Below are 1,153,433 nucleotides of genomic sequence, written 5' to 3'. Positions count from 1 at the left end.
TTCCTGAATTATCCATGATAATTGTTAGTATTATCTGATTATTAAGCTCTCATATCAGACTAAATGCCTTTTAAATATTAACTCATTATATTCTCAAAAATATTCTGGGAGAAGGGTACTGCTATTAATCTTATTTTACATATATGGAAATTGATGTAGGTTACATTAGATTATGTGCCCCTGTTAGGGGGAAAAGGCGGTCCCAAAGCAAATTCCATACAGGCTTTGTGGACTCCACCCCCACCCCAGGTCAAAGCCAAAGACACTGGGAACTCCAAATCCCATCACCACCAAAGGGAAGGTGGCTGGGACCTGAGGGTGGGGTTAAGCAGCCAGGTGGATACAAAAGGCAGACACGTGGGCTTTGGGGGTCTCTCCATTTTGGGCTCTTGGCCAGCAGCAGCGTCCGGTCAGCTCTGAGAGTGACTTTGGGGTTTCCAGGTCGTCGGATCGGGTAGGACGCATTAAAGACTTTATTTCCCTATTTTCTCCCTGAGTTGTACATTTTCCTTATTTCCTTTCCTCTTGTAAATAAACCTTTTATTAACCCTTTTGTGTGTGTCTGTAGTAGAGTATTCATAAGTCCCTTTAAAGCGCGCGGGTGAGGACCCACAGCCAGGAACCCGTTTAATATCGGGGTTGCTCTATAACACCCCAACTCATAGAGCTGGTGAATAGTACCATCAAAGTTTTACTCCAGGCACTACTGCACTTTTGACTCTACACTTTCTGCTGAGAATCATCTGTCTGAGGAGTCACACTGACTCATTCATTAGACCAATCCAAAGTTACCAGTGCCTCCTTTGCCAAATATCTCTCCATAACTTAAATTTTCTGTTTCAAGATTTCAAACTGTTTAATACTCATTGCTTACAAAAGTATGAATGTCTTACTTTCTCATTATAAGAAATGTCTTCTTGTCTTCATCAAGAGCACTGATGAAACAATTGTTAAGATCACCAACAGTCAGATTACTACAGGGAAAAACAACTGCAGAAAATTCATAAGTATACCATTGTAACCATACACATAGCGACCTTCCTTGATGGACTGTTTTTTGCATTTGTAAGTAGAAGAAACCTGACACATGGGCAGCATCTTTTCCATCTTTCCTGACTATGCTGTACCAAGGGCAACTTAATGTAACTCTTCTTTCTGTCAAGCAAAGATGACCTTGCTATTTCAACATACAGGATGTCAAACTAATCAGAAATTTTACTTTTTGCTATACATTAATAGTAGGAAATATGTCAGTGTAAGCTCCAAAAATGGTTGGATTGGTTAGATGGTGCTATCAAGGCCCCATTAATCACCACTAGGATACTGGGAAGACATCTTCCATAGTCATTCTCCCTTTGTCTTTATGTCACGGCTGTGGCATTTTCTTCCTGACATTCTTTCTGTGTCTGAATTCTACAACAAAACTGCTTTGAAAAAATGTTTATTGCTAGAAGTAGTTCATGATCATCAACAGTGAGCCAAATTTTAGTTTGAAAGGAAGTTGGTAACACTTCCAAAAGTGGAGTAACAAGTGCCTACCCTTTCAGAATAATGTCTTAGCATTTGTACTGGGGACAAATTGATGCTGCCCCATGCAGCCTCTCTTCTGCAGAAGACACTGGACACAGTGCTTTTCCTCAACTCATAACATTTACTTATTCTCATGCTATTTGAACCTGCTTTTATCTTCTTAGCACAGCTTTTTCAACATTTCTACCAAGTCCTGAAAATATGTCTCTTAGTTTTTAATTGGGTACAGCCCTATTTTGCTTTGTTAAGGAGTTAGAAAGAGGTATAAACAACTTCCTGGTGGCTCCCTAAGTAGTTTCTAGGCTTTTCACCCAAATGCTTTGACCCTGAATCCTCCCTTGAGTAAACGTATGCTGTTCTTGACCTATCAGTTGAAATACGGAACCATTATCAGTCTTCTCAGAGTTTAAGGATTCCATGAATCTTCATTTAGCCCATGAGGATGCAATTGTGATTCTCAGATAAATAAGAATATCTGGTAATTTAAGGGTAGAGACAAGTCATGAAAGTTCCTGTTCTTCCCAAAGGAAGTCCAAGCCTTCTGCTTGTATTTCAGAAAGAGAGATAGCATACTTTGGAGACACAGAAACACATCAAGAGGGTTGTGAAGCTGACACTTTAAAGAACTAGCCCATAGGTTTCAATATTGCCCCACTTTTTCCCTGTGGGCATTCAGCAGCAAATTACCTGTGATTAAGCATTGTACTCAGATATTTGACTGCAAAGAGACTCTACAAAGCAAGGTCCCCAGATGCCAGGAACTGCTTCAGGGAAAATTGTCTTTGATATGTATATAATATGGCAGGGTGAGAGAAATAAAATGGAAGTTCCATTCCATATTAACATATTGCAACAATAAAAAGAAATGAGTTTTGGAAAGCCCAGAGGGAGGGCAGGAGGGAGGGAGGAAGGAAGGCTGTCAGGAAGGAATACTGTGGTTGGTGGTATCAACTGGAAGGAGAAAAGGTAACTGCAATGGAATGGAAACACATTCCCCTTACTGAGGCAGAGTTGTTGGGTCTTAAGAGAAAAAGAGATGTGAACTTAAAATCATCCAAAGCCATTCCCCAGATATCTGAACTGTCCGAATTCTAGTACTTCTGCCCAGGATGCCAAAAGTACAGCCCTTGGTGACTGCAAGGAGAGGAAATGGAAAGCATTTTTCCCAGTAAGGATGTCTCAATGGACAGACTTTCCACATAGGTAGCAAGTTTATACTAACAGGCTCCCCCTCACTCATTCATTCAATAAGCATTTAAGAGTTTCTAATATATGTGAAGCTCTGTGCTAACTGAAGATCCAATCATGAAATGAGAGGGGACCTACCCTGTCCTCAAGGATCTTATCCTTCATTAGGAGACTAACACATACACACACACACAAAAGAATATAATTACTTTAAGGAGTATGGAAGACCATGAATTTATGATAAAGTGGTACTGAAAAGACTTTAAATATGATTAGAAAGTTGCCTAGTCCTTGAGAAATCTAATTGCATTTTATCCAAAGAGACTAACATGGACCAAAGTACAGAAAGAAGAGGGAATATGGCCCATCTGAGCACATATAAAGAAGAGTAAAATTCAGAGTTATGGGAGAAGAGATATTAGACAAAGCTTTTGACAGCATGAAGGAAGCGGTTTGTTTCTTATTCAACTATTTAGGTCATAGTGTTTTATACTAACAATTTTAATGTGAACTCTGTGATTAAAATAAATAAAATTTAAAATCTTATGTTGTGTTTTAGATGGTTAATAAGGGTATGAGGATGATTACCCCACTCACTAGTGTTTTATGGAACGAGTTAGCAGTACAATGAATAAGAATTTAATGATGTTATACTAGAGAAATAATAGGTTACCTGAAGTGTTTTCTCAAGCACACACCCTTTAATTCCTTTAAAATTATTTTACCCAGATACTTTTCAAATTTATACAGTAGAAGAAAGCATGATTTTCCACCTAACCCCTCAAGATTTTGTTCCATTTTAATCTCTGCTGAAGTATTCTAAACCCTAGACCTCCTTTCATTTCATTCATATACTTCAGTGTATAACTTTAAAAATGTAATTTTAAAATTACAATGGCCTTTTCACTTCTAAAACATTAAATAATTCACTCTCATCATTGTATATGCCATATCTAAAATTCCCTGAGTGTCTCAAAAATATCCTTTTTATCATCAATTTATATGAATCAGAATTAAACAATATATACAACAATTTTCTCAACATCATTGTTTTATTGACTATTTATCTTGTAGAATGGCTTACATTTGGGTATACCTAAACTGGGGGTGGGCATATTATTTAGATTTAAATTTTTATTTTCCATTTTTCCTGGAAATGGGAGTTACCTCTGGTGGCTTAATTAGAAGTAGAGTCAATTTATTTTGTGGTAATAATACTCCATGGGTGCTGTTGCTTCTTGGGACAAACACAACTGGTCCTTTCACATAAGAGACACTGAACTGATGATTCCTTTTCTGGGTGATGATGACTGACCCTCATTGTAAGGTTCCCTCAGCAACCTTCTACCTAATAGTCTATTTCACTGGCAATACCTGTCTCAAACATTTCACTGTGGATTGCAAATTTATGATTTTCTGTTTCTTCATTTATTAACTGACATTCTTCTGCATAAAAAAGAATTCTCACCAGCTAGAGTTATTTGCTTGCCCTAAACTATTGCTGCTACAGTAAAGGTATGATGATGCTTAATTACTTCCTTTCAACTGCTGATTATCAGAATAAAAAGTTAGTAACAACTTTTTAAAAACTGGGTCACTTCATATTGTTCAGAGAGAAAATAATTATTTTAATACTATCTAACCATGGAAATTTGGTTTTGATTATAGTCTCTTCCTAAACTTAACACTCCTAAAGGTAAAATTTATATCTGTTAATCTTACATAAGATCATATTTAGTAGAGTAGCATAGAAATAAAGTCTGAATAAAACCCTAAATCATTTTACAGATATAATTTTGTCACTAACTCCTAATTACCAGTTTGTTCATTCTCTCCCACTCTAGAGCTTTTATATTGACATGATTCTATGGACTCCAGTCCCAACTCCTGTTCATAAGAGTTTAGAGGATAAGAAAGCCAGAAAATATGCTGTTCCTTTCTTTTTCTCAATTGTAGGAATTGTGAGAAAATGTAAATTTTTATAATATATGTATGGGAATTCATAGCACGTGCTCCTTATTCAAAGAATTCGCATTGCTAATTTGTGACTCTAATCTAAATAACATAAAGATTGCCATACTATAGGAAGAAGGCATTTGGGTGGTTTCAGAGAGTGATTTGGGGACCATGCCTTAATTATATGCCTTCCAAATAGAATCATTAATAATTGGCATTCCTGAGTTCCATTTCCATTTCCCACAAAAAAAAAAGGTCTACAAAAAATAAAAAAATCTAATTTGAAAAGAAAGATCATAAATTTCTCCTCCAAAAGATAAGCAAATTCATCTAGGTACAAAATAGCTACAACTATTTTTTTAATCCTGAATATTAATGTGTTGTGAAAAAAGCAAGAACTCTACCAGCAGATGGATCATCAGCGAGGGGATTAAAACAGTCCTCAAAAGGCTCTCCAAAGAGCCATTAAAAATTGTCAAGGAATCAGAAAATTCCATAGTAAATGACCCAAATGACTGTGAGGGATGAAAAATAAGGAAGTTGAAATAGCAAAATAATAACATAATAGCTTTCTTGAGAGAATTCCGAAACACTTTCCAAACATTAATCCAATAATTTTTGTCATTAGTCTACACAGCACTAAGGGGGCCTTTTATGTTATTTCTCCCTGAGCACTTGGGGAACTAAGGTTTAGAAAGACAAAGATGGTGTGACTTTAATAGGCTTACTCTTGATGTAGCAAAAGTCAATGGTAGCAGCGAATTCTGACAGCAAAAGCAATGTCATTTTCCATTAGGTGGCACTGGTTCAAAATTAATTTGATATGTTAGTAAATAGTCCTAATACAAAATATTATCAATAGCTATCTAAAACCTGGGGAATTCATTAATTCAGAAACAAGAATACCTTAAATGAAAATCTGGAGACACTATATATTCCACATTTGTAAAAAATAATTTTTAAAATAGAAAGATAAAGAACTCCATCCACACATAATATTTTTGTTGTCGAGTTGTATTTCATTCTATTCTAAAATGGTGCTTAGGAAAACAGCTCATTAAAACAGACAACATAATTCTAAGTGAAAAGTAACTGACTAATAATGGAGAACAAACCAGGTAACTAAGACTAAATTTCAGGATAGAATCACAGCCTTCTGGTAATGAATTCACAGCTTCTTTGACACAAACTCAGTTTAATATAAACAGCAAAGCATCCGAGACTCACAAACCGCTGCTGATGGAAGTAAACCAGGTAAAGAACTCTGCAGGGGAGAACAATATAAACCAGCAGTAACAGGGGGGAAATTCAGTTTGTAGTAGAAATTGTAGCAATACCAAGAGCATCATACAACAGAAAGAACAATTGCACGGTTCGGGGGAAAAAGAGCATGTCTCCTACGGTTTATAAGGTTTGTAAAGAACAGTAGCAGGATGAAAAAAAAAAAAAACCTATGTTCTTTTAAATCTTATTCCTAAGAGATAAATACCATTATTCTTAAAGGGGAATATTATTCTGATAAGTAAGATTAATGAATACCATGAACCATAGACTGAAATAGTTGACTGTGTGACTTCTTTGTGAAATTGTGTGTGTGAAGTCAGCTGCTGTGTGAGTGTGCATGTGGGTGCGTGGGGGGGTCAGATACATTAAAGTTGGGGGTGGGGAGATGTAAAAGACCAGTGATGAAGCTGATTATTCAACAGTCATATTCTGTTAGTACCGTAAGACAACAAGAGAGATGGGGTAGCCGCCTCAAAAAAAAATCAAAAAGGAGAGAAAAGACATTTCTGAAATAAATGAATGAATATATTCTTAAAAAGGAAAGAAATCACCATGGGTAAATTTCAAGAATTGTTGGGCTTCATCTCATTCATTTATTGTTGGGTATTGTTCTAATTTTGAATTTCACAGTGGAATTGCATCATAACCTTTGTAAGGCTAGGACCTCTGAGTGTCCCTATCTTGGCTTTGAAGTTTTGTCTGAAATAAGATTTCCCTTAACAGGGAAATATAGCACCAAACACAGGAGATCATTTTGTGATTCTGACATCCCCAATGCAGGAACATTGTGTGTGTGGTCATGGATTATACTCAATAGAAAGAATACAACTTAAAGAGGTCTTTGGGGAAGAGGGTTCATTCCAATGAATTGGGATTCATTTTATTTTACCACTTTGCAGGGTGGGGATGGAGGTGTCAATGTGGGAAATTATGCCTGGGAATCAAGAGTTTCTTCTTTCTAATTTTGCAGAACTTGCAGTAGCTTCATTTTACAAGAAAACATAGGTTCCAATTGGTACCAAACTGCCTGACTCAGCCACATACTAATATTTATCATATTGGGTAGATGGGAGAATTAAAGGAGATGAAAAGAAATGATACATATTCCAGTCCTAAAATGATGCCTAGGTCCTAATAAGAACTCAGTGTTTCTGGGTAATTTTAAGTCATTTCATCCTACCCTGATACAGTTGATCAGTCTATGAGACACCATTCCAGAAATTTTAGACTGATGTCCTTTTAGTTAGAAAGAGAGCAATAGTTAACATTCTCCCTGATCTTAGAAAATGGTTTTAGCTTTTCAGAGTAAAGAAACAGACGGATCTTTTCTGGATACTCAGTCTTGCACAGGTCTCCCAGGCGCTCTTCTATAAGTACCCTGTCCTCCTCTGCCAACACCTGTTTTCTTAGAAGACTGCCCTGGGCACTGAGAAGCAAATGCAATGCCTGGAGGTTAGTTCTATTGTTTTCAGGCTCTGACCTCCCTCAGGCAAACAGTTGTAAAAATACAAAATTGTAGAGAACAACCTTATTGAGAACAACCTCTTAAACTCTGAGGTGCAAGTTATGCTCCAGAATTAGGTTGAATAAACTAACTCAGGTATGGCTTCTTCCCTTTTCAATCCTGCTGCCCTATTTCCATAATGGTTTCTGTGGAGAAATCAAATGAAATGCACCCAAGCCATGGTTCTGGATCTGCTTCGAGTAGCATGTGATCTCATACAGTCATTTGAAATTAACTTGAGGGAAAAAATGACAGGAGAAATCAGAGTAGAGAATATATACTCCAACTTGGGAAAAGCAAAGATTAGAGAGTCATCTGTTATCTCAACTCTGTCTTCCACTTCTGCTTAATATAGTGAATTACTTTTTCTTGCAAATGTCACATAATGTGAGGTTGGAAATTACACAGATGGAAAGGAAATACAAAGATCTGTCCTAAAAAGAGGTCTGAGAGTCAGGTCAAAGAAACACGTCCAAATAAAATGTTTAATGATGGGATCTGACACAAGAACAAAAAAACCTGAAGACTACCGTCCTGTAAATCACATAGCCTGAGATTACAGAAGGAAGAAACAATAATTTGGTAAAGGTGAACGGGAGGTGATCTGCAAGAAAATTGAATTGGGTGAGTTAAAGGGCTTTTAAATATTTCTTATCCTGGGTTGGTATGCATACATGAATTGGATTTAAAGAACTATCTCCCCAGAATGGCACAGAGCCAGATATTTATCATGATCACTTAAGCTAGCGAGGCACTCTATCATACTCTATTGTGTTCCTGGTTTAGAATATAGATGATTGCTCCAGAATCTTTCTTTTTTCTGCATAGAAGAACTGGGGGGATAGGGGGTGAGAGGATTCACCAGAGACAAAGTGAGGAGCAGAACAGGCAGATCTACTGAAACACACTGTTGAGGGCAGCAGCAGGAGAGACAGGAAAGGTCTGTTGCACCATGTGGGTCAGCTCCCTGGCTGGGGATTGAACTCAGGCCATAGTAGTGGGTGGTAGCACTGAGATTTAACCCCTAGGCCACCAGGGAGGCCCTGCTCTGAATCTTTATCTTCAATTGCATGTGAAAGGTGTGAGGACAGATTTATAGGGAGAGAGGATTAGTTATAGGTTACCCTCAATGGGTGATTCTGGGTATCAGTGAGCTGCATGGACTGAAGCAGGGAGCAGAACATCACCATCTATCTTCCTCTTAAATATCTTAAGGTAGGAAGATTCCTAGGCAATGGAAGTTATCTCAAGATTCTATTGTCATTGGTCAGGTCCAGGGTGTTTGTGGTATTGAGAAGTCAGAGAAGTAGTTAAGTTCTAGGTAGGGGAGATTAAACTGGTTACCAGACAATTCTTAAGTTGCTTAATGGGTAGACTAGTGATGCTGACTTTATGAATGTTAAGAGGCCAATGCAGTATCTTCCAAACATTTTTGACAACTGCCTATAGTAATAAATATATATGGATCATGACAACCTAAACACACAGACACATACATAACTATAACCAAATGCTTCACAAAACTAATAATGGTTTTTATTTTGTATATACAATCTGATGTTTTTAGTTTTATTCTCTTTTATTAAAAAATAATGGTCATGGTCCATTAACTTGATACTATGAGCCAGTCATAATTTTAGAAATATTGCTTTATCACCCAGATGATAAATTCCATCTGGGCATTGTTGATTTTAGGGACGGATTGGTGGTTGACAGATAGATGCAGAAGCCAAGGGTATTGGATAGAATCTTCCCAAATTGAGACACAAGCAGTAAATCAGAGGCTGAGATAAGGTGGTGTCTGAGATTAAGGATAATACAACAGGCTTGGGGACCCTCTTGGATGCAGCATTTGTGGATATGGCATTTTTTTTTTTTTAAGAAAACCTCCTTTATCATGTTTGCCTCTCTTAGCCTTCTTGAGTCCCTTATCCTAAAAATATCTTTCATCATATCCCACACTACTTCTGAAGTATTTCAGGTCTTTTTTAATATATTCTAGGTATTATAGTATAGTAGAAGGTATAAAATGGAAGGGTGGGTACAGATAAGAATGGGATAAAGATAGAAGTACAATGTGTCAGCTCAGATATGGGAAGGGAAATTTTTTACAAAGATACATTTTTGAAAAGCTATCTTTTTTCCTCCACTAGAAATTCTTACTAATCATTTCAGCATGTTTTGAAAGGTCTCTCATGTGATAAAATAATGTATAGTAAAGAGTTATTATAACTACTGATCAGAAAAATGAAATCAAGTAATCACTTGGTTCTCACTGTCTAGGAATCAGTTTGAAAATCTGATCTAACTTATCTCTTGTTTTGATGACAGCCAAATCAATTAATGCACTTTTATCATTAATGACAGGACACAATATGTTTTTTTTTTAAATTATCTTTGGGGTCTTTACTCTCCATACAATGACATATTACAGCAAGCTGACCTTATGGCCTTTTGCATTAATGATTTAAAATCAAAGATCCATTAATTCATATATCTGTGTGTCTGGAATCGTATTGTTTTAAAAGGTGGAGAGTGAGAAAATCTGTCAATAAAATCATTGGACCTTTCCAGACTGATATGATTTATATGGAATCATTGCAATTCTATTTAGAGCACTGTGATCTCAGTGGCTGGGTATGGGAAGGTTGAATTATTCATGTTTCTCTCATCAATACACACACATGACACACGTGCATGCACACACACACATTGAAGTTCTTCATTTTTAGGTTGCTTGCATGGATTTCTGAGTCTGGTTCTTTTGGAGTGATTCAGAGTCCATCAGTAACAAGTGCATTCTCGGTACATGGATACCAACAGAGGCTTAAAAATAGGAGCCATGTGCACAGAGCTTCTTGTGCCAACCAACAGATTCCATCTGCACCTGCTACATATGGATTGACAGGAGAGGGGCCAAGTATACGTTGGTGTGAAGCAGCTTGCTGCTTCTGTTTTGAGAAAAGCTCATCATTGTACAAGTCCTGAACAAATTAGCCTTCCAATCACAATGCAAGGATATTGAAATAGGGTGAAAAACCTAGATGGTATCAGGCAGTTCTTGCCAAATTAGTAGAGGACTAAAGAGGAAAAGAAAATCATTTGAAGATTGATAATTAGTAAGATAGAAAGATGTGAGGGTATGTTCAGATATGTGACAAAAAACTTGTTGCCATCAGTTGGAATATAGCAAAATTGCTAGGGTCAAAAGGATACAAAATATCACAGTGCTGTAAGCCATTTTTTGGTTAGAGACAAAAGAATTTCAATCAAGATCTTAGAGTCAAGAGCTTAAGAGAAGTTCAGGTACATCTCCAGATCTAGAATTCATCCGAATTCACTGAGCTAAGGAGTCAAGAATCTAAGGGAAAATACAGATCAAATGCACAGTAAGACTTTAGTTATTACAAAATGATACAAAAGAGCTCTGTGAAATATAAAGCCTCACACAGAATCTGTGTCTAGTTATTTTACTATCTGAACAAAGAACACTATCATCCTTTTATAACTATACTACCTTAGGCTAAAGGGACAACCTACACATTGGCCAGGTGTACAACACAGCTCAGCAAATTTGTAAGTCAAAGAGGCTGTGAGGACAAGGCTTGTATTTTCATACCTTCCTGTAGTTCCTGAACAAATGACAAGATTTTGTCTTTTTGCAAAGGAAGGGGGGTGGGCAATAGCTGATTAGGATGATACCCTCTTCAATTTATTTATTTCACTATCACTACCATATGAAAGCTTTTACATCCTATCCCTTAAGCCTGAATTTTTATCTGAGGAGAACATATGTTCCTCAGGACACAGCCACTGGGATATAACTCCTTGCATAGCTATTCTACTCATTCAGTCATCAGCAACAATGACATGAAAATGAGTGAGCAGCCACTATGTGCCAGGCATTGTGTTAGGCAACGATTCCTGGCTTTTCAGACTCACATACTGGAAAGGGAAGCCAGAAGGGAAAATAAGGAAATTGTTATAGGGTGTGGTATTGAAACAGAAGTGTACTTTGGGAGCGCATGGGAGGGACAGCAAGTCTAGACTGGTGATCAGGAATAATTCTCTTGGGAAAAAGAAAAAGTGACTCTATTTAAAAGCCCACATTATTCCGCTACACTCTGCTGGAAAGAACAGATGAACAGGTGAAAGTAAAAAGCTTCTGAAAGAACAAAGAGGACAGTCCTCAGCACGCATTCATGGGCATGCAAGCACATTGACAGGATGAGTGAGGCTTAGGAATATGTGATTTTCTAGTTTGGGGTGGAATGTATAAGGTTTCAGTGGGTTTCTCCCTCTCTCTCCCACTTTCTCCCTTACTTCTTTCTTTCTCCTCTCTCTCCAATCCCAATGGGATTAGTAAGAAAACTATGAAGAGATACAGTTATAATGAAGCTCCTATAAATTTTTTGGTATCAGATCTACAGCATTCTTTATCTTTTCTATCCCGGAGAATATCTAACCATTTAGAAGCTGGAACATTGCTTACTCTAATACACAACATATACTGTCATTCTTTCCCTCAAGATGGAGTATTTTGTAGAATATCAATACTCACAATTAATTGTTAAGATATATTGTGTTTAATAGGTGCCAGGCACTAATTGTCTTACATACATTATCTATTTTAATTCCAACAACACTGTACATGGGTCCTATCAATGCCTATTTTACAGAGAATCACAGCGTATTACACAGCTTTTCAAAGCCACTCATTGGCAGTGATGTTTAAGCCCAGACCTCTACGACTCTTGAGTCCGAGATTTTAAACAGCCTATTATCATCCCATGTAGTATTATCATTTTATTATTGGGTAAGTTGTCATTTCATCTCTCCATAACTCACTTTGGAAGGCTATAAAGTTTTTATATTCAAAAATACTAATTAAAAACACTGGCATTTCCCAATATCTTTTGTATATTTTCTCTTGGGAAAGTTGCTAATATTGTAAAGAAAAAAAAAAAACTCTTTTGTCTGAACTAGAAGGGATACATACTGTGGCCTTAGTTATTAATTAAATGTTTTAAAACATTATTTATCAGTGTGCTTTTTCACTGTCAAAATGCCTCAAGGCTCTGCACAGCAGGTCCTCCACAGCTTTCGGGGAAGAGCTGCCAAGAGTCTGTGCCCAGTGTTCAGGGCTATATTTGTTCATTCTATTACAATGTATACTGTGCTTCTCTTAGTGGTTGCACTTTAATCTATGTAGCAAATCATGCAAAAACATAGAGATATTACAAGGCAGTAGATAACAAAGAAATTGAGATTATGCAAATTAGAAATTTTTCTAATGTTCCTTAAAAAACAAAATACACGCATTCCTTTTTACTAAAAGCTGGACAAAGGAAAGTTGCACAAATGCCATTTCCTAACATCTGCACTTTCTTAGGGATTCAAGGTGACAGTTATACATAAGCAGCAAGAATATGATGATATCAGTAGCTACTAGCATGTGGACATTATCTTTGAGGTTGTACATATTCCAATAACTGCTTTAGAGAATTCTCAAAGTGCCAATACTTTCATTCAATTTAATCCTTTGTGTTGTTAGTAGTAAGCTGGGGAAATGTTGCTGGTCAGCTTGTAAAATTATCAACTAATGTATTATTAATGGAGTTTAACAGAAATATGGCATATTCAGCCCCATCATTCATGTAGCTATGTCAACAAAGAGAAGAGAATCCGGCTTCTGCTCATATGTCAATCCAACTAATAAGGAATGGAAAAACCTGAATTAAACAATTTGCAACCTGTCAAAACTTAGTAAGATCAAGCATTTAGACCAAACTGAAAGTTTTGGGGGGAATTGATTATTATAACATTTTTTAATAACTGAAAATTGAAACACAAAAGAAAAAAGAAACTCCTTTCTTGATAGGGGATTCTGAATTAGAAGCATTCCATTAACAGAACTTCCAGTGAAGGTATACTAGAGAATGATATAATTCCTATAAGCATGTAACTTATGGACATATTCTTATTTCCTACAGTCTATTAAAAAGAAATAAAGTCCTGGATAAATATTGGCTAGGATAAAAATTAAAGGCTGACTGGTCAAACAAAAATCCCACAAAGATAATACAACTGATTAAACACTTGGAACTTGACTGAAAATATGGAGATTTCCACATTACAGTTGAAGAAAGTCAAGATTCTTGACCCTATCATGTAAAAAAAGTTTTGTGTAGGAAGCCCAGCCCAAACTACAGAGAGTGCTGGGTTTGGGGGAGGAGTAAGGAAACTAAGGTGGCTAGAAAATATAGGAATCACCCAAGTGTCTTCTCTACAGTATTGTGGCTGGTGCTTTCATTTTATCATTCCCTATCTCCTTCTTGAAGGTCAAAAGTGGGAATGGGATTAACAGACACTATGAATTGTAGAGCATGAAATTTACAGGACATCTCAAATGCCCCACCAGTAACAGAACACAAACATTCCTCCATAAGTTAAAATCTACCAGGTTATGCACTGCTGGTGGGAGTGCAAACTGGTCCAACCACTATGGAAAGCTGTGTGGAGATTCCTCAACCTGCTAAAGATGGAACTTCCATATGATCCAGCAATTCCACTCCTAGGTATTTACCCAAATGACACAGAAACATTAATTCAAAAGGGCACCTGCACCCCTATGTTTATAGCAGCACTATTTATAATTGCTAAACTTTGGGAACAACACAAATGGCCAAAAATAGATGACTGGATCAAGAATATACACAATAGAGCCTCCCTGGAGCAGTGGTTGAGCGCTGGACTGCGAAGCTGCCTGCAGCATCTGCAGCGCCATTTTGATCCCCAGCCACCAGCGAGGGTCCCACATGGCACGCAGACCTCTCCTGCCGCACCCGCTGCTCCCCTCAGCAGTGTACTTTGTTCTTTCTGCCTGTTCTGCTCCCCACTGTGGCTCTGGTAGATTCTCTCACCCTCCCGTGCTTCTGACTGTACCCAGTGCTTGTATTTATTTATTTAAATAAATAAATCTTAAAAAAAAAAGAGTTTGTATCTTTAAAAAAAAAGAATATACACAACACACAATGGAATATTACTCAACAATCAAAAAAGATAAAATCATGCAATTTGCAGCAACATGGATGGAACTGGAAGGGATCATGTTCAGTGAAATAAGCCAGAAAGAAAAAGAAAAATACTGGATGGTCTCACTCATAGCAGGAATCTAGAAAACCTAAATAGGGGACCAGGAAAAAGAATAATTATAAGAAAGAAAAAAATCAAAATCAACAAACAACTATAAACCAGAGACACACTAGGGGGGTAGGGAAAGGAGGGATTGGGGTCAAAATAAGGGGCTGCAATTGTATGGGGAATATAAAAAGAAAAAAGAAAAAAAAAACTATCAGGTTAAACATTTTTCAGATTGTTTTCACATAGCTTATGTGATTTTCCCATCTCCAACACAGCTAAGATGAAGATCACTAGGTACTAACATGACCAAGAAGACTGAGAAGTATAACTTTACAAAAGGATTCCTCATGTACTAATATTAAAAGTTTGTCCAACTTTTCTCTCTGAGCATAAACAATCTAAATTTAACCTTTCTTCTTTCCTCACTAACATTATTTTCTTGTTAGAAGAAAATCCCATTTCTAATAGGCCCTTCTAGTGGAAAATATGGGTTCACAATGTGAAAGACCGCACTTAACATATATAGTAAGTGTAACATTCTTAAGAGACATTTCCCACACAAGTTGGTCTCTGTCAACAGGCCACAGAAAACAACATAGTGTTAATTAAGTTTAAAAATTCTCTTTCCATTTTAAGACTAATTAACATATAGCACTTTCATCAGGTTTACTGAAAATTTATACCAGGGAATTCGTTTCAAGGAACATTGCTTCATGACATAGAAAAGTCCTCCCCTCTATAACTCCTCAAAAGCAATAAACAATTTAATTAGTTGTTATCTCATACAAGAAACTTTGAAAGCTTAACTCCTATCACTTGTATTCAATAGTATCAAGGGCTTGTATTTTAGTTGTTTTTAATCCACCCCCAAAATTAGCCATTATGCTGTAGGCTTTACCATGATTGCACCCACTATAGTGTTGAGCATTGACTTATTATTATTGAGTATTGAGTGTTTATTGAGTTAAGGTATCTCAGGAGAAGCATTCAGTTAAAATAGGAAACTTCTTCACAATTTCATGATAGAAATGACCCTGGGCTGGATCAAGATGAAAGCAATGGAGGTGGTCAAATGTACTTGAATTTGAGATATACTTACATGGTAGAAGTAGTAAGTTTCACTATATATAGTATGTTAAGAAGAAGTCAGTAATGACTGTAAGGTCATTGGCATAGGTGACTGGAAAGATGATGTTAGAGAACTGAAAAAGTCTGAAGAAGACTGTGGGGAGTTAAGACATGGGGAAAGAGGCTGGGAGAATACTGATTTTATGATGTCTCTGGCCAGTATCTAAATGGACATGTTGGAAATCTGATTTTGAGAACTGCCCATGTATAGGTGGAATTTAAAGCCATTAAGAGGTGATATAATAGCTAGTTGCTGTGGATCAAGAGTAGTGAAGAATAAATGGAGACAGAAATTATAAAAATCTGGCATAAAGTGTATTACAAATAGAGCATTAGATGGAGGCAATTTTAGGACCAATTTGTCAATTAATTAACAAAATAAATCATATTATGCTGATGAACATGATTAAATAGATTGGGGAAAGTTGATATTGCAAGAGAAGGACAGGAGAATTGAGTCAGTCAATGAGTGGAAATGGCAGTGGGAGCCTTAACCCTACATAGAAGAATTGCTAGTTAATCCTCATTAAAAAATGAGTATATTCTATAATATTTGCATTATGGTATAGGTAAGTACAGTTAAGGGAACTTGCGCTAAATCTCTTCTCATTGCTTCCATCTTTTTATTGAAAATCATCAATTAAGATATAGGTAAAGGAAGAAATATGAGGGCAGTTGAGAAATCATGAAACCATTTTCCAGAAATCAGGAGAGAAAGTAACGGGAAAACATCACAGAATTTGATGGACAGAATTAAGGGATTATTTGAGGTCATAATTTGATGTGAGACCAGTTCAGCATGATAGGATGTCTTTGTCTAGCTGCACTAGATGTGCAGAATGTGAACAATGAAGGAGATGGTTTTAGCCATGACTGGTGTATTGAAGAGAGTATACAGTAAGGCAAGAGGAGGGTGAAAGAATTAGGGACAAAGAATGAAGTCTACTCATCCATTATGAAACATAGGACATATAGGAAAAGCGTAAGTTCTAGAGTGCTTGAGATAAATTGAGAAGATGAAGGGATGGATAAGATCAACAGATTTGGGGTTTTGCATAGGGTTGAAGGATTATTTCATCTGAGATATCAGAAGGAAAATAGGAGTTTGCAATCAGAAAGTGAGATAACTAAATATGAGATTATGGAGGGATTACATTTGTTTTAATGACAAAGCTAGGACATAGATGAGAGAATTTCTGAAGTAAGGAAGAAGATAATTCCATTGAAGAAGAGATTATTATGGAAGAAGAAGTATTAACATAAGATATTTAAATGATCAAGAAATAACAGTACAGTAGTAATGAAAGGTCTAGAAAGGGAGACAGTGATTTTGGACATAAATCTTCAGGGAATAATAGGCAACAGCTTCTGAGTATTTTCAATGAACCAGGCACTAATCTATAATAATATTGACTCCTCTAAGTCACATAAAACTGCTATTGTTATCATGATTTTTCAAACTAAAAAATTGGGGTACAAACCTAATTAATTGAAAGTCACAGAGTGAATAAGTTGAACTTGTATTTGACCTCAAGCTGTCTAGATCACTAATTATATTCTAAACCACTCTGCTATGCTTCATAGCACAAGTGAGGAATAACTCATGTGTTGTTAGACTGCAAAAGCAGTGGTAGCTGGTGGAGTATTTGATTACATGAATATGAAACTGGGTATATTTAGCACTATGGGAAGAAGATCTGTGTTAGTGAAGAGCAAACAATCAACTCATGTCTAGTTCTTGCATGGAAAATTCAAAGGGGTCTCCCTGGTGGCTCAAGGGGTTAAGACACAACCTATGAAGCTATCCGCAGCCACTGCAGCTTGAATTGAATCCCCGGTCAGGGAGCTACCCACATGGTGCAGCAGAGCTCTCCTGTCTTGCCCGCTGCTCCCCTCAGCAGTGTATTTCAGTCAATGTGCCTGTTCTGGTCTCCACTCTTGTCTCTGGTGAATTCTCTCACTCCCCCACTCCTCTGGCCTGTACCCCAGTTCTTGTATGCATAAATAGATAAATCTTTAAAAAAAAAAAAGAAAATTCAAATTCAAAGGAGAGAAAGGACCTAAAGGAGTAAAAACAGAAAAGGTTAAATTGTTCAAATGTCCTCCCAGAGTTTTTCAGGCAGTTATGGATAAGTGTTTCTTATCCATAAAATAATGTGCATAAGTTCTAAGAGAACGAATGTCAGGTTGACATAGAGTATACATATAGGCCTGCCAATCAAGAGACTCCAGAAATAATATAAAGAGTTAGAGGAGTATCACTTGTCAATGAGAATGGTCCACAGAAGGAATGGTCCATGAGCTGGCAGGGGAGGTGAACACTGACTAATCCACAAAAGTACAATAGGAGAGAAATCATCTTGTTAGAGACACACAGAGAGTAAAGGTGGCAGGCAAGTCAAAACTTTCCTACCCCAGATCCTCTTGTCTTTTGTTCCTCTCTCCCACACTGTTGCCAGGACACAGAAACCACAGAATGCGAGGCGGGGAAGAAATGCACCACATTCCTACCAGAGTGCAGGCTTCCCACTTGCAGCGCACTTGAGCTTTGAATGAAAACTGAAGTGTTGTTTATTCCATAGGAATGCACATTCAAACTTCTGAAGTAACCTAGAGTGACTCTAAAATGTGTTATCTAAAAGTAATTACAGAAGACCTGAATGACTCAAACTTTCAATGAAGGTCAGCAAAGAACTTCCTTTACTGAAATTCAAAAAAGACAGGGAGAAGAAATAAAAAAGATTCTACATGACCACACCCCTGAAGTGTTGCTGCTTCTGCATACCAGTTACAAGTCTCTTTGCCCCCTACTATCTATTTTCCAACCAGTAACCAGAGGGAGATTTAAAACAGAAAACATGGACTTCCCCCGGTGTTGCAGGGGTTAAAGTCTCAGCACTGTCAAGCTATCACCAACCACTGCGGCAAGAGTTCGATCCCCAGCCGGGACACTAAACACATGGCACAGCAGACCTCTCCTGTCTCGTCTACTGGCCCCCTCAGCAGTGTATTTCAGGAGATCTGCCTGTTCTGCTCCCCACACTGTCTCTGGTGAATCCTCTCACCCCCTGCACCTCTGGCCTACACCCTAGTTCTTGTATGCACAAATAAATAAAATTAAATCTTTAAAAAACAAAACAAAACAGAAAGCACACCACAATAAACTTTAATCCAGTACTGGCATTTCATTGCCCTTAGGAATTCCTTTCTGAGGCCTACAAGGCCATGCATTATTTCTCCCTTACCTATGTCTCTGATCTCATCTTGTACCACCCCTCTATTGCTTTTCTAGAACTAGCTAAGTTACTTGCACATGTAGGACATTGTCCTTGCTATTTCCATCTAACTGTGATGCTCTCTCCCAGATCCTCATACAGCTGGTCTTCCATACCATTTGGTCTCTGTCAAGACAACTTTCCAGACCGGCTTTTTCTGACCATTCAAGTTAAAGAAACTGTCAGTGCTAGTTATTCATTCTCAGATCTTCCTTATAGTACAAATACTCTTTGGAATTATCTTATTGTATTATCTCTTGCATCCACCCATATCAAACTACCATAAAAAAAATCTGTAAATCAAGGGACACTTTTATTTTGATTACTATTGCATCCCCAGGATTACAATTTTTTCCTGGAACCCAGTAAAAGCTTCAGAAATATTGTCTGGGCCTCCCTGGTAGCGTAGAAGGTTAAGTGCAATGCTGTGAAGCTGTCTGCAGCCTCTGCAGTGCTGGTTCGAACCCCGCTGGCCTCAGAGCAACCCACATGGCGAGCGGACCTCTCCTGTCACATCTGCTGCTCTCCTCAGCAGTGTATTTCAGTCATTCTGTCTCTTCTGTTCCCCGCTTTGTCTCTGGTGAATCATCTCACCCTCCCGCACATCTAGCCTGTACCCCGGTTCTTGTATAAATAAATCTTAAGAAAAACACATTAAAAAAAAGACCTATTAAGTCATTTAAAAAAAAAAAGAAATATTATCTAATTATGTCAAATATGTGACATTGTATTTAGTGATTATTATAATGGAAAGTTCTTTATTAGAACAGAAAACTTCCCACAGTGGCAATTTAGAAGTCATGAGAACCTGAATTTCAGTAAGGAAAGGAAATGAAGGGAAATTTGATATAAAGGAAATTGAACAGAAATCACACTTTTTGACATGACTAGTGGCATTTACATATATCAGAGTTCAACCAGAGAAACAAAATGATTATGAATAATAGGACAAACAATTTATTGTAAGAATTAGACCTTCTATAATTGAGGGAGAAGTAGAAGAATAAATGTCTGAAAGGATGAATTGAGAAATCAGATGAGTCCTTAACCAAGTGAATAGGATATCTCAGTGAGTTAGGGCTCAATTTACTTGTAACAGAAACTCAAGAAAATAACCTCAAACAAATATATTTATTGTAAAAGATACGTAAGCATCTCTGAAATAAATGTAGGAAAAGTTGGGTCACAAGAGCTAGAAAGACCTCTGACCATCTCATCTGTTTCCCTGTATCTTCAGTTCTTCTCCAAAAGAGCTGCTTCTATTTCTTTCTAGTATTGGAAACTTGCCCAGAGTTTGCCACGCATACATAGGTAAGCCACATGAAAAAGGAACAGGGTACTCTTTGCTCTGTCTTCCTCTCCCCCTCCAGCTTCAAATTCTCAGAGAAGAACCTCTGATTTACCAAGGTTACCTAGACACCAACCACTATGCTAAGCAACTGTGGCACTTGAGGGTGCCCAATATATAAAATAGATGCTGGGAACCATGGCTATTCTCATGTACAAAAAAAAAAAAAAAGAGAGAAAAATGTGTCATGTCTAAAAAGATATGACAATACATATTAATTGCAAATGTTGGTACAACTATTGTATCCATCGGATAACAGTTATATGCTTGATTAAATAATGTTAATGACACTATTGTAGCTTTTTTCAGCCAAATAAATAAGAATCAGGATCTCACATTTTGTGCTTCTCCCCTGTAGATGACAATAGTAAATATTTATAATTAAAGGACAATAACTTAACTGGGCTCCAAAGTAATGTAACTATACCTGAGATTCAAAAATGGAACAGAGGGTTGAGCAGAGTTGCAGTTTAATCACAGGTGAGCTTTTGGTTCAGAAAAAGACCCGGGCCTGAAGTTTCTGAAGAGTAAAAAGTACCTGAAAATGCCTTAGGTTAGGATGGAGATCAGATTAACTGCTTAAAACCAGTGGCTAGGAAGGAGTTCCCTTGGTCTAGAAACATCTGCATTCCTTCCCAGGGAGAAGGAAGGAAAGTCAGAAATACACCGATGACAGAATCTAATAAAATGCACCTGTTGGCCTGAAGACTGCTGATACAAGCATGCTTCTAAACTGGTGGCCCAATGGGAGGCAAGTCAAAGCAATAAATAGGGGGGAGAGTTAAGGAGAGAGAATATTGAAAGAGAATTAAGAGCGTTTCCTATTTCAATGGGATTAAAACCTAAATTACATGAGCCATGATTTAGTGCAGAGAAGAAGATAAAAATAATAGAACAGAGGTATAAGGTCTTTTTAAGTATTGAGAATAAAACAAAGAAATGAATGCAAGTATAATATTAAAAACAGCAACACAAAAATCTGAAATCTAAAAAGTGAAAATAAAAAAAAAAGAATTGATCAATGTACATATTAGTGTTTTATTACTGAGTAACAGATTACCACAACGTCATGGCTAATTACAAACTACATTCCTTATCTCAAGTTTCTGTGGATCAGAATATCAGGCACAGCTTATCTGTGTCCGCTGCTCAGGCTTCCCATTTATAATCAAATCCAGGCTTGTGGTCTCATCTGAGGTTGAGAAGCCTCTGCAAAGATCATATGGTTGTTGGCAAGTTCATTTCCTGTGGCTATCGAAATCATGGCAACATGCTTCAAGGTGATGAGAAGAACAGCTCTGTGACTCTTATCTCTGAACTCTCAACCCTCTTAAAAATAGCACCCCTATATATGCACCCTCATGTTCATGGAATCATTATTTACAAAAACCAAGAGTTGTAAAGAACCTAAGTGCCCATCAACAGATGATTAGATAAAGACGATGCGGTATATACCCACAATAGGATACTACTCCGCTATTAAAAAGATGAAGTTTTGCCATTTTCAACAACAGGAATGGATCTAACCGGTATTGTGCTTAGTGAAATAAGTCAGATGGAGAGGACAAACACCATATGATTTCACTCATATGTGGTACATAAACAAAACCAACAAATGATCTAAATAAAACAAATATAAACTTTTAGAGTATAAGACCAAATTACTAGTTGCCAGAAGCAAAGGGGAAAAGAGAACTATGTAAAAATGTAAACTGTATCAAGTGGAGAGTGAAGGTGCATTAAATTTTTAGTGATGCACATCTGAAAACAGATGTTGAGTTATACTGATGTGCACCTGAAACCTATATAATTTTATTAACCAATGTTACTTTAACAAAGAAGATTTAAAATAAAAAAAAAAAACAAGGTAAATTAAAATGACTCTATTTAAAACAGGCTCAGCTGGGATAAACTCCCTCTTGTTACCCTATTGTTACCTTAAAGTCAATGGGTTGGAGACTTTGAAAACATGTACAAAATCTCTTCAATTCTGCCACTTATCTTGAGAACAATATTCCATCACCTTTGCCATATCTCATAAAATAGAAGAAAGCTTTAGGTCCCACCTACATTCAAGAGGAGATGCTTATACAAGGACATGAGTCATGGAAGGGTATCTTAGAACTCTATCATAATGTAAATAGACACATGGAAATTCTGACTATAAAATGATAGTTATTGTGGGGGATGAAAAATATCTAAAAATTATGGGATGAAATCTAGCACAGAAAAAGGGGCAGACTGATAAAGAGAACACAATTGTTCTAAAGTCTTCAACAGAATGTATCATAGAGTCACAAAGGTATCTAAACAACAACAAAATGAAAGAGCATCTTAAGAACCATGTTGGATAGAGGAGCTACAACATGAGAATTTGGGACTTTTTTAACAAAATGATGAAGACACAAAATTTGAAGAATTTAATAGGAGAGAACTCTTCCAAACTGAAAAAAAAGTAGACATTAGTCTACAAATTCAAAGTTTGCTGAGAAGATAAATGAAAATTAACCTGTACTAAGGATAAAGGAACAATCTCACAAACTATAAGAGAAAAAAGAAAGATTTTGAAGAAAAGAGATTGATAGAATATGTCTCATCAACAGGAATCAAGTGACATTGTTAAAATGTTGAAGAACAATTATTGCCAATGTCAAATTTTAAAGATAGGTAATCAAAAACTGCAGATATCCAACACAAGAAGAGTTTAAGCTACAGAGTCATGCTGAAAGTGTTGGAGTGGCATTTGCAAAACTTTTCAGGAAATGGCACTTGGGGATAAACAAAGCTACAAGCAACTGGGAACACGTGCTCACCTAAGACCCACAGTGCCATTTTTAGGACTCAGAGATCAATATTTGGCCACCCAAAGAGGTGAGGAACACCAATTTGCAAATGCTAAAGTCTACGCACAATTGAAGAAAATTGTGCCCCAAAGAAAGGGTAAGTTACTAAAAACAACAGTGTGAAGATGAATTAAATAAAAAGGTGTCTCAAATGTAAATAACTAGAATTTTGAAATTAAACATTTTATTATGTATTTTTAATTGTAATCCTGTTACTCTAGGTAAAAATAACATTTCCATGTGTGTATGGATATACACACATAGAATTGGATGCAATCTTCAAAGAAGTCAAGATGTGTTAGATATTTGCAGTGTATCTGGAAAGAGAAGAGAGAAACAGTGAATATATTTAGGCTTTGTTAGAAATGTTTATATACAATCATGCATGTAAAAACAATTAAGGAAACCTTCTCCAAAAATGGAAATTAAATACAAATCATGCAAACCAGCAGAGAAACTCAAAAGGAACTTTAAAATATATCACCCTAAAGAAGGAAAAAAGCAAAGAAAATAATACCAAGAAGAAATCACAAAATAAAACAGAAATAAGTCTAAATATGTTAATATTTACAATAAATATGAATGTATTTTAAAAAAGGAAAGTCTAAAAATCAGCAAAACACTATCATTGAGATGAAAATTGACTCTGAAATTCAAATAAGGATAAGTAGGGAAAGTTAAATGTCAATAATTAGCACTACTACTATCCCCCAAAAATATGATTTAAAGCCAAACACTGTCACAGCAATAAAAATGGATAAGATACACAAGAAAAAAGGAAACCATCCAGTTGTAATCATCATGTGTAAAAACAGAGCCACTAAATGTCTACTTAAAAAACTGACTGAATAAGAAGAAACTGACAAGAATATACTTATAAATGAGAGACATAATGTTCTAATATCAGAATCTGATAAAGCCTATTAAAAAACAAGAGCTTCACAATGAGACATATTTACATCATACATTCCTTAATATAATACAGAGATGAACACAAGATCAGTTCTGTGACATTCTAGTCCCAAAAGTATACTCACATAAATGTCAGACAGATCTCAAATTAAGGTCAAAACAATTGCCCATGATTCTTCAAAATTAACTACCTATAGTCTGGAAAAAAAAATTTACAAACCATATACTTAACAAGTGACTTAAACAGAGAATATATAAAGAACTTCTGAAGCTCAACGATAAGGAAACAAACAACTTCTCCCCCAGCAAAATGGGAAATAGTTGAATTTACATGTCCTCAAAGAACATAAATGGATGGCAAAGAAGAACATAAAAAATGCTCAAAATCATTAACCATTGACAAAATGCATATTAAGAATTTAATACTAAGCACTTACGTTATGATTAAATCACAAATAATTGTTTTAGAGAGAACTGAGGAAGGAGAGAACTGCTTGTTGATAAATATTTACATAGATAGAGTATAAAATCATGAATGAGAGATATACACTTACTTTTCAGATAACTATTACTATGGCATTAAAAGGAAGGGGCAGGGAGGGATACTCAGAGAATTTAAATGATCTTGTATTTTTTTCATTATCTAAAAAATCCTGAAAAAATCTGGTTAAATGTTGAGATTTGTTAAGGTTGGATGACAGGCAGGATTATTTTACAATAGACATTTTTCAAAGAAAGACCACAAGAACTTGGATTTGTAAGTCCCTAGTACTTGTTATCTTCCATATTTGAAGTCAATCTAACCTTTGAGTCAGAGATATAAAGTTAATTCTCGCAAGCCTCTCAGTACATAAGATCACTGGAAAGAAGGAAAATATTTAATTTCAAATCATGTTTATATTTTTACAGTTTTAGTATATCTTCCAAAAGTTGTGTTATGTTTCACAATGTCCATAATTGATATATATAGAGTGTGTGTGTGTGTTTGTGTGTGTGTGTGTCCCTCTCTCCAATGGGGGATGTAATAAATTAATAGGGTGGCTGTCAAACATTTGGAGACTGCTGCTCTGGACAGTGATTCTCAGCTTTAGAATATATATGTACCACCCCCCAGAAGAATGTTTAATGCACTGTAGCTCCATGGACTCCAGGCCCTATGTTTCAACTCAGGCACTTTGTCGTTAAGCCCTGAATATATACATTTTTAAGAAGCAGCCCAGGTTTCAAAAGGCTGTATTTGGAAAACAACAGCTCTAGAACAATATTCTCATAAACAAGTATCAGAAGTAAGAAAGTGGCAGCTTAATTTCCTTAAATTTCTGCAGTAGAGGAAGCCTTATACTTTCTATATGATTTCAGTGACAGAACGTCACATTAGGCCAACCTATTTTCCATTTCCACTGACAGCAAAAGAAAAGGATACGGCTTTTAAGATAATTTCAGACAAAGAGATTTTCTTTTCTTTTTTTTTAATCCATTGAGATGAAATACTGAGTGGAACTTCCTATTCTACATGTTCTTTTCAACTATGCCCCGTGGTCAGAAGGCATAAGGATATTCTCTCTACTCCCTCAGCATGGCAGACCATGGTGAAATTATCTCCACTGATCAGCACAACAGTTTTTTGGGTTTTTTGTTTTGTTTTTAAATATTTATTTATTTATACAAGCACTGGGTACAGTCGGAAGCGCGGGAGAATGAGAGAATTCACCAGAACCAGAGCAGGGAACAGAACAGGCGGACTGATGAAATACACTGCTGAGGGGAGCAGCGGGCACAGCAGGAGAGGTCTGTTGTGCCATGTGGGACCCTCCCTGGCAGCCTGGGATCGAACTGGCACTGCGGAGGCTGCGGGCAGCTCTTCGCAGCCCAGCACTCAATCGCTGCACCACCAGGGGAGGCCCAGCATAACAGTTTTATGAGATACTTATCCTCATGTCATTTTACAGGTGGAAAACAGAGGAAAAATGTAGCAAGAGACAAAACAAGAACATGATTCTTAGTTGACCAGATCGCAAAGGCTTTACATTGCTCCATGTTGCCAAGCCCTTTTTTTCCACAGGGAGGAACAAGTGTGAGCACTGCAGTTCCATTACCCCCATGCAGCGTGAGAATTCTTTGGAAACCCAGAATTCCTGCAGAAAGGACTTCAATATTCTGGGTATGATTTACAACTAGTTACTTTAAAAATTCTTCAGTAAACCCATGAGCAGTACCTTTTGAATTCCAAATAAAATTAGGTTTATAGGGAATTCAGCACCAAGATTTGGGGACATGATTTTTCTCTGTATCCTCACATAAGCCTGCCTTAAGTCAACTGGGTTGCTGACCGTGGTATTTTTAGGGATCAGTCTGCTCTGTGGGGTAACCCATTCATGTACTTCTCAGTTTTCACAAGGGACCTCTGAGAGAACTTCATCCTAGGCTTATGGGCCTCTAATTATCATTATATGGGAATTCTGAAAACAAGAGATGTATTTATCACTAGGCATTATGGAGTTCTTAATCAGATAAGGTTTTAAAGCATTTACATATGCCTCACTATACAAAGTACTTGGCCAAATACTGAAGGATCATAATAAACAATCCATGATTTTAGATATCAGTCAGGATACAAAATCCCTAAATTCTTGATCTGCTTTCACCTACAGCTTTTCTTACTGAAGACAGTAATTTGGAGGGAGAATGTTGAATAAATGTAGCTTAGATTATTATAATTTGTGTCATCATTTAAAAAAATACAACATTGGTAAAATTCACTGACTTGTATCTGATATGACATTCAGATACAAAGAGAAAAATCACATGTTAAAAGTGAGCCTGAGAAGGAAAAATATATTTATGTATATGAAAACACACATGTATATTAATACAGATACATGATATACTAAACATAATATAAATCAAATTATATGTATGTTACATATATGTAACAAAGTACTCCCTCTGTTAGTATTTTGTTCTGTTATAAGAACTGGACTAAAAGTAGTTATTGCTGATTGCATATATAAATGGGATCATTTTAGGATTCATGTTAAAAATGAGTATTTTCCTGTCTTGAATAAGCTATGTCATGGGGGTTTGCCACATTATTATATTTTTTAAAAACATATTTCTCTGAACAAAGTATTTTAAAGACCTGCCCATCCAAAAAAGCAATTTCTAAGGAGTCAAATTAAATGAAAGAACTCTTTGGGAGAAACATGGAGTGTTCAACTTAGGTTTATCATCACATGCTCTCAAAGCTGTGGAATACAGCTATAGAACTTATAGGTAATAATGTTCCTTTTTTTTTTGAATTTTTATTTAATTTTTGTTGTTTTTTAAAATATTTTATTATATATAATTCTTACATCATGTTTTCATTTTTGCACAATGTATGCACTTTCATTTTGGTTATATTCCCCATACAATTGCACCCCCCTTATTTTGACCCCAATCCCTCCTCTCCCCCACTGTCCCCGTAGTGTGTCTCTGGTTTATAGTTGCTTGTTGATTTTGATTTTTTTCTTTATTATAGTTAGTCTTTTTCCCGGTCCCTTATTTAGGTTTTCTAAATTCCTGCTATGAGTGAGGTCATCAGTGTTTTTCTTTTTCTTTCTGCCTTATTTTGCTAAGCATGATCCCTTTCAGCTCCATTCATGCTGCTGCAAAATGCATGAGTTTATCTTTTTGATTGCTGAGTAATATTCCATTGTGTATATATACCACATAACTAAAGATAGAGCTTCCATATGATCCAGCAATTCCACTCCTAGGTATTTACCCAAATGACAGAGAAACATTAATTCAAAAGGGCACCTGCACCCCTATGATTATAGCAGCACTATTTACAATAGCTAAGCTATGGAAACAATCCAAATGCCCAAAAATAGACTGGATCAAGAAGATGTGGTAATATTGTTCTTAATCAAACAAGTGAAAAGTTGTCTGCCCAGAGATAGAATATGACTACATAATTTCATGGTCTTTGAGGGGAGAAAATCTCGTCTTCTCTATCAAGCATACGTGTATTTTTTTTAAATGTCATATACATGAAAAAAAAACACAAACAGTATTCTTTTTTTAAAAATTTAACTTCTTCTGTGTCCCTTTTACTGAATTTCATGATATTATAACAGGCTGTTTTGGATTTGATCATTGGGAGAGAAGTTTCTACTGGCAAAGAAATATAGAGTTTCAGAGCTAGGTCATTATGCTTTGTTTAAGCTTAGTTTTAAATATGAGCTTACTGGAGGAAAATGAATTTATTTTATCTAAAATATGCATTTCATGTGCCAGAAAAGAAAGTAAAGACAGAAAAAAAGTTAAAATGTATTGTACCTGAAAAAAATTACATCCATATATAGTTTGATTCTACTACATATATTTTCTAATGAATTACTTATTTTAAAAAAGCATTGATAGTTTATTAAGACTAAGGCAGGATAGGCAAAGATCAACACAGCATTTTTTTTTTTAGTTTATAAATATGAACTCAGTAATCCAGCCGGTTACCTGGTTATCTGTTAGGTTATCTGTAATAATATATATTTTATAACCAGATATAGAGAAATGCCTCTTTGCATTTATTTTCACTGGCTATGTCTATCTTCCCCACAGATTCATTTTCTTCTTTGCATGTAATAGTCACATCACACATATCACTTACAAGAGTGATATGTTAAAAAGTGTATGAATAATATTGTTTGTTAAATAAAAAAATAAATTTACTTAATATAAAAGAAAAGGAAATCAAATTTGTTGGGATATTTAAAACAGAATTGTATAAAATAAACCCAGCAGATCAATTACCATTGGAAGTATCTACATTTGAAATAAAAACGGAAAAACATGTATAATATCCAGTTAACTATTCCAGAAGATACTTGCAGTGATCATTTTGCAAGTACTTTGGTGAGGTAACATGGTTTTTCCTTGCTAGTTTTATAACCATGTAAATCACTAACAGTAGAAAATTCCATTTGGAAATTCCAGCTTGGTTCTTTGGGCTCATAGATTATCTATATCTATACCTATAGCTAATATCCTATATATGGACTATTTATATAATACCCTAGATGTCAAAATAGTGTTATTCAAAAACAGTATTATTAAATGTGGTTATCAATTTTGTCCAGATAAATGCATATTTAAAACAAAGTATTAAATTGTTAAATCATAACTTGAAAATATTAATCTTCTACCACAAACTTGAAAAGAAGTCTTAAATAGTGATGCCACATTCATTTATATTGTGACAAATGGATGCATAATATTATTGAAGATGGATGGAAATTTTATGACACTCTTCATGTAAATAAAAACTTCCAATTTCTCAGTGTCATGGATGTGAACATGTGGAATCGTAAAAAATTCAACAACCTTTTAGAAGTTTATGAGAAAGAAAGTAGTTACCAATTCTTTCTTATACTCTCATCATGTTTTATACAAAATGTTGAATGTTTTATGTAAGCACCCAATATCAACTGAGTATTTACCCAAGGACCACACATAATAATTATATACCATTTTGTAGATGTAAAAGCAGAGATTCAAGGATGTAATATGAATAACCCAAGGCAAGTAGAAGATCAGAGATTGACTCAATAGTTGTACCTTAAGCTTCCCAAGCAAAGGCATGGTTGATGAATGCTTTCTTCTGAAATAACTAGAAAAGCAGTAAAATATGACAAATGGAAAAGCAGAAGACTGAGCACTTTAGATGATATAATGTATGGAAACACCAGCAAGGTTTTCAGTTATGAGTGCAGAAATCCATGTCAAATATAAAAGCACAACATATTTTTGTATCCACTGAAATTGCTTGCACAGCTCCGGTTTAAACTTGGAGCATCAAGCAGTAGAAGGCATCAAGGATGTCTCTGTCAATGTGAAGTTAAAATCAAAGTAAACATTATTATTGATAATACCTATCAAATCAGATTGATTTTTTTTTAAATTAGTTTAGGGTTGATACATGAAGACAAATAGCATTTAAAATTTGTGCAGTGGTGTGGGTTCCTCATAGAGAAGTAAACAAAAGTAACATTTTTTAATTATATTCTCTGAAAACTTCTTTCTTTGTATTTACTCCTCCAGATACCTAATGAATGCTTACATGTTCCTACTAGGTTTTATTTGATATACTTTGCAGGAAATGGAAGTAAAAACTGAAAAGAACATCCAGGAAAAAGAAGAACTAGAGGAGACACCAATGTCTACAATTTCCTGTATTATTAACCCTAATGAATGCAGATGCTACAGAGATAAAGTTTACTATAATGTACAAGAAAATATAATAAAAAAGTATTTTTTCTAGCTTTTGGCTTTTATGATTATACAACTTGGTATTTTTGGATTCTTATTTCCCATTGACACATCTAATTTAATATGAAAATTTAATGTCGTGTATAGTATTCTTACTGAGCTTGTGCCCTAATTTCCTGATGAAGAAACATTATTAAAATTGGCAGACCTGATTCTACTCAATAGAATTTCCCAAATTCATGAATTTACAACTATTAAAAAGCAAAGGACTTTGGGAGTATGTATTTCCTTGCTTACTAGCAAACTAGATAATTAACACATGACTATAATAATCAGAGGGCATTTACAAGAAAAAACAGTTCCATCTTGCCCATTAACACTTACTAGTTATGAGTGTACATTAGTTCCATTAGAAAAATAATTGTGGTCAATAATTGCTTATTACTATTTTGAGAGAAGGATCTCAGTGGGAGAAACTACCAATTTACATACAGTTGTTGAAGGATGAATAGGGAAATAAGATGGGGACTAGGGAAATGTAGGTAAACACAGTCCCCCCAAAAGGTAAGATTTAAATAGTCCATATAATACAGCAGTTAAAAACACTCATGTATCAAGGGGATATTTTATAACATATTAGAATTTAGTAAAGACATCATCTAGGTGTAGGAAAAGATAACTTGAAAAACTTTATTGCTTTTAGAATCTGAAGTTCATTCTAGAATCAGTATTCATGGAACACTACTACCATCACTACTATTATGATCATTATTACTACTACCTCTAATATAATGGCATTAGAACAGCTTTACATTGAACTTTTACATTGAGCAAGCAGAATCTTAAGGTCCAACTGCAAATACTTTTTTGTGTCCCACTATTTCCATCTCAAGTACATTCTATAGAGATTGTTCTTTTCCTATCTCCATGCAAAACTCACAGAAACTCCCATGGTATTACTGAATACTCTAAAATGATAAAAGTAATTTTGAATTTTGTATTTGTATGTTTTAATTTTCAATTGACTTTGACTTAAGCACTATGATGATCTCAGCTCATGAATCGCTGAACTGGGTGGCTTGATAGGAAATGATGTGCCAAGTTATTATTGCTAATAACTCTGTTTACAGTTTCATGGGTCTCTACTTTATGACTTCATTATAACTTCTTTTAAAATATCTATATTAAATTTACCTTTGCAAAGGCACAGAACTGTCTCACTTGTGTTGATTTTTATTTACCTGAATTGTACCTATCTAAAATGATCAGACAGGCTTAACAGCATGCTAGACACTATAGAAAATATTTAATCTTTAAAATAAAAGAAACTACCTGATCTGAAAACCATGGTAGAGAAAGATGAAAAACAAAACAAAGTTTTAATAACTTGTGGGGCAATATTAATCAGTAAACCCAAAGCTGCATAAATTCAAAGAAATCTACTTGCAAGTATGAAAACCAAAGGTGAAGAGAAAATCATAAAAGCATCCAGAAAAATATTATTATAAGAAAAATTATAACTCTCATAGGAAACTTCTCATCAGAATTAATGGAGCCCAAAAGATAATAAAATTTTATCTTTAAACTATTGCAAGGAAAAACTGAAGTTACTAGGGGGGAGGGAAGGTAGAGTGAGAAGTAGCGGGGAGGGGACCCAATGGCTTAGAGTGAAGGACTAATGGTGCTTCAATGGTGGGTGTGGTGTGGTAACACACATGTGAGGAGGTATGAACCCATTCCCCAAAATCACATACAATGTTATAAAGTAATGTTACCTCAATAAGAAAACACATATATTGCAAGTAAACCAGATTTCTATATCCAGTGAAAATATTTTTCAAAGATGTACAAGAAATAAAGACAGTTTCCATTGAACAAAAGCTTAGTGAATGTGTTTACTGGAGATGTATGTTATAAGAAACACTGCAGAAAGGAATATAATGGTATAATATGAAAATCTGTATTTATAACAAGAAATGAATAACATGAAATGATAAATATGTATGTGCATGTAAAAAAATCCATTTCTTTTTTTTTTCAAAAGGGATAAGTTACTATTTGAAGCAAAAAAATATGATTACTGTAACACAATGGATGAGGGTAAATGGAATATATATTATTATTACTGTGTATTTACATTTATAGTAACTGGTATAAGCATCCTAATATACTTAATAAGTTAAGAATGCATATTGCAATGCTAGAGCAATCATAAGCTTAAAGTTAAAAAAGGAAAAAATAGAATGTTAAAAAATATTCAGTGAAAAAGCAGAGGAAAAAATAGAAGAGATAGCAAACAAATCAAAGGACTGTCTTTTTAAAGTTATATTTAATGAGGTAATGTTGATTTACACCCCAGCGTGTATGTGTGTGTATACATATATATATATGTATATGTAATGTATATATATATATATATATATATATATATATATCTTAGGGATATAGCTTTACACCTCGACAATTGCACGTTATTTCACCACACCCACCACCAGAGCTCCTGTAATTCTCCATTAGACCCCTTTCCCTTTGACTTCCATCCTATCACATCCCCCTTCTGGTAGCTTCCAACCATACTAATAATTATATTAAATGTAAATGAATTGCACAATTCAAATACCCTCAATTTAAATTTCTCAGGGATTTTTAAACTGGATAAAAAAGCAACTGTATATTTTTCCATGATACACACACACACACACACACACACACACACTTATGTGTATATGCATATGTCTGTAGTTAAGTCTTTGCTTAATGACATCAATAGGTTCTCAGCAATTGTGACTTTAAGCTAAAGGTGAATAACCACACCAAGTTCTCTAAAGAGGTTACAAAGTTCAATGAGGATCAGCATTTTTTCTCTCTCATCAATGTTGTAGCAAGACTGCATTATTTGATGGCCCGCTGTACTTTACTCAACACTTACATATACCTGTGATGTATGGAGTACTCTGTAATGCATTTCTATCTCAAAAAAAGACATAATAAAATTATCACTTGGGGAACTTAAAAAGCAGCTGGGGGTTAGATAAGGGGAAGATACTATTTAGAAACACATGTAGCAATTAAACCAATCATATTTTTCTTAAATGCAAGATACTAAGTCATTTTCGAAATTCCTAATGACAAATAATATTGAACATATTTTCTTATGCTTTTTTTTGCCATCTGTATATCTTTTTTGGTGAGGCGTCTGTTTAGATATTTGCCCATTTTTTAATTGGGTAGTTTGCTTTTTTATTGTTGAATTTTATGAGTTCTTTGTAACAATTGTTTTAATTTTAATAATATATTGGTTTGTACTGGAGAAACTCACAGTAATCATAGTATTGGGGCACAGGAGGAAATTCCCACACCCCATCTGGGTTCTTCTGAAGCTAGAAAGACTGACAAATTTTTATCAGACAGATTATTAGGAGAAAAAGTTAAAATTTAATAACATGGTTATACATTCTAAAGAAAACTTGAAAGGACTGAGTGTATCTATCCAGTGTTAGTTTATCTGTCCAGTGATAGATAGACTAGGTCTATCTATCCAGGGAGAGGGGGAACCTCGTCTTGACTCTCAGGTAGAGAGGAAAAGTTCATTGATAAACCTACACCTGGATGATTACTACCCGCCCCCAAACTACAGTCTTCTAGATCATAAAAGGGAGAGCAGTGATTGCTCCGTCAATTAGGATGAAAGGCAAAGGCAAAACTTCCCTTAGACTCTAGGTTTTCATTGCTCTTAATTTAAAATAATCTACATCTTTAAAGTGATGACAATTCTGTAGTATCCAACATCCTGACTGATCTTTATTTCAAATCAAGGTGACACCACATATTCAAAGAGACCCACTCTGGGCATATTGAGAAAAGCCTATCTAATCCTTTGGGGGAGACCACCCCCATAATCATGATCACTTCTGAATTATATGTTGTTTTTTTCCAGTATTAACTGTTTAATGTGGCGCATTTACCACCAAAATCCTTTCTGTTATTCTTGTGTATATACTACTAATCATTTCATTGCTAATGACCAATTATGAAGCACCAAACAAACTCCCTGGCTTCTTTCAATAATTTGTCACTTCTCCACTGAGGATATACTACTAAGCCTATTTACTCTTTGGCCTCTATTGGTTTGGCTGAGCCAGCACTCAGGTATTGCTTGCTTCGAGCCAAACAGTCCTCAAAGAAAAGCAGAGTTGAATTATGGCTGTGTCTGCTCGTAGCAGTCGCAGGAGGGTTTTTTTTTTTTCCCTAGGAAAAAAACTGAAGAAAGAGAAAGGTTTACAAATGGAGTAGGAAGTTATTCACTGAGTAACACTTCAACCACACATAATCCATATTTTGATGATTTCATATTTTACAAGCCCCCAAATAATACTTTAAAGTGCTTCACTTTTTATCCACATCCTCATAAATCACTCTTGCTTCAAACTGCTTAAAGTGAAAGGGGAAAACAGCAGTCATTTTTCTGAAACTTTGCCTCTTTTTCTGGCCTGTGGGAGACTGTGGTAACTTTCCTAGGCGGCACAAGATGTAAGAGGCAGTTCTTAGTAGTTGTTAAAAGGCAAAGTTGTTAGTAGTCTAGGCTTCCAGTCAGATTGCCTGGACTCTTAGAAGTTGTGTGACACTTGAGAAGAGTAGCCAGGAGAAAATTACTTAACCTTCTTATATATCAGTTCTCTCTCCTCTAAAATGGAAATAATAAAGCATCTACTTCACAGAACTGATATGGGGCTTAAATTCCTTAACACTTTGTCATCCGAAGAGAACACTTAACTCAGTGTCACAAAAAAAAAAAAAAAAAAAAAAAAACACAGTAATGTATTATGTATTCTTATCCTGAGGTAAGGATGGTTTATGCTGGTTGGGCACAGATACCTTGAGTAAAGCAAACTGCTGAACCAAATAAGACATGTGGAGGGGGGATAATAACAATACAAAACACAACAACAACAACAACAAACAGACAATTATAAACCAGAGACATCCTGCAGGGGAGGAGGAGGGAGAGGGATCAGAGGGAGGGAGGGAGGAGCACAGAGGACTTTGGTGATGGTGCACGGGATCATTGGTGAAGGAAATTCTGTGGGGACTAAACCTGAGTATGGGAGGGGGCAAACATTATTTAAAAATGAACAATGATATAATATATATATATATACAAATAAAAAGAAAATGTAAAATTAAATAAAAATGAAAGAAAATGCTTATAAAAGCACCTGATACATATATAAAAAAGAATATTTGAGAAATGTTTAATTGAGGATGGCTTAGTCACAGAGGCAGGAGTTAGTAACATCAGCCTTGAAAGTGTGGTTTGTGTTGTAGAAATGGATTATGGCAGAGTCAGCTTTGAATGTGTACTCAGTGGAGTCAGCCCATCACTGATTGGCAAACTTAGAAGACAGGAGGCTGCCACTAGTTGATTGGCTTTCAGAGACATGATAAATGAGACAAATTGTCATTTATTGATTAAACAAGTTAAAATCTGTCGATTTTTTCCTAACAAGTTTGAAGAATTGTTTTTAGTTTAGATGTTATGTACATAAGTACTTAAGCACTTAATGAACATTATCTCTATGTGAGAATTTTAACTTGATTTGATTAACAATCAATAGTTGGGAATAAAATTTCTTTAGCGCCCATCTTTACTTCCAGGAAACAAATTTCTAAGTGTATAGGTAAAGTGTGAAGAATTTAGGAGCCAGATTTACAGCTTCCTTTATCATTCTAGTAAGTGTAATAATCCTATACATTGATAAGACTGTTGTTTTTCAAACCTAAGAGCACATCTACACAAATGAATGTGCAGTAAAGAGATGGAATAGTGTTCTGATTAAGCTGTATTATGGACTAGAAAATGTGATATTATTTATGTAATACCCTTTATGTACATGTATGAAGAGAATGGAAAGTCACTTTCTCTTTGCAGAATCTTCATACACAATGTGGTCATTCTAATCTCATCCAAAGGAAATAATCTATGAAGCAGAACCCAATGTAACTCTATAAAGCTACTACAGAGCATATAATTTGGCCAAAGGTATTTTCTGTTTTAATATGTACAATATATTTTATGTATTTAATATTTAATTGTATTATCATTATTTAGCATCTAATGTTTACTGTAAACTTCATTCTATAAATCAGGTGAAAACTGAGGCTTTCTTTCTCTCTTTTTGTTTATAATTTTGCAAGAACAATATATATAACCCTTTGTGATTTACAAATGGGAGAACCAGGCAGAGGGGAGTTTATTAAATTTTTATTATAGTTCAAGTTCCTTATAGCTCTTTGAGTACTGTTTTTTCTTGTTGCCGTTCTTTAGACAAATTTATTGAAATGCAATCTATGCATCCATTGTAATAGTTTATATCAGTTATCCTATTACCACTAAAATGTCCGTGGATTTTGCCATTGATTAAATAGCAATCTATTAATTTTCAATACTAAGAATATTAAAGTCATATGGCTTGAGTTGATCTCTAACAAATTACAAAAATATTAACTGAATACAGAATTTTGATGTCTTACTATTGGGAGGAAACAAATGTATTTCATTTTTGTCTTTGGAAGAACAGTCCTTGAAGATTTTTTTAAAACAAAAAAAAAGAGGGGCTTCCATATTGTTACACAATAATATATGTGTAAAATTACAATTTCACATCACAAGTTGTTAGTGGTCCAAAAATAATTCAACAAAATCTTTTACACTTGGGCCTCCCCTGGTGGCGCAGTGGTTGAGTGCTGGGCTGCGAAGCTGCCCGCAGCCTCTGCAGCTCAGGTTCAATCCCGGGCCACCCGTGAGGGTCCCACATGGTGTGCAGACCTCTCCTGCCGCGCCCGCTCCTACCCTCAGCAGTGTATTTCGTTGGTCTGCCAGTCTGCCTGTTCTGTTCCCCACTCTGGCTCTGGTGAATTCTCTCACCCTCCCGCACTTCTGACTGTACCCAGTGCTTGTATAAATAAATAAATAAATCTTTAAAAAAAAAAAAAAAAAAAAAAAAAAAAAAAAACAAAAATAATTCAACAAGATTAAGAGAGAAATATCTTGACTCTGCAATATAAAGCAAATCTAAATAATTTCCCTATTAACATACGTGTATGTGGTGAGTGATAATGAATGTCTAAGGTGATGAAACATAACTATGATGCAGTGAGGTGTTGTCAAGATTTTTTTTTTTAATTTCCAATTAGTGTTTGGAGAGCTTTCACTACAATGTCATCAGCTACAGGCCTGTGTGAAGGCATTTTCACTGCTGACGAAACCAGGAAAATATCATGTCTTTCCAAGACTTACAGAAAGTGAGAAATGTAATGCTGCATGTAGACTTTTTCAGGATGGTAAATGACATTTTAAAAAATTAACTTTTGTTCCATTGACTTTGCATTAACTTTTACATATCATCACTGTTGCTCATCAACATAGTGGTACTTAATGAGAGAAAATATATATTTTCTGTTCTAAACGGAAAATGTTTGTTGTCATTATATTTAGATTTTACTGATTGTATTGATTATATTAGCTTGTTTAATGTGGAGACAATTTGAGGAGTTGATATTTAATAGGTCAAAAGAATTTCTTTGATTTCACAAGTTAGATATCACATATGTCTCTATAGTTCAAAAGCTTGACTAGATAATAATGGTGATCTAGATAATATGGTGTTCCAGACCACAAATGAGACAGCTAGAAAGAAAAATAAAAGCAAAATGTCTCTTATTTATCAAGGGAAAATGACATAACTATGTATATAACCGGTTTTCCCCTTTATCCAACAAAATTAAGTACATATAAATTATCTTGAAGGAAACCCAACAACTTGGGAAATAATTTATTTCAATTTAATTCAGTAATAAAATTAGCAAACTTCAAACTGCAGTAAGGCATTGAACTTCACTTCATCTAAATATCTGAATTCTTCCTTTTAACTCTATTTTAATCCACATTCCCTCTGTTACAATAGTCAACTAAATGCTGAATACCTAGACACAATTTATTATTTTTAAAAAATAAAATGATTTAATGATCAAATTGAAAATGTTTACCAAAAAATAGGGATATTATTAGAATTTTAAATCTAATTTTAAAGACTACAATCAAGCTTTTCATCCAATAAGTATTTACAATTGCTGAAACATGCTTAGCAATGAGCTGCATGTGGTACAACCCCTCATTTCTCAGAATTAATAGAGTAAAAATGAACATAAACAAATGAAATAATTCTGCAATAATGCAAGGCAATTTACCTTTAGTCACCAAAATGAAAGGTATATAACTTAAAAACTATCATTTTTTTAAGCAGGTTAGAAAGGCAACAAGATATAACAGGAAGGAAAGTGAAGGGGATCAAATCACCGTTTTCTGTCTAACCTTTCAAGAACTCAATTTTTTCTCATGTACAGCACAGAGGTGCATTTACACAGTTTTTGAGATTCCTTTCAGCTTGAAAAAATGATCAATTGGAGCTGGGAGAATTGGAGAAGCTGTGTACAGGAGTTGAGATTTCAGCTGAGTCATGAAAGTTGGGAAAGATTTGATCGGGTAGAAGGAATAATAGTAAATTGGATCTGAACAAAACCTGGAAAGCAAAGCTAAAGATACCACGGTCAGGACATGGTGACAAGCTGGACTAGAAGGAGAATGAAGGGGGACTGACAGAAAAGTAAGAATCGGGATGAAATTAAAGGCTGTGCTAAGGGTCTGAACGTAGTGCCTAAATGATGCAGCAAAGCGACAACATACCGATCTCATTCATGTTAATCACATGTAATGGGCTGGTTAAAGAGAGGAAGACCTAAATAAGAGACCAGGAAAAAGAATAACTATAATAAAAAAATCAAAATCAACAAGCAACTATAAACCAGAGACACACTACAGGGGGGTTGGGGGGAGAGGAGGGATTGGGGTCAAAATAAGGGGGGGTGCAATTGTACGGGGGATATAACCAAGATGAAAATGCATGCATTGTGCAAAAATGAAAAATGGCGTGAGAAATACATAAAAAACAAACAAACAAACAAACAAACAAACAAATAAATAAAATGGCAAAGAGAGGAAAACCAGGAGATAAATAAAAGGGCAACTGGTTTTGTCTGGCTATAAAGACCTGGGCTGGAGTGAAATGAAAATGAACAGGAAGCACTAACATCACAAAATATTTAAGAAAGTTTATGTAGGGACTAGTAACAGGAGGAGCTGAAAAAGAAGAATGAGCCAAAAATGCCTTCAAGGTTTTTTTGTTTGTTTGTTTTTAATTTTAGGTGCAAGAAGCAAGGACAATGGAACTGAGGAAACAGGAAATCTTAGCATGGGGAGATAGGTGTAGAGTGGGGGTATCATCTAAATATCATGAATCTTCACTTAGCTAACAATCTTTGTCCCTGCACTATGCATCGTTCTAAGAAGTAACTTGGAAAAAGTTGTGCTCCTTAAGTGGCAGTTATGGAAATTCTGAGGCATCTTAGCAGGGGCACAATGCCAAGCAAGGAGTTGTGCTATCTTTAGCAAATTTCTGCTTACACATTGAAAAGAGGTCCTAATATTTTTCCTTGAACCACAAGAAGAGGTATTTTCCCAGTATAAAAGTGCTTCTGGCAATAATTACACTGGTAAAGTTCATTAATTTGAATCATTCTTTGATGAGCATTTTTACTATAAAAAAAGAAAATCAAAACTTGGCTTATAGTTAACTACTTACTCTATATAGCATCTATTTTGTTAAGTTAAAATAAATCTACATAATTAAGTTTACTGGCAACTTGTGCCATTATATTTTGTCAAAACCAAGAGGTGACATGCAATTAAACTTACTTGGCTTTGTAACTTTCCCTGTTAAAATGGGTCTTTTAAACATGTCACTGGCAACTCTTCTCAAAAGCAGGATTTTGCTAGTGTAGAAGCAAATGCATATTTGGGAAAATATATTTTGTTAGCACAGAATCTTTTTACTTTGTCTTAATGAGACTCAGTCAATGTTTACCAGGTAGAATTTATTCATTATATGAGCAAGCATACAATTATGTTCTCTACTTGTAACACTTAAATGGTCCCCTTACCTGAGGAGGCTTCTGACTTAGGTCTTATCAGCATAAATGAACTACATCTTAACACTTGTAATAAAGCTATTATTTCAAATTCATATGGATACCCAAAAGTATAAAAAGAACAGCAAGATTTCTGTAAGGAAGTAAATGTTCTCTGTCAGAACACACTCAACTAAATAGAATAGGTCTTATGACCTAACAGGTCTTATTTAAACACAACACCTAAGCACAATTCTAACACACAGTGGATGCTTGACATTTAATTTGTGAATTGAGAAGTTTTAGGATTTATTTGTTTGGTATTGCTCTCTTTTCATATCCAGGACCAATCAGTAAGTACACAGTAATTAGTTGCCAAAGGAAAAATTAAGTGAATGAGGGAATGAACAGCTTTTCCTTAGAGGTTAAAATGAGTGCCTTAGTTCAAGAGGATGATTCTAATGGCAGGAATTTACGTGTTTTTTTTTTTTTTCTTTCAGATAGTATGACTCTTGTTAATTGCTATTTCCATCTATATGAGATGGTGTTTGAACGTAAAATTTAATGTCAACCTTGGAATCAAAGCATCCCTTCAATTTGCCATTCCAAAATTCTTTTCATATTGGTAGAGGATTTTAAAGGTAGCACACTATAGTTAATTCACATTTTCCTTTGATTTAGGTATTATTACTAAATATTTACAAAATGGCTAAAATTAGCATGTAGGGCAAATATTCCCCACTGTCAACCCCCATATCTCCTTATCTCCTACATGCAAAATAATTTCAACCTACAAAAGTTGAGGCCCCAGCAAGTCTTAACTAGTTTATTCAGGATCCTAGAATAAGCTCCCCCAAAAAACTAATAAGAACACAGAAAATGCTTAGGATGGTGGAGAGAGTAGAATTCAATGTGTACTAATTGCAGAAGGGACTATTACTTCCAAAGGGAAATTGAGAAAATACCCATTGAAACTCCACAACTTAATAGCTGAGTTGCTTAAGAATGATTTCCATTCACTAGCCTACCAGACAATGATTTAAATGAACAAACTTATTTTGGAAGGAGAGTCATATCCAGGGCTAGGACTATATGACAGAGCAGATAGAAGATTTTAAAGGTGGCACACTACAGTTTGTTCATATTTTTCTTCTGGTACAAATATTTAAGTACTATTACATTGTGGAAGGAAGAAATGTAAGGAGCTGAAAAAGACACACCTCTAGAGGCATAATAACAACAACGACAAAAAAAAAAATCTTTCAAAATTGAGGCTTTCTCTTAGGGACTAGAAAAGACAATCCATTGGTGTGTAAAATACTATACCAGCACTTCTATTTACACTTTTTATATAGAATGTAAGAATAACTATTGTTAATATGTTAATACTTTTATGACACATCTCAAAACTGATGCCCATATGTGATTAACCTTTTATCACATACCATATGCCAAGAAGCCCAACATTTGTTAACTTCAGCATATTATGATTTACTACATTGTAAAATGATTTATGGTTACATTATCTTCTATAAAGGATGTTCACAATTATTTGACATAAGACAGAGAGTGTTTGTTAAAATTTTTTCTACTAAATTTATGTACACAGTTTACCTTGAGGTAAAGTATAAGAATTATAAAAATTAAGGGTTATTTATGTTTATCTAAATTTATGTATTCGCACACATCTTTCCTCATCAATCCAATCTCTCAGTTTATCAACATCCACCTATTTATTTATCTATTTATCTATCTACTTACTTATGAAGGAGTGTTTTGAAAAATGCATGGGGCCTCCTTGGTGGCACAGCGGGTTGAACACAATCCTGTGAGGCTGTTTGCAGCCTCCGTGGTGCTGGTTTGATTCCTGGCCGGCCAGGGAGATACCCACATGGTGCGGCAGACCACTCCCGTCTCGCCTGCTGCTACCCTCAGCAGTGTATTTCAGTCCTTCTGCCTGTTCTGCTCTCCACTCTGTCTCTGGTGGAATCTCTTACCCTCCCATGCCTCTGGCCTGTACCCCAGTGCTTGCATAACTAAATAAATCTTTAAAGAAATAAAATGCATAAATGAGGTACTCAATTTTTTTGAGGACTTTTGATGTAAAAAGCAAGCAGCATGAGTTTGTTTGCCTTCTAACATCGTGGTATCAGTTTAAACAATACATGAGCCTATTTTCTTTACTTGGATGTTAACAGCATACACTGTCAAAAGGTGTGGTTTTTTTTAAGATTTATTTATTTTTATACATACAGAGCTGGGGAACAGGTCAGAGATGTCGGGGGTGAGAGGATCCACTAGAGATAGAGTGGGGAACAGAACAGGCAGATTGACTGAAACACACTGCTGAGGGGAGCAGTGGGCGAGACAGGAGAGGTCCACCTCGCCATGTGGGTTTCTCCCTGGCTGGCCGGGGATCGAACTCATGCTGCAGAGACTGTAGATTGCTTCATAGTGTGGTGCATAATCCCCTACCAAGGAGGCCCAAAAGGTGTGATTTTGATAGTAAGTAATGTCCATCTCTAGGAGAGGTAAAAGCAAAGGACCCAGAAGCTACATGCTGCGTGTGGATTGAGAAAAATGGCATCTTCCTACCATCCACATGAATAAGATGGTGAACTTTTCTGTTCTGGATTATTGTGTTGGTGGCAGATAAAGTTAGATATGTTATTTCATCTATTCCATTCCATAACCAAAAAGCACTTATTTGCTAAGCCCTGAAATGTGAAAATGAAGACAATATGTCCTTACAATGTGTTTGTGGTCAATGAAGTTAACTCATCAAAGTAAAATTAGTGTATAATATCAAAGTATGCATATTGCTTTAAAACCAAAATTAAAAGGTTAAAAATGGTAATTTTCATCATGTCATTTCTTTTATAAGAAAAAATACATATATACATACAAAATGTGCTGTTTTTACTTGCAAACAGAAGCCTGAAATCTCATTTCTTTATTCAGAAACAAGCATTAAATATCAAAAAAGCAAATCGTACAAATATATAAAATACTTAAGTCTGTATAAAACAATCATATTTGAAGCCTCCCCGGTGGCGCAGCAGTTGAACGCTGGGTTGCAAGGTTGCCCGCAGCCTCTGCAGCGCTGGTTCGATCCCCGGCCACTGGGCGAGGGTCCCACATGGGGCGCAGACCTCTCCTGCCACCCATTGCTCCCCTCAGCAGTGTATTTCATTGGTCTGCCTGTTCTATTCCCAGCTCTGGTGAATTCTCTCACCCTCCCGCACTTCTGACTGTACCCAGGCTTGTATAAATAAATAAATAAATCTTTTTTTTTTGTATAAAATATTATATAGTAAAATAGCAGAAATACTTTTTTTTTCTATTGAGATAATGTTAGCACCAAAATACTCATAGTCTTCCATCATAGCTCATTCTGCTCCCTCCCCAAATTGTTTTCTCCCTTCACCCTTCCACCATTTCTTGCAGCCTCAGTTCTGTAGCCAGATTTCTAAGGTTTGTTGTTGGTTTGACTTTATTAGACAATTTGTTTTCTGTCTTTAGATTGCATATATAAGTGAAACCATTTAATATTAGCCTTTCTCCTTCTGACTTATTTCACTTAGTATAATCCCTTCGACTTCATCAATGTTGTCACAAATGGCATATATGTGTATATGTTTATATTTATATACTTATATTTACACATCATATCTTCCCTAATGCACTCATCTGCCTTTGGGCACTTAGATTGTTACCATAGATGGGCTATTGCAAAATGCAGCTCTATATTCACACCAACAGTGTGTAAGGGTTCCTTTTGCTCCCCAAGCTCGCCATCACTTGTTGTTTCTGGTCCTTTTGATATGGGCTGTTTTCACAGGCGTGAGGTTTTGTTGTTTGGATTTGCACTTCCCTGACCATAAGTGTTGATGAGCATTTTTTCATATACCTGTTAGCTATCTGTAGGTCTTCACTGGAGAAGTGCCTATTCAGCATTTCTGTTCGTTATTTGATTGTTTTCTTTTTGTTGAGTTGTATGAGTTCTTTGTAGATCTTGGATATCAGCCCCTTGTCAGATGTATACTGTGCAAATATTTTCTCCCATTCAGAAGGATGTTATTTTGTTTCAGTGAATTTCCTTTGCTTTGCAGAAGCTTTTTACTCTGATATAGTCCCAATTGTTTATATTCTTTTTTGTTTTTCTTGCTGTTAGAGATGAATCCACAAAGACATCGTGGAAGCCTCTGATATGGAGTGTTTTGTCTAATTTTTTCTAGTATTTTATGGAGAAACACATTTTTAAACTCAAAGTTTGAGAACTTTAAACATCCGCTCATTAAAAACAATCATTGCCTATGTTTACTATTATAAAAACACAGTGAAATCTCCACATGCATTTTAATATATATTTGGCCCTCAAACCAATAAAGTACATTTGTCCATAAATCACGCTTTCCCTACTTTCATTTCCTAAAGAAAATGAAACAACCATGCTTTTACCTTTAGTTGAGGAAAAAAAAAACCTCAAATTTAATGTTGCATCTATTGTTATTGTGTAATAAAATGTATTTATAATGGATCCCTAAAAGATATTAATCAAATCTAAAACATTTTAAAATCATTTCTTTGTCATACACTGAAAAAACTAGGGACTATTTTAAATAGTCATAAGGAATTATAAGAGCTATTTCAGGTGTATGAATAAAAGGAAAAGGAAAAGAGATGGAGAAGAGAAAGGAAGGAAGGCAGAAAGGAGGGAGAGAAGTGGATAGGGAGGAGAGAGGGGGACCATGGTGGCAGGGAGGGAAGAAGAAGGGAGAGGGAGAAAAAGTACTATAAATCAAATCACTAAAATCTCTGCACTATAATGTGTTAGGAAGTGATAATGGAATCAAGCACTTATTAAACACTTTCTAAAAACCAAGCTCTGAAATACAGACTTTCACCTAAAGTAGTAGTGAATAAAATTAGTGGCTCCATTCTTATGTCAGATATAGACAAATGTTTTCCATAAAGAGACATATGGTAAATATTTCAGGTTGACAGGCCATACAGTATGGCCCGGCTATCAGCTCTGCCATTGTTGTTGTTTGAAAACAGCCACAAACAATATATAAACAAGTAAGAGTGACCGTGATCTAATAAGTTTGTTTTTGATGATATGATGAACATACACATAAAAATCCTCAACAAATCTTAGCAAACTGAGTTCAGCCATACTTTAAAAGGATCATACATCATGGCCAAGTGTGATTTATTCCAGGAAAGCAAGGATGGTTCAGCTGAATCAAACAATATAATTTACCCTATCATAAAAAATAACATTCATGAAATCATATCAATAGATGCAGAGAGAGCATTTGACAACTATGTATAATAAAAATTCTTTTAAAAAATGGGGGTATAAGGAAAATACCTCAACATAACAAAAGCCATATATAGCAACCCACACTAACATAATACTCAGTGGTTAAAAAAAAAAATGAAAGCTTTTTCTTTGAAATCAGAAGGATATCAACTTTCACCATTATATTTTAACATATTGTTGAAAGTCCTAGCACGAGCAATTAGGCAGGAGAAAAATATGAAAGGAATCCAAATTAGAAAATAAGAAATAAAATTATCACTATTACAGATGACACAATAATATATAGAAAGCACTAAATACCCCATCAAAATCTATTAGAAACAGTATCAATAGAGTACAGTGGAAGGCTACAAAATCAATATACAGCAATCTGAGGTGTTTCTATATGCAAACCACAAACTAGAAGAGGAGGAAATCAAGAAAACAATCCCATTTATAATTGCATCAGAAGAATTAGGTACCTATAGATAAACTTAACAAAGAAAATGAAAGATATGCACAATGAAAAACAGAGGGCACTGTTAAAAGAAACACAGGACACAAAGAAATGGAGAGATATTCCTTGATCATGGGTTAAAAGAATTGCCATTGTTAAGATGTCCACCTTACTCAAAGCAATACACAGATTCAGTGCAATCTCTATCAAAATTTCAAGGACATTCTTCAAAGAAATAGAACAAACACTACCGCAATTTATATAAAACCACAAAAGATCCTGAATAGCAAAAGCAATTCCTGACAAAAGAGAAGAAAGGAAGTATCATGTTGTTCCTAGACTACAAAGGTATAGTAATCAAGACAGTATGGTGTTGGAATAAAAAAAAAAAAGACACATGAATCAGTGTCATAGAATCAAGAACCCAGAAATAAATCCACATTTTGAAGGGCAGTTAATTTATGGCAAAGGAGCTGAGTATAACAATGAAGAAAGGAAAGTCTCTTCAACAAATGGTATCAGAGAAATTTGATAGCCACATGCAAAAGAATGAAACTAGATGACTATCTGACATAAAATTTAGAATTGATTAAACACAAGGATGTAAGACCTGAACTATAAAACACATGAAAGAAAATTTAGGTAAAAGACACTCTACAACATTGGCTTTAGGGATGTCTTTGAAAAATTAACTCCAAAAGTAAGGAAACAAAAGCAAAAGAAAATAAATAGCAAAACACTACATGATATGCACATCAAAGACATCTTTACAGACACATCACCCAAAGCAGTGATAGTGAAGGCAAAGATAAACAGCTGGGACTACATCAAATTAAAGAGCTTCTGCACAGCAAAAGAGACAATAACAAAAACAAAGAGAAACCCCACCAACTGGGAGAACATTTTTGCACACAACACTAATGATAAAGGACTGATTACAAAAATCTGCAAAGAGCTGATGAGACTCAACAAAAACAAACAAAATAATCCAGTCAAAAAATGAGCAGAAGAGCTAAAAAGAAACTTCTCTGAAGAGGAAATGCAAATGGCCAACAGGCAAATGAAAAAATGTTCAACATCACTGTAATAGGGAAATGCAAATCAAAACTACCATGAGATACCATCTTACACCAGTGAGAATGGCACATATTAAAAAAAATAGCAACAACAAATGTTGGCGAGGTTGTGGAGAAAAAGGAAATCTCCTGCCCTGTTGGTGGGAGTGCAAACTGGTCCAACCACTATGGAGAGCTGTGTGGAGATTTCTTGACCTACTAAATATAGAGCTTCCATATGATCCAGCAATTCCACTCCTAGGTATTTACCCAAAGGACACAGAAACATCAATTCCAAAGAGCACCTGCACCCCTATGTTTATAGCAGCACTATTTACAATAGCTAAGCTTTGGAAACAACCCAAATGCCCAAAAATAGATGACTGGATCAAGAAGATGTGGTCCATATACACCATGGAATATTACTCAGCATTCAAAAAAGATAAACACATGCAATTTGCAGCAACATGGATGGAGCTGGAAGGGATCATGCTCAGCGAAATAAGCCAGAAAGAAAAAGAAAAATACCAGATGGTCTCACTCATAGCAGGAATCTAGAAAACTTATACAAGGGACCAGGAAAAATAATAACTATAAGAAAGAAAATATCAAAATCAACAAATAACTATGAACAAGAGACACTCTATGGGGGTTGGGGGCGGGGAAAGGAGGGCTTGGGATAAAAATAAGGGGGTTGTAATTGTATGGGGAATATAAAAATAAAATTTAAATTAAAAAAGAAAATAAATGGGCTTTCATCAAATTAAAAATCTCGGGCAAAGCAAAAGACATTATCATGAAAACAAACAACAACAACAAAAAAAAAACCTACTGAATGAGAAAAGAAATAAATCTGACAAAGGGCTAATATCCAATATAAATCAATGACAATAAAACAAATAACAAATAACTATACAAAACACACAACTCAATAAAAGAATAAATAGACATACAGATGGCCAATAGGCACATGGTAAAATGCTCACTATTACTTGTCATCAGGAAAATACAAATCAAAACTACAATGAGATTACCACACCTTGCCCCTATCAAAAATACCAGAAACAAATGTTAGTGATGATGTAGAGCAAAAGAAACCCTCCCTACACTGCTTGTGGAAATGTAAGCTGGTCCAACCCTTATGGAAAATTGTATGGAGGTTTCTAAAAATATTAAGAATAAATGTACGTTATGATCCAGCAATTCCACTCCTAGGTATCTATCTAAATAACACAAAAAATACTAGTTCAAAGGATACACACTCATATATTCACTGCAGCACTATTTATAATAGCTAAGTTTTGGAAGCAACCCAAGTACTCAATGACAGATGAATGGGTTAAGAAGATCTGGTATATATACAGGATGGAATACTCCTCAGTTATAAAGAGAGAGGAAAGCTTGCCACTTGTGACAAAATGGATAAATCTGAAGAAGATTACACTAAGTGAAATAAGTCTGAAGGAGAAAGACAAATACCGGATGATTCCACTTAGATGTGGAATAAAGAGAAGCAAAGCAGACACAGTAAACCAAAGAAACCCTACAAGACTGACTGCTGAATCTAGGGACTAGAGAGGAGGGTAGAGGATGGAGAGCAATGGAGGGAGGGAATGCAGTGGACAATGCTGGAGGACTATAATTGCTTTGGTGGTGAGTGAGGTTCAATACCTCTAAAGAGGAGTGTGTCTATACCCTCTGGTAATACGGATTGTAAACTAAGGTTATCGCAATACGAAATAATAGCTTTAAAAAATTATTGATGGTTTTGGAATTTGTATTTCTCACATTACATAATAGTCTCCTTTTGATATTTTTTCCCAACCATATAATAACATAAAAACCAATTAGGTGGCAGATCACAGATACAGGCGTTGGGATGGACTGGATCTCAAGAAGGCAGTTGCTGCCTTTTTTTCTGTGTTGGATTGACTATGGTTATGAAGACATTTTTAAATGGTCCTTTTAGATGAGACTATCCTTCCAGAAGTTTTTTAGCATAAGGTATTGAGGCGCTCTATCAGAGGGAATTTCTCCCTGGTAAAGAAGGTGGGACAAACAAGCTTTGTTAAAGGGTGGAGAGAGAATTCTGATTCAACGTGGTATTTGTTCACACAGCTTTGTCTCATGGGTCAACATCCATGGACTTTTATTTGAATTCTCAGGAAGAGTTTAAGTTTAAAAAGAGTTCTCGTTCTCCCTTCCAAAACCTTTATAAGACATCCAAGTAGAAGCAGCTCTGTTCTGCCTAAGAGTATTACAAAAAAATAGTAAGATCAGATTTGCTGCCATATGCCACAAAATACCTCTAAGTTTTGACAATTTAAGAAAGCTGAGCCAGCAAAGCCTAAAGTGGGTAGGGTGCAAAGCAAGAGTGAAGACAGCAGAAATGAAACAAGGAATGAAAGGAAAGAACCTGCTTACTGTCACATGTGACAGAGATGACTGCAGACACACAGGACATGAGGACTCCTGAAAGAGCTGGCCCTCCCTGGTGAGCAAAGTGGGAGGCACAGGTATTGCCAGGACACTAAACAGCAAGAAGCAGCAAAATATGGTCATTATTATCAAAACATTCCCATCTTAACCCAAACTTGCCTAAGGAAGCTTGGGACTTCCCATTAATCTTTACAAGAATCATGTGAGAAGATGTTCTTATTCCTTTTTGGTTTTCATCAAATCTCACAGAGGAAATGGCAACAGGTCTGAAGGGAATACATCCTATCCTCACTTTCTTGTCCTTGAGTCTACTTGGTATCATTTTTGCATGGATTTTTTATGTATGAAACTGGATGTATCAGCTCCAAGAATATGCTTGTGATTTTCTTTTAACTAGTTAACAACCCAAATGCCCAAAAATAGATGACTGGATCAAGAAGATGTGGTACATATATACCATGGAATATTACTCAGCATTCAAAAAAGATAAACACATGCAATTTGCAGCAACATGGATGGCGCTGGAAGGGATCATGCTCAGCGAAATAAGCCAAAAAGAAAAAGAAAAATACCGGATGGTCTCACTCATAGCAGGAATCTAGAAAACTTAAATAAGGGACCAGGAAAATGAATAACTATAAGAAAGTGAAAATCAAAATCAACAAAAAACTATGAACCAGAGACACTTTTAGGGGGGCAGGGGCGAGAGGGGAGGGATTGGGGTCAGAATGGGGGGGCTGCAATTGTATGGGGAATATAACAATAAAATTTATAAAATAAATAAATAAATAAATAAATAAATAAATCTTTAAAAAAAATAAAAAAAAATGAATGAATATTTGAAATCCTAATTTATGGGGGGGATATTTTAAGGTTCATTTCCATCTTCATATCAAATTTTTTCAAAGTATGAGTTGGAACTGAGTACTTACAACTCAATACCATATCAACTAAAAAAGTGCTTATAAAAACAAAAGTAATGGCATGTTAAAATTGCTATTTGGAGGCCCTCCCTGGTGGTGCAAGGAGTTAAGCACAGCACTATGAAGCAATCCGCAGCCTCTGCAGCACAGATTTGAGCCCCAGCCAGCCAGGGAGCTACCCACATGGCACAGCAGGCTCTCCTGTCTTGCCCACTGCTCCCCTCAGCACTGTATTTCAGTCAATCTACCTGTTCTGCTCCCTACTCTGCCTCTGGTGAATCCTCTGACCACCCCCAACCTCCTCCCACCTCTGGCCTACACCCCAGCTTTTGTGTGCATAAATAAATAAATCTTTAAAAAAATAAAGTTCCTATTTGGAATTCCTCCCCTCATTGGATCATCTTCTTACATTATCTAGTAGTAGAGAATTCAACATTGCCATTTTGAAGCTGACACTCACGAGTAGCTTTCGTGAACACAGCAAGAGAAAATATATATCTTTTAAGTATTAAAACTATGGAAATAAATGTGTCATGGTTTTTCAGTGCCGTGAATATATACATATGTATAGTGTCTGTGTGTGTGTATGTGTGTGTGTGTGTATTCCTTCGACCTAGCAGTTTTTAACTGAGCTTCAGTCATAGGCCACAGGCAGAGTTTTCTCCTAGAGGTATGATAAGACGTTCCTAGAGTGCCTGTCATGGATCAAAATCCTCATTTCTTTCCAGCTTACAGCAATCTTCACCATTGTTGCTATTGTTGCAGTGATGGCAGCTTTGTTCATCCCACTTGATTCTTAGCTTTCTCCATCTGAACTCAAATTTCTAGATTCCCACAAAGTCAAATGAACAAGGAAATTCTTGAAGGGTAAAATAATGCAGGTTTATAGCAAATCCACTTTGTCTATGAAAGAGAGCATTCATGTACCTAGAGTCTCGTCTGCTAACCATTAAGATTGATCGGTGTTTTCTTTTGACCAAGACCCACTGTGATGCCCTCAAACTCTCTGAAATTGTGGTTAACACATACAATCATGGGATTACAAAACACTTCATCCATAACAAATTTTCAATCAAAAAACACCTAACTTATTAAGTTGCATCTCCAGCTGACTTTGTATTCCATTTTCTTCCTGCATTCAGCTGGAAGCATTCACAAATAGCAAAGTATAATACTTCCCATGTTACGTGTTGCCAGGCAATCAGGGCAGAAATAATTAACATGGAAAGTGGACTGCCAGTATCCTGCTGAATGGCTCTGGAAAGAGTTCAAATATGACAAACATTCTTAGCTGTCCCTTCTGGGACACGTGCTCTGAAATAACAGTTTGAAAGGACAACTGCCAACTCCAGTTTCAAACAGTTTGACAGCACTACAGAAATTCATTCTAAAATATGACTCAGTTTTTATTTAAAGGAGAATTCATCTATGCACACTATGCCTTTCTGTGCCCATTCCTAAAGGAGTCCTTTCTGCTCTCCCGCCGCTTCTGTTAAAGTCCAACTGCCTAATGAAGCTAATCCTGAGTACTAGGTCTTTCTATAAATGCAGAATTCATACTGAATTCAAAGGAAGACCTGGGTCTGTGATGAGCTTTATGTCAGGCAGGCCAAGGAGATCATAGATTTCTTTTTAATGCCTGATCCCACTTTCTACCTAACTCTGTGCAAATAAAAACCAAGTTGTAAGTCAATTCAATAAACACCTTCCCACAGAGACATGCTCAACCAGAAGTACCTAACGTGGGGAGCAATGCAGCAGATATCTAAATACATTCTAAGAACACTAGCTGAATTTACTGCAATTCAGGTCAATGAAGTTTTGTTGAGTATCTGTGAGGTGCATACAAGGTCCCATGTTAAGTGCTGGAAACTATTACAAGGAGGCAGCCCAAACTCTCAGGTAATCTGGTGGAAATGACAGAGGTGGAAATGACAGAGATGGAAATGAAATGTTTTTATTTTTTTTTCAGTGCAATTTGGCAAATACTAAAATAGAAATCTAGATCGAATGCATCTGGCAGAGAGATCAGGCACTCCTGAGCTGATTTAATTTTACTGATGTAGTGCTGGAAGAGATGATGGTGACTACTGGTACACTCACTGCTAGGATAGAACATCAGTGATAAATTTTCCAAACCCTGTTTAAATGCTTCAGTTTAGAAAACCTAGATTCAAATTCGTGGTTCATTCATTCAATGTTTTTTGAGATGAGCTATGCATGGAACACTGGGGCATTATCAGAGTCAAGCCCCCTGACTTCATGGATAGAACTATTTTAGTGCAAGGTACACATATTTTGTAGTGAAAAGCTTGTTTGTTGGAGACTAGGCAAGAATGTGTACTGCTTTCCCTGGCCCCATTCTCATTGTGCAGTTAGGCACACCCGCTACTTCTTTAGGACTCAATTCCTTACCATGGCATGACAGAGTTGATAATTTCATCTCTAAGGTTCCCTCCAACACTAAAGGATGTTATAATTTCTAGGGCCAGAGAGAACTAGGTGATTTATGAAGAAATATGATCATTTGGGAAATCACTGAACCCTTCTAAGAACTTGGGGTCCAAAACATAAAATTTAAAATCCTAACTCCACTCACTACTGGCAGAGTGACCTTGGAGAATTTATAATTTCTCTGAGTCTTAGTATCCCTTGTAAAATGACAATGATAACAGACAGGTTTTCCGGGACAGCTTTTTTTTTTTAAAGATAATATATGTAAAAAAACAATTAGCACAGTGCAGTAGCTTCCACATAGCTATAAAATGCTGCCATTTGCCCTTGTATTTCTTTCCCCCAGACTAAGATAGCTCTCTTTGAAATTTGACATTAAGGGCCTCCCTGGTGATGCAGCGGTTGAGCGCTGGGTTGTGAAGCTGCCTGCAGCCTCTGCAGCGCTGGTTCGATCCTCGGCTGTTCCCCGGCCACCAGAGGAGGGTCCCACATGGCGCGCAGACCTCTCCTGTCGCCCCCTGCTCCCCTCAGCAGTGTACTTGGGTCCTTCTGCCTGCTCTGCTCCCTGCTCTGGCTTGGTGAGTTCTCTCACCCTCCCGCGTTTCTGACTATATCCAGTGCTTGTATAAATAAATAAATAAATCTTTTTTTAAAAAAAAAAGAAATTTGACATTAAATTTACAGAACACTGCTATTTATTGAATGCTTATCTATTTGCCAGGCATTGTGCTAGATGATGAGAACACACCAGAAAACAAAAGTCAATCAGCTTCTGCCCTCATAAGGTTGGGCAATTTCTCTCCAGCTGCTTACCTTTTCTAAGGTAAAGCTCCTGTGGTTCTGACCTGCTCCCTCTGGGGTGTTCTAGTTCTTGGACTCTGAACAGTATCCTCAGTGATCCTTCGTCATCTGCAGAAGCTGATTTGACTGTCTCCTACAACAGCTCTTCTGTAGAAGAGTCAGAAAGGTCAAAGATCCTAAACCCTCTTGGAAAAATGATCATATCAACCCCTGTTTATGCTATCACAGATAAAACTTGGCTAGTTTTTGCAACCAGATAATTTAAAATTAAACCCAATTGGATAAGAGTTCTCACTTTGAAAACCTCTATTTGAATGTATCTTTATATTTTTTTTTTGTGAAGACTGGTAACTAAAAGAGCTTTGCCTCCTAAGAAATTGAAAAAATGATATTTCTATCCAAGTACTTCTAATTTTCAAGTCCTTCCAGAGGTTCACATCACTTCTTTAGTGTGTATTTTTAAAGATTCCTTGTCCAAAGTTCCATTCCCTTAATTAGTTTCCAAACAAAAAAAATATTGGAGTCACCTTTATCTTTCTCAAATCAGGTATTTTCAGTCATACTATTTCTAATTTCCTGAAAGATTCTAGTGAAAGTACTTGTCCTGATGGACTTTCTCAAGCTATTTCCAATTACTGAATGTATTTTTTTTTCTCCCAGGACTTAATAATTAAGAGTTTCTATTTATTGCTATAGATAAGGTTGAGTCTCTTTTCCTGCTGTAGAATCTCAATTTTTTTTTTCCTGGCTATCTAAAATCAATGAATAATTTCCCTCAAATGACATGTTTCATTTTGTTTTATTGCTTATTCTATATATCTTTGTTGGATATGGTAGTGACCATTGGAGTCATTTTCTTCAGGTAATACTGTTCCCGTTGCTTGTGGATTAATAGACAGAGTTACTTCCTCATGTCCCTGTGGTCCAGACAATCAGTGAGCTGCACTGGTCAATGAGCCTTGATGAAGAGTGATCTGTAAATTCTCTTATCACCATGGTAACTGGTATACTCCATAGACAGTGCCAGATCTTGGTACATTGGGGAAAGTCTGAGGACACATTACTATGAGGTCCTTCTACATTAACCTTGTTGTTTGGTTCCCAATCTTTGGGGATACTATACCACCAATTACCAACCCATAAAACTGTACATATCTATAGTTGTACATCTTATCTGCAATGACATAAGAAAATTTAGCCAATGTCTGACTGAAGTCAATGCAGGTAATACCCAAAGTTATTATTTTAATAATCCTCTACAAAAGGAAAGGATGTAGTTTAGCTGATTTGGTCTTTAAAGCCCAAAGCTGTGTCTTAGTGTTCTCTCTTTTTTTCTAAGGTTTCACAGAACATTGACTTAATTTATATCAGCGTTTTCAGTTTCTGGTTTAATCTTGACATAAGACAGGCTTTCTTGATTTGATTTAAAGCTTTCTTTCTCTATTTTCTCTGAACTAATCAATACAGTTAGCTCATTTTCCAATTTTGTATAGAGAAACTGGTTTTCCATGTCACTTTCCATGTCAGTGGATATCTTTGTGTGATATGACCCAATTACATTTCTACTAAAACAATCTTAGCTATTAGAATTCTCCTTTCCAGGCTTTTAGAATCACAATCATTTGCAAAAGAATTTGGTGGGTTAATTGCTGGTTATTGGTTCGTTGTTGGAATATCTGCACATAAAGTTTATATGGGGGAGGGCATTTGCTTGCTTTTAATTAACTAATCCAATAAAGTTCCATGCCTCCAATCCATTGTTTCTCAAATGATTAGCAGTCTCCTAAAACCATATCTGTTTCTGAGACAGTGACCTAATCCAGACTCTTTCTTAAAGAGCATATCTCTGCTGGATGATAAACACCCCACAGGTCTTGGGAGCTCACATTTTGAATGCATGATAATGTAGGAAGTGATACACCTAGCCAAGACTAATGGCTTATCTCCTCTAAACCATAGATGGGCATTGGCAGGTTTTCAGCTTTCCACTCAACATTTTTGCAATTTAAGGCAGACTCTCAGCATCCATTTGAACATACTTTTTGCAGTTTACTTTATCAAATGCAGTGCCGTGTGATTTCATATCACAGCCAAACAAAGGGAATAATGGACTTTTGCATTATTATTAGCCACAAGCACAACTCAATTATTCTGGAACATCATCAACCTATGGCAGATCCACAGATTACGTTAACAGTGCCAAATGGGTTGGTCCCTAATCTCAAATTTAGTCACCATCACAGTTATTTTTTCTATGGGTCTGGGGATATAGTTCATGAATGCTAAAGGCATTGATTCTCTTGATATTCCCTATTCTTGGTCACTCTTGCCATCAAGTCACTATGACAGTGATGAGCCTCTGGCATTCTCTGTGGGAAAGTGCTTTTCTGCGATATTTTTACCATGTGTTCCCCAAAGATTAAAAAAAAAAACCTGCAATATTCTAATGGTACTAAACAACACACCCTGTCATCACGCCTCATTCCAATGCTGCCAATGTATGCCTCACAGTTTACTGACAACTAAGGACTAAGGCCCTGTGTCCAGAGGGGGAGAAAACCACTATCTCATGTACATCTTTCCAGTTTCTGACCACTCCTCCCAAAGCTTTTGCACAAAAAACATCTGTTTAAACATTCTTATTGACCCCGTCAGTATCAATGAACTGAGCGGATAGTACTTTCATGTTATCGGGTCATCCTGCTTAAATTAATTGAGAGCACTCTTTTGCAAAAAGAAATGCTAAAAAGCATGGTAGAAGGGAAATCAATCTACCTATCCTTTCTTTTTTTTTCTCAAACAGGAGGAAACAACTCTCTTCCAAAAATAGCTAAGTGACAGTAATGCTTGTGTCTGCTCCCAAGATAAGGGTCACAGCTGGGCCCATTATAAAGACACCTTTTATAACAGAATCACTGTGTAGTGCAGGTTTGTTTCCTTACTCCTAATAAATCCTGGCTTTTAAATTGTAGGAATTTATCCAGCAGAAGAAAACTGCACTCATGTCTTATTTGCCCAGGAGTGAATCACCTTCAATAGAGTCTAAATTCGATAATTTTGTATGATGGACACGAGTGTTTTATGAGTGGGTCCTGAAAATCAGGATCTAATTTGGAAACATTGGTAAGGACCTTGCAAATGACTGTTGTGTTACTAAGCACACATTTATATACTTTAAAGCAATCTCAATTACAAAGGATAACATATGTAGGAGAAAAGTGATAACTAGCAAAATCATAAATACCAAGGCTTAAATCTTTCAGTATTACATTAGATATATAAAAAAGTGAGTTTTCCAAAATAGGGTTGTAGAGATTTCTATGAAATATATCTTAGTGAAGAGTCTCAACATCAGAGCGTCTACTGACATTGAAACACTTGTTTTCTGAACAGTCCTGGAATGCTTTTAGATTTGTTTTCTTCAAGGGGAATTCCTTTGCTCTCTGATCAATATGTAAATTAAGGATAGCCAAACTAAGTGACAACCTAATCAGACTCAGTGGAAAAAAACAATAGGGACAAGAAGACACTCTAGTGAAGTTTGGCATGGAATCTAGACCATTTCTACCTTTTTCAGGGTGCATCTTTCTTTTAAAAAGACAAAAAGATTGTGTAGATACAAATAAATACATCTGTAGGCTAATTTCAGGTCTGCTACTAACCCAGTAGGTATCTTCCTACATGACAACCAGGGGCTCTGTACCAATTCCTCCCACACCTACTTGTAACTTCTAATTTAAATTCTTTCTTACTTCCTTCTTTCCACAGGAGACACTCCCTAAAAAGCAATTTGCATAATTCATTCATTAACACCTGTAATGCCGAATTCACATTGTATTCTTGTTTTTACAAGATATTTGGGGAAAATGTTAAAAATGGTAATTAGAATTATTTATAGCTAAACTATAACTTAGTCCATTATTCTCTTAATCTCAAATTTGAACTCCTTCATTTGTCCATGAACAATTCCAGATATTGATAAATTCAGAATCCCATATTTACCTTGTCCAGAAAATGCAAAAAAAAAAAAAGCAACTAAAACAGTTTACTAGTAAGTGTTGGTTTCTGCTGCTAAGTTAAAGCTTCAGCAGTCCTTTAACATAGTAATAACAAGTCAATGATTATCTTCCAAATATTTCTAAGGAGCTGAAAAGGGTGAGGACTATGTTGATGTACTTCCTAATCTGCACATTTCACAGATTTTAAGTAGTTATTGTAGCTATTGCATGTTTAAATAAATACAGAGAAGGGATGTATTCCAGGAATACAGTTATTTGATTTCACTATAAAGTAAGACTCAGATACTGTTTTTTCTATCTCAAAGTTAAGCCTCTTAGAAAATAGTTAAGAATAATGAAATGGTTCAGATGGCAGGATGAATTTTCAAGAAATAAGTGAATCTACCATAAATATTCATAATCATGTTAGCTTCACTTTTTAAACAATTTCCAAGATGTTAGCTTGCTACAGTATAACTGCTGGTCAAATCAGAGGCATAAAGGTTAGGTTATGCTTCCTTCATTAATGATTTGGCTCAATGCACACAGCAGTATAATGTATTTTATGAGTGAGGGAAATGATATTGGTTTGAGAGGTCTCATGTAACAGTCATATCCTGTCCAAATATAATTTTGAAAACAATCAGAGCCATTATGGCTCATACAGAAAGAAAGATAAAGACAGATAGCTGTATATGGGTTTTTAATAAGTAATTCACCCTGGGTCTTGAAACATCAGATTGCCAAGTAATGTTATTAATGTATAAGCATGTTGGTAAAATCATGTATTCTTTCCATTGGTTGGCTTTAGATATGTTTCCAATGCAAATATTGTGTAAATGATTTGAATCCAAGTTATGCAAATCAAGAAAGTAATTCATCTTTCAAGAATTTTACTTGATTATTTCACATGCCAAGGAGCATTTTCCTGGCAAGTCTACTGACTATTTATATCTAACATTTTCTACTGTTAAAATTATGCATCTTTTGCTGAATATTGGCTATTGTTTAACATATTGATCACCTCTATCTTTGAGGTTAGTATCTTAGGAACTTCTTGAGTTTTCCATAATGAAAATGTGTGGTGAGGGACTATTAATATGATAGAATTGACTTTTTTGGGGGGGCGGGGCTGGGGGTGTTCACATAGGAGAACCTACAGCAAAGATAAAAATAAAATGTCTTATATCCAGAAGGCTTGACCATCAATCATATTCTCGGAGTGGGGGATTTCAGAGACACTCTTTCCATCTGTCTGCTCTCTTTGCCTCATGTTCCCTAAGATGAGGGTCTCTGGAATACAGATTTTTCTCATCTTAATACCAACACTTCCACTTGAAACCTTGATAACATGGTAATTCTCATATGTAGCACATACTTGACCAGCAATTTTGAGAATCACCTTCAAACACAGAACTATTGAGATTAATTCTCTACGTTATTTGTATACTTTTGTCTTCCTGATGAAAATGCAAACACCTTTGAGGACATTTCTGTGTCATATTCATCTTCAATACTTTGCTTCCACCCTTTCTTCACTTAACATGGGCTTTTGTATGTAACTAGTAATCAGAATAAGTCAACATATACTGAGTACCTACTATGTATCAGGTACTGTTTTAAGGACCATATATTTCTCTGAACCCTTACAACCACCTATTGAGGTAAGTATTGTTATTACACCCATTCTACAGATGGAGATAGTGAGGCAATTAAGGCAGAGTCCTACAATTCATATATGATAGAGCCATGATTTGAAAGTCTGAGTTCAGTAGCTTTACCACTAGTCAGTAAATACAACCACAGTCACTGAAGTCTAAATATTAAGTACATAAAAATAATAGTAGCAAAAATTAGTTACCTGCCTGGAACTGTTATAGACATCTTTCTAATGCTTTGGAGAAATAGTATTACTTAGGGCCTCCCTGGTGGCGCAAGGGGTTAAGATGCAACCTATGAAGCTAGCGGCAGCCACTGCAGCTTGAGTTTGATCCCGGGCCAGGGAGCAACCCACATGGCTGACTCTCCCACTGCTCCTCTCAGCAGTGTACTTTAATCTGCCTATTGTGTTCCCCACTCTGTTTCTGGTGAATCCTCTCACCCCCCCGACACTTTTGGCCTGTACCCCATTTCTTGTATGCATAAATAAATAAATCTTTAAAAAAAGAAATAGTATTACATAGTAGTTATGAGTTTTTATCAGCTGTGGGAATACCTGGGTTCAGATCACAACTCTAGCTCTCACTGAAACTATGACCTTAGTTAGTGCTAATGCTATCCTATTTTGCAGATGTGGACAATGAGAAATCAAAGAGTTTAGTAACCATGATACAATCAAAATTGAAAGCTTATATCATAATCCAAGCAGGATTATCAGCCTAGAGCTGAACCACTATCTTAACGAAGAACTCCCAAGTTCTGAAGGTAGCAAATGCCAATTTTTGGAAGGTTCCTGTTTTACTGAGCAGAAATCTCACCTATGGCTTCTTCAAATTAATCATAGTTCTACTCTATTAGGAGAAGGTCAGGTTTTATGTATTGGAAATGAAAATCCTAGAATCCTCAGTCTAGCTTGTTTGCTAGATTCTATGTTTTTGTGAAAAAATATAACAAAATTAACATTTTCTACTTCATGATCCTTTAAGTATTTGATGCCTGGCGCAAATATGTTGCCTTTTCTAGGATAAACACTCTTCCTTCAACCACACTACCTAACTCATTTAGGGGTCTGACTTCTCCCATGTATTCTATAATTATTTGCTATTTACTAACCCTTGAATGATATCTCATTGTGTTTTTCTGGCACCAAAGTTCTCTAACCTGAGTACTCTGGCCTCTGGCTACTGGGCTCTCACCATGTTTAGCAACAGATAGTATCTGTCTCTTATTTGCTATGTTCTTGATTAGGGTCTAAGAACAAAAAAAATTTGTGTGGGGAAGAAAGCAGGAACTTTCATATTACTTGTTAGTACCATGGGACATCATGTTTGTGTGTGTGTGTGTGCGCATGTGTGCATGTGTGTGTGTGAGCTGGCTATATATATATAGGTAATTCTGCATGTTAACACATACATATAAGTACAATATGAATATATGACTGCAGGATGACTTTCTATTCCACAATATTTTTCTCATATATATACATATGTATGTGTATGCATGTACATATATGTCAACATCAAGAATGAAGAGATATATATATATATATATGTCAACATCAATAATCTTATTGACTATGCCACGACAGTGAACTATAATTTTCTACTATTACTTAAAATCACTCTTTTCCTCTCTTTCTTCCTGGTATCATCCATGCTGTCTCTTTACCAACAATCACAGCATCATTTCTATTTCTACTCAATTCTTCAGCCAGTTTCTCTGTGGATTTTATTCCCTAAAGTTTCCCCATGATTAATTTTCAACTTACTGTATCCACTTACCATCAATCAGTCATGTCATATGAAATCCATTATTATAAATTCATTCTTGGCCTTTGAAGGCTTCTAATTTTCAAGAGTAACTTACTAAAATGTAAGTTTTTAGGCAAGAGGAAATACCTTAAAAATCATACCAGTTGTGTTCAACCACTATGGAGAGCTGTGTGGAGATTTCTTGACCTATTAAAGATAGAGCTTCCATATGATCCAGCAATTCCACTCCTAGGTATTTACCCAAAGGACACAGAAACATTAATTCCAAAGGTCACCTGCATCCCTATGTTTATAGCAGCACTGTTTACAATAGCTAAGTTATGGAAACAACCCAGATGTCCAAAAATAGATGACTGGATCAAGAAGATGTGGTACATATACACAATGGAATATTACTCAGCAATCAAAAAAGATAAACACATGTAGTTTGCAGCAACATGGATGGAGCTAGAAGGGATCATGCTTAGCGAAATAAGTCAGAAAGAAAAAGAAAAATTCCGGATGGTCTCACTCATAGCAGGAATTTAGAAAAACCTAAATAAGGTACCGGGAAAAAGATTAATTAATACAAAGTAAAAATCAAAATCAACAAGCAACTATACACCAGAGACACACTACAGGGGTGGGGAGGGACAGGGAGAGGAAGAACTAGGGTCAAAATAAGGGGGGTGCAATTGTATGGGGAATATAACCAAAATGATAATGCATACATTGTGCAAAAATGAACAATGATGTAAGAATTTTAGAAAATAAAATATTAATTAAAAAATCATACCAGTTGTGAATGAGGCCATAAAATAAGGTAAGAAAAGAGTTTATATGACTAATTCACACCTCTGTTAATGGTTCTATTATCCATCTTAAAACACTTAAAAAAATAACCCCCAAAATTTGAAAGATAACCTACTTTCACTGCATAGGCAACAAACTCCTAAAATTAAAATAGAATGAATTTAACAGAAGATCGCCATCTCTTGACATAGTTATTAAAATTCTAAGACCTAATTCCCAAGGACAGAATTAGGTTTTAATGTATAGGCAAAAATATGGGATTTACTCCAGACTAGGAGGCACAAGCAATAGCAACATTATTTAAAAGTAGGTGAAGTTTAGTCTTCCCTTTGGGAACAGAATGAGCACATAGTTTATATATATTACATGGGCATATTTAAGACAAGGCTTAAAATTTGCAGCCATTCACTGTGCCACAGTGAGATAGAGATATGAAACCACACAGCTGAGTTGTGAATGCATACAGAGCATTCATGTACTGTGTGCGATTGCTTTTTTGGATTTTGTTTTGCTTTGCTTTTTGTTTGCTTTTACAGAGCTTTCAATAGTGGATTATATGGTCCAAGAGAGGAGAAAATATCCACCCCAACATGTTATTTGTACTAGCAAAATTCTCTCTTGAGAATAAAATTTCAAATTTGCTCACAGCCCACAGAGAATTTCGAGTTTTGAAAACTTGATAAAGGAGAATGGGGGGGGGTAAAAAAAAAGGAGTAAAGTTACAACAATTTTTAGTTCAATCATTAAAAAATATTAATACATAAAATAGCAGGCATAGAGCCTCACTCACACAATGTTTATCCACTCATTCAGTCAACAAAGATTTATTGATTGCTTACATTGTGCCAAGTTACTATATATACAAATCCATACTGCAATATGCAAGCGCCACCAAAGAGGAACAATCTTTCTTTAAAGTGCAACTCAAAGGACACCTCTCCTGGAAAGCCTTACTGACACTTCTTACTGACACTTATACAAAAGATACTTCAGATTTCTTCTAGAGTCCATATATCTCTGTCTATATCTAAGTTTAGTAAGACATAGATACCATAAGCTTTGACCTACCTTATCTCTGTGCACTAAATAGCACTTTGATTACTGACTATTCATTTTTGAGTCATTAGGCCTTCCATCTTATCATACATTAAAAGAGCAATAGGAGAAATCTACTTATTTTATCTAAGAATTGAAAATCTATGGAAAAATTTCTAAGGAATTATTGACACAAAATATCAAAGCAACAATTTGTGTTGATTTTTTCCCCTCTAATCAATCTCTTAGGGAAACTCAATCACTTCAGCCTATGCAGCTTATCGATGCCATAAAGCTGGTCCTAGATCATACCTCTTCTGTCAGAGACATATGCTCCAAAGGAAATGGGTTCTGACATGAATGGAGGAGAAAGAGACAATTTGAGTTTAAGTAGCACATTGCCTGAAAGAGATGACAAATAATTGAAAAGAGGAGAAACTCAAACAGCTATCTAACTTACATTTCTCCTGGAGGTATTTCCTTCATTAAGTAAATGTGTTTAATATATATGATCTTAAAAGTGTTGACAAAAGAGTAAGCATGCCCACAGTAATCTCATTCTACTCATGTGTTCAGGATATCCACAAAATGCAGAGATCAACTATTTGCAAATGTCCATTATAAAGCTGTTCCTACAGAGCCTGGCCAAGCATGGCTGACTTGGAGTTATGAATTTACTGAACTTTTCAGATCTTACTGCATTAAATTTTTCATGAAGCCTAACAGTCCATTATAGAATGCTATAATTTCTTCTGTTCTTTAATTTTCTGGATCTGTCCTAACATTATAATATATATGTAACATATATACTCTCCATTTATAACAGACTTACTAAGAAAAATTGGCTCTTAGGTTTTTTGGTTTTTTTTTTTTTTTTCCTTTTTAAAGATTTATTTATTTATTTATACAAGCACTGGGTACAGTGAGAAGCGTGGGAGGCTGAAAGAATTCACCAGAGCCAGAGCAGGGAGCAGAACAGGCAGAAGGACCGAAGTACACTGCTGAGGGGAGCAGCGGGCGGCAGGAGAGGTCTGCGAGCCTTGTTGGACCCTTGCTAGGTGGCCAGGGATCAACCGGTGCTGCAGAGGCTGCAGGCAACTTCTCAGCCCAGCGCTCAACCACTGCGCCACCAGGGGAGGCCCTGGCTCTGTTTTTTAACCAACATTTCCTAACAACAACAACAAAAAAAACATTCAAGATGCATTAAGGAATTCTAGAACTTTTTAAAGGATTGCAAATGTCTTGCAATCACTGATATTCATGTAACACTAGTGCTACAAGCATAAAGTAAAAATGTGCAATGAAGATTTTTATCTTAAGCTTCAAATATCATTGAGAATTACTCATGCTACAAAGTAAAACTCTTATACTTATAGCTGCCTAAACAGAAGTTCAAGGATGGAATCTATGGTCTTGGGAAGGAATGGACTTGAATTTGGCCTATTATAAAACCCTTTTGAAATGGTTCTCATGAAGTAATGCTTCCTCCTTGTATCATTTCTTGCTTATTTTCCCAATTAATTCCTTCCCCATATCACTGAACAATCCCTCTCTCTTTCTCTTTCTCTCTGTCTCTCTCTCTCTCTCTCTCTCTCTCACACACACACACACACACCTCACACACACATTCACAGACATCACTCACATTCACTCACACAGGTTTATTCAGCTTGATATCTTGTTCTGTGAACAAATGAAGTGTTGCTTTTTAGTATGGTTTACCATAGAAGAGAGCAAAAAAGCAGTTATTATTTAGACATTTAGATAAATAGCATTCATGGGAACTCCATTGTAGGACAAAGAGTGGGGCCATGCTTAGAATATTGAATGGTATTTATGGTAACTCACCTGCCTAGACTACAAAGTATGGAACCTTGGAATTTGAAGGTACCATTAATATCATCAAATTCAGCTTCTCATTTAACGATAGTGAAGCTGAGGTCCATAGAGGTCATAGAACACAACTAAGGTGACAATATTTCATTATAGATTGTAGAGAGATTCGAATTCTGCCAGATTCCTTTAGCATAGGATTAATGACATGCCCTTGAGTCATCTCTTATGTCTCAGCCCAAGAAGAAGTATCTCTTTGGATTCTCAGCATTATTAGATTTATTCTTTGGATTGGGTTAATATATCTTCCAAACTGTAGTTTCTGGAGCAAGAAATCCCAAAATCACTGCAATGACATCACCACTAAGTAATGTACATTGAATTCTACTTAGCTGAATTTGGATTTAGATTTTTGGGAAAATGCAGGAAGAATGATCAGTTGGGGTATAATCAGCATATCCCAGAGTTTGTGTAGGAAAAAGTTCATTGAGAGTATATTGTTGTCAGTATTGTACAGCCTTTACAATTACTAAAAATCTTACTGACAAAAGCACAGTTTGTAATCTCTTATACCTTCCACTTTGATTAAGAGGAAGGCCACATGAATGTTTTAAAGATAGTATAATTTTATAAAGAAAACAAAATGAACACATCAATTGGAAAAGAATTCCAACTCTGCCTATTTTGGATCATTCTAAAAATCAAGATGTTTAACCATCTAGACTTTTATATACTACCTTATTTGCAGCTACATCATATTTGTATAATATTCCAAAGAAGAATATTTCTAGACAAGTATAATAGCAGCACCAAAAAACATACATTTTAATTAAGACTTGTTCTTCACATACTAAAGACATTGCTGACTGCAATAATCAGACAGCTTCTTACCTTTGTATTCATTCTGCAAGGTCTTTCCAAAGAAGCAATTCAAAACACACAACATGGAACATTTAAATGCAAGTTGCAAAATACTCAAATTTATTTGCTTAAATTGTATAATATGGACCATATTTAGAAAATTTTGCACCCTCCTTTCAGGAGCACATGAGAAACCAGTTCATTTTGGCAGGAGGTTATGGTGGAGGCAGTGCAGATTACATTCATGACAAACTTGAACCTTGCAAGAAATGAGAGATTTCAGCAATCTTAGGCAACATCCATAAATCTTGTGCAAAATTCAGCAAGTAAAGACAGGTTAGGAACTATGCTATTTTTTCATTCTAAAAAGAAAGTCGTAGCTATTTAAGTAACAACTACACGATACAAATGACCTTCTAAACATACAGCGTCAATCACATGAGGACAGTTATTTCAGTGTATATGTCCCTTATCTCTGCATATCTGGATATGCCAGGAAAAAAATTAAGTCACTGGACATAAATTTTGTAAACACAACTGTCACTGTATTTTAATTCTATGCTACATAAATATTGTTACAATAAATGCATGTTTTGATTAACTCAATGAAATATACTATTTATTTTAATAATACTGGCTATGTGTTTATTCCTATCAATAAGATATTTTTAAACAAAATGATGCTTTACATTTATAATTAAAATTAATAAAAATTCTTTTATTTTACTAATTTTGTGGAGATTTAGTCCATTTATTGCATTTTTTTATTTTTAAAGATTTATTTATTTATTTATTTATTTATTTATTTATACAAGCACTGGGTACAGTCAGAAGTGTGGGAGGGTGAGAGAATTCACCAGGGCCAGAGCAGGGAACAGAACAGGCAGACTGACGAAATACACTGCTGAGGGGAGCAGCGGGTGTGGCAGGAGAGGTCTGCTCCCCATGTGGGACCCTCGCAGGCGACAGGGGATCGAACCAGCGCTGCAGAGGCTGTGGGCAGCTTCACAGTCCAGCGCTCAACTGCTGCACCACCAGGGGAGGCCCTATTGCATTTTTTTAAGCAGAAGAGGCTGGGGGGGGCGGGTTGCAAGTTTTGGGGGCTACATTAAATGAGAGCATATGCCTGTTGGCCATTTGCATTTCCTCTTAGGAGAAGTTTCTTTTTAGCTCTTCTGCCCATTTATTGACTGGGTTATTTATTTTTTTGTTGAGACTTGTCAGCTCTTTGTAAAGATTTTGTGATCAGTCCTTTATCATTAGTATTGTATGTGAAAATTTTCTCCAATCAGTGGAGTATCTCTTTGTTTTGGTTAATGTATCTTTTGCTATACAGGTTCAGTGAAATAAACCAGGAAGTAAAAGAAAAATACCGGATGGTCTTACTTATAGCAGGAATGTAGAGGATCCAAATAAGGGATCAGGAAAAAAAAAACTAATTATAATAAAGTAAAAATCAAAATCAACAGGCAACTATAAACCAGAGACATACTTCAGGGGGGGAGAAGGGAGTAGGATCAAAGCAAGGGTGGGAAGAGCACAAGGGACCATGATGATAGTTCACAGGTGAATGGGTGGTGGGAATTTTATGGGGTCTATAACAAAGATGAAAATTCATACACTGTACAAAAATGGAAAATGATGTAAAAAATATAAAATTAAAAAAAATGACAGCATATCTAAACTCCTCTGCTTCTGTCTACTCCTGGCCTCTTCACCACTACTCAATCAATCCTAAGAAAGGACAAGTTATAACTAGGGTAAATCTTGACAAAATCTCTAAGAGCATACCCCAGTTCCACATCAGCCTGAAAGTTCCCATAGACCTTTGGGAGGTTAAGTCAGTTTCAAGACCCATTTTAATTACAACACATTTGGGAATCTGTCTCCTCTGCAAGAAAACCTTGAGCTCATGATTGTTCTCTACCCAGTGGGGATTTTTTTTTTCTTCAGAAACAGAAGGATCTTCTCTAATATTTCTGAAAGTTGCTCTCTGAAGTCCTGTGAAGAGGAACAACTTGTAAATTAGAGTCTTTTCATTCCATCATGCCACATGACATAGAGATAAACTGGCATCTTTGTGTTACTTTTTCATTTTAACCTTTTGCTCAGGATAAAAAAGAGAATATTCCTAATTTTTCTGTTTGATAATAGTCATCCAGTGTCCTAGCAGGGCAGCCATGAAACCACTTTGCAGATGAAAAAATTGAGTACAAGGGAGGTTCAATGCATTGGTTAAGGTCCACAAACTGTTAAAATATTAGAGTCAGAACTTGAACTCAATGTAAGAGAGATTTGTATTATATACATTCACTTACTTGTGATATGTTTATATTCTGAAACTCATAGAACTTCAGTCAACTGTAATTCTCATGACCTTAATTTTATGCATGCATTTTAAAAAGGAGAAATACTGAGTAAATACTCATAGTGTACACTGGTTTAACAATAGAAATGTAATGGAATTTAGTGCTGGGACCTCCCAGACCTGCTAGCAAGGAATTATATTGCAGTAAACACAAGATTTATTTTGGGACAGTTGGCACATGGTGTTAGTGAGAACAAATATATAGGTTTGTTTTCTTACTTGGTCCAGTTGATGCAATTCAGGGGAAAGGCATGTTACAGAGCTATAAGATCATCTCTGTGAGTCAGTTTAAAAATGTGACCACAGAGGAACTGCAGTGAGACAATACGGTTAGCACAGTGGGGAAGGGGACAAAGGCTGACCATCTTATGGATCAAATTTTTGTTTTCAATATCCTCTTGTTTTCTCTAGAAGTTTACTGATTACTTCAGTCTGCAATATTGTAATAACAGTACCACATGAATTGAACCACAAAGATTTCTAATCCTTGAATCCCAAGTTCAGGATTGACAGTATTCCACCAAATTCAGACTAAGTCTTTTCTCAATGAACAAGAATCAGAATTCCAAAAGTGAAATGAATCATGCTTTATAGCTTGCTTTCACGCATGTTCCTTGAAAACACACATTAATTTGACAATATTATAGATAAAAATATTTCTGATCATGCCAAATTAATGCCAGAAAATTTGGAAAGAAGAAACTGTTGCTAATTCTTGACCTAATATTAATTTTAGTTTCTCAGATGAATTATGATAGTTCATTTATTTCATTATACTCTTTAATTATCTCATTCCAATTTTGCTCTGATCCATATTTAATTACATATTTCTGACAAACTGTTCTGTACTGAGTTTGAAAGAATGTCAAAGGTAATATGGAAAACTGAGTCCACATTCTTGCATTCATATAGCAACCAGAAAGATCAGGAAAATAGAATTCTGGACATTGGGATTATAGGTAACTTTCCAGGTTTATGACTTATTTCTGGTCCTTCTGCAGGGAACTCTTTCTTAAATCTAGTAATTCCTATACTCTTAGTTATATAATTCTTCTTGCTGTGGGACATCAAGCAATCTCAAATCTTTTCATCACCCACCTGGTATGAACATAGAGGCTTCCTGCTATCTAGAATTAGAAACCAATTTCTAAAATCTGAGCATCTTCTGAATATGTCACTGTGCTTTGTAGAAATCTGTGCTGAGCTTAACTGTACCTGCAGGAAAACTTCTCTTTGTAACTGATATCCTTGACACCACAATCAAATGTCTAAATCCTTTATGCTTTGGGGATGACTGCACTATCCAGAGAAAACCCCAGATACTGTCTTTACAAGAATTACCTTAGACTAATCAACTAGTAGTATCAAGTGGAATCAGAGAAAAAAAGCAAATTTTTTTTTAATATCTACCACGTTATTCAGTACTCCCAAGAAATCGGTATAGTCCTTTATTATCTAAATAAACAATTTATTGCCTTGCCTAACAGTACATTATGACCTTATCATTTAGCTCCATTTCTCAAATGCAGAATTCATATAAAAATACCTTCTGAGTTAAGAATATTTGCTTCCCCCTCCCAAAAAGAAAAAAAAAGAAAAAAGAAATGTTGCTTTTGGTTAGTATATAAACTTGCTTATTCATGAAAGCCATATTGTCTTTAAAAGCATCATGGTAACATTTCCCAATTTCTGTTTTAGAATAATGTTTGTTTTTTCCCCCTTTGACACCTCAGTACCATGGCTTTATGACACAACAGGGTATGCTTGGGTGGTGTGTTAATATCACAGTTTGAATGCAGTAAGCCATGAATTCAAAGGAAAGAACCTACAAAGGACCAAAAAGCGTATTACTGGTTGAATAAAGCACCATCCTGAAGTGGTAATTCAAGTTTTATTTTGTCACTTTATTAATGATACTCATTATATTATAGGGATTTATATTACATAAAAGGAATCATATACCCCCAACTGTATATGGATAATGCTGTAATTCCATCAAGGCATTCCAGCAATGCTGTAAACTACCTGAGCAAAGCCTGAATAGCTTGTTTATTAGCATCAGAATCCAGAATGGAATAATAGCTCTGATTTTATATACATTGGGGATACATTATATACCACAATATATATTTACATCAGCCAGGTATACTAAATGAACACAATTAAAGTGAAACTGTGCAATGAAATAATCAATCATAGCCTTATAAAGAGAATTAGCACACATCCCTTTGGAGTTCTAAATCCCTTCTCATTTCTGTCCATCAAAGAATCAGAAATACCAGAAAGAAAAAAAGGGAAAAAAAGTGCTCTGCCCAAATAAGAGAAGAGGAATTCTTTCCCTTTCCCCAAATTTGCAATCTAAATGGCTTCTAGAGTTTACAACTTTCTGTGTCACTTGGAGAGAACACCCAGGAGTGTGCTGGGTCCATGTATGCTTGCTATGCTACACAGGAAAAGGGACTCAGCAGTGTGTCTCCACTCCTTCTGGGGACCAAGTGGATTTTAATACTTTTCCCATAAAAATCTGAGACCCAACTAGTTTGAAAAGTAAATCACAAGACACATTAACAAGGATTGAGAAATAACAGCAAAGAATTCTTTTAGTGTGGTCAAAGCCTATGTTAATGCATGAAAGTGCAGGCTAACATTTACTGAAGACATACACAAAGTCCCACACTGAGATAAGTGCTCTAGATGTCTCATCTGACTTAAGTTTACAACTCTAAGTAGGCACCCTTGTTAACACAGGTTAGCAGAAAAAATACTACAGCTCACAGTGGTTAAATATGTTTACTAGGATCCCAATGCTTATACATATCAGAATCTGGTTTTCCAAGTCAGACTGACTCCAGAATCACTGCACACACCAGATCCACAACATAATTCCTAAGAATTGTGCTTCCTCCGCTCCTCCAGAGTTAGGATCTACACTAAGAAGGCTGCAGAGCACTTTCAAATCCTATCTTGTAAGCATCTCCCCCTCATACTAAAACGGAAGGAAAATTCACATGATGACATTTTACCTTGTTCCAAGTTCCCAGATTGTTGGTTCTGTGCAGAAGTTATCCCCTAGCCTCACAAAACTGAAAGCCAACTATCTCTCTAGAAGTGTTTGAGGGGAAAGGATGAGTCCTCTGACTGGGAAAACAGGGCAGAAGATTTGGAGGATTTGGAGATTTGGAGAAGCAAAATGCAGGGAGAGAAGCCCAGGATCTGTGATGAAATTTGCGAATGTCTCAAGATTAAATAAGAAGAAATACACAGAGTTACATCCAAACACAGAATGGGTTTTAAGAGAGATATACCTTAATTTAAACCAACTTTAGTAGACACTAGTAATGTTGTTTAAGACTATTATTTAATTACTCCAAATCTGTTTTCTCATAGGTAAACATTAACTATTTCACATTTTTTTACTGCTATCATACAGTATAGGCAATATGAAATAATCTGTGTTTCTGGCATGCTGATACAGGCAATTCACTTCATAGTACAAGTGGAGAAAGGTAGATATCATAGGGGTGCATTTTAAGATCTTTTTTTGGTTCTACAAAAAAATATGAGTTATTTCAGCTACATTTTAGTGCAGATGGCAAAAGTTCCTGTAGACAATGTATAGGGTCTGACAGTACTAAATTTGATTTGGTGCTCCTCACCTATGGTACAGAGTGTTAATCCTGACATTCTCTTGGTCTTGACCTTGAGGCATCCAGCTGTCAAGTAACAGTAATCTGGACAGTGGGTTTTCTGCTGCCTATCACATGGGAAAAAAAGACAAGCTCAGAAGAAAAGAAGTCACAGAAAAAGCTGCCAGTCAACATGGTAAGCAAGCAAGCTACATTTTTTTTTTACAGCAGATTATCTACATATATGTTGTCCAATGGAAATATAATGTGATTCATAAATGTGAAGCCCATATAAATTTAAAACTTGTGGTGGCCTCATTGAGGAAAAGAAACAAATAAAAAATAATTTCTTAATAGTACATTTCCATATATAATCAATATAAGAAAGTATGAATGTGATATTTCATAATATTTTTGTAGTATATCCTTGAATTCAATTACACTCACATATTTTAATTCAGACTAGCCATATTGTAAATGCTCAATAGCCACAGTGGCTAGAAGTTACACTTACTGCTTTCCAGCCTTGAATATGATGTAGTTGTGGTGGCAGCCTCATCTTAGCTTGGGTCATGAGGCACCAGCACTCTCACCCACTTACTGGTTTTAAAATCAGTATTACCAAGCATCATAGAACCAGCATTACAAGGACACAGTGACCCCTGAGGCCAGGGGAAGGAGGCTGATAGTCATTCAGAAAGAAACCCTTATGTAAGGTGAATCTCAAAGTAAAAATTTAGATTCAAAGTCCACATAAGTAATTCCTATTAGGAGATTCTCCTTTTAAAACTCTGCTATGTATAAGAGATGGGGAAATCTGAGTTTTATTTAGGTTAAATCAAGATACATTTCTACTGACTGCCAATTTATTTAGCGTAATAAAAAATGTAATTACATAGGACCCCTTAATGCCAGTCACTGTTACACACATCTCACTTAAAATATTATTTAACGAGAATTTTGTAGATGATGAAACCAAGGTACAGAAAGTTCTAGGAACTCACCCAAGGTTTGGTAACTAGGGAGAGGTAATTGTGGAAACTGAACCAAGGCAGTCTGGCTCCCAACCAGGGCTTTATTCCTGTAGTGCCTTAGTTAATGTCCAATCCCCTAATTAATGGCAGTGATGACAACCACAGCAGCAAAGTATGTTGTCTGTGTGGTAGAGAATGGGAACTTTGGTGGTGGGAAACTGTGGTGATGCCACCTGAGGAGAAATCCTCTACTGTGAAAAAAAATAAACAAGGGTGTTTAAAAACTAAAAAACAAAACAAAACATGAAATAAATAAAAAAAAATCAGATCTCTTGATCTCCATCAAATTGGGGTTCCACTATGTGTATTAATTGAAACAAAACTTTAGACCCTTTACTGCATCTGCACTTTTAAAAGCCGCTCATTCCATTTAAACAGAATGGGCTTCCTAAATTTCTCTGCATATATTCAAGAAGAACACAGCTGTTACATTTGGAAGAATCTTGGCAGCTAATGGACAATTCCAAAAAGAAAAAAAAAAAATTGGCTGAGGTGAAACGCCTTTTGTTTCCTTCCCTCTTTCACTTCAGTCTTTTTTATTGCCTTTCATTCCTTTTCTATATTCATGTTACATGGCTTTAAATTTTTGGTAAGACAATTCCAAAGGCATAAAGACTTCAGAAATATCCTAGTCAAAATTTTAGGAGTCTCCAAAATTAGACTGGAGAGTAGACTGGGGAATAAATGCGAGAGGGCTCTTCCCCTCCAGGTTGGACAATGAAGTCCAGAGACATTCAGATGCTTATCAGCCTAGGATTTACCACATGCCCCAAATATTCACCAATACAAAGGTCAGGGGGAGGGTTGATAATTGACTAAAGATGAAACAGCCCCTTTTCACCTATGCATTTTACTTTCAGAATTCCTAGAGTCTATTAGTGCTGCCTCTCCTCTTCAAAGTTACTCAACGGGACTCAGAAAGTGGAAGTAGAATGGTCTTTAAAAATCAGACATATCTGGTTTGAATCACTCTTATTAATATTGTCTTTACATACCTCACTGAAATACTCTGAGACTTGCTATGTATTTGATACATATGTACAAAAACTCCTATTTCTTGGTTACTCACTGCAAAAATCATATGTATATGAAATGCCTAGCACAGTGCCTAGCAAATAATAGCTACTTTTAAAATGATAACCATTAATGAAATTTAAAGACAGGGAAGTGAAAGACCCTTCTTGCAATGGATTCTTTTAGTCCAGGACTAGAATTTTTTAGATGCAGCATCCAGGTACTACAGTACAGGTACCAACAGACCAGAACATGATCTGGCCTTGGGAATAGCTGCCTGGAGCATAGTGTCTGAAGAGTGATGCTGTCTTTAGAAATGCAATGGTATGGCCTTCCAGATGAAAGTAGGAAATAAAACAAAAAGGAAACAGAAAACTATAATTCAGAGTCAGTAAATAAAGTGAAGGGGCCTCCCTGGTGGTGCAGCAAGTTGAGTGCAGCGCTGTGAAGCTGTCTGCAGCCTCTGCAGCCTGGGTTTGATTCCTGTCCAGCCAAGGAGATACCCACATGGCGCGGCAGACCTCTCCTGTCTTGCCTGCTGCTCCCCTCAGCAGTGTTTTCTGTCGTCTGCCTGTTCTGCGCCCCGCTCTGTCTCCAGTGAATCCTCTCACCCTCCCGTGCCTCTGGCCTGCACCCCAGCTCTTGCATAAATAAATAAAACTTAAAAAAATGATTTAAACAAAAATAAAATGGAGAGTTACTTTTACTCCCCATATGCTTCTCCTCCATTCTAAGACCAGCTTCCTTATTGTAAGGACCTAAAGTAAGTTTTCTGAGGATACAGAAGACATTCTGTCCTGCAGCCCCTTTCCACTGCACAGCTACACAGCCAAGCAAGCATCTCTCTTTCCAGGTCTTTGTGCCCATAAATTATGTCCAGTTCTTTTTCAGAGCCACTGAATCACAGTGGAAGTGGATGGCCAGCACAGGCCTGCCACCACACATTCCTCTGCTGAATGAGAGTAGCAGAGCGCTAGGGGCCACCACCCTGCTTGAGTAAAAGTTAGAGCAATTCCCTGCCCTTTGCTGCTTCCATGAGTCTCAGGAAGAGAGTGGTCATTGAGAGAATTGGGCATCCTCCACCAAGCTGGGCGGATGTGGGGGTCCCAGGCTACATAACTCACTTTTCTAGACAAATTGCAGGAGTCCAGATGCTCAACTTAGGGAGAAGAATTAAGCTCTACATCTTTTTCCAAATAGAATAGTTCATCTCTCCTTTTTTTTTTTTTAAAGATTTATTTATTTATTTATACAAGCACTGGGTACAGTCAGAAGTGTGGGAGGGTGAGAGAATTCACCAGAGCCAGAGCGGGAGCAGAACAGGCAGACTGATGAAGTACACTGCTGAGGAGAGCAGCGGGCATGGCAGGAAAGGTATGCGCGCCATGTGGGACCCTTGCCGGGGCGGCTGGGGATCAATCTGGTGCTGCAGAGGCTGCGGGCAGCTTTGCAGCCCAGCACTCAACCTCTGTGCCACCAGGGAGGCCCTTTGTTCATCTTTTAATATCCTGCATTAATAGATAGACACATCAGCAAATGCACACAAGATATCCACACAGGCCTCTTTGGTAAAGAGATCTGCAGATGAAATCCTGAGAACTAAAGAGACATAATTTGATTTCATCTGAAAATTCCAGAGCGAGGTTATATACTGCAGTTGATTTTTCCCTTGCTTCTTTGTTCCCTATATTCTACAATGTCAATAATAAAACCCCTTAATATAAAGCAGAGTAAAGATATTAAATTTTTAAAACACTTTGCTCACTCAACAAACACTGATTAAGGGCCATCTATATAGATCAAGAATAAAAATAAAACATTGGTATTTTCTGCAAGTTTACTGTCTATTGGTGGAGGCAGATGTCTCTATAAACACATCTTAAAACTTTTTATTGAAGTAACATTGCAGTACAAGATTATTTAAGATCTGGTGTTTATCACTGAAATCAACATGGGTGTATACTACATTCAGTTCAGTGCTAAAAGTCCAAATCTATACTTCACAAAAAATAAATAAAATAAGCAATCACGATTTTATTTATACATATATATATATATATATATATATATATATATGCTCTAATGAAGGCACCTGCAAGTAGCAGTAGGTTACATTGTTTAGGGAGCGCATGAGCTCTAGAAAATATCACAATATATAAGGTGTATATAATGAAAAAAGTGTCAACAATAAAAAAAAAATCCATTTTCAGTGGATGGCTTCCCACTTCATCAAGAAAAGCAAAGACCATCAAAGGTAATTACCATCAACTTTTCACCCCCCACACAAACTCACCGCTAGAGTTACACACCCTATGAGCCCCCCTTCCACCTCGGAGGAGGAGGTGTCCCTCCACAGTTGTGACTATAGTCCTGACTTCTGCAGCAGATTCTTCTTGCCTCGTCAATACACATTTAGACCAGTTATTCTTACCCTCTTCTCTACTCCAATCTCATTTCCAGCACATCCTCACAACTCATAAAAATATTCAAAATTCTCATTTGATGAAAGTGCTCCCTTGGCATCATATACTCCTTTTTCCATCAAAATACTCCAAAGGTTAAGATGCCCTGCTGAAGCCCATAGCTCCTGACTGTGAATTACTTTCTATCTTCACCACTGGACTGAACATCCTCTTACCAAGTTCACTAACAATGAATTGCCAAGTGCAATGGACACTTCCTAATCAGTATCTCACAACATCTCTGCTGCATTTGCCACTGTCCAGTCTCCTCCTCTTGGAATTCTCTTCTCTACTCTCTGAATATCTGTGGCTTTAAAACTGTTGGGGTCTCCTTTTGTTCCTCTGATAGAGTCCTCTCACTTTTCCTTCCTGGGCTCCTCCGTCTGCCAATTAATTGTCCCCCAGGATTTTGGCTGTGCTTCTAGCTGCCTATGCTCTGCCTGTTCCTGAATGTTTTCTAAATTTCAGATTTCCAGTTGCATCTGTGAGCTACACAACACCTTTCAACAACTACTTTTATTTTCTGACTAAATTAGCTCCAGAGTCAGTTTCTGTTGCTAGGAACTGAGAATGGAGATCTGGCTTAACAGCAAAGTCTGGTAAAAAAACAAAAGCCAGGAATGCAGTTGTGTATAAGCTCAATATGAGTAAACAAGAACAAGGAAACAAAATAATAAGCACCTCAGTAGACAAACAGTGTTTGGATCAAGTAATATGATAATCCCAACAACTCTGCAGTCACGGTGCTGTGTCCAACTCAGGTGTTCACTTGTGTGTTCTCTCTCTCTCTCTCTCTCTCTCTCTCTCTCTCTCTCTCTCTCTCTCTCTCGCTTGCTCACTCTCTCGCTCTCTCTCTACCCCCTCCTCTCATATGCACAGAAAGAGAAACATTCATTGAACAATATTTATTGGACTCCACATGAAGAATCATACATAGCAAAGAGTAGAAAAATAAAAGTTGAGTAAGATCGCTGACCTTTAGAAATTTTCTCTAGTGGGATAGTGTTGGAGACCCCTAAGGTGTGAGGTGCTGAGACAAGGAGAATTTCAAGGTCATGACTGGAAGTCTGGTCAACATGGGCTGGAAGACTGGCCCATGTCAGGACCACAATGTCCTTTCTTGTGACAGCAAAGCCAAGCCTAAGAAACAGGCAAGATTGGAAAGAGAACAGAATATACCTGATAATGCAGAACATTGGTGGTGAACCTGTGCCCAGACAAGGCTAAATGTTAAGAGAATAATTCATTGTCTAGTAACTAACAAGGAGGGGAGGGGGACAGTTTGTAGCAATAAAAAAATGAGTTGCACTGGGCACTTGGGATGCTTGAGCTCCGGATAAAAAGCCTTGTGTTCCCTGGGTCCCACTTCTTTTAAACTCTTATTTTGTGTCTTTCAGTTCTTTATTTCCAGGTTCTTTGGGGTCCCTCTCCTCAACCCTGTTTTGCCGGAGCTAGTCTCCGGCTGGAAAGTGCTATCAAGTAAGTGTAAAAGAGGAGCTGGCAACACAAAGGAAGTGTGCCAAAGCCACCTTGAGAAACAATGGCAACATTTGAGCTGGGAATCCAATAATGCATAAGATTTCACAGGAAGGTATTTACCCAAAGACAACAGAAACATTAATTCCAAAGAGCACCTGCACCCCTATGTTTATAGCAGCACAATTTACAATAGCTAAGCTTTGGAAACAACCCAGATGCCCAAAAATAGATGACTGGATCAAGAAGATGGGGTCCATATACACCATGGAATATTACTCAGCATTCAAAAAAGATAAACACATGCAATTTGCAGCAACATGGATGGAGCTGGAAGGGATCATGCTCAGCAAAATAAGCCAGAAAGAAAAAGAAAAATACTGGATGGTCTCACTCATAGCAGGAATCTAGAAAACCTAAATAAGGGACCAGGAAAAAGAATAACTATAAGAAAGAAAAAAATCAAAATCAACAAAAAACTATGAACCAGAGACACACTTTAGAGGGGGGCGGGGAAAGGAAGGATTGGGGTCAAAATCAGGGGGTTGCAATTGTATGGGGAATATAAAAATGAAAAAAAAAAGATTTCACAGGAAGAAGAATGGAAAAGCATTCCTTCTGGACATGAAAAACAGCATTCAGAGGATATGGAGATGGCAGATATGTCTAGAGTATAAAGTAAAAGGAGCAAGAGTGAAGAGGTGCCTCATAAACTGAGATGAAAATGAAGATAAAGGGTGGATGCGGCCTGCTTGAGAAGGAACAGACTGTAAGCCAAGCCCTAAGCCCTCACAATCTACACTCACATGGTCAAAAAGCCCTCCCTTAGAGAGATGAAATAAAGGAAATGGGCTTGCTTTATCCTGAAAAGATGCATAGGAAAACCAAGATGTTGCCACAAAATTGAAGCGTGAATTTTTGAAAATGTCTGTACACAGTCTTGTAGTTGTCAATCATAGCCGAGCCCTTATGAAAGCAATTATTTAATTTTATTTGGTCAACCAATAGTTCCCTCAGTAGACACTGTAATCCTATCTCTTGAAGAGTCAATTCAACATCTTAGCAGATAATGCTGCTTTGACCTCTACAGGCAAATGTCAAGGAACTAGTAGGCCTCATTTTTCTTTTGCTGAATTTCCAAAATTATTTACATGCAGCTTCATTCTTATTTTTGCATTTTGACCAAGTCTTTTTACTTTGCTCTTACTTTCCTCCCATGTCAATATGGATCATATGCAACTAAATAACATCTTCCTGCAATAGCTTCTCCTTCCTCTAAATGGAATAGTGGTCAGGGGATAGTTTCCATTTTATATAGATCACTCAATGGTTTCCATAGAGAATAGATCCAAGAATATTTAGGAAACAGTTAAGAGGCCTTCATAGTGGTTCAGGTGGAATAGTGAAAATATGAAATATAAAAATGGTAGTAGTATGGGGGATTAAAAAGTTTCAATAAATAATTAGGAGATAAGCTCAGCATGGTGATTAATATGATTACCCATTATAAGAAGCATATGTTGTCATTGCCACTAATACTGAAGGGCTTTACGGACACCACTAATGCTACTTATCCCAGATACCACTCCCTTGTGCAAGATGAATTCTTCAGTCTTTGCTTCCTGTGTCACTAATTTCAGATTCAAAGTCCTGGACATATAACTGGCTATATGTCATATACCCACTTTTAAACTTCTCGGGAAACTGTTGCAGGAAGACATGTATTTGGTCTTTCAGCTTCAGGTTGGAGAGAAACTACCTTAACATTGAAATCAGAATCAATCCTGGAGGGAAGATTAAATGTGACTTTTTTCATCCATGGAATTTTAACATAAAGGCATTTTTTTAAATCAATTCCTATTAAACGTGTCAATCTTTTACCCCAATTTTAACCTTTTAATCTTTATATACCTTAACTATGTTAGCTATTTATTATTTATTTTATTTATTAGACTTAGTTATTGTACTTAAACAATATTTTAGTTATCACCCCAAGCTTTACACCAGTCATAGGTTAAATTAAATTGCCAATCTCAACATAAGCCTCTGGCAAAACTGTATAGGGCACGGACAAGAACAAATATCTGCTAAATAAAGATACAAACCTTCAAGATTGAAGTTATAAACTTAACTCCTACTGAGAGAACTATTCAATGTTCTGTAAAAACACTTAGCTATGCTATCACCAGTTGTCTATTTTCTTTTATTTCCAACCAAGTATCCAGAACTCCCCTGACATAGTATCGAACACTAAAATCCATGTTGACTATATTTGTTTGATTTACCAGGATGGTAGAACAGAAAGAGAGAGAGAGAGAGAGAGAGAGAGAGAGAGAGAGAGAAATTTTAGCATGGTATTTTTTCATTCTAGGAAATCAAGGATGGAAAATAATAATGGAAAAAATGGGGAAATATCTCTTGGAGTGAATGGTAAATAGGACTAACCCCACAGTAGCTATTTAGAACACCAAACACTGAAGGAAATTAGACAATCCATCCAAAGATAAGCAAAAAAGCTCTATGATCTGAGGGTCTACTACTCTACCTATTGACCTAAGCTTCCATAAAAGAGATTGTCTCAAATATGAAGCGTGATTAAAAGTCCTGGAGCAAAATGTTCACTGGAAATAATTTGCCCCAAACTTTGTGCTTTGAAAACCAACAGGTGTCAACTAATTCATCACTTCAGAAGGGAACCCAGAACTGCTGGCAAAAGGCCCTATACCTTTAGAATCACAATTTGTCCCAACCGGGGTCCCCTGCAGCTTCAGAACTGGCACACCAGGTGATGGCTCTGTAGCAAAAGGCTTGTCGAACTGCATTTTTTTTTTCAGCAGTTAAATCTGAGCTGTAACATTTGGCAGGTTTCCTTGCTAACATTTGGCAATAATTGTTTATCAAATGCTAACAAGGAATGCTGCCAAATGTAACAGCTCTGACTGAACCATCTAAAATATAATATTGAGGCAAAAGTCTACAGACATGTGCTCAATCCTTTCTGACTAATCCTAGAAATAGGATCCTGTGTCCTTGGTCACGAGACTTGCTGCACACAGTGAGGATATATACAAGGGACCAGATTCTCTTTCCTCTGGACTGTGTATTAGTCCCCTTAATTTCTAAAGGAGGAAGGGTGAAGAAATGTCTGATAAACATAGAGATGGAAATTCACTACAGACTAGAGACCACATACATTATAACTTCATCAACCTGGACGCAAATTTGTGGAAGACCAAGTAGCATCACATTGCTCCCCCTATCTGGTCCTTGTTACATCCTCGGAAGGCCTCATACTTTGGTCCAATTCTTTAAGCTCTCTCTGCTGTGTAGAGATCACCTTCCCTGTTTTTGCTAATTTTTGCAAGTTCTAGCTCATGTTCCACCTTTTAGGAAGCCTCCTCTGTGCTTCCTCCACCTCCTGTAGGAAAATATTTAATCTGTGCATCACTCTTTTCCTGCATTCTTAGGTTACTTTGTTTTAGACTCTGATTGATTGTCTGAAGCCTTATGTGGCCCAAGATACTATTCCTTATTCCCAGAATGTTCTGCAGTCTGAGTATCTTAAATTGTATCTTCCCCAGTCAGCCTACCAGCCCTTTGAGGGCGGGACTGACTACTTCACTCTCAGAAGACTCCTAACATGGAGCTGTGTAAATTGTGTACAAAATGTCTTTGTGGGGCCTCCCTGGTGGCACAGGCTGTTGAGCACAGCGCTGTGAAGCTGTCCGCAGCCTCTGCGGTGGCGGTTCAATCCCCGCCGGCCATGGAGCAACCCACATGGAACAGTAGACTCCTCCTATCTGCTCTCCTGAGCAGTGTATTTCGTCAGTCTGTCTGTTCTGTTCCCTGCTCTGTCTCTGGTGAATCCTCTCACCCTCCCGCACATCTGGCCTATATCTGGTTCTGGTATAAATAAATTTTTAAAAAAAATGTCTTTCTGGTCAGTCTTCTAATACAAGTTATAACACCAATGCTTTTCAGGTGCTTGGAAGTACTTATTGAAACCTTACATCTGATATGCTATCTCTAACAAATGCTTAGCCACTCATCAAAATAGATCTTTTTAGAAACTTTCCCAGGTAATTTTAGCTGGCGTTAGCTAAATTTGGGAAGCTAGGTATATTTGAAAGGAATCAAACTGCTTTTCTTCAGAAACATTTTGTGATTCAAACTTTTAAACAGCCAGTGATATTTTATTGCTGTTTCACTAGACCCTTAGGGTACAAAAATTGAAAAGATACTATCCTATTTTTCACATACCCTCAAAAAAAATAATGTTTGACAATATCAAAATATTGTTTTAGTAACAAAGAAATTAGTTTTGAAGTAGAAATAATTCTTCTTTCATGTTTAAAAGAAAAAAAATATTAATATCTTCCCTAAAGACTTTTGAGACTGTTTCCCATTTTGTACACAATCACATCAAATATACAGACATGTCATACCTACTATTACAAACTAAAGGACTTAGAAATGAACCCTAAGGACTATAACTAAGAGGACTTAGAAATGACATAGATTGGTTAGAAGAAATAAAATCCAGATTCATTTTTTCTGCAGCTATCTGGCAACAAAACTGCCAAGTGCAAAATTTTGGTATCGTGGGGAAAGTTTCTAGACTCCAAGCACTCTGTTTTGCCACTTAATAGCAAGAATAATTAGATAATTTTATTAGATTCTTAAATATCTGGATCCCTCATATATAAAATGAGGCTAAAAATGCCTGCTCTGACTTATGTCAAAGGCCTTTGCCAGATTCTCTCTCAAATTCTACATGTAAGACCAATGAATTGCTTTATTAGGTAATTAAGACAATAGGAGTTACACAGAGTTAAGAGTCAACTAAGGACATACAACATGTGTTTTTAATTTTAGGTTTTTAAAAAAAAATGTAATTCTGTTTCAGTCTTACATTATGCCCAGGAATAAGCTGTTTCCTCTCATCTACATAATGGAAACACAGAATTTTTCTCGTAACAGTTCAAAAATTTGTTGAACATGGGTCACCCAGAGCTACCAGCTACGTGGATAACTGCCCTATGATTTCCTCAACCTTACTCTCATTAGGAACACCTAATATAGAAATGGAAACCAAGCAGAAAAGTGAACATTCAAACAAAGGTTTTCAGCCCAATAAAGCATCTAACTTGGGCAAGAGTGTTTGGATCAGTGCCAACAGAGACTGATTCATAAACTTGTCAAGGTTTGGGCCTTCTCAACAGGCTGTGTAGGAAAAAAAAAAATATTACTATCAAGACTACACGTTCCTGGGGCCTGCCTGGTGGCACAAGAGGTTAAGGTGCAGGGGCCTTCCCTGGTGGTGCAGCGGTTGAGCTCTGGGTTGCGAGGCTGCCTGCAGCCTCTGCAGTGCCAGTTCCATCCCTGGCCACCGGTGAGGGTCCCACCAAAAAAAAAAAAAAAGGTTAAGGTGCAGCCTATGAAGCAGCATGAATTCGATCCCCGGCAAGGGAGCAACCCACATGGCGCAGCAACCTCTCCTGATTTGCCCACTGCTCCACTCAGCAGTGTACTTTGGTCAACCTGCCTGTTCTGTCCCCCACTCTCTCTCTGGTGAATCCTCTTACCCTCTACACATTGGCCTGTGCCCCAGTTCTTATATGCATAAATAAATAAATCTTAAAAAAAAAAAAAGGACTACACTTTCCTCCTAATTCTATCAAGTCAGCTGCAGCATCCCCTTTTGGCTGAGGAGAGTGGAGTTTGTATTAGCCAAAAGACACTTGGACACTTGGAAATTTGCCTTTTTGCTCTTTAAAAAGAGGCCATCACAGCTCACACTGTCTCTGCTCAGAAGAGTGCCTCCTCATTATTTTTTCAACAGATGTCTTACTGAAGCATATTTTACTATTTATGTTAGCCTCCTGTAAAACATCTGAGAAAATTCAGAATAACAATGAAAAATGATTGTGTTCACAAAATCAAGTAAATCCAATAATATTTCTGACAGAATTGATTATAATAATGTCAAACGCCCCTCTCCACTCTTTGAAAGTTATTTCAAACATAAAGATAATGAAGTATGTTGCCTGTCACTTGTAAATTGTGTGCTGAAAGTCTAAAGAGATAATTTAAAGATTTCCAGGTAGAACAACATACTTGTTTTATTTTATTTGTCAAGGAAATATATTAGTTAGGAACTTTCTGCTGTAGAAGCTAGAAACCCCAAGAGGGGATCAGACATTTAAATTACAATATGAAATTTCCATATGGGTCACAACTGCTGAATTATAGAAGCTTCTCTATGCATTATAGGGGGGGTGGGGAGAGACAGATATTTCTGTAACATGTTCAGAAAATTTATATTTTTTTTCTTGTTACGATGGTATAGCATAGTGGTTAATACTAAGATGAATATTTAGCATTAAAATACCTGGGATCAGATTTCCAATTCCATCACTCACTACCTGTAAGACTTGAGAAAGTCGCTTAACCTCTTAGAGCTTCCATTTTCTTTTTTGAAAAAAAAAAAAAACACAAATAATGACCTCATTGGTCTACAAAGTGAATAAAATGTACATATGTAAATCACCATTTTGATAAGGAACACATACTAACACATAATAAGACAGTCAATATTACCATTATTATTGAACAACTGTTCACTATAATTGCTATTAAATATAGTCATCTAAACATACTCCTTCAACTCTTTCTTCTGCTTATCTCCATTCTGTCATTTCAATCTCATAATTACATATTATTTCTCACAGTCTATAGCCCTTCCACACTGACTGGTTCCTCACTAAACTTTGCATACCAATGAATTTCCTTATTCTCTCGTTTCCCCACTGTAAACTCCATGTGAATATGTCATGATCATCACTGGCCCCTGAGAACCCAGCACAGATCTGTCACAAAGTAAGGGCTCAGGGCCTCCCTGGTGGTGCAAGGGGTTAAGCACTATGAAACTATCCACAGCCTCTCCAACACGAGTTCGATCCCCAGTCAGCCAGGGAGCTACCCACATGTTGCAGCAGACCTCTCCTGTCTTGCCTGCTGCTCTCCTCAGCAGTTCTGCTCCCCACTCTGTCTCTGGTGAATCCTCTCACCCCGCCCCCCGCCCCCCTGGCCTATACCCAGTTCTTTTATGCATAAGTAGATAAATCTTAAAAAAAAAAAAGTAAGGGTTCAATATATGGCAGTTAAATAAATAAATAAATTCACCATTATGCTTTTTACAGATGAGGAAACTAAAATGCTGAATACTTCAGCAATTGCTTAAAATGAAAGTCATTTCAAAAGTGGAGGAGCTAAGACTGGAACACTAGTCTTCATTATCAGAACTCACTCATTTCCCTGCACCTGGCTGGCTTGTTGAGCCTAGAGCTGTATGTAGTAGAGCTCTAGAAACAACTCATACTTTTCCCTCACCATTTTTCAAAGTACAAAGTCCTTCTACAATATTCTTAATAGAATACAAAAGGGGACAACTTGTAAATCTTAGCTAGTGGAGTCCTTTTGAACACCAACCACTGGCATCAAGCAATGAGGCAATTATGGCTGCTGGAAATCCAAAGGCCCAACCTGCATGCTACCAGTGTTTCCATTTCCAGTGAATTTACCACCAGGGACAATAAAAAGAAAGTAGTGAAATGGTAAAGTAAGCTTCTGATGGTTAAATATCACAATAACAGATTTTGGCAGCTTAATATTTGTTGGGTGGGGCAGGAAGGGAATGTTCCTAGGAAACAATAGGAGACAGCTGGTAGTAAAGCCAATTTATACTTATATATTTTGCTGTCATCAAAAAAGACATTGCCTTGATCTAAGAAGACATTTTATTGCTGAGTTCTTTTAGATACATCAAATTAGATCTTCATTTTAGCAGTTTTATCTCTGGATAATAATAATAAAAATAATAATATAGATTTTATAGTGCTAAAATATGCTTCTCTCTGTTAGCACACACAGATTATCTTGTTTGATACAATGTCTTCACTGAAGTGGAGGGAATTATTATTTTCCCTATTTTCCAGTGAAGTCATTAAGACATAAGTAGGAGACAAGATCAACAGACTAAGCCTGAGCCAAGACTGAGGCCCCTTCCTGACTCACATCAGAGTGCTCTTTTTCTAGTCAAGCCAAGTCACATGTGTACAGGTAGATTTGGTGGCTCCATTTACATTTTTGACTTGGTTCTAAGATATTTCTAATACGTGAAATGTTTGGTGTTCATCACAAAGGAAGGAAACGGGCTATAATGCTAATCCTGTACTAGTTCTTTTTTTCTGCAGTAAATTCCACAGTTAATATCAGTAGACAAGCCACTTAATATGCTTGTAGCAGCAGGAAGGGACAAAGCTGGTTCTCTATGATTCTAGCAGACTGGGTAAAGGAGAGTCCTGGAGCCCTCAGTGGGTTTTTCTGGCACATTGCAGGCAGGGGTGCCGGAGGGCCAGAAAGCTAGCAGGCCTCCCAACCCCCAGCAAGTCTTCACTCTCTCTGGGCTCTCTGACATTCTCTCGTGGCCTTTGCTGCTCTGCTCCTTTCACTCTGCTCTGGTTTCTGCTCTGCTGGCATCCTGAGATGCCGCCCTTGTAAGCCAGGTCTCTCAGCCCAGGTGTATCCACCTAAAAATGCCCACACCCTATGTCCACCCTCAGGCATGCATTCAGGACCACAAGGATCCATCATCAATCCTAATGGTGGGAAGGCAGAAAAGCCTGATACATTACTTACCCTAAAATCCTCTTTGTGTGTATTTGGGAGTTTCAATTTTTCTCATTTTTAATAAAATTCTATAGATTTTTTTTAACAGAAAAACACAACACTGAGAATACTTCTGGGTGAGTCTCTAAATCTGATTAACACCCTGTAGGGTAAGGAAAAATGTCAGGCTTTTCTGCCCTCCCGCCATCAGGATAGATGATGGATCCCTGTGGTCCTGAATGCATGCCTGATGGCGGGCACCTGGAGTAGGGTGTGGGCATAGGTAGATGGGATTCACCTGGGCTAAGACTGGGCTTTTAAGGGCGGCATCACAGGGATGCCAGCAGAAGCTGAGAAAGAAGCAAGAGCAACAGAAGCTGAGAGAAGGCCGGAGAACCCAGAGTGAAGACCTGCTGGGGGCTGGGAGGCCTGCCAGCCTACCGGCCCCACAGCACCCCTTCCTGCCGTGTACCTGGTAATCCCAATAAAAACCTGCAAAACCACTGGGCTCCAGAATGCCTCCTTTTCCCCATCTGCTAGATTAGATAACCTGCACTGTGTCATTCCTGCTCCTTACACACCCCCAAATGAATACTTAAGAATTAACTCATAGCCCAGTATTAATCATATTTACCTTTTTCAGAATCAGAATGTCAACACCACTCAAGCTGCTGATGTGTGGGGTCTACTGTGAAATTGCAATGGACCCAGGCAGTACTGATTAGTATGACCTGCTATTTATTAGGCAACCACAGCATTTTTACATTGACCAGAATAATTCTAAAGAAAGAAATTTTCTGGTCCTTTGCTACTTAAACATAGGAGGGGAACTATCTGGTTTCTGAGAATATTTATAATTCACAGTCAAAAAGACAACATGTTATACTTGTGAATTTTAAAATACCAATATGCAACGCCTGTGAAGTATAGTAAATAGCTCACTTTATAACAAAGCAGAGCTTTAGTTGAACCTCTTTGTTTCAAAAATAGAAGACCACAAACTAATGCAATCCTTCCCTTTACTACTAATACTCTTCTAAGCATTATATGGGGAAACAAGATTAAGGTTAAAATTCCTGGCCTAAAAGAAGTTGCAGTGTCACGAAGGAGCAAACATTGACACACAGAGTGTACTCAGCACGTATGCTGAAGGGAAGATCATTGTGATGAAAATGTCGAGGAGGATTTTGTCTGCACATCACCACCAAGTCATCCAAACATGGGTGCTTAGTATTTCAAGGTACATTTGTTAATCAGCCTTACCTTTCCTGCAGCCTAGAAAACCCATTAAGGGAACCAGCGAAACCCAGTGGGAAGGTCCTGGGTCTTAGGGCTTGACAGCTGGGGTTTAAATCCTGGACTTTCCACATTACAGACTGAGGAATATTGAGCAAGTTATTGGGTAGCCACTGTTTGCTCAGTTTCTGCATATTGACAGAAACAATTGTTGCAAAGTTACCTACAGTAAGTAATACAGTATCTGATATATGCAATGCATAGGTGGCCACAAGATGTAAATCTGCCTATTCTTTTGTATCACATTGTATTTTTGTAACCCCAAATACTTTGCACCCTTTGCTTTTAATTGCCTGACCCTGAAGTAAAGTGAAAGGAAAAGAATGCTATCAGGAATCCACAAAAGTTAAGTGGCAATTTTAACCCAAGGATGAAGTTCTAATTAGAATAATTTGCAGATATGAGTGTAGGTCATTCTCTGGAGATGGTCAATTATTTCAAAGATCTTCCTTTGCAGAAGGACAGAACCCCACCAGAAAACAAATTCCCTTTCATGTTGTTCTTAGCCAAGAGCAGATGTCTGGCAATATGAAAACAAAGTGGTTATTTTCACAAATGAGATCTTTCTTTCTGCAGGCAGCCTTGCAAAGCTGACTCTGGCTCCTATCTGAGGTTTAAAGAGCACTATCTATATAGTTTTGTTGTTGTTGTTGTTGTTGTCGTTGTTTTGCAATATTTCATTGCATTAAGAGGTACTATGACCTCCTTAAGTGCATGGAGCATCTTCTTCAGTGTGCATATGTAAAAGCTGGGAACTCATTGCTCCTGAACAACAGGGTTCCTGACTCTACTCCTTTGAGAAGTCCAATTAGGCTCTGATTATTTGCATTCAGGTGATTTCTTTTTATTTCTCAACACCCCACCTTTTTATTTAAGCCTTTTAGCCTTATTCTTCCAGTGTAAAACATACATGGAGTTTACTAGGCTATTTTCCCCTTCCTAGTGTTTTATATTAGTGTTTATTTGGAAAAGATACCAGTTTAGCTCTATCGACTTGCTCCATGTAGTACGGAAGGGTTGTTTTTCCTAACATTGATTACGTAGTAACTGAAAGTACTTTTTTCAGTATGTATTATTTAATATGGGCTTTCTCATTGCATTCCAGACCCCCTTACCTATTGCCTGCAATGGGAAAAGCCCCTCAAAGGTAAGAGCCTGCACTCACATCTTGTCTTTCAAACAAGCTTAACTATCAGCTTCCCATTCAGATACTAACTATGACTGTGGGCAGATACAACACAAGTTCCTTTTTTCTCTTTTCCTCCTTGGATCCAGTCTTTGGCAAAGCTTATATTGTTTAGAGAAGCAAAATCACTGTGGAAGGACGCAAGGAGCTCCTATTAAATGTTCTCCATAAAAGCATCCAGATAATTTAGACCAAAAAACTAAGTAAACCAGGGCTAAAATCAGACTTTTACACTCCCTTCATGTTGAATTTCAGTTCAGAGCCCCTCAGTTCACAAATCTGGACTAACAAGTACCTCATCCATTACATTTCTCAAGCCAATCCGAACTCCCCAATCTCCCACTGACTTTTTTCCCTATTTCTTAATGCGAATTAAGAAAATTTTTAGATTTTTCAGTACTCTCTGGGTTTCATCTTTAGAAGTTTGAAAATCAGAACAGTTTAAGAAGTTGGCTCTGAAGGTAGAGTTAATATGCCTAAGAAGATTTTACCCCTTGCCAGAAGTCTCTTCCCTAGATTGCACAGAATGTTTACTTCATTTGTATACTGCTGACAGCCCAACCTTCACTCATTAATTCATTCAACAAATAATATTAAAAGCTTAACATATACCTTATCTTATGTGAGGCACTTTTATTCCTTCACAGGCTAAATTTGACGTAACTAGTCTGTCTTTTAAAAATACAAATACTAGATACCTAGCAGGGATGTACACATTTCCAGCCATTTAAACACTGATGTGAATTAATGCACTCAGGACCCCTTCTACTATCTTCAGTTTCCATGAGTGAATGATACTGATTCAAAATGAGGGTACAGAAAAGGGTGGTGAGTTAGAAACAAGTAGGTAGGAAACTTAAAGACTTAACTTAGGACTTAAAGAAATTATTAGAGTGTGGAATGAAGGTGTAGGAGGACAAAGAGATAGGAGAAAGTTACCAAAAAAAGCAAGTAAAAGAGCAAAAGAATGCCAAAGACAAATTGTCTAATTCTTCCCTTCCCCCACCCCCAACCAATAGCATATGTCCCTCTGTTTTTAGCAATTAGATTATAGGCTGGTACTTTTAGGGACATAACTGAGTTCCTTGGATCTAGCCTAGTAACCTGGCCATGGTTTAATTCATTCATCAGATGCTGACTGTGAGTTAATGTGTGCTTTTAATGAGAAAAAAAAATCTTCCCAGCCCAAATGAATATACATGCTATATTTTGAAATCAAATCCACTTATCAGCTAGAGAATTTTTGAAGGACAATTAACAGTCACATGTTCACCTCTTTACTTACTAGGCTTGTGAGTGTATCAAAACAAGGTCTTATATCAAGAGCAGAAAGAACAATTCATTCATGTTACTCAGGGGTTTCAGTACAGATCATAAACCTAAATTCACACATAAGAAAGAATCAGTCAGGCCAATCTGTGAAGCACAGACATGCAAATTTCTTCTTACTACTGTTTTGTGAATATTTACTTAACTAGTAGAGCTATAATTTGTAAGCTTTACCTTAAACACTAAGATATCATAAAGGATACATTCCAAAGAAGTTACCAAATCATTTGCAGAATTCGAGAAGTAGTGGTTACAGGACTCTTGGGAACTCTCACCCTCATCAAGGACCTAAAATGGTCAAGTTTTTGAAAAATGGAAGATGACATGTGGGGGGAATTTTCCCTGGAGACAGCCATCATTGTGCTGTGAGTGGAGGGGGGTAGAGACATCCCACTCAACCCATGCTTAAAGAGAGGCGTGAAAAATGTGTGCCACCTGGAGTTTTGGAGGCACAGCTGACCATTTTCTGACACACTACTGAGAAATTAAAGGAGATAAGTTTTTCTCTCCATCTGAGAGAAATTAAAGGAGATAAGTTCTTCTCTCCATCTGAGATGACAAGCTGTAACTGAGATCAGTGTGGACTACAAGAGCCAGCCTGCAGCCTATGAAAATGTGACTTAGAAATACTGTCTGGAATAGCAAGTAACTGGTTAGCTCCATAAGAAGCTGATGAGAAAACAGGTAGAGAAGAATGCATCATTTAAGTCCCAAATTAGCCACACCTTGAGAAATGTGTGAGACTCTCCTACTGAAGTTCACTCAGGCAAGTGTGGGATGAGTCCATGAGAGCCCATGAGAAGAAGCAGATTTAAACCCCTAATATCAGCTTATAGCAATCAGCCAATCAAGATCTTTGTGGCATATTTACTACTTTCTTTCAAGAACTTCAACTCTGATAGGACCAACTATAATAACTAGAGAGGAGTAAGGAGCTAAGAAAAAGAGGTATCAAAGTGCAGGACAAGTGAATGAACTTAGAAGCTTGATTATTACATGGAGCCCTAAGCATTTCTAATTATTCAATGGGGACTGTGATTGTGACTTAAAGTGACTGGAGGGTTTTTTATTACCTAAGAGTGAATAGGAAATCTTTGGACTGCAAGAGTTTTTATCCAGGGTCAGAGGAAGAACTTCTCCCCACTAAATACATTTTATTACAATAGTGGGAGACAAAATAAAGTTGCTTTTGATTACATCCCATGAGTCCTTCTCATTGAACATAACAGTTCTACTTACTTTTTAAGACAGAGGGAATTGCTTAAGGGAATACATGATGATTCTTCTCAATAACGTACAAACAGACTCTAATTCATAAATTTGCTAATGGTTCTTTCCTGCTAGACATTAACAGAGAAAAAAAATCTCTGTTTGGTCATTACCTTTAATTTAGATATAGCCTTAGAGTTACAAGCAACATCTTGAGGATAAGCAAATGGCTTTAGACTTTATTAAAACCAATGAAACACTCTTGAAGCAGTGCCCTTTAAAATGAATACTGGAAATATATAAGACATGTAGTTATTTCAAATTTTTCAACTCTGGTTTCCCCTTTTCCAGCTTATCTGCATGATCTACCTCTTTCTCCCCCTCAGCAGAAGATACAAATCCCCATGAGACAGATTCAAAACTAGCAGCCCTTGGAATCTGCTTTGTATTCTCTGATATTCACCTCTACCCCACTGTATACCCAAAAACTTACTAAAAAATATTTTAAATATTTATTTATTTATGCATACAAGAACAGGGGTACAGGCCAGAAGTGTGAGGTTAAGAGGAGTCACCAGAGACTGAGCAGGGGATAGAACAGGTAGATCGACTGAAATACACAGCTGAGGGGAGCAGCGTGCGAGTCAAGAGAGGTCTTCTGCACCATGTGAGTCACCTCCCTGGCTGGGGATCGAACTTGTGCTACAGTGGCTGCTGATAGCTTTATAATGCTGCGTCTTAGCCCCCTGCTCCACCAGGGAGGAACACAAAACACATTTGTAAACAAGTATAGTTCATGGTCTAGGCCATGAAACTAAGATGAGTAGAACTTGCCTTCCCAGGACTACCAGTTTAGGAATGGAATTGGGTATTTAAACATATAACTCAGTAGCAGGAAAGAAATGTGGTGGAAGCACAGAGAGAGAGGTAGTTAACTCCATTTGGAGAGGTCAAGGATGTCATCCCAGAGGAGGTGACAATTTGAATCTTGACAGGTGAAGATGAGTCCCTCAGGCAAAGAATAAGCAGGATGGCACTTTAGGCATTGTGTACATGGGGGATAGTGAGAAACAGTAAGGGTTTTCTGTGAATGGGAGAAAATTTAGAAGGTGATGACAGGAGATGAGTCTGGGACAAGGATCAGATAAGATGACCTATGCCGTACATACTGAGTAAGATCCCCCAGCCTACAAGTGAAAAGGAACCACTAGATAATTTTCAAGCTACTAGATCCTAGATTGGATGAGAATAAAGGGGAATAAATTTATGACTACTTTTCACACGTGGACAACAATCTGGTCTTTCTCTTGTTCTTCCTGAACTAATGCACTTGATATCAAAATATCAATATTTTAGTGAGTCCATATTGCCCTCCAGCTCAAGTCAAACTCAGAATTCTGGTTTCTGACTAAAATGTAAAAAAAAGATAATTAGATTATTATGTATTGTATCTTTAGAAGGATACATTTTAAAAGGTAAACACTGTTATTTTCATGATTCTGAAACAAAGTACAGAATCAGAAGTGTAAAAATATGGACAACTTCTTAAATGGATGAAAATTTGTTAAAAACATTTGAGAGTTAAGTCATATACTTTTCTACTGTGTCCCTTTCAATCTTCTGTCTCTCCATCCCGCCTGATATTTAGGTATAGCTCCTTGTACTGTGCTATTTTGTCTGTGTCAATTCTTGTCAATAAAGTCAAGATTATAGTCTATTCTGGATTTATAATTTTATAATTAATCCACACACTGCTTCTTCTACAGTCCCCTTTAGAAATTAAAGACAATATTTAAGAATTCTTTCATGAAACTACTAAGAGATCACCAAAGAAAACATTACAGAAGTTTGAGTTTTACATAACAATGCTAAGAGTTACAAAGTGGATTAAAGACCTGGATATAAGACAGAAAACCATTTAAAAATGCAAGAAAACATACTCAAAACACTCTTCAAATATTTGGGAATAAATCTAACAAAAGAGGTAAAGGACCTATACAAAGAAAACTATAAAACACTGTTAAAAGAAATAGAAGAAGACACAAAGAAATGGAAAGACATCCCCTGCTCATGGATTGGAAGAATAAACATTATTAAAATGGCCATCCTTCCAAAAGCAATATACAGATTCAATGCTATTCCAATCAAAATCTCAATGGCATTCTTCAAAGAAATAGAACAATTATTGATGAAATTCATATAGAATCACCAAAAACCCCGAATAGCCAAAGCTCTACTGAAAAAAAAAGAAGGAAATGGAGGCATCACACTCCCAGACTTCAAACTATACTACAAAGCCATAATCATCAAAACTGCATGGTATTGGAAAAAGAACAGACATACAGACCAATGGAATCGAATAGAAAATCCAGAAATAAACCCACAGATTTATGGTCAACTAATCTTTGACAAAGGAGCAAAGACTATGCATTGGCGCAAAGAAAGTTTGTTCAATAAATGGTGCTGGGAAAACTGGGTCGCTACATGCAAAAGAATGAAGCTTGACCACTACCTCACACCATACACAAAAATCAACTCAAAATGGATTAAAGAACTAGACATAAGACCTGAAACCATAAAGTACATAGAAGGAAATATAGGCGAAACACTACGGGATTTGCACATCAAAGACATCTTTACAGACACATCACCCAAAGCAGTGATAGTGAAGACAAAGATAAACAGCTGGGACTACATCAAATTAAAGAGCTTCTGCACAGCAAAAGAGACAATAACAAAAACAAAGAGAAACCCCACCAACTGGGAGAACATTTTTGCACCCAACACTAATGATAAAGGACTGATCACAAAAATCTGCAAAGAGCTGATGAGACTCAGCAACAACAAAGAAAATAATCCCATCAAAAATGGTCAGAAGAGCTAAAAAGAAACTTCTCTGAAGAGGAAATGCAAATGGCCAACAGGCATATGAAAAAATGTTCAACATCACTTGTAATCAGGGAAATGCAAATCAAAACTACCATGAGATACCATCTCACACCAGTGAGAATGGCACATATTAAAAAAACTAGCAACAACAAATGTTGGCGAGGGTGTGGAGAAAAAGGAACTCTTCTGCACTGTTGGTGGGAGTGCAAACTGGTCCAACCACTATGGAGAGCTGTGTGGAGATTTCTGGACCTACTAAATATAGAGCTTCCATATGATCCAGCAATTCCACTCCTAGGTATTTACCCAAAGGACACATTAACATCAATTCCAAAGAGCACCTGCACCCCTATGTTTATAGCAGCACTGTTTACAATAGCTAAGCTTTGGAAACAGCCCAAATGCCCAAAAATAGATGACTGGATCAAGAAGATGTGGTACATATATACCATGGAATATTACTCAGCATTCAAAAAAGATAAACACATGCAATTTGCAGCAACATGGATGGCGCTGGAAGGGATCATGCTCAGCGAAATAAGCCAAAAAGAAAAAAGAAAAATACCGGATGGTCTCACTCATAGCAGGAATCTAGAAAACTTAAATAAGGGACCAGGAAAATGAATATAAGAAAGTGAAAATCAAAATCAACAAAAAACTATGAACCAGAGACACTTTTTGGGGGGGTGGGGGCGGGAGGGGAAGGATTGGGGTCAGAATGGGGCATTTGCAATTGTATGGGGGAATATAAAAATAAAATTTAATATTAAAAAAAAAAACAAACACTCTTCAACACTGGCTTCAGAGATGTTTTGGGGACTTCACTGGCAAGGGAAACAAAAGCAAAAATAAACAAATAGGACTACATCAAACTAAAAAGCTTCTATACAGCAAAATAAATTGCCAATAAATGAATAAAAAGGCACCCAACCAAATGGGAGAATATTTTCATACACCACACATCCAACAAGGTGTTAATATCCAGTATCTATAAAGAGTTCCTACAACTAAACAAAAAGAAAATGAATAACCCAATCAAAAAGAGGGCATAAAACTTAAATCAACACTTCTCCAAAGAAGACATCCAGATGGCCAAGAGACACATGAAAAAAATGTTCGTCATATCTTATCATGAGGAAATGCAAATCAAAGCCACAATGGAGTTACCATCTCACACCTTTGAGAATGTGCTCATATCAAAAAGAAGAGAAACAGTAAGAGTTGGCAGGGGTGTGTAGTAAAAGAAACCCTCATACACAGGGTATGGGAAAGTAGACTATTCCATCTCTATGGCAAAAAGTATGGGTGGTACTCAGAATATTAAAAATATATTTACCATATGACCCAGCAATTCTACTCCTAGGTAGCTACCTGAAGGATGTAAAAGCACTAGTTCAAAGGGATATATGCACTCCTATGTTCATTGTAGCATTATTTATAATAGCCAAGTTATGGAAACAACCTAAATACCCAAGGGCAGGTAAGTGGATTCAGAAGTTGAGGTGTATATATACACAATGGACTACTGCTTAGCTATAAAAACAATGAACTCTTGCCATGTATGACAATATGAATGAACTAGAGGTGACAGTGCTAAGGGAATTAAAGCAGAAGGACAAATACCAGGTGAATTCTCTCATGTGGAATATAAAAAAATCAAAGCAAAGGAACAGATAAATTTGACCAAAATAAACCCTAAAAATCTGACTGTAGAACTGAAGGAGAAGAAGGAGAAGGAGAGTGTGGAGTAGGGAGCAAAAAGAAGAGGGAACTAGGGGCCTCCCTGGTGGCACAAGGTGTTAGGACACAGCCTATGAAGCTCCCTGCAGCCTCTGCAGCACGGGTTAGATCTCCGGCCAGGGAGCTACCTACATGGCACAGCAGACCTCTCCTCACTTGCCCACTGCTCCCCTCAGCAGTGTATTTCAGTCAGTCTGCCTGTTCTGTCAATCTTTCTTTGGTGAATCCTCTCAGCCCCGACACCTCTGGCCTGTACCCCAGTTCTTGTATGCATAAATAAATAAATCTTTAAAAAAAAGAAGAGGGAACTCAATGGACTCTGGGGAGGATATGGGTTGGACTCTGGGGAGGATATGGTGATAGATGTTACAGTGTGGTAACATCATGAAGGTTATGAACCTCTACCTCTAAATAACATACAATGCTATAAACCAATGATACCTTAATAAAAATAATTTTTAAGAAATAATGTTTATAATTAAATTAAGAAAAAGTTAAAGCATATTTTATTAATTATTTAGTGAAGAAATAATGTTTATTAGGCTGAAAATATGACACCTAAAAGATATTTAATTCCATGATCCAACAGATTCTTTTCAACAATAATGCATTATGTAAAAATTTTGGCCACACAATTTATGTGAATAAAAGCAGAATAGTTTTACCCCATTTTATTTTTAGTTCATAACATTTTTTTATTATAGGTTATTCTCCCAGGATAGAACTTTGTTTCCACTTGTAGACAGACCATTGATTTTTGTAATTATTTGTTGAATCCCTCTCCTTCAAAGAGTACAGGCAATGTGAAGCCAGAAGTAAAATATCTTTCATTCATCCCTAGATCAGAGCCCAGTGCAAAATAAGTGCTCAATAAAAATCTGTTGAATATAGAGAAACCAAACAAAATGTCAGACAAAGACAAACCCTGGAAGCTGACCACTCATCTGAGGCATCTGCAGGGAAGGAGGAGGTGTGAAAAGAGGAGGGGTAAGAGAACATTGGACTATGACTAAGACTAGCAGGCGGGGGATGTGATGAGGTTGGGAGCAAAGAGGAGAGGGGGTCAGATAGAGGATTATTGGGGCTTTGTAGGTTACAACTGAAGAGGTGTAAAGAAATCTACATTCCTAAGACATACACTGTGATTTAAATCAACATTATCTCAATAAACATAACTTTAAAATAATATCAAAATTATTTTTAAAGTATAATATATAACACTTCCATCCCTGTTCCTATCTACTATACAGTAAGCACCTTCATTAGTTTCTTATGTATATTTTCAATGCTTCTTTATGCATATATAACAAATGTGAATAAGTTACTACTTCTTCCATTTATTAAATATAAGGTAGCATACACTATATATTTTTATTTAATATAACATGGAACATTTTCATATTAGTTACACAAAGAGTTTCCTTGTTCTTTTCTAGAACTGCATAGTATTCCATCATGTAGATGCACCAGAATTTACATAACCAGCCTCCTATAGATGAACTCCAGGTTGCTTCCAATCTTCTATTTCACAAAAAGTTTCATTGAATGTTCATTATTTATATATAATTACTCATATAATTCAGTAATAGTTATTCATATATACTATCAATGCATTATTGAAAGTGAGATCACTGGGTTGAAAGATAGATGCATTTGTAATTTTTTATGTTTAATATATTTTATTTCATATAATTCTTATACCATTTTTTTATTTTTGCACAATGTATGCATTTTCATTTTGGTTATATTCCCCATACAATTGCACCCCCCTTATTTTGACCCTAATCCTTCCACTCCTCTCCCCCCACCCCACCATAGTGTGTCTCTAGTTTACCAGATGGTCTCACTCATAACAGGAATTTAGAAAACCTAAATAAGGGACCAGGAAAAAGACTAATTATAATAAAGAAAAAATCAAAATCAACAAGTAACTATAAACCAGAGACATTTGTAATTTTTATAGATAGCATCAAATTCCCATCCAAATTATCTCTTGGTTCTCCTCTTGTCATGAGCCAATGATTTTCTTTCTCTTTTGCTGATTTCTTTCTATAGCCCAACCTCTAAATACTGGCATGCCTAATGACTCAACCGTCAAAATTCTTTTCTTCCTGAATCTCACCTATCCCTAATTGATCATTCAAGCTTATGGATTTGAGGGCCATCTGTACATTGACAACTTTCAAGTTTAATAATCTAGCCAGGACTTTCCTCCTGAATTCTTGACTCATGTATCCAATAGTCTAATGAATACCTCAGAACAGCATAAAATAAATATTTCAAATAAAATGTGTCCAAAATCAATATCTGATTTTCCTTCCACTCTCAGATTTTCCACTAATCATGAAGTGGCAATGCCATTATTTCAATGCATAAGCAAAATCCCTATGATAATTCTAATGTCACTCAGAGAAAAGGCCAAATCCTTTCAATGGCTTGTAAAGTTCCAAGATGGGTGCCACCCATCCTCCTTGATCTCTGACAGGTGATCACCTATTCTTCCTCTCCCTTACTTTGCTCCTACCTCACTGGCCTTTTTTCTGTTCCACTAATGCAACCTCTTCACTTACTGTTTTCTATCTCTTCAAATTCTACTTCCCTGGCCCTTTCCTTCTATATGATGGTCAGATGAGTTACTCCATTAATTTCTGAAGCTCTCTGTCCAAATATCATCTGAGACTTTGAGACAGCGCTCTATAGAAAGTTATTCTCATCCCACCACTCTTTCCTAGTTCCTTTAAATTATTTCATATTTCTTCTTAGTATCTATCACATACATACAAGATAACATATTTTATTGTACAATGATTTCCCTATGTAAGCAACATAATAGAATAAGAGGAGATTTTGCTTTCTCCAATGTAGTATATTTCAAATCTGGAACATCACCTGCCATCACTAGATATGTGTGGGATGAATATAATATTTTTGGAATTCAATTCCCACACAAACTTGCAAAGTAATGAATAGTGACCCCATTCCACATATGAAGAGAATAAAACTTAGTGAAATCAAATAATTTGTCAAAAATCACTATAGTGGCAGCAATTGAATTTTAAACTAGACCTAGTGAATCCAAAGCTAAAAGAAAGGGGGAAAATGTTACCAAGAAGTGCATTTCAACATTGTCTGTGGCAGGGAAAAATGTAGGCAATGTATTCTACAATTAGGGAGTGTTGAAATAAATAACATTAATTTGATTAAATATATGGTTCCACTGAAATAAGTATTATAATGACTATCTGGCAATTAAGGAAAATCTTCTGATACATAGCTAAAATTTGCACCAATATAAAGGTTACAAACAAGAAATTAAAATTATTACAAAGCTTGACTAGAAAGATGATAAATGGGCCTCCCTGGTAGTGCAAGGGGTTAAGTCTCAGCACTATGAAACTATCTGCAGCCACTGCAGCAGTAGTTCTGATCCCTGGTCCCTAGCCAGGGAGCTAACCCACATGTTCTGCTCCTCTCTCTGTCTCTGATAAAAATTCTCTTACCCCCAAACCTCTGGCCTATACCCCAGCTCTTGTATGCATAAATAAATAAAATAAATCTTTTTTTTAAAAGATTATAAATTTATTTCTCCTTTTTATTTGATTTTGGTGATTATAAAGTTGTTCATGTTGCAACTGCTTATAAATATGTTAGGATAACATTCTTCTTTATGATAATAATCAATCTTTAACTTTTTCAAAAAGATAAATGTTTAAATAACAATGTAAACATAACCACATCACTTCATAGCATATATTGTTAACAGAAAACGTTCAGTAAATATTAGAACCTTAAAATAAGTGGTCACACATGATCGAAATTTTCAATAAATTGCCACGATATTATGTAAAACTTCCTTTCATATCAAAAATAGATTTTTTTGGCATTCATATTCTCATTTAAAGTATCCCTAATTCTGAAAAAAAAAAAGATAAACTCATGCCATTTGCAGCAACATGGATGGAGCTGGGAGGGATGATGCTCAGTGAAATAAGTCAGAGGGAAAAAGAAACTATGGGGTGGTTTCACTTATAGGAAGAATATAGGGAAACCAAAAAGGGATCAAGGGAAAAAATAATAACAAAAAATTGGTAGGCAACTATAAATCAGAGACATTCTGAGGGGCAGAGGGAGAGAGAAAGGTCAGAACAGGGGAGGGGAGAGCACAGGAGACTATCACAATGGTGCACGGGTGAACTGGTGGTGGGAATTCTATGGGGACTGCACCTGAGAGGAGAAAGCAAACACTGTACAAAAATGAACAATGATGTAAAATATATAAATGAATAAATTATATTATAAAAATGTATCTTTAATTTGGCAATGTTTTCTTCATCGTTTAAAACAATCCACCATAAAAGACAATACTTCCAAGGACATAAAATGGAGCTACAGTTGCTATTTAACTTAATAATCTAAAGTTTTCAAAACTAATATGAAATATCTAGTTATGGGGAAATTAATGATGTTATCTGTTGTAAATTCACAATTTTGTATGTATATCTCTTATTCATATTGTGGTTAAAATATAGCAGAGTGCAGACAGTGATAACAAAACAGATATTATCTGACATAAGTATATATTTGTCAGACAAATGTGCTATCTTACTCTGTACTCTATGAAATAAGGGATAAACTACTGAGATATTTAATCCAATCAGCAAATGTTTTTCAGAGTTATTAATCTCTGGTAGAGAATCAAAAAATTTAAATATTTAAAACAAGCTTGAAATCAATATGCCTTATAGGAACCAAAATGAATCCGATAAAGTTGAGTATAGTGTCATTTTTACAGACTTAGTTTTTGAAAGAGCATGCGTGCAATAAACACATAAACCATAGACAAAATTGATTCTAATCAAAAACTACCACACTTTGTTTCCTTATTCTGTGTCTCTAATGGTGGAAAATAATTGTGGTCATAGAAGGTTACAGGGCTTATGTAATAACTACGGTTAAAGACTAGCTGAGCACCACTGCTTCATGAAACATCCAGTATAAATGAGGTCCTAGAGAATATTTTGAAAGCTTTTTCTTTTACTTAAGCTCACAATATTCTCCCATCTTACTTGCTTAGAGGGGTCAAAACAGGGTGGGTGGTGAGCACAAGGGACTATGATGATAGTTCGTGGGTGATGTGGTGGTGTGAGATTTATGGGGACTACCCCTGAAGGGAGAAATTAAGTATTGTATTTTTTAAAAAAAAGCAAACAATGTAAGAAAATAAAAAAGTTTAATCAATAAAAAAGAAAGAAATGGCCATGTTCAAATTAAAAGAAAGTCTTTGTCTAAATTACTTTTTTAAAATCAGCTTGTATTTTTTTTAATTACAGCACATCTCATTTTATACTAGCCACAATTAAAATGTGAAGCAATCACATGTGATTAGCAGCTACCCTAGCGGATAGCACAGCTTTAACAAATACTAAAACAGTAGAGTATTGGCACATGAATAAACAGAGATATGAATGGAATAACAACAAAAGTACAAAAAAAGATGAATATAACCTATATTTCATAATATATTATATCAAATCCAGTTAGATAAGATGAATTTTTTAATAAATAGTACTATAACAAACAGATAAGTATCAAAAGACAAAATTTGACTTTTACCAGGTGAACTCTAATGAATCAAAGATGCAAAAGTAAACTCGTGAAATTATTAGAAGAAAACATGAGCAAAATTTCTTCTTTTTTTCAAAGATTTATTTATTTATTTATGCAAGCACTGGTACAGTCATAAGCGCGGGAGGGTGAGAATTCACCAGAGCCAAAGCGGGGAACAGAACAGGCAGACTGACAGAATACAATGCTGAGGGGAGCAGCGGGAGCGGCAGGAGAGGTCTGTCGCACCATGTGGGACACTTGCTGGCATCCAGGGATTGAACCAGCACTGCAGAAGCTGCGGGCAGCTTCCCAGCCCAGCGCTCAACCGCTGTGCCACCAAGGGAGGCCAATGGGCAAAATTTCTTTATAAGTTTGGAGGAATAAGTTCTAATTCAAGCTCAAATCCAGAAGCCAAGAAAAATATAAATATTACACTACATTATAAAACAAAACACCAGAAATAAATGAATAAATAAAGGGTACACTGGGGGGAGGGAATACATAAACTGATATCAGAAACAAAGAAATATGGAGATATGGAGAAGAAAAGGAACAAAAATGTAACAAAAAATTAGGTGAAGGATGTGACTAAACAGTACTTATAACAGTAATACAAGCAGGAAAATTTCTTTCCTCTCATGTCCTCTCATACTGACAAAAATGCAAAAGTACTATAATATATTCTGTTGTCAAAGTTATGGAAAAATAGGCACTCTCAATAAACTGGCAGGAATATAAAGTGGTATGTAGCTGCCAGGTCATTTGGCAATATCCACCAAAATCACTAACTGTACTCTTTAACCTGCCCTGAGAACTGATTCAGATACCCTTTCATATGAACAAATTGGCAAATATACTAGGATATCATTGCAGCATTGCTTGTAATAGCAAAAAGTTGGGTACAGGCCAAGAGTCCTTCAATAGAAAACTGTTTAACATAAACTATGGCACATATACACAACAGCATGTTATACAACTACTAAAAAAGCAAACAAACAAAAAGGATGACAGTCTTTGTATACAGACATGGAAAGAACTTAAAACATATTTTAAGGGAAAAAATGAATGTGCAGAACACACACATATACACAAACATATATACATATGTTTACATATATGTTTTCTCTGAATAAGTAAAGGAGGGCTAGAATATTTGTTTTTATTCACATATATTTGCATAAAGAAACAGTGGAAGGTAGGTAGGAAAAAAATGGACTAAACGAGGAAGGGGTCATGATTTTTATTTCAAATTCTGTGAATGTATTAACTATTCATTAAAAAGATAACAAGATGTCAAATATACATGTGTTTATAAATATCTGTGTGAACGTGTGAATGTTTATGTGCACACTTTTTTTTTTTGAGATTGTAGGGAAATGGTCATCATTTTTGGCAATCATGAAACTTCTGTTCTAAGCCTGGCTCCTCTGCAGTTAGTTATATTACACTGCCTCTAAATTTTATTTTTGATCCCATTAAAATGAATATTATATTTCTTGGCATTGTTTTACAATGATGTGTGGAGATTTCTGGACCTACTAAACATAGAGCTTCCATATGATCCAGCAATTCCACTCCTAGGTATTTAGCCAAAGGACACAGAAACATCAATTCCAAAGAGCTCCTGCACCCCTATGTTTATAGCAGCACTGTTTACAATAGCTAAGCTTTGGAAACAGCCCAAATGCCCAAAAATAGATGACTGGATCAAGAAGATGTGGTACATATATACCATGGAATATTACTCAGCATTCAAAAAAGATAAACACATGCAATTTGCAGCAACATGGATGGCGCTGGAAGGGATCATGCTCAGCGAAATAAGCCAAAAAGAAAAAGAAAAATACCGGATGGTCTCACTCATAGCAGGAATCTAGAAAACTTAAATAAGGGACCAGGAAAATGAATATAAGAAAGTGAAAATCAAAATCAACAAAAAACTATGAACCAGAGACACTTTTTGGGGGGTGGGGGGTGGGAGGGGATGGATTGGGGTCAGAATGGGGCGTTTGCAATTGTATGGGGGAATATAAAAATAAAATTTATTATTTAAAAAAAATAATAATAAAATAAAATAAAATTTTAGGTGAATTCTATCAAGATAAGTTTAGAAAACTTGAAATAAAAAAATTTGAAATAAAGAAAAAAATGATGTCTTAAAGCAGGTGGAGGATATTTGAAAGAGTTGGTATCAACAGTGGGAGAGAGAGTTGAAAAAGTAGAAAAGTATACTTCCCCAAAATATTAAGAATCCAACCCAGGCGGGTAATTGTGAATATTCCCTGTTGTGGGACTTATTCTGTCTTGGAAAAACTACATAAATTTATTCATCTATTGTTGACTTGCTAGTTAGAGACAAGGGAACTATAACAGGTGAAGGAAGTATAGGATTTGATTAGTGATTATTTGAATCCTAAATTTAATGGTGGGGGCCAGGGGGAGTAGACAATGAGAGTCAAAGGAAGAAGTGGTAAAGAAGAAAGATGTGGGCTAATGATCACTGAGTGAAAGAGGTAAAGGTAAAGGTTAGTATAATGAAAACGGTATGGAAATTTTTCATTAATAATGAGATTTCCATTCCCCAAATTTCTATATTTCTTCATTTCATACTTCAAAGTCAGACTTAGTTTTGCTAGCTCAGAGTATCTTATTGATCAGATTTCCTCAGTTCAAATCCTAGTTCCACACTTTCTACTATACTGTGGCACTGGAAAGCAACTTAAATTTTTATGGGCTGGTTACTTCATCAGTAAAAAAAGAGCAAATTGTTATACCACCTGCACAAGCTTACCTTCTTTATTACTTTGAATCAAAGACGAACAAACAATTGAAATTACAAAATGTTTTCTTATTGGTTGTAAGACAAAATCTCATGACAGAGATGGTATGTGAAAAATATACATCTTGGATTTGATTCTTATTGAGTTAGTTTGTTCATTCACCATGGAATCTAAATTGATATTTTTAAGGCCAGATTAAAGATTTACTATAATAAAATTAAAGTCCCTTAATGTTCATTGCCAACCCACTGTCCTCCCAGAAATAACTCTAAAACAGTGTAACATATCAGCCAGACTGTATTTATACTAAACGGAAGAGCAAGGTACTTCCATGGTTTCTTTAGACAGTACTTATTGATAAATATTTCTAGTAGAACAATTACCAATTATATTGTGCCTTACTTTATACTTACTTATAGTTTATTTTGCCTATTTATGACCTTTCATTTATGACACTGCAGAAATTTAGGGATAATGATGTTATTACTTCCAAATCAAAAGATTGTTTCTCATGGAAGAAAAGAACAATCCTATTTTCTGATCCTGTTATTTTCTGCTAGAAGTAAACTGGGAGAAATTGCTAATCTTCTCAAACCTCAGTTTTCTAATTTATAAAGTGGGTATAATGGTACTATTTAATAGAAGTGTTGTAAGGAGTAAATGACATTTTTGTCTATTTAGCACTTAAACACATTAATCTTGAATGCTCGTCCCTAACCATCTACATTGCTTTCTGTCCTGGCATCCCAAACCATGCTGAGTTAAATAACAAGGGAATATTTAGAAAATCAGTCCTTAGCTCTACTAAGGTTATTCTCCTTGTCCCACCCTGCCCCCTATGTTATTTAGCTGCTTTCTCTTTTTTCAATATTCCAATAAAAACAGTATTTTTCTCTTTAGTTTATGATTGATTATCCCAGAAAGGGCCAGTAATGCTCCTTATGAATAATGCTACATATTGAATTGAGAACAAAATAGCTGAAAACAGTCTGAAGCAGTGCTGGTTGGCACACAAATCAATTATAGATCATCATTTAACAGAAACAAAAACACAGACATTCACTAGAAAACCAATTCTGCCCTCACCCTCTTCCTGAAAAAAAAAGAAATATATGTATATATTATATATATATTTATTTATAAAAATGTTAGTCTATCCCACTGACTTGTAGAAAGAAAAACTTTATAATATCAACATGGCCATAATTTTGAGTCAGAAAAGGGTAGTTCCTATGGTATGTAACCACAATAGTTATCTACAGTGACACAGAAATCAGATTTTCTGCACAATAAAGTACTGTTTTGTATAAAATATAGATTTAAGAGAATAGTGAGAATTTTTGGCATATGCATCAACAAAGACTGCAAAAATGTGAGGGGAACAGCCCTCTCATCAATACCTCTCATCTCTGTGCACCTCTTTGCACTGTGACATAGCAAAGGTAACATCAGTTTCTTTACCTTCTTATATTTGCATCATCCTTATGACACACCTTGTTCAATAAAATGTGATGGGGATTATGTTATGGAATTTCCTATGCCTCAAAAGACTTTCCAGCATCTATTGCTAACCTCCCACCCTTGGAAACCAAATAACACCATATAAAGAAGCCTGAACTAGCCTTCTTGACAAATAGAGGCTACACAGAGATATAAGGGGGTTCCCTATAAATAGCCAAACATGAGTGAGGCCATCTTTGATCATTAAGTCTGCTATGCCCGTTATTACTGCAATCCTCTCAGTAACTTCAAATGAGACTCACAGAAAAGCCACTCCGTTGATAATGGAGCTGAAATTTCTCATCAAGAAAAGCAGGAGGAGGGCCTCCCTGGTGGCACAAGGGGTTAAGGACCGCACTATGAAGCAATCCACAGCCTCTGCAGCACGAGTTTGATCCCCGGCTGGCCAGAGAGACACCCACATGGCAAAGCAGACCTCTCCTATCTCGCCCACTGCTCCCGTCAGCAGTGTATTTCAGTCAGTCTGCCTGTTTTGCTCCCCACTCTGTCTCTGGTGAATATTCTCACCCCCGCATCTTTGGTTTGTACCCCAGCTCTTGTATACATAAATAAATAAGTAGTTTTTAAAAAAAGAAAAGAAAAGCAGGAGCAAATAAAATGATTGTTTTGAGTTAATAAGGTTTTTTCGGCTTGTTTTTTTTTTTCCTTTCCTGGGTTGGGAGAAGTAGTACAGTATATTAGTTCTCAACAAAATTCTTCAAATGGTTAATAATAAACATTCAATATATGTTATTAGAAATTGCGAACAGAGAGTCCAAAGAAAACCAAGCTACACAAAAATGAGCTAGCTTCTTTTCTTCTGATTCATCACCCATAACTTCTTTTACACCTTTTACTTCTGCTGCAGCATACTTTGAATTCCCTTTTTCAGAGTGGTGATTGCACTGGAGTATTTTCTAGTTTCTAACAGTTCCATGTTCTTGTCATCACTTCATTTTTTTTTTTTTCAGATCCTACTTCTGAAGATGTTTCTTCAGAAACAAGATGCAAAGAAGTCCAAAAATGTTGCATAAATATCTGGCTTCATTAAGTTCCAGTCTATATTTTTACTTTCATTTGTGAAAGCAATGAAATCTAAATTAAAGAAAATACTTTTGACTCCTTTAATCCTAAATACCTACTTTGCCAGGAGGGATTAAAATGCTGAAGCCACTGTCGGAAAATCCATGGTCCTTTTCTCTAAAATTGGTTTTCCTCTAATAAACTTTACATTAGGAGGATTTTGGGGTTTTGTTTGAATAAATATACTTTCTTTAAAAGGATTTCTTTATTTATTTATACAAGAACTGGGGTACAGGCCAGATGCTTGGGAGGGTGAGAGCGGGGATCAGAACAGGCAGACTGATGAAATACAGTGCTGAGGGGAGCAGCGGGCATGGCAGGAGAGGTCTGCTGCACCATGTGGGATCCTTGCTGGTCGGCTGGGATTGAACAGCCGCTGCAGAGGCTGTGGACAGCTTCACAGTGCTGTGCTCAACTGCCTGCGCCACCAGGGCAGGCCCTGAATATATTTTATATGGAGCTCCAGGTAATTGATGTTGCTTCATTTCCTTGTTGAAATAAAAATGGAAATTAAACAACCATACATTTTCACCTGTATCATTGTCCCATACATGTATCATTTGGCAACTTGCTAACCAGACAGACAGTTGGAAAAGTAGTCTTTATACTTATTGTTTAAGAGCTTGTTTCTCAGTGGTATGCAAATTTATCACCAAGACGGAATCATTAGCATAGACCCAAAGCAGTGGCCACAACTTCCCCAAGGCACTACATTTGGAGTGATTTGTTACACAGCAACAGATTAACTGATGTATGCATCAAGGAATCAGCATATTGCAGAGAAAAGAACACTGCAAAGGAAGAAGGTAACCTTAGCTCAAGTCTTGGTTATAGTACAGATTAACCATGTGAAAATGGATGAACAGCTTAACCTCTACAGACTAAATTTTTTCTTCTTGTGCAGTGATTTCACTGGACAATCTTTCAAGTCATCTCAGCTATTATGCTTCTAAGTTACCATGGCTGAAAATTGTAAATCCAAATTAACTGAAGTACTGGTTTCAGAATACTGCTCCTGACTAGAAAGCACAGATTCTCACCTGCTAAAGAGAGATGACATCTGTTATCTCTCTGAGAACAATAATCTTTTAAAATGTCTAAAAGAAGCTGTTATTTTTGGAGACAGCTTCCTTTTACAAGCTGAATAAATACAGTATGATCTGGTGAATAGTACTGACCTGTATGTACAAATCTAACACTAAAGATGAACTTATAACACATTTTAAATTTTTCCCAATTTCAGAGCAAAATTATTTCTAAAACTTCGTAGCCATGGGAAAATATCTTAATGAGCAATCTGCAGAAGTTTAGATATATTTGGCTGAAAATGCTGCACCGGGCCTCCCCTGGTGGCACAGTGGTTGAGCGCTGGGCTGGGAAGCTGCCCGCAGCCTCTACAGCACCGGTTGGATCCCCAGCCACTGGCGAGTGTCCCACATGGCACAGCAGACCTCTCCTGCCGTGCCCGCTGCTCCTCTCAGCAGTGTATTTCATCAGTCTGCCTGTTCTGTTCCCCACTTTGGTTCTGGTGAATTCTCTCACCCTCCCACGCTTCTGACTGTATCCAGTGCTTGTATAAATAAATAAATCTTTGAAAACGCTGCACCAAGTTTTCAGTATTCCCATTTCCTAATATTCTCATGTCACTTTAGGTAGCAAGGGCTACAAATTCTTTGTGTATTCAAAAAATATATTGTGTATTATCCCAAATATGAGGCAACTATAGACATATTGTATCTACTGATTTTATAAGCTGACCAAGTGTTAATCAAATGTTTTGATTGTAAATATTTCTCAAGGAATTAGCTCCTAGAAAGCTACAAAGTAGGGCATCAACGAGAATGTCCTTTATCTGGAGTCAGATATCCATAGATGAATGCATCTATTAGCTGTGTGACCCTGAACAAACCATTAACCTCTCTGAGCTGAAGTTTTTTGCTGTATAAAAAAAGTGATGATGATACCTGACCCGACTATTTCACAGGATATTGTAAGGATCAGATCAGAGGATTCAATGGAAAGGTTTTTACAAACATTCTACTGCCAATATCCAAACTAGTGCAATACATGAAAATCAGCTATACGCCCTTAAAGCTGTAAGTTTGGGAGGGAAATAATTAATTCCAGAAGTAGATCTTGTGTTTTTCTTTTGTTTGACCATGTTTTTCTACAATTAATATTTTCCCATTTCACTTTTACTCTCTGTATCATGTTTTCAGCAACTCAAAAACAAAAAAAAAATCTAAGAGTACCCAATGAATATGAAGGACAGTTAATCAAGATCTGCCCCCTGGTCTCAGGAGCACACATGTTAATGGCAGAGTTACATAAGCTGCAAGTCATTTTCTGGCAATGAAAAACAATAATAAAGCATGGTCAAATGCTAAGGGAATAAATAAGAGGAACTGTTATCTTTTCTGAGGGTAGAAGACACACTACAGCTACCTTTCAAAGGAAGGGGCATTTGAGTTTTATCTTGAAAGAGGAAAAGACTTTTATTAGGCAGACAAGGGGCATTTGAGGCAAATCCCAAGATACCAGCACATGCTAAGACTACAATTAATAATGATAAAAATCAAAATAAGAAGAGCTAACATCTACCAAGCATTTGCTATGCGCGAAGGAAGGAATCTGAACTCTATTTTAAAGGAAAGGGAAAGTAGTTTCTCATAACTATTTGGGGTATTTTTACATACTAGATTTTCAACTACTGATTTTCTTATTTATATAACCTTTTGGCAAATTAATGCCTCTAACTGGCATCTCAGTGCCATAGTGCCCTCCAATGGAAATTTACCCCAAGGCAATGTATTTAGCAGTGTTTAAAATGCACCCTTTAGTTCAATGCAAGAGAGAAAACAATTAATGATTAATGATTAACAGACAGAAATTGTAATAATTTAACAATAATACATTTTAAGAGTTGAGTCTCTTTATTTATAAGGTGTTTAATCTAAAAAAATGCAAATAAAGTGCTAGCTACCGGAACCATTAACAATTTAACTTGCTTCTTCTCTGACACCAGTGAAAGCTATTATTTATCACACTAAGTATATATTATAATCTTCTGTTGATAGTAAAAGATCAAAGATTACCTTGCATCAAACAGAATTATGATGCCATAACATTTTATCTTGTTACAGCTGATATCAATCACTAGGTGACAGTGAGCTACACAGCAGATTTTTCAGTCAATATCCCTGACATGCTCAAACATCTGAAATACAGCAACCAACTTCCATGTGCTTTGGTTGTGAAAGTGAAAAGAGTAGCATAAACAATTATGAGACTGCTAACAACATACATGTTGATAAATATCACTTTGTTTCTAAGCATCTGCCTAGTATTTTTACCCAGAACCTCATCAAAGGAGAGAAAAGTGAGTCAATAAAAAAGACAGTGGAACATTGTTTTAAATGGAGAAGTAAGAGTGGTAACATCTCCCATCACAAGATTAGGGCAAAGCCCCTCCTGGTGTAAACTCTCTGGAGACACATATATTCCCACTCTTTCATCAGAGAGCTATTCAAGGCCCTGACTGAAGTCACAAATCTCCCAGGCAAATCCTCTTTCTCAGGAAGGGTCACAGCCTCTTTCCTGTGTCTATTTTGAGTTATATCATGTGTTGGGCTCAATGGGTAATCTGGGCCAACTTTCCCCCTTCTTCTGGTTGCATAACTGCAAGGACTTTTTCCTCCCTTCTCATTATATTTGTGGCTTTTCTTTTTAGAGAAAGACAGAGCATAGCCCTTACATTTTGCAAAGTTCAATACGCGCTCAACATTACCAAACACGTAAGCTATAGAAAGGAAAATATTTCAGTTGTAAAATCATGTGTTCATCTTCATGTGTATATTTCAGTGTGCTGATTTCATGTCAAAAAGTCAGGGCCATATTCTTTCCTTTGTCATACCTGCTTCTTAATATTTCTTTAAATTGAATAATAATAAAAGAGCCTCATAATAAATACAAAACTTTAACCTCTTTAAGCTCTAACTGGATAGTAAAGAACTTAACATTTAGAAATTGCTACATTATTTACATTAAACACAACAGTTGTCTACTGTGTGAATCAAAGAATCATTTGCTTGAAAATTTTCTTTTTTCTTCTCGTGTCAAGATGGTTATACACTATATCATAAAGAACACAGAAGCAAAACCTTCCCAAACTTTCAAAATTATTGCATAGGGACATTCATTTTTATGCAAACTATATGCATATTCATATAAAACAGTTTGAAAAATGTATCCAGATATAATTAGCATGTTTATGAATCTATTTGCTCTGCTATTAAGTAACAAATGTGTAGTAACCATGGCAACTGCAACATCACAGGCACAAGTTCTATTTTTGTAACAATATGAGTACCTTTCTTAAAGCAACATTCATGCTCAAACTACATTTTAAAAACACTAAATGAGTTTTCTAAATATTTCATTTCTCGTTATAAAGGCCACATTTTACATTTTGGGTTTATTTTATTTTTTATTTTTTTTTAAATTTTTATTTAATTATACAAGCACTGGCTACAGTCAGAAGCTTGGGAGGGTGAGAGAATTCACCAGAGCCAAAGCGGGGAACAGAACAGGCAGACTGACCGAGATACACTGCTGAGGGGAGCAGCGGGCAGCAGGAGAGGTCTGTGCGCCATGTGGGACCCTTGCCCAGTGGCTGGGGATCGAACCAGTGCTGCAGAGGCTGCGGGCAGCTTCGCAACCCAGTGCTCAACCACTGCACTACTGGGGAGGCCCTTTTTTGGATTTATTTTAAATTAAAAACTTTATTTTTTATTGTGTGGAATGTGTGTGTGTGTGCATGTGTGTGTGTGCTTGCCACAAGTAATATTTATGTGCAAAGGGAAAACTATGGAATATTAGGGATATGTTATACAAACACACGTGGTTAAAAGGTTAACTTTTTAGAATTCTATTTCACTTGAAAAAAGAATGTATTTTTTTTCTAATTTTTTAATTAAAACAGTCATACATGGTTTTCCCATTTTATTTTTAAGTAGTAACATTTTTCTTCATATTTAAATTAAGGAGGTGTTTTGGTTAATATTTTTGTTAAAAGAAATTAACTAAACTATTAATTATTTTCATCATCCAAGTGTCATCATTTCTGGACATGTTACCCTGGGCATCAGATATAATTTCATTTTCCACCACTGTAAGATGAAAATAATAAAACCAACATTATAGTACTATATAGGACTGTAAAAATGCCAGTATAATCTACTTTCATTTTTTTTAATAGCAATACTACATTCAGGTGAATTTTTATATGAAAATTAAATCTAGTTTGATTTGAAATAAACCTGAAATTAAATGTTACAAATAATACAGATGCTATAAATATCTGATTTCTGTATTTTCTCTAAAGATGGCAGAGGCAAATAAAATGGGTGATAAGATTGGAAGAAGGACTCTTGTAAAAACAACTTTAAAAAAATGTTTTTCATAAAGATGATGCTGGAAGCAAAGAAAGTCCTACCCTGCTCCTTCCAAAGCTAAAGTGAAAGTAAAAGCCTTTATATAATTGATGCATAACATTATATTTGTTTGTTCCCCAGGCCTCTTTGTTATTGGGGCTATTGTCTTAGTGCCCAGGGTTCCTGCTGGTCAAGCCAAAATGTCGAGTCAGGCAGAGAACCTCTCACCAGGGCAAAAGACCTGGTATGAGGAACATACTGGGAAATGAGTAGCCACTGAAAACAACAGGCAGACATTATGGCCAGATTAACAAAATCAGCTAGAATACCTTACTTATAAAGATGAGCAGAAAGTTAGGTAAGAATAGGGATTGGAGATAGTGTGCTCTGATTAATGGGAACTAATTAATGAGACGTGATAACACACATGATAATGTGTGCACCCCCCCACAAATGTACATTCTTCCACGTACCTGCCCATCTTCTCTGAATCTTGTTCTAAATAAATGACAATGCCCATATATCGGAGCTGTATTTTTTAGATGTAAGCCCCTCTTGGCCTCTCTCTCACTTGGGCTTTGATTATTTTTTCCTTTAACCCACAAGGCTCCCAATACTGCTGCCCTGAAAGGTGACACATACTAATTTCAGGTCTAAAACATGATGAGTCAATAGGTCTATATATTGCAAAATGAACATCATGATACATCTAGTTAACTTTCATATTCATACGTTCAGTTACAAAAAATTTTACCCTTGTGAGGAGAACTTTTAAGATCTATTCTCTTAGCAACTTTAAAAAGTATACAATATGGTGCTATTAACTACAGCCACCACACTGTATATTGCATTCCAAAGATTTTTCTTGTAACTGAAAGTTGTGCTTTTTCAACCCCTTCACCCATTTTGCACACCTCCCACCCCCTGCAGCTCACAACTACCAACTTGTTCTCTGCTTCTATGAGTTCCATTATTGTTGGGATTTTTTTTTTTTTTTTACATTTCACAAGTAACTGAGATCACATGGTATTTGTTTTTCTCTGACTTAATTTCAATTAGCATAATGCCCTCAATGTTTTTTGCAAATGACAAGGTTTCTTTTTTTAATAAATGAATACATTTTTAATAAATGAAATATATGAATATATCACATTTTCTTTACCTACTCATCTATCAATGGACATTTTGGTTGTTTCCATATTTTGGATACTGTAAATAATGCTGCAATGACTATGGGGGTACAGGTATCTTTTCAAGTGGTATTGTCATTTTCTTCAGATAAATACCCAGAAGTGAATTTGCAGGATCATATGTCATTTCCAATTTAAAGTTTTTGAGAAACCTCCAAATTGTTTTCCTAAGTGGTTTCAACAATTCACATTCCCAGCAATATAGCACAAAGGTCCTCTTTACTTTCCCACCACACTTGTTCTTTCTTGTCTATATAATAATAGACCTTCTAATTCACCCTTCATTTTATTATTTTTTTTCATTCCCCCTTCATTATAAAAACAGATTTGGGAAAGAAAAGAAAGAACTCAAAAGAAACTAAGAGACGTAGATAAGTTTGGCCATTTAGCAACATTTTCTGAAAAGTGAAGTAACTGGAAGAGAATTTCTCTGCACAGACTCTCATGGAACTAGGTTTTAGAAGGCTTTGAGAGGAGTGGCTCAAATCAGAGCTGAAACAATAAATACAGTCCAGCTGGAAAGTTCTAACTCATCCTGATATAGGGAAGGAACTTATTCAAACTGGAAAGTAAAAAGTTATAGCAATCCCTCAAGATAGGCCCCTGATGCCAAACATGGGCTGGCAAGCAATAGGAAAACCCAGAAAAGATAGAGGAGTCTGTAAATCAGTAACTGTCCTCATCTACCTAAATGTTACCTAAAATTTTCAGTCTCATTCCAGCACTCCTGTTCCCCTGACTCAGTTCCATTTTCTTTATCTTATTTATCATTTTGGAACATGCTATATAATTTACTTATTTATCATACCTGTCTGTCTCCACTGACTGGAATGTAAACTCTAGAGATTCACTGCTGTGTGTTCAGTGCCAGTCAGACTCTCAGAAAATATTTATTGAAAGAGTAAAGATTTACCCTAGTACATGGCACACAGCGCACAATAAAGATTCTTTGTTATCACTGCTATACTTTTGATTTTATTCATTTTTTTCTCAAATTAGCATCTACTTGAAGCTAAAGATAATGAGAATAATGAAGATCTTCTTTGTCCTCCTTAGGAAGAAGAAATCTAATTTTGGTTAAATCAATCACTAAAAAAAAGAATCTAAACATAAATACTACCTTAATTTTCCAAAAGACTGTAATCTATGGCAGAATGGCTACAAACAAATCCATTAAATTATTTAGTCAACCAATTTCGTTGTGAAGTCAAACAATTATATTCAATTATCCAAATCTAATGATTATCTGCTAAGATGAGTCTCCGCTTTTACCTACTTGTGTGAATTTCACAAACATATTTATCTCTTTATGTTTTGCTCTTTATTCATAAAAAATAAATAACTGGAATTTCAGTCTATCCACTTCATTGTATGAAAAACCTAGGGTTGAGTTGCTTACTCTAGAGTAGGCACACATTTTAACTGATTTGTTATCATTTAGAAATTTAGGGAGGAAATTAATGATGATGGTAAGTGTGATTAAGTCTAATTAATCTCAGCCAATGCAGCAGACATAAATTCTCTCTAGTCAAAGTCAACATTTGTCAGGCTGACCTACCTTGTCTTCTTTTCTGTGTATTTCAGAGGCATAGAAATAAGAACAATTTGTTGAGCAATAATAAAGTCAGTGATGTACTAAACAGGACCGACGAGCTTCCTAATGATGGGAGATACTGACTGTGAAAACAAGGGGGAAGGAGCACTGACTGTATTTTACAGAGAACTAGAAAATCACCAGGTAGGGTATACTTCCAGCAGTTGGTGACAAAAGATCAGTGAAATAAAATACCAGTGGTATTTTAGTAGACTCCTTATAGGAAATTTAGAAAGAAAATTTCTACTCTAGCTTTTAGTAGACTATCTGGTTGTTTACAGAGTCTTGTTTCAGTTGTCTCAACAGAGCTGGGCACTGGCTAGAAACTACACATCATGATGCCTGAAAAGGATTCTGTTTAATTATGCTGTATAGCAGCGCTAACGAAAATACTTCAAATGCATCATGTCTCTACTTACTGTTTATTCATTCCTTCTGGAGAAAATATGTTGTTTCAGTTAAATTACAAAATAATAGTATAGATTGTAGGCAATTAGCAGCTTCAAAAATAATATTAACCAATGAACAATTTAAATGTAAAGGACCTTACAGGAAAATAGAAAAATAATCTTTAAGTCTTTCTCTTGCTGTGGTGAAAGCTGTTCTCCAAAATTTCTATCACCAATAGAATCATAGGTAGGCCCATCTACCCTCTATTTCCTTCTCCCTTGTCTTAGGATGTGGCTTCATAATATCTTCTATCCATCAGAATGTGAACAGAAGTTATTTCCATGTATAAGTTATGCTTCCTCTAAGATGGCAGATAAAGTATCCCCAAAACAGCCTTCTAGGATTTTCCCACTCCCCATGGGTAGGAACGATGAACTTAGCATGGTCCTCAAGTGACATTAATTAATTTATTCAATAAATGCAAAGTGTGTGCTTCACATGCCCTAGGTAGTACCTGGGACTAATAATTATAAAACTGGATTTGTTGATCAAAATATTATTTCAATAAAGTAAATAATGCCATCCAAAAATGTGCCTTTAATGAAATATTTAATGACGTAAATAATGAATGTGATATAATTTAAATTGAAAAAAAAAAGTAAGGCACAAAATGTCTCTGGATCTGGAGTGTAAGTGTAAGTTTGTCTGATGTTCAAAAAGTTGAATAGACTCTTTCAACACCTGCTCCAACCTTCTATTGCTGTGGAGGTTCTAAATCTAAAAATGATCTATTCTACATCTCCTTGTGGAGCTGCAAGTGTGATTTGGAGTTCTCTTTTATTTTAAAGGAATTTCTGAGGCGAGAGAGGGAGAGTATGAGACACCGTATTAGGTTGCTGGTGTGGACAGGGCAGGAGCAGGGAGATGTAGAGCCCCAAGCGTGAGGAAAGCTTCCTGATTTTGCAGTTTCCTGATGGTGGCAGACACAGCAGCCCTCATGGTTCTACTGTGGTTTCAAGATATTCCTGAAAATTCAGATTTGAGGTTGTTTCCTCAACCACCCAAAATTTCTATAATGGAAACAAGTGTCAGCAAGGGTGCGGAGACAAAGAAACCCTCATCCATTGCTGGTGGGTATGTAGTCTGGACCAGTCCCTATGCAAAACAGTATGAAGGTTTCTCAAAATTTTGAAAATAGAATTACCATATGATCCAGTAATCCCACTTCTTGGCATTTATCCAAAGAATGCACTCCTACATTCATTGCATTATTTACAATAGACAAGTTTGGAAACAACCTAAGTATCGAACAACAGATCAGTGGATTGAGAAGATGTGTACATACACACAATGGAATACTATTCAGCTAAAAAAAAAAAAAAAAAAAATAGGCTCCTGCCATTTGCAATGACCTGCATGCAATTGGAGAGGATTAAGCTAAGTGAAATAAGCCAGAGACAGAAAGACAAATACTGGATGATTTCACTCATGTGTAGAATACAGAGATACAAAACAAATGAACTGAAGGAATTAAATGAAAAAGTTTAAAAGTGACTGCAGAATTCACTTCTGCAGTGGGGGTAGAGTGAGGACAAAGTCGGGAGGGAACCCAATGGTATATACCATAAAAAGATATGGATGCTTCAGGGTGGTACAGTGAGGTGATGCATATCTGAGGAGGTGTAAGCCTATTTCTCTGAATCATACACAGTGATGTCAACCAATGTCACCTCAAATAAATTAATTTTTTAAAAAAGGGATAAAGTATACTGGTAAAAATGTGAAAAATTCACAGCCACTAAAATGTTTTTTTCTTCAATACAAATAAAATGTAATTTAGATTTCTTGTAATACAACAAACATTTACTGTCAGTCTTAAATTTGGAGGTAATTTCATCAATATTATTTGCTTTTTAAAACATACTGACTAAAGAACTTTTTCTAATTATATAATCTACTTATATTCACTAGTAAAGTATTTTGTGCTTAAACAAGCCAAAATGTATGTGTGTGGGAGGTGTGGGTGGGTGTACACTGTTATTTGTGAATTCCTAGATTAAAGATTTCTTAAAATAATTTCTGAATTTAATCCATAAATTCTTGACAATTATTATTATGCTCATTCTATAAGGAAGGCTTATTCTCCTTATGTATTTTAACTTCAAATTTAATGTTCTAGTTGCTTCTGAAATTATTCTTCAACTACAGACTAGTTTTATGCCACTACTTAGATAATAAAGAATCACTGCATTGTAATTTCTCTGAAAATGCTGTTGCATAAATTTTTACAGTGACAACATTAATTACACCCCAAAACATGTGACTAAACGCTTTTATGGCCCTTAAGAAAAAAAAAATTAGTTCAAATTATAAACTCTGAAAACTAGGGCCAACATAGGCCCCAGAAGAACCAAATCCATTTAACACTCTATTTTTCTCTTCTTTTTATCAAAAGATTTTTTCTTTAACAAAATTTATCTTGATTTTTTCTAAAATCATTACAATTCAGAAACCTTTCAAAACCTATATTTACATATTATATGTGCATAGAGATTTTGCAATAAAATTTATTTTGATTAAACAGACATTTGTTATGCCTAGATCATGTATATGTCAGTCTAGAGTGACTCTACCACGGTTTGCCTATGAAGTCAATATGAATTAAAAATTTCCTGGTTTGCCAAGCACTGTCACAGACTCCCCAACTAATATATGACCACATCTCCCTACTGGAAATTGGCAGGGCATCCATAAACTAAAATAACAATCATGATAATAATAATGATCAACTCCTTTTTAATAGAAAAAAACAGCTTTGAATTACCTCTATTTCTTACCATAGGCTTAAAAAATACTACTATATTAGGAGAAAATGTTACTGTTCATGACATTAAATTAAAATACCACATTAGGGCCTCCCTGGTGGTGCAGCGGTTGAGCGCTGGGTTGCGAAGCTGCCCACAGCCTCTGCAGCGCCGGATCGATCCCTGGCTGCCAGGCAAGGGTCCCACATGGCGCGCAGACCTCTCCTGCCGCCCGCTGCTGCCCTCAGCAGTGTACTTCGGTCCTTCTGCCTGCTCTGCTCCCTGCTCTGGCTCTGGTGAATTCTCTTACCCTCCCACGCTTCTGACTGTACCCAGTGCTTGTATAAATAAATAAAATAAATATTAAAAATAAAATAAATAAAACAAAATAAAATACTACATTATTAGAGTTGCATCTATCCCATGTACATATATTATAATAATTCTGTCATTTGTTTAATCATCAAATATGTACTAATGTCTATACTCTGAGCTTATCACAGTGCCTTGGACAAGTTGCACAACTGTGAAGAATATAGATACAGACATGGAGCTGCAGGCCAGAGGGTGAGAAAAACAATAAACACATAACAAGGAAACAAATCTACTGGTAAGCTCAGAAAATGCAGACAAGATGTTGTGATAAAAAGTAACAGGTCAGGATGTACTTAGCTACAGTGGCTATGAAGGGATCTCAGGAGAGATTGCATCCCAGCAGAGACCTATGCACAGGAGCCAACCATGCAAATATGGGAGGGAACCCCCAAAGGGAATTGACCTGTTGAAGATCTTCAAGGAAGAATGAGGTAGATCGAAGTGTTTGAAGAAATAAAATGTTATATCATAAAATTATAACAACATATATATAGTTATATACGTTTATATACATACATATAATACGAAATATCAAGTTAAGATAGAATTGACCTATGGTATAAAATTTCCCTCAATTCCAAAATGCTAAACTTGCATGAAAGAAGCAATTTCCCTTCTTTGTCTACATGCTTATAGAATAGGCTGGATAATATTGTAGCTAAAAGAAAAAACAAAAATAAAATCTCAGTATTCAATTTCTCATTCAAGCTACACGTCTTTTGGGTGTGGGGGGTGTCTGCTAGGGGTTGTGGGGTGACTGCGAGTCTGTTCTTTTCCCTGACTCCAGGGTCCAGGTAAACAGAGATGTTTTCCAGGCCGAAAGTGTAGTGCATTGCACTCTGGCTCTTAGAACATGAATGGGGCAGAACACCCAGCACTTTGTTCACATTTCCTTGACCCACACAGCTAACATGGCGACAATGAACAACATGTGCCCTGAAGAATAGGATATGTTTGGTACCAACATTAAATAAGACTAAATAATAAAAGAGGAAGGGAGAGAGAGATTGATTCTGATCATTGGAAGATCGTGCTTCAGAATAAAATACAGGATTTTTCCTTATAAGGAGAAATGCATAGCTCTGAAATAGGAAGAATAAAAATTCTCAATAAAACAGTCTCCAATCCTACACTGCACTTTCTCTAAGGGTGGATATTCTAATTTAGTTGTGGATTAGTTAATTTTGCTTCATTTTTTTCTTTCTTCCTAAACTCTAATAAAGCTTCAACGATCAGCAAATAAAGATTAATATCGCCTAGATACCACTGCCTTTCTTATTTACTTTCAATCTACTTCTATTATATTCTTTTGCTATAAACTTTATCATAATGTTTGTGACATGTTTTTAGGGGTTAATTTTAGCCCATTATATATTTTTTAATTTTATTTTTGCATAGAAGAACTGGGGTATAGACCAGCGATGCGGCGGTAGGAGAGGGTGAGCAGATTCACCAGAGACAGAGTGGGGAGCAGACCAGGCAGATCTACTGAAATACACTGCTGAGGAGAGCAGCAGGAGAGACAGGAGAGGTCTGCTGTTCCATGTGTGGGTTAGCTCCCTGCTGGGGATTGAACTCAGGCCACAGGGATGATAGCACTGAGACTTAACCCTAGGCCACCAGGGAAGCCCCAGCCAAATTCATTAAACATATTTGTTAATACAGTTGCACAAATATTTTGCAACTTATAAGTACCTACTTTCAACCCAGTTTTATTTCTAATTTAGTTGTGGATTAGCTAATTTTACTTCATTTTTATTCTTTCTTCCTTTCCTATTCCATTTGCTCCAAAAAGTATGGCTCAGAAAAAGAGAAGATGGCCGCTGCTTGCTCAGGAATGTTTGTGTCCTTTACTGCTCAGCCTGGACCTGCTGTACCCAGAACTGGCCACCCTGCTCTGCTGGGAGGAGCAGGTTCCCCAGGCAGCTCCCAGGTCAGCTATCCTTGGCTGTGAGTCACTTTCTGTGCCCCCCATCACTGCATTTTTGCCTATTCTTTGCACATCTCAAATATGAGACTACTTTTTTGACAGAAATATCTTGAATGTATATACAAATGTGTGTATGTATGCTTATATAATCCATGTCATTATAACTCACTTCACATATTCTAAACTCATTTAGAATATAATGCAGCATCTATTATTATTTCTTTTGCTATAGTAGAAATTTAAAAGGTTTGTTAAAGTTCATTGAATTGTGACAATCTTTTTTTCTAAAATGAAAATGCATTTTCATGATTACATACGCTATTGTTTGTTAGAGAAAAATTAAGAAACACATTTATAATCCATCCTACTGCCCAGTTTTAATCACAGTACATCAATTAACATATGTAAACATCTAGACAATTTTCTATAAAAATATGCATTTTTAAAATAAAGATAGTGTTCTAGTGTTCATACTGTTCTATCACCTTTTTTTACAATTTAAAAATACATCGCATGTGTAATTCAGGGCACTGAGATTGCTCAATAATATGTGACAAGTTTCACCCTGAGTTGCCAGTATTATCTCTTCTTTGTCTCCTCTTCAAGTAAAAACTTCCAATACTGACCACTGATGAATGAATTCCAAAAAAAGAACATTGCAGCACAAGAGCACAGAGGTGTCCCGATTCCTATAAGATAATGCATCCACATAAATCTTAATTTATTCATACTGTGTCTAAAGGATCATAGAAATCAACAGAGAAAAAGTAAGACCACTCATTAACCCAGGTTTGCAGCATAACTAGGATACAAGAAACACTACAAATTTCAAATTCTAATATAAATGTGTAAATAAATGCTCAAAGCCAAGAGTGCCAGTTCCTAAGTCTGCCTCCATACAGACTGCATAAATGAAAACAAAAAAGGAACAAGAGTGTATAGGTGTGGAACACAGATAAAATAACCTCAGAACGAGAATTTCCACCATTGAGCTGAAGAAATACAAAAACTAGTCTGAGATCTGGTTTATTTGAGTACCACTCACTGGGAAACCAAAACGAAAGTGATAAAGTGCATAAGACCAGAAATTATACTCTGGGGAAAGCAACACTCCTGCAAAGAAAAGGCCAGTTAGCAAACTGCCCTCTTGGAAGCTTGGGAGTGACAGAAAGGAATGAAGAAATGAAAGTAACAAAGTCTATATAAAAAAAAAATCACAAAGTCTTAAGCTGCAATCTTCTACCTCCCCAAATCTAATCAACTAAAGAAAATAATGTCACCATATTAAAAGGAAGTGCTCTGGAACTAAAAAACCTAATAAGTTACCCAAAACCATTGTCTGCATAAAGCATATCTCTGGTCAAAGAAAATCAAACATGTTGAAATTTTAAAAAATAATAATATGAAGTGACATTCATACAAACTAGAAGGTAAGAGAATATGCGCATCAAAATATTTCAGCTTATATTCTCCCCAGTAACGCTACAACAAAAGTAAAATGACACTGAATTAAATGTCCTTACACAAGAATTTAAAGATTCTTTTTAAAGAAAATTTAAATTGTTCTTTATAAACTTCGACAGAAATGGACACAAAAAAATTATATCCAGTGAGAATTGACAAACTCAAAAACAAATGGCATTTTGAAAAAGATAAAAATCATCTTAAAAATAAAGACTTGGGCCTCCCCTGGTGGTGCAGGCGGTTGAGCGCCGCACTGTGAAGCTGTCTGCAGCTTCTGCAGCGCGGGGTTCGATCCTGGCCGGCCTGGCGAGGGTCCCACATAGAGCGGCAGACCTCTCCTGTCTCTCCCGCTGCTCCCCTCAGCAGTGTATTTCGTCAGTCTGCCTGTTCTGTTCCCCACTCTGTCTCTGGTGAATCCTCTCATCCTTCCGCACATCTGGCCTGTACCCCAATTCTTGTATAAATAAATAAATATTTTTTTATTATAAATTTTATTTTTATAGTCCCCATACAATTGCGACCCCCTTATTTTGACCCCAATCCCTCTCCTCCCTGCACCCAATCCTCATAGAGTGTCTCTGGTTCATAGTTGTTTGTTGATTTTGATATTTTCTTTCTTACAGTTATTCATTTTCCTGGTCCCTTGTTTAAGTTTTCTAGATTGCTGCTAGAGACCATCCGGTATTTTTCTTTTTCTTTCTGGCTTATTTCACTAAGCATGATCGCTTCCAGCGCCATCCATGTTGCTGCAAATTGTATGTGTTTATCTTTTTTGAATGCTGAGTAATATTCCATGGTGTAGAAATCTTTAAAAAATATATAAATAAAGACTAAATTACAAGCTGCTCAAGAATGGATTCACCAGGGCCTCCCCTGGTGGCGCAACGGGGTTAAGCGCTGGGCTGTGAAGCTGTCAGCAGGCTCTGCAGCACCGGTTCCATACCCAGCCGCAGGTGAGGGGCCCACATGGTGCACAGACCTCTCGTACTGCTCCCCTCAGCAGTGTGCTTGGTCAGTCTGCCTGTTCTGTTCCCTGCTCTGGCTCTGGTGAATTCTCTCACCCTCCTGCGCTTCTGACTGTACCCAGTGCTTGCATAAATAAATAAATAAACAAACAAACAAATAAATAAATCTTAAAAAAAAAAGAATGGATTCAACAGCAAAGCCAGATAATCTGGTTCAAATAAATGATACTGAATAAACCATAGAACAAAGTTAAAAAAATAAAATAAAGCAGAAAAAGTGAGAGAAAATGTGATTGATATGGAAAATAGACATAAAATATCAACAGAAATAATATGATCTCTTATGCTAAGTAAAGTAAGTGAGGAGAAACACAAATACACGATGTTGTCACTGATACGTGAACTATAGGGTAACAGAGCAGATAAAACCAAGCCAATAATAAACCTGGAAATCTGTGCGTAGAACTGAGTCTACCAGAGGGAGAGCGGCTACAGGAGAACACAGTGGACTCTAAGGAGAGCACTTGTCTTAGTGATATGTGTGGTGTGGTAACAATACCTGAAGGATGTGACCCTATATCTCTAAATCAGGTAACCTGTTGTAAACCAAAGTTACCATGATTAAAAAAAATTAAGAAAAAATAGAAACAATTTGATCTCCTGGAAAAATAAAAAGAAAAATGAAATATTATTAGTATATGAAGTTGCATTCAAAGAAAAACATTCTATAAATAAAAAAGGACAAATTCCCATTTTAAAAAGAACTTACTATGTACCTGTGAAAACTGATAAAATTCTAATAAAACTAGTCTGTTTTAGACTTCTGACTCTAAGGTTGAAGAAAATCTTGCTGGGCCTAGGAAACACACACAGAGATACATACACATTCTTGCTTAATGTCACCATATTAAAAGGAAGTACTCTGGAACTAAAAAACCTAATAAGTTACCCAAAACCATTGTCTGCATAAAGCGTATCTCTGGGCAAAGAAAATCAAACATGTTTAAATTTTAAAAAATAATAATATCAAGTGACATTCATATAAACTAGAAGGAAAACAGAATTTTTGCTAATCAAAATATTTCAGCTTATATTCTCCCCAGTAAAGCTACAGCAAAGTAAAATGACACTGAATTAAATGTCTTTACACAAGAGTTTATGGATTCTTTTCAAAGAAAATTTAAATTGTACATTGTAAACTTCAACAGAAATGGACACAAAAAAATTAAAAATCAAATCTAAATAGAAAGAGAAACTGACAAGCAAAGAAAGGAAATGTTTACAATATATTAATAGTTGATGAACCAAGGAAGCATGTTTATGGGTGTTCACTGAGTTGTTTTTTTCAGATTCTCTATTGGCATAAATTTTTAAATAAAGGAGGAAAATCATCACTAGTAAAAAAAAAATGAACAGTGTTTATGTAAATAACATCCTAATTTCATACATATGTCATTATTTTAAAGATTGTTTGATATTCTTTGTAAGGACTATTGCACCATTTTTTAAACCATTATATCTCTTATTTGGCATTGAGAATTTTTTTTTTTATTTTTGCAAATCTTTAAATTTTGAACATGGGTTGAATTTTTTTTATAAAAAACAAAAAATAGGAGCAAAATGTAAAGACTGACAAGAAATATACCGGCTTTCAAAACAATTCCAGAGGAGATTGGTCTAAAAATAATTTTTAATAATGTCAACATGAATGAAATAGTTATGATCATCTCAACAAATGAATGATATTGGGCCTCCCTGGTGGCACAGCAGGTTGAGCGCAGCACTGTGAAGCTGTCCACAGCCTCTGCAGCATGGGTTAAATTCCCAGCTGGCCAGGGAGACACCCACATGGCTTGGCAGACCTCTCCTGCCTTGCCTGCTGCTCCCCTCAGCAGTTTCTTTGGTATGTCTGCCTGTTCTGCTCCCCGCTCTGTCTCTGGTGAATTCTCTCACCCTTCCATGCCTCTGACCTATACCCCAGTTCTTGTATAAATAAATAAAATCTTAAAAAAAAAGAATGACATTTGTTGTGTAAATTTCATAGATGATTTTTAAAGTAAGAAAAAGAACAAAACTATTAGATAAAAAGAAAAACTTTATAGTTATATCCCCCAAAAAACAAAACATGGTAGCGTTATGGATATATTTCAAAGATACCATGCCTTCCTCTCAGTTTTGTGTTGTTTTGTTTTTTTGATATACAAGTAGTCCAGTGTGATTTGCAGATTGATCGATTCATCCAACATTCATTGAAAATCTGCCAAACCATGGAAAGCAAAGATTTAAAAAAAAAATCATTATCCCTTCTTAAAATAGCTTACGCATTTTTAGGGGACAAGTATGTACCTATTGACTATAATGGAGGATAAACAGGCATATAACTCGAGTCTATAATATAGGTAATGCAGGTATGTATACAATAGCAATAAAATAGTTAAGCAAAGTATGACATGCACTTAATAGCAGCAGAAAAAGTGCAGTGCGACATGACAGAGGACAGAGAGATTGTATCAGCCTTTTCAGAGGATGTTCAAGAACAGTGACAGTAGTTTCAAAGATGAGATGATACATGGGACAGGTCTAAAGTTAGAGAAAAGCTTTCTTGGAATATTAAGGGAAAGATCATAAAGTCTGGGAAAAAAAATAAAACAAAGTTCAGAAATTACTGGATGAATGACAGAAAATTCATTAAAAAAATATTTATTGTGTACCCAGCATAATGAGCCTTGACTGAGATGCTGAAGATTTTGAAGTTTGTCCTTAGAAATAAGGAGTGCTAACAGCTTTGAAGCAGCATGCCACTTAATGTGACAGTTGCATAGGTGAACGCACAGCAGATGAGGACCTGGTCTCAGTTCAACTTCAGACATCATAACCTCATATCCTGCCTTGATTTTGTAAACCTGGTATGTCCAACTGGTTTATCTCTTTTACCTGTTGAACACCTTCAGTTGTGATCAAAAGTCTTTAATTTTCTCTTATTTTTTACAATTATCCCTACCAGGCACCCCAGGGTTCTCCAGAGTAATCATATGGCTAACACACTATAGCAATGACAGAAGTATCCGCCCAAAACTATATATCACACTAAAATATCAGCAAATGCTGAAGAAAGGAATCAGTTGTTTTTTAAACATGCAGATGTTTGGTATAGCAGAAATTATTCATAGAGACTGAGAAATGGCTCCGTTGCTTATTTTTTCCCTCTGAATGTTTGGATATAAAATCAGCCCCAAAGGTTTCTCCAGTCTCCTAAAACGTTCTTGATAAGCCTGGCAAAGATATTTACTTTGCCTGATGCTTCTTTGTCCCCCTGGCTCACAGGGATAATGCTAGTGGAGTACATCAATAATCATGACTTTATTGGAAGCAAATGTGATTTTCCAGGTCTTCTGGAAAGTGTTGTACATTTAGTTGTTATGTTTACATGATTTCAATTTAGTTTCAAATTGAAACCAACCTTTGAATGAATCTCCTTTGGTTGAATTGCTTTTAGTTTAGGCCTCATTTGATTTAGGCAGAAAAAGAAAAAAATCATGCACAGAAAGACAGAACCAGATTTCCCACACAGAAAACTCAAAATGTTGCTCTCATTTCTCCTGAAAATAAGTGATAAGGTGTAACAAACACTGGATGGGTTCTAGTCTCAATTCTGTCACATTAATTTGTTCATTCACCAAATCATTCAATAAATATTTATTATTGTTCTAGGTATTAGAAAGAGAAAAATGACAGCAACCTTGGGAAGAAAATCTAACTTATTTGGACTCAGCCTTCTCAAAAAACTCAAAACATGTTTGACTATGCAGTTATAAACTCAAAATGATGTGAGGAATTAAGTAAGGAATGTGTAGAGCAAGGATGGATGAGAGTGTGGTAATGGTGATGGAATGCAGTGTACTAAACAATCTATGGTACAGCCAAAGGTATTTAATTTTTTTTTCCCCAGATAAAATAGATGTAGGGAAACTTATATTGTGGGCCCTATTTGGAGAACTTCCAATTTCCTATCCTTAAACTACATGGATTTCTAGCACTACCTCTGATACCCCCATCCATTTCATATTTTTATTTATTTATTTTTAAAAAGATTTATTTAATTATTTATTTATTTTATTATTTATTAATTTATACAAGCACTGGGTACAGTCAGAAGTGCGGGAGGGTGAGATAATTCACCAGGGCCAGAGCAGGGAGCAGAGCTGGCAGAAGGACCGAAGTACACTGCTGAGGGGAGCAGCGGGCGGCAGGAGAGGTCTGCACACCATGTGGCACCCTCCTCTGGTGGCTAGGGAGCAGCCGGGGATCGAACCAGTGCTGCAGAGGCTGCGGGCAGCTTCACAACCCAGCGCTCAACTGCTGCACCACCGGGGAGGCCCCATTTCATATTTTTTAAATGAATGAGTGAAACCTATTTCTCTGAGTCATGTACACTGATATGGACCAATGTTTCCTCACATCCTCAAATAAATAAATAATAAAAATAAAACAAGATGAATTTTAAAAAATTAAAAATAAATAAACTGAATGGGGAATGTATGCACAATGATTCTCCTTTCCTAGAGCTTAACTTTTATGTGGTTTTCTAGATGTCCCTAGTAAATTCAAATTTTGGCATGAATACCTTCTTATGAGAATACCTCATGAATACCTTCTTTTATAGCAATGGAAGCAAACTTGGGAAAAAGCATGAAAGTGTAAAGGAAAAGGCACTGAAGGCATTGAATACACTCTTGGCTTTGCAAAACACTAGAAATTTTGCTTTAGGTTAAAACTACCCTTGCACGTCTGCACTTACCTAAACCCAGAAGTGTCTTTTTAGTTAAAATCCTTGACTTAAATCAATGATTTAGGTTTGGTTCTAAAAAAAATCCATTTGCAGTGTATAAATTGCTAAGTATAGTCTGGGACATGGTAAGTGTTCAGCAAATAAGACTTGTGAGTAGCGATACAGCATTGTTTATAAAAACCTCATAAACCTCATAAACCTCATAAAATTTCAACTTGGTTGAAATTAGGGTCCACTTTATACTAAAAGGGTAACCTTGAGCAAGACATTTGGTGGCCAAAAGTCTCAGTTCCCTCAAAGAACTTCTTATGGAATTACTGTAAGATGCAATGGAATGAGATATATCACACAGTCAACACAGTACTTGGCACTTACCAAGAACGAAAGAAAACACTAGTCATTTTGTCAGCATTCATGAAACCACTGCCTATTTTTTTGAAAGTTGCTATAGAAAATATCACAGGAGCACATTATTGAATATATTATGAAATCAATCTAACAGTTGCAAGCCTCATATCACTTATAAAAATTATTATACAGTGGATGGTTCACAAAGAGTTAATTCAACACTTTATCTTTCACAAGCCTAGTGAAAACTAAATGGTGAAAGGCTCAATATCGAACTTATTTTTTTTTTTCAGATGGAAAATCTACATCTATGGTTCAAACACATTTTACACATCAGTGAAAGTTCCAATCAATATTTCTGAAACTTGTTGGCGGTCATAGATTTTCTTTATAGTTGGAAAATTGTATCCAGTTAAATTGTGAAATGTTTAAACAAGGTGACAGAAGTTGTGCTTGTATAAAAGCAAATGATAACATCTTAAAACTTTGTCACTAGCCAAAGTTCCTAATCTTTTATCTTATCTGAATCTAGGGAAATGACTGTGGTTATTGTTAAGTCCTGTATGTGCGTGTTTAGCATTGACATTCTATTCATTTCCTTGAAATCAAAAATTGACATTATATTTTTCTGTGTGCCAACACAAAATTCTTATGAGTTATTTTAGTCAATAAACATGTCTCATACTACCAGTGATTTTGTATACACCTATTCAAAATATAAAATTCTGTATTTGCAACTTGTACTTTTATTATTTCCTCTTGTTTTTTAATGCTTGGTTAAGACAAGGCAAGATGGTATTTTATTTCTTTGAGAGATTTTTTATGATGACACTAAGGGGCTACTCATTTCCACTCACAGCCACACAAATCATTTCCATGTCTCAAAGCCTTTTCTTAACTGAATAGCATCTCTTCAACATGCTATTTACCTGAACCTTAAAACTAAACACTGACAGTGAAAATAATCCTTCAACTTTAAAAAAGAAAATCTTGGAGATGACATAATTCCAAGATAAGACTTCATCTCACCATGGATTTTATTTAACTATTATCCTGAGATGCTGCTTCTCAAAGAAGAAAGCATTTCTCCTTTGGCAATATACTAAGCAACTCACTTCACTTCCATTATATAAATCATAAATAAACAGAAATAAAAGAGATTAATGAGCACCAGTACAACTGAGTGACAGTCATTAACTACAGTTTTGCTTTATTAAAAAACATCTCTGACTTTTGTTCCATTAAGACTATATCCTAATTATCTCAGTTTCAATCTGCCATTAATAACATTATTTTCTTGGAAATAGTACTGATGGATAAGTTTTAAATTGTATTTTCACAAGTAAGCCAGAGTACAATCAAGAAAGGGGGCTCCCATATACAGTTACTGGGGATACATGTGAAATGATCACACTTCCTAAATGGTCTTGCAAATCAGACTTGGGCCAAATGCAGTACTCCATTATAAAGCACAGGGGAAAAATTGAATGTTGGAGTTCAAATTCATATAATAATTAGAAGGGACATTTATTTCAAAATGTGGAAGACTTGACAGTAAGAAAATGACAGAAATTCAGCTCCACAGTGAATTATAAATGTCAAATTACTGGTATGCATGTAAAAAAGTATGTAGCTATTAGAAACCAGACTCTGCATTCATGTGTAGTGCTTCTGCCTTTATCAGCTTCTTAGATTCCTCTAAGGTGTTCTGTCATTCACTGTCAAATTTCCAGTGGAAGATTATAAGACATATGTCAGATCAGTGTTCAAAGCTTTCCAGGTACTGGACACACCAATGCAGTCCCACATTTTACCCAATATTAAGGATATTAAACGGAAAAAGCTGCTCAGTTATTAGAAGTCAGTTATAGAGTGTACTCTAGCATGCGATATCATCTACTCTGAGGAATGCAAAGTGCAGGGGAGGGGAAGCATCATGATTTTATATTGTATGTGGACTCATGATGCTGTCAGAGTGTCAGCAGGATGAACAATGAAAAGGATGTTAACTAAATTTTGATGTGCAAGAACATGTGTTTAATTTGCAAGATGCTTTGTTTAATTAAAAGGTAAATACCATTTACAATTCCTCTTGCAGACAAATTTAGAGCAGCAACAACACCTACAGAGTGTTCAAATTGCCAGCAGAATTTCTTGGATGCATTTGATCAATTAAACGGGTACACATTTGGGGAAAAATAATTATTTTTTCCATTTGTTTTCAAATAGAAATGGCTTTATTTTCTATAAACATATTATTCCAAGAGTTCAGTGCCTAACTAAATGTGGATTTAAATATATAAAACTATGTTATTATATACCTAGTGCAGAGCAAATAAACCTGAAGGCTGAAAGTATCTCTCGTCATTCAATCCAAACCTCAAATGAGATTTTTTTTTTCCTTTTGCCCTCCTTTTTCTCCCTCCCTTCTGCCCTTCCTTCCTTCCACTTTCTGTCTTTCTACAGAAGGTTGGCTCCAAAAGCAGTGTGGTTCGCAAAGACCTTTTTCAGCCCTCCAGAAAGATAACCTTAGTCACATCACTTGGGAGCTCCAACATAATTGTTCCATAAGCTCACTCAGATCTTAAAGCAGAGCAAAAAGATCTCAGGTCTCATGTTTTCCTTTATTTAAGATTTCTACTTTGTTCAGTGATCATGGAGGGGGAATATGCTATTGCTTCTTCAGCTGGCCTGCGGGCAGAAAAAGTTGAAGGAGATTCAGATTTCCTTTCTTATAACTTCTCATTTCAGTAACACAGGCAATGGAGATAACACTTCAACCACTTTCCTGCAATGCCAAATTCTGTGTAGTTGTAGTCTGGATTCAGTTACACTTGCAGGCAGATCACTGACTCTCCTGTATATCCAAGCTAATCATTTCCTTGGTTGATATCTACATCTGACATCCAGGCAACATGAAAAGAAAACTGTGCAAGGGATGCTCAAACAATGCACAACACCATGACTTGGATCTGGGTAGCCCCCACTGTGGAACACTCATCCAATAATTTATTTTAGCCATCCCTACCTAGCATGTGACATATAGAAGGCCAAAATCTGAAACTATTATATTATGCTGTATTATAACTATTATACTATTTCTTTAATGGAACTCAGAACAAAAATCAGATTAAAGTGGCAGGAAAGAACATAAAAGAAACTTCAGAAAGTAAAAGTACTTTCTCCCCTTTTGTTATCAGACAGAAATCCCACCATCTCCACTCCTCCCTGCTTCAATTAAATAAAAGTTCCAGTGAGTATATCTGCCAAAAGGGAACTGTGTTTTTTTACTAAGTCAAATATAGTAAAACCCTGTAGAAAACTGCCCCTCGCTAGTGGTAAATGCGGGTCTAAGAAAACTGGCCATTAATCCTCATGGTTCTTACCCTGACAGGTTAAAAATTCTTGTGGGAGATATAGTGGAGACAGAATTTTAGAAAGTTACTGTATCCTAATAGTTTTGGGTTTTTTTGTTTTGTTTTGTTTTCAATGTCCAGTAAATGTTTTGCTTCGAATAGCCAGTTCTATTTTCTGAAAAATATTGTTTTGATGAATCTCATAATAATGAAACCCAGGATTTTACAGGATTGAACATTTTATACCTTCCTCCACAATTACCCCAAGGTGGTGGAGTTAGGAAGAGGGAGCTACTGTACGTCTTATTCTAAAAAAGGGAAAGTTAATAAAATCATTTTAAAAATCATAATAAACACTGAGGCTTCTGCCTTAAACTTTCAAGCTAGTGTGCTCCTGCTCCTTTGATTCATCTTCTCAGACAATCTTATAGACATATGAAAACACATCATTAAAAAAAAATCTCTTTGATTCATTTCCTCCTTGATCTCTTTATTATTTCTTTATCCCAGCTCCTACACAAGTCTACATTTTCTCACCGTTTAACCCCAAATTCATAGAAAGACTACGGGAAAGTCAGATATGTAGAGATTAGCTGAGAGGGTCCTACTTAGCTGATTACGGTTTGCTATGCCCATTTTATCAATTTCCCATCAATGATTTCATTACTTGGCACTAAAGGCTCCCACAAATTTCTTCAGTAGGAAATGTTTAAGAATATCAGAATATTTTTGTCTGTCTTGCACAAGATAACACACTAAAGTTATTTATTTAAGGAAAAATGTCTTTATGAAATATCTTTATAATGATTAAGATCGGCATTTGATTTGCCCACCACTTGTTTCAACAAATTTAGGCCTTTTACTGGATTGTTTTATTTTTCCCTTTGTCAAATTCCTAATGCCTAGGACAGTTGCCAAATTCATGGCAATAACTAATTGTCGAATGAGTGATTGAATCACTGACAATCAGAAAAGAAGGAACACGATGCTGTGGGAATGCCCTAGACTTAAGAGTTTGAATGCAGAAAACGTGGGCTCCAATTCTCATTATCCCCCGAATGAGATCCGTGACCCTGAGAATTCTATATTACCTACTAGGACATCAAGTTATTCATCAATAAAATGAAAGGATTAGACTACATAATTTCAAAAAGCCCCTGAAGTCTAAAAAATCTGTGAAAGCGTTTATAGTACAAATTCACACAGACAAGCAAGCTTCATTATGTAACATAATAGTTTCAAACTGTTATTGACACTAAGGGTTTTAATGAGAGGTGGGAGGGAGAATATTCCCAACTTGACATTAACAATCATATTCAACTAAATTAAACCTTTGGAAGAATCACAGATTCCCCAACAAGATAGGAGGCATGTGACCAAATAATTTCCACACAAATGACTGAGAAAGCAGAGACATAGGGGCTGCAGTCCAATAAGTGACCTAAGGCAGTTCATCTGGCTTTTTCTGCTGGTTTTTAGCCCTACTGAAAATGGAGGAACCCTAAGTCCATTTTATGAAGCACATTCCGTACCTGAGCTAAGTTTACAACACAGAGTAAATCAGTTCTACCCAATACACTTCAGTGCATTGTAAGTGTATGTTAAAATGTGGTTGTCAGTCAAAATCCCTTTGCCAATTAATACTGTATATATATTTTTGCCATTAATTTGGTCACTCCAGAGGTGTATTTTGACATTTTTACTGTAACCATTCACAGAGCAAAAAGGAAATACATGAATGGAGATGAAAATCACCAAAACCTTGTGTTAAACTCCTTTGTGAACAAAAGAAAGCAGAAATGTAATGTGGAATGACTTTCCTGGGGTAGGGTAGGATAGGTCTTTGGGGGGTGGAGAAGACTAAAATTGTACTGACACAGGCCTTTCAGATATCTTTTAACTGCTTTAACTGCATTTCAAGTAAAGCTGATGTAGTTATTTTACTCTTTTGCCATTTTTATGTCATTTAATTCACCACTGAGAATACACTTTTTCTACATTTGTAGACTTTCAGTATAAAAAGGTATTCACAATTAAGGTGAAAGAAAGTTTCTTTGCTGAGAAATATGGAATCTGAGCTGTTAATAATTTCCTGTTTAGCATTTCAAGAAAAAACAAGGAACTTTCTGTGTTTAGACAGTGAGTTAAGGAGAATGGCTAAGAGTTGAAATTACGTCATTTAGTTCTCCATGCAGTGTTAAGGCCTGACAATGCGTTCTTTCAGTTTTCTCGTCTGTGAAATGGGGATAGGGAACTGATACACAAGCATTTTTTAGAACAAATGCTTCCATTTTAGAAAATATTTTCTTTCCAGAAAAAGTATCTTCAAATTTTTCTACGAAAGACTAAAACTCATCTAAAATATTAGTTTATTATTAGTCTGGATTAAATACAATAAGCCTGACTTCTCGAGTTCTCTTTTACAACCTACTTTCAGAACTTTGCTCTTCTGCTTACCAGTTGTTGTCACCTTGGTCAAGCCTTTCTAAACCTAACTTTCTTGTGTGCAAAATGAGAAACTAGTAACTAATATAGTAATTTATTCATAGGACTGCATAAAGAATTAAAATGAGATAGGCACAGCATGTGGCAGTGATAAACACTCAACAAGTCTTAGTTTTTATTATTATAGTTGTGGTTTTTATCTTCAGAGGAGTTCTAACTCTCTATCAATGGTTCAGATTTCCTAGGTTGGTGGATATAAAAGAGAGCTATCAGATCCCACTCCACATCACACTCCTTGCCTTCCTCATTAGCAAGTCAAACATTCTGTCATCCACCTGAAAATACCTAATAAGAAAACAGACACCATTTTAAAAGATACTCTTCTCAATGTTGCCTACTATAAACTAATCCCAGGGAGAGTCAAAATCCTTTGGTTTCTTTCCCCAGGAGAGTGTGTGAAGAAAGGAGAAGCAAGCAATATTTCCACCTGTATTTATTATTTACCTAGTTTTATTTTTTTTTAAAAAATTAAACTACGTTCCTCCAAAGACAGTAAAAACACAGATATTACTGAAAGTCACAATAATAACATATGTCCATCTCTAACTCAACGTCGTCTGAAAAGAAACACCACGACTGCCACTAACCTTGACCTAAGCAGAGAAAAACCTGCCACCCAATGCATATAACCTATTTCAAGATTAAACTAATTTCAAAACGCCATGCAGAACTAAATCAGGAATTGTCTAAATAAACAAAACAATCCTTGTCCCTATTCTCTAGTAAGGAATGGGAGGTGGGGCACACTCCCCCCACCCCAATACACACCCCCCATATAATCATCTCTCTTCCTTCTTGATATAAGGATGAAAACTTTCCTTCCCATGCCAGGACTTCCACCTGCAAGTAGGACTCACGTCCAGGTATAGGAGAAAGGAGTAAACTAAAGGAAATCTTTCTTCTTCCCTTCCCTTTCTAATTCACAGAAGTATTGCTGTTGCCTCCAATCTGAAATATTAGTAAACATTGCCTCCAACAGCTAATGAAATGCTTCCAGAAGCATGCACATCAGTAACCCTCTTCCGGACTGGTAAGTGTGTTTGGTTGAGTGAATGAGTGTTTGTTTGTGTGTGTGTGTGTGTGTGTGTGTGGTTTGATCTCAATGCTTGCAAAACGTGCTTTCAAAAACAACCACGATTTCTTTTTGGGGGGCTGGGGGGGTCGGGTAGGGAGAACCCCTTTGTCTCCACCAGACCTCAGCCCAAAGGGTCAGAGAGGGGCGTGGGAGAGGCTGTACTCACACTTACCTTGAGCAGGAGACGAGGAGAGAGGAGATTTTGGCGCTTGTTACGTTTTGTTTTGTTTTCTGTTTCTTTTAACGAGCCCCCAGCACCTGGGGGCGCGGAGGGTCGAGGTGGCCGCGCCCCGGGGGCGGAGGGAGCCGGGAGGGGGGCGCGCCTGCCGCGTCTGGCCAGCAGGGGGCTCCTGCGCTCTGCCTGGAGCTGCGCTCTCCTCTTGGCGGGCTCCGCCGGCGCAGCCCCGGACCAGAGAGGGCGGGGTATCTGGAGAGGGAAGGTCCAGGAAGGGGAGGACTCGAGAGAGACCAACAGGGTGAGCCACACGGTGGGTTTCCCCAAAAGCCCGCGGAGCCTTCCAGGAGCTGCCTTAGACATGACAGATCCTGGCGGAGTCAAGCGTTTCCAGGCACCGGGTCCGAGTCTCTGCGTCCCTCGGGTTCCCAGTCCCGCGGTGCCGTCTCCGGCCTCCCACCAGGGTCGCCCGTGGCCCTGGACAGCCTTCCCCGCGAGGGCGTTGGGGTGCAAGCCGGGGTCTCCGGTCCGGACCCCTTGGGCAGCGGGAGAGCGCGTGCGCGCGGCCGGGCGTGCAGGGCGGGCAGCGCCTCCGGTGCCCTCGCCCCGCCGTACCTCGCGCTTCTGGGGCTGCAGAGCGCAGGCCGACTTGGCCAGTAGAGGCCACGGCTTGTCTCTCGTTGTCCTGGGTGAACACACCTTTGCTTGTGCGTCCTTTTCTCAGTCTGAGAGCCGGGCCAGAGGGAGCTTTGCGCACCCCCCCACTCTCTCTCCCGGACGAGGCCCGAGTCCGAGCCAGCGCTGCGGGCTCCAGCGGCTGAAACTACGGTCCATGTGGCCACACCGGTGCCTCCGCTCCCCTCCGGGGCGCCTGGAGACGGGGAGCCGCGCCGGGCCTGCCTCCGCGACGGCGCACTGGGCCGGGCGGCTCTGCTCGTCACTTCGCGGAGGAGTTTGGTCCCGAGGACCCCGGCGAGAGCTGACCTCTGGCGGTGCCCGAGACCCTCTCCGAGCAGCGCGAGCGCTGGGACCAGCCTTCAGCAGGCCTCGCTCTAGATGAGGGAAATGCTCTGTCGTTCTGAGGGGTCCCTCAGACCTAAGGACTTTTGATCTGCAGTAGCAGGGATGGCCTTGAATTTGTACAGTTACTGCCCCCGCGACACCCTCTGCCCAAATCCCTCCACATCCATACACTGCTCTCCACCACCGCTGCCACCACTCCCACTCAATTTGCATTTGAAAACCTCTGGAAACAAGCGCTTTCAGAATGGACCTACACACACACTCACACACACACACACACTCACACACTCACACAGACCCAGACGGCCTGCCAAGTGGAAATTGAGGAGAGGCATAGGATCCATAGGAATAAAATGGTCTGGCTTTTGACCCCCAAGTAACCCAGGATTGCGCATAACAGAACATTGCAAGGTTCCTGGAACCCTGTTCGGATCTTTTAGAAACAGGACAATAATAGTGATAACAAGAGGTAGAGAATTGTGTTTTTCAGGGCACTTTCAGGCAATTTGCTGGGTCTTGTATGGAGAGAACTGAAAAAAAAATGTTCAGATACACAATTCAAATGACACTATCTCTTTTCTAGATGCTCATTAAAAGCAACTCTCGATAGACATTTGAATCAAAAGAGTTGAAATTTTCTAACTCAAAAAGCAATGTACTTCTAAACATATAATCGTGTGTAAGTATATTATATATGTCCTATATAATTTTGAAAAGGGGGTGAATTTCTTTGCTTTAAAAATGTCCACTCAAAAACAACAAAACCAGCAACTAGAAATGTTAGCTGCAGGCTGGCTAGCTACAAGGAGTGGTACAATAGTCCAAAGCCTCTCTGCTTGAAGCAAGGGTGCTGGTCAACTAAGAGGCAAAGATCTTAATTCATACACGAGGTATCCTTTTGAAATTTAACAGATAGTTTTAAAAAATGTAATCAAAGACGGTTAGAGATTCAGGGTGTTGCTGGTTGGTTAGTTTTGTAATTAGTATTATTCAAAATGGGAAATAGTTATCCCCAGTTCCTATTCCATGCTTCTCTTCTGAAGGCATGGGAGACAGCATCAGTGATTAAGGGTAAAAATGCCAATAAAACCCTGAGTCAGTCTTGCCAATCACTATCCTTGACTTATGTCTTTTGTTGGAATTTTAGAATAGCTCTATGATAGCAAAATGCATTTCTGGTTTCTCATTACTTCAACACAATATGAAAATAATACTTTTAACATTTGACTAGGTAAAATTCTAATTGATTGGAATAAGAATTGATGATACTTTGCATAATAAGATGCTATTGCTCAATGATTTGTATATTTAAATAACAGGGAAATACTGTTGCAGGTTTCTTTACAACTCAGTGGGAGTAACCATTCCATTGATTTCCAAAATATAAAAGAATCTTCCCATAAACCTGCTTCCTTTTCCAATACTGTGGGAAAGTTGATGTAATTTAATGTCTATTCTGTCAACATTAAATTTATTTCATCTTGGCATAGTGCCAGTGCCTTGTTTGGAAAAGTTGACTGTAGGGACGGATGGTGGTTGAAATAATGTTTCATCTGATAATCAAGAAAAAATAGTGCAGTTGTCCCCATCGGATAATCAGTAGGGAGAACCTGAAAGAGTTTGATATGAATACATTTCATTTAGTTTCACCCATGATTATTTCTTCATTATGGATAAATCACATTTCCAATTCTGTTGCATTCACTTTTGAGTTATGTTCTGCAAGATCTTGTAGAAAAAGAATAAGGGATGATGAGAAAACTATACTAAGTGCATCAAGCTTACTTCCTGTGTGACAACTAGGTGTATGATCTAGTTCACTCAGCAAAATTCTGAGAAGGAAAACTGATAACACCTATCTTTAAATCTCATTTCTTTCTGAGTTGACTAGCTATCTCTAAATAAATAGTTTAAGCTATAATGTAAACAAACTTAAAGTTAAAAAGACGACTCTACTTAAATATTGGAAGAGACTGAATAACGTGACTACCATAAATTTCCTGAGGTCTTGGCCAAAATCCGTCTGCACTTTCAGCCTAACCTGCAGGGGGCAATAGCTTGACACGAATCAAAACAAAGGCTGCTGAGCTGTTAGACTAGGATTTCTGACTATGACCCTGGAATGTTGTGTAGGTTGGAAAGAGTGCTTAATTAATGTATATTGAAACAAAAGATCAGGTAAATTGTTTGATTTGTCTTCAAGGTATATTTTTAGACTAATCTAATTCATAATTGTTAAGATTTCTTAAGAGATTGTCAAAGTTTCAGGAGATATATTCAGCTCTCTCAAGAATGATCCTAAACACTGATTGTTTACTATGAATATATGAAATTTATGATCAGTTCCAAAAGCAGCAAACTTAAAATGAGCACAGTTTTCAATGTTCAAATGGAAGACAAAAATCAGAGAAAATGTGGAATATGGAATATAGATATAAAAGAATGTCACATATCTAGATAATAAGCTCTCTACATTGATTTTTTAATATTAAAACGACAAATAGATGGGGGACAGTTGCCCTATTGTTTGCAACATATTTCCTGTCCACATGTAAAACATTATCTTTGAAAAACTGACTTTTATTTAAATATTATAGTTGGCAATTACTAAGTGGTCTCTTTTACTCCCATGGGTTTGTTTTTTTTTTATTACAGATGAAATAGAATTTATTAGCTATTGATAACCTGCTCGCTCCCTCCCTCTCCCCACACCCCATGTATCTCCACTCCCTCCTCAATCCCTATTCCTCCCCCATCAACTGATCAGGAAAAACTGGAAGCAGACCAAAACTGGTTTTTGGCTGGAGGGAATAATTGTAGAATTAAAAAAGAAAACGATCCCCATCTCCTCACTGCAATCACATTTAACGTTCATTATGTCAATTTTCAGTGATGCAAAATGTCTTGCCCAAGAGGCATCCTGATTCAAGAAGTCAAAAGGCTACCTGGCATTAAACAACCTCCAGTCAATCCTGGTGGGATTAACTGGACTGAGTTTCTATATACTGCACATGCTATGGATCTACTTTGATCACTGTAAGGGGGAAAAAATGATAATCAATTTTTTTTTTTTTTTAGAATTGCTGCACAGGAGTACTCTGTTTCATTCATATGACAGAGTTTAATCTTGATCAAAACCTTTTTAAAACAACCTTTTCCTTTCCCTATGGTACGGCTATGGTATCTATTTTTGCTTTTCTTTTAGGAAAGAAGATGGGGCTTGCTTACACCCGGAAAGAAAATTTTATTCTCCAACACCCCCCCTCCCATTCTACTAAACCGTTTTAGTCGACATATGTTTGTTATCAGAGAGAGGTGCTGTGAACACACAGCCATTTTCTTAGCAGCTTTTTGACTGTATGTTACCATAGTCCCACAAGGCATTGGTCCCTTCCCATTGGGAAGTCATGAATAAGAGACTATGAAGCTTGCACGTCAGATCTTCCTCAATTAATCCACCATTAGCATGTTTGGGATCCACTACTGGATGGTTAACAGCAGCTTTTGTAACTGTATGCCGACCATACCCAATTATGCTCTGCTAAAAATGAACTCTTTGCAGACCAACCCTCTCGGGCTGTCAGTGTTTTCCGTTTTCCTATTTTAACGTTTGTGTATAGTGGCAGGCGACAGATGGTGTAGATCAGATCGATTTGATTGCATTAGATGATTTTTTTCCCCTTCCCCACTCCTTTCTGGAAGCTCGCATCAGCTGAAGGCTATCGCCTGGGACTCCTTGGAAGCGTGAGCAAGCCGCCACCACGCGAAGGCACTGGGGCACAGCCAGCGTGAGGCACCGAGGTCCCTTCCCAGGGCTTGTTAACACTGTAACCCAGCACTCCGAGGGAAGCAGTTCCGACTGCCCACAGCCTATCTCACCCCTCATCTGATGACTCCCTGGCTTCTACACACAGTTGGAGTTCCGCTTGAAACCTGGATTTAGAGGGTAAGCACTTCAATCGAGATGGATTTGTGGCAGTTACTTTGCTATACCAAAAGACAAATCTCAGCAAACGTAAAGGATGTAGGATGTGTGGAAGAGGGAGACTATGTTTACATTGATAAATGTGTTTCTTTTTGTCTGAAAATGAGAGTATTATTCAGTAAAGATGTGTATAGTGTTTTTCCATTGATTGTAAGAGTCGACTACCACCCTCCTCCCGATTTTTCCCTCTCCTTGGTGTTTCCCCCTTTCTACTTGAGAGGGAAAGAGAGCAGGAGAGGGAGGGAGTCAAGGGGGAGGGGGGAGAGAAGCATTTCTGCTTTAGCTTAATTGGCTTATTTCCTCAAACCGATTGCTTTGTCGCGTTTCTTTATGTATATTTGGTTGCAAATTACTAAGCATTTGACTGGGATGGGTGTCGGAGTGTGGGGAACAGGGTAGGAAAGTAGTGGGGACTAGCAGTCAGTGCGGTGGCCTTAAGAGATCAAAAGGTGCTGAAAGCCCCCCCTACCCCCCGCCCGCAAAACACACCTTTAGTTATTGGGGCGCGAGAGAAATGTAGATTCTAATAAACATGGCTTGCAGGAGTCGATGAACAAAGGTACTTAATGCGGACCTAAGCCTCCGTTGATATTGCTCCGCTGGCAGTATCTAAATATTCAAAAGCAAAGTGTAAGTTGATCAACAAACGCCTTGATGGTATTGGGCTTTTTGCCTTTTCTGTTTTTGTGTGGAGGGTGGAGAAGGGGGGAGGGTGGATGGGTGGGGGAAATCCGACAGCTTAAGGAGGTTTGAATTGAATATGCACCCAGCGGCAGTGGTCTCGTAGGAAATGGTGTTCTCGTAAGTCAGGCTGCCCCGCTGAAGCACGAGAGAGCTTTGGTTAGAGCTCAGAGCGTCAGTTTTGCTGCGAGTGCTGCCGGCAGTCGGCCCGGGCTGAGCTGTCCACTCGTCCAGGTGCTGAAGCTGGTGGAACATTTGGTAGGTAGGAAAAGAGCTGGCATTGGCTACTTGGATAGAAAGAAAGCATATCCATTGCGTTGTTCTAGTTGCTTAAAGCGTAAGTCTGTGTGGGTCAATGTGTATGTGGTGTGTGTGTGTGTGTGTGTGTGTGTGTGTTATTTGAATTGTGAGGAAGCAAAACTAAAGGAGATCACTCGAAAAGCATGGAAAAGCTGTGTGGGTATTTGTTCTGTGGGTGTGAATCTGATATACTGTGTATTGTTGTATTGTTGTGTATGTGTGTGTTTGTGTGTGTGACTAGATGTCTTTCTAATCCTTTTTTAATTCAAAAGGAACGTTCCATTTGCTAAATCAAAATCTATCTGTATGATGTGTTTCTTCTTTTCCTTATAATGTTAGTTGAGATTTAAATGGAAGAGTTCAGGAGCAAATGTACACTTTGCTCATAGACTATTGCATTACTTTCCCTAAGGGCTTTTGTTTCTAGGAGTTCAAGCTGAAGAGAACCTGTCAGCTTTCTGTGTGTGTGTGTGTGTGTGTGTGTCTGTGTGTGTCTGTGTGTGTGCAGCAGCACCAGAGAAAAGCTCCACTTTATAGCTATGTTAGGTAATGGCAGAAAATAGTGCTTATTAATTTGTTTAATTGGCATCTGTCTTTTTGTGAAAGGTGTACTTAAGAGTCATCTGAAAATACTGTAAAATAGGCTAGTAATTGGGCAATGCTGCCTTTCTTTGGAGTTATTTTTGGCAACAGACATTATATATTAAGCAACTGTTCATAAAGCCTAGAATCCCTGTTGATTTTTCTGTTTGTAAGTAACATGTCAGGAAACTGATGACTTGGTGTGTCTGAAGAAGTGATTTTTTTTTTTAAGTAAGAAGAGCAAGCACATGATAAGTGCTTTAAATTGCAACCAGGTCAGTTAGAGATGAGTTGTGGTAGTGGGAGAGATTCTGTTATATAATTACTCCTTGATGAAGAGCTATTTGCACTTACATAATTTGAGGAATCATAATGTCTATTGCCATGTTTCCATATTCCCTGCCTGTTCCACTCACATGGATGTACTTCCATGTATTTGAGAGTAAAAAGAAAAGCAAATTGTTAACTTTCTAATGGAACTGCAACATGTCTTGGGTAGTGACGTTGCACTTGTCCATTTTATTTAGTGAACAATAAACCCCTATTATCAGAATATTCACTTCAGGGTCTTAAGACAAAGCTTTTCCAGTAAGAGCCATATTGATCATCAAAGAATCAGAGATTCTCTTTCTGAAAGCCAAATTACAGTCACTTTGCAAATGAGTTTTTATTGTTTTTTCTCTTAAAATATATTTTATAAAGACAGAGCTTCAGAGGTATATCTTTAAACGTGTTCACAACTGCACAGCAATGCATTTATGCTGTATGTTTAAAAGGTGGGCAATAGAATTATATTTGGTGGTACTGCAAAATGATGCCTAAATCATAAAAACTCTACAGCTTGTCAACTCAGGGAGTTCTGATACTATGGAAAATGACTTTAATTATTTTGTGCTTTGAAGTTTTTTTTTCCTTTAAAAATCATTGTGTTGTATAGCTCTAAGGCCTTCAAAGGAGAGATGCCTATTTTTGTAGATCTATAAGTATTTGATTTCAAGTAGTAAATTGAATGAGTGTTTATTTTCTGTGATCTTGGGCATTTCCAAACACACTGCTGAATATTTCACCCATGCATGACCCTATCTTTATTTGAGCCTCACTTCTTCTTATAGCCGTCTAGGCAAATACATTTGTAATATTTGTGTGCTTAACTATGCATGTCTTTTACAGGGCTCTCTCGCTGCCACGACACTCACTCAAAGCACCCAGAGTGGACTGGCTGAGATAAGAGAGTGAACGAAGCAAAGCAAGTACAGAGGAAGGCACTGGGAGAGCACCAGGTAAACTAAAGGTTACTTGTCACGCCCACCCTGTGCCCCAAAAGCCTTGCCACATCTTCCTTCCTCTCTGGGAAAAACATTCTTCTCCTTCTGTGTTAAGTGCTTGGTTTTATGATTTGTCTTTCAGAATTGGAAATAGAGCAGCCATTTGGATTTGGGCAGGAAGCAGCGGAGCACAGCTTTGGAACCTTCTTTAGGGAAATCGAGTTATGGATTTATGGTCCCGGTCAAGCTCAGCCCAGCCCCAGCCAGGGGCGGGCTCAGCAGCAAGAGTTCTGGTGGCGGCAGCAGCAGGAGCAGCAGCAGCGGTAGCGGTAGCAGCAGCAGCTTGGTCCTCTGACTCTCTTCGGTGACGGGTATTCTTGGGTGGATAATACGGATTACGTTGTTATTGCTTAAGAATACGCGTAGTCGAGGAGAGTACCAGCGGCAGGCGGCAGCGGCCGCCCCTCCCAGCCCACCAACTGGCCTCTAAACGCCTGTGGTTGCCAAGGTAGCACTTTTTTTTTTTATCTTTCCTTTTCCTGGGTGTTTTCGCTTTGGGTAGCGTGTTAGGTGATTGCAAGAAATCCCACTAGAAAGGTTCTGTGCGCCGTACCTCTGATGACCGGGGCTGTGGAATGGGTGCGCGCAGAGGGGCGGGTGGGGTTTGGGGGTGGGGGCTGGCGAGGCAGAAGGAAGGGGCGGGGAAAAGAAAGGGGTCTGTTCGGGGGATCCTGCGGTGAGTTTCGGCATCCCGGGCCTGCAAGTGTCTCCGGGGTGGGTGCGGCGAGAGCACAGAGGCGGACCGGGAGCGCCTCTAAAGTTGGGAATGATTGAAAAGCCTTGAGCAGTTTGGCGGCGTCGCGAGTGAGGAGCTGGAGCTCAGCAGAGGGTCGCTGGGGGGTTGCCTCCGCAGAAAGGGCGTGTCCGTGGGCGAAGGTGCCCCCGCAAAGCTGCAGAAGCTCGTGACTTCGCGAATCCCGGGTCGGGGCGGTGCCGGAGCCCCACCCCCGGCCGTGCCGCTCTCTGCAGCCAGACGTGGCGGCCGGGGCTGGGGAGGGGGTGAGGGACGGGGGATGGGGTCCCCGCGGACCTTCCAGATTGCAAGTGTGGCTGGTCCCTCAGGAACCCATATTTTCTTTTCGGATTCTCCGCGAAGGGGAGGAGAAACAGGATGGGGACTGGATTGGTTGCGGTGTGACACAGAACTGGAACCTTCCTGAAAGTGGTTGGGGCAGGCAGTGACTGTTCGGCCGTCCAGTTTGTTTGGGACACCTCTTCAGCGCTGTCTTCCCTGCCTCTGCCTTTAGGACGAGTCTCAAACACCAACAAACCCAAGGCACGTACCCCTTCTCAGGTCTGCTGCTAAGGGGCGAGCGGAGGAGCGAGCCCCTCCCTCCGTCTACTTCTAGTTTTTGTTTATTTCGAGTATTAATGGACGATTAAAAAATGACGGATTTGATCCCCTCCTAGCGAAGAGCATGCAACCACCTGCCGACTGCCTCGAGCATCCCCGCACAACTGAGGACAACCGGATGTGGTAGGAGTTCAGAACCCCAAGGTGGAGATTGGGGGAGCAGATCCACTGTAGAAGATGCGGGCCAAGTCTTGAGCTCTCTCAGCTCTTGCGGGCGGCGGACCACGCAGCTCTGCAACTTCCCTCTCCCGCTTGCAAGACGCCAGGGCACGCCCGGTGGTGGCGCTTCAAAGGTGGGAGGAGAAAAATGCTGTGAACAAGACCGTACCAGACGCCCAGAAGGTTCTACTAGGCTTGGCAAGAACCTCCTGGAACACTAATACCCGGTTTCCTCCCAGCTTGGTGGTGGTTGTTCCCGGGGCTGCAAAGACTGAATTCCTACGTCGAAACTGCGGGAAGAAGGAAAAAAAAATAGAAACCTGAGACGTAATCCCTCGTGGTGCTCCCAAACCAGCTCTAAATTGATCTAAGCCCCAGACACCTTCTCCCTTGGAGGACCCATTGGGTTCTTGCACTCATGAGCACCTCTGAGCCCTGGAGATGCTGAGAGCCGTGCTGGAGGAGGCAGGCACACCCTCAAGCTTGCCCTTCTAGAGTCTCGCCTTTGCCCAATACTTTGGATGCCTAGTGAGGGGTACACAATGCTCCTTCTTTCCCCATCTCTTTCCATCACACCGCTTCTGAGCCCACAATTACTCTAGGGTCTCTACATGCACCGCTTTTGCTCTCAGGGATGGTTTTTGACCAGGAAAAAAGAAAGGCACCTTTCTCAGAAACTCCCAGAGCCTGAGCGAGTCCATTTTAAGGATGAGTTGAAGTAGAAAAAGCAAACACAGATGCTATCTTTGCACGCAACATTCTATCACTAACAAGAGAAGATGTAACTACTGTTCTTTCCTTCATTGTACCATGAATTACCCTCTCTCTCTCTCTAGGGATCCAGCAGTTGGTGATTAAGGGCTTTTAAATATTGCTCTTGTTATGTATTTAACAAAATGCAATATGTCTATTGGTGGCATTGTTTAATTGGGGAATTAGGCAAGTAGGGAGAAGCTATGTAATCTAGTAACCAGGTGGTCTTTGGGAAGTTGACTTCAGTGCTGGTTGGCTTAACAAGTAGATAAGGTTTGAAAAGCAGAGAAAAGGGAGCTGAGGCCTGGTGATAGAGTTTGTGAGAAAGGAAATGTAATACATCTGTGGTTTTTTGAGAAGGGGGAAGAACTTTTGAAAATAAGCTATCTCAGTTTTTTTGCCACTGATACTTCAGCTTATGATTGCAAGTGCTTCATAATGAATAATATTTTCTAGAGTGGAATAATTGTAAATCCTGGTGATGAAATCTAAAGAAAACCTCTACTCATCTCATGATCAACAAGAAGTACTTTTATTTTCTTGGTTCAAGTGGTTTAAATACTTAGCTCTTTGCTTTCTTTCCTACGCAGAATTCTTTTCTTATAAAAGTTTCCATTAGGTGTCAGTCTGACTGAGCTAGTTTCTATCTAAATTTGAAAAGAAAAAAAAGTGTGTGTGGGGGGGTGTAGTTTACCAGATTAATTCTTTTTATATATGAAGGAAAAATACCCAAAAGTTTATGAAATTTAATTTGCCATAATTAGTTATTATTATTTTTATAAGACAACTTTTTTCACCTCAGAAAATAGATTTTTAAATTACGTGACGACTAGTCAGTTTTTGCTTTGCCCTGTCAGTGTCCATAGACAATATTAAAGAAGTGTAAAGCGATTGTGATTTTCATGCTAGATTCAAGTGGTACTAAGGATTCATAATAGATGGGTTGTTTTTCAGTTAATGTCCAAATAGTAGAAGGGTATTCATTCTTTTTATAAAATTGTTTTGCTTTATGCAGGTGATAGAATTTCTACCTGAGAATAGCATAATGAGACAGCTTGGATTATTCATTTGAGAGTAATAGTAAAGCTCAAGGAGGAAAAGGGAGAAAACTTATGAAAAATGCTTTGGTTATGTCAGGCTTGCCTAAATACTAAATTTTTATGAATATGACTTATGGTTTGTAGGTGGAAGATTTCAAGTTTCCCTTAGAAATTTATGTCTGTGAACTTTTAAATTTATACTGTAATATTCATTAATAGATATAAGAAATATCTTGGTTGATGGCTTACTACTGAGTCTCTCAGGTAAGGATTTTGATGTAAATTATGTTTTGCAAAGAGCTTATTGATTTTATCTTTGTGTTTGTGCATATTTTTGTTATGATATTTTTGCTTGAATAGAATTGCAAGGGATGATGGTATCCAAGGTTAAAGATCCACTGAGGATTATGACAACTTCTATGTGAATACAGAAAAAAAAAATTACTGGACTGATAACTGTGACTAAGTACACTTTTTAATAAATGATCTTATCCTGGATCTTTCCCCAAGTCTACTGTTATCCTTAAAATGGAATGGTTCTTGATGTCACAGCTGTGCTAATCTAGAACCAGAACAGAACTGTCAGTCAATGTCCAGGCAAAGGATGAACTAACATTTTGATAGATGGAAATACCATAACCATGTTATATTTTTCTTGTTACATTCTACATTAGTAATGGCAAATTTTCCAGTATAAAAATAGACAGGTTGTATAGGTTGAAATTATAAGTATATTGGGAGTATCTTGTGCTTTTTTGTAAGACAGAGAAGGACCAAGGTCATAGAAAATAGTGTAAGACTCAGGCGATTATTCACCAACTTTTCAATACTGTACATTTTCAGCTATCACTATATCGCAGAAATGGCAAAGTGATGTTCTTACAATTTCTGAGAGTCATCTGCATATTAAACTTACTATGTCAAAGACTGAATAGATTTTAAACAATTTTATAGTACAATTTATTTTAAAGTGTTTTGAGAATTTTTTCCCTTGACACAGGTTAAATCATGACTTACAACTCTTCAATTTTGATCTACAAAACATTTTGCTTGAGTGTATATTGCAAACTCTTTAATAAGAAGATATAGTTCATCCAAAAAATATGCTAGCAAAGAGATAGGAAATTTTGTTTCTTGAAATGTGCTTAATAGCTGGTGATTAGCTGAGTTTGTTGGATGCAGCGTAGCAATAGAACTAGTATGTCTCTGGTATGTGACTACCTAAATCTCTTTTAGTTCTGAGTGCTGTTATATTCTGGTTAATAATAACAACAGCTATGTAAGACAATCTGATTTCCAAAATCAACAAAAAGTATTGTATTATCTATACAATTGTGAAGACATGTTATTTGCTGTTTGTGAAAATACCCTTTGGAACTAAATAATAATTTACATTATTTAAAAATTTACACATGCCACATCTAAATGAACCCAAAGTTTAAATTAAGATTAAAGTATTAACTTAAAAATATTGAAAGGATTTTAAATAAGGCTTATGACATTATTTTATTAGCTTCTAGTCAATATCCAATCTCAATTGAATTTCAAACTAAACACACTTATATTGTTGTAATCTATTTACTTAGACTGTGTTCCTGGTTAAAATGTCATTTATATCAAAGCACACTTTTTTAAGTTGACAAATTATATTACAATAGTGGTATAATTGCATAACTTGAAAGTAGTGTCTATTTTTAAACTTGAAAAAAATGTGTGTTCTTAAGAGATGGTGTTTCTAAAAATTCTTTTCTAACAACGATATAATAATTAGAAGGTTGATATTTCTTACAATATTTTAAAAATTTATATCTACTACACACATGAAAATTAATTTTTTGAGGTCTATTTTTATTTCCATGTGCAAGTGTAGCCAATCTCAAGAATTGGTTCAAACAAGTGCCAAGATAAACTAAAGTTACCAATAAAAGATAGTTTATAATTATTCCATTAATTTTTAAAATCCAAAAAGAATGAATTAATATCATACCTAATATTCTATCAGAAACATATATACAAAGAAAATTGTTTTTCCTTTATAATGGAAATATATTAAGATAGGACATAAATATTCTGGATTATTTTATGTATAACACAGGGAAATTAAAATTTTAGGATCATTGCTTAATGGGTCCAGATTCATGCAAAATTTGTTTTCATAACTATTTTAAACATACTTTGACAATGTTTACAAAGATGAAAATTAGGAAATTAAAGTGGTTATAGGGAAAAACCACAGATCTCATGTTTTCCATCATTGTAATGATACTTAAGCAAAAGAGTGTATCTTAGGGTGGGAAGAACTTTGTAATAAAAGCCAGAAAATCTGACCTCGTGAATTACAGGCTCTGTTGAAATATCACTTGCCACACAGCTTACCTGACCCTCAGCTGTCTCATTTACAATAAGGTGGCTGGATTTAAATTCTCTGAAGGTCCTTCTCCCTGTTTAAGAGCTATTTATTTATTTATATTATATAGAGATATATTCCTATCCTGTAAAGATGGTACGCAAATTGAAACCAGCACTAAGGAAGTAAATTTCAAACAAGAAATCTTTCGAAGGTGCCAATATATTTTGTCTTAACACGAAATTGTTCTTTAAGGTTTTTACTTAAATTTTCAAAACATGTAAACATCTCTCTCCCTTCTTCATCTTTGGTTTTAATTTGAAGTTTTAGTTGAAAGAAAATTCCCAAAGTATGACTAGCAGAGTCACCCTAATATTTTATTGTGGAAATGCATGTGTGTATGTGTCTCTGTATGTGTAATGTACATGGGGCAGCCCCAAACCAGGGATCGACTTCAAAAACACTTCAACCTAATAAGACCAAACCACAGCCAACTCTTTTCAAAGACACTGTAATATTGTAGTAGATAAAGAATAAACCATGGGCCTTTAAAAAGTATATAGTCCATGTGTAAATGTTTGTGCTATTCAATTTAATTCCAGTTTTTAGAGGAGTTGGGAATTACTGTTTATGTAATATTCTGTTAAAAAAAATAGTATTTATCCAGGATATTTAATTCGAAAATGGCATAGAAATGGTGTAGCTTTTGAAAATAGCCTATCTAGTGTCGGGCACATGACAGGTGCTCAGAAATATTTATCAACTTATTGAAAAAAGTGATATCCTCTCAAGTCACATGCTAATACAGAATGTTACATTTTTTCCCACAATTACTGTCCTTTAAAAAGCAGCTGTTATATAAATAATTGTTGAGTTGCATTTATTTAAATTAAATCTAGTTTAATATCAATTCTAATGGTCAAATTTGTTTACTTATTATTTTCTATGGTTCTCAGATAGAACTCCTAAATAACTGAAAAATCTATGAGAATAATTCTTTTAAGCTGCATTCTTTCTGAAACTACAAGTAATTGTTCAATCTGGAATCATTTCATTCCATGTGGATTTTTGATGAAAAAATGCTACCTAGTGTATTTTACTTAATATTAAATGTGTAAATACTTGTAAAATCTCATAAATGTTTAAACAAATAATCAATGGAAGTGCATTTTATCCAGTGTAACGATTACTATGTAGATACATTTTCATAGCTAAGGAGCTGTGAAATTTGTTTCAGTTCTAACAAAGCATTTTAAATTATAAGCAAAATTAAATTATTAATTTTATTTGAAGTTGTAATGCTCCTGCATTTCCTAGGTATAGTAAATATAAGTTGACCTTAACCACACACAGGAAAAAAAAAATACACCTATTCTCTAAAAGTTAAAATAATATGTTTTAGCGCTATCCTGATAATTTATATTATGTTTCACCCACAATTTAATAATGGATATGACCCAATATATCCACTTAAAACTCTAAGAGTAGTTTCAATAAAAATTCTTTAAAACTTTCAAAACCAAATTATTTCAAACAGATTTCTGGTGTTAAAAGTATGAGTTTTGGAAGCTGTTTACTTGCACTTTGTGAAAATAACCCATTTTTTTCCTGTTGCTGGAGTGGTACAGCTTTGAGAATGTTTCAGACTACATATTAGGACAGAGGGAAAATATGAGGCTTTTTTTTTTAACCACAAAGATTTTTGTCATTTAAGCTTGTTATATTAAAACTCAGAGTTGATGTTTAATTTTTGAGATCATGTCACATTTAGATTCAATGATTTGTGCAGATAACAATTGGATTCTACAAGAGACAATGAGCAAAGATAGCAAGCATCACTATTAGGGATGTAAAGTGTAAAAAGGATTCTGTGTTTTTTGATGACATGTTAAAAAACAATAATGAAATTATTGGTGACTATTTTACTGGTCGACCTGTTAACCAGTACCAATATACCTTGAAAAATATACCAATTTTAGGAAGGTTTAGTAGAGGTTTTCATCTGTATATGGTACTAATTGTAATGGGAAATTGCCAGTATTTATTTTACAATGTATATCTATATAAAATGGATAGTAGCATTCTTTAGTAGAAATTCTTTCATATTATTCATAAGTTCTTACCTTTATTCAGTTAGAAAGTCTAACTCTGGTATAGAACTGTGGAGCGATTGAAATAAAATGTCAGGGCAAAATGGGCATGGCTTATATGTAGAAAAGAAAGGCATGAAGTCTGGATGTTTTGCAAGTCAAAGGAAAGATCATCATTCAGAAAAGACAGGCTTTTGGAAAATTAAGCTTAAGGAGGATATGGCTTTAAAATGACAGTTTTATACATTTTTCTTTTGTAAAAGATATATTCTATATTTGAAAATTGTGCTTTAGAATTAAAGTAGCCTCGAGAAATTGTGTTTGTAATATTTCCCAATATAAAATCGATACTTTTGTCTGAGAGTTTAAAATTTCCCTATTTACTGTGATTTGTTTAGATTTTAGAGAAGTCTATTTGTTAATTAACCTTGGTAAACACATAGAAAATTAACATACTTGTTCTTCTCTAGTTTGGCCTTTGAATCCAAAAACACAGCATTTCCACTTGATCATTTGCTTTTTTTTTTGATGGAATTATTTTCCAGTCTGTTTTCTATATCATTATGACATTTCACGTGTTTTATATAAGCCTATACTAAATTAATATGATATTTATTTGTTTTGATGCTTTTCTATCTCAGACTCCGTTGTTTGGTATATGGTTCAACTTCTCTGTTTTGTTTGTGAAATCTTCACAACACAAAAAAATCAAAGTAGTGTTGCCACGGACACTCGGATATTGATATTTGGAACCCATTTTCTATATCATCTTTCACTGTTTTCTTTCTAATATACCACCTTGAAATTTCAGTGTCAAAGTTTTACTTGCAGCTTTACTCTTCTTGATGTCTGACAATAGTCCTTATATTCTTCTTACTATTCGGTGATTCATCTAATTTAAACTTTTTCAAATTCAAATATTGTACAGATAGCTGGGAATGTAACAATGGATGCTAAAGGTCTATGTACTTATGCTTTTTTCAAAATCTAGGAAAATTTTATAAGCAAAATTAATATTAATGTGGAAAATAAATACAAAAATAATTAAAGGAATAGCTTAACCTTTTACCCGTTTCCAATATTTCAGTAAAACAAGAAAGTTTTAATATCAATGAAATCAACCCAATTGAATAAGTTTCCATTGGAATAGCATATATTTATCATGTAATATATATACAATGAAACATTAAAAATGAGATTAGTGATATACAACCAATGATGTCTACACTATTAAATCACATTTTAACAGAGAAATTATCATTTTATTTTTGTTTTTAATTCAGTTGTAAGTATCCAAAGCTATCTTGCTGAATAAAGGAAGACAGGTTAGCTCTCAATTAGAGAAGAATCCAAATAAAATTCTCAATTTTACTAAACCCTTGTGCATTTCTGTTGTGCTTTTTATGCAAATTGCCTGGTGGAAGGCCACTGACACATCTGGATTGCCAGTAATACTAACCACTCAGGAGACCCAGAGGTGATTTCTCATTTTGTGGTAACCAAACTTATCGATCAAAGAAACATTCTTCTTTTACTTGAAAGACTACTATTCCCAAATCAGACCTCTAATACAGCAGGGAGAGTTCACTAAAAAACTGCAACTGTCATTGTTTTAAAATGAAAATGATACCATTTTGACCATTTTGTTCCCATCACTTTACCTTTTTTAATTTGTAATTTATATAAAATGTACATACAGTTATACTTTATAAGTCTAAACCATCATTGTAAATAAATATGTCCTTTATTTTCCTCAATTATTAAAAACAAAATGTAGAGAAAATTCTAAGAGGGATTTAGAAGGAGAGGGGAAGGAGAGAGAGAGAGAGAGAGAGAGAGAGAGAGAGAGAGAGAGAGAGAGAGAGATTACCATCTGATCTATTTTTGGTGCTCAGTTGAAGGTAACAGTGGCAAAACTGACTCTGAGAACCATGCCTAAAATAATCATTTTGTCCAAGGAACAATGTTTTATGAATTCACACAATTTGATCAAGAACAGAAGGCTTTAAAATTTGTAAAGGATAGATTTTAATCCTCAAATCAGCTAATTAAGCTTCTTCTGTACAACATACAGTTTTAAGTTAACAGTAATTAATATAGCCAGCTTGGAACCTCAGGAAGCTAAAGCCAGCAAGTGCTCTTTGGTTCACTCGAGAGGATGCGGTTTGATTGCTGGCGCCAGTAAACAGGTTGGGAATTGTCAACATTGTAATTAGCAGCAAGTTTCTGGATTCTCAGCCTGCCAGACTAGTGGGCTGATGCTTGGAGCAGTTGCCCCAGGGGGGAGAGGGAAAAACAAAGGAAGGGAATTTGAGCAACCTTGCAATGCTCTGCCAGCATATGCCACTGGACCAATGTTTTTCTTGGCAAAGGTCTATTTTAAGACATCTAGCAGTGGTTTCCACAAAATATGAAACTCACCATAGCAACCAAAATGGCAAGCGTCTCTAGGAACCTTTCCTTGATTGGATATCAGGTCAAACTGTGTTCAGTGCTCCATTTCCTTATGTACAGTATGCTCTCTATTCTGCACATTGTGATTTTAACACTATGATTAAAAGGGTTAAAATTTGTTTTGGCAGCAGTCCTAAAATACTCTGCTGAAAAACGGCAAAGAATAAGGTTATGCAAACCTTATTAACCCTTCATGTAGTACAAATAGAAAGGAAATGTCAACTTTAATACCATCAAGAATGCAATCTTCAGTACTTACACGTTGATTTGTATGTAGTTTTCTTAATTTAAAGCCATGTGATCTTTGTGAAGAAGGTTGTCATGGATTTAAAACCCAAACAATATTTGCAGGTCTTCCAACACTAAGGGAGAATTCATAAAGTTTTTGAGAAATTTGTAGCCCAACTGATTCGCTTTTGGAGCCTACTCAATAAAAGTTTGTATATGTGTAAGTGTGTGTGTGTGTTTGCATGTATGTCTGTGTAATATTTCACTGGTCTTATAGTGGAATATGATCTGAAATAAATAACACATACACTCTGAGTAGTTACAGGAAAAACACTAAATCTACCTACCTTGTAGCAAAAGCACAACAAACAAACTGTTTGGCTTTTTCCTTAAAGCAGCTCTTCAGCAAATTAATTTTACCTTCCAGTCCAAAAAGGTCAAGGTGGTTCAGTATTGCTAAAATGCACATATTAATTTCTTCCAAATAAATGCTTGGAATCACATCAGGGATATTTTTACTGTCACTCTCTAACACTGCCAAATAGGAGAAAACTTTAGAGATAAACAAGGATGCAGAGAGACAAAATAACTTTCTTTACTGTAAAAAAAAAAAAAGTCTTCAAATGGATCGATGTGCTATATTAAGCAATTGCCATGTGACAATTTCTGCAGGTGGATTATCAAAAATTCCCCAGAAATGGCTGTGTAGATCTGGCACCCAGGTGTCTGGTGTTGCATTTAGCAGACTCTTTTGTAGAGAGGATTACTCATATTTGTTGGAGAGACTACAGTTCTCTAATCCTCCTTCACAACAGAATCCGTGTTGGAGTGAACCAGCAACACGATTCTTATCCACTCTCCTCTACACTCTGAGGAATTCTCCACAATTATTTATTATTTTCAGCGGAATTAGATGCCTACAGGTGGTCCCATAATGTGCCTCCAGGCATACAACCTGCTGTAAATTTTTAGGTTACATTAACTCAGCAGTATGGTGTCTTCTAACAACACTTCATTCATTTTTTGAGAAAAGAAAGAAGGAAGCAGAAAGGCCGTCTTGTCTTTTAAGCATCACTACAGTTCATTCTTGACCTGTTCTTTCGCTCAATTTGGTGAAAAATATTTGGTGGGAGCTTTGTTAACTGGTATGTCCGCATAGGCTGTGCCTCCTCATGGAGTCATCTGAGAGGGTCCCAGACAACAACTTCAGGGACTGGTGTATTGGGTGTCTGTTAAAAACAGATGCAGACCAATAAGACTTTTCCTTTCATTTTTCTTTTCTTTATCTCTTCAATATTTTATTTATTTTTTAAAGATTTATTTATTTATTTATATAAGCATTGGGTACAGTCAGAAGTGCAGGAGGGTGAGAGGATACACCACAGACAGAGCAGGGAACAGAACAGGCAGAGTGATGAAATACACTGCTGAGGGGAGCAGCGGGCGTGGCAGGAGAGGTCTGCACACCATGTGGGACCCTTGCCAGGGGCTGGGGATCGAGGCTGCAGGCAGCTTTGCAGCCCAGCGCTCAATCACTGTACCACCAAGGGAGGCCCTCTTCAATATTTTAAAGCCATTTATTGACTTCTGTTATTAAAGTGTTTAGTCTTTACTCTTTAAAATTTTTTTCAATTGTTTTAGAAAAAAATTAGTTCATCTTCATCGAGACATTTGAGTTTATATCATGTCATTGCAATGTCTCCCTTGCAACACATTATGTACACCCCCCCCCCCCAACCTGGGGCTTTTAGATTACGAATCAGTGGGAGAAGGAGGGACTTTTTGAGTAACTTTCATTGGATTTCATACTTATTCTTTATTATAATGATGAAGTTGTCACTGAATGTATGTAGTATTTTCTTCTGTACATTTTATGGGACAATTTTCAGAATTGATAAAAAATAAAGCTAATGTCTGAGTTAATGTACCTTTGGAGTAGAGAGCAGATTAACATTTTAGGGACAATACACAGGTCTGTTTAAGCCCCAGACGTCCTAGTTCTAGTTTATCAAGCTACTTCTTACTTCCTAAACAGAACAGAATCTGACTCCCAACATTCTAATCTACTAAACCAATAACTTATACTACATCTAACAATGATGGTGTGCTTATTTTAAATATATTTTACACATAAAAAAGTCAAGTGTACATTATTATAAACAAGAAAATGTTTCTTTTAATGTGAAAACACATTTCTATTGCAATGCCTATAGCGTAGACCTGGGCAAAATTGGTAACCTGAGGCTAATATGATACTTAACAAGTTATTACCTTAATGCAAGAATATTTAATCCATCTCACCTTTTTTTTTTTTTTTAGCAACTGAACAATATGGTGAGAGCTCGCTGCTTGTATATTCAAAAGTGTTAAGACATCTTTCAGAATGAGTCAGTAAATACCTATTATACCTACCTAATTAATAAAGTATGTATTCAGTTCTGGCAACATTTACTAAGCATCTACTACATTCCTGGCATTCAGCTAAATCCTGGGGTGATTAAAATTTTTACACAATATAGACATCTCACAGTACAGGCTGTTTTGAGCTCAGTAGGGGATTCAAAATATAAAGCAACATCTTCCTTCCAAAGAGTTTATTTCTGGGTTATGGTTAATATATCAAATATTAACTTATATAAATGCAATTTTTGCTTCAAGTCATTATGATTATCTCTAGTCATCAGAAAACACCCATTATAGATATAACAGTAATAAAAATGTTTTCTAGGAATAGATTTACTCCTTTTTTTCCTCTTAGAGTACAGATAGTCTTTCAGAATTGAAGAGACCAAGGAAGAATCTGATAGGAAAAGGATAAAGTACATGTTTTTTCACCTCAAAGCAATAGCTATTCTACTACCATTTTAAGTTATTATAACACCATTTATTATTACACATCATTATTTTAAGAAAAATAGTTAATGGTTTTCAGAAAATTTATTTGAGTAACTGTAAAATGATAGTGAATACATATAATTCCCAAATCCATTAATAATATTAGGTTCCAGAATCAATAAATGTCTTATTAAGCCACATCACTCTGGATTGTAAGACCAAAAATAGTACTTTGATCCATAAATGTTGGCTTTTGTATTTAACACAAAAATAATTGCAAATCATCTTTGATTTAATGTTAAGTAACCAACTAACAATGTAACTATGGCTTTTGTCAGTCTAAGGTCTTATTTTTATTGATAAGACAGTACTTGCTAACGTCAAAGTGTAAATTTAATCACATACATGATAGGATAACAGAAAATATAATAAAAGATTAATGATATTTCTTAGTAAAACTAAAACTTTTATGAATTTGCAAAATGAAATGATACTGGCTTGAGTATCGAAAAGTTACCTAGTGGATAATATATATAACATTAAAAAGTAAACTATGGAAAATTTTATTTTATAGCCTTACTGCATGTTTTGTAATCTTATAATTTTATACCCTTAATGCATGAATGTTTTCTTAAAATATTATATTTTATATCAGCTTCACTATTAGATAAAATAATAGAATTTTCCATCTCTAAACTATGCCTTCTGATAAACATAGCACTGTAAGTCAATTTATGATATGATATTATTTCTTTTTCATGGCAGAGATGAGCAATACTGTCTAGACTTAAAGTTAAGAGAGAGACTCCATGGTGGAACAATTTATGCCCACCCAATCTAGCTGGAATGATTGACAAGAGATATGTAAGAAATCCAAAATAATTATTTGTGGGGGGTAGTCCTTTATTTTGACAGAATTTTAAGATTAAACACTTCAGATTAACCAGAAAAGAAAAATGAAATTGTTTTGTTAGGCCTGTATTTTGATGGATTCAATTGTTAAGTCAAATAGATACTTATTTAGAGGTTAGTACTTCAAATCGCAAACAAAATAATTTTGACTGTAGAAAAGATTGCAAAGTAAGTACAAAGTAGCTTATATTTGATGGAGAAGCTTTTACAAGGGAGAAAAGACACTTAAAATTCAAGAAATGTCAAAAAGACTTACTTTTCTTTTGCACTTTTACTTTATTTTTATTCACTTTATTTCACTTTATTTTTATTTTATTTCTTACATTGTGTAGTGAATTCATAGGTGATCGATCATATTATGGTTGATAAATGAAAACAGTGAACTAGAAGAAAAAGAAATCATGAAAGTGGACATACATATGAAAAATAATTAAATACCTAGAAATAAATATCACCAAGGGGATGAAAGAACTTTAAAAAAATTTATAAAGGAAGTTAGTTAAGAAAACTCATGAAAATCACACACAAGACCTATTCCAGTCTCTTTCAAATGAGTTACATAGTTTTTTTGGTTTCCACATCTTTTGTGACTTATTGTGAGTCTCTTGCTGATAAGCTCATGATGAGTTTATGCTTAATATAAATTAGTATGTTGATAGCTTGAAAAATTATCAGATGTAAGCTTATTAATTATCAACAATAAAAATTAATGGTTCAACATCTCACACTAAAATGCTCGAAGTATTGTGAAAAATTGATTTAGTTACATCTTAACCATGCTTTTTGCAGATTGCTGCCTTAAGCTACTAATCTGCCTATAAAAGCGGATCATGAAGAGAATTTTTAAAAAGTTTTTTAAAAATATTTATTTATTTATGCATATAAGAACAGGGGTACAGGCCAGAGGTATGGGGGGTGAGAGGACTCTCCAGAGACAGAGTAGGGAACAGAACAGGCAGATGAACTGAAATATACTGTTGAGGGGAGCAGCGGGCAAGACAGTAGAGGTCTGCTGGGCCATGTGAGTAACTCCCTGACCAGGGCTTGAGCTTGTGCTGCAGTGGCTGCAGATAACTTCATAGGTTGTGTCTTAACCTCTTGTGCCATCAGGGAGGCTCCTTGAAGGGAATTTTTAAATAATAACTCACTAAAAATGCATTATTTTATAATTTTTGAACTCTTAAGTTTTTTATTTTAATTTTTTAAAGATGTATTTAATTATACATACAAGAACTGGGTACAGGTGAGAGGTGCAGGAGGTGAGAGGATTACCAGACACAGAGTGGGGAGCAGAACAGGCAGACTGACTGAAATACACTGCTGACAGGAGCAGTGTGCAAGATAGGAAATGTCTGCTGTGCCTTGTGGGTCAGCAACCTGGGAGAGTGGGAATCGAACTCCTGCTGCAGAGGCTGAGGATAGCTTCACAGTGCTGTGCTTAACCCCTTGCACCACCAGGGAGGCCCTCTAATTAATTTAAGTTTTAAAGTTTGTAGTAAATAAAATTTCATATTTAATTTATGTGTTAAATTACTATTAAAAAATGCTTGCTGGGTTACATTAGGAACTATCACTTAGATTTTTACTTATAATAGGAAATGACTCAATTATAATTACATTATAACTATACACTGATAAAGCAATTATTAAGACTAACTTTAAAATATTAATAATATTTAGATACTGATTTCTGGCATAGGAGTTCACAGCTTCTTGAATCCTGAATCACTTTTCCTCTAATACTTAAAAAAATCTATGAATACAATCAAAAATATTTCAATAGCTAAATTAATGGCTACACATCAAAGCTAAGTCATAAAAAGGACCATCACATGATAACCTTTATTTTATATATCAAAACATAGCCAATTATCAGGTGATACCATACTTTAGCTTAATGCTGAAATAATTATAAAATTTAAAGTTATCATTTAGATCCTTTTAAAATTAGAATGTTTTTCCTAAAAGCAACTTTAGGTCAAATTTGTTATTTTGTTCTGATTTATTAAGGTTTATCCAAGTTCATTAAAGTTTCCTTACTTTTTTAAAAAATATTTTTAACTGAGGTAATATTGGGGTACCCGCATCACCAACTCCCCCATATTCCACCACCACAGTCCATTGTGCTTCCTTTCCTCTTTATTCTTCCTCCTTCCCTACCCCCTCCCCACTTTGGTGCTTCAGTTCTGTAGTCAGCTCTCAAGGGTTAGTTTTTCGGCTGTCTTTAATCTATTAATTTATTTTCTTTATATTCCACATATTAGTGATACCATCCGGTATTTATCTTTCTCATTCTGATTCATTTCCCTTCACATTGTCCTTTCAAGTTCCATCCATGAGTTTGTTTATTTTTTTTAAACATTTATTTATTTATACGTACAAGACCTGGGGTTTGGGCAAGAGGTGTGGGGAATGAGAGGATTTGCCAGAGACAGAGTGGGGAACAGAACAGGCAGATCTACTAAAATACACTGCCAAGGGGAGCAGGGGGTGAGGCAGGAGAGGTCTGTTGTGCCATGTGGGTTGGCTCCGTGGCCAGAGATAGAACTCAGGTCGCTGTGGCTGGAGATAGCTTGATAGTGCTGTGTTTTTAGCCCCTGTGCCTCCAAGGAGGCCCCTGTTTCTTTAATCTTTAAAAAGAAATCCCACATATTGCTCAGGCATGTCTTATATATTAGTTAACTTTTTTAGATATATTAAAAATGTAAAATATTTCAAATAAACTTACTTGGTAATTATATTGGTTTATTTGGGGAAAAAAAGGGTCTATTGTGTCAAGGAAGTCACTACTTACTTTCAAACAAGAGACTAAAATCCAGTTTGATTTAACAGATTCTGAAATGGTTTCCCAAAATAATATTTGGTAGTGGTGATAATTGTTTTCATTAACTTTACATGTTGTTTATCTATGGAGAAAAGTACTTTTGGTAAAAATCTGCTTATTGAAAATTGTTTTAGAAGAATTAGCTTCATTTCTGTATTTTTCCATATTTTGGTGGGGAGGATTTTATGTGCATTTTTCTGTTTACTAATATAGAACTACACTAATTAAAATAATAAAGTTTATATTTAGAAAAGGCATTTTCTTTTTTTATTTTATATATTTTTTACATCATTTTTCATTTTTGCACAATGTATGCATTTTCATCTTGGTTATAGTCCCGATACAATTCCCACCCCCCTTGTTTTGATCCTACTCAAAGTACAACACCCATTTATGATTAAGGTCCTTGAAATTCTCAGGATACAAGGAACATACCTCAACATCATAAAGGGCATCTATGGCATTTTCTTTTTTTTTTTTAATTTTGCTATGCACTTAATTTGTTATGTGACTAGAGCCCTCAAGCTGTATTTAACTAGCGCCCTAAGGCTGTATTTGGGAAATAAAAACATTAATCTTTAATATTTAAGTTGCTTTAGTAACATATTTTTCAGAATTATTTACATGTCATTAAGAATTATACATTCATGTCTGTCTATCTGATTTAATTGATTTGTGAGGATTATTGTGTTTCTAATCTGTTTTTACTATGGTTCATATGATTTTCCCTGGGGTAGCTAATTTTAACCAAAAAAAAAATAATGTCAATATAAATTTCTTGGCACAGCAAATTTAAAATTTTATCTACAAATAGAGGTAGATAGGAGTACTCCTAGGTAGTGTTTAATATGGTCTCATTTTCTCTAAATTTCATGCTCACTTATCACCTTCATCTCTTTTTGCAAGTGGCCACTTTGTCATGTTTTAACTGTAGGAGGATGAAAAACTCTAAAAGTGCCCACCATCAGCATAAAGTGAGGCATTTTGAGTTCCACTGTGCAAAATGAAAGTATAATATTCACTGCAAAGCAGACTTAGAGTTCTATTATCCTGTCATTTATACTTAAAGGCACTTCGATTTCAGGACTAGGTTAAACAAAGGAAATTTGGAATGTCTGTCTCTTTAAAATTTTGCAAAATTGGGATCTTAGCACTTGAAGACCACTGACTGTCTTTAGCCATGGTCCAGACAATACATGGATGGAGGATAATTCGTAATATAATAACTGTAAGTGTTGAGATATCTGAGCATAATAAAGGAAGTTGATTTTGTGATTTCACATACATCACAGTCAGCAAGGGAATGAGTTAGCACACTGCAACTGATTTCCCATTTCTGGAAAACTGTGTAATTCTGCTTCTGGCCCTGAATTTAGGATTTCCTATTTAAATCAAAACTAGGCTTATGCTGTCCTAAAAGGTCAGGAACAAAATAGGTTGTGATTATAGGAGCAGTGGCAATGTGCTCACTCCTAAATCCTACAGTACTCCTGGGTGTTGATTTGATCTATACAGAACCTCACAGGGTAGAATATCTCCACTCAATCCTCAGGCCTGATGAATTCTAGGTTTATGTAGAGAAAGAAAGACTTTATCTTTGAATTGATGATAGAATTGTTTTCAGAGTTTAGTGCTGGAAGAGATGTAAGTGGTCATTTGCTACAATCCCTCTTATTTTAAAGATGAGAAACTGAGATTTAGAGATATAACAATTTCCACTCTTTAATACAATGGTGTTTTCTCCAGTAAAAGTCCTGCTCCTAATAATAACTCCAGAGTCACAGATCACAACCACTTCAGCAGGTTTGATATACTAAATATTTATCAACATCATCACTATTATTATATTATAAACATATTTCTTCTTCGCATACATGTTATCCTAATGTTTTCATTTTTTTATTCAATCACTAAACAATCTTATGAAACCTATTTAATTTAAGCTATTTAAATGCATTTATTTGAATAAAATATTGTTCAAACATAACATGATAAACAAACATTGTATTTGTTTCTCCTTTATGAAATACAGAGACTGGAAGGACAACTCTGTGTCCAGTTATTACTGCTAATATTTATGTTAACCTTAAAAATAGCTGATTTTCACATTCAGCACATTTTCTCATTGGCATTCACTTGATAGCACAATCTCCTCCTTTTCTGTGTAAATCTGATGAAGAAGTTGCTCCTGCTGTCATTTTGCACACAAAACTCCCATTCCATTTAGACAACATCGTAGTTACACAAGGACCTCAGGGCTGAACATTGAAAGTACCTAACCATTACTGAATATTGAATCATTTCTCTCCACATAAAATTGCAAAAATGGTCTCAGAGTCAATTTCCAAGCTACCTTGGCTGAGTAGGACTAATTACTTCTAAACTAAGTGCAGTCACGATTTGCCAAAGTGATGCTAGATTCTTCCTCTGTCAACTGAGCTCTGCCCACCCAGTGATTTTTTCTTACTGTAGAATGTTGTAAGATTACTCATGCTTGTAGTAGTAATGGTTAACTATAAAAATAATGCTAATTACAAATCATCATAATATTAATAGGTACACTTTATTTGAATGCCTACCATGTGGCAGGCATTGTATACAGTTCTCTTACCTTTTTTATTTACTTCTGAAAACAATCTTATGTGTCAGATATTTTATTGATATTTTAAAAATAAGAAAACTGAGTTTCACAGGGATTGTCAGTACCTAAACTCACACAGCTGATAAGTGCAAGAACCTAAGACTGTATTAAAACCTTTGTTTGGTTCTTGCCACTACTCTGACATTCATTAGCCTTCTTAAAACAACCAGTGAATCTGAGCGATACGATGCCAGAGATGAACATCAGCCTGGGAACTGCTAAATTCGGGTTCTATTCCGCTTTCTGCCACTAGCTGTAATGTCACCTTAACCAGCACGTAGCATCTTATTTCTTTCAGCTGCAGAATCAGGTGATAGAAGTAGCTTTAGTCTTGTGTGACATTATGTAATCCAGAGAAATTTGTTATTTTTTGTTTTGAGAAGGAAAAGAGAAAATGTTATTCATGGTAATAATGCCATTGGACAATATTTCTCTAGTATTTTGCAGATTCTCATCTGACTTCATGGCTTCAACCACAGAACAAAGTCCTTGTTGATATAAAAAGAAGTCCATATTCAGATCAGATCATTGAAACAGAGAAAAATACATGGATCAGACTCTTACAAAGTTTCAATTTAGTATTCTGCCTTTATTATGCTTCATATGTAAAAAAAATAAATGGATGATGGGTATATAGTACAAGCATCAAGGATATTTACAGTATGTGTGATAAAGCATGAAAATCTATCTCCTTCAGAAAGCATAATATTGTATATATTCATATGAAACAACTTAGATTGTATCAAGAGCACTATACTTAAATACATTTACATATTATTCATGTAAATATATTGACAATAATAGGAGCTCAAGCTGTGGAATTGCAACAGATAAGTGAATGACCCTTTACAATAGAATATAAATTAATTATAGCACACAAGCAATGTTAAGACATATATATATATATATATATATACACTCTTGGAAATCTGTGTTTTTGAAATGTTAAAGTTCCTCATGTATTTCTCATAGCTATGCATCTATATCACATACACAGTTTCTCAAACATATTGTATTTTTCTTAGAACATCAAACACCATTATGTCCTATGTCAATTTCGTAATATTTTGAAAGAACAAAATATGGTATAGCAAGCTGACATATTTTCCTTCGTTGAAATATTCTTTTGTGTGTAAACTCTTTACAGATTTTTCTCACCATTTTCTCTTTCTCTAAAGTTGATAAAAATGTAAATGATACGATGTGAAAAGAATTATTTCTTTCAGCAGTTATTATTGCTCTCGTATTACTATTTTATCAATAATGATAAAAATCCCAAGTTTTTATATGAAAAGTAATAATAAATAGTTCCACATAATTTTAAGCACATATTAAGTATATATTCTTGAAACATATGATTCTTTCAAGCACAAAAAATACATCACTTAAGATGATTTGGGATTGGTAGGAATTTTAGCCCCAAAGATGTATAGTTTAGTTTGATTTCATTCACTATGTGTTCAACATTTATTTATTGAAACCCTAGTATATGGCAGGTACTATGCAAAACACTGGGTGTATATTGCTTATAAATACAGAAAACTCACCTGATTTTCAGCAAGATGGACTGATAAACAATTAAACCTATAATGATGAAAAATAATTTCAAATTAAGAAAATTTCCATAGAGAAAATAATACCTTGAGGAGATAGAGATTCACTGGGGAAACTAGTTAGATAAGGCGGAATAAGGGTCATTTTGAGATCCTGAAAGACAGCAACAAAACCAATGCCTGATGGAGAGTATTCTAAGCCAAGATAATACCAAGTACAGAGACTCTGAGACATAGCAGAATATTTTAGGAGTGTATTATCTGCTTTATCCTTCAGTTTCACTAATTATCATGATTCTTAGGAACACCAACTTTCTGAACAATCTTGTGCTAGGCATTTTTGAAAAGTTGTAGTAATTTGGGCAAATAAAGAAATTACTCCTTTGAAACTGCTTTATGATTGGGGGTGGATTAAGTACTTAATATTTAAAATATTCTTTACTGATATTATTTATTTGGACACTGATCTCTCAGATCTATGACCACTTTATGGATTTTCTGTTATAATAATCTGAGAAAATTTTATGTGTTTTTATATACAAAATTTCATTGTGATAATTTCTAGTCCTTTAAGTGGTAAATTTAAGGAAATTTATTTCCTCTTATTCATAATCAGTGCATTTGATTTCCAAAATATATACCATATTTGGGGAAGATAGAACATCACAAAAAATTCTCAAAGACATCTAAATATATTTTCATGTGAATCATCCTTTCAGAAAAAAAAAATGGACTACCTCAAAGTATAACTGAAGTGTCCTGCCATCTCTATTGATTATACTTGGGTGCTAGTTAGAAAGTATTTTATCTTGCTTTGAAATATTTATATCATACCACCAAAAATTGAATTAAATAATATTTTATAGATCTATTACAGATTGTATTTATGAAAGTGAATTTGAATAAATTTTCATTAAAATTATTGATTTATAAAATGATATACTATTGATATATGAAAATGATATAACGTCTATATGACACCAAAAAAAAATGAAAAGTAAGAAAAATTTTAATTAAATTGGTTTGTGTGTATAACATAAGGACTTGCCTTTTCTTATGACATCTGAAGTTATTTAGGTCCAATTGTTCTCAAATGACTGGTACAAAGTGACAAGAGTTCAATATGAAGTTGAATCACTTCACTAGCTTTGTATTTCTCTACTAGATATAATGTACCAGATTTAAAATAAACTAAGACTAGTATGTTTTATGAAACTTGAGGCTAGTATTTGAAGCAGGTACTGAAGCATGGTGACCTGGGATATGCAGCCTGGGGACTTTAGCAACAAGCTTTTGCTCAGTTCCTGGTATGCAACTTAGTCCCTGATATCAATCTTAGACCATATACCTCCATGAGGCAGGATGGACCTGGAGGGTCCCATGACTACTGACCCTTCACTCATCCTTGGTATGCAACTATATGATTTACCTCTCAGTATGCAGCCAAGGCATATTTGACCATGTATAGCTGCCAATGCAAACCAACCTGGAACCTTGTAGAAACTGACTGTGTATATAAGCCCCTGACTTCCTACAGACTGGGCTCAGCCTTGGAATATAAATCCGCTGAGTTAGCACCGATGCATTAAACCTGCTTCTTGTTAGCCCTGGTGTCCAGGTTTCCTTTGTGCCATATAACAGTACCATTGAGTCTTTAGATTATTTCTAAGTCTCATTTAAATGCTATTATAAAACATAGAAATCATTTAAATGTCATGTTTCAATCAATCAATTTTGAAATAAATTAACAGATTAATAGGGAGTTAACACATTTCTTGTGAGATAAAAGTAACAGAATCCAAATGCACTTTGAAGAAGGTAAATTGTAGAGCATTCTATTTTGTAAAAGTTAGAGGTATCAAGAATCTCAGTAAACTCATAAAATAAGATATGTGATAATAGTCTAACCTGGAGGCTGCAGCTTGAAAGTCAAAGTTAACTTATGGTCCCATTCTAAAGGCTATATAAAATAAAGTTTTATTCAAAGACTGAATAGATACAAGGTAAAAATCATGAACATCTTTTCCATTTTTACATAGTATTAAGAAAGACGGGGGGCCTCCCCGGTGGCGCAGCAGTTGAGCACTGGGTTGTGAAGCTGCCCGCAGCCTCTGCAGCACCGGTTCGATCCCCAGCTGCTCCCCGGCCACCAGAGGAGGGTCCCACATGGTGCACAGACCTCTCCTGCCACCCGCTGCTCTCCTCAGCAGTGTACTTCGGTCCTTCTGCCTACTCTGCTCCCCGCTCTGGCTCTGGTGAATTCTCTCACCCTCCCGCGCTTCTGACTGTACCCTGTGCTTGTATAAATAAATAAATAAATCTTTGGGAAAAATAAATAAATAAGTAAATGAAAGATTATACCTTAAAAAAAAAGAAAGATGGGATAATAAATTCAGAAACATTTTGCACATTTATTATACAGATGTGGCAAATTTAAAAGTATGTTCTAATTTCACGTATGGTTTGCTTGTTGAGATTTTTTTTAAGATTTATTTATTTAGGATTACAAGAACTGGTGTACAGGCCACAGGTTTGGGAGGGAGAGGATCCACCAGAGACGGAGCAGGGAACAGAACAGGCAGATAGATAGACCTAGGTACACTGCTGAGGGGAGCAGCTGGCAAGGCAGGAGAAGTCTGCTGAGCCATGTGGGTAGCTCCCAAGCCAGGGATCGAACTCACATTTCACAGCACTGCGCTCAACCCCTTGTGCCATCAGGGAGGCCCTCCTTGTTGAGGATTTAAGCCATGTAGAAATATCTCCACTTATACAACAAATGTTGTCACTGAATGTGCTTCAGCAAATCTTATGTGAAAGATAAACTCATAAAGCAGCTGTTTATGTGCCATTCATCAAGAGGACATAAAGATGCATTCTACCTGGCTGAGTTAGGGAGTTTCTATGCTTTTTTATTTCCTTATGAATACTTTACTTTTCCCATTATATTTTACCATAATTATTGGTTCATCTACCTTCTTCTTCCTCATTAAGAGTTCCCTGAGTACACAGTGGTCCTTTCAATATTATCTCTCTCTCTCTCTCTCTCTCTTTTTTTCCTGAATCCCTGGTAGGCACTGAAATGAAAGGATAAATGAAGGAGTGAGAAGAATGGAAAATGTAACCAAGAAAATATCAAGATCAACTAAGCATGAAACAGGAGTTGGTTAGAGGAACACAAACTTTTTAAGTACTCCCTGCCCCCCCCCCTTTACATAACCAAGGAGAGTGTAGAATGATACTTTAAGAAATGATACTTCTTTGGTGCTTCAAAACTCATTAAAGAGTTGGTAGTGTGATATTTTGATTTCTAGCAAATATATGTAATTGGTCATGCAGATGACCAAAATATGTTTTTCATACTTATCTGATCTTTACCCATAGTTCCTGTCTCACAGCACCCTTTGGAATTTCTGAAGTATTGAGGATGTTAAAGAGTGTCTTGTTATGTTAATGAGGTTAACTTTTGGAGAATGCCTAAGGCTGGGGGCTGGTTGTCAAGGAAACCAACGGGAACAGAGGGTGGAACTTTGAGTCCCATTCCCTGATTTCCCCAGAGGGGAGAGGAACTGAGTTCACTTCTAGTGGCCAATGAGTTAATTGTGCTATGTAATGAAACCTCCATAAAAGCCCAGTAGGAAGGGTCTTCAGAGAACTTCTAGGGGATTCACACATGAAGATTTGTGGGAGAAGGACACCTTGAGAGAGTGCAAAGAAGCTCCTTGCCATCTCCCCATATCTTGTCCTACCCTCCCCCTCCATTTGGCTATTTGAATTCTTTTTAAAAATGATCTAGTTGTTACAGGGCAGGGAGAGGGGCAGTCCAGACCCCACAAACCTGCCTGCTCTAAATAAGTTCTGCCATCCACCACATCAACACAAAACATATGAGACTTTAATGAAAAATAACTTTAATACAATTAGGAAACAACAGGAAAGGCAAAGAATATAGTTTCTAAATCAAGCACCCAAAGTTACCCATCCCTTCATGGGTAAAAGTCCACCCAAACGGGATTGGCCCAGAGCAAGGCCCCAAAGCCTGCCACAAGTTTAAAGTACCTTCCAGAGTAAACCCACAAAAAAGGGTCAGAAACATCCAGACAAGTCTGGAAGGAAAAGAGCAAAATCAAAATCAAGACAAAAACCGCCATTGTCACCTCCCCAGAGGTCTGTATCAACCAGCCCACGACCAAAAGGCAAGCGCACTTTCTTCACGTGTCTCTCGGCTCCATGTGCCTCCTCCAGGTCTCCTTCTGGCTCTCCATGCTGCTTTCTTCCTTCCTCAATTTCCTCTGCAGCTTCTTCTCTGCTCAGCTCCACCTTCCTTTTGGGTGGGGCAGGAAACCTGGAACCTCTCCCTTTCCTGGGGACCACCCTGTTACATAGTGAGTAAACAGGTTTCCTGTATTCTGTGTGCCATTCTAACAAATTAATGGAACCTGAGGAAGATTTATCATATCTCTGACTTACAACGAATTGGTTAGATGCAAAAATAGTGATCTGGGTTTGCCTGAGACTTGCCACCAGCATCTGAAATCTTGGCAAAACCTCCTTTTACCTGTGGAATCTGATGCTGCATATTGTTTGATAGTATCAGAATTGAGTTTAATTTTAGGACATCCTGCTGGTGTCTGAGAATTGCTTATTGGTGTGTGGACACCTGTCCACATATCTCCCATCAAGATTAGGTCACAGATCACACCAAAAATGCAACCAGGGAGGCAGACAAAGGAGATTAATAAGCTAAGATTTCTATCAGATAAGTCTATATTCACTATAGGCTACACAATATCATTTCCTCACAGCTTTACACTTGTCTCATATTTGCATCTTCATGGTATCATTATGATATGACTCCATTTCCATTGATTGATTCTCATAGCTCTGTTGGGCTGCCTCATTGTTCTGCAGAAATTTAATTTCATATGCTTTCTTATTTTAATAACTGTCCTTCAAGGAACAAAGACAGTCTGTAAGTAAGGATGCTGTTTCCACTAAAATGTCATCTTACCAGTAGAGAAGAGTAAAAATAGAAACAATTTTGGATAACTAACACTGTAAGAGTAGCCATCTGCTTCTCAGAAAGATATGAATGTGTTTTCTTGTTTCTTTTCTTAAACTGATCCAAAAGATATCGTCCCTAAAATCTAAGATTATGATATTCTCCAAATAAAATTTCTGATATTTTATGACCAGATAAATAACTTGCAAACACCTTGGATGAACTTTAAATAACCCATCAAATATTGTTGATGGATATTACATTGAAAGATCTAGCAGCCATCTGGAGACACGTTGGACGATCAAGCTACCATTTTCCAGACTGAGAAAGCAATCAAAATGAGGAAAATGGGAAGAGTACCACACCAGATGGTATTCCAGCTGAACTATACAAGTGTGGGTACACAGCAAATAGTGAATACTTTCACTACTTGTTCAAAACCATATGGACACAGAAAGATGGATGCAGATATTGAGAGACACCTATTTCATAAGAAAAAAAAGAGGAAGTTGCTGATTTAAATTTTGCCAAATTCTGTTACCTAAAATAATTTTACTTTGGGAAATTATAACAATGTCCTAGAATGTCAAAAAGTATCATTTGTGAGATAGTAGTATAACAATAATTCAGAGAGTGTGTTTAAATAATAGAGTCAATTTCAAATGAATTTATTTTTGCAGGTCGTATTTAATAAATATAATTCAAATTCTAAATAGCTGGTCTTCTAACAGCTTTTTTTTTTTTTAAACTTGCTTTCTTCCACTGAAATTTTCAGAAGTAACTAAGACCTCAAATAGTGTAAAGTTGCGGGATTTACAACATAAAGAAATAATAGATAATATCTAAATTTAGTGTTTGCATTTTTATTAATGTTTTAGATTACACATACTTAGGCCTATTATTAAGAAAAAAATATTCTAATAGGACTCTATAGAAAGTCATTAGGGGTAATAAGGGCCTATGTAAATTACAGTAGATGATTTATCTACTACTTATAACAAAATGTCTTGATCAACTTAGTAAAAGCAAAGAAGTATTTTATCAAATGGCTTTATCTCTGTAATATAATTGTGTACCCAGTACAACTATTGGAAAGCTCAGCCAAAACAACAGAACTCTTAAGTATAAAATAAATGTATGCATAAAGAAAAGCTATAGGAACATGTTTTGCTTTTTCCTTATCTATGTTTTTCCTGCTAAAAATTTGATTATGAAGCTGCTTGGAATGCTTACTCTAAATGCTACATAAATAGAGATAACTCCAGTGATAATTGAACCAATGAAACTGTTTAAACCCATGCTGACTTTTGCAGAATATTTTAGATGCTTTTCTATACTTTATCGCATCTACATTGGTGTAGAATACAAGCTACAGTAAACAGATAGGAGACTTCTAGATGTAATTTGAGAGATAGTATCTAAGAAACATGAATAAATGGTGGTTCAAATTCTATGCTAGCAATTGAAGCCCCGTGTTTAAGTTTGCAGGGAAGAGAGAAGTCAAAAATGTTTTCTTTCACAAATACATTGTTAACATTTCTTAAAAACCATCTCCTTTAAGTGAAGTGTAAGCAAAAATTTCAAACTCCTCAGTCTTAAAACTAATTGATTTTTAAGCTGAGACTACCTCAATTTTAATGAAATTATTATATCCAAAATGTTAGTAGCATTTTTGATGAGCTTAGTTTAAATGGATTATTTTATTTAATTCTCAAAAGCACCTGGGGATATATGCATTACCACTTTTCTGTTTTATGATTAGAAAATGGATACAGGTTAAGAAATTTGCACAAGAGAAAACATTAGCAATGTCAGAGCAGGGTTTTAAATAACACAGTATGACTGAAGCAGCCTTTTTGAACTTTATACATATGCTATGCTGCTTCCCTTAGAATAATCTACCCAAGTCATTCTGGTGCTCATTATTTTTAAAAATGAAGAAAACTAAGAACATTTAAAAGGAATCATTTCTGTACTTGGCAACTAACATTAATATTTAGTTGCTTCTAGAAAAATTTGATACAGCTGACTTTTCCCCCTAAGGATTTGGTACAAATTACTATGTCAAGAATCCTTGATATATGTAAATCACTTTATAAATTATATGAAAATTAACTTTGGTGTTTACTTTTAAACTGATCAATACACCCTTAATGTATTTTACCTTCACTTGTAGTCTTTATAGGAGAAATACTGATAACTCATACAAAAGATCTGGAAAACTTACTTCAACCATCAGAGTCAGTTGAAGTCATGAAAATTAATCAAAATAGTGGCAATCATGAATATGTAAAAATTATAATCACTTAGTCAAATATTAACTATTCTCTTTCACCTAAAAAACTGAATTCTTACTATGAATAAAAAATACAGATTCAAATTAGATTCAGTGAAATTAATATTTTTGTGTTAATGAGATATTATTACACTGATGAATTGACAAATAAGCTACAACTATTTAAGAATATACTATTTTTCATTTATGAAATCTATGAGTTGAAAGTTAACAAAGAAGAAGCCACTTTTGTGTAATATCTAAATACTTTGTGTGGCATTTTCAGAGACCTGATACACTTTACTTCTCATCTTGTTACTGTGTCATTGACATATGTACAGTTGTCATTAAAGTGAACAATTAGAGCACAGGTATTAGACCTGATTCCTGCCTCATAACATGGCCAATTAATTTTCAACATACAAAGCTGCATAATGGATGTGTACTGGGCTTTTTTACTCTCCTCTCTTTTTCAAAGTTTGTATTGTGCATAGAAAAATATTTCCAAAGAATTCCATAAAGGAGAAAATTCTGCATGTTAAAAGTTTAATGTACCATTTCAATTTCCTTAACTTACAAAAACCAAAACTGCTTCTTCCCTGAGCAGATTTTTTCCTCCACTCCTCCATTATTAGGTTTATATAATTAGCCTGTTTGTGACATAAATAATATACTCTAAATTATTCTTGACACCTATTTCCTTTCATGATTAACAAATAAATGTCTTTGTGATGCTTGACTGCTCTGTCAGATGGTATATAAATGCTAAATATTTGTTGTTTACACTACTTATAAAGAGTATGAATACACACAGCCAACATCTGCTGGCTTCATGTAGATATACTTTGAAAAACTCTAAAATATATATGCACATTTTGAAGGATTTCTCAATTTTTCATAATTACATACTTCCACTTCCAGTAATTCAAGTTCAATAACTATTTCAGATGTTTGGTTTTTTAAAAAAAAACAGTTCCTCCATTCTGCTATAATTTTGATTTAAAATAAATGACCAGTTACCTCTAATGAGATAATTTATTTTTTCAAAACAAAAAAAGAATACAGCATTTGGGTATTTTTAAACAAACCAGTAATTTTTAAATTATATATCTATTATTCAGAGTCTTAAAAATTGGTGGTAAGAACTCTTGAGATCTGCACTCTTCACAAATTTATAAACATCCAATCCAATGTAGTTGACCAGAGGAACAGCATTATACAGCAGATTGCTAGAACTTATTTGTTTTATGTAACTGAAATTTTATACTTTATACCCCTTGATTTGTAACTCCTCATTTCTCCCTATCTCTTGGCAACCATCAGTCTTGTCTCTGCTTCTTTGAATTTGACTATTTTAGATAACTCATGTAAGTAAAATCATGTGGTAAATACTTGTCCTGTGACAGACTTTTTCTTTTCTTTTTCTTTTTTGTACTGAGGTAACACTGGATTACAGCACTGTATGTGATTCAGTGACATAGAATCACACCTCCTCCGATGCATGTCACATACCACACCCACCCCAAGACAGCCAGAGTGCCCCACCATAGCCCACTGTAACCTTCCCCACTCTCTCTCCCTCTCTCCCCCTCCTGCTCCAATGGCCTCAATTCTATATTTCTAGAATTTGTTATTTGTTTGGTTTTATCTGACCCTTTGTTTTATTTACCTATTGATATATCCACATTTGAATAAAACCATCTGGCATTTGCCTTTTTCCTGACTTGTTTCACTTAGCACAGTCTCCTTCTATTCCATTCATGTGACAAATTGCAAAATCAGGGCCTCCCTGGTGTCACAGGGTTTAAGGACACAGCACTATGAAGCTATCACTAGCCACTGCACCATGGGTTTGATCCTGGCCAGGGAGCTGACCCATATGGCACAGCAGACCTCTCCTGTTTCGCTGGCTGCTCCCCTCAGCAGTATATTTTAGTAGATCTGCCTGTTTTGCTCCCCGCTACGGAGTTTCTTTTTTGGAAATTAAATCCTTGTCAGAGTGTACATTTGCAAATATTTCCTTCCATTCCATAGGCTACCTGTTCACTCTGTTGATTATTTTTCACCAATGATTCCTTACACACACACACCCCTCTGTTAGGATTAACAAATTTAGTAAAGTTCAGAATACAAAATCAACATATAGAAATCAAATTCATTTCAATACCCTGGTATTGAAGTGTCTGCAAAATGTACCGTCCAATTTGCAGTAGTATCAAAATGAATAAAATACTTAGGATAAACTTAACTAAGGAGAAGGAGATAAAAAGAAATGTATACTGAAAACTAGAAAGTGGGCCTCCCCTGGTGGCGCAGGCGGTTGAGCACCGCACTGTGAAGCTGTCTGCAGCCTCTGTAGCACTGGTTCGATCTCGGCCGGCCAGCGAGGGTCCCACATGGCACGGCAGACCTCTCCTGTCATGCCTGCTGCTCCCCTCAGCAGTGGATTTCATCAGTGTGCCTGTTCTGTTCCACACTCTGTCTCTGGTGAATCCTCTTACCCTCCCGTGCATCTGGCCTGTACCCTGGTTCTTTTATAAAATAAATAAATCTTTAAAAAAAAAAACAAAAACTAGAAAGCACTGGTGAAAGAAATTAGGACTATAACCACACACAAATGAAAAAAAAATCCTGTTTTCATGAATTGGAAAATTTCATATTTTTAACATGTTTGTATGACCCAAAGTGTTATACTTATCAAAATCCCAATGGCATTTTTAGAAAAATAGATTTAAAGAATTATGAAATTCCTATGGCACCACAATGGATCCCAAATAGCCAGAACAGTTTTGAAAAGGATTAACAAAGCTGGCATCATACTTCCTGATTTAAAAATATCTTACAAAGCTACAGTTTAGGTCACTGGCATTTTAAAACAGTGTAGTCTGGTATGAAGATATTTGTAGAGACCAAGGGAATCGAAGTGAGACCTCAGAAATAAACACACACACATAGTAAACTAGTCTTCAACAAGGTCTAAGAGTGCAAAATATGAAAAGACTATTCTCTTTGATAATGGTGTTGGAAAACTTGATATCTATATGCATAAGAATGAAACTGGACCTTATCTTACACAAAGCACTTTAAAAATAAACTCAAAATAAAACACTTAAATGTAAGACCTGTAATAAAAATCCTAGAAGAAAACATAGAGGAAAATCTTCATGTCATTGGTCTTGGGATTGATTTCATAGATATGGTACCACAGGCAATAAAAGCAAAAACAGACAAATGGAATCACATCAAACTATATGCATTTTCTTAGTGTGTGTGTGTTCCACTTGCATATATTCTCAAAAAACATATTTTACCCTAGGGTTAGAAAGCACTAGTTTTGTATATATGCTTAAAGTTTGACAAGAATGTGATATAATATAAATCAAATTATATTCTCAAAGTGCATGACCTATGTTGCTGGGATTGGGAAATAGATTTTTAGTTATCCTAAAATCAAATAAAATAGTTGCCTTTTTTTAATGTTTTTTTTATATTTTTTTTAAGATTAATTTTTATTTATTTATTTATTTATTTATACAAGCACTGGGTACAGTCAGAAGCGTGGGAGGGTGAGAGAATTCACCAGAGCCAGAGCGGGGAGCAGAGCAGGCAGAAGGACCGAAGTACACTGCTGAGGGGAGCAGCGGGCGGCAGGAGAGGTCTGCGTGCCATGTGGGACCCTCCTCCGATGGCCGGGGAGTAGCCGGGGATCGAACCGGCGCCGCAGAGGCCGCGGGCAGCTTCGCAACCCAGCGCTCAACCGCTGCGCCAGCGGGGAGGCCCTAAAATAGTTGCCTTTTAATGAATTTGGAACCATTAACTTCAAATGTAAAATGTATAGTATGTGCTTTTTTTTTTTTTTTTTTTACAAAAATCCCGCTCTCTTTTTTTTTTTTTTTAAAGATTTGTTTATATAAGCACTGGGTACAGTCAGGAGCACGGGAGGGTGAGAGAATTCACCAGAGCCAGAGTGGGGAACAGAACAGGCAGACTGACAAAATACACTGCTGAGGGGAGCAGTAGGCGAGACTGGAGAGGTCTGTCGCGCCATGTGGGACCCTCTCAGGCGGCTGGGGATCGAACTGGCACTGCAGAGGCCCACGGGCAGCCTTGCAGCCCAGTGCTCAACTGCTACGCAACCAGGGGAGGCCCTAGAGTATGTGATATTAATAATTGGCAACCTATTTATAATAACTTGATCACTTTTCCTAGTGACATAATTCAAGTATTTTCCTTCGGAGCATATATAGAGTATTTAGGCATGTGCAAATATAAATAAAATATACAATATTATTATATTGGAATAAAAAGTACATTTCCTGAGAATTTTTAGTGTAATGGTGCCAAAATAGAAATAATTATAAATTTGTGATGGTTCAATAAGCTTTTTATTTTCTTTTACTGAAGAATTAAGAAATCTGGCAAAAATACGAAGTTTTATTAGATTAGGTCTTTTAGTCGAGAAAATCTTGCTAAGGGGATTATAGTTATGACTTTTATTGCAAGAATAATTTATGATATAAACTCCTTCAGAAAATTTTATCTAGATCTTGTAATATCACTTCAGTTTTCAGTTGAAAGTTAATGTTTATCATGTAAGTTTAGCTCTTAATCCTACAAATATTTGGGGCTTCTGGTTTACTCAGTAAAGCTTTAAGAAACTCTGGGGGCAGTTTTAAGGCCAGGAATGGAATATGCTTCATTCATTTCCATGGTTCATGCTTCAGTTCTCAAGTTTTGGATTGTTTAATGTGTTTCCCATCCTATGTCACTTATGAAATTGTCACAGAGGCAAAGTGTAATCTTGGGTATGCTCAGTTGCTATTAACACCTACCGGTGCATTCTGTCATTCATTCACAAGTACTCAACTGAGAGTCATTTCTCTGTTCTAGGGATTTTGAAAACACCAGCATACATAGTTCATGCCCACATGAGGGCTTTGATGTGGACAATAAATATAAGAACAGAGATATAACTCACCTGAAAATCTAAATTAGAATAAGAAGATAGAATGCAAATATTAGGGAGTGTCATATAATTTCTGAGCCAACAACTGATAAAAATGAGAAACTAAACCATTTGACTTTCTGGGGGACAGGCATTCCAGAAGGTAAAACAGCAAAGGCCTTGAGATGATAACATGCTGGTGTGTTCAAGGATTTGATTCAATAGGTACTTTAGGGTTTTTTAAAAAAAAATATTTATTTATTTATGCATACAAGAACTAGGGTACAGGCCAGAAGTGCAGCAGTGGTGGTGGTGGGGGCAAGTGAAAGGATTCACCAGAGACAGGGTGGGGGACAGAACAGGCAGACTGACTGAAATACACTGCTGAGGGGAGCAGCAGGCAAGACAGGAGAGGTCTGCTGTGCCATGTGGGTAGCTCCCTGGCTGGGGATCAAACTCGTGCTACAGAGGCCATGGACAGCTTCACCGTGTTGTGCTCAACCCCTTGCACCACCAGGGAGGCCCAAGTACTTTATGTTTTCAATCCCATGTCTTGGTATTTGCCGACTCCTTTACCTGAAATTGTTTTTTCCTGCTTCTTTAGACCTTCTTTAGTTCACACTTAAGACAGCATTGTCTCTACCACACACTCACCAAGTCCTCAGCTTGCACACATTTCCAACCATGTTTCAAATATTGGCATCTTCTGATATTCTATCTGTCTTCTCTACTAGACTATTTGTGCCTTAAATGTGGAGACTTTCTCTAATGAGTTTTGGTTGTCCCAGGGCCTTGTACTGTACTCAGGATGTTATAGCACTCAATAAAAAAGATAACAATATTTGGTCATAAAGTAATTTCATGTAACCTGTTTTCCTTCCCTAGGGTTATAATTGGAAAATCTTGATTTAAGTCACATCCTCAGGCAAAAACAAATAACTAGGCTCATTTTTTTTGAAGTGTCATTATGGAATATTTCCAAACTTAAAAATCAGCATTTTTTCTGGGAATCTTTTTGGTAAGAATTCTGAAAGGGACCTAGACAAAATTCAGTAAACCATTGTAAATAAAGCATATTAAAGATTATTTGCCTTTGTATCAGAAGATAGCAAATTACACTAAAAGACATACACATAAAAACTTTATTTATTTATTTAATAAAGGAGTAAATGAGCAGATATATTTATTTTTTATGATTTATTTTATTTATGCATGCAAGAACTGGGGTGCAGGCCAGAGGTTTGGGGAGGGTGAGAGGATTCACTGGAGACAGAGTGGGGAACAGAACAGACATATTTACTGAAATACACTGCTGAGGGGAGCAGTGGGCAAATCAGGAGAGGTCTGCTGTGCCATGTGGGTATCTTACTGGCTGGGGATCGAACTTTTGCTGCAGTGGCTGCAGATAGCTTCATAGGTTGCATCTTAACCCCTTGTGCCACCAAGGAGGCCCATAAATACTTTAAAGGAGAAGGAAAAAAATAGAGCCATTCTTGATTGAATTAGATTCCTGTTCTGTAAGATTTCCATAATGAAAGCAGTTTTAAAACTAAGAGAATTCACTTGAATCTGGTGTTTTTATTATTAAATATTACATTAAAATATGTAAAAGCATTCAGTAACATAAGTTATTATTTCTCTTATCTGCATAAACACAGATAAAATTGCATGTACAGCTGCATATTATATGCCTCTCTCAAGAAGATCTTTTATTTACATTTCTGAAAAGTTTGAAACATTATTGGGCTTTCCTAAATGTCTTATTTCCTCTGAATCTGGAAACTTCTGGTTGGATCATTTTGACAAAGCACTGCCTGGTAGGCCTAGTGTCAAACCCAATCATATGCCCATTGAACAAATGATCTCTGTATTTCTTGGATTTGGTGCAAGTCTATTCTCCATTGTAGTTGCTCTTTTCTTATTTGGCAGTGCACTGTCAGCTTTCAAGCCATTGCACGCTGATGCCTTGTGTATATTGAATGCAGCTGCCTCTCATCTTTTTCTTCCTTCTAGGACCATGTCCACCTCACCTCACCATGTGAATTTTCCTCTATATGGTTCTCTTTGTCAGAAAGTAAGTGAAGGGCCTCCCTGGTGGCATGAGGGGTTAAACACAGGACTGTGAAGCCATCCACTGCCTCTGCAGCCTCTGCAGCACGAGTTCGATCCCCGGCCAGCCAGAGAGCTACTCATATGGCGCAATAGACTTTTCCTGTCTCGCCCGCTGCTCCCTTCAGCAATGCATTTCAGTCAGTCTGCCTGTTCTGTTCCCCATTCTGTCTCTGGTGAATCCTCTCACCTTCCACACCTCTGGTCTGTACCCCAGTTCTTGTATGCATAAATAAATAAATATTTTAAAAAATTAAGTGAATATTCACTCTTCTAAGCACTTTGATATACATTGGAGATATTCATTAATGAAAAAATTATCATCTAATCTTTCAAAAAACTTAAGTTCTAATGATAAAGACACCAGTGTTTAGGCAAATACATGAGTGTATAACCTCAACTCATTGGGAGAGATATTGGTAAGTCTGTGTGGAGTGCTGGGCAGACACAAGGAAAGATGCTCCACCCTCCTTGGAAAGGTTTCCTGGAGAAATTACCACTTGAGCTGAATCTAGAACAAATGCAGAAATTTGGCATAAAGATCATTTAAGGATGAAAGAAAGGACATATGCAAAAATATAGCAGATTGAAAAGTAATGTGTAATGAATAATGTAAAAGTAATGAATAATCAAAGGACCATATGATCAGAAAGAGAAATCTTCAAGTGTAGAGGGAGAGGAGTATATCTGGAAGGAACCTTATTTGTAACAATGTTTTGTTTAAATCTCTGTTAATCCCATAATCTGCATACACAGATTTTCAATGAATATTTTTTGTCAACGAAATGAAGATCCAATTTGCTTTTGAACAAATTTGAAGCCATCCATTGTTGAAAACAAGCAAATCAGTGTTAAAGGGTGCACAGAAAGTGTAATGAACTTGTTACTTTCAATTTTCAAAATCTGAAGTTTTCAGCTATATAAACATAGAAATACTGGTACAGTGTCAGACTAATTTAGTTGAGAAGTTCTTTCATCAGAAATTAACCACTTTTGTTTTTGATTCTCTAAATGCCTCGCTCCATTGAAGACAGTTGCATTCTTTTTAAACACTCTAAGAAAGGTGCTTCTTTCTAACAGAAGCAAAGTTGTTAGAGAACAACAGCATTGGTGTTCAGCAATTGTCTAGACTCACATACTAGCTAAGTGGTTCCCTCTACATTGCAAAAATTGATAAGAAAATAATTCAATTTTTTAAAGATTTATTTATTGATGCATAGAAGAGCTAGGGTGTAGGCTACTGGTGAAAGGATTCACCAGAGACAGAGTGGGGAGCAGAACAGATGGATCTACTGAAATACACTGCTGAGAGGAGCAGGAGGCGAGACAGGAGAGGTGTGCTGTGCTATGTGGGTTACCTCCCCGGCTGGGTATGGAACTTATGCATTGCAGTGGCTGACAATAGCTTCATAGTACTGAGACAACCCCTTGCACCACCAGAGAGGCCCCATAATTCAAATTTAAACTTCAAAAATGGTACCTTTTTAAATGTTCTTTTAAATTTTGGGAACAGTTTGTGAACAATCAAATGTTAAATCCACAAATGATAAGAATATAATATAAGTGATGACTCTCACATTTCCAAACTCTTCCTAGGTATAGATAACTTCCTGTTATCTACTTATCAAAATTCTTAAATCTCAGTCTTAAGGACTGCTGAACGAGAACGAAAAGTCCTGAATCAGTTGGTTTCCTTTTGGAGCTACCCTTGTTCATACTTCCATTAGGCTAAATATCCTAAAATTGACTTAATTGCATTACCTAAAGGCAAGTTTGCAGTATGTGAAAGTGGTTTGGAAAAAATGAAGTGCTCTAATATTAGCAGGGCTGCTGAAAGATGAGTGACACATCAAAGAAATTTGAGCTGGTTTTTCCATGATAATTTAAGGGACTCAAATTCCTCCTAAATCAAATCATTTCTCTAATATATATTCTGGTCTAAGATTCAGCAAAGCTTTAAGAATAGGAATTCAGTGTTTTATTTATTAGCCAACACAAGCAATTAAACTGTAATATCATTTTTTTCCTCAAGTGAAAACTTCCTTCACATTTCTTTAGAACTATAAAGATTTAGAATAACTGAAATATGATAACTACCAGACCATTTGAATGATATTGTCATCAGCAGCATTATCATCATCACCAGATAGAAAAAAAAAAAAAAACAAAACTAGGAAACAAATAATTGCCAAACATGATGAGCTGCTTCTACATTTGATCTTATCCTCATCACATAGTTCCTGGTTCCATGCTGCTTCCGTGCTAACTGTAGAGTTGATTTGCCTTTGACCAGTAGCCCACAGCTCAAATCTTTTGTTTCTTTATGGTTGAACTGGTGTGCATCCACATAATAAAATCTGAGATTTTTCTATTTGCATCATTTCTTAGGAGTCATAGCATCCTCCATGACTCCCTAGAAATCTCTCTCTCTCACCCGTACTGTAGAAGAGGTGATTTTGCTTTGTGTTGCATCACGTGATGTGTTATTCAAAATAAGTTTCCTATAAACTCTTCAAATTTCCAGGCCAGTCTTTTAGGGTTACAATTGCCAACAGGGGGATTAGACAGGTACAGTAAATGTGTGAAATGGGTCTGCTGGGGGCTGAGCTCAACTGGAAAGAACAAGAACTGCGTAGAGGGAACAGCTGCTATATATTTCTAGCCAATTGTTGCCACATGAGAACGTGGGCCTAGTATTGTCAGCATGTCCAAATTTTCAAGAGAAGCTGGAAACTCAGAAATTCATGTAAAAAAAAATACCCTGGTATTTAAAGACTACTTTAAATTTTTAAAAATAATACACAGGATACAACCCATTTGTGGACAAAATTTAGTCCACTGGCAGCTAACTTACAGTCCCTGCTACCCATATATAATTACAACTTTGTTCATTTTATCCACTGATTAATTCATAATTCTCATGTTGCAGCATTGATCCAAATGTTTCTGGGGGTAGTCTCAGTAATCAGGATCAACTCATTTCTATTGCTGTCAGCTTTTTGCCAGTACTGCTGAGTTTTCATGATAAAGAATAATTTGCCCTACCTACTTTGGCTGTGGAGACAAGTTTTAACTTTTTTTTGAAATCCCAATTTCATGGCAATATTCTGATAGAAGCTTGATTGTATAAATGACTCTTGAAACACTTATCCCAGGATATAATAAGTTAGGTACAGTTCATTGCAATCTTACTTGCCAACATGAAGAAAAATAAACATTTATTGAGAAAGTGAACATGTCAGCTATCTTAACCCAGCATTTTTCAAATTTCGTTCTGTGGAACCTAAACAATTTAAAGTTCCTTAGAAGCCACATTATGAAGGAAATTGAGGTGGGATTTTATTTAAAAACAAAAATTGGAGAATATTTGTTCATTATATTATAGAATAAAAAAGTTTGATCTGGAAGAATCTTATCTAAGATCATAGGATTTCTATGTATATAATAGTGTTTCAGAGGATCCAGGAGCCACTTGATAAGCTAATTGTATCTGCAAATAACATTTTTCTTTCTTTTTTTTTTAAGATTTATTTATTTATCCATACAAGAACCGGGGAACAGGCCAGATTTGAGAGAGGGTGAGAGGATTCGCCAGAATCAGAGTGGGAAACAGAACAGGCAGATGAACCAAAATACACTGCTGAAGGGAGCAGCGGGTGCAGCAGGAGAGGTCTGCTGCGCCATGTGAGACCCTTGCTGGCTGGCCGGAATCAAACCTGTGCTGCAGAGGCTGCGGACAGCTTCACAGTGCTTCACTCAACCGCCTGCACCACCAGGGGAGGCCCAATTTTCTATTACTTTTATCGTATTCTCAAAGGAGTGTGATCAATGTATGATATTTAGAATAAATTGGTGTGTTTAAAAGTATAGAGTCTGAGGTAAAGCTACTAAGTGGGACTAATTGGGAGTAATTGCAAACTAGTTAAGTCTCAGTTTTCTGATCTGTACAGTAACAATAAAATAGCATCTACCACATTATATTGTAGTGAGGTCCCAATAATAGAAGAAACAGAAAGAAGACAACACAATGCCTTACATGTAGTAAGTGCTCCCTAAGTGTTTATTGCCATTGTTGTCCCTGTTATTATTATTCAGCAAATTAAAGCACATGCATGAAAAACCACAGGGTTGTTATACTGTTGTGTTTATAAACAAAGGCAGAGTAAATGTTTCTTCTTGGATGAGTACTGTAGATTCCCAGAAGACATGACGTTTGATCTGGATCTTGGAGTTGAGTAAGAGTCTTATCCAGGGAAGAGGTGGTAGAAGATCTGTCCAAAGTGAGAACAGAAACAGTATGGAGAAGATAGAGTCTTCATAGGGATTGGAGAGCTCAGTGAGTGGTGAAAATGTTGATGTGAGTTAGTCAGTAGGGGGAAGCTGGATAACATCCTTTCATGAGCTGGGAGACAATCTGTTCAAGGTAGTTTTCCAAACTAGAATTTAGCAATATAACTAATAGTATAAAACTGGTGTATGAGACTAACAGGCAATTAATTGTGCTGAGTTTCATTTCAGGAGTAGTAATGTAAAGTATTTCCTTCTGATTGGGAGGCTAAGTATACATTAGGGGCAAAAAGAAATAAAATATGGCACCATCCTGATTCTTTAGTAAATGAAACTCCAAATACAGACATATTGTCTGAAAATGGAATGATTTGCCTAAATATTTGGGGGCCAGTTAACATGTCCTCACTTTTAAAATACAAATAGAAATAATAAGAAGATCATAATTCTTTGGGAGAAAAAGCAGCTGTATTTTGTATTTCTGTTTTTAGGTTTCTTTTCTCCAATGCACTGATGCACGTATCTTTCAATGACAAGCAAGTAGCTATTTAGAAACTCATTCTAATAACAATCAGTACGTTGCACTTGGAGAATTAGACTCATATGTACTATACCTTTCTGACTCAAATATTTTCATTATTCTTCCTAATCAGGTGGACTTTTTGTATAATAAATATTCAGCTTTCAATTATGCATAATACAGTGCTGTTACAATGTTTCCTTGAATGCTTTGAGAGAAAGCCACTAAAATCTAATAAGGATTGCCTTTGAATAGCATTGTTTTATTGTTGCAAAAATTGTAATAGAACGGCAAGTGTTTCTTCACAAAAATCAGAGCGGATGTCCTCAAGGCAGTGGACACATAACAGTGTTTTACAATTTTAATTAGATAATGTCTTATAAAGTCCAGAAACAACAACCAAGATTCTTTTTTTGTTAACTCACAAGAGAATCTGACACTTCTGAATTACTGAGCAATCATTGATCAAGAACTAGCATGGCTTCTTAAATCCTGTAATAGCTAGCAGGAAGTATAGCTATAGGCTATAGAGTTAGGGATTTAAAAATGTCAAGCAACACTAATAATTCATGCATCCAGGGGCCATAAAGCCAGCAGCATGTCAATAATAATGGCAAGCTTCTTGGAAAACAGATAAAATTAACATGCTAGTGTTTTAAGTTAAGAGAATATTACAGAACTTTGGTAAAGAAATCATTTTTTCCTGGTATATGAAGTTGCAGATTTGTGTTCTATGTGTTGCTGCTCCTTTTTAAGCCTCCTAGACCTCTATCCCAAATACAGGGCTATGCATACTGTCAGTTGACAAAGGACCTGACATGCGTAATAGCAAAATGTGTAGGCAATAAAGTGAACTGCATAAAATAAATATCAATACCAGAACAAGTCAAGTGTGCTGGCGGATACAGGATATTTCACATATAGGAACCATTTAAGAAAACAGATGACAGAAAAATGAAGGATACCTTCAGAAAGCCTACTCTTTTGTTAAAATAAAATTTGCTGAGATTTGTTATTGTTATTTTTATTATTTCAAGATAGTCTGTTTTGGAAGCATTCTTAGAAGCAAGGTTTCAATCCACTGTTTAAAAAGCTACTGGGCTCTTCAGAAACTGTCTTTTTTTTTTTTTTTTTTTCATCATCTTTACTTTTGAAAGAAGCTTTAAGGAAACAGCTGCATTTGAAGAGGAAAGGAGTACCGGACACAAGAGAAAAGGGAAATTGTGTTTTATTGAGCTATTTTTTTTTTATTACCACTCTGGGAAACAAAAAAGTGACTACAGCTATCAAATAAGTCTCCCTCAAAAAAAATCTTTAGATCAATCTTTAATGAGAAAGGAAAAAGAAAAAAAGATGTGCGTTCAGGTCTTGTTTTATGCACAGAATTCTATATCTTTTGCTAACTCATCAATATGCTCATGGTTCTTAAATTTAGTATTTGAATTAAATGCCCAAGAGCCTTGAATGACATTCACCCACCCATTAAAGATATATAGATCAATTACATGGCATTGATGAAATCCTTGATATGATTTGTGACCCTTTAACTAACGACATTTCCTCTAAAGTGACAAAATCACAACAAAACATAAAAAAGAGTGCCTCATTACAAAGGAACCTGCCATACATTATTTAAATCCTTCCCTCTGAGAGAGCAAGAGCTAGGATGCATACTGAGCAACTGCTACTCAACATGAAATGATTCTTTTTCAAGGTACTCAGAGTACTGATTTCTGACTGGTCATTATGAGAAAAACAAATACCATCTGCAAATAATAATTAGAATGTAATACTATTTAAGCTTCTGAAATGGGCATAAAATATGTATATAGAGGCGCTGAAGCTAATAAAAATATAATGTAGATTGCTTTAAAGCATTTCACATTTATATTGCTCAACCATTAATAAAATGAAACAATGTTAAATCCACTTTCTTAAGTCCTATTGAAAAATCTCTCAGTCGAATCAAGAATGGTTCAGCTCACTTGAAGTTACAGCCTAGTTTAGGAAAATTGCATTTTACTGCTCTTCTATTGATTTTTAACAAATTTAAAACTGTCACTATCTGCTGATTCTGCTTATCTTTGAATTTAAAACGTCCATTGTATTTACATAGCATTGAAGAATTCCTGTTTCAATGTATTGTATTTTTAATGCTGCTCTCTTTTTGTGGTTTACATAGCTAGCTTGCTACCAAGAAGACACTTTGCTGTCACCCCTTTGTATCACACGATTAAATCTTATATTTTTCATTAATCAGCAATGGCCTTCTGATTAAGAAATAGAACCATTTCTGATTTCCTTCCTCTTCTTCTCCCTTTGAAAAATGATCAGTATTTCAATTGTTTTGTGTTTCTAGTTTTTAATAAAATTCCTACATAGTATTACCGATGAATCAGTACTTTAAAGTTATTTTCAAACAAATACTATGTTATCTTTAAATTAGCCCAAGCAAAGATTTCAAAATACCCATTTCTTACTTAGCTTACTGGTGAAAATCCTACCCAGAGATAAATATATTATTCAGTTCCTGCTATCCATAAAACCATGTATATAAAATACACATAAAATTCAAATCACAAGGCATTTGTTGAATGCCAGTCCCATCAATTATGCTTTATATCCCTATGATTTTGCAAATGATTTATTCAGAAGATGAGCTTGGGGAATGCTTAAATATCTTGGTAAACAATTAATGTGCATCAATCAATATAAAAACCAGATTTTTCCCTAACTCCTGTTGAATGTGATTCTTTTCCTAAAATAGGAAAAGCTATAGATTCAGTTGCTAAGCATCCATAAAAAATGTAATAGCCACATTGATAACAGTCACATCACTATGGCAAAAGTGAAATTTGCATTCTACATGCAAATTCTTCATGATTGCAGCTCTCAGCAGTGCAACTGTAGGGGCCTATCAATAATTTTACTGTAATCACAAAAATATATAGTATATAGTTATTACTTAGGCATGTATAAAAAATTCTACTTTCCAGGGACAGATTTAACTAAAACCATAGAATTCTACATAGTGTTTGAATTTACTTCACTCTGAAAATATGCTAATTTTATTAAGACAAATTTATTATCATTGGGTGTTACACTGATAAGTACATTTTGTTTGTTTGCGCTATATTGTTTTTATCATGCACTCTTCTGGGCCATGCTACAATCTTGAATTTTTGACTTAGTTATCAGTTAAGGAGGAAACAGCAATGCAGGGGAAAGAAATCAGGGTTTGTTAAATACCTATCACTTATTCATTCATTCAATACTCTTTTCAACTTGTTCTTATTATGCAGAGAACCTACGATGATAGTGCTGGTGCTGAGTAAACTTCATACACATTAACTCAATGCAATTCATGCATCATCATTTTCCATACCTACATTTATTCATTGAAAAAGTGCTGCAGTAAAAGCATTAGCTGTGGATTTTACTATATGCAAAAATCATCTCATAGCACCATTGTTCTTCCACAAACCTCTCTTCCTGGGACAAAATGGTGTATTCATGCTTATTTCCAAGCTCTTCTGGTCTTAAAACCATTCTTCCATTCTGGTGGTTACCAGGGTGGTGGCAATATAGCAAAATATTGTAATTTTACGTACTAAGGCAAAGACCCTTTAACACCACTGAGATTTGGCTTTGTAATATCTGAAATGAAACCAATAAACTTTTGGCTTTCATACATTACATTTTCAAGTTCTCTATGTCAGTATTGTTTGTGAAAAGGCACTTAAGTGTACACTGAAATCATCTTCTCTGGAAAACAACTTACTTTTATAAGTCTATTTGGAGAGCTATAAAGTTCTGATTCTGTATGATTTCATAATTATTTCTTAATTTTAACTTTCACACCTTCTGAATTTAAAGAAACTCAACTTATTTATTGTTCTACACTTGCCTTAAAAGAAATATCAGAAATTTCACTTTCTATTCAGCCACATGCCTCAATTGTTCACTATAATTATACAAACCAAGTTATCAAGTATATTCCAATTTGTCACCCATGAATATTTTAGTATATAGGCAACCATCTGAGAGTATTTTTGTGCTTATCAGACACATCAGTGGGTAAATGTGCTCTTTTCCCCTATCATCAGAGGCTGACTATTTTTTTTAAGTTTTGTGATTATAAAAATAATTTCATCTAATTTTCTACAATCTAGAGAATGTGTAAAAGTGTAAAGCAAGTTAAAGAACAGACTGGCCATCTCCTTGGTTGTATCATCTTCTTATACATTTTAAATATAGTAGAAAGATACAGGCATAGGTACAAAAATAGATTTGTACATACATATAAACATGGCTGCTCATGAATTTGTGTAATCCTTTTTTAAAAATTGTTTTTTAATTGTCAGCTCTTATTTACTTAAAGTGTTTCTCCTGTTATGAGCAATCTTGTAAGTGATTTTACTTATTTGTGATATCTTTACCTCATATACCATATAGTTTTTCTATTTAGTTTCATTTTAGTGGGTGGGTTTAAGTCATTCCCATATTTTAATATTATAGATATCACTAAGTGCCTTTCAATATAACTTAATTAGTATTCTAGTTTTCTTTATGATAGATACCCATAAATGGAATTTATTGCCTCAACTGATTTATCTATTTTAAAGTTCCCGATGCATTTTTCCAAATAGATTTTTAGAGATTATCAATTTGTTCCCACTATTCTTGTTCTACATGCTGATCCTGCTCTCTTTGTATCATTTTTGTGTCCCAATTACAGTAAAATGCTACTATTTTGATAGCTGGGAAGTGATGTAACTTGTACATATATGTGATCTTTAACTATGTACTCTCTATTACCTATGGAAGCCAGTCTGCATTCACGTTATGGACTCAGCAGACAATGTGGTCCCAAAAGTTCTCAGGCTTGACTAGAATTTCTCACTAATAAAGGTACAAGTAGACTTCCAGAGAAAGCTCAAGGCTAGATACCGCTGGGAACTTTTTATACAACACATTTGTGCACTCAACTTCTACACAAATTGATTGTGTTGAAGTAGAGAGGAAAAAACCTCCCAAACCCATAGAAGAGGCTAGCACCCTCTCCTTTAAAAACATGATGATACCTTTAAAATATGGACTTCATATTAAAATATACTCATAAATTTATAGATAAAGATTCTCTAGTAGGCAAGCAGAGACATAATATAATCTAATCCATTCATGCTATAGGAGTAATTTTTGGAGATGTGATAGTTATAATTATCTTCTAAAATGGTAGTCAATCAAAAATAGTTTTCTGAGTAGTTGTTGAATGAATTGAAGTGACTCTCATGATTGTGTTTTTAAAAAGCTTCATCTGTAACTGCCTATGTATAGATACTAGCAAGAATGTATAAATAGTATCACTAATGATCAGATCAGAAATAAGGAAATTATTTTGACGTTTCCACTTTCTAATGTTTCTAATATATGCACTTATTAGCCCATATATTGGGGTATTAACATCAGTTAATTAAATGGGTGAATGGAGCTAATTTATGGAATTAAATTTTGTTATTTAAACTGATATCACCTTAATGAAAGATAATTTAGATTAATTCCTTATGATGCCAAAATAAATTTACCCAAATTCATTACTGAATTACAGAGAAAGCCTTAGAACTATGAAGCTTACAGAAAAGGAAGTATTATTTTATAGTTAACTGATAGTTCAAACCAAAAATCTCAAAAATATTAGTAAAGTCTGTACATCAGTTAGAAACTATGTTCAGTTAGTACTTGGTAAGAGACTGTTACAAGAAGAATCAGAGCTCAGAAATTATATCATTTCATATCAACTCAAAATTGTAACATGACTTAATAGAAAATGTTGGTCGATAGTGTCCTGAAAATAAGTGTATTTAGCATATAAATGTATTCATGAATGAAAGTTTTTTTTGTGTGTAGATACCTGGAAATGTTTTCTCTAGACAGACTTCCATAGTTACACACAAAGAAACAGAAAGACATTCCCTCCATATCTACCAGTGCATAGAATTTGTCTATTATACTGAAAAAATCTGAGATGAGCAATGATTTCCAGATAATAAGTGAGATAGCACTAACCCACTTTATTTCTCTAAATTCTATAGAATGAGTGTGCATTTCCTATGTGCCTAATAAATTGTCATCATTTTTATTATGTATCCATTCAATGTCTTCAATAAAAAGAGATATATCGATACATTTAATGTTATATATACAATTATTAAGGATCACCAAAACTTTGTACGTACATTAGTAATAGTTGGTAAATAGTTTCATGTTCTCTACATTTCTAAATAATGAGAGAATTGATCCATCCTGTCCTACAGAGATGAGGGAATTCCCATTGTTTATTTGTTGGAAGCACAAAACAAAAGGGGCAGTCAAGGGATATATATGTTGACACCAGCAGTTCCTGAAAAGCTTCTATAAAGTTGGTATAAAGTATGATAAACTTTAAATGCATTTCAATAAGTTCCTCAGAAAAGATTTGATTTTGAACAGTCTTCTCTAAGTCATTTTAAGTACAAGAGCTGCCATTAAGAAGTCTGAGACAAATAGTTACAGACTGGGTATTTTTCTGTAATTGTGATCCTATTTCACTCTGGTTTTAAGGTCTCAAAAGCTCAAAGGGTGTTCTGATATTTGATCTCAATCTCCAACAGATGACACAAGCCCTCATGAGTACATGTTGCAATGAGACTATCTTAAAAATTGAAGTGATTATAATGGAAGTATGAACAGGATAATGTGTCAGGAAATATACAAAGGATTATTAATAAATCACAATGAACATAAGAATTCATTTGCTTTAAGTGTCCCAGGTTACACACATCATAATGATGACATACAACTTCTTTTGGACTTCACTTTTGTTTTTAAAAGCTTTTGAAAGAAATACAATTGACCTAATCTATCATGGAAAGACAGACTCCTGATCCTTTCCCTTTAGAAAACAAGTCACACTTTTTTTTTTTTAATTTTCCGCTATTGGACACTATTTCCAAAGTTTAAGGGCTATAGAACAAGTGGAATAGCTTTCATTTTATAGTTGTGTCAACACTACCCAATCATGGTTGTAGAGCTGGTTATTCTTTAACTTCTCTTACACTCTTGGGGCCCTCTGCCCTCTAAGACATAAAAAGAGAAAATGAAGTTGCATTGTAGTAGAAGAGATTAAAGCTACATATAACAATTTCTAGACAGGAAGAATTGTTAAATTTTGAACACACTAAAGGGAAGCTGATAAATCAATCTCTCTGTCTCTGCTCAATCACCCCTCTCCCTTTTCTGCTTCCCTCCCTCTTTTTCCTCCCTCATACCTCTCTAATCCCTTTAAAGAATTTCTTTCTAAAGTTAAACTGTTTGGCAGGCTTCATTCTGTTTTAGAAATTGTCATTATCGCCAACTTAGATGAGAAACATTAGTTATACTTGAAACTAAAAAGGAAAAAGAAATGACACTTAAGATAAAATAAATCAAGCTACAATAGGTCTATCACATTACTCTTTTCCTCTAACCATTAATAATTACCTCACATAATAAGAATTTCTCAGAAATTCCATTTGCTACTATGAGTGCAAAATGTCTGGTTTAAAATTTCAGGAAAAAGGACGAATCTAAGTCACTATGAGCAGATTCACATTTGCTAATTGCATTTACTTGAGACATAAAACTCACACACATCGTCATCATTGAGGACATTGAAAGCAATCTATTTCTACGTCAATAGGAAGCTGAGATAGGAAATGTGTTTAGCAGAAGTATCTCCTGTTAAAATTTAAGTTCAGGAAAACAACAAACAAAAAGGAAAATGTAGTCTTTTTAGTGTTAACATTTCACATCAAACACAGAGCTTCCCAACCAGTGCGCTGATACACCCTGATGTGTGCAAATGGATTTCTGTGTGCCAGGAAAGAGATGCCTACAGTGCTCAGGACTTTTGGGTTGGGCCTGGGGCCCAGACCTTCCCTACCTTTCAGTCTCTGCTGGAAGAAACCTTCTTCTTCTTCTTCTTCTTCCTTTTTTTTTTTTTTACCCCAGTGTGCTACACAAATACTATTTTTCAATGAGTGCCATGATGTGGAAAAATTTAAGAAACCCCGCTGTGCAATATACTTGGTGGATGGTATTATTGGTGATGGTGTTAGGAATGATTCTAATTACAATGATAAATACATAATATTCTTTTTTGAATCTACCAGTTTTTCAAATATATTTGAATTCTTTAAATGCAATTGTCTTTAAAGGATCCCAGGAAAATGTGAACAATGTAAAGAAACCATTAGACACGGTTGCATTTACTGAGAGGTGATTAATAAAAGACTTCCTCACTCTGACCAATAAAATTTAAAAATGATATTTACTTTGATGACCTGGCTTTCTAATTTCATAGATCAATCCCTCCACTCCATGGACATTTAGACTTCTGCTCATAAAGACCATTTTCTCCAGGTTTTTTTTTTTTGCAACAATAAATGAAATTTTAGTACCCAAATGTAAGGTAGTTAATTTGCTTTTCTTAGGTCTCTTATTTATGTAAAAGTCTATGTTTCTTAATTCTCATTTAGTGATCAGTATGTTTCTTCCTGTCTTTGGAAATAAGCCCACAGATATCACCATGACATCCTTGACTTTTGTTGTAAATTCTTCTATTTTCCAAAGTAGCCACATCCAAAAATGATTTTACTGGAAAACAAAACAAACACACAAAAAAACCCACACGTGCTTATTATTTGTTTTCAGTTTTTGTATGTACAGAGTCCTATTTCTAAATTGAACTTATTTTAACGTACTCTTTTCTTACCTTTAGATTTACCTTAACAGATGTTGTCTTTAAAATAATGTCATTTTTATATTCCCCATACAATTGCAATCCCCTTATTTTTTTTTATAAATTTTATTGTTATATTCCCCATACAATTGCAGCCCCCCCATTCTGACCCCAATCCCTCCCCTCCCGCCCCCGCCCCCCTAAAAGTGTCTCTGGTTCATAGTTTTTTGTTGATTTTGATTTTCACTTTCTTATAGTTATTCATTTTCCTGGTCCCTTATTTAAGTTTTCTAGATTCCTGCTATGAGTGAGACCATCCGGTATTTTTCTTTTTCCTTTTGGCTTATTTCGCTGAGCATGATCCCTTCCAGCACCATCCATGTTGCTGCAAATTGCATGTGTTTATCTTTTTTGAATGCTGAGTAATATTCCATGGTATATATGTACCACATCTTCTTGATCCAGTCATCTATTTTTGGGCATTTGGGTTGTTTCCAAAGCTTAGCTATTGTAAACAGTGCTGCTATAAACATAGGGGTGCAGGTGTTCTTTGGAATTGATGTTTCTGTGTCCTTTGGGTAAATACCTAGGAGTGGAATTGCTGAGACAAAAATAAATAAATATCATCTTCTCTAAGAAGGGTTCTTTGAACCTAAGAGAAAATTTATTCCTTCCATCTTCTGTGATACCACTCTAACTCTGCAATTCTGTACTTTTAACTGATATGTTTTCCTCTCTTGCAAGCTTCTTGAGGGCAAGGATATAGATACATTTTAATTTAAAAAATATAGCACACACTATAGTACTATAGTAGGCACTATTCAAAGCACTGCATAACTATTCAATCATTTAATCCCTATGACAGCCTCATGGCATCTCTTACTACCCCCATTTTTAGCTGGGGAGACCAAAGTGCAGAGTATTAAGTAACCTATTATTCATTTCTGTTTTAGTGGTAGCTAAAAAAAAAATAAAATAAAATAATGTCATTGCGAAAGTGTAGCAAATTGATTGTGTTTGTGTGTGTGTGTGCATGAGTGTGTACACCATAATCTGTTTTCTAAAATGGGAATAGTATTATAGTAAAATGAAATATCAAGAAATATTAGCCTGGACTACCAAATAGGATTCAAAAATAGTAGTAGTAGTAGTAGTAGTAGTAGTAGTAGTAGAAAATATTTCAGGTCTATCATTTTAACTCATAGACATTTCATAGAAACTTTAGATGTGCTAAAGAAGTTGACAGTATTTAAAAACAATTCCTTGTTATTTTATTTACAAGTCAGCTTAGCCAATTCAAATCTCTATTTCTTAGCATTCTATGAATTGCAGACAAATCAGAGTAATTTTAATATATATTTATTTCCAAACATAATAATCAATTTTGTATCTCACTTAATCTTTTGGCTTGTGACATCAGAACTGTTTACCCCATTTCACTATCATGCCTCAACTTGAAGTATTTATAAGATTATTGAAGTGAGCAGAAAAATCTTATGTTCAAGAGATAAATATAAGAAATTAAAATGATAGGGCCTTTAATGGTCCAAGATTCGGTACTAGAATTAGAATGAATTACTCATTCAGGATATAAATGAATCTCCTAAGGGAAGAAGAAATGCCTGATATTATGAACCCATATCTTCAGAGGACATAGAAACTCTTTTGGAATTTTAAGTCACATCAAAAAATGTGGATACTTATTTTTTAACAGGAATACATAGATAGTTCTAGTGGAAAAGATAATAATGGTTCTTTGGGGAAGATCATTTTCAATTGGAAGAACCAAGAACATTTGAAAATAGCTCTTAACTGGAAAGTTCTAGAGATAAGCATGATGAAATGTGACAAGTTAGCTGGAAGAAGGTGGAGATTATGTGTATTATGAAATTGCTATATCCCCCAAATCTAGAACTATATTTGGAACATGTTAAATATTCAATAAATAGTTGTTAAATGAATAAATAAACTTGGGCATTAGAGCAGTATTTCCCTTCAATCCTTGGAAATTGCTCATAAGGTTCACAATTTGACTATACTTGGACTAATTGTTTGTCCCCTAACTCCTATCTGCATTCAGGCACATATCAGGTGAATCACCTGTATCTATACAGGTACAAACTGTGACATCCACTAAAATCAGAATATCACACTTTGTGAAAGGGAATGAATTCAGAGTCACATAGCTCAGTTCCCGAGTGAGTAGACATCTAGTCTACAGATATTAACTACCACTTATAAGATCTTTCCTACACAGGCATAAACACAACACTCAATTGGAGCAATTGCTATCTTTAAAAAAATAAAGATTCTCAATCTTTCTTTGGAAATCTGACTCTAGAAATCTTTATTTTGAAATCAGATTTGAGATAATTTTTATGAATAAGCAAGTGTGTGAAATGCTTTGCAAATGTATATACTATCTCCATTTTCAGACAGGTTGATTAGAAACTTCTATGAATTCACTTACCAGCCAAAATTTTGGAACAAATGGACTATAATAGTCAACTCCATTTATTCAATCATGCAGTATATTCAACAATATTTAATCGACACTATATGAGGAGCACGTGGGGGAAAGAAATGTAAAGATAGGATTTGTCGAGCCTCCCTGGTGGCACTTGGAGTTTAGTCTCAGCACTATGAAGCTATCAGCAGCCACTGTAGCATGAGTTTGATCCCTGGCCTGCTGACCCACATGGCGCAGCAGACCTCTCCTGTCTGACCTGCTGCTCCCTTCACCAGTATATTTCAGTAGATCTGCCTGTTCTGCTCCCCACTCTGTCTCTGGTGAATCCTCTCACCTCCCCACAACTCTGGCTATACCCCAGATCTTGTATGCATAAATAATAAATAAATCTTTAAAAAAAAGATGAGATTTGTCATATACTCCTAGAACTAATTCTAAGTGAAATAATATCAGAATATAAATTCATTATGGAGTGAAGGGCAAGCGCTGAGGAATTCTGAGCATGAATGTGATAACCAGATTTACATGTTGGAAAGATCACTCCAGGAGTGAAATCAGAGTGGGGAGGTGACATTTCACTTATGTCAAATAAGTAGTATGAAGATTATTTCTATAGTCCAACCAAGAGGGATGAGAACACGCATCAGGACGAAAGCAATCCAAATAGAGAGTATTACACAGGATTGTTTTTATCCAATTTTAGCAAACAAACAAACAAAAAAACTTAAATAATCACATTGAAAGCCATATTTGTTTAAAAAATAAATCAGTAAGTATCAAATATTGATAAATTATAGAACTGACTTTCCCCCAAATAATAAATGACTTACATGTTTGTGGTTATGTTGGAGATGATACAAAGATGATGCAATTAATATGACACAAACCTTGTGCTCAGGCATCCACTTTAGCAAGAAAATCACAATTATTCAGAGATGATGATAATCTTAAAAGAAGGGCTATTATGTTACTATTAAAAAGTACCATCACATTAAAGAGAGGGATGCATTAATGTTTTAGAGAATATTTATGTAACAACATAATGAATAAATAATGCTTTCACAAACTGACACTTCTTGTCATCTTACATAAACTATGGAATTGTTTTATACATTTATTTGCAGTCCATTCTCTTTGAAAAGGAGTGATGGATATCAGGGTGATATAACTGGTCACAATAGACAGACATTCAACTCCAACAGTAAAATTAAATCTACGAAAAACATAGAAGACTTTCCAGAATATTATTTACAAAACTCACCATGTTAAGAACCAAATTCTATTTAAAATTGCTTTTCCATATTACTCTATTGAGGCTTCCTACTTAATGAGATGTCTGGCAGGGAAGATTTGGGGAACATTTATCCAAAATGCCAGAACTGCTTTCCATTTTGCAAAAACGCTAGCAAGAAGCTTTGAAAGTGGCAACACATTTTCGAGACATCATTGTCAAATTTCCCCTAAAGGAATGCTGAGAATAGACAGTAAGAGAGCTGTGAATCAGATTGTTGATGCTGGGTGTATGCTACTGAGTTCCTATAAACATGTTCTTAACTTTCAAGTCACTGTTCCATTTTAGTATTGAATTCCACTTATCAAATTATTTTTCACAAATGTTTGATATCATGTGACCCTTCATTCCATCATACTCCTAGATAATTTGTATATAAGGAGTAAACCAATTTAAAGATTAGCCAATCCAACACAAAAGTTAATGAATTTGCTAGGCAACACTGAGTGCATTCCAAATTGAAGTAAAAATAAGAGTGTCTGTAAGATTGAACTATCCTCTGGGGTAAGTCATCTCTCAATGCCTCTGATTATCCCTATGAAAGATCTGACCACATTATATTGGTGTGAATTTACTTGTACATATACACCATCTGCTTTTCTTTCTAGAGCATGCAGTTGGAGTGGACCAAATTTGCCTTACTTACCTTTGTATCTAAAAAAAAAAAAAAAAAATCCTCGCACAAAGTTTGTCTCTCAATAATTGTATGATGGAGGGCTGATTGCCTACCTAAAAGAATTAATGAGATTCTTTCTGTTTTTCTGTATATCAGTTATTCAGTTTTTGGACTAGCTTCCTAAGATTTGATTTGAAATTCTTTAATCTGTGAACTGAAAATCATGATATGAAAGTACTGTATTGGATTATTTTCATTCTATAAAATGTATCAATATATTAGAGTGTTCTTAAATTCATGAATTTTTAATAGATAATCTTTATCTGTGCACTTGCTTACTCCCAGAATACTTCTCAAACAGGAAGAAAAAAATTACTGGCACTAAACTTGAAAACTGTCATGGAAAAAAAATAGAAACTTGGGGCCTCCCTGGTGGCACAAGGTGTTAAGGTGCAGTACTATGAAGCTGTCCACAGCCACTGCAGCACGAGTTCAATCCCCGGCCAGGGAGGTGACCCACATGGCACAGCAGACCTCTCCTGCATTGACCACTGCTCCCCTCAGCAGTGTGTATTAATCAATCTGCCTGTTCTGTCCCCCATTCTGTCTCTGGCAAATCCTCTCACCCCAAAACGCTGGCCTGTACCCCAGTTCCTGTATGCATAAATAAATAAATCTTTAAAAAATGATTTCAAATCTTAAAAAAAAATAGAAACGTATGTGAAGGTAAGAAGAAACAGATTCTGAGACTTCCAGAAACAATGTAATTACTCAGTAATCTCTTCCCAGTATTCATTTATTTGTTCAACTGAATTGTCTTCCAATGTTCTCTGAAGGGTAATTAAATAAATACTTAGCATTCTCATAATAATAATAAAAAATGGTATTCTGCCACTCAGAGAAAATAAACACTCTAACAAGGGAAAGACTACTAAAGAAAAGAATTGTCATGCCAGATCTACGGGGAGAATGAGCATAAAGAAGCAAATAACATAATTAACTAAGATGTCAGAATGTAAATCAGTGGAAAACATAATTGCACTTTAATCTATAAATAAGACAATGGCCCATGAGAATTTGTACTCTTTCCTCATGGTCTCTGTTATCTTCTATACTGAAAATAGTGCCATATATAATGTTGTCATTTGTATATGAAGATGGTGCTTTGACCCTTCAGTAACAAATACACAAAATTGTTTTGTTTTGGAATAGGAAGGTTTGGCAATAAATTCATTCACACTCCCTCATGTGGTCCCCTTGTGAGCAATGGTGTACATTGGCAAGTTGAAGTTACAGCTGCAGTCAGTAAGCAAGCCTAGAACAAAATCAAATCAAACAAAAATCCAGTGAGTGAAAAAATCAATCAGATTCTAATTAGTACATGGGGGAGATTGAGTGCCCTAACCTGACATATTAGCATCAAGTTCTGAGCAACTATCTATTTGGTGTCAAATAAAGCACCTAAATTTATCCAGTTTTTAAAATGAAGTGGAGTGCAATATTTTGATGAATTTCAAAAACCTCAGTTCCTCCTTACTGTATGGACCTCTCAATATGCATTAAAAATAGACTGCCAGGCACCACTTAACACTATAACTGTGAGAAAATAGTAAGGGGCATTTGGTATGATTCAACCTTTTTTAGTGGCACAACACAACTTAAGTAATATTTTGAGTGATATGCTTCTATGGGCCAGCCTGATAACTGGCAGATGAGTTTGATGTCCCCATAAAATAAATAAGTTGAGTAGGGACATTAAATTGTTTGACTGAATGTCTCTGGTGAGATGTTGTGAGAGTATGTATTTGAATGATGAAAACATGATCCAACACAAGATTTGCAGCCAGACATGAAGATTATTGACTCAGAAACTACCCTATGCCAGATGCCATAAGAATTCCCTATAGTGTGCTTGATCTTAACAATAGAGCTGTGTGGTAGTTACTAATTTCATCCTCTTGGTAAGAAGCTAGGGGTAAAAAAATAAACTTGTTAAGGCCAAAGATGGTAAAAGCTTCACAGTTTGTCCAACTCTTTTGTACATGATCTTTTTTATTTAAAATAAAGATAATAGGGCCTCCCTGGGGGCCTAGGGGTTATGGCTCAGCACTATCAACACTATGGCCTGAATTCAATCCCTGAGCTTGTAGCTGACCCACATGGTGTAGCAATCCTTTCCTGTCTTACCCGCTGCTCCCCTTAGCAGTGTATTTTTGCATTTTGTGTGTGTGTGTGTGTGTGTGTGTGTGTGTGTGAGTCTTAAAGAATTTGCTAGACTAGCAGAAATCTTGGGTGGTTATAGCATTCCAGTGATTCTAATGTCTTAAGAGATGGTTATAACCCAGAAACTAAACATCTGTTAAGCTACAAATAACGGCATTTCTTTCATTAATTTACCCAAGACTTTTAAAAATGCCACTATCACATTGGCTTATCAAGATCCCTATAAACACAGATAACCCAATATCCATGTTATTAAACCACATTCTCCACTCCCAATCCAAGCAATTCTGAATTACCGTGCTCTATGAGGTTTTTCTGGTCAGACAAATTTGGGACTATTTTATTTACAGATTATATGATAACACAGAAAAAGTAAAGCAACACACAATACACATATATACTTACAAGCAAACTTTCAATCATTGAGAATCAAGTATGTAAATGAATCACAGTGAAATATTAATTTCAAAAACATGCTTAGAAGTTTGGATTAAAGTTATCTGTATTCCCATGACTGGCTATGAATTCTCTAACTTATCATGTTGTATTGTCGATGTCTTTCTCCTCAGCCAGAGCATGCAAAGATTCCTGGACTCAATTCCAATGTTAGTGCATGGAAGCTTCTCTATATCAAAAATCAATTTCCGTCCCCACTTCTGACTCTGGTTACAAGATCTAGAGAAGACCCAGGCAATTCCTGTGCTTCTGACCAATTGGCTACAAATCGGAGGTCCTCATGACACCCTCTTCAAATTTAGGTGCCTGTCCCAAATCTAGGTTGCAACCTGTGCTTCTGACTGGTCATAAATCAGATGTCCCCATGTCCCTCTCCTCTGGTTTAATTAATCTGCTAGAATGGCACATATAAGTCAGGAAACCAGTTAATGCACTAGATCATGATTTATTACAAAGGATATAACTTAGGAACAACAAAAACCAGAGGAAGAGATGCATTAGGCAAGGGAAAAGATGTAGTTTCCATGCCTTCTCCAAAGGTGCCATTCTCTCCCAAATCTTCACATGTTCACCAACCTGGAAGTTTTTTGAAGTCCTTCGATTTGGGCTGTTGTGAAATTTCATTACCTATAGGCATGACTGATTAACTTGCTCATTGCTCATACTGTTTTTTTTTTTTAAAGATTTATTTTTATTTATTTATGCAAGCACTGGGTACAGTCAGAAGCACGGGAGGGTGAGAGATTTCACCAGAGCCAGAGCAGGGAACAGAACAGGCAGACTGATGAAATACACTGCTGAGGGGAGCAGCAGGCGCGGCTGGAGAGGTCTGCGCACCATGTGGGACCCTCGCCAGCTGCCGGGGATTGAACTGGCATTGCAGAGGCTGTGGACAGCTTTGCAGCCCAGCTCTCAACCGCTGCACCATCGGGGAGGCCCATGGCCACATTATTAATTGAACTAAACCTCTAGTCCATTGATCTTCCCTAGAAGTCATGGGAGTAGAACTGGAAATTTCAATCCTCTAATCACACGGTTGGTTTCCCTCTCAACCAATGTCCATTCTGAGGTGCTTCCCCCAAAGTTACATCATAAAATACCCAAGGACACAGATATCATTCTTAATGCTTAGGAAATTCAAGACTTTTGAGAGTTGTGAGCCAGGAACTATGAACGAAGAACAAATATATATGAGAAATACATTTTATTCATCTGAATGACTAAGTATATATATTTCCTATAAATCACAGTATCTTACAGATTAGGAACCTTGTAAGGTCAGTGACTGCCCTTTTCTCCATGGCCCCAGTTTATAAACACTGATTTCTAGTTGAATAAATAAATTAAAAATATAAATAAGATATCAAATTACCTAATGATAACATAGGTTATAATCAATGTTTGGATACTTGAATGGATCTGTTCTCTTTCTACATGCCTTGAAAATACATCTTTAGTTCATCTAGGGAAAAATTTTACAGAAGAAAGTTTTATTTAATCATGTATAGATGAAATAGAATTATTACTCAAAAGCAACAGGAGCTACCTATAGTGCCCATGACAGAAGTTGAAAGGAATGGGCTTTCCTTGAATTCTAAGCAATTGTTGCATGCTGGTCCCTGGACAATAACATAAAGCTGGTGAAGTTTGTATTTGAGATGACCTTCACCCTCTGTATTTTAAACTTTTTTCACCTTTGGCTTCTGTTCCCAAGCATCCAGAGTCTTTGGGATGTGCTCTGACTGTCAAGATTCTGATGTTGTCAAAAGAGCATAAGCTTTGCCTCCACTCAAACTAGGTATCTGGATTGAGAGCAAGTTAAATCTCTGACATGGAGTCTCCTCAGCGTAATTTTAGAATAATAATCCCTTTAAGAGAAACACTGCAGGCCTATATGAAAGTATGCAAGTGAAAATTCTTTGTAAACTATAAAACACTGAACAGATATTTGATTTTATTTAAAAGACCATTACTATTGCTGAACTGCTAACGTCCTCTCTGTTCTGAATTATCAGTGACCTAAATAATTTCTCTCTCCGCTATCCAAACATCCAACAACCATCACAGTTGTTGGGACAGAAAACAAAACCTGATATTGCTTAAATGTATTTACTTTAAGCTGAAATGTCTTATAAACACAAAGCTACCTTAGTTTGTTGATAGTTTTAAAGAAGCGGTTATGAACCTACTTTCTCTGGAGGCTGCTGGAGACAAATCCTTCTTTTGTCTACCTGTTTATGCCTATCCTAAGAAACACAGGGCCAGAAAGATGGCATCCCAGAAAGAAAAGATGATGCATCTAAATTTTAAAGGATGGTCATTTAATTTCCTGAAATTGGCTTGTCTGAAAGCTTAATTAAAAGAAACTAAGACACTAAAATAGTTTTGCATCAAATATGTAGAATAGTGGTACTTGACTACTAAATGACTTATGTTTCCATAGTGATTGTTAAAATTATATTTATAAAAGAAACCAAGTGTAACCATTTTAGTAATTCTGGAAAGGCATACTCTAAGAGGTAAAATTAAAATTAGGGAAAATGAGACCATTTATAATGGGTCGTTATGACTCTGAATAACGATGATTATTGGTTCTGCTTAATAAAACTGTCATCTAACACAAAATATATATTAAGCTAAATTACATTACATTATCATTCTATCATGCTACAGAATTCAATGCAAAGCTTAAAAAAATAATTCCACAAGAAAATAGACTCAATATCAACCTTCTCTTCCTATTTCCAAATAATTTTAATTAATAAAGAAACCTATACAAAGAATAAGATTGTGCTGAAAAATGTTGCTGTTTACTAGCACACATGACCAGACATTTATTATTTATACATTTTTAATACATGCTCTAGCTTTTATAGCATCATTGGTGAAGTCAGGATCAGCCTTTCTCAAACTCTTTTCTCTTTATTCAGCTTTGCTGCTTAATTCCAAGCTTTTCTTTCTTGCCAGTCTCCACTGCTCTTTCCTCTGATTAAATCACTAGCAGAATCTTTAATTTACTTATCTACCATCACTACATTACCAAATATGATTGCACTTAGGCAGTATTTTTCGTAAGAGTGCTTTTTGTGGGGCCTCCCTGGTGGCTCAAGGGGTTAAGATGCAGCACTATGAGGCTGTCCACAGCCACTGCAGTAGAAGTTTGGTCCCCAGCCAAGGAGGGGACCCACATGGTGCAGCAGACCTCTCCTGTCTTGCCCGCTGCTCCCCTCAGCAGTGTATTTCATTCAATCCACCTGTTCTGTTCCCCACTCTATAGCTGATGAAGCCTCTCACCCACCACACCTCTGACTTACACCCCAGTTCTTGTATGCATAAATAAATAAATATTTTTTTAAAAAAGAGTGAATTTTGTGCTCCCTAAATCAAAATCACTTATGTTGTGAAAATACAGACTTAAAGATTTTCCCTATAATCTACAAAATATGAAAATCTGTGGGCCTATGAATCTATATGGTAATATTCTCTTGAGGTATTAATATCTCTTGGTTGAGAATCTTCATACTCGAAATACTGACAATAAGTAAATATGACTTATTACTGCTAAGATATACTATTGCTAAGTTTAGCACTTGATTGGTTTGCTTTTAATCCATTACTGAAAACATTGAGAATAAATGATTTGCTTGACTATTTAGTAGGTAGTAGGATTACTAAGATAATGAGACGTATTTTCATGAATCATATAGACTCATTATAAGAGTTTTCTCTCCGGAGTTATTATCCTAATATGATAGTATTAGTTTTTGAAGCCTTGGTATAAAATCCTGAATTCCCTACTCCCACAAGCATAAGCCAAAAGATGACTGAAAATAAAATAAAATAATAGTTATTGAAATAAAGCAATAATTGAAAGTATATAAAGTAGATGAGACAGATGAAGAAAAAATTAGTAAACTGGAAGATTTAAGCATACAAAATTCAGCACAGAAAGGAAAAGGAAAAAAAGGAATTTAAAAGACTTGAAGAAAAATACCAAGAAACTTTGACATATACATGATAAAATTCCAGTAAGAAATAATGAGCTCATGGTTGAGAGGAAATATTTGAAACAATAGCTGAAAAAATTTTCTTAAACTGAAACAATGGGGCTTCAGATTGAAAAGTCAGATCTAAAAAATGAGACAAATTATATATAGTCAAATTGTAGTGAGCATACAGAATATGAGGTCCAGAAAGAAATTCTTGGAATTAAAAGGAGATAAAGGAAAGAAGAAAAAAGTGTTTTTTTAAAAAAAGGTCAACAAAATATATTACTAAATCTAATTTCTGGGTAGAAATGATAATAATTTTATAAACACAATTTCTTATTATTTAAATAAAAAACTAGAACTAATTATGGATAATGCAAAACTTTTCCACAAAAGATTTATAAAAATAGATTCCCAACAGGCAATTTTATAGTTTGAATCAATTTGGGGAGCTATCAAGAGGCACTTGAATTAAAATGAACTGCAATCAAAACCAGTTTATTTTCCCTTATATCATCAATTTAATAGCACCTTAAGCTCTATGATATAAAATGAGATTTTATTTTTACCAGTTTCTCTTAAAAAGAGTGTTTGTTTTAAGCAGTAGTATTAATATTATGCAATTTTGAACATGAAAAGTATGTCAAACAGTTAATTGGTGAATGATCAGCTCTTTCCAAGGAATGAAATCCCATCTTCGAAAAATATTTTAGTTATCAGCTTGTGGTTTTTCAGGTTACAAACTCCAGCAGCTAATAGTGCAGTATTGACAAAGAGAAATGGTCATATGTAGCAGAAACAAAGCAACTCATTTATTATATAATTTAGATTTCCTATGGATTTGGATTGCTGTGCTGCAACTATATCATTCTCATTTTTATGATTTAGCTTTCTTTCTTTTTATTTTTGTGCTTCATAATATTGGGCTTTCCCCTGAATTAAAAAGAAAAAAAAAATCTTTGAGTATCACAGTGGTAAACTTAGGGAGGTAAATTCTTTTGCACCTCTCCAGCAGATGCTAGCTCTGTTTATAAGGGTATCCAACAAGGCAAATAAATGAATATGAACTTTCATTTTTAATGAGATACTCACAGAATGAACTCAGCTCAGTATTTAACAACAAAAAAAGATTTTTGTCAGTGGCATCAGTACATTGTTAATCTTATCAAACATTTGATCTGTTTACTTCATCAGAGAAAAATGGCTATTCAATTCAAAAAACAAATCAATTGAACCATTTTGGTGTGGAATGTTTTTGTGGGGGAATTTGAAAATAAATTACTGATTGATTAAAGGTTGTTTTTTGCTAATTGCTATAGAAATACAATTTTTAGGGTTTTTTTCTAGATTTTTTTTCTTATTCCATTTCCATGTAATTAAGAAAATGATCCCCTTATTTCTTTCTCCACAATTAATGGGTGCATTTTTCTTCAGACTCTAGTCTTACGTGGCTGATAAGCAACTCTCATTATGCCACATGGCTTCCATCCCTGAGTGCAGCTTGTAATTATGAAACACGAAGTTAGGCGTGTCCCTTTTATCTCATGCAGCAGCATTTGAGGATTTTTCCCCCTGAACAATTAAAAAGCTAGAAATACACTAAAAGTGCCAACACAATTAAAAGAAAAGCTGTGAAAAAGCAAAACACATTAAATGTTCAAAAACAGAAACAAGGGAAAATCTGTTTTAAATAAGGCAACATAAAACTGATGAAAACAGGTCGATAAAGATATTGAAACCATACTGAATACTTTTTGCAGTAATCCAAACACACTAAGTACTCTAATATATCCAGGCTCATCTGCAGTAAAGGAAAAAAAAAAAGATGAGAAATTGTGGGAAATTTAAATGTACTATAGTTATATGTTGAAGTAAGGACTAAATGGAAAAAAGAATATAAGAGAAATGTTAGAAATTTAGAGAGCATGAAGAAATAGTTTGGAAAAGAGAACAGGTAAAGGGAGGGAATGGTGATGAAAAAGACATTGTTAAGTTATTAATTATTTGTTTTGGCATTGTATCAATTCATCAATCCTCTGTATTCCCAGTTAAATAATAGGCATAATTCTTTAAAAGCTATTTTCTTCAGATTTGAAGTAATGGTATTTACAATGTAACCACCTCCTATTAAATCTCATATTTGTATAGCATATGTTCTAATGTGAGCCTAACTAATAGCAAGATCTGCTATATTTTTATTTTATTTTATTTTAAATTTTTGGTATTTTTTCAAAAGGTTTATTTATTTATGCATATAAGAACTGGGGTACAGGCCAGAGGTGTGGGGGTGAGAGGATTCACCAGAGACAGAATGGGGAACAGAACAGGCAGATTGACTGAAATACACTGCTGAGGGGAGTAGCTGCAAGTCAGGAGAGGTCTGCTGTGCCATATGGGTAGCTCCCAGGCTGGGGATCAAACTCATGCTGCAGTGGCTGCAGATGGCTTCATAGGTTGCGTCTTAACCCCTTGTACCACCAGGGAGGCCCTATTTGTATTTTAAAAATGACAATTTAAGACACTGTAATTAACTATATTATTTATCCATATTCGCTTGCAGGAAGTTAACAATCTGCTGTACCATAATATAGGGAGCTTAAAAAGAATGCTAAATCCATTAATCTGAAGAATTCTGCAAAACTTAAAATTTTATCACCTGTTGAGTGTCTGCTGGAACCCAGACACTTTACATTTCTTTATCATTTATTCTCACATTAAGAAAAAAGGGGAAAAGAGGCTTACTTTTAAGTACTATGGCTTTAAATTAAAATAAGGAAGATTTTATTATAACATGAACACTTCATCTTTATTAAAAAAAATAGCTAGTCATTTATTGTAGTTGAATTTAGGATGGTCCCTTCAAGAAACAGGATTTTGAATATGTGTACATGTTTGAATCAATTTTACCCTGATAATTCTGCATGTTCTTGAATGCTTTTATTAGATTATGGATTTTATGTAAGACTATGGTCAAATGTGTAAAAGCCCATCAGTGTTACACCCTGATTCATTAGTCTCACTGACAGTATAGCATTTTGTCAAATTGCAACCCTCAAATATATTTATTATTTTTTAAGATGATCTTTCTTTGTAATAATTCTGTAGTAAATTTTAACAACCACAGTTTCAATTTCTGACTTGCAGTATTTTTTATTATTATGTAGAAAATTCACTATTCAGAATAAGGATTTAGTTGGACTCAGTGGATGGTTGTGCAGGTTGCTCACTGCACAACCCTAGAGGAGCCATTCATGTTGTAGATTTTGCACATTTAAGTACTTATTACAACCAATTTCTGGCAGATGGCAGTAGAGAGCCTTGTTCTAATAATTTTTGGTTATTATGATAAATTACCTACAGATGGACATAAAATGTCTTGAGGAATGGCACCTTTTCCAAATTTCACAAACATGTCATATGAATTAGTAACTGGTAACCCTATTAGGCTGATCCTCTAGAGTCTGGAAAATATTGCAAAAATGTTCACATGTTCAATGAAAATAATTTGAGTAATGAGATATTTAACAACAATAACTAAAGTTTACTGAGTTCTTAAGTATAATAATGTATGTAATATGTAGGCATTTCATTGTGACCAATTATTAAGTAAGTCCACTGAATGAAAACAATAGTCTTAATTAAGTGTAATCTGAAAGCTTTAATAATAAAGCAAATTAATACTTTGAAGATATTTTATACCCATTTTGGCCATTGTATTAATGAACACCCTGGTTAAATGTAAACTTCATCTTTAATTCTAATTTTGATCATAGTGAATGTCTAAAGTCATCAAATGCTGATTGTTATTAGCAGGATAGAGGTTTACATAATCCAGGGACTATTGTAAGAAAATCGAGGTCTTGGTCTCCCTGGTGGCACAGCAGATTGAGTGCAGTGCTGTGAACCTGTCTGCAGCCTCTGCAGCAAGGGTTTGATTCCCAGCTGGCCAGGGAGATACCCACATGGCATGGCAGACCTCTCCTGTCTCTCCTGCTGCTCCCCTCAGCAGTGCTTTCTGTCCTTCTGCCTATTTTGCTCCCCGCTCTGTCTCTGGCCTGTACCCCAGTCCCTGTATAAATACATAAATCTTTAAAAAAAAGAAAAGAAAAACTTTATGGTGGTAAACTCCCCATACAACTAAAACTCTTAATATATTGAGAGGGTCTCCCTGGTGACACAGGGGTTGGTTAAAGTTTCAGCTCTATCAAGCTGTCACCAGACACTGATGCGTGAGTTGGATTCCTGGCCAGGCAGCTAACCCACATGGCACAGCAGACCTCTCCAGCCTTGCCTGCTGCTCCCCTGAGAAGTGTATTTCAGTAGATCTGCCTGTTCTCTCCACTCTGTCTCCGGTGAATCCTCTTACCCCTGCACCTCTGACCTATACACCAGTTTTTGTATGCATAAGTAAATAAAAATAAATATTTAAAAATAAAAATTAATATACTGAGAAATAGATGATTTTGCTAGTAATCAAGTTGGCCAAAGGCTGAGACTGGAACCTTGATCAAGAGTGGGGTAGGATGGACTGAAAGCCACCTGGCTGAAACTCACCTGGAAGGCGAGCTGGGGTCAGCTTCAAACTGAAGAGAACATCTGAAAGGAGTCTTACAAATAAGTGGAAGTCTTAAAAATACATTTTTCCAGTAGGACAAGAGAAGAGGTTAGATCAACAGAGGATGTGGTATGAACAATTACTACACATCCTGACATTCCTAAATATCTTATTCTTAAACCTATGGATACCTCAATTGCACTCTCAAAACTCCCTCTGTGTTAGCATTCACTACTTGATATTGAGATATATTTTATGGCTGCTTCTCCCGTAGACTATTATGTTTTCCAGAGTAGAAGCAATTTCCCTTTGCTTCCTTCCCCAACACCTATTGCAGAGCTTGGTATATTAATTTTGAATTAGAGCTCTGGTATTGTCTCTTTTATGTCACCACCCATAATTCTCTCTTCTTAATACTTGGCATTGCTCTTGTAAAATACTTACCAATTAGTGTTCCATTGTTTTTTAAGGTTTATTTATTTATGCATACAAGAACTGGGGTACAGGCCAGATGCACGGGAGGGTGAGAGGATTCACCAGAGACAGAGCAGGGAACAGAGCAGGCAGACTGACGAAATATACTGCTGAGGGGAGCAGCGGGCGAGACAGGAGAGGTCTGCCCCGCCATGTGGGGTTCTTGTCTGCTGGCCAGAATTGAACCCACGCTGCAGAGGATGCTGACACCTTCACCGAGCTGTGCTCAACTGCCTGCGCCACCAGGGGAGGCCCTAGTGTTCCATTATTAATGTGTTCTCTTCCTAATTAGGCTGCAAATTCCTTCAGGGCAGAGATTAGATCCTATTCATCTTTAGATTACCAGTGTCTTGCCGGGCACATAGTAGGATTCCTCTGTGTGTGTGTGTGTGTGTGTGTGTGTGTGTGATAAAATGAACTAAACATTGATTACTTAAATATTACTGGAAATAGACCTACTACAGATTAAGTTGAGAGGAGCACAGTTGGACAACATGTAAGGTTGTAAAAAATAAGGTGAAATCCATTGTTGTGATCAACTAATTAAAAAAGAGGAGCCTAGAATAAGTCCTATGTTTAGTGTGATGATAATATTCACCTGATAAGCTATACTAGACTAATAAGTTGGGAGATAATTATAAGTTGAGACATCTATGGAATATCCAGATACATAGTGGAGCAGGATATATACAACTGGAACTTCCTACATTGGGAAAAAGAGAGAGGTTTATCCATAAGGGAAGACAATAGAGAATAATAATAATAAGTAAAACACTTCACTTTCTAAGTGCTGGTGTTGTTTTCATTGCCTTACATATGTTATCCCACTTAATAATGACATAAACTCTGCAAGAGTGGTGTGATCATTCCCATTTTAATAAATTAGAAACCAAGACACTATTCTGTTAAATAGTTACTTCAGGTCACACAGTTCCCTGGCCAAACTGAATCCACACCCAGTCTGCTCCTGAATACACAATAATTTTAGAGACCCAGACTTCTGATTCTTTCTTTCCCATCTATGAGCTGTGGGGATTTTGGTTATGTTACCTACCCATTCTCTGCCTCAGTTTCTTCATTTGCAAAACGAGGACAGTAATATTTCCTATCTTAAAACAGTGCTTGATGTATAGTAGCATTCAAGCAGTTTTAAGTCATTATTTTTTATTAGCCTATCAATGACTGTTGAAGCCACAGAGGAAAAGGAAATTGCCTGGGTGATTGTGGGGAATAAGAAAATCAGAAGATCCTTCCAGACTTGACCTGGGTGTGTGAGTGCTACACTCATCCACAGAGGGCGCTGTTTGACTCTAAAAGGATGAAGCGGAAGGAGGGTTGCCAAATCAGAAGCCTGGTGGAGCAGCCAAATGTAAGAGCTGTGTAAGGGACTGGGCAAAGAAAAATGAAAATATTTAGCATTGACGTAGGAGGTAGAGTTTGGAGAAGTTCCGTCAGCAGGTGGTAGAGGCTTTCTAGGATACCTGCTACCTGGAGGCTTGGCCAGAAGATAGCTCTTAAGCAGAGTCATCTTACAAGAGCTGAATTTGGAGTGGATATTCAAGATAGTAGGAAGGAACAAGAATGAACCAACATCTCAGAACCAAGGGAGGAAAAAGATGTTATGAGGAGTTGGGAGATTTGTGTGAAGCCACATTTTCTCCAGCATCCCACTTCAGTTAATCCCTGCAGCAGTTTCATAGGGTAGGTGTTCCATTTTACCCACTTTTTTTTTTTTAATAAAAGTAGGCAACAAGAATCACCAATATCTAGGGTCACACAGCTAGTGAGCCCCAGTTGGGATTTGAACCCAAGCTATGTGGCTCCAGAGGCCATACTGACAGCCACCTATTACACAGTTTTTATTCCTTCTGCTTCCCTTTTCCAGGTTCTTACTTTATTGCATTCCTTCTCTGTTTCTGAAGAGAGAGAACCTGTTTAGATAACTTTTCCTCTACCCCTCCATGCCCAACAAACCTGAGTAGAGAAAGACAAGCACATGTTTTGGTTTTAAGGAATTTCCCTTTCAAATGTGTGTCTATATTCTCAACCCTCCCCTTCCCCTATGGGGCAGGGGGGTGGGGTATGGGGGGTTTGGGGTGGGGGTGTATGTCAGGTTTTTTTATAACCAGAAAATATTTTTCTACTTTTACTTCTATATTGACTGTCTTGAATCAGAGTTAGTTCAGAGAAGGGAAGGATGTAACAAGAGGAACTATTAAGTGAAAAAAAGGTGAATATTTCAAAACTAGAAAATGAATCACTGGGTTACCCATGAAGGTATTAAAAGTCAATTCAGGGGCCTCCCTGGTGGCGCAAGGGGTTAAGCACCACACTATGAAGCAATCCACAGCCTCTGCAGCACGAGTTTGATCCCCAGCTGGCCAGGGAGCTACCCACATGGCACAGCAGACCTCTCCTGTCTTGCCCGCTGCTCCCCTCAGCAGTGTATTTCAGTCAGTCTGCCTGTTCTGTTCCCCACTCTGTCTCTGGTGAATCCTCTCACCCCCCACACCTCTGGCCTGTAGCCCAGTTCTTGTATGCATAAATAAATACATCTTAAAAAAAATAAAAATAAAAGTCAATTCCTTTCTAAAACAAGAAAGGTTAGTCAAGCTAACCAGTTGACTATTGGTATTATCTAAAATGTAAATCCAAATACCCAAATATGTGTTATATCTGTGTTTCAATGAGAGAGCAAGACAAAATAATGAGAATTCTAAAAACTCAAAAGTGATTGTCATTTATACCCTTTCCCTCTTACATCTTAATTAAAGGATTCCAAACCCATAAATGAGCTTGAAGGTCTTACCAGGGTCCCAGTGATTCCAAAGATAATCAACGTTGCTAATGATCACATAAGATGTATTTAAGATCAATAAATTCTAGATTTGAAATAGCCTGATATGGAATCACTCTGTGTGAATTAAAAGTGCAATTATAAACAAACTAAACATAATTGAATATTAATGTTGGTTAAATGAATGGATAAGTACATGCATAGAATAAAACACTCAGGCATAATAAATATGATGGTTTGCTTTCTGGTCCTGTTCCATATGCTTTCTGAATAGTCTGATCTCAGATAATTACATATAGTTTTTAAAAGTCTAATTTTCTATTAGAGTGTTCTTTTTTCTATGTGTATTTTCCATTAACTGTAGATCATTTAAGTATCAAATTCTGATGCATAGAGACAGTGAAAGGATTTGTTTGGGTCGATTTGATTGTTGAGGTAAATATAGTGTGAGAAAATTAATCTTAAACTAAATTCAAAATTCAGGTTTTCCCAGCCTACACTTACTCTCTAGCTCAAAAGTTTTTAACTTTGGGTGTACTTTGAATTGCTTATGGAAGGTTTAAAAATATCATTTACTGAAGCCCGCCCTGACAGTTAAAAATCAGAACCTCTGAAGGAGGAACATCAGTGTTTCTCAAAATCTTCCCAGTGATTCCAGTGTGTATCCGAGGCTGAGAACCACTATTGAGTCCTATTATTAACTTTGACCCTAAGGGGATTCTATTGCTTCTGTGGCATATTAGACTGGCAGGGATGAAGAGATGGTGGGTAAAAGCTACTTCATTAATTTATTCACTACCATGATGACAAGTATACTGAGATTTTACACTAAAGTAAAAGTCTTGGGTTCAGAAAAACAAATAACACAAAGCTCTAGTCCTCAAGAATTTAAATTCTATTATGAGGGTGAAAAGATGAGGGGTGTACATCTTAAAAGATACAGAATTTAAAAATAGGGTAATGCTTTGTAAGAAAGTAGTGGATATAGAGTCCAAATATATAATTATTTTGACATTTAAATCAAATTTAAAATGGGACACTACTGAAAAATGAGAATCCCAAGGAAAACGCAGATTTGAGGCAAATTGACACAATTTGTAATCTTGAGACAGCTGGTGAGGAGGGTGGGATGGAAAGTCAGACCTAAGTCCAATATTCACAGGTGGTTTTCTAAAATTATCATGGTCCTGCTACCCAAAGAATTGGAAAATATATGGGGAGAGATGCTTTTGACCTGTTGGTTTGAGATGCTGCTGGGATATCAGTTTGACATATAGCAGGTAACATGGAGTGAGAGAGAGCAATTTGAGGGAAGCCTCCCAGAAATTAAAGTAGGTGGAGACAAGAGCTACCTTAAGAGAAGGTTAGCAAATGAAAGGAAGGAAACTGATCCTAGGAAATACCTGCATCCCAGGATAAAAAGGACAGATGAAATCAGAAAGATTGTTAGAGTTAATAGAAGTTAAAGAGAAATCAGTTTTAAAATGGACATAACCAATAATATATAAAAAAAGATTCAGTATTATTTTGAGAAAAGGCCACAAATTTCCTAACTAAAGAGTCTTGCTATCTTTAACAGAAAAAGTTGGGTACAAGAAGCCAAACTGAAAGTGACTGAAGATCAAATCTATAGTGAACAGCAAGGCAGTGGATACTGAACAGTCTTAGAAAAAATCATGATCCTATATTTCTGAATGTATGGAGTGCTGTAAACCTACATTACTTTATTTTTTAAAAATTATACAAAAGAGAAGAAACATACTCTTTAAAAGAAAAAAGAATAAATTTTCCTTGTCTCATATATATTATATATATAATATATATATGGCTATAACATTTTTTAGGGGTAAAAATAAATTTAAAAGAAAAAATAAATTTTCCTTGACCTATATATATAATATATATAGGTCAAGGAAAATTTATTTTCCTTATATATATATATTTATTTTCCATATATATATATATATATATATATGGCTATAACATTTTTTAGGGGTAAACATAAATTAAATTGCTTCTTTGCAAAAGTTTGTGGAAAGGAGGGACAATAAGTGAAAAGCAGAAAAGCCAAAGGGGGTGCTCATTACTGATTAAGTGTCCTTTGAGAACTGCGATCTTCACACCACTCTTTTCTGTAAAAGACTCCTCAGGTAAAACCAATTAGAATAGGTTGATTAATATTGAACTTCATTTGGATAGGCTATTAATGGTAAGATACAGTGATAAGGCTGATGCTCTAGTTTATTTGAATATTGTGACCAAGTAATGAAAACAAAAATAAATTTAAACATTCCACACATTTCAAATATAAAAATTTATTTTTATTTTATTTATTTTTTAACTTTAAGACTTTATGTTTTGTATACATTTTTACATCATTTTTCATTTTTGCACAATGTATCCATTTTCATCATGGTTATAGTCCCCATAGATTCCTCAACCTCCTAAAGATGGAACTTCCATATGATCTGGCAAGTCCACTCCTAGATATTCACCCAAAGGACGCAAAAACATTAATTCAAAAGGGCACCTGCACCCCTATGCTTATAGCAGCACTATTTACAATAGCTAACCTATGGAAACAATCCAAATGCCCAAACATACATGACTGGATCAAGAAGATGTGCTACATATACACAATTGAATATTAATCAGCAATCAAAAAAGATAAACTCATGCAATTTGCAGCAACATGGATGGAGCTGGAAGGGATCATGGATGGAGTTGGAAGTCAAATACAAACATTTATAAACACAATACCTAGTAAAATGCAAGAAAATGTAAATTTATATTATGTGACTATTAAACACATTTTAACATAAATAACTCATAGATCAGGTAATAAAAGTGAAGTATTATTAAAATAAATGAAATACAAGGAAAATGAATGAAAAACATTTACTTAAAACAATTTTAAATAAAATATTTTTGGTTTTATAAATTTGTGGCCTTAAGAGGCAACCTTCATCCAATTGTAATATTTCTAAGTACTCAATAAGCTCTTTTCACATTTACATGGTTGGGGAAATGTGGCAGAAGTTGTAAGCCAGTTGTACACATTTTCCTCTGATTCCTTCACCTTCAACTATTCTTAATGCTTCATAATTTAAAAACTTATTACTCTTTTTCATTTCAGGAGCTGCAGTTTTTAAAAATTGACTTAGAGCTGTAGGGTCTCTTTCTCTTTTGTTCAGACATTTCCTATTTGTCTTTACCATCTTAAATTTCATTTTGTGCCTTCAGAGACTTCTACACACAGCTACCTTTCTCACCTTCAATACTGTCTTACACAGCACAGTGTAGGATTATTCTTGCAATTCAAGCTTACAACAACACAATGTATTTGCTTACTATGTTAGTAGGTGTTCTCCTTAGAATTACAGACCATGTTTTTGTTTGAACATTTGTAAACTGAACAACTAAACTGTAGATTTTAACTTTATGGTGTAAAAAATGCACAATAAAAATAAAACAATATTATACAAACAAAATTACCAGTACCTTAGCATATCACATTGATATTATATAGTTGCATGCTGAAGTACCAACAGTCTGTATTAAATTCAATATGTTAAACTGCAATACTAAAAATAGCATAGTTCTTATGTCTTAAATAATGGCATTTGTAGTATGTGGACTTTCCTAAGTGAGACACTCTATGCACAGTGGCTCAAATTTACATAATGCTCTGTAATGTAATGTAATTTAACTATGATCCTATTGTAAAGTAATACAATTGCTAAGATTATAATGTTGCTTATTAAGGGAAACAATTCTCCTGCCATTTAATATTTTGTTCTTTACATTAGGCTGAGATGTCAGATGGTTATGGGAAAGTATACTAATGTAATTCAGTAATTGTGCTTTTATTGTTTGAATTGTTTATGAGTTTTTTTAGAAATTATCATTTAATATAAAGTATTGTTCTTTACTTGGAGAAAAGTATCTGTCCAATTATTTTGCATTTATAATACTTACATTCAACGTATGTGAGTGTAATGATTTATCTGTAAAAGCAATTCTACTTCAAGTGTCAATTTTAAGGATTTAATATCATGCTCTCTACAGGAAAGCACTAAAAAATTAAGATTACCTATTGCAATTTAACTTTCAGTGTTTTAAATTTTATTTATTTCCTGTTTCTAATTTAATTTATTTTCTGACATCTATCTCCTCACCTACCTACCTACCTACCTACCTACCTATCTACTACACATATGCACACATATATACATAGACGAGTTCTTACCCTCTACTTCTGCTTGGAAGCTTCATTCTGCCTGTAATAACCTAGATTTTCCTTTCCAGTTTTCCAAATTGCACCTATTCTTCAATATACTGTGCAAGTCCTGCTTCTTCTGTAAATCTTCCCCACCTGATCACCATGATCACAAGGCATGAATGAAATTCTCTCTCCGTCCTGTGAATATCTTTAGATTTTAATGTCTGCATCACTAATTTTTTTTATATTTAAGATTTATTTATTTATTTATACAAACACTGGTTACACAGTCGGAAGCGCGGGAAGGTGAGAGAATTCACCAGAGCCAGAGCAGGGAACAGAACAGGCAGACTGACGAAATACACTGCTGAGGGGAGCAGTGGGCGCGGCAGGAGAGGTCTGTCGAGCCATGTGGGACCCTCGCTGGTGGCTGGGGATCAAATTGGTGCTGCAGAGGCTGTGGGCAGCTTCACAGCCCAGTGCTCAACCACTGCACCACCAGGGGAGGCCCTGTATCACTAATTTTTAAAATACCTTTCTCACAGTTCTCAAAATGTCATTATTACTTAATTATTTTGATTTAGCTTTTAAAAAAATCAATCAGGTAAATTGCAAAATTATTGAAAGCAGGATGCTTTCTGAGTAAATCTTTATCAATTTCATCTCCAATTGCCTTTTGCAAAAATTAGCAAATATAGCATATATAACAAAACCTACATTGCCATCTTTCACTTTATATGAGAAATTGAGGTCTTCAATATATTTATGATTACAGTGTTAAATAGATTGGCCTCTGGCACTGGAGTTTTGGTGGAGGGTGAGTGTGAAACTGTTTCCCAAAGTTATATAGACATGTAAACAACTGACAAATTACTAATTATAATATTTGATAAAAATGTTTCTCTTACAAAAAAAATCAAGAATAATGTTAAGTATATACTCCTAATTCTCCTATGAGACAATTGTGTGTGTGTACAGACCACAGTAATAGTAAAATATAGCAAGTTAATTCTCATTAGCTTATTACAAGTTTTCAAAATTCATTTTCTTATACTGTGTCTTGAATGATAATAACTTGGGAAGGTGAGTGATTGCCATTATAGTCCCTGTTTATTTAGGCGGGTTATAATGTGACTGTAAAGATTTAATCATAATTACTTAATTAGTTAAGAGGGCACCACACTTAGAATCTAGGAACTTTCTAATCTAAGGCCTCTCAAATATCTGTAGTGAAAGATTAGTTTCTTACCTATGCCAAATATGTCACTAACAATTATTTTTAACATAATAGATCATAAGTGAATTGCTAGAAAAATGAATAGAAGGGTTAAAAAACACAAATCTAATTTTTAATTTTAATATTAACATTCATAAAATGACTCTAGCAAGTAGCTATAAGAATTCCAAAGTTATCCTCAGTATGCTTATCATTTTGGATGGGTAGCACATAGCACATGGAATGCCTCCAATCTCTGGACCACACTTTGAGCTTTGTCTGTGTCAATCATGACATATCCCTTCTAAGAGAATCATCCTCATCCAGAGCATCTGCCATGTAAGTGGCCATATTTACTCACAAGTGATCTCTGCCTGCCACCATTTACAGTTGATTGAACTGGGACCAAAAGGATAAGCTGGCCAGAAATCTATGAACTGTGTCCATGCTTGAAAAGATTAGTTGGACCTATCAGTATTTTTGTCTCTGGGTTTAGATATAAAAAGTGAATAAAATGTTTCCTATAATAGTCCAAGATTTTATATATGCTTAAAATCTGAGCTAGCGTAAACTCTGAGTAAGCTATGAAAGTTGGATTGAGGCAGAAAAGGAAGTGGGAAATGTGAAATGTAGCAGTCATATTAATAGTGGATCACTGAAGATTCAAAAACTGCTGATACTGAAGTATAAAAAGCTGTCATAACTCTAGAACTACCTTCCAACTGCGATATCCCTTAGCCTTAGGCATGAAACAGCATTTTCTTTGAATGTAGCAGCATTTTCTTTGAATGTCTTAAGATATAGATCCCACACTTATTGTAGCATACATATATATCCTAGCTAGCATAAATGGGTCTCTGAATTATTCAAGAAGTTTAGCTTATCTAAGAGGTAGTCAAGGGCTTCCCCCATTATATCAAATAAACTTATTTCAGAAGCAATAAATGATGTATTTGAAAGACACATTGTTAGGATCCACACCTCTAATTGATTTTCAGTCTGTGATGACATTATAAGTCAAACTGGGTTGGTCTGTTGGAACTATCTGTTTGCTATCAAATATTTATCTCTTAACTACGCATGTACTTTTCTATTTCTTTGACCTGCATACTCCCAGAAAAGATTGATTACATTTTCCATAGTTAATTATAGGCTAATTTTGCTGAAGATGGGAATCCTTATAATGTATAACAAATTTCCTTAATAATGTATTAGTCACCACAACTCACCTGCCCTTTACATGTCCTCAAATATGCAGGGCTCTTTAGATCCAGACCACGGTCTAGTGGACCAGACATGTGCTTTTCATTTGCACTAATCCAAACACATAATATCTGTTAGTGGTTTCTGGAATCACCCCAAAAATCAAAGGTGCAGGTTTGCGATTGAGTGTAGGGTGATTCTCAAAACATGTTTTATTACCCTGAAGCATGCTTTTTTTTTTAATAAAAATGCTCAGATTATTTTCAACCCCTTAACTATATTAAAATAGCATACATTTTTTGCAATGAAGAAATATCTTTTAGTATAAAAATGAAACATAACTTTTACGATATGCTACAGTAAATTGTAAATGTTAAATTACAGCTAAATTAAATGGTTTTTGACAGAGGTTAACAATATGGGGTCTTAGATTAAAACAAGCTCCATGTAATCTTATTGAACCAGTAGGTCAGAGAAATAAGAGAAAATGTGTTTGAGTCATAGGAGAGAAGGGATATTGAATGGATCTGTGAAATACTTCATGTTGTAATATCAGCTGGTTGATAGCAGCGATTCTCAGAAGGGTTCCAATATTATGCCTTTTAAAAGCTGGAGATTAGTGCAACCATGGTGAACAGCACAGCCACACTCTGGCATAAAAAAGGGTCAGGGCTGGCAAAATGTGGCAGGTGTCAAAATAAAAGGTTAGGCTCTGTGCCTGGGGACCCATCTGTCAGATAAATATATGATAAGGCAATTAATGTATTTATTTATATTGTTCATGACAAACCACGTATTCTATGAAAATAGTCAATTTAAGCATCCTCCATTGTTCTTAAGCAATTATAATTAATATAAAGATAAAATGTTCAAGATAAAAAGCAAGGTATAACAATGAAATGTTTATGTTCTATAAATAAATAAAGGCTTTTGGAATTATAGGGTTCAACACTGAAGGAAAAACTATTAGGTATAACATCCTGACAATTAGAGGCTTATTTAGGACCTAAAAAATAAATGTTTATGTTTATTAGGGTAACATTCCTTCTAAGTTCAACATACTTTATATTCATTAGACTAGATTTCATAATCTCATAATAAAATGAAGATGGGAAAATTATGAGAAAATGGAAAATTAGAAATCCAAGATATGTGTCTTGCATTTTCTTTAAATGTTTTGTTCACAACCTTGTCATTATTAGAGCTTTCATTTTCACTTTCTGACTAATCCTGACTCTGCTTTAATTTATTTATTATTTATTTAGTTTTCTCACCACTTCTGTTTTACAATCTGTTTAAACAAGTGCATGTTTAGATTTAATATTCGTCAGTAATACTTATTTAGTTTATGATAAATTATCATAAATTTTTAAAATGTCATTTCACTGGTCAGTAAAAATCAAGAATTTTGAGAAAAGTAAGATTGCTACTGCCCAAAGATTTATGCAAAATTTGACTCATTTTTTCTGAATAAAATAATGTTAAAGCTCTCAGTTAGCACATATTTAATAAGTAAAAATCAAACCTTATAATATCAAAATTTCAAGAGAAACAGAATTTTAGTTTGCACTGCAATATACTGTATAGAGGGAAAGTCAAGTTTTTTATACTTGTAGGGGGAAAATCCAGAATGACTATGTTATTGCCAAGTTGTACACTGTGTCTGCTAAGTGATGAAATTGAACAAGTCAAGTCTTTGGAATAGAATCATTTGACCTTGGACAAGACAGAGATACTGTGTTCATTACATCTATTTTCTTTACCTTGAAGCAGCATTTATGCCATCATTGGACATTCCGTTTATTAGAAGGATACTGGTTAAACTTTAAGTCAGATTTTTCTTCTCTGATTTCCCTTTCAGTCCTGAATATTGTTATAGTCTTAAACACCCTTTTACTGGTCATATTAAACTTGTACTTTCTAAAGTAAAACAGCAATGGTAGAGTTGGATTTTAGGAATGAAAAGTAATTAAAGACACAAAATACAAACTTTGTTATATGTCTCATTTAATGGTCTGATACATGGTTTACAAATTGTGCTTGAAGCTAATTATAATAAACACTTTTAAATCGAATTCACTCACAGCTTCCTTTCCTAATTCAGACTTCCATGTTGCTCCATGTTGTTCTTCATTTGAACCTCCATCTTCTAAATTAACTGTTTCCTATCTGTTTTCACTTGCCTGGATATACTTGAAACTTCATCAGGCAAAAAAAATCAACCAACTTATTCACCATTCTGTACAATTCTCCAAAACTCTAGGATATTCTACTTAGTAAAAATAATAATCTCAACAGAAAATCCAGATGTCACTGAATTTTACAACAGAGACAGAAAAATAATACATCAAACAGAAGGTAAGATTTTTGTTTCCACTTCTTGAGAATGAGATAAGCCATTATAGGTTAGCGTTTATTAAAGCATATATTCTATCTTTACATGGGAAGAAAATATCAAATTGGACTCATTTTATAATAAAAAATAAAAACAATCCAGTGGTGGGTGTGGGGTGGCAACATACATTTGACAAGATGTGAACATGTACTCCTAAAATATATGTAAACCATTACCTCAATTAAAAAAAATCAACTTAACTTTTATTTTTATTTTTTCCTACAGACAATATTTTTCTACAGTACATGAGGAAAAATTTTCTGGGTATCCACTGCAAAACAGCAATTTGGAGAAATTATAAAAAATTCTGATCAGTTGTAAAACTCATTTCTTTTGGCACACTGCAAACATGCACTGATCTATCATCACAGGTATGCTCACTCTTAATATAAATTCACACCAGTTTGCACATTTGTTTTCTTTATTTTCTTAATTCTAAAGCTTAACCCATATAAGATTATTTGGGAAATAAAATATTTTCTCATTTTTCATCCTTTTTAAAAAAATATTTCTTAAAAGATTTTATTTATTTTTGCATAGAAGAACTAGGGTGTAGGCCAGAGGTGGGGGGGTGAGAGGATTCACCAGAGAGATATGGGGAACAGAACAGGCAGATCTACCGAAATGCACTGCTAAGGGGAGCAACAGGCGAGACAGGAGATGTCTGCTGGGCCATGTGGGTTAGCTCTCTGGTTGGGGATTGAACTCAGGCCACAGTGGTGACAGAGCTGAGAAACATAATCCTTAGGCTACCAGAGAGGTCCTCATTTGTCATTCTTTTAATCCGTGGTGATGACAATGTTGATGAGGATCTGAATTATTTTAACAAAAGATGAAAATTCTTGCTATGAAATATGATACATGAGAATAGCTGTGAAAAATGCTATCACTCAAAAGTTCTGTTTATAAATCTTTTAGATGTGCTTCCATAAGACATCAAGTGATGTTTTTAGAAGCATGAACGTGTTATCCATTATCAAGGCATCATCTATATACCCCTATTTCAGACCCTTAATATTAATACTTCCTTTAGTTTATGTTTATTTATTTTTCAAATGATCAACCATTCATACAATCCAAGGTAAGTATTCACTATTCCCAATTACAGATGAAGAAACGTTGGTTCAGAGAAATGAAGTTTATCTAATTTGTGAATACATCTTATTTTAGTAATTAGTGTTATATCCATCTACTTGCTCTAAAACCAGGAATGCCAGAATGATGAAGAACCAAAAGAGTACAAGTGTGAAAATTGTGCGAAAAGGTAAGGAGAAAACCATGAAGACAAAAAAACAAAAAAACAAGGAAGCCAACATTCTGAAACAACAAAGGGATTTGTTGGGAGCAAAAGTATAAAGATTTTTAAGAAGAAAAGGGCAGGGAAATATAAATCGGATTCAAGGCTAGCAAAAATCATGAAAACTCAAAAATATGAACAGAAAAAATAAAGGAAATGATGATGGAAGAATCATAGTTTTTCTTGTATCTAATACATGATTATTTGCATAATGCAGAGAGTATATTTCCTGCAGTAGTTTCCAAAATTGAATATAGTAGCATTTATATTTCTGAGATAAAAATGTTGCTCATATTCATGATTTTTGTGATTTGCCAGAAAATAGTTTATTGTGTCAGAAGGCATTCTTACATGATACTTTAACAGAAGGACTTTGTAGCCAACCAGGAGCTCAAATCCTGGCTCTCCTCCATCCTTTTATGTTTGTCATCCTGGCAGTGGAATGACAGAGTCACCTCCTACTGGCTCATGATAGCTGATTCTACACATCTCTTCCCAATGTCATATTCAGTGATATCACACTGGTAGTTTGAAAATAGCCAAATTCAGATTATTTACACCCCCCAAATTGGCAAACACTATAAATCAGGGTTTTATTCTTAATGTACCAGCTTGCCAGCACATCACTGGACCTTGGGCAAATTCCTTTACCTTTCCGAGCTTTATTGTAGTGTTTTAAAATTTTCATCTGAAAAGAAAAAATAGATATGACAGGTCCTCATAGGATTCTGCAGACCTTTCAGTGGATGATAAATTTCACATGAAGCCTGGTACCAAGTAACTATCAATAACGGTAGCACTGTAGTAATTTAATCCATCCTATTACACAGAACATCGAACAATTTTCCTTTTCTAACACACTAGAAAGCATTTCAATTAGTTCATCAAAATTCTAGGGGAAGAGGATTTGTAAAAATCACTGTACTGAATTTACAGATGAAATGGTTTCTCCTATGTATTATTAGATTTTTGTAAAAAAGACAGTTACTAATACTTATGTAGTAAATGTCTTTCTGTATGATTAGTTTAGAAAAACTTCTGTTTCTTACAGAGAGTATCTCACATATATAGAAGCTCAAGAGCATCTTTTGGGGTTTTAATCTACCACACCCTGAATTAGATTTAATCCATGACTTCAATTCTTCAGAACTTCTTGATAAGTTAATACAAGGATTGATACTGGCTCTGCATCCCGCATCATTAGCTGTCACTGAAGATTCTGAGCCAGAGTCCACTATGTCTATCAAAATAACAAGTAGCTTGTTGTTTTGAAACCTTGAAACTTTAAGGGTAGGCATTGCAGGAAATAAGGAATTTAAGAAAAAATTAAATAGCCTAGAGATAACCCTTCTTAGCTGCCTAGCTAAGAAGATAGTCTCGCAGGTAGTCTTTAATATGGATGACTTACTCTTAAAATCCTTGTTTCCTTTTTTTGGGTTTGTAATATAATTATTTATAATATTCTAAAATGTGCAATGCATATACATTTTCTACTATAGCTCACAAAGTAATGAAGATCATTTTATTGTTAAAATATTTTTAGAATTTCATTTAAGTATTTTTGTAGTATGAAAAGTAACTACTAAAGGTGAATTGAATTGTAACTCTCATTATTACTTCAATGACTTGGTGGCAAATTATTTACAATGTTGCTTCAAGTAATTCCTCCTATCCCTGTGTGTACACACCTTAGTCATATGACTTTGCTACTCCTGTTATCAAATGCTAAAGTTTATTTTTCTACCTCTTCTGCCTGAGTTTTGTTAAGTGGCTTGATTTAGTGCATTAGCAAACATGCTGAAAGCTGAGGTTTGACAAATACTTGTACGTTAGGGCTAGTAGATTAGCTGCCCTGCAACCAGAATGTGCAGAAGCTTGAGAGAGTGAGCCTCCTGGAGAATGACAGACCACATGGAGTGGAGGTGGCCACACCAGCTGAGGCCCCTGGACCAAAAGCCTGCCAAACAGTAGGCCTATGAATGACATCATTCCATACAATCAACCTCTGATGACCTGCTAACTGGACAACCGACCTCCCACAGAATCATAAGCAAAAATAGAATAGTTGCTGTTTTAAGCCAGGGATCATTGATTTATAGCTCACAGGCCAATTTCTGACCACGTAGTTTAGAAAATAAAGTTTATTGGAACACAGCCAAACTCATTCATTTATTTAGTGTCCATGACTGCTTTCATATTATAATAGCAGAACTGAATAGTGACAACAGAGACTGTAGGGTTTGTAATGTTTAAAATGTTTATTATCTTCCCCTTTACAGAAAAAATCTGATGATCCCTATTTTTAAGTCACTAAGTTTTAGAATGGTTTGTTAAATAGCAATAGAAAATTGGCACTTTTTTTTGAAGGAATATGCCTGATTTTTTACTAAACTGATAGAGTCCTGTGATAATGCCCCATACATTTTTTGGGGGGTCCATCATCTATCTCCTTTATGACAAAAGCAATACCTTTCAGTTTGTATTTCTAAAGTACAGTTATGGAGATTACTAGTTGTGCTCTAATATCTGTTCTTCCCTTTTTCTGTAGTAATAAGATTGGAGCTGGGAATTTTGTCACTTAGTCAGAGATTACATTTATGAACCTCATTCCCAGGTAGTGGAAACCATGGGAATAGGTGTTCAGGTTTGGATTATGAATGGAAATCATGTATTGTACTTTCTCTGTGCTTTCATTCTAACTTACCAGAGCCTGTAGCAACCTGATCTGTTATGCAGACAAGTAGAATGTTCTAGACAATAGAGGAATATGCATTAAAAGGAGCCTTTGTCATTTAAAAACCACGTGGAGCAGAGCCACCCTCCACCCCCAACTTGGAACACTCATCTTGGACTATTAACATGTGAGAAATATATCTGAATTTTCCTTAAGCCACTGAGTGGATGTCTTTTCTTCTCTCTCTCTCTCTCTCTCTCTCTCTCTCTCTCTCTCTCTCTCTCTTTCTCTCTCTCTTTTCCAGCAGGCCATTCCTATGCAGCATACCCTAACACCAAAATGATTTCATTGGTAAAACATTACATTTTGCATCAAAAACATCAGAGTACTTTGATAAACTTTGCCCCGGTTTTCTGAATTGGCCAGAGGCTAGTCACTTATAGTAACTGGAATTTTGTTTCCCTAGATAAAAATACACAACTCTGGATAGATAAGCAGGAGTTTTGAACATTGACTTTTCTAATTCATACATCTACCAAGTAAGAAGGCACAGTAGCTGATGATTACCCTAGGTGTGTGTCATTTAAGCCCCCAAAATGCTTATATGCCAATATAGTGGGAAATAATCCAGGTGAGTTTTTGGCACTTGCATGGATAGAGATCTTTTTCCTTGAAAAGACACATATATTCCATTTTGAGGCAAGATAAGAAAAATGGAGAAGAGGATTTTAATTTCATTCTGAATACACACTCAATGATAGTAACCATTAAGTCTCAAAGTTTATTGCGCCTAAGGGAACTTGTTAAGCATGTAAATTTGAGTTCTTTGTATTCCTGTCCTCAGACTCCTAGGATTATATTTCTATAGGACTAAGGTAGGTCGTATCATCCCCATGGTTAAATATTACGTGAAGTGTTTCTAAGGGGATGATATTTCTTTCATTTTTTCAGTTTTTTAAATTAATTAATTAAATTCTTTTTCTCACATTGTTGTAGTCCCCATAGTCTTCATGCCACCATATCACCCATGAACCATCACCATGTTCTCTTGTGCTCATCCCTCTCCTGTTTTGAAACCCCACCCTCTTCTTCCTTTTATGGTCAGCTTTATGGTCAGCTTGCTAGTTTTGACTGTTATTGACCTTTTGTTTTATTTCTCTATACTCCACACATAAGTGAGACCATCCAGTATTTATCTTTTTTTTCTTCTAATTTCTGCTAGCATAATCCCTTCCAGCTCCATCCATGTTGCCACAAATGGCATGACTTTGTCTTTTTTTGATCACTGAATAATATTTCATTGTGTAAATATACCACAACTTTTTGATCCATTGAACTATTTTGGGGTACTTGGGTTGTTTCCATATCCTGGCTATTGTAGTGCTGCAACAAACATAGGAGTACAGGTTTCCTTTCAAATTAATGTTTTTGTGCCCTTTGGGTAGATTGCTAAGACTGGAATCTCTGGATCATATGGTAGATTCATATTTAGTTTTCTGAGGAGCCTCCACACAGCTTTCCATAGTGGCTGAATCGGTTCACATTCCCACCAGAAAGTAAGAGGGTTCCTTTATCTCCGTATCCTTGCCAGCATTTGTTGATTTGTTGTTCTTGTTTTTTTTTTTTTTTTTTTTTAATGTGGGCCATTCTCACTTGAGTGAAGTTACCACCTTGACCTGCATTTCTCTGATAATTAGAGATGTTGAACATTTTTTATATGCCTGTTGGCTATTTGCATTTATTCTGCTCATTTTTGATTGGGTTGTTTGTTTTCTTTTTTTTTTTTATTTTTATATTCCCCCATACAATTGCAAATGCCCCATTCTGACCCCAATCCCTCCCCTCCCAGCCCCCACCCCCCAAAAAGTGTCTCTGGTTCATAGTTTTTTGTTGATTTTGATTTTCACTTTCTTAAGTTATTCATTTTCCTGGTCCCTTATTTAAGTTTTCTAGATTCCTGCTATGAGTGAGACCATCCGGTATTTTTCTTTTTCTTTTTGGCTTATTTCGCTGAGCATGATCCCTTCCAGCGCCATCCATGTTGCTGCAAATTGCATGTGTTTATCTTTTTTGAATGCTGAGTAATATTCCATGGTGTATATGTACCACATCTTCTTGATCCAGTCATCTATTTTTGGGCATTTGGTTTGTTTCCAAAGCTTAGCTATTGTAAATAGTGCTGCTATAAACATAGGGGTGCAGGTTCTCTTTGGAATTAATGTTTCTGTGTCCTTTGGGTAAATATCTAGGAGTGGAATTGCTGGATCATATGGAAGCTCTATGTTTAGTAGGTCCAGAAATCTCCACACAGCTCTCCATAGTGGTTGGACCAGTTTGCACTCCCACCAACAGTGTAAAAGAGTTCCTTTTTCTCCACAACCTCGCCAACATTTGTTGTTGCTAGTTTTTTTTAATATGTGCCATTCTCACTGGTGTAAGATGGTATCTCATGGTAGTTTTGATTTGCATTTCCCTGATTACAAGTGATGTTGAACATTTTTTCATATGTCTGTTGGCCATTTGCATTTCCTCTTCAGAGAAGTTTCTTTTTAGCTCTTCTGCCCATTTGTTTGTTTTCTTTTTGTTGAGTTGTGTAAGCTCTTTGTAGATCTTTGATATCAGTCCCTTATCCATCTTATGTTATGCAAATATTTTCAGACATCTATTCAGTAGGATCTCTTCATTTTGATTATTGTCTCTTTTGCTCCGCAGAAGACTTTTAGTTTGATGTAGGCATAGCTATTTATCTTCTCCTTGTTTTCCTTGTTTCTAGAGAAGAATCCTCAAAGATGTTTCCGAGGCTTATGTCATGGAGTTTTTGCCGATGTTTTCTTCTATATATTTTATGGTGTCAAGTCTTACATTCATGTCTTTCATCCATTTTGAATTGATTTTTGTATATGGTGAGAGATAGTAGTCTAGTTTCATTCTTTTGCATGTTGCAGTCCAGTTTTCCCATCACCATATTTCTTTAAGACTAAGGTAGGTCCTCTCATCCTGTAGTTAAATATTACCCAACATGATTCTAAGGGGATGATATTTCTTTGGGACTAAGGCAGATCCTATCATCCCTATAGTTAATATTACCTGAAGTGATTCTAAGATAGGAGGTTAGTGACACTTGAGAAACCACAGCCACCATAGAAGTTAAATTCTCATATTAGAATTCAGTTCTAAGAATTGTAGACATCGAGATGGAGTGCATACATTATTGAGAAAGAGTTAAATCAATGTTTCCAGTTGAAAATCTTTTAGATTTTCAAAAACTTTTTACAAACAATTTTCAATCTAATAAGGAAAACTTCCAAACACAACAGTAGAATGAAATTGGCCCATTTTGCCTATGAATTTCTTACTCAGCATTCAGTGTCCACTTTACTTAATTGTATTTTTCACTGACATAACATTGGCTTACAGCACTGTATGTGACTTAGGAACATAGGTTTACAACTCTTCAGATGTGTGTTATTCACATCACACTCACCCCTAATCTGTGTTCACTTTATTTCTTTTAATTCAGGTAACATTGGTATACAGCATGTGAGTCAAAGGCACAGGTTCACAGCTCCTCAGATGCATGTCATTACACCACACCCTTCCCAAGTCACCCTCAGCCTCCACCATTGACCATTGTTTTCTCCTCATTTCTTTCTTGTAGCCTCAATTCCATATTCAGATTTCTAGGGTAAAAGAGAATGACACCCTTCTGAAAGAGAGAAAAGGAAATATATTTGCATGTCATACATCTAAAAAGGGCTGATATCCAAAATATATCGAACTCAACAACTCAACACCTACAACATCAGGTTGTTTTCTACAACCTGATCAAAAACATGTCCACTTTAAAAGTCACATTCTTTGAAAGTTTTATCGGGTGTTTATAACACATAGAGTTTACTTATTTAATGGTATATCTTCCTAGCTGACCAAAATTTTCTGTAAGGAAAGAAACTGTCTCTGATTGCTCACTAAAGTGCTGTCAGAGCTTATTAGGATACTACGAAGATGCCAATGTTTAACTAGTGTTTGCTGGAGAAATGAATCTCTGAATGAAAATTTCTAGTTGCTTTTAACAATATAAATAATGGACATAAACAGTAAGGAGACCAGGTGGAAACAGTCTAGAGGATGTAGTTATATCAAACAAATAATAATTTAAGCAATATAGACCCAATATAGGTGTATTCACAAGATAGTGTTGAATCATATCTCCTTGAAGGTATTTTTGTTTGAAGGAAGGAAGAAAAATTGGTGTATATATATACAATATATACATATATATACACACAATACACACACACACATATATATATATATATATATATATATATACACCTATATATATATATGTGTGCATATATATATATTAGAGCAGAGTCAAGGAGTGGAGACAAAAACCCTTACTCAGATAAAAACCTGAGAATAGACTTACTAGATCATGGAATATTTTTCAGTCATTTAAGATGTCTCCTTATGAGTTTCAATAGAGGCTGCACTTAGTTTACATTCCCATTAACAGTAAATGGAAGTTCCTTTCTTTATCCTTTAGCTATACCCTCACCAAAACTTACTTGTTTCCAGACTTTCTGATATGTCATTCTTGGTAGTGTGCCACAGAGGGGTGCCCAGACACCCTTAAAATTTGCATGCTCTAGAAGGATTCTGCCACTCATGTACACAAAGACAAATCTGACTCTTATTGTGAAAGATCTTTTTTTTTATTATTTAAATTTTATTTTTATATTTCCCATACAATTACAACCCCCTAATTTGACCCAACCCCTCCTTTCCCCACCCCCTATCCCTCATAGAGTGTCTCTGGTTCATAGTTGTTTGTTGATTTTGATATTTTCTTTCTTATATTTATTTTTTTATAACAAATTTTATTTTTATATTCCCCATACAATTGCAACCCCCTTATTTTGACCCCAATCCCTTCCCTCCCGCCCTCTACCCCAGATCTTTAATAGAATTAGTGTGCATAGAGAGAGTAAAAAGTTTCTAATAAGAGCTTCCCAATAAAACACCCAAAATTATCCATCCCCTTGTGGGCAAATGCCCAGCAAAACAGGGTTGGCTCGACATAGGGCTGCTGAGGTCTGAAAGCTTGCCACAAATCTAAGGCACCTTCTGGCAGGGAAACATAGGCAAAAGGTTCTGAAGCAGATCCCAGAAAGCAGGGAAAAAAGGAGCAAAATCAAATTACAAATCAAGATAACAGCTGCCATTTGTCAGCCTCCCCATGTGTCTCTCAGGCACATGTCTTTCAAGTGTCTCTATGTGTCTCTTCTTCATGTGTCTCCTTCCATGTCTCCCTCCTAACAATATGAGGGTGCAAGTCAAGTGCAGAAGTAAGAGCATGCTGTTTCTTTCTTTCTCTCTCTCCCTTTTATGTTCACCTGCCTTCCAAGTTCTGTAATGTCACCTGGTTGCTCAACTCTGTCCCCAAGAACCTAAAGGTTAGTCCAAGGTGCTGCATGTAAGTGGGGGCTGGGAACATGATGCCTCTCCCTTTTTTAGAGGTGCCTCTGTAATATCCCCACAGGTGTGAGGTGATAGCTCATTGTGGTTTTGATTTACATTTCCCTAATAAATGAGTATTTTTTTCATGTACCTGTTGGCCATATGTATGTCTTCTTTGGAGGAGTGTCTATTCATATCTTTGTCCACATTTTTTAAGATATGAGTTTTTTAATTTAAATCATTGTGGAGAAATTACATTTACTGTCTAATCCTATGTTCCTCAGGTATAACCACCATAGGGTACCTCCACGAAATCAACCATAGTCTGTCACCTTAGCCCATTTTTTGTAAATATTTTATTTTATATATTTTCTATATCATTTTTCATTTTTGCACAATGTATGCATTTACATCTTCCTTATAGTCCCCATACAATTCCCACCCTCTCTATTATTGCTCTAATCCCTCTACCTCCTCCTGATAATGTGTCTCTGGTTTATAGTTGCTTGTTGATTTTGATTTTTACTTTATTATAATTAGTGTTTTTCTTGGTCCCTCAGTTAGGTTTTCTAAATTCCTGCTATGAGTGAGACCATCTGTATTTTTCTTTTTCTTTCTGGCTAATTTTGCTGAGCATGATCCCTTTCAGCTCCATCCATGTTGCCGCAAATTGCGTGAGTTTATCTTTTTTGATTGCTGAGTAATACTCCATTGTGTATATGTACCACATCATTTTTTGATTGAGTTCTTTGTTTTTTGTTATTGAGTTGTATGAGTCTTTATATATTTGGATATTAACCCCTTCTTGGAATAAAGTTGTGCAAATATCTTCTCTCAGTCAGAAGTTGTCTTCTTTTTTTCATAAATAAAGCAAACTAAGTAGCAATACACAACCAAAATAACTCTCAGTATTTGAGAAAAATATGGTGGTTACCAGAGGGAAAGGGAAAGGAGGGTGGGAAGAAAGGGTAGAGAGGTTCAATTTGATAATATGAATGATATTAGAACTTTGGTGGTGGGTGGAGTGAGGTATAGACACATATCAGGTATGAAACTCTACTCTCAAAACATATATGATAATAATTCAATAAAATTTTACTTTCTAAATAAATACATAAGTGAATTTAAAAAGTCTTACTCAGACTAGTCTTTTTAAATGAACTATTTGATATTTTAATTATTTTATAACTGTTGTTTTATTCTTCAATGCTATTGATGAAATTGAGCATGGGAGCTTGGAAGAAATGGAACAGGTGTTCAGATTTCCCAGCTATCAGAGAAGTGATTGTTTCAGATATTAGAATCCAAAGTTGAGCAAATAAATGTACAACTCACATGTGGAATTTGAAATAGTCAAACTCATAGGAGTAGAACAGAATAGTAGTTGCCAGAGCTCCGGAAGTGGGAAAAAAGGGGTAATGTTGATCAAGGAATTTAAACTTTCAATTATAATTCAATAAGGTATCATGACTATACTTGATAACATTGTATTGTACACTTGAAATTTGCTGATAGAACAAATCTTAGGTATTCTCATTATTAAAAACCATCACCATGTGAGATAATAGATGGCTTAGGTAGCTTCATTGTAGTAATGTGTATCAAATCATCATACTGTACACCTTACATATATACTATTTTTATTTGTCAATTATATCTCAATTTGGCAAAAAAGTGCAACTGATTTAAAATACAAACCATCTCTCCATGATTATATTTCTGACAGATTTGGTTAAAATTTAAGTAAAATTTTTGTATGTTTTAAAATTTTGGTTTTAGGATCTGTATCACAAAAAATGAAAGGGAAAAAATCAAGGACATTAATATATTAGAGGAAAGAGCTTATTGAAATGGTACAAATGTAGGTCAAAAGTTTGAGATTCAATTCTAACAAGCAGGCAGCCAGCACATGAACTGGGAAAAGTCACTTAGTTTCTTCTCTACCTGGACCTCATTAGTAAAATTAGGAGGCAGGATGAAATAATTTATAAGGATGCTATTAGCTTTAAAATTTTTATGAGTGTAGAGCCTTTAAAAACGTGGTGTCTTCAGCAGAAAACACCACTGTAATTTTTTTTTTCAATATACCTTTTATCTATAATGGAAGCAAGTTAAAAATAATAGGCCTAATGTTTACAAATCCATTAAATATTTACTGTTATTCTCTTGATGACCATTTGGATTCATGCATGGCATATATAAATCATCAATATTTTCAAAATTCAAAAATGCAGAAGAAGGAACTGCAGAGCTTCTGTGATGGCTGTGAGCTAAAGTATGATATACTCTTTTGTTTGTGTAAGTGTTTTTATGTTTAACATTTGACAGCAAACCTAAGAATCTATGTACAATATTATATATACATGCTAAGTGCTTATTTTACTGTAATTTTCCTCTTGAATTGCAAATTTTGTAATGCAAATAGCTTTTCTAGGGTAACCTCTTTATTTTTCAAATGTTAATGTACAGGTAAAACCAACAAACAGAACCTCTCCAAACCATGTAGTATGCAAAGAAGAGATATGTATAAAGACATTTGTTTAGACATAAATAATGTCATAATACCATTTTATAATTCTATACATTTTTCTTGTTTTACTTATATCAGTGTCCCTCCTAGTGTTTTCAAATTTTTTTCATAAAAAAGTATCACCTATTGGCATTATCATACATTATCATCATGCTGCTATATTTCTTATAATCTAGTCATAGAAGGTTATCTGCACTAGATGTTGCACAGGAAATATCTGTTGGCTGATTAATCTTTCCAGTGCTACTTCCAACACCTTCTTCCCATCCTGAATATGACAAATACTGCCAGTTACCTACTTTAAAAGAGTCCCAGCCCCAGTTTTGCAAATGGATATATGATGCAATTGTGGTCAATAAGAAACATTTTAGGAAGATATTTCCTTACTTTTCAAACAAAAGGAAGAGATGTCTCTTCATCGAAATGTTGAATCATCTTGTGAGAAGCTGCTTGAAGCTCTGTATCCATTTTTTTAAGATTGGAGAGAGCACTAGATTGCAATGGATGGCAGAAAAAAAAGAGGCAAAATGAATCTGGGATTTTATGAAATTTCTGAGCATCTGAATTAACCAACTCCATACCACTCTACCTCTATAAAAGAATTGTTGACATGTGACTTAAGTTTTCCTATTGTTTTTAGCCACTTTTAGTTGGGTCTTCTGTTTCTTGCAGCTGAAATTGATAGACTTGAATCTTCTTTTTTCTCCAGTCTCCACATATAAAGTTAATCTAGCCTTCTTATAGAATTTACCAAGTCTGAAATCTTAGATAACAGTAAAAAATAACATACTAATATTGTTTCCTTGGAGTAAGAAGCTATTCGCAGGTATAAGCTCTACCTTCATCATCTAATAATAATTACAATAGCTTAAAATTTTGAGTGTTGATGAGTGAAGGCATTGTGTTATAAATTTCACATATATTTAATTTTTATAACAAAACTCTGAATTGAGGAATAGCATTGTGTCTATTTTTAAAATGCAGGAAATGTGGCAGTAACATGCCAAGATCCCATGGCTAAGTAAATAAACTCAAAGTCTCTTTGGAATCATTTAATAATCATCAGGTTATGGGATGAATGTGTATTCAAGATACAGGCTGTATATGGACTTTGGGTGGTATGCAGCAGTAAAATTAACAGACTAACACATCATTTTGGTGTCCTCTAAGCTTATCACTTACAGCTCTATGCATATATAGCATATGATAATTCAGAGAATATTTAAGTGGTATCTCTCTAGTAATGTTGGTATTTATAAGACATTTTTACATGTTTTTTAGGAGTTTCAAAACTGTCATCACACGATGGAACACAAGTAAAACATGCCAAATTTTCCTACACATACTTTATATACAGCCCTTCTACACAGAATCAGAAGTTAACATTTAAAAATTATTATTTCCTTGACTTTGAGAATCAAGGGGGACCAGAATAGTAAATTTTGATCTTTTCTGAATAGACCAGAATTCAAGAACTATAGTATATAAATCTTGGCAATGAAACTGTTAATCTCATTTCTCTAAGTAATTCAATCAGTACTAATGGTATACCTTGATGTAGTTAATAAACATGATTTAAAAACTAATTTTACATATTTTATTATACTATATATAAAAATTTTGAAATAGAAAAATAATTATCAGTAAATTATTTGATGCATAAAAACCATGAAGCATGATTATGAAGCAGTTCAGAGGCTTACAGCCAGCTCAGGAGGTAGAATATTATTTACACCCCAGAGGCTAGAGCTATAATTTCCTTGTTCACCCCAAAAAGTAACCAGTGTCCTAAATGTTGGATTTATTGTACCTTTGCATTTCAAATATTCTATCATAATTGTTTCATAAATTTATATCATAAATTTATATGAAGCACTTGAAGTTTATAAAATGGCATAATGACCTATCTGGTATGCAATTTGCTTTTCACTCAAGGCTACGTTTCTTAGATTTATCATGCTGTTGCAGATATCTATAAATTTTTTTCATGGATACATAATATTCTGTGAAATGATTATGCATTATTTATTCACAAAGTCACCTATCAACAGATAACTTGACTTTGCCCCAGCTTTTTAAATTGCTATTAAAAATATGTTAATTGTGTGTTCAAATTATTTCCATTTTTCATTTTCTGTTAAATGTATCAACAGTTGAAAGAGGTGAATGGAAAATCTCTCACTATCATTGGGGATTTGTTACTTTGCTGTTGTTTCAACCAGTTTTGCCTGTATATTTTGCTAGATGCATACAACATATGAGTTATTAAACATTTATTCTGCATGAATTTTTCATCATTATATATTTAGCCACTTTATTACTAATTGTGATGTTTTGTTCAGTAAGTTTATTTTATGTGTATTTAATAGAATTATAGTCGATTTACAAAAATATTTGACTCCTATATTTTTTTTACATTTCTTTCCACTTTTTCGTGTACTTAGATTTCAGTGGTATCCATTTAGAAGAACAAATCTATAAATGTCTTTTTTTAGCAGATGTTTACTTCGTATCTAAAATAAGCTTCCCTAGAAAATAGACTTTGAGACAAAAACTTCTATGCTACAGCTTTCTTGAATCCCAATACCAGAGAAATTCTAGTGGAGGAAAAACTGAAGCTTAATAAAGCATATATATTCCTGAGCTGGTCACAGTTATTTTTGTTTGTTTGTTTTTTGTTTACCTAGAGTTAATTGTTATAGGAAATCTCCAGAAGGGTTATATGAAATTATTGTAACTTGGAGTGCTCCATTGCGGGGAAGAAAAGACAAACAATTTATTTGTTGGTGCTTTTTGTTCTCTTATGTTTTAATGGTTGTAGTCTGCCCCAAGCAGCATTAACTCCAAAATTTCTGGGTTGTGATTAGCTGGCTTCTGCAGGTATATGCTGGGGAAGAAAGAGCTGCCAAGTGCCGATGACGGCCAATGGGCAGATGCAGAGTCTTCAGGTCCATCAGGGTGTGGGGTGGAAGTTCACACGGTTGTGGCGGGAGTGTTGGCAGTATCAGTACCAGTGGCAGTGACCAGGACTTCACAACAGTGGAAGGTGTGTCTGCTACATTCTCCCTCCACACCATCACCAGAGAGACAAGTATCTGCGATTGGAGATGCAAGTGCTTTCAAGCAGAACTCACATGACACACAAACTGAGCCCAGTACAGTCCCTCTCTGAATCGCTTGGATCAGCTTGCACTCAACTTCAAGTGCATACAAGTGCCCATTCTTTTTCTCCAAGAGCTGAGATGCCAGTGCGCTCATTTTAGGAGGTAGTGAGTAGGAAACAGTACAACCTAAAAAAGTTTTAGCAAGTAATAGAGTCCTCTATTACTACAGGTGGTCCAGCACTATAATTATAGGATTTTATAGGATTTGAGGAATAAAAAGTGAAGGGGGGAGAGAGAGAGAGAGAGAGAGAGAGAGAGAGAGAGAGAGAGAGAGAGAGAGAGAGAGAGAGAGGATGGCATTATGATAGGTTTAGAATATTTAAAACTTATAAGGATTATATCATCTCTATAATTTTTTTTCTTATTTTCACCTCCTTCCCACTAACCAGATGTCATTTTTTTTTTGCTTATTATGGAATTGATCTTTTTAATATCTACCCCTTCATGAATACTTTTAGGATGAAAAATACATTTTTAATCTCTCCTAGTTGCAGTAAGAATGGATTCGCTGTGTAATTTCTAAAATTAATTTCACTTAGAAGTGGCCCATCATGCAGCAAAATGCCAGATAACTACATTTCTCCAATTTCTACTTGAAACTCTCAGGGGTCTGTGAAATTAAAGCACCACAAAAATTATAAAAACAAAACAGAAAGCTCACTGCTCTAGACCTTATATAGCATATATGTTCAATACAAAAATAATTTGAAATGTAAACTAAAAATGTTTGTTAGGTACAACTTGATGGACTAGAACTCAAATATTGGGAGAGAGAAAAATAGACATTTTGGAAAGGGAATGATAATAAACTATGACAAGATGATATTTTACACATACACAGAAATCTAAACATTTGGGAGGAACAGAAGGAAGAGAGAAACGAGTAAGAGGCAAAAAAGTAAAATTATTGGGGGAATTTGTAAAGATTTCATATGATACTCTCTGGGTAAATATTACAGGACATCTGTAAAGGCAAGGCAGTGTTAGAGAGTCTTCAACTACCTGGACTGTCTCTCAAAGCAGAGTATCTAAAAACATACTATTTCTCTTACAGTATAATAAATGTATACCCCGATGAATCTCAGGAAAACAATAAAAGTTAGAATTAATTTTTGTCAATGTGGGAAAAACTATTGGTGATACAAAAGTGACCGGACACAGAAAATGAGTGGTCATGGGAGTCACATGTCACTTCTGTGTTTGCCAGTTTTCTGCCTGCTTCTCTGGTACCTTGTTTCCTTTCCCAGCCAAGGAGAGACTCTGAGGGCAACATTCTGGGAGATAGGCCTGTTGAAATCCATTTATAGATTGTGGGATGAAATATGTTCTCAGACTGTATACTATGTAGTTGAAAAAGATTAGAAAGTCAAGATCCCAAGGTAAGCCTGTGAGCAAGCAAAGCAATTTCTTAGCACCTTCACCTGAGAATGATGGTCTGAGATGCTGAAACTGGGACCAAAGGAACAGACCAGGAACTAGTGCCTGAGCCAGAGCATTTTGAACTAAAAGAATTTCTGTCAGCCCTACTGGTAGCAGCCAGTCAGCCATGATTTTTTTTTTTTAGGACATTATACTCATCCCCTATTGCCAAAAAAGGTCATTTCTTTAATGATTTTATCACATTCATTGGCTATTTCGATGTCCTCGTTTGTGAACTGTTTTTCAAGTTAGTTACCTAATTGTTTACTGGACTGTATATTTTCATTGATTTGAAAATGCTCTATTCTAGTTAAAATATTTATCATATATATCAGAAAAAATAAAAGTTTAGGTAAAAATCTATGTGATACATATATACATACATATATATATAAAGATAAAAATAAAGATGATATGCTATTCAGTTTGTGCGACTGTGTCTTGATTTTTATTCTATTAGTAGTTTTTGATCAGGAGATATACTTAATTCTAATGTAGTAAAACTTATATTTTAATACAATTATCCATATTGTCATTTTCTTTTATATAAATGAGTTCTGTGTCCTTATTAATAAATCTTTACCTCTGTTAACAAAAACAAAATTATTTTTTCTTAATAGTTACTAGTTACTGTTTTACCTTAATATTTTGATCTACAATCCTTCTGAAATTTTCTTTTCTGTATGACATGATGTAGTTGTTGCATTTCTATACATGAACAACAAAACATCTGAAAAAGAAAGCAATCCTATTTTATAAATGCAGCCAAAAATTAAAATATTTAGGAATATAATTAAGGAGGTGAAAGATGTCTACTCTAAAAACTATGAAATTTAGATGAAAGAAATTGAAAAAGATGCAAACATATCCTGTGTCATAGATTGAACAATTGCTATTGTTAAAATGTCCATACAATTCAAAGTCATCTATCAATTCAATGAAATCTCCATCAAAATCCAATTACGTTTTTCACAGTTAGAAAAAAAAAAATCTTAAATTTGTTGGGAGTCACAAAAAAGCCCAAATAGATAATGTAATCCAGAAAAAAGAACAGAATCATAGGCATCATTCTTCCTGATTTCAAGCTATACTGCAAAGTTATAAAAATAAGAATAGTATAGTAATGGCATAAAAAGAAAAACATAGACCAGTGGAACAGAATTGAGAGCCTGATAGTAGTCTTTTATATATACAGTCAACTGATATAAGACAAGATACAAAGTATATTCAATGGGGAAAGGACAGTCTCTTCAATAATGGTGTTAAGAAAATTGGATAACCCCATACAGGAGAATGAGACTGAACCCAAACTTATAATACTCACAAAAGTTAACTCAAAATGGTTTCAAGACTTATATATAGGGCCTCCCTGGTAGCGCAAGGGTTAAGACGCAACCTATGAAGCAATCCACAGCCACTGCAGCAGGAGTTCGAGTCCCTGCCAGCCAGGGAGCAACCAACATGGCACAGCAGACCTCTCCTGACTCACCTACTGCTCCCCTCAGCAGTGTATTCAGTCAGTCTGCCTGTTCTGTTCCCCATTCTGTCTCCGGTGGATCCTCTCATCTCCCACACCTCTGGCCTGTACCCCAGCTCTTGTATGCATAAATAAATAAATCTTGAAAAAAAAAAGACTTACACATAATCCATACACAAGTGAAGTGATCCGGTATTTGTCTTTCCTGTGGACTTAAAGAATTGGGACTCTAATACTTTCCAAATGAGAAATGGGTGTACAAATATTTTCTCCCATTCAGTATGGAGTCTTTGTGTTTTAGTGACAATTTATTTTGCTGTTTCACTTTTTAGTTTGATGTAGTTCTGATTGTTTATATCCTTTTTTAATTTTCATTTCTGTTGGAGACAGATGCACAGATATCTCTGAAGCCTAACAAGTGCAGTGTTTTGCCTGTTTTATCCCATGTATTTTATGGATTCAGGTCTTACATCCAAATATTTTAACCATTTTGAGTTGATTTTTGTGTGTGGTGTGAGATGGTGATCTAGTTTCATTCTTTACATGTGGCTTATCACTTTCTCCAACACAATTTATTGAAGAGACTTTTCTTTCTCTAGTGTATATTCCTGGTTCCTTTGTCATACATGGCTATCCATATGAGAAAGGGTAGATATGATGCTTTTATTTTTATTTTTACTAGTTAAGCACAATTTATCTTTACTGATTCAAAGAAACAGACAAAGCAAATATTTACACATGAGACCTAAAACTATAAAACTTCTGGAAGAACGCATAGGGAAAATTCTCCTTGACATTGATCATGGCAAATATTTTTTGGATATGACAGCAGAGAAAGCAAAAAAAAGTAAATATTAATAAATAGGACTATATTAAAGCAAATGCTTCTGCCAGTAAAAGAAATAAACATTAAATTGAAAAGGTAATCTGCTGAATGGGATAAGATATTTACAACTGTATATCCTATAGGAAGTTAATATCAAAAATATTTATAGGACTCACATAGCTCATTAGGAAAAAAAATAGGCAATTCAATTTTAAAAATGGGTAGCACTAAATAGACTTACAAAAAGATGAGGTATTCCTCATCCATAGTCATCAGAGAAATGCAAATCAAAATCACAATGAGGGATCATCTTGTATCTGTTAGAATGGCAGTGAACAAAAAGATAACAAATGTGGGCAAGGAAGTAGAGAAAGTGGAACTCTTGTGCACTGTTGGTGGGAGTGTAAATTGGTACAGCTACCATGGAAAACATGGAGGTTTCTCAAAAAAATTTAAATTAATTACCATATGTTCTAGCAATTCTAGGAATGAAATCAGTATATGAAGATATATCTGCATTCCATGTTTATCACAGCATTATTCACAACAACAAGGATATGGAAGCAACCTAAGTGTCCACCAATGAATGAATGGCTAACTAAATGTGATACATGTACTGCATTTACACACACACACACACACACACACACACACACACACACTGGAATATCATTCAGCTATAAGGAAGAAAAAAATATTTCCATTTGTTATAACATGGGTAGCATTATGCTAAGTGAAATAAGCCAGACAGAGAAAAACAAACACTGTGTGATATCACTTATATGTGAAATATAAAAAAAGTCAAACACACAGAAACAGAGAATATAGTGGTGGGTTACCAGAAGGTGGAGAAAATTGGGGGAAACTGGTCAAAGGGTATAAAAGTCTAGTTACAAGAGGCATAAGTTCTGAGTGTCTTATATACAGCATGATGATTACGTTAAGAATACTGTATTATATTCTTGAAAGTTGCTAAGGGGTAGATCTTAAATGCTCTCAAAACAGACACACACACACACAGACACACACACACACAGCTGTTTATGTGACATGATGGAGGTCTTAGATATGGTGGTGAACATTTTCCAATATATAACTATCAAATCAACCCATAAAGTATACCTTAAACTTGCACCATATTATATGTCAGCTATAGCTCAAAAAAACTAGGGAAAAGTATCATATTTCAATATAGATGTTTACTGGCATCAGTACCTCTTACTCCCCAAGATCCTGCAGTGTTCTCTGTCATATGCATGGTGACCACATCAGTGTGGGTGTATTTCTGGATTCTCAACTGTATCTTTGGTTTGTTTGTTATTTTGCCAGACACACTGTCTTACTTACTGTGAATAACTATAATTGGGCAGAAGTTCTTAGACTTCATTCTTCTATAATATTGTATAGAATGTTTGCATTTTTATATAAATTTTAGAATTAGCAATTTGCATCAGAAAAATAATCTTTTGAGATTGTGATTGTGAACACTTTGAATCAATAGATCAAAGAGAATGGCAATCTTTTACACCACTCCCAATTCATAAGCATATCTTTGTATTTATTTAGCCTTTAATTTCACTGAATGAAGTTTTGCAGTTTTCAGGACACAGAGTATGCACATATTTTGTTTGGTTTCTTTTTTAGATACTTCATGTTTGATTGTTATTGCAAGTTATCTTTCATATTTTAATTTTATATTTCCCATTGCTGGTATATAGCTATACAATAAACTTGGATATATTGACTATATGTTTAGTGATCTTGTTAAATTTAATAATTTATACATTTTAATAATATGTTTTTGGATATACTATATATGCAATCATAGAGCTTAAAAATGATGAGCTTTACTTCTTCCTTAATATCCTTGTATCTTTCATTTCTTTTTTCATGTCTTTTCAAGACTATCTTGTTCCAGTCCCAATCTCTGAGGAATGTTTTCAGCAATTTACTGTGATTATCTTTGTAGATGCTTTGCTAGAATTTCCTATCTTGAACAGACAACTATATATGTTCCTGGCTTACTACAAGATTTTTTTCATGACAAGTATTTATCTATTGATACAATTTTGTTTTTTTTTCCTTTTTCATTCATTTGAACATATTGATTTAATTTTGATTGCTAAATAATTACAATTCATGAAATAAAATGGACTCATTTTAGTATATTGTAATAGGTGGTTTGATAGAGAATTATTTCATCTGTGTTCAAAAAGAGACAAGGTAATTTTAAGTTTTTATAATATTATGGCCAGATTTTGGCAACGAGATTATGTAAGTTTCCTAAAACGATTGTAACATGTTTTCCCAGGTTTTTTTTGGTGTTTTTTTTTTTTTTTTTTTTACATTCCTGGAAGTACTTGGGTAGAATTGGTGCTCTTTCTTATTTCTTAAGAAAAGCTGCTGATAAAGTCATCTTGACAGTATGTTTCCTTGTACAATATTTTGCATAGTGGACTCAATTTTTTTAAAAAATAAAACTATTCAAATTTTACCTCTGACAACTTTGACACGTTGTGTTTTTCAAAATATTTGTTAATTTCATCTAAGTTGTCAAACATTAAAGTCATTCAAATTGTTGTTCACTATCTTTTTAACATCAGTAGGACCTATAATGATTTCTTCATTTTTGTTCCTGTTATTGGTAAGTTGATTTTCTTTCTCATTTATATCTATCTATTTATTTATTTATTTATTCATTCATTCATTTTATTTAGTTTTTAAATATTTATTTATTTACACGTACAAGAACTAGGGTATAGGCCAGAAGTGAGGGGGATGACAGGATATACCAGAGACAGAGTAGGGAGCAGAATAGGCAGACTGAATGAAAAGCACTGCTGAAGGGAGCAGGGAGCGAGATAAAAGAGGTCTGCTGGCCCATGAGCTGCGGATTGCTTCATAGTGCTGTGCTTAACCCCTTGCGACACCAGAGAGGCCCTCTTTGTTTTTTAAACTTGATTAGCTCTGGGGGTTATCAGTTTTATTACTCAGGGAAAACAACTTTGTGCTTTTATAAAGATTTATGTATTTTATTTACTTATGCATAAAAGAACTGGGGTTTAGGCCAGATGAGTATGGAGGTGGGGAGAGTGAGAGGATTCACCAGAGACAGAGTGGGGAGCAGAACAGGTGGATCTACTGAAATACACTGCTGAGACAGGAAAGGTCTGCTGTGCCATGTGGGTTAGCTGCCTGGCTGGGGATTGAACTCACTGGCAGCAGTGATATCTCTGGCAGTGATTGATATCACTGGCAGCAGTGATATCTCTGAGACATAACTCCTAGGCCACCAGAGAGGCCCCTAACTTTGTTTTTGGTTGAAAGTTATGTTTATTATGTGTTTGCTTTCTGTTTCATTTGTTTACGCTTTTATCTTTATTTCACTCAATTTACTTGTTTTTTTAATTTAAGTGGTGTTCTTTTTTCTAGCTAGTTAAGATGGAGACTTAAATATTATCAGTCCTTTTTCTTTACTAATAAAAGAGTTTAAAGCTATAAATTATCTAAGTGAGCATTGCTCACAGTATTTATGACATCATTTGGTTCATAAGATTTTCTAATTTATGTTGTGATTTTATTTCTCAATCATGCATTATTGAAAAGTATAAACTTTCTAATCATCCATGTTGTTATGTTATAGTTTAATTCAACAGTGCCCAGGAGCCTTCAATTATTTGAAGCTATTTACTTTTGGTGCATATTTACTATGCATTTAAATAAAATGTTCAACTATTCAATTTATGCAAATAAGTAATTTTAGATTTGTTCAGATCAGTATCTTAGTATATTTTTGACTTTTTGTTTTATCAGCTATAAATAAGCTCATTTTCTTTTTAATTTCATTTCTCTTTTTCACTTCTGCCACCTTTTTTCTTCTCTCTCTCTTTCCCTACCTAAGATCCTCACAGGATCAATGGTAATATATACACTATGATATGTGTGTACAGAATTTTATAATTATATTTTCTACTATTAGCTTGATCTTTAATCATTATGAAATTTTTACTTTTTTTCTAGAAATTCTTCTTATCTTAAAATTTACTTTGTCTTATATTAATACAATATCCAGCTTTCTTTTGAATAGTGTTTTTAATGATACATCTTTTGATATCCTTTACAATCATGCTCTGTGTCCATATGTTTAAGTGTACTTCTACTAAGCAGCAGAGTTAGGTTTAATTTTTTAACCTTTTAGTCAGAATATTAAATATCTTTATACTTAATGTAGTTGCAGATTGGGATTGACAGGTATTATCATACTGTTTGTTTTCTATGTAACACATATGTTTATGTCCTTCCTTACCTTCTCTAGGATCAATTTTTTTAGTATTTTATTTCCCCGGTTTGTGTTAGTTATACATTCATGTTCTTCCTTTGTGATTGCCACAGTTATTAAAAGATGTATGCTTAACTGTAAATTATTACTTTTTCATTGCTGAGACAATGCAAGGATCTTGGAATGATTTGATTCATCCTGCTTTTTCCCTTTGGCATTATTTTTCCCTCCTTTTTATTGAGGCATAATTAACAAAACTGTAACATATTTAAAGTGTATTACATGATGATTGATATAGACATGTGTACATATGAAAGGATTCCGCTTATCAAGTTGACTAATGTGTCATTATTAGGGTTCATTTCATTCTACATACATTGTGTTACCTAATATCAATATTCATTTATATTTAATCACAGACTTACCCTTTCCTTTCTTAATTTCCCCCCTCTGAGATTATTTTGCTTCTGTTTAAATTTTTTAGTTTTTTTTTTTTTAACCCTGCTAACAGAAATCTACCTGCTAACAGAAAATTTTCTGTGTTTATTTGTCAAAAAAAAAAAAAAACAACTCTAACTTTTGGAGGACATTTTCGTTACCTATATGATTCCTTCTAGCACTTCTGATATTTCATTGTCTTCTGGCTTTATTGTTTCTTTTAAGAATGCACTATAAATTCTATTCCATTTATAAGCAATATTTCTATTATCATGACTGCTTTTATAATTATTGTATTTAGTGACAGGCACATTTACCTTGGTGTGCCTGGGTGTGGTTTTGATTGTCTATGTTCTTTCCAGGTTTGGCAAACCTTCTGAACTCTATAATGGATTTCTTCCATCATTTTTTAAAAATTTGTCACCATTATATATTCAAATACAGCTGCTTCTGCATTATTCCTCTGCTCTTTTTATGGGACTCAGTTACACATAAATGAGATCTTTTCACTATGTCATACATTTCTCTTATGCTTTTCTGGATTTTCACTTTTATTGTGATTTGCTTTGCATGATTTCATTAACTCATTTTGCAGTTCATTATCCTCTATTCTGTTTGCATCTAATCTGACATTAGACCTCCTTCGAAGTTCTCAATCTATTTTATTTTCTGTTCTAAAATTTTCATTTATTTACTATATTAATCATGTTTACTTAAAAAATTATCCATTACTTTTAATATATTTATTAGGTTTCTCTATGCGGGTCTTAAACGTGTTGGTTTTTTTTTTAGGGCTTGCAGTCTCGTATTTTCACATGCCCAATAACTTCTAATCAAATGTCATTCATACATTTTTGAAATTTTTGAGTCACGATATGATATAATCTACCTGCAGAGAAGGCTCGTATTTTCTTTTGCCAGGCAGAGAGCACTTAATTTAATTATGGAGTGGGCTGAGTGAAGATGGGTTGCAGCTGTAGGATTATTCCTACTGCTGCTCTCTGCTTCCATCAGTATCTCCATCTACTCTTCCAATCAGAGCTTAGTTTATAAACTTGGATTGCTTTCCCTGGTAAATACTGAAATGTTATTTTTGTCTACTCACTTTGACAAGAATGCCAACATTGACAGTCTGTTTCTCACAAACAATTTAGCTTCTTAGATTTCACCTGTGTAGCTTCAGAAATTGGCAAATACGTTGTGAGGAAAACTTGCCACACCAACGTCAATTTTCTACCCCTCCCTTCCTTAGAATCTTAGCCCCAAATTTGGAATGTTATTCTCAAATCTCTGCATTTTTCCCCTGGGAGTCTACAAAAACTCTCTTGTTTTCTCTATGCTTGAGTTCATTCTGCATGAGGAAAATCTGGATTTTCCTATTCTTATTCTGAGCCCAGAGCTTGTATTTGTATGGGCAAATACCTTCATGAAAAAAAAAAAAAGAATATCAGTCTATGATCAGTCTATGAACTTGCTGTTCTTCCTGCTCTCTGTACAATATCTTGTGTCTCTTCTAATCCAGTTTGCATCTGAGCTTTCCCTATGCCTTTAGATAGAAGTTGGCGATTAAAATAAATCAAAAAGTAGATGGACAAAGTTTATAAAAGTTTTAATGAGAAGGTAGATTAATAGATAAATATTTAAGAATTTGCAGAATTGATTATGAAAAATGCAAGTAAAAATATTTAATGAGAAAATAGATTTAATAGACAAACATTATGTATTTGCTAAAGAGATAAAAAAGTTTAGGGAAAATAAAATCAGATAATAGATTAGAGAAGAAAACATGTATGGGTGTTGAGTATTTTTTTTTTTAAGATTTATTTTATTCATTCATACAAGCACTGGGTACAGTCAGAAGCGCGAGGGTGAGAGAATTCACCAGAGCCAGAGAGGGGAGCAGAACAGGCAGACTGATGAAATACACTGCTGAGGGGAGCAGCGGGGGGCAGGAGAGGTCTGCGTGCCATGTGGGACCCTCCCCGGCAGGCAGCTGGGGATCAAACTGGCACTGCAGAGGCTGCGGGCAGCTTTACAACCCAATGCTCAACTGCTGAGCCACCGGGGAGGCACGGTGTTGAGTATTAAAGGGTTTTGGACCCTCAAAACCTGCCACTTTGGGGAACTGATTTATTGTTTCAGTTAATTTCTAGTCATATATTTAGGGTTGTCTATCATATTATCATTTCATTTGCAAGTAGTGATAGTTTTATTTCTTTTTCCCAACTGGGATGCCTTTTATACTTTTCTCTGGTCTAATTGCTCTAGCTAGGACTTCTAATAACATGTTGAATATTAGTGTTGCATGTGTCATCTTTGTCTCGGACCACATATTAGAGGAAAGGCATTAAGTTTTTCATTATTTCACCATTGAGAAAGATTCTAGCTTTGGATTTGTCACATATGGTGTGCATAACATTTAGGTGTATTTCATTTGTCTCCATTTTTGGGAGTGTTTTTTAATCATAAATGGGTATTGATTTTTATATTTCTTTTTGTTGATGTGTTGGATAACGTTGATTGATTTTTGGATGTTGAACCATCCTTGTGTCCCTGGAATGAATCCCACTCGGCCGTGGTGAATTATCTTATGGATACATTGTTGGATTCTGATAGCTAAAATTTTATTGAGGATTTTTACATCAGTATTCATTAGAGAGATTGGCCTGTAGTTTTCTTTTTGTGTGTTGTCCTTGTTCGGTTTTGGTATTAGTGTAATGTTGGCTTCATAGAATGTGTTTGGTATTATCCCTTCCTTCTCAATTTTTTGGAAGAGTTTGTGAAGGATAGGCACAAATTCGTTTCTGAATGTTTGGTAGAATTCATTTGTAAATCCATCAGGTCCTGGGCTTTTGTTTTTGGGGAGGTTTTTGATTACCATTTCAATTTCGCTGCTTGTAATTGGCACACAATGGAATATTACTCAGCCATCAAAAAAGATAAACACATGCAGTTTGCAGCAACATGGATGGAGCGGGAAGGGATCATGCTCAGCAAAATAAGTCAGAAAGAAAAAGAAAAATACCGGATGGTCTCACTCATAGCAGGAATTTAGAAAAACCTAAATAAGAGACCAGGAAAAAGACTAATCAATGCAAAGTAATAAACAAAATCAATAAGCAACTATAAACCAGAGACACATTGGGAGGGGGTATTAGGGAAGGGTGGGGAGAGTAAGAACTAGAGTCAAAATAAGGGGGGGATGCAATTGTATGGGGAATATAATCAAAATGAAAATGTATACATTGTACAAAGATGAAAAATGATGTAAGAATTATATAAAATAAAATATTAAAAAAATAAATGGGCATTGAATTTTATCAAATTTTTTATGTATCTATTGGTAAGATTATATGATTTTTATCTTTCATTTTGGTGATGTGATCAGTTACAATGATTGATTTTTAGATATGTACCATGTATACATCTCTGGAATAAATCCTATTTACTCCTTGGTTATGACATGTGATGCACTCTTGAATTAACTTTGATAAGATTTTGTTGAGGAGTTTTGCATCTATGTTCATTAGGGAAATTGGTCTGTAGTTTTCTGTTTTTGTAATATCTTTGTCTGGTTTTGGTATCAGAGTAATTTTGCCCTCATAAAACGTGCTTGGAAACAGTACCTCCAAGCACATTTTTTTGAAGTTTGAGAATTATAGGTACTAGTATGTCTTTGAGGCTTTGTAGAACTCACTAGTGAAATCATCTGGTCCAGGACTTTTGCTTTTTGGGATATTTGAACATATTTTTGACGAACCAACCACTTTTTCATAATTAGTCTTAACACAAATCACTAATATTTAAACAATAAACTCAATTATATGTATCTGGTCAGATATAAGGAACTTCATAAGATAGTCAAAGTAAAGTGAAGTCTTTTAAAAAAAAAAAGGTGCAAAACAGTGGAAATAACACCAACTTTCAGCTTTGACAGAGTAGTATAGGCATGAGTTCAATCATCATGACATGAGACCAAGCAAATAACTAATTTCTTTGAAATTCAGTTATCCTCTCTAATAAGATTATGAAGCTTAAATAAATGAGGAAAATCATCTGGCATATAACATGTGCTACCAAAGTACTGATTTCCTTCTCTGTTTTTGGTGATTCATATTTTCACCATTTTCTTAAATGGATTCTGTTATTATTGCAAATTTATATAATAACTTCACAGAAAAGACTCAGGCCAGCCCCTATTAAATAATTAATAATTAAGGTACTGTACCTGTATCAGGTACTCTGCCAAGCACTGTACTAGGTGATGGTATACATCCATGATTATTAATCTTTCTTTATATCTGTGGTTATATTCTCTCTTTCATACATAATGAAAAGAGCTTGCATCTTCTTTTTATTTACTTGTGTTTTCTGCAATTTATCTCTTTTAATGGTCTTTTGGAGAGCCAGCATTTACATTTATTTATATTCTACTGCTTTATCTCATTTTAAATTATTAATCTATAATTTTATCTTTATTAATTCTTCCAAGCTTTTCTCATACTTATTTTAAAGAATTATTTCTAGCTGCTTCCCTTGAATGATTAATTCATTTATTTTTGTTCTTTCTTGTTTAATATGAAACCATTTAAGCATTAAATTTTCTTCTGAATATAAGTTTGGCAGCATCCTACCAGTTCTAAACCTTCTGTAATTATAGATTTGATTTCATCTTTTATCTGAGTTGAGAATTTTTCTTTTAGACTGCTCAGACTCCTGGGTACTCTGGCACCCTAATATATGTTAGGACCTACTAATATTTTAATATCTTTTAGCTAAGCACATGGTCACAAATATGAAAACTACTACTCCCTAATCTCTTTGTTAGCTGGGTGTTGTCATGTGTAATTTAGTTCCATGAGAAGATGTGAACGGGAATGATGGAATGATGATTTGATGCAACTCTTACTCTGAAAATGAAAGAACGTGTTTCCCTCTTCTCAATGCCTGAAATGCAGACAGAAAGCAGAGAGGTGCTGGAACAGTTATCTTGGACTGCAGAGTGGAAGCAACATGTTGAAGTGTGTGGAATAAGCAAATAGAAAATTCCTGTGTCTCTGACATCAAAGAGCTGAATTACCTACTCTGCTGTTTTGGAGAGAATTGTTTGTGGGAGGAAAATAAACTTCTGTGTCATTTAAGAACTGTTATTTTGAGATTTTTGCACCAGCAACTGCAATTATATCATAAATAATATAGTTACTAAATGAATGATCAAGTTTTGTAAACATTTCATGTATTTTATTAGCTTTCAAAGTGTATTAGAATGTGCATGTCTGTCTATATTTATACTTTCTTATTTTTCAATCAACCCAATAGATCATATTATTTTCCTCATTATGCTCAGTAACATACTACACCTATAGGATATTAATAGATTAATCTCAAAATAAAAAAAAATGACCTATATGTTCTATTTCCTGTCTTTATTATTGGGGTTAATAGCAGGCTCTGGACCAGATTGAACCCAAACATTCCCAATATTCAAGCTGCATGAACTTGAACATTATCTCACTTTCCCTGTTCCAAGTCAATTAATAGGGATATACGAAAGTAGTACCTACCTCATAGGATTGTTAGAAGAATGGCAAGAGCAACAAATGTTGAAGATTTCCCAAAGAGAGTAAGCATTTATTTTTTTCTAAACATAGCTAGATATTGACACATTGCATAGAAAGAATTCTGAGAAGTAATGAAGTAATGAAATCTGCTAAATACTGCTTATCTTTGCTCGCATTTTCAAAATATTCTTTAGTGTGAGATATTTTAATCACAGACAGTTGGGTGGAAATGTGCCACAAAAATTGTTCTTGGAAATATTAAACTAGGTTATTTGGATCTACTACATATTGGAAATTCTTCACCTTACACAAGGTATATGAATATAATGTGGGAGGTCTGTGATTCTCTTGAAGTGGATGAGTTTTATGTGTAGATGCATATGTGCATACTTGGGGAAAAATATTCATGGAATTTTTCTTATTCTCAAAGCTGTATATGTTATTATGCTTAACTGAAACATTGGGGAATAAAAACAGTATGTCCTCTGTTTTATCGTTCTTTTCTCATCTTGTTGACCAAAAGTTCATCCTCTCTATCATCATTAAGCTTTTGGAGTATCAATGGATTTTCATTCTTTTTATATAATTTTCCACTTATTTACAATATTTTCGTATTTTAAGTTATTCCCTTACCATTTCATACAAACCCTGTCTAATGGAATTCAGTTTTCTAAAAAAAAAAAAAAGGTATCTTGTGTATTTTTTCATGCTAATTTTCTGATAATTCCTTTGGATGCTGCAGCAATTCATTTTCAGGAATAAAAGTCTTACACCAGCTCATCCTGACGTTGTTTGCTTTTCACTGTTTTGTGTTGTTATTTCATATATTCAGGGTTGGCCTTTTTACATTTCTTTTTCTCATTCATAAATAACACAATCTCTAACCCTATTTCAAGTGAATCTAGACAATGAGTAAACTTTCTCATTCTGGCATATTTTCCAGCAGTGACTTTTGAATAATCATTTCTAATATAAAGCAGATGGAGATATGTGTGTGTGTATATACCTCTATATCTCTCTATATATACATCTATATATAAAGAAGATGCATATATATGTGTATGTATGTGAGTATATATATATATATATATATATATATATATATTGTCCATACATGTCACAATTCCTATCAGATGTTGCTTATGCCTTCCTCATTTTTGAGAAAATCTTTATATGCCCATGACAGATACTTCAAAAAATGCAAATACCCTCCTATTGAAATAGCTCAGCTTATTAGGCTGACATTGCTTTGAGACACATGTTGGACGATGACATTAAAAGAAAGAAAAATTCAGACAATACACCTCATGAATATAGATACAAAAGTCTGTAACAGGTAATAGTCACCAGCATCTTTCTTTTACCTGCCCCAACACCTTTTCAACTGTACATTATTTTTATTGTCTCTACAATATCATGTATCTCTTGCTTTTCATCTTTTCAGTTATTGTCCTATTTCAGACTCAATACTTATCATCTGAATTTGAGTATGAAAAGCCTTTCAATTGTTTCATAGGCTTATTTACTATAATTAGTATCTCCTATGCCCAAATTTTCAAATGTCCATGATTTTAGTCAATCGGGTTTCTTAGACTTTTGTGCCAGTATACATACTACGCTCAGTTTAAGGCAATTCCATAATCTTGGTCCATCTACTATTAATGCTTTTTATACCATTCCCTCCACATGACTCTCAGCATATTAAAATCCTCTTTCTTTTTCCTCAGTTTAATCTCTCTACTTTTTATGCACTCATGCTATTTGTTTTTAACACTTATCATATTCCTTCTTTTTTTATTGTGGCCTGTGTCTCAGATATTAATTTTTTTAATTTATATATATTTTACTTCATTGTGCATTTTTTGTACAATATATGCTTTCTCCTCTCAGGTGTAGTCCCCATAAAATTCCCACCACCAGTTCACCCATGAACCATCACCATAGTCCCTTGTGCTCTTCCCTCCCCTGTTTTGATCCCTCTCCCTCACCCTTCCCTGCAGAATGTCTCTGATTCATAGTTGCCTGTTAATTTTGTTTTTTATTTATTATTTTTAACTGATCCCTTATTTGGTTCTGCTATATTCATGCTATAACTGAAACCATCCCTCTTATATCAACTGATGATAACATTTGCTATATGTTAACATATATTTGGGACATCAGATCTTATTTTCTTTCCATGTTACCTAGCTTTGTAATAAGAGGGGCCTCCCTGATGGTGCAGGGGTTAAAGTCTCAGTGCTATCAAGCTATTACCAGCCATTGCATCCAGTTTGTTCCTGGGCCACGGAACTGACCCAGGTGACACAGCAGACCTCTCCTGTCTCCCCGCTGCTCCCCTCAACAGTGTATTTCAGTAGATCTGCCTGTTCTGCTCCTCACTCTGTCTCTGGTAAATCCTCTCCTCCCCTGCACATCTGGCTTACACCCCATTCTTATTTGCATAAATAAATAAATAAAAACAAATCTTAAAACTTAAGCTGTCTAGTGATTCTGTCTTCTACTTACTATACAATATATATTGTACATACATAGAATCTAGATTAATACATACTTGTTAATGATGGCAGCATTGATTTAGTGGTTGATTGGAATAAAACCTGAAATGCCAGCCTCTCCCAGATGCAAGCATCATTTGGAAAAATCTGAATATATTTCTCTGCTTCTATTTAGCAACATCTTTTAAGCTGAAATTAAATCACACATGTCAAAATGGGTGGATTTTTTGCATCCCTAGTTCTGTAATTTTCTTGTCCAATGAATAATAAAAGTATTTTCACACTTTTGGTTAATTCATGGATACCCTTACTTACATTCCCATTCATCTTTGATCTTCTCCTTGCCCAACTGCAGGCTTTTGCCAGCATTGCTTCTCCTATACAGAGAAAAAAAAAATCTCTTTAATGTATACAATCACATATTGATTTTGGATATTTAAGGACTCTTTTTTTTCATCTAATACATATTTTCCTTGGGATACTGAAATCTCACTCAACCATGAGAATTATAATTTCTTTTACTCTTTTTTTTAAAAAAAATATTTATTTATACATACAAGAGCTGGGGAACAGGCCAGAGTTGCGGGGAGTGAGAGGATTCACCAGAGACAGAGTGGGGAACAAACAGGCACACTGACTGAAATACACTGCTGAGGGGAGCCGCGGGCGAGACAGGAGAGAGCTGCTTCACCATGATGTGGGTTTCTTTCTGGCTGGCCAGGGATTGAACTCACGCTGCAGAGGCTGTGGATTGCTTCATAGAGCAGTGCTCAACCCCTTGTGGCACCAGGGAGGCCCTATAACTTATTTTTCTACTTATTGTAAAGTATAAACAACAATAACCCAAATATATACCTATTTATATTCACAGAGGCAAATTATTTAACATAATTTCTTATGCTGCCTAGAAATTCCTATTTTCAGTTTGATTGAATATAGCTTAAAAATATTCCTCCATATCATTACTATCTAGAGACTTACACTTTTTTTATTGCTCAAGTACACATTTAAAAGATATATAGTTAAGAGATATTATTGAGATCAAAGTATTTGACACCAAAAAAAATGTTTTCAGTATTTTAGATGTCAGATATTATTTTAACACTGGAATTGGAAATGTTGAGTCCAAATGTTATAAGTCACAAATTTACTTCATAAAAATCACCAAAATGGTTACTTCTGGCTGTGTCTAATTTATAAGGTAGAGAAATTAGCTATAACTTTCATAAGATTCAAACAAAGCAGCATGCTGAGATTCATAATTAGTGTGTGCATTTGAATTTAGCATTAATTTAAAAATATTTATTGAACACCTACTATGTGCCAAACATTATACAGTAGAATATAAGTGTTTTCTTAGGAAAAGATACCAACTACTTCAGTTTAATTTTAAAGAGAATAGTTCAGTGGGAAAATGTAATCAATAATTTGTCTTTCAACCTCAGAACAATTAAGTTGTCCCTGTTTCCAAATACCCAATTGGAAAATTTCCAACGTTCCTACTTTTCTATTGTATTATGAATAATGTTTCTAGCTCTCTAATTTTGCTGCTAATCAAACACTAAAAAGAGATCTTTATACTTTCAGATATGTTTTGAAAAAAGGTCCTCCCAACATATGCACAAGGGAATTATAAGTTCATTAGTATACAGTTTTTCAAATCTTAAATTCATAGCTCATTATGTTACGTTAGAGACAAAAATACAATTTTACACTTATACTGCAGTACTAAGAATTAGAATTAACATCTGATTATGAGTTTTAATTTTTAAAATTAATCTAATGTTATCTCTAATTTAAATAAAAAACTACTTGTGCCATTTTATCACAAACAATACTTAAAATATAAATTAGATTCATTTTCAAGTATAGTGCTTTTCAAAAATATGTAGTTACTTCCAGAATTTAAAAGTTCCATATTTTATAGTATAGATGATAATGTAGACCCAAAAATAAATGCAGATTTTTCATTTTAGAAACATTTGCTAAGCTTCTTTTTGACTCATTTTTAATTCAGTTCAAGTTTGTGGCTACATATTTCAATGGGAAATGGATGGCCTGTAATCCAGTGATACAATATACTACTCCAATTCACAGATGCAGATATCACATCAATTCTGCCCATAGGAAATGACTTGTTGTTATTATATATGTGTATACATATACATGCACAATATAATTGCTGAAAAAGTTAATATAAACAAAATCTTTCCAGGATGCCAAAGGTTATGCTTGCAAAAACTATACATCTCTTTATTTTAGATTTCATGGAACAGTCCAGGAAGATGATCAAAGTTGTGTGATCAAAGAATTGAAATTTTGATCAAGAAGATATGATAGTCCTTCTCATTTGTTATCACCATATTGAATATTTCACTAAACTGTAAATGAAAAGTACTTTTTTCATTTAATGTAGCCATGTTACATTTCAGTTTTTAAAAATCTCTTATAAATACTAGAGAAAGCTGCTAACAATTCTATCAGTAAGATTTTTCAAAATTTTGTCAAATCTCTACCTCTTAACTTTATCCTGGGTATTTTTATAAAATCTATATGTGTAAAATATGGCCTAATCATGTAATTTCCTTGTTATTGCCTTTGGATAATTTTATGAAAATTTTCTTCACCCATCCATTCTGATAAAACACCAAATCCTTATGTCCCCCTCTAAGATGGCAGCTTCCCTCTTGCTGCTGTGCCTCTGAGCCTGCCCCACCTCATTTAGAATGTCTATTTTGTTCTTCTATGCCTAGGTCATTCAAACTCTTTCTTTCCTTCCAGTTCCTGGTACCCATGTGGTTTTCATCATTCTTGAATGACTCAAGCAGGTCCAAATTTCACCCTTGCCTGAATTACTGCAATAATTGGAAATTATACCTTGAAAGTCTGCATGTGATGATGCAGGCAACCCCCAGTAAATGAATGTGCTCCAAAAGTTCATTTACAAGTCACTTATTAAAAGTTGGAAATTCTTTCACCCACGAAAATGCTAAATATAATTAATTTTCCATGTTACATTTTGAATCACCTAATATATAGCTGAAACATACTATTATTAAAATATAGTTTCCAAAAATTCCAGCTTAAAAACTGGAAGTCAATATATGAGATATCAAAAATAGCCGATTCATAGAATTGGAGTGCAATGGTAGTTGTCAGGGCATGTGGAAAGTGGGGAGTAAGAATTACTAATCAATGAGCATGTAATTTCAGTTAAGTGAGATGAGTAAGTTCAGAAATGATCAGATGAGCTGTATGACATTGCGCATATATTCCACAATACTGTCTTGAACACTTAAAAATTTAAGGGAGAAGATATCAGTTTAAGTAAAATAAATTAAAATTAATTTAAAATAAAATTTAAAAAAATCTGGAAGTCAAAAATGCATCACTGCATCATCTAGCCTTTGCACCTCCTTGGCAAACATTGTAGTGCCAGCTATTCAGTAGACATGTTTTCTGGTTATTCACTACTTCAAAACTAAGCACCCCAAAACTTACGGAGTTGAAACCACTGTTTCATGCCCTTACACGTTTGCAGTCTGGGTTGGGCTTAGCTTCTGGTGGTCCTATGGCTTGCTAGTGACTTTTGTAGGTAAATTCAGTAGTTAAGTCAGCTATGGGCAGTAAGAAGGTAGAGAAGACTAGGTTTCTTACTCTTTCTAAGTATTTCCAAGTCTTCTCTTGATGCTTCTTCAAATGGGCTTTCTAAGAGCATATCGGGGCTTCTAGTCTGGAGGCTTAAGGCTCCTGTGAGTGCAAAAGTAGAAGCTGACAGATGTTTTAAGTAATGGCACAGTGTCACTTTAGACATATTATTTTAGTTAAGTACATCATTCCTCTGGCCCAGACTCAAGGAGAGAGGCCCGCACGAGGGAATGAATCCCAAGAGACTGATTCATTGAAGGGTCACTAATGGAATAGACTACCACGTGGCTTATTGTGTTGACTGTTATAATATAAAACACTATATTCTCATCTCTAATACTAGGTGGAAAATGAATTCAGCAATTTAGCATTTTGGCAATGCAAAATTCAAGTAAATGGAAAATGAATATGTACAGAGAGTGACTTGGTTATTTTATTGACAAAGTTCCACTTCACTACCACTAAAGCAGTTTTCACCCGAATTCCTCATTTATAATGTTAAATACATTTGTGAAATATTAAGTCTTCTAAAATAATATACCAAAATATTTGAATAAATTTGAAATACACTTTTTCTTTCCCTCCCCAAATTTTGATTTGAAATTGATTTCAATTTCATAATTTACAGTGTTCTCAGAAGTCACTGTATCAACATCTTATAGAAAAAATGACTAATCAAAATATCCTAAATAATGAGTTTGCCAGGTTAATATTTAATGACAGCACAATTGCTTATTTTAACCACAATGCAAATATTAGTGGTAACAGCTTATAATGAGTAACTTCAGAGTAAAGTGGGCACCTGATGCCCTCTCTTCAAATTCTACCCTCTCAGTTTCTTCATGGGAGAGGAAAGTATGCTGGTTAACATATTTTGATTGCAAAAACTAGATACTGACTTAGGTAATCTAGTAATGTTAGGTAGTCAGGATGAAGATAGAAGACTGAAGACAGATCTGGGATGACGAACTTATTACCTATCAGAAAGTTGTCAACCACTATTTTCTTTTCAAACTTGCTTTCATAAATTGTCAATTTCAAACTCTGCCCATTACTTTTTCTATATTTTGGCTTCACGGAGTTATATATCTGACTTTGATTTTCATGTGGGGTACTTAGTGACATTTGAGACAGGGTATTTCTTAATTGTGCAATTGTTTTACACACACAATATTGATACCCATTGGGTCTCAGATACAAAATGCCCAGAGCACACACTAGTCATTACTAAAGTCAAAAATAAACACAACACTTTGCCAAACTCCCCTAGAGGGCGATATGTTTCCTCCCCACATTCAGGGAAGTACTGTATAGGGTAACATGAATTTTCTGCCTCTTCTCTGGCTAACAAATGGCTGGTTGTCATAGTAGCAGGCAGGAGTTATTCACAATTATCAGTTGTGATAATATCATATTTATTCAACTAGAAAAAAAAAGTAAATTTGCGGGTCTCCCTGGTGGCACAAGGGGTTGAGCACAGCACTCTAAAACAATCCACAGCCTCTGCAGAACAAGTTCAATCCCTGGCCAACCAGGGGGCAACCCACATGATGCAGCAGACCTCTTCTGTCTCACCTGCTGCTCCCCTAGCAGCGTGTTTTGGTCAGTCTGTCTGTTCTGTTTCCCACTCTCTCTGGTGAATTCTCTCACCCCTAAAACCTCTGGCCTGTACCCTAGCTCTTTTATGCATAAATAAATAAATCTTTTAAAAAAAGCAAATTCACCATGATCTTAATAAATCACCCAATATAATTTGTACATGAAGCACATGAAAAGATGCTCAATGCCATTATTTATTGGAGAAATACAAATCAAAACCCCAATAGGATATCACTGCACAATCATTAGATGACCACAGGTTAAAAAAAAGGGGACAATAACAAGTATTGGTGAGGTGTGGAAAAATTGAAGCCTTCACATAGAGTTGGTAAGAATTTAAACATTTAAAATGGTATGATGCTTTGAGGAAAACAGGGTAGCATTTCTAGAAGGGTTGAAGATAAGTGTTACAATATGACCTAGCAATTCTACTCCTAAGCATAAACCCAAGAGAAATGGAAATATATTTCTATCAGCTAAAGTAAGGGTAAATAGAATATGCTATAGCCATATAATGGAACGCTATTCAGACATAAGGAGGAATTAATACTAATGCCTGCTACAACATGAATGAAATTTGAAAATACAAGTTAAAAAAAATCAGACACAAAGGGCAATATATGACTTTATATGACTCCATTTATATGAAAGCTCTAGGGGTTCCCAAAGAAGGTGGGACAAATAGATGAAATGCATGAGATATTTTGGAGCAATTACACTATTCTGCATCATATTAATAATGGATATATGACATAATACACTTGTTAAAACCTATAGACCTTCAAAGCACAAGTAGTAAATGTTAATGTATACAGATTAAGATGAAGTCATTTAGGAAATCAAAACAATCCCATGAGGGAATGCACACCACAGTAATGTAATCTGTGTTACAAATGGATGAAATGACCTCACAAAAGAAATTGGGGAAAAGCAAGCCTGCTCTCCAATGGGATGATATTTAGAAATGAAACATTTGAGAGGTAATTAAGGTAATTAGATTTAGATCAGGATAGTTCCCTCTATTGGGATTTAGTGTTTTATAAGAAGAAACAAGAAGAAGAAATCAGAACTTTCTCTCTCTCTCTCTCTCTCTCTCTCTCTCTCTCTCTCTCTCTCTCTCTCTCTCTCTCTCTCTCTCTCTGCAGGGAAATGGTCTTCTGAAGGCCAGGAAAAGAACTTTTACTGAGGATCTGAATAAACCATCATCTTGATCTTGGACTTTTAAATCTCTAGAACTAGGAAAAATAAATTCCTATTGTTTAAATTATCCAGTCTATGGTATTTTGTTAAAGAAGTTGGAGCTGACTAATGCATACACATGCACATACAAACACATGTCAAAGTGACACAGGCACCAAATGAAAGAGTTCCAATGTACAACACTGAAACAACTAGAGCAACAAAATAAATAAGGTAGTATTGAATTATAACCAAAAGTATAAAATAAGTATCTATGAGTCTGTATGTCATAAATGATTGAATAATTAAACTGGAGGGAATAAAAAAAAGTTTCCATGCAAAATCATTTCAAATAATTTATATAAATTCTTGTCCTCAAGTAGGGAGAACATAAATCCCCATTCTCTGTTCCTTCTACTTATCTAAACAACCTGTTTCAAAGCGTAGATCAAACCCTACTTCTTTTATGTAGTTCTTCACTTGTTCACTCCTCTCCACAATCAATCATCTTTCTCTTTTCTAAACACTAAATAGGGGCTTCTCATAGTGACTTCCTTCTGAAAAAAAGTTATGCAAAAATGTGGAAAAATAACTTTAGATGGAGAAAATTGATAAATGCTATTTCAGGTAATTGATTAAAATTAATATCAAAAGGGATGTCATGTTTAATATATGTTGCTATGATTCAATGAGAATGGCATTTTATCTCTGTGTCTTCCCCAAAATCTTTAACCTATTATATCATAAGACAAACATCAAATAAACCCAAATTAAAGGACATTCAACATAACACCTCACCAGTAATCAAAACTGTTGAGATCATCAAAAACAAGAACAATTTGAGAAAATGGCAGCACAAAGAGGAATCTAAGGAGACATTCCCAACTAAAGGTAATAAGATATACTGGATGTCATCCCAAAACAATTTTTTAAAAAATTAGGAAAACTTGATGAATCAAAGTAAATATGAACTTTGTTTAGTACTATTGGTTCATTAATTCGATGTACATAGAATAGTAATGAAAAAATGTTAACAAATGGGAACTCTATTATCTTTGCAACTTCTGTAAATATAAAACAATATTAAAATAAAACATTTACAAGAAATAGAGACAAGGGACTCTGTAATGCCACGACTAGTCTAGATCTTTGATAGAGCACTATATGTTCTGTAATTTTTTAAATTCAAATTCTTGCCCAGATAGAATACCTTTGATAACTGTAGCTTCAGGAGAAGACCAACTTATTTTTTGTCTGACTCAGTTGTTACACACACTTGCCAAGATCCTCAAAACAGTGAAACTTAGTGCACAGTCTTTCTTAGGAACTCATAGTCTTCTGCTAAAAACCTGTATATTCAGAGACCTTTGCTCAGTGGATGCTGTACTCACTTTTCTTATTTTTAAATTCCTCCTTATTTCCCACTCAGGGTTGAGGACCAACTCTCTTTCTCATTGCACCTCACAAAACATAAGATATTCACTATCCTTGCCTCTTTTCTCTCAAAATATGAATTTACATCTCAAAAAGCACTTATTTGTCTGAAAAGCCTACCACCAAGATGTCAATATAATCAATCTTTATTTATTGGGCAGAGGATAAAAGAATAACTCCTTAGAAACAGGATATTACTCCTTCTCAGGGACCAGCTGAAAGGGGGGAGGAGTTACATTCAAAAAGGAATGAGTCACATTCCCTAACAATATACAAAATATTTCTTCTAAAGCTATAACCAACATATGAACAAACAGCAATCTCCTATTTCTCCACCACCAGTTCTAAAGATACATAATAAAATTTTAATCCTGAGAATACCTGAAACTTTATATAAAATACTAAGGTTAAGAAAACAATAAGGGGTCTCCCCGGTGACGCAGTGGATTGAGCGCAGTGTTGTGAAGCTGTCCGCTACCTCTGCAGTGCTGGTTGGATTCCCAGCAGGCCAGGGAGAGACCCACTTGGTGCTGCAGACCTCTCCCGTCTCACCCACTGCTCCCCTCAAAAGTGTTTTCCATCTGTCTGCCTGTTCTGCTCCCTGTTCTGTTTCTGGTGAATTTTCTCACCCTCCCATGCCTCTGGCCTGTACCCCAGTTCTTGTATGATAAATAAATCTTAAAAAAATACAATAAGGTCAAATATTATTACAGGTAATGTATGACAATAGGAACCCAAATAAGCGTTAGACAATTAGGTATTATTTGATTATACAGTGTATGATGCAGAATACGATGACCTTACACGTAACCTGCTAAGTACACTGAGTATTGGGTCAGTAGAATACATAATAGTATTTTAATAAAATGACATGTATTTGGTTTTTCCTTTCCTCATTTTCTGGCCTTTCTTCTATTCATTCAGTTGTTAAAGCAGGATAAAAATAAAAGTATTCAAAAGTTAGCCTTTTCACTTCAAAAGCTGAGTTTCGTTTTCAAGATGGTGGTAGAGGAGGCTCCTTGCCTTGTTCCCAAGAGAACAATCTAACCAATTTACTGGAGAGACACTACACCATGAGTCCCATGGTTGAATATGAGACTGAAATACCATTTTCACTTCAGAGACCAACACAGGTTGTGCCCAGGGTACAAGGAGAAGATTTATGCTTCCTTGGAGAGGAGCTGGGAGATATGACTAGACTTGTTGGCCTGGAGTCACTGATATATATATATATATATATATATATATATATATATATATCACACACATATATCACACACACATATATATATATATCACACACACACACACATATACACACACACACATACCCACTATAGTAGCACTCAAATATATAAAGTAAAGGTTAACAGACCTAAGAAAGATATTGACAGACATACAATAATACTAGGAGAATTTTACACCCCACTTACCACAATGAACAGATAAATGCAAACAGAAGACCACCAAGGAAATCATGAGTTTAATAGTTATTTACAGAATATTCTACCCCAAAACACCAGAATATGAATTCCTTTCAAGTGCTCACATAACATTCTCAAAAACATGTTGGTTTTTGGTGAACAAAACAATTGTTCACCATGTTGGTGAACAAAACAATTCTCAATAAATTGAGAAATACGGAAATCATATCAAGCATCTTTTCAGATCATAATGGAATAAAACTAGAAATCAACCAAAAGAAGAAAAGGGATAAATCATATACATGTCCAACTGTTATGGAATAACTACTGGTTAATGAGGAAATCAAAATATAACTTGAGATGAATAAAAATGAAGACATGACTTATCAGAACATAAGGGATACAATAAAAGCAGTACTTACAGGAACATATATAGGCTTATCTCTGGAAACATGAAATATCATAAGTATGGAATTTAAGCTTACATGTAGAAGAACTAGGAAGAGAATAGAAAACATATAGATCAGAATATGGAAAGAAATCATAAAATTATAACAGAAATTAATGAAATAAAGAACAAAATACATCTTCCAAAAGATCAACAAAATCAGGATCTGGTTATTTGAATAGATTAACAAATAAATCTTTTTTTTTTAAGATTTATTTATTTATTTATTTATTTATTTATTTATTTATTTATACAAGCACTGGGCACAGTCAGAAGCGGGGGAGCGTGAGAGACTTCACCAGAGCCAGAGCAGGGAGAAGAAAAGGCAGAAGGACTGAAGTACACTGCTGAGGGGAGCAGCAGGCAGCAGGAGAGGTCTGCGTGCCATGTGGGACCCTCGCCTGGTAGCCGGGATTGAACCGGCGCTGCAGAGGCTGCGGGCAGCTTCGCAACCCAGCGCTCAACCGCTGAGCCACCAGGGAGGTCCTAACAAATCTTTAGCCACAGAGAGGAGGGGAAAACACAAATAAAACTAAAACAACAGATACTACAGAAATACAAAGGATATAAGAGAGTATTAGCATCAATTACAAGAATAGCCAAGAAGAAATGGGCATATTCTTAGAAGCACACAACGATTTAGCACTAAATGAGGAAGAAAATGCAAACCTGGACAGACCCATCATGAGTAAGAAAATTAGTGCAGCAATCAAAAGTCCCCAGGATCTTCAAGTGACTTCTACCAAACTTTCAAAGAATTAATACCTATCCTTACCAAGCCCTCCAATAAAACTGAAGGGATAAAACAAACAAACACATTTTATGCAGCAACAGTAACCTGATTCCAAAACCAGATAACAATATCACAAAGATAGAAAAGCTACAGATCAGTATTTCAGATAAACAGATGCAAACATTCTTAACAAAATAACAACAAACCGAATCCAACAATACATTAAAAAATCATACACCAGCATCAAGTGGGATGTATTCCAGGGATGCAAGGATGACTCAACATTCTCGAATCATTAAGTGTGATATGCCATATCAACAAAAGGAGTGACAAAAATCATATGATCATAATCAATCAATGCAGTAAAAGAATTTTACAAGATTCATTACCCCTTTATGAAAAAAATCCTCAATAAAATGGGTATAAGATTCAATGGTGAAAAATTAAAAGCTTTTCTTGTAAGATCAGGAATAAGACAAGAATGCCTACTTTCACCACTACTATTCAATATAATGTTGGAAATCTAGTAAGAGCAATTGAATAAGAAAAGGATAGGAAAGATATCCAAATTAGAAAGTAAGTAAATTTGCAGATGACAGGACAATATACATTAAAAAATCCTGAAGACCCCAGCAAATCACCAATAGAAATGATAAATGAATACAGTAGTCAGGCTATCAAATTTATATATACAAATCCATTGCATTTTTATATGTAAATAGTGAATTAGCAGAAAGAAATCAGGAAAACTATCCCATTTAGAATTGCATCAAAAGAACTAAATACTTTGAATAAATTTAACCAAAGAAGTAAAAGACCTATACACCAAATCTAAAATATGTTATTGAACAAAATAGAACACACAGAGGTATAGAAAGGTATGCTATGCTCATACTAATGGGTTGAAATAATTAGCACACTAAAATGGCAATATTACCTAAATCAAACTACAAATTCAATACAATCCCTATCAAAATCCCAAAAGCATTCTTCACAGAAGTAGAACAAAAACATTTAATTTTATTTGTAATTACAAATGACCCTTGAAAATAAAAACACTTGTGAGAATAAAAGAATAAAAAAATGGAGGCATCATGTCCCCCAACTTCAAACTATACTATTAAGTGATAATAATTAAAACTATTATATTTGAGTAAAAACAGACACACATCTGTAAATCTTTTTAATGTGCTATAATGATTCAGGAAGTCACATGCTCCAAGTTCTTCTGTACAATCAAAAAAGACTGGAAGCTTTGACATCAGAGTCCCAGAGTGACTAAGGATCAGAGAGGCTCTTTGTCAATGCACATAGCATATCTAGAATGAGCAAGATATAAACCTTTATGGCATTAAGTCTTTAAAATTTCTGGGGGAATTGTTATAGGCATAACCTTGTCTATACAAACTAATGTGGTATAAAACAATTAAAATTTAGGATAATATGGATCTACTACTACTTTTTATATTAACTAAAACAAAATCAGATTACAAGCAATTTACTAAAATAATTACAATTGTGTAAAACAAGTGTATAAGTTCACATAGATGAAAATACTGATGATAGAATTATGCGTATTATATATTTTTCCTTTTGTTTTATACTTCTCTTATTCATATATTCAGAAAAAAAATAAAATGTGAATAAAAAAGGATCATGTGTCTCTGAAATGCTTGCTAGGAAAAAACCAGTCCACTGTATACAGTCTTAGGTACTATAATAGGAGATACAGTAATTTTTTTCTTTCAAATTAAATCCAAGATTTTCAGGGGTACACACTTTTGAATTTCCATGACTTTGTAATTTTATTGGAATATCAGTCAAAACCAATCCAAGTCTAATAATTTGTTACATGTTTTCAAAGGTAAAAAAAAAGAAATATGCAAATCAATTACTGAATCATTCCACTCAAAATTGTGCCTGGTGTCACAGACTGAATCAAACAAGAATTGAAATACAATAGCACATAAACACAACTCTACTTCGTTTTAAGGCATTGTTAAAGTTTGAGTTGAAATCACAAGCATAATTTTTCTGATGGCAAACTTAATATATTGTGGTAGAATCTCAGGCTAGATCTTTAGGTATTTATATACCATGATCAAGTCATAGAATATTGGGATTTGAAGAGGTAGTGGGTAACTTTGTTTAAGAAAATAAGCTGTGGGTTTGGGAATATCTGGATTCAGCCTGAAACTTTCATATCTCTGGTGGGGTGATTCTAATTGCTACTTAACTTCAAGAAGACCCACTCCGTTTTACTAGAAAACAAGCATAATAATATCTCCTGCCATTGATTTAAGTATTGAATGAGAAAATGTACATAATATACTTAATGCAGTGTCTGGCATAAAGTTATCTATCAATAAATGGTAGCTATTTTTTATTACTCACCATGTAGTTTTACTCATGGGAAAAATCATAAGTCTACTCTAACTCATACTATATTTGAATATACTTGAAAAATAGCATGAAATATACCATGTGCCTCAAAAATATGAAGCACATATACACATATATCAGGATTCTCAGAATGTATCTCAGAATTCTCAGAATGTATTCTACAAGTTTTCATCTCACCTATGTCTGGTATGTTCTATCCACCTTTCTTCCATCCACCTTTCTTCATCCACATTTCTCACTGGCTATAAACATTCATTGTACCCTTCATGGCTTCGGAGAGATAGTAGAGCCAGTGAGGGAAGGCAGTGAGAAAAGATGGGCACTAGAATGATAAGTTGTCAGTAGGTAATGTTTCTAGGGTGAGGAAGCAGGCGAGATTGTGGGGTGAGAAGCAGGATATGACTCCATGGGATGTGCTTAATTTTGACTTTAGAGGAAACTGGGGAATGAGAAAATAAGGAGAGAATGGAGACAGAGGAACCCAAGATGTTAGCAGGATAGTGAAATTTATCCTCCCACCTATAACAGGCTTACTGACTTTGGTATTATATCTATAACTGGATAATTGGATACAAAACAATGTCACAGATGAGAAAAATCTAATGATGTAGATTATTGGGAGAAATATCTTAGCGAAGAAATGAGTTGAATGATTTGAAGGACTAAATTTTTAGGTACAGAGGGAAAATGGATAAGAATCCAGATGAGGGCACTAGCAACAGACAATAAAGACTGAGATAAAAGGAGACTGGCTTGCATTTGGGGTGATGAGGATACTACCCTAACTTTGTCCTTATTCATCTTTCTATTCTCCTCTAGAATTGTCCACACGGTGGAAAATGAGAACAACAGGAATAGCTCTTTTATGACAAATGGGCCTGACCACAAAGAAACGAGCTTGAGAGCACTGACACAGTTCATAAAGGCTACAAACCACTATCTTCAGCCAGTAAAGCCACCCAACTGTGCCTGACTCAAACTGATGACCTTGAGGTGAAAGGTTCTATTATCACATTTCTGATCACCAAGCTTTCCATGTTTTCTAAACTCTTTTCTTACTATTCTACAGTGTGTTTATTTTCTTGGCTATAAAGTCGTCTTCAGATTTGCAATGATATTTACCACTATATTGCAGAGTATTTTAACTGATGTTAGTTCAAATCAATTCTGGAAAAACTTTCCAGCCAAGGGAATTGCTTGCTAGCTGGTTGACATTGGAGGTCAAATACTCCAGGGTATGGGTCTCAAATCACTTAATTCTTCACAGCAAATTAGAAATGGGACTCCAGCTGGTGCTAAAGAATAAGACAGACTTGCTGTATAAGGACAAGCTGCTGCTTGGATTTTGAATCTTTATACTCCTAAAATTAAAAATATGAGACTCAATTTCCCTCCCCGAATCTCATTCTTTCAGAGTAAAAGCTTTCTTAACAACAGCAAAAATCTGGCCACCTGATTTCAATACATAAATCTTGCCAAGGTATAAAAATAAAATATGATTTAAAACAGCAACCTGTAATCTCCTGTTGACGACCAGCTGTGCCTCCTATTAGTATTAATGGAAGTTACACAGGCATAATAAGAAGGAGGGGAAAATGCCACCTTATGCTTTTTGCACACCTTAACATTTTTACAGCAAGTCTGATTACAAGGGTTTACTTGAGCAGCAATTAAACACTGATTGATTACTAAGTACAATTTGTATTCCAAGCAACATGCAAATGGCAACAAAATTCTCAGACTGGGAATGGAATAAATTCTTCTCACATAAGATAAAGAATCATATTTTTAAAACAACACGTTTCCTTCTATGGCAAAAAGAAGTTCCACCTAAGTTTTTTTTTTTTAAATAGTATATTATTACACAACGAATATAAGCCTTTATTCATTTTAGGAATAATAAGTGGCATTCTTCAAACTGTACTTCCCACTTCACCTTTAGACTATAGCTGTCTATCCATGATGACAAACCATATGGGTGAAAAGCATAATATTCAGTCACAAATATACTGATTTTGGCTATAGTAACAACTATAAACAATATTTTTTCATCAGATTTTGGCACTGCAGAAATAATGTCTACATTTAAACTGAAAGCGAAGTGAAAGTTTGATTTATCAAGAATCTATCATGATTCTTGGTGTAAGCAATCCAGCAGAGAATACTCATGATATAGAAGGAGGAGGTGACAATACACATCTAAACAAATACAGATACAATGTCAGTATGTATGTAGTGAAGTCAAAGTTTCATGAGAAAGAGATGGATGTTGAATGTGTTTATGCATGTTGTGGGGAAAATGATAGAGAGAATTCAGAGCTTTGCATTTGTAGCTCCATATTAGGAATATCCTAATAATGTCAAATGGACATTTGCACTGTATCATGTGGCTATTAATTCAAGAACAAAGAATGGAAACAGCTCCGAAGCTGGCATGTTGGAGAAATACCCGGAAGTGGGTATATTGATGTGAGCTGGAAGAGAATGGATGGAAGAAGATTGAAGACATGGGGTTGTTCAGACAATGTCAGGCTATGCAGACTTTTCTGAGGAATGTGAGTTTTACTTTAATTTTAATGAGAAGCCATTAATAGCTTTGGATGAGGAGAGTGTAATGACTGAAATGTTTTTCACCATCAACCTAGTTGCTATCTATCTATCTATCTATCTATCCATCCATCTATCTATCTATCTAGGGATGTATAATAAATATGATTTACCTTGGAATCTGCATTTTCTTGAACAAATTACTGATATATTACTGTTTTTTGATATATTACTGTTTTCACTTAAAAGAGAAACTGTAGTCAATAACCTCATAGTCAAATGTGTTTAAAAATAAAAACCAGAAAATTGTCACCATTTAAGGTATTGTTATCATGTATGATGTGGAAAGTTGGAAGAACTGCAGAGAAAGGACTTCGATGTTGATAAAGCAAAACATTAAAACATACTACTTGAGAGCATGTGTCCAGCAGCTTGCCTTTTTTTTTTTTTGGCAGGAATACATGGTTGTTTATTTCTTTGTGTTAATTTCTAGGTATAAAGACTTCATATCTTCCCTAGTAGGCCATGCTAATGTTTTGTCACTTTGACTGAGGTTGTTTTTCTTATATCCAATTAAACTCTCTCATAATTTATTAAATCCATTTCCTGATCTGATGTCAAAATAGAAAACAACTGCTCATCATTCTTCTAAAAAAGCCTATTTAAATACAATAATTTATTCATACTTAGCTAGCATTATCTTCTCTAGGATAAATGTTCTCAAATTCTTTAACCTTTCTCTATTTTTATCACTCTGGCCAATTTTTTCTTATTCTCAGAATAATCTATTTTAAAATCTGAATTTCTTTTTGTATCAATGTGTCATACAAGTTGGTTGGAAACTTATACATCAGGAATTTAGCTTAATTCAAATAATGGGAGAAAGATTTTACAGTAGTTAACTCATGATATTTATGTGAAATGTGTGATAGAGATCATGGCCTAGGCATGGTTTTATTATATGTCAACCAAATATATATATATATATATATATATATATATATATATATATATACACACTTAGGATACTTAGGATATGGCTGGTATTTATAACATACCTGTAGTCACAGGTATAATTTACATATGTACATATTTATTAAAGCACAGTAAAGTCCTTTTATAAATATCATCATTAAGCAAACATCGGGATTATTAAAGGTCAAAGATATAGAATAAAACAAGATGATAGATGATAGATAGATAGATAAGTAGAATGAAAAAGAAAGAGACAGATTCTCCAGGGGCACATAGGTCTCATCACTCTTTCAAGGCAGAATAGTTAGAAGGTACATTGATAGAAGGATTCTTGGGAAACAATCCAGGATCTGCCACTAACAATCTTGTGAAGATATACAGTTAACCTACTAACCTTGTTTTCCTTAGTTTGTGATAATATAAAGCCTAATGCAGTGCTTAGCTAAGTAAGAACTTTAAAAATATTCTCAACAAAAAAAGCTAACAATGCACTTCATAAATTATAGTGCATTTTATTTTATTTATTTATTTATTTATTTTTTGTGGGACCCTAGCCGGCGGCCAGGGAACGAACCGGCGCTGCAGAGGCTGTGGGCAGCCTCACAGCCCAGCACTCAACCGCTGCGCCACCAGGGTAGGCCCTGCAGTGCATTTTAAACAAACACCCCAAATATCTAGAATTCTTTGAGCAACTGCCACAGAAAGTTATCAGAGATTTCAATAAAATGTATCAGCATCAACTTCTCTATCTCCAAATTCTGATTATTGTGATGATTAAATCATAAATGATGTGTAATATCCTAGGCATACAATAGATGATCGATAAAGTCAGGTATTTTTATTAGCACTAAGTAAAATTAATGATTAAGCATGCATGGTTCGACAGAGAACGCAACCCAGCAATCGATGGTAGTTAAGGCTAGTACAGATGGGAAGGTGGCTCTGTCCATATACTCTAGTCATTCATTATCCAGCAACAACAAGTGTGGGCCAGAAAAATCTTTCCCTAGAACAATGGTGGATGCCAAGATCCTAACCGCTCAATACAATCTCTCAGAAAGAAACATTTGGTGGCCTTTAAATAGAAAGTATGATGCCAAAAGAATGCTTTTGGTTCCACGTTTTTTAATCTCCAAATTGCAAATACTTATGTTGAAAAATATCTCTTGTCTGAAAGATGTATTATATTATTTAGGGGGCCAAAGTCAGTCCTGAAATATATTAATGTTATATCTTAATGGTGGTGCTGAGGGGGACAAAAAAATCATAAAGCCCTTAAGAAACAAACTTTTGTGTGTGTGTGACACAGATGGTTGGAATAAATTATGGGACTCAATAAAAAGCAGTTCAATTTACTTAGTTTTAAAATCCAATTGGACATTTATCAAAGATCACATTGTGAAATGCATTTGTGCTACTTGGAAGAGTTATGCTAATCAGCATCCCCCACCCACTCACCACTCAAAAAAAAAAAAAAAAAGGAAAAGAAGAAGAAAAATACTAAAAGAAATTTCAATTGAAATCTAAGACAAGATAGTGAATTTGTGGTTTCAGTAATAATGCATCCTATAAATTAAAAAAAGTATACTGAGTGGTAGCATACATATACACAGACAGGCAAATGGGCAGACACAAATTTCACAGTGGTAAAAAACATGTAATGTGTTAGTTCTAAATAATTTAGGAATGAATGGTTATTCTGTCTAAGATATAAACTATCAAATAATCTTTTTCATATACTCTGCAAATAATATGCAACTATGAAAACTTAATTTCATAATGTTTTTAATAGATGAAGAAGACATTGCTCCGAAAACTTGAAAAGACAAAAACTAATGAAACCTAATGTGTTTAAGACATGAAATAAGGAAATGGAAGATGTTTTCACAATTATTGAAAATACTTACATATTTTATGTAGATGATTATATTTATCAAATATTGCCAAGTGAGTTGCTAACATCAGAATGAGAATAGGAAACATGTTTCAGAGTAAGCTGCTAGCTTAGATTTTTCTGATTGACATACATGACAAACTCCCATTTTTAAACATAAAAAGATGTGTGGGGTGTGTGCTATTGGGAAAGACACAAACATGCTGATTTTTAATCCATTTGTTCATTCAATCAAGATGAATTTGAGCATACCTACTTATATCCAGACAATATATAAACTGAGGGATTCAAAGATTAATAGGACATAGTCCTCTGGTGGGGAGACAGATTCCAGAATGTGTAGCATTCAGTAGAGCAAGCTGGTATAAAATAATGAAAAAATGATAAGAGAGTTTAATGTACTAGCTGTTTCATGCATTTAGCCAAAATTTTTCTCGAGCATGTGCAATGTGCTAGGCACTGGCTCTGATACTGGGGACACAGAAGTGAACAAAACCACCTTGTGGAAAACACACTTCAGTAGGGAAAGGTAGATGATTAAAAAACACATAACTAAAACAGAATGTCAGCTTCTATTAAGTGTTATGAGGAAAAATAAAGCAGGGAAGGGGGAAAGTGAATGGAAGAAGTGGGAGCTTTGATTTTAAACATGGTGATCAGAGGCTTTACCTAAAAGCTGTTCTTTATGCAACTGCTTGATGCTATATCTGATGGAAAATCTTTGCAGACAGAAGTCATAGTAAGGGGAAAAATCTGCATGGATGGAGTCAGCAGGAACAAGGACAGGAGTTAGGATAAGAGAGGAAGAAGCAGCTACAATAGATCACATTAGCCCTGTAGGCTACAGTAAGAACAGTTTTCTACTGAGTAAAATGGGAAGACATGATGGGTTCTTTAGATTAAATAAAAAATACATTCAAACAATTATATAATAGGATATTATTTAATTATTCAGATTAATTTGTCTCATTAGATAATACTTAAGTAGTTCGCAGTATCTGTTAATTTCTATAACAAAAGTTTTTCTTCTCAAAAGTCACCCCAGAGTTTTATGCCTAAGACTGATATAAATATGCATATTTGCCAATTTCTGTTAAAAAATTACATCCAAGAATATGATATTAATAATTATTTTTATAGAATGGCCTGTAGAACATTATGGGAAATTTGGTATTTAATTTTTCATGTATAATGCCTCACATAAAATTACAGAGTTCCTGCCATATGCTAATCACTGTGCTAGGTAATGAGTTTCTTACATACATATACATTCAAATATATAAAAGGTGTGTGCTGTGTATTTGCTATAATGCAATGGGATTTTTAGAATAACTTTTATAACTTTTACTCTTTCCTGTAATTATCTAATTTGTTTACATTTCTCATCAAATGTATATTTAATCCCTACTTATATGTTCTTTAATATTGTCAATATATTTCCCTATTGTTAATAACCTCATTTCTAAAGACTGCATGAAATTGAATCATATCAATTCAATGGTGTTATTAATCAGACCTTTTATATAGGGTATTTATGTTGCCTTTTTATTTTTACTTAAATAACATTGTAATGAATTGTAACATTGTAAAATATTTTTTAGGTAAAGTTTGCATATGAGCACAATTGTTTCCTCAAGGTAAAACGATCAGAAATGGCGCTATTGGAACCAAGAACCTACATACACATGTGCAATTTGCTCAGTATTTGATGAAATGTTCTACCTATACACTGTAACACGTTTTTACTCATTTTAGAATCTGATGAAACTGTAAATTTTTGTATAACTTGATCAGTCTTTAAACTTTTTTGGCCAGTCTGACTGGGAAAAATTTTAGCATTTTTTGATTACTAGTCAATTTACCTTTTTTATTAACCACTTGTAATTCCTTTTGTGAGGAATTACTCTTTATCTATCCAGGTATTACCAGAAATCTTTTCTCCTTGGCTTTCTATACTTTCCGTGATATTTAGAGAGAGAACAGCTAAATATTTATGTCCCTACTAGTACTGCCTTAGGCATGGAGGCTAGCAGATTAACACCCATTAAAAAGCACCAAGGGCCTCACAGTCTAGTGGAGAAGGCAGTCATAGAAACAAAACAAAGAACAAGAGCAGGATTCCTTCATTACTCAGATGATTAAAATGATCCTACAGTTTATGATGGAAAACAGAAAGATAGCCACTAATTGAGAGACAGAAATCCTGGGTTGTAGGTTTCTATTTCTAGACTGATTTAAAAGGTAGAGTTCTGCTTCCTAAGTGTAACAGAAGGCTAAGTAACAATTGATAGGTGGTAGGAAATTCACTCTTCAGGTTTCCTTTGCCAATGAAGAGTCCCACCCAGGCTGGCATGTGGAAGAAATAACCACGCACATCCACAGAAATCACTTGCTGTGGTTGATTTTCACACATTTATCCAAGTGAGTATATGAATATGCAATTACACATACATTGCAATCAGAGTGATACTTCAAAATACATATTTGATCATATCTTTCCTCTGCTTTAAAAAACTTCCATGGCTTCTCATTTTTTACAGGATAACATCTAAAATCCTAAAGTAAGACTAGAGCACTGCATGGCATGCTTATCTCTTTGACTTAATACTGGATTACTTTTCACCTAGCTACCTGAATTCCAGGCAGCTCGAAAGAGCTTCCTTTCCTTTTTATCAGGAGACCCAGCCTTTGCACATTTTACTTCCTTGCTTAGAATGCATTTAATCTCTTCCTTTTTGCCTCCTTAACATCTATTGATTGTCCTTCAGATCTTAGCAACAAGGTCATTTCCTCAAGGAGTCCTTCACTGATTTTCTAGTTCACTCTTGCTCTTAAAGCCTTCTATTTTTCCTTGCTGTCATCATTCATAGTAAATGTAATTTTATGATTATTTGACAAATGTTCATTTCCCTAATTCACCTGCAAGCTGCATGAACAAAGTTTACTTCTATTTTGCTCACTATGATATCTTTGGTGTTTTATCACTAGTATATATCAGGCATAGAGCCGTTTATGATATTAATAAATGACTGAAAAAACATAGGAGTATCTCAGACCATTGAAGTTAATGCTGGGACATTATTATATGAGCTAATTTTTAATGTCCAGATATGATATATATTCTATCAGGTAAATAATACATTTGGGCCTTTGTATCTTCTGGTTCTGCATCTGTGGATTCAACCAACTATGAGGCAAAATTACTACTTAGTTAGGCTTACAATGATTGGGAGTATACTAGAAATGTACAATATTCTTTCTTGTCACATTCCTTAAACAATATAGTATAAACAACTATTTATATGACATCTACATTGGATTAAGTATTATGGGTAATTGAGAGATTATTTCAAGTGCATAGGAGGATATGGCTAGTATATATGCAAAGACTACACCATTGTATATAAGAGACTTCAGTATCCAAGGGCTTGGGTATTCTGGGGGCCCTGGAACAAATACCCGTCTGATATAAAGGGATGAACTGAACAGTGGTGATAACACAGATTGGGTCTCCTGGGAAGTAGATCCTGAGAAAGAAATGTACATATGGTAAATTGACCGACCGATTGGGAAATATTTAGATAAGGACTGGTGGGAATGAGGGATGAAGCAGGATGGAGAGAGAAAAAGGTAAACTCCATTGTAATCGTGACAAGATGATCTCTGAGGGACCTATGATGTTGGGATGGCCCCTCAAAAAGGACAAGGCAAATAGCTTGAAATGAGGCAAGCCCAAGAGCTTTATAGTTCCACATCAGTCAGTCCTTGGCTGTCCTCTACTGAGGTCAAGGTATCTCTTCAGCCAGGGGCAGTTTCAGATAGGGACTTAGCAGAGAGCTGTTATTCACCAACACTTCCAGTAGCTGTGAGAATGAGACCCTCAGTCTTCAACTAGTTGGTGGATAGGGGGGCTCTGGGATGCACATCACAATGTTCCCTGACCAAAAGGAAGTTTTTGTCCCAACTCCAAAGATAAATGCACTTGAAACTTTGAAAAGGCAAAATCTCAGCAAGAAAACAAAGAGGCAGCTTTTAATGCCAGCTGCTGGAATTACGGTAATTTTGATGATGAGAGAGAAGCAACAAGCCCAAGCAAAAGGATTCAAGGTAATGAGGGAAATTCAAAGAATATTTATTCTAGAGGATATTTTTTCCCCATGCAGTTAGATAACTCTATAAACCTGCTACACACACTACATTTTACCTAAAATCAGTGATAATCATACCCAATTGTTTTTCCAGAACATAGCACTGGAGAATATATTTCTATTTTTCATATTTAACTAATATTACAAGGCATTTTGCAATTCACAAAATATTATCTTATGCATTTTGACATGCACATTTTAACTGTTTGTGGGGTAAGTAATTGTCAGGCTTTTCTGCCCTTCCACCATGAGGATTGATGATGGATCCCTGAGGTCCTGAATGCATGCCTAATGGAGGGCACTGAGTGGGGTGTGGGTATGCGTAGGTGGGTACACCTGGGCTAAGACTGGGCTTATAAGGGTGGTGTCACGGGTATGCCAGCAGAGTGCAAGAGAAACCAGAGGATAACAAGTGAGAGAGCACGATGGAAGAACCAGCAGAAGAGAGAAGGAGACCATGAGAGAACACTGGAGAGCCAGGACAGAGTGAAGATTCCTTGGGGGCTGGGCAGCCTGCCAGACTCCCCCCTCCACCCCTCCAGGCCTGTCTGCCCTGTGCCTGGTAAAATCCCAATAAAACCCTGAATGAAAAAGCCACGTGGGGCTCCAGGACTCTCCTTTACCCGTCTGCTCCAAAAATAGAGATCCTGTACTGTGTCTTCCTGCCCCTACACTGTTACAGTAACTCCATTCATGCCATGATAGTGTGCTTTTGAGTTTTGAGCTAGTGGCTTAAAGCTTGTAGTGATAAGAACAATATATGCATGAGTGTATATATGTATATATACATACACATAATTATTTTATAGGTTTTAACTATAGTTTTATAGTTTTATAAAGTTATAGTTTTATAGCTTTATAGTTTCATAGTATCATAGTTTTATAGTTTTATAATTTTACTTTGCACTTTGAATTGACCCCTTTGTTTAAAAAATATATGTAAGGGCAGGACAGTTAGGCCACAGGGCAGGTTTTCTATGATCCCAGCAGACAGGGTAAGGGAGGAGTCAGAGTCCTGGAGCCCTGAGTGGCTTTTTTGCAGGCTTTTATTTGGATTTACCAGGTACATGACAGGCAGGGGTGCTGGGGGGCGGGGAGGCTAGCAGGCCTCCCAGCCCCCAGCAAGTCTTCACTATGGGCTCTCTGGCCTTCTCTCACATTCTCTCTGCTCTTATGGCTCTGCTTCTCTCTTGGCTTCTCTGCTCCCTGCTTCTTTCTCGGCTTCTGCTGGCGTCCCCGTGATGCCACCCTTAAAAGCCCAGTCTTAGCCCAGGTGAATCCCATCTACCTATGCCCACACCCTACTCCAGGTCCCCGCCATCAGGCATGCATTCGGGACCACAGGGTTCCGTCATCTATCCTGATGGCGGGAGGGCAGAAAAGCCTGATACTTTCACCTTACCCTACAATATATATTTACATTGAGATATCACTAGTATTCACTACAGGACCTGAAAACAAGAGCATTCAATAAATATTGAATAAATTTTTGAGAGATTTGTGGTTTCTGTGTTTTCTATCGTTTTGTAGTACTATGTAATATATATGCTTATATGTAGCACACACATATATGTGAGTGCTTACATAGGATCCGTGGCATATGCAGTTGAATAAATTGTATCAAGGTTATTCCATAAAATATGAACTGATGCATATATTTATTATGGACACAACAAATTTTTATTCACTTTGGAGAGGAGTTAAATCGACCTTAGAAATTCAGATGGGGGAAAATAAATTTCATGATTAATCAAAGCTTCTGACTTTTGGGGGAGAAAATCACCTTTCAAGATGAAATAAATTGCTTAATGCTAGACTAAAGGGGGAAATAAGGGCATATGGAAATCTGAATTTTTATTGTTTCTAAATATGTGGTACTAAAATCAAAGGTGATACATAAGTCTTCCTTCTAACTATAATAATAATAATATTCATCCATGTAATGTAAACTGTTAGGTTGAGCGGCATTTTGGAAAATTTGTACATTAGATGAGCTATCTCTCTAAAGCCTACAAAAAATTAATGTGGAACACCTGATATTTGACTGTGCTTCCAGATGGAGGTACAGCTTGACAAATGCCATCATAATTTACAACTTTTAAAAAGTGTGGTGTGAATGCATTTGCAGTAAGCGTTAAACAGCTTGGTTTATTTACAGGTACAACCATGTATAACGTGGAATTTCAATGGATTTAATGTATTATTAGATTCAATCACTGATCACAGAGTATAGGTGTGGCATGTGAGCAATGTGATTAGATGATTTAATTAAATACCTCAGAACAGGAGACATCTGTTTGCTGAGTTTGGGGGGGATGGTAAAATGAATTTTATATTTGATTATTGAGTGTCAGTGAAGTAGCTCTTACCTTTGGAAAGACAGAATATTTGGGATTAAACCTCTATGGTGGTTTAGGAGAATAATCATCACAGAAAATACATATATATATACATATATCATATTATTTATATTATGCATATATATATTTCTGTTCTTCTAAATATGCGTGTATATGCATGTATGTGTAACACCATCAAGAGGATACAGATGACTTTGGAGGCAGGTAAGTGAAGTATGTTTGTAGGGAGATTGAGGAACATACATAAAAAAGAAAGTAGTAATCTCTACATATTTTCACTAGAAAGCCATTTATAGGTATTGTGGTTTACTTTGCAGGAATCAGTAGAATATTAAGAAGAACACATGGTTATGTAAAAGTAAAATTTCTAAAATGAACTGATTAGTAAATAAACTAACTTCAGGATTCACTGTGATCTTTCAGTCTCATGTTTCAGTCCTGGGCTAGGGACTGAGTATCCAGTAGACAACCAAGTCACAAACTGGCCTGCTTATAGTGCAGCTTATGTTCTATATGGAAGACAGATAACAAAGAAGTCACACTTAAAGAAATGTGGAAATAGAATTTAAGAAAGCTATATAAAAAACAGAATGTTAAGAGAGAGGTGTGTCTAATTTTGTTGTTGGTGGAAATAGACCATAGAAGTCTTTAGACCTAAAGAATAGGTAGAATGGGAAGAGGCCCCAAGATGAAGGACTTGTACACAGAGAGAAAAGTGGTTAGAGGATGGGAAGATTTCTTTTGTGGCTGGAACCTAAAGGGTTTTGGCAAGAGGGGCTCTAGGTGAGGCTGGAAAAGAGGTATAACGCCTTATTCAGAGGTCACTAAAGAGTTTGCATTTTATTCTCACTACAATGGGAGTCATTGAAGGATTTATATATGTGTGATTATATACATATTATTATAGATAGTAATATAGTATATATAGCATATACTATAGTATATCTAGTATATCTAGTATATATTATATTCCACATATATAGTATGCATATTACTATCATGCATATTACTATATACATACTATATATATGTTCCACACATATATTACATATATATTATATATATTATTACTATAGTAATAATATTCATCCATGTAATGTAAACTATCAGGTTGAGATGGATTTTGGAAAATTTGTATATTATTAGATGAGCTGTCTAAAGCCCACAAAAAATTAATGTGGAACACCTGATATTTGACTGTGCTTCCAGATGGAGGTACAGCTTATATATATATATTATATATAGTATATATATACAGTGTATATATATATATATATATATAGAGAGAGAGAGAGAGAGAGAGAGAGGAACCAATTAAAAATTTTTAACACACATTCTAGACAGGAGGGGGTAAGAATACTAGTAGGTTGGATCTTGGTGGATGCAGGAAAGATAGAAAAATGAAGAAAGACTATGAGCTCTATTTAGGAGGGTGAGTCCTGAGAGTTTGGGGATGGATAAAATGTGGAATTGAGAAAGGAGAAGTCAAGGATGATTCCAAAGATCCTATGCAAATTTACAGTTTTCCCTAATAATGTTCTCTGATCTAAGAAAAATGTCTTCAGCCCCTAGTAATTTCCAGGTTCTGGAAGGTAATCTGATTTTTTTTTTCCTTTTCAGAAAAGTCTCAATCACTTAAGATAGAATTCACTCCCTACCGCCCCTCCCCCCTACTGCCTTATTCAGTCCTATTTATTCCTCAGTCTTTGGCATACTGAACAATGCTCAATAAGTATTTGTGGAGGGCAATAATGCATGAACTAAAGAAAAGGTGACAATAAAGAGGAAATACTTCATCCCAATGTGCTAACAATCTAGCCAAGATAATTATAAGTGTGATAAAAGCCTTAACAGAAGTAAGCAGAAAGTGTTATGGGATAGGAGAAGTCAAGGCATCTATTAACTGGGGGGGGGGGGGGGGGGGTTTGAAAGAAGGGAGTTCGGGGGCACAGATACACTCAAAGGTGAGGTAAATATTTTCTGGAATGGTTCCCCTTTCTCCAACAAGCTCTAGAATAAACACTCTCCAAAAGCACTTCCTATTGTGGCATAATTATTTTAAAAATATAGTCATTAGGACGGATTTGCCCAGCAAAAATGTAACCTGGAATTAGTACAACCTACAGCACTTGCAACTTCCCGCTTCTGCCAGTAGAAATTCTTGCAGGTCCCTCCTCCTGCTGCCCTCCCCTTGTCCGGGTCTCCGAGGATTGTCAACCCCTAAAAGCCCAGAGCCTTGCATTGTGCTGGCAGCCCTAACCCTGCCGTCTATTTGTTGGATGAATACAAGAACATTTACTACCTCATCCCTGAGCAACGCACTTGCCCATAAGACAATGTTTCTGCACCTCGCGGGGTTGAGGCAGAAGCAAAGAAAGGACTCATTTGCTTCTTAGAGAGCGACTGTTTTTACCTGTCATCCTGTGCATCTCCCTTCTGGCCCGCGCCCACCTAGTTCGGCCTCCCCCCGCTATAGAGCAAAGGCCAGGGCTTGGAGCGAGCGCTCGCGCGCGCCCTTCCTTCCTCTGGCAGAAGGAACACAAGCCGCAGATTGCAAGGCGAGCAGGGCGCCCCGAGGTCGGGCTCCATTTCCTGCAGCGGGCGCAGGGCCGGGCCGGGGGGTACCGGGCCGAGCGCGCAGCCCCGCCCCGGGGTGTGGCCTCCGGAGCCCGCCCCGCCCCACGCCGCCGGCCCCGGCTCGCGGGTGGCACTCGCGCTCGGGCGAGCCTGCACTTCAGTCTCTGGCTGGAGCCCGAGGACGCGCGGAGAGTGTGTGTGCAGGCGGCTGCAGACTGCGGGCGCGGCCATGGCCCCTGTGCTGAGCAAGGACGCGGCGGACATCGAGGTACCGAGTGCGCGCCGGCTCCCCTGGGGCGGGAGGGGGCCCAGCTGGTGGGGGTCAAGGAGGCCCCCGAGGCCGCGGCGCGGACCCGGAGAGAGTGCGGGACTCGGGAAACTTTGGCTCCGCGGGAGGGTCTGCGGGGAGTCCGAGGAGCGGGGAGCTAGAGCCCCGGGCAGGAGTCCCGGGTCAGGAGGGTGTGCACTTTGGGTCGGGACCTGGCTGTTTACTTCTGGGGGAGATTGAGGACTTGTCTTGTCAGGTTCTGGACTGCAGTGACTGAAGAAGTAGCAGACTTGGAGAGAGGGGGACTCTGGAGGATAGGAGCCCCCCAACTCCACCACACCCCACATAAGCCCACTCCACCCCACAACTCCCTCCCCCAACCCCCGCCCCTGCCTGGTGAGTTTCTGGACACCTGTCTGCTGTGCCTGCCTCCTAGGAGCGGAATCCTGAATATTTGCAAAGGTGCGGTATGGAAATACAAATCCGAGCGCCAGCTTTTGCAATCCGTGTTTATCTTATGAAATAATTGAACATAGGGAAAAATGAAACTAAGTATTGAGAACGTGAACTCTGCAGTGACATCGGAAAACATAAACTGTTTTCTTTGCTTGCAACATTTTTAGATTCCCTCTAGTAAAATTGTCATCTTCCTGTGAATAAGACCCTACCTGAAGTGATATGGCCATTTCCTTTTGGAGTTATCCTTGGGACTTTTATGTCGGAGATAAGAATGACTTAATTGGCCATTGATTTTTGGCAACGGAGCCCAGTGTCAGCACTTCTGAGCTAAGATAAACTGCTTTGTAGTTTTTGGTTTCGTTTGAGCTCTTTTTTTTTTTTTTTTTTGAGACTCCTACTCTGGCAGAGTGTGTATATGCACATGCTTGTATATTTTCTTCAGAGCTAACAAAATTTTCCTTCCTTCAGCCCTTTCTGTGTCTGAAGTAAGTTTATAACCACCTGTTTGCAGAATAGTTGTTTTTGCCACATTTTGACTCTGTCAGCTATTGAAGGTACTTTGTGTTTGTTCGGGGGATGGTCATAGTGTTTTCTCCATACTGCATGCATTGGTTTAAAAAATCCGTTTTACCAGCAAGCGCCAAAGTATATTATGTGGGCATCTGTAGCTAATTTACTTGTGGTTCTCTTGTGGATTAGTTGATACTGTCATATTCACCAGTATAATGTATTTAACCCACTATATATTCATGTGTGTACAGGGGCAGATATATGTGATATCAAACTCCTTTTTGGTTCTGATGATATTGCCTTAACCAAAAGCTGAAAAACAAACAAACAAACAACAACAACAACAACAACAACAAAAACACACACACACAAAAAATTCTAAGACAAATACCCAATTTGTTAGTGTCTTCAGGCAATACTGATTTCAGGGATAAGAGTTTGGGTGAGTGACTTTTGAATTTTGAATTTCAAAATAGTATGTTATCTGTTTCACTGATTTCTTTCTCTGTAACTCTGTTGCTATTGTCTTTGAATCTGCTCCATACAACTTTACATTAAGGAAAAAGATGCCAGTGAAACTTACTTTCCTACTTGTTTCAGCCAAGACTCCTGAAGAAGTCTAAGCCCTCACACTTACTCAACTCAATCTAACTTTAGTCTCTGTGACCAGTGTGCCTGATATTACTTATAATCTAGAATACTGTTTTAATGGTATTCAAACTTTTCCAGCATTTTATGTATGTAGCTCATATATGCAACACACTTTAATCAATAACATTTTTCATCACACACAGTACCTTACTTTTCCCCTCAAAGTAATACCCATGATTCATGAGCTAGACTACCATGAAAAAGCATGAAATTAATCATTAAAATATAATGCAGTGAGAAAAAATACATTAAGCCTAGAGCAACATATTCAAGCATAGATGTCTCAGTTGATCCTCTTGACTTACTAAGGTTCATTTTTGTTTGAATAATCAGAATGAATTATGAAAGCTCAGTTTTCTATCAAATTTGAATGCAGACTCAGTTTTCTTTCAAATTTGAATGCAGATTTGCTTTCCTTGAATAAATTCATTAAAACTGTTGTCCAGAGATCATGACCACTGCCTTAGTCTCAAATTCATGGAGAGACAAGTAATTAAAAAAAAATATTGGCATGAAACAGTGTACACACATTCACTTGATAAATTGTGAAAAGAACAGAAGGTGATGGTGACAACCCACTATAATAGTGATTTAATATTCCCTATATGCTACTTACAGAACCTCAGGTTTCCATGAAGCAGCTAAGAAATATCTTTGTTTCTGAAGAAAAAAGTTATTAAGGTATACAAAGTTGCTTTGTGTGCTGGCTCCATCATTTCTCATATCAATCCCAATATCATATCAAGGTTTGAAAGGTTGGGAGCATCAGAAGGTCACCAAACTCCAAAGCTGGGATATCCTTGAGCTGTAAGAAAAGTGTAGCAAGGATGCATTACTAGTTAATTGATATTAGGGAATAAAATTGAACTCATCTCCAAACAAAATGTTATTATTGCAGTAATGGTAGAAATTGCATGAGGAGTCAGGTTTTTCCCCCACAAATATTAATGTAGTTTACAGCAGGGCATGGAGGGTTAACTTCCTGGGGGTACAGGGGTGTGTCAAGCTCCACCCCTTTTGGCTGTGCCATCTTAGGCTAGTTTTATAGCTTTCCTGAGTCATACTTGCATAACCCATTAAGTAAGGAAAATATAATAACATTACAAGTTGACACACTTTTTTTTTTCCCTTAAGAAAAAGGACAAAGGTGTTAAAAGCAGCGATTTAGAAAAAAATCAGGAACATCACTGTTAGCATAATTAGTATTCTGAAGTTCTCTAATAGAGCTATGTACTCTAAAGTTATTTTACTTTGTGGTTTACTTTCTGGATACAGCTGTATTTTCTTAAGGGTGACTTTTGAATACAAACTCTTTAGGAAGTTTTCAAAGAAGGTGAATACGGAAGAAGGTAACCGTCAGACATGGACCACTTTCCCTGACCTTAGCCTTACCTTCACAGACCTTCATTTAGTTTGAATTGATTGATAACTGGTATAAAAGCAAGTAGGATTGGGCCTCCCCTGGTGGCACAGGGGTTGAGCACTTCCCCTGCTGGTGCAGTGGTTGAGCGCTGGGTTGGGAAGCTGCCCGCAGCCTCTGCAGCGCAGGTTCGTTCCCCAGTCACTGGTGAGGGTCCCCCCCCCCACACACACACAAAAAAAAAGTAGGATTGTTGGAGGAGTTCAGTTTTGTTCACTGTCTTGCTCCCTCTGCTGACATAGATAATTGAGAATGGACTATGAAGTTATAGCTAAAGGAAAAGATTTGTAGCTTAAAAGAGCTTCACTACTAGTACTTTTGGTAAATATTTACAGCCACGCTAAATTTCTATCTACCACTACTATTGGACCCATATCACATGTCAATGTCCGCCTTTGAATTACCGGTTAATAAAAATTAAAGGGTTACAAACTAATTTCAATTTTATCTTGAATAAAAAAGAGGTTTTCAGTCCATTGCCCACAAAACAACATTGTGTTTTGAGAAATACTGATGCTTCATCTGAGAAGAAAATTGAGAATTTTCTGTTTATTAAGAAGATAATAAAATGATGGACTTGGTCTATGGAAATTACTTGCAGGAGGTGAATTTTAAGTAGTACTTTGGAAAAAGAAAAGACATGGGTTCTGAGTTAGTAGAGATGGCAGAAATACTTCAAAATACTCTTTATCATAATTGCTTTTCCCCTGGGGGAGGTTGGAGGGTCATGAATCCAAAGGGGAAAATAAGGAGGATTCAACTTTGTAGATATCATATTATTTATTTGCTTATTTAAATTTATTTATTTATTTTACTGTGTGATTAATAACAGTCTTCTCTTGTCTCCTTTCTTTAAAAAATGATTTTCTTAAAGATTTATTTACTTATATAAGAACTGGGGTACAGGCCAGATGTGTGGGAGGGTGAGAGGATTCACCAGAGACAGAGCAGGGGAACAGAACAGGCAGACTGACTGAATAACACTGCTGAGGGAAGCAGCGGGAGAGACAGGAGAGGTCTGCTTGCCATGTGGCCATGTGGCCATGTGGGTTGCTTCGAGGCTGGTGGGGATAGAACCAGCACTGCAGAGGCTGTGAACAGCCTCACATTGCTGTGCTCAACCACCTGTGCCACCAGGGAGGCCCTCTTGTCTCCTTTCTTTTATTGATTGGGCACCAGAGATTCATGGAAATGTGCTTTTGACTTGCTAAAGCTTATAAAAGCTTTTTATTTTTTAGCTTTAAACTGGTTTTGTGAGAGGAGTTGTTAAACATATCCTTGTCCTCCCTACTTTAAAGCTGTTCTGTGGACTAAGTTTACTTTAAAATACTTCTTCTTTCTAAGAAATTTAACTGGCAGTAGAAATGTGTCTAATTATGTGATTTGGAGAGTCACTTCATTCCAGGGATAGCAGGAATATGATACCTAAAGACATACTTTTAAGGTACTACACATTTTTATAGTTAAGCATGGTGATAAATATTTCAGTACAGTTGTTTAAAAAATTGTATCTCTTGCCCATGAATTCAGATAACTCATTTTAGTAGTTTAATTAAAAACTCTGAGATTAATGACTAATGATGAGTCTATTACATTTAGATTGGGTCTGCTTAATCTTAATCATAGCAGATAGTATTACTGATTGCTTAATTGTAAAAATGTACTAGAATTCAATAGCCTCCTTTTTTACAATGTGGAAGAAAAATTCAGTTTTGGAAAGCTGAATATTACCACTAAGGAACTAATAAAAATGCCAAGAAAAATCTAAGGTCAAAATGATTAGATAATTGGATAATCTTTAAGGAATCATACCAAACTCTATATAAATAGGCAGCAACACAAAAGCTGCAAAACAGACATTCTGATGAGATAAATATGTCTGGTCACTGTGGGAGAATTCTAATAATTAGCATAAACTTAAGTTACAAAACTGGAAACACTGAAAGACAATGAAACTGAAAAAGATTGTCATAAATATTATGACAAAGAAAATATGATAAGAGATTTGATGCAGCACATGCTTCAATGCAGCTAAAGAGGAAAGTGAATTGTAGGATTGGCTAATTATTTTTCTGCTTCTTCACTACATGGACACAATGACAAATATGTAGCAAAATCCTTTCATCCTTAAAACTATAAAGAAAATTCTAAGTCACTTAATCTGCTTAATTAAAATATTTAATAAGGCATTCTAAGATTATAAATTTATCTGTAATCAGGATTTTGATTTTTAGATATGATGTGTTTACCTTCTGGACTTCATTTGCTCCTAATCCTCTGTATCAAGACAGAAGGTGGTTTTTGGCCTCAAATATCAATAGTGTGGGTGTTCACAGATATCCTGGAGCCAATTATACTACTGAGATAACTCTTAATAGGATTATGCCTTTCCTGTGGTTTATAATTATTATTGCTTCCATTGCTTTTAATTAAAATGTAACACTAGTAGATATGAAACATCTGCATTTGCTCAACATATAACTTTTCCTTTAGAATGTGTATCATAGTTATTTTTTTATTGATGTTAAGAACTAATTGCTTTTGTATAAAGTTGTTTTGTATGTCACAAAATCAAGTTTTATTTCATAGTAATAAAAAAAATTGTATTAAAACAGACCTGGGTTTCAATCCTGGCTCTGTTATTTTTTATTTATGTGACTGTGGTCAAGTTCTTTCCTGAGCTGTCAGTTTTTCCTCTGTAATTTGCATTTAATCTTAATTGCTTCATGCAATAGCTGTAAGCATTAATTGGAATCATGTACACACAATGCTTCTGACAGCCTGTTACATAAAATATATGCTTTTTAAATGGTAGTACTTACTTTAAACATTAGTATTGCATATATCATGTATGTTATGTAAATGTCATTTGGCTAGAATTTAGTTCAATTCCAAGAATTAATTAATGGTATCGAATTCTTATAAGTGAGGGAGGAGAGAGAGTTTATGAAGTTAAAAGAATTATGAGGGAGGTTCATTGTAGATTCAAAAATGTTATAGATATTGTATGAGAAAGCTATTATATTCTATTTATCTGTACCACTGATGAGATGGGTGGGTTTCAGAAATTTAAGTCAAATTAAAAGGACCCACTTTATTTTGCTTTTCTCTCTTATAAAAATGTTTTTTAAAAATCTCATACCAGCTAAGCAAGAAAAGCCCTAATAATATCCACTGTATTACCAACCCTCTTGGGTGAGCTGCAGGAGATTCAAAGGAAGAATGTGGCATAGGCTTTGTCTACACAGGATTATCTATATTTAGGACACAGGGCAATAAGATTCAGTTCCAGGCTGAACCTGCCAGTGGATGGATTCTTTGATGTTTAAGTATTTTTGAGATTAGATTAGGGCTAATGCATTGGTGAAAATTATTTCTTGGCATTGTTGATGATATTTTGAAGGGATTTAGTGTTATTTTATGAAAGGAAATCCTTATACAATTGTTGAAAAAAGAAAACAAAACTCAAATATCTCTTTTATAGAGTGGTTTAAACTTACATTTCTCTCAGCAAACCTATTAGCTTTAAAGAAAGTTTTTCCTGGATCTCTAAGCATCACTGCACATACTGTATTTGTTCATAAATATTTTAACCTTCTATGAATAAGGGCATAGAAATCAACCTGATTTGTGCTAGGAGAAGGTAAAAGGGTGCCCTTTCTAAGAGACAGGTCAGATAATAAACTTTTTATACTGGGTTATCATAATTTTACTTCGAGTATTTCAGCTTGGTTGTGTAATAGCATTCATGCTGTTCTCTACCTCTATCATAATAATTAAAGAGACAATCTGCATCCACACCTCCCAGGTGCTTGGAAATTGATATTATGAGTACTTATGAATGTCCCCTTGAGGCACTCATGGCTGGGCCACTTGGAAGAAAAATCTCTTCGTCAATAATGAAGCCCTGAGGGCTACTTCTCAGGGGAACCACACAAAATTATATGTCAACTCCAGACTTGATTTATCTGATGGTGCTCATGGAGATCTCATACATTTCACTCCTCCCCCCATATTTTATTATGCACTACTCTCTTTTTATACCCCCTATTTTACTTTCCCCCAAAACTTTATCCCCCAATTTTCAACTTATTTTACCCCAGGAATGACTCATCTAAGTTCATCTTTTGTTTAATCTGTGTGAAGTCTTTTGAGTGATATTTATAATTGACTATAGTAACATGTTAAAACTTTAAAATTGTTAGATTGTCTGGTGTAATGGCCATGAGAAAATCTTCAACAAAACAATAGAAGAGAGTGCTATACATTTATTAATATACATTTTAATTTGCTATTAAAATAAACATACTGTGATAGGGGACAGGCCTGGGACTGTTTTTGCTCTACATGTTGAATCCCTAGATTTCTGACTTTGTGGAAATCCTTCTACCACTGTGAAGGTTTTTTTTTTTTTTTTTTGATTCCTTAGTGAATATGCTATTGATCAGGCTTTTAAGGATGGTTTGTAATAGAATATGGTAATGGTGAAATTGTTTGGAAATGGGACCTGCTGAGTGATCATGTTAAGGAAATACAGAAATGGTGTTGTCATAGCTACTCCATTTTACATGCTAGATATGAGAAAGTGTGCCATTTATACCAACTATATGGATTTCATACACTTACTCACCTTTTTATTTTTTTTAATTTTTTATGCTTGTTTATAACTGATGAGTGTGAGCTAAATCTAGTCTCTTTTGAGCACACAGAAAACATGCTGTCCTTCTATATGTGACTGGAGTTCTGTGAGTGTGATCTTAATTAATAAATTCATATTCTGTGTCTATTGGAGAATGCAGTCTTTAATTATTACAGTAATTAATATCAGAGATTCCAAAAAGGAGATGGTACTACATCAGTTTCTCCAATGTGTTTGTTGATTGACTGTCAGTGGAAACTGTCAGTGGAAACCAGAATACAAATGATAGCATCCTTAGCCTCACTAATGATCATATTACTGTTCTCTGACTTCTTACACCAAGGTGATGGCAAAGTATTGGTGACTTTCAGATACTCAATCATATTCTTTCAGATACTGGGAAGTGCTGGGGTAAGAAGTTTGAAATCCTTCATAATTCAAAGAAGGAGTTCAGTTCCCTTCATAATCCCCTAGGATTTAAGCCATGGTGACTTTCACAGAAAAATATTCTTTTTTTATGGGTTAATTTTCATTAACTTTTTTTCATTCTTCTGATTTATTTTTTTTCATGATCATTATAAATAGGGATAGCATTATACATAGGCACGACACTAAAAATAGACATGCTGATTTGATTTTGTGCATGAGTTTCCCCCCCCACTTAAATAAATTTAAGCATATATAATTTTATATTTGTTCGCTTCTCATATGGCACTGTATTCTCACTAACTTTTTGAATAGTTGAAAGCACGCGATTCCGTGGAAGGATAGATAAAGTTTATTCAGCTGTCCCTTTATTATCAGACATTTACCTTGATTTTAGTAGTAGTTATTAAGAATAAGACTTCAACTTTTTTTTACTTAAAATATTTTGTTCTAAATACCTCTCAAATAAGAGATAGCAATAAGTAGAAATATTTTATTGTAAGAAAATTAGATGCTCATAAATCATTACATGATATATAAATTACAACAAAAGTAATGCTATTTTGGAAACATCATCCACTAAAATTAACCTCACATTAATTCACAAATAGCAGTAAACTAAACACAATCCATTATTCTATTTATTGATAATACATAATGGATCATTAATATTCATTTTAATTTTAACGATGTATAGCATAGATTAGTGGTTGAGAGCATCGCCTCTGGAACTAGAATGCTGATATTTTTAGCTTGGTCAAATAACTTTTAACCTTTTATTCTGTGTTAGCATTTCTTCACCTATAGAATATAATCTAAGGGACTTTAAAATATTAGGGAAAGATGTGCAGTAGGAATATGGGTGTGCTGCTAGGATTGGTGGCCTAATTAAGATCTAAGAATTGTTGCAAGTGGAAGAGTATGAGAGGTGGAGATCGGAGTGATGTGTTTCAAACAAAATTTCTGGAGCTGGTACAATAATTAAAATAACAAGATCAAGACTGTGATCAAGGTTTATATGGCTGAGGCGGTAGGGAAGAAAAAGAAGTTAGTGATGGTGAAATGGTTGAGGAAGAGGCAGGTTTTAAGTGATCCAAGTGGCTGTCATAAGCAGAAATGGGGAGTGAAGGACAGAATTCAATGTTAGATTCTCACTGAATTTGGGCAGGGGTGGTGTGGTGACCAAACAGTTGAAAGAAGACTGGAGCACAGAGTAGTATGAAGTAGTATTAAGTGGTCAAACACAGAGGAAAGAGAATATGAAAATATAGGAAAAAGATTGCTACATGACTCCAGAGGCAGTGGTTAGAGTGATGCATCTACAAGCCAAGGAAGCCAAGCATTGCATCAAATACCAGCACCCTTGAAGAGGTAGGAAGGAATCCCCTCTCCAAGTTTCAGAGGGAGTGGCCTGGTTAACACCTTTCTTTCAGACATCCACTCTACAGAACTGTGAGACATTACATTCCTGTTGTTTTTACCTACCTAGTTTGTGCTGCTTTTTTTTTATGGCAGCCCTAGCAAATGAATGCAGATTTTAGTATAAATTGCAAAGAAGTTGGGCTTTTTGTGGAAGGAAGGGAGGGTTGGAAGGAAGATCCAGATTTGGAAATCTGGATAGAGAGAGTAAGGCTATCTAACACTTGTAAGAATTAAATTAGTAGCTTAAGGCAGTAATTAGGACAAAATACTGAAATAATTTTTAAAGAGTCTTAAATAAGTTATTATAGTCCTACTTCTATTTTTTGACATTGTGAAAGTTAAGCTTAGTTCCCTATATATAAAATAAAGCTCATGTTTCTTTTCCTGTCTACCTCATAGTGTTATTATTTGTAACAAGTGATTAAGACAAGTGCAGATGTAAGTTGGTATTGTCATAAAGTTGTTTAATATATACATACAGTCTTTTTTATGAGGGAAAAGAAATTTATTAAATATGTCAAAGAATTGAGTACTAACTTTAAAAATCCACACTGAAATATATATATATATATATATATATATATATATATATATATATGTATATATATTCCAGAGCTAAAGTTACCAACAAAATATATTGTACTTTCACTCAATTTTATAAGTGATTGTTAAATACTATATCCTAGGCACTATATGAAGTACTGTTGGAACTTACTAGAAAGATAAATGTATCTCCTAAATGAGCTTATGATAACAGAATGGACAATGAGTCAAATTCACACAGAAAGTGATTCTAAATCAAGACAGAAAGTGAGAATATTCGGGGGCCCTTCCCTGGTGGTCTAGGGGTTAAGTCTCAGCCCTATCACTTCTGCATCTTGAGATTGCTCCCCTACCAGGGAATTAACCCACATATGGCACAGCAGACCTCTTCTGTTTCGCCTGCTGTTCCCCCTAGTGGTGTATTTCAGTAGATCTGCCTGTTCTGCTCCCCACTCTGTCTCTGGGGATCCTTTCACCCTCCACTTGGGGCTAATGATTCACAATAATAACATCAGAATTAAAGTATTGTTATAGTCTCCTCCACTTTCACTCCAATCTCCCATAATTCAGGATCCAAAACATCATTTTTGGTATCTCTTTCCTGGGACAGGTGAGGAGAGCTGTCCTGGCTAAATGTCCAGGTGAGATATAGGACAGGTGGTAAGTACAGGAACTGGCAAATTTAGAGTTAAGAGTCATGAATGTGGGGCTGTATACGCACAGCATTTTCTTTTTCTGCTGCCTTGCTAAAAACTTATGTCCATCCTTACAAAGATGTATCAGTTTCAGAAATAGTGAAACCAAGGGCATAGGAATGTAACTAGTTTGATTAAAGTCAGGAATGAATTGGAAACTAAAAACAATGAATATGAGCCCAGTTTTACATTGCTGTTTTTTCAGACATTAAAATACATGACATGAAAAATGAGCAATCAAAGAAGTACAGAAGTGGGGAGTCTTTAAAGTGTTACGTCATTGGGCCTCCGTGGTGACACAGGGGGTTAAGCACTATGAAGCAATTTGCAGCCTCTGCAGCACGAGTTCAATTCCTTGCCAGGGAGCTGAACACATGGCATGGCAGACCTCTCCTGCCTCGCCCGCTGTTCCCCTCAGCAGTGTATTTCAGTTAGTCTGCCTGTTCTGTTCCCCACTCTGTCTCTGTGAATCCTCCCGCCCCCCACATCTCTGACCTGTACCCTACCTCTTGTATGCATAAATAAATAAATCTTAAAAAAAAAAGTGTTACTTCATTACCCCACACTGTATGCAGTCACAACATTTCTCAATAAGATGTTATATGTTCGATTCTTCAAGGAGTCCTTCAGTTGTTTAAATGAAGCAAGGTATGAATGGCTTGTTAATCCATGAGCCAGATGGCTGCAGTGGAGGGAGCTGATGAGATATCATCACTCACTTCTCAACATGGTGTCAACCGACCAGCTTTGCCCTTTGCCAGACTTCTTTGACCTTTGACAGGACAGATTCTTTATTTGTTGGGGAAATTAGGAAAAAGAAATAGGTAACATGGACTGCAAGACTGGAATTCATTTTGGGATTCAATGTATTCTTTTTGTTTTCTTTTCCTTTAGTTTTTATACATTTAGACACATGTTATAAAATTTTGATTCTCTGGTCACCCTTGACAAAAGGACTTTTTTTTTCTTGCATTCTATTTTACAGCAATAATGATGCCATTGTCAAGACAATCAGGTCATATTTGAGGATTAAAGAAAAATGTAATTACAAAGGTTTGCTCTACAGATATATTAGTTTAACCTTTGCCCTTTTGGCATCTTTAGTACTGTACACTTTTAAATCAATTATGCGATAATGACAAATACCATGGGTACATATTGTGTAATTACAAATTACATTACAATGTTCAAAACAAAGTAATTTGTCTAGTTCTCAGTAAATCAGAAAATGAAATAAATCCAAAATATGTAATTAGTTTTTCAATGTTAAAATAGTATACCTCCATAACAACTTATGGCTTAAAAATAACATTTGGCTTTGATAACTTATACTGAGTCAACTTTTCTGGGGGAATTAAATTATATTGGCCATCAATGTAAATTTTCATGTTATTATTCAAACTCAGCAGTGCCTTTTACTAGCCAAGGGAAATACTTTGGATTGATGTGGAACTTAACGTTCCTTCCATTATTATTAAGATCTTGTCTTGCAATGTTATCATTGCCTTCCTGTCCAGTGAGTCATGTGGAATAATTTCTGAATTATCCCATTGCATTCATGCAAGCTATAAATGTAGTTTAATTTTTATCAGTTTAGTGAATGCATAAAATAAAATTTAAAAATATATATCAAGAAGAGCTGCTAAGAAAAAGCAGTGATGTGCTTTACCATTCTTCCCAGTGATTTGCTGGTAAACAACTGATTTGACGGTTTGGGAAGGAGGCTACCAGATGTTTGTAGTGTTTGCTGATTACCATGGAGCAAACATCCTAGATCGCAGATTCTAAACCCTACAAATTTGGAGTTGCCAAGATGTTAACCATCAGCTTTCCAGTATCCACTGGAGCTGGGTTCAGCACACCCATACTCTCCCGTCTTACCCTAGTTCTTTTTCTATAGGCAAACACTTTCAGTTGTATCTGTTTTTAACTTGTTTACTATACATCTATCAAATTTAGAAATGTTTTCTTTTTGTTTTTGACCTTTGGCCTAGCAGTTTTGAACAAATTTAGTTTTTTAAAAGACAACGCAAAAATTTAATTAAATTTTAAAGACACTAGATATTGGCCTCTGTGTGTTTCTCTAGTGTCCTTTAACCTAATTTAAATGACCAAATAATGGGTTGAAAGTGAAAAATGATGCTTTGTAAGATAGTGCCAAAACAAGTTTTCTAAGGAATAATTTTAAAAGATATTGATTGTAAACATAATGCCATGTTAATAATAAAATTGATAACCAGAAGGCATTTCTATAAACTTGCTCTTGTTAGATATTATTATGCTAGGGTAATATGTTTCATGATTTTGATTATGGTAGAAGTTCTGCTCTGAAACTGATCTGTGAATTTTGAGAAATAGCACACACACATTTTAGAAGTTACACAGTGCTTCCTTCATTTTTGGTTTTAGGAAGGGTAAGCTTGGAGAAATAGCACAAACACATTTTAGAAGTTAACCAGTACTTCCTCCATTTCTATTTTCAGGAAGGTTAAGTTTCATTTTAATTAAAACTTTTCTTGACTTTTCCAATAAAAATATGTATTTTATAACAAGTTTTAGAATTGAGGAAATCTGACATATTGCATTCTTTGTGATGTTATTAAACAAATTGTATCTAGCTCTTTAATTTCACTTCTTAATAAGTGCTACAAGAGATTCATTAATCATTTGGCCTTTGCTTCCTTACATCTTAACAAGTGTGTAAATAGCACAAGTGTTGCTCACAATCAATCCTGTTATGTAATTATATGGTAGCCTTGTTAATTTCCATCACAGAGTGTGCTCTGTTAAGTCAAATTATTTTCTATACCAGCAAAATAACTTTAATTATAGCCTGATATTTATCATCCTTGAGAAAAATGTGTGAATAATGTATTTGAATAAGTTTAAGAAAGACTTAGAGAAAGTACATGCACCTATACAGTGTTGGAAAGTGCCCTTTATCAAACACCTGGAAGTTATTCCAGTTACTTAGATTGGAAAGGAGAATTATAGCTGATTGTTTCCTAGTGGCTTAAGAAAAAAATTAAAGGGTAAATAGTTCTGTTTATTATGCTCCTTTTATAAAATATTCTGTGAATAAGATAATAAAGAAATCTCACTAGAGGCTGAATGCAACTAATTTGATGAAATTATTACTCATTACACAGCAATGCAATTCTGCTTAAAATTTATTTTTAATGTGAATCTGTAAAATGACAGCTAGAATATAAGAAACTTTGTATTGAAAGTGATGGCGATAATTTACCCATCTGAGATGAAGACTATTTCAAGGGCAGTGGAAAACTTTTAATGCTTAAAGAATTATTCTAAGTGTAGGGATCATATAATCTTTCTGTAGACATAAAAGAATTCGAGCTTTATCCAATAAATCTAAAACACTAAACCTATTTCCTTCCCTGCTCCCCTCTGGTCATATTTTATTTTATTATTTATGTCTATCTATCTATCTATCTATCTATCTATCTATCTATCTATCTATTTAACGGAGTACTATTGTTTTGCATCCTTGTCAATTTTTTGGCAGTATAGGACTTCTGCCCTCAGGTTTGGTCACTGTAGTTCTCCCACCACCAAAGTGCCCACAATCCTCTACCATAGTCCATTCTGCTCTCCCTCCCCTTACCTCTCTTCTCATCACTCCCCCTACCTCTCTTCTCATCACTCCCCCTTTGCCTTACCCTCTCTTCCTGGATGCCCAGATCTATCTCAGTTTTCAAGGGTTGATTTCGACCCTTTGTTTGGTTTCTCTATATTCCATCTATATGTGAAACCATCTGGCATTTATCTTTCTCCTTCTGCCTTATTTCACTTGGCTTAATCTCTTTCAGCTCCATCCATGTTGCTGCAAATGGTATGAGTTTATCTTTTCTGATCGCTGAATAGTATTTCATTGTGTATGTGTACCACATCGTCTTGATCCACTCATCTGTTTTACTGATTCTTGTTCTTGTTCTTTCTTTATGGCTTCTTTATCAGAAATGGTCTCAGATGCAATACTGAAGTTAAAAATATTTGGTAGCCTCTTTATAGTAAAATTTTGTATGGATAGTTATATGTGAGATCAGGAGACTTGACTCTAATTTTGACTGTCTTAACCTGGGTTGTGTGTTTGCCTTACTAACTTGGTCTATAATGCAGGTCCTTAGAGGCTCTAAAATTCTATGGAGGTGTAATGCAATTCATCGTGATCCTCCTTTCTACTATGACCTATGCAAGGCGCTGCAGATACTGAGACATTATAGTCAGTCATACTCAATAAGCTTAGAGTCTAGTGGGGCATACAGACACATAAGCAGACCATTTTAGGCAGTGTGGATTTCATTTGGAATATGTGATCTAATAATGTATGTAAATTTTTTTTATAAATTGAAAGTGTTAACATATAATTTCTATTATAATGAAAGTAGTGTTACTTGGCATTTCTGAGTTGTAAACTGTATTTTTGGTACCAGAGCATCTGTGATTTCTTCATAATTAAGGAAAAATCTTAGCTTTTCTGATAAGATGTCTGGACTTAATTCAAGCTCAACAATTGAAAGGCACTGGAAACATGCTACATTTCACTGTCATTTTTTTTTTTAGCCTATGTCATTTGTAAGATGACACCAATATTCACATGATGTGCCAAAAAGAATTGAGAGCATTTTTCTTAAGCTAGTTCTCTACCCCAACTTTTATTTTCTGTGGTTACCAATCCCTTTGAATCACAAGTTTTTGACATGGATGTACATTCATTTTTCTGTTTCTGTGCAGCCTCTATCCATTTTCATCAAATCTTGGTAGAGCTTCCTTACTGATATTTGAAAGATTTGCCTCTTTTCATTTAAACCAGTAGCATATAGCCTGTGTGTACCCAACAGTTCATTTGATGCTGGGGCTAAAAGGTAGATGATAGATTTTTAAGTCTGACTCAGTAAAACTGATTCCATTATTTACAAGGAACTTACAACAATCTTTGAGTTACATGTGCTGAAAATACGTAAGAAATTAAAATTATTGCTGGACATGGACAATGCACAGAGTAGTGATTAACAGTGTTGACTCTGAAGCTCCTATATGTGGGTTAGAATCTTTGTCACTTGCTGAGTAAGTTACTCAGCCTTCTCATGACTGTGTTTCATTGCTGTAACTGGCAACAGTAATGCTAATGCCATCATTAGTTGTGCTTGAAAAACACTTAAAAAGGTGCCTGTAAGCCTTCACTCAATATCAGCTATTAGAAACAGTTATCCAATGCAAAAACATTAGAAAATGTTAAATCTTTTTTTTTAATAAGAGACATTATAAAATTTTGAGAAAAAGGAACTAAACTGTATTCTCGTTTGAGTCAGAGTATATTCTAAGAGGTGGTGTACCTTGGGAGCCCAGAAATATTATCTACCACAGCTTGGAAGGAGAGATTCCCACTTCCTTGGGAATGTGCATTGAAAGAAGAGAGTTGTGTGCAGTGGATGGTTATGGAAGGTTTCCAGAAAATAGTTTACAAAAGAACATTAGGTAAATTTTTTATTCACATCATGTCATACTGTAAAAAATTCATGTCAGTTAAAATGGAGAAACCTATTAGCAGTCAATCAATGGAGATTAAAATGAGTAATTTTTTTCTGTGCTGGCACAACAGAATTTCCATTGATCATTTTTTGAAATGAGTAATTTTTGGTTTAGGATTTTTGACATCTTGATGGATTTCAAGAAAAATGCTAACTTATGCTGATGTGATTTCCCATTTGTCTTTTAAGTACATAAGCCAAATGCTTTTATTTTGATGTTTATATATACTCTGACTCTGAATATTTTTCCTTCTTGATTCTGCTAACAGAGCTTCCCACACCTAGTTGGTGACCAGAATCCCCTTGGGCACTATAAAAATGAGATTATGAGGCATATTTTAGAAAAAAAAGTAATGCAAGTGGCTTAAACAAGACAGTAATTTATTTCTTCCTCATGTAAGGAAGTCCAGAATATGTAGTACTGAGATTGCAGTACACTGTTCTTTCCAATGGGTCTCTATCTTTCCACTCAATGTCCTCAAATCTGCCTCATTATTCAAGTTAGAATGTAGAGCCTCAAAAGGAAGTCTCTTTGATGAGACTTCCCCAAAGACCACACTTCTTTTTTTTTTTAAAAAGATTTATTTATTTATGCATACAAGAACTGGTGCTATAGGCCAGAGGTGTCAGGGGTGAGAGGATTCACCAGAGACAGAGTGGGCAACAGAACAGGCAGATTTACTGAAGTACACTGCTAAGGGGAGCAACGGGCAAGGCAGGAGAGGTCTGTTGTGCCATGTGGGTCACCACCCTGGCCAGGGATTGAACACATGCTGCAGTGGCTGCAGATAGCTACATAGGTTGCATATTAACCCCTTGTGTCGCTAGGGGTGGCCCCAAAGACCACACTTCTAAGTATATATTATTGCCTGGCACTTAGTTGAATATAAAAATAAGTGGAGTAATCACTTCACTACCACTTGAGAACCTTCCTATATATATATATATATATATATATATATATATATACACACACACAAATATATATCTATATATTTGTTTTTTTCAAGATGCTTTGCACTGTTAAGCTGTATGGGAGATAGTCGCCATTAAAATATGGTATTTTCTCTACTTCAACTTTTTTAAAAGATTTATTTATTTGTGCATACAATAACTGGGGTGTAGGTCAGAGGTGCTGGGGTGAGAGATTCACCAGAGATAGAGTGGGGAACAGAACAGGAGGATACTTTACTGAAATACACTACTGAGGGGAGCAGTGGGCAAGACAGGAGAGGTCTGCTGTGCCCCATGGGTCAGCTCCCTGGGATTGAACTCTTGCTATAGTGGCTGGCAGTAGCTTGATAGCGCTGTGTCTTTAACCCCTGCACCACCAGGGAGGCACTCATTCCACTTTTTAAAGGGGAGTGATAGGGAATGGATTTACATCGTGTTTCAAGAATCCTCAAGACCATTCCTTAGGCTCATTGATTCACTGGACATATTCACAAAATTCAAAATGTATTATCTTCATGGCTGTAGTTACTATAGTGAAAGATAGATTAAAGTCAATGAAGAGAAAAGTCACAGAGGTGAAAATCTGGAGAAAACTAGGTATGAGCTTCCATATGTCTTTTCAAGTGCCATTATGTGGGGCTTGCTTTAATTCCTCCAATGATATGAACATTTATGAAGGATTGCTAGCCAGGATGCTCCCTCAAGTCTTAGTGTTCAGGATTTTGGTTGGGCATTAGTCATATAGGTATACAGTACTGTGTTACTGACTTCAGTTACTCGAGTTCTTGACCACAAGAAAAGACCAGGTGTTCATCATGAATCATATTGTTAGCTTAAGCTCTATTCAAACTGGTATAACAAGGCCAAGGGTGTACAAAAACACCCTTCTCATACAGGGCACTGGTGGATAAGTATGAGTCACATGATACTTTTGGAAATAGTTTTATTTTTTTGGGGAGGAGGGGAATTTATAGGATTTGAGCAAATTAGCCTTCCTAAATTGACCCCTTCCTACATACATTTCCACTTGAAACAACAAAAACAAGAGAATATATGAAACACTGGATTTTAAGATACTGTCTATTAGATAATTATAGGGTAAGGTAAAAGTATCAGGCTTTTCTGCCCTCCTGCCATTAGGACAGATGACGGAACCCTGCGGTCCTGAATGCATGCCTGATGGCAGGCACCTGGAGTAGGGTGTGGGCATAGGTAGATGGGATTCACTTGGGCTAAGACTGGGCTTTTTAAGGGTGGTGTCATGGGGACACCAGCAGAAGCAGAGAAGCAGAGAGAACCGCGAGGAGAGCGAAAGAGAAGCAGAACCATGAACCAGAAGCAGAGAAGAAGCACCACAAGAGAAGCAGAGAGAACGCCAGAGAGCCCAGAAAGAGTGAAGACTTGCTGGGGGCTGGGAGGCCTGCCATCCTCCCGCCGCCCCCACCACCACCCCTGCCTGCTGTGTACCTGGTAAATCACAATAAAAGCCTGCAAAAGCCTCCAAGGGCTCTAGGACTCCTCCTTTACCTGGTCTGCTGGATCAGAAAACCTGCTCAGTGTCCTCCTGCTTACAATAATGAATAGTGAATGATCCCTAAGTGATGAAAAACTAACAAGGATACCTCAATATATTCGCAGCTCAGTGTCATGAGTTTATAAGCCTCAGTTCAAGAAATGGGAACCCACACAAAGCCTGGCAGAGCCCCTCAGATGAGGAGATAAAACTGAGAGGCTGAGTAGAACATAGCAGCTAGAGTTTATAGAACAGACTAAAAGAATAGAGAACTGCTCAGAGAGAAACCAAGATATCTGCAGAGGGTATCCTGTGAGTATTCCACATTCAGCTCCTGAATGTGAGAAAAACAACCCAAGACTGGGTAAAGAACAATCTGAGAGAAGTAGAAGGAACAGTACCTGGCATTCACACTGATCTGGGAATAGTGCCTGCTCCCACTATCATGGAAAACTTCCATGATTCACAGAACATTGGGCACTCAGAAGATTTTTTGGAAATCAGTCTTAGACCAAATGCTGCTCAATTCCTACCTCAGAGTATGAAAAGCAAGCCCTTAAAGGATAACAGTACTTACATGTATCTTGACTTTGTCTTAGAACAAAATTCAAGAATATGTATAGGTATACAGAAACATCCTATACCCAGTAAGGTAAAATTCATGATAACTAGCATTCAGTGAAAGATTACTCAGTCTGAAAAGAGGTGGGAAAATATAACCAGAATGAGAATAAAAATCATTGAATAGGGACAAACTCAAAGCTGATGCTAAATTAGTAAAGGACATTAAAAATTCTTATAACTATATTCTATATATTCAAAAATTTAAGCAGAGACATAGAAGATTGACTGAAAACCAAATTGAACTTACAGAAATGGTACTAGATTGTTTAAGATGAAAGATACACTGGATGGGATTAAAAACATTAAAAATTATAGAAGAAAACATAATGAACCTGATGACATAGCAATGCTAACTAACCAGATGAAACAAGGAAAAAAAGTATCAGTGAGCTGTAGGGCAATTTCAAGTGGTCTTATACATCTTTAAATGGAATCTTCCAAGAAGGGAAGAGGTGGAGCAGTGGGAAGACCAAAAAGCAATTGAAACATATATTCTGGGTCCCAGAAGCCCAATGAAGCTCAAGCAGAAGAAATATGAAGAAAACTATACCAAAGCATATTATAATAAAATTGTTCAAAACCAGAGAAAATCTCCATCTGCCAAACGATAAAAAGGCACTGGAGGTACAGGAGAACAAAGATAAGGTAACTGTAAACATTTAGGAGCAATATACTTGAGAAGACAGCTTAATAATATTTTTGAAGTACTGGAAGAAAAAGCTCTCAACCTAGGATTCTATACCCTCAGAAGTTTTTTGTTCAAAAACCAGTGAAAAGTTTTTGTTCTTACACAAGCCGAAAGAATTTATCAGCTGTCAGGTCTGCACAGTAAGAATTATTACAGAAAGTCCTGTCCTTTAGACACGACAATGATACCAGGTGAAAATATGGATTTACACAAGGGAATACAAACTACAAAACTGGTCACTGAGTGACTGTATGGCTTTTGCTTATTTAAATTTCATTAACAGGTAATTGACTGTTGAAGTAAAAATTATACAGTGTAGGGTTTATAACATATGAAAGTGAAATACAACATGGATAAATCTTGAAAACATTGTGGATAGTGAAAGAAATAAATTACAAAAGACATTATACTGTGTGATTTATTGTATGATATGTTTGCAACAGGCAAATCCATAACAAAGAAACAAAAAATAACCAGTTAAAAATGGCAAAGTACCCAAATAGACATTTCTCAGGAGACTACATAAAAATGGCCAACAGATATATGAAAATATGTTTAGCATCTTTAATCATTAATGAGATGCAAATCAAAACCATGATATATCAACTCACATTTATTAGGATGGCCATCCTCAAAAAAAGTAAAAGATAACTGCTGGAAAAAGGGGAAATCTTGTACATTATTCGTAGGAATTATAGAAAATAGTAAGGGGTACCTCAAAAATTAAAAAAAATATATATTAAAAAATATGACTAGCAATCCCACTTCTATCCATAGGATAGAAGCAAATATTAGCATTTTCATGTTAATTGCAGCACTATTTGTGGTGGCCAAGTGTCCATTCTGGATGAATGGATAAATGAATATGACACTATGGAAGAAAATGGAGGACATTTTGTTAAGACCCAGAAAGACAAATATGTATTATTTCACTTGTATATGGAATCTGAAGAGGTCAAAATCATAGAAGAAAAAGTGGAATGATGATTTCCAGGGAATACATGGTGGGGAAATTCACAGATGTTGGTCAAAGTATAAAGCTTCATATGCAGGGTGAAAAGCTCTGGAGATATAATATATTCATGGTGACTATAGTTGCTACTGTTTTATACTTGAAATGCCTGAGAAGAGATCTTAAATGTTCTTCCCATGCACACACAAAAAAAGTATATGAGATGCTGGATATATTAATTAGCTTTTTTGTGGTAATCATTTCATGATGTATATGTATATCAAAACATCATGTATACCTTAAATATATACAGTTTTTATTTATCAATTATACCTCAGTAAGGAAGGCTGGGAAAAAATAGACAAATCTATAGAGTCAAAAAGTAGATTAATGTTAGTCTAAAGCTGGGGATTTGGGAGAAATGGGAAATGCTAATGGGTATAGATTTTTTTTAGGGAGAATTGATGAAATGTTCTAAAGTTGATTAGGATGATGGTTGCATGACTGAATATACTAAAAGCCATCAAATTGTGCACTTTAAATGGGTAAATTTTGTATAGGCAGGTTATACCTCAATAAAGCTATTATAAAAATTAGTTTACTTGAAAAAAAGTCCCTACATATGAAAAAAGGCTAACTGTGTGATACGAATAACAAAATGAATAACACATGTTCATCATCAGAGACTTGATGGGAACATTTCTGATTGTGATAGGAGCAAAATTTATTTGCACTGATTGACTTATTTGTGTTGCTGAATACTTCTTCCTTAAATTGGCCATATGCATGCATTTCTCTGTGAAGTATTCATGCCCTGTCCTTATTTATCTAATAGCATTTTCTTATTTTTGTGAGCTTTATATATATATATATATATGAGATTAACGCTTTGTCATTTATTTGATAAAGTTGATAGCTACTGATTAACTGTGTGCTTACAATACGATTGCTGAATTAGTATGGAAAATACAATTTCAATATCTAAAGTTTATTCTGACTCTAATGTACTAAGATCTAATAGTCCCAAAGAAGAGTAAGGAGTTAATTTATTGATTGCTGGGAGGAAACCAGTTTAGGTTAAGTAGTGTTTGTTTATAACCAAGACTAGTAGAAGAGGCATCAAGTCTTTATATTTTATTTAGGCTTAAATTTAAGTAATTTAAAGTGAGATATTTATGACCCAGAGTTGTAATTGTTAGGCCATGTTCATTAAAAAATTGAAATATCTAGATCTGACTTCATACTGCATAGTTTCCACTAGCTAAACCTACTTTTAAGATGGAGACCATTTTCTACAGGCATTATTTAAAAACATAATATATCACTTATGAATTAAGAGAAGAAAAGTGACAAGTAGCAATTATATATATGAATTTTGTATTTTTTGAAAATATTTGTTTAATACATAAAATTATATCTTTTTAATAGAATGACCTTATTTCAGGCAATATTGACATGTTCTTTAAAAATTTCCCATGATACTGTCTTTCTCCATAACAGTAAATATCATTTTATTTATTTATTTATTTTTTTAATTTTCTAGAGGCATGTCTTATTTATTTATTTATTTATTATTTGTTTGTTTGTTTGGTTTATACATGCACTGGGTACAGTCAGAAGCGCGGGAGGGTGAGAGAATCACCAGAGCCAGAGCGGGGAGCAGAGCAGGCAGAAGGACCGAAGTACACTGCTGAGGGGAGCAGCGGGCGGCAGGAGAGGGCTGCGCGCCATGTGGGACCCTCCTCAGGTGGCCGGGGAGCAGCCGGGGATCGAACCGGCGCCGCAGAGGCCGCGGGCAGCTTCGCAACCCAGCGCTCAACCGCTGCGCCACCGGGGAGGCCTAAATATCATTTTAAACATGATTTTTATAGTTACAGTTGACCCTTGAACAACCTGGGCTTGACTAAATCGGGTGTGTTCTGTGTGGTAAGGCCATAGATACAACAGGGGTTTGAATTGCACGGGTCCACTTGTGGATTGTTTTCAACTCCATTTCCTCCTCTTCAGCCACTCAATGTGAAGATGATGAGAATGAGGACTTTTATAATGGTCCTTTTATGAATTTCTTAATAATATTTTCTTTTCACTGGCTTATTTTATTGTATGGATACAATATGTAATGCATATACAAAATATGTGTTTTGTTCAACTGTTTAAATTACTGGTATGACTGATGGTCAACAGCCAGCTATTAGCAGTTATGTTTTGGGGAGTCAAAGTTATACTCAAACTTTCATGGAGTTGGAAACCCTGATTCCTACATTGTTCAAAGTTCACTGTATGTATTACCCTACTGTAGGCATATAATAGTTTAATTTTTCCTGTCATTGATTTAGGTGCCTTCCAGCTATTTATTATTGTACATAAATCATATTTTATGTTAAGATTTCTTAAAGGATCTCCTTTTTAATGATTACAATAGAAACATCAAAGAAAAATAAAGGAAAAAAAACACATCCTTCAAATCTGACTTTTCCAACACTCATCTTCTGGGCTCACATAGCAGTATGCATAACTCTGTGTACATACTGAAACAATGCTTTTATTTTTCACATATATTTCCTCTAGTAGTGTGCAACTTCTTTTCTTGTTGGAACCATGTCTTTTCATATGTTGAAAGTGAGTTGTGTAAGTAAAATGCAAAAATTTGACCCTAGCGTATGTTAAGAACAGATAACAAGAAATATGTTTTTTCTTGTCAGAATTTGTTGCTGATGTTATGTTACCACAGATTGCAAAGTTCAGTTCAACGTGTTTCATTGCAGCTTCAGCAAGAGAGTTGCATGATTAAACCTTGAACGAAAGTAAGGAAACACTAACCTCCCTTTTTGGATTAGTTAATGATTATATGGCCTGAAATCTTTGTAACTGCTGACAAGTACTGAATGGTGTTCCATTTGTCCTCTGCAGTAGAGTGAACACTAAAAAGAAAACAGAATTTTGTTTCACCAGCATGAAAGTGCTATTCTCACTAGAAGTTTCTTGCTGTTTTGCTAAATAATTTTTCTCATTAACAATTTTCTTTGTTGTGTACTTTCACTAATGAAATGTAATACTTCATTTTGAGGACAGGAGGATGTATAAAATCTGTTCTTGCTTTTAAGGGTTTTACTACCAGTTTGATGGAGAAGACATACATATCAATAATTACTGATATCAAAACCTATTGTGTCAATGAATGACAGTAGCAGTAGGTTTTCTAGAAGTACATGGGTATAATTTAGCATGCAGGGATGGTTCTTCCTATCCTTTGGAGGAAATGTTTCTAGTTAGAATTTAAAGAAAAGTTAGCACTAAAATTGATATGACATGACTATATCCTAGATATACACGCAGTGATGAGGCAGAAGTGTGGAAGTTGGACTGACTAAACAACAAATAGGTAGGAGTAGAGATAGGTTGGAATAATAGACAGGTACCAGATTGAATAGTAAGATGATGCTTTTTATTAGTATTATCCTTATAAAGGAGAGTCATTTAAAGATGTGTGTCTGAAAGAGAGAGCGAGCAAGCGAGAGAAAGAGAAAGCTGGCACACCCATTTATATGTAGGTTCATATGTATGCATGAGTGATATTTGTCATATAAGAGAGAAGTTCAAACTTAAGGTGACTAATTCAATTAGGAGAGCACTAATTCAATATTAAGTTTCAAGCATACTGCAGTAAGGATCTGCAGTAGTTTGGAGAAAAAGGAAATACAAAAGATAGGCCAAATGTGACTAATGGTGACTAACTTTGTAAGGGTTTAAAGGAAAAAAAAAATAGTGGGAATGGCTACAATATGAAGTCTGAATTTTACTGGAGAAGTGGTGGTATTATTGATAGAAGTCTTGTGGAATTAAAAGTTGGGGGGAATAAGGTAATGCATCGTTTTTTGATGTGAAGAAATCAAAACAATGATGGGACATGCAAGTGGGGTATTAAGCATCTAGTGAAGTGGAAGACTGTAGATCAAAGCAGAAATCTGAGGGTTTGGAAAAACAGATATAAAAGTCAGCTGCAGAAAAGTCATCAGTGGAGGGGCAGGCTGCAGTCATTTAGTCAAAAGAGGAAATGAAATTCTCAACAGTAAAGATAGTGTATAGAAAAAAAAGTGTTCATGTCATTATGTTAAGGGAACCAAAGCAGATGAGTTTCTGCATAATAGGACACATCAACTGTGGTGAATACTACATAAAATTCAAGGAGAGTTTGAAAAGGTTGACTCATAACAGAATAAATTTTTTTCAAATGTTGCATTTTCCTGATTTTGAATATTCCAATCCTCCAGCTCATAGACTCCCTGCACAGCAGTGTTATTCTTCTTAAGAGAAAAATTGTCTTAAGACAATTCTTTCAATTAATAAAATTCCAAAATTGGTAAGTCAGTGTTTGTCATTTTAGTTCTTATTCTTAATATTCAGCTGGTAGCTTATGTATGTTTCCATTAACTGTTAACCACATAGATGAAGAGCAACTAGTCAATCTTTGACTTATTACAATTTCATGAACCTGAAAATTTTGCTACTTGCTCAGTGTATTCAATTTTTTAAAAATCTGATCTAAATAACCTTTGGTTTTGATTCCATTTCCCCTCAAGTTTTTTTTTTTCCAGCTTTTTTTTTTTTTTTTTCCTTTGTTGGCCAGGATTACGTTATTTTTAGCATGCTGTGTGCACTTAGCCTCTCTTGAACTGAAATGACCCTTGGATTTTTAAACACCACTGTTTGGTAAATGATTGCATCTTACACACAAATGTTAATAGATTAAGGGTAAATCATAGTTTCTTTCATATTACTTAAAAAAGGTCTTTAAGTTCAAGTTTGCTTTGAGGCCAAATTCTGTTAACCAGATTTTGATATAAAATGACTATTTTTCTGATATGAAAAAAGCATAAATTCTACAATATAAACTTTCTTAATTATCCAGTGAGCTGGTGAACTTTTTCGCAATGTAATAATCTTCATTAATTCTCTCCCTTCATAATTTTTGTTGAAGCCTGAACCTGGCTAAAGAAAAAAGTGCATTAAAAGAGATTAGAAAAATGTGAGAGTCTGTGAGCAGGACTTGTTACCATGGGTTTTCAAGGTTGTTTTTATCTCACATATGGGCCTGGGATATGAAAATCTCTTCTCTTCTGCTCAACCCAACAGAAGACTGAGTATATTAATTCTGACTTTTCCAAGACATGTTAAGACAGGCAACTTTGTAAATTTCTAAGATACTTAAACTCACCCTACACTATGACTAATGATAAACATGTAGAAAGGTGGGATAATTAACTAAGACTGGGGCTTATGAACTTGAGGCTGTGACTTTTAAGCAAGTAAATACTGAAAATATCAGTACTCCATTGATCAGCATTTGTTAGATTGTTGCCTGGGCCAAGCATTAAATACTTACCAAAGCATTAATCAATAATTAATTCTGTTGTATTGAGTTAAAAAATGGCAGCACAGTACAGTGTTTTATTAAAACAAGGTATTTATACCCAACTACAAAAAAAAAATGAGAAAAGCATGGTGTTTATTGTTTCCAATACCTGATAAAATGCAAAGTAGAAGACAACTTTCAGAGGATTCAGGATAAGGCAGCAAAGACTAAGTTTTAGAATAATTTAAATAAAACAAAATTTAATTCATTTGTTCAGCCTGTCTACCTAAGCTGTCAGTGTAGGTGTTAGCATTTTAATGGCATAGCCTTATAGTAAGTGATGCCTAGTGCTGAAGAGAGAACATTTGTAATTTAAAATGCAAAGGGTGAAGGAAGCTTAATGGTGCATTATGTTTGGATAATCAATATCGTGATAGAAAGCAGCCACATTTTAGAAAGAGGAGATGTAGGCTAAGTAGCTTCCTGCATTGAAATTCAAGTTCTTAAAAAAAAATAATGCACTTCCAATAGTTTTGGACTAACACTTCGTGCTTTTATTTGTGTATGAGGGCCTGTGATTATAGTCAATATAGGCTACCGTTTGTGCTTTCTGTGGTACAGAGATGCTCAGATACAGAATTTTAGTTTGTTATGTTGTGGCATTCCAAACCCTTTCCAGAATAGTATTGACAAGCAATACAGTGACAACACGTAATTCTGATTTGATCTCATATTTGCTTGACTTTGTATCATATTCTATCATTTCTTAAACTAGATAAAATTAGTGCCGTAAATGTTATCAAATTCTATTTTTCTTCCTCAGGATTCACCAGTGTACATTTTTATTGTCTTACTGAAACTGATTGGGAAAGCCAAAGGTCAATTTTTGGCATGAGGAAAAAAATCTCCCTCTATAAGTAATTTGCCCTATATCTGAAAGGGTTAACAGGCCTCTTAAAGTGCTCAATTTATCCAGAGAAGGGACCCGGTGACCCTGTAAGGACCCAGCTTTGGTCATTTCTTAGGAAGAATGCAATTTAGAACTCTCTTGTATTATTCTGCCAGCTGCTTAGTTATTGATGATATTGACTTTTAGTTTTGAAAAGTCTTGCTTTGGAAAATTGTTTTTAACAGCTTTCAACCACTCATGTCCTGTATTTTTATTTTATATCACTTTTCATTTGGGATATTATTAAGTCAAATCCTTGGTAACCATTCTCCACAATCCAATTTATTTTTACCCAAGATCCATTGAATTCTACTCACTGCCTTTTTGCAAAAGGTTAACCCAATATTTCATGTTATGTTATACTTTCTACTTACGCTATGTAAAAGAAAAGTTACTGTGATAAGCAGCCAATAAATTGCATTCAGAAATTTTATTCTCAAAAGTTATATTACTATGCCGACATAGATAAACATAATCATTTGTCACAATATGGATTGTGGAAGTAAAAACTAAAATAAAAACAGCCATTTTTCTTGTACGTTACTCAGTTTTTTGGCTTTTTTTCTTTAAATATTGGCCACAGTAGATACTTTGAAAAATGTCATCTGTTTATTTTTCAGTCTGAATTAACATATGAATTAATAATGGTTTAAGTTGAATAACTAGAAAGCAAAAAACTGCATTTATTTTATAAGAAAATGTTTTCATTTTTTGGTATAAAATGGTATTATATATATTTTCTAATATTGACTCTTGTTAATGACTTGCTTTGACATTAGTTCCTCTTAAAGAATAAACCTTTTAAAACTTAACTTTATTGTGTGTTTGTTGTCTTGAAGACACAGATATCTAAGTTGATCTATTGAAGAAATACCATGTGTTATATATAAAAATGACTAAAAATAAACCTCATTTGTATTGGCCTAATAGAAAAAGTCCCAGTAATGTTTATTTGAGTGAATACACTATGCCAGTGAAATACACTGAATGTAGAATTTAGTGGTTATTTATTTTTGAGATGCAATTCATATAGCCCACAGTTCACCCATATAAAATATAGAATTTAAATGCTTTTTGTCTATTCATGGAATTGTGTCATCATCATCACAATCAATTTTCATCACTCTCAAAAGAAACAATATACACTTTCACAGTCACTTTCCATTTCCCCTAATCTACTTTCTGTCTCTATAGATTTGCCCATTGTGGATATTTATGTAAATAAGGTCATGCATTGTGTTATTTGGTAACTGGCTTCTCTTAGTTAATGTGATGTTTACTGTGTTCATCTATGTTGTATGCGAATTTCCCAAATTTGTTTCTGTTATAACTTATTCTATTCAGTTGTGATTGGAAACTACCCTGCATGGTTTGATTTTGATCTTTTTAAATTCATTGAGGCTTGCTCTGTGGCCAAGCATCAAGTGTATGAAAAACACCCTAGAAAGAGTTTTCTGTACACTTGAGAAGAATTTGTTTTCTGCTTTGTTGGTAGAGTATTCTAGTGTAACTCTTTTTTTTTTTTTTTTTTAATAGAGGCATGCTTTATTTATTTGTTTGCTGGTTGGTTGGTATGTTTGGTTTATACATGCACTGGGTACAGTCAGAAGCGCGGGAGGGTGAGAGAATTCACCAGAGCCAGAGCGGGAGGCAGAGCAGGCAGAAGGACCTAAGTACACTGCTGAGGGGAACAGCGGGCGGCAGGAGAGGTCTGCGCGCCATGTGGGACCCTCCTCTGGTGGCCGGGGAGCAGCCGGGGATCGAACCGGCGCTGCAGAGTCTGCAGGCAGCTTCGCAACCCAGCGCTCAACCGCTGCGCCACCGGGGAGGCCCCTAGTGTAACTCTTTTAATGTAAGCTGAGGTAACTAATTGAGGAGGCATGTCACATTTCTGGAATACTTTTACTTTGTTGTTGGTTCATTCAGTTTATTTCTTATTTTATGTTATTTCCTAAAAATAATTTGGTCCTTTTCACTTTTTCCATATTAATGTTTGTTTTGTCAGCATTTTCCCATGCTGGATTCCTTTTTTTCTAAACAAATACAGGATTTTCTCACTTATTTTCCTTCAACACCATTTTGGTAATTTTGGATCATTTTTCCAATTTGTTTAGATCACATGTAATCTTGTTTTTCTCTCATGTATAATAAGGGTATACACTCCTAGTTAAATCATTCTTTGCTGCCACTGTGCGTAATCTTAAAATAACAATTTGAATATTTTTAATGTCAATCTATGTTTATATATTGTTTTTGTACTGTTTTTAGAGTATCCTGGCTTTAAATCCTCAAACACAAACTCATGCAACTCTGCGTTCCACTTCGGCCAAGAAAATAGACAAGAAACATTGGAAAAGGAATCCTGATAAGAACTGCTTTGTAAGTACCACTAACTTATGATTTCATGCTGAAGAATATCTTATTCCACACATTGTAAGATAAGATTTTTCATGTACTTAAAAATACAACTAAATATGCATAATGTGTAGCTGTATTTTTCTTATTTTAAATATTTTATACTTGAATAATCTCAAAAGTGTGCCTGATTTTACTGCTTTGAATATCTATGGAAGTAGTTAAAATTATATAAAATTAGTGCAGGGCCTCCCCGGTGGTGCAGCGGTTGAGCGCTGGGTTGCGAAGCTGCCCGCAGCCTCTGCAGCGCTGGTTTGATCCCCAGCCCCTGGCTTGGGTTCCTGGCTGTTCTGTTCCCCGCTCTGGCTCTGGTGAATTCTCTCACCCTCCCATGCTTCTGACTGTCCCCAGTGCTTGTATAAACAAACAAACAAATAAATAAATAAATCTTAAAAAAATTATATAAAATTAGTTCAGAGGCAAAATTGCTCTTTTTAAACATGTATGAAATTTCTCTTAAAATTATTTTATATGATGACATAGTTTTGTGACAGAAGAGTTTCCATATTACAGATATAATACAACTGAAGAAGGGATTATACAGACTGCTTGCAGATATATTTTTTTGGAACATATGAACAGTTAGATGTGCATCTGATATTTTCAGATATGTGGGAACAAAACACTGTATCTCTGAGATTGTTGCTTGTTAGAACCTTATTTATCCAGGCTTATGTGGTCACTGCAGAGCTTTGACTGTGAGGCCATGGATGGGGATTAGGTGTAACCTTTAAGATAATATTCAAATTACTGTTTTAAGGGGATATAAATCTTTAGATTTGGAAAGTAATTTCCTTTATACCTGATTTTCCAACATTAATCGCCCCCAAATTACTTTATTAGTAAATTAATAATATTAGCTTGTTCATACTAGCTCTTTTGGTTCTTTGGGTATGCTGTGTACTGTTATGTATAATTTCAGTTTTTTAAAATATGTATATATATATACACACTTAAGATATCTATATATATACTTAAGATATATATATACACACATATATCTGATTTTTTTGTCACTGGCTATCTACAGCAGAGATTTTTGAGTGAAAAATGAAATAGAAAGACACAATATGAATTGAGATGCTCGTTCAACCACCTAATTACAGACCTGGATTTGGAATTTAGTTTTCCTTGTTCCAATTCTGTGGGCTTTGCTTTCTACCATGACCTTTCTAATAGATGTCTCTGGAAGGACAGTAATATTGTCCAAATTAGATCAAGGAAGAGATCCTATATGATGAAATGAACAATTGAATGGCACTAAAGGAAGAATCTTGTAATTTTCAAATTTAAAAAGCTCTTGAAGATTCTCAAGTCTAAATCTCTCATTTTAAAAGTTTGAGAACTATCTTCCAAATAAATTTTCTAAGATTTCATTCACACATTTTTAAATTATTGACATACAGTGTTTTATATGGTAGTTGTTGTTGATATTATTACTTTATGAAATAAACATTTTTATTCCATAATCTTATCCTATAATTGAGGATGTTATTTTACCTTTTTTTTTTTTTTTTGGTATTGAAATGGATGCAGTGTAATACGCTTTCCCCATTCAGTAAATATTGTCACAAATTCCTAGAAAAGCAATTTTACATTCTCTTTAACAACATTCTAACAATTAGTACTTTGTTGTTTGCCATAACAAAATACTGTAGACTTAGGGTGGTCTGAAGAACAGGGATTTGTTTTCTTTCTTTTGTTGGTTATTCTTCATATTCTCACTCCTAAATATCAGAATGCCCAAAACTATTCAGATCTCTTTCTCTTTCCTCACTTGAACCTCTATGGAAAAATGACTCCTGCATATTTATGTTTTGCCCTGACCACTTCTTTAAATGCTGCACCTCTATAACCAGGCATCTTCACTTAGATGTTTAACAGGAATCTCCAACTTAACTTGTTCCAAGTCCAAATTATATGTTACCTCCAAAATGTGTTCATCTGTCTTTTCACTTCAGAGAAAAATATTAGTCCTACATTTCATATTTTATCTCACCTTTTGTATCTAATAAGAGGAGGGGTGGGAGTAGTCCTCAAATGTATCCAGAATCAGTTATTCTTCATTACCTCCACCACTACCAACCTTTCTAAGCCATCACCATCGCCTGTCATTTGGATTATTTCAATTGCCTTAAAGCAGGTTTCCATACTTATACTCATTTCCTGGTAGTCTCTTCTTAGTAATATAGCTAAAGAATAATTTTAAATTTCCTGTGCTCAGATTTTTCTGTGGTTTTCCAGCTCACTTGGAGTTTGCACAATTTCTGTTATACAATTGTCACCTCAGCAAGACCTTCTGTAGCCGCTCTATTTAAAACTCCACCCTGTTCTCCAGCTACCTCTCCTTAGACTTCCTTGCTTAATTTTTCTTCATAGCACTTATCATTGATATGTTCTGTTTTTCATGCATTGATTTGTTTATTGTCAATCTTTTTTTCTCCATGGGATATAGTCTAGGAATGCAGGTTTTTTTTTTTTTAAATCATGTTTCATAAGCTGTGTCTCCAGCATATAATTGGTGTCACTGAGTATGTTGAATGAATGCTTGAGTGAATAAGACCCTTCTTTTACATTTTCTTTAAATACTAGACATAAAAATAGCATTTTTTTTGTTTATTTAGTGTTACACAGTTCCCTTGCAATGCTTTTATTTCTATTCAGAGGGTGCAAAATACCTTGCATATTGTATTTGATTTTGACCATGATGCAAAGGTCACACAGATTTGTTGTCACATAAATTTGCTTCCCCCTTTTATTGATTATAAATTGCTATGCTGAAAATATAAAAAGATTTATATAAGCTCATAACAATTACTTGGGGTTATAGCCAGATCTGGATTTCTGATCATCTGGATCCACTGTGTCCTTATGGGTTCATCTCCTGGCCTCCTTAGAAAAGATAAATAAGATTATGAGAGAATAGAGACATCAGAGTTAAGGAAAATGTTGATTATAATGGTTGTCAGATTTGTAACTAGTAATCTTACATTATTTCTGAAGACAAAGTGTTACATTTTCAGCCAATTTTTTTATAAAGGTTTTATTGATTGATTGACTTTTTAACTATTTTGCTTTGACTTCAGAAATTTATGTATTTACTTGATTCAGATAAACGGTGCCTTAAACTCATTGCATTATCTGTATCTGGGATGTGGACTGTGGTTTTTTTTGAAGCCCCAGAGAAAAAGATTTTCATGAACCACTGTGTAGTTCTTGCTCCCTATTGAACTTCTTTCATTCTTTCCTCTTTGGTCCTTGACACGTTATATTTCAGGTAAGGTATTGAATGATACTCAAAGATGAATAAAATCTGCAAGATAAACCATTTGATATGTCTATTAAAATTCAAATTTGGTGTAACTAAATGAATTATAGGCTTTTTAGAAAATAAGTATCTGTTTGACCTATAGAAGTGCCCTAAGAATGGTAAAATGGTAATTCTGAATTTTTTTACCCAGAAATTCCTTCCCTTGGCAGTTTAATGCCATTCTATTACTAATTGGAAATTCTGAATTCAGTAGGGGATTTAAACTGGCAAATGTGTTTATACTGGTTAATGAAGCACGAAGCAGTTATTTCCAGTATCTTTTAGGCAGGTGTTCCATAACTGCTGTTTATTTTTTCCATTTTTGAAAATGTTGAAATGTCCTAATTACATAAATATTTTACACTCATTTTCCATTAGTCATTTTTGAGGACCAGAAAATGTTACAAATCAGGAAATTTAACCAGAGTGAAAATAAAAAGCAGAGGCAATTAAACACAGCCAATTATTAGACATATTTGTAAGAATTTCTGCTAGGAAGTGAAAGAAATATGACTTGGGAGTTGACTTTATAGGTGTATGTAATTGTTTATAGGATAAGTTCAGAGAATAAGGCCTTCATTTGGGGGTCTTTTGAGTTTCGTGTGCTTGTCGCCATCCTATTCAGTTATAGAAGTTGCAGCTGTGTAAAGGAATCAGGAATGGTCATGAAGAGTTTCGTATCATCAGAACATATGGGGGTAATTTAAAGCTTGGTGGTAAAATTACCCAGCAAGAGCAGGCAGAGTGTAAAATGAGTGAAAGAGGTGAGGGGCACAAAAGATGCAGTAATCAAACACAAAAATCTCTGAAATGTGTATATAGGGAAACACATTTTTCCTTTTGCTTCAGGCTCCAATTTAGCTCGCATTAGCACTGGACACAGCATGGTAAGGTTCGGAAGAGATGAGAATTTAGTTGAATAGCACTATAAGGAGAGAGGTAAGAACTATAAGAGCACATAGCAAGAGAGTTCTATAAAGAAGGAGAGGCCAAAATGTTTTATATTTCCTTTACTATATGACTTATTGTCTTCCAAATGTGTGTTTTTTTTTTTTTTTGTACTTTGGAAATTATCATTATAGTTTTCCTTTTATACTGGATCTATTTTACCTTCTCAAGTTTACATGATTATTAAGGAATAAAATCCATGTAGTAATAGTTTTCACTCAATCTCTTTCAGAAAGAGAATTTGGATTTACAACATTAATGATTTTCAACCATTTTCCATCCAATATGTTCTCAAATAAGGTCTGGTGGGGCTAGGGATAGAGGGCATAGTAAGTTTCTATTTGAAGTAGGAGTGACTATAGAAAAGAGGGTGAGGACAGGCAAGACCATTGGGACTCCATGCTGGAAAGCTGGGATGGTGCTTGCTGGACCCTGTGAGCCAGTGCCTCCTGGCATTTTGTGCCATAGGCCTTTTACTTACTCTGCGATTGGCCCTGAAACCACCTGTCAATCAAAGAGGTTCCACCAGCCAGATTTAATACTTAGGAATGTTCCCCATGAACCTTTAAATTTATTGATTACCAAACTACAGCAGTGACTCAGATGGTTTTGCATGGCATAGGTGACCCCAGATCTGCTGGCTGGCTAACTGGTTGGGCTTTCCTGTTTATTATATTAATTTCCCACTAATTTGATGGCACATGATGTATTGCTGGAACTTTTGAGTCATTAACCTGCTATAGCTTACTGTTTATATTTTCAGAACAATTGTCCTACTGTATGTATTAAGAACATTTTAATCAATTAGAAAAAACTGTTTTTTAAATAAGTATTTTAAAATTATCTTATTGGAGAGTCTTCCATACTTCTAACAAATGTTAAAAGTTATCACTATATGACTTCTGCTAGGTGTATGTGTGTTAGGACAGATATCAACTTGAAGAAACTATTTAGCTCTTCTAAGGAAGTGCAGATTTAAATATTCAGCAGAGGGAAAAGTTTACAGAGGTAAAAATATAATGTGAAATATGACTACCTGAAAATTGTCCTGTCAGAGTGTAAAATCGTAAGTAGAAATATAAATGTTTTAAGAACAGAATCTAAAATCTGGCCTTGTGGTCATTTAGCCATATGTATTTTTTTTAAAGATTTATTTATTGATTATTTATACAAGCACTAGGTACAGTCAGAAGCACGGGAGGGAGAGAGAATTCACCAGAGCCAGAGTGGGGATAAAAACAGGCAGATGAAATACACTGCTGAGGGGAGCAGCAGGCGGCAGGAGAGGTCTGTCGTGCCATGTGGGACCCTCGCTCTGCGTCTGGGGACCGAACCGGTGCTGCAGAGGCTGCGGGCAGCTTCATAACCCAGTGCTCAACCGCTGTGCCACCATTGAGGCCCATTTAGCCATATGTATTTCTTGTAATTTTACAGTTCATTATTCTGACCCATAGTCATTATTCTGACCCATAGTCATTATCTATTTTAGCATAATAAAAATCTGCTTATGAAAAGGCATTTTTGATTGCTTTAAGCTCTAGTTATGGATTCCAAAAGGAAAATTTGACCAATCTTAACTTCTTTTAGAATACAAGTTATATTCTGAACCAGTAATTAAAATATGAAATCATTGATTAGTTTCCATTATTTATATATAACATATGAATTCTAGGGAGTATCTCTTCAATATTTGGGCACTAATCCAATAACTGGAACTATTACTTTCCGTAGCAGTGAATCCTGTTAAAGAATTAATGTATTAGTATATCTGAAGAGATGTGGTCCCATGATTTTTAATCATATACAGCATTGTAAACCAGTGCTACTGCCATTAAGATACCATATAAAAGAATTAAAGCAATGTTTCATACTTTTCAATATTTATACACTACTGCAGATAATTTTTCCTACCTAATTTTGAGTCATATATATGTATAGTATATATTTCCTTGAAATTTGAGTTGTGCAAGTTCATTAATTACCAGATATAAATGGAAGACCTAATATGTGTCAGCCATTGTGCTAAATTGCAGAGAAAGGAACAAAAGTTTTTCTTGCCTAATGACTTATAGTCATTGGCATTAAACTCAGTTATGGGTTATCCGTACAACCAACCATCCAGTTACAGCTGAAGTATGTCACCTGCTCTCAGGATTCAAGGTTAACCTTCTTGAGCAAACAGAATTTAAGTTGAAACTACAGATGAAAGAGGGAAAGAAAAAGAAGAGGGATCCCATCAGAATGGAAAACACATGCTGGAAAGACTTAAGATGTAGATAAATGTTGAACTTAAAGTACTAAAGCATCTTTCATACTGCATAGCTGAAGTATAGAGTGTGAGGGGAAAGTACTGAGAATGAGTTGGAAGAGGTCAGCAGAAAGTAGTGTAAACAATAACAGTGATGAGGAGGATAGAATAATAATTGCACTTATTTATACGTTCTGTCCTTTCGTTATTTCATTGAGAGAAATGCATGTGATCTCATCAGTAAGTCACATCTTACATCCTTTGTTACATCTGCACTTTAGAGTTTTGCCATATATTATCTTCCTCTTTGAAAGTATGTGTTTTCTTGGTGTCTCATTTCACACATAGAATAATATTGTCAGAGATTTATTCTCCAGGCAGAAATATGTAATAAAATGTTAATTGAGTAAAAAGAAGAAAAGTGTTAACTCTTGATTTCCTGAGGCTGTTGCAAGAAAGCTTTGCTTTAATTATTTATTTGAGACTGATCACAACTTACTCCATATCCATATGACATACAAATTAAACTCGTTTGTAATTGTCAGCCATCAGCCTGTTTTTATTTTGCTTTCCTTTAGTTTAAAATTTTTTAATTATAGGTAAGCAGTGCCTCTGTTTTTTTTTCTTCTTAGCCAACTGTATTAATTTTTTATATATATTATTTTTTAAAAAGATTTATTTATTTATTTATCTATTTATTTATTTATTTATTTATTTATTTATGCAAGCACTGGGTACAGTCAGAAGTGTGGGAGGGTGAGAGAATTCACCAGAGCCAGAGCAGGGAGCAGAGCAGGCAGAAGGACCGAAGTACACTGCTGAGGGGAGCAGCGGGCGGCAGGAGAGGTCTGCGCGCCATGTGGGACCCTCCTCCGGTGGCCGGGGAGCAGCCGGGGTTCGAACCAGCACTGCAGAGGCTGTGGGCAGCTTCGCAACCCAGCGCTCCACTGCTGTGCCACCGGGGAGGCCCAAATTTATTAATTTGAAAGGAGGATAGTTGTCTGTTCTGTGTTTGGTCAATTTGAATTCAACTGGGAAAAACTTGTATGTTGTATTTCAGTTATCTTTATTAGCAAAAGAGAGAAAGCTTCCCCTTTAAAGTTAATTTTCTTATCTAAAGTTGGGTTTTTATGGAAGAAAACTGGAGGCAGAAGAGTATGTTAGTGGATGGGGTGGGGGACATCCTAGGACCACCCCAAACCTGCCTGTACTAAATGGATTCTGCCATCTGCTACATAAAGACAAAACATACTCCAGTACATAAGACCTTCATTAAAAAGAACTGTAATACAATAAGTGTACAACCAAAAGAAGAGAAAAAATGCAGTTAAAATAGTTCCCAATTAAATGCCCATTATTACCCATCCCCTCTTGGGAAAATGCCCAGCCAGTTTGGCCCAAAGCAGGGTCACCGATCCCTAAAAGCTTGCCTTAAGTCTAAAGCACCTTCTGGCAGTAGGGGACAGGCAAATCTACAAAGAAAAGAGTAATATGAAAATCCAAGTCAAGATAAAGGCTGCCAGTGTCATTCTCCCATGGGTCTCTCACCCATATCTTTGTCCTTTCAAGTGTGTCTGTTCATGCCCCCCAAGTCCCTGGTACAAGTCCAAGGCTGAGAAGCAAGCACAGCTTCTTTATATGTCTCTGTTCCATGTGCCTCCTCCAGGTTTTCTTGCCATGTTCCCCTTTCTTTATCTAGTCTTTTTCAATTTCTTACTGCTCAGCCCTACCCTTCCTGGGTGGGGCAGGGAACCTGAACCTCCCTTTCTCGGGTTTTCACATTGTTACAGTGTGATTGGTTAAGAGTGAGCTCCCTAGATAAGCTAATTGGGTTCAGTTATTGATTCTGCCACTTACTAGCTGTATAACCTTGAGTAAATTCTTTAATCTCTTCCTATTTCCATTTCCTCTTTTGTTAAATGAAAATAATGATAGCAAATACTGGATACAGTTGTTTTTAGGATTAACAGAGTCAATACTGTACTTAAAACAGTACCTGGCATGCATGTGCATGCACACTCACACACACACACACAAACATTCATGTTTGCATATATCTTACTCTACAGTGTTATTGAGTGTCAATATACCATTGATGGGTTCGTGTTCACAGGTGTGTTTCTCTTACATATGTAAGTCCATCATGATAGTGGATATGAAACTTGGTGAATAAATTGGAAAGAACATGGAGAGGTAAAGAACAGGAAAATGCTAAGGACAGTAATACAATAGAAAGCATTCCTTGTTTTTCCCAGGGATTTCCTGGCAGCAAATTATGTGTGTGTGTGTGTGTGTGTGTGTGTGTGTGTGTGTGAGCGAGACATGATAGAAACAGAGAGAGAAGCAGAGACACAATATTTCTGCAGCCTAATATTTACATAGAGTTGGATGAATTATCTTCCTGTGACTTTTTTTGGCCACAGTGTCCCTTATCCAAAATACTTCAATATTATGCTGTTGTCCTGCCCTGTCCATCAATATCTACAGTTCTGTGTTGTCATGGGGTCTCCACTCTGACTTATGTTCTCTTGTGTGAAGCCCCTGAAGTGTACTATGTGCTAAAATGTAGTGTGCCCTGCTCAGAGTGGTTCAAGAGTGAAATATTTCCTCTTAGTGTTTGACAAGGAAATTCTCCTTTGTAGAAATTGTTCATATAGTTTACATATTATCACAAGACAGTTGAGAAGGGATCCAGAAAATCTGGAACCAAACTGATTTGATTTGTTTATACAGAAATATTTTGGATAGTCATATATATTAAACTGAAATTGTATGATGCTTTGTAGGTCAATAAGTACTATACAATAAAGCAGATGTGTGTTAAGACGATGGCTATACAAACAGAATATATATATTTTAAAAGATATTAATGAAACATATTACTGTATTTACAAATAAGAAATATATTTGCATATGGGGAAATAGAATGCTTTGAACAAAAGAAATCAGCCAAATTGTCTGTAGAGCCTAATGGTATATTTTACCTTTGCAAAACATTTATTTGGTGCTCATAGCAAATAAATATTCTAGTTTTGCTGTTTTTGGAATGGGCATACAATGGCAGCTGTCTTTCTAATCTCTCCCCTATTCAAACGCTAATCGGTGGAACCCACGTAGAATGCTAGACTCCTGAATAGGTAGACAATGGCAGCAGAGTTTTTAATCACAGTCCTATTCAACCACTAATCGGAGTGATGATTAAGGGACATTAGAGGGAGCACTTTGACATCTGATCCTTTGAACTGACGTCTGTGCAGGCTGCACTCCACAGAGCTCACTTGGCCAGACTGATTTCCTTAAATAAAGTGCCATGATTTCCAGTATAGGAAATATTACATTAGAGTCTATTGAAATGATTAGGAATTGAGAAGCGTTTCTTTTAATGGGGATTTGGTGTATTCTGTGTACTCCCCAAACTGAGAACATTAATACTGCATGCATTACTCTTGAGTATCAGGGATCACAGAAAAGGAATGTGCAAAAGATCGGCCTGGAAAAGATCCACCATGCACTTAAAATTGAATATTAGCAGATACATGGAACTCTGCTCCCACAGTTCTCCATTATGGGAGTTTATTAATTTAAGAATATTTGGATTTTCATGTAATCCAATTAAAATCGCCATATCCCAACTGCATTTAATTGCTTTCTTAAATCAGGGTATTTTTAGTTCAACCATTCTTTTGTGTTATACTTAAAAATTGTATTATGCTCTATCTGCATGGGCATGCTTTGATTCAATCATCTTTGACAAAATACAGAGTGGAATCTTTCCTTTATTTTCTCTTTCAGGAGTTCTAATATTTATGCAGATTTTATTAACCTGCTCCCCTATTTCATGTGATCGTTCTTGAAAATGTTAACATCTATTCAACAATTGCAGATTGAATCAGTGGTTAAAATTTCAACATCAACATTTGAAAACGTAACTTCAAATATCTCTGCAGCTGCATCTCTTTCCATTATCTTCTATCCATATAGTGTTTATAATGTATGTAAAGGAGAGAAAATCACTTTTCCCTTCTACCCTCTTATGTTAATTAAATAAGGCCTGTGAATTAAGCTGGAAAATATATTAGTGGAAGAAAAGTCATAGTTATTTTGTTTGATATTAACACTTTATTTTTTATGTTCATAGAGACGTTCTCAGAAAAGTCTTGAAGACCAATGTATATAATCTGGCTCTTATATACTATTTTAACAAAGTACATGAAATTGTGGAGAAGTGACAAAACAAAAGAAAATGGGTTTGAGTTTCTAGAGGTAGTTAATTTGGGAAGGTAAATACATGGGAAAAGCTAATGGAAAAAGAAGCTTAGTTTGTTATGCTTCTTGTTATGAACTTTTTGTCTTAGAGATAAGGGTTGCTTTTCTCCTGTTAAAGGAGAGGGAAAGGTAACACCTTTACAAAGGGGAAATTATGTCTGGCTTTTAGGCAGGTGGTGGGGAGGGGGATGTGGTAGGGGCAAAGAGCTCTTTTTTTGTTTGCTTCTTCTGAATTGCCTCTCAGCTCAAAATAATCTTTATGCTTAGGTGGAATATTTGGGGGTGACATATTCTTTTTTTTAAAGATTTATTTATTTATACATACAAGTGTTATAGAGCAGCCCCGATATTAAACGGGTTCCTGGCTGTGGGTCCTCAGCAGGGCGCTTAAAAGGGACTTATGAATACTCCACTACAGACACACACAAAAGGTTAATAAAAGGTTTATTTACAAGGGAAAAGGAAATAAGGAAAATGTACAACTCAGGGAGAAAATAGGGAAATAAAGTCTTTAATGCGTCCTACCCGATCCGCCTACTTGGAAACCCAAAGTCACTCTCAGAGCTGGCCGGACACTGCGAGCTGGCGGAGAGCCAAAATGGGGATCCTCCAAAGCCCATGTGTCTGCCTTTTATATCCACCTGGCTGCTTAACCCCACCCTCAGGTCCCAGCTCCTTCCCTTTGGTGGTGATGGGATTTGGCGTTCCCAGTGTCTTTGGCTTTGACCTGGGGTGGGGGTGGAGTCCAAAAAGCCTGTATGGAATTAGCTTTGGGACATCCTTTTCCCCCTAACACAAGGACTGGAATACAGGCCAGCGATGCGGGGGTGGTGGTGAGAGGATTCACCAGAGACAGAGTGGGGAACAGAACAGGCAGATTGACCGAAGTACACTGCTGAGGGGAGCAGCGGGTGAGTCAGGAGAGGTCTGATGTACCATGTGGGTTGCTTCCTGGCCGGCTGAAGCTGCCCATTGCATCATAGTGTGGTGCTTAACCCCTTGTGCCACCAGGGAGGCCCCTGGGGGTGGCATATTCTGATTCCTTTTGTGTATAACCTCTTATGATTGAGTGTTCTGTATTTATGTATTTTTGTGATAGGATTCTTTTCTATGAGACAAATATTTATCATATAGTTTGAGATAAATCTGAGTATGATACATACTTTTAAGGGTAGATGCTCCTCAAATACACAGCTATACAGGTGTGGACCCTTGAAACTGTATTTGTACCACTTGCTGCTGATCCCAATTTTGGCAACTTGAGTCTTAGTGGGAAAACTTGCCTAAGCCAGGCAAATCAGACTCCCTGAGAAATCTGTTATGTGGGATTCTACTTCATTTGGACTGTTTGAAACAAATAAAGCTTGGGTACTGTGAGGTAGCTATTATCTACTTACCATGTATATTAAAAAAAAAAAAACTGAAAAAAAAAACATTCTGAAGAGAGAGAAGATATAGGTAGAAATACGCCAAAAAAAAAAAAAAAAAAAAAAAAAGAAAGAAAGAAAAGAAAGCAAAGCAAAGCAAAGAAAAAAGAAACAAACCCCAAAATCAAAACCAAAATCAAAACCAAAACAAAACAAACAAACAAAAAACCAACAAAACTGCCCTGGGGTGCTCATGCCTGTGCATAGGGAAGATTTTTGCAACTTTATGTTGATCGAGATGCTTTTGTAATCAATTAGACTTGTATTTTTTTTTGTCTTAAGCTATTAAATCAAGTTTTAGTTATACACAATTTAAAAATCCTAAGGAGCACAGTGGTTATATCAAGTACTAATGACAAAAAGTACTATTTTGCTTTTAGGGAATATGTTAAATTTAAGTAGGAAATGAAAGAGAATAAGAATATTGAAGTTTTATTGTATGAGGCAGTAGGGTGTAATGTAATCAGCTCCACTTAGAGACAGACTGCCTGAGTGCAAATCTTGTCTTCATTCACTAACTTGACCTTGGGTGTGAATGTTGACCTGTATCAGCTAGCTCAGATTCTTTCAGTGAAAAATGGTAATACTATTCATTGTAACAATCTAATTATATTATTTTGAGGGTTAAATGAAATAATTTTGAAAGTATACAAAATTTGACACAGAGTAAAAAACGCTCACTAAATGGAGTCATTTTATATTTAGGTGAGTATGGGAAATATCTCATGGTTCAGATGATAAAGCTTTCTTTAAAGAATTTGGTCTTTTTTAGTAATAAATAGCAGATATTGCAAATTTACTAAAATGATATTACATTTATTTATCCTAAGTGTCACTTTACCAAATGCCATATACTTTTTTTTAATGTTTTTTTTTTTTTTAATAGAGGCATGTTTTATTTATTTATTTATTTGTTTGTTTGTTTTGTTTATACATGCACTGGGTATAGTCAGAAGCGCGGGAGGGTGAGAGAATTCACCAGAGCCAGAGCTGGGAGCAGAGCAGGCAGAAGGACCTAAGTACACTGCTGAGGGGAGCAGCGGGCGGCAGGAGAGGTCTGCGCGCCATGTGGGACCCTCCTCTGGTGGCTGGGGAGCAGCCGGGGATCGAGCCGGCGCCGCAGAGGCTGCGGGCAGCTTCGCAACCCAGCGCTCAACCGCTGCGCCACCGGGAGGCCCAATGCCATATACTTTTAATTTTAGTAGTTGGTATACAAAGCCAGGTTGATTTATCCATATGACTTTTATAATTAAATGGATTCTTTATCATAAACTTTCTCTGTTTTTTTATTCTATAAGAGATAATACTTAAATAAAGCTATCAACCCTGTAAAATATAAATCAACAAGTAATTTATTCAAATCATCCCTCCACAGCATTGTCTATGAAAATTTGAGAGTGCTGTTGTTTTCCTTGTACATATTTGAAATAACTGTTCTATCATATTTAGATACTTGCCATTTTGGGGGTTTAACAATGTTAATAAAAGGAAAAGGCCAACAGATCCAGGAATGCGATCAAAGGTCTGAATGTGGAATGTTCGTAGTATGTTTGGCAGGACAAGTATATTTAGATAACTTGGATTTGTGGAAGGATCCATGTCTGAAAAAAATAAAATAAAAGGAAGAGTGTGGAAGATTAGATTCATATTATGATAAATTACATTATAGGAATTTCATGTCTTTTTCAGGGCTATAAAACTCATAATTTTGACTAGAATACTACTATCATAAAAACAATATTTTAAAATAATGAGTAATCTTTAGAATATGAATTTGAATCCACTTGTTAGTTAGGGATCTCCATAAAGGTGGAAACTTTGGGACTTAGCAATACTTCAGGCACTGTAAAGATAATTTAGGAATGTGGTCAGTACATTGTTGGTAGGAAAATGATAAAAAATTAATTAAAATGTCATTCAGCCTTCATTGACCATATACTGAGAACCATTGCTACGTGCCCACACTGTTACTTGAGAAGCAGATAGTGAAATGAAGCATTGACATATGTTGTCACACAATTGCCCATTGTTCCCCCAGCTTCATCCCAACCCAGAAACAGGCTAAAAGAACTTACCAGGCTTAAAAAATTTGGATATATATTGGAAAAGTTATTTGCTATGCTAGTTTTAGGCATTGCCAATTGTATTAAGCATTATGAAGTTGAACATCTTGCCCTTTGAAAGGTTCTTTTGAACATTCTTACTTACCTTGCTTGTAATGACATTACTCCTTTTTACTGCTTGTATCCTACACTTTCTTGGTGAAAAGTTCATGGTATACTATCTCTAGCTGTGAAACAATGTTTTCTTTGTAGTGAATGACAAATAGCACCTTTCTTTCAATCTTTGGGGTGGGAAATATTATGAATCAACTGAGCAATTATTGAATCTCCCAGGGATAAGAATGAGCAGAAATGAGGAGATGGTGGCATTTCAGTCTTTATTTTACTCATGTAACTAACTGGGATTCAACTTGATGATAACAATGTGAAGAGCAAAGATTAATGTAAAAACAGTTAATTTTCTAAAATAAATTCTTGAATAGCTGAATTCTAAAACATGAGAAAACTCTAGAAATTGGATAATGGTGGATGCTGTGTGTTTATTAAATAAATAGCTGAATATAGAACAATCAGTTTTTGCTAGAAGAGAATGGAATGGATTCCCTAAGAAAGATGATATATGACTTGAATCTTGAAGATGCAGCAGGACCTCAACAGAGTAGGAAAGAGAGAGCAATAAGAGGCATAATAGGAAGAAGGGCAACATATGCAGCTGCACAGATATATAAAAAGAGGTGCCATATTTTCACTGAACAACATACAGCATGATGTTAGGATAGACAGAGTAGTAGTAATGTTCATGAAAGTCTTTAAATGTAAGGTGTGGGCCTCCCCTGGTGGCCCCCGGCCACCGGCAAGTGTTCCACATGGTGCGACAGACCTCTCCTGCCGTTTCCGCTGCTACCCTCAGCAGTGTATTTCATCAGTCTGCCTGTTCTGTTCCCTGCTCTGGCTCTGGTGAATTCTCTCACCACCCCCCCCACCCTGTGCTTCTGACTGTACCCAGTGCTTGTATAAATAAATAATCTTAAAAAAATAAATAAATGTAAGGTGCAATCTCCTTAATAGCAGAAACTAACACCTATTTAACTTTCATAATAATTTAGTCACGTAAACACAATACCCATTCCTAAAAGACAGAGGGAAGAGAGGACTAGAGTTGTTAAATTTGTTATTCAAGTTGTGCAGATAGAAGGTAAAATAGTAACATCTGAGGATAGAATTGGATATTTGCAAGTTCTATCACACTTAAAAATATATGAAATACATGTAAATATATATATTTTACTAAACATTTTATTTTACTAAACATTTTATTTTACTAAACATTTTATTAAATGTTTGGGAAATTTTGGGTTAATCTGAAATAAAGCACAAAGTTGCTTCTTTTAGTAATTTTTCTTTAGTTGATGTTTTTATTATCAGGCAAGTTTTATGGATTTATCCAAAATTCAAATTAAGTTTTCCAAAGGAATTAATTTTCAACAGAATGATCAAAATGTACACAGGAGCTTTATGTCTGATAGAAAAATGTAAGAATTAGTTATGTAAAAAGAAGTAACTGTATAAATAGATCTTGGAGCAACATTGTTACTATATTGTGAAATATGGCAATATGTTAAGGAAAAATAGAAGTTTTTTTTTTTTTTTTTTTTTTTTTGTGGGACCCGGGGAATGAACTGGCGCTGCAGAGGCTGCAGGCAGCCTCCCAGCCCAGCGCTCATCCACTGCGCCACCAGGGGAGGCCCAAAAATAGAAGTATTTTTAATTATATAAATAATAACAGAGATCACCATCTAGAAAATTACTAATGAAAGATCAGTAAAATTCAGTAACATCAAAACTAAATTTGAAATGTTGAGAGGGTAATGTTGAACAAACTTTTTTTTTTTTTTTCCTGCTGAGACTTACGTTTAGCTTGCATTTAATCTTTTAACTGTAACTTTCTGTTTGTTAACACAATGTTGGCATTAGGTAAGAACCTAGACAGAGGATATGTTCGAAGAAATCCTTTGAAAATAGTCATGAATGTAACATCAAGATAGCAATTCCAGTTTGCATTTATAGAATGTCTTCCTCTAAGGAGCTCAAAACACTTGACATTCATCTTACCACGTTGGCGAAATATTTCTATGGTAGGTATTATTGTTCTGTCATTTGCCTCAGGAAAAAATACATAAAAACTGTCAGCAGTTTTTTTTCTAACAGATACCTATACTTAAAAAAAAAAAAAAAAAGGCAACCAAATAAGTCTCAGTAAATGGTAACTTTATCCATTTAATTCCTCTGGCCTAGAACATTGGATCCTTGATCATTTTTTCTTATACATCAGACCCATTCTGATAAATTGTTTCTATCTTCAAAATATATACAGACTAAGAAAACTCATCACCTTCTCCACTTCCAAGGAGCGTCATTTATGTTGTGAATTGTGTGAGTGTTTTTTTCCCCTAGAATATCAGTATCACACTTGTCTTTCCTTACTTATCCCTCCTTGCTTGGACATGTGTTTGGCTCAGGCAAGACCATAATAAGGCCCCCATGCCATAAGTCAAACTATTTATAAGTTATAGGGCAAGACAAAATAATGCTAATTAAATTATGTTCTGCCATCCAACTTAACAAATCCATAGTGACAAAATTGAAAAGTATGGTTTTTATACATGTCTATTCTATTAGTAGGCTGGTAGAACTTGGATGAGCAATAAAATAAAAACATATACATAGTTTACAAATCATCATTTATATCATGTACTTTGTTTTTCTTGCCTTCACTTCAGCAGAATCAGATTATGTTGTGATACTCAAGGTTGCCATAAAATTTGTGTTCAAGTGATAATAATGTTTTCAAGGACCAAAATATAAATGTAATTTAATGAAAACACATTTAAGTATTGTTATTAAAATATTAAAAAGGTAAATATTTAAAATTTATAAAACAATGTTTTTAAACATTTAAAATTCATTTTTCATCTAAAATATCTGTATATTTAGGCAAGGTGTCTGTTAAGACCTTTGACATATTTTAATCAGATTGTTGAGCTTTAAGAGTTCTTTATATTTGGATAATAACCCTGTATCAGACTTGTCTTTGGCAAATATTTCCTCCCACTTTCTAGTACATCTTGCTTTCTTACATTGTCATTCACAGAGCAGAGGTTTTTAATTGAATAAAACCCAGCTTATCAATTATTTCTTTCATGAGCATGCCATTGATGTTTCTAAAAGTTACTGCCATACCCCAGCTTCTCTAGGTTTTTTTCCTGTGTGATCTTCTACTAGCTTCATTATTTTGTATTTGGTGTTTAAGTCTGTGATCCATTTTGAGTTAATTTTTGTGGAGGGTGTATTGATATGAGTCTCGATTATTTTTTTTTCTCTGTGGTTTTCCAGTTTTTTCAGCACGATTGGTTCCAGCACAGTTAATTTGCTCCATTGCATTTGCTCCTCTGTCAATGATTAGTTGGCAGTATTTATGTTTCTTACCCTTATACATACTTAAGATTTGGACATTTTATAAAATTGTGAGATCCTTGAGAGCATACTTTTGTAATTTAATTTCAGGTTAAAGTTTCACAAACAGAATAACCTAGCTGATGAGAACACCACTAATTTTACTGATTGCTGGTTTTCCAGTCATTACAAATTGAGGAATTGTTTATTGCAGTACTTTCCAGTCTTTTTCTTCAATCTCTTTTGTTTTTGCACAACACTCACATACAGATTTTAATAATACTTGAATGCTACACTGAGTTATCAGGGAGGATTTAAAGGAGCATATATGGGGCTTGGTGGATGAGTTAATTTCATCTCTTTACATCATTTAAATACAATATACAAAAATATTTAGGCATACTTAAATATTTAACAAATACTTATTATATATACCAACTATCAATATATAATATGTGATATAAAAGTTGAATACAGAAGGGAGACATTAAGTTTTCTTAATTTATCAAAAAATTTCCAAATTGAGTATTTTCTAAAAAAAATTGTTAAGATCAGGAAATTAGTGGAAAGACTATGTAAGTACTGTTCAAATGCTGTAGATTCTGAAAATGTATATAATTGAGTCAGGAATTTTTATCACTATAGGAAATGTTGTCACTTTCTATCCATCAGTATCTGCTGTAAATCTCCAGCCTATTGTTAGAAGGCCAGGTAAGAAGCTCCATTTTAGAAGTCATGCTGAGGGACCAAGTTTCTGCAGGACTGATTTGTGTGTTTTGCCTTGGCATCTTCCATTGAACCAAGTCTTTGACTTCAAAGATTGTAGCAAGGTGCTTATAGAAAATAAATGTGCATTTTATATAGCATTTTGGGAATATTTCTTGAGGAATTCTTTCAGTTTTAAGTAAGGATATTTCCTCTGTATGTCCATGCAACTACATAGAACCTCTCCTATTATAACATCAGAGAATATTTGAGGTTTTTGAAGATAGAAATTGTCTTTTAGTCATCTTTACTCCACCTTGTTTTTTGTAACGTCTTACAGCTAGCTCAACAATTTAATGAATAATAAAAAAGGAAGGAGTCTCATGTATGCCAGTTTTAAATATATGTCGGTGTTGGTTTAAATTATTTTCTGTACTTGTTTATATTACACTTATTTTAAAAGCTGCAGTTTTAGGCAGAGACAATCAGGGCATTGCTTGACTAAAAACGCTGTTGCTTCTTGATCTGCTGTATGTAGTTTTCTTAATTACATCTATCGTAATTTGGCATTTTTTAAGAAAGAAACTTTGAAAGAGTGTTTTTTATCATATTATAATATCTTGAATTTTTTTTTTTTAATTTAAAGCTAGTGTTGGGCCTCCCCTGGTGGCACAGTGGTTGAGCGCTGGGCTGCGAGGCTGCCCACAGCCTCTGCAGCGCAGGTTCGTTCCCGGGATGCCGGAGAGGATTCCCACAAAAAAAAGCTAGTGTAAAAATAAAAGCAATGCACTTGTATGGTACAGGTAAAATTTCTGGGTATTCTTACAATAAATTTAAATTAAAAAATAAATAATGTAATTGACTCAAAATTCTCATTTGAAATCTACCTCTTAATGCTATAACACACATAAAATTTATGGTTAACTTTAGATAAACATTTACTGTCTATATATTGTGGAAAGAACAAAACCAGATAATTGGAGAAAGAAGGGCAACAAAGACACAAAAAATTAGAATAATACAATTGTAGTGATGGAAATATGATAATTTCACATTATGTGAGTTAATGAATACATAGTAATCACTAAGTCATGAATTTTATGTCTCAATATTTTATATTCTTTCAAATAAATGTGTTTCAAATATCCAAAGGAATATGTTGATATATTTACAAATGTTGCCCTAGAACAACCAAAAGCATGGAGCATATACAAGCTTGAGTAAACCTGTGGTGAGAAGAATTAAATGCATTTCATGTGGTTCAGTGAACAAGCTTACTCAGCTTGTTAAAGCTGTTTATTTTTCTTTTCCTTTCAAATCCAAATAATAGGCAGGCAAATTGTTCCCCCCACCAACCATTGTAAGTAATCTTATACTGTTTGATTTTCAGAGCTCCTAGTGGCAAGGCTGTGGAAGAAGCTGACATGTACAGTACACATTTTTCCCATCTACCTCTATATACATACAAATATATAGCCTAAGTTTGTTACTTCAAAATTCAATTGACATATATATTACAAGCAGGAGCATTCACAGAGGTCAACAACTAAATTGTCTGCCTTTACTCAAAAATGCCTCGAAAACACTGCCCGATCTTTGGAAATGCTAAGTTCTCATTTCTCTTTTACTCCTGAGCCCACCAACCTGCCACGTCTGGTTGTCACCTCCTCTACATCAGTTGAAATCACACTTTTCAGGGTCACAAATGGTGTCTGTTTCCCAATCCAGGGAACATCTTTTCAGCTTTTTTTTTTTCCCCTTCCTGTAGCTCTCTATATAACTTAATTATCTCCATCAATCTATTAAGTTTTCTCTCTTCCTCTCTCTCTCTCTCATCTATCTAATCTATCAATCACTTCTTTATCATGCTTCTAGAGACATTAATTACAAAATAAAACAATATTTTCACAGAAAACAATTTTACTTATCTCCACTTAAGCAGCTTTACATTTGACTTAAGACCCAAAATCAGTCTCAGATAATTTAAGTATGACCGTTAATTCCAATCTTGCCCTTCAGGTCTCAGCCAAGCCATTATATCTTCTGTGTCTTCTTCTCTTGCACTCTGCTCCCCATTTCCCTGAACCTATCTCTAACGTAGCCCACCCTCCTTTTTATGCTTCCTTTCTTTCATCTCCTTCACTTAACCAACCATACTCCTTTGAGGACTTTTGATGTGCATTTGCATTCCAAATCCTTACAGCAAAAGACAAATTTTTTTCTTCATGGGGGACTCATTCTAGACAGGGGAGACAAATAGCAAGTAAGTAAATATATTAAACTATTTTAAACTATTATTTACACTGTTTTAAATTTGTCTTTTTATAATATGTCCCTTTACCTATTAAGTGCCTAGTGCTTTATGAGCGTTTAAAAATATTGAATCTATGGGCCTCCCCGGTGGCGCAGCGGTTGAGCGCTGGGTTGCGAAGCTGCACGCGGCCTCTGCGGCGCCGGTTCGATCCCCGGCTGCTCCCCGGCCACCAGAGGAGGGTCCCACATGGCGCGCAGACCTCTCCTGCCGCCCGCTGCTCCCCTCAGCAGTGTACTTCGGTCCTTCTGCCTGCTCTGCTCCCCGCTCTGGTTCTGGTGAATTCTCTCACCCTCCCGCGCTTCTGACTGTACCCAGTGCATGTATAAACAAAACAAACAAAACAAACAAATAAAGAAAGAAAGAAAACATGCCTCTAAAAAAAAAAAAAATAAATAAATAAAAATATTGAATCTAGAATCTGACTCTTCCACTAATTGGTTAGTGTTCTTCCAGATTAACCTAGTATCCATTCCTATATTAATTATTAGACATTAGATTATTGCATATGCCCATGACTATTATTTGTGTATAATTCCCTTCTGTGTGTTGGTTTCCGTTATAGATATTTGTTTATTGTTTTAGAAAAATTATTAATGTCTAAATTTGTATATATATAATTTTATTACTAATGTCTGTATATTTAGTTTTATTACTAATGTTTTCTTTCATACTTTAGACTAGAAATATTTGAACATCTCCCTATAATTTTTTTCTAGCAATAAATAAGATTTTAAAATATGTATCATAAAATATTTAGAATTTCTATTGTCTCCAATAGTCATGAAAATCAAAATCTAACTCATCTAATATACCAAAGAGAAATAGGGAGTGAGGGAGATTAATCTGGTACTAATTGTGGAACATATCTTTGCTATTGATATCCTTGTGTTTGCAGAGCAAGGACTCACTCCTAGTACTGCTTTGTAAAAGGGTAGTCTAGACAAAGAAAACTACCACAGAGAATATTTTCTTTCAAGCCATTTATGTTTTAGTTTAAAAAGAGTATTTCTTAGAGTAATTTATCAGTTAGGGTAATAAGCAAACAGATATAAAACTGAAGAATAAAGATAAAAACAAATTGCTTGTTATTTTGAAAAACAAAGAAATACATGATCCAAAAGGGGGAAATGATTAAAAATAATGAGTACATTTCATTTGGCAAGGTGAAAATATGTGGGTTTTATGGGTGAAATAAATACTATAAGGGCCGATTATGAGCAAAAATAACCTCAAGGAAGGGTTTATAGAGAACACTCTTTCACATATGTCTCATCACCAGATATTTGAAGTATTGGGTGACCAATTCTCTCAGTTTTCCCAAGAGTGAAGGCATAACCAAGTCATGAGTGTTTCAGTGCTAAAACCAGGAAAGTCTGCAGCAAAGCAGTGTGAGTTAGCTGTGTATTAGCCAGTTATTTTTAACCAGAGAAGTTGGGGACAACAGAGAGAACTGAATGTGTGGTTCATCAGTAAAAAGAATTCCATAGGGAATTCTCCTTACTGCAGGTCCATTGAACAGAATAAGGGGATGAAAACCCTTTGATCACATGTGAAGTTAAGTACTTAAAGTAGTCTGGAATGTTGAATATACTTAAATTTAGAAGAAAGTTGTAGCAAATGTGTACACCTAATAAGGGGGCAGAAAGTGGGGGATTAGAGAGACCATGGTTAGAGAAAATTACTGCTAATTTTAAAGTTTCAGTAAATGGCTATGTTTGATTTAAAAACCAACTGATTTCATGTTTTTAAATATTTTATGCTGAATCTATCAAGGGCACAAAATCCTGTGCTCATAAATAATAATTATTGAAATAGTTGATCAGATAAACTAACTTAAAATACTTGGAAAGTATTTTTATAGGAAATTATTTTTATTCATTTTTATTATTTGTTTAATTAGATTTATTTATTTATTTTTAATTGAGGTAATATTTGGAACCCCTCATCAGGTATTACCATCATAGTGCACCCCCACCAGTCATCTATATTCCACCACCACAGTCCATTGTGCTTCTATCCGTCTTTGTTCTTACTCCTCCTCTAACCCCTTCTCCCCTAGTGCTTCCCATCCCTACACCCTAGACCCTAGAAGTTCTTTCCAAATAAAAAAAAATTATGAGTACGGGCCTCCCTGGTGGCACAGGCGGTTGAACACAGCACTGCAAAGTTGTCCGCAGCCTCTGCAGTGTGGGTTTGATTCCGGCCAGCCGCAGAGATACCCACGTTGGGAGGCAGACTTCGGTCTTACCCGCTGCTCCCCTCAGCAGTGTATTTCAGTCAGTCTGCCTGTTATGTTCCCAGCTCTGTCTCTGGTGAATCCTCTCACCCTCCTGCACATCGGACCTGTACACTGGTTCTTGTATAAATAAATAATTAAAATATATATATATGAGTATGAAGAAACAGTGAAAAATTAAATAGAAATAAAGTAGAAATTAATAAAGCAGATAAATCAAACATCAAGTGGAGAATATTAGAAATCTATGGAACATAGATTATGTTGAATCAAAATTCAGAATACTGCTACATAATATTTATCAAATACATTCTGCATTTGGGATAGTCGATTTCAGGTATGTATTCATTAAGCATATATTATGACTAGTATTAAAAATGTTTTGACAGTAGGGTACTTTTCATAATTCTTAATTGAAATACTAGACAGTAATGTCTAGTTTTCCTTCCCAAAGGTCTATATTTTTAGGTAGCTTAATTTTTTTAAACCAAAGTTTATTTTGGTAAACAAATCAGTCTTATCACTAGATTAAATTTAATTATTGGTTTTAGAAATATAGTTTGAATTTCAAATGTCTGAACTGCAAGGTCAAGATTCTCTTGTAAAATTTTTACTACAACTAATGTTAGGGGAGGATTTGTTAAATAGCAAAATGAAATTACTGTCTTTGCACACTCTAGAAACAGAAGAAAGGAAACAATTGCCTCATGAAATTAACTTTTTTTAAAAAAAATTATGCATATAAGAGCTGGGGTATAGGCCAGAGGTGGGGGTTGAGAGGATTCACCAGCGACAGAGTGGGGAACAGAATAGGCAGACTGACTGAAATACACTGCAGAGGGGAGCAGCAGGCAAGACAGGAGAGGTCTGCTGTGCCATGTGGGTCACCGCCCTGGCTGGCTGGGGATTGAACTTGTGCTGCAGTAGTAGTGGATTGCTTCATAATGCTGACTTTTAATCCCTTGCGCCACCGGGGAGGCCCATAACTTTAAAATAATCTCCATTTATTAAACAAAAACAAAAACAAAACACTTTCAGATTGCTAAGCCTATCAATTTTCCATAATCTCTTAATGATTAGTTATAGGACATTAAAAAGAAAAAAAAATCCGTTATTTTTGTAGGACAAAATAATTACTTGAAAATTTAGTGGACTGAGCAAAAAAAAAATTGTAATTAGATAACCAAGAAGTCACATAAGATAGACACAATTTGCTATAAGATTCATGTTTAAATAACCTACAGTTTTCAATCATTTCCTATAGATTATCCTCCTATCTGACTTACTTTTGTATCATTATTTAATCACTTAAGAGTAACAGGAATAAAAGAGAATAAAAATCAAAATTCCTATAAGTAGTGTAACAACAGCATATTGCTTGGATTCCAGAATGTGTATTGTTAGGATCAACCCTTCGGTATTCAGGCTGTGTGGTCAGAAGATCAAATCCAGTGCTTGCTATAGAGATCCTTCTTGTCAGGGGAAGATATACTGGTGAGGGAAGTCCTTCAGGGGAAATGATTTTTTGGAATCCTCATCTTCACTTAGATGGGAAGGGCATGTTTTTAAATATTTTATGCTGCATCTGTCATGTTCACAGAATCCTATATTCATAAGTGGTCTCCATTTTCTATTACAGTCTTTGTATGTAGTTCTAAGTTCCCACTATCCATGTCATTTCTTCCAAGTAGTCCAGTCTCTCATCTTCAACAAATTTTTACCTAGAAGCTTTACCTGACTTCCATTGTCTTTTAGTATTTCTTTCAAACACACTCTAGAACTTTATTATTTTGTTGAATAAGTTTGCTCAGTTTCTATTTTCCATGTTCTGGCTTCTTGTGAAAGTATTGTTATCCTTCCTTGAAGATGCAAAATTTTACACAGTATATTCTTTAGTGCTTTCTGAAATTGTTCTTTCATTCTTCTGAAGTTTTTTTTTTTTTTAAAGATTTATTTATTTATTTACAAAAGCACTGGGAACAGTAAGAAGCGCGGGAGGGTGAGAGGACCCACCAGAGCCAGAGCAGGAAACAGAACAGCAGACTGATGAAATACACTGCTGAGGGGAGCAGCGGGCATAGCAGGAGAGGTCTGAGCACCATGTGGGACCCTTGCTGGCAGCTGGGGATCGAACCAGCACTGCAGACCAGCTTTGCAGCCCAGCACTCAACTGCTGCGCCACCAGTCGAGGCCCTCTTCTGAAGTATTTTGAAGACTGGTTTGGTTGTAGCTACATAAAATTGGTTGTGTTTTGGTCTAAAAAGTAAACTTTCGTTTCTGAACGTTGGGTAGAATTCATTTGTAAATCCACCAAAAACTCCACAGAAAACTAATTCAACTAATCAATCAGTTCAGTAAAGTGGCAGGATACAAAATCAACACGTAAAAGTCAGTAGCCTTCCTATACACAAACAATAAATCTGAAGAAGAAGAAATCAAAAAAGCCATCCCTTTTTATTATCGAAACAAAAAAAAAATCAAATCAAATACTTGGGAATAAATCTAACAAAAGAGGTAAAGGACCTATACAAAGAAAAGTATAAAACACTGTTAAAAGAAATAGAAGACACAAAGAAATGGAAAGACATCCCCTGATCATGGATTGGAAGAATAAACATTATTAAAATGGCCATCCTACCAAAAGCAATATACAGATTCAATACTATTCCAATAAAAATTTCAATGTCATTCTTCAAAGAAATAGAACAATTATTGATGAAATTCATATGGAATCACCAAAAACCCCGAATAGCCAAAGCTCTCCTGAAAAAAAAAAAAGAAGGGAATGGAGGCATCACACTCCCAGACTTCAAACTATACTACAAAGCCATAATCATCAAAACTGCATGTATTGGAACAAGAACAGACACACAGACCAATGGAATCAAATAGAATATCCAGAAATAAACCCACAAATTTATGGTCAATTAATCTTTGACAAAGGAGCAAAGAATATGCATTGGATGGAGCAAAGAAAATTTGTTCAATAAATGGTGCTGGGAAAACTGGGTCACTACATGCATATGAATGAAGCTTGACTACTACCTAACACCATGCACAAAAACCAACGCAAACTGGATTAAAGAACTAGACATAAGACCTGAAACCATAAAATACATAGAAGGAAATATAGGCGAAACATTACATGATATGCACATCAAAGACATCTTTACAGACACATCACCCAAAGCAGTGATAGTGAAGGCAAAGATAAACAGCTGGGACTACATCAAATTAAAGAGCTTCTGCACAGCAAAAGAGACTATAACAAAAACAAAGAGAAACCCCACCGACTGGGAGAACATTTTTGCACACAACACTAATGATAAAGGACTGATCACAAAAATCTACAAAGAGCTGATGAGACTCAACAACAACAAAGAACATAATCCAGTTAAAAAATGGGCAGAAGAGCTAAAAAGAAACTTCTCTGAAGAGGAATTGCAAATGGCCAACAGGCATATGAAAAAATGTTCAGCATCACTTGTAGTCAGGGAAATGCAAATCAAAACTACAATGAGATACCATCTTACACCAGTGAGAATGGCACATATTAAAAAAAAAAAAAAACTAGCAACAACAAATGTTGGCGAGGTTGTGGAGAAAAAGGAACTCTTCTGCACTGTTGGTGGGAGTGCAAACTGGTCCAACCACTATGGAGAGCTGTGTGGAGATTTCTGGACCTACTAAACATAGAGCTTCCATATGATCCAGCAATTCCACTCCTAGGTATTTACCCAAAGGACACAGAAACATCCATTCCAAAGAGCACCTGCATCCCTATGTTTATAGCAGCACTATTTATAATAGCTAAGCTTTGGAAACAAACCAAATGCCCAAAAATAGATGACTGGATCAAGAAGATGTGGTACATATACACCATGGAATATTACTCAGCATTCAAAAAATATAAATACATGCAATTTACAGCAACATGGATGACGCTGGAAGGGATCATGCTCAGTGAAATAAGCCAGAAAGAAAAAGAAAAATACTGGATGGTCTCACTCATAGCAAGAATCTAGAAAACTTAAATAAGGGACCAGGAAAAAGAATAACTGTAAGAAAGAAAATATCAAAATCAACAAATAACTATGAACCAGACACTCTATGGGTGGTGGGGGGTGGGGAAAGGAGGGCTTGGGGTCAAAATAAAGGGGTTGTAATTGTATGGGGAATATAAAAATAAAATTTAAATAAAATAAAAAAATTGAGGTAAGGAATACCTCAACATCACATTAACATAATTAAAATGCCAATGACAATTATCTACCAAATAATGATAGCAGCAAATGAAAAAAAAATAAAAAGTAACCTTCCTTGTAACCTTAGCCACCAGGCTAATTCTCAACATTTAGACTTTCCTTTTATAGTTCCTTTTCTAGAAGTCTCTGCTATAAGCCCAAATGTAAACCTAGAGTTTTCCTGTCTTTATTTAAAACTTATTGTTTATATATTTCCTGTAATTTGTTTTAAAATCCCATTTTCCTTACGTTAATATAAGACCTCCAAATTCTTTTTGAATTGGTTAATCTTCTCATAAAATTTCTGCCTTTTCTCCAAGTTTACCTGGGACCAAACATTGCAATTGTAAATGTCTTTTCATCTTGATTACTTCTCATTTATTATTTCATTTTGGTTGTATTTTTTTGGAAAAGTAAATAGATTTTCCTCTGTGTACACTAGCTATTTTAAAGATAATTTAATAAAGCAAAACAATAGTAGAGAGTAGAAGAATTCTCTTTGTTCAATATTCAGTCTTAGACAAGTCACTTAAAAATTGTGTGTTATCTGAGGACTGTTTGTCAACTTTCTAACAATAGTGTTAATCTGTACATAATCAAAGATGATTTATAAAAAAATTTTGAGAAAAAAACTATTGAATAAACTGTGGCTGTTCACTTATATAATTTTAATAGATGAATAACCATTTTCATTTGACTAATGCTCTAGTTATATACTCTAAGTCCTATGTAGTGTAATTCATATCACACTTGAATAGTTAAGAAATACGCCTTGAGATTGCACTTAGCAACTCAATAAAGGTTGGTGCTAATCATATGTGCCCGAATTTGGCAGCTGAGTTGTCACTATTCTTGTCAGAGTGATTCACACAGTTCAGAAACTTAAGTATGACAATGATTTGGATCAAGATTTTTAATGTGCACATAATGCACATCATAGAAATTCCTGAAGTTGATTTATGTGTAAATCAGTCATTACTTAATGCAACAGCTATTGTAAAGTAAACAGATATTGAGCACTTACTGTAGACCAAGCACTGGTTATGTCCCTTTCATATATAAGTGGAGCAATGTTGAGTTTAGTGAAGCAGAGCGATCCATCAGCAGAGAACTACAATACTGGAGAAATAACCTGACCAACAGGTATCCAAGTGCTAGGAAGCAATTTTATGGAATTATTAACCCAGAATGAGGTTACCAGGGTCAGGGAGTCTGCCCAGAAGTAATGTCAAACTAAAGACTGCCACTGTGGGGTTTGGGTATTGGTAACCAGTTAGTTCTTACTAATAAGTTGGCAAAGTACTTCTGGAGGAACTGGTTATATCTGACTTTTTCTTGCTAAAGTAGCTTCTAATGCGTCCATTTTCTAATTTATAATGAAGGAAACAACTCTTCCACATGCCAGAATACTTTAATTTCTGTGAATATAATTTTCTGTCTACATTTCTGTGGTTAAGCTACACAGGGTATCAAATGACCTCTGGAAAAATGTTCTTTATTTAACCTGAGAAACCAACATCACTGGGAAAGGAAATACATTGAAAGTTAATATTCACATTACTATGTGAATATTAGGTCAGTTGAATTTGAGTAAGATAAATAGAAATTATACAATTTCACAATGAAAATGACCTTTCAGAAAATGTAGGCATTCAATGCCCATTGCTACATCTCCAATTTTACAATTGGAATATGTTAATATAATGGTTATTATAAGGGATTGCATGTATTATGCTGTGTGTTCCATTTTAAAGATGGGGAACTGAGACTTAGAAAAATACTAACTGATATTAGGGAAGTTATTTATATTCTCTAGTGCTGTTTCCTCAGTTATAAAATGAGAATGATACATATATTGATATAAAATTATAACTGGCATTAATATACTAGTGTGCAATAATAATAATAATAGTAATAATAACAATTATATTGTTAACAAATGTGACACCCTCTGTCTGGGACCTAATAAGTACTACATATGCTATAGTAACACTTCTCGGGTATTGTTATTACAGCTAAGAGAAAACAATGAAAATTAAAATAGAATATTTGTCAGAAATGGCCTAATTTCTACATGTTTTCCAGTTCATTCCTTTTGTTTTCTTTAGCTATCATATAGCTGCACTTCTTGAGTTATTCAAATATGCAAATTTCAACAGCTCACTTTCTGGTTTATAAACTTGTTTGCCTGAATTAAGCATAAATACACACACACACAAAATTCAGATTCATAATGTTGTACAGTTCAGAAAGCTTTCACATTTATCAGGGCCCAACTTTTTTTTTGTTGCTACTGGCTCTGTTAACTACTGTAGAAATTATAAAAGTAGGTATGGTCTGGTTTGATATTTGTGGAATTCTTAGGGTAAGGATTAAATATGTAATTTTAGCACAGGGTCAGAACATTATGTAAAATAGATAAATAGATGGATATCTGAAAAATACTAAATAATGGAGACCCAAATGTCTTTGCATATTTAAATTATAATTACTCTTTGAATATTTAAATTAAAAATTATAATTCAAGAACTTCTTTCTTGAATTTTCATGATAGTAAATACCTCTCACATGTTTCACCCTAATTTAACCTTGACTTTATATGGCATCTCTACACCTAGGTGTTTAAATGAAAGGGATAATGAGGGAGGTGATATATTTCACTAACTTAGAAATACAGAGGATCCTAACCTGACTTCATTACCAGCAATACTTTCCACTACTTTGTTTGAATAAGAATATTAAATAAAGGGTGCTAGAAATGACATGTGTGTATGTATCCAAGGATTAGACAAATGATAATTTGTTTCAAAATTATAACTTGTTAGAGACTTATTAAATTAAAAAATCTAAATTAAAACATCCACTTACATATTTTTTATATTACTATAGGTGTGACTAGTCCATCATCAAATATTATTTCTTATAGCATAATTGCTTTGTCAATTGATAAAATAGTAGTGTGCTTAACTTAGAAAAGGTGGTAAAGAAAGTTCTATTCCACTCTGTTTTCTATAAATGTACTGATTTATTTTATTCCATAGACAATTTCAGAACAAAAGAAGGCCATGAATTTTTGTTTTCATTAGCAAATTGGCAAGGAATCACAAGACATATCATGTTCTAAAAAAGGATGTGCATTTAAGATATCATCATTGATTTGATTTTTAATACATCATTTTAGAATAGCAGATGGTAGAGTTGTAGTTATAAGCAATGAAATACAAAAAATCACCTAGCTTGATGGTATATAGTAGACAATTTGCATGATTAAATTAAGTTGGAAATAATAGAGGACTTAATTCTATAGATGACTTTATTGGTAGTCTTATTTTCCCTATGATCTTATGTATTTTTTAATCTCTCATGATTGCAAAGCATCCCTCATATTATTCCTCTCATATTCAGTCTCTCTAGTATTCTGAGGCTGATTTCTTAGATTTAAAACCAAATTCTGGTGTGAAAATCCATTTATGTTAAATAATTCATATGAAATAAAAGGACTATTGAATCAAAGCACAAAATAGTTCATTAAGAAGCATTATAGAAGTGAATAATTTCCTAATAAAGAGTTTTAGACTTCCTTTTCATAACTAAGAATTTAGTTAAGCATATCTTAATTTACTTCCTTAATTAATACCTACTTTGGAAGTTCAGTAACAGAGAACATTGGAAATTTAACCTGCATTTGTAAGAGAGGTGCAAAAATATTCTATACCATTTGTAATCGTGCATGACTTTAATCAGATATTTGGAGGCCTATTTCAATTGCCTGCAGTGTGAGCTATTCAAACTCAAAATATTCTGTAAGATTCCCTTATAACTTGAGAACAAGATGACTCATTTCCCTGAGACAGCTCAGATTATGCAATTTTAGCTGTGGAGAATGAGCTGTCCATGACTCTTTATCACCATTCTCTGCTGAAAGCATTTGATCTTTTCTTCCTTTCCATTGCTTGTGTTTGTTTATCTAATTTGGATTATTAGCATGCCATAATGGTCTATAATTTTTTCCCTCAGTCATTTACTTCTCAAGCAGGAAATTTTCTTAGAGCTCCTGAGGACAACGACAACATGTGACATTTTCTTTCTGTAAAAGGAAAAGTCACACAATTAAAAGTTTGGAAGACTCAGTGTCTTTAGGAACAGGTTTATTCAAATATTGCTGCAGAATATTTGTGCATTTTTTTTCTGTAATTACACATAAAAGGACATACATATATTGGTGATAAATGTCAAGCATGACAACTCTTCGTCAAGTTTGTTTCAATTTGTAATATAACTACTATAGTGCTTTGACAATTATGAAAGATAATTCAGTTCTTTTTTTTTTTTTTTTTTGTGGCATGTTAGAAAGTGACCCAGTACCAAATAAGTAAAGTGCAAATCTAGGCTCAGTTTCTGCTGAGGACACTCTAAACTCGTTACTTAACCTTCATGCCTCCATTTCCTGATCTGAAAATATGAAAATGTAGTAAGGGCTTTCTTAGAGGATTGTTGTAGGGTTTGAAAAAAATTAAGGTTCATAAAATCTTTAGAACATGGTATAGAGGGAGGGTTCTGTAATCATTAGCTATTCAAGGATTTTTCATAGTGTGAAGAATTTTAGGAAATACACAGACAGAGCAGAGAAAAATACAATCATTTGAAAAATTGACTCTGAAATAAGAGTTATTAGCATTATGATGTGTGTTGTTTTAGTGTTTTTCTATGCATCTATGTTTTTATTAAAAAAATGGGATTATAGCACACATTTTAGTTTATAAGCTCAATTTGTCCACTTAATAGGCAAGCTTTAGAAAATTTGCTTATTGCTTATAATCATATATTACGCCACATGTTATCTAAAAGTCTTTAGTATCACCATGAAATTATAATTTATATATCCAGTACCCTAGTGGTGAGCATGAAGTTTCCATCCAGATTTTTTTATTAGTTTCTTTTTTCTTTTTTTTTTAATTTTGTACTTTTTTTACATCATTTTTCAGTTTTGCACAATGTGTGCATTTTCAACTTGATTGTAGTCCCCATATAATTCCCACCCCCCTTGTTTTGATCCTATGCCCTCCTTTTCCCCCCACCCACCCCATAGTGTGTCTCTGGCTTATAGCTGCCTGTTGATTTTGATTTTTACTTTATTATAATTAGGTTTTTTCCTGGTCCCTTATTTAGGTTTTCAAAATTCCTGCTATGAGTAAGACCATCCAGTATTTTTCTTTTTCTTTAGCTTAGATTTGGAAACAACCCAAATACCCAAAATAGATGACTGGATCAAGAAGATGTGGTACATATACACCATGGAATATTACTCAGCGATCAAAACAGATAAACTCATGCAATTTGTAGCAACATGGATGGAGCTGGAAGGGATCATGCTCAGCGAAATAAGCCAGAAAGAAAAAGAAAATACCGGATGGTCTCACTCATACAGATTTTTTTTTTAAGGCTACTATCAAAAGTACCTCAATTAGCATTGTTATAATTGGCATATTATAATATATAGCTACATATTTGAGATTATTACCTGGGGATATATAAGAAATTTCCTTCCCATAATGAATTATTAGTTATTAGTCAAATCAAACTGAAATTGACCTCATTTGAAATGTTTGGAAACATATGATATAATTTTATAATACACGGAAAGTGCTCTCAATCTTTGTTATTTTCCTCTGAAAACACTGATCTTAATTTGAGTCTCTCCAAAACAAGCATAGCACTAAAACTGCATACCAATAGTGACATATGAGGGAATGCTACTTGCCATTAGTTATACAAAACAGCTTTTCTTTTATAATGATGACAAAGTAACACTGAATTGAATCTAATTAAGCATAATTGTATAAATTAGTCACTTTACATAGTCATAGATTTGCATTGGTATATTTAAAATAAGCAATTTAAATATGCATTATGCACATACATTTCTTATGTTTATATAATAATTGTGTTTGATATTTACATATTGCATGAACATAAAAGAAAACTTCATTTAATATATCTGCTATTCTAATACCCTAAAATAGATTTGTGCATTAGAACCAAACTTTGTATCTTCTCTTAGTGACATGTTTCACATCTTCTTAAAGATGAACTGTTTTGATTCATTGTATTTAATTTACTCAATATTATTTTAGGAAAATAGTGACATTGTTAATAAAGTACATAAACATAAATAATATGTTCATATTACTAAATAGAAAGACTGTTGCAGTTTTCCATTCTAGTAAATATTTTAAAAAGATTTTAAATGCTGTTTTCATCTGTTTCTCTTATTATATCTTTTTAATGGATTTTGCCACCTACCAATTTAAAGCAATCTGTGCTTTGTTTTTTTTTTTTTTTTTTTTTTTTAGAATTTTTTTTTTTATAGAGGCATGTTTTTTTTTATTTATTTGTTTGTTTGTTTTATACAAGCACTGGGTACAGTCAGAAGCGCGGGAGGGTGAGAGAATTCACCAGAGCCAGAGCGGGGTGCAGAGCAGGCAGAAGGACCGAAGTACACTGCTGAGGGGAGCAGCGGGCGGCAGGAGAGGTCTGCGCGCCATGTGGGACCCTCCTCTGGTGGCCGGGGAGCAGCCGGGGATCGAACTGGCGCTGCAGAGGCCGCGGGCAGCTTTGCAACCCAGCGCTCAACCGCTGCGCCACCGGGGAGGCCCAAGCAATCTGTGCTTTGTATTGAGACAGTCCATCCTTTTATATTTAGATTGTTAGTTGACATACATGAATATATATAATTTTTGATTCTGAGAATCTTTGTCTTTTATTAGGAAAGTATAACCATTTTACATTTCTTTTTAATTAGTATATTTGGACTTGCATTCAAAATGCTATATTATTCCTCATCTGATCCCTACCATATATTTTTTTTTTTATTTTTGATAAAATTATTTTTATTTTTGCTAAAATTCTCATTATTCCCCTCTAAGTAAATCATTCTATATTTTGATTCCTTAAGTGTGATATTAACATTTTAACATATTTGAATTCTATCACAATAAATTTCAGTTAATAGTTTCTATTAAGCTCTTTAATTTAATCTGATCAATTTAGTCTGCTTTTATTTCCTGCCTGGTATTCCCTTCTACTATTTCATTGGAATATGTTTTGAAATCTATTTTATTATTAGGTATGATGAAACTTCTTTTTAAATAATAATTGTAAATATTTTCATTATATTGCATAGTTATAGTGAGAACAATTTATTGCCAATTGCTTAAGTTTTTACACTTTTATTCCTCATAGTCTCATTTTTTATGACATCTTTGTACTTAAGAAAAAATAGGGCCTCCTGGGTGGTGCAGCTGTTGAGTGCTGGGCAGCAAAGCTGCCTGCAGCCTCTGCAGCGCCGGTTCTATCCCCGGTGGCTAGCGAGGGTCCCACATGGCACGCAGACCTCTCCTGCCTCGCCCACTGCTCTCCTCAGCAGTGTACTTTGTCAGTCTGCCTGTTCTGCTTCCTGCTCTGACTCTGGTGAATTCTCTCACCATCCCGCACTTCTGACTGTACCCAGTGCTTGTATGAATAAATAAATAAAAGAAAAAGAAAAGAAAAGGAAAAAAAAATAAAAATCCACTTGCAAAACAGCAAAAAAAAAAATAAATAAATAAAATAAAATAAATGGGCCTCCCCGGTTGCGCAGTGGTTGAGCACTGGGTTGCGAAACTGCCCGCAGCCTCTGCAGCGCCGGTTCGATCCCCGGCTGCTCCCCGGCCACCTGAGGAGGGTCCCACATGGCGCTCAGACCTCTCCTGCCTCCTGCTGCTCCCCTCAGGAGTGTACTTACTCAGTCTGCCTGTTCTGCTCTCTGCTCTGTCTCTGGTGAATTCTCTCACCCTCCCGTGCTTCTGACTGTACCCAGTGCTTATATAAATAAATAAATAAATCTTAAAAAAAATGGAGGGAGTTGTTTGCATAATTAATGATATTTTTGTAAATATTGAAGTTTTAGTTTTTAGTAGTCACTGCATTCTACAAGTATTTTGTTGTTCATTGGAGGGAAATAGTTCATTTTGAGGAGAAATGCAAAATCAGTGTCAAATATGTTGTGACATAGCCCACATATGTCAGTGAGCTGGAAATATCAGACCTATTCTTAAGTGAGAGATCATCAATGTAAGTTAGATTTGAGGGTAAATAGCTAACAGTGATGCTGGATAAGCCATTCTCCTCCCCCCTTTGATATTCTTATTTAATTTCACCAATTAAAAGATAGTCTATTCCTTCTGTTTATAGAGATCTGTTTTTCTTGATGAATACATGTAGTATAGGAACACATAATGAACTATTATTTTGAGAAATTAAAAAATAAGGAAGTGATAATGGTTAGAAAAGAGAGCAGCATGTATGAGATGGTATTTTTTTTTAATACAATGATTGTAATAACTATATTCCTCTAGAGGCTTCATGTTGCAATTAGAAAAAATTCCAAACTCCTGATTTAAAAAGATTCTGTGGGATCTGGACATGTATTCCTTTCCTATTTTGCATTCTACCATATTGTGCTTTACTTACCATACTTTAGGTACACTGTCTTTATACTTGCCTTGGAGTTAGCCAACTTCATAGGTAGTTCAAGTTCATAAGGATGTTTGCAATTCTTTTTCCTATCTTGACCTTAGAAATAACTTCCCTGTCTATTTTATTTATTCTATACCCTTATATACCTCACTTTCTAATATCTTCCTTTTCCTAAAGTATTTAGCATTATCTGAAATGATAAGTGTTAAGATGTTGCTGTATGAAGTATAGATCTTTTATATTTTAAGGATATTTTAAATATTTGTTTGTGTATCTTTCCTCTCAATTAAATATAAGCTTTAGGAGGACGAAGAGCAAGAATATTTAGCATAAACTCTAAAAGTACTATTAATTCATTTTTCTAGTAAATCCATGCAAATGAAATTCATACACATGATTTATGCATGCAAATATTATGAAATATCTATTTGAACATATTGCCCACTCAACTAGAGAACACCTAACTTATTAATGAAAAAAAGTGACTATTGTGTAGTCTAGGTATTACAGTAGGTATAAATGAAGTCAGCTTGGTTGTAGACTCTGAAAAGTTTTTATTTATTTATTTATTTATTTATTTATTTATTTATTTATTTATTTATTTTTAAAGATTTATTTAACTCCCCTTTGCCACCAGGGAGGCCCAGCTCTGATAAGTTTTTAAAATATCACTTACAGCTTGGCCTGGGAAATAAAAATTATGTAGCCAATATCATATTCTTCTTTTGGGATTTTCAGAAAGCTCTATAAACAGTGGATTTGGGGCCAGATAATGGATTAATCATAATCACCATGGAATGACACTTGGCTATTTTTTAATCTATTTTGTCTTTAATGAAATTGTTTTTTAATTTATATGTGATCAGACTATGATGAAGGAAAATTATGAAAAAAATCTGCTGAATATATTGAAGGGAAACATTGTTATGAGAGAAAATAGTTTGTGCCTACAAATCAATGTATTCTAGTGAATCAGTGTCATTTTAATTCTTATGAATATTAGAATGGGGGAGGGTCCTAAGGAGGTAATTATTGCTATAGTGAGAAGTCATAAAGCGATATTTTATTGATTATGTTCAACAGTGGTTCAATGTGTAGGACAAGTTGTCCAGTTTTGAGTTTCATTAATAAGAAGAGAATTTGAGAACCTAAAGTATAGATAAGATTCCTGAGACAAGCACATGTATAAATTGAGAGTTAAAAACAAATTGGAATGATGAAGCAAGGATTCTTCAGGCTGGAGACTAGAAAAGTGGGAAGTTAATAACAGTCTTTAAGGATGAAGGGTTCTTACAAAAGAAAGATGACTAGCTCTTTTCCATTTGCAGTGAGTACAGAACAAGAGGATGGGATTTAACAAATATTTATTGAACATCTTCACTGAGTGCAGAACAAGAGGATGGAAGTATAAGAGTTTTAGATGAGAACTAAAGAATATGCTAAGAGTGAAGATGTTAATTCCCTGAGAGGTTGTGCATTTTGGTTTTTGAAAGTCTTTTAAACAATGTAGATTTTCTCTTCATAACTATAGCAATAGAGAGTAGTGTCAATTCAATTCAGGGAACATTTATTGTCTTCTTAAGGCTCCCTGAAGGTCAGTTACCTCAGCAAGGTCAGCTCCCTCAAGGTCATTGAATAGAATGCTACATCTTTGTAAAACTGGTCAACAAGCTATTTAAGATAATAATAATAAATATAATTGTGTTAATTATGGTAAGAATAACAGTGAAATGATAAAAATGTTTTGATAGTATCATTTAGTAGGTAATCATTATGAAATTCCTATATGAATTATAGGAAACATTAAATATTGGGAAATTTTAAATAAATATATGAAGATATCTTTGATATAAATATATAATATGCAAGTGACTGGTGCGCAGACCTCTCCTGCCGCCCGCTGCTCCCTCAGCAGTGTTCTTTGGTCCTTCTGCCTGCTCTGCTCCCCGCTCTGGCTCTGGTGAATCCTCTCACCCTCCCGCGCTTCTGACTGTACCCAGTGCTTGTATGAATAAACAATAAATAAATAAATCTTTAAAAAAATAATATGCAAGTGAGAAAAATTATCTTGAATTGCAGTGTAGTATGATTTTTCTTGTAAAAGGTCAATTGAAAAATTAAGTTCTAGAGTTTTTTTCTTCTTTGTGATTTTACCATAGTCATTGACGATTTAATTTTACTCTATGCTTATTGTTCTATTAATGATTGCAGCCAACATTTAATTATTTTAACAAGGATAGCAAGATAGCTGCCCACTTCATTAAGTTACAATATTAAATGCATTTAATAGAAATATTGCTTTATGTAATACTAATGGTCATTTAAAATAAAATAAAGATATGCCTATCATTTTCCACTTTGAAGCAAGTCTGTTTTTAAGAATTGTATCAGTAAATGTGGTACTTATCAAAAGAGCTACTGCATATGAAGATGTTCTGGGCATTTATCCCACAAGGGAAAATGTCTATGAAGTTTTTTCCTTTGTTTAATTTTAATAGTAATGCAAATTTTGTATTCTAAATATATTTTTTTATATTTATATTTATATTGAATACCTAGGCACTGTTTAATGCCCTGGGAATACAATAGTGAACAAAATAGGAAAATTCCTTCCCTTATGGGTAATCACACACAATTTTGATCAAATTAACAACCAATAAAATAAGTAAGAAAATATTTAGTATGAGTTCTTCATTTTGACATTAAAATATTTGAATTGCTTTTCTTGTGGAACAAAGTATTTCCCTCCTGTGGTATTCCTTTTGGTAAGTACTAGGATGCTGGTTCAAGATCCTATCAGTATCAGGAAATTGGTTTAAATTAAGAAGTATTCATTCACATATTAATTTCAGCAACAGACATGATTGTTGCTCTTTCTTTAGCTTTCGCAGTCTTGGAGATAGCACATACTCCAGTGGGATAGAAGTCATCAGTTTCTTTTTTCACTGCTAACTAAATACGTCCAAAGAATCAGTAATAAAAGATTTCCAGAATCAAGTTAAAGAGACAGAGCAGTACAGTATTTCCAAGCTGTGCTGATGGAAATTTTGATAAGTATGTTTTTTGATGACAAGTTAAGCCACTTGTGGTCTATGATGGGATGAAAGGGTTGCTAACCTTTGGGTCACTATTCTCTTGTCTGTGTGATAATTTCATAAAAGGACCAGTTTAGAGAATTACGATGACTGATAATGTCATTAATTTAAAAACTGATACTGTAATTTTCATCATGTGTAAATTATCTGAGCTTTGCAATCTACATAATCATCTCTCTTCATTCAATTTTCAAATTTCATTTTTTGTTGCAGCATTTTGGTCATGTCCCATAAATATGCTATTTTTCTTATTTTTTAAATGAATCATGCTCAAATTTCTAAGTATATTAAAGTAGATCAGATTTGCACCTCCCTGTATGGAGAGAGCAATGAAATTAAGTTTATTTATCCTATTTTACTTTTTAACCTCTAGTAGGACATCATTTTTCCTTCATGAAGAGAAATTTTTGGACTAAAATTTTATCCAAGCAATGTATCGCAGAGAAAACTATACTTCTATCTGTTCATTAAAATTATATGAAAATACAATTATTGGTATTTCACACTTTAAAAAATATGAACATTGACAGTTTTACCACTGAAACCCATCAAGAAAAAAGAAGCAAACTCTTGGAAACAAGCTGCAATTTGAGAATGAGATTACATAACCTCTGGAGTATTCAGAAAGGGACATGACCCAGATGCAAGCAAGTCCTTTTGTAGTCTAACTTTCATGGATTTAGCAGTTTTGTGCATCTGACTCCATTCATTTTTTTTCTAAGTAATATAATACTTGTTTCATAATGAAAAAATAGAGAAAAACATCAACTAGTCCATTGACATTTTCCCTGATTATTTTAGCTTTAATATTTGGAAACAAACACCTCAAAAATATTAGAGTGCAATAGCACATGGTAAAAATAAGAAAAAAAATAAGAAAAATTGATGTGCACTTGGGCCATTCCCAGGCGGCATGTCTGATCTGGTGGTTTTGACTAGCATTTCTTTAATAGTAAATGAAGTTGAGCAATAATTTCAGGGCTTAGACATAAATAAATAAGGGATTTTCCTTTTCCTTTCTACTCTCTTGTTATGAATTATTTTAAACTGGTAATTTTAAAAAAAATCAGTACTTTTTTTCTAAGTTATGTATGTTAAGGCTATATTTTTTTTTTGTCTGAAAATCCATTTAGCTCATCTCATAGATTTTTGACATTTCCTGTTATTCTTAATATTAAAAACAACCAACTTACAAAGGAATTGTGTGGCAGAACCAACCCTAAACAAGTTCAAGAGGAACAGTTGAGTATATGTTTGTTTATAACATAAGTGATAAAAATGTTACAGGAGATGAATGGGCAGTACTTACAAGAGAAAACACAAATAGTTCAGAAACATGGTAAGGTGCTCAACCTCATCAGGAGTCAGGCAATTATAAAATGGTCTCCCCGTCTCTGGCAAACATGTAGGAGATGAATAATATCTACTTTTAGCAAAGTTTCAGGTAACACTGCTAAACACATTTATACACTGCTAAAGCATTGTGAATTGGTATAGACTTCTGTTGAAATATCTAATTTATATTAAAATAAAAAAAGATCTTAACATTTCCACTATGAAAGCATTACCCAAAGTAAGAAAAATCACCATCCTGCTCATATAATTGTTCATATTATGTGAATATTCATAACAATAAAATGGTAGGATCAAAACTACATTTGTCATTAATAAAATAGTTAAAGAAAGTATGTAATTTGGAATGTGTTTTTTGGAATTTTAGATATATATTTATTCATTTGGTGAGAAGTCCACATGTGAAAAAGAACTTTGTGAAAAAAGAATTTTGCTGGCCTTTTAAAAAGATGAATTCCATTGAAAAACAACTGTGAGTGCACACAGTCACATACACAAGAAACCACAACATCACAATATAAACATCACAACATCACAACATAAAATAGCACATAAAGTATATTTGTGTGAACATGGAAAACTATAGAGTTTGTAATTGACTGGCACAATGGAATAGTATAAGATATTAGGTTGAAGGTAAGAGATTATTAATATTTACTAAATTAAAAAAATATCTATTTTTCCAATTTAATAGGGCTTGTATTGTTTTGATTGAATCTTATAAAATGACATTTAAAATTATATATATATATAAAGCATAGAAATACTAATCTATGTATAATTAAAAAAATAAGTATTGTAATAAAAGCTTGATGTGTTTATAACTAAATCATTTTAATGGAAGTTATGGAAGATATTTATGTATTTGTAGGAGTTTTGACAAATTGCTTTAACCACAGAGGAAATAGAAGCCTGGTTTTTAAGGCTACAAAGTTTTCAGATATTGGCTCATGAAAATTGGCTGAAATTGCTGATTTTAGCTCCTACACTCTGTTTGGGGTCAACACTGGTTCTGTTCATTTGATGTGACTGCAGATTTTATATTGTTAAATTCAGTCACACTACTTATGTCCATTATGTAACAGTTACTTAATACAACTTTTTTCAATGCAGATTTCATAGAAAGTGTGCAATATTGGGTAACATGGAAAATGTGAATTTACTGATTATAGTTGATGGACAGAATTTCAAACTGTTTTCTTAAAACTAACTTTCTGGAATAATGAAAATCCACACTTGTAAATTATGACCACTGGAAAAAAAGGGAGGAAACATATTTTTCTTCAAATCTTCTGAAATTAGAATAATTTTATAAGAGAAAATCCTATATTAATAGATGATGAATAACTTGATATTTGTTTTAAGCACAGATACTGTGTTTCATATGCCACTGGTGTGGAAATCAAAAGTACATGTATCTCAGAATTTGTACTCAGATTTGTATCTCTAGAGGTTTACTATCTATGTTGCATTTTTACCTAATCAATATTTTAAAAAATTATAACATATTCAGGTGTTTTGTTCCTTAGGAAGGAAGATTTATGAACACTGAAATTGTATCTTCTATATTGATCTTCTTATTGATAAAATTTTAGAATCAATTGCCACTTATTCTGGGGAATATGAATTATTTAATCTATTCCAAACTTTTGAAATAACTGTCTGGTGTTTTAGAAACCAGAAACAAAAATTATAATAGGAGTTTAGACTATAATATATTGCTGCAAGGATAATTATTAAGGGAAAACACAGCTGACATTTTCAGATTTATGCACACAATCAGAGATGGAGTCCAAGGACTGTGACATAATTATCTTCATGCTAACAATTTTTGTAAATCTCTTGACAGAATTTTAGCTAATTTTAAAATGCCTTCTGAAGATTAGCACTTAAAATTGTTGGGGAAAATAGCACAATTTATTAGCAAGGGTATAATTGTAAACCTTCTAAATACTCATTGTGAATATCATTTAGACAGTAACTCCTGCTTTAGCAGCTGGTATATAAGACACCAGTTTATGGAATCTTGAAACAACAGCGAGTGGAATCTAATTAAAGAGGATTACATGCCAAAGAAAAATTATTAAAAACAGACTAATAGACAATTGTTATGAATTTAGAAGTCTCTGCCAACTTCTCTTTTTGATACAAATTTATGTTAGTAACTGTCAAGTAACAGCCTTTATTTCTTCAAAACCAAAAGGATGTTAGAAGGCTTTTTTATCTTTTGTGACTTAAAAATGATTGCTTTCCTGAATTTTAACTTAACACAAAACTTAAATGGTTCAATTAATCTTTTCTCACATATTTAAAGCACATGTGTTTTTAAGGATAAATGAGTAGAAAGATTATACAGGGTTTTTTGGTTTGTTTGATATGTATCTTGTATCAAGTAGTCTGTATATCTTTGCATAGGGAAATCTGAGACATTTGTCTTTTATAAACAAAAATCAATGTACCAATTTAGGTACTGCTTATGGGGGCTTAAACAGAATGGCTTTGCATGTGTTTCTTTCTAATGTGTATTTAAAAGTTTATGATTCATAATGATTGTTAAATTTCAGTGCCCTGAATACTAAAATCCTTTCTCATGTTTGAATTGACTCACTTTGCTGTTTTGTTTTATTTCAAACAAGAGAATTGAGGTAACTTAAAATGACACATAATCAACTTTTAATTATTGTTTTTAAATGGAATTTTTCAAATAGGTAGCTCTTCCCTGTGCTAGAGAAAGACACTGTTCACATCTGTGAGTGGTACCTAGTGTCTAATTTGACATCCTGCACAAACTGTATCATATTGCCACGATTCATCATGCATTGCATTATACAGCTGTATGGTCTAAGTGAATTTACATTGGTAGATTTTGACCAAATCAAACATTGAAAATTGATTGTTACACATTAAGAATAATGTGTTTCTATGTAATTAATAAAATCATGAAAAACACAATGGATTGGTAAATGAAATATTTCTTTAATATTCTTAAATGGGTAATATTCCTTAAAATACTTCCCCATATGAAAACGTAACTATGTGAAATTATCTTGGAGATGCAGAAAAGTACTACTGATGTCAAGAGTAGTGATGCAGAAATTATTTGACTTTCCCTCTCTTAATCTCTGGTCCCAAAGTTTCCCTCAATGCTTAGATGGCTCCCGTTCTAGGATTGCCTGCTGATTCAAAAAGAAACTCCCTAGGATTGTTTTAAACTTAAGGTCTCCAGATTACATCTTTTTAATTTAAAGTTTGAAGATCCTGTAGGATAACTGTGTACCTGTGTGTTCTACTGGTGGTAATTGATTTACTAATTGGTCTATGCTGAGTACTAATTGGTCAATGCTGATGTCACTAAACTTTCTGTAGAATTCACAAATATATCACACCTAAAGATTTGTCTTTTGGAAAAGATCTGATCCTTCTCAGAATAAAGTTTTCCTTTTGGCCTCACTTAGCACAACAGGATTAAATATGTACACTAGAAAGACATTTCTAGGAACATGAAATTGCCTCATTCATTAGAAAAATCATAGAAAGGAATCTCTACCAGCGAGCTTACCTATGTTTTAACTGTGATCTGCACCCACTCAGGTGCTAAGGAAATATTTAAATGTACTCACATAAACTCAGGAGAAAAACAGAATGATCAAAGCTTCCATTCTTTCTGCCCAACTCCTACTGCATCATTGAACCTAGGAAGATATGTTTGGCCAGAAATTTTTTATCTCTCAGGAAAAAAAATATACACTTTTTTTTTTATATCTCCCTACTATGTAGTATTAGTGTCATAGACTGAACTGGAATGAACTAGGAATTTGAAGCAAAGTTTTGAGGAGATGATAGAAACCCATATTTTTTAAATATTATTTCAACTTGTACTTTTCTTATTCTTACCAGGTAGAGTCTATAAATGTCATCAGTTTGTGCCATTTTTCAGACTTTTTGTTTGCTTTTCCCCAATTATTTTAAACAATTTGTTAATATTTATTTGGATTTTTTTTCTTATTATATGTGACTTGCAAATTTCCTTTTGATTATTTTTTTTTTTTAGAACGGGGAAAAACATGTGATAGTAATTAATGGGTATACAAGGAAAAATTAAATATAGAGTTTGGGAAATTCAATTAGTAGAACAAATATTGCTTGGTTCTACTCTACCAAAATGTCCATCAGGAGGGTTTCCTTCTAGACCCACAGGAAAAGATGAATTATAAAGCTTTACAAAGACAGTGACTAAGACAGATAACATCACTGAGAACAATTGCTTTGTGGAATATAAAAATATGCAGTCTTTTTTTGAAGTAAAGCTTTCAAAAATATTTTGACTTCTTTTGATTAGAATTTCTGCTCACTAACACTTTATTTTTATTTGCCACTTTGAGTTTTCTAAAAGTTAAATTTCACTAAAATTGTTATCATGGTACTTTGGTCTATGTAAAAATTTCAAGTAATAAAGGAGTCCATTTACACTCATTTGGTATATTTGTTTCCATTAATTTGGCTAATATGAGACAGAATATGAAAATAAGACTTTTATCATGAAATGATAAAAATAACTTTGTTAGTTTGCAAGACTGAAGAACTAAGTTTAAGTGGAGATGCTTTCATCAAGTTAGAGCTACAATGGAAGGTCTTTTGGAGAAGACATCTAGCTGCCTTCATTTACTTGATTTTGCCCTTTCAATTGAAGCCAGCATCTAATTCTCCTGTGATGAAGTATATATGAATGTTTCTGGAACATCCATTCATAAAACCTTCAGTAGTTAACTACTATGTGAAATACAATAGTAAGGAAAGGGAAAAAAAAATAACAAACACACAAAAAAAGCAAGACAAAACAAACCACTTGCCTGCATGGGACTTTCAGTTAGTATTTCTTAAATGTTGCAACAATGTAATACAATGTTAAATATAATACTAATTATAAAGAAAACAGGGTAAGGTGGCAGAGAGTGAGACTAGGTTCATTTTTAGAGACAGTGCTTTGAGTTATTTCTAAAGTGAAATATAAATATAAATAAAGATTGAAAGAGATGAGCAAACACACTGTGTGGATATTTGGGGGAAGAACCATTCAGGCAGAGGAACAAACACAGACTCTTAAGGGAAAGAGCACTTTGTGCAGAAGCATCAGCAAGGAGACTGTGACCGGAACATAGTGTAGGAAACCTGGTAAGAAATGAAGTTGATCAGATTACAAAGTTTGAAGGTGAGCAGACTTCCCTGGTTGAAATACTAGATTTCCATTACCTAAATTGCTTTTTCAAAGCCTTTCTCTACTCAACATGAAGTGAATAAGTAAATAATAATGACTTCCAAAAACCTGAATATTGAGGTTTATAGAGTGATTTGAGATTGGCTGTGCCTAGGACATATTTCTACACAATATTTGTTGAAATAATGATAGTAGTTTTCATTTGGTTATTGTGTAACCTTGAGAGACTCAATCAAAACATAACAATATATTTAGTGAAAAACTGTTTGGTAATTTTGAATAAGAAATTAAAATTAAAAAATGTAAAAAGTGAATACTTAATCTTGAATTTTGTTGCTATTCCTCAGCTATAAGAACTAATGATCAGTAGGTAGGATTCTGCAGAATTAATTTTAGTTTTATTTATCATGAAAAGTACAAAAATATCGCTTCATTCTTCTCATTAATGAGGTTGAAATTCAAAATATTTCTTTTTTTTAAAGATTTTATTTATTTATGCAAGCACTGGATATAGTAAGAAGTGGGGGAGGGTGAGAGAATTCACTAGAGCCAGAGCGGGGAACAGAACTGGCAGACTGACGAAATACACTGCTGAGGGGAGTAGCAGGGGTGGCAGGAGAAGTCTGCGTGCCTTGTGGGACCCTCTCCTGGGGCCGGGAATCGAACCAGCACTGCAGAGGCTGTGGGCAGCTTCTCAGTCCAGCGCTCAACCGCTGTGCCACCAGGGGAGGCCCTGAAATTCAAAATATTTCAAAGTAAAATAACTAAAGACATCATTTGACTTAGACTATGAACCTGGAAATGAGATTTATTCTATTTAAGAAGGTGTAGTAATATTTGAATAATGTATTCTTTTTTAGAATATATCTTCTCTTGCATGATCTTACTTAATTTATCCCTACAACTCTTCAAAAGTGGAAATTATTACTTTTATCACATTCATCAATATCTTCATTTTGTGAAGGGATATTTGTAGCTTGACATGTAAGCATTTTCCTAAGAACAGATATTTAAGTTGCAAAGCTGGCATTTAAAACAGATTTCCTGTTTCTGCCTCTCCTTATATGTTATATTGCATTTTAGTGTGACTCATGTAAGATTGTACTAGACAGGCCCTGATTGTAAGCTGGCCATCATTAGTTAAATAACATTAGTTAAATATCATTATGTCTTAATGTTCCCTGAAAGGATTAGAACAGTTAAGACATACCAAAGGGAAAAGCAATTATCTATTGAATTATGAATCTGTTGATTAGAACTGGAAATCATAATATTGGTATTAAAATGTTCATCTGGAATTATAAAAAATCTGAATATAGTCAATATTTCTTGATTGGTAGAGAACTAGTGGAACTAGTTTTGAGACTTTTTGTTGAGTACCAAAATTAAAATATAACATTTTATTTGACGAATAAGTTCACCTGTATTGGCTCATTCCTCAGAGGTACCAAATCTCTAGGAATTTTCTAGCTAAGAAAAACTTATGCACTGGTGTTACTCTATCCCCGATTTTCCTTACTGCCTGAAGAAAACCATTGAATTAATCAATGTTAAATTGCCATAGAATTTCAGTAGTATAATTCTGAATTTGCTATGTTACTGAAATTCTTTAGATTTCAAAATGTGAATTTGTAATTGTCTCCATAGGACTTGTAGCCCTATTGGTAATCATTCCCTAAGGGTCTTTGAAAATTTTGTATGCTGCAGGCTTCCAACCATCTGAGATTTGAAATGATCATTAATACATGACTAATAAATGACAATGATTCTCCCACTAGACATGGGACATACTTGCCTGATAGCAATTACCTTATTAAACTGAAATTATAATTTTTGAAAATGAAGAGAACTTATTTTAAACCTTGGTATCCCCAGTGACTAGCATACTACCTGGCACCTATTACATTGTAAATAAATATTGAATGAATGAATGGCTTTCATTTCTAATTTGGTAGCAAGATTACTTGCATAATATTTTTTATTTTTTTATTTTTATTTTTTTTCCTTTTTATAGAGGCATGTTTTATTTATTTATTTATTTATTTATTTGTTCGTTTGTTTTGTTTATACATGCACTGGGTACAGTCAGAAGCACGGGAGGGTGAGAGAATTCACCAGAGCCAGAGCGGGGAGCAGAGCAGGCAGAAGGCCCGAGGTACACTGCTGAGGGGAGCAGCGGGCGGCAGGAGAGGTCTGCGCGCCATGTGGGACCCTCCTCCGGTGGCCGGGGAGCAGCCGGGGATCGAACCGGCGCTGCAGAGGCTGCGGGCAGCTTCGCAACCCAGCGCTCAACCGCTGCGCCACCGGGGAGGCCCAATATTTTTTTTTTTTTTTATTTTAACTTGAATGCTTGAACTTGAATGTCATTATTGAAAAACAGTAGAAATTTGTCAACTATTGAACCTCTTGTTTCTCAGGTAACTAGATAACTATATTTGTAGCTTTCATTTCTATGTCATCTAGGCCTTTTGCAAAATTATGTTTCCTGATATTAAAATTTGGTGACCATAGAAGTTGGGGAAAATATGAGTTTCAGGTGACCCACTGACTCACTGAAATTGTGTATAGACTATTGTGTGTGTGTGTATATATATATATATATATATATATATATATATGCGGATGTATTTTGTGAGTGTTTAATTTTCTAAGGGTAAAGGACCATGATTTTCATTATATTGTCATTGGGATCTTATAAGCAAATAATTAAAATTGTCCTCCCCCTTTATTATTTTTCTTATCTTCCACCATTTATTGAAAACCTTCTATTTGTTTAATATACTTAGAAGAAACTGAATTAAGTAATCTGCCCAAGAACACTTACCTAGTAAAAAATAACACTGAGGTCTGAGGCTTTAGGCAATTCTACTTCTTTAGCCTTTTTTTTTTTATCTGAAAAATGTGAATTCATTTCAAAGTCATACTCTTGTCAAAGAAGTTATAAACTTATAGACATCTCTGCTCCAGGAGAATCAATACCTCTCCTTTTTCTATATTTTCTCTAGATTTTGATCAAGTTGGAATCTTGTCTTATGTACCTTTATATGCCTGGTGCACAGTAGGATGCTTAACATAGAGTTGATTTTTGTTTTTTTTCCCCTGAGTCAAAACTGGATTATCTTGAGCTTTTGTTATTTATTCTGATATTTAAATTCTAGTAACTATGCCATTATGTCTCTGTAACCTTAGTAGTATAGAACTGAGTTTCTTCATTTATCATAATTAATTTACTAATTTATTAAGTGCAGGTTAGTATTTAAATTTCATATCTAATCTATTCATTTCTAGTTATTGTGATTATCTCATAAAGGAAAAAACAGTCCTGTAGTAATATCATTTTATTTAATAGTATAATCTGCCAACTTTTCTTCTTTCTAGCTCTGTGCAGCATATGAATTGTACAGTAGATTTTGCACTTTTATTGTTTGGTATACTTTAAGCATAGATATCTTAGTGATATTTAAATTTCTAAGCATTTGGATATCTCCTCATGTGCTATTTTTGCTCTCACATTGCTGTTCATATTCTTCTCATTTGTTTGATTAACTTTTATACAGCCCTTAAAACAGATGAGATATAAAACACTATAAAATCTATCACAGTTGAAACTCTAGACCTTCCCTCAACCCATGGGGATTCATTTGGCAGGACGCCACCAATACCAGTTCTTTTTGATGCTTAGTTTCTAGTTTCTACTTTAATTGCTGCCAAAATCTGAGCGCTTGGGAATTTAATTGCTCATTATATTTGTCACGGTGGTGTCACAGACCCAAATAAAGACTGTTGCATGCAAAATATTTATGGGTATTAATTTGGCCTAAACATGCATATGTTGGATTACTTATTTCCGTACATTGTAAAGTATAGCATGTCTAGACAGAAATAAGACAGAATGCTGCAAGAATTCTGCCCTGTTTGCCTGTGAACTATTATTATCCTCCAGTCTAGTGTCTAAATTTACCAATATCTGGAGGAAGACTTAGAAGTTTATTAGTTACTTTATTCAATTTACTCTTTTGAAACAACCTCTGAGGGATTTGAGTAGCTCTGGTGCCAAACTGCTTGGGTTCAAACCCTTGCTTTATCTCCTTAGTTATATGACGTTGGACGAGATTTCTTGTTCCCCTTAGTCCCGTGTCCTCATTTGTTAAATGTGGATACGTATGATTGCTATACAGAAGAAATGAGAAAAGGTCTAGAAAAGTCCCTAATAGGGAGAGTAAGCCTTTGATGGTAGCTGTTTTCTATATAATTCATCCTTGCATCTCCCAACAACATAAAGTTTACCATGGTTGCTTAAGTGGATTTCGAGTTTCCTACCAATTATTTAGCGATAACATTTGCCTGTTGTAGCAAGTGGTCAGCAACTACATTTACTGCCTTTATGTCCTTCTGTTTTTACTCTATGTTCCAACTTGCTTGTTTGGTGGTGTCTAGGATAACAGGCTTGCTTCTAATTCCAGTGCTTTATTAGTAAGCATTTTTCTTTTTTCTTTTTTTTTCTTTTCTTTTGCTTTAATTAATGTGAATAGTTTGTTCATTATTTTCTTTCTGTATCCCTATCACTTTCTTTTATTCCTTGTTCCCTTTCTACTCTCCTACAAAATAGATGCATCACCTTGTTTCTGTTTTGATGGTTGTGGCTTTTATGACTGCTGTCTTGATCAAAGGAAATAATAGGTGCTTGACAATTAGGAAGTAGAAATCATCAGCATGAACAAGGTAATTTTTTTTAAGAATTGTTTCAATGTCCTGGAAAATAAGAATCCTATGTCTTTTGCCTGAAATTGTTCAGGGATAGTTAACTAATATGTAACATTCCCTAGAATGAAGGGCAGGTAAAGGCATTTGTTACTTTAAATAAATTTATAATATTTCTCTGATTTATACTCATGTGAACTGGGCTGAGGACAGCCTTTGATAGGAGGACATTGGCTCCATTTTATTTACAATTGTCTCTAATACTGGGGAAATATTATTGATGGTGAGCCTCTTGGCCAGTGAATCTCTGTTGCTTAATTTTATTTATGAAGAAGATGAGCAGATAAAGATGCTGTTTGCTTGAGATGTTTATCCCATTATATAAAGGACTAATATATAAAGGACTAATGTTTGTTAGAATTAGAATTTAACTCATATATCTTTTATATTTTCATTTAGTGTTCTTAAATGCATAAAATAAATCTATTTGAATTCTATTTTAGGGCACAGAAATATTTTTGATTCAGGTAAAAGTTAGACCATTTGAATGTGTACAGGGATCACTTATTTTCTTTATTATTGTATTGGACACTATAAGCCATGAGCAGAATCAGATGGTAAAACTTGGAACATTCTATCATTTTCTGCTAGTCAACTTAATACTCATTTTGGTCCTCTTTCTACCTCATGGAAAAATACTTAATTCTGTACACTTCCAGATGAAGTCCCTCTATAGTTCAGGCTTCTCATCATTAAAATGAATAAATACCTTTAGAGGATTCTCTCTCAGCTGAGAAATTTGCCTGTCCTCCATTTCTGGATTCACAGTGAGCTCTGTGGGGCTATTTCAATTTTTTCTGTCTAATTTTTTTTCAGGTTTTTACTTACAAGAAGGAGCGAAAGAGAATGCTTATCTCTAACTGAATAAACTAGTCAAGTAGTCTACAAATACCATTGTTTATGCTAGGCTTAGGTCTTCAAGAACTCAAAATTCAGTCATCTTCTTTTCTTTATCTTCTTTAATGTCTTTTATGAACTTGTTCCTCTGTAAAAGTGGAGACAATGATAAAAGTATAAAATTGCAGTATGGTTGATATAGAGTAAGAAGGTGATGAGGGATTTCAGAACTGAAAGAAAAAAAAAAAACTGGCAGCTTTTTTATTGTTTTCTCTATGCTGTTAATCTACCACACAGAAAAGGAGGCAGATACACTTTATTGTTATAGTAACACCTGGACACATTTGAAAATCTTTATATAATTTAAAAAAATATAAATTTGAGAAAGTAAAATTTCCTCAAGAGTTTGTTTTTAAAATGTGGACCACACCTGAACTTTGATGTGAAATGACTCTTAAAAATTCTGGGAAATTAACATTTCTGGAAGGGCTTATAAGTTATAGGGAATGATAAAAGCTTATTTTTAAATTTTATTTGGTTATATTTTATCATGCAGTTTTCCCCAAAGGATATCAAGCTTGGACACTGGGATAACTGTAGGTTTTAGTGGACTCCATCTGTGTTTGCTTTTGATTCCAAGATACTGTGACACAGAGTGGTAGCAGATTGCCTGAAATGTTTGCTTTCTGTGGCTTTCTTTTGCCATGGGCATAGTGCACTAGTTTAGGGACTAACTTTAAATGACTTACCTGGATCATAAAATTCTCTCAATAATAGTGGTACAATTATCAGGCCCTTGCATTGATTTTAATGATCAAATCACACATTTCCTATAGCATGGTGACTTTTAAAGCAATAGTTTTTAAGTAAAGAGTTTCAGATATAATGTTATTTGGTTTTGTTATTCTCTGTTGGTAAATACAAAGTTTCTAAGATTTTCTTAAAGCCAGTCAAACCAGGCAAAATATATTATCAGGATACAATTAGTTCTATTAAATGACTCTATTTAGTAAAGTATATATTTATGTACATATGTACATGTACACAAATTTGGGGATTTATTAAAAATATGCCCATAGCAAAGAATTATTTGTTCACACATTTTTATAAAGTATCTGTGGTGAAGCATCAAATTTAAAATAGATGTTGTTTTCCATATCAAGACTCAGGGATGTTTGAAAAAAAATAGGTTATGAAATCATCTTCCACTTGAAGATTTAATGTAAGATTCTACTTAAATTAAATGTAAGACTCTTAGCAATGATTTGTCTAAATTGGTGGAGTTAGGTTTATTGGCTAATCTACTGCAGAGAAGGTAAGGAAATTGTAGGATCATAGGGGGGAAAAACCAAAGATTGTTTTCCATTAATCATTAATTTGGGGAAATAAAATGAATGAAAGATAGAATCAGAAACATAGAATCAGAAAATTTGAGACGTCTATAGATAGTAGTACTAACATTCTTTGAATACATTTTATGAGAACAATTTGAGTTATATAGGAATTGATTTCAATGAATAATCCCAGTGTATATTTATTTTTTTCTACCTGAAGAATTTTTAACCTTTTAACTCTTTTTTCTATTTATTCTACGTATTATACATCTATTTATTCCTGTTCTGTGTATATAATAGTATTGGCAAGTAAACAAACCAAACCCAAAGAAAGCTGACTATATAAATAACAGCAAATGGATGCTGGGGACGATTATATAATCTTAAAAGTTGTTTTGTAAATTATATTTACAATCTTGGGAAGATACTAGTCATATATTATTAAGTTTAAATATCTAATATTTAAAATAACCCATTTCAAATACCCTACACCTACCTATTAGTTGTTTTTGGGTATTTTCAGGTATTTATTCATCCCAAGGATGAATTATTTCAGTAGTAGTTGTTAGTAGTAGGCTATATGATAGGTTGAATATAGCAAATGAATGAAACTGATTTTATTTCTTAGCTTTATTTTCTCTTATTATTTTGCATATATCCTTATGCCTCTGTTTTGATATGCAAAAGTAAGCAAACTAATAACTGGAAACATAATTTTTGTATATTTGAAATATGAAAATGTTTATGATCTCATTGGCAAATATCAGAATAGGTAAAATTCTTATTTAAGTACAGATTTAATGGAAAAAAATTAAATATTGAGAAAGTCAAATCCTATTTGCTATGAAATTTCTCTTAGGCTAACATTTATATTGTTGTATTGCATTTCACAAAAATAACATATTCACTGTAGAAGATACATATTTTTGAAACACTTTAAAAATATCATATATTTATTAAACAAATAAAGTCAAAATCAAATGTGAAAGAACAAAAAGAAATGTAAACTCATAACTGAAACTTCAGATAATATTGAACAGTATAGGTAAAAAGAGGAACCCTTATTTAGTCAACAGTTGAGATAAACTGAATTACTATTCATTTCTAGTCTTTTATGACTTTGCTTTTTTCCATAATTGTAATCATATATTTAATTTTGTACTGTCCCTTGAAAAAATGATGTCTTCATATATCAACAATGACTTATTAAAAGTCTATTCACTTATCCTTGAAAATTTAGCATTTTTCACTTTATTTTGCTGTCATGAAAATTTTAAACTTCTTTACATGCATTTTAAATATGCATTTTATTTTTTTTAAATAATAAATTTTATTTTTATATTCCCCATACAATTGCAACCCCCCCCATTCTGACCCCAATCCCTCCCCTCCTGCCCCCCACTCCCCAAAAACTGTCTCTGGTTCATAGTTTTTTGTTGATTTTGATTTTCACTTTCTTATAGTTATTCATTTTCCTGGTCCCTTATTTAAGTTATCTAGATTCCTGCTATGAGTGAGACCATCCGGTATTTTTCTTTTTCTTTCTGGCTTATTTCGCTGAGCATGATCCCTTCCAGAGCCATCCATGTTGCTGCAAATTGCATGTGTTTATCTTTTTTGAATGCTGAGTAATATTCCATGGTATATATGTACCACATCTTCTTGATCCAGTCATCTATTTTTGGGCATTTGGGCTGTTTCCAAAGCTTAGCTAGAGTGCAAACTGGTCCAACCACTATGGAGAGCTGTGTGGAGATTTCTGGACCTAGTAAACATAGAGCTTCCATATGATCCAGCAATTCCACTCCTAGGTGTTTACCCAAAGGACACAGAAACATCAATTCCAAAGAACACCTGCACCCCTATGTTTATAGCAGCACTATTTACAATAGCTAAGCTTTAAAATTAAAATGCATTTTAATTTTAAATGCCCCAGAGCCGGAATGGGGGATCATACATGTCTTTTGTGGAAAGAACAATGTAAGCCAGTATAAACTCAATAAAATATATTTAAAATAATGAATTTTAACTATCATGATAAGCAATTGCATTATGATTTCTTAACCAGAATTTCAAAATTATTCTAAAAACTTCTTACTCCTGGATAATCATATATGGAAAAGAAAATGTCTTAAATATTAAATTCCATAAATTTTCACAAAATAAATAGTGCTCTAGAATACCCTCCTGTGTGCATCTTTTATTCACTATTCATGAAATTCCAACATCATGATTATTTTTGCCTTTTTTTAAAAAGATTATTTATTTTTATACAAGAACCGGGGTACAGGCCAGATGCACGGGAGGTTGAGAGGATTCACCGGAGACAGAGCGAGCAACAGAACCGGCAGACTGAAGACATACACTGCTGAAGGGAGCAGCGGGCGAGATAAGAGAGGTCCGCTGTGCCATATGGGATTGTCGCGGGTCGGAGGGATCGAACCCGCACTGCAGAGGCTGCGGACAGCTTCACAGAGCGGTGCTCAACCGCCTGCGCCACCAGGGGAGGCCCTATTTTTGCCTATTTTTAACAATGTTTTGGTTATAATTCATGGATATTATAGTTCATTCTTTTAAAGCGTGTATTTCAGTAATTTTTGATGTATTTACAGTTGGGCATTGATTGCCACTAATTCCAGAACACTTTTATTTCCCCATTAGAAAAACCCCATCCCTAATAGCAGTCATTACCAAATCCCTAATCCCTACAGCTCCTGAAAACCTACAAATTTTTCTGTACGTTCACATAAAGAAAATAAATCAGTGCAACCTTTTTTATCTTTGCTTAGTCAGTATGATGTTTTTAAGGATCATCTATGTAGTACCATGTCCCAGAACTTCCCCTTTTATTGCTGAGTAATACTCTTTTATAGGTGTGTATCAGGTTTATCTGTTTATCATTTAATTGATTTTTGGGTTTCTCTTTTTCCTTTATGCATAATGCTGTTAAAAGCATTTGTACATAAATTTTTATGCATATATTTCATTTTTATACATTTTTAGATTCATAACTAGGGGTGTAATTACTGCCTTATATGTTAATTATATGTTTAACATTTTATTATTTTTAAAAATATGTATTTATATTTTACATTGTGGTTCATTTTTGTATAGTGTTTGATTTGTCCCCTCAGGTGTAATCCCATGTTTAACATTTTAAAGAGCTGTCAACCAGTGTACTTCCATCAGTCTGCCTAATCTGTTCCCCACTGTGTCTCTGGTGAATCCTCCCACCCCTCTGTACCTCTGGCCTGTACCCCAGCTTGTATGCATAAATAAATAAATATTTAAAAAAAATTAAAGAGCTGTCAAACTATTTTCCAGAGTGACTATCCCATTTTACATTCCCTCTGGCATTGTATGAGGGTTTATATTAATCCACATTTTTGCCAACTCTTATTATTTATTATTATTGTAAGTATAGCTATCTTAATGGGTGTAGGAGGTATTTCAGTCTGGCTTTGATTTACTTTATTGTAATGACTAATGTTTTTAAATATCTTTCCTTCAGTATCTGAGACAAATATAACCTTACTGACCATTTTAAGATATTCTGTGAGAATTGTATAGTCAAAACATTTGTTCATTTAGAAACTTTAGTTGTCTTTCATTAATAAATTTTAATATATTTTTGATGTTCTAGATGCAAGTCCTTTATTAGATATATAATTTACTAATATTTTCTCCTATTGCATGGGTTCTAATGGTGTTCTTTGAAGACCAAAGATTTGCATTTTATAACTCCAGTTAATCTACTTTTTATCATTTATGCTTTTGGTGTTATATCTTAGCAATCTTTGCTTAATCCAAGTACATGGAAACTTTCATTTTCTTCTAAGCATTTTAAACATTTCAGTTCTTACATTTAAGTCTGTGATCCATTTTAAATTAATGTTATAGATTATACAAGACAAGTGTCTGACTTTAGCTTTTGGCCTAAAGTCATCCAATTGTTCCCACACCATTGGTTAAAAAAGCTATCCTTTCCTGCACTGGGTAGTCTTGGCATCCTTGTTGAAATAAATTTTAACATAAACATAAGGATTTATTTTCAGAGCTTCAATTCTATTCCATTGTGTTATTCTTCCATTTTAATGCCAGCACCACATTTTTTTGATTACTGTAGTTTTGTATTAAGTTTTGAAATCAGGAAATCTGGGTCCTTCAAATTTGCTCTTCTGTGTTTTAAATTGATTTGACAATTCTGACTCACTTCATTTTCATATAATTTTAGAATCAGGTTGTCAAAATCTGCAAAATATGTCAGCTCATATTTTGACAGGCATTACATTGGATCTTTAGATCAACTGAGGGGACAGTAGTACCACGTTAACAATATTAAGCCTTCTAATTCATGGACATGGGATGTCTTTCCTGTTATTTAGAATTTCAATTTTTCATGATGCTTTGTTATTTTCATTGCACAAGCCTCATGATTCTTCTGTTAAATTTATTCAGAAGCATTTTATTTTTATGCTCTTATAAATGGAATTGTTATTTTCATTTGGGCTGTACTTGTTAGCTTTGCCTATTTTTGAGCTCCATGTAAGTGCAACAGTATTTTTATGTGCTCTTTTGTGTGTCAGCTTTTTCAATGCTATGTCTGTTAGATGCACACATGTTACTACATGTAGCTGTAGTTTCTTGATTCTCATTGAGCTGCAGTTTTTCAAAATGTCAGTATATCACAATTCATACGTTCTATCTTGTACATTTGGCTTGTTTCTAATTTTGGCTATTTTGAATTATATTACTATTAATATTTTTGTATGTGACTTAAGATAAATGAACATCTGCATTTATTTAGAGTGTATGTCTAAAAATAAATATTCAGCTTATAAAGGTATTGTTAATCAACAAATTAGCATGTTGAACATCATTTTGCCTCTGTTCTATTTGGATGGTCATTCTCACATAGTGCTAACATAAATCTTTTGCTCCTTTTCCATCGCCTATGTTTTTCATATTTAGCTATGGAATTACTGATATAATTAAAATAGCATCAGACTAACACCAATACAGGAATTTTAGCAGTTGACTAGAATAAATCTAGAAACAGAGTCTTCTGTGATTTACTTTATGGAAAAGATGACTCAGAATTGCAGTGGGGGAAATAATGGTCTTTTCAATAAATAGTACTTATGTATTGATTACCTATATGATGTAATTTCCTATCTCTCATCATGTATAAATATCAATCACTGATAGATTGCCCAACTAAATATGAAAATAAAATAATAAATCTTCATAAAGAAATAGGAAGATTTATTTATAACCTTAAGGAAATCAAAGATTTCTTAAAAGGCACCAAAAAAAACACTAAACATAAATTTAAGCAATAATAAATTGGGCCTCGTAAAATAGAAATGCTCTTCATGAAAAGACACTACTAAAAAGTGAAAAGACACGGAGCAGGAGATAATATTTGCAATGTACAGATCCAAAAAGAAGTTTTATTCAGAATTCAAATTACTTAAATACACTTTGGTAATTTTCAAAATAAAAAATATAACTGTATTAAAGAGAACATTTCATCTTCTTTAATTTGTCTTATTGACTGCTTTAATTTGACTGACTGAAAAAAATTACTTCTTAAAATAGTTGTATGTATACCAATAGATTTAAATCAATTAATTTTATAAAAGGAAATTATTAATCTAAAATCTGCATTTTTCTAAAATCCAGAATGATTGCATAAAATTTGAAAATGAAAAAATACATTAATATTTAAAAACTTATCGTTTAGATTTTTGTTCGTGAAAGTAACTTAAACATTAATTCCAGTTATCCTGTTAACCTAATTACCACTAAATTGTCATGAAAACTAACTTGATAAAAGATTAATATGGACATGCTTTTCTAGTCTAAGATTTAATTTAAAACATTGTGATCTTAAATTTTTTAGAGTCATATACAGTTAAGTTAGTTTTACATAGAAAAATATAGTTAAAATTATAGTAAAAAAACTCTTCCCTTAAAAAAGAATCTCTTCAAAAGTTCAATTCAGTCTGCTAAAAACTTAATATAATTTACTCAATTTTAAGAATTGGGCATATATTGTCACATATTCATATAATTGTTCTACTTGATAAAGAACTGTCTTTTAAATGTTTTCTTATAAATTTGTGATTCCAAAATTTTAGAAACTTTATTATTACATTATACCTGGGATTTATCTCTTAATCTCAGTATAAACTTTGTAGTGATCTCAAATTTACTGTCTTTTGAATTTAAAACGGCTTTGATATACTTGAGATAATTTTATAGAAGTAGTTTCTAACCCTTCAGATCTCTGGAAGTTGTACTACTTTTACATAATATTCAATTCTTCCATTTATATCTTGAAAAATTGATAAATAGACATCTGTTACTACTATATCACAAGGTGTTTATATTTTGTTACTGTTGAATTTACCCTGTCAATTTTAATGAATCCTACCCAATTAAATTGGTGTACATATTTTTCATTAGTCCATAATCAATACCGTTATTTCTACTTTTACATAAGTGCATGGATATAATTTTATCTCAGGATGTTGGAGGACTAATGCATTTTTTTTTAAATATGTTGCAGAATTGCGAGAAGCTAGAGAATAATTTTGATGACATCAAGCACACAACTCTTGGTGAGCGAGGAGCTCTCAGAGAAGCAATGAGGTAAGTCTGGGTCACCATAGCAACAGTCACAGATGTGGTAAAGAAAAAGTCATTCTTCATTATTGGGGGAACAAATGAGTTCATTGCCACCATTCAGCTCTGTTCTCTAAGGTATTAATTTGTCAGTGGAGAGACTTCCCTTGAGGCTGTACTTTGGTTTTGAAGCTGCATAAATGTTAAGCCTCAGTGCACAGTAAAAAATGTAAATGTTTAATTTGTTACTTAAAATGCTTAAGGGGTGTCTTGTTTTATATTTATACTAAACCGTGTGATTGAATGGAAATATTGTTCATCTAAATTCTGCCTGTATGTATACATATAAAAAGCAGTACAATGATGGTTTAACAAAGTAGTATTTCCTCCTAATTAATATTTAATTAAAAAAGAGGTACTTAAAATTTCATATTCTATTAGATTTTATAGGATTATATCATAGCATTTTTAATATGATTTACATTTTTGCCTACTATAAAGCATATAGATTAACTTTTGTGAAATACAGCCAGATGTAAGTATGGTGTTTTTGTGGGTTTTTTTTTACTTTTAAACACTGCTATTTCTAAATATTTCTCTGAAGCTTCCCCAAACTTGACGTCTTTTTAATAACTTCTAGGAAGCAGTCTTCAAATACATCAGATCAGAATCAAGAAAGTCTTTTTACTAGACATTAAAAATGTGTGAGGAATAAAACAACTAATCCTTATAACGGAACGAGAAAACAGCAAATGTTAATAATTTTAAAAGTTCTGGGCTTGAATCTTTGAGTGGAAAAATTTCCAGTATCTTTGTACAGAAAACTCTATCTTTTTTTAGCCTTTGAAACTAACAGTAGTTTTTAAAGTATGTTTTCTTCTATCAATGATCATTTTTTTAACAATCTTAAATCAAGATAAAAATATTTAAAATAAGAGAAAGGAAAGCTTGTGAGATTTCCAGGAAGGCTAGTTTAGATACAATTGTTATTGCTAGCACACAGTTACCATATACTTTAGTTTAGAAGCTGCTCGCATTTAGTAACCTCCCTTTTACCATGCAAGCAGCAGGGGAAAGTAATTAAATTTAATAGAAGCTGCCCTCATTTTGAAGCCACTTCTATTTAAAACCACAGGGGGAGGTAATTAAATTTAATGGAAACAGTAGCTTCTACACAAAGATACATGGTACTTCTACATAGATGATTATGATGTCACAAAAAGAGGAATAATATATTACTAGTTCTGAGAAATTACCAGCTGGAGCAAGTGAGCCTATTTTATTGTTAATGTCTCTACTAATAAAAAAGAGAGGGAAAAATAAAACTGAGTACACAATAGAGAATTTGTATCTATATAAAATGTAATCAGACATTCTCAGAAAGGTAAAGTTATTGAAAATAGTAGTAAATTAAAAACAAGGTATAAAATGTTATGAAAAAAGCCGGTGCAGAAATTATGAATGAATTCCTGTTTTTCAAAAGAGTCTCGATCCTCTATCTGAAACTACCATAGTTATACATTGAACATATCATTTTTTGTTCATGCTCATTATAATTTTGAATATATTAAGCATGTCCTCCAGTATTTATTTAGAAAACTACAGCTATTCTCTGAATTTATCTATTCAGCTTCAAGTGAACACATAGACACATAAGAAAACAAAGAGAATGCCAGCTCTGAAGCTTTGAATAAAAGAACTGAAGGCCCAAACATAGAAAGAATTGCAAAGGGGCAGCTTGAATGAAAATGGATTCGAGTGAGGGAAATTTAATGAATAAGGAAAAGACATGTAATTAGTATAGAAAATGTGTCATTATGAAAAAACAAATTGAATTATGGGAGAACTACATCTGAAGAGATTATTATATTCTGCCAAATTTTGTAATACTTGCCATTTAGAAAATACTAGGATAATTCTCCTTTTATCTACATAAAAAAGTGGAGAAAAACAACTTTTTGAAAAGTAGAGATGAACTAATGAAGAAAACAAGTATTACCTGGTTGGAGTAACCTCTTAAATTCCCATGCTGATATAAAGCAGCAGTCTATATGATTTAAATCAGCATATAATCATATGTCTGTATAGTGTACTTTGTTTATATAGGTTGAATATATTACACACACATGCATATGCATATTATTTGTAATTCACTAAACATAGTTTAGATTCACTAAACACAGTTAAATAAGTATAATTAAAAACTTTCAACAATTAGTTTAATGTAGGTGTGGCACTTTTTAATTTTGATTTTTACCTTTAGAAATTGCAGCAGAGGCTCATCTTTTTACATGTGTGTTATGGAAGTGAAGGAAAAGTTACAATGCCACGTGACTGAAAGAATTAGAGGGGAATACATGAAAGGAGAAAAGTAAATGCTGTGATTAATCTTTGCCTTACATGAGGGATGTCTGGATGAGAGAAAACCATGGAGAGGATCAGAAATTTGATCTAGCCTTGAGAGATGGCTGGTTTTGTAGGTAGAGGAACAGCATCTAACACAGACATGGAGGCCGGCAGGTGCAAGATATATTTTGGGGGCAGTAAGTGGTGTAAAGCAAACATTTTCAAGCTTTTTAATATGTATATTTTCACAGAAAACTCACAGAGGCAAAAATTTTCCCTCAGTAACATGTTTCCTCATATACCAAGAATCCTGGGGTGGATATGGAATGGTACGTGGTTGACGAGCATGGTGGGAACAATTCAGATCCTCAGAGTGAGAGATGGGATACTGGGAGAAAAGTGTGGATAATTTACCAGAAAACATCAATTAGCATAGGTGCCGGCTTCTTGAGAATGGCTGGAAATGTGTTTGTTGCAGTATTTTAGAGGCCAGTTATGTACAGTCTCCCTTGTCATGATAAAATATTTAAATTTTTGGAGGGAGTCATTGTGGTTTTTATGGAAGGGAGTGACAGGATTAAATATAAAATCTTTGAAGATGATTTTGCAGCTCCGTAGAATTCTTGCAGGGCAGGAAGATTATATCCAAGAGGAAGGGATGCAGGGTATAATCATTCATTTAATTAATAAAATGATTGAGCTTTTGCAGCATACCAGGTGATGAAGTTACAGATAGGAATATTGCACAGTCCTTACCCTCAAGAGCTATCAGCATAGTAGGAGAGATAGGTACAAAAATCAAACTCTTGATATGAAAACTCTGAGCCCCAGTATTGAGTCCTCTTTTACCTGGTTCCCAAAACTTTGTGTTCACTTCCTCTGGGTTCATGGACAAAGCAGAGCTTGGCCCTGGGCACATCTTCTTCTCTCATTTGATTTACATGCAGCAACTTTCTCGTGGCTCCAGGAGTCCGCAGTGATGCTCAAGTCCTGAGCACATCCAGCCTGGAGAAGCTGGCACAAAAGAAGAGTGATTGACATTTGATGATTGACATTTGGTGGCAGCTATAGTTGGGGCTTTTCACCAACTTGGGTTTACCTTCTTGTTTACTAAGTTTCTTCTATTTCTATGAACTTAGAACAAATAAAAAAAGAGGATTCTGCCCTTGCTCCACTCTGTTGCTTTATCCAGGGTCTCTTCGTGGTCAGTCTTATAGTAATGCTGTCTTGAACATGTTCTTTCAGGATCCCTGCTCCTAAATCATTTTAGCCCCCAGTCTGTGCTTCCTCCTGATCCCAGATGTGAGAGCCTTGTAGCTGGCTGTGTAAATAGAGCAAGGAGCTACAACCTACTCTGGAATGTGCTGGTTAATAAAGCAGGTATTTAATTAGGTTATAGTTAAGTTCCCAGAATTGGAAAAAAAGAATTTAATTTTGTTTTGGTAGCACAGTGGAGGGCATTGTGGAGGAAGGAGAGAACTAGAGATCTGTAGATCTTTATCTAAGATAAAGATAGATGTGGGTGGGGGGTGGGGGGTGGGGGTGCCTCCCTGGCGGCACAAGGGGTTGAGCACAGCACTGTGAAGCTATCCTCGGCTTTGAGCGCGAGTTTGGTTCCTGGCCAGGGAGGTGACCCATGTGGCTCAGCAGACCTCTCCTGTCTTGCACGATGCTCCTCTCAGCATTGTGTTTCAATCAGTCTGCCTGTTCTGCTCCCCACTCTGTCCCTGGTGATTCTCTCACCCCCTCTACACTTCTGGCCTGTGCCCCAGTTCTTGTATGTATAAATAAATACATCTTTAACAAAAGATAAAGATAGACGGTATAGAGGTCACAGAGGTGAGTGTGTTTGAGAAATTTAGAAATATTTAGAACATATACCTGATGACACTTTGTGACTTAATAGCCTAAAAAAAATCATAAACCTTACTTAATGTGTGCTGCTCTGTTTTAAACATTTTAAAAGTTTTCTTCTTCTTATATTATAAAATCTAACTTATTTGTGTGCCCCTCTAAATAGCAAGTGCCACTGGGCAGGAGGGTTGCTATTTGCACTCTTTTGTATTACTAGTTTTACCATAGTATTAGTGTATAAATGTTTGATCTATTTGTTGAATTATTGATAAAGACAAAGGTAAGGAGATTTATCAAGGGCAAGTCAAATGTTGTTATTTGAGTATTTAGAGAGATAATAAGTCCTCTGTTACTTTGTCAATAGGTTCTTGGGAACTGCCACTTAAGCAAAATGACATATAACAGAACCAATTTTACCATAGCAATTAGGGTGTAAACAAGAGTTATTTCCTACAGTGCATTTATGGTCACATAAGTACCCTAAACTTTTGACTAAAGATTTGAAACATTTCTGATGTTAGACAATAAATTACATTAGGTCATTTTTTCATTTACATGCAGTTTATAGTTGTGGGTGGCAAGAGCCTAACCTGGCAGCTTGGTGTACAAGCCTGGAACCAACCCTGGACAGGACCCCTACTGTCACAGGGTGCACTCACACACCCACACAGAGTGGGACACTTGAGACACACCAGTGAACCTAACGTGCAGATCTTTGGCATGTGTGAGGAATCCAGAGTACCTGGAGAAAACCCACACAGGTGCAAATTCCACATGACAGTAGTCCTAGCTGGGAAGCAAATTTTATTTTCTCATCAATGTTACAATGAAATAACATTGAGAAATGACATTATTCAAGAATGCTGTGCATTAGCTGAGATAAGGAGAGACAAAAAATAAGTATACTAAGGAGGAAGATTTGGGTTTTCAACTGAATCTGAGATAGCTATGGCAATTTCTTGTATATATTTGCAATAGACAGATGGAAAATGCAATTTTACAAGTTAGGAAAAAGACTGGGGGTTGATGTGTACATGTGGAACTTGTTAGCATTTTTACTTGTAGCCATAGGAGGTTCATGTGATTTCCAAGAATAGTGCATGGAATCAGAAAGGAGGAGAGTCTAGTTAGATATCTAAGAAATTATTGGACTTATGGAAATGTATGTCAGAGCGAAACGTATTTTGGGATTTCAGATTTTTAACTAGCATCCCACAGAGTAAGTTGGGGCTGTAATATGCTGTGCCTGAGAAGAAAAGGGTAGGTGGCATTCCTGCTAGTGTTCTGAGGCTCACAGAGGCATCTGCTGCCCAGTTCAGTGTTTCCCAGTAGAATGTTCTGCAATGATATAAATGTTTGCTATCTGCTGTTCACTATGACAGGCATGGGCTATATGTGCCTATTGAACACTTGAATTGTGGCTAATGTAACTGAAGACCTGAAAATTTAATTTTATTTAATATTTATTAATTTAAATGTAAATAGTTACTTGCAGTTAGTGGCTATGGTTTGGACAGCATCATTCTAGAGAGCGGTGTGTTTGAGTTGCTAACTTGACGTTCATTGAACTCACTGATGAAATTCGAACCTCAATGAAGAGGCAAGGGTGAGGCTAAATAAACCATGTTGATGCACATTACCTGTATACATCACACACACACATATTTTTCCTCAAAAAGTGTAGATTAAAAGGTTAATTTATAGCATAGTAATGGATGTTAAACTAAAATTGACAGGTATGACTTGATGTTGAGGAGACAGTGATTTTTATTCTCCAAAGTCATGACCTTGTATAGAACTCCCCTCCAATAATGTGGGTACTATAGGAATCAATAAGAGGATTTAGTATTGTGAATCACAGATGGAAATTCATGAGTTTTTCTGTAGGTGATCTACAACAAGTTAGTGGTTGTAATTGATAATAGAGCCTATCAAATTATAATATTATAAAATACTTTAAATCATCCAAGAATGTTGAATCATTCAGCAAATGATAAGTCTGTTGTTTTGCTGCTTTGAAAAGGGAAATCACTTTATAGTCTCACTACACATGTTAAAAGAAATTTCATATATCTTAAAGGACAGAATGAAATAAATGAAACACAATTTAATAGATTATGGACACGACTGTCCCTTTGAAGTTTGGATGGGGAAAAGGATGATGTCCAAAAAAGTATTTGGAGAAATCTCTATGCTTTAACTGTATTAAAATGACTTCTTTTCATAGGAAAAAGTCATAAAATTAAAAGACAGCAGTGCATGATATTGCTGTGTGTGTATAACAGATTCAAAGAGAGTAGGAACTCAACAGATAATTGTCAGAGTTGATTCAGTAACCCTTGAAAATATTCAATTTTAATGGCAAATATAATATAAATTACATAAAAAATACTAATTTCTTGCTTACTGATGTTACCGCAAGTCAGTGGGGAGGATATTTCTGAGTGCTAGAGAAGACATAGAAAGTCATTTTCACATCTTCAGTTCAAGAGAAGGTGGAAATTATAGCTGCATTAAGGAAAGGAGTATATCAATAAGAACTAAGAGTCTAAAAACAAACACCATTTTTTGCATTAATTTAAGTTCTTGAAATGTATCATTTAGAATAAATAGACATCATGGAAAATAGAAATCTGCTCAAATATGGAATATAATAATAAGCAAATTGACTAGAATCTAATTGTGTATTGTTAAGAGAACAACTAAGGATATGAAGCTTACATATATATTTATATTACACATATGTTTACATAAATATATTTGTTATGTCTTAAATTCTCTCTGGACACTAAAATGATCTTTACTAGAGTGTCTTTAGTGACACAGGAATTCTTATAATGGTGAATGAAAATTACCAGGAAACAAAATTATGTAAAAAAACAAAACAAAAAGATGAGATGTAGCAAAATGGCTACTACATCTTTATGATGCTTACATATACTTTTCTAAGACATAATTTTCTGCTCTAAATGTTTTGTAATGTGGTCATATTATGAATTATCAGAAAAATAGTGAGGTAAGAAATGGCAAAAATGAAAAGGTGAAATATGATTGAATCCTGGGATGTGATAAAATTCAGATATACTCCAACTGGTAAATTAATCTTTTTTCAACTTTTTCCACAATAGGATTTAAAACCTCATAGAATTGATATGAAGAACAGAATAATATAGAAGAGAATACTTGTAATTATCAAAGATTAATAAGACAAAGGTATAGAGTACTCTAATTTTGTGTACATTATTTTCCTTCAGTGTGCATAGAGCTTATTTAAAGAATGCACATTTGTCATACATAATAGATTGGAATGGAAAATTTTTGTGTGGTCTTAGAATGTAGAATGACAGTGGGAATATTCCTTTCCAACTTATACAGAATCCATTTTAGTTCCATGGGTGTATGGAAATCTTGTACAGGGTTTCTGAAAATAATGCCAGAAGAAAAACTTCTTAAGGGCAGAAAAAAAATGCATCATCTCTAGGTTAAATCTCTTTCTTAGAATGGTAATTGTGAATTTAGAAGTAAAATTTTCAACTTGTTTTCCTGATATTTTCTCATCTCTGCCAATTCAACATTCTTATCATGTCAACTTGATTTGCTTTCTGCATTATACTCTGCATGTCTTAACTCCTCTATAAAACTCTAACATGTATAGGAAAAAAAGTAGCACCTTTTCTAACACTGTCTCTGCCCACTTCCCAGTTGCTGAGGTGGTTGTGGGCCATGAATAGTAGAAATGTGAAATTGGCGTGTATTTAGGGTTAAATAACTAGAGAAAAGGTAGTTTTAAATTCTGAAAAGAAAAGGTACATGTAGAATATAGTTTATTAAGTAGAAGAAGTAAAAATACTATATGAAGCTTTTCATAGTGATTTACTCCACAAAATATAGATTGGTTAGATTTACAGATATAACTCTGTGAAACTATAAATTCTATTTCTGGAATAAAAACATTGTCAATACGTGTTTGCACTTTATTTGCAAAGCCAAGCCTATTTAATGAGAGATGTTACATTTAGATTACTATTTTAGAGATGATCTCCCAGCACATAATATCTGAATTCTATTCTTTTTTTGTTTGAGTTTGTCACGTGTTAGGAATTCTGTCACTAGATGGTGATGTTGAGTTGTATGATTTATGTTTCTGTCTTTTTTTTCTGGTGTGTGTAATACACACCATTTGTAGGTGTACCATTAATCCCACCATTAATACAGAATTAACAATTAAATATAACTATGTAAATTTGGAAAAGTGTTAAGACATGACACATTCTATATACTATTTAAGTAAAATTGCTAAAAGTGTTTTAATGTGCTTGTTTATTTTAGACTCATAGGCTTTGAGAAGTAGAGAAGGAATATAAATACCAATCAAAACTTTTTGTTGAAAGACGGAAGTCTGAAGAGAGAGTCAGAGAGACTTAAAAGAGGCAATTTTTAGATTTTTCCTTCCAGATTTATTAATATAAAAAATACATCTTTAATTTCACTTTGTTAATATTCAGTATTACAGGGGCTGTTTGCCATCTGATAGAAGGGTTGTATTATCCCTGGTATGTAGATATTGTTTTAGCTGTTTGTTTTTAATTGTATTAATCTTGCATCCCTTGCCAAGCATGATGGTTAGAGTGCGCTGATGTTTCTTTAACTGGTACTTCTACAATAACTAGAGTAAAAGACTGTCTCTATGAGTAATTTTGTTCATCTGAATTATACTTGAAGATAAGAATATTGTAATTATCCCACTTAATCTTATTCTTTTAGATAAATGTGTATGCATACATTATATATATATATATATACACACACACACATGCACACACATATTCTCTCTCTCTCTCTCTCTCCCCCCTCCCCAAGTCAAGGAAATCTTGCAGTGTGACAGAATTTGGAAATTCCTTTATTTATATATCCTTTAGGATTACAAATTTTTATGTACAAGGAGGTTCAGTGGAATTCTTTTATAACAGCAAAAAATGGAGAGAAGTCAATATAAATAATTATCACTAATGAGTAATTTAGAACATGAATATATGATTATAAGAAAATTTGAGCAGCACTTAAGAATTAAAAATAAATAAGAAATTATTAACAAAATACTTCTAGATAAGTCAGGTTTTTTAATAGCATGAAAAATCAATGCAAATTTTTTAAAAACCTGAATTTTTTTGTAATATCATTGACTATAAGTAATTTAACATTTATATTTTTGCTTTAAAATTTTTCAAACATATATATATTACTTTTTAATCAAAAATACTGTGTGTATATGTATGTTTTTTAACTACATAAGAATTTTGATGTGTGAAATTGCATTTACAGGTAATGTTAGTTAGCTGTCTACATTAATGAAATTTGTGATACTATCAATGATATTTCTCCACATTTTTCACTAAATGGACCAGAAGAGAGTACTCTGAGCCCAATTAGCAGTTTACAAGAGTATTCTCTTTTCTATGCAAAGAAAAACATCTTGTTTTTATTTTTTCTGCTGTAGAAAGGTACAGATTTCATCATGCCCACAGCAGATTCCCGGATTGGGTTTATACCGCCTAATACCTGGGTTGAGCAACCAAACTTATTGTCTTTAGATTTTGTGAAATCGGAAGACGAAAACATGGCTTTGTTTTTTCTAGATAATGATGATGCAATTACTCTAATAAACACCATTGGAATGCAGCTTGGAAAAGTAGGTTTGACTTTAGGAAACTGATTTAGTATGTACAAATGTATGTAATTTTTCCATTATATTCAATGTAATTTTGTTATATAATATTAACATGTATGTACATATTTACATATACATATGTACAGATAGATGTACACATACATGCAAGCATACAACATGAACACTCACACCCACATTTGGGACTATCTGTGTATATATAAGGTACATTACTTTATTCCTTCCAAAGGTCAGTGAAAGCAAAGTTTGAACCTCAGATTCAGATGGGTCAAAAATAATTTATTTTATTTCATCATTCCTGGGGAATAGAAGAAAAGTTCTGTATTAATGCTCACTAATGTTTAATAACAAATATATGCTTAGAATTAATCCTTCTGGATTAATTATATATTTGGTAGCAATTAGCATAATGAATGTAGAGCTCAGTTGATTTAGTCATTTTCACTACTTTGAACACTAAACTTGAATGTGGAATATATTGATTATATACTTATCAATTTTAAATTTTCTGAAACAAGCACAGATAAAATCAGTTATTGTGTAATTCAATTATATATTTATAAAAGATGCTCTCATATTCTTTGATGTAAACATTTGTTCATTCAACTTGGTGTCTACTATGTCTTAGACAATGTTTATTTGAAAACAGTATTTGCAGAAAACATGAAATTAATATTATAAATATACTGTTGTGAAATTTTGATAAAATTAAGATCACAAAACCAGAATGGAAAATATTAATGGTTGTTATATAGGATTTTTCTACTCAAGATAATAATATTAGCAACAGCATAAAAATAACTTAAGCTAGGTAAGAAAAAAACATACCTTCCCCAAGTAGCAAAAGATTGTGTATCAAAGTCTTAGAAAGGATACAGCTTTTGTTTGCTACTCGAGAAAAGTGCGGAGCTACGTCTTACTCTAGAATACTTATCATGTTAGATACAGACTTTGAATGAGCAGCTAATAGCTAAAATTATTTAGGAGATAAAAATTGGTACTGTGAGGATTAGCTTTAATTTTAAGTATCCATAATTGAAGTGCCACATTATGATTTTAATGTTATGATAATCTTGTTAACAAGCTGTTGTGTATATACTATCATATTTTAATGTAGTTGCAAAGCTTAAGTAAACCATAAAGTAAATTGCTTTTGAATCAAGCCTTTACAAGTGGAAAATTAGTGGTTTACATGTTTTGAATACGTATTTTCTAATTATATTTGCTATTTTATACAACTTAAGAAGAATAATAGAATTGGTTTATAGATTAATATATTGTTGTTTATAAGAAAATTGGTCTTTTTTGTTAATGCCTTTTCTAATTAATTTAGATTTATTCCCCATATAAAATAATATAAAAGCTACCCCACCCATGTACAGTCTTCTCTTCTGGAAGATATATGTTGCAGTGTAGTTATGTTATTTTCATTTTTCATATATCAGTGAATTAAATTTAACAGGAATACTAGGCTTTACCTAATATTTCTATAGGGGTCTCCCTGGTGGTGCAGGTGGTTGAGCGCAGCGCTGTGAGGCTATCTGCAACCTCTTCTGTGCTGGTTCGATCTCCACCGGCCATGGAGATATACACATGGTGAGGCAGACCTCTCCTGTCTCGCCCACTGCTCCCCTCAGCAGTGTATTTCAGTCAGTCTGCCTGTTCTGCTCCCCACTCTCTCTCTTGTGAATCCTCTCACCCCACACACCTCTGGCCTGTACCCCGGTTCTTGTATAAATAAATAATTCTTTAAAAAAAATCTATAGGATATTATGATATATACTAAATCCCATCCACTGGGAGGGAGTTTTTTGTGTTTATTTATTTTTTTTTTTTTTGAGAAAAGCATCCCCATCTGAAAATTGTTGAAAATAGCTAATAAGTCAGATTTATTTTTCTGAACTTGTTTTATTTCACAAAGTATGGTTATTTGATAGCCTCAGTAGAGGTAAACAAACATTTTACATAAGAGAACATATAGTAAATATCCTAAACTTTCTGGCTCACATAATCTGTTGCAGTTATTTTATTGGGTTGATGAAAAGCTGCCATATAGCCAGTAGGTGCACTAATTGATGTGACTGTATTGGTGTGGCTGTGTCCTAATAAAATTTTATTTATAGAAATAGTTGACCTCCTGGATTTGTCTTGTAGGTTATATACTGACCTCTGGTTAATAGCAGACTTGACTTGAGTCAATTAAAATGCATTTCAAAGAACTATTTGATAAAGTTATTATGAATTAGTGACTGTCTCAGATCAATTGATACTAAAAAATACTCTGAAGCCTTTCCTATTATGTTAATACACATGACTTTGGAACATTTACTGAGGTGTCATGTATCCCAAAGTCTGGACTAGTCCTTGAAATTGAGTAAGTTAATTCCCTGTATTTGTTGATTCAAGTAAACACACATATTTAAAACTAAATCACCCAGTGCAATTTCAAAATTATCTATGTGCAGCCAAAATGAGGTATCATATCAATACCATCAAATCAACTGCTATTAGTTTATGTTCCTGGTTTATAGTAAAAGTGTGGACTGCCCACTGACGAACCACTGCTTTATGAAACAGTGTGGTATTACTCTTCAGTTTGACAGTAGTTTACCACAGTGTGGTACTTATGAAAACGTAAGTAAAGTATTGTATTATTTTAGTTCATCACTTATTCTTATAAATGATACAGATTCATGGCATCTACTAAGGTGCATATATGATATCTGATATTGGAAAATACTGATTGTGATGAAGCCTATGGTCCATTATTTAACTCCTTTATAAGTTTTGTACCATGGGATGATTGAGGGAATTGCCTACATTTAAAAAAAAAATGACCAATCTATATTTATTTAGCAAGTCAGACTTTAATGATTTTCTTCTAATCCAGAAAGAATTTGGTTGTTTTAGGATTAAATGAGATGTCATAATGGATACTGTGAACTCTACGTCACAAAAGACACCAACAACAAAACCTTCCTACTATCTTCCTAGTTAATTTTACACGTTTATTTTCTTTTAGACTTATTTAAGGTCCTTTACTTTAGGAAAGAGAAGAACTAAAATAAGTCATTTTTTTAGAGATCTTTTTTAACATCAACTTCAGCAAGTTTTGGTGGAAACGGGTGTTTGTTATTGGACCACAGAAGTAATACTTTTAGTTGATATCTGACTTATGTTTACAAACCAATTATCTTGGCAGTATCTTTATCTTTCAGGAGAGTTGAGAGTAATCTTTTTTTTTTTTTTTAAGATAGAGAAGAAAAATGATTTACAATAAGGTTAAATTACTTACTGGTATTATATTTGTCATTGTCATATTTTCCCTTCATATTTCATTTCTCCTTCATCCCTTTAGATGTTGTTTATAATTTTATATTCTGTGAGGGAATATTGCTTGAGACATTTCTCACCCAGAGGTAAGAATTGTGTTGAAATTTAAACAGTTCGGATGCAAAAGCTGTTTAGGGAATCAGATTTTTTCCTTTTAATAGTGAATAAAGAATAAGAAAAGATTTTCACTGTAAAGGAAAAAATTACTCGTTTTGACACATAATTATAGCTAAATGATTGCATATGAATAAAATATATTAAATAATTTAAAAAAACATTGCATAGCCTGTTTGAGCCAGTCCATCACCATTAATTGAAGCCTGAGAATTATTCCTATAGTTGGGCCATTCTATTAAAATGAAAGTCTGCTGTTGTTTGGTATAAATATAAGCCTTGTCCCATAATTCATATTTATTCAGGATTATTCTGCTCATCTAAAGTTTTTATGGAATCGATTATTCCATCAAAATACATGCTGGTTTTTATGGGTAATGACACATAAATTTTCCACACTTATTTCTATACATGATACAATTATTCTGGAAAGATATCTCGACTATATTAATACTAAAAATTACCATTTATAAGCTATAATTATAGGAAGAAACTAAGATTTTTAGACATTTCTAAATAATTCCATGCCTCTGATTATTCTTTTTGTGCTTATATATAACAACAAATACAATACAAATTTGATGAAAAATAGAAATAGACTGTTTAAACAAATTGCTCAATAATACATTTAGGACTATGAATAAATCTCCATAAAATAAGTATTATATAAGCATTATATATATTTGCACATATGTATTCTATATCCTCATAAGTATGTAATATTGTAGATCAATTGTACCTCACTAGAACCAGGCTGTTGTACTACTGTTAGACTGCTAATTTTTCAAAATGTACTTTGGAAAAAGCAGCCTCAGCATTTGAAAACAAATAAACATGAACAACAAAGGATACACACACACAGCCATGCAAACACAAACGCATTCCTTGTAACATAATCCAAATGTCTTTGAACATCTTGTCACATTCCACATCTTTAGTACTATAGAAAGTGATTGTAGTTATCATGTATGTAGATATCATGTGTACCAAGACTTCATCACTATAAAGGGATGATTCCGTTGTGTTGGCTTTTACAATTTAAGTTCATACTTAGTGATGTTCAGCTCTTGATTGATGTTATTGAAATAGTATGATCAGTTTTTTTTAAATTATTTCTTTAAGTTTGTGTGCTTAGGTTCTTCATCTTTGAATGATAATTAAGTGGTGACATTAGGGTTTATAAATGCTAGCAGCTGCTAAGAATTACATTGTGTTGATGTATACTTTGAAATTCAATCTGCAATTTGGATATTGTAATTTAGGAAAAGTTATATATATTTGCACATGTTTATATAGCATAACAAAATTCCAAAAGTTTGTATGTATTTGGGTGTAATTAAAAATACTGATTGAAAGTGTAATTTATTGAATTTTATATGAAGTTATATTTTATATGCAAGAGTCTTAGATCTCATCTCTAGGGTTTTTAGGGCTTTGTTATTACTTTAAGTTATATATTGTTTTGAGCAGCTTTTATAGGTAAGCACTAATAAAATTTAAAAGGGTAATGCTAGTAAAATAGACATTATATAAGGCCACAGAAAACACAATAGCATTTAAAATTTGTGGAGATAACTAGTGTTTCTACACACTCTTTATTTACTTTTTTTTAAAAGATTTATTTATTTATTTATACAAGCACTGGGTACAATCAGAAGCGTGGGAGGGTGAGAGAATTCACCAGAGCCAGAGTGGGGAACAGAGCAGGCAGACTGAAGAAGCACACTGCTGAGGGGAGCAGCGGACAGCAGGAGAGGTCTGTGTGCCAGGTGGGACCCTCACCCAGCTGCCGGGGATCGAACCAGTGCTGCAGAGATTGTGGACAGCTTTGCAATCCCTGCGCCACCAGGGAGGCCCTATTTACTTATTTTTTTATCAATTAATTTATTTTCTTACATCATTATTAATTTCAGACATTATTTGATTTCTCCCATCACATGTTGTCCCCGTAGCTCTCCCACCACCATAGCATCCTTGGTCCACCTCCTCCATCTCTTATATAAACTCTTATACATGGGTTCATTCTTTCAAATATTTTTTTTGAGTTCTTAAATACACAAGCACAAGTAAGCACTGGAATAAAATCATGAGCAAATTTTCATGCTCTTTAACCTCAGAATCTAATTGATGGAATATAGGCATTAATAAAATAACTGTAGATGTATATAGAATTATAACCAAGGTATTTCTCTAAAGAAGAGGAAATGTTGCTAAGTTCTACTAAATTACAGCATGATTTGACAAGGAATATTCCCCAAGTGTCTTAATTGAGCTGAGATTTGAAGAAAAGCTAGGAGGCTGTAGACTCAAAGAAGAGGGCAAATCATAAAGAAGTGATTTTTGTGGTGCAGAGTTCTCTAGGAATGTAGAGCCTGAAAGGAAGCTTAACTAACCTAGATCTCATTACCACTAATGTATCTTGTGGTTGAGTATAAATTTACTTTTAGTAGCTCAGTATTAGTTTAGTCAAAACTGGAGTTATTTTTGACTCTTTATTCCTTGTATACTCTGCATTTTATGATTGTATCATTTTACTCATCTTTTAAAAAAATATATTTATTTTGCATAGAACTGGGGTGTAGGCCAGAGGTGGTGGTGGTGATGGGGTGGTGGCATGGCAGGGGGGAGGTGAGAGGATTCACCAGAAACAGAATGGTGAGCAAAACAGGCAGATTTACTAAATCACACTGCTAAGGGGATCAGTGGGTGAGACAAGAGAGGTCTGCTGCACCATATATGGGTTAGCTCCCTGGCTGGGGATTGAACTTAGTCTGTAGTGATGATGGTACTGAGACTAAACCCTTAGGTCACCAGGGAGGCCCTCTTGACTCATCTTTAAAAATATATCCAGAATGTTTAAATTAGGTAATTCTGGTGCTTGGAATCATCTTGGGCAGGAAATGAGTGAAAAAGAGTCTCTGTGTAAGCCAGACTCCAGAGCAATTATATGAGAAGTGGTTGTTGTATGGATGTATTCCTGTAGGAAGATTCCCAGGTGACTGCAATGTAGCTAAGTTTGAGGGCTATACTTCCATTTGATCTCCATAAAGCCTGTTTTCTTTGAAGAAGCCAGAATGATCTTATTAATTTATCAAATCTGCTTAAAGCCCTTTTTAGTGACTTACCACTGAAAGTAAAAGAAAATATTCTTATAAAGCCAAATATAATACAGATTCCCTCCACTATCTCACTGACCTTGCGTTTAATGACTCACTTTCTCTCTACAATGGTCCAAACATTTAGAAATTAAAGAAAAGATTCAAATTAGCCATGAATCAGAGAAGAAATCACAAAGGAAGCTTTAGAAATATTTCAAACTGAATAATACTACAAATTTATCAGATGCAGTTAAAAGCAAAATTTAGAGGACATTTTACAGTCACTTTGGAACAATTTCACAATTTGTTATAAAACTATACTCCCCTTATTATAATGGATCAACATTATTGATATATAAATTATTATTTTAAATAATAAAAATATTTTAAAAAGGGGTCTCCCTGATCAGATCAGGAACATGGTAAGGATGTCCACTCTCAACAGTGTGTTTTATATTGAAATTCTAGCTGATGTAGTAAGATAAGAAAAATAAATAAAAGATATGCTGCTAGGGAAGGAAGAAGTAAAACTGTTTTTCTTATATAACATGATTATCTAATTTGAAAAAAAAAAACTAGAACTAATTGCCGCGGACCAGCACAGCAGTGAGCGATGAGGTCGTCTCAGGGTTGAGAGACTGCGCAGGGTGGTCAGGGATTCGGTTAAGGAAATGACAAACAGACACACTTCAAGAGTGAAAATCTGAGTGTAATTTTATTTGAGTTGGTGACCAGTATTTATATGTTTTCTAAAAGCATAGGAATGGCGAACGTCAGTGAAGAAATCAGCTTGCTTATAGGTTTAGCTTATCATTGACAGGGCAGTGATTTACATCTGGACCCAGGCGCATTCCTAAGTAGTTAGGCTATTAATTTTTCTTTTTGTTTTATATGATTACTTTTTGTTTTAACTACTCACTATTACTATTAATTAACAAGGGTGAATTTTACTTTTCACAATGTAATATTTTTATCATTTAGATTAATACAAACTAGGCTAAGTATACAACAGAGAAATTATTAAGCTAGCAGTTCTATTAATACACAGAGTTTAGTAACGTTTCATTTGAATCAGCCTAGTTATTAGATTTCGTATGTTCTTTTTTAATCGGCAAACCAATGACCTTTTAAACAGAGAAAGAGAAAAGATTTTAGAGAGACAGTTGTATTAGAATAAAGTTTGTGGGTCTAAAGAAGGTGAGATAAGTTTCCGAGCGGACAGCATTCCTGTAGTGGCTTCTGGTGGTCGTTATCTTTCAACAGGCTTCCGTCTTATCTATGTCTTCAGGCGGTTTTTTGCTGTTCTCCTCCTGCGCACTGGTTGCCCAGCCGGACCTAGGGATTCCTAGATCACTGCAGGAGGAGGTGCAGCAAGTCAGGGGGTTTTGCTGTTCTCCGCCTGCGTGCTGGTTGCCCAGCCAGACCTAGGGACCGTGGCGCAAGCCATTAGCCCTAAGGGTCACTGCAGGGGGAGGTGCAGCAACTAATAAGCAATTATATCAAGGTTACTGGATGCAAGATTAATATAAAAATGTCAATTGTTTCCTTAAACCAGCAGTGAACAATTGTAATTTTATTTATTTTTTTAATAAATTTTATTGTTATATTCCCCATACAATTGCAGCCCCCCCATTATGACCCCAGTCCCTCCCCTCCCGCCCCCGCCCCCCTAAAAGTGTCTCTGGTTCATAGTTTTTTGTTGATTTTGATTTTCACTTTCTTATATTCATTTTCCTGGTCCCTTATTTAAGTTTTCTAGATTCCTGCTATGAGTGAGACCATCCGGTATTTTTCTTTTTCTTTTTGGCTTATTTCGCTGAGCATGATCCCTTCCAGCGCCATCCATGTTGCTGCAAATTGCATGTGTTTATCTTTTTTGAATTCTGAGTAATATTCCATGGTATATATGTACCACATCTTCTTGATCCAGTCATCTATTTTTGGGCATTTGGGTTGTTTCCAAAGCTTAGCTATTGTAAACAGTGCTGCTATAAACATAGGGGTGCAGGTGTTCTTTGGAATTGATGTTTCTGTGTCCTTTGGGTAAATACCTAGGAGTGGATTTGCTGGGTCATATGGAAGCTCTATGTTTAGTAGGTCCAGAAATCTCCACACAGCTTTCTACAGTGGTTGGACCAGTTTGCACTCCCACCAACAGTGCAGAAGAGTTCCTTTTTCTCCACACCCTCACCAACATTTGTTGTTGCTAGTTTTTTTAATATGTGCCATTCTCACTGGTGTAAGATGGTATCTCATGGTAGTTTTGATTTGCATTTCCCTGATGACAAGTGATGTTGAACATTTTTTCATATGCCTGTTGGCCATTTGCATTTCCTCTTCAGAGAAGTTTCTTTTTAGCTCTTCTGCCCATTTTTTGACTGGATTATTTTCTTTGTTGTTGTTGAGTCTCATCAGCTCTTTGCAGATTTTTGTGATCAGTCCTTTATCATTAGTGTTGGGTGCAAAAATGTTCTCCCAGTTGGTGGGGTTTCTCTTTGTTTTTGTTATTGTCTCTTTTGCTATGCAAAAGCTCTTTAATTTGGTGTAGTCCCAGGTATTTATCTTTGCCTTCACTATCACTGCTTTGGGTGATGTGTCTGTAAAGATGTCTTTGATGTGCAAATCACGTAGTGTTTTGCCTATATTTCCTTCTATATATTTTATGGTTTCAGGTCTCATGTCTAGTTCTTTAATCCATTTTGAGTTGATTTTTGTGTATGGTGTGAGGTAGTGGTCAAGCTTCATTCTTTTGCATGTAGCGACCCAGTTTTCCCAGCACCATTTATTGCACAAACTTTCTTTGCTCCAATGCATATTCTTTGCTCCTTTGTCAAAGATTAGTTGACCATAAATCTGTGGGTTTATTTCTGGATTTTCTATTTGATTCCATTGGTCTGTATGTCTGTTCTTGTTCCAATACCATGCAGTTTTGATGATTATGGCTTTGTAGTATAGTTTGAAGTCTGGGAGTGTGATGCCTCCATTCCCTTCTTTTTTTTTCAGGAGAGCTTTGGCTATTCGGGGTTTTTTGTGATTCCATATGAATTTCATCAATAATTGTTCTATTTCTTTGAAGAATGACATTGAAATTTTGATTGGAATAGCATTGAATCTGTATATTGCTTTTGGAAGGATGGCCATTTTAATAATGTTTATTCTTCCAATCCATGAGCAGGGGATGTCTCTCCATTTCTTTGTGTCTTCTTCTATTTCTTTTAACAGTGTTTTATAGTTTTCTTTGTATAGGTCCTTTACCTCTTTTGTTAGATTTATTCCCAAATATTTGATTTTTTTTGTTTCAATAACAAAAGGGATGGTCTTTTTGATTTCTTCTTCTTCAGATTTATTGTTTGTGTATAGGAAGGCTACTGACTTTTGCGTGTTGATTTTGTATCCTGCCACTTTACTGAACTGATTGATGAGTTGAATTAGCTTTTCTGTGGAGTTTTTGGGGTTCTCTATGTATAATATCATATCGTCTGCAAACAGTGATAGTTTGACTTCTTATTTTCCTATTTGGATTCCTTGGATGTCTTTCTCTTGTCTTATTGCCCTGGCTAGGACTTCCAGTATTATATTGAAAAGCAGTGGTGAGAGTGGACATCCTTGTCTTGTTCCAGATCTTAATGGAATTGCTTTCAGCTTTTCACCATTGAGAATGATACTGGCTGTTGGCTTGTCATAGATGGCCTTTATGATGTTGAGGTATGTTCCTGTATCCCAAGAATTTCAAGGGCTTTTATCATGAATGGGTGTTGCACTTTGTCGAAAGTTTCTCAGCATCTATTAATATTATCATATGGTTTTTATATTTCTTTTTGTTGATGTGTTGGATAACGTTGATTGATTTTCGGATGTTAAACCATCCTTGTGTCCCTGGATTGAATCCTACTTGGTCGTGGTGAATTATCTTATGGATACATTGTTGGATTCTGATAGCTAAAATTTTATTGAGGATTTTTGCATCAGTGTTCATTAAGGAGATTGGCCTGTAGTTTTCCTTTTTTGTGTTGTCCTTGTTCGGTTTTGGTATTAGTGTAATGTTGGCTTCATAAAACGTGTTTGGTATTGTCCCTTCCTTCTCAATTTTTTGGAAGAGTTTGTGAAGGATAGGCACTAATTCGTCTCTGAATGTTTGGTAGAATTCATTTGTAAATCCATCAGGTCCTGGGCTTTTGTTTTTGGGGAGGTTTTTGATTACCATTTCAATTTCACTAATTGTAATTGGTCTGTTTAGGTGTTCTATTTCTTCTTTATCTAGCTTTGGGTGATTGTAGAGTTGTAGGAATTTGTCCATCTCCTCTAGATTGTTAAACTTGTTTCCATATAACTGTTCATAGTAGTTACTGATTATTCTTTTGATTTCTGCTGTGTCCGTTGTGATTTCTCCTCTTTCATTGATGATCCTGTTTATTTGTGCTTTCTCCCTTTTTTCCTTTGTGAGCCTGGCTAGGGGTTTGTCTATTTTATTGATTTTTTCAAAGAACCAGCTCTTGGTTTCATTGATCTTGGATTGTTTTTTTAGTTTCAATTTCATTTATTTCTGCTTTGGTTTTTATTATTTCTTTCCTTCTACTGGTTTTGGGGTTTTTTTGTTGTTCTTTTTCTAGATCTTTGAGCTTCGAGATTAGGTTGTTTCTTTGCGTTCTTTCTTGTTTCTTGATGTGAGCTTCTATTGCTATATATTTTCCTCTTATTACTGCTTTTGCTGCATCCCATACATTTAGGATATTGGTGTCCTCCTTGTCGTTCAATTCAAAAAATTTTTTAATTTCTTCTTTGATCTCCTCATTAGTCCAATGGTCTTCCAGTAGTGTGGCTTTTAATCTCCATGAGGTAGGAAAGTTCCTTGCCTTCTTTTTATGGTTTATTTCTAGTTTGATGCCTTCATGGTCAGAAAAGATGGTTGATATGATTTCAATCTTGGTGTATCTGTTGATGTTTGTCTTGTGCCCCAGTATGTGATCAATCCTGGAGAATGATCCGTGTGCGCTTGAGAAAAATGTGTACTCCGTTTTTTTGGGGTTTAGTGTTCTATAGATGTCTGTTAAGCCCAATTGCTCTAGGTCCTTATTTAGAGCTTTGGTTTCTTTACTTATTTTTTGTCTTGTTGATCTATCCATTGTTGATAGTGGTGTGTTGAAGTCTCCCACTACGTATGTGTTTTCTCTGATGTCTGTTTTCAGAGAGGACAACAGTTGTCTGATATATTTTGGTGCTCCTTCGTTTGGTGAGTATATGTTAATGAGTGTTATTTCTTCTTGAAGTATTGTCCCCTTGATCATAATGTAGTGACCATTGGGGTCTCTTTTTATCTTTTTGAGTTTGAAATCTGTTTTATCTGATATAAGTATAGCTGTTCCTGCTTTCTTTTTTGGTCCATTTGCTTGTAGGATTGTTTTCCATCCTTTAACTTTGAGCCTATTTTTATCTTTTGTAGCTAAATGTGTTTCCTGGAGACAGCAAAAGGTTGGGTTTTGTTTCTTAATCCAGGCTGCAACTCTGTGTCTTTTTATTGAAGAGTTTAGTCCATTTACATTTAGAGTTAATATTGATATGTTAACATCTGTATTTGCCATTGTGTTTGTCTTTCCTTTGATTTTATTTATTTATTCTTTTAATAACTTTTTTTTTTTGGCCTTCTTTCATTGTTATTCGTCCCTCTGAGGTTCTGGCTTTAGGACTCCTTGTAGTATTTTTTGGAGTGGGGGTTTAGTTGCAATGAAATTCCGGAGTTTCTGTTTGTCTGGGAAGGTCCATATTCTTTCTTCAAAGAGGAAGGAGAGCTTTGCGGGATAGAGTATTCTTGGTTGGCATCTGTTTTCTTGGAGTCTGTTGACTATGTCCCTCCACTCTCTCCTTGCCCGTAGTGTTTCTTCGGAGAAGTCTGTTGTCAGCCTGATTGGTTTTCCTTTGAATGTTATCTGTTTCTTCCCTCTTGCCAGCTTCATTATTTTTTCCTTGCCCTGGATTCTTGGGAGCTTTACTATTATGTGTCTTGCTGTATTTTTCCTTTCCTCGTGGAAGTTTGGTGTTCTTCTTGCTTCTTGTATATCAATTTTCAGCTCCTTCTTCACATTTGGGAAGTTCTCTTCAATTATCTCTTTGAATATTTTCTCTGTTCCTACATCTCTCTCCTCTCCTTCTGGTATTCCTATAACTCTTATATTTCCTTTCCTCATGGAGTCAGATAGTTCCCGAAGTCTTTCTTCGTTCTTTTTCCTTCGTACTTCTCTTTCCTTTTCTGTTTTGGTTCTTTTTATTTCTGTGTCTTCAAGATTACTTATTCGTTCTTCCATTTCATCTATTCTGCTTTCATTGCTTTTCCCAGAATTCTTTAGTTCTTCCACTAATTCTTTGATCTCCTGCATTTCTTTTACTTCCCTCTTTAGGGACTCAATTTCTTTCTTCTGACCATTGTTTTCCCTCTCTAGGGACTCAATTGCATTCTTCTGATCGTTGATTATTTTTCCCTTATCATTGTTTTCCTTTATGACTTCTGTCAGTTTTTTAATCACGGCAATTTTAAATTCTCTTTCTGGAAGGCTCAGAAATTCTTCCAAGTTATTGTCGTTGCAATCTGGGGGCTGGTTTTCTTTTTGTGGTGTGCTTTTTCTCTGGAGAGTTGCTAGGTTGCGTGTGGTTCTTCTCCTCCCTACTGTCTGTTTTCTAATTTGCTGTATGCGTTGGGACACTGTGTTGTTGGGACTGGCCGGCATCTTGGGTGGGCTTCTCTGCTCCCCTCTGGTTCCTCCAGGAGTCATCTGTCAGTTTCAAGCAGTCTTTACTGGAGAAAGGTCCCTGTTCTAAAATGCCGATGTGGGTACACACTCCCCTGTGCGCCTGGTCTGCCCCGGCGGTGGGTTCCTGCTCCCCCTCTGGGCTTGGACTGCAGGCCAGAGGGGTTCTGGCGTGGGCGAACTTCCCCCGCTCACCTCTGGCTCCTGAGGAAGCCTTCTGCAAGTAGTCTTTACTGAAGAAATGTCCCTATTCTAAAATGGTGATGTGGGACACACTCCCTGCGCGTCTGGTCTCAGGCACACTCTCTTGCGCGCCTGGTCTGCCCCGGCTGTGGGTGCTCGCTCTCCCTGTGGGCCAGACTACTTGTTCGGAAGGGGCCCGGTGTGGTCTAACTCCCCAGCTGGCCACTAGCTCCTTCAGGAGCCTCTTCTGGCTTCAAGTCTCTAGGTGGCGCCAGAGATCTCTCCTAGAGCCCTTGGGGAGCTGATTTTCCACCCCGTGGGACAGGGAGCAGAGCGGGGATGGTAGGGTACACCTCAACGGCTTTGGGGTGCTGTGTCTGCCTTGTGCCCCACCGTCGTGGGGAACCCACGCCCCTAATTTCGTGCCCCGGGTCTCAGTTCCAAAGCCCTCAGTTCCAGGACGCGAGCTGTAGCCCAGATCAGTGGCGCGGGAATGGCGCCTTTTGAATCCCGCTTCCCTGCCTGGGCGCCTGGTTCCTGCTCACTCAGGGAGGGCCTCCGCGGTCTCCCCGCAAGCCTAGGTCGCAAGCGTGGGGACCTGGGCAGCTGAGATCCGATCCGGATCAGCGCGCAGCTTTCCGCGCAAGCTTACTGGATGGCCGGGGCTGTGTGCTGGTGCTGGTCTCCTCCTGGGGGGCGGGGCTCTCTTTAATGGCGCCTGGAGCTCACCTCCACAGCGGATCCTGCAGGGTTCTCCACAGCTCCCGTTCACGGGGTGTGGTGGCTGAATTAGTTCCTTTCCACTCACAGTCCCACTTGCTGCGTCCGTTTTTCTTGTTGGCCGTTTTGGTTTGTTGTTTCCCTCCTCTCTGCCGGTGGGAGAGTGCCGCCTCTGTGGTCGGGGGAGGGGAGCAGGGTTCTGCGCTTCCCTCCCTTCTGGTCCTCTTTTATGGCAACTTTCTTCTTTGGGCAGTTTGCTGGAGTCGTCCGTTTATCTTCCGTGTCCCAGTTCTCACTGGGACCTGCCGCTTTTCCTCCCTATTAACTTTTTTTAATGGGAGATCTTACTCGCAGCGTCTCCTCGCCGCCATGTTGCTCCGCCCCTCTTCCAACAATTGTAATTTTAAATTAAAGAAACATTACAATTCACATTAGCATCCAAAAACTGAAATACTTATAAATGTAATGAAATATAGATTTATGTGAGGAAAACTGCAAAACTCTAATGAAAGAAATTAAAGAAAAACTAAATAAATGAGAAGATATTCCATGTTTCTGGATAGGGAGTCTTAATTATAAGAAGTCCGTTCTTCTCAACTTGATCTTTAAATTCAACACAATATAATCAAAATCTCAGTGAATTATTTTGTGGACAATAAGAATCTGATTCTAAAGTTTTTATGGACAGGTGAAAGGCCCAGATTAGTCAATGCAACTTTGAAGGAGAAGATGGAAGTTAGGGAACTGACACTACCGGACTTCAAGACATACCATAACGCTATGATAATCAAGATGGTAGGTGTGGTTTGACTACAGAATAGACAAATATGTCAATGGGATAGAATAGAGAGACTAGAACTAGACCTGCAGAAATATAGTCAACAGATTTTTGACAGAGGAACAAAGGCAGTATTAAGGAGAAAGGATAATCTTTTCAACAAATGGTGCTCGGACAACTGGACATATACATGCAAAAAAATTGAAACTAATCATAGACTGTACACCTTTCACAAAAATTAACTCAAAATCAATAAATCACAGACCTAAGTATAAAATGCAAAATTAGATGATACTATAAGAGAAAACCTAGATGATCTTGGGTTAACAATGACTTTAGATCCGACCCCAAAGCGTGATCCATGAAAGGAAGATTTATCACCTGGACCTCTTTAAAATTACAATCTACTGCTCTGTAAATGGCACTGCCAACAGAATGAGGATACAAACCACGTATTTGGGAAAAGTTTTTTCAAAAGATATGCCTGATATTAGACTGTTATGCAAAATATACATGAACACTTAAAACTCAGTGATAAGAAAAGAAACAAACCAATTGAAAAATGGGCAAAAGATATGAACGGACATACAACTCACCAAAGAAAAGATCCACATAGATGGAAAGTAAGTATGTGAGAAGATGCTCACTATCTTATGTCATTAGGGAATTGCAAATTTAAACAAGATACCACTATTCACTCTTAGAATGGGAAAAACCCAGAACACTGACAATACCAGATGCTGGCAAGGTTGTGGAACTAATGGAACTCTCATTCATTGCTGATGAGACTGTGAAGTAGTATAGCTGCTTTGGAAGACAGTTTGCTGGCTTCTTACAAAAGTAAACATATTTTTACCATGTCTAGCAATCATGCTAGTTGATGTATGCTGAAATGAATTAAAAGCCTATGGCCACACAAAGATCTGCACATGTATGTTTATCGTAGCTTTTTTTTAAGATTTATTTTTATTTATACAAGAACTGGGGTACAGGTCAGAGGCCCGGGAGTGTGACAGAATTCACCAGAGACAGAGGGGGGAGCCGAACAGACAGACGTACTGAGGACACTGCCCAGGGTAGCAGTTGGTGAGGCAGGAGAGGTCTGCCATGCCATGTGGGTTTCTCCTTGGCCGGCCAGGAATTGAACCCACGCTGAAGAGGCTGCGGACAGTTTCATAGTGTCGCACTCAACCCGCTGTGCCACCAGGGAGGCCCTGTTGTCGTCGCTTTTTTCATAATTGCATGCGTTGAAAGCAACCAAAATGTCCTTCAGTTGATGGGTGAATAAATAAATTGTGGTATCTTCAGACAATGTAATATTATCCAATGATAAAAAGAAAGGAGCTATTAGGCCAAACAAGGGCATGGGGAAAACTTAAATGCATATTATTGAATGAAAGAAGTCAATCTGAAAAGGCTCATGTTCTACAAAGCAGAATTATAGATCAGTAAAAAGATCAAGGGTTGTCAATTCAGTACAGTCTGATACTATACTGATAGTTACAAGTCACATACTTTTGTCAAAACTCATAGAATATAAAACACCAAGAGTCACCTGTAATGTAAAGTATGGATTTTTGGGTGATAATGTTGATTCTTCGGTTATAAAAAATGACCCATTTTCGTATGGGATGTTGATGTTGTCAGAGGCTGTGAGTATGTGATAGAAGGGGCTATGGAATATCTCTGTACTTTTCATTAAATATTTCTATCAGAAATCGCTGTAAAATATAAAGTCTGTAAAATACATTTTTAAATGGTCAAAATATTTGAATAAAAGATATCACGAAAGATGTTACACACATATCAAATGCAAATATAAGTGTATTCAACATTGCTACTCATCAAATTACAGTGATGTACAAATTTAAACAACTTATACAAACTTGAATGATTTATATTAAACAAACTGACAAAACCAAATTTTTGTGAGGATGGGTAACAACTGCAGCTCTGACATTCTTGATGGAAGTCTCTATTTTGTCATTGATGTCTAATTCATTTCCATTAGTCCACAAAATAACATCTGCACGATTTTAATCTTTCAGAAGCTGATATTTGTCTTAGTGTATTCTTGGTGAATGTTTCATGTTGGCTTAAAAGGAGTGTTTATTAGACAGTTGCTGGATATGGTATCTTATAAATAGTCCTTCCTATTAGAAGTGATTGATTGTGCTTTGTAGATCTTCAATATCCAAATTGATTTTTATTTAAATATTTACTTATTAAGAAATCATTCAAATCTTCAAATATAATTTCAGATTTGTGATTTTCTTCTTTCAGTTCTCATTTCACCCCCATCATTTACCTGTTTGATTTGTAGAATCTTCTACCCTCACTCTTTAATCTCCCTCACACCACTATAATTTTGCATATTTCCAGCAGAGAATGATATAGATAGATAGATAGATAGATAGATAGATAGATAGATGCCATATATATATATATATATATATATATATATATATATCCTCTTAATTTCCCAATTATAATGCCCTTTCTCCCACATCCACAACCACTAAAAGTTTTGATAATTTTTCCTCTGTGCATCTTTGGAATGTTCTCTTGGGCACTTTGGAGTATGTAATTTCCCTGGGGTTGTTAGATCTCTGATGCCCCAAAATAGTCCCATTTTGTGACTTTTTCTAGTTTTTGGCAACAGGAGCATAGATTAGCCTCCTATACCAACTACATTCTTCTTAAAATTTGAAATTCCCTTCTGTCTACTATAACCCAGGTGTTTGGTAGTCCAAGTTAAGTACTAATTGAATTTAAGCAATTTCATATCATTATAAGTTTAAAGGAAAACAAATCTTATTTTTAAAAGTTGTTAGTTTTATTAATTCAAGCAAAATATTTGACTTTTCCCCCCTATTCTCTCTAAAATGTAGACTTATAGGAAACTTTCATCTCTGGCCCTCTTCTCACTCTGTATTCATGACTTTGCTGACCTCATTTACTTCTTATGCTTTTATTCACAGTCTCAATTATTAGTGTCTCCTAAATATTATCTGAGACATCACTCTCTTGAACCCCAAACCCATCCTTTTAAGTGCTTATTTGACCTTTGAATATTATTAAAGAAACACAAATTCAACTGGTCAAAACAAAAATATATTTGCTTTAGCTTTTAGTTGGTTTGCTACATTGCTAGGGTTCTAGTATTCTGTCACAAAGCTTGACTGTCATTTGTAGTTGACTCCTTAATCTCTGTTATCGTTATTTTTCAAAATATTTTTCCATTTTATATTTCATTTGAATGAATCAAAATAGAATGCGGTCATGCATGTTTTAATGAAATATTTTATAAAGTGTCAAATTAGTATTTATCTTTTTTCAAAATAAAATAGTATATGTTCCGTTTACTTCACATTTAATTGAAATAATTCCTGTCCAATTTCTAACCAGGCTTGACCTTGTTTAGCTCCCAAGAGGTGAGAGGAGGTGAGAGGAGGTGAGATGAGGTGTGTTCGGAGTCTTATGGTATCATTTATTGTGGAATATAGGGAAATCAAACAAAGGGTCAGATAAAGCTAAATTAAGAGCAAACTGAAGAAAGCTGATTTTAGAACTGATGGCTACCTGAAAGGACAGAGGGGCAGAGAAAGCAAAGTAAGGAGGGAGCACAATGGACTGTGGTGATTTGGTGGAGGGCATAGTATGGTAACAACACCTGAAAGTGGGCCTCCTGTACTTCCCATACACAAACAGTGTTGTAAGCCAATGTTATCCCAATAAAATAAAATAATAAAATCAAAGTAAATTTGTAAAAAATAAAATGATTCACTACTCAAATAAGAATTAGTTATTCATTGGTCAAGTTAAACATGAGCAATTAAGAGTCACTAGATATTGTCAACTCAGTTCAATGCTCAGAAGTGTAGGTTTATAAATCCTAAGAGACAATGCTAAGTTAGATTTAATTGAGCTTTTTATGTGACCACTTAAGCAGTTACCTTTCCTAAAGTGTCTGTTTTTACAAGTAGAATATGCAACCTGTTATCTTCCAATTTCTTTAATTCCCTCTTCTTTCCTCAGGAGAGAATTCTGTATCATTGAGTATGCTACACCTGGGTGAACATAATCAAATGACTTAGACTTTGGTGTAGGAAGATAAATAATTCTGAGATACAGTTAGGATAGATATTGTCAAAGTTACATTGTAGGATGTGTCTAATTAAAATGTTATAGATACAATTACATTTTTTCTTATCAAATTTGTGGAACATGTTAAAATTATCGCAATCTCACAAAGAGTATATAGACATCATAACATAGGATATAATTTACAAAATTGAATATAGTTCCTTTTTATTTTTTGCCTAGTATGCTATATTTTCACAAGTGCATCATTCCTGGAAAAAAAATCTATTTTTTTATGTGAAATAAAATCTTTTGATATCCTTATATTCTGCTCCTCACTAAATGTCAGTAGTACTTAAGGAACTGGTATAATTTATGTAAACCTCCAAATTGAGTGTTATATTCATTATGTAAACTTTTTTCCCCTCAAAGATGTCTGCATTAAATGGAATAAGGGTTAAGAAAAGTATCATTTAACATATCTACCATTTGTTTTTCTCTAAATTAAATGTGATAAGACTTTCATTATTTACTAGAAATGAAATTTACCGTGTATCACAATTATTCATAAGATACTCCAACTTAGAATCCATTTAAATGAATTGTATTACTTTAGTGACAAAATAGCTTAATTTCAGGTTATTTTCACTTTAAAGATGATCTTAACGTGTAATCCAGGGATAGTTAGGGGGAAAAGTTACCAAATATTTTCTAAAGATCACTTTTATTTCACCCATAATGACATTAGTACTTTCATTAAAATTATTTATTTTTGACAAATTAACCTTGAACACATGATATAATCATGCTAGTCTCCTGATATAAATTTCAAGCCTACTTTGTATAGTGGGAGACACCAGTTTTAGCCATTTTTAATTTAATTAATTAAAAATTACCAAGAACTTTGAAATCCTTGAGTAGTAAGATATTTGCTGTTAATCATTTTAGAAAACTGGAAAAGACATTTGTTTCAGATTACTCGCATTTTTCTATTTTTGTGTAGTGCCACTTCATATATATTTGGCTGTAAGTATGTGTGGCCATATTTCCATTGTCAAAGAGTACAATCATGTTATTAGAATAAATTGCCATTACATGTAGTTCTAAAATACCTTTTCTATTAATTTTCTAGTAATACCTTTTAAATTTTTGTCATACATTTTTTAATCCTGAATACAAAATAATAATAATTCAGAAACCCTTGTGTTGTATATAAAGGAAGAGCATGAAACAAGATTATTATAGTAACTCAGTGATATATTATAAAGAGGAGTATTTCCTGTAGGGTAGTCCAATTACAAAATAGTAAAACAGGAACAAAACACAATAAAGTGTTTTTTCTATTTGTTTCAGTAAGTTTAGCACAGCAGGAACTGTGGCATTTCTCCTGGCTGGTGCATCAGATCTGCAGTTTGAAATGTAACTGCAAATGGGAGTTATTTTAAAGACATCATATATAAGCTAATAACCTTAACCATATAAATGAGATAATTATATAGCATTTAATATATTTAATTTGCTTTTATTGTAATAATTTCATACCTTTGGTTTGAGAAAATAATGTATTCATTTGAAAAGATTAATAAACTTGTATGTTGAAGACATGTAGAAGCTAAACTTCAAGTCATTTAAACACTGTTTTTGCCTGTATTAATTTTTTTTTCAGATATCTGTTTACTTCACTATGTTTTGATTAGACAGTCCAGTTTAGTTTATGGAAAATATGTAACTAGTGGCATAAATTAGAAAATGCTAACAAACATAAAGAAAAAAATATATAAATATTCAATAGAATTTTTGAAAAATAACTGGAAAACTTATCAGGGGCCTTCCTTGGACTACAGCACAAGAGTGAAAATATACTCATTATGTGTATTTGTGGAAATTTAAAATATACATTCATTTAATGGTAACATGTCTGGGTTTCAGAATGACCAGCCCAAATAAGAAGGATAAGCACGAGAGTTGGCAAATTCACACTAAAGAAAATAAGACCCCCAAATCAGGGTTCCTTCGAGTCTTGAGAATAGTATAGTCAGGGGTGTTGGTAACCGAAATATCTGAGGAATATATCTGGCACACTCAAAGGACAAAGGATCCTTGACTAGTGGATACTGCCTCTGACTCTGGTTCCTTGTATTTCCTAAACAAATCTGAAGTTCTCACTGGAGAAGGAATGGACTGGCGCCTGTGTGAGAACAGGACTCGTGATTCCTGGTTTAGCATGGGGGCATTGAAAAGTGTGCAAATGTGGAGCCTGTAATGAGTCAGACAAACTTTTAGTCTGGCCTCTGACATCTTGGCAGTTCTTATTCAGGCAGAAGAAAGATTTGTCTTAATTAAGGCTTATGTTCATATGTTCATAATTAAATAGTTTAAAAAACCTGAAAGAATTCACTAAGAACCAACTGTCAGAATTGTGCTGTATCCAACTACAAATTTATCTGGAAGGCGTTTTACTGCCAAGCTTTTGGAATATGTAGTCTGAACAGCGTGACTCCATGTCTTTACCTCCCAGTCGTACCTCAACCCACTGCAATCTGGCTTCTTTACATCATTTATTCTATTAGTGCCCTTTAGAAAGTAAAAACTCAGTTGACTTAATGATGTATTTTGACTTGACTAATTTTGTTATTTATCATTTATATCCTGTTTACTTCTAGAAGAAATTAAGGGAATTTTTAAAATTAAGGTAACGTGAAGATAAGATACTACTTCTCAATGAATATAATAAATAATATCACCTATTATCAGTACTGTAAACAAAAATAGGAGTGAAAAATTATCAATGATTAAAAAAACATATAGGTAGTCAATATTTGTTGTACATGGTTTAAAACAGTGAGACAGAGGAAGAAAATCATGATGTCTTTCAGAATATAGGAGAAAAGGAAAATGAAATACAAAAGACTGGCCATTTTCTCTGTCTTTAGATATTGCATGCTTTGCTTCCTCTATTCACTTCTTTCAAAATTACGATTTCAGGGTGTACCTCCCTTGACTGCTATTTAAAAGTAATCCAACTTACATTCTCATTTCTTTTCTTTCATGATTTATATTTTTCCTAAAATCTTTTAACTAGCTAGTATACGATTAATCTTACTTGTTTATCTGAGTACATCTCTCAATGGAAGTTCTGTGAGGGCAGGAGGTTTTTTATGTTTGTTCACTACATCTCCAGTGTACAGATCTGCTTAGAGAACATGGCAAATGTTTAGTTTTGCTGAATGACTTGATGAATTTAATTACATTTGCCACATAAATCCAAAGATACAGGCAGCGATGGATTGTAGTGTAGAGAATACTGGACCTACTGATGTACAGAGATAAAATTAAGATGTGGAAATGAGTGTAATATGAGACAAAGAAGAGACAACAGAGGAATCTTGAAGATCTTCAATATTTAATGATTATTTGGGAAAAGAATAGGAAAAACAAAAACAAAGGAGACAGGTAAATGGCTAAATAGATAAAGGGAAAATAATGTTTTGAAAGTGAGAAAATAATATTTTATGATGGAGAGGTTAGCCAACTTTTTTTGAATGCTTCTGAAAGGTCAAATAAAAGGAGAGCTGAGAAAAGTATTTTGCGGATTGAGTGGCATGGACCAGTTAGTTCGTTCTGTGAGCTATATCTATGGAGAAATAGGAACAGAAACTATGATGAACTCGGTGGTGGACCAAATTGATAAATTAATGGACTGAAAGGAAATAAGGGACAGTTGGTGTAGACCACAAACTTTTTAGGACTTTATTGGCTATGCAAATGAAGAAGAAGGTGTAGGATTCAGGGAAGAATTCTAATAGATCAGAAATAATTACATGGTAATAGGGGAGTTCCCAAAAATAAGATGTAAAAATTAAAGAGAAGGTAGAAGATGGAATGCATTTATATTTGTGGGGATGCCCCTTTATGAGAATCAGAAACCTCAGCATGCTATGGGGTAGAAGAAAAGACTATGGTTGTTCGAGACTGGTTTAGAGAGGTAGTGTAGCACTCTTATGGAATACACCTTATTAAAAGATTTTATTTTGCCGCAAAAATAGAAAGGAAGGATACCTGCCGAGGATAAAGGGCTAGAACAGGAATGTTTTGAATATCAGAAGGAAAGAAACATTTTAAATCAATTCTCTGGAAAATGGAGGAATGGACGGTTGACCAGTGAAATATGTTCTATTGTTGTGGAGTCCTGGGAACACAGTTAATCTGTAACACTGGCTATGTGTGGTGCCAGCTCTGCATATATGTCTGATTTTTTTTGTGGCCATGATTGTTGTCATTCAGAATAGGAATTTTCTAAGAAAGGCATCATGGAAATATTGAATAACAATGATTTAGGTATCTTCATAAAAGTTTATTTTGAAATGATTATAAATGAAGTTTAAGCCAAGTGAACACATGGAGGATCTAGGTTGATAAATAAGTATTAGAGGAATCAATAATAATAATAATTTTAATTTTTTGCTGCCTTACCATATGCTGAGAACTCTAAAAATATGTTTATTCAATTATTCTGACAGTCCTATGCATGTAGGTATGATTAGTACTTAAATTTAAGGTGTTATTATTCTTACATTAATTTTACTCTTAAAAATGTCTGTGATTATGCTAATGATATATAGCAAATCTGGGATCTGACCATTTGAAAGATCAGTTCTGGTATCTTCATTTAATCACTTGGCAGCACAGAGTATACCAGGGGTGTTGAGCAACCTGGAGACTGTACTAATGGGGAAGAAAGAAGAGCAAGCAAAGCAGGAGGCTAGAGGGTTCACACTGGAAGAGTAGGTTGCTTGAATTAGTAAATTCAGAAGAAATGCACTTTTAAGGTGACAATACAATTCTAGTCTGGACATATGAACTTCTATTTTTACTTGCTCTCCTCCAATGGAACAATCAACGCTACAGGTATAAAATACTTCAGTAGCACTTGCTGAGGATTATGTTTTTCATGTATCATTTTTGAAACAGGAGTTTTGATAAGTCATTGAGAGACCCTAGTAATTTTTTATGGATTTTTTAAGAAATTGGATTAAAGTATTCTTAGTGAAAACCCCATGGGAGGGTGTCTTGAGGTAACAATCTCAAGAAATGGGTCAGACTGGGATAAAGAGCAAAAATCACAGAGTAGCAACACTGTTTATTTCATGTTATGATGGGTCACATAGTTTGTACTTCACCTTTGTGATTTCTGGTAAGTAGCAGGGATTTTTGGAAGGTGATTTTTATTTTTGTCAGAGAGAACTTGTTCATGCAGTATACATTTGCTTCTAGAAATTGCTAACCCATACTTAATGACTTCCTTGAAAATCTAATAACTGATCACACAAAGCAGGTCCACATTAGATTGCAAGGCAACACCAATTGTGTTTCTGAACAAGTACTGTGGCTACTCAACTTCATGGGAACTTGTTATTCTTAGTTGATGTCATGTGACATTGTGTAGAACCTCTGTGACATTTTATGAGTGAGGAAAGGTATACCAATTTCGTAAGGAACGTGAGATCCCAGGCTCACCTTGATATGAGAACAGGTGGCATGTTTGAGGACTCTGTAAAAGGTAGTGTGGATGTGGCTTGGTAGAAGAAGATGAGTTATGAGATCTTTTAGGAAAACTGTTGACATGGAAAGGAATGTGAATTTTATTTAACTATAATAAGCATGTGCAAACTTGTAATCTCTACCGTTGTTTTATAGATAGAAAATTAAGATTCAGAAGTCTTCAATAATTTGCAGATGGGAACTCTCTTAAGTGACAGAACTGGGACTTACAATCTTGTCAGCCTGACACCAAAGTCTGTTCTTTTTCTAATTACCACCTGTTAGTTCCTGGTATATAGTAGATAACTTAGCAAAGATTTTGGAATATATATGGACTGCATGGTTTGTACATGAAAAATTAATCACTGAAGCAAATACATCTTAAGCTCTTTAAAGGTGTTATTTAATAAATTGTTGTAGTAGCATAAATCTTTATTGCAGTGTTTTTAAATACTGTGGATGGATTGTCATGTTGTTCGATAATAACAACCTCGTGAAGTTAGTACTATTATTATACCCATTTTGTATTTGAAGAGAATTAAGTTTAAATGAGTCAAGAAACTTGCCCATGGCCATATACTAAGTAACCAGTGAATCATAATAGTGAAAACAATTTCACTACATACTTGATTGCCACAGAGAAATCTGTTAAACTGTGATTTATTAGCCTACTTTGTAGTTAGCCTATGTGTTATTAGATAGTGGTAAAAATAAAATAAAGTAAACATACCCTCTAATTCACATACTCAGTGATATTTTCCAAGACAATTGGAGTCTCTATTTAGAGATCTTAATGGGGAGAAAAATTCTGAAGAAGCAGATGACAGAGAAGAGGATCCTACAATAATTATACATCAGAACTATGTCCTTATTAGAATTATGACCAAATAAATATTTTAGGACTGTGTATTAAATTATTGAATAAATATTGAATATCTAAGTGCCAGGTTAAAGGATTGGTGGTTTGGAGCTAAGGAGGATCAATAAATTTCTGTCTGAAACTTAACTCTTCCTCTGAACTTGTGGAAAACTAGTAGACCCTGAAAGTTAGTTGTTTTGGTTGACAGGAGTCTATGATATTCCAAATAAAAGTCTTTCTAGTAACTTGTTAACCTTGCATATATAAGCAAGATAGTATTCATCAGAAGGTTATCATAAATCTTAAGATGCAAATAGGACTTGATTATTTCAAAACCAAAATTAGATTACCAAAAAATCAATGATTTCATTATGGAAGATTCATCTTTTTTAATCTAAAAAGTGACAAATATTGCCAGTCTCCTGATGCTTGGTTTAGCATAGACACACAAATGTTAGCTAATTTAATCAATATGCCCAGTCCATATCAGCCTGGCTAGTGTCATAAAGATGGGTAGAAAAGATAAATTGGAGAAGCTAGGCTCTGCCTCCAGCTTGAAAAGCCATTCAGAACTGGGATGCATGGCATTTAAAATATACACCTGTAAGTCAGGATTTCTTATGATGTCACCCAGTGATGCACTTCTATTTTTGTGCGTTCTCTCTTCAACATTTGTTGCTGAAAAAGAACATGTGGAAATGTAAGCGACTATCCTTTCGGCCAAATGTTCAACTTTTCCTTCTGTGACTTTGCAGGTAGTAGACTGTAGGTGTAACAGATCTTCCTTCTTAAATGAATTTCCTTAAGCAAAATTATTTGTAAAAATATGTCTGGTACCTTTTTTTTTTAATCTCTAAGGGTTGCCTCGCTGTCAACTGCGTGCATGGTTTTCATTGAAGCATGTATTTATATGCACACATATATATGTATATATACTTTGTGTGGCTTCTAATAGCATAGTAATAATTTCAGAGGAAGAAAGAGAAAGCAGCAAGATGAATGTATTGCATTTTTTACTTTCTTCTTGCAGTTTTTAAAAAAATAAGAAAACTCTGTTGCTAAATGTAAACTAGTAATTTCATCATTACTTGATATTCATTTGTACTACTACCATCAACAGATAATGGACAATGAACACAGAGATCTCTTTTCATAAGACATGTAGTTTTTCCAAGGGGTATTGCTATGCTATGTGTATTTAGATAGAAGCTTTTCCCTGTATAATCAGCTGGCTGCTTCCCATTTTACTGCCTAACATTCCTTCTCTAAGGTAGTATAATACTGTTACCAAGGGAACAGCTTATGACCGATACTTACAGTAGTGCCACAAATTAATTTCACAGTTATCAGGATATAGGGTGATAACAGTAACGTGAGCTACTGTGAAATTACCATTGTTCCCATGGAGTTACAGTATAATTATTACTTTTGTGGTAACTAAGAAAATAATTTGCATCATTACTGCTGGATTTTTGTTATTTTTCTCTGTTTCTCTGTCTCACCCTCCTTCTCTCTGTCTCTCCCTCTTCCCTTCCACTGTTTCCCTCATTGTTGGTTTAGAATCCCCTGACACCTTTTTCACAAATAATGATATCAAATAATTTTATATTGATATTAAGAAAGGGCTTAGTGAAATGGTCAAAGACATCACATACATAATTAGAATCCCCCGACACCTTTTTCACAAATAACGATATCAAATAATTTTATATTGATATTAAGAAAGGGCTTAGTGAAATGGTCAAAGACATCACATACATAATTAATGCATAATTATAATATATGATTGCAACATATATAAATATATCCATAATTATGATGTTAACTTACATCAAAAATACATATGTACTAAAACATGTATTTTCTAGTGTATTGAAATAATATATTCAATATGCAGTAAATGTGGAATGTTAAATTTGCAATCATTTTCATAGAAAATTAAATCCATACATAGAATAGAGGGATTTATTTAATGTGATCAAAAGAACTGAAGATAGGTGAATGATATCTCACTTACTCATTTGACTTGAAACAACAAAATAGCTACCTTAATTCTCAAAAATTCCACCTATAAAAGGGGGGTACAATAATATCTACTTAATAGAATTAATATATATGTTAAATGAGATGTGTGAAAATAAATTTTAAATTACCCAGTACAAATATTGATTTAAGATGTTACCATCATGCTATGTCTTAATGGGACTTAATGTTCTTGTTTGTATGAGAAGATTTATAGGGAGACTTCAAAATAGCAACAGTAAATGGAAGGATTTATTTTTTTTGCATTTTTCTTAGAATAAGTAATAGTATAGTGAATGGATAAATGATGATGAATACATAGTAAGTTCCCTCCACTTGGTGAATATCTTTTTAAAAAGGATATGTAATTATAAACTTTGCTCCACTGTATTTTTCTGCTATTCATTTTGAAGTTATCCAGACTGTTAACTTATAAAAAAAGTCTTTATCTAAGTTTTGTGCTTATGTCTTTAATCATCACTACTTTCTTGTATTGTTTTAATGACATTTATGGGTAGTGTGAGATTATAGAGCTTTAGTTTCATCATTGGTAAAGTGGATATGCTGTTCCTGAAATGCTACGAGAACTAATTGAGAAAATAAGTACATAAAATAATTGGCACAAGGAAGGTCTGGTGCAGACGAAAGAGTTCAGTAACAGTTTTTCTCTTTATTCTCTTTGGGAACTGAGCAAGAACATATTGTTAAAATGATGTCAGAGAATCTATGATTAAGGTCTTACAGAATAGTCCTCCCTTATCTCTAATGGGCATACAGCAATTGATAATTGAAATATTTTACTCAATAGTACATTATGTCAATGCATAACAAAGGTTAGTAGAGGAGGGTTTTTTCTTCTTTTTTCTTTAGAGCTATTATGACACATGAATCCATTCCCTTGCTTTTTTTAATTATTAATTTTTTGAAATTGGTTTCTGAAACCCAAAATATTATGACTGTTGTGCTTTTCTTTTTCAGTTACTAACTCTATTTTGTATCTTTACTTCTTGTCGCTGTATCCCCCAAATTAAAATAACAAAGAACGATCTAGTAAAATATTGGTGTAGTTGAACACATTTAAATGCCCTTTTAGGGCCTCCATGGTGGTGTAAGACACAACCCATGAAGCTATCTGCAACCACTGCAGCATGAGTTTGATCCCTGGCCAGGGAGCTACCCACATGGTACAACAGACTTCTCCTGTCTTGCCCACTGCTCCCCTCAGCAGTGTATTTTAGTCAGTCTGCCTGTTCTGCTCCCCACTCTGTCTCTGGTGAATCCTCTCACCCCTCACACCTCTGGCCTGTACCCCAGATCTTGTATGTATAAATAAAAATAAATCTTTAAAAAATAAAATAAATGCACTTTCATTTATGGAATAGCTTTAGACAAGTCAATAAAAAGTATCTGTTTTCCTCTTGTCCAGAAATGTGAGATAAAATTTTGGTTGAATTAGCTTAATCTATTACTATCATTTAAGTACTCTTTTTCTCAGAAGAATGTGGATTTTGATGTAGTAAAAGAACTGTACCTGAGACCAACTGATTCATGAGCATACCATGATGTAGTTATTAGCTTTAAACAGTTTCTGTGTAAGCTTTTTGCATTATGGCAAATGCAAATTTCTCACTCCTTCAAAAATGTTTAGCACAGCTATACTATAAATACACACTAGACCATAAAACTTGTTATAGTACTGCTAATGTTACAGTCACAAAAGCAGATTATTATGTTTTCCAAGTTAAATAGAGATTTCAATGGTTTCGGTTTTGTAAAAGATGTTTTTCCTTCCTGAATAATAAAGTGAATCTAGTATTCCTTAACTGGGAGAGTGAATGTTATTACCTCTCAGGGGGCATTTGGAAATGTGAGAATGTGTTTCTGGTGGTCACCATGATAGGTGGGTGCTTGGCATTTGATAGAAGATCAGAGAGACCAGAGATCCCATCTACAGAGAGTTGTTTTTTGGCAAATGGGAATGATGTCTCTTGAGAAACTGGGTATCACTGATCTTTTGTATTGTAGGTAATCAGTATTTACTTATATATTAAACTCTTGTTCAGATATACTTTGGATGAAACAAGTATACCTATTTTCTGATTGCATAGATAACAATAAAGAAGTTATAAGTTCAATGGGGTAAGTTTTCTATAAAATGCAATAATTTAATATATAACTGGGAACCTATTTTTTATTATTTATTTATTTATGCATACAACAACTGGGGTACAGGCCAGAGGTGTGGGGGGTAGTGAGAGGATTCAGTGGGGAACAGAGACAGAGTGGGGAACAGAACAGGCAGATTGAGGGAAGTACACTGCTGAGGGGAACAGCGGGCAAGACAGGAGAGGTCTGCTGCATCATGTGGGTTGCTTCCTGGCTGGCTGGGCATTGAGCTCATGCTGCAGTGGCTGCAGCATGCTATGAAGCAGATAGCTTCATAGGTTGCGTCTTAACCCTTGCACCACCAGGTAGGCCCAAACCTGTTTTGATTATAGTTCATACTAAAGCAAAGGACATATTACCATGCAATAATTGTAGGTAGTCATGCCTATAAACGTTTTTTTTTCTGATTAAATATTTTGCACTCAACAGAATGTATGCTGCAGTAATTCTGCATTTTCTAATGTTAGTGACCTAACATGAGCACAGTCTCTTGAAGAATTCCGGAGAAGAGTGGAGAAACAAATGATATCCCAATGATAGGAGAACACAGAAAATAATAACACTTTTTACTTTCCCAGCATATGTTGTTATCCATATTTTTCAGAAAAATGGAGTGTATTCAGGCAATTTCTCTGAAACAAATGTCAAAAAATAAGAGAACCATATAAATCATATTATTCAAGAATATTCTGTCCCTACATGGAAACACTGTATGAGAGCCTTTTCCTTTTGATGTGTCGATATTCTAGAAAATCAGCCCTATCCAGGCTCCCCGTTGCAGAAGCCTCACTGGCCTTGTGCCATCCTTTTAAACATAATTAATAAAGAAATTTCAGATACTAAAATACTAACATTATTGCTCTCCCTATGCAAGAAGCATAAGGAACTTCCAGCAGCAAATTTTATGTTTAAAAAGAGTTTAATCCTAATATCAGCTGGACCTATGAGTAGTGTCTATTTTGAGCCGAGACCAACTTTGAGAGAGAATTTGTTATTTTTCTCTATCACTAGAAAGAGTTCATTTTCACAGATTGTTAGTTAAAAGTGCAGAAATCACTGCAGATTTCCTAAAGGAGGTGGAGGAAACATTTACAATGTAGGTTCCAACATCCTGTTACTGCGGATCCTTGGCTGACCTGTCTGTTCTCCAAAGATGCTGCCTCTGTCCAGCACATAGCCTCCCATGCTGTCAAGTGAGGTTCTACCCTGCTCTTTCACTTGATTTTCTCCTTTGAAAATCTCCTTTGAAAAATTGAAGGGCCCCTCCCTTAGTTTTGACATGCATCCATTTCCAAGTCTAACAGAGATATAAAGAAGTATATAAACTAATCATTTTATGTTAAATCTTTCTTGCTGATGAGTAGCTGAGATCATCTATGCTCATAGTGTGTTGATTTGGGAAAAGGAGTCAAATAATTTGGGGACATGGATTCCTTTGTCTGAGAAGACATTTTTATGTTATACTTAATTTTGTTATTCACATATTCTTTTCTGAAGAAATGAGATAAAAGGAACTCAGACTAGCATGAAATCCCAAGGACTAAGAAAGAAGTGTGGGAGGTGAGAAAAAAATATAGAAGAATATAAAATTTTGCTTAACATGTTTAACAGAGAAAATATGACTTATTTTCTTGGGGAAAAAAGTCTGAAATTCATATTCATAAACTATTTTCCCCAAAGTTAAACTATGAGGATTGCCACACTGGGTTTTATATCCTAGTGATCAATACTAAGCATGTGAATAATAGCTTATCATTTAGTGTGACAAAAGAAAGAACTGCTGTTTAATGATGGATCTCCCAGTATAGTCAGAAGCTATTTAAATCAGATCTTAGGAAGTCATTGCAGAGGGAGTCTCAGTTCATATGATACAGGTATATTAGCTTCTGAAGTATAGCATATAGATAGCACTTTCACAGCCTTGATACTGAATAGTTAGCAGATTAATTGTAATGTCTCAAAACAAGACTGTTATTTGAAACTTTGCCAGATTACTATGAATTTGTTATGGAGTGAAAGTACTAACATATCCCTCCAATGAAGGTCATTTCTTGTGCTGATTTAAGAGAATCAAAATCAAACCATAGGGCTTTGTGTTCAACTTGAGAAAAGAGCTTGAGATTTTGCCTTTGCACTGTGCCTCAGCCCTGGATGAGAATCCAGGGCAGTTGTGTTTTTGTCCTTTGCTACCTGATTATTCTTGGGAAAATCATGTTATATTCTATACACTTGTGTATTACATAATATTTTTTTCCTTGCTTGATAACACTGTACAAGTAATTTTGTTGCATGAAAAAACATCTTTAAACTTAGTGACCTACTGTAGTGATTTATTCTTTCTTGGGTTTAGGTAGATAGTTCTGTGGTCTTGCTTAGTCTCACTCATATGGTTGCAGTCATATGGGAGAACACTCATCTGGTGCTGCAGTGATCAACATGGTCTTACATGGCTGGCAGTTGGGGTTGGCTCATAACTGTGATGTGTTTGTTCTTCCCCATATGACCTCTCATCCTCCAGGGGGGATTCTGCTTCCTTACCAAATAGCCTCCATCTTCATCTTACAGTATAGCAGTTGGATCCTAAAAAGCAAGAATGAAAGCTGACAGGCCTCTAAATCCTGGGATTAGAACTACAGAATCACTTCTACAGTCATTTTCTTGGTAACTAGAAGTCATAAAAATCAAGATTCAAAGATAAAAGAAACAATAATATCTCTAATGGAACAAATGGCATGTACATGCAGAGATTGGAGGGATTCTTGTTATTGTCTGAAGAAAATCTACCATGTATTACATTGCATTGCAATTATTATTACAACCTATCATTGCCTATTTCCCCAATATAGTTTAATTTCCCTAGGGGGAAATTATTATTGACCATTGTCTCTGAGATATGTGCAAGTAGGTAACCAGTGATGGTCAGTGGTAGAATGGACTCTGTGCAGATGCCATTGGGAATGATAATATCAGTGTTCATACACATTGTTCTTTTAGTGCTTACATACAAATAACTTCTGTTTTCAAAAAGAACATTTTGGGAACTATTAACTCTACTTTTAAAAGTATTCTTATTACCATAGCTTTATTTAGCTGAACTTCTATTTGTTCAGAATTTCCCTTAAGACTTAGCATTTTTTTTTAAGTGGGGGACATCATAAAAATTGTAGAAGGATCATTATTTCAAATTTTGTGTCTTAGATTTGCAGTCTTAGCCAAGAATTGTTCTGTAAAGTGTTTACTATTTCTCTGCCCGAGGGTAAGTTGAATCTAGTAAATAGACCTCTTTCTTTTTCTTCATGTATTACAGAGTAGCAGGGCAACCTTGCCATGGAAGACTGCACTATTCTAAATGAAGACTAGAAATGCAGGTTGACAATTTAAACCAGCAGTTATGATAAAGCATCTTGAAACTTCTTTCTTTCAAAATGTTGTCATTATGATCTATTTCACTATTTAGGATGAAATGCTCACTTGTTTCATTTTACTCTAGATATAAGAGCAATTATGGCTTATTAAGTTATGCTTTCAAATATTTTCACTGCCTATATGAAGTATCCCACTGGGAAATCTGTGAAATGAGAAAGGGAGGTTTTATTTTCTTTCTGAATCCAGGTATTATTTGTATGCATATATAACTTGAAATTTTTAACAGTATTTTCTGTAATTGAACAAAATGTTCAATTTTCTCATTACTATTGTATGGAGAATACAAGGTGGCATGAATATTTTAAGGACTGCTCTGAAGTTCACAGTGACCTGTGAATTTTCTCCCCAAAGCCAGGGAAGTAAAGCAGAAAATATGAAGCTGTGATTAAGTAGTCTAAGTTAGGTACTTCTATGCAAAAAGATAACAATTTATACAATTTTCTCCCTCAGTAGTTATGCTAGCACTAGCTTTATATTTCTTTCCAAATTTTTGCAGGTATATGCTATAATTTAACCTAAACCTTTGCAATTTTTTTTGCTATTTTTAAATTCAAACAAAATAAGTGATAACTGTTTGTTGCCAAGATAGTGTAAATTAACTTCTTGGCCTCAGAATGTGTGAATTAGTAGTATCCCTCAGAAATCACACTCTTCAGTCTGTACAGAGTGGTATTCTTTAGGTGTAAACTTCAGGTTTCTATTTTAACTTTCATTCAGAGAGCAACTAATAAAATGACTAATACTAATATCTTCTCAGGTAGGGCCCTTATCCAGTATGTGAGCACACTTCCAGAATAAGGAGGATGAATATTTAATGGATGCTACTTTGGCTTAAAATAAGATAATCTCTGACAGATGGTGGGTTTAAATGAGAACATTGCAGTAATTCAGAGTGGACTGAGCACATTTTATCTTTATGCTTTATAAAAAAATTCATTTACAAGGGTGATGTCTAGTGTGTAGAAATGAAGGCTAATTACAAGTCACAAATGTACATATTTTCATATATCACCCTATTTTTTTTTACATTTGTACGTTAAGAGAAGGAATGGATTTACATAGAAATATCATTAATTTTAGACACACACTGTGAAATTTGTTAGAATTGGTAAAGAAATGGTTACTAAAAGACACGTAAATGGAGACGAGGATTCTTTAAAAATGTTTTCCTTTGTTCCTCTTAGAATAAGACTGAAATGCCATTTTACTTCTACATTTGCTTTAAATTGAGTATTTGGGTAGAAATGTTGTCTTCTTTTTTTTTATTATTTTAATTTGACTGAGGCATATTGTTGACCTAAAATTTAAAGGCCAAATTGGGCACATTATTTCAGTCAGGAGGCAGTGACCTATAAGGAAAGGTCATCTTTCCCTTTCAACAAGCATAAAGATCTATTAATAAACACGGGGGTGTCTGATGTGCTTGAAACTCGATGCATATTTACGTTCTCTCCATGTTTAGGGAATTGCTATAAAAACATATGGCATGAGAGACTGTTGATGGATGGGTGTCATTGCCCAAATGAAAGCTTTGAATCACAAATGTGTGTGCAAGTAGTTATTTTCTTCCATTTGTAAAATACTACTCTGAATAAATATTCAAATTGAATAATATGCATAGCATAAAACAATGGCCTAAACTACTTCATGTGATGCTAGTAGAAGAAATGGACCTTTCTTATATTCAGTAAAGCCTCTTAAAATATAGTATGTGTTATCAAAATGACCAACAAAATATGCATAACCTTTAAATCAAATGTTATATGGACTTTATAACTTTGAAGCTTGTGGGGAAGACGAGTCTCTATGACTTCTACTGCTTTATACATTTTTTTCTTTCACAAACTGAAGTGACTTAGTTATAGTCACATTTAATGATATTACTAAATAAGATGTAAATCTAATAACACAATTAATAAATGCATTTGTGTTTACTAAAATCAGAACACCATGAAATTATAAACTATCATCTTTTACAAATAGCTTTTTGCCTCTCTTTTAAGCATAGTCATATATTATTTTCTGACATTAAAGTTACCAAAAAAGAAATTATTTTCCCAGTTTCTGTTGTTAAAATGCCTGTGAATATACATTTTCATGTATTGATTACCTTTGTTGGTATGTACTAATGCTACAGAAGATGGAGCCATTAAGAAATTTTAACATACTAATAATCATGCCACTTTGGGTGACATGCATGCTTCTAGTCAGGCTGATAGTTAGAATTCCTCACATGTTTTTCACTGAAGTAGTTGGGATGGACAACTGTGGTATGGAACATTGACCATCTATGAGAGAGAGAGCTTATCCCTAGTGGTTTTGTGAGGAGTAGGAAATATTCTAGTGTCTCTGACCTTCCTTAGTGAATTCATAGCCTGTTGTATTAGATGATAAACACCCACTGTATGCTTCATTTCTTGAAGACAGTGGCTTTATCTTGTAAAACTGTGTATGTTTTGATTTTCCTTAAAACACTTACAAACTTAAATGTGTTCTCTTGTTCTGTGTATCCTTCTCCTCTAAAGAGATACTTTGTAATTTTCCTAGAACTTTTTGCCAGGGAGACTTGGTTGACTAATCTATGTCTTTTCTTTCTACTCTTATTATGAAGAACTGAGAAATTGGTTTTATTTACACACAAATAGTAATTAAAAGAGACAAAAACAAAAAGCATAGCATGTGACTAGGGAAACATTACTGCTTGGAGAGAGAATGGTCACAGGGAATTGAGAGGTCCATAGTTTTGGTTTTATTTAGTATTCCTCCTATATTGAACATGTGAAATCTTTGGGAATAGAAATTCAAATGAGATCAAGTATTGCACATATCAGATTGGTTATAACAAATAGGTATATATCATATACCTTATCTGGTTATACCTTAAGGTATATATCATATACCTTAATGTGACTCCTGTCTCTTGCAAACCAATACTACTATTACTAACAAAAATTATGAGAGACTAATATTAGTTCTACTCCTTAAGCACAATATATTTGTTTCTATTCTTAACATGCTTCTCTTGAGATACCATTTGTTTGTCATGGGAAACGTGATTTTGTTAGAAGTATGAGCAATTGTAGGGAAAATCTGATGTTTCCTATTATGACAATATGGGATCGGGCTTGGGATTTATGGGAAAGTAATGATCTTAAGAGAGGTCTGAGGGGCCTCCCCAGTGGCACAGCGGTTGAGTGCTGGGCTGCGAAGCTGCCGGTAGCCTCTGCAGCTCCCGTTTGATCCCTGGCCACCGGCAAGGGTCCCACATGGGGCGTAGACCTCTCCTGCCGCCCGATGCTCCCCTCAGCAGTATATTTTGTCGGCCTGCCTGTTCTGTTCCCTGCTCTGGCTCTGGTGAATTCTCTTGCCCTCCCGAGCTTCTGACTGTACCCAGTGCTTGTATAAATAAATAAATAAATATTTTTAAAAAAAGAGAGGTATGACATTAAATGGAACAAGTTGTCATTTGAATCCACTTATGTGTCTCCCCAAACGTTATGACTCCCAGTAAATGAAGCTTTCTTATTGTTGTCTGAAAGTCAAGTGTGCAGAGTTTCCCTCATTTGTAAACATCATCTCTGGGGTAACAACTCTTCTTCTGACCTCCCTCACCCTACCCTCCATAAAGAAAGCACATCTGATCTCTTATATAAAAATATTGTTTTTAAGAAGGATGATCAATGAATGGTCACATAAAGCTGGGACATGAAATTCCTTCTATTGTGAAAGAATCATGGCATTTATTGTCCCAACTATTCAAAGAAGTAGTTTTTTCAAATTCATGGTTTTTTTTTTTAATTCTGTTTTATGTCTGCAACTCTGCAACCTTTATTCTATAGGAATGATGAAGAGAATGTTTGAGATGGGTAATGCAACATCTATACAATTTAACATTTTGTGTTTCTCTCCCAACCCACATTTACCCTTCACTCTTAGAATTCTCCAATGTGTGCCACATTACTGCTAGTTTCTGTAGGATGGTAGCTTCACTAAGTTGAGTTATATTTTGTTTTGTTTTTTAGTCACAAGGAAACATGGCAACACCCTGATGGTACTGCCAGTTGATGTACAGGGAATATTTTTTCAGCATTCATTCATTCATTCAAATGCAGAAAAGAAGTTTGGCTATTTAATACTATTTTCCATAGTAGGAAAGAAACATAGTTTACTTTATAAATGATTTAAGACACCTGATTAGTGAGTATATGTACAATAGTAGCTATGATTTTGTGACCTTTTCTGCTTTTCTGAATGGTCCTTTTCCTCCACTGATCTTGCCTTTGTTTTTCATTTGTTTTTTGTTTGAAGTTTTAAATGTAAGTAGGCAATTAAATAGGGCTGGAAGAAAAGTATCTATCTTCAGAGTTGTCTTCAGCACGTGGTAATTCCCAAAGCAGATTCTCTACCTGAAGACAGCCAAGAGCTCACTGTTGTAGGCTTCCATTTCCCAGGAAAGGGGCAGCTGCTGGGAATGCAGACCTCTGGTAGAATATGTGCCATGCAAAGTGCAGTGACTATAGATCCCTTGTGTAGTTAACTGCAGCAGACATCTGGTACCACAGAAGGAAAATGAGATAATAGTTTGAAAGAAAGTTTAAATAAGATGACCTATAAAAAAGTAAGGATTACAGAAGCAGAATTTTGAGTACAAGTCCCATAGGAATCAAGCAGTATAAACAATCCCACCTATTTAGACTTTTATTGCTTGAAATGTGTTAATTGTGTTTTTATTAGTATGATGGGATGAGGAAGAGAAAAATTAGAAAATATTGACTGAAAAAGGAGAGGTGATATCTATACACAGTGGAATACTACCCAGGTATGAAAAATGGTGAAACCTTGCCATTGTCAAAAACATATGTTGAACTGGAGGGCTTATGCTATGCAACATAAATCAAGAGGTAAAAGACAAATATTAAAAGATTTTGCTCATATGTGGGATAAAAAGAAACAAGACAAAGGATCAGATGAAATGAAACCAAAACAAATCCTAGAAATCTGACTCCAGGAGGGTGGAGAGTAGGGGCACAATGGTTGAAGATTATGGGTACTGATGGTGGGTGTGGCGTGATATTGTCCATAAGAAGTAAACCAATGCCCCTAATCATATACAGTTTAACCCACTTTTATCTCAATAAAATAATACAATTAATAAAATTAAATAATGTTTGTAAAATTGTAAGCATTTGAAAAGTGAGTAATATTCAGCAAATATAGAGGTCATTAACCATATTAAGAGGTGTTATTATTGGCATAGAAAAATGAGAGTTGATGCCTTAAAAGCACTGATGTGATTTTTAGGCTTTATTTATATGAGAAGCAAGTAATTTTTGTCATTATGATGTTGTTCAGAATTTCTTTGAACCATGTGAGAAATGTTACAAATGCTCATGGGGACTAACTTGTGATGCGATACAAGTGTTTGTTACAAATCTTTCTCTTTCAGAATTTGTAGGGTGTTTTCCTGCTTTAGCCAAGACTCCAACTGTAAAAGACATGCTTAGTGATGTCAAAGGGATGGCTCCATGTAAATAAAAAATGCATGATATATGTTATTCAGTAAGTGCTAAAATGTTTTTATGTAGACATATAAGGATAGATGAACAAATTAAAACATTTGCAGTAGTGCCTTGGAAATAGCAAAGCTTTTACCCTAAATATGAAATAATTATATATTTCCAATATTATGAAAAACCTCTTGTCTTAAAAATCGTAATTTTTATTAACACACATTTAAAAACACTGTTAATAGTTTTTATTTTTGTTTTTATTTATTTACCATTAAATGCAGCCACAATATATATAAAATGTGGCTACAGTATACAGTAATTTCATTTAATGGATCGAAATAGAAGTCTAATGGAGATACAGGTGGAGGTTTAGCTATACCAGCGCAGCTAGGACTGCTATGTCATGAATAATACAGCTTGTTTTCCAGTTTCTGTGACTGTGCTCCAAGCAGATTGGACCATTAGCTGCTGTGAGAGACGGGTGGTCATGCTGCCGTCATTGTCATTCTGGACACTATTATGCTTCTAGAATAATGCTTTTTATTTCTTCATTCTGATATTATGTTGATGGTATAATCATGCAGCCCCATTTTCTTTACCTTTTTTCTATTCTTAAAGATTTGTGATACTGTTTTTACCTGGATAGCATCAGGTATCTTTAGTTTTATTAACATGTCAGTGAAATTATTCTGAAAACTGAGCAACCGATTTTTTAAAGCTGACGATAGAGATCCGTGCAATACAATTTATAGTAATTCTTCATTTGCAATTTGACAAGTTGTATGTTTCCATCTGGCTTCTTTTCAGTTAAAAGACAGGACAGAATGAGGTTTTGTGGAGTACTACTTGCTTGGTAGAACTTAGAATATACCACCTTCTGAGCTGACAGCTGTTGCAGTATGTTCAAGAAGTATCCATGATTTCTTCCCTGTGGCGTCACCAGGTGCTACAATGCCTAGAGGAGTTAAATGTGGCACTAACTTTTACAGATGTCTCCATTGTTATCCACATGTAAGAAATCTCTTGATTAAAACTTTGGGCAAACAGCAAATCAGTAATTAAACTCAGCAATATGTTATTGTGAATCAATTCTGTTTTACTTTTTTTTTTTCCTTTGGTCATAAAGTTTAAACAAAAATAGAAAACTTTACTGAACTGTGACTTTATTTCCTTTAGAAATACAATGCCAAAGTTATTATTACATCGTTTAATTGTTTACTACCTTCTAAATTCACTCCATTCATAATTTAATTTCAACTAAGCATCCCTTTAGAGATTTTTTTTAACAATTCTGCTTAATTAAAAAAGAAAAAGCATGAGGGTGATTATAAAAGTTCTGTGTAATAAAGGAACACTGTTTATCCTCTATTCTAAGATATCACTGATTAAAAATCTGCCTTTTTGGGACAAGAATACTACTGCATTAAGTGTAATTATATAATATAACTTATTTTAAGAAGCTTTATTGAATTAAAATGTAGAAATTAAGTTATGTAAATAGCCATTATATATCAGGCACTTAATAAATATTAAATATATATATAATCATTGTCTCTAATCATATTGATAACTGTGCAAGGAAGGTAATACTAGCCTTGATTTACAAGTTATAAATTTATAGTTTATTCTGGAGATGAAGTAATAAATCAGGACCCTATAACTAGTAACAGAACTGGTTTTGATTGTTCAGCTTCCAAAATCTATATTCTTTCCAGAGTACCAAGTGTACACATAAAAATGAAAGTAAATTGCACTCTCAAGCCAAGGAGAAAATAAGGCAGAAAAATAAGATGTAGCCAGGAGTGATAGTAGGGTACAAAATGCATGCAAGGACTTCTTATATACTTGATAAATATGAGCCATAAATTCGTCTATAAGTACTTTAGCAGCTAATACAAAAAGGAAAACAGAACCCATTACAAACATGAATCACTGGATCCACAGAGAAAAATAAACCAGCTGCTGATAAAAGCTCAATATTTTCTGGTACAATAGAAATTCCTACTGTGGACATTCAGAAGAAAAGTTCTGTCTAAGTAGGTACTTTGTTTTATACTATTGCTGGCACTAGTACAACAGCAGTAGCACTATTTCATAGTAATATTTATTGTGGTCAACTGTAAATTTCACACAATATTGAATTTACTCAATTACACAATCTTCTTTATTTGAGTGTCATTTTCCCCTATGCTTCCTTCCAATCTGAGTCATTGCAGTTTTTATATCTTTTAGATATGTATATGCAAGTAAGGACCATGCTTTGGATACAATTTATAAAGCTATAATTGGAAAATATACTCAAAATTTTGGATCCATTGCCAACATGTAATCAGTTATACCCTGTCCTTTTTGATTCAAAAATGCTGACATCATGTCATCAAAATCATTGTGTTATTCAAAACCTAAAAATATTCTCTTAAATACAGTATTTTTTCCTAAGGCAGCTTTCAGTAGAGCTAGTAATTTTATTTTAATTTTTTGACAAATTTGAAATAATTTCTGTATTTATGGTCATATTCCTGGCAAGAGTATTTTTAAAGCACGGTTTTCTGAAACTTAAGATATAAAAAGAATTGTCATAAGGTGGCAGTGTGTTTCAATGATAACCATCAGTATGGAAAGAAAGCTTGCTGTACCTAGTGGCTCTTTAGTCAATGTGGAGCTGTGCATAAAAATTCACCATACCTAAAGTTTTTTGAGGAAAATTGAGCAGCTATTTCTTATGGGATATGTGGAAGCCGATATAAAATACTACTTTTTATTTTTATTTTTGCTAGCTCAAAGATCATTAGGGAATAGTTTTGTTAAATATTCATTGTACATAAAGGGTAACTTTTCCTTCATTCTGTCTATTCTTATGTACTATGACATAGCAGTGAAAAGAAATGCCTCCTGTGATGATCATTGAGGTTTTAGTAATAAGTAATAAGAAAATTTACATGTGTTAAGGAATATATTTTAGGTTATAGTCATTTTGAATGTTAAGTGTAATAATTGCATATTGGTGGCATCAGATTCAGGAGTTTTGGGACATGGCTTAATAAACAGCATTAGTTTGTGGAGAAGTGATAGAAAGAATTTAAGCTTTTTAATGAAATGGGCCTAGTATAATTTCTAATTAAAATATTTGTATTTATTTTTAGTATTTTATGTTATGACTTTGAGAGAAAAATTTGAGGTTTGTCATATTCATTTCTCACATTATTATGTGATATATAATCCTTCTTAAACATGCAGCCAAGTTATAACAAGAAGAAACCAAAACCTTGTCTTGCTTATCAGACTTAATATACAATGTTTAAGAAAATGTTATTCCCTACCAATATTATAAGTTTGAAGAAGGGTTTCTAAGATCTAGAGGACATAGCCTCTGTTCTTAAATGTCTTTCTGTTTGGCTAGAAAAATAAAACTGGAAAAGAATTGGAAGACCCATGTTCTAGCTTCAATTCTGCCAATAGCTAGCTTTGCTGTCTTGAATAAATGTGTACAGTTCTGTGCTCTCATTTTCAGATTTAACTTGAAAATATGTAAGGTTCCTTCTGGCACTTCTACCCTAAGAATATTTTGTACTGTGAATTTGCAAATACTAAGCACTAAATTGCATGTTAGTGAGTGAATGCACTCTAGATGTTCAGTGAGAGAAGAAATTAGTATAAGTTTGGGTAGTTGGAATATCTTTGATTCTGCCATCAAGGAACAGATTTAAAGTTGCTTAAAAGCAAAAGGAAAATTACTTACATGACTGAATAATTTTTTATGTATTGTAAGTGAAAATGTAGTCATACGTTAAAAAGCCTTATTTTTAAATTTAATTATTATTAATGTTTTAAAAAATCTGAGTGTAAAAAATTGATCATATTGAATTTTCATTACCAGCTAGTAGGTGGCAAATAATGAGTATCCAGAGAAAAAAAAAGACATGAAAATAAATAATTATTAATTGTAGTTATTCGTAGCTTATTCATTGTAAATAGTATCCACACTTTAATGTGGTATTTTAGATCATTTCAATTAAAGTATGTAATGTCTGTCAAATGTTGAATATTGCTTGGATTAAAATTTGCATGTGTAGTTTTCCCAGCCTTTATTAGTTCTTAAGAAGAAACACTAAAATTTGTCTTACTAAAATAGTGATAGCCAAGTCTTAAGGGCATTCTAATAATCTTGAAGAAATTTGTACTAAGTATACACTAAAATATATTCCCCTTAGAAGATGTCACCCTGGTTTTGTCTTGTTGTTGAACCTCACATTTATATCATAAAGTAAGGACTGATTGGGACCAATGGAGAGAGATTCTTTCATTTTCTACCTTTAACATGGAGAATGACACCTGTGTTAATGAGGAAGCAGAATGTCAGTTTTAGTTTACACTCTGGAACATAGAAGACTCTTATTCTTATTTTTTTCTCCTTTTTCTCCATACACAAATATTTAAAATCATACAGAAACTATACAGGAATCCCACAAGAATGAATTTGTAGGACTTTGCTTGAAAGATAACCCTAAGAGTAAGGACTTGCTAGTTAGACTAACCCTGGTAGCAGTGTCTATAACTACCCCCAGTGTTAATGACCTCTTGGAACATACTAAATAATTAACATTTGTGATAAGAGCATAAACATGAACAAATACTGGCATAATTTTAGGACCCCAACACAATCATGAAGGTTTAACTTCTATGAATAAGTAACAGAATATAAACAGAGATAAGATAAGGGAAAGAGGTAAGATAGATTTCATAGAATGCAAGAACAATTAAATAAATCCCACATTGGAGGCACTAATGAGTTGAATTAGGGCTAAATAAAATAAAACCGGTGATAAGAAATTTCATCAGATTTTAAAAATGCAGACCAAAATGATAACATTTAAAATGAATGAATCAGAATAATATTAAAGACAAAATGATTGCCCAATGTATCATTTCAGTGATTCACTCAGAACATATTTTTATCCTAGCTATGCTAGTTATCATATGTTTCTTTGGGAATGTAGCAAATGACAAAGCAAATATTGTACCTGTTCTCTCAGCTGTCATCTTGCTTAGGAGATACATTATAAACATGAGGACATAGGAATATATCATGTTATAAATGATAAATACTCTCATTGAAAACAAAGTAGAGTTAAGGGAATAGAGAATGGCAGGAATAGATACGCCTTAAAGGGAAAGGAAAATAAGTAGAATTGAGATGATATTCAAAGATATAATAGAAGAATATTTTCTTTACTTACATGTGTAGCTTAAAAGTAATTTCTCTTCCTGTCTTACTATTGTCTAGTCAAATTATTATACTACAATAATTAAAAAAAAAAACTTAACCAATATCTAGGCCAAAGAAACAAATAGGTTACCAAGAACAAGGGAAAAATATCAGTTGGCTTCAGATATCTGTTGTTCAATTCTGTATGACAAAATACAATGGAGAAATTCTATCTACAGAATTTGAACAGAAAAATATATTTTGACTTGAAAGTTTTATATAGAACCAAGATTTTTGATGTGGTAGTGATAGAAACATATCTTTAACCATCCAAGTGTTCAGAATATATAGTATTTATCCAACTTTTCAAGAAAATATTAATGGAAAATATATTCCAACTAAATGAAAACATTGGGAAATCAAGAGTGAAGTTCAAAAATAAGTTTTGTACAAGTGAATGCAACAGAGAAATATTCCTGAAGAATAGATTATAAGGCAAGTTTCTCAGTGTAACATTGACAATGCATGTAAATCTCCATACTATAATAATGAATAATGAGTGATTGTGGAGTAGAGGAGTAGAGAAATTAAGGAAAGTAAATATGCAACAAATTCCTTACATTGAAGTTAAAATATACAATTTCACTCTTAGCTGTCCACGAGAAAAAATCTTGGCATATGCTTTTAAAATAAACACAAAGAATGCAACTAGAAATTTTAAAAGCAGAATATGTGCATTATAAAACACTGGGAATATAAAAAAATGTTATGCATTAATTAATACTGCCAAAATATTTGTAATGGTAAAATTATTCAGAATTAGAATGATTCATAGAAACCCAATTGTAATATGCAATGTGGGGCCTCCCCAGTGGCGCAGTGGTTGAGAGCTGGGTTGCGAAGCTGCCAGCAGCCTCTGCGATGCTGGTTCAGTCCCCGGCTGCTCCCTGGCCACTGGAGGAGGGTCCCGCATGGTGCGCAGACCTCTCCTGCCGCCCGCTGCTCCCTTCAGCAGTGTATTTTGGTCCTTCTGCCTGCTCTGCTCCTCTCTCTGGTGCTGGTGAATTCTCTCACCCTCCCGTGCTTCTGACTGTACCCAGTGCTTGTATGTATGTATGTATGTATGTATGTATGTATAAATAAATAAATAAATAGATCTTTAAAAAAAAATGCAATGTGGTACTACCCATAATGATAGCAGTATGCAATTCGGCAAACATTATCAAATAAGGAGTAAAAAAAGGTAACTCAGTCTAAAAATTGATTTAGTATACAGACAAGGGAATTATTTACCTATAACAAAACAAAGAGATAAAAATAAATGATGTAATTTCAGTATATTAAGAATGAGGAGGAGAATCTATCCATTGATACAAGAAAAATGTTAGTGATAGCCTTATAGAAGGCTAGACTATTATAATTTTGAAATCTATTAACAGTGTTTTAAGAAAATATAAATTAATTAGCCAATAATTATGAATTAGATGAATTCAGTGAATTAGAAAGTGTCAGCAGATGTAATATTACAAGAATTAGGAAGAGGAAAATTGAGAGACAAAGAAAAAGAGAAAACAATCTAATCCCAGATCAGATTGCTGCAATAATACACTGTTTTATAAGTGAGCTTTACCAATGTTTGTAATGATTATTATATTTAATAGATATATTATATCTTTTATTTAATTAATATTGGTTGACTTCATTTCCAGAAGTGCAGGATTCCCTTCTTTAGGCAATTCCTCTCTTCCCCACTCAAAAGTCTACCATATTGTCCTCCTCCTTTGTTGTGATCCCTCTTCTTCTCCCAACCCCTCCCATTCTTGTTGCTCCTATTCCACAGTCACCTTTCAAGGGTTAGTTTTTTTTTTTTTTTTTTTTTAAAGATTTATTTATTTATTTATACAAGCACTGGGTACAGTCAGAAGCGCGGGAGGGTGAGAGAATTCACCAGAGCCAGAACAGGGAGCAGAACAGGCAGACTGACGAAGTACACTGCTGAGGGGATCAGCGGGTGCAGCAGGAGAGGTCTCTGCACCATGTGGGACCCTCGTACAGCAGCTGGGGATCGAACCAGCGCTGCAGAGGCTGCGGACAGCTTCGCAACCCAGTGCTCAACCACTGAGCCACCGGGGAGGCCCTCAAGGGTTAGTTTTTTAGTGGTTTTATCTGACCCTTTGTTTTATTTTCCTATATTCAGCCATATATTATTAATCCCCTGTTATTTAATGTGGTCTAGAATATGGGAAAACATGAGGTGCTTTATAATTCATTTAAAAAAACTAGATACTCCAACTGACAAAGATAATGATGAAATATAATTGCAATTGAACCTATTTATGTTAATATAAAAGTGTACATAAAACTTGCACATCATATCCAGCAGTGTATTAAAAGAATAGAGGTGATATTGAAATTGTTTAAAAATGGTATAGTATAAGCATTCATTTCACATGTGTTAGTGGTATTTAATAAGTTGAAGGTAAATATAATGTTTGCATATTTTTCAATTTTGTTTCTTGTGGAATAGTTAATATATTATGGACACTTGAGAATACTAGTATTATATTTTAACAGCTAAGAAATATCTCTAAGCTTGTCTTTGACTTTCAGATGTTTCCGACAAAATATTTTTGAGAAATAGTTTCACGATCCCACACTTTAAAAATGTTAAATAACAAAAATGTTATTTTTAAGGTATAGAAAACTACTAGAGCTTAGCAAAACTACTATTGCTGTTCTATTGCTTTAGAAATTTTTGCATAATTGTATCCAACTATTGTGGTCTTTGACAATGAAAGTTGAGTACTTCATTTCTTCCAAAAAGTCCTTTCCCTTCCTGTAGAATACTGCCAGTTGATGAATAATCAAAAGTATAGCAATTTCTACATAATCTGTAAGAATCTAACTATAGAAAGACACCCCTGTCATCTTTCAACCTTTTTTAGGCTAGTTAAGATTTCTATACATAGGAATGGGAGCTTTCTAAGACAAGGAGCATTAATATGAAGAGTCTCTTGAAGCCTAATTTCAAACTGGCATAACATTTGCTATAACTCTTGACCAAAACAGTTCACATCAGCTTAAATTCATGGAGAATGGAAATATCTACTCTTTGATAACAGGAGTAGCAAAGTAACATAGTGAAGGGTATGTGAGGGGAAAAGGTAAAGAAAAAGGTCCATTTTTCTTACCAATATATTACAGACATCGTAATACTTTTATACTTTATACATACTTCTGATCTCATTTATACATGTCTCTGCCCAAACAAAATATGGTCACTCTCAATCTAGAACCACCAGAAATCTCATCCAGTTATACCATCATTTAAACACTGGGGTCCCATAAATGATATTGTTCTGATATGATTCCTCAGATGTGGCTCTAAAAAGGGAAATTGGTCCATAGTAATTCTGAAATCATTCTTGAAAATATTTCCAAGCACTCAACTGCACAAGACCTTGATTAGGTCTTGGTTCTTTTCCCCAAGAGCAAATTTTCAGTTAATTGTTCCCATGGCTCCCTTCTGGAATCTTTGATCTGCCCTCAGGAGTGGTTTTCATAGTGAATTCTGTCTTTCTTTGGTTATTTCTGGAGAAATCGTCCATTTTGGTAACTGGGTTGTTTTCTTAGACTCTTTCTTTCCTATAGAAATTTGGAGGATAAGAGTATGCTTTCAAGTTTGAATCATTTAAGTCTACTTTATTATAGGTTGTTAGCTGTTTCATGTATAAACTTACTGTAAAACTTTGTTGACTTTATGTGAGGTTATAGTCTATTCTTTGCTACAAAATCCAGACTGAAATTGTAAGAAATGTTGTCTTTGTAAACATAAACACCACTGTTTTTAGTTTCATGTCTGTGAGAACTAAAAATTTCTACAAGCTCCCATGCCCCATTTTTCTGCCCCAGTTCACATCACTTAATTCTTTTGTAGCTTTTAGCAAAGTATCTTACAGCCCCAGGCTTAGTTGTATCTTAGCCCTTGGGTATCATTTTACTTTGAAAATCTTTTGTAAAATGGGAAGGTTGGAGATGAGAAACAATTTTATTTTCCGTCTTAGTGATCCTTAGTTTCTCTGTTTTCCCTCTAAAATCAGCTTGTGAATTAACAAGTGCTTCTTTGACTCTTTTCTGCTCAGCATTCCTTATTTACAGAAAACCAACTGACTTTCTTAATATATCACCTGAAAAATCATTTTGCCAATGTCAAATTCTTTAGATACAGTACTTTGCTTTAAATATATTACAGGCAACAGTTTTATATTTGTTACTATGTAACATAGGTCACCATTTTTTTTCAAGCACCCATAATAACTTCATTATCCCCCCCCCTCTTTAGAAATAACTTAATTGCCATTTTTAAAACTTTTGTAACAATTACCACTCTTGGCCCACCACTTCATTATAGAGCCAGTGACCCATATTTTTAGGATTTTGTTATGATAGTACTATATGTTTAGGTGTGATATTCTACTAATTAGTTATTGTCACATAAAAAATCACTGATTTAGAACAATGTACATTTATTACTGCTCACCAAACTATGGGTCAGATGTATAATCTTAGAGATCTGCACTAAGTTTGATTGATTGAAGCCAGTTTTCTCCCCATGTCAGTACCTCTACAATAGTAAGGCTGGCTGACCTTTCTCCTACTCATGTCCAGGCACAACTGAGAGGTGTCAACTGTTGTGTAGAGGGAATTTAGAATTCCTCAGGGTATGTGTATGATATTGACTTCCACAGATGGTTGTCTTTCACAGCTGGCTCTGAATCCTCTGAGCTTGCTTCTGAATTGCTCACATGTCCTGCCTTAGTTTAATGGCCAGTAAATGCAGTGGTCTTGAGGTTGTTTAATAGCCTGTGTGAGGTTGTATCCCATAAATATGTATTAAAAACACGCTTCAGAAGACACTTGTCTGACATAAGTTAACTGCTGAAGCAATAAAGCATAAACTTCAAAAACATTAATTTCCCATTGACTGTGTAAAGAAACTCCTACAAGTTTTAGAGAATGACATAGACTTGAAACAAAAAGTAAGCAATCTCATCATTTAGGAGTTAATAGAACATTTAAATCTTTGATTGAATATAGAAAGCGGAAGACTTCCTTTACACTTTTAAACTTTAGAAGATAATTATCTTAATGTTGTGGGACTGGGGAATATCTTTATATAAATATTTAAAGGAAATTATCTTGGTAGTCATAGGTAGAGAGGATTGGAAGAAGCAGATGTGTCCAACACATGAAAAGATTATTCAATATAGAAATTATTCACGATGTTCTTAAGTCATAGCATCTCATTGATTGATTCATTGATTGATTCAACAAACATTTGTTGAATATATAAACTGTTGGTCATTACTAAAGAGTGGAAGCTACAATATGAATTAGAATTACTTTCAAAGAATTTTGAGTCTACAAGAAAGAAATAGGTCATTAATCTATAAAATATATCAAAAAATATGAGAAGCTATTGACAAGTCAGCTTTATAAGCTAAAATAAAGTATTCTTAGGAAAAACAATATTATCCCTAGATTTTTATAATTTTTGTTAAGTATAAGTTAATTATTAATAGAAATAGCTTTAACTTTTAACATGAAATAGGATAACTTAAAATCTGACAGATAAATTTGTATAAAGTGATCAAGTTAAAAATTTTGCCTTGTAAGTGAAAGATAAATGCTGAAAGTATGCACTATTACATATGTAATGCCGTCTTTGTATTAAACCAATCCCCGATTTAGATGATTATAATCTGAATCAAGATCTTTTAAATGTTTTGGAATTGTATTAGAGTTCCAGATAACTCATTGACATTATTTAAAAATTCTTTATTAGGGAAGTTTAGTCACTTTGCCTTATATAATATTTTAATTTTATCATGCAAGAGTATTAAATGTATAAGTGTAGAAAAATACCAATAACTAGGAATTCTCTTTTAATTTATCTCTTCCTTGTTTTTCTCCATTTTTTCTGTATTATTCCTTTTTCATGGTCACTTTCTGTTTGTATTCAATGCTTCTTTAGTTCCTTTTCTTTTTTATTGTGTTCCTTTCCCCAATATTTCTTAACTTTTCTAGTTTCCTATTCTCCATTTCCCTTTGTCTCATGCTTTCCTTATACCGCAAATGTTGCTTTAAGAAGCATTATCTTATTAATTTTTTAATATAATGATATCTTACTTTATGTTCCTTCTAAATTAATAAAATATGTAGTAGCTATTAGTACTAACCATTATGAACTGAGTGAGAAAAAAGTAAAATCCTTTAGGATGTTTTCACACACAATAAATGCATCCTAATTAAGTTGGTATGAGATTTACTTTCAGAGAAAAATAAGATTCATAATAGATATTTGGATGAATATTGAGAATCTTAATATCATATTTGGATTTTTTATCCTCATGTCAATTTCCCTGGCATAAATCACAGTAATCAAATTAATAAATTATAATATTTTAAAATATGCATTACCTTTTAACATGATGCATTCTGCTGCTATGAAAATACCTTTTAATTAAAAGGCAAGATTATACAAGTCAGTTCAATAGTTTTGAGTTCCTACTATGTGTGAGAAACTAGGCTAAGGAGAAAAACAATATTATGTATATGATAGTTAAGATCTTTTTTTTTTCTTTCTTGATTGAAGAGTTGAAAGAAGGAATAAGTCAGTTTTCAAGAGAAGAATTGGAAAGATAGATTGGATCTGCTTTTGCCAGGAAGGAGAAGGGTGAAGGAAATGATAAAAGGACAAAAGAGGAAGGAAATGCAAAGATAATTTAAGGGGTTTTTATTTTGTAGTTTGAAAAATATTGGTTGTGTGCAGGGGCAGTGAGTGGAAGATAAGTTAGACTGTAGCTCATTAATTTTGCCATTTAACATTTATCAAACCTCTCTTTTAGCTGGTCACTGTGCTAGAGTGCTGTGAAAGGAATAAAACTTTGTCCTGCTCTGAAAGGATTTTACTGATTCATAGGAGAGACAGTTGTGTAAATCAATATATAGTGTGTTACACATAATATAAACAAAATATAGGTTTTTACTTGTCTTCTAAGAGAAGTATGGTAGTGTTAGTTTGCATAAATGCAATTTTCTGATATTATGTATTTTTGATTTTATTCTTCCTTTTTGTATAATGTATACTTTCTCTTCTCAGGTGTAGTCACTGTAAAATTCCCACCACCAATTCACCCGCGCACTATCACCATAGTCCCTTGCGCTCTTTCCTCCCTGTTTTGATCCCTCTCACTTCCCCTCCAATGCAGAATGTCTCTGATTTACAGATGCCTATTTTGTTTTTTAATTTATTATAATTTTTCCTGATCCTTTATTTGGTTCCCTACGTTCCTCCTATAAGTGAAACCATCACTGAGCATAATCTGTTCTGGCTTCATCCATGTTGTTGGGAATGGCATGAGTTTTTTTTTTTTTGATTGCTAAGTAATATTCCATTGTGTATATGTACTACGTCTTCTTGATCCAGTCATCTATTTTTGGGCTTTTGAGTTGTTTCCATAGCTTAGTAAATAGTGCTGCAATAAACTTATGGATACCTGTATCCTTTTGAATTAAAGTTTTTATGTCCTTTGGGTAGATTCCTAGGAGTGAAATTGCTGGGTCATTTTTAGTAGTTTGAGGAACCTTCACACAACTTTCCACAGTGGTTGGATGAGTTTGCACTCCCACCAGCAGTGTAGGAGAATTCCTTTTTCCTCACACCCTCACCAACATTTGTTATTTCTTATTTTATTAATGTGCACCATTCTCACTGGTGTAAGGTGGTATCTTTCCTTTTCTTTTTTTGTTCTTTTTATATCTGTATCTTTGACAGTACCTATTCAGTCTTCCATTTCTCCTATTCTATTCTTATACCTGTTTCCAGAATTCTTGCTTTCCTTCACTAATATCCTCCAGTGCCTTTACTTTCTCCTTTATGGATTCCTTCTTATTCCTCACTTCATTCATTATCTTCTTAACTCTTTCTGCATTTTCTATTAACTTTTTAATTGTTTTCATTATGGAATTTTTGAATTCTTTATCTTATTAGGTAGAAATATTCTTCTGTGTCCATTCTCAAGGTTGACTTTCTTTCTGTGACATATTATTCCCAGAAGGTCCTGCTTGATCATTTGTATTTTTCTTTCTTCCCATTATTAGCTTTCAACTTTGTTCTGTTCACAGTGCCCCTATACTGCTGGTGTTGGTGGGCATGACATCTGATTTCTCTAGCTAAGGCGTAGATGTATCTGCCTAGTGCCTGTGCCACTGTGGCTGGTGGGTTGAGGTATAAATGAGGGCTCTTGTGATTTCCTACTCTCTTTAGCTGTCCCCCTGCTCTAGGCAGGTTGTAGTTGCTGTCGCTCTTACCAGGGTATGAGGAAAATTTCTTCCCAGAACTCTTATAGCTCCCAGTAAGCTAGTCATTGCTATTTTTTTTTTTTTTTTGTCTAGTCCCCTTGGGAGTGCCGGAGGGCTGAGTACAATAGTCTTTCCAGGGCCCAGTAGCTCCTTTGTAATATATTGAGGGAGGATTAAAAAAAAAAAAAAGAGCAAAAGGGTGTGGATTGAACTGCAGCTGTGGGTGTGGGAGTATCTGCACTCTTTTTGGGCCTATGAGGTAGTTGGGCAGGGATTGGGACTCCTGAGGCCTCCTTCCTCCTGAGGGTTGTGGTACCTAGAGGCCTCTGTTGTAGGGACCAGCCCTATGAGGCTCCCCCTGATGTCCTTCTAGCTGGTAAGTGTGACTAGTTAAATGGCCCTGCAGGTGTCCAGGAGAGGGAAGAGTAGGGAAGCCCTACAACAAAGGGGCTTGTACAATGTGCCGTGTGCCTGTGCTGAGGTCCTGTTTGCCCACCTGTCTTTGTCCGGACCTCTCAGATGTCTCAGGCTTCTCAAGGGCTCGTGATCACCAAGCCTTTTCTCTTCTGCTAGATGATTTAGGCCAACTTTGTGGGTGGGGTAGGGGAGAAGGGTTCTGATGATTTTCTCTCTTCCCTTTCCCTGTTCCAATTTTCCTCTGTCTGGGCCAATCGCTGGTGTGGCCAAGTTTGTCTAACATGTACAGGTCTTGCCATGGACTCTTGGTTATTTCTCCTTATCAGTTGATTTTATGGGAGAACTAATCCTAGGCATCTTTTCGCTGCCATATTGATAACATCATGGTTATGTATCTTGATGGCAAGAAGAGGAAGGAAATAACCAGATGTAGTTGTGAAATAAGCAGCCTTGTAGAAAATTTTATTTGGGTTACCTAAAATAAATGTGCATATCATTAAAAGCCAAATGGGCAATGAGACTGAAAACCAGGATTTTAGCAATCTTCAAAAGCATGAACTGGATACAGAGAGAGAGGATAACAGGAATAAAAAAGATCTAATCTAATTTGTAGTCAAGATCTTGGACTTTCAGTGTTTAAGAAAGTTCATCAAACATTTCAGAAAAGCAACTCAGCAAATGTTCATGACTATGGAATTTAGTCATGCTGACTTATAACCTAGACAGTCAATGAGCAGAATATAGCCATAGATAGCCCTGAAGAATATGACCAAAGACAGACCTTATTCCAGTGAGTTGTTGATTGGGTAGATATGAACACCAGCAAACAGAATGCGAGTGAATTCATAAGTGTGTTTTGTATAGCTGCTTGTATTCTAGCAATTCATGAACATTATTTTCCTCATGATTGTATGGTAAGTATTGATATTGTTTCATTTCCAAGATGGAAAAGAGAAAGATTAGGTGGCTTATCCAAGTCCCACAGATTCCAAGTATCAGTGATAGAATAATAAACTGTTGCTTTCTGCCATATTCAGCATTCTTTGATTATTCTGTGATTGATAGATTTTCCAGAGATGAGCTTCCTGGGCAGGAGCCTAAAATAGAATGGTGTAGATAGAAATAAATAAGGGTTTCTGTCTGTAATGTAGGCTGAGGAGTTCAGTTCCTTACACGTAAAAAAAAAAAAATGAATTAAGTAGGTTTTTTTTAAAGATTTATTTATTTATTTATACAAGAACTGGGGTACAGGCCAGATGCATGGGAGGGTGAGAGGACCCACCAAATACAGAGTGGGGAACAGAACAGGCAGACTGATGAAATACACTGCTGAGGGGAGCAGCAGGCACAATAGGAGAGGTCTGCCGCGCCATGTGGGACCCTAGCTGGCCGGGATCGAACCAGCGCAGAAGAGGCTGCGGACAGTCTCACAGCCATGTGCTCAACTGCCTGCGCCACCAGGGGAGGCCCTTAAGTAGTTTTCTTAAGGATAATATAATATTTAGTCAAACTGACAAGAAAGACAGGTGGAGAAATTTGAAATCATTTTGTATTTTCATCTCTTCAAGTGGGTTGCAAATATTTTGCCATCTTTATTGCTGTGGGTTAGATTGTTTTTGAGTTTTTCACATGGGTTTTAAAATAAAGATTCATACACTATTAAAGAAATTTTGGGCAAAGTCTCACTATTATGTTTAAACTATGTTCCATTTATTGAAAAATGCATTTCTCTTGTATAAATAAAATATTCACAATGGCATACTACTCAGCAATCAAAAATATAAGCTCATGCCATTTGCAGCAATATGGATAATGTTGGAAGGGCTTATGTTAAGTGAAATAAGCCAGAAGGAGAAAGATAAATACAGGTGGAATCACTTACATGTGCAATAGAGTAAAACCAAACAAAAACTCAGACAAAACTCACTTTTAAATTAACCCTTGAAAACTGACCAGATCATCAACTTTTAAAGGGAAGATGCTGAGGGAGAAGGGTGAAAATAGGTAGATGGAGGGAGCACAATGAACTCTAATGGAGGACTGTGGTTATTGCTCTGCAGAGGGAAATCCTATACTGTGAAAACACTAGCAAGGTATTCAATAAATATAAATAAATTTTAAAAAAATAGAGAAGACAGATCAAAAGGTAGGAGTTACCAACTTTAAAGTCAAGCTAACTTTAACTAATTTTCTGTGTGCCGTTTATTAGTTTATCAATTAAAATAAGTCATTTTATTATTCACATAAATAAAATATCCAAAGTTTAAAATTTTCTGATTGTTTGTTGACTTTTTCCAAAACTGAAAACTCAGTGTGCTTCTTATTTTTTATTTCAACTCTTAACTTTGGAGAGACAGGTGATGGGGTCATCAGTTCTGATTCTTTTGTTAGAAGGGACTTTAGAAACCACCCATCATGCACCCATTTCTTTGGGATAAGAAAACCAAAAACTTATGAGGTTAAATGACTACTTAAGGGTTAAATAATTGGTGGATAACAAAATGGAAGCCAGAAGGCACTCTTTGTCAGTGTTCTTTCAATTCAGAGGGTCAATAATGATTAGAGTCTCAAATTTATCTTGCCCTGGGAGCTTATTTTTAGGTATATTTGCCTCATGACGGAGTCACTTTGTGATAGGTGATGTCTATAAATGAGATAATCAATCAGGGCAGGTGTTCCTTTTTCTCGGGCAGTGTGTACTATGGGAATTCAGTTAGAGCAGACAAAAGAAATGGTTAGTGCCAAGCTGCATTTTTGGGCATTCATTGGTAAGGCTATGTGGAAAATGATGATCATTTTTTTCCTAAAGATATTACACAATTTACATCCCCTTGGAATCCACAGTGAAACTTTGTAAATATTATAAATATTTCCCCTGGAAGCAGATGTATTAAGATGCCTGTTTTTCAAGTTAGCTGCATCATAAATACTTTATATACTGTATTTAATACTGAATTATAGCTTTCTAAATTACTTTCAAATATATTAGAAGGGGAAAGCCTTAGCAAGGCAAAACTATTCCTGTTTGTAGTAATGGGAAGTAAATTACCTTGCAAATTTTTTTTTTAATTTTCCCAAGATAGGAATAAAACAAAATCTCAAAAACCAAGCAAGCGCATAGCCCTCTTTGATTATTATTATTAATTTATTTATTCAAGGAGCATTTGTAGAACACCTGGTATTGCTGGCTGCTGGAAGTTCCAAAGTAAATCAGCAGTCTCCCCGCTTTCATCAGCTGTGCTCGCTGTCACTAACTTTTCCAGGAACCAGGGTCACAACCTTTACCTGCTGACCCCTTTGCATTTGTGTATCTGATTCTTTTGTGTCCTCTTTTCCTGTTTTGTTCTAGATAACTCCTGCTCATCCCTGAGAAATGAGGAAGCCACCCCTCACCCTCTGATTCCACTGCTCTGTACTATCATAATTTATCTCAGCCTACAGTGCAGTGTTTGTTTAACCTTAAGCTACAGAAAGGAATTTCTGTTTTACTAATCATAGTTTTCCCAGTCTCCAATTAGTATTTATTGAATGCATGAATGTCCTCCTGGGATTTATTAGTTATGGGGCGATACACTTAGTTTCTTCAAAATAGTATCCTATAAAAAATAATTGGAGGATAGTGTGGAAAATGTAGTAATCCAAAAGAAGTAAATGAATAATCTTTAGGTAGGAGAGAAGGTAGTTGAAGCAGGCTTCTTAGAAGAAGATGATACCTATACTGTGGAATGAAGGATGCCTGGGTATTTATCAGATGAGCAGTATGACTGAGAAGTCATGCATTTTGTATTGAGGTGAAAGAAAGAGCAAAGTCAGGAAAATGGCAATAATACGGCATGTTTAACTAAAAATACTGCTCTTGTATTAGCATTACCAAAATCAAATACTGTACTGTCGTCTTATATATAGAACTTTAACAGTACCTCTTCAATAAAAAAGGATTTATGCACCACTATGCAGGGAGAACAGACTAATATCTTCCTAGCTTGCAAAGCAATTTCCTCTCAGTGGGATTGTTCTGAAAAGTTCACCTTAAAAAAATATCAAGAAGGGAGCAGGTGGAACATTTCACAGCTTGAATGGAAAGGAAATACATACAAAAGTTTATTCTTTGAAATTATTTTTGAAGTAAGTTCCTTATGCTGTTTAATTAAAGTAGAAAAGTTAGGTGTCCTATGAAATGCATCTGTATACTTGAAAAATATCCATTTTTGATGCAGGAACTACAAGAGGCAAAAAGTTATACCCATACCTCTCTGAGAGCTTCCTTCAACAAAGAGGGGGGTTCATTTGTCCCTCTTCCTACTCGAACTACCCCAGGCTCCAGCACCTCTTTTCACTTGTGATAGGTAAAATTGTCTACACTACCAGCTCAAACACAGTCTTGGTCACTGAGACAGTCCCATCAAAACTATGAATAATGAACTAAAAAAAGAGGTCATATGGAGAAGCCAAAGAGCCGTTGCCAATTCCCAGCTGGTGTGACTCATCTTGCTAGTAGGTTATCCATGGCGACCTGGTTGCTTTTGCCTTTGTGATGCGGTAGCTGCTTTCATCATAAACCTTTTGGATACACATTGCTCTTTTGTCTCATGTATTTTATCCTTGTGGTTGTATAATTTCTCATGGTTGCACTTTTTTTTTATTTAAAATGTACCATTTCATATATGTATTCCACAAACTCCCTTGAATTGGTTTGGAAAAGTAAAATATCTTGAATATACTTTCTAGTTATCATTTATTGAGTAGCTACTATGAGTATGACATTGTTATTGGTGCTCCTTGTGGTTATTTCATCTTCTGAGTAACCTCTGCAGTAGTCCTTATTTTACAGTCTCACCATAATGCTGTGCTTCCAGTGAATATTGAAAAACAATGCTCACTTACTCCGTTATATTCTCCATTGATCCTGATAATAATACAAACAATTTACAACAATGATTTGCATTATTGAGCACTTATTGTATGGCAGGCACTGTTGTAAATGTTTTACATGTATTAATTTATTTCATCCTTGCTCTAATGGTATGATGTCTAGCCTATAATTACCAACTTAGACAAGGAAACTGGGACACAAATAATATAAATAGCTTTTCCCAGATCACAAAGCTAATAGTTGATAGAACTGGATTTAAATCTAGGAGCTATCAAACTATATTGTTTCTGGCAATATTGTGTTGTTATGGATACATAATGGCTGGTATATAGATAAAGGGAGCGAGATCAATAGAAAGAGAAGATCTGTTAGTAGTCTAAGCAAATCTAAAAGTAGTTGGGTGGAAAGCTCTAGGCCACTTTTAGGAGACAGTGACAAATAATTTTAGTTTATCATGTTCCATTTCTTCAAGCCCTATATTAATTCACCTGTTCACAGAACACACCTATATACAAGTGCACACACAACACACATATCCATGTACCTGAAAGAAACCCACTCTGTGTCTCAGCTTTATACAGAAGATGGAAAAGTCCACAAATGGGGGTACTTCTACTCTGTGGGCAGTTATATACACTGCATCTCTTGTTTTTCCATTGTGAGACCCTACCATCATCATAGGATATGTGTTTATTTGTCTGACTTTTCCACTGTGAGTTTCTTAAATGTAGAACCCATGACTTACTCATCTTGTCATATCTAACACCTAGTAAAAATCCTCACTAAATAGTAAGTGCTCTGTAAATATTTGCTGCTAAGACAGCATGAAGAAAGGAAAGAAGGAACAGACAAGGGAGTAATATGTTAAGATTTCACAGGCACAAACACATTTAAGTTCTATTACCTTCACTCAAATTCTTCATTCAACTTTCTTAAATTAATGGTGCATGTGACATACTGTGACAGCATTGTCAGTGTTATAATGTATTTCATTAACAGCAAGGTTGGTAGAATTTTCCATTTTCACAAAAAATATGTTTAATTTACCCTTAGATTTTTTAATTTTCCTTTTTTTTTTAGAATTTAAATCATATTAAACTGATTTTATGCAAGCTAATTTTGATGACTATGTCCAAGGTATTTCTGAACATTGTGTCCTTTGGCTAATAGTTTAAAAAATCTTCTGATAATAATCAGAATTTCATCACATTAGTTCATTTTCTAAGCAGTGCCGTTTGTCTGAAACCTTGGTCCACCTTAAGAGATGGATTAAATTAAGATTATAGACTTAAATTTTTATTTTTTCTCCAGTCTTCATTAATTTCCCAAAATTTCTGCATATTCTTGAATACAACATCAGCACTGACTCATAAGTTTTAAACTGCTCAGGACTGAAATAGTATCTAAGTCACTTTGTAAAAAACCTGGTGGGAAGTGAATAGTAGCCTGCACAACTTTAATGGGAACAATTTTTGTTCTTTTTTTGGTCATAATATATAAATGGTCCAGATTTATATAGTGACAATTGTTTTAGACTGGAATATGATTACAAATGTTGAATAACCATTTTTAATCTATTATGACATATTTGTGATAGCTCTGCAGATTGTTTCTAATTGCTGTGATTTTATTTGTCTGCTATTTACACAGGAAAGATTGATCTTATAGGTAATTTACATACAAGAATATGCTTTGTAAAGAACAGCATGATAGACAATTATTATATTGCTGGGCACCTTGTAAAGTAAATGAGAAGTTTTGTTAGATTGCTTTTTAAACCAGCAATCTATAATAATGACTAGAACATGAACAGTTTTAATATGGGACATCAAAAACATTCTCAAGTTGTTAGGAGCTCCTGGTTATCATGAAAATTACTGCAAAAATAAAATGATGATACCAGAGACTGGGCTTTGGAGCAAGTTAGACCTAGACAAATGTCCTGAATCTGGCTTTCACAAACTGTGGTAAGCCCTGACTTTACAACTATCATTATGTTTTATTTGTTGAGGCATCATTGGTTTGCAGTACTGTATGTGATACAGGGGAATGGGCTCACACCTCCTCAGCACAATGTCAAAACAATATACCAATCACCAAAACACTTGTAGTCCTTTACCATTGCCCATGAGCCTCCACTTCCCACCCCCAGCCTCTTGTCCACTAGTTGCCTCAATTTTTGTCATCATATTTCTAGAGTTTGTTTTGGTTTAGCATTGTCTGTTACTTTCTTTTACTTGTATTCCACATTTGAGTGTAATTATATGGTATTTGTCGTTTCTTTTTTGAACTTATTTCACTTAGCATTATCCCCTCCTGCTGCATCCATGTCCTAAATAGCAAGTTTTATTATTATTATAATTATTATTATTATCATCATTGATGAGTAGTATTCTATTTTTTTTTTTAGAGGCATGCTTTATTTATTTGTTTGCTGGTTTGTTTGTTTGTTTTGTTTATACATGCACTGGGTACAGTCAGAAGCGCGGGAGGGTGAGAGAATTCACCAGAGCCAGAGCGGGGAGCAGAGCAGGCAGAAGGACCGAAGTGCACTGCTGAGGGGAGCAGCGGGCGGCAGGAGAGGTCTGCGCGCCATGTGGGACCCTCCTCTGGTGGCCGGGGAGCAGCCGGGGATCGAACCGGCGCCGCAGAGGCCGCAGGCAGCTTCGCAACCCAGTGCTCAACCGCTGCGCCACCAGGGAGGCCCAGATGAGTAGTGTTCTATTAAGTGTATATATACCACATTTTTCTAATTCACTCATCTGTCTTTGGGTGCTTAAGTTTTTTACATAACTTGGATTTTATAAATAGTGCTACAATGAACATAGGAGTCCATATATCCCTTCAATTTTGTGTGTTTATATTCTTTGGATAGATACATAGGAGTGGAATTTCCTATGGTAGATCTATTTTTAATACTTTTAGAAACTTCCATAATGTTTTCCATAAGGACTGGACCAGTCTACATTCCCATCAGCGGGGTACAAGCATTCCTTTTCATCCACACCCTTGCTAACACCTGTTGCTTGTGCTTGTCTTGACATAGATCATCCTCATGGGAATGAGGTGGTATCTCATTGTGGTTTTGAGTTCCAGTTCTCTGATGACAGGTGCTGTTAGTATTTAAGAATAAAGTAGACATGGCAGAGAAAACTGGTAAGCACTGAGCCTAAGGAGGTTTTTATTACCTTTTATTATGCTCAACAGGATCACAAAATAGGCAATAAAATCTTTGATTTCTAAACAAGAAAAGGAAATTTCATCGGTATCTTTATCTTTAAAATGTGAATAAGTTTTTATACAGTTTTTATTAAGATATAGTGAGTTAATAGTTATATCTACTCCATTAAATGATTGGGAAGATAAAATGAGTTATGTGTAAAACCCACAGAATAATGTAAACATGTAGTAACCTCTACATGATTATTTATTAAGTAACTTGAAGAATATACAAATATTTTTCATTATAGGCACATGTATCTTATTTACATAAGTTTAAAGAGCAATTATTAAAAATATTTTTTCCAATTATAAAAGCAGTATCTGGAATATTCTCAAAATTCCAACCGATATTTTCTTCCCATTTAAAATTAATCTCTTTTTAAGGCCAACATCAGAGACAAAGGAAGCCAACCATTTTTTCACTGCAGGTAGAAATAGAAGAGAGACCAGAACACTTAATCAGCTATTACACTCCGTTGCTATAAATGCTTGGTAATGGAAACCATAGGGTGTTCTGGGTAAAGACAGTGGGGACAACCAAGTCACTCCAGAATTAAAAGTGGCTTTTCATGCAGGTGAGAACATGTTACAAGAGACAGAAGTTGAAGATGGCCTGACCTGCACTTGGAAATACAAGCAGACTTCTTGTCCTGGGGCAGGTGTTACAGCTGAAGGCATAGCAATGGAGAAGTCAGGAGCCAGTCTCAAAGAACATCTTGTGCCAATATTCTTTCCTTATGCAGGAAAATATGATGACCAGATATGTTTTTAAAAACATTACCAGGGGCCTCCCTGGTGGAGCAAGGGGTTAAGACGCAACCTATGAAGCTGTCCGCAGCCTCTGCAGCACAAGTTCCATCCCCTGCCAGCCATGGAGCAACCCATATGGCACAGCAGACCTCTCCTGCCTCCCCACTGTTCCCCTCAGCAGTGTACTTCAGTCTGCCTGTTCTGTTCCCCACTGTGTCTCTGGTGAATCCTCTCACCTCCCACACCTCTGGACTGTACCCCAGCTCTTCTGTGCATAAATAAATAAATCTTAAAAAAAAAAACAAACAAAAAGAACATTACCAGGATTGTGTTAGACACTTTAAAACTGGAAAACAACAACAACAACAACAACAACAACAACATCATGCTGAATCCATTTTTCTTTTATTTAGGGTAATCAATAGAGATTTAGTCAAATTAAAGACATGGATTATTAAATTTACTATAAATGAGTGGGAAGGGTTTAATGTTTACTTTAAAAAAAGGAGAGTGTGTCATTTTTATGGAGTAAAACTTATAAATTAACTTGTATAAAGTCTACACATGAAATTCAGTAGTTGCAGCAGGACAAAAATCCACATCTGTCTATTGCTCTCCACGTAGATTCCTTCAGTAAAAATACTCTTTTTTTGTGCTATACTCAAAAGTTCATTAGGAATAAATTTCCATCTCATTAAGTTTGGGGGAAAAGTGATTCCTCGACTGTTTTTAGAAGAAGAGTAACTATAGTAACTTATTTTGGAAAATAAGATATAATATGGACTTTTTCTTAAATTGAATTAATAATTTGTATGTCATTATCTGAATAAATGTTTTCCTGTATCTCAACAATTTTCCTCTTAATTAAATCATGATGGCTTATAACATTTGAAAATTGATATATATGTATGTGTACATGTAAATGTATATACATATATACATACATACTTTAAAATATTTTTTTCAGCCCCTAAAATAATCACTGTTTCACATAGAAGATGAAAGTGAAGCAAAAATCACTTTTATTTGAAATATTTTAACTCACTGCCTTCAAGTAATTTTTCATTAAATCCTCCCCTTTCCAGCAAAGGACATAGAACAAAGTGACATTTTAATAAATAATTTTAAGTTGAATTATTCCACTGTGGTATAATATCTAAATGGTAAAATTTTGAATAAATTTGTTTTAAGTTCTATTATTGTTAAATGTGATCTTATAATCTTAAGGCCAAACACTTTCTTCCACTGTTGTCTTTAACTTAATTAATGAGTCCCTTGGTCACTTGTGCTGTCACTCACTCTTATCTCTTTGGCCAGACCTAACCCTTTGTTATGTTAGTATTGTGAACCATCAACTTCACAAAACCATTCCATTGTGACCATCTATCAAAACCCTTAACTGGACCCTTTCTTAAACTTTTAGAGTCTAAATGGAGATTAAAAATAGAACTAGAAGCATCATGGGTTTGTTTTTGCCTTGTCAATTCATAGGACCAATGCAAAAAAAAAATGCATAGGATATAGTGATTTTTGTTGTCAGTCAACATCTGCCTTTATATTTTAAATTATGTGTTATTCTTGGCTATAGCAAAAAAATTCAAACAATATACCATTTATTGCATGTTGTGAATCATGTATACCAATCTTGTATACTGTGCTAAACCTGAATTCATATAGTCAGAGGAGGTTTACATATTTAGACTTTTTTTCATAATCAACATGTCCTATAAATCTAGGAATTATAATAAATAACCTATTTATTTAGGTTGGACTTTATTTAGGTCAGGTTGGGCTATTTGAGTTTGTTTCTCTTTTACATCTTTATTAAAAACCAGATGAAAATCTGTTTACCAACATTACTGTTATGTTATTTTTGAAATTAACTGCAAATGTCATAAAATATATAGCCTTTTAAGTTTTTAAATTTGCAGAAAAGTTTACTTTTAGAGTATCCATGACTAATATGTATAGTTTTGTTATTCTTTCTAATGGGGCTTCATTAAAATAAACATACAACAAGCATTTCAAATTTTAAATCAATAACTTCCATAGTTTATGGATATACACAAAAAATAATGTCTTTTTTTTTTCTCAGAAGCCTGGAAGGATTCTCAATATATATCAAAGAGTTTTGACACTATGGGGGAAATAGTCCAGTGAAATAAGATTATCGAGTAGTAGGAAAACTGTAATATAAACTGTCAGTACTGTCACCTGGACCCTCTAAAGTCTGTAAAGGATCAGAAGTATATTGAGCATCATGTAACAGCTGTCTAGAAAGTGAGGGGGACCACAATTGTCATAAGCAACAATATCCTGGTTTGAAAAAATATATATATGATTTGTTGTAATTAAAATGTACTGTGTAAATTGGGCTTTGGAAAATAACCATTTACTAACTAAATATGTAATTGTCCTTTATTATGGATAGATATATTCATAGATTTATACCTATTTATGTGTGTGTGTATATATATATATGTAATTAATACTTAACTGGTATGTAAAATATAGCTATTTCCTTAATTTTGGACAGTTACCTAAGGAAAGCCATAGTGGTATATATAGCTAGTATAATTTGTCAGTGGAAAGTGATACTCTACCTTGGAGGGTAAGAAATATGTTGTTGCCATGTCATCAGGCATTTCCAGCTGAAATGGAAAGGAAGAAATATGCCTAAAATGGGCATTGAACATACAGAAGTGGTAAGAAATAATGTGTAGAGCAGGAAGGATGCCTCTTTCATTACATGGATTTTCATACTTATGAATTGCATCCACACATATTCATCATATGCATCAGAAGGGCCACTTTCAGTTGGGCATAGTCATTTTCAGAAGCACAAATTTCATAGTAGATTATGTAGTCTTGAATTTATCTGATTTTCCATCCCACAATTAGCATGAAGAAATAACCAGAAGCCTCAAGGAAAAAGGTTTCTGTATAAATAACATTTGATTACTGATGAGATTGACATGTTGTGTTTTACTGATTTGATACTTGTAGAAGTACAGTGACTAATGAAGAATTTTCTATAAACATGTGTGAGCAATTATATCTGTGTGCCAACTATGAGCTTATGTATTGCAAACCCAAGATGAATTACAGCCTTTGCCCTGGACAAACCACAGTCTTTTTTTCTTTCTTTTTTTTTTTTTTTGTCTTCAGTGGATACACTAGGAATTCTAGTGTCTTTTCTCTTCATTCCTTTTATTCATTCATTCATTCCATATTATTGGGAAGCTGAAAAGTACATGATGCAGTGGTAGCTGCTGTGTACATTACAGAGAACTACATTTGCATTCAGAACTTGCTTTCAGTATTGAGTCAGTATAGTCATCTCCACGTGGTCAGATCCTACGTGTCCTTCTGTCTTCATCATAAATAGCTCTGTTTTTCCTGAAAGATAAATTAAATTAAATTCCAAATTTTATTATAATTCCAAAAGGGAAGAAATTCCTTTCTTCTTAAATTCCAAAAGGAAAGAAAATGAACACTCAAATAATATATTTATGCTTTCAGATGTCCACTATGTTTAATGTATATAAGTAACCATAAAACGTAACTATTTCATTGCCCCTTCCACTTTAAAGAAGAACAAGCAAAACTTTTAGAGTATTTTGAGGATAATTTAAAAAAGGTCTGCTAAGTAACTAAAGAAGTACACATTACTTAGTGTAAGTATGTAGTCTTAAAAATTCAAATAGCAAACCTCTAAATTACAAATTGTTATCTCCCTTTACATATAATAAAACTGATACCCAGAGCAGTTAAATAATTTGCCTACAGTCCTAAAACCTAGAAAGTGAAGTCAAGAATTAAATATGGGCAATCAAGTCCTGAAATTTTCTCTTTCAATCTTATACGGTACTTTCTGAGTTAATTCACTAAAAGGTTTTGCACAAGCAAGCATCTTTGAACACTTAATATCAGCATACACATTTTTCTGGAAGCATTTACATATCTATCTAGCTATCTATCTAATATTGATATACTATATATAATTATATTTGTATATGTTGACTATATTCAGTATAGACAGATCTTATAAGGAACTCTATCCTAGACATATCACTTATCACTGTCTTGTTACTGTAAGACAGGAAAATGTGTCTTCCTCTTGAATCAAGGCATCTTCCTCAATCCCTCTAAGGATTCTCAATCTCCACCATTTTAAAGGTGGATAAAGAATGGCTTCTAAGGAAGTGGTGCCAACAAGGCCATCCCTCCAGGATATAAAGCAGTTTTATCTATGGTGTCTGTTTTTTTTTTTTTTTTTTGTGATTTAAGTGCACCTCTATTGTAGCTTCAAATGACAGGAATCAAATGAAATGAGAGGTTTTAGGATCTAGATGTGTAGTAGACAGAATGTTAATAAATACTTTTACTTATTCTGTATTTTTGCTGTAATTTTCTATGTTACTGATATATAAAATCCTTGTGAATTATGATATTTAATTACTCCTAATTATAATATAATGTGGTCTTATTCCATTTTAACTGTTCATATTTTAAGTCATGATATTAAATGCTTTAACTTTGAATGAGGAATTGGCAGGGGGGCACTGTTTCTTCACTGCTGTAGCCTATACTGGTCTTTCTCCCTATAATTCTCAGCATAATTATCAGGACCAGTGGCTCATAAACATATATATTTTTTGATATTTTGGTATTGCTATTGAAATATTATTATTTAGTGTTTCTATATCTAATATCTTGAAACCCCAGCAGATTCTGAAAAGCTTTCTGTTTTTCAGACTGAAATGACTCACTGTACTTCCTGTAGTCAGACCTGGCACTCTCTTCATACCTTACAAGTCTGTCTTATATGTCCATAATGTGCATTTATTTTCTCCCAATGAATCTTTCTCCAGTAATTAAAGTACACTGATTCCTTCTTGTTCTACCTATGTACTACAAAAATGTTTTTCAAAGCCTCTTCTGTAAGAAAGAATCCAAGTTTCAAGGGAGGAGTTTTAAGATGCCCATAACTTAAGTGTAGTAAAATAGGAAAACATGTTTGTTTAAAAATTTTGAGAAGGGCCTCCCCGGTGGCGCAGCGGTTGAGCGCTGGGTTACGAAGCTGCTCGCGGCCTCTGCAGCGCCGGTTCGATCCTCGGCTGCTCCCCGGCCACCTGAGGAGGGTCCCACATGGCGCGCAGACCTCTCCTGCCGCCCGCTGCTCCCCTCAGCAGTGTACTTGGTCCTTCTGCCTGCTCTGCTCCCTGCTCTGGCTCTGGTGAGTTCTCTCACCCTCCCGCGCTTCTGACTGTACCCAGTGCATGTGTAAACAGAACAAACAAAACAAATAAATAAAGAAATAAACATGCCTCTATTAAAAAAAAAAAAATTAAAAAAAAAAAATTTTGAGAAGGTGACATGTACTAACATTTTGGGAAATGTTTTTTTTTTTACCTGCAGGACAAGATGTATGTAAGTTTGTGGCTTGTTATGATTTTAAAGTTTTTGCAGCAAATTTAATTACAAAAAAGAATATGCTAATAAAAATAGCATATTCCCATGGATGTGGCTATATCAAAATTCTTTAAAATTATAATAAAATCAGTTTCCTAATTGTAGTAATTAGTGTCTCATTGAATACTAAGCTTGTATAAGTCTTTGAAATTTTGTGATACTGTTAAACCCTAGTGTTTTCATCTTGACTTGAGAAGCCTTTTGAGGAGACAATCAAGACTACCTTAAACTAAACTACTTTTTACCTTAAACTAAAATTGGCCTCCAAAAGAGAGGACACGTAGGTTTTTCTAACTGTGACTTCTTCACTGCTTTTATCTCAGGCTCTAAATTACTGTGGTAAGGAGGCACTAATATTTCTGAGAGATGAGGTCAGTAGAACATGACATTTTAAAATTCTAACCTGTCTTCAGACAAGAATGGGATAGTCCTGGGTGTAAGATGGTAAATGTGTCCTAGCAGTTTCTTCAGCTCTTGGGGCCACTGGTTCATTATCCTTCTAGAATATTGCTAGTGCCTCAATACTCTCATCCATGTGGTGGAGGTAAAAGTAAACCAATATGACCTCAATTAAACAACACCAAAAAAAATTAATCCACGTTAATTTTTCAGAATGTGTTATATATGATGAGCAAAATAATTACTAAATTTAACTTAAGGCTCTTCATTTAATTTAAAATATTCAAAATGTGTAAAATGCATATTTTTAGCCATTAGTATCTGAGAAAACCAATTATTCTTTGACAGAGACATGAAAAACTTTTAGAAATGTTTTTAGGTGTATTTTATTCCTAGACTTATTATTATCATCATCCAACAAAATATTTTGAACATCAGTGTGTGGATTGTGTACTGTTCTAAATTTCGCTTCTTTTTATTACTTTGAAGCATCAACTGAGGAATGGAAAAATCTACTAGCTAAATAACTCTTTAAAAACTATATTTTGTTATCAACCTCTAAATTTATGTACATATTAAAAAATTGAATCCTAAACATCCTTGTATGTTTAAAGGAAGAATAATATATAACATTAAATATTGAGTTATTCTGGGCCTCCCCTGGTGGCGCAGCGGTTGAGCACTGGGCTGCAAAGCTGCCCACAGCCTCTGCAGCACCAGTTCTATCCCCAGCTGCCAGGGAGAGTCCCACATGGTGCGAAGACCTCTCCTGCTGAGCCTATTGCTCCCCTCAGCAGTGTACTTCATCAGTTTGCCTGTTCTGTTCCCCGCTCTGGCTCTGGTGAATTCTCACCCTCCTGTGCATCTGATTGTATCCAATGCTTTTATAAATAAATAAATAAATCTTTAAAAAAAATTGAGTTATTCTCAGCAATGTCCCTATAGCTTTCCAGCCCAGTAGAATATGCAAGCTAGTCAAGATGCATATCAGGGATATTCAAAGTTAGTTGTAAATACCCCTAAGAACCTGTGGTGAACTCAGAGAAGCAGTTAGAAAGTATATGGTTCGAAAGGCTGTTAATGGAATATTGAGATAAGGGGAGATAATTATTGGAAGCTAAGGATGGCTCTTGACTGTTTAATGTATCAGAACATCACATTAGTTCTGTCATGTTTCTAGAATAGCAGTCATCTTTCATGGGGTCCTTGTATTATGACAAAAGCTGGGTACAGGGGATATGAGCTTTGGAAGTCTGACACATGTATGATTTGTGTCCTCCATTTCTTGATTCACAGTTCTTTCATTCAGTCTGATACTTATTTCTGACCATTTTCAGTGGATAGACTGCTTACTTGGGGAAGGATATTAGACTGTGTGTCTACACTTGTGGTTATAGGGTTGCAGAGTTGAATCTTGTACCCACCTGCTATCTCTCAATTATACCTTCCAAAAGGTACTGAACATCAGAGTTCTAATGAAATGCAGCATCTACATTGGGAAAATATTTTAATTTCTTAATGTAAATATTAACTTGCCCAATTTGATCATACATAGACAAATATATAGACTATATGTAGCCTAGTGAAACAGGGCTGACTTGACTGAATTAAAATCTAGAAAAAAACAAAAAACAAAACTAATGACAATACAACGTGAGGATTTAAGGATTTTAAGTAGACTTGTATGATTTATTTAATTGAGAAAGAAATTGTTATTTAAACTTATGAGTTAATGTAAGTAAATAATTAGGAATTAAAAAAGAAAGCACTGTTGATCTTGCTGGCTTCTAAGGAAAATAGAGGGAAAAAAGAGATGTTAAAAAAGATAAACTCATGTTTTACAAAGTTCTTTAATAAACATAGGTTGCAATTCCAACCATTGTGGATGCCTAACAAATAAAACAGTTGGCATCTATTCTCAGTTGTGTGAGGAATGAAATGTTGCTTATTTCATTGCTCAGTATAATATGTATCAATATTTGGTGTCATGTAATGGAGTAAAAAGTTCTCACTCATATTTGGGGAGAGGGGAATCATAACACTCTTCCCATTGAGAAAGACCTTGGAGAAATATGTCTTTATTCATTTTTGTCTTTTAAGTAGTGGCAATAAAGTTTTCATAATTTTTATGGTCATGTTGAATCATATGGGATTAGCATTATGAAGGATTCTATATTTTACTTTTAATGAAATCCATTGTTATCTTCTCTATTAAATATGGAAATGAAGAGTTTATCACTAGTGAAAAATCTAAGATGTTTCATTGCTTTAAAATAATCTAATATATTTTTCTTAGTATAAATGTAATTATTTAGGGATTAAAAGTATTACATAACTGTTTATCTGAATTAACTTTTACCTCTTACAATGCATTAAAAAATAAAACTGCTTTATAACAGAGTAACTTTGAAACATAAAAGGGAATTAAATGACTGAAGATAAAAACAAGTGTAATTTAGTGTTACTCCTAAGGAAAAATTTATGTAGAACTGTTGTTTACAATAATTGTTGACATATTCCCCTAAGTACTGTGTCTGTGATTTTTCATGGTATCAATCATTTAAAGCAATTTAGGTAATAACATTCTGACATGCATTTCTTCTATTTTATTTACACCATTTGCCTACATCATTGTAATGCAGTACCTTTCTGATTTGGTACAGTAAATGTACTCTGTAATATCTATTATGGCATGGTCAAAGGATAATTTATTGTCAAATAGAAAAATAGGTCAACACTAATGTCACTTGATGATCAACCCCCCCCCAAGTTTAATAAAACATCTCACCAGTATGCATTCCAGTGCAGTGGTTGATATTTTATTAGGACTACCTGGCTATAGCAGTAGTGTAATTACTGAGCTGTCAGAGTGATAAGTGGGATTAATGGCAGCCTGATGCACTTTAGTCTGCAGAGCGCTTAGAGAATTGCAAGATGGTATTATTATCAGAGTCTGCCCATTCTGGCATATTCATGGCACCGAAGGAAAAAAAATGCTACAATTCAGGTTTGCATTGCCCTGCCTCATTAACATCTGACATTTCCAACAGCTGTTATTTGTGAACTAGCTCAATAATAAAAGGGGAATTATTTGGTAAAGAGGCTTAATAACCACAACTAAAAATCCTTACATTGTCAGTGCTGTTAAGTGAATATGTTTACGTTGAATTTAAGATTTCTCTGGAAGATTAGAAAAATACACTGTGCATTACTTTGGTTCATTCATACCTGCTGACATTATAACTATATTTTAATAGCCTTATTAGTCAAGTTGGGTATAAAGGAAAATGAAAAACAGAAAACTGTGTCTTCACTAGGAATAACCAGAATCTATATGATGTACATATATATACACATATATAAGTATATGTATATCTATACAGGTATATAATATATTCTTTTACTTGTGTGGAATGGCAGATATTTAAAAACTGTTGAATTTTTTTAATAAACAGAAGATATTTAAGATGGTATGTTATTTGCTAAATTTTTAGCTGTTTTATTGCAACACACTAGAAAACCATTTAAAATCACTGTTACTTATCAATACATTTATCCACGTGAAGGTAACCCATATAAGTATCACTTCATTTCAACATGAAAGACCAAATAGACCATGCATAATGTTCTTTTTGCATTATTGTGTAATGTACGCTACTGATCATACTTTCAAGAAATTCTTTTTTTAACTCAGTGACAGTGTTTTAGTGGGAAAAAAATCATACGTATGAGAAGATAGGAATTCAACTAAATGATAGATGTGAATCTAACAATGGCATTTAGAGAAATGATAGAGGAGAGGTTTAATGACTACATTGCATAGAGGACAATTGATTATGAAAAGCCTTCGGTACTCATTGTGTAAAATTTAATTTAGAGAGAAGGCTAAGGGCACAAACCAGAGAAAAGAGATCAGATTTAAAAACAAGATATTAATTAGGTACTGAGAAATTGGTTCAGACAATGAAGAGGACTCTCCTGCTCACGTAAGAATGACAAGGAGACTGGTATTGTTTTCTTGAAGGAAATGATCCGAGATGGAAGTGGATAGAAAATGAGCTAGCTAGTCACCTTTGTTATTGAGCAATGTAAAATTCATTCTTAGTGAGGTTCTCAGAAAATTCTGGTCTGACAAATGTGACAGTGGTGTATCTTTAAGTTTTAGATCTCTAGCTTAATTTTTTTTTTCTACTCACTATTTCACTTTATGCCAGACCAGTTTCCATTAGCTAAGCTACCTTGTCATTTTCTTTTCTCTCCAGACCTAGTCACATACAAGTTCTAATATGGGATCATTGTCTTCAGTGGCCCTGCACTCCAAATCCTACTCTTCTTCACTTACCTTATGCCCACTCACTTTCCAATGTTTCCGGTAGATCCTCCTTATGTGTTCTTCCTTTCTACCTCCATGAGTACGGTTCCTCTTACTATGTTTCTGTGCATGCTCTTTTTTATTTTTTTTAAGATTTATTTATTTATTTATACAAGCACTGGGTACAGTCAGAAGCGTGGGAGGGTGAGAGAACTCACCAGAGCCAGAGCAGGGAGCAGAGCAGGCAGAAGGACCAAAGTACACTGCTGAGGGGAGCAGCAGGCAGCAGGAGAGGTCTGCGCGCCATGTGGGACCCTCCTCTGGTGGCTGAGAGCAGCCAGGGATTGAACCGGCCCTGTAGAGGCTGCGGGCAGCTTTGCAACCCAGCGCTCAACTGCTGCGCCACCGGAAGGCCCTTACACAAATTCACATTGGCCACATTGTAGTTGCCTTTTGTATGTCTCTACTTCCTCAAAATTGCTAAGATCACAAGAACAGGACCAAGGTAGTTTGTTCATTAATTTTATATTTTTATATCCCAGATTCTGCCCTGGAACAGAGGCTCATTTAATATTTAAGTAAATGAATAAATGAACAAAATTACATAAGCTAATATTAAAATTCAAGACCATTCCAACCAGTGGTTTCATTCCTGAAATATTAATTATAGATTTTCTCTGTGTCGATCTACCCATGTATATCAGAATCACCTCAAAGACTTTTCACACAAATATAGATCACCAGGCCCAAACTCCCACTTGTGAGAGGCTTCTCTGTAAAAAATGTGACACTTATGAAACTTCTGGGTGATTCTTAGGCACACTGAAATTTGAACACATGTGATTAGTGTCCCCAGAGAAGCAGATTCTGGGAAGAGGTTAGTATGAAGGAAATTTATTAGATTAACATCTATACAAGAGTGAAAGAATCAGGAATGCACAGACATAGCCACAGTAAAAGTTGAAGTAGATTACTACAAGCTTGTTCCACAAATGGGGGCAAAGGGACTGGACCTCTGACCCCCCTCAGTGACCTGTAATTGGATGTAGGCTGTGACAGGAAAGAGGGCATGACCTTGGTTGAGACTGTTCTCTTAAGCTGAGGGCAATGCAGCCGGGAGAATGAGAGCTTCAGTTCTGAAGGGGAGTGGATATGGGCTTTGAATGAAGAATCTACCACAAGGTTCAATCGCTGTGTTTGTGGTATGTGGGTTGAAAACCATCAGAAAATTGCAGGAAACATGGATGATTGGAAGGAAGGCAGAAGGGAAGTGCAGAGAAGGCAGTGGGAGTGCAGAAAAGGAAACTATAGTTGGTCAAATGAGAGGCTAACATTAGCATTTGTAAAATATTTGTGGTCTACAAGGCATACAAACTTTCTTTTTGATAAAGAATGTATTCTTTTCTTTTCTTCTATTATTTTTACATCATTTTTCATTTTTGCACAAAGCATTGTCGGTATAGTGAGGGATCAGAATAAGTCAATGAATGATGTATCTTAAATAGGTCTTACTAGACGCTACCTCTCAATGGGTATATGGTATAGAATATATGGAATAGTTTCTTAGTGACTTTATAGTTTCATTAACCTAATTAATTTTTTCCTAGATGTCTGAAATGTGCAGATGCACCCTGTCAGAAGAGCTGTCCAACAAATCTAGATATCAAATCCTTCATCACCAGTATTGCAAATAAGGTAAATTCAGACTCAACTTTGCAAATGAAAGTTAAAAACCGCATATGATTTTGATCTCTAGCTGTTATGATCTGTCATTAAAGTATAAAGCTTATCTTAACAAATTGAACTAAAATGTTAAGAATATGATTTCTGTAGACATGTGAAAATGTGGCACATTTTATTAATTAGCCTCTTCCAAGTTGTGATGTGATTGTTGTAAAAATGGGCATTCATTGTGTATTGTCTTAAAAATTAGTTGCTATTTGACTTAATGATTTATTTTCAGACAAAGCATTCACTAGATTCACTCTAGGTTAAGCTTGCTAAGTGCTTATAGATAGGAAATGTCATTGATTATCAAAACACAAAAAACGTGGAATAATTGTTTTAAAATATACTTTGGTATTAAGTCTGGCACAGTAAGACCACATGAAGTTAATGGTCTTTTCTATTAAAATTCAGTTAATTTATTTAATATTTGGAATAATTCTTAGAAACTAAAAGAGTTGTGATAAAAATATCTAAGAAAGGGGTTTTATGGGCATGAGTAGAACAAACAATTTTGATCTTTAAGGTTTTTTAAATCAATGTAAGGTTAAGTCCACTTTTTATTCACTAAGTAGATGGTTGATTGAGTGAATGATTAATTAATTCTCTCTTTTGTTTGTTTAAGAAACATTGTGCGCTCTTAGTCTTATCTTTTAACAACTGAGCAAAAGCTGAATGAAGTTTTCCCATAAGGATACATTTTTTTTTTTCCTCAAGATTTAACACCTATGTTCTAAAATACTGAAAGGCTCCCATAAGAGCCCCTTCACAATCTTTTTATGTATAATAATTATTATTTCTTGGAAATGAAAATGCTAACTGGAAAAGAAATAGGCACCCCTATGTTCATCACAGCATTATTTGTAATAGCAAAGACATGGTAGCATATTCATCTGTGATTGCATAAGTCAATAAAGACAAATGTGTACACACACACACATGCACACACACAATGGAGTATTATTCTGCCATAAAAAAGAATGAAATCTCAGCATTGGTGGCAACAGGGATGGACCTTGAGGGCAATATGCTCAGTGAAATAAGTCAGAAAGATAAAAACAAATGCCTTATGATCTCATTTATGTGTGGAAACTATCAAACTAAAATAAAAAATAAAAATAATTCATACATACATTGAATAAATTGATGGTTGGCAGATATAGGGTCAGAGGATGGACCAGATGAATAAAGGGAATCAAATGGTACATTATCTAGTTATTAAATAAATAAGTAATAGGGATATAATATACAGTATGACTATAGTTAATGATACTCTATTGTGTATTTTTAAATTGCTAAGTGAATAAATTTTAAAAGTTCTCATCACCAGAAACAAATATTTTAAGCATATATAGTTATGGATGTTAATTAAACTTTTTATAGTTATCATTTTGTAATATATACATATATTGAATCATTGTATTACACACTTGAAACTAATATTATGTGTTAATTATATCTCATCAAAAGATTATTTTTCAACATTATCTAAAAATAGTTAAGGAGAAAAATGACAAATTTCTATAGCTTTAAGATTTCAAAAGAATTATATGTTATTGCTTAGGTATAGTTAATGGTTTAATCTGTATGGCATATTTATTAAGATTTAAAATCTAGATTGAAATTTTTAGATCCACCCACTTATAGTGAACCCAGGGAAAATTACATACCTCTTTAGTTTACAAGGAACAATAATATCTATCTTACAAGTTTGTGCTATAAACTTAATAATACTTACATGTGAAAATCTGCAGTATAGTAGTTATTCAACAAATTTTTTCTCAATGTGGAATTATTAATTACCCAAAATGTACATTATGGTAAATATTGCACAGATGATTGCTGTTTATGTAGCTATTGTTATTTAATGAACAACTGTCTGTGAAGCACATTGCCAGATACTAGCTAAAAAAGGATTCTTGCCTTTCATAGCTCATAATCTATGAGGAAAAATGGAAAAATTTAACAAAAGGAACCATACATATCCTAATTCAACACAGTGAGTTCTGCAATCTAGTAGATGTATTCAGTATGTGAAAAGCCAAGAATGTTGGCATGTTTATGAAAGGTTTGGAGAAGTGTAACAAATTCAGTGTGGCTAGATTGTAGCCCTGATTTTTGAAAAATGAGTCATGTGAAAGAGGCAAGGCAATTAGATTTGGATTAGGCTGTGAAAATATTTGAATGCCATCCTCAATATTTGAGACTTAATCCTATAGGTAGTAGGAAATCATTCATGCTTTTTATTTATTATGTAATTAAGATGTATTCCAGGAAGGGATCTTTTATTAACATCATAATACCCCAAATATTCATCTTCAGAGGATCTTTCTGTGTGAAAATCAATAACTGATGTGAAAGCAGATGTAAAATCTTGTTTGTTTAATAATGACCTTATGAGAAAAGAAGTGAAGTAAAAGTTTGAACTAGGAAGTTTATTGACTAAAATTGTATCCAAGATAGCACTTCTGACTTCAAGCATGAGACAAAGTTAGGATTATGGCAGAGCATCTTAGAGTACACCAGCTACATAATTCTAAGCAAATAAGTGCTGGCTAAATATTCCAAAATTTAATTGTGTCTTTGTAGTTCTGATTAATGTACATTCTGTTCATATGAGATCTATAAAAATTTATAGGAAATATCCAAAAGGGACTAGTGGTATTTTGGGAAGTTTATAAAATGTCTAAACAAGATCATCAGATACCTTTCTATTTTGGGAAATATTTCCCTTTTTTTTTTTTTTGTTCATCTTCTTTATAACTCAGGAAGCATTGCACTTAGTTATGTCTTTAAACAGATTTCCATAAGAAGATATGATATTTGGAGATTTAATTGAAATTGTAATCTTTTGCCAGGCATTTAAGGAGCTCAATTGTTAGTAGTGTTTTATTGAAGCATCACCACAGCAATCATAAAAGGTCAGAGATTTTTGTTCTAAAGACTGCAGCTTTTTAGATATTTACCAGCTGTGTACAATGTAGGCTGTCCAACATTGCTCTGCCAGTGGACCTCGACTCAGGAGGGGAGTTCTTTCCAGGTTGAAAGGGTAATTGAATCGCCAGACTCAATGAGCCTTGGGTCTCTTTGAGAAAAGGATGTCACTTGTGTTGTATTGTGTTAGTTTCTGTGATTCAGTGGAGTTTAGGCCAATACCTCCATTCTTTATTTTCTTACAAACTGGATTACAGCGCTAGTTTCCAAAGGTACACTCAATTCTATTGTACCTCCTCAGTTAGTTTTCCTCTGTTTAGTTTGTGCAGGCTGTTGTTTGTAATTGTATCTCTCAATTGGAAGCACATGTTTTAGAGTCATCAAACTGTGAATGCTGGGTTATATTTCTTGATAGTTTTCCTTTGAAAAAACACTATTTTATATAACAATCCATGTGTTCATTCTATAAATGTAAGGAAAAGATAACTAAAAAATGTTTCTTCATTTCATAAAGCTTTATTTTATACAAGAGATTCTTTCTTCAGATGTTTACATTATATTGTAAAGCATTGGTTTTCCATTAATTTTCGTTTTAAATAAAATCGGTACTCACATTTACTGGCCTTTTATATTTACACAAATAAGCTTTTATAATATACATTAGCAAAAATTGACAAAATGACTCAAAGTAAAGTTTCTTCCTTATAATAGATCTCCATTAAAATGTATCAGAAGCAGGAGGATCAACAGAATTTAACTAGCAGAATTTATTGATAAATTCTATTGACAATAATATTTGTATTTTGAAAAGTTATTTTGATATATGGGAATGAGTGTATGTTTGTGCATGAGCATAAGTGTAGATGTGATGCAAAAGCGTAACAAAGTAAAAATGCAAGGAGTAGATTTAGTCTATCTTCTTCTTGTGGTTGCTTTTCAATTTTAATGATTATCAGTTAAAATATTGCTAATTTTAAGAATAATTTTCTAAAAGCATAGCTCTAATTGCATTATACCCTTTCTCAAAGAACTTCCAGTGGCTCTCTAGTGCCTAGAAACTAATGTCTAAATACATTACAATGTAAACTTCTTGGAATTTCTCACACTAATATAAGAGAGAAGTAAGTATATAAAAAATTGCGAGGAAACCCAGTGATTTTAAAATATATAATTATTTGAGATACATAAAACAAAAAGATCATATGCAAGGCTCATTCCTTCACCTATTGCTAGATAATGATTGTGAACACCTCTATATATTCCAAGATGACTGACTGAACCTTGCCTATCAGCTATAAAGTAGACTAAAGAATACAAAGCTTTTAAAAACACTATCCTATTAGACTTCTATGGAGTAAACAAATCATTATCCTGCAAAGTTGAACATGCTGTTTGGTTTAAGTAAATAGTTTCGAAGTGTATGTCAGTTTTCTTTAGATGAGCTGACAATTTTTGAGTAATGTGAAAAAATCTTTTTCAAAAACAGAGTGTATTCTAAATTTTACAATTGATCTCTGAGTCTGTGTCTGTTGGGATACAAATATGAATGGGTCTTGCATAGTATGGTAAGGTGATATAAATTTTAATTACCTCCTTCCCCATCTGTAGATTAATATTTTCTGTATTCCATCCACTTAAAATTTGATGCAGGAGTGTTAATATTTTATTGTTCAATATTGGATGAAATTTTTACATTCATATTTTTGTCAATTTCCTCATTCTTCTTTTCTTAGCATGTTGGAATTTCGATGTGGATGCAGTTTATTTTTTTCTAGGAATATTGTAATAAATTTTCATTCAGTGAGGGTATGTTGGCAAGCTCTTAGCTTCTGAAAATGTTTTTGTTTTTATTTCTTAACTTTTGAAAATAAATTTCACCCCATATAGATTTCGTGATTGGCATTTACTTTTTTTCACCCCCTTTGGCTTATGAAAGATCATTTCAGTGTTTTTTTGTCATGCATTGCTGCTATTTGAAATTTAGCAGAAATCTAAGTATTTATTGCCCATTTAAAGATATGTATCTTTGAAAGAGAGCTGTCTTAAAGATGTTTTTATCAATGATTCTTACTTTTACAATGATTTATCTCAGTCTGACTACTTTTTACTTACCTTATTTAATTTTCATTGGATTATTTAATCAATGGATTGATGTCTTTCTTTGTTTTGGGGAAATTTTCATGATTTCTCTATTCTCTTTATGGAACTCGTATTCAATGTACTTTGAGCCTTCTTATTTTATTCTTCATGACTTTTAACATATTTTTCATGCCTTCCATTTTTGGAGGTTTACATTCTGGTCAACTTCCTCCCATTCTATTTTCAGGTTTATTAATAACTTATTTACCACTTTCAAATATATTAAAATGGCCCCCGAGGTTTTGAGCTATAATTTTATCTCTGATTTCTAGAAGTTCTTTTTCGTACAGTTTAAAATCATTGCCAGCTTTTTTTTAAGTCTCCATGCCTATCTGTCATTTCTTGAAGGATATTAAAACACTTTTTTTTTTTTTTTACTCTGAGACTTGCACTATCCAACGTTTTTGTTAATTTGATTACACTGTTTCTACATAGCGTATAATTTCCTTGTATGTTTAAACTTTCTGTTGATGTTCTGGTTACTCATTTTCTTTGAATCTTCCTCTGTGGAAATTCTGTGAGGACTGCAGAGTTTACATACATATTTTACTTTCCATGGGGTTTACATTCGTCATGCTCTCAGAGGACCTGTGAATGGAAACCTTTGTTCACCTGGTTTGGCAAACATCTTTAAAATGATTCCACTTATTTCTCTGACTGACTGCTTGGTCATTTTCAGTCCTTGGTCATGACAATTCATGATGAAAGAATATTTTAACTATAGCTTTAACTTTTAAATCGGAAGAATCATAGCAGATGAATTTTTCTCAGTAAACATAGAGAAACACAATAAATACTTAAGATCAATAAATCTATTAAGATCTAATAGGTAGTCTAGATTTATTGAAACCTATATTTTTATTAACAAGTACTGGAATGGTGTTTGTATGGGGGGAAAAACAGTTTTGAAAAAATAAGACAAACAGATTTGTCACATCAGATACTGAAGGTCTATAAAGATATAGATAATAAACTAATATGATGTTGGTACATGAATATATATTTCTGGAACATATGAAAATGTAAAATGAACAAAGTAAATATGAGAACATAATGTATAAAGAAGAGGACATTTGAATTAATTGGGAAATAATGGGTTTATTTATAAAGTATTCTGATATAATTTTGTCTGTACTTTTAGAACACTTCATCAGGCCATTAGTTTACCCGGGCTAAACTTTGAAAAGCAAATAGAAACATCAAAGGATAATTTGAAAACTCTTTATTCTGTGAGAACAAATTTTACTACATATATTTTAAAATGTACTTTTTAAAAACCTAACCAAACTTGAAACCAAGTGAAAATTTTTATGCATGTTTTAGACTAAGTGGGACTTCTCTGATAATCAGAGTTACTAACAATTTAACTGAGAACAACAAACCAGTAAATGCATGGACAAAGTTTACTAACTGCAGAAAAGGTACTGCAAATGACTAATAATTATTTTAAAGACACATCCTCTCATATTAGAGATATGTAAATCAAAAGATGGTATACCAGTTTTTTCTCATTAGATAGTTGAGGTTAAAAATTAGTTCAGTTGGGCTTCCCTGGTGGTGCAAGGGGTTAAGATGCAACCTATGAAGCTTTCCGCAGCCACTGAAGCATGAATTCGATCCCCAGCCAGGGAGCTACCCACATGGCACAGCAGACCTCTCCTGACTAACCTGCTGTTCTGTTCCCCACTCTGTCTCTGGTGAATCCTCTCACCCCCCCGAAACCTCTGGCCTGTACCCCAGTTCTTCTATACATAAATAAATAAATCTTTTTTTTAAAGATTTATTTATTTATTTTTACAAGCACTGGTACAGTCAGAAGTGTGGGAGGGTGAGAGAATTCACCAGAGCCAGAGATGGGAACAGAACAGGCAGACTGATGAAGTACACTGCTGAGGGGAGCAGCGGGCGGCAGGAGAGAGAGATCTGCGTGCCATGCAGGACCTTCACCCGGAGGCCGGGGATCGAACCTGCACTGCAGATGCTGTGGGCAGCTTCGCAACCTAGCGCTCAACCGCTGCGCCGCCAGGGAGGCCCAAATAAATAAATCTTTTTAAAAATTAGTTCAATAACCTCTGAGAATAGTCAACAGAAAGCAAAGTAAGAATTCTTATACAATGGAAATGTATTTGAAAATTGTAAAAATATATTCTGTTGTACCAGCAATGCCTTATTTTGTGCTCTTCTGAAATAAAAGTACCACTGAAAGTTAACCACAGACCTGAGGTTTCCAGGAAAGGAGCAGGTGTGAGAGGGGAAAGGGAGAAGTGGGGCAGGAGGAACACAATGGACCAGAGTGGAGGATTGTGAGTGCTTTGGTGGTGGGAGAAATATGGTGACCACACCTGAGGGAAGAAATCCTATAAAGGGAAGAAATCCTAGTAAAATAAAAGTGCCACCAATAATATGTCTAATAATATTTATTGTCCAATAGTATTTATTATAACATATGTCCAATAATATGTATTGTAACAACTGTAGTATTGTTTGAGATAAAAATTATAATGCCTATAGAAAAATTACTAAATCTCTTAGGCTATAATTATATTATGGAACATTATAAGACATCTCTTAAAATGCATTGTAATATTTATTGATCTAGATGCTGTATGCCTTTTAAAAAGTAAACTGCTTACTAATATGAATAGCATGATATTATCTTTAGGAAAAATTCCAATTCTTACATCAGCCAAATAATGGCATAGAAGGACATAATTTAAACTCTTTTTCCTCTCTTGATTGGGGTTAAGAGATAGTAAAGAGAGGTTATTGACATTTTCCTTGTATTTGCATATTATTTTACTTCTATGAATATTTATATTTGTAATAAAAATAGCAAGTTAAAATTCAATAGTAAAATAACATAGCTGAGAGTTACCAACAAACATTTGCTATGCCTATCCTAAGGTTTTGTTGTAGAGTGAAAGATCCTGGCTTTTTCTGCTATATGACTAATAGTTCCAAATCTGTTTGTTAAGTAATATATTTCTCCACATTCTGAAACACCACCTTTATCATATACAGATTCCCATATTTATTTATGTCTATTTTCAAACCCTCTGTACTGTCTATCTGCTTTTGACAAGATCAGGTGTTTTAATCATTATGTTCTGCAATATCTCTTAACATTGATTAAAATATCACACTGATAACATGTTCATTTTCTAAATGCCCTGGGTTTTCTCTACATATAAAACTAGTTTTATGAAATGAAATAAAACTCTACAAAGTAATTATTGAACATTGTTTTCAGACTATAATATATGTTAATTTAAAATTATTAATGCAAATGTATTCCCAACTTGCCTTATTCATTTATCAGTTGATATAACAGTAACTGAATTTTCCAGTATTCACCCTTTAATTTTAGTATATAACTTCCTATTGTTGAATCTGGCAAATGTTGTGATACTACATTTGCTAATGTTAAAGATAAAGATAAGGTACATCTTCTTTATGTATCATGCTGAAAAAAAAGATATTACACTCTTTATTGAATCACTTAAACTAATAAAATTGCATTGTTTTGGTTTTATAATATATGTAGATGGACTTTTGAAAGGTTCATTTAATTAGTTTTAATCATAGTCAATACAATTCATAATGGTAACTACTTTTCTTTATTTTACTCAAATATTGAACATGTGATTTTGAAAAACCTCTAACTCAAAACATTATTAGTCAAGCCTTTAAAAATATAAACAATGTAAAATCTAAAATTTTTGTAAGTATGACTGAGAAAATATTTTATTATATATCTTGAACCAATTTTATATGTAACAATACCACATTGTTCTGTGTATATATGAACACATTTTTTAAACATTAGCCTTTGTAAATATTTTTTAAAATTTATTTTTAAAATGGAATAATAATAATACGAAATATAAATACGTGTACGTGAACTGTACTGTATTTTTGCTCCTTCTTCTGGAACATTGGAAACTGGTGGCCAGACCTAGTCTGGCATTGTTACGCCAAACTCCACAAGGATAGTGATGCTGTGGATGGGTTAATGGGCACTGCCCCATCAACTGCCTGCTGCTGGTCTCTTCCCCTACTATGTGCATCTTAACCTATAATGCAGGGCATCGTCTGTGCATGAGGTAGGGGTTCACACAGATTCTAAAGCTGTGTGTGGGCCAAAAGGCATTCTCAGTTGCTGCTCCCATGTGGCCTGGGATGTCCCTATGACTTCCTTCCTTACTTGCTGTTCTGGATAAGAAGCAGGAGTGTACAGGGTCACCAGCCTCCTACAGCCATGTGCTGCCTGGAGAGCACTGTCCTGGATTTCACTGTTCACCTTTGTTTGCTGGGGCCATACTTGGTTCTGAAGGGGTGCTCAGAGGGTCACCAATAGCCTTGCAGGCAGGCCTGTTCTTTCCTGAGACCAGCTGTTCACTTTCCTTTACAGAGTCCTCCCTCAGCCTTTACTCAGTTCTGGAAGGGAGTGGGGGGCATGGGTTACTAGCCTCCAACAGCCTTGCAGCCAGGCCCACACTTTCCTGGGACAAGCTCCTGATATTTTTTTGTTTGAATAGAAGAAAATAGCAGTGTGTAATTGTAGTCTAGCTCTGATTGCATAAATAATGAAATTCTGTTTTTATTAAATAATTTTATCAAAAATAATCATTAACTAACACTAAGTTTATTGTTTTAATTTTGTTGGAATAAGATTAGTTGGGGGATTATTTAAGTTTTTTTTTTCACTTTCAGCTATTGTTTATCTTCATGTTTCTTAGTAACACACTAAAATGAAAAGATTTTACCTCTGTATATTTCTTATGAAATGTTTCATACTTTTTATTATTTCTCTAGATAAAGTGAATTTTAAAATTTTCCAAAAGAGAGTCACATATTTATTTTAATTAGATTGTGAAAACTGTGAAGCACTTTATGTATGCTTAATTTTATAGAAATGTTTATTTTTCATACTAAAACAAAAGGTTATCAATTTGGTTTCTACTATTAAATTATGCTATCTCTTTATTGGTAAGGAGTATAGTTTAAACTTATTCTCTGAAATCAAGAAGATTAAAAAAACAAAAGCTCTCAGAAGGATTTTTCTGTTTGAAAATATATATTAACAAATAGAGTGATAAAAAGGGTTGATGAAAAGAAAGAGCATTATAGCATTATGCTTCCAGTTGGAAAATGACTAAAATACTATTGACTGAATAAAATGACTGAATGCATTATTCTTTTTGGAAAGAAATGTTATTTGAACAATAATATTAAGTATGGGAAGGATGGATTTTGTCATAAATGAAAATTTTATTCTATTCAATAGAACAATCTAGAGACAGTACTCATTCTTTATGCATATTTGTGCTTTCCAAAATGCCTCTCATTTAGTAGCTAGCCAATACATACTTGATGATTAGTGATTTGAAGATGTGCACATATTACACTTAATTGTCTTAACTAACTCACAGACATATTATAGGTTCTCATCTGTTAAGTAGAAAAATATGGATAGGATTTTGAAAATAAAAGAAGAAAGTGACATTTTTTACATTTCTCTAAGCTGTAAAAACAATTATGTCTCTGTTTTACATGCTTCCATGACTTCTATTTTTTATGAGTTAGTAGATTAGTGATAGTTTTTTGTTCCATACTTTTTTTCTTTCTTGCTGTCTTTCTAATTCTACCTCCTGACAGGTTCCTAAGCATTTTTCTTTAGTAAATATTTAAAACTTAGACTCCTAGAATTAATATTTTAAGAAAACTTTTTTCAGGAAATAAAAGTTTATGGGGGAAGGAATGAGGACTCAGATTTACTTAATCTGATCTGTGCTGCTTAATGCACTAGGCATCTTATCTCTGACATGTTTAATTAGAAATTTCTTAATGTAAATATGACTAATTAAAAAGGAAATTTGAGCTGCATTTTTTCAAGAGAAACTGAGAAACTAAGAGATATTACATCTTCCCCCATTTATATGGTCTAAGCAGGATTCAAATCCAGGAGTATGGCTTCAAAGCCTGTGTCGGTATGTTTGTGTCTGTGTGTGTTGTATTGTGTTCCTGTGTGCACACATGTGTGTATGTTGTCTCATTTATTGTCTCGTGGTCAGATAATTTCATTTTCTACAAATGATTATGTATTTCTTCACACATTAAGTTTAAATTGGATTAAATGAACAGGTCTGAAAATCTAGTGATATTATATACAGCTTCTAAAGCTCAGTATATCTAAATATAAGGAGTGGATATTTTGCAATAAGACCACCCAAACCTATTCTGAATGTGAGTACTATGAGGGCAGGAATTTTGTATGCTTTGTTCATATTTCCTCAGTTTCCTGTGCCAAATGTGTGAAGACTCATCTGTTGGATTGGAGAGATGCTGACAGCCTGATAGTGTTCCTTATGCCTGTATTTTCTGCCTGTGCTACTAGAGACATTTCTATTCAATGAATGTACATTAGGACACTCACCATTAGATAGCTCAGTCCAGAAATGTAAGTCATGTTAATTTGCACTTCTCACACATGCAAACTTACTGAAGTTTGGTCCAAGTATTTTGTAAATGCAACAGATTGGAGTTTATCTTGAAAAGATGCTTCCATCTGTGAAAACTGTCATTGGAAGAAAGAAGAACACTTTAAAATAAATCCACCAGCTGTATTGATAATGTAGTGATATGAAGGCCTGAATTTGATAGGACTATTTGTTAAATTAGTTATACCATATGACAGGATAGCTCACTTGTGAGTTTTTCATGTTTCTGGATAATGACTTTCAAAAATAACTAAATTGTAGAAGAATGACACTAATGCAGATTCAAGCTATAATTTTAAAGTAAAAAAGCAAAGAATAAAAAAATTATCACAAATTTAACTTACATAAATGTCACATGTTGTTCCTTAGAATATTCTTTGAAAATCCCAATGAGTAATAAAAATTCAATACTTCGAAAATATGAGTAAAGAAATAGTCTAGAGAATATTCAATGTTTAAGTTTTTTTGTTGATATAAAAACAACAAACGTCTCAAAATCATTTTGTTTTCAGGTTTTTGAAGGAGTAACACTCCTCATGCTTTGTATATAACATAAATCTGCACACAAGATCAGATAATTTATTTTTTATTCTTCCTAATGTAGCCCTGTACATTTTTCTTCACACGATAAATGATGAAAATACTGTGACTGATTGAATAACATGAAGAAGCCAGTTGAAGTGGTTGTGTATTTTCTAGAAGGAGACTGCTGGGGTATCTTTAAAGTACCCTTCTAAATTTAAATTTTATAGCCTTTACTTTTGGAAAGGTTGAAGAGCTCACAGGATAGGATTCCAACCTCTTATTTAGAAGAAGGTCTCAAGAAATCTTCCCACTTGCTATGAGAGAAAAAATTGATATTGATCTCGATGTTCTCTATGGGAAGAGTTAAAGGGGTGTCCATTTCTAATAGGTTTCTGAATGTCTTTGGTTTTGAGTACACAGCTTCTTGCACATGAAGTTATCTGTCACTTTTTCACAGTTGTTTGTGAGAGGTGGATTGCAAAAGTACCTTCTCAATCATTGATTTTTTATTGGCTCAGTCCATTTTCAAAACCATGTTGCAGTATTCTGTGATACATGGTGATGCTTTCCTTTTTAAAGACACCTTCCCCATGTTCCCTATTACTCTTCTCTTTTTCTCCTGAGAATCTCCATGCCATCTATATAATGATATTCCTATTAAGTCCTGTGGAACTTACTCTTCCATTAAAAACTTTCAGTTACCTACTAAATCCTTAGGTTGTCAGTGAAGATTCTCCATAATTTGGTCGAAGTGCATTTTTCACCTGTATCTTCTAATCTAAATGAACTATTATAGCCAAATTGCCAAATCATTATGCCAAAACTTATTTGAAACTCTTTTGAATATATTTACTCATATCAATCCAGAATGTCTTACGTGTCTTGCTCACATCTCAGTCCTGTCACCTATAGTCATTTTGACTGCCACTAAAGATGAGTCTGAAAGCCTGTCTAGTAGCTGTCTAGAGTAATGTCTTACTCTGATGCCAAGCATACTTATGTTAGGGAGCATATATTCCCTTAAAAAAGTTCTATAATCTTTGTTATTTAAGAAATATCCAGTAATTATTATTTTTATATCCTTCTACATTTTATTTTGTTGCTAAGAGTTACAGCTTGTGAGAATGTTGAATTTCTAGATGGTTTTAGTCTGTGATATGCTATGAAAGATCAGGCCCTTAATGTGACAGCTATAGCAAATCATGTGCCATTAGTGTAATTTTTAATATTTTATTTATTGCATTTTTTCCCAGGTGATATTTGACTCTTTTTGGGTTGTTATTTTATGTGCAACCTGAAACTCAGTTGGGGACTCATGAAACAATTGATATTTTTTTTGGAATGATCCTTAGGTTCTCAAATATCCTTAGAAATGACCTGCAGTTACATTTCCCCCCACAACAGTGTTTTCATATAAAAGGATACTTCTAATTGTCCAATAGAATTTTTTTAGTCAGTGAGTCAGTCAACTTGTTGATTAATCATGTCAAATGTTCCCAAATTGGTTCATGAGGTGTCAGGTTAAAGGAGGAAAGGCTACAGAGAATGAGATTTTCTCCAGGTGATTGACTACTTAGTTGTAGGTTTTGATTGAGGGGAACTAAGGATGTTTAAGTATATGTCAATTACTTTTAAGATAGTAATTAGATACCATGACCGTTATTAAAGTAAAATCTTTAAAACCAGAACATAGATCTGTACATATTTACTATTATGTGAAAATATTTAAAATATAAGTACAGACTATCATATATATATATATATATATATATATATATATATATATACTATTTTATTTTCTAGGTTAAAGAATCACTGGTTGCCCTTGCTATTTTCATATTAGGTTTAGACTGAAAATTTAAACTTTTAATTAATATTAAATAGCAGAGACAACCAAACATATATTTGTGTATAGTAGAGGTGCAAATTATTTCTGTCCAGGGCCTCCCCAGTGGTGCACCGGTTGAGCATTGGGCTGCCAAGCTGCCCCCAGCCTCTGCAGCGCCGGTTCCATCCCCAGCTACTGGCGAGGGTCCCACATGATGCGACAGACCTCTCTTGCCATGCCCGCTGCTCCCCTCAGCAGTGTACTTCTTCATTCTGCCTGTTCTGTTACCCACTCTGGCTCTGGTGAATTCTCTCACCCTCCTGCACTTCTGACTGTACCCAGTGCTTGTATAAATAAATAAACAAATCTTTAAAAAAAAATTTCTGTCCAGTAGAAAATACAACTCTGAAATTCATGTTTTATTATCCTACAGGTCATTGCCCAGATGTATCTAATTTAGCAATCATATTCAAATATTCCTTTATTATATTGCCTATATAATTCCCTATCTCACAAAAGTTCCCTAAAAATTAATTATATCGAGATATAATTCCTATATCATACAATTTGCCACTATAAAGATGTACAGTTCTATTATGTTTAGTATATTTGCACATTTGCAAGCAATACCATAATCAAATTGAAGGTAATTTTATCTTTGCTGAATGAAACCCTATACCATTTGCAGTCATTTTTCATTTCTTCTCAGAACCCCAGCTATAGGCAACCACCAGATCTGCTTCTGCCTCTTAGATTTGCTTATTTTGAACATTTCCTATAAATGGAATCATAACTTGTAGTGATTTTGAGAAAGACTTTTTTCACTTAGTATAATGTTTTCAATATTCAACCAAATTGCAGCATCTATCATTACTTCATTACTTTCCATTGCTAAATATTTTCCAGTTATATGGATATACCACATTTTATTTAGCTTTTCATAGGTTATTGGGTTTTTAGGTTGTTTCTACATTTTATCTGTTATGAATAATACTGCTATGAACATTGGTGTACAAAGGTTTTCATGCACATGTAGTCAGTATTTGTGGGTGTACAATAAAGAGTAGAATTGTGAAGTCATATGGTTACTCTATTTTTAACCTTATAAGGAACTGCCAAGCTATTTTTTCAAAACAGTTGTACATTTCCATTTCCATCAATAGTATTATGAGGGTTTCCAATTTCCAAAGATCCTTGCCAACAGTTTTCATTATGTCTTTTTGACTGCATGTTGCCCTCTAAGTCAGTGAGAAGTGGTATCTCATTTTCATTTTGACTAGCTTTTCTCTGATGACTAATGACATTGATCATCATCTCTTGTGCTTATTGGCCATTTGTATATTTTTGAATATGGTTTATACTAATCACTTTACCAAATTTAAATTGGTTTTTATTTTGATTTAGTGAGTCTTTTGCTTGCAAAATGTTACACTAAAACCTCCAGTACTGAGACAAAAAGAAATACATCCGTGTATTGTTCCTGATCTTCGGGAGAAAGCATGCAGTTTTCAGCGTAACATAACATATTAACTGTGCGTTTTCATACAGTCCCTTTAATCAATGTGAATAGGTTGCTTTCTTTTTGTTGTTGGTTGTGAGTTTCTATGAAGATAAACATTTGATTTTGTCATGCTTTTTCTGTGTCTTTAGACAATTGTGTGACTTTATTCTATTGAAGAGTGCATTATATTAATTGACTTTTTAGTTGATAAACCAACTTTGCATTCTTGCATAAATCCCTCTTATAACAATCTTGGAAATATTTGTGGATTGATATAAAATATTTAATCATTTTGTTGACTTCCCTGTTTAAACCTTGTCAGCCTCAAATACCCTTTGAGTCAGCTTTCCTGTCTTCATGATTCTTTTCTTATTAATGAAACAAATGAAATCTTTGACACATGCTCCTTTGGTATATGTAATTCAGTCCTGTGTTAACTTTTGTAATTATACTTTGACTTGTTAGTGCTTTTTTTATTGTCCCCTATTAACAATACTAACAAAGTAATAGGACCAAATTTGGGGGAAAAACAGTTCTTAAGCTTTTGAGTTAAGAGAAGAAAACTTTTACCTATAATAAATTTTCATTGGACTGATAGAAAGAGCAAAACTAAAGAAATTAAACAAACAAGAATCATCTAATAAGATATAAAGCATAATGAATATCATGGGGTAGAGATATGTCCTGTTTACAGTGAAAAGAGCTCTGGAGTGTTTTAATCAAATAGGTACTTTGAGTGAAAAACATTACTATTACTAGATTTTATAATATCTAGAGTAATAAACAGTATATGCTTTAGTATTAGACAGATTATTCCTTATTCCTTTGAACACATGTTCAGACATTTACATTGAATCCTGGCTCTACTTTGTGTATGCTTCATCATCCTTTGACTAGTTGCTTATCTGGTATATCTCAGTTTCCTTATTTATAATCTGAAAGTGATAATACATCGCTACTCAATCTACAGATAATATGTACTGAAAAGTCACAATGAACTAATGAGATGCAATGAATAAGACAAATTCTGTTAAGCCAGTGTGCATGTTAACACTATGCATTAAGATCTATTCTTATTTTATTTATTTCCTTTAAAAATAATTTTTATTGGGTTACTAATGGTTTACATCATTGTTTGCATTATAATAGTGTAGGATTCCCCCCCTTCGGGTGTTGGTCTTCTCTTTTTTTAAGATTTTATTTATACACCAGCTGGGATGTAGGCCAGAGGTGCAAGGGGTGAGAGGATTCACCAGAGACCGAGTGGGGAGTAGAACAGGCAGACAGACCAAAGACACTGCAAAGGGGACCAACCGGCGAGACAGGAGAGGTCTGCTGTGCCATGTGGGTATCTCCCTGTCTGGCCAGGAATCAAACCAGCACTGCAGAGGCTGCAGACAGCTTCACAGTGCTGTGTTCAATCCACTGTGCCACCAGGAAAGCCCCAGGTGGTGTTCTTGTAGTACACCCACCACCAAAGAGCCCACAGCCCACCACCTCGGACCCTTGTGCTCCTGTCTTTGTTCTTGTTCCTAAATGTTTTGTTCATTTGTGTAATGTCAATTGTATTCTTTTGAAATAAATTCTGGTATTCTGATCACACTCTTAATTGTTTCATCTATTTTACTGGTGTTTCTTCAAATTTTCATGTAAAGTCTTTTTGCTGCTAACTCCAATTTCTTTTTTTTTTAAATAATAGATTTTATTTTTATATTCCCCATACAATTGCAACCCCCCCATTTTGACCACAATCCCTCCCCTCCCATCCCCCACCCCCCAAAAAGTGTCTCTGGTTCATAGTCTTTTGTTGATTTTGATTTTCACTTTCTTATAGTTATTCATTTTCCTGTTCCCTTATTTAAGTTTTCTAGATTCCTGCTATGAGTGAGACCATCCGGTATTTTTCTTTTTCTTTCTGGCTTATTTTGCTGAGCATGATCCCTTCCAGCGCCATCCATGTTGCTGCAAATTGCATGTGTTTATCTTTTTTGAATGCTGAGTAATATTCCATGGTGTATATGTACCACATCTTCTTGATCCAGTCATCTATTTTTGGGCATTTGGGCTGTTTCCAAAGCTTAGCTATTGTAAATAGTGCTGCTATAAACATAGGGGTGCAGGTGTTCTTTGGAATTGATGTTTCTGTGTCCTTTAGGTAAATACCTAGGAGTGGAATTGCTGGATCATATGGAAGCTCTATGTTTACTAGGTCCAGAAATCTCCACACAGCTCTCCATAGTGATTGGACCAGTTTGCACTCCCACCAGCAGTGCAGGAGAGTTCCTTTTTCTCCACACCCTCGCCAACATTTGTTGTTGCTAGTTTTTTTAATATGTGCCATTCTCACTGGTGTAAGATGGTGTCTCATGGTAGTTTTGATTTGCATTTCCCTGATTACAAGTGATGTTGAACATTTTTTCATATGCCTGTTGGCCATTTGCATTTCCTCTTCAGAGAAGTTTCTTTTTAGCTCTTCTGCCCATTTATTGACTGGATTATTTTCTTTGTTGTTGTTGAGTCCCATCAGCTCTTTGCAGATTTTTGTGATCAGTCCTTTATCATTAGTGTTGTGTGCAAATATGTTCTCCCAGTTGGTGGGGTTTCTCTTAGTTTTTGTTATTGTCTCTTTTGCTGTGCAGAAGCTCTTTAATTTGATGTAGTCCCAGCTGTTTATCTTTGCCTTCACTATCACTGCTTTGGGTGATGTGTCTGTAAAGATGTCTTTGATGTGAATATCACGTAGTGTTTCGCCTATATTTCCTTCTATGTATTTTATGGTTTCAGGTCTTATGTCTACTTCTTTAATCCATTTTGAGTTGATTTTTGTGTATGGTGTGAGGTAGTGGCCAAGCTTCATTCTTTTGCATGAAGCGACCCAGTTTTCCCAGCACCATTTATTGAACAAACTTTCTTTGCTCCAATGCATAGTCTTTGCTCCTTTGTCAAAGATTAGTTGACCATAAATCTGTGGGTTTATTTCTGGATTTTCTATTCGATTCCATTGGTCTGTGTGTCTGTTCTTGTTCCAATACCATGCAGTTTTGATGATTATGGCTTTGTAGTAGAGTTTGAAGTCTGGGAGTGTGATGCCTCCATTCCCTTCTTTTTTTTTCAGGGCTAACTCCAATTTCTGGATCATCGGTGGGTCCGCTTCATTTTCTTTTTTCTCTGATTACTAAGCTTTTAATTCAGTCTCTTTTTCATGCCTACGAATTTTTGAGTGCTGTACAACTTATATGAGCTGATTGATGACAAAAATTAAGTAAAGATTTGACAAAATGTCAAGAATGTTTTAGTGTCAAAAATAGCATGGAATATTATGTTGTTTATTACCATCAGTATTCCTTAGTCCATAGGAATTTGTCTTTATCATTTAGATTAGTCAAGTAAGAAATGTGCTTTTATCTTTTTTTTAAGGCTTCAAAAGTATTTGTAAGAAAACTCAAGGGAAGACTAGATGCAATAAGTTCATATTGTTAAGCACAAGTTATCATCTCTATTAACATTTTTATTTCATATTTTAAAAACTTTATTTCATTTAGAAGCCATCTGTATATTCTTAAAAGAACACAGACCCAATTTTATTAATTACATCAATTTAATTCAGCTTGAATGAAGCATTTACTTTCTTCAAAATGCTATTCCAAACACCATGTAAATACAGACTAAAAAACTAACAATACCAAACAGCGATCATGGCCCCCTAATAATGCAATTTATCATCTAGTGGGGATGGGCTTTTATGAATGTATACAGATGGCCATTCATAATTTGTCTAGACTCTCAGTGTGTTTATTTTATATTAAGTTTTCTACATTTTGTTCCAGAAAAAAAGTCAGGAAGTATGGTTCATGTACATATCATCACTCTATTAAAATCATTATCACAATCTGTCTAAAAGGAAAAGTAAATTTTTCTCAGCTAATTACTTTTGTCATTCATTTCATGCATTTAATTTTTCAAGGATTTATTAAATGATAGATATTTCACAATGGAATGAACCTTGGAGGTAATTTAATCAAGCTTCCTTGGCTTAAATATTCAGAACATTTTAAATGTGAAGTAGATGTCCAGTGTAGACATGGGAAAATCAGGCAAAATTGTTTGGAATACAAGTCTAATTAAATGTTGAGCTCTTTTATGCAATAGCATCTGCAGGCTCTGCCTTAGCTTCTGCAGGTCTCCTGCAGAAGGAGGAGGGTGACCTAACTGACACTGAAAGTGCTTCCATCTGCAGGGAGAATGGAACTTCTTACTATCCAACCTGGGCCGAGAGACCCTTAAAGGAGACTCTCTTTGTTAAGAGATGTAGCTCAAAACTCTGCATTGCAAATACAAATAAAAATTGGGATGTGCTCACAACAAGCTTACACACACACACACACATATTTGTCAGGAGAGTACACACACACACGTACACAAATGCTCACACATCTATGCACTTCCGAGTATATGTATTAATATATTCCTTTGTTAATTCCAATGTAACAAGGAATCAATATTTCTTCTCTAGCCAGGGGGAGTCCTAAATTTTGCCTTTTACATAAATATGATGAAAACTGAGAGGGAGAGAGGGAGAAGCACAGGGGACTGTGGTGATGGTGCCCGGGTGCATTGGTGAGGGAAATTCTATGGGGACTACACCTGAAGAGGGGTGGGGGAGGAGCAAACATTGTTTAAAAATGAACAATGATGTAAAAAAATTAAAAAAATATATTGAATTCAAAAAAAGTAATTAACACAAGGAACAGAGAAATGAAAAATTAGAGATGAAAACACTATGTGCTGAAATTATGCAATGGAAATTTCTATCTAGATTTGAAGTATCATAAAGCAGGTTAGGACTCTTTCATAAATAATCACTTAATATGTATAGGCAATGAAACTATAGGAGGTGCACAAATATACAAGATATAGCTTTTCCTTCTGAAAATATTTTTTAGGGCAATTTTGTATTTACAGAAAAATGTTACAACGGTACAGTAAGTTTCCATTACCCCTGCATGTAGTCTCCCCTATTATTAACAACTTGGTATGGCAAATTTATTTTAATGAATGAAATGTTATTTAAGCATTATCATCTCCTAGTCTGTAATGGTACCCAGTTTTTTCAGAGTTCCCTAGTTATAACTTACTGTCCCTTTTGCTAATCTGGGATCCTATCTAAATACCATATTACATTTAGTTATCATCTGTCCTTAGTTTACTTTTGACTATAACAGTTTCTCAAAGTTATCCTTATTTTTTATATACTTCACACCATTTTGGAAATATTTTAGATCCAATTCTTAGTTTTAATTGGAGAAAAAAAAGTCCCTGAAATATTCAATTAATTCATTATTTAGTAAATTTATCCACAAGTTAGGGTCCAAAACCCTTGATAAAATGAATAGGATTCTAAGCTATTCTGTAATATCCAGGTATGTGGAAGAGATTGGTGAGATGAACTTATTAAGGTTTGGTCCAGGGGTGCCTATATAATGACTTTCATCTGTATCTTTGATTAATAGTTATTATTGAAGAATGATTATTAAAAAAGAATATAATAATGTTTAGTGTCCTTGGGCAAGTTAGATAAAATGAGAGAGAGAGAGTTTTGACTGCTTTTAATTTAGTAAAATGGTAGATGACCTGAGTATATATATATTTTTAAGTTTAAAAATTTAGGGTTTAACACATTCCAGCAATGCTACCAAAGTTCCTGTTAAAAATGGAAGGAGTTTATGGTGGAATGTACTTAGATATTATGTGAAAGAACACTGAGTATAGAACATTTATATTTGAAAGCTTAATTTTTTAAATATGATTAATTGGGCCCCTCTGGTGGTGCAAGGGGTTAAGCACTGCACTGTGGGGCTATCTGCAGCCTCTGCAGCATGAGTTCAATCCACAGCCAGCCAGGGAGCAACCCACATGGCGAGGCAGACCTCTCCTGACTCATCAGCTGCTCCCCTCAGCAGTGTATTTCAGTCAGTCTGCCTGTTCTGTTCCCCACTCTGTCTCTGGTGAGTCCTCTCACCCCCTGCATCTCTGGCCTGTACCCAGGCTCTTGTATGCATAAATAAATAAATATTTAAAAAATTTGATTGTTTAATTATTGACACACTGTATATTAAATGTTCATATAAATCAGGCTCTTTGCTAATTATTAGTTGATGGTAATGGTAAATAGTATTGTAACTTCTATATCTTATCCAATATCTGCATCTTGCTCTTAAATCCAGTTACCTAGTATAACAAAATATATCCTAAATGAAACATTACAATGTTATGTAATAAACATTTCACTTTATTTTACTTTTGCAGAACTATTATGGAGCTGCTAAAATGATTTTTTCTGACAACCCACTTGGTCTGACTTGTGGAATGGTGTGTCCAACTTCTGATCTTTGTGTGGGTGGATGCAATTTACATGCCACTGAAGAAGGACCGATTAATATTGGTGGACTACAGCAGTTTGCTACTGAGGTATGCGGGATGAATTATTGTTTCCTTCATCTCCTAAATCACAAAAATCTTAAAATAATTTTAATTTTTGGTTTTTGTTGATATGCAATATTTTTAGTGTGATACACAACTAAAGTGTATTTTGTGCCATAAACAGTATTTTTACTCAACAACTTTGCAAAAAAGTGAAATTTTGTAAAACCATATTTAAGCTTAATTGTAATCCCAGAACGTTATTAAAATACTCTGACTGAATGTTACATAAATTACAGGATCTGCAAGTAAAATTTATTCTTTAACTTTACTTTGGAGTATGAAAAAGGGACCCCATTTTGAAAGGATATCTTGCTTAACTGCTTCTTTTCCCTGAAACTTTCTTTAATCTTTAGAGATTGAAATAATATAGCAGTATTATTTTGTAATAGTCTTTGAGTAATAGAGGTTAGAGAATTTTCAAAAGCCCTGAAATTGAATAATATCTTTTAATGTTTGACTGGGAACCTATAGGTTAGAAACAGGTGTGCTATTGTAAAAACTTTAATGAAATAAAATGAACTCATTTTTTCACTATTTATTCCATAAATTTGGGTCATGGCTTTCTCTTTTATCAAGTCATTTTGTAAATGACTTTGATTCTCTGAGACATCTTATGCTCTCTGGGGTTTCCTGTTTGGAGTAAACTACCAGATCCATTCCCATGTATCACATAAATGACCAACTTATATGGAGTGTACAGTGTGGTTTTGTGATCCTTGGGGTCCAGTTGGTTAGAAGGTCAAATTAAATGCCTGTCAACAGCAGATTTTTAGTTAATGTCTTCCCTATCTGGTTTTGTCAACTTAAACACAACACATTCTTTCCTTTTAGGACCCTTCCCATAATATCCCTCAAGCTTAAGTCTCACTTTGCTTTAAGTAATAAATCAGGGTTATTCCCTTCCTGCTTTCTGACAGGTTAATTCTAAGGAAGGGCTCTTGGGAATGAGAAAATAGAAACAATTTGATGTTGTGGGTTGTTGCAATAAATTCCTGGATTTAATTTCTTTTCTTACCAAATTCGAAATTGCATTAGGCTTACATGACTGGTTTTAGGTATGATTTTTAGAACCTGTGAAAATCCTTAGTTGATGGAGAATATTCACTTGAATTCTTCTAGGGGACCCATTGCCTCTTCATTAAACCAGATGAGCTTGCAAAGATGTAGAAAATGAAGGTCACACAATATGTATATAAACTAGTATTGCATTGCAAGATAAAATGAGTTAAAATAATATTGTTACTTTGGCAGTGACCTGGATGAGAGAGGAAGAGAAAGCGAGGAAAGAGATACCATCTTTCTGAAAACTCTCACTTGGCTCTCACCACTCCTTCCCAAATCAAAATCTATTAATTTAAGATATAGCATAGATTAGTATGGCATTAAATGCATTTTGGTAGACTAGAAATATATCTTCTTAATCCATTCTAATTATAATTTGTATAACTCTGGCTTTATATAGATGTCTGTTGAAGCCTGAATAAAAATCTTCCAGTAAAACTGTGTAGAAGAGGTTTCCATTCATTTTGTTTAAGTTGGTCATGCACGGTATGCAATTTTAGAAAAGCCTATATTTCCAAATCCATGCATGGTTTACTGAAATTTGTACAACTGTCAAAGTTGTTTGTTGGTAAATGAAACACAAACTGCAGATTAATTGACTACCAGAGAAAAGCCTATGTATAAAGTGCAAAATAAAATACTTCTTTCAAAGTACTGCACTATTGATGAGTATTTAAGTTGAAGTGGAACATGATGCAAATAATTCTATGTTTTGATTGTTTGATAAAACAATGATTGATTTTTGACCTTTAAAGAAATACAAATCTATTTTTCAAACAAATTAAGCAAAGGTTAGGACAACAGACTAAAATAGTATGATATTTTTCAAAATTGTTTTCCCTATAATTTATTTTTAAAATATCAACTATGTAGTCTGCCATTATTGAATAAATTTTTACCTTATATTTTTTCATTTGAAAATGACCATATGATTTGGAGGCACTTTGATAGGAAAGGAAAAATCACACAAAGGATAGCCTGAAGTAGAATCAGGAGACCAGCAGCTTTTTTTTTTTTTTTGTCCTGTGTTGTCATTATTATTCAATCCTTTGCTATCCCCACATCTGCAGTGACCTTGCTTCAGACACTTTTGTATGCCTGTGGGACAAACAAGCGAGGGGGTGATTCTGACTCTCTCTAGAAGGCAGTTCCATTACATGTAACAATATTGCTTCAATAAAATAACTTGAAATAATCGTTGGTTGTGGATTTTCTTATCAATCTCATGAGGGCTTTAAAATTTCTCTGCAAAAATGTAGCTCTTGAAAATTTTATTTTGAAATATTGCTTATTTAATTGAACTTTTAAAAAAATCATATATTCATTACATTTAATACACCAGTGAGATTCTCATTGCCTCACAAATTTAACCATTAATTGTGGAAAAGCTCTCTTCTACTGATTTGAAGAGTTATGGAAGTAGTTTAAACAGTTTAATATCAAAATGCCAAGGTTCCAAAATTTGACTTCCAATGTTAAAATGAATGAGGTTCAGAAGTTTGGCACAAAGTTGCTACTAAATCTTAAAAAAATAATTAAATATTTAAATTAGTATCTCAAAATAGTATTTTGTTTTTCACATTGAACATTCCATGAGCTTATTTTAGTACCTATTAAATATATATTTAGGGCCTCCCCGGTGGCGCAGCGGTTGAGCGCTGGGTTGCGAAGCTGCCCGCGGCCTCTGCGGCGCCGGTTCGATCCCCAGCTGCTCCCCGGCCACCAAAGGAGGGTCCCACATGGCGCGCAGACCTCTCCTGCCGCCCGCTGCTCCCCTCAGCAGTGTACTTCTGTCCTGCCTGCTCTGCTCCCCGCTCTGGCTCTGGTGAATTCTCTCACCCTCCGGCGCTTCTGACTATACCCAGTGCATGTATAAACAAAACAAACAAACAAATAAATAAATAAATAAAACATGCCTCTATTAAAAAAATAAATAAATAAATAAATAAATATATATTTAGTTTGCCATGTACTTCTTTGCACTGTAAATTTAGTTTAATTTTATACTTTCAATTAAGAATGGAACTAGCAAGGAAATTCCAGACTAAACCAGCTGACTCACTAAGAATAGAATCATGCTTCAAAGTTTTCTTTATGAGTATCTCACAATAGTATTTTTAAATTACCTCTATTTAACATTATCCAGTCCCACCATCATATACTGTTTATATGTCATCACATTACTATTTGCATTTATTTTTGTAATTTATTGAGAGCAGACATAGTTAAATTCAATTTTATCAGTACTTATAACAAAAATACATTAATACAGTTCAAATAGCAAGGTATAATGAGACTACATTAGGGAACACTTCATAATTACTTAAATTACATCAGTATTTATGTTTTGCTTCAATCCTACAAAAAGCAGCTGCAAAGATTTTGTATGAAAGAAGGAACATACTTATTCAAGTTAGTCTGTGATTATTTTAATAAGATAAATATTTATACCATATCTTCACCTTGGACATGGAGGTCAGTAAAACCATTCAAGTTTTGTTCTCTATGAGCATATTTGGGGACAATGTAGAAATAATGCATCCTAATAAATAATGGAGTACTGTATACATTCTTTCAAATAATGTATTTGTATGATACAAATCACTATCAAATAGAAAAGTGGAATCAAAGAAAAAGTCTAAGTGCAGGCTCCAAATTAAAATAACTTAAAACAGTGCCTAAACTGAAATGTAAAATGGAATATATTTTAACTATGTGTTATGTTGAGTGATTTTTAAGTAAGGTAATCAAATGATAGATTTACTTTGAAGAGTGAAGGGGAGCATTATTAACAATTAGTCCCTTGTAACAGGCACAAAACAGGACTATCCTGGGCAAACTGGCTTATATGAATCCCTAGTATAATAAGATCACAGGAGGTAAGGCTTCAGTTAATCAAACAAATATTAATTGAATATTGATTAGACCTATGGACTGTTGTAGACTGATTCTAAGCTACAGGACCTAGAAACATTAGTTTCTGAGGAAATAATAAAAACCAACATGTGAAATTTTGTAGAAAACTTAAAACATGCATTTGCATGAATATTTGTGGATTGATAATCCAATCTTTATTAGTTTTAATCACTTGGTTTTAGAGGTGATTAAACCATATTACAAAGGAAATGACCAGATTGGGGGGTGTTGGTAAAGTTATAATAATCTGACTGTACTTACATACTATTTCATTTTAAAATATTTATTAGCATCCCTGGAGATATACAAAGTTGGTAATGTTTTTCCCATTTGGACTTAAGGAAATTAAAGATTGAAGTGATCAAAAATGCTTAGTTGTCATTAAATAAATTCATTTTGCCCTGAACACTGTTATATACTTTAGTTAAAATTTGATGAATGTTCTTAAGTGCCCTTGAGGTAACTATTATCATGTCTATTTTATGTATGAGTAATAGGAGAGCTTATGAAATAGTTAACTTCCACAGCTCATGTCTAGTAAGCACAGATCTTGATTATGCAAGTATTCAAGAACTTACCAGCACAGGGCTTCCCTGGTGGTGCAGCGGGTTGAGCACCGCGCTGTGAAGCTGACCGCAGCCTCTACAGCACGGGTTCAATTCCCGACCGGCCAGGGAGAAACCCACATGGCACGGCAGACCTCTCCTGCCTTGCCTGCTGCTCCCCTCGGCAGTGTCTTCTGTCTGTCTGCCTGTTCTGCTCCCCACTCTGTCTCTGGTGAATTCTCTCACCCTCCTATGCCTCTGACTGTACCCCAGTTCTTGTATAAATAAATAAATCTTAAAAAAAAAGTTACCAGTACAAACATATTAAATCGAGTTTTCTGTCTCCAACTACATAGTTATTCTTGCTATGGAAGGATTATTGTATAGTTAGCATCTCCGTTTTCTAGAGCCTGAGATGAAAACCTTTAAGTTTCTTCTATGAAAAAGTAAGGAGTGCCTCCCTGGTGGTGCAAGGGGTTAAGATGCAATGTATGAAGTTATCCACAGCCACTGTAGGTAGCATGGGTTTGATCCCTCGCCAGGGAGGTAACCCACAGGGTACAGCAGACCTCTCCTGACTCACCTGCTGATCCCCTCAGCAGTGTATTTCAGTTGATCCGCCTGTTCTGTTCCCCACTCTGTCTCTGGAGAATCCTCTCACTCCCTCACACCTCTGGCCTATACCCCAGTTTTGTATGCATAAATAAATAAATCTTAAAAAAAGATAGCATGTCTGATACTAATTCCCTATAAAAAAAAAAGAAAGAAAAATTAAGGAATCTTCTACTATACAGTTTAAATGCAGGAACTTTGAAGGAAACCATGGAATGAGAATTCCTGAAACTTAAGCTTCTACCTAAAGGTTTACATATATTTCTACTGCCTAAATGTGATTTTGTGATACTTTGTTTATGAGTTGTCTATAAATTGTTGATCAAACCTAGCACATTTTTGATGTTTGGCAAACTGGCTATTGAGATCATTTTTATTTGGTTCTTCTACCTGATCCAAACTAAGGTAAGTTGCTATGGTAATGTGTAGTAACCTATATGTATGTCAAATACCTTTTATAAATCATTGATGAATAGAATATGCATTGGAGAATAGTCGTTAGATGAATTATTCCTCGTATTTGCCTTATTGTGCCATCTTTAATAAGATTTCTCTATACTCCTGCTATTTAAAACAATTTTATGAATAGTGTTGATACAAAAAACTATTTTTTCTGGGAGAATATATACATATGTTATATGTATATATATTATATATAATATAAATTATATATATATAATAAAATCAGTAGTTTGTACACTGGTTGAAAAGTTGCTGTAAGGATACAAACGCTCCTTATATCTGTTATGGCTGAATTTGCTTTTCCTTTTTACCTTAATGCATTGGTTAATAGAAAGGAATAGTGTCTAGTTCACTGTCTGGCATTTTTCTCCCAAAATCTCTAAAAATCTATTAAATTAAAAATTACAATAAAAATGTAGGAATGAATGGTCAGTTCATTTTCATCACAATATTATAGTTTGTTTTAAAGCTATATGTTAAAATCTAGAGCTTTGATAGATAAAAATAAGTTTCAGAGATTTAGGATAACTTTGAAATTTACCAAAATTATATGGTTGTTAAGATTATTTACTATTTTTTTCTGAATTAATCTTTTTTAAGTCAAAATATATACACTGTTTGCACACCCTACAGATTGGAATGATGGACTTTCATTGCTTTGAATCAATTATGTTTGATGAATAGTGGTTTAAAGTAGTGTAGACAGTGATCCTATATCTTCATGAGTCACTTGTAAGAGGCATGACACTATGAGTTAAAATTTAAACCACTTATTTTTGCTCCAAAGTACAATGATAGATGAACTATAATAATCACATAGTAAAAATTAATAGTTGCACTAAAAAGAAAGATAAATACCTTTTGAGACTAGAAGTGGCTTAGAAATATCCCACAATAGACAGGGGACTCAGACCACTGTCTGCTAGACTCTACATTAACAGTCATGGACTGCCGTGGAGTTTGAGTGCTGTGGGGTAATAAATACAAAAAGCATGTACCATGGGGGATCAGTGACTTACTTGCCCCTGGTAGAGTCTTAAAAAATAAAAAAGCCAAAACCTTGAAGCAAATATTATATAGGTCTGGAACTCATATCAAGTTGTTGAAGAAGCAGTGTTTTGGGTGCTTCTGTAATATTTCTAAATATACTTGATAACTAGAACTCTAAGCTTCTAATGAGAGACTTGGTTCTACATGCAGGATGGAAAGAGGGGTGATTCTTGATGAAGATCACCACATAGTTGGTATTGGAAGTAAGAGGATATAGGTAATGAAAGAAAAATTTTATTCAGAGTAAGTTCAATGAATTCCAAACTTTATTACAAAAGCTAGGGCTACCAATGATAATTAAAAGTCTCAACACATACATGACTTTAACTTAACAAAACACAAATAATGCCATCATCAGGACTTTAAAATAAATAGGTTTAAAATAATGTCCACACAAAGATAAAATTAAGAAGACACAACAGTGAATTTGTGAAGAAAAAAGTTAGTGGACTTAGTATATTCACTGAAGTGAATATACTAATAAAAAGCTCAATTTTAAACAGAATATATTTAGTGCACTGAAAAAAAAAGATATGAGAAATTAAACCAGAGAGCTATAAAGAAATGAAAAGTATAAGAGAGAATTAACAAACTGACTCCAAGGTACATATACCTGTGCAAGGAGTTCCTGAAGCAGAGAGATAAGAGTGATTGGTTTTCTAGATTCCTGCTATGAGTGAGACCATCCGGTATTTTTCTTTTTCTTTTTGGCTTATTTCGCTGAGCATGATCCCTTCCAGCACCATCCATGTTGCAGCAAATTGCATGTGTTTATCTTTTTTGAATGCTGAGTAATATTCCATGGTATATATGTACCACATCTTCTTGATCCAGTCATCTATTTTTGGGCATTTGGGTTGTTTCCAAAGCTTAGCTATTGTAAACAGTGCTGCTATAAACATAGGTGTGCAGGTGTTCTTTGGAATTGATGTTTCTGTGTCCTTTGGGTAAATACCTAGGAGTGGAATTGCTGGGTCATATGGAAGCTCTATGTTTAGTAGGTCCAGAAATCTCCACACAGCTTTCCACAGTGGTTGGACCAGTTTGCACTCCCACCAACAGTGCAGAAGAGTTCCTTTTTCTCCACACCCTCGCCAACATTTGTTGTTGCTAGTTTTTTTAATATGTGCCATTCTCACTGGTGTAAGATGGTATCTCATGGTAGTTTTGATTTGCATTTCCCTGATGACAAGTGATGTTGAACATTTTTTCATATGCCTGTTGGCCATTTGCATTTCCTCTTCAGGAATCTAGAAAACTTAAATAAGGGACCAGGAAAATGAATAACTATAAGAAAGTGAAAATCAAAATCAACAAAAAACTATGAACCAGAGACACTTTTAGGGGGGTGGGGGTGGGAGGGGAGGGATTGGGGTCAGAATGGGGGGCTGCAATTGTATGGGGAATATAACAATAAAATTTATAAAAAAAAAAAAAGTAATTAAATCAGAGGGATCAGCAGGCTCAGTTGTCTGGTGCCTGGGTCACAGGTCAAGGGAGAGCTAGGCTTGCTCTGTGATTGTGGCATCATTGTGGTAGGATTCTCTGGAAGAAAAGTAGACTGTCCGAAGTTTCTTTAAGAGGTCTGAAAAGTAGTCAGTAGGTTACGGGCCTTATTCTTGTGCTAGTAAATCAAATATTTCCATGTGGGAATAGGACTTCTGGACTCTGTCTCACAAGCTACTGCCCATTTTGGACTACAAAAAAAAACTGCTCAATCCAAGTCAGAATAAAATTAGACATGTATCCCTCAAAAAAAAAAAAAAAGAGTGATTGGTGATTGTCATAATGCGATTATAGTGAAGAATTTTCCAAAAGAAAGGTGTAAGTCCTTCACCTTGACACATGGTTGTAATATTGTGAAAAATTGAGGATCACAAATGAATCAGAGCTCTCAGAAAAAAATAAAAGAGATTATTTCAAAATCAAATGACAATTAGAATGACCCCAGACTTCTCATAAGCATCAATAGATGTCGCAAGTCAAGAACACAGTATTTTTAAAAGACTAAAGAACTTTATTTCTCCGATAACAGTGAGGTCATTAATAAAGGTATTTCAGCATTTTAACTCTCAAGTGGGTTACTTCTTACTTGTTGCCCTGCTGAGTTATCTTTTAGCATGAATGAAGGAAATCTGGAACAGTAAAGATATGCAAGATATAGTAATGAGCAAAGGAATCAAAATGTGAGTATAAGTAATTAAATATTCACTGTAAAATAATAATAAAAGCTCATTTCTTGGGCTTATAATATAGGTAAAGGTAAACTATATAGAATCTGACAAGGAAGTTGTTTGAGGTGGAGTTGGGGCTGTGCAGGTGGGTAGGCATACTAAAGGCATTTAATGTTAGGAGAAGCTACACATGTAAAACTTGGGTATGTATTTTTAAAAATATAATACATTTGTGTTAAAAATTGAAAGACGTTTGCAAAAATTATGGAAATAGAATTTGTAACCTCCATGCAGTCATTGGAGCAGAGAGGTGGCTGCAGAGTAAACTTAATCCAGTGAGACAGGAAAGGAACAGCAGCAAGAAAAAAAGCATGAGAGAGAAGCATACAAAAAGCATGGTCAACTGGAACTACAAAATAGATAGTAAAAAGATGTCTAAATATATAATTAATCATGATAAAATATATTTCATGAAGTTGCATATTAGAACATAAGTAACTCCTCTATGAATTAATAATAAATACTCCAGACATGTTGCAACTAAGAGAAGCAAATTTGTAGAATATTTACAAATAAGATGGTTGATAAAAGATGCAAATACTAAGAAATGCAAATACTTAAGAAAGTTAGTGATATTAATTGTAACAAAAGTAGAATTTTAGGGAAAGGTAGTAATGCAAATAAAGAGAAAAGTAAGAAATGAATAAAGTTGTAATGTTCATAGACATATATATTACAACATTGTCCATTTAAAATTATTACAGGTTTATTTGAGTTATTTTTATTGAAATGATTTAATAAATCTATAAATATTCCTGTATTCACCTAATACAGAGTTAGGCAGCCTTTTCATTGAACATTTATCAAAATTAACCATGTACTAGTTTAGAAACAGTGGTCTATAGATATATCAATATTAATATACATATCTATCTATACTATAATTTTTCTTGCAGTGCATCTAAATTAGAAATCAAACATTTAAATATTGTATAAATGAAAACAATAGCAGCAACAAATTCATAGTTGAAAATTAAAAGGCACATTTATAATTAACTTATGGGTTAAAGTGGTCATCACAATAGAAATTACAAAACTTTAGACCAGAATGATGACAGCTTCCATTGACAATCTATGAGATGCAGCCATTTTTTACATGAAATATGGTGATGCGTCATGGGCGAAAGGTGGCAGGTTGTTAAAAAAAAAAGAAATTTAATTAGTAAAAAAAAATGTATTGTGTTAAGTGAGCATAATGGAAAAGCAAAAGATTATAAGCAGCTTTTATCAACTCAAGGAGATCAAAGAGAGTAAGTGAAAGGTGGCAGTTAATTTTAAAAATGTAAAATTGATATTAAAATAATAGGAAAATGATGAAATAAACTATAAAAAACTAAGATAATGATGATCCATGAAACTAAAAGCTGACTCTTTGGAAATAGTTTGACAGATGATTTTCTGGCATATTACATAACAACTAGTACATTCCAATTATTACTACCTTTTAAATATTGCACTTTTATTATCTTATTATTTTGCAATAAGTAGCATTTGCTTCATAGTTAATCATTACTACTGATTCTGGAAAAATCATATTAACACAGTACAGTCATCTTAAGCTTGTAGGACGGGGAAAATCTCTCTAGTCCTCCATGGCTCCATCACTCTCAGATGTCTCCATGTTCTCATTTGTCCCCAGTAAACTGTGGCTCGGATTGCTTGGCCCCTGGCAGCTTAAGCTCCAGATGCAGTATTGAGTACGTGTCTGAGTAACTAACTAGGTATAGGCAGTGTCTGTGCACTAAGGATATAGTGATGAACAAGATAGGAATGGTACTAGCCCTCAGGGAGCATATTGCCTAGTAAGAGTGAAAGACAATTAAGCAAGCAAATTACAATAAAGTGCTGAGAGGGGATACTGAGACAGTTCTGTCGCTAGGAAACCTAATAGACAGCTTCCTAGGGGGAGAAGTTGAGAAAGTGAAATTTAAACTGGATCTTGAAAGGTGTTAATCTGTGCAGCAAAGTCAGGAGTGGGCGAGTAGTCAAGGCAGAGAACATAACAAGAAGGATTCCTAAGGCAAAGGATTTCTTGTAGAGGTTGGTTTGGACATGCATTGGATTTTGGATTAGTACAGTTGCTCATTACCAAAATATAGACAGCTATGTTTTCAAATTGTATTTGGTTAATTTAAATCATTTAAATTCCTTTCAGCCTCAAATCCCAAATATAGTACAATCAAACTAAAATTAGGAATTCTAATGTAAGAATAATAACTTGGTTCTGTTGTCTGTAATGTAAGCAAGCACAACCAACTTTGAAGATTGTTAGGACTGGAGATGCAAATATTAAGCACCTAGGACAGCGTCTTATAAAGAGAAAATGTTAATTCCAGGAGGTTATCATTGATTCACTCAGTCTTCACAATACATTGCTGAAGTAATTATTACTGTCTTAATTTTAGAGCTGACATTTAGAGAGGTAAAGTCTTCTCCAAATAACACATGTCATCATTTTAAAATTTGACTCAGGTGTTACCCTTCTGGGTAAGTTTTCTTTCTCATGGTTTCTATGAGCACTATGTGTAAAAATGAAAGCTACAAATGGCAGATTGCCTTTTAATATTTTTAATATTTTTGTATATTTAAGATATATGACTACTCTCTTATCCATTTACTGCCTTACTCATATAGGTTTCTGGTGCATAGCGGGCACATAAAGTTATTTATTTGACTAAAGTGGAAATTGGATGTAACAAAATATTCTCATCTAAAATTACCATGCCAGAGTTGTCGCACAGTGATGTCTGTTTTAATGATAAGAAAATAATAAGGCACAATCTTTAAGAATTACAAATGTGTTAATAATTTTGATAGCTGAAAATGTGCCATCGTATGGAGTTTTCCTTATTGCTAATACATTGGAAACACATTCTCCACTTTTGGTGTCCCTTCTTTAATTGTTGTGAAGAAAACTGTCAGGTAGCCCAAGGATATTTCTTTCAAAGAATGAGGGCAGTGAATAGGATGTCCTCAGTATTTTCTTTGACTTCTTTTACAAAAGGAAGCAGGTTACAAAGAAAATTACATAGAAGCATCTTTCAAAAGGCATGTAATTTGAGGTAACTTACTTTTGGATGCACAAATAGCACTCTTTCTCCATTCAAGCTTTCAAAATGTAACCAGACTATCATACTGTTAATTAAGTAATTCAAAGAAACTGAAACTAGCAAAATGGAAACCAATGTAGTATTTTTATTAAGATTTCTCATACACCTACAGTCACAAGTAATAACTTTTTAAGAAATTACCAGAAATTATGTTTTAGTTTATAATGAAATTAAGTTAAATGCTTGCAAAAAAAATGGAGGATGTACACACAATGAATGAACCACCCTTTAGAATTCAGCCTTTAATTAATGTAGATATTTTGAAATTTCCAAGACTGTTTTTTCATTTTGTAATTTCCGTGTAAAATATTTTGCTATTACTTGGTTAATGAAAACAAGAGTAATTGAGCAAAAATCATGGCTACAAGACATTTGTGTTTGTTTTTATTATGTGCCAATTTAGAATGTAAGAAAGATTAAAATGAAAAAGGGTTACCTTCATACTAGAATTGGCAAATATGTGTGCATTGGCCATGCGTCATTGTTTTACAATTAGAGAGCACTATATAATGATTAGAAAATTATACTGTCTCTGTCTCCAGAATGTGAGGAGGCTTGGAAGAAAATCACATGCCCCCTCTCTGTGTCTCAATCATTCCATTTAAAAAAAAAATCACAATAATCTCTCCCTTGTCTCATAATAATATGAAACTTATGTAAGAATTGCCAGTAACGTCAATTTGGAGTGATGAAAGAAATTCACATTTCAGATAAGTGAAAGATCAGAAATCACAGAATTATTACACAAGGAAATCTATTTTAAAATTATCCTCAAGTAGAATATGCACATAAATATAACCCTTTTTCCATATCACTGAGGAAGACTGTTTCCTTGCTCACTGTTCCTCAATTGATGGACTATCCCTGGAGTTCAGAAATTTTGAAATTCATCAAAATCTTGTTGAATGCCTAGTATGTGGAAGAATTTTCCTCTCTTCTTGGATTACAGATGGGAGAACCCTCATATTAGTTCATGATCTCTAGGGAAAGTGCCTATTGTAGACTACTAGTAAGTGGACAAAATTATGTAAAGCACCAAGCCAAGTGCCTTGCAGATAGCCAGTGCTTAGTAACTCATATCTAAACATAATTTCAATGGAAGTAAACTTCGTAATAAGGTCCCAACCAGATCCTTTAGTGCGATAAGGCCTTGTTTGTGGTTTTCTATATATTATATATTACTAATGAAAAATAAAATGATCTTAAAATAGTTGAAGGAAACATTTTATCTATTTACTCAAAATAAAAATAAAATAATTAAAATTATTTATTGATAGATTTTATTAACTTATTTCATTTGCATAGTTGCAATATGAAATTGATATTATTAATCCCACTTTATAGTTTGAGGAAACTGAGGCATAGGCAGATTAAGGACTTAATTGATAATCATGTATCATGAGAATGATAGAGGTGAAGATTGAATATCAAACAGTCTAATATTTACAGTGTCTAAAAACTAAAGTAACCCTTGTTTTTGTATGAATGAAACAAGACAAATACTTCATAATTCCTGTTTTATTGGGTTATTACAGCTTATCTTCACAATATAATATAAAGTTTTCGGCCTGCAGAATTCTTAACTACTATATCAGATATCAGAAATAAATAATTCTTTGAGAGTATCATATGTATATATACCACATCTTCTTGATCCAGTCCAGATACAACTATGGGGAAGGAGAGGAGGGATTAGGATCAAAATAAGGGGGGTGGGAATTGTATGGGAAATATAACAAAAATGAAAATGCACACGTTGGGCAAAAATGAAAAATGATGTAAGAATTATATAAAATTAAAAAAGAGTATCATATGCTTCCTGTGTCTATAATTTGTTACAATGCAATGTTAATTTATAAATGCTGGTTGATTTTAACTTGGGAAACTTTAGTTTTTAATTAGTTTGTAAAGCAAACAAAGAGTACTTAACTGAATAAGAAATTAGCATTTATTTAATCCCTAAGTGAAATTCGCTTTCTCTCCCCCATCACGTTAAATGCCTGTTTTAAATATCAACTTGTGAAAAAAATCTTACTCTGAAAAGATATATCTCAAATACTTCCATATTAATGGATTCAATAAAATAGTTTATTAGTTTACAATTAGATTGGTTTCCCTTCAGATTGCTTAGAATAATAAAAGGTAAAATTTGTGCTGATTCAAAATTAATATAGGAGAAAATCTATTATACATCTGTAATTTGTAAATTCCAAAATTGTCCTGGAATCAGAAATGGTTATAATTCAAACCGTTCATTAATTATATATTCATCTCCTTCTATAGAAAAACACTAGAACTTCCTTTTTCTCCACATCCTCGCCAACATTTGTTGTTGCTACTTTTTTTAATATGTGCCATTCTCACTGGTGTAAGATGGTGTCTCATTGTAGTTTTGATTTGCATTTCCCTGATTACAAGTGATGTTGAACATTTTTTCATATGCCTGTTGACCATTTGCATTTCCTCTTTGGAGAAGTTTCTTTTTAGCTCTTCTGCCCATTTTTTGACTGGATTATTTTCTTTGTTTTTGTGAGTCTCATCAGCTCTTTGTAGGTTTTTGTTATCAGTCCTTTATCATTAGTGTTGTGTGCAAAAATTTTCTCCCAGTTGGTGGGGTTTCTCTTTGTTTTGGTTATTGCCTCTTTTGGGAGTGCAAACTGGTCCAACCAATATGGAAAGCTGTGTGGAGATTTCTCAACCTACTAAAGATAGAGCTTCCATATAATCCAGCAATTCCACTCCTAGGTATTTACCCAAAAGGCACAGAAATGTTAATTCCAAAGAGCACTTGCACCCCTATGTTTATAACAGCACTATTTATAATAGCTAAGCTTTGGAAACAACCCAAATGCCCAAAAATAGATGACTAGATCAAGAAGATGTGGTATACATATGCACAATGGAATATTACTCATCAATTACTCATGCAATTTGCAGCAACATGGGTGGAGCTGGAAGGGATCATGCTCAGCGAAATAAGCCAGAAAGAAAAAGAAAAATACCGGATGGTCTCACTCATAGCAGGAATCTGGAAAACCTAAATAAGGGACCAGGAAAAAGAATAACCATAAGAAAGAAAAATCAAAATCAACAAACAACTATGTACCAGAGACACACTATGGGGGGGGTGGGGAAAAGAGGGATGGGGGTCAAAATAAGAGGGTTGCAAATGAATGGGGAATATAAAAATAAAAAAAACACTAGAACTTAAAAAAAAAATCAAAGATGGTGTGTGCCCTTAAAGCTCTCCTGACCCAAGGGAAGAAAAACACAGATAAATCAGGAAAATATGATTAAGCATTAGGAGAAAAATTACAAAATGCTATAGGAACATTTATGAGTACCATTTAGCTCAGTCTAAGTTGGGCCTTTTAACAGTTTCTGACAATCCCTTCTTTTAACCTTCAAATTATATCATTTATCTCCCTTAAATATTTTGAATGGTAGACTGTATTAAGTGGAATAAATCAAGATTGTGGGAGGATTTCAAGAAAACATCAAATTTGTATTAAATACAAATAAGTTCTTAAATATTATAGTTTATCCTAAATATGAATTTACTCATCAGCTACTTCTATTGCTAGTCAAGTTTTTATAATAGGATAGTAGTAAGAGGATTGATTTATTTTCTCTCTCTAAATTTTGAAGTTGCAATTTTATATTTATAGATTGATAATTTTAAATCTTGTAGATTGGCCTTTTTAAATCTAGTGGATTGGCCTTTTTATTTTTTTAAATGTTACCAATGTACCCTGCTTTGAAGTCTAATATTTCTGATACTGACATATATATACAAATTTTCTTGTGGCTCATATTTATGTAATATCACTTTTTCCATAGTATAACTTTACTTTTACACCTTTCTTCATATGTTTAAGGTGTATGCATATATAAAACAATTTTGGCACTCTAATTAGAGTTCTAACCCACTTAAATTTAATGTAATTACTCATATGTATTTATATTCATCATGTTGCTATTTGTTTTCTCATTTCTACCCCAAATATTCATATTACTTTTCTCTCACTTATTTCTTTTGTATCAATAACACTCCTGGGTATCTACCTAAAGAATGCAGAAACAATAATTTGAAGAAAAATGTGCATTTCTATGTCCATAGTAGCGCTAATGAATAACTATAAGAAAGTGAAAATCAAAATCAACAAAAAACTATGAACCAGAGACACTTTTTGGGGGGTGGGGGGCGGGAGGGGAGGGATTGTGGTCAGAATGGGGGGTTGCAATTGTATGGGGAATATAAAAATAAAATTTATTATTAAAAAAAAAAGAATAGCCATGCTGTAGAAACAACCTAAGTGCCCAATGGCCATTAAGTGGAAGAAGAAGATGTGGCATATAAACATACTGGAACACTGCTCAGCTATAAGAAAGATGAACTTTTGCAATTTACAATAACATGGGTATAACTGGAGGAGTTTATGCTAAGCAAAATAAGGCAGAAGGAGAAAGACAAACACCAGATGGTTTAACTTATATGTGGAATATAGAGAAACAAAACAAAGGGTCAGACAAAACCAAACCAAAACAACGCTAGGAATATGACTGTAAAATTGAATACCAGAGGAGGAGGGGTTAGGAAAGCACAGAGAGGAGGGTACCAAAATGAACTGTAGTGGAGGACTCTGGGTGCCTTGGTAGTAGGTGTGGTGTGGTAACATACCTATGAAGTGGTATGAACTTGTACCTCTAAATCATAAGCAATCTTGTAAGCCAGTGTTACTTGAATAAAATGAGAAGAACAGGATGAAACATGTTAAAGTTACCAAATTTAAAAAGCAGTGTTACATTACTAATATTAAAGAGTGAGATAATGAATTTGAGTAGTTTTTCAAAAATATGCATAAGGAAGTTAATGTTAGTTTAAAAATTTTAACCTGGCAATTGATTTCTCCATAGGTGTTTAAAGCGATGAATATCCCACAAATCAGAAATCCGTCTCTGCCACCCCCGGAGAAAATGACTGAAGCCTATTCTGCAAAGATTGCTCTTTTTGGGGCTGGCCCTGCAAGTATAAGTTGTGCTTCCTTTTTGGCTCGATTGGGCTACTCTGACATCACCATATTTGAAAAACAAGAATATGCTGGTGGTTTAAGGTATGCCTGGTTTCATGTTTCATACTGATTTCATATGTTTATAGTGTAAAAAAATGAGGGAGAAAACAATTACAAATATTGTTGATGCATAATCGTATATGAACTCTAGTCTCACAGATGGTATTTTAAATGTTCTTTTACCAAATGCTCAAAATTTAATTTCATTATTTTATATTTGCAGTTGGATTTAGCAATTTTCACTTAAAAATTTCTGTCGAGTACTTTGCGTTTAACAGAAATCTCAGTAAGATATTTAATGAATAGCAGAACCAATGATGTGAAAACTTACTTCATCCCTCTGAGTCTTGATTAGTGGAGATATATCCAAAAATTATGGAAATTAGAGATAGTGAAACATGGTTCCATAGGATATTAGATGACTCTGCTCACTTATTTTCAGTTTACAATCTCAATATTTCATTTGATTACAGTTATGTCAGAGCCTACTAAAAATGTTCCATTTTAATATACACATTTGAAGTTTTTATCATATAAGCATCTTATTAATTTTTGATATTAATCTGAATCATTTTTGTAAATCAGGTTTCAGTCACATAGGATTTTATTTCCTGGAATATTCATACATTGCAATGGAAAATATTCACTTTGTGTCAGACACTTTCAGATATTCATATAAAATTTAGAAAATGAATGAGATTTGCTGTATTTAAAATCAAGGAATTCTATTGTGGACTTGTTCTACTTGAGTATAAAGAAATATAAAAAAATGTATTATAAGTAGTAAGTGGATATTTCTTTAAACATTTGATACAAAAAATGAAAACAATTATGAGTGGTAAGTTAATAGTATCATTGTTATTTCCCCTAAATTTGTCATTTTTAAGAAAAATGATAGATTTTTCTTAAATCTTAAGTGTTATATGAAAGATAATGCCTTGGCATTTCTATTGTTGTAGTTAGTATTAAAATCTTGATAGCTAATGAACTACTCTTTAAGTCACAATTGTATCGCATTTAATAGCCCCAGAGGATAAGTTTAATCAAGCTGTAACTGAAAGTTTTGCTTATTTAAGTTTTATACCACCTGTAAATATGTGTCACATATTTACCACCTGTAAATATGTGTCAAAAATCATAACGACTAATAAAATCCCCACTGAGATGGCTATAAAGCATAACTGAGAAAAAAATAGCCTGATTGTTAAGAAATTGTCATTATTTTTATGTATTGACTTTTTAACCACTCTGAGTTTTAAGGGATAACATACTTTATAAATTTTATTTCTTTGAAAGTAAAATACCTAATGTGTTAGCTTGCTGGAATGATTTAGATTTTTTTTTAATTGCACTTTACCATAGTTTTATAAATTAGGAAAAACATAATTTATTAGTAACATGTATGTAAGCATTATACACTTACATGCATTAACAAATACCTGAGCTAATTTAAAAATTATAAACTTAATTGCTGTGTGCCCAGTAGACTCTGAAAAATCTTTTTGCCCCTTAATTGAATTTTTACAAAGATCTTAAATCGTTGTTTGTAAATTATTCTGCATTGGCTGATTTGGTAGAAGATTATGATGGCTGTTAGCATTTCTATTTTTTTTTAGTACAGTCTTTAATGGGGCTTTCTACTATTTGGTATGTTTTCTTAAAGATTTACTCAAATAGTTCAAATTCTGAGTAGACATTTCTAAGTTATATATATTGGCATTAAAATTGTGTTTATATATAATTCTTGAACATTTTGTAATGGAAGTTTCCCTTGGATTAATGACCAAACATGTATGATTTTTTAAAAATTATCTTTTATTCATTTTATTTCCTTTGCCTTTGATCCTTTTGTTTTATTGGGTACAACATGAAATATCTAATCAGTTTCATTTGGATCATCCCTTGGTAGAGGCATTATGTGTCACTGTTACAGGATTATAAAAACTGACACTGAAATTTAGCTAGAATTACAATCACAACACTTTCCTGTTAATTTATTTTCTCACTTACAGATGCCTCTCATTCTCTTGTATCTTCAAAGTGGCTAAAAAGATTAAATTAGCTTTGTATTTGAAATCAATTGCTTAAAGAGGTGATGTCAAGTTTTATCTTTCCTTCTTCTTCGCACCCAAACAGATTGTTTTATCCCTGGTGTATTAGTATCACAACCACTTTTTAAAAACCTCTAGAGTTGGTGAAAGATATACAGGATTTAATCCCTATTGTATTAAACACAATCAATTGATTAGTTTTGATTCTGCAACAAATTTATAAAATAATCAGTAACTTTGCTTTCCTCCAACTGTATCTTGTTTTAAGTCATGAGTTTAAAAGGGATTAATATATACAAATGATGATATTTTAGTTATGTAGGCTAGTCTGGGAAATGGCATCCTTTGCATTAACTATTTCAAAGGTTATAATGATTTCATTATCCCTATTGTATTTAATATTGATTAAAAATGAAGAGAAATGATATCTAGTTAATATACTTAAAGCAATAGAAAAAATTTGGGGAAAATTTGTGATACAATACAAATTTAAAGCATGTGCTGTATTATAATAACCAGAAGCAAAACTGTTAAAATATGAGATTTGTGTTTTTTTTTTAAATACCTATTTAAACAACATCCATTTTTTTCATTCCATGAATCAAGGAGTCATTTTTGACTCTAAGTCTTATTATTTAAGAAATAGCTTTCATAAGGTTAGGATTGCCATAGTGATTCCTCTGATAGATCTGAGTGAAGTTAGTTAAAAACCACTGGAAAGAATTCACTATTCTAGTTGTCATTTGAGAACATTCATGATTCTTAGGTATACATCAAAATATCAATATTATCAGGAGTTTTGAGGAAGTGAATTTTAACCCACATGGATGATTTCAAAGGGTTCGAGACTTAAGTAGAGAAAGTAACCATAGATGTGGTGGAAATGAACTAGAATGATAAGTAGACCCCGAATGATTTCAAAGGAATGGCTGCCCCTTAATTGAATTTTCGTGATGAAACTTGAACAGGTGAAGAGTTACTTGTTGTCATGAACAAAGGAAGTAGATTCTTGAGATGGAATCTATTCCAGGTGAGGATGCTGTGAACATTATGGGAACAAATGGTGACAAAAAATTTAGAATATTACATAAACTTATTTGTTAAAGCAGAAGGGTTTGAAAGGATTAACTCCAATTTTGAAAGAAGTTCTTTTGTGCGCAGAATATCACCAAACTGCATCACATGCAACAGAGAAATCTTTCATGAAAGGTAGCTTCAGTTGATGCAGCAAACTTCATTGTCTTATGTTAAGAAATTGCTGGGCCTTCCTGGTGGCACAAGGGTTTAAGACACAGCACTATGAAGCTATGCACGGCCACTCCAGCATGAGTTCAATCCCTGGCCCGGGAGGTGACCCACATGGTGCAGCATACCTCTCCTGACTTGCCCACTGCTCCCCTCAGCAGTGCATTTCAGTCTATCTGCCTGTTCTGTTCCCCACTCTGTCTCTCGTGAATCCTCTCACCCTCCCACACCTCTGGCCTGTACCCCAGTTCTTGTAGGCATAAATAAATAAATCTTAAAAAAAAAAAGAAATTGCCACTGCCACTTGTAGAGTAAGTGATTTAAACAGGCTTTTTACAACACTAGCCTCTGTGGATATCACCTGTGGCCTTGATGGTGTTAATGTAGAAGGTGCATGGGTGTGGGACACACATGCCTGATTATGGACACCTGTAACATAGGTGTGCAGGCATGTGTAAGTGTGCACACCTGAGCATAGAAGTCAGTGCTGTAAGGGCAGCATCACTCAGAGATTGATGGTTGCTAGAGGACTGCTACAAGAGGGCAAGTGGTGTGATGATAGAAAAGGTGAGACCACAAGACAATGCAGAGAGTGCCCAGGGAAAGATTTAAGATTTGTGGGGGGCTGGGAGGCTCAGTTGCCTGCCTGCTTGCCAGCCTACTGTTCTGAAACCATCCCAGGCTGGGTTGGTTCACCATCGGTTCAGGCAATTTAAAAGAGAAACTTGGAGCCCTTGGCATCATCCCCACAACTTTTTTAATAGTATGCAGGGGAAACAGGCCAGCAGGGAGACAGCAACTTGGGCACTTCTGGGAATCTCTATACACTCTTTCCTCTGAGATTTCTCTCACAGCCATCGCTCCTCCTCTGGTAACCAGTCTCTGCAGGTTTCCATCTTAGAGCGTTGCAGCCCTTATAGCCTCAGCCTACAGGCTCTGGTGTGCCCATTTACGCATGTCCATGCCATACTCCAGGTGTCACCAATCAGGCATGATGCTCCGAACCCCCACTCCCAAGTGTCTCCTGCATTAGCACAATCAAGGCCACAGGTGATAGGCATAGAGGTCAGCAGTATAAAAGCCAGACAAATCATCATTTACCCTTCCCCCACTGCTGGCCATGCCTACTTCCTCGCATGCCAGCCTCCCTGTGTGGTGTTCCTGTGTACCTGGTTCCCTGAGAAAGCATTAAAGCCTGTAAAATACACTGGGGGTTCAGGGACTCTCCTTTATCTGTTTGCTCCAATTGCTAGTGAACCTACCTTGTGCTTGCTGACACACCACCACCCCAATCTTCAGCAACCACCATCCTGATCAATTAGAAATCATCAACATTGAGGCAAGAGCCTCCACCAGGAAAATTATTGACTCCCTGAAGACTCAGCTGATGATTATCATTTTTTAAATATAAGGTATTTTTGAATTACAGAATTAATGTTTTAGGCAAATTGGTATTGCTTACTTAATAGACTACAGTATGGTATAAACATAATGATTATGTTCAATGTAAAAACAAAATATTAATGTGACTCTATTGTGATACTTGCTTTATTTTGGTTGTCTGAAGCTCAAACTGTAATATCTTGAGATGTGCCTATACATTTTATTCTTTTAAAAGTGCAGACAATGAACACTGATAACAAATAGGATTACTTTTTAATGGCTATTTCCTTTTGGGATAGTTATCGATTTCTTAGAAAAAGACTGGTTTACTATAAAAATATCTATAGATCACATGGAATTGTTCTATAATATAGTCAGCATGGCGATGTAAGTTTAGTTTTTAATTTTAACAGAATACATATGTATGCATATGTTTGCACATATATATTTCTGTATTAAATATACATCTAATTTCTTTAAAGATTTCAGCAATTATTTTTGGAATTCATTGATTGATTAGTAGATAAATCAACTAAATAATGAGCTTAAAATACTGGAATTATTTTAACCTAGTGTCTATAATATTTGTTTTCCATTGTCATGTTTATTTTGCTTCAATTTGTACTATTTCTACTGTAGCCTATGTAATATTTTATGCATATTAAAATTTTGATATCTTGACATGTAATTTGAAAATACCCTTTGAACAGATTCTTATTCCCTTAATACTGATCAATAAAGACTTGTTATATTGTTTTAAATGGGTGAATTTTTCAGAAATGCTTCTTTTTCTTCATTTTTTAGTGCTTCTGAAATTCCTCAGTTCCGGCTGCCATATGATGTAGTGAATTTTGAGATTGAGCTTATGAAGGACCTTGGTGTTAAGGTAAATGAATAACACAAGTATTATATGTGCATTTGCTCAAAGAGAAAGAAGTAAGGTCTGCACTAAAAATTAACAGCAAAATGTCACACATTTTAGGAAATAACAATTAAAAGCTACACCAGGCAGAAGCAAAAAGATGCTTCGCTTTGCTTAGGGCATTTGTCTGTCTACTGTCTTAATGCCACTAGCCTGGAAAAGGGCAATCAATAGTTCTCATCTGGCACGCCTGCATGTGATTAATTGTCTGTAAGAAACAAATTCCTAAATTGCTTTAGGGGTTCAGTGCAGCTAATAGAAGGATTTGGTTTCTTTAATCACGTTTTTTCCATGCAAGTTGTGTGCACCCTGAAACATTTGTATTTCACAATTTGGAACACAGTTTCTTACAGAGGCTTATTTTATTTATGATATGCATGGTGTCAGTAGTGTTAATGAGATAATCCTTTCTCAGCATAGGCAGTAAATCAGTGAGGAAGAAATCAACAGCTTTGTATTTGTCATTGTTTTGCTAAATATATATATATATATATATATATATATTATGTTGTTAATTTAAAGATGGTCATAAGATTGGTACATTGTACTTCCAGATTATAGTTTTAGATATTTTTTTACTTTTCTGTTAATTAACAGGATTATAATCTGGCTTTTGAACACATTGCTGTTTTTGTTTGAAGTGTGTTTTCTGTAATAGATCTAATCAATAGGTTGACAAAAATCTGTGGTTTACATACTACATGGAGATGATGTTTTGAAAAGTGATTATTTATGGCTCTTCCATTTATAAATAAAAATTAAAATAATAAAAAGGAAAACACTGAAAACATTTTTGTGCTTTTACACATCTCATTTGATAGTGGTTGTGTGTGAAACATTTGCACATAACCACTAAACAAAATGTTTTATAATGAGTATGTAGTACATATGTTCACAACTTTATGAATCCTTAGCATTCCAAAATAGTATAAAATAAACCATGTAGTTGTGACATTTGCTATATAAAATATATTCTGAAAAGGTCTTTAAATGTCTTTTATTTTGAATACAAGTTCATCCATAAATCTCATTAAATAAGGAAATGATTATTGAGATTTCAAACTAATATGTTAGGTATTACTACCAATTGAAAATGAATCAGAATTAATTTGAGGTACTTCTGAATTTATCTTATAACTAATTGCAAAATTGCATTTAATTTTTTACAGCACTAGTTATATTGCACAAACTCATCAATTCAGCAACTCAGTTGTAGTCATGTACTGCATGTCAGAAAATATACATTTTAGCTAAAATCATGTCATGTTCTAATTGTACAGAAAGATAAACTTGACAAAGTCAATTAATAGCCCTAGCCATGGTCAGTATCTGCGGAAAGGTGAATGTATTTTGTTAACATATGTGTAAAATACAAACATAAATGCATAAAATAACTAGAATAATAAAAGTCTTAGAGCCTAGGTTGCCTTTGGGAAAGTATAGGAATGATTTATCATCATTTTATATAGGCTTATCAATTTATAATATAAAAAATGAAAACTTAAGCTAAAGCTAAAACTTCATTTTTTAGAAGGGATCAGAAAATAAAAAGACCAAACTTGCAGGCAAACTATAAATCAGAGAGGGATCAAAACAGGGGAGAGAAGAACACAAGAGTGCTCTTGGAATGTCTTGGAGGTGATGATTTTATGGGGATTACACCTGAGAGGAGATAGCAAACTTGTACAAAAATGAACGATGATGTAAAATATATATATAAATAAATTAAAAAAAAACTATAAGTTTTTGCATGTGAAGGAGGAAAAAATTTAAAGTTGCTTTCTAACCAATAAATTGTATGTACAATTCTGAGAGTGCATTGAGCTTTTCAGTGCTACGGACTGGCAACCATTGATAAAATACTTGCTGCTTTTATGACTTAACAGTTTTAACCTTAGAGAATATATTTTTTTAAAAAGTGCCCTACCCTTGTTTCTTCCTTTCCTCATCACCAGTTTCTTCCTATACCCTGCCTTCTGTTTGTACCTTTCAAGTAATGCTATTTTAAAGTCACCAGTAATTTCCTGGCAATAAAATGGATTTTCTATGGTTTCATGCTGTTTGACTCCTGTGCAATGAGATATAGTCTCATATGTTTTGATATTTGTGTGGTATTTGGTATTTATTTTGTATTTGTTTGCTTGTATATAATAGGTATATATATATCCATGCATATGTATACACCTGTGTGTATGTACATATATATTTTAGCTTTCATGCCTCTTCTATTTTCTTTTTTTCTTTTTCATTTCTAGATGTTTTATTTGGTTTTAAAAATAACTAGCCTTTAAAAACATTTTCCTTGATTAAGTTTTTTCCACCTTTTCAATTTTTCCTCTCTAATAGGTTTGTTCCATTTATTTAGCAAATAATTATAGAGAATTTACTTTTGCCAAGTAGTATGATTAAGACTAGTCTAGAACTGTCCTTCTTTTGAAATCCAGTTCTCTATTCTTAGTATTTTAATGAGCACATTTATCATCTAGATAACATAAACCCATCATTTCCCAAACTGAATTTAATTCATCATATTCACTCTCTATGTCCTTAACTAAATTTCTTTTTGAATAATTTCAATGTTTTCATATTTAATAGCCAATAATTTACTCTTAATTTTAAGATAAATTTTTCAAGTTAAATATTATGTCAGAAGCAGATAATGAGTTTATCTCCTTCTCATTTGTACTATTGACATATACTTATTTCTTCCACTATTTTAATTGGCTGCAATCTTTAGTAATGTTTTACACAGTACTAATACATGACAACTTTTCATGTGTAAGAAAGAGGCCCTAAGAGATAAAATTTTAAATCATTTTGAAAAATCACTCTTCTCTAAATCTAGAAAACTAAAATTTTATTTTTTTTCAATTGAGAAAGGTATAACATTTTAAATGCCCATTTTAGAAAACTAATATTGAATTGCATTAATCTTTGCATTTTTGAAATAAATCCATTTTTGTATATTTTATCATATTTTTTCTATTTAGAATTAGTTTTGCTAGTTTTCTTTAAATTTTTCTTGTGCATTCAATTATTCATTCAATATTGAATTCACTTATGCATTTAATATTAAAACTGGAAATTCAGTAGTAAATTACTGTTGCTATTTTTATAATTTCAAATCTGCTTAAAATCTATTTTGTTTTTTCTTGTGTATTTGTTTGTTAGATATGTGTTTAGTAATAAAATTATACTAACCTTATAAAAATAAGCTTCCAAGTTATTCATTATGTTATTGACAGGAATGCTGTCTTGAGGCTTATCCTTTTACTGAATTTGAAAATTTTATTCTTTTGACCTTAAAGGCATTTTTTTGAGAAACAGAAAATTCACCTTAAAAATATGTATATTTAATGGTTATTGGTCTTTCTACCTATTTTATTAATTTGGCCAATATATATTTTCCTAGAAAAATGTGAGAAGTTTGAATTAATTAATGTGGATATAAACATTTTACCCTACAATAAAAGTATATTATCTGTGCCTGGATTTTTTTTCTATTTCTAAAACTTACACATTGTTGTTTTTCACCTTTTTTTCTTGATCAGACTAGGTATGATTTCTCTAGAAGAAACTGCTCTCAGAGATTTATAAATCTCGATTCACTAATTGCTGATTAATTAATTCTTCCTCTCACACTGCTATCCTTTTACTATTTGTTACTCCTTTTCAAGCTCTTGAGTTACATAGTTTATTTTTTTTTCTCTAGGTTGAATAATGAAACCATTTAAACTTATGTATTTCTCTAAATCATTATTAGTATCCTTATGTTTTAGTATTTAATATTTTTCTGAGTAATTATATTGACAGTTTTAATTTTTCCTTTCACACAAAAAATAGTTTAGGGTAGTGTTTTTATTGGGTTCTGTGTTTTTGCAGTATATTCATATTTTTCTTATTTTCTTTATCATATATATATATAATTTTTAATTTATAAAGTATATTCTCATGTGATTTCACATCAAAAGATTAATTCTAGTTTAATGAAATTTATTCATTAGAAGTAGTAGTCTTAACTTTTATATATTTGTAAAATCTGATGGTCTGTAGCAAAATTTCCAATATAGACCACCACAAATTGTGGACTTTACTGAAATCCCTTGTGATATTTTTATCCATTGATACTACTAATGTTTTAGAAAAAATACTGTTTTGTTTGTTATACTGTCCAGAATTTAGGTGGACTTGAATATTTTTGTTTCAACATTTTTCTAAGATTTCTGTGACAGAATTTTCTAATTCAAATGCTATTTCTTTTAGATAATTTGTGGTAAAAGCCTTTCAGTGAATGAAATGACTCTTGGCACTCTGCAAGAAGAAGGGTACAAAGCTGCTTTCATTGGAATAGGTGAGTGGCTTACCTTCAATATTTTTCTGTATGTATATATATATATATATATATTATTTCTACACAGTGGCTAGAAGAATAACTGCCTTCAGAGATCTTTATGGTCAAAACTATAACTATTCAGGCAATAGCAGACAGAAATAAATAGCCAAAGCAAATTTCCTGTATTATTACTAATTAGACTGCCTTACCTCTATTAAAGAGTCATTATCTTTTAATCTCACTATACGATCGTCACAAGTAAACATCTCTAAACGGTAAAATGTTTACAGTTGTGCCATGGAAGTTCTGAATTTGGCCTTAGGGATGGTCAAAATTGAGCAGAAATAATGGAATTGGCTCGTTTTCTTGATCTATTCATTTTTGCAAAATTTCCTCAAATCTTTTCATATATTACTGTGTTTTAAAAAGGTTTATTGATGGTTCTTGAAGTCATATGTATAAATACTAATGTACTTGATGTACCTTGTGGGCTCACAAGTATTCTAAGGAGATTGAGTTTTCCAACATTCTCTTGCTTCTGTTTATTGCTTAGAGAGACCAAAGAGAATAAACAGTGTGTTCATTCTCTCTTACAATTATACTACAGACAATATGGCATACAAAAGGAATAAGTCCATCCTCATGTCCTTTAGTTTGTCTTATACTGTTCATGCTCTTGAATATGAATATCTAAGCAATAAATTTAACACAGAGATAAAAGCTTTTCATCTCCTTAGGAGATACACATTGGATAACATTTATCTTGGGATCATTTCTAATAACATTTCTGGAGTGAAATCATTGGAAATGCTTACCCTACTAACCTTCTCTTATCAGGGTGATGTATGTTCTCTTTTTAGATAATTGCTATCAAGTCTAAGAACATCACCTTTATTTTATATTTATTTTTAATTGTATTATTTTTCATTGAGACAATGGTTTACAATTCTGTATATGATTAGGGCATAGTTTCACTCTTCTTTAGATGTTAGTGCCACACCATACCTGCCAACCCCCCCACATTCTCTACCATAGTCCATTTGACTCCTCTCCATTTATCCCCTGACCTCACCTTCCCAGCTGATAACTTCTATTCTGTAGTCAGATTTCTAGGTTTTTTTTTCTTTTTTAGTTTTGACTGTTTTTGTCTTTTTTTTTTCTTTATATTCTACATTGAGTGAAATTATCTGGTATCTTTCTCTTTCTGACTTATTCAACTTAGAGTAATTCCCTACAGTTCCATCCATGTGATTGCAAATTGCAAGATTTAATTTTTTTTTAAGATTTATTTATTTATTTATACAAGCACTGGGTACAGTCTGAAGCACGGGAGGGTGATAGAATTCACCAGAGTCAGAGCGGAGAGCAGAACAGGCAGGTTGATGAAACACACTGCTGAGGGGAGCAGCAGGTGGCAGGAAAAGTCTGAGTGCCATATGGGACCCTCACCGGGTGGCCGGGGATCGAACCGGCACTGCAGAGGCTGACAGGCAGTTTCGCAACCCAGCACTCAACTGCTGTGCCACTGGGGAGGCCCACAGGACTTTATTTCTTAAAATAGCTTAGTGGCTGTGTGTTGTGCATATAGAACACATCTTCTTTATATGCTTTTACTGTCTTTGGGCACTTAAGTTCTTTCTATAATTTGACTATTATAAATAGTGCTGCAATAAACAAAGAAGTGCCACTCCTATATTTTAGACTAAAAACTGTTAAAAGGGAAATACATTTTCTCTGTGTTCTAACTCCTAAATGTCTACATTGAACCTCCTTTCTTTCAGACACTTGAGTGTGATTGTCATCATTATTTCTCTATATTATCTTTATCTAAGAAAATCATCTGGTATAGATCAAGAATAGTAAAGAGAAAAGACTTCAAATTTTCCCTAAATTCCATTTTTCAGGCAACACACCTGACTTTGATTTTACTTTTCAACCTTATATTTGTATGAATTTTAAATAAAGAAATAAGGCAAGTATCTTTCACATATATTTAATGAAAACCAATAGTGTTGGATCACTGAGTTGCTGTTACTCTTAATGAGAATACATTTTCAAAAACTGTTAAAAAAAAATTGGAAAATTTAGTCAGATGATAGATCTAAAATATCGGTGACCCAAATAACAATTTGAAATTTATCATTGGGGCCACTGTTTATAAAAGATTTGTTTTCCATTAATACAGTAATATGCTAATATAGTTTTATGTATCTTTATGAATTTAGTCTACAAAGAATCTCTGTACTGCAGATATAGGGGCCCAGTAAATAACCAACATTGAAATATCTCCAAATTAATTGTGTAAGAAGCAAATTATAACAAAATTTTGCAATAGTTAATTGATGATTTTTTTTTTTTACTCAGTGATTTTAGTCATAGATATCCTTCATCTGCCAAAATCAATGATTCAGGTTTTTCCCTTTTTACTTTATTCCATTAAATCCCCTTCAGTTATTTGATAATGCTACATTTGTTCACAATACTCCATTTGACTCTGCACTGAGGTGTGAATACAGCATTTAAAATGTGGAGTCCTTTCATATTTATGTTGCTGTGCATTTTCATGCTGAGAAGTGAATCTTTTGACATTTTGGTGTAGTGATGTGTGGAATGCAGTTATGTTCTATTTCAGTATTTTGTATGAAATATATACGAGAGTTTTATACTGTCAAGAAGAAAATAAAGCTTCCCTCTGTAGAAGACAAGTAGCCTTTTCTTCCAGGAAATGTTTATTTGACACTCTTGATTGCCGAGTTGGGAATGCATGACCTTTGTTTTACCATAAAACTGCCTGTTCCTTGGACAGTCTGAGCTCCTTACATGCTTTTATTCTTATATTGCAATTAAACTTCACTCAGTTTATCTACTTTTCTGCATTCACTTTGGAGGGAGGAATAAATTTTAGATGGGAATTCTGTGTTACTTAGAATATAGGTTTGATCTCTTGAAGAAAGGAAAATAATAGATGGTTAAAACAGATAAATATTTAGTTCTCTCTCATCTAATAGTGTGAACCATCCTTAATCCTGACTTCTCTCTTTGGTCTATATATGGTCACTTTGACCATATCCATGCTAAAATAAAAATGGAAAGCAGGAAAAGGAAATTCTTTCTATTAAGTTTAGGGTCTACAAATTGCACATAAGTAGACTAGTTGTCACATAAACATAACTAGCAGCGAAGGATGCTGTAAAATATAATGTTTGCCTGTGGATATATGCTCTGGTGAAGAGCTATTAGAATAACTAAAGAGGGTGATAGATTTATAGAAAGAACACAAATAATGGTCTCTGCCACCAGTGTGCATCATCAGTATTATTTGACAATGTGAATTTCTCATTGAGAGAAATCAGTAATGCAGCTAATAGCAAAGAAGATACACTTAGAACAAAGTACTTACGTGTTGGTTACATAGGTCACTTAATGAAATTGGAGTATTTTCTCTTTCTGTAGTTTGAAGTACTATATTTTAAATATTCTTTCTTGATAAATACTATTCCTCTCTATATTAGCCTATCTAAGAAAAAATGACTTTATTAACTCTGACTTAACTGCATTAACAATGGTGTGTTCTCATATGTCCTGATTTTTAATATTGGGTGATGTTCCTGGTGAAAAGTAACTCACTTTTAGGTTCTTCCCTAGTTTTAACATTGCATATTGAAGAAATTACCTATATATAACTTGTCTCTTTACTAATGAGAGGTTTAGTTTCTTCAGGACAAAAAGAAAATTGAGGTGAAGATCTTTTTCTTATTCAAACCAGATTGATTTGTCTTTGATATAATTGGGATTTAAAATTTTATTAAATTTATCAGTTATTTACCAATCTATGTTAACTTAGGGGGATATGTTTTCATACCTTCATAAGTGCACATGTATCACTCATCATCCACCAAAGCTCTTATATGTATAAACATATACATACTTATTTTTTGAAAAGCTGTTTTTATTTTGAACAAAACAAAAACAACTTAGCCTCCTTGATAAAGATTTAGCAATTGTCTCTCAGCCTTCTCTGGGCTATCTCTATGACAGACGAGATATAATGAAAACAATCGATGTCCTCCTCAACTCAGACCAAGAACCAGTCCTCAGAATTGCCGAGAAGCACAAAAACCCCTGAGCGCTTGAGGCTGTGAATATGTATGGGGAATCAATAATCTTTATTGTGATTTTTTCATTTCTGAAAGTTGGAATTGCTCATCAGAAAACTGTCAGAAGCTCTGGCCAGTGTCAAATGTGAAATGTGGGAAGCAGCTGTAGAATTCTCATATCCTCGTCGTCCAAGCTAATGAATTGGGTTTACTCAAAAGATGTGTATGCATTCAAACAATTAGGTCCAATGTCTAGCTCCTTTTTATTGCAGTGTTTTTTCATCATTACATCACAACCTATGGGCTCTTGATACTATTCAAGAAAGAACTACAGTACTAAGTTTTACAGCAACCTTATTCTGTATGGATTACAAATACCTATATTGTTTTTATGAAATTGATTTTGCTGTGTTTTTCCAGTTTATTTGATTATTTATATTCCACATATAAGTGAGACTGTTCCATATCTGTCTTTGACTTTCTGACTTATTTCATTTTACATAATCATCTCAGGTTCTATCCATGTTGCTGAAAAGACACAAATTCATCTTTTTTAATAGCTGAGTAGTATTCCATTGAATATATAATACAGATTTCTTTATCCATCCATCAGTGGGCATTTTGGTTGAGTCCGTGCCTTGGTTATTTTCAATGATGTTGCTCTGAATGCTGGAGTTCATAAATCTTTTTGTATTAGTGTTTACATATTCTTCAGTTAAATACTTAGAAGTGGTATTACTGTATCATATGACATCTCCATTTTTAGATTTTTAAGGAATTTCCATAGCATTTTTTATAGTGGCTACCACAGATTACATTCCCGTCAAGAGTGGAGGATGAGTGTTCCACTTTTCTCCACTTTCTAAGCTATTTTTGTTGTTTACATCTTTTTTATATAGGTTACTCTCACTCTAGTGAGGTAATAGTTCATTGTGGTTTTGATTTGTACTCTTTCATAATAAAGGGATGTTCAGCTTTTTTTCATACTCTGTGTAGGCCATCTGAATGTCTTCTTTGAAGAAATGTCTTTGTCTTTTGCCCATTTTTATTGGGTGGATTTTTTTTTTTTTTTGAGTGGTGTGGAGACTTTATATATTTTGGAAATTAATCTCTTGTCAGACAGGTGATATTCAAATATCATAGGTAGTGATGGTGATATTGGTAATAGTGATATTGGAAATAGTAGAAGTAATGCCTAAATTATTCCATTTTCAATTGTTAATACAATCTATCCCATTAACTATTGTTTTTAAGATTTATTCATTTTTAGGAGAGTTCCTTTTTTGCTGCATCCTCACCAACATTTGTTGATGCTTGTTTTTTTGATATGTGCCATTCTTACTAGTGTAAGGTGGTATCTCAGTGTCCTTTTGATTTGCATTTCCCTAATGATAAGGGATGTTGAACTTTGTTTCAAAGGCCTGTCAGTCATTTGCATTTCCTCTTTGGAGAAATGTCTTTTGAGTTCTTCTGCCCATTTCTTTACTGATTGTTTATATTGTTTTTGTTGAGCCCTGTGAGTTCTTTGTACATCATTGTGATCACTCCCTTATCCATTGGATGGAGTGCAAAGATTTTTTTCCAATCAGTGGGGTGACTCTCTGTTTTAATGTTTCTTTTGCTGTGCAGAAGCTTTTCAGTTTGATGTAATCCCAGGTGTTTATCTTTGCCTTCACTCTCACTGCTCATGGTGCATTTTTATACAAGAATTGGGGTACAGGCCAGAGATGCGGGAGGTGAGAGGATTCACCAGAGACAGAATGGGGAACAGAACAGGCAGACAAAACGAAGTACACTGCTTAGGGGAGCAGCGGGCGAGACAGGAGAGGTCTGTCCCGCCATGTGGGTTTCTCCCTGGCTGGCTGGGAATCAAACTCATGCTACAGTGGCTGTGGATTGCTTCATGGGTTGCATCTTAATCCCTGCACCACCAGGGAGGCCCCTATCCCATTAACTCTTAAAATGATCCTGGAGTAGTTATTAACTTTATTTTATGGATAAGGAAATTAATATCTAAGAAAGTTAAAGCCAATTAATGACAATAAGATTTTTAATTTTAAAGAGAACCTAGGAATAGTTGAACAAATGTAAGCATCCATACTTCAAGATAAAATGCTATAATAGACACACTGTCTGAAGCCAGCAAGTAAGCTGATGTCACCTGCTCACTTTGAGGCATCCAACTTAAGGCTCTTGAACACAGGATCTCATACTATGTACAAATTAGACTTGATATTTAATGTCCCTTTTCTTGTTACTAACATTTTTTCAGTTACCATCAAAAATAGTTTGTTTTTTTTTAATATGATGATTCCCAAATATTATAACAGCTGAAGAAGAGATAATTATAATTAAGAAAATCTATTGAGGGATTGTGTTATTAAAATTGCTGCATTGCGGTCTTTAGTTAACTCTCTTGTGCCTTCTTAGTCAGAATTCTTCCTGTAAAAGTTATTCTTAATTAGTTTTTTAATCAGGAGATTCTATATAGTACACAATTTTGTTATTTTGTTTATTTAGAAGAAAATATGCTAAGGCTTTTAGACTTCTTTGCTTCTGTCCACATGCAAACATTGACGTTGTTTAGGTATTATATACATTTCTGAACAGGTTATTTTAAAATAATAAACTTGACTTAATTGCTAGAAAAAAAGGGCATGACTATTTTGCCAATCCAGCTTTTAAAAATTTGTAATATTGTCTGTTCTAGTGTCACTTGTACATACTTGGGTATAATTGTGAGTTGGCTCCCAAATATTCAGAAATGAGGGAAATAGAATTCCAACTGAGAGTTCATTAAATCATCACTTAATGAGTTCAAGCAAAGCCCCCAGAAGAATATAGAATTGATGTAGGGCAATTATCCTTTGATATTATTAACACATGTATAAAAAGTGCATCTTAATCTGCAGAAGCAGCTACTAGGCATTGGTCATCTTTGCAAGTATAGAAAGGGAGAAAATAGACTCTGAGGATAGATTGCACTATCTCTTCAAAAGAACCTCTATCAATGAATCTGGGTTCTTTGAGTCCGTATTAAAATATACAGGTCAGTCCAGCCTTAGACTTCTAAATCTTTTTCTGATTCCAAACTTACCAGACTGACACTAACTCATCAACAGTCTCGTTATATTAGGAGACCACGCTAATCATCTTAATGATGAGTGATTCTGGTGCCTACAATGGTTTTCTCTGTTGTCCATGATCATTCTCTCTTAGCAATATGATTGTCTAATATGAAGATTGCTTTATATGACCTAATATTTCTTCAAAACAAGGTTTAAATGTCACTATATTCAGAATAAGTTATATTTTCTTAGTATGACTTTTAGTGGGATCACATATTTGTCCAAAAATATGCAGATAGCCTTCAATATACCTCTTGTAGACCTCTCCCAATCACCAGATTTCTAGGTATTCATCATAAGTAACCTGTACTCTCCCATAATTATACCATGGCTTGTACTTTTTCTTTACTGCCTGCCTATGCTTAGTCCATAGTTCTTATGTGTGACTTCCAACATCAGACCTTTATACTTATCCTGCTGAACTAATGATATTCTGTGTTCACACATAACAAAATATGTTATACATCACTGGAGGACTGAATACAGTTTTCCTTTTCTTATTTTTGGTGGTGTGCTTATAATCATGTCCCCTTGCCACACAGAAAAATACACTATTTAAAAACCTATGAGAATAAGTATTATTTCTTTAAATTGCTGTATTCTACAATCAACACATTTTTGTTACATAGTGTAACAATAAATTTTTTTTACAGTAAAATAATTGGAGAATAAAAAGAAAAGGCAAAGGAAGAAATATAAATCAATGTAAGAACTCCTTGAGTTTGAAACTATACTTAACCATTTAAACTTAAAAAATTCATGAATATTTAAAAGTATCCTTTTATGTCTTGTTTTGAATGAATGAATTGCATGTGCATGTTTATGCTTCTGATAGCCCATTCAAAGGCAATGGATTTCAAGTTCTGATGTTATGTTAGTGTTGTATCACTACATCAAGTGTCATACTGTTGAGCATTAGCGTTTTTAAAGATTTATTTATTTTTATACAAGAATCGGGGTACAGGCCAGAGATGCAGGGGGTGAGAGGACTCACCAGAGACAGAGCAGGGAACAGAACAGGCAGACGGACCGAAGTACACTGCTCAAGGGAGCAGCAGGCAAGACAGGAGAGGTCTGTCCCGCCATGTGGGTTTCTCCCTGACGGGATGGGAATCAAACTTGTGCTGCAGTGGCTGTGGATTGCTTCATAGGTTGCATCTTAACCCCTGCGCCACCAGGGAGGCCCTAGAAATTTTTTTAGCATGTTTGTAAAGATAGTTTTAATTACCTTGAGGGTATTTAATAAGTTTTATGTTGATTATGGATTTTCTGTTGATAGAATTCCTATAATAATTTAGATGTTCAATAACTATTGGATTATTTAATTAATTAAAATACATCTATTCATTTTATATCACAACTTACAAGAAAGAAATTTATTTAGTCAAGTAGGTTATTTTAAAACATTCTATAGTCTGTTCTTATTTAAAAAACATTGTAAAATACAATCTTATGTGAAAATATTGAGCATTTTTGTCAACTTTGCATGGAAACAATGATTGTCTTCTAAGACAACCACTTCCTTTTTCACTGTCTATAAATAACACATGTACTTCATGGAATGATTATATATTTCATTTACAGTAGTTGTCTAAATTAAAGGGGAAAAAACTCCTTTTCACCCTTATCTTTGTTTAAACACTATATTTTGAGTAATTCCCAATTCCTTAATTATCTCTTTTAAAGTAATTGAAAAGAAAGTTGGAAAATTATTGGAAGAATCAATATATTTTTCAACATCAGCTTGTGGTTATCAGTTACAGTTTTATGGGTCAGAGTTATCATTTGAATCTGGAAGGGAATGTCATGAATATATACTATGGGAATCATGACGAATTGTTTTTTAAAGTAGTAATCATCCTATACGACTATATTGCCTTCTAGAAGTAGAATGTCGATAGTTAAGGATAAACTTTAAGGTAGTTAAAATTAGAAATTACTGAATTAGTAGATACTGCTATAGAAGAATTAAGGAGAACCATATAACTTCCTCTCCCTACTCCTCCATTCAATGAAGTTGAATCTGGAATCACAACTTCATTGAATACATATGTATAATACATCAGTGATTTCCAATTAGTGCTAGGAGGATGCTATTAAATAGCTTTTTCACACTGCAAACCACGCAATTCTGCTTATCTTACCTTTTGCAAATGACTACTGTGTAAAATTTAGTAAAATTAAGAAGCCCATACAAGGAAAGATGAATTAATAAGAGAGGTGTAAAAAATGACTGGGAAATGACAGAAGTTAATGCATGTTAGAGGAAATAGGTATATTTCTACATATATTTTAGATTTCATGTTTAAACAGGTTAAACTCTGCCATTTATATCAACTCACTTTTGATATAAGTTTTTATCAAATCCGTTCTTTTTTTAATAGAGGCATGTTTTATTTATTTATTTATTTGCTTGTTTTGGTTTATACAAGCACTGGGTACAGTCAGAAGCGCGGGAGGGTGAGAGAATTCACCAGAGCCAGAGCGGGGAGCAGAGCAGGCAGAAGGACTGAAGTGCCCTGCTGAGGGGAGCAGCGGGCGGCGGGAGAGCTCTGCGCGCCATGTGGGACCCTCCTCTGGTGGCCGGGGAGCAGCCGGGGATCGAACCGGCGCCGCAGAGGCCGCGGGCAGCTTCGCAACCCAGCGCTCAACTGCTGCGCCACCAGGGAGGCCCAAAATCAGTTTTTTTTTTTTTTCCAGACTGCATTTGCATTGCTTAAAGAGCATTTACCACTACCATGTTTTAAATCCCCTAAAACTCTACAGTGTGACTTAGATCTGCTTAAGTGAATAAATAAAAATCAGTAGGCAGAGAATCTAGTTTGATTACTTTACTTTCTCAATTTCTTACTCATTAATTTGTAATATTATTTAAGTTACATAACGGATTAATATATGAAAAAATAATTCTGTGATAATAACCAATTTTTATTGATCATAACAAATAACAAATAACATGACCCTCTAAAGTACACCATTAAGAGCAGTCACAATGGACATTAAAAAAAAAGATTTTTTAACAGAATTTTTGTTTATTTACTTTTTTCTGTTCAAATATATAAGAAATCTTGATGCCTGTTATCATCTCCTGATTACCCATGCAGTGCCACCTGGTGTGCAGATGGAAAGCTCATTGCACATCAGAAGCTGTGTTCACACCTGCCCTACCCCCCACATACAAACTTAGATGGCAGAAAGTTAACAGATGTTCACTTTGCTTGTGTACTGATATAAATTGTGCATCCAACTCTTCATTCACTAGTGCAATTTGGAAAAGATATTGATATTTGGGTTAATCAAAGGATTATGTGACAATACCAACTTTAGAACAGGAAAGTCATGTTTAATTGGAAAATCACTACTTTAACTTTTTTTAATGTACATCACAGTTTCATTTGTTGAGTCTTATTAGCTATATCTCACTGATAAAATTATCAGCCTATATGTATCAGACAGACAAATGTACGAGAATTATATGTTTTAAAATTGGTGGCCTTTTAGTATATCTGTGGTTAAATTTCCTTTTACTGGACAAAAATTCTCTTTTTTTTGCATTTTTATAAAGATCAGATCATAATCAGATGCTCTCCCTCTGTTCTTCGCCTTTGGTGATCACTTTTTAAATTATATCATTGGGGCCTCCCTGGTGGTACAAGGGGTTAAGACACAAACTATGAAACTGCCCACAGCCACTGCAGCACAAGTTCAATCCCCAGCCAGGGAGCTACCCACATAGTGCAGCAGACCTCTCCTGACTCACCTGCTGCTCCCCTCAGCAGTGTATTTCAATAGATCTGCCTGTTCTGCTCCCCACTCTGTGTCTGGTGAATCCTTTCACCCCCGCACCTCTGGCCTATACCCCAGTTCTAGTATGCATAAATAAATCATTAAAAAATTTATATTATTGAACTTCTACCATATGTCTAGCAGTATGTTGGGGATTATAGATTGCAGAGAAAATTAGAACTCTATAATTTATTTAGAAAAGCAATAAAACTACTTAATACAATCAATAAATACTAAAATTTTTGTATATATCAATGTAATAAATGTGGTACCTTAAATATATTTGAATATTGGGTAAATTATTTCCACAAATCACTTTGTCACCATGTAATTTTGGATTGATATTATTGATAGCCTTCGTTTCACACAAGCATAAATTGTATACAGATTGCTAAGTAATTTTCTTGGTACTAGAACCTGGATTTGAAACCAAAGTCCTACTCTTAACTGAACCTCTGTGTTGACCCTGCCATAATAATGATGTTTTAAAATTTTATGACTATCCTTAAATTTAATTGTAATTCACTCTTAATAATTATGTTTAGTTCTTACTTATTTCATGTTTACATGGGTTAGACTCTAGCTATTCTCACTCCCTCCCCACCCCAGTAACTTGTAATCACCATTCTACTTACTTTTTCTCTCTGTGAATTCCGCTATTCTAGATACCAGCATATAATACAGTGTTTGTTCTTTTATTTAACTTATTTCACTGAGTATAATGTTATTATGGTTCATACATGTTATAGCTTATATTAGAATTCCATTTACTTTTAAGGTGATATTTTATCACTTTATTATACACATTTTTTATCCTTATATCTGTCAATGGACACTTGGATTGCTTCTCACCTTTTGGCAACTCAGAATAATGATGCTATAAACATGTATGTATAAATATCTCTTCAACTCCCTGGTTTTATTTTTTTGTCATATACCCTGAAGGTAATTGCTGAATCATACAGTAATTAAATTTTTGAGGAACTATCTTACTGTTTTCAATAGCAGTTGTGCCACTTTACATTCCCACCAACATTAATGAAATGTTCCAATTTTTCCATATCCTTTGCAACACTTGTTATTGTCTATCTTCTTGTAATAACTATTCTAATAGTTGTGAGATGGGATACAATGAGTTTTAATACTTTTATTTGCATCCTGTCTTTTACCAACTTGCAGTGATAACACAGGGATAATAAATATTAATATATATAGGTTAATTGCAGAATTAATCAATATGACAGATTAATAGGACCTCTCTCAGTAAAAGTGAAATTACGTTGATCATGTGTGATATTATGAAGACTTTAATTGGGGATGTGCCAGAAAGGTGAAGAGAGAGGACCAGATTCATCTGGAAGACCAGTTTATAAGTGGTAGATTATAGAGAATATTGAAAGACATAAATTAACTTAAGTATCTTCTATTTGATCTAACTAGTAAAAGACAGTGTTCAGTGAGGAGCCGGCAAAATTTGCTATAATAAATAATTAGTATATATGTTAGGTTTTGTGGGTTAAATGGTTCTTGTTTAACCTGTCAATTTTCTGCTCCTATGATACAAAAGCAGCCATAAGGATAGAATATATATAAACAAATATGCATGGCTTTGTGCCATTAAAACTGTACTCAAGATGAAAAGTCAGAATTGAGTAGCACAGTGTGGACCATGGAATTACTTTACATAACTGCTTGTATTTTATAATAGTTTTTAGACCAGAGGAGCCTTTAACTGCAAGTCTGTATACAATATAAATCAAGTTAACATTTTTGTCTAATATGACCTACCTAACTTGTTTTGAGAACATGGACCTGTTCATAGAATATTTTTAAGAACACCAATGTTTAGGTATATCCAGCACTGGTTATTTTGCACTAGCACATTAATATACTTAAATGTAGTTATCTGAAAAGTGTACTCAATTTTTTTCTTCCTGATACTTTGCCGATATTAATATGTAAATTATTATTAATATAGGTAAACCTATTTTTGTTTACTTCTCAGGTGTAATGTTTTATTCTTTTAAAGTAATCACTAAGTACATGCTTGATTCCATTATCAAGGAAAAAAACCAAAAAACTCATCTGTGACTTTAAATCTGGAAAGTAAACTGGGTTTTATTTTGAAAAATCCTTAAATTTTTATGCAAGCATATCCACCTTCTCAATTTAAAACACAAATATTGTTTGTTATATAGGCTTATTGAAGTCCGTAGAAAATGTGTTACTGATTAATGAATAAGAAATATATTCAACTGAGTACTGAATAGAAAAAAAAAATGTGGATAGTGAATGAAATTCATGAATTTTCTTCATTTGACAGGTAAAGAGGTCAGGTAGAAATCCATTCTTCTGTAACAAGTGGTTGAGCAAACCATATTTTATTTCAACATTTGACCGACTGTAAAAAATAAATTAAAAATTGATTGATTCAATTTTTGTTCTTTCTGACTTAAAAAGATTGAAATTACCATTTTGATACTTATAAAATTAAAAAAAAACCCACAAAGCTAGAATGCTAATTAAGATTAATAATAAAAAATACTGCTATCATTTTGAGAAGGTTGTGATCACTTATATTAATTAGTATAATAATATTTGAAGTATAGATTTAAGTTATTTTCTAAAGATTATGACTGATAAAGTCAAATAAATTGTTGGAGTTCTGTATGTGTTTGTATGTTTTCCTCTGCTGTTGAATCAATCATTCCTTTAATGGTTGATTAATGTAAAACTCCAGGGAAAGTTGAATTGTTGTGTGTCTTTTTTCTTCCTTCTGCAATTTTGGGAGTATAGGAATGGACAAATTTTCCCCTCTTCTCTTTTTATTTTTGACTTGTCTAACAATTAAATTGACATAAGACAGATTAACAGGAGAACATAAAATTTAATTACACATGTACAAGTACCCAATAGGATGAGACTCAAGGGCAAGTTAGATAATTGAAACTTATCTGCCATCCCATGCTAAGGAAGGGTGTAAGGGCCTGGGATTTCAAAAGGAGATGAGAGCAATTTACAGGACAATAAGAACAGCAGGTACTTCTTAGCTGTTTGGATTGCCTTGCAGATACATCATTACAATAAAATGTTATCTGGAACTAGTTCTTTTCTGGCCCAGGCTTCCTATCCAAATTCTTTTAGGTATTTAAGGAAGAAGTAAAATTTTGTCTTGAAATTGCTGGATCTTGATTATCTTCAGCTCAAAACAATCCACATGTCAAAAGTGGCACATTTTGGGATGACCATTTCTGCTCCCCTTTAGTTGACCAGAATTTCTGATAGGAAAATTCTGGTTTATGAGAAAATATGGCTACCAGAGAAAATGGAATAAATCTGTAATGATTGAGCCAACTGTGAGGTTTTCTTCTAGAGTACTACAGATTGAAATGTATTAGGCCCTAAAGTGGAGCCAAGTTCTTGACAACTGTTTTTCGTAGAGTGTGGTGGACAACTGTGGGCACTTTGGCAGTGGGTAAACTATGGTGACCACACTGGAGGGGAGAAATCCTATACTGTAAATAAATAAACAAGGTTGTTTTAAAAATAATTGTTCTCTCCCCGCCCCCAGCCCCATGTAGGTATGAACTGTGTTTGTGTGCAAGGTAGACACGTATCGCATATATACACACAAGAGTAGAAATTGAGAATTTGAGGTGGGTTGAGAAATTGAGCAACAGGTGTAAGACAAAGATATCTTCAGTGCGCCTTTTGATCAATTAAATGGACTGTGGTGATAATTTACCAGCATGGTAAGAAAGGAAGATTATGAGTTCTGATCTGTCATGTTGGAGATTCCTTGTGATACCTGATAGAAAGAGCCAGTTAACATTTGGGTGAACCTGATTAGATCTGGAATTCAGCTGAAAGGTGTGAGCAGGAGAGGTAAATTTGGTATCAGTTGCTGTTTGCAGTAACAGAAAACTCATGAGTCTTCATGGTTATCAAGTTCAGTCAATATCACATCATTCATAGTTGTAGGGGTAATAGAAATAATAGAAGTAACCTTTCACTAAAGCCATCATATGGTAGAATGATATTATGTTTTATAAGAGATATATAGTTGGTCATTCAGATGACCAAAATATATTTCTCATATGTAGTTGGTGTTCATCCATGCATCCTGGCATCTTTGTCTATGGAGCCAATAAACAACAGTTCTTTTCCTTCTAAGTTTGCTTCTTCATTAGAACATTGTTCCTGGCTTGCTATATTTTCTATTTTATCAAAACATAGTATTATAATAGCAATTTGGAAATTCTTCTAATTTATAAATATGAATAGAAAGGTCTCTAAAATAAACTTGTTTTCAACCTTGAATAATGTGCATCACTAGTGTCTTATAAGAAAGTATGCATTAGGAACACATCACTGATTTCTAAAGTTTCAATAATGTAGAAAAAATAAACATGTGGTCTTAATTTACAGTTGTAGTTTGATTGGTACAAAAGTAAAAGGGATGGGCAGGATGGGGAGAGAATATTTTATTTATTTATTTTTTAATTTTATTTATTATATATTTCTTACATCATTTTTCATTTTTGCACAATGTATGCATTTTCATTTTGGTTATATTCCCCATATAATTGTACCCCCCTTATTTTGACCCCAATCCCTCCTCTCCTCCACTTCCCCCTGTAGTGTGTCTCTGGTTTATAGTTGCTTGTTGTTTTTGACTTTTTCTTTATTATAGTTATTCTTTTTCCTGGTCACTTATTTAGGTTTTCTAAACTCCTGCTATGAATGAGACCACCCGATATTTTTCTTTATCTTTCTGGCTTATTTTGATGAGCATGATCCCTTTCAGCACCATCCATGTTGCAAATTGCATGAGTAGTTGTTGAGTAATATTCCATGGTGTATATGTACCACATCTTCTTGATCCACTCATCTATTTTTGGGCATTTGGGTTGTTTCCAAAGCTTAGCTATTGTAAACAGTGCTGCTGTAAACATAGGGGTGCAGGTGCTCTTTGGAATTGATGTTTCTGTGTCCTTTGGGTAAATACCTAGGCATGGAATTGCTGTATCATATGGAAGCTCTATGTTTAGTAGGTCCAGAAATCTCCACACAGCTCTCCATAATGGTTAGACCAGTTTGCACTTCCACCAGCAATGCAGGAGAGTTCCTTTCTCTCCACATCCTCACCAACATCGGTTTTTGCTAGTTTTTTTTTAGTATGTTCCATTCTCACTCGTGTAAAATGGTATCTCATTGTAGTTTTGATTTGCATTTCCTTGATTACAAGTGATGTTGAACATTTTTCATATACCTATTAACCACTTGCATTTCCTCTTTGGAGAAGGTTTTTTTTTAGTTCTTCTGCCCATTTTTTTCACTGGATTATTTTCTTTGTTTTTGTTGTCTCATCAGCTCTTTGTAGCTTTTAGTGATCAGTCCTTTATCATAGTGTTGTGTGTAAAAATTTTCTCCAAGTTGGTGGGGTTGGGAGAGAACATTTTAGACAATTCTTTGATCTCATGCTTTCAGTTTATCCGTTTAACAAAAAGAATTTTTAGTAATGAATTGCATTACAAGTTGACTTACTACTCTATATACAAAGTATGTTAAGTCACATAAACATTTTTTAAAGCATTGGTAATTTTTATTAGGCTAAATTCTTTCTCCTTCAGCCTTATAATTTTTAGAATCTGGTAACAATATCTATTACTTAGTATTGCCATTCATTAAATTTTTAAATTTTAAAATTATGCTGATTATATATCCACAGAAAAGAATGACTTCTCAAACCTACTTTAAGTCCACCTACCTTTCAGATGAAAAGTTATATACATTTTTCTTATAAATTAGCTCTTATTGAGAGCATACTTTTTATTTCTAATAGGATAATGAAGGGATTCTGGGACTTGTGGGATTTCTTACCATGTCCCTAATCACTCTGCCCCCCAGTTAAATGAGTGGCAGGACATGGAACAGTTAAACTGTCTTGCTGGTCACAGATGTGAGTTTTCCTTAAACTGGTTACAATGAACATGAACTAAAATCCTGAGCCAAGACTTTTTGGAGATCGTAAATGTATATTAATCAGCCTAGTGAATGTTTCGTGATTACTCTATAAAGACTATTTTGAATTGCTGCTGCTTTTTAGGGTCCTGAATCTAAGTTGTGGGAGGTGCCTTTGTGGAGTCTTTTAAAAGAACATTAAAAGCTCTATCAGTAATTTGATAAAGTTGAGAAAAGTAAAAAAAAGAAAAAAAATATTCTAGAAAGCACACTTGGTGTTTTTAAGAGTTTTTCTTTTCTAATGCAAATAAATTACACTTGTTTGAATGACTCTCATATTGTAAATGTCAAATTTGACATTAGGCATCAATACCTATATGCTTTGCCAATTTTTTTTGAATGTCTACTATGCATTAGGGGCTTTGCACACATGAACTCATCAAATCTCATTCAAACAACACTGCAATTCTAGGTAGTAGGTGTTAGTTTCATCAGTTTTAATTGGAAGAAACTATGCCTGGTAGGTATAAGTGGCTTGTCTCTGGCCACCGAGATGCTCAAGAACAAAACCAGAAATCTAATCTGTGGTTTTCTCATAATTCTATCACCCTCCATACAATAACCACAGGGAAGTAAATGTGTGTTGTTTGCTTAAGGGAGGCAAAGATGTGAGATTGTTTTTACTGTTTTACTAGAGAGAAATCTGAACACATTCTATGACAAGGTAAAAAAGTAAATGGAAAACAAAAAACGTGAAATGATATTTAAAGCGATGAAGAACAAAAAGAGACTAAAAAAGCATAACACATATATTAATGTTTGAAAGTTGTTAGGATACGTGTTCCTTATTGCTAGGGAAATATGGTGAAAATGTTTGGAAGTTTAGAAGAAATCAAAGTTTGGAAGAATTCAAAGGTGAACATGTCAGACAGGGGAGTTCACTTTCCTTGGAGTGTAGAGAAAGATAAAGAGAAAACCTTAAATTTACCTTTAAGAGCACTAACAAGAGAAAATGTTAAGTGGGGAGAAAAAATTGCACAGCAAAGTAGAGAGATATAGACAAATAACATTAAATTGCTACTTAACTGATTTTATATTTATGGTAGGTTTTAATACCAGTTTACTTTTATAGGATAGAAGGGAAGCAAAGCATTTTTTTATAACAGAGGGAACTAGCAGATATCATACCTTTATTGGAGATTAGTTTTATTGTTTATTTGTAATTAAAAAAAGTGATAGCTCTTGAAATTCACACAATGAAATTAGTGATTATTTATTAAATGAATATTGTAGACAAATACAAAAGTATTTTCCCTTCAAGCATATATAAGTAAAACCAGCACACAAAGCTGGTTTGAGCCAGTTCCAATCAACTATACAATATATTCAGGTTGTAATTAATTACTTTGAAAAGGAGTTAATCCTATCAGGTCATTAAGTAACCCCCTTAGTAAATTATTATGACAGACATACTATTTGCAAAAATACAATATATTATTTGTCTTAGCAACCACTTGCATTTTCCTTAAGTATAGTGATGAGTTCTGCTACGGTTATAGTACAGAATGTTTTGATGAGAAAAAATGTGGGGTGTTTTATATGTTAAAAATTGAATATAAATTCATCCATAAGCATATAATACTATGTTACTAGAGTTTTACAAACTGGGTTTATATGAAAATCAGATGATCATATGAAGAATATATAGTACTCATGTACAGTTATTAGGAATGGAAGAAATGAAGGTGAATGAAAATAGATAAAACCGCAAAATAAATAGATATATAAACTGCAGTGATGGAAACCTAATTTAGCAGTCATTCAAAAACTTGAATTCTTATACTGTCTATATTCCACTTTTAAGTAATCTAGGTCAACTAAAGCATTACATGACTGAAAAAAAATGAGTTGAAAAAGTCTTATTTTCAAATTTGAGGAATGAGATGATTCATTTTGAGCTGTGTTTAGGCTAAAACTTCAGTGAAAGGAAAAACAAGATGTGATTTTTGCCAAAGACTTACTTTGTCATATGTTAATGAATAGTAGTTCAATATACATGGTGTAGAAAATGCTGTAACTATTCAGAGCAATACATATAACCAAAGAATTTCTGTCACTAAATATGTGGAACAGGTACCACCCATACATCCATGCACAAACTATAATCTGTTATATAAATATGGTCATTGGGTTCCCCCAGATCTCCAGAGTAGCACATTTACCATGAGTTGTCCTAGAAATAAAAACCTCTGGTTCTTTAAGATTCCTCATCTAGCCATTAGCAGGTTTTAAAATCATAGTCATAAAGCAGGAAATGTTAAAAGAAAGAGATCCAGATTAAACAGAGCTGAATTTAACCCTAACTCTGTCTCTTACTAACTATATGTCCTTAAGTAAGTTATTTAACCACTCACTGTTTAGGTTTCCTCATCTTGGAAATGGAGATGATAATTAGTCTTATGGCGGTCATGCTGATGATTAAGTTAATTTAGCACAGTGCTTAGTATCAAGGGTTCAGTGGTTATTATTGCAGCTTTCATTAAAATTGTGCATTTATCTTAGAAAATCTTTGTGAGTAGATAATAAATGTAAAACATTTTAAAATAGAAGACTCAAAAAAGGCAAAAAACTTAAAATTTGAGAAATTGATTGCACTTCATCAAAATGAGAAACTGTGCTATTAAATATAATAGCACTCAATGATTGAGAGAAAAAAATACTATATAATATATATGATATGTGTGTATATATATATTAGAAAGTTTTTACATTCATCTATTGAATGGATCAAAATGTCACATAGACACTCAATGGAATACTACTCAGCAACAAATAATAAACCACTATTATAGCCTAAACTTGTACTGAACACATCCAGCAACATGGATGAATCTTCCTAGATATTGTGTTGAGTAAAATAAGTCATAGGAACTGATTGTTTAGGATTCAGTAATGGGGAAAACATTTTTCTTGACCACATGAAAATTAAAATCTCACTGGATGCAAACTAACATAAGTGTAACACAGTGTGATAATGTGTGCAGTAATTGAAAGATGCCCAGATTGTTTTGGGAGCCCAATTGGAGGTGCCCAGTGTTATCCATAGCCCTGAAGAATTTAAGTGTGAAGAGTGTGTCTTGAGATGTGGGAAGATAGAAACAGAGGACTTACTAGAGTTAGTGGCATTGTTACTGAGTTAAAAGGATGATTAGGAGTTGGAAGTAGAAGGAAAGGAGAGTGGAGTTCTTCTAGCACAGGAGTAGTTCTGTGAACTAATCTGTAGTGTGTGAATTACTGATTGCTGGGTCTTTGGGATTGAGAGGTAGATAAAAAGGAAATCATGGAAGGTCGACTTGGGATGAAAAGGAAATTGGGCTGTTACTGTATTGAATATGAAAAAAATGATTGAAAGGTTTTAAGCAGCATAGACTGTCTGGGTAAGGGTATGAATTTGAGAGTAGGAAGGCTGGGCATGAAGAAATCAGCTGGGCAGCTATTGTACAATGCAAGTAACAGATGACTAGAGCTTGAACTTGGACAAAGTATGAATTAAATAATGAAATGAATATTTAGGCTTAAATGCTTAGGCCTTTTCCTTATAATTTAGAACTAGGGGTGTTCTTATAAGAGTAGGAAATAAATGACCACTTAGTATTAGCTATTTTTTTTAAGATTTATTTATTTATTTATACATGCACTGGGTACAGTCAGAAGCTCGGGAGGGTGAGAGGATTCACCAGAGCCAGAGTGGGGAGCAGAACAGGCAGAAGGACCGAAGTACACTGCTGAGGGGAGCAGTGGGTGGCAGGAGAGGTCTGCACGCCATGTGGGACTCTCTTCCTGTGGCCGGGGAGCAGCCGGGGATCGAACTGGTGCCGCAGAGGCTGCGGGCAGCTTCGCAACCCAGCGCTCAACTGCTGCGCCACTGGGGAGGCCCAGTATTAGCTACTATAATTATATAGTCTTTTACTCTAAAATACCTGTAGTTTAAGGTTTTCAATATTATATTAATCTCTATCTACATAGGATAAAACCCAACATTACCATTAAAGTCAAACTCATCATGTCCTACTGAATAAAGCTTTATTATATCAGTATTGGCATTATTGAAATAATGTTCTTTGATCTGCATTTGTTGATTACATAAGATTATTCTTGTAATTAGTTTCAAAGCATTTTCTTATATTTTTTCTCCTTGACTATTAAAGCTCATTCAGGAAATTTATATTTAGATATGTAGAGAAAGATTAATTTATAAACCTAAAAATAAATGTAACAAGTAATGAGGTACTTAATAGAGCATTAACAAGAATTGAATTCTGGTATCACCAAATAAAATGTTTTCTTGATCTTGTTTTTGTGGTTTATTTGACACGAACTTCAGGCACTATCTGTAGAATAAAACTGATAGAATCATATTGATAACAACATACCGCTGAAAACTTGATTTACTTTAGGTGAGTTTTCATAAGTATATTTCAACCATTAATTGGCTTAAATTTTTTCAAAATTTTCATTTTATTTATTTTTTTTTTAATAGAGGCATGTTTTATTTATTTATTTATTTTGTTTGTTTTGTTTATACATGCACTGGGTACAGTCAGAAGCGCGGGAGGGTGAGAGAATTCACCAGAGCCAGAGCGGGGAGCAGAGCAGGCAGAAGGACCGAAGTACACTGCTGAGGGGAGCAGCGGGCGGCAGGAGAGGTCTGCTTGCCATGTGGGACCCTCCTCCTGTGGCTGGGGAGCAGCCGGGGATTGAACCGGCGCCGCAGAAGCCGCGGGCAGCTTCGCAACCCAGCGCTCAACCGCTGCGCCACTGGGGAGGCCCCAAAATTTTCATTTTAAATTCAAAAGTTTAAACTGTATTTGTTTTAACAGTGTTTCAGGAATAATTCTAATTAGCCTTTTTTTTAGTTACATAATCTAGATAATGATCTCCAAAAAGAATTTGAGAAACAACTAGTTCTTTTTTTTTTTTTCTTTAAAGGGGCATGTATTTTTATTTATTTATTTATTTGTTTGTTTGTACATGCACTGGGTACAGTCAGAAGCGAGGGAGGGTGAGAGAATTCACCAGAGCCAGAGCGGGGAGCAGAGCAGGCAGAAGGACCGAAGTACACTGCTGAGGGGAGCAGCGGGCGGCAGGAGAGGTCTGCGCGCCATGTTGGACCCTCCTCTGGTGGCCGGGGAGAAGCTGGGGATCGAACCGGCCCCGCAGAGGCCACGGGCAGCTTCGCAACCCAGCGCTCAACTGCTGCGCCACCAGGGAGGCCCAACAACTAGTTCTTAATGCTCCACTTTATTGTATAATAAATATATTTCTGATTAGAATACATTATTGATATTGATACATTATTGATAATTAGAATTCATTATTGATATTGATGTCCACTATTTTGGTAGGAAACTATCTTTAATCAGATGTATCTTTGACTGATAAAAGATAGATGGCTGTTCACTTATATATAATCTGTTAAAAATAAAGCCAGTCTCCTAGTTGGTAATGGCAACAGCATATGATGGCAATAGGATTGATCGATAGGAACCCCAACGCTGTTGAAAAATAGTTTTTTCATATTACATTTGCTCATATAAAATAATTATAACTTTAAAAGTCACTAGAGTGAGACAACTCATAAGTAGGAGTCATATGTTAGAATTTAGAAATTTTATTTAAAATACAAATTTTAATGCTCTATAGAATTTTCATTAAATATCAACAGAAATCCATAGCTCATTTTGTTTTATGTCTTGTTTGTGGCATGTTAATTGAACACTGAAGGTGTTAAAGAATGCATTTGTACAATAGACTTGATAAATTACCATTGAACTTGAAATCAAGCTCAAGTTCATTTTTGGAATATATACCAAAGAAATTAAAAATCACACTTGCAAGTAAATTCTCCAGTTCTATTCAGTGTTTTGAAAAGAAAACAGAAAAAGTCCCAGGTATTAAAGTAAGATACAGAACTCATATTTTAAATAACCTTGTTTAAGCTGGGACTACATCAAATTAAAGAGCTTTTGCACAGCGAAAGAGACAATAACAAAAACAAAGAGAAACCCCTCCAACTGGGAGAACATTTTTGCACCCAACACTAATGATAAAGGACTGATCACAAAAATCTGCAAAGAGCTGATCAGACTCAACAACAGCAAAGAAAATAATCCAGTCAAAAAATGGGCAGAAGAGCTAAAAAGAAACTTCTCTGAAGAGGAAATGCAAATGGCCCACAGACATATGAAAAAATGTTCAACATCACTTGTCATCAGGGAAATGCAAATCAAAACTACCATGAGATACCATCTTACACCAGTGAGAATGGCACATATTAAAAAAACTAGCAACAACAAATGTTGGCGAGGGTGTGGAGAAAAAGGAACTCTTCTGCACTGTTGGTGGGAGTGCAAACTGGTCCAACCACTGTGGAGAGCTGTGTGGAGATTTCTGGACCTACTAAACATAGAGCTTCCATATGATCCAGCAATTCCACTCCTAGGTATTTACCCAAAGGACACAGAAACATCAATTCCAAAGAACACCTGCACCCCTATGTTTATAGCCGCACTGTTTACAATAGCTAAGCTTTGGAAACAACCCAAATGCCCAAAAATAGATGACTGGATCAAGAAGATGTGGTACATATATACCATGGAATATTACTCAGCATTCAAAAAAGATAAACACATGCAATTTGCAGCAACATGGATGGCGCTGGAAGGGATCATGCTCAGCGAAATAAGCCAAAAAGAAAAAGAAAAATACCGGATGGTCTCACTCATAGCAGGAATCTAGAAAACGTAAATAAGGGACCAGGAAAATGAATAACTATAAGAAAGTGAAAATCAAAATCAACAAAAATCTATGAACCAGAGACACTTTTAAGGGGGCCGGAGGGGAGGGATTGGGGTCAGAATAGGGGGGCTGCAATTGTATGGGGAATATAACAATAACATTTATAAAAAAAAATAAATAAAACCTAAGTTGATCCCCAAAAAATAAATAAATAAATAAATAAATAAATAACCTTGTTTATATAGTTATAGTTCAGTAAAACCTCCATTTGATAATATAAGACTCTTGATGTTAGGGCTATCTGGCCACAACATCTGTCACCCCATTGATCACCAGGGTTGATTACTGATCTGGCTGGGTAGGCAGGTGTGCCCTTCCTCCTTCACAGCTCCATGTGAGTCCCTCTTGAAGCTGTGTGCAGGCTTGGTGACTTGGAAGAGGACAGCCTCCCCCAGAAGACACAGACCTCTCTCAAGTTAAGAGTTTATGAGTATACCATCTTACACCAGTGAGAATGGCACATATTAAAAAAAAACTAGGCAACAACAAATGTTGGCAAGGATGTGAAGAAAAAGGAACTCTCCTGCATTGCTGGTGGGAGTGCAAACTGGTCCAACCACTATGGAGAGCTGTGCAGAGATTTCTTGACCTACTAAACATAGAGCTTCCATATGATCCAGCAATTCCACTCCTAGGTATTTACCCAAAGGACACAGAAACATCAATTCCAAAGAGCACCTGCACCCCTATGTTTATAGCAGCACTATTTACAATAGCTAAGCTTTGGAAGCAACCCAAATGCCCAAAAATAGATGACTGGATCAAGAAGATGTGGTACATATACACCATGGAATATTACTCAGCATTCAAAAAAGATAAACATGTGCAATTTGCAGCAACATGGGTGGCGCTGAAAGGGATCATGCTCAGTGAAATAAGCCAGAAAGAAAAAGAAAAATACCGGATGGTCTCACTCATAGCAGGAATCTAGAAAACTTAAATAAGGGACCAGGAAAATGAATAACTATAAGAAAGTGAAAATCAAAATCAACAAACAACTATGAACCAGAGACACTCTATGGGTGGTGGGAGGCGAGGAGGGGAGGAATTGGGGTCAAAATAAGGGGATTGCAATTGTATGGGGAATATAAAAATAAAATTTATTTAAAAAAAAAGAGTTTATGAGTAGATGCACTTCCCTGCTAGAGCCTCCAAACTAGCTCTCAAGGAAACATTAGACTGAATATAAGCATATCTTTCTATCCTATCCAAAGTTGCCACTAACATGAGAACAACAAGATTTTTCAAATGCCCAAATTCCAAAAGAAAACAAAAATATTAGAGAAAATGACAATAGAACTTCAGAAGCAGAAACAGTTTGCTATGTGAAGTTGGAACAAGCTGACTCTAGAAAAGTGAATCCTGAATTGACCTGAGAAGTATCATGGTGTTCACTAATGAATCTACTTAAAGTCTCAAGATTAGTAATCACAAGTAACTGTGTCAGTAGGGGTGAAGGAAGAGTCTGTTATAAGTACTGTTATATTTGTATCTGTTATATTTGCCAGAGTCTGTTAATAAGTACCTAGATATCTTAATTCTCTTGTCCAGCTTGAACATTGCATTTGTTCAATAAGGAGAGCATACCCAGTTCCTTGACTGAGGACAGGAGGCAGAAGGGTACTATAGTTAAAAGAAGGGCATAAGTGAATGTCTGTAGGATACATGTTAAGAAACATTCTCCTGTTGCTGTGCTCCCAGAATGACTACTTTGTAGGTAGAATATGAGAGTTGAACATGCCTGTAGGTGGCATAAGATGTGTTCCACTTGGTGGAAAATAGTACCTTTAGACTTATAAGAAAAATGGAAATATGGTAAATTTAGAGCTCAAGAGATGTTGTTATTTTGAAAAGTACTTGCAATCATCTAATTCTTACAAAATAAATAATGGTACTCTCTAACATTTATTTTTTATTTAAAATTAAAGAATATGTGTCCTTATTTTGAGTTTGCCAGCTATGATATCCCTGCTTTCAGCTCTATTTTCCCCAAGTGGTGAAAGCTAGTTGACTGAAATGGTACTTAAAAGTCAGTATTTCTATTAATCCACCCATAACACAAAATAACAAAAGTCTATTCAAATTTACATTGAATATATATGCACACATATGTGTGTACATATATATGTATATAGTCAATGTAAATATACACATGTGTATATGTATATCCGATGTAAATATATGCATATATGTGCAAGTGTATGTATGTATATGTACACAGATATACACATACATATGTGTGTATATACACACACACACATATATATATATATATATATATATATATATATATATATATTTGAGTTTTTGTTTCCTTGGGTAGGGGATGATGCCAGAGCTTTTCATTTGGATCATGTGTGCATGTATGAGCTAATAGAAGCTTATTTCATTGCTTCTATTATAAAAAGACTACTTTTAAGTGTTTTAAGTTATATTAAGTCCCAAACGATTTATTTTTCTTGTCCAAACTGAATCATAGAAACAACTTGGAGAAAAAAAAAAACAACTATAAACCTCCTTGGAGTTTGCCTCTATCACTTTGCAGCTGAGGTGCCTGGATGTTTTAGCAGCAACATTCAAAGTAACTCACCAGAAAACCTTCTGAGAGCTGAAACAGCAGTCACAAATGTGTCTCGCTCTGTTTGAGGCTTAAAAGACTGCTGGAGCTGAGCTTCAGAGAGACCATGTCTTAGCCTCTAAGGGAAAATAGTTATGTACTGTTTTCTGAAAAAGTTGTGCAGTAGTTTTCAATATCAGGCTCACGATACTTCATTGTGAGATCATATCAGGTTTTGTTTATTTGCAGAAAGTCTCACTATAAAATTAATTATCTAGATTTTTCTTAGGAGATGCAGGCGTCTAAGTGTATTTGTGCATATTCAAGTAGATCATGATAGAAAAAAATCTTCCTTTTATGGTAGTTCATGTTTGAATTTGATAGATTTAGGTCCAAGGTATTTTGTTATTGCTTCCTATTTAACTGTATGTTTTTATTTCATTTTATAAAAGACAGTTCTGATAAATAGGAAAATATGTTCATCAAATCACTTTTTCTAAATATGTGTTTTTGCTGTTCATGTCAAATCACAAGTAGATTAGAGAGATGTTTAATATATCTAATATAATATTAAAAGCAATGGGGGAATATGAAGTTATTTTATTCTAAGTCTCTAGATTTTTAAAAAATTAAAAGCCAATATAAAGAAATCTTATATCTTTTGTAAAAAGTCAGTGACCATGGCCTATTATTTGGCCAATAATTTTACACATTGATTAGCAAAAATTTCTTAAAGAATTTTGTGATAAGGGGCTTCCCCAGTGGCGCAGCAGTTGAGTGCTGGGTTGCGAGGCTGCCCGCAGCCTCTGCAACACCGCCAATTCGATCCCTGGCCGCCAGGTGAGGGTCCCACATGGCACGCAGACCTCTCCTGCCGCTGGCTGCTCCCCTCAGCAGTGTACCTCAGTCCTTCTGCCTGCTCTGCTCTCTGCTCTCGCTCTGGTGAATTCTCTCACCCTCCCGTGCTTCTGACTGTACCCAGTGCTTGTATAAATAAATAAAAAAATTAAAAAAAAAGGACAATGTCTTTTTTAAAAAAAAAGAATTTTGTGATAGGAAAATAGTTTTTTTCTTCTGATGAGTTGGTAAACTTTCTTTAGATATTGATATCTATATAATTTGTAATGCTTTCATTTGTGTCCATTGCCACAAAGGTTGGAGTTAATTTTAGTATTTAATCATTGTAACTATTCAACAACAAATAATCTCAAATACATTATGGAAATGTATAGTAATATAGCTACAAATTTAGGAATGGTTTCTTTATTCTTATAAATTATGAGATCATTGGATTAATTGAGAAAAGATGTGGGTTGTAAAGTATACGTGACACCTTGACTCGTCTCTGTTCACAGGTATGGAGATCCCACACTCAATATTGAATGTTAGTCTCAGACTTAGAAAATGTTTTGATTTCACTCTGCAGCCACTTTAAAGTCCATAACTATAATATAACTAAAGGATTATTATAGCATGAAGATAGCACCTTATTCTTACCCTAAGTTATATGCATATATAAATAAAAATACAATTTTAGTATTTCCATTCATTTAAAGTCTAATAAAAAAGTATTTCAGACTCTTTCCTGTAAAGAGATTAAAGAAGAAGACAGGGAAATAAAAGGGAATATTGATCTTATGAAAATATAAAGATAAGGAAATATGAGGTTACAAATAATAGTTTAAAATATCTCCTAAAGACAGCTTTTACCCATTTCCATTATTTTATTCAATGTGTTTGTCATGTTTTTTGCAATTAGTATTGGTCCAGGCATTGCACATTGACATTCAATGATTAGTTCAGATATACTCTCTCTCTAGAGAAGCTTATAAGTTTTTAAGAAAAAGTAATTACTATACTAAAGTTTAAAAAGAACCAGAGAAGATACTAGTGACTGTTTAGAGGGTTGAGACTTTTATTTGCTTAGATGGAAGTTCTGTAAACAGAGGGGCTGAAGCAAGTCCTTTACTGGAAGATAACATGGTGTTTGCCATAATCAGAGACTTGACAGAAGAGAATGAATTTGAAAACTGACAAATAGCGCGTGGTGTATTCCATGCTGAAGGGTGAGGAGGTAAATGGCAGTATATAGGGCATGAGAATTGGGGATGAATAAATTGTTAATGGGGTTAAGACCTTTCTGGAGTTTGGTTTATCCTAGTGCATGAGAGACGCATCTGAATTTTGGTGTTGATTTCATCAGGGCTCAGCATATAAATATTTTAGTGGTCTTCCATTCTGCCCTCAAATTAATTTTCTTTCAGACCTAAATGAAATCATGGTAACATACTTTTCATGTAGCTATTCTTATTGACTTTGAATCTCTCAGCTCTTGATCTGGAAAATGATCTGAAAATTTAACTAATTTTCTTCTTACATTTACTTGGAAGGAGGCCATATCACTATGTATAGCTTTTATCACCTTATCTTAATGAGAGAGGGTTTATGAATAATCACTAATGGTATTAATTCATGATAAAATGAAATATTTATAAAACATTTTTTATGTTTAATTGCTGATCAGTCTCTAGTTCATTAACTCATTATGAAATCAGATTTTTAAGTTGATTGTTGCCTTTGAGTTTTTATTTTTCAAGATTTGTTAGTCAAAGAGGATGAATAACATGGGGCTAAGGTTTTTGAAGAGAAAATGAAAGTGATTGCTGAAATTCTTTTTTGAATTATCTGTATTGTTGGGCTATTTTTAAGGCAGTAAAGAAATGCTGTTACATCAGTTGTCTTTTCTTTAGGTCATAAAGATGTTACTGGGTGTCTCTGGTGACTCATGATCCATAAGATCATCTTTGCTATCTTGTATTACAAGTTGATCCATTTTCTTTAGTATATTTCCTCAGAGACAGAGAAAAATTGAGAAAGATTTTACAGTTGTCTCTAACTTTATTCCAGTTTCTTTAGTAGACTTAAAAATTGCTGTAGGTAGACAAATTGCCCTTCATTGTCTTCTGAAATGATTTAAATAGCTTAAGTTAGTTTTTTAAAAATTATATTCCTTCATCTACATTCCAGAAATTAGATGTGTTAGATATATTCATACACCCTCCACCTTACATTATGAATTTATATTTTTGTGGACCTAATTTTAAATGGATATCATGACTGCTTATTTACCATTTTTGGTCTACAATTAACTGAGAATCAAACAATTTGGAATTCAAAAAATATGCCATTTAGGATTTTTTGCTGTAAAATCTACTACACCATAGGAGGTTTCACATTTCTAAAATGCAAGCAGTAAGTGCTGTGGGGTCAGGGACTAAGTAGTGAATGAAAGTCAGAACTCAAAATGAAGTGCCTTTTCTGTTTAACACTGGGCACTGATAGAAACTGATAATGTTTGATTAATGAACGGCAGCCTTGCAGCGGGTGAAAACATCTGCAAGAAGTGATTTATTATTTCAAAGGTATTGAAAGCTTGCGGTATCTTGCAGATTTAAGTATGTGTGCCTGAATAAAATAAATGAGATGCAACATGTGAAAAATGAAAACACATTACTTGTAAAGGATGTGTCACAAGCAGGGTATTTTTGTTCAAGTACACTTTGTCATGGGGACTTTTAATGCTGTTCTGAATACAAATCATTTAACTGGTTCATAAAATCGCCTCAGTTGGAATTCTTGCATCTATCATCCAAGACATAAATGAGGGTTAAACTTAATGTGGTGTAACATCCCCTAAATGTTCAAATTTTGCATCATATACAACTATTAAAATTGCACATATGTTTTATGTATAAAGATGAATAAACTGTAGATACTTAAAACAACAGCCCCAAATAGAAGCAAGGTTTGAAAGGCTTTTGAGGTCTTAATTGAATGCTCATCAATTACTCAAAGATAAGGATTTGCACTGCAGCTATTATAGCTAGACATTTGAATAATCTATCGTTTTATGATTGAACAATTTTTAGTTAGGTGACATGTGTTAAGATAAATAATAGAATGCAATGAAGGGAATGGTATCATTTTTAGTACTGCTGTTGAACTTCCTTGTGTGTATTGTGTGTGTATACATACCTTTAATCATTTACTATTGCTTAGATAAAAATTGTATAGTTTGTGTAAATATAGTTACCTTATATTCACATATACTAGTTAATTTTTATAGAAAATAAGATTTTCTGTAAAAAAATTCTTTCAAGTTAATAGTTACTTGACAGTATTCTTAATGGGATATACACAATGCAAGAAACAAAACTGGAATAATCCATAGGAGAATTATACCATCAGAAGTACTATTTCATTATTTTGTGGTTTGTGAAATGTATTTGTGTTTCAGTCACCACTGGAAAGCACTTGTACAGAGTTAGCTATTGTAACTCTGAGGAATGTACTTTTCAGAACAAAAGGATTTAAAACAACAACATAATCACCATTTTAAGCAAACTAAATTCTGTGAATGAAAAAGTATTAAAAATATATCATGGAACTTTATAATTGCAAATGTAATTCTTAATAAATCAGAAACTAAATTGGAGCAAGGATTTTGCAACCCTTTTGACCATGGTAGCCTTAGCAATGAGCGTAAACAAAATCCTTATTAAATGTCTTGTTAAATTAGTGAATAAATGGAGGGATTGGTAAAGAAAATATTATGCACACTAATATTGCTGGGGTGCTGAAGAACCTGCTTCATGCCAGGCTGTGGTCTGAGTCTGGTAATATAAATGGTGGAGAGAAAAGATATCATCTCTGCTCTCAACTACCTCCCAGGCAGGTGGGCAAGATGCTTAATATATCACAAATCCCATAGTGAAATATTTTGAAAAGTGATATAAAGAAGTTGAGACCATAGGCTGTGGGTACCTCTCCTTAGTTGAGGAGCCAGAGGATTATCCCAAACAAGCTGGGAGAGAACAAAGAAAGGAGGCTAGTGGCAGGAGAGATAGCTGAGTTGCAAAGTGAATTGATCATATTTGTATTTAAAAAAGAAAAAAAACAACAAACACCATTCTGGAAGTTGTGTGGAGGGAAAAATAAGGGTGGAAATACCATTCATGAGATTTATGCAATAAGAGCATGAGATGTTGACATTGATTCTTCTCTTCTTGGGAATACACATTCTGCTTGTTACAGTCTCTTGGTCTTTATATCTCTTTTTTTCTCTTCTCTAAGAGTGGTCATGGCCTAAAATTGAAGGCTCTATCATCATTACTTTTCGGTAACCCTCCTACTGCTCCTCATTATATTTAATCTTGATTTACTTATTAAGTATTAACTACCAGTTAAATTAAACACAGTGTACTTGTCTGGCAATCAAGACAGTTCCAACAAGATTTTCTTATATTTTCAAAAATTTGACTTGTCAAAAATGTTACTACCCTTGGTATCTTAGCAAACAGCGTTACATCATTAATTACATTGTGAACAGATTTAAACATATTATTTCCAGCCTCAGATTCATTCCAAGAAATATTGGATCTTAAGTAATCATAACTTGAGGAATACTTTCCTCACTTTTTTTGCTATCTTATAAATGTTTTTAAGAGGAAATAGGCATGATCATCTTGAGAGCTCCTTATGTAGCTGAAAATCTTCATTAAATTGACTTCTCTAGGCTGAATGATTACAGTTCCAATTAATTAAAGACTAAAAATTGCTTCCTCAATTAAATTGAAATATGTAGGCAAACATATGAAAATATAAACCTCCTAGATTTAGGAGTTTTCTTAGAACTCCTTGCTAAGATGTCAAATATTAATATAGCCTAACATCGTTAACATCAAAGAACATATAGAGATAAGTTCTTCTTCCTAATTATGTAGATATAACATATGTAAAACAAAATTAAGATCCAGGGCATACTTTGTAGGAATCTAATAAGAGTTCTGTATAAATATAGGACACTGACCTGGATATCTCTATTTAAACTGAATCTGCAAACCTGGACAAGTCACACCCTTCCTATGTCTCAAACATTGCTGACATAATGATAAAAATAAATAGCACATGTGAGAGTGTTGCTAATTTTGCATCACTTTATAACCCTTATAAATAGTAATTGTTGGAACTAAAATTCATTCTCAGTTTTTATCTCCCTTAAAATCGAGCACAGCGAGCACAGCGTCATGTCCATACAAATATTAGCAAACTCTATGTCTTTATATGAGACCATCGGGAAAATTGAACACCAGTTAGCCATGACTGGTGTTATGCTTTCAACTTCCCTCTTTGGGACATATTTTGAAGCTAACTAAGCGGGCAGAAGGTAGCATGTAGCTGTTTATACAACTAGACATTATTATCAGTATTGAAAGATACTCATAATGGATGAAATTTACACATTCAGTAGAATTTCTGTCCTAAATAAGAACCTAGGGTAACAAAATAACTATAATTTAGGTTATAAGAAAAATATGAGTGAAATAAATACTTATAAATAGATAACTATATTATTTCTAGGTAGACAGCTTAAAAAGTGATCTGGCAGTGAATATTAAATGACTATTAAATAGCTATTGAAATAGTATTTATCATCCTTTACGTATACACACATGTGAAGCTCTTACATCACAATAATTTCAACTACATTATATTGAGGTTTAAAGAGACAAGTCAAAGTAGATGATATCCCCATAGAACAATGCAATATTATACATGCATGCACATGAAAGTTTATTTTATCTGGTAGATGTATGGCTGTCCCTTCCTTTTTGGAGTGTCCCATTTCCTTGTAGGATTATTTCCCAGCCATTTACTTTGAACCTACATTTGTCTTTGAAACTAATATAGGTCTCTTGGGTACACAGAATGCTGTTTGTTTTTTTTTTAATTTAGAGTGATTATTTTGATATATGGATATGAGTATATTTGTTATTGCCATTGTGTCTTTAGTTTTCTGCTTATATCTATTTCTTTTGTATTTATTTATTTTGGATTTTCTTTTCCTTGGTTTAGCTAGGAATGCTCCTTTCAACATTTTTTGTAAGGGGATTCTGGTGTCTGTGTTTGCAAACTCCTTTAGGTTTTGTTCAAACAATGTTGAATGCTCAAAAACTCAAGAGAAAGTGTTTCTGGACCATTCATTCTTCATGAAGCTAACAGAAAAAACTTGAGTCAATCAGGAAAATGTTGGAAACTAGGCCAAAAGTATTAGTGAACACTGCATATATATGGCTTAAGGTTTATGTCTAAAACATATGTGGGGGTATGTGTGACAGAACAGAATGTGAATGATACATGCTGACATAATGCCAAAATGATAAAAATGACATAAATGAAGAGGATAATTGGGAAAGAATGTAGAGCCAACATTCACTGCTGTTTTAAAGTTTATCAGTCACATAGAAGTGTTGAACAGAGTAATGGACAAACAGAAGAATGGAAATAAATCTGACTGAAAATGAGTTTTGGGGAATGGATGTGGGGTGGAGAAATCTTACCATATTTCCATATTAGGCAACTATAGGTGCTGCCTAAGAGAGGAAATTGAGAGTATTATGTTAAACTTGTAAAAAAAAAAATGAAGCCATCTACCCAATTAGTATTTTTTTTAAGTAATAGACCAAGTGGCAAAATATGTAAAAGCCTGAAAAAAATAATGTAAGTTGAATGACAGATAACCAGTTATGTTGACCATATCATAAAACACACGCAACAAATATAAAAGCAAATTATTGAGATTACCTTTGAAATCAAGACCCAGTTCAACTCTGCACTTAATAGATAATTTCAAACCAAGTGATTTAGAAAGTGATTTCAAAGGATGGTAAATACTGCCTGGTATAAACACAAGCAAAAATAAAGCAGCTATCATAATGTTAATAACATGGAAGGTAAAATTCAAAAGCAATTAAACAAAAAAAAAAAAAAAGAAAGTACTTTATGTTACCACCTGGATAAAATCACAGTAGATATAAACTAGTGATGAAAATATATACAGTGATAGTCAGGAATTTCCCTTGTCATAACTCTAGGTGCTTTTCAAAACAGGCAGCATAAACATGGGTACCTTGCTAATAGGGAACTTAATGTACCACTCTCAGTTCAGCCAGATGATATTATAAAATGATATGTACTTAATAATTAATTTCTAAAATATGAACAAAACTCTATATCTTGAAATTGAGAATATGTTTACATTTAAAGCACCTGAAAAATATTTTTAAATGAGCATGAAATAAGCCATGATGGAAATCTCAATATATGTTCAAATATAAAATTAGTATTGATCAAATTATAATAATATATTTGTATTGATTATCTGATCGTAGTAGGGATATAAAAATCACAATCAAAATAACCCTTCAAATGGAAATTATAGAGAAAGAAATTTCCTTTAAACTTCTTTTGGGTCAGAGAGGAAATACAAAGTGAAAAAAAGTGGGGAGAGAAAAGGGGGACTAAAACTTGCTATGTAAATCCTGTAGAGCCCCCCCCCCCCAATTAAAGTCTCACTGTTCTCAAACTATTGCCAGCCACTGCAGCATGAGTTTGATCCCTGGCCAGGGAGCTAGTCTACAAGGCTCAGCAGATCTCACCTGTCTGACCCATTGATCCCCTCAGCAGTGTATTTCAGTAGATCCACCTGTTATGCTCCCCACTCTGTCTCTGGTGAATCCTCTTACCCCCCACACCTCTGGCCTATACCCCAGTTCTTATATGCATATGTAAATAAAAATAAATCATTTAAATAAATAAATAAATCTGGTGGAATACAATTAAATCAAGGATAATTGTAAAATTGTGACCTTCAACACCTTTAACAACAAAAAAGAAAGATTAATAGAAATATTTAAATTTCTGACTCAGGAAGTTAGGTTTAAAATAATTTTTTATATTGAGGAAAAAAGGAAAAAAATAGTAAAGACAAACTCAAAAATTAATAAATTAGAAAAAAACAAAAGGGACTTGAAACTTCCACAAAAACAATATATCCGAAATTTGGGGTTCAAAATTAATAGACTGAGATGAATTGCTTTTATTGTATATTCTAACAATAACTCAATATAGGGTTTAGTGGAAGGAAATACCATATTTTTGAGCACAGCAAAGCTAAAATATGTTGGAATAAATCTAACATATCATTAAGTCTCTCAGTTAAAATAATATAGAATTAGTGCATGAAAAGAGGTATCAACAGAACAGATTAGAAAAATCCAGAAATAGACACAAATATATACGGGAATTTAGTGCATGTCAAAGGTGGCATTCCAAAGCAGTTTGGAAAAATAAATTATTCATTACAGGATTTTGATATAGCTGGTACATCTTCTGCATTAAAGTTGGATCCATGTTTCACACCCTGCAACAAGATGAAACATATATTTCACAGAAAAAGAAATAAAAATGACCCTTAAAGAGGTGAAAAGTTAATAAACTTCATTCATAATAAAAGAAATGTAAATTAACAGTCCACTTAAGAACCATTTTATCTATCATACTGGCAGATTGTGGATGAAGCGGTGAGGAAACAGACACTCTTGTACAGTGCTTATGTAAAAATCATCAATTCCACTTCTGGGAAATTATTTTATACATATGAAATGGTGTGTCTACTAGCTTATTAACTGCAGTACTGTTTGTAGTAGCAAAGTAATGAAAACAGCCTAAATGTCCATCAGGAGAGACTAGCTAATAACCAATACATAAAATGTGTTTCATACTATAGACTACTAGGAAGCTTTAAAAAATATTGAAGATTTTTATTTACTTATTTACTAGCATCTTGATATGGATCAGTAAAATGAAAAAAGTTGGTGTGAAACAGTCTGTGTTCTCTTTTTCTTTTTTTAAGATTCATTTGTTTATGCATGCAAAAACAGGCCAGAGGTGCAGGGGGTGAGAGGATTCACCAGAGACAGCGTGGGGAGCAGATCTACAGAAATACACTGCTGAGGGGAGCAGCAGGTGAGACAGGAGAAGTCTGTTGTGCCATTTGGGTTAGCTCCCTGGCTGGCTGGGATTGAACTTGTGCTGCAGAGGGTGCAGATAGCTTCATAGGGCTGTGGTTAACCCCTTGTACCACCAGGGAGGCCCAGTCTGTGCCCTCAGTTTGCAAAAATTTAGTGAAACTATGAATATATACTTGTATATGCATAAAAAATTCATATATACACACAAAGCTATCCAAAAAATTTAAACCAGGAGACAGTGGTAAACGAGATGATTCATGTCTTTACTATCTAATCATTGAATAGATAAATGAAATTACATATTTAAAATGTAGTTTAAAAACTTATTCCATTTAAAACATGAAAGTTTTACTTGTACCTCTACAATCTGATGTATATACACAAATATTTGCAACTTGTCAAACCTTGATAAATAAGAGTATAATACAATGGGGAAGAATTTTTAAATGACCTTCTGATAGTCATATGAATTTACCGTTTTACTATTATTTCTTAGAGATAAACGAACTAAAGATTTTCCAGTCCAATTTCTTCATTTTGAGACAGAGAGGATCAGTAACTACACAATATGTATGTTTGCTTTTGTTCTCAGTAGTAGTCTTTGTAGAAAGCCATGAAGCACACTCCCGTTAATGATGAGTCATAGTAAAAATAGGAAATGAGCTGTTGCCCATCTTTGGGAACTGGAAAAAAATCTGTAATAGCAGTTAACGTCCTCCTTCTTTTGTTGTCACCAATCTTTTATGTCTGGCCTCTTTGTTTTTCCCACCACCTTCCTCTCCTTTGCTCTACATCTTTATATGTGCTTATCATACATGTCTTCAACTGGAGTTTCAGATCTATACATTCAAGAGGTTTTGAACAAATTTCCCATTGCAGGGCCTCCCCTGGTGGCGCAGCGGTTGAACACTGGACTGCGAAGCTGCCTGCAGCCTCTGCAGCGCCGGTTCGATCCCTGGCCACCGATGGGGTCCCACATGGTGTGCAGACCTCTCCTGCTGCCCGCTGCTCCCCTCAGCAGTGTATTTTGTCATCTGCTTGTTCTGTTCCCTGCTCTGGATCTGGTGAATTCTCTCACCCTCCCATACTTCTGACTGTACCCAGTGCTCATATAAATAAATAAATAAATAAACCTTAAAAAAAAATTCCCATTGCACATAGTATCTGGTTGCATTGGTCAGAGGTGAGATCTGGATTAGACATCTTCTGCCATCCAGTAAGTTATGTCCAAAGGATAAGTGCAAGTGCAGGCTGAGCCACTGCCATGTGCCTTAAACATTCCATTCATATGCAGCCTAGCAGACATGCCTTTTATCTAAAAAAAGCAGAGATGCTAAAATTTACTTTAGGAAAGTGAAGTATAGGGCTCATGATAAGCATCATATACTAAAAGACCCACTCTTGAGATCTGTCTTTTTAAGAGAGTTGATACCTTAAAGTCATAGCAGGCAAAAACAAAATTTTCAAACTAATTTTCAGATCTTAGAATCTAAAGCAATAGAGTGAGGTATAAGTCACACTTGTGTGCTATCACCATATTGGTCTCTGTTACTTTTCAAAAAAATGAAGTAGCAGGTTTTGAAAATACAGGGAAGCTCTAACTTCTCATCTTCCATGGAACCACTTACAATATTAGGCCATGATTAGCTCATGCAGCCAGTAAAATTACAGGCTCAGCTAATCTAACTAAAAATAAATATGTGAATAAAAATACTTCTGTAAGAGGCTGAAAGCAATACTAAAAAGTCTTAAATGTGAGTGTTGGAAATGCCCATGTTTCTGCTTAGATGTTTCTTTCTAAAAACAAATCAAATAATTTGTACTTTTAAAGCCTGTGAGTCACTGACTTCACTCATATGTTGAAATATTTTGATGACTTCTCAGTTATTTATGTAGACTAGTTAAAGAGGTAGATTCTCTGATATCTGATGACCCTTGGGTAGCTCTTGTTTTGATAGTTAACTCCTTATATGTGATGTTTTAGTACACTTTCTGCCCCTGTGTTCCAATTAGGTTCAGGAGAAAATGAACCGGTTTTCACATGACTGTTGACCTTATAAGTGTCACTCAGAAATCGCATTGACTTGTACAGGAATGTGATGCATCATCTCATAATGCCTACATGTGTTTGAGATCTAATTTGGTCATTTTTAAAAATGGATCTTAAGCCTCTTGTGGCTTCTTAAATTAACAATGAGATCATTGGAATCAATGCCATAGCTGAAAATCTTATTTCTTTATTTACCTACCAATTATATGAAATTAAATATGCACTCTTACACCACTGAAATTCAAAAGCTCAGTTTCACAAGCTATTCATAAGACTATTGTCTTGTTTTTAATGAGACCATTGATTATTTGATATAGTACATCACTTTAATGATCATTAGGGAGATTTTTTTAAACCTTCAGAAAATACAAATGCTTCTTTTTTTAAATTTTTAAAAATGTACAATGCTTACAATTTCTCTTTTCCAAAATGTATATAATAGGTTAAAAAAAAAGGCAGTATGTCAGGATGCAACCAAATATACATGCGCTAAATGACAGTACTAAGTAAAAAATAGCAATTTTATATAGTGCCTGAACCATATTTTGGTGGCTAACTGATGGTGATATAACATTATTTTTACTTCAGTACACACAGACATTTATTTTACAATGACATCATTTGTAGGGGACAAGGAATAGGCATTTACTAATTGTTATATACCAGTCATATATAATGTATTTTTAAGTCATTATAGCAATCCTAAGAAGAGACAGTCTTATTCCTATTTTATAAATGGGGAGACTAAAATTAAATTATTCAAAAACTTTGTCACAGAATTATTAATTGTTAAATATTAAAGGGTGCCGATCACAGTCCAATGTCCAAATTCATTCTGCCTTACCACTGACAAGTAAAGCAGACTAGCCTTGCTTTACTACACTGGTGATTGACTAACATAATCCAGGAACTGTTCTCTGGAGAAAAATGTGTTGTTAAACCTAAAAATGTATATATTAAATCTGTTATATATCATCTCCCAATATGGAGGTTATCCCACGCATGATATGAGGAGCTTTATGCTTAACTCTTGATTTTTCTTTGCACTTAGTGGTTATCATCATGATGAAATACTTGGTAAGCTTGCAGGTGGCCTTCTATTTGAGAACAGCTTCTCTCAGATGACTTAGCAATCTGTCACAAGTACCACACATATAAAATATCCTTGTCTGTCTTTGTGTCATATGTGATAGTATTCTCTATGAAAGCAATATGAGAGCATAGCTTAAAGTGATTTAGCAGTGTGCACCTTTATGTTCTCCCTTCTTTAAATCCTGATGTGCTGGACTGGGGCTCAGGAAAAGAATGTGCATTTATCCAAGTGATTCTTAACTGTAACTCTGTGCTTTTCCTATGAAAACCACTGTTCTAGACTGTAAGGCCCAAAGAGACAGCAAGTATCCCTTTTCCAGGTAACAGCATTGATAGAATGAACACCAAGAGCTCATAAAGCAAGTTCAGAGATATAATGCTGATCACTAACAAAACATTATATTGGGAGTACATTTCAAAGTCAGGAATCTTTCAAAGCCACTTACTTTCTCTGTTCTGCATTCCATGTTCACAGAATGATCCCTATCATATATTTTCACAGATTCCATCAATGAGATTAGTATTTCCTTGAGATATTAGATTATGGAAAAAATTTTATTTGTGTACTGAAGCAATGAAAAAATTAATCAATAAACAGTAAGCATCACTCTTCTGAAAATAGCCTTTGGTTATCTCAGGTAAAACCCTTTAGCTTTGCCTTGTACTCTGGGTACTTTCCAAATTCAGGAGAGTGTAGTGTCAGAAGGAAAGATTTTTCTTGTACCCTTTCAGGATTATGAGTAAGAGCTGGCAAAGTAAGCTGATAAAAGACAGGTTAACAGGAGAAAAAGGTTGTTTTTTTGTTTGTTTGTTTGTTTGTTTGTTTTTCTAAATCTATGGGAAACAACTGAAGAAGTAGCTAGCTCCAAAAATAAATAGAAGCTTATATGCCTAAACTAATAGTGGAAAAGGAAAGGTGGGGAAAACAAAAACAAAAACAAAACAAAACAAAACAAAAATCCAAAGCATTTATGGAGAAGTAAATTGATTTCATGGGGGATAGAAATGAGTTTTTAGGAAAATAAACTGGAGATACACAAGTTTGTTATAATATTTGTTTATGCAGGTGTGAATGGTGTTTCTCACCTTATGCCTATGAACTTCCTCTAAGGGGGAATTTATGGTAGTTTACTCTCTGTTTTCTTCTTAGGAATAAAAGCCACCCCAAAGAGGGAATTTATGGCAGCCTCATTTCCCAGAAGTGTCTGCTTTTAGTCAGATAAGGAAAGCTCTAAGATTTCTTTCTGTATGAACTGAATCTCAAATGTCTTCAGCTTAAAATGATCTTTTTTTTTTTTTACCAACTTTGGGGTTCTGAGTGGGTCCTCACAGTGTGAATGGTGCACCTGGCATTCGGTAACATGGCAGGCTCTCCATTCATGCCCGTGGGATTTCTTACTGACTTAGAATGGGTTTGTCAAGGCATTTCAGAAGATAGACAATATCCTCACAAAAAGGAGTTCTAATGAATGGTGAGAATTAGAAAAGTTTACTTTTCATAGAAATCAAAGAATTCTCTCTTTACCGGGAGGGTCATTGAAGACTTGTGAGTTGAAAAATAAAATTTGCAAAGAAGTACACATTTATCTGAGCAGAGAAATGGTTGGGTTTGATGAAGCAAAACATTGTTGTTGATAATGATAATAATATTGATTAAATGATAATATAACTTTTCTGTATCACTTATCTATGTCCTCTTTCATATAAAATAATTAATGTAAATAATCCTAGAAATATTACTCTCGGCCACCAAGACTTGGTGGTTTTTTAAATCCATATTTCATTTGTAGAGAACATGAAATCAGAAGGTTAAGAGACATGCCTGATAGAGCTCATGTAGCTATGGGGGATGTGATTCAGCCCAGTCTGCATGTTTCTAAAACATGCCAGGAGTGAGGGATAGCGACCTAGAGAAGAGTGGGACCAATGGAAATGGAATGACAAATGGAAAGAAAGATGAAAAGAATCAATATTATGTTTTAATTGATATCATTATTTTTATATCATTTATATATATAATATTGATATTATTAGTTTGATGATTGGCTTCACAACTTAGTACTAGACACTTCTCCAAAGAGATAGATGGGTGGTACATGAAAAACACATACAGGTACATGAAAAAAAATTGTCATTTATCATTAGGAAATCACAAATAAGAACCACAATGAAATACTGTCTCACATCTGTGAGAATAGCCCATATCATAAAAATAGCACGTGTTAGCAAGGATGTGGAGAAAAAGTAACCCTTGCACACTATCCAATGACAGATGAGTAGATTAAGAATATGTATATACCCAATGGAATACTGCTCAACAATGAAAAAAAAAGATGAACTCTTGGCATTTGCAACAAAATGAATGGAACTGGAGGAGATTATGCTGAGTAAATTAAGTCAGGAGGAGAAAGATAAAAAACAGATGGTTTCACTGATGTAGAATATGAAGATACAAAACAAAGGGATACACAATTATAAATTCTTGAAATCTTACAGAATTGAGGTTAAGGGGTGAGGAGAGCAAAAAGAGAAAGGGGTTGAATGAACTATGGTGGAGGACTTTGAGTGCCTTGGGTGTGGTGACATACACTGAAGAGGTATGAGCCCATATCTCTGATTAATATATAGTGTTGTAAACCAGTGTTACCTCAATAATAAAAAAATAAAGATACAAAAATACTTGGAATGAGGAGATGGGAATAAAGCCAAAAATGATTCCAAAGAAGCTTGACTTGGGCCTCCCCTGGTGGCTCAGTGGTTGAGCGCTGGGCTGCGAAGCTGCCTGCAGTCTCTGCAGTGCCAATTCGATCCCCGGCCACCGGCGAGGGTCCCACATGGCGCAACAGACCTCTCCTTCCGAGCCCACCACTCCCCTCAGCGGTGTATTTTGTGGGTCTGCCTGTTCTGTTCCCTGCTCTGGCTCTGGTGAATTCTCTCACCCTCCCGCGCTTCTGACTGTATTCAGTGCTTGTATAAATAAATAAATAAATATTTTAAAAAAAAAAAGAAGAAGAAGCTTGACTTACTGAATGTTTGACAGAAATTGTGGGTCAGAGAGAACAACTTCAGTGTTGGGCATACTGAGTTTATAGTAATAATGTTATAGGACAGGGAGAGGGGCTGCCCAAACCCCGCAACCCTGCCTATTCTATGTAGGGTTTTGCCATCCGCCGCATCAACACAAAACATATGAGACTTTAATGGGAAGGAACTTTAATAAAACTAGGAAACAATCAGGTAAGGCAAAGAGTCTAGTTTCTAAATGAAGCACCCAAAGTTACCCATCCCCTCATGGGTAAAACTCCATCCATATGGGATCGGCCCAGAACAAGGCCCCAAAGCCTGCCACAAGTCTAAAGCATCTTTTAGTGGGGACCCTCAGAAAAGGGTCAGAAACAACCAGACAAACCCGGAAGGAAAAGAGCAAAATCAACATCAAGATAAAAGCTGCCATTGTCACCTCCCCACGGGTCTCACCCACATCTGTGTCACCCCGTCCACGACCAAAAGACAAGCACAGTTTTTTCATGTGTCTCTAGGCTCCATGTGCCTCCTCCAGGTCTCCTGGCTCCATCCTGCTCCTTCCTTCCTCAGTCTCTTCTGCAGCTTCTCCTCTTCCTGCTCAGCTACACCCTCCCTTGGGTGGGGCAGGGAACCTCCCCCTTTCCTGGGGACCACCCTGTTACAATAACAGTATCTTTCCATTTATCTTTTGACTACATTCTGTTTGTATAAAATAGACTCTGAAGAGGGGGGTTCCATGGTGGCACAAGGGGTTAAGTCTCAGCACTATGAAGCAATCAGCAGCCACTGCAGCATGAGTTTGATCCCTGGCCAGGGAGCTACCCACATGGCACAGCAGACATCTCTTGTCTTGCTCGCTGCTCTCCTCAGCAGAGTATTTCAGTCAATCCACTTGTTCTGTTCCCTACTCTGTCTCTGGTGAAAACTCTCACCACCACGCTCCCTCTTAGCCTACACCACAGCTCTTATATGCATAAATAAATAAATCTTTTAAAAAATAAAATAGACCCTGAGGATGTTCAAGTTTAACACATTCCCTGCCCTTGAGGAATTCCAGGCTATGTGATTAAGAAAAATACATCTATATATTTAAGAGCTGGATAATTATTTCAAGCCAATTTGTAAGCACATCCCCACTTGAATAGGAACACTGGTTATCTTAAACTAAGGTTGCCTGTTGTTTCTGACTCACATTCCCAAGGAGGAGGAGCTGAAGAACTATAAGTAATATAAGTAACATAGCCCCCTTCCACCCTAATAGCCGAATCCTGTCTTTGCCTCCCCCAAGGAACCTAGCACTAACTGTTCCAGGGCAACCCCAATGTGAAATGGTTTGGCTAGAATGTGGGTCCTCACCTGCATGCTTAAAGGGACCTGTAATGAGACTCAACTGCAGGCCATACACACGAAGTTAATAAAGGGATTATTTACAAAAAGGGGAAATAAAGGAATAAGCCAGGGAGAAAGAGAGCTAAATTGGTAAAGGCATCTTACAAATTCTGCTGAGCTGGGACCCCAATAGCACTCTAAAGGCTGGTAAAAACCCAGCCACCCTGAGGCCCACATGTCTGGTTACATACCAAGCCTGGCTACTTATCTCTACCCTCAGTTCCCAGCAACCCTCCCTTCCTGGCAATGACATTATGGGATTTGCCTTGGGGTGGGGGTGGAGTCCATAAAACCTGAGTTTGTGGAATTCATTCAGGACATCCTCTCCCCCAAACATTACCACAGAGCAAACTAAAGTTTTAGGAAGCAGGATCAGGCCTTTTGAGAAGGGCATTTCCAGCTCCTAAACTAGGAAGGGAAGTGTGGGCTCCAGGTGGATACACAGTTTTGCCTCTGGGAAATGCCTGCCCCTGTGGAGCTAAAGAATTGTAAGTGCTTCTTCTTCTGAAGTTCAGGGGTTTCTGAAGTCTGTAACCAGAGCTCTGTGTAATCTTGGCCCAGAGGCCCTGCTTTAGCCCTCTCTTTGGAGGCATCTCTCTCTACAACATCTCTTCTGGTGCTTTGTGACTCTTCATTTTTTTTTTTTTGAACACTCCATGTAAGTAAACAGAGCATGGACTGAACATTTTCTTTCTCCCTGGTTATTTGCATTTTAAGCCCTTTATCTCTAGCTAGATATTGAAAGGCTTTGTCTCCAGTTAAAGGAATTTCAGGCAATTGCAACTAGATGGAGGAGATTAGATTTGGTCCTGAGGGGCTTCTCTTTGTCCCTAAAAGTCCTGCTCTTGACCACTAAACTATACCCAGACATAGACTTTTTTTTCTTACACTGTTCTGTAAGCCTTGTTGAAGCTCACATGCCCATTTTGGCTGCCAGTGTTAAATATTGTAAAATGCTCATTGACTACTTTTTCAAATAGTGCTTCTCTGACTAACTTTCTGTTTTATTCTTGAAAATTCATAGACAGCTGTTGGTGTCTTTCATATCAGCTACCAGCTTATGCATGTTCTCTTATTTTCTTCTGCTTCATGGATGAATTCTTATTGCCATCAGTAATGATCTCTTTGACATTATCTCAGCAAGAGTTAACCTTTCACTTGTTTTTATTTTATTGGTTATATTTTACTACCATTATTTCATATCAGGTTTTTTTTTTTTCAAATCTGTTTTTTTATATCTGCTTTGCTGGTATGTGTGTGTGCATGATAAGTTGATAAGAAAAGCCACTGTATCTGTTTTTATTTTGAGCTTTCCAGACATACCAATTTTAACATGTTTTGTCAGTGTTCCATAAAATTAATTTCGTTTTTGTGAATTCATGGTTCACATGTTGATTTAATTGGTTTTCCTAGCATTCAGATATTTCCCATGATTTACCAAAATGACTGGGCCTCCCTGATGGCGCAGCGAGTTGAGCGCAGTGCTGGGAAATCGTCCGCAGCCTCTGCAGCACTGGTTCCATTCCCAGCCAGCCAGGGAGCAACCCACATGGTGAAACAGACCTCTCCTGTCTTGCCCACTGCTCCCTTCAGCAGTGTACATCCATCCTTCTGCCTGTTTTGCTCCCTGCTCTGTTTCTGGTGAATTCTTTCACCCTTCCTCACCTCTGGCTTGTACCCCAGTGCTTGTATAAATAAATAAATCTTAACAAAAAAATTTACCAAAATCACTATCCAGCAATCTTTCTTTTAAGCACAAGCCACTTTGTTAAAGGAGTGCATAATGACCCCCTCCTCCAGTTGAACCACATCTTTGAGTTTAATTTCTTTTCTGTGAACTCCTCCACATGCAAATATTAATGAAAATGCATGCCTTTTCTCCTATTTATCTTTGTTATTTTAATTCAGTTATCAGAAACTGAACCTAAGAGGGTAGAGCAATGGTTTTTCCTTCTCAGCATCTCAATAGTGTGTTTGGCTATTGTTTTTTCACACTCCTATCTAATATGTGAGTGAGTGATGGCTTGGTTTGGTTAACATGGAGCAGACTGTTTCTATGTCCAACTGCCCTCTCTAGGCCTACATTTTAAAATGTCATGGTGCCAGTCAATGGGTTGGTCACAGTTTTGGCTACTTTTCCTTGGCATATTAGCCCTGCCCCAAATCCAGGCTTTCAGGTGAAACCTGATTCCAGAGCCTCACTTTTAACCCTCTGTACTTATAAGTTCCTTAACATTGCTTATTTTTATATTTTTGTCTCATTTTCTGGTTCAGTATGATCTTTATCTTATATTCAACACTAAGTGTTTTCATAGTTTTGTGTTTTTTTTTTTTAAGATTTATTTATTTATTTATTTATTTATTTGTGCAAGCACTGGGTACAGTCAGAAGTGCAAGAGGGTGAGAGAATTCACCAGAGCCAGAGGGGAGAACTTAGCAGGCAGACTGACGAAGTACACTGCTGAGGGGAGCAGCAGGCAACAGGAGAGGTCTGCACACCATGTGGGACTCTCACCCAGTGGCCAGGGATCGAACCGGTGCTGCAGAGGCTGTGGGCAGCTTTGCAACCCAGTGCTCAACCATTGCGCCTCCAGGGAGGCCCTGTTTTCATAGTTTTTTATTTAACTTACTATATTGGTATAGCTCATCTTGACCCAAAATTTTTATCAACTTGTTTGGCATCTCATTTAGATTTACCTTTCATATTTCTCAAACATATTTGTTTTTTTTTGGACACTTTTAATAAAAAAGCATGTAAGTGGCAAAGAAATAAAAGAAGGCTGTATGGCTTAAGCAAATTTGATAGGGTTAAAAAAGCATGTCCACCTTGTTGTGTTAAAATTACTTGTATTTTTGAAACCTGAAAAAATGCCAGAGACATTTTCTTAAACATAATCTTGTCTAAAAATCTTAGACTTTGAAGACCAAACTAGGATTTATCAGCAATTTGAAAAATATTGACTTCTCTGAAAGAATTTTGTATATTACACATCATGAAAAACATAGGTCATCATTAAACTTAGTTGCCTAGTTGATGTAAATGGAAGTAATGACAAGTATGTGGTTATTTAAATTCTGGGACCATCATTCTAACTAATAACGGTGAAGAACCTTCTCAAAAAGGAACACACAATCTAATGTCTGAATGAGTTGAACTTGTGAAAGTCACAAGTAGGATAGGATGGGGGCCATTATTTGCCTTAGCAACATTCCATTGATAAATATCAATGATAAATAGCAATGGGCATTTATGAGTAATATTTTAAGAGACTAATTTTTTACCTGTTGTGTGTCTTAAAATATTTTATAAATTTCACTCATGTCCATCTTTTGAACAAGTTTGGCAGTAGATCTGTATATCTGTAAAGTATGACTAATTATCTCTACATGCATTTATCATTAAATAAACCTCACAGGAGACAGCAAGATTGTTTACTTAAGCAGTATAATACTGGGGATGGTAGATAGCTCTAGAACACAGGATTACATTGCCAGAATGGCACTATTTATTAAGCTATGATAACGCTAATGTTCCTTTTTGATGTATAGCATGAGCTACTTCAGCTGAACTTGTAGAGAGCCTTAAGGATGTTTCATTGAACATTTAGTATGGCAGCCAGCCAGAATACATTTAGCCTAAGCCCAGATGACGGGCTGGTAATGAGGTAGTGATTGATGACCACAGCTTCCTTATGAAAACCTGCTTGATATGCTGGGGGGGAAATGCATTGCCAGCTCTTTTCATTTCACTCCCTGTTATATTAGTTATTTTTACTGTGGAAGAAGTTACATGGGCATGTGCTTATATACTCTTGACATTACTTTTAGGTTACAATCAAGTGTCAGTATGGAATTTTACAAGTCTAACCCTGTGGCTATGTTTATGTGCAGCTCAAATCTCAAATTCAAAGGAGTCTTTAAAATAATTAAAAATATAACTAACTTTTCCATAAAATACTCTAAAATTCTTATCTTAACATATTTTTAATTTCAAGCTTTCTCTGACTGTTTTTATCCTTCTACTGTATTATTAAATCTCCCTACCAACATATCTATCATTACCACACCTTTAAAAAAGACATTTGTCTAAAATTGAAAAATACATTTCAACAAAATTCCATTTTTAATTCTTCTTTCATTTTAGTGGTGCATTTGTGTCCTCTTTTCCTGAACAAAACAGAAAAATTATTTGTATCTATATTAATACATAAAACTCCTTTGAACTTCATTCTGAAGAGTGTGTTCCTTAGAAGCACCTTTATTTTTTGTCTTTGTGTCTCTCTTTATTGCTTTATGCATTTGCTCTCTTAGTCTTTGTCAACATAAATCATTTTTCAGATTGGTTTCATATGAGCACTTATGATTGCAAAATGCCACTTGGTAGAATGACCACTTTGGTTGCCTACTGACCTGGGACAAGGTGGAGCAAGGCCCAAGATTGACATTTCACCCTTAATAAATCTTGCTTGTTGAAATGCCAGCAACAAATAGAGTTTGCTGGGATTGACAAGAGAAAATAAACAGTGCTTTGAGCTGGCTTGATTGTGGCTGGCTGGGATTTCATTTTGCTGATTAGAAGCGACTTTGTGCCTTTGTGCTTTGTAGCATTTACTCCTTCGGGCTTGAAGTGACCAATGGAATGCCCAAAACTCCTAATTCCTAAACTCCTGATTCCAATCCTATCATTGGGGCAGCTCAGGCAATGTCAGTTTGAAGTGACTGGGAAATCCTTTTGGGATCCTCATAACTCACATTAGGTGTGGTATCAGCAAAATGAGAATTGGTAAGCTGCTTTCAGAGATGCTACATACTTTCTCTTTTGTTGTTTCAACTACCTCCATTTCTTCAATTATTTAAGTTATTAGATAACCTGGAATGAAACACTTGGAGACAACAGGAGTGTTAGTGTCCCATTGAGGTTTGGCTTATCTCAGGAAGCTTTTGATAATTCTGCCTATTGACAGGCTTTGTAAAGGGCAGGAAGTTGCACTGCCAGTGTAATTCTTTACTTTGCTTCCCATCAAAATATAGAAGCAAAATCAGTGTAGTACTAAAGTGAAAGAAGTATGCCTTCCTGTTATAGAACTCATCTTTTATTAATAAGTTGCTTACCACTATTACCACCAAACCATACTTTCTTAGTGGAGATAAAGAAAGTTGTTATTTACTAGAAAAAGTTTCTGGTAGCAAAAACTTGACCTGAAATGAATTATTTACAAGTTTAGAAGAAAGACTTGCTAAGTCAGTGCTACAGCTGAGAAATAAGCCAACACTTTCTCCAAAACAGCTTGAAGCTGACAAAACACTAAGCTCCGAGGTCCTAGAGAAGCAGCAGTTCAGGGTCTTGTTAGCTTCGAGCTGCAGGAGAGACAATCCTGGCAGAATGCTCAGAGGAAGGGATGAGCCCCCAAGAGGAAGATGTGAAGGGAGCTAGAAATAGAATGACTGAGAAATCATGGAAAAATAGAGCAACACTAAATTAGACACGTAAAACATGGTGAGGCGTATAAATATTTGAAGGAACTTAGGAAGTAAATAAGACAAAACAAACAAAAGTAAATGATTAAGGAGAGAAAATGGGAGTGACATAAAACAAACTATATAGAAAATGTAGAGTAAAATGTTAAAAAATGTTAAGTATAAGAATGTTACATCTGTATTTATATAGTGATTTATAGCATATTTGTATTACTTCATGTAGTTCTCATAGCTTTAGGATATAGAATTTATTATCTCCATTTTACAGGTGAATGGTAAAATTAAAAATATTGGCAAATATTATAATGTTCTCTTGATCCTAAGTTCTAAAACCTATTCAGAATTTGCTGAATATATGTATCCAAGATAATGATTGCTAACATTTTACATAGATTTTTGTCCTGCAAGGTGAGGGAGGGCCACTTTTAAATAGGATTATCAGAAACAGTCTGAAGAGAGTCATTTGAGTAATTGAATTATGTGAGGGTGGCAGTCATGCTGGCTTTTACTGCATTTGATAAAATATGGCTGTTTCAAACTAAATAGGTCAGTGTGAGGTGATAGTGGAGAGGCAGGATGTACCTAAAAAACTAATGACTGTGAGCAGCCTTCAATGAATGATGCCCTGTAAATGCTCCAGTTACCTGACCCCTGGGGTGGGACAGCTCTGAGGCAAGTGTCCTACTTTGGCTCCCAGAACTCCTAGCAGGACTGAACTGATTATTCATAGTGTTAACTTGCTTGAAAACATCCTTTGTTTGTTTTCTTCCCTGTTGTCCTCATTCCTCAACTGGTGGTTCCTAGATTTATCTTTTAAGTAAACTGTTAGTAATTGATTTTTTTGCCTTAGGCTCTGCTTCTGGGAGAACCCAAACTAAGAGAGTAAGTGCTAAGAAGTTACCAGATCCAGTTTATGATTTGGAGGTCAGTCTTTTACCACTAGATTATTAATGAGATAAGAGGGAAATAGAAAATCAAATGGATCAGTAATTTTCTTTTCTTAAGTATTAAGATAACCATTAACTTTAAAATAGTGATAATAAAATCTGATGTGCATGACTTTACTAAGTGCCAGGCGTTCTTCTAATCTGGTTACGCATGTTAAGTGAGAAGAGCTATGTCTATATCCCCATCATTGTGATTCTCATTTGGATATTTATCACAGGTCCTTTTGTAAGAGGGTGGTCCCCAGGAAAAGGGGAGGTTCTGGGTTCCCTGCCATACCCTTGAGAGGGTGGAGATGAGAGAGGGAAGAAGAGCTGGAGAGGAGACTGGAGAAGGGAGGAAGCAGGGTGGAGAGCCAGAAGGAGACCTGGAGGAGGCACAAGGAGCAGAGAGACATGTGAAGAAGCTGCATTTGCTTCTTAGCCTTGGAAGGGTTGAAACAGATGTGGATGAGAGACCCATGGGGAGATTAACAATGGCAGCTTTTGTCTTGACTTTGATTTTGCTCTTTTCCTCCCAGACTTTGTCTGGCTGTTTCCGCCCCTTTCCTATGGGTCCCCCCAGAAGGTGCTTTAGACTTGTGGCAGGCTTTTAGGCCTTACTTTGGGCCAACCCTGTTTGGCTGGACATTTGCCCATGAAGGGATGGGTAACTTTGGGTGCTTGATATGGAAACTATATTCTTCCCTTTTCTTTGTTGCTCACTGATTGTATTAAAATTCCATTCCATGAAAGTTTTTTTTTTTTTGATGTGGTAGATATCAGAACCTATTTAGAACAGGCAGGTTTGGGGGTTCTGGGGTGCCCCTCAGTGTCCTGTAACACTTTAGTTAGCATGTAGAGGCTAAATTTGAATCCAGATGTCTAGTTTCATAGTCTGAGCGCATAAATCACTATGCTATCTTCCATAGACAGTATCTGAGCCAAAAAATCACACAGCCATACTTTCATATTTACTTGGTCTATTTGCATATAATGAGATGATAGTCCTGAATTTTTCTTCTTCTAAACATTTTTTCTTTTGCATATATAAGTCATTTTGTAGGTCTAAGTAGGATTTGGCTGGCATTTCACAAATCATGGTCCTTATCTCATAGAAATTATAAAGAGGTATTATTATCATTATTGTTATTATTGGCAAGATTTCTAAGTGGTACTGGATTTCCTATAATTAACTGTTATTTGATACAATTGTTTTAGAATATTGTGATGTGCTTGATTGCAGGACCTAAAACATTTCAAAACATATATGATGCCAAGACATTTTCTCTTATTGCTAGCTGATTTCCAAATGACAATTTAACCATTATTATCTGAGAAATTTCCTTTTTGGCATACATAGTAAGAGAATCTCTGTGCTTAGTGGGTGATAGCTAGGGATGGCTTATGTGGCACTCAAATTTTTATTTGCTTAAAAATCAAGATACAGGAGCGAGTAGTAAGTATACATGGGGAATATGCAAAAGGAGAATGTAGAAATAGATTTTTACAGAAAATTTCTGCCTGCGTATTAGAAAGTCAGGGCACAGGATGGGTCAGCCCAGGAAGTAAGTGCATATGAAAGTTTGGTACATGACAGTTTTGAAAACTCTTCCTGTTCCTTTCCTTGCACCTCCAAGCAGTTTACATATCCTGAAGAGTTTACTTCTAAATATCTCTGAAATGGGCTCTTTTCTTTTCATTCCTTAATACAGGCACTTGAGTTTTCACTAACAGATAGTTACAACTCAGATTGCAAGCCAGTCTTTCTCAGAATTGCATCCAAATTCTTAGCATGACTCATGAGGTCCTTATAATTTCTTCTTCTTGAACCTATCAGTATGATAATGATAATCATAATACATTTTATTTGTACATATTATACATTACATATATATATATAAAATATACTATTATAATGTTATTAGTAGTGTAATGTCAAGTGAAAATTTTGATCGCGTTTAACAACCCCCGCAACTCAGCTTACCCAGGATGAAAATATGTTCGAGGATACAATACTTTGAGAGAATGGTGTGTTATTGAGAACAGGAATTTTCCAGAAAAGGCAAGGTAGGGAATGACAAAGTTGCTTCCTTTTGGCAGATAACAAAAACTGGTAAGCTAGGTGCACCCAAAAGCAATGTTTTTACTAGAAATGCAAAAGGGTGCCTCATTATTTGGTACCCAGAAACCTTAGAAATTGAACAACAGGAGGGTAACTTGTGGAAAATACATGAAATAATGGGAGTTGCCACAGGCTATCTACCTTAGAACTTGGTGCGATGAGGCAAGCAGTAGCAGCTCACTTACTTACAAGAGATAATTGAGGACTGTTTTTTGAAATGATTATATTTATTAAATTATTGTTGTTCATGTTTATATATAAAAATGTCATTAATCCTTAAAGACAGTGTGTTGTAAATTACAGTTATGTAGGTATTGATTCCAAATCCTAGACCTGCCATCTAGTTAAGATGTTTCATCTTGGAAAGCTATTTCTCCCTTTGTAAACTCAAATTCCCCCTTAAATAAACAGGAAAGAATATTTTACTGAAATGCTGTGTAATTGAGTTCAGGTCACCTGGAAAATACCTGGAACACAATATGTATTTCAAAAACTATTGTTCCTCTCTAATTTCTTCTATTTCTATTTTTCATTTTGACAATTGTCTAGCTGATACAAAAGGAAGACCTGCTAAGACTTGGGTATTTCCATCTATACAATTCAGGCAAATACCAACAAGTGATATCAATTCAACATTGTTTTACAAGACTGTGGGTTGTGCTTGGGAATATATATACTAAATTTCAAATCTATATACTGAAGTGGAAATATAAGAAAGAATACAAACCCATTTTCAATGAGGCCAGGCTTTGGGGAGGAGCATGGAAATCTGCTTGTTTCCTTTCCTGTTACTTGGAGTAAAACCTGTTGTAGACATTGAAAATGCTCTCTCTTATATTAAACTGAGATTAAAATCATCTTAAACTAAAGTATTTGAACTTGCTGGATATTTGCATGCATTTCTCCATCACTTTACTAATTCTTTGCTCATTTAAGTTATGTTAGTATCATTGACATTTAAAAATAATTACAACTTTGACTAGAGCTCAAAATATTTTTCTCATTTATTTGTTTCAACAAACATTAAGGAAGCCTGACAAAGGCAAGAGACTCTGGACTAGGCACAATGTGAAGTATTAATTTGCCCATTCAATGAACATACTCTGATACATGCGTACATACACATGCACACACACACATATGTCCTACTATGTCAGGTTTCAGACAGAATGACAAAGAAAAAATGATTACTCTCAGACCTCACTGTGCCCATGGCTAGAAGGTACTGAAGTCAGGGGGACACATTTTTCTATTCATTGATTTTTTTTTTAAATTACCCAAAGAGGGCAATGATTCATTTGTGTTAAAGGATTAATTATTGCCACAGCCCATGTGAACTCCCTTCTCCATTTTCTCAATTACTTCAACATGTCACAATCATTGTGCATAGTTGAAAAACTTCAAAATCGAGAGTGATCATTTTATTTCTGTATCAGTTTCCCAGGGTTATCAAGACAAAGTATTACATACTGAGTGGTTTAAACAACTGATGTTTTAATGGCTAGAAGTCTGAGCTCAATGTGGCATCAGGGCTAGTTTCTTCTTAACCTCTCTCCTTAACTAGTAGATAACTGTCTTCTTCTCTTGCCTTCATGTGTCTTTCTAATGTCCGTGTCTGTTTCTTCATTTCTATTTGTAAGGCTGTTGGTCATGATGGGTTAGGGCTCATGCTAATGATCTTAACATCGTTTTAACTTCATTATCTCTTCAACTATACCAATTCCAAATGCAGTCACATTCTGAAGTACTGGGGTTAGCACTTCAACATATGAATTTTGGGGGTACATTTCAGCCCAAGGGATTATCTTCCTATATATCACCTACAGTTAGTCTGTCAGCAATTTATGTTCTTGGTTCTCTTTTATGTCTGCTATTTTTCTAATCCAGATACTTAAAAACAGCAGTATTTTCTCTTCAATACAGCCTCTTTAGGTCAGAATTTCTTCTTTCATAGCATCCTTCCAACAAGAATTGTCTTCCTTAATGGTGCTTCTCATTATCGTATAGCCTTGACCTGAATCCCCTCATTAAAATGCTTGTATTGCCTATGACTGAAATTATGAGGACTTAGTAATAACTGAACATATACTTCCCTATTCCTGTTATTCCTCAATGAATGATCTTCATGCTAGACTAGACATTCTTTTCACTTTCCAAAACAGATTGCCTTAACAGCTTACTCAAGTATACTTGGCAGGTGAAGTATAAGCCTGGTTTGTTCACTATAAATTTACTCTCCCCACACCCACTTTTTTATACGGTACTCTTTGAAAGAATAACTGTAAGAGGGTCACACTTAAGGAGTGGAGAATTTTCCTTCACTTCCTACATAAATTATTTGGAACTATTTTACATGGACATCTGTCTATTCTGCCATTTTATTAATATTGATTAATAAGTATTAATAAGTTATGTAAGTTTGAACTTGTGGATATTTATCTCATACTTTGGGTTAAAATCTAATTTTACTTTATTTTGTTAAAATCATTCCATATGTGGCCATCAGGATTTCTTTGGGTTGACTTCATCAATATACCCACCTCTGTACATTTGCAACTGTGTGCATGTGTCAGCACTTAGTTTTTTTGTACAAAAAGTTGCTCAAAGTATATCTTGTGGATGGTTTGCACCAGCCCAAGAATCAGCCATTTCACCAAGGACCCCTGATTCCTTTTATTGGATAGTGCTGCTACAAACCAACTGGAGCTAAATGTGCTCATTGACTCTGTGGTATTGTTGTTTTTTGTACCTTTTAGCTGATAGAAATATATGGGTATACTCAACTGTGTGTGTATATATATATATAAATGTGTGTGTATATATATATATATATATATATATCTCCATGTAAAATCCTCTGTATATATACTAAGCTAAATGTGAGTATATACTGTTGTGTCCAAAACCACCTGGATCATTCTAGCATCCTTTTCTTGTACATCCATAAATTCAAATTTGAATAATGAGAAATTTAAATCATCTCCTTTCTATTTACTTAATTGTTCAATTCCAGTATAAGTGTATAGTAGTATTCAAATTATTAGCTTATATCTATATCCTAACCCATTATATTTAAAATAATATGCATCAGGTATTTATCATATGTCTGTTACCCAAATAACATAGAAGAATAAATTAATAGTAGGTCTTCAGTGTTTATGCTATTGATGGTTTTCTTTTTGTGTTTTTCAAATTTTTTATTGAGGGATTTCTAAAGCAATATTTATATATTCAAATTTAAGTTTCTTTTGCTATCCCAAACACATTACAGCCTCTTGCAGTGCTACCACAGTCATCATTATGAATTCCAGTAGATTTATACTGTATCTGTATAACCATGACTATTATTAGATAGTTGAGTTTGAAGTAAATATGATAGGTCTCTTAATGAGATGAAAAAATGAATTATCCAATTGTTGTAGAAAGTCATAATACATTTGCAAATAGGAAGCTGTTTTTCAATTAAAAACTAAGAACCAGGAAATTTGAAATAAAATTATTAAATAAGCACAGAAATATGAAGTACGAAGATGGGAACACCTATTGAGACAGTGAATAATGGAAATCATGCAATCATCAACAGTATAAAAGGAAATTATGGATTTCTAACCTAATAGGTGAAATTGTAAGTTATTTGAAGTTAAAGTGGAATTAGGATTGACCAAATAGTTTAACTGATTTTAAGAGGGTAATATGCAAATATTTCTCAATAACTCATAAGGAGCGGTTAAGAAGTCTAAATGAATTCAAAGATTTTATGGCAACACTGAGACATTTTTTACATCCTATGTGCCCCTTGAGATAGTGAGGTAGCCAAATCTCCCTAGAATCTTTATGATATGGGCTAATAATAATAATAATATATGGGCTATAGTTTTTGTGTTTTAATTTTTTTTCATTTGTACTAGGGGATTTTGCCAAACTATAAAATAAAATTGAAAAGAATGGGTAAAATGATTATCATAACCTTCTTCTCTTTTGTATTTAGAGACAGGCTTGTTAATCACAGATGTTTGAATTTGATTTAATGTCCCCAAACCTATTTTTCAACATCAGAAAGAGCTATCAAACAATATAGACACAAATACCACTGGCAACCATTTAAAAAGCTTTAAGCCCAGAAAATAATGCTACTATATTAAAAATATCTATTCAAAAAGTTACCTCCAGATTTCCTAGAAACAGTGAAATTAGAGAGAGAGAGAGAGTGTGTGTGTGTGTATGAATTCCAGTAGATTTATACTGGAAATATACACACACACACACACACACACATATCACAAAAATACATATGACAAAAATACAAAAGATACTGTTGGATATAAAGGAAATCATCCTGCACTCCTCAGGGTTCTTCTAGGCTCTCAAATAATCAAACATGCATCAGACTGATAAGATAAAAAGTCATATAGAACTTTTATAACATGCATATGTCCTGGATACATCGGAAAGACCAGCGTGACTCAGTAACTTGCTCAAGTGGTTTCAGTTGCCTTTGGATAAAGCTTAGCTAAGAAGAGGGTGACTGGAAAAGAAGGGGAAAATCAGTTAGGATGTTCTCTTGGGCAAAGGTATTCAGCTTTTTCCCAGGAAGAGATAGGGGATTAGGTCGTTCCAGTATAGACCCTTATAGGGAGAAGTTTAGATATAAACATTAAAAGTAACCTTCCCCCAGCCTTCAGAGCCCCTTCCACAAAACAAGCTTCTTGGCAAGGCATGTTTTGGGGTGGCAGAGTTTTGCTCCCCTACTGTCAAGAGTAAGACAGAATATTAAAATATTTCAAAGGGATAAGGGATTTTTGTTGGATGTTGGTACTAGTCAGTATTATATAAAAATATATGATACTGGACAAAAACAAGGAATACACAGACTGTAAACTGTTAAGAGGAAAAATCTATGTGCCCTTTCCATGCCCCCTCATGTGCACAAGTACAAAGTAATCAAACTCTGTGTTTTCGAAGATTTGCAGTCAGTGAGAAGTTCAGTGAATAAAGAGAGTTGATGAGGAGCAGGGGAGAAGATTCCCAATCAAACTTGAAGCCAGGCATCCCCTCTGGGGCCACTGTTCCACAAAACAGGCAGGGCCCAAGGGAGTGGCCATCACCCAAGAGCACAAATAACAGAAGGAATCCAGGGCAGCCTCCCAGCTGGAAACACAAGGAAGGGATTGTCAGGACCCACAGAGCTGGGAGAGAAGGAGAGGACCAGAATTCAAAATGCATTTCCCAGGCTGAGTCTACCTCTCTTTCTCCCCCTCCCCCCATTACTCCCTCCCTCCCCAAGAAGCAGTTGACTCTGTTTTTTAAAGTTTATGCCCTTGGTTCCAGCTGTCCTATTCAGGAAGTCAGCAGGCAGAGCAGTGAGAAGCATGGATCTTACAGTTCCTCTAGCTGCCTTCACTCAGGAGTCACATGGAGAGAGGGGTGGTGCTGAAGACTCTTAGCAAAACATGAGAGTGAATCCCTGCAGTAATACATTTAAAAGAAAGAAAATTATTCTTTCAAGATATCCTTGTGACTCTCTGAGCAATAATATATGAAATGCACTTGACTCAGATTTCATGGAAAGTTATCAAGTTGTTATATTTGTATACTACCAAATGCTAAAGACAATGGAATGAAACCAAATCTGTATCTTATCCTTCCAACAAGCATATCCATTTTGATCAAAAATCAGTAGTTGTCAGCTCAATGTACATAAGATGCTTCAATGTAACTTGGCACAGAGTATCTAAAGTACAAATAATTTTATTAGGCATCACTACCAGTTGTAAGGGAAATGAAAATATGTTATGATTACCCAATTGGTTTGACACCAATTGGTTACATTTGTATAGAACATTAGATTTTATAAATTGCCAATCTGTTTGAAATATAATAAAACTTTGTTGAAGTATATGAGCCTTATAACAACCCATTGATGTGATAAAATTATCTGGTAATAATCTGGAGTATATCACATGCCAAATATAAACAAACACAATTAAAAATAATGAAAATAAAAACCATCTTCATTGAGTTTACTTACTATCATTAAAGAATTGAGACACAAAGCTAGATTCAGTGGTGTTTCCAGTCCATTTTAATTTTTTCTGTGTCGTAGTGCCTTCTGATTTGTGATTCTTATATTTATAATATCACCGTGCTTAGAAATATATGTTCAGTAGAATATTCAGATTGTTTGTATGAATAATTGAGTGGACAATAGGTAAGTAGGCAGTATTTCTGCATGTCCCTATGGTCTTTGAATAGTAATCCTATCTTGTCTCTAAAAGATAATATTTGAATAAGAATATTCTTCACTTAGAATAATTTTCAATCTCATTATCCTAAAATTACATTTGAATCCCTAAATTTACATAAAAAATGATGATTCATTCATATATCACATTGTTTCTGATGCTTAGAAGAAATTAAAAAATGAGCAAATAAAAATTAAGTTTACTATCTTTTCATTGGACAAATATTTGTTGAATACCTACCATGTATTCAACAGAAAGAATACAGAGAACATCTAAGCAGGAACTTATCTGAGAGAATGTAGAGACAAAAACATAATAAATTAATTAGAGTGTATGTATTATAATAATAAAAAAAGGGCAACAGAGAGTAGGAACCTGTTATTTCATTTTGGGGGAAGGAATGTCATTGGTCTGTAAATAAGTGGAGTTGATATTATTTGCTTCGTAAAGACAAAGAAAGAGATGGTCAGTCAAAGGGTTGGGAGGGGCATTCCAATCAAAGAGAATCAATAATTCATAGCGTTGTGAGAGGAAATGTGGTGTTCAGGGCACTAAGTGATGAAATTCAAGTTGGTCTATCGGAAGTGAAGTATAGTTGTTAGCAGAAGAGAACCATGAAACAAGAGTCCAAATAATAAAGGTCTTTATATTCAATGCTAAGATGTTAATTAAGCACAGGAGATATGATGGGGATCAGTGATATGGTAAATCTGCCATTTCAGAAAAACTTTCTTGCAGTATGGTGGGAAATGCAGCAAAGGTAGGCTAGAAGCAGGAAGATCAGTTTGGGAAGTTATATTTGTCATCCAGGATAGAAATGATAACGACCTGAACTATGGTAGTGAGGTTTATCTTTCTCTAAATATGTGTTAACTTGGGTTGTAGATATCAAATCTGATGAAATAGTATTGCAGAGTTTAACAGTCTAAGCTAGTTATTTGAGGCATAAATTAAAAAAAGATAGAAATGCCTAGGTTTTTAAAAGCATGTGATCTTTATCATTATCTGTTGAGAGACACTGAGAATGTTTCCATATCTTGGACTATTGTGACTAGTGTCACAGTGAATATTGAAGTGTAGGTAGTAGGTATCTCTTCATGATACAATATTGGTTCCTTTGGATATATATGCAGGAGTGGGATTGCTGGATTATACAGTAGTTCTATTTTGTACTTTTTGAGGAACTTCTATACTAGTTTCCATAGTGGTCCTATCAATGTACATGGTCACTAGCCGTATACAGGTATTCCTAAAGAAAACTTATTATTGGTGAAGGAAACTCTATGGGGGCTATACCTGAGGGGCTGAGGATAAGCAAATATTGTTTAAAAATAAACAATGATGTGAAATTATAAAAATTAATATAAAAATAAAGTAAATAAAAGTAAAGGAATAAAATTTAATATTAGAATAAGGTTAGAAAATAAATGAATAAAGAAAGAAAAAAATTAGAAAAAGAAACTTCAACTGCACACACAATGGAATATTATTCTGTTGTAAATAAAGAAAAATGGAAGGAAGGAATTCTGCCATTTGTAACAACAGGATTTACCTAATGAACATTGTACTAAGTAAAATAAGCTAGCCACAGAAAGACAAATCCTGTACGATCTTAATTATATAGAGAATCTAATAAAGTTGAGCTCATAGAACCAAAGCATAGGAAGGTAGTTATCAGGTACTAAGGGAGGAAAGGGGAAGACATTGATCAAAGAGCACACATTTTTAGTTGTAAAATGAATAATTTTCTGGTGTCCTAATGTACATCATGTAATTAGTATTGTATTGCATTTTATACTTGAAATCTGCTAAGGAAATACATGAAACATTTTTACTATATGCAGAAAAATGTGAGATAATGGATGTGCCAATTTAATAATTTCACAACATATACATATATTAAATCATATTGTACACCTTAACGATATACAATTTTTATTTGTCAATTATTATATCCAATTAATGATAGGGAAAATCAAGTAGTTCAATGATTGCTTTAAAAAATCTGGCATAGAATAAATAAGACAGCAATTATAGGTAGTTCTGATGATAGAAAGAGCATGGGTGTTTCAGTTTTGAGATGTTGGGGACTTGTTTTAAAAAGGAACTTATAAAATTCATAGATAGATATGAAGTTAATTAGAGTGTAGCATATTAAAATAATGTAAAGGTAGAGTACATAGTAGGGATCTTTATCTCAATTTGGGGAAAGGAGTGTCACTAGCCTGTAAATCTTCCTAGAGGAGTTAATGTATTGAATTTAATACAAGGTAAGAGATGGCCAGGCAAAGAAGAGGTTTTGTCATGGAAAAATGTTGATTTTGACATTAACTAGACTTACTCACAAGAATTCAAAATTTTGTAGGCCTCACTTTCTTCAATTCTGAAATGGGGCAGTGAGATTTGATGATTTCCAAGGTCTCTTCCACCGATAACGTTAAATAATCTGGAATATTCACATTTAAACATGATTTAAATACATATATTTAATGTATATTGAGACTATATAATATATAATACTTGATATATATATTATATGTGATACATAATAGCTAATAGATACACAATATATAATATATAATATATATTTTCTAGGTATGTATATTGAAAAGTACATTTTGCTGAGGTGGTGGAACATATACTTTTGATTTATTTTGGTGGCACAGTAATGACGCATTCATGATTGATGAAAATGGGGTGACCTGACAATTAAGTGACTGGGCTAAACTGTAGTGTGGTCACTGAATGAGGCTGCCGTTTTAGAGGCATCAAGCCCCTTCTTTTGCTAGTCACGCTCAAAGTACTTTTTATCCCATTTATTCCTGTTTTCTAGGAAGTTTCTGTGTTGGGTTTTACTCTGTCAAACTTACGGGGAAACCATCATATCTTAACTCCTTAACATCTTACTGAAATCTTGATGATAATTCCTTCGTAAATAAAATCTCCTAGAGTTATCTTAATATGAGTGTAAAATCTGTTTCTTGTGGGTACTCCATTTGATACACCTTATTATAAGAGTATTTTTTAAATTTAAATCATATTAAGGATGTGGTTCATTTTAAAATGTGTGTTAAGATTTAAATCACTGGGCCTCCCCGGTGGCGCAGCGGTTGAGCACTGGGTTGCGAAGCTGCCCGTGGCCTCTGCGGTGCCGGTTCGATCCCTGGCTGCTCCCCGGCCACCAGAAGAGGGTCCCACATGGTGCACAGATCTCTCCTGCCGCCCGCTGCTCCCCTCAGCAGTGTACTTGGTCCTTCTGCTTGCTCTGCTCCCCGCTCTGGCTCTGGTGAATTCTCTCACCCTCCCGCGCTTCTGACTGTACCCAGTGCATGCATAAACAAAACAAACAAACAAATAAATAAATAAAACATGCCTACATGCCTCTATAAAAAAAAAAATTAAATCACTATATTTCAATACCATAGGTGGAACTGTGTAAGCACTGTGTACAATTTCCATATATCAGTTATTTGAATATCAACTTCAGGAGAGATACTGCTGGGTTACAAGGACAGTTAAAGAAAATGATGTTCTATTAATAAAAATTCAAAGACCAATTATAATATTAAATATATACACAAAGGGAAATAATTAAGTGTAATTGCCACTTTGAAGCTACCCATTATTATTAATTCCGTGCCGCTATTCTCTGTCCAAGGAATCTAATTCCATTCTCTTTTCTATAGTTGTGCTCTACTCATTATTGGTATTTATTGATGTGTAACAATACCCATCCTTATTATGTATTTATCATATTTCTGCATCATGTCCTTTGTGCATAGAAATTATAAATTAGAATCCATTCATTACATGTTTTATATTCACATTTTAGCTCTTTCCAATTGTACTGTTAAATATATATTGTATATATAATATTTAATTAACATTAATTTATAACATAGAAATATATGTTATATATGGTTAATAAATATATATTATGCATACATAATTAAATATATATTAAATACATGAACAGATTTGGAGACATACTGGGTGATCAGGCATGGAAGCAGGTGTTTTGCAAAATCTCACTGGCACATATGAGCACATCCCCCTCCGCTTACACGTCTCCTTCCCCACTCACCCACTCCACCACTCCCTCCAGCATCATGGTTTCTCTCCTCCTCCAACAACTCATCCCTCTATGCTGTGAAAAACTATGATCAAGTTTATCTTACGTTACTCAATGAGAAATGGTATGTAATCCAAATTTTAATACATAGACTCTAAAAGGTACCTAACTTTTGTGATTGAAACTATGTAATAATTTATGTAAAACAGGTGATGAGCATTGTGTTAATAGAGGAGGAATAATGATGAATTTATTATAGATTGTAGTGACATGCTCACTCTTGCCTAATCATTTTCAGAAGGTATGATTCATTTCTATGAATACACTGAACAAAGAGTTTGTCCTCTTGAATTTATCAAGATATTGTCAGAGTGCACCCTGGGTAATTCTTGAGCTGGGTGAGTAATCAAAACAACATCTGATGGGTTAGCAAAGGAAAAACGATCACTTTAATAATATACATATGGAGAATTCATCTGGTTGTAAATTCTAAAGAATCATGGAGTAGGCCGGGAATAATTTTCACATGTTTAGGACCTAGGGTATTAAGGAGGGAGAGGAAATAACTTCACATGACAGACAGGAAGGATGGGATAATATCACCTTTCTCTGAGAGAGAAGATAAAATTCGTAGATGGAAGGAACATGCTTACTGACAAACCTTCAACTGGATAAGACCCTTCATATTATAATCTTTTCAATATATTTTTCCATTAAGGAGGGGCTAAGGACATGGACAGAAGCTTCTTGTGTTCAGATCTCCAGTGCTATCAACCCAAGACAATATACATTTTTAAGTAATGCAGAGACTCCAGAGACTCAAAATGATCATGAGTATCCTCTGACTCTCATACCAAGAGATATTTTGTCAATTATTGACAACAAATAAATGTTTTGATTGCATAAATATTATTGATTCTGAAGGGCCTTTGCCTGAATTTGACCAATTAATTCCTCACAAATTTTGAAAAACTGATAGTAGTTTCAAGAAAGGCATTTTTATTGTAGATATACAATAGGAGAGAGATAGCAACTGCCCTAGCCCACACTTTTGGTGGATAACTGTGTGAGTCCTGGTTTTATGGGCGTGGTTCCCAGGATGGTGTTATTGGGAACAGCATCATAGCATGTTTTAGGCTGGGCTACACTAGGGCATGTGCAGACAGATTACACACTTCTTCGTGCATCATATATCTCATTAATATCTTAAGTCTCCACCAGAGGTGTGCATTTTAGCATGCTAGTGAGTCCTAGGTGGCTTCTATCTCAGCTTCTGTCCTCTCTTGTCTGTGCAGCCTCATCAGGTTCTGGAGTCATTGTCAGAAAGCAGGAAACCTCTGTAGGGTAAAGGGTCTGTTTCTTATTGGTGATTCATGAATTCCTATCAGCCTGGGGACTCAATAATAGGAAGGTTACACAAGCAAGGTCTAAGTCCAAGGGGTCCTATCACACAAATATACTTACCATGTAATAGTGTATAGTGTATGATTTAAACACACACTATTTTTTTTTTTTTGGCCCAGAAAAAAATAGTGCCTATCATATCAAGATTATTTAATAAATATTTTCTGAAGGGAGAAAATTATCTAGGGAGGGGTTAAAGAAGAGAGGAAGGAAAGGAAGCAGGAGGGAGGTAAAGTGTTAGCCTCATTGGACTTCAATTCCTTTTTATTCTAACATTTTGCCTTTAAGAGTAGCAATGAAAATCTAATACATAAGTTTCACTAGATTACTCAATACTCTATTAGTAAGAAAATGTCAAAATTAAATACACTGTTCTTAATGGAAAAACATGTAGTGTTGTCTTGGTCTTGATTGTCTCTGTATTTCAGATAAGTCAATGCTCAGAGAGGAAAAGCTTGTGGCATGGGGTGGATGAGGAAGTAGAAGTAACAAACCCTTAATTGCTGTGACTCAATTTGTCATGGGGTTTGGGAGATATTTTTTATATAATCATTAAAGCAAAAATTAAAGATATATTAAATCAAAATTAAAGATATAATTTGCTGCTTAATAAATGATATATATTTTATAACTTCATTAAGGATGCTACTTCCTTAATTCTTGTGGTCCATGGGATTTCCAGTGAGGTGCATATTAACTGCGAAGATAATAATGTTTCTATATGTTAATAATTTTAAATGAAAAACACTTGAGCTATTTTCCAGCCACATGGGATGAATCATTTACATCCTTAAAGGCTTATTTTACCATTAACCCCTTCATTTGAGTACAGTGGAGAGCCATATGTAAAGTATTAATTCTTTCTATATTAGTGCTAATAGCAAGTATTTTAGACCCACTGGTGTGAGAGGATTAAAAGCCACAACATTAGGCATGCACCAACATTTCTGAGATTAATCCTTGTTAGAGCAACCTAGAGGGAACATGTAACTTGATTTTCTGTTTATTGATCAGATGCTTCTTTTATCATGTGAAATGAAACTTCACAGATACATTATGTTTCATTAATATGCTGAGTTTTATAAATGCAGCACAATATCCAGTTGGTCTGTTTTAACATCACATGGGATAAATGCAAACTATAAAGAGAGATCTGTGAGAATAACCCTAAATATTTGGCATTATGGCCCAGTTAATAGATGAGTCATTCATGCTTTTTCTAGTCATAGCTGATGCTTGAAAGTCATGCTCTGGGAACATTTACTTCTGTTTGTTAGGAGTGACAAAAAATCAACATATTCTGAGATTTTGTTGTATGTTTTGAAAACAGGAAAAGGCTACTATTACTGTCTTTTCATTTCTATGTTACTCCTACTCCTACCCCATCCCATTCCACCTTGATGCCATGTTAGCATAGAAAATATTTCCTGGCCTCTCATCCTTATATTCACTTTAATTTGACTAGATCCCAGGGGCAACATTCAAATATTGATTAACCAGTGGAGCATAAGCACAGACCAATCAGGAGGTATGTCAGCTCTAAATGACTTGGTGGTGAACTGCTTGATTGTTCAGTTAAAACTTATCCTGTCATGGTAGTCAGTTTATTCCTAAATTGTCTGGAGTCTGAAACCACCTTGTAAAATAGCAGTCAATGGATTTTTAGTGAGCTATCCTAGAAGGAGGTTAGGAGGCAGTGGGAGATAAGAAAGGTGGAGGCCATTTATATTAGGCAGCTGTATCTGCTGTTTCTTGTGCATGTTTTTTGAGTTATTAGAGGGACTAACGTAGTCAATATTTTCCCTTTTTGATAAAGCTGCTCTGTATTTTCCTATTTAACGATAATTATAAAACATGTACAAACATCAAACATAAATACAGATCTTAGTTGTGTACCTACAGTTGTGAACATACAGGCATTGATACTTAAGATATACACATATACAAACATATGCCTAGTCTGTTGTCAGGTAAGACACAAGTTGTGTCTCCAAAGTGTTTTTTATATAACACATACATATATATGTATATAGGCATTTAGAATAGTAGACATACCTATGTTAGGTAATATATTATTTGGTTTTCTGATCAGCCATGGTCTTATTTTGCTCTGAATTCCATTGTCTCTCCCTTTTTCCTGATGTCTTGTCAATCAACACCAGGTCTATACCCTGAATCTTATGATATTCTATATGGTTTTGGATGTCTTCTGCTTGTATTACACCTGAATTACACACTGCAATTATTGTTATCATTCTCCTTATAACTTAACTGGTGATGATATGGAATAAGTTTTGTTTGATATATTGAAAAAATACTTTCTAGTAGTTACAGAATTTTCAAATTGCAATGGCATGGATCATCCCTGTAACCCCCTAGAAAACCTTATATTTACCCATTACTACTTTTTACAAAACCTTATTTTTATCTTTATAGAAAAATACGGATATATCTTTATTTGTGTGTAATTGCATGGTAGTATATATGTACGCACACACACATATATATATGCATATATATATATATATGTAAGCATAGGTATATCTGCAGATAGAGGTATAAAAGTAAAACTTAAATCGGTAATGTCTTGTAATCACATGAAAGTCCACTTACATAATAAAACCTCCTAACTTTAGCAGTGTGTCTGGATATATGCATTTTGGAAACAGCTAATCATGATTTTAGTAAATAATAAATTTTAATTGCTTAAAAAATAAAACTTTTCACATGAGGTTTAGCATAAAACCATAATCTTTAAAAGGGAATTTGAGGTAGAAAAAATGATTCCCCTTTAAATCATGTGGAAATAAACAACTATGGAATCTGTTTCTGTATTCAATTGATCATATAGCCACAAGGCCAGTTTTGTTCTTTAACCCATTGTGCACACATTTTTCAGTATTTAGTTCTGTCAATAGAAGACCCTGGAAACAGTGAGGGTAATGAGGAGGAATGATAGTTTAGATGTATTCTTTCCTGGAATGCCAGTTGAATTAAATCTTTCATTCCCACTGCAGACATACAAATCTATAATCTCTTTTCAAGATGAATCCAGAATCAGGAGTCTGCATTCTTTTATTCTTGGTCTGGAGATTAAAATTGATCACAGGCCACACAAGGGAGTCAGCTGTAGTATCACAGCTCAATGTGGTTAACGAGGACAGCGCTTGCCTTCTGTTCTCCTTAACCGTGCACTTACAGGTTACAAATATTATTGATTCCAGGGGTCATCTGAGGCTGTGGAGGGGTTGTGAGACTTGACAATATTTTGTTGTTTTCAAGGGATAAGAGCTATGAGTCCTAATAGCATCTAGGACAGGTATAGTTAAAATTTGACAAATGAAGATTTATACATTTTTGAACTGGTAAAATCCTTCATGTAGAAATAATGAATGAAAATTTGATAGTTGATTTAACATAGGTCAAATTACTTGCAGTAAAAGAAGGAAAATAATGCTTTAATTATTACCCTTTCATCAAAGTGAATTAATGATAGGTTTCTCATTGTAGATTTGTGTTTTAAATAAATGAGTAGCGCTTAGAAGATCCTTTTATAAGACATTATTTAAATTTAAGTAGGCATAGTTTATCTAAAATCATTTGAAAGTGTAGTGTAGGTGGGATGATATGTGAAATAATAATTACCTACTAATCTTTAAGTCATGCTTTTTTTTTTCTTTCCTGTGAATAAGACTACTGTATTAATATTTAGAAAATTTAAAGCATCACAGATCATTTTAGGCTAAATTGTCAAGTCTATATTGTCTCCTTTTCCCCCAACATAAAGAATATATGCTCTCATATATATCTATATATAATGCATATAAATGTTGAAAGAAACTATTTAAGAGTTTTTATTGGATTAAATCTGGCTTTTGCATTTATCATATATGAACATTTAAAAGAACATCTGTTACTGCCTTGAGCCTCAGTTTACTTATCTTTATTTGGTCATAAAGATACTTTGTCCATATGCTTGTTTTGGGGGCTAAATTGACAGAAAATATTTTAATGAAACATTCTACAAATATAAACTCTTAAATATTTACTATTTCTGAGCTTATATGCATAAAACCTTATTTAAGACAGTTGATGGTGAAGAGATTTTCTGAACTACCTTCTATTTTTCTTTCTTTTATTTTTTTTAATAAATATCTGATTTTTTTTCAAAGTTTTATTTATTTATAGAAGAACTGGGGTGAATGGCAAAGTTATGGGTGGGTGAGAGAATTCCCCAGACACAGAGCAGGGAACAGAACAGGGAGACAGATGGAAAACATTGCTGAGGGGAGACAGGTGAGACAGGAGAGGTCTGCCGCGCCATGTGAGTATCTCCCTGGCTGACCGGGAATTGATCCTGCACTGCAGAGGCTGAGGACAGCTTTACAGTGCTGCACTCAACCCGCTGTGCCACCAGGGAGGCCCTATTTTTCTTTATAATTTATAGAATGCATTGACTAGATAGCCAGTTGGGGGAGGGTTGTAAAAGAGTCAATTATGGCTGGAATTTAAAACTGATTAGACGATTAGATTGTTGATATTGGCTTTATATGGATGATGTTATAAAAAGTATAACTTCAGTAGTTTACCTGTAGAATATGGCATTCAAATATTTTGAAAATATTTACAATGATGAGAAATAGCCCTAAAGCTATATCAGAACTGATCTTCAGAAACTGAAAAAAAAAATGTCAAAGCATTGAAGAATTTAGAGTATAACTCATTATTAATGTTAACTTAAAATTTTTGAGTTTTTTCATTGATACTTTCAAAATATATGCTGTATATGTTAGAGTGGTTCAAGTGCTTTTTAGTATAATTTAACTTGAATGTGTGTGTCCTATATAATTCATAGGAATACTTCAGGAAAATAATTTCCAAAGAACAACCCAGAAACTCAAATTGATTTCTCTGATTAAATGTATCATCCACCTTTACTGTAGTTTCCTTACCAGCTAGTAACAAAAGAGAAGATTTTCACCTATATAATGGCATCCAGTTATTATGAAAATAATTTCAGTTATTATTGATTAAATTTATCATCTCTAAATAGTGCTTCTTGATTCAAGAGACCTTGAAGGAGTCTCCAGAATTTCATTTTGCCTGAGAGGAAGCTAAGGCATAAGCAGTTAGAGTAATTTGCTACATGTCACACAGGTGGTAGGTGGCAAACCTAGGTGTCACACCTGAAGAGGTGAGGAGAAAATCCCTCCTCCCCCTTTGGATTCTTTTCAGGCTAGTGGAGCAATCAAATTAGCATTAGAGAAATTAGCAGAAGAAAAGAGAAAATTTTATTACATATATATGGAGAGTCCACATGGATGTAGATTATAAAACCAAAAGAGCAAAATGTGTGGGTGTGTCTATAATTTTTTCTGAGCTAAGGAAAACTTGATTGATCTTGGCTCCAAATGAAATGCAGACCAATGTGATTAGATGTTTTGTGAAGGCCTGTTCTGAACGTCTTGGGTGGGCTTGTATTTCACCATCTTGGCCATGAATTTCTTCTGAGTAGGAGTCTTTATATGGTTTTGCTTTTAGTGGTCAGAAAATTTGTTGCATTGTGAAGCACACATGAATGTGCCCTTCTGCGGGATTTCAAAACCCAGTGAAGGCAGAACTCCCTAGTTCAAAGCTTCAGTTGAAGTATTTTTTTAAAACTGTAAAAGAAGCCCTTGTGAAGGTTGTTTTCAATTGAACTAATACTAACTAAGCTAAGTTTCCTTCATTTTGTATTGTCCACCTCAATGCCATGATTGACTCTTCTGAAGGAAACACTCTAGTATAACTGTGTTCTCCATGAATCCTGAGTCCTGGGATGGCATGTGATAGAATCTTCCTCTGTTCAAATCTTTCTTTGCACACCTTGCCTGGCATTACCACTAAAATACCCTGTACTGTTTGTATGAGGGCAGATTTTATCCCATTTAGTTTATTGATTTGCCTTATTTAAATTGATTGTCATAGTTACAATACATGTATTTGTATTTTGTTGCTTTTGTTCTGTTGTATATTTTCTATCAGTGAATATCTTTTGGTAATAGTATTTCTGTATTAATTATAGTCAGTAATCTTGTACTATACTTATAACTGAACAAGACATTTCCCAGGTGTCACTTATGTGTGGAATATAGAGAAACCCAACCAAGAATCAGATAAAGACAAATCAATAACAAAGTCTAGAAATTTAACTAAAGAATTAAGGCTACACTTCTGACCACTCCTCAGTCTCTATTTGGGCTCCTCCTCCTTTGTTAGTATATTCTTATAAGGCTCCAATCTTGGGTTGCTTTTTTGTTCAATGTAAACACTCATGGTAGTCATAGTTTATTGGTTTATTACATGTCTCCTAGTACTGTCTCTTCATTGATAGCTTTCAAGTCTGATTGTCTAGACAGATTTCTCTCATGAACTTCAGACTTTAATTTTTATCTGTTTATTTCCTAGAGGGCATCTTCTTGAAAGCCCCCACACTCCATTAAATATGTCCAAAATGGGGCAACATTATTTCCCTAGAATCTGTTCCTAGTCAATCACACCATCTTTGAGGAAATCACCATTCAGAGTGTTCAGACTCAGACTTGACTTTTCTTTTCCCTCTATTACCTACACCACCAGGTACCAAATCCTATGACATTAACTCCTAAATATCTTAAGAATATGTTTTTATTATCCTTTATCCCCACTGTCAAAATCTTAGTTTGAGTCCCTTTTTTTATCTATTAAAGTTACTATAAAGGAGAAGAGAATGAAAATGTGCCTCTAGGGATTCCAGAGGCAATGTTTCAAATGCCATATACAGAATTTCTTTGAAGTATTAAAATTGTATTCAAATTTGCATCTCATTCTTCAAGATATCCATATTTGTCTTAATGTAAACTCCATAATTTACTTATCTTTGACTAAAATTGTTGCCCCAGGAGAGTAAGCTATATTTCAGCTGAGGCTATGGACACTCCCTGCTATGCCATGTTAGTAAGGTTACTAGTAATCCTGGTTGAGAAGTACAAGTTAGGTGATCCTTTCTTATCAGGATTTGTGCAGCATCCCTTCACATGATCTACTTCCTTCGTTCTCACTGCCTGCAAATCAGTTCTACGACACTGCTTCAATTCCTTCTTGTTAATATACAAAGCTGATTATATCATTTCCCTGCAGTGTCTCCTCAGTGTAAAATCCAAACTTCTTGGTGTAACTCACATGGTCATTTGTGGTCTGAAACTTGCCTATCTGTCAAATTTAAATGTTTTCACGCCCCTGTCTTCTTCTGCCTGCTCCCTTGACAAAAACAGCCGAGATGAACATTTTCTTCTTTTTTTTTTTTAAGATAGATTTATTTATGCATACAAGAGCTGGGGTACAAGTCAGAGATATGGGGTGTGAGAGGATTCACTAGAGACAGTGGGGAACAGAACAGGCAGATTGACCAAAGTACATTGCTGAGGGGAGCAGCGGGCAAGTCAGTGGGCGAGTCAGGAGGGTATGCTGAGCCATGTGGGTTGCTCCCTGGCCAGCCGGGGATCGATCTCATGCTGCAGAGGCTGTGGATTGCTTCATAGTGCAGTGCTTAATGCCTTGAGCCACCAGGGAGGCCCCTACTTTTTTTTTTTTAACCATTGTACCTGCTATTCATTCCTTCTCTTTCTGTACCACTACAAACAGTTATATTTCAAGACTCAGCTTAAATATCATTAAGGCCCAGGCTGTCTCCAGTACCAGACAGGAGTGCTTTGCATGTGCTTCTGTGCACTTAAACCTCTCTGTCATAGCACTTGTTTCAGTTTTTGATTACATGTTCTTCTCTCACTAGACTTAACTGTATTTATCTATGTATCTCTAGCACCTTTTGTTAGCTAGCACATAGCTGGCACTCAAATATTAATGAATAAGTAGTTAAACAAATGAAATCTCTAAGATTTGAGGAATATAGGGGAACCAATCAAGGGATCAGGGAAAAATAATAACAATAAAAAACACAACAAAACAAAATAAAAAGACAACTATAAATCAGAGACATTCTGCAGGGGAAGAGGAGGGATCAAAACGAGGGCAGGAAGAACACAAAGGACAATGGTGATGGTGCATGGGTGAATTGGCGATGGAAATTCTATGTGGAATGCACCTGAGAAAAGAAAGCAAATGTTAAAAAATGAACAATGATGCAAAATATATATAAATTATTAAAAAAGATTTCTAACTGATCTTAATTATAATTAAAAATCACAGCTGGTATCCAGATCTAAAAGCTGAATATGATGGACTGTATTTTGTTTGGCTTTTTATGTAACAAAAGTTCTGATGTAGATAAGTAATGAATATACATTGAATTTCCAAAATTTTATATAGTTAATTACCAGTATGTAAGGAAATTTTAATTGACACTATATTTTACAAAGTATACGTAGTTTGTTTTTATTTGGCATTCCATATTATAATTGTGTTGAATGTCCAAGAAGAACAATAGCAAGACTGTTATTAGTGTGAAAATAATAGAATTTTAAAAGTTTAAAATATATAAACACTGATTCATTTTCTAGCATTTGCCATATAGGGCTGGTCACTCTGCTAAACAATCATTTTAATATTGGAATATATTATCTCAATTAATCTTCATTCAAGGCACATATTATAGATGAGAACATAGATACATAAAATTTAAGTAACTGTGGTTATGCAAGATTGCACAACTAATATATATTTGAATATGATAAGAAAATATTTTTTTTTAATGTCAAAACCATTGCTTCTCCTTACACATGGCCTAATATTCTCACAATTCTTGTATAAACTATTTTTTTCTGTGGGTATATTGATGTCAGATGTGGATAATTACATTGTATTTTGACATGACCACACTATGCATTTAAAATGTCATTTGGATAAGTAGTACAATGTAATTGATTTAATCTTAGAGTTGATAAATATGATTCTTTGGCTGTTTTTGAGTCACTGGCTTCTTGGAGACTATAATGAAAGATATGGATTTTTCTGCATATGCACACAAATAAAATACATATACTTTCAAAAGATACACTGTCTTGATAGTCTTGGATTTCTTGACAAAACCAGGCAAGGTTCAGAACTCTATTTTCTGTTGTTCTACTCACTTTGAGGTTGAACAAAATGAGTTTTATGATGTCAGACACATGTTTCTGGAATATTTGACCATATCTACTCACCAAGAATCTCTTTCTTTGAGCCTTTTAGTCTATTCTCACAAGAAATTGTGAAATATATACATAATGAAATGTTACTTAGTGATTAAAAAGGATGAAATAGTACCTTTGGAACAAAATGGATGAGGTTGGGATGATTATGCTAAGTGAAATTGTTCAGAAAGTGGAAAACCATTATTAGATGGTTTCACTTCCCTACACAATAACCAAAAAACCCTGAAATGCACAGCAAATACAATTCTTAGATTTGGTGAAAAATATACTGGTTATCAGAGGGAACTAGGGAACGCAGTAGGGGACAGGACAAAGAAAGAGATAGGACACTAGATGGTGCAGGGTGAATAAAACATGTGCACAGATGTAGGAATAAAAAGGTAACCCCAAAGTTGGGCCTCCCTGGTGGTGCAAGGCGTTAAGCGCTGCACTATGAAGCAATCTGCAGCCTCTATAGCACGAGTTCAATCCCCAGCTGGCCAGGGAGCAACCTACATGGCGCAGCAGACCTCTCCTGTCTTGCCTACTGCTCCCCTCAGCAGTGTATTTCAGTCAGCCTGCCTGTTCTGTTCCTCATTTTGTCTCTGGTGAATCCTCTCCCCACCCCCCGCCACATGTCTGGCCTGAACCCCAACTCTTGTATGCATAAATGGATAATTTTTTTAAAAATATGTGACCCCAAACTTATATAGACATGTAAATGATAGACAAATCTAATAACAAAAAAGAGAAAGAATGCTGATTAGAATGTTATTATCTTGCAGAATTTTCATGAGTCTTATGTAGGAACATGTCAGTAATGCTAAATACAGGCTAAATATATTTAAGCATGGAACTAATTTAATATTTTGTACATAATTCTGGGCCTCCTAGGCGGCTCAGCGGGTTGAACACAGCACTGTGGAGCTGTCCACAGCCTCTGCAGCAAGGGGTTCGATTCCTGGCCGGCCGGGGAGATAGCCCCATGGCACCGCAGAACTCTGCTGTCTTGTCCACTGCTCCCCTCAGCAGTGCTTTCGGTCTGTCTGCCTGTTCTGCTCCCCGCTCTGTCTCTGGTGAATCTTCTCACCCTCCCCATGCCTCTGGCCTGTACCCCAGCTCTTGTATAAGTAAATCTTTAAAAAAATTATTTTGTACATAATTCTTATAAAAATCTATTGAGATAATTTTTTTCTTATAAAATGTATAAAATGACAGTGGTAATTTAGAGTATGAAAATTTGCCAGAAATTTATCATTTGAGCTTAAGAGAAAAATGCATAATTAAAATGAAATGACAGAGTTGTGAATATTGTCACAAGATAAAAGAGTAAAATGGTAGTATGACAATATGACAATATCTGTGATTGTGAATTGTGCTTTCTACTTATAAAATTAAGTTGTTTCAACAATATAGAGCTATATTACGCTTATTTGTCTATGTAACATTTCTATAAGGAAAAACATGTTTGTGTCATTTTAAAGATAAGGAAATTGAGGTTTAAAGTTTGAGTTGGGCATTAATTTATCATCAACAGCTAGTAAATCAGGAGCTCATTAGAAGTCGTTCGATTCTGAACCAAACAGCTCTTCTCTCTTTCACAGGATGACTTAGATGAAAAAAAAAAGTTCCAGTAGCAGAGCCACTAAGACAATTTGTAATTAAAGCCTGCCACTTGTTCTTCAGGCTGTCATTGTTTCCTTTTGCAGAGCTATGAAGGCCAGAACAAATTCATTCATTCTGAATAAAAAATTCTTAACTTTCATATCAATTTTAACCCATGACCCTAACTTTTGCATTATGTTTCATTTCATTTTATCCCAAAACTGTTTGGCATTAAAGGAAATGGCTTACTAGATTTTCTAATTGGATTTTGTGCTAAAAATTATCACAAAACGTTTTTTATGTGCAACATACCTTAGCTTCGACCTAGAATTGTAAAATTCACTAGAACAATTACAAATAAAAAGGTTACCAATGACTGTATTTAAAAATTTAGCAGAATGAAAAATATAGAAGTACTATTTTAAAAAATACCTTGGAGAAGTAACTAAAACATTACAATGAATGTGTGGTACATTTACTGGTGATTAACACATTAGTAATACTTTCCAGATTACATTTTTAAAGGGGTCTTCTCCCTTCTACAGAATGTGTGTTTATGGTGGCAGCTTTAATGCTATTTCCTGCTGTGCAGTTCAATAGAGTATGTTTTTAGGTGGTTGGTTGAGGGTTTTTTTCCTTATGTATGTCGATGGAGATAAGTGTTTTAATTACTTTTTTAATGTCTGTGCTTTTGTATTTTTCTCCTCTCTTCCCTTTTATTTCCTGCTGTTGAGATTACTGCCTCATCTCCACAGCAGGTGGCTGTTGCAAATTTGTTTTCTTTGTAAGCCTGGTAGATTTATTTTGTAATATAACTGTTCCTTTTTAGTATTTTATTATTAATGATTTCTTTACTTTGGAATATAGTATACTTACATAGTTCTAAGTAGTAATTTCCTAACACCATCTAAGAATTCCAATCATTAAGAAAAAAACATGTGCCTGAGGCATATTGTTTGAGTTTCTACCCTTATTTCAGGATGTGAGGATTAAAATTTAAGGAAATTGTTTTATAGCAGAAGCCAAATGAGAATGAGGAAAAAAAGAAAGCAGGGAAATAAACTAAATAAAAGAGATAAAGTACACTTTAATAAATAACACCAAAAATCAAAGGGAAAGGCAGAATTTGGTGACAGAAATAGGAAATTACATTAATAAATCTTTTCTAGCTTGGAGATTCTTAACGAGATCTTATGTTTATATTAAAATTAAATTTTAATTATTCAAATAACTTCTGCTAATTATAAGAAAATTGGATGTTATAAAAGTATAAAGAAAAATACTTCCTTGTTTTTTGTCCAAGATATTGTTTTGGTTGTTTCATATGTCCCTTGCTATAGAAAGGAAAATAGATAATATGGATCTTTCATATAGCGATTTGTCAGAAAAGTAAGAACAACAGTTAAGGATATTTGTCTTTTTTAATTCTTGGACTTTTTATCAAAATAAACTCTTTATTTTTCCAAAATATAAACGTTAAAATTATGATAGCAAAAATACACAGTGAACAATATGCTCATTTTATTATATGAAATTGCTGGGTATTTTAGTGCAGGTTAAAAAAATCCTCTACAAGAATTCAGACTACTTTGATTTAGTTTATTTTATATGTGTAGCGCTTGTGAATACATTTCTCTATTCATATGCTTATACTGTTTCTCACCCATACACCTTCTAAATTGGAGACTGATATTAAGCTATAACATGATGCTCTATGACTTGATCTCATGATATGATAGAATTCTTGCACATTTTCTACACAAAGTCGTGAAATTGAACTGAAATATATTAGAAATTTTTAGGCATTACACCTTTAGTTATTGTTCAATGTTTTTTAAATTATAGGTGTTTTTTTTTTTGTAAATTCAGTATGAAAAGAAGATTTTAGTTCAGCATCTCTCAATTTTTGAAATTTTATAAGTGCTCAGTACACCTCTTTGTCACATGTTTCTGTAGTGAACAATACTTTGTGTAATGGGAAAAAACATAATCTGAGATGGTGACTCCATTCATAACCTTTTTTTAAAATCCTCATTTTGTTATGCTCTAACCAATTGTGTGATACACACAATTAATGTATGTGGTCACATAGAGAGAGAGCCTAGACAGCAGTTATATGAAACAGATGTTAAATGGGGATTTGAAAAATCAATGAAATGAATGCTGTTTTGATGCACGGTGATCTGATTTCATATGTGTTATATTGAATCACTCCATTCTTTCTGAATTCAGTCTGAACACCGAGAACTAAACGTATTTACAGTGGGGCATCAGGGAAAAGATGGAGAGTTTTATTGAGAAAAGAATCACAATAGGGCATTATTGATCTGTTCTCTTTCTCATCAATATATAGATCATAGAATGATAACCCATATGGCACTGTTGTCCCTTGGAAATAAGATATAAATCCTTTGAGTCACATAAGTGATCTTTAAGTGACAGATGAGAGAAACTTTATAATCTATTGTGGAATTGAGGGATGTTTTCGTCCTCGAAAGGAATATTTTACTTCCATATTGTAATCTCAACTGTTCGAGCTTGATATAAGAATAGTTTGCTATATACATATATATATATATATATATATGTGTGCACTTATATCCATGATGCATATATTTTAAGTCTACATTTACATATATTTTTTATTGCCATGATACTATATTACGGCATTTTGTAAGTTTCAGGTGTGTATCACAGCACATCTTATATATACCCATTTAAATGGTCTCTTATGACTAATTGCTATATTTTATGTTTGGGGAAGTATTTACTATGACTCTTTTTTCATGTTAGTTTTTATTTTCATGGTGTCTATTTTACCCAGAGCAGTAATAGTGACTTATATTTGAATGTTATTTTAGATTTACCATGTTTTTTTATGTGCACTTTGCTACTTAATTTTCAGAACAACCCAGTACATCAAGAATGGTTATTGTCACTCTAAAATCAAGCCAAAGTATTAGGTTATTTTACCCAAATACAGCAAGGAAGAATAACACTAGAACCCAATTATCCAGTCTCCTAGGTCTTGGTACTTTTAAGACATTATGTTACTCTTCACTACTCTAATTTGAATGTCAGATGAAACAGAGTCTAAATCAGGCCACTTATATGTTCTTGAAGCATATGTGGTTTGAGACCTCTGTAGTCTGTAGAATGATTAAAGTTAAATAAATTCCTTTCTCTGGCCACTAAAGTTAAATAAATTCCTTTCATTCTAGCCATTCTATCCAACACTGAGCACTTAAATATATAAACATTTATTTTGTATATCATGAATGAGATGAACTTTTAATTTATCTCTGTCCAAATGTATCATTTTGTGAAATTAGAGGTCTTTATGAGAGGAGCGGAAATAAAACATTTATTTCACATCCATGCAAAGAGTTTTACTTGTATTCACTTTATTCTTCTAACATGGCTGCTGCTTCACAGAGTGAATAACTTACTTGTCCATGGTCATAGTATCTAGAAAGTGCGAGAACTAGAATTTCATTGCAGAAAGTCTGACTTAAGAGCTTTTATTCTTATTCAATATACTGTTAACAAAAAAATATGAAAATAAGGCAGGTGATATTGATATTTTTAAAATATGTACTGAACAAAATTAAATAAAAATGGTAGTTACATGGGGACATTTCTTTTCCAACTCCCTGGGTGAAAAGCTGCAGTAGGTAGTAGGTATCCCTTGGTCATAGTTTATTTAATGAACCCATGTTAATCCGTGTATTTTAATGCTCTTTGTCATAGAGCACCATTCCCCAAATCAGTGTTAGAAAATGGGAATTGAGATCATATACTGTGTTTTCTTCTTTAAGAGTGAAGTGAAATTCCATATGCTAAAGTAAAAAGATAACTTCCAGCCCTTGACATTAGCTAAATTTTACTGTTTTTAGCTGTAGCCTTGAAATGAGTGACATCATCAGAAGAACTTTGCTACTAAAATCTTCTCATTGATAAATGAAATTAGAAAACTTGTATACCTCTAGAGAGTGTTCGGAATAGTAGACTGCTGTGTTTTCTCTTTTTGACCAATATTGATGTTTAAGAGAAACGCAAGATTAGTGGTAAGCACAAATAAGTTTATTTCAGAATAGCAAAGAATATAATTCAGGGAGCACAGTTTCAGCTTAGAATTTAACATGTGCCCTTATAAGGGACACAAGTTGGGGACTTCTTAGAAAGATGAAAAAGATGCATGAGTTCATGAAGGATGAGGTAATGGATAAATTCATGGGGAGATGAAGAATTAATAAGATAAATATAGTCATGTGGAGGGATCACAAAGTAAAAATAGATAAAAGTTCTCTTTATCAGTCCTTTCAAATAGGTTATTCTTACTCTTAGTGACTTCTTGGAATGTTAGCTGTTTGGTTCAGTCTGAGGGTTACAGCCGGTTTAAAGAGGATAGTAAAGTGGCTTTTAATATTGCTTCTGTGATACCACTTTACACACCAGGAATCGAAGGCATTCGTTCCTAAACATTCTTCTGTGTCTTCTCCACTTTGGTGGGATTTGTGAGACTCTCTCCAAAGAGAGTTCTATCTGATCACTCTTTTTCCCTTGATGGCTCAGCTGCCATTCAAGTGGATGCCTTCAAGAAGGAGAGGCTTCACACAAATTCTTGCTCAATCATTTAACATTGAGTAAGTGACCCCGTGAAATAACACAGACAGACATAAAATCTGAGGAATTCTAAAATATATCCTCCCATAGATATGAAATCTCAACCTTAAAAGCTTTTTCCTCCTCTTTTATTACTACATGGCAACTTGAAACAGAATATTTAATATCTTGTTAATGTTAATTGAAGTTGTACCGAACTTAATATGAGCAGAAACAATTTACTATATGTACTGCTATTATTTATTTGGTAGTTGGTCCAGAGGGAGGTTCTTTGGAAACAAGCAGAGATACATATTTCAAAGAATATCAAATATTGAAAAACAACCAGCAGATACCCAAGGGAGATGCTCTTAAGAAGGAAAACATTTCAGAAAGGAATTATGCTAGAGAAAATTATCACAAAACAAAAATGCAGCCTAAAGAAGAAGGCCTTCTTTTCTCTACCATAAGATTAGAACCAGGTCATAGATCCATTCTGACTTGTGTGCCCATCTGTAGCTTTACATTGAAACTTAATCCATATGTTGAATGATTAATTTAGGTATCCCTTGTCATGTAGCATAACTTTTTAACAGAACTTGTTACATGAAAAATGCAGCATTTTCAATTTAAAGTGTAGACTATACAGTCAGAATATTCAGGTTAAAAATTGGCTCTTCTTGTTACTTGTTCTGTGACTTTCAGCAGCTATTAATCTTTTTTTTTTTATTTTTATTTATACAACAGCCAGGGCACAGGCAAGATGTGCGGGAGGGTGACAGGATTCACCAGAGACAGAGTGGGGGAACAGAACAAGAAGACTGACGAAATACACTGCTGAGGGGAGCAGCGGGCGAGACAGGAGAGGTCTGCTCACCATGTGGGTTGCTCCAAGGCCAGCAGGGATCGAATCGGCACTGCAGAGGCTGTGTATAGCTTCATAGCACTGTGCTCAACAGTCTGTGCCACCAGGGAGGCCCAGCAGCTATTAACCTTAATGTGACTCAGTTTCCTCATATCTAAAATGTGAAAAATAATAGTAATTGTATTCATAGAGGTTTTTTGAAACTTAAAGTAAGTTTTTTGAAACTTATGTACCAGGAATTTAGAACTGTACTCGCAATTTGTGTAATCAGTACACATTTTATTAGATTTTCTATGATATAAGCAGAACTGTATTTAAATTCTTTCATTTTTCAGTAGTTCTTAAGAAGTTGATCCTTTGTATAAATACATGCTGAAACACCAAAAACTTCAGTTCCTGCAACAACAACAACAAAAAAACTCTCTGGCCTTCTTGAAAGACAAAGAGCTCTTTATATCTACTTCACTGAGTTGCTTTGTTTGTCAAATCTTTGTCAATTTCTCTTATTCATAGACCTCCTTCTTCCCACTGAAAGGTGAATTAAAAAGTCATTCCAGTGTCATTTTGAAATCATTCTGGTATAGACACATACCTTATTTATTAATGTGCCACCTACTCTCAGGGAAATCTTCCTTTGATAGATGGGTATTTTCAAGTTTCATTATCTTTCATATTTCACTTACAGTTGCTGCATTTATCTTTCTTTGTAGCATTTGCTTAAATTTGATAAGGTTTAACGCTTTGATTTAACCTATTCTTTCCTTGCCTTAAGATGTTAAATTGTGAAATTGAAAGAATTGATAAACTACAGGTTAAGTGAACTTATCTTAACATGAATAGCTAATGTTCATTGAGCATTCACCATGTGCCAGTTCTCAATTTTTTTATGTATGTATATATTCGTTCAATCCTCACATCTATGAAAGCATTGTAAATACTCTCCATTCCTGGGCCTCCCTGATGGCGCAAGGGTTAGTCTCAGCACTATGAAGCTATCCGCAGCCATTGCAGCATGAGTTTAATCTCAGGACAGGGAGCTGACCCACATGGCGCAGTAGACCTCTCTTGCCTCACCCGCTGCTCCCCTGAGCAGTGTATTTCAGTAGATCCACCTGTTCTGCTCCCCACTGTGTCTCTGGTGAATCCTCTCACCACCCCCACACTCTGGCCTACACACCAGCTCTTGTGTGCATAAATAAATAAACCTTAAAATAATACTATCCATTCCTATTCTAGAAATGTATTAGTAGAAAATCAGAGAAACTAAGAGACTATTTTCAGGTTTCTCCAGAAAAAACAAACTATTAGGAGATATATTTGGTTTACACAATTGTGAGAGCTGACAAATCCAAAATCTATAGCCAGGCCAGCAGACTGAAAGTCTTCTTTCTCAGGGAAATCTGTTTGGTTTTTAAGGCCTTTTGACAGATTGAATGAAGCCTGCTAGCATTATCAAAGTAATCTTTACTTAAAGTCAACTGATTTGTAGATATTAACCAAATCTATAAAATGCCTTCACAGCAATACTTAGATTAGTGTTTGATTGGATAGCTTGATTCTATAATCTAGCCAAGTACACAAAAAAATATCACAGGAACTTAAACAACAAGATCACAGAGCTGCTAAAATGGAAGCAGAAGGACTCAAACCAAAGTCTGATAACAAACAAAAAACAAAAAACTCTGCTCAGAATCCCTCCTCAGCATCACGTTTAGTAGAGGATCAAGTACTTCTGCCAACTGGGCCAGGCACCACAGAGTTTATGAGGAGAGCTTCAGAGCCACTGTCCTGTATATAAGGGATGACTTGTCACCCAGGTTAGAAGAAGGACTCCTTAGACCTTGGGGCTCTAAAAGTATGTGTGAGTTGTGCTGTGGCTAAGTAGGCTGCTGGTTGAGGGATCCTAATGATGCCATCCAGTTACTGGCTCATTATTCCTCTTTTTAATGCCAATATCCATATTTCAGAACATCTAACCTGTGCCCTCTTGAACATTTACAGGGAGAATCTGACCCAGTAAATGTTAAATTCATTATAGTGATGAATGCAGAGTGAGGTGAAAGTACAGGAAGCTCACTTGGGCTTTGCAGTGTCATTTGATCCGAGTGAAAAATAATGAAATTTAAATTTTACCAAAGTTTTTACCTTGTGAAAATATCCTTGCAGGAGAGGAGAAATCATAAGTAGGGGCCAATAGTGTGGTTAGTTGGAATGCTTGTGTTTCTTTAGATTATTTTGGTGATAGGTTTATACAAAATAACTGCAGAGGTAAAGCTTCCTTTATGTCTTCACTATGGTAAGTAGTGAGGAACTCAGATTAGGAATCTGTAAATGATGAATCTTAGATCTTATTGCCACTGACTCTCCACCTCTTATATTCTCTGTGCCTTGGTTTTGATTTTACCTTAAAATTTTTGCTTATCGTTCCTGAAAATGCATAGCATTTCAGGTTGCTTTTCTTCTTTGTGTTTTTTTTTTTTTTAAACAGGAAAACGAAGTTCTATAGAACACACCCTGTCTCAATCATATAGTAATATAAAAGGGAAGATAGGTTTATTTGAATTGTGATATATAACTCATGTTGATTTGACTAATTAAGTGTAGCTTAAACTAAGTTATCTTTTAATAGCTGCCCAGAAAATTGCTTTGTTGTTATAATATTTAAGTATATATTCCATGATTTTTCTGTAACTTCAAATACCTCCTACCCCAGGCTTTCTAAAAGAATTGCACAAATAACCACACATTTATGTAATGGTTTCTATGTCACAAATATATGTATTTCTATGTCAGAAGATGAAGAAACAGTTGTGTCCCCACTTAATTGTTAGAGAAAACAAGGCACAAGCAAGTGAAATTATTTGCCTAACCTTTCTTGATAAACAAAGTGATTTTAAAAATAAATGGTTTTAAAATGATCTGTAAGCAAAGGGCAAATCTTTGGGGGTAGGGGATGGAAAGGCTACTGAGCAAGGAAGAAAAATGTTTGATTTAATTTGAAGGGACAGCAGTGGTTTATTGCTGGTTACTCACTCAATCCATAAGCACCTTCAGCTTTCAGATCAGATATTCTACCTGCCTTATCTCACATGACAAAAGTCATCTTTGGACCATACTTATTATGCTGTGTGTCCACAAGCCAGTATCCATTGTCTTTATTTAACTATAAAATAAAACCCTTCCTCTCTAGAATGACCCTGTGGTAGAATGAATTTTGGACAGTAATAATAATAATAATAATAATAATAATAATAATAATAATAATAAAAAACAGTAAATTCTCCCTCTGTTTAGATGAATTAATTCTTCCCTTTTCCATAGGGAGGTGATGGCTATCAGATTTGCTTCATTTGTACTCTGAATTTTTTTTTTATTTTCAGATTTTTGGAAATAATTTCCTAGTTATATAGTTGATATATGCGTGTTGTAGAAATTTTGGAAAATAAGCAAAGCATAAACATTTAGATTGTTCATAACTCCACTAACAGAAATTCAAGTTACGTAGTTTATATTCTCTTTCTTTACAAAGCTTAAATCTTACAAAACTTTCTTCATAAAACAATACACAGTTTGTTTCCTGCATATCTTTCAACACTCTATTTTTACTAAGTCTGATGCCATATTTTAAATATATATTTTTAATGACTTCTCCTTGTTTTATCTCTTTTAAAATAAAACACATTCATTCTGTTCACATTTTAATATTCCCTTCATATTTGTTCTCTCACTCTCACATTTTCCTATAGTTACTCTTTATTTGAATGTCTTAGTATTTCCTTAGGCTATATTCAAAACTATCTTTAAGAAACTGAGCACCAATCATGTATTTCTACCAAAAGAACATAACAAGTTTTTACCCTTGTCATGTAGTCTATGATTTCCTAAATCTTTTTTTTTAATAGAGGAAAACAGAGCTTATTGTTTTAATTTGCAGCTTTCAAATTGATGATGGAATAAAGATTTTTGGTGTTTATAAATAATTTTTATTTTTGATTATCCCAAATTTTATTATCCTTTGTTTATGCTTCTATGGAAAATGGATGTGTTCCTTATTGAAACTGAAATACTTATTTATATTATCAAAATATTTTCTTTATTAAATTATTCTCCTCATTAATCATTGCCTCTTAATTTGCTTGTAGTATTTTTGAAATGTAGAAGTAGCTGAACTTTTGTGGTAACATTCATTTTTTATTTCTTTGAATATTTTTTATCTTTATTTCTTAGAATTATTTCCCATATTTAGGAACTTGATAAACATGTAATTTTGTATGGTCTCTCTTATATTTTGTTTTGAATTTCTCATTTTTAGCAGTTCAGTATACTAGGAAGATTTTATTTTTATGTAAAGAGATTATATTGCCTGATTAACACTGTTACACTATATTTAGGTTTATATGTATGCATCCTTGTCTGTATACATGTGTGATTTATGATGTGTGCTTAATTACATATTAAAGGTGTACTCTGAGGGTGTTTCATTGTGTTATGTACATTCTTTTATATTGATTTGTTTATAGATTTTTCTCTTTTAAGAACTACAGTATTTTAATGATTGCAGCTTTCCAATGTTTCTGTTTTAAATATCCACTAGATAACGTCCCTCCATGTGCTAATGCTATTTTATCATTTTTATTACTTAGGCTTGCCGGAACCCAATAAAGACCCCATCTTCCAAGGCCTGACACAGGACCAGGGGTTTTATACATCTAAAGCCTTTTTGCCACTTGTAGCCAAAAGCAGTAAAACAGGTATAACCTATTGTCATCCACTCTTAATATTGCCTATGTTGCTGTAATATTATAAAATCCAGGCTCAGTAGATCATTGCTTAGAAATCACGATCCTTTCATAGCACCAATACAAAGTTAAAAAACATATTCTGATATAACAGTTAACAGCTTGTCCATCATCTGTTTCTCCATTCTTTTGATCAAGCATCATCATAAGGATCTTTCATTGTGTTATATGTAACTCTAAACTACATCATGAATTCTAAGTAAGAATGTCTTAAACATTGGAACATGTTGTTGAAAGAAGTGGCAGGAACTTCAGTTTGGGAGATACTTTATTTTATTCTATTTTATTTTAACATAGGACAAATTAACATATATTTTAAATGATTTGTGTCCCAGCAACAGCAAGTTTCAGTGTTATCTTGAACAGCAATTTTTTTAAAAAAGATTTATTTATTTATGCATACAAGAGCTGGGGTACAGGCTAGAGGTGTTGGGGAGTGGTGAGAAGATTCACTAGAGACAGAGTGGGGAACAGAACAGGCAGATCTACTGAAATACACTGCTGAGAGGAGCAGCAGATCTGAAATACACTGCTGAGACAGGTGAGGTCTGCTGCACCATGTGGGTTGCCCCCTGACTGGCCGGGGTATCTAATTGGTGCTGTAGAGCTGCGGACAGCTTCATAGGTTGTGTCTCAACCACTTGCACCACTAGGAGGCCCTTCAATGGCAATTTTATGAATTTAATGTAAAATACTCTAGATAAAGTCACTGTATAATATCAGAGATTCTTCATATCCTGCAAGAAGAATCATCTGAAACTAGACCTTGGCAGAATTGGACTGGAATCATCGTATTAGTGATAAGGAAGCTATAATATATACTCCCCAACTAGATCATTTAAATCCTCTAATCATACTTTTAAGGAAGTCTGAAGCTACTTTGACATCTATTTGGACATGGAAAAGAAAGGAACTTCCCCCCCACCAAATTTAAAAAGATAAGAAACTTCTCTCTATTACATCACTCTGTAGAAGTTTCCAGTGAAATGTGGAGAATGGGGTGCTCATGTACCTACAACTGTTTCTAAGGACGATTATAGTACATGTAGCATATATTTGAGAATTACAGAGAGCTGATTATATAAGCCAAGTACATACTCGTCCAAGCAAAATGATTGCACTTATTGAGATTATAGGCCTATGTTACCCATTGGTACCATTTCAAAAATTATAGTAATTTATCTTATCAACAGTTTTGTCTAATCTGATAATACAGGGCCACTTAACACATAGAGAACACCTGCATTTTATGTATCTACAAGAATGTTCCTGTGGAAATCAGATCTTTATATTGACACCTTTGAGAAATGGACACTTAGAAAGTAATATTTGTATTGTTGATCATTTTACAAACAAAACAGGGAAAAGTGATAGAAGGGACAAAGTTTTATTTTAACTACTTCAAAAAGGTAATTCTCAGAAATCATTTATATAAAGAGCAATCATTCAGCGTCATGTTTTACTTTATTAAATTAAATATATAGCAAATCTATGTGTGGTAAATAGCCCTAAATCATATTAATAAAGTATCTAAATAACATATTCCATGAAATTCTGTAAATTACTAATGCAAATTTAAAGGATCTTTATTTTTCCTCCTAACAAAGAAAAATTTAATGATGTCAAGTTAAAAATACACATCACCACTTGGACATATTAATTGATTGATTTCAGTCTGTTATGACCTATACTCTTTAAAAAAATGTGTTGTAGCTATCCTCCTAGAAGGAAAAAAGAAGTTAAAGGTACTGACTATGAAATTACACATATGAGCATATTTTAAAAATGGGAATAAAACTGTCTTTCAATGAAGCAGAATAATTTGATAGTGACACTCCATCCTCGAAAACTGCAAGATGCAATTTTACACTGCTTTGAGTACAAGTATCTTTTGAGCTGTCATGCAGAAATGGTTTCTCTACTTGAAAATGGGGTTTTCCTTTCATCATTCAGGAATGTGCGCCTGTCACTCTCCATTGCCATCGATACGGGGAACCGTGATTGTGCTCGGAGCCGGCGACACTGCTTTTGACTGTGCAACATCCGCTTTACGTTGTGGGGCCCGCCGTGTGTTTGTCGTCTTCAGAAAAGGCTTTGTTAATATAAGAGCTGTTCCTGAAGAGGTAAAATGGAACTATCGTAAAATATGGAGTTGCAATGCAACAGATTTTAGCAGATGAAGCTATTAATATGCAATCTCCTAGTTTAAATCATTAGAATGCTCTAGAAATAGTGAAATGGAAATTGAAAAATTTCTGGGCTATCCAAAGTGGTTTTTTTCTGATTTGGACATTAAATGTAATCTCTCTCTCTCTCCTCTCTCTCTCTCTCTCTCCCTCTCTCCCCACTCCCCCCCCACACTCACATATACACATGCATGCATATATGTGTGTGCTTGTGTGTGTGTGTGTGTGTGTGTGTGTATATATATATATATATATAATACTGATATGGATAAAATGAGAAATTTATGTCAATACACAAGTGCTTCTTCTTTTTGGTATTAATATGTTTGAAATGTGTTGCTTTTTACTAGTAACAGTGGAATGTGTGAAGCCTGCCATGTCCTGAATAATAGTGATCTTCACAGAATGGATGGTTGTAGGAGACTGTGCTAATTAGAGGTATTTGGAATTTTCCATGAGCCAAGTTCACAAGCCACATTCAAAGACATATACCTTGGTTATACTCCCAGTTGATTTATTCTGCTGTGAAGCCAGTCAAACAAAGAGATTGCCATGAAAGAACTCTAATGTAAACATTGTTTAGAATTAATAATTAGTTAACTTACTAAAAATGACAGATTGAAAATCATTTCATTCTTACAAATGGCTGATGACTAATCTTGAGTGAGGCATCTTCTGGGTACATTTACCGGAGACTTCTCAAATTTTAATGTTATTAGAGAAAGATAATGCCTTATAAAGGATATTAGTTCTGAGAACAAGAACCAAATGTATTTATAGAAAGATAAATTACTCATTTTACCCAAATCAGTATTATGAATTTGATTTACTTAAGAATGCTTTAGAATGCCTGCACATATTCAGAGTCTCTGTCCTAAGCAAGAATTATAACTGTAGTCAATAAGTAATTTGTCACATGTATATTAACCACTTTACAGATTAAGCTCACTAAAATATGAGAGTCACCACTGGTTTATGACTGGCTTTCAAATGTTAGTTTTATTTTCTGGATTTTTCACCCATCCAGTATGAATTTTCAGACTTTTCTTCCCAAAATCCAAGATGGACATAGTCTTATAATCATAATAGTTTTTTCTGGATTGTCGTCTTAAGCAACAATTAGTGCAATATTGCCTTATATATATATATATATATATATATATATATATATATTTAATTATTGGAATTAAGTGACTTGCTTAAGATAAGAGGACAGGAGCTAATTTTATTCATCATTGTATACCCATGCATAGCATAGGGCCGTACCAAAGAATAAATATTTGAGAATTATGTTTTCAGCTAAATATTTTAAATTTCGTTCTTCTGATTCCTTATAAAAGACTGCACCTTGAAAGTTGTAATGGAAGGTGGCTCTGAATGGCAGTTGTTAATTTACTTCACACTTTACATTATAGTCATCTTCCAAGCAAAACTAGAAATGAATAGTGCCTATTTCTTCTGCCTTAAATACAGTGCACACACACACAAAAAATTATATTAGCTAATAAATTAACCATATAGAGGTTGATGTTTGTTTGTTTATCAATGTTCATTGATCATCCTGTGTGTGCCAGGTATTGTTCCAGGCATTTTAAATATAGCAGAACAAATGCTCTTGACGAAGTTGTACCGAGTGAGGGAAGACACTAAATATTCAAATAGATGAATTGTCACACAGCTAGTGTGTAAAAAGGTGACTAGTGCTATGGAGATTAGTTAATTAATGTGAGTTTACAGAGTGTATTTATGGGAAGAGGGTGTGTTGGAAGAAGAGGTGGGATTTGCCACTTTAAACAATGAGGCCATCAAGACCTCTCTAGTAAAATGACTTCAGACTTTAAAGATGAGAACATTGAGTGAATGTAGATATCTGGGAAAACCACTTTCCAGGTCAAGGCAAATGCCTTTCCTTTTGAGGGGAAACTCTTAGACTTAAATTTTAAAGATACTGTTGAATATGAACTAAAGGGAGGTTAAATCAGAATCAAGTAATATAGTAAGAAGTAGTAAGCTGGCTAAAAGTAAGAGTAGATAATTATTGCATCTAACAGGGTCATGGGTCAGAATTCAGGCATAACTCCATCATGAGGCCAGGGCTCAGGGAACTGAGTCATTATTTCCAAATAATTGAGAAGCAGAGGGTCTGTGGAACACCACATCATGTGCCAGCAGTAAAGTTAGAAAACTCAAGGGGATCTGGTACAGAATTAAAAAACTAGAACAAATGTCTTGATGCGTATTAGTGGCTAACATGAAACTAAATATCTTGTATGTCCTAAAGTCATGTGGATGTAAGCTCCATGAGAGCAAAGCTGTGGTCCTTTCTCTTTTGCACTTTTTCCTTTCCTTGCCTAAAGTAAAAGGTTGCCACACATATAAAGGGTTTAACAAATAGCTATGGATTAAATGTCTCATGGAGGGACTAGGCAGGGCCTCTTAGCCTTAAAAAGGTTAATGCTTTCCATGTTATATCAGTGTTTCATCATTGACCCTTTATATGAAATTTTAGGCAAAATGCCTCAGGTAAGAGATGGAATAAAAAGTAATACGTTATCAGAATGTGCATAGAATTCAGGGTTGAGCGCCCCCCCCCGCCCGCCCCCCCCCCCCCCCCCCCGCCACCCCGCCATGGTTGTACTTTCATGGAACCGGGGATTTTCAGTACTTGTTGCAATCCAGTGTTAATCTTTCATGACTGCTGCCTGGACCCGTAACATGCTGGTGCTACACTAAAGAAACATACAATACTGGATAGTCAGTAAGATGACGAGGATCACATTTCAAATTCAAGTCATAGGTTTTTGAAAGAATATGTTTTAGGACAAATATTTAGTCAATATGAAAACCTAATTTTTTACCCAGTTTCTCTGTTTTCCATCTATTCTTCCTATGCTTACTACCCCGAAAACACCCAAAGTGCAAACACACTTGGTTTCTTTAAAGAAAGTGAAGATTGAAAAGCAGGGACATTTAGCATTATTCTCAAATATTAGTATTGGTTAGTAGGGCGGGCTTCTTGGATAGAGTTTGGGAACAACACTATGTCTGTTAGCAAAAGACCCCATTGTAGGACCTGTTAGCATGTTTGGTGTATATTCCCAAGCTGTATCTAATTCTCAAATTGTTTTTGAGGGAGTGAGCAATAGAAAATTCTTCATTTGCTAGTAACAGATATGAATGATTACAAAGACTGGTTGACATTTAACATGGAATTGTTTGAGGCTATGTCTGTTCCATGGTGGCTAACAAAGAACAGTGTGATTGGATCTAGAAAAGTTTTAATCTGCTCAACTAGGAGTTGGTATTCCCCACTAGACTGTGCATCCCATTTGTCTCAAGCAGAGGTTCCCAAACATCACTGTGCAGCAAAATCATGTTGGGCAGGGTGTGAGGGGGGTCTTGTTAATCCTAGCTTGCTGGGACCCTTGGCTCAGAGTTTCTGATTCAGTAGGTCTTGGCCTGAGAATTTGCATTTGCAAATAAGTTCCTTGGTCATGCTGAGGCTGCTGTTCCACTGCTCTAATGTATCATCAATGTAGTTTCCAGCTGCCTAATTAGAGTCATAAGCTGTGTGCTGTTTTGGGGCACTTTCCATCTTAGTTAAGAAAGCATTAATGCTACAGGATATAGGTTTGATGAAACGAAGATACAGAGGCATCACCAGCATATTGATGTAATTCTGATTCCAAATGTCTTTCAGTCTCCCTTGTGGTCTTACACACATGCTAAATAGGATGCTACTGACAAACTAGTGCTTCTCAGCTGTGGGTCCTTAGGGAAACCAGCCAATCACTCAGCACTGTCCTCTAAGAAGATGAGGGAAAATCTGTTAATAATTCCCTGCAGTACTTTCTGCAAGCTTAAATAGGTGAGATTAAATTTCACAGGATAACAGAATCCCCCAAAATGCTGGTATTAAAAGCTGTTGACAGATCAGATAGAGCTGCAAGAATGCTTTAGGCAGTTGGGAATCCCTAAAAGGAGGCGTGAAGGTCAGGGCTCAACAGACCCACTTGAGTTGATAAATTTAAAGGATAAAGTTGGGATAGGACTTTGAACTTCTTATAAATTATTACTGAAAAGAATATGGCACAAAATTATTTTACTAGCACATTCCGACACACAAAAGATTATTTCAAGAATCTATTGTTCACATATTCAATCTCCAAAATAGCTGTAAGATCTGATAGATCTTTAATTTTGCTGCAATTTAAATGACTATGCTACTCTTTAATACCCCTTGGTTTCTCTCTTTTCTTTTGCCAAAATGGTAACTAATTTAATTTTATATGCTTGTTTCCACATATTTTATCTTTTTATAGAGTCAACTATTTTGATAATTAATGCTACTTTGTTATTTTTAATAACACAATACATGTACTAGATTGCCTGGTCTCTTAGTCAAAAATGTCTTCATCTGTTACTGAAACTCTGAAATAATACATATTCTTTTGCAACAATGCATTTAAATAGAATCTCTCTGATACCATATAACATACCCTTTAATAGATCATTCATGAAGTTTGAACTGTAGACTTCCCCTTGGATGTTTTTTTAATATCAAATGACCACATTAAAGCTACATTCCCAAAACTTTCATCATCAGCATCTTGCTGGCTAACCTTGCATTTTCCTATCAGTAACTGATGTTTTCTAGTTTTTATTTAATTGCAAGAAATATGAACCTGGGACTCTTTTTAGAAAATAACCTCTATAAACTGACAAATTTAATTTTCCTTATAAGAGTAATGCTTATAGGAACTCTTCAACATTTGGCACCTGCACATCATTTGAGTTGCTGTTCTTCTAGGAAAGTAATCAGAGACCCGTTAGCATGATTGGCAATAAGCAGATACCTGCAAACAAACAAATATGCACAATTTGCCCCAAGCACACAAAGTCAATTAATAGTAGTTAGGGACTCCCCTGGTACTAAGATATTAAGTTTGTCTTTAATACTCAACAATGGCATGGGAATGATAATCCAAAGATCTTTATATAGTTACATTTTTGAATACTATGAAAATTGAGGGTCATGAGAAGGTAAAATGAGCATTTGGAAAGGAATAGACTACAAGTTGGAGTACTTGATTCTAGGTTATGCATTTTAGTTTGAGTATGCCCATCTGTATAATTAATGTTGTAATTGTATGCTTCTTAAAATGCCTTCTATTTCCCAACCTATATTTGATCACTGTGAAGAAGATATGTAAACATTTTAGAATCTGGACCAGAAGGTTCTATTTACTCATGGAATGGCAGTGTCTCTATACTGAAAACTTTGGCAATAACTATAAATATTGCATTTGAAACAAGATATGATTAGTATATCCCCAGTCAGTTGTCAAGGTGAAATCTGCTGCATTCAAAGCTTGAATATCAAAAATGATTATAGGTAAAGATATCAGAATACTATTCTACATGTTATAATTCGGGTGATGAAAGAGAAAAAACAAAAAACTAAGTTGGCAGAAGGCAAAAGGAGCCTGTGCCTGTTCAAAAGTATTACTTTTGTTAATTTTAATGCTTAACTATTTTTAAAAAAATTCCAAGGGGATGTTTGCATTCATTTACTAGGAATATCTATAGAAGTGAAAACTATATACCTTCTATAAGGTTTCCTAATCTTTCATGTTCATATATGCTTATATACATGTGTGTATGTGTATATACACATACATACACACATACAAACATACACTCAGATTTATTTAGAGTGAATATTTTAAACTTCCCCAAGCTCTATCAAGCTTTATTAAGTAATGATATGTTGTTATTACTCTATTGACATTTATGTGAATGTTAGAAGCCTCTCTTTCATGAATATTATCCATCTCAGCTTGTCAATCTTTCTTTACTGTCCTATAAATAGAATATTAAAAAGAAATTTGTATAAATTTTTAGAAACATGTTGGTCATGCATACAATTGAAAAGATAGAACTAAATGAAAAGTACACATGAATTAATGTAAAAAACAAAGATATGTCATTCTTTTTAAAAGTGATTTTCTTCTTTTAAAAAGGTAAATGCATCTTTTAAGGTCTGCCTCAAATGTCATTTTCTCATTGTAGCTTTCCTTAGCTCCTTTCTGATTAACTTTTTTTCTCCTGTGGGATCATCTAGCTCTTTATGATTGCTATCTAATAGCATTTATCACATAGGGTAGTTGTTACTTTATATTCATCCCACAAATTAAAATGCAAGCTCCTTCAAGTGCATCAGATCATTCAAACTGGTATCTGACTTATCTGGCTCAAAGTATAGAACAGTGCTTGATCTAAGGCAGCAGATCAATGAGGTGTGTTGAATAAATAAATAACTTAAGGAGCACTGAAAATCTTATAGGAAGACTTTAAATGATAAGAAATACTCAAAATATAAATGTATCTATACATATATACACCTCAAAGTATTCTGTAACTTCTAAATAAATAATTCTTTTCATTTTCATTGAAAACATAAAGCTATTTTATTTTTTATAATATGAACCTAACATTAGAATAGACTAAAAAAGGTTAATTGTTTCTGGTCTTCAAAGTCCTTGTTGTGATCATTCTATGTTTGACATTTGTGTAAAGTAATGCATGAGACTGCATATTACAGTCTGAGAACAAAACTATAACTGTATTAGAAACTTTGAATTTTAGCTATTTTTATTGAATTATAGATAATTACAGACAAGTGGCAAGTATAGAAGCATGAGTGCTGGATACATTCCATTTCTCCCAAACAGAAAGTATTTTAAAAAAATGTATTTCAGTGTGTTCTTTTTGTCCCTCAAACTCAGTTCATGAGCTGATTTGGTCTATTATTCTGCCTTAACTCCCAGTAAATTTTAATATATTAATGAAGCTCACACCACATTTTTTTTAATTTTATTTTTATATTCCCAATACAATTGCAACCCCCTTATTTTGACTCCAATCCCACATTTCCTCACCTCCCCCACTATAGTGTGTCTCTGGTTCATAGTTGTTTGTTGATTTTGATTTTTTTCTTTATTATAGTTATTCTTTTTCCCGGTCCCTTATTTAGGTTTTCTAGATTCCTGCTATGAGTGAGACCATCCGGTATTTTTCTTTTTTCTTTCTGGCTTATTTCACTGAGCATGATCCCTTCCAGAACCATCCATGTTGCTGCAAATTGCATGTGTTTATCTTTTTTCATTGCTGGGTAATATTCCATTGTGTGTATGTACCACATCTTCTTGATCCAGTCATCTATTTTTGGGCATTTGGGTTGTTTCCAAAGCTTAGCTATTGTAAATAGTGTTGCTATAAACATAGGGGTGCAGGTGCTCTTTGGAATTAATGTTTCTGTGTCTTTTGGGTAAATACCTTCCTGTGAAATCTTATGCATTATTGGATTCCTAGCTCAAATATTGCCATTGTTTCTCAAGGTGGCTTTGGCACACTTCCTTTGTGTTGCCAGCTCCTCTTTTACACTTACTTCATAGCACTTTCCAGCCGGAGAGCACTTTCAAGCCAGTGAACAGGATTCAGGAGAGGAACCCAAAAGAACCTGGAAATAAATAACTGAAAGACACAAAATAAGAATTTAAAAAAAGTGGGACCCAGGGAACACAAGGCTTTTTATTCGGAGCTCAAGCATCCCAAGTGCCCAGTGCAACTCATTTTTTATTGCTACAAACTGCCCCCCTCCCCTCCTTTTAGTTACTAGACAATGAATTATTCTCTTAACATTTATCCTTGTCTGGGAACATGTTCACCACTAAGGTTCTGCATTATCAGGTATATTCTGTTCTCTTCCCAGTATTGCCTGTTTCTCAGGCTTAGCTTTGCTGTCACAAGAAAGGACATCGTGGTCTGGACACGGGCCAGTCTTCCAGCCCATGTTGACCAGACTTCCAGTCATGACCTTGACATTCACCTTTTCTCAGCACCTCACACCTTAGGGGTCTCCAACACTTTCCCACTAGAGAAAATTTCTAAAGGTCAGGGATCTTACTCAACTTTTGTATTTCTACTGTTTGCTATGTATGATTCTTCATGTGGAGTCCAATAAATATTGTTCAATGCATGTTTCTCTTTCTGTGCATATGAGAGGAGGGGGTAGAGAGAGAGCAAGAGAGTGAGCAAGCAAGACAGAGAGCGAGAGAGAGAGAGAGAGAGAGAGAGAGAGAGAGAGAGAGAGAGAGAACACACAAGTGAACACAGCACCGTGACTGCAGAGTTGTTGGGATTATCATATTACTTGATCCGAACACTGTTTGTCTACTGAGGTGCTTATTATTTTGTTTCCTTGTTCTCGTTTACTCATATTGAGCTTATACACAACTGCATTCCTGGCTTTTGTTTTTTTTTTTTTTTTAACCAGACTTTGCTATTAAGCCAGATCTCCATTCTCAGTTCCTAGCAACAGAAACTGACTCTGGAGATAATTTAGTCAGAAAATAAAAGTAGTTGTTGAAAGGTGTTGTGTAGCTCACAGATACAACTGGAAATCTGAAATTTAGAAAACATTCAGGAACAGGCAGAGGATAGGCAGCTAGAAGCACAGCCAAAATCCTGGGGGACAATTAATTGGCAGACGGAGGAGCCCAGGAAGGAAAAGTGAGAGGATTCCATCAGAGGAACAAAAGGAGATCCCAACAGTTTTAAAGCTACAGATATTCAGAGAGTAGAGAAGAGAATTCCAAGAGGAGGAGACTGGACAGTGGCAAATGCAGCAGAGATGTTGTAAGATACCGATTAGGAAGTGTCCATTGCACTTGGCAATTCATTGTTAATGAACTTGGTAAGAGCATGTTCAGTCCAGTGGTGAAGATAGAAAGTAATTCACAGTCAGGAGCTATGGGCTTCAGCAGGGCATCTTAACCTTTGGAGTATTTTGATGGAAAAAGGAGTATATGATGCCAAGGGAGCACTTTCATCAAATGAGAATTTTGAATATTTTTATGATTTGTGAGGATGTGCTGGAAATGAGATTGGAGTAGAGAAGAGGGTAAGAATAACTGGTCTAAATGTGTATTGACGAGGCAAGAAGAATCTGCTGCAGAAGTCAGGACTATAGTCACAACTGTGGAGGGACACCTCCTCCTCCGAGGTGGAAGGGGGGCTCATAGGGTGTGTGACTCTAGTGGTGAGTTTGTGTGTGGGGTGAAAAGTTGATGGCAATTACCTTTGATGGTCTTTGCTTTTCTTGATGAAGTTGGAAGCCATCCACTGAAAATGGAGAATTTTTTTTATTGTTGACACTTTTTTCATTATATACACCTTATATACTGTGATATTTTCTAGAGCTCATGCTCTCCCTAAACAATGTAATCTATCATTACAGAAGGTGTATTTCTGATACCCATGCATGGGGATTTTAAGCCTCTAAATTATCACTATGCATTGGTTTTTCTGGTTTTTACAGGTACATACATAATTACAAGATAATTAAAGGGCAACTGTATTTATCTGTTATGTAGTATAACTCTCATATGGAGAAGTGTACCTTTCTGTTCAAGAGTCTTCAATTTTGAAATCTTAAGGTAAAATGAAGCTGAGCATCTCTAATACCATAGCCTGTACCTCAACTTTTTGTTTCAGTAAACATTTTTCACAAGAAAAGAGTAACTGCAAATTTAACATTTATTTTCCAGAGAGAATGAGTATACTGAAATTGTTGTGACTGTGACTCTATAAACCAAAAATTTAATATCTATTAAGAACTACTCAGGGAGCATCCCTGGTGGCTTAGGGGTTAAGTCTTAGCGCTATCACCACTATGGCCTGAGTTGGGTCCAGGGAGCTAACCCACATATGGCACAGCAGACTTCTCCTGTCTTGCCCATCATGCATTTCAGTGACTATCTTCTGTGCTCCCCACTCTGCCTCTAATGAATCCTCTCACCTCCCACACCTTCTTCTATGCAGTTCTTCTATGCAAAAAAAAAAAAAAAAGGTAAAATAAGGAAAGTGGAATTAAGTGTGGATGGATAGATTAGCAGAATTTATTGTCTCTTTTTATAACCTCCTCAATCCCCTTGGTCACCAAAATAACCAGAAGTTTGCATAGTGAGATGAACTTCATTTGAATTAGAAAAGTAATCTACATCAATTTTAATAAATAATTTAAAGGACACAAGTGAACATGAAATGTCTGGTAAACAAGGAGTGAGGCAGGATCACCAAGAAAGATCACTAGGTCCTATCTTGTTCTAGCAGGGTGTGCTTTAACCTAGACTAATATGAAGGCTCTAAGTAACAGAAGTGGCTCCATCACTTACATCAAGAAAGCTGTTTTAACATGAAATATCTCAAATTTATATTCAGATTGGTACATAACTTGTATGACTCTTTATAGAGAATCATGCCCTCTAAATTTAGTTTCCAGGTTTGATCACCATAGCAATTTTTGACTGACATGTATCTTTCCAAAAGCATTCCATAGATAAGGGCTCCATAACTTCAGATGCTCATAGTTTATTTGCCATGACTAAGGGATTTAACCAGATAACTTTCATCTTTTATTCCCCTACACCTTCTCCCCTTACCAAAGGGAGATGATCTATTCTTTAAAAGAACTTCACAATAACTATTCCTACCCATCTCCCAAAATTAGTTTATATTTTATCATTATCTCGTTTCCCTGTCTTGACCTTCACAGCTGCTATGTAAAATGTCTTTAATGTACTAGTAGAGAATGCTGTGTTTATAAATCATCAGAGTGAACATAATTGCTGATTTGTTTGCTCCATGAGATTTTTGAAAGCAGGGATTATTTTAATAACTTCAGCATCTAACACCATTTAGTTTATATGACAAGTACTTAATGAGTGTTTGGTTACTTTATGAATGGGCAGGACACTTATTGTATAGTCATGAATGTTTGTGGAACAGTCACTAACTTAACAGTGATTAAAAAAAGTATTTTCCAGGACTACCACTGTCCAAAGCAGACTACCTACTTTTATTTGAAATACCATTTCTGAACCCTTATGTTCATATAGTTTTGATAATTTAAGTGTCCAGCTATTAGAAGATAATCTTTATAAGGAATATTGCTTCTCATACTTTAGCATATTTAAATTTAATGTGTGCTGGTTTTGAGTTCTGCTCATTATAGTTTATAAACTATGCTTACTTTGGCTATATGCAATCTAAAAATGAGTTGACATCATGCTTTTAATTACAGCAAATTAAGTTGTTTCATAATTTCCACAGTATGATGCCTGTAATATTAATCAGACCAAATCATCACATTACATAAAGTTAATCATTAAAATGATGATCATTATTGCATGCTATAGCACTCTATTTTTATTTCACTCAACATCAACTACATATCTTCCATGAATATGAAGGTAAAAATCAAAGCTAAGAAGAAAATTTTTTTCTTTCTTTACTTGGATTCTTTTGAATCTTAAAAATGCAACATTAAAGATGATTACCTCTTTATCCCCCCTACAAGAGAGGTTTGTGTGTTTGCTTAATATACAAGTAGTCCCTTATGAGAACAAGTGCCATTAGGCAAATAAATATTTGTGCCAGTGACAGAAGTGTTCATATGCGAAATTATTAGTGATCATAACAAACATTAGATATTAAAAGCATCAATACTGATTTCCAAGAGCTAATTACCATGATAGACTGATCAATTTAATAATAAAATATTAAGATCCCCTGCTTGAGGTTAGACCACTGGTCAGTGTAGTTCATTTTCTCGTGACAGTGTAATAGACATGTCAGGAGGAATGCTATTTGCCTTTTGATTTCAACCTTAAATGGTCAGGTCGCACATCTTCTGCATGTCCAGTGTTACAACAGAAAGGATGTGTACTAGCCATTCATTCCATTTACTGCTGGTAGGTGACCTTTGGTTAAATTGAATGTCTACCAGGTTTTCATATCAGTCACTCATCTTGGTAAACAAAATGTTTTTTCAAGATCTACTGTGTACTAGTCAGTCTTGTTGTAGACACAAACAGTGCTGAAATTCACTTAATTTCCTTCCCTTGGTATATTGACTGGGGTACATTCTGATTTATCAGTCATCAATCTGAATATTTATTTGCTTGTACTTACCAGTTGTTACATATTTAATTACCGCTCGTGGACCTTGGGGATAGAAAGCTTAAATAAGATCTTTTTTAATATTCTGTGAAAGTGTTCACAATTTAACAAATTGATATAAATTTAGTTTTCTACCTTTATATTTGTGTTCTATGTCTCTATTATCCACATTTTGAAATAGTACTTCTCTGTTCTATATTTTGCCTTCCTCTGCATTCAAGGATTCTCTGAAATCATTTACAATATTGAGTACATATTTTTTTACTTGGTTCCTGTTTTTCATGATTTTAGAGGATTGCTAAACTTAGACTGAGAAGCTTCAGTCTCCTTTTCCTTCTGAGGGCAGCCTTTATCCATCCAAACCCTTGACCTTTAATTTGCCTGTGACTAGATCCTTTCTTGTCCAATTAGCCTTGCTTTGACATTTAACAACAAGAACTATAAAGTCTCATCTTTCAAATATACTACAATTGCTATCTTTGGACATAATGAATATTGCACAGGGCTTTTAGCTGAATATTATATCTCTTAATATATCTTTGGTTTCACTGAGCCTCAATTTATGTTCTGTAGAAGGAAATAATGCTTCTTTTCACATAGGGTTGTGTGTGAGGCTAGCAAGCAGCAGAGTGCTGGAGGTTGGCTGCTTGTTCTCCAAATCATGTGACCCATGTGTAATTGATAACATGTATTTGTGTTATTTTCCCCACAGAAGATAAGAGATTTGAAATTAAATGCATACAAAAAAAAAACTAACATAATGGTGTCATAACATGACTTTCTGTGAAGATTAAAATATATATAGGTAAAGCACTTGAAAGAATACGTGCTATATAAGTATATTATTTTTGTATTGTTAGACAGATTTTCTTTAGCAAAAGTAAATTTATTGGTTGTCCGCAAATAACTCAAGGGACATTTCATTTGACATATGATTTTTCTCACCTTGTATTTTCATTTATCTATTTCTCCTTTTCCCGTCATAAATCTTATCATCTTAGTTCCTCTTTTCCCAGTGTGATTTCAAAATTAACTTTCCTTTAAATGTTTTTTCCCTCTCTTATGTAAAATGAAAGTAGCAAGTAGTGTGATTTATTTCTTTTACCCAACAATCTACTCTTAAATGATACAGAGAGTGCAGAGAATGCTCTAAAGTTTCAAAACAGAAAATTGGAATAATCTCTGGAGTCCAGTGTTCATCCTTCCCAACTTCTGTGTATTGTCAGATAGTTAAACACTATTTGAGTACAAGTTATCAGCCCTGGTGTATATGAACATTTATTCCATGAGTAATGGATATATTATAGTTTCATCATATCATGACTCTACATATTTTAGGTCCTCAAAACTCAAAACCATGTATAAGAATATTACTAACACATATTCAGCATTAAGTCATTGGTGATCTATATTTTAAATTTTTAAAGTATTAATGTGTTTACAGTGTCTGACTTTTATGTCTAAATTTAATGCCAAATTTGCTCCAAAATATGATTTATCTACATATAATAAATACACTGTCTTGTTATTAATAAAGAAGAAAAGTAGAATGGGATAAAATAGATCCTAAATTAGTCTGAACATGATCTCAATATGTGAAGCAGAGTTCAGATTTTATTTCTGCACTTCATAGAAAACAGTAGTATTATAAATAGGCATCATATATTGATTTATTCAAACCATAAACATTTGCCATTGTTATTCAATCAAGTGTGGCATTATCATTAAAATTTAGCATCACTTGACATTTTTGAAATACAATAAACTAGTTTATATTGATGAGTTATAAGGTACTATATTATATAAATGTGACAGAAGTGATTCAAAAAACATCTTACATGCTGGAGCCACATTTATTTTGTAATTTAAATTATTAAAAGAATAGTTTGCCTTCCTGAAATCATACTTTTTTTGTTTTATAGAAAATTAAAGAGGAATCTCAGGTTTGTTTTTAGTCTTTCCTTTTTCTTTAACCTTTGTTATCATACCACTTTTACATTAGGATTCTGTTACCAGTGCTGAGTCATTTTGAATAACTTGAAGAATTACCGTGGGAAAAAGGTGAATTCAGGGAATTCAGGGAATTGTAAATTACAAATAAACCACATTTGATTGTAACTTCTTTAAGTTCTGCTTTAAATGCTTAACATTTATGAATTGCCTTAATAATACCAAATAACAATTAGGTATCATTAACCCCATTTTACACGTAAGGACCATGAAACCCAAAGAAATATAATGACAACACTATGTAAATAGTAGGAGTGTTTGAAACTTGATTCAATTCAATTTGGACCTCTGATTTTCTCCCTCTAATCAGTAAGTAGCTTTTTATCTACTGTTTTCTATACTTCCACCTATAATATTCCACATAATCTATATTTTTATATTGAAAGGGGAAATACTGTATAATATTAGCTTCAGTGTTTTACCTTTTAAGCCTTAAAACCAATATTTGAGGGCCTCCCCAGTGGCGCAGCAGTTGAGCGCTGGGTTGTGAAGCTGCCCGCAGCCTCTGCAGCGCTTGTTCGATCCCTGGCTGCTCCTGGCCACTGGAGGAGGGTCCCACATGGTGCTCAGACCTCTCCTGCCTCCCGCTGCTCCCCTCAGCAGTGTACTTCAGTCCTTCTGCCTGCTCTGCTCCCCGCTCTGGCTCTGGTGAATTCTCTCACCCTCCTGCGCTTCTGACTGTACCCAGTGCTTCTATAAATAAATTAATAATTAATTAATTAAAAAAAAAAAGAAAATGCACAGTAAAGGTTACTAAATGCAGAGTGAGTTACAGTGTAATAAGATAGGATATTTCACCAAGTGTCATCTCTGGACAAGCATAGTGTCACCAAGGAACCTGCCGTCCATGCAAATACTGAGGTGTCATTCATTCCTACAGAATAAGAATATTTTGGGGTAGCCCATGCAGTCTGTTTTAACCAGCCCTCTAAGCAATTGTTTTGCAAACCAAAAATACCCCAAGTTATAGGTAGAGTGCTAAATGGTCGAGCCATGACTTGATTATAACATTAAACAAGTTATTTTATGTCTCTGTTTTTCCATCTTGATGCAACACAGAAAACTCATGGGTAAAAGCTTAACACAGAAAGTTCTCAACCTGTCTTGGAAGGGGTTCTAGTGACAATTTACTAGGGAAATAACGAGCTACTTCCACTACTTCAGTAGGTTATTTTTCATGTTTTTGAAAAATATTACTCAATGTACTATTTAGAATTACACTGACAAAATCCCAAAGCGCCCCCCCACCCAAGCAGTAAGTGAAAAAACAAGCAAATCAAAAAATACTAACATTCTCTTGATAGATTCCCACAGAAAAAAATTAGTGTGACTCATTTTATGGCAGAATGAATTATGAAAGTGATGTGGAGGCACCAGGGATTTGTCAGAGGAGCATTTTTACTTCTCTAAAATTTTCATTTGTATGATTTGCTTCCATGCTTTTAGAAAAGTAAGAATACATGTTATTTCTTCATTCCACCAAGTTTTTTTAGTCTTCTTTTCTCCTGCTTACCTTTCTAGTCATGTACTTGCATTTGTTGATTTACCACTTTATTGACTATTTCTCCATCTTAATTATATGCAGCCTAGTAATAATGATCAGAAGTATTTATTTTCCAGGTGACGTGATTCAAAATAAGACTTAATCTATAGAAATGAAAGTATAAGGATGCCAGGCTACTACAGTCAGTAACTTCATTTGTCACTAACTGTAGAGCATGTAATACCTAAATTTGAGGAATGTCTTGTGATACCATGATCTATAATCAGATGACAACTCTAACTCAAAACTCCCGAGACAGTGATGTGCAACATGCAAATAGTTAATAACGGAATCTCTGGTTTGGTAAAATAAAAAGCTTCATGTTGATTTAAGCATCATAAACTTTGGCATGTGTAATTGAATAAAAACCAAATGTTCAGTGGAGAAGAAACACTTTCAAGTTTTTTCTGGTTTCTGTTTTGTTTTAGATGGAGCTGGCTAAGGAAGAAAAGTGTGAATTTTTGCCTTTCCTGTCCCCACGGAAGGTTATAGTAAAAGGTGGGAGAATTGTTGCTATGCAATTTGTTCGGACAGAGCAAGATGAAACTGGAAAATGGAACGAGGATGAAGATCAGATAGTCCGTCTGAAGGCCGATGTGGTCATCAGTGCCTTCGGCTCAGTTCTGAGTGATCCTGAAGGTAGGGTGCTCAGCGTTGAAATGTATTATGCAATTGTCTGTTATTTTAGTACTGTGATAGTTTCCAGCTTCCAGGGCATTGTTCTTTACTTTAACATTCATTTCTATCTTCTAATAAGGAATGCAAGCAATCTTGATTTAAAAGGCTTAGAAATGATATTTAACACACAGAATTATTTTCAAATGGGGGAAATTGAACAGAACATAAATCTTTTAAACTATGTAATCAAAATACATATACTATTTTGTAATATTTCTGTTGTTTCCTTTATGAAAATGGCTTTTTCTTCGGACCCGGAGTGAAAATATGGGACAGAAAAGATGAAACAGCTAATCTTCAATGATTCAGACAGGATCCAATGAATAGGCAAAAATAGAATCCGTGTTTACAGTTATCCTCTTGCAAAACTATCACAGGAAACATCAAAATTATCAAATTAGTTTGAACTCTGTCATTTCATCTAGATGGCACACATGATCATGCTAAGGAATTACAAAATGCCTAAAAAAAAAAAGAGAGAATGAGAAAAGGAGATATTTTACATATCCTTCTAACTGAGTAAGTCCATCAATTAAGCTGTATGGCGTGATATGTTCCCCACATGTAGTGTTTTTATGGGGCATTGTAGATAAAATCTTAAGTACTAATGAATTTTCATTTCCCAGAACCTTTACATTTTAACATGATTGAAATGATGATTAACTCTTTTATTTACTGAGAGGAAAATGAGGACATTTCTCTAAGTCAGAGATTATTAAGAACGACAATAACAGAAAAATCTAAACATGGCAAGTCCTATGACTTTCTGCTATATCCATGCTAAAATTACATTTTGTGTCTGAAATAGGAAGGGATGTATGCATGTAAATGTGCACTTTTATGCAACAGATAAGTAAAAAATTCAACCAGTCATCAGAACATTTTATCTGCAGGACATCAAACATCTTGGTATTTGGAAACATCCAGATGTTTAATGTCATCATGATAAATGTTTTCAAATAGCTGGATGATGGCCTGAATTTGTCACTTTTCATCTCGATGTTTATGTGATATGTAGACACGGTCTCTATGTGGTTTGTTTATTCATTAACCGGGTGCAAGAAGGGGAAAAAAAAGAACAATGTGAAAATTGCATTCTATTATCTAAAAATTCATACTGCTCTTACAGCTCTACACATCACCAAATACCAAAACTTGAATCATATTTAACTAGCATTTCTGTTGATTATTTGCCTATCAAAAAATAATTTAGGTTACCCATCTAAATTTCTGTTCCACAACTGACAACTCTAATATTAAGAAAAGTGTATCTTTTCCTAAGCAAATCTAAGTAGATGTGACTCAAAAAATCTTAGAAAACAGCTACTGGATTTTCAAATGTGATTTTGCAAAGCTTAAGCCAGTGTGTGTGTATGTGTGTGCATGTGTGCATGTGTGTGCACTTGAGTGTGCACATACATTTGAGAAGTGAAAGATTTAATTTAGAATTTAAAATGTGAAGTAGAAGAAAAAAATGATATATTTATGTTTATTTGACATCATTTATTTCAGAATTTGCATATTTTATTACAGAACTTACTTGAGTTTTTGTTTTGTTTTGTTTTAAGAGAGTTTGCTAATCTTTTTTTCTTAAGATTTATTTTTATTTATACAAGAACTGGGGTACAGGCCAGAGGCACAGGAGGGTGAGAGGATTCACCAGAGACAGAGTGAGAAGCTAACTAAGCACATGGACCTAAAACACTGCTGAGGGTAGCAGCAGGCGTGGTAGGAGAGGTCTGCCATGCCATGTGGGTATCTCCCTGGCTACTCAGAAGTTGAAGCCATGCTGCAGAGGCTGTGGACAGCTTCACAGCACTACACTCAACCTGTTCCTCCAGAACTTACTTGTATATGTTTCTCGTGGTGTTTTACATGTACTACCTTATAATACTTTGAGAGAAGTTAAGGAAAAATGGTCTTTCGGTCTGCTATCATCCCCCATCCTGAACTGAAACAACAAACTGCCTGGGGAAATTTTCCTTAAATAACATTATCTCCAATTTAACCAGGCCTTTTAATTTTACATTAAAAAGAACCTGTTTTCCAAGTGAGAAGGGAACTGGAAGAGCTGGAACATTAAATAGGTTTCATGCCTCTGCTCCTATCCATACATTTCCAGTGCTGTTTTTTGAATTTAAAATATTAAAGGATAAGGAAGAGGGAATTTGTATTTGTTAGAAGTTGATCAAGAAGACTTTATTCAAATGGTGCTTAACATCGTAAAATACTAATTTTAAAGCCACTAAACTTTCATGTACATACATGTTTATGATGTGGTAAAGATCAGTTTACAGGAAACAGATTGTCCATTTGGTAAGACGAAAAGCTATTCATGTTCTCTCTTTTGTATCAAAAATAGATCATCCTGATACCTGTGTGATATGATTTCTTGTGATATCTGTGTGATAATCACATTTATAACACTATATCATTTAATATCTGTGACCTCTCTTAAAATATCAGCCTGTATTTTCACCCCTCTTTGCTCCTTCCTAACCTGACTTTGCACAGTCCCTAGTGAATTTTGTGCCAAACTCAAGTGACATCTTTTCAGTCCTTATTCTGTTTTCTGCATTTGACAATGTTAAATATTTCTTTCTGTTTGAAATGCTCTGTTTCAAGTCACTTAACCTTTTTGAGCTTCAGTTTCTTTTTCTATAAAAAACAGGAATTATAATACTTCTCTCCCTATCTCTAGAACTATTCTCAGAATTTAAATGAAATAATGTGAAAGTGCATTGGAAATGAAACAGTAACATATTACTAATGTTTATGACACCATATTTTAAGTATTCTTTTTACAGGTTGGTCACTGACCGCTTTTCTTTCTTTTATTTTTACTCTTTAGTACTTTCAAAGTTCAGACTTTGCCTATTTTCTCTGCTTCATCCTTTTATTCTCTCACTGAACTGATTGTCTCATTTATTCATTTATTTATACATGCATTTGTTCTTCTAATAAATAGTGAATTCTGAGTCCTAGGTTGTGGCTAGATGCAGTATTTCCCTTCTGTGTAGAATGGCTCTGAAATCTCTTTCTCCACTGACTTTGTACAGAAGACATTTCATCTTGTGTTTACCGTCATGCATGTGACAGATAGGTGTGAGTATCCAGTGAATGCCAGGTAACATGTGTACAGTATGTAGAAGAATGAGGCATTCATTGTACTTAAAAAATTTTTCCACACTGGGATTAGGGGCAACTCTATCAACAAATCATTGTTTCACCAAGTGAAGAATACATTCAGAGTGCTATTCACAAAATATGATGATTACCTCATTAGATTTGCTTAAGTCTAATCTCCTCTCAGCTTTACTATTTTTGTAAATGGTGCAGTAGCTCTCTTATCACTAAAGGTTGAAATTTTCCAACTTCTGATTCCATTTTTTGGTCATTAAATTCACCATGTTACCCTATACTAAAGGATAAAGCTCCTCATCTCCTTGGCACTTGAGAATTTAAGCAAAAAACTTTATATCTACTATGTATCTAGCTTTGTTTTCTGCTTCCACTGTTGAATTATTCTTCCCAGTTTATAGCATGGGATGGATTCCATATTGCTAATTAGGAAGGGTGTTGATGAGTCTATTCCACATATATTCGCTGAAGAATTCAAACAATGAAAGAAAGTGGACACAGTATATATAAAGTAGTGATAATTTATATTCTCAGAATTCCCATATTACAGTCATATTTTATTTTATTTTTTCAAAGACTTATTTATTTATGCATACAAGAACTGAGGTACAGGCCAGAGGTGTTGGGGGGTGAGAGGATTCACCAGAGACAGTGGGGAACAGAACAGGCAGAATGACTGAAATACAATGCTGAGGGGAGCAGCGGGCTAGTCAGGAGATGTCTGCTGCACCATGTGTGTAGCTCCCTGGCTGGGCATTGAATTCGTGCTTCAGTAGCTGTGGATCACTTCATAGGTTCTGTCTTAACCCCTTGTGCCACCAGGGAGGCCCTATAGTCATATTTTATTTTATTTTATTTATTTATTTTTTTGCTCAATATTTTTATTTCAATGAAAAATGTGTCCTCCCCCACCATTGGGGCTTCAAATTAATTGCTTTTTATTGCTGATTTTTTAAAATTAATTTTATTTTTATATTCCCCATACAATTGCAACCCCCTTATTTTGACCCCAATCCCTCCCCTCCCTGCCCCCCACCCCCCATAGAGTGTCTCTGATTCATAGTTTTTTTGTTGATTTTGATTTTTACTTTCTTATAGTTATTCATTTTCCTGGTCCCTTATTTAAGTTTTCTAGATTCCTGCTGAGTGAGACTACCTATAGTCATATTTTAAATGAAATTACTTGTAGCCACTTGATTGTATCATTAATTTGTATTTGTAAAGATAACCTATATTGGGAAATTTAAAGGAAGCTTAAAATTTCAATCTCATTTTTTTTTCCTCTGATATATGCTTTTTTAAATCAATCAATTAATTAATTAATTATACAAGCACTGGGTACAGTCAGAAGCACAGGAGGGTGAGAGAATTGACCAGAGCCAGAGCAGGGAGCAGAACAGGCAGACTGAAGAAATACACTGCTGAAGGGAGCAGCGGGCATGTCAGGAGAGGTCTGTGTGCCATGTGGGACCCTCGCGGGCAGCTTCGCAGCCCAGCACTCCACCGCTGCACCACCGGGGAGGCCCTATGCTGGATTACTTTTGCAAGTCCCTTAATGTGTATTTATCAAATGAGGATATCAGTTAACCTTACTAGTAGTATTAAGTACCTGATACATCTGTAATAAATATTTCTTTAATATAAATAGCCAAAAAAAAAAAAACAAAACCCAAACATACACAAGCAAAATACAGCAAGAATAAATCTAGAACTCAGTGAAAGAATTTAATGGTTAATAGAGGGGCTATTTGGGGGGAGGGGGGAGTGAATGTGGGGAAGGCAGTAGAAGGGTATTGGGCCTGGGTGATTTGGTGGAGGGTGAGTGGAACATACATACATGTGGAAGAGCAAAACTGTAAGCCCAAATTACAACAAAGATGTTAAATATGGTAAATGCTCTAACAGCTTATCAAAAAAGAATAGAATATCAAATTTATAAAGCAAATTTGGATAATTTTGTTGTATTAAAGCTGCAAATCACTTAATTGCTACTTAGGTTAATAACAGTTATAAGTAACCATTATTATTTTGCCTAATTCTATTTTATTTTTATCTCTTTTTTCATTATCATCGTGATAGTGAGTGGGAAATAGAAACAAAAGACTACAGTTTACATTCCTGTGCAGGAAATATGTGTTTATTATGAACACAATTTAATTGAATCCTTCATTTCTACTATATCAAATTCTAAAGTCAGTGTGGTATCCAATTTCTAATTTAATTGAGATAATAAAATCTTAGCCTGAGTCTTCCTGTGAATAACTCAAGTGTGGTTCTACTTTCCAAAATTTTTCATCCATTCCTTCAATGTCTGCATGATTCCAAATGACATTAAAATGGGAACTTACTGTTCCAGACTGATTTTATTTTACTAATTCTGCATTTTTGATGACTGAAACAAAACAGATCTAAAATTGCAGCTTCTGAGAGAACCATTTGCTCTTGCAGGTTTTGTTACTCTCTTCGACCTTGAGCTTGGTATCTCCTCAGGCCTTGTGCTTAAGAGCAAGATCTCTAAAGATATCCTTGTTGAGGACAGTTTTATCCAATGGGATATCCTCAAAGTACTGTTGTCATGAGGAACTTGTAGTTATAAGCTTTCATAATAGACTTGATTTTTGACATTTTAGTGATTTTCTTCTTGCCCATGGTGATAGCAATACAATCCAGCCACCACAGTGCGGCTGTCAGGGTGGTCTGAAGGTCCATCATAAATTTTCTTTAGCTTCCACTCCAGGACCAGCAACATCTGTCTGGGTTTCAAGAACCACTCATTCTAACAGCAACTAGTCAGTACTGCCACAGAAAGCTAGACTGATTTTAAGAGTTGTCAGTAATTAAGCATAAACTACCCTTCACTGATATTTCTACCCCATATATATTGTGCATCCCTGGAAATTTTAAAATATTTATTTTCAAAATATGCATTTTATAATAAGGCAAGTCTACCTGTCTAAATATCAACACCAGAGCTGATTGAGTTGACGTTCTCTTTTTTCATTATTTGAACAATGTCATTTTTAAGACTTGACTTATTATTTATTGTAGAATTTATCCCTTCTCTTCCTGCTTAGAATCAAACTGCCAATTCTGAACATTTGCATATTTTTCTGTTAGTTTTGAACTGATGAGGAGAATCCATTACCATTTTCACTAATATCACAGCTTCACTTTTCCGACTCAGTTAATAACAGTTGACTTTATCCGCATGTTCTTAGCAGATCTTGATGACATAATTATGTCTGTGAATATGCTTTTAGACAAGTGTGGAAGGCACTTTTGCCCATGCAGTGACCTCTCTGACTCATATACAGTGCCCAGAACCATCCTCGTGTTCTTTGAAATGTCCACTTTGAAAAGAGCTATATGCTTTGATTTTTAGAACCTAATATAATTTTATTTTCCAATCGGATTGTAAACCCCAAGCAGGCAAAAATTGTATAACTTTGTAGTAAATTTTAGTTCCAATAACTGTAGACATATATATGTTGTGTATTTGACTTGACTTGATTCATATTAAGATATTACACGTAGTCATCATTTTTTTCTGTCAGGTTGATTAAGTTTATTTTTCTTAGAAAATCTAAAGCTTAGAAAAGTAGTTTTGTTTATCCATTGGTATTGACTTTTTTATGTTTTGGCATAAATTGTTGCATTCTTTATAATCCAATAAATATTACACTAATTAGAGTCCGTCTGGCATAGCAGCTCAGAGCAGAGGCTTTGGAGCCAGGCTGCCCAGCTGGAAAGCTGGCTCCCTGAGCCTCTTTGTACTTCGTGGTCCTGATCTTTAAGGGAGGTGATTATAGAATCTACCTTCTAGAATTGGTTTGAGAAGAAATTAATTTAAAATACACGCACTATGCCTTACCTATGTAAGCATTTCATAGTTTTATACATTGTTATCCTGTGTAAAAAAATCCTATTTTAATAATTAAATTGAGTTATATCACACCCTTATGATAGTCTAAATATTGTCTAAGAATAAGAACATTTGAAAATCAGGACTTCATCAGGGACTGTAGAGGCTGTCAGTATGTCTTTGTAAATAAATTGGCCCACTTTGTAGTAGGTGATCTTATATTTATGATTTTTTAAGTGAGAGATTTTTCATATATTTGGTATTTTTATTTGCAGGGAAAAAAGCGCAGCATTTGTAATGGCATCATATATTTTAAAAATGCTTGATTATCAATTGTGTTTTTTTATACCATCAAAAGGAATTTTCTTTCAACTAATGCTTAGTTTTTCAAAAATTTCTAATTTGAATTTCCACAAATCAGGCATTGAAAGAGAAAAGATTTTTAAAATGACTGTTTTTCCTCTTAAAATGGGAAAAAATGGGCCAATTTTTAAATTAAATTGCTTGTTTTTATTTTAAGAAGGAAAGAGAAACATTTTTGAGGATATAAAGTTTCTGTTTTTAAGAGCTTGAAAACGATAACATGTTATAACGAGATTCAAATTTCCTATATTTTGGAAGGAAGAATTAGGATAAACGGTGGCAGTAACACTAACTCTGCATAATGCTATATGGCACTGCTCGGGAGAACAAATTACAGGGTGACTTGTCATGGTCAAGGAAGTGTGTGGAACTTCTCTCAGAAATGATTTTATATACTTTACCCAGTGCCTACATTTCCCTTTTGTTTTTGTCTACATACTAGAGAGAACAAGAAACAAAGATCAGTTCTTTCTGAGTCTTTCATGTAACCCTCAGAAACCAACTTCCTTGATGATGTTAATTGCAATTAGTTCTATCAGGGAGGATTTTTTTGGGGGGAAGGTGAGAGGGTATTAAAGATTACTCACTAAGGGCCTCCCTGGTGGCACAAGGGGCTAATTGTCAAGACTATGAATCTATCAGTAGCCTCTGCAGCATGACTTCAATCCCCGGCCAGGGAGCTGACCCACATGGCACAACAGACCTCCCCTGTCTCACACGCTGCTCCCCTCAACAGTGTATTTCAGTTGATCCACCAGTTCTGTTCCCCACTTTGTCTCTGGTGAATCCTCTCACCTGTCTGCACCTCAAACCTATACCCCAGCTCTTGTATGCATAAATAGATAAATCTATACAAAAAAGATTACTCACTAGTTTCTCTTATTCGGAATCTTGGAAAAGTTTTCAAAGCCCATGTGGCAAATCAAAAATTCTATCAATATCATTTTTGAATGTAGCTTTAATTCACTTGATTTCATACTGAGAAAAGGTACAGGCCATGGATTAATTTGCCTTGTTCTGTCCTACATCAGAACTACAAATTGAAAGGCAAGAAATGGCATACATGAAAGCCCAACATTGCATACATACTGGAAAGTATCCAAATTTTTGGACACCAAAATATTTCCATCTTTCCCCCTCAATTATTTAAGCACTGGGAAAAAGCAGAGTAAAAATGTTTTGAGGTGAACACTAGATGAGCCAGGCACCCATTAGGAGTAGCCACCTATTCTTTAGAAGACATGGTATTGGTATGTTTGACTTATTTCCTATTAAAATGTTACTTACATGATAATTCACTAATGGAGTTAGTAACACTAAACATTTTTAATAACTTTTTTTTTTTTCTGTTAAGGTTGTTCCATTTTTTCAAAACAAAAGAGCTGCAGAAGCTACTGGTAGCATAAAGTAATTCAGGAAAGTTTTGTTTGAAAAGTTGCCATCTCTGTGACTTCAACTTGCATAATTCCTCTTCTGCCTTAACAAAAGTGAAGGGAAGGGCAAAAGAATGAATGATCACATTTAGAAACTGTCAAAATTTATCCAATTATCAAGTTGTATACATTTTATTAGCAAATGTATTTGTTGCAAAGTTTCAAATTAAGGAACACTAGACTTTCCTTCCTTTTTTTCTTTTCATATATGGTTTATATAACTGAGAATGGATGGTATGGCATTAAAAAATAAAATCGTCAGTGTAGTGTAGCTTACTCGATATGTTATAGTCTGTTAACTTGCCATGGGGTTTTTCTTATATTTCCAAATATACTGGGAGATACCTAAGAGATCATATATTTTTGTCTGCTAATTTCAGAGGCTTATTTCTTTAACTAAAATTTCTAATGGCCTGCTATTCTAGGCAATGAGCTAGTTTTGGGGGATAAATTGGTGAAGAAGCAAATACAAACATTGCCCCCAGAAATGCAATTTAACAGGAAGACTCACAACTGCAATAAATTATTCCGTGAGAAGTTCAGAGTACTAGGAAACACAGAACACAATCTAAGGGTGCTGCGAAGCTTCCCAGAGGAAGTAGATTATAAATTGAAGTCTGAGCGATGTGTAGGAGTTTCCAGGTGGAATGGGGGTGGAAGAGAGGGAGCCACAGGGAAATTATGCAACTTGCTCAACACCACATTGTTAGATTAAGTAGTCATTTAACAGTCATTTAAAAAAAAAAAAACTTTATAAAAAAGCATGTTTTTAGAAAGTTCTCATCAGCCTACTTATTTCATGCATGTTCTCATCTTTATAAATGAGGATCTGAATTTCCCATTTTTATGTCTAAAATTGAACTTTTTATCTTATGATTTCTACTATTCATTCTATCATTATTCATCATGCAATGAACATTTCTTTACATGAGTCAAAGGGAGTTTTTTTTTTATCTTTAGGGACTCATAGGCTAATGAAATAACCAGCAGTATTCATACATACATTGTGACATAATGCACTAATTTGAGATCACATTTGCACTGAATTTCAGAGTTTGAGTAGGAACTTCACTGTTAGAGCAAATGTCATACACAAAAGTTTGGGCTGATAAAGTAGCTTCATGTGACCAGACAATGGTGAAAAATTCTTTAGCTAAAGGGATAAGATTGCAGGAAATTTGACACAATATATGTCAAGGGACATATATGGTAATCTGGAGATTTTGAATTTTAGCCTTCAACATTCAGGTGACATTTGGGGAAGAAGAATCTTAACCATTAATGAGATAATCCTGGTATGTACAGATCTTCCTCTCTTGTTTTGAACAATTTGTAATATTTTTCAAATAATTGGCAGTTAGAAACTATGAAATCACCTTTGGAGTGGTTCAGATCACATGGCAAGTGTGTTTTCTAACATTGAATGGATGATTTAGGCAAAGTCACTCACCTCGTCACAGTGTCTAATACACCAATATGTGTCCCCTGATGGAAAGCTGCTTCGGTAGGATTTTTAGTATGAAGGCAGAGAGAATCTGTGCTAAACTACAGGCAAGGGTGGTTGGTATCTTCTTCCATATCCAGTAAAAAGAATTACGAATTTCAGCTTTTTGACCAGTAGTTAGGTACAGAGAGAGACCGTGAGTGCTAACTAGTGATTGTTTCCCCACATGGAAGTGTCAGAAGCATAGAATGCATGTGCCACTCTGCAGTGGCAGTACTGTTGAAAGAGATTGCCTGGAATTGAGACAGAATAGTATCAATGAAACCAGTTAAAGGACTATTTTTGGTATCCTAAGTAGCTCCTGGGTAAGTCCAGATTGAGGTAAAGGCGTTAGACACACAGAATATCATTCAGAATGAAGGTCTATTTCTTTAGCAGAATAGTCAGGATTTGGTTATCCATTTAATAAAAAAAAAATGAATGTGGAGGATCTAGTGTGGGCATCTGATCATTATTTCATAATGCTGATGGAGCTCACAAATGTAGTAGATAGGATAGATCTGTTGGGTTTGAATTTGTTAATCCATTCAACTGGAGAAAGGGAAGAACTCTGCAAAGAGAAGAATGATTAAAAGAGATACGTGACATTTATTCTGGAATTTCAGATTGCCTGCCTTATTATGAAGAGTATATTATCAGATTTCCAGATGGTGAATGTCTTAATACATCATGGTATAAAGAACAGTTGTGTCCCTTCCCATTTTTATTAATGTCCATGGTTCCTTATGCTTCCATTTCATTTTATAATGCTGAAATAATGAAACTTTGATACATCCTTTTTATCGGATGGTCCTATGGTGAAAATGCACCCTTTTTATTCTTCTCTGGACACTACTTTACTTTTAACTGTTTGATTGATCAAATAGCATTCTCAGGAGCCCAATAGTAAAACTACTGTTGTTTTTTTTTTTTAAGATTTTCTCTAATTATCAAAATGCTTATTTTTATGGCTGAAAGATTTATTTTCTTTCTATTATAAAGTATTCTGTGCAGAGTGAAGATGAAGTAATGGAAGCTAATATAAGTACTGGCATTTCTACAAAATAGCCACCCCAAATAATGGAATCTTTGCTCAGCATTTCTTTGGAATTATTTTGAAAGGATATAAGAGATGAGGAGGGAGGTCAAACTGATAACAGTGTTGAAAGTGATTTGGAATCAGCACCACATCACTTACAACTGCCTTAGACATCCATTTGAAGCACAACATGATATTTCTGTAATTATTTTACTTCCCTCTAATAACTGCATAGGAATAGGTTTGTTTCCCTAGTGAATAGCTCTGTTCAGAGCCTTGCCTTATCTTTATTTTCCAGGTTTCACTAGTGTTTGATATCATATGCATCCTTACAGGGAGACAGTGGATAAATCAGTAATTTTTCATCAAATCAAAGATTACATACAAGAAGTAGAGCAGTGCCATGTAACAAGTTTTGCTGGTGAAAGACAGTAGAAAATGGAAAAAAATAACGTAATTGTTTAAGATAACAGAAATCATAAAACATAACCAATGTTATTCAGCATTTAGTGAACTTTATGAAAATGTCCTGTTATATCTGTATTTTAAATACTCGTTAGCTTATAGTATACAAACTTTGTTGTGAAATAATATTCTTATGAAATGTTAAACCCCATTCTGCTGCAATGAGAAGTCAACATATAAAACTTAGTTAACTTATAAAATAATGATACAGATTATATAATGAGGTCAGTAATATGTATTTTGTATTGTAGATGATTATCATTATTACATTGCCCTGCGTTCTTGGATCAAACACAAAAGAAGAACAACAGTATTATCAAGGTAGCCTTTGGTTAGATTAGGCATTGACCCACATAAATGTAACTTATAAAAGTTGGAAAATTATGCTGAATCATATTTAATGTCTATCCCCCGAATATGGAAGCTACCCAATTCAAATATAATATGTACATGTAACTTACCATATGTTTTAAATGTGCTGGCATTGGTAGAAGAGGAAGTCAACGCTAATTTTAACAATTATTTAAGAGTTCTGACCAAACTCTGTGGGTTTAATGCTATCCAGTGCCAAACCCATTTTTTTTTTAAGCTAGCCATGCTTTTACTATCTTGTATCTATGAATCTTCTTAAAGTGCTTTCAAAGGAGTTTAATTTACATAACCACTTTCTCCTTGTATAGTAACTGAAAAAGAGTATCGAATACTATGCAATGCAAGTTTGGCAAATGCTCAGTGATTTTTCAAGCACTTTCAAAACTGTGTTTATAGTTCACTTGATTTGATATGGGCCAATGTTTTCCCCTATAGTTGTGCACTGCTGCCAAATGAACTTCTACGTCACCCATATCATTGCTTTACTCTCATACTTTATTCTCCCCTGATGGTGGGATTGTAATTAAATGCCACCAAGTAACTTTGACACCTTTCTAATCTGCCCTCCTAAAATATTTCAGGACCTTATTCTCTAGCCTTTCATTCTGCATTTATTAAGTGTACAAGGTTCTGTGTTAGATTCTCCTAGGTACCCCAAAATGGATACACTGTACCTGTCTACAGTAGGTTGCAGTTGAGTAAAGGAAGAGTAATTCATATAAATAACAATGCCATTAGATAGAAAGGAACTCATGGAACAAAAGATAAACTGCTAGTATAACATACAAGCTACCAAGACATTTTCCAGCTGTAAGAATCAAAGAAGATTTTCTGGAGACAGCAGCATTGGTAATAAGGATGAAGACTAAGCAGGAATTAGCAGAACAGACATGGGGAAAGCACATTCTGTCACAGTGAGCAGTCTGAATACATACACAAAACAGTTCTTTTTATTTGATCATAAAGTACACAAGAAGAAATAGAGTAAGGATGGAAAAATATTTCATTGGTGATTCACAAAATATTTTCAGTCTTAGGGCTAAGGTATCTGAATTTGATCCCAAAGTCTGGACACTAGAAATCTAAAAGGGCATGCTGATTAAATATGTTCCTTTCACACATAGAGGGAACATGTAATTAAATATGTGTCTCATTTTTGGCTCTTATTCTTTTCCTTTCTCACTTCTAAATTATATTAACAATATGACTGCAGAGTGGTTATATATTTTAATCCAGAGTTCCCAGACAGTCCCAAGTATTCTTCAAATGAAAAAAAATGAATGAATAAAGAAATGGAAACTGTTGAGATGAAAATGTTGGAATGAGTAGAATAAATGATTGCTTTATTCTAAATGTCCCTACATAAAATCAACAGCAAAGACTAAAGCATGTGGAAGTGATATGTATGTAAAGTGTCATGAAGGCCAACATTGTTTCCTTGTGCCATGGGAATGGTATGATGCTGGGCAAGATTCATTTTCATTGAGACTAGCTGCCTAACTGGCCATCCTGCTTTAACTCTTGTTCCATATATCCAATACCTCCCCCATCAAGAATCAGCCTTTATATAGAAATTTTGGGATTTCATTCCCCTTTTCAAACCTTCCATTGCTTTCTTACTTTACTGCGAATAAAATGCTTCCCACAGTTTATAAAGTCCTCCTTGATCAGGCCCTGCTTATCACTCAGGTCTCTTATCTGACTTGCTTTCTTCTACCCACATAAGGCTTCCCTTCTGCTGTTTAAGCTCATCAGCTTCTCCTTATCCTTAACATCCTTGCAGCAGTATTCTCTGCCTGGAGTGTTCTGCCTAAGTTCTTCATGTGACTTGCTCTTTCTTTTTTTTTAAGATTTATTCATGCATACAAGAACTGGGGGACAGGCCAGAGGTATGGGGGGGGTGAGAGGATTCACTAGAGACAGAGTGGGGAACAGAACAGGCAGATCGACAGAATACACTGCTGAGGGGAACAGTGGATGAGTCAGGAGAGGTCTGCTGTGCCATGTGGGTAGCTCCCTGGCCATGGCTCAAACTCATGCTGTAGTTGCGGATAGCTTCATAGGTTGCGTCTTAACCCCTTGTGCCAACAGGAAGGCCCTTGCTCATTCTTATCTTTTAGATTTTAGCTCAGGTGTCAGTTCATTAGTGTCCTCTATGTTTTTCCAACCCTCTGTGACCTAAACCATTTCTCCTACTTCTCATCCCCCTCATCTTATGACACTTTGTTTAATGTCACCCTTTTTATAGTCATACAGTTCGCGTACATGTTTACTTTTTATTTTTGATCTTCTGCCTGCTACATGTATACTCCACAACAATGGGTCTCTTATTTGTGCTTTACTACAGTACCTACAGCAGGATTTTGTATGCAGTAGATAATAAATATTTGTTAAATGAATAAATTAATATTTTTCTTATGCAATTTTATTAAACTCTTATCCTTAATCACTACCTTGCTGTCTTTTCTAGGTCCTCTCTTCTTAACCTCTTTTATTCTACTTTTTGTTCTCATCATATATCCGTAAATATCATCTTTTTACTGCTCATTGACCTCCAGATCACCAAATCTAGTTGCCTACCTTACATTTCTCTTATGTTTCATTCTCCTTAAAATTGTGCCTTCCTGACCTCTGGGTTTCTGAAACTCTGATAAGTCACCCTCTGCCTTTAACTGGAGTTGTGCTTCCTGTCACTTTAAAAAATAAATGATTGACTGTTTTTTTTGTTTTTTGTTTTTTTTTTTTTTAATAGAGGCATGTTTTATTTATTTATTTATTCATTTGTTTGTTTTTTGTTTATACATGCACTGGGTACAGTCAGAAGCACGGGAGGGTGAGAGAATTCACCAGAGCCAGAGCGGGGAGCAGAGCAGGCAGAAGGACCGAAGTACACTGCTGAGGGGAGCAGCGGGCGGCAGGAGAGGTCTGCGCACCATGTGGGACCCTCCTCCGGTGGCTGGGGAGCAGCCAGGGATCAAACCGGCGCTGCAGAGGCTGCGGGCAGCTTCGCAACCCAGCGCTCAACCGCTGCGCCACCGGGGAGGCCCAATGATTGACTGTTTTACCTGGACCTGGGTTCTTTCTTCTGAAACTTTATTCAACTTTTGACTGTATCTAATCCAAAGTGCAGTGCCCTTTCCTGAGGTCTAGGTGTGTATCCCCAAGTGCTCCTAGAGACCTCCAGTTGGTAAAACTGTATCTGATTTGTAGTCAGGTTTGGATCCTGAGTGTGGCCTGGGTAACTTGCCTCAGTATCAGTTTCCTCAAATATAATATAGAAATAGTACCTGTTATGCAAACCTCTGCAGAGATAGTATATACACTGCCTAGCTCAGAACCAGACCCAGATTAATGGATACACTGAATAATTGTCATTATTATTATTATTAATCCTATGGAATGTAGCCTTTGCCAATACCTTGCCTTTCACTCATTGTGTGATTGTACAACTACTACTCCATATAAAGAAGCTGTATTTTCAAACTATGCATTTATTCTTTCACTAAAATTTGTTTAAAAGGAATTCTTCTGTATGTTTTAAGTTTGCATTGAAGTATGCCTACAGCCGATTGACAAGGGAGAAAAAAAGTCATAAGATGGATATCAAAAAATAACATTAATGAGCTGCTAAAGCTAAAATTACAGGAACTTATGAAATTGGTTAAACATAAAAACCATTAAACTGTTTACTGAAGCTTCACAGATATACTGCAGCTAATGAGCATTTCTGCTATTTAAATAAGCCCAAATTGAACACACATTACATGGATACATAATTAGTCATGGCAGTCAAACACACATAGACTTACTTTTAAAGCTCTATTTAGGGAATCTTTTCCATTTGATTTATTTTGTTAATTAAAATATTTTTCAGCATTCACATATTTTAATAATATTGTTTTCACAAGTAGCATAATTTACTATTGGCTTTCTATTTGCTTTTATTTATGTGTTAGATGCAGAAATGGGAATTTTATTTTAAACATTTTTCTTAACCCTTTTCTGTAATTATTTGTATCACTTGATGGTATCATTCAGTATTAAAATGTTCTTTCAGTGAGGACTAAATATAAACTATTTCTGTCGCCTTTCTACTTTTTTCACTGTCTCCTAATTATCAAGAAGTATTAAGCATCCAAATGTGCATAGAATTATGATGATTATGGTCCAGATCAGATTAAAGGATGATCTATTTCTTCAATGAGTTTGCCGTCTTAAGTAGATGGTATCATTGAATATAAATAAGCAAATCAAAGTGCAGCATTTGGGAATCCAACCGAGAATTTGAAAACAATCCCCATATATTTCCTTCAAGGACAATGACCTCCTTGAGGAGATCTCTTCCAGATAAAATGAAATCAAATCTTCAAGGAGTTTAGTGTTTTAAATAGATGGAATATATTGCCAAGAAATAAGCAAATCAAGGTGAAGTGCCTGGACAACTTTAATTCTGAATTGATTAGTTCGTCATTTTAGGAAATGAGTGAAACTCCCCGTAGAATACAAGTAAAATAAAAGGAGTTGCTACAGGCTGTTATTGGCATCCACCCATTGCATTTAACTTGGGGAACCTCAAATCATCCTGAATATGGAAGACTAGGAAATTAAAAATGTATTTTTACACTGCCTGAATTCTATAAGCATATCCTAAGTTAACATTATTTAACTATAGCTGTAGGAAATCAAATAGCTAATCAATAGAAACTAACCACGTGACTATTCTTTTCTAGCCAGTATGTTACTAGAAGCTTTCATTTAGAATCTGTTTTTTTAAAAAGGAAAATATTTGGGTTTCCATCCCATAGTGATCTATCTAATTGTGGAAATAAGTATTATAGAAAAATAATCAATTGACAGGATAGTATGAGTGCTAAGTAAATGGTTTGGACAACTATTACATTTTTCAACCTAAAAATATTGAGTTCCTTTGGTATGCCAATTATTATTGTGCTAGATGCTAGACAAGGAGCGAATATAATTCCAAACCCCAAAGAGTAGAAAAATCAAAGCATATTATATAGTGGTCCTCTTTTATGGATGGTTTCTCTTTTCATGTTTTCAGTTACCTACAGTTAAAAGTTTTCTAAAAATATTACATGCAAGATTTTGAGATGCAGAAAGAGAGAGAATATAGTCACATAATTTTAGTTGCAGGTTATTGTTATACTTGTTCTGTTAGTAGGTATTGTTGTTAATCTCTACCTGATTTGTAAGTTAAACTTTACCATAGGTGTGTATGTATGGGAAAAAAATCCTACTATTTATAGGGTTTTGTATTTGCAGTTTTAGGCATCTGTGAGGGGTCTTGGACTATACCCTCTGTGGATAAGAGGGGGCCTATTGTAACTGATACACAGAGACTAGTTTAATAGAAATTGGTAATGGTTAGTTTAACAAAAAGGGAAAGTAAAACATTCTATTGGAAGAGTTGACCAAGACTAGAATTCTTTGCTGTCTTTCCAAGTCTCATCTACTTCATGTCAGTTGCCCAGTGTTCCCCAGTAGTCAAGCTGTAAGAGACTTGTTGATACATTCCTGTCTTTCTCTTGCCCTACTCCAAAGCTTAGTGGCAGGAAGACTGTAGAGTCAGAAATAACAGGATTTAATTCACTTGATCTGCTACCTCTTGATGATGTTTATAATGGTGATCCCTAACTTAAAGAGTTGTTTTGTGTTCTAAATGAGTTATTAATATGGGGAAATATCCAGTACCATGATTGCATATCTCACACAAGGGGTCAATAAATACTGACTGCTGAAAATGAGAAGTAACTAGAAGAATGTGTCCATTGCATGAATGGACAAAATGTGGTAACTGACTGGATGTTGGGATAATTAATTAAAGGGTAACAAAGCAAAAATTATGTCTAGGTTTTAAATATCTATTTATAGTCAATTTGAGAAAGGACAGCAGGAAAAAAAAAACAATAGTGAAGATTAAAGAGTCATTGTGGAGGCTGGTGAAAAAGCAAAAATGTGATGTCCTTGAAGCTAAGATAAGAGGATTTTATGATGGGAAATGCTATTAATTGAATGCTGCTGCACCTGTGATGAGTGAGGTGCCTACCTGAACTTGTAAGATCCTTAGTCTAAGGAGCTCCTTAGATTTTGTTCTTTGGGTCCTTCACTCATTCTTTTTCTGTCCTGAAGCATAGGGCTCACTGAGAAAGATCACCAAATTTAGCCAATTTAGATCACCTGGAGTTAATCAATCATCTTAGTGAAAATTCAACAAATATTTCATGAAGCTTTGGGACACAGGTCCAGAGTGGCTTAACAATGGGTGATGATGTAAAGTTATATGCCTGCTTCTGGGATCATCGAAGTTAGAGAGAGTGGCTGATAGTAGAGAAGAGAGAGCATATAACATAGGCAGGAAAATCCTTACATTGTAAGATGAAAAGATTTTAGGGCTCATGTGGAGGAATTGGTTTTTGATCAGAGGGGAATTGATAAATTGTTATAGGAAGGAAGAGAAAGAGTGGGTACATACCCAGTATGTTTATAGATTTGGCAATGAGAAGGCAAGGGAGTTCCAATGTGATAGCTTCTGCATATTTAATGAGGTGAGGTATACATCAATGGTTTGAGGGAAGTAGGAAAGGTATGAATGATCCTCACAATGAATATAGGAAAGGGGAGCTTACTATTGCTTCATCATGAAATGGTAGAAGGCCCAGAGGAAGCTTATGAACTGGGTTTAGGATGTGATAGTTTAGCAGGACCAGTAGAGCATGCAGGCTGGAAACTTAATAGAGCAACTAGAGGTATGAGAATAAAAGAGTGAAATAGTGCTTGAAGTAATTTTGTAGAGGGAAAGTTTAAGGCACAAAATTACTATTTTTTTTTCTTTTTTAAGATTTATTTATTTATTTATGCAAGCACTGGGTATAGTCAGAAGCACGGGAATGTGAGAGAATTCGCCAGAGCCAGAGTGGGGAGCAGAACAGGCAGACTGATGAAGTACACTGCTGAGGGAAGCAGCGGGCACAGCTGGAGAAGTCTGAGCACCATGTGGGACCTTCACCAGTGGCCAGGGATCGAACTGGCACTGCAGAGGCTGCGGGCAGCTTCGCAGCCCAGCGCTCAACTGCTGTGCCACTGGGGAGGCCCAAAAATTACTAATTTTGGAAGAGAAAGTGTTTTGAACTGAATATTAGCTGGAAGATGAAGAGGTGAGAGTGACCAGAAAATAGGACAGTTTCATGGTAAGGAAACCCCTGACAAAGTAGTATTTTGCAAATCAAGGACAGAAATCAAAATTAATGTGATTCAACTATTGAACACTACAGAAAGTCCAAAGGGAAGAATGCTGTCACAGAATTTGTGAACATTGAGAACATATTTTGGTTAGAGGGATAAACTGGAAGAAATAATCATGTAGTTTACCAAAAAAAAAAAAAAAAAAAAAGGCAGTCAGTGTAAATGGCTAAGAAGAAATTAGGTAAAAGAAGATGTAAGAATGACAAGGAGAAAAGACAACTATGTCTGAAATCAAGATTTTCCAAACTTTGCGATGGAAAGAGAGAATAATGTGAAAAGTAAAACATATTTTTTGGTCTATGTGATTCAGTTGTATTTAGTTTAATATTTTAATTGCATCAGTATTGGTTTACCGAGTTTCCATGATAGAAGTACAGGATCCCCCCCTTAGGTATGGCCATAGTCTGTCTACTACCATAGACCTTCATTCTCTTGAGAGCTGGAGATGATATTTGAGGACCTGGAGGAACAGGAAGTTGCAGAATCAGGATTCACTTTTAGAGGCCTTTACAGAAAGAAATGATGAATCTTTATTGTGGACTCCATTGTGTTTGGGAATGAACAACATATTGATTCAAAAAGAGGAATGTAAAGACTAACCTCATATCGTTCAGATTAGATATTTCTGTTTGAAGGCACTCTCTGCTTCTGTCCCTTTCTTACCGCAGGTTATTCTCTCTAAACAAAACTCTGATATACTGGCCCTGTAATTGGAATTTATTTGTTCTTGCTGAGATTTTGCTTTCAGCTCTGAGTTACTGAGATTTTTGCCTCAGCCCACCTTTTTGTTTCATTGTACTTTGATCCTGCTGGCTAATAGGTTATATAAAATTAAGCAAGCACACAGATAAAATTATGTGTGCTTTCAAGATATCATTTCATTATAAGTGTTGAAATTTTTTATTCCTGTCAATTTTTCATTGATATGTTTTGTATCTTTTCAAACTTGCCAATGAATAATAATAATCCTCTTCATTATGAGTTCTGTTATTTTGTTTTATTGTTTATGGAGAATTAATTTATATTTATGTGCTAAAATATAACATTCTTGACATCTCTTTATAAATACTGAGAAATATACTTGTCATGTGCTTGTGGTTTCTCTTCTACTTATATGACAGCACAGCTACATCAGTTTAATTGACCTTGGCAATCTGCATCTGCTAGTGATGTGTCCCTGAGGGATGGTTTCTGCAAATTTAAGCTGTGGCTTATTGAAGAACTTGTGTGTCACAATACAATTAAGTCTATATAAAAAAAATCATTTCATGCATAACATTAAATTGACTAAAAGTTCCTATTTCAAAACCATTTCTTGTTTTAAAGCTATCTCAGAGTGTCTTTGTTTTTTAAATAAGCTCATTTGAACATAGTAGTAATTAAAGCACAAAATTAACATAAATCTTGAATGTTTGGTATGATTTAAGGATGTTTTTGTTCTTTTTAAAGACTGCATAAAATTCCAGGTGCCATATCATGACACATTCTCTCCCATTTGCAGAATAATATAGACTGTGAATAAGCATGTTTTGGAGTTCTTATTCAAGTTAGTTTTCTATCCAACTGTGGAGCTACTAGGCCATATGCCATATTCTCCATCAAGATGCAACCCCATGGCAATATGTGGGAAAACTGTCCATGGTTATAACAGCAGATCTCTTCTCCCCACCCCTATTATTTTATAAACAAGAAAGAAAAAAATATAAATCCTTCTATTAATATTCATTTAACACTTCATAGGAAATGGTGCACAGTTATTTGGTTTACAAATGTAAATATACATTTTTCATCCACTTAGGTTTTCACTCCTTCTAAGTTAGATAAAGGCAGAACAGAAGACATGCTTCTGAGATTTATTTTTATTGTATTCCAAGTTGAATGCATCAGCAGAGATGTAAGAGTCTATAGAAGAACTGTTACAATGATGAGGACGATGAAAGTCTTCCTCCTAAGAAGCACTAAATAAATAAATTCCTTTCTGACAAATTGTGAATAAAATACACTTGATATTTTTTCACTGAGTTCTTAATAAAAGTTCTAAGTTAAATACATTGGATCTTAAAATACATTTAAATAATTACGGTCTTTTAAAGGTTATTGAAATAATGAAAGGCATTATTAGGATCCATAATCAGATAAGATTCAACAAAGTTTCTCTGTATTTGTGAGTATATTTCATTCTCTCTCTCTCTCTTACACACACACACAGAAAGAGAGAGATTTTATTAAACAGTTATAGAGATGAGAGGAGAGATTCATGAATTCATTGAAACTGTTGAATTTGACTATGGATACACATACATTTTTATTGCATATGCTTATTAAGTCGAGTCTACTATGCACTCTACGGGTAAATGATACCATTTGATGTTCAAATGGTAATGTCATTCTTGAATTAGTTGTTTAGTGTCACTGATAGGAAACATTTATGACCTACTGTAGCATTGATCGTTGCCCATGTTTTACTTTTCTAATGAACCTTTGTGGATATTGATAAGTTAACGTATTAAATATTGAAATGAAAACAAATGATCTCTTTTTGATTGGTGCAAGCTCTGCCATAATATTAACAACATACTAGCTGGTTGCTTAACCTCTCATTTTTTAAAAATATTTGATCTTAAATGGGACTGTGAATATTTTAAATTTGAAAATCTCCAAAAGGAATAAGGGAGGGAATTCAGTAGGTCATTTTCATTAGGAGACTGAAATAATTTTCAGTATGAAAGAAAAAATCTATTGTATTTTGGAATACAGTGTCAGTTGTTTGATCATTAGGTGGATTATACAAATGATAAAATAATTAAAACAATTGATATTCAGGGCCAAGGCTCTAAATTACAAGTGAATCAAATGTTGAGGACAGAGAGCATATTTTTTAAAGTAGGTATGAATATGTGTGTATGTTTAGCACATTAAAGAATATAATGAGTATACAGTGGAAAGACCTGTGAATTAACTGGTGTTTTTGAATTCACAAATAAGTGCTTATGGGATGACTTGATATTGGCGCTAAGTATTTTAAGATATGGAAGAGTTACTTATTAAACTTATAATAATAATAATATCTCTTTATTACTCATTGACTAAGTTAGTGAAAGAACTCCAATACTAAGGTGAATTATACTATGACATTTTTAAATCACACAAAAAAATATAAAGAACAAGAACTTCAGGAACTTCACTTTAATTCAGTAAGCATTTATATACCGTGTATAATGCACAGTATTCAAAAGCAGACTCAAGCTTTGTGAAGCCTGAAGCTCATATAATATGAAGACTCCTCCACAGAGAATAAATTACACATTCAAACTCAGCCTTAAGACCATGAAAAAGGCCCATGCAAGTGAGGGTCCCTGAAGCTTAAGTTTCAATAACTTTAAAGATATATATGTGTGTGTGTGTGTGTGTGTGTGTGTGCATGTGTGTGTGTGTATGTAATAGCTGTTGTGAGAAATCAAAGATAACTATGGCACAATCCCTACTTTGTCCAAGCTTAGAGTGAAATATATGATAATGTTCAAAGATATTTCTATTAAAAAATAACAGAATGGATAAAAAGGGCTTTGATCTCCTAGTAAACAATTTTTAATTCTCATTAGAAAAAATAATCATTACTCCATATCTTTGTATGGGACAAAGTTGTGTCAAAGTCTTGGATGTGTAAGGTCATTTCTAAAGAAATATGTACCTATAACTCATTGCATAAGACGATGGTGTGTTATAGTTACAATTATTGCAGGAGGTTGAATTGAACAGCATACTCACTATTGATTTTCTTGGAACTCAAGTAACTGTCAACACATGGAATGATGATCTGTTATACAAAGGGGAACAAATGCCAAAGGTCTCTTTTCATGACCTTTTAAAGAAAGAGTAAAATCTTCTCAAAATCCTATTCTGGGCCCTCCCCTGGTGGCACAAGCAGTTGAGCGCCACACTATGAAGCTGTCCGCAGCCTCTGCAGCACCAGTTTGATCCTGGCCGGCGGGCGAGTGTCCCACATGGCATGGCAGACCTCTCCTGTCTCGCCCACTGCTCCCCTCAGTGGTGTATTTCATCAGTCTGCCTGTCTGTTCCCTGCTTTGTCTCTGGTGAATCCTCTCACTCTCCCCTGCATCTGGCCTGTACCCCGGTTCTTGGATAAATAAATCAATAAAAATCTAAAAAAAAAAAAATCTGTTCTGCATTGAAAATAATTATGTGACTATTTAATTCTGCTCTCCATAAAAGGTAAAGTCACATAAGAGTTATAAACTGTATGAGATTTTTAAAAATAAAAACCTGAGCATAATAGCATCGATCCATATGTCCCTACATCCATCAATCCAGCCACCCACCCATCCATCCATTGAATTAAGTGTCTCCTGTGCTCTGAGCAGCATGGACACATTACTGATGTCATGAAACCTATAATCTTGTGGGGAAAGCACAATCAGCTGTAGTCCCTTAACAGTTTTCTAAAATTCTCATACTCTCTTCTTGCTGAGAAGTATTTGCTTTGGGTTGTTAGAATAACATTTTTTTCATTTGATTATTTTATATTTGACTTACTAGTCTATTCAACAACTAACTTTTCTGTTGCACAATCTTCCAGTCTCTTCTCCTTCAGTTGAGTTTGTTAAATTTTCTTTTGATTTGGAGTAAAGAATAGTTCCCTTAGTTTGCTCTGAGATGATATACTTACATTTCAAGACATGACTGAATGGAGAGAACATTTTATAGTAAACACTGATTCATCATATGTGATGTTGTCTACCTTTCTTGATTGCTTCTCTTCAGCAGCCCTGTCTCTAATTTATATATATATTGCACATATATAATATTTAATAGAAATATTTAGATACATTTCAATATATAAAATATTGAAATATAGATTTATCTACCTTTTCCAAATATCAGGATTGCATACTCACTCAAAATTTCCTTTAGATATTTTTTCTTAAAGACAATCACACCTCTCCCTTGTTCTATGATTCATTGAAACGCAGCATAATTAGTAAATAATTGACAACTGTTTTACAGAGCAATTTCCACAAAGGAACTAATGTTATTGTTTGCATTTGTTGATTTAAAGAACAAAATTGCTAGCTAATATAACTATATTCTTGGCCCATTAAATTGCTTAACATTAGATGCAAATAATTTGGTGAAAACGTAGACTTCTTGTTTTGTTTGTAAAACTTTTGTTGTGAGTAGAAAAGATTGGCCAATGACCCAAACCATAGCAAGGCTAATACATGTGACACACAGAAATCAGATTGGAATCATATGAGTGATAACAAGTTAGTGAAGAAAGTGGTTATAGAAAAAGTAAGCTTTAGAAATGAATTTTATGTTAATTTAAAAGAATTTAAATGGTTTTATATGTTAAAAGATTTAAAAATCTGTACTTTCCTCCCTCATGGAATCAGTCTTATATATAAATGCCAGACCTGTAACATTGCCCAAATCAATTGTCTTAAATTCCTACATGTGAGGTATATTTTGAGTTACTTAAATCAGTACACTTTTAATATGTTAACTGTGATATTTCATTAACTTTCTATTTTTATGGTTCATTAAAAACAGTTGTTTGAATCCCTAGAATAATAATTAAATCATAATATTTCTTCATTTTCAAATTATTGTTACAAGATACACAGATCAGTCAATGTCTGTTGTCTTTTTTTTTTTTTCCTAGTAAAAGGAGCTTTGAGTCCTATAAAATTTAACAGATGGAATCTCCCAGAAGTAGATCCAGAAACTATGCAAACCAGTGAACCATGGGTGTTTGCAGGTGGTGATATTGTTGGCATGGCTAACACCACAGTGGAATCAGTGAATGATGGAAAACAAGCATCTTGGTACATTCACAAATATATACAGGTAGGCATTTGCATTCAGTTAATTCCAGTTATTTTTCCCAATGGATATGTACTTTTTTCATTTATTTCTTGTTATTCATTTATCTGAGTATTTACATAAGGTACATAATAACTACATAAGAAATATGTTGCATACATTTTTACTTTGAAAAGGTTTTTTAAAATATGGATAGATAAAACTATTTAGTTGATTGAAAATTCATTATTCTATCACTATGATGCCATGAAGTCTTTAATCAGGCTGAGTTCAAATTATTGATCAATGGTTTAAAAACATAGCTGTTACATTTATTAAATCTGGATGGTACACAATATGATCCAAGATAGAATTTATGTTTCTAATGATTGTATACATTCCAGAAAACTAGGTTATTTGTCCATTTACTTCAGATGAAGACCTATCCACTTCTCAAATTATAATATATGTACTAAGTAGAATGAAAATAAATATTTCACAAAATTTTATTATAATTGTTTTTTTCATTATTTCATTTTATGAGACAAATGAAAATGTAAAAATGATAAAATATAAATTGAACATACTGTGTTCAAGTTGCTGTGTAGTCTTTGGGAAAAAAAAACATTACTTTTAGGGCTCAATTGCCTTACTTTTCATTGAGTGCTATTTTCTTCTTGTATGTATTTTAATAAAATGTAAATACAGCAACCTCATTTGCATGCAATCTTTTCAAAATACTCCTTTTGTTAATATTTTTTTTTCTGTTTCCTCTTCAGATAGACAATATTATGCTACCTTCCTCCCTTTTTTAATTTCTCACAAACTAACAAAATTCACTTCATCTTTACTGATTCCTTAAATATTATTTTTCTCTTTGTTATGACCATTTAGTCAAATTGTTGTTCTTCTAGTCTTTCTGTAATTCTTGCAAGACTACTCATCTATTAATTAGGGACTGGAATTGGTACTAATTACATCACCCATTGAATGTTCAGCTCACCGATATGCTCCCACCTCACCCTGGCATTTCTGAAGAGAGGGCCTGAATAGTTTGAATTCTGGATCAGAGTGTGGGATCCCAGAAATACAGGTCTCTAAGAATGAATGTAACTGGCCTGTAGGTTTGGTCTAGACAAAACTGTCTGAAGAAATGATGACTCTAAATTAAGAATGCTGTACAATTAGTCATAAATCAAAGGGGCTAGGTTAGAGAAGGGAAAAAACAGAATGCAGTTTTAACAGATAGAAACCAGGGAATCAAAAAAAGGCAAGCTGGTAGTGACTGGCTCCATTCTCTAAAGCACTATGATTTGGAGTCTCTGTGGCTTCAAAATACATAGAAGGAATATTCCAGACATGTGCCTGGACTGACTACTGATTTGGCTCCTTTTGCTCTTTCTGTCCCCACTTACCACCCTATATTTTTATTTCCTCATTCTATTCTCATGTTCATAGAATTATCCAAGTTCCCAAACATACCTCCTGCATAATTCCCTAATCTGTGTCTCTAGTAGGACATGCTCATCTACAATCCAGCTCTCTGCTGAACTCTTCACATGCACGTCAAGCCTAAACTTCAAAGTCACTGGCTGTCTCCAGTCGGATATTTCACCTACACTTCAAATTCACTTCTCTTAAACCAAACATGCCCTCCCCAATCTGTTTTACATCTACAACTTAACATTTCTGATTCCCATATTCAAGTCCTCTAAATCAGTGGTTCTGGGCCTCCCTGGTGGCATATGGGGTTAAGCACCACACTATGAAGCAATCCGAAGCCTCTACTGCACTAGTTCGATCCTGGTCCACCAGGGAGAAACCCACATGGCAAAGCAGACCTCTCCTGTCTTGCCCACTACTCCCCTTAGTAGTGTGCTTCAGGAGATCTGCCTGTTCTGCTTGCCACTCTGTCTCTGGTGAGTCATTTCATCCCCCGCGTCTCTGGCCTGTGCCCCTGCTCTTGTATGCATAAATAAATGAATCTTTTAAATAAACAAATAAACAAACAAACAAATAAATAAATAAATAGATCAGTGGTCCTTAGCACCCTCAGAACTAATAAATTTCCAAATTAATTTGGAAAACAATGTAGGGCTGATAGCTTCTCACTGCTAACAGCATTAAGACAAATGCTGAAACATGACATTTTAACATTTAGCAACATATTGACAAGTATGCTAGATAATAATAGGACACAAGGTAATCTAGAAGTGAGTTAAGAAAACACAGGTTTACACTAGATAGAGTGCTTTCTCTCAAAACACACAAATTTCTCAATATAAAACAGCATAGTGGTGTACACCTTTAATTATGAACTATTTACCTAAATTTTCATTTATTCTTCCCTCACTCCATCATATATATCTGGTCAACTCTCTGGTAAAATCTTTTATATTCTTTTTTTTTTAAGATTTATATTTTTTTATTTTTATACAAGCACTGGGTACAGTCAGAAGCATGGGAGGGTGAGAGAATTCACCAGAGCCAGAGGGGAGAGCAGAGCAGGCAGACTGATGAAGTACACTGCTGAGGGGAGCAGCGGGCGGCAGGAGAGGTCTGCGCGCCATGTGGGACCTTCACCCGACAGCCGGGGATCAAACCGGTGCTGCAGAGGCTGCAGGCAGCTTCGCAACCCAGCTCAACCACTGCGCCACCTGAGAGGCCCTCTTTTATATTCTTACTTTAATTTGCTTTACTTCTTGTGTTAGAGTACAATTTTTGACTAATGAGACATCTCACTGATCAACCCAAATGGCATGTGTTAATTTTTTCCTAAATATTTAAATTAATTAATTGCTTTATAATTAAAATACCTAGAAAATATTTACTATATTTTGTGATGGCTGTCGTTTTGTAGTGCTTCACAATTATTGCAAGAGATACTTAAGGGTGTTTTTCTATTGACTTCACTATTTCTATTTACTTTCCTAAATCTGAAAAATGTTTACTGAAAAAAAGAGTGTTCATTTTAATTAGCTTATGAAAGGAAAAAAGGAAGACTTTAGGTATGATGGGAAAAAAGTCCACATGGTATAAAAATGCATGTTCCTATGGATGATAGTGTTTAAAATATAAATAAAAATATTGTGACCAGTAAAAGTTTTGGATTTGACTGAAGAATTCAGACTTGTCAAAATGTTGAATCACATTTTGAAAATGGAGTAGAAATGGAAGGCAGGTAAAATTTCTGCCAGGTAAAATCAGCACTTCCATCTTCCTGCCAATTTATTCGATGCAAAGTGCTAAGTACTGATACGACTAAAAAGGACTATAGAGACAAAAATAAGAGTTTCTCTCGCCACACTGTCTTTAACTTAGTTCTGACCTCTTTCGCCTCTTAAAATTGCCTCCACTTTCCCCCTGTTAAACCCCTACATTCTATCCAGAGTCATCTTTCTATAATACAAGTTTGGTCCCACTTTCCTCACTTAAAAACCTTTCAGAAGCTCTTCTTTGCACTCTAGATAAAATTCAACTCCTTAGATTATGGTGGCAATTTGAATTTCCCCAAATATACCAAAATTTCTCCTGAATCTGACCTTTTCTCTACTCCACTCATCACATCTGTCTGGATCCTCTTTGCCCTTCAGATTTTTGCTTCCTCCTCCTCTTCTAGAACCACATTTCTCCTTGAATGTTCTGTAGCACCATAAGTTTCCCTGTTTGAAGCCTGCTTACTGGTCTCTCTTGTCAAGCCAGTGACCATACTTGCTTGTTGTAAATAGCCTCAGTATAGAAAGTGCATTCATCTATTAAATAAGAAAAAAAAAATAAGTAGAGCGATAGTTAATTTTTTAAATAAAGTTTTCTTTTTTTTAATTTTTTTCAGCTTTTTTTTTTTTGGCATAGGAGAATTGGGTGGTATAGTTTAGAGGTTAAGGGAGTGAGAGCATTCACCAGAGACACGGTGGGTTGCAGAATATGCCATTCACTGAAATACACAAGGCTAAGGGGAATAGTGGGTGAGACAGAAGAGGTCTGCTGCGCCATATGTGGGTCAGCTCCAAGACGGAGACTCTAGTGGAGTCCAACACTCAGGCTCTAGTGGTTGGTGATAGCGCTGAGACAACCCCTAGGCCACCAGGGAGGTATGAGTTAATTCATCTCAATGGAACTTTAAGGGCAGTTAAGAAAACTAATAGGTTGGTTGTAAAATGTTATTAGCACTGAAAATAGTGTTCCTTTTTTTTTTTTTACAAATGTATCATTCATTAAGCAAAATTGCTATAATGTCTGATGTATATTCATAAATGAAAGTTTATAACACCTTGTCTTATATTTTATATTTGTTTGGGATAATGTGCTAAGAAAAAAATAATGTGCACATGATAATATGAATTCATGCCTCCAATCTTTGTAATAGGATATTTAAAACTTCCTTGTAGTATACTTTTTTAGATAAATGTAATTATTTAAAGACATCCATGTTGGGATTTTAACAATTCCCATAGTAGTCTGAAGAGAGCTTTCACTTTTTCATTAGTTAATTTGATCAATTACCACTTATTGAGTACCAGCTGTTGGGCTCAATGCTTGACTCTGGGAGGGGACCAAAGTGAGTAAATGAAAAGGCATATAATATAGTGTTTAAAATTTGGGTTCACCAACCTTTTGCTGTCTCCAGGAAACACATTTAGCTACAAAAGATAAAAATAGGCTCAAAGTTAAAGGATGGAAAACAATCCTACAAGCAAATGGACCAAAAAAGAAAGCAGGAACAGCTATACTTATATCAGATAAAACAGATTTCAAACTCAAAAAGATAAAAAGAGACCCCAATGGTCACTACATTATGATCAAGGGGACAATACTTCAAGAAGAAATAACACTCATTAACATATACTCACCAAACGAAGGAGCACCAAAATATATCAGACAACTGTTGTCCTCTCTGAAAACAGACATCAGAGAAAACACATACGTAGTGGGAGACTTCAACACACCACTATCAACAATGGATAGATCAACAAGACAAAAAATAAGTAAAGAAACCAAAGCTCTAAATAAAGACCTAGAGCAATTGGGCTTAACAGACATCTATAGAACACTAAACCCCAAAAAAACGGAGTACACATTTTTCTCAAGCGCACATGGATCATTCTCCAGGATCGATCACATACTGGGGCACAAGACAAACATCAACAGATACACCAAGATTGAAATCATATCAACCATCTTTTCTGACCATGAAGGCATCAAACTAGAAATAAACCATAAAAAGAAGGCAAGGAACTTTCCTACCTCATGGAGATTAAAAACCACACTACTGGAAGACCATTGGACTAATGAGGAGATCAAAGAAGAAATTAAAAAATTTTTTGAATTGAACGACAAGGAGGACACCAATATCCTAAATGTATGGGATGCAGCAAAAGCAGTAATAAGAGGAAAATATATAGCAATAGAAGCTCACATCAAGAAACAAGAAAGAACGCAAAGAAACAACCTAATCTCGAAGCTCAAAGATCTAGAAAAAGAACAACAAAAAAACCCCAAAACCAGTAGAAGAAAAGAAATAATAAAAACCAAAGCAGAAATAAATGAAATTGAAACTAAAAAAACAATCCAAAAGATCAATGAAACCAAGAGCTGGTTCTTTGAAAAAATCAATAAAATAGACAAACCCCTAGCCAGGCTCACAAAGGAAAAAAGGGAGAAAGCACAAATAAACAGGATCATCAATGAAAGAGGAGAAATCACAACGGACACAGCAGAAATCAAAAGAATAATCAGTAACTACTATGAACAGTTATATGGAAACAAGTTTAACAATCTAGAGGAGATGGACAAATTCCTGCAACTCTACAATCACCCAAAGCTAGATAAAGAAGAAATAGAACACCTAAACAGACCAATTACAATTAGCGAAATTGAAATGGTAATCAAAAACCTCCCCAAAAACAAAAGCCCAGGACCTGATGGATTTACAAATGAATTCTACCAAACATTCAGAGACGAATTAGTGCCTATCCTTCACAAACTCTTCCACAAAATTGAGAAGGAAGGGACAATACCAAACACGTTCTATGAAGCCAACATTACACTAATACCAAAACCGAACAAGGACAACACAAAAAAGGAAAACTACAGGCCAATCTCCCTAATGAACACTGATGCAAAAATCCTCAATAAAATTTTAGCTATCAGAATCCAACAATGTATCCATAAGATAATTCACCACGACCAAGTTGGATTCATTCCAGGGGCACAAGGATGGTTTAACATCCGAAAATCAATCAACGTTATCCAACACATCAACAAAAAGAAATATAAAAATCATATGATAATATCAATAGATGCTGAGAAAGCTTTCGACAAAGTGCAACACCCATTCATGATAAAAGCCCTTGAAATTCTTGGGATACAAGGAACATACCTCAACATCATAAAGGCCATCTATGACAAGCCAACAGCCAGTATCATTCTCAATGGTGAAAAGCTGAAAGCAATTCCATTAAGATCTGGAACAAGACAAGGATGTCCACTCTCACCATTGCTTTTCAATATAATACTGGAAGTCCTAGCCAGGGCAATAAGACAAGAGAAAGACATCCAAGGAATCCAAATAGGAAAAGAAGAAGTCAAACTATCACTATTTGCAGATGATATGATATTATACATAGAGAACCCCAAAAACTCCACAGAAAAGCTAATTCAACTCATCAATCAGTTCAGTAAAGTGGCAGGATACAAAATCAACACGCAAAAGTCAGTAGCCTTCCTATACACAAACAATAAATCTGAAGAAGAAGAAATCAAAAAGACCATCCCTTTTGTTATTGAAACAAAAAAAATCAAATATTTGGGAATAAATCTAACAAAAGAGGTAAAGGACCTATACAAAGACAACTATAAAACACTGTTAAAAGAAATAGAAGAAGACACAAAGAAATGGAGAGACATCCCCTGCTCATGGATTGGAAGAATAAACATTATTAAAATGGCCATCCTTCCAAAAGCAATATACAGATTCAATGCTATTCCAATCAAAATTTCAATGTCATTCTTCAAAGAAATAGAACAATTATTGATGAAATTCATATGGAATCACAAAAAACCCCGAATAGCCAAAGCTCTCCTGAAAAAAAAAGAAGGGAATGGAGGCATCAGACTCCCAGACTTCAAACTATACTACAAAGCCATAATCATCAAAACCGCATGGTATTGGAACAAGAACAGACATACAGACCAATGGAATCGAATAGAAAATCCAGAAATAAACCCACAGGTTTATGGTCAACTAATCTTTGACAAAGGAGCAAAGACTATACATTGGAGCAAAGAAAGTTTGTTCAATAAATGGTGCTGGGAAAACTGGGTCGCTACATGCAAAAGAATGAAGCTTGACCACCACCTCATACCATACACAAAAATCAACTCAAAATGGATTAAAGAACTAGACATAAGACCTGAAACCATAAAATATATAGAAGGAAATATAGGCGAAACACTACGTGATTTGCACATCAAAGACATCTTTACAGACACATCACCCAAAGCAGTGATAGTGAAGGCAAAGATAAACAGCTGGGACTATATCAAATTAAAGAGCTTTTGCACAGCAAAAGAGACAATAACAAAAACAAAGAGAAACCCCACCAACTGGGAGAACATTTTTGCACCCAACACTAATGATAAAGGACTGATCACAAAAATCTGCAAAGAGCTGATGAGTCTCAACAACAACAAAGAAAATAATCCAGTCAAAAAATGGGCAGAAGAGCTTAAAAGAAACTTCTCTGAAGAGGAAATGCAAATGGCCAACAGGCATATGAAAAAATGTTCAACATCACTTGTCATCAGGGAAATGCAAATCAAAACTACCATGAGATACCATCTTACACCAGTGAGAATGGCACATATTAAAAAAACTAGCAACAACAAATGTTGGCGAGGGTGTGGAGAAAAAGGAACTCTTCTGCACTGTTGGTGGGAGTGCAAACTGGTCCAACCACTGTGGAGAGCTGTGTGGAGATTTCTGGACCTACTAAACATAGAGCTTCCATATGACCCAGCAATTCCACTCCTAGGTATTTACCCAAAGGACACAGAAACATCAATTCCTAAGAACACCTGCACCCCTATGTTTATAGCAGCACTGTTTACAATAGCTAAGCTTTGGAAACAACCCAAATGCCCAAAAATAGATGACTGGATCAAGAAGATGTGGTACATATATACCATGGAATATTACTCAGCATTCAAAAAAGATAAACACATGCAATTTGCTGCAACATGGATGGCGCTGGATGGGATCATGCTCAGCGAAATAAGCCAAAAAGAAAAAGAAAAATACCGGATGGTCTCACTCATAGCAGGAATCTAGAAAACTTAAATAAGGGACCAGGAAAATGAATAACTATAAGAAAGTGAAAATCAAAATCAACAAAAAACTATGAACCAGAGACACTTTTAGGGGGGCGGGGGCGGGAGGGGAGGGATTGGGGTCAGAATGGGGGGCTGCAATTGTATGGGGAATATAACAATAAAATTTATAAAAAAAAATAAATAAATAAAATAAAATTTGGGTTCAGGTTATACAGATCTCGTTTAAAATCTTCTTCCAACATTTTCAAACTATGTGACCTTGAGAGAGTTACTTCATTGTTCCCCCACCAGGTCTTCTCAAATGTAAATAATTAATTAATCAATGAGTAATAATAATCGCAATTGCTACCCTGTAGGTCACAGGAAAGATTTTGTAAGAGAGTTTATGGAAAACTCTTAGTTGAGAGTCTGAGTTATAGTATTTGTTGTTTATATTTTTTGTGGGTTATGAGAGACAATTTCCTTTTGACTATTACAGTGGTGTCAGAGAAAAATTATAGAAAATTTGAATAGATATTCAAAGTATAGAATTTTAACAAATAAAGATTGAAAAAGATTACCTTAGGTAATTATAAAAATCTTCTTATTTAGTCATGTATTTATTAACACATATCTATCCATCCATAGAACCATTCATGCAAGGAACCATTTATTCTATCAGCAAACAACAATTTAAGAAGTATCATTATTTATAGTTTCTCTGTGATTTTAATTGTTTATTTTAACCAGGCAACATTGGTTTACAACACTGTTTTAGGAGCACACCTAAAGCACATAAAGAGCTCTCTTTTATAGATAGCACTAATCACTAAGCTTATAAATGTGAATAAAAACATGAAACTTGCCATTAATAATCACATAGTGTCATAGGGAAGCCAGTTATGTAAACATATCTAATGCAATATGACAAATGAGATAGTAAAAATGTAAAGTTACAGGGGTAGCATGGAAGAGATAATGATTGATTCTGCTTACATGTGGGTATCAGGATGTGAAGTCAGCAAAGACCAGAAAAATCAAGATACAAATACAAGAGGGAGGGTAAGAAAAAGTAGAAGAATGTTGAGTGCTTTGGATTGCTGCAGCTTTCAGGATTGCTGGGTAAGACTCTATGGCTTGCTCATTGGGCAAGTTTGGTCTGGAAATCCAGACCAAACTCCACTCACCAAACAATGGTACCTTTTTGTGGTGCTGCTTCTATTCAGAGGGAAGAGTGCCTTCCTTGAAATTCCACAAAGGTATATTCTGCTTGCTTTATAAGCTGTGCATCTGTGTAGCAGCTTCTTTTTATTTCACTGAAAGGCAGTTTGAACATGTGGAGGTCCTGAACATAGAGAATAAATATACAGAAAAAAATGGGAAAAACAGTCTGTATGATGGGGTGAGAACGTGACAAAAATCCCTAGTTTAGGATTTTAATTGGGGTATGTAACCAGGCAGGAGTGCGGTAGGAATTGTGGAAATAAATAATTGATAATTTTAAATGTGATCTTAATATATAGAGAGACAATTTCCACTATTTCTTGCCTTGATTTATTATTGTGTGATATTAAACTTACTCTTCTTTAATTAAGTATATTGATAAGTAATTCAATATGATTCACCTTAATTGTTTATGATATTATATTGCTAGCATAGTCCAATAATTGAGTTTTCTTCTGCTCGATTAAGAATGGTATATCAAATATAGTTTTGAACAATTTACCTACAAAGGGTATATGACTATAGACAAAATTTATAAAAATTTTAAGATTTATTTACACCTTTGCTTGCATCTCAGGGAAATTTTTTAAGATTTTTTTTTAACATTTAACATTTTTTACATTTTTTAGACAATATTTGCTTCCCCGCACCCCTGCAGATTGAATCCCCACATAATTTCCTTCCCCAAGACACCCGTGCACTATCACTACAGTCCCCTGAGCTCCTCCCTCCCTCCCCCTGATCCCTTTCCCTCCTCCTCCCCTGCAGGATGTCTCTGATTTATAATTGTCTGTTTTTGCTCTGTTGTGTTTTGTACTATAATTATTTTTTTACACTGATGTCTTATTTGGTTCCCCTATGTTCCTGCTATAAGTGAAACCATCTGATATTTTTCTTTTCCTTATGGCTTATTTCACTGAGCATAATTACTTCTAGCTCCATGCACATTGCTGCAAATGACAGGAGTTTATCTTTTTGATTGCTGAATAATATTCCACTGTGTGTGTGTGTGTGTGTGTGTGTGTGTGTATATATATATATATATATATATATCACATCTTCTTGATCCAGTCATCTATTTTTGGGCATTTGGGTTGTTCCCAGATTTTACCCATTGTAAATAATGCTGCAATAAACATAGGTGTACAGGTGCTCTTTTGAATCACTGTTTTTATATCCTTTAGTTAGATCTAAGGGAATTTTTTAACGTGTGTGTGTGTGCTGGTCACATGAGATCATCAACCTTTCTTTTCTTAAGGATATTATAATAATGTTTGAATAATTTAAGGACTACTAATGTAAATAGGAAAAATATATATGACATGAGATAATGAAAAGCTAAATTTACTGCAACGAGTATATGCAAAAGTAGTCAGGGAGCAGAGATCAATGTTGACTAAAATTACTAGAAAAGACTCATGAAAGATGGGGGCCCTGATTTTTATTCTCATTGGACCATACCTTTTATAGTCATTTGTTAATCATTGTAATGGTGGGCCCTGTTTGTCTAATGTATATTTTGTATACATTTTGTTTTTACTTATTATATATAACTATTATAGATATTATGTTTATTACATACATTATAATTTATTTATTTTTATTACAATGACCACAGCTAATGGGTATTGTTATCTTTATAGCTTTTAAAAATAAAGGGTGAGATGATAAATGTACTTAAGGTCAATAAATTGTAAAGACGTCTGGATTTGAACATACATTTGCCACGTATTATTTTACCCTATACTAAATGACTTCTCTGGGACTTTTCAACTCTGAATTGTTATTCTTCTTGCCAATATGTAGCAGTTCTTGATATCTTCCTCTACAATGTGTGTTCAGAATTTTAAAGGAACACTCTTATATGGCTGATGGGAATGCAAACTGGTCCAGTCACTATAGAAAGTTTTGTGGAGCTTTCTCAAAACACTAAAAATGGATCTGCCTTATGATCCAGTGATTCCACTCCTAGGAATCTACACAAAAAACACAAAAGCAATAATTCAAAGGAAAACTGCACTCCCATGTTCATTGCAGCAGTATTTATGATAGCCAAGATAGGGGAATAACCTAAATGCCCCAAAACAGATGAAATGATCAAGAAGATACAGTATATACATATGCAGTGAAATACTATTCAGCAATCAAAAGAGATAAATCAAGCCATTAAAAGCAACATGGATGGAGCTGGAAATGATTATACTAAGTGAAATAATTCAGGAGCAAGATAAATATCAGATGGTTTCACTTTTTATGAGGAATATAGAGAAACCACACAAAAGATTAGAAAAATAAATATTGGGAAAAAAGACAAGAGCTATTAGTGAAAGGAGGTATATGGAATAAACAGGTGAGATAGGAACATACACACATATCAGTGGAAGAGAACTCAGTGTTCAGATATAAGCCCACACTTCTATGGACTGTTAATTTACAACAAAGGAGCCAAGAATATATAATGGAGAACGATCTCGTCAACAAATAGAACTAGGATAACTGCACAGCCATATGCAAAAGAATGAAACTATACTACTGCTTAATACCATAGACAAAAATTAACTCAAAACAGGTTTGGATGTGATATCTGAAGCCATAGAATACGTGGAGATAAACAGACAAAATTATCCATAACATAGACTTCAAGGATGTCCTTGGGGGATTGACAACAATATCAAGGAAAATAAAGAGAAAAATGAGGGCCTCCCCTGGTGGCACAGCAGTTGAGCACTGGGCTGCCCTCAGTCTCTACAGCGCTGGTTCATTCCCCAGCCGCCAGCGAGGGTCCCACAGGGAAAAAAAAAGAGAGAGAGAGAGAGAGAGAGAGAAATGAACAAATACTACTACCAACTAAAAGCTTCTGCACAGCTTTTATTTTATCCCTGGGCCTTCCTGGTGGCACAGAGGTTTAAACCTCAGCACTATGAAGCTATCAGTAACCATTGAACCTCAGTTACACACCCCACCATCACCATCGGGGGGGGGGTAGATCTGACCCATATGGCACAGCAGACCTCTCCTGTCTCCCCTGCTGTTCTCCTCAGCAGTGTATTTCAGTCATTCTGCCTGTTCTGCTCCCCACTCTGTCTCTGGTGAGTCCTCTCACTGCCCGCATCTCTGGCCTTTACCCCAGCTCTTGATGAATCAATAAAATCTTTATAAAAAATAAAAGAAAGGAAACTATCACTAAAATGAATATTGGATGATTTCACTTATAGGAGGAATATAGGGAAGCCAAACAAGGGGTTAGAAAAATAATGTTAAAAAAGGCAATATAGCAGCCAAACTATAAATCAGAGACATACAGCAGGGGAGGGAGGGAGAGAGAGAGGGAGAGGGAGAGGGAGAAGGATCAGGATCAAAATGGGGGAGGAGAGCACAAGAGACTGTGGTGATGGTTCACAGGCAATTTGGTGGGGGGTATTTTGTGGGGATTATACTTAAGGGGAGAAATCAAACAAAAATGAACAATTATATAAAAAAATAAATATATCAAAAATTTTATAAATATTGAATAGACCCATATTCAATGGAAGAAAATATTTGCATATCACTCAGCCAACAAGGGGCTAATATTCAAGATCTACAAAGAACTCATATAATTCAACAACAAGAAAATAAACAAACCCATCAAAAAAATGAGCAGAAGGGCCAAATAGACACTTCTCCAAAGAAGACCTGAAAAAAAAAAAATGCTCATGTCCCTTACCATCAAGGAAATGCAAATCAAAACCACAATTAGATACCAACTTACACCATTTTTTGTTGGTAAAGATGTGGGGAAAGGAAACTCTTATATACTCTTGGAGGGAAAGGAGACTGGTCCATCGTCTATGGAAAATAGTTTGGAGATTTCTCAAAATATAGCCTCTGCAGCGTGGGTTCGATCCCAGCTGGCCAGAGAGATTCCCACAAAGTGCAGCAGACCTCTCTTGTCGTGCCCACTGCTCCCCTCAGCAGTGCTTTTGGTCTGTCTGTCTGTTCTGCTCCGAACTCTGTCTCTGGTGAATCATGTCACCCTCCTGTGCCTCTGGCCTGTACCCCAGCTATTGTATAAATATAAAATAAATCTTAAAAAAATAATAAATAAAAATGGATCTACCATATCATTCAGCAGTCCCACTCCTATCTATATACCCAAAAACTACGGAGACACTAATTCAAAGGAATTTATGGTCATTGCATCATTATTTACAAAGTCAAGTTATCAAAACAATAAATTGTCCAATGACAGATGATTAGGGAAAAAAATGTAGTATATTTATGCAACAGAATACTTCTTGACTATACAAAAACATGAATCAATCTTTGCCATTTGGGACAACATAGGCAGAACTGGAGGGAGATACACCAAGCAAAATAAACCAGAAAGATAAAGACCAGATGACTTCATTCACGTGGAATATAAAGAAACAAAACAAAGGAACAAACAAAAGTAGGCCTACAATAGCTAAGCTTTGGAAACAACCCAAATGCCCCAAAATAGATGACTGGATCAAGAAGATGTGGTACATATACACAATGGAATATTACTCAGCATTCAAAAAAGTTAAACACATGCAATTTGCAGCAACATGGATGGTGCTGGAAGGTATCATGCTCAGCGAAATAAGCCAGAAAGAAAAAGAAAAATACCGGATGGTCTCACTCATAGCAGGAATCTAGAAAACTTAAATAAGGGACCAAGAAAAAGAATAACTATAAGAAAGTGAAAATCAAAATCAACAAACAACTATGAACCAGAGACACTCTATGGGTGGTGGGGGGTGGGGAGGGGAGGGATTGGGGTCAAAATAAGGGGGTTGCAATTGTATGGGGAATATAAAAATAAAATTTAAATTAAAAAAAAAGTAAGCCAAAACAAACCTGGAAATCTGACTATTTAAAATTGAGACTACCAGTTGGGCAAATATTTAAGTTTAAAAGGGGGGGGGGGGTCAGTGTCTCTGGGGAAGGATTATAAGTGCTTTGGCAGTGTGCATAGTGTGGTAACATACCTGAGCAGGTATGAACCTGTACCCCAGCATTGTAAACTGACCTTGTCTCAAAAAATACAAATTTAAAAAAATAAATTAAAAATACTTTACTTATGACAATAAGAAACTTAAATTTTGAATAATTTATTAAAATTTTAAGAATAAAAATTATTTAAATTTTAAAAAATTCAGATGAAGGAAATAATTTATATAAGGCTTCTTCAATATAAGAAGTAAATGAAAAGAAATGACCCTATTTCTTCCTACTAGAATTAATTTTGTCACAGACACTTATGAGAAACTGCAAAAATAAGTGAGGAGGTTGAACATTAAACAAATAACCAAAAAAAAAAATAAAAAAGTTACTGTGTTTACAAGTGACTTTAGGAGTCACTGAAAAATTAGTTACAGAATAGTTGAAGTTGAATAGTTACAGAAAATTGTATATTGGTAGCTAGCATTTGAGGTCAACTTCCAACCACAAAATGTTAATTTCCTCATTGATGTTGCATTGTTTGTACTATATTCTTGAGTTAGTCTGCATGTTCCCAAATGATTTCTTCTTTTTCCTTCTTCAAGTTTTACCTATTATTAATATATGTTACATTCTTATAATAAATAACCATGTTCATTTCATTTATGAATCCATGTTATTCTTCCCAACTTTTCAATCCCCTCTGAAACTAATTCTTTGGCAGAATTAGCTTAGAACAGCTACACAAGATATACACATAAATATTCTGGTATTGTATTACATCTAAAGGGTCTTTCTTAACCCTATAAGATCACAGAGCACATGTATCTTTTAAGTTTTTGCTTTCTGCAGTGTCTTTCAGCTGAGCAGTGAAATGTATGATATTTTAATAAAAGGTATAATGAAATTCTCTGTTAATGCAACTCAACTTAGTTATATATAACATACAGATATATATTTTAAATAGATATTTGTAAAGTGCCTCATGACTGTCATAAATCCTTTGCATTGATGACCTACTTTGCTGCTTGTGGTTTTGTCTTTTGGTTCTGTTGAGGCACAAAAGAATCACTAGTTGTTGAGATCTAGATTCTCAGGGAATTGGTAATGAGATACAGAGCCTTTAACCTCTGGTCACTAGTTCAGATCTGCCCCAGGTCAAGAGTGACAAAAAGTCATTACCATGTGATGGCAGTTCAATAGGCTATGCGAAACAAATTTGTGATTTCAGTACATAGTCGAGATTCATGACTAGTTCCAACACAGAGTGAGTGACTATGAAATGGGACTTGTGATTTAGTTTGAAGAGAATGGAAGAGTCCGATTATTCAGTTTTCTTCCCTTGAACTGAGACTCTTTTTGGTGGATTTGTTGGTGGAGTGTCATAGATAAACTGAACTTGTGCTTGTGTTAGTTTGTGATTGGGGTCCATGAATGCACATCCATGGGAATCCTTGTCATTATTGCTAATGAGTACAATTCAGCATCCTTAAATTGACTTTAAAAAGTGATTTCAGCCCCAGATGGTGATTAATTGAAGATTGAAAATTACATCACTTATGTCTCTAGTTTCTTCAGTGTCCTTATGCATATAATTTTAAATGTTTCATTCTCCATTTTAATCATATTAATTTTATCTACATTTGGACATATAACTGAACATTTAGAGAAACCTATTAATTCTTGTCAGTCTTTCACTTGAGAAATACGGAGCTAACAAACAAGAATAGAGGCACTTTGAAGATGCAGAATTTGAAATTGAGCATAGTGCAAAAGGATCATTGCCATGAAGCTAATTGAATTATGTACATTCATATCAATAAATGAAATCTTTCCCCTGCTGCCATTTTTAGGTTTGAGACTATGTGAGGGATTTTGTCTTACTAATATCTCTAGTGAATAGTCTGGCTACGAAGACATTCTGATTTGGGGGCCTTTTTAAAGTGAATTATTTTCCTAAGGAGGAAAAAAGCATGTGTTTATACTTGAAATATTGATATAGTGTAAGACCATGACATTTTTCAACAATGGAATATTTATGATTTTATTTTTACAATGGGTTCAATGATACTTAAAATGATGCCACCTTGTTGGATAGAAAAAAAATAAAATATCTCTAATAATTTTATAATGAGAAAATAAAACCTACAGAATATTTGTAACTGTGCCCATGTTAAAGAGTTCTGGTTAGAACAAAGATAAACAATTGCTAAAAATATGACAAGATGAGCTTTTAGGAAACAAACTTAGAACAACTTATCTCTGTTGCTTTGATAGCCTTCAGTGCCAACTTTAAATAATAATAAAAAACACATTATCATTGCTTAAAATATCACTTTAATTACACACCTTGAAAGATATTATTTTTCTCTGAAATATATCAGTGGGTTCTATAATATCTGAAGACCTATGATTTAAGAATTAGAAATTTAAATTCACAGGCTTAATATTAGAGTCTTTCCGTTACCCTTTGCAGGTTTTGAGGCAGCTTATTCGACCTTACAGTCTCACCAGGAAGCTAATGGGAAAGCCTTGCAGCAATCTTCACAGGAAAGTTTCCAAATGTCAAGTGTCATCTTTCCAGCTGTTAGATGAATGGGTAGCCAAGAGGCATTTATTTGGGTGTGCAGCCCCTGTGAAATCTGGGTGAGGCAGGAGAGAAGACTATAATTTGGTGGTTAGTTTACCAGCATTGGTATAGTTGCAAATCTCCTGGCCAGGCAAAGGATTTCATTTTGTGGTTTAATGATTGACAACCAACTGCAGTGTTCTTACACTTAAGGAATAAAAAAAAAAGCCTTAAAAAAAAGGTGTCATCAATATGTCATACTAATTCTTGAGTCCTTCACTGCTTCAGATATAAACAATCATATCAACAGAGCTGACTTCTCTAAACCCCTCTCCAACTGAGAAGAGGTAAGGCTTTTCAAATGACAACTGTATTAAAATTTTGAGACCTATTGAAAAAGTATCCCTCAGTTTAAGATATATTGCAAACTCTTTAATTCCTCTGTTAAGAGAAGATTGATATAAATCATTGGTCACTGTCAGGTTGAAAAACAATGAATATCAATAAAAAGACAGCTTTAAATCACAATGGATTCAGTTTGAAATAGTGAAAGGCTCCAAAATATAATATTGAAGTATGTCATGGCTAAATGTGGTTTCCATGCTAAGTTTTTTCCACTTGGTGACAATTACAGTATTGTGACAACTTCAACCCAATTTCTTACTGGGGAACTATACTTTTAGATCTAAATAGAATCAAAAGTGCATGTGATTTTATATTTATTCCCTTTCAAAAGGAAGTAGTAAAATCAAATGTGCTTATAATCATTGAAAAATGAAATCCATGTCAAGTGTACATAAATTATTATAGAATAAACCCTACCATAACTATACATAGAATTTGCCTCTTTGATGGTAACTTCAGGTTAATTTTGGATGCAGTCCCTAGCTAATTTTTTGAAATATTTACTAGCAGAGATTTGATACTTTTCAATTAAAAATTTTATTTGTAATAATGTGCAGATTCTTGCATATGAAAGGGACTTTATTTTTTACATTATCTATGTGTTATAAAGGAAAATCAAGGAAAAAATCAGAAATGTGTCTATATCTAATGGAGCTATCAAACCTATCAAGTTGGCAATAGGGGAAGAAAATGCTGTGACTAATAAGTAATTTTAATGCCTTTTATTGATGTTATATAGGGTTTCAAACCTTTATTAAATGGCAACATTTGACCTGAAAAGTAATTTAAAATAAAATTGTCTCCATAAAGGCAGAATATTTCCTTTACAGTGTAGCAGTGGATTACTACTTCAGACAGATAATGCCACAGCAGAATGGGTGGGGAAAAAATTGAAAAGTCTGACCCATGCCATACAGAACTGAGTTCAGTGTGTGCTGTTGGAAAGGAAAGAAATTAGGTGCTGTGTCTCACTTGGTCCAAATAGGCTATAGGTATTAAGATTTCCATACCAAATTTCCAGTGCCCTGATACCTGGGGCTAAAAGCACTAATGACAGTACCACATTAGAAGAAAGCATTGAAAACCTTTGGTGGGGAAAATCCAAATGCAGAATAACTCAACTGAAAATTTCTAACAGAATAGTGTTCTTCTGCATTCAGTGATTTTAAAATGTTGAATCTTATACAAGTAAAGAATTAGATTGAAAAATACCAGAAAAGGAAGGCTAAAGGTCAAGAGACTTGGATTCTAGTCCTGATTAAATTACTCATCACAATTAACTTTAGAATGCCATTTTCTTTTCCATTCTCTCACCTATGACAGAGCATAGCATAGTCACAGAGATCACCAGCTCTCAGCCTTCAGAACTTTTGAAATCTTGGATGTGTTATCCTGAGCCTCACTATTTTCATCCATAAAAAAGGTGACATATTAATCATGGGGTCCTGAAGCCAAAATAATATATGTTCAAACTAAGATATCTAATTGATTTGTACCCATTATGTGCTGATGATCATTTCAGAGGTATAGCATTCACATTATACTTAAAATTACCTCTGGGGTAACCAGTTTTTTTTTTTTTCATTTTATAAAGTAGAAAACCTATGTTGTGTGGGTCAGCAAGCTGAGGATGAAACTTTGCAAGAGTAAATTTATGTAATAGGAGAATTCTCTCTGGAGGATAGAATAATAGTAGAATTATCTGAATAAAATAAGAATAACATCCTCTAAAAATAACAAAAGAAATGTAATACCTTCCTAAGACAAAGAGACTTGGTAAAGGTCATACTGTGGCTAAAACCCAAGTTTTTTCCATTCTCATCCTATTGTTCTTTTCCCAAATCATATTGCCTCTTTCTCGCTGTGTTCTCTTTGGTTGAGCTCCAACTTGATTTTTGGTTGAGCCTGTGGAATGCAGAACATAGAGATACAGAGTCATCAGAGTAACTCTGCTTCAAACTGGGAAGGAGAACAATAGTATTGGGCTTTTGTAATTCATGTAAATGGTTCTGATTTCATTTCTGGAATGTGTTTCTAGCATTGCACAGTTACTACATGCCTGTGGGAATGGAGCCTTCAGGTTGATTTTTTTTTGTCGTATGTGTTCTTGGCAGTAGCCTCAGTGCCATATTATGCCTACCTCATGGTAGGTGGTTGACCAGTAAAATATTTACCATAGAGTAGGCACTCAGCAAATAGGTTGAAAATTGACAATGCTAAAAATAATGTTAGATTATGGGGCACATGTGATTTAGTAAACAGTTTTAAAAAATTCACTTGACTCATGATGATTGGTACTACCATAGACTGCTAACATAGGAAGTGGGGCTGCAGTTTATTGGGAACAGAAGGATGAAAATGAGCTAATGAAGATGAGTGTCTAGGGCCTCCCTGGTGGCCTAGGGGTTAAGTCTCAGCACTATCACCTCTACTGGGAGAAAACCAGTGCAGGATCCCAGAGGTCACTTTGTGATCCTAAACAAGTCAAGCAGACATATTTAAATCTCATTTGTCTCATATTTAAATAACTATTGTGAAAGATGGTTGTGAGGATCAAACAAGAGAAGTTATAAGACATTCATACATTCATCTTTTTTTTATTTGTACCCATTATATGCTGATTATCTGAGTTCTATCCCTTGCCAGGGAAATAACTCACATATGGTGCAGCAGACCTCTTTTGTCTAGCCCCTGCTCCTCTCAGCAGTGTATTTCAGTAAAGCGACCTGTTCTCCCCACTCTGTATCTGGTGATTCTTCTCATCCCCCACACCTCTGACCTACACCCTAGTTCTCTATACAAAAATAAATAGAAAAGATTAATATTTGAATGTCTAATAACATCTCTTATTTGATCCTCACAACCATCTTTCACAATAGTTATTTAAATATGAGACAAATGAAATTTAAATATGTCTGCCCACCTTATTTAGGATCACATAGTGGCCTCTGGGATCCTGCACTGTTTTTCTCCCTGTGTCTTAACCTATTTCAGAGTCTTTACCACCCAGAAATACAAGGGTTAATACAAAAGCAGGTATTACTTGGTAGGTTGTTGACTTACAATTTTGATCTTTTTATTCCAAGTCTCAATATTTAACATCGCTGCTGTCACCTTTTCTTAAATGTCAGCTTCTTTTATTTACCTTCATCACTCCCACCTGATCATACTGAGTCCTTTGTGCTACATGGATTTGCTGTCAGGCACCACCCTGTGTTGGTCACCAGGCTATTCTTACTCTAGTCATTGACATCTTGTCAGCAGTGTCACCACCTTTGCCCTCGGTCTGTGAATATGGCAACTGTTACTTTCTTGATTGACACTTTTGAAAATTTGTCAACATGTTATTTATTGCTGGGGGGGGGGTTACTTGGCTAACTTACAATTAACTTACCATTTCTTAAAGTTATTTCCATTTTTTATCCTTTCAATAGACTCTTTGGGTTGTATGAAATAGAGGCTTTGAGTCTCTATGAGTCTATGTTTTGTTAATGGATGATGTTACGTTAGTAGACGGTAAAAGAAATCAATGCCATCGCTGTATGTGTTGATAAATTGAACCTTGGTTTCAAAGTCATAAAGTCAATATACCTAAATTGTGATATTTATATAACTCTTGCTCACCAACTTTTGGTACCTGCTCATATATTATTAAAGAAGCCCCCATGGCTACCCACATGGAAACCTCCCCTGAGCCCAACCACCCTTCAGCCTAAATGACAAGCTCTGCATTCTGTTTCTGAGAAGTTATTTTAAGGCACATGTGTGCATAAGCAAGCACACATATACCCATCTATATTTTTTGTGTACCCTACTTTCCCTCATCATCACTCAGTAATGCAAAATGCATGAAACCAGAAAATGTACTTTGTTTATGCCTATGTTCCTAATACCTGATCACAATGCCTACCATACAGTAGATCTCTCATAAATGTTACTGACAAATTGAATATGCTGAGGAAACATTTTAGGTCATGGAACACATGAAATTTAAGATGCACATTTTACCAGTTTTTTTCTTGACTCATTGGTGACTTAACTTTAAGTTACCTATTAGCCAGCACAGGCTACCATAACAAAACACCATAAGTGAGTTGGTTTAAACATCAAAAATTTGTTTCATCACAGTTCTGGAGACTGAGGTGCCAGCATGATGGGTTCCAGGGAGATCTGTCATCCTGACTTGTTGATGGCTACCTCAGATGGTGGAGTGAGAGTTCTCCATCTCCTCTTATAAGGCCACTAATCTCTGTATGAGGATTGTAAATGCATGACCTCATATAACCCTAAGTAATTAACCAAAGCCACATTTCTACATACCACCATTTTGGGGGACACAGTTCAAGTCATATCATTTGTTAAAAGACCTGGTACTTGGCAGTAACATTTACAAGGAAATGGATAATAAAGAATATATGGATAGGGCCTCCCTGGTGGCACACGGGGCTAAGAATCGCACTATGAAGCAATCCACAGCCTCTGCAGCACTAGTTTGATTCCCTGCTGGCCAGGGAGAAACCAACATGGCACAGCAGACCTCTCCTGTCTCACCTGCTGCTACCTTCAGCAGTGTATTTCAGTCAGTCTGCCTGTTCTGTTCCCTGCTCTGTCTCTGGTGAATCCTCTCACCCGCTACATCTCTGGCCTGTACCCCAGCTCTTGTATGTATGAATAAATAAATCTTAAAAAAAAGAATATATGGATAAAAAGGAAAGAATAGCAAGTTGCAATATCCAGAGAATAATATAGTATGGTGAAGTCACATGTGACTGATGTGTATTTATGAAAAGAGTGTCATAAAATAAGTTTGTGTAGGGGGACAAGATCAGTTTATGAAGAATCTTGTAAGCTATAATAGTTTAATTAACAAAATGTGATGATAAACTAATGAAATATTTAAAACCATCAAAATTTTTATTTTGAAAAGACTGCTTTTCAATATAATAAAGAGTGAATTTCACAATAGGAGACAAGGAAAATGGAAAACCATTTGGTAGTGAAATAACCATAATCTCAGTAACAGATAATGATGACAATGTGAATGGATAGATATACATAGATTCATTATTTTTGGAGCTATAGTCATTTGATTTGCTGGTGAAACAGCATGGGGAATGAAAGAGATGAGATATCCATGATACACAAATATTTGGCATAAACTGGATGAATGGTAGAGTCATAAATTAAATGGGGGTAGTTAGGGGAGAACTAGTTCTTTGGCTTGAAGAGTAAAAGGATTTCTGCATAATCCTGCCATGAAGAGGTGGTAGTTGGACATGGAGGGAGAGTTTAAATTAATAAAAATGTCAGTTGTATTTGACTTAATATCATGTCATTTTGTAACCTTATTTTGATGCTCAAGTTACAAATATTTTATTAAGAACAGTGTGAATATAATCCTTTAAATAAGTGAATTAAATAGGATCATTATTTTCTAGAAACTTTCTATAGCCTTATATCTTCTCTAAAATTTTCATTACAAATGGTAATTTCTCAAAATGGAGAAATGAAATCTGATTTTATGTTACAATTGTAATCCTTGTAGCTAGACCTGTCTGCCATGGAAGCAGCTAATCCAAATTAATTTCTGCTTTGCAAGTTTTTTTCCTTTAATAGATATTTCTTAAAAGGAAAGTAACTGAGCTGGAGTTAATTAATGCATTAATCCAGTCTATGAATTCATCTAGCCTTAAGAAACTACAGAGTATTATATATTACTTACCTTAAAATAATCTCAGAATAGATTTTTCTAGAACAGCTGTGCCACAAGATAGGGACCATTGTAGTTATATCATAATGAAATATAAATAAAAAGAGTCAGTGAAAACTGATGATTTTAAATTGGATAGAAAATAGTGATTGTTATTTTCTTCAATCAAATATTTCACTACCAATAATTTTCCTTTCTACAGTGCATTAAAAAAACTCTTATAGTACAGCAAATTAAGAAAAAGTTCAGTTGGGATACATTATAATGATGTGATTTTCTCTTTTCCCTACAACATAACCATCATACCTGCAAATTTGTCTATAGTTCCATGCCCATCTAGATATAATAGAAGAATACCAGTGGTAAAGAGTAATACTGTAATAATAAGATAATATACCATTATATTTTAAGATTGCATTTGTTTTTATTTCCTTTCTACCATGAAAGGCATTATGATTATCATATTAATGCCTAAATGGCATATTATTTTTAATTTTTGATAATACATTTTTATTTTTTAAACAATATTTGCTTCCCCCTGCCCCCTCAGGTTGAGTCCCCATAGAATTTCCTTCCCCAAGGCACCCGTGCACCATCACCACAGTCCCCTGTGCTCCTCCCTCCCTCCCTCTGATTCCTCTCCCTCCTCCTCCCCTGCAGTATGTCTCTGATTTATAATTGTCTATTTTTTGCTTTGTTGTGTTTTATACAGTTATTATTTTGTTTTACACCGATGTCTTATTTGGTACCCCTATAGGGGATAATACGTTTTTAAATATGTGTGTGAGAATTTTCATTTGAACTATCATAATTAATTTTCAGGTCAGTTTCCCATTTTTAATACACTAACACTGTAGTAAAAAATAATGTGAATGTAAGTAGGTATAGCATCATATAACTATAAGCTCTGAGTTTAGGTCTTGTTACATCACTTATCTCCTGCTTCTCTTTGGACAAGTTGTTTACTTTTTTTGAATCTCACTTTCTCATCTGCAGTAGGGGAATAATGCCTAAGTTGAATTACTATGACAAAAAGAGAGAATAAATACAAAATACCTATCTCAGGGTCTTGCATAATTATTGGCAAATAGACATGTATCTTATAGATTTTGAGAATAAAATAAGCATCCTACTTTTATAGTGTGTCTTGGATGTGTTGATGGTTGTTAGAGTTGTTATGTTGAAGGCTGACGGTTTCGGATTTTAACCTTTTAGAGTATTTACACACCAGACGGTAATACTTAATCCTCTTGAATAGCCTTCTCTAGCTATTTATTTGAATAAGGTGGGCATCTAACACAATTATGATCAAATTTGAATGTATCACTTGAGAATTAGGAATCAGGAGCATTTACATGATTAAAGAACTGATTCTCAGTCAGTTGGTGGATACACAGTTAAGTACCTTGGAGAGACTAAAAAATATTCTAGCTTTTGAGACCCACGCCAAATGGTTCTGATATAATTGGTATGGAATATGTCTGGCCAGACATCACAATTTTTTAAATTCTCCAAATGTTTTTAAAATATAGAGTTAGAAATGACTGGGCTAGATCTATAAAATATAAACCATTCAGACAAAGGAGCATAGAAACCCAAATGGTCAAGACAGAAAAATATGGGTTACATTTAAGTGTAATCTATGTAAATCTCACTTTATGTGACTACTATAGAATGCATATATTTACATAGTAAATTTTGCAGAGCACTTTTTTTTACCACTAGATGGCTCTTTTGAGAACCTTTGCTAAGTTCAATGGTCTTCCATACATAAGAGTTGAATGTTACTCTAAATTTGTGTAATAGAGTAGATGATTTTTATATATCTGGAATACAGTGATGATTACTTCATCTGATATGATTATCACCTTACTGGGAACTGATAAAATAGATACATTAAGTACTAAGGCTAACTAGTATGATGCATTCAACACCTATTTGAGCATCTTTCTGCCAAGTCTTATACTAGGTGCTGAAATTAACTGAGTAGGAGATACATGCATGTAAGCAAACAACTACAAAGTATGATAAGGAGCAAATTTCCTCATGGAGATAACAACAGGACTTACTTTTGAAGGAATAGTTGGAATTTTCAGAGCAGAAAAGCCAGTCACAGCATTTTTGGAAACAAAAGATCCAAACATGTAGATGCATCAGTGCTATTTGTTTGTTTCAAAAATTATAAGTAGTTTAATATTCTGAACAGAAGATGCTGTGAGGGAGTAGAAGGAAATGAGAGTGGAAAGGGTGGGAAGTAGGACCAGCCGAAACCACACTAGCTAGTTTCACTGTAGCTGGTGAAAAGCCTTAAGTGACTTAATGTATGGAAATGAAATGAGAACATTTCAGCGTAACCCATGTAAATCTCAGACCTCCCATGATCTGTGCATCTCATGGAAGTAATTTATTTTAAGTTGAATTGTGTCTGAAATCTCTTTTCAGTTTCCCCTAAAGCATTCTGAAAAGAGGAATGCAAGCTTTAAAAAAAAAAAAATTCAGTCTTTAGTTATTTATCTCATTTTCAATGTCCCATATGTCAACAATGGCTACTACAGAGAAAGTTACTTTTTGTCATTACACTGTAAAAATTAAAATTAGCTGGACATCTAGCTCTTCCTTAACCTCTATTTTTTTTACCTTTTCCTTTATCCTCATGTTACTTCTCTGTAATGTAAGCTCCTTTTGATTCTATAGTTTTATTTTTGTGTTTCCACTAAATGTATTTTGAATAACCAAAGAAATTATAATGCTGTACAGTTTTTAAGAGGATATCTGCTTTGGAAAGGGAAGGGAAGTGGGGAATTACAAAAATTCAAGATCTTAAATTTAACCTTTTCACCCATGTAAACTGTTTCCTTAATTTCAGAGCATATAAAGTAAATGAGATACTGAACAAAGCACCACTGAAATGTTGAAAAGTGTTGCAAATTAATAATAATTATAAAGACAAATATTTAACTGGGGAAGCAAAAGATATTTAAAAAGTATATGATAATTCTTTAAAACATATTTAAAGAGTTTCCAAATGAAAAAGTGATTTTGTTTACCTTTGGCTACAGAATGTACAATTGCCTATAAGCCGAACTATTATAGATACAATATAAAAAATAATGTCATATTATAATTTATATATCTATACACATATGTATTGTAGATATTTCTAATTCTAATGAGATACGAATTTGACTACAATATGGTCACTGTACTCAAAGAACTTATGTTCTGTTTGAAGAGAAAATCAACATGTGTAGCCCAGTATGATAAATAATGTCCTGTCCTATCTCTACAATAAAACATGTCTTGGACTACAATTGTAGTCAATTGTGATTTACTGTTACATTTGAACTGTAAGATAGCAGAGAGTCAGATTGCTACAGGAAGATATTAAGGAAGAATATACTTTTATAAATGTGTTGAATTTTTCAAGGTGATTAGCAGTTTGATGGATGAAGAAAGTCTTGTATTATATTTTACACCATTGGAAATTCATAATACATTTCATGGAAACATGTACCAGTAGTTTATATTTTGTTTGGTTGGTTGATTGGTAGCTTTATTTCCATTTTTTAAGCTCCAGGGACGTTGTATGTTTTGTTTCATATCCCCGAATTCTCAATAAATGTTTCCCGAAAAAAATAACTGTGTAAATGAAAATCATTCTGTGTAAATGTTAAGAATTGCATCTAACTAAGTACATGCTTGTTACATTATAGAAGTAATCAGCAAATGTCATGTAAAGAAATCTGAACTTGGTTTTCTGAAGCTATGTAAAAGTGTAAACATGCTAATTCTTACACGTATAACCAAATATTTTCAAGTGGTATTTTCCATGTGGAGGGGTATCCCAAATAGTCATTTATCAATAGAGGGCAAGAAGGTCAGCTAATAGAGAACAAAGATATGGAATATGCATGGCATGGAAGCAGTGAGAACTTTTGAGGAGGAAAAAGATGGAAACATTTTATTTTTGAGGGCTAGTTTAAGGTGGCAGAAAGAATATTAGCCAACGAGAGATACATATACATATTATTGTCACTTTGCTACTAACTGTTTAACTTACAGGTACTCATATATCCTCATTCTGCCTGAGTTTTCTCTTTTAAAATAAAACTTTTGTGATAGATTAGCTCATTCATTGTTTTAGTGGTAGATATTTTTTAACTTTCAATGAATAGTAAGAAATCTGCTTGAAAAGATTGACTTGGGACAATCAGGGGATGAAGCAAAAGAGTGTCATGATCTTTACTTAGTAGATTTGCATTGCTCCTTTTAAAAAAAATTTTTAAGGGCCTCCCCTGTGGCACAGCGGGTTGAACGCAGCTCTGTGAAGCAGTCCTCACCCTCTGCAGCTTGGTTTCTATTCCCGGCTGGCTAGGGAGATACCCACATGCATGACAGACCTCTCCTGTCTCATGCGCTGCTCCCCTCAGCAGTGTTTTCCATCTGTCTGCCTGTTCCACTCCCTGTTCTGTCTCCGGTGAATTCTCTCACACTCCTGTGCTTCTGGCCTGTACCCGAGTTCTTGTGTAAATAAAATAAATCTTAAAAAAAATGATTTAATATACCTCCATTAGTTCTGGTTGTTTCATTAACATAATTATGTTCATTGTTGAAAATATTAAAAAAAAGCAACATTTGAAAAATTCAATGTCATCTGAAATCCCAATCCTGAGAGAGAACTTTAGCTAACATATTAATGTTCACCATCTATGGAGAAAAACACATAAAGTAAAATATATATACAGGTATATATTTTTCTAAAATCTTAACCTTTTACAATTAATGTTAACCCTCCTTTTTGTCACTAAGTACTGGAAAGCCTTCTTTAAAAAAAAATTGATTTATTTATACAAGAACCAGGTACAGGCCAGATGCATGGGAGGGTAAAGGATTTACCAGAGGCAGAGCGGAGAGCAGAGTAGGCAGACTGACAAAGTACACTGTTGAGGGGAGCAGAGGGCGGCAGGAGAGGTCTGCTTTGCCATATGAGATTCTCGCCAGTCTGCCGGAATTGAACCTGCGCTGCAGAGGCTGCGGACTGCTTCACAGTATGGTGCTCAACCACCTGTGCCACCAGGGAGGCCCTGGAAAGCCTTCTTGTATGTCAGTTTCTTCTTTTTTTATATCATTTCTGATGCCAGCATAACAATCCTTTGTGCAGTAGTTCCATTGGAAGCTGATCCTCATTGTTCAAAATCTCAGGTGCTTCTTTTACTTGTTATTTGTTAATATCTATTTCATTGTATGACTGCAAAAATACTAGTGTCTGAAATTAAAAAAAAAACTGGATAATACATCCTTTAGAAGAGAATATAGTGACATACATTATAAAGTAGTTGTTGAATTAATGGCAAAACATCCACATCCGAAATTCTTGAAGTTTCCAGGAAGTCTGAATTTGGAGATTGCTGTTGGGATTACAAAGAAATTAGCTTATGAAGAAAACTAAACTTTGTGATGTTTCAGTTTCTCTTAACAAAGGTGCAGAGGAAAACAAGCTTTTAAACTTCCAGAAAAATGATATATATTAAGGTGTGGAGATACTTTGTAAGGTTGAATAGCACGGTGCTGCAACAACCCAACTCTAGCAAAGGCTGCTTATTATAAGTAAAAATTTGAGGTTGTATCCTGTACATATATACATCAGTAGTATTTTTATCAATAATGAAATGTGTATGTGTTATAAGAAGCTATACTTCTCATTTGAAAAAGTTTGTGTTATTTATATTTTATTTTGGCTTGTTTGCTTTTTTTTTTTGTTTGTTTTGAAAAGTTTTTCCAAATCATTGACTTTCCAAGTATTAGGCCAGCAATCATCTTTAAGAATTTCAGTGTAATGCTTTATTTATTTTAACATATATAAAATAAGAAATGCAGTAGAACCACACACACACACACACACACACACACACACACACACACACACGCCTCCTTGGATTCTTGCCTAATGCTGTATTTGCTACAATTATTAACAAACTAAAATTCATCTGTAAGATTGAAGAGATTAGATACTATGGTAAAAGTCTTATAAAAGTTATACTTGCAACGCCATTCACTTCACCTAATATAGAGTTTGGGGCTTTTAGCATCCAATACAATATTGCCTGAAGCTTCCTGGTTTCCTTTGATATGGAAAGTGTTCCTACATGTTTCTTAGTATTAACCAACCCCTGGTATTGAAAATTGTTTTAGTTTAGCAAAAACTTGCTTGATTTAATTAAAATTATGATTGCACAGTGCTAAGAAAATCACATTGAAGGTGTTTTTCTCTCACTCATCCCTGAAAATACACACACACACACACACCTCAAATTAAATTGTTTCAAATTACTCTCCACTTCCCTATATTATTCATTATAGCTTTTGTCTCTGCTAATAATCCTGTTAGTACCATTGCATCCCAAATGAGGGCGGGAGATACTATGTTCACAAAAGTACTGACCAGTGTTCAGTAATTACCTTGAAACCCAGAACCTTCCTGGCGGAAGCAGCTGAAGCCTTGATGCCAGCAGGCACCTCTTTATAGAGACTTCATCTTTCCATTGACAAGTTTGATGCCTTTTCACATATTATGTGAACTTTGCATTATAAATCGTAGACAGCTAGAAATAATTTTTATGTAAGTCATGGCAATCTTTATCTACACAAGACACATGCCTATAAAATTAAAGTTCTGCTCAAATAACTTTTTGTTGAGTGATGATTCACAAGAGAAAGGAGCTCTTACTTTGGAATTAACTCACCCTGCCCAATCAGTAACTACTTTGGCTGAGAAAATTCATCCTTTTTGTATTTGCCATTATTATTTGTCTTTTAGAGATAAACAGAGAAAACGGGGTAGAGAGAGAGGAGAGAAATACAGAAAGACAGAGACATTACAAACATTACAAATGTTTTTAATCACTTCCCCAGTGAGAAAAGGAGATACTATTTAGAAAACACCTACTATGCTTAGTACACCAGATGCTTAGCACAAATGTTTTCATAAATCTTTCAAATATTGCAAGGTAACATTATTTAAAAATGAGAGCCAGTTGAAGAATTTTGAAACACCGTTTGATCTGAAATAAACAAACTCCCTTCATGCACATAAGTACATTGTTCATTTTCCAAATGAGTTTTCTCCCTGTAACTTATGATCTTTTCTGTATTTTTCAATATCCCTGAGAGGTAGGGAATTAGGCTACCAGCATTCCTGCTGCTATACTGAAAATGGTAGGGAAGAAAAGACACAGACATGTTAGGTGCTTTCCTAAAATCTCATAAATAGTAGTGAGATTAGTGGAAATTGAATTTAAGTTTTCTGACTTGCTGTTGCCCATATCTCTGAGCACTAAAGACATTTCCACAAATTAAGTATAAAAAGTCTGGTTAATGGGATCAGGGAGCTAAATTCTGAAATTATTTCCTTTTGTATTTGAATCCCAATATGTTTTAAATAGAGATTTTTGTTTGTTTAATTGATTAAACGTGTCTGTGTACCTTCTATTTGACCTTTTACATGAGAAAAATATAATAATATTTATGCTAACTGATGTTTTGTCAGTTTTTATCATTGTAAACAGACCGATATAATCTATATTAATTCAAATGCTGTGTTGAAGTGTTTTCAGCAAAAGATAACATGGAAAATCAGATATGATACACAAGCAATTATTGGCTATTTGTTTTTTTGCAGTCACAATATGGAGCTTCAGTTTCTGCCAAACCAGAACTACCTCTCTTTTACACGCCTATTGATCTGGTGGACATTAGTGTGGAAATGGCTGGATTGAAGTTTATGAATCCTTTTGGTCTTGCTAGTGCACCTCCAGCTACCAGTACATCAATGATTCGAAGAGCTTTTGAAGCTGGATGGGGTTTTGCCCTGACCAAAACTTTTTCTCTTGATAAGGTAAGAAAATATTTTTGAAGTCATATTCAAAGAGCTGCCATGCATTTTAATTAGGGAGTACAAATTATCATAGAAAAAAATTTCTAATCAAGATGTAATTGTTTTTAAACCAGTAGGTAACAGGACTATGCCCTTGATCACTATTTGTCTTTGCTTCCATCCTCTCTTTCACCTGAAAATGGAAAGAGGACATATATGTTTCTTTATTTTTTTATTTGTCTAGGAAGCATGGAAATGATATGACTTACATAAGTGATTGTTTCAGTTAATAATTACAAACTGATGAATTCTAACTTTGGTGTTATCGTTTTGTGTTTTCTGGATGTATGTGAATTGAGGACATATGACTTAACTCAAAGTCTTAGAGATCATGAATTTGTTTTGCACTTAAATCTCAGATCTAATTCAAGTCAGGCTCCCTCATTGTAACTCATTGGTGCTTATGATAAAGAATATTAATTTTAATAATTATTTTTTTAAATATAGAAAATTTTCCCAAAATACATATACTGGGTTGAATTTAATGCTATGACTGTATTCACACTGTCAGTGGGCAAAGTTAAGAGATAAACTACCTAGTAAAATTGAGTTACAAAGTACATAAAGCACATAAATGCATGATTTCAAAGTAGGATGTATGATAGAGTGTGTTACATCCTTATGTGGTTTTATATTAGAAAAGAAAAACATATGTGTTAGACTTTTTATAAAATTTTAAATGCTAACCCTATCGATGTATTTAGTACTAAGTGGTAGTTAGTAATAATTAATGTATAAGAACTGTGAATCTAGGGACTAAGAAAAGAGTATCATTATTTAAATAAGCCTTATCCTTAGGCAAAGAAAATAATACAAAACAAATATGCCCCATTAAGCACATTTTCCTCCATCTTTCTCCTCTTACCAGGATCAATAGCTGGCATTATTGTGACTAAAACATTAAAGTTGTGTTATTCTGACAATTTTAAAGATGTGTAAGTGTGGTCAAGGAAATATAGGGGATCCTAAAGAGTTAAAAATCCAGTGCATGAAAAAAGTACTATTTGTCTTTTTGTTAAAATATATGAGGGTGTTTTCCTTTTTTCAAGTAAATTGGTTGAATATTTAGAAATTGTTTGGTTAAACAAAGTATGAAAATTAACAGAACATACTGAAATCAGCTTTAGAGTATCAGTTATCAACTGTTTACAAATGTCCCAAATATTGATAGTATATTTGTCTTTTTTCTATAAGTCCTTTAGGAATTAGTTGAAAGCTGTAGTTAAATGTTCATTCTGATAGAATTTAATAAATACATTTGTGATGCTATTAAAAAAAATTTACATATAAACAGAAATAGGTGACTAATCAGGTGTAAGTGAAGAATTGTAGGAAAAATATCTTTGTTTTGAATTGGCTGCTTTCTTTGCTTGCAAAAATTGAATTCTGATTAATCAGACATGTGTCTTCACTCTGTTGGTGACATACATTGATTTGTGATGCTCTCTCTGTGAGTAACCTAGGAGCAGTTGCCTTTATTAGATGACCAGCAGAAAAAGAGGTGTAATCTCACTTCCTTCTAAACGTCCAGTTTAAATTTAATCCATCAATTCAGAAGTCTGTGATATTGGTTCAAAAGGAGAGTTATGAAAAAAAGCAAGTTAAATTTGGCATATAAAACTTAATGATGGGGGATTTTAGGAAACGATTTTACTTATTTTGATAGTGAATGCAACAAAATATTTGTGCAGGACTATTTTATATGCATTTGTGCAGATTATATTGGTTAAATAATGATGTCACTTAGGGCATATGTAAGGACATTTTCAAACATTATTATTTTATTTTCCATACATAATTTTGCAAATAGAGATCTACTTTTTTTTAACTTTGTCTCTAACTAGTGATTAAACCTCTTATGAACATATAATTGTCTTATAGTTTCTCTGCTTTCTTATTGATGAAATGTAATACAACTCAGTAGTATAAACATGTTTTCCTCACATTCTTTCACTAAGGATATCTATTAAATTATATGTACTATGCATTTGTGTGACATTACAGCATATATCAATTTAGATTAACTTTAATATAATTTATTACATCATCTTAAGAATCTACTTAAAAATGTATTAAAAATGCAGAATCTTGACATTTGAAATTTGGATGCTCAATATGACAAAGGTTATCTATTGAGTTTTGTTATCGTGTGAAATATTAATACTTCACAACACAGTTTTGATGAAGTACAATTTGCCGAGCCTGCATATGATAAAGAAATTAAATGCTTACCAAGGGAGTTCAGTAAAAATTAGAGCCCAGCCTGAGCATCTGCTGGAAATTTTATTATCCTGTCCTACTGACAGTGTGGATCCCTTGTTGTTTTCCTAGATTGACAGCTGAATATTGCACTGAATTCTGCAGCAAATATGTTTAGGTGAACTTTGTTTCCCTTTTTTTTTATTTTTTTGGGAGTTTGGAACATGCTTTTGATTTTCATTCTATATATATTTTTTATACTCTTGACATTTGTAGATGCCAGATTGAGGTCTAATACGCTGTAGCAACGATAGACCATTGACTTACAGTGAAATGCCAGTTGATATCTCAGTAAACAGAAATATTATTATTCTTTACTGTGCAGTCTGTATAAAAGCTGTAGGCACTTTCTTTAGGGAGGCAAATGATCAGATTTTTAATGTCAAATATAAAAAAACCCGTGTTTGCTTTTGTGTTAAATAACATCAAAGATAGGTTTTATTAACTATATTCTTCCTTCCCAAATCAATCTTTTCTGGTATGCTCCAAAATAGCTAGATTTTTGTCCTTGATGAATATCAAGGAAATATAATCATAAGCATATTTAAAATATTTTTCTTTATAAATATATATTGAGTTCAAGTGATATTAAAAAAAGATGAGTAGAAATCAGTCAAACTTAATTAAAGCCAACTCTGCTGACAAACTGGAGAAATGCTCTATTTAACTGGGAATGTTAAAAATTGCTTAAACTTCACATAAAATAATACTCCTGACTTGTGTTCACATTATTCTGATAGAAATAGATAAAACATTTTTTTAAATTAATTTCATTATAAATTTTGTACTCTTAGGTAGCTACATCTTACATACTGCAAATATACGCTATCTTACTGCAAGTTACATATATCTTTATCATTATGTAAATAAACTCAGAGTGTTTGTTACTATTCTATTTTTTTAAGATTTATTTATTGATGCATACAAGAACTGGGTACTGGCCAGAAGTGTGGGGGGTGAGAGGATTCACCAAAGACAGAGTGGGGAACAGAACAGGAGAAATGACTGAAAGACACTGCTGAGGAGAGCAGCAGGTGAGTCAGGAAAGGTCTGCTGTGCCATGTGGGTTGCTTCCTGGCCGACCGGGGATCGAACTCGTGCCTGCAGAGGCTGCAGATTGCTTCATAGTGTGGTGCTTAACCCCTTGCACCACCAGGGAGGCCCTGTTTGTTACTATTCTAAATCAAATTCAAACTTAAGGAAAAGTTCATTTCTAAACTATATAGAGATATTAGAGCAAATATGTGATTGAGCATTAGTAAGAAAATTTCTTAAGTTCATATATTTTTATTTTATGGCTATTGGAAAATAGAACAGAAAATACTGAAACTAAAATTTGAGAAATATTTAGGATTCTATTTCTTTGTAATCAAAATATCAATTGTAGTTGTTTTCATGAAATGCAAACTTAACCACATAGTATAATATTAAGTTTATATGAAAAATTTAATAAATGATTCATATATATCTATAGGACAAAAAATTAATAGATAGATTTTTGGCAATATTACACTGAGTTTCCTTTTTAAAAAATCCATGTGAACAGACAGTTAACACATTAAAAAATGAGTCTTTTGAATAGTGATCTCAATCAAAGAAGAAAAGGCCAGTTTAAAATTTTCATATCCTATGTTGCTTTCTATAGTACATCTATACATTACTCAAAGTGAAAATGTCAGTGAAATTTTTAAATGCATGAATTATGTTTTAAGAATTCGGTTGTGGAATATGCCTTTAAAATGCCTAGAACTTTTGAAAAACAGAGTAAGTACTGTGCAATATTAGTAAGGGAAATGAAAATCATCTAGCTCATGTGTCAGTGGTCCTAAGAGTAGAATGTAACCTGTTTTTGGACAAGAAATATGCTAGATCTTTAAGGCAATGTAGTCTGTTATACTTATGAAAGATTTATTTTAGAAATATGTTTCTTTTATTGACCCCAAATCAGCCACCGTAAGTTCCATTCATGTTTTATAGTTTTGCCCTTGTAGACATCATGGAATAAATTAGTCTAAGTTATAACATAGGTGAAATGTTCATTTAAAAGCATTTTTTTTTCAAATACCCTAGAAGACCAATTATCAGTTATGGAAGTACAATGTCCCTTGTGGTAAACATCTTTGACCTGGAATATCACTTCTAAATCACTTTCCCCAAAAAGTTGTTTAACATTGTAGGTTATTATTATTATGATTATAATTATATATATTATAATCATCAGTGTCTATCATATTGAGTACTTAGAATACACACTTATTACCAAATATTTTTCATTTTATCCATTGAACTTTTATAATATTCATATTATAGTAATTTTAGATTTAGTAATTTTATAATATTCATATTATAGTAATTTAGTAATTTTATTTTTTTCCTTCAGATGAAATAAATTCAATAAATTCAATACCTTAGAAAAGTTTATTTTCCTTCATTCACAATTGTGCACACTGGCAATTTGTCTAAGTTCACATAAGCAGGCCTTCTTATTAATATGATGTCTGCTGTGCTTGTTCATGTATTTGGAGTCAGAAGGATTCCAGGTACTGGAAAATGACCCCATTCATGTGTCTAGACCCTCTGGTGGAGTTGCTTTAATTGCTGAAATGACTTAGTCCTTCTCTCTGTCTCTTCATAATATGGTGTCTTATCATTAAGGATGGTTTCTAGAAGTCATTCATAAAGTAGCAGTGTTCCAGGAGGGCAAGAGTGGAAACTGCAAGTTCTGTGGAGATAAAGACTCAAAGTCAACCATTGTCATTCCTACATACCCTTAGTCAAAGGAAGTTACTATGTACAGTATTACATGCTATATGTAAGAAGGCCATATCATCTAGTTAATTAATGTAAATAACAGCAAAATCATATCACAAAGGGGTGTGCAGAGAGAATAAAGGCATCATTATAGTGATCTTTGCAAATAGTGCTAATTTGCCTTCTAGCCAGTTTATATTCCTCTCGCATGTTTTTTTTTTTTTTTTGAATCTATGAGGTATGATTGCTGGCCCCAAACCTCATCCATAGTTCTCTTTGAGATAGACATCTCTCCATTTTGTATATGTGTTGCTTTTATGTGCAAAGACCTTAAGAGTTCTAGAATTGCGGTTGTCTGCCTGAGGGAATCTACTAGGATCTGCTTTAAATCTTGCTAAATTCTTCACAGTATCATATAGCAGCATTCCCAATGTGATCCTTACCCTAAAGTCATTATTTTGAAAATCTTTTTCCTTCTAGGAAAGTTGAAGTATGAAGGATATGTTTATTTTCTAAGTCATTAAGTCCTAGACCTATGTGTTTCACTTATCAAATTAAACATATCTTTATTTAGTTCTTTTTTCTCTTATAGTTCCTTTCTGTCTTATTATACTTGGGTAGAAACACTCACTGACACTTTCAGAATTCTGCTAGAGGTTTTTTTTAGTGGGTTCTACAAATGCATTATGTACACTTTCTGTCTTTTGAATTATCACCAGCTACATTCTTGCCAATTGTTGTGTCACTACACAGTAAGGCCACTCTTTTCCCAGTCTCCAATAACATTTTTCACACTGCATTTCAAGTGTCCACTAACAGTTTGTTCACCCTTCTTCCAGCCTTTACTAACAGCCTTCTCTTCATTTTTCAAGAGAGGCCTCTGCCTGCCTCTCACTCTCAGAGCCCATACTATGTCTTAGATTTTTTTTTTTTATGCTAGCAAACATTTTGGTATCTTTATCTATTGCTGCATATCAAACAATCCCACAACTTCGTGACTTAAAACAACACGTAATCTGCTCTTGGTTCTATCGTTTGGCATTCTGGCAAAGGCTCAGCTGAGTATGTTTGTCTTTGTTCCATGTGGTGTTAGTTGTTCTCACTTTTGACTTTGCAGTTGGTTGACAGGTTTTTTGGTCACTGTCTGGTCCTTGATGTCTTCATTTACATGATTGGGTGCTCAAATGACTTAATGAGGCCTGGATCTCCATGGGTTCTCATCTTCAAGGCAACTGCTCTGGACTTGTTCACATGATGACAATTTTCTAAGAAAAGGCAAGAGGGCACATCATGAGGCTGAAATTCAAAAGTTGCACAATAATAGTTTCCACTGATTGGCGCAATTCACAAGGCCAAACTAGGATCCTTGAGCATAGACTTGGCTCCTCCCAGTCAAAGGCTTCCATCCACCAGACCTGGATTTGAATCAATGTCTATTTAAATACAAATCTAAGTTCTCTCCTCTATATCATGCTGTTTCCTAATTTATCCTCTCTGGACCTCATTACTTTATGTCAAAAATGAAAGCGGTTTGACTCCATCTGTTTAGCAGAGACCTGGAGCTCTGGTGAGCCAAGTATACTAAGAGCCTTCCACCCCCAGCTCCACTTAAAACAGAGCAGTACCTATGATTTTATTTATATTTCGGTTCTATACATAATTACAGGAAGAGAGGGAAGAGGGGAGAAAAGAGGAGGGAATAGGAAAGCAGGGAAGGGGAGGAGAAGGAATATGAGAGAGAATTTTTATTAAAACCTATTTTGCTGTGGTGTAATCCTATATTCTTAATCATATTCAGTGTTGTAAACCACTGTAACCTCAATTAAAAAAAAATTCTTAAAAAATCCATGGTCGTCAAAAGTCAGTCTCCTTTTTATGCAATTTTGCTCCAGCCACACTGGTGAATATGGGTGAATCCTCCCACTTAGGACCATTTTGCTAGTGTTTCCTCTGCCTCAAATAAGCTGCTCTTGGGTCTTTCTGCTACACTTGCTTCTCATTCAGTTTTCACATCAAAGATTGCTTCCTGAGAGAAGTCTTTGCTAATCATTCGATACCCAGTCTCTGTGCCACTTGTCACTGGTTGGATTTTTTCACTGTATTTATCATCATATGAAATTACCATGTTCTCAGTCGTTTATTGTTTACTTATTTAGTTTCTCTTTTAGCCACTTAAAATAATCACTAAAAGATAAGGAATATTATCTGTCTTGCTCACTACTGTATGCCCAGTGCCAATAACCATGTCTGGCAGATAGGAAGGATGCAATACATACTTGTTAGATGAATGAATAATTATAGCATTCTAATTTGAACCACAATTCCACATGACAGCTCTTCAGTTACTTGGAGACAACTCTCATATTCTATCCACAAGTTTTTTTTTTTTTTTTCCCTTTCTAAATAGTTCTCTTTCCTTCCCATAATAAGGTTTGCAGACTTTTTACATGTAGGTTGTCTGTTCTCCCATGTGGATTTTAAGAAACTTGTTTCTATCCATATTAACTTAATTGAGAGGAAGTTGCCACAAATTGCTAATACCTATCAACCAGGCAAGAAGTCTGGAATAACATTGTCAGTTCTCTAAATGCTAAAAATATGATTTAGACTTGTTAAGAAAATTTTCACAAATATGTTGCATAATCATATTTTACAGCCTGAGTACTTCTCTTTGGATTATAATAGAGAAAAATCACAATTTATGCTTGTAACTCATATGGAAAGACCTTATTAGAAATAAATTCTGAATTTTTAAAAATTAAATTAATCTGATTGATTATTATGAATTTCTGCATTGTCTCATCATGAAAGTATATGAAACAATAGATTAGCAACAGTCAAGTGCATAATTTTCAGTGCTATTATTTTAGCTTCAAATTTGGCATACATATTAATTTTTATTTATTGTGTAGTATTGTATTATGCAGTATTGTTGTATACTTGTGCATTAACTAAGGAATTGTAATTATTTAAACAAATTCAATATAAAATTCTCATCAGGTATACTTTTAACATGCTGAAACAATAAGTGATTTCCTTGCAGTAATTGTTTGCTTTTCACATAGTCAGTTCTTTAATTATTGTTTGGATTGTCATATTCAAAAAGTTAACTCATCTTCAAATTATACTATAGAATGGGTTCATTAAAAGGCTACTGATCATGGGTATAGCATCTGTATGGGAGATTTCAACCTAATGTTCACTTTCGGGAATATTTAGCAAGTTCTTATATAGAAAAATTCCATATCTTCAATAAAAAAAAGTGTGTATGCATGTTTGCATTTGCGTATATACTTGTCATTTTAAACCTAAATCTTGCAAGCTGGTATCTGAAAATAACCCATTCCAATTACCCCAAAGTTCTCATCACATTTTCAGCTAAGCCATGTATGCAGACATAACTTGTCCAGTAGATGATACAGATTGTAATGTTTCCAATCACACATCAGTGCACTTAAAGTATAAATCCTGTAATTGTAGCTAAAGTAATATTTTTTTAACCAGGTACATTATTAAAGTTATTTAAATTACTCCCAATCTTCTTTACCTTTTATTTTACAATTTGGGCTAGTTGACTATGAAGCAGGTCAATCAATTTTCCAATATAATTATGTCTTCACCTCTTTTCCGTTTCAGACTGTGATTTCACACTTGTTAATTAGTTAATCATTTTGGTAGAGTGGACAAGGTGAGATTCAAATAGAATTTTTAATAATATAAATTGATGTGTGCAGCTCTGATCTGGGTTAGCTGGTAAAAGAACCTAACTTGTAATGGAAAATACCTCTTATTTGGTTCTTAAAAAAAAAAAACAACTCGTGTCGAGGTTAATGGAAAATTCTCACAATTATGGCTAATGGAAATTTCCTTAAAGTACAGTCCTGCTGTTGAGAAACTGATTTTACCCATATCCTGTTCACTTAATTCTTTAGCAGATTTTAAATTGAACTAATTAAATATATCCACATTCTGGATATGTTGAATGATACAGTCTTTAGAAATTAGCATGACTTGAATTCCATGATATTTATTCCTTGCCTTTGTATATTCTTTATAGATTTTTAAGAAGATTCTAGTCATTTCTACATAGGAATAATCTTTATCCTTTGTTCAAAAACTTTAAATATAAAACCCAGTGATTTTCTCACTATCATACTTGCAGTGTGCTCCATGTTTAATTACTATTACTTCTGAAATAAGGTGTCATTGGATATTTTAGAGATATATTTACCAAACTGCCTTTTCATATATGTTACCTTTACTTACCCAACTTCCCCATCTGCTTCTTTCACTTGAATTAAACTCCTTTCATCCCGCTCTGCTTATTCATTTGCACGTTTTCCCAAAATATCCCATATGTTTGGAACAATTCATCATTCCTTTTCTGCCAAATTCACCCTCAATTAAAATTACAATTTACTAAAAATGTTTTCAAAGCAAAATGTTACTTTTAGGTATATGGCCTAGACTAAGTGAATCATGAGAGCTTTTTCTAATGTCATACATATGTGCATTTTACATAGCATACATGCATGCATAACAATGTCATACACATGTTGCTTTTATAGAGCAAAGATTATTGTTGTATTACATTTACATATATATAAACTTCAGAAAATATATATACCAAAAGACACAGAATACTTGAATATATAAGTCCATAGAGTTTCTTAGAGTAAAATGAGTTGTTCTTAAAGTAAAAATGTTATTTAGGAAGCAGCATTTTCCCCACTTTGTTTTAAGACAAACATGACTTCATATTTGAGCTGTATCATTATTCTAGACAGAAGGGATGGTATAAGAACATCCGTGGTTATGAGAATACTAAGCATATTTAAGATCCAGCAGTTGGATCTTAAGTAACTAGTCGTAGAAAATAGTGAAGGTCATATCTTTCCTAAATAATGTGACTGTCAATGAATTACTTAACTTTTCTAACCTCAGCATGCTCACTTACAAAATAAGACTGCTTTCATAATGGGAGAACTATGCTTATTAATATATACCTGAAGAGAAATCATGTATTGTCCAAAAATCAACAACAATGTTAAAAAAAGTAGTAAAAAATTCTACAAGGAAAGGACCAAAAAACATTTTCTCACTCTTATTCAATGAAGACATATTATTTTTATTTTTAAATAAATACAGAAATAATAGCAAATAATTTTAAAAGGCAATAAATAAGACCATAATACATGTTTTTTAAAAGTTTTCTAGTGATACTCAGCTCAACTTTTTTAGAGAGAATATGTAGCACTCCACATTAATACATTATAATTATTGTTACCACAATCTATATGTCAAACTCAAATAGTAATAATTGTGTAATCATTTATTAATAGGAATCTAAACATAACTATAATTTTGCCCTTGCCAGGTATGGACCTTTTTCTACTAGTACCACCCACACTTAGTCCTATAATTTCTTACTGAATACTACACAGCAATCTACTAGCAGGGTCTCCCTGTTTCTATTCCTATCTGTCCTATATTCCACCCTCTACAAATCTGCCCAAGTGCTTACTTACTACTTGTCACATCATATTCCATTTTTGTTTAAAATATTCTGATGGTTTCCTGTAGCCTTTGTATTAAGATCCTCAATTTCTGTACCAATCATTTTATCATGTCTCTCATTTTATCTGTCTCTCTGACCTCATCTCGATCTGTTTTATTTTTTTCTCATATTTCCATAAAAGAGGCATTTTTCTCTTGGATGCATAGGATTATCATATTTTTTTTTTGCACATGAACACCAAATAACATATGTTAAAAGGAGGAACTGTAAAAACACAATGTGTACATTAATATAATGTGCTATAGTGTATCAGAGCTGGTACATGGCAAACAAACAGCATATTTTACGTGTTGAAGCACATGTTAAGTCTTCTTTTACTCACGTATTTTAGGCTTCAGATGCATTTCTCAAATGAAGTTAAGCAACAATGAAGCATCTCCAATGAAGTTAAGCAACAATGGCCTGCTCTGGATTCTTCCACCGAGTCAACCTCATTCTCACTCATGATTCTGCTCTAATTGTTTTCCATGCCTAGAATTTTTTTGTTTTTACATTAAAAAAGAAGAGAACATTGTTGCTACTAGAAGGGTGTAAATAATATAGGAATAATTCTTTTGTAGTAATTTATGTTTATCAGATGTCAAAAATGTAGATCCCAATTCAGTTACACAGAGGAGGAATGATCACATGTTCTTCCTTTCTGTTCCTTTCCATTAACAGAAAATTTAATGTGTTTTAAATCATTCAGTAAAATACTTCTTTAATATTTTCAAAGAAAAAAATATTTCTTCCTTTTATCTGTTGGACTCTCCTTAGTTACCAATCATGAAATTCCCAGAAAATAGAAAGTGTTTTTATAGGGGTCAGAAGTGGCACTGCAAAGTGAGTTATATTTTATGTGACATACACATGGACTCAGAAAAATATATTTAAATGTTTTTTTCATACAAAATTATAAGTGTTAACGTAAATGTTAAAACACCAAGTTGATATTCTTGGTTTCTGAAGCTTTTCAAAGTTCACTGAAAGAAAACTAGAAAATGCTTACCAACCCTGCAGTGCCTTCCATCAAGACATGTAGGATTTGTGTCTAGAACTGCTACTAACATTCATAGGATTTAATCAAGTAGGTATCCTACATAGAAATCAGAAGATTTACCTGAATTACTGTAGGCATAGCCAATCATGGAGCATAATTTATAGACCTTGCAATTAAAATTGCTTTACATTAAAGCATGAAATGAAACACACTAAGGAGTTTTCTCTGTAGTCATTTGTGAAGCAGGCACTTAAAGTATCTTTAATATTGGCCTCTGGTATTAAATAAAAGACAAGTTTATAAACAGTTCAATAATTGGACAGGCTTCATATTGATTTTTTCCCTTTGTTATATAATATCACCCACTTCTCCATCCAGAACCGTGTTGCACCCGGTTGAGGATGCTGGAAACATGGTCGCCGCTGTGTATCGGAATGTGGAGAGACGGAAAGGCTGTCACAGCAGTCAATAAGATCTGAGAGGTGTTGACTAATTGCCTGCTAATTACACAGTAAATTGTCTAATTAAGCTGATGGTTAATTAGGGTACGCTTGCACAGCAGTCTTGTGGAATTTGTGTCTGATGTCTGGGAAGCAGCTTGTGTAATTGGCAAACTGGTAAGGACTGGCAGAGAACATGACTGGAAAGCTCACTGCCAGTGGATGACAGAATAAGGATTTAGTGGAAACAAAAGGGTTGTCATTTTTATTCTGAAGGTTTTGTTTCAGTTCTGCAGCTATTCTGCAGTGAGCATTTGAGAAATGCATCTGAAGCCTAAAATACGTGAGTAAAAGAAGACTTAACATGTGCTTCAACACGTAAAATATGCTGTTTGTTTGCCATGTACCAGCTCTGATACACTATAGCACATTATATTAATGTACACATTGTGTTTTTACAGTTCTCCTTTTAACATATGTTATTTGGTGTTCATGTGCAAAAAAAAATATGATAATCCTATGCATCCAAGAGAAAAATGCCTCTTTTATGGAAATATGAGAAAATAACACATATGATTGCATAGAAGACATTTGAAAAGAGAACTTTGAATGTTTAATTACATTTTGACTTATACGTCACCATGACCAATACAAATTTGACAAAATACAGATATGTTTGGATACTAGTTTAAAAAAATGAATGTTATAAATCAATGTTATCTAAATTAAAACAGTAAATATTTATATTGAGAGAATTTTACTTTTATCATTTTTATCGTTTTACCATGCAGTTGCATTTTGATTATAATTTGTAAAATATAAGTTCAGAATATTTCAATGCTTGATGCTTGATCAAATTACATTTACAAATGGATTGGAATAGTGTTTGATGAATTACCAGCAAAATTTGAGTGTCTTTAAAATTAAAAGACCTCAAAATTCATTTGTTGTTGTTCTTTAGAGCTGAAGGAATTTATATTTTGATCTCAAAAACTAATTACTGAAATACACACTGAAAATTCATCTTGTAAATCAATCAAACTAGTTGTTGAAGAATACAGACCCTTCATAAATGATATTAGGTACACAAACATTGCCCTTTGAGAAGATCAGAATACAAATGCTAACTTATATTACCATGTGCTGTCCAAGATCGCAATATTTTTTTGAGAGTTTGTAAATAAGATTTTAAGTTGAACATGAGGTTGCAGTTGAAACAAAAGGCCACAAGTATTCATTGAATCTTGGATTTACACTTCTATGCTACAAAGCAAGAAAAAAAATTGAGAATTCCAATCTTAGATTTCAAAAATATAAGGTTTTAATTATGTTATAGTATCTACTTTTTTTCTGCTTTCTTAGGAAATAAAATGTATGTCTGTGTAGGTACATATGTCTTTTTGTTCCCACTGTTTCCATGCATAGTGTAAAGTTTTATGTTGTTAAATTCAAAGAGGGAAATATCATTATGCTCTCTCTAAAATGTCTTTGAATTAGCATTAACCTTGGAGGTATACACATAGTAAATGAACATATTTACTATTTTAGCACAAAAGTATTTTCAATCTGTTTTAAAGCAATACTTTGAAATATTGTCACAGATAAAAATGAGAGAAAATTACAATATTCTTCATTTCTACAGTAAAGAAAAATCACATTCATTCATTTGTAGTCTTAGGTTATGAAGTCTTGGCAGATTTTATAAAGAAATTATGCAAGATAGTAGAAAAGTGAATTTACCAAAGCATACAAGGCTAAACATTGAAATTGCTTATCTAAAGATCTATCTCCTGAGGGAGAAAATTCAGATAGAGGTCATTGTTACAAATTCTTCCATTCTATATTTTGATCTATTCAGTTTTTCATTATTTTTTCAGAGATAATAGAAAAAGTGTATTGTAAGTGGTAAATGTTTACATAAAAGGAGTCAATTAAATCTGTCAACCACTGCAATTAAAAATTTAAAGATTTTTTTATATAAAGCAAACTTTCAGAAAAATTTCTCCTTTATTTTTGTATATGAATTTCAGTGTATTTTCCATTAAGTCAGAATATAGATTATTTTCCTTAATATATAGCTGTCATAAGAATAAGTTCCATATATCATAAGATCATGTAGTCAACTATAAAGAACTTCTTGTGATATTTTACTTTGACCTTTAAGTACATACACATATAACACATGTGTTTATGTGTGTAATGTAATCTGTTTCTTTTTTAATTTCTTGAAAAATGTATCCCTGCAATTTAAAAAAAATTCAGAGTAAAAAAATTGCAATATTTAGCAACCTTACCCATCAACCTCATTGTAGAATTCACTTTATTCTTTTATAATAATAAATATAAAATTCACTTTTATAAAATATGAATTCCCATGATTTTTAGTATATTCCCAGTGTTGTATGCCCATTGTAACCAGATCCCCATGGTATCAGAGACTACAGGGCATGACATCATCAGTAATTAATTTCATAAATTTCCATTACTTCAAAAAAGAAATACTTATACTGATAAGTAATACCTATCAGTTATTACTTCCCATTCCTCAAGCCCTAAATATCATTGACATACATTTTATCTCTATAATTTGCCTATTTTGGACATTTTGTATAAATGTAATCATGCAATATTTGATCTTTTGTGTCAGGTTACTCTTACTTGACATAATGTTTTCAGAAATCATCCATGTTGGAAGAATTCATTAATTTTTGTGGTGAAAGAAACATCTTGATTATTTATACATAGGTTTGTGAATATTTGAGTTTTTAAACCCCTACTTTTTGCATATTAGTGTTTTCTTGAACTTTCATATATAAATTGAAGGGAAGGAAAGGTGTGTGTATTCATTTCTCTTGTGACTATACCTAGGAGTAGAATTTGCTGGCTGTTATGGTAACTCTGTGCTTAATTTTTGATGAATAGCTGACTTGTTGCTGCTCCAAAGTTGCTGCACCAGTTGACATCCCCACCAGCAATGTGTGAGGGCTTGTATATTTTCACAGTCAACAGCGTTGTTTTCCATCTTTTTTATCATAACCATCAGAATGAGTGTAAAATTGTGTAACTGAATAGTTGATAACAGAATAGTAAAAATAGAAAGGCCTAATAATTGCCTTAATATTCACAATTAATTGATAATACTAGCAGTTTAAAATAGCTGGCATTTTTGACTCTTCTCTGTTGTTTGAGAAAGCATGGTTATCAGCATTCTCACTCCCACTAGAGGTATGACATAAGAGCAAGCCTAAAAACAGTTTAGGGGTGGGAGATAGACCCAAACTCAGAAAAGTAGCCAATTTATAGGAAGCCTTAGGGAGAAAGTATTATGTATAGCATACATCTAATAAGTGATCTCTTAGTGTTTGGCACATTTTATAGAAAATTGAGTAAATGCTCCAAGTCAAATTTTGAGCGTACCATACTGAATTAGAAACCTAAAGAGAAACATTTAATAAATTTTAGATAGAAGGGATAAAGAATATTTCCCTAGGAGTCAAGAATCTGACGTTCTGCCCTGTTTTCTGCTCCCTTCTTGGGCAGTTTTTTTCATTCTAGGTCCAAAAGTACAGATTGTGAGAGTTAAAAAGATTTACCTTAATCTAGCTCTCGTCTAAGAGCTTCTTCTTATAGATGAAGAGAATTAGCTTTGCTCAAGTTCATTTATATGGTGATAAATTGCTCTCAAGCCATATATTTGGCACTCTTAGTGGTGCATTTGTACAGTGCTTTTTAGTCTATAATTCTATGTTCATTTTTATGTATCATGTATTATAGAACTATGACAAAGTTCTTGCTCTCAGAGGACTTAGTATCTGGTGGTGTGATATACCAGTCACCAATTCACATACTTTGTAAAACCTGCTTTTAAAACGCAAAAATAAGGAGTGACAGAAATAGAAAGGAGGTCCATAACTGAGCCAGAGGCAAAGGATATCTTTGGGAAAGTATGATAACTATAAAGAGTCCTGAATAGTGCCTGTTGGAAGAAGAGGGAACATGTTGGTATGAGGAGCATGTGCAAAGCCAGGCAGAGGGAGAGAGTCCAGTGTGAGTTTAGTTTCCCCAGAAGAATGATGCAGTGAGAATTACACTGAGCCAGATTATAGAGGACTTTGTCTATAAAGAGTTTAGATTTTATCTTAAAGGATAATGAATGGACTTTCTGCAAAGTAGGACAATACAGGATCAGGTATGCATTTTAGAAGTGCTTATCTGATAGTCATAAAGACAGTGTTTAAAAAAAATAGACATGAGGGCCTCCCTGGTGGCGCAGTGGTTGAGCGCTGGGTTGCGAAGCTGCCCACAGCCTCTGCAGCGCCGGTTCGATCCCCGGCTGCTCCCTGGCCACCGGAGGAGGGTCCCACATGGCGCGCAGACCTCTCCTGCGGCCCGCTGCTCCCCTCAGCAGTGTACTTCGGTCCTCCTGCCTGTTCTGCTCCCGGCTCTGGCTCTGGTGAATTCTCTCACCCTCCCTCGCTTCTGACTGTGCCCAGTGCTTGTATGTATGTATGTATAAATCAATCATCAATCAATCAATAAATAAATCTTTAAAAAAAAATAGACATGAAAGATTGGGGAAAAGTCAATATATTCCTTCTACAAATGTTGTATAAAGCTACTTTCTCTCCAAACACTGAGACTTGGGCACTGAGGTAAGAGTGGAGAGCGACGTGGCAACCCCTACCTTCATGGAACATACTAGAAAACAAAGGGTATTGGCCCAAAATGTAGATAGAGAAAAATGAACCTATTTAAAATGTAGACAGAAGACTCAAGTAGAATTCTTGGTGACTGATTGAATGAGCTGAAGATGAGGAGACAGAGGCACAAACTACTACTGTGCACAGGTTACTCAATCTGCTAAAAATGGAGCTTCCATATGATCCAGCAATTCCACTCCTAGGTATTTACACAAAGGACACAAAAATATTCAAAAGGGCACCTGCACCCCTATGTTTATTGCAGCAGTATTTACAATAGGTAAGCTATGGAAACAACTCAAATGCCCAAATATAGATGACTGGATCAAGAAGATGTCATAGATAAACACAATGGAATATTACTCAGCAATCAAAAAAGAAAACTCATGCCATTTGCAGCAACATGGATGGGGCTGGAAGGGATCAGGCTGAGCGAAATAAGCCAGAAAAAAAAAAAAAAAAGAAAAATACCAGATGGTCTCACTCATAGCAGGAATTTAGAAAACCTAAATAAGGGATCAGGAAAAAGACTATAATAAAGTAAAAATCAAAATCAACAGGCAACTATAAATGAGAGAGAGACAAATAAAGTAAAAATCAAAATCAACAGGCAACTATAAATGAGAGAGAGACACACTGTGGGGCAGGGAGAGAAGGGAATAGGATCAAAACAAGGGTGGTGAGAATTTTATGGGGACTATACCCAAGATGAAAATGCATACATTGTACAAAAATGAAAAATGATGTAAAAAATATATTAAAAAAATTAAAAAAGGGCCTCCCCGGTGGCACAGCAGGTTGAGCGTCACACTGTGAAGCTATCCACAGCCTCTGCAGTGCAGGTTCAATTCCTGGCAGGCCAGGGAGATACTCACATGGCGCGGGAACTCTCTTGCCTCATCCTCTGCTCCCCTCAGCAGCATCTCCAGTTCGTCTCCCTGTTCTTCTCCCTGCTCTGTCTCTGGTGAATTCTACACTCCCGCACCTCTGGCCTATACCCCAGTTCTTGTATAAATAAATAAATCTTTAAAAAATAAAAAAAGTTGTTCCATTCACAAAGGAAGTAAATAATAAGGTAGACCAACATGGGTTCGTGTTCTATGCCAGAGACTGAAGCAGGAGTTTTCAAAATCAGAAGAAAATTGTCAATGAGTAGTTTTATTCTCTAACTATAATTACTTCAAATATTGGGAAGGAAAAGTTCACTCTATAGAGGGACTGCAGTTATTAAAATTGAATAGAAAATGTTAATAATTTTTCAGATGAGATACAGTTACTAATGTAGAGATCTGAAGTTTGAACTCAATTTAGTTCTTCTAAAATTAGATCAAAAACTAACATATAAAGGGGAAAAGTTAAATAACAGAACAGGATGTTAAATCTATATGATTAATTAACTGGTTATAAATAAGTTATACATCGCTATGTTTATCTGTAAATCATTCATCATGGTACCAGCTGTAAAAGAAAGTCTTAATAATAATGATAACGATGTGTGTCATCCTCCTACCCAGCAGAGATGTCATGACAAATTGTTAACAAACTGTCTTACAATCTTCACAGAGTCAAATGCTGGTGTAATAATAATATAATCAATAATAATAAAATTGACAGTGGGTCAAATAATGTTGATGCGGTTTTGATGCCACTTGTGAATAAAGTGTCCAGTCAGAATTATTCATCTATTTAAGTCCATATTTACATTTTGATTTTTATTTTTCAATGAGGGAAAGAGAAAACACAAAGAAAAGTTAGAGAAACATTTTATAATTATTATTCCACATATATCTAAGACCCAATTCTCTCTTCGCCATTCTCTCCCTAGCCAGTAATTAGCTCTCCTTCTTTTGCAAATGGAACTTTGCCTATTCCCGTAGAATCAGTTGCAGAATCCAGAACATTCAAATCAGTATCTTCCATCCCCACACTGACTTACATTGTCCAAGGCCTCACTTAGAACATTGCACGAGGTTCCTCAAAGGTTTGATTTCCATGGTCTATCTTGAGAGAAATCAATGTACTTATTTTCAACCAAATTCATCTTCCTAAAATATATTTGGATTTGTCTTTCTCCTGTGTACCTGTAGGAGAAAATGCATACTTACTAACATGTCATACAAGTCGCTCTATCATCTTGACCTACTTCTTAGTTGTAATTTCCACCACACCTTTCACAAAAAGGAGGCCTAGTAAGAGAAGACCTGAGATATTAAAATATATGTTTTCTCTTTATAACCTTATAAAATTTATCAGACTCATATCTTCTTGTTATCTGCTCTAGAGACCATTGTGATACACATGACTTCATTGTGTACAATTCACACCTACCTGAGGGTGCCCTGCAGGTTCCCTGGAAGATACGGTTTGTGCCTAGCACTTGCTTATGCGTTTTGCTCCCATCTGAGAGCCCTCCCCTATAAATGACCCATTGGGAACCTTTTTCACTTTCTGGAATCAGTTTTAGATGTGACTCCCTTGAAAGCTATCTTTTCCCTTAAAATTATATGTCCATGAACCTTTAGAGTTCTAAAACTGGAAGAAAGCAAAAATTGCAGTGGAACTGCAACTTTTCCACTAATACAATATTAGTTTTCTAAAATGAGGGGGCCTAGCCTTTAGTCAGCTTTTTCTGTTCCACCATATTAAGTGATTAATTAGTTATTTATAATGTTTTTTTAGAGTTATCTGATTAACAGATCTATCTTCTGAGCAACTAGTTTGGATATTTATTGTGTATTTGTTATATGTCTGGCATTCTGAAAATTTCATAATTTAATTTTCTCTTTTGCTAGTAGCAGTTCACTACAGTAGATCCCATAATCCCCTCTGCATGGAATAAACTGAGGCTTACGGATGCTTCGTCCCTGTTTTTATGTCCCTTGCAGTCACAACAAGTATCATTAACACAGCAGACACTCAGCAAAAACTGATCTCTCTCTTCTATTTCATATTATAAATTTGTATTTTTCCAGATGGAAATATAATGTGATTTATCAAAAAATATGATATGATTCATAGAAATTGATCAGTAACTATTTTTGCCATATTTTGGCTACAGGTTGAATTTTAGTAACTGTAAGGATTTTTAGGAAAGAAATTAGAAACTTGTTAAGAGATTTACTATGGGCTTCTTTGAGCTGTCTTACTTTATGGGGCAAGTTTTTTCACTCCCCTGTCCCACAGCTCATGGGATCATGTTTGACTAGTCATTGGTAATCATTGTTTTGTTGACTTTATTCTCCCTGGCTCTTGTTCCAGTAGGGTATTTTACATCCCATGAATCACAATTCCCAATTCTTGGACTAGAGTGACTATTGTTCACCAAGTTTATCAGCAAGATTTTATGTTAGGTACAGCAGATTCAAATTCAAAATACCTACAGGGCAAGTGTTGACCCTGTACTCACACCTTCATTGCTTAAATCTTTAAATACTACAAATAATTTCAAAAGCAATGAAAAAGTTTCTTCTGTATTAAACTTGGCACTAGCTTACTGTGGCATCCTTCACTGCTTCTGTTTTAGTATAGTGGTATGAATCTAAAATCCTTTAGTACTCCAGGATTATCCTCTCCCCAGTGCTCTGTGCAATATTTTAAAGGTGTCCCAATATTATAGATTATGCTGAAATAATATAACCTACTTGGTATTACATTCTGTATTCATATTTACTATAAATGTCTTGTTACAGCACATTCCTTAAGTTCCTATAGAGAAGGATATAATGTACAACAGAGAAGTGCATTTTTTAGAAACAGTGAAATGAAAGTTGTTGATTTTAAAAGACATTTTGTCACAGATGAGTGAGGGAGAAAGAGATCAAACCAGCAAGTCTAGCCAATCCAAGGTTTCATTCATGCATCTCTTCTGCTTAGTGCTTTCCCCTTCGGTATCATTAGCATTTTCATTTCGAAAAATGACAGTCTGCAGTGGAAGCAGTAAAAATGTTCAACCTGTGGTTTAAATTATTGATTTTTTAGAATATTGAAGCAGTATTTCAAATGGATTTTGTTAGAGATACTTCTGGGTGGGGGGTTTCAAAGGTAATTTGATATCCAAAAGCCTGTATATATCAAAGGCTTTCCATTCTTTGAATTTCTTTAGACTCTGGTTGATTGGATAAAAATGTCTATTGTCTTCAGGATTATAAGTAGCAGATCATTGCTGCTTGAACTTGAGGATGTATTTGCAGACTATGCTCTTTGTGATTTATGGTGTATCTTCAGGCTGTGATCAATTGGCAAAATAAATCTTCATTTGGAAGCAAAAGCTGATTTTAAAATGAAGGAAAACATACTATGATTTGCATACATAGAAGGTCAATAGTCCAATTGATAACTACTTTATTGTAATAAAACATGGAGGTGTGGATTTTAAGACCATAAGGATGGATTTTAATGAACTTCCTCAAATTGTGTTATGCTAATAGGGAGTAGAATATGGCTATAGAGATTTTCTTTAAAACCTTTTAAGACTCTCACCACAGTCAACACTCACATATGAACAGAAAATGTTTTGACAAGGAGCAGGATTACTGACTGCTGTGTGTATGCTGTGCAGGTAGTTTGCTATTCCCAGCATGTTTCTACTTATGGAAAAAAGCTACTTAAAAAATTACATTATATCAAAATGGCTTGATCTGCAATCATTCCACAAGTCAAAGCCCTATTGAAGTCAATGAGGTCTTGCAGTGCAAATTTATGACTGTATGGAGCTTAATACATTGAGAGTTGCATCATATTTTGTGATGTCAAGTAGTACACAGCAATGGGATGATAAAAATTTGAAATAAAACCTGATATTCCCTCCTTGTCAAGTAGAAATGAATTAAAAATAAGGTATCAGAAGAGATCTTTTTGAGGTTTTGGAAAGTAAGGAGGAAATTGCTACTGAGTACATGAAATGTATTCATACTAAGTCCTGTTGATTTTTTAAAAACATTTATTTATTTATGCATATAAGAGCTGGGGTACAGGCCAGAGGTGTGGGAGGTGAGAACATACACCAGAGACAAAGTGAAGAACAGAACAGGCGATTGACTGAGATACACTGCTGCAGGGAGCAGCAGGCGAGACATGAGAGGTCTGCTGTGCCATGTGGGTCAGCTCCCTGGCCAGGGATGGAATTGGTGCTGCGGTGGCTGCGTATAGCTTCATAGTGCTGTGTCTTAATCCCTTGCACCACCAGGGAGGTACCCAAGTCCTGTTGATTTTTTTTATTTATTTTTATTATTTTTAAAATTTTAAAGATTTTATATCATTTTTCATTTTTGCACAATGTATGCATTTTCATCTTGTTTATAATGGGGGGATTTTATGGGGACTATAACCTGTTGATTTTTAAACCAGATAAAAGTTGCCTTTCCAATAGCCATGCTACCATGAAAATTGGGTAAAGAAATTACTGATGTTGCTATTTTAAGGAAAGTGTTTAATCTAGAGTGTAAAACCCAAGAATCAAATCCATTTATAGAACCCTCTTCTAGTAAATTTCTTCATAAAATGGACAAAATGATTGAAATAATTTATGTTATTGACCTAGTTTATCTGATGTCATCTTCATAACAGCTTCTAGTAATTAGAATTTTTTATATTTTCACATTTTTCATAATATCATCTTTAAGGAAATAGAGGCTCAGAAAATTAAGTAAACTATTCAAAGTCACACAGTTATTGAGTATTGAAGCCAGAGTTCTTAGGCAGGTTTATCAAACTCCAAATTCATTAATTTTCTATTATAAAACACTCTGTCCTTACTCTTTAAAAATATTGCATTACATCTACTATACAAACAACAATGTAAACCAATGTTAACTCAATTTAAAAAAAAAATACAACTTAAAATAAAGACACAGAAGCAGTAAGCCCTCACAGCTTTATAGTATATATAATATTTAGTTCCTTTTTAGTTTCAAAGGTGAAATTACTCCTACTTCTTCCTTTCCCTTATCAGTTAGGTGCTTCCCTGATTGAAATCAATACCTGTGTGCTTAAGTCCTATGCAGTGGAAGTGAACTCACGGATTCTCCACAATTATCCTATGCAGAGTATTTATAAATATTAGCCCCCTATAATGCCTGGGGATATAAAACACAGAATGGTTCTTAAGTAAAACTTTAGTAAGTGGTAAAGCAGATGCAATAACATGTAGTATAAGGAATGATTGTGACTATTCAATGAACTGATGGTGATAATGTCAATGATAATGAAGATGATGATAAGGAGGAACTATACTAAAGGTAACTAAACTTATCAATGCTTTAGGGAACAGAAACTCAGTCATAAAAGGATTAGTAATTTGTCCAACCAATAACACATTTAGGTCAATTTGGCATATATTAAAGTGCCAGACATATTTCTTGGAATCTAGAAGTGTTCAAAATATATAAGTATTGTTATTATTATTATTATCATCATCATTATTATAGAGCATGGTTAGAGCAAGTGTTAAATATTTATTGAATGATGAACTAATGAATAAAGACCCAGATCTGCAATTTACTGTGAGACTATTTCTGCTCTAAGTTTTATTATTCTTACTTGTAAATTTATGAAATATAAATAATTATAATTTACTGAGATCAGCCATGTATCAAGTATTCTCCTAACATGTAACACAAATAAAACCTTGGCAAGTGCTTAAGGCATAGAAAGTGCTTAACAAATGCTAAAAATGAATTTCTGTTGTATTTTATCCTCCTTATTATAGTAGGAGAGGATTAGCAAAAAATTAACTTCAAGTCAAGCCTGTGATATGTTCTGGGATAGCATATGTGGTTGTAATGGGAATAGAATACTCTGGGAGTCTCAGGAAAGTACTGAGTTCACATTTCCCTATATTCACTATGCTAAATTAATGTAATTATTAGAAATGGACTATTTTCTTGATTTCAAGGTAAGACTATGAGCCCACATCTAAAATCCACTGTATTTAGTATATATAAAAGGCTCATTAGTTCTTGAAAAATACGTTTTTCCTCAGATTAGGGATCTTGAAACTAGTGAGGATATAGTTTAATGAAGCTGTGCATTGTATTTTCAACTAAATTTTATGTGTTTAAATAGTGGCATCATATAATAATAGGGAAAGACAGACAGACAGACATAGATAAGCATCTAGGATGGGACATAGAATACAGTGTTAGATTCAGCATCTTTTATAGAATTTGTCTTGAAAATTTGAAAGGCATAAGAATATTCATACAATAATAAAAACTTTTAGTTACAGAATATTTCAAAATGTAAATTGCACATCTATCCCTAGGTTTCAACAGTTGAGTGTGTAACCAGCCTTCTTACATTTTATATCTGTCATACTCATCCCATTCCAGATTATTTTTGAAGTAAATATTGGTTGTTACATGATTTAATTTGTAAATAATTCAATAAACATCTAAAAGATACTCTTACAATATTAAAACAATACTGGATTAAAAACTATAATGATAATCCCTTAATATTTAGTCACTATTTATGTTTGCTTTTAATTTTGTGTAGTTTTGTTCAAATCAGTGTATCCAGAAAATGATCTTTATCTGTCAGTTGGTTGCTATTTCTCCTAAATCTCCCATCACTTAAAAATTTCCTTGCAATTTTGTTAGAAAAGTCAGCTTCTGCCTTGTCCAATTTCCAAAGCCTAAATTTTGTTGATCTCTCCCTGAGCTTTCCATTAAAACAGTCTCTTAATCCTCAGATTTCTTGTAAAATGGTGCTTAGCTCTGGAGACTTGATAATGTATTGCTATTGCTATTGTTGTTTTGCAAGAATATTGAATGAGTTGGTTGTTTACTTCTTTCAAGATCTATAAAATACTGCTTTTCAGTATTGATGATGCTTGCAAGTAACCATTGAATATCTCAGGGTGTCCATCTCAATGAGCCCAGGGTACATAAGTTTTTCCAGTGTTTCAATAAGAGCCCTGGTTTAAAATATAAAATTTATTATCACTCTGTATGGATTTATTAATTCCTTTGATGTTGCATAAACATATTTCATTTCTATCTTACCTTCTGCAAATATTAACTAGAATTCTATAAAGATAAATTTTCTACCATGAATCATTTGGTTATGCTGAAGTACAGTTCATAGAGGAGAAGTAAGATAAATGCTTTATTTTTTTCCATTTATTTATTTTTTCCATTTAACTTTCACATGAGTCCAGGATTCTTTTCCATTTTGGCAGTTTCTTTGCTTTTTGATGGGATAAAATGTTCTAGGCTCATATTGCTAGCTTCTTGCCCAGAAATGGAATTAGCCATTTCTCCAAGTAATCTGGTTTTACTTCATTAAAAAAAATAGCCTTTAGAGACCACAATTAGGGCTACTCATTGTGGCTTCTACGATGGTTATTGCTTCTAGATATTTTTGATAGAGATAAAAAATATTTATTGTTTATTGTTTAAACCAAACAATGTTGGTTTAAAAATACATATTGGGGGAGGAAGAGATATCAAAACAGGGGAGGAAAGAGCACAAGAGACTATGGCAATGGTGCACAGGTGAATTGGTGGTGGGAATTCTATGGGGACTACACCTGAGAGGAGAGAGTAAACATTGTACAAAAATGAACAATGATGTAAAATATATATAAATTATATTAATAAAAATAAATAAATATTGGTATTGGTGTACCCAATTCAAATTCAGTACCACATGATTTTCATTTTTATCATTCTTACATCTGAATTTTCTTTATTCCATAATACACAAACATTATCAAAATACCATTATTGGAACTACCCCAAGTTTACTGCTAGAAATATTTTGAGGTATCAATTATTTTGTTTAGTCTGTTTTATGCTTGTTCCATGAGAGCTGTAAAAATTAGTGTGTTTTAAAGTACCTCTGTGTGGTTATACCACTGGCTGGTTTTAAATTGTGTAAAAAATGTGCCTTGTTGCAGAATCAAATCTGCAAAATAGGAACTAGTTGGAAAAGTCAATCTCCTATTTCTACTCTTTCACCCTATTCTCTCCCTACCTATAGATAATCAGTTGTCGTCGTTGTTGTTTTTAAGTTATAGTGTTTATTCTTCTATTTGGCTGCAATCCTTATATCCCTCTTTCTTGGTTAAACTGAGCATGGGAACTCCCTGGTGGCTCAAGGGGTTAAGCACCATACTATGAAGCAATCCGAAGCCTCTGCAACAGGAGTTTTGATCCCTGGCCTGCCAGGGAGCAACCCACATGGCGCAGCAGACCTCTACTGTCTCGCCCGCTGCTCCCCTCTGCAGTGTATTTCAGTCAGTCTGCCTGTTCTGTTCCCCACTCTGTCTCTGGTGAATCCTCTCACCCCCTGCATCTCTGGCCTGTACCCCAGCTCTTGTATGCATGAATAGATAAATCTTTAAAAAAAATAAATTGAACATGTTATGCATTCTTTTCTTCACCTTCCTTTATTATTCTTACATTTTTTTAAATTTTTTGAGACAACTGTAGATGCACATGTAATTAAAAAAAAAAAAAACAATAAGGGAGACCATGCACCTTTTATACAGTTTCCCTTCAATGGTAACTTATCATACAATATAATACAGTAACACATGGTATAATAGTACAAATAGTACATTCATACAAACATGAAATTGGCATTGATACAATCTACCAATCTTCTGCAGATACCTAGTTTTGCTTCATCTCCATTGAGCCTTCCTTAGAAGGCAACTTTTTATAACATAAGGAAATGTTTCAGAAAGGAAGAGCATGTGGATCGCAGGTGGATCACCCAGGTACAGTAAGAAAGATCTATACCACTGTTTATCATCCTAAGATTTCTGTATATGGATTGGGGGAAAAACCCTAAGAGATTCTAAAGAGAAAATAACAAAGTCACTTATCAGGAAAGAAGAATCCAATAGATTAACTTTGAAAGCTGGCATATAATCCTTTTGAAAATCGAAGGGAAATTGTTTTTAATATTGAATTCATACCAATCAAAATATCAGTCAGATATGAAACAAAGATAAATATAATTGCCATCCATAAACCCTTTCTCAGGAACCACTGGTAAGCGTGCTATAGCAAAATGAAGGCATAAATGAACAGTGCCAAGACCAGATTCAGGCCAAGGGAATTTATGGTAGGATTGTAAAGGTTATAAATTATGCAGTAGACCTTGAAAATAATCTGGAATCAAGCTCTCAAGAGCTTCCAGGAGGAATTTCTTAGGAAACAGATGAAACTGCTCAGTTATCTGATAGGGTTTATTTTCTAGGAAATGAGATTATAAGCCCTTGTATGGACTTTCCATGGCATGTGGAAAGCCTCAGTCTTTAATTTAGGGAGAGCCAAATGAAAAAAAGAACAATTAACCTAGGGTCGGAATGGGAGAGGAAAGTTGCACAAGAAAAGAAAGGGTATCAGATTGTAGACCATTGTTTGGCTTTGTCATGACCAATATTTACATAATTGCAAATATGAAATGTGGTTTGCAGATTTAATTGGAAATTGTCCAGGTATGTTGGGAGATTGGAAGAGAATCAATTTGAGTGAGAGAGGTTAGAAGAAAGAGCTAAAACCTTAGTAGGAAGTTAGAGGTGAAGACAGACAGGTGGATACTTTCTCCCTACCCACTCAGGGCAGCATAGCACTATTTCCCTTCATATTCTGAGACTAAATCTACTATCTTTGATTTCCAATATTATAATAAACTGCTTCCTTGTTATCCCTAATGATACTGATCAGCACAGTACCTTTTTATTTTTTTTTTCTTCCAAACCAGTTTTCATCCAGACAGTCTTAGCCATGTGTATCTGAGTTTGGTTCATCCTTTACTTGAAGGAAAAAAAAAAGTGTTTAAGTTTATATTTTCTATTAGAGTACTCACATGGAAACACATCTTTGCCTCAAGTTCTTCACCCTAAATAATCTAATGATATCAGTCAATACTTATAGAATTGTAGCAATCTTAAACTCTAACAGAGAAAGAAAAATATAGGTGTCTCTGATATGTGCATTGATTTTAACAGTTCATCCTTAGTGGAAAATGTAATTGAATATGTGTTCATGTGGATAATACCACTGTAAAAGAGGTATGAGACAGATTAATGCAATGGGAAGAACTGGGTACATCCACATATTAAATAAATGTATAGTTCACTGATTGGCAGTAAATCTTTATATCTGGATCCTTTTTTATATATCCCATAGATGCCTTTCTTAACAATAGCACTATGCTTCTTCAATCGTTGACAAGTTGACATGTAATATACCTTTTATAACTTTTACTGTGATAGACCTCTCTCTCCACCACCCCTTCTCATAGAAAAAAGTAATGTACCTGCTTTAGTAAAAGCAATTTGAGGGGGTGAGGGGGAAGCTTTCAACACAATGATGGTTTATAATCCACTGTCAATGCTTTATATACTTCTCTACAAGTGTGTGTGTGTGTATGTTAAATATAGGTGTATGTGTGAATAAATACACATATACAGAGAAATAAGGAGAAAGTAGAGTTGATACAGTTTTCTAAGACGAACTGGTAATTTATTTATTAGATGAAAGGAAGTGCCAGTGCAGATACCAATTAATTGATTAAAACATAATCAAAAGTCCCTAATTTTCTATTTTAGGAAATAGTTTTAATTTCAAGATTTTAAGTTTCCAATAAAATGATTATATTAATATATATTGTGTTATTTGTCGTCTCAATAAGAGTTTTTATTAGGTTTACTTTTGAACATTCTTCTAGATTTATAATTTCTAGCTTAGTAGCTACTTATCTTAAAAAATTCAAAGGCATTAGATTTTTTAAAAGATTGCTCACTCCATATCTAAATACTAATCAAAGAATTCCAAATATCCAAGTTTTTAGAAATGTTCCCAGAAATTTAAAATGTGTAATATGACTGCCAGAATTCCTAAACTACATCTAAATCTAAATATATCTTTAGTGTCATATGTTTAGTCAAACGTTGAGAGGGTATATAAATAGGCTATATTGGCATTTGCATCCCTTTGTGTTAGTGTTAATATTTATAATCAGAATTAGAATTAATTACATTTCTGTTTTTTTCTCCCTGAATTGCATTGTTCCTAAGGATATTTTATTGTAGTTTTCTCTTTGTCATTTTAGTGGCTTATGATCAATATTTAACATCTATTTAAAAATTCATTATTTTTAGCTTTCTTGAGGTATAATTATTATACAAAATATTGCATACATTTGACTATGAAAAATAATCATCTTGTTGAGCTTAGAATATGAATACATATCTGATACTATCACCATGACCAAGGTACTAAACATATTTATCAGATCCAAAAATTCCCTTGAGATCTTTTGTAGATTTTTCTTTTTGGTAATAGTTAATATGAGATCTATCTTCTTAATATATTTTTTAAAGATTGATTTATTTATGCATACAAGAACTGTGGTGTAAGCCAGAGGTGCAGGGGGGTGAGAGGATTCACCAGAGAGAATGTGGAACAGAACAGGCAGACTGACTGAAGTACACTGACTGAAGTCAGGAGAGGTCTGCTGTGCCATGTGGGTTGCTCCCTTGTGGGCCGGGGATCCAACTCATGCTGCAGAGGCTGTGGATTGCTTCATAATGCGGTGCTTAACCCCTTACACCACCAGGGAAACCCTTAATATATTTTAAAGTATGCAACTATTATACTGTGATCTGTAGGTACAGTTTTCTACAGGAGATATATAGAACTCTGTCATTTTGCATGATAGAAACTTTATACCGATCGTAATGATCAGGGAAATACATATCAGAACCATAATTGTATATCAACTCACACACCTTTTAGATTGACTATTATTGAGGGATTAAAAAAGTAAGCAAGTGTTGGTGAGGATATAGAGAATGTGGAACCCAGTATACTTTTGGTGGGACTGTACATGTTCCATTCCCTATGGAAACAGCATTTAGTTTCCTCACAGTTTGAAAATGAATCTACTGTATTACCCAGCAATCCAACTTCTGGATATATCCAAAAAGTCAGGAATATATCCTTGAAAATCCAGAAATGAAAGACAAATCTTTACCCCCAGGTTCATTAAAGCATTATTCATTATTACCAAGATAGGCAAACAATCCTTGACTTCATTGACAGGTAAATGAAGTAATATATACATACAAAGAAATATTCAGTCTGATAAAAGAAGGAAATCCTTCAGTTTTTTTAACATCATGGATAAACCTGTAGAATATTATATAAAATAAATAAACCAGTGATAGAGGAACAAATACTGTATGATTCCACTTATACATGATTTCTAAAATAGACACACTCATAGAAGCAGCTTCTAGATTGGTGGTTACCAAGTGCTGGGTTGGGAGGTAGATAGGGATACATAGTAAATTTCAAAAATTCAGTATCTTAATGACTTGGTGAATATTTTATCATATTTCATTCTCTTTATAAGGCTATTTTGGCTAATAAAAGTTGGGTAAAAGTTGGGGTTTGTGACATTTCTAAATCCTGCCCTTAAAAATAGATATGGATTGAAAATTAGTAATTACACCAATAAATCAGCTGCAATGAGACTTACAGGTTTATTTGCCATCATCTGTCTATTCTGCTACTAAGAGTTAGTAATGTAGTTAATAGATCATTTGGCTTTCTTTTGGTTGCAACAACTGAAATCTAAGTCAGTAATATAAAGTGTTGTCCCACAGATCTCAAAGACGGAAATCATTTTGCATAAGGAAGACAGTGCAATAAAAAAGATTGGAATAATATCTGAACTTTCTAAAATCTCAGTCTTTGGGGTTCCTGCAACCAAGTTGGTGGAGGAGAGAAAAGGAAATTCTTGGAAAAGAAATATTGGGTAGATAATCCAGCAAGGACTACTACACTATTCTAAAATACTTTAGTTAAAAGAACTCTCTAGAGACCAACCATTACCTCTTTAAATAGCTTTGGATGTTCGAAGGTACAATTGAAATGCTTTTGAATAGTTTCTAATTAATGTGTAGCTACTCCTATCTAAAGTGATTGAGAAAAAAAGTTTAAAAATCCTCTTTAAAACTGTCCTTCAGAGAAGTAATGAAAGATCTTATATATCCCTTGTTTTATTTTATCCAAGCTAAAAATGTTTTTCTCTTTATTATTCCTCATAATATGACTTAAGTCTTTAATACTTTATATTGTTTTCCATTGAAAGTGCTTTAATTTGTCCAAAACTGGAGGTGGTTTGAACTGATATGGAAAGAGAGGGACAGGCACATTTGTTTTTATAATGCAAATTTATTACTAATATATTCACTAATTTTATTATGTAGCCCTTTTCCTTTTTTGTTTTATATTAAAATGAAAGCCCCAGAGTATTTTGTTGACTTCTTCAACTAATGAACTGTGCCTTCTGTATCTTGTGCTTGTGTGTTTTAAAATAGACTCAGGAGATAATTACGTATTACATGTTAATTTGTCAAAATAAGTCTGTTATCATTCTTGTCCATCCACCTCCATGGAATTTGATTCTTTATCCAACATATTGGTCACCCAATCTGACTGTAGCTCTTTTCTCCCTAATCTGGTACCCCCACCTTGGTCCTTATGATTTCCCAGTAAAACACATTGAAGATACAGTGCAACATGCTACATTTGGAGAGACTATTATTGTTGTTATATGCACAATTGCATCAGTAAAGTAGGCATCTCAAACTATGTTGAAGATTTTGAAAGAAGGCTACATGTGGCCTGGAGTATTTTCACATTGTTGCACTCCAAATCTTCATCTCAAGTACTTTCCTTTTCTCAGAACAAGTAAGGTTGGAATCATCAGAATTGAATCAGAAATCTTAAAATGTTTTAGTGAGTCTAAGTATCACTTCTGAAGGTCAGAGATCTCCAGGTATTTTAGTGTTGGTGTACTACTCAGCTCTGTGTACAACCTCTCCAATACCCAGCATCACTTCACCAAAGGTAAGGTACATATCAGTATTACATTGCCTGCTTTGGAACTATAAGGAGGGTAAAATATATTACTGCATAGAAAAATATGGAAATATAGTACATATTTGTATTATGTCACACTGTTCTAAGCTCTTTGTATCCCTTGTTTTAGCTTTTTGAGGTATTGTATATATCTTCATTTTGCCAACAAGCAAAATGAGGTAGAAAAGGTCCTTATTTATTTAGGGGGCACATCTAAAGTGATGAAAGAATTGGGACTTGAACTCTGCAGTTTTGCATCCATTCTTTTTAACCAGTACTCCATATAGCAGCTTCATAGAAAATGAAAAGTCTCCAGATATGCAGGAGTAATGGGTAGAGTAGGTTTGGAGTAGTCAGCATGTCATGCGACTCTTTTTCTGGTCTTTTGGTTCATTTAAGTTCCTTCTTTTAATTCTCCTCAATGTCATCAGCATACTTAATATGATCTCTCTCTGTCTCTATCCAGGTCTATATATAAATAACCATTAGTTATTTGTAAAAATTATGAACATGTCCTGGTTGTTGTCTAATATATGAATCCCTTTCCATGTGAATAAGCAATTATTTAAGTATTTTTTTCTAGCTCTTGTCCATCTTATCTAATAAGGCAATCAGACACCTTGCTTGCTATGGTTCAGGTACTTACAGGATCTTCTACTTTTCTCTTTGTATTAGATGTGTAGCCATTTCCAAAAGGAAATAAGATTATTTTCAATTTACTCTCATTACAAAATTGATCCAAGACATTGTAATCCAATTATAAAATCATGATGTGGTGCTATGGTTTGTGCCTACAGTCTAAGTTGTGAACTTTTAGTAGAATTTAATTTTGTTATAGAAATAGAAGCATCAATGTGCTAATAAATGGATTTCAACATTCTCTTCTCTGTAGCTAGTATTAAGTGTTTTTTTTGTAGCAATTGTTTTATTCGCACAACCAGAAAATAAGTAGTAATAATAAAACCTTTTTTTAAAAAGTCAACCACAACCAAGGTGGTTTGTGAGGAAATAGTAGCATTTTACTTATTTGTCGTTTTTTCAATTTTAGCTTCCCCTTAGGGCTATTTTAGCAGACAAGTTCTACTTTTGTGGGTTGCAGTGTATAAATTACTCATTCTTTAGCCTTCGGTAATCAGAACTATGAGACTTCAGTAGATTTAAATTTATCAGATCAAAGTCTTCTGGAGATCTATGATGTTTGCATAACCTTCACCTAAGCTTAAAAACTATTATATGCAGTGCTGTGAAACATTACAGTTATCAGCACTGTATTTTGTTGCTAATGAGGATGATCTATTAAAGGTTGTTCTGCTATACCATTTTTCAAAAATAATTCAGATGATAAGCATTAGTTGCTGACTCCACAGAGGAATATAATGACCATGAAAGAGTCAGCTTTGACTAATTTTGGAGTTTCCTGAGAATTACACAAAAGCACTGTTGCTTTAAAGAAATATTTTAGACTACCCGCCTCTATAAATTTCTATTTTGGAATAAGTTGTTATATTTTGGCGGATTGTTTGCTTCTTAATGCTTTTTATCTTTAAGCATCTTAAATGTCTTATACCGAACTGCACCTTAAGAAACAGAATCATTTGACTAATTATTCATATTTCACACCTTGGGCTTAGGAGGAAAATAAAAATGACATTTCACCTTACACTCTTTCATCATGCCTGGTACTCCTCTTTAATCTGCCCCATCACACTTGGGGCAACGGGTCTGCAAACTATAGCCCACTGGCCAAACCTGGCCTCCAGTCTGTTCCTATATGGTCCATGCATTAAGAATTATTTTTAGGGCCTCCCGGGTGGTGCAGCGGTTGAGCGCTGGGTTGCGAAGCTGCCCTCGGCCTCTGCGGCGCTGGTTGGATCCCTGGCTGCTCCCCGGCCACCAGAGGAGGGTCCCACATGGCGCGCAGACCTCTCCTGCCACCCGCTGCTCCCCTCAGCAGTGTACTTCGGTCCTTCTGCCTGCTCAGCTCCCCGCTCTGGCTCTGGTGACTCTCTCACCCTCCCGCACTTCTGACTGTACCCAGCGCTTGTATAAATAAATAAATAAATATTTAAAAAAAAAACTTTAAAAAAAAAGAACTATTTTTATATTTTTAAATGATTGGGAAAAAAATAAAAGTAATATTTGTGCCTTATGAAAATTATATAAAATTCATATAAGTAGCAGTTAAAAATAAACTGTTAGTGTAATCATATGAAATTCAAATTTTACTGTCTGCAAATAAATTTTCATCAGAACACACATGCTTATTTGTTACATTTTCTGACTGGTTTCATCTAACAATGCCACGTTTGGGTAATTAAGTTGAGTGATGGAAATTATCTTGCTGGCAAACCCTAAAATATTTACTATCTGACGATATACAATAGATGTTTACTAACATCTGCTTTAAACAATGGTCTTGCCCTTTTAAAGACAGATTTTGATCTTCTCTGGACAGATTCCTCTCCTTTTTGCACTTCAGATAGATCTTTTTCAATATCCTCCTATCCTTTGTGGGTTCAGATGTCTAAAAAGTCATTGGAATATGTAAGAAAGTATGAAAATATCTACATTTTTATCAATTTTTCTGATTTTTAGTTTTGTAAATATTTTATTTGGAAATGTGTGGTCAAAGTTTACTTTTATTGATAGGTAGTGATCCGAAATAATTGGAGACCACTGCCCTGTATCTATATTATATTCTGCTTCTGTAAAGTAAGCTGCAGGATATTAATTGACAATTTATGAAAAAAAACTTTTGGAGTCCAATATTTTTGTGAGATAATGATTATAGAAAGTTTGACAGGTAGATTTGTTATTGATTATCTGATGGCCTTTAATATGCTTTAATATACTGTAAATAACCCTTTGGTATTTTCCCAGAAATGTCTACTCCCAGAATTCCCCATCCATTCCCAAATATCCTTGCACACACTCTTTATAAATGTTCCCTAATTTTATAGGGATATTTAAGAGTGCTACATTTTATTATCTATGTGAAAGCACAGATGATAATTATAAAGCATTATGCAAGCAGAAACTGTCATTTGGAAATGGTTTTATCTATCTTGGCACACAGGCAAGCATTTAAGACTGAATTATTGCTATTGATGTTGATTAGTGTTCAAAGAAAAAGAGGCCACCATATTGTTCCTTCAAACCATCTAATGATTGCTAAGGCTACTTCAGCAAGCTAATGGTGGGCTCTCAACTTAGTATCTTAAATAAAAGTGATCAGAAGATTTAAGTTTAACTTCATTACCATTTTTTATTCAACCTATGAGTGTTTATGTTACGACTCAAGTCCATGTACCCACTTTATTTTTATGATTTTGATTATGACATTTTCATAAATAATATCTGTTATGACTAATGTAGTTCATTAAATAATTTGAAATGGTGAAATCCTAAATTTCATACTGTTTTCTGAAGATGATCACCTAGAAAAGTACCAACTGCTAGGCTTGAACCAACTGGGAAATTCATTTTTAAAGGTCTCTTCTCCATGAAACTGTAGGTGAGGAAAAACATTTTCTTGATCTTCTTAGGGGTCCCTGACTGGATCTCAAATTTAAATGGCAAAGACGGATAAACAGAAATGAAGCATACATATTCTATTGAGCATTTCATTTATATGGGGTCTTTATGAAAGTATGAATACCCAAAGAAGTGACCAGAGCAGAGCGCTTTTATGCCTTTTAGACAAAGAAGCAATGAATTTGTGAAGATTTGGGTTTGAACTGGTCTCCACTTAACTGGGTGAAGAAGTTTCACATATAATCACAATATGATTTACTGGTGGAAATGCCTATTACATTAAGATAAGCATGCAATAATATAGGCATTGTGGGTATGTACTTCAATTGTTATCAAAGGAGAAAGAGGATTATGAACCATTAAAACAAGGTTTAAGAGACCAGTGTTTAAGCACAATGGTGTTCAGAGACTACAACTTCCCTTGTGGTGTCAGTTTTGGGGATAATGTCTGTTTATCAATGGCCTTGTCAACAAGTGGCTTTTTCATTTTAAAGTGGTAGCATAAGTCACCCCATTTCAACCATGTCCATTTCCTGACCAGTCAAAATCATGGGAGTATTATGAGATATTTCAGGAAAAAAGGGCAAAAAAAAAAAAAAAAAAGGATTTTCTGCTATTTTTGAAATTTCTTTAACTTATTTAGTAGACCAGGGTACTGCATTTGGGGGAAAAATGTCCTTAACCTCGTCAAAGCAAGGTCTGAACCATTCAATTTTTTTTTTCCAGGATAATGTATTAACAGAGCTCCTGATAATTAAAATCCTACTCTGAATAGCACATAAAGAAGTACAAAATTCAGTTTCTTTGTTTGCTTGGGTATTTGTTTTTCTTTGATTCTAATTTGTAAAAACTTTTCCTTATAAAGCCATATTTATCACCCTTTTTAAGTATGGCATGTCTATCCCTATGAAACTAAGAACAACTTGAAAAAACTTTAGAGGATACAGACAGAAATTTTTCAAATGTCCTTCAGCTTACTTGTGTGCATTTCCTCAAAAGAGACTCTTGCAAAGCAGTTTGGAGTTTAGAATAGCTTTGAAAGCATTTATTGTTCCAAGGCTAATTTTAACCTGTGATAAAGATTGCTTCTTGTATTCAGTTGAATGTGATATCTAGTAATTGTTTGTCAAGGCTAAGTGCTGTAGGACATAATGCATTTTTTAAATGGTGTTTTGTAATTATAATACCATCCTCTTTATGGTCTAATATATGAAAGGATGCTATCGGGTAAGTGTGTTAGAATTATGAGAAAACAGACTTTCACATTTTATCATGTCAGATATTAAATCTCATAGATGTTTAACTTACATTTTAGGGGAGTTTGATTTTGTATATTTGCTTAAATGAATTATTGTTGTTGTATGAATGGCTTCACAAATCGTTGGCATAAATGTTTTTTCTTCTTCATACTGCATCTTTCCTTTGTAGTCTATTTGTAGGATGTTGTTAGAAGGATTCCCAAAGATAGTCCAAGCATGTATGTGGCATCTAAATTGATTTTTATAAGAGTTTGGTATTATCCCTAAATCACAAATTTGAGTAATGATCAAAAAAGTTTACATAGCAAAATTTCCAATCTTGCGTCCATGTTGTATATTTTATAATTTATTGATAAATGAAGTTTTGGTATCCTGGTCAATAATGACTGAAAGTGCTGTTTAGTGACCATGTCACATTATGGCATCGTTTTACTAATGGAATGACTAGACTCTATATTCTTTCTGAAATATTATGCAGGACTATAGATTAAAAGGTGGTAATATTGAGGACACTGCATATCACATTTCAATGGCTGAATCCGGAGCACTTCCACCTTTAAGTCTGCATATAATCTTGATTTTTTCAGCTTGATAAGTATTTTTTTTTCCACAGAGTAATTTAGCATGTGTATTACAGAGTGTATAAAATTTAGATAGTTTAAGAAACAATAAAATGAATACCTTTGTGTCACTTCACATACATTGTAGAATTCATTATTCCCTTATTTTAACTCTGTCACCCTCCTCAATTATTTCCCTTTCTCTTCCTTTTAGAAGTAATGATATAGACTTTGTAGTAATCATTTTATTGCTTTTGTGTATAGTTTACCAGAGATAGATGCCTCAACAGTATGCTGTTTTGTTTTGCCTATATTTGTATTTTGTCCAGTTTATTTTTCTCTGCTACTTGCTTTTTCTTGATTTTTTCAATACATTGGTTTTCACAGCCACACTAGTTGAGTTAGCATTAGCTCTTTCATTTTCTCTGCTGTATACTATTTCTTCTAAGTAATCTTTTCCTACCTCCCTCCCTCCCTCCTTTGTCTTTCCCTAAGTCTTTGGTTTTGGTGTTTTATTTACTGTTAGGTATCAGTTAACAAATGTTTACCTTGGGTGTGTTGGTATTCCTGAATCTAAAGATTGGTGTCTCTTATTAATTCTGTTAAGTGTCTGAAAATATGTATTAATATAGAGCCTTTCACAATTCCTTCCAATATCTTCCTGTGAGATCCAATTATAATTCTCTGATAATTCTCATTTTGCCTTCCATGTCTCCTAAGCTCCTTAACATGTCTTTCAACATTTGTCTTTGATGTCTTTCATGTAATTTTCCAGATACATTATTAGGTTCACTAATTCTCATCAGGTATGTCTAATAGTTTGTTTACTCCAAACTATTAAGGTTCTTTATTCATCAATAATTATTTTTTCTAGAAATACTTTCTTATTTACATTTTAGATTTTCATGGCAAGTTTTGAGTTTCTTATACTTTGATTGTATAAGTCTCTTATTTTTCAAACATTATACATTTATTTTATATTCTGTACCTAATAATCATAATGTTGGTTTTTATTGTGGCTATGATTTTGCAGCTTTTTCTCTCAGCTGACTCAATTTATGTTGTCTTTTTTCTCTTTAACTTAGTAGAATTCTATTATCAGTACATATTCCATAAAAATATTATTAATGGGATTTTTTTTTGTTATTTGGAGAAAAATTTCCTCCAAACAGGGTCAGAAATTATTTTTTCCCAGTTATTTGAAGACAATATGACCTGGCACCACTTTTAAATCAAATTTTAACTAGAGGACTTGAGGTCATACAAGACTGAGGGGTTTTTAACCCATAATTAAGGCTAAATTGAATACATAGCTATTGAAACAGAAAGGAAATCATCCTGGAGCCCTCTGAGTATCTTCTAAGTTGACAAATAATCAAAGAAGCATCAGACATATAGATAAAAGACAAAGTCAAGAAGAATGTAATAGTAACATATATATACTAAATCACTCCTCCATGGCTTTGTTCTGACCCTTAAATAGTTTATATAAAACAAGAATAATGATACAAAAGTAAAGGGAAGAGCAGTTAGGGATTTTACCAAGGAAGGCATAGCAAACAAAATTATTTAGATTCAAGTTCTGCTTTCTCCATTGAAAAGAGATAAGTAAATTAGGTTTTCTAGAAAGATTCTTTAGTGTGAGTTGTTTACCTGTAAATGTTTTTATTAAAAGCAGCCTCCACCTAGCCTTTAGAGTCCATACCATGACATCAGCCTTTTGCCAAAGATATAGTTTGAGGTGGCATATTGTTGGGTCCCCTACAGACACTATCATTGTCTTCTACTTATTTCTTAGTTTGCAAATTGAGAGCATGTTTATTTTGGTTTTGGTTCTGCTTTTTTTGGAGGGTTCTCACCTACTTAGCGCCATAACTTGCCCCTGACCTTGTCTGCTCTCTTGGGTATTTCTAAGTCATTTGAATTCACCAGTACTTGACCAGGGGCTGGCTGAGAGCTTGAGGACAAATACTGCCTTAAAACTATTTTGTGTTTGTAGATCTCAGCTTCTTGTCATTTCTGATCTCTGGGAAACTTCCTTATTTTGATACCAGTACAGTTGTATAGTTTTTTGTCTTGTCACATATTTTTAAATTTTGTATTATGTTTTTTCCTCAAAATCTGTTGAATTTATTCAGAAATGGAAAACTATAATTCTTACAGATGCTTCCTTCCTTAAATAACAGTCATTTCATTTGTAGTGACTTCTAGAATAAAACCAGAGGATTTTGTCAGGGCACAACATAAATCTCCCTGTATCCCTCTGGGTTCTCTTCAGTGTGGTGAGTAATCAAAAGCAAAAAATAAAATAAAATAAATAACATATGTATGTAAAATTCAATGTCTGTAAAATCTAAAGAATAATGGATCAGAACAGGAATATTTATTTTGAACTTAGGACCCATTGCAGACAGAGAGGGAGATAGATGTCACATGACAGTCAAGGAAGGATGGCTTCATCTTTATCCTGAAAGCAAAATGAGATTCTGAGCTAGAAATAATATGTTTGCTGATAAACCTAGAACTGGGTGAGACCATCAAATTACATTCAATGTCATAAAAGGGAAAACAGTGGTTGTTTCTTTCAACAGGAAAGGAAGAACCTTAGAGTATAATGATCTCTTCTTCATTTAAAGGGCAGGACTTGGGTAAGAATAGAATTCTCTCTTAGCCTTCAGAGCCCCCACTAACTCTCAACCTAAAACAATGTATATTCTTTAAGTAACCTCCTAAACTTACAGACCCCAGACTAACCTCTAGTTCTCATACCATAGTGACAAGGAGCCAATTCTGGGCCAGCAGAAAAAAACTCTGTGTGACTTTTTTCACAATTTATACAAGTTTTATAAAAAGTAAAGTTTTTTTTTATATTTATCATTTTCAATAAAAATTCTGCTCTAATGCTTGAAGATGATTAATAATTATTGGAACTGACTCATGCTTACACCTTCACAGCTGCTATTCTGGGCATTAAAAGATTTCTTCAAAGCATATCACATGATCATCTTATAAGAAGGCCAGCAGAAATTTCTAAGTTAATTACAGTTTGGCAGAGTGTATCCAAAACCTCTTATCTGAACAGTGAACCCAATAATTTAATCAGTCTGTCTGTTGATTAATCACGTTCTAATCCATCTGATATCAGCACTGAAAAAGCTCTTCATCTGTTTCTTGTAAAACTTATCTCTGTAAATGCACAGCTGCTGTGAGCTATTGGTATTAATAACTTGAATAGGAGACAGAACACAATGGATTCTCAAAGCCTGCAGAAAAAGTTTGAACTCTTTAAAACAGTTATTCAAGACTCGATAATATGACCCAAGTCTGTATCTCCTCCTCGTTTCTCATGCTTTCCCAACTTCAGCCCACACAGTAGCTAAGGCCAGTCACCTTCAGCCCGCACAATAGCTAAGGCCAGTCATTAGAGGCCACTAATATTATTATTCATAAATACCAGAGAGCTGTGTAACAGGTGGACAAATCACTGATATTTCTTTGAGCCCAGTTTTAGCAACTCCCACTTTGGTTTTGACTATTTCTGAAGCTGGTCATTTGATATATGAACAAATATTTATTTTTCAGATATCTCATTTCAGGCATGTGCTTTATTATTTCAGTTGCTGTCCTACTACCATTTTGTGATCTAGGGGAGTCTGTTTGATGATTTAAGATGAATAGTGAGGAGCAATTTCTGAGCTACTGGGTGGCATATACAGCTTGATGGTATAAGATGAAACTGTCTAATCTACCTTCTGACTGACTGCCTGACCAGAGGTTGCTGGGACATAGGGTGGAGCAAGTGAAAATGTGGACCTTAAAAGACTAAACACAGGCTGGGCCACACTGTGTTTTTTGTTGTTGTTGTTGTTTTTGGCTCTCCTTGCACCCTGTCTCTGCCCATCTGATGCAATCTGCTGGTAAGACAGATAGCATCCTCCCTTGAACCGACCAATACATTTCCTTCCCCTTCTCTAGCTTAGTGCTATCTTTTCTCACTCTCTGTGTAAATCTGCTTTTGGGTTTGTATTGTATGCTTAAGTACCATGTTAGGAATCACAAACTGGATCATTTACCCTCAGCTTTGAATGAGGAAGTCAAAGTGCAAAACAAATTTTTAACTTTCTATTTATAAAATTACAAACTTTGAAAAAGGTCAAGAGAAAAAGGTAAAAGACTAGACAAGTCTGATAGGCATTATTTTATGACTCAGACATCAGTAAAAGTCAATTAGTCTCTATCTTCAGCAGTATGAGACACAAAATCCTCTAGATATTTGATACTGTCCAAATTTGATGCTGTCCATACAATTCAAGGTAAGCACTAGAGACCTTGTTAGCCAGTTCCTTTTTGACATACAGTAGACATTCAGTATATTTAGTTTCTATTCACTCTTGCCCTCTCTTTAAGCCTAGCCTGGTTGTAAATTGTTTTCCTATTCATTCTAGCACTCTATGTTATAGTTCTTTGATTTTACCCTCTTATTTCTTCCACTATCTTACCATCCTTGAATAAAGTATTCATTCAGTTACTTCAACCTAAGACTGAGAGTGAGTGTGTGTGGCCCATTTTGTGTAGATAGTCCAGGACCAACATACTGGCATCACAGAATTCCCATGGAGTCTAAAACATGGGATACTTTCAAAGGGTTCTTAGAACTTTGATTTTGTATGGTTTTGAGTGACAAGTATAGGAAATGGACTGTCATGGTTGATTCAAGACTATGGAGTGTTTCATTTAACTAAATGATATTTTGTCTGTTTTATGGCTATTTTCCTAGTTAACCAAACTTATCAATGATCATATGATATTTTCTCCTGAGATTTCTAAAGTGAACCTGCAGAGACTCGTGCTGATTCAGCGACTCCTTCAGTACTAGTTTGACTCTCAATTACTCCATCTTTATTTACACAAACATCTCTGTGAATCCTAATGAATTTGACGCTACTACCCACAGTTAATTAAGCAAGGGGTGAATTTTGAACCTAAGTCAAACCTACTAGAGTCTTTGCCGCCAAGGTTAAAATTGGATCTGAGCAATTACAAGTTTGAGAGAGTGACTGTACTTATAATTTGTAAATGTGGGTATTGTCAGGGGCCTGCATTCTAGTGTATGAACTGAGATAGAGAGAACTCTGTAGAGAGAGGAATGAAGAGATATGGAAATAGAAGCAGAGAAGACATGAAGAAACATTCTTAATTGCATTTCCTTATAGCTCCATTTCCTTCCTTGCATTATGTGATACATTTCTTTTCCTTAAATAAATACACGACATCCTACTTTCATAAAAAAATTTGCTTGCTCACATTCATTTATGTTTCATTCAGCACAATCAGGCATAATTATTATCAGTTGCATCGAATGTTAAGGGGGCACTAATATCATTATTCTTCAATACCAGAGAGCTGTGTAACAGTGGACAAGTCACTTAAATTTCTTTGAGCCCACTTCTAGCATTCAAAACAGAAAGATCAAATGAAATAAATTATTTGAGAGATTTTTCTCTATACAATTCTGAATTATTGTTTCTGTAATTTCAATACTACTCTTTTCTTGTCAATTTATTTTGTATTTTTAAGTGAACATTATTTTTGTTTATTGTGTTTTCTAGGTAGATAGACAGATTTAAAGTTCTTAATGACAAATAGGTAAATTTTGCCTCTAATTCAGGTTTTTGTGTGCTTTTATATCACAGTAGGAAGAAAACATTATAAATAAAAAATTTCCATTCTACCAACCCCACTGTTATCAAAAATAGCCAAATAGAGTTTATTCTATTATAAAGTTTATTTGGGGAAGTAATCAAATATTAATACACTTAGTTCATAAAGAAAATAAGATGTTAGAGACTTTTTTGTCATAATAGTTAAGTTGTACTGGAAATGGGGCTGCTGCTGAATTTTATTTTACTTTTTGCTATCCCCAAGATAGTAGTATGTCAGATTTATAATGATGGAATCATATTATATAACATGATATTTGTTGTTAGATTTGTTTGCAAATTGATTCTCCTCTTTTATGGAATAATAATATAGTTAAGTCCCACATAGATAAGATATGATATATTTTAGAAGGCATGTGTCCTGCAGTGCTTTTTAGTTTTGAAACTCAATCTTATAAAACCAAATAATTAACAGATTTGTTTGAGAAAACAACTAGTTCACAGCAGAATCTTGGAAATTAAATAAAAGAACAAATATCCCTAAATTTACAGGTTTTCAGGTAAGCCAGCAAAACTTTATAGCTTATAACAATATGTACTATGCTATCACTAGCAGACTTCTCATTGTGCCACGCGTGTCTTCAGTTCAAGAATAAAGCTTATTTAAAATTATATATCACTGTGGCACAGGGGCAAAGTCTCAGTGCTATCAAGCTATCGCCAGCCATGGCCTGAGTTTGATCCCTAGCCAGGGAGCTAACCACATAGTGCAGCAGACCTCGTCTGTCACACCCAGTGTTCTCCTCAGCAGTGTATTTCAGTAAATCTGCCTGTTCTGCTTCCCACTCTATCTCTGGTGAATCCTCTCACCCCCCTGCACCTCCGTCCTACACCTCAGTTCTTGTATGCATAAATAAATAAAAATAAATCTTTTTAAAAAATAAAATAATATATCACTTATGCTTTCAGAAAGTCATCCGTGTTCCACTATCCCTAACTTCTCCTTTAACATCTATGTATACTCCAAGAGGTAACCACTTTCCTGAATAATTTTAAATCATTCTCTTACTTTTACTACTTATATTTCATCACCTAAGTATGTTTCACTAGACAATATGCTGCATTCTTTGCTTACTTTAGTCATCATATTATATACATTTTCCACAGCTTGCTCTTTTCATTCAATGACACATTTAGTCTATATGTTGTGGTATAGTAGCTATGATTTGATTTGCAGATTTTATTTTTTTTATTTTTTTATTTTAATTTTTTTTTATAGAGGCATGTTTTTATTTATTTATTTATTTATTTGTTTGTTTTGTTTGTTTATACATGCACTGGGTACAGTCAGAAGCGCGGGAGGGTGAGAGAATTCACCAGAGCCAGAGCGGGAGGCAGAGCAGGCAGAAGGACCGAAGTACACTGCTGAGGGGAGCAGCGGGCGGCAGGAGAGTTCTGCGCGCCATGTGGGACCCTCCTCCGGTGGCCGGGGAGCAGCTGGGGATCGAACCGGCGCCGCAGAGGCCGCGGGCAGCTTCGCAACCCAGCACTCAACCGCTGCGCCACTGGGGAGGCCCTATTTTTTTAATTTTCTTCCAACTATTCCAATTCATTCCCAATCCCTTAGCAAGACGTCGCTGCAAAGTTTCCTTTTTCTGTTCATTGAGACCACTGGTAGTAACCATGGAAACACCTTCTTTAAAAGAAGGTCAAGTAAATGAACTTAAACAAACACATATAATCAATCTGTTTACCATTTAAATCTCTTTACTAATGCTGCAAAATCACTATCATCACTTCAAATGTTAAGAGGTCACTAACACTGGATTTTATAATGTAAGTTACAATATCATTTAATGCAGAGCTATCTCACCTAACATCTCTTTATCTATAAAGTTCCATTGTTTAGAATTTGAATATTATTAGTGCACTAAAGATTAAAACTGTTTTAATTCACTTATTTGTTATCAGGAATAAAATCTTATCTGTTCTCTTATTGAATAGTTAATTTTTTTATACTAACTCCCTTAAGCAATGCTAATATGATTTAACTAGTGAATATTACAGCAAAATATTACCTTATGAAGTTAAAATCATACTAAAATTCTACTATTCCCAATTCAAAATCTTTAGTAAGTTATTGTCTAATTATTGAAGCACTAATCATGTCACCAAGGATAACTGATTGTATTCAAGTTTTCGTTCTTTCATTTAATTAAAAAATTATAAGGGTCTCAAGTCATTGGAAAAGGCTTTTGACAAAGCAGTTGTAAATACCACTGAATAAGAAAGAAAACTAGAACAAAATTTCTATTGATTTTTTTCCCCACTGGATAACCACATTGGAATTTTGGTATTTTTGTTGAATTTGGAACATACTGATTTTTTTAATTACTAGGACATTGATAATTGACTCACTGATAGCTGACAAGGTCTAAAGATAAGTGTATTTACTTTGGGCAGTTATGAAGGATATATTTTCTTTTCTTGAGTAAGAAGAGATAACTACCTATTTAGAGAAACGCATCCTATCATAAAAGAACAAAAAGGAATAAACAATCCCTATCATAAAGTAGATAAATTTTCCCTTTGATTTGCCTTATAGTATATCTTCAATCTTGGTTATAATCATTGATAATCTTCCCATGAAATATCTACATTTTAGCTCTGTATTATAGAAAAGTAAAACAACTCCAACCTCCAACATTAATCGACTGAATTCATAGTACAATAGGGAAAATCTCTAATGGTAAAAGTTCAAGTATAAGTTTATCAATGGGAGTGGAAGAATTTTAAAAAAGAATTTACTTGTGTGTACTCCAATTAAGTACTATCTGCTTATTGACCATTTCTGTTGTTTTGGGTTACTGCCCTAGTTATTATTAGAATTATTTCTATAAAACAGCATATGACAAGGCCTCCTTGGCCATTGAGATTTTCCTTTCTTACTATAATAGGTGCAGTTCTTCCATTCTGTGTCTTTTTTTTTATTTTGTTATTATAGCATTTCCTGCACATATGATGAAAATACAGGCCCACCTGGGGCATAGACATGAGGCAACTGTAATTGGTCAATGCCCTGATAGGGTTCATTAGCTAAGACATGTCCAAGGTAACTATGAACAGGTTAGGAATTCATATCCACCTGAATCAGAAAAACATGATTTGGACTGTATTGGATTAGGCCTATTTTATTTGGATCCCTGCAGCAATTTAAGACCAGCAATGGGAAAGGTCTTAGAAGATAAATCATGATGAAAATCAAGCCTACTTGTTATCATCAAGGCTGTGCAGTAGGCTGGAAGGGGAAGATGTGGAAATATGGGCAATCTCTGTCACAGCATGCTGATACCAGGAACAGGCCATAGTGGTGGTGGTGGTAGGATGAGGATGCCTACAGAATCAGGAGAAGCAAATAGGAACCCCATTGTCTAAGAAAGAATCTTATCACAGATCCAGTACCTGAAATTTGAATATAAGCCCAAATCTACTTGTCTGCTCAACAACAGAATGAGATTAGGCCTCTGGAACGGCCTGTTCTAGTGCTTAGGGTTTTAGTCTAGACTCCCATAGGAAACATTATTTGATTACCTACAAAAGATCAGGCTAGAAGCTTGGCTTGTTGCAGCAAACAATATATAGCTTCTTCCCTTCCAAAGTTAGAGTTAATGGAAAATAGAAGAATATAGACAATTGCAGTGCAAGTTTGTGAAAGTGTCCATTGGATAAGGTATATATTGCTATGGTGGTGTGAATCAGATCATCTTATTGAGACCTGTTGACACAGAAGAGAACAGAAATGGTTTTCAAAGGGACTGAGGGATGGACAGGAGCTGGGGACTCTGCCAATGAGTGAGTCAGTTTTGTTGAATCAACAGAAAGAGTTGCCTCCAGGCCTATAAATTACAAAATGGTTATTTAAAACAGGTGCCCTTAATTTTGGAACTACTCAGTGGGAGGGTACATGACTTGGTGAACTGAGTAAGCACTCTATTAACCTCCTTGGTTATTTTTTTCTTTCACCACCAGTGGCTAGATGGACTAGTCTAGGTGAAGAGCATCTTGAGCAGGGGTCAGTGTAGAGGAAATGGGTATCTCAAAGCTTAAAAATATGGCCATGAAAATTGGAACATAGAAGAAAAGCAGCCCCATTTAAGCAAAACATTTCTAAAGTTGTCTTGTCAGACTCTTGAACCATGAGAGAACCTCTTGGAGTGTGAGCTGCACAGAAGCCACCTGCTTGGGTGGAGAGCATACATTTAAGCATTTGCCAAGAGAGAAATTTGACCCACTAGGCTTGAACTTCCTGGAGTGACTACTTGTCATTTTCCCCATTAAGACAGTGTAACATGGTTTCACAATAGCAAATCAAAAAAAAAAGCTGGTGATGTTGCCCACAGTTACAATAGAAGTGGAATGGCTTAATTAGTAAAACATTAACTGGCAGGATTCCTATAAGTAAAAATGTACATATTTAAGGAGGCTTATTATAACATTTATACCATTTATTTTATAATATACTAATTCAAATGTAAAAGTGAATGTAAATTACCAGAAATTAACATGCAATGTGAAGAAAAGTCCTTTTATCCTCTGCAACTGTAGCATTTGGCAGATTCAGGAATAAATAATCTTTTGTGGCAAGGGTATGCCTTATCAAACATATGCAGATCAGCACTAATTAATGCTAATTAAGGTTTCCTGTCTATCTAGTTGGAAAAACGTCCAAATGTTATGAAATCCAGTTAGTATGCCTATTACGCTAATTGTTTTATATGGGGTGGTTCTTAATTAAAATATGTAAATTGACCTTAATTGCTATATACTAATGGGGGTTCATGTTATCGCACTAAAAGTGACAAGATGGTGAGGAGGGGTACTTAAATGACTAATTCTGATAAATCCTTAACTAAATGACCTTTACTCAAAATTAATTTTAATTGGAAGTTGGCTAAAGAAAAATTTTCCTTCTTTGTTTCTTTTTAGTTTTTAGTAATGTAAAAATGTTACTCTTTTTTGTTAATGCAGCTTTAGAAGCAGTGTAGATTGTTAATTATACTTAACAAGCAAGTTAATTTGACTGTTTATTGTTTATATTTATCTGGAAGTTATTGATATCCCCATCTCAGTCTTAGGAAAAATGAGTTCTGTTTAAATGTGAATTTTTGTTAGAATCTTACAGGAAAGTTGACCCAGTGAGTTTGTTTCAGTATGTGCTAAAGTTTGATGAGCCAGTAGTTCTAATATGTATTTCTTGGCTGATTTACTTTGGAATTACATTTTAACGAAAAATGTATTTTTTTCTTTACAAACATTAACTCTACTAGAATTGAAATCTGATTGGAGACACTTAGATTAAATAGACTGAAATGATATTTTTATGCATTACTTATGCTTTTATTTATTTAACTGCAAATGGATTAAAATGTGTATGCCCCAAACGAGTGTAAATTAATTAACATATTTTATATTTTCAGTACACTAACCTTAGAGTTATCAGAGTCATTTAAATAAAGCTAACAAATATTTTCTTTTACACGTTCATTTATGAGCAGTTTATGTGCAACTGTAATTTAAGATATATTTTAATAATTATTCAAATATGTGAGAAGAGGCTTGGTAAAATATTGTCATATGGAAATGAGTAGAAACTAAAGATCATGTTTTATCTTTGTCAAAAGAGATCCAGTAACTTTACTCTTTCATCAGGACATTGTGACAAATGTTTCGCCCAGAATCATCCGGGGGACCACCTCTGGCCCAGTTTATGGCCCTGGACAAAGCTCCTTCCTGAATATTGAGCTCATCAGTGAAAAAACGGCTGCATATTGGTGTCAGAGTGTCACTGAACTAAAGGCTGACTTTCCAGACAATGTAAGTGTGATTTAACGTCTAAAACAAAAAGAATTGGCATAAGTTGGTGAATGTTTATTTAAACATCCAATTCATAGGCTTATAAATATTAATGTGTATAATATATTTTATTAAAGAATCTGCCAGTTGCTTTGCTGATGCACAGAAAGATAAAAAAGAAAGAAAATCTCCAGAACTCATAAAAATCTTCACACTGTGAGGCTTTGTTATAAATGGGTACCATGTAGATGGAAGAAGTATCTACATAAGCAGGAGGAAGAGAAATGAAATACTCATTTTATTGAGTTGGTTTTTACTGTATATGGTTAGTATTTATGAAGGTGATGACCTTCGGAAGATATTGCTGACTATAAATCATTTTAAATATAAACCTAAGGCAGAAGCAGCATAACTTCTTATATCGTTTATTTATATTTTTTCAATGGAAAATAATCTACCAAATAATTTTAACACCCCTATACTAAATAAGAAGACTCTCTTTCATAAAACCTATCATGTAAAAAAAAAAAAACTTTTTTTCTTTTAATGTGCACAGACCTTACAGTAAATTCAAGCTTATGTATATTTCATTTCTATTTAGATCTTTATGTGTTGCCAATAGTTTTTAAATCTATAGGTCATATTTTCCCTTCAATAGTCAATTAGCATTGTCCTTAATGTCATTCACTCATTTTCTTCTGCCTTTCCCTCTTTCTTCCTGCTCCTTACATTTCAGCTGTGCATGTGCATGCACATACACACACAAACACACTTCTCTGTCTCTCAAAGAGTTGATGGTGAATGGGGCAATGTGTGTGTTTATATTGTAGAAAATATTTTTTCTTCATTGTTCTTTCAAAATGAGAGAACACAAAGTAGTTTATTGACATATTAAAATCTAATATAACTTGTGAATAATAGCCCACAAACTGAAAAAATAATATTATACAAAAGAAATTTAAATATCATGCTATTGCCAAACCCATCAAGTTTTTTGTTTGTTTTAGAAATCAAAAAATATTTCAAAATTCCCTTATATCTTGAAACAAAATATAGTCACATAGAATATACCTTCCTTAAGTTGACCCCTTACAATGTGAAGGAAGCCATCAAGACCCATCTAGAAATCTGATGTTCCAGTTATCTTTATTTTCACATTATATAATCAACTTTAATAACAATTACATTGAATTTTATTTTTTAAAGGACCTATCTCTCTTGGGAAACTTTTCTTTGAATGTCAAAAACAATGTGGTCAACCACAAAAAGAGTCTTTAATGTAACTTTAATCTTGGTTTATATGCTTAAGGTACTGTGCTAGTTATCAATAATGAAATACAACACTAATAATAATCATAATGAAAACAACAGTAATAAGTATGAGCATTCACATAATATTCACTCTGTGCTAAGCATAGTTATATATTATGCATTTTAACACTCATTCACTCTTTCAACAACTTTATAAGATAGGTGTTATTATTTCCTCCATTTCATAGCCGGGGAAATTGAGGCACAGAGAGGGTAAGACCTTGTCAGAGTTTACACAGCTAATATATGGTGAAACCAGATTTTGAACTTGAATTTAACTTTTAGTGTCAATGCTCCTGTGTAATAATAGCATTCTCTAGCGATCTGCCTATATTACAATATCATTTCAGGCCATTAAATGTTCACTATTACTTTTTTTTTTAAAGATTTATTTATTTATTTATTTATTTATTTATTTATTTATTTATTTATATAAGTACTGGGTACAGCCAGAAGCACGGGAGGGTGAGAGAATTCACCAGAGCCAGAGCGGGGAGCAGAGCTGGCAGAAGGACCGAAGTACACTGCTGAGGGGAGCAGAGGGCAGCAGGAGAGGTCTGCACACCATGTGGGACCCTCGCCCAGTGGCCAGGGATCGAACCCGCGCTGCAGAGGCTGCGGGCAGCTTTGCAACCCAGCACTCAACCGCTGCACCACCGGGGAGGTCCTCACTATTACTTTTAATGCAATATAAGAACAGTATGAAATATAATTTCCCACATATTACTTCAATAGTATTAGATAATCCAATACATCTTAAAAATATACCCTTTCTGGAAAAAAGTTCATGCGGTAATTTCTCTCCTTTCTTGGGCAGTAGTAAGATGTTATAATAATGCCCTCCAAGAAATGATAGCAGTAGACAAGAAAGCTAAGATAAAACTCTTGCTTTGTGATTCCACAGTCAAGCAGAAAGAAGAGACATTTTTAAATGTTCTTTTCAATTTCCCTGGAAACAATTTTCTTTTCCTATCATGCTTTCTCTTCTGAGAAAACAATGGATGCTTTTCTTGTTTCCAGTTCTTCCATTTAGATTATACTCATTATTCTTTTTCTGAATTCTTAGAACTAATTTTTAACATTTTTACTCCTTATATCAAAGATAGCATTTTAAATACAATTGAAATGGCATTCCCATTTGAACCCATAGAAATCATGCGTGCACCTAGATATTGCCATGCTGAGAGTAGAATATCCCCCACTGTTTTGGAATTACTCTGATGCCAAACCCAATGAGCTGAATGAAAGAAGGTGACCCTTCATTTTCCAAGTTTAATTATCACTCTCACTGGAGTTTTCCCACATCATTCTCAAGTGCATGGCTGCCACCTTTAATGATAGGGATCAGATAATTCAAGTCACTGTGGCAGCTTCTAAGTAAGGCTAACTTTTCTGAAAAAGAAATTGTGCTGGGGGGCATTTTGATCTGCTAATATCAGCAGCTAGTATCTCTGTTTCCAGAATGAGTAGGCACTAGCTGCCCACTTACCAGAGGAGACAACTAGAAGATCATCTTGAATATAAAGGCAAAAAGAACCCCTGAATTATATTTTAAGGGTTTGTTTCTTAACTATCACAGAGTTATAACAAAGCCTACACTTATACTAGACTTCTGCTCGGCTTTCAAGGTTTCCTTTTATTTATCTGTGAATTAAATTTGGCACACTGATCATTGTAGTGACAATTTATTACTAAGAGTTTTTTGTTCCTAAGCTGAGATTTTGTAATGCTTATTATGAAATGTACTGTATAATTAGGGCTTACAGAAATCAATTTTAAGTGAATCCTTTCATTCTACTGCAAAAACCTTAGAAATCATATATTTTAGGCTTGGAAATATGTTACCAAAAAATACTTGCTGCATTTTTGTTTGCATGTACTGAATTAGCAAGCAAAAACTGACATTTTTGATCATCTGTGGCAGCTAAAGTAAGAGTTAGGAAAAAGATGGGGATTAGCATGAATCAAAGTTAGAAAAGGGAGTGATGGCTTTGTGAAAGAAATTAATAGAGGAAGAACAATTGATGTGTAAATACACTTTGATTACAATATATGTTATTTCTCCTGAACCCCTTTCAGCATTGCACAGATAAGTTCAAAATGACTGCAAAGAACTTGCTCTTCATCATCATTCTTGACCAACAGCTTCTATATACAGAGTTCTTGATCTTTTATGTATACCAGGGATTCCTTAGGTAGCTTGATGAAGTCTAAGAGCCTCTACTCAGAATAATATTTTTAAATGAATAATCAGTATTTAATAGAAAGTCTATCATTATTCCATCATGGTTTGTCATTTGTCCCAAGGCAGGATATTTTATTGCCCAGTTCTAACTATTTTGCACAAATATAACCGTTCCTAGAAAACAATACTAATGACTCATTGTAGACTTCTTTTTTTCATTTTTAGCTAACCCTAATTTAAGTTAGAGAACTTTGCAAATAGGAAAGTCAAAGGATTGAGTCAGATTTAGGTATTGTCCCAGCAAGGAGGATGTTCATTGCTCATCAAATCACACCATAATCCCTGCATCGTATTCTTACAGGCTTCACAAAGGCTGACTCAGCAAAAAAAATATTTTCTTTGGAGTATTTGTAATAATGTTCTGCTCATAGGAAACAGGGGAATTTTGTTAGGCAATCCTTTGGAGAAATAAAGTAGAGTAATAGAGAAAAGTGCAATATATGCAATATATTCCAATATATGTATTACCAATTCAGCAATGACCAGCACAAGGTCACTACTTCTGCTTTCTTATTATGGGACTTGGAAAGTCCCTTATAAACAGGAACATCACCTTGGCTTTTCTCATATTTCAAAGAGGATCTTCACCAACAGAAATGTAAGCATCCCTGCAATGGAAGGATCCTCCTTTGCTCCCACTGGAGTTTTTTGAGCTTGCCAAGTCCCTGTTTCTGTCACTTTCTATGCATTCCTATGATAATTTATTTTAAATAAATTAGGGTACTTTTATAGCAGGTATTGAAGAGAAAGTTAATATATTCTTCAGGAAACTCTTCTGTTCTTTGCACCAGAGCTCAAGTAGTGATTTTCTAATTATTGTTCATGAATTCAGAGGACACATGTATGCAAATCCCATCCTCCCTTCTTTGCTAAAATCCAGAAGATTATTTAATGACATTACTATATTGATTTCCAAAAAGAGCCATCTAGTCTACAAAAAATTAATCACAACAGTAATGGAAATGTGAAAAGTTAGAGTAGGTGTGGTAAAACAATGATTGCTCAGTCATTCTAACCAATCAGTTTCATTTCTCTAGAATTTATAGTTTAAGGGCTAAAGATTTGGGATTTAGGGTCAGAATGGATTTGGATCTCAAAACCTCATCTGACTTGCAATTTATTAACACTGTCACCTTCAGCATCCTCATCTGTGTAGTGATAATGCCTACTCTCAGAGGCAGGTATAAAAATTAAATGAGATATTTGTGTAATATGTGTGGCATGTTACAATTATTCACAACTAGAATTTATATTGTTTAGAAAACCTTTATGTATTTAGCTTTCCTTTCAACTTAAAATAATTTGTATTCATATAATATTCTCAGAGGGAGATTTAGTAAGCCAAAGGTAGCAGAATGTTAATAGCCATTGAAGTATAATGTCCAATTGATTTTCAAAACATTTCTGATCTAACAGTTTATATACGAGACACTTTTTCAGAAATAATTAACAAAAAATAAAGACTAATTTACTAAATATGCTTCTTAGTGATTCTTCAGAACTTGAGTTCATTACATGTCAATTAGCATGTAAAGACCAATGTTTTATTCATTATACTTCCTTGCTTTTATGTCATTCGTTCATTTGAATTAACAGCTTCCAATTAAAACAAAACTTAAATGATGGATGATATTTTCTTGGTGTCAGCATAGAAGCAAAGAAAAATTGAAATATGTTTAATTCCATAAAACAAGAAGAACCAAAATTAATGAGAATTCATAATATAGTTCATAGTACTGCTATTGTTTTCTGGCTTCATGTAGTCAGATATTTTCGTAAGGTAGGCTATTACTAGCTCTTAATAGAAAATATTAGCTATAAGCTAGATAGAGAAATGGGGACTGAATTTACTTTCTCAACTGAAATAGCAACATTAAAAAACTAAAAAATATACAAAACAACAGTTTTAAAGATTTAGAACATCAGGCAATAAGAACAAAGGTCATTAGAGATGAAATACAAAGGAGATTGGCCCTACATTGCCCCAGAAAGGTTCCAGGCTACATAATTGGCAATAGAAACCAGAGATTTTCCTGAGTTAAGGAGATCGAAGTGATACTAGTGAGATCCAGAAAACTAGAATTCACAATATAGTGCACCAGAATGTGGATGGCTGCATGCAGAGAGACCTCCAGAGATCTTCAGAGGAAATCTTGAGTATCCAGCAGAGTAAAGATCAGCTCATGCATTCACTTTACAAGATAATACAATAAATTGCAAGAGAGTACAAAAAGAACTTTCCTGGTGGATTGGAAACAGTAGTATTTAGTGCTTATATATATTTGGGAATACTGACTTTTCCTGCCAGCTAGACTAGAACACTAATGATTCACAATTAGCTCTAGGTTTCCCAATGGCTTGGTCATGTCCAACAAACCTTAAAAGCCAGACCTGAAAGGATTAAAATGTTTCTAAGTAATGTAGCTGCAACGTAGAGCAAAACTAAAGAATGTAAGAATTCAAAAATATCTAGTACTAAATAACTTTATAAAATTCAGTGTCTGACATCTGGTTGAAAATTCCCTTACTATGTAAGCAAATAGGAAAATATATCCCAAAATAAGAGGAAAGTCAATTAAAACTGTGCCAGAATTGTGCAACGTTAGCATTAGTAGGAAAATACATTAAAACATATTGTATCTATATTACATATGTTCAAAAGCTAAGTGAAGACTTGAAAGATAAATAAGAGACCTAAATCAAACTTCTAGGCATGATCACTATAATAAATGGAAGGAAAACTGGAAGTTATTGATAGAATATTTGTCATTGCAGAAAAAAAATGACTGGTAAATTCAAATCTGTACCAATAAGAATTCTAAATAATGTAACACACACACACACAGAGGGAAGGAAGAGTAAATGAGAAAGATCATATACCATCAGGACAAACTTATACGCACTGAAATTCCCACAATTTGAATACATAATGTTCCAAACACTCTCAATTTTACTTAAAATGATAAATGCCCCACCTATACCTGGAAAAAACTAGATCAAAAAAGAAAATAAATTCCAAGTATGAGAAATGTAATGGGAACTAAACAAAGGTAGTATATCAAAATAAGATTAATCAAAGCAATGATAAAGAAATAATCTTAAAAGCAGCCTAAGACAAAAATATATTCCATATGGAAGAACAAATATAAAGGTCACTTCTGTGATTTATCATCAGAAAGAATACAACAAATTTAAAGTGCTAGGGGAAAAAACAACAACAAATTTAAAGTGCTAGAAATAAAACAAAAAATCTAGTATTTTGATTTCAAAATTCATCAATATCTTTCAAACATACTAATACTATCCAATACAAGACAGTGCAATACAATACAAAAATAAATGCTTTCCAATATAAAATTACTGAAAATATTCATGTCTGGGAGGGCTGCAGTACCAAAAATGTTTTAGTCAGAAGAAAATGATGCCAGGTTGAATTATAGAACTGTACAAAGGAATGAAGACCACAGAATTTGTAACTATGGGAAAATTCATAATTTTTTCTTATCATTATACTCACTTTAGAAGATAATTGGTTGTTTAAATAAAAATACAACTGGTGTGTGAGTTCTTAGCATTGTAAAGGTAAAATATAGAGCACTAGTACCAAAGCTTTGAGGAAATAATGAAAGTATACTACCGTGAACTCTTCAAACTTATATAAAGTTTCATATCACATGATGTAAAAGTCTATCACAAATGGACTGTGATAATGTAAAGATGTGTAATCTAAGCCCTAAACAACAGCTAACATAATGTGCAAAGTGTTGTAACTTTTTAAGCAACAATAAAAGTATAACATAAAATCATCAAAAAAAAGAAGGAAATTAAAAAGAGATCAGACAAAAGTGAAATTATATAGTATGGTGATAGAGTTAAACCTAACCACATCAATAATGACATTAAATGTAAATGGTCTGAACACCTCAATTATAAGGCAGAGATTTTTAGATTGAATAAAATAACAAGATTCAACTGAATGTCGCTTACCAGAAAAAGTTTTCAATATAAAGACACAAATAGGAGGAAAAGGAAGCTATGAGAAAAGATATAACATGCTAGCTATAATCAAATAAAATCTTATTATATTAGCAGCAAAGTAGATATTAAGGAATGTTACCAGGGAAAAATGATAATTTTATGATGAAACTTTCAGTTCATCCAGAAGTGATAACAATCCAAAATGTGCAGTTAGTAACAGAGTTTCAAGATGTACATAGGAAAAAGGGGCAATGGAAAACTTAAAATTACCGTTGGAGATTTCCATACTTACCTGTCAGTAATCAATAAAAGAGTGAGGCTATCAAAATTTTAAAAACTTCTATTAACACATCTAATGTCATTTATTGGACATGCTATTCAATATCAACAGAATACACACTCTTTTCAAATATTTACATAGCATTTAATATTATGTAAACTAGAAGAGAGAAAGGATAGACTAAATATTCATAATTGTCTCCTTTGTCTACCCATGGAAACATTTACTCTGTTAATTTAAAAGTAATCATAGAATAAAAGCACCACTGTTTTTAAAGAGACATAAAAGTGAGAGGTAATATAAGCTTTATTTCATATAAGAGACTATATGCATTATAATAATTTTGTCATTTGCTACTTATTTTAATTGTTCTTTGTGTTGCTGATTCCAATAACCTTTTATCCACCAGCTTCATTTTTTGTTACTAATCATTTTGTTCTTTTACTTTGTACCTTACATTGTACCCTTTTTTTTATCCCAGAGAGTTATTTTTTACAAGTAACTAATTTCTTATGTTTCCCCTTAGACATTTACTTGAATGAATTGCCTTAATTCTTAGAATAGTTTAAAAAAAAAAAACTAAATACTTAATCAGTACTGTTTAATAGTTACTTAAATAACTTTTCCTTTTTAAACCAATATTGATAGCAGGGTAACTGATTTCATTTAAGCAAAATTAAAGATTATATCTCTGATCCAAAAGTAACCCAATTAATTATAAGTTATCTAAAAGGAAAATGATTATGGAGGCATTGAATTACTAATTTAATCAATAGGTAAATGTAACACTCTTAAATATTCACAAAGAGATAGACTTTGATAGAACAAACATGTTCTGTCATAAATCTGGAATATATATGGGCAACTTGTAGTTATTTAATATCATGTAAGGAAGATTTAAAGATACAATCATATTTTTAGCTTGCTCTGAAATGCAATTTTTACTCCTTTTTACACAAGGTGTATGTTTCATAACCATGTTAGAGAGAACAGGGAAGATTTTGAAAAGGAGAAAATGGGGGAAAAAAGAATAAAGCAAGTATCTTTTGACAATGAATCCTTTTCTAATATATTCCCTGAGTCCTAAGGAAAGCAAAACAAACAAGAATTGATAAAGGGGTTTTGTGAATTCAAAACATAACTTGCTAATTTTGCATAGCCTTTTACAGTAAAGAAATGTGTGTATCTCTGTTGATCTCACAATATCCTTGTAAAATAGGCATGCATATAATCCCTATTTCATGGTAAAAATCTGATATCCAAAATGTGTAAGGTATGCAATTTGCTTAGTATCTTTCTCAGACCTTAATTGGTACAATTTTGAATTGATAACAGAATGTCTGACATACACATAGTCATAATAAGAAAATATTTTTTATTAATCAGGTATCAGTATTTTAAAATGTGCATTATTTACTTTTTCTTTTCACCTGGCGTTTTTTCCCCTTTTGGTGAAGGTGCTAATGATAAGAGAAATGGGAAAGGTAATCAGCCAGAGGGAAGAGAGGAATCAAAGACCTAGATAATTCACAAACTGGAAAATGAACTCCTAACTAATCAAGACTACATTGTAAATAGGATAGAAAGAATTTATGCTTGCCTGGTATTGGCCTGAATAGCATGTGTACCCTTCAAGAGAAGTATTTGTGAATTTCAAAGTTAGCTATATTTTTCCCAGTGGGGTATTTTTCTTCAATTAATTAGCCATTGTATACATGAAACAAAGAAAAACATCATTAAAGTCATTATTTTGAAGATTTATTTATTTATGCGTACAAGCACTAGGGTACTGGCCAGTGGTGTGGGTGGGGGGTTGAGAGGATTCACCAGAGCCAGAGCGGAGAACAGAACAAGCAGACTAACTGAAATACACTGCTAAGGGGAGCAGCAGGCTAGTCAGGAGAGGTCTGATGTGCCATGTGGTTAGTTCCCTGGCTGGCAGAGGGATCGAACTCATGCTGCAGAGGCTGCAAATAGCTTCACAGTGCTGTGCTGAACTACTTGTGGCACTAGGGAGGCCCTAACGTCATTTTTGAGGTGGACATTTCACTTTGCATGTTGTTAAAAATGCCAAGAGCATTAATAAGGAATGAGTTAACTTTATTAATATTGCTTTTTCAGGGAATTTCTGATCTATATACTGATCACCCAAAAGGAAATTTTCTGTACTATTTCATTCATGTAAAATTGAGGGAAGTAACTAGATTGACTAATCTCTCCATAATAAATAATTTAACTTTATGATGCTTTTTGCATTTTAATATTTTTATAATGTGTTCTTTAAATCTCCCAATATTAAAAGGATCAATGATTACTTTATGCCTGAAATAACTTAAATTGGAATATAAGAAGGGGAGGGGAATGCCCTCATATAGGAAATTAATACATTTATATACTGGAAAACTATGTAGTAAGTTTTTAAATGAGTGATTGGAAATCAACATGACAAAAAACATAATAATAATGGATGTTGTTGCCCAGGCTATACTTAAATTTCAAATACTTTACATTTTAAATAATTGGATGCATAGTATTCAACTTGAAGTTCTTGTGATAAATTTTACAACTCAAGAGTTGTTGCCTTATCTCTGCTTAACACCTGCCAAGACCTTCCCAGTTCAAACACAAACCAGGACAGATGTGCTGTAGTTAGACTATGACTTTGAAGTTAGTCAGGACTTCTGCTGCTAGTTAGGATGTAAGAAAGTTACTAGAGATTACTGCTCCCTCCTTAACAATCAGAGCAAAGTATGGATAAGCTGCAAAATCAGAACATAAAACCCACATCAGAGATCTCAAAATACAAACAAACACACCTAAATGAACCAAATCCCAGGAAATCATAGATTCTCTGAATGGTGAAAATTGGATGGAGGTCACCAGAGAAATCAGTGAAATTTCAAAGAACCTTTAATGTTTGTGTTTGGAATTGGGTGATGTATGAGATTTCCAAGGAGAACAAGTAGAAAACTTGTTAGCATTTAACAACCAAGTCTTCCCCAGGTAATTTCATTGAGTTCTCTACCAAATGTTGGGCCAGGGAAGCACTGAAAGGGATTCTCTCTAAGGGAAGAAACATCTCCAGTTAAAAAGGTAGAAGCCTCTGAAGAATGGGCCATGGAAAGAGACTTCAGAGAAATCTTTTCAAGGTATCCTAGGCATTTTCTAATGCCACGATTCTTTTGAAACCTTGGGGAAGGGAAGCTTAGCAGAAAGGTATTACTAAGCACAGAAAGACAGTGCTACATTAAACTATTTGGCATACGATCAAAATTTACAGGACATGGGAAAAATATTGTGACCCTGGATGCAGGGTATTTGTGTGTGTGTGTGTGTGTGTGTGTTTTCTATAGAAGGAAATCCTATTGATAGAATTGGAGTGGTTAAATTGAGAATTTAAAATTACCATGACAAACATGGGAAAGACAAAAAGATCTAGTGACAAAAGCATTAAGAGAAAGATGTGGAATGCTATCAGAGGGATGTAAACTATTATAAAGAGATGCCAGCGGAAAAAAATGAAGAATACTGTATCCAAAATGAAAACTTCATTGGATAGATTTGAGGGATACTGGACATACTAGAAAGAAGACAGTGAATTGAAGAAAAAGTAATGGAAATTACCCAAGCTGAAAAATTGAAGAAAAACATGTCACAATGTCCGATATTGCCAACATTCATGTAATTGAATCATATCAAGTGATAAGACAGAGATTCAGGCACAGTTATCAATTCAAACCATCATGTTAAAAGTGGTCCTCTGTTCAAAGCCCCAATTGTATGTATTAATTTTGGAAATATTGCTTTATATTTTATTCTATCAATATTTATTTAATATGTACTAAAAGCCAGGCACAATTTGAGAACATAATGTTGAACTATAGAGGATCCTTCACCTCATGCCTCATTTCTTCTCTACAGTTTAAGTTTCATGAAGAAAGGAAACTTTTTTTTTTTTATCATTTACCCCTGAATCTCAACTTTCCGGGACAGTAGCTGGTGCATCATAGAAATGAAATATTTATTAGGAAAAAAAGAAACAAAGGACCTCCCTGGGGGCACAAGGGGTTAAGCACAGCGCTGTGAAGCTACCTGCAGCCACTGCAGCATGAGTTCAATCCCAGGCTGGCCAGGGAGCTACCCACGTGGCGAAGCAGACCTCTTCTGTCTCACCCGCTGCTTCCCTCAGCAGTGTATTTCAGTAGATCTGCCTGTTCTGCTCCCCACTCTGTCTCTGGTGAATCCTCTCACCCCTGTATCTCTGACCTACACCCCAGCTCTTGTATGCATAAATAAATAAATCTTTAAAAAGAAAAAAAGAAAAAGAAATCATTCTAGGGATCAGATCTAAAGCATCATCTTATGTTGTCTCTCTGCAGATTAACAGGCAAAAACTTCTAAGTCTGTTCTTTTATAAATTGTTTCTCATTTTTTCTTTCCCTAACCCCTATGGACCACTTTTTTTGCATTCTCAAAGGAATTGATTCATATATAAGCAATCTTTAGAGCTGCAAAAAAGTATTTAGATGTAAACTAGACTTTTAATAAGAGGAGCTAAATATAGAGGGAGGATAAACATCCTCTATAATGGATGCATCACTCTATCCTGTAATAATTTGCACATAAATCTCTTGCTTCCAGTCTGTGGTTTCTTGGTAGTCTTAAGACCATGTCCCTTGCTTAGACCTTTTCAACTGTTTATCTTTCATTTATATCATAACATTTTATTAAATTTCAGGTGGAAGTGTTCATTTCTTAAAATTTTAATAAGCTCTAAAAATCAGCTATGTTATTAAGGCATATGCAATAAAAGTTTCTTTTTTAAGGCAACTGTCAAAATACCTTATTTAAATTATAATTCTTATTTAAAATTCATGTCTGCTAGACCCTGTTGACTGAACCTAAGAAACAGGTGTCCAAATCTGTCAAAATCTATCAGTGACTAATAAAAATAGAATATATCAAATCACACTATAGTGTTCTCCAAGAGTTTTATTCCATTCTCATCATTCTAACTAAGGAACTTTTTTATATATCTGTAGTTTTCAGATTTATGTTAAGATTTACTCCCAGTCATCACAAGAACAATCCTCTAAACTTAGAGCAATAAATAATAATAGAAAAAAAATAGCAATTGCCATTCTTCAACATTCTCAGTAAACAACTGAATTGTTAATCCTAGAGTCATTGCATGATAGAGAATCTTGGAAACATTAATTATCAAGCATATGATACAATATGTGTATTTACTCTAGAAAAGTTGAAGGTTAGAGATATTGGCCTCAAAGTAGTATAAACCAGTGATCAATTTGTCCATATTTATCATTAATAAATGTTAATATTGATAGTTTATTAATTTATTATTATTCCTCTTTTTCTAAATACATGTTTTTGGTTATAGCTAGCCTCTGCTCTCCTGCCACCAAATAAAGTGTACCAAAGAGAATAATATTAAAGCTCAGGGCCTCCTCGGTGGCGTAGCGGTTGAGCACTGGGCTGCGAAGCTGCCCACAGCCTCTGCAGAACCAGTTCGATCCCCGGCTGCTCCCCAGCCACTGGAGGAGGGTCCCACGTGGCGCACAGACCTCTCCTGCCACCTGCTGCTCCCCTCAGCAGTGTACTTCGGTCCTTCTCCTTCTGCCTGCTCTGCTCCCCGCTCTGGCTCTGGTGAATTCTCTCACCCTCCCGCGCTTTTGACTGTACCCAGTGCTTGTATAAATAAATAAATAAAATATTAAAAAAAGAATAATATTAAAGGTACACATTCTGATAGGTTATCAGGTACTCATCCTGATATGTTATCATCCTGAATTATACGATTTCAATATCTATTACAGTGTCATAATTATGAGCTCATTACTTATAATGTACTATTATTGTGCCATTGCTTTGCTGAATAATAGACATACTTTATCATGAATGCTCATCACAATTTTAAACTGTAGGTATGCTCCTCCCCTTACAAAGGTAGCAACTAGCCGTCAAAACTAAAGTAACATACCAGGATAAATGTTCTAGAAAGTGGCAAAATCAGGAATTAAACTGTAAACTTCACAGTCTTTATACATAGGACAGTTACTTGTAACATCCACCTAATCATACCCTCAAAACAAAAAACAAACATACACCAAAAACAGAAGAAAAATGGGAAAGATATAAATTACAAATCACTTCGGCAAATATTCTTTCTCTTCAGGATTAAAGCAAATTTATTTTAAAATTATTTCTTATATAAAATCATCAAATCATTTGATTTGACAATCAACTTATGTGAAAGAAAACAAATTATAAGGCATACTAATCTTTGCAATCATACCTTTTATACAGTTATATTAACTCAGATTTACCAAGATGTATATCAAGTTCTACTGATTAATAGTTTGAACTGAACATTTAACATTTCTCTGGGTAGTTATAAAGGCTGCATAATAATTTGTATTATGTCTGCCAATATCCAAATTTGTGTTTGAAGTCCCCATCAAAAAATTGCTCACTATTTTACCACTTAAGCTCTTAAATTTTCCTGAGCTGATATTTTGATATCATTTGCATTGTTGCAAAATTTTCTAAATGCTTAAAAATTTTTAATACCCTACTTACCCAATATTCTGTCAACAAAATAAGTCATTTCTCAATCCAAATTAATGCTGCAGTTGAATCATAACCATATGCACATTTTGAAATAAAACCTTCCTTACTGGTACTCACATGAACAAACTTAAAAACACCTACACATTATCAAAAAAAAAAAAATTTAGAACTTGCTGGTTTTTGAACAAAATGTTAATTTTCAAATTACATGAATCATTTATTTATGTAAGAGATGCTATCAAGTTATTTTTAAAAAGACCTCAGGTAGCTTCTGTTGTTTTGCTTTTAGTTGTTGTTATTGTTGTAATTGTTGCCTGGCTGGTTGATTATACTTCTCAATCTTAGCACATTATCTCCTTTTAGCTTAAAAATAATGAATTCAAAATCTGAAACTTCCCCACAGCAGCAAAACCTAGTGCCTTTCTAATGCTATTGTTTGCACCTTATTGACATAACCTGGTACATTGTAATCACCCAAACAAACACATGTTCATTATTAATACTACAATTTTTTCATGTTCAGAATCTGAACAATGGTCTTCCTTTATAAAATAATTTCCATTCACTGATTTATAGATTAGGGAGACTGCAGCTAGAGGAGGGGAGAGGAAAGGTAGAAAAGTCATGGCCTATAAAAGGAATGCCAGGTTCTGTGAGAACCACATACTTACAGTTCTGTGACCAACTACATAACCTTGGGCAGGTCACAATTTCACTTATAAGCCAGGAAGTTACATGAGGTTATCACTGCTCTCAAGATACCACACCGTAGCAATGATTTGATTAAATGGATGTCTTATTGTGGTTGAGAAATAACTTTTATAGCAGGCAACTTACATTGCAGTAGGATTTATTGTAGTGGATATTGAATAGTAGAAGAAAAAGTTTTTACATTTTAGCTGAAACATAGTCTTTTTTTAGGCATCTTTGAATTGCACATAAGAGAAGCCAGTGGTATCTCATGCTTAGAAAATATATGAGATCATTCCAGAGGTGACTACATACTATTTTCTATTCCGTACTCCATTTTAGTCATATGTAATGAAATGGTTTGATGGCAGCAACATAGAAAATTACTAAGAATTTTTATATTCTGAGGTTTTTTGACTATTGGCTGAGTGAGCAAAGGGGCAGGATTAATATCTATTTCTAGAAAAAATTTGAAACAGAGGTATATTTTCAGAGTAGGATTTTTTTTTTTCTTCTTGCATCATTGGGCAGGAAAGCTTTATCTTGTTCTGTGAGGTTAACTATGGGAACAGACCCTTGCTGGGAGCTAGAAACACATGGTAGAAAGAGAAAGGGAGAGAATGCTCTCATAGTTTCCTGGCTAGCCAGGTCACATTGCACTTGGGGCATGAAGATGAGGGTAAGAGTTTTAAATCAGCTGTGAAATTATTTTGGTACCTAGTGCAGAGTGAAGAATTGGGGTTATGTTTTCTTAGTAATTTCCTAGAATAGACAAACAGGAGTTTTGTATTATAGCTTGTATGTGATGAAGGTATAGATCTTTAGGCCCACAAAAATGTCATCTGACCAAGCAAAAATGGAAGTAGGTTTACGTTGATTCTTGAGACAATAACCCGGGAGAAAAAAATCGAGATGGTCATATTTTTATGATTCTTCAGACTTCCAAAATCAGAAATCTTATCTTTTGGATAGGTATACCAACAAATAGATAATTAATTTTAAAAACAAACATAGGATAAAATTGACTCTATGTTTCTCATCTTGTGTCACTGTATCCCAAGTTAGTGGTTGCTGATAGAAATTTTCCCAAAGACTGTATTTGAGATTTAAATATGGACTATCATAGGATGAAGACAGTTTAATTAATATATTATGTGCTACATAAATGATGGAGTCCTACCAACTTGGGTTCAAAATCTCTCATGACATAAAAATTGACAGAAACATAAAAAAATCCTACTTTGGTTTAACTTGTGGCATACCAGATTCAGTGCCAATCTTTATTTTCTCACAAATATATCACTACTGAAAGTTAATTGCCTCTAAATAGTTATCATGCAATAAGGCTCATCTCCATCCTTTTCTAGTATACTTTCTTTCTACTTTGCCTCTAAAACACATGTCCTCATAGCATCTCCTGATAACCTTAATATTCCTAGATTATTTGTCTTAACTAAATGGAACATTATTCCAAACATTCTCAATAGACATCATTCTTTTCCATTCTCACTGCCTTCACTCCACAGCATATTCACATTGCCTTGGACCAGCTATACACTCAGCACTTTTCTAGCTTCCCACTGTCACTTCTAGATATTTATTCAAACATTTCCTGCCATTGGATCATATTCCATGAGATCAAGCCACTTTATTCCTTTATTTAATTTGGATTTTTCCTTGTTTTTAATTAAAGTACCATTGTTTTACATCATTGTTAGCATTTTATGCATATCTGATCTCCCCCAGGTGCAATAACCATAGGGCACTCACCACCAAAGCACCCATAGTCCACCAACATAGTCTATTATACTATCTCCCCAATTTTTCTCACCCTTCCCCACCCCGCCTATGCCTTAATTCTATAGTCAGTTTTCAAGTTTGACCTTATCTGACTCTTTGGTTTCTCTGTCTTCCACATATAAGTAACAACATCTGATGTTTATGTTTCTACTTCTGGCTTAATTTGCTTAACATAATGCCTTCTTGCTCCATCCATGTTGCCACAAATAACATAAGTTTCTCTTTTAATGGCTCAGTAGTATTCCATTGTGTGTAGATACAACATCTTCTTGATCCACTTATCTGTTTGGGGTCACTTGGGTTGTTTCCATATTAGTTATTGTAGATAATGCTGCAATACACATGGGAGTGAAAATTACCTTTCCTTTTGTATTCTTTGGGTAGATACCCAGGACCACATTCTTTCTATTCTTCAGTCTTCCCTTTTCTTCTTCCTCACTTCAGCATATTCATGAGAGCTTTGCATATGACTTTTAATCTTCACCTGTCATCATCCTAGGCAACTTGAACATCAACATGCATAGCCTTTTTTACCATGTCTTACCTGTTATCCTCTAGTTGCTTTTACCATCCTTCTCTCACTAGTTTTTTCTTTTTTTTTTAATAGGCAGCTTCCTGTCTTTTTATCACAAAGAACTATGCCATCCCTACCATTTCAAAAGCAAAGATACTATTATTTGAACAAAAGTCCATACTTTTATATCTCTCACCATATGAAGTTTTTGATATCTCCATGATCCCTTGCCTCTTAATTCATATTTTTTTTTTGCCAACTCTCAGTCTACTCCTGGTTCCTGTTATCCTCTTTTTCTAGTCTGTACTGAATAAATACTAATTTTAATTAATGCTTTTATTTTAATTTGAAATTATAAAAATGAAAATCGTAGAATTTTTTTTTGTGCACCAGCCATACATATGGTGTTTTTTGTTATGTCCCCTTACCTAGTTTATAAGATTATATTTATAAGTATTTTAGAGATGTGGATTCATTTTTCAGATGACTAAAACCAATATGTATAATTTTTATGAAATTTTGAAGTCACAATGCAAGTCAGAAATGAAACTTGTGAAAAGGAAATAATTAAAAGAATGCTCTCAAGGTTTCATGTGAGAATGATTTTTGGATCCTATTTAGGAGGATTTGACCAGAGGTGGGAGATTAGAGTCATAGTTACTCAGATGAAATCTATTTTGTTAACTAATCAATGTACCTTTATCATTATTGAAGTTTGTATGTCATGTAGAAGAACAGCTAAATAAGACAACTTACTAAGTTATTCTAAAACCTTAGTTTTAGTAAAAAAATGTTTCTGACCAATATTTAATTAATATGAAAATATGATGATTCTACCATCTATTTTGATAATTGTTGCTTTCATAGATTCTCACATTATGCTAAACTAACTTGATTTGTCTTTTGTTCTACTCAAAAGTTCTAAATAGGCAAATCATCAGTTTTCTAAAGAGATCAACTAAACAATCAATTGTATTGTATTATTGTAAAGATAAGAATAGATATTTTACATTTGTTTTCCTTGAGTTGAAATAATTTTGTAACAAGTTGCTATCCTATTGATTTTAATCTATACTTAATAAAAATAATCTATGCCGGAAAGTATATATTTTTATTGTCTGGTATATAAAATTAATGAATGCATTCCCACTCAGTTTTGTCAATTTTTCATAATGCAATACTCTAAGTATATGCCTCTTATACTCATTCTATGCCTTAAAATTTCTACCTATCTATCAGTATCCAATAAATATGACCCCATTTTTATAATATTACTATTTTTTTTCAATTCTAAATCTGAAAATTTGAATTGTTCGGCCTTTCACTTGGAACATAGTCTAAAGACAATAGGGATGCTGGCAATGACCAATCTAGGAAACTCTTAATTTCTTGGGTTTGTGTGTTGTGAAAAGCTCTAACAAAAATTTAACTGTCAATGAAATAGCATTCAGAAAAGTCTTATTTTTTATTCACCGTGGGCACAGTATTCTACAATGTAATTACCACTAGCTCATATATGAATATCAGTGTGAGAACATAGGGAGGACTTCTTAGCACTAATTTTATGAAGGTAACAGGGAGGTCTTTTAGATTCACTGAACTTAAACTCTATAATGAATGTTAATGGAGAATTTCACCATGAATATTTGCATGACAAATAATAAAAGAACACAGCTAGTACAATAATCAATTTTCATTTCCTCCTTACTATGGTTCTTGTGATACAGTTTAACCTGTGGGGTCAACAGATCCTTCTTGAACAGTCTAGCAGGTCTGTTTCCACAATGTGTTTTTCTCTTATCTGAGCAAAATGTCCATGTTTTCTTTGCCAGTGCTCCTTTTTTTTACCACTCTCCTTGTCTTTTCTACTCATGTAAGAAAAAACACATTTCCAACCTGTTTCCATCCAGAAGTATCGTGACTATTCCTGCATTAACCACCTTAACAGAAATTCTGGAACCACTGTGTGTCCTCCTGAATACCCCTTATTATCAGACCACTTTTATATATTCCTCTTATCTAAAGACTATTAATAATTTCCCAAATATCATTTCCATTAATCTTATGAATCATTATGGAGGGGTATTTTTGTCTTTGACTATAAATTTTATTGGAATTATCTCTTGGAATTATTATCATCAAAAAATGAACATTATGATTATGATTCTAAAATAATTCTACAGAAAGCAAATACATATGATCTAGTGTAGACATATTAAAAGGGTACAAGTCTTATAGTCAGGAAAATTAGATGTATTTCTGGGTTTCTGCTTTTGTGGCAGGCTTATAGTCAAAATTTGTACTCATTGGCTAATAGAAGGATAAACAACAATATTAATGACTTAGCTTAAAATCTGCATCAAAGAAAATTTGCAGTGCAAGATGCCTGCAAAAAGAAGAGGACTGGGAAGTAAAGGGCACATTAAACTGGAACCTGAAGTGACAGTGCTATGTTACATTGCAGATATTCTACAATATGTCAAAGGGTTGGTGATTTAATTGTCTGAATGCATGATTTGGTGAGTCAGTTTAGACTAGAGCAAACTGGACCTGTCACTGAAATCACAATGGGTAAAAATGGACCTATTCAATCTGCCTCTCAATGCCCCAAATTCTTCCTGGTTGTAAATTAGAACTTCTGGACAATGCATTAACTCATTCGGGTCACCAGGGTACTATGTCAGCTCTGTGCTCACAATTGCCCATGACCAATTCTGTACTCTCCCCAGCAGGAGGGACGCACAGTCATTGTGTCCTCTCTTCTTTAGGATAACATCAGGTCTGAAAGGGAAGGAACAAAAGGCATTGCTGCTTCCCTTCCACCCACTCTGCTTAGGCATAATCATACCCCTCCTCCTACTTGGCCACACTATGAACCAGACAGAAAATGAGCTTAGAGGATGGATGTGTGGTTACAGATTTGAATAAAATCAGGAATTGAGTGCGATTCAATGCCATCCTCCATTCGAAGAAAAGGGGAGTTAGGGAGAGCCAGAGAGTTCTCTATCTCATGTGTAGTGAAGTCATCACACCACGCTGTCTCTTGCTAAAACTGTCATTTTAATATGGCTACTGTCTGCTTCCCCTGCCTTACCTCATTCCACCCAATAATACTTACTTTTTTTAAATGCATTAAACATACCTAGTTTTCATTGCATCTGTGCCTGGTTAATAACACCCCCTTTACTTGAATTTGACCATTCTTCTCCCAACAACTTCAAATTCATCTGTCAGATTCCCACTTGCAAGTTGCATACAGATTCCCACTTACAAGTTACATGATTTATGTGAAGTCCCAATCTTTAATTGTTTGGTTAGCAACCTATATGAAGCACTTACCACAGTTTGTACTCATGTACAATTTTGTTATGTTCTTTAAATGTTTTTCCTCTCCACCGATCATAAGCCTGAGGTATGTATGCTTCCTACTTTCTTGATTACTGAATACCTAGAAGCTAGCACCATTCTCAGCACATGCTATGTGTTCTATAAATGAATTGTTAGAGTCTTTTACCCTTTTATGTGCTGAGGATCACTATTCTCACTTGCAAGAATTTACGGAATGGCTCTGGTCCAACAAATACCATCAAAGTAGGAAATGAGATGTTTTAAACCCAGATCAAAAAAAAATTTCAATAGTTTATTGTTCTTCACTTTGCCTTTGGTTGGCTGTTTTCATAGTCCTTTTCTAGGTTAGGCTATCACAATCTGTAGTTAGCAGTAAGCATGTAGTCAGAGGAAATCTGTAAATGTGACCTTAAATGCGTTATTCAAAGCTATATGCCCTTTGAAACTCTATGCAGTCATTTCTATAGTCATTTGATAAGGACTAAATGATCAAATTGTGAATGCTTTCTTCCCCTTAATTGTTAAACTTTTCCTAGTGAATGCATTAATTTGTTTGAAATATTCACTTTCTAATCTTCAAATGATTCCATAGTCAAATATTCATACCTTTATTAATAATATAAAGATGTAAAAATCAGATTTTTTTGCCTTTTTTGTACTTTATTCATAATACTATTTACAATTAGTGGTGAGGATAATTTTGTATATCTTGCTTTTCTCACACAAAAAGCAGAGAATAGGAATGAATCACAGCTTCTGGGTCTCCTGACTCAGAAACAGCACTCAATATAAATACACAATACAATCCTCTCTGTTCTTGTTTGATATCTCTTTGCTTCTATCATCATAAACCAGTGCTTGACCTGTCCTACAGTTTCATTCTTATTTCAGACCCTCACCTCTCCTCTTACGGGATTTCTCCCTACTTTTTTGATCTTGGAAACATGCTTCCTATTGTCATTGCTTTTTCAAAGCTGAGGGAGAATTTCCCACCAGAGGTAATAGTCCTTAAGATGCTGGACTTGTTACCAAGATCTTTGAATGGTGTTTCCATTCCTCAGAAAGGTTGCAATAATTTCCCCTGGCATAGTAACAAAGGGCTTGATGTCACCTCATGTCACAGCACTAGTCCATTTTGTTAGGCAGTTTGTGTCCAAAACTAAGATGCGTATGTTCTTCCAACCTGCCATGTACTAGCACTAGTGTATGCTGTGGATTATGTAATGAACAGTAAGCCACAGCACAGCCCGCCTTCATATTTCTTGCCCACCCAAAGATTTGTACAGTCACTTGTCTCTTTTCCTTCCTGAGAAATCTGCAACTTGATGTCCCTCAGATGTTTTAGTGTTAGACCCAAAACCTTTTCAGTTTTCTCCAGGGAAATCTAGTAGCTTTTCATGCAAATAGTTGCTCTGAACCTCTTGGAAATGGATCCTTAGTGGCTTGATATGATGTAATATCATTCTGGAGCTGACAAAATTAATGACTAAAATTTATTGAGTGTTTCTATACCAAATGTAGTATTAAAAACTTAGTAAAGTTAAAACTTTTTAACTCTTACAAAACTCTTATGAGGAGGTACTATATTTACATCCATTTCACAGTTAAGAAAATTTGAAGAAATTATGAGTTTTTTACCTAGTCCACACAGCATATTAGTGAAGGTTCCAGAACTCATACGCAGGTCATCAAACATTAGAGTCTTGTACTGAATACCAAAGAAAGAGGTGAATAGAGTAAAGAAGTGAAGAGTTTTTCCTTGTTAATATGTCATTCTTCTATTTTCAGTCCATAGGTGTTGAGGATGCCTTTGTTTCTTGGTTTATGCTACAATTTGTTCCCATTAATGCAATTTAATCTGCATCAATCATCTAAAATGCCAAGCATCTTTGTAATAACAATGCAACTAAGCTGATTTCTTGCTTTCTGCTTGTTTTCACATTATATTTTCATTATTTTCTACTACAAATATTTGATTGATATATTTCAATTTTTCTTTTCTTGTCATATTTTCTCATGGGGAAATGTCTGATAATTTCAATATAAGGAATTATTTTACATTGAATTAGAACTAGAGGCAATTTTAATGCAAAACAACAAAGGTACACTTTGTTTTGCAGAAAGCTTGTCAAGCAAATAGTTGAATCAATAACATACACATTTCCTACTTCTCTTTGTAATTACTAATGTTCATTCATTTAAAACCTAAGAAATATATTTACTCATAGGTTATACTAAAGAAAAAAGGAAGAAAAAGAAAATTTGTTATAAATTATTTACTAACCGCTTCCATAAAATATTTTTAATAAAGGGATTATAGATCAGTAATGTCAAGATATACTACGTTGTTGTTTTTATCAAAATAAGGAATCTTTTTATTAAGGTATCCCAGAAAGGGGAGATTTATGGATTGAAGGGAGTATGTTTAATATGTCCATATCCATCTAGATTGACAGTTCTCACAGACATGAATTTCCCCAGAGAGACAGTGTTACTGGTGTCAGTGGATGGCATCATTTACTTCAATGTTCCATTATTAAATTGATAACAGGATAATTCCTCTGCTTCTCAGAGACATGACAGGGTTTACAATGGTTAACACTCTTATTGCATGGGATTTGATGTTCTAGGTAGTTTTTAATAAGAAGCATATTTGTATTCCACCATTGAAAAAAATTGCAGTGAAAACAATATAGTAAAATAAAATCAAAATCAGATATACCAGGAAGCAAAACATGTCTATTTAAAGACTCTGTTGCTCACTCTATGTAGTCTTGTTTAAAAGAAATGTACTTCTTATATGTCCTTCAATTATCCACTCAACACAATTTCACAGTTTAGAATCATATAATATGTTATTTGGCCAAATTGAAATTTGCATACTTAGTATTTGAATATAAGAAATATATAATAGTTATAGATAATTACAGAAGATGAGGAACTAGCTAGTATTTTATGAGTGTTTTGTAATTATCATTTATAAATACAGGTATAGAAGTAGAAATGGAGATAGCATTATAGGTGCAATAGGGACAAAAATAGAGGGAAATGTTTTAAAAGATAACTCTGCAATTCAGTAAAGGAGCTGTTATTTACCCCCTGATATAGATAAGAAGATGGAGATTTATAGAAGTGACTTATCCAAGAGATTGTGAAACTTACCTAAGATCCAGCTAGTAAATGTGGAAGTCCATGGTCTTCTCACTACATCAAATGACTCCCTTGCAAAGCTTAGTGAGCTGTTTCTTGTCAAACACCTAGCAAACAGGGGAGGTCTTTCCCTATACTCCTTAGAAAATTAAACATTAATTAATAATTGTGTGGCTGTGTTGTATTTGAGAGCAAATGCTGATAACCAGTAGTAGGGAATTATGAATCAATAAGAAATCATTTAGGCTGGAGGTGAAGCCAATACCTAATTAAAGAGTAGTTCAGTGAGCAGCACTGGCTCAGGCATAGACCAAAGGAGTGCATGAATCCCACCATCCCAGTGCATGGAGCAATACCTTCACATTTGTTTAAAAGTGTATTGTGTTTTGCAAATAACTTTATAGGACATGGATCCCTAATGATTTGCAGGTAGATTTTTTGTTGTTGTTTCACAAAGAATAGTGTGAAGTTTTGGCATTGCTAATTACCCCAGAAGTACTTCAAAAGAAATGCCAGTGGTTTCAATGTATTCTAGGATCCATTTCTGATAGGAAAACCCATTGCTGTCTATCTAAAAACTAAAACAAAATAGTGTTTTCAAAGTTTTAAACTACAGGAGTTTCTAAACCTTTGGATGCCTTTGGACAAAGGAAATCAGAGAGTAAAGCATTTATTCAATCACTGATTCTAGAAGGATCTAGTGCCATTCATAATCACCGGATATACTTCCTTCAGCTGCCCCAAGTTATAGTTCTACATAAACCACTGAAAAGACAACAAGCTTATGTACCACATTGAATGAGTGAGAGGCTAATTCATGTGAATTTAGTTCTTGTAGGTAAATGGAATGACACATTTTGAAATCCTTTCAAAGCTACAAGGAATTAGATTGTCCTCTTTGTAAAGCCTCGATATTGTGACATGTTTTTTCAGATTCTCAACAAAAGTGATTTAATACCAAATGCTGACAAAATGGGACCTGAAAAAGTCAATGGCCCTTGAGCATCAATATTATTGGATTGCTTTTGTTATGCTAATCATGCCCTTCATCCTTTTTTATAGTAAGACAGTGCTATTGAATAGTTGCCATATCTACTAATCAGGAATATAGCTAATATATGTAAGACACTACACTTTGGAAAATAAAGTGTATCATACAGAGCCCCTGCCACTAAAGGAGTATACATTTTTGGACAGGTTGGACAAATACATACAAAAATAACAATTAATAAAATGATAAAATTCACATCTTTACAAGTTGTACATGCTACAGGAGTAGACAGAAACACATGCACACACACATTCACACACACACACTTGCTAGCATAACTATGTCACAGACTTGGGTAGATGCTGGGGGGAAGTTAGAAAGAACTCGATCAGTGGTAACACATGGAAGGCACCATCTTACTGATACATATCTCATTTAAATATGTACAACTCCAGAAGCATAGTAATTTCTATAGCAAATGAAGTGCTGATTGATCTAGGATGGAGATTATTATGGCAAAGATCATCTAATTAGCTATGAATCTATGACTGTCATGACACTAGCTTAAATAGAATCCTGCAAAATTATGTAGATGGATAGGTTTGCTATCTTTTCACCTTACAGGTGTCCTGGAGTTTGTTGTTTTCATTAAGAAAGTTTTTTTTTTCTTTTTCCTCATTGCTTTATGAAGACTAGATTTGTATGAAGTAAAAACATACATAATACTAGCCCAGAAATCTTATTTTGATAAAGGAAATTTTAGTGTAAAATTAAGTAAAGTTGATGAGCTTCTTAAAAAAAAATCAGATATCTGCTTAATAAGGAATTTTAAGAGTGCCCGATAAAATGTTCGTTCACAAAAATATTTAAGGTGAAGTGATAACATGAAGAAGCTGATCCTTCAAAACAGACCACACACCAAGGGAGGCAATAGAAATGCTTCAGTTCTTCATACTGTTAGGAAAATGAGTAAGATACAGGTGTGAACTAAAATACTTGGCTCCTGGTAAAGACTTGACTCATTTTATAGCTACAGCATATTCAATGGAGAATGAAACCTCATCCACAAATAAATAAGAGAGTGATAAGAAATGTGATGAGGCAGAGTAATTCTATATGAGAAGAAAGAACATTGTGAAGCACACATATTTTCAGATGAGTATCTTGCTCTTCTAGTTAAAAGGCAAAATTAATTTTCCTCTATGGGTGCCTTCTGATGCACATCAGAAAAATGGTATTATGAAACTAACACCAGGCTAAAATTAGACATGTCCTTTAATACATGAACAGTAGATACTAATTTGGCATTTCTTATGACCATAATTATAAGATAGGTATAATATCCCATATAATGAGCTTCAAACACCTACAATCTCTTTGCTGTGGTATATCGATACAGTGAATTATTTACTAGAAATTGCTTCTGTACTCAACCAAGGTTGATAGCCAATTGATAGAAAGACAAATTGATAAATTACAATTTGAAGTGAAAGACTTTGTCTGAACAATACAAAGTTTTAAGGTTAAATCTGTACACTAAAATTTTTCTTTGTGATTTATAGAATTGTGTGTGCACGTGTGCATGTGTGTGTGTGCACATATGTGCTTGACTGAGCAATTCAGTCTCATAGGAACTATTTCAGAATAGTTTTGGGATAGTTGGCTGATGGAAAACAGACCTGCTTATTCATATATATAATTGGTATGTGATTTCTATATGTACATATGTACATATAATTAATACAATTTGAAGGCATTTAGAATGCATTTAGTAAATGCAATAATTTTTTCTGACATAGCTAATTATCAACTGATAAATAATACTGTAAGTCATTAGAATATATTCAAAGAATAAGAGTGGCTTAGCCTAACTAAAGAGGCATACTTAAGAGTATCTTGAGAGGAGAGAGGAGAAAAGGAATAAAATCTCTTGGTAATAACACCTACTATGTTGCAAATTCTTCAGAAAGAAATAGTAAAACTTTGGGTAACTCTGAAAATATACCAAAGGAAACAATGTTAGACTGTAGCAAATAGTTTTATACTAAGGGGAAGATGTGTTGGGTGACACACAAGGTCTACCTCATATGTGAGTGCTTCTTTCTGCCTGGACTTCATTCAACACTCCTGTCTCAGGGAAGAGCAACAGGGCACCAAAAAGGAGTTTCCTCCAGTCCTTACAATCTGCATTCATTCTTTTATTTAGTACAAATTTGAGAGGTTTTTGTTTTGCTTTTGTATTTTTTGCTCCAAATACAAGGACAAGGACCACTAGCCCTTTGTTCTTGGTAGTGAAAAATGTAGCATATGGTAAACCTTTACACTGAATAGGCATTCACGATCATGCATGTGAAAATGCATTAGAAGAATTTATGAGACATGTGGGGACATTGGCTCTATCGGAAGCGAGGCCTGAATCCTCATCACAGCCTGTATGGTATTCGTCTGTGATGACTTGTTCAGTGAGGGATAGAAGGACACTTCTGTTTTCCTTCATTAAATGATGGAACAATTAGAGGTGGTCAATAAATAATTCAAAAGTATCAGAGTCAAAAGTTTTCCTTAAACTCAAATTATTCTAGAGGCTATTCATTGCCTTATTCTAAGTAATTAAACAGTGTTATATATTGTAAAGCTATATGCAAATATGTAATAATTATCGAAACAGAAAGCATTGGATGACCCAAAATTACAGTCTTTACATTTTTTCCGACTCATAATTGTGTGTGTCTTTATACATAATTCCTAAGGCAAGCTTTATGCATATAAATTTATTTTCCAAACAAACTTTGAAATTGGAAAATCTTATAAAGTAGGAAAAATATATAATCTACCTTAATTTAGAGAATTAAAAACCCCAGCCATACAATTACTCCATTTTGAAAGACTACTTTTCTCCTGTGTTTTTTTCAAAGTTTCAAAGATCATATAATTATATGTGAGAGATGGAAGAGAAAAGATTACAAAACAAACACCTCATTGTTGTTCCTTAAAAACAGCATTGATGTCAACATTAGTGCATTCATGAGCAAGCTGGGAAGTATGAACAATGAGAAAAAGGAACACTGAAGAGAAAAGAAAAAAATACTTTTCATATTCAAACTTTCAATATGTTCCTGTGAAAAAGCATCAAATTTTAAACTCTGAGAACATCTTTCAGAGTTTGCTTCAAAATTAGAACTTCTGATGCACTCATTATAGTCAAATGTGACTTTAACCCAGAGGTTGAGATAGCTAATATTCATATGTATAAAATTTTATAAAATAATTGGTGAAAAGAAATTTGGGAATTTTTCCCCCAGAGTGCTTAATGAGGGATATAGCCTTTGCATGCATTGTAAATACTAGTGCTTAGGTGTTACCATAGAAGTGTGAAAGTATTGCTTGAATATCATGTCTTTATTTTAATTAGATTATATTGCCTTTTGAGTATCTTTAACAGATAATGTGAATTTAACAGGGACTTTGTTGTACACTGTTTAATTTTTATAGTATGCAAATAAGTACCAAATGCCAACACATTCATTATGCTGTATAAAGTTTATGCCAGAAAGGTTCCAATCACTTCAAAAAAGGCCCTGTCATTATTTCTATTGTAAATCAATATGCCAAACCTCTGAGAAGGAACATTTTGAACTGAAATTTGGAATATAGATGAAACCCTAAGATCTTGTGGGGAAAATCTTTGGTTGATTCCCAAGAATCAATAACATAGTAATGCAAGGGAATCATTTATCTGAATTCCATGATACATAAATGTTTCATTAATTGTATTTCATTAATCATTATCCTGAAAAGCAAAACTACAAAGCATATTACAGGTGTGGTTTCTTGTGCTATGTACTAAGGTGCCCATTGTTGGCAAATGTGGCAACTTAAAATGAAAGAGGTGGAAACAAGTGTATCTAAACATGGAAATAGCTTCCTGTACAGAAAAATCTGATTGAAGTGATGGAAATTGTGGTGTGTATGGGACATAATGAAGGAGAGTAAAGAGAGCAGAAAAAGTGAAGATGAGATAATTTCTGCAATAAGTGTGCACAGGGTCATTAGTTTATTCATTCATCTAGTTTTCACTCAGCTCCTTCTCTGTGTCTTTCTCAAGGCGGGTTACTGAAGGAGATAGTCTCCTAGGGAGAATGGTGATGAATGAGTACTTGCAGAGGTGCATAGGAGAAAGATAGGTGCAGTGAAATAGGTAAGACTCATGCAGAGAGAAGAAGCTTCTAGCTCTGTGTTTTAGAATGCTTGCCTCTTAGAATTCTTAGATAAAGGGCATGATTCCTAACTCCAATCCCATTTTCATGTCTTCTTTGCCCAGATTGAGATGGTCCTGGCATGTGCCTCAATCCATAATTTGGCTAGTATTTGTAATAGTAGCCCTCTTTGGGGTCTCCAAATCCAGCAAACATAGGTCTCTGGGGCTCAAAGTTCTTAGAATCATTTTCTGAATAGGTGTGGGGGGGGGGTCACGGCATGGGGGTGTTATTAAATCTCAATTCCAGGGGCCTCCCTGGTGGCGCAGGCAGTTGAGCACAGCGCTCTGAAGCTGTCCACACCCTCTGCAGTGCCGGTTCGATCCCTGCTGGCCTCGGAGCAACCCACATGGCGAGCAGACCTCTCCTGCTTCACCGGCTGCTCCCCTCAGCAGTGTATTTCAGTCAGTCTGCCTCTTCTGTTCCCCAGTCTGTCTCTGGTGAATCCTGTCACCCCCTGCATCTCTGGCCTGTACCCCTGCTCTTGTATAAATAAAAAATAAAAAAATCTCAATTCCAATAAAAGTTATACCATTAAGCATGATTAAATTAAAAGGTATCCTAGATATTAGTGAATTTCCTATTAATTTAATGAAATCTAAAACCAAATTTAAAATATCTATAAGATGTGAGTTTATCTATAAAATTTATTCTGTACATCCACCTCCATCCTTTAAACTATATTAATTAATAAATAATATACCCATAATGTGACACTCCAGAAGGTCCAAGGAACTTATAAAGATGGTGCTTTTTACCCTTTCAAGTGACATATTTTTAAAAATCTTCTCTGTGGATGTCTAAAAGGAAAGTATTTTGTGATTTCAAAATGTCACTCTTTACAATCCAACTAAATTGTAGATAATGGCAATATGAAAATGGCCTTATTCTCATTGTCGTAGAAATAATCGTTGAATTTCATTGAAAAGTACTTAATGTCAAATATACAATACCATGTAATTCTCAGAACACTCTTTCTGAAATAAATGTGGTAAACCAAATTATTCCCATTTTATAGATCAGGTAACTGATACAGAAAGAGACATAAATGGTATGTTAATATCATTATGGGGCATCTACTACATGGCAATACTGTTTTATATCCAAAAACAGGATTCTTATTCTAGCTAAGCTTACATTCCAGCTGAGTATATATTATATTACATATAATATTAATATATAGGAATATATATTATATATTAAATAATAAGGTAATATAATAGAAAGCACCATAAAAAATAAAATTGAAAGTGATTGTAATATTATATAGAGTACTACCAAGACAATGTCATTTGAGCAGAAAGTGAAAGGAAGCAGAGAGAGCATCTATGTATATCTGGGAAAGAATATATAAATTTGAGGAAGTAGCCTGGGAAGAATCCTCCAAGGATGAAGAGTATCTTCTACAGTAAATTGAATTTAGTCTTCATTTGGAATATCCGTGAGGTAATAGAGGATAATTGGAAAAGAGTAGGTTACATATTTTTAGAAGTCCTTGACTTCTTAAAAACATTGCATTTAACAAATACTTACTGTGTCTCAACTATTTTTTTTTAAGTAACATCGGTTTTTAATATGTAGGTTTCACATGTACAGATTTATATATCCACATCTGTATATATTATGCTTGTCACCAAAAGTCCAGTTTCTATCTGTCATCACACAATCTAACCCCTTTTGCCCAATTTACCAATCCCACTGCCTTTTTCCCTTCTGGTAACCACCATTTTGTTCTTTAGTATGCAAGATTGTTTTGTTCATACATTTTTCTTTATCACATATGAGTGAAATTGTACAGTACTTGTCGTTCTCTTGCCTTATTTCACTAAAACTTAATCCCGTCTTTGTTCATTCATGCAAAGGACAGGATTAAATCTTTTTAGAGTTGTGTAATATTCCATTTTGTTGATATATATTTCTTATTTCTTATGAGTCAAATGTATCAGTAAGCAGAAAAGGCAGTCCCAGCCCACAAATGACACTTTTTTGAGCTATAACACACAGCCTGTATCCTCCAGAAATTTACCATCCAGTGTTTGACACATTACCAATAAATTATAAAATGGGATTATCCAATTGAATGCATTAAACATGCAATCATAGTTGACAAGAGCAAAGCAACCACATCTTATAAAATAATTATAATAACAATTATTTTTACATAAAATTTTCACTTGAGTATTCAAAGCCCTTAGAAAAAGTGTTTAATAATTTTTTTACAGCACCCATGTGCTATGTATGTGTGATATTGGAAGAAGTGTCCAAACTATTTAACATGGTGAATCTTTCCATGTAATTATCTGGACAGTTTTTATTGTTAATCTCTTTATTTTTTCAATTCCTATATCACATTTTAACACTATATTATCAGCTTTGTTATTCTATAAATACAGCTCATAAATAACTACATATTAAACCTCCAGATAGAAAATATTTAAAATTAGAATATATATATACTTAACAACATATTTGAAATCATCCCCTTATGTGACTTTTAAAGGCTCTATCACTGAATGTACCACATCAATACAGGCTACATTTCATGAACTTTTAAATAAAATCAAATTCAAGTCTCATACACAGGTTTTGTGTAGGAAACACACCTTTTTTGGTATACAGTGAATTCAAATCTCATAACTTCAGTTGACTTATTGCCACCTCTGTTAAGGGTCAACAGTGATAAAACAACAATCCAAATCCAGTTAGACATCAGATTAAAGTCAGCACCAAAATCATGAAGACCATCAAAGGCTTAGAGGTAGAAAAATATATGGTTCCATGGTAGTTTCATACTTACACTTTTATTCCATACTTCTAGCAAGTATTACAGTCTTTACAGGGTTGAAACAGGGAAAAATTAATAAAATAACAATAAAATGTCCTTCTTATAGACATTTATTATATGCATATTAGATATCATTCATTGCGTAAATGAATAAGAAAAAGAAAATAAATTAAAATTATTATATTCCCCCATTGAGTGGACTAAAAAGATAGTAGAATAAATAAACACAGATCTGTGAAGCAGTGTAACAGGAACTAGAATAGAGATAGGTGCATTACACTGAAATACCCAGTAAAAAGTGATTCTATTTCTGAGATCACTGAGGATAGCATGAGAGAAGTTAGTTCTGAATCATACCTTGAGGAGTGAATTGGAGATATACTAGCTGAGGAGTAGGGTATAAGAATAGACATGGGGAAAAGAATGAAAACTTTTTTTTTAATATTTTATTTTATATAATTCTTACATCATTTTTCATTTTTGCACAGTGTATGCATTTTCATTTTGGTTATATTCCCTGTACAATATCCACCCCCCTTATTTTGGCCCTGATCCCTCCTCCCCCCACCAGCCATTAGTGTGTCTCTGGTTTATAGTTGCTTGTTGATTTTGATTTGTATTTATATAATTAGTCTTTTTCCTGGTCCTTTATTTAGTTTTTCTAGATTTCTGCTATGAGTGAGATCATCCGATATTTTTCTTTTTCTTTTGCCTTATTTCACTGAAAATGATCCCTCCCGGCTCCATCCATGTTGTTGCAAATTACATGAGTTTATTTTTTTTGATTGCTGAGTAATATTCCATTGTGTATATGTAACATATCTTCTTGATCCAGTCATCTACTTTTGGGCATTTGGGTTGTTTCCATAGCTTAGCTATTGTAAACATCACTTGTAATCAGGGAAATGCAAATCAAAACTACAATGAGATATCATTTTACTCCAGTCAGAATGGCACATATTAAAAAAAAAAAAAAAATAGCAACAACAAATGTTGGCGAGGATGTGGAGAAAAAGGAACTTTCCATTACTGCTGGTGGGAGTGCAAAATGGTCCAACCACTATGGAAAGCTGTGTGGAGATTCCTCAACCTACTAAAGATAGAGCTTCCATATGATCCAGCAATTCCACTCCTAGATATTTACCCTAAGAGCACAGAAACATTAATTCAAAAGGGCACCTGTACTCCTATGTTCAAAGAATGAAAATTTTAAAGCATGTCTGGTAAGCTATATCTATAGGGGAATCGCTTTGGTCTATAAAGGATAGCAATGTTATTTGGGGCAAGATTATTAAGGGGTAACACTACCCTACTTTCATCCGTTAACATGTTTTAGTGCTCAGGAAGCACTTGTTCACTTGATCTTCCCTTTGACTTTATGATTTCCTAAGCAATTCCATCTGCCTATCTTATTTTGTTGGTATTCATGGAGTTACAATAAAATAATCAACCAGAAATAGGGTTAACCCCTCAGAATGAAATAGAAATTAGCACACATGGACTAAAATCCACCATGTATAAAAATATATCCACAAGTTTTTCTGTAAATATGTTGGGCAACAGTGAGCAGTTACTTAATCTTTTAAAATAGGGTTAAAGATCACACATGTGAAATATTTACACAGTGCTTGGCATGTGCAAGTACACAGCATATACTAGTTCTTATTGTTGTACTTACTAGATAGAGGTATCAGTTAACTTTGATTGCATAATAAGATATACCAAACTTCGTGGAGTGAAGCAACTATTAACTTAGCATGCAATTTTGCAAGTTAGCAATTTGAACTGGGCTTAGCTGTCTGGTTCTTCTCGTTTCAGCTGGTCTCATTCTTTCTGTGGTCAACTTCCAGGTAGCCTAGGGGCTATCCAGCCTTGAATAGCTCAGCTTGATGATTCATCTCTATTCCCATTAGGTTTCTGATCCTTCAGAACACTATGCTAGCTTGAGTACTTTTCTAGGCAGGATTTCCAGAGAGTAAGTAGGAGAGGACAAAGTCCTCTTCAAGCCTTAGCTCAACACTGGCATAAAATCACTTCTCCTTTGTTCTGGTGATTAAAACAAATCCCAATGTCAGCACAGATTCAAGTGGTGGTAAAATAAATCCCCCACTTGATGAGATTAGCTGCAGAGTTACATTGCAAATGGGGCATGGATATAGAGAGGAGAACACTTTTTTTCAAATAATTTACTACAAGAGGGTTGAAGACTCAAAGTCAACTAGAATCTCCAAAGTAAACTGAAAAGATAGGAAATCAATATGGTGAAGTCTTGATGTAGTGGAGAGGAACATGGAGTCAAAAGACCTGAATTTAATCCCTGCCTCTGCTATTGATTATCTTGAACCTGCTAAAATAATTTAAATTACTTGAGCTCATTATTCTCTTTATAAGGTTCTCTAAATTATTGTGTATTTGAGAGAAATAAGATAATGTGAAAATATTTATATACTAAATATATAAACACATACAACAGATTATTATTCTTTGACTTTAAGAATATAAATTATAGGGGGTTCTTGAACCTATCATCTTGTATCACTTATCTTTCCTTCTCACTCTCTGTAGGATGTAGGAATTTGCTTACTGTTAGATATTGGGATTAGCAATAACAAATATATATTGCTTGGAACGCCTTTTGTCAGCTCCAATTTTAATATTTCTTTAGGGAAAATATTTATTGATTCTCAATTATGTACAGAGTACAAAACTAAGTATTAGAGATAGAGATGAAAAATGGGTCCTGTCCCCAAAAACACTTTTTTGAAAACATACAAACAACTAATGAATATAATAAATTATATGATAGGAAATGCAAAAGATTATGTAGGATCACAAAAAAAGTGGTGCCTGACATAGTCAGGGAAGGAAAAGGTAGCAAAGAAGATCTTTTCTAAAAAAAGGTATTAACCAAATAAGGAACAGAAATTTACTAAACAGAAATGATCTAAAACTGAAATGCAAAATGAGCAGTTGATTAGAAACCATTGTTTTAGGTCTTTGCCAGAATAAACTTGGTTCCCACCTGTACTTCCAGCTCTGTTGCCCAAGAATTATAGCCATTCATTTCTCCCAAAGCTACACTGAACTACTTGAAATTCTTTAAACAGAGCATATTCCTTAAAAACAATATCCTGTGCCTTTGCTCCTGCTGCTCACGCCACCTGGAGTACTCTTGTCCCTTTTCTAATCAATTTCCAGTAAATACACTTGGGTGATTTCAGAATTGGTGGAGTCATTTTTCCATGAGCCACACAGGTACAAATGATCATCCTTTCATTTCTGTTCTCTCTCCGTCCTGGTTCATACACTATAATTATTTTTGTATCAGTTTACATATGTCTCCTTTATTTTACCATATGCTTCTAGAGCACAGGGACCATTCCTTATTCATTCAGACAAAAGGAATAGACATATGGTCAAGAGAGTGAAGAATGCATGCTACATTCAAGAAACAAAGTAACTCAGTGTAGTTGGAGCAAACTTGCATCATGTTCTTGTATAGCATATTAAAAACTTGGATTTTTTTTTCTGAAGTTGGATTTGAAGCAGAAGTGTGATATGATCAGCTTTGTCTCTTTAAAAGGATTCAGCAGATGGCATAGACAGAAATCAGAGCTAGGGAGACTAATAAGAAAGCTACTTCAGTAACTAGGGGGGCAGAGGAGCACAATCAAGAAGAGATATTGGGGGGGGCAGACTAGAACAATAATTTCAATGTTCAGCCAATTTTGAGAACCAGTGGACTAAAGAGTACTTGTTGATTAAATGGGACGTGGACAATGAGTGAGCAATGAAGAAAGAAAATTTCCTAATTTGGATCAAAAGGATGGAGTACAAGAATATTTAATATGAAGAGATATGAAATTTAGGTTAGAGAGTTTAAAATTTGCTTTGGGGCAAATTGAATGTAGATCTCAGAAGGTAGTTGGATATGCAGATTTTGCAATTAGGAAAATGATATAGATTAGGGGAGCACACTGAAGAATGTTCTATGTAGAGATGATATTTGAAATCATAGTGATTAAGATGTGAAGAATGTATGTGAAGCAACACTAAAAGAGGACCATGAATAGATCCCAGATAAAAATGACCAGAGATAGGAAAGTCTGAGAAGGAACACCCTTAGTTTTCTTAGAAAAACTAAGAAAAAATGGTATCACCAAAAATTCATATGGAATTGAGTTTCATGAAGCTGGAGGAGGTTAACAGTCTTAAGTGCTAAGAGGGTTCTAGGGAAGATTCAGGCTAAAAAATATCTAATGTTTACCAAGGTTACAGATGGCCTTAGGGAGGACAGATGCTAACACAGTGAAGACAGAAATAAAATTAAAATGTATTAATAAATATTAATAAATGGTCAAGGAGGAAGAAGTAGCAGTAGTGTAGTATACAGTAGTGTATAGTAGTGATTGGTGTCCCTGCTCTAGTGGAGAAAATCTCTGATTTTTTATGGAAATGATGTGCATGTTATTTAACTTTAAATATGACTTTTCTACATTAGAAATAGTTGCATAAACAAGACATGTGTTTGTCCCCAAGTAAATAAAGAAAATGATGAACTTTAAAATAATACAAGAAAATTTTAAGAATACTATTCTCATTTGCAACCATTACATAAGCGATGATCATAACATGTGAAGAGCTTTTGCTTTTGATATCTTACTCTGAATGTGTACATCTCAGGAAAAGTGTACCTACCTCTATCTATATTTGCACGAAGACATAAAGTGCATTTAAAATTTGCATGTTGTACAGTAAATTAATATTTAATAAACATTTTCTTGGTTAAAATTCCTTTGAAAATCACATATCCCATGCGATTTTCCCCTTCGACATAATCCTGGTAATGTTAGGAATGATTTTTTTAAATCGTTTGACGAAACCTAATTCAGCTACTTGTAATTTCCTGTTGTTCACCTTTGTCACTTTGAAGCTTTTCCTTACTATAAAATGTGGTTTGTCTTGAAACTGAATTGTTGATTGAATTTCCAATGTAGTTCACAATATAGTCACAGAATACCAATAGAGTCTTGCCAAGATGTATTTTTAGCATAGACTTGAAACAAATGCCAATTTGCTTAAATTCCCATTTGACCAGACAGCCTGCTTATTATCACTTGGCAATTTCTTCATCTTAATTTTCAATCTGTAAATTCTATTATAATTCAGTTTTAATAAAGTATTTAATAAAATCATTTTATTTATTCCATAAGAAAATGTAATTATAAAAATAATTGTCCATGAAATGTAATTTTTTAATTTAAAAGTTTGAAGGGTAAAATTGAAAGTCATCTAACACTACATTTTTAATTGTTTTCCACAAAGAGTCCTGTGGTTTTAACATTTGGGGTTATTTTTATGGAGACACAACCTGTAGAACTTTATTCATAAATGATTATAATTGCCTTATAGAAGTTAGGTGTTTATACAAGATGTACATTTTAAGGTATATTCCCTAGTTAAGAGGAAAACCAATACTATGTAAAATTGTAATTTAAAAGTATTCTCTATAAAGCTGAATTAGATATAAGAATGTGTTTTCATGGAACTCACCAAATTTCAATGACTAAAGTACCAAAAAACATCTTGATGAGTCTCAGTATTTAAAATTTACATTTTATGGTCATACATATGAAGAGGCTCTAATCAATGTACTCCAGTTTTCTAAATTATCTTGTTCTGATGACTTTGCTCATTAATCTTATTTTCCCAAAACGTATTGATCTGAATTAAATATATCTGCCTTTGCACCCTTGTGATCTTACCATAGTTTCCTAGTCAATTTGTCACTTTCTTAGATTACTATTTCAATATTAACATTTCTTTCTAAGACTTTTAAGCCTCTTCCCAGTTTCTGTGATGATTTCTTTTATTTTTAAAGATTTATTTTTATTTATACAAGGACTGGGGTACAGGCCAGAGGTATGGTAGGGTGAGAGGATTCACCAGAGACAAAGTGGGGAGCAGAACAGGCAGACGGACCAAAGACACTGCTGAGGGGAGCAGCTGGTGTGACAGGAGAGGTCTACCGCACCCTGTGGGTCTCTCCCTGGCAGGCCGTGAATCGAACCCATGCTGCAGAGGCTGCGGACAGCTTCACAGTGCTGTGCTCAACCCGCTGTGCCACCGGGGAGGCCTGTGATAATTATTTCTATGCCCCCATTTCTCCCTCATACTTCTAAACCTATATCCCCAGTTCTCTTTATTGTTAGCAGGAGACCTTACTACTTCATAAAGAACATGTAAACACTGGAAAGCATTTTGATATAACATCCTTATTTTTCTTAATTAAATAATCACTATTCAAAATTAATAGGCCTGGGCCTCCCCTGGTTGCGCAGCAGTTGAGCGCTGGGCTGCAAAGGCTGCCCACATCCTCTGCAGCGGCAGTTCGATCCCTGGCCACCCGCGAGGGTCCCACATGGCACGCAGACCTCTCCTACCGCCCGCTGCTCCCCTCAGCAGTGCATTTCTTCAGTCTGCCTGTTCTGTTCCCCATTCTGGATCTGGTGGGTTCTCTCACCCTCCTGCACTTCTGACTGTACCCAGTGCTTGTATAAATGAATAGATAAATCTTTAAAAAAAATAATAAGCCCTCTTTCTGATAGAAAAATACAAAAAAGTAAACTACGTATCTGGACTGAAAGACAGAAATCACATTCACAATATAGTCTTTTAAAAAAGAAATAAAAGCTCTCTAGATTATCAAACTGAAATGTAAGAACCTTGGTATGCATTTTTTCCAAAAGGAATAATTCATATCAAAAGGTCATAGGTTAGAGAACCAACATTCCTTGTGAGCTTCATTTTAGCACACCCTTCCAGTATTCCCAGATCTTCCCACTGAAAAGCCATGTTGTAGGAAAAGCCATACTCCCTGAGCTAATACCATCCCCCAGGCTCACCTGCCAGGGAAAACTCCTGGACCCCATTCGTACCAAGCCAGGCCCATCGAGGCTTCCAGTAGCAAACTTGGCTCAGCTATTTGGCAATTAAGAGGCGGTGTCCCAGGGCCTCCCCGGTGGCGCAGTGGTTGAGCACTGGGTTGTGAAGCTGCTCGCAGCCTCTGCAGTGCCGGTTCGATCCCCAGCTGCTCCCCAGCCACTGGAGGAGGGTCCCGCATGGCGCTCAGACCTCTCCTGCCGCCCGCTGCTCCCCTCAGGAGTGTACTTCTGTCCTTCTGCCTGCTCTGCTCCCTGCTCTGGCTCTGGTGAATTCGCTCATGCTCCCAGCACTTCTGACTATATCCAGTGCTTGTATAAATAAATAAATAATTTTTTTTAAAAAAAAAGAGGCGGTGTCCTTAGTAGCTAAGACCTCTGTAACCATGTTTTCTAGTATTTTCCGGACTCAGTGTATTCAAAAGCCAAAGCTGTCTTAAGGCTTTAGGAAAGATTTCCTCCAGCTCACCCAAGTACCCATTCAGGATACACAGATTGGGTGCCCACAAAAGCTGTTGTGTCTGCCCTTCACTAGCTAATCTCCCAATTACAGAATCATACAAAGAAGAACTGACAAGAAAAAGGCCCTCGAGTCTTTCAAACCTCCCCTTCTTATCCCAAGTATGCACACACAGTAAAAGAACTCTTTCTACAAATCCAAGTTCATCATCTGAGAAGTTGAAAACTCCAGTGAGTTTCCCAGTTGCAGGGTTTGTACATGGATTGTATGCTTCCAGATGTTTCCTCTAGATTACAGTGTAGCATGGGTCTTATTTTCCAGCAGGAGCTCAGGGGGTAGGAAGGGTCATGGTTCGCAGAACAGCTGGGGCCTGGCCTGGGGGGATCGTGAAGGCTCTGACACCAACTCCTGCCATACATTCTCCTTGTATGCCTGCCCAGCGCCATTATAAGTTCTAACATCTCATGGAACTGGCCATTTACCCAGACAGTTCAAATGCACCCCAGAGCCTCCTGGTGGAGAGCAAACACGGAGATGTTCTTCTTGCTGTCTAGTCAATAATGGTGTCCAGGGGGTGGACAGCCCACCTTTAGACTGCATCTTTTCACAGTTGGAAAAAATAATGATGTATTTCAACTTCTTGAGCTTCAGATGTTTGAGAACCTTTTTCATCCTCAATACACTTCAGCATTTGGTCTTATCCTTGACTAGATCTTTCTGGTACATACGATTCTTAGAAACAGAGCACGTCTTTCAGCAGCTCCTTAAGACAGGCTACCCACTTCTTTTTTTTGTTATTTTATATAATTCTTACATCATTTTTCATTTTTGCACAATGTATGCATTTTCATTTGCTAAGCGTCAGGTTGCAGTAATCCCTGAATCTCCCACGGTGGGTCTTGGAATGGCAGGTGCTGTCAGCAGCCAGGAGGCCAACCTCTCCCTCCTTTGAATTTCAGCCCCTACCCCTTCCCTCAGACTTGTTCTCCAGGCAGGAACAGCAGACAGGACAAAGTGTCCATCCCCTCGAGGACTCAGCCTGCTCCAGTGCTGGTCAGCACCACAGCTCTCTATGTTTTGAAAGATCATCACTAGCAGAATTTAGGCTCACAGCATTTTCTTGGAGATGCTGCTGCTTTCTTTCCTGCCATTCTTTCAACATAATCTTCTGCAAGGTCTGCTTCTTAATGTTGGGAACCTTCCCTGCTTCAGTTTCTTCATGGCGGGTGGTGTGGCAGGGAGACTGGAGTTCTGGTGGTTGTGCATGGTGTTCACCTGGCTGAACTCATGACACTCCTTCCCAGACCAGCCTCTTTGAAAAGGACTGGCATTGCACCCACACAGAGAACACCACAGGTTTGGAAGAGTGTTTTGCATTTTGGGATGCTCCTGCTTTTCCAGTGTCATCAACATTCCCCCCAAATCCAACTGAACTAGAATTTGGCTCTTTATTGCACCGTTTTTAAAATTACTCTGTGGCTGCTATAGATGAAATTCTGGACTCTACTTTGTCTCTTTTCAGATACAGCTGTCAGTTTGGGGAATTCCTTTGCCTCTTCAATCTTTGGTGGCTCTTGAACTATCAAGAATTTCAATGAGATTTTGAGTTTTTCTCATTCTTTCTCAAGACTTCTCTGTGCTCAGGATCAGGATTATGCTGCTTTGAACATTTTAGTGGGGTGGGCAGTGTATTTCTCTTTGTAGGAAGGCTCTGAAGATAAAACGTGAGAAGATTTTTAGGATCTGTTGATGAAGGAAACATCTTTAGGCTTATCATGGAAATAATGTTTTTAGGGGCTGGTGACAGTTTTTTAGATAATGTCTACTGAACAACATAATACATGGGTTGCCAAGACACTTCCTTTGTACATGAAAAGGGATTGGTAGCAGCATTATCAGTTACAGATTCAACCAGATTATATTTTTTCACCACTATTTCACCCTCTGATAACACTGAAATCTTGATAGTGACAGAGTGTAAAGGTCCCCATTTGGGTTGTTTTTGATTCTCTGATCACTCGCTGTTCCCTGGACCTTGCAGTTCAGGACAATCCAACCTGGTAAATTTACACTTGGGACTGGAGGCTGATCCATTTTTTTCAGTGATTCTTGATTTCCTGTCTTTACTATAACCATTTGATTTCAAACCACTCTCAGCAAGAGTGGACATGGGGGAAACCTTTATCTGATTTTACATCAGATGAGATAGCTCCATTAGCCTTCTTACTGTCAGACTTTTGCTCATCAGGCATTTTTTCTTAAACAGAGGTTTGGAATCCTGTGGGAGAGGGCACAGACGCTGATAGCCTGGCTTCGTGTTTAAAAGCTTAGTAGCAATCGGGTTGGCTATAATCATACTGGGAGAAAGGCACTGAATAGACATTCTGTGTAGACTCCTGGGTATAGGGAGAATAGCCTAGAGATGTAGTGCCATCTCAAATGATAAATAATGAGGTCATTTATTCAGTCTAGAGTTGCTGCTCAGGCATTGGTGGTTCCAGAAAACACAGATAATCTGGGACTACACATAAAGGGAACAAATGTGCTTCCAAAGACTTCATGCATGTCACAGTGAACCCAGATAATTTGAGGACAAGGGGATTTTACATCTGCCGACAACTAATAACCTCTCTTGGGGGGTTCCCGAGTCCCCTCCAAATACACAACAGTGGCCACATCAGCTGGCAGGATAGAACCGCTGCCATACTAAAACTCAGTCATATCCATTTCTGTTCTTTTTCTTTTTACCCCTCTCTTCCACTCTGTTACCTGGAAATGCCTCTGCTCCTGTCAAATGCTACTTCCTCTGTTGATGTGCTGGGTTTATCTTCTCTTCTTGCCTTCTCAATAGTTTCTTCCTCTTTTTCCTGGTTGTTTCCTCCAGCATCAAATATACTCAAATATTAAGAAAAAAAAATCTCTCATTAGAGATCTGTTGCCTCATTTCTCTTTTAGCTAGCCCAATAAAATCTTTAGAGGCATTTGTGTCTTGCCTCACTCTACTTCTTCATTTTCTATTTAGGCAAACTATTCCAGGCTGACTTCTGTTTTCCCTGATTCCAAAACCCTTCTTGGAAACCTTACCAATGGCTTCAGTATTGTCAAATCGAGTAGATACTTTTTGTGCTGTTACACTAACTTTCAGAGGCACTCATCAAGTTGATCATCCCTTAATTTTTGAACACTTCTCTCTTGGTATCTGTGACATCAATCTCATACTTTTTTTTTTCCTCTATTTTATCCTCTTCCCTTTGTGAAGTCGCCTAGCCAGGTGGCTTTAAATCCTGTTATAGGTTGAAATCTCTAAAACATACCTTCATCCTTAACTTCTTGAGTGAATCCTAGACTATGTGATATGCTCATTTGATCACCTTTTTTAAACCTTTCAGTGGCCTCCCATTATGTCTACAATAAAGCTCAACCTCTTACAGGGGTTAGTATCAGAGATGTGGCAATTGCCTACTCCTCTCATTTTCTCTATCAATTCATTTCTTTTCCTGTCACAAAATTTCATCCTCACAGGTCTTCTCTTTGCTTAAACATACCCTGATCATGCCCACCTTGAAGTCCCACATTCATTTTCCTCTACCTGAAATGTTAACTGTCATTCAGTTCCCCCTTTCTATTCTTCAGTGTGAGTTGTTTTATTATCTTCCAGCTCTTACCTCTGAGAGCCCTTTGCTCATCATCTGCTAGAGCTTTAGTCACACAAATTTCTCCGCCATGCTTCCCTCTGTTATTGCCTTCATAACAATAATCTGCATATAGAAATAATTCTAGTGTTTTTTTGTTTGTTGGTTTTCACTAAGGTGTAGGTTGAATGGCAATTGGGACTTTTTATGTTTTATTCATCCATATTGTATTAGAACAGTTACTAGCACATAGTAGGTACTCAAGAAATATTGGTGGAATGAACAAAGACTAAGTAATATGTTAACTCCTTTTGTGAGTCATTTAGTACTTAACATGGTAGGTGATAAGTTGCTTGTTGATCCACTAACTAACATCATATGAATGTATATCATAAAATGTAGGATGTAGTTCAAACAGCACACAAAATTTGATTTTTACATATAAACTCAAGCAATAGTATTAAAAAATATGAGCCATAAAATATAGGGCACTGCAAATGGCATAAATAGAGTGTAATATAAGGAAACATTACCCATTAAAAATGTGTCACCGGATATTCATTTCTGGTAACATTTCATGATGTTTCACTATTTAAAATACCCATCAATTTTCTTTCTTACATAGGAAAAAAATAGCCTGTCTTCTCTAACTTGATTGAAAACTAAGCATAGCAAAACACTTGAAGGGCTTTCTAATCATCAAAGTAAGATTCAATTATGCCCAGTGTCTTTTTAATGTTAATATGTTTTATCTGACTCTGTAAAATCCTGATCTCTTTTAATAAAGAATAAAATTATTTTTGCATCATATAGAATGCAACCATATATTTTCAAAATTATCCATTGGTTTTAAATTAAAGTATTTAGATTGCTTAAACCATTTAGTATTTTAAAATAATATATAAAGTTATTCCCCCCTTAAATTTACTTGATTGTTAAAAATATTGCTTAGAAGTTATATCAAAAATAGCAATTTTTGTTTCACATGTAATAATTGTCAAGTTTCTACATGATAGAAACCAGAATATAACTTGAATTTCCTTAAGCTAAAAAGTGGTAGTTACTAGATTACATGCACAGTAGCAGTACACCTGGCTTAAAAGAGTCTGTAACCTACATCTGTCCCCATCTTACATCTTTACTTTCCTCTCTCTCTGCTATGTTTTCCCCCAGTGCAACTACCTTTGGGTGGGGCTGGGATGGTTGGTTAAGTGAGGAATCAGTCAATGGTCACTAGCTGCTCTGCACACACTTATTTCCAGTTTAGGAACCAATGAAAAAATCAACTTTTACCTTCCCAGCTCCAGTGAAGGATTTTCATGGTAGTTGATCATTATGATTAGCCTTGTCTGGGAGTCTCCCTGAGCTTTAGAGCTAGAAGGTAGAGTCTATTTTCAGAAGATGGGGGAAGGAGAACAGAGTTATGCTTGGCTCAGAACATACAAATAAAACCTGCTGTGTTGAATATAATGTATCTCTCACACCTGTGGCCACCCCTCCCCAGTAAGAGTCCACCCCAAATGACACCCTATCACTGCATCCCTGGGCATTTAATGACACTGGTGCTTTTGAGATTCAGGACAATTCTCTGGGTGATATTTACTTCTCTCCATCAAGTCCACTTTTAACTCCTCATGATCCTTGTGATGATTTAAACCAACCCCAGCACAATTTATATTTGAAGCAAAAACAGCTTTGTTAAAGTTAAAATTGCCATTTAGTAAAAAGGAACCATGGTAGTCTCTAGTTGAGAGCATATAACATATCCTGCTGTCAGTGCTAGTAAACATTACTTCCCTGGCAGTGGATTTCTGCAGTCAGCCTGCCAGCCTCTCTGGGTCCTGCCTGCCAGAAGGATCTTCTCTGTTGTTCCCCATGGCACCAGGGGAGGAACACTGGACAGGAAGATGCCATAGATCTAGCAGCCACTTCATAGTTGTATGAAAATGTGAATTTGGGGAGTCAGTTTTAGAATCAGTTTGGGGGTTTTGGGTTTTTGGTTTGTTTTTGATGGTCTTATTTTTAGCAATGAAACTTCTTAAAATCTTAAGTTATTGTTTGCCCCTTTCATGCCAAGAGAAATAATATATTAATATCTAATGCTAGAATCTTTTTTTCAATCTGGATCTTTATATCTGACCCCATCCTGGAAATTTTAGCCACAAACCAAAGTGCTCTGCCCAATTCCTAAATCCTTAGATTACAGGTTTTTTAATTTAATTTTTTTTTCATTTTTTTAACTTGACCTTGAGGCCAGTGAAGATAATAAGTATCTCTCACATACCCAGATTCGATTCATCCCAATGGATTTTCCTTTGAAACTGGGTTATTTTTCATTCAAAAGCTACTCCCCAGGAGGTATTAGTCGAAGGAGACTTGGCACATCCCATGTGGTATTCCTCCCTGTCTTGTTTTCTAACTTCTGTCAAACTAAAGTAGGAGGTAAACTGAGACCAGCTAAAAGTACTAGACATTGAGTTTACTCAGGGTAGCAGAAGGATTATAGTTCAGAAAATGCATGCTGTAGCAAGTTGCAGGGAGTACATTGAGAGCTTGGGACAAACTGTATTTCTGGAAAAGAAATGCAAGAGAAGTACATCCAGCCACAGTCCAAGCATTAAGTTCATTGCCTTGAGTATGGGAGAGATTCGTGGAGAGACATTCACTAGTAAGGAGATAAGTCCTGGTTTTCTGTAAATTTTTCTCTCAGTCTGAGAGGGTACATGCATGAGATCCTCCATTTCATATCCTCTGGTCCCATTTTAGATTGAAAGTCTTCACATTTTGGGGGGCAGAATATCCCCTGAGAGCTTAGATCACATGGAAGTGACCAAAAGAAAATCTGTTACTGAAGATACATAGTTATGTTTCTGCTATGATGACCGGTTTCTGCTTGCCAAAGGACAAGCCTGGAATTTTATCTTTCACTTTCTTTTAGCCCACAGAGAAAAGTTCATGGAATATTCTCACATTTCCCCTACCCCCTCAATTTTTAAATGCTCCATCCTCACTGCAAAGATTGAGTCCTAAATGCAACCAAATATTATAAGACATTCTTAATTTCCCTTTTCTATTCATCATTTTTTTCTTTCCTCTCTTTGTTTTCTCTAAGAAGAAAATCTCTATCTACTGTTTCTCCTGTCTTCCTGATTTCTGATCACTCTTCTACCATTATCTGACTCATGTTCTCTGATTTTCTTGGTCACTCCAATTCCAACTCTTAGATCTTTCAGTTCCTGTCTTTTTTCTTAAAGAAAATGTATTGAACTAACACTGGGTTATAACCGTATGAACCTTATAGTTCATATAACCTTAAACCATGTATACATTACATTATATTCTTCACTAAAATTATAGTTTCCGTCTTTCACCATTTAATTGACCTCTTACACCCAATGTTCCCATTCCCATATTTCTTCTGGTATCACTAATTTTTGTTTTCTAAGAGTCTGTCTTTGCTTTGTTTTGTTCCTTGTTTAGTTTTATTTATCTTCCACATAATGAGTGAAAAAGAGAGTTTGGCTTCTGCCTGAATTAATTCACTGTGTTGATCCATTTTGTTGTAAATGACAGGTTTTCTTTTTTTTTTTTTAATAGCTAAGTGGTATTCCTTTGTGTGTATATATACCACATCTTCTTTATCCAAATATCTGTCAGTGGGTATTTAGGTTATTTCCAATTGTTGCCTATTATGAACAATGCTGCAATGAGGGGAGGCTGTATAAATCTTTTCTAAATAGTTTTCATATGCTCTCTGTAAATACCAGAAGAGGAATTACTGGATCATATGTAATTTATATTTTTAATTTTTTGAGAAGCCTCTGTTCTGTTTTCCTTAAAGCCTATGCCTTGATTCCTCTTTTTAAGTTACTTATCCTGGTTCATAAGTCCTGTATATTTTTACATCTGGTCACTTTTTCTATCACCAGGACCAACACCTGCATCAACCCTGATCATCTTTACTCCAGCTCATGATAATTATTGGCCAACAGTTTTTGCCAACAATTTGTTTTTTTCCCTTCTCTAACTAATGGTATTCATTTATTTTTAATATTCTTAATATCCTTCATTTATTCACTCATTTTTGCTATGTGTCAAACACCAGACAGGTTATTGCAGATAAAATAATGAATAATACAAAGCAGCCTCAGCTCCCATGGAAATTATAGTCTATCATGAGGGGATAAAAGTAACTCATCATTAAGAATGGGGCTTGTCTATCTGGTTTTCAGAACTCTCCTCAGTATAATCACAACTTATTTCCTGTCCTGTCAGTGCTAAAAGCATACAGCTGACTTTTAGAATATACCTCTGTTTACTTTCTAGACATAGATAAAAATGCTATATATGATGAGGTTGCTGGTGAGTGGCTGTCAGTGGACTCACAACTAGACTCAGTGACTTTAGGCATGGCATAAACTGCATCTAAATCTCTTTGTGTCTTAAATGACAAAAATAAAAACAATTGCTGAAATATATTGAATATTTATTTCAGTCCAGTATAACCTATTGATTAAAAGAAAAGATTTCCAGCCAAATTGCCTGGGTCTGAGTTCTGGTTCTATTCTGTTCCTTATTAGCTATTATTAGCTGACCTTTATATCTCAATATGTGATGCGTAATACATCTGTAAAATGGGGAGAGTGATTTGGGAATGATTAAGTTAATAAAAAAAGTAAATAAATACATTAAAACAGTGCTTAGCACATTGTTAGACTGTAAAAGTCTTAGCAATTTCTACTATTAGCTTTCTATGTAGCTAATACTATTATCCTTATTTAACCAATAAGTAAATTATATACCTTGCCCAGGGCCACATAGTTTAGTGATAGAGTAGGAGTTTCTAACATGGACATTCTGCCTTCAGAGCAAATGCTAGTAACTATTACTCTAAATAGTCTCCATTATAGGGTTAATGTAAGACTGTAGTTCATAATATTTTACAAAATTTAAATTATAATGACTATGAATATGTAAGATGTTATTATCCATACAATAAGATATGATTAAAGAAGACACTAATTTATTTCTTTTCCATAACTTGAAACCTTTTAGCTATACCTTGAAACCTTTCAGCATACCAGTAATTATATTAATAAACATTTCTATGTCATTATATAATTTAGACAAGCTTTCACATACACAAATTTGTGTAATTCTCACTATCACTTTCTGAGTTTGTCAAAATCAGTATTATTATCTCCATTTTAAAAATGAGAATATAGAAGATTAGAAAAGGTAAGTAACTTGCTCAGGTATTCAAAGAGAGCAAATGAGAAAGTCTTTAACATCTGAAATCCTAAATCTCTTCATTTCTTTCACTCTAATAACCTACTGTTCATTAATAATTTACCTTCCAACTGATTGAAAATTAATTTTATAATATAGTATACTATTACAAATATATGTACACAAATATTAACATACATTTGCATATAAAGGCATAACTATTTGTACTAATATTCTTTCCCTTTTCTTTTTAAAGATTGTGATTGCTAGCATCATGTGCAGTTACAACAAAAATGACTGGATGGAACTCTCAAAAATGGCTGAGGTAATGATTTCTTTAGTATATATTTATTTTATTTCTTCTCCTCTGTTTTTATTAGTTTTAAATAAAGAGCCACCATGAAAAATAATGTAATAGAACTAAAATTGAATGGAAAATCATAACTTAAAGCATTTCTATTATAATTTGTTTACCCTGTATTTTCATTAAAATGATGGAACTGTAAATTTAAAAGGGATCTATTCTATAACAGTGGTCCCTTGGATTTCACATACTACCTAAAAATCTTTTATTCTGTGAATCCATATACTCTTGATTTGCATATTAAGCAAACTGTGTATTATGATGGATGCCATGATAAAATTTAATTCTACCTTTGAGAGTCTAACTTGATCTTACCTTGCCTTTAGGCAAACTAGTTTGACAGTGAGAAAAGAAATTTTGAATATAAAACTCTTGAATATTTAAAATGTAAAAGGTTCATTTAATACTATTCTAGTTTGAATACAGACATGCATAAAATGGTAGGACAGAATGCTCCTGAATGGAACACTAGTCAGCAGGTTTTCTATAATATAAATTGAATCTTTCACAAATGCAAACAACTAACCATGTGCCTCAAATTTGTTTTTCAAATAGAAAAATACATACTTAAAATTATACACTATGTCCATCATGCTGTCATGAAAAATACTCTAGACAGCTTTAGCTGGGGTGCCTTCAGAAACCTCACAGACATTTACAAGACTAAATCTAACAATACTTATGAACTAATGATGCTATACTATACAAGGTTATGAAGCTTTCTATAGTGTTCAGAAATGTTGCTTGTACATTTTATTTGGGTAGCTTAAAATTGTAAGGGGAAAAATTACTTCTGGGACTTAGGGGGGCGAAATTAAACGTGATCAGTAATTGGCTCTGTGATCTTTGGTGCTGGGTCCATTTTATACATGTATTTACCTAATTGACCATGAAATCTTCCACAGAGTCTATGCTTGGCATGAGCTTTGCCAATTTTAAGCTGACTATGATGAATGGCTTTATCACGCTGCTTGCTTCTCTGCCTTTCTGTAGAGTAAAATACTTTCAAAATTATTTTCTTCGGTAATGAGCATTAATTTTTAAATAGTAGATTTACTTTTAAAAAGTCAAAAGCCTTTATTTTAGTAATATACTAGTCAACTTAAAGATGTTTTTCACATTTATCACATTCTGTATCTATTTCTTTAATTGCCATTTTATTTAATATAGCTTTCGAAATAGTAAGAGCAGAAAAACAGAAAAAGTGGGGGAAAAAAACAAAGGAAGGTCTTTTTTTAAGAAAAGGAAATAATAGGCTTTCCATTCAGTCAAAACAGTCTGTGAAATCTCTCCACAGGAACACAATCTACCTACCGTGAAGGTCAATCTGTAGATTGTGTCAATTAAAAACATAATTTCCTATAATCTTAAAATGTAGACCAGTCAAGGGCTAGCTATCACTTGAAGTAACTTTCCCCAGATCTTTACGTCCTCTGAAAGGGCTGATGAGCCTATGGGATTCCATCACAGGTCACATATATGGTAGACCCCCAATAATGTCTGGTAGAGACAGTATAAGATTTCGTTTTTATGACCACTCATTCAAAAAAGATTAAAACATATTTTTGTATAATGGAAAAATCCACATTAAAAAAAGTCAACAAAAACAAAAAAATGTGCTCAAGCCAGGGTGGCTATACTAGTTACAGTGTACATTTCTTTGGGCCTGGTGATAATGGGCTATAAGAAATGAGAGCCATCACACAGGCAGTTCCAGCATGCCACCATTATAATCCTTATAATAGATTAATTCTTGAATTACACAATAGGGAACTGAGAAAACCTGCTATCACCTCTTTATTATTATATCTGAAAATAGAAATAGCACATGTGTAACAGCAGAAAAGATCTAGTTCTGCTGTATAAGAACATGAAAAAATAAAAATAAAGAAACTATGTCAGAGTGAAAATTTGTACAAAGGAAGAATCATTATTGTTTGTTTCAACAGAGGCTGTCTGGGTAACTCAAAATATGGTCAGTTCAGTTTGTGACTGTTTTCAAAGTTAATGTATATCCAGTGTGCATGTGTGTGTGTGTGTGTGTGTGTGTGTCTTCTTTATCATGCATGTATTCTTGAGAAAAGTTTGTTTTCCCCTGGAAATAAAACCATGCTGAGTCTTCATTTTCACTCTAACCTTACAATGTGCACTTTTTTAATATCTTCTCTTATATATTCCTCAACTTGGGTTGAATCAGTCATATTTTTTGAGCACCATTTTGAAGAGCAGCATCTGGAAAAGTGTTTACAACTTGGTGCTCAGTTTTCTTGGTCCAGTTATCTGAACACAAATGCTCCTACATTTCTGGAACATTGATAACCTATTTTAATTTCACACAGAGGGAGATCTATGAAGTTCCTACTATACACAGATTTCTTGACCAGTCAAAACAAAGGTGACTAAGATAGCCTTGCTATGTAGATGGGTTCACAGTTTAAAAATGTCATCAGAGATATACCAAATTGAAACATACTAAAGGCTCACAAAATTAGTTGAACTTTCTGTAATAGATCTTGGATTTCTTTCTTTCTTTCTTAATGTGTATTAACTCAGAAAACAGAGCCTTGAGTCAAAGTCAATGCTCAGATGCTTTATTGAATGAGACAATCCCAGATCAGTAAGGGTGAGAAAATACAGAAATGAAATAGGGGAAAAAAGGGAAGCAGACACAGTATAGTAAATTATGGGGCTCACTCCAACTTCATGTGGGAAATGAGGCCAATTACTCAGTCATATGGGACCAGGAGTGCTGTATGGAATCACCCAACCTCACAGCAGTTTCTGGGAGAGGGAGGGTGAGAATGTATCTACTGGGTCCTTCTGATGTCTTGTCTCTTACTCCTCAAATTTCACACCATAGGGCTTTACTTTCCTCTGCACTTTTGGGCTTTATGTTCTGCCTGCTTTGGGCAGCTTCTAGGAAAACCAAATCCCACACCATGTTATGAGGAAAAGCCCTGAGCCTGTTGGGGAGGCCTGTACACTGGCACCCCTGGAGCTCCCACTTGGACACATACAGTAGAAGTTGTGACAGCTTCTGTGAAAGTTGTGAGAGCTAGTAATGGGAGGAACTGTGAGGATAGAAATGGGGACTGGCTTCCTTTTTTGAGCCAGTGGCTAAAGCTTGGCTGACAAAAAAGCTCATCAAGTTAGAGGAAGCATGTAAGCTGGGTATGGATCCATATACATATGCATTATATTAGCACCCTAATCCAAGTTTATTTTGGATAGCACCACTAATCTTGCCCTCAGTAGATCCCAACTCTTCCCATTATCTTTTTTAAGATTCAAAAATCTTTGACTTCTGTTCAATCTGGTGTCTACTTAAATCCCCAGACAAAACAGACAGAGACACATTATAGAAATATATAGGGCCAGTTTGATGTAAGGCCCTGAACAGGTACAGTAAGGAAAACAGAACAGTATTAGGAAAGATGGGCACTTAGTTGGAGATAAGAGATGCACATTACCATGCCCAGGGGGCCCAAGCCAATTCAGGGTTTACCTGTCCCAGGTCCATTTCAGAGCGATTTAAGATTCCAAAGAACTTTATCTCCAGTTTGCATAATTGAGACTAGATGTCAGTGTTGCTACCTACCAATATCGGACATCATATGTTCTTTTAATAGGAGAAATTAAGAGAGAATCTAGACATGTACATTTCATGTCATGCCAAGGAAGATCCTTCCTGCTTGGATTGATGCCCTTTGCTGTTTTAATATCCATGGGAGCATAACTTTCCCACTTGGACTCTGAAAAGCCACTCCCAGCCACTCTCCACACTGACATTGTTCTCACTGTGCTGGGGATCTCACACCCCACACTCAGGCAAGTAGGGAAGTACTCTGTACCTGATTTTGTGGTGTACGTTGTATAAGCTTTTGTGGTCTTACTACCCTAGTTACACTGAGAGGTCTATAAAGTGATTCAAAGAATTTTTAAAAAGTATGCCACTACCACTGTTCTGAGTCCTCAGAAGAGTTTTCTTTCCCCTCCCTCATCCCTAAGTTATAGATAGTATCCTGCAATTTGAATTAAATCCTTTTTCGTTTCAAGGCTCAGAAATGGTGACGATTCTAGTCAATGGGTGGATGGATGAATAGGTAGACAAATAGACAATAATTGCTTATAGTTACACAGTATTTATTACAGTTCCTGGCACTATTCTAAGTTTTGTTTACTTTCCTTAATTTTATTTTTATCTTACAAAAGCAACCTTATGAGCAAGATCTATAGTTTTTCACTTTTTAGAAATAAAGGAAAGTGAGGTAGAAGGTGTTAAAGAATATGCCCAAGTTCACATAGCTGGTATGCAGTATAAGTGGATTTCAAACCCATGATATCTGGCTCCACAGTCCATGATATTCACATAAACTTTCTTCTTCATATAGATAAATGGGTGATAAATAGATAATATATGATATTAGGAATGGTGAATTTTCTGTCACTCCTTCACTTGATTAATTTATTATATAATCATTTAGGTGAAGTAGAATTAACTCTGGGCTAAGTGACTAAATGAAAAAGCTTGTGACTAACAGGAGTCAGAATGCATGCCCAGTTTCAGTTAATTTAACATTTCATGCTAATTCAGCAATTAAGGCTTTTTGAATGGTTATAGTCCCTTGGAAATGGAATTACCTGCCTTTTAAGGCAGTATACATCCTGTGGCAGGAATCATCAAATAAAGCCAAGTGAATATTCCTGAATTCTTGGTATCTACTTGAGCGCCACTTTTTTTAAGACCTACATGCTCATTTTAAAGACTTTTTCAGATGTTTTGGGTGAGTTGATAAATTTATCGATATGTATATAACTGGGGAAATATTTAATAATTAGTCACTAAAAGACTAAATTAAACAGGTAGTTTACAAAGGTAATAATTTTCGCTTATGTACAAACTTTAAGGTTTAAATTGTTATGTTTTTCTTAACCTACTATAAGAACTCTAGTCATCAAATAAGTGACTTCCAATACGTTATGATAATGAGTTGCAATGCAGACCCTGGACTCAAGGCTCTTGGGTATATGGGCCTACTCTCATTTACTAGTTATAGGAAGTTGGGTAATCATTTGAACTCTTTGTAGCTTGGTTTGTTATTTGTAAAATGGGAATCATGACACATCCTCTTATAAATAGTCTTCTGAAGTACCTGGCATATTACAAGTGCTTAAAAATATTAGTTTTTATTTTTTACCATGATAGCTAACTGTAGGTTGCACTTGAATCTCGGGAAATATATAAATGTAAATATGTATACAAATGCCACCTAACGCTTATCTATTCCAAAATGTTTCATTGATTTAATATTAAGTACTTTATTTCAGCTAAATAAAGAAGTTTAGTGGAAATATTTGAAATAACTATGAACTGCTAAGAATGATGCAATATTGTATGTAATTGCAAAGAACAGTCTTTTAAGTAAGCTGGTAATTCCTGAGGGAGGTCATATTAGTAGATGGAAGCAAGGAAGTTTAACTGACTTATCCAAAGCATCCCCACTTCCTTATCAGACCTGGGATTAGAGTTCAGGGTTTACTAGGTTGTGCTTTGTTAACCTTCACTATCAAACTAACAGGCACAAAGGTAGCTAATTCATGACAATTTTCAAATACCTGAAACATTTTACAACTGAATTAGAAAGGCAAAAATCATAATAAAACTGTTATAAAAGAATTTGAATGATCAAATGAACTTGCACAAATGTGCAGAAGAAAAAGCAGAATCACTAATAAATGAAGATGGGCAAGAAATTGGAGAAAAAGCTGATTTGAATTTTTAAGTTTGTTGAAGGCCTTTTTAAAATTCATAAAGCAGAAAAAAGAGGCAAAAATCTTGAACAGTTAGGAAGAGAGACCTGGAAAAAACAGCTATTGGGCTAAGGAAAGGTCTAATATACTTGGAAAATAGTAGGCTGTTTTTAATTCTTTGTACAATGTGACAAGACATTGTAATATATGGATACTGATTTAAGACCTAACTGTCCTTACTTAAAAAGAAATTCTGGCATTGGAGAAACTCTAGAAGTTAGGTAGAAGAATATAAGGAATGAATCATTTGATTTATCCATTAATGCTCAAATTACTATATTAAACTCTAGAAACCATGTTTTGCATTTTCTTAGAGTTTTCACAGAAGACTTCTAAAAAGTTCTGCGGCTCTCCAAATATTCTAAGTATGTAAAGAGTGAACTATTTTGTTCATTTATGCAGAATCCATTTGTATACCAGTGAATTAAGGAGTTAAATAAGAAGGTTCTTCATTTAATTATTAAAGTAAGACAAAATTACCAGTATTGTGTGTTTCTTAGTATGGACTTGTTTAATACAATAAAATTGATTTTCAGTTAAAAACATTTTAAATTTTACTCATTCATTCTAGCTAGCCTACTGCATTTTAATTTGCACTCCTTCTAGTAGCAATTATCCAGAATTAGTAAGAATTATTTCTATAAAAATAGAAGCTGTGTAGGGCAGATAAATGTGATGTCAAACAGACCTGCGTGAAAATCTCTGCTGTGTCACATAATAACCAGACTGTCATTTATCTGCCCTGTGCTGGGATTTCCTTGACTGTAAAAATGATATCAGCATTATCTAAGGATTATGAAAATTAGAAATAACAAACATAAAATACTTAGAACACTGACACCTTATTAGTAGTCAGATATTAGTTGTTATTTTTGTTGTACACCCTCAAATTTTAGAGAGTCGGAATGTACCTTACAAGATAGCAAAGAGGCAGATAACAGAATAGTTCCGATTGGACAAATGGCATCTACATTGAGTTATCCGTGGTAAAAGCGTATCAGCATACAAATAACGCTTGTATTTTTCTTTCATTTTTCTTCCTCATTTTAAAGGCTTCTGGAGCAGATGCCCTGGAGTTAAATTTATCGTGTCCACATGGCATGGGAGAAAGAGGAATGGGCCTGGCTTGCGGGCAGGTAAGGACTTCAGCAGCTGCTGCTACATGTGTGTGACAGAACAGGCTCCTGTTTGGATAGTTACTATACCTTAGGCAAGGAAAAGTGTGGATCAGATGACTGGTTTGAGACTTCCAGGTCTGCATTGTTTAAATATTTAGTGCTTAAAAAGTGGAAAATGAGGGAAGCTGAAATTACAGCAACTGTTTAGTTTTATTGAGGAAAATATCACATTATGTGCTTGACAGGAAGTAATATCATAACAAATAGTTTTTAAAAGCGCTGAAGCAGAATTAGCTGATTTCAAATGCAATGTTCTTTATTCATTCCTGATGCTGATCCAGTTTCCCTGGAGCAATATACTGTACAAAATGCATTGTTCCTAGTGATTTTGTAGTAAATGGGGCACAGCACAAATTGCATTTTACATTTTTTAGCATATGATCATTATTCTCTAACTGTGTTTTGGGAGTTGCAAAAAGACTTTGATGCTATTTTTATTTTTGGATACAATAAATGGAAACTTCATGCTAAAATACTTTCAAAAACCTAATGAATAAAATGTGGAAAAATATGTTAATATGTAGAAAATGCTGCATCTTTATGTAACTAGATACGGTGTTGTATGTTAAAAAGCTATGTAAAAGCTTAATGCTGAAAAGGTGAGAGTTTTGCATCTAATTTAGCTTTTAAGCCCAGAGGGAATTTGGTGTGAATTAAATAATGCGAAATGTTGTAATTTATGACAGATTTTCTAGTCCTGGAAGTTTAGCTTCATCTTCACATCTGTCACACTGCCTTGTACACATAGTAGGTACTCAGCTCACTCTCTTTTTCCCCAAGTAATTGAATCAATTTGAATGAAACTCTGAGGCCCATAATTTGAAAGGGCACAAATTTCTGCTTATTCAAATGAGTATAGGTTGCTATTTTCATATTAGCATTCAGGGAGGATTTTGAAGTACCTTGTAAATATTTAATTAACATTCAGAATAGATTTGTGACTTACGAAGAAACCATTCTTTTGTAGCAGCAGGAGAGGAGGGCCTAGTCAAATGTTTTTCAAGTGTAGCCTGCGTTCATTCACAACAGGTTACCCAGAAGATCAGTAAGTGTGGTAACACAACCAAGCCTCAAAATTACCTGGTAGAGAGGAAATGCATTCTATTAAATAAAGACTTTAATGAGTTACATGATTAGATAACACTTGGTGTGTCAAAATATGTAACTTGATTAAAAAGAGGAAGTTGCCTAAAAGGACAGCAGAAACAAGGCCTGAGGTTGTCCAGTTCTCTTCTACCTCCTTCACAGACTGACCCTCAGAAACACAATAGTTTTTATTTCCATAGACAAAAGCAACCATGGAAAATTGAAATCTGTTAACTGATTTTTGAAAGGAGGTTACATTTAATTGCATATCCCTTGCTACATAGATGACAATTATTTTGAAAAATGCTCCCCAAATCCCATCTTGAGTTCATTTGTTCCTTTCATTTTACTCTGTGAACACATCTGAACTTAGCCACTTTACACGTCTTAGATGTGTTTTTTCCAAGGAGTTATTTAGTCAGGTAATTTTTGTGGTGCCTTTGACTGAAAGAAGATACCAAGTGCTACAGTTTTGCCTCAAAGTTATCAAGATTTCTCAAGCTCATGGGACACATGTGTTCCCCAAACCATGATGCCTTAGGTTGAAGGAACCTGAGGAATTTTCCGTTTTACTTGTTAGCTATAGTCTCTAAAACTGAAGCCAATTCTTCCTATTACCAGGTTTAGAAAGTTTATTGTCTATTATATAATTGAAAAAGAGTTAATTTAGTTGTGTCCTTATATATATGTTTAATGATTACTCTGCCTCAGGACACATGAATGTTCATGTTTTAAATGGAAAGAAGGACGAATATTAGAGCATTAAAAAAGAAAAGCTTATTCTCTAGAGTGGACACAAGCATATCGGGACGTATTCATCTTTTCCTCTACTTCTTTTTTCCTTTTCTGTTTTCTGCTCCCGTGGCTTCTTTCTCCCTCCCTAACATTCATAATCTTGAGTACTCACAAGTTGGTGAAATGGGGACTATATATTCAGTGTTGAGGGATGGAGGAGCCACTTTACCTCCTGTCCCTGTGCTGGGCATCCTGTGTTCCAGCTGGTGTGTGCCTCTTTGTGCAGAGCACAGAACTGTTCCAGAGCCTGGTAAATGTTAGCTTCATGAATGAAGCAAACTGACAGCAATTCCATGGGCAGAATGTGTATCAGTTAGAAATACTGTCTTGCAGTTTCCTTATTCCTAATATTTCCAGAAATCGTAGTATTTTTAGCCCCTTAAGAAGAAACAGAGAATCATAGTAGGGTACGTTTTCCTCTGTAAACATCTGTTTTCTCCTCCTTGATCTCACATATTTTCTTGTTAATATTTAATAAGTGAAAATACTGCCTTTGTACCTAAGTGAGTTTAAATTGACTATGTATGTGCATGTGTACGCACATGCGCACGCGCGCGCACACACACACACAAAGTTCTTTATAAATGCTCCCAGAAAATGACAAAAAATGTGAAATTTAGGAATGGAGAAAATTATTATCTATACAATACAGAGATGATGTTTATTTGTACATTAATAGTAATTTAAAAATTCCTGTAAAGTAAAACTTCATATAAATTCTTTAACACTTGGCATTGCTAAGTGCTTAAATGTAGTCTCACTCTTTGATCTTTCCATCAGCCATCTATGTCACTTTGATCAAGCCATTTACTCTCCTGAAACATCAGTTTCCATCTCTAAAATTTGATAATTGAGCTGGATCATTTAATCCCCTTCCAACTTTACTATTTTGTGAACATTAGCATTATAGGTAGCAAGTTCATATGTTATTTTTGAGCTCCCCATAAAGAATATTAACAAAACAAAAACATCTACAGAAATAAATACATATTGGGCTGTTTTTTTAAACACTTTAATGTTTTTCCTGATTTGCATAAAAATCAGGGATTTACTCAAGCTGTTCCTAATTATTCCTGTGTACTCACTTTTTTAAGATATATTTTACTTTCTTTGAGGAATGAATGCTTAAGTTACAGTTGCTTTGAAGACTTTGGTTAATAGATACCTAATATGAGTAAAATTGAACCCTTGAGGTTTTATATGTCAGTCCATTTCTCCTACCAGATTTTGCACATGAATTAATGGTATCCCCAGTAACTGCAGGTGAAACAAGAATGAAAAGAGGATTTACTATCAATTGGAAATATTTGAGAAAATCAGATTTATCTTTGATTATATTCAAACAGGAAAATATGTATGTATGTCTTATTCCTTCTCTTCAAAACAACCCTCTCAAGTAGGTTGAATTTTTATCTTATTTAACAATTTGAGAGGAAAAGACTTGAGGCCTCCATGTTTTCCAGGTCACAAATCTGGTTATTGACCACCATGGTGCCAACTTTAGTCAGCATGTAAACCTGAATCCAGGGAAGACACCTGAAACAGCTCCTGATAAATTGGTATCCCAGTGTCAGCATTAAATGTTATTATCGGGCCTTACCTGGTGGCGCAGGCAATTGAGTGCAGCGCTGGGAAGCTGTCCGCAGCCTCTACAGCACCAGTTAGATCCCGGCTGGCCGGCAAGGGTCCCACATGGCGCGGCAGACCTCTCCTGTCATGCCTGCTGCTCCCCTCAGCAGTGTATTTAGTCAGTCTGCCTGTTCCCTGCTCTGTCTCTGGTGAATCCTCTCACCCTCCCGCACATCTGGCCTGTACCCCGGTTCTTATATAAATAAATAAATAAATATTTTTAAAAAACCTTTTAAAAATATATTATTATTAACTGAAAATTAAGTGTAGGGTTAGTTCAGGTCTAGAGTCTTTTGTAGTTGAAAGTTCCATTGCTTTAAACATATAAAACACAAGCAAATCTGATCCTACTCTTCAACTTTTCTGTCTCCTGAGAGTAAGGGAAAGTCTCTGATGTCTTAACATTGATATTCAAAGCTGTCTACATGCAAACTAGATTTTCTGTGATAGTATATTACTTTCTATACTAAATTGAATTTTGGTAAATCTATAAAATCCAGCTAACATGACACATCTTTGATATCTTCTTTTCCTTAATGCTAAGTGGTCACATAGTATTGAGCGTTTCCCCTTTTGTCCTTGAATAGTTTAGTTATGTTGACTATTTTAACATCCACCTTGCAGAACCTTCTAACCTAAATTCCAATGAGAGCTGAATAAGCCTTGAATAGCTTTTTGTTGTGGGTGTTGTTTAGTTTTTGAAATTATTACCAGCATTTTAAAAATGGGTGATTCTGAGGGAAACATTTGATTTCTCACTTATTTTTAAAAAAAGGGAAGATTGGCTACACTTGACCTGCATTGCCAGGCAGGAATGAGGAACCTGAACTTAGATAGGGTCCTTTACTGTATCCGGTCCATAGAAATAGCAGTAAACATTTGACCAAGGATAAGTGCTCCTTCTCAAACATGGATTTGAACAATGTGTGCCTTTGTGATTCTAACTGTAAATATCAAAACAAAACCTTCTCAAGATTGTTGCTGACCCTCTGTGTTCCTGACATTGAAGAATCTCTATGCTGCCTTTTTTTTTAAAAAAATGGTATCTTTAATTCTATCAGCTACCAAAAAAAAAAAAAATAGTTGAGGTGACTGTGGATTAAGATGCTTTACCTTCCTCCCTCCCTATTTTATTATCCACATGGGATAAAATAAGAACACAAGGCAGCTTGCTCCACAGGACTTCTTGATAAAAGTTACATAATCCTCTTGAAATCATTTCTTTCCTGCCATCATAAAAACGTAATTTTTCAGATCTTTTTCTTAAGTTATTTTTCACACCAGCTGTTTGTTTCTTTCTCTTGAGTCAGTGATGTGACATGGTTAAGTACAGATTTTTTAAACTCAGAAGAACTTAAGATTCAACCCCCTATTTACAGGGAAGACATTAGGGACTGGGAAGGCCCCTAATTTGCCATAACCTGAGGTAACCAAATAGCAAGGCATAAGATCTTTGATGTTCTTATCATTAACCCCTATCCAGTGCTCTTTCCAGTGTTTCCTACTGTGTCATCTGGGCATAGCCAGATCTCATCAAATCTCGTCAAATCAGGGCAATGCCCTCGGAACTCCTGACTCTGTACCTTTTTGCATACTATTATTCCCTCTGCCTGGGATTCATATCTTTTCAACTAAAATTATCCAAATAGAAATCACCTGTCTAGTTCTATTTCAAATGACATCTAATTCATTAACTGGGTATGTCTTATCAATCAACCAACATTCCATAAGAAAGCAAAAGGAATATGTGAATAGGTTTATACCTGGAAACTAGATACATATCCTGTTTTGAATCTATATAGACTGGATCACTGTTAATGAATCTAGATTTCAGGGACTACAAAGGTGTTATTTCCTTGTTCCTTCATCATTGACCACTGTATGATTCTCATTGTTCAGAGATTTGAATGTCTTCATCATACGTGTGGTTACTAAATAGTGTACAAATATTTTAGTAATTCCTTTGAATGGAAAATTCCAAAATGAGAATTGGCGGGAAGACTACTCTAGCTTTATAAGCAAAGCAATGCCCTGAATAAAGATAGTGGTTCCACCATTATCACACATTATGTCTTGCCATCTCACAGACCCCTTCATTCATTTACACACAAAGTCTTAGCATTAATTTTATCATCAGTAGACACATCTACAATCCTGCTTTCATAATGATTTAGCCCGGCAAGAACAAACAGGTTTAAAAGTGGTAAATCTTTAAATGTTCAGTGATCAAAAATACCTATTGACTTAATTTTAGCATAACAACACTTTGATATTTCCCTCATGAACTCTTCTGTGTCCACATTTAATTTATACAAACTCTATGTTTATTAAAAAAGAGAGAGGAAGGCTTTGTTTCTGTTACAACATGCCAACATTTTTCATAAAACATTAACCACAGATTATTACTCTTACCCTTGCCAGAGAGCAGATGTCTGTCACAGAAAGAGAATCCAAAACTAAGTGTGAGGACCACATTGCCCCAGATGTGCTAACATTTCCCTTGGGAAATAAAACCTTCTTCCAACAGCTGGGTTAACAGACCCTTATTTCATACATAATACAGAAACCAGGGAGTGTTGACCACAGTCCTGCCTGGATTAGATCCCCATTAGATGTCTGCAGAAGGAACTATATAAAATACTGCTTTTAGAGTCAACACAACTGACATGTCTTAGTACTTTCTATATTTCCCAGTGGAGTGGAATTCAGGAATTCAGAAGTATGAGATCCTAACATAGAGAAGGGAATGTGATGAAAACCCCTCCAGTGGTAAATACAACATGCCGAAGTCAAGATAACATCCGTGGCCTCTCTTGGGGGAGTCAAAGTGAACACTATGACCGAGTTATATTTGCTTTTTGATATTGGTCAGGTTTGTGCCCTAGGTAAAGTGCCACACTATCCTGAACATGCCACACTTTCCTGAGTGTGATGGTTAATCATGTTCTGATCGTCATGAACATTTGTAAGTTCTGGGGAGGAAGTTGGAACTTAAAGTCTGTGCGTTGACTAGAAAAATGGGATAGGCTAGGTTGGGGCCTCACTATGCTGAACCCTGGAGATATCATATTCACAGGTTTAATAACCATCATACTGCAAAATAACATCATTCCTTGAAGAAATATGAGAGATGATTGTGGTTTATGCTTTTCCAGAAGTGACTGAAATCTGATTTTATCCATATGCATTTTATTTTTCTGTTCTCTATTATTTTTCTTGTGGCATAATTTTAGTAGTTTTAAAATAAATTATCTACTTGTTTATGGAAAAAAGAATCTCTGATCAAAAAGAAATATTTGTTTTTTGTTATATTATGTTGCCCAACTTTTATTTGACTTTAATTCTTAGTCATTTGCATAGACATGGGTGCTTGGCTAAGTGGATAACTCCAGGAGATCTTTAAGAGGCATTTATGTAACTGCCAATATTTTGCCTTAAGCTGGTTCTCTGTGAGTTTTTTCACATTTTGGTTATTAATGTTGGTTAATGATACAAAAATGATTGCTTTCTTTTAAAGATTATAGATTGCTAGTAGAAAGTGACAAAATTCAAATATAACTGAAATATCAGTTCTATGTTTGGGGAGTGTCATTATTTACCTATAGAACAACAGTCATGTGGTGGTTAAAAAAAATTATATGTAGGAACAAATAGATTAATCACCTGGTGAATAGCTACAAAAAATAATCTGTATGTATTTTTTAACTTAATATGGCTTTTATTGTACTTGTTATATTCCCAAAATAAGATAGCAATCATGCTTCGGTTTTTTCAAATCATCCTCAGTTGATCAGACCACACTGAGTTTGAGAAGGATAGTAGAATTTGCCATTTGACTGTTGACAGCATAATTATGTACCACAATCATCTTTGAGATGAGCAGTGAGATGAGGGAGCAGCTATGATATTCATCTATGATGTCACAGAGAGCTCTTTTGAATAGTATAACATCACACCAGAACAATAATTATCAGCAGTTATCACAGCAGAACAAGAGCAGAGAGAAAGTAGTAATCTGAAATTACTTAAGTATAAATATTGGCATTAAATTGAGGGTCGAGTCATGGGAAACAACTAGCCTAGACTATTTGGAAGAAGTGGCGAACAAGTCTGAACCATTCTTTAAAAGCCAGGAAAGATTAAGCAGTAAAGGACAATACATTTCAGGCTAAAGAACCACACTGAACCAGAAAAGCAGTGAGCACTTAATAGCTAGAGATTTGGAGGCAGCAGAGTGCAAGATACAGTAAGAAAGTGGGTAATGAATAAGACAAATCAAGGAAAGACATAAGGAACATCTTTCAGGAAGACCTTAAAATAAAGGCAACTTCTTAGTCAGAAAGAAAGTCCTTACACATTTCCAGCTGGGTTAGAAGCAGTCTTTTAGAGTGCAATCAGTTCAAACCTTCAGCTGGAAATAGGTGAGCTATGCCTGGAAGGAGGCACATGGATTTCCCTGATGAGAGAGATAATATTGCCCCTTATAAAAAAATAAGCCAAGAAAAAAATAGGTTTATTAAAATCATACTATTTTTACAGACTACTAGTATTAACCCAGGTTTAAAAGAGTCTAACTTTTGTTACCATTGTCTGGCAGCCAAGTTCCCAGAGGATGATTATGAAACCCCCAATCTGCATGAGTTGGTGCTTACTGGTAGTCATAGCTTTCACCCCAAAATTAAGTCCAACACAACATTGATTATATAGCAGAGATCTTAATGACAATTATCTTTTGTGGCTAACTTTGATTGTGTTCTTCTTTCAGGAAAAAAAAATACTTTATTGAGTAACAGTATTATTATAAATACATACTCTACAAAGCTTTAAAGAAAAATCACTTTCAACTATGAAAATTAATGTTAGCCACTTTGAGACAGCTTAAATATTTGGTTCTTTTCCTCATATTATTGACAATTCATTTTTTTCTAGAGTTGATAGTTTGTGTGTTTACTCTTTTCTCCCTACCTACTAGGTATATTCAGCATTGAGTTCTCGTAGTGGCAAATTCAGTTTCATATAATGTGTGCTAAATGACTGTCAAAAATGAGAATACAGATTTTTTTCTCTTACTTGGAAAATTTCTAGTGTTCTATCAAATGAACAGATAGTCTATTGCCAGTTATTTTTTTCTTTGCCAATGTGTTTTCTTTTTTTGGCTACCCAAGAAAGTGTACAGCAATATGGTAGGCATGTCACTCAGGTTTTCCTGTGACTTTTTTTTTTTCTTACTATGGAAGAACCAGCTATATGAATTGACAATCAGATCCCTTCACTTCTAGTGTCTGTTCTTTGTTCTTCCTTCCTCGTTCCATTCTTGAATCTCCTTTTAAATTCTATCACCCCAGGATGAAACTTTCAGAGATTAGTCATTATATTTAAGAAAAATAGTTTCTAGATTTCCTATAAATATTTATTGCACTCCTCAAATCATCAAATATTTCTCTAATCCATTCAACAAATATCTAGAATATCTATCACATACCAAGAATTGTGTGAAATGCTGCAAATATAATGACAACCAAACATAGACATTTGATCTCTCATCACTGAACTTTTTTTTAATATTTATTTATTTATGCATACAAGAGCTGGGGCACAGGCCAGAGATGCGGGGGTTGAGAGGATCCACCAGAGACAGAGTGGGGAACAGAACAGGCAGATTGACCGAAGTACACTGCTGAGGGCAGCAGCAGGCGAGTCAGAAGAGTCTGCTGAGCCATGTAGGTTGCTCCCTGGAGGGGTGGGGATCAAACTCATGCTTCAGAGGCTGCAGATTGCTTCACAGTGAGGTGCTTAACCCCTTGCGCCACCAGGGAGGCCCCTTATCACTGAACTTTTTATTCACTAGAGGGTATGGATATTGAACCAGTAACTCCACAGACAACATGGTGAAATTCGCATAACCATGAATCTGTGGTCATGCTACTTGAAGTAGATGAACTGTGAAGTTTCTGGTCCACTCTGAAAGGTCAAGAAAGGACTATGGAAGGGAGTTATGCTTGCTTGATAACTCAACTGTTTACAGGGTTTTTAACAAGCAGAAATATTTGGGATAGGTTAGAGCTCATATGAACACAGTATGAGCAAAAAAGCTTTGTGGTTGAAGCAAGGCATGTTGAAGAGCAAGAAAAGAATGAGGTGTTCAGAGTAAACATGTGGTGGCACAAGATGATACTGGAGGAAAAAGGATAGCTAGGTCAGTCTATAATAAGACCCCATAAGTCAGACCTTGTTTTTCATTTTGATCTTATCCAAACAGCAGTGGGAAACTGTTAATATGTTTTAATAGTTTTAAACTATTAACATACACACAGATACATATGTGTATACATGGACCTCTGTATGTATATGATGGATGGGATGGTGATGAGTATTGGGATGACATGATAATATTTTCATTTAGAGAGAATAGAACAGAGAAACTTGAGAATGGACTTCATTCTCAAGACCTATTCTCAGATCCACATTATTTAATCATCTGATGATCTAGCCTCAAACAAGTCTATGATTCCTAATCCTAACTTCCAAGGATATTTCCAGGGATCATCCACTGATATCTGTGATTCTGGTATTTTCAGTATAATTTTTTCCAACCCCCACCATCAAACGCTCACTAAATATTTTCCCTTTTTATTTAATTTTTGTTATTTTTTTTTTTTGTAGAAGAACTGGGATGTTGGTCAGAGGTGCAGGGGTGAACGGACTCAACAGAGACAGAGTGGGGAGCAGAACAGGTGGATCGACTAAAATACAATGCTGAGGGGAGCAGCTGGAGAGCAGGAGAGGTCTGCTGCTCCATGTGGGTTAGCTCCCTTGGGGGTGAAGGGTGATTGAACTCTGTAGAAGCTATGATAGTGCTGAGACTCAACCCCTAGGCTACCAGGGAGGCTCCTAAAAACTTTCTTTTAAATGTAGTCATTTTTACTTTAAATAATTAAAAACTTCGACATAAAACATTTTTAATTTAAGTATATTAAATGCCCATTTTCTCTTTACAGATAATAACTTAAAAAATAAAGTAAAATAGTTTCCTCACTAGATGGTAAATAAGGAGTTATATTTTTGAGGTGTCTATAGTCAAGGCACAGTTACCATGATATGAATATACTCCAAGATAATAAGCTCCTAAAAGATTTTTATGAAGACTAGAAATAGAGCTTATTCACTTAGTGCCCATTTTTCCAGACATTTGCTGGATATTTCTATTCTTGGAATCATATGCACTCCTCAGTCAACTATGAGGAGGAAGATAGAACATGTCTCATATTTACAGATAAAGGAACTGAGACTAGAGTGACTTGCTCCACATTGAATCCCCGGGAATTAATGTTATTCTGGCACATGGCAGATTTAATAAATAATTTTGGATGGATTAATGAAGGTATGAATGGTTGAGTAATTAAGTCTTCATGCAAAATGTCTTTTTGTGCCATTGGCAGTGAGTAGATCCGGAGCAGGGTAGTTTAGTAGCATAACAGACTAATGTAATTTTGTAAATTAAGGACTTACATTTCAAATAATTTTTCAGACCTCTAAAACCAATGTTAATACCTAGTTCTGATTTTTGTTATCTCTCCACCTCAGCTATTTTTTGGTTTTATGTGTCTGATTTCTCCAATGTGTTTCTTTACTCCAAATATATAGTTTACTTTATATATTTCTTTACTCCAAATATATAGAGTTCTAAATATATCTCTATTTTTTTTAGGGAAATGCACATTTTATGCTTTTCATTTTATTGTGGTAACTTTGGTTTACAACACTGTATATGATATGAGTCTGAGTACACACTAAGAATGAGCATTTTTATGTGGCTATAGGAGTTTGGAGGATGAAGTGTGTCAAAATGGCTCCTAAGATTTCCCTTTGCAAATTTGCTTTCTTATGTAAACAAGGTCTATACCCAGGGATAAGGGAAGAGAAAGAATATACGCTGGGTCAGCCTGGCTTCCAGTGGGATTGAAGATATTATTTTCACATCCCTCCCCTCAAAGAACAGACATTTCTGGATTACAAATGCCCCCCAAGCATCCTCTCGTACATTGAGAATAGATAGAGTAGTTGATTGCTGCTGTGCTCTTACTGTTTGCCAGGCTCTGATCCAAGGGCTACATCATGTAATTCATGGCGACTCTATGATGGATTTACTGTCTTATTCCCATTGGACAATGGGAGAAACCAGACACAGGGTCACACTGCAAATAAAGGGCCGCACCAGGATTCAAGTTCTGTCCATCTGGCTCAAGAGTCAGTGTTCTAACCTCAGATACAGCTACAGCTCTAAAAATAACTTTAAAGAATTAATTATTTCTGGCCATAGAAATTATCAATACAGTGTCTTAATGATGCCTGTCTGTTTGAAGATAGCGCTACACATGGGATTAATGAGAGTCCCTCTACCTAAATATTATTGAAAAGTCTACTTTCCTGAAAATGCTAAAAAAAAATTTGAATGATCTATATTTTTAAGTGATTTTAACTTTTTCTGTATCTAAATTCATCTCTACAGAGAAATCCTGACAGCTTTATTTAAATTCTCCAGTCATGACAAAAATATAATACAAATTTCATTTTCATTTTAAAAATCCATATTTTGCTGTTTAAATTTAACATCAACCCTCCCACCAAGGAAATGATATGTGATATGGCACATCAAGAAATTAAACTACTTTTGATCGTCGGTGATTATTCTAAAGAAGCTGAAGAGAGGTGAATTAACCCCCACAGAGGTGCTGCAAGAGTTAATTCACCCTTTCTTCAAATGGTGGAGACCACTGAATATGCAGAGCTCCATCCAGCTCCCTAAGTGGGTCTGTCTTTGCCTGCCATTCCACAGCCCTGCCCCTCCACAAAGGGTTGATCATTAAGCCATCCAGCGGTGGGGAGTATTTTCATATAGCTGTTGCCCTTTATAGCAGCCTGGCAGTGAGTGACCATAATAAATTATGCACCACTCTGTAAGACTGTGACACAATGCACTGGCAGAACAGCGGGGGTGTTAGAAAATCCATTATTTGAAATTTTTGTTTCCTTTTCTTACCAGATTCCATGCTGCTCTTTTCCTGTCATCTTGTTCCTTTTTTTCCTATCTATTGTTTTGAGGGTTTTGTGTCTGACAGCTCTTTTCTACTGCTGGTTTTGTCCTTTTTGTTACCTTGTTTCTCCCTTCATGGGCTCCCCCGCTCCCCCCCTCCCTTGGTCTTGTGCGTTCTGAACCTGGTTTCCTTTTCTGTCATGCAGTCATTTGCTCTATTTTTCTTTCTCTTTCTGCTTATTGTCTCATAGGATGCAGAAAAACAAATTCTTTTTTTGTTAGCATTCTTTTACATGGTGTTATGTGGTTGTCATTTTCCCTTCAGGATAGGTGCTCTGTACTGTATGTGCTATTCATTTTGGTTCCAAGAATGCCAAACAACATGTCCACAAGAGTGCCAAGGCTGATGACAGTGGGGAAACAATCAAAGAAACCTGCAAAATAATTCCTTGAGAACAGTACAGACCTCTTGGTTCCCTAGAGACAAATTTATCTAGTATCTATACATTTTTGTTCCCAATTTCATATTACTCAATATTTTCACATTTTCTCCAAGAGTAGGTCTATCCCAAAGTGGCAATTATTTCAGCAGTAGTCCCTGAAAATCTACCTAGCTTGCTTTTTCCTTCATTCTTAGTCTGTTGATGAATGCAGTCTGGAAAGATGCTACTGGTAGTTGGAACATCCACTGATTGAATTAATTCACTAGGTTTTAATTGAGCAACTATTATGTGACAGAAATCGTGCAAAAGTTGTTGACACTGGACACCAGCAGTTTTATTCTGCTGCTGGGCATTCATTAATTGGTAATGTCCCTTATTTCCAATTTCTTTCTTCTTTCTGCAGACACATCATCTAGTGTTATGTGTCTTCTTCCCTTTTCCACTTTTCTCTTCCATAATGCCTTCAGATCTACCACTCCTTCTTTTTATTTGGATTTATTTATGAAGGACTTCCTTTTTTTCTGCCCAAATTAGAAAGCTCAAATCTCCCTGGCAGTGAACACTCAAGAATATGCCAGCTGCTTCAATCCCATTTTTGTGCTGCAATCAAAAACAAATAAGAACAGTGACCTCGACTTTAATGTGGTTCTGGATTCTTGTAATGTCTGTAGTAGCTGAATTGAATTGTATTAATGTGTATTCCAGTTAAATATGCAGGCATTAAATTAAAATTAAACTCTTCCTTTCACAGTGTTTAGTTCCTTGTTCCTTTTAAATGTTTTTCCTGCTTGCTTATTTTCACTTTGTATGAACTTACTATCTTCTGCTCCCCCGTTGTCTCCTGAATCACCTTTGATTTTCTATTTCTATCCTGCTTGTGTTTGCCTTTTTCTTTTTGCTAAATGTTTTCTTTCTTATTCCAAAACTTGCTGCTTTTTATGTTTTGTGTGTGTGTATGTGTGTGTTTGTTCTTTAAAATAAGAATCACTATAGCACCTTAAAAAGTTAGGTTATAATTTCCCACCACTTAAATCTCTTCCCTTATCTCTGTATTCATTTTGTTTATGTGTTTCATTTCTTCACGCTTTCTTGTGTCTCCAAGTTTCCAGCAAAGGGTCTCCTTTACCTTGTGATTGCTTTTTCTTTCTTCTTGCCAATTCGAATTTTGCACTTAACTTTTTCTTGTATTATTTATTTTAAAAAAGAAATGCTGGTCCCTTTAATATTGTTTTGGAAATGCTATGGGAACAACTTCTCTTATTTTATTTTGATTTCAAATTCATAATGTAGTTCGTTGTATTCACCCACAAGAATAAGTCATTTGTTCTGGGGGGCTCCATGGTGGCACAAGGGGTTAAGTTTCAGAACTATGAAGCTAGCTATCTGCAACTATTGCAGCACCAGTTTTATCTCCAGCCAGGGAGCTAACCACATGGTGCAGCAGACCTCTCCTGTCTCACCCGTGGCTCCCCTCAGCAGTGTATTTCAGTAGATCCACCTGTTCTGCTCCCCACTCTGTCTCTGGTGAATCCTCTCACCCCCTGCACATCTGACCTACACCCAGCTCTTGCATGCATAAAATAAATAAATCTTTTTTTTTTTTTAAAGTCAGTTGTCCAGCCAGCCTCCAGTCACAATAAACTGCTCCTGTTAGACATTCACACATTTCATGCTTCCAATGTATAATTGCTTCCTTCTTTGATGAGGGAAGAGAAAAAAGAGGCACAGATATAGAAAGCTGTGAAGATAGTTGTAAAGTTAAGGAGGTTAGGTTAAAGGAAGATAATAGGCTGGAAGTAAATAGGCAAATGTGGTAACTGGGATATTTGCAGTTTTAAAGGATGATGGGGGGAAAAATATTTTTGGCAATAAGATAAAAGATGAGACATTCCAAACCATCCCACTGGTTCTTTCCAAAGGGCATTTAGTGCTCATTCCATCAAACAAAATTTGTTTTACATATACCAGTCCACTCTATAGGATTTCATTCATGTCGTAACTAGATGACTCTGCCTTGATAAGGCATTGCTCTTAGTTACATGCCTTTGACATGATGACCTAGTTTTAAAAGTTAACAATATCAGCCTCTTTTGAGTCTCTCACTGCATGTTGCCAATCATATTCTACATGTCATAAACACTTGAGTTAATTGACCATAGTTTTAAAGTGAGTATATAAAACAATCCAAGACAATTGTCATATATTTTTATATTTCTTCTGATCTTGACCTATAACGTCATTAATAATTGAAATTAAATTCCTTCTGTACCTGACTAGTGCTAATTTTAATAGAAAACCTGTCTTCTTTACAAAATAAAACCTCTCCTATTAATTTATCAGTTAACTTCTTTTGCTGACTCCTTTACCTAAACCTTCCGGATCACCCTGGATTTGTTAAGTAGGAGACCTGCTAACATTGTCCAGTCTTATATGTGGATGAGTAAATATAAAAATATTATGGGCAGCCCACAATCCAATATAAATTGTGAACTTAAAAAGAGAGCAATTAGTTTAGTTTGGAGGGCTAAAATTAAGAAAAAAAAAAGAGGTTATATACTGTGTTAAACTTCAGATTAAGTCATTTCAAATGTTGTGGGCTAAATCTTATGAAATGAATATTTCCTTCCTTCTCATAGACACTACTTCAGCTGGTATTATACTGCAGTTTACTTTTGTTCAGTTAAAAAGAAAGTCTCAATTTCCTCATAAGTTCCTTTCTTATTCTTTGGTCACCCTTCCTGATTCTTTGCTCTCTTCTTTCCAGTCCTTAAGAGAAGTGGTCCCCAGGACTGAGATTACTTTCATGCCTCCAAATTCACAAAAAAGTTCTTTAAAATTAAAATTTTTATTTTTGAGTTTTAATTTTTAAATAAAAAATATTTTAAATTTATCTTTTTTTAATGATATTTGTCTACCCCTTTTACTTTCTTAGCATTTTTCTTATTTGAGTGTGCATCATGATTTCTGATTCCCTTAGATTCATCAGTGCATTTTTAATAACAACTTATAGCATTTGTTTACATTTATAATGACAGAGAGCTCGTTTGGTTTATTGTTTTGTGGTTTTTTTTTTTTTTTGAGTACTTATTACATGCTAGGAAATGTATTAACACTTTAGTATACTTGGTATACTTGGAAAAGTTTCATTCTCAAACAACCCTCCAACCTAGCACTATTATCATCACTATTTTCACAGATAAAGAAAACAGTGTAGAAAGCTTAAACAACTTGTCCAAAATCCTGCAGTCATGAAATGACCAAACCAGAATACCTGCTTACAGATTTGCACTACTCCATAGTTACTTTTCTAAAATGATGCAGACTTTATTAATTTGCTTTCACAATAAGTGATTTCCTTACTGTGTCTTTCTTCATTATTACTTCTGATGAAGGCATAACTATATCTAAAGATTGGTGTTAACATCCAGGTCAGTATTATCTTTGCTATTTAGCTCCCTCTGTCCACAAACCAAATGAGATTTTGTTACACATGACAGTAACTTTTGTCCTATTTCCATTTATGGAGTAAATACTTTCTAAGGGTAAGCTTTATGTCATCTTATATTTCCACATCCTTCATTCTGCCTTTTATACAAATAGTTCCCACATGAAGGACCCACTTCATAGGTACTGGCACATGATCCTTCCCAGGCATTTGTGCTCATGATCTAGCTGATGTACTTACTCATAATCCAGGGGAAAAGAAGCCACAACATCTATCATTCTTCAATCTGGGCAAAAGTGAGACATTTTACACCACTTCCAAGCAGTCTATAAGAAATTCATTTTGCACATTTTTATTTTCCTTACTCAGTAGCATGGGGAACAAAAGAGGAAGTAGGATAACTTGGTTAACCATTAATTAGTTTGTAGAATCCAACAATCTCATATACTTGGAAAGGTTTTGTAGAAATTTTAATAAATACTCCCAAAGAGCTTATGATTTTATTTTGAATTATAATTCAACAACATTTAATCCCCTGTTATTGCTTTGTCAGACTTTTAATTGAATTATTCAAAACATGAAACAAAAGGAAAGACTTGAAGATAGCGTAGTAATATTAGCAGAATTACCAGAGTGCTGAGAATTATTCAAGAGGACTTTATGTTTGTTAATCGGGCATTTAATTTTGCTTCTGTTTGTTGATGAAAACATCCTCTTGGAAAGGATTTTTTCAAAAACCTTAATTGTGACAGTGCCTTCTTAACATCCATGAGTGTACTATACAAGCAAAAGCTGTTTGAAACCTAATTAGTCAAAAGATTCCTAATTTCCATTTTAACTATAGAATAGCTGACCAATATTCCAGTCAGATTGGTCTTTAGTACACATGAAAATGTGGGCCTTCCAAAGCTGACTTTAAAAAATTTAAAAGTGCTGTAGGGAAGATACTTAAAGTATTATGCACTGTAGCAAAAAAATAAAAAAAGAATACCCCTTCTATTGATTTTATGAATCAGACATAAAGTAAATATGGACAGGTTATTGAGAAAGGAAAATGTAGACTAATCTCACTCATGAGCATAAATATAAAAAGCAAAGGAAATATTAACATGTTGAATTCAATAATGTACGTATAAAAAAAGGTGAATTTGGCATGATACAGCTTATCTCAATAAAGGAAGGTTGATTTAACTAAAAACAGCAAAAAAAAAATCAATTCATGGATCATTGCATGAACTGGTAAAAGGGAAAAATTGCATGATCATCTTAATAGATACAGAAGTTTTTTTTTTTTTTTTTTTTTTTTTTTTTTAAATACAGTTCAGGGCCTCACCTGGTGGTGCAGCGATTGAGCGCTGAGCTGTGAAGCTGCCCGCAGCCTCTGCAGCTCCGGTTCGATCCCTGGCTGCCAGCGAGGGTCCCACATAGTGCACAGACCTCTCCTGCCATGCCCGCTGCTCCCCTCAGCAGTGTACTTCATCAGTCTGCTTGTTCTGTTCCCTGCTCTGGCTCTGGTGAATTCTCTCATCCTGCCGCTTTTCTGACTGTACCCAGTACTTGTATAAATAAATAAATAAATATTTAAAAAAATAAAGTTCAACAACTATTCATAATTTTAAAAACAAAAATCTATGATTAGGAGAAAATTTTCTTAAAGTATCACCTATGCAAAACACAATAACAGCTATCTTGATGAAATGTAGAAAGCATTTATTTAAAATCAGAAATGCCTGTTATTCTGTTATACAAGAATGCCTGTTATTTGCATGTGTATTCTACTTTGTACTGAATATACAATGACAATGCAGTAAGAATAGAAAAATGAATTTAAGATAAAAGTATAAAAATAAAAATATGAAAACTGGAAAAATTAAATTATACACATTATGTCCTGGTTATCTACAATGAAATCTAAAAGAATCCACTTATACATTACTAGAATTAGTAAGAGAGTCTGAAAAAACTGCTGGGAAAAGAAATCAACATGCCAACATCAATTCCATTTCTATACACTAGCTAGACCAAGTAAGAAATACATTTTTTAAACTATACTATTATTGTATTAAAAATCAAAGTGATTTATTCTAACAAAATATATGTACAATCATTTTTTGAAAATAAAGAATTTGTATTCAAAGACATTTTAAATATATATATATATAAATAGAAACTATCATGCTCAAAAAAATTGACATTGTAAGAAAGATTTTCATTTCTTCCCAGATTAACCCTTAGATTCATTGCATATCCAATTAAAATCTCAGCAGAATAATTTTGTTGAAATTAATAAACTGACTCTAAAGTTTCCATGGATTATAAAAAGACCAAGTGAGGCTAAGATATCCAACAACAAGAACAATAATAACAATAAATATTTATGTGACATTTATCCTTTATTAGCCATTGTTCTTAGTACTTAACATATGTTGAGTTGGCCTTAACAACTATCAACAATTTTTATAAGACTATGACACTAGGGAACTGTTTTTGCACAGGTTTAGATAAACTGAGAAAAGTTAAATTCATAAAAACATCCAGCCATATGTAGGGACTTTATTTATGTGAGCTGTCATTACAAACTGATGACAATCATGTTGACTATTAACTAAATAAGACTAGGACAATTGTTATCTACACACAAAAATCAGTTACAAGTATTTAAAGACCTAAATGTGATAGGCAATATTAAACTCTTAGATAACAATATTTAAGTGTATATTATTCATCTCATGATCTGGAATTAATAGTAATCACATAAAATCTAGAAACAACCCAAATTCCCATGTGCAACAGAAAAGCTAGAGACACTTGTACAGTCATATATTGTTTTTAACAACTTTCAGTTAGTGACAAATAATAGTGTTCCCAAAGACTCTATCATATAGTTTAGGTGTGTAGCATGCTATATCATCTATATTTGAGTAATTGCATAGTATGATACTTGCACAATGATGAAATTATTGCCTAGCAATGCATTTCTCAGAGTATATCCCCATATTTAAGTGATATAAGACTGTAATTATGCAATGGAATACTATACAGAAATAAAATTTAATGGTATGCAACTATATGCAGAAACATAAATGAATCTTAGGAACACAATGTTGAGATTTTAAAAAGTAACTTGCAGAAGAATATGTAAAAAATATGCCATTTATACTTATATGTCTATATATATAATGCCATTTAATATTAAATTACAGAATTTTATGTGGATATAAATATATATGGTAAAGTTATCTTTAAAAAGCAAAGGGAATCAATGAGAAACATGCTTTTGTAAAAATACATATTTTATAAATATTCCTTTAGATTTTTCTCTTTAAATAATGAACACAGAACATTTTTAAAGTCCCTGCAATGTGTGGGGGGATTAAAAATAAAATCGTGGGGGAAATCACTCAAAAAATATACAACCCAACTATAAATAATTTCTCTTTTGCTTTTGTACTTCCATTAAGCAGGTTGCAATGTGACTAAGAGCCCAGATTCCAGTACTAGATTGCTGGATTCAGGCTCCATGCATCCTATCTGTTATCATATAAAACAAGTAACTTCATTCATTTCTTCTTATGTAAGAAGTTCGTAATACTACTCATCTCATATAGTTGTATTGAAGATTAAAAGATTTGTAACATATTTCAAAGAATAGAACCTATTTGCACACACAGTTGCAATTGACATACCCATCACTTTTCTTCCTGCTGTTTTTTGCTTGTCAATTAGCAGGTATTTTCTGCATTCCCTCCATCATGATCTAGTACAGGATATGAGTTATGAGAAGAAGCTGATTGAGTGACTCCGTTTTGATTCCATTTTTATTTTGAGCTTTCAGGATTAAAAAAAAAAAGTCTGCTTGGTGAAAGGATTTTAATGGTTTCTTTTTTCAGTTTTGTTTGGATTAAAATTTGAAAAACACAATTGTCATCCAATTAAGGGTATAGAAAACTGCCAAGGTCTTGTTGAGTGAAAGGAAGCAGGGGCAACACAATGGACAATGATTTTATCTCATCATTGATACTAACAGAATGTATGCCAAAAATATTATCTCTTTGTGAGTGGAAGTATGGACATTTTTCTTCTTCTTTTTGCCTAATGTATTTTCTAAAATGAGTATGCATTATCTACATAAGCAAGGGGGGGAAAGGACAGAAAAGTTATATCTATCCAATTAATAAGAAAAAGCAGATAGGCAATTCAAAGAAGCAGAATTGCAAATGCTTAGTAAACATATAAAGATATCCAACTCAGCTGGTCCACATGCAAATGCAAATTAAACCAATACAGATACTAATTTTTCACCAATTGGATTGGCAAAGAATAATAACCTTCTGGACTGTAGCGGGTGAAGGGAAGCAGAAAACTTCACATTTTCCAAGTGGGGAAGTAAAATCATACTACTCTTGGGGCAAAATATTTTGCCCAATCTAAGTGAATTTCAGGGTATGAATTTTTAGATTATGGTCCAATTCTAGGAATCTATTCTGTAAAAATTATAGCACATGTATAAACAAGATTAATGTAGTTCAATATAGTATTCTTTGTAATAACACAAAAATTATTTAAATACCCATCTTTCAATAGAGAAGATTGAATCATTATGTCACTTTCATACAACAAAATACTCTGCCACTATTTAAAAGAATGAGGTAGATCTACCAGTCAGGAGGGGCAGAGTTTCACATGTATCAATGTATGTGTTGTGCACATATATATACACACACATATGTATATATGCATCTACATATAGAGAGGGAGAATGAGAAAGAACAAAAATGTTGTGTTAAATAATAATATACAGCTATGTATAGAGTAAAAAGTAAAAACACATATCATTGCTACTAGTGTTTAGAACTCTGGGATTGGAAAGATGAAATTGCATTTCTTATACAATTGCCTATTTAGAAACATGTGTTCATTCTTGTGTGCTTTAACATATAACTATTTCTATAAGTCAGGTTTTAAAAGGATACTTTTATTTGCATGCACAGGCTGTGACTCTAGTTAATATAATTTCACCACCATAATTGTTATTAAACCATGAAATGCTATTGTGTGGTATTAACTCAGGTCCAAATTTTAGTCTCTCTATCAAAGACTAAACCAGATGTATTTGGAATTATTTTGATTCACTTCCAAAATTCCTTAGAGTGGTTCAGAGCAAGCACAGGTTAATTTTTAGGAAGAGTCTCGCCATTTCTTTTTAGAAATAATGATTAATAAATTATCCTATTCTCATTTACATGATCAGGATTCCTTTCTAGGAAATAGTCCAAAAATGACTAGCTTCCAGCTAATGAGAAGTATAATTTGATAGTACTCTATAAATATTTAATGGTAATGTATTAATCAATAGTAATTAAAATTATTGGGATAATTTTTAACAATAAGATGCCTGTTAAAAAATCTTACAGTGGACACAGCACATAAAAGTTTACTTAGCATTTGCCAATAAGATAAATAGATATCAGATCATGATATAAATATAAGCAGCATCAAATTATAAAGACTTGCAGACTTTTTTAATTTGCCATTGCTTTTGTGAAGATTTATAATATCTTACAAGCTATTTTCTGCCTATTTATTATAGTAAAGGGACTTTGTTCTCTCCTACCTGCCCATGAGAGAAAGCCATTTGCAGCTTCAGCACTCATATATTAAAGAAGTTGTATGCTTTTCTTTAAAATTTCTCATAGAAGACATAAACCTAATCAAACCTTTCTCCCCTCTAGCTGGTAACCTCTGCATGAACTAAAGGGTTGAAATATTGTTTAATCATGCTACATACCACTTTTTACAGTTATGAGAAACATCATTTTGCTACAATAGAAGCAACAAAACAAAATGTTTTTACTCTGTGTGAGGAGAAATATATTTTAAATTATTTATTCTTTTAAATGGCATGATTTCTTATGAAACTACATTTTCCTTTTCTATATTTCAAAGATTACTTTTGGGAGAAAGGCACATTTTTAAAATGATGATAATATACATGTATTCTGGGGAACATAAACCCTCGCGCTGACTTGTGAGTCAGAGAAAAACAACGTGCTAATTTCAGTTGGCAATCTTTACTTGATTCCTTCAGTCCAACTCAACTATTATTAACCTTTGTTTGTGACAATTGAAGAGAATAATGGTTGAATTTGGGGCCTTTAATGTCACATTGAAATCAATAGCTGTAAATGGTAGTTGCCACAGTTCTAACTGATCTGTCACATTCAAACAAAAGAAGGCCTTTCTCAGTTCATAGAAGATAGCTGAGACAATTAAACACACACATACACAAGAATCTCAGAAGACCTTTCTGACCTTAAGGAAATGTACTGAATCTCGTACTTTTAATAAGGATTGCTTTCTCTCTTTTTTTGCTTGTTTATTTTAACAGTGTGAATTTATAAGTCAAATACAGGACAGGTAGCAGACTTCATCCAGACCTCAAAAACTGGTCTCTGTCATAAAAATAAATTGAATTGTCCTCTTGAGAGTGGTGGTGATAGTGAGTGGTGGGGGGACTGATGATAAGCCCCTTCATGAGCTGGCAAGAGCAGTAATTGCAAAGGCCACTAAATGAAAACTACTCAAAATCCTCAGAGCCTGAGCTCGGCATGCTCCTGACAACCCTCTTATCATGACTTCGCCTCCCCACACAAATCCATCTTTTGGACTTTGGCACATTCATCAGTGTTAAACTTTCAGTGCTCAGATTGACCTTGTCTTTACCTTTCTTATTTTTCTGGATATTTTTGGATGTAAATGAAGGGATTTCATTTCGTGTTCCTATACAAGACTTTGATAAGCATATTTGCCAACTCTGAACCTAATACTGGTTATAATCTCTTGAACATTGATTAATTCCATTAAGAACATAAGTCTACTTCTCTTTAGCATTGTGTTAAGGTGTATGAGGTAATAAGAACATTTCAGTGCCTTATCAGAAATGCAAAGCTTTGGTAAATTTTTTTCTCATGTAATAAGAGGTCCAAGTACTATTAAGACACAATACAGAAAATTCTTATTTATTGAAATGCCATTCCAAACAGCCTTCGAAAAATTAAATTAATTGTTCTTGCAAGTAGAATTCAGAAAGATTCAATGATACAAGAGAATAAGAGTTTTATAAGAGTAAGGTAGACAAGATCATGTTTTTAACTTACCTCAAGTTAAAGTACATTTTTTGACTTTCAATTTTATAGGATGATATTTCAGACTTAGCATTTGCCAAAATTACTAGTTTAAGGATTCCATGACTTTTTTAAAAAGTTACTTCTCCAAAATAAAGTCATTTACTCAAGAGGAATATAATCATTTTCCAGTGGGCCTTTTTTTCCTAGTTCATTTTCTCCCACCAGAGTATGAAATTTCAAACTTTGTCAAATCAACTATCTGGTTCAAACATGTGAAAGGGTATTTTTGAAAACACATACACACACACATACAGAGAAATAATGGTAAGTAGCATAAAAAGATCCTCAAAATAAATGCTTACATAACTGGGAGGAAAATCAGCAAATCAGATTGTGCTAATGAACTAGCTCTACAGAGAATCAATCCCTGACTTGTGCTTACTGATTTCTTTAGTATAAATGATCCCACATGATCAATTTCAAAGTACAACCTGTTGTGAGTGAGGGTTGTCTTGTCTCCAGCCCACCACTTGGAATCACTAGCTTTCATCTTTGAAAGTCTTGGTCCTGCTCACTCCAGGAGCACTATAAGAACCCTAACATCAGAAAAGAATGTACAGATCTTCCTCAGAAAAGCATAAAGTGATAAAATGGCTAAACAAGAAGCCAGCTGTTTTTATCAATTCACTACACTGTTCTTATCAAATCACTACACTTATCTGCTTTGAGATAAAGGAAACAAGAACCATTAACTTTGAAGGTGAAATTAAAAAGTCTTCACAGTAAATTTCATGTTTTATATTTGAAAATTTCCTGGATTCCTATGCATATCCTTTACCCAAAACAGATATATTTTTTAAGTTATTCTCTTTGGGAGAAGAAGAAAATTCAAATCTTATGCATATTGCTATAATTCTGAAGATATCTGCATTAATTTCTGGACTTCGCAATTCTGCATAACACAGTTGAACATGTGTATATAAATTCAATTATATGTGTCTGGAATGTACATGTGAAAAGAAAGAGAGTATCTTGGTCTGGTTAGCTCTTTTTTGGATGAAAACATACAAGGACAACAAACTAGCTAAAACCAATAGAGGGAAATTGTTGACTCCAGCCACACAGTAGCTGACTCAGGAAAAGTGGGATAAGCGTCTGATGCCTCAGTACCCTCTCCATCTATTGAACCAATTTGTTGCTGTAATTCATCTTTATTGTCATTTTACTGCAAATATCAGCAGTGGATGGAATGTGAGAGGTCATCTACTAGTAGTTAGTGCATAGATTTATTAGATTCTAGTCAAAGAATCCAGTGAGTAAAATCATTAGCTGAGACCAATTGTCTGCCCAGTGTATTCATGGGCGTATAAGACAAAATGTGCTATGTATGTTACATATTTCTGCAACTGTCTACCAAATCAAGCTTGATCATTGTAGCTTTAAAATTATCTCTATTCTTGCTTATTTTTCAGTCTAGCTGATGGACCAAGCTCTACAAGAGATTTATTAAAATTTCCTATTCTCTTTGCATTTTTTCACATTTATTTCTTAGCGATAAAAGCCTTATGCTAACCCTTTAGCCTTAAGATTATATGTCTGACTTGTTAGCTATATAGTTCATCCATATAATTTTGGAAATCATATCTATTATCATTATATAATATCACCCCTATTCTTTAGTAATGATTTGGTTTAGATCATCGCCTCTTCTAAATATTAAGTTACTATTCTTGTATTCTTTTGACTTTTTTTCCAATTTGGCTATTTGATTTGATTTTTTAATTTTTTTCTTTTAATAGTCATTCAGATATATAGTAGTAATTGATCTATTTATTATTTAATATTATTTTGTGTTTAATATGTGTTCATGTTTTTGGATTGTTTGCCTTCTTTTTTGTTGTTTTTGCTTTTTACTTTGGCTAGGAATGTTCATATTTCTAGTCACAATGATAAATTAAGCAATAGTCCCCTATATATAAATATATATATTTAAATAAATAAATAATATATATATCAGTGCAATAATGATGATGAGCCTGCTAGGAAATTCTACTTCAACATTTTACCTCTGCTTCTTTTAGAGAATTTTAGACTTAGTCCTTCCTTACGTCCTCTGTTTTCTTCCTTCCATAAATCCTTGGTTTAGCTGAGTAATTGAAAATTTTCAGTCACAGGTTTTTATTAAAGTTTTATTAGTTGTATAGATAAATAAATATTTCACCATACTATATTTGTAATTTTAAGAACCCTGTCTTATAACTTCTTTTCGAAACCTTAGCTATAAAATTGTCATCATGTAATTTAAGCAAGTTGTTCAACACTTCATTGTACTATTTGTCTTCTCAGAAGGAAGAGATTTGCTTCTGATTAAATTTTTATGAGGTCAGGAATACTTCCTTGAGTATTTGTTTCAGATAAGATATCAATACATGGGTGGCATATTTTTCTGAATCCTTGAATGTTGAAAACCATTATTCGTTTTCCTTAACATTTGAGTATTATATTGGCTGGTATAAAGATCCTTGGATCATAGTCTTTTTCTTTTAATAGCATAGTCAGATAATCTTTCTTTTGTAAGAAAACTATTTTTTGTTCTGGTTAGAAGAAAGAATTTTTTCATTAGCATTGGAGGTCAGACATTTCCCCTGATTATGTCTAGGTGTGTGGCTTTTTGCAAAATTAATCCTGTCTGAGTCTTAGTGAGCCCATTCAGTCAAAAGGCACAAGTCTTTCTTCAACGTGGGGAATTTTTATTCTTTTATTTCCTTGATTAACACTTCTATTCCATGCTCAATTTTTGTCCATCTGGAACTCCTATTCTTTGTATATTTTGTCACCTAGATCATCCTCTAAATCTCTTATTTTATTTGCTAATTTTCTTCCCAGCCTTTTGTTTGATCATTCAGACAACTAATTCAGTTCTCAGCAGTGGCTACTCTCTTTCAATTCCCCTATTTGATTTTGAATTCTGAAAATGATTATTGTCTGTTCAAGTGATTATTATTTTTATTTTCTAATCGAATTTCCTTGAGATTACTCATTACAATTAAATTAACATTCTCTTCTATCTCATTCATTAGCTCTTCCTTAATATAGCTACTTGTTCCGCATACCTCTTTCCCACAAGTTATAGGACCCATAAAATAGGTAGTCATTTTTTCCTTGACTTTCCCTGTAATATAGTTTCTGTCACATAAGAACAGACCATGATGTGAGGTTTCCTTTGTGCTATAGTAAACTGGAAGTTTTTGGATGTGATGGTCATTTGGTCTAGTGGGTTTATGGTTATGTACTGGCATACCTGAAGCCCTTTGCTGAATGGTGCCAGACACATCCTAAGACTGTCCAGGTGCAGTAGGGAGAAAGTCATTTCCTCCCAAAATAAGAATAGTCAGAACAATTTATTCCACTATTGGACCAGCCTCCAGAAATCTCTGCCCAGTAAGATTAGGGAGCACCCCCAGAGAACTATGTGAAATATTGGTAGATGTGCTCTTTTGTTACATTAATGGAGTATCACTAGCATATGTTGGCTGTATTCTCTCTACTGGCCAGCACATTTTCTGTATTAACTTAAGACCGTTTGGGACTTAAGATCTTCTCCTGTCCCAAAGGTTAATGAAACCATGTTTTCTCTTTTCTCTGGGGTACTCAAAATACCAGAAGTGATGGTTGACTTATTTAGGTGTTGAGTTATTCTGACAACTTCCTATCTTCCAGAATTTGTTTTGATTTAAACATATTCCCATTAAGTGTGAAGATTTTCTCTTGCATAATCGTCTACCCTCTTTCTACCTATATACAGTTTGACCTTATTTACAATCTCTCCTTGAAGTTATTTCCTATCGCTTTAAAACTGCAAATTTCTGTTTCATTTCCTATCTCTCTGAGCACTTGTTTATCCCATTTTCTGGTCCATTTTTATCTTATTCCTGAGTCAGGTCTAGAAATTAGGTTTTCTGAATACTGATTCAATTCTCTTTCTTTGACATTGTTTAAATATGTTGGCACTCTTATTCATTCTACAAATATGTATTGAACACCATCTAGGGAAAAATACCATTAGGTATAATTACTAGTCATTTTACTGTACTTGGGTCTTTAAGCAATCTTTGTGGTTACTTTTTAAACACTTATGCAAAATTTTCTAACTTTTTTGGATTAGGTCCAGTGATACTGCATACACTGTTTATAATTAGATTTAAATAACCTGCCAGGTATAATTCAAGAGACACTTTGTAAGTGCTTATTTGTCTTTTCTACTATTGGGCCATGATGTTGAATTAACATCCACTTTTGAATCATTCTGTGAAATGGAGACATTGTTACATTATTATTTTCTGGAGTTTTTTTCCAAAATGTGAATATTCCTTTTAAAAAAAAAAAAAAGATTTATTTATGCATACAAGAGCTGGGCTGTAGGCCAGAGGTGTGGTGATAAGGGAATAAGAGGATTCACCAGAGACAGAGTAGGGAGCATAACAGTGACTGAAACACACTGCTGAGGGGAGCAGCTGGTGATCCAGGAGAGGTCTGCTGCTCCATGTGAGTCAGCTCCCTGGTTGGGGATCAAACTCGTGCTGCAGTGGTTGCTGAGGGTTTCATAGTGCTGAAACTTAATCCCTTACGCCACCAGGGAGGCCCTCTTCCTTTTATTTAAATTGAAGTATCCACTATGGAGAGCTATGTGGCAATTTCTTGAACTACTAAACATAGAGCTTCCATATGACCCAGCAATTCCACTCCTAGGTATTTACCCAAATGACACAGAAACAGTAATTCAAAAGGGCACCTGCACGCCTATGTTTATAGCAGCACTACTTACAATAGCTAAGCTTTGGAAACAACCCTAATTCCTAAAAATAGATGACTGGATCAAGAAGATGTGGTGTATATACACAATGGAATATTACTCAGCAATCAAAAAAGATAAACACATGCAGTTTGCAGCAACACGGATGGAGCTAGAAGGGATCATGCTCAGAAAAATAAGCCAGAAAGAAAAAGATAAATACCGGATGGTCTCACTCATAGCAGGAATTTAGAAAATCTAAATAAGAGACCAGGAAAAAGACTAATCAATACAAAGTAAAAATCAAAATCAGCAAGCAACTATAAACCAGAGACACACTATGGGGGAGTGAGGAGGGAGGGGCAGGGAAAGAAAGGACTAGAGTCAAAATAAGGAGGGTGCAATTGTATGGGGAATATAACCAGAATGAAAATGCATACATTGTGCAAAGATGAAAAAAGGTGTAAGAATTATATAAAATAAAATATTTAAATAAAAAAAAATAAAAAATAAATTGAAGTATCATTGGCTTACATTATTTTGGACCGTCACCTCAGGTATTGTACCCACCATAGTGCATTGTGCTTTCTTTCCTCTTTGTTCTCAGTTTCTCCCCCACCCCTCCCACTCTGGGTGCTTCATTTCTATTGTTGACTTTCAAGAGTTACATTTGAAGCTTGTTTTTATCTGATGCTTAGTTTGGTTTCTTTATATTCCACATATAAGTGACACCATCAAGTATTTATCTTTTTCTTTCTGACATTTCACTATCACCCCTATCGGTTCCATCCATATTGCCAAAAATGGCATTGGTTTATTTTTTGACTGCTGAGTAATATTCCATTGTGTGAATGTATGTATGTATTTATGTGTGTGTGTGTGTGTGTGTGTGTGTATATATCACATCTTTTTAATCCACCTACCTGTTTTTGACCGCTAAAATCATTTCCATAGTTTGGCTATTGTAAATAATAGCACTATAATAAACATGGGAATGGGATTATTGGGTCATATGGTAGAGCCATTTTAATCTTTTGAAACACCAGCATACTAATTTCCATAGGGCTGAACTAGTCTGCATGCCTACCAACAGTAAAGAAAGGTTTCCTGTTCTCCACATCCTACCAGCACTTGCTGTTCCTGCAGTTTCAATACAGCTCATCCTCACATTTGTGAGAAGGCATCTCATTATGGTCTTGATTTTCATTTCCTTGATAATAAGCGATGATATTTTTTTTTTCATGTGCTGATTGGCCATTTGTATGTCTTCTTTGGACAAGTGCCTGTTGAGCTTTTCTATCCATTTTTTGATTGGGTCCTTATTTTCTTCTTATTGTATGAGTTCTCTGTAGATCTTTGATACCAGTCCCTTATCAGCCATATGGTACATGAATATTTTTTCTCCCTTTCAGTGGTGTGTTTTCATTTTAGTTAGTTTCTTTATACTGAAGATCATCAAGCTGTTCATAATTTCATGACTTACATTGATGAAATCAGTAAGAGAGTGAAAATGAGGTGTAGCCAGGACATCAGATACTGGGAAAAGAAAATAGCAAGTGGAAGTTAAAGGAAAAAGAAGGCCTGAGTAGTCGGCTCACTGTGTTGGAATTGAAGGAATGGAAGAATCATGAACATTAGATTGAGTAAATGGCATCAAGGATCTTGGCCTTGAGAATGCATGTTGACTCATCTTAGATAATGTTTTGAATATACTATTGTATTTTCCAATATTTAATTTTAAAATATAAAAAATTTAGAGTTAGTCTTTATCTATTGGAGTGGCCAGTAGAGGAGACTGTGGGGACCCAACAGAGTTGAAGAAAGCTGTGGTAGATGAAGCAGGCTCTTGAGTATTGATGACACCACAATTAACACCAAATGGTGACATATTCAGCTATTTTTAAGGAGAATATGCATTGATCCCAAGGAGAAAAAAAGAGTATTGTGATATCTGAACAAGTAACTCTCTCCCACCAATATTTTAAGGAATTACCAAGAAGGCATGAACTAAATGTTCTTCACCAATCAGTTTCTGCAGATCAGAATCACGTGTGACTTTTTTTTTTTTTAAAATCTTCATGGACCTCTCTTCCCTGAAATTTTTCAGGAAATCTGGGCCCTAGTTGGGGTGTGTGTGTGACTTCACAAGTGATTCTGGTGCACAGTGTTGAGAGCGACTAAGCTGTAAGCTTGATGTGCTGAGCTTGATGAAAATGCAGCCAGAAAGAAGGGAGTCTCTGCTTCTGTGCTAGGAAGCATCTTCTAATTAAATTTAGGAAGCAGCTTCTTTAAAAACTGACAGCAATGTTTCCTATTCATGCTGCAAGGGAAAGCATGATGAAATACAAAGCAAATATCTCTCTAGAATCTTATCACAGAGATAGGAATCATATCTTTCTAAAAACTTGTGGTTTAGGCCTGTTTCCCCCCCAACCTCATCCACAGAACACCCATGTCATGACACTCACACATTCTGATTTCCCTGGTGCACTCACCTGGCATTCTTGTTCCCTAAAGCACCTGCTCAGACTTGGGTGGTGCCACAGATTTCTTGCTATATCTGCCACTCTAAGTCTGTTTGCTTCCAGGAAAGGTCCAAATATCTCAACTGACCACTGCTGCCCAACATGATCCTTTCCTTCTCTAAGTTCTGCTGCAGTTTGTACTGCTTATCTTGCAATTAAAAATTATGGAACTACTACTGTGTGCTAGGATCAGCTGCTAAATGACAGAGTCAGTGAAACAGAGCTTATTGAACCCAGTCTCATTCTTTTCATTATGTCATGAATGTTGCCTCCTCCATCCCATACCAATGTGTACTGTGATTACTTGGGTCTTTGCTTCCCACCTAGATTAGAAGCTACTTATAGCTATATACCATACAATATTCATATTAGAAATAAAAGTGTCTACCATCATTTTTAAAAATAAGTTAAACAATTTAAGTTAACCAAGAAGCAAGAATCAGCAGCAGCCAGGAGTGTCATTTTAACATGTCCTATGTCAACACTTGGACATTTAGAAAGGTCGTATTCTTGAGGCATCAGAAGTCCTAACTTGCTAAACATTATACTGTAAAATGTAACAATACCTTGCAAGAAAACTCTGCATCTTCAAAAAAAAGTTTCATAATAAGCTGAATCAGCCAAATTTTAGCAATTACTAAAGAATTAGCAAGAATTTATAGAGGAAAAGTAAATCTGTAAGCTCTGAGACTTAGGTATTCATGAGGGATATGTTGCAAGACCTTCTCAAATCCCTAAGTATCACTATAATGTATAATTTTCCTAATAAAAAGCAGTAAAGTATAACTGAAATATTTAAATGATCCCTGTAGACCCCTAATGATTCTATAGAAACAGAACTGAAGTCATTTATAATGCTATTAACATAAATTCTGAATCAAGCACTAGCTGAAACATTTTCGAACATCACTTTTTCTTGTTTCCCATATAGAGCATATGGTGCACTTATTTTTGTCTGACTCACCACCAAATTTATCCATAACTTCTATTTTCTAAGATCCATCAATTTTTAAAAAGTCCTTGGCTTTTTTGAAATTTGCATCTTGAGAATTAGCAATTAGCTTTCTTTAGGGGTCACTTTACATGAAAGTATTTTAATCAGTTAAAAAAATATTTTATACTTCCATGGGAGAAAAAAATTCCAGACGGCACTGCAGTGTCGATGCGAACTAGAAAAGATCTTGAAAGTGTAGCTCATCCCCAGCTGTGACTCACTCCCACCAACCTTACTGCATGATCCAAATATCTTACAAAACTTTATATTAATTTATACTTTATCTGATCTTTCACAAATAGTGGAAGCTGCAAATGTTTAGTCTATAAATTTCAGGGATTTACTATAACATGTACTAGCTTTCTTTAAATCTTTCCTCTTTTGTGTTTTTTCAGTGTCTCCATCAATAATAATAATGATTTTATTTAGTAACTATGTATTTACAAACTATTTTCCCAAAATTTGTGGTTTTTATTCCTGCTCATACTATGTCAGAAACCCAGTAAATGGTAAATATTTAGTCTCTGACACACGACAAGGCATCAGCATCTCTTCTTGATGGCTATCGTGAATTGTATTCCTGCTCAAGCATAAAGACAAAGTGAGGGGGTTGGAGCAGATGAAGATGCCTTTAAGGTAAAGAATCAAACAAAATGATCAGACCTTTAAAGACACATTTCTTCCTTCAAAAATTTTCCTATAGGGCCTCCCCGGTGGCGCAGCGGTTGAGCACTGGGTTGCGAGGCTGCCCGCAGCCTCTGTGGCGCTGGTTCGATCCCCAGCTGCTCCCTGGCCACTGGAGGAGGGTCCCACATGGCGCGCAGACCTCTCCTGCCGCCCACTGCTCCCCTCAGCAGTGTACTTCGGTCCTTCTGCCTGCTCTGCTCCCCGCTCTGGCTCTGGTGAATTCTCTGACCCTCCTGCACTTCTGACTGTACCCAGTGCTTGTATAAATAAATAAATATAGAAATCTTTAAAAAAAAGAAATTGCCTATAGTGTTCCTTTCCTAAGTCCTACTTTGATATTGCTACTAACCTTAATATAGTTACTAAACATATGTGTTTATACCTGTATGTCTATATATGGGCATATACACTAAATACTAGATATAAAATTCTGTGTGTAAACATACACATTTATACAATTTTAAATATTTTCTGATATATATAGCCAGTATTTTTGAAGACAAGCACACATAGTTATATATACACATACATCATGTATGCATATTTTTGTGTATCTTTGTATTGATATATATGTACATACACAAGATATATATGTACATGCACATATGTATGTGCATGTACATATATATCTTCAATAAAAATGAAATGCATGTATGAGAATGTTTAAAATGATTTCATTTTGTGCATTTACATTTTTATTTAGCTGTTCTAAATTTTTTAGAAGCCCTTTAACATAAATAAGGTGTAAGATGGAAACAAACATCTCATTATGGACAGGATGTGTTACCATTTTAAGGAAGCAGCTCAGAGATCCAATAGCAAAGCAAGGCAAAGGGGCACATAGCGCTGTACAATAGGTCTGGGCCCAGAAACACCAAGTGTGTTTTCTGTGTGCCTAGGTGCACAGTTGGAAACTAATTAACAGTGATTTCAGTGCATCTCGTTGAATAAAAAGGACCTGGAAATATAAATTTTGAAGAAGAGAAAAATAAAGCATTCATTCTTCTAATGTAAAAGTTTCGAGACAATAAATAGTAACAAGAGTATTGCGTTAGTACTGTGGAGTTGTATTTCTTTCAATACCTGGTCTAACAAGTGTTATGTAGCTTTAAGTAGAAATGTAATCAAAGCTATTTTCTTAATAAAAACAGATATTCAATTAATCTTATTTTATCCTGTATTTTGCCCATTATTTTTAAGCCTCTCTAGGCACATGGCACTATCATTAAATTTGTAACAAAAACCAAATGTTACAATGCTTTGGGAGAGTTCGTTAAATTTCTTAGTTGTAGTATTCTTTGTTTTCACTTTCTCCTTCCCTCTTTCTTTTCTTCCCTTTCCTCCATGCTTTGCAAGAAAAGTCTCATAACTTGACCATTTGAAGATGAGTGCAGACATATACAGTTTCAACCATTGTGCAAGATCACATATAAAATATAATAACACATAGCGTAAGTAAATCACTTGACTAAGAATTTGCAAGCTTTCACCAACTAACACTTACAACAATTCCTGTATTACATATAAGCCTTGATAATAGGGGCCTCCTTGGTGGCGCAAGGGATTAAGATGCAACCTATGAAGTTGTCCACAGCCTCTGCAGCACGAGTTTGATCCTCGGCCAGGGAGCTACCCACATGGCGCAGCAGACCTCTCATGCCTCTCCTGATTTTCCCCTCAGCAGTGTATTTCAGTCTATCTGCCTGTTCTGCTACCCACTCTGTCTCTGGTGAATCTTCTCACCCCTCACACCTCTGGCCTATACCCCAGTTCTTGTGTGCATAAATAACTAAATCTTTAAAAAAATAAAACTTGATAATAGAAACAAGTAATGATCATATAAAACATATCAGCATTGCTTTGAAGTCACATTTCATTCTAATAGTTTTATCTAAGGTGATATTTAGTCAAAGATTAATGTATCAATACAGGGTGATGCTTGTTGTGTACCAATGTTGTATTGTGCCTGCTTCTATAAATAATGTTATTTGATTTGAAAAAAAATATGGTTGCTGAGTATGAGCACTCAAAATATGAATGCAAAAAAAAAAGCTAGATGAAAATAAACTAATTTTAAGGCAGTATAAAAGTAAAGTGAGAATTTTTGTTGATCATAGAGTATAGATGTGGCTATAGAATACAATACATATACAGTATAGAGTTAAATATCATTTCCTCGGTGTTCATCCAAGCAACCCATCCACAATGTATCTCACCCACACCCCAAGCACCTTTTCACCCCTTATCCTGCTGCATATTTTTATTACCTACCTGAAATTGTATTATATATTTATTCATATTTCCTTATTATATTTTCCATTTGAATGAAAACTCCATGCAAACAGTAACTTTGTCCTATTTACTATTATAACTCCAGCAACTAAGGTCATAGTTGAATAAATATTTGATGGATGAAAGAATTGATATCACCACATAAGGAAAAGCTCTTTACAAACTGGTTATATACCATTCAACCTACTATACTACCGTGCAAATAAGAAAAATTTGGCTGATGATGCCTTATGGTTTACAAATTTTAGTTATTGTATGAATTTAGATCTTTATTGAGCAACTGTAACAATGGAGAGCAATGAGGATGTTATAAAATAAAATAAACTACACATCTTTGTACTTTCTTTAGGTCTGCTGCTAACAGATTTTCATGAGACTCGCTCCGATTTTTTTCTATAGCCAGGAAAGTCACTATTTTTATGGAATCATTTTGTATTATATCCAAATGAATTAAAGGATAATTAACATTCAAAGAGTTGTTTATTTCCTAATTAAGAAGTAAGGAATATAAGTTAAATCTTCTCTGTATATTAAGATTTTATAAAATAATAACTATAAAAATATATGTATTTTATTTTTTAAACATCCTAGTTTATTTTTTCACATTATGAGAGCTCTCCCCTCGGTGTGGCCACCATATCCCCCTGCTCACCGTCAAAGCACCCACAATCCTCCACCATAGTCCCTTGTGCTCTCCTCCCCCACCTCGTTTTCTACTCTCACTTTTTCCCTCTCTCTCCCACCACCCCATGGATGTCTCAATATAATTTTATTTTATATAATAAAAGTTATAATAAAGTTTATATTTAGAAATTTCAAAAAGTCTAGTACATCATTAGGTGTTCTTGAAATACATTGTAATATTTAGTATTATGGAAGTTATGGGAAATATAGCAATAAGACATCCAAGTATATTCTTTTGTAAATTTTAATACTGGTCAAAACTTACAGATAAGGTATAAGATAATATGATGCCTATTCTTTATTGGGACTACTTGTTTTTTAAGTGTAGAGTCATGTATTTGTCTAGTCTGCCATTCATGCATGGTGATTCATTTATTTCTTACCTATATCTATCTATTAGTAACAAGCAGAATATTCATTAAGCATTGTTTTAATCCAGGATTAAAAAGTGGAACTAAAGCAGGTTAAGAGTGTATATACAGGGGCCTCCCCGGTGGCACAGCGGTTGAGCGCTGGGTTGCAAAGCTGCCCGCGCAGCCTCTGCAGCGCCCGCCTGTTCGATCCCCGGCTGCCCCCAGCCACTGGAGGAGGGTCCCGCATGGCGTGCAGACCTCTCCTGCCGCCCGCAGCTCCCCTCAGCAGTGTACTTCGTCAGTCTGCCTGTTCTGCTTCCCGCTCTGGCTCTGGTGAATTCTCTCGCCCTCCTGCGCTTCTGACTATACCCAGTGCTAGTATAAATAAAAATAAATCTTAAAAAAAAAGAAAATAACATTTAAAAAAAAAGAGTGTATATACATGTATAACTCTGATAGCATCCAAAAGAGAAATATACTTGATTTTGAATGTGCTTATATTATAAATGGCTTTTACCACTTTAATATTGATAATTCAAAGTTAATGGCATAACTATCAAAATGAATTTATACAGGGTTCAAACTGGTAGCAATTCTGTACCCTAAAGTATATTTTTTTAATGCTCATTCCTATTCATGCAATCTTAACAAAATTCAGATATATAATCATTCTTCTTCTTCCTACTTCCTTAAGAGTTGTTTTAGGGGCCTCTCTGGTGGCACAGCGGGTTGAGTGAAGCGCTGTGAAACTGTCTGAAGCCTCTGCCCAGCTGGTTCAATTTCTGGCAGGCTAGGGAGATTCCCACCTGGCAAAGCAGACCTCTCCTGTATCACCCACTGCTCCCCTCAGCAGTGTACTTCGGTCTTTCTGCCTGTTCTGCTCCCTACTCTGTCTCTGGTGAATTCTCTCACCCTCCCGTGCCTCTGGCCTGTACCCCAGTGCTTGTAAATAAATAAATAAATCTTAAAAAAAATAGGAAATAAGAGAATCTGGGCAAATTCATTAAAAGAAATAGTTGTTTTATACTATTAAGTTCATCTAACCAAATTGCCCCCAAATTTAGGAAGTAATGTTTATAAGTTGTCACTCACTCACCTTGCTTTAATTTAAAGCACCTTAAACAAATTATTATCTTTAATGAAATGTGAAATAAAAGACAGAAACTAAAATGCCCCTGAAGAATTCATACAATAAAATTAACTGAAAACTTCGTAAGTAACTCTTTTCTACAATAACTGTTAGAATAATCACAGTAATTTCAGCTAAGTGTAAGTAAATTTAATTGAATAAAAGTAAATATATTACTCTCATGATTAACAAGCGATTACATAAGGATGCTTTATCAAAGCAAATCTGTGTTTTATGTAGTCTGACCGTCTTTCTTTCACTTAGTAGTATGTTTTTCTTTTCCAACTAATATGTCTTTGGAAATATACAAGTCTATTGCTAATTACACATATTTTGTATAATCATCCAGTTATATAACAGATAATATCCATTCATCGAATAAGTTTCTACTGAGCAATCAAAATAAAGTATATATAAAATCCCAAGAAAAGATACATGAAGAAATTGGTGCCTTGTGGACTGGGGCTTGTATGTGTGATATAAATAAGGAAGAATATTACCGATGGAGAAACAATGTTAACAAACTATGTTCTGGTAGTTAAATATAAGTGGACATATATACTACCCTAACATTACTTAGCGGCTGATTTGGAAAATAGATCATGATTTATATGTGTAGTACATGTTATTTTTCTATTTCTTAATTATTTAGAAACAATTGTGGCTATAGTGTAATAGCATTATCATTTTATTCCTTAATTGGGATCTTTGTGATATAGAAGGTTCAGGATAATCCCATTATGAATAACATTGGTTTAAATTAAACATTATGGAGGAACGGAATTATACATGTGCTATCTGAGGCTATTTAGGGGGCTCTATCTATGGGTGAGGCGTGGAAGGCCTGTATGCGTTGGAAGGAGATGGGGATATAAAAACTGACTGTTCATTGTGGGTGGGCTCTGATCTATTTGCATGAACTAAGCAACAAAAGCACAGGAATTAGGAGCACCTAACACCAGCAGATATTTAGCCTGATATTATGTATAATTAAACCTGAAAATAATCTCCAAAAATCCCCAATGCAAAAATTGGGGAATAATTAATTAAAACAGGGTTTATCTATATGATGAAATATTTTATGAATATCAGAATATTTTAAAAGAATTTTAATGACATGTGGAATGCACATGATGTGATGTAGAAATGAATATAAACTATGTTGACTGCACCTGAGGGGAGAAATACTATATTGTAAAAAAATGAACAGATGTTTAATTTTTTAAAATAAAAATACATAATAAATAAAACTAAATGATAAGAATTAAATTCTAAGGAAAATACCTTCTCCATCCCCCACACCTTGCCCAACATATATATATGAAATGAAATGAAACTGTACATAAAATCTCTCTCATTAGCTGGAGGGTGACTACAAATACCAATTAAGAACATTGATCCAAGTTCAATACCATTTAATATTCCCACAAATCCCTTGCTTTGCAGGTAAAGGACAAAGCAATTTGAAATAAATATATCAGGTTTGTGATTTCAGATGTTGCTTATTAAAATCTTAGAATTTTAGCTACTGGAAAAGTATGAGTAGTCTTCTTTGTAATGTTGGCTGCTGCCTTTGCCCAGTCATTTAAAAACCTAATTAGATGCTGCAATATCTAGATGTTAATTATACAACCCAGTAAAGTTCATCATAGCACAGTTGTTTTTAAGTGAAAAAAATTGCAAAGTTTTAAACTATTTAAATGTAGGAGTCCTTTGGGTACTTTACATTTGTTGAATATTGCAAAAGTAAATACCCATCTGTTTTTAGTGCTAATATGATTTTGTGTATCAAGCAGCTTGAAGATTTTTCCCCCATGCAAACTTCATCAGCTGTTTTTTATCAACAATGTAGGCTTCAGGCACTTCTGTAAAGTTGGGTTGGGATAAATGTAAGATCCTTGTCGAATTGGTAACCATGCAGGTAGTCAGAGTGAATGGGAGATCATATTTTAATTTAATTTCAATGCCTCAAGATATTTTTCCTTATGGGCTGTATTACCATTCTCTGTTTGCATATCCATCTTTTAAGATATCATAGCTACTCTTAATACATTGCAAATCAAACTGTCCTGGATCTCGGTGATATATATAAAACTTCGTTATGCCAAGGTCTTTTGTATAATATGAAAACTTGCTCATTTTGACATATTCAAATGCTAAATGATTTATAGAGAAACAGTGACTGTATAGTCCCAAAAGTCATTTATATATTCTATTGACTGACAAATGTGAGTGCCCTAAATGATTATAATACAACTGTAAGTTCTTTGAGCACAGTTAAATGACTTACTTTTTTGTAAGTCACACATTTCATGGAAAGTTTTAGGTTATTAGGTGATAAATAAAAAATGACACTTTCTTGCTACACAGTTCTTGAAGCTAAGGACCTGTCACTCTTCCTTTCTAATGAAAGTGACCAGAGGCAATATCTTGTAGAGAAGTTGACACAAAAGTCTGTGCCCTGGTCACTTTGACCACTATGTGCTGGGCCAGATATTGTATCCTGAGCAAAAAGTGACTACCTATCATTAAATAAAAACAGCAGTCTGTTGGCGAGTATGGGACCATAAATTGGCCAATAAGTTCCCGCCACACTGAAGAGTAGCTAACTGCCTGCTTCATTTAGCAAGAAACAGAAACTGACTCTGGCTGTTAAAACAGGAGATTGAGGGCCTCCCCGGTGGCGCAGCGGTTGAGCGCTGGGTTGCGAAACTGCGCGCGGCCTCTGCGGCGCCGGTTCGATCCCCGGCTGCTCCCCGGCCACCAGAGGAGGGTCCCACATGGCGCGCAGACCTCTCCTGCCGCCCGCTGCTCCCCTCAGCAGTGTACTTCGGTCCTTCTGCCTGCTCTGCTCCCCGCTCTGGCTCTGGTGAATTCTCTCACCCTCCCGCGCTTCTGACTGTACCCAGTGCATGTATAAACCAAACAAACAAACAAACCAGCAAACAAATAAATAAAGCATGCCTCTATAAAAAAAAAATAAATAAATAAATAAATAAATAAATAAAATGCTTAAAAAAAAAAAAAAAAAAACAGGAGATTGATCACAGGATACAAGGTGTGTGCTAGAACCAGGAAAGACAAGAAGAGCAGACTTAGAAAGAAGGCACAAACCAAAGAGCCCCAGAGCACAGAAAACAAGAACTGTCAGGCCAGCCTGCTGCCTGGAGCAGGGGTGAGGTCTGTCACCATTGTCCTGGTGGAATGCTATCCTGAGACTGGTGCCACATACTATGACATACATATTTTAAACACTTTTCTGGTTGTAACATTAAATTTTTTTAAAGATTTATTTATTTATGCATACAAGAACTGGGGTATAGGCCAGAGATGGGGGGGTGAGAAGATTCACCAGAGGTAGAGGAACAGAACAGGCAGATTGACTGAAATACACTGCTGAGGGCAGCAGTGGGTGAGGCAGGAGAGGTCTGCTGCACCATGTGTGTAGCTCCCTGGCCGGGGATTGAACTTGTGCTGCAGTGGCTGCAGACAGCTTCATAGATTGCATCTTAGCCACTTGCACCACCGGGGAGGCCCTGTAACTTTAAAATTTTTAAATTGAGTGTTCGTTGGCCACACCTATATGTTGTACTTGTTTCTCAGTTACCAGAGAAAAGACAGAAGAATAGTCTCTCTCTGCTGAGTTCCATTATGTGTATGGTTTCTGTGTCCCACTCTCACATCATGCAGTGGGGATTTCCCACAAGATAGGCAGGGTAGTAAAATGTCCTGCAGACAAAAAGAACAAAGAATCAAACTGCTTGTATTGCATCTTCTCTACGGGTTTGATTTTCAAACATCGAGATTCTATAGTAGATAGCAGAAAAATTGGAATTGGAGAACAAAAAGGCAAGCTAGAGAGGAAAGAGTAGAATAGGAATGTAAAAGGAGGTGTGGGAAAATAAGATGTATTAATGTCACAGAGTTTCTGATCCTTAAAGTCATAGATCCATCTCTTAAAGAACCAGCAAGAAAATTGTCACTGGTTTCACTGGTGGGTCCCCAGAACTGGGACATATCCTACAAGATAAATCAGAGGCAACCTAGACCCAAAAACTAAACTTTCCTTTTATCAAAACATTTCACATACTTTCTTAGTGTTACTTTTATGCTTGTAATAGGCCCCCAAATACAGAGGGTAACCTTGTCATGTTCCTTTTTTTGACATCTGTAGGACTAGATATAGAACCCCCTTTGTACACACACACATTTCTTACGATAGGTGCTCATATAAACCACCACACGAAGTGTAAGTAAATAAATTGATAAAGATTAAGTTAGTTCAGATTGCTCAAGATTTTGAGCCAAATCTAACATCCATGAATTTTATATCGAGAATTTGTGAATATCACACTTGCAAAAGGTCACATTTAATGTCTTTCTCACCCCACATTTTCACACAAAGACTTTTCAATCATCACCCCACTTTTAGTAGTATCTCCAAACCCTTTTCAGCACAGAGGGAAATAAGTCCCTGGCAAAGTGCTGGCAAAACAAACAAAGGCGAGATATTTCTTTCTAGCTCTTACAGCAGCAGTAGGAAAAATCCCTTAAGGAACTGTACCAACTTGTTATGGATGAGTTCCTCTTAGCTGAAACCATTCATTGCCAAGGGATTGAGGATTTCTCCGCTACATTATTTAAAATTGCCTGAGCAGTAATTCCTTCTTGCTTGGATTTCATAAAGCTCCCAGGACAGAAGCTTGACTTCCCTGGATTCTCTTCATCCGGAGTGTATCAGCATTGTGGGTGCTCCAGGGCAGAAGGCTGTTTTACTCTAACCTCCTCCCTGTGTGGGTTAATCATTCACACCACTATGGGATTACAAAGATACTGAGGTTTTGTGCTTGTGGTTGTTTTCTAACTTTAGCACTGGAAAACGTGGGCTAAGTGAATGAACCAACAGATGTATAAAATATCAATTGTTACATTGTTTACACCAATGCTTTGCATTAAGAAAACAAATGCCAAGTTGCCTGAAGTCTGCAAAGAATAAAAATCCTTATTATATACTTAAATACTCACTTGCCCGTATCTAAAAATGAACCCACACACAGTAGTGCAAGTGACTTCTTGCACTTCATTACCCACTCAAATCTATTCAGTGTGTTCTGAGCAGTCACTGGATAGCCTGCTGATTTTCAGTTTGGCTCAGCTGGTCCACAATTTTGAACCTCTACTGGTGGCATCAACAAAACATGTGCAAAGCCTATTTCTCCATATATTAAGATTTTGCAGTTTATACTGGAATTACAATAAACAAATGCTGGATAGCACACTTTTTGCATGATAGATAATACTAGGCTTTGAATACACAAGATAACAAGAGGCTATATATAAGATCAAGGTCTGTTGGGGATGATGGAGCTTAGTATAAAGAATACTAAAAGAAATAAGCCATTTTCAAAAATATTTTAATGTAGAGGATGTTGAAGTATTTTTACATCTGTGAACTAGGACTCGTATGATTCTCAAGGGCTATGTTTGCCTCTGATGATAGGGCAATAAAATGATAAAGGCTAAGGAAGGAGCAGAGATGGAAATGTCCAGCAGAGACAAAAGAAAGTCACTGTGAATCAGAAAAGAGTAATTGTCCATGTGTGACCAACAGTGGGGGTCACATATAACAGAGTTTGTGTGTGACTATAATGCATATAACCGAGTTTGTGTGTGACTATAAAGTATCGTATATATCCTCAATACATGTGTGTACACACATTTTTATACATATTTATAAAACATGTATTGCTCACTTCTTTTGTCCCTTAAGTTGAAAATGACACAGAGCTGCTTGTATGTTCTCTCCACCCATGGACATAAGCCCTCTCTGTTCTGATTCTCACTTGAGGCCTCTCTCAATTTTGCTTTCTCTACCTAGCATGCCCTTCATTTCTTGTTCTCTGTCATTCCTCAAAGCAGCACCCCCAACCTTACCTCCAGGTGGGATGGATTGGTAAATGACCCCCTTTTCAACATTTACAGTGTTTTATAATCATCCACTTATGTTTTTTTTTTTCTCTCTCTACTGGAATATGTCTTTTTAAATGGTGGATCTTACTTTTTATCCCGGTCCCTAAGAGTTTGAGACACTGGAGACGTAACACTATGTTGAATGAAGATTTCTTAAATGTGTAACCAGCTTTCCACAAGAGCATCAAAACATTTGCCTCTTCCCTTCCATATAAGCAGGAGGAACTGAAGATAGCAATGGTTCTTGTTCCACAAGCCAGGAAAATTTAGAAAATCTTGTGATTCCTTCTATCAGTGATCTAAAGTACTTAAAGGACAGCTGCCCCTTCCTATGACCCAGCAATTCATAAAATCGTCCTTGAGGTCCTACTGTACCCAGGGCTCTTTTTCTCTGAAGCTTTAGGCTATTGATGGTCCTCCAGAGTGTGCATCCTTAGCTGTGCCTCAACTCCCAATCCTTGTTCTCTGGGCACTGGTAAGGGAACCTACCCTTTTTTTTTTTTTCCTCCATCAAAAGGAATCTACATTCCCTTAAATATTTTTTTTCTATCGCTCCCTGCTATATTTTCTTCTTTTCAAATAGTATATCCCTAGTATTATTCTCTTTGACATTCTTAGTGTCAATGTCCCACATTGCCATACCCTTAGTTTCGGGAGCTTAAAGTTTCGACGAGTGGACAAAAATTGCCATGCCCTGCTTAGATAACTCCCACCTGCAATGTATTCTTTGAGTCATTATTTTTATCCCCTCTGACAACGATCTGGTTCTCTAGCCACCTGTCCAGCATCTAGTTTCCTTACTCCCAAATGACAGTGCTAATGACAGGTCAAAGCCTATTCATACTTCAAATTTTCCCCTCCATAATTTGTCCTGTGATATCAAATTCAGGTTTTTGAATTACCTTAAGCATTTTGGCAAATGCCAGCTGAAATAGGCAGGCCAATGAACATCTCCTGCCCACGGTTCCATGAGGATCTTTCAAAGACTATACTTTCTTATTATTGAGTAAATGCTTTAAGAATCTATTCCAGGAGTGCCGTATAAATCATGATCACCCCCCCCAAAAAAAAACCCCTGAAGTTGAGCTTTATTTCTGCAAGTTAAGGAGTTAACACAGAGCTGATGAGTACACAAGCTAAGGTGATCTACTCAGGATCTGAAATGTTCTTATAAAAGATAAGTGGAACTGGGCAACTATGCAGACATTCACACCTTCCCACAGGAAAAGATGTGTACTCAATCTGTGCAATGAGCTGACAGCCTCTAATTGCTCACTCCTTTAGGCTGGTCTCAAATTTTAAGCAGAGGTCACACTCCTTTTGGGGAGAACTCAGCCCGTGATAACAAAGCTATGTTAGAAATGCCTAGCCATTTCTGAGCAATGCCACACTTCTCTCACTGGTGTCTTTGCCTTGCAGCTCCTCGTAAAAACAGAAAAAAATCTTTCTCATGTCTTTACATATGATGGCTCCCCTTCATTAACTCTTACTTTCTCCGTTTTCCTTTCACAGACATTGCTCCCTCATAAGCCTTTAATATTCCTAACTCCATCATTGTGTCTGGTTCTTGGAGGCCTCAGTTGACATAACGATTTCATACTTGTATTTGGACTTTGTTCTGTGATAGGATTAGGATTTATTCAAAGAAAAAGAAACTTTTGGGCCTCCCTAATGGCGCAAGGGGTTAAGATGCAACCTATGAAGCTATCCGCAGTCACTGCAGCATGAATTTGATCCCCGGCCAGGGAGCTACCCACATGGCACAGCAGACCTCTCCTGACTCACCCTCTGCTCCCCTCAGCAGTGAACTTTGGTCAGTCTGCCTGTTCTGTTCCCCACTCTGTCTCTGGTGATTCCGCTCACCTCCCACACCTCTGGCCTGTACCCCAGTTCTTTTTTTAAAAAGATTTTTTTTTATTTATACAATAATACAATAGCTGGGGTTCAGGCCAGAGGCATGGAAGCGTGAGAGGATTCACCAGAGACAGAGTGGGGAGCAGAACAGGCAGACGAACTAAAAGCGCTGCTGAGGGGAGTAGCGGGCGCGAAAGGAGAGGTCTGCTGCACCATGTGGAATCTCCCTGGCCAGCCAGGAATCGACCTGCTTTTCAGAGACTGTGGACAGCTTCACAGTGCTGTGCTCAACCTGCTGTGCCACCAGGGAGGCCCCTGTACCCCAGTTGTTGTATGCATAAATAAATAAATCTTTAAAAAAGAAAGAAAGAAAGAAAAAGAAGTGTTTCCCCAAATGACCCCAGAATATCTTACCTAGGGAAATTCAATAAAACCAGAAATGAATCTAATCAAACCTCTGAAGTCTAACTTTCCTGGAAGGTCTTGGATATGTTCAAGACTTCTTGGTAGCTTACCCAACAATGGTGAATATATGCTTCAGGGAAAGAAAGGATCCAGTACCAAAGGCATAGGGGTAACTATTCTCCTAAATGAAGACTGTGTTAAGGGACATGATGCAGGACAATGTATTGGTGCCCTCTGTCTAGAGACAGATCAGACATCCCCATGGAGAACTAGAACATCTAATTGATATTTTGATTGATAGTCTGCTGAAAGAGTTGCTACCATGTTGTGAGACATTGGAAACAAAGCTGCAGGAGTCCATGATAGAGGAGATGATAACTGTGTGTCTGAAAGCCAGGTCTACCCATCAAAAAAAGAGTATAGCTAGGGAAGTTAGTAAATATAATAATTTCCATCTGGCCCCACATCCCTTAGTGAGACAATCAATTAATGATAAACTCCTTAATAACATCAAAAAGTCACCTGGAAATTTCTTCCAGGTGTGTTGTGTTCTAACACTCTAATTTAATATCTGGTTTTGCTTTTACAATTCATTCTGTGTGCCCAAATTCTTGCATTTCTGCACTTTACCTTTGCCCATGTCTTTCTGTACTAGACCTGTCTGAATCTTGACACTGGCTATATATGAACTACTGTTGCCTTGCTTATGAAGGGTTATTTTGATTTTGTTTTTTAAGAACAGGGATAACTTATTATTCATCTTTAAGTCTTTATTGTCTAATATGATGCATAGTGCCTAAAACAGTTATGAGGTTATCCTCGTTCAATAATTTTATACTCCAATTTTCTTTTAAATAAATAGAAAAAGGTGGTCAGTGTTGATTTGTGCATTGTAAACTCTGTCAACTCAGCAGTAGTCGTTGGGTGCCTATGATGTGTCTAAATACTGTGGCACATGCTCTGAAGTAATCTGAAATGATCGAGCATCAGTAGAAGCTTTTATTTATGTATGTACTTAACGTGCAGTATTCATTTATTTATGTGCCTAAACTGTATTTCCTTCATTCATTTACTATACAGCACAGACCAGTTGCAGTGCCTGTGGTTAACAAATATTTGTTGGAAATGTAGACCCACATTGTCGAGAATGACACTAACTTTCATTTTCTCCTATATATTTGAATACCCTTAGAATTATTTTTTTAGAATTAATTTTCAATGAGATTTGTAGCAGGTGAATATATTTATATATAGTATTTGGTATATGTATTTTGTCAAATATTTGAATTCATGTAAACACCATCACAAGAAATAGAATGTTTGCAACCCTAAAAAATTTTCTTATGTCTCTTCCCATGTAACTGTCCTCACCCCCAAACCTATATTCCAGTAACCAGTGCTCAGCTTTCTAGGATCATAGTTTTCCTTTGTGAAATCACATATAAATAAAATCATACAGAATGCACACTTTCATGCACTTCTTTAACTCATGTTTTCTTGATTAATTCCAAGTTATTGCTTGATGCAGGGATTTTTATTATTGGTGAATTTTATTCCATTGTGCCATAATTTGCTCATTCACTCACATACTAATGGATGAAGTGGATTGTTTTCAATTTGGAAGTTTTTTTAAAATTTGCTAAGAACAATCATGTGCAAGACTAAAGGATTTAAGTTTCCATGGCTCTTATATATGTAACTAAGAGTAGAATTACTGAGTTTATTTGTAAGTGTATATTTAGAGGAAATAGCCACATGATTTTTCAAGGGGGTTGTCTCACTGTGAAAATTCTCAAAGCAGAAAAGCTGGTGCAGAAAGGACACATGCTAAAACATAAGTTAATTGAAAACATCTTCATTCCAATACACAATCTTCACATTTACTAATAGTCGTACTTAGAGTTGTTAACTGCCTGGAGTAGTTAACTCTTTCTGTGCTATTTTACTGACATAGAATAATGAATACATCACTTTTGCCTAATATTCTGAAACTACCTCTAACCTTACAGGTATAAATGAAGTAGAAGCCTTTTATAGTTCTAGTTTACAATTGATGACTGAATTTTACTTTAGGGAGCAATTTTGCTAAAAAACTATGATGGCTTAGGACGTGATAATGGGAAAGAAAATTAAGAAGGTAAAATAGGTACTCAGGTTATTCTGAGTTCTCTTTATCAGAAAAGTGGACGTAATAAAAATTCTAGCTACCTACTGGCATATTATGTGAATTAAGATGGAGACATTCCTTAGTGGAAAACACTTTATAACTAGTAAAATTTTTCAGTGGATTCATGGAAATGCCTCCTTCTAAAAAAGTCATTTTGAATAGAATTGTACAGAGTGAAAATTACTAGGTAAATTGGAGAGAAATGTTTCTTAAAGTCAAAAATTTCACTTGTAATTTAGCTTATCAAGAAATTCCCACAGTCTCATTTTCTGGTGCTTGTTCCTTAGTACAGGGCATGAAATCAAAGAGACTTGATGCCCTAGGTAATTGGTGGAAATGCCTGTCTTACAATAGAGAGGTCATCTTGGGGACCTCTAATCAGCAGGATGTATCATTTATAGAACCCCCTCTTAATGTGTAACTAGATACATACTAGTTACTAGAAATAAAATTATTCTCCTAGGACCCATTATGCAATTAAGCTTTAAAAAATGACTTGAGCTGGAAATCATTGCAGCAAACTACCTACTCTGGACTATAGTTTCCATTTTTGGCTGTTGCCTTTGTTGTTTGATTTTCATAGGAATCTGTTCTAGAATATATTAATTGCAGGTGAACAGAGAGGTGTACCTTTTCAAAATTGTCAGAGAAGTCATATTTTTCCTTTATTTTTTTAATCTATTTTTTCAGCACTTCATTAAGTTAGTCTGGTCTCTTTACCTCATGTATTATGCTCAAGACCATTATTTGTCCCCCAAGAGCATCCCTCATTCCCTTAAGGACTTCATTGCACTCCTGCTTTTATCATAGAATAAGAGGACTTCCAGTAAAGGGAAACCCATTCTGTTGCCACAGGGTTTTTTTGTTTTTTTTTTTTTTTTTTTTTTTTGTTATCACACAAATAACAAAAAGGTTAATAGGTATTAGAGAAGTACACACAGAGAGACACACACACATACGCACACGAGCAGTTGCTATGGAAGAAATTGTGAACAGTGGTCAAGAGATTGGCAGTATTGATAACTGTTAGAGGAATCAATAAAGACTTGGTGATCCTGGTATACCTTTTGTGAATTAGACACTGAAGAGTTGTTAGGCTAATCTTTTTTGCGTGATTGTCCATTAATTCTTCGGCATTATCTGAGATTTGCAAAGAAATTTTCTTAGATTTGATGGGCTTATAAAATTTTTAAGAATCTGATTTTTCTGAAACCTAAAATAATCTATATCTTGATGAATAAATGAATTGCAAGTGTTCTGGTTTCATTTACTCTTTATTCATTGACACACAAATATTTTTTGAGTGCCTACAAAATTTTGTGCCAGAAATAGAAAATTAGTCCATAGATTTTGTTTTATTTACTTTTTGTTAGCATGGATAGTTGTCTTTGAAATATAATAATTACATTATGTATTTCCTATATGAAAGAGTTAAGGGGTATTGGAAGTTGTATATAATTTGCTTATTTCAATAAGACTTTAAAAGTTGACTTGTTAGGAAGAGCAATGCCATCTGATGCTATCACTGGAAAATAAGAAGATCAAGATGCAAAAACAAGTAGCAGGTTACATTATTAATTGCTTTTAAATCTTGAATGTTCATATCAAAAGTGTGCAGAAACCAGAAATATGGGAATAATTATAGTCTATCCTTTAATTCCCCATAGTATAAAGCTTCATTTTATCATGTTATTAGTCTTGCCACATTTATAGTTGTATTAAAATTGTCCTCATTAATGCTTGTCAAACAAAACTGCAATTTATGGAACAGTCTTTAATTGTCACATTAATTTGGTCAGAAGTTGTTTTTAAAATTCTCAGATAATCAAATTGTGTTTCAGCTGGATATGAGAATTAGTCAACAACTGACTTGGCTGAGTATGAAAATGAGAAAAATATATCTGAGTACATAACCTTTCTTAAAGAAGTATAGGGAACTCAAATAATAGCATTTAAAAATATAGATGATTCAAGTAACTAATGGTAGTCAAGGAATACATACATGTACACACACACACACACACACGCACCGAATTGTTAAATCATAGGAAAAAGGGCATTCATTTCAAGTGTTCAACTACTGAGGCTCAACAGAAAAAGGTGTGACAAATGTTCAAAGTAAATTATAAAGACGTGGTGGTCAATAGTATTGAAAGCCACTTAGAAGCCTTTATCAGATTATTAGTGTTTACTCTATGGAAACCAAATAAGATTTTAAATTTGCTTCACTAATTCTTATCAGGCTGCCCTCTGTCTATTATGCAATTCAAGTGATCTTTAAATTATTGTCAAATTCTACCTGAAAGAGAGCTTTCACAAAGGACATGCAATTCATATCATCTAGAGTTACTGTCATTTCTAGGCTAAGTCCCATGGAAATTCATAACTTAAAAATGAAAGTCACAAAGATGCAACTGCCTTCATAATGCCAATGCAGCGGTTATAAATATTTCATGAACATTGCATGGGCAGGGGCAGATCTCCATTTTCATGAGTTAGAATTTGTACAGCTAAGTCTCCAGATTTTACTATTCATAATGCACAGTATGCCCTGTAGAGCCTTCCATATAGTGCTTTTTTAATATTTATGTTTAATGAAGAAATTAGTGTTCTGAAAAGAGAACTAGTCAAGCCAAAGATTTCTCATTAAGATTATTGGTTTTGCTAAATAGAGACAGTAACAATCAACAGAAATTACCTCATCATAAAATCTTATAAATGCATAACTTTTAGGGGAATACAAGGTGACGGATGAAGACACATTAAACCTAAGTGAAAAGGTTCTTTCTAAAGGTTATAACATTAAAAATATCATCTTAAAAAAGATTCAAAAGGTTAAAATGCAAAGAGCAACTTTCTTCCTTATAAAAATATTAATTACAAATGATATACTTGCCTGCTATTTTGTGGTTTAAATATATGTCTATATTTTTGTGGGTTTCTCTTTTATTCAAAAAAAAATTTTAGCTTGCTATGATAATATTGCCAAGTTCAATAATGAATTTCTATTGCATATTTTAAGGTAATTTATCAAAGTGCATTATCAGTACCTGTCAGAATACATTTTGTACTAAAAGTAATGAAAAAAGGACTATTGTATGTGTTGAAATCAAAGAACATTACTACAGCTAAGTTATTTTCAATGGAAAAGATAGGTGATTGTCCTCCAAATGATACTTGTCCCATGGGAAAATAGAAGCCTGAAAAATCACAGGAAACAGGAACGAGAAAATGTCTATTCCTTGCTTTTAAAAATGAACATTTTTTTTTTCATTTTTGTCATTTGGATCATTTCTTTCAATTATTTGAATGCTGTGAAGTGTTGTCTAGATCTTGGTAACATTTTAAAAAGTAAACTAAACTTAATCATCAGCTCATGTATAATCCAATACTGAATTATTTCACATTAGCATATACTATATACTGTAATTAGATTGATTAGGGAGTCACAGGTTTTCTTTTGAATATGCTTCGACAAGACTAAGTCTTCTAATGATTAAAACAAAAGGCTTCAGATTTGATATCATTCACCAGATGATCCTAAGCAGATGAAATATTTTTGATATAATAAGCAGATGAAATATTTTTTGTAAGTCTTAACCCAATGAGTTCACTAAAAATTCTGTAATGTTTTCTGAACTTGCCACCAGAAGTTTTTTATTCTTGATATTATTTAACTGGAAGTGAGAAACACTTGCTTCCATTTGGTTCTTTTGTAATTTTATTTTCCAAAAGCTCCCTTGAGGAATTTAACCTTTATGTGATGAATTTGCAGTTCACTTGAAGCGTGTTAACCTTAGTTCCCTAATGAGTCTAGGTGTAATACTGAGGAAGAATTTGAGAAATATATCATGTAGCTCATTGTCAAGTTGGATTTGTCTTGCATATCTCCAGCTTTGCTGTTGTTCCAGTACACGTTTTGATCACAATTCTTTAATTATGTTCTATATTTAACTGACCTATTTGAACAGGATCCAGAGCTGGTGCGGAACATCTGTCGCTGGGTTAGGCAAGCTGTTCAGGTTCCTTTTTTTGCCAAGTTGACCCCAAATGTCACTGATATTGTGAGCATCGCAAGAGCTGCAAAGGAAGGTAAGAACTAGGTTTGCATCTCTTGTCTAATTTTGTCAGTATGGGCCTGAATTAGGTAGCCATACAAAAGTGTATCTTTAGGCACAAATATATGTATCTTTGTTCAGAATTTAAGTGTAAAATTGAGCACCTGATCTTACAAATGCCATAGATTTACACCATATTCAAGCTAGGAAATGGCATTCCAAACTTTGACCTGGAAAACCAAGAATATTTATAAATTTCTCCTAATAAACATGTGTTTAACACACAAAGAATTGTGAAACAAAACCACAGTTACAGCAAACTACTCCAAAATAAATGATCTCATAGTGGATATGGGTCAGCCTAGCAATAGCACTTGAACCTTCATTCTACACTAAAGTTATAAAAAGAAAGAGAAAAAATACCAGTTTCTATATGTGAAATTTGTTGCATTCCCTTTACCTTTGCTAGGGCCTTGTGTACTACCTAAAACATATGCTCAGTAAGTATTTATTGAATACATAAAACATGTAGTCGATGCGTGATTTTATAAATCATATATGCTTATGTTCTATCCAGTGGAAATTGCTTCCTGATTTGTAAAGATATTGTAAATTACTTGGAAAATATCACTGAATACAAAACATTTGGCATCCACAAATCTGTAAAATAATTAGAAAAGTGCATGGTGGTAATTAAAAGTTTTTATGTCTGGTATTTGAAGCATAATTGTAGGAATGAAATTAGTGAAGTCATTTGAAGGAAGGAAATGTTCTCGAGAAAGACTATAAGTCCCTGTGTGGTGCAAGTTTGAAAGTGTTTTAACTAGTGTCCCTTTTGGAACTACAGGTAAATGCTGATGTGTTTTTCATAGGTGGTGCAGATGGTGTTACAGCCACCAATACTGTCTCAGGTTTAATGGGATTAAAAGCAGATGGCACACCCTGGCCCGCCGTGGGTGTTGGGAAGCGGACTACATATGGAGGAGTTTCTGGTAGGTGCTGTCCTCTCCTTGCCTTTCACTTCTTTGGAGGTTGCTAAAAAATCAGGAGGTTGTGTTGAAAGCAATGGTGAGTCTCTGTTGGTCAAAACTTCTAATAGCTATGACAGATGGAGCAGATTGAGTGTGAAGGCTCAAGTGAGTGATAACACAAGAAGAAAGAATACTAAGATAGGTTTGACACAAATTGTATGCTCTTGTGGTCTCTGCTTTCCTTAGAATTTCTTATATTCACTGTTGTCTTGTCACTTACTAGTAAAGGCTAATATTTGGACCTTCTAAAAGAAAAATATAGACACCCTGATTATAATCTTTTTTTATAGCCTGGCATAGTTTCCACTCTTCCTAGACTTTTGAAATCTGCCTTCAAAAAAATCTTGCTTTCAGTTGTACCAGACAAACCATTAAAATACTGTGTGTACAGCTTCAGCCCGCAAAACATTTGCAGACCTCGTACCTTTGCATGCTCTCATCCCAGAATACTTACATTTGAAACAATAAGAGTTTTAATCCCAAAGTCCTGTACAGTATCTCTGCCCTGTGTACTCTGTTGCTGTGACAACATGAACTTGGTCATGCAGAGACAATGCTGTGAGGTTCTTGACTGTACTGGTATGGGGATTAGTCTCCTTGGTGATAGAGACAGTGGTAAATATACATAACATAGCAGTTCCCCACTGTTCAAGAAAAGCATTGCTGAATCAGACCAAAATGTGCTTTTGGAAGAGACTGGATAGACACAAATAAAGCACTATCCATGCTGAGGTATTATGTTTTGAGAGCATGAAGTGTGTCTATGAGCCAGGATTTTTTTTTTAAAGATTATATTATGCTTTTAATTGAATATCCTTCCCGCAATGTCAGAAAGAGGAAAGCTGACAAAGAGCACCTGCTCAGGGTCCAGACACAACCCTTTTTTATCAGGAGCTATCAAACAGGACCTTAAATATTATTGTAATGCAGAATAACAGGGACTGCGTTAGCATGTGCTGAAGAAATAGAGTCAAGAGACTCCAGCATTGGGCTGTAACATGCACTATGTTTTCTGTCAGCCCATTTCAATTTTTCCAGCCTGCCATGTTGACAGCAAGAGAATAAAGGAGGTCACAGAGGGTGCTGAACATTAAAAATTAATAAAAGAACTATTGCAGTAGTATTTTATATAAGTAACACCATTCACATTTTCTCATTTAAACTGCAATTTCTGAATATTCTCCCATACTATAACTCAGTCTAATAAAACTACAAAATTACAGCATTAGAAAAAGTCTTTTGTGTTGCCGTCTTTAAGCATACACACACTGGAAATTATAGCAGTACCTGAAAACAAGTTCAGCTATACCTCAGGGCCTGTTAGCATTTCCATAGAACTCTATTTCTAAGATTTATAAATTCATATATAAATATTCACTTGGGCTATAAGCTCAGCTAAGCCTCGGTGCAACTTTCATTTTAAACAACAGAAAGTCCCGAATATTTTTAAGGGCTTGAACCTCATTTCTAATAGGTTCTTTATTAAGTCTCTTCACATTAAACAATCTGTTTTGAAAATAGCCGCTCTCCATATTGACAAAATTAATAGAGCTTTTCTTCTTTAAAGCAATGTTTGTTTTAATTTAAAGATAATAGAATCTGAAAAGCAGTTTAAATAGACAATGAAAATATAATTGAGGACAGAAGCAAGTACTTTAACAAAGTACCTTCAGAAAGAATTATAGCAAAATCTGCCCTAGCAAAATCATGGTAAATAATAATCATTTCAAATTTTAGGAGTGATGAAAATATCAAAATGGCTAAATGCCATTCTTAGTTCTATCAAACATGGCTGTCAGGGCTTCAAATGCTGTTTCAATATAGAAAATCACATGAAATATGCCAGATATTTTTACAAGATTTAAAAAAAATTACCAGAGAACAGAGCTAATGCTGTCCCTAGTGTTCTCTCAAGGCATTAGAATGTCTGCTTTTATAAGAACTGCTTGAATCACAGATTTTTTTTAATTAAATGCTAAATAGAGTCAAATTTTGAGTAGCCACCCAAAATACAACAGATATTTTTCCTTGCCAGGGAAGGAAAAATTTTCCCCTTTAGCTCTTTACTTTGTCTTTACTGTTTTTTCACAGAATAAAATTTCTACTGTGTGAAACAATGATTTTGCTTTATTTAAATGGGGAGATTGTGAAGTACAGGTAGTAATGTCAGGTAGAAAAATGGTCACATCACTGTAAAGTCCTTTTCTTAAAATGAATAGCTGATAAGGGGCAGTGACTGACATTGGGAAGACAGAACCTCAACTAAAGAATGTCAAGTGGAATTATTTCAAATATGATTAGCCTGGATCTAAAGCGGTGTTTTTTCAAACTTGATTTTCCAACTCAGAAGTATACTATGGAGCTGAGTTTAGTGAGGTAACCTATAATCAACATTTTTTTAAAATGAAGTATAAAAAAAGGCCAGAAAGCTTTGCACATAGTTGGGTTAAAGTTGTTCAACTAAATATCTTTTTTAGTTATAAATGCAACAAGTATAGACATATTTCTGTGTGGGTCATAAGGTAAAATGCACTTTTTTTATTGTGGTTAACCTCAAAAAATTGGAAAGAGGCTATTTTAGGGGGAGGTCCCTGTTAAATAAAACAAGTCATTAAGGGGGTAATGTCTACTTATTGCCATTGAAAATGTATTCTAGAGGGAGAGTTAGGACCTCATTTCAAATTCTCCTTCTCAGCTTTGTTATTTAGAAACTGCATTTTTCCAACTTACCTGCAGGTGATTAGAAATCTGCAGGGAGAGGATGGGTTGTAAACCTGTTGTGGGAGAAACACCTGGCAAGATTCACATTCACAGTATGAGTCCATTAAAGGTTAAACTATAGAATTAAAGGTCAATCCATAGTAAGAACAGTATCAATGAAAGGTTCTTCAATATTCATAAGAAATATTTTCATGAAGCTACAATAGCTAATTAAGCTCTCCACCATTCAAAGACATCTATTTAAATCACTAATTAAAGAATCAACATATCAGCATTCTCTATCTTTGGACAGTAGAGACTGTGTAGGATTTCAGTGTCCAGTGGGGGGTGTATAGAGACTTTTCCAACCCAACAAGCAGTTCCTCAGACCAGAAGTATATCTGATTATTCAACTCAGTTCAGCTCAATTCTAATACTGTCCACCCAGAGATAGCATCAGATTCCACAGGTAAAAAGCTCAGTCTCTCAAGATCACCCCCTCAGATGCCAACTGCAAGGCCAGGCCATCACCTGGGCTTCTGGCCAACTTGTAAAGCAGTGGTTCCCAGGACCCCTTCCTGAGGTTCAATCAATTTGCTAGAACTGCACACAGAATTCAGAAAGTCCATTCACTCACTAGATCACTGATTTATTACAAAGAACATAATTCAGGAAGATAGATAAAAAAGATGTATTGGGCAAGATGTGGGGGAAGGGTAGAGAAATTTCATGCCCTCTCTAGGTCTGCCATTCTCCCCCAAATCTTCGTGTGTTCACCACCCCAGAAGCTCAAAAAGTTCCCCGAAATTTTGGGCTTTCATGAAAGCTTCATTTATTAGACTTGATTAATTGATCTTTGGCTCTTGGCAACTAGTTTACCCCCCCTCGTGGGACATTTGATGAGAGAACTTAAGGCCCCACCCCCTGTTCATGAGAGAACTTAAGGCCCCACCCCCTGTTGATGAGAGAACTTAAGGCCCCACCCCCTGTTGAGAGAACTTAAGGCCCCACCCCCTGTTCATTCCCTTGGCAACCTCAGATGGTTTCCAACAGGCTTTTCATTAATATAAGAGACACCCTTATCATTCTCAACACTTCGGAAATTCCAAAGCTTTTGTGTCAGGAACTGTAGTTGCAAACCATATATGTATGATACATACCCACACACAAAGATCTTTCTCTCTCTTTCTCTCTCTTGCTCTTGCTCTCACTCTGTGTGTGTGTGTGTGTGTGTGTGTGTGTGTATAGCAAACAGTACTAGGTAAGTTGTTATCACCTAACTTTCCTTTTTGTAGAATCCATACAGAATACTTGTTAAGAGCAAACAGCAATTATTCAGTGTATCACCAAACAGTAGTGTAGATTATTGAGATTTTGTTGTTGCTGTTGTAGGGGGTGGGGAACCCTTGATCTATTTGATTGAAGAAAAACTAATCCATAAAATTATTTATAAACTTCATCCTTGAATGAGTTACTCACTATTTTTCTTAGATTTAGTTTAGTTAATTCTTTTCTTGTTTAGGTTTAAATTGATCTTTTTCCTGAACTTGTCCTCAAATAATGAGGGCATCTTTAAGATAGCCCCTAACTCAGTTATGACGATCACCTATATAAATGGTGTTATGCTACATTTTCACATGAAATCCTCCCTGTAGATAAGATTCTTTTAGAGATGGTTAAGAATGAGTCCTGCATGGCATAACTAAAGATAACTTTTTTTGCAACTGACTTCCTGAGGATAACCTTTAGTCAGTTACAATTGTATCATGAAAGTCAGTAATTAAGCAACCTTCTGTGGAATAAACTCATTTGAAGGAGTTGGTGTTCCTCCTTATTGTGCTTTAAATATTTCTTTTCATTAATGTGGGGTGGGCATATTCCTTAGGCTTGTTATGTTACTCCATTTACTGTACATAATTTGTTATACATGTAAACACACACACACATACTCACTCAAAAGGAAAAGTTCTGAAACTTCTCTGCAGAAGTCACTTTGATTTGAAATGATCATATATATAGATAGGTCTAATAGAATTTATTTCATACAAGCTCAAAAACATAACTTATTGTTTTAAGTTATTTTATTTGCCAAATTTGTTCTCGCTTACCAAAAAAAGGAAATTAGTGTTTTTAATTTCAAATTTTGGATGTTTATTTAGTATTATTGATCCTGTACCAACTCATTCAGTAATAGCAGTATAACATATTTTATTCGGTATTAATACTTACAAACTTATTACTGATTTCTGAATAATTCATCGAAGATGACTTTCAAGATTTGATTTTAGGAACTGGAATTTACTAATCACATGTAAGATATAACAAAATATTTAAGAAATGATTGCATATTTTTCAACAAATGATAATGACATTCTCCATAAATGCTCCCTCATTCCACAAACAAATACTGAATGATTTGTTATCTAGCTAGATGGGCTATTGGACTCTGAGCTCTAACTGACCTATTTCAGTTAACATGCCTCTTAAAGGTATTTTCATTATAAAATCAACATGGGAATTATCAATAAAAATAGATATGTTAGAAATTTGCCAGTAATTTATAACTGTGCCAGTGTAAGGTTAGAAGTACAAAGTGTATAGTTTAGAAAATTTGCACCAATGAGAATCAATATAGTACCTTAAAAAAAGATCTTAAGCACAGACTCCACATTGCCTATTTTATATTTGTTTTTTAAAATAGTTACTTAGATATGAATTGTTGAGATCATGCATTCACTTAGCAGCACACACCCAGCTATTGGGCACTACAAAAGTAATAAGTCCAATGTCACCTGCTCCAGTCACGAACTTAAACATATTTTGATGTGTTTATTAGTGGCCATTTGTGAAAATGAGGATGACAAAACAGGATAATTGGAAGCTCAGAAGTTTCAGTTATATTTTGCCTTTATAACTGTTTTCACCCACATCAGCAACTAAAGATTTTGGTAGGATTGCTTTAAGTTCTTATATTACACATTACAATTATGTCATAAAATAAATATTGGCATTTTTTGGTTTGAAGTAGTTCTTAATGGGCTTGATCTCTTAATGTGTCAATCACATGATTATTGATGCATAAAATCCTTCAAGAAAAACACACCTACTATCTGTCATAAAATTCCACCTATCTATTATAGCCATCTTTATCAATAAGAGGTTAGATTTTAATACTGAAATGTCTAAAATAACCTGATAGGTAAAGATAATATTTAAATCAGTATAAATGAGCAGTGACAAGTAATCACTAAAAGAGTAATTAAAAGAAACTTCTACTTTAGACTCTTTTCTTTTTCTGTGTGTACCAAAATAATGCTAAAAAAATCTACTGATTATTCACATATGTACAAACATACTTACACTATCACAAATTACTAAAGACCTTGTTATATAAGTTTATGTACTGTATTTGCAGAACAGTCAACAGCAGACATGTCAAATAAAGATGCTGCATTATAATTTTCATAATAAATTATCAATTCGGTTGAGAGACTCACCATTAGAACGATTTTCATTTAAATCATGCTTATTTGAATATATTCATGTATAGATTGACAAATAATCCCCTTTTGCATTATATTGTCTTTTCTGGAGCCTTAGTTTCTCACTGTTTGGCCATCGTTGGTCTGTGCAGGAGATCAGAGCCCTAATAATAGATTTTTGACAGTGAGCTCGCCTGCTACCTGCCCTACACAAATCCTCACTGTTCATGTTTGCTTCATAGCAACAAAGCAGACAGAAGGAAAATGCCAAGTGCTGAGTTTGAGGTACAGCCTTGCCTTGACTTGACATTTCAGCAGAATAGCAGTTTATGAGATGCATAATTTTTCATCTGGGACTCAGCTGCCATATTCATAGACGCTTACAGCTCATCGATGGACTGGAGCAAGGGCAAAGGTTTAAAGCATAGATCAAGGTCTGCATCCTATCCTTAGGGATTTTAAAATAACTATTGTCCTGCAGATAAATGATAAAATCAAATAGTATTTAAGGGCCAAGAAATTCATAGGCATCTGGAATTATATTTTCAAAATTAGGAACGTAAATTAATGTCTGTACTAACGCCTAAGAAAATATTTGACAGACTTTGTAAACCAAAGGATTCTGACAAGCATATTAAGAAAACTTACCTTTGCAGCAATGGTAATGAATTATTAAATTTCCTCTGTGTGTGTGTATTTTTCGTAAAGAATGATTTCAAGCTTGAAATTAATCAAAAAATGTTCTATTATGAAACTAAAACTAGAGAGCATTGTGTCACTGTTTGAGCTTGAATTTAAATATTCACAGATTCATGCATATCTACTGTACTAAAAAATCAGTGTAGGTACACATCAGTGACTGTTTAATTTAGAACTACACATCTCTGTAAGCTTCAGAAACAGTTCACCATGTCACTGTCTCATACAGAACAATGGTACAGTACATTGGATTAATTAAAGAAGCCTTGCAGAGAACTGAGTTCTCAGTATGTCAAGATTTCAGTTTTATGTTAAATATTTTCTAAAGGCCAGACCCTTAAATCTCAGGGGCTGTACCAAGCACTGAGCTGTGAATTTAACCATAGGCTAACTGCTAATGATAAGGAAGAGAGTCCTAGTTGAGGCAGCTGTATGTAATACAGTCATTGGATTAGGCTATCAATCACTTAGCTCCCTGAGGAAAAGGGAAAGAAGACCAAACAGTGAAAAGGGAAATTAGGAAAAGAGGGCATGGCTAGAATGAGATTCCTCACCATTTTTATCCATTTGTAGACTCAAATCCCTAAGCATCGGATCTTACTCTCCAGCATCACTCTGATTATAAAGCTAACACATTTATTACTAACATCTAGAGAACTATCAAAAATGTCTTTGGCTCTCAGCTGAAGATCTTAAAACCCTCTAGAAACAAATTCATGTTGACATAATAAATATTAGATTAGTCCTAAATATTGGATTTAAAATGAATATGTATGGGTTCCTTTATGTTCCGGATCCATGTATGTTGTAAAAAAATGTTCTTATTTAACTTCTACACTGTAACCAAGTTTTGTACTTATGAAAGTCCTACTGATGAGTTAATATGCCAGTAGATAGTGGTTCTCAAATTGGAGCGTGTACCAGAACCTGACAGGCTTATTAGAGTACAGATTGCTGGAATCCCAGGATTTCTGATACATAAGTTTGGAGGACCTGAGAATGAGTATTGACTGCTAGAAGAAGAAATGGAAATGCCATTAAACATTTTGGTTTGAATATCTGACTTTCAAAATAATGTTAAGGATTTTAATCAATGGCAAAAAATTGAATAAATGCATACTGCCCATAGTTAAGTATCTGAAACAAATTCTAGAAAACATGGTCAAGATTCATTCTTAGAAAAAATCGTGAAACACAATTTGAGATCTCAATAGCAAGAATGTCATTCCATTTAAAATTAAATGTTGAATGCAAACCTTTGTTTATGCAAAGAGAATCCATTCTCAGTACCACTAAAGACAATTTATGGATATTAGTAATCCTTTGAAAGTAAACATGTGTCAGAGCAGACAAGGGTAAAAATAAGCTCATGACTATGAAATATTATGTTTTTCTTTTTGATTATATACAGATACTAACATATTGAATAATAACAATTCTCTTCCAGAACAAACACTTACATATCAATGAACCTTGTTTTCTCAAATTCTTAAAATGTAGGAGATAATAGTATTGTTAACCTCTTGGTCTTCTCTCTGTTTTCTTCTTTCCTGTCATGATCAATGGTATCCTTTTATCAGTAGAAAGGAGGAGACAACCAATGTAGTGGGTATAAGCAGTTTCAGCGCATCATGTCCTTGTGTTAGCACATTATACTATGCACTAAAAAGTCTTCCAAAGTCTATTTTATGTGCCATTTGAAAGACTGCTCATCAACCCTAGTAACAGCCTGCAATCTTCGTCTTGGTATGGGAGTGTCCTTCTGAACAGCTCACCAATTTAGCACCAAGGGACTTCCTGATTGCAAATTACATCTAAAATTCCAAGAGATCTTTACGGTGGGACATGGTGGCCCTTTGAGAGATCCATGCACAACGTGGGGTATCAAAGGTACAGATTGCCAAGGTGATACAGGAGTGATAATACAGGAAGAGATAGCAGTGGAACAGAGAAGGCAAAGGATTTTGACCAAGCCAATTTAACTTCACTTGCTATGCTTTTACAAACAGTCTAACACTCTGACTCAATTCAATGAGCAAGTGTTGGGTCAAAAAGTATCCTGAGGATTTTAGGCACTTTATATCAGTAGTCTTCACATTGTTTTATATACATTTCATTTAATCTTTATAGTAGCCCTATGAATAGTGTCTTTGTTTTTCTTTTTTTTTTTTTTTTTATAGAGGCATGCTTTATTTATTTGTTTGCTGGTTTGTTTGTTTGTTTTGTTTATACATGCACTGGGTACAGTCAGAAGCGCAGGAGGGTGAGAGAATTCACCAGAGCCAGAGCAGGGAGCAGAGCAGGCAGAAGGACCGAAGTACACTGCTGAAGGGAGCAGCGGGCGGCAGGAGAGGTCTGCGCGCCATGTGGGACCCTCCTCTGGTGGCCGGGGAGCAGCCAGGGATCGAACCGGCGCCGCAGAGGCCGCGCGCAGTTTCGCAACCCAGCGCTCAACCGCTGCGCCACCGGGGAGGCCCTGTTTTTCTTTTTTTATTAATTTTTAATTTTTTAATTTTATATATATTTTACATCATTTTTCATTTTTGCACAAAGTATGCATTTTCATCTTAGTTATAGTCCCCATACAATTCCTGCCACCCTTGTTTTGATCCTACTGGATGGTCTCACTCATAGCAGGAATTTAGAAAACCTAAGTAAGGGACCAGGAAAAAGACTAATTACAATAAAGTAAAAATCAAAATCAACAAGCAAGTATAAACCAGAGACCCACTACGGTGGGGGGAGGGGAGGGGGACAGGGAGAAGGGAGTAGTCTTCACATTTTTATGCCTACAGACACCTCATCTTAAAAAAGGTAAGCTGTGCATCTTACATCCATTTTACTCATAAGTTTGTTGACCTTACAATTTTTACCCATGAATTTAAATAACAAGATCTAATCATCCCATACTCTATAAATATGAATTCTTTCTTTTATATTTTTTAAATTAAGGTAACTGGTTTAAAAGACTACACATGATTTAGGGAAAGAGGTTCCCACCTCTTCAGTGTACGTCATCATGTCACACCCACCACCAAAGCACCCATAGTCCTTTACAATAGACCATTGTGCCACCTCCCCCTTTGTTCCCACCAACCTCCTTTTCCCCTTCTAGTAACATCATTTCTGTATTATTATTGCAAACATTCGTTCTTAAGTTAAAATTGCTCATTACTCTTTCAAATAAATTTAATAGTCTAAAGCAGTGATTTCATACTTATCATCCACCACTCATTTAAAAGCAGATAAACCAGCCCCAAACAAGAATTGAATGTATTATAACATTTCATCCCCACCCTAAGCTAATATTTCCAGTTGACTTCCTCTCCAGTTTTATTCTGTTCTTATTTATTTTTAAGCTTGAACATTTTCTATAGGTCACCCTATGGAATTTCTCTTCAACAAAATGCATGTTTATAAATGGAGGTTTGTGTTTTTAAACTTTCTGCATATGGACTTTAAATAATCTATTTTTTTTGCATTGGTAGAATTTAGTTGATTCATAATAATAAAAACATATACAAATATTAATAATTATTTGACATAAAATAAATTTTACTGCAAATACATTTCTTTCTTTTTTAAAGATTGATTATTTATGCATACAAGAACTGGGGTACAGGCCAGAGGTGTGGGGGGGTGAGAGGACTCACCAGAGACAGGGGAACAGAACAGGCCGACTGACTGAAATACACTGCTGAAGAGAGTAGTAGGCGAGCCGGGAGATGTCTGCTGTGCCATGTGGGTAGCTCCCTGGCCTGCCGGGATTGAACTCATGCTGCAGAGGCTGCGGACATCTTCACAGCGCTGTGCTTAACCCCTTGTGCCATCAAGGAGGCCCTCTACTGCAATTTGAAAAAAACTGTGAATCTGCTCTTCTGTGGTGAATTGTTAACATCTTGGTCTCTTATTACCTATATAATCCTGTCTCCATATTGGAAACTTAAGTCAATAGATATATTAGAGGAAAATTCTTGAATTCATTCCAAAGGAGAAATGAATGGCAGGAAGCATTCAGGTATTTTTTCTTAAAGTGTAAGCATGCAGCTCTCACTTGAAATGAAGCTGTCATCAATATAGCAATAAATAACCTTATTTCTTACTGACTTAGATAAACTATCTGAGGACTTGGTCCAACTGTGATACCGAGCACAAACTTAGGGTGTCCTTCTTAATTTCTTCTTCATACTCTTCAGTCAGTTACAAATGACCGTGTGTCCCTGCAACTGTCTCACCCTCTTCTTGGACAGATCCATCTTTTTGCGCAGTAGCAGTATCATCTCCTTTATAATTTCAACTGAGCTTGCAAAAAGCACTACTAAGTTTTTCAGAGATGCCACTTTTTCATTAGGTGTGGAGAAAGAGAAGGGCATTTTGAAGGGGATGATTTGGGGAAGAAATTGGGCACAAAGCCCACACTGAACCCTTTCTGAAAGTGAAAAGAGAAACTTTTCTCACTTTTTCTGGTTTAAACATAACAAGCTAAAAATATTAAAAAAAAATAAAATAAAAAGGGGAGATGAAACTATCTGGCGTGCTATAGTATGAGAAATTTCAATATGTGTAATTTCAATATGTGAAAATAAGTGTATGGATCAGAAAACTAGTCTACCAAATGTTCCTCTGATACTCTAAGTTCACTCAGTAATCTGGTTAAGGTTTGGATTGTGAATTTATAAAATCAGGAGCTGTTGCTGCTGATTCTTCATTTCCCCAAAATTAGGAAAGTTAGAGTCACATAGTAGACATACAAGAAACATCATTTGATTTTTACTGTTTAACTATGTGCAATTCATAGGTTTGGACATTAGACTATATCTTTTTTTCTGCCAGCCATCTTGACTGGCTGATGTGCTTTGGAAATTGTAACTAATAGATGTAGGCCATCATAGTATGACAAGACTCTTCATATATTTTATGTCAACTTATCGTTATAATAACCTGATCAGTTGGTCACAATCAATGGTCTGCTTTACTGAAAAAGAAACTGAGACACATAGAGGTCAAGTAAATTCAGTAATGTCACACAGCTTTAACTGGGTATATTTGGATTCATACTCTGTAAAGTGATCTCCCCACCCATGCTCATTCTGTATTAATTTATTCTATTACATTTGTATAATGCCATAGTGTTCTTAACATGTTACAGGAAAAATATATTTTTTTTTCTTTAATAAAAAAAAGAAGTTATACTGAAAGTAATCTATAAATATAGCACTAAGATTAATCACTGTTAAAAAAAATTTGCTGTAATGACAGGTCACAATTATACTGTAAGTGGTCTAGTAAACCTCTCACTGTTCCTATTAACCTCTGTGCTTCATGCAGTTCTCATATTAAAATCCTCAGAGATAGCGCAAAGAAACATATGTACTATTCAAGGCAGATACCAGAGTTTTAATGGATCAAAATATTTCTGAGCTAGATTTTTATTTACTAGTTGCAAACATTTGTTATTTTACCTTAGTGCAATATTAAAATTCAATTATAAATTACTCTATTAAATGATATAAAATAAAAACATAATAGAAATGAATTGGACTAGCAATAATTCTACAGTAGTTGAAAATCTTTTTGCTTTAGCATTCTTAGCTCCCTCAATCACTGTTTTAATAGCAAGGTTATACTAGATGAGGGCATAATAACTTTTTGTAGAAAAAAGTTTTTAAATCTGTATGTTTGTCCCCTGTACATAATTCTAATTCATTCCCAAAAGACTTTTATTTAGTTTCATCACTTTAATAAAGGTTTATATATATAGCAGGGAATACCAAATATTTAAGGTAATAATTGTCACCAAAGAACTTTGTTATTTATGCCTACTCCTGATTTCAGAAAGTATTTAATTCAGTAGATCTGAGATGAGGCCTGGACACAGGTATATTTTTCAAAATAAAAGTTTCAAAGATTATTTTATTAATGAGATTTTTAGTCCCTGTTTTGAAAGAGAAAATAAAAAAAACAATCTAGTACAAGAAATGCCACCATTACAAGATATACTAATTTTACATAGTAAAAATTTGAGGCGTTTATTTTAAGAAGATTGAAATGAACCAACGTATCCTTGATAGGTTAAATTTAATCAATGATCATTCTAATTTTTTAAGTCAAATGCAATAATTTAGACTTTAAATGAGTAAATCCTTAGGTGAGTACTCCGAAATTCTCACTAAAATAAATAAAGACATAAAATGAGTGACAAAAATACAAAGGAACAACAAAAAGTTGACTTTTAATCAACTGTCATAATTGTTAAGCAGTTTTCACTAACTTGCTACTGGTGAACTTTACTTACGGTAATTAAACTTTACATAATGGGATATGACATGGGGGAGCCCTTCTTTGCCAATCCTCATTTCAGACCTTGTATTTCTAAGAATGTGTATATGGTTGACAAATTGAAAAGAGCTGCTGTTATGAGAATATTTTTAATAAGTAATCCATTCTTTTTGTTTGTTCTAAACCAGAAGTAGATACAAACAGAGGCAACAAGTGCTTCGCACTTTTATGCTTTCATTAAGGCAAGTAGGATTGCTGTTATTCCAGGGCCAGAATGAATGCAGATTTCAGGGCCCTGTTTCTTTTTATTTTTAGGATATATTTATTTATGCATACAAGAGCTGGGGTACAGGCCAGAGACGCAATAGGTGAGAGGATTCACCAGAGACAGAGTGGGAAACAGAACAGGCAGACTGACTGAAATACACTGCTAAGGGGAGCAGCTGGCAAGACAGGAGAGGTCTGCTGTGCCATGTGGGTTATTCCCTGGCTGGCCAGGGATCAAACTCATGCTGCAGAGGCTGTGGATTGCTTCATAGTGCAGTGCTTCATGCATCACCAGAGAGGTCAGGGCTCTGTTTCTGTGAGGGGTATGAGGGGCAGCTGGAGGAAATGCCTCTTTAAGAGATCTAGTTTGCATAAGCTAAGATGTTCAAGTAGAAGGAGAGACTACAAAATTCCTCATATCTCTTCACTGGGAATTATGCAGTTTTCCCATATATCCCTTTTGCGCAGTGTCTAAGGTGGGCCTCTCTGGTGGCACAAGGAGTTAAGTCTCAGTCCATGAAGCTATTGGCAGCCACTGCAACCCGAGTTGAATCCCCGGCCAGGGAGCTACCAATATGGTGCAGCAGACCACTCCATTCTCATCTGCTGCTCCTCTCAACAGTGTATTTCAGTATATCTGCCTGTTTTGCACCCTACTCTGTCTCTGGTGAATCCTATCACCTCCCACAACTCTGTCCTGTATCCCAGTTTTTGTATACATAAATAAATAAATCTTTCCAAATTGTCAAAGATGAAATCAAGGAGAAATAGAGGCAATTTTAGTTTCCCAGAGACCAGTGTCTGCTAGCATCTGCTAATTTGACTTTGAACGGTGAACATCAATGTTGTCTACATTTTGTCCTAAAGAGGGAATTTGCTCAATCAAGCCAAAGAAAAGGCAGGGGCAGAAATGAGAAGATGCAGAATATATAGGGAAATAGTTAAGAAAAGGAAAAACAGAAAGAAACACAAGTACAGTCACACAAATAAAATCCACTTTGCTGTTATGATGGAGCAAAATTCAAACCATGGAGACTTAAATCAGTTTTTTGAAGTGTAGTGGTAGTAATCTCTCCAAAAATGTAGAAAAATAGAACAGAGAAATAAAAACCATGAAATAGAAGGCAATGGACAGACAGACAATCCAAAAAAGGAATTCGTGATGAAGGTCACAGGACAGGAATGGAGCAGCAGATAAGAAAAAATCATGATAGGGGTTTTCCTGGTGGCTCAAGGGGTTAAGCACAGTGCTGTGAAGCTGTCAGCAGCTTCCGCAGCACAAGTTCAATCCTGGCCAGCCAGGGAGCTACCCACATGGTGCAGCAGACCTCTCCTGACTCACCCACTGCTCCTCTCAGCAGTGTACTTCAGTATATCTGCCTGTTCTGTTCCCCACTTTGTATCTGGTGAATACTCTCACCTCCCACACCTGAGCCTGTACCACAGTTCTTGTATACACAGATAAATAAATCTTTTTAAAAAATCATGATACTTAGCATTTGCTGAAAGCTTAGACCATTGTCTAAGCTGACTTCCTATATTTTAGAACCTCTGAAAGGCATTTTCCGTGTTAATTCTTAATGAAAGGCATTTTTTTTTATTTGACTTTGTAGAATTAAAGAAAAAAAATAACTAGAAAAGATTCACTGGCTACCATGGGGAAATAAAAACAGTAAAAGACTTTTACCTAGCACATGCTAAAAATATTTTGAATTAGAAGGAGAGATAAAATCAGAATACCCACAGATACAGTTTCAACAACAAATGACAAAAGGAAATGAAGTGGTTGGTGTATATTTGTCGAAGAGGCAATCACATATCCAAGTTGCTATTCATGTGTCAAATCAAGAGGAAAATTCTCAGATATACTAGGGCTCAGCAAATTTAACACATGATTCTTTAAAAGTATTATTGAAGATATATGTACTCAATAACTGAGTGATGAATTACAATAGTGGTTTTCAAATTATGGTTTCTGGGCCAGCAGCAAGCATCACCTGGGAACTTATTAGAAGCACAAATTTTTCAGGGTCAATCCCAGACTTACTAAATCACAAACTCTGGAGTGTGGGGCATAACAGTCTGTTATAACAAGCCCTCCAGGTAATTCTTATGCACACTAAAGTGTGGGAACATTGAATTAAATGAATGAATTCAAGAATTAGAAAGCCAGTGCATAAATGTTAAGCCTTTAAAAAAAAAAAAAGTAATCATATATTTAAACCTAAACAATTAGTGAAAACTTTATTTTAAAACATTACCTGCATCAAAAATTAATCCTGAAAGAGAAGCCACAAATGTTAAAAAATTTTAAAATGAATCATTTAGATCTGGATCCTAGATTATTTTAACAAAGAACAATTTATGAGAAATAACAAATATAGGTGGGTGGAGATTCAGGTGGGCAAAATTTTTTATCGTAAATAATAGATTTTTTTTCAGTTTTATTCTTGACTTAGATAGTTTAAAAATATAGACTGAAAGGGCCTTTGGAAAAATCTAAGGATAACCACCTTATGAAACATCCTTTTGAAAACTTAGAATATTACTTGAAGCAGTTAAATTTTTAAAAGATCATATACTGTTTACTTTACACTTTCATATTTCTGATTAACTTTTGAACATCTTAGTATGTATAGATAGTACCTTCTTTCATTCCTGATGTTAACAGTTTCTGTGTTCTCTTTTTTTCTTGATCTGTCTAGTTAAATGTTATTAATTTTATTGATCTTTCCAAAGAAGCAGCTTTGAACTTTATTGATTCTCTCTAGCTTTTGTTCATTTTCTCTTTTCATTTCTTACCTCAATCCTCTTTTTCTAGATTTGTTTGGTAGAAAGTGGACACCCAGATAATTAACTTTTAGAACAATTGTTTAATATAAGTTATAAACCTATAAATTTCCCTCCAACCATTGTTTTAGTCACACCAACAAATCATGTACGTATTTGCTGTGTTTACAATTACCTTTACTCATGAAAATGTAATGTGTCCAGAGCAAGGATGTTTTACTGCCTTAGTCATTTGTATATCTTCTCTTACTAGAAGAGTGGTGGGCACATAGTAGGAGTTCAGTAGATATTATTGAATGAATGAATTTTTTAAATTGATGTCTGACATTATTAGACCACAAAGAATGGTGGTCTTATAATTAATTTTAAAAGATTAGTTATGAAAGTCATGGAAAGCAGTCAAATGCCTAGTGGTCAAATGCGTAGACTTTGAATAATACACTTTGAAGCTTCGGAAAATTGAATCGACATTGGTCGGCCTGAGTTTTCTCATCTGTTTAGTAAGAGTGAGAATAATGCAGTGGCCTCCCTGGTGGCACAGGGGTTAAAGTCTCAGTGCTATCAAGCTATAGCCAGCCACTGCCACATGAATTCTATCCCCAGCCAGGGAGCTGACCCACATGGCATAGCAGACCTCTCCAGACTCTCCTACTGCTCCCCTCAGCAGTGTATTTCAGTCAATCTGCCTGTTCTGCTCCCCACTCTGTCTCTGATGAATCCTCTCACACCTAGTACTTCTGGCTTACACCCCAGGTCTTGTATGTGTAAATAAATCTTTTTTTAAAAAAAGGAATAATGCATACTTTTGAGGATTTTTATAATAATTAAGCTAAGTAATACATAGAAAACATAGGTAACATTTATATAGTCCTTTTTCTTTGACAATACTACATGAATAGTCCCAGAATACTCCTGTAATTATGAAATTAGTGTGCAAAAGTTTATTTTTTTAAAGATTTATTTATTTTTATACAAGAACTGGGGTACAGGCCAGATGTGCAGGAGGGTGAGAGTATTCACCAGAGACAGAGCAGGGAACAGAACAGGCAGACTGACAAAATACACTGATGAGGGGAGCAGCGGGCGAGACAGGAGAGGTCTGCCGAGCCATATGGGACCCTCGCCGGCTGGCGGGGATCGAACCAGTACTGCAGAGGCTGCGGACAGCTTCACAGTGTGGTGCTCAACCACCTGAGCCACCAGGGAGGCCCTGCAAAAGTTTATTTTCAAAAAAGTTCCAAATGAAAGTTTTGGAGCAATTTTATTTGTGACTGTAAATATATATTAATTGCTAAAAATTTAATATAAATAATGTTAAAATAATTATGCATCTAGAGCAAAGAAGTATATTCAGGGAAAGCAAGTATGCTTTAATATTATGAATGTTACATAGTATACTATCTGACTATATCCAATATGGAAAAAGTTAATTACCACAAGAGGTCTGAAAGTATTCTGAAACTTTTATATTAATTTTTATTTAAAAATCTTAGGAAGCTAAAAGTAGTTTATAAAAAAATAGTAATATGAATAAGAATATCAGTCTTAAAAGTCCAAGTTATACTTAGTGGTTTACCATTAAAAGTATTCATATAAAAATAAAGGATAAGACAGGATATCCATCATGAGCATTGTTATTTAGTACTGTTCTGTAAATTATGTATATATAGCAGATGCAAAATGAAAGAAGAGATATACCTTTTAGAAAATGCTTATCTGCATAGGCTCTGCTCATATGCCTATGAAATGCAAAATAAAATGTTAAGTCTCAGAATTAATCAAATTGTAGCAGTGTGTAATGACAATGGTGACACTACAGCAGCTACCTATTATTAAGGAGGCCCCTGAGTATCAAGCACTGTTTAAGCAGCCTTTACAAAGAATCATTTCATAAATGAGGAAAGTTTTACTGAAGACACAGGTTGATTATTACTTGAGATCAGGTCTTATTGCAGACCTTCTTACTTAGGTAAGCAGTCCTTGCATTATATAGCAACTTACAAATTATATAAGCTGTTTTCCTATGTACCAGCATTCACTCTCATGATATATATATATATATATATATATATATATACACACACACACATAAAATATTCATCATTAACAAAAAATATAAAAATATACAAAACGTTTAGAAAGGAAATACAGAATAATACAGCGGTAAGATAGAAAAGTAGATTCAAATAAATAACAAAACAGCATGTTTTACAGTAAAAGTTTCATTATAAATATAGCATTTATTTCAAATTAAGTTATGTTTAACACAATTACAATATTATAGTGATCTCTTTTCTAAGGTATGTAAAATTGTTTTAAAATTCAGAAGCAAGAATAAACACCAAAAAAAAAGAAAGAAGAAAAAGGACATATATACCATACAATTTTAACTAATTTCAAAATCATAATAATTAAAGCAATGTTTGCTGGCACAAGAATCAGAAAACAAACCAGTGGAACAGAGCAGAGATATAGACTTTGTATACCCAAGAATATAACATGCTATGAAAGATGATATTCAAGGCAATTGAAAAAGATGTTCTTAAATATTAAATATGTAGTGAATAAATTAGTTATTTGGAAAATATATAAGTATATGCTCTTCATACTACATAGCAAAAAATAGATTAAAAAACTTAAAGAACTAATGTACTAAGTTATTTCAAAAAGAAAGCAAAAAGATGAATATTTATGCTATTTGAAAATGGAAAAGAAAAACATTCTAAAGAAATGTAAAAATTAAAAAATGAAAGAAGTAATAAATATCATAGTGAAGGTATTGCCTTTATTTGACTGCATTTAGCTTTTAAACTTATTTATATCAAAAGGTCATGAGCAAAATTAAAAGATAAATATATAATAGTATTCATAAAGTAGTGCAGTTCAAAATCTCTACACACACACACACACACATCCACATACATATTTCCTCCCCTTTCAAATCTTTTTAGTAGGATCAACTCTCTCCATTTTCATCTAGTTTTCATGAAAATTTTCCTTTTAATTAGTTTTTGAGCTGTCATTCATTTTCTGTTTTAGAATAGTACCTTTAGATTGAAGAAATTTTCTAGTGTTATTTCCTTTGTTAAGATTTTTCTTGTTTACTTTTTTTTATTCTTTTAGTCATTCTTCTCTCTAGGTGTTTTGTTTTTTTTTCTATTTGAATCTTTTTATTCTATTTTGGGAGATTTATTAGTCTTCCTTTGGGGATATTTATATTTTTGATACTTCCACCCTCTAACTTATTTTTTATTTGCTAGTTTTATTTTAATTTTCTTACAATTCATTCCAGTTTTTCAGTAGTTTCTTTTTTATTACATCTGATATTTTGAATGCATTGCTTTCTCTTAGTCTAAGGTCAGGAGCAAAATTAAAAGATAAATATAAAATAGTATTCATAAACTAGTACAGTACAAAATCTCTACACACACACACATAGAAACACACACATCCATATACATATTTCCTCCCCTTTCAGATTTTTTTAAAAATATTTATTTATTTATTTATACAAGCACTGGGTACAGTCAGAAGCGCGGAAGGGTGAGAGAATTCACCAGAGCCAGAGCAGGGAGCAGAACAGGCAGACTGACAAAATACACTGCTGAGGGGAGCAGCGGGCATGGCAGGAGAAGTCTGTGAGCCATATGGGACCCTCGCCAGGGACCTGGAATCTAACTGGCACTGCAGAGGCTGCAGGCAGCTTCACAACCCAGCACTCAACTGCTGCACCACTGGGGAGGCCCCCCTTTTAGATCTTTGTAGTAGGGTCCTATTTTCCAGAGCAAGGTAAGAAAACTGAATCTCAGAAGATTGTGATTAGTGTATGTTAGACAGGTGTTTCCTTATAAGGGCAGGCTGACTAAGGTTGAAATTTGTGACCTTGCCTGGATAGCTGGGGCAGCCTCCATTTTGTGGGCCGGGATAGACAAATTACTTTATCATCTTTCTTATGCTCTGTCTTGCTGTTTTTATGCCAATTTCCTTTTAATATTAGTTTACTGTCATTTAGGTGGGATTTTCAGGAAGGAATGTATAGATTTATTGAATCTACAGTGTTTAACATGTGTTACATTTAATGTCATTGAATATAATCCTTTGAAATATTCTAATATATGTCTTGATATCTTGGAGATTCAACAAGTCACATTATTTTAATAGTAAATTCTTGCATTCATAAGCTTAAATTCAGTGTCTGTCAGGGTTATGGAAAAAGACTTTATGAAATGCAATTGTCTTAGTAAAATGTAATATAAAAAACCATTAAAATTGGTAAGTTAATAGTGAATACCCTTATGCAAAGAAAAGAAAATATTAACTGTTCTATTAAAATTCAGGATTTTAGATTTCTCTAGCCCTGTGCATCATTGTCACATGATAGGAAACATTGTTTCTGTCTTAAATGATGCCTTCTTTCCAATTATGCACATCAAATTAGCCTCATTTCCTTATCCTCATTTTCTTCTGCACTGTTTTGAAACTTTCAGAGGGGAGCAACAGCAGGAAGTCTGCTTACGGGTTAGTAATACCACCAGGTAATTCAGCATCATTGGAGCACTGGTCTGTGACATTCTAAATCTGGGTAGTGAGTTTAGAACACTGAGGAACATTTAACTAGCACAGTTTAGTCACTTGATATCATATCATCAACAACACCTGTACATCTCTTTTCCTGTCTATTCACCTCTGAAGCTTCTGGTTGTGCTGCCCTCCATTATAATGTGACAAAGGGACAGTCAGGAAGTACATATGACTTTCAAAAATTAAAGCTTCAAGGAACACTGTTCAGTTGTAGGCTAACATATACTTTTGACTTTTCTGGTACTTATCTGAGATGCATCCCTGAGTAGGTAAACTTCCATCGGCATCGCCGGTTTTTTGCTATTTAGGTCAGAAGGGAAAACATCTCTAAATATGAAAAATGTTAAGCCACATCAAAGAGAAATGAGTATTTTGTCAATCTTTGCATTTCCTGGAATAATCTGAGTCATGAGGGAAATGATAATAAACACTTACATGCACAGCAGTCAGAGTTAGTTACAGAAGGAGAATTGGCACAATCATAAACTAAATACATACTCCAGTACTGCCCAAGAAAATGGGTTAAAGGAGGGGCTTTATGGTGGAAACCTAGAGATGAGATATTACTAGTGAAGGTTCAGTTCAATTACAAGATACTGGACTAGAGACAAATCAGGGATGGTCTTGAGAAAAAAATGCATCTAAATGCTAAATTATTCCATTATTTGAAATCAGTTTTTCAAGTATATTTACAGTTCCCCTTGTCCTGGCATAAAGAAAAGCATCCCATACTTCTAAGGGTTCTTCTGGCTGGCAAATAGTCAACCAAACATCAGACAGATTGATAAAAGTCAAAAAGGAGTTTAGTAATAAGATGTAAATCCCCCAAATACATGGGAGGGACTGGGTATGGTTATCAGCACTACCACTCCTTGCCCTCATTGAGCTTCCTGTGTAACCAAGCTTAGTAGATGCTCAATGAATATTTTTATAATTATGGTTATGATCATTCTGATCATTGTTAATGAATATATGTATATTGGTTCATATTGTTATAAATTCCTGTAGTTCAATATTTATATCTGAATTAATGTTGATTTTATTTCTTTTACTCATCAGTTTCTAATGATTGCCCTAGATTTATGGCATATAAAGTCTGCAGTGAACACAATGGTCATCAAATAACCATTCAGTGGCTGTGATGACAATAATTTAGAGTCTTATGCTTCCTTCATAGTAGGTATTTTCTCCAACTTTATCCTTAAAATTCAGGAAAATTGATATGATAGCTTGCTTGTGAACTTGTTATTGTGCGTCTATTTCATTAGGCATTGCTTTGTCCCTAGAATATTATTACTAAATAATTTTGTTCCAGAATTGTACAGACACCAAGAATTTTTGGGGCTGCAGGGTTTCAAATAATGCAAATGACATATATCAGACAAGCAAGACACCTGCATTTTAATATGTGTGAATTCATGCAAGAAAGAGAACAGGATTGAGAGAGCTGGATAAATGTCTTACAAAAAAGCAATAAACACAGAAATCCTCCAGGAAAACTGGTGTGGTAATTTAATCACATATTGACAATATCTATATTCCTGGATAAATGCAAAAGACCTTCCAATTTATAAATAGCTTACCACTTCCTCAGCCCTCTCCAACACTTTTTAAAGCCCTGACTGGTAAACACACAATAGCAAGGGTTTACACTTTAAAGTATAACTGCCAATTTTCAGTCAATATGGAGTTAATCCTGCTCTATTAAAAACTGACATCCCAAGAGAAGGGATGTTTTAAAGTATACATGAGTATCAATGTTGTCCTGGTAGCATAGTTTATTTATTCCGTTAGCATGCAGAACTGGGGGTAACCCAGGACTCCCAAGCTTGTACTCTAAATGGGCTCTGCTATCTGCCACATAAAGCCAAAGTATATTCTTGGCATATAAGATCTTTAATAGAAAAGAACTTTAATAGAATTAGTGTGTATAGAAAAAGAGAAGAAAGTTAATTGTTTCCCAATAATACACCCAAAGTTGCCCATCCTTCTATGAATAAATACCCAGTCAAGAAGGTTGGCCCAAAGCTAGGCCACGGAAGCCTGAAAACTTGCCACAAGCCAAAGCACCTTCTGGCAGGGTACCATAGAAAAGGGACACAGGGGCCAGACAAGTCTGGGGCAAAAGGAGCAAAATCAAAGTAGAAATCAAGGTAACAACTGCCATTGTTAGCCTCCCTGGGGGCCTCTCACCCACATCTCTTCCAAGTGTCTCCTTCCATGTCCTGCAAATTCCTGGTACAAGTCCAGGGCTGAGAAGCAAGACTTCTTCATTTCTCTCTGCTCCAGGTGCCTCCTTCAAGTCTTCTCTCCCAGCCTTTTTTTAACTTCCCCTCCCAACTCAGCTCTACCCTTCATTAGTTGGGTTAGGGAATATGGAACCTCCCCTTTGTAGATGACATGGTTGCAGTTCATATGCTGCTTATGTGATCTCAGAGACACCTTATTTCAGAATGCTCAAGGTGCTCGTTGTTAAATGTTCAAAAGATATTGTCCCTACAAGTGAGATCAGACAGTTAGTTATAGTAAAGTATCTTTTTCTCAGTCAAAAAAAACTTGAAGTGGGTAAAGATCACTATGTCTTTAATCTGCTTAAAGATTAACCTTTTAAACAGCCAAGATTTGTAACATACGTGTTCTTATTCAAAGTTCAATTGTATTCAGCACTATGGAAAGTTTTATGATTGAATATATGTAATTACAGTATACGAAGATTTAAAAATAACTCAAGGGATTGAATAAAGTTTTCCAGTAGTTAATCATTAATGAAGATCTTAAATCCATGCTTTAAATACAGACAAAACTAGTTATAATGATCTCATTAGTGCCTTATTAAGGTTATCTATTTTAGTATTTGTCAGGAGAATTCAGATGGAAATGAACTCCTTAACATATTTACAAAGGGTTGTTGATCATTTACTTAGATAAAAGACATACCAAGCTGATGAACTGTTGTGTAAATAAATATTTAAACTAGAATATGCCTCTAGCTAAATGTAGTCCTCTGGAACAAAAAAAAAGCTTCCATCCTGTGCTATTTGCCATGTTTTTACTAATTTAGCCAGGAAATAATTTTAAAATGTAGTGGAAGATAGAGGAAAAAGTAGAGAAAGAAAACATACATGACTGAGTTGAATTTTCCTATGACGTTACTGAATGTCAAATCAAATCAAGACATTCCATAGGTTTTTAAACAGGCAAAATGTATTTGTTTGCCTTTGACAAATCTGTTGCCCTAACAGTGAATATTAAATCATAAGAGCGCATGCTTGAGAAGATCGATTATTCAAATGCTGAAGCCCTCACTTTCCAGCACTGATTCAATGGTTCACCAGGTGGGAGAAGGGGATGCAAGGAACCTGGGGTGTGGGGAACTAGAAAGCAGTGGAGCAATATATTAAAGACAGTCTGTATTTTACGTCCGATTTTTGTTTTCTACATTATTTTAATCCACATTAATAAAATTGATTATTTTGCAGTGTTTCAAAAAATTTCAGTGGAATGTAGAGAATGCACAGATTTCTTGAGAAATACAGAATTTAAAATGCAATCTTTATTTTTATTACAATTTAACCTTCAGTGCAATTACCTCTTCTAAATGATAAGCAGAATCTATAAGTATTACAACATCTGACTGGTCTCTAAAGTCTAAAGAAATTATTTGATTAAAAAATAAAATTCACTAACTTGGAGATCTGATTGGCTTTACTAAATGACTGGTGGATGGGGCAAGATTCTATCAGCAAGTAGAAATGTCCCCAGGCAGGATGAGGGGCAACCCAGAACCCCCCAAATATGCCTGCTCTAAATAGGTTCTGCCATCTGCCACATCAAGATAAAACATATTCTAGTGCCTGAGACCTTTAATACAATTAGTGTGCAAATAAGAGAAGGGAAAGGAAGATAAAATAGTCTCCACATGAAACACCCAAAGTTACACATTCCCTTATGGGTAAATGCCAAGCCAAACAGAATTGGCCCAAAGCAGCACCACGAAGGCCCAATCGTTTGCCACAAGTCTAAAGCACCTTCTGCTGGGGATATATAAGAAAGGGGTAGGAAGGGCCAGATGAGTCTGGGAAGAAAGAAGCAAAATCAAAATCAAGATAAAAGCTGCCATTGTTGGACTCCCCATGCATCTCTCACCCACATCTGCTTCAAGGGTCTCCTTCCATGTGCCCAAGTCCTTTGTACAAGTCCAAGGCTGAGAAGCAAGCTCAGCTTCTCCACATGTCTCTCTGCTCCTTGTGTCTCCTCCAGGTCAATCTGGCTCTCCATTCTTCTTCCTTCCTTCTCCCAGTCCCCTTTCCAGCTTCTCCTCCCTGCTCAGCTCCACCCTTCCTTGGGAGGGGCATAGAACCTGAAACCTCCACTGTCCCTTGAGACCACCCTGTTACAGAAAGGCACTGTGAGAGCTTACACAAAATGGAGGGTGTTTGTAGACAAAAAGAGGGTGGGACAATGTTATTAGATCAAGGAAGATTGTTTTAGTTAAAGCCTTTTTCCTTCAGAGAAAAGCAGGGGGTTCCGATCATATAGATTACCTCAGTGGTGCTAACAGAGAAACTACAGAATGATGGGCTTAAAATTACACTTTTGGAGGCCTCCCCTGGTGGTGCAGCAGTTGAGCTCTGGGCTGCAAAGCTGCCCTCAGCCTTTGCAGTGCCGGTTCTATCCCAGGTCACTGGCAAGGGTCCCACATGGCGCACAGACCTCTCCTGCTTCGCGCTCCCTCTTCTCCCCTCAGCAGTGTACTTCGTCAGTCTGCCTGTTCTGTTCCGGCTCTGGTGAATTCTTTCACCCTCCCTCACTTCTGACTGTACCCGGTGCTGTATGTATAAATAAATAAATAAATAAATAAATAAATAAATAAATAAATAAATAAATAAATAAATCTTTAAAACAAAAAATTATACTTTTGGGACAACTTGAAACTAGTATTAGGTTCTGTATTGAGTCTGGATGGAACCTGATATGAAGAACTCCATTAGAGAACTTTTTTCAAACAGTTTATTGGGACTATAATGCTTAATTGAAAGACTTAGTAACATCTAGAATGTAAGGTGACTTTCTATTCAGAGGGATAATTTGGGGAGTTATAACTCATTTTCGATTTGAGTATTCATGGGCTAATTCATTTGAAAAATGTTATTTAGCTATCACTGAATTATATCCCTCCTCCCCGATATGTATGTTGAACCCCCAGTGAATTTTAAGATACTTTGAGAACACAATAATGGAGTAAGGTTAAATGATATCATAAGGGTGGGTTCATACAGTTCTTATAAGGGTGGTGGCCTTTTGCAAAGAGACTGATCTCTGCAGGCTAATGTTCTAATCTTGAGTTAAACCCCAACCCCACCTGCCATAGCAAGATGGCTGTCTGCAAGTCTAGAAGAGAACCCTCACAAGGAAATGAATGGACTGGAACTTCTTAGACTCCAGAACTATGAAACATTCATTTCTCTTGTTTAAACTTCCCAATTTATTGTATTTTGTTTGGGCAGCACAAGCTGATTAATCCAATGAGTACAATCATATGTATAGCAGGCAAGATTCATATAGTAAAAAATGAGTGGTCATCTGACTGCATCTGGGAGAAAGACAAAATGTTCTTCCTGTCTATGCACAGGTATAGTAATGTCTGTTGGAGGGCAGACATTATATCAAGTATTTGTCCCAAGTGAGTCTAGGAAAAGAAGAGACAGAGGCAGTGACAAGACAACCAGTAATATAACAAATTGCCTTCACAATATAAATGAGCTTGTTTGGGTTTAATGTTTCTGTTCCTTTGTTTTGTTCCTCTGTATTCCACATATGAGTGATATCATCTGGTTTTGCTTTCTCATTCAGACTTACTGTAGTTAGCATAATCCCCTCCAGTTCCATCCATGTTGTCACAAATGGCAAGTGTTTATCTTTCTTTTTAAAGCTGGACAGTATTCCATTGTGTGCATTACCACATCTTCTCAACCCATTTGTTCATCCTTGGGCACTTAGGTTGTTTCTGTAATGTGGCTATTTTAAATAGTGCTGCAATGAACATAGGACTGAATATTTCCCTTCAAGTTAGTGTTTTTGCATCTTCTGGGTAGATACCTAAGAGTGGGGGTTGGTTGCTGAATTATAAGATAAATCTATTTTATTTCTAAAATTTTGAGAAAGCTCCCCAACATTTTCCACAGGGGCTGCACCAATTTACATTCCCACCAACAGAGTATAAAGGTTCCCTTTCCACAATAACCTCACCAACACTTGTTGTTCCTTATCTTTTTGATATGGGTCTTTCTCAGTTTTGAGCTGTTACCTCATTGTGGTGTAGATATGCACTGGGTCTTCAGGGTCTTTCGTGGCTCCATACAAATTTCAGTAATATTTGTTCATACCTTTATTTCATTTTTTTTTTAAGATTTATTTATTTATTATACAAGCACTGGGTAGAGTCAGAAGCGTGGGAGGGTGAGAGAATTCACCAGAGCCAGAGCTGGGAGCAGACCAGGCAGACTGACAAAATACACTGCTGAGGGGAGTGGCAGGCGGCAGGAGAGGTCTGCGCGCCATGTGGGACCCTCACCTGGGGCTGGGGATCGAACCGGCACTGTAGAGGCTGTGGGCTGCTTTCGCAGCCCAGTGCTCAACCACTGCGCCACCAGGGGAGGCACCATACCTTTATTTCAATTCAACATTTGGGCTAAGAGGCTGAGCTCTCAGAAACTTTCTACTCTGTGTCATATAAATTACAATCACCTAAGTGAGACTTCTTGCTCCTCACTAGTTTCCTAAAGAAAGTGGCAGAACTAAATCATTTGAAGTCCCCCTTACCTTCGAGTGATAACATCCCACTGGATTCCTGAAATTGCAGATTATACCAAATCCTATATGTGCCATGTTTTTTTTCTAGACATACATACCTATTATAGAGTTTAATTCATAAATTAGGCCCAGTAAGAGAGTAATGACAATAATTGATAATAAAATAAAACAGTTAAAATAGTGTAAAAAAAAGTTATATGAATGTAGTCTCTCTCTCTCTCTCAAAATAGCTTACTTTATAGGATATTTTTAGACTGCAGTTGACCATAGGTAACTGAAACCATGGGAAGTGACACTGCAGATAAGGCAGGGGGTGGGGGGCGAGCAGGGAAACTAGTCACCTAAAATATGAAGAAAATTGCAAATCACTGGAGGTCACTTGACAAGGAATAATGGAGTATTGAACTGAATTGCATGGCAAAATAAAAAATCAGGCTCTGAATTGCAGGCCATGGTGATGTTATTTAATAGGGTATTGGGAAGCAGTCCTAGATTCTGCCCAAAACTCCCTATGTACTCTGTCAGTGTTGCAAAGCATTCTCCAGATAGCTGATTGTTGTAAGCATAACTGTGCTGTTTTTCATTTCCTGGCTCTTATTTTGTCTTGACATACTCAGCCAATTGGATGTTGCTTCCTAGTAATATTTATTAAATACCCCTCTGAACTCAGAGGGACAAATTATACAGATTTTATAGCACAGAATTTCTCTGAAATGTATATTGTACTGGAATTATTATGAGTTAGCTCTTGAGAAATTTAGATTAAATTCTTTATATCTGGATATCTCTATCTTTAATCTATGAAAATCTGGTAATCGGTAATAGCTTTATTCAATTATTTGTCTAAATTCATATGACTTTCAACTATTTTTTTCTTTTATTCAAGGCAGAATATATTACTTTTCTCAAAAAAAAATTTTGTAGAATATATCTGATAAGGAATGTTTAATTTATAAAAGTCTGAGTGGAAGAGTCAAACTGAAACTCTTAGAGTAAAGGAATGATTTTCTTAGAAAATCAATCCTCTAAGTGGAGAATATCAAAATGTTCTGATTTATGAGTAGATGGGTTTTATGTTTGAGACTGAAAAAGTCAGTAGGAGACCTGAAATGATTAAAGAAAAATTGTGTTTGATAGTTTAATGAGAAGATTAAAAGATAAGTCTTATCTCATAATCAGCACTGACATAAAAAACATACTCTACATAAAAGAAAATAGATTAAGTGGCTTACAGATTACAATAGCGCAAAGTCTGCTACATTCAAATCTCCAGAGATGAACTGATAAAGCAAATGTTATTCTTAAAACAATTTGGTAAGATATATCATGTCTAGATGTTAAGGAGATTCTGATCCAGTTATTTATCTATTAAATCTATACAGGCATACCTTGTTTTATTTGCTGCAATTTATTGTATACAGTAGATAGTGTATTTTTTACAAATTGATGTTTGTGGCAATCCTTCATTAACATCTACTGGCACCATTTTTTAACAGCTTGTCACTTTCTGTCTCTGTGATACATTTTGGTCATTTTTATAATCTTTCAAACTTTTTCATTACCATTATATCATCTGTGGTGAACTGTGATCAGTGATCTTTGAAGTTACTGTTGTAATTGTTTTGGAGTGCCATGAGTTATGTCCATATAAAATGATAAACAATCCATAAGTGTTTTGTCTGCTCCATCAACTCTTCATCTTCCATCTCTCTACTTCTCCTCAGGCCTCCCTATTCCCTAAGACTCAAAAACATTGAAATTATGTCAGCTGATAACCATACAATGGTCTTCAACTGTTCCAGTGATTACATTTAATGAAGAAGGCATGTTGAAAGCCTATCTCTATAGGCTGAAAGTGAGGCCTCTTGCACTGGTTAGCCAAGTTGTAAATGCAAAAGAAAAGACCTTGAAGGAAATTAGAAGTGCTAGTTCAGTGAACACATAAATGACTAAAACATGAAATAACCACCTTACTGATATGGAGAAAGTTTTAGTGGTCTGGATAGAAGATCAAAGCCACCACATCTCTTCAGTCCTAATGCCTAATCCAGAGCAAGGCCTTAACTCTCTTCAGTTCTATAAAGACTGAGAGAGGTGGAAAAGCTGTAGAAGAAAAGGATGAAACTAACAGAAGTTGTCTCATGAGGTTTAAGGATAGAAGCTGAAATACTTATCCAGAATATCTAGCTCAGATCATTGATGAAGGGGCTACATTAAACAACAGATTTTAATGCATCTAGGACTTTGATTGCTAGAGAGGAGAAATCAGTGCCTGGCTTCATAGCTTCAAAAGACACACTTACTCTCTTTGTAGGGGCTAACTAGTGATTTTTAGTTGAAACCAATGCTCAGTTAACATTCTGAAAATCTTTGCACCCCTAAGAATGATGCTAAATCTACTCTGCCTGTGCTCTATAAATGGAACAACAAAGACAGGAAGACAGCACATCATGCATTATTATACTTAGGGCATTAATGGAAAAGGTCATGTGAAGGAACAGCTACCATGAGTTTAGGAATTTAAGTATCAGTAAATGTTATTGAGGCAAGGGTGTGATGAACAGACAAGAGTAGTTTGATGTATATTATAATCAGAATTCCTATCATCTGAAAAGGTAATATCCAAGAATAAAAGAGATAGTGAATAACAGCTAATTTGTCTTTATTCTCTATTGGTGGGAAATGGAAGGGGTTTTCTAAGGAAGAAAACAAAGCAAAATATAACTAAAAACTGTATTGTCTTATCTTCCCCATAACTATATTTTTGACATATGTTGGACATGTATGTATTTCAAACTTGGCTTTGATCCAGACATTTCTGAAATATTAATAAAGGGAAAACACCAAGATTGTAATCAACAGGCACAAGTTCAAATTCTTACTAAAATACTTACAGCTTTGTGGGAATAGTTTGTGCTCACTTGATATATCTGAACCCAGTTTCTCATCTGTAAAGTATGATCATAATTGTGAGGGTCACCTGACATTTAGAAAGTTGAAGTTAGGAACAATGATGGAAAACTTTAGCTACATAAAAATTCAAATGCAATTTAAGAATGTATCTTATATTTCCTTAGTGAAACATTTATGATACATCAAAATTATTTTTGTGTCAGTCAATCAATGGAGTTTTCCCTTCAGAAATCTATAGACTGAGAAGTGAAATTTAACATGAATGTAACGGAAATAAAAATTGTACATCACACCCATCTATAACTAATCAAAGATAGCTAGGCCACAGTCTGGATCTTCTGGTACCTCAGTCTGATTCTCATTGATGCAATATCAGCCTGATTTTATATTTAGCCATTAATTCAAATTTTTAAAATTTAGGTATATTATGAAGTGAAAACCATTTTCAGTCATTTTATAGGGACTTAACATAAATGAAAATTTTGATCACTAAATGGAAGTGGTAATTCTTCAATTATCTAAAACATGTTTAACGTTTCTTCTTTTTTCTCATAATCTTAATCATATCCAATCCATAGAATCTTCCCCTCATTAAAAAGGGAAAAAGATTGCTTATTTTTACCTATTAAACTAGAAAAGATAGATGGCCAAAGGAAATGTATTAATTTATAAAAAATACTTTTTCATGCTTTATTCAATTTTGGGGGTTTTTTTGTTTGTTTTTTTGGTTTTTTTTTGTTTTTTTTTTTTTTTTAACTGAGATAACATTGGTTTATAGCACAGTATATGATACAGGGGAACAGGGGAGCTGATTCACACCTCGTCTGATATATGCCACCATATCAGACCCACCAGCAAAGCACCCACAGTCCTTGACCCTGGGTTCCCTCTCTCCTTTGTTCCTATACCTACCCTCCCTCCCCCTCTAGTAGCTTCAATTCTGCAGTTCCATTTCTATGGTCTATTTTTGTTTAGCTTTACTCCCTTATTTTGTTTCTCCACATTACACGTATGAGTAAAATCATCCAGTATTTGTCTTCCTTCTTGTGACTTATTTCACCTATCATAATCCCCTCAAGTTCTATCCATATAATCACAAATGTCAAGAGTTCTTTTTTTTTATAGCAAAGAAGATTCCATCCTGTATACATACCACATCTTCTTAATTCATTCCTCTGTCATTGGGCACTTAGGTTGTTTCCACAATTTAACTATTATAAATAGGGTTGCAATTAACATAGTAATGTAGATATCACTTCAAATTAGTGGTTTTGAATTCTTCTGGTATCAAAGAGTGGAATTGCTGGTGATTTTTATTCTTAAATTCTAATTCTATAGCAGATATATATTTTCTTCCTTAAGAAAAATTGTCACTGCTATATTTTCTTAAGCGTAAAAAATATTGGGTACAGAGCTTAGAAACCTCACATCACTATAAAAGAAGATTCTAAGTGTAGCATGATTAATATTGCAAACTATTTATTTTAAGTTTGAGAATCATTATCCATCTTCCCATCTGTATTACTTTTGTTTCTGAATACAAATTAGCATTTCCCCCAAGATTATTTTCTACATTGTAATCATGCTGGTGAAATGGTATTTCACACCTCAAGTAAAAGCCATATAGTGATTTCATGTTACAGAATTTTATCTGGGTTTCAAGAAACTCTATAACAGCATTTACAATTCTTCTATGCAATTTCTCCTCTTCTTGTTACTGCAGGAGTATGGAAAACACGTTCCTGGTTTAAAACGCTAAAAGAAAAAAATTGGCAGTTTAATCTGAGTGTTAGGAAAAGGATCACAAATCCTGCTATAGTATTTTGTATTTAAGCTAGTTTCTATAAAGGCCCCTGACATGCCCCCTGGGAGCTAAATATTGACAAGCATGCTTTGGCAATCAAGATCAAGCTTGTTGAATTAACACAGCTCAAGTCTTGCATTGACACTATAACCCAACACTGAGAACTCTTATCTTACCCCATTTAGTTTGGCTTTATAGGTGATACTGTACACTTGAATTAGGGATTTTCACTGTATCTTAAATGCTACAACTATGGATTAATTTGATTTGAGAATATACTAGTCCTTATCATGTTCACAGTAGAAATTTTAAATGAAGTGTAACATTCATTGTTTTCTCTCCCAGCATGGATTCAGAATAAAACTGACTATATACCTAAGTCTGATATTATCTTTCTACCAAAAAAATGTCTTATAATTTCCACCTCCTAAAAGGGAAAGAGAAATAAGAATGATATCATTTTTATTCATATTCCTATAAAAGAAAATGCATTACAAATTGCTAATTCTTTAGAAGCTTTGATGAAAAGTTAGACAAAACAAATCATGCAAGAAATTAAGATTCATCTATATTTCATCATGACTCTAAAAACTCAAATTGCAATCTTCCAATGGGGATAGTATTTATAAAACTTAAAATCAATTGTCTTCAAGTTCTAGAGGAAAATCTAACTGTTTTCCTTCTTGTAATAAGTTGAGGGATGAATTTTATTAAATACTATGAATAATGATGGTGGCAGTGGTGGTAAAAATTAATATTCATTAGGGCTTGCAATATGGCAAGCTCTATGAGGAGCATTTTATTTGTTTTTATTTTTTTAAAGATTTATTTATTTATGTATACAAGAACTGGGGTACAGGCCAGAGGTATGGGGGGTGAGAGGATTCACCAGAGACAGAATGGGGAACAGAACAGGCAAATCGACTGAAATATACTGCTGAGGAGAGCAGCAGGCAAGTCAGGAAAGGTCTGCTGCACCATGTGGGTAGCTCCCTGTCTGGGGATCGAACATGTGCTACAGTGGCTGCAGATAGCTTCATAGGTTGCCTCTTAACCCCTTGCATCACCAGGGAGGCCCTATGAGCAGCATTTTATATGGAGTTTCTTTTTAAGTCTATAGGGTAGTTACTTTGATTGATTCTGTTTACTATATAAGGAAGCATACTAAAGAGAGCTTAAGGAAGTTGCCTGCCATTCCTGGTGTTTTCTAAAGTTTATCCTTATTTTCCTTCCCATGGTTATTCTTACAGTCAAGGTAGCTAGGTATTTCTCATGTCCCTACAGAGCTCATGCCATAAAAGAAGAGATATGGATATACTACTCTCGTTCTAGAAGATGTTCTACTAGTGTAGAGGAAACAAAAAAGGAAGGAAGATGATGACTGAGGATGATCCAAAAGGATACCCAAAGGATGTAATATTTCACATGAACTTTAAAGAACGAGAAAGAGAAGGGGGGAAACATATCAGGCCACTTCAAGAGAAATGCAAAAATAGCAAGAGAAATGACAAAAGTGTGAATAAACAGCATATCCTCAAGAAACTGCCAGTTGTTAGTGATTTGGAAATTACTTGGTAGACACCATATTATGATGCAAAAAACTTGAGTTTAAATGTCAGAAACACACTTACCAGCTGATCACCTCTGTATCATCATTGTGAACTGAAAATAATATCCAAAATCAGAACTCACAAAGCTGTTATGCTGGAAAATGAGATATTTATGCCAAATGTCTGGCCTAGCCCTGCTTCTCAATTCTAAGAACACATTTTATCTTCTCAAGTAAATTCATGCCTATTGCTACTTTCAGAAGTAATTTTGGAACTACTTTCTCAAATTTCTTTATATAAAATAGCCTTTTGGTACAATTTCTTTTCTAATTTTCCTGCTTCCTATGGCAAGTTAGGAGACAGACACGATTTGGCTGTCGTGACATACTTTTTTTTATCTTGTTCTCAAAGAGGATTATCATAACTTCATCTCCACTAGCAAGTGTCATCTGGTACTTAATTTTCCCACATTTTCCCACATGCTTGGGATTCTAAAATGACTTTGAAGTGAAGTCAAATATATGTATTAATAATAATTAATCATAAAGATCATATGGAAAGTCAATGTTATTCTTCAGATTGCCCAGCATATAGAAGCACAAGGTTAATTCCCATTCCCTTTTTCTTCCTTTATCTTTATATTAAAATCCCCTTTCAGGGCCTCCCCGGTGGCGCAGCAGTTGAGCGCTGGGTTGCAAAGCTGCCCACAGCCTCGGCAGTGCCGGTTCAATTCCCGGCCGCCAGGCAAGGGTCTCACATGGTGCACAGACCTCTCCTGCTGCGCCCGCTGCTACCCTCAGCAGTGTGTTTCATCGGTCTGCCTGTTCTGCTCCCCGCTCTGGCTCTGGTGAATTCTCTCACCCTCCCGAGCTTCTGACTGTACCCAGTGCTTATATAAATAAATAAATAAATCTTAAAAAAAAATAAATAAATAAAATCCCCTTCCAAATCTACTTAGTAAGCTACACAGAAGAGAACTGCATTTTGCCAATTCCTGTTTGTCAAACCTCTTAGTCATTTTAGACTAAGTCTCCTCAAATTAGTAGTCATCTATACCCCAACCTACATCTCAGTGATCATTTTACAGGTTGTCAATTCAAGGTGACTGCTTATCTCCTCGTTCCTTAAAAACAGTATATGTATTCTTTATTTATTTTTTTAAAATATTTATTTATTTATTTGTTTGTTTATTTATACGTGCAAGCACTGGGTACAGTCAGAAGCGTGGGAGGGTGAGAGAATTCACCAGAGCCAGAGCAGGGAGCAGAGCAGGCAGAAGGACAGAAGTACACTGCTGAGGGGAGCAGCGGGCGGCAGGAGAGGTCTGCGCGCCATGTGGGACCCTCCTCTGGTGGCCGGGGAGCAGCCCGGGATCGAACGGCGCTGCAGAGGCTGTGGGCAGCTTCGCAACCCAGCGCTCAACCGCTGCGCCACCGGGGAGGCCCAAAAACAGTATATCTGTTCTTACTTCCATGCTTACTTTCAAAACAGTTCTAACGTGTGGAATAACTATCTGATCTTTCAATTTCATGATCACCCTCACCAAGGACTTCCTGGAACTTACCCACCTTCTGATCTCCATTGAAATTCTCCATTATGCTTGTTTGGCATTTTGATCTAGTATATAGTTGTGTTCAGTCCACAAGCCCTCTCTCCAGCAAAATCTAACTCCATTTAGGGTAGGGGCATAAGTCCTGTATGTATTTGACAAAAAATGGAAAGTTGCTTCTGAAAATAAAAATACCATGTTTTTATCAAAACTGCATATTCAATAAAGTATATCTGCCTAACTATATAAATTGCTTAAATATTTTAACTACAAGATGATTTTAAGATGTATTGCATTCTTACTTCTGTTACATACTTTTGCAGTAAATTAAAATGCTTTTAAACTATACTTTTAGTAATACTTTAAGTGGGGTACTCTTTAGATTAAATTACCCAAAACCACCTCCACTTCCTCTCCAGAATACTTTCATGATAGTGCTTGAACTTATTTCTATACCTTATTTCTCATATCAGTACAGCTTTCTATGTAAGTTTGTTACCAAAAAGATACAGAAATCTTAAAAACTAAATATTTAGAAACTGATGTAACTAGTTATAAAGCCATAATTATATAAGAGAGTGTTCTTTTATAACAAGAAGTCTTCACATCTGTCATCTAGTGTTTTAATGCCTATACTACTTATTAGCTGACTATTTCTATTATTACCATTCTACAAGCAACTGCCATTCTTGAAACTGATTGATGTTTAGGAATAAAGCACATTTATTACATGTTGCCAACTTCAGAGGAGCAATCTTATAACCTACAGCACTTTTTGCAAAGTGATGATACCTTATATTTCTGGAACTAATCACTGCTAAAGAAAGTAAAAGGATGAAAACATAATTATTTTTTTCCTGTGAAGACCTTTCATTGCATTATATGCCATTCAACTATAAGATGATTATAGTGTTTTATCTGCCAAGAATGACAGTGGTGAAAGGTAACTTTATATATATGTAGAGATATGTGTACATAACTATCTATCTATATATGCCATTGTCCATATTATCTCCCAATTTCAGCCTGGCTAGCCTAACTTGCACAGATATGGGGGAAGGTTGAGAACAAGCAACAAGAATTAAAACTTGACTTTTAATGTGAGCACAAATTAATGATGTAAAAATCTTCATTTTATTATTTCACCACTTCTAAACTATTATTGTACAGTCATCAGTCACCATTCTTTGAAGTCTTTGCATCCATTAAACCTCCTATACTTAATGCACTGACCTTTCTCAGTCATGCCACTGCTCCACCTTGATCGAATACTTTGTTTGTAGGTTCATTCGTCTTTCTATAAAACTGCTGCCACCACCATTAAGAGACAATAAATATAAAAATACTTAAAGATCTAGCTAGCACATAGTAAGGATAAATTGTAACTTGCATCATCATGCTCAATCTCATCCTCATCAGAAATTTCAGAATTCATGGTGCCATATGTCCATTATTTCCAAAGCTATTTTTAAAATAAGGATGTAACTAATATATGTGTACACTTTTACTGTTTCAAAGTATTTTCAGGATTTCATTTGATCCTTACAACCTTATGATATAGGTGTTAGCTTTATTATTAAAGTGATTAAAATCCAGCTCACAGTTGCTATTAAGAATGGGAAGCAGAGGGCCTCCCCAGTGGCACAGCGGTTGAGCGCTGGGTTGCGAAGCTGCCCGGGCCTCTGCGGCGCCGGTTCGATCCCCGGCTGCTCCCCGGCCACCAGAGGAGGGTCCCACATGTCGCGCAGACCTCTCCTGCCGCCCGCTGCTCCCCTCAGCAGTGTACTTCGGTCCTTCTGCCTGCTCTGCTCCCCGCTCTGGCTCTGGTGAATTCTCTCACCCTCCCGCGCTTCTGACTGTACCCAGTGCTTGTATAAATAAATAAATAAATAAAATAAATCTTTAAAAAGCAAAAAACGAAAAAAAAAAAAAAAAAAAAAGAATGGGAAGCAGAATTTATACCAAGGTTTTATGACTATAAAGTCCAGACATGGACTTCTTAGCAAATGCTTTCCAGTATTTAACACTGTCACAACCTCTTTCAGCTCTGGGCTACTATTCATAAATAAGATGTTTACAGAACCCAATTATACACTACACTATACATGGCTAACCAAAACATAAATAATGGGCTATATTTTTTGGTAGGTAACTCACGTTTTCTGCCTAGGTAACCTCATATACTTACCCAAATTCAAATTCATTATCCTCCACTGACCTTAGAAATGATCAGAGTTAAAGATATTAACCCAAGTCCTCTTGATTCCATCTACTTTCTTACTGTGTACCTCTCATTAATTACAAGGTTCTAAATTGTCCTTCTCTAAATGTGATTCAACTCTTTTACCTCATTTTCCATCTCTATAGTCTTGACTTAGTCCAAGCCCTTGTACTAATTTAATTCTTTTTTTTTAAAGATTTTATTTATTTATACATACAAGAATGGGGTTACAGGCCAGAGGTGCAAGGTGTGAGAGGAATCACCAGAGACAGAGGGGAACAGAACAGGCAGATTGACTGAAATACACTGCTGAGGGGAGCAGCAGGCGAGTCAGGAGAGTTCTGCTGCGCCATGTGAGTAGCTCCCTGGCGGGGGATTGAACTTGTGCTGCAGAGGCTGCGGTAAGCTTCATAGGTTGCATCTTAACCCCTTGCGCCACTAGGGAGGCCCTACTAACTTAATTCTTAAGTGACCTTTTAGTAAGCTCTTCACTTACACTTTGTCTCCTTCCAATACTATGCAACACTGCTACCATTCACAAAGTCTAAAATACCATCTGATCTGGAGATCACTCTGCTCAAAATTCTCAGAGACCCTTCCACTCCTGTGAAAATAAAATCCATAATGTTGAGTGTGAAGTAGAGGGCCTTGCACAAACAGGCCCATTGCATCTCTCACTGCCTTAGTTTGAGTTCTCTTGAAAGTCAAACCTGAGACAAAGAATTGAACATAGGTGGCTTATTTGGGGCTTGATTTTAGGGAGAGGGGAACATGGGCCAAGAAGAAGCTCTAAGCTACCATTTCAAATAGGACATTTACACAATCCCGGCTATGCAGTATTCTATGTCAATGTAAGAGTGCTACTCTGGAATCACAATTATGAACTCCTGAGAAGTACAGAGAAGGCCTGAGGCCTTGCATAATTGTCTACCTAAAGGCTGAGAAGCTGGAGCATTTATCCACTGGTGCCCATCACTCCCTGCTTGAGGATTGTCCTGGGAACATTAATTCTTCCACTTCTGTGGACACAATTGCACAAGCCTAGAAGGTTATCACTGTGCAGCAGAGACTCTGAGACAGAAAGTAGAAAGAAACTTAGCAGCTCATGAGATGGGACACTTCCTTCTTGTCGTTCCTAAAAGCTGGCATGGAAATGCTCTTAGTAGCTTTACATGAAATCAAAGGTGGTTGAGAGGATGAGATGTGGATCACGGACACCTGCCACACTCACCCTCCAGATGGCCCCCTTCCTACTTCTGCTAATCCATCCTTTAGGTCATGTACCTTTGTACCAGTTACTTCCAGCTCTCTGTCCTTCTGCTTATGCAGTTCTCTCAATCAATGATTCCCACCACTTCCTTCTCTCCTTTCTAAAATGCCACTTCTTGGGCCTCCCCGTTGGCGCATCAGTTGAGCGCTGGGTTGCAAAGCTGCCCGCAGCCTCTGCAGCGCCGGTTCGATTCCCGGCCACCAGTCGAGGGTCCCACAATGTGCGCAGACCTCTCCTGCCGCCCGCTGCTCCCCTCAGCAGTGTATTTTGTCAGGCTGCCTGTTCTGTTCCCTGCTCTGGCTCTGGTGAATTCTCTCACCCTCCCGCACTTCTGACTGTACCCAGTGCTTAAATAAATAAATAAATAAATCTTAAAAAATTAAATAAATAAAATGCCACTTCTTTAAGGCTTATTTATGTCATCTTCAATCACAGATGAATCAAGCAAGGTACACTACACCTTCCTATGAGTTGGCATGGTCATTTCCTCAGGTTTTACTGGAGACGTGAACATATATTACAATGTTATATCACCAATACAAACACAATAGTATGTTCTTCAGAAATCACAGTTCCCTTGGTGGTTTCTTTACTTGCTTTACCAATTTTTTAAAAGGTAAATGTGTGTGCTGCCTGATGCATCGAGTAATTGTAGGAGGAGGTGGGGATGCCGCCCAGATAGTAGCCATTCAGCTCAGACTTAATTTCCACCAGCTGAAGCTCTGGCCGCTGTAGGCACCCACCATGCAGCCCACTACTGCAGCAGGATGAACATGACCTTCAGGTGTGTCTCCACGCTGGGCTTGGGTCTTTACACTGCGCAGACGCATAAAGGGTGCCTTCCGCCTCAGTGTGGGGTTGAGTCGCTGTGGCTATGCTGCTCTGCGGTCGTTAGCTGCTGCTAGGAGGAGTTCAGCAGCTACTCCAGGGCCACGTTGGGGTAGGTGAACTGGTGGAATGTCCTCTTCTGCTGTTCCACTTCCACTGTCTTGTCGACTTTTGGGAAAACTTAATTTTTGAGATTGAGATAGCTGGTGGCACAGGTTGAATTTTTGGCCTTTTTTTTTTCCATAGAAGAAACTGGGATATAGGCCAGAGAGGGGGGGATGTGAGCGGATTCTCCAGAGACAGAATGGGGAACAGAACAGAGAGGTGTACTGACATACACTGCTAAGGGGAACAGCAAGCCAGACAGGAGAGGTTTGCTGTGCCTTATGTGGGTTAGCCCCCAGGCACAGCTCGAACTCAGGCTGTAGTGGTGATAACACTAAAACTTAACCCTAGGCCTGGTTGGTCTTTTGAGTTGAATGTGTCGTCCCAAAATGTGTATGTTGAAGTCCCAAACCCCAATGTGATAGGAGTAGAGGCTAGGACATTGGCAGGTGAATAGTTCATGAGGCAGGAGCACAGGTGTATAAGATCAGTGACCTCAGAAAGCTTCAGATTATAAAGTCTGCTGCTGTTGTGTTTGCTTGAAAGTGAAAACATTTACCAGCATATTTATCAGGAGGTCGTAGAGACATGTCCTGGAGGGAAATAATTCAGTCCTATCATATCATCTCGTTCTATCCATAGACATTCATCATTTTATAGGAAAATAAAACATTAGATTAGGCAAAACTGAAAGAATGCATAATCAACTATTATTCATCAGTCAATACTAAATTCATAGAGAAACATCATTCTTTTTATTTGGAAATCTCATTTACAAAAAGAAAATTTCACCCATTTGAACTGAAAATGAAATTGACTTCTCAAACCTACATAGAATTTTAGACCATCAGACAAAAAACACTCGGCTAATCACTTCAGTTTCTAAAAGGCAGCAGTCTAGTTCAGCGATCTAGCAAGGGACTCTGGGGCTAGCTGCTTGGGGTAAAAAGCTGCTTTGGATAGGTTAGCCATTTATACCACAATTTTCTCATTTCAAAAAAAAAAAAAAAAAGAAACGAGTATCTACCCCTCCAGATTTCTGTGAGGATTAAATTAGTTACTAATTGTACTGCACTTAGATTGAAGCGTAGCTTATAAGAAGTTCTATGTAAGTAAATGAATTTATGCTTATGAAACTGTCTTTATTCATAGAAGCTTTTTTTCCTAAAGAATTTGGGTTACATAGGTTATTCTAATAAATGGAGTCATGAAATAAAACATATGTTCTCTCTGTAGAAAGACCCAAACAATACATTTCATTCATAATTCGCTGTTCAGGCCCTCCCTGAAGTCTCAGAATTGTATAAAAGTGATGTCTAAATGGGTGTTGTGGATGAAGAGCCTGCCACATCCCAGAGCATTTACCAGGTGTGAAGCATCAAACCTCCCCGCACACCTTCTGATCCCAGCCTCCCCAAACCATGTGTTTTAGCATCAAAACTTGGGTTTTAGCCTCTGCATCTTGGCCTCTTGACATACTCTTAGCAAATGCAATCTCTTCTTTTTGTCTGGGTGAGTCTTCTGAAGTAGAAAGTGTTGAAATAAATGGCTTATGACATGTATAGTGTTGAAATAAACGTTTATTTTAACACTTCATAAGTCATGAGCCATTTATTTTAACACTTTTCACTTGAAGTGTTTAAATAATAGGTTTTATACAGGATGTGTCATCCACTCTGTTTAATGTAAAAGTGAATATGTAAATATATCCATCCATCTAATCTGGATTTTACACCCTTTGACTGCCAAACAGCATGGTTGCCATAGTTTCTGGAGTAACCTGAAATTAAATTTTCTGCTCTTTCTTTTTCAGTTGATAGGTAATTTGTTGATGCATAAGGTGATTGGACATCACTCCATTAATAAAGAAATGTTAAATATATTCTTTTTTCAGAAACCTGAAAAAGTGTCAGTAAAGACTAGAGTTGACAGTGAAATACATAACTAGGACAGATTTTACTAGGAAATGTCAGGAGGAAAAATCCTGGACTAGTAGCAGTTTGTTTGCAAGGTTATTTTTGAGCACTCCTACAAATATATATGCTAGCACAGTGCCTGGGACTGTATTTGTATGAACATAAATACCTAAAATACTAACTTTTTGATGCAAGGCAATGTGGACAGGAGTGTTGATTTGGGAGTCAATAATTAAGGCGGAATCTCAGATCTTTCAGTTCCTACTACAAGGGAAGATATTTAACCATTTTGAGCATCAAAGATAATAGCCTCTGGGAATTTTATGAGATTTAAATGAAATAGCATAAACAAAAGCCTTAATAGAGTGCTTTGCATATATTAGACCACTCAATAAAAGATAGTTATTATTGCTATTATTTCTTAGTAAGAAATGGAAATTAATCAAAACAACTATAAATGCTGTGTTTTTAAGAAGCATTTCCAATATTTACAAGTTTGTGTCTTTTTTGCCAAATAATATAGACAAACTGCTATTTTTATGAGCAAGAATAATCCACATGTTGTATAAGGGAATTTAAAAAAAATTGTTGTTTTGGAATGGTTTTAAGTTTACAGAAAAGTTGACAGTAGAGTAGTTTTCATCATACACTACCCATCCAATTTCATTTACTGCCCATCTGATTTCTTCTCCTTGAGTATAAGGAGTATTTTAAGAATCTACCAAAGTAATATATAGAGGTAGAGTATGTGTAGTATTGGTGCTAAAGTTTATTGTAAAGACTAGCAGAGTGATGAGAAATGAAGGGGTAAAAAAGACTGACATAATGAGATAGAAGTCTGTGAAAGACAGAAGAACAGCCAAAAGAAGGGACCTTCACGAAAAGAACAGGTCTTAGAAAAAACCTTATGAGTCTTGTCATATTCTTCTACATAACATAACTGACAAACTAAACCTGTTGAAAGAGTTAATTGAGACATGAACAGGCAAATGTTTACTTTTGCTTTCAAGTACCAGGAAATCTTTTAAGTAAAAATTAAAATCTGAGTTCTAAGAATGCACGAGAAAGAACACAGATACTGGTATTCATTTTCCATTTGACATTTTCCAATGTCTATAAATGCTATTGATTTCAAATTCTGAATTATTTCACTTCTGAACACGCCTTGTAGAATTATTACAATCCTGTTTGTGTGAGCTTGTAATTATTGATTGCGACATTATATTCTCCATAAATGTGCCATTGGAGAATAATTAAACTTGTTAGCATTTTGTTTGCCTACAGTCTTTAGCGTGCTAGCCCTGTTTGGCAATCACAAATATGTTTCCCTAGTTCAGTTTGTGTTAGCTATGGGACACATATCATTTTCTCCCTAAACTTTTCAGTAATTTGCTATTTCTAAATTTCAGATTTCAAGAGCTGCCCATAACAAGTTAGTGTTTCATAAATAAGAACTCTGGGAGTCTTGGGATTTGTATTTTGGAGTTTATAAATAAATGATCTAAAATACAATAGGAATCACTGCTGCCTGTGAGCATGCCTTTTCCCAGGCCTTCTTAGTTAGTGTAAAACAAGTATTAGTGTTACAAAAATGACATATGTTGGACTGTTGACCCTATTTACAGCAGTGCAGAGATATACTTGAAAAGATCTGAAAGTCTGGTGTACTCTAATATGATTTCTGTCTGCTTCTACACAATTACAAAGAGTTTCTGAGCTCTGTTGAGAAAACAGTATATAGCAGTTTAGTTTTGGCAAAGATTACTAAAATAGTCTCTCCCCTTGAGGCATGGACCCCATGTTCTAGCCATCCCTGTATAACTAGATTTAACACATCTGTGCTACCCAGTGCCTAATTCTGAATGGTCCAATGTTATTTGGAATCATTATGCACAATTTAAGCATTTGGATGATGAAGTGCTTATGGCAACAATATAAATTGAATGAGCATCTATGAATGAGGAAAAACATATGCATCACATTTCTACTGCGATATGTGCATTAGATACTGAATATATATCCTTTTTTCCACCAAGTTGGTCCTGATAATAGGCTGTCTCTTTTTCATGCATGCAGAAGTTAGCTAAATGCCATTTGGCAGGGTGTTGAATCATCCGGGGTTGCACACTTGCCAATTCAGCCTAAATATCCATGCCAATCAACAAAGTAACGACCTCAATTTGACAAGAGCCTGAAATTTCATCAGAAAACATAAAAGATGGGAAAAGTAGCAAATAGAGAATATTTCATTGCAAACCCATCATAGACTTGACATAAGCTATAAGCCAAATATTCTTTAAGGATTCAGTTGGGAAGATCAGTTTATGATTACAAGGTTTTAATAGCAATAACACCCTTGAGTGCTTGCTCTCTTGTTTTGGAGAGGTAAAGATATACTCAAATAGCAATTTGGGCATAAAGTGCAGAAACAGAAACTCTCATTATATGTTAACAATATTTGTGATCAGTTGATGACATTTTTGAAATTTGGCTCTGGAGTCTTCGTACAACAGTCAGAAAAGGGCCAAACTTCCTTTGCAGCGTGCTGGAGCTGTGCCTTCTGCACAGAGTGTGCTTAGCAAGCCTGGCTAATGCAGTGGTTGTGATTTAGATCTCTGGTCCAGCCAAAATACCTGTCTTCAAATTTGCATCATGTTTGTTTTCTGCATCCTTATTCTTAACATTCAATGTTTTCTCACAGATGTATGTTTGTATACATGCTTATATGTGATATATGTGATTTCTTTCAAGGTATTGCTTACAGAAAAATTTCATGGTGATTTCAAACTTTGAAAAGGCCAACGGCATCGTTAAAATACCCCATTGGGTAATCTGAGCCGTTGGATGGGATCACCAGAAAAGCCGAGCCAAATGATACATAACCTCTCACTCTCTTAAATGCCTTACGAGTGCCTGGCCTTCACCTCTTGTTTCTCCTTCTGACCAGTGTGTTTGGAATCGGGCTCTGCTTTGTCACACCTTCCCATTGGTCTGTCCACCAAAAAGTGCTTTTCATCTCAATATATTTTGCTATACTTTCATTCTTTCAACTTCTCTGGCCACGATGGCACCTGGGACTCTCCTGCTACTAAAGTTGGCTCCTGCCCTCCTCCAGATGTTATTCTTCTGCTTTTGTGTACTAATTACACAAGCATCTCTGCGCCAGACTCTCAGCTAGGGGACTTGGAACTGTTGTGATGATTAATCCCCAGCCTTAACTTTTTTCTGACTCAAAACTGCTGGCTAGGCGTGGTCACCTCACATACTCAATGAGGTGCTGAATTCCCTCTCTTCTTTTCATTGTGTTCACAACCAGGCCCACATGTCTCTCAGGGTGTCCATACACACTCAACTTAAAAATCCACATGTTTTCTTGTAGCAGGTGGAGGATTATTCCCCTGTAGTTCAGGGGCCCTCTTTTCCAATATCATAGTTGATATTGATCTGCCAGCACCCATTGGTGTCCCTGTGCAGGGATGACCTGGTTCCTTTGCAGGCAGCACCACCCCAATGTAACTTGACCACTACTCCTCGTCACACTCCTTTCCTAGCCACATATCACTGGGGATCAGCAGTGTATCACACACAACCCACTTACAACCTCTCAAAGATCCCAGTCTCCAGCCATACCCTCGATTGGTTGGGACATCCTCTGTCCCCCAGTGGAAACAGGTCCCTTTACTATAACTTCTCAGACTCTCACCCCTGCCACAAGACTCTCCAGCTATCTTCTCCAGGGCTGGAGCATGTTCTAAATTGGGATTCCTTAATCCTCCAGTAAAACAAAACTGATCCACTGGACCCCTGTCACCAGCCCTCGTGCTTTGCGCTGCTACAGGCAGTGGTCATGGCAGCTGAATACCATGTCTTGGGATTTACTAGTGGCCAATACTGAGACCAAGTCCACATTAAAGAGACCTGTTGGATGTGCCTTAGCTGAGCCTCCAGAATTTATAGGTTCTGTGGCTCATGGGCCTACCTCTCCCTTCCCCACACACTGGAATGGCATCTATACCTTGGCCCATGTTCTTCCCCAAATTGCAGATTTCAAGAGGGCCTCGGTTCAAGAGGCACAAATAAGGAATAGCTTTTGTTCTCCCTCTCCTGGCTCTCAGCTCTGCTGAGCTGGTGGCTGCTACCATTGTCCTTAGCATCACTTTACCACTCTTCAAGGGCCCAAACTCTCAATCAACTACAATGACTGCTAGACTCCCTGGCAGCAATGGTCCTACAAAATAGAAGGGCCTTAGATGTTCTCAAGGTGGGGTTTGTTCTATCCTAAGAGAAAGGTGTTGTTATTTTGTCAGAGTCAGGACAGGTAATGGACAATATGTGGGATCTTCACAATTTGGCAAAAGAATTGGAGGAGACCAAATTGGGGACATGGGGCTTTCTGCTGCCTGGGTGGTCTGTCTTCTCATCTAGATTCTATAAAGTTTCAGATGGTAATGCAGATGGAACCCCAAATGAACCTGCCAGCATCTTTCTGGACTGACTCATTTTCGAGGGAACCCCTGCCTATCCCTAACTTCCTTTCAGCAGGAAGCAAGCAGAGTAGTCATCACCCCTATTTTCTCCTAACAGCAGCTAGGGTTACCGCTCTAGAAGGGGATATAAGAGCAATTTGCAGAGGAAGAGACCCCCCTATGCACAGGCAAGTGGAAAATTACCAAGAAAGAAAGGAAACTTTCTATCACTCATAAAACCGCCTGTGCTTAATCTTCTTGTGGTCTATATCATTCATCTTCTTGGGAGCAAGACCAAGAACCCTGGAGAACAACAGACTATGATCACAGTGAAAAGCTTTCCATTTGCTGATGATTTCCATTGTATTCATTGACCACAATTTTTTTTTTTTACCTATTCTCTTATTGATAGACATTTGGGTGGTATCCAGTTTGGGGCTATTATGAGTAAGGTTGCTGTGCAATTTCTTGTATATATGCTTTTGTAGTCACATTGTCCTTCTACATGAAAACCTAGTAATTGCTGAGTCATAAGATAGATACATGCTTTATTTTTAATAAATTATTGCAGTTATCTAATTTATCAATTTATACACCTAGCCAGCAAAGTATGAGAGTTTTATGTGTGCCACATCCTTGTCCATGTTTACTGTTTTCTGTCTTCTTGATTTTCAGCTACTTTCTAATGGTTTGAAATGGTGTCACTCAGTGCTTTTCATTTGCATTTCCCTGATGTGAAGCACCCTTTCTTGTAATAAATATCTGTGTGTGTCTTCTTTTTTGAAGTGTCTGCTCAAGTTTAGACTATATTAATTAAATTATTCACCTCTTAATTATTAGCTTATAGTTGTATATTTTAGATGTGAGTCCTTTTTTAAAATGTGTGTAAACATAATTTTCCTAGATGTTGACTTGTTTATTGATTTCTTGATGAAGTACAGTTTATCATTTTATTTTCAAGTTAGGGACTTTAAAATCCTTTCCAAGAAATCTTTGCCTACATTAAGGTTACAGTGATATTCTCCTATTTGTCCCCTATTGGGATATTATGGTTTCAGGTTTCACATTAATGAGGTATTATAACAGTCAAGGTTTTACTTTTTTTTTTTTTTTTTTTGCCCTTTTCTTCCAAATATCCAATTGTTCTGGCACCATTTGTTAAAATGACTTTTTCCCCTAAAAAAACCTGGTGACTCCATCAAAAATCAATCAACCTTATATGAGGGTGCTATTTCTAAGACTCCATTCTGTTCTATATTCTAATACTGTTGTCTTGACTCCTATAGATTTATAGCAAGTCCTGAAGTAGAGAAAGTGACTTTCAATTCTGTTTAATTTTTTATGATTGCTTTGGTTATTCTAGATCCGTTGTTTTTCCCATATTAATTTTAGAATCAGCCTATCAGTTTCTTCAATGAAATTCTATTGGAATTTTGATTTGGGTTGTGTTAAATCTATAGATTGATTTGGGAAGATTTAACATCATAACAGTACTGAGTTTCTAGTCTAAGAATATAGTATAGTTTTTTATTCTTCAATCTCTTATTTTTCTCTTATTAAATCTCTTATTTTTCTTGTAATTTTCATTGTAGAGATTTAAAAATTCATTCTTGATTAATTTTTTTTTTGCTAATATAAAGTTTACTTCAAATTTTACTTTTCTGATTTCTTGGACAGTGTATAAAAAAAGTATATAGGCAAAGATAGAGTTTTACCCTAGCATATTGTTAGCTATAAACTTTTTATTAGCTGTCTTTGTCAGATAGAGGTGGTGAATCCCTTTTATTCCTATTTTGCTAAGAGTTTTTATTATGGGTGAATTCTGAATTCTCTTAAATGTACTTTCTACACCCTTTTGAGATGCTCACATGTCTTTTTCCTTTTCATTCTGTATGTGTGGTGGATTACATTCTTTGATTTGATATGTTAAAACTCATATTCCTGGGATAAATCCCATAATCACAATGCATTACACTCTTTATATATTGCTGGGTTCAGTTTTCTTATACTCTATTAGAGATATCAAGATCTCTATTAATGGGGATATTGGTCTTTAATGTTATTTTTTTTAGTGTAGTTGTCAGGTTTGGGTATCAGGATTATGTTGATATCTTAAATGAGTTGGGATTCGTTTCTTCATCTATCGGGTTGTCAGAAAAGTCATGACTTATTCTTTCTGTGTTTCAAGCAAAAATACATCATGATTTTTCCAACAGCCCAATATATCTGTAAGTTTGTATAATATTTGCATTATTACTTCCTTGAATTTATTAGAATATGCCAGTGGAAAATTCTTGGACTGGAATTTGCTTTGTTAAAATGTTTATTTTTAATTTCTGTATTATGGATCTATTTTTTATTTTGATTTTCGTGTGTGTGAGAGAGAGAAAGAGAGAGAGAAGCGTGCACTTGGGCTAGTTGTGTTTTGCGTTGAATATTTACATTTTATTTAAATTGTTGAATTTATTGCATAAAGTTACTCATAGTTTCCCTTATTGACATTTAAATAGTTTTGTTGAATCTCTAGTGATGGTAACTACTTATCAAGCACTTTCTCTGTCTTTGTACTACCAGCTTTACAAGATAACTTGATTTGATTTTGCCTGGTTTGTTTAGGTCTATTCCTAATCTACACTCACCTGAGTAACTACTGGTTTCTAACCACCCAAATGCCTCAGGAATCTCCTAGCATTTAGTTCCATGCCCTAAACGATCCAGGATTGCAGGGGCCACACTGATAGAAACAGTGTGGCTTGGTGACCACTGTGGGCCTTGGGCTGCTCCCTGGGATGGTAGGAGAGGTCTTCAGGCTGATGCACAGCCTCATTGTCTAGGGTAGTTGAGTCCCTTTAGGTACCTTAGGAAAGCTTGTCTGAAGTAATGCAGTGTTAAATTCTTTTCTCTTTCCTAATTGCTTGGTCATGTGCTCTGTTTTTATACATCTAGCAGACTCCTATGATATGTATGATGTTTGTTAAAAGTGTAAATGCATCTATGAAAAATAAAATTTACAATACTGACAATAGTTGTTGTATGGTTAGATGAAGAGAATATCTTCTCTTCCATTACATGAGCTCTCTGCATGGTGGAAAAGAGAATTGTACTCTCTTAATTGTAACTCTTGTCTCTCTTGACTGATATGTTCTTATTATGATTTTTTTGAGACTAGGAAGATTCTTATGCTCTGTAGGAAGACTGTAGCCAGGGACATGTACATAGACTATATATTCTCTTTAGTTTCCCCTGTGAGAAAAATGTTAACACTAAAAATCTGAATTTTGTGCCTCCCTGGTGTTACAAGGGGTTAAGACGCAACCTATGAAGCTATCCACAGCCACTGGAGCGAGTTCAATCCCCTGCCAGGAAGCTGACACACATGGCACAGCAGACCTCTCCTGACTTGCCCGCTGCTCCCCTCAGCAGTGTATTTCATTCAATCCGCCTGTTCTGTACCCTACTCTGTCTCTGGTTAATCCTCTCACCCCCTGCATCTCTGGCCTGTACCCTAGTACCTGTATGCATAAATAAATAACTCTTTAAAAAAAACTAAAATAAAAATCTGAATTTTCCTCATTTTATGATATTGTTTATTCAGACACTGCTGAAGTTCATACATACCTCTTTATTTTTATGACAAATCAATATTTTTAAAAGCCTTTTGAAAATAAAATATACAAATTGATGGTGGCCTCTGGGGAACCAGGGGGCTGACTATTTCCCTTCCTTAGGCAAGACTCCTTCTACCCAGATACATTGTATACTATTTCCCAGCTGGAGAGACTGCTTTTATTTTCAGTTCATGTAGGTGTTTGCACAAATATGATTTGTTTATTACTCTATCAGTAATTTTGCTGGTCTGTCCCCAACCTATACCAGATTTTGAGATATCTCAGTACTCAAGTCCAGGCCTTCCTATCCTATCCATCTCTCCAGAGCCTGCTTGAAGTACTGAGTCTCCCACCAGACCTCCCTGGACTGCTTCCATCTTCTGGGTCCTCCTACCCTCGGAATTTCAGCAGTTCTGTCATCTGCCCCACTCTGTTACGATGTGGCCCTGCACTGTCTGTTTTCATCTTATCTACTCAGTCTCATAAGCTGAGTAGCTGAGATCAGGCACCTCCTTTTATTCCCTTTAGCGACTACCCTGGTGCTAAATAAGTAAGTGTATTGGATACAATAGTTTTGACTAAAAATGATTTGTTGTTTATTTTATGCTATTGACATTTAGGAAGAAATTGTATTGTCATCTTATTGAGAAAGCAAGTACTAATACTCATGGAGAGTAAATATTAAAGGTGGACACCTCCTTTACAAAGTGCCTACTCAATTTGCAGAGTGCATTGATTCTCAGGAGGTTCAGCTGGAGATACTCATGTCCATATCACTATCTTTAAGAATTATCAGCCTGAAGAAAAGAACAAAAATCTTTGCCTTCTGTACAAGCTGGGTATCAGCAAAATGAGAAATGTGAGTCTTAACCACACATAAAAATATTTACGTATAAAATTAAATTTTTAGTGAAAATATTTACATATAAAATTAATTTTTTCCTGAGAATGAAAAGTTTTAAAAAGTAAAGCAAGTGCTGCTATGGACACCCTGACTGTGGAATTACCCAAAGAGTAAACAAAGTACAGAATTTCATGCAGAAAAGAAATCATGGTTTTCTAAAGAAAGAATAATGTAATACTAGTGGGTGTGGAAATTTTTTGTTATTTTTTTGAATGCTTCAGAAAAAAATCTTCTAATTATCTTGAGTACTCTGAGAGCAAAATGTAATTCTGGTCAGCAGCATTATCAATATCTGTATTATCTTCCTCTTTCTCCTCTTCAATTAACTATTTTTGTATATACATAGACTGGTAAGATTTTTTATGTGTTGTGTTAACATTTGCTCTGAACATCCTTAACCAAAATCACATGAGAAATGTTTATATACCAAGTACACTAAATAGGTCATGGTTCAGAGTTTATTTTTTTCAATTAATTTCTTTTTTAATGAATTACCATTTTCTTACATCCTTGTTAATTTTTTGACAGTATAGAATTTCTCCCCTCAAGTGTGGTCACCTTAGCTCTCCAACAACCAAGCACCCATAGTCCTCTACCATAAGGTTCAGAATTTCTTAGTTAAGGAAATATGTGTATTATTACCTATTACTGATATTTATAGGTAAGCTCATTATACTTATAAGTTATAAGCATTACCTGAAGTACGTTTTTGGGAGGCATCGAGGTCTCTGATAACCTGAGCATAAAGCCCTGAAATTTAAACCCAGCAGTGAATTTTACTTTCACATTATAAAGTAGTATTTTTATACTTGCAATGCTTTATTTACCACACAACCCTGCACATACTGTTTAACCCCTTGAGCCTGAATTTGCCCATCTGTTCAATGGGATAATGCATATGTGACTTGCAAGAATGTCAATAATATGGAAATAATCTAGCAGAGCAACTAGCATTTACTAGTCTCAAAATTACTTCTTTTTAAAAATAAAATGACATTGCCAGTTTTGAATTATAGTTGTTCTATCATGTAAAGACCAATTAATGCTTAAAAATTATGGATATTTCAAAGTATTTTATCACTGGCAACTCCTCATCAATAGGGACTTGAATAACAAGGAAGAAACTTACAGTTAAAATTCTCCTCCATTGCAAATGCTTAATACTGGGCCATATCTAAAAGTCATTTATAGTTTTTCTTGGAAACTCCATTTTGAAAATTATTACCATTTTATAAGTAAAAACATACTTAACTATTTTAAAAGACAGTAAGAATAGTTTCGTGCTCGTTTTCTCCTCTGTGTGGAAGTTACTGAACAAATACTATGATGATTATATTTTACATATTCATAGATTCATATGATTTTAATTTACAGCATCCACTTACATGAATCAACTTACAAAACGCTCCATTTTTGTTTCCAATGACAGTACATATGTGGTGGTATCTGGTATGAGAAGTAACCCTAGTTGAAAATAACAATAATATCCTTGTTTCAATAATTCTTTCTCTTTTGGTTGTGTCTTTTCTCTGTGTAAACATGTCTGCACCCTGGAATTCTTTCTAAATCTGAATGTCCTTGCTGTCCATACTGAAGAATGTGCTTACTGTACTGTTTCATTAAACTGCTGTGTTATCGGGTAATTGTTTAAACATAATGCCATAGCACTATCAAAAGTAAAGGTGAACTAATGGCATTTGCAAATGTCAGGGTTTATCTTAACACTTTTATTATAGTTTATAAAAAAGTAGGTTCAGGGCATTTCATGGCAATTATTTCTACTGAAATTGGTTATTTAAATAAATTGCTAATTATCTGAAGATGACAGTATTGAAAATGCTACTAATGAGTTGTTTAATAAGTATAGCTTGTGGTGGCCACCTACAGGTTGAAAATAGAAAGAGCATATAGACTAATTATCCTAGAGTTCACATATGAATGCCATATACTTTTCCCACCTACTAACAAATTGAAAGACATTTATCTATTCGTGCCATCCTTTAAATCTTGACCTGCATTGTTAGTTCCCAAGTTTTTCATAGTCTATGGTTTTGTTATATATCAAAATTCACTTTGTTTCCATATTCATCTTTGAACTATAATTCATGGATATAATTATTCAACTTAGGATACTTTTAGAGTGAGGAAACTATTTACAATTACATCATGTAATTACAAATAAATATAGATATAATAATCTGGGACTCTGCTGGGCAAACAGCTTATCATCAGTCTAGTTATAGTAATTACTAATAGAGTTTATCTAATTCCTAGCCAACAATTAATATATTACTAATATTCTTGGTTTATCATACATGGACATGTATTTATTAGTGATAAAATTTATTACCTCCTCTCTCTGTAACTTAATTTATACCTAAACAGTAAAAAATTAAAAATAGGGAAGAAGTATAGCATTGTGGTTTAAAGCTTGGTAGTGGGAGTCAGGTGCATCTGTATTCAAACAGTGAGCCCACACTTTCTAACTGGGTGATCTTGAGGGTGAGATATTTGCCTCCTCTGAGTCCTATTTACACATTTATAAAATTGTAGACAAAAATAGCTATAATAATGCCTTTGGAACAATATAGGCAAAAAACACTTAGGAAAACACCTGGCAATTAGAAAGCACTCAAAAAGGAGTCTTTCTATTGTATGTATTTAATGCTAACTTTTCATTTTAACTCATATGAGATGCTTTTCTGAGTTAAATTCATCACTGTTGGGCCTCTCTGGTGGCACAGGGGTTAAGTTTCAGTGCTGCCAAGCTATTGCCAGCCACTGCAGCATGAGTTCAATCCTAGGCCAGAGATCTAACTCATATCGTGCAGCAGACCTCTCCTGTCTCACCTGCTGCTCCCCTAGGCAGTGTGTTCAGTAGATCTGCTTGTTCTGCTCCCCACTCTGTCTCTGGTGAATCCTCTCACCACCACACCCACCCCCTGCACCTCTGGTATATACCCCAGTTCTTGTATGCATAAATAAATCTTTTTTTAAATAATAAAACTAAATTCATCACTGTATTGGTTAACCCCAGAGCAGGTAAAATTGCTCCTTAAACTATCATGAAAAAATGCATGGTATCCTGAAATTTTGAATTGGAAGAAATATAATCCAAAATTTCCAACAATAAAGAGATATTTTCTTTTGAATCCTACCTGCTAAGTATCCACCTAGACTCAAGGGATAGGGACTTCCCAACAAGCTCCTTCTGTTGCTGAATTTATAACAAATGAATGACAAAAAATATAAATAATAAAACCAAAAAGAAGACTTTCTTCATCCTTAAATTTAAAGACAGCTGTTGCAGGTGTTGGGATTTCTTCAGCCATTTTCTATATAGATACAAATTAAGAGAGAGAGAGATTGAAATTGAGATAGAAAATATCCTGAGCACCTGTTCTGGACATAGCCTACATTTGATAATATTTTCATTACAATATTGGATACAGGGCCTCCCTGGTGGCGCAGGCGGTTTAGCACCGCACTGTGAAGCTGTCCACAGCCTCTGCAGCGCAGATTCAATCCCGTCCAGCCAGGGAGAATCCCACATGGTGCAGCAGACCTCTCCTGTCTTGCTCGTTGCACCCCTAAGCAGGGTATTTCGTCAGTCTGCCTGTTCTGTTACCCGCTCTGTCTCTAGTGAATCCTCTCACCCTCTCGTGCATCTGGCCTGTACCTCGGTTCTTGTTTAAATAAATCTTTAAAAAAATATATTAAATGCAAAACTGAGTATGCTCCTGTGAAGGTTCAGAGGATAAAGTCATTGCACATCCTGTATATAAAAGTTTCACAGCCAAAAATATGTTAATGTCTATTTCTCTGTTATGAGGTTTATAAACATAAAAAATCATGTTTATTACATAAGTAAATCATATTTTTTAATCTAAAAAGAGTGAAGCAGAATAGAAGCATAGATACCAGATTTGAAAGTTCCTCTTCAGTACCTTCATTCTAGACACACTCCCTTCTCCAGAGATGATAACTATTCACAGTTTAAAACTCAATTATATGCATTTACATACTAAATTTTAGCAAAAATGGGACCATACCTTATATAGTATGTTGCTACATTGTATCACAGTTATTTCCAGATCATTTTGAAAGGTTTTCTAGGATATTATACATGGATGAATGATAACTCCTGGTAACTATTTAGATTGTTTTCACTGTTTTGCCACACAAAATAAAAACCACAATTCAAGGAACATATTTATACATGTAACTTTGTGTCCATGCACTAATAGAATAGATTCCTCACAATGGAGTTTTTAGATGAAAAAAACATATACATTTAAATAATGCAGTTGCATTATAAACCTAATAAAATTAATTTGCACAAATATGTGCATTTAGAATCATGATTTTTTGGAAATGAAATGACATGCATTACTAGAGGATCTTCAAATTTTATATGTAAGAGATTAGCACCTCTGAAATATTAGTGTTTATTCCCACATATTTATGTTAAATATTTCTTTTTCTGATCAATTTTCTCTGGCTTTGACAGTAGTATTAGCTGATACATACTTGTGAACCAGGCTGTGTGCCAGGTGCTTTCCATGAATTCTATCACTTAAGACTGCCCAAGTTGTTCTGATATTGTTACTAAATGTGCCAATACTGATATTGTTACTAAATGTGCCAATACTAATATTGTTACTAATGTCCCTATTTCACAGATAGGGGAAATCATCAGGTTGTAAAGAGCCCAGACAACTAATTGATTGGACTTTACACATGTTCTCCTAGCATTAGATTAATGACCATACTGATACAGTTTTTCTAAGGCAGAGATAATACGAAGATGAATTTCTTCATAACTGCTGCACTGACATTTCTCAGTAACAGCTGAAAAGTATGGACCTTCAGCATACGTCCTTTAAATAAACTGTGACATCAAACAAATCATTTATTAAACCTGATCTTTCCCTTCACATACAAAGTAGATGACAGCATTTATCTTTTCAACATTTTGAGGGTTAAGTGACACAATGTAGATGAAGCCCCAGTTTCTGTCTGGCCTATGGAAATCACTTCACAGTGAGTGCACCAACTCCTTTCATTAACAGCATCCTACACTTTCTGAAAGGAAATCCACCTCTTTTCTGGTACATAGAATGACTTCTGTTGCTCTAAAATAAAATGCCTAGAGGCTTCCTTGGTAGCGCAGAGGTTAAAGACACAGCACTATCAAGCTGTCTCCAACCACTGCAGCTGGAGTTCGTCCCAGCCAGGGAGCTGACCCACATGGCACAGCAGACCTCTCCTGTCTCACCCATTGCTCTCCTCAGCAGTCTACTCAGTAGATCTACCTGTTCTGCTCCCCATTCTGTCTCTGTTGAATCCTCTCACCCGCCACCTCACACCTCTGGCCTATACCCCAGTTCTTGTATACATAACTAAAAATAAATCTTCAAAAAAATAAAATACCTAAAGCATGCTAGGTACCAAGTTATCAAATATGAATTGACTGGTGAATAGTATGGCTATTGAATATGTTATGGCCATATTGAATATGTTATGAAGCAAATAAACATAGCAATAAAGATTGGGGGGAAAGTTTTGAATAGGCAACCAAATTAAAACATTTTCATGAACACATTTTTAGTTTTTCCAGTAAACCCAAACAGCAACAACAACATAAAATTGATTTCCTGTTTCTGATTTCTCCCCTTTAGGTGTCATATCTCCACATATAACCATGATCCTCTTAGTCCTTCAGTTTGTGGTTGAACTAATTTTAATCCATGTGTAAAGATGTATTTTTAAATAGCTGTGCTTCACATATTTTTCAGTATATTATGTTCATTAACATTTTAAACTTGTTTTGATGAAGTATACATTTTTGGTGCTTGATTTATGTATGTTTTATAAAAATCAATCTCTTAGCCCCTCAATCCTTGAAATTCTTGATTTGTTAATATTTTCTTTCTATTGATGATGTTAAAACTACTGTTAACAAATAGACAGTCAAAGTTCAATATGTAATAAATTTGTTATCCACTTAATTCATTATATTTAATTAATGTAAGCAAATTAAAACTACATTTTCTTTTGTATGCACAGTAAGAACAAGTGAGTATTATAACCCAATTTCTATTTTATTGCCAGCTAGAGCTATTAGGGAGTTTACTGTGGACTTAGCTCTAACAATTAATTGTGTAACAGTAGCTGTCCTAGGAGTCAAATGATTAGGGTAAAAACAAACAGAATTAAACTCAATTATTCAAACTTTCTGTTATCCCAAATTAGCATATGTTCCACACTATCTTGCCCATTAAAATTTCTTTCCTCTTCAAGGATTTAGTCATAGAAAAGCTCTGCCTCCTCTTTCACCCATAAACTGTGTTCTGAAGTTGTCATTAAAAATATTTCTCTATTGGTTTTGTGCATGCATCTTTTAGTTCTCAAAAAAATATCTTAAATATATTGATGCCTGACTTGAGATTTTTGTCTTCAGAGTTGGTTAATCTTACCAACATCATGACACTGCTAAGTGAGAGCTCTTAGAAAAGGAGAAAAAGAAGGGGAGACGTATTAGAGGATAGAAACTTCTATCACCATATAGGTATCATTCTTTCTCCAATTTGAAAATTAGATTTTATTGCATCACTAAACATACAGCAAAGACATAGCACTGTCAAACTAAATAAGTGCTCCCTCAAAATCAATTGTCCTTGTAAGTAGTACAGATTATAATAGGAAACACCTGTGTGATTTTTATTATGTGCTAGCCCTTTATACAGTAAAGCATTTAATTCTCAAAACAACTGTATGGAGTTACAATAATTTTCATAATAGGTGCAGTAAGATTAAGCAATTTTCTCAGAGTTCATGACTAGTGGAGGTAGGATTTGACTCTCTTGTTTCTCTAACATTGTAACTAGCTTATCCTCAAATTGATACTATAATTCATATTAATAGTACTTATAAAATGTATGGTTTTTAAATGAATGTTCCTCATGGAACACCTGACCCCCTTCCAAGAGTCTGGTAGTTTCCAACCACCAGCATCAAGGCAATCCTGTCTACCCATTCCTCCTACCCTCCCAGGTAACAACATTCTAGTGACAGAATCTAAGTGAGTTTTGGTGTTTTGTGTTATTTATTTATTTGCTGTCTTTTTTAATATTCCAATTATGAGTGAAATCATACAGTATTTGTCTTTCTCGTTCTGACTTATTTCACTTAACATATTCCTCTCAAAGTCAATACACACCCTTGCAAATGGCAAGATTTCATCTTTTCTTTATAACTGAATAGTATCCCATCACATAGTAGTATCACATCATCTTTATCATATCAGTGGATGCATTAATGGGTACTTAGCAAGCAAAATTTACTTTATTAGAGACAAAGGAAAGTTTTCCAGCTGGATCCAGAAATGTGATTGTATAAGTAAAATATGAAGAAAACCTGAATCATTAACAAAAGCTATTTTTCAGGATTTAGGGGGCTTTGTTGACAACCTTTGAAAAGCAGTATCTTGAAATAGCTACTAAGGGATCACATGCCATTTTGAACACTGTACTTACAGAGTTCAAATCAGAGGAGTGAGTTGAGACTACTGTGTTTGGGTGTTGAGGATCAATCACCTGGGGATTTTTTAAAAATACAAATTCTTGGACCCATCTAGGGCTTACTAAATTGTAAACTCAGGGAACAAAATGCTTCAATCTGTTTTCAAAGCCTTCCAGGCAATTGTGATACATTTTTAAGTTTGAGAAAACTGGGCTGTGATATTCCTTATGAAGCCAGCAAGGTGAAGAGAATTCAGTGCACACCACATGAACTACAGTGGATTAAAGGTCCTGTGGATGTTAAACTGAGAGAAGACCTTGGATATATTTTAGAGTTGTCTTCAATTGCTGTATTTGTGAAAGAAGAATTAGATTTTTTCAGTGTCTCCTTAGAAAGTAGCAGATCAGTGAGGATAAATATTAAGAATGAACATTTCATTCATAAGATTCCTAAATTATTAAGAATTCCTATAAGTCCAAGGAGCAATGAGCTCTCTAAAGTTGGAAAGCTTGAATCAGTAACTAGATTATACATAATGGGGATTTTAGGATTGTGAGTTCAAGAGTGAGGGCAACGGAGAGGGAGGAATTTTGTGTCTTTTAAATAGCTCTCCAAACACCTTTTAGCAATTAGATTCTACAGTTGCATTTTAAAACTATATGCTAGGATGGGATCGATTACGTATCAGAAGTTACAGCTTTTCCTCTCGCTGGCCACTTTACTACAATTTGGAACTCCTGCCAGCAATGTTGGAACTCAAAGGCACAGTTTGTTTTTGTTCATTCAAAGATGCAGCTTGTTCCAAAATTTGGAAATCAGGATGGCTTGATTTTCATTGGTGCATTCCAGTTGAAACAGAATGACTCGGTATAACTCAATATCCCTTAGGTTCACTTCTGTTTAGATGAGGGCTTATTTAGGTTGAATGCTGCCTATTAGTTCATTTAGTCTTACAGGATTTCATTTTCTTGATTTAAGCCTGCTTGTTTTCCCTAATGGTGGAGTTTACATTCACATTCCTTGAGCCTCTCGGACTGGCTACTTCCTCTGTAGTCCTTAAATCTAAAATGATTATTGTCACAGTGACAACATTTTTTAAAATTTTATCTCCACAACTTTGATTCTAGAAATTTTGTATGCATTTTTAGTAGCCACATGTACAGTTCTATATGGAATTTTTTTAAAGATTTATTTATTTATACAAGCACTGGGTATAGCCAGAAGCGCAGGAGGGTGAGAGAATTCACCAGAGCCAGAGCGGGAAGCAGAACAGGTAGACTGACGAAGTACACTGCTGAACGGAGCAGTGGGTGGGCAGGAGAGGTCTGTGCACCATGTGGGACCCTCACCAGAGGCTGGGGATTGAACCAGTGCTGCAAAGGCTGCAGGCAGCTTCGCAGCCCAGCGCTCAACTACTGCGCCACCAGGGAGTCCGTATATGGAATTATTATATGTATTTTCTTTACACCAAACATTTTATTTTTGTCTCAAACCTATATTTTTCATCTTTGTCATTTTAAGGCTAAAAAGCAATGTTTATTTAACAATTTGGAAAGATCCTTTTAGTCACTTTTACTTTCCTTCTAGAAATTTTTCATAGTGGATAAAGTTCTTTTTTAAGGCCTATTTCCCATAAAAATGCTGAAGAAAGGTAGATTATATTTCATATTACATCACTTGAGTTATAAGAAAATCAATCAAATGAAATTTATCTGGAAATAAAATACTGGATTTACTACCACCCAGCAGCAGAAGGATCTGTTTCTTCATGTTTGGGTCACATTTCCTCAGAAAGTATAAATACTCTTAATTTTTAAAAAGGTGCCTTTATTACATTGAAAGATTTTCATGTTCATTAGGTAGATTAGGGACACTTTAAAAAAGGAAAAAAAACATGAAATAGAAAATGTCTTATTGACCTAATTGAACATCTTCAAATGCCACTGAGGATTTGCTGATGTTTTTTAACACCTGTGCAATAATGTTGCCCTTTAAATGTAACTGGTTAGATTTTCAAAGCTGTGTTCTGGGATTTTGCCATTTGATGTCCATTAATATCAATTGGAATATGTGGCCAAATCCCTATGTACCACTTTGAAATTTTACCCCTTAGTGTTAATGATAGTCTTCTAACAGTGCAGTTAGAAATAAATTATTTATCTGCTTAGCTCACATTTCCTTTACTCTCTAGGGTCAACTAAATAAGAAAAAAAAAAGAATCTCAATATTTCTTTGCTACTTCAAAGTAATATGTACATATAGAAATTACTAGTATAGTACACATTGAACCTGTCCACTGTATCATGCAGAGATAGTGATATGTCTATCTGAAAAGTTTATTTAAGTTACAAATTTCCTTTAATATGCTTTCCATTAACTTTTTTTTACTTAAATTTCTTTTTAGGATCACTAAAGATGTGTATATAAGTGTGTGTGTGTGTGTTCTTGCTATGCATTCTCCTATGCACTGTGTTAGTCTTCTTTATGGTTGTAACATAGAGACTAATAAGTCACTCACAAGTATTTTGAAATAGAAATAGAATCTTGTCATTCACTTTCCAGTTTGCCCTAGCTCAATGCCTTGTATTCTAAATGTCAGTTATGGAAATCTGCTATAAGCATCCAACATTCTTGAGTAAGAAACACTAATATCTAGGGGAAGCTTTATTTTTTAAATGTGGGAGCAACAATTAGACATTTCCAGAAACATTTTGGTATTGAGTGCAAAAGCACTAGTTATACAGTAAGTTTGATTCCATCTGAAATGAATATGAACAAGATAAAAAGAAAGCCACTCATTTTAGGAAACCTCTTGCTTGTAAGTAGTGCAATAAATACATATTGATAATACTGATGAGGACATCGGTGGTGGTGGTGGGGTTGATAAAGTACTCACCACATGAGGTTGATTTTGCCCATCGCTTGTTTGTGGAGTCTTGGATTGAAACAATGTCAAATTTTTGCACAACTAAAACTATTTTTAGCTCAGAAAGTGCTATTAAAGACCAATGATTTATGAATGTACACCAGAAATATCAAACTATATTGCTTTTACGAAGGCATTAATTTACTCCAGGAGGTGTTAACTCTTGAGAGTTGAGTGCAGCATTAATACAGTATAGTCATTTTAAAATGACCTCAATGTCTGGGCATACATGGTTTTTCATTATGATTAGGGAATAATATATTGTCAATGTCTGGCCGAATAAAATATAAACAATTTAACACATCTTCTCTAGTTACTAGTTTCTGGTAAATACTCTTTAACTTGATTAAAACTTTTTTAATGTATGAAAAATTAGCTTGGCTTACTATGTTTCACCAAATTATGGGAAACACATGTAAAAAGCAATATGGAATCTGTAAGTTCATCAGCACCTTGCTTGTTTTTATAGTATCTCGATTCACACCAGCTGCTTTGTACTTAACAGAAACATAACAGAGCTGTATGTCTATTTATGTAATATATGTGATTGTTTTTCTTTTTCAAAAAATCTGCTGTTCCTTGTTCTTTTTAAAACAGATGCTTCAGTGTTCCATACAATCTTGTACAGTATTACTGTGTATCAAATTGTAGTATAAGGTTTTATGCAAGAGTTCCGGGTTTGCTCTGCCCACTTATTTAACCAAGCCTGCATGCTATAATAACACCAAAGAACTTAAAATAAATACACATTCATTACTTTGAAACATAACAAAATTTATATATTATGTATGTATACATCTTAAACAAAGATACAAAACCATGAATTCTGTCTAGTGTAACACAGCTATTACATAGTAGTGATTGTAAAACAATATGTTCAAGTGGTCAGTATGCTAACCAATGATCATTCTCATTTTCTGTAGGCATAGCCATCAGACCTCTTGCTTTGAGAGCAGTGACTGCTATTGCTCGTGCTTTGCCTGGATTTCCTATTTTGGCCACCGGTGGAATTGACTCAGCTGAAAGTGGACTTCAGTTTCTCCACAGCGGTGCTTCGGTCCTCCAGGTAGTACTTGCATTTGTCTTTCTCTTCAAAAGTTCTAACAAATATAGTGTGTAATGTAACAATAAATATATTCTTATAAAGTTCTTGAGAAAGAGGCGATGTGGAATCAAAATGGCAGCTCTCATTAACGTCCTATTTTGAGTAAAGCTCAAATCTGAGGTTCATTTCCTGTTCTATGTAGATGGCTTATAAACCATCTATCTTAATGCAGTCCCTCACCTATCTGGTTCAAAAATAATTGATATCAGGGCATCCCTGGTGTAGGGGTTAAGTCTCAGTGCTGTAAGGCTATCACTGCTGTAACCTGAGTTTGATCCCTGGTTAGGGAGCTAACCCACATATTAGCTATGTATTTCAGTAAATCTGCCTATTCTGCTACCCACTCTGTCTCTGGTGAATCCTCTCACCCCACCTCTGGCCTATACCCCAGTTCTTCTATGCATAAATAAGTAAATCTTTTTTTAAAAAAATGAGATAAAGTGATAAAATGAACAGTGAAATTCTGGATAAAAGCCAAATATTTGAGGAAATCTGGGTAAAAGTAAAATATTAATTGAAAAAATAAGATGAAATCAAAGGTCAATAGCCAAGGTCAAAAAGTACTGGAATGATGATCAAACTTGACTCTGAATTTCCTGGTTGCCAAATTTCCTGGCTCTTAATAGATTCATGGCTTTCAAAAGTATAAAAATTAATTGGCTCTTCAGCTTCTTTAGTACAAAGTGGAGGAAAATTCTATTGTCTTCATACTGGCATGCTTTTATATGGAGTGCATTTTACTCTTAATAGCACCCTTATGTTAAAATTTCCTAATTTTGTTAAGTATTTATTTATTTATACAAGCACTGGGTACACTCAGAAGCGCGGGAGGATGAGAGGATTCACCAGAGCCAGAGCGGGGAGCAGAAGAGCAGACTGACGAAGTACACTGCTGAGGGGAGCAGCAGGCATGGCAGGAGAGGTCTGCGTGCCATGTGGGACCCTTGCCTGTGGCCGGGGAATGAACTGGCGCTGCAGAGGCTGCGGGCAGCCTTGCAGCCCAGCGCTCAACCGCTGCACCACCAGGGGAGGCCCAGAAGGCTATTGTATTCTATACATTAATGAAAACTGGAACTTTAAGAGCCAGTGGGGCAGTTCTGGGGAAAGAACTCCATCTCTCTTTTATGGATCATGTGATTTCTCCCTCAAAGGCATCTATATTTCTCTTCATTCTTTCTCTTCCCAAGGCCTACTCCTTCTTTCTCCCACCTCTGAACTTCTGTCTAGAATGTTCCATCTTGACAGTGTGTCTCATTCCACATGATAGTCCTTTTAAGTTCTGACTTCTCCATGAAATATTTCACAAGCTTCATAATCCGTTGACTCAGATTTTCAAAAGAGGAAATCTGTTTGACTCCATTTATCTTGTCATGCCCGACCCTATCCTAAAACATCAGTTCCCCAAGGTATTTGAGTTGTGATTTTTTTTTCCCCCAGATTGTGAAAAGGGGATAAAAGTTCTAATGTGTTATCAAAAGCTGTTGTCAAAGGACTACCCCTTCCATTATGGCTGGAATGGCCCAGAAACTTTGCAGCTGTGTAGATTGTTAGCTCCCAAATGATTTTGTTAAAAATGTAAAATTCCACATGTAGGTTTCACTAGTAGAAAATTGCAGATGCTGTCTCAATTCTACCATTAACTTGATTCAGATATTTATTCAGCCAGAAAATAATTTTAAACCAATTTTAGTTACAGGATGACCTTAAAATCAGCATTAAGATATACTTTGGACAGTCATGAGTCAGACAGACCTTGAATTTAAAATTTTGGCATGGCATTTGGTTGGGGTGGAGAATATATCATATTCATATCTCTCTGTGCTGTACTCCTTAGAACTACTACAGTCTAACCTTTCATTTTCTATACTTCTGGGATGTTGGATATTATTGGAGAAATCCAAGTAACTCTGCCAATTGGGTTTACTCTTGATTCACAGTGTTTAATGTAAGTTGGGCCTTGGGTAGTAGTCAGTATCAATTTTTTTATATATATGTTTTTAAAATTTGCCTTCAGATTCCCTCCAGCAGTTAGTGCAAATCTTTTTCCTACCTCCCAGTGCCCTAAACACCCCTGTTATAATACTCCCATTTCTCTGATGCAATTGTTCACTGGCTTGTATTGTCCAATTCAATCCTCTTCTCTAGTTTTATATTTCCCTTAAGAAACACATCCACTTCTGTATCTCCAGGTGGAATACTATAAAATTTACCTCATATTATTGACACTCAGAAGTATGTGCTGCCAAAATGAATTATTATAAGACATTGATCACATAAATAAAATGTACTTAAATATCACAGTGATGGTATTTAAATCAGTGACCAGAAATAGTGATATAAAAATTATTTTGATTTTGATTTTCTCGATATAGCACCGAGAACATGAATAAACTAAGTAGATAGGTGAGTTTATTACTGGAAAGAATAGTAATTTCAAATTCAGTTTTAAATGAGTTCAATGAACATGGCCTTTTATGTCTGAAAATTAAACCATAAAACTTTAGAAAAAGTTATGGCATTTCAAAAATGAAGGTAAAATTTTCTTACAGGTTAGGTAAATATAGTAGAATGTGCCTTCCTCTTAATCAACATGTATCGCAGAGAATCATTCATTCACTCATTCATTCAGTATTTATCGGGAACCTAGTTCTTGCCTAACACTGTTCTGGGAATTTGGACTAATTCTGTGAGCAAAACAGACAAGAAGACCATTGCTTCATAGGGCTCACATTCTAGTGACAGGAGAGGTATATAATAAATATGAAATGTAAGTATGTTCTCTAGTTTGTAAGATGGTAAGTGCTGTAATAAAAAAAGGTAAATCTCATTGCAAAGGTAACATTTGTATGAAAAATAAAAGTGGTGAGTGAGGACAATTTTTAACAAAGAAAAACAGGTTTGTTTCATTTGCTTAAATTTTTACTATTTAAGAGTGTAACTGAAATATAAAAATCATAAAATATTGTAAATTGCTGTGCAGTTTTAAAATACAATGCCTTTAAGGATTTTGGGTTCCATTGTAATGGGTAATTTTTCACTTTTGAAGTCATTGTTTTTTAGGAAAGTACTACTTCTCAGTGGCACAGTTTATTTCTATTATTTTATAACTTGTTTTGACAAAGATGTTAACATTTCAATGGTAAAATGTCCAATAGCCTTACCTTAAAAATGCTTCAGTGAAAATTGAATATAAAAACCAAGAAATTAGCTAGATAGCAATTTGGGTATTCTAGATCATTTCCTTAGTACAACTTTGAAGTGAAAAATGACTATTACAACAGAACCAGATGTTACACTTGGGCCAAGAAATAAATTTCAAAACCAGTTAAGGGTCTTTGTTCTCAGAGAACTGCTCTTATAACTTTGTCAGTCAACTCAACTGACTTGTATTTAAGTGAACCCCAGGGTCTTTGAAAACTGATTTGTCATCTTATTTCATAAGCTTCCATTGGCTAGAATATGCAAGTTAGAGTTACAAGAAAAGATAGATGAAAGTTGTTAATTTCAGATTCTGATGTTTATAAAAACCTTATTAAAGTATATTCTCAAACTCTTCATAAACTCTTTAGACTTAAAATATTTTAAAGAGAGATATTCCGAAGAAAAGAAGTTTGCTTCTGGTACCAATTAGATATTGATGAATATACTCTGGTTTCTCTTCAGACTTTATACCTCTTTTACCAATTAGTTATTCATGAAAATCATAGTAAATAAGCAAGTTCAAAACAATTTGAAGAGAAGACTTGAAAAAAATTAACACTGACATTTTTTAACTTTTACTTCTAGTTGTTAGTTCCAGAACTGGTCTTTCCATTAAGTCCTATATCCCCTTCTTCATAGTTAAGCCTACAATTTCTGTTAATAAAAAACTATTTAGGAATTTCTAGCAACCAAAATGCTGAGGCAGTTGCTTTCAATGATAGATTTTATCTCAAAATGTTAATTCTCCCCTATTGCATATAGTGACTATAAGTACTGTACTACTTTTTTTTTCAACTGAATGACTATGGATTTCTAGAATTTAATTATATTGCCATTACAATTCAATTTCTTGATGACTTTCATACAGAACATCAGAAATTATAGGACATCATCCATTCATATATAGTCATGACCTATGCCTTTCTTGAAATTGTATGGGTGTGTATTTTAATTCATTTCATCTGTACTGTTTTGTCAGGAAACCCTGAAATATAACAGAGAGAGGGAGTGTGGTGAACATTTGCTGTGAAATCATGGTCATGTGATGGTCACTTACTCGTCTTAGAAAATGAAATCAGGGCCTCCCTGGTGGAGCAGGGATTAAAGTCTCAGCTCTGTCAAGCTATGGCCACCATGAGTTTGATCCCCAGCTAGGGAGCTGACCCATAAGGCGCAGCAGACCTCTCATGTCTCACCCGCTGCTTCCTTCAGCAATGTATTCAGTAGATCTGCCTGTTCTGTTCCCTACTCTGTCTCTGGTAGATTCTCTCACCCCTCACACCTCTGTCCTACACCCCAGTTCTTCTATGCATAAATAAATAAAAATAATTTTTTAAAAAAAAAAGAAAACCAAATCAATTTTTAACAATAATCAAAGCTGCTCTAAGAACTAGTTCAAGCTAAATGGAAATTTTTAATGTTATCAGAAAATGAATTATTTCATGAAAACTAGAGAAAGAGAAGTAATTGAAGCCATGTGATGACACTATCTCCACACAAGTGCAGATGCCTTATCGACAGTCTCTCTTGGTGATCATGTACATGAAGACTCTAGTCTTGATGGGGTCTTTCAGTAATAAAAATTTGTACACTACATTTTAAATTTTCATTAGTTAAGTAGAAAATGTTTATTTAATGATTTCTTATTTCTTTTAATTTAAAGTGACTTAAAAATCAGGCTATGATAGGGGCCTCCCCAGTGGCGCAGCGGTTGAGCGCTGAGTTGTGAAGCTGCCCGCGGCCTCTGCCGCAGCAGTTCGATCCCCGGCTGCTCCCCGGCCACCAGAGGAGGGTCCCACATGGCGCGCAGACCTCTCCTGCCGCCCGCTGCTCCCCTCAGCAGTGTACTTCAGTCCTTCTGCCTGCTCTGCTCCCCGCTCTGGCTTTGGTGAATTCTCTCACCCTCCCGCGCTTCTGACTGTACCCAGTGCATGTATAAACAAACAAACAAACAAATAAATAAATAAAATAAAACATGCTTCTATTAAAAAAAATCAGGCTATGATATATGAAGAAAGTTGATGCCATTCAAATTTATTTTAAGTGATCTCAGATCTGTTTTGCATAACTAAGTTAAAATAAACATAGTATAGTTTTCACTGTATAGTTCCTTGTTTCCTAGCTTTAATGTGTGTTTCATTTACAATTCTAAGAAAGATATGCAAGTACACATAAAAAAAAGACACCTTATCTTCTTAGGGTAATACATAAGAAAAAATGTTCTCTTAGTATCTATTCAATGAAATTCCAATTATTGTGCCAATTATTACATTATTTTAAATTACTTTAATGGAAGAGGCTTTAATTTTGAAAAACATTTTGGTCCCAGTGAACAATGTTGTTTATAAGCAAGTAGAGGATTAAATGGAAACCCGCTAGGTCTTCAAATGGTTATATACTCTCCACTTGATAGAAAGATTAGCACCTAGATTCAAAGGAAATTAATTGAAATTAAATCTAATCTCTTTGAAAGACAATTTTAGTATAGGAAAGAAAGCAATACCATCACAATAACGATTTTGTTGGAAATAGCCATAACATGGCTAAGATGTTTGCAGATGCAATACATGAAATTTCTAACCTTGCATAAACTTCCTTGGCTAAATTTTCTTAACTCTGACCAGATGTCATCTGTTTCTTTTTGCACGGTATACAGAAATAAGGTTAACTACAAGTATCACTTCTTCATCAAAGGGTCTTTATATGCTTCATCGAAGATTTAAGCTACTACTTGCCCTTTTATCCTCCAGGTTAAAAAAAAAAAAAAACACAGTTGCTTAGATATTCTTATTTCACATATTATTTTCTAAACAATGTATTTTCTTTGTTGCTTTTTCTCTGAATCTTTCGAATATATCAATATCCCTTGAAATGAGTTGTGATTAAATGTAATTGGTTTTATAATAATCATTCCATAATTTGTCCATCCAAGTGATTGTTCAAAATAGTCACTTTGGGAGGTGATTTATTTTGAATGCCATCAGTAACTAGTCTTCATACTTTAAGAATAGATTTGATTTTCTGTAAACAAAGCTAAAGAGAGCCAAATTGAGTGAACAAAGCTGATTGTTGAACTGAGGTTAGATAAATAAAACCAAGTCACTTTATCTCTAAGTTCATAACTGACTTTAATAAACAGTTTAGAAAGAAATATTACAAAATTACTCTGAGCAGCGTCAACATCAACCAAGGTGATTATTTTGAAAAGGTCATACTCATTTGGATGTATGTAATTGATATTTGTTTTTAAATCTACCTGAATGTTTTATCGACTCTGGTATTAAGTTAGGGTTCAGAATCTAGACTGCATAGAGACTTAGTTCAAGGCCATTGCAAATATAAAGAATATTAATGATCTGATAAAAAAAAAAACCTGTTCTTTTTCAAAAACCATTTCTCAGTTCATGTGACTTGTACAAAGCTATTGGTTTATTAGTGATCACTTTATACCCATTTTACATATTTGAAAATTTGTAATTTCCTTGAGTTTATTTCATCATTTGGCTACACAGTAGGACTAGAAACCATGTTTCCTAATTTCTACTCCATGTTTGTCTTTGAATCTCCTGTCATCTCCTGTTATTGTGTTCAAGAATTATGCTTCCAAATACAAGAGAAATTCATCATAACAAATATGACTGCTTGCTCTGTCCTTAGCTTATTAACTGATGATTCATTCTCAGTTCTGTAATTACACCTGTTTATAGTTTACCCCAGTCTTATAATTTTGCAGGTGAACTGCTTGTCCTTTACTAAATAATTTATGCCTGACTTCTTTAGTTTCCAAAATTATTTGAAATATGATCATTTGTGTTGAGTAAAGGAAATCCTGACTGTCTACTCCAGGGCTCCTAAATTCTGCTTGAGGGAAAGAGAAATCTAGTTGATCATAATCCTAAGTAACATAAAACATAAAGAGTAAATTTACAGGGTAGATTAAGGTAAAGCGACCGATGCCTATTTGATTGATACAATATAAGATGAAGCTGATTATTGATTGAAAGAATGTACCTTTCTTTGGTTCCAAAACTTAATTATATGTCTAAAATGAAGAAAATGCCAAAGAAAAGATTTTATAGAAAACCATAAAAGGATTTGCTTGATAATAGATCCGAAAATAGCCATATATTAATATAGATTCCAAGAAAAAAGTTGCTCTGATTTTACTTGCATCAGAAATATGTCTAAAGAAAGAGACATGATGTCCCTGGTGAACTCTCATTGGACAGTATCTTCGTTCATCACCTGGAGTATGCCCACTAGGTGCAGGTGCAGTTCTAGCCCAAGGATACAAGGTGTTCTCAGACAGCTAAGAATACTCTCAGAGCTTTTGCACACTGGACATGCTCTCAGAGAAATGGTAAGATAATTGAGTCTAGACTTAAATGAGTGAAAAAAATTGAGACATGCAGAGGTCTGGGAGAACAATGTTACTCTGGCACAAGAAAGGGCAGGAACATAACATAAGGGTCTAGGTCTCAAGGATAACAGCAGTCTGGGCCTCCTGTGTCAGGACTGGCAAGGATGATAGGGGGTGAAGGTGCAGTCAGTCACAAGCAGAGGTAGGTCTTGTGGGAGTACTGCAGTCCATGATAAAGACCACACATGTTATTTCATGCACAATGGGGAGTGCTGAAGAGTGACAAGGTCTACATTTTCACATCCTTCTCACTCTCTTCTGATCAGGGAGTGAGTATCCAGTGGGCCCTTTCTATTTGAATCTTCCACAGAATATTGTTCACCTCTCATTTCTATCCTCCATGGCTTCATTTCACCTTTCTCCTAGGACTATGACAGTCTTCCAGGTCTTTGGCTAGCTGCCTTGCAAATATTTGTTGCCTCTTCCCAAGGACAATGGCCCAAAAATGTACCACACAAATCTGTTACTTCTAGAGAAAACATATTTCCAAGTATATGTTCTGTTAATGGTAGAGCATTATCATCAACTTTCTATACAAAGAAAGACACTATTAAATATTAATCCAAAAATCAGACTAACATAAATCCCTTTGTAAGAATTGTTCAGTTTTATCTTTTGCTTAATATATGTGAATTTTCCCCCCAAGGGTTTAGATCAGAATAGATTGTTTATGCTATTCTGAAAAGTTCATTTGCAAGAAAAAAAGAAAATACAGATCACAAGTAGACATTTCACAGTTGACTCCCTAAGAGTTTCCAATCATGACACTCAGTTTTGCACCCCACTATTTTGCACTGTGTATGCTGTCCCAATTATTTATTACTTTCCTTAATTACATTTTTGAAATGACACTGAATTATTATCTTATTATAATAATGAAGCTCCTGGGTAATGACTACTCTGATTTTTAAATGACTTCTCGCTGCCTTATGATTGTACCCTTATTCTAATGGGTACAAAACATATTTAGATAATTTTCCAGACTGTTTTGTGATTGGTTGTTTTGATTTTTTGTGTGTATATGCATGTTGTTACCTTTTAGAATAGCAGTATCTCTTTGCAATTGTAACAAATTAAACCTTAGAATCCTTTATCCCCCTGACACCTATGTGTGAGTGTGTACAAGTCTATTTATAATCAGCTCATGTTCAGTCATCTCCACAATGTAGTCCTGATATACTGGAGTCTGTGAGGTTACCTTTGAATGAGCCAGTCATTAATTTAGATGCTGTGCATTGTGACTTTTCTCTAGTTTTTCTTTTCCTATTGAGATACTCCTGATTTCCTTCCTAGTGCATTTCTTATTGAGTATATTTGAAAAGATCCTATTTCTAGCCATCTTCAAAGATTGAAAAATATGAAGATTTATTTATTCACTTTCTGATCTGGATCTAGGATGTGACTAAGGATGAGGTAGAATAGCAAAGAGAAGAAGGGCGAAGACACAGTTAGACAGTAGCTGCCCTACAGAATGCCTGTGGCTCTGAACTAAAAATATAACTGAGCTCTGAGAGCTGCTTAATAAAGGCTAGGGGTATCTCTTCTTAGTGAAGTAAAATTGAAACTGGAGTTTTCCCTTATGTTTCTCTATCATTGCTAATACATGATTTTGTCTGTATAGTCAATTAATGTTCTATTTTGTTTTGTCTATATTGTAAACCAATGTCCCTTGCTCTTAATGCATTCATTTGAGAAACTCTGTGCTGGTCCCTAGTAATTGGCAAAATCCTCCATTCATTCTAGCCCTTAAGATTTTGGGGAGTGCTTGTCTGCCATTGTTACATGCCCAGATGTAGTTCTATTGCCACATCTAGTATGGTAGTTGAAAGAACTTGAAGTTCCACAGTCCTTTCCTCAGCTTCTCGCCAATTATTAGGTGATGAATTTGGGCTAATTGTTTAATCCCATAAACATTGGTTTATTCATCAGTAAATGAAAAGGTATAGTACATGTCTCATTGGGTTTTTGTATGGGAGAAATAATATTTAATGTGTTAAAAGGAGTATCACAATTCACAGTCGCAGTCCCTGGAGTATCTTCCTTCTAATCCAGCCCCCCTGGTCCTGTCATTCTTCTTACTATCAAACAATGCCTGGCACATCAGGGAGCCTCCAGCATCCTGGTTCAGCTCTAAATTGGTTGTAAAATAAGTATCAACGCTGATTGTATCTGCCTCTAATTATAAACTCCTAGAAGAAAGAGTACCAGGATTCTGTAATTCTACTCAAGCAACTGACATTTATTAAAGGTTTTCTTGGTGCTGATGATAATGACTTACTGAGGGAAAAAGAATAAAGCAAACAATTTGGGTGCAAATTTATTTTTGTAGTTTTAATTGTGACTTGACACAAATAATGATTATGAGAAAAATTGTAGTAAAATACCAAAGTTCTTACAGGCTTTAAAGCATTTTACAAAACCTTTATTAGAAATCACAACTATGTCTCCATTTAGAAATTTAGAAAATCAATGTTTATGGTTTGTAAGATGTTGTAAAGGAAATTGATGTCAGAATATCTTTCCATTTCAAATGACTTCTTAACTTGCAATTCAGAAACCAGGCTTAGATAAGATGACCTCTGTCTAGACTAGGGGCATGATCAAGTTCAGCAGTGAAACACAAACTATGCTCAGTTCCACCTAATAAAATAATATTTGTCAATTAAGAGGGTGGTACAAACAAAGTTGGGGCTTTTTGTCATAAATATTCTGTGCAAGTGTGTTTAAATAATTACTGATGTGTTTCCATCCATCTCTCACCTATACTCTTCAAAGAAAATATCTATCTAAAATAGCTGTTTACTTACATGCTAAAAGTTTGATCCAGAAAGACAGTAACATCATCAGTGTTCTGAAATAAAATGCTTTTAGGGAAAACTTGAATGTTACTGCAGACTATTCAACAAATTGCAATTTTGGATAGAGCACCAAATGGATTTCTGTTTTATCTAAGTTAAAAAAAAATCACTCAAGAGCTGGACTCTGTAGAAATCTGTATCTGGGCATCATGTATAAAGTTTATGGCATCAAAGTTACAGTTTGGTTGATTTCTAAAAGGCTTTTGAGACGCAGATATGAATTTTTACAAGATTCTAATTACAAGTTAGAAGCCATCTCACTGTGGGAAATTAAAAATGGAGACAATTAGAGAAAATTCTAGTTGAAAGAAAAATGCATTATGGAAAAAGCAATAAAAGCCCACAAAAAATAGGAAAGTAAAATCACTTCTCAGTAGCCTCTATGATTCAATTGTAGATCGATAGTGTGTAGTTAATGCATTACCAGGAGAGCATTAATTTGCAATTACTGCAGGTGATCTGATCCTCTGTGTTCTGTCCATTGACACAAATGACCTTTTGCTGAAAGAGATTCGGTAGTCATTATTTTAAATAGAGCAACAGAAAGGCAAGAGGAATGTAGAGGTCACTTTCAGTCATAAGTGTCCTTACCCCACACCTTTGTCAAGTAGCTCCAAATAGTCACATAACAGGGCAGACTGAGCCTGAGCATGGGCATGTCTGTTTGTGTACAGGATAAATATAAGATGCACTATTTGATGGTGTGTAAAAATGACTCAAGGTGAAAGTACAGGTGGTCTGAATAAACATAAAATAAACCTTTTATAATTCTTTACAAGGAAAGCTATAAGAGACTGGTTCAGCTAAGTGTGTGTTTTGTGATGTCATGTAAGCCACCTAGCCCAGAAGAGAGGTGGATACTCTAATTATCACACTTTCTGAAAAGCATGTGGACCTCAGTTCTCTAGAGACCATTGTCTAGTTGTAAACGTGTGGTCTGCTCTATCAACCTCCTATTAGGCAAAGGAAATCTTAGTGGACTCCACTTTACTCATAAATGCTCCAACACAAATGTAAATGCATCAGATTTCTTGGGATGAAATCCTATCTCTGCTATTCATTAGCTGTATGATCTTGGCCTTATTAGATGTGTGAACTTTTTATACTTCCACTTTGATATCTGTAGTGTGGGGACAATAACAACACCTGTCTCCTAGGATAGTGTTGAGGATTAAATGTTATATGTAAAGTACTTTACATAAAAGCAGTTGTAACAGAATATCCTATGGATATAAGATATTAGTTATTATCATCCCCTAGTATTTTTATGCATTGACAAAGACTTTTAAACCAAAATTTACAACCCTGTATGCTTCATTTGACCAGTATATATCTTATAGCCCAGAGAGACTAAAAGCTGAGACCAAGGAAAGGATGAAATGCTAATATTTTATTGGAAAATAAAATCTAGAGGGTAGAGTAACAGAAAATAGAAGTGAAACTGAGAAAGATGGAATTTGAATATGTGGTGATGCACTGCTAAGTTGGTTACTGCTTCACAGCTGCAAAGACACAAATGGCTATAAGAACATTCCAGCTAGACTAGGTAGAAAATAGTGCCTTGAGATAATCCTTTACAGAAGGATTTTCTTCCCTCTCCTATTAGTTGAAGTTCATCCTGGAGAGTTAACTTTCCCACCCTCCTGGGTGTTACTACCCTGTGAAAGCCTGCTTCTGTACCCCATGGTGTGACCCACTGTGCTCCTTCATCCAGGATACTGATCTCCTATACACTTCAGCTTAGCAAGCATCTTTATTCATAGGAACAGATAACATGTTGCCTTACAACTTATCCATTTAAAATTATAAGCAACTTCTGCCTCGTGTTGTGGAAAACTACCTCCACATGCCTTTTATCCATTCACCCTACTGCTTTTTAAAGCTATAGAGAATATATTTGTGTTATTTTTTGCAGAAGCACAAAATTTTATAAACAGAGAAAACTTTATCACAGACACAGTCAAGTATTATATTCATATTGTCCTTATTATCTTTGCTTATGACCGTATGTAGTAGTGTCTGAAGTGAAAATGGCATCCAATTTTATTACTCCTAAATAGCTATCCAAGATATTAAGAACATTGTACTTAGGTAGTCATAGCAGCTTTATTCCTTATATACAAAAACTGAATGTAATCTGTATTCCCATCAGTTAATGAATGGATCAGCATAAGGTGGTATATCCATACAATGGAATAGTATTCAGCAATAAAATGGTCAGATACCTTAACAGCATAAGTTGTTTTAACATATGTAACAGATATTATGCTAAGTGAAGGCAAGCAGATTTGAAAGACTATAATATTTTTGCTGTGTAATTCCTTTTATATGAAATGATCGGAAGTAGCAAATATATGAAGACACAACACAAACGGTAGTTCCCTTGGGGAAGCAGGTATTGGAGTAGCTATGAAAGGGCACAGGGAAATTTTGGGGGGGTGGCTATTAAAACTGGATTATGGAGGGGATTGTCCAACTGTCTAAGTTCACTTAAAAACCTCCAATATGCACATTTATAATGGACGAAATTTTATGGCATTAAATTATACTGTAATGATGCTATTTTAAGGGAGCACAATGGACTATGGGGGTTTTGGAGAGCCTGTCCTTCCAAATAACAAACAACTTTGTAAAACAATGATACCTCAATAACAAATAAATAAAAATAAAAACCCATGTCCTTATAGATAGACAGCTTAAGGACAATAGGTAAAAATGGTCTTAAGTGCTAAAGGTTTGAAAGAGTGATTCATAGTGAAAAACTGAAAGGTAAATTAGGGGGATAGCAATAATGTTTATAAGCTTTATTTCTTTAGCCTTAATGGAAAATGACATAATATCTTTTTAAAGGATCCATTAATATTTATACTATCATTAATACCTTAAATATAATCAGATTAAAAAATACTGGTCCTCCCCTGGTGGCGCAGCAGTTGAGCGCTGGGCTGTGAGGCTGCCCGCAGCTTCAGCAGCGCTGGTTTGTTCCCCGGCCACCACCGAGGGTCCCACAAAAAAAAAATACTTATTAACCCTGCCAAATTTAAGAGTAAGTATATTTGTGTAAGTCTGCCCAATGAAGGCATCTTTAATAGAGACTTTCCTTGATTTTTCAAATGTAATCCATGCATTCCATGCATGTATTCCATGCATTGTAGTGTTAAAATTAGAGTATGTTCTTACAAATAAGCACTGGTCAGTCTTGGTATATACAAACTCATTTTTGATGCAAATATTTTAATTATTTTAGCCTAATTAAAAAAAACCTTTATATTAGAGTGTGCTTCTTTGAATTCTACATTGTTTTATATTAATATTGCTTATCTCAATTTTTTTTCATTTTTAATAGTATATTGATACCTATTTTTATTTTTTATTTATTTTTAACTGAGGTAATATTGGAGTGCCCCTGTCAAGTATTACCACCATAGTGCACCCAACACCAACTCACCTATAATCCACCACCATAAACCCTCTTTGTTCTTCCCTTACCCCCACCCCTTTAGTCCTTTAGTTTTGCAGTCAAGGGTTTTTCAGCTTGACTTTATCTATTAATTTAGTTATTTTATAGTCCCCATATTAGCAATATGGTATATATCTATCTTCTAGTATTTTAATTTTTAAAACTACATACATATTAGGAAAAGTTAAATAGATAAGGGAGAGATTGGCTTTGACGATGTCTCAGTAACTAACAACTTTCTGAGTGTCAGTCATGAGGTTCTTACTCAGCAGTGTTACCTGAGAGTCATAATATTCATTCATCCAACGAATAGTTATTGAATGTCCAATAGGAACCAGGTACAGTTATGAAAAGCAATCATATAGGAATGTATATCTTGACTCCCAGGATATATATTCCTTTCCATGTCTTATGACTGTCTTACAATGACTAGAAGATTGTTAAGTACATAGTAGGTACATGGGTACATGTTTGTAGAAGGGTGCTTAGATATCAATTACTGGATGAATGTCAAGATCAGTGAATGTTTAGAAGTAAGCAATAATATTAACTAAATTTTGAATAGTTCAGAGACCAGATTCAGTAATCCCTTATTCTCAGAGATATATTCCTGAAGCTGGATTTTAAAGATCCTAAGTGCTAGAAGATTAAAATAAAATTTGCATCAAATGTATATTTTTAGATGAAGTAGATAAAAGGTCTGGAAAAATTTCTTTTAAAAGGGAAAAAAATCTTAAATGAATTATTAGCCTTACAAACCGGCTCATCTATTTTTCCATGTTTTTTCAAATATTTGGAAAATATGGTTTCTCTGTTGTATTTAAATGGTCACATACATTTCTGTTTTTGTTACTCATAAGTCTTTTGAAAACTTTCAAACCAAATTTTCCTGGCTTGAAATATGAATGTTGCTAGTTAAACACCTCTATTATCCTGTTCACTGATCCTGCTCCACAAAATCAGAGGAAAGAAAGACAATGATTGCTGTTAGCTTCTTTTGTTTGGCTGACAGATCTGAACCAAGAGGACATAAAAACCTCCTAGAACTAAAATTTTAGGCATGCAAATATCAACCTTCATTATCCCTAAATCAATTACGCTGTGTTTGTAAGACAAAAGAAGATAATATGTCTATGGATCAAAATATCAAACCTCTGTTTCAGATAGCTGGATTAATCCCACAGTGATAGACATGTCAGATATTATAATATTTAGCATATTTTCTCATGTGGAAAATGATAGGATTTCAGTTGTCATGCTTTAAGGGCATGAACCATAATCTAATTATCATCTCCCTAAATCAATCACTGCATCATGGATATTAACTCCATCCTGATGACACTAGATGTAATAATGTATATGAGGTGAGAGAAAGTTCCATGACTCATGATTGGACCTGAAAACAATGATGCAAGCTAAAAATCACTTTAGTCCCTGTTGAGTTCCTTATGGCCAAATACACATACTGGGTCTCACACAACTAAATTCAGAATAATGCATATTCATAGGATCTGATATCTCTAAAACATACAAATTAAATGTGAGTAATCTAGGTAGTTTTTTTAAAAAAAGAAAGCAAGCTAGTTGCATTGCATGTTAGAGCATTCTATAATTAGGTAACACTCCTTATAACAGCTTCAGAAAATAAACAATAGTTTAATTTACAGTGACATTTTTATAGACAAGATTAAAATGTGAAACACATAAAATTAATTTTTACCTGCATTTGTCTTTTTTCTTGAATTCATATTCCTATTCTAATTTATATTTAATTCTAATTCATATTAAGTGATTGATTTAAAGCCTATAGTATATTGCCTTATGGGAGAGGGACAATAATCAGATTTTAGCTTATGGTTCTTTAAAATGCACTCATTTCTTGGTCTCAACATTCTGTTTATATGTTCATCTGTGTGTGATAAGCTAATTATTTACAACATAGATGTGATCATTTTAGTCCTGGGTCGCAAGTAACAACTTATCTTGGAATGAATCACTATGGGAAAAAAAACCCTCAAATGGCACTAGTCTCACATTAAGATGCACAATTAAGAACTTGAATAGTTGTTCTTACCTCCAAAAGAGACCCACTGTGTCACACATATACCAAGAAAACCTTCTTGGTAATAGTACTTAGTAATTCTTTTCTCATTGAGTTCTTACAGCAGTTTTTGGAGGAAGGTTCATTCTGAGAGATGTAAGACTGCAGCATAACCCCAGGCTACTGCAGTTAGAAGTTTCCCTTAGTAGTAGAATAAGAGGCCAGAGAACTGGTTCATAAATTAGTGCCTCTCTCCTATGGTTTAAATCCTGAGCAATATATTAAACACTCCTGCCTATATCTCAGCAAGGAGAGAAGACCTCTACCAGGCATATGCAGCAGTTCTGCAGTAGATATATGAGAGGAGAGCAGATTATTTTAAATGCAAGTATCTGCACAAATCTGTCCAAAAATAAGTCCAATAATAAGTTGCTCATTAATCTTAAACAATGTAGAATAAGTTGATAAAGTTCTAAACTTTCAAAAGATCTGAACTTTGAATAATTGAACATTAAGGTGAAAATATTGGTCCTGAACCAATGAAACAGATACTCTCACCTGAATATGTGGTGAAGAAACCGAAAAATGAAGTAAGTGGATTCATACACCAGAGCAGATAGAGCTTTTTGCTTAGCTTCCCTCTTACTCTATCTCTTCTTCATGGCAGCTAGAATTAAGACTGCTATATATATAAAAAATTAACATATATACAGATATGTGTGAAAATTAAGTTTAAGTTTAGAACATTGCTTATATTGGACTTGATACTATAGCTCAATCATTGTTAAATATAATCATTCTGACTTACATATTTCCTCAGTTGTTATTCAAGGGGGTGGCCAGAAGAGAAAAATCCAAATGACAGCTGCTGTCAAGATGCAGATATCCAAACTAGAAACACTAGATGAGCCATGATCCATGTACAGCCTCTGTCAACTAGGGCGGTGACAAACAACTCTGAGTATCTAGAAGATTGCTGAAGAAGTATAGCTGCTTCTTTGCATCCTGGAAAAACAGTGGTAGACCCAAAGAATTAAGTAATAACACATAAAAAAAGTAATGCTTAAGTGGTACAATGAGTGATACAGCCTCTAAATGCAGTGAAAATGAGATAAAAAGTATTTTCTGGTTGATTGGTGTGAATTCTGAATTTTACATATTTGTATAAGTGGAGGGAAAGAAAAATGTATTCTTGACAGGAAATGAGAGTGAGCTGTGCTTGTCATTGAATGGTACTATGACGATACCGTTATCTTGCTTCATTCATTCATTCTTTTGAACAAATCATATACCAAGTATGGTTCTAGGTGCTAAACACTGGATGTGCAGTGATGAACAAAACAGATGCAGTCCTTGTCTTCTCTCTGAATGCTGGAGAATGAGACCCAGACAATAATAACTGCCAAAAATCCGTTTAAGGCACTGAACTAAATGCTTCATTATCCTTTCCTTTGGTAAAATCTCACACGAATTCAGTCAGAGAGAAATTGATTTACCCTCATTTTCACATGAGAGCCAGGTATTGGTTTAAACTGAAAAGCAGAATTGCACAGTGGTTATGAGAAAGGACCCTGGGGGCATATTGACCCAGAATTTGAACCCTTGCTCTGCTGTTTATTAGATGGATGATCTTAGTCAAGGCTTTTAATCTCTGACCCTCTGTTTAGACATTTGGTAATTAAAGAAAATAATAACATTTAGCTCGTGGTATTATTGTGAGATTTAAATGAGGTGCTACATATGATCATAGTTAGCACTGTGCTTAGAACTTAATAACTATGGGCCTCCCCTGGTGGCACAGTGGTGGAGCATTGGGCACGAAGCTGCCCACAGCCTCTAAAGTGCTGGTTCTATCCCTGGCCACTGGGCAAGGGTCCCACATGGCCTGCAGACCTTTCCTGCCACACCCGCTGCTCCCCTCAGCAGTGTGTTTCATCAGTCTGCCTGTTCTGCTCCCTGCTCTGGCTCTGGTGAATTCTCTCACCCTCCCATGCTTCTGACTACCCAGTGCTTGTATAAATAAATAAATAAATCTTTAAAAAAAAAAAGAACATAATAACAACTAAATAAATTTCAGTCAAGGTGTAGAAAGCATAATGGAATTTTGGGTAAAACAAAGGAATGACAGTGATAACACAACAGACTGTTAAGTATGTTTCCACCTTCAGGATAACTTGTTCCAGTTTATAGAAATCAGATTTGGGGGCAATCTTTTGTCTTTCTTACCCTTCCTGAGCTCCTCTTATGCCAGAAGACCCTTGAAAGCCAAAGGAGACCCTTTAAACCTGGGGTTATCTGGATCAGGTCAGATGTCCAAGATTTTAAAATCCCACCTAAGCAATAAAAGCCATGTGAACTCAATCCAGTGCTGATGTCCTGAGGCCTTACGTTGATATAAGTACCTTAACTACCAGAATGTGAAGCCAACCAAGAGTGACAGCATTTTAGAACAAGTCCATGAGGATAAAAGAAAACATCTTTCCAATCTTAAAATAGAGACTCAAATGAGTAAGGGACTCATATATATATATCTAAATTTGTCTAGGACAATGTCAGTTTATGCTGATTGTCCTTGTATTTTCACTAATAGTTTCTGTTCATATATCACATTTTGGATGGTAAATTATATGGTCACCTCTAAGTGTTCTCCTGTGGCCCTCAGCCTGGAGCTTTTACTAGTGTTTATAATCTTTTTTCAAGTTAATAATCATATTCACCAATCATGAAATATGTGCTCTTTTCAGTGAGAAATGTAAACATAAAGCAGCTTTTTTGGCCATTGCATTCATTCATCTGTAACTGTCTTCCAGCAAACCATCTTTGGAAATAAAATACCAGGCACTGCTAGGTTCTGGGTCTTCCTATATTTTTTTTTAAGAAACACCCAATATACAACTTATTCCCCCAGTTTTCTCACAGAATCACAAACTTTGTAAGCTTCTATTTTCTACCTATAGAGCACAGGAATAAAGAGCAAGACTGATTTTTGTTTTTACTGCATTTTAAAAATACAAACCTTTTGGCTTTGATCCTCTTGTTCTCCATAGATTTGCTGTACTTTCAGTTTATTAGCTTGAACTTTGATAAACCTTTTTTCCATAGCACTTAACTCTTAGATTATTCACTCTTAATCAGCTGAACTTTGACTAACTTTTGTGTCCCAGACTATATTAGCAACTCAGTCGAAATTATTGACTCACTAAAAACAGCCACACACTTCTCTCACAAATTTGTGTTTTTATCAATATTAGAATCATCAAATAAACTTCTGAGTAGTGTGTGCTTTGAATTAAGAAGAGAATGGTGTTATTGGAGAAGTTTTTCCATATTAGCCACATTTTTTTAATGGAAGCAAAAAGTCCTCCTTTGGGACATTGCATATCTGCTTCTGTTGCTGTATATGTATAGCCACATACTTTTATCCATCTTCAAAGTTCAGAAAGAAATTTCCATGGGTCAATTTGCCCAGCAGACTTTTCTCTCCGGGCATTTCGGCTTATTTTCCTTCTGTCATTCAAACCCCATGTGGTATTTTAGTAAATGATATTGCAAATCAAGTTTTCCCAGCTGTGTTGACTGTTAAAAAGAGAGATTGCCTAAAATTATGGATTTTAGTCATCCGACGGCTATTGTTTGAATGTTTAGTTTCTTTTTCTCCCCCCACTTTTACAGTAGGAGGTGCTGAGCTTGCACAGTGCTCCATGCACCCTCGTGGACCACCACCTGTGTTACTGCAGAGTAATTGAAAATTAGTGTGGTAACTAATGCTCTACCACAGCAATAGCCCAGGATGGTGAGAATCTATTTTGGTAGAAAAATCCTACTGCCTCTGATGCAAAGTGGTCAGACTTCCTCAAACTGCAGCCATGGCCCAAACCAAAGAGTAGATCACATCAGAGCCTGATATGTAGAGGATGCCAGGTCTTGCCTCAGTCTAAGTAAATCTGCAGGGATGCTGCACCATCGGTAGCAATGTCTTTCAAGAGGCAGAATGGCAATCACTTTACTTTGTACCTAGTTGTGCACATTTTATCTCCAGCCCCTCATAAAAGGCAGACAGAGATGCTATGGCAGTCTGTATGGATCTTCTTTATTATCATTTCTTGGTTCAAGTCATTGAGAGCCGAAGCCAGTTGGAGCTGACCTTGTAGCAAACAGATATGAAGAAGAGGACAGAGGCAATCTCACCAGCAGGACATCTTCAGGCAACTTGTGTCTCAGCAAGGTACAACATACAGGATCAGTCCCAGAAATGCTGTCCTGAGTACAGTGGAACAGGAGGACTCTTCACTTACGCCTCTTTTGAGAAAAACTTAGAGAGTTGATGCTTACATTCTCACTGACAAAATATCATTTGAATCCTAGAATCAAATCGTTTGAATCCCATATCAAAATATGTTGGACATATTTGATTCTCTTTAGTCTGTTTTAGCTCAATTTGGATTAAGAAATTAATCAGATAATGGCCACAGATGGACTTTGATAAACAGGCTTCAAGCTCCATAAAATCCCTCCTTGATTTGTGAAAGGGGGGTATTCAGATACTCAGAATTTATCAGATAATATATAATTTAAAGGTAAAATAAGAGGATAAGTAATAGGACTGACAATGATATATATACTACACAAAACAAAAGCTAAGCCTGTACCCTTAAAATTTATCAATGAGTAGCAATTAAAGAAAAAAATTAGTAAGCAGAACTGCTTATTCACTGCTTATCCAAGTTTTTATGAACTGAACCTTTGAAAAACAACATCTGTGGGGCTATTTGTTTGTTGTTCTTTTTTCCTCCAACCCAATTTTCTTTGGTCAGAACATAGAAAACTGAACTCAAAGCCAGATTTCTTAATAGGCTGGCATTTGGACAGCTATTTTACTTAGTGATCCTGTGCAGTTTAGTCGCAAAGCTGAATTAAGCCCGCTCCTTTTGGGGAAAACAAGATGGTATTCTGCTGAATGCTAGAATTTTATCACTTGGGGGAAAAAAGCTGCTTTGAGAGACCTAAGAGTATAAAAGCATTTGAGATCTCAGAAGGAGTTTAAATCAATGCACTGCCACAGTTACAGAGCAGATGAAAGAGCCTGCTGTCTCAATTGCCGGGAAACTACTTAGAAACACTCACTTTGATTTCTTCACGTAGTCCGTTACATTACTGCTAAATGCAATATATAGGGACATCATGACTTTGATGTTGTACAGCTCCCACAAATGGAAACTAATATGATAGAACAACTAAGATTTGTGGTTTTATGTGGATATACAAATATATCCCTGTCTAGTTCCCTATGTACTATGTATCTCTGGAGGTTGTCTCTTCACCTACATCTTTACAAAATTTTAATTTAGGTGTTTTATTCATGAGTTCTAGTAAGCAGTGCTGTATTTATATAGTACTAGAAACACAAAGGGGGGTATTGTTTTTCTAAATTATTACTTTAATCTGTATTGTACATGTTCTAAAAATACAATGTAGTTTTATACTGTTTGTCTATACTGGTCACACCTCCATTCATTGAGGAATTTCTGATTCCATGTCATCATCACAAAAACGGCCTTTTTTTTAGTCAGTGGGTGTGGACAGGTGGAATTAGAAATTGCATTTCTATCCAGTGACAGCAGTCATCTGTTTTCTAGTTTCATTTGTAAGTCTTCAATTGTCCATGTTGTTCGTAAGACCCTACTTTCAAAATATCTGTGAATTTCTGCCATTATTCATTAAATAATACATTTGAAATCCTATGAACTTCTTAGGAAAATTATAAATGTGCCCTTATTTAATAATGTAAGATTTATCAAATTTGAAATTTACAGATAGAAGAACAGAAATCAGATGATCTAGGTCTCAGCAGTCACTCTGCCACTTACTCGTGTTTTGAGTTGAGGCATAACATTCATTGCTTAGTTTTGGTTTTCTTACTTATTAAGCAATTCGTAGCATCAGCTCTCTCTTCCTCTCATAATTGCTGTCTGCACAGATTAAGAGGAGACTTGAGAGGCAAGTCTAGAGCAGATAGAGCTTCAGCTCATTTAGGGAGGCCACTGCCTCCAGCTCTCGGTGTGCCCACAGACAAATCATTTAGCCTTTCTGGACTCCTAGCCTGTGAAATAAGGAGCTCAATCTGAAAAATGTCAAAGTTCCTTTTTATTTGTCTGCTTGGAAAATAGTAAGTCACTATTAGTTAGTTTTTACTTTTTGGTGGCAATCTATAAAAACTAGTATGGACTAAGTAAAATATTGCAGATGTTTGGTTGTTTACATAGTTTAACCCTTTATCAAAATAGATGAGTAAGGGGACATCATAGGATCTATTTTTTTCTTTTTCTTTTCCTATGATAAATCCCCTTATTCCGTGTTTCATCTATGGACCGTGTTTGTGGGAAGACTCTGGGTCTTCTCATCTTCTGGTTACATCAGACTTGTTTTTAGTGAAATTTGGAACTTGAGGATCACTGCACGATTTCCACTTTTGTTTAAATATAGTTACTCTTCCCTAATCATTTTACTAATCTACAGAGTTGTTGAGTCTACTTTAGACTTAAATTATAAACATATATATATATAGTTTGTATGTAACCTGGAGGCACACATTTCTAAAATCTGGGGTAGAATTTGTCCACCCATGTGATGAAAATGAAAGGGACAATTATGATCATGAGTTAATTTGATTTGTCTCATAGCTCAAGATCATATTTTAACTCCTTGTCATGTTTTAAAATATTGTTTGAAGGATATGCTGCTTTCTGACACAAAAGCTTATAACCCCACGGAGTTCTGCTTCTGTAGAACATCCCTTTGCCTAGTTATCTACCTCGGGTTAGTATTTTTGCTCCAACTTGAATTTTATTGGCTGGTTTCTTAGTAAATTATCTTTTATGTTTCAAGGAAGTTGGCCTTTTCTTTACAAGCAAAACATTTCATTTTGAACTCCACTAAATGTTTTAAGTTTTAGATTGCCTCATAATAATCAGGAAGTTTAGTACCATTCTGTCTGTCTGGACTTTTTCATTTCCACCTATCTGATGTAATTTAATCTTCACAACAATAAATTGTATATTACTGTCCAGATTTTTCAAGTTGGGATGAGGGAGAGGGTACTCAAAAGGTGACTTGACCAAGCTCAATCACACAGCTGCTATGACAGGGCTGGGTCTCAGACAAGTCCTCCAAAAAGAGCGGTTATTTTTGAGATCATTACTTAATGCAAATAAAAGTGAGATCCAAGACCTTCTCTTACTGATTTAGAATGAAAAAGTATTAGACTCAAAATTGTATACCCGGGCTCCCCCGTGGCACAGCGGTTGAGCGCTGGGTTGCGAAGCTGCCCGCAGCCTCTGCAGCGCTGGTTCGATCCACGGCTGCTCCTCGGCCACCAGAGGAGGGTCCCACATGGCAAGCAGACCCTCTTGCCGCCCGCTGCTCCCCTCAGCAGTGTACTTCGGTCCTTCTGCCTGCTCTGCTCCCCGCTCTGGCTCTGGTGAATTCTCTCACCCTCCCGCGCTTCTGACTATACCCAGTGCTTGTATAAATAAATAAATAAATCTTAAAAAAAAATTTAAAGCACTTGAAAAAAAATTGCATATCCTCATATCCTACCCAATACACACTCTAAAGATTTGTTCATACTATGAACTTTATTTTTGGTCCCAATTGAGCTTATTAAGTGCTACCTACTGTTTTAAGTACTTAACTATGTTCCCTTTTAGTTTCCTATGTGCTAAGTATTGAATGTCCATTTTTAAATGAAGAAAGTTTCTCATACTTACTCAGCTAAAATGTCCTGATTTCTGTGTTATTGCTCTTAACCTCTAAGCTATACTTGTTGATATGGCATAAAAGCCATGAAATTTGACTTGAAGAAATACTTCAAGTCCAGACTCCTTCCATTTCTAAAGTAAGCATATTAAGCTCTTGTCTGCCTATCTCATACATTGATTCCCAATGCTGAAAAAAATTGCATACGTAAAATAGATTTTAAATGTAAATTATCACAAATAATTTATGATTAATATGTTAATCTCATTTAATGAGAAAGGAATTGCACCCCACAACCTTCTGTCACCTCCCAGGTATTTGTACAGTTGCTTTGCATAGACAGATTTTGATTAAGTGTGCCTGCACCGAAAATGAAAATTCAGGGCACTGTGTCAGACCTCTGGACTACATTATTTAGTGGTAAGGGGAGCTTTATTGCATACCTCAAATCCTGCTACACAGGAAGCTACCACCTACTCAGCTGCTGCACAGGGCTGGGCCTGCTGAGAATCTAGGGGTCCCTGTTTAAAACAGCTACTACAAGGATAGTCATGCTTATGGAAATAATTAATGGTGGCAATGATCCTTATAATGGCACCTGATGCCCTGCTGTGAAGAAAGATAAACCAGCCTTCACCATAAAGAACTTACAAATTATACTAGGCAAACATGTTAACAGCTATTAAGAGTCCTAATCAGAGCTGTTAAACAAACAATTAAGAGATGTCATATAAAATACACCCATTTAGGAATAGCAGCTACATGTTTGGAGTTTTAAAAGGAGCCATTTACCTTTGAGATAGAGATTAAGCCCTCAGAGAAGTACAAAGGTTAGGCAAGAACAAGCCACCTTTCTGAGAAAATCCATTTCCTGAGCAACAAGCCCCATGGACAAAGCTCTGTTCCCAATAGTGAACTTACATGCTAAGATTTATCTTTAGTCTTATTGCTATTTAATCAGAAATTACTCTCGTTTCTTCAGTCGTGACTTATTATAAGTAGTGTTTCTTTAAGGAGTCATGAAAATGTTGCTGCAACGTAAAAAAAATCAAGAAATTATTTATCTGGAAAAAATTTACTTTGCAAAGAGCCATTCAGGTTAAGGTGAGATTCATTCCCACAGGTACTTAAAACCTGCTCTTCTAAGTGTGGTCCAGCAGCATCAGCACCTCCTGGGAGCTCATCACAAATGCAGGATCTTGGATCTCATTTCAAACTTACACTATAGAATCTCATTTGAATGAGGTCTTCAGGTAGTTTATATGTGTATTAAAATTTTAAGCAAAATATCATTGTGAAGAATTCCTACTATCTGAAATTCTATCAGGAAAATTAATGTTTTATCTTAATAGAAAGTAGAAATTATCTACTTTAGGAAGGTAAGCCAAAAGTGTGACATTTGCCTTATGATGAAACATCTCTGGAATGTGCCCCTGCAGTCCATGTTTGATGGTGGATTCAGAGTTTCTAGCACAGTACCTCCTCCCAGCCATATTCAATCTCCATCTTATAGGCTCTCCTTCCTCCTCAGGTTTATGTTCCCATCACATCCTCACTATAGTTTCTGTTATGTGGGACTCTAGCTATGTGGCTTAAATAACACAAGAGAGGCTAGGAGAGCGTGAGTCTTACCAGCCTTAGATCCAACCATGTTTCACCATCTTAAATTACACCACATCCACCCAGCACTACTTGGTTGAGTCTACCATATACAAGTTGTGCCATATTTCTAGATAAAGAGAATGAGTGTTCTTTTTAATTTCTTCATTAGAAAAAAATCAGACTAAGGTTAAACTTTACCATTTATACATTGCAAACTGCCCAGATTGTCTTTTAGTAGCAAGGTTTTACACTAGTCATGAACATCCCATGAGCTGTGACAGGATGTGATTTTCAAAATCTGATTTCTTATATTCATTTGGTAAGCTGTTTATAAGACTACAGTCAAAGTATAGCCATAAATATAATATATACTACAAGAAAAAGAAACTCAGTGAACAAAAAGGATTAAGTACAGCATCATTTGACTTTACAACTTAAAAAAAAAACTCTTATAGAGGAAATTATAATGAACTTCTTTACAGATGTCCTAAAAAAAAAATGAACTCTAAAATGTTGTAACAGACCTAATTAATGTTTGAATTGTTCATTCTGAGAAATAGATTTTTTAATGTAGTATAAATGGGCTTCATATAAAATATTCTTGTCTGTATTTATTGTTTTTTCAATGCTTCTTCCTACACTATAGTAACAGCACATCAGAATAAGAAGTGAAGGGATTTTTTTTAAAGATTTATTTATTTATAAAAGAACTGGGGTACAAGTTAGAGGCACGGGTGGGTAAGAGAATTCACCAGAGAGAGCAGGGAGCAGAACAGGCAGACGGACCAAAGACACTGCTGAGGGGAGCAGTGGGCGAGGCAGGAGAGGTCTGCCACACCATGTGGGTTTCTCCCTGGACAGCTGGGAATGGAACCCATGCTTCAGAGGCTGCAGACAGCTTCACAGTGCAGTGCTCAACCCACTGTGCCACCGGGGAAGCCCAGGGATTTTGTTTTTGATTTTTGTTTTGTTTGCCTCTTGCTCATACTATACAAGTTAGAAGGTAAATAAAATAGTATTTCATTGACAGTGTTCATCTAGCAGTAGTATGGGTTTTTCAAAACAATAGCTATACTTGGGTTGAAAATCATTTGATCATTTTATTTTTTTATTTTTTTAAAGATTTATTTATTTATGCATACAAAAGCTGGGGCACAGGCCAGAGATGCAGGGGGTGAGAGGATCCACTGGAGACAGTGGGGAACAGAACAAGCAGACTGACAAAATATACTGTTGAGGGGAGCAGCAGGTGAGAGAGGATAGATCTGCCTCGCATGTGGGTTTCTCCCTGGCCGGCTCGGGATCGAACTCATGCTGCAGATGCTGTGGATTGCTTCATAGTGCAGTGCTTAACGCCTTGCGCCACCAGGGAGGCCCCATTTGATCATTTTAAAAGCATTCACATTTGGTTCATAGAATGATTGGAGTCATAGATAATTGTAGTTACATTAAAATAATTTTTCTTTGGTCATTGACATAACCACACATTAGAATGTGTGGTTATGAATTCTGGCTCCATGATCTAAACATATGACCTGGGAAAGCCATTTAACTTCTATAAGACTCAGTCTCCTCATCTATAAAATAGCACTCAAAATTAAACCCACCTCTTAGGGTTATTTTGATGACTAAATAAGATAATACATTAAACACTATATAAGAGTACCTACCATAATACGAGCTTACAACATATTATAAATTACATTGTTTTATTGTCATATTATCATTCAGCCAATTTTGATAGGAACTTAATATGCAGATATTTTTTCCTATTTTGAAATATAAAGTGGCCATAGTCGCTACAACATAGCCACTTTTTGTCTTAAAAATTGAAAAAAAAAAAGACTTAAAATGGTTCTACCAATTCCCCTAACTCTTGTTCTGGATCCAACTTTTTACAGAAGCAATTTTTCTCTCATCTTCTATTACTCTGTCCCCACCCATTCCTCAACCATAAAATGGCTGTCATGTTGCAAAGCTTCTCCTCTATCAATGCACCTGTAGGTGAATATCTTTCTGATTACTAAATCCAATGGTCACTTTTCAGCCCTAATGTTAATTTGCCTTCATGTTGCACTTGACATCTCCCTTGATATTGTCTTTTATCTCTTTTGTTTAGTGTCCTTCATGATCATTTTTCCCCTTCCTTTTAAATGTTTGTATTCCCAGAATTCCGTATATATCCTTTTACATACATAGCATGGAACCACTACCATATCCCACTGAGAATTCCTTATTCTGGAAACCATTGGCATGTTGTCAGTAAATTCTCTCAAGCTACCTAGCAACAGCTATGTATTAGCTAGTGTGTTAGGCATGAGGATAACAATAACATTTATTAATGGAATCCAGAAGGCTTTAGGAGATATTGATAGAGAACCTAATTCATTCTCCTATTTTCAGATATTTCCTCATATTCATATATGACATGATTTTTCTTTGTTGGTTAGCATTGTCAGGCATAGTGATACATATGAAAAATTTAACATATGGGAAAAGGGATTAAAAATGAGTTGTGGTTTGCTTACTTCAGTTTCAGCGACTGCTTCATTGGATTGGTTTAGAACATAGATAAGGAACAGTCCTGAATTCCACATTGTAAATTTTGAATTTGAAGTGATGGTAAACCATCTGGGGTAAGAGGTCCTACTGGAAGTTGTAAATCAGTCTTTGGAATCCATATGTGGTGTCAAAATGGGAGCAAGATCTTTGAAAAAAATCAACTCATGGAATCCAGATTCTTTAAGTTCTAACTCAAATTTTAACACACAGTCTCAAGTATACTTTTATTAGCAGGATCCTAATTTCTTGGATTCAGCCTCTTAATTCTAGAATTTTTTATGTGTGCTTTATGACTTATGATCTCAAAATTAAAATTTTTTTCTGAATTATCTATTCATTCAGCATTTATTTATGAGGGCAGGATAAGTGGCAAAGGCTGCTCTAATCACTAGGGATAACAGTGTAGCTAAGATTAATACAGGTTCCTCCCTTCTGAAGCATCAGTCTTTTTGAGGAGTGAGCTGTTAATCAAATAGCCATGCTGTAGTTCTAAGTAAAAAACATCTGAGTTAAAGGAGACTTAATGTATTCTGAGCTGTTGGAGGTCTCCTCGAGAAAGTATTTTTTGTCATGAGACTAAGGAAAGACTGGTAGTTCCACATGTACAGGGAAAGGCCTGCTAGGCAGCAAGATTATATGAAAAGCAAAGTGTATGGCAAATTTGAGGAAAAGAGGAAAGATCAGGAATACACTGAACAAGAAGCAGAACCAGAGTAGATGTGACTGAAGATGTAGACAAGGGTAAATGGTGGTTGAATTAACTAATGAACAACACTCTAGCATGACCACCTCCAGATACAAGAACTACTACTAGGTACTGAATTCCAGTGGAGGAAAATGAGAGGATTAAAAGGCCCTTTTGTTATTGGGCAGTATAAAATAAATGTAAGAGAATTAGTGTGCAGTAGAGAGAAGAGAAAGAATATAGTTACCCATCCTCTTGGGGTAGACACCCAGCCAAAGCACGGCCACTGAGGCCCAAAAGCTTGCCATAGTCCAAGGCACCTTCTGACAGAGTCCCATAGGAAAAGAGCAGAAGAGGCCAGGCAAGTCTGGAAGGAAAGAAACAAAATCAAAGTACAAATCAAGATAAAGGTTGCCATTGTCAGCCGCACCATGGGTCTCTCACCCACATCTCTTTCAAATGTCTTCTTCCTTGTCCCCCATAACTTCTTCATGGCTCTCTGTTCTATGGGTTTCTCCATGTCTGCTCTTCTGTCTCTGAGAGGCAGACCCTTCTTCTAGTCTTTTCTAGCTTCGCCTCAGAGCCAGCTCACCCTTTATTAAGTGAGGCAGGAAACATGGAACCTCCCCTTTCTATGGAGATGACACTGTTACACTTTCTTCTGTTGTGGCAGATTTGTCTCCTTAAAAATTCACCTGATTGAATCCTTTTTTTTTTAGATTTGTTTATTTATTTATACAAGCACTGGGTACAGTCAGAGGCGCGGGAGGGTGAGAGAATTCACCAGAGCCAGAGCGGGGAGCAGAGCAGGCAGAAGGACCGAAGTACACTGCTGAGGAGAGCAGCGGGCGGCAGGAGAGGTCTGTGCGCCATATGGGACCCTCCTCTGGTGGCCGGGGAGCAGCCGGGGATCGAACCGGTGCTGCAGAGGCTGCAGGCAGCTTCGCAACCCAGCGCTCAACTGCTGCGCCACCGGGGAGGCCCCTTGAATCCTATTTTTAACAGTCGTACTGAGGTCTACCTGACTTGTGATAAACTGCTCATAGAGTGTGCAATTTGAAAAATTTTGTAATGTATATACACCTGTGAACCTTACTATGTTAAGTTTATGAAAATATTCATTGTCCCTGAAAGAGTTTCTGAGCCCATTTGCAGCCCCTCCCTCCCCACACTGCACCCCCAGGCAATGATTGCTGTGTCATGCCTAAACAGTGCTTGGCACAAATAGTAAATTTTGTCAGATAAATGAAAATTGAGTCTTTTTGGAGAATTACCTCTTGGTTTAATGTTTGGTTGGTTGCTCCGTCTTCCCTAGGTATGCAGTGCTGTGCAAAATCAGGATTTTACTGTGATCGAAGACTACTGCACGGGCCTCAAAGCCCTACTTTATCTGAAAAGCATCGAAGAACTCCAAGACTGGGATGGGCAGAGTCCAGCTACCATGAGGCACCAGAAAGGAAAACCAGTTCCTCGAATTGCTGAACTCGTGGGAAAGGTATGTGCTGTCCTTGCCTGTGTTGTCCTTGAGAAGTCCGTCTTGTTCGCTTTCTATTTCAGTTCTTATTTGTCCTCCCACCATCTCACTTACAGTGCCTGCTGGAAGTGATTTCTACAGTAAAATCATTCTGAAGAAGGCTTGATTACAACTATGTGATGGTCTACGAGTACGTCTTTATAAAACCAATATAACGCAAGGTCATATAAAAAAAAAGGATTGAAGTTTTTAGTGTAAAGTGCCTCCAAGTTCTTGCTTACTGTGGTGATGACTGGCATTCTTTCCAGTGGGAGGCTGGAGATTTCTTTATTCTTTAACAAGCTCTGGAAATTATAACATTACCTTTCTATTTTCAAGACAATCAAATCACTAGAGTCCTGAATAATATGATGAAGTTTTTTAAAATTAAAATCTAATCAGTATCTTTTGTAACTGCTGCTGCTATGTGGTTAAACCTGGGCTCAAAAGGTTATGTCCCAACTTTCTCACTAACTGCTATTTTCAGAGAAATATACACTACATTTACATTTTGTATAATACAGTGATTTTAGCAAATCTTTTCTAAAACAACATTCAGCATTTTGCCTTTGTATTTCCTTTGTTATATTCTAAATAGACAACCATTGTCAGAGACATTTCTTCAGTCCTGAATGAGGGGAGGGAAAAATTATAATTCTTAGTCTTTTCAGCTTGTCACTACATCAATAATTAACTTAAAAAAAGAGAGAGGCAAGTATAAAAAGATTCTTTAAGGAAGCATTTAATAATTCAAATGAATCTTAACTTGAAACAGGTCACATGAAAAAGAATGAGAAACAAAAACCCTGGGTGCTCTGCCTTCGTTGGCAGATTTAGGGACTCAGAAAGAATAAGAGAAACATCATAGAACTGACTTATATTTGGCTAATTTTCAGGGAAAAATCACTGTTTTTCTCATAATAACCAAAAAAGAAAGACTTCTTGAAGAATAATGTGTGTGATTGCAAGTCCAGTAATGAAAAACAAAAGGAAGGAAGAAAGAAAATCTTTACAGCATAGATTCCAGGAAAATACCGTGATGAATGATTCTATGAGTGGCAATCAAACAGAAAGGCTGGGTGGCATTAATATTTATAATATTGTAATTAGCAAAACTGTGTCTAAGCAGCATTATTAGTGTAACTAATCATATTATCATAAACTGAGTCTGCAGTATTTAGACACTGAGTGTTCTTGCCTTTATCAATGACCATCAATATTCTAAGACTGTTCATAATTGCAAAAAATTCACAAATAACTTTTACTCATTCCATGTAAATGTCTCAAGTAAATGGTTTCTGACACAATAGATTATGACCATCGATAAAAGCATTGTCTCAAATTTGAGTGGTTGCCATGTGAGCTGAAATGCAAGTCTCTGCATTGCACTGTGTCATTTTGTCTTTAAAGGACTTCCACGCTCATTTCAAAACTTACATATTCAAATAAAAGATGGATAATGATGGAGACACTTGTGTCAATGACATGAGTGGAAATTGATTTTTCTGATAGTTTGAATCTAGATTCAGACTTTATTTTGGTAAGCCCAGCCTTCATTAAAATCCTAAGTATAATTTTGGAATTATTATTTGTTTTAAAAAAGATTTTGCCTATGTGATTATATTAGTGATTCATTTTTCGGAGCTAAGTTGAAGAACAAGCAGATGGTCTGCTAATAGATCTGTGCTCCTGAATTCTCTGGTGCAGGCTGACATGACTAAAACAATAGGTGACTATCCCCTTTAGGTTAATATCCCTAATAGTGAATCAAAGCACATTGGATCCAAGGTACAGGTGGCTTCCTAATTGTTCCTTCCTAGTGTTGCTGGGTTGGGGACAGAGAGGGAAGAGGAGGGTTTTTGAAAATAATTCATATTATGCTTACATTCGCTAAAGAATAGGATTCTACTCTTTGCAATGTTTTCGTGCCACAGGGAAAACAGGAGCAGTGATAGTCCCTTTTTTAGAATGACCCACTAGAAGTAGTTTGCTTCTTTAAACAGGAAAGATTTATTTCGAAAGTACAATTGTTACTCTACTTAATCTTTCACTCAGAGGTCAGGCTAGAATAAATTAGAGTAGAAATTTAGAGGAAACCAATTACAATGCAGTGTTTGAAGATTGAGAGAAATTGAGACTCTAATGGTGGAAACAAGGATTTAGCCAAATTAGTCATGTTTTCTTTTAAGCAATTAATATATTGAATATACCCTCCCTAAGTATACCTCACTTACTAATTGATTAAACTTCCCAAGCGATGTTTCTTCAGCAGGCTTTGAAAGGGCTAGAAGTCAGGCATTTATAGTTGGCGCTGATCTTATAGAACCAGTTGTATGCATTTGTGCCGGTAAGAAAATGAATCCCACAGGAAGAGCAATTGGGAACTGCATCACCTCTGAGCTGTTGATCTTGAACTGTTGGTACTTGGGTACCAGGTGGCTCACTTGTGGAAAATGTCCACTCCGATGCCCCCTCCCCCAGAGATCCTGATTCAATCGGTCAGAAGTAAGTCCGGGAACCTGCAACTTAACATCCAGATGGGAAAGAAGAGCTTCAATGACTGTGTTCCTCAAAGGGATGAAAAAGAGAATATCTGTAAACTAGTCAGTGATCGAGAAGTTCTCAATGAGCACAATACAAGCTTCTCTTGAAAGAAAAAGATGCAAATAATTTTTTGAGCTAGTAAAGAAATGAAGTAGAGAGGCAGGAGAGGAAATCCAGAGAAGCAGCTCGATGGGTTCTGAATGGCCAGCAGTTGAAAATACTGTAAGGAACCAGGGCAGGAAATTCATGTACAGTAGCATAAAAAAAAATGTAAACAGAGTTGTGAGGACAGAAACACTTTGCTATCAAAGACTTGGTATCCAGTGTCCTATTAAACATCAAGTAGAAAGCCTGTTGGGAATAAGGAACAAACTATTTATTCATAGGTTCATCAGAATGGAAGGGTCTCGGTAGCAAACACCTTGGTATTTTATACTCAGTCATCCTGTTTCCCTCTCTTCCTGGAGAAAACCTAGACAACTCCATGGAAGTGCAGTGGTTACCTGCTACATATAGGACAGTGGTGATTAGCAGAGTTCAGAATAAAACTGTTAGGTGTGCTTGCTGCTTCATTACTTACTAGGTAGGCAACTTGAGCAAGTTGATTAATCTCTCTAAATCTGTTTCGAAAACTATAAAATGAAGATAATCATACCAGTCCACAATCCTTCATTAACAATTCTGAAAACCAAAAAGCGCTGAAACCAAATGTTTCATATAACTCATTTGGCAGCAAAACTGATCTGAACTGATGTGAGGCTATTTGTAATCTTTATTTATTCCTCTTAGAGCAAACATTTAAATGTTTGCTGTGAAAAGACTAAGGTGTTTGATTCTAGGTTGCTCCCCCATACCTTGCTAGAGATATGTGCACCATTTTACCTGTCTAACATCCAAAAGACAACTCTGAATTCTGAGATACATTTGCCCCAAGGACTTTAGATAATTTAAGTATTATCATGCTAAAATGAGAATATGAATCCAATAACACCTTTATCCACAAATAACACCTTCATCCACAAATTCTTTTTTTTTTTTTTTTTGTGGTACCCTCGCCAGTGGCCAGGGAATGAACTGGCGCTGCAGAGGCTGCAGGCAGCCTCGCAGCCCTGCGCGCAACCACTGTGCCACAAGGGGAGGCCCTCCACAAATTCTTCTTTAGAGCTGGAAGCAAAGAATATGTAATTTTAGTGACATTAGAAAATAAAATGTTGGCATTTGGTATCTGTATGTGTGACAAATAAGAATTGTATTGTGATTGCTTAAGAAAAATGAAAAAAAAAAAAACAACTAGATGATCCTCTAATATTAGATCAGAAAATTGTACACCCAGAAAACATGGAGGGAAATGTCCTTACTATTCTCTGTTTGGGATGCAAAAGGGATTCTTAAGCAAGAGCCCTTGAAAAGGAAACAATGCAGGGTCTGCATGTATGTTCACATGCTGCTCCCTCTATCTGCAAAATCTTTCCAGTTCTATAAAGAGAAATTCTCAAGTATATCCTTTTTGGAATTACTCTCAGACCTCTACTTCAGATTTAATTTCTCTTTGTCTTTATCAGCCTCACAGGCTGCAGGTGTCATGCAGCATATGAATTTTTACAGGTATGTTCCCTTTACTAGACCTTAAGCACACTTGTTGTATTCATCTTTGTATCCTAATTTCTTGGACACCCACTGATATAGAATAAGGACTTTATAATTGTGATTGAGTAAGAAAATGAGTAAGTGAATGTTGAAAAAAACAGTCTAGTAGGAGCATCATTAATCATCACTTGACTTAGCAGGTCATTAGTTTTCCCATTATGTCAGAAATGAAAAGAAGGTAAAAAGAAGAAACATAAATTTTGAACTTAAAACTCTCTTTTGTGTGAATGTAGCTCAGAGAGATGAGAAGGAAAGAGGCCAGAATGGAGAGAATGAGGTAGTCAGGTGAGCAACCTTCACTTTTTTGTCTTGTCAAAGTGTGCCTAGAATGTCAACTTCTTGAGGGCCTCCATCACACCATGTGCCCTGGTGCAGACACAGTGTCAACCACAGGAGCTTAGCCACATGGTAGCTGAATTGCTGAATGAATATATTGATCAATCACTCATTTATTATAAGATCTATTTTTAAATGTCACTTCCTTGTTCATGAAGTCTTCTATCTCCCTCTTCCTCTCCCTTCAGGAAATTCCAGTCACTCCTTGAGCCATTTGCACACATATTGCAGCTGTCACATTATCTTCTAGTTCTGTTTCTTCTTGTCCATCATTGATCTTACGATTATGAGCATCTTGAGAACAGCGAGCATGTCTTATTTATATTTCATTTTTCAAGCATCTAGCACAAAGCTAAATGCTTATAGAATTAAGTTGTACAAACTATGGTATCCTTATTTAGGAGGAAAAAAAATAAAGCCAATTTATAATTAAAATTCCAGCCAGGTACTTTCAAGAATAACAGTCATTTTAGAAGAAAACAGTAAACATGCCAAATTACTTTCAGTAGGTCTTAAAATATGATGAAATACCTATCAGTATATTAGTAAGTGAATATAATCTGTGCTCATTAAAAAGCCTTCACTAGGATATAATCAGAAAAACTGTCATAGTGCTTGTATAGCAACTTGAAAAACAAGGCTTTGTTTCAATAGTAGAAACCAAAATTGGTGCATCCGTTTGACCAGATGCATCACTTCCATGTTATTTTAAAGTCAAAATAATACAATTTTATAAAACGCCTGTGGTATTTCATATGTCGATGTCTAACTATATATTTGTTTCTGGCATGTTATCCAACGCAGAGAGAACAAAAAAGTGTTCAACAGGAATCTATAACTTCACAAGCAAAACCATTATAAAAAAATATACTGACAATATATGAAGAAGAGAGTGGCGTCTCCTATGTATATTTTTTTAAATATTTTTTATTAAGGTAACTGGTTTACAACACTATGTGGTTGAGAAATAAAGCATCCCACCTCCTCAAATATAAGTTAGCACAGCACACCCACCACCAAGGGAGGCAACTATAGTCCTCCATCCTAATCTATTCTGTGTCTTCTTCCCCTTCTGCCCTCTGTTCCTCTCCCCCTCTGATAGCCTCAGTGTTATAGGCAGAGTTCTAGGACTTGTTTTTGGTTTGGTGTCATTTGACTCTTCATTTTGTTCCTCCATATTCCACAAATGAATGGAAACCATTTAGTATGAGTCTTTCTCCTTCTGACTTATTTCCTTTAACGTAATTCCCTTCAGGTCCATCATGTTGTTATAAATGACTTCATATGATTTAATATGTTTGGCCTCTCCAGGCTTCCAGAGATCCAGAGAACTGATCTTGCAACCATTGAGTGAGGGGTCAAGGGAGGTACCTGATGGTATCCAGACAGTGTGGGAGTGGGGGCCAAGTGTTGGCAAGTGTCTGTGGCACCACTGATCTTCCTCTCTGGCCTCCAGACCCAAGTCTCTCTGGGTGTCATCAGTGAGCTCCACAAGCTCATACCAGTCCTGTGGCATGAGGGAGGGGATGTTGCCCAGCACTCTGTCCTTGTTTCTCTTACTGGGGACTTGGCCTTCTGGGAGCACCCCAGCTCCTCCAAATGTATCTCCTCTCAGTCAGTGGTATGCATCTCCACACCACTGAGTTCTCCCCTATCCAGGGCTGCAAACAAGGTGGCAGGCAAGCTGTGGTTTGACACAGCCTCCAGGTGCTTCTCTCCATACCTCTTGCATAATTAAACACTTACCTCTTCAGTGTCCCTTCTGTTGTGGTCCAACTGATCTCCGATGTGCAATAGGGCTTCCATTTATCCCCAAGCCATGGGACCCTTTGGTTGCAGTGCCAATATGGGTTAACTCAGATTATACTCCCAGAAGCAAAGCAAGGAACCATCTCTGACCAAATCTGACTACAATTTAAAAAATATTATGTCTTTCATACTATTTATTTTCCCATGCTTTTAATTTTTTCCAAGGTAATATAGAATTGACACAAAGAAAAATGCACAGGTCTAAAATAAACCATTTGATGAGTTTTGATGAATGCATGTACCCAGGAAATCCTGACTATTATCAAGAGACTGAATACTTCCCACACCTCAGAAGATTCTCTTCTGCATTTTCCCAGTTGCTATCCATCCCTTGTACCCACCAACAAAAACAGACACTATCTGGTTTTTATCATCATAGATTAGTTCATTCATATTCCTTTAGCATCATGTAATTAGAATTGCACAGAATACTTTTATTTTCAACTGGTAATATTATGTACATAGAAAGCGGTAAATAACCTATATAAAACACTATTGAAATCAGGAAGTGTACTTAGCAAAGTTGCATGTTACAAAAAATAAATAAGTCAGTTGTATTGCTGTGTGAACAATAGGAGTAATGAACAATTGGAAAATTAAATTTTAAAATGCCATATACAATAACATTTAAAAACCATAAAATATTTAAGAGCAGATTTAAATATATGCAATATTCACACTGAAAACTATGAAGGATTGCTGAGAACAATTAATGGAGAATGTGTTAAAATGCCAAATATCTCCAGTTTAAACTGTAGATATATCATGATTTCAGTCAAAATCCCAACACGTTTTTATAGTTGACAAGCTGATTCTAAAATTTACAAAGGAGCTAGAATCTCCACAATTATCTGAAAAGGAACAAAGTTAGAACATTTGAACTGTCTTCAAGATTTTTATAAATTTAAGGTAATCAAGCATGTTGGTGTCAGGATAGACAAACAGATCAATAGAACAGATATAAAGTCTGGAAATAGACCCACACATATACACTCAATTGATTTTTGACAGAAGTGCCAAAACAATCCAATGGAGATTGGAAGCTTTATCTATAAATGATGTTAGAATTAACAAACACACATATATACATGTTCAAAAAATGAATGCCATACTTTCCTTGCACAGGACACAAAAGTAATTTTTAATATGTCATAGATATGAAAGTAAAATCTTAAAGGAAAACACAAATAATAGCTTCATGACCTTAGAACAAGGAAAAATTTCTTAGGATAGAGAGAAAACTGTACCAAAAAAAAAATTACAATCAAAATTAACTACTGTTCCTCAAAAGACATTTATGAAAATGAAAATTCAAGTCATAGAATAGGAGGAAAAAATCCATAATACTTTCATCTCAGAAAAAAGTGACTAGAATAGATGTATTATATGTTAATAATAACAAAGTACTTAATAAATGTAAAATGGAATCACTTGACAAAATTCAATGTAATCAATAAGTATATGGAAACTTAGAGTGAAAAATCCATAGTGAGGGACCTGCCTATAAGCTTTTTCAGTGACTGCCTATGTAGGTATGATACCTTTTTTTGCTCTTTTCTCTAATGATCACTTGCAGAGCAAACCCAAAAAGGGAGACAGGAGGTGAAAGGCATTTTCCTAAAAGTTCATCGTAGGGCCCTCTAGTCCATTCATTCATGTTATTTTCACCCCTTCCAGCTCTCTCCTGCCAATTATTCTCCCTGGGGCTGCCAGTTGGGCACATTATATTGTTAGAAAACTTCCAGATTACAATCTTCATTTCTATCAGTTACTTGCTTAAGGATTGAAATAGAAAACAGTACTACTGTGGTCACTTTCTATGATCACAGAAAGATCACATGCACCTAAATACTTTTCATTGTTTTAGCTCATTTGATAAGACCTGGGGGGAAAAAAAAAGCACCACTCTCTGGAAGTTCAAAATTTCTAAAATTGCCAAATTAGAACCTACTGCATAGTTGTTATGGGGACTTATCTACATCTCTAAAGGTCATCAGATTATTTGAGAAGCATCTCAGGTAGAATGCTGAAATGCCAAGTATACTTAAAGAATAGGGCAGATATGTATCTTATAAATGGTGATTATTCTGACCTAGATGGGAAAAAAATGTTAGATAAACTTGATGGCCTCCTCTTATAGTTCAGAGTATAGGATGCCCTATTTGTGTGTAATGATCCTACAAAGGGGTAAATGTATTGTAGTGAAAAAAAAACTAATGTGTTTGGAGTCCCGCAGATCTAGATTTGAATGCAGGTTCAGTGTCTTACTCCTGGAAAACTTGGGTCATTTAGATGAAGCCTCCTTCTACAGCTGCAAATTGAGATGATCAGAGCTATCTTACAGGTGCTTTACAAAGATCTGAAATCACGTATGTAAAGTGTAAAATGTCAGACATTCAATATATGACAGTTATTTTCATAATTGTAACAAATAGGGATATTGTAAGGTCATTTGGAAATGTGATATATCCATATCCAGAATACATGGGTAATTTTAAGGTAAAAGAAGACTTGAGAGCAATTAATTTATGAGTTGATTTCTTCTATCTTTTGTGAAAATTCTCAGGTCATATATCATTTTTTTTATATTTCCTCTGTACCTTCTATTGATTACATGATCTTACTACTTAGTTTTCTTTAATCTGGTTAAAAGTTAGCATCTTTCTCCTTGAAGCACTTTCTTTCACACAAAACACACATATATACACACACATGCATACACAAAGTACAATACACTATTCTGAAATATTTTCTTTTCTTTCTTTTTTTTTTTTTGTTAATTTTAGGCTTTGGGAGCAAACTAGCATGAATGTTGGTTCGTTAGTCCTAAAACAGGTAGAATGGAGGAGCCTGCTGCTATTGCCAGCACAGAAGTAACAGTATCCTAATTTAATATGAGCTGTTAGAGAAGATACTAATAGGAGACACTCATGTTATGGAAAGAGGCAATTTTGTATTGCTTATAATCAGAACAGTTTATGCCCCTACAAGCTTCCCCGCCTGGTTTCTCTCCAATCTCAGGGTTAAGTGGGTTCACTTTGTAAGGAAACACTGATAAGTCAGTAGTAGTTGCTAGGAGTTCTATATAAAGAAGAATTATGACTTAAAATCCAAGCCCAGCAGAGGTGTATGATTGATTGACAGTGTCTGCATGTGCATGGACACAGGATAGGACATGTAGACCATGACTTTCCACTTCCCTGAGTGTGGAACACTGATCGCTTGCCTTGCAAGAAGTTGGGTAGCAGTGAGCTTTTGAATTTCTAACCCCTGCAGCTGCCTCATTTGAGGTCCACCATTGTGTACCTGACTTAAAATGTAAACCATACATTATTTGCCAGCATCCCATCATGCTTTGCCTGATTCATCTGTCTGATTTTAAAAATGATGATTCCCTGTTTCTCCTCACTCGTAAAATTGATATCTAATTGCCAAGCACAAATGTAATTATTTCCTTTGTCACTTTCATGAAAGTGGTTAAGTATAATTTCTCATACTTCATCAAATATACTACTTTAATCAGAATGCACCATATTAATATTAATTATATACTTAGAACTTGTGTAAAAGTGCTTTTCATCTTCAACACAACTTACCCACATTAATTCTGGTGTTACTTTTAAGCCAAGAAAAAAAAATTAGAATTTTTTTTATTCTGGGTGGGAATTGAGGATTTATAAAGAAATCATTACTACAAAAGTATGAGTAAAATTTGAATTAAAAAATTATACTTGCGTTTATCCCCTACCATCCCTCCTAAGAACTCTGTCGATTCAGTGGACATTTACTGCCAACCAGTTAACTTTGTTCCTAATCCTGATTTTTATGTTGTAAAGCAAAATATCTCTCTGTAATTCCAAGCTATGCCCTTGAGATTTTTCCTAAGAAAAATATAGATTTGCTATATCTCTGTTTAAGCCCATCCACCCACTTGAATAAAGAGAATATTAAATAAAAGATATAATTTTCTTGTAATTAAAGGAGTTAAAGGCATCATTTTGATAATGTAAAGAGTGAGCAGAAATCTAATTACATTCTGCTTTATGCCAATTTGCCCTAATCTAAGATTTGAAATTTTAAAAAGGGGCTATGATTATTAGGTGTATTTTCCCTCCACTTTTAAATAATACAGATCTTAACTGTATATATGTATACATTATTTATAACTTAAATAATACAGATCTTAACTTACTAAAAGTCTAGAAGTTTAGAGAGAATAGACCAAGATATCGTCAATCGCAGTGAATAGCTGGTAGTCTTACAGTTGACCAAATCGGCCTAAATGTTTAGATGAAATACCCATCCTCTACCTATTCTCCTTAGAAATCTTGAGAAACACATTACCCATAATGATCTAGTTAACCACCTAATTCCTAAATCCTCTCTATTAATTTCTTGTATAGATACCGGAGAACAATCTTACTAGTTTTTCAGATCCATACCTTGCAGTAGTCTATGCTTCATGGTCACAACTGAATCCCTAGAAATGTGTGAGAAGATGTGACCAAAATCTGAGCAGAGGATGTGACTAATGGTGCATCGAGAATCTTAACTTGCAGGTTCAGACACTATTTTGGTCAAGGCACTTCTTAGACCAGAGTATCCTGAGCCTTCACTCCCAACTATTCATACCACACTGGTCAGTCTTCTGTGGACTGTTGCCGGCAAACCACATCAAGACCATGCCTTCTGAAGATTTGTTGATATGTATCTTTCAGATATCTGCCATATCTCCCCTGCTTATAGTTGAGTCCCACATCATCTGAAACTGCAGAACCTTCTGCGCAGCCTCTACTGGCAGTTATTCTCTGCATGTGTCCAACCTAACTGAATTGAAGAATATAACCAATCATTTCATGGTATCAAGCTTGTCATTTTTCAAAACCTAGATGTTGCCAAAGTCATATCATGTAGGTCCCAAGTGAAATTCATGAAAAGATACATGGTAATTGTGGTCATCCAGGACACCAAGGGATGTAGAATTATTCTAGAACTACTACACACAATCTTCACTGAAATTTGGTACAAGCCTGCAAGACCATCCTACTTGTTCATACCTTTGGTGTGTGGAAGGCACTGATGGTGCTCAATTTCCTATTCTTTGACCCTCATCAATTCTGCAGAAGGAAACATTCTCTCCACCAGGATGTTCCAGGATGTTGCTTTATAGTCAGTGAAATTTGAATGAAATATAGTATGTGATTCTGGATGGAAGCATTTAGGAGTTACACTGGATTCACCATTTCTCTTCCTTTGCCACAGCAAGCATTAAAGTCTCACATTGAAATGGTGGCAACTTAACATGATAGCCCAGAGAGCTAAGACACTACATATAGGGCATCCAGAGACCAAACAGTTGCTTTTTTTGTTTTTTGTTTTTTGAGTGATCAAATTTTATTGTAAGTCACTGAGATTTTGGGTTTATTGCCCCAAAACACATAGCCAGTGAGGATTAATAGAATTTCAGATAAATTTGAACTGTTGCCAGAGGGTTGATTGCTCTATAGCCTTCTGAAAAAAAAAAAAAAAACATTTTAAATGCAAGAGCTGTCTTTAATGTTCTTCCCTTTCCTGCATGTCTTTCCACATGCTGGCGGCAGCTACAACAATGCCATTTTCCTTTATATCATCACTCCAACTTGTGTCACTCTTGGCAAAGTGTTAAAACTACCAGATAGCCTTTCTTTTAAAACTATACATTGAAAATAGGTATTCATTGTACCTGGCTTTATGTTATCAGGACAATATCCAATAATTGGCCCGATCCTACTGAGGAAACCAGGCAGCGTGTGAGCCTAGTCAGTAGTATGGTCTTGGGCAACTTATATGTTTTCTCATAGCCACCATTATTCAAAAACTGGGATTAATAATATCTATCTTAAAAGATTACTGAGAGAATCAATAAAAGGGTCTAAATTTTTTCTTCCTTTCATTGGTGAGGTTCTAGAAAACACTGTTTCTGTTCACTGTCTCCGGTTCCTTGTTTGCTTTTCTACCTTCAACCATCATAATTAGATTTCTACTCATCCCTATCCCTAAAGTCAGTAAAATTGCTCTTGCTAAAGTAATCAGTGATTTTGTGGTTAACAACTCCAGTAATTTTCCAGGTCTTATTATACTGAACAATTGACTACTCCTTCATATTGAAATGTCTTCTTTGATTTTTAAATACTCCTTTCTCCTGGTTTCTCCCTTATATTTTAGCAGACAAACAAACCATTGTTAGCATCTAGTATGTACCAGGTATCATGAGGCAAATATTAATAACATAGCTCTGTCCTTTAACAGGATCACAGGCTTGTATGGAAATTAGACAAAGAGTTATTTATGATAACTGTGTGTGATAATGATGGTGATATAGAGGTGTACACAGGATAGCAGGGGTGGCAGGATAATTTCAAAGATAAGACCTAAAGAGCGTTAGAATATGGCAGGCTAAGGCAGAAAACCTGGCAAAGGCCTGTGGGGAAATAACATTTTTAACTGTGAAGAGAACCCAGCCTTCTTGTACTTAATCCTTAGGGCCCCTGCCCCTTTCTTTGCCCTTAAAAACTGCCATTCCCCTGTCCATGCTTCTTGTATTACTCTCTGTGCACATGCAACCATGAAACCCATTTTACTCTCTGTGTTGTCATCTTCCAAATTTGTGGTCTCACCAAAGACCTCCCTGTGGACCCGCACACCCGTCTATTCAGCTTCCTAGTGGACTTTGCCACCCAATCGCCCAGTGCAGTGCTCTCCCTGCAACCTAGGAAAAAACAACAGCAGTGATTATCCTGACAATTATATAAGCACTTTATAATTTACAAAGCACTTTGGCATACATTATCTCACCAGCTGCTTCCTTAATGTAATAGCAGCAGCGGGCAAAAATCCGTGGCACTGCCGACAGCGCTTTTCTGACCTTGGTCTCCCAGCCCCACCTATTAAAAGCACCAAAGCAGCTGGAAGGGAGCTGATTAGAGGTTGGAAGCTGACCTTGTTTGGGGACCAGGGAAGTGTGACAGCAGTAGTTGCCACCTCCACCTTCTCCATCTCTATAGGGCCATAGAGCAGGCCAGAGGTTTCACGGCAAAATGTAGGAGGCTGCACAGCGCAGCCAAGCTTCTCACAGGCTGCCGAAGCACAGGCTGAGGGTGGCAGGCATCAGCTTGTGGGAGGTTAAGCACTTATCTCTTCTCCCCCCACTTTTCTGATTTCTCATTTCTTACATGCATTAACTATCATTTTGAAAGTTTCAGTGGGTTAATTAAATTCTTCTAGTGTTGATGCTAAGAAAGCTGAAACATTTTCAACTGAGATTGACACTACTCAAGACATAGGCTTCGCTGATGTTTGTTCAGTAACACTCCAATATGTCACAGGATTGCTGCGAGAACATCTGAGAGCTATAATGAGCTAAAAGTCAAGTACAGGGGAAAATGTGTTCCAGACTGCTGCAGATGTCCTCAAATCAAATCAGATTTCTGTGAAATGCCATATAGAATATTCAGTGGTTGAAGGATGCAACAGGAAAGGACAGTTCAATTCATTTGCACTGTGTTTAAAAAGTTTATTTAGCTTAAATTATATGAGATATGTTTTTGCTCTACTTTGAATCAGTTAATAATAAGAGAAGGGCTTCATTCTAATGAGCTTCGAGGATAATTTTCCTGGGCTAAGAGGAATGCATTAACTGTGTTAAGTAGGAGTCAGGGCCATTTGAATAGGGACACAGGATGGAGCGGAAGGACAGACATTGCACAGCCCCACTATCCTTGCCTTTATGCCTCCTTTTACCATATGGCACCCAAACTCAGCAGATTTCTGTTTAATCTGCCAAGATTCTGATCAATCTATCTGTGATGCTTGTGTTGGTGGTAATTTATTCTGTCCCTCATGGAAAACCTGAAGAATGCTTAGCATTCTGGGGGGTCAAGGAAATGTTTTGGTAGCTGCATCTTCAGTCATCATTAACTTATATTTCATCACACAGCCGATTTGCACATCATCGGAGTAGAGACCTATGATTTGAAATGATATTCTCTTAAGTAAAGGGCAGAACAGAATAAAAACTGGCAAGCCTGGGAAATGAAGAACAGAGAAAAATGCTTAGGTGATATTAGAAAATTCAGCAAAATACCACAATAGATTAACATCTCACCCTCATCATAATGGCTAAAAGTTAAAAGACCGAGAACATCAAATATTGGCAAAAAATGGAGCAACTAGAAAGAACTCCCATACCTTGCCAGTGGAAGTATAAAATGGCACTTTTTCTTAAGACCCAACATTTCCACTCTCAGGTGTTTACTGAAGAGAAGTAAAAACATTTCTCCAAGAAGGTTAAGATTGGTGATTTTGTTACAGGTCAGGGTAAGGGACACCCCAGAATACCCAAACCTGCTGCTCTAAATAGGTTCTGCCGTCTGCTGCATCATGACAAAACATATAAGATCTTTGGGCCTCCCCAGTGGTGCAGCAGATTGAGTGCCACCCGTGCAGCCTCTGTAGGACGGGTTCAATTCCCGGCCAGGGAGAAACCCCACATGGTGCGGCAGACCTCTCCTGTCTTGCCCGCTACTCCCCTTAGCAGCATCTTCAGTCTGTCTGCCTGTTCTGCTCCCCTCTCTGTCTCTGGTGAATCCTCTCACCCTCCCATGCCTTTGACTGTACCCCAGTTCTTATATAAATAAATAAATCTTAAAGAAAACATATAAGACCTTTCATGGAAAGAAACTTTAATTAGTGTGCAACAAAGAAAAGAGGAAGAATATAGTTTCCAAATCAAACACCTAAAATTACCCATTCCCCTGGTGGGTATTTAAATGTCCAGCCAAACATGGTTGGCCCAAAGCAAGGCCCAAAAACCTGCCCAGAGTCTAAAACACTTTCTGGTGGGGACCCTTAGAAAAGGGTCAAAATCAGCCAGACAAGTCTGGGAGGAAAAGAGCAAATTCAAAATCAGGATAAAAGCTGCCAGTGTGAACCTCCCAACAGGTCTCTCACCCACATCTGTTTCAGCTAGTCCAGGAGCAAGAATCACATGCCTCTCTGCTCCATGTGCCTCCTCTAGTTCTCCTTCTGGCTCTTCATCCTTCTTCCTTCCTCCTCCAGTCTCTCTCCAGCCTCTTCTGCCCCCTGCTCATTTCTACCCTCCCTTGGGTGGGACAGGGAACCTGGAACCTTCCCTTTTCCTGGGGGCCACCCTGTTACAATTTCAAAAATATGTGAAAGGAAAAAAATCAGATAGAAAAGAATACTTACTAAATAATGCGACCTACATGAAATTTAAGTATATGAAAAGCAAATCTATATTACTAGAGATAGAACACTTATAAGTAGAGACTTATTAGAAGAAAGCACAAGAGAATGTTCAGAAGTGACAAAAATGTTAGGGTGATAGTTTCTTGGATTTATTTCTCCAAACTCTTATTTCTCCAAGCTGCATTCTTACTCTGCATTTAATTATATGTAAATATGCATAGGTACAATAAATTGAATTTTTAAGTAAACAACTAATTCTGACAGAAAGTAGAAGTCAAGCATTTGGCAATACTTCTAGGGACATAGAAAAACCTGTAAGAAGTCCTAAAGATATTTTTTGTGTCCAAATTACTTTTCATCAGTTAGCCCTTGGGAACTAAAAATCTTAGAAATTTAAGCAATGGAAAAGAATAACTGGTGCCTAGAAAAAAATCTTCACTGGAAACCACTCAAAGGAAATGTATGGCTGGGGGTATAAACAAATGTATTTCACTCTCTCAGCTTGCCAGCAGCTGGTCATAGAAGTGGAATACTTTAGGCCTTGTGCATTAAGGAGGATGGCTGGAGCTTAGAAGTGGAGAAGGGGAGCAGCATGTGAGCCAGGAGAGGCCTGTTCCCTGCTCTGTCTCTGGTGAATCCTCTCACCCCACCCTCCACCCTCTGGCCTGTATCCTAGATCTTGTAAGCATAAATAAATAAATCTTTTTAAAAATAAAAATTAAAAAAAGTGGAAAAGAGAAATCCGGGTCCACGAGGAGAGAGGCAGGTAAAGTATGTGACATCACAATGAAAATGAGAAGCTACTTCTTAAAGATGGAAAATTTGATTAGGTCCTTCAGTAGGCCTTGGACTTGCTCTGCTTTGTAGGATCAGCCAGTGCCTACAGCTTCTGTTAACAAAAGCTGGCCTTGCCTGAGGCCACAGCTCCCAGAACAGAACCTTAAATTGATTGCTGATCCTGTTACATGCAGGGCTGGACTCTTTTGCCCTAATGTCCTCCCCACCCTTTCACAAACAAACCCAGTGGGAAATCTGTTTGGAAATTTTAAACCAAATGCATTTCTAATGCTTTAATATATGCATTGACATTTTTTTCTTGTACTAGCACTATTATTAATGGAGAATAAAATTATAACATTTATAGAAATAAAGACAAAACTCTTGAGGTTGAATTTCCAATAACTTGGGTACATTTCGTGCATTTTGTGGCGTCATTCATGCTACATAGTTTTACAGTCCAAAACTGTATTTTGGTTCTGGTATTTTTTTGTTCAAGATTCTTCTTTTATTAATTCCTCCTTCCTAATACACAGCTCCTAAGAAATTATGTCTAGAAACAGATATTACCTGTCTTTTCTGAACTTACATAATTTCTGTGATAGAGTTGATTTTGGATACAAATTACAATTTATTTAATATACCTCTGCCTAGATCAGAAACTTTGAGTTTGGGCTTTAATCAGTTAAATGTATGTCTATTCATTCAACAAATATTGAGTATCTGTTTTATGCCAGGAATTATGATAGATAATTGAGGTTGAGTGATGAATTAACACTTCATTATCAAAAGATGACTATTTGCAAAAAATTATAGTGACAAACTATATAATTACATACCCATTTTACAGAGTTGGACTCTGAGGCTTAATGAGGGTTAGCTGTTTGGTTGTGGGAATAAATGCACATCTGATTTACTTATTGCAAAACCATGTTCTTTTAACCATTTATCTACAGTTTCTCTCAAAATACCCGCTATTCAAAAATCATGGTTATAGAAACAGAAAGGATCAAGTGACCATCTTAGGCTGGGGGATCAGGCACTGTTGGGAAGGGACAGATAAAGTATGTCTTGAGGGATGAAAACAGTATAAGCGTTATGTAAATTATTTATAAATTAATTCCAATCTATAGGCAATGACTGTAGCCATGTGATCATTTGTGAAAATTGGTACATTTTTATTCATAGTGGAGGAAAAGCTACAGATCTGCTAGATAATTAATTCCATCCCCTGATGGAGCACAGACTTCATTCTTAGTTTGTGCTTTTGGGTGCTGTTGTCTTTTAGCATAAATCCCATCGAATCTTTGTGAGTTTTGCTTTTACATTTCCTTCATCTGTGACGAGAAGATTCTATTAGCAACCCTGGCACCTTCCATTAAAGTCTACAACTTCCAACTGCCAGGAAAGGATAATGAAGTGATAAATTTAATTTGCTACCAAAATATGTAAGGCAGAGATATCTGAGTGAATTTATAGCATTAGCTATGTCTTTCCTCTTAGCATTAACAAAAGTTTTATGGCAGGTTATCAAAATCAGTGCGACAAAAACAAATTTATATGAATTTCCACACACAGAAATCAGATCTATAACTCTGTATCAAATATGCCTTTCCTCCTCCTCTTAGCATTTCTAGGCTCATTAGAACTTAATACAATGAATATTAAATAGTTTATTACTTGAAAAATGACAAAAAAAAAAAACCTGTTAGCCAGACTAGGAAACATTGTTCACTCATTAATATGTGTACTTTCGAGTTGATAAAATCTGAATCCCTTTCTCCCACCTTCACTAGAGATACTAAAGACTATGAAGAAATAACAGTGCCATCTACCCACAATTGACATAACGAGGGTGCTTCAAATTCTATAGATCACAAAATCTGCCTTCACCCCAACTTCATAACTTTGTGTCAGGAGTATAAACACCAACACCATGATTCTTTTAGTTTGGAAACTTTCTTATGCCTTCTAGACACTAATACACCCACTTCAAGGATTCCTTTGTTGGAGTGAATTTTATCTTACAGGGTCTCCTCATCCCATGTCTTAGCATTAGGTTCAGTCTTGTTGTTCCAGGGGGACAGTGCGCCCCCTAAACTTCACCCATGAATTCAATGTCTCTTTGTACCATTCAGTGATTACTATTCATCTTGCAAAGCAGACAGTTGTTAGAGTCAAGTCTATTTGCCCAGAAAAAAAAGTAGGATTAATAATTATGATGGTGATGATAATAAAAAATAAAGTACATTCAACTGATTATTATGTAATATTGTTGTTTTTTTAAAAAGATTTATTGATTTATTTATGCATACAAGAGCTGGGGTACAGACCAGAGAGGCAGGGGGTAAGAGGAGAACAGAGACAGAGTGGGGAGCACAACAGGCAGATTAACCGAAGTACACTGCTGAGGGGAGCAGCGGGCGAGTCAGGAGAGGTCTGCTGCTCCATGTAGGTTGCTCCCTGGCCTGGGATCGAACTCGTGCTGCAGTGGTTCCCAATAGCTTCATCGGTTTCATCTTCACCCCTTGCACCGCCAGGGAGGCCCTGATTGTTATGTAATATTGTTTTGAGAGCATTTTATGTCATCAGCTTTGTTATAACAATCCATTGAGGTTTGAATCATGATTTTCTTTTTTCTGTTGGGAAAACAGAAGATGCAAGGAGGCTACAAAGGTTATCCAAATTCCCACATTATTAAGAGTAGAGGCATTGTTCTCCCCCAGGTCTTTGTGTTCACAAAACCTACACATTTGCCTTCTACACTTCACTGCCTCCACTTATCATCCTGTGAAGGAAGAACCACTGGTTCTAGTGCTTTATATTTGATTTTGATTTGACAGCAGATTAAAATTCTATTAATCTGCAGACAAGAATGGTGAACTTTCCACCTCCCTTCCACTGACCTGTGGCAGTTAGTTGTCCTGGGAATAATATGACACCTGCTTGCTCACTGTATTCAGTTAAGCTTTAGAATAAATCGCTACTTCCGCAGGCACCTCACCCCCTCTCCTGGGCATCAGAAGGGTCAGCCACATTGCCATCCTGCCAGCCAGGCTGGTCCCCTGTCTGTGCTCCATTTACAGGAAAAGATCACTGCTCATCCCTTCCTCCTTCTGTTCTGTCCATTTATTTCGGAATACTTGACTTTCAGGTCCTTTATAGCAAATTCAGTCTGGGTTATAAAATCATGTATTTATTTATATGCATATATTTTCCTCACTAATTGGCTTAATGAACCTAGTCCTCTGGCCTGCAGATTTATGTCTTTGAAAATGTGTGAGATAAAGAGAACCAGAGAGAAATGGAGAGGAGAAAGCCTTCAAACAATGGGAGAAGCCTGCATCCTGAGGTCTGCGTAGGCCTCCTGTGGACTGCTTTGTTCTCCCCAGCATTGGGCCTCCCCTTCAGCAGCTGCAGTGCCTGTTTAGATGTGTGTGGATGCCTGGCTGTGTGCCCAGCCAAACTGTTGATGTGAACATTGCCTTCTTTTCTCTCTTAAGTCACCTCAATTTCATATAAAATCAGTCATCTAGGAAGGAACTGAGTATTTGAATAGACTTTCAACTCTCCCTTGTAAGCAGCCTCATATGGGCTTCTAGTGCCCATCTGTCCAGGTTACCAGACAGCGACTGCTTTGTACTTAATGACAAGCAAACCCCCTGATACACCTGTCAAGAACTTTAGAGCATCTTCACTTCTACTCCAGGCAAAACTCCTATTCATTCATAGGTCCTTATTCAAGTGTTGTATATGCAGGTCTGCAGAGAACTAAAAGGGAAACCTATGAGAGCTCTCTGAAAGTACTCCTGACCTGCATCTGGGCACTCTGTCTTTATAATGCATGTGTGTTTCCTACATACACTCCTCTACATTTATCTCTGCAAGTCCTAAAAAGGTACTTAATCCTAAGCTCTTGGGCCAAAGAAAAATTCCCTGAAAAACTAAATTTTTATTCTCTGATACATTTTTATTGAACATCACAAAGTGTAAAACTCCAGAGCTGGGATGGGGTGGGGTGAGGTGAGCCAGTGGTAGGGGTTTGGGGTGGGGAGGGGAGCAGCAAGGCCTCCCAAAGGCTTCACTTGGCTATCAGAATTCTACTGGATTCTCTGAAGTTGCCTTTGAGGAGATTTCAGTATAATGAGTGTATGAAGTCAAGTGAAAACCTAGTGCAGAGCATAATTACAAGAGTTACACTACAGGTCACTCTCGGGATATTTCTGATGTTTTAGTTTGTTATACCAACTACACAAGTTAGAACTATATAACCTGAATCCATAGTGATTTACAGCTAAAAGTTAAGAATCACGTCTATTAGAATAGGAAAATGTGGCAGTGTTTCAAAACAATACAGTTCATTTAAAAATAAATAAATTGTCATGGGAATGTATAAGTGCATCATCATACTAAGGGCATTTGCCCCCAACTCTGTTGCATTTGAAAGAAATGGATACTTCATCTAAGGCAGAACTTAGGAAGGATGCTTATATGTAGACATTTTGACATCAGTAAGTATTTGCTTTTCAGGACTACCAATGGGAAATAGTAATGATTAGGCTAATCCTTAGGAAAGTAAATGTAAAATTGTTAAAAGTTGACAGGTGGCCCAAAATTGGCATGATTACTCAATTCCTATTTTATTTCCATTTTCCCCACTAAGAGGAATCATCTTGATCTCAAAAGTAAAGAACAAAAGTCATTAAATGGAAGTTGAAGTCCTAACTCTGTAGAAGTGAGTGTAGTCATGTAACCTTTATCCACTTTAAATTCATATCTTAAACCCCAGACAGATTGCTCCAGGGAACTGAAAGAGGTTTAAGATGTGATCAAAACACAAGTACTGGTCATTTCATGAGAAATCATCATAAGGGGACATGGCAAAACTTAGGAAGTACACGGATTTTATCAGAGAGGGAAAATGTCATTTCAGATTGTTAACATTGAATTTGGTCTCCTAGAAAATATTTAAATGCATTGGGTTTAAGTTGAGATTACTATACATATATACATAAATGTAAAAAAAAAAAAAAAAGGAAAAGTAAACAGTGTCCCTTTGCAGGATTTACCTGTCTAAAAGAGTGTGCATGGATAGGTCAGAAAAATAAAAGCTCAATAAGATTATTTTTTTTACTAATTTTTTGCTGTTTCTGAGCAATACAGCAATACAGCTCTTACAAAATACTGTGTTGGGCTAAGTGCCTTACTTCAGTTGCCTTGTTTAACCCTCAAGGCAACAGATGAGGAACTAGAGGTGAGAGTAGAGGTGGGACTTGGACCCAAATAACAGGAAATCAGAGCTCAAACCAAGAACCATCTTCCATGCCTCTCAAAAGACTGAAGAGCTAATGCAGACAAAGTTTCCAGAAGGCAGTTGACAAAAGACCAAAATAGCCTGTTGAACACTATCCAGAAGACTCACAGATCTAGATAGATATCTTATTTCCCTATAAAATGCTTAACTTCCTCTTTGTAGAATCCCACACTCTAAAAAGATTTCATATTCCCAGATTTCCTCCAATTCACAGCTAGAATCTGTGACTACATGACTGAAAGAAAACGTTAGCCTTCCTGTCCACTGTGTCACCCAAATTTGAAAATATTACTCTAGCAAGGTATAATAGTATTTCATTAAAATAATATAATTAAGAATATTAAATGAGAATAGTGGACCTCGGGGTAGGTGGGGGGGAAGGCCTAGAATTTTTCCAAAGACAGTAACTAAAACTTGTAAATTTTGAAACTATAAAACACTGTTAAAAGAAATAGAAGAAGACACAAAGAAATGGAGAGACATCCCCTGCTCATGGATTGGAAGAATAAACATTATTAAAATGGCCATCCTTCCAAAAGCAATATACAGATTCAATGCTATTCCAATCAAAATTTCAATGTCATTCTTCAAAGAAATAGAACAATTATTGATGAAATTCATATGGAATCACAAAAAACCCCGAATAGCCAAAGCTCTCCTGAAAAAAAAAGAAGGGAATGGAGGCATCAGACTCCCAGACTTCAAACTATACTACAAAGCCATAATCATCAAAACTGCATGGTATTGGAACAAGAACAGACATACAGACCAATGGAATCAAATAGAAAATCCAGAAATAAACCCACAGATTTATGGTCAACTAATCTTTGACAAAGGAGCAAAGACTATGCATTGGAGCAAAGAAAGTTTGTTCAATAAATGGTGCTGGGAAAACTGGGTCGCTACATGCAAAAGAATGAAGCTTGACCACCACCTCACACCATACACAAAAATCAACTCAAAATGGATTAAAGAACTAGACATAAGACCTGAAACCATAAAATATATAGAAGGAAATATAGGCGAAACACTACGTGATTTGCACATCAAAGACATCTTTACAGACACATCACCCAAAGCAGTGATAGTGAAGGCAAAGATAAACAGCTGGGACTATATCAAATTAAAGAGCTTTTGCACAGCAAAAGAGACAATAACAAAAACAAAGAGAAACCCCACCAACTGGGAGAACATTTTTGCACCCAACACTAATGATAAAGGACTGATCACAAAAATCTGCAAAGAGCTGATGAGACTCAACAACAACAAAGAAAATAATCCAGTCAAAAAATGGGCAGAAGAGCTTAAAAGAAACTTCTCTGAAGAGGAAATGCAAATGGCCAACAGGCATATGAAAAAATGTTCAACATCACTTGTCATCAGGGAAATGCAAATCAAAACTACCATGAGATACCATCTTACACCAGTGAGAATGGCACATATTAAAAAAACTAGCAACAACAAATGTTGGCGAGGGTGTGGAGAAAAAGGAACTCTTCTGCACTGTTGGTGGGAGTGCAAACTGGTCTAACCACTGTGGAAAGCTGTGTGGAGATTTCTGGACCTACTAAACATAGAGCTTCCATATGACCCAGCAATTCCACTCCTAGGTATTTACCCAAAGGACACAGAAACATCAATTCCAAAGAACACCTGCACCCCTATGTTTATAGCAGCACTGTTTACAATAGCTAAGCTTTGGAAACAACCCAAATGCCCAAAAATAGATGACTGGATCAAGAAGATGTGGTACATATATACCATGGAATATTACTCAGCATTCAAAAAAGATAAACACATGCAATTTGCTGCAACATGGATGGCGCTGGAAGGGATCATGCTCAGCGAAATAAGCCAAAAAGAAAAAGAAAAATACCGGATGGTCTCACTCATAGCAGGAATCTAGAAAACTTAAATAAGGGACCAGGAAAATGAATAACTATAAGAAAGTGAAAATCAAAATCAACAAAAAACTATGAACCAGAGACACTTTTAGGGGGGCGGGGGCGGGAGGGGAGGGATTGGGGTCAGAATGGGGGGCTGCAATTGTATGGGGAATATAACAATAAAATTTATAAAAAAAAAAAAAAACTTGTAAATTTTGGCTATCACTAATTTAAAATGCAGGATTTTTAGTCATTAGAAGCTATAATATATATTTATGCTATAATATAAAAAGGCCTGTTTTACTAAGCAAATTATGATGAACACATTTGAAGAAACTGTTTAACCTACTTAAGATAATTAACAGCTTTCAAGTATGCTATCAAAATTCCTATGAAAACCAACAAAGAATGTGTTGTTTTAAATGAAGATTTGTTAGCAATTTCTTCATTGGCTGTACCTGGAAATGCATTTTTTTTTTCCTGAGAATCTATAATTCAGACTTTTCACTAATTCAAAAGAACTCTTCACACAATTCATCCAAATTAGTGAGCTTTTACTAAAGACTTTCATAGAATAGATGGAGTACTATATTCCCTGTGGATATAATTTGATCTCAGTTATGTAGTCATTGTCTCATTCTTTCTGCTTCTACCAGGAATCTTTCATTAGTTGCTTACCGATCTTACTCTAGAGACTCAAAGTAATTATGTCCAAGAATTGTACAGTGTCAAGAAGTGGCAACTTACAGGAAATGGCTTGGTAACTGCTTTAATTTTTAAATCTAATACCAGGATGTTAAATAAGTCCAAAGAGTATATAAATATAAAGTTGCAATTTCATGGAATATATACACAATACAAGTGTGTATTGTCTTCCTCTGGCCAAAATAATTTTAACTTTTAATTAGCACAAAATTTGAAAAATATATCCTTTCTATTGGGCATTCTCTGAGAGAGAAAAAAGATTTCCCATCATAAAATTTTGATAAATAAATCTGTTCTTGAAGAGCCTTGTTGAAAGCATAATTCTAAATTTTTAGAAATCTAAACTTTTGCTGCCAGGGCTTTCCCATTTCCTAATGTCTTTTAATATCCCCTCTAAAGTAATGAAAAAAATTAGTGGTAACAAAAACTTTTGAAAATAAAATATAAGGATATTTTCCAAAATGCTCAAATAACATAGTACATCCATAATATCCCTGTATCTGTTTTAAAAATCTGTACTTTTTCCTCACTCATAGCAGGAATTTAGAAAACCTCAATAAGGGACCAGGAAAAAGACTAATTATAATACAGTAAAAATCAAAATCAACAAGCAACTCTAAACCAGAGACACACTGGGAGGTAGGGGAAGAGGAGGGATTAGGGTCAGAATAAGGGGGTGGGAATCGTATGGGGAATATAACCAAGATGAAAATGTATATATTGTGCAAAAATGAAAAATTATGTAAAAAATATATAAAAGAAAATAAAAGAAAAAAAATCTGTACTTTTTCAACTTTAAAGCACAATAGTAGCCCATGTGGCAAAACTTGAGATTCCTGCTTAGGTGTGGAGAATTCTTCACCCGAAATACAGCTCCTGCCAGGTAGTCCTGATATTCTGAATTGGGGGAAACTTGGAAGGAGCAGGAAACTGGCAGATGCCAAGGGCAGCACAGGTAAACTGCCAGTCATCTTAAGGAATCCCTTAGAGGAAAATGAATCTTCTCCTATTAGCATGAAGCCTCAGGTTCACTACATAACTTTTAACCCACCACTTTTCTTAAGAACTGAACTTGATGGACCAGAAGCAATCAGATACTATAGACTTGTTCTCTTCTGTGTCTAAAGGGGGTTGTCCGTGTGCTTCCAATATTGTTCACAAGAACTGATGTGGAGACTGGGATGGTAAAATGTTTTCTTTCCATTGAGAAAATCACTTTAACTATACATGGTTCAAGCTTCATCTCGAATTTAAGATGAGGAAACAGGATGCCTGTGTAGATCCTCAATGCATTGTTATTTGTTGACTGCCTTAGAAATACCCTCAGATCTCTCATGATTGCAGGTATTTTCAGAAAGTGAAAGTTCTTTATAAAGCATCTAAATTTATTAAAGCATTGGTCCTGTTATTTGTTCTCTTTGTATCAATATAGTAGCACAATGTTGAAATGTCCCCACAGAGTTTCCAGGCTGCTTTCTGTGACCGAGCTTCTAACATTAAAAATGAAAGTATTCAAAGATAGTGGTGTATTATATAGTCAGGCTATTCGAGACATTCCCTGCAGCTGTGTAGAAGAGATGCTTTATTTAAGGAAAAATCCTTGGAGAAATTAATTGATATGAGCCAGAAGTTGTTCAGCCAATTTAATCGCTAATCTGCTGTTGTTTCTAAATTGCATGAGATACAGAAGGAAGTCTGCCTGCCTCCAAATCAGCCAATTCAAGATATGAACACAGGATGGAATTTAGACTACTATATGCTAAAATCCCAGCTGGAAATTAAACAGGATTTGGTTGGGGTGGGGATGAGGGAGAGATTGGCCAAGTTGTTAAACATGCTAATTCACTTTTGAGGGCATTTTGCCAAGTTAACAAAAGCTATCCTGAAGCTGTTTGAAGAATTAACTGGAGAACAAACACTGTCCAGGTTCAAATTTCTGTTTTCAAAATATGTTAAGAACTAGGCTTTGGGGGGGGGGGAAATGAAGGCAGTAATTAAAGTGAGGCTTTTGTTCAGATACTGTATTCCTGAGTCCGAATAATGGTACAATCGCTTGTGGACAAATAAATAATTTGGGTGATACCTTTCCAGTACTGGCTGACTATGTAAGACATTGCATTCTCTCTGACATTCAAAAATTCAAAATCTGTGACAAAAAGAGAAGATTCAAGTACCTATAAATGTTATCATTGAGTTTGAAACCTTGGGAACGAGAGGGGACTGGATAGGAGGGGGAAATCTCTGGCAATCTTTCTTTTCTATTTAAGGAGTTTGCTTATCTCTCACAATCAGACACCCCATCATTTGGTGTTCAAAATTCTGCCGGACTCTCTAATCTCACATTTGTCAGGTGGTATATTAAAGAGGCATCTATTTTCAACTCTATTATCAATATTGTAGAAAAGGTACAGAGTGTTAGTTCACTTTGGGATATATAGAACTAACATTCTGTTATGGGTGGCTTAGAGAAAGCATTCTATCTTGCATTTCAAATAGAGTTTTCAGTTCACTCTTTTCTAATATTCTGAATGAATAATGTAGGAGTTGTCTTTTTTAACCACCTATTCATATTAAATAACTTTTAATTCCATGTGTATAAATACAAACCATTCTAAAAGCATCTTGGAAAGTCCTCCTATGTGGAGAAGTTATGTATGCAACATTATAAACACTATTCATTATCATAATGACTCTTGATGCAAATAATAAAATATCATTTCTTCCTCAATATGAGGGAGGAAAATGAAAGAAAATGTTAGAATTTAAGTAGTATTAAGTAGTATAGCAACTAAAGGATATTTCTATTTAATTATTTAATGGATAAATGCATTCTTATAATATTCCTGTTTAACGTTGTAATAATAGATTTTGAAGTAACAGCATCCACTTTTGTTCATTTTTGTTATTTTCCCATATCCCTTTGCTAGTTTTCTCCCAATATACAATAAATTCACATTCCCAAATATTTTCCTCAACTTTTGCCCTACATATTGAAGTACATAACATTTTAAAATGTTATAAAAATTCAAAAATTCAAAAAATTCAAAAATCATCCATGAATCATCCATAATATTCAGCTAAAACTCTGGTTTCCTTGAATTTGTTAATGCATGCATTTTACCAAAGGTGGGAAATATTTAGTCATTATTACTTCAAATGAATTTTCTGGTACTCCTGTCAAATGTAAATGAGACTTCTGATATTTTCCCACTGATCCCACAATTTTTTTTTCAATTGTCCTATTTTCCAGATTGCATCATATCTATCAATCTCCCTTCATGTTGACTGAGTATAATTTTTCTACCTCAAATTTTACTGACTTGCCATTTGTTTACATAACTATGTATTTGGGGATTACAGCTTCACACCTCAGCATGTGCGCTCTCTGGTTATTCTCCTTCGACCCTCTCCCACCACCACCACCACCACTAGATTTTTCAGTGTAAAAATTTATCATGTTTTGCCAATTTGTTTTCTTTGGTAATTTATATTCCACAATTGAATGCCATCTGATAATTGCCTTCTACTTTCTGACTTAAGAGAATCACCTCAAGATACATCTATTTTGTCTCAAAAGGCAGTATTTCAAAAAAAAAAGGCACTATTTTATCTTTTTAAATAGCCCAGTAGTTTTTTGTTGAGTATATTCCACCATTTATTCATCCAGTTATCTGTTGATAGGCATTAGGTTGACTCCATATATTGACTATTGTGAATAATGCTCCTGTGAGCACAGGGGTACAGAAGTCTCTTTATTTTAGTGTTTTTGTATTCATGTGTAAATAGCTACAATCGTAGGGGATTTCCATTTTCAGTTGTACCAATTTACTGCCCCACCAAAAGTGAGTGTCTATTTTCCTCCACATCCCCACCAATATTTGTTGTTTCCAGTCTTTTTTGATATAGATCATTCTTGCAGGTGCAAGATGATGTCTCATTGTGGTTTTCATTTGCATTTCCCTTATGATTTGTGATGTTGAGTATTTTTTTTTTTCATATCTGTGTGCAACCTGTATGCCTTTTTGGAGAAGTGTCTAGATCTTTTGTCCATTTTTTTTGATTGGGTTGTTTGGTTTTGTTGTTGAGTTGAAACCATTAAATACATAAATGAAAACGTAGGTAATACAGTTTTAGACAACCTCAGAGATGTATTTTGGGACCTAACTCCAGTGGCCAGAGGAGAGAAAACAAAAATAAGCAGATGGGACTATGGCAGACTAAAAAGCTTTTTTTATAAAAAAAGGAACAACCTCAAAAACAAAAAGGCAGCCTATGAACTAGGAGAAGATATTTGCACATCACATGTCTGATAGATTAATTTCCAAAATATGTACTGAGAGTTTCATCTTATACCATCTCCAGTATGCTGATAATCCTGCCTAGTAAAGTTTTTGTTTTGTTTTGTTTTTTCATTTCAGGTAACACATTTTTAGTTCTAATATATCTTTGTGTGCTATATTCTTATAGTTTTGCTTTTTTGCAAGTTTTCTTATTATACATTATCAGCATATGCTTTTCTTATATCCTGAGCATCATTATCATAACTGTTTTAAAATCCTGACCTCTAATTCCGATGTCTGAATCATCTCAGGATTGATCTCCATTGATTTCCCTTTCTCTTGAGAGTGGTCATAATTTGCCCCTTTTTTGTATGTTCAGTAACCTTTCGTTGTGTTTGGACTAAGTGAATGGTAAGTTGTAGAGACTCTTGCTCTATTATTTACTACCTAGTTATGCTGAGTTTTGTTTGTTTGAGCAGACAGTTAACATTTTTTAACACAAAGCCCAAACTCTGTCTCTTCTGCACTTAGCAGCATCTGAAATATCTCTTCAGTTATTGTAGCCTTGACTGGACAACTTGGAGTTGTCCAAACAGATGTATTGCTCAGGATTCAACAATAGTCTGAATAGAGTGTGAACTCAATGTACTTTCTCTAGAGGTTTCACCTGTCTTTGATATTATCTGAGTGCCTAGATACTTCGATAGTACTGAATTCTGTGCTAAATAAAACAAATAAAATGGCAGGATTCTGTTTTTCAAGTTGTAAATCAAGTATTATATTTTAGTTTTAAAAAAATAATTTATTCTCTTAATGGGATAACATTAGGATTCTCCCCATCAGATATTGCTACTCTAGGGAGGGAACCTACCACAGAATCACCCATCATTCACCACTCTAAGGTTATGTTTCTCTCTGAATTTTAACCTCCCTGCTTGATAGTCTTTTGGCAAGGAAGTTAAAAGGATGGTGTCATTCAATTCCTCCAAGTGTCAACTTCCATCTAGTTCCTGCCTTATTTTGGATATTCCTTATTGCTTTGTGATGCTATGGGGGACGAGGTGGGGGTGGCGGTGGTTAACTTGCAGGAGAAGTCCGGCACAAGGTATTCTCTCATCACCAAAAGTAAAACTCTCCCCAAATCATCTTTAATAAATAAGGAGCATAAAAATCCTCATGGAAAGATCATTCATCTAATGTTAAACTTTCTGAAATTACAGATTTGTCCAGTGGAAGACTTAAATGTTTTCTGCTATTGTTATTTTTAAATTCTCATCCTATGTATTGCTATCTCTAAGTTAGAGCAAGAAATTCAGTGGTTGTGAGCAACTTGACATGATTTGTAGAAGCACAAAAGGCCCTGGGGAATTGGACTTGGTATTGCTCACTTTTGAGCTAATAAAGAGAAAACCCTACAATCAAATGCAGTGAAGGGTATAATTGGCGCAGTACTGCTTGCTATCAGTGTACTTTTCAGGGTCATTTTTGTTAACTGAGGAATGAAGTAAAACATTTTTAAGCACCCAACACTTCAATAAGAATATATATGGTTACCCTGAGCAGTCAAGTCAAATATGTGATGCCTGATTATTATAGAAGCACCTATTCTACACTGCTCATTGTGGAGAATCTTATTCTCTAGTTGCAGATATATATCACCTGAAATCAAGCCATGTCTAGAAAATATATCACTTTTAGCTCCATGTACCATTAAGGGTGAATAAAAGTGTCAAAAATAAAGGAGAGCTTATACACATATTACAGGTATGGGAATGCTTGTACAACTTGAAAATATATCCATCAAGAGGTGTGGACAGTTTTCACAGAAAGTGAAATATTTCAGAAGTGATTCTCCATTCTGTGCCATAGAACACATATTTCCTCAGTCTGGAGAAATTTCAAGCTTCCTTTTTTCTGTCTCCTGTGTTCCGGCTGACTCTTTATCATTATTGCTTCTTCATTTGGTCACCATGGAAATGAGAGGAACTTTGTTGTCCTGGATGGAGAACTGACTTAATGATTGAAAACTGCAGATAGAGGTGACACACATTTGTTTTCCTCAGGGGTTAGCACTAAAACGTAGCTTATTTACGGAATAAAATCCCACATAACTAGATAAGTCTTCTCAATAAGCAAAAGACAGGATGATGGCAATATACCGAAAAGGGATCTCTAAAGTTGTGTGAATGGGCAGAAAAGGTGAAATGTTTGCAGGCAAACATAAGTAATATAGCTGATCATCAAAAAGTGTTAGAAAAGATCCAAATAAGCATTTTCTAACCCAAGGACAGAACTGTAGAATCTGAAGGAAAAAAAAATCAAGTTTTGTATCTCCCTCTGAGGTCCCATCGAAGTGAATTAGCCTGTCTCTAATGCAAAGCCAAAGAAATTTATTGTTTTCAAAATAACCTGCAGTTCAAATGAATGGCACTTGTCAAAATATTAATATTTTCCTCAAATCTTTACTTGAAATAAGTTATGTATATAGTTTGCATGAGCTGAAAATTTATTTAGACAAATGCTTTCTCAAGACTGGTATCTAAAAAGCAACATCAGGGCCTCCCTAGTGGCCTAGGGGTTAAAAGTCTTAGCACTATCATCACGACAGCCTAAATTCAATCCCCAGCCAGGGAGCTAACCCACTTATGATGCAGCAGACATCTCCTGTCTCGTCTGCTATGTATTTCAGTAAATCTGCCAGTTCTGTTCTCCACTCTGTCTCTGGTGCATCCTTTCACCCCTGTACCTCTAGCCTGTACTCCAGTTCTTCTACACATACTTATTTGAAATGCAGACACCCAGGTTCAACCCCAGGTCTGCTGAATCCCATTCTGCACTTTTACAAGATCCTCAGGTGCTTGAAAAGTATGTTAAAGTTGGAGAAGTACTGGCATAGATAATATGATAAAAATAAAATTTCAATGTAAGAAGTACTTCAGACATCTTAGTAATATCACTGGAAAGTGAAGTCAAAAGAACATTAAGGAAATTTATAGGTGGTTACAATTTGGGAGTTACTTTCATTTCTCAGAAAAAGATAGCTCTCACAAAAGAATCAAAAGAGGCTACAAATAAGGAAGAAGAAATGAAATGAAACCTGGGTAAATGTAAAATATGAATCTGTGAAATAATTATGCCAAATAAGACATTTAATAGATAAAATTTAGGAAGCAGAATTATCATGAGTCCTAGAGCTGGGATGAAAGTAAAGCACAAATTATAGTAAAATCAGGCTTCAAATGTATTAGGATAATAAAAACAACAAATGCAATGTGGGGCCTCCTACCTGAGACAGTTATGGAAGAAGCAGGTGTAATGGTTCCTTTTTGAATGATTCAGGTGAAAATTCAAAGAGAATACTTGGGCACAAAAGCAGAAAGGCTCAAGCTTCATAAAGAATCCAGAGAACAACAGGTTATAAAGTTTGATAGATGAAAGGAATTATGAATAGTTTAGATGATAATTCCAAGGTCAGACATATGACAATGCATGAAACATGAATTGTGAAAAGTCTTTGATTTTAGGAAACATGAAATTTTAGAGTAGTAAAGTCAAGCATAAAAATACCTTCCAAACATCCCACATATTCAACAGCATGCAGTCCAAACCTGCATGCTCTGCTATACATGCCATATAAGCATTCCCCCAAGGAGCTGGTAACCAGTTGCTGCTAACTATCAACTCCATTACTAGATCTTAAGAAAAGCTCAGTCTAATACAGCTCTGGCTTTTTCCACTTCTGCACTGACACAGGCAAAACACAAAATTACCTAGAATGAGGCCACCTACTGTGTAAATGACATGGAGACATCTCTTAATACTGTCTCATCATGGTCTGCAGCCTAAGCCAAACCTGAGTTCCCATGTCATGTCACATCACCATCTTGTCCACTGAACATGATAGACATGATAGTGATGGGAAAGAGAGTGTGGTTGGAGTACAACTGTCATCTGCTTTTCCCCCATCTGAAACTAAACTTTTCTTCTAAATAGGAGTTCTGCTCAGTAGTAATGAGAAAAAAAAAAAAAAAAAAGGTTATCAGCTCTCATCAGAATAAGGTACAGAACACATTGCAGGTTTGCCCTCTGCTATACAAAAAAACAGTAGTTAAAGCACAAATAAATAAATGACTGATTATAAAAGATTTTCTCATATTTCAGAAGACTTCTCCATAGGGTTCCTTTTAAAAAATGAACTCTCTAGTGTTTTTAAGTGTTTTACAGATCATTAAGTACGTGGCAGAGGGGCAATAAGAAGGATTTCTAAATTTAATGCACCAGGAAACTATCAAATTGAGGACAGATAAAAATAAGACACATTATATTTAAAATTCTACTTCAACAGTGGAAAAACACAAGTAAAACCATCTAAACATAAACTTGAAAAAGTAACCATTTCTCAATCATGTTATACCTGAGGAAGCAGCAACTTGAAAAAATTTAATATATAATTTTATTTAATATATAATTTATTTAATATATAATTTTACATGTATATAACGTGTCAACAGCTATTATATATCTATATCTATTAACTATGTCCCTGCATTTATATAATATAAACTAATTCATATGATATATTAATATTTATTAAATGTAAGTGTCTGTATATGCAGTTTTATACCATCATTGAATAGGTATATATATGCATCATTTAATAGAGATGTAACAAATATACATTAACGGAAATATGTGCATCTACAATTGTATGTGCTCATACACACATATATATTTGTGATTCAGTCATCTAACAAAGTGAAAATGTCTTTCAGATTTCCTACCTTTGCATTTCATACCTAAATTGACCTTGCTAATCTCATTCTTCTTAATATAATGTATCCCAACTGTACATTCACTCTCAGCTTTTAAGCTCTGAAATCTCAGTTATAGATGCCTTGGACTAAGAAATAAATCAGTCACATCCTTGGAAACTTGGCTGAAATTCCATAGTGTGTTTTTCCACTAGATGTGTTTAAAATGCTTCCTATGGGGCCTCCCCGGTGGCGCAGCGGTTGAGCTCTGGGTTGCGAAGCTGCCCGCAGCCTCTGCAGCACCGGTTCGATCCCCGGCTGCTCCCCGGCCGCTCCCCGGCCACCGGAGGAGGGTCCCACATGGTGCGCAGACCTCTCCTGACGCCCGCTGCTCCCCTCAGCAGTGTACTTCGGTCCTTCTGCCTGCTCTGCTCCCCGCTCTGGCTCTGGTGAATTCTCTCACCTTCCCGCGCTTCTGACTGTACCCAGTGCTTGTATAAATAAATAAATAAATAAAAAATTAAAAAAAAAAAAAAAACTTTTAAAAAAAAAAATAAAAAAAAAAATAAAATGCTTCCTATGAAGTAAGTGTTTTACCAAGTTAGCTGAAGGAAATTTACTGGAAATAGTGGTATTAATATTCTCAACTGCTTTTTGATGGGAAATCAAGAGGTCGTGATAATTAATGCTTTATCCATAAAATTAAGTCAGGATAGAAAATTAGTTCTTGAATACCTATACTATTGTTTTAATATACTTCCTTTTGACAGGAAAAAATGAAAAAAGACTTAGTAAATAAAACTAGACAGATTTAGATAATGACAATTGTAAAGCTTTTTCTTAAATTAACTTTTTGCTATTAAGTTCTTCCTTGGAATAGTAGAGTATGTACATTAGAGGGTTTTTAATCTAAAAATCCATTCTATATCTGCTGTATTTGTTAAACATAGAACAATAAAATGAAAATCTGAATTCTAAGCATATTGTTAACTGACTGAGACTCAAAGATGAGCTTTCTGGGCCTCAGTTTTCCCATCTTGAGAGTGGAAATAATACAGTCTTCCACTGCTGATTGTGCAGAACTGTTAAAGAAAATCAAGAGACTAAATAAATAATAAAATGTTCTGAAATGAAATAGGTGCTATGTAAATATTTGGAAAGTATTTTAATGTTTTCTAGAGTGTTCAAACTATGAAAAAATACATTTCATAGAGGAATATTATAAGAATGTAATGATTTCTTATTTTGAGCCAAAGATAGCTTGCATTTGATATCAATATTAATTTTGCATAGGTGTATTGACTTATCTTTACTGCTTATTTTATAACAAGAGGCCATAATCCTAGCATAGTTTTTATTCCATTGACTTTATTACTTTATCAAAGCTAGTAATTATGCTTCTGGTGTTCCAAGATCAACAACAAAATCAGTTGAACATAATACAATGAATATTGCTATGAAAAACATTTGTCATAATAATGTGCTAGAATTCTAGGAAGAGGCAATATATTCTATTTGCATGGTTTCTTACAAGCAGCTTTAGTTCTATTTGAAGCCAAAGAAGAACGAGGTGGCTAGTGAAAAATAACAACTCATTCCTCTGAAACAGAATAGAAAATTGAAAAGAGAAGGCCTTAGAAAGAGGCATAATATCTCATCCCCATCCAGAAGTCATGAAAACATGTGGGAATGTGGTTAACTCTGGGATTCTATTTCTATAAGAGAAGTAAATATTAGTACTCATTATTCTGAGTAAATAATGGGTATAGAATAGAGCCCAATATCACCCCCCTCTTTCTGAGTGAACTTGTTTTATTATTGGTTACCCAAATAAATTACATCTTTTCTTTAAATTATATTGTTTCTGTGTTGAGGTAATGTTGGTATACAGCCTTGTATAAGATTCAAAGGGATGGGCTAATGCCTCTTCTCTTCAGATGTATGTTACCACACCATACCCACCTGTAAGGCACACGTAGGCTTCCACCACAGTCCAATGGGTCTCCTTCCCTCTTTGCTTCCCAGCCCAACCCTCCTTCTCTGGTCACCTCAGTTCTACAGTTGGATTTCTAGGGTTTGTTTGGGTTTGGTTTTGTCCCTTGCCTTGTTTTGCTTCTTCATGTTCCACATGACTGAAATCATATCTATGAGTGATTGGCGTTCAACTGTCCCTTTCATGCATTCATTCAGTCGTTCAAAAAGTCCACTGATTCAGCCATGTTTTATGAAGCCCCTACTGTAAGCTTGGCACTGTGCCTAACTCAGTGTTCCTCTCCTGTGGTAAATAAGATAAACTGGCTTCTTACCTTCTTGAGGATAAAGTTAGATGACAGAAAAACATTTTTAAGTTATAGTTTGTGTTATCTATGATGAAAGAGAAAAAGGAATGTGTAGAGGAATAACAGGGGTGGGGTGTATAGTTATGTTGAGAGTCAGGAAAGGGTTCCTAGAGGGAGTGACATTTGAAATGTGATCTGATGGATGAGATGGGGCCAGGACACAGCATTCCACTGGGAGGGAGCAGTATCTGTGAAGGTGTGTGGTGAACTAAAAGAATGCCTGTATGACCAAGTTAGAGAAAAAGAGTAAGTGACACCTTGTGGGATTAGAGAGGTTGACAGTGATCACATTGTGGATTATATAAAATGTGCCAAGGGAACTTGTCAAATGGTTTTATACAGAAACAATGCACAATTGAATTTCATTTTAAATACATCATCATACTGCTTTGTGAAAATAGACAGGAAAATGTGCAAAGGTGAAATCAGGAATGTCCTTAGGAGTCTTATCAGAATCACCTTCGTAGATGTGGACCTGTGCAGTCTTACTAGCCTCCCCTCTTAAACAGGATCCTCCTTTTGGCTGAATGTTCTGATGATTCCAACTTGAAGTTCCTGACAATTTTAAACCAAGGGAATTTGCATTTTTATTTTGCACTGCCCTCCCCCACTCCCAAGTTATGCAGCTGGTACTAACTCTTTTAAAAATCTAGTTGCAAGATCATACTGCCAGAGAGCAGGATGATGGCATGTATGTGTAAAGAGTGAAACATTTAGATTTGCCTTCCCTAATATCTGTTAAGCCCAAAGCACATGAAAGTCTTTGTGCTAGGAACTAGAGTAATGCAGGTGTTGCTCATTAAAAATTATAATTTACTTGAAAAGTAACTTAAATAGCTATAGTGCAGGGAAGAATATAAAAGAAGAATACAAAACTTATATAAACAATATACTATTAGGGATTCCATTTGTGTAGAAAGATCATTAGAAATTTCATGAAGGATTCCTCCTTATTTAACATGAGTTCAACAATTTTTATCATGACATCAGAATGTGAAATGACATTACTGTGACATTTCATTTTAATTAAAACCAGATATTGCCAAGGAATCCATAGCAGACATCTCCCAATGTGTAGTAAGTCATAAGATTGTTCTGATATATTTAAAATTTATATTTAAAATGAAATTATATGGAGCTCTTTAAAGAAAAAAATCAACATAATTTTGCCTACAAAATAAAAGTAAAATTATTCGTAGTATTCATCACGAGTTGAAAATAAAACCAGAATTTTGACCAATAGATCTAATGACATTAAGAGATAAATAAAACCATTCCAGTTGCTTACAGAAGATCTGTGTTCAGTTTAGTAAATTACACAAACTCTAAGTATAGATGTTTTCTCTATAGTATGGCCCTCTCACCAGGCAAGAGGCTAGTTTGGTGACCACCCTTCAAAGCAGATACGCAAAGTGCACGCGCACGTGCACGCACACACACACACACACCCCCATACAGAAGACGCTTAGGTAATGGAGGGATGTACGGTGCTGCAGAGACAGACTTCTGGCGCCAGAGAGTTTTGCTTGTCATGCATCACAGCTTTAATACTCCAGACAGCATATCCCAGGACATTACACTTTCAGGATTCCACTATGGCTAGAGTTTCTGGTTTATATCTCCTAAGACAAATTCAGGACCCTGGATTGCCTTGTATTTATCTTACATTTCCAACCTGCACCTACAGAATAAAGTAATGTCCCTAGAGTGCTCATACATTAAACGTGAAGGCAGAAAACGCCTGCTAGTTTTGACTTTACCAAGTCATGTAACTAGACTCACCCCCTCGGTCCTATAGAATCTCAAACTAGAGTTCAAGGGCCATCACCTGCTCTTGAGCCTTACAGATTGAGACACCACACAGAAGAGTAAGACATGAAAACAGGATGGACTGGTACACTAAGGACACAGAAACCATTGAAATGACACAGTATGACTTGTAAATCTTATAGTAGGAATTTGGGGGAAAAGAATAGGAGCACTGGGGCCTCCCTCGTGGTGCAAGGGATTAAGATGCAGCACTATGAAGCTATCCGCAGCCACTGCAGCACAAGTTCGAGCCCTGGTCAGAGAGGTGACCCACATGGCATAGCAGACCTCTCCTGTCTCACCCGCTGCTCCTCTCAGCAGTATATTTCAGTCTGCCTGTTCTGCTCCCCACTCTGTCTCTGGTGAATCCTCTCACCCCCACCCCCACCCCCCACATCTCTGGCCTGCACCCAAGCTCTTGTATCCATAAATAAATAAATCTTTAAAAAAAAGAGCACTTTGAGTGGCTCTAGCCAAATCTAATATCTATATTCCAGTTTAGGCTTTTAGAACCTCTCTCCTTCTCTAACTATGACTTGCTCCTCCAAGCTTCTTGCTTTCTAGCCCTGTTTTATGACACTGCCAGTTTACTATTTCCAAAGCTCATTTTCTTGTTCAGAAACAAGACTCCATTGACTCTGCTTTATCAACAGATGTAAGTTCTTTCATCCAGCATTCAAGATTCTTTGTGATCTCACTGCAACATATTTTGCCAGTTTTACTTTTGTTATTCCTTCACACACATATTGTCTTTGAGTCAAGTGATCTGCTAACATTCCCTGCTCCTTCCTGTGACAACCTCAGTATCTTGGCTTACTACATACAATTCTTCTGACTCTTTATTCTCCCTAGCTATTAGAATTCTACTGTTCTTCACATTATGCTTACTCTAGGAAGCTTTTTCATTTTCCCCACCAGATAGGATATTTCGATCCTCTGAGCTGAGAGAACATCTGGTTTATACCTATAGTAACAATTACTATGTGATCCCTATTTGATTGAGTCAATCATGGTACCTGTATTTAACTGTCTTTCCATCCCTAATGCTAATTATAAATACCATGAGAACCATAACATTATATCTTTCTATTCTTCACAGTGCATACTGATCTTAAATCAAAGGCTCAGTAAACTTTATTTAATAAAACCCTAGATAAGAGTGGAAGAATAGATTCTTTTTCCTATTCTGGGATTGTCTTCTGCGATCATTGTACTTCTAGCCAGGCCTTATGGAGATTCCACTTGTTATAGACAGAAAAAAGAAAAACCTAAATGTTTCATACAGACTTTCATATTTCATATAATACTTCTGTTATTACATGGTGAGCTTCCTTCATGTTTGCCAACCCAAGAACATGCTGTTGCCATAATCATATAGGGCCATTTGCCTTTGACCATCCTGGTGTACACTTCTGTAATTATTGATGCCCCCTCTCCTTTTCATTCTTAGAATAATTCACATTCAGATGATACATGGTCACTCTCTGTAAGGACCATTTAAAATGGTCGCTTTACATGTCATTATTTTTTATTAGTTTTCTTTAACAAACTAGTATGGAAATGGGATGGTAACCCATTTCTTCCCAAAGATTCATATTAACCTAAAAAGCAAACCAACCAAAAGACAGACAAAAAGGGAAAAAAAAGGGGGGGGGGAGTAAATCCCAATGGCTAAGCCATTTGAAGTAGGAAGGGATAAAACGCAAGACTCAGCATCATTGGGAGAGATTTTCTTACCCTTCTTTTTTCTTTTGTCTCCAAGGAATTCTTCATTAGACTCAATTTAAGCCTTGAGTTTGAGGTTTTATATTCTCAGTTGGTAAGCACACCTATTAAAAAGCAATGTATTCACGTTAACTCCTGGCAACAGCAGGCTCTATGTATTCACCGCTGGCAGTGGACATCATGCCAGGAGAACCTGGGTCCTGGTGCAAAAGGATTGAGAAAAAAAAAGCAATGCACCCCCCCAAAAAAAAAATTCCAAAAAATAGAAAAATATAAACCTCACATAATTCTTTTCTGTACTCTGCGGTTTGTTTTACTTAGGAAAACGGCCTGGTTTTACCCTGCAGCACGCATTCATTACAGTGATCTTTGACTGGCAGATGCAGAGTAATAGGATGCATATTTTAGTGCTTATTATAATACCCTGTCCAAAAACAACTTGACAAATTTGTGATTTCGACAATATCTCATTTTGCTGGCTGCAGTGCTCTGCGATTGTCTGGCCCACGTGGCTTCCAGATTATGCATACCACCAATACTTCTCATTAAAATGGCCACAGTTCACCAGTTTCGGTAGCTTGGAACGAACTTGGAATGAATTATTATACAACAAAGAGGCTGCTGTCATGCAGAACAAAAGACAAGCAAAAGAGAGCTTTGGCTTAATGAGGCTAAGTGAGTGTCTCCCCTGCATCACAGCTACTTGACGGCCTTTGAGCATGGATTTTTTTCTCCACAGGCCAAAACCTTTGGTCTATTATTTTGTGTTTATGCACCTTGAGGCTAATATACATTTTAATATGCTGCACATGAAGAAAAAAAATCAGCCATTAGATTAGAACATGTGCACTCCCTGTTAAATTAATGACAACCGAACATAGAGATAAATTTAGGTTTTCATATTTAATTATAGCACACTGCAGTACGTTTAGCAAGGATAAATTGCACTATTATTATGCTTCATTTTTTTTGACATCTTCTCCTATTAATGGTGCACACTTGCCCCCCACCTCTACCAATACCCTGTGCCATACTAACATCTCTCTACATATCATTCTCACCTCAACATCATTCAATCTTAGCCACCATAATGAAAGGTATACTGTTTTATTTGTTAAATTTAGTGAGAGAACTGGTGCTATTTTGGCATGTCTGTAGAATGAATAAGGATGAGATTTGAAAGAAAAAAATGATAACTCATCTAGGATACTTCAGTTGTCACTTCGCTTTACTGAATAAGATTATACTGATGGACCCTGGTTCTCTGTTTCTGATCAACTAAAGGCATAAAGCACAGCATGTAACTGAATAGTTGATGTTCCACGATGACTCAAATGACCTGTATATAAAGATGTAATCATAACAATCTCAAAGAAAACACCAACAATCTTGTCACTTGTGAGAATTTTCTCTGTTAATATTAATCTATTTGATGCAGAATGAGGATACTTCAAGATGTAAAAAGTAGGGCAATAAATATTCAGTGGTTTTCAAAAAAATTATTAAAGTCAATAATGTATTTTATAAATATTGCTGTTTATTCTTCCAAGGCCACCAAAGCAAGAACAGATTGTTAATGCAACTGAAATGTCAAAATGGACTTTTTATGTATAATGACCTCATAAGTTTTAAGTGTATTTGTTCCCTGTTACATCTGGAACATATAGTGTACTCCATCTACCAGTTAATAGAGTTCTGGTTGATTGCCCAGAATGTGAAATATTCCTCTTCTGTTTTTGTGGATAGCAGAAAGAAAAAGATTTGCTTATGTGTTTGCATTAAGGAAGCACCTATTTCTTGTCCTTTTGCTTTAAAAAGCCACTTGAAGTAGTCAAGGTCTTAAAGTCAGAGAATATTTTTCCAGGAACTGTGAAAATCCAGTCCTGGGGTTATTGTGAGATGATCCTTATTTGGATGTTTGTTTCGTGGTGATACATACCAGGATTTGATGGCCAGAGAATCATGGTGGGAATAATAATTGTCATGTATGATCTGTAACTGAGGATAAAAGTAATTGTTGGTGAGGATGTCAAGAGAAAGGAATCTTGTCCACTGGTTGGTGGGAATACAAATTGGTGCATCCACTATGGAAAACAGTATGGAAGTTCCTCACAAAATTAGCAATAGAACTGCCATATGATCCAGTAATCCCACATCTCAGTATTTACCCAAAGATTATGAAAACACTAATTCAAAAAGATATCTGTACCCTTATGTTTATTACAGAACTAATCACAAGAGCCAGAATAGGAAATCAACCCAAGTGCTAACTACAGATGAATAGGAAAAGATGATGTGGTGATGTGGTATACACACACACACACACACACACACACACACAAAGGAATAATACTCCGCCATGTAAAAAAATGAAGCCTTGCCATTGTGACAACATGGATGAACCTTGAGGGGGTTATGCTAAGTGAAGTAAGTCAGAAGGAGGGAGACAAATATTAAGTGATATCTCATAAATCAAATGAAAACAAACCCTTAAACTCTGACAAGAGAATGGTGGTTACCAGAGGGGCATATCACAGGGAAGGAGGAGAGAAAGAGTAGAAGGGGGCAGTTGGTTAGAGGCGGATAGTAACTGGATATATGGTGATTGGCCTGGTGAGAAAATGCACCACTGAAACCTGTTAAGTGTTGGAATCTGTACCTGTGCTCAAAACAAAACAAACAAAACTATACACTGGAGAAATCTGTTAGTACTTACTGGACAGCTCTTCTTGGTGACAACAGAGAAGAACCCTTACATATTTTTGAAGACTAATTCTCTTTGCCAAAATTCTGATAGAGCGCATTTGGTAGAATAACATGTAAGAAATGGTCTTACAAAGATGGGCTGTAAATTTCATTTTCAGAATGATTTTGGCTTAAAATTTTACTCACCTCAGAAACTCTACATATGAGGTAATAAATAGCATTTAACGAGGTAATAGGGTATGGAAACATTTTCTTATGATAAAAAGAACTATTTTTTTAAATAGTTCTGTAAGTGCTTGATAAACATAAATTCTAGGGAAGTGTTTGTGGAATATAAAGGAAGATTGTACTTAACATATATTGACACTGAGTCACTGAATAGAATTGTGCACCTAATTTGTACAGTTATTAGATACTACTAAAATATCTTATTGAAGACTAGGATCCACATATTCCTGCAGTCTCTTCCTACTTATGAACAAAAAATGTAGAGAGCTAGCTTGGTAATAGCTTGTGGCCATCAATATATTTTCTGTGTTAATTTTCACTTTACAATTCAATAATTTTTTTCTGATCGGTTAGGTATTCTCAGTCCCAAATACCCTTGCCATTTGACATTCCAATATGTTTAAAGCATATGCTGAGAAACCTCTCATTTCATATAACAATTCTATCAAGAAAGATCTCAAAAATATACCTTGTTTCAAGTATCCCTGCTGAAGGGAAATAATTCTTTTCTAAATAAGCATAATGTTTAAAAAAAAGATACATACTGACCCTAGCAATTGTTCATAGTTTTAAGTAGGGGATAAAAGCAAGTAACTTAGTAACGTCTAAATATAAATCCAATTTTGTTTAAATAAACACAAGTATGTAGAAAGGGGGAAAAGGTTATAATGTTATTCATACTTTAACTGGCATTTCTGAGAGCAGACATTCTGGGTGATTTTTTGTTTGTTTCTCTCCTTTTTTTGTATCTCCTCATTTTCCCATATGAACAGAAGTGGTTGTGGAAAGTTTTGTGTGAATATCTAAAGAATATTGACCATATATTTCATCAAAATAGCCTCAGAAAAAACAAATCCACCATTGCGGTTTTGATTTTCATTTCCCTGATTATAAGGGATGTTGAACATCCTGTTGAACATGCCTGTTGTCCATTTGTATTTCCTCTTTGGAGAAATGTCTTTTAAGTTCTTCTGCCCATTTCTTAACTGGATTGATTACTTTGCATTTGTTGAATCATGTGAGTTCCTTTTATAACTTTGTGATCCTTCCCGTATCAGTTGTATGGAGTATAAAGATTTTTTCCCAATAAGTGGGGTGTCTCTTTGTTTTGGTTAATGTCTCTTTTGCTGTATAGAAGCTAGAAAAAACAAATTTAAAAGAATCAAGATGTTTCTGGTACCAGAAAGCAAAACTCAAGAAGGTCATATAGAACTAGACTTGTTTGCCTAACAGATAAATTAAACTTAGTTTAGCCAACAAAGAAAAGCTGCAGAAAAATTGCTATTTTCCTTTCTTTAAAAAAAAATTATGTAAGGTTTTCAAAAAGAAGTAGTTTTCTAAGTCTATGACTTAGAAGGGGAAATTAAACCAAGATGAGGAAGTTGATCTGAGAGATTTGCTTTCCTAAAAACAAGTTATTTTTAAGAGAACTGTTAAAAATGCTAGAATATTTATTTTTTCTTCTTTTCTTTTTTTTGGTTTCTTTTCATTTCTTAGGTCTTTGAGAAAAAGATTGTCATATATCTATCTATAATTCTTTATGTGAAGGAAGCTACTTTCCTTTCCTTCCTAATGTTACATGAAGTATTAAAGTACATTAATCAGAATTCTCTATTTCTTCACCCATGACACTGAAAATATTTGGTGAGGTGCTATTGAAAATAGATTTACTTATATTCAATGGGGAATACAATTATTTTTTGCCCAAATAGTCCAATGTTCTATGAATACAGATTGATTTGAAGAACTATCTAACCTAAATTGATTCTATTTCTATTTATTTTAATTTCGACTAGTACCTAAATTCTTATCCTTTCTGTACTATATAGGGCTAGCCCTGAGGATAAAAACCTTGAGTACCTCCAAATCTAATTTAGTAGGATACTTTCAGATAACCAAAGAGGATTCCAAAGGAGCTCTCTGACCTTCCATTTGACTTGCGAGTCCTTGAGTAGATTTTTTTCAGTTTTGTTGACGTATAATTGACAAATAAAATTGTAAGATATTTAAATTGTACAACATGATGTTTTGACATATGTGTACTTTGTGAGTTGATGAACACACACATCGACTCACATATTTACATTTGTTTTATTTTTGTGAAAACATCTAAGTTCTATTCTCAACAAATTTCAGTCACGCAATACAGTGTAATCAAGTATAGTTACCATAGTATATAAACTTCATAGGTCCTCAGACTTTATTCATCTTATAATTGGAAGTTTGAATCCTTTTACCAACTTCTCCTATGCCTCCAGGTCCTGAGAGACACTGTTCTATTCCCTGTTTCTATAAATTCAGTATTTTTTCCTTTAGATTCCACATGTGAGTGACACCATGTGCTCTCAGTCTTTCTCATCTGACTTATTTCACTTTGCATAATGACCTCTAGGTTAATCAGTCTTGCCAAAAATAACAAAATTTACTTATTTTTATTAGATGAACAATATTTTCTGTGGGGATATGGGATGTCATGTTTTCTTAATTCATCTGTTGATAGATTTAGATTGTTTCCATATCTTGGTTATTATGAATAATGTTTTAGTGAACAGGGGGTACAGATAACTACTTGAGAATCCCTAAGCAGTTCTTGAATATGGCTTTGGGAAGAATGCTAGGTAGAATGCTAGGGTAGTTCTAGATTGCTAGGGTTGGTTAAAAGTTTCTGGATATGGACTGTGACCACTTGACAAAGAAGTTGATAACCCCTTACTCATTCCTAGGAGATGTCCTGTGATGCTTTGAAGGGAATTTGGAGAGCAGGGTGCAGAAGCCTCTGGTCATCTGTAGTCACCCTTCATTCAACTAGATAACTATTAAATCTCTACCATATGCCAGACTGTGTTCTAGAACCTCACACTGCATCAATTAAAAAAATAAAAAATCCTTGTAGGACTTATAGTCAGGTAAGGGGATATGAAAATGAACAATAAATATTTTACATCATATACAATTTTAAAATATATATAATGAATAGTTCGCTTCATTTATTAAGTGTAATAGATTAAAAATAAAATGTAATTGGATTGAAAGTATGTAAAACGTGGATATATTTTCATAGAAATAAACATTATAGTAAATGTATTTAAAAAATGAACGACAAGGATAACAATATGACAATAATGTTAGGAGATAGTGGACCATAAGGGGGCCAGAGGTTTGGGGGGGCCAGAAGATAAGTTGCAGTGTGTTAGGGGGCAGACTCTATTGAGAAGGTGATATTTGGGCACAGGTATAAAGGAATAAACCAGGTGAATATCTGTGAGAAGAGATTTCTAGACAGGAGGAACAGTCTATGCAAAAAACACTAAGGAACAATAAGAAGCAGTGTACTGGAGTAGAATGCATCAAGGAAGTAATGAGAGACACAGTTAGTGGGGTGAGGGATGGTGGAACAAAGGTACCTATCTTCATACCCTTTTAGTTCAAGTGCCCTTCTAACACAAGAAACCTGTCAGCCACCCATGTATACTTCTGCCCCTCTTGTCTTTTAAGCTTTGCAGTTTACCCTGACATGCATTTGTCAGTCTTCCATTATGTGCCAGGGACTGTGCTAGAAGATGGAAGGACTATCCTTCTGGAAGTCAGATCTCCAAGAAAACCCTTCCTATTATACCCTGCTTTGGATTATAATGACAAGGTTTGAGGATATTAAGTGTACTCAGAGGAGATCTCTCTACTCTTCATATATGTGCAGACCTACAAGACTTAAATTCTACTCTCAGTCCATGCTTACATTCAGCTTTGTGGTATGATACAAAATTTAATTCCTTAATTAGTGGGGGAGAAATGACATTACAGTCTACTGAATGAGCTGCCCTTCCAGAACAAGCAGAAAACATCTCTATTCTTTCACAAAATCCATTAAAAGTCCTTCTCTTATTTTTCGATAATGGAGCTTTTCTGGTCACTTTTGATTGTTAGGACACTCTCAAGTAGTAAAGAATACAACTAGGAAATTTCTAACTCTCTTCCTGTTTATAATTTCTTTTCCTTAACCTGCACTAGGGAGAATGAAATCTCTCTCAAGATGGAAAGAAGGTGGAAATGCTTAGACCTTCTGTGATGTAACTGCCTCCTTCTGCCTCACTTCTCACCTCTCCTTCTCTTCCTATCACCTATGATTCTTCCATTGTGCTGGGAAGGGAGAGGCATACAAGGTAACAGATATTAGTTTGGTATCAGTCCCCACCAGTACACATGCTGGCTCATTTTCTTATAGGACACTCTTGTGGGGTCTTCAGAAGTGCCACTCCCATTCTGTAACCCTGGTGGTAACCTTGCCTTTTGCCCATTGTGATGCCTGTGGTTCAGCATTTTTAACTCACAGCCTCTCTCTACTAGGAACACTTTTCCTTGGAAGGATATTCAAGATAATTCTGTCACAGTAGACTTCCCTCCAGAAAACAACCTGGCCCTGCCATCATGGCAGTAGAGGTTGCTGGAGAACCCTAACAGCCAGCCTCCAACATATAGATCTTTTTGGACAATCATCACCAGCCTCCTTATTTTTGCCCTCACCAGATACCCACCCAAAAAACAAAAGCAATGCCCATGTCCATTTTGCCAAGACCACTCTTATTATATTCAGCATCTATCCTATAAAGACAGATTTTCCAGTAGCAAATGTATAATCCAGAATCAAAAATATCATTCACCTCTTTGGCCAGCATGCCACTCTTGAATAGTTCTCTCCAGGCCTCTGTCACCTGGCATTCTGTCACACAAGGTTCTTCATGATAGGGGCAAGAAAGTGGAAAACTTTTACTATAACCAGTTCTCTTGACGGGGCAAGATCCCACACCTACAGAAGAGGTTTGAATCATTTCTCATTCTGTCCAATCATTTTAGAAGAAAGGAAATATGTCAAGATCCTTCTCACCTTTGGTCCTCATCTGAAACTGAGAAACCTCACATGGCACCCTCTAACAATAGTGTTACTAATTTCAGATTCCACCTTGCCTTCAATCTGTTGTTTGTAAACATAAGAAAAATTCTTTTTTAGGTGCGACATAACAACTAGTGTGGAAATAATACTAAAGGCAAGGTTATGGGGATGCTTCAGTTGTTTAACTCAAGTTATGTAGATAGAAGTTTTAAATCCATGAATAAAACCAAGCCTTTGGTTTTGGTATGGTTTCATTATTCTGTTGCATATCTGGAAATTATATTATTAGGTTTTCATAATGTTTTGATTCTACTTTAAAAGATTCATCTTATGAAACCACTTTGAGAATACATATTTTAATTTTTATGGCTTGTTTCTCAGAAGAATGAGCTATAATTTGCAGTTTACTGAAAGTCCCATTTGCTTGATTCAGTTGTAACTGGGGAGATGGTGCTGCAGCATCAGAAATGAGGAAGAAGCATCTGAGGCACCAGAACCTGTTCAGCACTGATGAACCAGAGAAGGCACGGATCAGAACTGGAATGACAGAATTCTAAGATTCCTAATTGAAAGCCATCTCAGGAAATTAATCCACAGTTTGAATAAGATTTGTAAATTCAAGAAACAGAAGAAGAAATAGCAGTTGTGACAGATTTCTTATTCTTCAAAGCATTATAACTTAATGACAAAATTGTACATTCATGAAAAAAAGTTCTATCACTGCCCACAACTCTGTGTTATGAGAGTGAAATATATCTTACCAATTCAGCCATGTAGCTGGAATCGGGGCAAGCTGGTCACTGCTCCTGCATATTAACCCACGAGTGGTCATAAAGCCAGACAAGCTCATGGTCTCTAAATCCCCGGGAAATGCATTGCCTTTATTAACAGACACTTACTTACTTGGACTCTCCCCCAGAGAGTCCCAATTAACTAACATTCTAGAAGTACCATTAATACTTCTCTCTTATTAATTTATATATATACTTCACCAAAATTCTCAATACTTTTTCACCCTAGAACTCAACCTGTATGACTGTTTTCTGGGAGTAAAGTACAAAAGAAAGAATGCAACATGCAGTTTATTAAGCAGATCATCTTAGAAGCAGCCCACAACACTATTGCTCTCTGTTCACAAGCTCACCAGATTATATCTCCTGCTGTTTTCAGTTACTTCTATTTATACTTCTAACTGGGTGAACTCACCATGCCCCCTACTGCTTAGGAGCAATACTACCACAGTGTAGTACAACACAGCACACTCTGGTATTCTCTAGAGGTCTGTTCCTGGCCATATGCTATCTTTCCAAATGCTTGTTGAACAACGTTGTTTTTCTCCTCCTTGGTCACCAATGCCAGGATAAATCTGTGGCGTCATGCTGGCAGGAGAAGTGGCCTCCAATCGGCAACAACAAACAAGTTCCTTATTACTGACCCTGCCATCTGTCCCGGTTTCCACATGCCACACTCACATAGGAACAGGTTTTAGCCAGGCCAGGTTCAGCGTGCAGCCAATATCTACCAGGAGGTTCAGCTTGAATATCCAGATTGCATCTGTGCTTAGCCCCATACCCAGCTAACAACCATCATCCAGATTGGAAAGTAGTTGATGGACACTGAAAAAATCTGCTGCTAAGAGATGTGTTCACTGACATCTTGGATCAGGAAATGTGTACATAGTGGAGCCATCAGTCTGTCTGGCAAAGATAAGATATAGGTGCTACCCCTTTATGTTAAGATGTGAACCCACTATGACTACTCCATTTATAAGCAGTGAATAGAAAATTGTTACCTGGTGCCTGAACTATCCACCCTTTGGTGCCTAAACTATCAACCCTTTGAAAGTATTATGTAGACTAGCCAGCCTTACTCCCAAGATGAAGCGATTTCTAAAGGCTGATTTCCAAGAGGTAGACGATCCTACAAGCTCAGCCATTGTTGTCCCAATATAATTCAGCTCGTCACGGCTTGCAGTGCATCTTGAATGCTCAAAATATCACATTTGGTGACAAGGATAAAAAAGACAGTGCTCTCAAACCAGCAATACTAAAATAAGTGTGCCAAGAACACATTATGGAAAAACTGATAGATTCAAAGCCAACAGAGCAGTAGAGAAACACAATGAGAGAAATTCTTTCCCTGTTAATACCATTATGTGAACGCATACAGAAAAGTTGTTTTATTAAGTGTTTGTGTTATTAAAGCCTATTCCTCCATCTGGAATTTAATGCTGCACAATGTACTAAGTAGTCAAGCTTCATGAGAGATGATAAACCTAGAAGTATGACATTACTACCCCAAGTATTGGTCATTATACAGTGATTTAAAATTTAACAGCCACATTAAACACCAAGTTGAATCAATAATAGTATTTTCAGTTTTCTCCAGGGCAGATGACTGCTTATCCTGAAAGCATGTGGGGTTGTGTGGCCTGATCTAAGCTGGGACATGTGTCACTGAGGCCGGCTTCCAGGATGATCGGCCTGGGAAGACACTAAAGCACATCCTCAGGAGGCCTGCTTTGCCACAGCTATGAGACAGCACTACACAGTACCATGGCACCAGAGCTGAGTGATAAATCTGGTTTAAATTGAACTTCTTCCTTGGCATTTACCATATTATTCCTTATGCTCCATTAGAAAAGTTAATAGGTGAATGCATTTCATGAATCTCATGGTTATGGAAAGAAGAGATTTGTTAGCCATGAGTTTCTCTAATTTGTGTCCCTTTTAAATATTATAGTGTTGATGTTGATTGTGTCTTTTAGCTATTCTTTCGAGTCCAAAACAGTCTAGCATGCTAACCTTACCAGTGTGGAGAATGGCATCAATAAGAAAGTTTCCAGTTGCTTTTGGCTTAGATATTTTTTTAAATTTGCATCTCTACCTTCTTCCAAGGATTCCTTTATTGTAGCACCTGATTTTCACTGACATTCTTTTGAGGAGATACAGGCTGTTTCTTCCTGTTTTGTTTCTAAACACTTAGTGTTCTCCCGGGTTCCAGCACTACTTGTGACTTCCCAGTCCTGCAGTGCTGAGTATGAATTCCTGTTTTGATGGCAGCATGTTTTCATAAAAAAGGCCTAAGTGGGTAGGAATTAAGAATTTGATTAGAGGACTACCTCGATTAGTGCCATCTAGCTTAGGGAAAGAATCTCTGTAACTCTAAGGAAATGCACGTAAGTGTTTGTTTATTATTGGTTTATAAGGCAGTTTTCATAGTGAATAAGAGCTCAGGTGAACCCTAGCACCATCCATGGAACCTGCCTTTCACATTCTTTTCTGTAAAAGAGGGATAACAATAATCATTCAAAGGGTTGTTGTGAAGATTATATGAAATAATGATACATGCTTAGCACAGTGCCTGGCACAGCAAGTGCTCAGGACTTTGTGTCATGAATTCTAGCACTTCCAAAGTTTAGGCTTTTACAAATGGTGATCCTGATAAGGTCATGCTGACTTGCAAACCTAGGAGATTATGCAGGACACTCTGTGTGGATGCAGAGGATGGATAAGTGGCTTGGCCTCAGCTGACACAACTAAGAAAATGGGAAGCCTTAATTCTGGGCTTGACTTTTTAATGACTCAACACATTACTTTTGCAGTGATAGAAGCCCATTGTGCCTTGGCTCCTTAATCTCTGAAATGTGGACACTGGACTCTATCAAAGTCTCTTCCAATTTGAAGAACAGTGATCCTGAATACGCTCTTTCTTACAGATAGGAAATAATAGCAATCTTTTTTGGAGTAATTTTAATATAACAGGAAAACACTCAGCTCAGTATTTCTAAGTGCATCATTGTAAATGAAAATCATTAAATATCCTCCCTCCCTCTCTCTCTCTCTCTCTCTCTCTCTCTCTCTCTCTCAGCACCCTTTTTCAAAAGACAACTATCAATCAAGTTGTTTACTAAATGCTGCAAGTGAGGGGTAGATGGTGTAAAACAAGAAATCCTGTCCCTCTAAAAAACCATGAAATTTATTTGGAAAGAAAGTGAATAATGAGAGCTAGGCTGAAAAGGGCATAATGGATTGTGCTGGGTGTTTTGTTTTGCTTTGCTTTTTTTTTTAATAAAATTATTTAAAAATTAAGCCGGTGCCTAATTAAAAATAAATTTTTAAAAAATTAGAAGAGACATTATTTGGACAATTGCCAAATTTGATTATGATGAACTGTAGATTTAGATAACAGAATTCTATTATTTCTAAACTTACTGATCTTATTAAATACACTGTGGTTATATAAGGGAATAAGAGGGTGTCCTTTGTCTTAGCAGTGAAAAACAACTGGATAAAAGGAAAAAATTCAACACTTTTATTTTTTAAATTAATACGTACTAAGGATCAAGTTAGGATCACAGACAAAACTATTTCATTCTTACAGCTGTATGTCTTTTAATGCAACTTTCAGATTTTAAATATTTAAAGCAATTCAGTTTTTAAAATTTAAGAGAGATCGGGAATCATTTAGGGAGTAAGAAGCACTTGTTTCAGAAACCAAAGAAAACTCTACTACCAAAATAATATGCCATATTTAGCTCAAAATTCATTGGTAGCTAGAGAAGTTCATGGGGATAAGAACTCTGTATAAAATGTGTTATCTAGAAGATAACACTTTGTCCTTTATATAAGTATTAGAAAACTTTTGTTACAAGTATCTATATTTAAAAAACATTAATGTATAATGCATAGAACTGGTATTTTGTGAGAGACAAAAGTGTCCTTCAAATAGCTATGCCATCCATTCTTAGTGAAAGCCAAGAATGAACTCAGTCAACTTAATAGATGTCCATGCACAGCTAAGCTAATGAGTTCTAGGACCAAGCATTGCATCTTAAATTTTTAAAGTTTAAGAGAGATTAGGAATCATACTTAAAGAAACCTGGAAAAATAGTAAATGACGCTGCCCATTAGGCTGATTTTTTACTATCAAATTGTGTGTGTGTGTGTGTGTGTGTGTGTAAAATCCTGCCTGGAAGTAGTAACCTCTTAGGTACTATTCATCTTCATGTAAGTTATTCTATCAGATATGTACCTTTTATGCTGTCAATACTGGGGTTATCTCAGAACCCTGCTTCCACTGCACAAGGTTAAGTGGCAAAGCCCACATTGACATGCTTACAGCTTAGAGCTGCAGCGATAAACACCATCCCACATACTCCAGCAGATCTGGGCAGGGAAGAAGCTTCTGAAAGAAAGTAATAAAATTCTGCTTAATTGCCAGCTGCCAACTCTAGAAACTTGCATAAAAGTAGAACTGCCAAAGAGTGCACATCTGTGTATATTTTAAGATTAGTTAATGACCTCTCTAGGAAGCCTCTGATGACTTTTATCTCTTCCTCCAAAACCAGGTAAATTAATATAAATATTTAATCCTCATAATTTTTATTTTTCATTCACTTACTCCTTTAACCATAGGAGATAATGACTTAGTGTTGTCATTTTATATATAAGGAAAGTGATATACAAAGAGTTTCAGAAATTGGTCCCCAAACTATCCAGCCAATCAGTAGAAGACCAGCAAATTACATTCTGGCAGTGTGACTTCAGAATCCATCTTACAAGTACTATGATACAGAAGTCAGTCTTATTTTTAACTGTTTATTTACCAAAAGGTAACATATGTATTTATACTGATATTTAATTTAGAGTGTTATTTTAATTTTAATTTTGAATATAAAATAATATATTTTAGTTAAAAAATTGAAAGTCATATTCACCCCATTTCTTGAAAACTTAGGGTCAGCTTTATATAGCCCCAGCTTGATCATAAGTCATGACCAGGAAGATAAGAAATTACTAGTTTATATAATGTTGCTTCCTATAGTAATCATATTTTATCAGTATAATTAGTCTACAACAAACATCTAATAGAATCAGAATGTAAATTAAAGTAAAAAATTGAAGTAAGATATGTAATAATTCTATATGTACTATAGAACATTTCATACTACAACAGGAAAGGATTTTCTTAATTATATTGTGTTATATATAATAATATGTACAATTACAGAGGGAAAAATCAAAAATATCTCATTATATGCCAAAAACAATTTCCAAAAGGACTTAATAGCTAGATATAAAAACAAAATGAAGAATAGGTGAAGAAATTAAAACTGAGCATTTATCAAATTTCAGCAAATAATGACTTTTAAAGAATAACAAAAAACAAAGGAATCAACAAATAGATTTCTTTATATAAGTAAAATATAAACTTTTAAAAACATACAAGAAAATAAAGGTAATAATTACACTGCAAGCTAACACTATACAAAAAGCATTTTAAAAATAACCTAAAAACAGGAGCAGTAGTTGTCAAATCTACTTATATAAATATTTTACAAATTATAGATTTATCAGCATAAGTTTTAAAACCTGCATACATAATATACACCTCAAATTTGAAAAAGCTTGTAATACATTTAGTTAAAATTTAATAAATGTGTAGTTAATGTTTTTATTTAATAAAATATTGAGAAAAATATCTTTTACAACTGTTTAGAGAATAATTCATGAGCAAGAAATACAACTAATAAAAAACTTAGAAATTTCAAACTCACTGGCTTTTAAAAAATTTAATACTACATACTAAATAGACAGACTTACATTTGAAAATAGTAAAACAATATCAAGTATGGCTTTGAAAACTATTGATTTTATAAGTAGTGATGACTCTGAAAATGGTTTCAACTCTTTGAAAAATAGTCCTATCACCTAAAGTGTTTGACTGAATTCTAAGAAATATTTCAAAATATATATTTTTTTAAATGCACACAGAAGTTTACTTCATCATTACATAAGAATAAAACTTGGAAGCACTATGGAAAAAAAGTTGCTTAAATTATGGCATGTCATCAAATAGTGTTTCATTTTCTAGACAGCAATCAGATACAATCCACATGAAAAATGCAAAATGAACAAACGCATTCTAAAAATCATTTTATATCATGATGCAAATAAAAAATATGAGAGGAGCCATAGCAATGATGAGAATTTTTAGAATGCTAGATTACTGTCTCTGTCTCTGTCTCTGTCTCTGTGTGTGTGTGTGTGTGTGTGTGTGTGTGAGATTACATTTTTGCTCCATGTGTCAAAATTTTCTATAGTATTTTATAAATGAAAAATATAGGAACACATTTTCTTACATATGTATCTTATTTCACATATGAAATAAAAGTATGAAATATATGATGTGGAAATATAGAGCTGTGAGCATTCTCTCTGCTATTCATTTCCTAGTAAACTACACTACAGAAAAGTCCATCTGGAATGTGAAGGAGACTAGTAGAATGTTACTGTATTTTATTTATCAGTAGGGGTACTTTTATATTACTTAAGGGGGAAAATATTTTTTCTGATTATTTGAAAAACAATGTTTATTATCTTAATTTTTTTTATTTATTTACTTCATTGTTCATTTTTAAACAATATTTGCTTCCCCCCTCCCCCTCAGGTGTAGTCCCCATAAAGTTTCCTTCACCAATGCACCCCCGCACCTTCACCTCAGTCCCCTGTGCTTCTCCCTCCCTCCTTCCCTCCTTCTGATCCCTCTCCCTTCTCCTCCCCTGCAGGATGTTTCTGATTTATAATTGTCGGTTTTTGCTTTGTTGTGTCTTGTACTGTTAGTATTTTTTTATACTGATGTCTTCTTTGGTTCCCCTATATTCCTGCTATAAGTGAAACCATCCAGTATTTTTCTTATTCCTTCTGGCTTATTTCACTGAGCATAATTCCTTCTAGTTCCATCCATGTTGCTGCGAATGGCATGAGTTTATCTTTTTGATTGCTGAATAATATTCCATTGTGTATATATGCCACATCTTCTTGATCGAGTCATCTATTTTGGGGCATTTGGGTTGTTTCCAGGTTTACCTATTGTAAATAGTGCTGCAATAATCATAGGTATACAGGTGTTCTTTTGAATCAATGTTTTTGTGTCCTTTGGGTAGATCCCTAGTGGTGGAATTACCAGGTCCTATTGTAGCTCCATTTTTAGTAGACTGAGGAAACTCCAGACAGCTTTCCATAAAGGTTGGACCAGTTTGCACACCCACCAGCAATGTAGAAGTGTTCCTTTTTCACCACATCCTCGCCCGACATTTGCTATTGCTTGTTTTTTTGATATGTGCCATTTTTACTGGTGTAAAGTAGTATCCCAATGTGATTTTAATTTGCATTTCCCTGATTATAAGGGAGGTTGAACATTTTTTCATATGCCTGTTGGCCATTTGCATTTCCTCATTGGAGAAATGTCTTTTAAGTTCTTCTGCCCATTTCTTCACTGGATTGTTTACTTTGTTTTTGTTGAGTCATGTGTGAGTTCTTTGTATATCTTTGTGATCACTCCCTTATCAGTTGACTGGAGTGCAAAGATTTTTTCCCAATCAGTGGGGTGTCTTTCTGTTTTGTTTAATGTGTTTTTTTCTGTGCAGAAGCTTTTCAGTTTGATGTAATCCCAGGTGTTTATCTTTTCCTTGACTTTCTTTGCTTTGGGTGATGTGTCTTTAAAGATGTTATTGTAATGTATATCTTGTGGTGTTCTACCTATATTTTCTTCTATATATTTTATGGTTTCAGGTCTTACATCCAGTTCTTTTATCCATTTTGAGTTGATTTTTGTGCATGGTGAAAGGTAGTGATCTAGTTTCATTTTTTTGCATGTGGTGGTCCAGTTTTCCCAGCACCATTTATTGAACAAGCTGTCCGTATTCCATTGCTTATACAAGCACTGGGTACAGTCAGAAGCGCAGGAGGGTGAGAGAATTCACCAGAGCCACAATGGGGAGCAGAGCAGGCAGACTGATGAAGTACACTGCTGAGGGGAGCAGCGGGTGGCAGGAGAGGTCTGCGCGCCATGTGGGACCCTCCTCCGGTGACCCGGGAGCAGCCGGGGATCGAACCGGCCCTGCAGAGGCCACAGGCAGGTTCGCAACCCAGCGCTCAACTGCTGAGCCACTGGGGAGGCCCTCTTGTACTAAACTGTTAACCTCTATCATGATGTTCCTGTTGATGAAAGTATTAGAAGAGATTTGACTAATTGGCCTAATGAATGTCGAGGTCTAGCAAAGTCTGAGGAGGAAAATTAAGGAATTATATTTTTTGGTGTGCCTTTAAAAATATCCCTTTAAAATTCTTTTTCCTGAACTTCTCTCTCTGTAATGCTCCTGATTTTAGTTGTGTTCACTTTTAATAGCACAGTAATTGTGAAAGCCATAGAAATCTTTTCAAATATAATTTAAATTGTAGTCACCTTAGCAACCATATATCATCATTTTAAAAAGCTTTAAGCAAAGAAAAATAAATGAAAACAATGTTATGTTTAAAAACATGATAAAGTAACCCTAGAAACTAAAGTGATTCCATATTCATTTATCTTTTCCTCATTGCAAGCCCATCTAACCATAGGAGGAAAAGTTTCTCCATGAATTTCCTTTCTGTGAGGACCTAGATGTCTTGGCTTAATGCATTCTCATTCTTCATGAGTCTACACTTTGAACAACTCAGTGGGGGCATCTTGATTTCACCTCTGTATTGAGTCATATGTGATCAGGTCAGAAAGACTGACATTTGTACTCAGGTTTCTTCAGATCGTATGAACATTCACATGCACACAAATAGTTGTCTCTTCAGTTTTCACTGCTCTTGACCTTCTCAGTGTATTTCACTTGTCTTGCTCTGACATATAGCAGGGACCAGCAATCCATGCACCTTGCCCTTCTTCTTGTGCACATCCCATAACTTTAACCTTTCTCAGGTGGAGGTAAGAGAGATATTGATGTTCTTTTTGTGTGACTGCTACCTGGCAGAGTTAGCTGATATAGCATTACATGCATAGTAATTTTCTATTTTCATAGTAATTTTCTTTCAGATCCTTTCTAAGAGGAGTATAGTAAGAAAAACCACTGTGTATGTTGCATATACTCTTTTTACCTAAAGCTGTGAAGTCTAAGTCATTAGAATAAATAAAAGCCAGGTATGGTGAGTGCCATATTATTATGTTCAACTTTCACCCAAAGTCTATTTGGGTTCCTTCAAGTGACTGATTACATCTGACCCATAGCCTTTCTCTCTGTGATTTTTCAATGCTTTGAAATTCTTTGGATTGAATCAGAAAACCCTTGGTTATCTTCTAATATGTGGAGGTATCTTCCTATGAAATACAAATTACTTGAATATCGCAAACACTGTGTGTGTTTAAAATATTTAATGATGATTTTCAATAAGCAACCGATAACTGGATGAGAGAGAGAGAGAAAGAGAGAGAAGGGAGGAGAGAGATAAGGGGAGGGAGAAAAGGAGGGAAAATAAATCAGAGGAAAGTTATTAAAGTGAAAAAAATTGAAATGAATGGAATTTCATTAGCAACCAAGTATGTATTAGTGGCCCTATAAGCCCTAATAAAGAAAGGTTAAAATTAAGGCTCTGAGGTGTCTAACAACTAATGCAAAGTATTAGTGCAATCACATATACAGTTCATAGGACCTATAGGTGTAAACCAACAGAGGGAAGCACAGCCTTTTCTGGTATAAATACCTCAAGAAACACCTATTTCCTGACAAGAAATATATTAGAGCCACATCTCTGATGAATATGCAGTAATGAGTTTCATAGTGAAGCACTTTATGTGGCACTTCACTGTTGACAGGACAAAGGACCATCACATTAAGTATATCTATAAAGTTTAGATTTAGAGCACCTAAAATAAAATTTAGAGAATTCAGAAAAATTGAGTCATTAGCTCATTCTCCTTAAATATTTTATTTTCAAACCTGTTTAATCATCACTGACTGGCAGGCAGCATGAGAGTAACCTCTCTGACCTCAAGTGAAGTTTCCCCACGTTGCTGACTAAGACAGATCCATGCCTTTTTATTTTACCTTTTAATAAATGTCCAGGAAAGGCTAGGCATTTAGAAATGTCAGGATATAGATCCAGACAATCCTTATGAATAGAGCCAATATTTTATGCAAAGATAATTCTGGGTCCATTTAAAACTGTCCTATGGGTCGTGGTAATGCTGAAGAAGAGAGGAAGATGTAACTTACAGTCACAGGGTATTACAGGAATTAATAATATAATAAACTAATAAAAATCAGAAAGAAAATACTATAGTGGAGATGCAATAACAATACTGTCAGGGAGCAGGGATGAGGAAGTTTTTCTAACTGAAGAAATTCAGGGATATTTCCAAGAGCCTTTGAACCACAGTTTGACTCAAATTCCAGAGGGCAAAGAAAAATTGAAGAGAACTCAAGGTTGACTGTGCAGAAGACCTTAAGTGCATCCAGTGCTGCTGACACAAAGGATGTGAAACAGTCCATTGGGGGTGACCAGGTAGAGGTGGTCAAAGGATGTTAATTATAAACTAATCTCCTGGGTCTTAGTGAGTAGATGGGAAAGGAGTTCTTTATTTAATGGGCTAGTTAAGATTGCCTTAAAGGAATAGTGATCTTGTTGGTAGCATATTAAAAAGTAATTGAGAAGGAAAAGACTAGTGTCAAAAGAGATTGATTAAGAAAATAGTGACTTAGACTCTGTGAGACAAGAAAAAGCAAAGAAGATAAAGGGGAGAAGTGGGTAAGAAAGAACCAAAAAGAGAAATAACTACACTTGCTGACCAACTTGGGGGGTGAAGAGAGGTCACAGATCATGCTAAACCTTCTAGTCTGTGTGTCCACGTGATTAGATCTGTGATGGTGACAAAGAAGAAAATGGAGACTGCAGGTAGGACTGTCTAGAGCTCAACAAGTAAAGCATTTTAAGAAAACAGCAGAACCTTTCAGAACAAGGACCTGTAGGCCTACAGAAATGATTTTGGAAGGTCAAGTTCCCCAAGGAAACAGTGTTACTATGGCCTAGGTAAAGTCAGTGACCTCCAACGGGAGAGAAGAGAAAAATTATATTTGGTGTCATACACTTCCCCCCCACGCACCCCCAGCCTTGTCCGTATTCTAAATTTCTCTCCTTTCCAAGAGAGATTCCACAGCATATAGAATTAAAATACTGTTTCATGAACTATTGACTTTAATCTCTGGCAGGAAAAAAAAAAATCCTAAAAGCATCAAAGCTGACATAGTGCATTTCTGCATTCCCAGGCTTCTTTTCATTGTGAAACAGCATCCCTGATTTGGCTTGCAGGAGCCTGATATACTGCAAAGTTCCTGCCACACAAGCAGACAGCAATCCCTTCTCAAAGTCCCGTAAGAGCACTTTCCATTTTCTTCCCATCTTTCAGCTCATAAACATGTTTCTCTTCAGAACACACACCATATGCCATTGGAAAAGGGTTGTAAAGTTTTATAGATATATTTGAGTGTATTATAAGAGTATAATAAAGCAAAAATAATGCAAAGGAATGGGAATTATTGAACAATGGAATTAAAATATTAGGCACGGATAACTCTAACTACATTCAACTTCTGTTTGTTTGTACAAGTCATAAAAACCCAGAATTCTTGCTTAGTTCAAAGAGACAAAGCTTTTGAGTTGGACTGAAAAAAGTGTCAACAATACCCACGGAAAGCTTATAAGCCAGGCATCAGTGAGAGCTACAGGGTATGTTTCTGTATTATCTTAAATACCATATATGAAGCTCTGTGTATTTTGAGGTGAGAAAATTTATTCTTTTTTTGCATTGTCATGGGAATTTCCTGTAGGCGTTCTTTTTTCTAATGGGATTAATTACATTTGTGTAATTAATATTTATTGAGTGTCTGTACCAGTGAGAGTGAATGAGGATATAGAATGTAAAAACTAATTCTTTCTACCAAGGAACATATATTCCAACATGAACCAACATTCATTCATTCATTCATTCATTCATTAAGTACTTTTACTACTATGTGCTTGCCTCATGCAAGGTCAGCAATTACATACATGATTTATTATTGCAATATCTATTAGCATGTGTGTGGATTAATGACTTCTGTTTGATACACTTTTTCCATAACCTAAGAAGATGTGCAAGGAAACTGGGCCATGAGTTGTTTTTTAAAAAAGAGACACAACATGTAAGACAAGAAAATGGCTCCAGAAATGGAATAGTTAGAGTAAAAGGACTCAAAAGGAAGATGTATAGCAGGTAAATTGGAATTGGAAGACTGCCAGTAGGAAACTACAGTATAGGGTAATTATTGGGATTTTGAACCTGATGTGAGTAATAAAACTTAATGAGGTTGGGGCGAATGGTTTGACAGTGACCTTTATAGCAGCCTTCAAGTTGGGCTTCTTAGAAAAATCATTTAGAATGTCATAAAGTAATAAGGAAAGGAACCTGAAGTGAAATGAGAGGTATTTCTGTAGCTTTGTAGAAAAAAAAAAAAGATGCAGAAATATTGTGTAAGAAACTGAAGCAAGAGTCAGTCAATGAGCGATTTACAATTCTGCTCCTAAGCTTCCATCGTTCCCTTTGTCTACCAAAAGTCACACTGCATAGCCTGGCACTCAAGACTAGTCTTAAATCCACAATCTGCTGAATTCCTTTGAGCCTTTTCCACTATCTAGACCCAGGCTCCCTCTTCAACATATTGTCATCGTTGTTACAGTTCTTCATAAACCATGAACTCCAGTCACACTTTCTTCTGTAGTCTAAATGTTTTCTGTTTCTCTCTGTTATCTTCACACATGTATTATCACCTGGAATGACTGTTCTCTGTAGACAATGGTGTTCAGATGCTGCACATGCTTTAAGGCCTTGTTCATGTTTTGGGACCCTGTCTTATCTCTCCAGTTGGATATATCATTTCTCTTCTATGTTGTCACCATTTTCTACTTTGGTGATAAGTGTTCTTTGTGTCTATCTACGCTTTTCTATCATACTGTAAACCCCTTGAGGACAACACTCAGGAATAACTTCTCTTGGAGTTCTTTTCTCAGCCTTGCCAAATACTTTCTATGTAAGTAAAATTTAAAAAGTATTTGTTGAATGAATGAATGACTATCCAGACAGAGCAAGAAAGAAATGCCCCACAAAAAAAGATAAGATGTAAGAAACACCAGTCCTATTTTTAGAGGGTTAGAAAGAACTGGAATGGAGAGATCATGTTCAGAAAGCACAGTAAAGACAAGATGACGTTTCACCATTCGTTTACTCAACAGGTATATGTGAGACAAATATCGTGCCAATGAAAGTGGAATAAAAAAATAAAATAATGGGGGAAAAAACTAAAACATTCCATCTTTGCCTTTCAAGGAACTAGCCTGAGGGAAAGACAAGTATTCAGCTTTCTGGAATAAATGCTATGAAAGAGTTAATTCCAGGTGTTACAGAAGTGATTGCTGGGAGTGCTTCCCAGAGGAGACAGTATTAAAGCTGAGACCTAAGGAAGTGGAGATTAAAAATACAGGAAAGGTATGTAACACCTAGAGAACAGAATGTACAAACACCCAGAGGTATGAGATGTATTGGAGTATATGTGGGCAGGAATGAGTTTTGTTAAACTGCAATGTGTATGTGGATCAAAGAAGGGGCCAAGGAGATAAGTCAAAGCAAGTGCTTTGGTAAGATGCAGAGCTTTCCATGACATTTATATAGAAATGCTTTATAGTTTATAGATAATAAAAAAAATATTAGGATGGAATCAAGTGTGTCAGACAATCACATTTACAAGTTCTATGCAAGCACATTTATCAGCTGCTCATGTTTAGAAGTTGGAGACTAAAGAGAAAATACCCCAAATTAAATCAATTGGAAATCTTACACTGAAAGTAGAGAAATGGCCATTGACTCTCAATTTTGCCAACTATTTATCATTTAGTAGTTCATCTGTGAAAATAGGGGCCAAAGGGACGGTCTAGAGAATGTCTCACCGTACAGTAAATTTCACTCATTTTTTATCCCGAAAATTGAGAATCTGTGACATCAAACAAGACCAAGGCTAAAGTCAATCATTGCATTATTCATCTCAAAAGGACTTATAAGCTATTAGTAGTATCAAAAGAAAGGTATGTTGTACATTTTGTCTTCACTAAACAGAGTTAACTATTTCCAAGCCCCTTAAAAGCAACCATCCATACAAAAAAGCAACCATCCATACAACCATCCATACAAAAATTTATTGCTTATTATGGTTTATTCTGGCCTGACCAGCAAATTGTGTCTCTTACATCCCAGAAATGTGCTAATATTCAGCATAATTCTAATAATGATATGTACAAGAAAGTCATAAAATGGAAATTCTCTGTCACACCTATGTAGATAGCTTGAGGCTTTACTGAAATCTAATTTTTGGCAACAAATGAGATGCTTTTTCTGAGTGACAAGAAAAACAGAATGCCTAAGATGCAATACTTTTTTGTTTTGTTAAGCAAAAATGATCTCATGTGCTTGAGATAATCTTGAGAAGGAGAGTCATCCACAAAAAGTAGGACACATAGTCATACATATTCAGTTTCCATTTACCAACAGTTTTCAACTTTCCCTAAAATACTTCCTCTTTTCTGAAAACTTTAATACAACAGCTAATTTGGGAAGTTGCTACTACAAATCCTTGAAACCATTTATTACTTCCCAGAACAAGTGGTTTATTTGTTTCTCACTAGTTTATTGTAAAAGAATCCATTGTAAAGATGTTCCTATTAAAACTAAAACATTATTACAGTGGTTGTGGTTTTACGTTACTTATTCCTTTCCTCCAAAGGTTATTCAGGGTAAAACTAGAGCTTATCTTTCACATAGAAAAAAAGTAACTACTGTAACTTCCCCTGTGAGAGCCCATGGGTTTTTAGAGCATGTCTGGTATCCACATTCTGCAGATAAAAGAAGTGACTTTCCTAAATTCGCAAGGCAAATCTCCCCCAGCAAATCACTAAGAGAAGATCAGATAAGCTATTCTTTATGCAGATCCAATTATTTGGAACTGGAGGACAGTGATAGTGGATTAACCAGGGTGTTCATCGATGCAGGCTAATTTTAGTAACTTAAAATGTTTTTCAGTGGACTTCTATCCATTGAAACCAAATGCTTTACTTCTAATATCTGTCTAATTCCAAATAGACCACGGAGGCTACATTTTTCATCCTTGGTAGACACTGCTGTATGTCAGAGGAAATAATATAAAATGCAAAATACAAACTCTGATGTGGACACTGACCTATTGACTCTATGCTCGGCCATAATGTATCTCTTTGGTTTCCCTGGGCTATCCCTTAGGAAACTACATCTCTGTGTTTTAAAAATTACTCAGGGGCCTCCCAGGTGGCGCAGCGGTTGAGCTCTGGGTTGCGAAGCTGCCCGCGGCCTCTGCGGCACCAGTTCGATCCCCAGCTGCTCCCCGGCCACCGGAGGAGGGTCCCACATGGCGCGCAGACCTCTCCTGCCGCCCGCTGCTCCCCTCAGCAGTGTACTTCGGTCCTTCTGCCTGCTCTGCCTCCCGCTCTGGCTCTGGTGAATTCTCTCACCCTCCTGCGCTTCTGACTGTACCCAGTGCATGTATAAACAAACAAAACAAACAAATAAAGAAAGAAAGAAAGAAAAACATGCCTCTATTAAAAAAAAATTTTAAAAAATAAAATAAATAAAATAAAATAAAAATTACTCAGAATAGTTATTAAAATTGCAATGTTAAAGTGTTGTGATCCAGATAAGATTACCATTTACTGTTTTTCATAGCAGTATTAAAAAAAAAGGTAACCTAAGATTTAGGCAAATTATTTTATTAGGGATTAAAAATCTATCTGGTCAAATATTAACACAGTAAAACACCAGAAATCTATGCTGTTTGAAGCTGGGCAAGGGATCCATTTGTTTCAGTAAAGTGATAAGGAAGTTTGTTATGAAAATTGTGGTTCCCACAATCCAAGCTATAAATCCACTAACTGATCAGAGATTTTTACCCAGAAAATGAGTGTAAACTGCTGGTAAAAATTTGTCTTCCAAAGTTGTTTAATGAAACAAAATCCAAGGAAAAGTGAAATGTGGGAAATGCCATCATGATTTAGCATGCAGGAGAGGAACTTCACAATGGCAGACCATATTTGGCAGGGACCCAGATTCATTATTGTACATTGACCTGAATCACCCACACTGCTTCTAAATGCTGCAGGGCTCAGAACCTGCACGGCCCTGACAACTCAATAAAGGTGTCTGCTTAAACACAGCAGTGGCTAAATAGGAGCCAGGATGCCTAGTGTGTTGTGATAAAACTTACAATATTAATCTGTTAAAGATTGAATAAAAAATAAAATAGGAAAATTAGGGAAAGGTGAATGAAGAAATAAAAACAATAATAAATGTTGATATGCATTTGTGTATATGCATTCAGGTGTATTTTCCTGGTTAGTAAATGCTTTCATCCATTTTTAAAGCATCTAGATTGTTGATTTTCTTACATTCAGAGGACCAATAAAGAAAATTTTCATAAATAAGCTAGTGTATAAATGGGGTGTCAAGGAGCATATATATTCTTCTTCATATATTTACTTAGTTTATTGGATTTAGAAAGTAGCAGATTCCTGTGGGCTATTGAAGGTACTATATTTCAGTTCAGTTGAATTTTTACTGGTTTTCTTAAATTCACTTGATAGTACCAATTTCAGAAGATAATAAAGGACCGAGTCTCAATGAACTTGGTAAAACCCCAACCTTAATCTTGGAAGCAGAATTTATTAGGAAAATAAATTTTATCTGCAGGAAGTATGGTCAAGTCTTTCTGTGCATAACTTAGTAGTTAGTGCATATTTACAAAACAAATATGTTTCTGATTTGTAAAAATATCCAATTTTTGGAGTTCCTAAGAGAACCTACAATATTATGTTCATATTAAAAATTTTAGTCTATATTACATCAACTGAAAATGGAGGCTTTACTTTTAAAATAACTAAATGTGTCAGGGCCATGCTGCACTATTCCCTTGCCACATGATATTTAACCTTTATTTTGAAGATAATAGCGGATGTTCTGATCTGATTAGGTCTAAGTATAGAAAACACAATATCTAAGAGTGTAGGCAGCCTTATATTTAATTTGACTAATCAGATCAGTGCATTTGAAGACTAAAAAGTTAATGACATGAAAGTAATAAAATGATCATCTACTAGTCTTTATAATTTCATTTTAGGTCAAGATATAGTCTTGTTTTCAATTTTCAGAAAGAAATGTAAAAAATAAAAATGGCAAAAAAGAGCTAAGAAGCCTTTTTAACTAGAAGGATAAAATATGTGCTATATGAAAAAATTAAAGCTACAAAGTTTTTAGAGAATCAATTATTTCAACAAAATTTACTTGCTTGCTTCAGTCAAATAGCTGGCTGACTTGTGGCAATGCCATATGATAATTCTCTGTACATATAGGATGAAATCAGATAAAGTTGGTTATACTGAAGGTTTAAAAGTTTGGTTTGGTTGAAAAGTATATGATTCTATTGCAGTATATTTGGCTTTTTTCTTTTGCTTCCAGATAAGAAGTTGAGTAGATTCCATAGTTATTAAGCTTTATAGTCCAATACTAACAAATATTTACTAACTTGACTAACTGTTGTTACCTCTACCCCTAGACCCCCACCAAAATATAATGAAACCATAGAGGAGTTTATGGTGCCCTGACAGAAAAACCAGTGCTCTGCCTAAAACCCAGACTTCTGTGTGAAGTCTTACCTCTCCTTAAAAGCCATTGGTGGTTCCTTCAATAAAATAATACAACACACACACACACACACACACACACAAAAAAAAAAAAAAAAAAAAAAACCAACCTCCAGGGCTTCCCCTGGTGGCGCAGGCAGTTGAGCGCCGCGCTGTAAAGCTGTCCACAGCCTCTGCAGTGCCGATTCGATCCCTGCCGGCCAGCGAGGGTCCCACATGGTGCGGCAGACCTCTCCTGTTGCACCCGCCTCTCCCCTCGGCAGTGTATTTTGTCAGTCTGCCTGTTCTGTTCCCCGCTCTGTCTCTGGTGAGTCCTCTCATCCTCCCAAGTATCTGGCCTGTACCCTGGTTCTTGTATAAATAAATTTTTGAAAAAATTAAAGAAACCCAACCTCCAATATAATTAGCCACCTGTCTTTCTAGGATTATCTCCCTTTTTAACATTTTTAACATATCACAAAGTAAGTACACTACATGAGGCTAATTACTGTTCCTCAAATACATTCTGCTTCTCTTTTTTTTTTTTAATTTTATTTTGATATTCCCCATACAATTGCAACCCCCTTATTTTGACCCCATTCGCTCCTTTCTCTCCCGCCCCCATAGTGTGTCTCTGGTTCATAGTTGTTGATTTTGATTTTTTCTTTCTTATAGTTATTCTTTTTCCTGGTCCCTTATTTAGGTTTTCTAGATTCCTTCTTTTTCTTTCTGGCTTATTTCTCTGAGCATGATCCCGTCCAGCTCCATCCATGTTGCTGCAAATTGCATGTGTTTATATTTTTTGATTGCTGAGTAATATTCCATTGTGTATATGTACCACCTCTTCTTGATCCAGTCATCTATTTTGGGGCATTTGTGTTGTTTCCAAAGCTTAGCTATTATAAATAGTGTTGCTATAAAACAACCATTCTCATTACTTGTAGTGCCTTTCATCTCATCTCTACTACTGAAAGCATTGCCGTCCTTCAAGATTCCAAATCATATACTTTGTGTCCTTCCCTGGACTTGAAACATATAGGCTGACCTCCCTGGATCATAATATACTGTAGTCATGGGGGAAGACACACTCTGCCCTACAGCACCTGACAGTCTGCCTATGTGACAAGGGGCCACATTACTTTTTAAAATCAATCTGGCCCAGTAGCTGAAGCCTGCTGTCAACTCCAATCCACTGGGTTTGTCTGCATAACACACAGGTCCCATCCTTCACCTACTTATGTTTGAGTTAATTCCTTGTCTTAGTTTTGGAGTTGGGGTTCTTCTCCTATAACAAATACAGTTTTTGTAAAGATGGTGAAGGTTCTTAGAACAAGAGGAAGTTTTCTTTCCAAATGCAACCAGACTTGAGCCAGTCTCCAGGAGCCCCTCTGCACAGGGCCTCAGTGTCGGGGTGTCAATAAAGGTCCAAAGCTGCCATCCCTGCACACAAGGAAACTCGGCATATGTGGCCTTGAAACATTTCTTTAGAGACATTCACTGAGCACATACAGTGTGTCAAACACTGGGCAAATAGGGCACTTACATTTTACTTGGCATAAAGATAAATAATACATAACACGAGTTTGGAAGTGATCACTGCTAAGGAGAATAAAAGAGGCATTGAAGGAATATAGCTAGGACTTGGAGGTGATGGGAGACAGGAAAATTATTGCATTCCAATGGAATGGTTAGGAGAAGTCTCACTAAGAAGGTGATTTTAAGACTTGAAAACATAATCTCTCTGGCATGAGACTCCTGTTGAGAAGGCAGCAGATTCCCTCTCCCTCGTAGGGTCTCCCCTCCCTGCTCATTCCACCATGGCACTGGCTGCTGGGTGGTATTGAGCTGGCCTCTGTCCCCTAGAGCATTGCAAGCCTAACCTGAAATACAGAGAAAAGAGTGAAACCAAAGAGTAGTTTATGGTGCCCTGACAGAAAACCCAGTGTTGCTCATTACTCAGAGCTCTCCCCAGGGATGAATTATAATTAAAAAGCTCCAGCCTACTGAAATGATCAGCTTCACCACCAAATGCACACTTCAGACACTTGGCCTCCATTTTTGTAGTGGTGCATGAGCATCTTTAACAAAGCTAAACAATGGCGGAGGCCCAGATTTTTTTCTCCCCAGAGACCCTACACATTTCTCTACCTTCCTGTGCTCACATTGATTTCAAAAGGAGCTTTGTGCTCACGAGAAAACCACGAAGGACTTTGTGTGTGACCCGTGGTTTTTACAGCCATACTCTTTAAGAAAAAGACAAACTCAAAGCATTTTCACATTGACAGCAATTGGCTGTTTTTGACAAGGGAAAGTCATGGCATAGGATTTTTTAGATAAATTAACAGAATGAAAGTGCTAAATTAAAATTGCAACATTGATTTCCTTTTTAGCTCAGCTGTGCATTATATAAAAGGGTCAGAGGAAGGATTTATTATGGGCGATGAGTCTCTGTCGTCCACTAAGAGAAACCAGTGTATAAAATAAAGTTGTCCATTTCAGACACCCTTTGTCTTCAAGGAAAGCTGTCTAGGAGACCCACGGGTGGTACAGGTGCTGAAAGGAAATGGAAATTGATAATCGGTCCTGTTAGGCTGAGTCTCTGCATGTTCAATTCATATTCTTTTGAAAAGAAGAGATTAAGATGAAACCTCATTGAGGAATACACATTTTGAAGAAAATAGAAACAAAGGTTCTGCAAGGCTATTTTAGTTGGTGTCAAATGTGAGAACAAGGCGACACAAACTTATATGAAGAAAGGGCATTAACAAAATCCCCAGACAAAGAAGGAACTAATAGCAAATATATGCAGCCGGCTTTGTGGATACTCACAGGAGAAGTGGTACAACTTGATTTACAAAGGACCTGGATAATTATTTGTTAGTTGGAGCCAACCCTGCCTCTCCCTCTGCAGAGGGCAGGCACTGACCATCTGCGTGTCTTAGTTTTGCTTTTGTGTGGATGAGAATTAGCCACATTTTTGTGTCTGGTTAGCTTTGCATGGAGAGACGTAGGAAGCCCGGCTTTGTTTTGTTTTAAATCTTTAAACTGTTCCCTTAGCTTCAGTCAGAGGATTATTGCCCATCTAACCACAAATAAATTGAAATATCAGCTGAGGAGAGCGCATGTTGCTCACTGACGGAATAATGGACGGCAGGTGGTAGAGGGTTTTGTTTTCTGAAAGGCACAGGAGGCTAGAAGTGACAAGAGTGATTTTGTGAGAGGGCTGGAACTGTCAGGATGAAGTCACGGGGGTCAGTAGTTCCTGAACTGACCTTTTTAAACAAACCCTGAGAAGACCTTTTATGGATCCTCACAGCAGTGGAGCGTTCATGCCAGAAAGGTTGCCCCTCCCTCTCGACAGTGAGAGTTTTAACAAAAAGCATATTTTCTATGATATGGGCCATGTTCAACGTTTCACTCACAGGGTCGCCCGACACTCCCTCTCCTGTCAGCGTGTGACATGCGATCCTAACAGCTCACCTGCTCCACCACACACACCAGCATTTGAGCTCTCCCTTAACACCTTTCTGCAGCCTTTGATATCATCCTCCTGTCAAATCATGGAAATCAAGGGGCTCGGCTGCAAAGCGGGACACTCGGTGTGCTAATTTCCATGTCAGTGCTTGAGTGATCTCGCACAGAACTGTTACATACAACTCTGCCTGACTTCTAGGGACACAGTGAAGGCTTGAGATGTGTTGTTGGTGGCATAAATTTCACTTCTCCTAAATGTTGGTGAGTCAGTTACAGAATGCACAGCAGAGGGCTTTCTTTTCCAATACTGTCCTGTTGCACTTTTTTTATGTCACTAGGAAGCACAATAAATAATGCTCCTAGCGTGCTTTTCTAATGAAAGCTTTTCAGAACCCCCAGTAACCAAAAACAAGAGCCTTCTAGCTCAAAACCTGTGAAAAACATGAAAGGGGTTGGGTTTTTACTTTTCCATTTTTGCCATCATCACGAAATAATATCTAGTCTCTCGGTGAGGATCTAATTTGTCTCATATAATTTTGGGGTATCTATTATTGGAGCTGTGTCCCTTGCTGAGGAACACTTTTAGGTAATGGCTTCATCCTGGAATTGGAGATCTTCAGAACCATGCAATGAAATTCAGAAACTTCTTTCCCATTTGTACCTGGCACAGTGATTTTCTCACTCAACTTCAGATGACTTGATCTAATCCACTGAAATTTGAATCATTCAAAACAAAGAGGCTTTTAAAATGTTTTGAACCAGTTTCAAGTAATTGTAAAACTTACGATTAGGATTTTTTTTTTAAAAGATTTATTTATTTATTTATACATGCACTGGGTACAGTCAGAAGCCCTGGAGGGTGAGAGAATTCACCAGAGCCAGAGCGGGGAACAGAGCAGGCAGACTGACGAAGTACACTGCTGAGGGGAGCAGCGGGTGGCAGGAGAGGTCTGCACTCCATGTGGGACCCTCACCTGTGGCCGGGGATCGAACCAGTGCTGCAAGAGGCTGCGAGCAGCTTCGCAGCCCAGCACTCAACTGCTGCACCACCAGGGAGGCCCACGATTAGGATTTTTTTTTTAAAAATTTGGTTCTATGTACCTCTCTAGTCTTTTGAGAAAAATAATACAAGGCAAATTTGGTGAAAGATCCCCTAGAGAAGACTTAATTTTTCAGTCTGGCAGAAAAATAATGTACAGAAAGACCTGCACCCTTAAATCTCCTGCTCTCCTGGGTCCAGACTCAGTACTGTTTTCAATAGCTGCTGCGGTTTCCAGGTACTTAAGTAAACAGAGACATCGGTAATGTAGCCCATTATTACTGGACCTAATTTTTGATGCATTCCCCATCCCAGGCCCTTACAGAGCCAAAAAGCATGGAATCTATTTTATTATCATCTATTGCTTTTCATAGATGTGTAATTAAATATTCTGTATGCAGCAAAGCCATTTTCTGACTTTAAAAAAGTCTAAAAAAATAGAAATGGAAATAGCATCAGGCAGAAGGTTAAAGACAAGGAGGAAATAGAAGAGGAAAAAAGATAATATTTTCACAATAGAATATGAAGATTCTAAAGAGCTCAGGGTGCCCAGAAAAGGCAGTTTAACCTGGGCCAGAAGAAATTTCATTCTACCAGGAATAGCCACTTCCCCTGGGTGAGATAGCAAGGTCTCTTTTGGTTATAACCAGAGAAAAGAAAACAAAGAAGTGATATTTGAAAAGAAATGACCAATAAATCGATAAAACTATTAAAAATATTCACAAGAGGAGGGAGTGGTAATATATACTATAAAAATGAAGACAGAATTGCAACCCCAGATAGAGAAGATAATTAAAAAACAATAAAATGTTATGTATAACTCTTTGGCAGTACAGGCTCAGGCTAGAGTGAGGAGGTAATTTTTTTATCAGTCATAAACTAATAATTTTTTAAATGTATAACCGATAATCACCTATAGAATGGGAAAACAAGTTTTAAAATTTACCATTAAACAAATACCAGGCTCAAGCAGTTTTGCAGCTAAGTAGCTGATAGTTTTGTTAGTGTTTCTGCTATTTAAGCAATTCTACATTATATAAAGATAGAGGAAAATAAGTTTAAAAGCCTCGATAAACTTTATTGCCAAAATCGGACAATAATACAGATTTAAAAATATAGACTACTTCCTTGTGTGAATAAAGATGCAAATTTCTAAACCAAATAATATTAAAAGTTTCATCTTTGACTTATAATGAAACTAAAACTTCCATGTAATATGTATAAAGTGGATTAACTTTCTCCTCTAATCTCTGTATTAACTTTGTCGAATGTGGATAAACCCCAATATGTAGTTTGAATCAGTATATGAGAAAGATGATAGCAGCGCTTGACCTAGCTTCCTCTAAGTGTCTTCAGCAATTATACAGCAATAATAAAGCTTTAGCCTATGATTCTGAAGTGATCTTTTAGAGAAGATTGTTCCAGAAAAATGTCCTTTCTCATCCATAAGTTCACATGTACTTGAAAGCATCACATAAATGAGTGACTCTTGATGATGATAAGGCATTCAATCAATAAAGGTTTTCTTTTGGAAACCAGTAGTGTTAGCACATTCAGCCTGTCCTTACACTTTTAATCCTGGAGAACTCATGTTGCTATTGAAGCATCTGTTGGGAAAGACATTAGAAAAATAAACCAAATTCAGTAATTCCTGTAATGTAGACATTGTGTGCAAAGACATTGTGCGCAAAAATGAATTTTTTTTAGAAAAGCCACCCATTTCTATAGTTGATCCATCATTTGTCATTTCACAATAACAAGTGTCTCAGTGGGACATGTAATGCCACCTATTAGAAGGTATCTATGATGCAGGCCGCTTTACTCTTCTCGCTGAGTAATGAGTGAGCTAGAGAAATGAATGCCTAAAGAATTGTAGGTGCTTGGTAAACTTTGTTTAAACTTAATTGAATCATTCCAACAGAAGGCTTTCCAGACTTTCAAATCACATCAGATGACTCATACCTGTAGTCTCTACTGATGCTTTCTCTGAACTTTATATATTATGAGAAAATTGATGTTGTTCATTCTCCTTCACTTTCCTTTCTGAAGATTACAAGCATATGCCCAGTTTCCCTTTTACTCAGTGTCCTTTGCTTCTAGAGAAAACTAGAATTTATATTGCAAGGATAATTGACTTTTCTCCATGCACATATATACTTATATGTTACATGTATGCATTATATACATAATTATATATGTATGTACAGTAGGCCTTAATGAACTATGACTAGACATTTCTAAACACTTGTGAATTAGATATTACCTTTATGTGTCTTCAAAGCTTATAAAATTCCAGCCTTCACTCACTCTCATCAACTGTTAATTACAAATCCTCTCACTCTCTACTGACTCCTTATTTCTTCAGTGTTAGTGTATTTGCTGATTCTACCTCTACCTGTGTTTTTTTCCTCTTTTCACAAACTGGTTTCATCATTCTCATGAAACTTTTTCCATAATCACTGACTTCTACATAAAAAGATGGACATACAAGAGATATCATCTCCAGCCATGCAAGCAAGTGTGTTCTTTTGGGCTAATCAGAATTTAGTATGAGGGCAACACAGATCTACAACTCTTCTCATTTGTGTTCATTCTGTCTGGAAGTGCAGGTGATACTCACCATCAAAGATCCTTCTGGAGATGAGTGCTTTTAGGACTACTGTTGTTTAGGTGGCTCAACTTTGGTAGAACAAAGTTTGATTCTGTGTACTTGAGTAGAAAGATTTTCATATGTGTATCTATATAAATGTATGTTATATTTATAGCTATAGAAATGTATATTTTCTTTGAGAAATGCAAATGGAAAATAACTTTAATAAATGCTTACATTAGAGTTTGAATTCTTGGTAGTTGGCATTACAGTTTAATTCATAGAAGTATTTTATTGGCCAATATCCCATGTGGAATGGAAAATTAGCTGTATATGCAGAAATAAAAATATATAATGTCAGATATATATGTAATGCTTTGCTGGAATGGATGAACATTTTTGATTTAATAAGGATTTAAGCACATTTTAGAACTTCAAATAGGTTTATCAAATTTCTGCCTGTAGAGTCTTTGCATACACATCCTTCCACAGCCTGCATTTGCTGGTAGCTACCATTCTGAGTTACAACATGAGGCACATATTTTTTTAAGAAAAATTAAGATAATTATTTCAGCCATAATAATTATTGTAATTTTATTCCCACAAAAGATTTTTACAACATTTCCCATGAGTGTGCCTTTTAAGACAATATTTGTTTTAAGAACTTTTTCTGATTATAAAGGTAATAGGTGCTTATTGTAGAAAATTAGAAAAATACTGAAGTATCTAAAGGATCATCCCTAATCTCACCACTCAGACATCCCAATTGTTTGTGAATGTGTATTTATACTCATAAATATGATTAAATTAGAATCATCCTGCATATACTGCTATAATTCTTAAAAGTATATTATGTAGACATTTTATATTTCTTCCAGTACCCCAAAGTATGGTTTCCTTTTTAATGACCATTTAGGATTTTAACGCATGAATGTCAAATTAACCCATCTGCTCTTTTGAAACTTTTAAGTAATAAAATCAAAATCCATTCTCATGCAAACTAATGTACTTACTTACGGGGATCAGTTCTAACACTCAAGGTCTTTTCCATCAAACATGAAATGCTGCAAGGCCACATGAAAGAAGTTAGGCAGGAGAGGACCCCAAAGTCAGTGCCCTGCTTTAACTCTGTATGAAGGCAAGTGAGCAGCGTGGCTCCCCAGAATGTCATGATAGAACCCGGACCATTGTAGACCCAGTCATAGCTCCTTAGGCTGTAACTCAAAGGCATCCTGTTTACAGTGGGGTCCTTCTTTCAGTAGTGAATAGATTGCATTTAAATTATAAACTTGGAAAGGAAAGGGACAGGGATTACTGAGAATAAGAGAGGAATGAAGAAAAGCAATAAAGCCTTTGTGATCAGAAGGATAAATCTCACTGTTCATCTGACATAAGAGATGGATTACAATGCCTCTGATGTGGGGGATGGTTTACTTAGGAATTTAGTAGTAATTTCCATTTAAGGAATCCATTAGTGCATTCACATACACAGTTCCTTAATTGGATAACTATGATATTTGCTTGTAAGTTTATTGATTCTAATAAAATATGACATATTTTTTGAATCATTCTTATTCAGGGAGAGCCTACTTTCCTAGGCCTGTTGGGTCATGTCAGTCATCAAATGGCATAATGACACATCTTTGGACACTGTCTTGTGTATCATTCTCCCTGTGGCTTGTTCTGTCCTAGAAAAAATTTCTCTGAGGCCAGTGCTCAAGTGAATCCCTGCACACTGATCAACAGAAATTTCTCCTAGAAATAGCCACATCTGTCTACATTCAGGTATTTAGCTCACAGAAAGACATTTAAGCAGAGACAAAAGAGGAAATACTGTTCTTAAAATGTCAGACGTCATGACTTCCTTAGAAGGAACAGGACTGCTTGTGATATCTTCTCCCTAAACTCACATTAGAAGATACAAATATATGGAGTACATATTCTTTAATTTAAAAAAATAGAAATAAAAAGGCACTTTCAACCTACCACTAGAGGAGACAGTGGGAGGAAAATGGAAATCCATCATCTGACATTTCTCTCAGAATCATTCAGAGCTAGACACAAATCAGAAACAACCAGTAACTTTCTCTCTCAGATTCTTTCCTTCAGATACAGTGGTTTCTGGAATAAAGTTGGAAATAAAACAGTGTTTATTTCCTGATTTTCTCTGATGAGAATGGTTTTCTCTTTTATACTTCAAAAATTTGGACCGTATAAATAGGATTTAAGGAATTATATGATTTTCACGTATTTTTTGCTCTTAGGAATAATAAGATAACATTACTTTGGCTACTTACAGTGATGAGAAGCACCAAGGGAACATAATGCATTTTATCAAGGCTAAGACATTTTTTCATATTTTAATATCCAAATCAGAATGTCTTAAAATTAATTGATATTCTTCAAAGTAGCTGTCTCTGAATGTGAAAAAATTTTAGTATTGGAAACAATTTATTTTATATTTTCCTCCTTATTGTATGCTTAAGAACAATATGTGATATCTTAAATGTGATAAAATACAATGTTGTGCTTTTGATTTGTAATAGAAATGGAATTAGTCATTCTGTTGGGAGTACCTATAACTAAGATACTAATACAACATTGTAGGCCTTCTGCCAAACCCCCTTAGAAAAACACATTCTTTTTGAAAGACTTTCCACAAAAGGAAATTCAGAGTCCAATATTCATTCTTTTCCTTGTATCCCAAGAATTTCAAGGGCTTTTATCATGAATGGGTGTTGCACTTTGTCGAAAGCTTTCTCGGCATCTATTGATATTATCATATGGTTTTTATATTTCTTTTTGTTGATGTGTTGGATAACGTTGATTAATTTTCGCATGTTGAACCATCCTTGTGTCCCTGGAATGAATCCTACTTGGTCGTGGTGAATTATCTTATGGATACATTGTTGGATTCTGTTAGCTAAAATTTTATTGAGGATTTTTGCATCAGTGTTCATTAGCGAGATTGACCTGTAGTTTTCTTTTTTTGTGTTGTCCTTGTTCGGTTTTGGTATTAGTATAATGTTGGCTTCATAGATAGTGTTTGGTATTACCCCTTCCTTCTCAATTTTTTGGAAGAGTTTGTGAAGGATAGGCACTAATTCAATTCGTTTCTGAACCTTTGGTAGAATTCATTTGTAAATCCATCAGGTCCTGGGCTTTTGTTTGTGGGAAGGTTTTTGATTACCATTTCAATTTCGCTGCTTGTAATTGGTCTGTTTAGGTGTTCTATTTCTTAAAGTCTCTTTCTAAAATCTAACTAATGGGTTATTGGGCCATAAATTCCATAGCTAATCTCCAGAATTCAATGACCTTTAGTTCACTACATTCATTTCTTCTTCTTCTAAATATGTTTCCAAAATTTGATGGGTAACCAGATTGATAAATTTGTTATATCTCCTTACCCTTCCTTTCTAATGGTCAACAATGGGGAGGGGAAACAAAAAGTCAGAAGCAGTACAAGGACCCAGACAATTTCTTAACTATCCATGGATAACAGAAATGCTTTGTCTTTCTATTGAATTCAAAATACTGGACTAGAGTGTGGGTGTCTTGCATGTACGTGTGTGTGTGTGTGTGTGTGCACAATTTTGCCCACTATTTACACAGTTATATGTATCTTAAAGACCATCATCATAATGTCCTAAAGCCATGAATATGAAGATCAGAATGTACATTTTGAAGTTTCTGGATAAATAGGGATAAAGGGAAAAGTTAATAGGTTGGAAAATTTATTTGAAACAATTTTTAAAACAATAGGCACTGACCTGCGTTTATTGAAAGAAAACACATTCAGCTGCAATTGTAATTGTTATCCTGTCAGGTATTTATTAATAGACAGACTGCTGTCATCTTTGTTGAAATGCTCTAAGTTGACAGAATTTAATTTACATAAATGGGTGGAAAGTCCTTTTCTTACTTGTCCAACAAACTGGAGACAAAGTGCTTGCCAATGTTTTAATTTCTTTTTCATGTTCTGGTTAGAGAGTGAGAAGAATGCTTTCACTCCACAATGTCATGAATATGATAATCTATGGAAATCACGAAAAGCAGGTACTTAAGTTAAGCATATACTGTACTATGGGAATCCCTGATGAATTCAAGTCTCTTCTGTTTAGAGAAGATGTTGTTGTCTGTGAAGTGACAGACTGCCAGATGTTCATGAAGGAGCAGGTAATAGGCTCAGATCTTCATCTTCCCCCCCCCCACAGATGACAGCATTCACTGTAGGCTACAGAATGGTCTTGCCTTCATTCTTTAAACACTAGTGTTTACATTTTTCAACTATCTAATCTTCATTTTCTTAATTGTAGTTATTTAAACATGTGGAGCGTAAAATTATATAACTATATGTGCCATCCCAGTGTTATAGAGTGTATGCACTCTAAGCATGAAATAAACAATTCTCCATCATGTAAAACATGCTTATCTATTGACTTCCTTTACAAAAGCTAGAAAAAAAAAATTTCACTGAAAGGAAGGGAGATTTTTTTACTCTAGCATAATATTAAACACATAGCAAATATGCTAAGGCACGTGTAAGTTAATAATATAAAACCATAGTGTACTGCAGGATTTCCATAATGTTGATGATAGGGACTAACATTTATTAAGTACCTACCATCCAGAAAGCTCTGGCTTCATTCTATATAATTTATATAAATTATGCTACAACCCTATAAAATTTATTTCCATTTCATAAATGAGGCAACTGAGATCTTATGAAGGATAATTAAAATGTGACCAGATCAAAAATCTGGTAAATAATGGAACCAGTATTAGAAGCCAAGCTAGATTCAAGGAATGCACTATTTGTCCTAAATACATTGTTCTAGTATTTTCACTCAAGAATGTACAATGGGCATGCATTTTTGAGGTTCCAGGGAAGCATCAATGAATAAAATTGATAAGCATTCTATTCTGGTGTTCTGGGCCTTCTAGAGAGGATAGAGATAGAAAATAAATGAATAACGAATATGGTTATTAAAAGTAAGATACGTGGAGTGTGATTTGGAGGACCTACTCTAAATAAAAAGGCCCTACGGCTATAAAACTTAAAAAGTCTGACAACAGCAAGAAGACCAGTATGGCTGCAGTTAGTGAATTAAGAGAAAAGTGGCCACCAAAAACAAACAAACAAATTGAAGGGGTAAACAGGGGCTAGATAAGCCTGCACTTATGCAAAGCTTTTAAATATTATTTTAAGTATAATGAGATATCATTGGAGAATTTTAAGCAGAGGAGTTACATGTCCTCATTTCTATTTAAGACCAGTGCTCAGTCTACTCTATGGAAAATACTTTTACAGAAAGTCCACAGATCACTTAAGAGGCAACTGCAGTGTTCCAGGTGAGAGATAATTGAGCCTTGAACTAGAGCCCTAGCAATGGAGATGGTGAGAAATGGAGAGATTAGGGATGTTTATTAGGCGTGGAATCTAGAAGTTTTGCTGAAGGGTGGACCTAGAGGAGGAGGTTAAGAAAAGAAAAGAACCAAAAATAATCCTAGATTTTTGACTTAATCAAATATGTCAGCAATTATTCCATTAACTGAAATGGGGAAGATTGGGAAAAGGACATATTTAGAGGGAAATAACAAGGGATATACGTACAGCATGTTCAGCTTGGGATTGCTTATTAGCATTTAATTAAATGTAAATTAAGTGGCTGGAACTGGAGTCTGGAGCACAATATAAAGAACAAAACTGGAGCAATAAATTTGAAAACCATCATTTGATATTGAAGGTCATGAGACAAGATTAATCACTTGGGGAAAGGATTGGTGATGGGGGGGCAGGGGGATGGTGGGGTGGAAAATGTCCCAAACTAAACCGTGGATATTCGAATTTACAGGTTTTGCAGAGAAGGATTGACCCGGCTAAGGAGATACAAAAATAATGAAGGAGGAAAAGTTATGTAGGAGAGAGAATTGTCAAAAGGAAAGGGATCAGCTAGTTTGGATGATGCTGAGAGAGAAAGATGAGCACACAAATATGACCCTAGGACTTGCAAAATAAAGGTGGTGGTTAGCCCTATTACCAAAGTAAAATCCTGGAAAGAAAATATTAAGGAATCAAGAGGAAGTGAAGATGGGAGGCTAGATGCTGTCAACAATGCTTAAAATACACTAAAGGAAGTAGATAAATGATACCTGAAAGTATCTGTAGAATCAAAGGAGTTGTCTTGCCTGTGTTGTACATTTGTTGGGAGACAGGAGGGATTATAGCATATTTATGTGATAATGGGAATAATAAAAAGATGAGAATTAATTATAAAATGGTCAGAGATAAAGATTACAGAAGCAAAATCCCTCAGATAATCAGATCTATGTGAGCAAGAACCATCAGTGGATCCTTTGAAATATCCCATCATGACAGAAAAAGGGATGAAGGAGATAATACAGGTGAGGGGAGGGGGCGTTAGAAAAATTGCTTCAGTGTTGTTTTTTTTTAAAGATTTATTTTATTTATATAAGAACCGGGATACAGGCCAGATGTGCAGGAGGGTGAGAAGATTCACCAGAGACAGAGCCGGGAACAGAACAGACGGACTGACAAAATACACTGCTGAGTGGAGCAGCAGGTGGGGGCAGGAGAGATCTGCTTTGCCATGTGGATTGCTCCATGGCTGGCCAGGATCAAACCTGCGCTGCAGAGGCTGCAGACAGCTTCACAGAGCTGCGCTCAACCACCTGCACCACCAGGGAAGCCCTACTTCAGTGTTTTTAAACCAATGAAGTGAGGCGAGATCATCAACTGAAAATGAGGAGTGATACTTTAGTTTTGTTTTTTTTTAAAGATTTATCTATTCATGCATACAAAAACTGGGGTACTGGCCAGAAGTGTGGAGGATGAGAGGATTCACCAGAGACAGAGTGGGGAACAGAATAGGCAGACTGACTGAAATACACTGCTGAGGGGAGCAGTGGGCAAGTCAGGAGAGGTCTGCTGTGCCATGTGGGTAGCTCTTTAGGTTTTAGGGGAGAGAAGAAAGCATGGTAAGAATATGATTTTGTAGCATGAGGAAACTGAAGAGGGACTGTGGATCAGATGAGCAAGGAGTCAGATTCTCCAGCCATATTCAGTTTTCAAGTATAAATATGGGGTAACTGGATAATTGAGTGAAAAACTAGCTAAGATTTTCCCTGGTGAGTACAGCAAAGGACTAGAGAATGGTGTCTGATGGGACTAGGCCTCAAATGATCAGTGAAATATGTATCATTGAAAGTTATAGTAAATTATATAAATATATAGGATTATATGTGTTAAAATTTTAAAGATTTATTTATTTATGCATACAAGAACTAGGTACAGGCCAGAGGTGTGGGGGGTGAGAGGATTCACGAGAGACAGAGTGGGGAACAGAACAGGCAGATTGACTGAAGTACACTGCTGATGGGAGCAGCGGGCGAGTCAGGAGAAGTCTGCTGCACCAGGTGGGTTGCTCCCTGGCTGGCCAGGGATCAAACTCTTGCTGCAGTGGCTGTGGATTGCTTCATAGGTTGCATCTTAACCCTTGTACCACCAAGGAGGCCCTTTATGTGTTAAATTCTATCAACAAACTGCTACAAACTCCCTGAAGATGTGGATCATATATGCTTTGCCCTCTGCTCTGTCCTTAGTGGCTTTCACAAGAACACATTTTATTAAATCTTTCCCTTGGTATTTTCTCCTAAAATATCAAAATCTTATAGCACTTTAAGGTGAAGTAGCAGCCAGAAAGCTCAGGAAGGATTTGGGCAGTCAATGTAGAGAAGTTCTAATCTTGGAGTTAGAAGAGATAGGTCTCGGTTTGCCGTGCTGCTTACTGTTATGTGGCCTAGTTGGGTTCCATCAGATTATGATAATTATGTTACTGTGAAAGTTAGATGATATACAAAAACAATTTCTAAAAATATAAGTGCAAATCACCCCATACATCTTAAGTAGTTTTAGAGTTTGGTGCCCATGCTTCTTGCAAATAATTTAGCAACTGAATAATATCTGATGAAGCTCACTCAGCATGTCTTCAAATAACAGCATTTATCATTCACCATTGTTGCACTATGACATTGATTAAAAAAAAAAAAAAGATCCATTCCAGGCTGGAGTTGCTACCTGGAATTTGTCTATCTGGAATTTGAACATTACACTGTCTCCATGGGTTTTCTCCAGATGCTCTGTTCCTCCCACATCCCAGAATCGTGCACATCAGGTTCATGGCATGGCTAAGTGACACATGAGTGAGCGTGAGTGTGTCTGTTTAGTGCACCTTGCTATGGAAGGGCATCTGCCCAGGCTTGGTTCCTGCCTTGTACCCTGAGGTGCCCAGATCAACTCTGGCCATCCATGACCCTGAACATGCATAAAAGTTGAAAAACTGAATTCATGAATACAAGTTAGTAGTAGTAGTAGTAGTAGTAGTAGTAGTACAAGTGTTTTGTGTCTTTATTTAAAAGTTCAATGTTTTTGTAACCAGGAATATCCCTGGAATCTTTAACTCTTGTTTATATCAATAAGCTAATGATAAATATTTGGTTTCTCTATACTGATAGCACTTAAAATCGTAGTTTCCAAGAATCTATTGAAGGCTTTGAGTGAGGACTTACTATACAGATTATTCTGCTCCAAGCCTAATGATTGGTTTCTTTGACTGTTGTCCTCATTTTATGCCATTAACCATTGCCAGGTTTAGCTTTATACTGTACATTATGGCAGTCAAGGGTAGAAGGGTGGTCTTTGATGACATACAGACAACATAGACATATAGTCATTGCAAAATCTGCACAATGAAGTGAATTATTCTCCCCCAGTACTGAATATTTTAACAAGTGAAATTAGTTGCTGAGGTATAGGAGAGTTCAAACTGAATTTTCAATAAATTAATGGTTTTTATAATAACTGTGGGCTACAAATTTTGTTTGATTTGTCATAAAGTAGGAAAGTGAAATAGTCATTTATTATTATTTATTTGGTGGAATTACAATTCAATTAATCATTTATTATCAGGAATTGACATGTAATATTATTCCAAATATTTGTTGGGTTGTTAAGCATTAGGTGAATCCCACTCTTGGAAAGCACTCTGCATACAGAGAATTTTACTGAATCTTTTATATAAAAAGTGCTTTAGCAGACTGGATCAGTTGTTTTTACTAATCTGTGACCATATAAGGTTAGCTGAAATTTCTTGTCTTGTGTAGCTTTTTGTTGATTTAATCTTTTATTCATTTGTTAAATAATTAAAACTGAACCTCCCTGGTGGCACCGGGGGTTGAGTCACAGCACTATGAGGCTATCCACAACCACTGCAGCATGAGTTCAGTCCCCGCCCAGTGAAGAAGGTGACCCACATGGCACAGCAGACCTCTCCTGTCTCGCCCGCTGCTCCCCTCAGCAGTGTATTTCATTAGATCCACCTGTTCTGCTCCCCACTCTGTCTCTGGTGAATCCTCTCACTCCAGCACCTCTGGCCTATACCCCAGCTCTTGTATGCATAAATAAATAAATCTGAAAAAATAATTAAAATCACTCTGTGCAAAGAAATACAGGGAATGATAAAACTTGTCAACAAGTGCCCCATCCTCAAAAAGTTTATAACCTGCTCAGAAAGATAGAAAATGTATAAACAATGATAATATAGTTTAGAAAATGATTAAGAAGTGACAGAGAGGAAAATTCAAATCCATGGGACGCTCATTCCCTGTGGGAGTGACCCAGGATCAGAGATGGTTTTTTTTTTTCCAGATGTTTACTGGTGTTTCCACATCTCTATACAGAAGTTATTGTTCATGGAGCACTTTGCCACACACATAAAGATTCTTTTCCCATATTAAATACTTCCTACTAGCATGGTAATTAATTATCTTAGAAAATAATTTCCTTTCAACTAATAACCTGTACTTTTATTTTCTCACCAATATAAATCTTCTGCTTAGCATAGAAGCTCTAAAAATTGACTTTCAAAATGATGATTATTTTTTCCAATAGATCCTGAACTATAACTCCAAATAGGGTTTTTTGATTGGCTCAAAATGTAATATTTTATACACGGTGCCACACTGTCTGGTAAAAAGGCTTAAAACAGTCATCCAGGTATTTCTGTGTAGGAAAAAATTAGATATCATTTTGAATAGGGAAAAAATAAATCTACTCTTTCTCCAAATATAGCCTGAATCCTCTATGCTTTCTTCATTTTTATAACAGTCCCATTTTCTTCATCTTACCATTTTTCTCTTTTCCTTTGTTTCCATCCCATTGTATAGAGTAATTTTTATTCCATTTCCCTCATTGGTTTTTGTCCTTGACATTCTATGCAACATTTAACCATGAAAATGTTAGCATTGCAAAAGTAGATTTCAAAAGCAAATTATTTCATCCAAGTTCTCCTAAGGCATTGGAAGGATAGTAGCTCAGGAGGTCTTTCTTTGTATGTAGCTAATATTTTGTGACATTTTTATACTTCAGAATACTCCATCTTTCCTTCATAAATAAATCACATTGATGCTCAGTATATAACCTTAGGCCTATATCGCTTTACAGTTTTCAAAATAGTAAAACTTTATTTCAATCATCTATTAGTGCCTTCCTATTTAAGGCAGTTGTGTGAAGAGCAAGTAGGCAGGGTAATCACTGTTATTTCTGTTTTACACACGTGAAAACTGAGACTCATAGAGGCCAAGTGACTTGTCTTAGAGACTAAGTATTTTAATCTCCGCTTCCACAGATAGTGATCATTCTGTGTATTGTACTGCTTTGGTAGAAGGTTCTATTTTCCTCCAGCAGCCTGAAACTTTCAACATATACCAAACGCAACCGCGAGTGTATCTATATTTTATCCTTACTTACTTGGCAATTTCATGCCTGGTATCACTTATATCCACTTCTAATATGTGTGGTTGAATTTTTATGGAATGTGTCTCAGGTGCGTTTGTAACTAGACATCAAATGTTGTAAAGATAATTACAGTGTAGTGTTTAGTTGTGATCTGTATGAATTTCCCAATTCACATAAATTAAAATAGCTTTCATTTTTAAAATTGTTTTTATTTCTATTCATTATCTATACAGATTTCATTATTTAATAATGAGATAAAATAGCTATGACATCTGTGGCTGTGCTTTCCATCAGTGGTGTCTGAAGCAGTCTGCGAACTCATCCAGCCTTGGGAATTTGATAAATGCAATCCATATTGTCCGTATTTTACAACTTAAATAGACTCAGATTGTTCAATGGCTAAAGAAGGGATGACTTGGAATGTATGACTCCACCCAGTGTTTCTTAACAGAGGACCTGACGCCACCTGGCAGAAACCCTGACAATTCTTAACTGTGAAGTTGAAAACAAAACAAGACAAATCAGTGCAAGGAATCTTATGAATTGTCAGGTCCGACCCCCTCATTTTGCAGATGAGAAAACTGGGACACAGAGGGAGTCACTGCACTTTGGTAGGACAGAGTAGAGCGCCAGGCAGAGATAAGAGCCCTGTCTGGGAAATCTCCAGCAAGCTCCCATTTCCTACCCGAACGAGGCCTCCCATGGGGCTTTGCTTCTTGAGAATGAAGTATATTAAATTCACATTTGGCTGCTAATCATTTTCTCAGCAGCTCTATGGTATTTCATTAACTGCTGCATGTAACACTCTGGCCTTTCACCTGTATTAACTTGAGCTCATTAAACTTGAGGCCAGTAATAAACAGGACTGAACTAATACAGATATTTTGCATGGTATGTGTTCAGCATCTCTTTTTTAGTGGTGTCTACTGTGGGAAACATTTTTCCCTTCACAGTTTGTGAAATGAAGAATCAGGAAGTTTCAATTTCAGGGAAGGGAATGCATGTGTAGTTTGTTTCTTTATAGCTACCAGATACCTTTAGGTACTTACACAAAGCTTTGTAAGGACTGTCTGGGATTTGAGAACTGGCTCTATCAGTAACTAATGGTAAGAATTGGAGCAAGTTATTTAGCCCTTCTGAACCTCCCTTTTCGCATCTGTGAGTGGGAACAAGGACTGCAAATAACAGACAATGTATCCAAGTGCTTTGCCAAGAGCCTGGTCTGTAATAATATCAATGCATGTGTTGATTTTGATAAATATGATGATGACAATGCGTTGTTTTCCTTTTATTGTTGAGAAAGTTGATTTTCCCCATGCCCTCCCCCGCCCCCTGCACCATCACAACTGAACACAAACAGGGGTGCTCCAGAGTGCAAGGAAAGAAAAATTATTCATCATTTAACCTCATCCAGGTTCACACCATGTTCATTTTGACTGTCCATCTGCAGCTCATAGCCTCAGACAAGGGCCTATGGGATTTTGGGGAAAGTATCTGAGATTTTGGCTGAGCAGGGCATGGTGAAAGAGGAAGGGTCCTTTGCAGAAAAAATGAGCAGCAGAGATAGAGTTGGTGAAAGGTCTCATGTCCAAAAAATGAAAGCTGGGGTGGTTTCAGATAGAAGTCATTGTCTAAATAGGGGTGCAGAGTCAGTGGGCAGTGTGAGAGTAAAGACTAATTTTGGGCTGATGGTGTTGAATGTGTAGTCACTATTGGTTCACTATTTTCTAGAATCTTTAAGAAATAGACCTTACAGATCATCTCTTTTATTTTGCTACTATGGGACTCCATCTCTAAACATTCTGAATCATTTTCTTCTTTCAAACCGCAAATGTCCTCCCATAATCCACCCTTCTTTCTGCCACCACAAGGATCTGATCCCCTATTGATATTTCCAAATACCTGGTGATTCCTTACACACTGAGCAATAAAAATCCATACTGCTTTGCCAGGACTTCAGAGCCCTCCATAGATTTCCCCATTTCATGTGCTGCTATCCCCTGAGTACTTCCTATATTTTAGCCTTATAAAAATTAGTTGTAGCTTCTTAAATTCTCATTCCTTATTCATTCATTTCTTTATCTCCTCTTCCCTTTCCAGCACCATACTATTTATCCCTTTTATAATCTTTCATCACAATTTAAAATCCTCCTTCACTACAAAGTATTTCTTAATCTCTTAGTTTGAAATTAATTGCTTTTTGGATCTGGGTTACATCAAACTGCATCTATTCCTCTATTATTCCTATTCTTCCTTATAATCACTTCTGTAACCCAAATATGAGTTAAAATCACCCACTGCTCTCCTCCTGGATATTGCTTTTAGAAAAATCCCTGGAGGTAATGTTCTCTGGGTCATTTCTGAATATAAATTCTTGCTCCCACTGAATTCTGAATGTACCTGAAATCTTGTTGGTTTCTGCTCATTGGGTTATATGCCAAACAACAATAAACTTAAGCTAATCCACCTTATTATCTTCCAGATTTTTCTCCAAGGCATGTTAAGTATATGGGAAACTTTATTAAAGTTTTGGGAGTCATTCCTTTAGGTTGCAACAGTGCAGACATCCTGCAGTTGAATATCAGTCCCTCCTCATTAAAATCTTCCAACCATCAGATCATTAGACTGTTTCCCTTTGACCAGTCTCTTCCACCTCTTTCTACTTCCCTCTTCTCTTTTCGCTATTCTCCCTCAGCTTCAAAATCCCTCATTTCTCATGCATAAAGCTTTGACAGCCTCTTAGCTTTTATTTCCTAAATCATATCATCACTTAATCTCCCAAACCCCAAGTTAAAGATATTGATTTAAAAGTTACTGCTTTGTGTACTTCGTCAGTCTGCCTGCTCTGCTCTCCGCTCTGGCTTTGGTGAATTCTCTCACCCTCCTGCGCTTCTGACTATACCCAGTGCTTGTATAAATAAATAAATCTTTTTAAAAAAATAAAAAATAAAATAAAAGTTACTGCTTTACACTATGATGTTTGTTTCTTTAGAGAAGCCTGATATGCATGATTTAAATAGTATTTCAGCATAAAATAACAATTTTCTCACCTCAGTTCCAGTGAATGAATATGAGCCTGTTTTCCCCATAGGGCTGTAAGCTGCTTTTGGAAAGAACTAGCTCCTAGCTTTTTGGTGACAGCCGCACCTGCACAACACTTGGAAAAAAAGCAAGGCTCCACCCTTTGTTGTCATTGCATTTGTGTTACATGCCCTTCTCTTGATTGATGCTCTTCTTACCATACATGCAGACTTTGTCCCTTCATAACAAAATGTGCCCAGGTGCATTTCCTTTCACAGAGGATGTGCCTCACCCTATTGTATTTTGTTAAACACAAGAGGGTTAGCAGTTTGCTGGCCCCCAGCACCTGTTCCAAAGTGTCACCATTCTCTCTCTTGTATTCTTCCACCTGGAGGATGGATTTTCTTCCTCTTTCCTGACCCTCACACCTCCATCTTCCCTACCTGCCAACTACCTTCGCCCTATCTTTCAGAACTAGCTCAGCTATCACCTCCTCTAGAAGAGCCCTGGCCTCCACCTGAGTCAGATACACATTGTCACAGCCTCCCTAACCTCCTGTATCACCTCTACCACTGTCTTTGTCCCAAGGTACTATACTTGTTAACAACTCTGGACTCTTTAAGGTCATAGATTGTGACCTTAAATTCAAGTATCTGGCACTGTATGAATGATTTTGAATTTCTGAATCACATCGTGGTGTAAATATGATTTTTTTTAGTTCATGTAATTCCACTATTAAGAAGTGCCTATTTATATAATTTACTTTCTTTCTGAAAATAATTGTTTGGGGATATCTTAAATCTCAAATATTTTAATGCATTCAAGATATTCATTCATTAAGTTTTTAAAAGCATATTGAGTAGCTATTATGTACTGAGTCAAAAACTGTCTAAGGCCACAGGTGTGGAAGATGGTGGTACAGGCAAATAGTGATAAGACATTGCAGTTAGTGCAAGAATCAAAATATGCCCAGAGAACTCTGGGACAGTGTGGGGACCTCTAGTTCTGAAGGGGAATCAGTAAGAGAGATTATTTAGATGTTATGAAGACTAAGCTGAGTCTAAAACACCAACTCGTTAACAACTTAAAGAGGCCAGAGTTGTTAACATGTACCAAGTAAAAAAGACAGGGAGGGGCTTCCTAACAGGGCATACACATGAGCAAACCTGGAACTATTGACCATGACACACAATGCCATATAAGCTATTAGAGCTTATGGGAATAAATTCACAGGTATGCACTTTACAAACATCATTCCATTTAAAGCTATACGAACATCATGTGGTAGATACTGTCATTCTCATTTCATTGATAAGGAAAATTAGTAGCAGAACGGTTAAGTAGTTAGCTCTTGGTCACATATTAATGAGTGAAAAACTGATTTTGATGCAAGTTTTACTTCTAAATCAGCACCCTCACCACTATGCAAATGTTGCCTTTCTACTTTCACTTTGAAACATGAGCCAGCATTGCTTTTGACTGATAGAGACATCAGGTTTTTGATCATACGTTGGAGGTTTCATTCATCAGGCTAAACTAATAGTTATTTTTTATAAACTTCATGTATTTTTCACATCTACCTCCACTGTCCCAGTTTGCATCATTGCATATCATACAGTAATGTAATATAGGGATGGTCCTTCTCTTTGTGTCTTCTTATTATCCAAATTTGATAATAACATGAGACTTTGCTTTACTTTACATTGGTAATTAAGCAACATGACATTTACTTATGTGAAAATCTGAACCTCTGAATCTAAAGTATGCTAAAATGAATTTTGAAAATAAAAAAAAAGTCAGGATCAAATGTAAATGGTCACTCTTTTTACTCAGGGAAGAGAAGAAAAGAAATAACTGAATTCAGACCAAACAAAACAGAGATTTCTCATTTCTATCTACCATTCTGCCTTGCATCACATTGAATATACAGTAATTGAAATGAAGGTTTGTTTACCAAAAAGAAACAGAGAACCAACCCATTGTGTTTCCACTTTTTTTTATGTTAGATATCCAAAAAGCTCAGTTGTCTTCAGAGTTTTGTTGAAGATCAACTCTTTAAGATTTATTTGCTTCCTTTTTTCCCCATTTGATTTCTATGTTGTCATTCCATTGAGATCAGTTTTCCAAGGAGTTTAGCATATTATGCCTTTAGATAACTTCAGTAGTCAATTCAATCTTACACTCAACCTTAATGAATGACAAAAAGTATTTGCATGTGTAAACACAGCATGTGGACATTATTTAGCCTTTAATGTAGCACAGGTGACTTTCCTCCCCAGAGTAGGAATTTGATATTGTATTTGTTGAATAAATGGCAAAAAATAAGTAGTATAACTAATCATATAGGTATCAAAGAAATTGTTTCTTAGCTTCTTAGAGAGATGTGAAACATACTTCCTTTGCATCTAAGTTATTCCTCATCTGATCACTATATGCACACTTTCACACATATGTCATGATATGTCTAGCTATATGGGTATATATACATTGCACTCTCTATATGCTTGTGTACTGTATATATTGTATCCATATAAACCTAAAATCTTTTTTTAACTTACTGAAATTTAGAAATCAAAGTAATTACTTTTCTTGCTGTTGTTTTTACCAATCAGATAAGAGAGTATGATTAGTAGAATGGAGTTGATTTATTACAGCACTATAGACCAGTGCTATTAGCCAACTTGCTGCCATTCTCATAAAAATTATGCAATTTAAACTGGAAGATACCAGTGCCTGCTTCTATTAGAAACAAGAACCCTTTTCTACTTCATAATATGCTCAATTACCTTTAGATTGATCCATGAATAAATTATAATCCAAATAGACTTCTTTACCTTAAAGCTTTGCTGGCTTAAGGTATCATTGTTGATTCATTATGTTGTCACTTTTCTATCGGCAATGTAATGCTTTTTATATCTGGATAGAGACAGTTTTAGTGTGAGATACTGTTATCTTTAAATGAGTAGGATTTAGCTTTTCTAGTGAGAACAAATTCATCAATGATGAATCCCTGGAGAAACTATTGAAACAAAAATCACACCATTTCTGAGCTTTGTTCCGTTCATCAGTTATAAAGCAGCTTTTGATAGTCCTAAAGAACTTTTCCCTTTGTTTAAGAAATATAGCATGATGCTCAAAACCTCTCGCTTTGAGTTACCGCGGGCTACAACTTTTCCTGTAAGAAAATAATGAATGAAGAGGAAAAGTCCCTGCTGCTTCTCCTCCTGCAATAGGAAATCAATTAACTATATGTTCAGGCAGAGATTTGAACTAAATGCTTTATTAATCATCACTGATTGCACGTATATACAGTGGCCGAGTATTCATTCATCTTCACTCTTTTCCTAGTTTTGTTTTTCTTTGGTTTGTTTTTGTGGCAAGATGAGAACACAAACATATGCCTAAGTGTAAGACTTGTAAATTTGATCCACTGGCATAGGGGAGAATTGATCTTTTAGATTTTCAGAAAACTGAACTTTTAAAATGTTCAGCCCTCAAATATCCTGGAGGCATCAAATATACACATTGTCATTGTTTAAAGACACTTTAACTTTCTTATGCTAATGTAGAAAGCAAAATGCCTATTGCTGCCTTGAAGATTTAGGAAGCTGGTGCTACACAGCGGCCTCTGAGATCGCCTTATAGCAGTGAGGGACTAGCACAATGGATCCTGTCAGATTTGGAGGCGAATAGTAGAGAGTTGAAGGGGGCAATCACTGACTCTGTGTGTGTGTGTGTGTGCACTTACAATTTGAAGAAAAATTTTTTCTCTGGATTCTTCTAATCCTAACATAGAAAATTCTGTAGAATTCTTTATGTTAAATTGAGAACCTCTCCTTTGGACTAAGGTTAACCATGGAAGTTTGTATAGTTTTTGTATAGCAAATGTGGTCAACCATTACAAAATATTGTAGAAATATCAGGCTGGTAGGTTCATACTCAAGGTATATTCTATTTCACACCAAGGTATATTATTATTATTATTATTATTATTATTATTATTACACTACTACTATTATCAGAAATATTATCATTGGAACCATTTGAAATTATCTGATTTAAACTTATCTACAGATAGTCCCTGACTTATGAAGGTTCAACTTAATAGCTTTCTTACTTTTTCATGGTGTGAAATTCAGTAGAAACCACCTCCAGTTTGAATGTTGATCTTACTTCGGACTAGTGAGATGCAGTATCATCCTCTCCCACAATGCTGGTCAGGACCGTGAGCTGTAGTACAGAGAGCTAAGTGATCTAGAGAGTGGACATCCCATGCTCCTCAGACTGCTTCCACTTGCAGTGCAGTATGCAATAAATTACATGAGATAGTCAATGTGTTATTGTAAAATAAACTTTGTGCTAGGTAAGTTTGCCCAACTGTAGGATAATGTCAGTGTTCTGAGCACATTTAAGTTGGGTCAGGCTAAGCTATGTTATTCGGTAAGTTAAGTGCATTAAATGCATTTTCAACTTACAGTATTTTCAATTTATGGTGGGTTTATCAAGATTAACCCTATCATCATTTAGGTTTATTCATAGAGTTGCTTTATTTTTTTCCCTTTAAATAAAAAAAACAATATTAACTGAGAGAAATTTCCTCTCATTTTGTTTAAAAGAAGGTAGATTCAAAAATTTCCAAAAATGATTTCTTTCAAATAAATTTTGTAAAGCTCTTAGGCAAAACTAGGTGGTGTTAAGTGGTGAGACCCAATTGGAGAATCAGGGTAATTGTTCCTCTTTGCATGGAGTTTGTTACCATGAGGGGTTTGCTAGAGACAGAGGTCAGATGTTTCAACTTAAGCATTCTTGATAATCTTCAAGAATATAAGATTATGATTTATATACCCTTGATGTATAAGAGAAGAATAGAGACAGTGATATTTTGACAAGATTTATATCATACGACATACATTCACAACCTTATGAGGTGTAATCAGGATTCCAGAGAGATTTCTTTGGCTCCAAACGTAATCCCTAACACCTCATCTGCTATAGAAAGTAGTCATTTCACAAGAGGCCATTTCAAACAAGAATTATCTTTTCTCACTAAGAAGGTTTACATGTGTGATAAGTATTGAGGATTTGTTTTATACTTAGTGATTTTTTGCTGTTTAACCAGACAGCATCACTTTATGGTAAAATAGATGCAGTCTATTCTCTCACTACATCATATTGTTTCCTAATAATGTGATTTCTAAATATTATAATTTAGGAAAGCATTAAGGTGTAGAGATTAAGTATATAGTTCCTGTTTAATTATATATAAATTAATTTGGCATTCATAGCACTGTTTCCATTTGCTTGACTTGACATAATTACAGCAAATTGATAATGGAAGTAATAATCTTAAATATTTTCACAGAAAAATGCTCTGCTATTATAAATTTGCACTTGCCGTTTGGTTAAATTGGAGCATGGTTTTAGTTTAGTTTACCTACCCTGTTGACATCTGTAAAGATCCAGATACTTATTTTCCTGGGGCTGCATGCAACTTGGCAAGTGGAGCCAGTGTTTTGAAACAAGTGTGATTTTAAACCAAAGTAACTTGCTAGGTCAGAGAGCAGGATGACCTTGGAGTGCTGTAGTGTTCTAGGTCGCCATCAGCCAGATAAATGGGCTTTATTCTGTTGGAGAGACAGAGGGTGTTTTGGCAGTATTAAAAAAGAGACCTAGCAATTCCAGGTCCAGGCAGACATAGGACATTTGGAACTCAGCGGTGTCTATCATCAGCAATATATGACAGTAAAAGTGAAGCTCAAAGGTTCTAGAAGAGGAGAAGGACAAAGTGAAGAGGAAATAATTGTAGGATAATGAATAGCGTGAGGGCATTTTTGTGTTAACTTAAAACCACTTACCATTTTCCATGACACCAGGTATTGTTCTAAATGAACTTTTGTGAAGCACTATTGAATAACCTTGAAATTTAAAGCTCCATGGTGTGATTTTGAATACTGATGGAGTTTGTTTAAGCACTGTGATATTTCCTCTGCTTTTCATTTCTATTTTTGCTTCCTTCATGCAAAATAAATTCATTTTCTGTACAGAGAAATCAGTATTTTTACCATTTTCTTTTTCAGGTGTTCTAGTAAATTGAAATTAACTTTAGTTACAATCTTTAAAGAGATGTAGTAAGAATTTGAACAATATAAAATACAGATACAGATTAGAACTTCGGCAATGTACTTTGCTATTGACAAAATCATTTGTCAGGGACTATGTCTGTGTATATATCTTGCTAAAAACCTCATGAAGAGGGAAAAATCACCAATAGGTTTCACCTTCTACCTATACAGACCAAACAAATGGTCTATCTAATGGCTATTGTTTTAAAGGAATGGATTTGGCTTACCATTCTGAACTTTATTCCATTTAGAAGTGTATTTTAATTAACATGTGTGTGTCTGCTATATACGTATTTGGTAAAGGTATTGTGCTTTTGTGCTCTCTAACTGCTGTCCTTTAACTAATACCTAATGGAATATGATACCTAGAAGACGAGTGATGCAAGAATGAAGAAGACCTCGTTACAGTGTTCATGAAATAATCTCAAAACACACATTTGTTTGTTGATAATATTTATAATATTTATGTGTTTATATCTTCACAGTTTTCAATGAGCTAATGTGATTTCTTGTTTGTGTGTTTTCCTTTTAGAAACTGCCAAGTTTTGGACCTTATCTTGAACAGCGCAAGAAAATCATAGCAGAGAACAAGATGCGACTGAAAGAACAAAATACAGCAATTCCACCACTTGAGAGAAACCATTTTATCCCCAAAAAGCCTATTCCTGCCATTAAGGTAAGAATTAAGCTGAGTATATAAATATCTGTTTTACTGTTTAAATATACAATACAATTTATATGTTAATTTGCTTAAACTTATCACTAATTTTGTTTAAAAAATAGACAAAGTTTTCAAACTTCTATGGCGATAGGGCAACCTCTTTTTAAAATATTTTCTATTTATTTAGAGCACTTTCAAGTATGTATTTCAGGCAAATTTTTGAATACATTATATGTGCCAGGAAATATTAAGGTGAATTCTTTGTCTTGTCATAGTCATTTAAAAATTATTTTAATTCACAATTTAATCTAAGAGATGTATTAGTCATGCAGTACTAAGTAATCAATATGCTGCATTAACATCAATGTTAATGATTCTCTGATTCAGCCTTTGGAATGCTGTGCATATTATGGGATTCAGATTACTTCCTGGGTCAGAAGCAAAAATTATCACTATGAAATTTTGCATGTTTAACTTGTTTTTTGTTTCATTGAATACATTTTATTTTCTGATAGATGGAGATTCACATACAGTTGTAAGAAACAATATGGAAAGGTCTTATAAGCCCTTTGCCCTGTTCCCCCAATGGTAACACATTGCAAATCTGCAATGCCCTATCACAAAGATATCACCTTAGAATACAGTGTGGCCAGGATAATAACATAAATACCATCTACTGATCTTACTCTCGTTTCTCCAATATTGCTTCCACCAGTGTGTGTTTGTGTGTGTGTGTTTAGTTCTTTGCAGTTTCATCACACGTGTAGGTTTGTGTATGCACGCCCACACTCAGCGTATGCAAGTTTGGTCACCATGAAGATCCCTCAGGATGTCCTTTTATAACCACACCTGCTTACCTCCTGCTCAGCTCCCCCAAGAGAGAATGGTCTTAGAGCAGTCATAATAAAGAAAGGCCCAGGTTGTCTCTGAAACCACCATCTCTGAATGTATTCCGCAGTTACTGAAACTTACTCTTATTTGGTGACAAATTATTCTCATGTCACCCTCTTCTATTTGAAACACCATTTGAAGCTTATTCTCAGGAGCTCTGAAGTGTACCTCATGAAATCCACCTTGAGTGTCAGTGAGGATTGGAACCCTCCTCTGCCTATGAGAGGAAAAAAAAGGTCTTGTTCTAAAAACAATAAAGTTTATACTTGATAATTTGAAATTTAAAAGTGACTTGAGTTCTGAAAGGAAACGGAAATGACTGATTCTACCAGAACTTTGATATCAAGATTCCAGATAAAGTGAACATTTCACATCATAATAGCCTCCCAGTATTCTCTTGAACTTGCCCTTTAAAATATTTGTGTGCTATTAAAAGGGTGAACAGTGATGGTAAAAGAGGCCAGATCCTACAAGCTCTTCACAAACCCTTCCCCCCAACCCTGCACCCATGTTATATGATTTGGGATAAGGTGAGAATTGTGACAACTCTATGTCTTTCTTGGTTAATTTGAATTTAAATATAAGAGCTCCATCTTTTCCTTGTGTATAACAATTTCAAAAGAAACATTTATGTATGAAATAAAAGAAGTGCAAGGTGATTATAAAAGCACTTTGACCTTCCTTCAGGGAAAGTATTGGTAACTTGGAAGCAAAAATGAAATAAGCAAGCAAAAACCTACTGTAGCTGAATTAAAGCTGGTCGATCACCAATCCAAATAAAATATCAAACTCAGCAGAATTAAGTAAACCTAGGAAAGGTGAAGTCAGGAAATTAGGTAAACATTTTTTTTTAAGTATCAAGTAGAGTTGAGGTGTGCTATTAAATATGGCACAGTTTTACAGTGTTCTCCTAAACTATCTCACTTTAGAGATTATCCAAATTGGAATATCCCTAGTATTACATTTTATATGAGCCTGAAAACATTTTAGATACCATCTTTGAAGCATGAGACCCTTGCATCCATCTTGGCTTCAGATGACCTCTGATATATGTGTATATCATATCTATGATATATAGATGAATATACATATTCATATGTGATCATATAGATCATATATAATTATGTTATATTCATATGTATACATGTCAACATATATGTAATCAATATGACTATATATTTTAAAGATTTATTTATGCATTCAAAAACTGAGGTATAGGCCAGAGGTGCAGGGGGTGAGAGGATTTACCAGAAACAGAGTGGGGAACAGAACAGGCAGATGGATTGAAATACATGGCTGAGGGGAGCAGTGGGTGAGACAGGAGAGGTCTGCTGTGCCGTGTGGGTAGCTCCCTGGCCAGGGATTGAACTTGTGCTGCAGAGGCTGTGGACAGCTTCATAGGTTACATCTTAACCCCTTGTGCCACTAGGGAGGCCCCTATGATTATATTTTTAATTAGAGCAGTTGTCTGCTAATCAATCCACTTTCACTCACATTCCAACATGACTTTCCAGAGTGGGAGAGAAAGTTTACCTCCCAGAAGGTCCCATGAAGATATGTGGCAGCCAATAACGTCAATATGCCAATACTCTTCCAAATGCTATCCATGTTTTATCTCAATTAATCTTCAATACTTGAATAGATACTGTCTTCACATTCATTTACTGATCAGAAAATTGAGGAAAAAAGAAAGATGAAATAATTTGATTATATCACATAGGAAACAGTGGTATGGGGGTATGGATGAATTGATAATTATTGGCTTAGGAGATTTAAAAGGTTAACTCATAAGAGAGATTAGAAAAGTTGGGTTCATTCTAGAAAATATATGGAACACATGATAGATCTTGGAAGATAAAGATGTCAACATAGAATAATGAGAAGAATATTAATAAGGGAATTGTGGCATGAGGGTTTTGTCACTGTTGTTTACCTGATAAATCATTTTATTTGGGACAAATATTTAATAAGAGAAACCTGTCAAGTGAGACTACTGGACAAAAAAATTCTCTTTTCTCCCTCCTTTTTCCTCCTTCCCAGCATGCTGTGGTTTCATTTGATTGTTTTGTTTTTGTCCTCATGTTAGTAATACAGAGATCAGTAGGAAGAGTGCCTATAGTTGAAATATTATAATTTAAATGTATAAAATTCTAGTCCTTTTTCTATATCCAAAATGTAATGTATTAAAATAAACATATAATATTGATGTTCTCTTAACTTTTCTGCACAAACTGCTCATTATAACTTTAATATCACTTTAATGTTTTCATAATATTTGATTTTTTTAATAAACCAATTTTTACATCTCTAGGTTGTTTCCAGAATTTTATACAAATCATGTTATTATAACTATTATTATACAAAAATCTCTGTTAGACCTGTTCTTGATTGCTCAAAAAAAAATTACAGCTGAAATCATAGGAATTTTGGTATATTTTGCCAAACTGCTTTCTAGGAAGAATATGCAAATTTACATTCTGTCAAAATGTGTAAGAGAAGGCCCATTTTCATATAGTTTAGTTTTTTTCTTTTAACTTCTTTACATTCCATATAAGGAGTGGAGTCATCCCATTATAAATTCCTTCCTTTAAAGCAAGACCTAAAGTACTACTTTAATATTTACATGAAGAAAAAAGTGCTGCTTGTACTAGAGTGCAGATTCTTTACTGTGAAATACATTCAATAAAGACCCTTTTTCTTCTTGATAATAAGCAGATGGAAGAATTAGATAAAAGTGGCCCTTGTTGAGAAGATGGATGAGCTCAAGAGCAGTATGTAGCTTTACTTGATAGATGCCTGTTAGATTAGATTAGTTAACTGAGGTTGGTGGCAATAGAAGAGGGTAGAGAGAGGCCGTGTTGGTGTCTGTATTCATATCTCTGCTTTTACATTATCTGCTTTTATGCTTCATTTACATTTTCCCTATATAAAACTATTCTCCATCCCTCCCTCTTTATTGTGCTTCAGATCTGTCTCTATCCACCTTATCATACTTTAAAGTACTACCATTCCTTCCAAACTTACTCTTTCTCCTGAGTCCTGCGTCCCAATAAACAAAACCCTACCCATCCTCTTACCTAAGCCAGGAACATGGAATTCAGCCGAGATTTTATCCTGTTACTCATCCCATTCATGAATCAGTCACCAGTGTCTTTCATTATTATCTCAAGTCTTCCTCCACATCTGTAATTCATATCTTGCACATTCTTTCCTGGAAATCTGGAACATTCTAACTGGACTCCCACTTTCTTCTGACATTTTTATGTAATTTAAAAGAGTCCTTCAACATTTTTAAAGTATTCTTTCAAAAATGCAAATCTGATTCTTTTACCCCTTGCTTAAAATTCCTCCATCGTAACCTTGGCATTAAGGTAAACTCTTTAACATAACCTTTAGGACTTTCCTATTTTAGTTTATCTCGGCCTAAGCACTTTCAGTGGGACAGTGCAAAGCAGAATCCAAAATTTGGTAGATTGAAGAATGAAGGGAGATTGAGAAAGTGAGATCAAAATGAATGCAATGCTATTTCTTTCCTGAATTTAGGAAGGATGAGAAGTGACAAGAAGAGGAAATGGAGTAGAGGAAAGGTTAGTTTCTGTTGGGCTAATGTAGGTTTGTGTGTGTATATGTGCTAGGAGAGACTAGCTGATGTTCTCAGGAAGATTCGTGATTAGAGAAGCCATTTTCTTGGCAAGTAGAGGAGAAATGGAGTCCAGACAATACATTAAGTCATCTAGAATGAGAAGAGGGACATCTCTTACAATTTACTACTTGCTGCATGCCACCCAAGCTTAATGAAACCAAGTTTGGTCTTACTAGTGTCATTTTCGTAAATAACCATGTCCAAAAATGTGACCGTAAAAAAGCCTTAAGAAATGCTTTTGTTCATAGCAAACATGACAAAGATTGTAAGATTTTAGCAGGTTACATTTATGGAAGGAAAGTTTCCTGGGCTCAAGTCCATTTGCGGGCTGCATGAACTTGCTCAGTTAACTAATCTGCAGGATGGAGACAATAAAAGTGTCTGTCTCATGAGGTTATAAATTGAGTAATGTGTGAAATGCTTTCAGTATGGTGCCTGCCCCAAGTAATCCTAAATAAATGTTACCTACTATTAGCTGTTATGTTATAAATTGAAAGGTGGAGGGAATTAATAGGTTATAGTGACTTTCCATTTATATTTTGTCTAATAGAATGAATTCAACAAAGTAAGTAAAAATACCTAAAGTTTTGGATGCTAACCATGTTGGAAGTTTTGAAGAAGCCCATGTATGTCCAGATCTTTACTGCATATTTACCATGAGATAAGCAATGGGATAGGTATCAATCATCTGTAGTATAATAAATAAAACAGATACAGAGATTGTATTTGCATTTTTGAATTTGTGAAACATACAGAATTAAGAAAAAAGATTTTTTTAAAAAAATCATACTAATAATATTAATTTATAATGATATGAGCTTTATAGAAAAAAATACAGAACACATGGAATCTCTTTTAGAGCAAAAACTTTTAGTTTAAAGGGGCCAAGATGAAGAAGTGGCATTTAAGAAGCCCAGTCAACTAGGTAGACATGGAGGAGTAAGAGGAAAGAGGAATGTCCCAGATTATCCAGAATGTGGTCCTGAATTTGGTGAGCAGCCCTGGTTATGGCGACAGAAGCAGAGATGAAATTGACAAGAACTTGTTAATTTCTTCAAAGCTTAGAGATTCTCATTATAACATTGAGAGATGAAGGATAGTAAGGAGTCAAGAATCAAGGGGATAAGATTAGATTTTTGATGACCCTATTAACAGAGATAAAGAAGATAATCAGGATTTTGTTCTTGGTGTTTTTAGGATTAATCAGGTTTTTTGATGTGGGATGAATAATTTAGGTTTGAGTATATTGACATTAGTGAACCGCAGGAGATTATGGTCTTGTGCCGGAGAATATGAAGAGAGCTGCTGTATTATATATGCCTACTATGTGCTAGACACAGGACAGAAGCTTTGCATAGACGTTCTTATTTTTCACTTAACCTAATACCTTATGAGGGAGTAGGACATTCTGGGAAAGCAAATGAGAAAAAGTGATCAAGAAATAGGAGAGTAACGAGGGAAAAATGATGATGTGGAGGAAATCAAAAAAAGGAGGAAGTCTTAACAATGAGGAAGTGGTCCACAAGGTCAGAGCACTTACTACTGACCTTGACAACAATTATATTCACCCATATGCCCATTTCTTCATTCTTCAAGCAATTATTATTGCACACCCACTTTGTTCTGTCACTGATGTAGTTGCTACTGCTTCAATAGTAAACAAAATGAAGTCCAACTTACGTTTTTAAAAGGAGTAACAGATGATAAGCAAATAGACATGAGAACAAATTCTACACCTGTGGAAAATATACAGCAGGTTTAGGAGACTAGAAATAGCTAGAGAAATTAGTCGGGAAATGTCTGCTTAATTAAATGGCATTTGAGTAAACACATAAAAAAGTGAGAGGAAATGATATGGATTTGGATATCCAGAAGGAGAACATTTCATTCAGAAATAGCAGAAAAGTGTTAAGACCCAGAAACAGGAAAGTCCTTGACAGCAGACCAATAAGTCTTTTTGTAAGGAAGAATGACATGATCCAGCTTACTTTTCGGAAGGATTATTCTAGCTGAGGTGTTGATACAAGATCCTAAATGAGCAAGGACAGAAGCAGGGAAACCAGTGAAGGACTTTCTGATAGTCCAGGAGAGAGATTGGCAGGAGGGAGATTAAATACTAGATAATGCCAGAAGACCTCAACTCCATTGTTTTGAGTAAATGATGCGTGTAAAGTATTATATACAACTAGTCTATCCAAATATTAGTTACATTTACTGTCATTTTCATGACTACCCTGCCCTTTGCCCAGTATTTCAGACCTCACCTGAATGATGTACCCTGCTGTTGTTTGGTCCCTGTTGAAACCAACAGCCACATTCCCTTTGAGTCATTTTCTCTCTGCATCTGCAGCACATGCACTTTTATTGTATGTGTAGCTATTTGTGCTTTTATTGTTTTATCGTAACACACACAACCAGGCATGCTATGCACTTCCCTCTGCTGCTTCATTATTACTTTTGTGTTCTCCCTAAGTTGTTTCTTCTGTTCTTGACATAACACTTTTCCTTCCTCCCTTTTTCTTGGAGGACCTCGGTTAATCTGTTTGGGTACTTAATATTTTCTCTGTCCACCCATCTGTTTGTTTTAGCTTGTTTCTCCCCTCCTCTCTGCTGGCCTCCTTATAGATTCCTCTGCTCGATAGTAAACTCCATGACTCTGCTTTGTTTATCCTCTCAGCTCACACAGTATATTATTCCCCATCTGCTGTAGAAAGGGCCCCAGTGCCCCACAAAGTTAACTAAGCCCCTCTTGTCTGAACAAGTTTTTCAGTCATGCATTCAAGTTTCTAATCTACCCCATCTTCGTTGGTTATAAGTGTGACAATATTATTTCTAAGCAAGCCATGCTCAGTAAATCTCATCTTTTGTTCTTTTTCCTTTCAAATGATTCAGATAAGATTTAATGTTCTGTTGCTTCAGAGGTAGACAATTTCAATATCAGTCAATCAGTAAACATTTATTGAGTATTTGCTGTGTGACCAGTAGTCTACTAAGGACCAGGTCTTTGTCCAAAGACCTACAAAGCCTGGTCTAAGTATCAAGGATTTTCCTATCTCAGTGGGGATGTAGCACTAACATATATTCATTATGCACTCAACCGCAATCCAGGAATGGTGCTAGAAACTAGGAATACAATATGAATTTTAAAAAGAAAGAAATCTATCCTTATGGAGTTCATCGTCTAACAAGGGAGAAAGACACATGTTAAAAATTATTTACAGTTCAATCAAATATGTACAAAATGCTCTGGGAAAACAGAAGAGTGAAAGGGATTAGTTCTGCCTCAGGTAATTGTGGAAAGCTTCACAGAGATGGTGATATTTAACATGGAGTTTAATAAATTAGTGTTAATTAAGCAGAGAATTAATAATAAAAGCTAATATTTATTGTGTACTTATGCGGTTTCAGGCATTATTCTAACGTGCTTATAAATTAACTCATTTAATCCTCACAATAACCCTATCAGGAAGCAATACTTACCCTAATTTACTGATTAAGTAATTGATAAACAGAGAAGTTAAATAACTTGACCAAGGTCACACAGCTAGGACAATATCAAAAAAACAAGATTTGATTCCATAGTCTGTCTTCAAGCTTGGGCTATTCAGCACTATTTTCTGCTGTTTCTCATGAGGTGGGATGGGGGCAGGAAGGGAGATAATGTGACATTTTAAGCAAATCAGTAGGTCTGCAACATAGAGTGTTCATAGGTACTTGGAATAATAGGACCTTAAATCCCATATCATAGTCCCTGGGTCACTACATAGTAGCATCAAAGTGGTAAAATCATTCTTTTGTTCAATCGGAATTCATAGGCTGGATAGCAATAAGAGGCAAAGTACACAGTCTTGATCAGTCTTAACAACCTGATATAAAAGGACCAGATATGCCAATTAACGTGCTGAAAATTACAGTTAGAGCATCTACAGTGGTCATTGACAACATTATGCTGTAACAGGGTTCATGAAAACCGGAAGTCATTATTAGCAGACCCACATTCCAGCTTGTCCCTGCCTCTTTGGGAAACTAAAGCATCGTCTCCCAGACCCTCAGCCCTACATAGGGAATGCCCTCTCTGGCATGGCATCCCGTTGATTCCCTTTTTGTCAATCCCACATCTTGATTTCCATTTCATAGTGACAGAGTGTCATGCATATTGCCATATTATGGGGCGGCTTCTTTTGTGAACTAAACAAAAGAATGCTAAGGAAGGAGAATGGTAACAGTGCTGGACAGCCTAAAGGAAGAATGAGACAAATAAGAAGCACATTTCATGTAATAAGCATGAAGGGCTCCTTCTGTAGCTGAACCAGGACCTTCTGAAGGAACTCCTGACACATTCCACCACTTCACCTGTGCTATAGAAAAGAAACCAAACAGGAGGTGGTTTGTGTCTCTTCACCGAGGAGAGCTGAAGTGACAGTGTGCACACTTAGCCTGGCTGAGTGAGAAACACACTTTATTCCCAAGCAGCATGTAACGGAGTCTTGAGTGTCTGCCAAGACTTATAATGTCCCCCGAATGCTTCCCACTTCTGCTGATATATATGAGAATGAATTCTCATTCTCTTTGTGAAGCCAGGAATGTATCTCAAACGTCTTTGAATTTCTGGGTAGGAAAATGAATGGTTTAGGAACACTAGTGATGTTTTCATCTCTTCTTCCTGCTGCTTCTAGTAAGAGATGGACTGTATCTCATAAGACTAGCAAGACAGTGTTGGCAGGAGACCAGTCAGCCTGATCGAGTGGTTTATTATTTCAATTGAATTGTGAGAGGAAGGAGAAAAGTACTCAGATAAAACTGTAAGACCATATTAGATACTATGGAGCATAAAAGGGATGGCATGAAAAGAAAAATAGCGGAGGACTTTCCCAGCAATTCTGAGATGATACCAGAGAAATGGACTGGGGGCAGCATTAGCTTTCTCAATTGTCTATATACTGATAAATGGCAGATGAAAAATTATCAAACTCAACTTTAAGAAACATGAACAGAATTCAGCAAAAAATTTCTCTGAAGGTCTTAGGGAGCTGTTTTGAGATGTGATTCTTGACCAGATTTTGACAATGGAAACGTGTATCTTATTTAGAATAAATAGGACTAAATCAAGGGACTGGGGGCGGGGCAGTAGATATCAAAAATATACAGACAGGGAGGAAGCAGCTGCAGGAGAGTAAAATGAAAGAAAAGCAGAAATGTTATCCTGGGACTAGATCAGAGACCCCATAACCAGTGGTTCATATGGACAGGCAAGATAGAGGAGCCGTGTAAGACTTTACGGACTTCAGATGAAATCCCACTCCACTAAAGGCAAAACCTCTGAAAAATTATTGAATTGCCTTGTTGGAAATTTAATCTCACAAAAGAGAGAATTGCAATGAGAGGCTGTGCTGCATACTTCTGGCTCTTATAAAAATACATTTTGGGAAAATGGCAGTTAAAGGCTCTCTTCAAAGTAACCATCTCACATCATCTGAGTTGACTAGGCCACAGAAAGGATGTCTGAGCTTATATATGTAAGTATCCCACCTTTAGTATATCTAATTTTAGAGATTTCCGAAGAAAAGAATCCCGTAGTCAGCCACCCTAACCTGAAAAGATGAATCAAGAAAAATGAGAAGCTATCAAATAGAAATTTTCTGACATAATCACAAATTTTCTCGAGGACTGAGAAAAGGGTGAAGCATTTAGATAACTCAAAATTCAATGGTTGTATGAGAAAAATATAGATCACAGTACCCGTGATCATCATAAAAAAAGTGACATCAAGATTTAAGAATGAGTTAGAAGTAGCAAAACCTGACATTATTGAATTTGGAGAAAATATTATTAGGAAAACTGGAAATGTATTTTGTCTGTTAGAGGTAACAAAAAGACAAAACACAGCAACTACTTAGAGCAGATGGTATATTGTTAAGTTACATTTAGAGAGAACTGTTCATCTCCTTTTATCTCTCTAGTGTCTCTCATAGAGAATATTCTTAGAACCAAAAAGAAGAGGAAAAAATATACTTGAGAGAGCCTCAGATACATATGGATGTAGTAAAAACACATTGGATAAATTTAAAGGCAAAGTGCCTGGCAAGAGCTTGCTACCTTAAAAGTATCATGTGATTAGGGGCACAGATGTGCATTGAGCCAATCTTGGTCACACCCAAGTCTGACACATCTGTCTCCCTTGTGAATAAGCATAAGCTCCTCTCACGCACTTTCACCTACTTCAATTCCAGATTCTCACTTCCGCTCATCTCTTGATTTACTTGTTTCCCTCCCCTCCACCAGCCTACTACTTTATTTCCTGATCAACCTTTGCCTTTGTCTTCTCCTCTCAGTGTATTCAAGCTGAATACTCAGTTAAAAGCCTTTAACTCAAGACTTCTTTCTCAAGGTGCAGTTACCCCCTCTGCCTCCGAGACATCAGAAGTAGTGATGTCCCAGGTTCTTTAGAAAAGGAAAAGATATGAGGTGGGGAAAAAGAGAAGTAGGCTAGAAAGATTGAAATCTAACCCCTGTCAACTTCTGGGAAGATCACTGAACATTTGGCTTGAGAACATTTTAGTAAAGAAGTTGATAGTCAGCATAAATCCAGTAAAAACAAACCAATTTCCCTCATTTCCTATTTTGATAGGTTTATTAAGGAAGTAGTGAACTTGGTGTAAAAGATAAGAATAGGTGACATTGGTAATATTACAGATAAGAAAACTGTAAAGGGATTAAACAGACACAAATAATTTAAATATTGAGTCCCTTTCAGATAGAAATCACAGTGATTGCCCACAGCATGTTGTCCTTGCTCCTGGCCTTTGAATGACATTTTTTTACGGGAATTACAGAAATTATGCTAATAAGGTATAAAGAAGACAAACTTGAAAGGACAGTTATGTACCAGAAAACAATCACAACTTAAAAATAGGCCCAAACGAACTTCTTCATCATAAGCATATCAAATTATGATACAGCAAAGATATCTAATCTTGCTTTTTAAAATATTTTTGATTATAAAACAAATTAATTGACAGAGATATGATTCTAGAATTCTGTAGTCTTTCACGATGCTAATTTAGTCAACATATGTTTAAGTCAAATGTATCGTCTATACTTTTAAAAAATCTGGTATCATTTCCCCCATACCCACATTCACATATGAACATTTCCATGAATCAGGAGTGGCTACAGCAGATCACTTGATCCTTATAATATCTACACCCTGCTTGGAATAATTAATGTAGGTTCTCCAGTCACTGCAGATGTGTTTCTAAGAGAGGCTAGGATAGCCATATGTGTTTCATAGATTATATGTCTTTTAAATTCCAATTCGAGTATGCATACTCAAGAGTATTCATAAGCTGGAGGTACTAGCAAGAAGCTTTCAGTTTTGGGCCTCCCTGGTGGCGCAGCGGTCGAGCGCTGGGTTGCGAATCTGCCTGCGGCCTCTGCGGCTCTGGTTCAATCCCCGGCTGCTCCCTGGCCACCGGAGGAGGGTCCCACATGGCGCGCAGACCTCTCCTGCCGCCCGCTGCTCCCCTCAGCAGTGTACTCTGGTCCTTCTGCCTGCTCTGCTCCACGCTCTGGCTCTGGTGAATTCTCTTGCCCTCCCGCGCTTTTCGACTGTACCCCTAGTGCTTGTATAAATATAAATAAATCTTTAAAAAAAAAAAAAAGAAGCTTTCAGTTTTAAACAAATGTCCACATTTTAAGCCAAATGGAATGATAATTCATTTTCTTTGATGCTCTTCCTCAAAATAATTTAAAGTAGTTGTCATTCCTTAACCCTCTTCCAGATAAAAAACAAACACAATTTTCTTGAGAACTATGATGAATGAGGGGAGACTGTTTAACACCATGTGCTAATAACATCTAGAGACTCCAAGGACCTTGATTTTTTAACTACACATTAAACAATAATATCTTAATAAATGATAACAACAAACTGCAACTTAGAGCCATAACAGCATATTTAATATATACTAACTCTGGAATTACTTCTTATAGTAAAATCTGTTAGAAATATACATTGTTTGTTTTGAATAATATAAATTTGATGACACTCTAGGGAGTTTCCTGTTTAATCCTCTTTTGACTATGTACTATTTGTTTGAGTGATCAGATTCAGTGAAACAACTGTTTTTGACTGATGTACTTACTAGATTGCAAAAGTGATTTTCTATCACATATAAATAGCCTTCTATAGCCAGAGGGATCTCACACATTTACTATCTTAAAATATTATTAGAAAATGTTAAATATACCTCAATAATTGATGATGATTATTCAAAGAAGTGCTGGAATTGCTCTATAAATCTCATATCAAGTAGCAATTAACCCTTACAATTGTGTACCTAATATTAAGGTGTGTTTTTAGTGTGTAGATTAATGGAAGCCATTATAACAAATATTTGAGAGCCCATTATGTTTCAGAGAGATGCAGGAGCAAGATACACCACATGAAACACAAAAATGAACAAAGCCTGCTAAGAGACAGTATATAGGAAGCTATGATATAGAAAATATCATTGAAAATATCTATAACATGAAGTAGAACGTGCTACATAGCAAAATAGATGAGTCAGCGTAGCAGATCCTGTATGCCAGTTTCATTATTAATTTCTTACCTTCCATCTCAGCCATCTAATTATCTATAAAATGTGAAAGGTTTAAGTGAAAAACTGCCTAAAAATTATGACACTGGCCTGATATATTGTAAAGACTTTTAAGTTATCTGTTATAATTAGTTCTACTTAGTAGATGAAATATAATGGTCCACGGGGGGAGGGGGTGCAGAATGGGGAAGAAGATGGGGAAGATGAAGGAAGAGGAACAAGAGAGAAAAAGATCACATCTTCAATTTACATCGACAAAAAAAGGAAGGATGGGTTGAGAAAATCTTCATGAAAAAGTGTCACATGAAATGCCTGTGAAGGATGTATAGGATTTTTCAAAGTGGAAATGGGAAGGAAAGCAATTCAGGACAGAAGATTCAACATAAACTTAGTCCCCGGAGGAGTTGTTGACAAATGTGTTCTGTGTGGAGCGTGTGTCCAGTGTAACTGAAGTGGGTGGTGTTTGTAAGAAAGAAATAAGATGGAGAAAAACTTGTTGGTGGGAAGCCTAAAATGCTAGCGCAGAGAACTGTACTTAGGTCAATAGATTTTTTTTTAGTAAGAGAGTGAAAAATATACATTACTACATAGACAACATTGCATAGTGCAATGAGAAAGGAAAAATATGAGACTTTTCAAATAGGTTCTTGTACCTGCATTAAAAGTAATGGAGAATTAATTAGTAATGGTTAAAGATTATAGAAGATAGCAAAAAGGATTAAAAAGATAATGTAGACTCAGTATTTGGAAGACTTGGCAACAGAAGTGCACCAATTACAAGCAGACAACAGTAGATTTGAAATTACCTTCAACAAATTGAAAAGGGAATAGTGAAAACAATATTGTAAATTTTCTATCATATTACTCCTTAGGAGATGCACAAATGATCTATGTATAATAATGTAAATTTTATTTCCATTTGAAAGCTCAAAGTAAGGAGCATATTGTTAGTTAGAAAAAAATGGGGTTGCGGAAGTTAAAAATTGGTAACCTAGGTCATAAAAAAAGGCAGGAAATCAATACCAAGGTAAATATAGGAAGATGGCTTTAAGTAAGACAAACCTCCTTGAACATGGACCTTGAATTCAAGCTAAAAATTCTCGTGTTAAAAGTTGAAAACAAAAGCAGAAAATCTTGACAGCATACTAATTTGACAAACATTGTTACATTCTTCTGTTTTGTTTTATGAAACAAAGTGTTTCTTATTGTTGATGAAACATCATCTGTGCTTCACATATTAAGCATACTTCCAATTGATAGGAAGAACAAAGCAATGTGTAACCACATGAAAGTCTTTAGTGGTGAATGATGAAAATCCTAGTTCATTAAAAGTAAAAGAGCATCCTATTTAGCTATTAGATCAATCTAATTAATTAGCATAAATTATAATTTTTAGATAATAAAATATACTCTTCAAGACTTGACAGGTGGGTGTGCTATCAAAGCACTTTTTTAAGTGAAAATCTAGAATCCAAATGCAGTGATATAAATGCATAGCATTCACATTTTCATTCTCTTCATTCTTAGCTATGTAAAGTTTTCTGGTATAAGTGTATTACCATTTATCACTTTTCATTACTTTTGGATCCTTGAAGGTCCAGAATGGAGAAGACACAGCAACTGAAAAAGGTATCATAACTACCTTCTGTCTTCACAAAAACACTGTTTTAGATTATCTTGTAGAAAACCTATGAAAGTTGTTAATTAGGGCTTAGTTTTCTAAGCTTAGTACACACACACACACTCTGTCCATCTTTCAGAACACAGAAACATTTAGGCTATAATTATGGAAAGCATATATATGTGTGTGTGTGTGGGTGTGTGTGTGTGTATGAACTATAACATCCAAACCCTTTTAAGTTAACATATACAACATTATATAAAAATGCAGAGATTTGAACTGATTGTAATTATTATGTGTTAATGTTTTAAAATAGACTCTATAATTCAATGCCTATCTTTTAGGATGTCATTGGAAAAGCACTGCAGTACCTTGGCTCATATGGGGAAATGAGCAACATAGAGCATGTTGTGGCTCTGATTGATGAAGAAATGTGTATCAACTGTGGCAAATGCTACATGACCTGCAATGACTCTGGCTACCAGGTAAGAATTTTGCTGTAATTAGGATGCTGTGAGGCTTGTCTTTCTGGCTTTTGTAGCAGCAAGCATCTTCTGTTGCTAAATGTGCAATTGAAGGCAAACATTCCAAAAATTGCTTTTCAGTAATGGCACAACTTTCTGTCCTCCCATCTCATAACATAGTGTTGCTTTAAGGAAAACCATAAGTGAAATTAACAAAAACCAGTTAATTCAACAACTATTAAGATTTAATATCATTTAATCACCCCTAAAATTGGAGGGGAAAATCTAACCAGAAAAAAATTTTTTGCATAATTACAGGCATTAGGTAGCATTGTGTCTGAATACAGAGGAAAGGGAAAAAAGAGCAATAATTTATTGCCAATACCTTAAAAATCTTGATTCCTTCCACCAAAGGAAAATTTTCTCCCATCCACTATTGATTGTGCTTTTACACTAGTTAGGAAGGAAAGGCATTTTCCCACTAATTATTTGTACAGATTGGGACTAGGAATTCCTCTGTAGCTGGAAAACCAACAACTTGTATTCCTGACACATTAATTCATAGATTCTTCCCAGTTCCTCCCCCTTTGGGTGTGTATTTGTCACAGGCCAGTAAAAATGGGAGTTCACTTGGCTTCAGATTAAACACTATACAGTAACATTATTTTTATTAAACTTTTTTAAAGATTCATCTTTATTTATATGTACAAGAACTGGGGTATAGGCCAGAGGTAAGGGGGGGTGAGAGGATTCACTAGAGACAGAGTGGGGAACAGAACAGGCGGATCTACTAAAATACACTGCTGAGGGGAGCAGTGGGCGAGCCAGGAGAGGTCTGCTGTTCCATGTGGGTTATCTCCCTAGCCTGGGATCAAACTCGAGCTGCAATGCCTGCGGTTAGCTTCATAGTGCTGAGACTTAACCCCTTGCGCCACTAGGGAGGCCCCTCTTTGCAAACTTTTAAGTATAAGATTTTAAGACATTTGTTTTTACCAATTGCTTCCTGGCTTCCTAATTAGAAAAGGGCACACAAGGAAGAGAAGTAGATTTTATTCACCCAAACAGCCATCTGAGATAATGTTTATAAAACATGACAGCAGTTTGTGTGGGAAAGTTTTCTTATAGTTTGTTACAGCTGTAGTTCTTGTTCAGATATAATATAGTATTTCCTTAAAGATCATACTTTTTTAATATTAAGCAGTCTAAAATGATTTACTCTAAGGGCATTTTCATTTTTTATGTGCATAAAAACGAAAAGAATTATAGTTACAAGTTGCTCCATTGGGAGAGGAAAAGCCTCAAACAAACAAACAAAAATATTTTAATTGGATTATAGCACATTGTATATAATACGAAAAAAAGTCAAAATCAAGAAATTATTTGAAAATGTTAAGATTTGCAAACCTGGCTTCAAGGAACATTTAGTGGGATGGGATGGGTGCTAATGTCCTTTTAATTTTCCTCAACCTCTACCTCATCACTCCAAAGAGTACACAGTCTAAGCAAAAACACTGTCCTTGTTCTGTGAGTGAGACAGCTAGGCAAGTCTCCAATGCCCCCCCTCCCTGGCAGAGCTGCCCTGAAGTCCCTTGGAGAGAGAAATGCTGGCATATGATTTCCACTGCTAAAATGTTTCTCTTTAACAGGAAAATAATCACTGGGACTTTATTTTTTTAAGGTTATTTATTTATGCATACAAAAACTGGGATACAGGCCAGAGGTCAGGAAGGTGAGAGGATTCGCCAGAGACAGAGTGGGGAGCAGAACATGTATATTGACTGAAATACACTGCTGAGGGGAGGAGCGGGTGAGACAGGAGAGGTCTGCTGCGCCATGTGCGTCCCCTCTCTCTCTGCCCGGGATTGAACTCGTGCTGCAGAGACTTTGGAATAACTTCATAGTGTTGTACTTAACCCCTTGCACCACCAGGGAGGTCCAGACTTTAAATAAAAATCTCAATCCTATATTTTACACAGATGTTTTTGTTGGTGTTGTTCTTTTGGCTCATTATAAATTGTTTCATGTCAGACAAGGGGAAAGCGCCATGGGCGGAGGGCAGGAAGGAGTTACAGAATTTCTCAAATCCTCAGCAGAAAGGAAATGATGGAATTTCTCAAATCCTGAGCAGTTTCAGATCCTGAGGGCTTGCCCTGATTCTCTCAGCAGAGTAGTGTTTGGGAAGGGCTGGAAACCAGGTGTCCTGACTCTGCCACTCAGGGCTTCTTCCCCTTTGTGGTGGCCCCATTCCTAGAATCAGTTTGGAAATCCTCAAACCTGAAAGATGGCCCCTACGCTACATTTTTTTCTACTCCTTCTGAAAGGAGGAAAAAACACGCACAATTTGAAATCCAGGCTAGCACATAAATTGCCCCATGGTGGCATTTTCCACTGTGAAGCTCAAAGAGTGTAAGAAGGAAAAGGATATGTGTGCAAGCACCCCATCCTCAGGTGGAGGACACCCCATCCGGTGGAAGTGGAAGAACTCCTGCTCAAAACAGAAGAAATGAGAGAATGTCCTCGCACAAGAGAAGGAAAATTGCCTCTAAGGAATGTTCAACATTGTGTTTCTAATTTAAAAGGATTTCTTCTTGGTCTTTATTCCCCTCCTTCTGGCAGCTCAACTGTTGCTATAGCTGCAACACAGTGCTGGGCCTTAGCTGTCTCCAAGTGGAGCTCTAGTGCGGTGGAGAAAACGGTGATACTAACATGGGGGCAATCTTGACCTCTGTGGGCAGTGACAGCGATACTCTGTATTTCTGTTTGCAGGCCATACAGTTTGATCCTGAAACCCACCTGCCTACCGTTACTGACGCTTGCACAGGCTGTACTCTGTGCTTCAGTGTCTGCCCGATTATCGACTGCATCAAAATGGTTTCCAGGACAACACCTTACGAACCAAAGAGAGGCTTGCCCTTAGCTGTGAATTCGGTGTGTTAAGGTGATTTGTGAAACAATTGCCGTGAACTTCGAGGTCACCTACATATGCTAATCTTTCTCATTGTGATTGTGGTCCTCAGCTCTTTCTAAATGAAAAGAAATATATAATTTCTAAATAAAAATTATTTCTAAATACATTTCCAAATCTAAAAAAAGTCAAATGCCTGTGACCAATTAATGGTCATAACAGAGAATCATTCTTTTCTGAAGATAGTTGTTAAATAACTGTGTAGCAGTTAATTGGATGTTCACCGTCAGTTGTCCATTGTGAAAAATAATAACTGTTTTGTGGCAATTAATGCGACAATTTCCAAATTGCCCTATGCTGTGCTCTGTCTTTGATTTCTAATTGTAAGTGAAATTAAGTATTTTAGAACAAAGCACAATTTAACACGCAAGAAAATGTTTCCAAGGAAACATTTTATAATTAAAAATTGCATTTAATTTTAACACTGTTTCTAAGCAAATGTAATTAGTTCCATAAAGCACAAATGAAGAAAGTCAAATAATTATTTATGATGGCAGGGGGAAAAAAAACAAAGGGGGTTTCTAAAACTTTAAGACCCCTTCACTGAAATAGCTTCTTTTTGGTGCTTGAACTAAAAGCAAGAGTATTTAGCCACCATTCACATCATTCTGTGCTAGTCACCATTCATGCCTGAGACGGGTGTCCAGACTCCACCAATGAATCAACATGACATTTGTCTTTAAATATTTAAACTATGTTCCTAACAAAATAAGATGTTAGGATGGAGCTCTGGGTATAGCTGCTCTTTGCTGTACAGAGATCTGCTCCATCTGTTTTAATACTAACCTTCGTGATTATAGCAATTAATGTTTGAACAAAACCAAATTTTACAGCAGTGGATCATGTGTTTTCAGTATCCAAGAATTAAAATAAAGTGTTGGTAGTATGTATTAAGTTTTAAAAATCAACTTTGCTATTCTGAATTTTAGTGTTTGTGTTTAATTTCAAAAGTGATGGAATAGAAAAGAAATATTTTTCCTATTAACGACTGATATTTTTATATTTCTTGCTTTTTATAATCAGCAAATAGCATTTTATAAATTCATTATCTCTTTTATGTGGCATATTTTAATATGAATCCCATATGTAGTAAATCTTTAACATTCTGTGGCTTATTTCTATGACAAATGCAATATCCAGAAAATTAAAATGTTTGATTATGCACTTTTAGAAATGCATGTTTACCACAAAATCAGTGTGATTGAATAAAACCAAATAAAATTTCATAAACATTTAAACAACACGGTCTTTCGCTGCCTCCTTTACAAATACAATTTCATGTCAGCCATTTAGATTTTGAAGTGGAGCAGTTTGGGGTTAATTATACAGTAAATTTCATCCAAATGTATATATAATGATAGTTCAAATGTAATGAGGATAATAACAATGTGATTTCTAAAATGTTCACCATCCTGTCCCTCTTAAACAGGTTTCTGTACTGAATTCATTCTACTCTGCCAAAATACATCTTTCATTGCAAAAAGGCCAGTGCTTTTGCTCTTCTTTTGAGTTAGTTTGGGATCTACAAGTGACCATGGTTTTGAATTAGGCCACGGCAATCCATAATTTTGCCCCAGCTCGTTCCTCATCCACATTTCTTTCTGTTGTGTCCACTTTCTGCTTATACTAACAAGTTTTTATTATTTGTGCTATTTATAGGAAACATAATTCAATTTTACACATATTGTTTGCAGACTCAGAATCCAGGAAGGATGAAAATCACATTACTCCATCCAGCAAGTCACCAGAGCCATTAGCCCTGACACACATTTTCATGGTTCCTGACCTTCAGACATAAGTCATGGGACCAGACTAGGAAGTCTGGCCAGTGTTTCCTATGTCTAAGATGCTATATTAACATAGGTGATAATTTTATGTGTCCATTCAACTGGGCCACTGTACCCAAATATTAAATCAAGCATTATTCTAGGTATTTCTGTGAGGAAGGTTTGGAATGAGATTCACTTTTAAATCAGTAGATTCTGGGTTAAACAGATTGTTCTCTGTAATGTAGGTGGGCCTCATCTAATCCATTGAAGGCCTGAATATAACAAAATGCTGACCTCCCTTCAGCAAAGGAAATTCTCCAGTCAATGGCCTTGGACTTTGTCTGCAACACCAACTCTTCATCATTGTACAACAGTCTGTATTTGGACTTGAACACTCTTTCCTGAATCTCCAACTGGCCAGCATCACTGATCAGAAATTGGATTTGTCAAGCCTCCACAATCCCATGAGCCAATTTCTTAAAATGAATCTTTTTATATACACAATATGGTTCTACTTGTCTGGAGAATCATCACCAGTACAACATACTGGTTTGAATTATAAAATTATCAAGGCAAATTCTATGGTTTTTGCTATTTAACAAATGCAGACATAGAGACTTAGAATATCAGTAACTTGTTCCAGGTCACATAGCAAATTAGGTCTGTTGTCACATATGCTGGTGATGTCCTTATACTATCTGCCTGCCTTCTTTTGTTTACCCATTCACTCAACAAATATTCATCAGAGAGCTACCATGTACCAAGCACTGGGGTACGGACTGAGGATATGAACTCAAACGATGAAGATTCCCTAAATTCCAGTCACTTACAATGTACAGGGAAATAGACATGCAAGACTTACTATAGCACGGGTGCTGAGGGCTGTGTTCCCTTGACAAGATGATAAAGTAAGCCATGTTTTTATTTAGCTCATAAAGGACATCTCAGTGGGTAACAAGAGAAGAACATCTCAAGTAGTGAAAACAAAAAGGGAAAACAGAAAGGCATGAAAAGTTTGGAATATTCAGAAAACTAAAAAAGCTTGGATGAAATTAGAGCAAAAGGATCATGTTGGAAAGTCAGGCTGGTCAGGGGTAGAGGAGCATGAATCATCTTAGAATCCCCCATGGAGCCAGAATCAGCATTTTGTTCATTCCTTCATTCGAAAGCATTAAGTAGCAATTGCTTATACCTAGCAATTGCTTGTTGATAATGATTTCACTATGACAAAATGACTTGCTTCCTATCTTAATGAGATTATATCTCAGTGGGGGATACAAAAAGAAACAGATTGCAAATGCTAAATGATTTGACAGTAACAAGGGTCTGGGGCAGAGATGAGGAGGGCACTTATTCTTCGTAGGGTGGGCAGGGAAGTCCTGATGGATGGGAAGGAGCCAACCACATGAAGAATAGGAAAGGATGTGTGGACAGCAAATGCAAAGGCCCTGAGATTAAAGAGCTTGAGCTTCTAAAATTACTAAAAAGACAGATCGAGGTAGGTAACAGAAAGTAACACCTAAATTCCAAACCACAGACTAGAAGCAGTCTCCAGGGTGTTCCTTGGGATTTCTTCCTCCTCTTCCACTCTGACAACTACAATTACACCTTCTATACACACAATGTCATCATCCAGACCTCCCGGTTGGACTTCTGTCCCAGTACCTGACTACTTATATTTCAGACTCAAGTCCCCAAATCAAAATGATTACTTCTACCTTTTATCTTCCCTGTCCACATCCAGTCCATTACCATGTCTGAAGATTTTACCCCTAAAAACTTCCCAAGTCTTCCTCCGGCTTCCATTGCAGAGACTGCCATGGGTCATTTATTCAATATGAATTATCCGGCACTTATAATAACCCCCTAAAGAGTCATCCAATGTCCCATTCTTCAAGTGCTATCTTAAATCATTTGGCAATATGATGTCCCATCATATTCCTCCACCATCATAAAAACCTCCAGATTCCTCCATTTGATAACAAATTAATTACAGTCTCATTGAAATGGAATAATCTACCAAGGACCCCACTACTGTTGGAAATTTATTATGTCCCTTATGTTCTCCTGGGCTTTGTAACCAAAGTTAGAAGATAAGTATGGTTGTTGGAGTTTGATACTTGGCTGTAACTTATTTGACAGTCATACTTCAACTTCTTAATCTGCAAAATTGGTATCAACGTAGTTTCTAATTCCTAAGATTATTGTGAGGATAATACACGATAATGTATTTAATCTAAGTAGTTCTCATTGAATAAGTATTCAATTATTTTTCTTACTTCAAAACATCCTATAATGAAACACATTAGAAGAGAGAGAGATGTGTTTTGAATACAAATCATATTCTACCTCTTCACATATTATTTTAAAATCAAAATGTTTATTCCAGAACAAGTTGTAAATCTTACTTTCTCATTAATAATGAATTAAATAAAATCTTTAACAAGTGTTCACTTAAAAAAAATTTATAACAGAGCTCATCTAATCAGGTTATATTTTATAACAACAGATTTCAATAATAAAATATTCAGTCCCTATTGTCATAGGAGATCATCAGAGGTCTAACTTAAATATGTGAGAGCTTCATATCTACAATAAAATAACTTAAAAATTCATACTCATTTTGTATACTAAGAAAAAATTGCCTGTAAGTATTATGAGTAATAATGTCACATTCTTAATGCAGACTAAATTCTTTCAGCAGTGTTCTAAAATTTCATAGACAAAAAAATCATATTTAAATATAAGTAGAGCATTTCACTTAAGTACACAGTAATTTGGTCAAAATCCAGATAATTATCCTCATTATATAGATGAAAAATCTAAAACTAAAAGACTTGGTGTGATTTGCCCAAAGCCATATACTGCAGAGCACAATGTCTGTATTTAAAGCAAGTACTTATTTCTTGAGCCTCTTGAAACTTCCTTTTAATCTGAAAACAGCTATTTGTTTTACTCACTGGTCATTAGACACTATCTGCCACTTGCCAAGTGTGTGAATTTACGTGTGCTAACTAGGCCACTGCACCTCAGTTTCTCATCTACAAAATGGAGGAGAAAATAGTTTTGCATTTAACATTAGATAAAATTTCTGTTGCTATTATTTGTGGGCGTAAGATTTCAGATATGAGATGAAAGGCTACTAACAAAAAGAAACCTACATTTGCTAGTTTTAAAATCAGACTGTCATGGTAGTAACTAATGGTGTGACTCCCTGTGGTAACATTATCTGTATCAATCTGGAAAGACATCCCATGTAGTTGGAAGTTCAAAAAAAAAAAAAATGCTTTAGTTCAGTAGGATAACCAATTCTGATAAAATTCAAAGATTCCAATAATAAAACAGATGTAGATATTGATACAGATATAATTACCTCATTTACTTGCTCAATTTTATGAATTGAATAGAATAGATCGTGTTCTATGTTTTTAAAAAAGAGGAATTGAACACAAAACAGACAAGCAGCTTCCAGAAATTGGTGTGTGTAAGTGGCATCAAATTCAGAAATGAAGTTCAGCTGAAGACTTTGTGGCAGCGCCCCCTATTACAGATCATTTTGCTAAGTGGGTATTATATAATTTTTTCTACAGTATGGATATTGGAAATTCATTATTCACCTTTGTGGGTCTCAGGTTACCAGTAAATGGCCTGAAGAAATCATGTAGTAGCTGTTTTCTGAACTGGTTAAGATACTACTCTTAGAAGCAAGAGTATTACCTGGCAGGATCCGATCTACTTCTATGAAGTTAATCCAATTAGCAGGAAGCCATTAGACCACTTTTATCTATCCAGGGCTGTAACTTTTCCTCTTATCCACAGATGCACACAATTCAGCAAACTGCCTGCAGAGTAAAAATTTGGACCAGCTTCTTAATGAGCCTGGGAGTTTCATGGAGTCTATTCTCTCTTTAATTCACTACTATGGTAACATTAATTAATGTAGTACCTCTTTTATTAATTAATATGGATTTTGTTTATATTTTTAAATTATAGATAACATCTTTAAGTTGAATAATCCTATTCTGGTTGGAAACATTCACAGCTGCTTGTCCCTTTGAGTGGAGTAGCCTTTCATTTACTAATCTAGAGCATTTATAATCTCTGATATTGTCTTCACTGTATCCATACTTAACTATTCTTCTAATATGTACTATAAATGGCTGTGCCATAAGAGAAGCCAAATCATTTTGTCACTGGTAGTCTGAAGTAGGGAGTCATATAGATTAATGTATCTGTGGGGTTATTTATTTACAAAATTTATATAGACTTTTCCATATGCAGTGTTTTGCAAGTACAAAGAACTTTCTCTGTGTTCCTGTCTTTCTATCTCCCTGTCTTCTTTATTCCTCTACTGTTAATGAATTCAAGTTTATACACTGCTGACAGTTTTTGAAGATTTGCGTTAGTCAACATTGGACCAAGACCTCTTCACTTACTGTGAGTCTGTTTTTCTATTAATAGTGCTACTTATCCATCTCTCATGGTCTTCTATGGTATCCACCTCCATGGAATCGAGGTATTTGGTTAGAGATAAGACACCAAACACACACACAAACACACACATGTGTATAAACACACATGTATGTCAAGATTTAAGATTAGTGAAAAGATTAAGTCTGCATATTTTTCTTGGAGGTAGAAGAATCTGTGTGGAAGATAAGAATCTTCCAATTCAATTTATGTCTTTAGGCAAGAAACTCAAAAATGCTTATTTCGTCTGTTTTAAAAGAGCCTCTTTTGTGTGAAAGGAAGAGATTTTGTGTGAAAGGCTTAGAGATTTGGGACACGATTGCAGATAGCTAATCATGAATATTTTTATATTCCATTACTGTTTTGTAACATTTAGGAGGCTGCTTTTTGCTCCTCCTTACAGACAGTGTTATTTTAATGGGGTTTCATGCAACACGTGTTTGGGATGGGGGCATGGAATGCACAATGATGGATGTTCATTTTCTCTTGAGACTATGACCAAAGGTAATTTTTATCACACTCCAAAGTCTTGCCAACAATTATAGCTAATGATTATGCCTCCTGGTATAATAGTATTCTGAGCTAAGCTTTAAAATGTAAGCGAAATTTCTTTTTTTTAAGATTTATTTATTATTTATGCACACAAGAACTGGGGTACAGGCCAGAGGTGTGGGAAGGTGAGAGAATTCACCAGAGAGAGTGGGGAGCAGATCAGGCAGACTGACTGAAATACACTGCTGAGGGGAGCAGCAGGAGAGACAGGAGAGGTCTGCTGTGCCATGTGGATTGCTCCATGGCCGGGGATCGAACTCATGCTGCAGTGGCTGTGGATAGCTTCATAGGCTGTGTCTTAACCCCCTGCACCACCAGGGAGGCCCAAACCTTGAAAATTTCTAAAGGAAAGTACACAGACGCTTTATGTTCTCTTCTACCAAAGTTAGCAGTAGTGGAATCTAAGGACCTAGCAAACCAAGAACATCATAAATAAAACATATACATTGAAGATAGAAACAAAAAGACTAGAATCCAAAATCTATGCCATCCCCCCTTCTCAGAATTAATCAGTGTTTATTGGACAATGAATAGTCATGCCGAAGTCAACTCTGTCCCCTTCTTTATTCGCTATCTTTTCATCCTTCATCATATAATCATTCAACCATTTCTCACTCAAGATTGGTACCTAGATATACAATGAGCTCTTTCTTTTCTACCCAAAGTCAGGGTGTTTGATCTCAAGTGACAGAAAACCCAACTCAAACTAGTTTAGGAAACAAATAAACAAACAAAAAATAAAGGGTCTGAAGATTTTAGTGGATCCAGAGTTTCCAGTGGCATCATCAGAACTCATTTCCCCTTTATTTCTCATTCTGTCTTCTCTGGCTTTGTTTTTGGGTTCCACATGTGACCCCTGGAGCTCAAGGCTCATGTCATCTTTATTGTATCATATCAGATATACTATTGTGTCACAGGCAAAATAATGCCCATTCTCCAAATTTCTCATATTATAAAGCCTAGAACCTACGAATATACTCCATGGCAAGAAAGAATTAAGTATGCAGATTGAATGAATTCAGGTTGCTAACCAACTGACCTTCATGTAGGGAAATGGACTGCATGGACTGAATGAATGTAAGTAGGTGACGGACACAGAAGACAGAGTGAGTCAGAGCAATGGGATCAAATACTCAGCAGGCCATTTATGGTTTTTGAAAATGGAGGAGCACAAACAAGAGCCCATGGAAGCTGGAAAAAGCAACAAAATGGATTCTCTCCTAGATTCTTTAGGGAAAAAGATAACTGCATGCATACCTCAATTTTATTTTTTTAGAGATTTATTTATTTTTACACATAAGAACCAGGGTATGGGCCAGAGCTGTGAGGGAGGGTGAGAGGATTCACCAGAGACAGAGTGGGGAACAGAACAGGCAGATGGACTGAAATCTGAGGGGAGCAGAAGGCAAGTTGGGAGAGGTCTTCTGCGCCATGTGGTTATTAGCTCCCTGGTCAGGGATTGAACTTGTGCTGTAGCAGCTGCAGCGAGATTCATAGGTTGCATCTTAACTCCTTGCACCACCAGGTCCAGCATACCTTAGTTTTAATCCAGCCAGACACTTTTTAGACCTGATCTCCAGAACTGTGAGATACTAAATATTTGTGGTCCTTTAAAGCACTTAGTTTTGGGGACTTTGTTACAGCAGCAATTGGAAACACATTCTGCAGGAGCCTTTTCTGAGCTACTGTTTTTCTTCTATATTCTTGCTATTACCAAATTCAGATTAAGATATGATGAATGGATGAAAAAGCTATCAATTTTAACATGTCCCCCTGTATTCTTCCCATCCATCCTTTAAATTCCTATCAATTCTGCTTCTGAAATAAAAAGTATTCTTATGTTTACTTCTATTTTTATTGCCTTACTTCAGGTATATATCAGGGGATTTAAAGAGATGTTTTTTAAAGTCCATACTAGTTCTTTGTTTCTAGAATTCAAGGTCTAAATATGAAGGGGAAGTGTCTAAAGTTGCTACTTACACGAATTTGTGCCCAAGGAATAACAGATTACATGAATATGGAAGATGAGATTCATTAAAGAGAAGAATCAAATATTTTCAGAGGGAAATTTAATGATTTTCATTTTGTGTGCTATTTTTATAAATGGTTTTATTAAAATATAACACAAAAAAAGTATACAAGTCAGAAAATTTCAACTTGTCCCACAAAAAGAATACCACAGACAGACACACACACACACACACATACACACACACACAAAAACCAATACTCATATAACCACCACCTAAATTAAGAAATCTGCATTACTGAAATACTCCTTAGGTCCTCCTTCCTTTCTCCCCAAATGTAACCGCTGTCCTGCTTCTAAATCTAGGCTGGTTTTCTGACTTTTAAACTTTGTAAAAATGGAATCACACAGTATATAATTTTCTATGATTGCTTTGTTCCACTCAAAGTTGTGCTTGGAGAGGTCGTTTATGCTATTGCATGTAATTTGGTCATTTTCACTGGTGTGTAGCTTTCCAGTATAAGAGTATGACATAGTTTTGCAACTATGTTATTATTGAAGAGGCTATGGGTTGTCGGCAGTCTTTCTTACAAATAATTGCTTCTATAAAGACTCTATGTGTGTCTGATGTGTAAATGCATGTATTACATTGGATAAATAGCCAGGTGTGGAATTGCTGAATCATAGGAATTGTGTGTGTTAAATTATATTTGAGCTACAAAGTTTTTTCCATCCATTTACACTTCAACAGCAGTTCCACGTTCTTCTCCAGCAATTCAAGTTGCTCTCCAAACTTGTTAACACTTTATATTGTGAGGAAAACAAATTTTTAGCCATCTGGTGGGCAAATAATTCACTCACAGAAAACAGAAGTACTAATCACAAAGAAAAACATAGCTAAAGACTACATGAAAATTAGGAGTTTCTTTTCATCAAAAACTATTAAAAGAATGAACAAATAAGGCACAGAGAGAAAAATACATTGGTGATGTACAAAAGACTTGTATAGAAAATGTAAAAACAATTCCTATAAGTCAATAAGAAAAAGACAGACTACCAATAGAGCAAGCGGGCAAAAATATTAAGACAAAAAGAGGAAATTGAAATGGTTAGTAAATGCATTAGTCATAAGTTATTGAGATTTAAAACACTATGATTTCAGAATCCAAATTCAAGATTTGAATTCTGAAAAAATATGTAGCAAATAGAAAATTTCTAAGCAGCCTTGGCCCCTAACTAGATTGTGTAATTGAGCAGTTAATAAAAGTTAGCCTACAAGTTCCATACGGAGGCAAAATGACAAATGAAGTTCTCTTAATCTTGATGCATTGTAAAGGTTTTGTTTGCATTGTAAAAGATTTGTTTATTTAGGAAAGGAACTTTATTAATTTCTGCATCAAGTGTTAATCTAATGAATGAATGAATGTCAATTTCAGTTTAGAAGATAACTTCCTTAAAGAAGATGTCCATGATCATAGCAGACATACATGAAATTTGGCAGGCAGTTGAAAATTTTAAAAGGTTTGTTTAGTATGCCAACAGTAAATAAATCATACTTTGCATATCAGTATTAAGTCAACCATTTTTACACTTAGCCAAGAGATGTTTACAAATCAGCACTTTTCATCACTATACTTTAAACAGTAGAGACAGTTTCACGTTCATCAACTAATAATTATGAAGAACTCCCAGGTGACAGGACTGTCCAAATTATTTTGAAATTATTGTGCCTACATGTATATATACTTAACTTTTGGATAATTTTTATCCAATGAAAACTATTCTTTTGATTGCACAGATCAGAGACTCACTGAGTGCCTCTTGTCATGGGGAGTGGTAAGGTATATGGTCACACAAAGTCTAAAGAGCTGTTATAATCTCACAAGCAAGAAATCTTAAGACCATGGATTAATCAGGTAGCAATAGTGGGATTAGAGAAGACAGAATGGATTAAAGAAATATTTAACAATGAAGTTGAGAACAACAAATTTATTTATTAAAAATCCTAGTAGATACCAGACATTGCATATTGTCTTTTTTAGAGGCATTCTTAAATCTATCTGGGGAAGACAAAGGATGCTTCACAGAGCATGAATGCCACGTGAACTCAATCCTGTGGAGAGGTGAGTTGGTATTGGTTTAGCATGCAGATTCAGAATCAAACTCCCTGTGTTTGAATCTTGGCTTTGCCTCTTAACTGTGTCTTCTTGTGAAAGGTACTTAATAATCTACACCAGTGTTCTTAGTTGTAAACAAAAATAGAAGGGAGATTACTGAGAACAACTACAACTTAAGCAGTTGTCCCTGTGTGTCAGGCACTATTCCAAACACTGTACACAGTATAATCCTTTTAGCCATCCCAGCAATAGTACAATAGTAAGCACTATTATCACCCATAGAGGGGCGAGGAAACTGAGGCACTGAACTATTAAACAATTTGTGCCAGCCACATGCTGGTAAATGGCAGAACTAAGATTTGAAGGCCAGATTTGAATCTAGATCTAGGTTCCATGCTGTTAACCAATATACTACTCTCTCAAGGATCAACTTCTCAGAGCAGTATTCTGGGGTCAAAAAGAGATAAAACATGCAACGTGCTTAGTACAGTGCTAAGTGTGGTGGAAAGTGTTTAACAGTAGTAGTAGTATCAGTATTACAATGATAATACTAATATTACAACTCAATATCAAATATTAATATTAACTGTTCATGATTGTGCCACTGTCCTGAAACATGGGATCATAGAGTGACCATGCCTCACCTTTTAAAGAACTGCCAGATTGTTCTCCAAAGTGATGTACCATTTCACATTCCCACCCAAAGTATATAAAGATCCAATTTCTCCACTTTTGGCAGCACCTTATTATGATCAGTCCTGCCGATTATAACCTCTTAGTGATATGAATTGTCATTGTGGTTTGACTTGCATTTCCTGGTAACTAATGGCATTGAGCATCTTTTCATATGTGTGTTGGTTATTTCTATCTGAAGAAATGTCTATTCATACTATCTGCTTATTTTTAATTGTGTTACTTGTCTTTTTTTACATTAAGTTGTAGGAACTCTTCATATGCTCTCAGTATGAATCCCTTGTTAGATATAGAATTTGCAAAAAATACTCCCATTCTGCGGGTTGCCTTTTCACTTTCTTAATAGTGAACTTTGCAGCACAATAGTTTTTAATTTTGAGGTTGTATAATTTATCTATTTTCTTATTTTGTTATCAATATTTTGGGTGTAATATCTAAGGAAAACTTTTATCTAAGTAAAAGCACAAAAAATATGTTTTCTGAGATTTTTATATTTTTAGTTTTCACATTTAGCTTTTGTTTCATCTTAATTTTTTCAGATGGTGTACAGATGTCAATTGTCCCAGCATTATTTATTGAAAAAACCATTCTTTCTCCTACCCCAATTTTTTTTAAATTAAACAACATCCTAAAGGCTCCCCCTGCAGGGAGCTCATCATGTGGTAGTGGGTACCCCAGAAACTGACAATGCAACACAGGGATGCGTGTACCCAGAAAAGCAGAGGTGTCAACTAGAAATTTATTTTTCCAGGTTACTAGACTGAGTCCTGATATTGAGCCTAGAATTACCAGAAACAAGTGTTCTCTCTTCCTTAACTACAGTTTAAAATGACACCTGCATAATACCTGAATGTCTAGAAGGCAGTTCTTCATGCAATTCCTATCAGTGAGTAATCAATCACCAAGAATAAAAACAGAGAGAAAGATGGATATTCCTCAGTTTACAGAGAGGAAAATTCTAAGTATGATAAGAAATAACAAAGAAAAGGAAGCAGATCCCTTTTGAAGTATCCTTCCCACCTCTTTAATGACATCCTCCTGGCTGTGGGTAAATGGGTACATTAGTTTTCAACAAGAAAACAGCCACATTTCCTTTTCCACCCTTCTGTCTTGTTCTCCATTCTGAATCTGGGCGCCTGGCTTTTCTGCAGCTATCCCTAAAATCACCAAACTCAATTAGCAAGAAGGGCCTGGACGGCTAGCCCTCAAGTCCTGTCAGGGGTCGCAGAGGCTGTGGGGAAGGTCTGTGACTGAACAGAGCTTGTCAATCACAGCCTCTTCTTCAGAGTCTGAGTTGCACTTGGGATTGGTACTTCTAAGATGATAAGGAAAACTTTGACATGAAATGACTATTGATCCAAAGTTTGTCTTTTATCTCTGAATTGCTTAAATTAATAATGGACTGGCATCATTTTCTTTCCTTAATCTGACACTGTTTACAGATGTACACAAACACATCAGACTGTGCTCAGTAATGATGCCTTTCCAGCCACAAAAGCAATCTGTGTATAATTCTTATTCACGAAATAAGATGGAGGTTGATAAATCCTCTAGCATTTACCCATAAAGATCTAAAATATTCTTTTGTTACACGAAGAAAGATACTTGCTTTAATGTGTAGTCTGCTTTGCCGCTGACCTGAGGAAGACGTGTTTGCCCTGCCAGCATCTGGCTACCTGGCAGACTCCATAGGCAGCTGGGGAGGAAACTTCAGAGCTGCTTCTGGGTCTTCCACATAATTAGCCTGTTTATAGGCCATCTGGGTTGCTTTGATTTCACATTCGCCTTTTCTTTCTTTCTGAAGAATTTCATGTGTGTCTCTTCCATTGGGACTAAAATCATTACTAAGTCCTTCCTTAGTCAGGGACACTAGTTTCTTTAATGTGTCTGGCAGCTCTCTGTCCCCCTGGATCCATCTCATTATGAAGCACCCTACAGACCGAAGGAGGGCGGTGTTTATATTTGATAATGCTGTCATCAAATTAACAGACCTCATTAGAAGGAAATTGCAGATTTGGGGCTCCCTAATAGAATAGATTCTTAGAAAACCTCATCCAAAGAACTACAAAGGATACTTAAAGAGAACTATTGCAAGAAGGGTTGAATTTTAGCGGGGCCAACCCTGATGGGTAGGCTTGCTAAACTATCACTGCTGTGCTAATCAAATAGTGCCAGTATGAATTTTAACCTAATTTGAATTTTCTTAATCCTCAACCACCCTGTGTAGACCAATGAGGTCATGTTAATATGTTATAAATGTCAACGGCTGATTACCCTCACCGGCAAGCCTACCTATGTCAGTCCTTGTTTCAGAGCACACCCCTCTCCTAACTTGCAAGAAAAACAAAAAGATCAGTATGAGTTTCAGGGGGCCATGTGTACCCCTATTCTCCCATCACTGGGCTTGGGGACACCAGGATCTCATCTCAGATCAGATTCTGCTGATCTGAGTTTACTTTGCCTTATTAACCATTAACATCCTCTAGTTTCTATCCTGTCCAGTCTCCAAAGGCATCAAAAACTCCCAGGCCTCTTACTTTTAGGTGAAAAGAACAAAAGCTGCTCCTCGTATTGCTTTCTTTTAAAGGGGCCCAGTGAGCTGGCCCTAATGTTTATGAGGTCTGGGGACAAAGTACCAATAGAAACCCTCTTCCTGAGTCCCGAACTTTCTCTCCCATTCTCTCCCTGGCCCTGTCTGTAAGCGGCCCCAGACACATGCAAACGGACACCTAGTATAAACGTTCAGGTCAGTGAAAAGCATCCTGTTTTTCTCCAAAGAGCTTGTCCCTCTGCCTAGAAGTGTACACATCACATAGAAGACTGTCCCTTTAGAAGGGGGACCGAGGGAGGACACCCATGCAAACTCTACGAGTGCTGTTGGACTGTTCGGAGTTCTGGATTCCTGAAGCATCATCTCAATGGTCTTTACTTGCTAGAGATAACTAATCTCAGCTCAGGCCTAGAGGCTTGAACAGTAATGCAATGAGGACACTTAATTGAGTTGGGCTGCAAAGGCCACCTGTAAGATAATGGCTATTGTCAGAAATGTGCATTTCTTTGATAGGCAGTGACAGGCACCTCAGTGGCTTCCAAACTTTTTTTTTTTAAGTTTCTTTTTCTTTTTTTTTAAAGATTTGTCTATTTATTTATTTATACAAGCACCGGGTACAGTCAGAAGCGTGGGAGGGTGAGAGAATTCACCAGAGCCAGAGCGGGGAGCAGAGCAGGCAGAAGGACCGAAGTACACTGCTGAGGGGAGCAGCGGGCGGCAGGAGAGGTCTGCGTGCCATGTGGGACCCTCCGCCGGTGGCCAGGGAGCAGCCAGGGATCGAACCGGCGCCGCAGAGGCCGCGGGCAGCTTCGCAACCCAGCGCTCAACCGCTGCGCCACAGGGGAGGCCCATTTCCAAACTTTTTAGTGCATCAGTTACTTTCCAGACTCTAAAAGGATAAAGCAAATGAAAGGTGGAATTGCTCTAGCTGAAATAGGCTGAGAGTCAAGGTCCTATCTATGAGTCTTTCTTCCCTCTCTCCCTCCCTTCCTGCCTTTTCCCCTCCTGTTACAGGGCAGGGAGAGGGCAGCCCAGAAGGGGACTACGCTGCTACACTCCCTCCCTTCTAGCCCCAACCTCTCCACTTCACTCCCTTCTTTCTCCCATGATTTCTGTACTGGATGTCATTGTTTGGAGTTAGTGGGTCTGGAGTGCGGGGTCCTTGGGTTCACTCTGGGAAAGGTTTTGCCAGAGCTCCCCTTTGATCAGCAAGCGGCGAGTTTCCCAGGTGAGTTTCTCCATGAGGCAGAGACGTTCATTATATTTAAAGAACAGGTTTATTAGAGAAAGGGACAAAAGAGTAAAAGACACAAGTGGGCAGGAAGAGCGGCCCCGAAAGGGACAGGTTTGCTGAAAGAGGCCTGCGTGATCGCAGATGGGCGGCCTTGAGGAGACCTGCCGCTGCTGAAGGAGCTCAGTGAAGACAAGTCCTGGCATGGAACAGGTCACGAGCAGGCAGGAAGGCTGCTGCCCTGCAGAGGGAGAGAGTTGGTGAAAAGAGGCACCTGCATAGTCACAGGTGGGCAGACAGACTGCTGCCCTGTGCAGGTGCAGAGACTGCACTGCTAGTTTTTTGTTTGGGAGGGATCACTTCTTGTGAGCCTTGTGTTAGTTGCTGATTTTGGATAACTATGTAGAATCTGAAAGGGACAGGAGATTGCACAAGGGGCTCAATCTCCATATCTTTACCCTTGAGCCTGTGCTCTAGACACTCCCTACTGCAGTCTGATACCTGCTTGGATCTTATGCTTTGCAATCTAGGCTTTGGCGCCTAAGGACCTTGGTTTCCATAACTGGGTCAATGGCTATGCTAATCCCATCTACCCCCACCTCCAGCTCTGGGAATTTTATGAGCCAGGTTTCTGCTCTTGTGCATACCTCCTTTTCAGTTTTTCTATTTGTGTCCTCCATCATACTTATAGATTCATTTAACAGAAACCTAGAGCCTGTTCTAGGATTTGGTGCTATCAAACATAGACCAGATCCGTGCTCACAGGAGATATTGTCACTTTTCCAAACCCTAGAGCTCCTGGGACATTTATAAAACTCCAGTTATAGAAGAACATGAGCACTAACATTATATCTGGCTTGAGTTCCTGATACTGCCTCTCAGTGTCAGCAAGTTATTGGACTCAGAGAATTAAGGAAGCTGTAATATTTGCTTCACAGGATTGTGGTGAGAACTGTGATAACTTGCAAAGCAGTCAGCATATGATAGACTCCCTTAGGTGAGCCTTTTCTCTTTTCATCCCGGGGTGGCTATTTGCATCTCTGTTTCTATTCTGTCTGGTCCTCCCTGGAATGGAGACAAGCTTTTTGCAGGGTGTGTGGCCACACAGGAGTAGAGAGCTTGACTCTGGATTAACTGGAAGTTGTTGTCTGGGATTCATTAATCTGTATTACAGATAATGAAATATTGTATTGATAAGAAATATACAGCAAGTGACAAAGTTGGCACATATTCCTGCAAGTAAGCTAGCCTTAACACACAGCTTGCTATTTATGTATCCTCTTAACAGGCCTTTTTGTTATCAACCCAATGGCAAATTAGTGACTCTTCTGTGCCAGGGATTGTTTTTGGTGATGAATCATTTAGATTTTATATTCCAGCGGTGGGTAAACTGAGGCCTGTGATGTCCTTTGTCAGAGGTTTCACAGTGAGTTGAAGGTAAAATTGGGATCTGATTCTGACCAGTCTGGCTTCAATATCTGCTCTCTTAAGCTGCCTTCCGTGGGAATCTTATGTCCACTTACTGTCTTTCTCATGCTATTCCTCCTTCCTAAAAAGCCCTCCCTTCTCCTCCTTAGTCATCAAATCCTATTTATCCTTTAGGCCTCTATCAAGTCTTACTGAGAATATGCAAATTGACTTGTGGGATCATAAAAATGGTTTTGCTTGGATCAACTGACATTAACTTTTTTGAGTCAACCTCATAAAATCAAAACTTCTCACACTACAATCTTCATTTCTAAATCCTTTCAAAATTCAGATCTAACAACCACCAGTTTTAGGGCAGGGGCTGATGAACTTCAGCTGCCACATGAAAGCTGCCTGGTTTTGTAATCAAGTCTTACTGGACTAAAGTCACACCCATTCACTAACCAATTTGTCCACAGCTGCTTTCGTGGACAATAGAGCTGCCTGCCGAGCTGCACGGTCAAGTTGAGATGGGATGGCCAGCAAAGTCTGTAATGTTTACCATCTGGTACTTTACAGAAAAAGTTTGCAGAACCCTGCTAAAACTTGAAGCAATGCCCCTTCAGGCAAGACTGGAGCTCTCCCAGCAAGGGAACATCCCCACTCACCCCACCCATCCCTGCCTGGCCCCTGCAGGCATGAATGTTTCTTCCCTTTGCAAGTTTTTAGAACTTTTCAGAAAGTCAGAAACCAAGTTAGTCCCCAATCCCCCCCCCCCATTGTCAATCAAACCAGCCACACTTTCCTGCCCTGGTTTAGCTACAGAGGTGTTTTCTTCCTGCCTCAAGTTTGTATGTTTTGTCTCCCCAGGGCAGGAACACAGCCATACTTCTTTTGCAAGCTCCTTAGGGCTGGCACCTGTGGATAAAATTATAATAGACACTTAACAAATATTTTTTACTTGACTAATTGTTATTCTATGCACCCTAACCTTAGAAAAGAATAGAGTACTAAAATAGATATTTTGCTTCAGGAGAAAACCTTGAGAAAAGGAGGCACATTTCCCATCTGATAGCTAGAGAGGTTACCTATGTGAACCTGACCACTCAGTCATCTGCCTGCTCTCTGCCTGCAAACCAGGGACTCTCAGCAGGGCAGCTGCCCACCTACCAGAAGTCCTGCGATTGTGGTTTCTGTGACTTCTTACCACACACACTAGACATATCACCGCATCTTAGGAGCAAACTGCTATTCAACTCACAACCTTACAAAACAGAATATGCTGTAAAAACTGGAGCAGCTGGGGAGCTTGGACCCTTAAGTCTTCGGGCCAGCATGTTTTATACCTCTAGGTGAAGGCATAAGCAGTAGCACTAACAGGAATAATACAAATTCTAGTATTTATTGAGCTCTTACTATGTGTCATCCATTGCTTAAACATCTTGCTTACACAATTTCATTCAACTTCAGAGTTCATCAGTGACATGCATACTCTGATTATTTTGTAGTTAAAGATATTGAGACCTTGATTAGTTAATTTACAAACTTACAAACTTAAAATTTTTCTGACTTATTAATGAGATGGTTACGATGTGGGTGTTGGAGTTAATGTGAGGTCCTTGGGTTCAGTCTGGGAAAGGTTTCACCAGAGCTTCCCTTTCAGCCCCACGAGGTGAGTTTCCCGGGCAAGTTTCTCCACGTGACAGAGAAGGCAGTTGTATTTAAAGGACAAAAAAGTAAAGTACACTTGCATAAACACAAGCCAGGAAGAGCTACCTCTCTGTGGGGGCAGTGTTATGTTTTATCATCATCTTTTGGTATGGAGGGGCTCATATTAATGAGCCATCAGTTGATTGCTGATTTTGCATAACTATGTAGAGTTTGAAAGGGACCAGAGGTTCTACAATGGGCTCAATCTCCATATCTTCACCTTTGTATGTGCTCTAGACACTCCCTGCTGCAGTCTGATACCTGCTTGGACGTTGTGCTTTGGAATCTAGGCTTTGGCGCCTAAGGATCTTGGTTTCTACAGCTGTGTCAAAGGCTATGCTAATCTCTTCTACCCCCACCTCCTTGTGCGCGCCAGGTTTCTGGTCTTGTGTGCACCCCCTTTTCAGTTTTTTCTATTCCTGTCCTCCGTCAGTTATGTCACCACAAGACTTAGAATCTTAGTTTGCTGACTGTACAGGAATTGTGCTCTCACCAAAATCCACTTCTTTGACCATTAGAATTTTAGGGGAAGGTATGACAGAACAATAGGTGTTGGTCTGAAAGTGTGCAAAGTCTGGAGGGAAGTCGGGTTCTCACTCCTGCATTCACAATTGCAAGGCACGGCTCAGTCTCAGGGTGCAGCAACAAACCAGGTTTATTCCACAAATATCCAGCTGTGCTGTTCCAGGTAGTGTCCACAGCATCCAGGAGTCCAAACCAAAAGCTACTCCTGCAGGATGGTGGTGTCCATCTGAGGAGAGCCTGGGACTAGTGGCACCCCCCCGTTAAGTGGTGGACCAGGATCTAGCTAATCCACAGCATCTGGGAGAATTTACAGGTGGCGCTGCTGAGGCCTCATCACAGCGGTAGGGCCACAGTTCAAAGCCTGGCTGGGCAGTGCCAGACGCCAGACCAGACAGCTCTTTAGAGGTGCCAGGCATAGTCCAGGGGCCCTCCCGATGAATGCAGCAGAAGCAGAGGTCTCTGCGAAATCTTTCTTGAGGCCAGAGTCTCTCTCCTGAAGCCAAGTCCCTCTGAGTCTCCCTGAAGCCTCTCTGGACAAGTCTACCTGAAATTTTTCCCAAGGTGAGTTGAGCCTTTTTCAAGCCTCCCTGAAACTTTAGCTTGTATCCCTCTTCAGGGTACCCGCCCGCCACTTCAAACTGATGGGTTCTTTTCCAAACCTTTTGTTTCCAAGACTCAATTGGTGCCAGTGCAAGCTTAAAGGTGATTGCAACCGAAACCCTGGCAGCAACTCCAGCCTGCCTGGCACCATCTCACAACAGCAGCCCCGCAGCTGGGCAGGTAAGCTCTGCTGCATTCGAGTGGCGCTGGCCAGCTTTAAACTGCAGGGTGAGTTATGGTCAGGCTTTTACACCTCTGGCCTCTGTGGCTTTCGTCTGTGGCCTTGAATACAGGAGGTGCTTGGGGGGCCTGGGCCCCGAGCATATGTGCCTGATTGTGGATGCCTGGAGTGTGGTGTGAGCTGTGGATGCCTGGAGTGTGGTGTGGGCATGCGTGAGTGGGCACACCTGAGCCTGGAGCCTGAGGCAATATATAGAGCCGACTCTTAGGAAGGACACCTACTGCCAAAGGGCTACGAGAGGTGAGTGACTACAAAGGGGTAAAGGGGTAGGACACAAGAGGACACCAGACAAAGCCCAAAGAGAAAGAGTAAAGAGTCCGTAGGCAGGGACGCTTGCCAGCCTCCCGGGCCCCACCCCATCCCTGCTTTGCCAGCCTGCGGGCTTGCCCCACAACTGACATAGAAAGAGCATTAAAGTCTGGAAAAGCCACTGAGGGTGCCAGGACTCTCCTTTACCTATCTGCCCGGACCCATAGAGAATGTGCCCTGTGCCCTACTGGCACTACAAAACCAAAAAATTTTCAAAACTACAGTGGTTTTTTTTCTCTCTTATTGTTCATTTTAACCCAAACCCGGCTGCCCTGCGTCAGCCATCAAAGCCAGCTGCCAAAGGCTGATGCTGCTCAGCTGGGGGCCCCCCCCCCAAGACTTCAGAGAGCCAGGAGCCTCAGAGTTACTCTTACTCCTACAGGGCTCCCCAAAAATGTCAGTGCCCCATAGTGGGCCTCTAGTTATCTTGTTATGAAAACTAGATGTCAATCAAGAGCCTGGGAGTCTCTGGAGGTCTATTTTCCTTACTTAAGGAATGCAAATTGCTTTGGGTTGAGAGTCTGGTAAAGGCCCTGAAGGACTGAAACTTCAGTCCTAGCCTGAACCTTTGCCCCGCCCTAATTGAAAAAAAACTATCCTGTCCCTAAATTTATGCTCTTTTCCTAAACTGAGAAGCAATCATTGCTCCCCTTTTTAAGACCGAGAAGAATGTAATTTGCAGATCTCATCCAGTTGTAGATTTGTAACAGGGTGGTCCCCAGGAAAGGGGAGGTTCCCTGCCCCACCCAAGGGAGGGTGGAGCTGAGCAGGAAGAGGAGAAGCTGCCGAAGAGACAAAGGAAGGAAGCAGGATGGAGCCAGGAGACCTGAGGAGGCGCATGGAGCCTAGAGACACGTGAAGAAACTGCACTTGTCTTTTGGTCGTGGACTGGGTGACACAGATGTGGGTGAGACTCGTGGGGAGGTGACAATGGCAGCTTTTATCTTGATGTTGATTTTGCTCTTTTCCTTCCGGGCTTGTCCGGTTGTTTGTGACCCTTTTCTGTGGGTCCCCACTGGAAGATGCTTTAGAATTGTAGCAGGCTTTGGGGCCTTGTTCTGGACCGATCCCATATGGATGGACTTTTACCCACGAGGGGACGGGTAACTTTGGGTGCTTGATTTAGAAACTAGACTCTTTGCCTTACCTGTATTGTTTCCTAGTTGTATTAAAGTTCCTTCCCATTAAAGTCTCATGTTTTGTGTGGATGCGGCGGATGGCAGAACCACCCATTTAGAATAGGCAGGTTTGCGGGGTTTGGGCTGCCCCTCTCCCTGTCCTATAACAGATTCACAAGTAAACGTGTCCTTTTCAAGAATCTTATCTATACTCTGATAGTAAAGATGAGATAATGCCCCCCATACACACGCACACACTTGTATGTCATGTGAAATCTTCCTTTCTCTGTACTTGACACCACTGAAACTGAACCCAGGATAAATATCCCTGGCCTGCACCATTATTCTTTAGACTTTACTATCATGTAAATTCTCCATACATGTTACTAAAGTGATTATTTTTTCTTTGCTAACCTGTCTGATGCTGTTTGGATTACTCATGCAACCAAAAAAGAACCCAGAGGGGTACAGAATGATTTCTTTTACATCCCAATGCCACCTTTTCCCTCTAGTGGGCAGTTGATTTTTTCTGGGGCTTCTGAGTGTGTGAAAAACATTTTTCACCCTTTCACATCTCCCTCTTATAAATCCAAACCAGATAAAGTCCACAGTTATCTTTCTACCCTCATCCCTATCAACTGCTGGAAAAAATGACTAAACTAGAAAAGTAGGTCTCCTTGCTTTAAGGAACCCTATAATCAGTCACCCTAAGAAAGGACTAAATCAGTAATCATGAGCTACAAGCAAGGTTTTGAAAATATAATAATCCAGATTAACAGGTGATCTTAATTGAGTTTAAGGCATCTTAACAAGCTCTTCAGAATTTACCAATAATTCACAGCAGCCTTGTGTTCTGCAGAAATGTATCTTTATCTTGAGAAACTAAAGATTATGATACATGCATTTTCTCTATTTTCACTCAAAGTTTTCTTTCATCTTCAAACCTATCACTAAATACATCAAGGTATATATTTTCGCCCATAGTGATTTAGCCTCGAAACAATATGGAATCAAAATTTAGAGTGAAACTTTGTAAAAAGTCCCACCCTATGAAATGCTACCATAAATGTAAAGCAAAAATAGTTTAATGTCCAGTTATAAATGCTTAACACTCAAAAATTTCCCTATTAAGTTTGAAAAGTTTAATATTAAGTTTAAGAAGAAAAGATACATCCTTTCACTAAAATGGTAGTCAATGCTCAATTTATTCAGAAAAAAAGGCCACACACATTCCTAGTTGTCTTTTCTATTTACACACGAACAAATTCTAGATAACTAGAATTTATCATCTGTTAAAAGAACATTTTCTTTATTCATATGTTCTTGAAATTCTTGCAATCACCGTTTCTATTTGCCCTTATTAGAAAAAGGTTCAAACATAGTAGCCAGTGAGGATATATCTAATATCTGGGAGTTAATGTTTCACAGGAAATGAGTTATTTCCATTCCAAAAGGTCTAATCTAATGCAGATTAGAGAGCCTGAGGATGAAATCATCCAATTTGATTACACAGATAATGACATCAGTGTCTTGATTCTAGTGACTGAGGAATACATAGCATCTATGTAAAGAATGATCACAGACTTGTTAATAATTAAGGCAATTTTAACTAACTTGAGATCTGCTCTAACCACGTCTAATAAAGAAGAAAAGGAGACAGTTCTAGGGAGATGGCGGGACTCCATTTTTATTTAAAGATGAACTCTCCAAGAAAAAAAAAAAATGGAAAAGTTTTTATTTGCCTTCTATCTCCGAATACCTCTCCCTACAGGAGTCATCAGTTTTTGGGAAGCCCCAGCATAAAAGCTCACTTGGTTTGTTCATTTCAAACAAAACCCTGTGCTCAGTCATCTATCAAACCCTAGCAATTTGAATCGTCCTCCCTGATACCTATTAAGTTTTCTTTAAAAAGACTGGCAAATAAGTAGATAATATACCTGAAACAATGATGCTAACAAATACAAGTTTCAATTAGTATCCATTTCATTCACCAACACATTTTTTTCCAACGACCTACTAAGTGTTAGGAATCATGCCAACCAAGAAAATATAGAGACTTATACATATTTCTTCTTTGATTATTTAACTATAAGCTGCCTATTTGCAAGACCTGCATTTCATATGCTATTTATTCCCAGTAGGAGGCACAGTTCCTGGCATATAGTAAGCATTCCTTAATGATAAATGTTGTAAAAAAAAAAAAAATGGAGCTATCTGAGTTTGGGTCAAAACCACATAATGGAGAGGCTGTTGAGGGTGAATCCTCATGCACACTGAGGCATGTCCAGATGTGTCCACTGCCAGGAAGAAAATGAAACCATAGTGTTTGCCAAAGAAGTCCCAGGGTTGAAATTTGACCAATGGCTGCTCAACAAACTTTTTACTAGTCTGAACTGCACTGACCGAAAACCTCATTTGTATAAAGAGGCCCCGAGTGTGAACTTGCCACCTTGTTGTGTATGTAAGTGCCTCCCAGCAGACAACTTAGACACTCAGCTCAAGTACTTGTTGGGTCTCTTTCAGGCTTCTGTCCAGACATCCTGAATAAGTGGTTTTTCCCCTTTGCTGAAACTCAACCAGGCTTCAGTTTCTCAGTCTACGGTAATATTTGCTGATGCACCAATCAAATTTTATTGTGCCAGGTACAGGTTCCTAGAATGCAAAAATGAAAATTACAGTCAGGAATTTGACGAGAGAGTCCCCTGACCTCCACCAGGGGCTTGAGAAGGTCTAAGAAGCTCTGCAAGAAAAAACAGGGCAACTGGGGTAAGTTTGTTTTCTTATACATGTATTACTTTTCCATTTGAATTTTAAAATGTATTCATGGTTATTATAGGAAATTTAGAGGAGAAAATGGGAAAAGAAGCATCACCTATAATTTTATCACCCACACATACTCACTGTGAACATTTTGCTATATATCTTTCAGGGTTTTTTTTTTTTTTCCATGTTGATAAATGAGTTTCTATGTTTTGTTTTTCAAAAAAAAAGTGTAACTACAAAAAAGTTTACTCTTTAAACTGTTAAGAAAATGAAAGTGCAAGCCCAAGATGAAAAGTAAATATTACATATTCTGTAAATATTATATAATATCTATATATTTTATGTGTATGCTATATACACAAAACAGGTAACTTGTTTTCAGGGAAAAAAATTTTAAATTCTTCCAACTCAAACATATTGAAAAATTAAGGAAGAGATTTTCTTTCTAAAGTCTCCTGTGAATAAAACCAGGGGACACATCTGGACATGCCTCAGTGTGCATGAGGATTCACCCTCAACAGCCTCTCTATTATGTGGTTTTGACCCAATCTCAGAGGGCTCCATTCATTTTTTTTACAACATTTATCATTAAGGAACACTTACTATATGCCAGGAACTGTGCCTCCTACTGGGAATAAATAGCATATGAAATGCAGGTCTTGTAAATAGGCAGCTTATAGTTAAATAATCAAAGAAGAAATACTGTGTTTGGATAATTCTCTATATTGTCTTGTTTGGCATGATTCCTAGCACTTAGGAATTTGCAACAACATGGACAAACTTCAGAATCATTGCACTGAAAGAAAAAAGCTAGACATAAAAATGTACATTCTAAATGGTTTTATTCACAGGAGACTTTAGGAAAGAAAATCTAATATGGAGTGACTGAGGCAAATCTGGGGTTGTTGGGACTGGGAATGACAATGGGATTGACTAGAAAGAGAATAAGGAAACCTCTTAGGTACTGGAAAGTCCTACCTCGATTGTGATAGTGGTTATGTGGTGTAGTACGCATTTATAAAAACTCATTAAACTATACACTTTATTGTGTTAATTTTGTAGCACGTGATATGTCAATTTAGCTAATTTGAAAAATTTGAATCACACTTAAAATTCTTTTTCACCTAATAGTAAACTAAAAAAGATAGCAACAGATATTTTCTGTATCAATACATGTATATCTCTAACTGTTTGTAATGACTTCATAGTATTCCATGTTATGGCTATGCCACAATTTAATGAAATCATTTAACTCTGAACCTGTACATTTTGACCATTTTTATTACCATTAATGTATAACACTGTGTTTTCACCTTTGAAAATTTGAGTTAAATTGTAAATAACAAATTACAGAGCATAAAATGGAGAAGCAAAAAGGACATTCAAATTAAAGGAGAAACAGCATAAAATGACACTCATATTAAGAACATAGTATCTTCTTGGAGAACTTCAATACCTTTTTTTGATGAGAGGTGCAAGGGTGAAGTCACTATGATTCAGATCCTCAAGTGCCTTTTAAGAAGGGGATCGGTCATTTGCAACAACTTGGATGAATCTGGAGGACATGACACTAAGTGGAAATAGCCAGACATGGGCAGAAAAATACTGCCTGATCTATTTGTATGTGGAATAAAAAGAGTCAAAAAACATAGAAGCCAAGAGTAGAATGGATGGGGAAGGCAATGAGGAAATATGGGTCAAAGGATATGAATTTGCTGTTATGTACAGTGAGTACATCTAGAAATCTAAAGTACATCATGAGTTAATACTGCAGCAATAGTGCTAAAGGAGTAGATTTGAGGTGTTCTCATTAAAACAAAAAAGGTTAACTATGTGAGGAGATACATCAGTTACTTAGCTTGGCTGTAGGAATCCCTTCATATATGTATCAAATCTACATGTTGTACACATAATTTTTATTTAAAAATAAAAGATAAAGATAAAGAAGTTGTTTTTTTTTTTCCCTCTGAGAGTAAAATGAAGGATATCAAAGATTTTCAGACACATGATAAAATTTGATGTTTTAGTTTGGCATTTGGGTGAAGAGTGGATTGGAGACCCGTTCGATTATTACAGTAATGAAGGGGGGTATTTTAGGGTATGTGAGCTCATAATCTAGAATAAAGTGGAAGGGACAGTTCTAATAGATCCCCTCGAGGTATAGAAATGAGGAAGAGAAAAAGTTTGTAAGAGAGATGAAATGAGTCTCATCTCATATGGGATATCAGAGCCTGAAATTCATCTGCAATCTGGGGTGGATTTACTGTGCGATATATTTAGCACCTGTAGCGAACTCAAGTTTGAACAGACAACACTGATAGGCCTGGAAAATAAACTCTGTCACTTAATATGTTCTAGTGAGTTTTAAAAATGGAATTATTTTTGTTATTGCATTGCTGTTTTGTAGATGGTGATACTGTTATTTCAAATATAGTACATTCCTACTGGTTAGAAAATAATGTGTTTGATAATTACTCTGATATCCCATTTGAACAGATTTGATTTTTTACAGATTCATTCAATATATATTTTTATTTTTGCAAGAGCATATGTTTACTTTCTTGATCCCCTCGGAAGATTAAGCATAGGTAAACTTTTATAAGGTTTATAATGTGCAAACATATATTCCTTTTTATGCTACTGGTCTATTTATTGGATTAAGTAAAAGGATTTGATGTGAAAGCTTAGGATGATATTGAAAACATCACTTTCTATTGTAGCTAAGAAAATCAGCTTTAGAACTAGAGAGACCTTGTATTGGGCATTATGTATAGACCTTTAGCTTTTTATCACAGCTGTTCTTTGTTGCCATGACAACAGAATTAACCATTTCATTAATATCACTGAAAAAAGACATATTTATGCACATCTGACTTCAAACGTCGTCTCTGTTCAGATTTCAAGGTCTTTGGCATGTTTACGTGCTTTTTTTTTTAAATCTCTCAACATTCTGCTTAATGCCTCTACAGGATATTTAAAGCAAAGCTTTATATATTTAAAATAAAATTTCTTTTGCTACGTTGGTTTGGCTGCTTTCAACAGTCCCCCAGAGTAGCAAAATAGGCTTCAGAAACCGAAGCTGGTGAAAGCAATAGGAAAGGAAATTTAATACAAAAGAAAACAGCTACCTGTTATAAGAAAAGTCGCTTGTTTGTTTTTCACTTCTTTTGGGCTCCACTTGGTGAAATGGGTGTTACTATAAATACTGAAGAGTAATCCCTCATCAAAATGGGTGATCCAGCTGTTTCTGTTGCTGCTGAAGCAGGTAGTGTGCTGATTGCAATTGTGATGAAAAGCAGAAAAAAATTCCTAGGACAAGTAAAATCCATTATTTTGAAAATAATATCCGAAGAGAATAATTTTGCCTATTCCCCAAAAGCTAAGATGGCTCCTTATGTGCATCTCTCTCTCTCTCTTTCCTTTTAAAGGAAAAAAAAATGCCTCTTAATGTGGAACCCTATAAATATTCATATTTTTAAAGACCAATGCAAAAACTTCCTAATTAACATTAAAGTGGCTTGAGGACACTGTTAGCTGTTTCCTATTCATGTTCTTTATTTAAATAAATAGATTTCCTTCACAACTATTAGTAGTAATTTCATCTTTGTTGAATGTCTACCATGTGCTAAGGAACTCTTGCAAAGTGCTTAAATGCGTCAGCTCATCTAATACATGAGAAAACAACTGTGTGAAGAAGGGACTTCTGTCCCCATTACACAGCTAAGGGAACTGAGACTCAAAGAAAAGTGCAAGATTGTACAATGAATAAGTGGGATCTGAATCCTGACAGGCTCTCAGAGCCTGAGCTAGTATATATTAGGGTAAAATGCTATCTTTGATGCTTTATTTCTGCTCATATAAATATTATAACAACACTTAAAATATTTACATTCCCCCCAAGGCATTTTGTCCTGAAGAGGGAAAAAAAAGTCTCATATTAATTAAACTCATAAAACAAGAAGGCAGATTTGAACCAGCAACATAAAATCTAAAAAATAAGGAAGATTTTGAGGGGTTGTGCCTTATAACACACACGGAGAGCTTTGAATGCCTAATACCAGCCACTAAAATAAAATAAAAACTTTTTAGAGAACTCACAGGTGGCTCTTTTTGTTTTCTTTTATTAAACTTAATGGAGATATAATTTTGATAGCATAAAATTCATTTAAAGTGTAAAAATAGTAAAGTATAATTAGTAAAATTCAATGGTTTTTATCACCCCTCCAAATATTTATGAATTCATTAATAGTCATGGTCCTTCTTTTCCTGTCCAACTCCCTCCCTGTTACCTCTAGTCCTAGGAAAAGACTGATATACTCTATCTCTATAGATTTGTCTATTTTGAAAATTTCACAGAAATAGATAACAGTATTTCATTTCTTTTTATGACTGACTAATATTCCATTGTAGGGATAAACCACATTTTGTCCATGGATGGATATTTGGGTTGTTTTTACTTTCTGGTTATTATAGTTATTATTAAAACTCTGGCTGTGAAAAATTGCACACAACTTTTTGTATAGATATATGTTGTCATTTTTCTTAGAATTCTGTTTGCTTTTAAGTTATTCCTTTCTTCCAAAAAGATGGAGCTCTAACATCCTCCAAGGACTAAGAGCCTCATGGAATGCTAAACTAATCCCCACAAAGGTCTCTTTGACATTCTGTGACTTGTGGATTAGAGACTGAGTAATTAATTCAGATAACATCGTTCAGGATTCTGAGCCACTCTTACTCACAAAGGTAGTCAACTGATTCTTTCCTAAGTGACAATAATTATTCAAGATTTTTGAAACCCCAAATCTAAAAACTACAAGAAAACATTTGCATAAAATAAAATATTATTAAAATCTCAGATAGAAACCATCTATCATATCTGCTTATCAAATAGGTACTATGGAAGCACCCTTCAATGGAACCAAATACTTGAAAAACTAAAGCAAGGAAAAGGAAAGAGGGAGAATATGTACGTGCTCTATTTATCACGTTTAAGTACTAATCTTGTAAAGGATTCTCTAAGTTTCTTTTCTCCCATTTGTGGCAGTCACAACCAAGCCTTCCACAAAATGAAAGAATTTTTTTTCGTATAGTTATTTAACTCTGTTCCTGAACAGATCAGAAGATCTTGTAATTAAAAATAAGCACTTTTTTTTTTTTTTTTTTGGAAAGAGAAACCCTGTGTATTCTTTCTATTTGTGGGCTGTTTTCTTGTGTTGAAGGTAAGAGTTTATTTTTTGCTCTGAGTTGTACAAAGGAAACCTGAAAACTATAAACCCTTTCAAAAGTACAAGGAGTCCAAAGGAAGGTCAAGAATGAATTCTTGCTATTTCTCAATGGAGAACTGTCGGTGCCACACATTGAACTAAGATCCATTTCAGAACCTAGCAGAAATTTCATCAGCTAATAAGGTAAATGAGTTGCTTCTCATCTCTGCACAAGAGGGCAGCCTTTCACCAAACCAAGGAAACACTTGGGCAGAACTTTTTTGTTAATTTGTACAGAGACCCCTCCAATCATAGAACTTCCATGAAGAGTTCCCTTCATGTGAAGAGTGAAGAAATTATGAGATGTTAATGCCAGAATTGTCAATCCCGAATATTAACATCTGGATCACCATACAGATGTTTACAGTCTCAGTGACATTTTGCCTTTAATGTTACATATGTGTTTGAATTTCTTGAACTACTGTGGACAACTATAAACTTCTGATCTGAATTGCAGGGATAAGGTGTTTTCTAAAAACTGCTCCTGAAATCAAATCACGCAAACCTAAAAGACAATATTTTTACTGTATCCTACCTGAATGTTTTTTATAGGTTATCCATAATCAGATTATGTTTTAAATTCAAATTGGCAAAACAAATTTGAAATAAGTAATAATTGATACAGGACAGTTTTAGATTTAAATTATAGAATATTGTTGAAAAGACTTACCAAGAAATTAAGAGAATCCAAAGAGAGTTGCTACAATGATCACCCTTTCAAAATAATTAACCATACTTAACAGGAGATACATGATTTAAATGCATTATGATGGAACTCAAAATGCTATTAAAATGGAGTTAAAGTTAATTTGTCACACAGAAAGGTGAATGTAAACTATCCTATGTCTAAATCTTTGGAATAATATTTTTGTGAAGTATAAACTAACCACAGCCCTTTTTTTCTCAAAAGTTTATGGAACTTTCAACTAAATATCTCACAGGAAATTACTGTCTCCAAGAATATAAAGGGTTTTATATGAAGGATGCTGATCAGTTCTCCATGGATACAGAGAAGCAAACAAGCAGAAATTGCTTTAATAAAGCAAGAGAGATTCCATTGGACACAGGCAGAACTTGACTATCACAATGATAAAGAAAAAGGGGGGAACCTTTTCAATAATTTTTCAAAGATAAGTGTCAAAAAATATCCAGTGAAATGGATAGGAGGTGTCTTTACTTTTATTACTTTTATTTATAAAATTTGAGAACTAGACAGAAAAATGTATATGTACTTAATACCATTTCTACCATTTTATTTTCAACAAAAGTAGTCATTTCACATTAGTTAATAAGCAAATAAGTAAGCAACATTTCAGTCTTCATCAGAATTAGTTTTTTAAATAGACACATACAAGTATTTTCCCTTATTGACTCAATTAAGAATTGGGTAGACACCTGACTTTCATTTTTCTCTAGATAATACTTATTGGTGGGAAAACAAAAAAGACAGCCAATATAAAAATGTTCCTTCTCATTTGCTCAACAAAATTTACTAAACTGAAAGCTTCTGAAAGGTCCAGATAATAGGTGCCAAGCACACTGCCTGACACATAGTAGAATCACAGCAGAGATTTACAAAACTTTGTTTCCTTAACTTGCATTTTTTTCTATGTTATTGGAGGGTCAAATTGGAGGGTCAGTTTTATTCTCATTTTCATGGAAATTAGGAGGACTAGAAATAGCTAACTCTAAGCTGTAGGTGGGCTTGACTGCTTGTGAAGCCCTTTTGTAATCTATATAAACTTGTACTAACTTGCTTTTTAGCAAATCAACTAACCAAATACTTTACTGAGAGTAAATTTTATTCAGTAAATATGTATCTAACACTTATGATGTACAAGACACTGCCAGGGACTTGGGACACAGCTATAAAAATGGGAGACATAGTTTTTGCCCTCCTGGTGCTTGCATTCTAGAAAATATAAGCAACTTAAGTTGGTATTGAATAATTAAACATTTAATTATAGTTGCTATAAGTGCTGCAGAGAAGTCCAGTGTGCTGTGAAAGTATAATGAAGGGCAGGCATGACCGTACCTATTGATGGTACAGGAAAGGCAGTTGTAGGATAGACTTGACTGAGCTTGAGAAGTGATTTCATAAAACTGAGACCCAAAGGATGAGTAGCTAGGTGGAACATTAGGAAAAATGGAGAAAGAACATTTCAAGGAGAAAGAACAGGATATGCAAAGACTTAAGTCAGGGAAAAGTGTGGCACCACAGAGAGAAGAAAGAAAGCCAAGGTGGTGAAGCATTGAGAGGGAGGGCAAGTTTCACACTTGAATCAAGAGCAAATGAGGTATAAAAAGAAAGAGGAAAGGTCAAATGAAGGAAACCTCTCCTAGAGACAGTCTCACGTCCTATTGGTCTTTTCCTCATTCAACAGCAGCACAACTTTTTGTCATTTTTCCACAGCTGATTTCTACCCACCCCACCATCTTTCTAACTACATGTCTAGCTCCTCCTCTCTAGTAAAGGCGATATATACTCTAGTGCAGTTATTTTTATGGAATTTACTTGTCTACGGAGGCATCGCTTTGAGGATTTAATCATAATGTAGAACATTCTCTATCAGAGCAATGCTGATTTGGGAGGCATAAATGATGCATAATTCTTGAAAAGCCCATTGTAGGCTTGGGTCTTTATAACAAAATAAAAGCTCCATATTAAACTATAGGGCATTATAGTTCTATAAAATAAATTAAATAAATGGCCAGCAGGGGTGTTTTATGCAATTTATTGGTACCCTCCGCAGTCAATGCTACATCTCATTAGTGGCTCTGTCACTCATGAAAAATGTGGCACCCATCAGCATCACTCATTAACTTAAAGCATGTGCCCACATATCAAATATATATTTTTTAATTATGGGAATATGCTATAAAGCAGATGCGCATTATGCTGTGAACAGCAAAGGGCATTCAAAACCTCTCCAAGCCTTGAATTTTTCTTTTCTTTTACCAAAATGGTGAATGAAATGCTTTTCTCATCCTTTCAAAGTTATTTCCCTCTACTGAGTTTTTCTGCTTGCATTCACTGCAACAGTCCGGATTTTGCCAAATTTTTTTCCTTCTTGACATTTCATTTTTAATTAAAAATGACATTTTAATTAAAAAGAAACATATGTAGAATAAACAGAATAACTCACCAACAGCAGAGAACTGGGGCTATCCTGTCAGCACAGTTTTAACCTTTCTAGCTCAGAAAGCCTGCGCTGGGCTTCTCCACAATGCTTGCCAAGGTGCATTCTTGACAGAAAAAAGGAAAGAAAGAAACAAAAGAAAAGGAAAAAAATGTGGTCATCAAACCAAGATCCACTCACATCAAGAAAGACCTAAGAAGTTTAGAGTAGGGAAGGCAGAGAATGTACCTACTCCAAATTAGAATGTTTGGGATTTTCAGGACTGGGCCCATCAGTCTTTCTTCTGTTCAAATATTAAAACTATTGCTTTGGTAAGAGACCCCAGTTTTATAACTTTTCATGTTTACAGATGGCCTGAATTGGCAATCTTAAATGTTAATGGAATTAGAAATCTGGCAGGAGGTAAGCTTAGCCAAAAGTAAAGTATGACAATTAAAATTAACCACCCTTCCACACACTTTCGTGACTTAGGACAGTTTGCACCCCGAAGCTGCCTGGCCTGTTGCATCAGAACTGGTGCTGGTGGGGTTTGTGGGCCCCCGGGAATGCCAGTGCCCTCCTGGAACAAACGGGCTCCTTACACTAAAACATATTGTTATGCGGAGAGGAGCTCAGCAAAACTGAACATAATGACAAAGAAAGGAGCCAGCAATGGCTAAACCCTGCATGTGGGCAAGCAATTGATTCTCCACACAAAAATACCAAATAACATTTAATTAGCCCAGGTTCTCAGAAGCCAGCATGAGGATGAAGATCTCAGAGATCAATGAGATGACCCATCTTCCCCACATCGCGTGCAAGATTCTGAGAAGCATAAGGACCTTGGGACAGACTGAAATCAGCCCTATACAGCCACTGTAATTATAAGTGGGCATGGAGGAGGAAAGAGGGAAATAAATTTTTGTGGCATCAAATAGATGCTAAGCAATTGATCTGTCATTCTAATTCAAAAAGACTTTTAATGTCAATGCTATAGATTGAAATGCCCACCACCACACCCCCCACCAAAAAAGATACTAAAATTCTAACTTCCAGTATCTCATCATGTGAATTTATTTGGAAAAAATCATTTCGATGTGATTAGTTATATGAAAATGAGGTCTGCTGGAGTGGCTGGATCTCTAATACAATACAGTGGTGTCCTTATAAAAAGATGTGAAGACACAGATGCAGGGAAAATATATGTGCTGACAAAGGCAGACATTGGAGTTAGCCAACTGCAAGTCAGTGAATGCCGAAGATTGCCAGCAATCCGCCTGAAGCTGGAAAGAGTCAGACTCACAGAATTCAGAAGCACATGACTATGCCAGCAATATAATTTTGGATTTCTAGCTTCCAGAAGCATGAGACAATAACTTTGTTATTTTGAACCATCTAGTTTGTGATGGTATGGAAACCCTAGGAATCAAATATAGTCAGGTATAATTATCTTGGAATATTACAGAGGGAAAATGAGACCTAGAAAATGAAAATTTTTTTTGCAAAATCCCATAGTTATTCTGGAGCCAAAATCACTGTGGCTGGATGCCTGTGTTCTTTACCTTATATATTACAATGCCTCCAGGTCTTCAGACAGTTGTCTAAATGGTCTAATTTGCAATTATATTACTGCAAGAGGAGTTTATGACAATAGCAACTAATATTAATGAAGCAGGTCACTCCACTTTTTTTTTAAATGAAAAAGTTTTCACATATTAAGAATAACCACACAACCATCAAACTGGATTCTTTCAACATCGATTTACTGAATTCCTATTATCTGTTCTGCAGATATTACTTTAAGAACTGCCTTCAAAGAGCTTTCAATTAATTGGGGAAAATATACATGCAAAAACATAGGTAAATAAGTGCGATAGTGTCAGGAATAGAATTATAGAGTTAAGTTCCTGCTACAAATGGGAGATCAAAGACCTGCATGAAGAGGCAATCACAGATGGGACTAGAATTCTCTCTCTTAGATGTTCAAATTATCAAATAAAATATGTCTTAAAAGGAATTTTTATTAACAATGCTCATTTATGAGTAAATTCTTCTAAGAAACTGGTAGCAAGGCCTAATGTTATTAAAACTTACACTATGTGAAGCAAGTGCTAGTCACGAGCCAGCAGCAGCCCAGTTGTTTTAATAATTATGTGCATCGTGAGAACCAAAATAATCTACCTCCATGTATAGACTAGATACTGAAGATGGAACTAGCTTTCTCTCCCCCACCCCACCTCCAAAACCACATAATATATTCTCAATATTGGCATGGCTTCATTCTTCTATTGTCGTACTCAATAAAACTTTACAGGAGATTTGAGCTCAGGCAAATGGTTTTTTTTTTTTTGGTTGTTTCCATAGGTTGGTTATTGTAAATAGTGCTGTAATGAACATGGGAACACGTACATCACTTTGAATTAGTGTTTTACGTTCTTAGGGTACATTTTTCATTAAATGGAAGTACACATCTTCCTTGGAAAGCATCAGCAGTTCATACCTTAAGATTTATTGACCCCTCCTTCAAAAATCTTCACTCTTCTTGTTTCCACCAGTTCATTTGGTGATGGTGACCCTACGCAGCCCCACTTATGTCTGCACATTGAAATGCTCATCTTGAACCAAAGTTTCAGCTCTCAATAAACTCAAATCTTACTTTCTTCCCTAGACACTGCCAGCATTCTACTGAGATGGTGCTTCCTCATAACTCAGCAAACAATTAATAAAAGATATGTTGATGCATATTAAAAAATGTAAGTGTTCTCCCAGAGGAGAGGATGGGTGCAATCTCTGCATTGGCCGGGGGCAGCAGCCCTTCTGCCTGCCAGTGACAATTCAGGTGTTTCTCTTTGCAAACCTGTCCCTTTCAAGGGCAACTCTTCCTGCCTGCAAGTGTCCATTTAAGTGCCCTCTATTCTTCTCCTTTTTATAATAAGCCTGCCCTTTTGGATATAAAAGAAAATAAATGTTTATTTGAGCAAAAATTGATTCAAATATGGCAGTGGCCAAGGCAGAAGTGATTGACAGTGCTCCTCCGACAAAAACTAGGATCTGGACTTTTATAGAGAAGCTGGAAGCAAAGCAAGGAATTATTTGATTGGCTGCAGCTTAAATGGTTGGCTTACTTGAGAATTCCTAGTTGTGTGTGATTGGTTGTCCTTTGAGTTAGATTTTTTTTTTTTTTTAGTTTTAAAGCATTATTTTCTTTTGCTTGTGTTTTATTTCACTTACCTGGACAGCTAAGGTAGTAAAACCACCTCTGTCAAATGACCTCTTGTTTAATTGATTTAGTGAAATGGTCGGACTCTTACAGGTTGTGCTGGTGTTATTTGGGAAGCCAGCAATCAGCAATAATAATGGGCAAAGGGAAAAGAGCATATTTGAAGGGTAAATAAAAACTTTAGACACTGAACATTAGGTGTCTGAGAAACAACAAAGTAGAGGAGTTCAGGAAAGACAAAGAAGCTCAAGAAATGGATTTGAGCAGAACTGGGGTTGGTCACCAAGCTCACTCAAGGAGAAAGTATAGAGTGATATGGGGGGGCCTCTGGCAGAAGGCGGAAGGGCAGTTGTGTTAAAGGGAGGATATGAGGTGATGAGGAACTCTAGATAGGAGACTAAGAAGTAAAATTATGGGGACCAAAATCAAGAGAGATAAGTGTCATGGAGTCCAAAGGTAGAGAGTATTTCAGAAAATAACAAGGAGTCAACAGGGTTAAATATTGCCCAAAGGACAAAGACACACACATGATGATGAGATTTATGACAAAAAAAAAAAATCTCCAAAGGAAGAGCCAATTCAATATCTAATAAAATGTGAAATTACCTTAAATTCTTCAAGTCAGTTTTTTTTGCTATGTAATGTACATCAGTGACTTGGGGTCACATAACTCTGACTTCTTAGGCATGATTGAACCCTAAGTGGTGTCAAATAAAGTAGTGTTCATGAAAATAAACAAAAAATAGTGTGACCTAAATTACCCAGTAAAACAGTGTTAAATTTTAAAAAGTAAACTTCAGTTTTCCTAGAGTTATTTAGTTATCAAACATGTTCAAAATATGCTTTTTCTGGTCATTTCACAGTCCCATTCAAAGAGTGGGATCATTTACAAAAGTTAAATAGTCATCCCCAACTTCCCACCACACTATGTGACTTTTTCCTGGTTGCTAAAGAAAAGTTTTGCTCTTAAAGTCACTTAAATTTGTTTTTGTTTTTAAGCAGAGGGATTTATCTGCTTCTAGTTTTGTTTTGCTTTGGAGCTTCAACCACTGAGATATGCACAATTTCTTTTGAATCATAGCTTCCTAAAGAGGCAAGCCAATTAACTGAGTGATTTTTTTTAAAGATTTATATTTTATTTATTTATGCATACAAGTACTGGGATGTAGGCCAGAGGTGCAAGGGCTAAGAGGATTCACCAGAGACAGAGTGGGGAGCAGAACAGGTGAGACTGCTGAGGGGGGCAGGGGCAAGTCAGGAGAGGTCTGCTGTGCCATGTGGGTAGCTCCCTGGCCAGGGATCGAACTCTTGCCTCAGTGGCTGGTGATAGCTTGATAGCACTGTGTAGTGCCAGGAAGGGCATCTATGATCCAACAGAACGGGTAGAGGAGGAATCCTGGCACCTCGGTGGATTTCTTAGGCCTTTATTGAGCTCTTACATGCAATGCAGCAACCAGGTACACGGAAGGCAGAGGTCCCTCGGGGTGGGGGCGCAGGAGGCCGGGAGGCCTCCAAACCCCCAAGCCCCTGGCAAGTCTCCACTCTGGGCTTCCCTCGCTTCTCTCTCTCCTTCTCCCTCCTGCCTCTTTCTCCTGCCTCTGCTTCTCTTGGTGACTACCTCAATACTTCTCCCATTGCCCACAGAAGTAAACAACACAGCTTACCACAACGTAACAACAGCAGGTGCCCCATCAGGCAGGGCAATCCTGATGGGGGAGGGCAGAAAAGCCTGAAAACCATTTACCCTACACCCTGAGACTTTAACTTAACCCTGGTCCTCCAGAGAAGCCCCCTAACTGAGTGATTTACCTTTTATGATCAAGCAAGTCTTGGTTTCCTTAGTTTTCCCTCTCCCTCGATAGGCAAATATAAAACAACCATGTGGTTTAGAAGGTAGATCACTTAGTGGTGGTGACATATAGACAAAGCTTGATTAATTGACTTTAATAAATACTTTGACCATGATGTCAAATCATCATTAGTAATCCTGGTGCATCAGGACTTTAGTTAGATATCAATTGAACTTGGTGACAGCTATTCATAAATACCTAGCACATCTGAAGTATTTGTTAGTGTTCAATGAAAGCATAAATCAATCTAACTATGCATTAAAAATCATTTGCCAAAAAAAAAATCATTTGCCAAGGGGAAACATGCTAAGTATATACCTTAAAGGATAAAGATCCACAAAAACTAATCAAGAAATCATTTTATTTGTAATTTTGACAGTTCACTAAATGCAAGGAATTGTACCAGGGAATTGTTGGGGAAGGCTGATATGCGGATGGGAAGAATTGAATAGGCAGCTCCTCCCCTGGAGAAGTTTAGAATTTGAATCATCTGAGACAACTGTTAGTATATAGCCCAATGCCAGATTATCACTAGTATGATATCAATTTTATAATGCATTTTAAAGTTCCTCTGTGAAATACTGCATGTATGTGGATATATGTGTAAGTGCATACACTAGAGAACAAAACCATCAAGGGAATAGAGTAGGCACTTTCTTTGTCTTTGTATCAACGATACTAATCCTAGTACCGGGCCACTAATAGTAACTCAAAAAGTTTACTGAGCGAATACATGATTGTATTAATCTATTTGTGCTTTATTGTGATTCTTATGCAGAAAAAGGAAAGTGATTGAGAATAGTTAAATTATTAATTATCAATTATAGTAGAGACCAGTGTGAATAAATGCACATAGAGGTATTTTTCTTCAGATACTTCTAAGAACCTGATGATTCCAAAGATGCTAATAGTATTCTCCTCCCACAAAAATATCTCTTATTTAGACTCTGTTCTTACCTTACATTTAGGAGGCTGTTGGTGGAGTTGCTACAAAGCAGTCTGATTTGAGAGCATATTTAGGCTAAATACCCAGAACTATTGTGTTGAGTATAAGCCACAGCACAAGGCTATGAACAGTTTTTAGAAGCAATTACACTGAAATGCAATTGGGGTGCTGGTGATGGGCGGGATGTGAAAACATACATTTGTATCAATAGATATTTAAGCCTATAACCCCCTAAGCAGTTCACAATGTAAACCTCTTTTACCTCCATAAACATAATGTGAAAAAATATGATTTTTAATAGCACAGTGAGGTTCATATTTGCCTTAGACTTTCCATTTAAGTTCAAATGAAACATGTAATGCAGGGGAAAGTAATAGAAAGATATTTGGAGTCCATTCAAATAACTTTTTCTCTCTTTCTTGTGTGACCTTAGGCAAGTCACTTAACATGTTTCCACAGTTGTAAAACAGGATAATACTTGCTTCACAGATTTCTGTGAGTATTAAATAAGACTTTGTATGTTAAAGCTCATATTTAATTACATTGAATTTATTTAGCCTTTTGAGTGTGAAGTGTTCTCTCATTTCTGAAATGTGTAAGGTGTCATCACTAAGTTAGACTAATGTTTCTGTAAAGTTTATATGAGCAAAGGTACTTGAAACATAGTAAATATTTGGGTAATTCAGGATATTGCCCAAAGGTGCATCTTTCACTATCATTATATTGACTGGAGATGTGTGTATATACGTGTGTGTGTTTTAAAACTTTCTTCAGTGAAGGTCCAGACTCTGAAAGATGGCCCAAAAGTTTTTCAGGAAATGTTGATGCTTTAATGAAATGTGCCAGTCACAACAAGCAGTGCGCCACCAGCAGTGTGCAAGCAACAAGCAGTGTGCTGCTTCCATTGCGTCTTCCCTCTGACAATCACTCTGAAACCTACTCTGTGCTTATTTTGTAAAATTCTCCTTTGCTTTCTAAAAATACCTTTTAACTATATATTTTTTTTAAAAAAATGGAAAAAATGGCCCTTTACTTATCTTATTCTTGCTCTCCTGGTCCTAACACCAAACTTCTCCACAGAACTGGCTTCACTTATTTATGACCTATTCTTTCTTTAGGCATCATCTGCAACTTTCTTCCATGCACTGCTGTTTCCTTAAGGACCTCACTTAGATCCCTTGCATTTAAGTAAAGATCAGCCATCCTTCTTCACTCATTTCACCACTCCTCTTTTTTATAACTCTCCTGCATTTGGACACCACTTTCATTTTTGAAAAGTCCAGTCTTTCTCTCTGTTATCAGGAGTCCAGCCTGCTTGCATCCTGTGGCTCTACTTTTTTCCAGAAACGTATTATTCTCTACCACATTGTAGCTGCGTCTCCGCAACAAACCTCCCTCATGGAAGGATAACAAGAAAATGTCATGGTCAGTTAGCTATCTCTGACTTACTTAACCATCTGTTTTCCTCTTGTCTAAATTGGGGATAACAATAGTGCCTACAGCATAGATTTGCGAGGACTAAATGAATTAATTTATTTGAAGTGCCTGGAAAAGTTCCTGGCCCATACAAAATGCTACAAAAATGTTTTCTGTTATTTTGCGATTTTTGTTCCCCTATTGTATCTATTAGTTCTAAGTCTCATTTATCCCTGTCTCATTTATATCATGTTTAAATATATACATGACAGATTATATTGAAATTTTTTGAGGACTAACACAGCATCTTATTCATGTAACCCTATAATGCCTTGTATGTTGTAGACTGCAAATGATCTGATTTAAGTTGTTGATTGGCTTGCATTAGTAAAATTTTACTTTCTTCTCCTTTTTATACTTCTTACTAAATTTTACACACAGGCTCCAATGTAATCCATAAATTAGGGTGACATATAAAACTGCTGGTTCTTGGAAAGGAAGTCCTGAAAGTATTTTAATTTCATTATGAAACCAAGAAGCTGTGTCATTTTTTTTTCTAAGAAATTAATTCTACTTTTGCTGAGAAGTTGAACCCCTCAGTGTGGTTTCTAGAACACTGATGACCCACAAGTGCCCTCTGAATGTTCTTCAGTCTCGTGGCTTGTGGTTGCGGTTCGCAGTGGCACACCATCTGCGTCAATAACATTCAAATATTACTTCAAAACTACCCCTTTCATGCCATTAATCCTAAAATTTATTTTTATGCTGAGCAAAAGTAGGCAAATGAGAGAGTTCACTAAGTTTTATGCACAGCACTTTACCTGAAGATTGGTCCAGCCTAAGAGCTGTTCCTACAGGTAGCCTCTGGGCAGCAAAGGTTGCAAATTTTGCACGACTTTTTCACCCTATCTATATAGTCACAACTAAAGGTTCACTATTGACCACTGCATATAATTGGATCCTTTGATTCAAATACAAAAATTCACATTAATCACCAGTGAATAAAGAATAAAAACCAAAAATGAAAGTTATCTGAAGCTACTGACATGTTACCAAGCCATGAATTATGGTTTCAATTCTGTAGAACCTACTTAAGTAACTCTAACTAACCGATGTTGTGCTTACTATTATTTATTTCCCCCATTTCAATGTAAGCCCCAGTCACTCTAGATACCAGCTTGATAATGCATAACTTCTCCATTAGGAATATTTTTATGGAGTCCATCGTTATGTATTCATTTGCAATTCACTGTAATAGCACATATCATAATGAATTCATTTAGTATTCATGGGGATAACACAAACACCATTTAGTAACTGGTTAATGAACTGAGTGGGGCTCTTTATCCTTTCTGGGTTTTCTAAGAAACAATGCTCATTTATTTAAGTCATCTACTCCGTTTTTAGCTTCATTTTACACATATACTAGCTTCTTTTTCTAACCCAGTATCTAAATATAGTTGGAGTAAAGCATAACTTTCTCTGGAGAATGGAAACCCAACAACAAAGAATCCTGATTCATGGGAATAGGGAAATTAAGTATAATTATGTTCAAATTCATCTCAGGTTTTGACAGTTAGATCCTAAAAGGCAAAAAGCACCAAAGTAAAAATGCTACTTATGCAGAAGGCTCTAAGCGTAACTAAAAGTGCTACTATTTGACCCATTCTACAGGTTAAGGAAACAAAAACAATTGAAGTACAATACTAAGTAGCTTGTTAAAGTTCACATAACAAAGAAATGATCTGGAGTTCAAATCCTATTCCAGACTCACAGACTTCACCAAGTGCTAGTTACCCCATGCCATATTAGCTCTCAGTGTCTTACCTCTCCTGACTAAAATAATGTTACATGTATAACTTACCTAATACAATTTTTGTTGTAAATTATCAAAATTCTCCTGAAGCAATTTGTAAAATTAAAATGCCAAACAGCTTCAGTATCCTATAGCAAATTACTAAACCAAGAATTGGCAGGAGCCAGCTACTTCCTGTGTATAATATGGCTTGCAGTTATTAACAGTTTTTAAGTATGGCACACACTAGGAAGAATTTTGTCTGAAATTGATCTCAAGGTAACAGAAGATATGTTCCAATTGTAAGATATGGCATATTCTTAAACAAAATAGAAACATAGAAAAGAACAAATGGAGTTCTTACCAGCAGTTAGGATCATGAGGGAAAAATCAGGCATGACATGAAGTACTAGTTACCACTGTAGAATTCCTCTTACCAAATAGCATCTATAAGCCAGACCCAAATCTAAAACGTGAAAATTATGGGTCAGAAGAGGCAAAAAAAAAAACCAAACTAGTATTACACTTCCATATGTGTGTACAAATTATTAGTTATTGGTATTGTACAAGAGATAGATGGGCTAAGAAAATGTGTAAATGAAATGGCATCTGGAGAAATAGTGTCTGCGCTAAGAAGTTAGAGTAATCAGCAGAAGCAGTGAAAATTATTTATTAATGTATACTTAGCTTTTCTAGAGAGGATATAAGGTAAATATTATGAAACAGAAAACCTGAATACATTGTTTTATAACTACCAGAATCAGGAGTACAGGTCATAAGCCTGTAAAGACCCTTCAAGTGACTATAATTAAGACTTGAATTTGACTGTAAGTGTTTTAGATGCCAATTTGAAATAGTAAAGTGGGTTTCAACTGGAGCCACATTGATTATGTAGACACTGTCCTCAATACTAATCCACTGGTGAGACTCATAAACCTTCTGCTAGTATCCTTCAGTGAAAGAGCTGAGGGCTGAAGATACCATAGCATCTTTCAATAACACTAGTATATTAACACTGGTCCATAGCACTAGTATTCAAAACAAGCAAAACTATCTCATCCACCTCCTTAAATTTTAGAAAAGAGAAATACATGGTTTGTTTATTTTCTTCCCCAATCCCCGCACGTGGAAAGATGTTACTCCCGGAGAACAATGTTATTTGTCAGTTGATCATTTTCCCCATTGTCTCTTTTTTTTTAATGTAAAACATTTACAAATCCTCATCAGAGCCTATGATAAGCGTGAGCCAGACAGTTTTTCCTTGTGAGTTGGTCTAATTGGAGCCAAAAGAAAAGAAATAATGATGTGTTTTTACAGATCAATTTAGGCTTCCTTTGGGCTTTTGAAATAGTTAAAAATTCTTGAGGAGTCTCAGTTTAGCCCTTGTTTGAGGCTCATGGATTGAGTCACAAGCAAAAGCATATGTGTACCATGTCATTGTTAGGAGAAGAAAGGCTGGACAAATGCAGGTCAGGAAGAAAAGTAGGGGAGATGGGGAAAAATTAGAGAAATTAGAATAAGAAAGATGAAACTAGCTTTTACTTAAGGCACACTTATATTACTTAGCCATGCACTCCAGTATGTTTTATCAACTTAATCACACTTGTTTTTCATAATTGCGCCAATTTAGAGATGAGAAAACAGGCAGAGAAATGAGAAATTTGCCCAAGTTCATGCAGCCTTATAGACCCAGGATTTCAATTCCTGGTCGATCTAATCTGACACTATACTTTGAAACACAGCACTGTATCTTCCCAGTGAAATAAGTGACACAGAACTTTAAATGATGAACAGGAAGTTATATGCAAAGGGAAGCTTTTAAAAGAAGAACAGAGGAAGGTGCTGGCATAGGAAATAAGAAAAAAGCTGAAGTGGCAACCTCACTGTCCTCCTGCTACTTTTATTGTGTCTCTACTTTGTAAAAAAAACATGCAGGTTTTCAATACCATTGGGTAATTGATGGCCAATCATATGGGAATGGACACAAGATGAAGTATACTTATAAAAATAAATATGGTAAGAGGTTTTTGAAACCTCTCTTGCTTCTTACCTCAGCACATTTTAGATTTGTCTCCCATTTTGGGCAACTATCATGTCCTAACTCCGTTTCTAAAAGTCACCTCTTTGGCCCAGAAGATGTCCTGGCTTTAAATAAAAGATAGGAAAAGTATCTTTCTATTTTATGGGAAACACTTCAGACAAAATTTATAAAATGCAAGCAAGACATAAAATTCCATTCTTAGGGTAGATCTGTAATGGAGACACATAGGCTTTATGGAGACTGAAGGGAACAAAAATGACTATCACCCAACTTAGCAGGGTGAAATCATTTTCCAGCTACTTTTGCTTTCCATAAAGGGCAAAGTTTCATTTTCAACATGTTTGTTGTAGCACCCATGCTGAAAAGAGCTGTCAGAGGTTGCCAAAAATAGAAATAATCCTTAAATAAAATAAAAACATAACCACTGTGCAACTTTTGATTTTGAACATCTAGAAGACAGTGAGCAATATTGATATTTAGTGAGAAAGTTACTATAAAAAATGTAAAATCAAAGACAAGCTGACAGGGCTGGAAATACTCCACCACAGTGAATAAACACAGCAACGAGAGCTGGGCCGCTGCGGTGCCTTTCTACCACAGGGTTGGCAGCCCCGTGGAAATCCATTCTCAAGGATACAGAAAATCTTTTGTCCACAAACACTTCAGTATTTGGTCTTTTTTTTTTTTTTGGCTGTGAGAACTGGTGCAAGAGTTGGGATATACCTTGGTCAAAGAGCCAACTACTAATGTCTTCCAAGTCCTGACAGCTGCAAAGTGAAGTGGTGAGCATCACCTGTCATCACACTACCTACAGAAATATTACTCCAGTAAAAAAGATAGAAACTCGGGCCTCCCTGGTGGCACAGGTGTTAAAGTCTCAGCTCTGAAGCTATCACCAGCCACTGAAACAATTGTTCGATCCCTAACCATGGAGCTGACCCATGTGTCACAGCAGACCTCTCCTGTCTCACTCACTGCTTCCCTCAGCAGTGTATTTCAGTAGATCTGCCTGTTCTTTTTTTTTTTTTTAATAGAGGCATGCTTTATTTATTTGTTTGCTGGTTTGTTTATTTGTTTGTTTGTTTGTTTTATACATGCACTGGGTACAGTCAGAAGCGCGGGAGGGTGAGAGAATTCACCAGAGCCAGAGTGGGGAGCAGAGCAGGCAGAAGGACCAAAGTACACTGCTGAGGGGAGCAGCGGGCGGCAGGAGAGGTCTGCGCACCATGTGGGACCCTCCTCCGGTGGCCGGGGAGCAGCCAGGGATCGAAACTGCGCCGCAGAGGCCGCGGGCAGCTTCGCAACCCAGCGCTCAACCGCTGCGCCACCGGGGAGGCCCAGATCTGCCTGTTCTGCTCTCCATTCTGTCGCTGCTGAATCCTCTCACCCCTCCACTCCTATGGCCTACACTTCACATAAATAAATAAAAACAAATCTTTTTTTTTAAAAAAAAAATTAGAAACTTTTGCTCAGCAATGTGTTAGGAGCTGAACTGTGTCCTCAGTCTTTCAGAGGTTGAAGTCCTAACCTTTCCTCCCACTCTCAGAATGTGAGGGAACTCAAGAGTGATTAAGTTAAAATGGGTCCATTAGGGTGGGCTTTAAATCCAGTCTGACTGGTATCCCAAGAAGAGGAAATTTGGACTCATCTGGGGGTGTGCACAAAAAAGGACCATGCAGTGAGGACACTGCAAGAAGGGGGCTACCTGAAAGCCGAGGAAGATGCCCACGTAGAAAGCAACCATGTCCACACTTTGATCTTGCACTTTCAGACTCCAGAACTGTGAGAAAATAAACTTTTGTTGTTTAAGTCAGCTGGTCTGTATCCTGTTAGATATTAATGTACCCAGGGGCTCCTCTTTCTACCCTGACAGGATCTTGAAAAGGGTGGATGAACAGCTGCTAATCTGATCTCCTTCTTCTTTCTTCTCTCCTCACTTCACACTGGCCCTTTGTCTCTCCCTTTTATCCCTTCATTAAAACTGCTAACTATTTGTTACTTGGAGGACACAACATTCCTTCTCTTTCCATTCTTTTACAGCTCCTGTGGTTCACTCATTTGCATACAAAGAAAAGATAAACCTTTTTCTAAAAGAAAAGGTAAATTATCCCATTACTGTTAAGAAACCTTCAGTTTAGGAGGGGCGGAGCAACATGGCGGCGAGGAGACACTGCGAGTAAGATCTCCCATTAAAAAAAGTTAATAGGGAGGAAAAGCGGCAGGTCCCAGTGAGAACTGGGACACGGAAGATAAACGGGTGACTCCAGCAAACTGCCCGAAGAAGAAAGTGGCCATAAAAGAGGACCAGAAGGGAGGGAAGCGCAGAACCCTGCTCCCCTCCCCCGCCCACAGAGGCGGCACTCTCCGACCGGCAGAGACGAGGGAAACAACAAACCAAAACGCCCAACAAGAAAAACGGATGCAGCAAGCGGGACTGTGAGTGGAAAGGAACTATTTCAGCCACCACACCCCGTGAACGGGAGCTGAGGCGAACCCTGCAGGATCCACCGCGGAGGTGAGCTCCAGGCGCCATTAAAGAGAGCCCCGCCCCCCAGGAGGAGACCAGCACCAGCACACAGCCCCGGCCGCCCGGTAAGCTTGCGCAGAAAGCGGCGCGCTGATCCAGATCGGATCGCAGCTGCCCAGGTCCCCGCGCCTGCGACCTAGGCTTGCGGGGAGACGGCGGAGGCCCTCCCTGAGTGAGCAGGAACAAGGCGCCCAGGCAGGGGAGCGGGATTCAAAAGGCGCCATTCCCGCGCCACTGATCTGGGCTACAGCCCGCGTCCTGGAACTGAGGGCTTTGGAACTGAGACCCGGGGCACGAAATTAGGGGCGTGGGTTCCCCACGACGGTGGGGCACAAGGCAGACACAGCACCCCAAAGCCGTTGAGGTGTACCCTACCATCCCCGCTCTGCTCCCTGTCCCACGGGGTGGAAAATCAGCTCCCCAAGGGCTCTAGGAGAGATCTCTGGCGCCACCTAGCGACTTGACCCCAGCACAGGCTACTGAAGGAGCTAGTGGCCAGCTGGGGAGTTAGCCCACACCGGGCCCCTTCCGAACAAGTAGTCTGAGCCCACAGGGAGAGCGAGCACCCACAGCCGGGGCAGACCAGGCGCGCAGAAGAGTGTGCCTGAGACCAGAAGCGCAGGGAGTGTGTCCCACATCACCATTTTAGAACAGGGACATTTCTTCAGTAAAGACTACCTGCAGAAGGCTTCCTCAGGAGCCAGAGGTGAGCGGGGGAAGTTCGCCCATGCCAGACCCCCTCTGGCCTGCAGTCCAAGCCCAGAGGGGAGCAGGAACCCACCGACGGGGCAGACCAGGCGCACAGGGGAGTGTGTCCCCACATCGGCATTTTAGAACAGGGACCTTTCTCCAGTAAAGGCTGCTTGAAACTGACAGATGACTCCTGGAAGAACCAGAGGGGAACAGAGAAGCTCACCCAAGATGCCGGCAAGTCCCAACAACACAGTGTCCCAATGCATACGGCAAATTAGAAAACAGACAGTAGGGAGGAGAAGAACCACACGCAACCTAGCAACTCTCCAGAGAAAAAGCACACCACAAAAAGAAAGCCAGCCCCCAGATTGCAACGACAATAACTTGGAAGAATTTCTGAACCTTCCAGAAAGAGAATTTAAAATTGCCGTGATTAAAAAACTGACAGAAGTCATAAAGGAAAACAATGATAAGGGAAAAATAATCAACGATCAGAAGAATGCAATTGAGTCCCTAGAGAGGGAAAACAATGGTCAGAAGAAAGAAATTGAGTCCCTAAAGAGGGAAGTAAAAGAAATGCAGGAGATCAAAGAATTAATGGAAGAACTAAAGAATTCTGGGAAAAGCAATGAAAGCAGAATAGATGAAATGGAAGAACGAATAAGTAATCTTGAAGACACAGAAATAAAAAGAACCAAAACAGAAAAGGAAAGAGAAGTACAAAGGAAAAAGAACGAAGAAAGACTTCGGGAACTATCTGACTCCATGAGGAAAGGAAATATAAGAGTTATAGGAATACCAGAAGGAGAGGAGAGAGATGTAGGAACAGAGAAAATATTCAAAGAGATAATTGAAGAGAACTTCCCAAATGTGAAGAAGGAGCTGAAAATTGATATACAAGAAGCAAGAAGAACACCAAACTTCCACGACGAAAGGAAAAATACAGCAAGACACATAATAGTAAAGCTCCCAAGAATCCAGGACAAGGAAAAAATAATGAAGCTGGCAAGAGGGAAGAAACAGATAACATTCAAAGGAAAACCAATCAGGCTGACATCAGACTTCTCCGAAGAAACACTACGGGCAAGGAGAGAGTGGAGGGACATAGTCAACAGACTCCAAGAAAACAGATGCCAACCAAGAATACTCTATCCCGCAAAGCTCTCCTTCCTCTTTGAAGAAAGAATATGGACCTTCCCAGACAAACAGAAACTCCGGAATTTCATTGCAAATAAACCCCCACTCCAAAAAATACTACAAGGAGTCCTAAAGCCAGAACCTCAGAGCGACGAATAACAATGAAAGAAGGCCAAAAAAAAAAAAAGTTATTAAAAGAATAAATAAATAAAATCAAAGGAAAGACAAACACAATGGCAAATACAGATGTTAACATATCAATATTAACTCTAAATGTAAATGGACTAAACTCTTCAATAAAAAGACACAGAGTTGCAGCCTGGATTAAGAAACAAAACCCAACCTTTTGCTGTCTCCAGGAAACACACTTAGCTACAAAAGATAAAAATAGGCTCAAAGTTAAAGGATGGAAAACAATCCTACAAGCAAATGGACCAAAAAAGAAAGCAGGAACAGCTATACTTATATCAGATAAAACAGATTTCAAACTCAAAAAGGTAAAAAGAGACCCCAATGGTCACTACATTATGATCAAGGGGACAATACTTCAAGAAGAAATAACACTCATTAACATATACTCACCAAACGAAGGAGCACCAAAATATATCAGACAACTGTTGTCCTCTCTGAAAACAGACATCAGAGAAAACACATACGTAGTGGGAGACTTCAACACACCACTATCAACAATGGATAGATCAACAAGACAAAAAATAAGTAAAGAAACCAAAGCTCTAAATAAAGACCTAGAGCAATTGGGCTTAACAGACATCTATAGAACACTAAACCCCAAAAAAAACGGAGTACACATTTTTCTCAAGCGCACACGGATCATTCTCCAGGATCGATCACATACTGGGGCACAAGACAAACATCAACAGATACACCAAGATTGAAGTCATACCAACCATCTTTTCTGACCATGAAGGCATCAAACTAGAAATAAACCATAAAAAGAAGGCAAGGAACTTTCCTACCTCATGGAGATTAAAAACCACACTACTGGAAGAACATTGGACTAATGAGGAGATCAAAGAAGAAATTAAAAAATTTTTTGAATTGAACGACAAGGAGGACACCAATATCCTAAATGTATGGGATGCAGCAAAAGCAGTAATAAGAGGAAAATATATAGCAATAGAAGCTCACATCAAGAAACAAGAAAGAACGCAAAGAAACAACCTAATCTCGAAGCTCAAAGATCTAGAAAAAGAACAACAAAAAAAACCCAAAACCAGTAGAAGAAAAGAAATAATAAAAACCAAAGCAGAAATAAATGAAATTGAAACTAAAAAAACAATCCAAAAGATCAATGAAACCAAGAGCTGGTTCTTTGAAAAAATCAATAAAATAGACAAACCCCTAGCCAGGCTCACAAAGGAAAAAAGGGAGAAAGCACAAATAAACAGGATCATCAATGAAAGAGGAGAAATCACAACGGACACAGCAGAAATCAAAAGAATAATCAGTAACTACTATGAACAGTTATATGGAAACAAGTTTAACAATCTAGAGGAGATGGACAAATTCCTACAACTCTACAATCACCCAAAGCTAGATAAAGAAGAAATAGAACACCTAAACAGACCAATTACAATTAGCGAAATTGAAATGGTAATCAAAAACCTCCCCAAAAACAAAAGCCCAGGACCTGATGGATTTACAAATGAATTCTACCAAACATTCAGAGACGAATTAGTGCCTATCCTTCACAAACTCTTCCAAAAAATTGAGAAGGAAGGGACAATACCAAACACGTTCTATGAAGCCAACATTACACTAATACCAAAACCGAACAAGGACAACACAAAAAAGGAAAACTACAGGCCAATCTCCCTAATGAACACTGATGCAAAAATCCTCAATAAAATTTTAGCCATCAGAATCCAACAATGTATCCATAAGATAATTCACCACGACCAAGTTGGATTCATTCCAGGGGCACAAGGATGGTTTAACATCCGAAAATCAATCAACGTTATCCAACACATCAACAAAAAGAAATATAAAAACCATATGATAATATCAATAGATGCTGAGAAAGCTTTCGACAAAGTGCAACACCCATTCATGATAAAAGCCCTTGAAATTCTTGGGATACAAGGAACATACCTCAACATCATAAAGGCCATCTATGACAAGCCAACAGCCAGTATCATTCTCAATGGTGAAAAGCTGAAAGCAATTCCATTAAGATCTGGAACAAGACAAGGATGTCCACTCTCACCATTGCTTTTCAATATAATACTGGAAGTCCTAGCCAGGGCAATAAGACAAGAGAAAGACATCCAAGGAATCCAAATAGGAAAAGAAGAAGTCAAACTATCACTATTTGCAGACGATATGATATTATACATAGAGAACCCCAAAAACTCCACAGAAAAGCTAATTCAACTCATCAATCAGTTCAGTAAAGTGGCAGGATACAAAATCAACACGCAAAAGTCAGTAGCCTTCCTATACACAAACAATAAATCTGAAGAAGAAGAAATCAAAAAGACCATCCCTTTTGTTATTGAAACAAAAAAAATCAAATATTTGGGAATAAATCTAACAAAAGAGGTAAAGGACCTATACAAAGAAAACTATAAAACACTGTTAAAAGAAATAGAAGAAGACACAAAGAAATGGAGAGACATCCCCTGCTCATGGATTGGAAGAATAAACATTATTAAAATGGCCATCCTTCCAAAAGCAATATACAGATTCAATGCTATTCCAATCAAAATTTCAATGTCATTCTTCAAAGAAATAGAACAATTATTGATGAAATTCATATGGAATCACAAAAAACCCCGAATAGCCAAAGCTCTCCTGAAAAAAAAAGAAGGGAATGGAGGCATCACACTCCCAGACTTCAAACTATACTACAAAGCCATAATCATCAAAACTGCATGGTATTGGAACAAGAACAGACATACAGACCAATGGAATCGAATAGAAAATTCAGAAATAAACCCACAGATTTACGGTCAACTAATCTTTGACAAAGGAGCAAAGTCTATGCATTGGAGCAAAGAAAGTTTGTTCAATAAATGGTGCTGGGAAAACTGGGTCGCTACATGCAAAAGAATGAAGCTTGACCACCACCTCACACCATACACAAAAATCAACTCAAAATGGATTAAAGAACTAGACATAAGACCTGAAACCATAAAATATATAGAAGGAAATATAGGCGAAACACTACGTGATTTGCACATCAAAGACATCTTTACAGACACATCACCCAAAGCAGTGATAGTGAAGGCAAAGATAAACAGCTGGGACTATATCAAATTAAAGAGCTTTTGCACAGCAAAAGAGACAATAACAAAAACAAAGAGAAACCCCACCAACTGGGAGAACATTTTTGCACCCAACACTAATGATAAAGGACTGATCACAAAAATCTGCAAAGAGCTGATGAGACTCAACAACAACAAAGAAAATAATCCAGTCAAAAAATGGGCAGAAGAGCTTAAAAGAAACTTCTCTGAAGAGGAAATGCAAATGGCCAACAGGCATATGAAAAAATGTTCAACATCACTTGTCATCAGGGAAATGCAAATCAAAACTACCATGAGATACCATCTTACACCAGTGAGAATGGCACATATTAAAAAAACTAGCAACAACAAATGTTGGCGAGGGTGTGGAGCAAAAGGAACTCTTCTGCACTGTTGGTGGGAGTGCAAACTGGTCCAACCACTGTGGAAAGCTGTGTGGAGATTTCTGGACCTACTAAACATAGAGCTTCCATATGACCCAGCAATTCCACTCCTAGGTATTTACCCAAAGGACACAGAAACATCAATTCCAAAGAACACCTGCACCCCTATGTTTATAGCAGCACTGTTTACAATAGCTAAGCTTTGGAAACAACCCAAATGCCCAAAAATAGATGACTGGATCAAGAAGATGTGGCACATATATACCATGGAATATTACTCAGCATTCAAAAAAGATAAACACATGCAATTTGCTGCAACATGGATGGCGCTGGAAGGGATCATGCTCAGCGAAATAAGCCAAAAAGAAAAAGAAAAATACCGGATGGTCTCACTCATAGCAGGAATCTAGAAAACTTAAATAAGGGACCAGGAAAATGAATAACTATAAGAAAGTGAAAATCAAAATCAACAAAAAACTATGAACCAGAGACACTTTTAGGGGGGCGGGGGCGGGAGGGGAGGGATTGGGGTCAGAATGGGGGGCTGCAATTGTATGGGGAATATAACAATAAAATTTATTAAAAAAAAAAAATAAATAAAATAAAAATAAAAAGACATTTGAGAAATTCCAAAAAAAAAAAAAAAAAAAGAAACCTTCAGTTTAGATGTAAGCTCCCAGCTGAACCACACATCATCCTATACAGGAAGTCAAGAATCTGGATTTTGGGCCAATTTTCTCTCCACTAAGAACACAATCTGGAAGCACCATCTCATTTCCTATCTTCTTGAAATAATAAAAACTAGAACCATCACACTGGACATATTCCCACATTTATGTTTTCCCTCAAGTTCTCTGCTCTGAGCCTGAGGATTTTTGGTAAAAACATGTCTTGCTGGAGTTGGTGGTGCATTTCTTTTTTATTTTTCTTTTTAATTTTTTTAAATATATATATATATTTATGCATACAAGAACCGGGGTACAGGCCAGAGGTGTGGATGGTGAGAGGATTCACCAGAGACAGAGTTGGGAGCAAAACAGGCAGACTGACTGAAATACACTGCTGAGGGGAGCAGTGGGAGAGATAGGAGAGGTCTGCTGTGCCATGTGGGTAGCTCCCTGGCCGGCTGGGGATTGAACTCGTGCTGCAGAGGCTGCAGGTAGCTTCACAGTGCTGTACTTAACCCCTTGCAACACCAGGGAGTCTCGGTTGTGTATTTCTTAAAACACATTTGAAGTATGAAAGAGGTTAGACTTTTAGGTTTAAACCAATTTTAAAATATGCCATGTAAGTCATTGTTTCTAGGTCTCCTACCCTTGTCTCTATAGTTTAGGGAATGGGGAAACCAAAAAATCATAAGAACTAACAATATAATAGAAAAAGCTTAAGTGAGTAGATAAAGTCATTAGCCTACTACTAATCAGTGGGATAGCCTTATGCAGGATATTTCTGGGACTCAGTTACTCATCAATAGGAGAGTAATTAAGATTTTGTCACCTTCTGTCTTGAGTCATTTTAGTGTTCCTTCCACAAAGAGTAATCCATAACCAAGCAATGCTAAAGTCATTCCAGAGAGTACTGAAGCCAGTAAACTTTATTAAGCCTTACTGTGGTAATGACATTATGTGGATTTGCTCATTTAATCAGAACAAGAATCTTCTCAAGTAGGTTCTATTATCTCCATTCTGAAGATGAGAGAGCTGAGATATAAGAGATTAAGTTGTCCAAGGTCACAGAGGAAGAGAATTTTGAAGTTAGACTCATAGTCCATGTTCTTCATCAACTGTATATAAATGTCATATTTCTTTTTTTTAAAGATTTATTTATGCATACAAGAGCTGGCCACAGATGCAGGAGGTGAGAGGATCCATCAGAGACGGTGTGGAACAGAACAGGCAGACTGACCGAAATACACTGCTGAGGGGAGCAGCAGGCGAGACAGGAGAAGTCTGCCCCAACATGTGCATTTCTCCCTGGCCAGCAGGTATCAAACTCATGCTGCAGAGACTGTGGATTGCTTCATAGTGTGTTGCTTAACCCCTTGTGCCACCAGGAAGGTCCAATGTCATATTTCTGAATGACAAAAAATGTAGCCTGGATTTTCTTTCTCACAAGTTATAATTCTAACACCCATTTTTTTTTCCTCCTATATAGAATCAATGTCTTTAATTTAGGTATAAGACACTATAGCACTGTGACAATCTCTATAAGCACATTTTGTTTCTTACAAATTTTGTGCCCATTTTGCATTTTTTTTTCACCATGTCTCATCCCTCTGTTTCCTCTCTTCCCCGTATAAACCAGCTTATGATTTTGAGCTACTGAGACAGCCTAATATCACCCTGCACTCAGGTCACATTTGTTCAATCTTAAACTGTTCTGTGAGTTTCCTGTGCAAATGCACATTTATTCCCAAGTGTAAAAAACATTGCTACAAATTGACCTATGTGTTCATTATCATATTCCCAGAATTGATACTAGGTAAATTTTTTTATTATTGAATATAAATATAAATCATGTCTAAAAGTATTAATGTGAAAAATTTTTGATACTTCTTTTTCCAAAGGATGGAGTTTATAGTGGCATGTATAGTCCCCAGCAGCTGCCGGCCCTCCATGTTATATAGCTTCACCACAGCTCTCAGCTCTGCTGCTAACTCCCAAGCTATCCACGGGGGCTGCATGAAAGTGGGGGTGGAGAGAATGACCCCTAACAAAATGGCCCAACACTATTTCTCACACTCTCTGAACCTGGCCAAGGAGAAATTCTTCAATCTGGCCTACATGTATTTTCAAATATTTAAGGCTCTCTCTTTTTTCCCACTTAATGGGAAGAAAAAAGGGCAAGAAAAAAATTGTTCTTCAGATCCTGATTCTAGTTCAATGCTGAGACTGTGACCTCTGTAAAATGCAAGTCTTTCTTGTGGCCTCCCCGGTGGCGCAGTGGTTGAGCGCTGGGCTGCGAAGCTGCCAGCAGCCTCTGCAGGGAAGCTGCCAGCAGCCTCTGCACGCGCGCCGGTTTAATTCCCTATCTGCAGGCAAGGGCCACACATGGTGCACAGACCTCTCTTGCCACACCTGCTGCTCCCCTCAGCAGTGTCCTCTGTTTGTCTGCCTGTTCTGATCCCCACTCTGACTCTGGTGAATTCTCTCACCCTCCTGTGCTTCTGACTGTACCCAATGCTTGTATAAATAAATACATTTTTTTTTAAAAAAATGCAAGTCTTTTTTTACTGACTTAATTCTTAAAAGTGCTCTTGTCCAGCGCTATCTTACAGTGAGCCCTGTACAGCAATGTAAAGTAGTATAGCTATGCCAGTGAAATTTCCCGGTACAAAACTTCAGATTTTTCTAGAAGCCAGCCCAGGCTGGTGCCTCAGGACTGAGTTCTCAAAGTACTATGCATACAAATTCTACTTTTCTTCTTTCATTAAAAAGTACCAGGTGGCAGTTACAGTATCAAAAGTATGCCTTTGATAAGTCAATCTAGATTTTTCATGTTGACTTTCATCATCAATGATCTCTTTTATTTTCCAGCTTATTTATCACTGTCCCAGACCCTTCCAGTAAGGACAGTGCTTCTTATTACTGTTGGCTTCTCATTACAAACTTACCTCTCTTTAAACTGATACAAAAAAGCCAAATTAAAGATATTATTTACTTTATAAGAGCATTACTTCTGTTGGAATATTTATAACAAAAATTTTCCAAATAGTCACCCATTAATTAACACAAATTTAATTTTTTGCACCGTTTCCCTAATGTACTCACCTAAATCAGAAATGTGTCAAGTCTTCTGTCCAACAATCCTTTATAATTTAATGCTAAGTTTAAATAAATAAATGTAGTGTTTTGTTTTTTTGTTTTTTTTTTTTTGCTTTGTTTTTGTAGTGAGTAGTTTTGTTCATTCATCAGTCTGCCCCCATTTTCTAGGGACTTGTCCCTTCTTATTCCAGCCACATATTTCTGTGGAACTGATATGTTTTCATATGATCCAATCCCTCTACCTCAAATCACATTTGATTTGTTCCAGAGGTAAGAAATGAACTCAAGTTGGGTCAATAAAATAGATTGCCTGAGATTCTTGAACTTGACATCAAGAAAATGACAGAACTGTTTCCCCCTCTTGTAATAAGATGCATAATAGAAAACTTGCAAGCTGTGGACATTTATGTTTCCTGCCATTTGGAGAAAGCCAGCTGGCAGTAATAGAAGATGAATACAGAGAAAAGCAGATGAGAACCATATAGACTTGACAGTATTAGCTCCCCTGCCTGAGTTTTTCTTGTGGCCCAAGGCCTCTCTGATCCTCCTATGCCATCATTGTTCTGTACTTCTTTGGAGACTGTGATCCAATAAATTTTTTTTCTTCCTTAAGTTGCTGCAAGTTAGATTTCTGTTATTTGCAACCAAAAGTCCTAAATAATGCCATTTTTTAAATTAAATGCTCTTTGAAATTCTATTTTGATTTTAAAAGAAATCATAATATGGCATTGATCTATGCTGAAAAGTAGATAGGTATCATTTTTTAGGAGTCAAGAAGGCAATAAAATTCTTAGGAATCAATACAAGTGCTTACCAGAGGGACAGATTAAAAGACTGGCTGGATGAAGCTGTAGGTCAACAGTCAACATCAAATACTAAGAAGAGGCTCATTCTTTCTTGTAAGGAGAGAAAAGTGATTAGAGAGGATCATTGTCCCAGCATCATGAATTAATGACACAATATGGCCATGATCCTCTCTTCTCCTTTTGACCAAGACAAGTAGGAAAGACACCTAGTTTCTTTTACATAGCAAGGAAGTATTGTGTAATGGATAATATGCTGGACTCTCAAATCAGACTTACAGGGTTGAGATCATGTCTTAAGCACTTAATAGTACTGGGCAAATTCCTTAATCTCTCTGCACCTCAGTTTCCTTAACTGCAAAATGAAGATGACAATAACAGCACATTTGTCATTAGGTTGTGGCAAATGGTAAATGAGTTAATAGATTAGTGCCTGTACAGATTTAAAAACTTAATACTGTTTATTATTAGTATTTGTATTATTCATTACGATAGTCCTGCTCTAAAGTGATGATAGAGAATAGAATATTAAATCATAAGAATGTGCACACCTGACCATGCATGAATCTTTTGTTTGAGTTAGGTTGTATATAGCAACTTTTTCTGCAGAAGGGCCTTAGCCCTTCATGTACTCAGAAAGACTGTCTACAAAGAAATTAAGAATCCCTACTAACAGCAAATAAGACAGAGGTTTGAACAATTAGAGATTGTGGTGTTGAGAATAAATAATAACTGAAAACAGAGGCTTGCCAGTTCTATTCCTTCTCAAGGAGAGGATCAGGATATCAACATTAAATGATGCTCTGCTAAGAGTTAATAGGTGAGGAGAGGGAAGGAGAAAAGAGAGGAATAAAAAAGGAGGAAGAAAGTAAGAGATAGCCATGTAGGTAATGCACAGTTGGCCAGCAATTCTGGCAATTTCAATTTAACTCAGTGCTTAGATATTCCAGAGAGAGTGGAGTAGGATGTTAGCAGATATAAGTTTGTTCTTTCAACTGTTTCTGACATGGTCCCATTATGTGAATATCCTTGTGTCATGACTCAGATTCAAGTACTTATAGATGCATAGTTCACATACATTATGGCTCTAGTAAAGGCATCTTCTAAGACTGGTGCATACCGAAATGCTGATCTCCCAAACCCTGGGATAAAACCACAGTGCTGCATTCCCTCAGAGATTGCTTCCATCTCTATTACTGCAGTTTCCTGAGATTTTCAAGAGTCATTCTAATGATTTACATCTTTCATCTTTGGTGATTATTTTAAAGCTTATCATGTAGAAACATTACCACTATGTCCTGACTCAGCATTTAGCACTCCACATTTGAGAATAATAAAGAATTATTATAATTTGTTCTCTGCACGTTTGAGTGCAGTTATTTTCTGATCTAGGCTGAACCAGTCTAGACTCCCATTTCACAGCTTTAGAATGTCACATGTGTTGTGTCATCTTCATCTCATAAACAGTTGTAACATATGACTTTCATAGATTCAGCAGTCCTAGAACTGATGGGATTCTTTGGGATTTGATGAAATGATAGCACATTATTCTGTTAAGGACCCATTTGTCACTTTACATTTTGTCCTTGACATCCAGCCATACTAAGATCTCATATAACATTTCCAGGCATGACACTTGTCCAGTATTTTCTCTATGATATCCACTGACAACCTAACCTGGTTGAGAAACTGCCAGCATTTAAGATTTCAAAGCTTAAATATGAGAAATCTAATGTTTCTCAGCCAGCTTTATCTCCCATCATATAATCGATCTTAGTCTCCTTTCACTAGTTATATCCCAAAGGCCACATACATTCCATAATCTCATAGATGCCACAGAAAAACAGACTTTCTGAACAAGTTCATAGCCTCAACATGAAATCTGCCCTATCCTGTTCCCTCAAAGGGAATTCTCACTTTGTGCAGTATACATTTATTATTTTGTGATCCTAATTTGCTTAAGAATATGGTCACAATTCATCAGTACACAAATGAATTGGGAGTTCATGTCATCAACCCAGAATCCACTAGTAACTAATTAGTGTCTTCTATCTTTTTAAAGAAAATATCCTAAAACTGAGTATGAAGGTTAAGAATGTGCAACAAAACTCATTAAAGTCAATATTAAATTAGTCTGAAGCAAAATAGCAATAGTCTCAAAAGTGTGTTCTGAAGAAAAATCAGTTTCTTATTTGAAGATGATATTAAATTAAAGTATAACAGAAAATTAATAGTAATTCCAGGAACAAAGTGATTTTTCAATGCTAACATCACTTAGTCACTACTGTCCATCAATAGCCCACACAATAATACCATGCAACATTTAGCCTGACCTCCTTCCTTTATGTGTAATTATCACCAGGAAAAAGATATACCTGTGTCAGTTAATAGTTTTAAATTACCTCTATGTGATAATTTATGTTAATAACATAATAGCATAACAATGATGGATAATGTGTACCAACATTTACAAATTGGTTGCAATGCATTTCAATTACAATTCTCTTCCTATCTCTGATCAGCAGCAAAATCAAATTAACAGTGCAACCATTAGTTAGTGAATTATCCTAACATGTAGAGTCTTTGCTTGGACATCCATTCACTTCCAGAACTGCTGTAGGATTCTAAGAAGAGCAAAACAGGCAGGAGAAATTCACCAACTCAGCCATACATGCTGCTGGTGATTTTGTTGTTGTTGTTATTCAGCAACAATAAAAACATTTGGGTGTTAATACTGGCTTCACCAGCTAGCTAAAGCCAAGAAGAGAATGTTGTTGATGTTACTCCGGGATGAAAATGATTGCATGGCAAGGAATGGATTGAAACAATTGAACCAATGGCTCATCTCCATCTGTGTCCCAGTCACTGCACAGATTGAAACAAGATCTACATACCGGTCTCCCAGGGTAGAATTTGAACTAGCCCTCATTTCCCGAGGTCCCTTGGGAATCCATTACCCAAGATTCCATCTTTGTCCACAACCTCTCAGAACTAAGGGTGGCCAAAGACTCACTCCATCATTATGTGACAAGGTAAAGTTTAACAGGAGTAAGTCAAGCATTCTACTCAAAGCATCCCTTGAAATGTCCAGTTCATGATCAAATATGCCATGTGGATATACCAGTGAGAGAAAATTTCCAAATGTGATGTCCAGACTCCCTCTGATTGAGGGCACAGGAGTACTTCATTCTTTAGGTGCATCACTAAAGAATTTAACTCTAGTGAACACTGCATTTCCTTTATCTTTTTTAAGGCTTGAAATGGTAAATAATACCAATACTGGAAACATCTTTTCTATTACCACAGCAAGTGTTGAGAGCATATCTATGCTCATACCTTTTACTCTTTGCAACTTCTTCATGTCTTCTCAGTATGTTACACTTTCAGAATATTTTGGTTTCAATGGAGAACTACGTGACTAGAATAGATTATTGCTAGTAGGGGAAAGTAACCTGAAATGCCATATAATTTATGTGTCATAAATCACAGATTCCCACTTCCCTTCTCTATTAACCTGACATTGGAAAATTCTGCTGCTGCTTCTCCCAAAAAAAGCTGTTACCAAAGCCCATGGTCATAATGATTAAGAGCTTTATGCCCACAGCACAAGAGCCTAAGCCAGCTTCTTCTCCACCACTGACTGTGGAACCCTAGGAAAATCACTTCACCTTGCTGTATTTTAGTGTCCTCATCTGAAAATTGAGACAATCACAATGTTACTTCCTGATATTATAGTGAGGATTAACTGGATAAACACGTGTTAAACCTTAGAACATGCCTAAAACATAGTACTCAGTAAATACTAACTCATCTGTTGTCCCACCGAGAAAATACACAATATACTTAGAACAAGAACAGCTTAACTATTTCAAATCATAAGAGCTTTGTAATCACTTAGACCATCCTGGGTGAACAGTCACAGACACAAGGAAACCTCATGTCAATCTCTCTCTTCTATTATTGCCCCCAGTTCAAAACCACTTGGAATCCAGCCTGACAATCCCAGGAACCTTTGTAGAAGACCATGCAATAAGACAGTGATGTGATTAGATGGTATTTTGAACATCACAGCATTGTATACACCAAAGACCCCTTAAATAACTAGCCTAGGATCCCTACCTCCATCATTATCTAAAGAAAATTTAAGCCAGTGAACTGATCTAGATCTGGGCAGATTATGTAAGCACAGGAACACATAAGTTATTATAATAGTACACACTCATCAGACACGGGCTGAAGGCTCACCAGGTGTCCTCATTATTTTAAAATCGTCAGAACATCTTCAATTTTGCCTGGGACATTTTGGAGGCCAAAATAGGTCCAAAAGCCAGTGAGGATCAATGTTTCAAGCATTATGCCTGATGAGTAAAAGGTAACATGTTTCTAAACCATGTGAGAAGTGCTATGTACTCTGCAAGCTTCCCTCATTTATTGCTCTAATCAGCAATCCAATGTGCACAGGAGCAGATTCCAAGCTAAAGCACACTTCTTAGAGTCTGTTTTGCTCCCTGAGAAGTTGTGATTAAGGTAGAAGAATGGACCTGGGTTTTTAAATGCTCGTGTTTGAATTTGGAGGCCAGTGATTCTCAAAGTGGAAAATTAAGCGTTTCTATTAATTTAAGACAGTGATATAATTGTCAAAATAGACAGGAGGTAGTTTTTATGTTTTTTTATCATCTTTCTTTCTGGATGTTGTGCTTTGGACAGGTTTGGAGAAAACAAATCATATTTTAAAAAGCCAGTGTGGATTAACTAGGAGACACAGCAGCTTTCCTGCGATGTTGCATGTGCCTGCTGACAGCCCTGCCCCATCTCCACATATTAGCTGGTACAGCTAAGTGAGTGATGCTGCATAAATATGAGGACTGGTGTTGTTAGGAATCACAGCTACCACAATATAATTAGTAACCCATTCCGAGTCCCATTCCCAGGTGGGCAGAGAAACCAAAGGGACAGAAAAAGAAAAATATTTCAGATGCAGAAACAATGCTTGCCGTTGACAAGGTTTTGCTATGAGGAAGCTCTCAACAATCTCATCCTCCTGACACTGGCATGCAGCCAGCTGGCATTTCTGTGGGCTACACTGAGAACCAGTGAATACCATGTGGGCGGTTGTCAACTTTAGAAACAAGAAAAATAGAGGAAAAATGCACTGAGAGTTTTAGCATCAACTTGTGGGGCTTTTTCTTTCTACCCAGATGGCACAAATATTCCTAGGTATTGGTACCCACACAATAGGCATTCCAGGATAATAATTACAGGGCTTTCCAGTTTGTACTTTTATGCACAGACTCAACTGTCAACTTAGGACTTGGCAGCCCAGGATGGACGTGGTGGTGATTAGATTATTGACCTTCCCAGACAGCTGCAGGGGTGGGGCTTGTTGTTTGTGTGCAGACCAGGGCCACCTGACCTAGTACAAAAATCAAATAAAATGGGAACACCGTGGTCTTATGATAGGTGTGTTCACTGAAGCAACACATGATGTGTTTATCACTATTTCCTATACTGAATGGAAAATTCATTAGGTATATACAGTGCTAGAAATCTCCTATGTGGCTATCTTGGCCTCTGGACCATTAGATGTATAGCCTTAAACAAACCTGAATTTTATTCCAGACATTCCAGCTATCAATGTGCAGTTTCAGATCACTTATATTTGATTTATTTTTCTCATTTTTGACAGGAAAACAAATGCAATGCGGGTATTTATAAAACTGATATTTATGGATGACTTACTATGTGCCAAGTGTTTTTTTAATGTCTTTATATGTCAAATTTAGTTTCCTTATATGATCAAATTGAATCTGTGAAACTACCCTATGCACTAGATACTCGTAATTATACAATCTATTATTCTCAATTTTCAGATGAAAAATCAAGGCAAACTGGGACCCAGATCACACTGGAATGAGTGATGCTGCCAAAATTCCAGCTCAGTGTCACTTCAGAAGTTGGGCCCCGATCACTCTGTACATGATCTCCCGGGACCCACTTCACATCCAGTTGAGAAAGAGCAGGCAAAGAAGTGAACACAGTGATCGGGTACTTAGAAGTTATTCAATAAATGGTAACTATCAATATTAGCAGAATTAATACCATTACTATCATTTTCATTAATCTTCCTCCTATGCTTTTTGGCTTCTCAGAAAAGGAGACTGCATTTGTTTCTAGAACAAGATAGACTTGACAAATTCAGCAACGAAAACAAGTCAGGTATGACAACAGAGCTGCCAGCACTTCCACCAAGGGGGAGTTTCATATCATGTCAGCGATGCAGAGAAGATTGGTTTACAAGCACCTGCTTGGAAAGATGGCATCCATCCCAGTGACATGAAATAGAGCATTTACTTCCACTGTCATGTCTGAACACACTCAGGGAGATGGATGTGTAAGTCCAGGTAAATGTGGAGAGTACCAATGGAAGGGAGGGAATGCACATTACGTTTTCTAGATTAGTTCTTGAAATGGGAGATTTTTAAATGGGAGAAAAAAGACGTATCTTGCTTTAAAAGTCTGAATTTGAAAATGATCACTTCAACATAAAGAGCATATTTAATTAAAAGCCAACGCATAGCATTGATAACAAATAGCAAATCAATAAACTTTGATTATAAAAAAAAACCTAAAATACATTAAATTTTTTGCTTTCTTGCTATATGTATCCTTATTCCTCAGCCCATGCCCCAGCCCCAAGTAGGCTGATGCCTTGGACTGAATGTTAAGCAACCTTTTTTTTTTTTTTAACACACATTCTGTGGTCACTGTGTGGAAAACATGTGTGGACTACAAGCTTTACATATATTACCTCTTTTAACACTCCAAACAACTCTGGAAGGAAAACATTTTCTTATTCTCATTTTACAAATAAGGAAACTGAAACTCAGAGACATTAAGTTCCCCCTCCACAAATATATCTAGCAAACATTGAAGTGAGAACTCAATCTGTTTTGTGACCATTACACTATGAATAAAATATTTTTAATTAAATCTTATTGATTTACCATTTGTTTACATAATGATATAATTTCCAGAGTCTAATGTCACAATGTGGACATGTAAACATGCTTCACCACCCACCACAGAAGATCTGAGGCATTACACTATCATGTAATGCCATGTCCCCCTGCCCCTCTCCCCCACAGTAGCCACCACAGTTTTCAGAGTCTCAGAGTTTTTGTTGCATTTTGCCAGTTTGATTTCTTGTGTTATTGATCCTTCACAAATGAACATTACCATCTGTTTCTTGTCTTTCACTCTCTGACATTTTATTTAGTAGTCACCTCAGATTCCATCTATGTTGTTGCAAAAGGCACAATTTCATTCTTTTAATAGCTGAGTTCTATTCCATTGGTTGTGTAACCCATAATTTCTTTATCCAGTCACTATTGAGCATTCAAGTTGATTCCATGTCTTGGCTATTGTGAGTGAGGCTGCTGTGAACACCAGTGTGCGTGTATTGTTTTGTAGTAGTGCTTCAAAGTCTTCATAAATACCTAGAAGTGGTACTGCTGGATCACATGGCATTTTCATGTTTAGTTTTTTAAGAAATCTCTGTTTTCCATAGAAGCTGCACCAATTCACATTCCCACCAATCGTGACTGAGGGTCCCTTTTTTGCCACACACTCGCCAACACTTGCTTCCAAAGCACTTGATTCCTCATAGTGCATGCATAACATGAAAAACCAGACAATTTGGATAAAATGATTACAAAGTAAAAGCAACAAAATAAGAGAAGTGGAAGGCAGGCAGGAAGCAAGGGAGGGAGAAGGAAGGAAGGAAGTAATGGGAGAGAGAAGATATTCCACAGTAAAATTTCCCAAAGACAATTACAAGTTTGGTAGAGTCGCTAACTGTGGTTTCTGATTTTCTGCATGTGTTGGGATTTTTAAAAATGACTGAAACTGTAATCAGAGCTTTGAAAACCTCTGAAGACCTTTACTAGAGACTGTGTAAGGTATTGGTTAAGACATATTACCGGAGTCTCACAATGGCTGTGCACAGTAAGTGCTCCAGCAGTGTTACCTCTTATTATTATAACTGTCATTGTTAATTTTTATTAATATTTTATTTCATATAATTCTTGCATCATTTTTCATTTTTGCACAATGTATGCATTTTCATTTTGGTTATATTCCCCATACAATTGCACCCCCCCCTTATTTTGACCCTAGTCCTTTCTCTTCCCACCCCTCCCCCTGTAGCATGTCCTGGTTTGTAGTTGCTTGTTGATTTTGATTTTTACTTTATATTAATTAGTCTTTTTCCTGGTCGCTTATTTAGGTTTTCTAGATTACTGCTATGAGTGAGACCATCCAGTATTTTTCTTTTTCTTTCTGACTTATTTCGCTGAGCATGATCCCTTTTAGCTCCATCCATGTTGCTGCAAACTGCATGTGTTTATCTTTTTTGATTGCTGAGTAATATTCCATTGTGTATATGTACCACATCTTCTTGAAAAACTAGCAACAACAAATGTTGGCAAGGTTGTAGAGAGAAAGGAACTCTCCCGCACTGCTGGTGGGAATGCAAACTGGTCCAACTACTATGGAGAGCTATGTGGAGATTTCTTGACCTACTAAAGATGGAGCTTCCATATGATCCAGGAATTCCACTCCTAGGTATTTACCCAAATACACAGAAACATTAATTCCAAAGGGCACCTCTATCCCTATGTTTATAGCAGCACTATTTACAATAGGTGAGCTATGGAAACAACCCATTGTTAGTTTTTTTTAAACACATCTAACCATCTCATGAGCTTGTGACTTAGGCTGTAACAAGGAATAAGTAAATTTTATTCTAACTAATAAATGCAGCCTGGTCCACTGATTTAAAAGTTAACTTACGTAACTTTATTTTTTGCATTGTCTTTCAGAGCCCACAGCAAATAATTAACAATATAGAAAAAGTTAAGTGATTATATCTGCATGTGATTATGGATATATTAAATCAAGCCAATGAAACAATTAAAAAAAAAAACAAAAGGCAGAAAGAGTAAGTTAATTGTGAAAATGATAAGAATGTTATTAGTAGTCAATTTTTGAATTCTGTGTTCTTAACACTAAAATATAATTTTGTCATTATAAAAATAGTTACAATTTCCATCCCCCTCCCCTGCCACATACACACACACACAAACACATAAAATTCAGGCTTCTTATTTAAATGCATCTATCTTTTACTTAATAGTAAATGCCATAAGGACTTTTATTCATCTTTTTATCCCCAGGGCTCAGCAACAGTGAGACTCAACATTGTTGAACTTTTTATCCTTCCCCTGACTTTTAATGTCCCTCAACACCAAGGAGCTGCACGTATGTTTGAATGTTTGGTAGTAACACAGATGACCACTGAGAGCTAACAATTGTGCAAACTCCAGGTAAGGTGTCATGCTAGCATTTAACTGGTGTTACTGCATTCGATCCATCTGATAACTCCGTAAGTTGGTGTTATTTTCCTCATTTTTTTTTCACAGATGAACAAAAGAAGGCCCAGAAAATTTGAATTATATGTCAAGGTCACACAGCTAATAATAAGTTGCAGAATTGAAGCTCCCCTCTGCTTGACCCTAAGCCAATGCTCTTCACAGCAGTTTATTTTGCTTCTCCCACCAGCACTTCAGGGACTCAACTGTCCTACATGGATCATTCACACCAGAATAAGTAGATTGTGGATGGTAGCTCTTCTTCAAGTTGTTACCATAAAGCTGTCCTGGTCAACATGGTAGCCACAAGTCACATGGTGAATGCTTGCAGTGTGGCAGATCCCAACCAAAGTGTGTTGTAAGTATAAAATATACACTCACTTTGGGAGGTTTAGTCCAGAGTGAAGAATGCAAACTATCTTCTAAATGATTTGTTGTATTGATCCCATGTTGAAACAATTATGGTTGGATGGGTTGGGTTAGTTGATATCACCAGTTCCAATGACACTTGTAGTTTGGTTAGCAGTATTGTACCAATATTTTGGCAAATTGCTTAGTTTCAGTCACCTTACATGCAAGACGCTAAGATTAAGAGAAGTTGGGTAGAAAGTCTACAGGAATGTCTCCCACTTTGCAATATTTTTCAGTCTAGATTTGTTTCAAAGTAAAAAGTTAAAAAATTGGTTCCACCTGTTTTTTAATACTTTTGAAAATGTGGCTTCTAGAAAAGTGTGAGATGCCATATTTCTTTTGGACAAGCTTGCAGTAGACCATCAGCCTCCAGCAGGAAGCAATGTAGCATCATAGCTCTGCACTCTTCATGCTGTCCTGCATTTAGAGATAGTTTAGTTTATTTAATCAGCAGTTTTATTGTTGGAAAACGAATTGAACCATCAGTTAGTGCAACCCCATAACACCGCTAAACTGAGGTGAATAATGATTTAGATTCATAGGTCATCTGGTCAATCTATGATTTCAGGCAGAAATGCACTAAAATTCTACCTTGAAGGCAGCCCTTTTCTTCATCTGTGGACCTTTCCACCATGTCCCTTAGGAAACTATTCTGATTCTTCAACAGCATTAAAGTCAGGAAGTTTTTCCTCTTTGCATGAATAAGTAAATATGATGACTTTATGGATTTTATTTCTTTTATGCATCCAAGTGCTATGAAGGAAACAAACTTAAAAAAAAAAGTCTGAGGGTGAAGAATAATTTATTCTTTATGAGCTTACTCGGAAGTGCTGTGAGTTAATGCTTATGCTCAAATAATTATATTAAGCATAGTTAAGTTCTTGGGAAACAAGAAAGAAAATGTAGAAAATGTGTTTAAGAAAAAAACCTTCTTCACTGACACTCATGTGGAGACCAGAATGAGAAAGTATAAACTAAGTAAAACTAATAACTCACATGAGCTCACTGCATCCTCTGTATCTCTCACAGCACAGTGGTAAGCAGTGGGGAATTGGCCTCTATGTTGGGGACCTGCATTCTAGTTTTGCCTCTGCCTAACCAGTCACCCACCCCATGAACCCTCAGCAACTTCATTTCTAAGATGAAAAGATGGGATTATTTTTTCAAATCACAATGCCGCCCCATTGGCAGGTCATCGAATCAATCTCTGGGGTCAAGACAACTTTCTTTAAAATGAAACAGAATTAAAAAACATTAGGGTTTAGGGGCCTCCCCTGTGGCGCAGCGGTTGAGCGCTGGGTTGCGAAGCTGCCCGCGGCCTCTGCCGCGCCGGTTCGATCCCCGGCTGCTCCCCGGCCACAGGAGGAGGGTCCCACATGGCGCGCAGACCTCTCCTGCAGCCCGCTGCTCCCCTCAGCAGTGTACTTCGTCAGTCTGCCTGTTCTGCTCCCCGCTCTGGCTCTGGTGAATTCTCTCACCCTCCCGTGCTTCTGACTGTACCCAGTGCATGTATAAAAACAAAAACAAACAAATAAATAAATAAAACATGCCTCTATAAAAAAAAAAAAAACATTAGGGTTTAGCACACATATTAAGGATCAACATTGTTCAAGAAACGTGTATGTGTGTATATATAAATATGTATTTCTGTAGCTTCAGATTTGCATACTGGATCCATAAAATTATTTGTGAAACACTATTGTAAATGATATCTAGGGTTTCTCGTATCTCTGAAATAATATATTCTGAAAAAGAAATAAACCATCTATTAGCAGTGTCCTCATACCTCTTACAATATATCTATGGTGCCTCTTGTTAGATGCCCCCCATAAATGACGTCCCTCCCCATACACCCTGGTGCTTTTTTATCTCCTAAGAGATGAAGTTCTTACTCCTTCCTTGTCATTTGTTTTAATCAGCACAATGTGGCATAAGTATGATAATGACACAAATCCTGCCATTTGGAGGACTGGAAGTTTCTACCTGGTGTCGGGAAAGCCAGGCACCAAATAAGAAGTCAAACTTAGAATTCTGAGATGATAATGCTGTTAGGAGGTCTAAGCTCACCACATGACAAAGTCATATGGAGAGAGATTCCTAACCAGCCCTGAGCTGTTCCAGCCATCGCACTGAGACATAGGAGTAGGGAAGTCATCGTCCATGTTCTAGCCCCAATAGACACAAGATGGAAAAGAAGAACCATATCCCTGTGCCTAATCTAGACTGTAGAATGATGAGAAATAAATGGGGGGGATAGTTTGTTACAAAGCAATCAATTACCTAAACAATATCCATTGATCTTTTTTTTTTTTAAATCGCTTTGGACCTCAGAAGTCAAATGCTTCTTTCATTATGAGAAGACCTCAGTCTATACTGGAGGACTCCTTTCACGGCAAACAATGACAGTATTTACCTACATTTTTTTTGAAACATGGCAAATCACAGAGATTACAATGCAAATTGCAAAACTAGGCAAGCAACAGGAGGAATATACTGGATTTAGAATGTTTGTAAGAACTGAAAAAGTTTATAAGTTTCACGTAAATAAAGGATTTCAGACATCTCTAGATTTTTCACACTAAATCCATGGAAGTGTGGAAAGTGTCGAATATTCTGGAAGACAAATAGAAAAGGAATATCTATGGTTTTAGACTTTTCTCTTTTTTTGACACACAACTCCATGGACAAAAGTTAAAACTGAAACACAGCAAATTATTTGCAAGTGACAGCTTCTTCATTTGTACCCATAGCTACTGTTAAGGACCACCACCACCTCAGCTTGATCCAATTACTGTGCTGTGTACCTTATCACACAGTTCTGTTTTGTTCCTTTCCTGTCCTAGGATCTGGGCCTCATTAAGATTAGATCTGACAAGCTCCATCAGTGCCCAGTTAGAGCTGGTGACTTCCCTTTATTTGGGCACAACACGTTCTGTGGACTTATATCCAGTCACACAAAAGGGAGGGCGTCCTTTGTTGATGAGATTTTCATTTGTGCTATGCTGTTATTTATCCCAAACTGCACATTTAAACAGGTAAAATTTTCCAGGCTTTTTTTTTCTCCCATCAAAACATCAAAAACATCTCTTCCCCCTCCTATCCTTTTTCATGAGGGCGATTTGCTGCCTCTTGATTAGAAAAATATCTCTAATGAGGAGGCTATAAATTCACATGGTGTTTGTGACATAGGTCAGAATGTTCTCTTTATTTTCATATGCTTGCTGTTCTTCTGAAGGGCCATACATAACAATAAATGATAATACAGGCTCTTGTCGAGAAAATTCGGCACCCTCAGCTTTCATGAGCTTGATTTCCTTTCCATCTGACAAGGACTCAGTTCCTGACTGTCTGCCTTCGTTCATCCTTTACACTTTAGATCTGCCCTCTGCACAGGCTCACAGCACAGTTCATATGGAAATAAAATACATCCACATATGAAATAAGTGTCTTCCCTCACTGGTGCTGTTTCCAGTGTGATATATTTATCTCAGTGACAAGGTCCAATGGTTAAAAGACATAGTAAGACCAGAGTTACGAGAACAGAGAGAAGTGAAGTGATTCCCTGGTTACTCGGGCACAAGCAGCAGAAGGAGAGAGGAATCCCAAGAGTCTGGTAGGTTCTGCCTGAATTATCCAGATAATTGCTTCAACCCTTTACTTTGACAATGGAGACCTGGACTAAAATTACATCCCCCAACAGAAGTTTATATGACCTGTTTTTCCACGTTCCATTAATAATGACAGAAATAAAAGTGAGTAGAGATACCTGTCAGGATTTAGGTAGGAGTCTAATTCCATTACTGTGATGCTTGCAGAATTTGCAAAGTGGTATAGGGGTAGATTAAAAACTGAATGAAAAGGGGGAAAAGAATTCAATTCCAAGACTAGTAGCCCCTTCTCTACCTGCCCTCCAAACTAGAAGGCCCATGCTAAGTCTTCTACTCTTTTCTATCTACACTCTGTTCTTACCGATCTCTCTCTAATTCGTACTTGATTTTGGGTATGAATTATATTCCAAAATTTCTGACTCCAGCCAAGACCTCCCTTTGAACATATACCTGATATATGATGTTGCAGAAATAGCTGCTTTTTTCCAATCCTATTACTACTACTGCCAACGGTTCACCTTATTGGGTGCCTTCTATGCCACCTACTATACCTAGACACAACTTAATCTTTAATTTTCACAAGTCTAAGCAGTAGAATCTAAAGTTTTCTCTTTCTAAAGAAACAGACATACAGGGGTCATACGAGCTGGCCACTGTCACACAATTACAAAGAAATGCAATCTGTACTCAAGGGCAGACCTGTTTGAGCCTCACACCTCTGTTTACAACATGCTGCTTCTCTGCTGTGTTTACACTGTTCTACACATTTGTAATCAAGATATACCACTTTGAATCACCGTCATCACCGGCGTCATCATCATCACCATTATTATTGAGTCCTGCCTTCCTTCACTCTAATACCAGAGACCTTATGGCATAGATTCTATCTGGTGTCTCTTGCGTGCTTAGCTGAAGCAAAGCCGTGCACTGTACATTATTACTGTGGTTGAGGTTTCACAGAAAGCCAGCATTACAATTAATAGCCTGGCTGGAAGCCGAACTCAAGGGGTTTAAAAGAGCATCTTTACTAATCAGGGTTTTAACCCATTACTCAGGTCTTTAAAAAGCTATAGGACATGTTGCTCGTGTTGTATCTGATTTATAGGAGGATAACGAGAGTCTGTGGCTTCCTCTCCAGAATGCTGAGATACAGAGAAACTAAATATTAAATGCAGGTCAGATTCCTTCAGTTCTGCAAATTGCACTTAGGAGGTCACCGGGCCAAGATCTCAGAGCCCAGGCTAGAAAGCCTTTGGAGGGTAGGGATTTATTATTCGTGGGACAAAAGATGTCATCAAAAATTTGTCCCTAAGACAACTGGAGATCAGCCTCTTGTCTTATAGACTGATTTTTTTTCTGTTTTTATCTTTTGTCACAAGTTCTGTCATTGAGTGTCAAATGGGGCAAGTTCTCTATCCCTTTGTAACTAATCATTGCTGACATGTAGTTAAAAATCTTTTACTCCAGAGAATTGGCCTGGGGTGTTTTAGGTCAACCTCACCCTGTGTGAAATACCATATGTGGTGTCTCTGAGTCTGGGATCTAAAATACAACAAGCTTGTTGTATGCTGACACTAGATAGGACGTCAGGCTGGGTCACCCCTCACTGGCTAATGTGCTGTCCAGCCATCCACAGCCAGCAGATCACTGCCTTGTTTAGCAAGCTTCTGGATGCAGCAAATGAGGGGGACCTTGGTGACTCTGTCTCTGGCCCAGTTCTTAGAAAGTCTTCAGTGTGGTAACAGGCTTGCTTTGACTTTCTGTGGTAGTTACTCAACAGGTCCTCGCTCTGAAGCCAAGTGCTCTATTTCTGTTTGTTTTGATTTTTTTTTTCTAATTGCTTTTAGTGAGTATAAGGAAAATCTATTACATTTAAGTTTTTTTAAAAGATGTATTTAGGTATACAAGAACGGGGATACAGGCCAGAGGTGGGGGGGGGGGGGTGAGAGGATTCACCAGAGACAGAGTGGGGAGCAGAACAGGCAGATCTACTGAAATATACTGCTGACGGTTGCAGCGGGCAAGACAGGAGAGGTCTGCTGTGCCATGTGGGTTAGGTAGCAACCTGGCCGGGGATCGAACTTGTGCTGCAGAGGCTGCAGATAGTTTCACAGTGCTGTGCTTAACCCCTTGCACCACCAGGGAGGCCCTAAGATTTTTTCTAAATACTTATTATATATAGCAAAATTCACCAATTTTGGTGAAGAGTTCTGTTCTTTGACAAATGTTTACAATAATTTACAATCAAAATATAGGACCATTCTTTTCCCCAAATATTCCCTGTGCATGTTATAGTGACCCCTTCTCCACAGCCGAGTCCATTGCATCCACTTACCTGTTCTCTGTTTTATAGATTGTCTTTACAGAAGCCAACAGTATGTAGCCTTTTGAGTCTGGTTGTTTTTTTTTTGTTTGTTTGTTTTTTCTTTAACTTGTTTGAGATTTATCCATGTTGGTGTGTGTATCAGTCATTCCTTTTTGTTGGGGAGTCACGATCCATCCTAAGGATGTACCAGTTTTTTCTCTCACCTATTGAAGGTCAGTTTGAGGCAATTATGAATAAAGCCATGATAAACGTGTATGTACAGAATTTTATGTGACCATTTGTAGGCCCCGTGGGAAACAGAGTTTTTCCAGAGTTTCTTGGTCTGTTTTTCTCTGTGACCTTCCAGCACAGGTGGCCTAGTAGTAACATGTAGCCCTGAGATATAGTGCACATGTGTGGCAAAGTGGTAAATAATAAGTAATCTTGATGTATATTTCGCATGTTGGAAACATACTTCTGTAAACTAGGCCTAAACTTGGTTCTGTGATGGTTTTGTCTATAAATCATATAAAAGATAATAGGGCTCCTGGGGAGTGGGGAGGACTTTTTACTGGACACTCACTGGATATTCACTGGCCACTCACAGGGCACTAGGCCACTGCTGCAGCTGGAGCCCAGAGGGGCTGTCCCTGCTGGATGCTGCCACGGCTGCTACCTGTGTGTCTCCTGTTGCCTCATAATAAAGACTTTTTTCCTGCTCCCCATACATGGGCTTCATGACTGGCTTTCTCATCTGCCACCATCAGGAACCAGGCAAGCTTGTAGCTGAAGCCCTACGCCATGATTTTTATTTCTTTGGGCTAAATACGAATTGTTAGGTGTGCAGTCACATGTCACTTCACAAGGCTACATTCTGAGAAATGCATCATTAGGTGTGTGGGCATCACAGAGCATAATCACACACCAAGTGGTGTACCTACCACACACCTAGGCTTCAAGCTGGAGTCCACTGTGACTGCCCCTGGTTTGTGGTCTGTTGTTGACTGAGACATTGTTAAAGGACATAGGACAGCAAGGTCAGTATGTGCTAACTTTAAGAAGCTGCCTGTTTCCCAAACCTGCTGTATCATTTTGCATTCCTAACCAGCAGTGTGTCACAGTGCTACTGCCCTGTGTTCTCCTTAGCAATTGGTCCTGTTTATTCTTTATTTTGCTTTTTTTTTGTTTGTTTTATTTATTTTATAGAAAGACCATTGATTTACATCCTTGCTAATATTTTGACAGGTGCGGTCACTTAAACTTTCAGGTGCGGTCACTTAAACTCTCTAGCAAGAGCAGCCTCAGCTGAGCGGCATCAGCCAACCCTATTACCACCAGAAATGGGTTTAAAAAAATAAGAGGAGAAAAAGTGGCAGTTTTGGAGATGCTTGGGTCAGGTTTGAACGTGGTCCGCTTCATTCAGCTACAGCAGAACTTACCTGCCAGGCACTGGTATGAGGTAGTACAGGGCAGAACGGACACACTACTTATGTATGTGTATTATGTGCTACTGGGGTTGTGGTTTTGAACCCCAATCTGGTTTTGAAAACAAACAGGTCTGAGTCCTGCTGGCACCAATTAGGATCAAGCTTGCACCAGCAAAATTAAGTCTTGGAAACAGCTGGTTTGGAAAATGACCAATCCAATTTAAAAGGCAGATACCCCCCAAAGGGGGATATAAACTGAAGTTTCATAGAGGCAGGATACTCAGTTTAATGAAAGAAAAGTCAAGAGGGTTGAGGCTGCTTGAGAAGTGTAGGGTAAGGAAAAATGTCAGGCTTTTCTGCCCTCCTGCCTTCAGGATAGATGATGGATCCTTGCGGACCTGAATGCATGCCTGATGGCGGGCACCTGGAGTAGGGTGTGGGCATAGGTAGATGGGATTCACCTGGGCTGAGACGGGGCTTTTAAGGGCGGCGTCACGGGGACACCAGTAGAAGTTGAAAGAGAAAGAGAAGACGAGAGAGAAGCAGAGAAGGCCAGAGAGCCCAGATAGAGTGAAGACCGGCTGGGAGGCCTGTCAGCCTCCCAGCCCCACAGCACCCCTGTCTGCCATATACCTGGTAAATCCCCAATAAAAGCCTGAAAAGCCACTGAGGACTCTGATTCCTTTACCTGGTCTGCTGGATCTTAGAAAACCCGTTCTGTGTCCATTCCTGACCCGACAGGAAGGCTTGAGTCAATTCAGGAGGATGACTAGATTCGAGAAGGTTTGACTCAGCTTGGAAGAAACTTCAGGAGAAGACCAGCTTCAAAAGACACTGCTTGTGGGGTCGATAGAGAAGCACTGCCCACCCCCTCCCATGACTATCTGCAGCTGCTACAGATTAGCCAGATCCTGGGCCACCATTTACAGGGGGGCGCCAGTTCCCAGCTCTCAGCAGAGGGACAACACCATCTTGCATGAGCAACTTTTGGTTTGGACTACCTGGCGCTGTGAACACTCTTTGGGGTAAGACATCCAGCCATTTATGGCCTTACAAACCCTTTCCTTACTCCACTCTCCCTTTGTAAATAAACCCTGTTGCTTTTAAGATTGAGCAGTATATTGCAATCATGAGCACATAGGTGAAGAACCCACAAACTGTGATGAACCCCCCCAACCCGGCTCACTTTCACTCCCACCACCAATGCACCCAGAGTGCTCCACCATAATCCACTGTTTTCTCCCCCCACTGCCTTTCTTAATCGCCCTTGTTTTTGAGTTTTAGCCATTTTAGTCAGTATGTGGTAATATTGTATTATGATTTTAACTTGCGTTTTTGTAGAGTGATGATTGTAGGCATCTTTTCAGGTATTTATTTTATATCTTATTTGGTACAGTTTTAGTTCAAATTCTATATCCCTCTTTTTAACTGAGAGTTGTTTTTCTGATTAAATTTTGAATATATATTCCAGAGGCAATTTCATGACTTTGAGAAACCATTCAAAAAGATCAAACATTGGCTGGTATTTTCTATACTGTTTCTTTCATTAGAGGCTTAACAAAAGCAGGAGGATTTATCCTTTCTGCACTTACAAGTCTCAAAAGTGATCAAATGTAGATATGGACTCTTTTGAATAATGTTGTGCTTCCTTTAGTTTCTGCGAGACATCATTCAATGCAGTAAACTGTCCCAGGGCTCAGCCTCTCTCACATTTATTTCCTTGATGATCTCATCCAGTCTGTGGTTTTAAGCACCATCTCTATGCAAATAGTTTCCAAATTTGTATCTCCAGTCTAACCTCAAGATTCATATCTCTAAGTACGGAGTCATCTCTTAGTGTGTAATCAACATCTCTACCTTGAAATAAATGAGCATTTTAAAATTCAGCATGCCCCAAACTGAATTCCTGATCTCCCACTCTAGAGCTCCTCCACACCAGTGCCCCTCATCTTAGTTGATGGCAACTTTGCCCTTCCTGTTTTTCAGGACAAAAACTTTGACGTGACTCCTAACTCTACTCTTTTTTCTTGCACCCAGCATCTAATCCATCTATAATACAGTTGTCTCTCCTATGAATGCATATCAAGAATATGGTTTCTTCTCATATGTTGTACTGCAACCATCCCAATCTGAGACACCAGCACCTGGACTATTACAACATCCACCCAAAAGGTCTTTCAGGTTCTTCTCCTCCCACACTTAAGGTTACTATCAACACAGCAACCACAACAGTTAATTAAGAACAAAGTTTCAGGTAATTGTTCTTCATTGGCAGACCTCTCCTGTCTCGCCCGCTGCTCCCCTCAGCAGTGTATTTCAGTCAGTCTGCCTGTTCTGATCCCCCCCTCTGTCTCTGGTGAATCCTCTCACCTTCTTGCACATCTGGCATGTACCCCGGTTCTTGTATGCATGAATAAATAACTCTTTTAAAACAAATAATAAAAACTGAAGTGACAAATGCCAAAGGCAATGTTCTCAAAAGGACGAGCAAAACTGGTGATCTGCCACCTCCCTCATTACCTCTAAATTCCTTTATGAAAATACATAAGGTGTCTGTTATTATCACCAAGTTCCAGCATCATATTTTACATGTAATTTAAAATTCACAAATAAGAGGTAGATTATTAAAAGCAAGTAAACAGTGCATCAATAGTAAAGCTGAAAACAGAGTTTAGCACCTTCCCACTTCCAATTCTGTAATCTATTAGATATTCTTCCTTCCTGTGGGCTGTAATCACCCTGTTAAAAAAATAAAGATAGCTGACAGTTATTAATTACTGTTTTCTGGGTACTTTGCATACATTTTCTTTTATCTTTGCAGTAGCACCACTGATTTTTGAGGTGGTGAGCCTGAGACTTGGGACAGTAGGGGATTCCTTCAGGCCACACAGATGCCAAGCACAGGGCAGAGGAGAGCTCAGGTGGCCAGGCACCAAACCCTTCTCATTATTGCCTTCTCCTCCTTACTTTGCCAAAAGTAGTTCAAAATTGAAGGGAAAAAAAAAACCAAAAGATTTATAGATTTCTTATAAAAAGGATATCAAAAGCAAACTTAACTTTAGTATGCTTTGCAAACTCTCTTCAAAATACTCTGTGCATGCCTCTGTCTTCATTTATAAATGTTGTTCTTCTTGCCCATGCTCAAATAGGTAGCGGAGGTCTGGTAACCCTGTATCTAATATAATGCTGTCAGTGAACACCCTGGAACGCTCAAGAGAATACTGAATTTACAGGAGATGAATCAAGTTCTCCTATCCTGGAACCAGGCCAGCCTAATCGATATATAGATCTAGTTGGTTTTATGCACTAAATACTCCTGAAAAGTTGTCTATAAAATAAATATTTGTATATGAAAATTATATATTCCCACTGCCTTGCTTTGTGATTTTAGAAATGTGTCCCCACATATAGAAAGAAAAATGTTTACACCTGTATATTACAAAATGACACTAGTGAAGCCAAACATGCACTTGAAGGAATAGCCGACTGTCAACACCACTCATGCAAGGAGTTCATCAAATGGACAACCAATCCATATGATCATTGATATACCTGCAAAAGCACAACTATGTCAAAACACACAATCAATTCCTGCCCAAATATTTAAACAGCCCTCTTAGGCCATGATGCTGGATGTTTAATAAAACACAATAGAAATAAATGAAAATACTTTCCAGGGAGTTGGTAGGCATCATTTGGTTTTCAGTTTATAGTTAAGGCACTACAAACCCTTTAACCAGCCACACATTCCTTGGCCAATCAATGAAAGTTTGCTAACCTTAATGAGTATCTAATTGATAAAGAGGCTCTATGTCTTCTACCTGATAAGAACAATACTGCCACCTGAGATAAGAGAAAGCATCTTGTTCCTTCTATATAACCCTGAAAATTTTAGAGCAGGGGGGCCTCCCTGGTGGCCTAAGGGTTAAGTCTCAGCACTGTCATGCTATCACCTCTATGGCCTGAGTTTGATCCCCAGCCAGGGAGATCCCACATGGCACAGCAGACCTCTCCTGTCTTACCCACTGCTACTCTCAGCAGTGTATTTCAGTAAATCTGCCTGTTCTGCTCCCCACTCTGTCTCTGGTGAATCCTTTCACCCCCCCCACTACCTCTGGCCTACACCCCAGTTCTTGTATGCATAAATAAATAAAAATAAATCTTAAAAAAAACTTTAGAGCAGGATGCCACATATAGAAATCAGAATGTGGCCTCATGTGCTGTTATTCAGTGCAACTGCAGGGAGTCATATATGGGAGAATCTTCACTCCCTTCTCTATAAAATGTGCAAAATAGTATCAACCTCAAAGAGTCATCCATAGAGTTAAATATTAATTTGCTCATATATATTATCTAATTTAACCTCCATCAATTATGAGATAAGTATTATTTATCACATTCTAACAGATTTCAAAACTGGTACTTGGAGAGTTAAAACACTTACTCAATATCAGATAGCAAGAAGAATTTGAATTAAAATTTCTCTTAAGATCAAGTCTGTGTTCTCCGTTATAGCAGAGCAGTTAATTTATTGTAGACCTTCAAATAAGTTTTCATGTTTAGTGGCAAATTTATTCATCAACAAATACGAATTTGTCCAATGAGTGAATGAAATAATATGTAAATTCTTATGCACACTTGCATTTTGTGTGTATAGATTTGCACTATGGAAACTATTACCTGTTAAGCCAGTGCAACAAAATGAACCCTGGACAGAAAATTACCTCCCATAACCAATTATCAGAGAATTAGAAGAAACAAAACACTTAAGTACCACTAATCCTATACAAAATGGAACTTCCTTTTCTTGGGGGTGATTTCACGGTTTTCCTAGGGAATTTTTATTTATTTAAATAAGAGCTATTCGTTTTGGAAAATTTTCAAGTCAGACTAGTGAAGAAACAAATGCATCAGTGCTTAATAATCATACTATTTCTGAAAAATAAAGCCATCACAATTACAAATATGGGCAAACATTGTCAAATTTTCTAATATAATGTGAGAAAATGTTTGTATTGTTACTAAAGCATCTGAATTATTAATAGATCTGTTTTTAAGAGTGTTGACATTTTGGTTGATTTGAATGGAACTTAATGGAATGGGGTTTTGCATCCTAGCTAGGTTGGCAGGCCAATATATAGATCCCAGTCTTTGATATACAAAAGCCATTATTAGTCAGGGTGGGAAATTCTCAGTGAGGGAAGCCTTTCATTGCCACCACCAGTGGCAGCTACTGTTTCCAGACTCCTCAGCTCAGGGACTCCTTAATGAAGTAAAGATTAAATGAGAAGACCACAACTCTTGAGATCAGGTGTCCTTGGTACAAATCCTGATTTATCATTCCATTTAATCAATATTTTTTAAAACAGATACTACTTGCTTTCTTAGAAGCTATCAAAACAAAAACCAATGATTATATGTAGATGACCCAATATCCCTGCCAGTCTTTCCTTCTTCCTTACTGGATTTTTCTTTGTGGATTGAGGCTAAGGGTGTGGGGGGCGTGGGCATGGCTTTCATTCCAATAACCATACCCATAAACTACATGGAACAGTTTCTCATCAAGGGGAAGGAAGGACTTATGAGTGTCGGGGACTTATGAGTGTATAATGTGTCTGCAAAAGAAAAAAAAGTGGCAATGAAATTAGAAATGGGAGTCAAATCTCTCATGCTTCTGGGTGTTTTCAAACATATCCTTGAAGAGAAAACTTCACCAACTCTTCATTAGGCAAAATGCATAATTTTTAGAGCAAATAGAAACTAAAATTGCCTTGTGTTGATTTTACTTGTCATTCTGGTTGTTCTTTAAACATCCCCTTAATTCCCAGAGAAGGGTTTTTGAACTATTTAACTCTGCACTTGAGCCTGGTGTCAATCTTTTGTTAGGGCTCGTGTGAATGCACCACTGGAAAAAAATGAATGTGGGAAATAGTCATTGTGAATGGAGGAGAAATGTGTAAAACTTCACATAGAACTAAACTACTTTGGAATAAGGCAAAGTTGACAACTGACCACAATTATCAGACCATATATCCCAAGAAATGAAAACAATGTTTGTGTCAAGTAGAATTAATTCCCCATTGCTCAAATTAATTCCCCACTTCTTCCTATCCAGCCAGCACAGTTGTGGAAAGGACATTCCTGAAATACACTTATTTTCCTGACCTGTTTTATATCCAGGCTACTGGAGTGACCATTGGTTCAAATTGAGGGTGATTTCATTAAATCTTCAATTTATGAGTCTTCCATCAACAATGCACCCTCTTTTGACCTGCCAAGGAATGAATTGTTTAAGTAACTTGGTTGCTTCAATGGATTGGCTGTTCAAAAAAACAGGCAATCAGTGCCTTTGAACTTTGTTCACAAATATTTATTAAAGATTATGCTTTATTCTATGAAATATAAAAGCACAATAGTAAGAGCCAGGAGTCCAAGACTAGAACTCCTACCTACTAGGAAATTGAAGAGTTGTGTGACCATTTTATGTTTCAGTTACTACATCTCTGAAATGGGCCAAGTAGTAACCTCTGTTCTCTCCAAAATGCCTTTTGAATCTAACATTCTTGGATGGTTCAATTTGCATAACAAAGCTTGGAAATTGTCCCACACTCATTCTGCATCTTCAGAGGGTCTATTGAGATGTAAGGCTTCCTTCAGGCAAACTCCATAGTACATGGGTTAACTCATGGCCTTCTCAGTCATGTTGATCTAACTGAACCCATATCTCCTACAGGGCAATGGGACAGGAAGTTATATAGCCCAAGAAAACCTAATTCTAAAAATTAAAACATTTCATATTTTATATTAAATTATTTCACTGTAAAAACAACTCAGGAAATTTCTCTTGTGGGATTGCAACACAGAATAACAGAAAAAGATAGCATTGGGGGCTTGGACCAAGAGAGCACACTACAGAGAAGACCAGCCTCAAGAAAATACTGAGACCAAGGTGACTATGTGCATTGGAGATGTGAGTTGTTTCATTCAGGCTGAGTCTGAGGCAATAGCACACAAATAATCATAGCTATGTTTGTCTCATTCACCTTATCAAAAAATAAATAATCCAATGAGGCAGTAAGCAATATTATCTCCATTTTACAGACAAGGAGCTGAAGACTCAGATTAAGGATTAAGGGTCAGAGCCAGGGCTTAAACCTCAAGCAAGTCTTGACACCAAGTGCTGTGATAGTCACCTGTACCCAAACTTCCTGGACACAGTAAGCCGCCAAGTAGCCTGGAGCTGATTTCTAAACCACAGATCCATACTGAGAGGTGAGACCATCCATTTCCTCCTAAAACAGCTTCTGGCCATTTCTGATGCCTGTCTGATGCCTCAAGGTTACTAGGTCATGCTGAGGCTGACAGCGGAAGTTGAGTTGAAGGGAAAAGGAGAACTCAAAGCTTTGAGATGGATTCAAAGTCCTGGGACCTGCCCCAGGTCCCTTCATCCTTGGCTAGACAGAAAGCAGCATGAAACTGAGCATGGAAAAATATTGAAAGGGAAATATATTAGAAAAATAACTTTAAAGAGCTTTGACAAGAGGCACTTAATCTTGAATCACCAGATGCTGTTCCTTGTATTCTCAGCTCTAGTCTTCATCACAGCCATCTCTGAACTGCAGAGGGAGAAATAAGATCTGCCCACTCTGCCTCACTGGAATGTTGGAAGAGTAAATGAAAATGTGTGAAAAGTGTTTAAATCTCATTGAAATTGGTTAAATGAATTCAGGATGCTCTCTTCGTGTATTATTACAAATTATCATTGGTATCATAAGTCGCAGCCATTCGAGAGAGCTCTACTCTCTCTCTCTGCAGACTTATTTCTGCCACCCACTCAGAGGTTTTTGATAAAACTGTTCTTTTTGTAAAGAAAACCAGAGACTGACTATAAAACCATTTGCTTGGGAATATATTTGAAATGACACAACTCCAGTAAGTTCCACTCGATAATACACTTTTGAGTTCTTTGGACTTCCGCATGTTTTCATTTCTCTCCTTTCTGACTCTGTGTGTGTGTTTAAAAGTCAGATTTCTCAAACTGATACAGAACAAATGAATGCATCCTCAGGGGAAATGCTAAATCAGTGACATTGAGGTGATTTAAAGGTCTTGAGGGTCAACCAATATTATTAAGCTTAAGTCATAGTCCTTACTTAAAAGGGAAAAAAGAGCTGGCTGAAACTTAACATCCTCAAATTAAAAAAAAAAATAGAAAAAAATAATGGTGTATTTACAATTCCCATGTTAAAATAAAAAGAGAAAGACATTTACAGAAAGGAAATAATTCCTTTCTAGATTCATCCCACTGGTGAATTCAGTGCTTTTCTAAAAAAGCTCTGTGTAAGGAGCTTTTTAACTCAATTTAGTCCCCACTTAAAATTCTGTTTCTCAGGGCAAGAAAGCTTTTTTTAGAGCACAACCAGGTAATAGTCAGCCTCCCGGATAGTCTGAAGCTTATGAAAGTCTTACTCTTGCCTTTCATCTCTCTGTAAAACTGTACACTCTCCTGATTATCCCAAATTACAATGTTTGCTGCAACTCCCTTTAATCAGATTTGAGCAATTCTGTTTAGTTAAAAAAAAATCGAATTGCATTTTCCTTTCATAAGGTTTTGCACTTCATAAGAGGAGTGAATTCTGTTATCCTTCATTGCTCCCCGTGAGAGATTTTTCTTTTAATGTTTTGAAGGCATGATTGTTGTGTATCAAGATGCTCAGTCTTGGCCCCATGGTGGTGGATTGGATTACTTTGCTGATTTCTTACCTGCAGAGTAAGACTCCCATGTAGATTAGGACATGGTTTAAGAGGAATTATCTCCTTTTTTTAATAGATCACATACTGAGTCTCAAGCTCCAAATTCAACAGAAAATCAAGCTAATTGTTCATTTTTTCCAGGATATCCCTGAAGGATAATTGACCTCTGCAGAGCAACTTCTTAGTAGGAAACTAAATAATTAAGTTGAAGGAAATACATTTCTTGTTCATGATTCCAATTGTAAAGGGTTATTTTTTTTTGTATGTGTGATGAGATCACAACCCCACATGTATTCTGTACAAAAGAAAAATGCACTTCCCTCCTGCCCCAGTCTGTTTTGAGCTAGTTATTTTAAGCATGACATACATTCAAATTATTGTTCCAGATAAAATCTTTACCTTTCAAGTCATTAAAAGGAAGTATTACCAACCCAAATCAGATCTCTTCTCATACAACAAACCCAGTTTTTCTACACCCATTGGGTGTATTAACCCATTGGGTTAATACTTACATTATAAGAATGACCTGGAAACATGTAATAGGGACAGCTTTGCAAAATGATAGGTATGGATGTTTTCCCCAATTGACATTTATGCTTTATAATTTTAATCTATGTTTATTTGCTATTCTATAAATTTTGAGCAGTAACTATGATTAATATTCCCCAAACAAGAAAAAAGAAAGCTAAGTCCAAACACCTAATTCAGTAAGAGCACAGATCAACAGCCCCGATGAAGGTGCTGTACTTCCAATGATGTTTAAGAGCATTTTTTTAAATATTTATCCAAGAACTGGGGTATGGTCCATAGGCACGGGAGAGTGAGAGAATTCACCCATAGACAGCGGGGAGCAGAACAGGCAGACCAAAAACACTGCTGAGGAGAGCAGGGGGCGAGACAGGAGAGGTCTGCCACACCTGTTTAAAAGCATCTTGACCTAAAACATAATATATAGACTTCTCAAAAATAGGAGCACACCAATAGGGATCCTAACATATGCTCCCAAATCACTTAAAATTACTCTTAAATTACAGAGAACATGACATTTCCTAGAATCAACCCCAATTTAAATTTATTCAGTCAGTGCAATTTTTATTTTAATAATTATAACCTCCCAGTGGAGATTTGCCATGAAATATTTCAAGGTGCATAGAAAAAATGAAATAATGTTCCCCAGCATGGCCTGAAGCATGGGAAATAGCCCCTCAGAGAGGACAACTTTGTGCTAGTTCACTGCACATCCCTAACCACCCCCAAAGTCTCTAATTTGTAAATTGCTGAATCAGTTTGTGCACATTTGGAAAATTACTGCTTTCCTGCAATTTTCTGTAAGCTATTGCTAAATTGTTCTGTTGAATGTTAGTGAAAAATTATATTTTTAAACCACCTCTGAATCCTAAAAGCCCATGGCACAGTATTCTGTTTATGTGAGCAATTTAGCTTTATTAAACAGCATGACATAGACTAAGTGTACTAAGATAAGCTTGGTACAGTATGTGCCCCAGAATCATCATCCAGAAAGCCAATCACTCTCCATCCTGATTACCGAGAGCTGAATGGACACCTGGGAAGGAGTGGGGTGCCTCTTCTGACAGCTACTCAGATAGACATGACCCCCTATTTCACACTGGAGGAATTTTCCTAGATTGTACAAGTATGAAGTACCACACTTCCCAGGAAGAATTTCTTTCCAGACATCTCTGTTCTCAATCTTTTACCAAACCACCAATTACAGAGTTTGCTTGCTCATCTCAGGCAATAAGATAATATGGTGCCCAAATAAGAGTTTGATGCTCTCTGCTCCCCAAACAGAATTTGTTCATTCATTGCACATGTGAAATAAGTTGACCCAGCTGTAACTCCACGAGTGAGAAAAAGAAAGCACATTTAAACTTAGTTGCTAATATACAGAGTGCTGTTGGCTTTGCAGACCAAGGAGATAGATATGTTTACTCAAATCTGTTAGTATCTGTGCCCTCCTGCCTCACCCTGCCTGGAAGTTTTAGAAAGGAAGAATGAAAAGAACATTTGCAGAAATCCAGCAAATCGTCATAAAATATGTTCTCATGTTTCACTATAAGAAATATTCTTGCTAAGCAGTTTGTTCCACTTTAAATCTTTAGATACTCAGCCTTCTCTAAGGTCATTGTATGAATTTAGGCACACCATTCTGGAAACTAAATTAGCTTGCATTTACTGGGAAGTTGAATGCAGCCAGACTAATGGTAGTGCAAGTGTAATTGGTTCCCAACATGTGTCACTGTGTATACTTCTCAAGCCCTAGAAAAGATGCATTATGGGACTAATTTTTAAATGTTAATGGATATTGGACATTTGCCAGACACCCAGCTGTGCACAAAACACCGAGATGGGAAATAGCTCTTGATCTGTTTAGAAACAAATGATGATGGTTTTTAGGATTCCACGGGACTGACGGCATGGCAACCGGCTCAGACTGGGAGACTGACCCCATTATCAGCATCGAAGAGAAACGTTCTGATTTTTACCATCAAAATTAAAGGAGCGTGGGCATTATGTGAAGGCTCAAATTATTTTTGATTAATATTAAGGAAAGTCTAGTCCCTCACACCTATTAACCTTACCTGTGTTAGCACAGCTCTTTGACAAGTGTTTTGGGTTTGTTTGTCTGTTTTCTATGGGCTCAGGTCAAAATGGAAATGTCTTCATCAATTAGCTTGGTTGTAAAAACTGCACTCAGAGTGACCTGCTCACCTGTGCTTGCAAAGAAAACCTTGCTCTCCCACCAGGCGCCAGCCACAGGGTTGACAGAAAGGCAACAGGTTCCCTATCACTTGATCTGTTGCTCTTATCATTTTAATTGAAAGTCAACGGATGGAGCATTTTCTGTAAATTCTTCTCCAAAAGGTCTTCCTAATTGTGTGCACTTGGCCAGTCAAGCCTACTAGAAATGGCTTTTTGTGTGTGTTGGTGATGAGCTGCTTTTGATTAAAAAGCATTAAGCGGAAGTGTCATTTTTAGCATAAACATGGGAGAGAAATGGATGCAGGGCGCTGCAGCCTACTGTTCCTCTGGAAAGAGACCCACAGGGTGGTGTATTCAGCATCTAAAATGCCATCTGAGGCTATCAGCATGGCTTAAATATTTCATCAGCCGAGGAGAATATGAACATGAGCAGAGGTGGTGTAACATCGTTTCTGGAGATGTGTGGAAGCGCCAGGGGAGCTCTGGTTTGCTGGCACTAGACCACCAGCAATTTGTGTAGGGTGAAAACAAGAGGAAAAGGCAAGAGAGGCAGGAGAGGCAGTGTGCTGCTGTTTGAATCCGTCATTGTGAATTAAGAAATTCTGGATCTTGAAGGCTTTCTACAATGGCATTAACCTTTTAAGAAATAGTAGGGCGAGCTCACCTTAGGAGGTGGCCTCACCTTCCAGAACTTTGCAGAAGGAACTTCTAAGTAGCCAAGTTCCTGTGTCCTTTGTGTTGTTTTGTGCTTCCCAGCTGTAAAAACACCCAAACCTCTTGGTCTGCTTTCTTCAAAGGCAGCTTATAGTAAAAGGCTTTGGTACCTGAAAGACACAGATTCAAATCCTGGCTCTGCCACTCACTGAAAACTGTGATTTGAGGCAAATTACAGTCTCATTAAACTGTTTCTTTAACTCTAAAGATTATGATGAACAGGGTCTCCTTGGTGGCCTAGGGGTTAAGTCTCAGTGCCATCATCTCTGAGGCCTGAGTTCTATCCCCGGCCAGGGAGCTGACCCACATATGGTGCAGCAGACCTCTCCTGTCTAGCCTGCTGTTCCCCTTAGCAGTGTATTTCAGTGAATCACCTGTTCTGCTCCCCATTCTGTCTCTGGTGAATCCTTTCACCACCTCTCCCTCCCCCACCTCTGGCCTGCACACCAATTCTTCTATGCAAAAAAAAAAAAAAAACGCCTAAGGCACAATCGATGCTCAATAACTGGCAATACTTTTATGATGTCATGTAACAAAAAGATAAAATTCAGAATATTTTATGTTTTTTTCCTTATAAACTGCAAGAATATGTCAATGAACAGAATGTCTTCTATTAAATATTCTCTGGAATATATAAGTTCTTTGGAGGATGAAGAGTTGAACTGATTTGTGAATTTCTTCTGGATATTTCGTTCTTTTGTAGCTCCTGTTTGCATCTCTAGGAGTGAGAACTTAGGGCAAAGGTCATGGAGAGCTCTGAAAAAAAAAAGAAAGGCAGGAATTATCTTTCAGAAAACTCAGTTTTCCCAAATCATCAGATACGAAATATCTAATTTCCATACTTGCTAAAACAGAGATATAAAAGGCTGATGGAATATGAAAGGAACCCTCTCTTTTCCTTTGGGCTGAAGCTGTAATTTGGGGTATCAGTTCAAATAGTACAATTGAGATCATTATCGAACCACAGAATCAAATGTTACTTGTTTATTTAAATAGCTTTGTTTAGATATATTTAAAATATCATGCGATTCACCCATTAAGCATCCATATCTGTATATAATCATTGATACATGCAACCATCATCATGGTTTTAGAACATTTTCATCACCTTGAAAAGAAATTCCATACCTCTTAGCTCTCATCCCCCTACCCCCAACTTCTTCCCAAGACCTAAATAATCACTGATCTACTTTTTTGTCTATAGATTTCCTGATTCTGTATTTTCCTAGAATGGATCTGACATTTGTGGTTTTTTGGGTTGGCTTCTTTCACTTTATGTAGTCTAGTTTCCTTCACGCTGTGGTTTCATTCCTTCTTATACTTTTAAATATCCTTCATTGCTTTTCATAGCCAACTGATATTCCATTGTCTTTTTATCTGATTATCAGCTGGTGGACATTTTCACTGTTTCCCCTTTTTCTCTATTATGAATAATGCAACTATAAACATTCATGTACAACTTTTTGCGTGGACATAGGTTTTCATTTCTCTTGTGTATACACCTAGGAATGGAAAGTTGGGTCGTAGGGTAATTTTATTTTTAATCATATAAGAAAATTCCAGATTGTGTTCTAAAGTAGCAGCACATATACATTCCCTGTACCAGTGTATGAGGTTTCTGACTTCTCCACATCCCTGCCAAAATTTACTATTATCTGACTTTTGAATTCCAGCCATCCTAGTGTGCTGTGGTATTTCATAAGGTTTAAATTTGCATTTCTCTGATGACACATGTAACTGAGCATCTATTTCTGTGCTTGTTGGCCATTTAGAAACTTAACCTCAACCATTATTTATTAGACAAGACATGTAAGTGAAGAGACATTAGTCTCAAATACTTTACTGCAATACTCTATATGCAAGTTGCCACAAAGAAATTTATCGATACTTCCCAAAGTACAGACAACTATGGACTAGAGTAGAGGTATATAGGAGTAAAACCTGTGAAAAAAAAAAGTCTAGGACACTCTTCCACCAAACTCACTCACTGTCTCTCTCTAGTTGGGACCTTACATATCAACACAATGTGTCATTTTACACATAAGAAAACTGAGTCAAGTGAGTAAATCTTGTAGTGATAGAACCCACATGTGCTAACCCTGGAATGTCAACCCCTTGTCACCCTGACTTTCCTCTCCCACACATGGCCTCTACTACATCCACTGATCCTCTCTTCAGAGTCCCTGGGACCCTTTGATAACCAGCCCCATGGGATATCTATGAGTTAGCCTGATGTATAAAGTACCTAGCTGTGATGACCTGTATATTTAGATAGCATTTGAGTTTCGAAATGCTGTTTTTCAAGGATCAAACAACCTAGAATGATACATAAAAGTTGATCATCTAAGTTCCTGGAATATAGAAATATGGATTTGAATGACTCTGCACCATCTTCACACTCCCCTCTGCAAACACAGTCCTCTGCCTTTTTATCTGCCCTATAGCTCTCTGGCTTTATCTTGCGAACTTTCTTTGTTAAGAATTTGTGAGTTTCAGGCAGTAAAACTAACTGCTAGCAAATTCTTTCTTATGCTAAGCAAATTCGCCTCCCTGAATCTCCCCAATACTACTAGCCCTATTCCACGGAGCAGTATCCAATAGAAATTTATATTCCCTTTGCTTCTGTATAAAATTTAGTCTCCCTACAATTACTTGTCACATCTCACTCACCCTTCCCCAACATTTCTCTTCTTCTGATGCAAGAAGATCCTTAGATATTCCTCACTCTTGTCTATCCTAATTTTATTTGATAAAATGCAGTTTGTCTACTTTATTTAACATTTTACCATTTTGTCCCAGCACCTAAAGAAAAGTCTGTGCACATAGAGTGCAAGACATATTTGTTAGATAAAAATGTATTGAATGATGGAGTTTCAGTTGCCTTCCACAGGACATACTGTAATTTGTGATGTCTTGTACCCAGAATTGTAGCATACACCATGGGTGGGTGACTGGTATTGAGTACAATGAGATCATTTCCCCCAGATCATTTCCCCCCTCTGTGGAAGCATAGAAATAAATGCAGACTGATAACAACCAGATTGGTACACCACCCTTCATAGTTCATTATTAGTGCTCTGCACACTTTTCCAGGCATTCTAGCTTGATGAAAAAGAAAGTGCCCATCTGATTTGAAGAATTTGGGGAGTTATCAGCAATGTCAAGATACCTACCTGAACAATATGGAGGCTGGGGCAATGGCTATCTCGATTCTGTCTCTGAAAATGGACATTTAAGAAAGCTTAAATGGGAAAGAGAAAATTCCAGTATTTTATAATTCCACTAACATTTTACCACTATCAATATAACAGTAGGTAATGGGTATAATGTTTTTGAAATGCCTTGTGAATTGTAAGTCTCTATCTGTGAATTGGTTTCTCTTTAAACCTCAATGACCTCTGGGACTGACTTGTGACATGGGGGTCTGTGAGGGGAATGTATGATGTAGGGGAAGTCTTGATTTGACAAAAAAAGTGAAATAAAAAGCCTACCTTGCCAGAACAGAGGAATGACAGAAAAGAAGTAGACATAGAGGCATGACTATGTTTTCCAATATAGAGATGATTGCCACCCCCCGTCCTCCACTCCCCATCATGGGATTATATGCCAAAAGTGGGGGCAATAATTAAAAACTTACAGTTATAGGGGAGCTCAGCCTGCTTTTCCATGCCCCCAGCCTTGGGACCCAGCCAAGTCCCCGCGGTGCAGAGCAGTGGCACACAAGCAGCCCTGGGAGGAGGCCAGATGGATGAAGCAGAAGCTGAAATGAGACTGTTTAAAACAGAGGAGACTGATATCTTGTTAATTGGCATCTCTAAGTATCCAGGAGAGAGGGGACTCATAAAGAAGACTCAGATCAATTACAGTATATAGAGACACTACAATTTCCCAGCAGGGTAGTATGAGGCTGGAGTTCTTTGTAATCCCACTACTCATCTCTATGGTATGGTGGATGGGAAAGCCATGGATGTTGTTGAGAAGGGAGAAATCAGCCTGTCCTTTCCACGGTGACCCTTTCCAAGGAGCTTGAGTCCTGGGAGTTCTAACTTCTCTGTGACTCTCCCTGTTCAGTATCTTGGTCTTTCCCTACATGTCAGTATTAACCCAGTTGAGCAGATTAATAGAAGGACTATGGAGTCCTAATGTCAGCCAGGTGGGTGGGATGAAGTTTTTGTAGATGAAAGAGGTGCAGGTTTAAACTGAGGACCGTGTGTAAAGAAGAGGGAGAAAGAGAAAGAGCCAGTCAAGCAAGGGCCTTCTTGCACTGCTTCTCCAGAACATCTTTTGACTCTTCATCATGTCCTGTCTCTTAACTGGCGCTCTCAGAATTGTTCCTTACTGCTCCACAGTTTGGTGTCGAGTTTCCAGTTATATCAATAATTTTGGACAACAGACTACTAAGCTCTCTGACTAAATAATTTTCATCTTTTTCTCCAGTATTTACAAGACAGTGCGTGCTGATACTGAATAAACAGACACAGGAGTGAGTGCCTAAGAGAAAAGTACATAGTGTAACTGTTTGTTTTGGAAAAAGTAATTTCCTCTATCAGTTCATTTCCATCAATTTTATCAATTCATGTGAGCCGCCTTATCCAAATGATATGCAACTTATTGAAGCAGAAATGGGGGTCATGGCTGATGTCTTCTGTTCTTCCATGAGCCTATGCTTAAAAAAATGTCCAGCTGCAGACTGAACTCCATTTTCATAGCTCCTTGTTTAGGATCCATATGTCTGTTGTGCTACTGAGTCTATAGACGGAAAAAACCCATGTCCATCCCTCCTAGCTGTCTATAGTCGTCACCTGACTTGATATCTCACCCAGGTTGCATAACAATATGTTACAGAGGTCACTAACAGAAAAACAAATGAGGCTTTTCTCTAAGCTGCTAGATTTGGTGAATATTCCTATACCCCCCAAAAATGGTAGAATGAGAAAATACATGATTCTGTTTCTTGACAGATTGATACCCAAAGCAGGTTTCACAGATATACTAATTTTAACAAATCCATCTTTGGAAGTATTTTATTTACAGAACTCATTGCTGCCTCCTTTTAATGTAATGAGATTTCATAATGAAGTCCAAATACAATCTGGTGGAGGAAGAGGGCATGTAAGTCTGATTCTAATAAGCCTGCCTAAAATCAATAACGTTGTTAGTTTCCCTGAAACCAGCCTGCATTGGCTCACAGAACCTTGTTCTGCCTACAGCACAATATTAGTGGTTTATGTTATATTGGGCAGGTTTCTTCCACAGGGGAAAAAAGTTAGAAACTTAAAGAAGTTAAGAAATGTTATTAAATGTGTCTTTAGGCTTTAAATGACCACAAATTTGTTTGCTTCTCTCTTTTAATCAGTTCTTAGTTTCTGTGGAAAAAAGCTTGATGGCATCCTTGTTACTGCTCATTTTTCTCTACCTATTTCTTCTCCAGCTTTCCTTTTGCTCTAAAGGTATCCTCTGAGGGGGGTTTTGAGGAAGGCACCGAGAAAGCCTTGAGACAGAATCTCTGTCCATGCCTGATTATCGCAGCAAGACAGACATCAACGAGGTCTGGTCATAATGCAAACACCCATAGGACTTAGAGTGACAGACAAGTTTTTGTTGTGGAGAGGAAAGAGGGAGTTCTGGAGGCACACACTCGGCTAAGGAAGGCCACGGCAGAAGGTTGTAGACATCCAGGGAGGATGTGCAGACCCTAATGCGGGCTGGCAGTGACAGGAGAAATGCTCAGAGGAAAAGGATGGCAAAGGGAGAGTGAGGTGATTAGTCTTGGTAAAAACAAAATAGAGCACTCTCTATCTGCCAAGCAGCTTTCCAAGGTGTCCTATCTATCCGCTCTCTAAAACCTCACAAGCCCTAAAGGGTAGATACTCAAGATGAGAGACAATTGGGTTAAGGTCAACCCCAGTGGACAGTTGTCTAGGGTCCAGCTTTGCATGGAATGTTCTGTCTGGATAGCTCATCGCTCTAGCATCTGTAGTCACCTCTTAGTGTTGACTTCCAAATCTGCACCTCTGTTCCCTATCAAGCTTCAGAGGCTCTGCTGAAGAAGCAACAAATCAAAGGCTCTGTGGATTTGCTTTTCACAGTCCTGGTAAGTTCAGGCAAGTGAAATTAAATTTGAGTAAAACTGCATGAAATAAGTAAGAAAGGGTCTGTATGATTGGTGGGGCCTGTGTTGGGGATGATGGACACACATTGGAATATTCCATTTGGAGGGATTCCTCATGATTTGCATCTTAGTTAAAGCCAGGTGCTGCAGCTGCAGATATAAAATTTGAGAACTTCTCCATCAGAGTTACTATCCTGCTCCCTTGACACCAGCACACCTGCCAAGGGCCAGCTCACATCTTATGTCTATTTGTGCTCTGGCCCTGCCGTTCGGATTATGTATTTCAGGCATGTATAGCATCTTGAAAGCATAGCCAACCTTTTACAAGTACTTTATATGTTTCTCCAAATACATTGCAAGCTCCTTGACAAAACAACAACAGCACTACACTTTACATGTTTTGCAGCAGCTAGAACAGAATGTTACAAAGGTGCATAAAAACATTCGTAGATTAATCGCTGATTAATTACAGAAAGGGAGGGCAGGATCCTGAAGCAGCAGATTGAAAGTACTGATTGGGTTTCTCTTCATCTGTGTTGACATTAGCACAAAGTGAAACTTATAAGAAATGATGTCTGGGCCCCAAATGTTTCTCACTGTGGAGTCTACTTCAAATTCATTTAAACTTAACACAGGGAAATGAGAGAGAGAGAGAGAGAGAGAGAGAGAGAGAGAGAGAGAGAGAGAGAGAGAGCAAATAGCCAAAGGAGTTTCATTTGAAGCCTAAAGCCAAGTCAACTGATGCTAATTGAGGGCCTATTATGTACAAAGAAGTGTGAGCAAACACACAGGTGTCTGAAAAGACTGACTTCTATCTCAAACACATTCCAGGGCAGAGCACTGGGCTTACAGAAGAGCAGCAGGTATCATTGTCCACATATGCCTCAAGATCTTAGAGTAAATTTTCTTAACTGGTCCTCAGATACTTTTATTTTATTTTGTGTTCACGACACACTTGAACCTGAGAAGTAGGAAGAAATGGAGCCATTTTGCTTCTGTGTGGAGCTAGGGAATAAAGCCACCCCTGAAATTCAGAGGTAAAACAGCACAATTTGATGTACTATCTTCAAGAAGCTATGTCCCTGTGTTGTGTGACAGTGTGAACTGTGACAGCTGGAGCTATGGCAGCCATTTTATGGCCATGAAGACACAGCTGAAGCTGACTCCATTGTGCTACCAGAAGAGCAGGGCAAACAAATCATGGCAAAAATTAAGTCCAGAAGGACATTATTCTGCCCTGGAACCAACGTGAAGCTTCCTGCTATGTGAGATCATATTTTTCTTTATGTGTTTGGTGTTTTGATTTGCCCAACCCTTGCTTTAACATTAGCTCAGAGAGCAGAGGAAGAAAAAATTTCTGTTTTTCTAAGGAAAATTTTCAAATATGTATATAGAATTTTATAAGGAGAGATAATTATATATATAAATATATATAATATACATTTCAGAGGGATGGTAGGAGGATCACAGAGATAAATATGCAAACATCACTGTGGAAGTATTAATAATTTCTTTTATGATCTTCATTCCCACACCACCAGATTCCTTCCTCCGCTCTCTTCCCAGTGACACCCCTTGCCTCAGATCTGCCTCTTGTCAGCACCTTCGTGTCAGAAGGCGGCGTGACAGAGCCTCCCTTCAGCGCTGAGACAGCAGGGATGAAGAGAGCTAAGTGCTGTCAGTTAGATTGGCTAGTGAGGAATAAGCGGGTTAGCTGCTTCCTGCACAATTTGGAAGCCTGTAGCTATTCACCCTGTTTATGTAACAGATGCTAAAAAGAAAAGAGATGTCAGTTTTGAAAGCAGAAACCCGTACTAACTAACTCTGAAGTGAGAACTCTAATGAAAGCCAAAAATAACAAAGTTCTCTCCTCCATGACAAGAAAGGGGTATTAAAAATTCAAACAACCTGAAACAATCCATTCAAAATGGCATAACTCTTCCTGTAGTGTTTGACCGTATTCCAGAATGTAAGTTTTTCTATGCTCACCCAGGTATGATTGTGACAGAAACAAAATAGACACCCTCTATAAACCAGTGATAAGAAAATGTAACAAATTCAAAACTGATTGGCCAGTGTTATGTTCTATATTTTCAATGAAAGCCATAAAAAGTTATAAGTTTTTAGTAAAATCTAATTTCCATCACATGTAGTATACGTTCATTTTTTAAAATGAATACATATGTTCACAAAGGCTAGATTTCTGAAATGAGAGTCACAAAGATCCAAAGTTAAACACATGTGAATGCCCAGACTCATGGAGAGATAAAAATAACCTAATTTAATTTAAAATGTCTGACAAGGGCCTCCCTGGTCGCACAGGGGTTAAAGTCTCAATGTTTTCAAGCTATCGCCAGCCACTGTGACATGAGTTTGATACCTGGCCAGGAAGCTACCTACCCCACATGGTGCAGCAGACCTCTCCTGTCTCACCCGCTGCTCCCTCAGCAGTCTATTTCAGTAATCTACCTGTTCTGCTCCCCACTCTTTTTCCAGTGAATCCTCTCACCTGCTGCACCTCTGGCCTACACCCCAGTTCTTGTATGCATAAATAAATCTTTAAAAAAATAAAATAACAAAATTTCTTTTCAATAAAAATATCCTTGGAATTTATATTCTGATAATCATCATTCAGTAATGTTTTTTAGATTACTAATGTATAGAAATATTGCAAAGAACTCTTGTCAGTGATTTGAGATGAATTTTATTATCAGTGAATTTTATTGGCAAGCTTCTTGAGGAACTGTTAATATCACTGTTCTTCAATAATTTTGCCAATAGAATATAAATTTCCAGTGTTTCTCCCTTTTGGACATTAGTTCTAGGGTGATGAAAAGGGCCAAATTTCTTTTAGTGACAGTTTGGAAGTGATATTTTGATAATATTTTAAAAATATTTGTCACTCTCTAAGGAATTATGCTTTAGCAACACTCAACAAGCTAGCAAATGAATGTTGATATTTAAATGTTATAACAAGGCAGTTACTTAAATAATATCTAAATATATAAGGATATTGGGCCTCCCTGGTGGCATAAGGGACTAAGCACAGCACTACAAAGCAATGCGCACCTCTGCAGCAAGAGTTCAATCCCCTGGCCAGCCAGGGAGCAACTCATTTGGCGCAGCAGACCTCTCCTGTCTCGCCCGCTGCTCCCCTCAGCAGTGTATTTCAGTCTGCCTGCCTGTTCTGCTCCCCACTCTGTCTCTGGTGAATCTTCTCACCCTCCACACATCTGGCCTGTACCCCAGTTCTTGTATGTATAAATAAATAAATCTTTAAAAAAATAAATATATAAGGATATGGCTACTTAAACATTGTAGCATGTCTGTGAATCAAGTTTTGTTTGACCTCGAGTCTCCTTAGTAAAAAGTTCCTACCGTTATTACAAGTTCTAGGGCACCACTTCCATTTATTCAAAGATCTCAAGTGTTTAGGACTGTGGACTTTATTTTGAAATTCTACTCATCTAAGCAGAAACATTAGTGTGAAAAAGCTAGGACAGTTCATTTATTTATAAATGTGAGAAGATCTGGCTTTATTTTAATAGACTCATGCTGGACACAGAGAGAGTGCTTTGTACTGGATATTGATATTTTCATGGAAGCTATAGAAACAGGAAATGTTCACTGGGATAAATAAAAGATATTATGTCATAATAACAATAACACAAATAAGAATTCTTGTTTCTGATTACTGTGGCTTGTGGTGTGTTGAAAATATGGTTATTAATCATACGGGAAATACCACGCTGCCTTACTGGTGTGCACTAGTTACTAGTGCCCTCTGCTGGGCAGAATGAGCATGTCAGGTACTGCCAAGGTTGCGGTGGAGCTAGTTCTCCCTTGTTGGAGGAATAAGCAGTAAGGACGGACCCATATTTCTTCCATTTCAGATGCTGTTGCTGTGGAGCACACAAAGCACAGCATCACGCCAAGGAAGAAAACTATCTTTCCTAAATGAAGACAAGATACAGACACTTACCCTTTATTTGTAATTCTATCAGGAATAATGGTTTGCTACTAGCCTAACCTCTGATGGAGTTCCCTCTTACTGACCCTTGCTGATTTTTCTTCTTTTAAATAAACTCTAATTAGATTCCCTACATTTAAATGCATTCCATGGAAACTCGACCTACTCTCTTTATCTTTATCAGACATATTATCTAAATATTTCTCTTAAAAATCCCGGTTTAGTTGTAGAATACATCAATATAGTGTCATTTCACATCTAGAGAGTAGCCATGATATTGCTTGTCTCAAAAGGCTCCAGTTTATCATAAATGATCAGTAACAGAGAGTGTGAAATCAAAGTTAGAGAAACATGAAAGACCTCCTCCTGGTGTCAAACCCTTTAAGGTCAGTCCGGACCAGCAGTTCAGCAGTAGGAAACCCAGCAGTGGAGGTGTGCAGGGGCTCGTGCGAGCAGTTCCCCGCGATTCACACCCTCTGAGTTAGATTGTTGAATGGAAGGTTCAAACATATTTCCTCAACTGAAAGCAAAACTAACCTGAAAACATAAATTGGCCCATTTGGGCTTCAAACTTGACCCAAATGTACAAAAGGGGGTTCACAAACTTCAGGGAACCTGATTGAACCTTTTAGTGTAAGAAACCCAGAAGAGAGGGTCTTTATAGTTATCAAAGGTCTGCCCATTACCTCTTCAATGGAAGTGTGCTGTTAGTAAAATCTGTTCCCCCACGTGGCCGGGGCACCGACCCACTGTGCCTCAGAAGTCCCCAAATGTTCTGGTGTGATACCAACCTTTTTGTTAGTCTACATTTAAACTCTCTCCAGTTAAACGGTGATGAACAGAGTGTCAGTGACTTCAGTTAAACAAATAGCTGATGCTGGACATAAACCATACACAAATAAACCATAGAAGTACATAGATCTAGAAATGCAATGTGTGAAGGTACCATGTCCTTGCCCTGTTCATAGTAACAAATTTTAAAACTTACAGCAAGGACACTAAAACATTTTATATTTGCTTTGCAAATTTCTTGGATACGTTTCAAAATCTCTGAAAAATGGCTTACTGTCCTGCCATATCTGCTAAATGGCCTCATATCTGCCGGCACCTTCAATGTCATTTGCCTCCTATAAATAGCTAATACGCTGAAGCTTCTCAAACATCATTTTTTTCTCAGAGGGGCGATTTCCACTCTATGTGGGAACATAATTTTTAAATGTCTAATGTGTAGGCAATCCTAATACCATTGCTCTGTTTCTCCCACTTGGATCTTTTCTTACTTTTTGTCATATCTGATATTGCTTTAATATGTAGAAATCAGGCAAGAATGTCAAAAGAAGAAAGCAACAGGAAGGTTTTGTAGAAATTGAAGTATTTCATATCTCCAGTAAAAGAAAACTTTAATTTTAAAAATGCCAGAAATGGTTCAGTCAGTGTGAAAATGAAGATGTCATGACTAACTAGGAATTCTCGGTCCCTTAGCTGTCAATAATTAATAGATTATTTACACTGGCACACTCACATTTCCCAGCTTTCAGGATTCCATTTACACTTTGATCCTTTGCTCAGCAGCAAATTTAACATCATTGTGACCTTCTTCTGCCCAACACCATCCACCCATCAGACAGGGAGAGAGCTTCATCTTATATGTGCATTTATTAAAGCAGCAAGCACCAAATATTGGAGAAAAATGACAAATGCCAGTGTTTCCTGTACTAAACTGGAAGATAAACAGATTGTTCTTAAGGAAAAAAATCAATTAACACTCCCTCCCTACCTGCTTTCTTAGGGGCCAAGACGTTTGCATTCTTAGGTGAAGTACAGCTCTTAAAAAGATTGTTTCTGATTTAAATCCTGAAAAATTGATAGCAAGTTCTAATAGTTATAGAATGGTTCCAGTCGCACAGAGGGAATCCTAAGGTTAAAAATTCATAGTACCTTGCTTAATTGCATTGCAAGCAATAGTTTAAAATAAGTACGTTTCGTTAACATCATGGTCCTAGAAAACCTGAATTCTATTTAAAAATACACATTCCACGAAGAATATATTTTTGAAAAGATGAGTCATCAAAAATTATGCTCAAGAAAATCTGCTATGTAAGTCCACATGTCATATTAGTGGGTAAAAGCAAAATCAGCATGAAACCACTGAATGTTTCAACTCTATGGTAGTCCCTGGGCTAATATTTGGTGGAGATGCACAAGAGTGTTAGTGTGGAAAGTCAGCGTGGAGTTGATTTGTCCTTTGATGTGGATTCAGGTTTGCATATTAAAAGATATTGAACTAGGCCAAAATGATGTGGAGCTCCAATATGCAGTAAAGATAGAGAGAACAGTAAAAAATATACTCTGTAGCTGTTATGCAAACAAGATGTCAAGTATTATTTGTGGATTTACTAGAAAATGGTTGTGCAGCTAGTGTGTCAACATTTGCATTAATGATAGCACTATTAATAATGAAACTGCAGGATGAGGTTCTTGGTGCCGTGGTTCAGCTTGGAATGTTTGTGTTGTGGGGAGAGGTATATTATGACTATGAAAACAAAAGCATCAATATTATAAATATATCACAAGTTCAGTATTCATTGTGAATACTGTGTTCATCCCTCTTTCCTGGTGCCTCTTTTCTGTTTTGATTCACAGGCACAACAGGTTTTTTTTATTAAGTTTATATGCAATTGAAGTGACATCTATACTGCTTTTGTGTCGATTTTGAAATTGTAAACTCTTCAGATGTTCCACATTTAGGTTAGCAGGTTAACTCTGCTTTCACTTCCTTTGAAAGACTCTATGGAGAGACATCCTTTTCCTCAGCCAGTGTAGACCTGGTTTTGTTGTGGTTTTTTTTAAGATTTATTTATTTATTTATACAAGCACTGGTTACAGTCAGAAGCACAGGAGGGTGAAAGAATTCACCAGAGCCAGAGCAGGGAACAGAACAGGCAGAATGATGAAGCACACTGCTGAGGGGAGCAGTGGACGCGGGAAGGAGAGGTCTGAGGTCTGAGTGCCATGTGGGACCCTCGCCGGCAGCTGGGGATTGAACCAGCGCTGCAGAGGCTGCGGGCAGCTTCGCAACCCAGGGCTCAACTGCTGCACCAACAGGGGAGGCCCATAGACCTGGGTTTTATTTTTACTACTTTGTTCTTTTCATTCTTTACCATGTAACCAACAGTTAAGGTAGTAATAGTAGCTAGAATTGATGAAGAGCTTTTATTTCAATGCAAGTATTTTTATATCTGCTATTACCAAAACACGAATCCTTGGAACTTGAAAGGAAATCAAGGAGTTCCCTGGCCTATTTCCCACCCAAAGGTTTACTCTCATTTGATATGACCCCAAAGAGCTGAAAAATGTATCTTGCCTAAGAAATTAATGGTTAGAAATACAAAAATTAATATACAAAAATCATTTGCCTCCCTACTATAAGCTAGAAGAGGAAGAAATGATTCTATATATAATCACATCATGAAGAATTAAATGTAGGGGGCCTCCCCAGTGGTGCAGCAGGTTGAGTGCAGCGTTGTGAAGCTGTCTGCAACCTCTGTAGCGCAGGTTCGATTCCCAGCCAGCAAGGGAGATTCCCACATGGCGTGGCAGACCTCTCCTATCTCGCCCGCTGCTCCCCTCGGCAGTGCCTTTGGTCCGTCTGCCTGTTCTGCTCCCTGCTCTGTCTCTGGTGAATCCTCTCACCCTCATGCCTCTGACCTGTACCCCAGTTCTTGTATAAAAATAAATCTTTAAAAAAATAATAATAGTTTTTTTAAAAAAAAGAATTAAACCTAGGAGTAAACAAGGAGGTGAAGGATCTGTGCAACGAAAACTATAAGACATTGTTTAAAAATTAAATAGAAAAAGACACAAAGAAATGGAATGATATTCACTGCTCATGTATTGGAACATTTATCTTCTGAAAATGGTCACCTTACCCAAAGCAATATGCAGATTCAATGAAATCCTTTATCAAAGTTTCAATGGTATTCTTCAAAGAAAGAGACCAAACTTTACTGAAATTCATAAAAATTCCTGAATAGCCAAAGCAATCTTGACAAAAAAAAAAAAAAAGTAAGAATGATGGTATCACACACCCAGACTTCAAAATATACTACAAAGCAATAATAGTCAAACAGTATGGTACTGACACACAGACCAATGGAATATAAGTGAGGGCCCAGAAACAAACCCACATCTATATGGGCAGTTAATTCACCAGAGAAAGGAAAGCCAGTTAATTTACCAGACATTTAATTTACCAGACAGTAAATTTACCAGAGAGAGGAAAGCCTCTTTAATAAATAGAACTGTGAAAACTGGAAATCACATGAAAAACAGTGAAATCAGATGACTATCTCAAGTTATACACAAAAATTAACTCAAATGGACAAAAGAGGGGCTTCCCCGGTGGTGCAGCAGTTGAGCGCTGGGCTGTGAAGCTGCCCGCAGCCTCTGCAACGCCGGTTCGATCCCCCAGCCACCGGGTGAGGGTCCCACATGGTGCGCAGACCTCCCCTGCTGCCCGCTGCTCCCCTCAGCAGTGTATTTCGTCAGTCTGCCTGCTCTGCTCCCCGCTCTGGCTCTGGTGAATTCTCTCACCCTCCCGCGCTTCTGACTGTACCCAGTGCATGTATAAATAAATAAATAAATCTTTTTAAAAAAATGGACAAAAGACTGTGACATAAGCCCTAACACCATGAACTATCTGGAAATCTAGTGTATTGGATATGAGAATAGCAGTTCCTGATTTACTCTGAGTTATTAGATGTATGACCTTATTCCAGCCTATTATTTTTAGTTTGTTTTTGTCTTTCAGTTTTATTTATTTTTTAAAGATTTATTTATTTATTTATTCATACAAGCACTGGGTACAGCCAGAAGCGCGGGAGGGTGAGAGGATTCACCAGAGCCAAAGCGGGGAGCAAAACAGGCAGAGTGACGAAGTACACTGCTGAGGGGAGCAGCGGGTGGCAGGAGGGGTCTGCGCGCCATGTGGGACCCTCACCCGGTGGCCGGGGATCAAACCAGCACTGCAGAGGCTGCGGGCAGCCTCGCAGCCCAGCGCTCAACCGCTGCGCCACCGGGGAGGCCCTTTGTCTTTCAGTTTTAGATGGGCCTCTTGTAAACAAAGGGTGGCTGGATTTTTTTTCACCCACTTTGTTAGCCTTTGTCTTTTTTTTTTGTTTGTTTGTTTTTTTTTTTGGTGATTTCAGAACATGTAGAGTGATTATTGATATGAACTGTTTAATTTCAATCATTTTGGTTTTGATTGTTTATTTTTCTGTTGTGTTTTTATTTTTCCTTTGTTTCTCTTTTTCTGGATGGCTTTCCTTCTACCCATTTCTTTGCTTCTTCATTAGTGGTTACATTGGGAGTTTTACTTGAATTCCTGTTTTACATCCTTTATGAGCTGGTGTCTTCTCTCCAACATTTAACTATACTGACTCTACCCGTTTCTTCTTCCCCCTTAGTATTTTGTATTGTTGACTCATAGTCGTCTTGCTCTTGGTACTGGTGTTATATTGCTATCGTCATTTTGCTAAAAATTTGTGCTTCAGATTCTCTAAAAGAACTTTTAATATTTCTTAAAGAGTATGCCTGGTGATGGCAAATTCCACTAAATTTTGTTTATCTGAAAAAACCCTTATTATCCCTTCATACTTAAATGATAATTTTATGGAATAAAGAATTCTTGGCTGGCAGTTTTTGTATTTTAGGGTTATAAATATTTCCTTCCTCTTTCTTCTTGCCTGGAAAATATCTGGACTGAAATCTTGGGAAATCCTAATTTGGGAGACATTATAAGTTATTAATTTTTCTCCTTGCTTCCTGCAATGTTTTTCTTTATCTTTGATTTTTGATAGTTTGACAGTGATGTATCTTTTTGCATCTAAGAATTTAGGTATTCTTCCGCTTTACTGGATTTCCATATTTCTGGAAATTTCCATATTTCCATGTACCGACATAATTCATTCTGTAGGTTTTCTAGTCCTATTTCTTTTTCTTCCCCTTTTTGGTTGTCCAATAAGTCATAGGTTTTCTCTTCTAATTGAGACTGATATTTCTGATAGAGTTTCTTCATTTTTCCTGTTTTGATGTTCTCTCTTCTTCTAAATATGTAATTTGCACATAAGTCTTCTAGAGCTGAAATTCTTTCTTCTGCCATTTTAATTCTATCTAAAGCACTAAGTTTGTCTGCATTTCATCAGAATCTCTTTTTGTGGTCTTTTTAAATATATGCTCTCTTTAGTGAAGAACTCTCTGTTCTTGAATCTCTTTTCTGAGATCTTGTGTCTGCCTGTCTGCCTTTGATTGACCTTCTAGTATCTCATTTAGCATTTTTAATATTAGTGTTTGAAGTCATTGTCAGATAATTTCTCTATTTCTATTTCCTTTATATTTGTCTGGAGACTTCTGTTCTTTGCTGTTTCATCTTGTGTTGAGATGTTCCTTGCTTCCTAGGCATGTACAGTGTTTATTTGTTGCTGTTTATGTGTGTGTATGTGGTTGGAGTACCGGGGATTTATCTTTGCCCTTTTCTTAGTTTACCTTGATGTGAAGTGGAGGTAGGAGGGGTGGCTAAGGCTTTAATACATGATCTTGATTTGAGGAGTGACATTAGTCACCTCTACCTGTTGTTGTGTTCCACACTGAGCTGTATTCTGTGCTTAGGATGTCTTCACCTCCCCACCCTCCTGTTGCTCTATTTTTTAGATTTATTTATTTATGCATACAAGAACTAGGGTACAGGCCAGAGGTACAGGGGTGAGAGGATTCACCAGAGACAGAGTAGGGAACAGAACAGGTGGATTGGCTGAAATGCACTGCTGAGGGAAGCAGCGGGTGAGACAAGAGAGGTCTACCTTGCCATGTGGGTCTTCTCCTTGGCCGGGTATCGAACTCATGCTATAGTGGCTGCAGATAGCTTCACAATGCTGTGCTTGCGCCCCCTGGGGCCCCCCCATTGCTCCTTTCTGCTGAGGGTTGTGGCCTGTGTATGCCCTAGTCCTCCTTATTCTCAGGATGTTGTCTTGGCACCCAAAGTTTCTACTGGCCAAGCTAAAGTGTAAAGCCAGGCAGGAGGCCTTTCACCAGGACAAAAGTCTTGGTCTGAGGATATCTGCTGAAAACAACAGGTAGACATTATGGCCAGATTAGCATAACCAGCTAGACCATCTTGACAGGAAGTTAAGTGTAAATGGGGGACTAGAGATAGGATGTTTTGCTCAGCAGCAACAATGGAGCCCCCCAGGCAGCAGCCACTATTCACATTCCCCCTAGCATATGCCAGACTATTATACATCCCAAATCCACACCCCTACCCCACACATTCCTCCTCACATTCTTCCAAGTACTTGCCCACCTGAATCTGATACTATTTTGCTATTGTCAAATAGCAAATTTGACAATACCTGAATCTGATACCAAATAAATGTGAGACTGGCTGGGGCAGGGGGTGGGGGAGGGGGAGGTGCTTTATCTCCATAGGTATAAACCCCATTTGGTGTCTCTCTCTCTCTCACTACTTGAACTTTGAGTTTTCTTTCCTCTGTCCCACACCACTCCCAATGCTGCTGCCCTGTGAGACAACAGTGCTCTATGAGGCTTGGACCTCCCAATGGGAAGGGCAATTTTCTGATCTCCAGGCTCACACTCTGGGAATGGTGTGAATTGGCTCAAAGGCCCACTTAAGACTATGATCTTGGGCCTCCCCTGGTGGCGCAGCGGTTGAGCGCTGGGCTGCGAAGCTGCACACAGCCTTGGTAGCACCGGTTTGATCCCCGGCTGCCGGATGAAGGTCCCACATGGCACACAGACCTCTCCTGCCGCCCACTGCTCCCCTCAGCAGTGTACTTCATCAGTCTGCCTGTTCTGCTCCCCGCTCTGGCTCTGGTGAATTCTCTCACCCTCCCGCGCTTCTGACTGCACCCAGTGCTTGTATGAATAAATAAAAAAATCTTAAAAAAAAAAAAAAAAAGACTATGGTCTTCACATTGGCCATTGCTGCTCCACCATTGTCTCAGCTGCCACCTCTGCAGGATTAGGAAGACTATGTGCCCTTGGTTTGCCTTCCCAGAGAATCTGTGAATTTACTCTAAAGTTCTTCTTTCTGCACTTGTGCTTTTTATGGAGTCAGGCCTGGTTTGGCCTGCCTTTTCTTTGCTACTTTAGGAGAGGAAGGAAGGAAGGGAGGGAGCTCTCAGTGGGCACCCCACCTCAATTGTGGGGTTCCCAAATTCTTGGGAGTGCATATGTCCTTTCCTATAAGTGTTTTTGCATTCTTCAAGTAGATATCTTTGAATGGAATTAGTGGATCATATGGTAAATCTGTTTTTAAGAAATTTTGAGAAATCTCCACATGATTTTCCACAGGGCCTGGGCCAGTCTCCAGGGCACACTTTATCGTCTTGAATTTTAAATTTCTATGACTCTTCTTACATAATCTTCTAAACAAGATCCCTTCGGAAAGAACTCTGTGAACATTTGGGTATTTTACCAGATTGCATGAAATGAAAGTTTTGTTAGCCTATTCCCTAGTCCAGAATTGCAGGAATGTGTGGCATCTCTAGATTTGTTACAAAGCCAAGTGTTCTTCCATCTGAGTGGAAAGCTGAGATCTTGATTTCCTTTACCGTTATCTCCAAAACTGTGTAATTATTTGTCCTCTTTTCAGCATGGTTATGACCACAGAGGCCAGAAGAACAGGTGAGCTCTTCTAGTCCAGGCTTTTTATCTGCTGAGAACACATCTTTTTATTCATGTGGTAGGTGCTCCGTGCCCCAGCAATTACATCCTTCATGCAATATCAATGCACAGCAATTTCCTTAGCAATATACCTTGGCAGGAACCACGACCAAATGCTAACCTAGTCCTAGAAATAACTGTATATTGGACTCTATGAAAGATTCTACACAATATACCTTACCTGTGCTTAAAGATATGATGATATCAGGGAACTCACCAAGTATGAATGAAATTTGGAGCTTCGAATAACTTTCTTCTGCAAGTTTCCATCCATATGGCAGTAATCTTGGTGGAGAGATTCCCGTAGCATTTTTAAAAAGATATCAACTACTATCTCTCTGGAAGATATTTTTTGCCTTGGAGGCAGAAAGATAAATGACTAGTAATATTTTTTCTTATTAACCTGTTTCACAACACAAAATTATCTTTTTATCAGTGATCTATGTATTCTACAAGATTCTGCCCTAATGCAAGAAACACTCAGTGTTTCAAGATGACTAGAAATAAAGAGAAGAAAAATATTGTATAAAGTTGATTTATTACCAGGCAACCCGACAATATTTAGACAACTGAAATAAGCCTAAGAAGCATCTCATTTGTGGCATGGGCCAACAGAAAGGTAAGGAGTCTCCAACAGAAGTGAATTTTCAGCTTGAGCTATGACCTCTGAAGAAATGAGATTTGTAATGTAAATGCTAATAGAGCCTCCTCCATGGCAGTTTGAGTACACTGCTCTGAAAACACAGAATAACAAGCATCTTTTGGCTTCTTCAGTTTAGTTTTAATTACTGCAGAACAGCCTTTTCTTGCCTTCTAGTCCTGTCTCAGTCAACACTACACTCTGAAGCTGGATGCTCTGAAGTTAATGTGTTTGCAATATAAACTCACTCCTTAGAGCCTTTGTTTTGTGAGATTTTTAAAAATCTCCAGTTTTGATTAGATGAGTGTAATTCCCTCCTACCATTTCCCATTCACTTCTTTTTAAAATTCTACCCAGAAAAATCGATACTGGTATATTTAAAACACTAACGTAAAAATTGAGAAAATTCCAGAGGAGGCTCAGATTCTTATCCTGGACACTTGGTGGGTGTGTAGGTGAGAAGTCTACAGCCAGTCCCTGCTCTTAAACACCCTTAGGTTCATACTAATGAGTTAGTTAGCTTGTCTCCCTGAAAAGTTCTTTTCACAAGCCTTTCCACTTTGCTCTATGCACTTTCCTTTTTGTATTCTACATAAGTGTTTCTCCAAGTTTAGAGTGTGGAACCGTGGGGGGGGATGTTCCTCTGAATCTTTCAGGATAACCACAACATCAAAACTAATTTCATAATAATATTAAGACATTATTCATCATTTTCATTATTTGATGGTGCAAAAGCAATAGTGGGTAAGACTTTCTGCACCTTAGCAAAGTCAAGGCAGTGACATCCTTTTGTACAGTGTGGTCATGGCATGCAGTCTCAGATTTTTTAAAATGGTAGTTTCACTTAGGAAAGTCCTATATAAAAGAGTCAGCATCAACTTTACTAAAACCTGACACTTGAATACAATACTTATATTCAAAATGTCAAAACAGAAAGTAGGTACAAAGTGCTTTGACTATACAGATTTTGTCTCAAAGAGAAGTACTTGTGCAATTAAGTTGTGAGTTGCACGATTCTCTTTGTGGAACACCGTTTCTACTTGAAGGAATGACTAACAAAGTATGATTCCTCAATCTTGTGTTTTTGGTGGACATTTTATCAAAAACAAATGAGGTAAAACTATCACTTTAAGAGAAGCAACTAACAATGGTTATTGATAAAATTAAAGATTTCACATGAAAATGGGAATTTGGAAAAACTTCCATTCACGGTGATGACTTCGACATATTCCTTATACTTATAAAGGCTTTGGATTGAGAATGGTGGTGATATTAATGAATGCAGTTTTTTTTTTTAATACAGCATTTGAAAGATCTGAATAACTCCATGAACCTGTATTTCCAAATAACCTTTACAACTTTTTATAAAAATAAGGCAAGGACAAAAGACCCACTCAAAATGCAAAGCAGACCCAAGGATTTTTTAAAATTTATTTATTTACGCATACAAGAACTCGGGTACAAGCCAAAGGTGGTGGTGGGGGAGAGGATTCACCAGAGACAGAGAGGGGAGCAGAACAGGCAGATCGACTGAAACACACTGCTGAGGGGAGCAGCGAGCGAGTCAGGAGAGGTTTGCTGTGCCATGTGCTCCCTGGCCGGGGATCGAATTTGTGCTGCAGTGGCTGTGGAGAGCTTAATAGGTTGCGTCTTAACCCCCTGAGCCACCAGGGAGGCCCCCAGACCGAAGGATTTGTAACAGAGAAGAAGTCCATTAATATGGTTTTAGTTTTGACATTTCAAATAACCTCTATGAAACAACTACTTGCCAAGTTTTGGTATAGTATCAAGAAGGACCACAATGATCTTAGGGCTGATCCTATCAAAGTACTTTTCCCTTTTACTACATATTTATGTGAGAACAAATATTATTCTTGTACTGCAACCCACATAACATAGCCCAACAGATTAAAAGAAGAAGCAGACTTGAAAACCTAGCTGCCTCCTAGTGGATTAGATATTAGAAAGATTAACAAAAATTTAATATAATATTCTTTTCACTTATTTTTTGTTTGTTTTAGAAAATATGTATTATAGCAGTGTTTATGTTAGCATGTTTTGGGGTTTATTCTTTTAATTTTTTAATTAGTGGAATTTTAAAAATATTTTCCGTTTCAATTTCTTATATAAATATATATATATATATTATTCATAAACCTAACTTGTAAATGTATAAAGAGGTTCCAAGATCAAAAATTTTAAAAACCACTGATCTATACTTACTGCCATTGTGCAATCACAGGCTTCTTACTCATCCAACTTGCCTCCCTTTAAACCAGGAGTCTCTAACTTGGGGTCCTGTGTAGGTTTGAGAGAGTTTACAGACTTCTTGAAATTTCACACAGGTTTATTTTTTCCCTGCTATGGGCCATGGATTTTATAAGATTCTATATAAATCACTAGGACACACTGCTTTTAGTTAAAATCAGGCAATATGTCTTTTTCAAATTCAGCCCAGATATTGTGGCATAGAGATTGCCAGCATGGAAGTCACTGGTGTCTAGAAAAAAGCAACCTAATTCAACCAGTTAAACATTAAGCTAATCTACTTATTCTTACTCTGTGCAGGATCCCATGCCAAGAATGGAGGGTTAGGAAAGGACAAAACAAATAAGACACAGCTGCAATCACAGGTCTCTTTTCCTATAGCTTTCCACACTTTCCCACCCCCGTTCTTCACAATGAGTTAGATCTCTTCTATTGTTTCTTGAACCCCCTCTTTATCCACCTGTGCTTCCTACAAGGCAGTGTAATACCATGTCTCTCTCTCCTACTAGGATCTAAGCCACCAGAGCAGGTGATATATTCCCTCATCTTTGCATCCATTTAGTCTGGCACAGTATATGAGATGGGATATAGCAAATGTTCAATAATCACTTTTAATGCAATGGGTTTACAGTCTGAATGAGGGAAGCAGAGCATAAACTATCAGAGTAATGTAAACAATATGGCGGTTCCTAAGAGTATAGTCTCCTGGGTTCAAAACCAAGATTACACAGGGCCGGTGGCACAACGGGTTGAGCACCGCACTGTAAGGCTGTCTGCAGCTTCTGCAGCGTGGGTTTAATTCCCAGCCAGCCAGGGAGAAACCCACATTCCACCGCAGACCTCTCCTGCCTCGCCCACTGCTCCCATCAGCAATGTATTTCAGTCAGTCTGCCTGTTCTGCTCCCTGCTGTGTCTCTGGTGAATTCTCTCACCCTCCTGCACCTCTGACCTGTACTCCAGTTCTTGAATAAATAAATAAATCTTTAAAAAAAAAGATTCTACAACTTAATATTTCCATGACCTTAAACAAACTCTTCATTCTCTTTGTGGTTCAGTTTCCTCATCTGCAAAATAATAATAATGATGATGATGATGATGACGATATGAATTGTGGTACATGAGTTTGATCCCTGGTTAGGGAGCTGACTCACATGGCGTAGCAGACCTCTCCTGTCTCACATGTTGCTCCCCTCAGCAGTGTATTTCAGTGGATCCACCTGCTCTGCTCCCCACTCTGTCTCTGGTGAATCCTCTTACCCCCTACACTTCTGCCCTACACCCCAGTTCTTGCATTCATAAATAAATAAATCTTAACAAAAAAAAAAGAATTTTGTCTACCTCAGAGCATTATTATAATTGTTATGAGGTTAAATGTGGTAAGCCTTGTAAAATACTAGAACCATACCTACATATAGGTGGGGATCTCTAGTTAAAGAGGATACAATTGCCCGTGGCTGACTAAACATGAGGAAGCGTCAGCATTTGAGTGAAATTCATTTTATTCCAATATCATTTTAATTATCATTAACATCCTTACACTTGTTTAAGGATAAATTTATAGAAATCAATATGAAGGTAGCAATCAGGGGTTCATCAACTTTTCATTTTATACCCAGTTAGCCTCTGATAACTTTTCTCTTGAAGTGACACACTGCACCGACGCAAGGCATTGTGCAGTATTAAATGTTATGCGCAAATAGGTACCTAATGGTGGGTTTAAGGATGTTGCAGCAGTCCAAGTTCTTTCATTTTCCTGATTATAACTGCATTTGCATAATGTATGAATTCAAACATTATTGCTGTTAAATAATGCATAAATATTCTCCCATGCCGAAATATGTCTATTTCCTCTTCATGAATTCTGTTGAGTGTATCGTTTAGTTGTTGTTCTATTTAAAATGTACTTAGAGATCTGCATACATCAGAACTATGACTGGGGGAAATGTTGTAGCCAGAACGAACCTACTCAAAACTGTAAATGAAGTATACAGTATTAAATGAGCCAGGTTTTCCTCCTCTTCTGGGTGCATTATCTTCAGTCTGGTATTTCATGTTTTAGAAATGGCAAATACTTCCTTGATCACCTGATAATCAGAAGGGATTTGCATGTCTAATAAGACATTCCTGGAAAGTCTCAGAAAGAAAAATATTTTTTTTCTTTGTTTTGCTTTGTTTTTCCAAACCTAAATATAAATATGAACATGATCATATACTTTAGAGATTTTCTAGCATACTAGGAAATACTATCTAAATTATTAGAGGCAATGATAATTGGTCTGAATTCCCACTTCAACTTTACAGCTTTAAATATTGCATTTAATGCACTCTCAATGATTCTTTTATGGAAACCACAGCTGCTTCTTTGTTTTACAAAATATATGTTTGAAACAAAATATGAATGTTTATTTCTAACTATATTGTCTCCTTTCTTTTCCAAATAGATGACTGACCTTTTAAATTCACTCTCACTTATAAAAGAGATATAACCCAGGACTTAATTTTGAATCTAATGTGGTAGATTCTCTTGTCTTGGTCTATTTGCTATTTGCTACTACCATGAAATAATCAAGTGACCAAAACAGACCACATTTTAAAAATTGTATTTTACTTTATGATTTGCCATTATGATGCTAAAAGATGCCTGTGCTCGTATTGCGAATACCGTAATGTTACTCACACACATGCAATCACATCCACATAGGAAGAGAGCCTATTTTCTCTGTCAAATGGATTTTCTGTCACTTCCTTATTCTATCCTCTACTTACTATAGCTGATAAAACAGTGCGATGCATTCAAATGTCTAATAAAAAAGGATGTGCCTTTAAAAGAATGCATTTTTAATTCTGTGTTCCATTACAAGCAAAAGATAGCTCAGAAATGCATCGCATGAACTTCAATGGGAAATACAAAAATATTTTTATTCTAAAATTGAATATACCTGTATAATAAACAAAATAAAATGAACTGTGACACTGCATGTCAGTTTCACACATGGAGCTCCAAAACTAATATTTGCTAAAGAAATCAATTTCATATGCCACAAGGCTATTCATTAACTCTTTTCCACTTTGACTTAGAACAGATGCATGGAGCCATCAAAGCATGAGGTAAGAGTTGCAGAGCCCTCGTGCTGGGCACTTTAGATTTAGAGAGTGCGAATTTTCTGTTAAAAAAAATAAAAAAGAAGAATGAAATTTGCTATTTTCAGCCTCCTTAATGAGCAATTCAAAAGTCCCCTGGAGCAATTGATTTAAAGAAAAAGTCAATAGGAAGCAGACCACCGGGCATGGAGATACAAGAGCTTCCCCTGGATAATCACAGTGACAACCTGGGAGCTTTGGACTCTACTCCCTTCTCTCCAGTTTATGCCTTTTGGAAGTTACCCACCTTACCTTAGAAAGCAGAGGGAGAGGGTGACAGCATCTTGCCCAAATGTTGTATTATCTTCAGTGAGAAGACAATTTAGAGGAACTTCAGAGCAAAATCTGATTTTTTAAATCCCACCCTTGTCAATTTCCCCCACTACTAAAGTGAGAAATAGAAGCCCCAGATGAATGCTGTAGGAGAAGGAAATTTGATCAACAAAGAGTGGGTAGCCACTCTTTGAGCTAGGTAAGGGAAAATATAGGAGACACTGCTGTAAAGGCCCCTCCCTGGAGCACTGTACCCCAAGTCTTCTAAGGGTAAATCTGTCCTCCACCCCAGGGCAAGAGCAGACCCAAGAACGCTACCCTCTCCAAACCTCCTGAGAGCCTCCTAGCCTTACATTGCTAAAAGAAATCTGACTTGGAATTTCAGTTTTTACTTTTATCAGCTTGATTCAACAAACCAAATGGCACAAGTTTCCGATAGCATGCTTGTTTGTCTTGAAGCATATTAAATTGTATAAATAAAGATGATTTATTGTATCACAAATTGTATCTGCGAGACTGCTATGGCAACACTGGGGAATTTTGCAATTTTTATAAATCTTATGTTGGGGAAGTTCCAGAATCTCTACATAGTTTCTTAGGTCACCCCACACCCGTTCAATCTGATGTCCTGTCCTTTACCTTGCACGGAGCCTCCGCTGATGGAGCTTAGTGTTAGAGTAAACCTTTTGAAAGATGCTCAATTTCATCAAGGTGCTAGAAAACCATACCGTGGGTGGGGGGGTCTATTGGTTGCAAAATTACTGTGTGAGATCTGAATAGTACGTCTGGTGCTAATGTCACCCCAGCTGCCTGCACTGATGAGCAGTTCCAGATTGAAGTTCTGGGGGAAATCACAGCCCCAGCGACACTTGCTCTCCCCCCTCACCGCCACTATCGGTCTCATCTCTGGCTCCTACTCGTGGAGGCAGTTTCTCTAAGGCTGAGACAAAGGAGTGCTTAATCAGAAAATGTATTAACTAATTGGTGAAGCCTATTATAAAAATCCCCCTAATTACTCCGTGGTGTCAAGAAAAAGGGCCTGTCAAGAGAGTAGCAGCATTACAACTGTGACAGCAAAAAGCAACATTTGGAAGTCCTCATCCCCTGGGCCTTTTCTTTGATTTCTGCCTTTAATACTGATAAGAAGTGACAGTAGTTGGATAAAACAATCAAAACTTGAGTTGAAGAGCTTATAAACCTTCTGACACTTCAATAAACCAAAAGCCGATATGAAACTAGCAAAACATTTTATTTTAACTCTGGCTAGCCACACGCCACAGACGTGGCATCCTTTTGCAGAGCTCCGAGCTATCTCCTTGATATAATATTTTACTAACTCTCATTTCACATCTTTTAAATAAGAAATAAATGCTAAATTCTACCAAGAGAAATAAAATCTTTTATAATCTTTTAGACAGTTGTTGTCCTCCCTCAGGAGAGCTTTATGCCTGCTGCTAAATGTCTACAAATCAATATTTAATATTTTGAAACATGAAGTCTTAATTATCCATCTCCCCTTTAAGCGTGAAACCCTCACTGAGTGAAAATAAAACCATTTGTTGGCTGATGGATTGATTGCCACTTATTAGCACTTTTTTGATCTGCAGGTCAGATTGCAGGGCTCCATTCCGAACACATACCATGCCCTATCATTTATGCCTCGACATACGCGTGAATAGAGCAGAATATGTTAACTCAGGGCATGTGAACATCTCTTTCACTTTGGTTCATTGGACTAACATTGATGAATTAGAAAAGGAAAAGGAAATGATCTTCAAGTCATAACTGTTATTTATTCCCCGGGTAGATGTTTTTACTCTTTGGTGTAATAACAATACAAATTCTAATGGCCTGCGTACACACTGGATCATAAAAGAAAGCCATGTGTATCACTCTTCACCAAGGGGGAAAGGGAGACTGTGATCTTGATCAGTTGTGCAAGATCTTAAAAGTCTTAAATAAGAAATGGAGACCAGTCCATGGACACCTGTGGACCTTTAACCTGTCCATACTATATAAAGCTTTAACCACAATAGAGAGCTAAGCCCTGTGCAGGGGGGCTCTTCTGCCTATGGGAATAAGGAGATCACAACCAGATCAGTAATAACCTGGCTTTTTTCTGAATGTGTCCATCTAGAACATAGGAGGAGATTCCTGAAATGGAACGCCTGGTTTTGTACAAAATGGCATGCCTCAGAACCTGTGAATGGAAAATGCAACAGTGTGATTAAATTGACGATCTTAGAGGAGATCATACTGGATTATCCATGTGAGCCCTAAATCTAATCACAAATGTCTTGGATAGACACACACTGGGAAAAGATAGAACATCATGTGAAGACAAAGGCAGAGACTGGAGTTACATGGCCACGAACCAAGGAAAACCCGGAATCACCAGTGGCAGAAAGAAAGCAGCACTCCCCTCAGAACCCTTGAAGGAAATGCAGACCCCCTGACTCTTGATTACAGATTTCTGGCCTCCAGATTCTTGACAGAATGAATTTCTACTGTGAAAGCCACTAAGTACCTGGTTCCTTGCTATGGAAACCAATGCACATGGTGTGAACACAAGATGACTTAAGGAATACCGGTGAATTTAGATAGGAGCAATTCTAAGTTTAGATTATATAGATTTGTCCTAAATTCAGCCAGAATGAGAGGTTTAGGAATATTTGGGGGGTTTCCTCAAGTCACAATTTCCTTTACTCTTGCATTGTTTTGTTTACTGCTTTGTTGACTGCTAATAGAGGATTCTCTGCTGAAGGGCACCACAGGCCTCAGAAGGAAGAAAGGTCAACTCTGCCACTTACTGTCATTATCACTTCCTCACTCTGTGCTTGTATTCCATTATGTATAATAAGGAGCTAATAATACCTCCTGGCAGGTTTGTTGTGAGATTAGAGATATAATTGTAAAGTATTTAATATGGCACCTAGAATACCATCAGTGCCCAGTGGAGGCAGTTGTTACCAGGTTTGTGGGCGTTAGATAACAACACATAAACCTCCTGACATCCAGGGAGCATTTAGTAAAAACTGCTGTAGCTATTCTTATTACATATTTTTCCTGTTTGTGTTTCCATCATCACAAATTGGCAATCACAGACTGAAGTCCTTTGGTGGCTACCCTTGAACTGCGGTCAAAATCCCAAAGCTCTAACAGAGCCCACAATCTTGTCTGTACAACATAGTCCACTGCATTATTACATCCTGTGAACATCATGCTTATCCTGTTGCCCTCATCCATCCCCACCACTGGCTTCCTTTCAATTTCTCAGAAGAGCCTTCTATTTTTCATTCTTTGAGTCCCAGTTGAAATGCCACCTACCTAGAGAGAAATTTCCTGACCTCCATTCACTCCCATCTAAACAGGCCTTATATTTGCTTTCAACAGACTCACTTCTTTTCATAATTACATATTTACTTGTATGATTATCTATCAAAGTTTATCTTCTCCACTAGAACATGTAGCCAAGATACCAATTTCATGTTTCATTACAAATTATTTCATGGCTACCACAAGAATCACACCTGACAGACTCAAATCATGGATTTTTTTTTTTTTTAGTAGTATAGGGAGAAAAGTCTTTTCTTCCTTCATGGGTAAATTTCAAAACTTGGTGCATACAGGGATAAGGCGGATTAAAACAGACAATTTCATATTCAGGAAATGGAAAGTCCAATTTGGATGGTCCCCCAAAATTGTGGAATGGGAAAAGAGAGGAAAGAGCCAAGGAGTTATCTGAATAAGTCTTCAACATTCTGCTTTGGGGTTATGTCAGTTAGCTAGGACTTCCAAACCAAAATACCGCAATTGGGATGATTTACACAATAGAAATTTATTTTCTCGCTATTCTGGAGGCTAGAAGTCCAAACTTTAGGTGTTAGCCATTTTACTTTTTTCCAAGGACTCTACCCTTGGCTTACAGAGGACTCTCCTTTCACTGTATCTTCATTTGGTCTTTGCGTTGTGAAGGCACCCTTGGGTGTCTCTTTGAATGTTCAAATTCCCTTTTCTTTCTTTTTTTTTTTAAGATTTATTTATTTATGCATACAAGAACTGGAGTACAGGCCAGCAGTGTGGGGGGTGAGAGGATTCACCAGAGACAGAGTGGGGAACAGAACAGGCAAATCGACCAAAGTACACTGCTGAGGGGAGCAGGGGGTGAGTCAGAAGAGGTCTGCTGCACCATGTGGATTGCTCCCTGGCTGGCTGGGAATTGAACTCGTGCTGCAGTGGCTGTGAAATGGGTTGTGTCTTAACCCTTGCACCACCAGGGAGGCCCCCAAATTCCCTTTTCTTGTATGGATGCCAGTCAAATTGGATTATAGTCCACTCACGACTTTATCTTACCTTAATTAAAGACCTATCTCTAAATATGTTCACATTCTGATATATTGGGAGTTGGGACTTCAACATGTGGACTTGGGTAGTGGAGATATAATTTAATCCGAAACAGGGGTAGAATCTATAGTGTGGGGAGAATGATAGAAAGATGTAGAGATGTCTGAGAAAGTCCAGTGATGCCAGGTGAGAGAGAAAGGAGCTGGTGGCATGTTTATGTCAGCATTGCTTAGGACTATTGAGAACAATAGTCTGGAAAGGCAGCTGGATATATGCAGAGAGTTCTCCTGGCCCCACAGAACCCAAGTGAAAAATGAAGTGCTCATGTGTAATCCAACTAACATGTGTGAAATTACTGGTGGAGACAGTGGATCAGGACAAAGAGGACTGTAGAAAAAGAGACAAATCATTTGACCAAGGACACTAGCCCTCACCCACCATTCCAAAAATTCAAATGGCACTGGTTGTCACTCATTAGCCAACATCACCAGTAGCCAAAAAATTCCATGTGTGAATCCCTACCACCTTTTCCTCCATAATCTTAAGGCCACCTTAAGCATTTAGTCTTATCTATATGTGATATGCATGTAACACTGATACAACACAAGCTACTAGTATAATTCTATATAGAGATACACAGACATGCACACATTTATTTTGTATACGTGTGTGAGCAGCTTGTCCTGGTAATCATATGTACCCTCTGTAGACACAGCCTATCTCTTTAAAACTCATTAATTTTGTACTCCATCATTTATGACATAGATGGTAGATGGATAGTAGGCCCTCTACAAATGCTTTTTTGATTGATTTTAGATCAAACATGACTTTAATGTCTAGGAAACATACCAACAAAAATGAAAAATTGAATGTGTTTGCTTAATTTTTTAAATCATTTTTCCATCTTTAGTATTTTATGAGTTATTTTCATTTAGCAAGTAGAAGAATTTTCCAGCGCCAGCCCATCTGCTCCTCCTCTTTATTTTGAAGTGGTCTGCAGGCTAAATTGGTAACATCTTTCATCTTGTGGCAACGCCCCATGTTGTCACAGGCATGCAATTCTGATTTCACTGCCCTATTGAGCCAAAGGCAAAGAGAGGCAACAAGAGATAAATCCCTTCAAAAACTCAATAAGTGTAATAATAGCTAACAGACACGGAATACTACCCACCATAGAAATGCTTAATTGCTCTTTGTCATTAAGTTGGCTCTAATGATAAAGGCCCTTTGTGTAGGTTTCTTCCCCTTTGGTATTAGACTCAAGGATTGGACTGGAAGGGAGGTTAAATATGTCCCTCCTCCTTCCTTCTACCCCACACTTTCAGCTACCACTGCACTGAAAATAATATAAACAAGGAAGAAGTAGTCTAGTTAGGATGTTCTCAAGGGAAGGCATTTTCACAGTCTTCCTAGATAATACACCACAATCCTTCAAACATCTTCATCAGAGCCAGTTCTACCCTATGTATTCCAAACCACTCCTGTTTTAGTTCACACGCAATTTATCACAGACTGTCCTCTACAGAGACTGAAAACACATTAGTGATATGTGTGGACCTAAAAGTAATAGAGCCTATTGTTTCATAGATGTTAAATTTATTCTTACATTTCATTTAAAATATTCAAGGGAAAAATCCAAGTGAATTTATAGAAAGGATTAACTTCTGGTGTGGTCATTACAGTTGATTTTTAAAAAGCTCTTTTTCCCACAAAAGAAACCCACGAACTGAACATAAAGATGGCAAATTATTTCTACCAAGCTTAAGTGTTGGGCCAAAAAGGCAGAGAAATGTAAAGTGGAAAACACTGATGCAAATGTAAAATGCAAAAGGCACATCATTTCTATTTAAACACTAAGGCACTTCTGTAACAGGGTAGTCCACTAATTTCCTCTTATCTCATTGTATTCCTCTGGAAATTCAAGGGTAACACAATAGCAGTATGTCTAGAAATTATGAGAAAACTGAGGCAAATGTGTGGGAAAAAGACCAATCCTAGACAAGGCTACAAAACTTTGTAAAAATGCTGTTTCTTTTCTTCCTCTCTAGCACCTGTCTTTCTACTCAACATCCCTCCTATTTGAACAGTATTGAAGTTAAGTGTTTAAAGCTTAAATGCCTTACTTTACTACTTCCAACCACTTCTCTGAATCTTCAAGTTTGCTCTATAAAATAATTGCTATCCTTATATAACAGGGTTTGGGGGTTCTGGGGTGCTCCTCTCCCTCCCTGCCCTGTAACACTTAGCCAGTGAGGAAGGTGTGGTTTGCTCTATAAAATAATTGCTATCCTTAGCCAGTGAGGAAGGTATGGCTCAGAGAGATTAAGCAACTGGCCTTAGTCACCAAGCTAATCAATTCTTTTAGGTACTGCATAGCAATAAACAATGGCAAAGAAAGTATTAGTATATTCTAGCTTTGTTTCCTCTTCCTTTACCTTGGTAGATCCAACTCTATGAGTAGCTATAATATTACTGAAGAAACTTTCCATTCATAGTTGGTTAGTGGAAACTGAGGTAAAAATGGACATCAGATCCAACCACAATGGCAAAGAAAATCCCTAATTTCATGGCCTCATCCATTGCTGCTTTGCTCCATAACCTCAACAACCCACCAATAGTCCAATAAAATGACCACTTGGTCGGATTCATCAAGCCCCTGAAGCTGTGGACCTTTAGACAGTCACATCAATTCACTGAATTAAATAATGTTAGAACCAACGGGCATCTCAGAGAGCATATAATTGAATTTGCTCATTTTATAGATAAGAAAACTAAGGCAATATTGCTTCAATGAATTCCCACTCTCCCAGAGGCAATACATGGCAGAGCCAGGTCTTGAACTTAGGTCTTGAGACATGACTCAGAAGATGGACTCCTACTTTATCACATTGATAGTAGCTCTGGCTTTGACTTGTCATTATTTCCCACTGTAGAAAGAATAGTATGTCCTGAATGAACTCTACCCACTGATGTTTTACGGACTCCACCCTTATCTCCATGCCAAAGAGATCTCAAACACAGATAATTACAACTCGCATCCTGGCATGAATCTGCCATAACTTTTAACTTCCTGAAGGGGGTTTCCTGGGAACTAAGGGTGGAGTTAAGCAGCCATGCTTGGTATAAAAGTGAACACATGCACTTGAGCTGTCTTGGCTTTGCCTGCTTTCCATGTGCACCTGGGGTTCCAGCTCAAAGGGCTAAGAGAGGGGGAGGTTTTAGGGACTTTTTGACCTCTACCCTTTTCCCTTTGAAGAAGCAGCCACTGTTCCACCTTTTACGACCAAAAAGATTTCAGTTTGGTGGGTATCATCTAGGTGTAGGTTAATCAGTGAATATAACTTCTCTGAGAATTTCCTCTCCACTCTTAGAATGAAGACCCCTCTCTGTCTGCCATATAAAGTCTCCCACTCTCTCCTTAATGCTTCAAGTCCCTGAATACAGACTAAATATATCTGGTCTGTTCCATTATTCCTTAGGATTTAGAATCACGTAAATTTTCCATATGTATGTTATTACATTTTGGCCTTTTTTCCTACTAATCTTTCTGATGTTAATTTGTCCATCCAGCCTTAGAAGAACAAGCATGGGGTGGGAGAATTTTCTATGCCCAGGCCATGACAAATTTCTTCTTTTATGAATATGGGTTCTGAGACTTCTTGGTTGTAAAATTACAGTTCTTCACAATTAGAAAAAAAACATTTGTTTCCATGGACACGAACAAGCTTAGTGTCCCAAGGGCCATTTGCATTACCTAATCACAATCATCACTACAATCAATTAATATTTTACCCATTCACCAAATGTGAAACTCTATTAGGCCCACAGATACTACTACCATCACCTCTACAGCATCCCAAGCTCTATAATCATCCTCATAACCTCTTAAGTAAAATTTGATTCTACTTTAATCAGCAAAGAAAATGTGGGCTTCACAATTACTTTTAAAGCTATTTTCCAGCTAAATGTGCATTGAAAATTGGTTCAAATCTGTAGGAATTTCTTACAAATGAATATGAACTTGCTTAAATGGAAAGGGTTTGAAGTCCAGATACAAGCAATGGACTGGGAAAATAATAGTGGTTCTATACTCAAAGACCAATAAAGTCATACCACAATAATTCTTTTCCTATAGGGCAAATAAATCATTGATAATTACCAATATACAATCATTAACAATATTTTTCTCTTCAATGGGGTTGACTTTTTTATATGAATATCTTTAGATAAACAAATTCTGACTAATGTTATTTAGTATTTGTGGGCAGCTTCTAATTATCCTCCCTCCAGTTGTCCCACCACTAGACACCAAAGTGCTCTTCCGACAAAAAGATACAAGCACATCACTCTCATTTTGCAACCATAACCATCAGAATCTGGTCCCTTTAGAAAATTACGCCAAGCCCTTCCCTATTGGAGTATGAATACAGTGTTTAGAGGGAAACAACTTCAATGACTATGTATTAGTTTATTTTGACTACATCATGAGCTTCAGAATTTTTCTCAGGAACTCAAATGGCATAATAAAGCAAAATTAAGCAGATTGTTGTCTGTGTGACCAGTTCTTCATAAGCAAGGTAAAGGTCATGCTTGCATGGGTCTGTATGCTGCAGTAATAAATAATCCCCAAATTTTAACCTTCAAAAAAACAAATGAATCCAAGTTTTATCTTCCAAAGCCTCAAACTATGCATATACTTCTGATACATAAAATCAACTTAGCAAGAAGGATGTAGCATTTAGCAACCAGGAAACATATTTCAAAAATAGTCAAAATAAAGGGCAGACACTTATTGTAGTAAGAAGAGAAATGAATAATGGTTGGCTAACACTGGCATGCTTAATGCCTGTTTTGTTTCACTTTTCATTACAAAGGCTACTATTGTCAGAAACATAATGTAATTCCTACCAGAGGACTTAAGAAATAGGATTTAAAGCAGGCCAGGGACTTAGTCATCCAGATCAGATTTGCCAAAATGTCCAAAAAATTAATCAGTTCATCCTGCAGTAGAGAAAGAACACAGGGCTAACTCATGAATTATGGAGCAGTTGGTCTGACTCTCAAACCTGAAAGTTTCTGGGGCAATTCATTAAGAAAAAGATCAATTTGTAAAATCCTGGAGGTTATTAAGTTGTTTAAAAGCAACCCACAAAATTTGTCATGTCAAACCAATTCCACTTTCTTCTTCAGCCAGGAGGAGGTACGAGGTGGCATGAAAGATGTAAAGGAGATGACTTACTCTGTTCTTAATAAGACTTTTGATAAATCAACATATTGACCATCAACTATGGTGTCTGGTTAAATTTAGGGACAACCAAACCACAGAAAATGAGGCAGGGAAAAAAATAAGATAATCAATTCCTCACCCAATATTTATTGAATTTCTGGACTGTGTAAGACACCCTGCTGGGATATATGGGGAAGCCAAAGAAAAACAAACAACTGTTCTACACTCAAGAAGATATGAGTAGTAGGAAAGGTAGTCCCCATCAATGACTTTAACACTGAATATAAATCATGGTGATACGTAAGCATCGTAGAATAAAGATTAACAACACAGACCCTAGAAGCAAAAAGTCTAGGTTAGAATCCTGGATCTATTATTTACCAAGAAAATGAACTTGAGAAAATATTGTGATAATTGTTTATTAATTTCCCTATCTTTAAAATAGGGGTAATTATAGCCTATTTACATGATAAGATTATGGTTAGTATTGGATAAGTTAGCAAATATGAAGTCCTTGGAATAGTGAGGGAAGCATTTAGGCAGGCTCAAACAATAGAACTTGGCCAAATAGAGATTTAGACAGAAAGAAAAGACTATGGTTTATACGGGAAACACTGCATTTATTCAATAATAACTAATACACTAATCATGTGGGGAATAGATTTCTGTCATTTAGTGAATAGCCCAATTTCATCATAGCATAATGAGCATAACAGTCAGAAATGAAAGAAAAGAATTAGGACTCATTTACATTGACATCATTAACAAGGCCAGGAAATCAGATAAAATTACAAAGAGAAATAGAAAAAGAGTTGCATTGAGCAGCTCAAAAAAAAATAATAGAGTATTAAGAAAAATACACACATACAAGAAAGGTGGAAATTAGAACAGGAAGGAGTCTTTCTACCTCACACTTGAGGCTTTTTTTCCTTTTCTTTCTTTATAAATATGTCTGACCTCTCTGAAATGATCACAGACATCCATTCAAACCAGCATAAGCTAGTAAAGGGAATTGATTCTAAGAAACCAGTTGTATTCCAATGAATTCAAAGGCAAGAAGTCCTGACAGGTTACATGAAAATATACAGAGATGTCAAATTGCTGGGATGCTTAATTACTCTCTGATTGGTTCGCTCCCTTTTCTTCCTCGGGGCTGCTTGGTGATCTCCAGAGAAAGCAAGTGTGGTCTTGGCAGACAACCACAAGTATTCTATAAAATCTTTGCTTGTGTTTTCCCCCACTGCAGCAACCAATGCCCCGTGGTGGATATACAGTAGGAGTCAGTGAGTTGTGGCTGGATAATATTGGTACAAGAATGACCTCTATCTGTTTAGACTTCCTGCTACACCTACTCAATAAATGTTAAGAGATTTACAATTTATAGGGAAGCTCAGTTTACCCTAAATGCTCACATCTTTAAATGCGATCTTTTCTTTCTTCAATATGACAAATGCACACGTTTCGAGAGACAGTTTACTTGATGTTGAGATATCAATGCCTGTGTTATGAATCAGAGAGCTGAGCTTTTTGATAAGTGTGTTTCTATGGCAGATGAACACTTTCAGCTGCCTTCTCTATTCTATTCCTCAAATGCATAACATTTCAACCCTTACTCTTTCTACATAGTAGAGGCTACGATGAAATCTTTTCTCTACCCCTGTTAACAGATTTTGCCTTTACATCACAGAGAAAAATCACCCTCTCCTTAGCAGTAAGTCACCTCCACAACCACAGTAATGCATCTTCCGCACCTCACCTGAGGAATCTATTGAGGAAATACAATGAGCGGTCACTTTTCTCCACGAACCAGGCTACTACTTAAGGACCTGCATGTGCTGAGCTCCTGTCCACAGGATCACCTCACCTAGGCTGTGTAACCACAGCTGCTAATATTTAAATAGACCTGATTACCATGCAGGTAGGGAGTGAATCCCAATTGTTGAGCTTCACTAGCCACATGAATGGCAAATTCTCACAAAATGCATGAGAATCCATCCTAGTAATTCCTTATACAAACACATAACCAGGACAGTATGTATCTGACTCCAATCACTCTCCATTCTTGTGTACTTTGCTTCCTCAAAGCATTCCACCTGCACTACCACCAAACCCAAGCCAAGCTGAAATCCCATAGAGAATGGCTTCTTTCGTGGGTTCCTTTCTCACAAACTTCAAATCCCAGAGGAGAGGTGTATGCTAATGTGCAATATTACTTCAGTGCATTGAAAACTGATCTGGAATTTCTCTGAACTTGGTCCTGCCCTTTGCAATAATCAGACTTTCTGTTGACAGTTCCTTTCTCAACATTATTCTACAGCTAGTGAGAGTCCTTATTCTATGTACTTTGCTGTCTAGAGCCCTATTAACCTCAGATTTATTAGCTTTTTTTGTCAACCACTTACACAGGCAGCCTCCCAAGAGGAGAACGCATCACAAAGCAAAGAAACTCTAAGAGACACATACATAGAAAAATATCTCAAATAGCAAACATTTACTGAAAGCAGAAAGTCAGATGATAGCACTTGAATAACCCTTCTCCCCCACAAGCACATTCTATAGATACACTCATGAAAGTTGTGCAAATAAATCTCATTATGCTGCCGAAGTGCAGAATTATTGTCTTCCTGAGAGTACTGAGATGAAACTGAGAATCTTCACAAATTTACTGGGCTGGCTCCAGACACACGCTAGATTATATTCAACAAAATGAATGGATTTTAAACAGAGTCCAAAATAGATTCTTTCAAAAATCTAAGACTTTGCCTCTGAGGGGCTTTTTTTTTCCTTCTATCCTTTCTCTGGTTTCCAGGGAGAAGAATATAAGAGAATAGTTATGAAAACAAAGAGAAAAAGGTAATTTGACTTAAGGTACTGAGCTAGAGAGCTGCCAGATGTCAACCGAACCAGCAGAGGTTACTGGCAGCTTGGGAACAGAAATAGAAATTAGAGCAAATATATCTATAGAAAAAGTCTGAAAAGTCCATTCAGCTCCAAGTACAGAGTGATTCTGAGATCCCTTGATGGACCCTCTCTTGACTGACCAGGCCAGGCAGCTGTCTCCTGGGTTAGTTCCACAGACTCTCTCCAAATGATTTTTCTTTATGTCATGTCTCCAAATTATTCCACTTTAATATATCAACCTGATATATGAGGTTCAGTTTAACCACAAGACCAACCAAGAAGAATATAAATGACTAAGCTTGCCAATGGATTCATTTTTAACCCAAGTCATATTTAAACTGTTTTCCAACACACACAGACACACACCCCTGTGTGTACACACATGTGCACACTTGCACACACATCACAGTGAAATAGCAAACTTCCATGAGTTTACTGAAATAGTGCCTATTTGACTCCATTTAATTCATCTCTCTAAGTTTTATCCTATTTAACTCTCAGCAATCCTTTGTGGTCGGTAATGTTACTGCCCTTATTTTACAGATGATGAAACTAAGACAGAGAATTAAGGACTTTGTCTAGGGTCACACAGTAAGTGAAGGAGGCAGGATAGGAAAACAGGCAGTCCAGTTTCAGAGCTTAGACTCCTACTATTTTCAATGCCTTCTAAAATAGTACATATAGTGAAAAGTGTGCTACCTATGGTAATACGTGCCTGAAGAAAGTAAATTTTCAAAGTTATTAGTATCTGTGTGTTTGTAGAAGACAAAATACAGTTATTTGACTACACATTATTTGTTTACATATTTGTTTTTTATCCTCTAGCTTTGTTCAATATGAAAGCTACCAGCCACATGTGGCTATTAAGCACTTGAAATGTGGCTCCTCCATACTGAGATGAGCTGTAAGTATAAAATACACATCAGATTTCAAAGACTGAATTCCAAAGACAAGACTGTAAAATAACTCATATAGTTTTTATGTTAATTCTATGTTAAGATAATAGTTTTTGAATATGTTGAGTTTAAAAAATATATTAAAATTAATGATATCTATTTCCATTTAAATTTTAAAATATAGCTACTAGAAAAATATCCGCATTGTATTTCTTTTTTTTTTTTTTTTTTTTGTGGGACCCTCGCCGGCGACCGGGGGAATGAACCGGCGCTGCAGAGGCTGCGGGCAGCCTCACAGCCCAGCGCTCAACCGCTGTACCACAATGGGAGGCCCCACATTGTATTTCTAATGGATAAAACTGGTCTAGGGAAATACAAAAACAGAAAAACTCTGTCTTAGACTCAACTCATGACCTTTAAATGATGACAAATTGGTGCTCAGTTATGTTTATAATTATAATTTTGCACACAATAATACCTTGTTTCTTAATAATATTTGAAAGGCCAATAACAAATTTATTTGTACTTGATATATTATTTATATATAAAATCCTAGAAATTTATGAAAGTTTTAGGTAAGTTTTGCATGTTCTCAGAATACAAAGCCAATATATAAAATTCAATTAAATTTCATATCAATAGCAAATAATTCTTAAAAATTATAAAATGATTCTATTAAAGGAACATCAGGAAACATAAAATACTTAGGATTAAATTTAACAAAATATTTGTAATACACATCATTTCTGAAGGAAACAGAAGATCTGAATCCATGTTTATGGATTGGAGGACTAAATAGTATTAAGATGTCAATTCACCTTAAATTGATCAATTTTGTTAAATTGATTCAACACAGTTTCAGCAAAACACCAATGAACTTTCAGAAACAGAAATCAGAAATTTGGGACTAAAGTTATGCAGAAAGAGGCTAGGATGGCTAAAATAAGCTTGAAAAACAGATTTTGACTGCTATTGCCTAATTTCAAATTTACTATAAATAGTATAATTTATATAAAGATTAAAAGTAGAACAGTGGAACAAAATAGAGAGTCTAGAAGTATGTGGTTAACTGATCTGTAACAAATGCCCCAAGGTGATTCAATTGGGAAAGTCCAGTCCTTTCAAAACATGATAAAGTAATCCACCTATGGATAAATACATGGGAAAAACAAACTCACCTTCTAACTTATAGAAAAATTAATTTGAAATTTGTTATAGACCTAAAACAAAAGCTAAAACTGTATCATTCTGTTTTTCTAAGGAAAAATAGAATATCTTGCTGACACTTAAAGAGGTAAATCATAAAAATGAAAAAAATGACACTTAACATTAAAAAATGGTAAATTAACATCATTGAAATTGAAAACTTCTCACGGTTGAAAAGCAAAAATGCAAGCTGCAATCTGGGGAAAAAATCACTACATATATATGTGTCATGTGTATTTAAAAATATGTGTCACCACCACCTTCCAAAAATCTCTCCTTTTATATGGTGCATCAAATTATTTTCACCATGTTGAAGTGTGAGTGGAAATTAGTAGAATCTTAAAGTATATTCACATATATTTATTTCATTGAAGGACACTGTTTCCCTGTGCATTACTGTTTAACTCCATAAATTGAACAAGGACACTTAAACCTGCATCTGACAATAGTTGTCTCTCACAAGATCATTTAGCCCAGGGGAGCTCAGTTCCATTTTGTTCCCCATCAAATTGTGATTTTCTGATAAATTTTTAGCATCATTATCTTAGGGAAATATTTCAGGAAGGAATACCTTCAAAAGAAATACTACATGAAAATAAGTTGTATCAATTGGACAATTCTGCATATATTTACATTCTAAGTTTTTATATATGGTTAGTCTTTGGGGAGGGGTGAGAGAAAGAGAGAGAGAGAGAGAGAGAGAGAGGAACATAGGGGGGATTGGAAGGAGGAAGCTCTCTTCTGAAGAAAAATAAAAATAACCTATGCAAGTAATCTATATTTTCTATTTTCTAAGCATCCCAATAAGTCTTCTTATGTGCTTCCCTATCCCTTATAATAGAATCTAGTTTGAATAGGTTTGAAAAGTAATGGCTATGAATATTCTATTATATGCAGACCTATTTTTGAATTAAAAAAAAAAAAACACGAAACAGTACATGTAATTTGACCTCCATAGTTCCACGATGGAGGTTATTTCTGATTGGGTAACTCTGCCTCAGTGGTTGCTAGGTAATGAGCTTTTAGAGTAAATGCATTTCCTACCTCCAAATCAATAATCATACAATGTTAATTTAGAGCATGATTTCCATGGTCACCAACAATTACCATAAGAATTTGCTTTTCATGAAACAACATTTGCACAAACTTGTCCCTGCCAATGTATTCTTGAGTACTTACTATATTTGACATTGGCAGCTGTTACCACCATGGCTTGCTCCTTGCTGTTGGATCTATTGATTGAAATGTCATTCATTTTGTGCAGATAAAAGAAATAAGGCTTAGCTGGCTTCTGTTTATTAAGATGTGGCCAAGTAGAAATTTCATTTAACTTCAAGAAGCGCTGATATCCTTTTCTTTCCATTTTTGCTTCTCACAAAAGTTATTTGAAATTCAGGGAAGAATTATCAGCCATTCACCTACCATTTGGTTTAAAAGGTTTCAACTTCTGTTAAGTCTTCTAACTACTAGCCTTTGTTTATACCACAAAATATTATTACTATGAAAATTAAGAAAACTGCTTCATAGATGTACATTCAAAAGAAAACATCGATTCTCGGTGATGACAAAAACATTTGATAAATGGAAAAGGGATAAATGTTCATTGAACATATCAAATCAACCAGTAATAGAACCACTTGTTTGCTAGTTATTTCCATTTAAAGGGAATGATTTTACAAAGGAAGAGAAATAGGTGAGGGTAATGTAGATAAAATTGTTAAGTATCTATATTAGTTTATTAAACTGTCATGAGAAATTACTACATACTGGGTGGCTTAAAACAACAGAAATTTATCATTGAAAACTTCAGGAGGCTAGAAATCTGAAATCAATTTATGGGTGAGGCCATGATCTCTGAAGACTCCTTGCCACCTTCACACATCTGGGAGTTGTCAGCAAAATCCCAGGCATTCTTTGGTTTAAAGAAGCATAACTCCAATCCTTGCCTCAGTCTTCACATGACAGGCTTCCCTGTAAGTGGGAAATTTTCTCTCATTTTATGAGGCCACCCATCATTGAATTAAGGCCCTCCCTGGTGCAGTGTGACCTCACCTTAATTGCATCTGCAAAGTTCCTATTTTCAAATTAGATATACTCTGAGGTTCCGTGAATTTGTGGGGGATACAGTTCAACCCAGTGCTGTTGGCTAGATGGGAAATTAGATTACATACTACATGAGATCAAGGACAATGACTGACTAATCCCTATGTCCTCAGCATCCAACATAAAGTCTAAATAATAAAGTATAATAAAATCACATAGATACTTAATACCTATTTTCTTAATAGGGTTGATAGATGAATAACAAACTAGGTAATCACTCCTGGTGATGAAAAATCAATAAACAGCAAATGTAAAATAGATGTAAATAATATCTCTGTATTTTACCACATTTCCTGCTATTTCTCTTTGTGTGTTTGTTAGATAATAACTCAGTGAGAATTTTCATTGTAATCCAGATAGAAAACACAATCAGCCCCCTCAATCTCTCTTTGGACCCCTACTTACACATCATGAGCTCTGAAATAAAACATGTTAAAGCACCAATGAAGATTTTCTAGTTAAATCAAACTATCCTGATCGTCTTTGAAGTACATGAAAATAAAATAGAGCTTCTTATAAAACAGCATTTCCAATTAAGGAAAAAGTCAGAACAGTAAGCTGTCTTCATTTTATGTCAGGCTCTCTTGGTTCTTTATATACAATTTTTCCAGAAGTCTAGAAAAATGTGTCAGGAGATTTTTCTCAGAATTTTCTTGCTTTAGTAGAGCTATGACAGATTATAAGGTTAGCTCTGCCACTTAAGAGAGAAAGACATCTCCCTTGTCTTCATTAAATGGAAGGGATGACAAGAGAGAACCTGTGTTATCAGGACACCATTATGCTCTCATTTTCCAAAGGCATTAAAGTTCAACATCCTAATAATGGGTTAAAGAACCTCAAAGAGAAAGTGTTGAGAATCTTGGTGATGCTTATCATTTTCTCTGATGAAAAACCCTGGAAATGAATCATTTCTTTAGAAGACAACCACAGGTCAGAAACAAGTGAGATCTACAACCATCCAATCCCCTTAAAACTCCCCTTGTTCCTATTTTTTTGTTGTTCTGGAGCAGTTATGTGGCAAGTTTACCCGACATTAACAGTTTCTGTCAGAAGTAAATATATGAAATTACAATTGCTTATTTATAAAGATGGTTTCATATATCAGTTGATAACAATATGCTTTTATTCAAGGAACAGCAATTGAACACACTCTTCAAAAACACATCTTCAGCAATCTTAGTACAAAACTCTGAAATTCCTCTATTAAAGGATCAGGTATTGGGTGTTTCTCCTATGGTTAACAATGCAAATATTCACCGAGGGTGGAGCAGGTGAAATGTGCCATTCATAATACTTTACTGTGACCCAGGTAGTGATAATTATTACAGATGTAAAAATATTACAGCTGTAATTATTGTGATTGATTTTCAATATCCTCTACCTGAGGAGTTAGAGAAAAGCACAGAAGCATGCTGAAATTCTCAGCCAACAGTGCGACCACATTTACTGAGTGGCCTCGCGTTCCTATTCTCCGAGATGACACCTTCATCTCTTTCCCGGTACCCTTTGCATCTCCTCCCTCTTTTCACTCTTACCTGATGCCCTTGCATTTTATTTCACTGACCCACATTAGAAGTTCTCAGAAGCAATGAAAACATGTCCCCACACCTACCCATCAGGCTGTATCTGCACCTACAGCCTCTGCCTCCCCTCTTGTAACTCTCCATGAGTCTATGGAAAGCTAACATTTCTGTGAGCTGCATCCTCAAGTTCTCACCTACCTAAGAGTATTGCTCCAGAAATCACCGTTTGCTGCATCATCACTTTCTCTTATTTAGCTCTTTCCTATCAGCCTACAACACACGCCACTTGGACCATTATTTTAAAAGAGTTACCTTTGTACATCTTAGATTTATTCACTGTCATCTGTCAAATGTGTTTTAGTAAAATATTAATATGGTTTTGAAAATTAAAAAGCCTTCTTTAAATCCATGATTCCTCCACTGCTGTTCCATTTTACTGCCCCTCTTTATAGATGACATTCTTAATATTATTCCTTTATATATAAATACATTATAATTATATATGATGTTATATCAATAATATGTTAATATAATGAGCATAATTATTTTAATATATAGTATATTTAATGGAATATAATTGAGACACGAGAAAGAAGGAAATTCTGCTATTTGGGACAGCCTGGATGGAACTTGAGGGCATTATGCTAAATGACATAGGTAAGACTGAAAAAGATAAATATTGTATGATATCATTGACTCGTGGAATCTACAAAACATCACATAGAAACTGATTGGAATGGTGGTTCAAGGGATGGTGAGAGGGAGTGTAGGGAAGAAGGGGAAATATTGGTTGAAGAATATAAACTTCCAGGGCCTCCCTTGTCGCTTCGGGGTTAAGTCTCAGCAATCACCACTGCAGTCTGAGTTTCAGGCCCGGCCAGGGAGCTAACCCACATAAGATGTAGCAGACCTCCCTTTTCCTCACCCACTGCTCCCCTTAGCAGCATATTTCAGTAAATCTGCCTGTTCTGCTCCCCCCTCTGTCTCTGGTGAATTTTCACCCCCTGCAACTCTGGCTTACACCCCTGTTCTTCTATGCATAAATAAAACTAAATCTTTAAAAAAAAAAAAAAAAGCAGATAGCCCTATGAAGCTATCTGCAGCCTCCACAGCACAAGTTCGATCCCCAGCAGGCCAGGGAGATAACACCTGAAAGTTGCTAAAAGAGATCATCTTAAATGTACTCACAAAAATAAACTGCTAATGTGGCATGATGCAGATATTAGCTAACGTGATGTTAATCATTCTGGAATATGTTAGCAAATCAAATCAACCCTATGTACTCCTCAAAGTTATGTCATATTATTTATCAATTATAGCTCAATAAACCTGGGAAATAAAATGAAATCATTTCCTTGATCTAGGCCAACAACATTTCTTTCTCAGGGTCTTTGGACTTGCTGTCCCCTCTGTCTGAAACAGTCCTACCCATACATTTACATGGCTCTGTCCTTCCTTGGGTCCCTGTTCACATGGCACCTGTAGGGGCAAGAAGACACAGTGCAAGTTTTCTATGATCCCATGCAGACAGGGTAAAGGAGGAAAGAGTCCTGGAGCCCTCAGTGGCTTTGCAGGCTTTTATTGGGATTTACCAGGTACACAGCAGGAAGGGGTGCTGGGGGACCTGGAGGCTGGCAGGCCTCCCAGCCCCCAGCAAATCACTCTGTCTGGGTTCTCGGCCTTCTCTCACGTTCTCTCTGCTTCTCTGCTTCACTTCTGGCTTCATACTGGCGTCTCCATGACGCCGCCCTTAAAAGCCCAGTCTTAGCCCAGGTGAATCCCATCTACCTATACCCACACCCTACTCCAGGTGTCCGCCAACAGGCATGCATTCAGGACTGCAGGGTTCCATCATCTCTCCTAATGGCGGGAGGGCAGAAAAGTCTGATAGGTTTTCACCTTACCCTACAGCACCTTATCAAGGTGGTCTTCTCTGATCACCCCCTAGAAAATTGCAATGCCTAGCTTGCCTTGCACTTCTCCAACTCCCCAGCACTTATGACTACTAAATCTTGATCATTTGCCTATTATCTATTTCTCCTTCTAGAACTTGATGGCTCAACTCCCCACCCAGGGATTCTTGACCATTTTATCCATTGTTTTATGCCTAGAACTTGGAACAGAGCCCAGCACAAAGGCATGTTCAGTAATCATTTTTTTTCTAACAAATGCATATTTTTAACTAACTTCATGCTTAACTTCAATGTCTACCTCCTCATTTTCCCCTTGGTGATGAGATAAACCAGCTCAACCTGCCATCTGCAAATGAGACTCAGAATCCTCCCACAGTCAGAGTTCCTTGAAAACTAAGCTACCAAGTAATAGAAAGCTATGGGAAATTTTAATGCATTTATTTTAGGTTAAAATTATAATTTTTACTAGGCCTACACAGTACGATTTATTTTAGGAAAAACATTTATGAAACAGGGAGGATAAAAAGAAAAAGAAAGCAAGAAAAGTAGGCCATGAGGAGGGTTAAGTAACTGTCAGATCTTATCTACTTAGCTCATCGTTTACCTATGAGGATCAGGTGTGTGCAAAAACACTTTGTAAACTGTACCTTGTAAACTGTACCATGAAAATCCAGTTGTGTTATTAAAATCATATTTTCTGGTTTCTTCACTGTTGACCAAGTTATTTTGTTTACATATTTATCTCTGACAGTCTTTCCAGTAGACATTTCTGCTAACATTCCGGTAACATTTTCTACCTAAGTGAATGCAGGGCTGCATTGGAAATCTCACAGCGTCTCCCTTTTTGTGAAAAGACAAAGAACAGTGGGGTGAGCAGAGTAATGTCCCCACAGATTTACATGTCCCAATACCTGTGACCTGTGAAAATGTTGTTATAGAGAGCACGGAAGACAAGCTTAAAAATGGAACTAACATTGTTACTCAGGAGGCCTTTAAAATAAGGAGCATGGTCTGGACTACTCAGGTGTGCTCAATGTAATCACCAAGCTTCTTGGGGGGAGAGATGCTGGAGGGGGCCAACGTTGGGAGCAGCACGTGACCCAGTGAACATTGCAGCTTTGGGGATGAGGAGGTCTGGGACGCCAGAGACGTGCCCTCCAAGCTGGGAAAAGTCTACAATGTGGATTCTCCCCTAGAACTTACAGAAGGGACACATCCCTGCCCACACCTGAATTCTTGCTGGGTGAGACTAACGTGGAACTTCTGATTTCTGCAAAGGTAAGACCAAGTTTTATTTTGTTTTAAGCCTCTTTGTTTGTGGCGACTCGTTACCAGACCGTTCGATCACTAATATAGTCCTGTGGCTAGGAATTTGGGGCCCCAGCGTCAAAGAGTACTGAGTCGCGATTCTAGACCCACCAACCTCTAGAGCCTTGGTTCCTTATCAGGAAAGTGAAGATAACTATCGTGTTTTCTCCAGAGGGTGGAATAAGAATGCTCTTGGAAAGAATTTCAGCTGGGATCTGCAATTCAGTTTTCAGTAAGCTTTTAACTTACGGTCTATGAATTTTAAAGATGAATTTATTTGTAGAATTCAGGACTACTAAAGTAAGCTGCATGTGTTCTTGGGATGAAGGTAGAATTTGTGTTCAGAAGAATCAAGTTAAAGTTCTCTCCTAACAGGATGGTCCCTGGCAAATCATTTAACTTTCTTTACCTGCAAACTAAGGTAATTGCAGTTGCAATTATAGCAGGTTAGTTACTCCATGTGAAAGCATTTTGGAAGTCAAATTCGTAACAGCTGTAACTACGGTGCGTTTCATAAATCCTCTCTGCTTCTGTTGTTGATGTTTATCTTTCTAAATGTGGAATAATGAAGAAAGCCTCTCTGGTTGTTCATGTGGTTTTTGG

The 1,153,433-nt window shown here is 35.5% G+C and overlaps 1 protein-coding gene across 1 annotated transcript; it reads left to right on the top strand.

The window, feature by feature from the left end:
- Positions 1 to 279,541: 279,541 nt before the first annotated feature.
- On the top strand, positions 279,542 to 1,020,615 carry DPYD (dihydropyrimidine dehydrogenase; the record flags this gene model as incomplete). Its single annotated transcript, XM_084242233.1, has 23 exons — positions 279,542 to 279,580; positions 309,199 to 309,309; positions 368,246 to 368,328; positions 451,386 to 451,473; positions 473,237 to 473,398; positions 490,322 to 490,518; positions 495,960 to 496,041; positions 500,341 to 500,428; positions 585,339 to 585,446; positions 587,448 to 587,617; positions 603,686 to 603,896; positions 629,040 to 629,224; positions 660,023 to 660,238; positions 708,595 to 708,759; positions 757,196 to 757,264; positions 764,167 to 764,250; positions 815,675 to 815,795; positions 816,634 to 816,753; positions 878,911 to 879,053; positions 908,992 to 909,171; positions 1,002,331 to 1,002,474; positions 1,017,559 to 1,017,699; positions 1,020,445 to 1,020,615. The coding sequence occupies 23 exons, from the start codon at positions 279,542 to 279,544 to the stop codon at positions 1,020,613 to 1,020,615; spliced, it is 3,078 nt and encodes a 1,025-aa protein (XP_084098359.1).
- Between the last annotated feature and the right edge of the window lie 132,818 nt (positions 1,020,616 to 1,153,433).

The sequence above is a fragment of the Talpa europaea genome (assembly GCF_964194135.1).
Source record: "Talpa europaea genome assembly, chromosome: 9".
Taxonomy (NCBI): Eukaryota; Metazoa; Chordata; class Mammalia; order Eulipotyphla; family Talpidae; genus Talpa; species Talpa europaea.
Note: the sequence above shows the minus strand (reverse complement) of the source record. Positions and strands in the feature narration are given on the sequence as shown.